This window comes from Diceros bicornis, chromosome 14 (assembly GCF_020826845.1).
Source record: "Diceros bicornis minor isolate mBicDic1 chromosome 14, mDicBic1.mat.cur, whole genome shotgun sequence".
NCBI classification, from domain to species: Eukaryota; Metazoa; Chordata; class Mammalia; order Perissodactyla; family Rhinocerotidae; genus Diceros; species Diceros bicornis.
The window spans coordinates 46,391,176-47,502,578 of record NC_080753.1 but is presented as its reverse complement, the minus strand read 5'-3'; the positions used below and the strand labels follow the sequence as shown (position 1 = coordinate 47,502,578).

Below are 1,111,403 nucleotides of genomic sequence, written 5' to 3'. Positions count from 1 at the left end.
GTGGGGGGGTCATTGCAGGGATTTGAGCAGAGGAGTGTCTATCCTCTTTAAACAATAACTCCCTTTCTCTCCTCCACCTAGCCCCTGGTAACCACCATTCTGCTTTCTGTTTCTATGAAATTTGACTACTTTAGGTATCTCACGTAATTGGCATCATACAGTATTTGTCTTTTGATTACTGGCTTATTTCATATAGCAGAATGTCCTCGAGTTCATCCATGTTGTAGTGTATGACGGTATTTCCTTCCTTTTTAAGGCTGAACAATATTCCATTATATGTATATACCACATTTTGTTTATCCGTTGATTCATCAATGCACACTTGGGTTGTTTCCACCTCTTTGCTATGAAAATGGGTGTGCAAATATCTCTTTGAGACCCTGCTTTCAATTCTTTTGGGTATGTACCCAGATGTGGGCTTGCTGAATGATATGGTAGTTCTAGTTTTAATTTTTTGAGGAACCATCATACTGTTTGCCATAGCAGTCCCACCAACAGTGCACAAGGCTTCCAGTTTCTCCACATCCTCACCAACACTCATTATTGTCTGATTTTTGTGTTTTTTTTTAATAATAGCTACCCTAATAAGTATGAGGTGATATGTCATGTAGTTTTGATTTGCATTTCTCTGATATTTAGTGATGTTGAGCATCTTTTCATATGCTTGTTGGCCATTTGTGTATCATCTTTAGAGAAATGTCTATTCAAGTCCTTTGCCCATTTTATAGTCAGGTTATTTGATTTTTTGTTGTTGAGTTATAGAAGTTCTTTATATATTCCAGATAGTAACCACTTATCAGATATATGATTTGCAAATATTTTCTCCCATTCCATAGGTTGCCTTCTCACCCTGTTGATTGTGCCCTTTGATGCACAAAAGTTTTTAAGTTTGCTACAGTCCCACTTGTCTCTTTTTACTTTTGTTGCTCATTCTTTTGGTGTCATATCCAAGAAATCATTGCCAAATCCAATGTCATGAAGTCTTCCCCCTACGATTTCTTCTAGGAGTTTTCTAGTTTTAGGTCTTATGTTTAGGTCTTTAATCCACTTTGAGTTAATTTTTGGATATGGTATAAGAGAAGGGTCAGCTTCATTCTTTTGCATGTGGATTCCCAGTTTTCCCAACACCATTTGTTTTTTTGTTTTGTTTTGTTTTGTTTTGTGAGGAAGATCAGCCCTGAGCTAACATCCATGCTAATCCTCCTCTTTTTGCTGTGGAAAACTAGCTCTGAGCTAACATCTACCGCCAATCCTCCTCCTTTTTTTTTTCCCCAAAGCCCCAGTAGATAGCTGTATGACACAGTTGCACATCCTTCTAGTTGCTGTATGTGGGACGCCGCCTCAGCATGGCCAGAGAAGCAGTGCATCGGTGCCCACCCAGGATCCGAACCCGGGCTGCCAGTAGCGGAGCGCGCGCACTTAACCGCTAAGCCACGGGGCCGGCCCCCCAACACCATTTGTTGAAGAGACTGTCCTTTCCCCATTGAGTGGTCTTGACACCCATGTCAAAGATCATTTGGCCATATATGCAAGGGTTTATCCAAAACCCTCATTTTAAATGTAAAACTATTGAACTATCTCTTTACTTATCAAGCTCTTTGAAATCCAGCCCATAGGGGCCGGCCCGGTGGCATAGTGGTTAAGTTCCCACGCTCTGCCTCCGTGGCCCGGGGTTCACAGGTTCAAATCCCAGGCACGGACCTGCGCACCGCTCATCAAGCTGTGCTGTGGTGGCATCTCATATGCAAAATAGAGGAAGATGAGCACGAATGTTAGCTCAGGGCTAATCTTCCTCAGCAAAAGGAGGAAGATTGGCAAGGGGTGTTAGCTCAGGGCTGATCTTCCTCACACACACAAAAAAATCCAGCCCATAAAGGGGCTTATCATTTTCCTACATAAAGACTGTTCTCTCCCTGAGAGGAATTCTCCTGCCAGCTGTGAAAACTGTACATTTTCCTTCAATTGTCACACCTAAGAGCCCAGTCTTCCTGGGCTGCAGTTTCCCTCTGTGTGTGTGCACGTGTGTGCATGTGAGAGAAAGAGAGAGAAATAAAACTGCCCTGCCAACTTTGTAGATTTTTTAAACTATAGTTATTGAGAGATACATCATAAGTATAATAATATATATACATATATAATTTAAATAAAAATAGTCAAATAAAACAGATATGCATGTTCCCACAACCCATTTTAAGGAATAGAACATCAGGAATACCATCAGCAATGCTCTTCAAACTAAGGTTTGCAACGCCCTTACTCCCCACCCCCACTCAAGTACCTAAGGACTTTCTGCGGGTACAGAAGCATCTACCAGTTTAAGGAAATCTATTTCTAGATACCCAAGTTCCATATATACTCTTCCTAAACCCAATTTGCCTGAGAACTGCTGAGTTCACAATAGCCCTCCTTCCACTTGACCAAATCACCCATGGCAAACCTCACAGTGGACCAGGGTCCTGGAGTATGAACCCTCTCATCTTCAGATGGGCCAGGTCTCCTGAGATTAAACAAGGCACTGTAAACCCACAGGGCTTTCTGTTTCCCATTTTATACATACTTCTGTTAAGAGTAAAGCATGAATTTTATTTTTTTTTATTTTTTATTTTTTTTGTGAGGAAGATCAGCCCTGAGCTAACATCCATGCTAATCCTCCTCTTTTTGCTGAGGAAGACTGGCTCTGAGCTAACATCTATTGCCAATCCTCCTCCTTTTTTTTCCCCAAAGCCCCAGTAGGTAGTTGTATGTCATAGTTGCACATCCCTCTAGTTGCTGTATGTGGGACACGGCCTCAGCATGGCCTGAGAAGCGGTGCGACGGTGCGCACCCGGGATCCGAACCCAGCCCGCCAGTAGCAGAGTGTGCACACTTAACCGCTAAGCCACGGGGCCGGCCCAAGCATGAATTTTAGAATCAAGTATTTTGGCTCCTATTAAGATGTTCTTAAATTAGATCAATGGTGATGATAAGGATAAGGGTGGCAATGATAATTTTCACCTGTTTCTTCCCCAGCCCATTTTCAAAGAATGAGAAAGAGTCCTGGGAGAACAGAACAAAGCGAACATGGGCAAGAAATGGTCAACACTAAAAACTCGGGCTTTTTTTCATATAATATTTAAAAACAAGCATTTTTTTCCACCTATTCTCCTTACTCTTTCCTAGGGTGTGTCATTTGCTGGAAATAAAAACATCTTGATCAGCTGGAGAAGCAGAATGATTCTGATTCTTTTCAATGTAACTGGAATGTTTTCTGGGACTGCCAAAATTTTCAGATAGCTTTGGGTAAAACCCCAAAATAAAACTTTTATGTAACTCCTTTCCATTTTGGTGTGTAGTACTCAATGTAGTAATTAAAACCTATTTTAACAATTATATTATGAATCTTTTTGTAATTACAGTGATTCTTCATCTTATTTCTTCCATTAAAAAATGCTTACCCGTTTTTATCTCTTATTAATAAAAAAATTTTAATGAACTAACTGCTAGTCCCACCAGTTCTTACCAGTGTAAATCTTTCTCTTTATTAAAATCATAGAAGAAATAAGATCATGATTCATCTTATAAAGAGGTGTATTTCCAATAAACTTTACTTTTTGTTTAATGATTATGTATCAACATTTATAATATATTTAAGGAGTTTTGATCATGTATGTACTAATAATAATTATAAAGATAACAATCTAGAAGAATTTTTTTTAACCTTAGAACCTTATGACTTCAGGAAATGAGATAAATGTTAAGAATTACATTTATATGCATATTTTGTTTTGGATAAGTATGATAGGGTAATCAATAGAAGACTTTCAAACATAAAAATGCCTTAGGACAAAAATTTTTGGAGCAAGTGGCATAGAAACACGATTCAAAGAGAAAAAGGGAAGATTTACATATTTTTTAATGTTAAAGAGCATGTTCATATATGTTTTAAATGGTTGTTTTGTGATATTATCAAATTATTACAGTTATATATTCTATTGAATACTTTTAAAAGCAAGATATGACAATTTTACATTTATATGTCAATATTTACAACATGCTAGAAATTACATTCTTTTGCAAAGCATTTCAACTTACAACGAAACATTTTAGATGTTAACTTTGAAATGTTGAAGCATACATGGTTTTTCAAAATTCTTTAAGGGAATAAATTAACAAAATATTTGAAAGCCAGTGCCTTAAAAAGCCCTATGTGCCCCTTCTCAATGCATCACCATCTCACAAAGGTAACAATTATTTGAATTTTAAGTACGTACTTGCTTCTTTTTGTAGCTTTACCACATATGTATATATCTCTAAGCATATATTATTAGGTTTAGCCAGTTTTGGCCTCTATGTAAGAATTCCCCCATTACTTGTGGGGTTTTTTCACTCAATAATATGTTTTTGAAATTCATCCATATAGAGATGTGTTAAAATAGCTTAATTGTTTTCATTGCTGTATAGTATTCCTTTGTATAAACCATACCACAATTTATTTAACAGTCATCTGGTCCATTTGACGTCTGGAAACAATTGATTCCAGATTTTTGCTTTTAAAAACACTAACATAACAAAAACATAACAATGCTATTATGAATATTCTTGACTCCTGGTAAAATATGTGTAAGAATTCTCGATAGTACAGACTCAGGAATGAATATTGCTGAATCAAAAGCTAAATGCACATTCAGCATTACAAGAAAAGGCCAAGCTGTTTCCTAAAATGAGTACCAATTTTCCCTTCCTCCAGCAGCGTATGAAACTCCCAACACTCCACACCCTCACTAACACTCGGTATTGGCAGCCCTTATAACTTTTGTCAAACTGGTGAGGGTGAGGTACTTTTATTATTTTTTCTCATTAGTAATGAAGTCGAGCACCTTTTCATTTGTCTAGGGACCATTCATGTCTCATCTTTGAAATATTTACTCATGCCTTTTGCCTTTCTATAACTTGTTTTGTGTTCTATTTATTTTTTGTTTTTAGGAGTATTTACATGTTCTAGATACTAGTACTGAACATTTATCTGCCGTAATTGTTGCAAATATCTTCTCCCAGCCTATAGCTTGTGTTTCACTCTCCTAATGGTATTTTTAAATAACCTTAATTTAAATTTAGTCACACTTATCCATCTTTTTCTTTATTGTTGTGTCTTATTTAAGAAATCCATCTTACCCAGAATTCACAGATAAGCTTATTCTCTATTGTCTCCTAATTTTCTTTTAATTAATAGATTTATTTTTTTAGAGCAGTTTTAGGTTTATAGAAAAAATGATTGGAAAGTACAAAGAGTTACCACACACCTTCTCTCTTCCGCCACGCCCCAGCTTGTTTACATCTTGAATTAGTGGAGTATATTTGTTACAATTGACAAGCCAATATTGATACATTATTATTAACTGAAGTCCGTAGTTTACACTAGAGTTCACTCTTTGTGTTGTCACATTCTATGGGTTTTGACAAATTATAATAATATGTATCCATCATAACTGTATCAAACAGTATAGTTTCACTGCTCTAAATGTGTTCTGTGCTCCACCTTTTCATCTCTCCCTCCCTCTCCCTCCTCCGTCCCCTGCCTCTGTAGTTTTGCCTTCTCCAGAATGTGGTATAGTTGAAATTGTACAGTATGTAGTCTTTTCAGATTGGCTGTTTTTATTTAGCAACACGCTTTTAACGTTCTTCCATGTTTCTTCATGGCCTGACAACCCATTTCTTTTCATCCCACTAAATAATATTCCATTGTATGGATGCACCACAGTTGTTTATCCATTCATCTACTGAAGGACATCCTGGTTGCCTGAAATTTTTTAAAGTTTAGTTTCATACTAAGTCCTTGTGTCAACTGGAATTAACTCCTGGGTATAATGTGAGAAAGAATTCAGGTTTCCTTTTTTTTTTTCCCATATGGATTATCAGATGTTCCAGAATCTGTTATTAACTTGTCCCTCTTTTTCTCACTGATCTAGCTCTGTCATATATTAAGTTTTCATTTTTGCATTGATCTGTTTCTAAGCTCGCTAATGTATCCCACTGGTCTATCTGTCTGTCCCGGGCCAACACCACAATGTCATAATTACAATAGATGTGTTAAAAGTCTTAGTACCTGGTAGGGCACATTCCACCACATAGTTCTTCAGGTGCGTCTGGACTAATCTGGGACCTTATTCTTCCATAAAAATTTTAGAATCAGAGAGAGGAGTCAAGATGGCGGCGTAGGCAGACTCTGAAATCACCTCCTCCCGCGGACACAGCCAATTTACAACTACTCATGGAAAAATTACCCCTGAGAGAGAACTGAAAACTGGATAACAGGAACTCCTGCAACAACGGACAATCCTAACTGAGGTGGAAGAGGCAGAAACTCCCTTCTGGAGAGGAAAAACGCCGCCTTCACAAGCCGCAGCGCCTCCCGGCCGCCTGGGAGCAGCGCACAGGTCCGCAGCCCTCCCTGGAGGCGCGGGGCCCTGAGCCGGGAGCACCCCCGCGGGGGGCTTTTTGTGGACCCAGCACAATCGAGATGAGTGGCAGAATATCTGACTTTGCCTGCTACTAAAGCACTGGGGAGCACCCCCAGAAAAGCTGGTTCACAAAGACATTAAAACCGGCTCTTAAAGGGCCCACGCGCAAACTCACCCGTTTCAGAAAGCAACCTAAAATCACCAGAAAGAAAGGTGCACAGTGCTTTGGTGAAAAGAGACTCACCTGATAGGCCCTGAGTGCATCTCGGTGAGGGGTGAGACCTCTCCAGGGACGAGGACATTGGCGGCGGCCATTGTTGTGGCCTGGTGTGGGCATGCTGACACAGACGCAGTTGGAGTTCTCTCTGGGGCCTGCTAGCCCAGGTCTGCCCCACCCACTAGAGCACCGATTTAATCCAGCTCAGCCAGGGCAGGCAGCCCACCCTAGAGACTGGCACCACCCAACAACAAGCCCTCAGGCAACTTGTGGGCCTGCATAGATTGGTGACTGGATTCTCTGCAGTCTGGCAACTGAGCCAACTTCAGAGGGGCAGGGCATGCACAAGGAACAGGTAGAGAGTGTGGGGCAGTGGTGGAGAATGTGGGGCTCCCACCGGGGAGAGACTGGGTCCACTTCAGGAGGTCGGGGTGTGCACACGGGGAAGGACGGTGTTGACTGTGTGTGTGGACCTGTGGGTGGCAGAGCTTGTCAGCTACAGAAGACATGTGCTTCTCAAAGATCCACATAGGGGGCTTGTCCCACCTTCCAAAGTCTGAAACAATTGGGTGCCCCCGTGCCTGAGGCCAGCCCCACCCAGCTTCAATCCTCAGAGAGCTGACAAGAGACCTAAAGGCTGGAGGCTTATAGCAATTGTAAGCCCCTGAGCCTAACAACCTGCCACGTTGGGGACTACTCGCTTAAAAGAAATACTGCAACACAAATGTGGTATTAGAACTTGCAGCCAACTGTGCTGGGGCTCCCCACACCTGATAAAGAGACCAAAGGGCCCACAACAACTACAAACAGCTGAGCATTACAACAGCTGGCCAGGAGCATAACTCAGCCTCCCTGGGCACCTACAGGGAGAGCAAACAGGCCACAACAGAAGGACACACGTAGCCCACATAGGGGTCACCCCTGGAACATTGAGAACAGAGGGAAGCACACTGCAGGCCTCCTAAGCCATCACTTACATAAGATCACCTATCCAAGAGCAGGAGACGTAGCTGACCTACCTAATACATAGACACAAGCACAGGGAAAGAGGCAAAATGAGGAGGCAAAGGAATACATTACAAGTAAGGGAACAGGACAAAACCCTAGAAAAGGAAGTAAGTGAAACAGAAATCAGCAACCTACCTGACAGAGAGTTCAAACAAAGAGTGTTAAGGATGCTCACTGATCTGGGGAGAAGAATAGATGAACTCAGTGAGAATGTCAACAAAGAAATGGAAGATATAAAAAAGAGCCAATCAGAAATGAAGAATACAATATTGGAAATGAAAAATTCGCTAGAGGGACTCAAAAGCAGAGTAGAGGATACAGAAGAACGGATCTGTGAGCTGGACAAAAGACTAGAAGAAATTACCCAAGCTGAACAGGTACAAGAGAAAAGAATTAAAAAGAATGAGGACAGGCTAAGGGACCTCTGGGACAAAATCAAGTGCACTAACATCTGTGTTATAGGTGTCCCAGAAGGAGAAGAGTGAGACAGGGGCAGAGAATCTATTTCAAGAAATAATAGCTGAAAACTTCCCTAACATAAGGAAGGAAACAGACATCCAGGTACAGGAAGCACAGAGAGCCCCAAACAAGATAAATCCAAAGAGGCCCGCACCAAGACACATCATAATCAAAATGTCTAGAATTAAGGATAAAGAGAGAATCCTAAAAGCTGCAAGAGGAAGACAAGTTACACACAAAGGAAACCCCATAAGGCTATCAGGTGACTTCTCAGCAGAAACTTTACAGGCTAGAAGAGAGCGGCAAGATACATTTAAAGTGCTAAAAGGAAAAAACTTAGAGCCAAGAATACTCTCCCCAGCAAGATTATCATTCAAAATGGAAGGAGAGAGGAGAGGAGTCACGATGGTGGCGTAGGCAGACTCTGAACTCACCTCCTCCCGTGGACACAGCCAATTTACAACTACTCGTGGAAAAATTACCCCTGAGACAGAACTGAAAACTGGATGAGAGGAACTCCTGCAACAACAGACAATCCTAACTGAGGTGGAAGAGGCAGAGACTCCCTTCTGGAGAGGAAAAACGCCGCCTTCACAAGCCGCAGTGCCTCACGGCCGCAAGGAGCAGCGGACAGGTACGCAGCCCTCCCTGAAGGCGTGGGGCCCTGAGCCGGGGAGCGCCCCCGCTGTGGGCATATTGTGGACCCAGCACAATCGAGACCAGCGGCATAATATCTGACTGTGCCTGCTACTAAAACACTGGGGAGCACACCCAGAAAACCCAGTTCACAAAGAAACTAAAACTGGCTCTTAAAGGGCCCGCGCGCAAACTGACCCGTTTCAGGAAGCACCCTAAAATCACCAGAAAGAAAGGTGCACAGTGCTTTGGTGAGAAGAGACTCACCTAATAGGCCCTGAGTGCATCTCGGTGAGGGGTGAGACCTCTCCAGGGACTGGGACATTGGCGGTGGCCATTGTTGTGGCCTGGTGTGGGCGTGCTGACACAGACACCATTGGAGTTCTCCCTGAGGCCTGCTAGCCCAGGGTCTGCCCCACCCGCTAGAGCATGGATTTAATCCAGCTCAGCCAGGGCAGGCAGCCCACCCTAGAGACTGGCCCCACCCAACAACAAGCCCTCAGGCAACTTGTGGGCCTGCATAGATTGGTGACTGGATTCTCTGCTGCCTAGCAACTGAGCCGACTTGAGCAGGGCAGGGTGTGCACAAGGAGCGGGTGGAGAGTGTGGGGCGGTGGCAGAGTGTGTGGGGCTCCTGCCGTGGAGAGACTGGGTCCGCTTGGGGAGGTCGGGGCACTCACACGGGGCAGGACTGTGTTGACTGCGTGTGTGGACCTGTGGGCGGCAGGGTTTGTCAGCTGCAGAAGACTTGTGCTTCTCAAAGACCCACATAGGAGGTTTGCTCCACCTTCCAAAACCTGAAACAATTGGGTGCTCCGGTGCCTGAGGCCAGCCCCACCCAGCTGCAATCCTCAGAGAGCTGACAAGAGACCTAATAGGCTAGAGGCTTACAGCAATTGTAAGGCCCTGACCCTAACAACCTGCCACGCTGGGGGCCTACTCACTTAAAAGAAATACTGCAACACAAATGTGGTATTAGAAGTTGCAGCCAACTGTGCTGGGGCTCCCCACACCTGATAAAGAGACTGAAGGGCCCACAACAACTACAAACAGCTGAGCATTACAAAAGCTGGCCAGGAGCATAACTCAGCCTCCCTGGGCGCCTACAGGGAGAGCAAACAGGCCACAGCAGAAGGATACACGTAGCCCACATAGGGGTCACCCCTGGAACATTGAGAACTGAGGGAAGCACACTGGAAGCCTCGTAAGGCATCACTTACATAAGGTCACCTATCCAAGAGCAGGAGACGTAGCTGACCTACCTAATACGTAGACACAAGCACAGGGAAAGAGGCAAAATGAAGAGGCAAAAGAATACATTACAAGTAAGGGAACAGGACAAAACCCCAGAAAAGGAACTAAGTGAAACAGAAATGAGCAACCTACCTGACAGAGAGTTCAAACTAAGAGTGTTAAGGATGCTCACTGATCTGGGGAGAAGAATAGATGAACTCAGTGAGAATGTCAACAAAGAAATGGAAGATATAAAAAAGAACCAATCAGAAATGAAGAATACAATACTGGAAATGAAAAATTCATTAGAGGGACTCAAAAGCAGAGTAGAGGATACAGAAGAACGGATCTGTGAGCTGGACGAAAGACTAGAAGAAATTACCCGAGGTGAACAGGTAAAAGAGAAAAGAATTCAAAAGACTGAGGACAGTCTAAGGGACCTCTGGGACAACATCAAGCACACCAACATCCGTGTTATAGGTGTCCCGGAAGGAGAAGAGCGAGACAAGGGGTCAGAGAATCTATTTCAAGAAATAATAAATGAAAACTTCCCTAACATAAGGAAGGAAACAGACATCCAGGTACAGGAAGCACAGAGAGCCCCAAACAAGATAAACCCAAAGAGGCCCACATCAAGACACATCATAATCAAAATGTCCAGAATTAAAGATAAAGAGAGAATCCTAAAAGCCGCAAGAGAATGTCAAGTTACGTACAAAGGAAACCCCATAAGGCTATCAGCTGACTTCTCTGCAGAAACCTTACAGGCTAGAAGAGAATGGCACGATATATTTAAAGTGCTAAAAGGAAAAAACTTACAGCCAAGAATACTCTACCCAGCAAGGTTATCATTCAAAATGGAAGGAGAGATCAAAATTTTCCCAGATAAGCAAAAATTAAAGGAGTTTGTCACCAAGAAACCAGTGCTACAAGAAATGTTAAAGGGACTGATTTAAGGGGAAAAGAAAAGACCACAAATAGGAAAAATTATCTATTTCCATGATTAGAACGTAATGGATACAAATGCACAACAAAGAGGTGAGATATGATATCAAAAACATGAGGGAGGAGGTGAGTTAAAGAGTACAGCTTTCAGACAGAGGTCAAACTAAAGTGACCATCAATTCTGTATAGAAGAAGAAAGGAACAGAGAAGGACTACTAAAACACTGAGAAAAAAAAAAAGTTAAAAAATGGCAGTAAATACATACTTATCAATAGCTACTTTAAACGTCAATGGACTAAATGCTCCAATTAAAAGGCATAGGGTGGCTGACTGGATAAAAAAACAAGACCCATATATATGCTGCATACAAGAGACACACTTCAGACCTAAAGACACTCACAAACTGAAAGTGAAGGGATGGAAAAAGATACTCCACGCAAATGGCAATGAAAAGAAAGCTGGGGTAGCAGTACTCATATAAGACAAAATAGACTTTAAAACAAAAACTGTAAAAAGACACAAAGAAGGGCATTACATAATGATCAAGGGAACAATCCAACAAGAGGATATAACACTTGTAAATATCTACGCACCCAATGTAGGTGCACCTAAATATATAAAGCAATTATTAACAGACATAAAAACAGAAATAGACAGTAACACAATAATAGTAGGGGACTTGAACACTCCACTTACACCAACGGATAGATCATCCAAACAGAAGATCAATAAGGAAACATTGGCCTTAAATGACACACTACAACAGATGGACCTAGTAGATATATACAGAGCATTCCATCCAAAAACCAAAAAATACATGTTCTTTTCAAAGGCACATGGAACATTCTCCAGGATTGATCACATATTAGGCCACAAAATGAGTCTCCATAAATTTAAGAAGATTGAAATAATACCAAGCATCTTTTCTGACCACAACGGTATGAAACTAGAAATCAACTATAGGAAGAAAATCAGAAAAGCCACAAATACGTGGAGATTAAACAAAATGCTACTGAACAACGACTGGGTTAACGAAGAAATCAAAGAAGAAATCAAAAAATACCTGGAGACAAATGAAAATGAAAATACAACATGCCAGAATTTATGGGATACAGCAAAAGCAGTTCTAAGAGGGAAGTTTATAGCGATACAGGCATATCTCAACAAACAAGAAAAATCTCAAATAAACAATCTAACAATGCACCTGAAGGAACTGGAAAAAGAAGAACAAACAAAGCCCAAAATCAGTAGAAGAAGGGAAATAATAAAAATCAGAGCAGAAATAAATGAAATAGAGACCAAAAAAACAATAGAAAAAACTAATAAAACCAAGAGCTGGTTCTTTGAAAAGATCAACAAAATTGACAAACCTTTAGCTAGACTCACCAAGAAAAAAAGAGAGAAGGCACAAATAAGTAAAATCAGAAATGAAAGAGGAGAGGTTACAACAGACACCTCAGAAATACAAAAGATTATAAGAGAATACTATGAAAAGCTATATGCCAACCAATTCGACAATCTGGAAGAAATGGATAAATTCTTAGAATCATACAACCTTCCAAAACTGGATCAAGAAGAAGTAGAGAATTTGAATAGACCAATCACCAGTAAGGAGATCGAAACAGTAATCACAAACCTCCCCAAAAATAAAAGTCGAGGACCAGGCGGCTTCCCTGGTGAATTCTACCAAACATTCAAAGAAGACTTAATACCTATCCTTCTCAAACTCTTCCAAAAAATTGAGGAGGGGGGGAAGCTCCCTAACTCATTCTACGAAGCTGACATTACCCTGATACCAAAACCAGATAAGGACAACAAAAAAAAGAAAATTACAGGCCAATATCACTGATGAACATCAATGCAAAAATCCTCAATAAAATACTAGCAAATCGCACACAACAATACGTTAAAAAGATTATACATCACGATCAAGTGGGATTTATTCCAGGGATGCAGGGATGGTTTAACATTCGCAAATCAATAGACGTAACACACCACATTAATAAAATGAAGAATAAAAATCACATGATCATCTCAATAGATGCAGAGAAAGCATTTGACAAGATACAGCATCCATTTATGATAAAAACTCTGAATAAAATGGGTATAGAAGGAAAGTACCTCAACATAATAAAGACCATATATGAGAAACCCACAGCTAATATCATCCTCAATGGTGAAAAACTGAAAGCCATCCCTCTAAGAACAGGAACCAGACAAGGATGCCCACTGTCACCACTCCTATTTAACATAGTACTGGAAGTCCTAGCCAGAGCAATCAGGCAAGAGAAAGAAATAAAAGGGATCCAAATTGGAAAGGAAGAAGTGAAACTCTCGCTGTTTGCAGATGACATGATTTTATATATAGAAAACCCTAAAGAATCCACCATAAAACTTTTAGAAGTAATAAACGAATACGGTAAAGTTGCAGGATACAAAATCAACATACAAAAATCAGTTGCATTTCTGTACACTAACAACGAAGTAGCAGAAAGAGAAATTAAGAATACCACCCCATTTACGATTGCAACAAAAAGAATAAAATACCTAGGAATAAACTTAACCAAAGAGGTGAAAGATCTGTACACCGAAAACTATAAAACATTTCTGAAAGAAATTGAAGAAGACACAAAGAAATGGAAAGATATTCCATGCTCTTGGATTGGAAGAATTAACATAGTTAAGATGTCCTTACTTCCAAAAGCCATCTATAGATTCAATGCAATCCCTATCAAAGTTCCAACAACATTTTTCATAGAAATAGAACAAAGAATCCTAAAATTTATATGGAACAAAAAAAGACCCCGAATAGCTAAAGGAATCCTGAGAAAAAAGAACAAAGCTGGAGGTATCACACTCCCTGATTTCAAAATATACTACAAAGCTGTAGTAACCAAAACAGCATGGTACTGGCACAAAAACAGACACACAGATCAATGGAATAGAATCGAAAGCCCAGAAATAAACCCACACATCTATGGACAGCTAATCTTTGACAAAGGAGCCAAGAACATACAATGGAGAAAAGAAAGTCTCTTCAACAAATGGTGTTGGGAAAACTGGATAGCCATATGCAAAAAAATGAAAGTAGACCCTTACCTTACACCATACACAAAAATTAACCTCAAATGGATTAAAGACTTGCATGCAAGACCTGAAACTGTGAAACTTCTAGAAGAAAACATAGGCAGTACGCTCTTCGACATCGGTCTTAGCAACATCTTCTCAAACACCACATCTGACCGGGGAAGAGAAACAATAGAAAAAATAAACAAATGGGACTACATCAAACTAAAAAGCTTCTGCACAGCAAAGGAAACCATCAACAAAACGAAAAGACAACCTAACAATTGGGAGAAGATATTTGCAAACCATACTTCTGATAAGGGCTTAATCTCCAAAATATATAAAGAACTCATGCATCTTACCAACAAAAAAACTACCAACCCCATTAAAAAATGGGCAAAGGACCTGAACAGACATTTCTCCAAAGAAGATATACAGATGGCCAACAGACACATGAAAAGATGTTCAAAATCATTAACTATCAGGGAAATGCAAATCAAAACTACAATGAGATATGACCTCATGCCCGTCAGAATGGCTATAATTAACAAGAGAGGAAACGACATGTGTTGGAGAGGATGTGGAGAGAAGGGAACTCTCATACACTGCTGGTGGGAGTGCAAACTGGTGCAGCCACTATGGAAAACAGTATGGAGATTCCTCAAAAAATCAAGGATAGAACTACCATATGATCCAGCTATTCCACTGCTGGGTATTTATCCAAAGAACTTGAAAACACCAGTTTGTAAAGGTACATGCACCCATGTGTTCATTGCAGCGTTATTCACAATAGCCAAGACTTGGAAGCAGCCTAAGTGCCCATCAAGGGACGAATGGATAAAGAAGATGTGGTATATATACACAATGGAATACTACTCTGCCATAAGAAACGATGAAATCCAGCCATTTGTGACATCATGGATGGACATTGAGGATATAATGCAAAGTGAAATAAGTCAGAGAGAGAAGGTCAAATACCGCATGATTTCCTTCATTAAGTAGTAGATAATAACAGCAATAAACAAACACATAGAGACAGAGATTGGATTGGTGGTTACCAGAGGGGAAGGGGGGAGGGAGGAGGGTGAAAGGGATAATTGGGTACATGTGTGTGGTGATGGGTTGTAATTAGTATTTTGGTGGTGAACATGATGTAATCTATGCAGAAATAGAAGTACAATGATGTACACCTGAAATTTTTACAATGTTATAAGCCAATGTTACTGCAATAAACAAAAAATTTAAAAAAAAACAAAAACAAAATGGAAGGAGAGATCAAAAATTTCCCAGACAAGCAAAAATTAAAGGAGTTTGTCACCAAGAAACCAGTCCCACAAGAAATGTTAAAGGGACTGATTTAAGGGGAAAAGAGAAGACCACAAATAGGAAAAATTATCTATTTCCATGATAAGAGGGTAATGGATACATATGCACAAAAAAGAGGTTAGATATGATATCAAAAACATAAAATGAGGGAGGAGCAGAGTTAAAGAGTAGAGCTTTCAGACAGAAGTCAAACTAAAGAGACCATCTATTCTGTATAGAAGGAGAAAGGAACAGAGAAGGACTACTAAAACACTGGGGGAAAAAAAAGTTAAAAAATGGCAGTAAGTACATACTTATCAATAGCTACTTTAAACGTCAATGGACTAAATGCCCCAATTAAAACGAATAGGGTGGCTGATTGGATAAAACAACAAGACACATATATATGCTGCATACAAGAGACACATTTCAGACCTAAAGACACTCACAAATTGAAAGTGAAGGGATGGAAAAAGATACTCCATGCAAATGGCAATGAAAAGAAAGCTGGGGTAGCAGTACTCATATCAGACAAAATAGACTTTAAAACAAAAACTGTAAAAAGAGACAAAGAAGGGCTTTACATAATGATCAAGGGAACAATCCAATAGGAGGATATAACACTTGTAAATATCTACGCACCCAATGTAGGAGCACCTAAATATATAAAGCAATTATTAACAGACATAAAAACAGAAATAGATAGTAACATAATAATAGTAGGGGACTTGAACACTCCACTTACACCAACGGATAGATCATCCATACAGAAGATCAATAAGGAAACATTGGCCTTAAATGACACAGTAGAACAGATGGACCTAGTAGATATATACAGAGCATTCCATCCAATAACTGAAGAATACACATTCTTTTCAAGTGCACATGGAACAGTCACCAGGATTGATCGCATATTAGGCCACAAAATGAGTCTCCATAAATTAAAGAAGATTGAAATAATACCAAGCATCTTTTCCGACCACAATGGTATGAGACTAGAAATCAACTATAGGAAGAAAATCAGAAAAGCCACAAATACGTGGAGATTAAACAAAATGCTACTGAACAACGACTGGGTCTATGAAGAAATCAAAGAAGAAATCAAAAAATACCTGGAGACAAATGAAAATGAAAATAAGACATGCCAGAATTTATGGGATACAGCAAAAGCAGTTCTAAGAGGGAAGTTTATAGCAATACAGGCCAATCTCAACAAACAAGAAAAGTGTCAAATAAATCATCTAACAATGCACCTAAAGGAACTGGAAAAAGAAGAACAAACAAAGCCCAAAATCAGTAGAAGAAGGGAAATAATAAAAATCAGAGCAGAAATAAATGAAATAGAGACTGAAAAAACAATAGAAAAAATTAATAAAACCAAGAGCTGGTTCTTTGAAAAGATCATCAAAATTGACAAACCTTTAGCTAGACTCACCAAGAAAAAAAGAGAGAAGGCACAAATAAGTAAAATCAGAAATGAAAGAGGAGAAATCACAGCAGACACCTCAGAAATACAAAAGATTATAAGAGAATACTATGAAAAGCTTTATGCCAACCAATTCGACAATCTGGAAGAAATGGATAAATTCTTAGAATCATACAACCTTCCAAAATTGGATCAAGAAGAAGTAGAGAATTTGAATAGACCAATCACCAGTAAGGAGATCGAAACAGTAATCAAAAACCTCCCCAAAAATAAAAGCCCAGGACCAGACAGCTTCCCTGGTGTATTCTACCAAACATTCAAAGAAGACTTAATACCTATCCTACTCAAACTCTTCCAAAAAATTGAGGAGGGGGGGAAGCTCCCTAACTCATTCTACGAAGCTGACATTACCCTGATACCAAAGGACAACATAAAAAAAGAAAATTACAGGCCAATATCACTGATGAACATCGATGCAAAAATCCTCAACAAAATACTAGCAAATCGCATACAACAATACTTTAAAAAGATTATACACCATGATCAAGTGGGATTTATTCCAGGTATGCAGGGATGGTTCAACATTCGCAAATCAATCAACATAATACACCACATTAATAAAATGAAGAATAAAAATCACATGATCATCTCAATAGATGCAGAGAAAGCATTTGACAAGATATAGCATACATTTATGATAAAAACTCTGAATAAAATGGAGATAGAAGGAAAGTACCTCAACATAATAAAGGCCATATATGACAAACCCACAGCTAATATCATCCTCAATGGTGAAAAACTGAAAGCCATCCCTCTAAGAACAGGAACCAGACAAGGATGCCCACTGTCACCACTCCTATTTAACATAGTACTGGAAGTCCTAGCCAGAGCAATCAGGCAAGAGAAAGAAATAAAAGGGATCCAAATTGGAAAGGAAGAAGTGAAACTCTCACTGTTTGCAGATGACATGATTTTATACATAGAAAACCCTAAAGAATCCACCAGAAAACTTTTATTTTTTTATTTTTATTGTTTTAAAGATTGTATTTATTTTTTTGTTTGCCCCGCAAAGCCCCAGTAGATAGTTGTATGTCATAGCTGCACATCCTTCTAGTTGCTGTATGTGGGACACGGCCTCAGCATGGCTGGAGAAGCGGTGCGTTGGTGCGCGCCCGGGATCCGAACCCGAGCCGCCAGCAGCGGAGCGTGTGTACTTAACCACTAAGCCAAGGGGCAGGCCCCAGAAAACTTTTAGAAGTAATAAATGAATATGGTAAAGTTGCAGAATACAAAATCAACATACAAAAATCAGTTGCATTTCTATACACTTACAACAAAGTAGCAGAAAGAGAAATAAAGAATACAATCCCATTTACAACTGCAACAAAAAGAATAAAATACCTAGGAATAAATTTAACCAAAGAGGTGAAAGATCCTTACACCAAAAACTATAAAACATTGCTGAAAGAAATTGAAGAAGACACAAAGAAATGGAAAGATATTCCGTGCTCTTGGACTGGAAGAACTAACATAGTTAAGATGTCCATACTTCCAAAAGCAATCTATAGATTCAATGTAATCCCTATCAAAGTTCCAACAACATTTTTCATAGAAATAGAACAAAGAATCTTAAAATTTATATGGAACTACAAAAGACCCTGAATAGCTAAAGGAATCCTGAGAAAAAAGAACAAAGCTGGAGGTATCACACTCCCTGATTTCAAAATATACTACAAAGCTATAGTAACCAAAACAGCATGGTACTGGCACAAAAACAGACACACAGATCAATGGAATAGAATCGAAAGCCCAGAAATAAACCCACACATCTATGGACAGCTAATCTTTGACAAAGGAGCCAAGAACATACAATGGAGAAAAGAAAGTCTCTTTAACAAATGGTGTTGGGAAAACTGGATAGCCACACGCAAAAAAATGAACATAGACCCTTACCTTACACCATACACAAAAATTAACTCCAAATGGATTAAAGACTTGAATGTAAGACTTGAAACTATGAAACTTCTAGAAGAAAACATAGGCAGTACGCTCCTCGACATCGGTCTTAGCAACATCTTTTCAAGCACCATGTCTGACCGGGAAAGAGAAACAATAGAAAAAATAAACAAATGGGACTACATCAAACTAAAAAGCTTCTGCACAGCAAAGGAAACCATCAACAAAACGAAAAGACAACCTAACAATTGGGAGAAGATATTTGCAAACCATACTTCTGATAAGGGCTTAATCTCCAAAATATATAAAGAACTCATGCATCTTACCAACAAAAAAACTACCAACCCCATTAAAAAATGGGCAAAGGACCTGAACAGACATTTCTCCAAAGAAGATATACAGGTGGCCAACAGACACATGAAAAGATGTTCAAAATCATTAACTATCAGGGAAATGCAAATCAAAACTACAATGAGATATGACCTCATGCCCGTCAGAATGGCTATAATTAACAAGACAGGAAACAACATGTGTTGGAGAGGATGTGCAGAGAAGGGAACTCTCATACACTGCTGGTGGGAGTGCAAACTGGTGCAGCCACTATGGAAAACAGTATGGAGATTCCTCAAAAAATCAAGGATAGAACTACCATATGATCCAGCTATTCCACTGCTGGGTATTTATCCAAAGAACTTGAAAACACCAATGCGTAAAGATACATGCACCCCTGTGTTCATTGCAGCGTTATTCACAATAGCCAAGAATCGGAAGCAACCTAAGTGCCCATCAAGGGACAAATGGATAAAGAAGATGTGGTATATATACACAATGGAATACCACTCAGCCGTAAGAAATGATGAAATCCAACCATTTGTGACAACATGGATGGACATTGAGGGTATTATGCAAAGTGAAATAAGTCAGAGGGAGAAAGTCAGATACTGTATGATTTCCTTCATTAAGTAGTAGATAACAACAACAATAAACAAACACATAGAGACAGAGATTGGATTGGTGGTTACCAGAGGGGAAGGGGGGAGGGAGGAGGGCGAAAGGGATAATTTGGCACATGTGTGTGGTGATGGGTTGTAATTAGTATTTGGGTGGTGAACATGATGTAATCTATGCAGAAATAGAAGTATAATGATGTACACCTGAAATTTATACAATGTTATAATCCAATGTTACTGCAATAAAAAAAAATTAAAAAAACAAAATTTAGAATCAGTTTCTTGGTTCCACGAAAAAAACTCCATTGGGGTTTGGTTGGAATTGTGTTGAATCTATTTCTCAATTTATGGAGAAATTCTCAATTTGTGGAGAACTGAAATCTTCATGATATAATCTTTTGCTCCATGAGTTTAGTATTTTTCTCCACTTATTCAGATCTTCTTAAGGTTTTGAATAAAGTTTTATTATTTTCTCTATAGATGCCTTATCATTTTTATTAGATTTGTTTCAGGTACTTTATATTTTATATTGCACTTGTAAATTTTTCTCTTACATTACACATTCTATTTGATGCAATTTACTTTTGAAATTGATCTATCTTCTTGTATGTAGCAACCTTTTAAATTTTTATTATTAATTTTATTTATCTGTATATACTGTAGTCCTCCCTTATCCATGGTTTCACTTTCTGTGGTTTCAGTTCCCTGCCATGAACTGTGGTCTGAAAATAACGCTATGTCACAATGCCTATGTCATGTGCCTCACTTCATCTCATTACGTGGGCATTGTATCATCTCACATCATCACAGGAAGAAGAAGGGTGAGTACAGTACAATATGAAATTTAGAGAGAGAGAGACCAAATTCACATAACTTTTATTACAGTATATTGTTATAATTGTTCTATTTTATTATTAGTTATTGTCATTAATCTCTTACTGTGCCTAATTTATAAATTAAACTTTATCATGGGTATGTGTGTATAGGAAAAAGTACAGTACATATGGGGTTCAGTACTATCTGGGGTTTCAGGCATCCACTAGGGTTCTTGGAACATATCCCCTGCAGATAAGGCAGGACTACTGTAGATTCTTTTGAGTTTTCTAATTAGAAAATCATGTCATCTTATTTAAAAGATTACAGTTTATTTCTTTCTTTCTAATCCTTATATATTTATTCCTTTTTCTCATCCTATTGAGCTGGCTAGAACTTCTATCACTTTCATACAGAGTTGGATAAGACATAGCCCTTCACCTGGAAGTGCTTTATTGGGGGAAGTAAACACATCGGTAGGACACAATGTGGCAGGACATAGGAATAGTCTGTATAAAGTGTATGGAAACTAAATAAGGCCACAGTTAATTCCTCCTTAGAAGATACAGGTCAGGTCCTGCTACGTACTTAACATTGTAGCTTAAAGGTACAAATTAATATTTTTCTAAGTGAAGTCAACTATATAAGCATTCACAAAGTCTTCAGACAGGTAGAATATTATTTTTGAAACAACAAGATAGATTTTTAAAACCCACAATCATTTTATTCAGACGTTTATTGAACATATATTTATAACGCCCTAACCTGACAATGTCCGTGACCATACAGATATAATGATGTAGAAACAAACACAGTCTGCTCTCACTTATTAACTGAGGAAGGAGGAGGGACTCGTTTAAACAGTGAAGCATTTTTGTGTCAACTAGGTCTACCCAGAAAATAACCAACATATGGGGTTCATATGTAACTCATGACAGATACTGTAGAAAGAGCATATTGGTTAAAATTTTTGCTCATATTGAGGTAAAATCTGCCTTCCTGAAACATTTAACCACTATTTGTAGTTCTGCCAAAAAAAGGAAAATAAAATGATAAAATAAAATATATTTTCTCCCAATTGACAGCAAAATTTGTGAAAGGATTCTTTTTTTCCCTCTCTTCTAAGCCTTCACTTACCTTGGCTAAACTTCTATTCCTTCAATAATGGTGTAATTTTAAGATCTCATACTATCCTAGCTACCCTCTTCCTGAAATCCTATTATTTGTCCCTGTCTCTCTTAAAAACCATTACGCAAAACTGAAAATGACCTGCTAAGTGAGAAATGACCAGTGCAGTGTAGATGGAGAGTATCATCAGGCTGTTTCTAGAAGTTAAAAGTATCCCTACCATATAGAAGTAAATTTACATTATTTCATTTGGTTCCTCAGTATAGAACTAAGACCTATTGTTATGTATTTCAGGAAATCAAATTTCAACTTAATATGAGTGAGAATTTCTACTAAGAGCCTTTTCCACACAAACGGCTGTTAGGCCATGTCTCCCCAATTCTATACTTGTCAATCAGCTTTTTGATCATGTTTTCATTGTTGGGTTTTTCTTAGTTATAAATGACAGAAACCCCATTTCAATCCTAAAACAATAAAAAAATTTTAGAAAAAAGACGGCACAGAGATTTATTGGCTCACATAACTTATTAGTCAGATAACTGAAAAGTCCAAGGGTATTCACACTTCAGGCACATCTAGATCCAGGGTCTCAATGTTTTCAGGACTGGTTTTTTGTCATCTCTAGGCTTCGTTTTCCTCTGTGATGGCTCCATTGTCAGGCAATGCTCCCCTTAAGACAGCAAGATAGCTGCCGGAAGTTCCAGGCTAGTGTCCTATCTTCTCAGTAATCAGAGTGATTCTGTCCTCCCAACAGAAATCCCAGGATTGAGTCTCATTGGCTCTAGATAGGTCATGTGCCAATCTCCACACCAAGCAAGGAATGCACTACTCTGATTGGCTAGGCCTGTACCACATGCCCATCCATGGAGCTGGTAATTGAATTCACTCAACCCAATCCTCTCAGACTGAAAGTGGAGAAGGAGTAATTTTCCAAGAAAAAAAATAGAGTTCCACTCCCAAAAGAAGGGAGAATGGATGTCAGGCTTTCAATAAAAACAAATGTCCACTTGAGGTCTATATTTTGGATATATTTATCCCTGTTAAATTGAATCCATTTTTTCTAATTCTTTTTTGGGGGGAGGGGGGTGAGGAAGATCGCCCGTGAGCTAACATCTGCCAATCCTCCTCTTTTTGCTGAGGAAGACTGGCCCTGGGCTAACATCTGTGCCCATCTTCCTCCACTTTATATGGGACGCCGCTACAGCAGGGCTTGCCAAATGGTACGTCGGTGCATGCCCGGGATCCAAACCAGCGAACCCCGGGCCACTGCAGCGGAGCACGCACTTAACCGCTTGGGCCAGCCCCCATTTCTCTAATTCTTATGTTGATGTCTTCACTAGCTAGCTGCAGGGTTTTGGTCTAATCACTTAACCCCTTTGAGTTAATTTACTCATTGTAAAATGAAGGAGAGAAGGAGGTGAAATAATCACTAAGGCTATTTCCACTCTTAATTCCCTCATTTTGTGATATATATATAGAGAGAGAGAGTGGATGAGAATAGGATTTTTAAAATGTATTCTCAGGGCCGGCCCCATGGCTTAGCGGTTAAGCGTGTGCACTCCGCTACTGGCGGCCCAGGTTCAGATCCTGGGCGCGCACCCACGCACCGCTTCTCCAGCCATGCTAAGGCCGCGTCCCACATACAGCAACTAGAAGGATGTGCAACTATGTCATACAACTATCTACTGGGGCTTTGGGGAAAAAAAGGAGGAGGATTGGCAATAGATGTTAGCTCAGAGCCGGTCTTCCTCAGCAAAAAGAGGAAGATTAGCATGGATGTTAGCTCAGGGCTGATCTTCCTCACAAAAAAAAAAAATGTATTCTCAAATGAAAGCAATGATAAAATTAAAATTCCTGTGGCTATCAGGTTTATCAAGTATGCTAGCTCCCTGAGAATCCCTAAATTAAATTCTAAAAATCTTCATTGAGGGCCTACTATCAATTAATCAGCAAGTACTCCTCTAAATGGAAAAAGGCTCTTGGGAAGTATTCAAGAGAGGAATTCTGATTTCGTAATGGCAAATGATCACCAAAAGACAGGGACAGGGAGAATCTAAAGAAATGGTTTTGACTGCAGGCTCTATTTAACTCAGATTTTTAAAAAGACATTCAGGAAAGGTTGAAGGAAGGAAACAACTAAGCACAAGCAAAATGTGATATTGACCTATAAGAAATAACAGGACATCCAAAATCCAGAATTATTGGAGGCTTGCCCTGTGAGATGTGGCATGGTGTAGAGAAGGAAAAGGGGGCCTTGAATTCAGAGACAATTGGGTGTAAAAGCCATCTCTGCACTTACTATTTGCTGGCTTCAGGAATTTGAGCAACTTACTAACCTATCTGAGTCATTTCCTTATCTGTAAAATGGATATAACAATTTTTCCTCAAAAGGAGATTATATCAAATAAAGCTGCAGGCACCAAGTAGTCACTCAATAGATTCCTCTTCCTCCTCCAACCAGCCTGAGCTTATGAACATTTTTATCAATGACTTGTCTGAAACCACGGAGACATTTGCTTGATATCAAAATGATATGAAACTAAAGGAATAGGAATTATATTTAGATGAAAGTTGGCATTCAGAAAGGTTTCCCACTACCTTGCTATGTGATCTTTGGCATTTGTTAAACAGTTTGAACCTCAGTTGCCTCATCTATAAAATTAAGAATTATATTCACCTATTTTTCAGACTGTTGTGAGGAGCAAGTTAGATCACCTCTGTGAAAACTTGTCTAAACTGTAACGTACTGTATAAATCAGTGGTCACTCAAGGGTGCCATATTTAGACATGAAGTGATGCCCTGCACAAAGGCTCATTAATGGGGGCACCATTCGCTTCACAGACATAGATTTGAACTATGTCTAGCGCAACAATTTTCTGACTCATGGCAACAAAGTGCTTTGTGCTACAAAATTGATACATTTTAACAATTTTCCAACAGAAGAAAGTAAAGTGCCTTGAGAAGGAGGAGACTTTTTTCTAATTTGATAAAAGCACTTTATAGGCTAGCAGTGTCTCTGTGGCTGTTTATTCCAATTAACTCCAAAACACAGAATAAAACTAGTACATGAAAACTATGGAGAAGAGAGTTTGTAAGAATTATAACTTTGAAAGTAGAATGGATGAAGTGAGTTCCCTCTCCCTCGGGGTATTTAAAAAAAGGCTGACTCACTATTAATGAGGGATATTATATTAGAAATTCCCAGATCAAGTAAAAGTTAGAATTGATCAATTCTCCAGGAAAGAGAGTTAACATTCATCATGTATCAACTATGTGCTGAGTATTGTGATAGAACTTCACATACCATTATCTCATTGAATCCTGATGAAAGTCCTTCACAGTTTGTATCATTATCCCTGTTTCGAAGATGAGGAGGTCAGGTAACTAACCAAAATTTATATAAAGCTGACAAGTGGTAGTGAAAAGACTATTAGACTCTGTATTAGTTTCCCATTGCTGCTGTAACAAATCACCCCAAACATCGAGACTTCAAACAACAGGAATTTTTTATCTTACAGTTTTAGAGGTCAGAAGTCCAAAACGGGTTTCAGTGGGCTAAAATCAAGGTGTCAGCAAAACTGCAAGCCTTTCAGGAGACTAGAGGAATATCTGTTTTCTTGCCTTTTCCGTATTCTAGAGGCTGCCACACTCCTTGGCCCATGGGCCCCTCTGTCTTCAAAACCAGCAAGGGCTGGTCAAGTCTTTTTCCCATGATATCACTTTGACACTGACTCTTCTGCCTGCCTCTTTCATCTTTCTGCCTTATGATTATATAGGCCCTGGATAATAACTCGACTTTCAGGTCAGCTGATTAACAAACTTAATTCCATCTGCAACCTTAATTCTCCCTTGACAAGTAACCTAGTATATTCGCAGGTTCTGGGGATTAGGATGTGGACATTTTTGGGAAGCCATTATTCTACCCACACAGACTCCGAGGCTCATGCTCTTTTCTTTATATCATACTCCCTTCTTACTGCATCTCTAACATCCTTTCCAATTCTCAATGAAGCTTACAGAAAATGTAGGGAAAAAAAGAAGACATAGTCCCTGCTCTTAAGGAACTTCCAGTGAAATTGGGATGACAAGACTAAGTCTTATAAAGTGCAATACTCAATTTGGGTGTGCAAATGACAAAGCTTATAATAGACACCACAGTTACACCTCACTTTATAAAATCTCTGGCTGTAGAAACCTAGTACTAATTTTTAGTCCTATCACTGCTGTGCTCATAAAAACAACTTTCTAACTTCTTGAATGGAAATGGGGGGCGGGGCATGGAACTGATTCGGGTGTTGGGAGGCACAGAGAAGGTCATGTCCCAAAGGCAGGGGAAGAAGGGGCATGTGCTGAGGAGGAAGTAGAGGGGTGAAGTCACAGAGGCAGTGAAGGCCCAGGGAGGGTGACGGAAGGAGAGGGACTGTGGAAGAGGCAGAAGAGGCCGCAACAGGCGATGTGTCAAGGAAAGAATCATTTCTTAGTCCAGACACCTCAGGAGCAAGCCAGAGCCTAGAACCCTCCTCATGAAATTCTAAGCAGAAAGCATGCCCTCAGAATGCTTCTGTTTCTTTCATTTTAATGGTAGCAAGTCTAGAAAAGGAGAGCGTCCATGTAGACCAAAGTAGTCAGTCAAATTCTCAATGAAATCATGAGGACTGAAAGGGGAATGATTGTTCTTCTGGCTGCTGGGAGGAAAACAGAGAGCATTCCATAGGAAAAGCCACTGGAGAGGAAAGGGTCTCAAGAGAGAATGAACAACTAGGAGAGCCTCTAATGGAAGGCTCTTTGGACCACGGCTGCCATTCGCATCGCCAAGCCAGGTGTATTTTAAAAGCATCTTTATCATAACCAGCACTCTGCTGCTGACAGCCTCAAAGCAGGCTCAGACCCTACCAGTATTAGAAACTTCTGAGATACTTGTTAAAAATGCAGATTTGGGGATCTTCATGTCAACCTTCCAAAGCAGAATGGCTAGAGCGGGGGACCAGGAATCTTCATCGTAAACAAGATTCTCCAAGGGGATGACTTTGAGAGCCATGGTGGCAGGTGGCACATTATCCTTCACTACGAGAGAAATCACTGAAAATAGATGAACACCTCACCATCAGGTGAAGGTCGATGAACTGGGGCAAGAGGAAGAATGTGTGAAGAAGAAAAGCTGTCTGTTTCCGGGTACTGTGGCCACTGCAGAAGGCAGCCTTCAGAAATGTAAATGTGGTTGCCAACAAACATTTAACCTCCCTAAAGCATCTGTTTTCAGACCCAAACTTTTGTGGTGCAAGCTTCTTGGTAAGCTGGTGAAGAAAGGAAAAGGACTGTACTTTGCTCTGAAAAGATATTATTTTAACCATTCTGTCTTTTCTATAGCTACAGGAAGAATATGTATTATTTGCAGTGGGGGAAGAATATTAACAGCGTTTAAAGGGAGCAGATATCCTCTCACCTATTCACCAATGGCTGCCATAAATTATGGGCAAATTGTAAGAAAAGTAACAACATTGCTGCTCACTGGATACAACTGAAAAGTTTTTTTAAAAAAGGAAAGGAAACAAAACATCAACAACAAACGTATTACTTTATCTGCCGTTACTAATTTTATTCCAGATGGGCTTCTGAATGTGGCTCAGGATTCAAAATATCTTGTTGAGGCGACCCACCTTTTCAAATCCTTTAAACTTTCAACACTTCTTTTTATCACCATCTGCATAGAGAAAGAAATGCTTTCACATTACTAAACTGCACCACACCTATCTGGAGTATTTTGCCTCTAATAGGTATAGCCTTGGCTACACCTAAATCTTTTGTGTGTTTAAGCCAAGTGAGGATTCTGTGGCTGGAGACCAGTTCTTTCCGTTCTCTGGAGCTTCATCAAGATTAGTTGAGCTACTTTTTCACAGCTAGGCTACCTGCTCCTTGGATGGGCATTTAATGCAGACTACTTTACAGGGCCGTTAAGAAATTACTATTTCTCTCTCCTCCTTTCACTTCTTTAAATTTCATTTCATAGTCCATTTTCTTAGAAGATCCCACCTATTCCTCAAACTTGCAAGCCAATGCTTGAGTCATGTATTTTCCAAGGGCAATTTTTGTTTAGGTGTGTCTAGCTTTAAACCAAAGTTCACAGCCTTGGCTATACATCAGAATCACCTGGGGAGCTTTTATAAATTATTGATGCCAGGGCTCTATTCCAGGCCAAATAAATCAAAATCTCCTGAGATAATCCCCAGCGAGACATAGACAAGCTTAGTCTAAAATTTATATGGAAAGACAAAGGACCTAGAATAACTAAGACAATTTTGAAAAAGAAGAATAAAGTGGAAGGAATCACTCTGCCTGATGTTAAGGCTACAGTAGCTACAGTAATCAAGACATTATGGTATTGATGGAGGGATGGCTACATAGATCAATGGAACAAAAAAGAACCTAGAAATAGACCTGCATAAATATGCCCCACTGCTTTTTGACAAAGATGGAAGAGTAATTCAACTGAGAAAGAACAGCTTTCTCAAGAAATGGTGCTGGAGCAATTGGATGTGCACAGGCAAAAAGTGAATCTCGGACTAAACCGCATACCTTATGCAAAAATTAACTCAAAATGGATCACAGACTTAACTACAAAATATAAAACTATAAATCTTTTAGGAAAAAACACAGGAGAAAAATCTTCAGGACCTAGGACTGGTGAAGAGTTCTTAGACTGGATGCCAAAAGCATGATCCGTGAAAGGAAAAACTGAAAAATTGGATCTCATTGAAATTAAAAACTTTTACTCTGTGAAAGACCCTTAGAAGAAAAAGACAAGCTACAGAGTGAGAGAAAATATTTGCAAACCATGTATCCAACAAAAGTGTTATTCCTAGAAAATATAAAGAACTCTCAAAACTCATGGTAAAGAAACAAACAATCCAAATTAAAAACAAGCAAAAGTCGTGAAGGGACATTTCACCCAAGAAGATATACAGATGGTGAATAAGCACACGAAAAGGTGTTCAACTTCATTAGCGATTAGAGAACTGCATATCAAAACCATGAACTATCACTATATATCTATCAGAATGGCTAATAAAAAAAATAGTGCCGCTACCAAATCTTGGCAAGGATGGGGAGGAACTGGACTTCTCATACATTGCTGGTGGGTATGTAAAATTAGACAGCCACTCTGGAAAATAGTTTGGTAGCTTCTTATAAAACTGAAAACACACTTACCATATGATGTCACACTGGGTCATTTGTCCCAAAGAAATGAAAACTTAGGTTCACACAAAAACTTGTAAATAATGTTTACATCAGCTTTATCCATAACAACCCCAAACTGGAAACAACCCAAATATCCTTCAACAAGTGAATGGTTAAACAAACTGTGGTATGTCCATACTATGGAATACTACACAATAAAAGGGAAGAAACTGTTGTTACATACAACAGTTTAGATGGATCTCAAGGGAACTATGCTGAGTGAAAAAAGACAATCTCAAAATGACACGTACTGTATGAACCCATTTACATAACATTCTTGAAATACCAAATTATAGGGATGGAGAACAGATTAGTGGTTGCCAGGGGTTAGAGATGGAAGGATAGCCTTGTGGTGATGGCACAGTTTTGTATATTGATTGTGGTGGTGTTTACACAAATCTACGCATGTGGTAAAATTGCATAGAAACACACACACACGCACAAGCATATGTGAAACTGGTGAAATCTGAATAAGCTCTGTGGACTGTTCCAATGACATTTTCCTGGAATTGATATTATTACTATAGTTATGCAAGATTATCATTGGGGGAAACTGGGTGAAGGGTACACAGGGCCTCCCTGTATATTTTTATTTTTTGTAATTTCCTGTGAATTTATAATTATTTCAAAGTAAAACTTTTAACCAAAAAAAAGTACATTAATAAAATACTGATGCCTGGGCCCTATTCCAGGCCAATTAGATGAAAATCTCCTGGGGTGGGACAAGACATTGATATTTTTAAAATTTTATCCATATTATTCTAATGTGCATTCAGAGTTGAACCACTGTTTTAAGCAAGCATGGATTTCCAAAAATATGTAAATTAAGAAGATGATAACTTGCTTTATAAAAAGAGTCTTGCTCTAAAATACAAAATTGATCATGAGCAGTCTTTCAAATAGTGAGTCCTCCAAATCAAATTAAGAAATCTAATTTGCACACTATCTTTTAGGAACATAGATATCTACTGTTCCTGCTGAAGTACGTGACCAGTGACATGGAGGCATTGCTATAAAGAAAAATGAAGAGTTTCTAAATAGATGTATATTTGCAAGTGTTATCGTTAGTGGTCGTCTTTGGAAATATTACCATTACGATGGCAGTGCTCTAAACAGTATTAGAATTTTTCTGTTATAAAGCTCCGGACCCATCCCCGTCATTTAAAGAGCCTGGAGCAAGAGTGCAAATTGAGACCCACGAACCCTATGTCTAAATAATTAAAAATTATAAATCAAACTAACAATTAAATGAAACACGTTCCATCCTTCTCACTTGACAAATATACCTTTGAAATAAAAGGAAAAATACTACGTGTAAAGCCATGGTTTTCATGTGACTGACAGCAAAATATCAAAGACAACCGAGTTTAATTATTATTGCATAAGTTTGGACATTTTGCTGATGGGCTGGCAAAGTTGGATGAGTAAAAAAATAAAGACATATAATTTATAAATTATTTACTTCAGGAAATTTCTTTTTCTCTCCTACCTATCGGTAAAAATCACTGATTATGTAATACTAATCAAGATTTTCACATAATTTGTGTTCTGTTGATGGTAATGATTTAAAGATTAAGAAATGAAATGTATTTGTAATCAAAGCATATAAAATTTGAATGCATTTTCATAAAAGTGTAAATTAAAGTAACAGTTAATCAAAACATTAAAATGTTTACATATATACTTTCCAAAATAGTCATTTTTCTTCCAAACTTTTAAAACGGTCTATCTGGGACCAGTCTGGTGGCACAGTGGTTAAGTGCACGTGCTCTGCTTTGGCGGCCTGTGCTTCGCAGGTACAGATCCCTGGCGTGCATCAAAGCAGCGCTTGTCAAGCCATGCCGCAGTGGCATCTCATATAAAGTGAAGGAAGATGGGCACGGCTGTTAGCCCAGGGCCAATCTTCCTCAGCAAAAAGAGGAAGATTGGCATCGGATGTTAGCTCAGGGCTGATCTTCCTCACACACACACACAAAAAACACTGTCTATTAAAATAAGTGGTAGGTCTGAAGTCAAGATGGCGGCATAGACAGACTCTGAACTCACCTCCTCCCACAGACACAGCCAATTTACAACAACTCGTGGAAAAATTACCCCTGACACAGAACTGAAAACTGGATAAGAGGAACTCCTGCAACAACGGACAATCCTAACTGAGGTGGAAGAGGCAGAAACTCCCTTCTGGAGAGGAAAAATGCCGCCTTCACAAGCCGCAGCGCCTCACGGCCGCCCGGAAGCAGCTCACAGGTCCGCAGCCCTCCCTGAAGGTGCCAGGCCCTAAGTCGGGGAGCGCCCCTGCTGTGGGCATTTTGTGGACCCAGCACAAGCGAGAGGAGTGGCAGAATATCTGACTTTGCCTGCTACTAAAACATTGGGGAGTACCCCCAGAAAAGCTGGTTCACAAAGAAATTAAAACCAGCTCTTAAATGTCCCACGTGCAAACTCACCCATTTCAGAAAGCAACCGAAAATCACCAGAAAGAAAAGTGCACAGTGCTTTGGTGAAAAGAGACTCACCTGATAGGCCCTGAGTGCATCTCGGTGAGAGGTGAGACCTCTCCAGGGACTGGGACATTGGCGGCGGCCATTGTTGTGGCCTGGTGTGGGCGTGCTGACACAGACGCCATTGGAGTTCTCCCTTGGGCCTGCTAGCCCAGGTCTGCCCCACCCACTAGAGCACCGATTTAATCCAGCTCAGCCAGGGCGGGCAGCCCACCCTAGAGACTGGCCCCACCCAACAACAAGTCCTCAGGCAACTTGTGGGCCTGCATAGATTGATGACTGGATTCTCTGCAGCCTGGCAACTGAGCCAACTTCAGCGGGGCAGGGCGTGCACAAGGAGCAGGTGGAGAGTGTGGGGTGGTGGTGGAGTGTGTGGGGCTCCCGCCGTGGAGAGACTGGGTCTACTTCGGGAGGTCGGGGCACACACATGGGGCAAGAATGTGTTGACTGTGTTTGTGGACCTGTGGGTGCAGGGCTTGTCAGCTGCAGAAGACTTGTGCTCCTCAAAGACCCAAATAGGGGGTTTGCCAGAACTTCCAAAGCCTGAAACAATTGGGTGCCCCTGTGCCTGAGGCCAGCCCCACCCAGCTGCAATCCTCAGAGAGCTGACAAGAGACCTAAAGGCTGGAGGCTTATAGCAATTGTAAACCCCTGAGCCTAACAACCTGCCACGCTGGGGCCTACTCACTTAAAAGAAATACTGCAACACAAATGTGGTATTAGAACTTGCAGCCAACTGAGCTGGGGTTCCCCACACCAGATAAAGAGACTGAAGGGCCCACAACAACTACAAACAGCTGAGCATCACAACAGATGGCCAGGAGCATAACTCTGCCTACCTGGGTGCATACAGGGAGAGCAAACAGGCCACAACAGAAGGACATACGTAGCCCACATAGGGGTCACCCCTGGAACATTGAGAACTGAGGGAAGCACACGGCAGGCCTCCTAAGCCATCACTTACATTAGGTCACCTATCCAAGAGCAGGAGATGTAGCTGACCTACCTAATACGTAGACACAAGCACAGGGAAAGAGGCAAAATGAGGAGGCAAAGGAATACATTCCAAGTAAGGGAACAGGACAAAACCCCAGAGAAAGAACTAAATGAAACAGAAATGAGCAACCTACCCGACAGGGAGTTCAAACTAAGATTATTAAGGATGCTCACTGATGTGAGGAGAAGAATAGATGAACTCAGTGAGAATGTCAACAAAGAAAATGGAAGATATAAAAAAGAACCAATCAGAAATGAAGAATATGATACTGGAAATGAAAAATTCGGTAGAGGGACTCAAAAGTAGAGTAGAGGATACAGAAGAACGGATCTGCAAGCTGGACGAAAGACTAGAAGAAATTACCCAAGCTGAACAGGTACAAGAGAAAAGAATTAAAAAGAATGAGGACAGGCTAAGGGACCTCTGGGACAACATCAAGCACACTAACATCCGTGTTATAGGTGTCTCAGAAGGAGCGAGACAAAGGGGCAGAGAATCTATTTCAAGAAATGATAGATGAAAACTTCCCTAGCCTAAGAAAGGAAGCAGACATCCAGGTACAGGAAGCACAGAGAGCCCCAAACAAGATAAACCCAAAGAGGCCCACACCAAGACACATCATAATCAAAATGTCCAGAATTAAAGATAAAGAGAGAATCCTAAAAGCTGTCAGAGAAAGACAAGTTACATACAAAGGAAACCCCATAAGGCTATCAAGTGACTTCTCAGCAGAAACCTTACATGTTAGAAGAGAGTGGCAAGATATATTTAAAGTGCTAAAAGGAAAAAACTTACAGCCAAGAATACTCTCCCCAGCAAGATTATCATTCAAAATGGAAGGACAGATCAAAATTTTCCCAGACAAGCAAAAATTAAAGGAGTTTGTCACCAAGAAACCAGTCCTACAAGAAATGTTAAAGGGACTGATTTAAGAGGAAAAAAGAAGACCACAAATAGGAAAAATTATCTATTTCCATGATAAGAGGGTAATGGATACAAATGCACAAAAAAGAGGTTAGATATGATATCAAAGACATAAAAGGTGGGAGGAGGGGAGTTAAAGAGAAGAGCTTTCAGACAGAGGTCAAACTAAAGAGACCATCAATTCTGTATAGAAGGAGAAAGGAACAGACAAGGACTACTAAAACAGTGAGAAAAAAAGTTAAAAAATGGCAGTAAGTACATACTTATAAATAGCTACTTTAAACGTCAATGGACTAAATGCCCCAATTAAAACGAATAGGGTGGCTGATTGGATAAAACAACAAGACCCATTATATGTTGCATACAAGAGACACACTTCAGACCTAAAGACACTCACAAACTGAAAGGGAAGGGATGGAAAAAGATACTCCACACAAATGGCAATGAAAAGAAAGCTGGGGTAGCAGTACTCATATCAGAAAAAATAGACTTTAAAACAAAAACTGTAAAAAGAGACAAAGAAGGGCATTACATAATGATCAAGGGAAAAATCCAACAAGAGGATATAACACTTGTAAAGTTCTACGCACCCAATGTAGGGGCACCTAAATATATAAAACAATTATTAACAGACATAAAAAGAGAAATAGACAGTAACACAGTAATAGTAGGGCATTTTAACACTTCACTTACACCAACGGATAGATCATCCAAACAGAAGATCAATAAGGAAACATTGGCCTTAAATGACACACTAGAAAGATGGACCTAGTAGATATGTACAGAGCGTTCCATCCAAAAACCAAAGAGTACACGTTCTTTTCAAATGCACATGGAACATTCTCCAGGATTGATCACATATTAGGCCACAAAATGAGTCTCCACAAATTAAAGAAGATTGAAATAATACCAAGCATCTTTTCTGACCACAACGGTATGAAACTAGAAATCAACTATAGGAAGAAAATCAGAAAAGCCACAAATACGTGGAGATTAAACAAAATGCTACTGACCAACGACTGGGTCAAGGAAGAAATCAAAAAATACCTGGAGACAAATGAAAATGAAAATACGACATGCCAGAATTTATGGGATACAGCAAAAGCGGTTCTAAGAGGGAAGTTTATAGCAATACAGGCCTATCTCAACAAACAAGAAAAGTCTCAAATAAACAATCTAACAATGCACCTAAAGGAACTGGAAAAAGAAGAACAAACAAAGCCCAAAATCAGTAGAAGAAGGGAAATAATAAAAATCAGAGCAGAAATAAATGAAATAGAGACCAAAAAAACAATAGAAAAAATTAATAAAACCAAGAGCTGGTTCTTTGAAAAGATCAACAAAATTGACAAACCTTTAGCTAGACTCACCAAGATAAAAAGAGAGAAGGCACAAATAAGTAAAATCAGAAATGAAAGAGGAGAAATCACAGCAGACACCTCAGAAATACAAAAGATTATAAGAGAATACTATGGAAAGCTTTATGCCAACCAATTCGACAATCTGGAAGAAATAGATAAATTCTTAGAATCATACAACCTTCCAAAACTGGATCAAGAAGAAGTAGAGAATTTGAATAGACCAATCACCAGTAAGGAGATTGAAACAATAATCACAAAGCTCCCCAAAAATAAAAGTCCAGGACCAGACAGCCTCCCTGGTGAATTCTACCAAACATTCAAAGAAGACTTAATACCTATCCTTCTCAAACTCTTCCAAAAAATTGAGGAGCGGGGGAAGCTCCCTAACTCATTCTACGAAACTGACATTACCCTGATACCAAAACCAGACAAGGACAACACAAAAAAAGAAAATTACAGTCCAATATCACTGATGAACATCAATGCAAAAATCCTCAACAAAATACTAGCAAATCGCATACAACAATACTTTAAAAAGATTATACACCATGATCAAGTGGGATTTATTCCAGGTATGCAGGGATGGTTCAACATTCGCAAATCAATCAACGTAATACACCACATTAATAAAATGAAGAATAAAAATCACATGATCATCTCAATAGATGCAGAGAAAGCATTTGACAAGATACAGCATCCATTTATGCTAGAAACTCTGAATAAAATGGGGATAGAAGGAAAGTACCTCAACATAATAAAGACCATATATGAGAAACCCACAGCTAATATCATCCTCAATGGTGAAAAACTGAAAGCCATCCCTCTAAGAACAGGAACCAGACAAGGATGCCCACTGTCACCACTCCTATTTAACATAGTACTGGAAGTCCTAGCCAGAGCAATCAGGCAAGAGAAAGAAATAAAAGGGATCCAAATTGGAAAGGAAGAAGTGAAACTCTCACTATTTGCAGACGACATGATTTTATACATAGAAAACCCTAAAGAATCCACCAGAAAACTTTTAGAAGTAATAAACGAATACGGTAAAGTTGCAGGATACAAAATCAACATATAAAAATCAGTTGCATTTCTATACACTAACAACGAAGTAGCAGAAAGAGATATTAAGAATACAATCCCATTTACAACTGCAACAAAAAGAATAAAATACCTAGGAATAAACTTAATCAAAGAGGTGAAAGAGCTGTACACAGAAAACTATAAAACGTTGCTAAAAGAAATTGAAAGAAGACACAAAGAAATGGAAAGATATTCCGTGCTCTTGGATTGGAAGAATTAACATAGTTAAGATGTCCATACTTCCTAAACCATCTATAGATTCAATGTAATCCCTATCAAAGTTCCAACAACATTTTTCAGAGAAATAGAACAAAGAATTCTAAAATTTATATGGAACAACAAAAGACCCCGAATAGCTAAAGGAATCCTGAGAAAAAAGAACAAAGCTGGAGGTATCACACTCCCTGATTTCAAAATATACTACAAAGTTATAGTAACCAAAACAGCACAGTACTGGCACAAAAACAGACACACAGATCAATGGAATAGAATTGAAAGCCCAGAAATAAACCCACACATCTATGGACAGCTCATCTTTGACAACGGAGCCAAGAACATACAATGGAGAAAAGAAAGTCTCTTCAACAAATGGTGTTGGGAAAACTGGATAGCCATATGCAAAAAAAATGAAAGTAGACCCTTACCTTACACCATACACAAAAATTAACTCCAAATGGATTAAAGACTTGAATGTAAGACCTGAAACTATGAAACTTCTAGAAGAAAACATAGGCAGTACGCTCTTCGACATTGGTCTTAGCAACATCTTTTCAAGCACCATGTCTGACCAGGAAAGAGAAACAATAGAAAAAATAAACAAATGGGACTACATCAAACTAAAAAGCTTCTGCACAGCAAAGGAAACCATCAACAAAACGAAAAGACAACCTAACAATTGGGAGAAGATGTTTGCAAACCATACATCTGTTTGGGCTTAATCTCCAAAATATATAAAGAACCAAGGCATCTCAACAACAAAAAAACTAACAACCCAATTAAAAAATGGGCAAAAGACCTGAACAGACATTTCTCCAAAGAAGATATATAGGTGGCCAACAGACACATGAAAAGATGTTCAAAATCATTAACTATCAGGGAAATGCAAATCAAAACTACAATGAGATATTGCCTCTCGCCCGTCAGAATGGCTATAATTAACAAGACAGGAAACAACATGTGTTGGAGAGGATGTGGAGAGAAGGGAACTCTCATACACTGCTGGTGGGAGTGCAAACTGGTGCAGCCACTATGGAAAACAGTATGGAGATTCCTCAAAAAATCAAGGATAGAACTACCATATGATCCAGCTATTCCACTGCTGGGTATTTATCCAAAGAACTCGAAAACACCAATGCGTAAAGATACATGCACCCCTGTGTTCATTGCAGCGTTATTCACAATAGCCAAGAGTTGGAAGCAACCTAAGTGCCCATCAAAGGACAAATGGATAAAGAAGATATGGTATATATACACAATGGAATACTACTCAGCCATAAGAAACGATGAAATCCAGGCATTTGTGACAACATGGATGGACATTGAGGGTATTATGCAAAGTGAAATAAGTCAGAGGGAGAAGGTCAAACACTGTATGATTTCCTTCATTAAGTAGTAGATAACAACAACAATAAACAAACACATAGAGACAGAGATTGGATTGGTGGTTACCAGAGGGGAAGGGGGGAGGGAGGAGGGCGAAAGGGATAATTTGGCACATGTGTGTGGTGATGGGTTGTAATTAGTATTTGGGTGGTGAACATGATGTAATCTATGCAGAAATAGAAGTATAATGATGTACACCTGAAATTTATACACTGTTATAAACCAATGTTACTACAATAAACAAAAAATTAAAAAAAAAAATAAAAAATAAGTGACAGATTACAAATTATAATTAATGAATATTAAAATTTAAATCAAATTATTTAAAGTTGAAATTTTTATTTTTTGAGGTTTTAATTAAACATTGTTAAAGATTTGTAAAAATATAACTACAATTTTAGTCTTCAATGTCTGTCTAGTAGCTAATGTCAAGAATTAGAATCATACTTCATACATGTTATATCTAGAACTACATATATATATATTTCAGAGTAATATGAATTGCTTAATATTGCAAAATCTTTCTCAACCACAATGTGCAATTCTTGTGAACTGCCTCTTCAATCTCAAATTGTAACATGAAGAGAAGGGTGCAAGTCGACGATGCTGGAAGTGAACTGGGAATGATACTTCCTTAAGTTAAGAATCTATTACATTCAGCTCTCTGAGGAAATGTATTTGACTAGTTTATTAATTGATCTTTTCTCTTATCTAAGCACATCTACTACTCGAAACCGCCTGGCTCTCCAAAGCTGTGTGGGCAGAGGTACCACTCACAGCATCCAGACATTTGCCTTTTGTTTCAAGGACATCACGAGTATTGTGTAGGGCCTGTTGAGATGTACTTCCCTGGGGCCGGAACAATGTTAATCATGAAGGCAGATGATTTAAGGATATGAGTTGTACTGTACCAGTGCTGAGCACTAGACCCTGAGTGATAGAAGCTCCATGTGTTCTTTACCTTTTAGTGTGTCTGCAATATACGCAGGGCCCCCTAAATCATGGGCCCAATATCAGGGCTGCTCTTATCCAGGACCAAGGGCAGTATGGCACACATTCCATAAAATAAGTCTCATTTTATTGTTTATATCTTAACGGTGCGTGTGACTCATTTGATTACCAACTTTATTTACCATTCTGGGTTCCAAATGACTTTTGTTTTAAAAATCAGGCCTGTTCACAAATGATGGCCTTTTGCCATTGAGAGATTTCCAAAGAATATGCCAGAGACTCAAAAGGAGAATCCAAAAACAATTTGAACGGTGGCAGCATCCCAGGAATATCAGTGTGGATTCTCAAGGTAAAGCACCACAAAATAAAAATACTGATTTGTTGGGCCGGCCCCCTGGCTTGGCAGTTGAGGGCACGCGCTCCGCTACTGGCGGCCCTGTTCGGATCCCGGGCGGGTACCGACGCACCACTTCTCCCACCACGCTGAGGTCGCGTCCCACATACAGCAACTGGAAAGATATGCAACTGTCACATGCAACTATCTACTGGGGCTTTGGGGAAAAAAAAGGAGGAGGATTGGCAATAGATGTTAGCTCAGAGCCGGTCTTCCTCAGCAAGAAGAGGAGGATTAGCATGAATGTTAGCTCAGGGCTGATCTTCCTCACAAAAAAAAAAAAATACTGATTTGTTTATTACATATCCCCTTATTTAAAATCCTATCTTGAAAGCTCATGAGTGCCTGGCTACCATGCTGCAAAAACTAAATGAGGCTCAGAAAGCTTCAAAGGAGAGAGGGAAGTTTTAAGGTTATTACAAACTGGGGCTTGATGATAAAGAGAAGAGAAAAAGGTAGGGCTCCAAGAAATCTAAGTCACAGAAACTAAGCCCACTACAAGTGAGGCAGTTCAGAAGCAGTGGAGGAACTTGTATGGTGGTGGTGATTGTGGGGGACTTGGAATGACAAAGTGCCGTTGTTAAGAGATGGATAAGCAGACCAGACTGATGGACCAGAACCTAAAGTGTCCATTTGTGCTGAAGAACATTCCTCTCAAAGGAAGGCAAACATGAGGAAGAGATCAAGAGTCTTACTATTGAATCCAAGTTGGCAGAGACTAGGGCTGAGCTTGTTGAGAGATTGACAGCCACACTGGAAAAGACAGTTGATGATTTAGAAGCTGAATTAAAATGCGTTAGAGAGGCACCTCTAAACACAAAGAATGCTGGACCATACTTTGCCAGACCTGACGGAGGTGTGGAGCACCCTCGTTCCAGCACTCAGCTGCCCCTTCCAGACTTCACCTGAGCCTACCTGCCCAAACTGACCTTTGAACTCAGGGGTGACCTTTACCTGGAAGGCTGCTTTCTTCTCCTTCCTCTCTCCCTCCTCCCAAACTGTCTATGCCACTCACCCCAGAGATCCAGGTAGGGTCAGGGCCAAACACCTTTGGGAACAACATTTCAGGAAATGTGAGCAGCAGAAAAGTGTCTTTAAAAACATGTGATGTACACATCTTGCAATTACTTCATTGATGTTTGTAAAACATTCCAGATAATTCTTAAGCTGTATCCAAGCACTTTCTCAAGAAGGTAACTTTTCAGCCTAATGTATGTTGGTACCTCTCTCCTTATCAGATCCAAACATAGAAACTTCATTTTTCCATACCAAACACCAACCAAACCAGAAAGATGATTCCAGGAGTAGTTTTCACACCTTCAAAAATAAAATTCCCAGGCCTAAGACTTCTGAGGGCGTTTTTTCAGGTTGTTAGTGACCAAACAAATCAACATGATGGAACTGCTATGTAAAACCAAATCCTTCTCCACTTTTATTCACCATAGTACTAAAGTTTTAGAGAAAGTACTGGAAGTTAAAGAGAACAGATTAGTGGTTACCAGAGGGGAAGGGATGGTGGGAAGACAAGAGGGGTAAAGGGGTACATAGGTATGGTAATGGATAAAAACTAGACTATTGGTGGTGAACATGATGCAGACTATACAGAAACTGAAATATAATTATGTACACCTGAAATTTACACAATGTTATAAGCCAATATGACCTCAATAAAATAATTTGAGATAAAAAAATTTTTTTAATTAAAAAAAACAAATCTTGGTGTCATCCTTTCTCTAACCATCCCCCAACAGAGCCCCTCACATATCAGGTGCTCCTTATATTGTGATGTCTACTTCCTCCCATATCTCCTTTGAAAATTAATTTTTTGCCATTTATTGAGCTAAGCAAAACTCATCTTATCACATGTTCCTGGATCAAAAGCTCCCCTGGGTGTCTTTTAGAGGGAAATGGTATTTCAAGACTACAATCTGGGCACTGAAGATGCTCATTGCTACTGGATTGATCATTGTTTCTAGGCATCTTCAGTGGTCAAAACTAGGGTAGTTTTGTTTTGTTTTGTTTTACTCTTTTAAGATAAAATATCTCACAGGTTCATACTGATACTGCCTATTCAAATTTAGGAATACCGTGGTCCCCTCTTATTGCAGGGGATATGTTCCATAACCCCCAGCAGACGCCTGAAATCTCGGATAGTACCAAACGCTATAGATACTACGTTTTCTCCTATACATACATATTTGAGGTGCAAAAGCAAAACTAGCACAAGTTTCTTTTCCCTTCTTCACAATTTCATGGATAGAAGATTCATTCTTACTGTAGATCTTAGCAACCTTAGTATATGATTTTTTTTCTTTCCTTATTAAGTCAAGAACTTTCACCTTTTCACTTAAAGGAAGCACTTTAAAGCTTCTCTTTGGCATATCTGAATTGCCAGCATCACTCCTCTTGTGCCTTGGGGCCATTATTAAGTAAAATAAGGGTTACTTGAAGACAAAGCACTGTAATACTGTAACAGTCGATCTGATAACCAAGACAGCGACTGACTAACAGGTGGGCAGCGTAACAGCTTGGATACACTGAACAAGGAGATGATTCATGTCCTGGGCAGGATGGAGTGGGATTGTGTGTGATTTCATCACTCTACTCAGAATGGCGCGCAACTTAAAACTTAAGAATTGTCTATTTCTGAAATTTTCCATTTAATATTTTTGGACTGCTGTTGACCACTGGTATCTGAAACTGCAGAAAGCAAAACCAAGGCTAAAGGGGGACTACTGTATAAGGTGTTTACTCAACATTTTCTATATTACAGTATTTCTGTGTCTCCTCTCTTCCACACTGAGAATTCTGGTTCTTAAGGTCACAGGAGTTAAGAAGATTAGAATATTCCATAATCACCTATTTGTTTATCTCATATTACACACATGATGATCTCAGAACAACAATCTTCTTTTCTTTTGTAGTTGTACTATACCTACACTGTCTGAGTGTATAGCCATTACACCCCATACTCTCTCCATTTGAGCCCTCATTTATTATTCTACAAGTAACCACTTGTTTAATGTCCCTCACCAGGTTCTAAGGTCAATGTCTGCCTACTCACTCTTTGGTTCTTTGGAGATTGTTCTCCAGTAGATTCCTTAGGGAGGGCTCATGTAAATAATATTCTCTAAATTCTTACAGGTTGAAAACAGATTACTTGTGCCTTTCATCCTTGAAATTCAGTTTTCCTGGATATAAAATCCTTGACTATCATGTTTTTTGCTTGAGTATTTAAAATGTTACTCCATTTTCTTCTGCAATAAATGTAGTTGTTGAAAAATCTGATGATAATCTAAGTTTTATTCCCTTATAAGTAACATAATCTTTGTGGCTAGATGCCCAAAGGAATTTTTTTCTTTTTCTCTCAAGTTCAGTAATTTTACCAGACTATGTCTTGGTGTTGGCCATTCTGGGTCAATATTGTCAAGTATGCAATGAACTCTTTTCAATACAGAATTTCAAATCTTTTTTACTTCAGAAAGTCTCCTGGAACTGGAATTTGTAGTATTTGTTCTGTTCCCTAGCTTTGGTATTTCTCCTCAGGGACTTCTATTATCTATATTTTGTATCTTTTCTGCCTATGTTCAATATTTGTCAGTTTCTCTCAAATCCTTTTTATATATTTCTTCATTTACTTTTGACTTTTAGTAATTTCCTCCTTTTCACTTCCTATTTCTTTTAAGGCATTTGCTCTTCTGTTCCTTCTAGTTTAGTTTTCATTAGAGAAATTTTTTATTTCTGATTTTTTCTTTAGTTCTGTCACCACATTCTGAGTTTTTCTTTTTCTTTTTTTTTTTTAATTTTATTTATTTATTTTTCCCCCCCAAAGCCCCAGTAGATAGTTGTATGTCATAGTTGCACATCCTTCTAGTTGCTGTATGTGGGACGCAGCCTCAGCATGGCGGGAGAAGCAGTATGTCGGTGCGCGCTCGGGATCCGAACCCAAGCCGCCAGCAGCAGAGCGCACGCACTTAACCGCTAAGCCACGGGGCCGGCCCCGAGTTTTTTCTGATTCTGATTTATGTTGTTCTTTCTCGTCTTGTATCATTTTCTTATTGTCTTTTAGCTCATTTTGAAGTAGAAGATTATGATTTTGATCTGCTCTGTGGACTTTTCTTTCTGCCATCCTTTCATCGTCTCTAGGGATATAATTTTGCTCTTTATTATCTTTTTCTTATAATAACTTTGTATAGGATTTGATTGCTATAAATTTCTCCTGCTTGTTTTACGTGAAACTCATTTCCTGAACTTTTAGAAGAAGGCATGTTTCAGCGCAGCTTCCCTAACTTCGTAGAACTCCTATCTCCGTTGCTTGTAAGCAACAGAATGCAAAGAATGCAGTGTCCAAGAATAAAGTGGTTTGCTTTCTGAGAGTTCTTGGATGTGTGTGCCCCCTCACATTTATCTGAGATCCTCCCTTTACTTGCTCTCTATTGTCTCTGTCCACTACCAGCATGTTTTCTTCAACAAGGAGTGCTATGTTGGAAGGGAGTCCGGGTGGATGACTTTTGAGAGTTCATAGGTCTCCAGACCCTTCAGACCTTACTGCAGGCCCCTTGCACTCATGTGCTATTGGATTGTGTAAAATCGCTCCTAGTTTCAGCTGCTGTCTCTCTTGGTGTTCTCTGTTCTCAGGTCCATCAGACACCCTGGCACTTCCTACTGTTTCTCTTACACAGATGTAGATACCATGTAGACCTTGTGGCTATTAGCGTTTTGACCTCACCCTCTTGTATTTTAGAATTTGTGAAGATGTGTTGTCACTTAGGTTTATTGTAAATGCGGTCCATGGGTTTTTGGTTTTGTTATCTTGTTTCTCTATCTGTTTTCTAATAAACTTCTTTATCTTAGAATAACTTTATATTTACAGAAAAGTTGCAAAGGTAGTATAGAAAGTTCTGATATACCACTCACCTAGATTCCTTCATTGTTATACGTTACCACGATACATTTGTCAAAACTAAGAAACTGACAATGGTACATTACTATTAACTAAACTCCAGATTTATTTGGATTTCATCATTTTTCCATTAATGTCATCATTCTGATCCAGGATCCAAATGCATTTAGTTGTCATGTCTCTCCAGTCTCCTCTGATCTGTGACAGTTTCTCAGTCTTTCCTTGGTGGTCATGACCCTGAGAGTCTTGAAGAGGCCTGGCCAGATATCCTGTAGATAGCCCCCCAGTCTGAATTTGTCTGAGATTTTTCACATGATTCTACTGAATTTATGGGTTTTGGGAAAGAATACCACAGAGATGAAGAGCGCTTCTCATCACATCATATCAAGCAGTACACGATATCCGCATGACATCACTGTGATCACAACCTTCATCACGTGGTTAAGGTGGTTGCGGTTTCTCCACGGTAAAGTTGCTGTTTTCCCTTGCCATGCTCTACTCCTTACAAGTGCATCACTAATGCCAGCCCACCCTAAAGGGAGGATGGCAGGAGTGAAGTTCTACTTCTTGGAGAGCGACAGGGAGTATCTACGTATAATATTTGGAATTCTTTTATAAGGAAGATTTGTCTCTTCTTTCCTATTTACTTCTTTATTCAATCATTTATTTTGGATTCATGTATTTATTCTAAACTTTGGGTTGTAATCCAATACTTCTTCATTTTGTTGCTCATATTCTTACAGCCCTGGCCACCAGGAGCACTTTGAAATTGGCTCCTGTGTTCTCTGTCTGTTTTCATATGGGGATTCAGAAAGATTCAAACACTTTCTACTGCTACCGTCTTCCTTTCTTGCATTCTTTCCATTATTTTTCTGTGTGAAACATGATTTGACACAATTTTGATCATAAATATGTACAGAAAAATTGTATATTCTTATTTGCTACTGAAGTTCTTTCTGTCTCTGCTCTACCTACAGCAGTGTACTTGTGGGAGCTACACTTTGCAGGCTACAGATATTCCCAGTTATTTACTGAGAATTATTTTTTCTGGTTATCTAAAAGAGGAGGGTGAAGAGAAAAGCTATACAAAAATTAATCCAAATTGTCTAAAATCTTTACACTGAAAACTATAAAACACATATAAACAGAGAAAAAGTAAGGAAGACCTAAATAAATGGAGAGATTATACCTTATTTATGGATTAAAAGACTTAATATTGTTAACATGGCAAGTCTTCCCAAATTGGTCTATAGATTCAACAAAATCCCCATGTAAATTCCAGGCCTTTTTGTCAAAATTTACAAGCCTTTTAAAAAAACTTATATGAAAGTGCAAAGAATCTAGAACAACCAAAGCAATTTTTAAAACAAGAAATTTGGACATTCAGAGGGAGCAGTAGCTCAAGTGGCCATGGTGAGCTGAAGCCCATGCTGTTGGGTGCACACATAGCCTTCATCTCGACTACCTTGGCCACTCCATTCACGTTCCCAGTTCCATGATGGCCAATGACAGAGGCCTGCTAATGTCAACTGGCCTGAATCATTTTGCCTACATGGTTGTTTAATGCCTCTTCCATGGTGGATACTTTCTGATGTGTATTAGCGTGTGATACAAAAATATGCACACTTTGTGCCCATTTTCATATGTCCATCCATATGCCAAACCTCTTTGTCTCTGATCTTCCAGTCCTTTTCCTTCCAAACTCCTGACCAGTTGACCAGGGCATTAACCATGGTCCAGGAACCTGAGAACAGTCTCATCTAGAGCTACTTCTTCTTCCGCACAAAGTAGATGACAAGTTTTGCCCATTTGAGAAGATTTCCCCCGTCTACTGTCTGTCAAGGCCATCCTGAGTATGGCTACAATGCAGTTGCTATACATTCTCAGGTTGTATCCATGTACTGAGCCAATCACCCATTAACCAACCTTGGGCTTTTCCCTCTTCTTTCAACTCATTGTACGGGACCTACCATATAAATGGAGCTGGGGGGAGCCCTAGAGAAATTGTGGCCGGTGAGTTACAGAGTACTAGTGTAATATGAGCCAGTTTATGTAAAAATAGAAATAAATATGTTTGTATATGCATGGAAAAGATGTGGAAGGATAGACAGTAAACTGTTGTGGCAGTGGGCTTCTCTAGGGTGGAAATGAAATATGGGAATAAGAATTGGAGAAAGGAGCTTTCAGTTCTAATTTCTACAAGGTTGTCAGGAAATTCTATGTTGCCCAAGAATGTTTTGGGCATAATAGGATGATTTTGAGGAAATGTAGAAATACCGTGTTTTGGGCTCGGATGTCACATGTCGGAAATAGGGAGCCCATGAAATTAAGGGGAAAAGGAGCATCTAGGTCACATATACTTATCCACATAACAATGTCTTCAGGGTTATTATTTGAGCTTTCTCCTCCTCTCCAACATATGAGTTACCTGAAATTTTCCCTGCTTTCAATATCTCTGCTATAATTATATTTGAACATGTAGGTTTAAAAAATTCTTTGGCACTACGGGCATACTTCATTTTATTGTGCTTAGCTTTACTGCACTTCGCAGATATCGCATTTTTTAAAAGACCCTCCCCCAGCAAAAAGATTATGACTTGCTGAAGGCTAAGATGATGATTAGCGTTCTTTGCAATAAACTAGTTTTTATTGAGGTATTTACATTTTTTTTAGACATAATGCTATTGCACACTTTACAGTATAGTGTAAACATAACTTTTATATGCACTGGGAAACCAAAAAATTTGTGTCACTCATTTTATTATGATATTCACTTTATTGCAGTGGTCTAGAACCAAACCTGCATCGTCTCTGAGGTATGCCTGTATTCCCATAGATAAATTCCCACTGGGTCAAAATATGTGATCCTCTCCTTGAGTCATGTAACCTGTTGACAGGTTATCCTCCAGAAACTATCATTCCAAATGACGTTACCAAAGCAGTCCCCACATTCCCAACTTCCTGGAGCCTTATTTATTTAGTTTCGATTGTATTTATTCTTCTGTGCACATCACATCAAAAGCCAGCGAATTCTGCCAGCGTTATTTAGAAGGAGGCGAGCCCACTTTCTGCCAGTGTAGAAAACCTCTCTGCCCAGAGCTTTATCTGCTGTGTGAGAACAAGTCACTAAACTTTCCTGCAGTAGTAACGTCATTCTCCAACAGGTGATCTGAATAGACAAAACAAAATAAAACACAAGATTTAATGGTAAAATAGGTTTGGGGAACACTGGGTTAAATCAAGTTTTAAAAATTTCTATTCTAAGGGCCAGCCCCGTGGCGTAGTGGTTAAGTGCGTGCCCTCGGCTGCTGGCGACCCAGGTTCGGATCCTGGGCGCGCACCAGCGCACCGCTTGTCCCACCATGCTGTGGCGGCATCCCACATAAAGTGGAGGAAGATCAGCACCAATGTTAGCTCAGGGCTGGTCTTCCTCAGCAAAAAGAGGAGGATTGGCATAGATGTTAGCTCAGGGCTGATCTTCCTCACACACACACAAAAAAATTTCTATTCTACCAGATATTGCAATGCTTTTAATAAGCCAAGTTACATTGTGAATCTCCAATAAAGGAATAAAATATTCACCCGTTCCAAAACTTATTTGACCACAAATCCTTTTTTTTTTTTTCTTTTATAAACATCTCTCCTGATTAATGTTCTATGGAACTCACTTTAGGAAATACTACATGATAGTTATATGATGGAAACAACACACATGTATTTCTTTCACCTAACAGCTTTTTCATTCCGCTCTGCTGCAGCAAATTGCAATTACCACTCATTGCAAAATTTATGATATACCTCCTTCCAGTCTTTCTTCCTTCACTGTTCCAGTTAAACTACTAACTTCTACCTCTCAACTCTGCATCAGTATTATGTCTTCATTTTAAATTTTTCCATACTTATAGATCTGCTTCTTAAGATTTTCAGTGTTTAATAGAGGATGTAAGACTTATTCACAAATAACTATTAGATAGGCTACTAGAAAATTATCTAAAGATATTATAACTAAAATAATAAAAATATTTCAACTTAATTACCAATTATGATTCACATAGTTATTGCTGTAACTTGTGCTCTCCGCACAAAATATTTAAACACATTGCACTGTTACATTGGTGCATATAAAAAAAGTAGTTCAAACTGAATCAACCCATTGACCAATTAGATAGCTGATGTGTTTTTTTTGTGTGTGTGTGTGTGAGGAAGATCGGCCCTGAGCTAACATCTGCCAATCCTCCTCTTTTTACTGAGGAAGATTGGCCCTGGATTAACATCCACGCCCATCTTCCTCCACTTTATGTGGGATGCCGCCACAGCATGGCTTGACAAGTGGTGCATCGGTGCACGCCCGGGATCCAAACCGGCAAACCCCAGGCCACCGCAGCAAAGCGCGTGTACTTAACCGCTTGCGCCACCGGGCTGGCCCCCTAGCTGATGTGTTTATGTGTAATATTAGATGATGCACACATATGACGTATGCACTGCAATAAAATAGTATCTTATGTGATGCAATGGTTACAGTGAAATGTAGTTCGAACAAAATGGTAGAGTTGTGTCTAGTGGAAAAATACTTTACATTTTTTAAGTTAAAATGACAATTAGTTAAAATTAAATGAAATTTAAAATACAGGTCCTCAGGGGGCCGGCCCGTGGCTTGGTGGTTAAGTGTGCGCGCTCCGCTGCTGGCGGCCCAGGTTCGGATCCTGGGCGTGCACTGAGGCACTGCTTCTCCCGCCATGCTGAGGCCGAGTCCCACATACAGCAACTAGAAGGATGTGCAGCTATGACATACAACTATCTACTGGGGCTTTGGGGGAAAATAAATAAATAAATAAAATCTTAAAAAAAAAAAAAATACAGGTCCTCAGTTACACTATCCATATTTCAAGTACTTATCAGCCACATGTGGCTAGTAGCTACCATATCAGGTGGTAGTTAAAGGGAAATGCAAGGTCATAGGGGAGCTTCTCAAAAGATAAGAGAGACACACATTGTGCACTGAAGAGATGCCACTGATGAAGAGGGAAAGTGGGTACTGCACAATGATGGACATTGTCCCCAAGGAGATGTGAGGTCACAGGAACCAGAGGGACCAGACTTGGAGAGGAGGAGGGACATCTTGCTCCAGCCCTAAAGTTGCCACTATGTCCTTCTACTCCATTTCCATATACCCCATCCGCCATCTCTCTAAAGAGAGAACATAAGGTAAGATTAATGTCTCCAATGATGATTATGAAGGAAGGGGAGGCGGTATGGGATATTTTAAAAGAGCATAACCCATGACACCAGATAGACCAGGATTCAAATCCTGGCTCTACCATTTACTAAGTGACCTTTGTCAAATTTTTTGAACTTCTGAGCCATTTCCTTATAACCAAAACAGGGAAACTGTCTATCTTAAAGACTGGTGTGAGAATGAAACAAGACAATGCACACAAAGAGATGCTTAGCACAGTAACTATCTCTTTAGAAGCACCCAGTCTCTCACATCGGATGTTAAGAACACCCCTCACCAATTTAATAAATTTGCCTGATACTACATCTGATAGCTATGAGGAACCCCAAGCCTAGCATATAATAAATTGTACTGGGCAGAGCTGTGAATCCCAGAATGCTGGTGGTGGACTGAGAGCATCCTGGCAGATTTGGACATATTCTAAAGTGCTTTTCCTTGACTACCATCCCTTTCAGTAAGGCCTTCTACAGCTAAATCTCTTGCCCTCACATCAAAACCATACTGTGAGACAAGTTATAAGCAAAAATGTTCAGGTATCGTAGTTTAGTATCATACATTTGGCCTTTCTTCCCTGTATGTCTGAAAATCTAAACTCCGTGTGACATTTCACAAAGGACTTGAGAGGTTCCCCCAGTTTTGGGGTGGGACACCTTTCCTAGACCCTTGGAAAAGGCATTCTTCAGTTCTCTGGTAGCCAGATCTCTCAAAAGAGGCTTAGCCAATGCCCAGCGGTGAGGGAATTTGCTCTGAGGGAAGATGACCCAACATCCTGCACTGCCCTGCCCCCATCACGCGCCTCCCTGCACCTCCATCCAAGACCTTTGAGAGTGCTGAAGAACAGAGAGGTTCTCCAAATTCCCCACGCCTTCTACCAGCCATTTTCCCTATTCCACTAATTGGTTGGAAGTTCTAGTCATGCTATACTGTCATTTTTGTGGTGTAATTTCCCCAGCAGTAAATCAAAACACCAATATGAGTCGGTGTGCAAAATGGTTTGATGACATAAAAATGATCAGGTCTCCATAAAGCCTGTGTGCAGGTGTTTTATTACAAGGCATTTCAAGCAGACAGGAAAGGAGGGAGAAGAAAATAACAGGCTCTTAGTCACCACCATCCAGATTGTTCTGACTTCCCCCATGCTTATTTCAGATGTTTTTAAGGAAATAAAACATCACAGGTGTGGTTGAAGTCCTGTTAGTCCCTCTTCTTGAAGTTGCAGTTAATTATTAATATTAAACTTTAAATTTAAATACTAGGTTGAGAGCATGGTCATAATAAATCTGAAAACAGCATTTAAAGGCCAAGTGAAATTTTTCTTCTCACGTTGCCCTGGGCTCTAATTTAGCTGGTGTTAGGGTCTGTTTTCCTTCTCATTTATAGTGCCATTGTTTTCATTTTTCAAAGGACCTCAAAACCAGAATTAGAATTCATTGCGCTATTAGGTTGTGACCAAAAAACAGTTCCAAATTTGCTTTGAAATTCCTACCTGCCTTAAATCTAAGTTATTAAAGTTTAAAGTGCCCAAAGATATCATGAAGATCTTGTGTAATTTTGCAAGTTAAGATATTTGATTTTATATTTTATTTCCCCATAGAGTAGCCATATAGTGTTGCAAAAATGCCTGCAAAAATAACTGAGTGCTGCTCTTGCCCAAATGAATCTCTTCCTAGTCAACTGTCTTTTTCTTCATTTCCATCAAAATCTGAATGTTTACTTATCTACCAATTCATTCAAATTTACGTAACTCAGGTGACAGCCCAGCAAATGTAATAACTATGTATTTTTAGTTATTAATTAAATTGTAGTTAGCATGAAATTTTTACATCCTAGATAGAAGTTTAGAAGGTTTTTTTTGTTATTTTCCAAAGACCCATTTGGAAAATCCAAACTTCCTCCTCTTCCCTTTAAGTTCCTTAACTCAAATTATTCTTTGTTAAAGCATTACACCCCTTCTTAGAGAAGGAAATCTCCATAGGCATGTACTCACTCTCTTTCCCCACCTAGAGGTCAAAGACTAAAATAACTCATCATCTTTCCAAGATATTTCCTTCCTAGAGTTCTTAAAACTTCTAAACTGTACAAAATTATCTTATTTTTCTCCAGCATAGGAATTCCTATAACACTCTCTACTTCTTTTAATTTGTCACTACATTCTATCTTGTACTATAGCTATTTATGAACAAATCTTATATCCCCTTTTAGACATCAGATATCTTCAGGGGCAGGTCTATATCTTGCCCCTTCTTTTCATCTTCCATAGCATCTAGCTCAATGCTTTGCACAGAGAAGAATGAATGAAAGGACAAATGTTCAACTAGACAAATATACCAATTTGGAGCCGATTCTCATTCATCCTCATTTGGTCTCGGTTATATAAGAAAAGGTGACAACAACAAGAAGATTCTTCCCAGTGGCATGATACACTAGTCCCTCCTTATCTGTGGGGGATGTGTTCCAAGACCCCCAGTGGATGCCTGAAACCATGGATAGTACTGAACCCTGTATATACGATGTTTCTCCTATGCACAGAGTACAATGTGGATACGCTGGACAAAGGGAGGATTCCCGTCCCAGGCGGGACAGAGTGGAACGGTGTGAGATTTTATACACTATTCAGAACGGCTTGTTATTTCAAAGTTATGAATTGTTTATCTCTGGAATTTTCCATTTAATATTTTCAGACTGAGGTTGACCGAGGGTAACTGAAACCATGGAAAGTGAAACTGCGAATAAGGGGGGACTACTGTAGAGGGTAAAGTGGTGCTGAAGTATGGAAAGAATGCAATCTCTGAGGATCAGATTCCTGCCTTTTTCAGTCCTAGCCCTTCCACTTGCCAGTCAGGAAACTGTTGGACAAGTGGCATTTTCTCTTAGCCTCACTCTCACTGTCTCTAAAGTAAAGATAATAATACCTGTCTTGCAAAGGTGAGTGAACATTAAATAATACGGCATAAAAGAAAGTGCCTTGCTCTCATAATAAATAAATAATAACTACCATGATTGTTCCTGGAAAGGGCTCTTGCTCATAGAAAGATGGAAGATCCAGACTCCAGGCCTGGCTCTGCCTCGGGCCAACCAGCTGTGCTACCTGGAGCAAGTCATTCACCCTCTCCGGGCCTCCCTTTTCTCATTAGTGAAATTGAAAAGTTGTATGTATAAATCTTTGAGGTCTCTCCCAGCTCTGTGATTTAGAAAATAAATGTTTAACATCTTAATTATCATAGTATGTCTAAGTTGAGGAACTCCATAATTTCTCTTTTTTTTAACAGCAACACAGTTGACAAATTTATAGTAACTACTACTTCTAAGTTTTGTTTCTCTCATGAGAAAAAAAAAGAATCTAACTTAAAAAAAAACCTGGGGGCCTGCCCGATGGGGTAGCAGTTGAGTTCTCACTTCGGCGGCCCAGGGTTCACAGGTTTGGATCCCGGGTGCACTGACACACCGCTTCTCAAGCCATGCTGTGGAGGCGTCCCATACAAAGTAGAGGAAGATGGGCACAGATGTTAGCCCAGAGCCAATCTTCCTCAGCAAAAAAACCAGGATTGGTAACGGATGTTAGCTCAGGACTAATCTTCCTCACAAAAAAAAAAAAAAACTATGCATCTTTCAGAAGAGAGTATTTAGTTGTCTTTATATGTGATGCTATCCATTGAGCATATTTTTTCTTCAATGTATTTTTGCTGAGTCAATGAATGAATAATGCTTTAGTGGGTGTTTGCCAAAAGTTCCAAGAATAATAATTCATATTCCTTACTAGGTTTGATTTCTTTATAGACAGCCAACTTAGCTTTTTTTTCCTCCCAAAATTGGCTTGAGTCACTGATATGATTCATAACTTTTAACAACAGGTTGAACCTGAATTGCCCTGGCAGGAAATGAGCTAAGGAGCAGAGTACGAGTGAAAAGGAGATGCCCCCCACCAGAAAAACGATAGTTGTTCTTTTCATTTTCTAGTTCCCAAGGTGAAATGAGGAAATGTCAACAAGTAGCTTTATTCTCGTCTCTCTGATTACATTGGCTAAAATAGTAAAAGTCAAATGCAATGTACAGAGCAATTAAATCTCTAGCATCCAAAAGGCACATTTTTCAGGTGTGGCTGGCCTCCCCACTCCACCTCCAGATGAGTCACTCAACAGGAGGTAAGCAGAGGAAGATGAATTGACATTCTGTGGGAGAAAAGGCACATACTAGGTTTCAAGAGATCCAAGTCAGGCCTTGACCCACAAAGAAATCGTTGATGTCAGACGGGGAGATACTGATGGCAAGAGTAAGAGATACCTATCAGAGAGAGGTGAAGATGATCTAGCACAACCAGCCCTGTTGGTACCCTTTAAAAGGAGAGAGACGGCAGAGGAGCAAGATGTTCAGGCGACATTGGGAAGGGAGAGCTGACTGATGTAAGAAGCCGATGCATTCGCTCATTATAGAAAGTTCGCTTCAAAAGTGTTTGAAGAAGGATTCTAGAAAGGTAAAAGGGTGGTTTCAGTTCCTTGCTTTCAATATTCTCTCTGCAACCCAAACTTCCAGTGATATCTGGAAGCCACTTTGCCTTCTCCTAGGCTATTTTCCTATGAATATTGGCATGTCCAGCAGTTGTCCAAAAGCCTGCAAAAGCAATTATTCTAGGGAAGTAAACAAGCCACTCTGGGAGAGTATAACACTGTTAAATAGGAGTGAGGGTGATTTCAGCCCTTAGATAAGTGCAAGGAAGTTGCCCAGTACCACCCTACGATGTGGGCAGGAAAGGATCCTACCTTGGACCCCATGCTGTAGAGAGCTCACTCTTGCTCTTCACTGGCCATGCCCTCCTCATGGCCAAAGGGACACACCAACCTGGAGCTCATGACCTCTCTTCTAGATCACATTCCAGGTACCTAAGACCCTGGAATTCCCTTTCCAAATGACCCTTAACCCTCTTCCAGGGCCTGTACTGGTCTCTTCTCTGGATCTGGTCCAACAGTGGACAGAAGAGCTAGAATATCCACTCCTAGCCCTGTGGATGGCCATGGACAGCTTGGTTGGGGATGTCGTGGAAAGTAGATAGAGCTTGTATGTGCAAGGCTAGGGTATTCACACATGCCATGTGGCACAAGCCCCCCTGGTATAGGATGGAGCTGGTAGTGAGAAGAGTAGAGGGGTAACCTGGGGAGTTGCAGGTGTACAAGTGGTCCAAGAACTCTAAGTTTGACCTTGCCTTCCAATCATGAATGTACACTCATCTATATAGGAGATAGAACATATTTTGTTTAGCAAGTTGTTAGCTTGGTTTATAACTTTGAGACCTATGACATGTAGGCCTCCATTTGTACTCTTGCCTGAGCCCTGTGAATGTTGGAAGTGAGGTGGCAACATCATGTATTCCAATCCAAGATTGGTTATATACTGCTTTTATGATGACAGAATGGTTTGAATTTGGTCAGCAGTGAAGGATTGTTTCTTTGATACATATCAATTTTTCAGTCTGTCAAAGAGATTGTTATGCTCTCCATCATAGAGCAATTTTTAACCTACTGTCAATAATTCATGACAATACTAGAAGAGGAGCTGTAGTTTTTAGTGTAAAGGAAAACGAAGGTGTCAGCTTGGATTATGGTTTCAAGAAATAACTCTAGTGAGAGCTGCTCATTTTATTTAAATTTCTAGACACTCTTTCTAAGCATCTTTATGAAAGGACACTGTGAAGTCTGAGTATTTAGCAAATTAATGAATTTTCTGTATTTCAGTTTATTTTAGAGAGACACATCAAAATATTTAAACATCTTTAATTCTAAAAAATGTTCAATGGATCTCAAAATTTGCACTGGTTATTACCATAGTAACTACTTCAGGCTGCTGTGCTCACTTGCCTTGTTGCCCTACAAATCATAAAAATACCAAATAGACACCAAAGTCTTGTTAAATGCATCCTGACACAGCACAGAACTCGGTTTTATAGACTGTTTCTAACACTGTTTAAGGGGCCTAGTTGCCAGGGAAACTTCCCTTCACAGGATCACAGCAATCTTGGGAAATAGCATCATTGTAAAATGCCAATTACCACAATACAGATGTTCTGAACGTCTTCGTAAAAAAGAGGTAGGATATATTTTATTTTTCTTAGCTTTATCACCGTATTATTTGGGCTTTGTGCATTCAATTAGCAATTTGAAACAGAGATTGAAATCCATCATCTTAGTGGTTTGGTCACACAAAGTATAGTGGTAAAAGAACATCCTGAAGAGAATATAAATTCACTAACTATCCAGATGACACCCAACCCAATAAGGATAATTCCTTTCCCGTGATAAATGTCCACAGCCCAATCCAAAGTCTTCAGAAGAAGGGGACAGTTCCTTCTTCATTTCTCCCCTTCTGAAAGAGTGCATTTACCCCAGAAAAATCCTTTCACAAACCCCAGGTATTGTTCAGGTGCTCTTCCTTGCCCCGAGGCGCCATGTTGCTTTCACTCTATGTAGCCTCTCCCTGCTGCTCACTTGCCTTGCCAGTACAATACCAAGCTGGCATTTACTTGCACTTCCTCCTGCTAGACTACAGTCATGGCTGTCATAGCTAGCACCATAGACACTCCCCTGCCGATGATGTTCCTCACCCTGAACTCTGCCAGCCATCACTGATTCCACCACCACTGACTCTGTTTGCTCTCTCACCGCATTAGTTCCTTGAAGAAGCTGAGAAAAGAAGGGACATCTGGGCTATTGATTTTCTGCTGCTTCATGCAGACCCCCTTGACATTGCTCTTTCACCAGAATGGTGTGAGTCAAGGCAGCTATCTATCCTTCTATAGAGAAGGGCTGGACAGTTCCATTTGTTTTCTCTGATTAACAGGCGGTATAAGCTCCTCTCCTCCAGAATGGTCTTTTGGCATCTTATAAGTCCCACTATAACACTTGTCTGTATCTCCTTGTATTTATTTGTCCACAAATGCTATAAGGGCAGTATGTACCTTATATCTCTAGCACCTGGTCCTGCCACCAGTGAGTACCCTATAAATGTTCCTTAAACTGAACGGAACCTCAAAAGCTTAGGGAAACAACTGTACAGGCATCTTTCAACACTATAATGTGAGTCTACTCACCCTCTTCTCCAGCCTTCACCAACCTTCCCAGTCCAACAAACCCAAATTATATCAGAGAGAAATCACCCACACCAGCCTTGGTCTCCAGGCCCAGCCTCTAGCTTATGCAGGTTGTTCTGGATGGCTGAGTTGCATTTTAGTCTTGGTGGCTGAGGTTTTAACACAACTACTCAAAATTAGAGGAATATCTAGGAGAGGAGGGGGAGCATGTTTCTGTTTGAATCTGCAAGGAACACAGCACAAGCTCCCTGCCGTGGAAGCCATTCTCTATATTGTAAGGGCTTAAGCCTTCAAACAATGGCCCCACTGGGTCTACTCACCCAATTTGGTTGGGTAGTGAATATGGGATCAGGAGAGGTGGGTACTATAGAAATGGAATAGAAGAACAAGACATAGAGAGGTATGCTTACATGTTCATTCTTAACTCTTATTCCAATAAAGTCATAATTAACTAAATTATAACTTTATTTTCCTCTCACAAGAGATAATTCTAACTTTCTTCCTGGTATTTGGCATTTGTAGGTGAAACTACTCAAAACAATTCCTATCTGAGTGTGGGATGTGACTGTACCCACCAAGGTAGGCTCAGTCATCTTACGCCTGTGAGAAGATGTAAAGACTGTTCCTTGGTTTGGGGCCACAGCTGCCATTTGCAGAACCATCACGACCGTTTATAAATCAGTCTCTTTGACAAAGAGCCTTTGTGGGTGGAGCTGCCCCCTCCTAGCTACCTCAGGCACGGCCTTGACTACAGTTCTTAGCAACAATAAGTAGCACTATTTCAAATTTTTCTCCAGAGAGTACTTAAAGTTTTTCTTTTGTCTTTCATCTTGGTGTACTATAGTTCATCAGATGGAAAATAATGATATTTTCTGGCTTACAATTCATTTCAGAATAATTCAGTATCATAATGATAGCAGGAGGGAATGGATGAGATTCTATCAATATAAGACAGAAAAGTATCGACCCTCAATTTATCATTTAACAAACACTTATGGAATATCTAGCCTGGGGTGGTGCTAGGTGGCAAGAATGTAAAATAACGTAGAATGCAAAAAGACAGTCCTTGGTCTCAGGTAGCTAATAGTTTAACATAAGGGAAAGATTCAACTAAAACAGCAATTATGCAAGTTTATTTGGTAAATGTTATGATAGTTATACATGGGTATGGAAGAATATTTGGAATACAAAAAAAGGGCATCCAATCAGACTGGGGGAGGTGGTGTCAGGAAATGTTTCCAGGATTCATGCTTAATCTGAATCTTGAAGGCCAAGTATGATATGGAGAAGGTGAGGAGGAAGGAGAGAGCAGGGGCATTCTGGGAAGAGGCCTTAGCACATGCAAAGGCTCAGAGCTATGAAAGCTTGGTATGTCCTGGAAACTACAAACATGGTAGAGACAGGGGGCAGGGGAATAGTGGGAGGTGGGCTACACAAATTGTCTGGAGCCAGGTCATGGAGAAGCTAGTGTGCTAAGCTCCATTCAGAGGACCACAGATTGGCTTAGGCTGTCCACTGTACTCTAAATGCAATAGAGGGCCAAGAACTTCTCTTCCTTGTACATTTCTGTATCCTCAGTGCCTCGCACATAGTAGACTCTCAACAGATGCGTGTTGGATAATTAGATTAATTAATTAATTAAACCCTATCACTGAGAGGGGAATACGTTTTTATCCATGACAAGAACAACAACTTTTATTTACATTAGCATATAGTTACTAAGGAATGAAGAAAAAATGTAAAATACAAAAGATGCTTAAATTAAAGATAACAAACACTCAGTACCTACCACAATTAACATAAAGAGGCTTAAATTCCATCAAACAGATCTCTGAAGGATGCATAGAGCTCTGGGAAGTGGAGTCCTTTTCTTATCTCATCAGAAACATGTCAGAAAATATCTTTGAAGTTTAAAGTGCTGTGCAAGTGTTCCTCAGAATTCTAATTCCACATGCTATGTCCTCCTACTTACAATAAAAAATTATTCGTTGTTTTTCTGAAATTCAACTTTAAACTGGATGTCCTGTATTTCACCTGGCAACCATATTTTATGGCCAAATAGGTTTGGGAAAAGTTGAGTTAAATAAAGTTAAACAAATATCTTTTACGCTGGTCTTCACAGAGCCACTAATATATTCTGGTAGGTAATGTTCTTCTGGGAGGGGTATTAAGTATACAGTTTTTTTGAAAACTTATTTCAACATAAATCCCTTTTTTTAATGAGCATCCCCAGAAAGCTACTCTGAAGGGCAATTGCTTAATTATCTCTAGAGGTTCTGTGTCTTATTCACTAAGTATTTCTATGATTTCCTACTAGATTCTGGTCAAATCATTTCCCCATTTAATATCCTTAAATCATCCCTTCCAAGAGAATGTCTGAATTTCTCAGCATGAAACACAGGGCCTTTCCCAATTTGTTGTTTACCTTTCCAGCTTCCCTCCAGGTTTTCCTCACACACAATCCTACCTGTGTGTCTCACTGAGCCCCTCTCCACCTTCTGAACATTCCACACTCTTTCAAACCTCTGTGGTCTTTGCACACATTTCCTCTTCCAGAAATGCCACCCCGCCCCCCAGCGCCCTATCTTCTCATTGAATCCTTAATCCCTTAAGATTCATGAATGATGTTCCTGATTCCCCACCAAGCATGGTTCATCATTCATTCCTTCCTCCCCTCACAACACTGTACACATTTGTCTGTTAGAACTTACCTCCTGTATTATAATTATTCATTTACAGGTCTGTATCCCCCAGTAGGCAGTAAACTTTTCAAGGGCATAGCTTTATGTTATTCATCTTTGAGTCCTCAGCTCATAGCATGGTATTTGACACATAGCAGATGCCCAATAAATGACTGATGAATTAATGAATGAATAGTAAATGTGATTTTAAAATAGAAGATTCAGATTGTGGACCTTTCTCCTTTTTCCTCAATCATCTCTTTCCTGATTCTGCAGAAGACCTAACATGTCATCCAAGAAAATAGCTATATCATAAATAGGTACCATTTTATAGAAATTGACTCAAAGTTCTAATACTGTCTCTGAAAATAATGAAAGGCAATGGTAGATGTCTGCAAGCATAGTATCTATCTGTGGATCCTTGCCTTCCCATTGATTATGATTATATGATAAATTATTTAAATAATGTCTTTCTTTAGTTACATAGTACCATATTCAAAGAGGGTTACTGACATCTAATTAACCTGTTATCTTCCATACTTGAGATATTATTATTCTCACTTTAAGAGGCATGAAAGTGCAAAAAAGTGCATTCAAATGAGAGTGGGCCCTCTTTAGGCATTAGTCTGTTCTTGACTGATTTAACCACTTGGGAAACCAATTAAAGACCATACATGTTGATAGGTCTGTCTGACTCAGGTATCTCTCATTAAAAGCATATAAAGAGTTACTTCAACACTCAGGAATTTATAAATTCAACAAAAGGACTAATTGAGAATGATGAACCCATGCTATGGGATGAGCAATATACTAACTACAGACACAAAGATAGATAAAGAGTCAAGTACATATAACCCTACCCAATTGGAATTTGCTCTCACACAAAGTTCTGATATGTGAAGATTTCTTTTTGAATATATTTTCAACAATGAAGAGAATTTTGCTTCAAGTATACAAAAGTCATAATTCCCTCTATCAGGGAAACTTAGAAACAGAGAATTAAAAGACAGAGAAAAGAGAGAGGAGTCAAATGAGTGATGCCAGGCACAGTGATTGATTTCTAATAGAACTGCAAACAGCATTAGCTAAAGATAGGGACATAGAGGTTTGTGTAATGAAGTGAAGAGAAAGATTTATTAAAAAAAAACGCTGAGGGAAAGTAAATCCAGGACTCAGGAAGGCACTATTAGGAACAGGAGGCTGTGAGGGTAAAAAAGTGTCTGATGGTGGGGGCCGGCCCTGTGGCGTAGTGGTTAAGTGAGTGCGCTCCACTGCTGACGACCCGGGTTCGGATCCCGGGCGCGCACCGACGCGCTGCTTCTCTGGCCATGCTGAGGCCACATCCCACATACAGCAACTAGAAGGATGTGCAGCTACGACACACAACTATCTACTGGGGCTTTGGGAGGAAAAAATAAATAAATAAAATCTTTAAAAAAAAAAAAAAAAGTGTCTGATGGCAAATTGATTGACACGAAGCCCCCAAAGGTGGGAGGAATCATTGTTGCTGGGTGGAGGGAGGCTGCTCAGAAATATGCACCTGACTAGGTCAAGAAAGCCAAGCAAAGGTTACACCGCTTTGCCCATTGTGAGCTTTAAATGAGGCTTTATCTCCGAGGTTTTTTAAAGACCCTACAATAAAAGTTTATTTATTTGAGAAATAAACTGTTCTGGATCATAAAATGAGAAAGACACTCACTCTGGGTTGAGGCCCCAGAAAGACACAGAGCAGCCTCAGAGGCCCACTGAACACCTTTCAGGGAGGGCCCGGACAGCTTCCGGAGAGCAGAAGATGATAAATGGAAAGCAACTTCACAGACCTCATGGTCTGTAAAGCGCATGGGAGATAGCAGGAAACGTGTCTTTATTTAGTGGGTTGTCTTTATGGTTTGATTCTAGTGACATACATGTTAGAAATAGTGACTGATAATCTTTCATATTCCAGGCTTGTTTTAAGGGCTTTACATATAATAAGTCACTTAATCCTATTAACAACATCATGAAGTTGGTAGTATTGCTATTTTCATCTTATGAACAAGGAAACTGATACATAGAAATATCATTTGCCTAGTAAGTGGTGGAATAGCCATCTGAACCTAGTCAGTCTGACTACACACGCACACACATACCCCCAGCGTGGGTTCTTATGGTAACTGCCCATCCCTTCTCCGGGGTGGGGTGCCAGGAATGACCAAGGTTGTCAGGGACCTGTCATAAGGGCTGTCCAACACAAACAAATGGACCAGTGGTCATGTCTGTGCTAAGCCACCACTGGTACAGAACCTGCTCACTCTGGCCCAAAGAAGGGAACATGACTCAGGCTGGGTCATCAGAGAGCCCACCCCCCAACCACAGTGATAGTCCCAGAGGTGGGCATAAGAATCCAATCTGGACAGTTTGAGCCCTTCCCTAGGATCTTTCCAACTGAAATTCAAAGATGAAAAGACATCTCTGGTTGCAAATCTTTCAGGATGTGACTTTGACACTTGCTGAAGGCCACTTTTTCCTGCTGGGCAAAGAATGTCCACTTCTATTAAGAGAATGAAGCCTAAGTGGAGCAGAGGAGGGAGGGAGGGAGGGAGAGAGAATATGCTGATGATGTTTGAGTTACTGGTTCCAGTCCCTGGGACCCAGAATTGCTCTGGGTTCTGCTGATGGTCTTTTGAGCTACCTCTGTGTTCTTCAGACAAATCACTCTTTTGTTTAAACCTAGTTTGGGTTGGTTTTCTGTCACTGGCTGCTCAAAGTGCCCTGTCTACTCTTCCCTCTTACACAGCTCCATCAGTCTTTGTTCTGGTTCTTGGTCAGCTGCTAGGGGCTTCAGAACCCCACGTAGACCACCTGCCATGACAGCCCACATCCTGTGCTGAATCACGTTGTCCACACCATACCATCTGCATTCTGCTCCGTGGATTGCCGAGGAGATTTCAATCATTTATACCTACAATTCTCAAAGTTTAGCTTGTCAGAACATATGTTTTGTATTTATATTGCCATCTGTCTAGATATTCCCATTTTAATTGCTATTGCACTAATCTAAGGAAATGCAGAAGTGCTCCAAAATTTGGGTACTTTTTCTTTCCTATGATGGAAAGCTTTAATCCTTGTCTTTAGGCAGAAAAGCAGTAACTTACAAGGTAAAGTATCAGCTGGAAAATTTATTCCTAGAAGTCTGTCCCTCTCTGATTGATAGTCTCTGGTTGTGACAGCTAGGGTTAAAAATTGGCTACTTTCTTCCTCTTTCGAGTTTTGCTTTTTGTTTTTTGCACTTTTTTTTTTGTGAGGAAGACTGGCCCTGAGTGAACATCTGTGTCCATCCTCCTCTACTTTATACATGGGACACCACCTCAGCATGACTTGATGAGCAGTGCATAGGTCCGTGCCCAGGATCCAAACCCTCGAACCCCGGGCTGCCGAAGTGGAGCAAGCAAATTTAACCACTACGCCACCAGGCCGGCCCCTGGAGTTTTATTTTTTAACTATGTATTTCATCTTTGCCATATGTGAGCCACAGTATGACTAAATATTTTGCTTACAGTAAAGTTGATTAACAGATAAGCAGGTCCTCTCTCCCTCCCTACTATTCTAGTAGACAACACAGTCTCTAAATATATAAACAAAAATTAAAGTACCTGAAAGCATAAATTAGTGAGTCAAAGTTACAGATGACAACTAACAAAAGTTGAGATTTAACTTACTTGTATTATTTCTTCCTGTAGTTTTGAATGGAGCTAAATCTTGGATTCCAGCCAGGTTCCATCTCCTGTGGTTCTGACTTTTTCTTGTATGGTTTTGTACATGATAAACCAATAGAAGCCTTCTCCTAACATAGACCACATCTCCTTTAGATCAGCTGCCAGGGTTCTCAACATGAACATGGGAAGCTCCTGGTCCTTCCCTCTCCCGGTAGCTCTGAGGACGAGCCTGCCCACCAAAGCAATGTGGAAGGTGATTCAATTTTCCAGGTGATGCAGGAGAAAACTTCTTATACCAACTTAATTAAGCCGTCAGTCAAGAAGTATTTTTTGAGAACCAACTTCAGGACCTTCAGAAAGGAAACCAATGCCAAAGACAATTGAGGAGGCCAGTGCCAAGGGGGTCATCTGCCCCGAAGATTCTAAGAAAGATTGCAAAATGGGAGAAATTTATCTGCCCTCTTCCTTTATTTATGGTCCCTTCTTCCCTCTGCACCTATTCCTGTTCTAACATCACCCATGATTTTATGCTGTCCCACCCCCACCCCTAGAGCTACCATTCATACGTTCCTACATGCACATATTCATTCATTCAATAAATATATATTGGGTACCCACTACATATCAGACACTATTCTAGGCAATGGTGATATGACAGTGAATAAAAAAAGTTCCTGGCCCTCAAGGAGCTTATATCTTAGTGGTGGTAGATAGAGAGAAAGAAATACACAACAGATCAGATGTTGATTAGCGTCATGGAGAAAAATTAACTAGGTTAAGGGGGATAGAAAGTAGGGCTGTATGTGCTATTTTTTATTTTATTTTTCATTTTTATTTATTTATTATTTTTATTTTATTTTTTATTTCATTTTTGGTCAAAGAAGGTCCTACTACTGAAAATGTGATATTTGGGTAGAGGAACAATAGAAGTGAGGGGGCCAAGCCGTGTGGATATGGGATCTCAGGGTAGGGAGGCTCAGCCAGAGGAAACCACAAATGCAAAGACCCTGAGGCAGAAGAATGCTTGGAATGTTGTAGAAACAGTAGGGAATCAGTGTGTCTGGGATCACATGAGTGAGGGGAGTGAAAGGAGAGGAGGAGCAGGCCAGATCCTGAGGGCATGGACAGGAGGGTTTGGCTTCTTCTCTGTGTGAGATGGGAGCAACTGGAAGGTTCTGAGCAGAAGTGTGACAGGAGCTGACTTTGGCTATTGTGTTGAGAAGAGATTGGCTGGGGCTGACAAAGGCAGGAGCGGGGAGACTAAGTGGAGGCCATTACATTATTCCAGGCAGAAGATGGAGGTCATGTTGAAGAGCTTGAGAAGTAGTCAGATTTTGGTTACATTTTGAAGGTAGAGCCAAAGGGAATGGCTGATGAAGGAGAAAACTGTGCATGAATTACTTTATTAAGATACGAATTACTGTGGTGGAGGTTTACAGCACACAGCAGAACCACTGGAAAATTTGTGCCTAGATCTGGCTAAAATGTAAGTCTTCCACTGACACATAAACTCTGTTCAACACTGTGTCCTAATCTTCTAGGAAAGGGCTAGGTATATAAAAGGTGCTCAATTAATGTATGTTGAATTAAATTCAGTTGGGGAAGTCAGTAAAGGCTTCACAGAGGAGCGAGTTTTTGAGCTGAGACTCAAAGGGTAAAAGGTGTTTTCCAGGTGACAAACGGCCCATGAGATAAATTTATCAACCACCCTGACACTTCTCCCCATTCCCAAAATAAAATGATCTTTCCTTACTTAGTATAAACTTGGGGAAGAGGAAGAGGATTTAAACCACAGGTCTATAAGGTCCAAGATTTTTACATCAATAAGTATCCAAGATAGGGGTTAAGGGAACGTAGGAAAATATCATTTTGACTTCAGCGTTAGGAAGGAGTCCATAAACAAAACCCAAAAGCAAAAACCATAGAGGAAAAGACTGATTAATCTCTTTGGCATATTAAACAAAGCAGTATGACACAGAAGGGAAAAATATTTGGAATATAACTGAAAAGAGATATATAAAGATGTCTAATAAATCAATGAAAAAAGACAACTACGTATAAAATGAGCAAAGGATATAAACTGTCCATATCCAAAAAAGAATTCCAAACGACAAATAAACATGAACAGATGTTCAAATATTGATAATCTGACAGATGCAAATTTAAACAACAGGCAGATGCCATTTCCTACCCATCAGATAGACAAAAATCCATTAAGTATTGGCAATGATGTCCAGCAGCAGAAACTCATTACTTGTTACTGATAACTTGTCACAAGCATTCTGGAACCCAAATTGACAATCTCTCATAAAGCTGAACATGTCATCCCTCTGTCCCAGTCTTGCCCTTAAGTCATATAACCTAGAGAAATTCTACAAATATTTGCACAAGGAGACAAGACCAATAATGTTTATAACAGTATAAAGAAAAAATGAATTTGAAATACTCTAAATATTCAATAGTTAAATGTATAAATAAATTGTAGAGTTTCTTTTTACAGCGGTATAGCTGTCTAGATATTCTTTTTTTTTCCTGAGGAAGATTAGCCCTGAGCTAACATCTGTGCCAATCTTCCTCTATTTTGTATGTGGGTCACCACCTTAGCATGGCTGCCAACGAGTGGTGTAGGTCCTTGCCCAGAACCAAACCCGGGCCACCAAAGCAGAGCATGCCAAACTTAACCACTAAGCCACAGGGCTGGCCCCTGTCAAGAGAGTCTAAAAATTCCTCTCACTGAAAAACAGCCAGATACTGGATTAATTACCAAAAATACTTTTAAAATACATTGCTAAGTTATGAAAAGTAAAGAAATCCCCATGGCATGCCTCCATCCCAGAACATAGAAGGTACAGGTTTCTGAAACCAGAGCGTTTTGTGAATACAGGAGCTAGGACTTCCCTGGGAGCAAACGCCAATTCCAGAAATGTAAACCTTTGAGGATCATGAGCCAGCTGCATGGGGAACAGGATAATAGGCTTTAGTTCCTCAAAAGGTAGCTTGAGGGGTTCCAAACCTGAGACCCCACACACACACATACATCTGAGACCTTGAAACGGCCTTGCTCCCTGTGAAATAGAAGAAATGCTCTCTGCTTAGAGCAAAGAGTCAACAAAAAAAAATCTATCTTTATTGAGGAAAAAGGGGAAAAAAAACTTCTGTGAGAATTTCTATCACTAAGTTTATCTATACGTGGGTCAGGGCTTTGAATTTAAATATTTGTGCAACTGCAAAATCCAAGTCAAGAAACTAAATTAAAGTGGTCCCAGGTTATTAGTACCACCCAGGGCCAAAAACTAAACAAATGCAAATCCTCTTTGGAGAAAAACATCCTCATCTCAGACTTCCCAGGATTCCCACAGATTAAGTTCTGACAAATGTGAGTTTCACAATCAAAATGTATGAAACACCCGAGGGAAGAAACCATAAACAAGAGTCAATGGAAACAACAAACAAAAGATTTAGAGTTCCCAATGGCTTCAGAGGTTGGAATTATGAGATATTGCATTATCAGAGCATAAAATAACTGCATAAATTTTTAGACGTAAAACTTGGAATTTTGAAATGTGCGAGAACAACTATGAATAAATTTGCCCGAGAAGGTTTGAAAAAGAACCTAACAGAAATTCTAGAAAAGGAAAGGTTAATCCTGGAAAGAAGAAACCAAGTAGGTACATAAAAAGCAGGTAAGTAATAGCCCAAAAGACAATTAGTGAACTGGTAGATAGATCTGAAGAACCTGCCCATAATTCAGCACAGAATAAAAAGCAGATAAAAGACAGTTAAGAGACACATATTTTAGAGTAAGAGAGCCTAAAATACATGTAATGAGAGTTCTGAAGGAAAGAGTAGAAACAATAGTCTTGTCTTGAAGACATAATAGTTAAGAATTTTCTATAATTGATAATACATATAAATTCTCAAAATTGGGAACAATAAAAATAAATATACACCTGGACCCAGTGTAGTAAAACTTTAGAACACCAAAGACAGAGATCTAAAAAGCACTCATCTTGCTGGAGGTAAGGCAAAATGGTACAGCCACTTTAGAAAACAGTCTGGCAGTTTCTTGTCAAGTTAAACATACACTTACCATAAGACCCAGCAATCCCGTTCCTATCTATTTACTCAAGAGAAATTAAGATATATATCCACAAAAGCCCTATTTGTAAATATTTATTGCAACTTTATTCACCATCACCCAAAACTGGAGACAGTCCAAATGTCTTTCAACAGGTGTACTGATAAAAAAACCTGTGGTACCTCCATATAATGGACTACTATATAGCAATAAAAAGGAACAATTACAAATATATACAACAACATGGAAGAATCTTAAAACATTATGCTAAATGAAAGAAGCCAGACTCAAGGGCTACATATAGAAAATTCCATGATATCCAGGAAAGAGTGAAACTATAGGGACAGATCAATGTTTCAATAACTGCATGGGGGGAAGAAAATTGATTCCAAATGGGCACTAGGGAACTTTTTAGGATGATGAAAATATTCTGCTTCTTGATTTTGGTGATGGCTGATAAGTTATACACATTTGTTAAAACTCACAGAACTTTACACTTAAAATGGTGAGTTTTATTGCATGTATGTTATACCTTCTTAAATCTGACTTTATTTTTTTAAATATTTAAAGAAGGGAGGGAAAGCATCCAGAGATAAAAGACAGATCACTGTAAAAGAATTAAAATTATACTGACAGCAGACTTCTCAACAACAACAAGAAAATCCAGAAAACAGTGGAAAAATAAATGCCGAGAGAAAAATAACTGTCAACCTAGGTATCCTCCTCCAAAAAATAACGATCTTTCATGACTGAGGGTAAAATAATTTTTAGATTAAAAACGAAATTGAAAGAGTTAACCTGCAATGGGCATTGAGAGGGACATACAAGGAGCTCTGCAGACCCACTCCCCAGCAAAACTGGTGAAAATTATTACTTTTTTAAAAACCCAACTGTTTACAGTCTCTGGAAATGAGCGCAAGGATATACAGCAAATAAAAAAACATTTACTCAAGAAAATCTACTAAAAATTCAGTAAGAACAGTGGGAATCTGTGGTATTTGAACAGTGCCTCCCTCCCCCATCCCAACTCAGCAAGATGGAAACTCTACTCCAGACTGCTGCAGCCAAGAACGTAGGGCTCACTCTTCCCCTAGCTCCCGGTCAGAGGGCTATCTTCCCAAGGGAAACAGGATGTCAGCATTTCTCATGCTGCCCTCTGCTATCTGTTACTGAGGCAAAGTTCCAGACAAGAGTGGCTGGCAGGTGGGAGCTCCCTTCTTCTACACAAACCTCATTAGTGGGATGAAGGCTCTGCCTTGGGTATGGCACTGCTGAGAATACTGGGACCCTAATTGCCCTTGACCCAGCTCATAAGGCAGCAGTTCCATACCAGGACAAGCTAAGAAGACTTGAGGCTACTATCCCTTCCCTACTACCAAGAACTTAGCTCTTTAAGTGGGGGTGTCATTCAGAAAGAAGCACACCATTGTCCCCACCCCCTTCTCCCAGAGCCAGGCTCAGAGATTTTCAGAGAAGCAGGGCATAAAACAGATAGCTCTTAATTTCTTTCCAAAGGTACTGACTTCATTTGCAACAGAGTGTGGCGAAGTTCAAGCCTATGGACACTCTCAAAAGCAGTGGAGGTTGTGTTGATATGCAATTGGGAGGAGAGTGGTAAATGCATTTGACATATAGGGTAACCTGTAGATTTTACCTGAGAAAACTAGGGAAAGAGACAGCTGGGAGGAGCCTGCCTGGATTCAGAACAAATCTCAAACACTGACCTAGGGAACTATCGTTTCAAAGGAACCCAAATTTGATTTGTTTAGTCTATGGAGAAATATATGCCCCAAGGCATTGTGGAAAACAGTAGAGCAATCAGCCAGCAATTAGTGGAATTTAACAGCTAGGTGTGGTCAGGGAAAGAGACAGTCAAAGAGGGTCAAAACAACTGTCATCTCAGGGTGACTGTGAGCATAATCAAGGCTGTGCCCCCTGAAGAGCAACATCAGAAGCTTAACACTGGGGGAGATAAATGGCACTAAAATAATGCAGTCAATCACTAAATAAATAATCAAGCAAATAACAATAATAAGCCCTGGAGTGGAGAAATCAGTACCCAGAGTTGCTACAAGATATTATCTAACAAGTCTAGTTCCCTTGTAAGAAATTACAAGACATGCACAGAAATGGGAAAGTATGACTCATACGCTGTAAAAAAGCAGGCAACAGAAACCACCTATAAGAACAACCAGTTGTAAGATTTAACAAAGCTGTCAATGTAGCCATTATAAATATGCTCAAAGAACTAAAGGAAACCATGATTAAACAAGTAAAGTATGATGACAATTCATGTGAAATAGAGAATATTAATAAAGATATAGAAATTATAAAAAAGAACCAAATGGAAATTCTGGAGTTAAAAAGTATAACAACTGAAATGAGAAATTCAGTAGAGAAGCTCAATAGAAATTTGAACTGGCAGAAGAAAGAATTAGTGAACTTAAAGAAAGGTTAATATGGATCACGTAATCCTATGAACAGAGAGAAAAGAGAATCAATAAAAATTAACAGAGCAGCCAAGAAATGTGAGACACTGTTAAGTACACCAACCATGTGTACCAGAAGTACCAGGAGAGGAAAGAGAAAGGAATAAAAAAATTTGAAGAATAATGACTGAAATTTTCCCAAATTTATCAAAAAATAATAATCTACACATCCCTGAAGCCCAATGAACTCCAAGTAAGACAAATGCAAAGAGATCCACAGACACCTCATAGTAAAATTGCTTAAAGCCAAAGATAAGGAGAAAGTCTTGAGAGCCACAAGAGAAAAATTACTTATCAATTGCAAGAGAATTCCAATATGATCAACAACTGACTTCTGAGCAGACAATGGAGGCCAGAAAACAGTGGCATATTATATTCAAAGTCTCAAAGAAAAAAAAATCTTCAATCAAAACTCCTAAATTTAGCAAAGCTATCTTTCAAAAATGAAGACTATGGGCCATCCCGGTGGCATAGCAGTTAAGTTTGCATGCTCCGCTTCAGCAGCCTGGGTTTGCTAGTTCGGATCCTGGGCATGGACCTACTTACTGCTCATGAAGCCATGCTGAGGCAGCATCCCACGTGGCAGAGCTACAACTCTACAACTATGATACATAACAATGTACTGGGGCTTTGGGGATAAAAAAGAAGAAGAAGATTGGCAACAGATATTAGTGCAGCGCCAATCTTCCTCAAAAAAAAAAAAAGAAGGCTAAATGAAGACATTCCCAGATAAACAAACACTGAGAGTATTTGTTGACAGCAAACTTGCCTTACTAAGAATACTAAAGGAAGTTCTTCTGGTTGGAGAAAGTGATTCCAGATGATAATTTGAATCTGTATGAAAAACAAAGAGAACTGGAAAAACTAATTATATAATTACAGAATGAATATTTTTGTAAAAATGCATGTTTCTTTTTTTTCTCTTAACTTACAAAGCCATTATATAAAACACATGTATATAATGTATTGTCAGGCCTATAACATATATAAATGTAATACATATGTAATATATATGTAATTTTATTTACCAATAAAAGCACAAAAGAAGTATATGGGAGCAAAGCTGTACTGTGCTAAGGAAATGATTCTAGGTAATAACTCCATAAGAACAAATGAAGAGAAACAGAAATGACAATATGCTTATGAGATTACCACAAATGATAAACAAGCTTAATATAACAAAAGCTATGGATATAAACTTGCACTGTTTACTTATCTCAATTTCATTAAAAGACAAAAAATTCTATAAAGTAATCATTATAACAATGTATTGTTGGGTTTATAATATTTGTAAATGTAATATGTATAACAATATCACAAAAAATAAGTAAAAGAGAATAAAGCTAAGTAGGAGTAAAGTTTCTATATCTCACTGGAATTAAGTTCATATAAATCTGAAGTTGATTCTATTAAGTTCAGATGTATATGGTTCTAGAGGACTCACTAAAAAAATAACAAAAAATAGTAACAAAAAACAATTAAATGGAGAAAAGCAAAGGCAATTCAATGGAGAAAGGATAGTCTTTTCAACAAAAGGTGCTGAAACAACTAGACATCCATATACAAAGAAATGAATCTAGATACAGACCTTACATTTTTTATAAAAATTAACTCAAAATGGATCACAGACCTAAATGTAAAATGTAAACTATTAAACTTCTAGAAAATAACATAGGAGAAAATCTAGGTGACCTTGGGTTTGGTGATGACTTCTTATATACAACAGCAAAAGGATGATATATGAAAAAGAAAAAATTATTAAGTTGGATCAAAGAAGAAATCAAAAGGGAGTTTAGAAAATACTTGGAGATGAATGAAAATGAAGACACAGCATAACAAAACTCATGGGATGCAGCTAAAGAAGTGCTTGGGGGAAATTTATTATTGTAAATGTATAAATAGTCTCCCCTTATCTGCAGGGGATACATTTCAAGACCCCCAGTGGATGCCTAAAACCATGGATAGTACCAAACCCTATATATAATATATTTTTTCCTATACATACATACCTATGATAAAGTTTAATTCATAAATTAGGCACAGTAAGAGATTAACAACAACTAATAATAAAGTTGGCTTTGGAGCCATTATTAAGCAAAATAAGGATTACTTGAACACAAGCACTGCAGTACCATGACAGTTGATCTGATAACCAAGACAGCTACTAAGTGATTACGAGTGGGTAGCACATACAGTGTGGATATGCTGGACAAAGGGATGCTTCATGTCCCAGGTAGGACAGAGTGGAATGGCTCGAGATTTCACCATGTTGCTCAGAACAGCATGCAATTTAAAATTTATGAATTGTTTATTTCTGGAAATTTTCATTTAATATTTTGGACCAAAGGAGACCACAGGTAATTGAAACTGCAGAAAGTGAAACCACAGATAAGGAAGGACTACTGTATACTAAAAAAAGGAGAAGATGTTAAGTCAATACTCTAACCATTCACCTTAAGACACTGGAATAAGAAATGCAAACTAAACACAAAATAAGTAGCAGAAAGGTAACGATAAATGTTAGAGAAGAAATTAATGAAATACTTAGCAGAGAAACAATAGAGAAAAACCAATGAAACCAAAAGCTGGTTCTCTGAAAAGATCAACAAAATTCATAAATCCTAAGCTACACTGACCAAGGGAAAAAGAAGGATCAAATTAGCAGAATCAGAAATGAAAGAGGAAATTACTACCAATCTTACATAAATAAAAAGAATTATAAAGGAATACTATGACCAGTTGTCTGCTAATAAATTAGATAACTTAGATGAAATGAACAAATTCCTAGGAAGACACAAACTACTGAAACTGACTCAAAAAGAAATAGACACTCTGAATAGACATATAACAAATGAAGAGATTGAGTTTGTAATCAAAAAACTATCCATACCTACACAAAATCCCAGGCCCAGATGGCTTTACCGCTGAAATCTATCAAACATTTAAAGAATTAATACCAATTCTTTACAAACTCTTCTAAAACATTAGAAGAGGAGGAAACACTTCCAAACTCATTCTATGAGTCCAATATTAACCTGATATCAAAACCAGACGAGGATATCACAAAGAAAGAAAACTAAAGACCATCATGTCATGAAAATAGATGCAAAAACCCTCAATAAAATACTAGCAAACCGGGGCCGGCCCGGTGGCACAAGTGGTTAAGTGTGCACACTCCGCTGCAGCAGCCCGGGGTTCGCCAGTTAGGATCCCAGGCGCACACCAATGCACCACTTGTTAAGCCATGCAGTGGTGGCGTCCCATATGAAGCAGAGGAATATGGGCATGGATGTTAGCCCAGGGCCAGTCTTCTTCAGCAAAAAAAAAAAAAAAAAAAAGAGGAGGACTGGTGTCAAATGTCAGCTCAGGGTTGGTCTTCCCCACAAAAAAAGAAAAAAAAATACTAGCAAAACAAAGTAAGCAATATATATGTAAAATGATATACCATGACCAAGTAGGATTTATCCTAGGCATGCAAGGTTGGTTTAACATCTAAAAATCAATTAATGCAATACACTATATCAATAGAATAAAAAGCAAGAACCACAAGATCATCTTAATAGACGCAAAAAAAGCGTTTGACAAAATCCAACATCATTTCATGATTTTTTATAAAGCTCTCAATAAACTAGGAATAGAAAAGAATTTCTTCAACTGATAATGGGCATGTATGAAAAATCCACAGCTAAAATTATATTTAATGATGTACCTAGCCTTTCCTCCTAAGATCCGGAACAGGACAAGGATGTCTGTTCTCACCACTTCTATTCAACATTGTACTGGAAGTTCTAGCTAGGGCAATTAGGCAAGAAAAATTAAAAGGCATCCATATTTGAAAGGAAGAAGTAAAACTATCTCTTTTGCAGATGACATGATCTTGTATATACAAAATCTTAATGATTCCACTAAAAAATTATTAGAACTAATGTATGAGTTCAGCAAAGTACACAGTACATGACTGCATATAAAAATCGATTGTATTTCTATGCTCTTGCAATGAACAATCTGAAAATGTAATTAAGAAAACAATTCCATGGGACCCGCCCCGTGGCATAGCAGTTAAGTGTGCATGCTCCGCTGCTGGCAGCCTGGGTTCAGATCCCAGGGGCACACCAATGCACCGCTTGTCAGGCCATGCTGTGGTGGCGTCCCACATAAAGTGGAGGAAGATGAGCACAGATGTTAGCTCAGGGCCAGTCTTCCTCAGCAAAAAAAGAGGAGGATTGGCATGGATGTTAGCTCAGGGCTGATCTTCCTCATGAAAAAAAAAAAAAGAAAGAAAACAATTCCACTTAAAATAGCATAAAAAAGAATAACACAGGAATAAATTTAACAAAAGAAGTTGAATAAAACAGGAATAAATTTAACAAAAGAAGTTGAAAACATATTCTGAAAACTATAAAACATTGTTGAGGGGCTGGCCCCGTGGCATAGCGGTTAAGTGCTGGCACTCCACTGCTGGCAGCCCGGGTTCAGATCCCAGGCGTGCACCAACGCACCGCTTGTCAGGCCATGCTGTAGTGGCGTCCCATATAAAGTGGAGGAAGGTGGGCATGGATGTTAGCCCAGGGTCAGTCTTCTTCAGCAAAAAAAAGAGGAGGATAGGCATGGATGTTAGCTCAGGGCTGATCTTCCTCACACACACAAAAAAAAAAATTGTTGAAAAAATTAAAGAAGATCTAAATAAATGGAAGAACATCCCTTGTTCACAGATTGGAAGATTTAATATTGTTAGGATGGCAGTCCTCCTCAAATTGATCTAAAAATTCAATACAATTTCCATCAGAATCCCAGATGACTTCTTTGTAAAAATTGACAAGCTGATTCTAAAATTTATATGGAACTACAAAGGACACAAAATAGCCAAAACAAACTTAAAAAAGAACTAAGTTGGAAGACTCACACTTCCTGATTTCAAAACTTACTACAAAAGCAATGATAATCAAGCTAGTGTGGTACTGGCTTAAGGATAGACATATGGATCAGCAGAATAGAATTGAGAATTTAAAAATAAAACTATGTGTCTATGGTCAAATGATTTTCAACAAGCATGCCAAGACCGTTTAGTGGGGAAAGAATAGTCTTTTCAAGAAATGATGCTGGGACTGCTGGATAGCCACATGCAAAACAATGAAGTTAAGCCTTTATCTCCAAACATATATAAAAATTAACTCAAAGTGAATCAGAGATCTAAATATAAAAGCTAAGACTGTAAAACTCTTAGAAGAAAATATACAAATATGTCTTCATGACCTTAAATTTGGCAGTCGATTCTTATATATGACATCAAAAGCATGAGCAACAAAGAAAAAAAAGTAGATAAACTGGAGTTCATAAAATTTAAAAACTTTGGTGCTTCAAAGGACACTATCAACAAACTGAGAAAACAACCCACAGAATGGGAGAAAATATTTGCAAATCATATATCTAATAAGGGACATATATCTAAAATACATAAAGAACACTTACAACTCAACAAGAAAAAGGCAAATAAACCAATTAAAAAATAGGACAAAGGATCTGAATAGACATTTCTCCAAGGAAGATATACAAATGGCCCATAAGTACATGAAAAGATGCTCAACATCATTAGTCATTAAGGAAATGCAAATCAAAACGACAAGATACCACCTCACAACCAGCAGCATGGCTAGAATCAAAAAGTCAGATGATAACACATGTTGGTGAGGATGCGTAGAAATTGGAACCCTCATACACTGCTGGTGGAAATGCAAAGTGGTGCAGCCACTTTGGAAAACAGTCTGGCAGTTCCTCAAATGATTAAACATAGAGTTACCATGTGACCCAGCAAATATACTCCTATCTATATATCCAAGAGAAACAAAAACATATGTCCACACAAAAACTTGTACACAAAAGTTTATAGCAGCATTATTCATAATAGCCAAAAGGTGGAAACAACTCAAATATCAATCAAATGATGAATGGAGAAACAAAATGTGGTATATCCTTACAATGGAATGTTATTTGGCCACAAAACAAAATGAAGTATTGAAACATGCTACAACATAGATGATCCTTGAAAATATTATACTGAGTTAAAGAAGCCAAACACAAAATATCACATATTATATGATTCCATTTATATGAAATGTTCAGAATAGGCAAACCCACAGAGACAGAAAGTAGATTAGTGGTTGTCAGGAGCAGGGGGAAAGGGAGAATGGCAAGTGTATCTGTTTCCTAGAGCTGCCATAACAAATGACCACAAATCGAGTGGCTTACAATCGCAGAAATTTATTCTCTCACAGTTCAGGAGACTAGAAGAAATCTAAGGTGTCAGCTGGGCTGTGCTTCCTCTGAAGGGTCTAGGGAAGAATCCCTCCTTGCCTCTGTCTAGTTTCTGGAAGTTCCCAGCAATCTTTGGCATCCCTTGGCATCACTCTAAAATCTGTCTCCATCTTCACATGGCTTCCTTCTCTGTGTATATTTCTGTGTGTCTTCTCCTCTTCTTATAAGGACGCTGGTCATTGCATTTAGGGCCCACACCAATTCAGTATGACCTCATCTTAACTAACTATATGTGCAAAGACCTTATTTCCAAATACAGTCATGCGTCAGTTAATGATGGGGATATATTCTGAGAAATGCATTGTTAGGTGATTTCACTGTTGTGAGAACATCATAGAATGTACTTAACACAAAGCTACATGGTATAGTCTACTCCACACCTAGGCTATATGGTACTAATCTTACGGGACCACTATTGTATATACGGTCCATCATTGACCGAAACGTCGTTGTGCGGTGCATGACTGTATGGTCACATTCCGAGGTTCCAGGTAGGCGTAAATTTAAAGGGGATACTATTCCACTCACTATACGGAAGTAACTGCTAAGAGGGTTTCTAATGTCCTAAAATTTACTACAGTGATGGCTGCACACATCTGTGCATACACTAAAAACTATTTAATTATACACTTTAAATGGGAGAATTGTATGGTATGTGAATTATATCTCAAAAAAGTTATCTAAAACGCAAAAAGAATTAAGTTCCTCCAGGGAAGGAACTTCTTAAAGTTGTACAGGAAGAAGAAGGAAAATGATCCTAGAAGGAAGATCTGATGTACAGGAAGGAAGTTAATTTGAGCTGGAAGTTAAGCCCCTGAAAGTCAGGGACTTCACTGTGCTCACTGCCTGAGTGCCCAGGCCTATAGGAGGTGTTCAAAAAATATGTGTTGGATAAATGGTTGATGAGCAAACAAATTGGTAAACAGGGGCATGAAGCTAAATAAACATTTCCATTAAATAATAATGTTTAAGTTTTATGGTTAAAAACAAATAAACAAGATAAATAAAAATAGTGGACAATAGAGTGTAAGCTGGGAGAGGGTGATCAGAGTTAGAGCAAGGAAATGTCTTGGAATTTTTGAGGCATAAGCTAAAGATCTTGATTCATTTTGGAATTTGTAAATTAAATATGCACGAAAATATTTTAAAAGTAACCATTAAGAGAATAAAGAGGATCTAACTTCCTAGCTAATTGGGCAAAAACTTGGAAAAAAGAGAAAGGGAAGCTCAATTACTCCAATAAAATGCTGGAAAGAAGGAAATTACAGATAATGTGGGACAATTAGAAAGCAAAAAAGAATGAGAAGACAGAAAAAAAAAGTCCAAATACACCAGAAATAGATGTAAACAGACTAAACTTTCCATGTAAAGGACATATTGTTATATTAGATTTAACACAAATCTGGCTAAATCTACTTAAAGATACACATCTAAAACATAAGACTACAGGAAAAAGAAATACATATATATAATATATACACATACATATATACCTTTAACCCAAACCCTAGAGCCAAATGTGTTTCCAAATTCAGATTAATTTTATTTTTTTATTTTTTTAATTGTTTGTTTATTGCAGTAGCATTGGTTTATAACATTGTATAAATTTCAGGTGTACATCATTATACTTCTATTTATGCATAGATTACATCATGTCCACCACCCAAATACTAACTACAACCCATCACCACACACATGTGCCAAATTATCCCTTTCGCCCTCCTCCCTGCCCCCTTCCCCTCTGGTAACCACCAATCCAATCTCTGTCTCTATGTGTTTGTTTATTGTTGTTGTTATCTAATACTTAATGAAGGAAATCATACAGTGTTTGACCTTCTCCCTCTGACTTATTTCACTTTGCATAATACCCTCAATGTCCATCCATGTTGTCACAAATGCCTGGATTTCATCTTTTCTTATGGCTGAGTAGTAGTCCATTGTGTATATATACCACAGCTTCTTTATCCATTCGTCCCTTCATGGGCACTTAGGTTGCTTCCAAGTCTTGGCTATTGTGAATAACGCTGCAATGAACACAGGGGTGCATGTATCTTTACGCATTGGTGTTTTCAAGTTCTTTGGATAAATACCCAGCAGTGGAATAGCTGGATCATATGGTAGTTCTATCCTTGACTTTTTGAGGAATCTCCATACTGTTTTCCATAGTGGCTGCACCAGTTTGCACTCCCATCAGCAGTGTATGAGAGTTCCCTTCTCTCCACATCCTCTCCAACACATGTTGTTTCCTGTCTTGTTAATTATAGCCCTTCTGACGGGCGTGAGGTGATATCTCATTGTAGTTTTGATTTGCATTTCCCTGATAGTTAATGATTTTGAACATCTTTTCACGTGTCTGTTGGTTATCTGTATATCTTCTTTGGAGAAATGTCTGTTCAGGTCTTTTGCCCATTTTTTAATTGGGTTGGTAGTTTTCTGTTGTTGAGATGCATGAGTTCTTTACATATTTTGAAGATTAAGCCCTTATCAGATGTATGGTTTGCAAACATCTTCTCCCAATTGTTAGGTTGTCTTTTCGTTTTGTTGATGGTTTCCTTTGCTGTGCAGAAGCTTTTTAATTTGATGTAGTCCCATTTGTTTATTTTTTCTATTGTTTCTCTTGCCCGGTCAGACATGGTGTTTGAAAATATGTTGCTAAGACCGATGTCGAAGAGCGTACTGCCTATGTTTTCTTCTAGAAGTTTCATAGTTTCAGGTCTTACATTCAAGTCTTTAATCCATTTGGAGTTAATTTTTGTGTATGGTGTAAGGTAAGGGTCTACTTTCATTTTTTTTGCATGTGGCTATCCAGTTTTCCCAACACCATTTGTTGAAGAGACTTTCTTTTCTCCATTGTATGTTCTTGACTCCTTTGTCAAAGATTAGCTGTCCATAGATGTGTGGGTTTATTTCTGGGCTTTCATTTCTATTCCATTGATCTGCGTGTCTGTTTTTGTGCCAGTACCATGCTGTTTTGGTTACTATAGCTTTGTAGTATATTTTGAAATCAGGGAGTGTGATACCTCCAGCTTTGTTCTTTTTTCTCAGGATTCCTTTAGCTATTCGGGGTCTTTTGTTGTTCCATATAAATTTTAGGATTCTTTGTTCTATTTCTCTGAAAAATGTTGTTGGAACTTTGATAGGGATTGCACTGAATCTATAGATGGCTTTAGGAAGTATGGACATCTTAACTATGTTAATTCTTCCAATCCAAGAGCACGGAATATCTTTCCATTTCTTTGTGTCTTCTTCAATTTCTTTCAGAAATGTTTTATAGTTTTCCGTATACAGCTCTTTCACCTCTTTGATTAAGTTTATTCCTGGGTATTTTATTCTTTTTGTTGCAATTGTAAATGGGATGGTATTCTTAATTTCTCTTTCTGCTACTTCATTGTTAGTGTATAGAAATGCAACTGATTTTTGTATGTTGATTTTGTATCCTGCAACTTTACCATATTCGTTTATTACTTCTAAAAGTTTTCTGGTGGATTCTTTAGGGTTTTCTATATATAAAATCATATCATCTGCAAATAGTGACAGTTTCACTTCTTCCTTTCCAATTTGGATCCCTTTTATTTCTTTCTCTTGCCTGATTGCTCTGGCTAGGACTTCCAGTACTATGTTAAATAGGAGTGGTGACAGTGGGCATCCTTGTCTGGTTCCTGTTCTTAGAGGGATAGCTTTCAGTTTTTCACCATTGAGGATGATATTAGCTGTGGGTTTCTCATATATGGTCTTTATTATGTTGAGGTACTTTCCCTCTATACCCGTTTCATTCAGAGTTTTTATCATAAATGGATGCTGTATCTTGTCAAATGCTTTCTCTGCATCTATTGAGATGATCATGTGATTTTTATTCTTCATTTTATTAATGTGGTGTATCACGTTGATTGATTTGCGAATGTTGAACCATCCCTGCATACCTGGAGTAAATCCCACTTGATCATGGTGTATAATCTTTTTAACATATTGCTGTATGTGATTTGCTAGTATTTTATTGAGGATTTTTGCATCAATGTTCATCAGTGATATTGGCCTGTAATTTTCTATTTTTGTGTTGCCCTTGTCTGGTTTTGGTATCAGGGTAATGTCGGCTTCATAGAATGAGTTAGGGAGCTTCCCCACTCCTCAATTTTTTGGAAGAATTTGAGAAGGATAGGTATTAAGTCTTCTTTGAATGTTTGGTAGAATTCACCAGGGAAGCCGTCTGGTCCTGGACTTTTATTTTGGGGGAGGTTTTTGATTACTGTTTCAATCTCCTTACTGGTGATTGGTCTATTCAAATTCTCTACTTCTTCTTGATCCAGTTTTGGAAGGTTGTATGATTCTAAGAATTTATCCATTTCTTCCAGATTGTCGAATTGGTTGGCATATAGCTTTTCATAGTATTCTCTTATAATCTTTTGTATTTCTGAGGTGTCTGTTGTAATTTCTCCTCTTTCATTTCTTTTTTTTTTTTTTAATCCCCCAAAGCCCCAGTAGATAGTTGTATGTTATAGCTGCACATTCTTCTATTTGCTGTATGTGGGTCGCAGCCTCAGCATGACCAGAGAAGTGGTGAGTCGGTGCACGCCTGGGATCCGAACCCGGGCCACCAGCAGCAGAGCGTGCGCACTTAACCACTAAGCCACGGGGCCAGCCCTCCTCTTTCATCTCTGATTTTACTTATTTGTGCCTTCTCTCTTTGTTTCTTGGTGAGTCTAGCTAAAGGTTTGTCAATTTTGTTGACCTTTTCAAAGAACCAGCTCTTGGTTTTGTTAATTTTTTCTATTGTTTTTTTGGTCTCTATTTCATTTATTTCTGCTCTGATTTTTATTATTTCCCTTCTTCTACTGATTTGGGGCTTTGTTTGTTCTTCTTTTTCCAGTTCCTTTAGGTGCATTCTTAGATTGTTTATTTGAGATTTTTCTTGTTTGTTGACATAAGTCTGTATTGCTATAAACTTCCCTCTTAGAACTGCTTTTGCTGTATCCCATAAATTCTGGCATGTCGTATGTTCATTTTCATTTGTCTCCAGGTATTTTTTGATTTCTTCGTTGACCCAGTCGTTGTTCAGTAGCATTTTGTTTAATCTCCACGTATTTGTGGCTTTTCTGATTTTCTTCCTATAGTTGATTTCTAGTTTCATACCGTTGTGGTCAGAAAAGATGCTTGGTATTATTTCAATCTTCTTAAATTTATGGAGACTTGTTTTGTGGCCTAATATGTGATCAATCCTGGAGAATGTTCCATGTGCATTTGAAAAGAACGTGTATTTTTCGGTTTTTGGATGGAATGCTCTGTATATATCTACTAGGTCCATCTGTTCTAGTGTGTCGTTTAAGGCCAATGTTTCCTTATTGATGTTCTGTTTGGATGATCTATCCGTTGGTGTAATGGAGTGTTAAAGTCCCCTACTATTATTGTGTTACTGTCTATTTCTGTTTTTATGTCTGCTAATAATTGCTTTATATATTTAGGTGTACCTACAATGGGTGCGTAGATATAACACTTGTAAATATCCTCTTGTTGGAGTGTTCCCTTGATCATTATGTAATGCCCTACTTTGTCTCTTTTTACAGTTTTTGTTTTAAAGTCTGTTTTGTCTGATATAAGTATCACTACCCCAGCTTTCTTTTCATTGCCATTTGCATGGAGTATCTTTTTCCAACCCCTCACTTTCAGTTTGTGAGTGTCTTTAGGTCTGAAGTGTGTCTCTTGTATGCAGCATATATATGGGTCTTGTTGTTTTATCCAATCAGCCACCCTATGCCATTTAATTGGGGCATTTAGTCCATTGACGTTTAAAGTAGCTATTGATAAGTATGTACTTACTGCCATTTTTTAACTTTTTTTTTCCCCAGTGTTTTAGTAGTTCTTCTCTGTTCCTTTCTTCTTCTATATAGAATTGATGGTCTCTTTAGTTTCACCTCTGTCTGAAAGCTCTTCTCTTTAACTCTGCTCCTCCCACCTTTTATGTTTTTGATATCATATCTAACCTCTTTTTTGTGCATATGTATCCATTACCTTCTTATCATGGAAATAGATAATTTTTCCTATTTGTGGTCTTCTCTTTTCCCCTTAAATCAGTCCCTTTAACATTTCTTGTAGCACTGATTTCTTGGTGACAAACTCCTTTAATTTTTGCTTGTCTGGGAAATTTTTGATCTCTCCTTCCATTTTGAATGATAACCTTGCTGGGTAGCGTATTCTTGGCTGTAAGTTTTTTCCTTTTAGCACTTTAAATATATTATGCCATTCTCTTCTAGCCTGTAAGGTTTCTGCTGAGAAGTCACCTGATAGCCTTTGGGGTTTCCTTTGTATGTAACTTGTCTTTCTCTTGCAGCTTTTAGGATTCTCTCTTTATCTTTAATTCTGGACATTTTGATTATGATGTGTCTTGGTGTGGGCTCTTTGGATATATCTTGTTTGGGGCTCTCTGTGATTCCTGTACCTGTATGTCTGTTTCCTTCCTTAGGTTAGGGAAGTTTTCATCTATCATTTCTTGAAATAGATTCTCTGCCCCTTTGTCTCACTCCTTCTGAGACACCTATAACACAGATGTTAGTGTGCTTGATGTTGTCCCAGAGGTCCCTTAGACTGTCCTCACTCTTTTTAATTCTTTTCTCTTTTACCTGTTCAGCTTGGGTGATTTCTTCTAGTCTTTCATTCAGCTCGCAGATCCGTTCTTCTGTATCCTCTACTCTGCTTTTGAGTCCCTCTAGTGAATTTTTCATTTCCAGTATCGTATTCTTCATTTCTGATTGGTTCTTTTTTATATCTTCCATTTCTTTGTTGACATTCTCACTGAGTTCATCTATTCTTCTCCCCACATCAGTGAGCATCCTTAACACTCTTTGTTTGAACTCTCTGTCGGGTAGGTTGCTCATTTCTGTTTCACTTAGCTCCTTTTCTCAGGTTTTGTCCTGTCCCCTTACTTGTAATGTATTCCTTTGCCTCCTCATTTTGCCTCTTTCCCTGTGCTTGTGTCTACATATTAGGTAGGTCAGCTACGTCTCCTGCTCTTGGATAGGTGACCTTATGTAAGTGATGGCTTAGGAGGCCTGCCGTGTGCTTCCCTCAGTTCTCAATGTTCCAGGGGTGACCCCTATGTGGGCTACGTGTGTCCTTCTATTGTGGCCTGTTTGCTCTCCCTGTAGGCGCCCGGGTAGGCAGAGTTATGCTCCTGGCCAGCTGTTGTAACGCTCAGCTGTTTGTAGTTGTTGTGCGCCCTTCAGTCTCTTTATCGGGTGTGGGGAGCCCCAGCACAGTTGGCTGCAAGTTCTAATACCACATTTGTGTTGCAGTATTTCTTTTAAGTGAGTAGGCCCCAGCGTGGCAGGTTGTTAGGCTCAGGGGCTTACAATTGCTATAAGCCTCCAGCCTTTAGGTCTCCTGTCAGCTCTCTGAGGATTGCAGCTGGGTGGGGCTGGCCTCAGGCACGGGAGCACCCAATTGTTTCAGACTTTGGAAGGTGGGGCAAACCCCCTATTTGGGTCTTTGAGAAGCACAAGTCTTCTGCAGCTGACAAGCCCTGCCGCCCACAGGTCCACACACACAGTCAACACCGTCCTGCCCCGTGTGCGTGCCCCGACCTCCCAAAGCAGACCCAGTCTCTCCACGGCGGGAGCCCCACACACTCCACCACCGCCCCACACTCTCCACCCCCTCCTTGTACACGCCCTGCCCCACTGAAGTGGGCTCAGTCGCCAGACTGCAGAGAATCCAGTCACCAATCTATGCAGGCCCACAAGTTGCCTGAGGGCTTGTTGTTGAGTGGGGCCAGTCTCTAGGGTGGGCTGCCTGCCCTGGCTGAGCTGAATTAACTCGGTGCTCTAGCAGGTGCGGCAGACCCTGGGCTAGCAGGCCTCAGGGAGAACTCCAATGGCATCTGTGGTAGCATTCCCACACCAGGCCACAACAATGGCCGCCGCCAATGTCCCAGTCCCTGGAGAGGTCTCACCTCTCACCGAGATGCACTCAGGGCCTATTAGGTGAGTCTCTTTTCACCAAAGCACTGTGCACCTTTCTTTCTGGTTATTTTAGGTTGCTTTCTGAAATGGGTGAGTTTGCGCGCGGGCCCTTTAAGGGCCAGTTTTAATTTCTTTGTGAACCAGCTTTTCTGGGGGTACTCCCGAATGTTTTAGTCGCAGGCAAAGTCAGATATTATGCCACTTGTCTCGATTGTGCTGGGTCCACAAAATGCCCCCAGCGGGGGCGCTCCCCGGCTCAGGGCCCCGCGCCTCCAGGGAGGGCTGCGGACCTGTGCGCTGCTCCGGGCGGCCGTGAGGTGCTGCGGCTTGTGAAGGCAGCGTTTTTCCTCTGCAGAAGGGAGTTTCTGCCTCTTCTACCTCAGTTAGGATTGTCCGTTGTTGCAGGAGTTCCTCTTACCCAGTTTTCAGTCCTGTCTCAGGGGTAATTTTTCCACGAGTAGTTGTAAATTGGCTGTGTCGGGGGGAGGAGGTGAGTTCAGAGTCTGCCTACGCTGCCATCTTGACTTCCTCCTCCAGATTAATTTTAATTCAAGAAATCAATAGAGGGCATATGTTATATATTACATAACAATAACTCTCCCAGTGGGGTTTGAGGCAACATCCCATAATCAAACACGGTAACATTTCTGAAAGAAAAATACAAATATTCACAACAAGTAGGATAAATGAAGACTATGACTAGCCTCACATCAGCACTGATCAGGTTTTGCCAGCAAACAAATTTTGGAAAAAAACTTTGTTTTCAGAGCTTTTTGGTTTTCAGAATTGCAGATATGGCATTACAGACCTGAACCAGGCAAATATTAGCCAAAAGAACTGGTATACCTGTGGCAATATCAAACAAAATTGGTTCTAAGGAAAACAACATTATTAGGGGCTACCAAACAATGCTATTACTAAAAGCTTCAATTTCCCAGGAAGCTATAACAATTCTAAATGTATATACTCTTATTAAGATAGCCTCCAAACATATAAAGAAAAATTGAAAGTACAATAAGGAAAATTTGGTGTATACACAAAATAATTTTCAATTTATTATACCCTGTCTGTTCAGTATGTCAGCGTGTGTCTTGTTGCCCCAACTAGATTATAATAAATCAGCGACGAGTGGCTGGGGGAAAGAGAACAGAAGGGTGTTTTCATGGAGGAATGCCATCCAAGTGAAGGGTGCTGGGCATGACCTTTACACTCATGACCTCCTTCGTGCTACATGACCCTACCAAGTGGGGATTCATATCCCCTTGTTGCAACAAGAGAGATTAAATAATTTGCCCAAAGTCACACTGCTAAATATCAGAGTGTGGATTCACATTTAGCTCTATTTGATTCCAAAGATCCAAGACCTTTTCAATGTATTATGAATTAGCATAAGACATTGTCCTTTGATTTAGTGAAATTAAAATGGCTGCCATTATATAGAAGAATTAAATCGGGACTAGGGATCTAGACATACTATCTATTATCATTTTCCAGGAGGCATATTATCTAGGGTCCATGCAGAGACATGTTCTAAGGGCTTACACGGTCATCATCCTCCTACATCTCCCCAGATCTTGCCATTTTCTCCCTGACCTTAAGACAGCTTTGAAACGAGATGAACTCACCATTCCAAGACATTCTGATATTTCTCAGCCTTAAACTCACATTACGCTTTTAAAAGAAAAATGCAGAGTTGTTTGGGTAAGGAGTGAATTTAGAATTTAACATCTAAAGCCTTTTTAAACCTATTTAAGCTGTTTTCCTACTCTCATTCACCAATTATACTCCATAAAATAGAAAGAAAATAATTATAACTAAAATTGGTCACAGTAACAGCAGTTGGCATAAAAATATACAGTGAAAAATAAAGTCTAGAAATAAAAACAACACATTTGCCCTTATGTTTAAAGAACACCAGAAACTACTCAAGAAATAAAATCATACAGGGTGTACTCCTCTTGACCGGGAATATCAGAGAATTCTCAAGACACAACACAGCTCATGTTGTCTCACAAAGAACCTTGGGGCAAGATGGAGGCGTGCATACTCACAATCAACCACAAGAGGGTGCTCATCAAAAAGGAGTGGAAGGTCACTCTGCCCTAAATTTGCACCGGAAGAGTAAATCTCTGTCTAAAGGGGTTGAGGATATTTTTACAACCAGGGGCTGCTGCTAAAATTGGTAAAACAACGATCCCAATTAATATTTTTCTCCAATACTGTTTTTGCGTTGCAATCCATCTCTATAATGAATTCTTAGAGGTACCATATAAAGAATGGTAAATTTTCCTGTCTGCGTGGTAAAACAGAAACCAAGTGAAGTGCTCACGAAACAATTCCAGTAAGTGTCAGCACTACGTGAATTTTATTCTAGGTAGACTTTACCAAAAATTGGAGAATAAAAGGGATTCAGCCTGCATTTCTCTTTTAGAAAGAAAGGAAGGGAAGATGTGAATTTAAACCTTGTATCCCTCATACACTATTGAAGAGTGAAAAACTTGAGTTCAAATTCCAGTTTTATTATCTTTCAAAAGGGTGCATAGCAGCTGTCTCAGCCTCATTGTTTCTCCATATCATTGGTACAGGGTTTCTCTCAGATAACTCACTCCTTCAAATAGCTTCCACTGACAAATCCATCCTATAGATCTGATGTGTCAACCAAGAATCTGCCTGGCTTCCAGTGTCTACCAGACAAGAGGGGTGGTGTGTGTGCTCGTGGACCAAAGCAGGCATTTCTCTGTTTGAAGGCTGGCTCCACTTCTTCCTAGCTATATAAAACCTTGGGTTAGTCATTTAAGCTGCCTGAGGCTCTGTTTCCTTATCTGTAAAATGGGAATAATAATAGTACCTACCCCAGAAAGTGATTGAAAGGATTCAATGAGATAAATCATGTAAGGCATATAGTAAAGTGCTTAATCCAAGAATATGCTCCATAAATGTTAATTATTATAATTCATTTACTCACAGATATTTATTGAGCACCTACGGTGTGCCAGGTATGATTCCGGGTGCTTGGGATGCACCCAGGAACAAAATTGCGAATGATCCCTGCCATTGTGGATTTGCATTCTAGCGAGGGAGGGCAGACAGTAAACAACAGGCGTTCTAAGTAAGTATGCTAGAAGGCAAAAGGTGATAAGAGCTATGAGAAAGAAAAGTAGTAGAACAGAATGTAGAGACTTGAGGAGGCCAGTTACAGTGTTAGATAGGGTCAGGTGGGCCTCATTTAGAGGTGAGGCTTGAGTCAAGACTTGGAGAAGGTGTGGGAAATGCCATGTAGCTGGGGGTGGAGGGTGGGCATTTCAGGCAAAGGGAACAGCCAGTTCAAAGGCTCTGCAGCAGAAATGTGCCTGGCTTGTTCCAGAACAGCAGAGGAGCCCAGGGCAGCTGCAGTGGAAGGAACTTCTCTAAACGGGATGGCCCATTCTCACACCAAACTACGTGAGGTCCAAAACAAAGCATGGGGTCTTTCCCCTTTCAAACCTTCTGTCATATTTTCCTTCTTTACCAATGTTAAATTCTTCCAAGATCATACTTTGAAGTCATGTTTTTACTCCTTGTCTACTTCATTCCTAATGTTCTATGAATTTGTTTTCTTTTTAGTGTCTTTAGATTTATCTTTTTCTTCCCATCTCTGCTGTCATGACATGGAACAGATTAAGACCTGGCCCTACAACTGAAAAATGTATGGTGCCCTTCTTTATAAGTTGCAAAGGTCTGTAAAACTTTATGAAAGCTGAGGATTTTTCAGTGTTAGAAGCCCTTCCTTTGTCCCTGAGTATGTATTTAATCTGCCTCTCAGGTCTCCAAAACTGCCACCGCTGTCTGTACTCTTATCACTCACTCCCTTCGAGGTTAGTTCAGTTGTTTCTTAACTAGTCTCCTCCTTCAATACCTCCCAGCTATAATCTATACAACAGAAAACTTTCTGATTGACCTTTCTAAGGTGCTGCATTCGTTAGTCATCTCTATACTTAAGGACTTGTATTGCCGTTTATTACTTACCAGATAAAGTCTAAACTGCAATGCCTGTCCTTATAATTATGAACAACTTGAGATCCGAAAGCTACTTTTTTGGTGAGGAAGATCAGCCCTGAGCTAACACCTGTGCCCACCTTCCTCTATTTTGTATGTGGGACGCCGCCACAGCATGGCTTGATGAGTGGTACTTAAGTCCATGCCCGGGATCCAAACCTGCAAACCCCGGGCCGCCAAAGCAGAGGATGCAAACTTAACCACTATGCCATGGGGCCAGCCCCCTCAAAACCTACTTTTAAACTTCTATTGTAGTCCCAGAAATGTTTAGCACAGTGAATGATACATGTAAACACTCAGCACTTGTTGAATTGATTTGGAAAGAAAATTGAAAGAAAAGAGTGAAACTCACATAGTGCCAACTTCTTCCAGCTCTGAGGACCATATTGATTTTTTTTTTAAGTCAGGCTTACTGAGGGATAGTTCACATATAGTAAGATTTACTCTTTATAGTGTACATTCTCTGAGTTTTGACAAATGCATATGGTTATGTAACCACCATCATATTCAAGATATAGAACAGTTAGTGCACTCTAAAGCATTCCTCTATGTCCCTTTGTAGTTAGCCTCTCCCTCTGCCCCTGGCAATCATTGATCTGTTTCCTGTTCCTATAGTTTTTCCTTGTCTGCATGTCACATAAATGGAATCATCCAGTACGTGACCTTTTGAGCCTGGATTCTTTCACTTAGCATAATGTATTTGAGATTCATCCATTTTGTTGCATAGATCAATAGTTTGTTCCTTTTTCCATTGGATGGATGGACCACAGTTTGTTTATCCATTTACCAGCTGAAGAACATTTAGATTGTTTCCAGTTTGAGGCAATTAAGAATAAAGCTGCTATAATCATTCATGTACAGGTTTTTGTATGAACATATGTTTTCATTTTTCTTGGATAAATACATAGAAGTGGAATTGCTGGGGTATGTGGTATGCTTAACTTTTTAAGGAAATGTCAAACTGTTTTCCAAAGTGGCTGTAACCATTTTACATCCCCACCAGCAATATAGGACAGTTCTAATTTTTCAGATCCTCACCAGCACTTGGTATTGTCAGTTTTTTCTTTTTTTGTTATTTTACCAATTCTAATAGGTACATTTCATTGTGGTTTTAATGTGCATTTGCCTAATGACAATGTTGAGCATCTTTTCATGTGCTTACTTGCCATCTATATGTGTTCCTTTGTGAAACATCTATTCAAATCTTTTGTCATTTTTAATTGCTTTGTTTTCTCATTATGGAGTTTTGAGAATTCTTTACAATTCTGGATACAAGCCCTTTAACAAATATATGTTTTGCAAATATTTTCTCCTAGTCTGTGGTTTGTCTTTTTAAAAAATTTGCGTTCAACAGAATTCACATTGGTGTACAACTCTATGAATTTTAACACATGAATAGATTCTTGTAACCACCACCACAAAAGAGATATAGAACATTCTAACACCCTAAAGAATTCCCTCTTTGATCAGACCCTCTCTCTGCCCCAACCTCTGGCAAATTGTTCTCTGTTGTTATAGTTTTGTCTTTTCTGGTATCTCAAATAAATGAAATCATGCAGTATGTAATCTTTTGAGACTGGCTTCTTTCACATAGCATAATGCTGAGCAGTAAGTAGTCTATTGTATGGATATACCACAGTTTATCCATTTGCCCACTAAACGACATTTAAGTTGTGGCCAGTTTTTGGCAACGAGGATTTTTGGAAAATAAACGCAATTCTTTTGACGGACAAACACAAAATATTAGACATTGTTGAAAAGAACAGATTCAAGCAACACTGTTAAGTTTGAGAAAGTCAGAGAAGAAGGGCTAACAGGAAAGTGGAGAGAAAGGCCACCATGGGACCAGCTCAATTATGATAATATACCCACAGGGAATGAGAGAAAGCCAAAATCAGGATGAGGAGCATGGGGAGCAGAAAGGCAACCCAGGTCAACGCTGGACCCTGGCTGGCAGTTGAATGCAGGAAATGTAGTTGAAAGCAGAACTGTTAGTAACATTATGAAGCTACAATCACACTTAAATATTTTACTTATATTTTTATAATTTCTCCTCCCTACTTCTCAGAAAGCATTACAATATTAAAAAACTATTTGCACCAGAATAACTAAAAACTAAGTCAGAAAGTTCAGAGGTCATATTGAGGAAGAAACAAGGAAAAAATTCAGCTGAGAACCTGGAAATGAGATGCTTCTTTGTTCTCTGAGCTTCCTACGTATAATCCAGGGGAAAAGAGACATTTTTATTCTTTTGATTGTTAACTGGAGAAACATCAGTTTGTCAGGAGAGGAAAACATCTTTCTGTCACTAAATTCTCTGATAAATTTGTCACATAACTTCTTATATAAAAGACCCACAAGAAATATTGAATAACATCATGAAAAACAACAGTTTTGCAAGAGACGCAAAAATTTCTTCATAGGAAATTGCATTGTATCCACCTTCGGCATAATCTATCAGAACAAAACATGTAGGAAAATTTGAGATAGTCACATCCAGTTTCTCAAACATGATCAACGGTGTCATCTGGGTCAGAATCACCAGGAGCTACAGGCTACACAGGTGAATTCCTAAGTGCTATCCTAGACCAACTAAATCAAAATTAGGAGGGATGGGGCCCAGGAATCCGGTACATTAAAGTTTGAGAATCACCCCTATAGAAGGGTAGCTGCTTTTAGGCGATGTAACAATGCAGAAACACAAAATGGAAAGACTTAGGAAAATGAATAATTAACATGTCCTTTAAAACGCCTCTCTTGATATTAATTGCTTCCCCTGTGCCTTTGGCAGCCAGTTAAGTGCTGGGTTCTTTGGGAAGTGCCTGGGTTGCAAACCTTCTGTATTATTGACTGAACCTTGACAATTTAAATACTTTGAAGTGTGTAAGTCTACAAAAGAAGCTGTACTATTGCTCATCTCTAAAAAAAATCTTGGTAAGCATATTAAGAGAGAAAGTGAGAGGTTGATCGCATTTTCGTTTCTGTTTTGCCCAAACAGTCTGCTTTAAGCATGTTAGCCCATTGTGCGTTAGTGTCTGCACTGCCCATCACAGATGAGACATAAACACAGACCAGGAGGCCCTTGGCTCGGAAACACCTTGCCTGCAGCTTTCATTTACGTATGTGCCTGAAAGTCATAAACTACAGTTCTTTCAAAATATTCTCAGGTTTAGATTGTGCTCCCACAGTCAGTCGAGGTTACTAAAGTGTCACAGTTTATATTTCATGAATCTCCTTATTCTTAGTTCAGGAAACCACTAGAGGACTTGGCAATTTTCTCTTTAAAACTAGGATAAATAGAAGAGGCTAACCAGTGCGAAATATGTGGAAGTTTCAAGTCAAGAAAGCATATTGCATTTATTTTATAATCCCATTTATGCTTAGATCTAGCACATGCCCAAAGATCTTGATATATACATATTCTTCCTGGGAGAAGATGCTAGCCCGTATTACAATTATCTGTGTCTGGCAGCAAATGACATTTGTTAAGCCCTTGTGGGCATGTGTGAAATGCTGGATGCGTTACAAAGGCTCTATAAGACTTTAAATTTTAGGGGGAAAAAATAACATCACATTAACATTGAAAGCCATGTTGGGATAACTTGGATTTCTAAAAGCCAATAGAAAAATAGGAAGAATACTTCCACTAAAAATAACACAACATTGAACTTTAAATCAATAAAATTAAAAACATCATTTTGCCTATCAGAATGTGCAAAGAAAATCAATAACCACCACCATTGTTTGCTTAGGCACAATTAGAAAAACAAAATATGTGAACATTATATTTGACTTACTGATTAGACTTAACTTTCATTTCTATTTAACCCCATTCTTTTTGTCTCGCGGGCTAAAAAATTCTGATTGTAAGTTTCTCCTTCACTCTTTCTTTTCACCACCCCCACTTTCAATTCTCCAGGAATGTATTTCCTACAGGAATTTTATGGTCTGTGTTCTCATTTCTGCACTGTACGCTGTATTAAATATACATATAAATATACAGTTTGTGATGTTTGCCCTCAAAGAACTTTGGTTTGGCTGGCTACCCCAACACTTGATTCCTTTTCAGTCATGCAGTTGATAATAGCTGGAAGTTCCCTTAGAGTTCCCCAATTTTTAAACATTAAATCTTTTAGACTCATTCCAGGCCATTTCCTTTTCTAGTCCTTGACTCTTTCTTGAAATGACCCCTTTTAGTTCAGCCAAATGTAAACAAAACTGAATTTTAGCTCTGCTCTTACAAGAGCTGTGTTTAGACTGTGATTTGCTCCAAGCCAATGCTTTTCAAAGGGGAGATTTTGATCTCTGGGAATCCTTCAAGGTGAAAGATGCCAGGGATCAGGAAAGCAAGATTTTTAAAAATATATATTTGTTCATCATAACTTATGTTAGAGAAAAGAAAAAGATTTAGATGCAAGTAAAAAGCATCTAAGCATGAAGGCCACTTACATAATTCAAAAAAAAAATCTAATTAAAGTAACTATTTACTTATACTCCCTTCTTATTTTGAAATGGATTTTATTATATGATTCCATTTATATAAAATGTCCAAAATCAGCAAATCCATATAGACAGAAAGCAGATTGGTGGTTGCCCGGGGCTGGGAGGTAGAGATGGGAAGAAATGGGGAATGGCTGCTAATGGGTACAGGTTTTCTTTTTGGGGTAATGAAAGTGTTCTAAAATTAGATAGTGGTGATGGCTGCACAACTCTGTGAATGTACTAAAAACCACTGAACTGTATACTTTAAAGGGTGAATTTTATGGTATGTGCATTATATCCCAATAAAGCTCTTATCTTAAAAATGGAGTTACATAATTCCCATCAGTCAATAAGAAGATGATAAACAACCCAAGAGAAAATGAGCAAAGGATGTGTATGGGAAACTCAAAAAGGAGGAACCACAATTAGGCAAATAAGTATGAAAACAGTCACAATATTGTGAGTAGTTGGGAAAAATGCAAAACAAAAGAACAATGAGCTATTTCAAACTATTATATTGGCAAAAATTATAACAATTCCAAAGGATAGCAGGATGTAAGAATGAGAATTAGATGCCTAGCTGGTGGGAATGTAAATTGATACAACAGCTTTGGAGGGCAATTTGGCAATACCTCGAAGTTAAAAATAAGCATACCCTACAACCCGCCAGTTCCATTTCTCAGTACGCTGCCACACACTGGGGTAAAGTACATGCACGGGGACATCCATTAGCATTGTTTGTAATAGGGACAAATGGAAACCACTCAAATACCTATCAATAAAGAGATGGAGAATTAAACTATAGTGCATATACATAATGGAATACTATATAGCACCACAATAAATAAATTAGATTCAGTAGAAAAAAATGTATTTACAAAACATATGCCACAGGATTTTTTTTAAGGGAGTTAGAATAGGAAAAATAAGATTAAGCTAAGAATTTTATGCACAGAATGAGGCCTGGCTAACCTGGGAGCACTAGGTCACATTTGGCTCTCAACTTTTAGTAGCCAAGGCAAAAAGGGAAATCCTATCAATTACAGAATTAGACTGTGATGTAAAAACATACAACTATTCTTGACACTAAGATCAGAGAGAAATTTCCTCCAGGGTTTTCAAAAAGAGGCCATCATGTAAAGTGGGTGATAAGCAACATCCTCAACATCATTCTTTTATCCACAGGACTGACTCTCATTTCTGCAAAGACGCGTCCCCATGCTGCAATCTCCATGTCTGGCTTTATCAGAAGATTCGTTTTTGAGAGCAGGGATTAGATATTGGGATGCCAAAGTATTTTGCTTGGCCAGCACAGTGTTTAAAAATTTTAAATTTGAATGCCTTAGTTGATACACTCCTTAGAATAGTGCTGTCAAATAGAACTTTCTGCAATGATGAAATTGTTCTGTATCTGTGCTGTCCAGTGTGGTAGCCATGTAACTGTTTCATGTGGCTACCTACTGCGTACTTGTGGCTAATTTGATGGAGAAACTGAATTTAAATTTTATTTAATTTTAATTTAGCCAGCCAGCCCTGGTGGTCTAGTAGTTAAGATTCGACGCTCTCACTGCTGTGGCCCAGGTTAGTTTCCCCGTCAGGGAACCACACCACCCATCTGTTGGTTGTCATACTGTGGTGGCAGCATGTCGCTATGATGCTGGAAGCTATGCCACCAGTATTTCAAATACCAGCAGTATCACCCCTGGGGGACAGGTTTCAGCCGAGTTTCCAGACTAAGACACACTAGGAAGAAGGACCTGGCCACCCACTTCCGAAAAAATTGGGCTTGGAAACCCTGTGAATAGCAGTGGAGCATTGTCTGATACAGCGCCAGAAGGTGAGAGGATGGTGCAAAAAGACCGGGCTGGGTTCCACTCTGCTGTCAATGGAGTCACTAGGAGTCAGAATCAACTCCATGGCACTAACAAAAACAAAATTTTCATTTAAATAGTCGTGTGTGGCTAGTGGCGACACTATTGCACAGCACAGCTCTAGATGGCCATGGGCCCCACCATTCTCTACTTTATTAAACCCCCACCCTCAACATCACACAATTAGGTTATCTGACCCCTGGGGGTGTTTTTGTTTGTAACTCATGTCATAAAGTACTCCAGATTGCAATATTATTGTATATCCTCCTTTGTTCATTTATTCCATAAATACTCATCCCATCTGAGAGGTATCAGGTCTGTGTCAGACACACCATTTACCATCTCGAGGGCGACACAGACCCATCTGGGCCAGCACTGCGGGATAAGCGATGCGTGTGGGAGGGGAAAAGGGTCTGCAGGGAGCGCATGGGATGGTGGCATTAGAAAATCTGACCTGGACTTGGTGGGACAGAGAAGTGCCACTAAGGGAGAACTAAGAGTAAGTACAAGTCAGCTGGGGTAGGGGGCAGTTCTCAGAAGAGGAAACCGCATGGCTTATTCTAGGGATTCAAAGACATTAGCTAGAGTTTAGAATGTGGGGGTGGACGATTGTGAAAGACCGGCAAGGGTGAAATCATGCAGGATGTTTCAATCGTGTTAAACTGAATTTGGACTTTGTCCTGAGGGCAAAAGAAAACCACTGAAAAATTTTAAGCAGAAAAGTAGATTCCTGTCATCTCTGTGCTCAAAATAAATCCACCAAAATTACCATGTGATCCACCAATTCCACTTCTGGCTATATACCCAAAAGAATTGAAAGCAGGGACTCAGAGACATAGTTGTACACTCATGTTCATAGCAGCATCATTCACAATAGCCAAAAGGCGGATACAACCCGCATGTCCGTGGACGCATGAATTGGATAAACAAAATGTGGTATATACACACAATGAATATTATTCAGACTTAAAATGAGGGAAATTCTGACACATGCTACCATATGGATGAACCTTGAAGACATTATGCTAAGTGAATAAGTCAAAGACAAAAAGACAAATATTACATGAGATACCTAGAATAGTCAAATTCACTGAGACAGAAAATAGAATGATGGGGTTGCCAGGGGCTGAGGAAAAGCGGGAATGGGGAGTCAGTGTTTAATGGATACACAGTTTCAATTTGAGAAGATGCAAAAGATCCAGAGATGGATGGTGGTGATGGCTGCACAACAATGTGAATGTATTTGATGCCATTGAACTGTACACTTAAAACTGGTTAAAATGGTAAATTTTACTATGTATATTTTTCCATAATAAAAAAATAAAACAGATCCTCCATCATCTCTTGCTAAAACTATGCATAAGCCTCCTAACTGATCTCCCTGCAACAATCCCTGATCCCTTACAGTGTATTTTCGACACTGAGAGCAGAGCGAGTGATGGTTTTGAAACATGAGTCAGGTCACGTCGTCACTCCCTTGCTGAAAAGCTTTCAATGGCCAGCTGGGCCTCGAGTAATCTGGTCCCTTGTCACCTCCCTGGCCACATCTCTTTCCCTTTCCCTCTGGCTCACTCCACTGTAGCCCCACTGGCCTTTTTGCTGCTCTTGGAACACACTAAGCAAGCTCCCACTTTAGGGTTTTCTCACCCTGGAACATTCTTCCCTCTGATATTCATCTAGTTTGCTTCCTCACTTCATCCTGCTCCAATATCATCCCTCAAGCACCTCCCTTGACCACCCTACCTAAAAACATTCCTTTTTTGCTTTTCTTTATAGCACTTACCCTTACCCATCATTTTAGTATATGTCATTTGTTAGTTTATTTTCTGTCCCTCCTGCAATGTAAGTTCCACAAAGGCAAGGACTTCATTTGCACACTACTGAGTCCCCAGTGATTGGAACAGTGCCGGGCACATAGGAAACAGTCAATAAATATTTACTGAGTGAAAGAATAATTACATTTGCATTTTGGAAGGATTGTGAGACTGGATTGCAGTGGGAGACAAGAACAGGAGAAACCAGCTGGGTGGCTATTGTAGAAATCACACAAGCCGTTGAGATGGCCAGGATAGTGGCAGTGGGGGCACAGAGAGATTTAGCGATACAGAGATATTTAGAAGAGAGAACTAACAGGCTGGATGGAGGGTTCATTCACTGAGCCAGAAAACCCAGAAGGAGGAGCAGGTTTGCAGGAGAAGACAAGCTCCGTTTTAAACTCATTGAGATGTTCAGTGGGCAGTTAGATATGTTCAGCAGAGAGATCTGGGCTAGAAATGTAGATTTAGCAGTTCATAAAATATAATCTTAGTGGAAATTTTGATAACTGTTGAGCAGCAGTTAGTCGGTGGTTATAGTTTTTGAGTAAGTACTTGAATGCACATATTCATTGCTGCCAATTAATTTCAGACTCATGTGCTTTCACAGTCAGCCAAGCTGGTCATATTTTTAAAACTGTATGGAATGCAGGAAATGAAATTTCTATCTTAAAAAAAAAGTGGAGTAATGCTACTGTTTTTTTTTTACCGCAACTGGGTCAATTTTAATGGAAGACATCCAATCCTCAAGCCATATATTCTGTAATCCATCCAGTTAAATATATAAATTAATGTTTAGCCTTTATGGGAACATCATTATTCTTTATATTTAAGAGAGACCTCCTAATCCAACTTCATCATTTCCCATATGTGGAAATAAAACCCCTCAGACATTACTGACCCGCCTAAGGTCACACAGTTGGATAGAGGCAGAGTCAGAACTACAATCCAGATCTCTTACTTGTTTCTAAGTAGTTCATAACTATGAGCACATTTTGATTTCTGTTTTGGTCTATCCTTGGAAGGACTCCTTCAAAATTGCTCATCATGACTGCACTGCAGTTCACCAAGACCAAAGCTACCTGGATATACTACTGCAGTCACTCATCTGTTCACCCAGTGAAGTTGCTACCACACACTGAGTTTTCACTGTGTAGTACCTTTCAGTAAAGTTTAACTCGCTATTGAATATGTAGTGGAAATGCGTGTGAATAAAGTTATGACCTCAAGCCATGTTCAGATTTCACGTTCTAAAAAGTATAGCCATTTCTGCCTTCTAGATTTAAAGGATAGACTTTGATACCACTCAAAGGCTTTTCTTCAATGACTTTCTTACTTCATGGAAAAGCATTATTAGATGGTTTGTCTAAAGGACCAAAATTTAACAACCACTTCCAGCAACGAAATTCTTACAATAGAGGCAGAATAAAGTGTCATCTCAATTGTGATGGTCAACCAACCAGAGCTAGTAATTTTTCTGGCTATTGCAGAAGGTAATTGTGGCAGATTCTTTGGATGGCTACCCAGAGCCCTCCCACCTTCTTCTCCTTGCCCCGCTTCCTGCTATAGATGCTTCGTTTGCAGCAGCTGGAAGTGGCCAACTGACCCAATTGAGACACATAAGACATAAGCAGAAGTCTTCCCAGGCAACTGCTAGAAAGTTGGCGTGACCCTCTTCCTCATTTCCCTTTCCTCCTTATGGACAGGAAGGCGGGAGCTGCAGCAGCTATCTTGCATTTATGAAGGAAAAAGCCAAGGAATCACACCATGTAGGCTTTGCCATTGTCTAATTGCTGAACCAAAACCCACCAACTCTAGGTTTCTTGTTATGTGAGAAAATGATTCTCTTTCTGTTTAAGCCACTGTGGATTTCTGTTTCCCCCATCTAAATACAATTGCAGCCAAAATGCCAATGAAATAACTGAAGTTGAAAGGGTTGGAGGATGGGATGGGGCCTATCAGAATATTTGTGGGTGGGGCCCAATTTTTTATATATATATTTATAAATATATATATTTAAAGGTCCCCAACACCTCCTCTCCCAATTGGGAACAACATGTATAAGGTTTTCTTAGTTGGTCCAGTTTTATCTCTTTTACACAGCCACAGTCAACTATGGAAAAAAAGAACCTAGAAAGTTGATATCTGAAGACAACTTCCATATTCATGGAAACTTTTCTAATTTGGTAAGCTCTGAATATCACCAAAAGATTTCAGAAAACATCCTAGGAGCACGAAATTATACAACCATTAGAGACACTCTTAGAGAATGCGTGAAGCTCTATAGGGCTGCACCCCTGTGACCAGGGGCTGAGGAGATTAGGGGAAATCTGCTTTGCCAGCTGGGACTCAGGCTCCACTCCTATCCTTACACGACCCTGTAACAGCCCACTCCCTCGTCTGTGCAGTATGTGGGGCCTCAGCTGACTAAGCAATTGCAAGCACTGGGCTCTGTTGCTATTAACGCCTTAGCCATATCACTGTACCATCTGCTGGCTTTCCCTGCATCTATCATTTTGCAAAGAGCACAGCTCAATCTGTTCTACCACAATGAGGCCAAAGCTCCCTGATTGACAATGTTAGTCAATTCAAAAGTCAAGATCTTGCCAAAAATGGGTTGTTTCTTAGATCCTTTGTGATTTTACCCCCGCCTTACAAATAATATCAACAGTAGGCCTTTGAAACCCATAGGCATTTTCTTGGTTCCCCAACTTTACAGGAAATAGCTGGGCAGATGTCTGAACGATATTTTGTCATCCTTCTTGAATTGACCACCAGCCCAGGAAACACTGGGAAATGGGTAAAGTTGGCCCTTCCTGACTCTGTTAGAACACACCTTAGCACCCTCAGAGCTTCCTCTTCTCCCAGCTGCCACCTGGTGACTCTCTGCCTGCCCAGAACCACCCTCTGGAAAGTCTATACACGTGTCCCCAGCCAATCATCTGCCACTGGGGAAAGAGGTCCTTCATGAATAAGCTAGCCTAGACTTAAGGTTTTACACCCTCTGGGCATTGGCTCTTTGATAACTACCCCAAATCCAAAGGAAGGAACCAGGTGGTACCACTGCAGGCACCAGTGACAGGCTGCTGGGAGACATTTTGTGGCAATACCAACCCCAAGCATGCCTAAACCCAGCCTGCATTCATTAGGGAGTGTCTGCATTCTCACTCTTGTGAGGCATTTTAATTACTCCAACACTTAAAAATAATGAAATAAAAATAAATACAATCTTTACACGTTTTATTTGTCCTCTTCCTACTATCGGCAATTTCTTAAATCAAGTCATTTTTTTTTTGGTTAATCTTATGAGTCAGAAAACAGTGTCAATGTTCACTGTGGTGGAAATCCTGGAAGCTCACCAAACTAGTCAACCTATACCACACCACTGTAACCACACACAGGCAAAGCTTCCTGTCAAAACAAGCCAGAAAGGCAGCCCGTTGGATCACTTCTTTCTAGGTCATTGGCTCTATCCAGTGGCCACTAGAGGTTATCTGGCTGGTCTTTCAGAGCATAAATGTTCTCTACCATGGCCTAGTCTATATTTTTGTTTCATGAGTGAATTTCTTTGTTTATTCTGTTTAACACAAATGAAACATCACCTGATTATTCTCTCATTAAGTGCATCATTAGACTCCTCCAGTAATTCTGCAAATTATTTAATTCAGCGGTACGTGGAAGCTGGCAGAGTAAGCAATCTGTTGAGTATTTGTCCTGTTGCAGTGGCTTATGAAGAAAAAAGTATGACAATTACTATAGCAATATTTGGGGTACTGAAGGCTGATGTCATAACTAATTTCAAAAGTCATTATAATCACAATGTCCTTTCATACCTACTGCCAGACCTTTTGGGTCCCGTTAAAAGATCCTCTAAAATCATGGGAAATGTGTTCAAAGTGATTTAAGAAAATAAACTTTACACCTTTGCAAAAATAGCCCTCTGGGAATTATTGGTGTCAATTCCCAACCCCTATTGACTACCTGGTGTGAATTTCCTCTGCCACTTATTAGTATCCCAGGGTTCGATTCAGGGCAGCCTGGGAAATAAGCAGGAGACTTGCAGAAATATAATTAGAAGAGGACTCCTTGTCCCATGAGTATTTTTTTTTAATTTTTTCCTTGCTATCTGTAGCATAGGCTCCAGCCTAAAAATGTTACCTTCAAGAAGAAGCCTAACAGGCAACGTGCCAGTGCCAAGGCGTTCTTGTCTGTGATGCAAAGCAAGCCCATGCTGCTTATTCTCACTGGGATAAAAACAAACTAACATGTAAACAAAACGCATTACCAGGCATAAGAAGTCATGGAAGGAAGATTTCATCCTAGAGGCTGCTTCTGTCACGTGATGGCAGGTGCTCAGACACATCAGTCCTGTTAACCAGTCCTGCTGTGTGCCCTTCTCTCCCTGTGTTTCCCTGGGTGAGACTTCAAAGGAGGTCTCTGCTGTTCCAGGTGTGACACAAGCACAGTGATAACCTCACACATTGGGTATGCCAGAGAGGATTGGCCTCCCAGCCACGTCGCTGTCTCTGTCTGTGTCACTTTACTTGCCTGCTCCTGCAAGACGCACATGGAAATCTGCAAGGGGAATTTCTGTTTCTTTCTCTGTCTTTTTCACAGCCTCTTTTCCTATTCCTGCTGCTGACGCTGTCTCTCTAGTTCCACTAACTGCCTTCTGGCTGCCAACTCCTTCCCACAAAGCCAGATGGAATTACAACCCAACACTGCACAGTTTGAATGTGGGTTACCTACTTGTCCTATACATCCTATTTGTACTTTGATAAAACGAGACTCTTTGAACATCATAAAATGAAGATTACTTTTCAGTGTTACATATTCAAAGGCCAAAAAGAAATACAGGAGGGAGAATCTTACCCAATTTCTTTTTTAAACTGTATGCTTCCAAGCAACCTAATGGAATTACATAGTGAACTTGTATAAGAAGTCATTTTGCATCTATTGCCTGCTAATCTGGAAAAAAAAAATAGAGGAAATGATAGTGCTATAATGCAATAAATTAGCTCAGGCTTAACAAGTTCCTGCAATGACTGCTTTGTTAGGTAAATGATATCCTCAAATGCTTTATGGATTAGAAGAACCCAGTGCTGGAGGGACAAAAATGGATTTGTCAACCAATGCTGACAGTCTTCCCTACTTTTACTTCTGAAGGGAATTGGACTCAGTATTAATTTCATGACAAATTTTTAAAAGCTAGGATCAAATCATTGCTCCTCAAAAAATCTTCAAGTAGTAACACATTTAACAATAGCATATTTAGAGGCAGTGTTGCCTGGTAGAAAGAGCTGAGCAATTAGGCTTTAGAATGACATAGGTTCAAATCCGGGCTTTCCTACTCACCAGCTGTATGAACTTGGACAGATGACTAAGCCTTGGTTCCCTTGCCTGAAAAAGAGGAATGAGAGGATTTCTGTGAGGTTTAAATGGCATTATGTATATAAAAGAGGCCTAGCATAAATAGTGAAGTGGGGTCCCTGACTTGGGGTCAGATCTCAGCATTGTTACTTACTAGTTACAAATTATGTAAACAAATTAATTGTTTGTTACATAATTAAACAAATTATGTAACCTCTCTGAGCTCAAATGGTGCTACGACACATATCTTTCAGGGCTGCTGTAGAATTAAATGAGACTCTAGTAGAGGAGTCAGCAAACTTTTTTTTAAAGGGTAAGATAGTAAATATTTTAGGCTTCGCGGGCCACATGGTCTTTGTCACAACTATTCACCTCTGCCTTGTCACACCAAAGCAGCCATAGGTAATGTTTAGGTGAATGGGCATGGCTATGTACCCATAAAATTTTACTCAACAAAAACAGGTGATAAGCCAGATTTTGTCCATAGGCCATAATTTGCCAATTCCTGCTCTAGTAGATGATAAAACTCTAGTAAGAAACACAATCTTTTTAATCAAGGTAGTTGATAATAGGTGAGAGATAAAGGGAAAGAATTAAAGATTCCAATCTTTCTCTAGACATCTATATGTTTTTACACAATTATTCCATGTTAGATATCCATATCTAACACACAACTGACTTCCTTCTGACAAAATCCTTCACAAAGCATACAGAGTTGTAATTTCCAGGGGAAAAAAAGAAAAGAAAAATACAGGCACAACAAAGACAAAAAAGAGAAGCTTCCAAATCTAAATGTTTTCATTACAAGAACCGAATCTAAAGAATTACAAAACTGAAGGGGAAAGAAAAATCACAGAAGACAAATTATGCACAATGGTAGAATTGGCAATCCTCCCCAAAGACTCAAAGGCTGGAAGAATCACCTGGTACTAACTAGGTTATGAAAGATAAAGAAGAAAATGTGGCTACAAAATAAGAACATACAGCAATGCAGAAAGATTTCAATAAACTTGTAAACACTGTGATACCACAAAATAAATCCATGAATTTGTAAAGAATAGAATTAATGGAGCATTGATGGTGCACATAAAAAACAAAAATCACAGCTAAATTACAGCAATTGATAAGAATGGAAAAATAAACGGCAAACTGAAAATAAAGAATAACATTATCCAACCTAAGGATCACAGAGGAATTAAAGTAAACAGATAAGGCCATAATGGAAACCACTGTGTACCAGACACTGCTAGTCGCCCATTCGATATCCACTCTTGTGAGCATAAGGGAACCAGGGGAAAGAAAGCCACATGCTAAGGGTGGTAAGGTGAAAAAATAGAGGGAACCTGGATGATCGATGGCAACCAAGATTGACGACATCATGCAGCTGGTAGACCAGCCCCAGACTGCCTTCCTCCATGCTTCTTGGCACATGAGAAAAATAAACTGTATTTGATTATGCCACTAGAGTTCAGTTTCTCTTACATGCAGTTGAATGTAATCCCTAACTGATGTTCATATCATATATTATCAAATCTAAGATGCTGTAGATTGTAAGATGCACCATTATTTTGTGCACAGTTTAATAATAAAAACAGGCTGCCAATTATACTATAACACAATGCCATGATAGTCCTATTAGATATGTGAATTGGCCACACCTGTCTTCTTGCTTTGAAATTTCTTCCATCTATTCTGAGGGATTTTCCAGTCTCTCTTGCTATGCGTTTCATTGTAGAGGGATGATAAGCAATCGTTTTACACATATCTTAGTAACTAGATCAAATCTATTTATGAGTATCTTCTCTTCTTAGGTCCCATAAAACACTTGGTTGTTGCTTTTCAAGGCCACTGTGTATGGTTGTGTGGCCTATGCTTTACACAAGAGTACTGGACCAAGCGGGGCAAATAAGGGCTGAAATCTAGCCCAAACTCTAATATCCCGGCACTTGGCTGCCACCAAAGGAGAGAGAAACTTCTTACAACTCATCTGCCTGGTGAGGCGCATTTTTCTGATTCGTGCAGAGGCTCGGTATGTAGTAGCTGTGGCCCAGGCAACAGGTACATGGTGGAGAAAAGGAGAGACATGGTTCCTGACTTCATAGCTCTTGAAGTCTTGTGAGGAAGAAAGCCAGCAAACAATGAAGTGTGATGATGGATGTGAAGGAGAGTATGGAGGCTCTGGGAACACAAGACAAAAGTGCCTGACAGTAGGGGGAGAGTAGTAGGGGATAGTCAGGAGAGGTTGAAACCTGAATGCTGAGTGGGAGTTAGCTGGGTGAAGGGAGGGGGGTGGGGAGGAAGAGCATGACAGGAAGAGGGAACCACATGTGCGATGGCTGAGAAGAGTGAAAGGAACATGTTACAAAAGAGGAAAGTGTGCCTTTATGAGAAGAACGTGGAGAGGGAGATTAAAAAATGGTAAAAAAAAGTGACATGCTAATAGGCAGAGGCCAAACAAAGTGAGGTCATGTGGGCCATGATAAGGATTTTAGACTTCCTCCCGAGGCAACCAGAGATCTACTAAAGGGCTTTCAGCAGCAGCGTGGCATGAACAGATTTGTGTTTCAGAAGACACTGTGGCTACAGTGTGGAGAATGAATTGGACACATTAGTTAGGAAATCTGTAGCATAGTCCAGGCATGACATTATGATGGTGTAGACAGGATTGGTAGCACAGGGGATGGAGAAAAGTGAATGTATTTGAGAAATATTTAGAAGGTACAATTGACAAAATAATGTTAGATTGGCTTCTGAGGAGAGAAAGGTATGGGAGAGACTGGAGCGAAGAGAGAAGGATAATCTGGGAGAAGATAAGACATCATGGATAGATGGTCACATCATCTACTGAACTAGGGAAGAAGAGCGGGTGTGATTTAGGAACAAGATGCTCCCGTCTTGCACATGTTGAGTTTGAGGGACCCATGAGACACCCAGTTGGAGATAGCTCTTTCCATTTCTCCTCAGCTGCCCACCTCCTGCCACACTCCTCTGACCTGCTTATCTCCTCTTCCTTGTTTTCTCTCTCTCCTGAGTCCAGTCACAGATCTTTAATTTTTATCAGAGGAAGCAAATAAAAACAAAAACACGAGAAACAAGAGGGGTTAATAATGTAATACTCCCTGGAGAAGACATTTAACAGTTTACTATCAGAGTCTGAAGCATCTGCTTCAGTTGGTTTATGCCCACTGGTCTGAAGCTTCCCCAAGATGGTTAGGTATTCGTCTTATATCTGCTGATTAAAAACAGTCTCCGGCGGGATCTCTCTCAGAAGACAGCAAGAAAATCACAGACAGACTATTTCTAATTTCTTTCCTTAGAGCCACCAGGGGTTCCATTTACCCTGGTAGATGTATCACAATATAAATGAATTAGATCAATGATTTTTACATAGTGTTTGGTTGTGGAACCCATTTGTCTAAGGACAGGTTCCCTAGAAATAGAACTTGAGATGGAGATTCTTGTGCAAGTGATTTGCGGAGGGAGTGCTCCTGGAGAAGAGGAGTGGGGGAAGCAGGATAGGGCAGGATGGAAAAGCTGAACAAGGATGTGGTCTCAGCTGGAGCCCAGCTTCAGCCGGATCCCCAGAGACCCCAGGAGCCAATCTACACTACAGAGTCGATTATCCGATTATTCACTAGGCAAGGAGCCAGGCTTTTGTATCCTATCAGTTGGTCATTGGCTGAGGGCAGCTGAGTGGGGTTGTAACCTCCAGGCAGCCCCATGCTGAGAACAGTTCTTTGGACAAGGGGCAACTGTGGGTCAGAAGCAGCCAATATTCACAGCAGCTGGGGGATGGGTGCACCAGGCCAAGTAAAGGGAATCTAGACAGGAAACCCATGGCTTTCTTCGAACAAAATCTTACCCAGAAGCATAATAAATGTGAAAAAACACACACACAGACACATACTGCTGGTTGATGGCACATTCACAGAAAACTTTTAGGCTCCTTTTCACCCCCAGAAGGACGGAAAGCTCACCAGTTTGTATGAGAAACCTATAGGAGTAAATAGTAAACAATGTTAGATAATTAATGCTAAAAAATGTTAGAAAAGTAACCAAATTAGTTAAGATCATCATCATCTCAAAAAGATACAAAAAATTTAAAGCACACTATTAAAACCCTATGTGAAAGAAGAAAGAACGGGAAAAATAAAGATACATTTTACAAGGAGGTGAAAAAAGAGCATGACTAGCTCAATTACTGGATGCAGTGCACACTGAGGGCTTCACAAAGATTTGTTGAACGGAATTGAGTTGAACGTGCCCCCAAAACATCGTATACTGAATGTTTAACTTTTTAAATTTGTATGTTGAAGTCTTAACCCCCAGTGCCTCAGAATGTGACCTTAGTTGGGGATAGGGTCTTTATAGAGATAATCAAGTTAAAATGAGGTCATAAGGGTGTGACTGGTATGACTGGTGTCCTTAGAAAGAGGGGAAATTTGGACAGAGAGACACACATAGAAGGAAGACAATATGAAGAGACACAGGGAAAAGACAGTCATCTACAAGCCAAGGAGAGAGGCATGGAACAGATCCTTCCCTCACAGCCCTTAGAAGGAACCAAACACACATAGAAGGAAGACATTATGAAGTGACACAGGGAAAAGACAGTCATCTACAAGCCAAGGAGAGAGGCCTGGAACGGATCCTTCCCTCACAGCCCTTAGAAGGAACCAAACCTGCCAACACCTTGATCTTGGATTTAGCTTCCAGAACTGTGAGATAATAAATTTCTGTTGTTTAAGCCACCCAGTTTGTGTACTTTGTTATGGCAGCCCCAGGACACCAACGCAGATGCCAAGGAACGGGCTTGAGGGAAACACTGAGGAAGGAGTTGACATGGCTTGCCTGTTTGATTATAAGAAAAGTAAGAGTTGCTATCTCACTGTTTGATTTCAAAGTGAAATAAAGGCATTATACAATAATAAAAGGTACAATAAACAACAAAAGCCTGGGAACACCAGAACATCGTGCAAAGAAAAGATAGGCAGAAATAGAATTGCAATTTGAAATAGCATTCCACATGACAAATTGGGAGGATCCAGATATAATGAAGAAAGTGTGGAGTTGATTAGTATAATAAATCAGGTAGAATTAACAGACGTAGAATCATAAAGTTAATATATTTTTCCCAGTGTAATGGGTCATCAAAAATAGCAATCAAATTAGACACAAAAAATGCCTTCATATGAAGAGAAAGAGATTCTACATACCACATTCCCAAAGTAAAAGGGTGCAATCTGAAATAAAGAACAAAAGAAGAATTGATTAAAATTTTAAACTAATCTCTTACATAATAACCTATGTCAGAGAAGAAATCTACTAGATAATTTTAACATATTTTAAGCAATGTATTCATATTATATAATATACACATGTGATCAACAATATATAAAGTTGTACCTGTGGCTGACACACAATTATGTAAACAATATGCAAGTAAATGCATCAAATTAACCATAGTTGTCTTTGGGTTGTGGGACTGAGCCCTAATTTTTCTTACTTGATGAATTTTCTAAATTATTTGATTTTTAAAAAGGAAGAAAAGCATCAAGAGAAACTTGGAAAAGGAGAACCAATAAACTAAGCATAAATAAAGTAGGAAACACCTATAGAACCAACAGCAGGAGGTTCTTTGACAATTTTTAAAAAGTGTTAATCATCAAAATAAGAGGAAAGCCCAAATTAGTAATATTCAGTGCAAGAAAAAAGCTATTACAATTCAAACCAAAATTTTTTATTTCACTGAAATGGAGGAATATTATTTTCAATTATATGTTAACATACTTGATAACCAAAATGAAATGGATGAGTTTTCGAAAACATAAAATATAAAAGCTAACAGAACTAGCAGAAATACAAGGTCTCATTCCCACTGGTGTAGCCTCCTGAACAGCATCTCATGAGGTTTTTCTGAGAACTTTTTAAAAAAGCAGTCTACAGGTATCAATTACCTCTGTTATTTCACCCTTGAGTGAAAAATTAACAACAGGAGATGATTTATTATAATAGACTTATTATGGTCGAGGAAAAAAAGCCAACAGAACTAAATAGAAAAAATAGGAAAAGCTGTTACAACATAATGAAAAGAAAGGAGGAGGAGGAGAGAAGACGCCTGACCCTGCTGAATTTGCAGATCTTTCAAATAAATAATTCTTCTATCACGTGTTAATTGTTTAAAAAAAAAAACTAGAAAAGACAATATGTTTCTGAACTGATTTTATAAGTTAAATATGGATTTTTTTCCCCAAGCCTAATGCCAATAACAAAAACGAAAATTATAATTATCAACATAGATGTCAATGAAGACAGGGAGGGAGGTGGGAAGGAAGGGAGGAAGCAAAAGGAAAAAGGAAGCAAAAATGCAATCATTCCAAACATCTAAAAACAAATGATCACTGATGACCAAGTTAGGTTTATTCCAGGAATGCAAGGTTAATATAACAAAAAAAAAATTATCAAGATGATGCATCACATTAACAGGAAACAGTAAAGATCATATAATTATTTGAATAGGTAAAAAAAGAAAATATTTAATTAAATACAAAACTTTTTTTGATTAAAACTCTAGGAATTTTTCTTTCTTAATTTGATAAACAGTGTATATTTAGAACTGAGAGTAACTATCATACTTAGCACGAAACATTAGAAATGTTCAGCTTAAAAATAGGAATATGTCAAATTTCCCTCGGTCATTAATCCTACTTAATATTGCACTAGGAAAGTTGTCCATCATTATTTCAAATAAAGTCAAAGAGATGCAAATACAGAAAAAGGAAAAAATAACATATGACTTTTTACAAAATATTACAAACGAGTTTCAGGAAGAAGCAGGTTATAAGAAAGATCCATACACTTTAATTGAATTGCCATAAATTAGTGGCATACGTTAAAAAACAACCAATGAAGTAGATGTAGTAGACGTTGTTTTAGAAACCAGAAAACAATGATAACCAAAAAGAATACAAATCAGGAAAGGAGTCACTATTTAATGAATATTATTGGGATAACTAAATAGAAATATCAACAATTATGTGAATTACTGCCTTATGTTGTACAATGAAATAAAGCCTATTTTAAAAATTAGAAGCTATAAGAGAGTATTACAGCTGTGGAGGCTTAGTAGTTACTATTGCCAATCAAATATAAGATATCAAAGGAGATGAACAAGTTGCATGAGAAAATACAGCAAAACAATACATTCAAAATTCACAGGCTTACCATTAATTATGGAAATCAAAATTTAAATAACTCTAGGATCTGCCTTTTAAATTAGCTAAAATTGATTTATATAATAAAAAGCCAATACGGTGGGACTGAATACAGATAGGTAAATTATTAATAGCTGGTAAGTTATAAAGTGATGTGTCTTTCCAGAGAGCAATCTGACAATATATAAAAGCATTATTAAATTGTTTTGCATGTTGACAAAATAGTCATAATTTGGAGAGATAGTCTCATTCCTCTCAAAACTCCAAATTTTAAAAATAATAATTTATACAAGAATATTCACGGCAGCCCTTTAATAGCAAGATATTACAAACAATAAGTAGATAGATGATGGTAAACGCATGTGGAGTGCCTCCTTTCCCTTCCATGCCCCCTCTCAGTGAATGACGGCACCACCCACACAGTAACCCAACAGAGAAACCTAAGACTTCTTTCTTTACCTTATTCCAGCCCTTCCCCCATCTATTAACTTCCTAACTGGTCTCTGCCTCCAATGTCATCCTTCTCCAACTCATTTTCTGCAGTGGCGCCAGTAATTCTGAAACTTCAATCTACTACTTAAAATCCTGTAATGCCCATCCCCCCCCCCCCGCTCCACAACTGCCCCATAAAAATAAAATCCAAACAGCATGGCATCCAAAGTCCTCCAAGACCTGACCCTACCTACCAGTTTATTTCTTCCCCCTGCACACACCCTATTCTTTCACCACTGGGCGATTTTCAGTTCAATGAGTCCATCATGCTGTCTACAACTCTGTGCCTGTGCTTAGAACGCACTCCTCTGCCCTCTTTCCTCCTCACAAACACGCCTGGTCTTTTAACCTTTAACTCAAGCTTCACTTCCCTATGAATCCTTCGTAATATAGTAGGGTTGAAACGCATACACTTCAGCTCAGATATGCAAAAAATATATTACCATATTTATTTTCTCTATATTATATTATTTCTGCTAATGAGAGGGGCAGCGGAGTGCGAGCACCCCAACTTGCTAATTATGGGTAATTTAAACCTGTTTAGGTTTAAAACTGTTGCTTTCAGGAAGGTAGGGAAGGTTCCAACTCCTCATGAGACAATTTCTTCCCTTTCAAAGGAACTCGTGCATGCCCCCAACACTTCACAAGATGGCACCTGGATGCAGGGAGGTAACATATCTTCACTGCGGTCAGGCGACGGTGCCTTAGTCTCCTCTCTGGCTTTGCTGCGATGTCTCTTGTCTTATCAGGTTTCTGAATGTACTGAACTGGTAGCTGCTGAGATATGGCTTGGCCAACTTAGTTTTTGGACACTGTGATGATACCAGCTGCAGAAATCTATGACCTCTGGCATCATGGCATCATCTCCATACGCGTTCCCCCACTACCGGAAGCTCACTTCGCTTTTACGAAAGACCTACATTGGTACCTGTTTTCACTGACCGAAAAAAATCCGAAGAAGATTTTCACTTTTGCGAAAAGCAAAAATAGCGTTTAGCCTTTGTTTTGCGACTAGCCGCTATAGAGGCAGTGCGCACCCGCAGCAGAGTAAGCGGCGCCGCCAAGCTCCTTCCCCGGGAAGTGCACTCAGCATCAAGCCGCCATATCTGTGAGCATCTGTGCTTTATCTCGATTTATTTTGGTAGGTTATTTTTGGGTCTGGGAACACTCAAAAATTTTTCCCACATAAATTAATGCTAATTGCTTCTTTGCTTTGCGCCATTTCAGCTTAAGAAAGTTTTCAGAGGAATGCTCTGCTTTTGGATAGCAGGATAACTGTATTCTGAAGTTTCCTCATTCGGAGCCCAGGCGCCTTTCCAGTCCTCTGGTTTTTCCGCCCTTAACAGCCCCGCACTAAGGCACGTGGAGTTTCTGGATGTCCTCAGTGCCACGTGCAGGCTGTGGGCACCTGCTGCACTGTCTCAAGCCCTTATATTTGAACCTGTCCCCATCAATGCTATTCTATTGTTCTTGTGTCGTACTGGATGTAATGATGTCATAAACTGCCCCCAAATAATACCCAAAGAAACACGGAATCTGCCCCAATATTCTCGGTTGCCATAAAACCACCTGACTGTTCCTATAGCCTTTCCCAACCCTGAAGACAGAGTTCAAGACTCATGACTAAACTCTTGCCCTTCTCCTCCTCTCTCCCCAGGGCCTTCTCTTAGCGCTGGAATGGGTTTCTAATTTCCCTTCCTGACTTACAGGAGTTACTCACATCAGTGCTTCTGAAATGTTGATGTGAATATAAATCACCTGGGGATCCTATTAAAATGTAGATTCTAATTCAATAGTTCTGGAAAGGGGCCTGAGAGTCTGCATTACTTACAAGCTCCCAGGTGATGCCAACCAGGCTGGTCAATGACCACCCTTTGAGAAGCAAGGCTGATCAATCCTCCTCTTTCACTGGATTGTAGTTGCTTCCCCCACTCCACTTCCCTGGGACAGTAGCAGACAAGGTGTAGGGAAAGAAAATAGGTGAGCAATGGGAAAAGATGTCAGGAGGTATTTCACAAATATTATCTCAGTCACGCTGACTACCACCTTTTCCTCTCCCACTGGGAGCCCACTGCTTTTTTGCATCTCCTTATATGCTATACAAATTTCGGCCATTGCGCCTGTATTGGATACATGTGTTTCTCCCTAACTGTACTGTAAGTTTCTTGAAAGTGTAGAACAGAATTTCCAAACTGGTGGCGACAGGCTGCATATGGTCCCACAGATGTTTTGTTTTACCATCACAATGTTTTAAAAATATATGAATGGGTTCCCACAGGCAAAGCGCTGATTCTTAACCTCAACTGCACAATAAAGTCACCGGGAAAACTTTCAAAATATGTTGGTGCCCAAGTACTACACTCTCAATAATTATGCTTTCATTTAGTACAAATACATCAGTACTTGCTTTTAATAAACTTTTTATTTTAAAACAGTTTTTTGATGTTAGTGCCATCAAGTGAATTCTGACTCCTAGTTACTCTGCAGACAGCAGAGCAGAACCCTGCCCATTTTTTGCACCATCCTCTCACCTTCCAGCACTCTATCAGACAATGCTCCGCAGCTATGCACAGGGTTTTCAATCTCAATTTTTTTGGAAGTGGGTGGTCTGGTCCTTCTTCCTAGTCTGTCGTAGTCTGGAAGATTCGCTGAAACCTGTCCACCATGGGTGGCATAGCTTTCAGCATCACAGCAACACGCAGCTGCCACAGTATGACAACTGACAGAGAGACTGGTGGTGTGGTTCCCTGACCGGAAACAAACCCTGGCTGCAATGGCGAGAGTGCCAAATCTTAACCACTAGACCACAGGGCTGGCTAAAACAGTTTTAGAATTACAGAATTATTGCGAAGATAGTACTGAGTATTTTCCTACACCCCACACTGAGTTTCCCCTCTTATTAACATCTTCCATTATTATGATACATTTGTTACAACTAATGAACCAATACTAATCTTTATTATTAACTAAAGTCATACTTTATTCAGGTTTCCTTGGTTTTTCCCCAGAGATTTTTTCTGTTCCATGATCCCACCCAGGTTACCACATTACATTGAGTTGTCATGTCTCCTTAGGCTCCTCTTGGTCACTGCAGTTTCTCAGACTTTTCTTGGATTTGATAACCTTGATAGGCCAGAGGAGCACTGGTCAGGTATTTGTAGGATGTCCCTCACTTGGGATTTGTTTGATGTTTTCTCATGATTAGACTGGGGTAGGCATCAGTATTTTTTTTAAAAGACCCCTACCTAAGTTGTTCTAATGTCCAGCTTATGTTAAAAAACCATTGATTTTAAGAATGTGAAGAGCTCACATGAAAGTTTAGATACTGGCTTCTCTTGACATGTGGGGAAATATGACAACATTGAGACTGCAATCCTTCCTGGAAACAGGATTGTGGATGAGAAGTAGTTGCTGACACCCTCCAGTTCTCCACAAATCACTTCACTATTGGCCCTCATCTTCTCACTCCCAATGTAGACCTTAACTTCTTAATCTTTCATTCATAGCACCTAGCATGGTATCTGACACAAAGCATACACTTGATAAATGTCTATTAAGTAAATGAATGAATGAATGAGTTTGTAAAGGAAAGAACATGTCGTTACTCAAAATGGCAAATTTGTGTATTGTATAATCAGGTTAAAATATTGGCACAAATATTGCCAATTGATTTACTCCACATTCCTTCTAACTTTATATTCGTTCCATATTATAGAGGCTTAAAAACTAAAAACTACATTTCCCAGATTCCCATGCAATTAGGTTAAGTCATGGAAGGGTAGCCCTGACAAACTCACCTTGCCAAACTTGAAAAGAAGAATGAAGCCACATAAGGAGGAAGCCAGGCATAGGGAAAAGTGTTTATCTAGAAAGTACAGCGGTGGGGACATTTGGTTATTCTGAGACCAGCAGTGTCCTGATCAGTGCAGAGGCAGTGTGGTTCTGGGGCCTGGAAACAGCAGCAAACTGAGCAGGCCAGTCTTTGGGTGTGATTCTGCAAGTTGTTCCTAAAGAACAGCCTTGTTGAGGGTCTAGCCCTGTGGCTGAGTGGTTAAAAGTTCCTCACACTCTGCTTCAGCGGCCCGGGTTTGTGGGTTCAGATCCTGGGTGCAGACCTACTCCACTCACCAGCCATGCTGTAGTGGTGTCCCACATACAAAAAAATAGAGGAGGATTGGCACAGATGTTAGCTCAGGGCTAATCTTCCTCAGCGAAAAAAAAGAATAGCCTTGTTGAATCTGCTCTTTGAATCCTCCCAACAATTTCTCCATCAATTTACAGGATGAATTCTGTTATCTTCATTTACTCACCTTGACTGATACAATAATTGGTCAGAAACTGCTAATTACCTACCCAATATCCATTCTCTTCTTCACTAACTTCTATATTTGGGAGGTGTAAATATATTTAATTCATACTTTGAAAACATATACTCTATTTCCATTATTCATTGCAGAATGAATGGCCAAGGAAAAGAAATGGAAGACTTTGGATAGGGCTTCTGGGAAAGCTCTTTAAAGGGGTCTACTCAGTGGGCAGGCACTCACTCGTCCTCCTCTTCCAAATTGGATGTGATATTTTTAGCATTGGCAGCCTCTTGTGAAGAAGGAAGCCACATGCTAAGGATGTCAGAGAAGAAAGTCAGGAGACTGGATATTGATGCCCCGTGGCACCATCTCACCAGTACCTTGACTACCTGCCTCCAGCTTTCTTGTCATGTGAGAGAAAAAATTATGTAGCTTAAGCTCCTATCATTTGGTGGTCTCCTAAGAGTTTAAAGCAGTTCCTTACTAGTATAAATACAATGTAATGAAAAATCCAGCTGGATTAAACTTTTTGAGTGTTTTTTAGCTCTAGGGAAAGGGGTACTAGAAAGTCAACACAGCCTTTTCACCTGCCCAGTCTAATCTCCTTTGAGCCATCAAAACTGTCTCCCTCTACCTTCAGAGCCATTTTAAGGTCTCTGGTTGCTTATCTGGGTAGTCAGACTAAGATGGTGAGGGATGGCCCTATTATCTAGCAGGGGGATTGTAATCAGCCCATCCATGTTTTCACAATTCCAGACAGAGCCCTAAGGAGAGACTGAGGAAGGGAAGGAGGTCAGGGCCCTGGATTCATTTGTTTATACAGTGCTTTCTAAATATTCAGTGTGTGTCTACTATATGCCAGACACTGTCTAGGCACTGAGGCCCAGCAATGAATGAAAGATCAGGTCTCTGCCCTCATGGGGCATGCACTCTAGCGGGGCCTCTGCGAGGAGGCTGAGCTGTGTTACAGCATCAGCTAAGTGGAGGTGACTATGCAGGTGAAAATGGAGAAGAAATATGCCACCTGACCTCAGCCAGTGAAGGCTCTGCAGCTGGAATAGAGCCCCTCACCCTTTTAGGGAGGGTTTCTTTCAGGCCAGCTGTCACTCTATAACCTGCCCACCCCACTATGATCCCAGCTGGACGCCTGGCTCATCAGTTTCCCTGTAACTTCGTAAGTTATGGATAGCAACTCTAGACCTCATACTCCAGGAATGGAAGAGAGCAAGCTGGGGTCCACTGAGCTGGGAGAAGGGGAAGTAAACATCTGATTAAATATTTATAGAATCTCGGTTTTTAGAGACAAAAGTCAAATAGAATATACACACTGATTATAACCATTCATTTTATAATGAACATAGAATGTCACCAGCAATGTACAAGGCACTTGATCTTATTCACTCTTCATAGAAACCCTGGGAGTGAGATACTCTTATCTTAATTTTACAAATGAGATCAATGTTCAGAGAAGCTAATTATCTTGATTGGGTGCAGTAAGAAATCCAAATAGATCCATCTGACTCTAAGGTCACGTTCTTTTCACTTCACTAGTCTGCCTCCTCCATGCCAGCCTGCAGCTAAAGACATTAATTATGTCCTAGAAAATACTGCCAGTCTTTATCAAGCAAACCTTGCAAATTCAAAACATAGCCACAGCAGTCATCCCTCAAGAACCATTGCTGAAGGCTGAAGTAGGCTCGTCAGCTTGGAGGAGAGAACAGGAGCCATATGATTCTGGGAATTCACTGTTTTTCAGTAGCATCCTTCTCAAGAGTACATCCAGCCATAAGAAATATTTGACAGTGCAATAAGTTGCTTTTTTTTTAAATTATTTACATGACCTATTCTTGCTGTGAAGGGGGTTTAATGCCAATTACTGCTTATCTAAAGAGACAAAAATATTTTCTCTTGCCATTTTCACCTGCTCAGCCTTTGATTAAGACTGTAGGGTCTTCACAATATCCACCAGTTAATGGAAATGCAGTCTAGGGGAAATTGGAGAAGAAAAGGAGTTGCCAGAAATTTTTTCCAGACCACTGGATCCTCCTAGAACTAATTAACCTGAGGCATGAGGAAGAGAGATTTTATGTCTTATGGTCAGTAGGAGTTTTAAGCTAGTCACCAACTGTTACCCTCTCCAGGCTGAGGAGACTTACTCCTCCAGACAGAATCAGTCGCTCTCTCTGCTCTAACCCCTCACACTCGGAACATATCTCTAAATTGCACTTACACACGTCTGTCGCCTCAGTTTCAGGAATGATGTCTTTTCATTTATGTCTCAATATCAAAACTCAGCATCGGTAGCAAGGGGCATAAAATTAACTCAAACTGGCTTAAGCTAAGGTGGGGCATGGGGGTAAAAAAAAGGGGGAGGTGGGTGGGAGGAATCTTTGGGCTCATAATATTGAAAAGTTCAGGGCTAGTTCCAGACTAATTTAGCCCGGATCTAGAGGCTCTAATAACATCTTCAGCATTTTATTTTTCTCCATCTTAGCTCTGCCTCTCATAGTGTGGACTGGATGCTATATGGTGACTCCTGACAATTCCAGGATCACCTCAATCTCACTCTTAGTAATGCCAGGAGAAAGATAACTTCCCGGTGCTTCCCTCTTCAGTCCTGGGTTCATTCTGATTGGAGGAAACTGAATCAGCCACCCCTGAACCAATCACTGGCTAGGAGGATTCAGTGCGGTGATTGGGCAGCCCTGAGGCACATGCTCCATCCCTGGAGTTGGGGGTGGAGACTTTCTAAACCACATGCACTGAACGAGGATGGGTGGGAGTGGTTCCCTAAAAAAAAATTCATAGTTATTACTAGAAGAAAAGGTGGAATGGATAGTACACATGTTTCTGCAGTATCCCCACTGCCTAACACAGTGCTTGTCACATAGTAGGAGCTCAGAAGTCTTTATTCAATTTATTGTTGAAGAAGGACCTGGTGCAGACCTAAGCTTGGAGTATTGCCCCACCTCAGGCACCATGTAGTATTGGTAAATGAGGCACACCTTGGCTTTCTTTTCCCTCCACTTGTGTCGTCTGAGCTCTGACTCTAGCGTGGTAAGCTGCACTTGATCCTGGATAGTTTCCTCTGTTTCACAGCATGCCTTCTATTTTCCAATCATGACCAGTCTACCCTCTTTCCACTGAGGTAGAGCTCTTTAGAAGGCATGGCCCAGGTTTCCTCCCTCCCTGGTCTACAGAACTCAACTGGACCTAAGCTGTCCTGGATGCCACACTAATTGGGCTGAGAGAATCCGTACCCCAGGATGAAGGACAGGAAGTAAAGGAATGCCAGAACTGAAGTTCTATTCTCTCGACCCACCATTCCATCCTCTTTCCAAGCAATTTGTGGCCTCCTTTCCACAGTGTATCGGGATGATATCCTGAAAGTAAGTCCAGTGGCCTTTCAAGATGGCGGCAGTTAGCATCTAAACAGTTACAGCTGGATTGGTAAAGTTCCATCTTGGAGTATTTTACTAATTGGCCAGGAAATATTATGCCCTTAAAATAATAAGTCAATAGCTAACCACTGTATAGCATCTGTGAGAAGACACATTCATTTCCAAGCTGCTGTGATTTCTACGACTCCCAAAAGAACTTGGAGTTGACTGAATCTTCTTATATTATAAAACTCCTATGCTACGTTAGCATAACAGGATGCTAGCAATCCTCTTTGTTTTTCTACAATAATTAATTATTATTTCCTATCTTTCTTCCTAATCGATGTGCTCATTAAACAAATTTACGTTGCATGTGACAATGATTAAACTACAGTATATGATAAAAATTGTCCTCCACAAGATAAAATATCTGTTTTCCTATTGTCACCACCCACATTCTCTTAAATAAATCTGAAATTTAAGACCCTAAATGTATATATGTATTCCAGTTCAGGCATCATATATGAACCTTGGAGTAACTAATAAAATTTTGATTTCTTATGTATTCCAAATAAGAACTTGAAAAAGAGAATGGGGAGTAATTATTCAAAAGAGGGAACTTTGATGAGTGCCTGAGGATTTGTCTTAGAATATTACTTTAGTACACTTTAGTCAGAGGAAACTGAAAGTGAAATATAGCATAGCATGTAATAAGAGATGTCTTCCATATCTGTGTGGTGCATTTCTTTATAGCATTTTGCAATCTTTATCTTGGTGATCTTTGTAAGCACAAGGGGAGTTGAGTAGGCAGTCAGTGATTCCGTTTTACAGATAAAGAAATTGAGGCACAGAATAATTGAGTTTCTCAAAGTCACATACATCCGAGATAACGCTGGGAATCAAATCCACTCTCTTAATTATCAGTGGGTCCAGAACTTCACCTACTCATATTTTTAGAAGCTAAGACCTACCCAGCTTGCTTATTAACCTTGATTCTACACACTATTGTTCTTTCTGTGTCCCTTGAAATCCTATTTTCTTCCCAGATGTCAATTCTCTTCCTGACACCAGATTTTTTTTTTCTAATCCTTAGTTGTCTCTCAGTAAAAATTGATTTCCTGTTTGTGTTCCTAAAGCTCATGAGTGCATTTATTTTACCAGTTAAAAGACATGAGCCAAAATCCTCATGACATACATTGAAATGCCGTTAAGTTGTTAAGTGGAGCACAAAATGTTGCAAAATCCAAATATAAAGGTTTATGGGGGGCCAGTGGTACAGGTTTTATGCTATTCAGCACTGATTTCCAGGAGGCATGGGTCTGCCTTTCCCTTACATAAGTCTAAATTTGACAAATCTATCTTTTTTTCAGCCGAGGTTAAATAACTATTAATTTCCCAGGAGCATAACTTCCCTTAGGGGTATTAGTGAAATATCTTTGCAATGCCTTGTCATGGTTAGGTGATAGAAAAGTTGAATCTTTTGTTTTTAAATATGCTTTTGACAGGGAGTAAGTAAAATGCTCAGAATGCTTCCTATGGCTGCACCAAATGCCAAACTCATTCTTGATCATATCATTTGTTCTTAAACGTATGTCAGCTTCCAAGGGGGGAAGCATCATTTAGCGTTAATCACCTCTAGGATGCAGGGTCTTCTAGGTGCTGTCTCCCCAATCGAAAATGTGTTGTTGAAAATTAAGGTCAGAGAATAAAGAATCAATATTTGATTAGGCCTTTGATAGGAGGGTAGAGCATGTTGATTAACAGCGTAAGCTTCAGACAGATTCAGAGCTTAGCTCTGCTGCCTTGGGAAAGTCAGTTGACTTCCTGTGACTGTCTCCTCGCCTATAAGACGGTGCTAATGGGACCCACTGCCTAGCATCCAGGTGAAGCTGAAATGAGATGATGTATGCAAAGTGCTTATTATACTCAATGATTATAGCAACTATTTGAGGGTATGTTTAAAAATAATAAGGCTATTAATTGTCCTTGTGTGTTTGACAATATTCAAGGTGACTTGTCACTGATGATTGATGATAACTTGAACTCTGCATCCTGTTGTGTTCACTTTACATATATTGGTATATATCAGGCACAAGGTAGCAAGTCACCAGGTATCCATTTATAATTTGAATGAGTACAGAGAGTCTGGTTCTCCTATCTGCGTGTGGTAGAGCTTTATGCTTCTAGAAGAAATGAGATAATTGATTTCCTATCTTTACAAAGAAGAGGGAGACAGAGTCCCTTCCACGTCCCCCAGGGTCACAGAAAGGCAGTGGTGTATCCTTGAAGATTAAAGAACTGCGCTGCTTACCTTTTTTTTTTTTTTTTGTGAGGAAGATCAGCCCTGAAATAACATCGGATGCCAATCCTCCTCCTTTTGCTGAGGAAGACTGGTGCTGGGCTAACAACTGTGCCCATCTTCCTCTACTTATATGGGACGCTGCCACAGGATGGCTTGACAAGGGGTGCATCCGTGCGCGCCCGGGATCCAAACCTGCGAACCCTGGGCCACTGCAGCAGAGTGTGCGCACTTAACCGCTGTGCCACCAGGCTGGCCCCCTGGTTACTTTTTTTAAATAGAAAAATCTTTGTGGATGTGATGGAATTAAACAACTGTTTTTGCAAATGATCTGTTTGAAGCTCCAGACTTAAGGCAAAAAAAAAAAAAATCTCTCACTAAAAACTGAACTAGAACTGGAGCTTATTATGTGTCCTTTGACACTGCTGTGGCCATATGGCAGCTGAGCCACAAGGGCTTGGATGTAACCCAAACTCAGTTTGTCTTCCATCTCCTTTTCTGTCTGGTGTATTCTACAAATGTGCAGGAAAACCCTGTGGCCCATCTGTACGTCTTTACAACCCACAAGGCAGCTGGAATTACCAGCAGCTCCGCTAGCAGGGCTTTATTTGTGAGCCTCCAAGTCTTTCCTTCAGGCCCACTCTGCTACAGGTGTGTGGAGCCCTGCGGATTCCCTGCTGATCAGATCCTGGGTCCTCACAGCGTGGATGGAGCTCATTAGCACTTCCATTTTCTGTGTGAATGGGGCCAAGGCCATGGCATGCTCTTGGTGGGAGTCAGCTACAGTCAGGCTAATAACCACATATAAGCCACTGGCCCCCACCAGCTGGCCTGCCTGTGGACAAGCAGCACCATCACTCCTCCATCACATGGCCATCACCATCACTAGGAACAAGTCAACAGGATTCCTTCATGTTGGGAGAAGTGGGGAGTCCTCCTAGAGGAAGACTCTCATACTATCATTATTGAGAACAGCAACCCTAAGTGTGTAGGAATAAGGTAGGAAGAGTGAGGATGTGGAATGATTCAGGAAGCAGGACTCAGAGAAATAAGCATGAGGTAATGTTGGTTAGCTATTAGTGTTGTACTTTTTTTAAACCACAAAATGTACTTGTGTGTACATGAGGGCCAAAAAGGTCAACTAGTATCTATTAAGCAACAACTTTGATCACAATATCGAGTTGGATGTAGTTGAAAGTACATTAGGAGTATCTAAATTCTGCCCATCTTTTAAGGCCTAACTTAAGTACTATGGCTTCCAAAAGCCTATCAAAACAAGAAGAATCTCTCCCTCCTCTGACCTTCCATGCTATTTATTGTCTACCAAAAGTTTTCATACCTTTTAAAGCCATAAAACTCTTTATTGAAGACAAAAATTCTGCCAAAGACAATATGAAAACCAGATATAAGCAGAAGGGCTCTGCTGGAAATGGGATGTGGTAGCCTGGGCATCTCTCCATTGATAGCCTGAGGAACCCTGGGGTACCGTAGAACACTGTTTGAAAAATGCTTGCCTGTATCATTGCTTGGCAGTTAATTGACCTACATTGTCTTATGTTTTTCCCTGATTCTTGTAGATTTGCTAACTAAATTACAAATTTCTAAAGGGCAAAGATTCGAATGAAAGAACAGAAAGCAAGGGCTGGGAGTCAGGAGACGGAGGTTCTGGGTCTGGTGCTGCCACTAGCCAGACCTTGTATACGAGCCCACTCAGTGTGCTGGGCCCGCGAAGGCCAAACCAGACAGTATAAGAAATGTGACCATACTTCCCAGTTTCCCATGATGGTCCTGCTTTATTCATGCTGTAGACCAATTAACTTAGTTATTTTAGGACCCCTTTCACTCTCAAAAGTCTCCCAATTTGGATGATCAATCACATGACCTCCCTATATATAAGGCCACTTTTTGATTCATGATGCTATGCTTATCCTTCACTCTACCCACTCACCCCCACCCTAGGATCCAGCACAGGGCCAAGGACGGAATAAGGGCTCAATATATATCAAACTAATTCAGGATGAGACATAGTTATTAACCTAAAGGAGCTCAAAACCTAACTGAAGAGATGACTGACACATAGGAAGCCTCTAAAATCGGTACAAGCCATAGCAGTTAAGTGCACGCGCTCCACTACTGGCAGCCCGGGTTCGGATCCCGGGCGTGCACTGACGCACTGCTTCTCCGGCCATGCTGAGGCCGCATCCCACATACAGCAACTAGAAGGATGTGCAACTATGACATACAACTATCTACTGGGGCTTTGGGGAAAAAAAGGAGGAGGATTGGCAATAGATGTTAGCTCAGGGCCGGTCTTCCTCAGCAAAAAAGAGGAGGATTAGCACGGATATTAGCTCAGGGCTGATCTTCCTCACACACACAAAAAAAATTTTAAATCAATACAAGCCAGGGTGTGGTGAAGAGGGGTGAATTGTGAAACAAACGAGAAGGACCACAGGCAGATCCCATGTTCTCTGTACAGAAGGCAGTCATTCCCATCATAGCACATTAGATTTTAAACATCAGAGCCAGAGAGAGAGGCCTGATGAGGAATGGCCAGAACCAGACACCAGGCAGATCACCGCGTGGAATATGTGATTGGGGTGACAGGGGTTACAAGGTGGTGAGTCAGGGAGGCAGATCATGGGCCTAGTTAGATGTCTGGCTGGCTGGCAGTGCTCCATAGAACAAGGCATTCGGCAGCAATCCAGGCAGGCAGTTGGTGTCAGGGAAGTCCATATGTGGATGGACCAACAGCAGTGGGGGCAGCATGGTAGGGGAAAGCCAGGCATTGGGTCCTGGCAACCCCATGCAGCCTCCAGCCCTGGAGAAAGGGAGTCCTGGGGTACGAACAGGGCACGGCGGTTTAGGCAGGGACTTTCCAAACATCAGGGGAAAGTAGATGCTATAATTTGGGCTGGCTTGGCTACGGGTATGCTGGGATCTCAATGGTGGGGGGGGGGTGGCACTCAAAGAGTGAGCTGAAAATTGGCAGTGACCAAGCAAGAGGCATTAATTTGGTCTTGGGCATGGCCCCAAGGAGAGGAGCCAGCTGTCCAAACCACAGACTAGGGTCTGACATGGGTTGGTGCCAGTGTTTAAATCTGCTAGCAGGAGCCCAATCCCTGCCTCTCCTGTTAGGCAGAAGCCAAGCAAAACCATTGCAGCAAATCCCACAAGTTGTGGTAGGTCACTGGGAATGGCACGTCTTCCCCAGGGTGACGGTTACAGTGGATGAGGCTGAAGGTAGAGAATGGAAATCATGTCAAATCCTAGACAGCAAATCCAAAACTGGATCATAAAACAAGAGTTCAACTGGGAATAGTTTTTGAGTTAAAGATCCCAATGGGAGATCATAAAACTAATTAAGATGGGGTGAAGAGTGGAGGGTCAGAGCACGCAGGACATCTCCTGGAGCAATTTCAAGACAGAGTGCAAGCCCCCAGAGGGCCTTAGATACAGCAGTACCAACAAGGGCTGACATAGCTGTGCTTCAGCCATTGAAAGAGGAGCTGATGGTCCTTGGCAACAACCATCTCCAGGTAGAGATCATGCGTGTAGTCAAGCAGGAGGGGGGTTCATGGTTCTAGGAGGGTTTGGCCAACTGAACACAAGACTCCATGTAGCAGCTGGAAGGAACGAGTGCAGCCCCCGGGGAGAAGAGGTAGGCAAGGTCTGAGGCAGAATGTGAGGGCCTCAGCAAAGTAGAATTGGGGCCAGAGTGGAGCTTTAGTCCAGGAGTAAAAGTCAGGATCCAGGACAGAAGCACAGTCACATAGACAAGGCATACACATGTGAGGTAAAATGGGAGGCTGGAGTGTGTTGGACCCACCCAAGGCCTACCAGATATTGGCCAGGGGCAGCAAGGCAGTGGGGTGGTGGAATTTGGTCTATGCTCTGGACTCAGACTAATTGGGGCTTTAATCTTGATCCTACCATTTGCTGGCTGTAAGACTGTCAGCTAGTTAATTAACATCTCTGAGTTGCGGTTGCCTCATCGGTAAGATGGAGATGACAATATGTACTTGGCATGGTTGTTGTAAAGATTAAGTGATGTAGTGTGTATAAAGCACCAAGCTGGTGTCTAGCACTATTATAGATGCCCCATAAACAGAACCATTACTATCATTAAGAATAAATCCAGGGCCAGCCCCGTGGGGTAGCGGTTAAGTGCGCACACCCTGCTGCTGGCAGCCTGGGTTCGGATCCCTGGCGCACACCGATGCACCGTTTGTCAGGCCATGCTGTGGTGGCGTCCCATATAAAGCGGAAGAAGATGGGCACAGATGTTAGCTCAGGGCCGGTCTTCCTCAGCAAAAAGAGGAGGATTGGCATGAATGTTAGCTCAGGGCTGATCTTCCTCACAAAATAAAAAAAAAGAATAAATCCAAACCACACCTATAGGGAGGGAGGCAGATGGAGCTTTTAATATACTGCCAGGCTGATCTGGATCACCAAAAGAAGTGGATAATGCCCAGCCTGGAGGTTAAAGCTGGCTAGTGCTGAGATAGGCAGGGACTAGGAGTGGGCTTGGTCCTATGGAAAAAGCAAGGCTAGGTTTGCAAAAATAGTTCAGGTTCAAAGAAGGACCAGCTGTGAGGTGCTGACTTACTGACCTCCATTTCTAGCTCAAGGAGCACTGAGCCTACAGGCAGGATCCAAACAACTCTTGCAGAAAGGGGAAAGAGATTAGGCAACCAAACAGCTCATTAGACTGAGAGCCTGTGGACCCTGTCATCCAAAAAATATCCCCCACTCCTTAATTCAGAACCAATGGTACCTAAAATTCCACCATTATATGTTCATTTCTTTGAATTAAATATTTTTCTCCCCAGGCATAATTGTTCAAAATGTAAGCGTTGCAGGATGCAGAACCACTTGTTGTTCATGTATCCAGACTTCAATCTCCTGGGATGCCTGCAACTCCCCCAGAGGATTCTTGTGGGCATTGACCTTCCCCAGACACAGGACAGCCAGCACAAGAGGAGGAGAGGAAGCATCTTTAGGACTACGAAGCCTTGGGAAGAAATGGGAAAAAGGTGAAAGTTCATACAGTGTTTCTTCTTCCTGCTGACATCCAGGATTCATGGGGTCTAGGTAATACATGCAGTTCTCTTTGTGGAACAGAGGATCCTAAGCAGCATGAGGGCTGCAGGCATCTGATCATGCGGAAGATGGTCTAGAAAGGTAGGAGAGGGATGTTGTCTGCACAGTATCCTTTCTCTGGGGCCTGACCCCTGATGGGACCTGCTTCCTTTGGTCTCCAGACTTTCCCTGAAGAAGCTAATACCATAACCCTTGGACGTAAAGCTGGCTGAGGCAACTTTGAATTCAGGCACCAATGCTACATTGGAAATATATGTGTGTGATTGACATGCAAAGTAAGTTTTTGACATGTGCTGTGCAATATACAGTAGCCCTAGCCATGTGTGACTTTCAAGCCCTTGAAATGTAGCAGGTTTGAACTGAGATGTGCTGTAAGTAGAAAATACACACTGGATTTCAAAGACTCATTACAAAAAGAAAAAAGAATGTAAAATGTCTCTTTAATATTTTCATACATTGATTACACATTGAAATATTAATACTTAGGATAGGTTGGGTTAAATAAAATATAGTATTAAAATTAATTCCCCTTTTTTTCCTTTTTTAATGTAACTATTAAAAATTTTTTAATTCCATATGTGGCTCACATTATATTCCTATTGGACAGTACTGTTTTAGACAAATTGATGAGTTAGTTTTGTCCAAGGAGGCCAACCTCCTGAAGGTCCAGCCACCCCTTCTCTGATTTGTCAGTCGGGTGGATACCCGACCTCTGGCCAGTCACAGAGGGGTCAGCTCCTCTGGTGAGAGGGAGGGTGGTGGCTCCACGCAAAGATCATTGAACATTCCCTTTATTTCTTCTGTTAGGATCTGTTTGGGGAAGTGCTATCTCTCTTCTTATCAGGCACAGAGGACACTTAGGCAGTTGAGAATCTCTCCTGGTCCTTCTCCACCATCACCACCTTATAGTTCCTGCCTGTGTATTGAGAAACAGAAACTCTTGACACCCTATTTTTTCACCAGCTGATACTTTGGAGGGATCGGGTCTCCATCAAGGCATCTTGTGCTTTTCTATCTTGGTGAGCTCAAGGCTCTGTGTAAACACCCTTTCATCTAGATCAGAAAACCTGCTCTAGCTCTGTCCCTAAAACTAGAAAATTGGTCCTTTATTAGATTAATAAGGATACAAACTTCATCTCATTTCTTTATTCATTCAACAAGTATTTGTATAGCCTCTTCCTTCTTGAAAAACTTGCTTCGTGTGGCCCCTGGCCATCCCTTTATCTTAGTTCTTCTTATTTCACTGTCTACTCCTCCATCTCCTTAACTAGTTCCTAATTGCCTCAATCTTTAAATATTGGAGTTCTCTCAGTCTTCAGACCTCATCTTTTTTATCGTCACAAACTCCCTGAGTTATTGCTCTAGTCCAATGGCTGTAAATAAGATCTGTGCACTGACAACACCTCATCTTCCCCATGACCAAATGCCTGGTCCCAACCTCTCTCTTGGACCCCAGACTCATATATCCAGCTGCCTCTTCAACATTTCCACTTGAAGATCTAGTAGGTATCTCAAATGTCATATATCCGTAGCTAAATTCTGGTTTCTCCTCCAAAATCTGCTCCGACTTGGTATATTGAGAATCCATTCTTCCAGTTGTTTAGGTAAAAAAAATCTTGGAATCATCCTTGACTCCTCTTTCTCTTACATCCTACTGCTAATCTGTCAGAAAATCCTACCAGCTCTACTTCAGAATACATCCACATTCTGACCATTCTCTCCATCTCAATCTCTACTCCTTTGGGTCAAACCAACATCATCCTGTATGGAGGATTATTGCAATAGTTTCCTGATTGGTCTCCCTGCTATTGTCCTTGCCTTCCTATATAGTTTATTCTTAAGTCAAAAGCCAGGGAAAACCTTGAAAAATGTAAGTTGTAGCATATTATTCCCCTGCTCAGAACCCTCCAACAACTCCCATCTCTCTCTAAATGAAATCCACAGTAGTACTTCCTGCATCTACCAGGCCTACCATACCCTCCCTTGCTATCTCCAATCCAGCCACCCTGGCCTCCTTGCTTTCCTCTGGCATACCAGCCAAGCTGCTCCCACTTCAGAGGCTGTTTTCTCTACCTAGAAAACTCTTCTCTGGGATATCTCTATGGCTTGCTTCCTTACTTCCTTCAGGTCTCTGCTCAGATGTCATCTTCTCCCGGAGGACTTCCCTAACCACCTCTCAAAAAGTAGCATGCTGCAGGGGCCGACCAGGTGGTATAGTGGTTAAGTGCGTGCACTCTGCTTCAGAGGCCTGTGGCCCGGGGTTCGCAGGTTTGGATCCCGGGCGCACACCAACGCACCGCTTGTCAAGCCATGCTGTGGCGGCGTCCCATATAAAGTAGAGGAAGACGGGCCCAGATGTTAGCCCAGGGCCAGTCTTCCTCAGCAAAAAGAGGAGGACTGGCATCGGATGTTAGCTCAGGGCTAATCTTCCTCACACACACACAAAAAAAGTAGCACACTGCACTGTCCCTTTCTATCCCCTTATCCTGCTTGACTTTTCTGCCTGGTGCTCATCTCCACCTGATATGTTGTATATTCACTTGCAAGTTTATTGCCTGCCTTCCGTTAGAATGTGAGTTCTCTGACAATAGAGATTTCATCTTTTTGTTCATTGCTGTCTCCCAGCATCTGGTACAGCAGCCGGCGCATTATAAGTGCTCAATAAATATTTGTTGAATACATGAAGGCAAAGAAATAGTTTTCCTTAAGGAAGATTATAATTGTAAGAGGCAGACGATAAACGAGTGAAAGAATAAACCCATATCATTACAACTGTGATGAGTGCTATGAGGGGGCTAACAGGTGCAGCGATGGAGAACCCACTTTAAATCGGGTGGTCAAAAGGGATCTTCTGAAAGAAATGACATTAAGTTTGAATTAGAAGGATGAGTTAGGGCCAGCCCTGCAAACGGGGGGGAGAAGACCATTCTGGGAGGAAAAAATAACGCTTCAAAGATCTTGAAGCAGGAATGAGTTTGACAACTTCAAAGAATTGAGAGGGGCCAGGAGTAATAAGAAAAATGACAAGAGATGATGTTGAAGAGGTATCCAGTGGCCAAATCATAAAGGACTTGGCGGGCCATGGTAGAGTTTAGATTTTATTCACAGTTCTGTCTAAGGCTAGATATGTTAGTAGCAAGTTTAGCGGAATATCTGAGATGGTGTCCAGAGATGGAATTTGGATTTCTGGACCATTAACTTAAGCTTCTGCATAACGCTTCTTGGGTAGGAATAGAGTGGCCTTCACAATGAGAGCGCAGACTGATCCTCTTCTATAACAGGGCTTCCAAGATGCCATTTCCTGTGCAGGAAGCAACAGCATTCTCCCTCTATCAGAAGCAGTCCCCCACTGCTCCGGCTCTTCTGTTATTTGGTCCTCTTTAATTATGTAGCCAGTCTGATCTCCCACTACAACAAAATATCACATATGACATTTCCAGTCCAGGTGGCCTTCTCTGCATCCTCACAGCTTCCCCTGGGCCTTTGCTCATGCTTTTTCCTTGGAAATAAATACCCTGTGTCTCATCCATATCTCCAAAACCCAGCTCTAGTTATAAGATAACCATGAAATCAGATTTATAGGCCTGAATCATGATTTCAAATTTACTTTGTTTATTACGACAATAGGCTGAATAATGGTCCTCCCAAAAGATATCCACACCCTAATCTCCAGAACCTGTGGATGTTACTTTATGTGGCAAAAAAGGACTTTGCAGGTGTAACTAAAGTAAGGATCGTGACATGGAGAGATTATCCTGGAATATCTGGGTGGACCCTAAATACAATCACATATATCATTATAAGAGAGAAGCAGAGGGTGAAAACACAGACGGAAAAGGGGAAGGCAATGTGACCATGGAGGCAGAGATTGGAGTGATGCAGCTACAAGCCAAGGAACACTAGCAGCCTCCAGAAGCTGGAAGAGGTGATAAACGATTCTCCCCTAGAGCCTCTGGAGAGAGTGTAGCTCTGTTGATACCTTGATTTTGGCCCAGTCATACTGATTTCGGATTTCTGGGTATCCAGAACTGTGAGAGAACAAATTTCTGTTGCTTTAAGCCCCCAAGTTTGTGGTAATTTGTTACAACAGCCACAGGAAACTAACCTTGCGCTTCACCTTGGCATCTGGTCCCTTCAGGTCATCCTTGCTTCCCTGTTGGCTTTCCTGGTGAATTGCTAGGGATTTCCTGTTCTCTTACACTTCCTGATGTTATACCTGCTTGTATTTATTGCACACTAGTTTCACAGGTTTATGTAACTATTTTCTTCCTCCTCTTGTCTTCGTCTTAGAGCCACATGATCAAGCCAGCCAGACTCCAGGAGAATATCTTCTCTGTAGCAGCACCCAGGATAGATGGTGGTCAGCAGGCCAGGGCTAGTTAGGAGGCTAGTTCAGTAATCCATAAGTGAGGTAATGGGGTGTGGACTAGAAGGTGGTTTGAGCTGGTTCGGTTATTTTGTTTTCATAACTTTGACCATACTAGGTGCCTGGAATTGTGATGACTACAGGCAGAAAACAAAGGCTTAGGGCATTATTGTACCCAGAGATTTACGGACCTGAAATGCAAGGGAAGATCTGTCAACACTTAATGGTCGAATGGCTCTAGGGGATGAAGAAAATAGAAATACCAGGTTTTAAACTTGAATCTGTGGGAAAATAAATAGTTGTAGTATTTACAGAAATGGAAACATTAGGAAATGATGAGAGTTTTGGAGAGAAAATTATGAATTTTTTATTTGAAATGTTGAGTCTTAGTTAAGTGGAAATGACCACGTGAAACGTCGTCTCCTATGGGAAGTCCCCTCCCCATCTCTGGTGCTTCCAGTATCCTCTGGTTATGCCTTTATCATAGCCTTGATAACCCTATACCATGATTACTGGCTTTTCTGTATCTCTAAGAGTCTTTGAACTCCTTAAGGGAAAAGATCGTGTCTTATTATATTTCCAGCACCAAATACACTATCAGGCACCTAGTAGATGCTCCATAAATAAAATTTAAGTGAATTAATGAATGAGATTGAGCTCAGACAAGAGGTTCAGGCTAGAGATGAAGATCTTGTAGTTTACAGCCCCCTTTCATAGGTGAGAGTTGAAGCCATGATAAATAGCAAAACTGAAAGTGATGGCAGTTTGATCTGTCATCAACTGTGTTCCACAGTAATAGGGGGTAGTTCTAGCTAAGTATATTTTTAAACTTTGACCAATATTCAGGTGTCAGAGATCATGATAATCAAATAAGGAAGAAGACAGGAGTCTGAGACGTTGTCATCTATCCAGGACCTTCATGAAACTAAAAGTAATTTTTCATTTGCCAGCCAGTTCAAGGTTCACTCACCCTTATCACTGTTGTCACGCAACGTTATAATAAGCATCAGTCAGAGGCATAAAGATATTCTGCATGAGACATTCTGGGTACTGGTAATTATATTTTATACCATAGAGAGATTTGGTCAGGTGGGAAGCTCTACAGGGAATATGCTTTTTGTTGCATATTGGTACTTCTAAACACCTGCCAAAGGTATGGAGCATTCTTTTTTTGTTGTTGTTTTTTTTTTTTGTGAGGAAGATCAGCCCTGAGCTAACATCCATGCCAATCCTCCTCTTTTTGCTGAGAAAGACCGGCCCTGAGCTAACATCTATTGCCAATCCTCCTCCCTTTTTTCCCTTTTTCTCCCCAAAGCCCCACTAGATAATTGCATGTCATAGTTGCTGCATGCACATCCTTCTAGTTGCTGTATGTGGGATGACGCCTCAGCATGGGTGGACAAGCCGTGCCTCGGTGTGCGCCCGAGGTCCGAACCCGGGCCGCCAGTAGCGGAGCGTGCGCACCTAACCGCTAAGCCATGGGGCCAGCCCCTGGAGCATTCTTAAAAATGCATTTCAAGCACTACTGTAGGATGCTCTCCCTTATATTCTCAGCCAGATCGTTTTTATACCTCCCATAGGCATTAGGATATGGAAGTCAACTTCTTCTGAATGCCAACTTCTTCTGAAAGAAGTAGATAATAATCCTGGCTGTTTTAGACACTGCTCTTACCTTCACAGCCTGGGCCTGTAATTGAATTTCTCTCGGAATTTTATGATATATGGATTGAACCTAATTAAGTCAAGGACCCGCTCTCTACTTTCTGCCTTAGCAGCCTCTACACAGAGCTATTCAATTCAAACCACATTTACTAAGCTACTAATAAGTACAAAGCCCTATGCTGGGCCTCTGCTAGACATAAAGATAAATAAGACATAGTCCCTGTCACCCAGCAGTCCGTAGTCTTAGAACAGTTAGAGTTTACATACACGTACTCTAACACAGGAAAACTAGAATAAATACTGTAAAAGAAATGTAAAGAGCTATCAACCTTATCACAAAGTTTACTATGAATTATTGGGTTGAAATGGTAAAGATCTAAATTACTTGTTTGAAATGGTAATGACTCTCTCTACAGATTTTTAAGCACTTGTTCTTTAAACAGAGTATAAGGAATACTGACTCACTGGGTATTTTGTAGCTCAGTCACTTCCTTTGTAATTAACCCAGACACGTTCTTCTGGTAACCATCATTCTTGTTCCTCCACTTCTGGAGCCCTTGTTTGAATGTACACAAAAAGATTGGGAATTATCTCCTAGGGAAATGCAGGAACATTTTTAGGCTGACCTTGGGTAGCTTTTGTTTCTTTGGTTGCAGAATCCCTTTTTCACGTTCTTATTACTTGATTTCCATTTCCACTAGTTCAGTACCATGTTACCTGGAAACTTTTGACTGCTGAGTTGCAGAGTTCCTGTGTGTGAATCTCCTCTCCACTAGAGTCTCTCTAGTACCTCAGCAAAGACTATGTAGTGCTGGATTAACATGCTTCACAATTCTTTCTCACTCCTTGCTCATGAGAGAGACTAATGGTCTTACAGGTCTCCACCACTGCCAAGGCTCTAAGCCAGGCATTCAAGAATTGGATGAAACCAAATTTCAAACAGACATCACTCCACCCTAACTTTTGAGAGGGAATTGTGTTCAAGGAAAATCATAACTATTTCTCTAGAATATTATTTTACATAATGCTGTCATATAACTGCAAAGTAAATGATACTTGATTTTATGTGTGTGTGTGTGTGTGTGTGTGTGTGTGTATATAATGTGTGTGTGTAAACTTGTAATTTCAAACTTCATGGTTATTTTCAGAAACTGCACCCGCAATTAGAGCAGACTACAACTAGGCAGTAAGTGCTTTGATTGCATCACACAGACTTCCAGACTTACACAGTATGTGTGGGTAATTCAGAAAGAAATTACCATGCTTTCCCCCACATACTAGCTTGAATAAATCACTTAATCTAAATCTTAGTTACTTTTACAAAAGGCGAATGATAATATCTGCCCTTCTGAACTTTCAAAGTGGTTATGAGGGAAATAGGATGATATCGGTAAAACCACTATATATAAAATAGAAGAGTTGTGATTATTATTATTCAAAAGTGTCTTTTAGACCCTTGGGTCCTTTGCTATCTATAGACCACCAGGAAACCTAGCTATTGCAGGTATTGAAGGTTCTTCTTTGTGTCTTTCCATTAAAAATATAATCTTGGACCCAAAACATCTAAGACCATAAGTTTTCCTACTCAGAAAATTCTAGAACCTTACCTGTCATTTATGCAATAAGTGGTTTAATAAATGTTCCTTTGTGCCAGGCACAGCAATAGACCTTGGAGAACCTAAGAGAAATAATTCAGAGTCCCTGCCTATAAAGGGCTTGGAATATAGGCCAAAGAAACAAATAAATGCAATAAAATTTTATAGGTGCTGTATAGAAGCATGTATGGAGAAGAAACAGACAGAGGAGGGAGTGGTTGAATCTAGGAGTTGGGGGGAAGAGTGACAAACTTTGCCAATTGCCTACCTAACAATCATCCTTCCCCTTCCCTCACACCACCTCCCACTAAATACACTTGAAAGTCAAATACTCCCTTTCTCACCCTCCCTAGCAATTAAGCATACATGTGACATAGATGTTTTCAATGAGATATTAAGTGTAAATTTGCTGGATGGTTTCTGGAAAAGTGTTGCCTTCTTAATAAAAGGGCTTGTGGCAGATTGTGTTTTTCCAAGATGGCCACAACAATATCTCCACTCCCTGTGCTCTTCTTACAGTGTGATCGTAAATCTCCTCCCATTAAGAGATGGGGTCAATATGCTCTTCCTTTGGTGCTAGAGTGAGCTTGGTGATTGCCTTAGCCAATAGAGTCCAGTGGAAGTGACACTGTGACATCCAAGGCTAGATCATAAAATTGCCATGCATTTCCACCTTATTCTTTTGGGACACTTGCTTCTGCAAGCCAGCAGCCATGCTGTGAGGAAGCCCAAACTAGCCTATGCCAAGAGACCACATGCAGAGACCATGTCTATGGTGCTGACGTCACTCCTGGAGATACCATATCTAGATGTTCTGGATGACAGCACAGTGGAGGTCCCAGCCAACAGTCAGCACCAACTATGAGACATGTGAGTGAGGGCATCTCTCAATGATTGCAGCCCCCACCATTGAATCATACCTACCCTTCAAGTCTTCCTAGCTGAGACCCTAGACAATGTGCAACAGAGACAACCTTTCCCCATTGTGCTCTGTACAAATTCCTATGCCACAGAATCTGTGAGCGTAATAAAATGGTTATTTTTACGCTACTTGGCTTTGGGGTATGGGTTGCTGGGTACAGATGCTGTACAGATGCTGGGTACATCTGGAATGTGCATGTGGCTGGCATTACCCTTTTTCTCTTCTCCTAGCCTTAATTCTAGTAGCTGAGCAGGGTGGGAGTGTGGGAAATCTTACGACTATGTGGTGAAAGCATGATGTTGGCCTTGACATTGTTGATCTGCTGAACCAATGCCCACAACTGTCTATCTCCAGATCTCTGGAAATGTGAGAAAAATAAACTGATGTTTGTTTATGCCACTGTATGCCATATTATGTTACTTGTGGTTAGAAGCACCTCTGATTCATAAATGTGATCCCTACTGGTAAGATTTGGTGGATTTGTGGGGATATAATTTGATTTTAAAATGTCAATGACTGTCTAATCAGAATAAAAGTAGAGACAGCAATTGTAGCCTAGTCTTCTGAGAAGTTTGGCTATAAAGAAAACAAGAGAAATGAATTGGTAGCTAGGGAAATCATAAGGGCAAATTTTATAGTCCATGAGGAAATATCCAGTAGAGCCAGAGAGATTAAAAACTAGAAAGAGAATAACCTCAGCAATTATTGTTTCAGTTCAGCCCTTGTTTGGCCCTCTCTGTCTTCAACCAGAATCAAAGACTCTCTTGGAAATTTTAAAAACAGGGCCAGCTTCATGGGCATGCAACGTGTACAGTTGCACAAGAATCTCATGCTTAGAAGGATTCCATGTTTGATTTAATGCTCTACTGTCTCTGTCCTGAAATTCTTAATCATTTTGAACAATTATTTTGAACAACCCACATTTTCATTTTGCACTGAGTCTTGCAAATAATGTAGACAGTTGTCCCTAAAAGTTTCCTCCTCCCACTACCCACTCATGTGCCGTGCTAGGAAACAACCTGGACTTGCATTGTCAGTGGATTTTTGTGTTAAGGGCACTATATTCCTCTGATTTTAAATAACATGGCACATGTTGTCATACAGACATGTCCTCAGATGGTCTTTTCCATATGGGAAATTTTCTGGCCCTGTGCATGAAATAGTCCTTCCACAGTGGTTATGAATTCTCTCATCCATCTTTCCCATCCACCCCACAGCTACAGTTATGCCTATAAGATAAGCTCCAGGTCAATCTCTGGGGCACACTTCATGGGGCAAAGGCTTGGCATGAAGTCTCTAAAAAACAATGCATCCAATTAAAGGGGATTCTCTATAGATGGAATGACCTTGGTTGCCATACTCTTTATATTTCATCTCTCTACCTGTCCAGAAGGCTTCAGGATGTCTCTCTGAGGACATGGATAGCTAGAATGGTCAAGCAAGTGATTTCACAACTCTCACTGATGTAGATGAACAAAACACCATTCTCTATTTCCTTTCTATGTCATGATTACCAGAACCTGGGACTTCACCCATTGCTCCCCATAGACACTCCCTGAGGTGAGGCAAAGGGGACAACAGAAAGTTCTGCGAAGCTGGCTAAAAATTCTGTTACCATGGAAGAAAGGGTTAATGTGCATACATATTTTTCAGATTTTTGATATATACTACCTGATTCGTCTGCAGAAAGATTGTAGCAATTTATACTTCCATCACCCTTGCCAACACAGAACGTTTAAAATATCTTGCCAAGTTAATAACTGAAGAAAATGATCATCATGCGATTTTACTTTGCATTTTCTTAATTTCTGGTGATGCTGCATTTTTTTTCTGTTGAAATACATCTCAGAAGTGGCTTCAGCAATTGATTGTGAATGCACAGTTAAGTGGGAAGCCCAGATTTCAAGATTATACACTCTGAGTAGGGCATGCCAACTTGCCCACCATATTCCAGGGCTGTTTTGTTACAGACAATTCTAATCCTAGTTCTCGGGGGTGGTCCCTTTTCTTTCATCAGGTATGAACCCACTGTTGCCAAGTAGGTCTGCCCTTGGCTTTTACTCTTTCAAAGACTTTCATGGCATGGTGAGACAGCCCCTTTGAGGCTAGGGGGAAAAGACTCAGAACTTGAAAGGACTGTTCCTTCTGGGAATTCCAGCTAGATTAAGTTCCGTGTTATCGTTGATCCTTTAGTGTTGCAGGACACCCAGGACCACCAATCCTAACTCAGACTAGACAGCCTGATCCAGGGCGACAAGAATCTTGCCAGGTCTGGGAGATGTCCACTGTATCTGTCAGGAAAGGCTGGGTTATGCTGAGATAACAAACACTCCCAAATTTCAATGGCTTAAGACACCAAAGTCTTTTCATGCTTATATTATTGTCTATCTTGAGTTAGCGTGGGGGGCTATACTCCAAGTCACCCTTATCATGGGACCCAGGCTAATAGAGCCTCACCATCTGGAACATGCCAGTCACTAACATGGCAAATCATGCACTTGCTCATAAAGGCTTTTTCTCAGAAGTGACAGATGTTACTTCCACTAACTTCTTATTGGCCAAAGCAAGTCGTATGGGTATGCTTAACTTCAAGGGGAGGGAAGTGCAATTCTACCACATGCCCTGAAGGAGGAGAACCAGAAATACTGGAGAGTAGCACTAATGTCTACCAGACTCCTATTCCTATGGAAGTAGGGGATGGGGAGTGGGCTTCAGGTTTAGAGAGTCTCCAGAGTCATCCTGGTTGGTTTTCCAAGCGGTCTAGGCGTTTTTCCATGGTCTTCATGAGCCTGCAGGCTCCTTAAAGACAAAATCTTCTCTTACTTGCTTTGGATCCCCAGCACTTGGCACATCTCTTGGCACATGGCAGTTGCTCAGCAAATATTTATTGAATGGGGAATGTGAGAGGGAATACTAGCCCTGGAATAGCTATTATATAAAAAGTACTGGAAACTGGAGAGGATAGGACCAAAATGCTGGGAAGGGTGGCTTCTTGCTTGAGGCACTCCAAGTCACCACATGAAAGGTGCCAGAAATAACAAGCCCTATAACTAGGAGGTGTGGGTGAAATGGTGGGTGGCTAACTGGAATAGAAGGATACTGACCCACTATTCTCATCATCACGCACCCATACCCGTACAACCTCGACTCACACACACACACTCCCAGTGTGTCTGAGTTCACATGTGTATCAGCTTCAGTGCCAATTATCACATAGTATTATGTGTACATATAAACATGCACACACATACGCCCAGCACTGGCTGATTATAAATGCCCTGTTCATTCTTAAAAGAAGCTTGGTAATAGTCACCATCACTTTGGAAAAAAAAAAAGAATAAAAAGCCTAAAATTTTCCATGATTTAACTCTCCATAGGCAAGAAAATAAATTCATTCTTTGTGTTTTATCTTGTTAATCTTTCAAACTAAACAAGTAATACATGCTGCACAGGTAAAGATATTTTTGTTGGAAACCCGCAAATCAATTTAGGCTAACTTAAACCAAAGACAAAACAATAGAAGAAACTGGGTAACTTTAAAATCAAAGTAACTCCTAGGCCGTGTCTCATATCAAGTAGAGGAAGATGGGCATGGATGTTAGCCCAGGGCCAGTCTTCCTCAGCAAAAAGAGGAGGATTGGCATCGGATGTTAGCTCAGGGCTAATCTTCCTCACACACAAAAAAAAAAAAAACCCTAACTCCTAAAACCTCAAGAAAGACAGAAACCAAGGAAGTTCCAAGGATCTCTTTTGGCACTGCCAACAGAAGATAAGACTCCAAAAAACATCCATTCCTACATATCCATATCAAGATTCAGATTCTAGGAGAGTATCTGATTGGCCAAATTCAGATGATTATATATCCACTTTTATGTTGGGTGGGTTAGGGAAGTGGGAGATGAAAAGGGAGGATTTCTCTTAGTTCCCAGGACATCCAGAATCCCATGGACTGAAGGCGGAGCAGTTACCTAAAGGAATGGACACTGATTAGAACAAAAGTCATAGATGTTTATGACATGCTTATTTTTTAATAGAAAATAAATATACAGAAAGAGAATTAAAATCAACTATATTCCCACCACAGTTCATATTTTAGTATATACCCTTCCAGATATTTCTCTAATCATAGATAATTTTTTCCTTGCAAAAATTGAGTCATACTATATATCCTGCATTGTAATTTGCCTTTTTTTCACTTAAAATACCTTGTGAAAACTCTATATGAAGAGCGACAGGATTGAAATATAATTTTTGTGTGTGTGTGAGATCAGCCCTGTGCTAACATCTGCCAATCCTTCTCTCTCTCTCTTTTTTTTTTTTTTTTTGCTGAGGAAGACTGGCCCTGGGCTAACATCCGTGCCTGTCTTCCTCCACTTTATATGGGACAACGCCACAGCATGGCTTGCCAAGCAGTGCATCGGTGCGCGCCCGGGATCCGAACCGGCGAACCCCAGGCCACCGCAGTGGAGCACACACACTTAACCACTTGCGCCACCGGGCCAGCCCCCAAAATATAATTTTTAATTCAAGGGAAGGAGATTCAAATGAATTGTAATCAAAGATAGTGACCAGTAGACTAACTAATCAACGTTAGAGTAAGAATTTTGGAGTCATGATTTCTAGACCCATAGTCCTGCCCATAAACAACTACTACCAATATATCTGAATTTCCATCTCTCTGTCTGTATATCCATCTACCTACATACACACCTATCCGTCATCTAGCTAGCTACCTACTTTACCAGTAATGATGGACTAAGGTATGCTCCAGTAACAAACAACCCTGAAATCTCATTGGCTTAGTGAGAGTATTTCTCTATCCTACTACATGTCCAATGCAGGTTGGGGAGATTCTGCTCATCTACGTACTTGGGAACCAGGGTAATAAAAGCTCCATCTCAACCCAGCAGGGACACAGACTATGACAAAGCACACCCTGGTTCTCAAAGCTTCGCCCAGAAGTGATACATTTTTTTACTTCCCCTCACAATGCAGTGGCCAAAGCCAAGTCTCGTGGCCAAAGCCAAGTCTCGTGGCCAAGCTAACTCCAAAGCAGCATCCCTGCCATGCAACTCTACCGTGTCCTCAGAGGAACTAGAATATTTGTGAGTGGCAAGTGGCAAAGATAGCACATTGTTTGTTTGAGTTTATAAATAATTTAGTAGTAGAAATTGGGTTGGAACGGAGAATAAAATCTTTCCTGATTTGCAAATCCTTTAAGAGGATCAAATGATTTACCTATATTAGTCAGAGTTTGCATCATAAACCATTTCCATTTCTATCTCAAACTATATTTTGTCCCTCCCCCTAATCCTCTGTTCATATAATATCCAACAAACCAGAAAGTAAGGACATAGATAGCTGGTGCCTTTAACTCTCACAGAAGATAATTTTGTGGTATGCTAAAAAGCCCAGTGTTATTCATTCTAGGTGATCTAAAACAAAATCGGAACGGTTTTCATTATTTAAACTTTTTAAAAATTTATCCTGAGGAATTGAATATTAATGTGAGAGAACTAACATGGGTGATTCAGACCAGGAGACTATTATGAAAATAGCACCAGTAGTAACATGTAGCTTTGGAACCAGTTTATTTCAAGTATTGCCTACTGAATATATTAACTGATTAAACATCTGAGGTCTTTTTTAAAAAGTAATATATTATATAGCTTATGGAAAAACTACATCTGGAGTCACTCTATGGTGTGACTAACGTATACCAATCTGTTACATTTATTGATGGAGAAGAGAAAGATGGAATAGGTCATCATCAGAGGGCACCTGAACCAAGGACAAGTTGGGTGCCCCTGGAACAAAAGTGTACAACCATCTGACTTAGGTGGAGACTGAGATTGAAACAAAAGTAGCCTATAAGTCCTACTGGAAGCTACAGATTTCGGGCAGACAGGTTCCAGGCATGAGACTAGACACAAATGCTTGTTGATAACCAGTCTCATCAACTCACGGGTAAATGTGCATCAGGCATGTGAAGATTGAAAAGGGAGAGATGACAGGACAGCAGTTTGCAGCCCTTGGGAAGGGAGCTGAGTCAGTGGTGGGCACAGCAGATGACTACCTCATGCCCAGGGCAGGGCATATTGGGATGTGGGCAGGGAAGCACTTCCACACATGGGGTAACAGAGGAGGATGTTTCCTGGAAGAGATCCATAAAGACTTATTGAAGAACAAAAGTCTGTTGCAGAGGAAAACTGTTAGCTAGGGGTTGGAGGCTGGAGTTTAGCTTCCTGGTCCTATCATCTGTTCACTGAACAGATACAGAGGGTGAAACTGGGCAATGTCAAACGCACACTCTCTTGCCAGACCTTGACTATTCTGAGTGAAGAGGAGGTCTCCCAGTCCTAAAAATGGAAGAGACAGGCTGAGGGAAGAGGTATAGACGGAGTAAAACTGGATTCAGAAAAACCCTGCAAACCCCGTTCAGTTAGTCCATCCCCTTTTTGGAGTCCAGAGGGTGTATGTTTAGTGATATAAATAAAAGTTTTAATTAGGTCAGCAAGTATTTTTTCAGTTCAACATAACAAGCAAAATGGCTGAGTCACTATTATTTTGTGTGTGTGTGTGAGGAAGTTCAGCCCTGTGCTAACATCTGCCAATCCTCCTCTTTTTTGCTGAAGAAGACTGGCCCTGGGCTAACATCCATGCCCATCTTCCTCCGCTTTATATGGGACACCGCCACAGCATGGCTTGCCAAGCAGTGCGTCAGTGCACGCCCGGGATCCGTACAGGCAAACCCCGGGCCGCCCCAGCAGAGCCTGCGCACTTAACCACTTGCTCCACCAGGCCAGCCCACTATTATTTTTTTAAATGCATCAAATATACTAGAATTTAGAAAAGTTTTTTGTTATTACAAAAGTAATACTTGCAGGGGGCCGGCCCGGTGGCGCAAGCGGTTAAGTGCGCGCGCTCCGCTGCGGCGGCCCGGGGTTCGCTGGTTCGGATCCCGGGCGCGCACCGACGCACTGCTTGGCAAGCCATGCTGTGGCGGCGTCCCATATAAAGTGGAGGAAGATGGGCACAGATGTTAGCCCAGGGCCATCTTCCTCAGCAAAAAAAAAAAAAAGAGGAGGATTGGCGGATGTTAGCACAGGGCTGATCTCCTCACAAAAAAAAAAAAAAAAAAGTAATACTTGCAAATTGTAGAAATTTTTGGAAAAGCAGAAAAGTATAAAGAAAAAATTTTAAGTACCCATAGTCTCACTGCCGGCAGATGGTTACTGTTAATATTTAATATATTTCCTTTTTGTCTTTATCAATGCAATTTTACAATTTAGATTTTTAAAAATATTTTAGATTATATGTTATATACATATGAACCCTACATTTATCATTTTAAATTAAAATATGAAGGTTTTCCTATGTATTAAAAAACTCTAACACTATTTTAATGGCTTTACACCACCTTAGTGATTCACCAACATTTATTTATTCATTTTCCTGCTGTTAGTCATTAAGTTTATTTCTAATATTTCATTATTATGAATTACACTAAAATATATATTTATTAAATATACGTATATATTTGAGCATAAAACTTTGTCCACATTTTGAATTACTTCTTTTTTTTGGGGAAGATTGGCCCTGGGCTAACATCTGTTGCAAATCTTCCTCTTTTTCTTTTTTTCTTCCCAAAGCCCCAGTACACAATTGTATACTAGGAAGTTGTAGGCCCTTCTAGTTCTTCTATGTGGGACGCCACCTCTCATGCTTGATGTGCGGCGTGTAGGTCAGCACCCAGGATCTGAACCAGCGAACCCTGGGCCGCTGAAGTGGAATACATGAACTTAACTGCTACTCCACTGGGCCGGCCCCTGAATTACTTCATTAAGATAAATTCCTAGAAGTGAAATCACTGGGTCAAAAGACATAAACATTGAGGCAGTTTTGAAACATGACCCCAAAATTCTTTGACACTCCTCCCACGGAGGACTGGGTTCTATTTCCCCCCTCCTTGAATCTGGGGAGGCTTGGGACAACTTCAACCAATAGAGTAAGCAGAACTGATGCTGTGTGATCTCTGAACTTTAATGGCTGGAGCACTGAGCTGCCGTATAAACAACCTGACTACCACAAGGCTGCCACGCTGTGAGGAAGCCAATCCACATGGAGGCCAAGTAAGGCACTCCAGGAGACAGTCCTAGTCTTTGCATCATGCCAGTCCAGGCACCAAACTTGTGAGTGAATAAACCTTCAGAGTATTCCAGCCCCCAACTGCTGAGTCACCCCCAGCCTTCAGGTCTTGCTAGCTGAGGCCCCACAAGTCATGGAACAGACTAGCCATCCCAACTGTTCGAATTCCTGATTCACAGAATCTGTGAACTTAATAAAATGGTTTCTAAGTCAAGTTTCTGGGTAATTTTTCATGCAGCGATAGTAACTGGAACAAACATTTTTAGGGTTCTTGATATTTCCTGTCAAATTGTTTTCCAGGCAGCTTGTAGCACTTTGGTCTCCCACCTGGAGTATATGAAAGCTCCCATCTCATGGCACTTTCTCCACGCTGACACATTTCAAAGTTCATCTCTTGTTTTATTTTCAAATTTTTACTATGGAAAATGAATGTTCACAAAAATGAGAAAAGCATATGAACGAATGCCCATGTACCCATCACCCACTTCAATAATTCTCACTCATGTTTCATCTCTTCCCCTTCCAACTCCCATCCCTTCTTTCTATCAGCAGAGCTGTTATATTTCCACATCACTCTTCTTAAGTACAAGTATATTTGTTCCTCTTGGTCAATGAAGACCAAGACTTGCCGGAAATAGCTAGACTAAACAATAAACAACAGCAGAGTTAGAAAAGAAGATAATAGTTACTGCATACTAAATAGTTTACATACAACGAGCTAGGCACTATTTTAAACACATCACACATAATAATCCATTTAAGCTTCACAGGAACTCTAAGAGGTAGGTAAAAATTAATTATATCATCCCATTTTACAGATGAGGAAATAAAGGCACAGGAAACTAAGTAACTTTTTTTTTTTTGAGGAAGATTGGCCCTGAGCTAACATCTGTTGCCAATCTTCCTCTTTTTTTCCTTTTTGATCCCCAAAGCCCCAGTAGATGGTTGTATGTCGTAGTTCTGCATCCTTCTAGTTGCTCTCCATGGGACGCCACCTCAGCATGGCTTGATGAGCGGTGCATAGGTCCGCACCCAGGATCAGAATCGGCAAACCCTGGGCTGCCAGAGCCGAGCACGCAAACTTAACCACTACACCACCGGGCCAGCCCCGAAACTAAGTAACTTGTTCACGTTTGCACAGCTAGCTAGTAAGTGATAGAGACAGAAATTGAACCCAAGCAGTCTGGCTCTGAAGCCCACGCTGGTAATCACTCTACTGCATCACTGCTCTTGAGGGAGACCCATTTCTGTGGCTGGTTATAGCAAATTAGTTTGTATGGCACACTGAACTAATTCTCTGATCTACCATTACCCCAGTTATTAGGGAGATATTTGAAAGGTGGAGATAATACATGGTGCCATTTGATCAGAAGGCTCAAGTAGAAGTATTGCTAGTTTATGTGTGGAGCCTTGTAGAGAAAAAACCAGGCCAGAAAGGAGACCACTGTGTTACAACCTAATAAGATCAGGGTTTCCACTGCATATGGAGTAGGTCTCATTTATATTAAAAGGAAAAAATACAACTTCTGGATTAATATGGAGGACTGAAGCTGCCTCATTGCTAATTCCTAAGGAAATAATAGAAAAAAGTAAAAGAAAGTCCTCTCAAAACTCACTAGCAGCAAGGAAATAGCAGCAGATGAGGAAAGGGCACACTCCAGTGCTATAAACCTCAAAAAGGCGGTCCAGGAAGGACACAAAATTCAGGAGCCAAGCAGGGGAGCATCTTGGTAGGGCTGTCAACCCCAACGCCTTCTCTCAGGAGTCATAGAATCCTAAGCATTCTCATCAATACTCACGTCTCCAAAGAGCCCACCTGTCTGGTTATCCTTATCTTTTCTGTTTTCTGATTGTGGTGAATGAAAATGGCTGCTGGGGCAAAATCGGGTGAAATAGTCAACAGGAATAACATGGATGGGAAAGCTCCAGAGCTACCCTCTTCATTGCAAAGGGGATCTAAATCTTGCAGAAAGGGAGTACACCAGGTGGAATGAAGGTTGACACAGAAATAAGCACGGAGCTCAGAGTTTCTAATGAAGAGTGTGCACAGCCTCAGCTGAGCCTCCCTACCATGCCCAAGGGCACAGACAAACAGGAAACACCGAGCCTGCCAATTATAGCGCTTTGGAGAAAACAAGCTGGTCTCAGATAACGTGGGAAGGTGGTCTTGAAGTCACCCACACTCCATCAGAGCAAACAGGGGGTTTAACAGAGCTGCCCGAACTTGAGCAAGACGTAAGGAATCAGCCCCGGCAAGGAGGCCCTGGTGCCTGCAGGGCTGGGGGTGGAGTGGGGGTGGAACGACAGAGTCTAACAAAACGACAGAGTCTACACACACCGCAGCCTGCATGAAAATTTAACTCAAGGAAAAGAAAGAATTGCCCTTACCAGAGTCTCAAGGACAAGGCAGAGCCATCCTGTGATCAGGGCCTTCAAGAGAAGACTATCATAGAAAGGAGGGATTGAAGAGAAGAGAAGCAACAAGACAATACCCAAGTGCAACATTCTTTTAAAGCCCAGATTGGAAGGCCCTTATTCCTTTGCGTGATTTGTTAGGATCCCCATTGAATCCTCAGAAGACAGCTATTTGAGCACCACAGTGTGTTTGGCACTAAGCTGTTTTCATGTGTTAACTCATTTAATCCTTACAGCAGCCCTATGAGATAGATACCATTACCATCCCATTTTACAGATAAGGAAACTTTTGCCCAAGCACACACAGCTAGTAAGGTGGTCTGGATTGAGAGTCTGTCCTCTTATCCAATACGCTCCCTTGGTTCTCCTTTACTCAGAAAAAGGTTTAATCTTCCTCTAAAGCTGGAGGAGCCCATTTGACTTATGAGGAGAACTCAACACAGCCTGCCCAGCCCAAATTAAGAGTTCTTTGAATCTCCTCCCCACTCCAATCTCCAGAGAGTAGCTGGGAAGGAGGAAGGCGGCTGCCATCCAATTATACTTTCTTTTGCTAACAAACCTTATTTTACATGTAAATAACCAGTTGAAATTAGTCTCATCTCTATTAAGTGTTAAGATCTTTCTCTTAGGTAAATGAAAATCCCTTCACCAACAGGTTTAGCTTCCCAGGCTGTAGACTACACCCATACATAAAACTCCCACACAGGCACACACAGCTGGCAGCAGTGTTTTAACACAGACATAATTATGACTCACAAATAAGCATGGCTGGAGCATAAAGCACACAACCAGAAGTTACATAAGCATGGATGACATCTATTTTCTACTAGAGCAGTTAGTACATGACGCATAGTGGATTGGAGATTAAATTAACAGAAGGCAGAATAGGCCATTTATTGTAATGAATTCTAGAAGTGGGGGGATCTGTCTTGTATTCACTAGTCCACTGTGGGGAGTGTAATATTCCACCAACTAACAATAAGCTGGATGATAAGCCCAAATGTTGCTTCCAGAAAGGCATTTGGCCTGCAAACCACTGACTCTAGAAGCTTTCTCTCTGGACTCAATATCTCATATTCTCTAGAGTTCATTATCCTTTAATATTTTCCACATGCATATGATGATGGGTTTGGATAGCTCCAAGAAAGTACCCAAATTGTTTCAAATTCCTCAAATGAAGAACAGGAGAGAGAGACAAAGCCAGGATCCTCAGCTCAGAAGCTTGAGAGAAATGTGAAATGCCTACAGCATGCAGGGCAGCAAAAGCATTTTACCCAAACGTTGTTCTCTCCTCCCTATTTAGCCCCCTCTGTCTTATTTGCTCCTTAATCCTTTTTTAAAATTTTTGATGTATGAGTATATGGAAAACTTGCAAGAATAAGAAGGATAGAAGAAGTTGATTATGGCCTTACCTCCAATGATCTATTCTTTATAAATATTATCATATATTATTATTATTATTATTATTATTGCTTTCTCTCTGGTACACTCACCCATTGGCACATGTAAAAGTGTTAATTGTGAAGGTAAGAAGGTGGAGAGTACAAGTGACCTCATACGGAGGAGAGTGACTGAAAGCTGTATCTGCAAAGGTAAAACGCCCTCTCCAAGGAGCTAAAGTACAGGAAATGGTAAAGGAAATGATCTCATATCTTGGGAGACTCTGGGGCCATCCCTGAGGCAATCTTGGGTGTTTAGATTCAATTTAGAACAACTCAGTAAGAACCTCTACTATTTAGAAGCACCATGGGTATATAAGTACTTTGGGTGGGCACATGTTTAGGAGACAGAAGAAGGAAGTACATCAGTGGAAGAATTAGGAAGAGTGACAAGAGAAGGAAAAGGACTGGGGAAAAACAATTTCAAAAAAGCCAAGAAAGTAAAGAGTTTAAAGAAGGAAGGGGAAAGTTAAAAGTGTCCAAATATTAGGCTTCTTGAAAATTTTTACTCCTTAAAAAAAGTCCTTTCCAGATCCTACATATCCATCTCCCACTCTCTCTCCAACTGTTGTCCAACCACAAACACTCTTCCTCAAGAGAAGTCCTCAGTCTTTTTCTCACTCTCAACCTGTTGCTGAGAAAGTCAATCTACTTTCACTGTTTCAACTACCTGCCGTCTACACACTGAAGACTCTCAAATCTTTTCCTCCTGTCTAGACCTCTCCCTGTGGTTTAGGCTCATTTTTTTCAACTACTGGCTAAACAATTTCACCTGGATGTCCCACAGACCCAACTGAACTCTTCATCCTCTTTAGTCTGCAACTCTCAGCTGGACTCACATTAACAATTACCCAAGCTGGAAACCTGTGTGTCATCTTTGATATCTCCTTCTCCTTCAATGCTCATTTCCAATCCCTGAGACTTGTCACTTTTGGCTCCTAAACATTTCTCAAGTTCATCACCCCTTTCCAGGCTGAGTTCCTAACAATCATCTCTCTCCTCTACCACCACTGTGGTCTTCTGTTATCTGTCTCCCCATTTCAGGTTGTGCCTCCCTCAAATCCATCCTTCCCACATCCTCAGAGTTACCTGATTGCAAAGGTCACCATTTCACTCTCCTGTTTAAAACTGTCCATTTGCTGCCCATTATCCATGGATACTATGGAAACAACCTAACTATCCATCGATGGATGAATGGATAAAGACAATGTGGTATGTATACACAATGGAATATTATTCAGCCATAAAAAAGAAGGAAATCTTGCCATTTGCACAACGTGGATGGACATTGAGGGCGTTATGCTAAGTGAAATAAGTCACACAGAGAAATACAAATGTTATATGATTTCACTTATATGTGGTATACCAAACAAAAAACAAAAAACAAAAACAAACAAACAAAAAAATCCACCAGCTTATCAATACAGAGAATAGATAGGTGGTTGCCAGAGGGAGGGGGTGGGGGGGTGGGCAAAATTGGTGTCAGTGGTCAAAAGGTACAAACTTCCATTAAATAAATAAATCATGGGGATATAATGTACAACATAGTAACTACAGTTAATAATACTGTATTGCATATTTGAAAGTTGCTGGGAAAGTAGATCTTAAAAGTTCTCATGACAAGAAAAAAAATTTTGTAACTGTGGTGACAGATGTTAACTAGACTTATTGTGGTGATCATTGTGCAATATATACAAATATTAAATCATTATGCTGTATGCTTGAAACTAATATAATGTTTATGTCAATTATATCTCAATTTTTAAAAACTTGTCCATTTTATGCCCATAATCCATTAGATAAAATCTATATGGGCCCTCCATCATCCAGCCCTCTCTCCCTCCTAAATCTCCCCTCAATGCTCCCTTCTCCAAACTCTAAAAACAATGTACTCCACAAGGTTCCAAATACACAAAATGCTATTTTATTTCTCTGTATCTCTGCTCATGCCCCACGCCTAAACCCAGCTCGGCCTGACCATCTCACACTCATACTCTAAGACTCATCTCCACTTTGCTTTCTCCAAAAACTGTGTCTGATTCTTCCAGACTAGTTTTCCCTCTGGTACTTTGTACATTGTAGGATTTTTTAGTTCATGCAGGTAAAACACTCTGAATAGTGCCTGGCATATAGTTATCACTCCATTTTAAGCTATACAGCTCCCATCACATCCCATATTGTATTATAAGTGCCTGTTTTTATTTCTGTTGGATACTGATCTCCTTGAGGACTTGCAGGATACCTTTCCTTTGCCTGTCCAGATCCACTCTCTGCCCTTCTCCTTCCTGCTCAGCTCTGGGAGGCTGATGCATCAATTGACTGCATCAATTGGCTTCCTCTCTGACTGGCTTCCAATTGGTTTGGAAGGGGCACCTGAGGGTAAGGAGAGTGAGGTCAAGGTATTTCTTTCTTGCTAGGTTGCCATCGGCTAACTGTGCCCTTGACTGAAGGTCATGCCCTGTCAGGAAGCATCTCTACGTAGCTTGCTGGTATTTCTCCTTCACCTCCCATGTTCTAATAGCTATGCCTCCCTGCCTCCACCCCCACCCCTGGCCATTTCAGGCCTAAGGATGGTAATTCCCACTATTACTAGCCTTAGGAGACTGTACTATCTCATGTGGTTTTCCTAAACTCTGTCTACATTCTCCTCAAATGACCCCATTTGAAGTACCATCTGTTTTCTGCTAGGATCCTAACTGATACAAGGACAAAGATGGCTTCTTATTTATCTCTGTAGCCTCTCATGCAGCACAGCACTTGGCATATAGTAGATGCTCAATAATGATTGAGTTAACAAAAGTGTCATCCTACTGCAGTCCGTCAAGTCATGCCCAACTATGTCTGAGACAACAGAAAGTGGTGGTAATTAATAAGCTAATTGAACTTAGGTTCAAGAGGAGATAGAAGGAGAGGTAGGGGATTAGTCTCAACAGGGGACTCATGATTAGAGGAAAGAGGGGATGGTCTGAATCTTTCTGCTAAGTTAAGGAGAAATGAAGTTCGCCTTTGGAATGTGAAAAAGCTTGGGACAATTAGTATGGGAAATGAGATATGGAAGATATAGAAAAAAGAATTGTCAATTAGCAGAGAAAGCTGAGGTGATGTTAGTATTTGTTTGCATTTGCACATGTGTATAGTACGCCAGGGCAGCAATTCTGTGACTTGGATGCAGGAACAAAATTCAAATAAACATTGTATTGAGGTCTCCTATGTGCCAGGCACTGTGGTAGGATCTGGAAACATAGTAATGAATGAGACACAATTTCACAGTAGAGAGGGGAAGACAAAGACAGAAACAGATCATTTCGAGACCATCTGATAAGTATTATGGTAACAGTCTGTGGGGAGCACCAACAGACACGGGAAGTGTTGTCCAACCCAGGCTGGAAGAGAGAATGGAAAAGAAGACCAGAAAGGCTTCCTGAGGAGGTGAGCTCTGACAGGTGTTCTGAGAGAGTCAGCCAGATAAAGAAGGGCAGCCTAGAGTTGGAGTAAGTACAGTGAACAGAGGGCCAGGATCCAAACACTATGACCTGCTTGGAAAACTCTGTTCCTTTATCATTAGTTTTAATTACAAAAGAGATCATCAAAACAAGCCTATAAATAATTTAAAGAAACCACAAGAGGTTTTCAGAGTAAAAATAGAAAGTCTGCTTTCACCTCACTATTAATGTCCCTCTGTCCGTCAGAGATAAACCCTGCTAATAGCTAGGAAGGTTTCCCAGATTTTCTTCTATATGTGGTGGAATAATATTTTGGTATATTAATCAGTTTGGTTTTGTCTTCAATATTTGTTGTTTTTGTTTCTGATGGTTTGTGGGGGTTTTTTTTGGTAATTCTTATTTATTTGTTGACCTTTTTAGTCATACTGCCCACAAACACATGCCATTGAAGCAGGGCCATGAGGCAGGGGCATTGCAGGAATCAAGACGACTCATGGCCAAAGCTGTAGATTCCAGAGACCTAAAATAAAAGTATTCTCAGTTCCCAAATCTTGGTGTTACATATCAAAATCAAAGCCCTGGAATATTTGGGGCTAAAAGTTTATGGCATGAACAGTAGTTTGGAAGTAGAATGGATGAAGAGCGCAACTTTCATGCCACTAGAGACTGGATAGGAAGTGGAGGGATAGAAGGCACAGGACATGAGAGGGTGGGTTTGTGTGGCCCAGGATGAGGGACAGGTCTTGAAGCAACACATCTATAGAAAAGGAGACTGCCACCTTCCTCCCTGTGAGCAGCAGAGAGCCACCAGGCAATGTCACAGAGGATCTAGCAGAGCCACTTGAGTAAGCAGAGCCAAGGAATACTTAAACTTTTCTTCTGGTTGCCCTCTGGCAAGGGCTTCCTATAAACAGCAGCCAGCTGGACAGCCATTAATTGTTCAGCAGATATGGTACCTGTCTATGCCCCAGAACTTTGCCCTTTTCAAAGGCCCAGGCCATTTATAGGCCTCCGAGATGGAGCGTGGAGCCAGGATACACAAGTGGTGATATGGTAAAGCAAGCCCCAGCATCTGTATTGGGTGGCCTAAGGAGAGCCAGCTTGCAACCTCGCTAGTGCTTGGACAGAGGGCACCACAGCCCAATATACATTTGCACACAGTTGCAGATTACTGTTTAACACTCATTGATCATACTACATAGACTATTCCATAATTTGATAGTTTTATTTTAGCACCTGGAACAGTAAGGATGAAGTAAGTCCTCAGGAAATATTTGTTGAATAAATGAATGATATGTGGGTGATCTTTCCATGCAGAACATACAGACTTCCATTATTCTTTTTATTGGCTACACAGTATTCTATCATATGATATAACCTATTTAACTACTTCCCTACTAACTGACACTTCAGCAAGCATATTTCTGTAGATTAGATACAAAATGCGACTGTTGAGCCAAAGTACATAGACATTTTGATGGATACTGCCAAATTGTCCTCCAAAAAGGATATACCAATTTATACTTTTTGCAAGGTAAATGATATGATAGCCAATGTTGACCAAGAGTCTATTGTACCCAAGGCACCTTCCCAAATATCCTGCATGGATTAATTTGTTTATTCCTTAAAATAGCCCTTTAAGAAATGTATTTTTATCTTCATTTTACATATTTAGAACCTGAAGCATAGACAAGTCAAATAACTTGACTAAAGTCATGGATTAGTAAATTGGACTCCAGAGCATATGTCCTTATCCATGTACCTCTTTAAGGGAAGGTGTGTCTTACCCCACACCTTCATTAATAATAGGGATTTACACATTTTTGCCAATCTCTCACAAGATAATGTGGGTGAACATACTATATGAGCCCTAAAGTGGATGTAAAAGATAAAAGATTAGAAAGTTGACTCCATGTGGCTACTTTTCCAGTAGATCCAGGTTTTATTATTTTTGTGACTATATGAAAAGTTCTAATGTACTTGTGGACAGTGTAAGAGCATTGGTAAGGGATCTGAGTTGGAGACAGCAGAATCCACTCTAGCTAGTTTCAGCAGAATGCACTTATCATTGCTATTTAAACTGATAGAATTTCCAAGAGGGCCAGAACCAAGTTTGGCAGCCACACAGCCAGGCACAATGCTGCCGGGAGAAATACCGAAGTACACCAGGAGCCTGTCTAACACCAGGAAACCTCTCAGCTGCTGCTGAGACCAGTGAACAGCAGACAGTGGTGCCACCATCCAGCTACCCCCAAAGAATCACAGTCTCCACCATAGGATTCTGTCTCCCCACGGGCTGCCAGCTCATATTGTTTGCTCTACTCTCCAAGTTTCTGGTGGAAGCGACTTGCAAAGAAGTCTGAGAAATGTACAGTTAGCTTTCTAGCCTCTGAAGTACCATCCAGAAGGGTTTGGAGTGAGTTCTACACAACCAGCAGATTCCACTACAAATAAACATATGATTTTTCTCCATAAGGATTCAATAAAGTTTTGTCCTCTGTGAATGAGGGGGAAAAAAAGATATGATCTATAAATATCTTTATTTTTCCTGAATTGGCCCTTTTGCAATTTGTCTTAAACATGAGGGCAGGACTATGAGTGAGAACTAGTGGCTCCAGCTGTGAGGAGAACAAAGAGCAGAACTGGAAACCAGTAAAGGTGTAACGTTCCCAAACCAAGCAATTGATCACTTGTTAATGTAGGTATAACAGTAGTGGGTATCAGTGGCATTGTCCCATCAGCACTGACTTCTCTGCTTCTGAGAAGTGCACTCCCTATCACCACTCCCATCTACATGGCTACTAAAGGACCTTCCTTATTCATTTATGCTCTTTATAATTCTTGCACAACTGCATCTCCCCAGCCAAATGTGACTGATCTAGGGGTGGGCACCTGACTCAAGCTAAGAAAATGAGTGCCTTTACTGGTAGTTTTGAATTTGTGACTCAGAGATGGAACCCATAGGATATGAAACGAAAGCTGTTGGTAACCCTGAGTTTTGCCAAGTAGAGGAAGGCAGTCTGCAGTAAAAGAAATGAAGCCAACTCAAGTAAGGAAATCCATGGTCACAGAGCGTTCCAGTAGTGTTTAAGCTTCTGGTTCAAGTAGTCCCTGAGACTACACTGCATTACAGCCCTCTTGTGACTTACAATATCTGATCAATTTTAAGACACCATCAGTTAAAAGATGCACCACAATGCTATGTATGTATTTTATGTAAAGACACTTGCAATTAAACTATAATGTGCTATCAGTTGTTAGGCTCATTTTATTTCAGAGATATTTTTAAAAATTGTAATGCAACTTTCAGGATCAATGAAATAGAGCAGTTGTTCAACTCTTCCTTGGAGTCTAAGCAAATTCAAGTTGGCTTGCTGTTAGTTACAATCACAAGAATAAATAATATATTATGGACTTACATATGGGAATATGACGCAGAGATAAGTTCCGACCTGGAAATAGGATAATGTGAACAAGACATGGCAGTAAGTGTTTCTTAAGGGAAAAATTATTTCATGCAAGAATTATAAAGAGCAGAAATTACCCTGCAAATAATTGTGATTGCCAGTGTCCTTATTTGCTCCAATATTACTTGGAAGTACTCTAGTGATTCATCTTGAGGTGAAGAAGTAATGATAGTAACAATAGTTTCAAGCAAGTCAATTAAGATGTTTTCCTATAATTATCAAACATAAATACAACTTTGAATATTGGTTAATATACATGAGCATCTTCTCAAGAGTTAGAAAGTCCTCAGAATCCATCCTCCTAATATGATTAAATCGTATTCTAACAATTAGTGATGAAAGAAAGATTCAAACTAAAGAAAGCATTGAAACTCCACAAATAAGTAAACTTTTCTTTGGTAACAAAACAATTTGGAAACTCAGATTTCCCTTTGTCAGTGCAGGTAAAAGGCCCTATCTGAAAGCCTACAGAGATTTACAAACTGTTAAAGATGGTAATCCCTCCGAAAAGAATTTATGGAGCTAAAACGAGAATTCATTCTTACAGGTTCAACTGTCCTGTAGCCCACTTTTACTTTAAATTTGGCTTGTGGTCTTGCTTCTGCCGTAGCATGAGCTGTGAACTCACACAGTCTGCCAGATGGCAGTGGGAAGCCCATTAGTTATGCATCGCACATCCTGATCAAAACTGAAAGAAATTATGCTCAGATTGAGAAGAGATGCTCGAGAGTAAGGCAATGATTAGAATTTTCTGTGTTTTTACAGAAGATTTCACACAATCGTTGTCCATAAATAAACTCATTCTTACGATCTGTGGACACAAATCTGGGATAACTTCCAAAGGAAACCTTTTCATGGTTTGGGTCAAAATGTGTGCAGTTCCCATGATATTCATTAGAGAACCTTAGAGCTGATGCCCTTTCAAGGTTATCTCGAAAAGTCTGAGAATCAGAATGTAAGCTATAACATTAAGTGTTGTGCCTTTCAGAGAAGGTCTGTTCTTTAATAGGTACTGGGGAGGAAATAGAGGACTTCAGTTACAAAGGAAACTTATTAGAATCTTCGAGAGAAGAGGCTTAATGAAAATAAATGAGAAATGCAGTGTATAAATACTGCTGATGAGGAATATTCTAAATGCTACTTTGAAAGGGACGGGGGGACCCAAAGTGTATAAAAGACCATTAACTGATTGTAAAGTTTATAATCTTTGAAATAAAATATAAGATTGTGTTTATCGCTCAACAAAATCATGAAACTGTATTGTAATCAAACATTACCAGTTTTACGCTAAGTAGAAGACATTTATATAAGGGCTTGTTCTAACGTACTCTCCTGAGAAAAGATCTTCCTTTTTGTTGTTTTTTTTGTTAGTGCCGTCCAGTCGATTCTGACTCCTAGTGACCCGTGCACAGCAGAGCAGAACCCTGCCTGGTCTTTTGCACCATCCTCTCACCTTCCGGCACTATATCAGACAATGCTCTGTTGCTATTCATAGGGTTTTCATGGCCAATTTTTTCAGAAGTGTGTGGCCAGGTCCTTCTTCCTAATCTGTCTTAATCTGGAAGCTCCGCTGTCCACCATGGGTGACCCTGCTGGCATTTGAAATACCGATGGCATAGCTTTCAGCATCACAGCAACACGCGGCCCCCACAGTGTGACCACTGACTGGCGGGTGGTGTGGTTCCCTGACCCAGAAATAAATCCAGGCTGAGTCTTAACCACTAGACCACAAGTTTTGCTGCTTAACAAGAGCCGATCATTGAAAATATGTCCATGGAAGCCAGTCCCAGCTCTGCTTTGAATTGTCTCTTTGGCAAGGAGCAAATGAATAAATATTTCTAGTCCTTGGTTTCCCCATCTATAAAATAAGAATAAAAATACCAGTCTTTCCCCATCTACTGAGATGCTGTGAAGAAAAATATCAGAGAGCGACATTTCAAAAGGGGAAAGCACTGTCTCAGACAAAGAGAGAGAAAAAAATCTTTACGCCCTGTCCCCAAATTTTCTGAGAAAGCTAGGCTAAATCAACAGACATTCACTGAGTGTCTATTATAACTCCCAAATCAGCTCTGAGGGAAGCTTAGAAGACCACAAACATGCAGCTACAGTAATAGAAGTAGGGAAAATAGTGCTGGGATCTAAGGTGAACATGGCCCTCTACTCATGCGAGACACAATGTCTACACCCCCTGCTCTCGTGGAGCATCCACTCTAGCGCCCAGGGGAGCCCTGGAGCTGCGGTGTCCAAGCCTGGCTCCACAAAAGAATCACTTAGGATGCTTCCAATCCCTGGCTGCCTCTCCCCAGACCCAGTGAATTGGAGCATCTGGAATGAAGAGGGATATGACTGGTAGAGGTAATTGGATGACATCATTGGACTTCGAATTTGAACTTGAATCAGTGTGGCTTTGCCTTTATTTCTGTTCAGCAAGATTTTGTTTGAACAGAGAATTCAACATCTACAACAATGCAAAATCTTTGATTTTGAAAAACCATAGATCTAATGGGTTTCCTTTTGGGTAGTAAATTGTTTCTAGAGTTTCTTTCATTTATTCAACAAACATTTATTGTATGCCTGTTGTGGCACTAGGGTCTTATAACAAACTTCTACACCCAGTTCCAACATGAGGGTGGTTTCCCCACCACCAACAAGCAATGCTCCAGATACCAGCTGGGTGTTGTACAACTCAACTCAATTCTGACACTGTCTACCCAGAGAGAGCTTCAGGTTTCACAGGTTAAGAGCTCAGTGCCCCAAGACTGCCCCCCACTTCAGATGCCAATCACAAGGTCAGGTTGTCATCTTTGCTTCTGACAATCCGGCTACACATTGGAGGCTCCAAAAACCCTCTACTTGGGTTCGATTAATTTGCTAGAGCAGCTCACAGAACTCAGAGAAACATTTTACTTACTAGATTACTAGTTTATTATAAAAGGATATAACTCAGGAACAGGTAGATGGCAAAGATGCATAGGGCAACGTGTGGGGAAAGGGCACAGAGCTTCCACGCCCTCTCTGAGCATGACACTCTCTCCAAATCTCCATGTGTTCACCAACCTAGAATCTCTCCAAACCTCATCCTTTTGGGTTTTTTGGAGGTTTCATTACTTGGGCATGATTGATTAAATCATTGACCATTGGTGATTGATTCAACCTCCCCACCCCAGAGGTTGAGTAGGGCTGAAAGTCTGAACCCTCTAATCACACAGTTGTTTCTCCTGGCAACCAGCCTCCATCCTTAGGTGTGGGTCCAAAAGTCACCTCATTAACATAACAAAAGACACTTATGTCACTCTCGTCACTTAGGAAATTCCAAGATCTTAGGAGCTCTGTGCCAGAAACAGGGAGGAAGACCAAATATATATTTATTATTATAAATCACAATATCACAGGTCTCAGCAGTGAAAAGACCAAGTCCGAGCTCTTATGAAGCTATTACCAACAAGGACTGGACATCCAGGCCCCCAGTTTTATTTTTTTAGGTCTTATTCTTTAACTAAACCAGATGTTCTTCCCATAATCCACACATTCCTTCTTACCCTACCCCCTTTCTGCCCTCTCTTCCCTCCAGAAAGTCATTTCTATTTATTCGCACACACAGATTCTGATGTTTGTTCATCTGAAGTATATTATCCCTGCATATTTCTGCCATTGGTTCTGAACCAGGCAGCACGTCTGTGTAACATGTGCCTGTTCCCTTGCTTCATTTTCTTCTGTTTTATATTCGATGTGACATGTGGGAAATACGTCTTGGAGCAGGATGTTTACATGTACATACCTTGGGCAGATATGATTTGATGGGCAACGTAGACATAATCAATCAATCGACAAATATTTATGGAGACATTCCTGAACATATAAAACAATGTCCTCAGTCTCCAGAAGCATATCGAGCTTCCTGTGAGGGACAACTCAGTAAAGGTCACAAGGGCCTACCCTGTCCCTTCAGTAATCTGAGAGGAGGAGAAGGGAGGATTTTAAAGGTGACAGGCAAATTATCTCCTCTTGTAGTCCCAAGCCAAAATAATGACTGCCTAATAGTGAACAGTTTCACATTAGGTTCTAGCTCTCTGTTTGTGTGGGTGGGTGGGAGTGTGTGGGGGTGTGTGGGTGTGTGTGTGTGTGTGTGCGCCCACGTGCGCGCGATACAAGAACAGGGCTAGTGGGTACCTAGAGGGATAAACTTTTCACTGTTCATGGCGGATATCTCACCAGCTTTGGGCAGGATCGAGATAAGGTAAACTCTAGATAAACCAACTAAAGGGAAGGTGCCCCTCTGAGTGTCCTTTTCTTCTTTGTTCCTCCTGCTCCCCCTCAGCTGGGCTTTCTCATCATCACCACCTCATCAGCACCAACTCCCATCTTTCTGCTCCTAGACCACTGTTACCCCAGGCCTCACTGTGTGTCCCACCTCTGTACTAGGGTATGAGGATGAAGCACTCTACCGACCCCCCACCTCCATTCATCAATAGGGTAGATCCAGCTGCTCCTCGGTGTGTGGACCTTCCTTCCTTTCTGCTCCCCAATGTCCTTCCTAAAGTTGGCTGATCAAAGAGAGAGGATGACCTTCCCAGATAGAGAAGGACCATTGTCCACATAAGGAGTCTACCAGTCTCTCCAACAATGCTCCAAGCTCTTGTTATTGTGTTTTCTCCACTACCAAATTTAGCCTCTCCCATATAGACTCTTTGACTTCGCTGGTCAATTTTAGCAGATCAAGTAAATTATTCTATGCTAATCGGCCAATGGGAAAAGAGCCCTGGAGAGTCTGAACATTCATCCTCTACCTCTTTCAGGGCTTATCTGTGAGTTATTACAACCTCTAAGACAATGTCCCTATCTTTGTTTCCTAGCCCAAAGAAATGACTCAAAGGGAAGGAATTTTAGGCCAGGGTAAGAAGGATGGGAGATATATTAGAACCACAGGGCCTTTCACCTTATACTATTACATAGAGGTCATCCTCAACACAAAACTAGCTTAACGAAAAAAATTCAGTGACCTTTTTGCAAGCCCTCTTATACAAGGAGAGAAAAAAATTAATATATACTTCAAGTAGCATTCATGCTTTATAAATATTCTGCCATGGTTTAAGTTGAAAAGGTTTTCACACAACCATAACATGTAACTATTTCTCTACACATTTCCCATAAAATAATCTCAAGTTTTTTTAAAATTTATAATAAAATCTTGAAAAAATAACCTTAGGGATTAAATGTGGACTATTTGCTCTTTTTGGAGGGTAGGGGAGGAAGACCAGCCCTGAGCTAACATCCATGCCAAGCCAATCCTCCTCTTTTTGCTGAGGAAGAGTGGCCCTGGGCTAACATCCATGCCCATCTTCCTCCACTTTATATGGGACACGGCCACAGCATGGCCTGGCTCCAGACTATTTGCTCTTAAACCAAGGACACATTATTTTTCTTTGAACTGTTAAACCATCATTGAGTAACTGAAAGATAAAAATTGTAACATTTCTGGCTTTTTATAAGAGCTTTTGTTTTGTTTTGAACAACTTAACATATAAAAAGAAAACTTTATCCTTACCAAAATATGTGATTATTTTTTTAATGAATAATTTGCTGGCAAAGGCATTTACTTTTGCTATGTAGAATTTATTAGAAGAGAATTTACCTGGTGTATTAGTATCCTAAGTCTGCTGTAATTTGGTGGCTTAAAATAACAGAAATTTATTGTCTCTCAGCTCTGCAGGCTAGAAGTCTGAAATTAAGGTGTCAGCAGGACATACTCCCACTGAAACCTGTAGAGGTATCCTTCCTTGCCTCTTCCAGCTTCTGGTAGTTTGCTGGCAATCTTTGGCATTCCTTGGCTTGCAGCTACATGCTCTAATCTCTGCCTTCATCATCACATAGCGTTCTCCCTGTGTCTCTGTGTCTTAGTAGGGCCATCTTTTAGGACACTAGTCATATTGGATTAAGGGCCCACGCTATTCCAGTATGATCTCATTTTACTTAACTAGTTATATCTACAACAACCCAATTTCCAAATAAGGTCACATTCTGAGGTACCGGGGGTTAGGACGTCAACAAACCTTTTTGGAGGGAAGACACAGATCAACTCATTTGGGATCTGCAATTTTATTTGAGAATGACTTGGAAACCAGCTCTTGCTCTCTGGAGAAGCTGGGTACTCAGTTTAAACCAATGTTCCACTTCAGAGCTGTGTCATCTATAGGCCACTGGCCATTTAGGGTGGTATGACTTGTAGAAAGAGTATTGAATCAAGAGTATAAATATCTAAGTCAGAAATTCCGCTCTACATACATACATCTATTTATCCAACAAGCACTTACTAAGTATGTACTATGTCAAAGCACCAAAAAGGCAAAGTTGACTAAAGAAAAAAAAATCTACTCAAGATATTCACAGTTTAGTGGAAGAGAGAAAAATAGAAAACAATAAGAAATCCATAGAGTGTCATTTTAATTCACATGCTATGGAAAAGGAGAAAAGGAGAAAAGGAGACCCCTAAGTCTGCCTGAGTTGTCTGGTGTAATTCACTATGATGTCTTACCTAGACAGATCAGAGGTTGGCAAACTTTTCCTGTCAAGGGCTAGGTAGTAAATATTTTCAGCTTTGTGGGTTAAACTGTCTGTTGCAACTACTCAACTCTGCCCTTGTGAAAGCAGCCCTAGATAATATGTAAGCAAATGTGTTTGGATGTGCTCTAATAAAACTTTATTAATGGAAAGCAAACTTTGAATTTCATTTAATTTTCCACATGTCATGGGATATATTCTTCTTTTGATTTTTTTCAACCATTCAAAAATGTAAAAATTTGGCCCAAGGGCCACAGTTTGCCCATTCCTGACCTAGATTATTGTCAAAGTCCTGGCCTCTCCAATATATTCCCCATACTGCAGCCAGAGGAATCCTTCTAAGACCAAATCTTATCACGTCACACATCTGTCTCAATGACTTTTCATTGCCTTCAGGATAAATTTCAAATGTCTTAATAATTGTTTATAAGGTTCTCCACAATTCCTTGCTGAACCACTTTCGTTTCCTGCAACAAATTACGCATTCCATATTCCTTGCTCCCATTCTATATTATCTAAATAATTCCTACTCATTTTTCTCCCTAACTCTTCCTCCAGGAAGCCTTCCCTAAACTCTCCCCGAATCCTGGGTTAGGTTATTCTTCTGCAGCATTTTAATAGCACAATGTATTGCCTCACATCACAGCACTTACTATGTATTATAATTATTATTATAACTCTATTATTATTCCATTCTCTAGCCTATATCTTCAAGCTTGGTGAGGACACCCTTAAGTCTATCTGTTTCTCACTTAAAGTTTCTAAATTGAGATCTGGCACAAAGTAGATGCTCAATAAACATTTACTGGATAAATGAATAATATGAGTTGGGGGTTGTCTGAGGAGGCTTCACAGAGGAGGTGTTTCCTGAGCTGAGTCTTAAAAGATAAGTAATAGTTTATAATTTTGACAGGGAGTGTTAGGCATTTGCAAGCAGAGTGACAGTTAATCAGACATGGAAGTAGGAGAAAGCATTTGAGGAACTCCAGGTAGGTCGGTATGGCTGCAGTGCATGCTGCCTGTTGGAAAAGAATGTGAAATGAGGCTAGAGAGATAACCTGAGAACTTGTAGGCTAAGATAAGGAATCTAGTCTTAACTCTTCAGGTAATGCAGAGCCTCAGAAAGACAAAGTTTGCTGGATTTACATTTTAGAAAGTTTACTTAGATCTCATCACCCATGTAGATAGTCTAGATCCAATTAAAGTGCCGAGGTAAAGCAGACAAGATCATTTTGGCAGTAGGGTTGACTGGAGTTTGAAGCCAATCTCATATTAGGAAATAAATTTGGAGTCTGCAGCAACAGTGCATATAAGAAATAAGGACCACATGAATTAAGGAAATGTTGGTGGAAACTTAGTGAAAGTGTGTATTTGAAACTCAGGATAAATGGCAAGTTGGAAATATAGAATTAGAAGAAGTCACAGCCTATCAATATATGCTGTCCAATTCATTAGCCCACAGATGGCTATTTATATTTGAATTTCAATTAATTAAAATTAAATAGAACTTAAAAATTCAGTACATTGGTCACACTAGCTACATTTCATGTGATCATTAGCCATGTATGGCTAATGGCCACTGTATTGGACAGTGCAGAATTTAGAACATTTCCATCATTGTAGAAAGTTCTATTGGACAACACTACACAGACTGTAGCTGAAGCTTTAGCTAAGGTCAAGATTGTCCAGAAAGTTCCTCAAGAAGTTAAACACAGAACTACCACATGACCCAGAAATTCCACTGCTATGTATATATCCAAAAGAACTGAAAGCAGCGACTTGAACAGATATTTGTAAACTAATGTCCATAGCAACATCATTCACAATAGCCAAAAGGTGGAAGCAACCCGAGTCCATCAACAGATGAACAGATAAACAAAATGTGGCATATACATACAATGGAATATTATCCAGCCTTAAAAAGGAATGAAATTGTGATGTATCTTACAACATGGATGGACTTTGAAAACATCATGCTAAGTGAAATAAGCCAGGCACAGAAGGACAAGCATTGTGTAATTAGACTTATAGGAGGTACCTAAAGTAGTCAAATTCATAGAGACAGAAACTAGAATAGTGATTACCAGGGCCTAGGAGAAGAGAGGAATGGGGAATTATTGTTTAATGGGTACAGAGTTTCTGTTGGAGATAATAAAAAAGTTTTGGGTATAGATAGTGGGGAGGGTTACACAACAATATTTATTTAATGTCACTGAATTGTACACTTATAAGTGGTTAAAATGATAAATGTTATGTTACGTATATTTTACAATAATAATAATAATAAAGATTGTTCCGAGAAAATATAGAACAGGAAGAGGATAGTATAGAACAGGAAGAGGAGACAGTTGAAAAGAGATTTTTAAAAGAATAAAGAAGAAAATGAAGCCATCAAGGAGATCCAGAAAATCAGAGGGGTGGAATGGGAAACAAGAGGGTGTGCTGTCAAGGAAACCAAGGTGGAAAAGAAAAGTAATTTTCTACCCACAGGCCCGTTTGTAATATGCTGCCAACAATGTTCCCTATTTAAAACCCACAAGAAAGAGGTACAACCAGATTACCAATTATGAAAAGGTGGCTTGTGTTCCTCTGTTTCCTCCTATTCCAGATCTCATTCTCATCATTGCCTAAGTGAATTAAGTATCTTGACTCCACTTCTCTTCTTTAGCTTGCTTTTTCAAGTTTTTTCTGAGAAACTAGAAAGAAAACAGCTCATAACTTTCCCTTCCCTTAATGCTTGTGGAGATGTTTGCCTACATGGCATCGTTTCAATGACAATCCTACGTGGGTGGGTTCAAAATAAATGCTTAAAAGGAAAGGAAATGAGAGCGGGCCTGGTGGTATAGAGGTTAAGTTCGCAGGCTCAACTTCAGCGGCCCAGGGTTCGTAGGTTCGGATCCCAGGCGCGGACCTACACACGGCTTATCAAGCTATGCTGTGGCAGCATCCCATATAAAGTAGAGGAAGATGGGCATGGATGTGAGCCACGGGCCGATCTTTCTCAGCAAAAAAGAGGAGGATTGGCAACAGATGTTAGCTCAGGGCTAATCTTCCTCAAAAAAAAAAAAAAGGAAAGGAGAGGTAGATCTGAAGATGGCGATGAGGCAGCATCATACTTCAATCTCTCCTTACCCCCACATGAAAACAGAAAGGACATCTAGATAGGAAAACCAAAAACTCATGGGCAATATTTACAACAAAACTTGGTGACAGAGTAACCCCATGAATCCCAGTGTATAAGGAAGACGGACAGAACCAGGTGGTACCTGTTGGACCTAAGAACAAGAGAGCCACTAAACAGCCAGCAGATCTTCACTGGGATGCGGGTGAGCTGACGTGGGAACAGCAGCTGAAACTGAGACAGGTTTTGCCTTCCAGTAGCAGGCAAGAGCAAGGCACTGCAGTAGGAAGGTCTGAAGAGACAGCAGCAGGCCTGTCCATGTCCCTCTTAAAACTGACCCTCAGGGCTCCCTTTTAAGACAGGGAGACACCGAGGAGGAACTGCTAGGAGTGGAATCAAAATCAATCAGGACAGGGACAAGAGAGACGAAGGAAAGGGAAGGTCTAGACTAGACTGAAGTAGAGGGTGGAGGACGCACAACAAGGGAATCTCAGAGAGTAAGCCTCCATATTCATGACAACAATAGAAGATGGAGCTCTGTGAAGATAGACAAGCCTATCTGAACGCTTCTCACTCTTAAAGTCCAAGAAAACGAATTTCACATACAATGAGCAACAGAAAAGTATTGAGGATAAATATAACATAAAATTATTATAAGAAAAAAGAAAATAAAGAGCATGCATGATTGCTAGGCTCACAGAACGAGGGACAAGCAGACATTGCATGCCTCAGATTTGCCAAAGGAATCAAATCTGAGTCTGATCCAGACTGTGGCTCCAGCTGCAAATCTCCAGGAAATGCAGAGGACAGAGGAAAATGGTCAATTGCACCATGAGTGTGCAATCTGCCAAATTCAGACTGTAAGGTTAAATGGTCCAGATTCTTTGAATGAGTTTCCTGGAGCTGCTATAATAAATGACTACAAACCTGGTTGTTCTTGGAACAACAGAAATTTATTCTCTCACAGTTCTAGAGGCCAAAAAATCCGAAATCAAGATGTCAATATGGTTGATTCCTTCTGGAGGCTCTGAGGGAGAATCCGTTCCATGGCTCTTTCCTCGCTTCTGGTGACTGCCATCAATCTTTGGTGTTCCTTGTTTGGTAGACACATCACTTCAGTCTCTGCTTCTGTTTTCACATAATCTCTTCCATCTTTCTCCTCTCGTTTTCTCTTATAAAATGACATTGGATTTAGGGCTCACCCTAATCCAGGATAATCTCATTTTGACATCCTTACTTTAATTATTCTGCAAAGACCCCTTTTCTAAATAAGATCAAATTCACAGGTTCTGGTTGACATATCTTTTGGAGGGGCCACCATTCAACCCACTACACTCTTCAAGATAAATTGTAAGATAAATAAAAGGATGGATGAGGAACCATAGATTCAGCGGCTTAGAAGACATATCAACATTTTTTAAATGGGCAAGACTTAACTATAGTTTCTGGAGATGAATATTTGGGTGATAAAACTTTTAAAACACAAGGAAGTGAAGACTAAAAATATCAGGCTAATGGTTACTTTTGGTGGGAGGGAAGGGGTTGTGATCAGGATAGGGCATGTGAAAGGGGTGTCAGGGGTGCAGGTCAAGCTCTATTTCTTGACCAGGGTGGTGGTTTCAAGGGTGTTCATCTTATAATAATTCATTAATGCACACATTTGTTTGGTTTGGTTTTCTGTATCTGTATTTTTTGTTTCAATAAAAGTCTGTCTCAAAAAGGCAAGGAAACACATAGCTTTGAGATAATATCTTTCTTTTCCATCCAGTATATTTTGTCTGAATCACATTATTTGTTAACTGAGCAGGAAGAGCTTTCGTAAAAGAGGCAATTTACAATCACAGTACAGTCTAAATAAATAGTTAACGCTATCAATGGTAACATTAGTTGCTCAAAAGATACTACATACAAGGGAGTTTTCTGTGCCATAGTTGCCCAAGAAACCAATTCATAGGGCAGAGATTGCTAGGTCATGGATGACTGTACGGCAGTGTTTCTCAAGGTGTTCTGTGGATCACTTGCATCACAATTATCCTGCTTATAATGCAGATTCCTGGACTCCAACCAGAGATTCAGATTCCAGAGATGTGATTGAGAGCAATGCTCTATGCCAGATGTTCGTCCTAGATTTATTTTAAAACACAGAAGCTCTAACCAAACAGTACCTTCCTGGTCAAAGAACTGAAGACAAGAAACTCTACACTGGTATCTAACTCACTATCTGTAATAACTATAATGGTCAGTTTTCTAGGATAAGCACCCAGAAATTTTGTTATTAGTGTTTGATGTGGTAATGGCTTAAGGACATGCTCCTCTTTCTTCCTAACCAGGAACATAAAGCAGAGAATGTTATTTCTATGTGGGCAACTAACGGAATTGCAATAGAAGAGCCTTAAACTCTTAAACTAGTCTTCCCCAGACCCTAAAATTTAAAACTATATACTCTAAATCAAATGTGGCAACCAGATTTGGCTGAACTAAATGAGGCACAATTTAAAATTTAGATGTTCCAAAGACTTTCTGGGCTTATGAGCAGTTTCCTTAATCTCCTAAATCTATATTTTTTCCATCTGAAGATTTAAAATTGAATTCCCACAAAACTGTTTACTAGCATTGTTTCTTGGGAGTTATTTATATTGATCTTATGGATATTGGCAAAATTGTACTTCAAAATTGAAAATGAAGACTTTTAGAGAAGATTGTAATGTCAAACTTTATATATATATAGTATGTACATATATACATGTATATATGTGTATATATGTAAGTGCGTATATGTGTGTGTATTAATAGAGCTTGTTATGTTAACAGGCAGGATGAGAAGAGGCAGGAAGGAAATCAGAAACACCCATCAAGGAATTTAGGCACAGGAGTGGCGATTCTAGCTGTGGCAATGGGAAATAGTCGGAAGTCCAAAGTCATACAGCTGACTCTGGCCCTCAATCTCTAGTGCTTAAAGAAATTAGCTGGAGGGACTTGTGAAATGAGATTCTTGGGCCCTGCCTCAAAGGATTCTGATTCATTAGGTTGGGGTAGAGCTCAGGAATCTGTGTTTTTACAAGCTCCTTAGGTGAGTCTGTACCAGGTGGTCAGCAAGTCATACTTTGAAAAATCTTCAACAGGGGCTATAGCCCAGGCTGGCAATTAGTATCATCAGTGTCCAGCAAGGAACGGTATCTTGGCAGCAATGCAAAACAAAGTGAATAGCAGCTAAGAGGTTTGAAGGTTCAGGTAGGAAGGCTAACAGACTATATTAGTTTCCTAGGGCTGCCGCAATAAATTATCACAAACTGGATAACTGAAAACAACAGAAATTTACTCTATCACAGGTCTAGAGGCCAGATGTCCAAAATTAAAAAGTTGGCAGGGCTCTGCTCCCTCCAGAGGCTCTAGGGGAGACTCTGTTCCTTTCCTCTTCCAGCATCCGGTGGCTGCTGGCATTCCTTGACTTGTGACTGTTCTTTACAACCTCTCTCTCCATCTTCACACAGCTGCCTTTTCCTTGCTGTGTGTCTCTCTTCTGGTTGTCTCCTTTTTTTTTGTGAGGAAGATAGGCCTTGAGGTAACATCTGCCAATCCTCCTCTTTTTGCTGAGGAAGACTGGCCCTGGGCTAACATCCATGCCCATCTTCCTCCACTTTTTATATGGGATGCTGCCACAGCATGGCTTGCCAAGCAGTGCATCGGTGCGCGCCGGGATCTGAACCAGTGAACCCCGGGCCGCCACAGCGGAGCACATGCACTTAACCGCTTGTGCCCCCGGCCGGCCCCCTCTGGTTCTCTCTTATAAGGACGCTTGTCATTGGATTTAGGGCCCACCCAGATAATCCAGAATGATTTTATTTTGAGATTCTTAACTAAATTACCTCTACAAGGACCCTTTTTCCAAATAAGCTCACAATCTCGGGTTCTGGAGATTAGGACTTAGAAGTATTTTGGGGGAGCCATCATTCAACCAACTACACAGGCCAATTCTGGGACAACTAGCTGCCTTGGGCCACTGTCAGAACAAGGGAAAGGGGGCTGGTGGTTGGGAAAAGCTTTCTGGCTCTAGTGCTAGAGAGTCTAACCTTCAAGGGAAGGTCAAAGGGGCTCAGATTTAGGAACCAACCAGAAGCTGGCCACTAACAGAGGAGCTGGTTGGAGTAGAAAGAGCAGCAGAGCTGACTTTATTTTATTATCCTGAACTTCTGAGTCAGAATTCTATAATCCCTACTAATCAGGACACCACTGTGCCCCTTCTCTGGGAAGAAGCTCAGCTGCCACAGCAAGTGGATATCCAGGGGCAGTAGGGAGATTAGAAGCTAGAAGTCAGATTGGACTACAAAGAGCTACAAAGCACAATCAAACAAATAAGTAGAATTATAAATAGCAACCACTTATTGAGCACCTGCTAGATGCCTGGGACTTTACATTTATTATTGCCTCTTTTCATCATAACCCTTCAATATGTGCATTGCAATATGGGTTCCCATTTAACATATGAGAAAACAGGCATCTAAATATTAAAGTTATATAGCTAGTAAGTGGCAAAGCCAGAATTTAAACCTAGATTACTCTGGCTCCAAAGCCTATTATCTTTCTACTAAAACATGCTACCTCTCCACAAATTAATAGTCTATCTCAAATTATAGCATCTTAGGGCCAGCCCCGTGGCGTAATGATTAAAGTTCACGGGCTCCGCTTCGGAGGCCCGGGGTTTGCAGGTTCAGATCCTGGGCACAGACCTACACACTGTTCCTCAAGCCATGCTGTGGTGGCGTCCCACAAACAAAATAGAGGAAGACTGGCACAGACATTAGCTCAGGGACAAACTTCCTCAAGCAAAAAGAGGAAGATTGGCAACAGATGTTAGCTCAGGGCCAATCTTCCTCACACACACACACACAAATTATAGCATCTTATCTTCCAACACTTCTTCTCTCTTTGAACCCTTCCTTCCACCTCCTCATCCTGGGGTTCACTAGACATAAAAGTCAAAACATCTGTTTCTTTACCGACTGCCCTACATTAAAAAATATAACTTGCCTAAGGTAGAATGACAAATATTTCAAAGCTTTCTAAACCAGAATCACAGATGTGGAGCCAGATTGTGAGCACTTGCTCCATTGTGACCGTGTCATATTCATCTTACTGAAATCATTTGTGGGGAGCTCCGTCAGGCATTCTGTACACAGTCCCAAGTCCGAGGCTTGTCTCTATTCTTATGACACAGGCCTATAATCACTGTGTATGCTATACCACACCTCGTCCACAACCCTCTCTACCACCACCAAATGCATGCCACCAGTGATGTTCTACAGGTGGTAATATCCAAGTAGTCACAGTACTAGTTTCCTCCACAGTGACCCATAGTGGAAGGTGACGTTGATGGAACAAAATCAAGGAAGTACAAGGTACTTCAGACAAGGTAACAGGACTGAAGTATTAAGGAGTCCTAGCCTGAACTGACATATCTTTTCAGGCCCTTTTATAAAACTGAGTATATGAGTTTTGGGAAATTATTATTATTAATAATGATAATACAATAATAATGATAATAATAATAATAAAGTCTTAGGAAGGGGCTTGAGGTATTGCAATCCTCATCATCCAGCTCAGCAGCTATTTTGTACAATTCCGTGACTGGAACTGTAAGTGATGACCTGACACGTACACCTTTCTCCACATTCCTGCAAGGGTCCCTTTTCCTGCTCAGTCTCACAAGAGCAATCTTCAATTTTAAGATCCATGCATACTTGCACCAATACAGAAGTCAATTTGACAATAATTTAATATTTTTCTACTAAAAAAATTCTTTAAAAATATTTTGAAATAGCTTCGGGTCGTCGTGTTTGCTTTTAGTCAGAGAATTTGCTAGGGAAGCGAGACTGTAAAGCGCCGGTGCCCGGGCGGGCAGCGTTTGTTGGGAGCAAGACGTCATCGTCGGAAGCGTGTACTTCTTCGGATTACTGTTTGGCGGATTAGAAACACGCAGATCAGTCCTAGGTTAGCCCTGATTAACAGCCCTCGGTGCTTCTGGGCCGGTGTGTGGGGGGATGTCTGCTGGACTCGAACCAATACTCGTGGTAAGATTGCACTCGGCAAAATATTCAGAGTTAATTTTTACTTAAACCCATCCCAGGCAAATAATGAAGCTACCAGGAATGATCTGTCATGTTAACTAAATGGTGCCCACAATCACGTCAGACGAACCTTCTGCCCCCACGATTCTGTCTGCCCACATGCTTCTGTCTATCAGCCTCGGCCTCGGGATCAGCTCTCGCCGCGGCATTGGTTGGATTTCAGGAAGCGAGAAACCCACGATTTAAAGGGCTCAGTTTCCACCTGCCAGGCATCGTCCGCATGGTCCAACTCGCCTTTGGCACATATTCGGGAGAATCTCCCACTGTTCATCTATTACACTAACTGGTCAAAGGAAAGAGATTTCCCGAAAGTGTCCCCTTGGTCACCTTGACAGTTTCCAAAAGCGAAACTTGCGCTGTAGACTAAATCGACACTGAGTCTGCGGGGCGCTGAGTCCCAGCCCAGGTCAGCAGAGTCTGCCCGGGGGGCGGGCGGGGACGGAGGCGGAGCCTGGACTGGGCGGGGTCTTCCGTGGGAGAGAAGGAAAGACTTTGCCCCACCTCCTAAAACCCCTGCTCTCTCCCAGCCAATCAAGGCGGCCTATGCAAATAGCGCCCCTGTCGCCTCAGTAACCATGATGCACGGCAGCCAATGGAAACCAGCAAGTTGCGGCCCGGCTCCACGATAGGGACTGAAGTAAGAAGATAGAGACCCAATGGGCTGTGGGAACGGACCTCGGCGGGTTGGGGGGCGGGGATATGCAAATATGGTTTGAAAAGCCGGCGGGAAATCTGAGTTTCGCGGGAGGACCTTGGCGCGTAAACCGTATCCCTTCATTCATTGTCAGCAGCAGCTTCCTGGAGCCATTTTTCAGCTGCCGGCCCCAGCACTCGGGCTGCCGCCGCCGCCTCGCAATCCGTTGCATCGGCCGCCCCCAACGCCTCCATCCCCCCTCGGGGCCCGATATCCGTGCGGCCGGGACCCTCCTCTCTCCAGAGCCCCGATTATTTTTGGCCCCCGGGGCCCGTGCGGTGCGGAAAAATAAAAAGAGAGAGAAGGGGCTCGGAAGCGCCGGGCGGGGAGGAGAGAAGGAGAGACTTGGAAACTCCGACTGCAAATAATAAAGAAATTGAAAACAATACATTAATATACCATAGCAATAAAAAGAGCAGGAGCGAGAGATGAGAAAGGGGATCCAGCCCGCCCTGGAGCAGTACCTGGTGACCGCCGGGGGTGGGGAGGGGGCGGCTGTCGTCGCCGCCGCCGCTGCAGCCTCCATGGACAAAAGGGCACTGCTAGCCAGCCCCGGCTTCCCCGCTGCCGCCGCCGCCGCTGCCGCCGCCCCGGGCGCGTACATCCAGATCCTCACCACGAACACCTCCACCACCTCCTGTTCCTCCTCCCTCCAAAGCGGCGCCGTAGCCGCCGGCCCCCTCCTCCCCAGTGCCCCCGGCGCGGAGCAGACCGCCGGCAGCCTCCTCTACAGCACGCCGCACGGACCCTCCAGCAGAGCCGGGCTGCTGCAGCAGCCACCAGCGCTGGGACGCGGCGGCGGCGGCGGCGGCGGCGGCCCTCCGGTAATGCCCTCCCGTTCCCACCGTCCCCAGCCCAGGCGGGAGGTGGGCTCGCACCGCGCGGGGTGGTGGGCGCGCTGCGGGCTGCCCCGGGAGAGCGCGGGCCCGAGCACCGTGGGCCTCGGCGGCTGGCCCTCCCACGAGGGTTTATTGTTACACTTGTGTGCTCCCGCCGGCGCCCGGAGGGTCGGGGGGCTCCGCCAGGAGCGCGGGGCAGCCGGGATTGCCTTGGCGCGAACCACATCAAACACTCCGAAACTTTTTGCGGCCCCCCCCTTCTTTTCCTGCACTTTTCCCTACCCCCACTCTCCCCTCCCCTCCAACTCGAAGCTTCCTCTTTCTCGGGCGTAGGAAGGGGTCACGCCCCGGATGGAGAAGGGGGTGGGGGAGGGAGTAGTGAACTGGGGAGTGGGGGACTCTGGGGGGTGGAAACTGAGGGACTGATGGGGTGATCGTCCCCCGCCAGCCTCGGAGGCCCGTTGGCAGCCGGGGGTCCCTAAGGCGTGCTCGGAGCGCAGGGGCTCTGCCAGGCTCGCTTGACACATTTGGGGATCTGTAACTCCCGGCAACAAAGGGGCTGGGGGAGGCGGAGGAGGGTGTTTGGGGTGGGGGAGTGGGGCTGGAAGCCGGGTGTGGGCTGGGGCGTGGGCTGTCTGGGGGTGAGGGGCTAGCGGGCTGGCGCTCCGGCCTGGGCGCATCCTGGCGGTGGCAGCGGCGGCGCCCGCGTGGCCCGAGCGCCCGGGCCTTCGTCGCCGGGCCCCGGGCCTGCCCTTGACCCGCCTCTCCCCTTGCCCCTTCCTTCCCCGCCCTGTCCCCTCCCCGCCCCCCGGCGACGGAGGGCGGGGGCAGCCGTGTTCCCGTCCCGCCGCCCGGGTCTGTCCCTCTCCCCGGGACCCGCCGGTGACGTTTCGCACACGTGCGCGGAGGACGCGCCTGTGACTGGGGAGGAGGCGGCGGCGGGAGGGGGCGCTGGAGGGGGAGAGGGGGGCACCCACTTCCTCCTGCTCGCCGGCTCCCTGGCCTGGGACGGTCCCGGCGCCCTCGCACCCGCCCCCGGCACGGCCACCCTCCCTCTCCTCTCCCTAACCCCCCCACGGGCGCCCGCCCTCGCCCGGCGCCGCCGGTCTGTTCGGCCCTCCGGGCCCCCTCTCCAGCCGGCCCCCCCACCTCCCCCCCGGAGCCAGGCTGGTTTCGGAAATGCCCTTACAGCAGCAGGTTAGTGACCGGGACGGCCCGGGGGCCGCTGCCGCCGCGGGGGCACCGGATTCTGTTGGGGGCTGAAGCCGTGAGGGTAGGCGGTTGAGCGGGGTTTTGGAGTGGGAACGGGGGGTTGGGTGCTTGAGGGAAATGAGTAAGCAAGAAAAATCTAACTAAGTAAATGCCCCGGCCTCCGGTTCTAGGAACCTCGGGGCGGGAGTGTCCGCCCCAGGGGGTGGGTATGGTGTTTACGTGTATTTTTTTCTAGGGGGCCGATGGATGGGCGATTGAAAACCAGAGGGGGGCTTCTCGCCAATGGCCGAGTTGAGCTCTGCTTTCTGTCTTCCTTCCCTTGTGCTGGAGGGGGAGGGGGGCGGGTCAGAGGGTAGGGTGTCTGTAGGATTCCCAGGCCACCCGCCACCCCCTCCCTTTGTCCCTGTAATTTATAAAGCGCCTTTGAGAGATGATTTAGGTCTGTATGCGGCTTCTCTTTTTGTTGATACTGGAAAGAAGTGTGGCCCGGAGGTCTTCCCCCTTTCTCCCTTTCTCTCCTTCAATCCCTTCCTCCATGCCTCCTGTCTTCATCCTCGTGGTGAGGCTTGGCCCCCACGAGGCTAGAAACGAACCAGACTCAGTTAGATAAATGGTCGGTTGAGAATACCAGTCGTTGACCTCACCTTGTCTCAGCTCCATATGGGCTTATTTTTTGGAGAATCAAGATTTTGCAGGGATCTTTAAGAAAGTCAGCACTTAGGCAGCACTTTGGGAAATGAGATGATGGGTTTTGGAATAATGAACATTTTTATTTCCTTGCTCTTCCCAGTTTCTCCCTGGGTTGGATCTTAACTGCTTTCTAGCCCCGGAGATACTTGCTGGGGATGTATGATAGAGTCTCAAAGAAGCTCATCGTTTTTTAGTGACTAGGGTCTGCCAGCAGGGGGGAAACAGTGCAGGACCTGCTTACACATAGGGTATGCAGTGTGCTGCATTCTCAGTCACAAGAATGTTCCATGCTTTTATTAGCATTAAATACTATTACTGACTTGACCGAAACATGCTTGGACATATTTTAAGCATATATTCCCCCCTACACAGTTCTGTTACTATATTATAAACCTAATCTGAAACAACCAGCTATTGACATACTTCTTGGATGGGATTCAGATTTAAGGGAGGGTAGTTTTGATAATGGGAAGTTGTGAGACCACCAGATTGTGTGGTTTCTTTTTAATCTTAGCTGGCTTGTTTGGCCAGGTCTTCAAAATGATCTGGCCAAACTTATATGTAGTTCATTGTATTTAAGTATTTAAAGTATAAAAAATTACCCTCACCACCTTCCAAGTTATTTCAAAACTTTATCCTCGACATGAGATTATTATTCCAAAATCATGAGCACTGAATATAAAGTTTGATTTATTTTTTCTTATCAAAATTATATTAGACTTCTATCTATTTAAGCCTTGAAATTTTGTTGATATTTGTTCCCTAAGTGGGAAGGACACTATGGGGATACTTAAGTGATGAACAAAGAGACCATTTAAATACTTTGTATTCAAGAAGAGGTGAGAATTCTTGTCCAGGTGGCCAGAGTTACAGACCTACCTGGTTCTGATTCCATGTTCTGTCTCAAGAATGTAACATCTAAGAACTTAACCAGGAGCAAATTCTTCAACTTTTTGTAGATGGGAAAAGAGATATATGAGTACTACCTTACTGGCTGTATTGCCTCTGTCATTTACAAGTTGTATGATCTTAGGCAAATAACTTAATCTCTCAAAACAGTTTCCTCTTTGGTAAAATAGAAACAATAACAATACTAACTTTAAGGTTCTTTTTAAGGGTTAAATATGATAGTGCATGTAAAAGACTTAGCACAGTGCCTAGCAAATAGTAGATGCCCAATAAAATTAGTATTCAGAAATTTTTTTTGTAACTTGGAGAAATCAAGTAAGACCACGTGTACACTCTCTCTTTGCTTGCCTATCTGAGTAAGATGGTTAAAAGTTTTCTAAAGTGATATGCAATTAATTATTTATACCTAATTAATTTGAGTTTTAAATCTACAAAACATGGCATTCCTAGCAATGGGTAAAATAGGGGCATGTCAGTATGACAGGCCTCTATAGAGATGGTGGTGTTGAACTGGTGGTGAAATGCCCAAGCATGAGCTTGTGCCTTGAGTTGTGACAAATTTAGATCCACTCATCCTCACTTTTTTGCCTGAGTTCCAGTGCTCCCATGACTCCATGGACCTGCCAACTTTTGGGTGCAGTGGCTTTTATAGGACTAAACCCTCAGTCATCACCAAGTCAGAGACATGTGCTAGATAAATTTGATTTTAGATGGCGAACTGTTGGAAATGGAAGAGCTCTAGAGAAACCATAGTCAGAAGTGCTATTTCCTGGAACAGAATGGACATCGTCATTTTCTGCCTCTTCTAAAAAGAAGCCCAAATTATTTCATTCTACTTCTAGAAAATTTGGGATCTATTAATGCAAGAGACAATAGCCTGTCACGTCTGATTGAATTTAATCCAGTCATAGCAACGCGGTGATTATACTTTGGGAAAGAACCCCCAATTCTTGAAGTTTCCATGTAAGAATGGAGGACTCATAGGTGCTATAGCTGGGTCTCTTTTTTTGTGTGCAAGTATAAAAGAAGAAAAATACTGAGTTCCTGTGGTTCTGTACTCAGTAATCTTGCTTCTGCTGAGATAGATGGTTGATGCCAAGTTTAAGTTAGGAGAGAATTTTTAGTCACTGCATACCCCAAAATGGAAGTTTTAATATAATGCAGTGCCCAGACTCAAGCAGTACAAATAGCTCCACTATAATCAGCACCCAGGGTGCCACTCTAATCATCATCTGAAACAATGCACCCTTAAATGTGGCACTGTGAGTGAAGGAACCCAAGCTTACAAACAGGAAAGGATTTTTTTGTTTTTCTATAATTCTCACCTTGTATAATACTTGGAAGAGTAGATTGGGAGATTAATGTTGTGCTGTGTAAAGCTAACTTGAACACAGAAAATAATATTCGAAGCTTAGACATGAATAAATAACAGCACCTGGAGATTGAGACTGTGAGGAAAAGTTGCTTTTATTTTCATTTCTCAGAGATATAATGCAGTAGTTTTGTTTTAACTCTTCTGTCTTTATTGCCATCCCCAAAGGTATACCATCCCCACCTTTAACACCTTTTGAAAGGACTTGGACCCTTTTGGCAAAGCTTCAAATATTCATAGTTAATTTTCTGGCTGGTTTTCTAACTTAATGTGATTTACAAATATTCCATTTATATGTCCACTTTCTCAGACTAATCAACTCTCATTCCTTTTTAACCACCTACTTTCAACTAGCATTTTAAACTAGGATGAGTGAAAATCATCAATTGCCTATGCTCATCAATTCAAGTCCCTCATAGATTCCCATGAAACCACTCCAAATGGTGCAAAGCAAAGAAGGTAGATTTCAGTTCTTATCAGATTGTCTGTTTCATTTTGGTTTTTAAAGAGAGGAACTTCCCTGAATTCTTTGAGGTACTAAGCATGTGGTTTAATGCATGTTTTCATGCTCGATAGCAGCTTAAAAATAGTGTTTTGGGGACTGTATTTACAATTGCTAAGAAGCATTTTTTCTACTAATCATTTTTCATGGGACTAAGAAAGAAAGATAACTGGGAAAGCAGTAAATATAGGAAACCACTAATGGTATCTCCTTCCTCCTCCTCTGATCCTCTCTTGGCTTCAAAGAGTGACTTGGAAAATGTATCTTACACAAAGAAAAGTTATACAACAGAAGGTACAGAAAAGCAGCAACTAAGACGGAGGCAGGAAAGTTGGAGGGTGGGGTGGGGTTAACATAGAGGGATAACGCAGAGAACTTTTGGTTCAGTAAGAAGGAAATTGGTTTGTTTTCTATTCTCGCTTTTGCTTCAAACACTGTCCTCCAAAAGCAGTGTGTTCTTAGAACTCGAAAGAACGTAGAAGTTATAAGAAGGCATTGTCAGTGTCCCCCCAACCTTAACTGGGGGTCAGCCTTGTGGCAGTGGCTGCCACAATCATCTACAATATAACTTTGAGAAGAGCAAAAGCCCACTGGCTGACAGATTATATCACAAAGCCCATGCACTTTGCTGTGCTGGAGAACCTGAGCAAAGCAGGCCACTGTTTAGCTTGGAACCTAAGGCAGGGGTTTATGTCAGCAGGAGGCTGACAGCAGTGAGAATTGACAGCTGATGGAATAGGGAGGGGATAAAAAGAATAAAAGTAATTGACTTTAGTCTGCTTTCTATTACTGCAGCCCAACTGGGGCAATTTGTAGTGTCCAGGCAACATTCTTATAACTTGACAGTCCCTAAGAAGAATACTTTAGGTTAGCATGGGCAATAATTGATATTTCTGATGGTCTTCGAATCCTAACAGTTGAGAGCTGTAAAGCAAGAGGCATTGTCTGACCCAATCCTCTTCATTTTGCAGGTGAGGAAATTAAGACCCAATGCAGTTAAGTTACTTGCCCAAGGTCACAAGCTAGCTAGTCGCACAGCTAGAACGGAAACTGGAGACTTGAATTCTTAGAAGAAGCCTCATTCACCAAGAGAAAGTTAACTATATCTTATGTGCCCTGTGTGGGAAAATTGGGATGTGTAGAATGCATTTTAGATTGCCTTCAGGAATGGTTACATTTTATAAAAATGTACACATACAGAAGTATCCTTTGAACAGTGGCTTTCCAGTAACAACTCATTCTCCAAGATACAAAATAAGCAAAGCTCCTTTAGATGCTAAAAGAAAGGGAATTTTAAAAAATGGAAGGAATGACTGACTCCTGTAAAAACATGATGGTAATATTTTTAAAGCTTTATTTGTTATTTGCAAATTTGTTTTCTATGTCTATGACATTTCTGGTGCTCAAATAGTGAAACATATATACTTCACAGAGAATAGAACCTAAAAGGATTTTTGAAACTTTTTTCAGGGGAGGGGCCCGGTGTGGCTCTGGCATTTGGAGGTTTTGTCCTGGGCCATCCATATCCTGAGTGACAGTTGTTTTCAGAGGTCCCTGGGCCCTTGCCCAGTAACATTAGACTAGATGCTCTTCTTCTAGGAACATTTCTGGTTTAATAAAGTGGCTGACCAGTTAACTCTTTCAGAGGAAATCACCATCCCCTAAAAGACAGAACTAATTTCCTTAAAATGTCTTCTTTTACTCGTGGAACTGAGAAAGCTTAAAAATAGAATCACTTCAAGTCCTGAAGCCTAAAAGTGAAACATAATCCAATGTGGCTGTAGTTCACCAACTCGTTAGAGGCAGGGATATATGGCTTGTCTGTAACTCACAAACGAGAAAGGTGCGGTGTGTAGGGATACGATCTTACAGCCAATGAGCGGTAAGTAGCAATTGGTGATGAGAGTTGTAGTTATCAGTGAAGCAGATTTCCCCTGGAACATTTTTTGGTGGATGGAGTCCGTCTTTCAGGGACTGGAGGAGCTGAGTGCCCTTGGTCCTCCCAGCCAGCTCATGCCTGGCTACCCCGCAGATCTTTTGGCTCCTCCAGCACTCTCTCCACTGACTGCTGAGAAGGGCTTCTCATGTTGTGGCTCTGGACACGGGGGGTCACAGAAAGTGAACTCGGAGCTTATAGATTTCATCCCTCCTTTCCCTTTTCTGTTTCTCATGCTTAGAGCTCCAGAAATAAATAACCAGAGCAGCAGCCCTGTGACCCCACACCATCTTTTCTGAGCCTTTCTGTGTCTGGCAGCCCTTAGGAGAGGAGGAGGCCCACGTGTATATAACCCTCATCCTCCACCTAAAAGGAGAAAGGAAGAGCAGCTGGAGTGTACGAGTCAGATGGTGGATCCTGCAGCCTGGGTTCCTATTCTGGTTCCGCTTACTAGCTCTGTGACTTTGGGCTCATCACTTAACCTCTGTGTCTTAATTTCTTCATCTGTAAACTGGGGAAATAATAGGACCTACCTTGTGGGGGTTAGGAAGATTAAATGAATTCATATTTGTAAAGTGCTTAGACCAGTGTCTGGCATGTGGAAAGGATTATGTGAGTGTTCAGTAGATACATGGTGGAATTGCCCTTCCCCTCCACAGCTGTCTCTTGGGCTGTCCTTTTGTGTCTTATTTTCTGAGCTAGCCCTAGTGTTCATTTAAACCCAATTACACCTCTCTAAAAAGGATGGTGATGTAGAGGAGGAGTGAAACATGGGGGCAGTTTTCTCCTAACATGGTCTTTCAGATCTTTGTGTCTCTTGTAAGCTGTCCATTGACTTGGGAATAGGAACAGAAGAATAAGCTTCTTATTATAATAGTACTATCCGTAGTCATAGTGTCATGACTAAGATCTTTATTTCTGTGATTAAATGTGTTAAGAAAGTTGCACTATTAACGTGAATTGCACTTTTAACATGATTTCACTTCTGTACAGTAAACTGTGGCTTAAGACTGAATAGCAGAAATCAGAGTATCTGAGTGCCCTGGGCCCTGGCAGACTTGAAGGCCCCAGTTTGGATGGGGGTGAGGGTTGGGGCTGTCTTGCTCTCCAGAGGCAGTGGGACCTGCCTCTGGGCCTCCCTCTGCCCCTGCTCTCCCCCTCTTGTCTCCCTCTCACCCTTCCGTTTTTTGTGTTATGTCTGTTCCTCCCCTACCCCTCACCTCTCCCTCTGCCTGGCTTTTAGAAGAATGGCAGAACTGCAGCCTTCATTGGCTGCTTCTGTGACTTATCAAATTAATTACAGACTTTTCCCTAGTGTTTGAAGTATGGTGAAATCTTGCCTTTCCCGTTTTGCTTCCCATTCCTCCCAACTCAGATGCTGGGATGCAGGCATGGCACAGTGTTTAAAGTGGCTACAGGTTTCCCTCTGGTGCATTGATTTGCTCATGGGTTCTTTCTCCTCCCGGCCTACCTGGCTCCTCTTGTTGCCATCCTTCCCACTGGTTCATCAGGGAAACCCGCAGAGCCTTCCCTGATTCCCCAGGGGCTTGGACCCCTCCCTTCTGTCGAGTTACTGCTTTTTTCCTGTAGCACATCTCAGTCTCTTGGTGTTCTTGATTTACTCCTCCAAACGTGCAAGCTCTGAGAAGTCAGTTTGTGCTTTTTCATCATGTAGTCCCTGTAATGCCTTCTACATTGTAGACTCTCAAATATTTGAGAAGAGGCATTTTCATTAGGCACCTACAGTGTGCTTGGCACCCCGGTCATCCTGTTGGGGATGCAGAAGAAGTATGAGGTGTGATCCGCCCACTCTAGAGTTTATAGTCTGTTTAGGGAGACAAACTGTAAACACAAGTTTTATCGCAAGCAAGACTCAACAGGAGTCAGGAGGAAAACAACACTCATCTAGTCCTCAATTGTGTGGTGTGGACAGGAAGCGCCAGCTGGGCCATGAGAATGGGCAGGCCATGGCTCCCATGGTCATCAGTCTTAGAGCACATTAGGGTGCACATTTGAATTTTGCACATCTGAGCATTTTCAAACAATAGCAATACCTGGGCCTCACCTAGACCAATTAGAATCTCTGGGGGTGGGATCTAGACATGGGTATTTTTTTTTTAAGTGTCCCAGATCATTTTAATGTGCAGTCTCAGTTGGAAGCACTGAGCTAGGTGGAGTGGAAAGATTGGGGAGATTGTTCGTGGCTGGAGAAACATCATAAGGCAAAGGTGGGAGGCAGAGAGTGGGTTAGCATAAGAAGAGACCAGTTGGACTGGAATCAGTATGGGGGAATAATAGGACCTAACATTGGATATGCTGGTATAATTAATCTAGAATAGAGACTGCCTTCCTTCCAGGGCCAGGCAGGGAGTTAATTGGGGGGTGGGGGAAGGTTGTGCTTGAACAAAGAAGAAATGCCCATCAAAAGGGGGCCATGGGACCCTGCCCCAGGCTATGGCTGCCAGAGGGGAAGGCAGGTCCCGTTTGTTGCCAGATCTTCAACCTTCTTAAAATGCCAGAAATCTACCAGTTTTAAAATGTTGGCTTGATGAAAAAGGAAAATGTGCAAGCCAAACAAAGTAGGCCTCTACGCCAGATTTGGCTTAAGAGCTGCCACTCAGCAGTCTCTGGTCTATGGGATAATAATAGCTAATGTTTATCAAGTGCCCGTGTGTATGGAGGACACTAAACTAAGTGCTTTACTCGCATTAGCACATTATCCATATAACAACCTACGAATGGGTATTATGATCATGCTTGTTCTGCACAGAAAGAAACGGACAGTGAGGGGTTAAGGGGCTGACTCAGGGCTCCACTGATGTGTGGGGTGACCGAAATTGAACCCAGGAGCCTGGCTTCAAAGTCTCAGCTTATTCCGTTTTTATCCTCTATAGTCTCTAGCGTATTAATTACGTAGTAGGAACCCAAGATACCTGTCAAAAAGAAAGAATCCAATGTTTTTCCAGGCTTACCTGATAATCAGAATTGCCTATAGCACTTGTTCCAGATGGAGATTTCCAGGCTCCACCTCTGTTCTCCTCAGTCAGAGAAGTACCAATGTCTTCTGATCTTCTGGAACATTTGGGATACACTGCTGTAGGTAGTTGAGCACAAGCAAAGGTTCTTGAAGCTGGAGTGACCAGGCGATGCAGGAGCCGCCTGCAGAATTAGTGCTCATTTTGTTCATCTCAACTCCTTCCTCAGTTGGGAGAGAGCAGCCCTGCAGACCCCAGGGACCTGGCCAGGTGCCCTGGCACCACATGCCCACCTTTGTGGTACCAACTTCTGGATTTCCAGGTCAATGCCAAGGCAAACCATCCAAAGATGGGTTACCCAAGACCCCAAGGAGGTGAAACAAGAAGGGGCTCCCAAAGGGTTGAGAATCTTAGCTCAGGAGGTCCAAGTGAGCAATACTACTGCATGCCAGACACCAAAACACCAAGTGGGAACCAGCATGGCATGCAGCACACCCTGCCCTCAAGGGTTTACTTTGTTCTTTTTTTTTTGTTTTTTTTTTTGTGAGGAAGATCAGCCCTGAGCTAACATCCATGCCAATCCTCCTCTTTTTTTCCTGAGGAAGACCGGCCCTGAGCTAACATCTATCATCAATCCTCCTTTTTTTTCTCTTTTTCTCCCCAAAGCCCCAGTAGATAGCTGTACATCATAGTTGCACATCCTTCTAGTTGCTGTATGTGGGACGCCACCTCAGCATGGCGGGACAAGCAATGCATCGGTGCGCGCCTGGGATCCAAACCCGGGCTACCAGTAGTGGAGCGCTCGCGCTTAACCGCTAAGCCACGGGGCCGGCCCTGGGTTTACTTTATTCTATAGTAGGAAGGCTTTTCCTTCTGTTGGGCCTGGGCCTGCCTGGAACAGGTTACCAAGTGGACAAAAAGCCAGAAATTTCCCCGGGAAGAGAATCAGGACCATTTAGAGTATGGATACTGTACAAGTGATGAGTCTAGAAACAGGACAGCAACAATGACAGTGTGAAAAGGCAGGATGGATGTGAGCGAGAAGGAGAAAAGAAATACAAGACCTTTGACTCCCAAGATGTTTAACTCCTGGTGCTGGAAGAACGGTTGAGGCTGAGCTTTTCCTCCATCAGGGTGTGCGCTGTGTGGAGGGAACGGTTAGACTGGTATGAGTTGGTGGTGAGTGGCGCCATGGGCCGTCCGTCTTTCTAAGAGGCTCGGCCCAGCACTGGGAATGTGGCTTTGGCGCAGGGGTTATAGCAGAAGTCTTGATGAACAATAGTGAGCCAAGAACTTGTCTCCCTAGCTTTAAAAAGCAAAAACTTGATCTGGTACCACAAAAACCTGTCATCATTTTCACTTGTCCCTCTGTAATAAGCAAATGAGACAGAGTCATCAGGTTAATTTTGGGGGATCAATACTGTTAGTACTCCCAGAGATGAGCCATCAGATGTTATTTATTATGTGCTCTACCAGGTCTGGGCCTGGCTCTTAGCTGTTTTGAGAAAGCCCCCAGTTTGCAAGCTCTCAAAGCAAAGAGCCAGCTGGAGGGTGCTGTGCATAAAGAAAGGTCACATAATTATGTCTTGAGCTAAGATGGCTTTTTTGACCGTATTTCCTATACTCTCTGATTTTGCTGATTAAAAAAAAAAAATCTTGAATCTATTTTCTTAAACTCTAGTATATTAAAGTTTAAAAATGAGAGTCCTTGAATACTCCTCTGGAGGAAAGAGTCATGTAAATTCTAAGTATCTTTATAATTGATTTTTTTTTTTTTTTTTTTTTTTGGTGAGGAAGATCAGCCCTGAGCTAACATCCATGCTAATCCTCCTCTTCTTGCTGAGGAAGACCGGCTCTGAGCTAACATCTATTGCCAATCCTCCTCCTTTTTTTTCCCCAAAGCCCCAGTAGATAGTTGTATGTCATAGTTGCACATACTTCCAGTTGCTGTATGTGGGACGCGGCCTCAGCGTGGCCAGAGAAGCGGTGCGTCAGTGCGTGCCCAGGATCCGAACCGGGGCCGCCAGTAGCGGAGCGCACACTCTTCACTGCTAAGCCACGGGGCCGGCCCCTATAATTGATTTTTAAATATGTAACTTGTGTTTAAGCCTATTTGCAGCACTCCTTGAATTGACCAGTTTTGTTGCTATATTAGGTAGCAAAACTTATGACGATCACACTAATAATGTGGTAAAGTTTCTAACTTTTCATGTTGCTGTTTTCCTTGTTAGCATCTCAGACACCCTAATTCTGGTGTCTTTAGGAGACGAGGTTTTCAGCCCTGGAGACCCGTGACATGGCGGTGTGGTTCACAAGGAACATAGGACTTAAGATCTGGCTCCAGAAATATGTGTCACTTACCAGCGTGTGACCCTTTAAAAATTATATCTATGAGCTGTAGTTACCTAAAATAATGTTTCTGTTTCCTTCAGTGGTGGTGGGAAGGATTAAATGAGATAGTGTTTATAGGAAATGTACTGTGTGTTCCAAACTTGGTACCCCTCCCCCCCCCCGCCACCCTCCCATGGTAGGAATTCTTGAGTGTTGGTTGGGTCTGAATTCTCAGCATTTTTACCCACTTCGGGAAAAACAAACGATTGGACAAACGCTTACTTTGTGCTGAATGCACTTCCCAGTATTCTGGGTGTTTCTTAGGTAACTAAGATGCTCTTCTTGTCCTCAAGGAGTTTGTCAGGAGATAGGGGAGATGAAACATGTTCTCCAATAACTGAGACAAGATAAAAGACAGTGAAGACTGTAAGAAAATATCAATGAAGTTTCTTAGGCATCCAAACTTGGAGCAGGGAGCAGGGAGGACAGAGAAGGGTTTGGGTAGTTTGAAACTGGAGCAGGGTTTCAGCACTGTTGACATTTTGGCCAGATACTTTGTGGTGGGAAACGTCCTGTGCATTACAGGATGTTTAGCAGCATCCCTGGCCTCCACTCACTAGATGCCAGTAGCACTGCCCAGTTATGACAATCAAAATTGTCTCCAGACATCGCCAAATGTCCCTTGGGGGCAAAATTGACCCCCATCCCCACCATCCACCCCCTTTGAGAACCACTTAACCAGACCTTGAAGAAAGGGCAGAAACAGAGACTCATATATATGCATCTTCTATATACAGTATACATTTAAATTTTAAAATATGGTATAAAAAGGTAAATGATTCTCACAACTGGATTCTAACTTTGGCATGCCTAACCCTCCCATGGAACCCCAGAGCTGTGGTTCACTGCTCCCACTCTTGGTAGGTGATACAGAGAAAACCTGCTCTGTGTAGCCAGCTGAAGCCTTGTCTGTTTTATGATCAGGCATACTATGAATCGGCCACTTGAATCCTCTCTGCAACTTGGAGAAGAAAGGGTCAAAGTCTGCGGTTCAGGGAAAGCCAAGGAAGTTTTGCATTTATCATTTACTCCACTGGGTCATTAAGAGAGACCTTCTGCTCAGGACCAATTTCTCAGCATGGTTGTTGATCCCAGCGTCACCACTTCATAGTTAGATTTGGGCACATCACTTCCCCTCTAACCCATGTTTCTTCACCTGTCAGATGAGGAGAGTCAGGGTTCCTACCTCATAGGGTTGTTGTGAAAATTGAATGCCATGTGTGTAAAGTGCTGGCTTCAGGGCTGGCCGCGTGCTAAACACTCCAAAATGTTTGTTGTCGTCACCATCTATATTATTACTGTTGTTGTTGCCATCATTGTTATTAAGTTGAGCCTCCCTTTCAGGGCAATTCAGCTGTTAGCAGCCATTCCCTTTGTTGCTGGTGCTTCCGCAACTGTTTTCCCTCGCTTACCCATCCCCATGCTGGCCACAGTTTCCACCATGCAGCGTGCTGATTCATTTGACTTATTTAGCAGAAATGTATGGAGCACCTAGTACATGTCAGCCCTTATTCTAGGCTCTGGGGATACAGCAGTGTCAACACAGACAAAATTCCTGCCTGTGTGTGGCTTGACTCATAAGTGATGAAGATTTTGCCACGTAGAAAATACCCTATTCCTGTCTTTGATGGATTCTGGTCTTTTTTTAAAACAATAGTTCTTAAATGTGTGGCCCCAGACCAGCAGCAGTACTTGGGAGCTTGTTAGAAATGCAAATTTTCCGGTCATACTCAAGACCTACTGAGTCAGAAACTCTAGGGTGGGACCACGTGTGTAGGGTTTAACAGCCACCCCCCCCAGGTCATTCTGATGCACCAAGTTTGAGAGGCACTGTTTGGGAAAAGATAGCTCTCAAGAAAGGGTGGGAAAGCCAAGGCCTTGAGTGGGCTGCAGCGGGGATGTGGCGCCATCAAAGAAGGTGTTGCTCATGTAGTGCAATTCTAACAACAGCAGAGCTTACAAAAGGTAGTCTTAGGTGTATCAAGACAGTTCAAAACTGGCAGTACCCTTTGATCTCTTCCTGGGCCTGGCATCCCTCCTTGATGTGGGAGGACTCTGGGAGGATCCTGCGTGCCGCAGCACAGAAGTCAAGAACAGAAATTCTTAGCCTTCTTTGGGCTTTTCATCATCCAGTGAACAGGGAAACTGCTTCCCTCCCTTTTCTCCAGAGACTTTTGACATGTTTGCTTGACAATTATTTTCCTTCCTTTAATTCCTTCTCTTTTAATCATCCTCTTATCTGGCACCATTAAAAATCTTTATATCTATAACCAAATTGCCAGCCAGATGTACCAAGGCTTATCTGGAAATGAAATGGTTGCTCCTCTTACATGTCTGGTAATTTGGGTATTTAAAGATATTGTGAGGAGAAAATGAAATGAGAGACCTTGGGAAAGCTTCCAGCCTGGAGCTGGGCACAGAGTGATCAGCCACTCAATTAATGTTGGTGCAATTCCTGACCCTATCCCCAACTCTCAAAAACCAATAAAGGCGTTAAATAGATACCACAGTTCTTTGTGTGAAAAGCTTTTGACTACCCACAGTTAGAATGGATATGAATAACCATCATATAAATTATAACCAAAATAATGGAATCAGAACTTTTGATTACTTAAAACTTTTATTAACTATATATGTAATTAAACTTAACTTAGAAACTCAAAAAAAAAAAGTAGATGTTACCTAATTTTTTTTTCATGAAGATAGATGGAAAAAAAAAGCCCTAATCAGATTGGCAGAAATTCCTTACTTCCGCGCTAGCCCAAACCTGAGTCTGCTTATAACTAACCTGTCCATTTAGCAGCCATTCTTGAGTTTACAAATGCTAACTAATTACTGTCATGGTAAAAGGAGTGTTTGGGATGGATTGATAGTTCCTTTTGATAAAAGGCTGTGTGTTAAAAATGCATGTGAAAGATTAGAGGGCTGTATTATGGCCCAGGTTTGTCTTGGTGGTTCTCTTCTAAAAATGTCTCTCTGGCCATTGGTGGGCATTTCCTCTCCCTTTCCATCCACCTTCAGCCAAAACAACTTCTGGTTACAGTGACAGTTTTAAGTTTGTCATTTGTGGTTGATGATATTACAGAGGTTGGGAAAATAAGGCCAGCAGTACTCATTTCTTGCTTCCTGCCTTGCTTGAGAGTGTGAGGATCAGCTTTTCTAAGTCCTTGACTTTAAACGTCTGCTGCTCTATATAGCAGGGGTGGCCAAGGTGTGGTCCCTCAACACCCGCCACCTCTGCAGGTCTAGCATGACTCAGCTCCTGCCTTCCTTTCCAAAACCAGGTCTGGGGACCAAGGTGTGGGCCTCCTCTCTGCCTCGTGGGGTAAAAGAAATTGGAATGGAGCCATGCTGTCTACATAGTTGAGTTTTATAAATATTTGTTAGATGGATCTAGACATGTATTGTCACATTTAACAGTAACGAGTTGCCAAGTGTTGACCTCTTGAGTCTTGCATTTCTTTTGCTGTAATATAAGAATAATGTTAAAATGGCCAGCTAGTTGGCTGCCTGTTTTAGGTAAGGTAGGTCTGCTATTTTTGTACCTTGGAGAGATGTCAATGGGAATAGACATAGGCCCCAACTTTGCATGATTAGGAACTCAGATTTGTTGCTCTGGAGGACTACTTGGTGTTAATCAGAGTTCTGAAGACTGGTTAACTAGACTGCGAACTTATTAATTTACCCTGAGAAATATAAGTGCCAAATGGACAGTTGCAGAGGTTGGTATTGTCTTGTGTTCCCAGTCAGAAGGTTATCGACTGAGTCAGAAGAAAGGAGCAGAATGATCCTATTAGTGTCCTCCAGCTGTGATTTCTCCTGGAGTGTACCTGCAGAGGTGGAGTCCTGCTGGCTGCTTAAGGAGCATGATGGACACTGTCATTTACTCAGGTGTCCAGTGATGGCTGTTATGAAACACTTTGTTGCCCCCCCCCCTTTTTTTTTAAGAAAATACTTGTTTTTAGTGCATGCTCATTATTTAAAAAAATGAAACACTGTGTAAGTCAATGGAGCAAAATTTAAAATACTCCCTCCTCGTCCTGCTTCCCTTCCCAGAGAGAACCACAATAACTTAAGCTTGGCCTTTCTCTTTCATATCCATTTGCAAATATGTATTTTATATAAGGGTGCAAATTGTGGCTTACAGTTTGTACTTAGCAAGATATTTGGCATATTTCCATATTGATGTTCATTATTTGTAATAGCTGCACTGCCACTCATATGGATATGCCAGAATGTAGTTAGCTCTTCCTATTTTTTAGTTTAGCTTTCCCAACTAGAAATTAGTTATTTCTAATTTTAACTATTGACATTATAAACAGTGCTACCTTAAATATCCTTGTACATATGTTTTTGTGACGTGTCTTTCTGTAGGCTAGATTTCTATATATTGAATTTCTGTCCCAGGGCACATATAGTAAAAAGCTGATAGATGAGACCAAGTTGTCTGCCAAAAAGGCTGAACCAACTCTTATTCCTACCACCAGTGTAGAGAGTGCATGTTTTCTCATACTCTTTCCAACACTGGATAGCATTAGTCTCTTTGCAATTTTGCTAGTGATGCTAGATAGTATCTCCTGATTTTTATTTTGTGTTTCCTTAATTATTATTACTGTTACCATCACCACTGCTGCTACTATTACTGCTACTGGCTATTATTTATTGAATGTTTTTATGTGCCAGGATTGTTTTAAGCACGTTACATGAAATTTATTAATTTAAACTTCAACATCCCTATGAATTTGGTATGATTATTTTCCTCATTTATGGACGATGAAAGAGAGATGGATTAGTAAATTTAAGCATCTCTGCCCCGATTTGTATTTCTGTGAATTGCCCATTTGAATCCTTTACCATTTTTGTTTACAAGGCTATTTATAATTTTCTTATTGAATAATTGGCACTTTTAATGAGTTATAGATATTAGACTTCCTCTGGTGTGTGTGTGTGGTAAATATTTTTTCCCAGTTTGTCATTTTTCTTTTAATTTTATCCATGAGATATATTTCTCTCTACAGAAGTTTAGCTCATTTTTTTATATATAAAACTACAATCTTTACAGTTAATGAGTTTGATGGCTTGTTTTGGGAAAGCCTTTCCTAATCCCCAAATTATAACAACATTCTGTATTTTCTTCTCTTGACGTCATAATTTTATTATTTTGATCTTTAACCTCTTTGGAAGGGTGTGTGTGTGTGTGTGTGTGTGTGTGTGTGTGTGTGTGTTAAAGATCTGACTTTATATTTTTCCCAAATGGATAGCCAATTATAGTAGTGCCATTTATTGAATAATTCAGCCTTTCCCCTTGAATTGGAAATGCCGCTTTTATCATATTAAAGTGTGTGTGTGTGCGTGCACACGTGCATGTGCACACGGATCTATATTGGTCTGAATCTGGACCTTCTCCCCTGCTCCATTGATATCTTTGTCTCTTTCTAAGGAAATAGCACAGTGCTTTAAATACAGTAGCTCTATGGTATGTTTTTCTATAAATAGGAGAAATCCCATCCTCTCTCATCTCATACTTTTTTTTCATTAAAATTACAGTTTTCATCATTACACTTTCTTGCAATTTTACAGATTGGGGTTCTGTCTCCCCCCATCCACTGTGAATTTAAGGTAATAAGAAAGATGATAATTTCCCACCTTATTGAATAGTTTTGTACACCAGGAATGGCAATGAGCATTTTACGTATATTATTTCATCTAATGACAGCAACTTCCTCTATAGATGAGGAAAGTGAGGCTCAGTGGTTAAGCAGTTTGTGCCAGGCTCCACTTCTAGATGGCGGTAGAATCAGGATTCCAGACCAAGTGATTTCTAACCTCTCTTTTAACCCTGATGCTACCCAGACACATGAAGTCTCCTCACTGGGTGTTTACAGCTCTTTGTCTAGGATGGGTTGTTAGTGTCTCCATGTTCTGCAGGGCAGTCAGTGGCATTTACAGAGTGTTTATTGTGTGAAGTGAAAGACCTAACAAGATCTTACCTAAGGACTCACATATTGGGGCAGCAAGAGTTTAAAAAGTCAGCTTTGCCGTGGATATTTGTTCCAATTTAGGACATGAGTCAAGGTGGGACCACAGTGTAAAATAGAAGTGAGAGCGGAGAGAAATCATTTAGCAGATGCCTCTTCCTGGGCCAGACACATGTTTAACCCTCCTTCAGCTCTGAGAAAGATGGGTCTGGGTGTGGTTTGGAATACAAAGGGGAGGAGGACACAGCCCTGGATGTGAAAAGATGGGGCATGATGGTGGGAGAGGCCATTGACACAACTCCAGGAGTTTCTACCTTTTCTTTTTTTTTTTTTTTTTATAATTTTTTGTTTATTGCAGTAACATTGGTTTATAACATTGTAAAAATTTCAGGTGTACATCATTATCTACCTTTTCAAAGAAAAGACAATATGTGTAGCTCTCTAGTGGAGGAACAAAGGTCTGTGATGGATCCGGAAACACTTCCCTAGAGAGGAGCATTTAAACTGAGTCATTATTCCTCTGTGTCTAAATCAATCTGCCTACCAGTCTAAGCCTTCCCTTCCCACAGATGGTTGCCTCTTGATTCGATTTCTCTCGGGTGCCTTCTGTTGATTCTTAAGGGTGAACATCAGGAAAGTAATTTTCTTTGGAGAACTTTAAAACTGCCTCCCAAACAGAAGTCCAGCTGAGCTCCCACCGGGAGCCTTGGAAGAGTAAACCTATTTATTAGTAGTAGTATATTGATTTTGTGTGTAAAATGGACCCAGAGGCCTGTGACAATGAGTCCATTTGAAATTATAATTTAAAATATCTAACAGAATAGCTGTGCAGAAATACTACCCCAGAATATAAATGGTTAGATGCTTAGTGAATTTCTCGTGTGCATGTAATTAAATTGGCAATTGGTAGGTCAAGTTTGTTTTCATATTCTAAATCTTTTTATTTACCTTTTCTTCAACAATCACTGTGTAAAGATAGAGGAATAGCCAGACCTTATAAAAATATATAGTTGTGCTTTGTTGTTCATTTATTTGTTTAATCAGTCCACATTACCTGATCTTGTATTATAAAATAGAATGCACCTCATCAAAGAATTCTCCTCTTTACTGCATGACTACACTCTTAATTTTGTGAAAGCCTACAAGGTTTCCTTCCAGATTGAAAGATAAATGTATAATTATTTTGTTATTCGTTTAGCACATGCTGCCCGACCTTGTTTCGTATGTCTGCAGTTATGGCTGGTACATCTACTCCATTCATAGCCTCCCTAGTCCTGGTATCTCTCTGATCACCACCTAGTGTCGCTCCAGGATTATGACCACAGGTGGGCCTGCTGGGGCTGCCCTGATTGTGACCGCCGCCAGTGCTAGTAACCCTGACGTCTGTGGCATTGCCTCGGCTGACTTGGCCTTTCTCTCTCTCCCGGGGTTTAAGTTTTAACTCTGCTCACTCTGCTAGCAGTTTTTCTCCACATTTCCTTTAAAATATACTTTTCACTTCTTCCTTCCCATCCCCCCTTAATACAACTGCCCTGGCATCCTGGCTTTTTCCATTCTTGACAAATGATCTGTCCACTGTAACTGTAGCTCAGCTGTGCTGATATCTGTTGAAATTAGACCTAGAATCTAAATGTGGCTTCATGAAATGATGGGTGAGACATTTTTCTCTTCACATAGTCTGTAGTTGACTGGCATCCCAAACCACCTATCTGTACCTTCTCCACTGTGATGTCAGGGGTGAGGGAAATGGGGTAATATGTGTCAGAAAGTGGTTTAGAATTAAAAGTCCTATATAAGGCGCAGTGTTCGCTGTCTTTTGCATCTATAATAAAGTAGAGAGATGTTCACCACCATTGCTGCCTGCCTTCCCTAAGCATTTTGAACCAACTTCAACCTAACTGCATTTCTTATCGTGTAATAGGAATCAAGACCCTCCCTATGTTCGCTCCTATGGCTACTTACCCTATTAAGGTTTTGTAACCCAGAGAGTAAATGTTTCATTTATGCTTTGGGGACTGAGTTACTCAAACCCTTTGCATTTGGTCCTTTTTCTCTTAGAAGGTCAAAACAATAATTTGGTCCTGAAACTTCTGAAATTTAGGTAGGTGACAAATGTGACTCTGTTTGTGCTGAGGCCAGCCAGACTGCTCGGTGATTACTTACATGGAACGGCAGGCTGCTCGGGAGAGGGGTTGGCCAAGGCCTGGGCAGCAGAGGGGTTTGCTGTATAGTCAGACTCGAGGGGACCTGGGACCTGGCAGGTGGTTGGATCAATTCTTTCACCTCTAGGCTCCAGTTTCTTATCTGTCTAATGTGAGTGATCTTTATGGCTTCCTTCCACTCAGACCTTCCATGACTTTGTCCACTAAGCCACAGGGACTCAGCACCATGGCCTTTAGATTCTTGGGGGCCTCGGGGAGGTTTTGCTGCTCAACATGGCCACTCATCTGCCACCATGCATTTGGAGTACCATTGGAGGTGATTCGTGCCTTGTGCAAGGAGAGAATGCCACCGTGGGAGTTTCATCCCTCCCACTATGCGCCGCACCCCTTCCCCCCTGATGTCTTGATGTCTCTCACTTCTCCTCTTAAGTCCTAAGGGTTAATTATGATGGTTACTCTTTACATTTGCATTCCTGATGGTGCTCTTTCAAAGTGAGTTGGCACCAGCCTAAGTAGATCTCAGAATCAGGGTGTGGTTCTCCTGGCCTTTGAGGTGGGTGGCAGGCCTGGGTGAACGTTACAGTCATTCAGAAATCGCTGTATATCACTGCTTGCCGGTTGCCGGGACTTGGGTCCCTGCCCACCAACAACTCCCTGAACTGCCTTTAAGTTCTTGCAGCGATGGTGCGAAATACTGAGAAATGTTATTTCAGGGTAATAGGTGAAGAAACAGAATGAAGGTCAGAGACATTTAATGACTTTTTCCCCCAAGATGAGAGACCTGGTTAGACTTTGGAGTTACTTGGGTTTAAAATTTCACAAGCTGTGGGAGCTCAGGCAAGTTATTTCACTTTTCTAGAGCTCAGTTTCCTCATCCCTAGCATGGGACCATTCATGATCTACCTCTCAGGTTGATGGAGTGACTGAATGAGAATGCATGTCTGTTACATGGCAAGTGATCAGAAAGGTTAGCTCTTACTATATGTGGTGAGCATGTGGGAGAAATGGGACTGCGAACAGGTCTCGGGTCTAAATCTTGTATTAGCACATAAATTCCCGTGTATGAAGAGAATCAGAAGCATCTTTAGATAGACAGACCTATTTATTTTAATTATACTGTAAATATATTTAGAACAATTTTGATCAGCATGGATTTGGTGCAATTTTGCTGTAGTTTTTTTTTTTTTCTGTCTTTTGTTATTCTAAGCTGCCCTGCAATGATATTTTTAAAAATTGCTGGGATTTTTCAGGACTGTGTACTTGCCAGGGGAGAGCCAAGACACTAAAGGCTCTCCTAGGCCAGTGGTTCAAAACTGGGGACAGTTCTGCTCCCCAGGGAACATTTGGCAATGTCTGGAGACATTTTTGGTTGTCGTAACTGGGGATGGGGGGCATCTAGTGGGTAGAAGTCAGGGATGCTTTTAGGCATCCTCTAATGCACAGGACAGCCCCCCTCACAACAAAGAATTATCGGGCCCAAAATGTCAACAGTGCTGAGGTTTAGAAGCCGTGGTGTCAGGTAATCCTGTTCCTACTGTAGGCAGGTTTTCTCCCGTTATTACAAAGTCATATAAGTCTTTTCAAATAAGGCATATTCATTTTCTAAGGTATATTGGTTTTCCATATGAAAAATATTCAAAGTCCTGAAAATCTAGGACCATTTCTCAAACTGTAAGGGGAAGAGGAGGCTGGAAATTGTTTAGTTCTTCCATATAGCTTGAGATGTGCAAAGCTTTTTGATCCAATCAGAAATCTTCTCAATAGCTTTCTATTTTGTGTTTTTTTGCCAGTATCACATAACCCACATTGATGTTTTAGTTTTTGTGAGCACTAAGTAAACACTGGCAAGCTATACAAATAAAATGTGTTCTTACTACATTTTAATTGCTCTCTTTTAGACAAATAATACATGGCCTTTTGTTTTTACATATTGATTTCTAGGAGAATTTTAATATTTGTTTTTAAGCTATTTTATTTCTTTCAAATTGAGACCCTAATTGTTAGGATGAACCATCAGTTCTAAAATGAATCCTATCTGTTAGAATAGCAGCTTGTTCTATCTAGTCATGCTTTTTGAGCATTCTGCTGTGGTTTATCAAAGTTAAAACAGGAAGTTTATAATTTAAATAGAAATTCTACTTTTAAATTCTAATTTTGCTAATTTTCCATTCTGGAATGTTAAGATAGGTAGGATTGCCACATAAATTATAGGATGCCAAGTTCAATTTGAATTTCAAATAAATAAGAAATACTTGAAGTAGGCCCCACACAATATTTGGCATATACTTAAGAATAAAAAATTATTTGTTGCTTGCCTGAAATTATAATTCAACTGAGTGTTTTGCATTTTTATTTGCTAAACGTGGCAACCCTAAAGATAGGACTCAGAGTATTGGAAAATACCAGGAAATACCACTAATGTCTGGCGTCTCCCTGCATAACTTCATCTTGGATGTTGTACTTTGCAAAAGTGTAAATAATAAATCTCAGACAATTATTTGCCAAAAAGAAGGAAATAACTTTCTGAAGGTAATTTGGGAAATTTGTTATCACATTTGTTGGTCTTTCAGGGCAGCTTGAATAAACTGGAGTTAGAATTCTCTTACTGATGTTCAGAAGTGCCATATATTTGACCTAAAAACTCATTTCCAGAGGTGAAACCTGGATGGGAGAATCCTTTTTATGGTTTGGCTTCTAAGGATTACCTAGAACTTAAATGAGGTGATTATACAATGTCTAAACTCTTTCTGCTGTTCATAAGCGGTAGAATTCATTTTAGAGCTGGAGGGTCAGTTAGAACAAATGGAACAGGTTGATTGTAAAAGAATTAGATTGGCTGTGGAAAATAGCAAGAAAAATGCCCAACCAAAGTTCTCATTTAAAATAGAGAATTTGCACGAGTCTGCTGAAAGTGAGCATGCCCAAGTGAGTCACCACTCCTCTCCTTTATCTAATGACACCCATATTTACCTTTTGGGAGGAAAGCACGTGTCATGGGTGTCAGCATCTTTACATCTTTGTGGCCTCAAAACGGGTCCATCGCAGAATCTTGCTGCCCTCAGCTGCCCTAAGGATAATCTAGAGGAAGAACCAGCCAGGTCGACTAACTCCATGTTCCCGCTGGTCCCACATCCTATCCCTGTGGCCCACCTTTGTTTTCAGCATGTCTGATTGCTTCACTCAGTGTCCTTCCAGCTCAGATCCCCCCCCACACGCGCTGATGACATCTTGCTTCAGGTGCACACGGCACTGCTTTTTGCTTCCTCTTAAGGAGCTTCGCTAGGACCAGTGCCACACACACTACAACCTACAAGTCGAGGGAGTTAATGTCCCTGGAGGCAACCCTCCACCCTTTGGGAATGGAAGGAAGCCAGTGGGTAAATGTCCCTGCCTCCTAGAACAATTCCAGAGGGGCATTCTGGATGCTTCCTGGGAGGCCTCAGCAGAATTAACCCCTGTTACCCATAGCCATGACCTAGTTCACACACCCTTAAATAATACACCTGCCTCATGCTCCCTGCCCCCTAACTCCTGCTTCCTAGATTACTTCCAAATAAACTACCTGTGCCCAAGTCCTTGTCTCGGTCTCCATTTTTGGAAATATCTGAATTGAGACACCTGTTACATTAGTTTGCTTAGGCTGCCATAACAAAATACCACTGACTGGGTGGCTTAAACAACAGAAATTTATTTTTCACAGTTCTGGAGGCTGGGAAGTCCAAGATCAAGGTTGGCTTCAATCAAGGCCAACAGGGTTGGTTTCCCCCAAGGCCTCTCTCCTCGGCTTGCAGATGGCCGCCCTCTTGCTCCCTCTTCACAGGATCCCTGTGCAGTGTGCACCCCTGGTGTCCCCGTGTGCCCGAACCTCCTCTTCTTATAAGGACTCCAGTCAGATTGGATTAGGGCCCACAGTAACAGCCTCATTTGAACTCAGTCACCTCTTTGAAGACCCTCTTTCCGAATGCAGTCACATTGTAAGGTACTAGGGGTTAGAGCTTCAAGATAGAAATTTTGAAATGGACACAATTCAGCCCATAACACCTGTGAAGAAGAAAAACTTTATCTAGAACACAGGCTACCCCACCATAATTATTTGGTCCCAAGTGTGTGACTGTTTTCAGAAAACATTTCTGTCTTGTTTACTGTAGGGCCTTGGGGAGGTGGGTCTATCAACTTGAAGAGGGAAAATCACATTAGTTGGCTATCTTCCTTTAAATTTATGGAGCAGCCTCTGTGTGTCCACTTTCGCTCCCTGCATTCTGGAGAAGACATGCAAGGCAAGGCTGCTGCTAGGCTGAAGGAGCTTAAAGTCTAAATAAGAAGTCAAGACCATTAGACACATCAGTGGAGAACGGTTTAAGTTTGTTTGAGACAAGCTGTATGGTATAGACCGTAAACTTAGAAGTTTAGGAGAGACGTGCTGCATCAGTGGGGCTGAGTTTCTTGTCACTGAAGGAATGATCAGATTATTAGAGGTATGGTTGAATTAGGTGATTTATGGAGCTTCTGCCCTGAAATTCTCTGACTGAGAGATCAGTATGGCCTGGAATATGTGAAAATGTGATAGATGGACGGAAGAAGAGAAGGTTACAGGAGATATGAACAGAGTCTCTTCTGGGGTTTTGGAAGAGTCTAGAGGGCTTGTTTGAGGGAATGGGCGGAAATGTCGAACAAGGTGTGGTATGGTTAGGTGTGTTGAGGAATAGGGAATTTTTTATAAGTTTGAGCAAGGGTCCCATAGTACAAAAGTGTTTAAGGAAGATGTATTGGGCAGTGTTGTGAGGGAGAGAACACAGGGCCAGGGAGGGGAGTAGTACTTTAGAGTAAAATAAGTTATAAGGTAAGAAAGGTCTGTTCCAAGCTTCTTCCTGCCTCAGGGCCTTTGCACTTGCAGCTCCTTCTGCCTGGAATGGCCTTGGCCCGCATCCACCCCTGCAGCCTTGGCTCCTTGTCATCAGTGACTCAGCTGACACTTCAGAAAGACCTTTGCCACCAGCCAGTCTAAAATGCCCCTCCCCCACCAGTCACTCTTTATGCTGTTTTCATGTTTTATTTTCTTAACGTTAATCACCATCTGAAGTTAGGATCTTGTGTTCACCCAGTGCCTAGAATATTGCCTGGCATTTACTAGGTGCTCTGTGAGCATTTGCTAAATGAATGAAGAACTTGAAGTAGGCTGCCGATGGGTGGACTAGCTAAGACTTGGGAATTTGGAAGGTCACTCAAGGCTTCCTCAGCTCCTTCCTAAAGTTTGTTTTTGTTTTTGTTTTTGTTTTTGTTTTAAGCCAGACTTATCTATTGACTCAGTTCAATTCAAACATTATGCTGTGATTTATGCTAATTTGATCTCAGAAATCAAAGATGAATAAGACCTTAGGAGATCATAGTCCAGTGTATGGTTCTTAACCTGGGTCCCTGAATAGAATTCTAGAAATTACTTCTTTACTTTTACTACCCTCTAACAGGAATTTAGCATTTCTTTCCGTTATGAATGTAGGCAATAAACCACAGTAGTATTGGCAGTAACTATGACTTTGTCACCCACAGAAATCACAGATATTTTCATATCACATTACATTCATTGGCAGGTATCCTGAAATATTGTATATTCTCATCACGACTTCAAAATTACAGTAATTTTTTGGCCTGCTACTGGATCTTTTTATTTAATGCATTAATTTAAAAAGCATGTAGATTACTGTATCATAAATTTCTTGTTAATATTTTGAATTATATTTCAACTAAATTGAACTATATTTCAACACAGGGTATTTCCTTTATAATCTATAAAAGGTATAATCCTTTTATAGATTATATCCTATCTATAAAATAGATAGGATAAAATCCTATCTATTTTATTTTAGGTATATAAAAAATTAGCCTAAGAAGGGGTCCATAGACTTCATCAGAAGGCCAAAGGAGTCCATGGCCCAAAAAAAGTTAAGAACCCTGGTGGAATTATATAAGAAGAGAGGTTCCATCACCTCAGCTTACATTATATTTGTGAAAATTCCTATCGAAAATGATCCCACCTCTGCTCTGGGTTTATTGATTCCTTTTGAATCTTCTTTTTTTTTTTTTCCCCTCCCAGATCTTTTGTAAATTTCGGGATGGACCTTTTGGGAAGATTCTTTTTCTCCTAGTTTGGTTGGAAGAGGTACTCACCTTGTCAGAACTATAAGAGGATATTGCAAGCTTTGATGATTGAGCAGAAAAATCTTAGGACAGCTGGTCAAAACAAGCTTGTCCTGTCTTGTGGGAGGGACAGAGCTTTCCAAATTATCTTTTGGTTAAGACCTTAATTAAAAACAGCCTAAATTCACTTGTGGCAAGAATTTATTAAAGGAAAATAACCATGAGCAAATCTCTGTTGTAGTATAAAGAAAGAGGAGTGCTCTAGTGGGAGCCAGGAGGCATGAATTCTGGTGAATTTAGCACAAGGGGACAAGAAACCTCAGACTGGTCACTTAGTTTGTGATCCATATAATTAGGAATTGTATTTGTCACTAAGATCTCAGAATCTCTCAACTTGAAGACACTATGATTTGTGGCACAATTAGATATAAACTGTGAAATCAAGGTATCAGAAGAAAAATTTACAAGTGATACATCTCAGTATGCTTCTTCTATGCCACTTAAATCTTAGACCCACTGAAAGTATCTAAATGCATCAGTGAATTTTTCAGTATTACCACAAGCATCCTGCATGCTCTTTCTCAAAAAAGTATATAAAGAAACAGGTTTCTTCCAAAATGCTGTTATTAAGTTTAACTTGTACAGTGGAGCTTCACTTCTTTGTGTCATTTAGGACCAGAAGAGGGCCAGGTAACTGAATATCCCTTCCCTGCCTGGACACCCCATTCATTGCTGCAGGCTTTATGATGCTTATGGTCATCTTTGATATGAGGGAGCGCTGGGTACCCCACCTGGGCATCCGTGAGCAGAACCAGTGGTTTCTGCTCTTCAAAATTAGCAAAGGCACATGAATATAATCAGAGCATGGCAGATGGAGAGGAGGTGGGGAATCTAGAGAGTGACCGTTCCAGGCATAGGCAATGGAGAGGAGGACACAGGAATATGGCGCCAGAGCCAGAACGCTTGGCCCCACCCCGGTGCTCTGCACAGCGCAAGATGCAAATAGGTGTGGCCTTGGAAGAGTGAGTCCCTTCTGGATTATTTCAGAATATTTCATAGTGATTTTTATTTGTTCTTCCCAGCAACAGCTCTTTGAACTAGTTTAGTGGTGTATCCACTTTACAGAGGAAGAATTTGAGACCTAGCTTGGTTATAACTCACCCAAAGTCATGTAAAAAATTAATAGTCAACCCCGAACATGTGGGAGACTGGAGTACTGCGTGGCCTTTTGATTCGATAGTGAAACCAGACCACTGGAGCATAATAAAAATCGTAGAAGTTTACCAAGCCAATTTTTTAACTTAAAAAAAGAGAAGGAACAATGAGCGTTACCAAAATTCATTGAATTGCTAAACACCATAATTAAGGAGGTACAGGCAGTGAGAAGAATGGGCTCCTTTTGTTATTATAAAGCAATAATAATAACAGCAATTATTATTACAGCTCTTTCCTTCCTTGCTTTCTTGTCCCTCTCAACCTCCCCTGGGGAAAAAGAGAAATTTACCAAAGCTAAGGTGGCACGCTAAAGAATTGTCTCTATGAAAAAGGAATGTTTGCGTGTTCTCTTAGAACATTTACAGTAGAATGGAGATTCTAGATTGTCTTCCTCTTTCTCTGTCCCTTAGATGCTTTCCCCCACTAGTAGTCCTTTTTTCCCTCCTCTCTTAAACAAAAGTCCCAGGCAGGAGTAGGACAACATAGAGGCAGAGGGAACACGCCACCTGTAATTTAAGCCCTTGATTCTAGTGAAGTTCTACTACAGTTTTATACGAAAGTGTAACAGTTAAGTCCCCTTAGGGAGTGGGAAAGTCTTTCATACCTTTTAAAACATCAAAAATCAATATTCCTAGGTGGGATGTACTACTGAGAAATGGAAGTCTCTCAGTTGGACCTAGCTTATGTGGAAAGTAAAACATCAGTCATTACCAACTACAGGTGATTGGTCGTTTTGAATAGAATTATCAGCTTTTGAAATGGCACCAGTTTAAAAGGAATAGTTTTTGTCTCGGGGGCAAGACTGTTCTTATTCTGGTTTCTAATAGCCTTGATTTATCTGAAGAGTATAAAAACTGGCTGGTGCATATCAAGTTTGGAGATGGAACTAAGCGGCATTGTAACCTACAGATAACATTAAATAATTCTAGAAAAGTTTGTTCTGTAGTGTTTATATGTTGTTTTACTTCTTAAGCGGGCAAAAGTTGGTAAAGTGCGTTTTTGAACCCAGTTTTCATTTTGTTAGGGAGAATGGAGACCCATTGACTTGGAGAAGCATCTAATATCCAGAGAAGGAAGAAAGTCCACACTTTGAATTCTGAGTACGCATGAACAGAAAAAAATGAAGCCACTTAGTTTCATAATCAGCTCGATGTCGAAGGGACTTAAGAGAGTCTTTACTCAGTTCTTTCGCTTTACTGATTAGGAAACCAGGTCCAAGAGAAATCCCTTGCCCAGGGTCAGATGGAGCTAGCGGAAAGCAGTCTTCATCATTACCACCTTCCCATGCCATCAGTATTTTCAAGCCAAGCTTGGTTATAAGATTTATTTAACGACATGTGTTGACTCTGAGACTATTTGTGATGGTGAATACCACAGATTTGACAGGGTAATGTGATCTTTTTTATCTGCTTTAAGTTAACTTTAGCCTTTAGCGTGGTGTGATGGAAAGGGCACTCAACTTGGATCCAGAAGGCTTGGGTTCAAGTTTCAGCTTCGACATTAGCTTTACTTCAGCACATCTGAGGGCCCTATTTTCTTAATCCATAAAATGGGAATCGTAACACTCACCCGGATTGCCTTACACAGTTGTGAGAATTAATAATGAAGGGCTTTGTAAATGTATAAAGTACTCTATAAGCATAAGGGTGTTAATCTCACACACCTTTGACGATGGGCTACAAAGACTCATTTTCAAATTTCGGTTATTCTAATTCGCATAATCTTACAAATTCTCTTCTAATTCTCTGAAACTCTTTGCAAATTTTTTCTCTATTTTTACTCTGAGTGTTTTTTCCCTTTAGAATTTCTTCTTGGTAGGAATGATAGCATCTCTCTTCATCTGGGCTTTTTCTCAAGATGTATAAATTTAAAAGATTACCTCCAGCGTAATCTGTCAGCCGTTTGGCCTATTTGAAAGTTTTGATTCTTTATTCAGGATGTGATAACTGTGTCCTAAGAGGCCGTAGGACACTTAAGCAAATGTTCAAACATATTGTGAAAATCCTCCCGTGTTCTTTACTGGGGAAATGGAGGATTGGATATGGTATGTGATACATTCATCCCGTTAAAACAACCCACCTAGGCACAGCCTTGGCAGCACAGATTGGAAACAGACTTGGTAATTATATTCTTTAGTTCTTCTATGAATATAGCCAATCAAGGCAATTTGGGCGCCAGCGTGAATTTTTAGGCGCGAATTATCTAGTTAAGTTGGCCTGATAATTGCCAGCTGTCCCCTTTGCTCTTGCTCTGTAGACCCCAGCCTGCATACTTGTCTTCTGTTTACTCATGCAAGCAAGTTGCTGGTTTCCATTTTCAAATAAAAACGAACGACATATTAGAATGGTATTTTAATTGAGCTATTTTTGCTGCTGATTGAAAGATCCCCCACCGCTTGCCAAAGGAGTTGACCAGATCAGAAGCCACTGATTTGGTTGATTTGGGGGCTTCCCTTGTTGGCTTTGGGGAAGACTTAAATATAGTACAAGAGATTTGGAAGTTGATGGTATGAGGTTTTGTGAAACTCTCAAAACTTATCTCAAATTCTGACCAAACATTTTTCTACTAATTTTCCTAACAAAATGGAAACTCCAGCTGTATAAATAATGATTTTTGTTTGAAAATATTTCTTCCCTTGTTTTTAGAACCATCGGGGGAATTAAATTATAAATAAGTAGCAGCAAAGAACTACTTTGTCAATGTGAAACAGAATGCAAAATTGCTCAAATTTCGAACTGAATTCTAGAATGTAGAGACCACCCTTTAGCATGGGTTGACAAGGCAAGCTGCCCTTTGGGGAGGAAGAGGAGGCTGACTCATGTTTCTTTTTATTTGTTTGTGTCTTTATTTTACTTCTTAAGTTATTTGCCCATTTCTCTGTTGGATCTGATTTTAATATGGCAGTTCCTTCCATATACTCTTAACTGATTACAAGAGCAATGACATGTCCCTCTGCAATCATCTTTTTTTCCTCCCATTTTTTCTTAAAAAGAAAGAAAAGGAGAATTCACATTTCGCTGACCTCACAAACCTCCTCCTACTTAAGCATATATAAAGGAATACTTAAATTTTGACCACCACTTTTCTTTCTGTGTTTGTGTTTTGTTTATAAACTACAGTGGAGAAAGAGGTGACACACCAGCCTAGCCAGGATGCTCTACCCAGTACTTCTTCATCTCCTGCAGTGAAATCTCCTTATCAAAACGTTGCGTATCTGGCCCCTTCATCACACTTTCTCGAACTCGCATGACTGTATATCGAGGATTTACTCATATCATTGAATTATGGGCTTCATCACATATTTTGAACCCATCTTTTATCTTTTTGAGTTGTTTTTATTATATTCTTCATTCCACAAATACTTAACCGATGCATATTTTGTGACAGGCACATTACTCCCAAAGAAATCATAATGATTATTTAACTCAGTTTATCTAGAAAAATTATAATAACTTAGGTTACTAGTATCAACATTATCTTACTCTGAACATTTTTTTAGAATTCCTCAATGGAAACAAATGGCTGCTGTGCATTTTTACCTTAGGCCCAGCCTACTTGCTGTCAAGGCAGTTATAACTGGAGAAACATGTCCATCAGTCCAAAGAAGAAAATTCCACCCAAGTCAGGGAGAGCAAATGATTCACCCATCTGCACTGGGGAAGCTTGGCCCCTTTTCTGTCTGTCTCTTTTCTGTCTCTCGGGCTTCTTGGTAGGAAGTCAGTGATACCATTAGAAAAAGCCCGTTTTTCTTAGGATTTGCTCTGCTCTCTGGAGAAACTGAAGTTTTCTTTCCAAAATGGTCTTAAGTGTTGGTAGTTACCGTCTCTGTGAAAACTCATTAAGAATGGCTTATTTTCCTTTGGAAGGAGAAGTCACATGCTGGTGCTCACAATGGAATACCAGGACTGAGGATAATAAGCCTCCTGCTTTAACTCTGCTTCCCAGATTTATTTGAGCCTTCTGCCAGGAGTAATTTCAGTGGACATTTTAAATGGAGAAATGTACAGATGGTCAAGGAGAGGGAAAGTGGTCAGAGGTAGGCGTGGGAAAACCTTGCAATCCCATGAGGACAGACAAGGGAAGGACCTGCAGGGTGAGGGCATCCTTTGGGAATCCTTGTTTTGATTGTTTGTTGGTTTTATTGTGGTAAAATATACATAGCATAAAATTTATCGTTTTTAGGTGTATAACTCAGTCACATTAAGTATATTTATAATGTGCAACCATCACCACTACCGTTTCCAGAATTTTTTTGCTATCCCTAATAGAAACTCTGTACCCATTAAACAATAACTCCCCACGCCCCTCTCCCTCCAGTCTCCAGTCCCACTGTTCTACTTAATTGTCCCTATGAATTTGACTACTGTAGGTTCCTCATAGTAGAATCATAGAATATTTGTCCTTTTGTGTCTGTCTTATTTCACTCAGCATAATGTCTTCGAGGTTCATCCATGTTGTACCATGTATCAAAATTTCAGTTCTTTTTATGGCTGAATAATACTTCCATTTGCCAGCCCTGGTGGTCTAGTGGTTCAGATTTGGTGCTCTCACCACCTGGACCCAGGTTCGTTTCCAGGTCAGGGAACCACACCACCTGTCTGTCAGTTGTCATACTGTGGCGGCTGCATGTTGCTGTGATGCTGAAAGCTATACCACCAGGATTTCAAATACCAGCAGGGTCACCCATGGTGGACAGGTTTCAGCGGAGTTTCCAAACTAAGACAGACTAGGAAGAAGGACCTGGCCACCTACTTCCAAAAAATTGGCCATGAAAACCCTGTGAATAGCAACAGAGCATTGTCTGATAGAGTGCCAGAAGGTGAGAGGATGGCACAAAAAACTGGGCAGGTTTCAGCTCTGCTGGGCACAGAGTCACTTAGGAGTTGAAATTGACTGGATGCCACTAACAACAAAATATTCCATTGTATCTATATACCCCCATTGTTTATCTATTCATCTGTTGATGGACTCTTGGGTTGTTTCCACCTTTGGGCTATTGTGAATAATGCTGCTATGGACATTGGCATAGAAGTATCTGAGTTCCTGCTTTCAATTCCTTTGGGTATATACCCAGAAGTGGGATTGCTGGATCATATGGCATTTCTATGTTTAACTTTTTGAGGAACCGCGGAGCTTTTTACACAGTGGCTGCACCATTTTACATTCCCACCAGCCTTGCACCAGGGGGGAACCCTTGTTTTGACCCCTCTGAATGTCACCTAACTCTAATTTGGTCACCAAGCCTCATTCATCACTGGGTTTCCCATGAGTAACTGTTTTTGCTGCTTGGTTGGGGAAAGGAGCATTTTTGTTTTGTTGTTACCTGGTTGGCTAGCCAGCCTGTTTGTGATGTGCAAGGCTTCCTGTGGCTATGGGTGTCTGATGCTCTGCTACTTTGTATTCCTTCCTGTAAAGGGAGCCAGCATGGTGAAGTCTGCTCATGCTGCCTCCTCCAGGAACAATCTGCCTTTGAGTGTTTTCTTTCTCCTGGTAACCGTCTTCTTAATAGCTGCTGGTTCATCTAAATGAAAAATTTATCTTCTGCTGCTTACCCAAAGGAAAGGCTCCTCACATGTCAGATATTATTTTACCGATTACCTTGGTAACTTCTGCACTTTTTATTTCTTAAAGCAAACTTTAGAATTATTTGAGTTTCTATAACATTCAGCTTTTTATATCTTTTTATCATTATGCAGTAATGATAAATTAAGCAAAGTTTGAAGTTATTTGGAAGGCTCTAACACCTTCAATTATATATGTTTGTGTGTGTGTGTATTTATATCTGGACACGATTCTTTTCATTGACCATTATAGACGAAGCCTTTAGTGTACATTTAGGTTTCTCGAGTAATCATTTTTAGAGAAATCTCAAATCCATTTTTTTATTTGACCTTTGAAACATTTGTGTGAAGTAGGTAGCTCATGAGCACCACTATGTTCTTTTGGTAGAGAAGGAAACGAGTGTGTCTGTCAGCAAGGAAGGCTGGACCTGCCCAGGAATTCCCATTGGGGTATAGTGGGGGAGGGGCCGGCATAGAGGAGACATTATTAGCACTGCCCACCGTGGGAGGGGGGCCAGAGTGGAGACAGAGATGTCTGCTTTCACGTCTGTGACCTCTCTCCATAGTCACACCCTGCTCAGGTTCTCATTCTTTTTCTCTTTATGTAATTATTGTGTTGGATATGTATATAATTGTCCCAACTCATAACTTCCCCGTAAACTCATAACTGTTTTACAGAATAACTTTCAACTTTTACACTTGTTCATCAGAAATCCCCAGCATGCGATTATTAATAACATTTTTTGAACAGCATAGTGCTTCAGATACTGTCTCAGGCTATGTGAATTCCAGTATCTTTTTTGCCTGTGGGAATTATTTAACGGTTAATTGTGTGTACCGATATTGCATCTCTCTCATCGAATTAAGAGTTATTTTATTTTATTTACTTTACTTTAATTTCCTATCAAGTATTTTTTCATTGGTTAGTTTTTAAAATGATAGAATGCTCTTCCCAGCTAGATTGTAAGCTTTTTAGAGATAAAAGTTACATATTAGTGTTACCGTGGTGTCTTCTACACTGTGGGTACACACCACACATTTATGATTTGATACAGTGCTTTTAGGCAAGGAGATTTTTTTTTTTTGGTAGGGAAGATTGGCCCTGAGCTGACATCTATTGCCAATCCTCTTTTTGCTTGAGGAAAACTGGCCCTGAGCTAACATCTGTGGCAGTCTTCCTCTATTTTGTACGTGGGTTGCAGCCACAGAGTGGCTTGATGAGTGGTTTAGGTTCGTGACCGGGAGCTGAACCCGTGCACCCTGGTCTGCCAAAGCAGCGCACACCGGACTTAACCACTATGCCACCGGGCTGGCCCCTCGGCCAGGAGATTTTTAGTATTAGCTACTCATGATTCATAACAAATTTAGCATTTGAAATAAACTTCATTCAAATCCTTGAGATGTCCATTTTTCACTAGAGCTACATGGTTGACGCCTTGGGCAGATTAGAGTTTTGTCTATTTCTTAGTTCATTCCTTCACGAAACAAGAACATCTGGTATCTAGTATGATCCCTCATACTAGAGGGATCTAGTGGGCCCTCAAAAATTATTAGTTTCCACCTCCACCTCAAGTCAAGTCGTGGGTCTGCTCCTCTTTATTCCATTGTGTGTGAGCTCCTTACTACAGCTGTATCAGGAAGACGACGCAGGAAAGCAGTGTGAGCGCTGTCCTTGAGGTTCTGCACAAGGTGTGTACATCCTCACCCAGAAGCAGGACCCTTGGAAATGAAATGTTATGTCAAAAACAAAAAGAACAGAGAAAACACACTTTCTTAACCATTCAATTCAAGACTTTATTATTAAGTCTTGGGAAACGTTGCAAGTCAATCCTAAGGTCTTGGGAAGTCCCCTGGAGTCACGAACGGGCGTGGTAGCCCTGGGGTGTGGACCTCTGGCACTAGGACCTCTGGGCTTTGTTCTGATGCTAAGTTCCCCGAGGGCAGGAACCACACCGAGTCCACTGGCCCAGCACAGTTCCTGTTACAGAATGGGTGCTCAGTACATGTCTTTTGAAATGAACTGCATGGGCCCTGCCACTGCTTGGGCTCTTGGACAAATGACAGTCTTCTGAGCCTCAAGCTCCTTCCCAGTCGGGGTAGGAAGTGGACAGCAGGTCACAATGTGTTGTTCCTTTTGTGTAAGGCTGAGTATATTTTCTCCAGTTTTCTAAGACATACATTTTTTTCATATGTCCATATGTGTTGATCTCTCTCTACATTTGTTTATGAAACAATGGTACATCTTGCAATCAGTAGCTTCTTAGAGCTGAGGACTTTGTTTTCTCATCATTCTTGGAGAGAAATTGGGTATTAGAACGACGGGTTCATGTGTCCACTTTGCCACTTTCTAGTTGACGTTAGGTTTCCTCCTCTGTGACAGAAGTTTAGAGAAGATGAAATGATATTGTTTAGCACAGCAATCTGACTTTCAGCAGAGGCTCAGTACATTATAATTATTTCGCCGAAAGATTAGGGACTTACACTTGAAAGCATTAGGCGTGCCTACTCGACACATACAAGTGTTGTGTAACACCACGGGCAGCATTTAAGGTTGGAAGCATTGCTGACCCCTGGTGTAAAATATCTGTTTCTGGACCAGGAAATGCAAAGTGAGATTTGTAATCCACCTTCTGTATTATTTTTGATGTGATAGACAACTCGTACATTTAGAGGGAACCTAGAAAGTTAAAAGTGAAAACAAATAAATCTTGATAACAGAAAAAGCAGCTTCATAAATGTCACTGTTTTACTGCATCTTTATAAAGAAATGCAGCCACCCTGAACCCAGAAGATGATAGTTTTTAAAATTGTCTTTCCTGGGTAATATCAGGATGCAATGAAAGAAGTTGGATTATTAGCATATTAGCTTGTGGCTTCTTGTCAGGGAAAATAGGTAGGTCTTCAGAGTGTAGAGGAGAGAGCAGCCTCCACATTATCCTGTTTAATGTCATTTTGAAGGGGAATAGGACCAGCCAATGCCTGGTGTTCTGCAGCTTTTGACAGACGTGGGGGAGGGGCGCTGCCTCTCTTGTGAGGCAAGAGACAAAGGGACCCAGGGGATAGATGAGCTAAGCAATACGCATTATTAGTTGTGTGTGTGTGTGTGTGTGTGTGTGTGTGCGCGTGTGTGTGTGCATGAGAGAGAGAGAGAACCACACACAGAGACAGGGTCAATAAGTCCTGTCATTTTGCTTTATATCCGACAACCCACTCCCACCCCTCAGCACAGGACTGTCATCATAACCCTAAGCTGCTACTTTCTCTGATTGGGCCTCGAAACTTGAGCAGATCTTGGAGGCAGGTCACCACTGCACCAGACTGAGACCCACAGCAATCTTCTGGAATTCTTTTTTTTTTTTTTCTGAATGTCAGTGATTTGCACTGATCTAGCCTCCAAGGATAGGGGGCAGGATGAAATAGAGAATTTATTTTTATATTATGTCATCTTGTGCAGAGACTGCTATATAATCAGGAGTCAGAAATCTAAAGGATTAGGCTGTGAAGTCATTTCATCCATGAGTTGGGTTACAACACATTCATTCATTGTAAGCCGTCACCAACAGAAGAACTCACAGTCATCACCATAATTTATTCTTGCCAGTAAATGGGGTTTTTGAGTGACAGAATAAGCTATCAGAATTAAGCAACCTAGAGTTCCAGTCTCAGACCTTTGTGAGACCTCAAGTACTACCACTGCATTTTGGAGACGAGCAAATGGAGACCCAGAGAGGGGAAGTGACTTGCCCAGAGTCACACAGTGAGTTAGAGCCATGTTGAGGACTAGAAAACTGGTGATTCTTGATACTCTGTCCTTGGGTCCTTCTACTCCACTTCCTGGTGACAGAATGAATAGGATTTTACTCAAGTTTCACTCCTGAGGGTTGATATGAAAGGTTTTTTCTCTTGTCCAACCCTGTTCTCGTTTTCCAGGTAGATTATAGGTAGTAATTTTAGAAGCTGAGCAAGGGATGCTGAAAAGCTAGGTTGTATAGTGGGCTCTTTTTGGTTTGGTTGTCAGGAGTGCTCTCCATGCATAGCCTAGAAACATCTCTAGAGACATGGTAATCAGCTCTCCAAGGAGTGCTAGCACAGACTGGCATGTTCCCGTGCTTGCTCCTGTATATCCTGTAAATTCCTGGCGTTGAGGAGAAGTCGCTGACTTGTTTTCTTTCATTGATATATGACAGTCATAGAAATGTAACTCTGGTGGCTTGACATGTGCCCAGAGTAAGTTGTGTGTTTGTCTTTATTTTTAAAAAATTTTATATAAAGTTTATATTAAATTTTTATAAATTTTATATAACAGCAGTCTGAGCATAGGGGATGATTTTTAAAATATGATATTTTAGGGAATATGTAAACCTGGCATCTCTTCAGGGAGACATGGAGGTACTAAAAAACCTTGTTTACTGTGACTTATTTGTATATTGTAAGTGGTGTACTTTGTACAGTATCTAAAGGTGTTTCCTCATTTTGAATTAGATGAAAGACAGGTTTGAGAGGTGGGGGAAAGGTAAATTGTATTTCTTGTCTGATCTGGGGGATTTTATATTCCCGAAGTCTATAATTAGGTGCTTATGTTGATTGTTTATTTATTAAAACAGGTGGGGGAAACTGGAGGAGTGAAACATTCTATGGCAAACATCTGAGCTTCACTTAAAAGCTAAAAGCATGGGCTGCAAAGAAATTTAAATTCATTGACTTAATTGGAAGAGACTATTTATAGAAATTGAATGATCCAGTAAAACTAAAAGCCTGGCTTCTTTCATCTTCAGAGACCTGCTCTAGTAAAGGCTGTTCTGAAAAGCCCTTGCCAGCAAAGTGGACTTTGCCATCCAGCATCTGGCCTCCTGGAGGTCAATAACTTTGGCCTTAACCCTATCGCTTGACTTGTATTTGCTGAGTACTTTTGGCAGGGAAGGGTTGGGGAGGCTTTGAATTGTGCTGAAAACATGTAAAGAAAATATTCATAAGCACCAAAGTTTTCTCATTTAGTTCTACAATTTGATTTCAATAACTATTGTAAAGGAATTTTTTATAAGAAAGGACACTTGAAAATCTTGCTCTCAGGCCTGTTCCCATCCACCCTGCCCTCCTATGCCTTTTACAGGTCACCATTTCCATGGGTTTCTTGTAAATTCTTCCATTGTGATTGCAAATTCAAAAAATTAAAAAACATTTTTATTTTCCCTTTTTTCTTAGGAAAGATGACAACTGTATGTTATTCTGCACCTTGTTTTTATAGTTAATGATATACTTTAATGAGCTTTCCACTTCAGGACATACAGAACTGCCTCGTATTTTTTTTGAGGTATATAATATTCCATTGTATTGATGTGTCAGAATTATTAAATCAATCTCCTATGAATAGACTCTTAGTTCTTTTAATCTTCTGCTGTTATGAACAAGGTTGCATGTGTATCACTTAATACACGTGCAAGTGTGTCTGCAGGGCACACAAGGAGTGTCCTACAAGGAGGGTTGACATTTTGGCCAGAGGATATGTATGTGCATATGTGCTTGTGATGGTGTTGATTGTCTTTGCTAGGGATCATTTCATTTTGCACTCCTACCAACAACTTTCATGAGAGTTTCGCCAACAGAGTGGGTTATCATACTTTTGGGTTTTTGCCAATCTGATACACAAAATATATCTCGATATGGTTTAAGTTTGCACGCGTTTTTTAAAAAGTGTGAGGTTAGACATCTTCTCATATGTTTAAAGGCCATTCGTATTTCTTTTTTTGCAAACTGTATGTTCATGTTCTTGAGTTGCTCTTCTATTGGGTTAATAGTCTTGTTCTTATTGATTCGTAGGGCTCTTTATATTATAGGGAGATGAATTAGCTCTAAGTCCACGATATGATCTCCAAATATTTTTCTCAGTTTATCATTTTCTTTAGTCGTTGAGGTTTTTGTTTGCCCCATACAGAAGTTAATTTTTCCATAGCATATTTTTTTTCCCTTCTTTCTTTTATGGCTTCCAGATTTTGAGTCACAATTAGAAAGTGGAATCTTCCACTATCCCCCTTCCACTCACACATACAGAAATTGACCCATATTTTTTTTTTGCAGAATTTCTGTGGGGTTTTTTTTCACGTTTCAATATTTCCTCCTTTTGAGGTTTATCCTCTATTCTGTAAAGTACGGATTCAACTTTTTTGTTTCCAGATGTTACTCAATTGCTCTAACCAGTTGTTTAAAAAGCCCACCTTTACCTCCACTTAATTGCCAAATTATAAAATAAATATTTGATAAATGAAAAATAGCCACTATTCCCTTGTGAAACAAGAAACCTTGGGTCAGTGTTTTTTGGAAAGAATGTTTAGGTCCTTCTCTCTGAACTTAAGACAGCTCTTCCGCTTTCTCCTCCAAGGGTAACGTTTACTTGTGAGTGGATGAATGAAGTTAACTGAACCCGTCTATTCCCCTCTAGAGGAATGATACAATTTTTTTTTTTTTTGAGGAAGATTGGCCCTGAGCTAATATGTTGCCAATCTTCCTCTTTTTCTTTTTTCTCCCCAAAGCCCCAGTACATAGTTGTACATCCTAGTTGTAGGTCCTTCTAGTTCTTCTATGTGGGACGCCGCCTCAGAATGGCTTGATGAGTGGTGAGTAGGTCGGTGCCCAAGACCCGAACCAGCAAACCCCAGGCCGCAGAAGTGGAAGGCGCGCGGACTTAACCACTACTACGCCACTGGGCCAGCCCCAGGAATGATACCATTTTGGCTCTTGGGATAAATCTCAAGATTTCTCTTAAGATGATGTCTCATTTCACTCAAAGGAATTTGTCTCTTTATCACAAAGCCTGACGTAAGATAGAAGCATTTCTTGTTGCTCAAGGATCATGCCGTTTGCAAGTCCTTAAAACAGGGATTCTCAAGGGGTGGTCCCCAGAATAGCAGCATCAGCATTACCTGGGAACTTGTCAGAAATGCAAATTTCCATCCTTACCTACAGAATCAGAGATCCTGTTTGGTGGGGCCCAACAATCTGCATTTAATGAGCCCTCCAGGTGATTCTGAGCATGCGCAAGTTTGAGATCCATGGCCTTAGAAGTTATATTTAATCTTTTAGTGGCAAATTGCAACCCTATAGTGCTGCCTTCTAGGTCAATAGGTATGGTCTTTATCTTCTTGACATGGAAAAATGTAAAGACTAGCAGGAAACGACAGTACCTGTTCTTTCACAGTGGTGTCCTTAGAGTAGAAATCTGAGTTTTTTCAGAAGTCACAAGGATACCTCACTAGTGCTTTGGACTAGTACATCTTACATCCAAAATCTCACCATTTGGGTCAGTGCTTCCCTTAGTCATGTAATAAAAAACCAGCAAAACTGGTTTCTATAATATGTTAGGAAGTTTTGTAGCATTGAAGATTTGTCTTACCCCATAAAAGCATCATTGTTCCTTCTCATCCTTTGCCTCTCTGCCTTTAAAAATAATTTGATATCAGAATAGAATACATATTTACCTCTGATGACTGTTAGCCACACCATAATTGTGCTTATGTTTGGCAGGTTGAGGCAGACTTCCCATAAACAGCAGGACCTTCTGAGCCTAATTGCCAACCAGGGTTCAGCTTAGAGCAGTGGTTCTGAAACTTTGCTTTACATTAGAATCTGCTGGGTAGCTTTTAAAAATCCTCTACCACCCAGACCACACTTATATATCTAAATCCTTATCTCAGGAGTGGGACCCAGGCATCAGAATTTTTTAAATTTCCCAGTCGATTCCAATGTGTATTCAAGTTTGAGAACCAGGACTTGTGCATTTGTTTTAAAGATATTTTGGTTATAACAAAAAGGCCTATAACAGGGATCAGATATCCCCCATGCAAGAAAGTGATCGTGAAAATGCCAAATACAATCAAAACAAGAAATTTGTAGTCAAAATAGTAACTTGCTTGAAACTTGAATCACCTCCTTTTTGGATGACTTTCTCATCTTTTCAAGAACCCATGTTTTAGCATGTATTCCTTTCTGCATCCTCTGTATTTCATGGTAATGGTCTTACTGATTTTGTTGGTTATGGGGAAAGTGACAGAGTGCCAAAGGGGTCAGCATTGGACTTTCCCATTGGCCCCGCTTTGAACCACTCAGCAGACTGATTCAAACACTCTTTGGAAACTTGGACCTCCAGAAGTTTCTACTATCTTTGAGAGCTCCTGGGGAAGCTACGGTCCTTTTTAGACCTTTTCCTGCCTTTTGCCCATCATTGCTTTGTCCACATCAGCAGTTGACAATCAACCCTAGAAGTCCATGAGTTTATTTATTGACCCTACTGTACAATTTTCCCTGTAGTGAGTCACAGTTGGCTGAAAAGGAGAGATGAGGACTGAGTACAAAATTTTCTAAACATCCTGCTTTTTCTGAAGACAGGGCACTGCTCATAATAAAGTGAACATTCTTTTGCAGTGGCCCTGGACAAGGGTGTCCCAAATGCTTTGACAAGGGTGCCAATTGGTCATAAACAGTGTGGTAATGGGGGGTGGGGGAGAAAGAAATTCTCCCTTCCCTTTTATAACTCAAGGCAACTCTAGAACCAAAGCCTTAGGAACCCAGGGAAAAGAGCTCATGAAATGATCCAGCGGCTGAGGCGTGGCTTGGCCACACCTCAAGTTTAATAGTTGAAGGAGCTGGGGAAAGAGCTCATGTGTTTGGTTGTGAACTAAGTCACAGATCAAGAGACTTTTGGTATTCTTAAATTTTTGCTTAGGATTCTATGATTGTTTTGAAGTGTATTTCCCTTGCCTTATGTTCGTAACTGTAATCTAGTAAAAATTTCTGGTGAATTTAGCGTCTGCTGGGTTCTGGTCAGTAGCACTCATGCACGGAATCTTGCTCAGAGGAGGTAAGTGCCAGTGAACAAAAAAGGTAAACTTCATTAGTAGGTGAGGCTTCAGAGATGCTCACAGGCGTTGAGGCCCTGGAAAGTATTCCAGGGATTTTTCTAGTCCTCTACTCACTTCATACAATTGAGGAAACTGAAGCCCAGGAAGGCTCTGGAACTTGGCCAATATTGCTTGCCATTCCCCTACAGTCTCCCAGTTAAAATTTTTTTAAGTTATATTTTGCAAACTGACAAAAAGAATTACATACTAATATGATGGAAATAACACTCATTTTAATGTATCTATTCTTGTAATTTCTTATTTTATTCACCTTTGTAAACCACTCTGTGAATATCATCATAGTGTGTTCTCTTAAATTGGAAAGTGATTCAAATAGTTCTCTCTTTTCCTCCCTGCTTTTTATGAAGTGACTGCCTACACACACACACCTGCACATATTTTAGTGAGCAATGCAGTGTGTGAGTACAAATAGAAACAGATTTTGTAAAAAATTAATGTCAGTCCATTAGTTGAAAAAAGTACCAAAGTAATTACAAGATTCATTAATCAGTTGTTTAATAAAACTATCAGGTTTTTTTGGATTGGTTAATTTTATTTTGTAAAGCTCTAATGTTCTCAGATCTGTAAACTTGAACTAATTTGTAGAGATTGTGAAGTTTTATTTCTTACACAATTAAGTGTTTGTTATGTTTTTAAGTAACCAGGTACTTATTTTGTAATCTCTAAATGCATACTCAGGTGAAACCTCATGTGGCGTTCTTTGAAGTTCACTTGAGGTCATTCATCAAGAAAATCTATGCATTTCAGGTTTGTGAACTCACTTTGCCCACAGGTGAGATTTCCAAGTTGAGAACCAGCGGGAGGAGAGGCAGTGGGAGGATCTGATGTGTGTAGGGCTTCAGAGATGAAGAGTGTTTCTGCTTCACGCACTCCCTTGCCTACGGCTGGAAATAAGTATAGCCTAGGGAGAAATTGTTCTCCCAACTGTCAAGGTTCAACTAGAGTACTTTTTGAGATCCTTAGTTCTCTCCTTAGTCTCCCAATTATTGGAGAATATCTATTGAGGTAACATCTAGTGCCTAGAATTCTTGTACAGTATATACTAGAGGTAATAAAGAGATAAATGGATAGGAAAAAAAACCCACCTGTATAAAAGGAGACAAGCTCTCAGAGTGGCCACCTAGCTGTACCTGCCACTCACTATTGGCCCCTGAGAGAGCCTCATTTGCTCCACATGAGCTAAGGTCCTGTTCAAATGAATTGTTGCTCTACCTCTAATCATCGAGCTGCTGAATAGAGCCAGGTCCTTGATAAACTTTATAGTTTGTTATTGATTTTATCATTAATAAAGGTTAGCATTATCATCGTCCCCTTCCTATACAACACACTAGCATTTTTTTTGGAAACTCATTTAGATAAAGACCATTTTTCTTTGTCTACATGTTCATTGAATTCAATATTATCAAGTTTGTGTATTTTCAGAGCTATTCTATCACCACTATTCCATCCCACATTTTTCACAGCATTTATTCCTAGCATGTTTTCCAGATCTTTTTATGTGCATTTGGAAAGTGAACACAATTTCATATGTATTCATTAGCAGTCACTGCCGGAGGCCTTTCTGTTTGATTTTTCTTCTGTACCTAAAAGATGGTAGCTCATTATGAAGTGGAAAAAGCTAAGCCCTTGTTCTGAACCTTTAGTGGGTAAGTGAGAGGCTTCTGAATCATGATCTCTTTCAAAATGTTTGCCCACAGTAGTATAACAGAGAGTTAAAGTCCAATTCGTGTGTCAGAACCTGGGGAGTCAGAAAATTGCAGAATGTGAGTGGAGGAATTGGACTCAAAGAGTTGTACTTTTTTTGTTTTGATGGTTGTATTGTTTTGCCCATAAATCTAAAACAAGAGGATACATACTTTGTGTATTCCAAATTGAGGGGTCTTTAAGTCCTAGATCAAGCAGTACAGTAGTCCCCCCTTATCCACAGGGGATACATTCCAGGACCCACAGTGGATGTCTGAAACCGCAGATAGTACTGAACCCTGTATATACTATGTTTTATCCTATATATCCATACCTATGATAAAGTTTAATTTATAAATTAGGCACAGTTAGAGATTAACAACAATAACCAATAATAAAATAGAACAATTATAACGGGGCCAGCCTGGTGGCGCAAGCGGTTAAGTGTGCGCGCTCCGCTGCGGTGGCCCAGGGTTCGCAGGTTCGGATCCCGGGTGCACACCGACGCACCACTTGTTAAGCCATGCTGTCGCGGCATCCCATATAAAGTAGAGGAAGGTGGGCACGGATGTTAGCTTGGGGCCAATCTTTCTCAAGAAAAAAAAAAGGGGCGGGGAGGATTGGCATCGGACCTTAGCTCAGGGCTAGTCCTCCTCACACACACACACAAAAAAATAGAACAATTATAACAATATACTGTAATGAAAGTTATGTCAATGTGGTCTCTCTCTCAAAATATCTTTTCCAAAATATTTTATCATACAAATTTAATACCTTTTCCATCTTAACTAAGCACTTTATTACACACTGTGGCCATAACTTTTGCACTTGAGGTGCAATAGCAAAACTAGCGTGAATTTCTCTCTTCTTCACAATTTAATGGATAGAAAGTTTGTTCTTACTATAGATCTCAGCAACCGCAGCATACGATTTTTTTTCTTTTCTTATTAAGTTGAGAACTTGCACTTTTTCATTTAAAAGAAGCACTTTATGCTTCTCTTTGGCATATCCAAATTGCCAGCATCCCTACTCTTGCATTTTGGGGCCATTATTAAGTAAAATAAGGGTTACCTGAACACGAACACTGCAATACCAAGACAGTGGACCTGATAACCCAGATGGCTACTACGTGACTAATGGGCAGGAGACATCTACAGTGCGGATATGCTGGACAAAGGGCTGATTCACATGCCAGGCCGGAGGGCGGTAGATTGCATCACACTACTCAAAACAGCCCGCAATTTAAAACTTGTCGATTGTTTATTTCTGGATGTTTATTTGTGGAATTTTCCATTTAATATTTTCAGACCACGGTTGACTGAGGGTGACTGAAACTGTGGAAAATGAAACCGCAGAGAAGGGGGAACTCCTGTACCTAGTAGTGTACCTACAGCAATCTGTCTGCAGCAAAAGCAGCCCATTAGCAGTGCTGTTCACTCACCGGGCCTGGCTCTCTTCGTACCATTTCTCCCAGACCTCCCAGACCATTTCTCTGTTTCCTCAGCCTTAGCAAGCTCACTAGTGGGCCTATTTGGAGATAGATTTCTATTCTTTGTTGTTTCTTTGAAGAATGTTGAATTCTCATCTTAGAGCCAATACATGTCTTATCAGTATTACTTTAACTCACTTTCCAAGGATTCCATCTATCCTTTAAACTCTAGGAGATTTCTCAAAAATAGGTAGGCCTGGGGGTCCAGCCCGGTGGCATAGTGGTTAAATTCACATGCTCCATTTCTGCGGCCTGGGGTTTGCAGGTTCAGATCCCGAGCGTGGATCTACACACCGCTCATCAAGCCATGCTGTGGCAGCATCCCACATATAAAATAGAGGAAGATAGGCCCAGATGTTAGCTCAGGGCTAATCTTCCTCAGCAAAAAGAGGAAGATTGGCAATGGATGTTAGCTCAGGGGCCAATCTTCCTCACCAAAAAAAAAAAAAAAAGGTAAGCCTGTTGGTAAAACTCTGTCATTACAAAAAGGGTAAACTTGCATTTTTGGTGTGGGTAGTACATTTTAAATAATCTGTTCCCCAGAAACAGGATGCTCCTTTGGAAGTTATTGGGGAAAAAACAATTGGAATAATGGAGGCTCTTCCCTCATCTGCCCCAGTCTGGGTTTTTTAGGATGATTCTCCCATCTCAAAAATTGCTTAATCCCATATTTACTTTGTTGAGTATCATATGAATTGGGGTCTATGTAAGATTTTCCACAGTTGTTTGCTCTTTAGTGATATAGTCAGGAATAGCTCCCATGGGAGGAATGAACTCGCAGGGATTATCTGAAGAGACTCATTGATCCCAGGAACAATGACACCGGCTATAAAAGCCAAGTACCACTTATACCATTAGATGAAGAGACTATTCTGAAATTCTCCTGTTACTGATATATTATGTTTAATATTGTGCTTCTGAATAGTCAGTGTATCTGAGAACTGACATCAGCATGTTTACATTGATATTTTTAAATACAAAGAAATTTTCACTTTAACAAATTAAAGGTTTGTTAAAAGGACCCACTTTTCCTTAATTAAAATAATCTATATGAAAGTACACACGGGCCAGCCCGGTGGCATAGTGGTTAAGTTTGTGCACTCTGCTTCGGCGGCCCAGAGTCCGCAGGTTCGGATCCTGGGCATGGACCAACACACGGCTCATCAAACCACGCTGTAGCAGGCATCCCACATAAAATAGAAGGAGATGGGCATAGATGTTAGCTCAGGGCCACTCTTCCTCAGCAAAAAATAAATAAATAAATCCATAATAAATAAATAAATAAATAGTTTTTTAAGAAAAGATAGTGCACAGTAAACATTGGATAAATTTTAGTTTCCTTTCTGAAAATTAGGGAGTTACCTAACAACAGGGAAGTTGAGAACTGATATTATAGAAATGGCCAATAATCCTAAAATCTGAAGGCTCCTGTTCCCCCATTCCCCCATTCCTTTCTTCCTTCCTTCCTCTCATCCTTTCATTCTTTCACTAAATTTTGTTCTTTGTCATTCTTCGTGGAGGCTTCCCTGGGCCCTATCTCCCAGAAGCCCAGCCATCTCAGAATTTCTTGTGGCCTGGCTGGCCCCCACTCTTCTCACCTTTAAATTCTAATTCCTCAAATCTGTTATAATCTCTCTGGTCCCTAGGCTTTTTTTGTTTTTTAACATGTGTTTCCTCTGTTTCTATTCCATTTTCACTAATTATGAATTACAAAGATACTGTGTTCTCACACGCCTTCTCTCAGAAGTATAGAGTATACTGACTTCCTCCACCCTTCTCCTTACTCCTCATTGATGGATTTCCTTCGAGGCCTTTTCTATGTATTTTCAACAGTGGGTTTTTTTGTTTTTACATAGAAGACCATACTACAAATACTGTTCTGACTTGCTTTTTTTTTCTTACTAGATAAAGCCAAAGATGGACCTCCCCATAGAATACTGCAGCTACATAATGTTCTGGAGTTACTATAGAACGTATGGGTCTATAGACCTATATAAATATATGTATAGTATACATAGTGGGTGTGTACTATAGAGTGGTTTATTAATCATTTCCCTATTTAATAGACAATGGAGATTTAGGGGTTTTTTTAACTTCCCCCTGTTAAATATCACGCTGTAACAAACATCCGTGTACATGCCTCCATGTGCACATTTTCTTTAGTGTTTCTCTAGGATAAATTGATCCCCAGAATTACAATTGTAGAGTTAAACGACATGCATGTCTAAATGGTGATAATACTGCCAGATTACTCTCCAAATGATTGGTCACATACCCACTCTTCCCCTTCACTAGCTGACTCCTACTCATTTTTTATTTTTTTAAGTTTACTGTAAAATATTTCAGAAACAAGGGGTACAAAGAATAGCACCATGTAATGAAATTAACAATACAGGTGAAGGCTGTTTTTTCTCCTCAATTGCATTGTCTCTTTTTTCTGTACATTTCTTTGTGTTTCTCATGTTCTTCTATATGTGTATTATGTATGTATATTTTTACTACATATATATTATTCTAATGCTATGTAATAACATTTCCAGTGTTTAAAAATTTTATATAAGGGTATCGTGTATATTCTGTGGTATATATTTTTTTACTCAATATTATATTTGTGTGATTCATCTACGTTGATAACTACAGCCTGGGTACTAATGCTGCTCTACAAATTCTTGTTCATGCCACTTTGTATTATGTGCAAGAGTGTATGGTGCATGCTGAGGAGTTGATGGTTTTCACTAAATATTTTTTTTTTTTATAATTTTATTTATTTATTTTTCCCCCAAAGCCCCAGTAGATAGTTGTATGTCATAGCTGCACATCCTCCTAGTTGCTGTATGTGGGACGCGGCCTCAGCATGGCCGGAGAAGCGGTGCGTCGGTGCGCGCCCGGGATGCGAACCTGGGCTGCCAGCAGCAGAGCACGCGCACTTAACCGCTAAGCCACGGGGCCGGCCCGGTTTTCACTAAATATTGATAAAACTTTTCTCTAAAGGAGTTACACTCCATGCCCCCCCAAGCAGGGTGTAAGTTTCACATGTTTGCAACACCTGATATTTTCAGAGTTTGCAATTTTTGCCAGTCTGATGAGTGTGAGAAGGTTATTTCATTGTAATTTACATTTCCCTGATTACATATTTTAATATTTTGACCATTTCATACCCTCTTTTGGGAATGGCCAGTTCCTATTTTTCAGCTATTTTTCTCTTGAGTTCTATGCCCTTTTCATACTGGTTTCTACTAATTTGTTATCTATTCTTCATAATAATTCTTAGGAGGTTATGAGCAATGCACATATCCTCTTCTCATCTGTGGCTTGACTTATTAAACCCTTTTGACAACCAGGGTTAATTTTAATGTAATTTTTCACGTGTATGATTTGTGCATTTCTGTCTTGTTTAAGAAAACCTTCTTTCCCATGAAGTCAAATATTTTCTTCTTTGTTTTTTCTCGTAGCTTTAAAGTTTTGCTTCCTTCATTTCAGTCTAGAGTTGAATTTTCTGTGTAGTTTGAGGTAGGGATGCAATTTTATTGTTTTTCTCGGGTAAACAATGGTTCTAGCACCAGTTATTAGGTAGTCCATCCTTTCCAGTGATCTGCGGTGCCCCGTTTGCAATATGTGACGTTTCCATGCATGTGTGGAATTGTTTGTGGGTTTTCTATTCTATTCTCTTTGTCTATTTGCCTATCCCTTGCCAGTACCCATTTCACTAATTACTGTAGCTTTACAATAAAATCTGGATATCTGGTAGGGCAAGTCTATCTTGTTCTTTTTCTTCAAAATTGTCTTGGTTATTCTTGGCTCTTTGCACTTACCCCTACTCATTCTTTAGGTCTGCTTAAAATTATACCTCTTACTTTACAATAATATACTTCCATTTCTCCCCTCTTGCCCTTTATGCTAGTATCGTCATGTATTGTACTTATTCATATGTTATGAAATCCGTGATACAATTTACTATTTTTGTTTAGACAGTCAATTATCTTTTAAAGAGATTTAAATATAAGGAGGAATGGGCCGGCCCCGTGGCTTAGCGGTTAGGTGCGCGCACTCCGCTGCTGGTGGCCCGGGTTCGGATCCCGGGCTCGCACCGACGCACCGCTTCTCCGGCCATGCTGAGGCCACATCCCACATACAGCAACTAGGAGGATGTGCAGCTATGACATACAACTATCTACTGGGGCTTTGGGGGGAAAATAAATAAAAAAAAAAATAGGAGGGAAAAAAAAAAACCTCACATATTTACCCATGTAGTTACCATTTGTTATGCTCTAAATTGCTTTGTATAAATCCATCTTTCCATCTGGCATCACTTCCTTCTGTTTGAAGGATTTTCATTAGTATTTCTTCTAGTGCAGGTCTGCTGGTGAAGAATTCTTTCAGCTTTTGTGTCTTTGAAAAAGTCTATTTTGCCTTTGGATTTTGAAAGATACTTTTGCTGGGTATGGAATTCTAGTTTCTTTCAATACTTTTAAAGTTGTTGCCCCACTACTATCTGGCTACATTGTTACAAATGAGACATTTACTGTCATTTTTATTTCTCTGTTTGTAACATACCCCCCACACACACACCGCTTTTAAGATTTCCTCTCTGTCACTGATTTTGATCAATTTGATTGTGTTGTTCCCTGGTGTAGTTTTCTTTATGTTCCTTGTGTTTGGGATTCATTGAGCTTCTTGAATCTGTAGGTTTATATCATCTATGTCTCTACTTAACTTTCTGAACATATGGAATACAGTTACATTAGCTTTTTTTCTATGTCCTTGTCTACTAATTCCAACATTTGTGTTGGTTCTAGGTCAGTTTCAATTGATTGATTTTTCTGCTGAATATGGGTCATATTTTCTTGCTTCCTTGGAAGCCTGGTAAACTTTGGTTGGACAATAGTCATTGTTGGGTGCTAGGCATTTTTGTATTTCTGTAAGTATTCTTGAGTTTTTTTCTGAAATGCAGTTAAGTTTCTTAGAAAGAGTTTGATCTTTCAGGTCTTGCTTTGTTAGGTGGGACCAGAGCAGTATTATTCTGGGGCTAATTTTGCCTCACCAATGAGACAGCACTCTTCTGAGTACTCTAGCCTGTGCCTTATGAATTATGAGGAGTTTTCTTCAGTCTGACTGTTAGGAACGATTGTCAGAACAATGTTCAAGCCCTGTGGGAGCTGTAGGCACTGCTTTCTATCCTTCCAGGTGTTTGTTTTTCCTAGCCTTGGGTAGTTTCCTCACATGCACACACTCATCGGTACTCTGCTGGATCCTCAAGAGAGACCTTCTGCAGATTCCCAAGACTCTCTCTGAACCGTTTTCTCCTTTCCAGTAGTCTGTCCAAATTCTAGCTACTTTGATCTCCCTGACTCTTAGCTGCATCTTCTCAAGTCAGGGAGGTTATTGGCTTCCACCTGGGTTCTTCCTTACTGTACTGCCACCTGGGAAGTCCCAACCCCCAAATACAGGAATTGAGTTGCCACTAAGTGAAAGTTGAGTGAGCAGAAAAGCAGCACTTTTTGGCCTTCGGCTCAATTGTACAAGTATTGGATATTCCTAACGTGATGTAAGCCTGGAATTCAGTTTTCAGCTCTTTGTATTTCTTAAAGTAACATTTTACTACTTTAAGAGGAAGTTCTTCAATTCGTTCTGAGGTTCATAAGTCTTCCAAAAGTGTTCCTACTTCTTGGAATCCATTTATCATGCTCCTCCACCGGGAGATAGTTTGTGAAACTGTGTCCACCAGGGCCAAGTGCCCTGTCCTCTGGAGCCAGGGTGATAATTAAACACATGCTCTTTTTCAGAGATTTAAGGTGCTAGCACTATGCTGCAAGCCATTTTAGCAACTATGTTGTGAAGTAAGTTTCTGTGAACTCACTGGTTTAGAGTCAGAATAGGTACCCTGATGTGTCAACAGTAACTCAATGGGAGAAAGTTTTCTGACAAAAGATTTTTTTGGTACTAGTAATGAAGCAATTGGGTTACTACTCTCTAAAATTGATCTGTCAAACCCATAGTAAGAATTTGTTTATAGCTCTTCATTGCACCTGTAAACTATATTTTCAGCTATGAATGGTTGAGGACATAAAAGGTAGTATCTTTGTGTGTTTAGTTATTATTGTTTTCTATGGTTGGGATGAGGTCCAACTGTTCAAATGGATAGCTCAAATTTACTTTTATTTTTAGTGCTAGTTTCTAGTCCTTACATTTAACACAAAGCATGACAGAGATGTAATTCTATTACCCAAAAATATGACTGGCTTTCTCATTTCATAAAATTTTAGTGTTTGGTATAAGCAATATAGATATCCTTTAATAAAAGCATTAGTAAATGGCAGGAGGATTATGGCTTATCCTGTGAATCCACAAACTGTGGCCAGCAGGCCAAATCTAGTCTGCTGCCTATTTTGTAAATAAAGTTTTATTGGAATACAGCAAGGCCCATTCATTTATGTATTCTGGCCCTTTCTTTCTACAATAGAGTAGCTCTAACAGAGCTTTGTCCCACAAGGTGTAAAATATTTACTACCTGGCCTTTTGCAGAAAATGTTTGTCAACTCATGCTTTGTTCCATTGGTGTTGTAGGGAGGTAAAATCTTAAGACCAAAAACTAGGAATCAGAAAGGAAATTAGAGATAAACTAAATAGTAGTCTGATGAAAAATTCAAGAACCTTATTGCGGGGAGACGTCTAAGCAGCAGAAGTAGAGCCTAAGCTTTATAACTGCCCATCACTGAATATAGTTTAAATACTTTTGCCAGCCTCCAAATTGGAAATTCAGATATCTAAAGAGAAGAATTCTTAAACTCCATTTTATGGGCAATAACTGCATAGTTAACGTTAGCAATAATTTAAATTAAAGAAAAGCACATTATGAATTTGGTAATATGAATAAATTTAAAATCCTCTTTTAAGTTAGTGGTTTAATTGCAGTTTTCTCTGCTGTTTATTTTTCTGTAAAAGCATATAAAATTTAGACCTTGAAGGGAATAATAACACTTAAACATTGTATGAGGGATAAAAACCTTTTGCCCAGTTGGATTTAGAGACCACTATGACTCGCAGATATAAAGGGTCGTGATGGCATTTCTCTTATTGAAAATATTACTCATTGTCTGTTATTTAATTCAGAGGTTTTTGCTTTTTAAGATCAACATTCAATTATTGGGATAGAGACTTAGGTAGGAAAGATATTAGGGCTTCAGCCCTTATTCCATGCAAAAGAAACCATTATTTTAAATCATTGAAAATGAGAGAAGGGCCTTTAGTAGACAAGATAATTCAAGAGATTTCTGGGATACAGAGAATGGATGGAGGAGTGGCATTCAGTAAAGTAGAACAGAGGAAGCTATGGCCAAAGAGAGCATGAGTGTGCTCTGGAGGGAGAGCTACAGAAGCTCGAGTGTGACGAGAACCAAGGGTAAAAAGGGGATTCATGTGAAGGTCTTTATGCAGAATAAATGTCTAGAATCCAGGAATCTCTTCCCCAGACACATAATTTTTGAGAAATCTTCTCAAAATAAATGGATTGGCTGCATTCTTGGATTTGAGGATATCGCCTCAACTTGAATCCCTCAGCTTCCAGCTGTCATTGTATTGCTTTATTTTCAAGTATGAACAGACACAAAGCTTGACTAGTCATTATAGAGTGAGACCAAGATTTTTTAACAAAAGGTAGGAAAAGATGACCATGGAGAAAACAGATTAAACAGGAAACAAAAGAAAACTTTAAAAGAAGTAATTAGTGACATCAGAGAGGCTCTCCTATTCATAAGACAAGAATAAGATGCTGTAAAAATAGATTGATCAGGGAGCAAAACAAACGTTCTTGGGAATTAAAAATCTAGTTGCCCAAATTAAAAAATTTTTTTAGTAAAGTGGAAGCTAAATTTGATGTAAGGACGAGTGAGTAGAACAAAAAAAAACAAAGAGATGGAAAACTGAAAATAAGAGCTTTAGAGGATCAATCCAAGAGGAACAGTAATTCCAGAAAGATTAGACAAACATAATGAAGGGGAATGATTTACCGCATAAATATTTCTCATAGCTAAAGGCCAAGCGTGTAGTTTCTAGGAGCCCATGAATTCCTTACGCAGTGAATGAGAAAAGACGCACACCTGAACACATGTTATGAAATTTTACAATAAACATAGGACAGGCCTGGAAGCTTGCAGAGAGGTTAAAAATCGAATAGCTTCTGTAGCCAGCCTGGTGGCACAGCGGTTAAGTGTGCACGCTCTGCTTCAGCGGGTGGCCCGGGGTTCGCAGGCTCAGATCCTGGGCGCACACCAACGCACCCCTTGTCAGGCCATGCTGTGGTGGCGTCGCATATAAAGTAGAGGAAGATGGGCACGGATGTTAGCCCAGGGCCAATCTTCCTCAGCAAAAAAGAGGAGGATTGGCATTGGATGTTAGCTCAGGGCTGATCTTCCTCACAAAAAAAAAAATCGAATAGCTTCAAAGGAATGAGAATCAGTGGTGACAGGTTTCTCATCATCAACACAGTATAAAAACCACTGGAGCAGTACCTTCAGAGTTCTGAGGGCAACTGATGTTCCACCTTAAACTCTTTACTTAAGCCAAACTATCAAGTATGAGGGTGAAATACACATTTGAGATATATAAGACTAAAATTTTCTCCTCCATACTACTGTTCGGATGTGTTCCAGGGAAACAACTGATTAACCATGGGAAACAGGAAACTGACTGTTGCAAGCAACAGAAACCAAGTCTGGCCAACTTAAGCAGAAAAGGAATTTATTGAAAGGATATTGGATAACCCACTGAATTGTCAGGAAGATTAGAGAACCAGGATTGGAGAACAGGCAGGAACAAAGAAGGATCAATAGCCAGAACCACAGCTAAAACATCAAACCACAGAACAAGTCCAGCAACACTAGTCACTTCTCCCAGGCTCCCACAGCCATCACCATTGCTCTGCTTTGCAGGAGCAACTCCAGACTCCAAATCCAGGGTAGGTGTGTCTGCCTGTCAACAAGCCCTTGCCCAGGTTCTGGGCAAGCTGGAAAGAGCATTGGGAGTCTTCAGGTTTTATGGTAGGAAGGTGGCTATCCCTCCCACCAAGACTGACAAAGTGGGGAATTTCCTAACCACAGGAGGGAAGGTTCAGAGCCTGGGCAGTAAGATAAAATGACAAAGGTCTACCTCAGGCTTCAACACTGGATGCAGTGAGGGAAAATTGCAGAATGACAGCCATGCAACAGGCCTGGAGAACAGTCTGTCTAGGGTCCAGACAGCAGGAGGTCCAAGAGCTTTGGGAAGGAGAAAAAGTAGGGACTTGGTAGAATATCTGATATGATAGAGAAGTGGAAAAAGTTGAGGATGTGGTGAAGGCATATGATGCCAACAATCAGGAAAGACAACAGCAAATTCCAAAGAAAACAAATAGGCTTTACAAGAATGGAAATGCAATCTCAGCATACTATTTGACTCTGCGGGAATGATATTTATATAGTAAAAATGCACAGCACTGGTTTTTAATTTAAACAAAATAGTGATGTAACTATTGGGAGAAAGGATGGAAGAAAGGTGGGTGTAGTATCACTGAAGGAAGTCTACATATAATTAATATGTCTAAACTGAGAAATAGCTGTGAAAGCTTATTACAGATACAGTGGTGACCACCAAGAGAAATAATAAAATTGGTTCCCCTGGGGAGGTAGCCATTATAGGTTCTCTGAGCTAGTGGATTTTTAAAAATCATGTGCATCTATTTATTTTTAAATTGTATTAAATTATTCTTCTTTTTTTTTTTTAATCTTTGGGATCAAAGGTTAGGCAAAGAGTTTTTATTTTATTTTATTTTTGTGTGTGAGGAAGATCAGCCCTGAGCTAACATCTGCCAATCCTCCTCTTTTTGCTGAGGAAGACTGGCCCTGGGCTAACATCCGTGCCCATCTTCCTCCACTTTACATAGGATGCCACCACAGCATGGCCTAACAAGCGGTGCATCGGTGTGCCCCCGGGATCCAAACCGGCGAACCCTGGGCCGCCACAGTGGAGCCCGTGCACTTAACCACTTGTGCCACCGGGCCGGCCCCTAGATTATTCTCAAAAACAAAATAAATGTATATAGAAAGGAAGGCAGTCACTAGTTCATCAGTAAATGGCTTCTATTCTAAAAGTTGTGGGTCAGTTTGAGATTCCTTTTCCTTTAGAAACATTCACATGCATGTGGTTAGATGCCAAAACTAGTCCACAAATGCAAGTTACAGTGAAGTTAAAATACCCTAGGCGGGTAGTTTAAAAATCAAAAGAAGGGGCTGCCCCGGTGGTGTAGCAGTTAAGATCGCGCGCTCTGCTTGGGGGACAGCCGGGGTTCGCAGGTTCGGATCCTGGGCGAGGACAACGTACCGCTTGTCAAGCCATGCTGTGGCGGCGTCCCTTATAAAGTAGAGGAAGATGGGCACAGATGTTAGCTCAGGACTAATCTTCCTCATACAAAAAAAAATCAAAATCAAAATGGCCAAGTTTGGGGTCCATTCTATTAATCCACTGAGAAATGATGGGGGAATTTAGCTGGGGCAGTGAGGCAAGCGTGGAAGGGGACACCTCTGAGGGGGACACATCTGAGAGAGAAGAGGAAGATGTTCTGCTCACCACCTGGTGGCGGCTGGGATGTGAGATTTAAGGGGAAATCTCCACAAGATAAAATGCACACTCGCTCCTCCTGTTGCCACATGCCTCCATCAGGGCTTCCTGCATGCCTGGTCAGCTCACCAGTTCTGAGATAATTTGGTTTCTGATGAGGCGTCTCACCTAATAGATCACAGAGACACTGCCCTTGTTAGATTCTGAACTTACCTTACCTCTCGCTGAAAAAAGCCAGAGAAGACCTTAGAGCTCTTCATCTTAGGTAACCTCACGTGAATGAAAGGTTGACACTGGGAGTGTGGTTATTAGCCTGGCATGCAAGGGCTCATGATCTCTGGCTCACTTCTTCATTCTCTGCACCAAAGCCCCTCCCTTGCCACCAGCACCTCCAAACCAAGGCCCTTCCAAGCACAAGCAGAAGCTTGGACAGCTGGCTCAAGTCCCCCTGACTACCACTCTCTTCTCTGCAGGACAGAGCCCATTTGCCTTCCAAGACTTGGTTCAAGCACCATCACCTCTAACCGGTCTCTCCAGATTCCCACCCGCTTCTCCATCCAACCCTCCTACCTGCCCTACTGCCCCCAGCCATGGACGCATTGCAGTATTTATCATGCATTTCCTCTTATTTGTTGGCCTGTACACTCTTTTGTAGCAGGGACCACCATGTCACCTTTATAATCATCTGCCTGTACAGGGCCTGGTACACAGCAGGCACTTAATAAATATCTGAATGGATTTTAAAATGGTTAACCAGATTGAGTTAATATATAGTCACAACTGGAAACTAGGTATTCTTTTCTTAAAATCCTCGTGTCCTAACCCACTGACCTAATGGCCAGAATCCAAGGGAGATTCAGCTGTGGTCTGGGCTCAAGCTGGAGATTCCCTCCTTTGGATTATTTCACTAATGTACTTAACCTGATCCTCATTCTTTTTATTTAATTTCCATTTTCTTCTATTTCCCTTCTTCCTCTGCTCAAAATGCCCTGTCTCATCTTTGGCCTTGAGATAAAATGTATCACATATCTAGTTCTTTCCCTTGCCCAGATCTCCCATTAACTGAGGTAAACAGAGTTTATTTTAGTGTTCACGGTTTGTTAACCTACAGCAGGCCAGGCCTTCTTCTTGATTCAGTTTTTTCCTGTGGCTCAGTTGGATGGTAGATAAGAACACCGCTTCCCTTCTCACCTTGAAGCTGGGATGCCCGTTCTGGTAGCAGATCCCATTTCTGTTTTGAACCCCTACCCATAATGCTCAAACCATACGCACTGAATGAGTGTAAACCACCTGACTTTTGTTTAACCCCAAACGGAAATGATTTTTGTTTTTCTTGTTATGCAAGTAATCCATGCTCACTTTAAAGTGATTTAGAAATAAAAAGCTAAGAAGAAGAAAATAAAATCACCATAATCCTACCATCCAAAGATTAACACTCAAACTATTTGGTATAGATCCTTAATACTTTCTTTCTATGCATATAATTTTCCCACCAAAATACAATTTTACTATTCATAGCTGCTTTTTTAAAAAAAACTTACATATGTAGATGTACATCATTATTAATTGCATAATACTCTGTTATATATATATACAATAACTTACTGAAATTTTCTTCTGAGATTGGCCATTTATGTTGGACATATGTGGAAAAATATAAATATTCAAGGAACTGGCTGTGCTGTTTTTGATAGACAACCATAGAAACAACATAGTTCTCAGAATATGCTCTAGGAAGTGGAATTGCTAGTTTGAAAGGTAAAAATTTAACGTGTGTATAGACACATCACTTTGTAAAAGCCAATCAAATATTATAGAACTATAAACACGAAATTGTTACCCCATATTTAATTTTACTTCTCAGAGATAACCTCCATTAACATTTGATGTGGATCTTTCCAGACTTATTTTCTCTATGGATACATGGAAAATTTTATAGTGAGGTCTATAGTTTTATAGTTTTTTACCCCATGAGATCATTTTATACAGGTCTTTCTGCAACTTTAATTTTTCCCTTTTATATTTCTTGAAAATCTTTCCAAATATGTAGAGATTAATTTCCAGCATATTCAGAGACAAGTACAAACCCATATACACATCTACACATACGTATACATATATACAAACATATATTTAAATATCCCCCTTACAGGTTGGTAATGTTGGATCTTAGTGATTTACCTGTCAAGAGACTTTGTACCTGTCAAGAGACTTTGGGAATTTATTCCTTGGTTCATTCAAAATAAATAAGTAAATTTGACTGAGTGCATGCCGTATGCAAAACTCTGGGGAAACTAAGCTGCTTAAGACCTGAGCTCATGGTCCAGGAGGAAACCTGGAGCATACATGTGTTATGATGGTAAAATCCTGCTGCATTGGCAGCCCAAAAGTTGCTGTGATAGCAGAACAGGGACATCTCAATCAGTCCAGGGAAGTCATGGTCACTGACAAATTATCTGAACAGATGTGGGTTCAAATTCTGGTGTCTGTGACTTATTAACTGAGACTAAGGTTTAGGTAAACCTTAACTTCTCGGCCTCAGTGCAAGATGGATATAGTAATACCTACCCTCTAATGCCATCGTGGATATTTATTGGGAAAATGGTTACAGTAAAGGAGTGTTGAATGTCCATTAGTAGATGTCTGGTTAAGTAAAAAAATCATGGTATATTAATTAATACAGTGTTATGCAGCTGTGAAAAATAAGATCATTCTATGTATACTGATAAGGATCAAACTTCAAGATGTGTTATTAATAGATAGTATATGGTTTGCTACCATTTGTGTGAAAATTTTTTATAAGGTGGTGGTATATATCTATATATGTACCTGTATTTACATAGACTATCTAAGGGATATTGAAGTAACTTCATAGTGTTTGCCTTTGAGGAAGGGAACTGGGGATGAGGAGTGGGAGAAATATTTACTGTCCCTGTATATCCATTTGTGCTATTTGAATTACCACGTGCATTTATTATGTAAAGGAAAGTTTTTAAAAATTATGAATAAAATAAAACTCTTTAAGTTTATCATAAAGTAAGGTGGTACCAATTTAATGTATCTTCCAATATTTTTATATGGCAATTTTTCACAATCATTTCATGAAGTGGTTATAAGCACGGACTTTGGAGTAGGCATATTTACTGACTGTGGGATCTTGGAAAAGTTATTTAAGCACTCTAAACCTCCATTTTCTCCTGTAAAATAGGAAAAAATAATAACAACTACCTTTTGGCGTTGTTCTGAAAATGAGATAACATAATCAAATGGAAAGCAATTAACATGGTGCATGATATATTGTGAGCGCTCAAATGTTCATTGTGTTATAGTTAAGACTAAAAGGCTATATCTATCAGGACTCATGGTTGCAAGTGGCAGTAATCTAACTCAGTTGTCTTCTACCTAAAAAGGGAATGTGTTGGCTCACACAAATGAAAGTCTTTTTTTTTTTTTTTTTTTTAAAGATTTTATTTATTTGTTTTTCCCCCAAAGCCCCAGTAGATAGTTGTATGTCATAGCTGCACATCCTTCTAGTTGCTGTATGTGGGACGCGGCCTCAGCATGGCTGGAGAAGCCGTGCGTCGGTGCGCGCCTGGGATCCAAACCCGGGCCGCCAGCAGCGGAGCTCACGCACTTAACTGCTAAGCCACCGGGCCGGCCCCACAAATGAAAGTCTTGGGTAGATCTTCCTTTGGGCATCGCCGTGTCTGGCACCTCGCTTGAAGGCATTAGGACTCGGTCTCTCTCCAGCTCTTAACTCTACTTTCTTCTATGTTGGCTCAGTTCCCAGGTAGCTCCAGGCTTATGTCCTACCAGCCTAATAACTCTCAGTGAAAAGAACCCAGTGCTTTCCAACAAAAATCCCAGCATTGACTGATTCATCCTGCTTTGGTCATGAGCCCATCCCTAAACCAGTTGCATTAGCCAATGGACTGGAATACACTGATTAGTGGGCCTAGATTATGAACTCACCTTTGTCGCTTTGATGGGAAGGGTCAGCCTAAGATGTTGGGCAATGTCAGGGCTTTTGTTTTCAGGCTTGGAGACAAAGAAACCACCAGAACTAAGAACTACAGGAGAAGTTCCTTCGGCAAAGGAAAAAAGAGGGACGACAAATGCAGGGCAGGCAGGAGCTATGGATGTTCCCCACAGCCCACTGCTTGGCTCCTGACAGTTATTCCTATTATTTTCATATATATGTTTTCAGACATACTTAACAGTGCAAGTGCTTCATTACAGAGGCGTGTTGTCTTAGTTGGAGTTGAGGTTCTGAAGTTAGCACATACCTCATTTTTAGTAAAACTACCCTTGATAATACCACAGGAAGATGCGCTGTGGGTGATCTTCATAGCATCTCTCCTGTCCAGCCTTTACTCCTGCTTAGAACCACATGGCTGGGCCTTCTGTTGAGCACCAGATAGATTAGTTACTTTACTGGTAGGGGCCATGTAATATGAAGATCTGGTTATAAACAGAGTAACTCTCAGTTCAGCGAGATGTTCACACTAAGAGCAAACAAAAATTGAGACATTCGAGAGAGGAGATTTTCATCCGCCCTGGTGCTCAGCCCAGGGCAAAGGGGTGTAGGCAGAGACTACCCACATTGTGTAAATCCTCCCATCTGATTTTCTGTTTGTTTTACCTAGCATGAGTGCTTGAATTTGCTAAAGTAAGCATTAAAGTAATACTGCTCCATCATCTATCAAAATTTTTAGCCTTTCCGCAAAAGAGACCCAATTATTGTACCCATCCTCAGATCTAGGATCTACAAGTGCTATGTGGTCCAGTTCAGCCTCCATTCAGTAAACAGTGGATGAAAGATAACAGGATAACCCAACAGAAACATCCATTTGGAAAAGGGGAAATGACACACAGTGGTCACCTCCCTCCTGTGGCACGTGATGTCCTCAACAGGAATAGCAGGCACTTGGGGACCTGGTGGGGACATGACTTGCTTGTGGAGCCAAGATGGCCTCCCCAATTCCTGCCCTCTGGGAGGGTTTTGTGGGGCTCCCCTTCTTTCACAGCTCATTTCTTTTTGGTGTAGATTTGTAGGCTTAGTGATTGATTCCATTAGAGGCTGAGATATCATAGGCCTTTGCTTTCTAGACTTAAGGATTCTCTGACAATAGAAGTGCCTTTAAAATTCAGTAGATTTTCTGCCTAGTATTTAGATTTGGTCAACTATATGGTTTGGTGCTTGGTAACCAAAGTCACATATCCTGACTAGTCCTGGTCCTTGAAGTTGGATCGCAGTTTCTTAGCAACACATCTCTGGAATTTCCCCAGCCTACAGCTTACTGCTTCCATAGCCCTTTGCCTCAAAGCAATTTGAAATAATAGCCTGGGGTGGGGAGGCAAAACTAATATGCCCAGACTGCTGGCCAGTAGATGGTTCTTTATTGTGAGGGTTCAAGGAGAATGCAGCCTTAGGGGCCCAAGAGTGCTGGGTCCCAAACCCTTTTCCCATTTTACGTTTCTTCTGTGGACTTGAGCACGGGCAGAGAATACAGCTTTATATCTTCTTGGATTGCTTTCTATAGAAAGAAAAAGCTCCATAGCAAAGCTGTTTTCTTCTTCTCTACTTTTAGGTAAGCCTCAAATAAAACTTGTCTCTATAATTTTTTGAAGGCCACAAGAAGTGACCAACACACTCTGCCACTCTAACAAGGCTTGCCAGCTATGCATTGCACCACAGCCCATCTTGACTCAGCCACTTCCACAGGCTGACACTTGCAACACCACCCTTGGAGGTCCCCAACTCAAAGTGCTTTAAGCAAAAAGGAGATTTGATTGGCTAATGTAACTGACAAGTCTGGGGAAGACCAACTGTTGCCCCCAGTGTAGGACCTGATCCAGAGTTTGGAATGATGGTCTCAGACCCCTTTCTCTCCATTTCTCCACTCTGCTTTCCCCTGTGGAGGCTCCATTCGCAGGTGGCTTCCAGCTACCAGCTTATCAACCTTACTGGGAAGGCACACCCTCTTCTTGCCGGTAGTTCCAGAAAATTTCCTGGCGTTGGCCTTTGTGCACCCAGCTTTGCTCATGTGCCACCCCGACCAGTCAGTGGCAGAGGTGGGACAGTGGTCAGCAGCCAGGCCTGGATCACCTGGGTGCACAAACGCACTTAGGCTGTGAGAGGGGAGGTGTTCTCCCCAAAGAGCAGTCAGGGAGCTTTTGCTCAACGAAGAGAGAATGTTTGCTGGTCCAGCCAAAACAACAGGCCCACACGAGGATTTGACAGAATATGTGAGAGGGGAAAATTAAGAAAATAAATTTGCTAATTATCATTCCTAGGCCTTTAGAGTGATGTTTAGCTCAGCATTGCCCAATAGAAAGATAATGTATGCCACAAAAGCGAGCCACATAGTAAAAAAATACGTATAAAAGGAAACAGGTGAAATAATTTTAATGCTAGCTTATTTAATAATATTTTATAAAGCCAAAATATTATTGTTTTAACATGTAATCGATATGAAAATTATTAATGAGATATTTTACCCTTTTTTGTGCTAAGTTTTCAAAATCCAGTGTGTATTTCACGCTTACAACACATGTCAGTTTGGATGAGCTACATGTGGCTAGTGGATACTGTAGTGAACAGAACAAGTTTAGCTGATAACTTTCCATAGAGAAGCTGGATATCTGTCATCAGCTGATAAGTTATTCCTTCTGTTTCTATGTCATGGGGAGTTATTTTGAAGTTGTGAATCTCCTCATTAGAAGATCTGTGCTAAAATGAGCCTAAATACACATTGCCATGTAGGGTGTCTAGTTGGTGCCCCTTCCGTCTGAACACCCATCACACCCATATAGCGAGTACTCAGCAATTACTTATTTAGTTATCTATCTTCTCTCCTGGACTTTAAGCACTAGGAAGACAGGAACTCTTATCTAGCTTGCTTAACTCTGTTCCCTAAGCCCAATGCCCAGTACATAGACGATACTAAGAGGATACTTGTAACATGAAATTAAATCAAAAACTTAGGTGAGGACTTACTTGCCGGGTTTGATGACAAAATGAAGAAGGTAATACTAGTTGAAGCCCAAGATTGAGTGTTTGCAATATTTGTTATTCTGATGAATGACCATTTGTAGTCTGTGACTAGTTGCGTTACTGTTCAATCACTCTTTCTTTCATTGAATATATATGGAGAGAGAGTGATTGAATACCTACAGAAACCCAGGCTCTGTGCCAAGCCCTAGGTATACAAAGATAAATGGGACACAGTCCCTGCCTTAAAGGAAATGAGAAACAGATAAGTAAAATAACTCTTATATCCAGTTAGTGTTAGGATACACATAAACACAGAGTGTTTGGGGAGCACAAGGAAGGGGCTCCCACCCCGGTCAGAGATGGAGATAGGCAGCAAAGCTTTGCTGGGAAAAACTGAATTTAAGTTCCACAATGTCTACTGGATTCTCAGTATCTAGCCCCATGCCCGGCACATATGTTGAACCAGTGAATAAATGACAAAGTGGCTCCTGAACCTGATCCTAAAGGATCGTTGGATTTGTTGATCTGAGTGTAGACAGATAATCATCGCAGGTGAAGAGGGAGTTTGCGTGACAGCCCAGCCCCCAGAGCCGGAACCCTGACTGTAGCCCTGGCTGTAGGGAATGACACGATCCTCAGTGAGGAGGGGCAGGGGTGGTGAGAGGTGGTAGGATCCTGCAGCATTTGGCTGGGGCCCAATCACAGGCAGCCTCGCTCCTTGTGATTGTCCGTGGGACCAGCGACGAACTATTGTGCTTTCTTCCTACAGGCAAAGCGAAGGCTGGAGCTAGGAGAAAGCGGTCATCAGTACCTCTCAGATGGTTTAAAAACCCCCAAGGGCAAAGGAAGAGCTGCGCTACGAAGTCCAGATAGTCCAAAAAGTAAGGATTCTTTCATCTCTGACTCTCTTTGGTGTGGGCTTCCCAACTTTCAAAGCTTGTGGCTAAAAGGCTGCCAAGGTGTGGATAATTTTGGCATGTTTTGTTCTTTTTCATTTCTGTCTGTGCCTATCCAAAAAATAAATACAGTGTCTGCAGACAGCCAGCGAAAAGTTTACAGAGTCACTCCAGTACTAAACACTGACTTAAGGGGAGGCCTCTTTAAATGGGTGCAGATTCATTTTTCAACTCAGAAGACAAGCTCTTCAGCACCGTTCTATAATCAAATTTAATGTTAACTTTCCTTATTGGACATGACTTCAGAGACTGAGGCTAACTGGGTGTCGAGGAACTGTGCCAGAGTCGGTGATGTCTGTGCCAGCCTCAATCTCCAGCTCAGCATATGGTGGCAGCATGAGAATTGATTGAGACCAATCAATTGCAGCTTGATTGCAATTTCCCTTTCCACCGAATACAATCATTGTTTCTTTTGGGAGAGAGAGAAAAGTAGGTTGGAAATAGCTAAGTAGTCCTTTATGTCTTTGGCATTTAATGTAAAGGCTAAATTAGACTTTGTTCTCTCCTTTTCTGAAGTTTACGAATTAAGCAATCCACAAATTGTGTGCAATGCTCAATTAAACCCTTGACCTGTGCACCTTTAAAAGAATAAATGTCATATTAAATAAGGATATTTCATTCAAGAGAGATGGAGAGATTTGATTGAAAGACTTTCTAGGTATTCTTCATCCAAATGAAGCACTATTTGAAAATTTGGTGAACAAGTTTTTTACACACACAGACACTGGAGTCTGAGAGGCCAGTTAAAGTTGGGTCCATCTGAGCCCGTCATGAAGTGCTGGAGAGATTCGTAGCCTGGCCCCATCAGGTTAGGCTCCACATGTGCTGATCCCACAAGGCTACAGCACTTTTTCATTCATTCAACAGATATTTTTGAGCACCAACTGTGAGTGAGATACTTCACTAGACCCAGGGAGTAGGGTAAGCCAAAGTAGAAACTACTGAGAAATTCACAGTAAAATGCTTTCATCAATCAGGAATTTTTACTGTCTCTTCCCTGTCTAATAAAGCAATTTCATAGCTTTTTATTACTTAACCAAAACAACAGCAACAACGGCTTTGCTTCCAATACTAATACTTGGGCTGCAGTGGGAAAGAGGGCTTGCTTAACTGCAAAGAAACCCTTCATTTCTTTACCTTTCCCCCTATCCCCCACCCGCTCGGTTTTTGTTTTTCTTTAAGCTCCAAAATCTCCCTCAGAAAAAACACGGTATGATACATCACTTGGTCTGCTCACCAAGAAGTTCATTCAGCTACTGAGCCAGTCACCTGATGGGGTCTTGGATTTGAACAAGGCAGCAGAGGTGCTGAAAGTGCAGAAGAGAAGGATTTATGACATCACCAATGTCCTGGAAGGGATCCACCTCATTAAGAAGAAGTCTAAAAACAACGTGCAGTGGATGTGAGTATGAGTGGCGCCCCCCTGCCCCCGTTCCCTGGCTCTGATGGGGTCCTTTCAGGCTGCATCTGCCTTTCTTCTAGCCCCAGCTTTCACATTCATGCTGCGCTTCATATCTTCTCTCACCTACTCTTTTCTTCTCACTCCTTCTCGCTTCTCTCCTCAACCCCTCAGCCAGAAGTTCAGAGTCTCTTTACAAAGAAACCTTTTGTTTAGATACTATCAGAGATGAAAGGGTTTATATTGCATTAGCCTCAAGCAATGAGGATCCTGGGATTAAATGTAGAATGCTGTTCATCTGTTCCATGATGTCCACATGTGTGCACACGTGTGTAATCTAATACACACTTACACATGTCTTTGGCTTGTCTCTAGTAGGAGTTTGGAAATTAACTATGGCTATGTGTTGACACATCGGTGTATATGCGCAATCTCAGGTATCTTTGTCCATGGTTCTAATAGCAGATTAACTCTCTGTGTAAATTAAGGCAAGACTTAAATGCCTCAGTTCCTTCTGGAAAGCGGGGATGATAACACTTGTCACCTATACACCCACATCTGTGATTAAATGTATGGTAATGTCATTTGTGAATTATGGACAGAGCACTAGAACAGCCAGTATTTTAGAAGGAACTATTAAAGCATTATTGGAAGGAATAAATCTGTTATAGGTGGCTTTGAAAAAATACTACTTCAAACATGGTAAAATGAACAGATAACTTTTTTGTACTTTTGTGGAATTTTGTGATGATTCAGTGACCCATTTCGGCCTGTGATTTAGAGAAACCTGTTGAGTACTGCTCTTTGTTCTTGTGTACAGCACATCTGCCTCTTTCCTTAACCTCCTTTTCCTTTTCAGATGTTGGTGTAAGACCCTCAGAAATCTATCTTTCTATGTCTTTCCATCCTTTTTTCTCTCCTTTCTTTCTTTTTCCCCCCTGGGAGGCATGTGGCAGGAAGGAGCTCCCTCCTTGTGCCCTTTGAATTGGAGCCTTCTGAAGAAGCAGGCCTCCTCTGGAGGAAAGAAACCTGAAGATAGCAGTGTTTTTTCACTTAATTTCTCTGGTGTGAAAAGGGAGGGACTATACATATGAAAAAATATGTATAATTGTTCTAATTTTAACACTTGGCTAATAAGCAGTGTGACCTCCTGTATCAAGAGGGGATATTTACCCAAAGGACCGTTTCTCCCTGCCCTCCCTTTCACCTCTCCCCTTTGGCCTCTCAAGTAGCCATGAAGAGTCTGTGTTTGGGCTTCTAGGGGCTGCAGTCTGTCTGAGGATGGGGGCATGCTGGCCCAGTGTCAAGGCCTGTCAAAGGAAGTGACCGAGCTCAGTCAGGAGGAGAAGAAATTAGATGAACTGATCCAAAGCTGCACCCTGGACCTCAAACTGTTAACCGAGGATTCAGAGAATAAAAGATATCCTTTGTGCCACCTGTTCACTGGGAGTTAGTGCCTTCTAGACTATTTCCAGAGTTGACAATCTGACTTTTATGCACAAGGTAGAATTTTACTCTGGTTTCATGCAAGTAAGTGTGTGTGTGTGTGTGTGTGTGTGTGTGTGTGTAAGCCCACTTATCTGTGTCTTAGGAGTCAGTATTTATGGAAAGATAGTCATGGACTGGATCCTATCATATCTACTTTGATAACCAGGTGGGAACTGTTTTTTAAAGCACTTTATTCACGTGTGGTTGGGACATATGGATACACTCATAGCGTAAGGCAACGCTATTATAAGGTACGTGATGTGTCAGGATTAACATTAATGACAACATTCAGCAGATTCATCTTTGGCTTCCCAGATTTTTGGTGGGTGTTAGCTGTCACTATTGGGGTTCTCGCGTTCTATTTTCTTTTCATCAGATATTGGAGCAATTGGAATTTGTTGAATCTGTCTGATTGAACTATAGTTGAAGGAACTGAAAGAGTGTAGAAAAATCATTCTGTAACTTTTTAAGTGCATTATGCTGATTCACAACACCAAAAACTGATTTCAGAAGCACCCCAAGGCCTGAGAAATCTTAATTTATCCATTCAACTACAAACATTAGTCCTTGGAAATAAAAACATAAAAAGCCAATTCTTGTTCTCAGCTGGCTGACAATCTGTTGACCATCCCAGGAAAACCTACTGTTCATCATCTCATTTCAGATAAAAGAAGAGAGAGATTACTTCATTATGTTGACAAAATTTTCAATATTCTCAGTGATTAGTAGAAGACAAAACCCATATTTTAAGTTACTTCATCTCTAATTTTAGTTCCAAACTTCTGATTATTCCACATTTACCCTTTGTTAGGTAGAAAATAAAATGTGTCCTGCCCAGTGTCTTCTAGTGTCTCATCTCCAGGCTTTCCCTTAGAGGGTATGGGGATAATTATTTTCCAATTCAGGCAGTTTTTTGAAACTACCGTTGTTCATTTCCTGTTGACCAAAGGATTAACCTTGTCAGCTGATGATTAGTGAGGTGGAGAAGAGGTGTGATGATTTGAGCCCCTGATGGTGGCCAGAGTGAGTTTACAGGGGAAGAAACAAGAATAGCTCTGGTGGGGTTATTTCATTCATTGTTTAGTTGGGAGCCCCGTTGAGGAGGAGATGTGGTGGTTACACATGATTGGCAGCTTTCCAGAACATGTAGCTTATAGCGTTGTCACCTACATTAGCTTTCTCTGGGGCCTTTGTTGCAGAAAATGAAACCTTCCTTGCAGGGGGCTGCCAACTCAAGAAGCAAATTCAGGAGGGAGCCACATGGAAGCACTTTTAAGTTTGTCAGATTAAAGAACATGTTTGCACAATTTATTTCAATTCACCATTCAGTTCCGAATTTGGTACAGCTTGTTCACAAATGTGTTGAAATTTTCCTTCCTGCAGCATGTTGAGTAATTGTAGATGAGTTTTTATTTTAATAAGTTCTTGTCACATAGCTTTTTGACAGCAGGCTGTGGGGTAAGTACCTGGTTATCAGTTTCCCCAGTGTTCTCAGTAAAAACTCAGGACTGTCAAGTCTTCTATAAAGGCACCCGTTGGCTTCCTTGATGAGATAAATAGTGACCTGAAACCCAGAATCCTGCACGAGCTGTCCTATCTCAAGCTCAGTGCTGAATTAGCTGTTGTCTCAACTATTGAGACTTAAAGAAGATAGTCTGTGATAGACGCCCCTAAGTGTATATGCAGATTTTGGGTGAATGTGCTTTTTTTCTGAAGAGTAGGTTCATAGCTTCCTTCAATTTCTAATGAAAAGCTACTATTCTAAGGGACATCATTTTCTCTAGGCTCTCTAAGCCCTATTTCTGTATTAACTATGTTAGATCACAGACTCTATTTGCTATATTATATTACCTGCAGAAATGCCTTCATTGAATTGTGATTTGCTGTTTTATCCTAGGCATTTTTTGTGGGTTGATATAAAAAAAGCAGCTGGCTAAAGACATTTTACATTAGTTATGTTACTCCATGTCCCTTATATAAGAAAGCTATGCAACCTATTCTCTTTTAAGCAAGCTTGCATGAATACTGTTATATATAACAGTATATGTATATATAACAAATATATACCTGTGTGTTAACATTTATTTATATATGTATACATATAACAATATATATAATATAACATATAATAAGTACCATATTCTTTCATGATATCCTCTTAGGTTTGGCTGCCAGGGCACTTAAAAGAATTGTTCAGTGCTCAGAAGTAACTACCAAGAGTACTGAAATATTATTCTGCTCTCTTTTCCTAAATCAGTGTTTCTCGAATTCATTCAGGTTGCAGAGCATCTGGAAGATGCTTACCTCCGTGTGAACACTGAAATATTGATAGTTAATAATATCATACAAAGGATAATTTTTCTAACAGAGAAATAATGACACTCTTATCAGTAGGCAATATATAATCACAACCAGCCCAGGTGCACTTAAGAAAAACAAGCTATCTGCCTGAGCAGTATTCTGAGTTCTTCCACTAATAATATCTATTTGCTACTCATTCATTTGTTTGGTTGGTTGCTGACTCTTGCTAATAGTCAAGTAGCATGTAGAAGTTACTGGAATTTCCAAGAAATTATGGTTAATAGAGCTTAAATTTCTTCTGTAAATTGGGATCTGCCGTCATTCAATTTGAGTGACAGAACACTGCATTGGAGTTCATGGACTAGCTGTGCTCCAGAGAAAGCTGCTGTGAAAATCCCTGACCAAATTGGGTTTTGGTTTTCTTTTGAGAGTTTATTTTAACTATTTTGTTTCTGTGTTTATTTTAATATTTTAAATAACCTTGGACTTTTTAGAAATGGGCAGGAAAAAGCTATACATTTCTCCTGTTGTTTAAAATATCAACCAGAAAGGAAGATTCATGGGAGATCTCAAATATTTAAAGATCTAGAGAGAGACACAGATATATTCTTGTAAGTCATAAAATACTTTAAAATGTTTCTATGCATCTATTTTGTTATCTTCATAATGGTTACATCTGAGGCAATTAGTTGGAAGATTTCCTTAACACTCATTACGTTAGCTTATGTTACATATCAAGATATTCGAAAAATTAGTGGCCTTAAAGACCAAACTGTTATAGTTGTGAAAGCCCCTCCAGAAACAAGACTTGAAGTGCCTGATCCAATAGAGGTAAGGAGATTACGTCTTTGTTCATCTGCAGAGATCTTTTTGGAATGTCTAAAATTAAAGAATCATTGACTTATGGTTAAGGTCTGTATCCTCCTAAAAACTTGATTGTTCTTTCACATCTGTTTTACTTAACCCCAGCTTTAAAAACATTTCAACAGTTTCTTATGTATTGAGCGTCCAAAAAGTCTAATTTTAACATAGCTGGGCATTCAACTCAAAGTGGTGTATGGTGCCCTGTCTCTCTTGTACTTTCTCTTTTTCATAATTTGTTATCTGGTGGTTCTGCTTGGTTTGAACTATTGGGGAATTTTATCTTGATTACTATGGATATGGTCTACCCCATGAATAGAGATATAAATGTTTAAATCTCCATAACTTACATTAGCACATTTTAAGAATTTAATATTTATAACATGTTTATTTTTAAGAAATCAAATGAGACTTTGGGTTAATTGATAGACTAGACTATTGTAAGAAAATAGAGAGTGTATTTTTGCAATTGGTTTCAGAAATACTTGGATAATATAGGCCTAGACTATACGATAAGGAAATGTAGTAAATAGAAAATAAAAAGTGAACTTTGCAAGCTCCCATCTAGGGTAGAGTTCTCACCTTAAATGATAATAATAGCTCTATGACCTAGATGAGAAGAATTTTAAATATTAGTGTGCTGCATTCTCTTATTAAACTCAGTTCCTAGCACTTAAGAATACTGTTCATCCAATGGCTATTAAAGTTCAACATAAAAAAGCTCTACCATAAAGGAATAATAACATGGAAATACTGTAATTGGAACATTTCACGGACCTTTTAATAGTTTGCATCAAAGGAATATATTTAAAGAACACAATTCACCACCTGTAGGGCAGGGGTCAGCTAACTTTTTCTTTAAAGGGCCTAGACAGTAAATATTTTTGGCTTTGTGAGCCGTACATTCTGTTAGGACTACTCAACTGCACAACTCTGCCGGTATAGCGTGAAAAAAAAAATTAGCCAGAGGCAATACATAAACAATGGGAATGGGTGTGACTCTGTGCCAATAAAACTTTATTTACAAAGCCAGTTTGGCCTGGATTTGGCCCTCAGGCTCTAGCTTGCTGACTCCACTCTAGGGGATGACAGTGGTTGATAGAGGTGCACTACCAGTGAAGAAGCAAAATGAACAATGAAAATTACCCTTACTTTCCGTTTTTAGATGGAAATTACTATAGTCTCCATTTCTAAAGGAACTTTCAGTCTGAACTTCTCTTATTCTTCTGTTCACAGAGCCTACAAATACATTTGGCAAGTACCCAAGGACCCATTGAGGTTTATTTGTGTCCAGAAGAGACTGAAACACACAGTCCAATGAAAACAAACAACCAAGACCACAATGGGAATATCCCTAAACCCACTTCCAAAGGTAAAAAATTCCACTTTTGTCATTTGGAAACTATGTGAAAAATGAAGATGACTAGAAGGATCCTGTATCAGAACCTCAAGTCTAGGCAAGATACAAAGTCTTCTATTATTGTTGTTAAGGTAGCATTTCTTAAAAAGGCATTCTGACTAGTTTACAGAACAAAATAATGATCTTGGGCAAATGACTCCTCCACCCCTAATGGAGTCCCTTCAGGCTTTTGCTGTTGGCAGAAACATTTCCTTACAGTGTTTTGGAAAACCGGTTGAGATGAGGAGTGAAGCTGTGAGCTGTCTGGGTGAATCATTAGCTCCACTTGACCACACACCTTTGAATGATGCTGCAGAAATCATTAGAGAGGGAAATGAAAAAAGTTTGGAGAGAAAAGCCTTTTGTCAAAAAAGTTTTATCTTAATTCTTTCCCTCAATGTGAGAGGATATGGGAAGAAAACTCCAGGAAAATAAATCTAACTCTTCCCACCACTGTCACTACAGCAAAGGAAGCTCTTTGCGGTCCTTTTTTTCAGTTTCAGATTGGGGATGTATATTTAATTTTTTCCCCTACTGTTTCCCCGTATAGCAGCAAGAATAGAAGTGATTTAAGTGAATAGGTCTGGTTTAATACCAAGCAAAAAAAAAGTAAAACTGAAGCCCCCCCTTTTTTTTTACCATAGAAATTCCAAATGGATATATATTATTATTTGTATTTTTAGAGGTATCTTTAGCAAGCTGGTCATTCAAAACAGACTAGAATTGGTGAGTTTCTACTAGGGAGCCAACTTTTCAGTATGTATGTTTCGTTTTGCTTTGTACGATGACTAATGAATATCAGAGAAAAGTTTTTGAACTTGTAGCCTCTAATCTTGGAAGCTATTTGTATTCATGTTTGCTAACAGTAGGTATGTTAAAAGATGAGTAAGTAGACTAGAACAAAGAAAAGTGGACGAATCACTCTTTCGTGCCCGTTAGCATAAGAGGCGATCTGTATCATGATGTCATCTTACTGTTATTAGTGGAGGGTATGTGCATTTGTAACAGCAAACATGTACATTCTTCCAGAAAAACTAATTTGATTTTCTCCTAACTTATGTTTTTGTTTCCACCAATTTTCTCCTTTCAGACTTGGCTTCAACCAACTCAGGACATAGTGATTGCTCGATTTCTATGGCAAACCTTTCTCCTCTGGCCTCCCCAGCCAACCTTTTACAGCAGACTGAGGACCAAATTCCTTCCAACCTAGAAGGACCATTTGTGAACTTACTGCCTCCCCTGCTCCAAGAAGACTATCTCCTAAGCCTTGGGGAAGAAGAAGGCATCAGCGATCTCTTTGATGCTTATGATTTGGAAAAGCTCCCACTGGTGGAAGACTTTATGTGTAGTTGATTATGCTTTGTGTGAACTCCCCTTATAAACCAATTATTTTTTTATTATGGAACCAGAACATCTGTCATGCAGTGTTGTCCCTTCCTACCTTCTTCCTCCAAGATAGTATCATGAAGTAAACTACAAACTTCAGAAAAAAGCTGACATTTTAATGAATTTAAAAAAAAATTGTCTAAACGCACAGTTGCAGGCTCCCTTGGGAAAGCCCTGCTTTGCCCCAGGCTCCAAAATCTCCTGGATGAGTCAGCAAGTGAGAAAATGTGCAATCAGGTGTCTCTCACCCGTACTTTCCCTCCCTCCCTCCCGGACTGGCTTGCTGTGCCTGACGGATGGGCTGTAGAATGGGGTCTAGCCACCTGGCCCACTCGAGAACAGCAATCTTCCTTAATAGCATTTCAAGCCGTGCCTTCTCCGCAGAATGCATGTCTTTGGGGTCTGCTAATATGGAATGGAACTGCGGGAACTGTAAACTTGAAGTCATGCGAAAGTATGAAATGGATTTCTTCAGCTCTTCTTAGGAATATTTAAATTACTGTCATAATTCAGTTTAAGCTATGGACCGTGTGTCCCACTAGGAGGTCATGAGAACCTCCACAGCCTTTCGATGAAGAACCTGTTTTGAAATATTTGTTGCAGATACAGAAGAATAGTAGAGTTCTGCCACTCTAAGCTGTTGTGGATTTTCCTGTCTCCATAAACCACTCCCACTCCCCTGTCCCCAACGTATTTGTAAGTCTAAAGTTGATTTGTAGCAAATGCCTACTTAGGAGTTCTTTGTGGATTGTTTTAGACTTTTTATTATTTTAGCCACCATTGAAGCATTCCTGTGGCACCCATCACCATTTCAATTTAATTGTTTACTTTGAAGAAGTTTTTGCTAATTCAAATTATTTAAGCAGAGGTGGAGAACCTCTACTAATCAGAGCATCTAAACATGTGTGATCTAAGGTGAACAGCCTCTGCAAGAAGCATTACCCCATCTTGCTTCCTTTCTTGGGAGGGGGAGCTTGGAGCGAGTCGGTCCTGAAGCTCGCTGACATGGGTGGCCCATTTGAAAGAGAACCAGGTCAGATGACATAGCAGTCCCAAGGAGCAGCAGGTGTGAATCCCTCCGTCCTTGGGCTTCCCAGCCCCCATGACCGGGGAAAGGGCTCTCTTACACTGCACTCAGGGAGACCACTTCTCAGGATGGGGTCAGATGGAGAGGCCTCTAGGGAGAAAGACATCCCCATTGTGTGAGTGGCATTCTATCCGTGGCATTTACTTAAGCTGGTGAGAACGGGAGCTCCCACCGTGTCGGGGGCTGCAATAGTCCTGGCCAGAACCCGTTCCCCTTCGTCTGTGAAGGAGTAAGTTGGACCAAGGGAAGTCAGGATGTAGACAATGAAGCAAGAGAATGCCAGGGCATCTCCCACTTTACTCTTCAGGAATGGTGTCCCAAGTTAGAGGCTTCGTGTCAGCTGCAAATCCTACCAGTTATGTCTAAGAATGGCTTTCCCATTGGCCAGGGGAGATGGCCATCTCCCGCTGGGAATGTGGCATAGTACCTCAAATCCATTCCTTGGATGCTAAAGACTGCGGGAATGAGGGAGTCATAGAAAAAACAAACCTCAAAACGAACAGTTAAATTGAAATGCTATGTGCCTGACACAGTGGTGGGCACATAGTAGGCACTCAATTCATGTATTTAATTGAATTGGAAATATCCCTGAGGAAAAAATACAAAACAAAATGAAAAACCACGGAAGCCCCAGCCAGTTTACTCTAGGTAGATTTCCACAATATGCAAAGTGGTGGTGGGGTCAAAGCAAATGACACCAGCACTTTAAACTATTTGTGTAGGTATGCATGGGTGTATGTTTGGGAAGAAAAACAAAGGTGCAGATTATCCTCCTTTTTCTTCTTCGGCCTCCATCCCCAGCCTCCTCCCCTCACACACACTGGACTTGGTACAAAACATCCATGTGGTCCAAGTTGAAGCAATGGGGCGGAGGAGGGAGGGGGAGCTTTGTGTCAAGTGCCTACTGGAAATGCACTGTGGGGTTTTTTCCTGTATGGGAAACCGTTTATGCCAAGCTTTTCCCCATTTCCCATATTTATCTCATCTGGTTAGCTGCCTCTGCTTGCAGCTTTGTGTGATTCTCTTCGCCAGCTGCACAAAGCTGATTTTTTCCAAAGTCTCAAGACTGAGCTCACCTGGCTAGGTTGTTGTGTGTTTTGTTAAATTTCTCGTTAAAACTTTTCGTAATGTAATGCCGTATTTATTGTTTTAAAAATGAAAGGAATACTAATAAGTCTTAAAAGTTCCTTCATGCATAAGATTTTTTCCAGTTAATGGGCTTAACTGGTGTACATTAAGTAGACGTCCATACTGTATTCTGTTTGCATTAGTCATTTTCTTTTTGACATAGTATCTGGCACACAAAGTGGGTTAGTACTACAGTATTTGTGTTACTTTAAGTACTAAGTATGCAGGTTTCTTGGTACCATTGAGTTGCTGCTATTAAAGCTCACACATGAAATGGCTAAAAGTTACAAGTGTGCAAATTATGACTGCGTGAGCCTTAGAAAATAAAATGTATAAAGGGCAACACATGAGCTGTCAAACAGTGTTAGATGTGTGTTTATATGTATAGATTTGTGCATAGCGATCGTTTTATTTAAGTTGATATGTAGTCTACTCACATTTTCATTATCTAGCAATTTTGTACAAAGATAGCAATTAATTTGTAAACACTGCCAGAATATTTTCTAGCTGGTTTGTAATTTTTTAAGAGTGCTATTTTGTTTTTGTTTTTTGTTGTGGTTCTTGTTTTCATTCTTGTTGTCGGTGTAGATCTGTAAATAAAATCGCAGTATTTAAAGCTTTAGCTTTCAGGAAAAAGGAAGTTAAGGACTCTGTGTGCATGACAAACTCGCCTGTATGAGAGGAGGGATTTGAGGGAAGATGTCTTGCAGAGTGAGTCGGGTGGCAATTGTCAGATTGTGGGAATGTCTTTTCCTATGGGGTACATGATTTTGTCAAACGGAAGTATTTCTCCCGAAATTGGGAGTAGGCAAACTACTAATCGGTTTAGCTTTGTGTTGTATGCTAGTTTAAAAAAAGAAAATATGTAATATAATGTAAAAAAAAAAAAGCTTTTATGATGGATTTTGTAAATAGATTTGTTACAGGGTAACCTGTTCCCTAGCTGTGATCTTACCACTTCAAATGGGTGTAATTTGAATAAATTTTGTATGATAAAGGATCAATAAAATAATTTTTTTTAAGAGTTCAGACTTGTGGATGGATTTTCTTACTGCTGTCTTATGCTTCTACATTAATTTTTAAAGACACGCTGCTTATGCTAAGCGAAATAAGTCAGACAGAGAAAATCAAATACCGTATGATTTCACTCATAAGGGGAAGATAAAAACAACAAAACAGCAAACACATAGATATAGAGATTAGATTGGTGGTTACCAGAGGGGAAGGGGGGAGGGAGGAGGGAGAAAAGGATGATAAGGCACATGTGTATAATGGCAGACGGTAATTAGTCTTTGGGTGGTGAACATGCTGTAATCTACACAGAAATCGAAATATAATGATGGATGCCTGAAATTTATATAATGTTATAAACCCATGGTACCTCAATTAAAAAAAAGAAAGTAAAGCTACTTAAATAAATAAATAAAAAGAAAGACACATTTTAATAAGTTAAGGGGAAAGTTGAACAAAAGCTCGAAACATCATATGCCTTACCATTTATTTGGGACTTGGGAAACACTGAGCAGATGTTTATTGAGCATCTGTGGTGTGCTCGCCACTCCAGGAAGCAGAAGAACTTACCATGTCTCTGACAACTTGTAGACACCACTCACAGATATCAAAGGAGTTTTACACTGAGTTTTACACTATTATGAGGAATTTTATTCCTCATAAAGAGTATGAAGCCAATAAATTTTATTTCTCCAAAGTGGTAATTACCACCCTTGTTCTAGATTCTGTATTTCTTATAATGCCATCTATGAGCAGACTAGGATTTTTTTGACTGCAGTGTCACACTCAACTCTGAGCTCATCATCTGAAAACTTCAAAATGTTGTGTATTACACACACACACAATCAATACTCAAGAGTATAAAGTACAAAAAAGAAACATTCCCTGACCCCCTGTCTATTAACCCCAGGGGTAACCACTATTTTCATTTTTCTTATCTGCGTCCTTCCAGTCTAGCTGTTTTCCAAGCATATATAAACACCTGTGTGCATGCACGTATGTATTTTAATATAAATCATACCTAGTATGTGCTGATCTTTACCTTTTTTTCATTAAATACATTTTGGACATCTTTCCATGTATGTACTTATAGACCATGTTCACTCTCTTCAAAGGCTGCATAGAATTCCAGTGATTAAAAATTTATTTAGTAATTTATTTACCTAGAAATTTCTTGTTTGAGAAATATTTTTGTTTGTTTTGTTATAAAAAATACTATACAGTCATGTGCTGCATAATGACATTTCAGTCAACAACAGACCACATATATACAGTGGTCCCATAAGATTAGTACCATGCAGCCTAGATGTGTAGTAGGCTATACCATCTAGGTTTGTGTAAGTACACTCTGTAATGTTCACACAATGCCAAATTCACCTAACAATGCATTTCTCGGAATGTGTTCCCATCATTAAGTGATGCATGACTGTATAAGGTTTATTGAATGCTTATGTTATGCCAGGTACTATTTTTTTAATGTATAAAAATACACATAACATAAAATTTATCATTAGTGACATTCAATACATTCACAATGTCGTGCAATGATCACCATCATCTAGTTCCAAAATATTTCCAAAAGGAAACCCCATATCCTTTAAGCGGTTATTCCCCATCCCTCTCTACTCCCAGCCCCTGGCAGCCACTAATCTGCTTTCTTATCCCTGTGGATTTGCCGATTCTGTATATTTACTATAAATGGAATCATGCAATATGGGACTTTTTGTGTCTGTCTTTTTTCACTTAGCATAACGTCCTCAAGGTTCATCCAAACCGTAATACATATTAGTACTTCATTCTTTTTTATGCCTGAATAATATTCCATTGTGTGGATATACCACATTCTGTTTCTCCATTCTTCAGTTGATACACCTTTAGTTTGTTTCCACCTTTTGGCTATTGGAATGCCAGGTACTATTTTAAGTATTTTATATGATTGCTGTATGGTTTTTTTCAAAGCATACGTCACTAGCTAATATCATATATGCTATCTCTCTCCTCTTCTAGAATGTAAGCTCAGTGAGAAGAAGTACTTTTTATTGTTCACCATTGTGTCCTCAGTTCCTAGAATAGTGCCTGGCACATAATAACTAATGCATATTTGAATGAATTGTTCCTGTTTTGCAGTTCAGGAGTCTGAGGTTTAAGAATGTTTAAAAAAAAATTAAAAAGTCCAAAGGCAACACAGTGGGGTAATGAGCTCAAAGGCTTTTTCACCTGTGTTGTCATCTGCTTCATTTTGTACCTTGTACTGGACTTTTTTTTTCTTTCACATTTTTGCATTTCAGCTTTAGTTCTGCCTAGAGTCTTGTTTACCTAGAGTTTGGGCGCCTGATTTCTATCATCCAACATAGCTGCTACCCTACCCAGGGATCTGCACATTTGGTCACCAGGTATTCTGCAGTCAAGCCAAGTCAAGTCAAGATAAAAGCTGAACAAAATGATACACAGATGCATTTATTCTTCCAGGTAGACTACTGAAGGCAGAGGGTGGTGGGAGCTAGCAAATAAAACAAGAATTGCCCACGTACAAAAGCAGTTGAAAAACGTAGAAAAGATAGATTTGAATCAATCATGTAGGGCTGCATCTTTTAAAAAGTTGTATATGTGGCTAGGATGTGTAAATAGTTTATAATTCAGAAACTTCTGGAGTATTATTTTAGAAATGGGCTTGCTCTCCTCTGGGGAGAATTTAGAAATCAGTCTCAATAATATTAAGAGAGAGAAAATGAAACCATCATAGAAAAGTTAATTTTATTCACAATTCAATGTCCCTTAAGAGACATAGTTGTTCATTTATTCATTCAGTCACTCTTTGAATGAGCCTAAAATAATTGCTATATGCCAGGCACTGTTCTAGGTTCTGGAATCCAAATAGAAAAAATCATATTTCTGTCAACAAGAGGAAGCTTACAGTCTAACTGGGAGAGAAACGAGTTTCAGCTAGGAGAAGTAAATACTGAGGGCCAGATCTTGAAAACAGGATTTTTCTTTCTGAAGGCATCTTGGGAAGACTTGGAAGCACAGATGGTTAGAGGCAAAAATGGAAATGAAAGGAGGCTGTAGCCTTGTTACTGAAAAGCTTTACAAAGCAGGAGAGATTCTGATCTGGAGTGGTTTAGGGACATGTGCACCAGAATGCAGGAATGTTTGCAGAAGACTGCCCGGGCAGGCACAACTCAATTGCGAATAAACCAGTGGATTCATTTTATAGGATCTAGGGAGCTGGGGAGCCTCAATCTAGACCTAGACTACAACCCTGATATCAGGAAGGAAAATGACAAGATTACATGGTAGGTCATGCATTGGGATATTACTGAGAATTCCTGCACTGGCTACTTAGTATTAACCAGCCAGGAGTCAATCAGAAGTTAAAAGAAACAATATTCATAGCAGGAAGTTGCAGTGATCCATAGAATGCAAAGAGCAAGCTTTTCATTGTGCCCTTAAATCTGTGACTTGAAGACTGAAAGGCCTACGGAACAATTTATTAAAATATTCTGAAATGCTTATAACACTAGAAATTACTATTATGCTTTTTGTGTGTGTGAAGAGTACTATCAAAAAGTTGTGGAATTCCTTATGCTGGAGTGTCTTGGAAGTGCTGTGGGAAACAAAAGGAATGAAGTCTCATGTTGACAAGGATGTGTCTCAGAAACGGCACTGGAAACCCCAGCAGGGCTTCTGTTGGGATGTTTTAGGCCTTGGGTTTATACCATACAACAAAGTAGATAGAGTTAGTTCCTAGGGGGAGGGGAGGATGTTTGTATTTTTCTCTTTCCTACATCAACTTCAGTGGCTGACTGCACACAAGTCAGAAACATGGGAATTAAAACCCAGGGACTTAAGGTATACAAACAAAGCAAAAACATTCATCAAAGGCTAGTTTTTCAACTCAGACAAAGCCATGTCAACTGGTAATGATCAAAGAGTCACAGAATTTGAGTTGGAAGGCAACCACATACCCAACAAGGATCTGGTTTTATCATGTGACAATTCAGTGATCAATGTTTTTTTCCCTCAAGAAAACAGTCTCCAGAGTCCTAGTCCAAGGCTCGCTCTTCTATGTCCATAAATTCTCCTAGTTCCCTTACTGAGACATGCGCATCAGAAACCTGCCTCTTCCCGGTTTTAGCCCTGGAACCATAGCCTGGCTGTCATGGTTAATTCATCATTTTGAATTAAGATAAGCTTCTGGAAGATCCGTGTCCATATTGTCCATTAGCACTGTAATTCCTTCTACTCTTCCACATCACTTTTCATGGGTGCCTGCTATCATTATCCTCTGTGCCTCTATGCTTATGTGCACAACAACAAATGGGAAGAGATGGAACCCATTGGAAGTATAAATTTGGAGGACTTCTCAGTGATTCTTTTGTCCTCAGTCTTTGATAAAAATGGATTTGCTCTATTTAAATAGAGGAAGAATCAAATTGGCAGCAGCTTCTAAATAGGATATTCCATTTCCCCTTTGAAAGACTCAGGCTTCTCTTCCTGTACAAACCACTTTTCAGCTTCTGAAGCCTTTAAGACAGTTTTTCTGCATAATCAAAGTCGGGGCATTTGCCTTAGCTGAAGCCTAAATTAGACTGTGTGTCTCATCCCTGAATAGTCCTTAGCATTCTATGGAGCTTTACAGTTTACAAAGTATTTTCATATTCTTTGTCTCTTCGTCTAAAGCCATTTGTAACCGATGACAACAGCTGCAGAAGTAACTAATCAATCTAAAAATGACAGAAAAATATGTGGACAATGATGTAAACAGAGGAAGAAAAGCATTTAGCTTTAAGCCATACTCTGGTGACCCAAGCAGCAAGAAAGGACACTGCAATTCCACAGAATAGACCTGAAATAATGACATCAGTGAATAAAAATTCAACCATGTCAACAAAGAGAGCATGTTTAAATGGGTTAGGGATGGGAATAGAGATTGTGTGTGCTTAGAAATAGGAGGAGATAGAACTAGAGCTAAGATGCTTAAAAAGAGCCCCAAGCTAAATTCTGTCCTTGGCAAGAAACCAAAGAACAGGTGTTCCTTTAGTCAAAGAAAAGGTACCATCACCATTGACTCAGAGTTTGAGTATCTATTAAGGGAACAAATTGGGTGCTAAAGACAAGGGAAGGCATAGGGGTGTAAAGAAGGAAAGGAGAAGGTAGAAAGTATAGAAATAGAAATAATTCCCTTACCTAGTCCTGGGAAGGAGAAAAACCAGCAAGTGGGGGCCAAATTTAGTTGTAAGTACAGAAGAATTGGATAGGCAGATTAGATAGCCAGGATACCCTCCTGTTATAAAACATCTAGATTGCATACACACAAAATAATTTTATTGTGTTGCTGAGATCACAGGAAATTCCCAAGGACCAGAAGAATAAAAAAGAAAACTGAGCTGAAACGAAAGGTTGAGGAGCATACACATGGGAAAGATAGGTATACCTAAGGATAGCTACCAATTTCATTGCCAGTATTGGTGCTAGAATTAAGAAAAAGAAGTCTTGGGCCAACAGAGAAAGATTGAAGTACTGAACTTAAGACTCCCAGTTTAAGTCAGAGAAATTGGAAGAAGGCTCTAGTGCTCCAGATCATACTCATCTCCCTGGCTTTCAGCAGAGCAAAATCCTCTCTGGACAAAGCACCGTTAACATAGGACCACAGACAGATCTACCAAATACGAGCTAACAATTAAAGATCATCAGGTACATAAGGAAACAAACTAACATTAGTAACAGAAGCAAAAAACATCATATTTAGACCTCAAAGGGTTTAAATAATGGAATTATCAGATACAGAATATAAAATGAGTATGTATGAAGTGCTTAAAGAAATAAAAGATGGTATCACAAAAATGAGTAAGCAACAAGAGATGATCAAAACCTGCCACGTAGATTATAAAAAAAATAAAACAAAATGTTAGAAATTAAAAATACGATCGTTGAAGAAAAGAAAAAAAAATGATGACTAAATCAGCAGATTAGATAACAGCTAACAGATTAGATAACAGATATCATAATAAACTGGAAAGTCAATCTGACAAAATCACCCAGAATGTCTCACAGTAAGAAAAAAAATGGAAAATATAAAGAAATATTAAAAGATAGGGAGCAAGGACTGGAAATTTGTTTTTCTGTAAAGAGCCAGATAATAAATATTTTAGGCATGATGGGCCTTGAGATCTCTTTCATAACTACTCAGCTTGCCCTTGTAGCGTGAAAGCAACCACGAACAGTATGTAAATAAATGAGCACGGCTGTATTCCAATAAAGCTTAATTATGAATTCTAAAATTTCGTATTCACGTAATGTTCACTAGTCATGAAATAATATTTCGCTTTTGATTTTTTTCAACCATTTTAAAAATGCAAAAATTGGTTTTAGCTCATGGTTTTACAAAAATAAGTAGTGGGTGATTTCTGGTCCAACATGTAAAGAGCGTGGAAGTTGTCACTCCAGTCCTCATAACAAGAAAAAAGCTGAACAATGTGAAAATCAACAACTCTCCTTAGGTCCATCAGAGAATTGAGGTCCAGGATAAACTACTACCCTGAAAACTGGAGAGACAGGTGAATACAGAGAATCATAGCTTACCAGGAGCAGAAATGGCTACTGGAACTAGCAACTGGTGTGAAAACCTAAGGGGCAATTGGCTAATTGTTGGGGTCTGAATGTGGACTAGCTTGAGAGGTAAGGTCTTCTTAGGCTTAGGAAGAGCCCTCAAACTTTCACCAGTTTTTCCTCCAGGAGCCCCACATGTCCTCAGGGTGAAGATCTGAGAAATTTCCCTCATGCTTCTGGCAGGGGGAGGGGAAAAGTAGCTATTTTGAAATATGCCCAGAGCATTCTGTTCTCCTTGAAAAAGGCTTGCTCTCAAGGAAAATGATTTTACCAGAGCCTAACAAATGTGGATTTTGACTGAACCTAAATGATATGGGGTAAAGGAAATACCCAGTTCCAGCCACTTCTAGCTTTCCTGTCCTACCTAAGTGGCAGAAAAAAAAACTGAGACTCTTGTGAATGTCACAGCTCAGAGGCACTAAAATACTGAACTCTGATCATAGGATTATAGAATGCTTTCCCTCTCCTACACCTCACCACCACATCAATAGGACTGTGTATAATAGTGGGGGACTACATGGAAAGACCTGCAAACCTCAGACTCTGTTTAAAAGGGGGTCTCTAGGAAAACCTAAAGACAAAAGGAAAGACAAAAACAAGGAGAAAATTTTAGCCACTGACACCAGAACTACAGCAAACAATACATCTAGCCTATCTCCTAGCCAGATAAACATAAAACGTCACACTAACGCCTGTCTTCCTCAGTGCTTTTTACCTGATACATAATGTCTGACTTCTTATAAAAGATTACAAGGCATGCTAAAAGACAAAAAACAAAGTTTGAAGAAACGAAGCAAGCATCAGAACCAGACTCATGTATGGTAGAAGTTTGAGAATTATGAGACCGGGAATTTAAAATAACTGTGATTAAGATGTGAAGGGCTCTAATGGAAAAAGTGGACTTCATAAAAGAACAGATGGGCAATATAAGTAGAAAGATGGAAACTCTAAGAAAGAACCAAAAGGAAATGCTAGAAATTAAAAACACAACAACAGAAACGAAGTGTGCCTTTGACAGACTCATGAGTAGATTGGACATGGCGGAGGAAAGATTCTCAGTGAGATAATGAGCTCAAGGCCTTTTTGACCTGTGCTGTCAGCTGCTTCATTTTGTACCTTGTTCTGGACTTTTTTTTTTCTTCACATTTTTGCATTTCATCTTTAGTTTTGCCTACAGTCCTGCTTACCTAGAGTTTGAGCACCTGATTTGGGAGGTTGTGTGAGTCTAAGAATTTATACATTTATTCTAGGTTATTCCACTTTTTGGCATATAGTTTTTCATAGCATTCTCTTATAATCTTTTGTATTTCTGTGGTATCCATTGTAATTTCTCCTCTTTCATTTCTAATTTTATTTATTTGAGCTTTCTCTCTTTTTTTCTTAATGAGTCTGGCTAAGCCTTTGTCAATTTTGTTTATCTTCTTAAAGAAACAGGTCTTAGTTTCATTGATACTTTCTACTGTTTTTCTGGTCTCTATTTCATTTATTTCTGCTCCAATTTTTATGATTTGCTGCTGGTTTTGAGCTTTATTTGTTCCTCTTTTTCTAGTTCTCTTAGGTGTAGTTTAAGATTACTTATTTGAAATTTTTCTTGTGTGTTGAGGCAGGCCTGTATTGCTACAAATTTCTCTCTTACAATCACTTTTGCTGCATCCCATAAGAGTTGGTATGTTGTATTTTCATCTTCATTTGTCTGTAGGTATATTTTGATTTCCTCATTCATCCAATGGTTGTTCGGTAGCATGTTGTTTAGTTTCCACATATTTGTGACTTTCCCAGATTTTTTCTTATAGTTGATTTCTAGTTTCACTGCATTGTGGTCAGAAAAGATGCTTCATATGATTTCAATCTTTTTAAATATATTGAGGCTCGCCTTCTTTCCCAACCTTTGGTCTATCTTTGAGAATGTTCCATGTGCACTTGAGAAGAATATGTATTCTGCTGTTTTGGGATGGAACGTTCTATATGTATCTATTAAGTCCATCTGGTCTAGTGTTTCATTTAAGTCCACTGTTTCCTTGTTGACTTTCTGTCTGGATCATCTATCCATTGATGTAAGTGGGATGTTGAGGTCCCTACTATTATTGTGTTGCTGTTAATTTATCCCTTTAGGTTTGTTAATAGTTGCTTTATATACTTTTGTTCTCCTGTGTTAGGTACATGTATATTCATAAGTGTTATGTCCTCTTGGTGGAATGTCCTTTTTATCATTATATACTGCCCCTCTATGTATCTCATTGTCCTTTTTATCTTGAAGTCTGCTTTGTTTGATATAAGTATGGCAACACCTGCTTTCTTCTGCTTGGAGTATCATTTTCCATCCCTTCAATCTGAGCTTGTTTGTCTTTAGAGCTGAGATGTGTTTCCTGGAGGCATTATATTGTTGGGTCTTATTTTTCAATCCATCCAGTCACTCTGTGTCCTTTGATTGGGGAATTCAATCCATTTACATTTGGAGTGATTATTGATATATGAGGCTTTATACTGCCATTTTATCTCTTTTTTTCCAATTGTTCTATATTTCCATTGTTTCTGTTCCATTGTATTTCTGACTGCCATTTCAGTTTGGTAGTTTTCTGTGATGGTTTTCTCAGTTTTCTGCTTATTTATGATTTGTAGCTCTGCTCTGAATTTTTTGTTTAGTAGTTACCACAAGGTTCATGTAAAGGATCTCAAAGATGAGGTAGTCCATTTTCTGATAGCCTCTTATCTCCACTAGCCTAAGGAGGTTCCATCTCTTTCCTCTTCCCCTTCTGAGTTATTGTTGTCACTAATTATTCTTTTTTGTGTTGTGAGTTTGTGACTAAATTGAAGTGTTTATATTTATTTTTTATGCTTTCCTTCCCTTTATTTTTTATGTTCTAATTAAGTGTTTGCTAACCTGTTCTGATATAGAGCTGCAATTTTCTGATTTTGTCTATTTATCTCCTTGCTCAAGGCTTTGTAAACCTTTGCCTTTTTGTTCTAGGTAGGAGGGCTTCCTTCACCATTTCTTGTAAGGGAGATCTAGTGGCAATTAATTCCCTCAGCTTTTTTTTTTTTTTTTTAATCTGGGAAAGCTTTTATTTCTCCATCATGTCTGAAAGATTGTTTCCCTGGACAGAGTATTCTTGGCTGAAAGTTTTTGTCTTTATGTATTTTGAATATATCATTCCATTCTCTCCTAGCCTATAAGGTTTCTGCTGAGAAATCCACTGAATGCCTGATAGGGCTTCCTTTGTAGGTTATTTTCTTCTGCCTTGCTGCCCTTAATATTTTTTCTTTGTCATTGACTTTTGTCAATTTTACTATTATATGCCTTGGAGAAGGTCTTTTTGTATTGATGTAATTAGGAGTTCTATTGGCTTCGTGTACTTGTAAGTCCTGTTATTTTCCCAAGTTTGGGAAATTCTCAGCTATTATTTCTTGGAACAAGCTCTCTGATCCTTTCTCCCCCTTTTCTCCCTCTGGAACACCTATACTCTTTATGTTGCTTTTCCTAATTGAGTCGGATAGTTCTCAAAGAATTTCTTCATTTTTGTAAAATCTTAGTTCTCTCTCCTCCTCCACCTGAAGCATTTCTAGATTCCTGTCCTCTAATTCACTAATTCTGTCCTCCATAACATCAGATCTATTTTTTATGGTTTTTAGATTGTTTTTCATCTCCTTAATTGTGTTTTTCATATCCAGAATTTCTGTATGGTTTTTTTAAGGGCCTCAATCTCTTTGGTGAAGTATTGCTTCTGCTCATTGATTTTAATCCTGAGTTCACTGAACTGTCTTTCTGAGTTTTCTTTTAACTCATTGAGTTTCTTTATGACAACTATTTTAAATTCTGTGTCATTTAGATTGTAAATTTCTGTGGTTTCAGGATTGGTTTCTGGAGACCTGTCATTTTCCTTCTGCTCTGAAGTGTTACTGTAGTTTTTTATGGTTTTTGATGAACTGATCCTTTGCTGGCACATTTGTGGTAGTATCAGTTCACAGAATCAACCTGCCACTGCTGGGGGAAGCAAGAGCTGTGTTTCTGATCCCACCCCTTCTGCTGAAACTTGTGCAGTTACCCACCCCTTCTGCTGAAACTTGTGCAGTTACAGCTGTGTTTGTGTGCCAGCCACAGCTGCTTGGCATGTCGCTCTGGTAGGGGCCAGGCCTCTGTGCTCAGCAGGTGGGTTGTGTATGTGTGGGCTGGCTCTGTGCTCTCGGGTAGTTTGGCTTAGTCACTGCAGTTGGTGGGTGCCCCAAACATTATTCTGGATGTTTCTGTGAGAGTGTTTTTGGATGAGATTAACATTTACATCTGTGGACTTTGAGTAAAGCAGATTCCTCACCATAATGTGGGTGGGTCTCATCCAATCAGCTGAAGGACTGAGTAGAACAAAAGACTGATCTCTGTGTGTGTATACATACACATACATCCTATTGGTTCTGTTTTCTGGAGAACTCTGACTAATGAAACAGCTATGTAGTAGAAACCTGTTCAATGTCTGCTCCCCCTCCACTATTACACCATAGTGTCACAAGTGGGCCCTCTGATATTACATAACCCTCATTTCCTAGACTCAGCTCATTGAACACAGTCTCTTCCCCAGGAATTAGAATTGGGGTTAAGAGAAACTAGTGTCTATTTATTGAATGAAGGAGATGTAACCATTCCAGAGTGTTGCATAGCCATCTTCCACATGAACTGAGTAGCAGAGAAGGCCATGGGAATTAGAGAAGAAGGAATTCCAGGAGTTAAGAAAAGCAGAGATAAGAGACAAAGAGAGAGCAGTGAGTTCCACATGCTTCCTAAAGCCAGCAGCACTCTCACCCCGGAATTCTCCTTATAATAAATTTTTCATTGCTTAATTGGGCTTGAGTTTGTTTCTATTACTTGCAACCAAAAGATCCTAACTAATATAACCTAGTGTGTCAGACAATTTGTCAGCCACTAGGGATTCAGAGATAAAAAAGATTTGGTTCCCATGCCACCCTGCCCCCAACTCCCCACCAAAAAAAGACATGGTCCCTTCCTGCAAGGAACTTCCAGTACCCAAGGGAGAGGCACACACGTAAGCAGATAAAGTCTATACAGTATAGCAAGTGAGGAGATATTTAGTGTTGCCAGATTTAGAAAACAAAGACAAAAACAGGATGCCTGGTTAAATTTGAGTTTCAGATACACAACGAATGCTTTTTTAGTATAAGTGTTTCCCCAATATTTTATCTGACAACCTTAGAGATATATGGTATACAGATGTTAGAGAAGGGGGCTTAACTCAAACTGAGGTGTCTCAGAAATCTTATTTTATTTATTTATTTAGTTAGTTGGTTAGCTCTTTCCTGGAGAAAGAATGCTTGGGTTGAGTTTTGAAGGATAAGTAAGAGTTCACCAAGTGAAGAAAGGTGGGAAGAGTATTTGAGTGAGAAAGAGAAAGCAGTGTGACAGAAGGCACAGAAGCATGACACAGTAGTGTATGTGCAGAGAACTCAAACACCTTGCTTGGTATTACTGAAGCTTGCAAGTGCCAGGCAATGAGATTAAACATGTCAGTAAATGCACTGGGATTAAGATGATATGCTAAACACAAACAATGATTTCCTTTGCTGTGTACACACCTATTGGAGTGTCACAAAAGATATGTTAAAAACAGTAACTCACAATGCCAGTAGAACATGAGAAGGGCTGTAGGCAGCAGATAAAAGAGTTGAGGAATTCCTGGAAAATAGAACATTTATAACATCAGATTAGCAAAGAAACAAGATGGAGAAACTGTAGCCAAAAGACAAACAGGAGAAAGTCGCTTCAGTGGTATTTCAAGAGTAAGAACAGATATTTTTAAGGAAACCCCAAGTTCATTGTCAATATGCAGAAGAAAAAGAGAAGGATCTGGATGCATCATTATGACAATTACCAAAAGATTTCACTGGGAACAGCAGGATCTGCTGGATCGCCCTCACCTCCTCATGTGCTAGCTGACAGTTTGCTGCCAGAATAAAGGCATGAGAGTGTTTTTTTCTAAGCATGGCAAGGAAGGGTTAGAGTTAGAATAGTCATGGATATTTGGGTCAGAGAGCAAAGCACAAGCCAGAGGTAACTCTAGACTTTGGTCAAGACTAGTGAGGGTGAAAAATTCCAAACTAAAGTCATGAGCACTGCTCTCTAAAAAGAGAATTGTGTTTCAGAAAATAAGTACAGAGCCCCAGGTCAGAGTAAGGGGCCTCCAAAACCACAAGGCATGCTCAATCTCTTGTTCTCTTTCTCTCTCTCTGTGTGTACATACATAAATATATGTATATATTATCTTTCTACCTTGACAAATATTCCTTCATAACAAAATTTTTTAAGTATGCAAAGCCATGGTTTTGCAAAATATCAATGATGTCTGACTTTAATTAGTATTGCACCTGTCTAGATATTCTGATGATGGACCAATCACATTTAGATGTGTAAAAAAAATCTGTAATTTGTAAATTATTATAAATTTATCCTCTAACATTTATATTTCTTGACAATTTCGGTGAAATCACTAATTTTGCTTGTATTGTTATAAGCAAGATTTTCATGTAATTTTTGTTCCATTGACAATAATTATCTGAGGGATTAAAAATAAAATGTAATTCTATTTAAAACATACAAAATTTAAATTGTTCTTATCAAAATGTGTAAATTAAAGTATATGTGAAAATTATTTTGCATATGTTTTCAAAAATGTTATTTTCTTCTAAATTATTTAAAATCACTGACATTAAAGGATGAACTACAAATTAAAGTTCATGAATATTGAACTTTTGAATCAAATTACTTTTTTTTTTTTTTTTGGTGAGGAAGATTGGCCCTGAGCTAGTATGTTACCAATCTTCCTCTGTTTTGTATGTGGGACATTGCCACAGCATGGCTGATGAGTGGTGTAGATCCGTGCTTGGGATCTGAACCCGCGAACCCTGGGCTGCCAAAGCGGAGTGTGCCAACTGAACCACTACACCACTGGGCTGGTCCCTGAATCAAATTACTTTTAAAGCTAAAATATAAATTTAATTTTTAAAAATTTTATTTAAATGCTATTAATTTTTAAATAAAATACACTAAAAACTAGTCTCAAATTTAGTCTTCATTGTCCATCTAATTGCCAATAGAAAGAATCAGCATCATCATCATGCTACATGCCTATTACCTAAACATATATATACAAATTTAAGAGTAATATGAATTATTTAATATTGCAAAATTTTATTCAGCTGTCACATAAAATTGTGTCAAATATTGAGCTAACTCAAGAGAACCTCCAGATCCACAAAGGCAAGCAAGAAGATGGATGCTCAGCCCTCTTAGAGAACAATCCTTCATTACACAAAAAACTACTGCATTCATCTTGAGAGAAAGGATTCGTTACAGTAATTAATTTGTATTTTCTTTTTCTTCACTGTTTCTGCCTCTCAAATCCTCCCTAGTGAAATGATACCCATTTCTGAAATTCACAGGGCACAATTTACAAACTTTCAAGGCATTTGGACAGGATTGTCTTTTTTGTTTCAAGGTCACGGACGTGAGATGAGGAAAAGTGTTTCTCTGGGGCTTGAACAGTGTTAGCATGAGAGCAAATATTTAGGGATGCAGATCTTGCTGTGCCAGGACTGAGTGCCCAACCTAAGTGGAAAAGGCACCTATGTATTCTTTAATAACTTATTTTTGTGCAGAGTCTTTTATATCCAGGTCTCAGAGTGTGCATGCTCTTACTCTTCACCTTGCCGCATGATCCAACTCTCACCTGCAATCATCAGAAATAGTTTTCTGTGATCAAAAGTTGGACCCATTGCTAGGTGACCAGAGAGTCTCATTTGGGCATGGAAATAATCTGCTTAACATAGACCCACACAGTAAATATTAACAAGAAAGAAAAAAGTGAAACAAAGAAAGAACCACCAAACACCTAAGGAAAATCAATACTATGAAAGAGAGGTACCAAGTGCAAGAAATAAGAGAATTAGCACTTGGTCACACTGTGTTAATAAGAGGAGAGGCAGGCAATAGCCAGATCCTGACAGGCCTTATTGGTTATGCTAAGAAGACTAGACTTTAAAGAGCTGTCAGAGGGCCAGTGAAAGGTCTCACCAGGGAATGGCTTTATCATGTTTATGTTGTAGACAAGTCATTGGCTGCAGTGTGAAAAACAGTTTTGAGGGGAATAAGATTAGAAGCAGGAAACAATTTAGCAATCTATTTAATAGTCCAGATGGAAGTCGATGGAGGCCTGAAGTAAGGCAGTGGGAGTAGGGATAAAGAAAATAGTCTGAAAGTACTTAGTAGACATAATCATTAGAACATCATGATTGATTGGCTGTAAAGAATGAGAATAAAATCAGTCAAGTATAATATCCAGGGCCGGCCCCGTGGCTTAGCGGTTAAGTGCGCGCGCTCTGCTGCTGGCGGCCCGGGTTCAGATCCCGGGCGCGCACCCATGCACCGCTTCTCTGGCCATGCTGAGGCCGCGTCCCACGTACAGCAACCAGAAGGATGTGCAGCTATGACATACAACAATCTACTGGGGCTTGGGGGGGGGGGAAGTATAATATCCAGGTTTCTGGTGTTTTGACTGTCTGGATCATCGTGTTTTTGATTTTTGAAAAATGGGAGGAGAAGCAGATTTGGTTAAAATTAAAATTAAAAAATAATAGTCAGGGCTGGCCTGGTGGTGTAGTGGTTAGGTTTGCATACTCTCCTCCGGAGGCCTGGGGTTAGCAGGTTTGTATCCCGAGCATGGACCTATGCACCATTCATCAAGCCATGCTGTGGCAGCATCCCACATACAAAATAGAGGAAGATGGGCACAGATGTTAGCTCAGGGCCAATCTTCCTCACACACACAATAATAATACTAATAATAGTGAAAAAAATAAGGGCAAATAATAATAATGGTGGATGACATCTATTGAACTTCTACTATGGGTTATCCATGGTTCCATTTTATTTTCTAAAATACCTACATCTATTATTCCAGTTAATGCTGTAAACATTCTGAAAGATGGATAGTATTAATTAGTCCCTTTTGACAGATGAGGAAACCGAGGTGTAGCAACGTGAAGTAAGTTGCCAAAACTCGCAGATAATATCCCTAATAAACAATGTTATCATTATTGTAGCAAATAGTTTATTAGGGTTGTTTATTATAACATCTGCTTTAACCTATTGCTGCATAATGAAACACCAAAACTTCTTGGCTTAAAACAACAATAAACATTTATTATCTCCTACAGTTTCAATGGGTCAGGAATTCAGGAGCAGCTTAGTTAGATGGTTCTGGCTTGGGGTTTCTCATGAGGTTGCAATCAAGATGTCAGCCAGGGAGGCAGTCATCTGAAGGCTTGACTGGGACTGGAGGATTCACTTCATGTTGGCTCCTCTCGTGGCTGGCACATTGGTGTTGGCTGTTGGCAGCAGGCCTCAGTTCCTTCCTATGTGGACCTCTTCATAGGGCTGCTTGAGTGTCCTCGTGACATGGCTGCTGACTTCCTCAGAGTGAATGATCCAAGAAAGAAAAAGATGGAAGCTACAATGTCTTTTATGTCCTAACCTCAGAAATTACACATTGTCATTTCCTTAATATCCTATTGGTTATACAGGTCAGCTGGATTCAATGTGGAAGGGGAATACATAAAGATGAGCATCACTGGGGTCATCTTGGATACTGGTTGCCACATGTCCTTTAATCTGACCTCATGGCATTACATCATAGTACCTTTCAACAGTGCAGTCTAGCTCTCAGCTCATCTGACTTAACCCACAGATAGGTTTTTAGAGACAAGCATGCACTCTATACCCTTAAGGCGATCCTTTGTTAATATTGTATCTGTCAACCAAGCTTTAGTCAATGTTGAGCATCAGGAAACTTGACACTATAATCCCTGACAAGTTCCTTAAGGCCAATAAACCTCTTTTGGTGGTTAACAATACAGAAAGTCTAGCACAGCTGATCTCTGCCTACTTCTAAACCTCATCCCAGGCTACTGTCTCCCCATTCACTCATTCCAGCTTCACTGGCTCTTTTTGCTACATCGTAACCTTTGAATTTGCAGTTCCCTCTGCCTGGAATGCATTCCCTTGCTTCCTTACACTCTCCCTCTCTTTCGGCTTCTTCTTATTCTAGGCTTCAGCTTACAAGTCTCTACCTCAGAGAAATTTGGGACTCACATGGGACTCAAATGGAGCAGTGGCCTCTCATAATTTGGGGCCCTGGGCTATGTCCTCCCATGAAAGGAGTGAAAAGAAATCTGCTCTGCCTGAGGAAAGCAGCTCCATTAGCACCCTCGTGGTGAAGAAAAGGCACCATTTGTTATTATTGTTATGAATAATAACAAAGACAATTATTGCTACCATTTGTCAGTGGTTAGATAGCAGTTGTACCCTTGTCCTCATCTCCTTTAAGAATTGACTTGCATAAAAACAAGAGTGAGTAAAAGGGACTTTGCTAAAGATGTCAAGGGAGAAATGAGAAGAAAACAATCTGAAAAAAATCTCCCTTAGATATTCCTGTTCCAAAGCAACTTCCTTCACTGTTCTGACATAGGGATTATTTTACCCAGTGTTGTGCTATAAATGTTTACCAACCAGCTCTTTAGGGGGTGGGTGGGAAGGATTCATTTGTAGAGTTGTGGACCGCTGTGGTGTAAATATTCTCATCATGGTTGATTTCACACTACCAACATGATGTCACTGAGCAAGGAGTTGGGAAGAGATGTCAATAATCGGCCCTTGGGAACCAATAGGGGTCAGCTCCAGCACACCCTAATACCCTGTCAGCATCAACCTCATTGTTTCTTTTCTTCTTCCTCACAGATTTACCCCATCTCTCACTCCTACCCATCAAACTTTGCATATCCAAACAATATTCAACATTCAGAAAAACAAAAGGCCTTCAGTTAACAGGATTCACTCTTCCTAGAAGGCAGTATGTTTTGATAGCAGACCTTGACTCTTGGGATCTTAGTCTCAAGAATCATATCAAAGTATTTCTTCTAAACTCATGTAGTAGATCACAAGAGTAATTCAAGAGAATAGTATTTCCTCTCTCTCCTTATACTTATGTCATCTCATTCATAATTCCCTTAGCTGTCGTTTGGGATATTATTATCTCTATTTTCCAGTTAGGAAATTGAAGTTCAGAGAGTTTAAGTGATCTGCCCAAATTTACTGCATTAGGAAGTGGTATAGCTAGGATTTGAAGCTATGGCTGTCTGATTCAATGTCTGGGCTCTTAATCCTTACCTTACATTGTGTGCACCTGTGAACCTATGCTGTGTCATCAAGCCCTGATTGGGAAGCACTGATATAGTCATTTTTCAATAAGCTACACAGTCTTCCCAGGATGTTGCTGGAGAATTACAAAATTAACACTATGACTCATATAAACAAAGTGTTTTTTAAATAAGGAAATTCACAAAACTTTTCTTTTGGGTCAACTATGCACAAAACTCAGAGCCAGGTAGAGTTGTTGATACAAACCTGGGACCTCAGACATTTTCAACATTTGTAGAGAAGCGATGAAGAAGTTGTTTTAAGCCAAATCTCAGGAAGTGCTTCATCGTGGGGGCAATCCAGGGAATAACTGTTAGCTGTACAAAGCTTCAATATGTCAGGTGGGAGCCTTAGAAAATCAGTTCACACTAGCTACACTCAGTTTTTGGTGGCCAGCATCTACTCTCCTTTCTTCTAATAACTGTGCCCATTTTTGATCTGGGAAACCTCACCTCCCCCACTTTTGCTCCAGGTGCTTTAGGTAGCATTCCTACTGTGTCCTACTTCCACAGAGTTTATGTGGGGTGAATTTTATGGTATGTGAATTATACCTCAATAAAGCTGTTTATTTAAAAAATAGAATTCATGATACTCAGTCTGGCTACCTAGAATATTACATTCTCCTGGCCACAGTGAATTTGCTCAGAGACAGTTATGTAACCCAATTGAGGTAATAAAAAGAAATGAGACTTTTGCTGGGATGTTAAAAGGTATACTTTTAAACATTTATTTTTTTTTTTACTGAACTGAATCTGGGAAGATGATCCTACAGAGAGCCATCTTGTTACTCCATGGAGCCAGAGAATAAGACCAACCTCTTCAAGACAGGAAATTGAGATGGTATTTCCTGATGACATTTTTGTTTAACCTTCTTCCCAAACCAGCCTTGATTGAAGGGAGATCTTAACCAAGACTTTTCAGTAACAAGCCAATAACTTATCTTTCTTTATTTAAGCTAATTTGGATTGTGGTTTCCGTTATTTGCAACTAAAAAGAAGTTCTAAATGATGAAGAAATTCATACCAGTATTGGAGTACAAAAGACACTAAATTGTAGAATCATCCAAGTTAAGGTAGTTTCAGTAAGAGTGAAGACCCCTCTTTCATAGGCTGGAAAGTTGGTAACTCTTAACCCTTAATATGAAGTGTGAAACAGCAGGTCAAATGACTATCATGTATTTTACCTTGGGACACATACCATTTACTGCCAAAGGATGGGATGTTAGAGGAGACAGTAGAGCAACGTCAGAATTTTAGAGTGTGTTGGTTATTTCTTATGGCATTATGTTATGGCGCTCCAACAAGGAGAGCTTGGATTGTAAGTGGCCCATCTGAAGACTAAGAGCTAGCATCAATATTTTTAAAACACTCTTGATCCCATAGGTCCCATCCAACCACCTCCCCTAATGTACTTTTGCCTGACAATGTAAGCAATTATCATTTACAAAAAAATGTGGCTGGAATGCAGTCCTGAAGCAGATTAGCCTCACCTACCTACCCCAGAACATCATTTTGAATTCCTTCACACAGATGTGCAGATGAAGGCCTTTAAGCTAAGGGTTACAGAAGAACAACAGAGCACTGGAGTCTGTTGCTAGGGAACAGAAGACCATGGGTCCAGTTCTAGACTCAACTAGTTGTCTGGCTTTGGTTATTAGCACAGAGAATTGCATGGAAGCTAAATCTAACTAAGCTTCAAGTCTGGTAAACAAAGACTAATGATTATTTCACCTCTAAAGCTCTTGCCACACTATTAGTAGCTAAAGAAGTGTAACCTCAGGAAGGAAAACGCTCCCCAATGTCCATCTTAAACACAGCCGTGGAGGAAAGGGAATCGTTTTGGCCAGTTAAGAAACTCGCTCCACTACCAGGGCTGGGGACCTTGCTATTCCTGCCCAGCAGTGTATGATGTATACTGTGGATTGGGGACCACTGTATGTTTTTTCCTACTCTTCCCTTTTCCAAAGAAGGGTTTATGGAGGTTGGGTAACAAAAATAGAAGATGTCTAATAGATCACTACTCCACTTTTCTTCCTAATTCTGTTCCCCAGGTACTTTGATACTGGGAATAATGTGTTGTGTCAGTTCCCGTCTATCAGGAAGCAGATGCTGATGAAGTTAGGAGTGCAAAGGGTTTATTAGGAGGTAGGGGGAGAATTCACAGAAAAAAACAGCATTATACTACTCTAAAAAAATGGTGCATTGGGAGTAATGTCTGTAAAAGATAAAGGGGTAGCAAGTAGGATTGGGTAGGGAAGGCCTGCAGTTGACAATGAAGATCATACAAAGTCTGGGTCAGTGCAATGGACAGCTCTGTAGCCAAAATTGCAGTTACAGTAGTCTGCATTGGACAGTAATGGTTAGATATGTATAAGCTTGTCATGCTTAATCATTGCTGGGGGGAGGTGTTGCTCAGGAAGAGCGTGGCCTCAACTGAGAAGCTGGGGTGGGTCCTGAAGGTGCTGCCGATGGAGCCTGTTAGCTAGTTGCACTCTTCACAGCTGAGCAGCATGTTCTTTCTTTCTTTTTCTTTTTTTTTTGTGAGGAAGATCAGCCCTGAGCTAACATCCATGCTAATCCTCCTCTTTTTGCTGAGGAAGACCGGCTCTGAGCTAACATCTATTGCCAATCCTCCTCCTTTCTTTTTCCCCCCAAAGCCCTAGTAGATAGTTGTATGTCATAGTTGCACATCCTTCTAGTTGCCGTATGTGGGACGCAGCCTCAGCATGGCGGGAGAAGCGGTGCCTCGGTGTGCACCCAGGATCCGAACCTGGGCCGCCAGTAGCGGAGCCCGCGCACTTAACCGCTAAGCCACAGGGCCAGCGTGTTCTTTCTTGAGAGCAGACCTGATGGTTGCATTTCTATGGCTGCCACAGTGTGTTGACCAGTGATTTGACTATCTGGGCAATTTGGTTCTCTCATTACCATTATTATCATTGTACATTGGGTATGTTTGTGTGTGTGCGCATGCAAGTACTTGCGTTATTTTTATCATTTAAGTTGGGCTTTGCTAGATTGTATGGAGTCACCCAGAGAACTTAGACATGTATTTCAACAGAGCAACTAGACGGGACTTTGAGTTGTCTTATTTTAAGGAAGTAGTAATTGTGTTTTGATTGCATATGGTATTCCAGTATGGAAGTGTGGGTATGTTTTAATGCACATGTATGGGAAGAAGGGTGTGTGAGAATGTTGAGCCGCTAAAAGGAATGAACTGAGTAGCGAAATTCCATTTTGCTACCCAGCACTCATTCGTCATTCGTCTAGCAAAAGTATCCCAATTTTCCTCTATAGAAGCACCCTATCCCACACAACCAGTCCAGGTGCTTTAGAGAGAGCTTATTCCACCCTTGCCTCCAGGGCTGGGCATGGTCAGCCTTAGCCAATCAATGCACTGCATCCCCTGTGCCATAGTGATTCCATAAGGATAGGCACAAGACCCAGTCAGAGCCAATGACATGCAATGAGACTTTTTTTTTGAGATTGTTGAGTGAAAAGTAAATTTTTTTCTTTTCATCCGGACTTGAATCTAGAAATTGGCTTGGAAGCTGATGACAGCCATCTTGACACCTTGTAGACTCTGAGAATGAAAATGAAGTCAAGATAAACAAGAGAGTCAAGAGATGGAGAGACGGGTCCTGGGTGAAATTAAATGAGGCTCTAAATCCATTTTTTACGTGAAGTGTGATCCATCCTAAGATTTAAACATCCTGTTTTACTAAAGAAAATTTGATTAGTGTATATACATATGTGTGTGTGTGTGTATTTATACACACACATCACCCCCACACACATATGTATATACACACATATATACACATGCCGTTCCATTTATATTTACTTCTATATCTACTTTTATACATTAAAAATGAGTTCACATTGACATCTCCAATTCAAATCCGATACCACAAGGTTCATTCTTACTTTCACTCTTTTCCTATTTATGATTCTCTTATTTGACAGTAAGAAACTTGGCTCCCATTATCCTCAATATATTAACTTATTTGCTAAATCCTCCTGCATGTAACCAATCCCAGTGTAGCCACCATGCCTCCTCCACTGTCATAGATCCCTCCCCATTCCACTTGGAATCTCTCTCTCTCTCTCTCTCTCTCACACACACACACACACACACACACACACACACACACACACCAGCAGACACTATTCTTACTCTGCTTGGGCTCTGATACTTTGCATCAGGCTGGTACTGGTGCCGTCCAGTACGGATCTCCCCTTCACCCAGCTCAGGTTCTGACACCCTAAGCTAGGTCACCACTGGTGAGTAGTATCCATAGAACGGATGTACCATAGTTTGTTTAACCATTCACCTATTAAAGAACATGTTGGTTATTTCCAGCGTGGGGCATTACAAATAAAGCTGTTGTGAACAGTTGTGTACATGTTCTTGTGCGAACATAGCTCTTCACTTCTCTGGGATAAATGTCCAGGAATGCAATTGGTGGATCATCTGGGAAGGGCATGTTTAGTTTTCTAAGAAACTGGCACTCTTACAGAGTGGCTCTACCACTTTACATTCTCACAATCTAATGGCTTTTTCACTAAATTGTTCATCAAGGGCAGGGCAATAGAGGGAAGACAAGGGAAGGTAAGAGGAAGAAAAGGGGAAAAGGAAGAGTTAGTAATAAACTATTACCTATATTTAAGTCTATGTCTTGCTTCTCCAATTTTTTTCTTTTAATCTAGATTTCTGTTTTCATACTATTGACCCATTGTTTTAATTTTTATTGCTAATTAATATTTTCTTGTAAAAGCACTTTTTACCTGCTCTTGTTAGCATTATTCTTTAATATTTTGTCCATTAAATTTTTTTTAAAAGCCAAGTTTATTGAGGTGTGATGTGTATACAATAAAATTTACCATCTTTGGTGTACAGTTGTAAGAGTTTTGACAGCCTAGAATCATGTAACAACCACCACTATCAAGATCTAGAACATTTTTAACACCTTAAAATGTTCCCTTAAAGGTTCCTTTAATGTCAATCCTTTCCTGTTTCCTGTCCCTTTACCTTTTCCAGGATGTTATACAGATGGAATCATATGGTATGTAGTCTTTTAAGTCTGACTTTTTTCATGCAGCATAACGTATTTGAGGTTCACCCATATTGTTGTGTATGTTAGGAGTTCCTCCATTTTTCTTGCTGAGTCATATTCCATTGCATGTATGTACAAAAGTTTAACTATTTACTAGTTGAAGAACATTGGATTCTTTTTCAGGTTTTTCTGGTATTTTTTAAATGAATTTTATAAACATTTCCTGATTTCTCCAAAAATTCTTGTATAATATTAATTTTTTTCCTTTATAATTTTATATTCCTTTTGATTTGCTTGCCATAGCTGCCTTCTTGTTTCCAGTTATTGTGTTTTTTCTCTCTACTGTGTTATATCTGTCATGTGTCCATTTTATTAGTCTCTTAAAAAATCAGCTTTTGATTTTATTTGTCAAGTGTATTTTTAATTTCTAATTTACTTACATACGTTTTAGTTTTATTTCACTCAGGAATTAAAAATGTTCTTTCTAAGGTCTTAAATTGAATGTTTATTTAATTAATTGTTTATTAGTAATAAAATAATTTAAAGACATATATTTTCTTCTATGAAGAGTTTTCCTGCATTTCAAGATTTTTGAGAAGTACTTTATTATTTTTTTAAATAAACTTTTATTGTGTTCTTAATTTTCTCCTTAATAAATCTATTATTTAGAAGAATTAAGAATTTTTCCATGTAATTATATTTTTTGTTTTATATTTTTGTTATTAATTTCTGTTTTTACTACAACTGATAGCCTAGAGAACATTTTGTATGCACTATAAATAGAGGTCCTCTACCTCATTTAATTTATTCCAAACATCAATTAATTCTATATTTGAGTATGTCCGGACCTTTTACATAATACTTCATTCACTCAATCTCTCTTTATTGACACTAGAGAATTAAAATCTCCAATATAATTTTGATTCTGTCAATTGCCCGTATTTCTAACAAACACATATACACACTAGGGCTTTGACACTTGATTCACATTCTTCTCTACCTAACCTCTGCCACTTTCCTAGGTAAATCATACATTCCATTTCTTAGTGTCTGAGTTCCTTAATCTCTACTCCAACTCTTACTTTCTTCCAACAGCCCACTCTCCTGGCCACATCCTGGACGTTGTTACAGTTTGGGACTCCTCTACCTTCGATATCTCGCTCTCAGACCACATCCTTCCTCTCAATTCCTGACTCCCACAGAGCAGCAAACTCATCTAACCCTGCCCTCCAGCTCCTCAGCCCTTTTCCTTCTTCTGGTTGGGTTTATCCCATTGTGGATTCTCTTTCTTCTCCACTCAACTTGACCCTTATTTTCAGCCACTTCAACTTTGTTCTCACTGGTACCTTCAATTTCCTTCCCCTCTTGTCTTTCTACTCCATCTGTCCTACAAATTCCCTACCCTGGGCCAATATATTCATCTGCCTTCTCTGCTACTACCCTCAGGGGCTGCAGGATTAGCAGAGATTATTGACTGACAATGAGAAACCAACTGGAGCTAGCTTCCAAGAAAGAAATTAACATGAAGATTCAAATTTGTACCCTCAGAGAACCAAGGGTCAAGAATATAACCTGGGCTTTAAAGGATCAGAATCAGGATTTCTCTCCTCATTTTTCTTCTCAGCTTCTCTCTGCCTGGCTGCTTCTTTCTTCTCTCATTTCATTCTCTCTCTCTAAAACAGCTTTCTCTTCTCCCACAGTCACATGGAAGCTCCCTGATACACAACTCCTCTGTTAGAGAGATGTCAAAACTGATATGGGACTCCCTTAGTTTCAATTTTGAAATCAAGGGGAAAGAGCTCTGATTGGCCCATTTTGGTCAGGGGTCAACTCTATATCAAACAACTAGAGTCAGAAGAACATGGTCATATTTTATAAAAATGGCAGCTGGGGACCCATAGTTGCTACCTTGTGCTCATCCATGAACCTATTGCCAGGGAATATAGGATATGCTGATGGGGCTGGCCAGGGTTATAAGTACTCATGAAATCCAGTACTGTGGTCAGAGGAATACTAGGTTCTGATTGAACTGGTCTTAGTCACTTGCCCACTAGTAGAGGCTGAAGTAGTCCATGGTTACCTGAACCACGTAGAAATTAGAGTAGGTTCTTCTGGATAAGGAAAAACAATGACTATCTGATATAGTTGCTAAACGATAGATAAGGAAGCTGAGAAACTTCCTGGTGATTAATTACCATCTGTTTATTGCAAGTTTAATATGTGCAGGGCCAGGCTACGAGCTGAATAAGGTTCTACTCAGTATATTTTCATTTCTTTATTTGAAGTTTTAAAAAAATCTTAGAATGTCAAAAATTTCCACATTCCTTGCTAGATATCGAATAATTTTTTTTCCAAAGTCAAATATAAATGACTTTAGATTATTTTGGATTAACCATACCATTATTTCCCTGCATTAGTCAAGATGATCAACAGTCAATTAAATAAACTTATACATGTCACTTGTCTAATAATGCATCATAATTATGTAAAAACAAATCAACTTTAGGGAGTACAGTTTTGCTTAGAGAAAATTCATTTAGGATATGAATTCTGCCCATATTTATACATAACATAATTAAATATATGTTTTGGAAATAAATGCTGTAATTATTCATTGAATGTCTTTTTTACTAAACATTTTTTCTGCCTTTTTACAAATTTATTGAGAAATTATAGAGGGTAAATATAAGAAAACAACAAAAAATATGACAAAAAGTCTTGTTTCCTTTATTTTGTCCTGGCTTGCTTTTTCTTTTGAGCTCTGCTCTTACTCTCCTATTAAATGGACAACAACTCCAAGAGAGTCTTTGAGAAATTTAGAATAACCGAATAAACCAAAACTGAATACTCCCTCTCCTTCCTCCCCTCCTAGATGTTGCACTTGAAAACTAGTTTCTCTGTAGCTTCAGTGAGTAAATTTTCATGAAACCAGCTGCTGCAAGGATTGTTCTGTTCTTTGGCAGAGAGTTTCTGTCTAGTAAAGCCCTCCCTGGCCTTTTCTATTCCCACCACTCACTCTCAAAGAGATTTGCTCTCAGTGGAATTGCAAATCTCTGAATTTCCCCTATAGATTTATCACTTGTAAGAAAATATGTGGAAAGAAGCCAATGAGAGACGTGGCTAATAGAGAGCATTTAATGAATGCATTTTTTTTTTTTAAACAAAAACCACGAGTGTCCTATGGTTAAAAAGAAAAAAAAGATTTTCTCCTTCCACATCTTCCTGGCAGTGACCACATTCTGATACTTGCCGGTGAAATATATTTTTAGTTGACTCTTGATGGTCACTGCTAATGTCTTATTAGAAAGTTCTAGTTTAAAAAAAGTCACATTTCTTTAAATATTATCAGCCAAATATATTTGATTTTTTAAACCAGGTGAACAACTTTTATTTATTCTCGAAATATTTATATCTCAGGCACTGTGATATAATGCTTAGAAAATAGTCATCATCCTTTCTCAGGAATATCACCTCAATAGTTTCCCCCTCTCTGTACTATATCATCAATTTCCCCATCTCCAAGGCATTGTTTTTATTTAGCACGTAAACATGCTCTTGTTTCTCCTATATTTAAAAAAAAATTCCTTCTTTTTGAACCCACTTTCTCCACTGCTATAGTCTCATATCTCTGCTCCTTTTTGCACAAATCTTCAAAGGTTGTCTATATGCGTTGTCTCCCATTCTCTTCCCTTCTTCGCCCTTGAATCTACTTCATTCAACTTTTACCCACACCACTCTATTAAAACTGCCCTTCCAAGTTGCACAATCCAATGCTAATTCTCAGTCCTCTTCTTACTTGACCTGTCAGCATAATTCAACACAGTTGATCACTCCCTCCTCTGTGATGTACTTTTATCATTTGGCTTCTGAGATACCACATTCTTAGTTTTCTTCCTACCTCATTGGTTGCTTCTTCCCAGTATTTTTTGCTGGCTCTTCCTCTTCTCCCTCATCTTAATATTGCAGTGTCAGGCCTCAGTCTTTGGTCCTCTTCATTATTTACATTCATTCCAGAACTAATCTCATGCAGTCTTTTAGCTTTATATATCACCTATATGTCAATGACTCCCAAATTTATAGCCTCAGCTCAAACTTCTCACCTAAACTTCAGAATCATAAATCTAATTGCCAAGTTAACAATCCAATTGGATGTCTAATAGATATCTCAGGTTTAATAGGTTTAAAATTGGGCTCCTGAAGCAATGACACCCAGTAGCAATGAGCACACCTAGTACTCATATCTTGGTTTCTAAATACCATTTCCCACTAAAATGAATAACTCCTTGGAGAATCGGCTGATTCCAGATATGGGGCAGAGATAGGGAAAGATAAACTTGGAGCATCTTATGGTTCTAGAAAATAAGGAAGTGCTGAAAAAAAATGCAGACATGTCATAAGAACACAGAAGCCAACCTGAAGACCAATGGCCAAATCTGGGATAATTTGAGCATCATAATAATGCTAGTTAGAGATTATAAGCCATAGAATAAAATAAATCTCCATGAGTCCATACTAGCATAAATAAATAATTGAACAGATAAATAAATTATGAGAAGGGATAGCTCATCTAACAATAAAAGTAGAAGGAAATGGAAAATTATCATTTGGCAAACAGCACAGAAATAATTGTTGCCTAAAAGAATCATTAAGGGATGCTAAAATTAGTGGGCAAATACATGCTGAGAAACAAGATACTTATATAATCTCAAAGTATCTTCCCACAAGACACTTACTAACAACAAAGGGAAAAATAGTAACTTTATTTCGGAGAGACCAAGTGTTCAAAGTACATCGCTGGTAATAAGACATACCAACATCATGTGTCTCCTTGATATGATCAGCTGAGCAGGGCACGGCATCACTTCTATAGCAGTATTGCCAAAAATTCAAAAACCAAATTTAGTCATGAGGGAACATGAGACCAACTCAAATTGAGGGACATTTTGCAAAATAACTGATCAGTATTCTTCAAAAGTGTTAAAGTTATGAAAGACAAAGAAAGAATGAGGAACTGTCCTAGATTGGGACATTTAATAGTATCATATCAATGTTAATTTCCTGGTGTTGATAGTTATACTTTGGTTAAGTAAAATGTTATCATCTAGGGAAGCTGGGTGAAGGTTATACATGAATTAATTATAACATTTTTGCAACTTAAGATAAAAACTGAAATTATGTCAAAATAAAAAAATAATAAAAGGAAAAAAAATTAAAAATACTCTGAATTCCTGATTTCCCTCTTTAGCAATCTGTTCCATCTCCATTGGTGGCAATTTCATTCTTCTTGAAGTGCAGGCTAAAAACCTTGAAATCATCCTTTATTTCTCTTTTGTTCCCCTCACACCCTAAATCCAATCTACAGGAAATTCTATGGGCTGTGTCCTAGAATATGTCCAGAATCTAACTATTTCTTAGTATCTCTACTGCTACCTCCCTAGTCCAGGACGCCATCAATGCTTGCCTGGATTATTGCAACAGCTTTCTAACTGACCCCTTGACCCTCTTCTCATAACTCTCTAATGGCTCCCATTTCTTTCAATGTAAAAGCCAAAGTTCTGACGATGGCCCACAAGGCCATACACGATCTGGTTTCCTTCACTCTCTGCCCTCCTTTCTTATTACTCACTCCCTCCATTCAATCACTCTGATCTTCCTGCTGTCTCTTGAACATGCCAGGCATGCTCCTTCCTTAGAGCCTTTCCACTGGCTGGTCCCTTTTCCTTGAATGCTCTTCTGCCACACATTCCTTGGCTAACTGTCTTATCTTTTTCCAGCCTTTGCTTAAAGGTCTTTTTCTCAACAAGCCTACTCTGACTACCATCTTTAAAAATTGCAAGCCCTCACTCTCTGTTCTCCTTAATGTGTTGCAATTTTTCTGGCCATTTTGAGCACCTTTGAACACAATGTAATTTTAATTTATACCATATTTATTGTGTATTGTCTATCTCTACCTGCTAGTATATAGACTCTTAAGAGGGCAGAGATCTTGGTCTGTTGTTTTTTTTTTCCTGAGCATTTAGAACAGTCCTTGGTACACTGTACATACTCAATAAATATATTATTCTCTGACTCAATAAGCTTATTATTTATTGATTCATATATTGCTGAAGGACAGAGAAAACATCATATGTTTCTTCCCACAGATACCTATAAGCAATCAGGGAGTTAGACAACAGATATAAATTATTTTTTTAAAAAATCAAGAGAATACATAAAAATAAGGATTTTAGCCAAAATTCTTTTGTTTGCAAGCGTGAGAAAACCACTTAATTTAGCTTAAGGGATAAAAAGGGGGAATTTACTTGTTCACAAAACTAAACAGCTCAGAAGTAAACCTAGCTCCAGGCATGCCGCATGTAGGGGGCTTACAGTTGTCTTCAGGACTTATTGATTTCTCCCTTCATCACCCAACTCTCTACTGTCCTTTGAAATAGCTATGGTCTCAGGCAGGTGTTCTCCACATTGTAGTCCGGGAGGCTCCAGCGGCAGATTCTCCTGGCTGACTGAGAGCCCAGAATTCACTCTGGCCTGGTGTGGGTTACCTGCCCTGTGGCAAAGGAATGTGGTGCTCTCATTGCTCTGGCCTGGGTCACAGGCACAGCCCCCAAACCACTTACACTGAGACTGGGAGAAGGAAAAGATAAAATTAGCTATAGAATTGAGCCAAAACAATTTGTGTAAATTGATACAATAGAATAGCTGATAACAGAAGTACAGCACTCTGACCCCTAGTGGTGAGATTACAGAGAGAAAATTCAGCATGAGTCCAAAGGCAACAGCAGGTTAATTTATTTCACATGATGTTTTTATATGACCTTTTTTTCAATATATTTAAGAACATCAATTTCCTTCCCTTTTATCCTCTACATTGAAGCATTCACCCATTTGGGGCATATTTTCTTTTGACATAGTTCTTGTATCCCTTCCTTTTTCTCTATCTCTACTGTCACCATTTTTCTTCTTGATTTCTTATTTAGACTACTGTGATAATATCCTAACTTCTTTCTTTCCTTTCTTTTCTTTTTTTTTTGGTGAGGAAGATTGGCCCTGAGCTAACATCTGTTGCCAATCATCCTCTTTTTGTTTAAGGGAGACTGTCGCTGAACTAACATCTGTGCCAATCTTCCTCCATTTTGTACGTGGGACACAGCCACAGCATGGCTTGATGAGCGGTGTATAAGTCTGCACCTGGGATCTGAAACTGCAAACCCCAGGCTGCTGAAGCGGAGCTCATGAACTTAACCACTACGCCACCAGGCCGGCCCCTAACTTATTTCTTTACTTTCAATCCTTTATCCTTTATGAAAACCAACACCTGAAAAATCTTCCTAAAACACTGCTTTAGTTGTATGGTGTCCAGTTAGGGAATTTACTCCCACACTTAATTAATCAGATCCAATCAAAATTCCTGGGTCTAGCATTAATTTTCATGTGCCCCCTCATCCTTTTTGCTTAAGAAATTACAGTTAGGTTTCTGTGCCATGTAATGGGAAGCTAACACAAATAATAATATTTTCACATAATACATATTGACCTGGAGCTTTAAAAACTGATAACACATTACTTATACTTTTCTTATCTCTCATATGAGAAATAGATTAAGCCATTTTAAATTTCATTCTACTAAACTTACCTAATATTCTACACAGAAAATTTCAGAGAAATGTCTTATCGTTTTTCAAGAGTAAATTAAATACATGATTTATTTCTCATAAAAAAGATACTGATTGGTAAAAATTTATAAGTACACTGGCTATTTGCTAACATCATAAGCTTACTCTAAAATATGTGTTTTTAAATTTTTATAATTTTCATATTTTATTCTTCCTTTCTTGGTTAGTGGCTGAAATAGTGAGTTCTCTAACTTCATTATTGCCCACATTTTCTCTTTGATTTTCACTGTAAAGACTAACATAAAAAATGGAGTTAATCACTCTGTAGGCTTATAGATTTTATTCCACATTTCTCTCATCATTTTCTTCTTTGTCTCCAGTGTTTTTTTCTATTTGAAACTTTGCATTTTTAATGAAAGTATACAGTTTCTTGCTTCTGAAATATTCATATAGAGTTGTTTAAAAAAAAAACTGAAGTCAAACTGCCTAAGATTCAGTTTTCTCCTCTGTAAAAAGAGAATAATAAGAGAAAAATAATAGTACTTCTAATTTATAGAATGAATTACAGAGTTATTATGATAAATAAACTTGATAATTCACAGAGGGCTTAATGTGGTTCCTGGTACACATTTGTAAGTTCTTAAAAAATGTTAGTTTTTACTATTACTTTATAGATTTACTTGCATTTTTGTTTTGTTTTGTTTTGTTTTTGGTGGGGAAGATTAGCTCTGAGCTAACATCTGTTGCCAATCCTCCTCTTTTCGCTGAGGAAGATTGGCCCTGGGCTAACATCCGTGCTCATCTTCCTCTACTTTATATGTGGGATGCCTGCCACAGCATAGCTTCATAAGTGGTGCGTATCTCTGAGCCAGGGATCTGAACCTGTGAATCCCAGGCCAAGAAGTGGAGCACGTGAACTCAACCACTACGCCACCCGGCCAGCCCCTGCTTGCATTTTTAATGTGTTTTTGTTTACACCAGTTGGTTTGTCTACCAGCAAACATTTATAAAGCATTTAATATTATATTGTGGGCTGAAAAAACAATAATAAGATAGAGTGTCTATTCTTATGAAGTCTACAATTTAATTTGAGAAACAAAGCATAAAGATTTAAAATTGATAAATAAAACGTGGTATATACATACAATAGAATATTATTCAGCCTTTAAAAGGAAGGAAATTCTGACATGTTACAACATTGACATGCTTGAAGATATTATGCTAAGTGAAATAAGCCAGTACAAAAGGACAGATATTGTATGATTCCACTTATATGAGGTACCTAGAGTAGTTGAATTCATACAAACAGAAAGTAGAATGGTAGTTACCAGGGGCGGGGGGGAGAGGGAATGGGGAGTTGTTTAATGGGTACAGAGTTTCAGTTTGAGAAGATGAAAAAGTTCTGGAGATTGATGATGGTGATGGTTGCAGAAAAATATGAATGTATTCAATTCTACTGAACTGTACACTTAAAAATTGTTAAAATGGGGAGCCTGCCTAGTGGTACAGCGGTTAAGTTTGCACGCTTCGCTTTGGCGGCCGGGGGTTCATAGGTTCGGATCCTGGGCACACACCAACACACCGCTTGTCAAGCCATGCTGTGGCGACGTCCCATTTAAAGTAGAGGAAGATGGGCACGGATGTTAGCCCAGGGCCAATCTTCCTCAGCAAAAAGAGGAGGATTGGCAACTGATGTTAGCTCATGCCTAATCTTCCTCACACACACACACACACACACACACACACACACACACACAAATTGTTAAAATGGTAAATTTTATGCTATATATGTATATATATATATGGATATACACACACCACAATAAAAAAGATTTAAAATTTAAATATTCACGCAAGGGAAAATCAGAATTCAACACTACAATGTAACAGATAAACCAGTAAATTATAAATTATCAAATGTCATTTTAATTTTAACTATAAAATGTATCCATTTATTTTTTGAATAAATAATATATTTGCATGGTACAAAAATAAAAGGTACAAAATGGTATACAGGGAAAAGTAAATCTTCCTGTAGCCACTCAATTCCTTTTCCCGGAGACAACCCCATTACCAGTTATTTACATATCCTACCAGAGATACTATATATATATAAGTATATTCCAATAATTATACCCACGCATTGTATACACTATGTTGCAACTTTGTTTTTCCACTTTAGAATGTCTCGGATACTGCAGTAAAAGCAACTCTGTTAGTTTTTAGGAACTGTATAGGTACCATAAATATATTTAACCAATCCCCATTGAAAAGCCAGAGAGGGTTTCCAGTCTTTGCTATCACGATCAATGTTTCAAAGAATCTGGCACATATGTCATTTTGTGTAACAGTGAGCATTTCTGTAAGACAAATTCCTAGAGATAGGGTCACTGGCTTTTCAAATAATTTAGATTAAAAATTTCCTCCCTTCTCATTTTCCCATTCCTCACAGCTATCAACTCAATTTAGGCTTTCATTATTTCTTCATGTCTGAAGCGTTGTCCTCAAACCTCTCCTCCTGAGATAATAATCTGCTCAGACACTTTCACGCTATCTAATACATCTGGGATTTGATCTAACGTCTTTATTTGAGCAAACAAGGCTCACCTTAATCTGGTCTCTGCACTTTCCCTCTCCAGCCTTCTCTACCATCACCCAACTTCACTGTTTTTGCTTTTATAATGAACAATAATTTATAGTTTCAGGCCTCCATGCATTTGCTCTCACTGTCTCCCCAGCCTGGAATACCTTCGTCTTTTTCCTTACTTCAGCCCTGCACGAAGTCTTGACCTCCTCACGTAAGAGCAGGAACCTTCCTTTGTGCTTCACAGGTCCCCATGCATTCATCTTCCATAGTGATTGCTATTCTCTGCTGAAACTATATCCTTGAAGTAGCTGAAATAGCGGTAGAGAGCTGTCTTTTCTCCTTTGCAGCTCTAGCATCCAGCACAGTGCTTGAGGTCATGTGATGTGCACTCAATAAAATTTCTTTAATTGAACATAATCTTGGGGAAAAGGGGTGGAGTCATTCATTCATTCAACATTTGTTTATTGAGAGGTTAAGCGCAAGATTATGTGCTAGGCAGTGAGATTACAACCATGAAGAAGATAACCCAGGGCCTACTTTCGGTCTAGCGAAAGAGATGGGGCGACATATACGTACAATTCTAATTCAGCTGGGTAAGGACTGCAGTGAAGCCTACGCCACAGTTTAGATTTTTTTTATGGATATGGATGAGCAAAGGGTAGCATTTTCATGAGAAGGAATTACAGTAGGAAAGGCATTTACAAAATAAGGCAATTGCCCCAAATCACTATGAAACCCAGAGTCAGGCATAAAGCTCATGATTTCTAAGGTCGTGTTCATGGTCTACTGTCTTCACTTTTTAAAGTGGAGATGCTCTTCCCAAAAACAAGGTTAAATACAGTGTCTGGGGTAAAGAATAATAAAGCGAGATAACACATGTAAGGCAACCAGGTCAGAATCAGTAAACTTCATAAAAGTTCTCCTTCTCTGCTAAACCGCTTTCTAAGCATTAAAAAAAAACTCGCTCCGTGTTAAACTGTCTATATTAAATTTAATCCAACTATTCTTTACCTTTTCTACTCTCTCCTCTAATATGACCTCATTTCACAAAAGGAGAGAAAGCTAGTAAACTGTAATGAAAAGAGCAGGTTCTTTGGGAGTAGGTTAAAGTTGGATTCGGCACGAGGACGGTTACTAATAGCAGAGTACCTGTGGGCAAGTACTTACACTCCTGGTTTTCCTTTTTTGTAAAATAAGAGTAGTAATACTAAATAAGTCGGGAAATAATGTTTATGTACAGTGCTTAACACAGTGCCTGACACACAGTAAGAGCTCAGCAGAAGTTAGCTATTAAGCAATTCTAAGAACCCGGGGTGTTGGGAGTGTATTTTACCTCTCGCAACCAGAGGAACTGTAAGCGTAATCATTCCTAAATTAAGTTAAACCTGCACTCGCACTTTGAGCAGTGATGCAATTTGATCTCTCCGGGCCACCGTCGCCGAGCATGCGTAAATAGACGTGGCGGGACGTACGTGTCATGGCGAGCTCCATCTGAAGTCTCTGCAGTTTCCGGAGAGTGGCGTGTGGATTCTCTTGCTTGGGACTGGTTTGTTATTTCCCAACTACTGGGTAGGGGTAGCGGGTGGATCAGTGTGGGGCAGAGTGTGGCCAGAGCTCCTTTTATGGCGGAGCCTTGTTTCCCCAGTTTCAATCTTTCTCGGGCCGTTTGCTGGTTCGCAGTTAAAAGGGGACTTGCCAGCTGGGATGGGGGAACTGGAGGCAGGGAGTGAGGACAGGGTCGTTGGCCTTAGGTCCTGCAGGACTGTAAGGAGTATTAAGGGATCTCGTTCTTTATTGTCGAATCGAACTTTATTCGTTCTCCCACTTTCTGCGTTAGCGAATTTGTGGGACGGGACAAGGCTGTCGCAGTTCTGTAGCTTTCACAGAGTTGTATCGCAAGAATTTAAACTGAAGTTGGCCAGAAGAGCAGGTGTCTTGTTTTTTCACTTTTCGTTCTCGTTTACTCATAAAGCCTTTCTCTGAATCTCGGGGCGACACGTGTTTTTCGGGTGGAAGGTGATCTGGATACCTATCTCGTTGCCTTAGTCCTGTTTTGTAGTCGGTCTTAGTTGAATCACACAGACGTGTTGTAGTGCTGCCTAGTATTTATTACTATAGCCAGACGCTGGATCCCAGTCCTGGCAAATAGGGCAGATGTCAACACACCTGTCCTAATCAATAAGAAATTGGAAGTAGTCAAATTAACATCATTAATTTTGCTGTAAAGCAGTCTTTTATGGAGTCTAATCCCTTTTAGGTAGTTAAAGAGTCCTTACTGAGGTTTTGTGAACTTGTTGCGAGCTTGCTTCTTCTAATCAGTTTTTATTTTCCAGACTTATCTTTCAAGAGGATTTGAGACCAATTGGAGATAATCAAGGTACTCATTTATTTTAAAGCTTTTATGTTTGAGTGACATGTCACACATTAGAACGTTCAGAAAGGTAGCCTAATTTCTTGATAATTTTGCCACCATCATTATGTGGAAACACCATGATCTCTATATCATGCCATATCACTAAAACTAAGAGACCTTGTCATTCATTTTACTTAACTTTTCGTCTACATTCAGCAGCACTGACCTTGTCTGCATCTTTGACTTGCTCTCTTCTGGTTGCGTTCTATAACCCACTGATTTTTTCCTCTGGTGGCTGCTTCTTGGTCTCCATTATAGGCTGGTTCTCTTCTGTTAGGCATTTAAAATGGAATTCCTCAAGGCTTGGTCCTGTACCCTTTTCTCTTTCTCTCTGGATGATTTAATCTACATCCTTGTCCAAGTTGTTATTATTTTTTTGATTGTAGCCATCCTAGTGGGTGTGAAGTGGTATCTTGTGGTATTGATTTGTATTTCCCTGATAGCTGATAGGGTTAATGTCTTTTCTTGTGCTTATTGGCCACTTGTATATCTTCTTTGGAAAAAGATCTGTTCATGTGTATTGCTCATATTTTATATTGGGTTGTTTGTCTTTTTATTGTTGAGTTATGTTGTTTATTGTATTCTGATACTAGACTTTTATTAGACATATGATTTGCACATATTTTCTCCCATTGTTTGAATTGTCGTTTCACTTTCTTGATAGTGTCCTTTTTTTTTTTCGTGAGGAAGCTCAGCCCTGAGCTAACATCCATGCCAATCCTCCTCTTTTTGCTGAGGAAGACTGGCTGTGGGCTAACATCTATTGCCAATCCTCCTCCTTTTTTTTCCCTTTTTCTCCCCAAAGCCCCAGTGGATAGTTCTATGTCGTAGTTGCACATCCTGCTAGTTGCTGTGTGTGGGACGCGGCCTCAGCATGGTCGGACAAGCGGTGTGTCGGTGCGCGCCCAGGATCCGAACCCGGGCCGCCAGTAGCGGAGTGCGTCCACTTAACCGCTAAGCCATGGGGCCGCCCGGTGATGGTGTCCTTTGAAGCACAAAAATTTTTGGTTTTAATGAAGTCCAGTCTTTTTTCTTTTGTTGCTTATGCTTTTGGTGTTATAACTAAGAAACCAGTGCTTGGTGTAACATCGTGAAGTTTTACACCTATGTTTTCTTCTATGAGTTTTATAGTGTTAGTTTTTCAATTTAGGTCTATGATCCATTTTGAGTTAATTTTTGTATGTGATGGGAGGTAGGGCTCCAACTTCTTTCATCGCGTGTGACTATCGAGTTATTCCAGCACGGTTTATTGAAAAGACTGTTCTTCCCCCCCCATTGAATTTTCTTGGCACCCTTGTTGAAAATCAGCTGACCAGGTAATGTGTTTTTGACAGGCAATCTAGATGATTTTATGAAAGAGTAACTCTAGGACAGTGATTATTAAACTTTAATGCACATCAAAATCACCTGGAAGGCTCGTTAACGGTTACTTGGCTTTACTCAGAATATCTGATTCAGTAGGTCTAGAGTGAGGCCCAAGAATTTTTATTTCTAACAAGTTCCCCAGTGATGCTAATCGTGCTGATCTGGGAACCACACTGTGAAAACTACTGGTGTAAGACTTTGGTTCACAACCGTGGCTACACACATGAGAATTACTGGAAGGTTTAAAAAAACAAAGTTGATGCCCAGGCTCTGTTCCCAGAGATTGATTCAACTAGTCTGGGGCTCAATTATTGGTAAGTTTCAAAAGCTCCTCAGGTAGATATAGTGAGCACTCAAGATTGAGAACCCCTGCTGTAGGAGAACGGTGGTTCTCAATCAGGGATGTTTAGTGGAGTCACCTGGGCAGGTTTTAAGTTCACGTCCTTAAGTTCTACTCTTGGAGATTCTAATTCAGAATGGGACCCGGGTATTTGATATTATAAAAGCTCTCCTAATAAATCACTTAGGAAAGTAACACTACTGTAGGATGTTGCATTCTTTTTTCTTTTCATCGTTTTCAATATCTCCGTTTTCACTGACTCTGTTTTTATTCCCTTGATCAAACTTGATTTCCTCTACCTTTGAGAAAGAACTTTTTATGATCCTGTTGTTCCATTTAACTATTGTCTTGCTTTCCTTTTAGTGTCAAACTTTCATTTCCTTATTATTCATTTATTTAAAAAATTTCTGAGGGCTAACAGTTCCCTCTACCAGTTTGTTGAAAGTAAAAACTTTGTTAATAGAGATGAGTGAGATTGTTCAGGTGCTTATGACATGCAGCCAGGTTTAGGAACCTCTGCATTATATTATAGTTGTCTCCTTTGTCTTCCTAGAGTGAATTTCTAGAAATAGAATTGTTGGATCACAGGATATGTATATTTTAAAGGTTGATATGTATTGCCAGATTGCCTTCCAGAAGGCAGTTTTATCATACTTTCAGCTAACGATAGGGTTTTTGTCAGTCTTTTTCTATCATTGGGGTAGATGAAAGATAATTTGTTGTTTAAACACTTCCTATTAGTGTGGTTGCACATTGATTCCTATGCTTATTGGCTATTTGCATTTCTTGAGTTGCCTGTTTTTCCTTTGCCCATTTTTTTCTGGAATGTATTTATTAGGGTCGCATTAGCCTCTTGCGTTGTTTGTGCTTTGCCAGTGAGGCAGAGCCATAGTGGAGAGAACTTGGAGTTGAGAGAAGGCCTAGGTCCTAATTCTAGCTCTATTAATGTACCAATCTTTTAGCTTCTCTGAACTTCAGTTTTGTAAAATGAGAGGCTTAGCTATGTTCCTTACTTCCCTAACTATGATGCTCTCTGTCTACTGCAGCAGACCCCTCTCATCTTTCTTCCTCCATTCTGTTTTCCTTCAGTGGATCCATATACAATTGTGTATGGGATGTAAAAATTGTGTAATTTAAAAAAAATAGGGCTTTTAATGTGTTATTCAATTTATAATCCTTTAGTAGTTCTTTAGTAGCCTTCAAAGGCACTACCCGGTCTTAGCCTTTCTCACTGATCTTAATTATGTTGTAGTATAATAGTGATTATTCACTATTGAATACTTCAGCTTCCTACCCAGTGTAAGAATTTCCTCCTATGTTATAGAAAGACTAGCCAAATTCAGCTTAAACAAGGTTTTTGTTCATTTATTCATTCATTCATTCAGTCAACAAATATTGTGAGCCTGCTTGCTGTATGCTAGACATTGTTATAGGTGTTGTAGATACAGTGGTGAAAAAGAGATAATGCCTTTTCTCCTTATAGAGCTTACACTGCAATGAGAAAGACAGATGCAGTTATATGTATGGCATCAGGTGGGTAAGTGCTATGAAGAGAAATGATGCATAAAGCAGGATTAGAGGCTAGTGAGAGAGTGTGGGGATGCTTGGTTAGTGTGTGGTTATTTTAGATATGGTGGTTAGTAAAGGCCTCTCCGAGGAGGTGTTATTTGAGTAGATACGTAGGCAGCAAGCCATACAAATATCTGGGGGATGATATTCCAGGCAGAGGAATAGCAACTGTGAAGGCCCCTGAGTCAGAAACTAGTTTGGCACACTCAGAGAATATCTAAAAGGTTAGTACAGTTGGGACAGAGTGGGAGGTGGCAGAGGGAGTAGCTAGGAGCCATATCTTGTTAGACTGGGTAGGCTACAGTAAAAAATATTTATTGAGAACTAGCAGTGTGCTAAACATAGTTGTAAGTACCACCGGGGATAAAGCACACAAGAACCTTTCCCTCACTAAGTATATATTCTAGTAGAAAGAGAGAGACAGTAACAAAATAATGAAAACATCTAAGCAGTGGTAAGAAATGCTGTGGTAAGAAAACACGGCGGGGAAGGGGGATAGGAAGTGTGTGTGTATGTGGTGAGGTGGGAGTTGCTTAGAAAGGCCTCACTGGTGGCATTTGAATCAAGTCCTGAGGGGCTTGAAGGCATTCCAGGCAAGAATAAGACCCTGAGATGAGTGCGTATGAACTGAGAGTAAGACCCTGAGATGATGGGTATAAACTGGCAAGGAAGCCTGTGTGGCCAAGTCCAGTGAGAGGGGAGAGTGGTAGGAAATAGGGTCAGAGAGGTAACAGGAAGCTGATTATATATATGCCCTTGCAGAACTTTGTAGTGATTTTGTCTTCTTACTCTGAGATGGAATACCACTGGCAGGTTTTGATCAGAAGCTTGAGATGAGCTTAGGTTTTAAAGGGATCCCTGGCTTCTGTGCTGAAAACGTCCTTCGGGAATTAATGGTAGAAGCAGGGAGACTGACTATGGCAGTAGTCCAGGCAAGAGTTGGTGTTGTTTTGGACCAAGAATATAACAGTGGGGTATGGTCAGAAATAGTCAGATTCTGAATATATTTTGAAGATAGAGCCAACAGGATTTTGTTGGTGGATTGGATTTAGGGTGAAGGAAAGAGAGGAGTCAGGGATGATTCAAGGATTTTTGGCTGGAGCTGGTAGAAGGTTGGGAGTGAGATGGGGAGAATTGTAGGAGGATCTGGTGTGGTGTTGGTGGTTTTGTGTGGGGTAAGTTGGGGAGAGGATGAAGAGTTCTGTTTTTGACTTTTTAAGTGTGAAATAACTACTAGACACTTAAGCAGGAATGTTGACTAGGCAGTTGGACGTGTGAGTCTGAAGTTCAGGGGAGGACTGGGGCTGGTTATATAAGCATATAGTTGGTATTTCAAGGCCACAGGACTGGATGAGATCACCTAGGGTATGTCTGTAACTAGAGAAGAGAAGAAGTCCTGTAACAGAGCCATAGGGGCATTCCAACATTGAGAAGTTGGAGAGATGAGGAGGAACCAGCAAAGGAGACTTGGGGAGTGGCTAATGTGGTAGGAGGAGAACTTGGAAAGTGTGGTGTCCTGGAAGCCAGTGAAGGAAATAGCTTAAGGAGGGAATGTTCAATAGTGTCAGATGCTGCAGATGGGGTCAGATAAGATGACTGAGAATTGATCATTATATGTATTGTTGAGATTCGTTGAAATCATGACAGGCAGTTTTAATGGAGTGGTGGAGGTGAAAGCCCGGTCATGAGAGAATGGGAGGGGAAAATCAGACACTGTAAGTATAGACAGCTCTTGTAAGGAGTTTTCCTTTAAAGGAGAAAAATGTGATGGAGATAATAAGTGGAGGAAGTGGGATTAAGATAAGGTTTTTGTTTTTTAAATGGGAGAAATAACAGTATGTTTATATCCAGATAGTAATGATTCAGTAGAGAGACAGTTAGTGATGGTGGGGGAGGAGGGAGCATTGCTGGAGTTCTGTGCTTGAGTAGGTCAGAGTAGAAGGATTGTGCTTGGGGAGGGTGGACAGTTATTCATAGTAACGGGTTGGTAGGCAGAGTACATGGGCAAAGAACCATTTCCTGATAAAAGAAGGAAGTCATCCGTCTGTGCAGGATGTGGGAGGGGATCTGAGGGTCTGTTTCATTCAAGCCTTCTGTTTTCAGTACCATCTTTAGCCTCGTTAAGAGGAGATCTGTGAGAAATTAATTTTGAGAAAAGTCTTAACATAAACGAATTTTAAGTTTCTTCACTGCAGTTCTTCACAGTTTTGCTCTACTAATGCATACTGGGAATCTGCAAGGAGGCAGGATTTCCTAAATTTATTTGACCACAGAAAACCGTTTTTTTCACTGATAGTTAATACCTCAAGTAAATAAAACCAATTTGAGAAAGAGTCACCTAGTTCATTTCACCTTACCTAGTTTGGTGAGTTGGCCCCAGGGCTCTTGTTTGCAAGAGCAGAAAACCCAGCTCAAACTAATTTAAGCCTCAGAGGGAATTTATTGGCTCACATGACTAGGCAGAGCAGGGCAGCATTTGGCTTCAGGCATTGGTTAGATCCAGGTGCTCAAATAATGTCAGTATGGCTCTTTATCTCTCCAGCTCTTATTAGGTTTTATTCCTTAGGTAGGCTTCAGCCCTGTGACAGGCAAGATGGCTTCCAGCGTCCTCAAGTTGATGTCCTCCCAACTTAGCCACTTTAGTGAAAAGAGAAGCCATCTCTTGTTACCTCTGGCATAGAAGTCCTTGTGATGATTCTGATTGGCTGGGCTTGTCATGTCCAACCCTTAACCAATCACTGTGGCTGGGAGGGTGGGTTACTCTGACAGGATTGGGTCAAATGCCCCATTCCAGTGTCTAGGGAAAGAGGAGGCCTGTGATTGACAGTCCCACCAATCAGTCCTTGATTGATTGTCCTTTAGATTCTTTCTAATCTTTTGCTCTTACTCACAGTGTAAAGCTAGCTGAGATTTGAACACAGGTTTGTCTGATTTACAGGGCATAATTTGTCGTAGTTGTAAAGAGTACATTAACAGCAAAGGGCCCAAAATGAGCCTGGCTGGAAGCCACTCTGTTAGTTGAAAGTAGTTAATGGAAAGATGGGAATCTGGCAAATGAAGAGAAGGAAAGTAATCAGAAAGGCTTGAGACCAGTGGAGAGTCTTAACACTCCAATGGAGACTCAGAGATCCTTAACACTGGTTTAGGTGACCCAGATGCGCAACAGTGGTCAGTCAGTATATATACATTAAGTAGGCAGTAGAGTACCGAACAGCATATGGGCTTGTGCTTATCTCACATGGAATCTTTTTTGTGCTTCTTTGGGTAAGTTAGCTTCTCTGTGTTTCAGATTGCTTTAAAGTGAGGATATTAACACCACCTACCTCATAGAGTTGTGAATGGTTAATGAGATGCCCCTGTGAAGCACTTGCTTCATGTCTGGACATAGTATTAGTAGTAGACTATTTGTACATGTACTCAAGTACATTTTCTTTTTCTTTCTAGATAGTTTTTATAGATGCTGTACACTTTGCCCAGCTTCCACCAATGATAACATCTTGCAAAACTGTAATACAGTATCACAACCAGGATGTTGACGTTGATATGGTCAGGATATAGAACATTTCCATCACCACAAGGATCTCTCACGTTGCCTTTTTGTAGTCACTTTCCTCCCATCCTGTCCTCTCCTTAATCCCTGACAACCACTATGTTCTCCATTTCTATAATTCTTATTTCAATCTCAAATATGTTACAGAAATGTAGTAATACAGTATGTAACCTTTTGGGGTTGGCTCTATTCACTCAGCATAATTCTCTGAAGACTTAGTCAGGTTGTTGCAAGGTCCTTAGCCAGTCTGCCTTATCTCTACCTTTCAGAGTCTTCTTATGTTTCTTTTATATATAATGTCCAGGGTTTAGTTGTACTTAACAGGAGGGATAGGGCAAAGTATGTCTATTCTATCTTCCTGGAAGCTGTGTCCACATTTTCTTAATTATAAAAATTTTGATCATTCAGGAAAGTAGAACAGAATAATGAACACCAACATATCTGTTTCCTAGATTTAAAAGTTATAAATGTTTTCTCATATGTCTTAATCTATTTTTTATTGTTTTTTTAAAGATTTTATTTATTTTTATTTTTTCCCCCCAAAGCCCCAGTGGATAGTTGTATGTCATAGCTGCACATCCTTCTAGTTGCTGTATGTGGGATGCGGCCTCAGCATGGCCGGAGAAGCGGTGCGTCGGTGCGCGCCCAGGATCCGAACCTGGGCCGCCAGCAGCAGAGCGCGTCCACTTAACCGCTAAGCCACGGGGCCAGCCCTTTTTTATTGTTTTGAAGTAAATTATAGACATAATGACATTTCACCTCCAAATATTCAGTATATATCTCTAAAAATAAGATTTTTAAACATAAGGACAATACTTTATATCAATATTCTAATGATTTGTAGTAATATCCTGGTATTATCTAATATGCAGTTCATATTCTGATTTCCCCAGTTGTTCCCAAAATGTCTTACAGCTGATTGGACAAAATAAGATCTCATCAAGAACATGAATTGTATTTAGTTGTCATGCTTTTAAGTCTCCTTTAATCTCGAACAGTTCCTCTCCTGTTTTTTCTCCGTGATATTGATTTGTTGAAGAAATAGTTCCAGTTAAACCTTGGAGTGTCCCACTATCATTAGAATTTGTCTGATTGTTTCCTTGTGTTTCTTTATCTGCTGCATTTTCTGTAAATTTGAAGTTAAATCTAAAGGCTTTATTAGATTCAAGTTTGGCAAGAATATTTTATAGGTGATACTAGGTTAAACAGATTTTTTGAGGGACTCAAGCTTGTATCATTTATAACTTTTTTATGTGACAGAGAAGATGCCTTCTGCATCCTGTGATACACTGCTGGATGACATAGAAGATATTGTGTCGCAGGAAGATTCAAAGCCACAAGATAGGCATTTTGCAAGAAAGCACGTTGTTCCAAAGGTGCGAAAGCGAAATACTCACAAGTATTTGGAAGAGGAAGATAGTCCACCAAGTGATAGGTAAGCTTTTTTCTTTGAAATTATATTCAGTTTTGTACCAAGGGAGAAGCTGGCACTTCTGGTCTATGTGATATATATGATGTCTTTTTTTAAATCTTTGAATTTTTGGAAGGAAATATGTAGATTTATTTATTTATTTATTTATTATTTTTTTTTGTGAGGAAGATGGGCCCTGAGCTAACATCTGGCAATCTTCCTTTTTTTGCTGAGGAAGGCTGGCGCTGGGCTAACATCCATGCCCATCTTCCTCTACTTTATATGGGATGCCACCACAGCATGGCTTTGCCAAGCAGTGTGTCGGTGCGCGCCCGGGTTACGAACCGGCGAACCCCGGGCCACCGCAGCGGAACGTGCGCACTTAACTGCTTGTGCCACCAGGCCGGCCCCTGTAGATTTATTGTTTTACTTGATTGTTTTAAATTTAGCAAAGTAATTGGTTGAAAAAGAAAAAGATGTCAAATCATATGCTCCTTGAAGGCATAGGACCTAGGACAGCATTTTGCCCAAAAATAGACATCCTCTACTCCCAGGATCTCTTTATAGTTGGTATGTGCTTCTCTGTTACTTCCAAATTAAAATTTTTGCTGGAATTTGTGATTTATGAGACAGTGGTGGTTTGGGCATTTGATTTGTCTTAGCAAATTTACAAATACTTATGGATCAGCTAAAGGCATTGGGCACAAATAAATTATTGTGCTTGTTTACACTGTTATATTAGGTCTATAGTTTAGTGAAATTCTAATACAACCTAGCCAGAAAGGATTATGCAGTTGGATAGTTTTAATAGGCCTATGTTTGTTTATCTAATAAGTTGAAAGTTTTAATATACTTGATTATTTTGTTTGGATTATTAAGCTTTTAAAATTTATGAATTTAAAATTTCCTTATATTTTAATGTCTGAAGTTTATCAAATTTGTCCTGAACATGTCCTTAAGGTAATTTCTGTGTAATTATAAACTGTTAGGGCAATGGAAGTTGGAAGTCATTTTTTTCCTTCCTAAAATTATTATGTTTTTAGATCCCTGTTTTTATATGTGAAGTACTTGTAGTTATGCCATAGGGTGACACTTTTTCCTTTTGATTCAGTTGTTTATATCTGTAAGTTATAAAATAAAGATTGTAACTAGTGTATAGGAGTCTGTGAGCATTTGGATGTACTTAATTTTCCTTTATTTGCTGTTGCTGCTAAAACTATTTTCTTTGCTGTTGTTTGTTTGTATCTTTCTAAGTGTTAAACTTAGTGGTATTTTGTTAATAGTGTTGAAGTTAAAATGCAGTTCAGAGAAAAGAGAGATGCTTTTTATGTAGAGAGTCAGCTTCTTAGAATTCTGTGATTATTTTATCTTGGTATTAGACTTTTGGTGTAACAACAGGTTATGGATTAAGTTGATGCGTTTAACGAATAGCTGCAAATGGATTGCAGTTGAGTCTGCTTTTGCTTGATATGCCCAGAGATCATCTAGTGCTTTTTATTTTAAAAATCCCTTAATGAGACTTACTTTTTTTTTTTTATTGATTGTTTAATAGTACTATTCCTGGCATACAGAAAATTTGGATACGAACATGGGGTTGTTCTCATAATAATTCAGATGGAGAATATATGGCTGGACAACTAGCTGCTTATGGATATAAAATTACAGGTAATGAGATCTGTAATGTATTATATTGATTAAATTTTTCCAAGCTAAATTTTTTAGAGATATGTATTCTAGCTTTAGCAGTTAAAGGATATTTTAGCATAACTTAATGATTTTAAGGCAGAATAAAATGATAGCTATTATACATGGTCTAGATAACTATGGGTATCATATTTTAAAAAAACTTTAAACAATTTTATTTTAACATAAGTTTAGACTTACAAGAAAGTATTAAAATTACCAGAGTTCGCATATGCCTTTCACCTAGCTTCCCCTAATATTGACAGCTTACGTAACTAGAGTATAACTAATAAACTAAGAAATCAATATTAGCACAATACTGTTGTCTAAACTACAGATCTTATTTGAATTTTGCCAGATTTCCCATTTACGTCCTTTTCCTGTTCAGGATCCAATCTAGGGTCTCACCTTACTTTTAATTTGTAATGTGTCCTTAGTCTCCTCCATTCTGTGCTAGTTTCTCCATTTTTTTTTTTTGTCTTTTATGACCTTGACACTTGTGAAGAAAACCGATTATTTTGTGGAATGTCCCTCAGCTTGGGTTTGTCTAATGTTTTCTCATGATTAGAATAAGGTTATGTATGCACCTTGGGCAAGAAGAGCACAGAAGTGATATTGTATCTTTTTCAGTGCATCATTCAAGGGGTTCATGATGTCAGTGTATCTTATTACTAATGTAATAACCCTTGTCTGCCTCATTTCTCCACAGTGAAGTTACTGTTTTTCTCATTGTAAGTAATAAATACTGTTTCTGCTCAACATTTTGCCTATTAATTTTAGTGTCTGATAGTTTTAGTATCCGTCAGTGGATCTTGTTTGCAACAGTTATTACTGTACTGTTTACTTAATGATGATTTTCTGTTTTCTTTTCTTCCACATTTATAACTTGGAGTTCTTCTGTGAGGAAGAGCTATCCTTTCTCCCCCATTTTACTTATTTATGTCAGTATGGACTCATGGATATTTATTTTATTCTGTGGGTTCTAGTCCAATACTATCATTATTTATTTTGCTGCTTATATTGTTCCAGCTTTGGTCATAGGACCTGGTTCAGGCTGGCTCCTGTGTCTTCTCAATGTGCCCCCATTCTTTTTTGAGACTTTCTTATTTTCTGGTGCCACAAGATGTTCTAGTCTCATATTTTCCCTTCCCTGGCCTTGGAAGCAACCACTTTTCTGAGGAGTCTTGATCCCTTTCATTAGGAGAGTGGTGTTTAGAACTAGACCAGAGATCTGGGCACTAGGTGTGCTCATTGCCACTGTGAAGTGTCAATGCTTGTAGGTCCTCTCAGTGGACTGAGCTGGAAAATATGTATATATACTAACTGGCACATACACATGTCTATATCTATTACTGTGTCTGTCTGTATGTATATTAAATGGGACCATACTTTGAATGCTTTGTGACAGGCACTGGCCCAGTACTTTATATGTGTTATATTGCTTAGTTCTCGTGATAGGAGGAAATATTGGCATCCCTGCCTCATAAGTGAGGATGGAGAGGTTGTGTCTTACTTTAAATCATACAGGCAGTGAAGTCTCTGTCACTCTAAAATGCTGCTCTTTACCCCTGTTCTGTACCTCACAGTTGCCTTTGCATGTGTCATTGACAAGTCCTAGCTTCAAGATAGCATGCTAGGATTGGGAGGGATTTGAAAATTATTCCTTTCATAGCATTGTTTCCTTCAGCAGCTAAATGAGCATGTTATTAACTCTGTGTTTTTGATGCTTATTCTTTAGACAGCAAAATCAATCTTAATACTTTTGTTCTTTAGGTCAAAGTACTGAAAATATGCTTTTAGAATTACTTCTCTGTGTTCATTAGTAATTTTTAGTATAATTTAGCTTGGGCTTGCCTTAACACATTCTGATGGTGCAGTTTGAGTATTAAGAAAATAACCTTTAAGATAGTTTCCTAAAACATTAAAAAAAATCAGAGCTTGAGTTGTCCTTGGTAATATTAAATATCTAACACATTTTAATTTAAATTTTAGTCCATTAGCAGTTTGTGTTTGGTCTTATAACAGTACTCTTGTATGTAAAATTACAGTCCTGATGTGTTTACACAAGAATATTAAGCTTTGTTGTGTACACCTAATTTTGGCTTCTTATTTGGGAATAGTGAAAAGGGAGTGTTAAGGAAGTAATCACTTGAATGTGAAATTTATTTTTCTTATTAATATAGTGTATTACTTTCATATACTTGCATTATTTCTATATATTTATATTAATCTTATATACTGTTGATTGTCCCCACTTTAGAAATTCATAGTCAATTTTTAATTCTAGTCTGGCTTGCATGCGGCATACTGTAGGACTACGTTACACACTTGTCTAGGTGCTCTAGGCTCAGGAAATATGAACACTATTAGCTTCTGTAAAATATTTAAGAAAATATCTACAGATTTTGTATTTAGATTATATATATGATATCAATAATTTCTGGATTACCTATGCCAGTAGTCTCTTTCCTTATTGTGGCATAGTGGGAGTTTATAAAAATTATTATTGCTTAATAATTTATAATGTTTTATTAATGAAGTGTAGACCTAAAATACTTTCACTTAATTGGTATAGAATAAGTATAAAATATAGATTATAGTACACAGAGATTATTGAAAACGATATACAGAGAAATTAAAAATTAGCTCTCAATTGCCAATAGTAGATATTTTTACTGTTTGGGAGAAAGAGAGATTATGTGAGTATATACTTGAAATTGCTGCTTTTAACTTTGTAAATCCAGGAATATAATTATTCCATAGGAAAACCTCATGGAGGCTCACTCAGAGCAGTTAGCTCTTGTTCACTGCCTCTTTCAAACCCTTTTTATTTTAAGGAAAACAGTGGTTCCTAACATAAACTAGTGCCTGCTTGTTTCTCATCTCAAAGAATGAAACCTACTGAGGAGAAATTATGTCATTAGTAAAACTCAGAGCAATTAATTGTATCCTGGATACATTGTATACATGTGTCATTGTATCCTGGATACATGATACAATTAAATTAGTATCATGGAAAGCAATTATACTGACCCTGTAGGTACCATGCCTTTTTAAAGAAATGTGATTTGAATGCATATATTCCGTGAGTGTGTTCTTCTTCAAATAAGCAAATTTTGTAGACTAAACTTTTTTTCTAATAAGAGCTGCCTTTGGTTATTATTTTTGGATTATTTGTTTGGAGATGTTGGTAAATTATTTTCAGTGTCTTCATTGGTGACAGATCTTCATATCTTGAGAGTGTATTTAGTGTTGGAATGGTCACAGGTCATTTGAGGCCAAATCTGATGCTATGATGTGATGTTGAACAATGCTGTTTTAGTTAAAAATAAGGCATTTTTGTTTATCTTAATTGATTCTGAAAACTGTTCCAAATGGGCTCCAAAAAATGTTTATAGCAGTGATTCTTATACTTTTTAGATCTCTTCAGAACCTCACAACTCTTATACAATTTCATTAAAGAATTCATAACCATCGCCTAGACCAATGTTGGGATAAAGGTCTGGTCTTCCACGGTGACTGCTTTAAGGACAGCCCCCATTTAGGTAGAGAGATTTTAGAGGTATGTTAGAGAGGTGGTGGAGAGTGAGAGAGATGTTGGAGAGTGAGAAGTTTAGCTTGTGGTTGTGCTTTCTGTGAATGAATGTAGTATGTGCTTTTTGGTTAGTGGTAAAAAGACCATCACAAGGCCATGAGTTGAGGTTCTAGTTCATAATCTAGTTTATAAACACATGATGATAATGTGAGTTATAGACATGCAATATTTAGCTAAGACAGAGTGTTTAGCTTGAGTGCCCACATTTTCAGAGAAATCGTTTAAAAATTGCTGGGCTGTTACAGTTCTTGATAGTTTTTTTGTGTATTTCTATATAGTTTATTCATTCAGCACATGTTCTCTGAATGTGATATGTGTTACAGGGTATAGTGCTGGGAGGTGTGAAGACAGGAAATGAACTAGACATGGATTCCAGTAGATAAGAAGTTTATTGTTTTTTTGGCAAAGGAAAAGCTTTTATATTGTATGTTAAATCTTAGAAGTTATTTTAGTAAATTGTCAAGCTCTTACATTCTTTTATAATTAATACAAGGGAAGTAGGACCTGCTTTATTAAGAGCTTTTATAATTTATATTTTAGAAATGCTTTGTGATAATGTCCAGTCATCTTATGTTTGATTAAGAAAATTAGTATCTCTTTGTAGAAACAAATAAATACTAATTTATTTGGTTTAGAAGATGGTTTTATAATTGAATGACTAAACTGTAAGCATATTTCCTGGACCTGGCCATTTAATTTGAAGTAGCTTTAAATTTTAAGACTGAGGTCAATGGGATATATTAGATTGATATATGGAAATATTTGCGTAAGGAATACCTTCAAGGACCACACTTGTGGTCAGTATAATTTTAAGGACCTTAAAGCTACACATTTGTGTTTCGACTTGGATCTTTGGAAATCACACTTGTACATAAGTAAAGTATGAGTGCTCATAAATTTTCTTGGAAAAAAACAACTTTGCCTGTTTTCTTATCTGTTTTCTTTCAGAACTGGTGACCATGACATTTCATATTAATATCTTGAGTTAACCTACATAATAAAAGATATTAAGATGAGGAGTAGACTAATTCTGTGGGAAGCTGAAAAAGCCGTAGACCTCTAACTTCTTCAAAATACAACGAAATTAAAAATGTATGGTATATTTATGCTTCTTTTAGGTGACTCAGTATTTTGTGCCAGCTAGTTCTGGACTTTTGTACACAATTTGAGGGAAAGGAACTGAATTGGTTAAAAGCCTACTGTGTGTTAGGCATTTCACATAAGTTGTTGCAAGGATCAAATGAAATAACTTTGGCAGGAGATTACAGCATATTTTAAGACGAGGAGATTGAGACTGGGAGAAGGAAGACACGACCTACACAGCTTCACCCAACTAATATGTGCTAGAGCTGACATTGAGACATATCTGTCTGTCTGTCACCACAGCCTCTGCTCTTTGCATTATGCTGTGTAGTCTCTCAAAGTTGATATGTTAAAGGCAGTTCAGTATGGAAATTTATTTTATTGGCTTTTATTAGGGGAGGAGTTTTTGTTGCTGCCCATCACTTTGAAATTTCTTCTGTTTTAGGAGTCTTTTGTATGTGATCTCTATTAGAAGCCTTTCTTTTTTTTGGAGGGAAAAGAGAGGGAGATATGTACCCCTGGAATCCATACCACAGGAACACGCTCAGTTTATTAGTTTAAGCACCAATTAGGAGTTGAGAGTAAGCTGTTTCTTTAGTTATAGACAGCAGTGTCAGCTGAGAGCTGCCTGGTCCATTCCCACCTCTTTAATCATAAATGTAAAGTCATCTCCCAGTGGAACATAAAGATAACATCTTGATTTTTGTATTCTTCTTGAACCTCTACTGGAATTCAGTGAAAGAATCATCAACTATCTTAGTTTAGGGCTCTTAACTTGCCTCCACATATACCTCTTTAATCTAGCCTTCTTGCTCCTTTACCGTCACCACAATTATTTACGTGTATAGTGTCTTACCAGTTTATAAAATATGTTCATTGCTATTGCTAATTTTATATAACTTGTACCTGAAGATAAAGATAGAAGAAAGATTTAAACCTAGGATTTTAAAGATATCCTGACATTTAAGTTTCTGACTTAAATTATATGTATTAGTAAAGAGTATTTACAATGAGGTCTTTAGTTATGTGCTGAATAGAACATTTTTCTAAATGTAACCCAGAGTTTCCTTGCAGAAATTCTTTATTCTGTAGCCAAAGATGATGCCTTTTATCTGAAGGTTCTGAAGTCCATCTGGAAATTATAGTGAAAATAAATTCTAGTCTGATCATTTGCAGAGTGTCTGTAATGCAACGGATGACCATCTGCTTATAGAAATAGTTCAGTCTTAGCATTATTCTGAAACTCAGAAGTTAAACATAAAAAGGGTTGTGTAAAGAGAAACAAAGCCTTTCATACATTAAATAGGAACTATATCTGTTGATCTGTAAAATTTTCTCCTGATGGGGGCATTTCAGACTGATTTTATAAGCTTTTACTTTTTATATGTATCCTGTGTGCTGGGAAACTATAGGCTTAAGATAATTATTTAAAAGTACTTCGTTAACTTGCCAATAATTCGCTTTCACCTTCCCTCCCTGGTTACTGTGGAAATATTCTTATAATAGGTTATTTGCATGAACTAGTAAGAATATTATTCTTTAGTCTTAATATTTTTCTAGTTATTTTTGCCACTATTATTTCATCTAGAAAGTTGAGAATTTTATTACAAGCTTAATATGAAGCTGTGACAGCACAGGGGTAGTAGAAGTAGACATTTTTTCAGGGTGTGACTTCTAACAAAATAAAAGTGAGGCAGATAAAAGTTGTGGCAGAGATGACGGTTGTTGCTGGGTCACCGAGCTGTGTTCTTTCTATCAAGTCTCTCTGAGGAGCTCAACTTTCAAGGTTAGAAGTCTTAAAGAGGTTTGGTAGCTTCCTTACCTTTTATCTCCCCAGACGACAAAAACAAAACAACTCATAATGTTAGGATTTGGTGAGAGAGCGTAATTTGGTGATATCTAAATGTAAGATGAGACCTCTAGGCACATTGCATTGCAGTATGTATAATAAATAAGTGGGAGTGAAACAGTAAATGTGTGAACTAGACAGCCTCTTTTTGACCAGACCTTGTGTTATAGGTGGATGAAATTTTGGAATGCTATAATTGGAGTTCTGGAATGGCTAGCCTGAACCAGGAAAAATCCTTTTTTCGTCTCAGAAGGAATTGAGTAAAGGTGATTTGCTCTTCACACCACGTTTCCCTTCTGTTGAGGAAACTAGATTGGGAATGGTGACAAAGTAAAAGATGCATTGGTTGAAGTCGTGGAAGATGAGCAGCAGTTGAAGGGGGTTAAAATATGATTTTTAAAGTGGAAATTGCATAGAACAGACTTGATTTCCTAAACATAAATCAAAGACTGAAATGAAAGTCAGTGTAAGAGAATTAATTAGCATGTGTGTGTATTGATGAAAGGCTCCATCATTTGGAAGGAAAATGGAGCTGAATATGTACTTTTTCTTAAGGAAAGTGTTGTAGTAAAGATAATGCATAGTTGGCATATTGTAACCAATATTTTTCCTAAAAGTTTTTCTTTTAATTTTAACCAACTTTATTGAAGTATAATTTATGTTATATTTACCCATAAAATTTACCCATTTTGCCTGTAAGGTCTTGTAAGGAGGTTGTCTTTATTTTTAAAATGAGTCCAAGAGAAATGGGGGAAGATTACTTTTCATTACGTAAGGAATTTTATTATGCTTTATGTTATAAAACCTGAGGGTTTTATAATATAAAATTATAATATAATATAATATAATATAATATAAAATTATAATAATAGGATTCTCTATTCAAGTTCTTAAAATTTAAATTTTATACGCTAAAAATTGTGTTTAAATTTTGCGATGCTTTAGTGCAATGTAACATTTCAAAAAGTGTTTTAGTACATTTTAACAGGGTGTTTGGGACTCTTCATAACTGAGATAAAAGAGGATGCATGCTGATTTTTCTGATCTCTACAGTCTAGTTTTTTTTTTCCTCTTTAATTAAAGCATGGAAATATTTTTATTTATCGTTTTCTTGGCCCAGTAATCTCCTCTTGTCATGATATGAAGCACAAAACTACATGTGTTGGAACCAGCAGTCTACTAAGTGGCACTAGTTTTGATTTTGTGCTAAATTATATTATCTATACAAATTAATTAGTATGAACCTTTTTTTTTTTAATCCCAAGCAATATTTTCCTTATGTTTGAGAGTGAACTTGCATGGCTGATTATAATCTTCACCTTATAAAGAGAAAATCTAGTTCACTCCTGTGAATTCTAAAATATTTTGGTTCCGGGTCCTAATTTTTCTTAGCCTGGTATTATGTCCAAAGTGAATGCCCAGTAATAGTTAATAACTTGCATAATAATTTAATTATTTTGATAAAAGTTTTAAACTCTTTTTCTCAATTTTATCACTAGTAGATGTGGGAAAAGTTCATCTCTTTAACTGCCTTTCTTTGGGAACTGGAAGGTCATTTTTCATCCTGTCCCACTTTTGACCTGACCTTTTCAGGTCATTTAAACTTCTTGTTTGCATTTCTTGTAGCATGTATGTAGTAATAAAACTTCGTTTCATGTGAAGTTGTACTAATTTTTGTGACTAAACTGCTATGGAGTGCTAACTTCTGTTAAAATGACTAGTCTTTTCAAAATTGCTGGCCTTCTGGTATTGAACAATTTAAAATATTTTCTACTTTTAATATTTTAGAATTTTTACGAGAGGCAAATCAACATAGATCTATAGATTATCAGAATCTTGACATTTGCCTAATTGCTTAATGATTCAGATTACCCTTTGAGATTTTGTAAAAAAATGTTTTGGATAATTCATTTAGAAATAGCCTATGTTTAAATTTTAATTCTCTTTTTTTAAGAAAACAGACAGATGATAAATTACCACGAAAGCTTCACTTAACAATCTATGTTTTGAATTGTTGTCTTTGATTTTGGGGAAAAAACCTTTTTTCAGATGTTGGCACTTAAACATGTAAAATAGTGTTGGCTCCTTTTGGCCTAAATTTTAGTGGGTTTGGATTAAAGATATGTTGTATTTTTAGCTTTTAGACAATAGATGGCAGTATTACATTACCTGCTCACTGCAGTTATGTATGAAAAGTGAATTTCATGTTACAAATAGTCTTCCAATAAAATTATTAGAAGTCATTAAATTAGTTAACACTTTTTTTTCTGATTTATTGCTTTTTAAACTTTTTAGTAGTATTTATATAAGAATTGGACAAGTTGACCTTTTTAGAGGCAGTGTGATCCTGTGCAGATATCAGCCTGCAGTATGTATGCTGGAGACCAGATGTGACATTATTCATTCATTGGCTTACTGTTTGACATCTTTGTTGCTCTGTTGCCCTGACGATGCTTGTCCTAGAAATGTGGTCATTGTCCTCTTGCCCATAGGATCCTAGTAAGGTGGGAGTTTTTGAATCTGAGGACAAACATTTGTTACCTTTACCATTACATTGCTTTCACACTTACTACGAACTAACCTTTGCATAAGATGCAACTTGAGTAGCTCATTAATCTTCAAATCTGTTAACATATATTAAGGTTAAAGAGGCTTAATCTTAAAAGAGAATGGAGTAAACTACAGCCCTTGAAAATTTCCCACCCATTCCCATGATGGTTAATTTAACGGGAGATAATTTAAATGTTCAGGCATTTGCAGAGACTCTCCTTTTGGTTCATCCTTCATTGTAGCTTGGTGATTCTCAAATTTATGAGTTTCTAAGAATTTTTGTGCAGTGTTATATATACAGATCATGTATATCATATATATGGGTGACTTAAGGATTTTTTTTTTTTTGTGATAATTAGTTCACCTAGTCTGATCATTTTAGATCCTAACTCCTTGTATAAGCTGCAACTCTGCTTGTACTGCTGCCATTCAGCTTATTTCCCTGGCTTAGAGACAGAGAGAGAGTGGTGCCTCAGTCCCTATCTTAGGGTAATTTATCTGTTTTACATGTTCTCTCCCATGGTGTGTGAGTTCTTTCTGTCTTAGTCATCTTTACCTTTGACATCGCAGAGACACTGTCGCCTAGTGATTAAGAGCAGACTGTAGCCAGCTATTAATATTAAGCCAGACTGTAAAACCAGCTGCTACCATGTATTAGCTATATGACTTTGGGCAAATGACAATGTCTCTGTGCTTCAGTATCTTTATGTATTTAATGAAGACGACAGCAATAATCCTTTCTAAAAATTAAATGTTAGTGTATGTAGAGTGTTCAGTGTGTGTTTGGATTATCATTGTTGTTAAATTCAGTACCTGGCACAAAATAGAAAGTCAGGTTTTTTTTGTGTGTGTATTACTGAACGAGTAAAAACAGTATTTTGACTATACTGAAGTAACTTGATTCTTCTTTATAGAGGAATAAAAAGTTAAAGTATATTCTAAAGGTTGAGTAAAGGTGGTGAGTGCGTGCGTGTCTGTGTGTGGGAAGCTGAGTTTTTCAGTAGAATTCTGTTTAGGTGGCTGTGAAGTCCAGTCTGCAGAGTCTTGACATGTCTTGGATAAGATCCTCATACTATCACTTTTCCTGACACGGACACTACAAATTATATTGATTCAGAAATCTAATTTAATCCATTCTTATTCAATTGGAAGCAGTAATTGCTTTCAATTTAATGGGATTGAGTTTAGTGTTAGAAATTTTGATGTTCCTTCAAACTTAATAAAATTTGGTTATAGGTATTTCCATATGTTTATGTGTATGCCTGTGCACTTGCAGAGAGAGAGAAGTATTACTTGTATTTAAACGTTGAGTTATTTGCAACGATTGGTAAGGAGGCATAGAATAAGTGTGGCATTGAGAATGGTACTTTCTCATTCTTTGGTCCCTTTCCACCCAGGAAATAAAGCAGAGAGAAATAAAACTAAGGGCTTCAAAATGGGATTTTCATCCATTCAGAAGTAGGGGGAGGAAATTAACAGTTTCTAGAGGAGTTCTAGAATGTTGTTTACTCTTGAAGGGTAAGCATCCAACCTTCCCAATGATGAAAAAAGAGCTGTGGGGTGAAATGAAATCCTTCAAAAATTTATTCTTAGCATGTTTATGTTCAATATTTCCCACTACATCATCTTTAGAAAGAATTAAGTTTACCAATTTTCATGTCTTATACTGTGCTTCTTCTTGACTATGTTATGAACTAAATACATTTCTGAGTTAACGTGTAATGATTGCATTTGATCACGGAGTTCTGTTTCACAGAAGACGTAGTGCTTGTGGCCCATCTCTCTGGCTCACTTTGCTTTTGCTCTTTCAGTGGTTTCAGTAACCATTTCAGCTACCATCTTGTTAGCTGTGGTCTTTCTTGCTTTCTTTGGGATTGAGTTGCTCTGTAATTGCAGATGGGATCATTACATGTTAACTGATTTTGAAAACTGCTCTGTGGAGAACTACTTGATGACTGCACTTTGAGTAAAATTCGTAGAAACAAGTGAATCAAAGGTAAAGGTAGATCATTGAGAATATTTTCTCCTTTCCGTGTGATGGCTGAATTGTTAGCTAGCTTACAAACATAAAGGAACTATTTATTTGAGGGTTTCTAGCATAAATATGTTAAGGTATAATAAAACTGTTCAGGAAATCGTTGAGAGATGTAAAAGTGGAAGACTTTGAAGATGTGAGATCAAATTAAGGCAAAGAAGCTTTAGGGGGAGTATTTGAAGCTTATCATTTCCATCTCATTTGTAGCAGCTTTTTATCTTATGACTTAGGTGGGGTGCAAATCATGTGCAAGCCATAAACAAGGGCTTTCTTCCTGAAAAAAAAAAAAGAAGAAAAGAGAAGGCTTTGCAGTTTTCAATGAAGAGTTTTTTTCATTAGCTTAGAGATTGGAAGAATACTGTATTGGATTAAGAATTTTTGCGTTTGTGAAATGTAAGCATCTATGTGAATGTGGTCAGTATTTGTGTGTTCTTCATGTAATAATTTAAACATAAATATCTTTTCCTCGCCACATGTATCCAAAAAACATTGTAAAAACAAACTATTTTGTGAAATCTTAGGCAATGTAGGAATGTATGCATTACTTGTAACACAGGATAATTATATGATTTGACTCATTACATGATGTTTAAGGAATTAATATTGGAATTTAAAAACTAGCAGTTTTGAGCCACTGATGGCTCAACCATTCTTAACTGAGGGATATTTGGATCAGTCATTAAAATCTTTTGAGCCTCAGTTTTTTTTGAAATGAAATGTTGCTCTACCAACCTCAGGAAATTGAAATGAAAACATAAACATGAGGTACTGTTTTAGTTTTTGAAAATATTTGTTTAAAAATAATTCATTTGTTTATTAAGCTTTAATGTTATTAAATTGTAAATTGATGGTTTTTGAATTCATTGCTTTACTCTCATCTGTTACATAAAAGATATTTTTGTACAATTTAGCCGCTCAATTCCTAAATGTACCAAAAGGTGGCACTGTTTACCTATGTTTAATATTTTTATTTGCTTTTTGAAGAAAAAATGTGTTGGATGTTTTATCCGCAAATGTATTAAATTGAGGTTATATTTTTTACATTTAATTTTATGTTTTGTAAATGAATCTTTAATTCATGTAAGATTTACTAGGACCAGGTTTCATTTTTATTTTGAAATGGTTTGGAAATTCAGATCTTTAACAATCATTTTGTAGACATACTCCTGTATAATCCAATATAATTAATGATAAAACCTTGTATTAATGTGACAGCTAATGTTTCATGGAAAACATAGTTGCTTTTGTATAGCAAAAACCATTAATTTTTTTAAGCCTCTGAAAACAATCCAGTGATTAAAACATAACAGCCATAAATAAATGATTTGTGGGGCTTTTAGGTCACACCACGTAGGTTTATCCATTGTGGAATATTATTTTATGTTAAAAGTACTTTTGAATATTTAGCAAAATCTTTCATTGCTTGAATTTCCAGTGGCAGTAGTGTGATGAAGGAGAATCTAGGTTCTATGAATAGCTTCTCTAGGTGAGAAATGCAAAAATTAGATAATATGAATTTGACTTGAAGTGAGGATTATTTATATAGCAGGATGTGGTGAATACACTTCCCATACAGTTAGGTGAAAACCTCCTGATTGTCCATTCATAGAGCATATTACATCCAACATAGTTTATGACCCGAGCAAGATGATATAAGTAGGATATTTTTATGTCTAATCAAAGCTATCTATAGTTGTTTTTCATTATAAACAGAATTATCCAATGATTTTTACTGGAAGTAGAAAAGCACAGAATACTTCTGTTACTGATATAAAATGCTTGACTCTTGTTCTGGGGGTAGAGTTAAGAAATCTAAGATAAAAAAAATAAAACGAAATCTAAGATAATTTCAGGTGTGCTTCCACTGTTTTGTTTATTTGAAAGTAGAAAATATTTCAAGTCAACATAACTTGTACATTTCAATTTTTGTTATTTTCCTTAAATACCACTTTTTAAGGTACTAATCCTTAGAAGTAGAGTTTACATCTTTTTCCATTAAAAACTCATCCTTATAACTCTGAAGTAACTGTCTCAGTTACTAAATGTATGTCGTTTGGGGAAGTGAAGACACAGCAGTTAGAAGTTTATTTTATGTTCATGTGAGTGTATGTCCTCATATTTAAATGTTCGCTTTTGTTGCTGCCTTTGTTGATGTTAGTAATATGATACATATGTGATTTGTCTGAATTGTTTAAAAATGCATAATTAAAGGAGGATTTGATTATTCAGCAACTGTTCCAGTAGCTAAAGACTGTCATTTAGACGTTTTCTTCCACTATTTGACAATTGTTCTGTGAACTATGAATAGTATGAAAAATAGAAAGAATGTATTGTGACACTTGAATGCTTCAGAGCCCATACTCCTAGGATATTCTGATTATAGAGATTAAAAAACAGTGTTATAATTATTTAGGAAGAAACTGATTTGCTATTTCATCTATTTTTTTTGTAGATGTAAAATTATATAGATTTGGTAAATAACAAAGGTTTATTTTTCTAAATGACTTTGTGTTTTCAGATTTTTGTAAGGAAATTAGAAAAGGCAAAAATGTACTCAGAATGACCTTTTAACAAAACCTTTGTTTCTGGACATGAAGTGGAGAAAGACAGCTAAGTGTCCCAAAAATGCTTTCACTAGATTTTTCCTTTTCCCCTGCCCCCAGACCACCACTCCGTGGTTTCAAATTTGCTTCTCAGGCTAGGAGCTGAAGTAGTAAAATGCTTTATTATACATGCAATATTTTTTCTCCAAATAATACTTGTGATTAAAAGAAATCCAATCAAACAGCATTACTTATTAGTTGCGAAATAAAGATCTATCATGTAGATTTTGTCTGACTCCTTTAGATGCCTTATAATAATGTGCTAATTTATGCTGATGATCTTACCTCATGACCCTTCTGTGTGGCCTAGATATATTACTGTATTATAGCTTTTTAATTTCAGTCATCTGTGTTGGTTGAATATGCTTGTTAGTCCATAGTACCACTCACCAGTCTGTGTTGAGGACTGGAAAAGAACAAGAAAAATGTATCTCAGAATCAGTTTCTTTAAGCATGCATTAGTAATAGAGCAAATTATAAAACGGACATAATTTTAATAAGACTTACATCTGAACATTCATTGAAAATAGTAAATACTCCAAGTACTGTCAGCTTTTAATTAGGAAAGAGAGTTGGGTCATTGGTTTTATTAAGCAAGAGCTTATTAACATCTTTTGATTTTTTAAAATGTCAATGAGAAAATATTACAAGAATGAGAAATAGATATCATGGGCAGTTTTTAAGAAGTAAGCTATTTTATTACACTCTTTTTTCTATTCTGTAAACTTTGAGGGTTATGTGTCTAAAAATCCCCATGGTAGGAAAATACTGTATGTGGTTGAGAATTGCAAGACGTTATGGTAAAAATAGCATAAGGGTGACCAAGACCTCAAACATATGGGAGAACTAAAATATTTTTAAAAATTTGTTAAAATAAAAATTTCATAGAAGGAAAATAATTTATAACTTAAATATAATTAATTCACTTATCCTTCTTCATACAGAACCTTCTCCTTATAAATTATTTTTATCCTTTCTTAGTATAAACTAAGAGGGATTTTTTATATTTAGCCCTTTATCTGCAAGTGTAATGGCCGTTTAGCTTTGCCTTGAAGTTGTTATTTCCCATTTTTGGGTCTCATCTTGATCTGAGAGACACTGATCAACTCAAATGTCTAAAAAACTTGGGGTAATTTTTAAATTAGCATAGTGGGCATAACTGAATAAGTATTTCTTAGACCTCTCTGAGCCTGTGACTCCTCATCTCTAAAGTGGGTTACAGGGTTGTTGTGAAAATTAATAAATGGTTGATAAATATTAGTTATTATTGTAGTAATTATTAATAAAGAAAATTCAGCATTATATATAAATATTTTGAGTCTGAAATGAACTGGTAACTTAATGAAGTTTAATTTAAATGTGTTTAATCCATTTAAATTTATTTACGTGTCTTTTAGTTTTATGTGTTTCTCTCTTGCACATCTTTTTCTGATCGTCAGTGTTAATTAGGAAATGAGGCAAAATAGGATATTGAAGTAACGTATAATAGATGGCTTCTTTGGGGAATCAGTGAGGCAGAGTGGAGTGATTTCATAGAAGGAATAGGGATTAGGAGTTGGAAGATTTGAAGTCTTGCTTCAGAGATGACGTTGATTATTTGTGAACTTATTTCTTTTTAGCTTTTTAATTCTCAACTATGAAATAACCCATTTTGACTGTTCCAGAAGTGTGATGGATGGGTCATCACATACAATGTCTTTCACATACATCGTCTCACTTTGAAAGAGGTAAAGCACTTTATTAAGAAATGTCAGGTGTGAAATCCTCCTTGAACATTTCTAACTCCATTCCTTTCTACCCTGTCTCTCCCCCATACCCCAAGTCAGGCTCTTCCTTAACACACTACTATGACCAAGAGTATCTTTATCTTTGCTTGTGGCACTTATTAGACTATTGGCAGTTGTTTTCATATCTCTTTCTCCTATTAGACTGACCTTGAGTACAGAGAGAGCCCTTTTACTTGTATTCATAGTACCTAGTGCCATACTTGGCTTATAATAAGTGCTCAGTTAATGTTTGTTGAATGAATTTATGTCAATATTCATGTCATTAATGAGAAACAAGTAAAATTAAGTAATGATTATATAGAGTACAGAGGTGGTTTCTTCTTTGCGTTGCCCTTCTTTTTACTATTACTTGTAAAACACTGATGATTTCTTACCACCTGAAAGAATTAAGTTTAGCATTTTTCTAGTTCAAGTAGTCTTTTATAAGTTTTTGAGACCCTTTTAGGAGTCTGACCATAGTAAATGGCCTTACTGGTGCTTTACAAATGTTGTGATTCATGGGCACCATAAGGATAGACTTCATGCTTAAAGTGACTGAATAAAATAGGTACATTGTTCTTTGTTAGTTTCCTTAGTTGGTTTTTTTAATTTTCCTGTTCTTACTGGTGATACCTTAAGGCATCTGGCCAGTGTTGAGTCTTTCTTCCTGACTCATCCTTCCTTCTGCCACCTGCCAAAGAAATGCTTTTACTTGGTCAAGAACATTTGGAGTAGTTAGATTTCATTATTGGTGTAGGTCATGGACCACCTGGTAAGTCTAAGCGTGTCATACTAGTTAACATTGACTTCCAACCGCTAGAATGCTTAATTCTGGTGGTATGCTGTTTTAAACCTAAAGGTGATCTGGAGGATAGAAAAAAATCTTTATCTGAATATGAAACTACCTATCAAATTGGAAGATTATTTTCCCGTTCCCAGTACGACTTCCCTTTGTGTGAAGTTCCAGTAGATAGTATTAAATTTACTTTTATATAGTCTTTCAGGATCATTAGAATTTATTCCTTAGGTATATTTAAGTCACCCTTTTTTGAGATAATTTAGAAAAGAGGAAGTTGAGGGTTGGGAATTAAAAAGGAAGAAAAATGGCTGATAGGTCATATGTGGAGATTTTAACCTTTCAGCCTGGAAGAGAGAGATACTTCTGGGCCCCAGTAGTTATCATCTTGTATCTGAGAGCTGGATGGAAGCTGAGATCTGTGTTGGAGGGTCCCTGGGATCTTGTGGAAACCCAGAAAATGGGTATATGTTACAGTAAGAAAGGAATTGATTGGAATTATAAATATTTGGATACAATGAGAGCTTCTTAAAATGCATTTTATCTGTTGCAAGTCAAAAGAAATTTACTCACATTTGAATGACATTGTAGAAAGCAAATCCTGAATTTTCTGGAAAGCTAGGGATGGTTAGAGAACCTTAAAAGCACAGTGTCCATCGTTATGAACTGAAAGAGTAAAATGGTACTTTTTGTCTTTTCTTTTAGTGTGATGTCTTCATTATATTGTAGTAAATTTTAAAAATATTGTGAGTGACTTCTATGAGTTCCTTTTTTACCTTTGGTCTCCCTATCCTATCTTCACAATAGATATTAAAATTCCCCCAAAATATATTGTGCTATGGGAAATTTTAGAACCATTAGCCCCCAGACTGGGAAGGAACTACTTTTCACCTGTATTTCTAGAAGTGGAAGCCTATATAAATCTCTAGAAAGACGGTTGTATTGAGTTTAAAGAATAAATGTTGTAGGGGCCGGCCCTGTGGCGCAGCGGTTAAGTGCGCACGCTCTACTGCTGGCGGCCAGTTTCGGATCCCGGGTGTGCACCGACGCACCGCTTGTCAGGCCATGCTGTGGCGGCGTCCCATATAAAGTGGAGGAAGATGGGCATGGATGTTAGCTCAGGGCCAGTCTTCCTCAGCAAAAAAAGAAGAGAGATCAGCTCAGGGCTGATCTGCCTCACACACACACAAAAAAGAATAAATATTGTAGATGAGAGAAAGGATAAGAAAAAACTTGATGATAAAGCAGCATCTGTTGAGTTAGGCTCTGGGCGAGGCTGACCAACTTGCCTTGTGATCTTAGCCAAGCCATCTAATCTTTCTGAGCCTCAGTTTACTTATATATAAAATGAGTGAGTTGAACTCGAGGCATCTCTGGTTCTTTATAAATTCATTTATTCGTTAGATATTCATCATGTGCCCTTGGTGCTGTGTATTCAGCAGTGAACGAGACAGATATGGTCTCATCCTTGTCAGAAGACTTCTGTTTACCCTATCTTTGTTGACCTGTCTTTCTCCCTTTTCTTCTCTTATCTAGTAATTGGGTGGATAATGAGGAAATGAAGCAATGTGAAATGATTAATTACAAGTTTTGGGACCCTGTCTGCTTTTATGTATGAAGTGAATCAGCATTTTAGGGGGAAAACCCCCCGCAACTTGTAAGGAACATAATTTATATATGTTAAAAATGTTATTAAAATGAAGAAGTGAATTATCTATTAGTGGAAATAATTGGGTGAGTGGAAGTGAGAGTAGTGAAGGACTGAGTAGAGGACAATCTTGTTTAAGTTCAACTGTAACCGGGATAAATGGAAAAGATTTGTCCTTGATGTTGAAAAGTAATTAAAAGTATTTGAGCTTTTCAGGGGTAGTTACTTGTAATTTTTTTAGTTTTGGTAAAAAACCTCTTTGGTATGAGTCAGCTCTAATATCTTGAGCTTTATGCCTTTACTCTGAAGAAATAAAATTTATTATCTTACAAAAGAGGAAAATAATTTGAATAGAGTTAATAAAAATGAAGGGAATAAAATTTTACCTAATTAAGAAATACAGTGAAGCATCCAAAATAAAGAAAAATCCAATATTTGGCTTCTAGATCTGAAATGATACTCCAGTGTGTGTAGGTTGGTTCAAGAGCATTTAACTCTGTTGGAGGCAGCCAGGTTAGCTTCATAGAATTTAAAACTGGCTTCTCCCAAGATACTGATGAAAGTAGCTAAATTTATTGGTTATTGGGTAGCGAGAGTAAGTTCAATTTTCTCCAGACTTGTGACAATTAGAGGTTGGTTCTAGCATATCTAATGCTTAAGTTTCAAGGCTACCTCTATTTCTGAGCTGTTTTGGGGAGATAACCTTGTAACACATACATTTTAATGAGTACATTACTTTTACCACCTGCTGAAGTAGACTTGGAGTGACTACTGACCTGAAGTGAATGCCTGTGTTCAATATTAATACGACATGTCTGGATCCAGACAGCAATCTTTCATTTTGACATGCACATAGTCAAAGTAAATTAATGTTTAAAACCCGAACACTTTAAGTTCAGCCAGTGTGTGCATTCCATAATAATCCTTCAGAAGCAGTTTACATAGAAATGCTGAGTGCTTTCTTATACTTTATTTATCATATGTATGGGTCCACATTGCAGTATTTGTAACAAGCTTTATCCAGGGCTATTTTTGTGCCTCACTTGTGGTGGCAAAAGAAATTAATTATTTTAGGATTTAGTCTTTGCATGTTTTAAATAAAATTACACTGTTTTTTTATATTCATGCCTGGCAAGACAGTAGCCTAATTTCAGTTATATTATTTTTAGATTTTTTAATTAAGCTAATTCCTTACTTTATTTCTGCTCAAATGATCACAAATTTTTGACAGTATAACTATAAACTAGGCCTGGAAATAGTGTATATTTGTGACTATCTATGTAGCAGGATATCGCTGGAGGATTTTTCTTTTCTTCCTTACATACCATTTTCTAAACTTGCTTTTATTGGTAAAAAAAACATTCATGGCAGATGTAGTAATGGGGAAATTATATTAACATTTAAGTATTAAATTAGCTTGTAGCCAGAGACTCCGGCTAATATGATGACATTTAGTAAGTTCAGGATTTTAAGGACCATGTTGCACAACTCATTGTTACACATTTCCTGTTTGTCTTTTTAAAAAAGTATGTTAGAGCTGCTTTTTCAGATTGAAAATTTTCATTGTGGATTTCAGTGTTGTTGTTATTTTACCTTGCTTGTCAATGTTTGTTATTTATGCATTAAGAATATGTGTATAGTGACCATAATGAGAATAGTATGTGATTGGTGTCGTATGCAAACAAGACAGTTTTCATAACACTTTTACAGTTTAATTTCAAAGAAAAATCTCCAGTTATATTTATTAGCAAACATATTTCAGCTAGGGAGCTTTTCATTCTCCAAAAAGATGGCAGATGGAAGTGAACTTAATATGTGTTTAAAGAAAATATGCTGCATTTCTTTTAAATTACAACTCTTACATCAGCATAGTGGTTTATATTTTGTCTTCAAGTTATAATAAATGCCATACTTTTGCTATAAAAATCAAAATTGGATTTCTCCTATGTTTCATAGAATTTATTTTCTGTTCATAAATAAATATAATATTTGGTTTAGGATACAGGCCATCAAATAACAATTATTAGATTATACTTAATATGTTTGGTTTCCTGAATCTGGGATATCCCTAACGTCAGAAAAATATGTGCTTTCCCCATGGTACAGTGGCTTTAGATTGGGTTTGGAAACATTGTACAGAGAACACCTATTGTTTCCATTGAATGATATATACCCTACAGAGATGAACTTTTTGACCCACTGCTCCTCCAGTAGTAATGGATTTGCACTGATTCGAGCATAGTCTCTCACTTGGTCCCTGTTTTCAGTTCTCATGTGTGATGGCTGGCTGGCAAAATTAAACATCTGCTTTGTGGCTGTGGAAGGCAGTGTAACTAGCTGGCTCATACTGGTTCAAATTGACAGTGCTGGCTTGATTGTTATGCTGTCACTGCCTGAATTAACTAGCTGTGGATAAATTGTCTATATCATATGAACATATTCATTTTTGTTCTGCGTGGGAATTTTTGTCCTCATGTGAAGGTTATAGTAGGTTGGATTAATTAGAAAATCAGCATTTTAACACCACCTTTCCCCCAGTCAGAGACTTGGTGAGTGATTTCTACAAAAAGAGAATATAAGAGATTATATGATTGGGCCTGTTATTCCTGATCTGATTTTAATTTGCTTGCTTTTATAATTTTTCCACATAAAACCAGCCATGTTATACCTCTAGAGAGATTAAAGAGTTTAGCTGGAATGTGTGCACATGTAGGTTTTTATGGAGTCTTAGACATCTGTACAAACACACTATAGAGTAAGTGCATTTTGTTGAAATAATAAGACCTCTCAGAATGTAAGAGGTACTATGGAGTCCTCAGAGGTTTTGGGCTCTCTTGATGGAAGCTACCCCTGTACCTCCATTGATAGAAATATAATGGGCGACATTTTCTTTGGTGAAAAGTAGTTCACAGCAGACTGTGATACCCACCTCTTGCAGCTTCGTGGACTTACTTCAGAGGGCTGGTTACTGAGGGCAAAATATGTGCATGATTACATATAATCAAGGTTAATTTTTATCAAGGGTCACCATGTTTTTGCTATGGTCTGACAATCATGACCTACATTAAAAGAGCCCTGTGGGTCTGTCTGGTGTATTTTTGCTTGATGTCTGGGTAGTTTATTTCAGATGCTTGTCAGTTTCATTATATATTATCGTTTGGGGCTCTTGCTGGCTTTTCAGGTATACCGTAAAAACAGTGCTCTTTGCAATTAGATTGTCATGAGGGAGCTTCTGTTTTATGGTGTGTAAACATTCTTTAATCTTGAAGGATGAGTAATTTTGGGGACATTTTCCATTTGGTTTTGTGTTATATTCAATTGGTAGATTATTTTGAAATAGAATAGACTTTAGCCTTATAACCAAGATTCCAGATTTGGTTCAGTTAATTCATTCTTTAGTTAGTTCTTCTTGGGGAAAATATTTTGGAGTTTTTAATTCAAATGTATTTTCCTTGCTTAAGAAAAATCCAGATGAGTAGTTCATTTTACAACATAGAAACTAAGTAGGATTTATAAGTTAGAAATTTACAAATATTTTCCCCTTTTGCTAGTACAAAGGGAATGGTGGGTAGTGTTTTTTAAAAATGTGATTTAGGACATTTTGGTAACTCAGAGACAAAACTTAATGGCTGTTAAAACTGGGTATTTGGTTTTGTAGTTTTGAAATCATATTGAATTTTGGCCATATCTATCTTAGTAGTTTAAAGGATAAACAGTTTAAACAGTAAGAGAAAAGCAGTTTGTGTTTTGTCAGTTTTCAACTTCAGATATCAGTAAATCATTGCTGTAGCCTTCTTTATCTTTTGTTTGCACAAAAAACCTGTTAGAATTATGTCTGGGGGGACCATCTGCTGTGGTTCCCAGTCTTGTCAGTGTGATAAGGGATAAGCTGTATAAACAGGGGCACCAAAAAAAAAAAAAAAAAGAGAAAAAAGCAGGCTGCTTTTAGGAAGGGAAAAGTATGATGTGGATTTAATTTTATAATGTAGCCACAGAAAGTCATGGGATTTTGCTCATAGTCTATCAGGATTGAGGATGTAATGTATTTATTTAGAAACCACAGGTCCATGTTATTTGAATGGTTTATCTTCACATTAATATTATATCTTACTTTTTGATTATAGGGTTTCTATTTTGGAGGTCAAGCTTTTAAAAGTTCTTTGAAAATATTTCAGTATAGGACTTGACATTACAATATTTTCCAGATTGTCTGTTTAGTTTTTGGATTTTTTTCCTAGCTATTAATTTTTCTCTGAGTTGAATCCTCAGAAATCATCCTTTTGCTTTTTCATTTGCAATGAGGTCATGGTGCTTCATAAGGAACAAGGCAATCATTTCCATGGCAACACGCTCTATCAAAACATCACAAGTCTGTCTTGCCCCTTACCTTTAAACTCTCAAGTGTAAGAAGGAGGAGGTATGTAAGCAGCAGCATTGTTCTCATAGCATATTGGATTATAGTAGAATTGAAGGAAGGAGAGGAAAGTCAATTAAAAAAAATTAGTCTCAAAAGTACCTTAAATTCACTTATCTATATATATGTGTGTATATGTATGTGTATATATATATGATTTATATTGAATTAAACAGGTTTTTTAGGGTGGAAAAATGAAGATTCTAAAAAATTATTTGAAGACTGATCATTTGGTACCTGTGAGAATAGTAAAGGAATGATAAGTAACTGAGTTATATCATACATGTGAACGTATTACGCAGTTACTCTAGTCATGAGAAGTCTGCCTTTGCTTAAAGGCTCTAGCACATTCCCATCAGTCATTTTGGCTTAAGGCAGTATTATTTCAGCACGTAGTGGCACCTTCAACTTTTAAATGAGTTCCAGGATTTTGTCATTTTTTTTTTTTTTCCTATTGGGAAGTGCTAGTGAGATGATGTGATTACTTGTTTATGGAATAGGAGAACAATCGGTGTTTCATCATTACTGAAAATTTCATACTCTTTGATATCAGGTATTATGGAGTATAATAAAATTAATTTTTAGTAAATAAAAAATATTTTCCAAATATATTTTATTTCCTTCCTGTGTGTATTTTGCAAAATTTCCGAGGTTTATTGGTGTGAGCTGTGCAGATGGTAAACATTGTGAGGTTAGTGCTTGCTGTTTCCCCATGTTCCCTCCTGGCTTGCCTTGTGGTAGAGGCTACCCATTGTTCTCCACAGATTGGCTCACCTGACTGACTCCTGTCATTTGACTGTAGGCCGTTTGGAGGCAAGAGCTTTCTTTTCTCTGAATGAATGTGGCATAGAGCAAGTATTCACTACATCTTTGTTGAGAGACGAGTGATCAGAATGAGTGGAGTTTGTTGTTTGTGATACACTATTTTTTTCTGTGGCAAAGGTATATATTCTAATTTTATCCTGTTTATGTATAAAATGAAGTTGAAATATGTTCTACATACCCATTTTGTATCTTTTTTACTTTACAGTATATTTTGATATCTGGGGCCCACCCCCTTGTGCCTTTCTAGGCCTCGTACACAGCAATCACAAGGGAACTCCTAGGCCTGTCTCTTCGCCATTTACCTTCATTTCTGATGAGCTCACCCTGGAACTCTAAGCTAGCTGTCGTGGGAGAAGGAGCTGCTGGTGGTGAAGGTTTTCAGAATCCACAGACACTATTTGGTGGACTGCACTAAAATTTTTTATTATGAAATATTTGATAGAGAAAAGGACTAAAAGAATAAGATAAAGAACAGCTATATACCCCCTACCCAGATTTAGAAATAAAACATGACTGATAACAGCTGAAACTCCCTTATGTATGGAGAGAGGATTAGGTGGGAGTACATTTTTTATTCTCCCTTTCTGCCTGTTTACTCCAGAAAAGCTTCAGTCTTCAAAGGAAATCTTCCCCTCCTCTGTGCTTTCGTAGTACTACCCCAGGCCTATGTGTATTATTGAACCTGCCAATGTATTATAACCATCTGTTCAGATGTCTGTCACCTCTACCAGGCTGTGCTTCGTCTTTGTGTTCCCAGCACTGTCCACAATGGCTAGGATGGAATAGGTGCTCAGTAAGTGCTTGTTGCACAAATGAGTGAATGAATGAATAGGTACAATTCTTTTCTAACGAACACCATGTTAATGTCGGATTCTGTTTAGCAAAACTATTTCCTTGTCTAGCCCATAGTTATAGGGCTTTGCTGCTCTGATTTGAACAAATTGAATTAAACATAAAATCCTGTAGCACAGATGCATTTACAAGTCTCTGCTCACACAGCTGCTGGTCTATTTAATAAAAACATTGCTGTTTTGATTGAGTATTCATAGTCTTTCTTTTTGTTAACTCTATTAGTATCGTGGTGTAAGCAGAGACTGCAAACTCTCTGAGATGAGCGGAAGAATGAGCCAGTGATCAGAACTAACAGACAATAGGAGATGGATGTAAATAGGATAGTTAGGGAAAAGATATTATTCTTAGGTGGAGTTTTAATAAAAAAAAATACACGTATTTGTCCTCCCTGGACCATAACTCATAAGTCTTTGACCCTATATTTCTCAGGCAATTATTCCAATCTTCCCTCTCCTAAATCACCTACATATAACATTCCTAGTCTAAATTACAAAGAATATATACAGATGCATTTGCTTTTTAAATTTTTTAAAAATTCAAGTACAATAAAATGTACAGGTCTTACGTGTTCAGTTCAATGAATTTTTTCCCGTTTTGTACACCTGTGTACCAGCACCCAAAGAAGATAGAGAATATTTCCACCACCCCAGAAAATTTTGTTGTACCTCTTTCCAATCAGTTTTCCCTTCCCTCCTCCCTCTGCAGCAGCCACTTTCTGATTCTGTCCCTTCTTGTTTGTGGGAGTCATATATAAGGAATCGTGTAGTATGTATCTTTTTTGTGTCTGGCTTCTTTCACTCAAAATAATGTTTTTGAGATTCATCCATGTTGTTGCATGTGTAAATTCCATTTGCTTCTAACAATAAAAATGTATACACTAGCAACCAAATACAAATTTATTTTTACCTTAAAATTGAGAGATTGAATAATGCATTTTTAGGATTAGGAGTATTGTTAGTAGAATTAATGACGACGACTCACATTTTTGGAGTGGCAGGCCCTATGCTAAGTGCTTTATGTGCATTATCTTATGTAGTTGCCTTCTGTGATTATGTTTACTTAGTTCTCTATGGCAGACATATTTGGTGAGAGTCTTGACATGTGATGGAGGACTTGATGTTTGCCAAAAGGAACTGTCTTGTGTTGTAAAATTCTGGTGGTTTTCCTTAGGACTGAGCACTGTTTGAGGGGGGAATGATGAGCTGAAATATAAACCAAGAGGAAAATGGAAAAGGCCAATGGAAAAGAGACACTGGGTGGGAAAGAAAGCAGTGCAGTGCCTCAGTGTAGATCCCCTTACACTGGCTGCAAGGAAATAGCCTTTGTATACATGAATAGTTGTGTTAAGTCTTTCAAAGACGCTTGTAATAATGCAGTGCCATTCTTTCTGTTCAGAATTATATCAGTCCCACGTTGAGTTTTTATGTGTAGATTTTGTTTTACTTGCAGTTACATAATACCTACTATGTGCCAGACACTCTCCAAACTGCTTTACATATATTAATTCTCATAACTCCACAAAGTGTGATTTTTTTTTTCTTTTAATCCCTGTTTTGCACATGAGGCCACTGAGGCACTGAGAGATTCAAGGACGGGACCAAAGTCACATGGGAAGTAAGGATAGAGCTGGGATTCTTACCCAGGCAGGCTAGTTCGAGAGCTTTAACCACTACACTGTGTGCCGCAGTCCCTGTACTTAACCACACTCCTTACTTTTCCTCGATCCTGGTGATGCTGGCTGAGGATTGGGAGAGATAGGAAGGACTGACAATATCCAAACAGATGTAGTGATTGGAACTTACTTTTATGATTACTTACTTTCATGAATCATACTTGTATGATTCATGAAATAGGTCTGGAAATTGCTTTTTTTTTTTTTTTTTGGTGCAGGGGAGGATAGTTAGGAACTATTTACAATTTTCTGTGGCAGTAATAGAGTGAGTACTTTAAGCCTCAGCAAAGCTAATCACTCAACCAACGTTGTGCTTACTCAAGCCTGTGCGTGTAGTAGCTGGATGCTTCTCAGCTAGGTGTCTGTAGACCTTGGGGGTGAGAGACTGACCAGATTTATTGCAGGGAAGGTCTCTGAATGTATATATGTGTTGTCTTAGTAGTTGGTGATTGAAAATATTGTATCACCTTGTGGGGTCTTTGTACTGAGAAAAATTGGACACACCTGCACTAGGTCCTTGACATTTGTGAATTTAGCATTTGAGGTTTCAATTATTTTCAAGCACCCAGAAAGTCCATGACATTTAGTAGTTTGTTATGAGGATAATATCAGTTTCATAGTAGTTTGTTATCAGAACAATATCAGTTTCGTAGTAGTTTGTTATCAGAATAATATCGGTTTCATAGAGTCGTGGGGTTATGAGGATTAAATAAAAATAAGGTATGTAGGAATTAGCTGTAAGAAAACTGGAGTACAAATTCGAGTCATTAGGTTAGTGAGTGAACCTAGTAGACATGTCTGTTTCACTTTTGATACTCATGAATTTGGAAAGGTCTCAGAATGCATCCATTTACCATGTCAAGGGCACACTGTTATCACTCCTGGTACGTGCAGGCCTGCAAGTTTCTTCAGTGGATTCAGGCCTTCGGTGTTACTTCTGCCCCTTTGTCCTTTATGGAGCAGTTACTTTTTACTTCTGTTTGGTCTTTATAGATGAAGTTCCTTTATTTTTTATTATCTGACTCCCCTCTCCAGGTTATATCATAGGCTGTTAATGCTGTCACCTTTTCTTAGCTGTGGGTTAAAGTATTCTGGATAGTATTTTTCCTTTTATCGCTGTGCCATAGCCCTTATATCTCTCCCCTCAACTCATGGTTAGGTTGGTTTCAATGACACTTTTCCACCTTTTACTTTTTTCATCTTAAAATACATTTTTTTCCAGGAGAAGCCCAGATGTTTTTGCATCTCAGCCTCCAGAGATGGAGGCCCTTGATGAGTAGATCATCTCTTTGCTTCCTATTAACTTGGAGCATTGGATGTTGTGAAAACCTTGAATGGAGTTATTATAATACACACTTTTTTTTTTTTTTTTTTTGGTGAGGAGATCAGCCCTGTGCTAACATCCGCCAATCCTCCTCTTTTTTTGCTGAGGAAGACGGCCCTGGGCTAACATCTGTGCCCATCTTCCTCCACTTTATATGGGACGCCGCCACAGCATGGCTTGCCAAGCAGTGCGTCGGTGCGCGCCCGGGATCCGAACCTGCGAACCCCGGGCCGCCGCAGCGGAGCGCGCGCACTTAACCGCTTGCGCCACCGGGCCGGCCCCAATATACACTTACTTTTTAAAGTCAGACTTCCATTTACTGTACTATAGTGTAATGTGAAAAAAATTGGCTATCACATTTGTATTTTAACAAAGGTACCATATACCTTCTCTTTGGTGAAGGTTATTTTTTCCATATACTAACGCATAAGATATGCTGCCTGTATTTGGTTTAGTAAGAAGTCTTATAATTCTTTGAATTTCACAAGGAGTCATTTTCATAGGGCCTGTTCAGTGTATACTTAGTAAGTAAAAGATACTGAGCTACATTCGTAGGATGTAGGAGGACTCAGAGATGAAGCCCTGTCCTTCATTCTTATAAAGCATTCATCCTTTTAAGACTTGAAAGGTGTTAACCTAATGTTTTGGGCAAACCAAATATAATTCTTTTTGTTAGAGTTTAGGTAAATATTTGACGGAAAATTCTATACACGGGACCGGCCCCATGGCTTAACGGTTAAGTGCGTGTGCTCTGCTACTGGCAGCCCGGGTTCAGATCCCGGGCGCGTACTGACGCATCGCTTTTCCAGCCATGCTGAGGCAGCGTCCCACATACAGTAACTAGAAAGATGTGCAACTATGACATACAACTATCAACTGGGGCTTTGGGGAGAAAAACGGAAAAAAAGGAGGAGGATTGGCAATAGATGTTAGCTCAGGGCTGGTCTTCCACAGCAAAAAGAGGATGATCGGCATGGATGTTAGCTCAGGGCTGACCTCACAAAATAAATAAATAAATAAATAAATAAATGAATTCTATACACTATATTCAACTCTTAATTTATCACAAGTTTCATTAACCTTTGTTTTTAATGCTGTTCCTCATGAGATGTAGGTATTAAAGAGATCCAAGTAGTGTGACAGAGTCAGTAATGATGGCTGCTTCAGCAGCCTTCAGAATTGAGCAGTGGGAGATTTACAGCCAATACGAAGTGCCTGTAGTCATCGTTAAAGTACGGTCTCCAGTTTTGATATTACTTTACTTATCTATGATTTATAATAAATATCATGAAATTGCAGGTTTTGCCTCTTGCAATAAAGTACAAGTCAGTAAATAATATCACAAGCTTTAACACCCTAGTTTTTGGTTTAGCAATTCATGGTAATATCTAAAACATAGTGAGCTTTTACTGTGTGCTAGGCATATTCTGAATGCTGTACGTGTATTAACTTCATGTTAAGGATTAAGTGTGGTTTTCAAAAATGAATACTAGGTCATTTTGGAAAAATATAGCAATGCTGTCTTGTGGACCCTGGGTTTGGAAAGCTTAGCCCCCCCCCCCTTTTTAAAAAAGTGCATACAGGTATATAGGTAAATATATTTTCAAAAATAGACATATAGCAAATTTATAATTACTTCTTGGAGAGGAAGTATTTTCTTCATGTATCAAACTCATAAAATACTGTTTCTTTCACAAGACATTTTACAGAGACTTTTTCATTTATATGAAGTAAATTTTAATGTCGTGTTTAACTATTCAACATGTATATGAGATGCAATTCAAGGTACTGAGGGAAATAATTTACAAAATGAAAAGATTTGGTCCTTGTCTTTATTTTTTCATTTATCGCAGGTGGCAAATATGGATGATCTCATTATAAGGTGATTCCCCCTTTTTCCCAGTGAGAAGGTTAAATAAAGGATGTTAAATAAAGGTTATTCCAGTTTGACTAACTAGAATATATAAACTTTAAGAAGAAGATGAAATTGTCAAATATCTTTAGTTAAGTTATAAATACATATTTAAAATTGTATTATATGAAATAATTTTAAAATGTTACTTTTCTCCCCTGGCTTTTCATGAAGCTATTTTATTTAGAATCTTCAAGGACATCTTCTACATAGAGTTCTTTTCCTCTCTTCAATCACTTTTTGAGTTGTCTGACATAGTTTTCTAGACTTCACCTCCATCTGACTTGTTTGAAATCCAACATACTTTGAATCTATCTGTGATGTGGTCCCTGCAAATTTTCTCCCGGGCTCCTATTCTCATAATTAAAGAACAGTTGGTTTTGACTTTCCTCCTGTAGAGGCATGTATGTTGATCTCTAAAGTGTAACCACTTATTATAATGCTTTTTAAAAATTAATCTTTGAAAGCCTTGTTTACAATGAAATCCAGTACTTGGCAGTGTGAGGTTATATCCCTAGGAGTTAAATCAGGGTTAATTGTCTTTGCAGCTGTTTTGACTGATTCAGGTGACTGATTCAGGTGACTTCTCTAGGCTTCCAGAGATCCGGTTCCTCAGGGTGATGTCTTCTCCGAGTGAAACACTGTTACTCAGAATAAGAGAATGGAGAGAGTAAGAGTTCCTGGTAATAGGAAAGACTTTATACAGACTTAAATAGGAATATAAAACAATTCCCTCTTTTCTGAGGGATAAGTTTTTTGGGAAAAATAAACTGTGCCCTATATTTGGGCCTTTGTTTAGTAGCTAGCTAACACCTCTTGGAGAGAGTTGATAGCTTGTAGGTAGCCCAATTTTTTCTTGCTATACTGTCACCATTGGGTACTGCTTTTCCTTGCCATGAATTTAGCTCTTTTACCTGTTTCTTTATTTTCACACTGCTCTGTTTTATACTACCATGTTAGATTTTTTCTTCCTCCTTTAGTCAGATGAAGAAAATGTATCACTGTTGATGTCTTAGTATCATAAATATCTTTAATTCTTATTTTGGGTGTGAGAGTAATGTTGTGATGGCTGAGATTCTACCAAATTGACCTCTGGTACTTACTGATGGATTTCTGGAATGAATGTTCCAGTGATTTTTGCTTGCAGATTAAAACTTTAATATTTGAAATCAGACCTGTGCAATGTGGAAAGACAAAATACAGTCTTAAAATATTTGCATGATAATCTAAAGAACAAAACCATTTAGTGAGAATGGTGGTAGAAGGTTTCCAGGATCAACACTTGAATGCTATGGGAGAACAATTTTTTTTTCTAATGGATAGCAGGTGGCAGAGTTGAAAAACAGGTTTTTATAATGGAAATGCTAAGAGTCTTAGCTATAGTGGTGTGAATGGTATTGTTACAATAGATATAATAGATGTGTTGCATTATCTTATCTAATCAGACACTTTTGTTAGTGGAAGCTCCCCCCTCCAATTAGTTTCAGCATGCTTGTTGCAGAGAATGATTTCTCTCACCAATTTTAGCTACTCATAAAATTTTTGAGAGACTAAGGATGTTTTTTCCTTTGTCAAGTTTTAACAGACTTAATAAGCCTAAATTTATTTTATTAAAAATACTACTTTAAGCTAGGAAAGTAAGTATAGGAAACAGCCAGATGTATTCCACATTAGGGGATATAACTTTGCCCCTTTAATGAACGGCGGTAATATCGTCAATGTTCTGCTGGTTTCCCTTTTTTGTGTGTGTCTATTACTACTCATATTTCACATTTGATTTGTTTTAGTATTCTTACTCTTAGAAAGGTGCTCAGGAAATTGAATTACATTTTATATATTTAGTTTCTAATCTCATTCTTTAAAAAAATTTTTGTAAAATTTCTAAAGGCTTTTTCTCAATAGGGGCCTGTAGTGTGGGTAAGTCTGGGAGGCTAGGAGGGAAATACCACACAGAAGTCAGGTTTGGTTACAGTGGGGAAGACACTATAGTATGCTTAAAGGCAAAGGGACTCAATTCTATTCTAAGAAAGAGTAGAACAGTTGGTCTGTTCTGGGTGAACAGACCAGTGTCTGAGGGGGTCATTCAAAATAAAAGTCAATAGTTGCCATTTGGGGATTTTAATCTAACATGCGAGAAGCACTTTCTGCACGTGCAGGCTGGAAATACACACAGCCCTACCACTCTATCCATGAGCAACAGCACCATGTGGGGAGAGTGAGGGGCGTGGGCTGTGGATGGTGACAGCTCTGACCCTTTTCTTTTGTGTAATGCTGAGTGTTCGCAGTACAGAACTGACTGGTTAGTCCTGCACAAGTCAAGGCTTAAGCTGAGGTCCCTGGGTAGTCAGATAGTTCCAAGAATCTATTTGTTCAATAGAACTCTTGAATAATTTAATGTGTGCCAGCTTGCTAGTGCTAGAGATACAGACGGTCCCTGACTTACAATGGTTCAATTTACGATTTTTCGACTTTACATGGTGCGAAAGTATACATACTCATTCAGTAGAAACTGTACTTTGAATTTTGTGTTTTGATCTTTTCCCAGGCTTGCGATATGCGTATGATCCTCTCTTGTGACGCTGCGCAGCGGCAGCAAGCCGCAGCTCCCAGTAAGCTGCTCGATCACGAGGGTAAACAACTGATAGACTTAAAACCATTCTGCACCTGTACAACTATTCTGTTTTTCACTTTCAGTACAGTATTCAGTAAATTACATGAAATATTCAACACTTTATTATAAAACAGGCTTTGTGTTAGACGATTTTGCCCAACTGTAGGCTAATGTAAGTTAGCCTGAGTGTGTTTTAGGTAGGCTAGGCTAAGCTGTGATGTTCAGTAGGCTAGGTATATTAAATGCATTTTTGACTTAATGATATTTTCAACTTAGAGTGGGTTTATTGGGATGTAACCTCATCATAAGTTGAGGAAGATCTGTACAAATATGGTTAAAACACAGCCCATTCCTCTGAAAAGCTGTCAGTCTAGTGAGGCAGATAGTTATTTAGAACCATCAGAAGAGTATATTCACACATTCCCGATACCAGATCTACCTGCCTGCATGAATTTGCTTCATGTACATACTCTGGCCCCTCCCTTGCACTTGATGAGTGGTCCATGCTCCCAGCTGAGGGCAACTCTGTCACTGTGCTCATCCACTCTGACCTGCTCGAGAACATTGCTTCTGCAGTCTTCTCCTTTCTCTCTTGGACTGTTTTCCCTCTTTACTGAATCATTCCTATCATCAAACATGCTGTGATATATACTATCTTAAAATAATCTCCTTCCTTGACACCATATTCCTCTCCAACTATTCCATTTCTTTCTTCCTTTTTATAGCAAAACACCTTGTAAGCAGTTTTTTATACCTGCTGCTTCCCCTTCTGTCTCCAGTTTGCTCCAATCAGGCACCTTTACTAAAAGTGCCCTTGTCAAGGTCACCAGTGAACTGTGTATGGCCAAATGCAACTTCTGAGTCCTTATGGTCTTTATCTCTTAACATTTGACATAGCTGATCATTCTTTCCTTGAAATACTTTCACTGGGCTTCCTGGATACCACTCTTTCTTGGTTATTGGTTCTCTTCCCACTTCACTGGCTGCTCCTTCAATCAGCTTAGCTGATTGCTCCTCAGTATTATAGTATCTAAATGTTGGAGTGCCCCCAAGGCACTTCTTTGTTTTACTTCTCCACCTATACTCATATGGAATTTTGTAGAGTTCCACAGCTTTTAAGTACTCTATATGCTGATACTTCCCAAATCTTTGTTTCTGAATCTAATCTCTCCTTTGAACCCGGGACTCTGTGCTTATATATCATCTGAATTTGGATCTTTAATAGGCATGTCTATTTTACATGTCTAAAACTGCCCATCTCACCCCCCTTTTGCCCCCCCAAATCTGCTCCTCCGTAGTCTTCCTATTCAGTAAAAGAAATCTGTCTCCTTTCAGTTGTTTGGGCCAAAAATTCTGAAATCAAGGGTAACTACTTGTGTTTTCACATGCCACATTGCATCTATCAGCAGATCCTGCTGGTTCTACCTTTAAGACATATCCAGAGTCGTACCATTTTTTTATCATCTCCATCGAGGCCACCACCTTGGTCTAAGCCAGCATCATCTTGGTGCCTAGATTATGATAGTGGCCTGATTTATCTCCCTGCTTTTCCCCCTACAATCTGTTTTCCGCATAGCAGTCAGAGGTTCTTTGAATACCTAAGCCAGATTATTTCACTCTTCTCAGATTTCACAATGCTGTCCAGTAGAACTTTCTGCAATGATGGAAATGTTCTGTTTTGCATTAGTATGGTAGCCATTGGCCATATGTGGCTATTAAGCACTTGAAATCTGGTTAGTGAGACTGAGAAACTGAATGTGAAATTTTATTTAATTTTAATTAATTTAAATGTAAAGAGCCACATGAGTGAAAGCCAGAGTTTTTATCCTGACTTGTGAGGTGTTAGATGAGCTGAACCCCTATTACTTCTCTGACTTCATCTCCTACTACCACTGTCACCTCAATTTTCTTGCTGTTGTTTGAACATACCAAACATGTGCTCACACTTGCTGTCCCTCTACCTGGAATATTCTTCCTTCAGGTATCCACTTGTGTTCTCTCATTTCAGGTCTTTGATCAAAGTTACCTTATCTCAGAGAATCTTTCCCTGACCACTGTGTGTAAAATAGCATCCTTCCCTCACTCTTTATCTCTAAGCTTCATTTCCTTTGAGAAATGATCGCCACCTGATGTTTTTATTTGTTCATGATGTTTCTTCCCACTAGAATGTAAGTTCTGTGAGAGCAGGGGCCTCCTGTGGTGATCTTGTTGTAGCCCCAGAGCCTAGAACAGCCTGTAGTAGGCACTCAGTAAGTATTTAGTTAATGAATAGTAATTAGAGTCAAGGTGATATATTCTTGTTGGCATATGATTGAAGACTTAGAGTTACAGAGAAATTAGTAAGACTTCAGCCTCAGGACTTGGGAAAGCTTCATAGACAATGAAGTTTGAATTAGGCCTTAAAGAATGAATAAATATTTGTCTAATTTTAGGAGAGAGCTTAAAATTACATGACTTAATTTATATTTTAGTTTTACCTTGTTTTAAAAAATGCTGACATTTAGGCAACACAAATGAGTATCTGAGTTCTGCTATGTGGTGGGCACTGTGTTGGGCCCTGGTGATATAAAGGTTAATAAGATGCTCTCACTTCTTCCGGGGAACTCAGTTTATATGATAATATAGTAGTATCCACTGATTGAAAATAGAGTAAAATAAGGAAAAGTTCAAGTTCAGATTTATTTCTCTTAGCATCTTAAATGACATATTTCATTATTTGATAATTAAGAGATTAATATGTAAAAAATATATTAAAAGAAATATGTCTGTTTGATTCTATCAGCACCTATATGACCATTCCTCTTAGTCATTGATTTGCTCCAAGCCGTGGTTGACAAGGATCAATTATTTTTTCTACCTCCCTTCGTTTTTTCCCTTATGGGATGGGAGTTCTCTAGAAAGATGAGACAGTAAAATTCTTCAGTCCTCTACAATCTTTCAGAAATTACAAATCTGAATTGTTGAAATTTTCATTTTAAAAGAGAAGTACTAACTAGGTTTATATGTTAATCTTGAATTGCTGCAGAATAGATACCATGTGAATACTTGATTAACTTAATGTTTGTTACAATCGAGTAGAAATAAATTAAGGCTGTGCCTGAATTCCCTTCTTCATAGGATGTTGTGTTTCGTTTAGGTGTTATGGATGATGAATGAGCTTTTCAAAAAATACTCAGTCTTTTCTTTTTTTTTTTTTTTTAATTTTATTTATTTATTTTTTCCCCCAAAGCCCCAGTAGATAGTTGTATGTCATAGTTGCACAGCCTTCTAGTTGCTGTATGTGGGACGCGGCCTCAGCATGGCCGGAGAGGCGGTGCTTTGGTGCGCTCCCGGGATCTGAACCCAGGCTGCCAGCAGCGGAGTGCGCGCACTTAACTGCCAAGCCACTGGGCCGCCCCCTCAGTCTTTTCTAAACCCAAAGAGTATATTCTTCAAAGCTACCTTGTACATCCCCTCCTCATCCAAGAAAATTCATCCTTCCTCCTGGCTGCCTATGTTACTCACATTTCTTTGAGCCCACCTTTGAATTTAGAACTTGCAAAATTATGAACATTTATAAATGTTTGATCTCTATGGCCATGGAACAGCTTTAAAAATCTTCTTTAATCTCTGAGATGAGGCAGTCAAGAATAAGGCATCTTCGGGTACAGAATCTCTTTGAAGTTTTCTTTCTATTTCGGTTTTTCCCCTCAAGCACTCCTACTTTCAGTGCCTCAGAGGTGGGTTTTTTTATGGAAAAAACTTGTCTTCCTTTTTTGCTTAGGTTTCTTTGGCGGTCTTTCAAAAGTTCTGAGGCAAAATTAGTAAAATTATACTCTGATTGAACTTTGTTTATTGTTTTCAAACTCTGCTTCTCTACTAAGATAGTTACTTGGGATAGAAAGAGATCTACTTTTAAAATATTTTCCTCTATTTTACATTTAATTGCTGCTTCTGTTGTGGATAGTCCTAAGAATGAGCTGTTCTGTTCCTTGACTAGACTGGAAAGCTCAAATTAATCAAGCTGTCTTGAGTCTAATTTAGCTACTGTCCATTTTTAGTTTATAGGATAGGATTATATTCTTAAGTTTTGAAATGAAAATTTTGAAATCTTATGATATGGAGTTTTCTTTTGTGATTTTACGTGAATCAAAGCCTTGGTCCAGGGAATAATATTAAAAATCTTGTTACAAAAAGAAGGTATCTTGTTATTTTTTTCGTTCAGGTAGCCCTGTGTGAAATTATTGGTGGTCTTTTTGTGTCTATGAATATCTACTGTGCTACATTGAGAAATTTGCTTTGCCTTTTGTTATCAGATTCACATATTGTGACTGTTCAGGCTAGATAGCGTTAAATCAGACCTATTAAATTACATGTATCCTAATATCTTGCATATTTGTGTTGGGCTTTTACTTCAGTGATGGGTTTACTTCTGTTTTCTCCTTTATACTTAATATTATACACACAAATACACACATTGCACACTTCAAGTAGAAATAGTTTCTAATTGCTTCCTATTTGATTTTTGATGTAATCTATACTTTTACTGAAAGCCGATGAAATTGGAAGGCTTAACTTTGTAAGAGTTTTTGTTTCTCTAATTTTGTGATTACTAATTATTGTTTCTTGAGTTTCCTTTGGTGGATATTCTCATGGAACATTCCAGGATCCTATAATGCTTCTTGTTTGATTAGAAAATTATTCATTACTTCCTCTCAGTTCCTTAGGAAAGTAGAGGGCCTCCTAATTCACATCAGTGAGGTTGAATTTCAGAAAAAGAATATACCACAGAAAATACTTCCTTAATTATTTTGTTAGGTAGATTTTCTCTTATTTCAATGAAATATTAAGAATGAAGTCCACATTTATGTTTTAAAGTTTTGCAGGGTTATTCATTGACCGTAGAATTGCATTGCTTTATTTTAGGCGTTAGAGAGAGAATATAGGAAAGCAGGTAAGAATGTGTGTGATGGCACCAGGCTGAGTAAGTCCAAGAGCCACTTCATTACTTACTTGCTGTCTGACCTTGAGTAAGTTGTTTAACCTCTCTGTACCTAGTTTTCTCATCTGTAAAGTACGATAATAGTACCTATTCTATATGGTTGTTATGAATAATAAATAAATTTAAATTAAAATATTTAAGACACTTAGAAGTGCTTAGAAGTGTATTGAGAAGGAACACTCAATACAATAGTAGTAGGCGGCTGCTACTACTGTACTATTATTGTATTATTCTTGTTGTTCTTATTACTATCAACAGATAGATCTGTGTTTGAATTCTTGCTTTGTCATTTAATAATTATGTGACTCTCCCAGCTTTACTTTGTGCCTGATTTTTTATCTTTAAAATGAAGATTATATTATGTTGTACCTAATAAAGTCATCATGAGGCTTAGAGATGGGATATGTAAATGATCTACTGGGGCAGAGTAGGGGTACCATAATTTTATTAATAGTAGCTGTAGTTTTTATAAAACCCAGCCTGATATCCGTTTTCCTTTTTCCTCAGTCTGTTGTAATGTATAACTGTATCCTGCTAAATGGATATCTAGGGAGTTTCTAAAAGGAGGAATACTTTTGGGATTCAGGGCTTTAGACACAATTGAAATAAATGTCTCTTGATTGTAGGCTGTGAGAGAAACATGATGGGGATCCTTAAGGTTCCACCACTGAGTGTTTAAAAAAGGACGTGAATGCTGAGCCAATATTTTTTTCCTCCTTTATCTCCTATCTATTATTACCACCTCTCTGTCCATTAATATCTGTTGTGAGGTTGTTATGGTGGCTGGAGTTATGATGCAGACACTGTCGTGCCTATAATATGAATTGCAGACCTTTTATTTTAGAGTGTTGGCATGGAGGCCACATAAAGCTGTAAAGGCACTGAAGGATTAAATGAGTTTCAGAGGCACTGTTAGAAGATGAAGTTGCATTTTCTTAAATTTTTGTATTTATAATGGTTGTAGTTACAAAAAGCTTTGGAGTAATTTGGAATCTAGGGAAGCCTTTGGTGTGGGCTAGTTTAGCATCAGAATTTTCTTTTGCTAATGTCACTTACTGATTTTGTTTTCCCCAGAAGGCAAAATTGTTTCTAAACTGAAAGCTCAGCTTACTGAGCTTAATATTGATTTTGAGGGCTCTATAGTGATGACTGAAAAATAGGTTACAGCCATTTTTGAAGAGAGAATACATTTGAACTTTTACATTAAGTATGGCATGTGCTGCGTGTCTTGACACATCTTGCTAAAGCAAGTCATTAATGACATGACCTCCTGTCATGAGCATAGACACGTTTTAAATTCGTAAATGGTGGCCTACTGAGAAATGTCTATTGTTTCCTTAAAGTATACAGATGAAACTAGAATCAAATTAAACAATTCAAATAGCTAATTTTATCAACTCTTGATAATTAATTAGTTTTTAGCATTGAGAATAAAGGTAATTAAAATAGATTTACTACCTGCTATAAGATTGCTGCCTCAGGAAGATGAAAGGAGACGTTTTTCATACACTTAACCGTTGACATTTCTACTTTCATTCTCTGGGGTTTTTGTATATAACAAAAGAACTTACTGAGTTTTTTTTATTATAAAACTATAATTATAAAATATCTTTAATGCTTTGTAGTCTACCCGGATTTAATTGCCGTTTGTTGGAATTTTAAATTCCACCTTTAACCTCTGCAGTTAATAAAAAGTATTTACTGCTACTGTGATGTATTGTCACATCGTTTTATTTACATTTTTGTTAATTTAATCTTTGGATTGGGTTATATCGTCACATGGTTTAAAATACCTAAGATATAAAAAGATTTATAGGCAAAAGTTTGTTCCTGTCTGAATTCCTTATTTGCTCAATTCTTATATCCTCTCTAGGTAAAAACATTTATTAGGTTCTTGTGTATCCTTCCATAGTTTATAAAAATGCAAACAAACACAAATACATCACAGTTAAGAAAGTAGAAATCTAGAGATATAAGGTAATAGATAATGTGTTAGATAATAACTTGGGAAGAACAAAGTCACAATATTTTTGTACTTGGAAATCAGTTCATTCAATTATGTTTATCCCCCCCGCACCCCCATTATTTCAGGTTGAGTGTACATGTTTGCTTCATCTTCAGATTAGCGAGTTCCTGGAGAAGACCTGCCCTTTCTGGGGCTGTTTCTGTTTGACCCATCCTATGCAAACTTACTCATTCATGCAAACACTGGGTGCTTTATACAAATATTACCACCTGTATTTTTTATTTGTGTTTCTCAAAGGAGTTTTTGGTAAAATTTGCATAATGACTTGGCTCATTTAGCTTTGTATATTGTTAAGAGTTCAAATGCTATGCATATGAAAGATTATAGTGTGTACCAAATAAAAAGGTGCTGTGACAGGCAACGTTCTCAGGATAACTCTGTCTTAGGTATTTAAATCTAATTTGCATATTGAATCTAGACCTATGATTATTAACCCAGCTCCATTTACAGTTGATGAAAATTTGCATAAAATTGGTCGTCTTGATAGCTTAAGGTATAGTGAGCAAAATGTTAACTCAGTTCCTTCTGTAGCATGTGCGACTCTGACTGTCATGATGAAAAACTAATCTAAGCACATTTGGAATACTGATAATCTTTTCTAGAAATTAGCTGTGGTATCATGTCAGAATGTCAGAAACATGTCTGACAGTTTGCCTTTTCATACTGGAAATAGTGGATAGCATGTTTCAAATCCTAGCAGCTGTGCTGTATTAAAAACTCTATATGAATCTTGTTCTTGATAGGCCAATCAGGAGGAGTGCTGTGGCTTGTGATGTTTTATAATTTTGAAAGAAATACACTAATTTTATTCAGTTTATGTTGGCTTTTGCTTTATTGTAGGCTTGATTTCTGGCCTTAACTGATAACTTGTCAATCATTTGGTCTTTTTTTTTTAATTTGTTATTTGGAGAAGGTGATTTTTTTAAATTAAATATTGTGTGTGTGTGTCTGCATGTATAATGGTTTACTGGGCGCAGTGAATTGATATAAATTTCCTTTTCAGATGAAATTCCTATTTACGCAGGTTGCTTAGTTCTTAGAGCAGTGATTACCTCACATTTGCAAAGGTAGAGGAAAATCACAGCTCTTATTTTACCTTTCTCCATCTGTGGTTAAATCTGCTGTAAATATATTGGTAAGGGTGTTAGACCATTGAATAGGCCTCTGTATTTGAACTATTTGATTCTATCAATTTCACTGAAGTCATTACTCTTTGTAGGACCTCAGGATGATGCTACTTTTGAGGTGGTGACTGAACAGACATCAGTCCTTAAATAATACAACTTCTGTTAAAATTTTTCTCCTTTTATCATATGAGTAGTCTCTGTGCCTTTTAAATAAGTTTTTAATAAGATGGTAATTAAATAATACTCAAGATGTTTACTTTTATTTATAAAGTTGTGATTGCCTTGAGCAAATCTAATGATGTACAAAAAACCTAGATGAATATATATATATATATATAAAATATTTTGTAACAGTATTTATAAAATATTATTTCTGGCTACAAGCACCCATTAGTGTGTTTAAAGTATTAGATTTGTAACATCCACTTTATGTACAATATTAGATTAGGATGTGTGCTATATAAAGTGAGGCACGACTTTGAAACCTGGCATGTTGTTTTGTTCCCAAATTCTGTGGTGTGCTGAATGATAAACAGTCATGTTCTTAGTCAGATTGATCCTGGATCCCCTGAGGGAACTGGCAATTTCCCTTGGATGGCATTGCTAAATCTTCAGTTTTCTTCCTGCCTTGCTCTCTCTTGGCCCACACTTAGGTCAGATTACTGTGAAAATCAGTGTTATTGATGAATCCTTTCTACATCATTATAAGAGGCTCAGTGCCTCTGAGAAAGAGCAAAAACACATAATTAAATGCAAATAGTGGCAACTTGTTTAATTTGTGTTGATGTGGGTTAATCCAATATCATTGATGACTTAGGGGTAGCACTACTCGGGGTCCATTTAATAAAGATCTTGATTCTTATTTTTTCTTTTAGATAAATGAATGTTGGAGGATAGCAAATTTTTATTAAGTTTTAACAAAAGTTTTTTTGGAAGGAGAATGCTAAGTGGTGATGAAAGTTTTGAGTTTAATGAATGGAGGGAAAAAAATAAACAGAATTGATTTAAATTTGTCCTTGGAGAAGAGGGTATCAGCGCTCTCAGAGCTTCTTCTCTGGTAGTGAGCTAGTAGTTGATGGGGATGAAGATGATGATATAAGCAAAAATCTTGGAAGTTCAAACACAGATATAATAATAACATAAAACTTAAAAATTTAATATGTGGTTATTGCATTGTAGAATTGTAATGGAGGAAAGAACTCCTGACAGCATTTAACTCAAACGTGTCTTATAGCGAAGAATACTGAGGCCCATAGAGAATGGGGGACTTGTGCCAAGTTATTGAATTAGTTAGTGGCAGCCTGAAATCCAGGTCTTATTTATTCAGCCCAGCACCTTTCTCTGCACTATTCGCCTTCCAAGTTTACTGGTTATACAGAATTATTATTGGGTTACCAGATGGTTAAGTATGATTGAGAAAGGAGATAAGAAGACCTAATGCAAAAGTTTATTTCGCAGTTCTGCTCAAGACCAGGGCTACTGACAGTCAGATGATAGTAGCTAATGTAACATTGAGGGCTTGCTATGTAAGAAGTACTGTGTAAAGAGCTCTACATGAACTTACATGTAATCCTCAAAAGAGATCTATGAGGTAGATAGCACTATTAAACTATTTTGTGGATGCAAAAGCTAATTCTTAAAGAGATGAGATAATTTGCTAAAGATACATACCTACTGAGTGTGAGAGCACAGATTTGAACTCCTGTCATATCCTGTTCTGCTTCCCATTGTATGTCAGCGTATAAGGGAAGGCCTTTGAATAAATCCAAAGCTCTTTTCAGGTCTAACATCCAGTGACCACTGGATTTTAACTATTTTCTTCTTTTAAAAAAAATTTTTCTTTTCATTTACAATATGCAGTTAGCTAGTTGGATCTCACTCTAGCTTGCAAGAGTGTAGACCCCTTCATGTGGTAGTTCTTTCAGAAACGTCTACCAACCCTTAGGAAGGAATGAGGTTAGCTTGCCGTTATTTGGTCCTCAGGATTTCAGACTTTTCCCCACTGGTTAATGATTTCTTTGTGAAGTGGTTATAAACCATTTTTAAAATGGTATAATAACAATCTTTTGAGTATTGATGGCAAGTGAACAAGTTACCCAATTTACCTTAGCTTGGAAAGTTGGAATACTCGCCTAACTCTTGTCTTTCCGTACTTCCTTCTTTGTCCGTGATTCCTCAGTGATTACTGATAGATTTAGCAGCCTCACCTGCTTGTTCTTTCATTACCCTGGAATATCAATTACCTGGCTGGATTTAGAGCAGTGAGGCACTTGATTCTTCTTACTCATCTTGGCCTCTAATTCCTTTTAACCATGTTTATTGTATTCTTTTCTAATCTGAAGAAAATGGACCCCTCCAGTTTCTCAAGGCAAGGAAAAAAAACTCACTGGTAATCTTTTCTCTGGGTCTCCTTTACTGATTGGGACGATAGTCCTATTGTACTGATTAAATCTCAGAGGGGTGTGAATTTAGGGAGTGGCATCCACTTTTTCCTATTGAGATTGGAAACAAGGAGGATATTGTGAGCAAAGGTTGTGTTCTCTGATTTTTTTCCACTCATTTTTTTTTCCTTTTTCTCCCTATTATTTGCCTTCGGCAAGCACCAGTAAGAGAATCACAGTGCAGAACTCAAGGATTTTGGGGCAAATCTATGCCCTCTTCTGTAGATAGTGATTCTTCTTTTAAGAAACAGCTCCTGGCTTGTATTGGGCCTTGCTAGAAACTGAATACCTAATCGTGAGATATCAGGTGACCGTGTGGCCTGAGCGTCCCATCATGAATTGGGTATTGTCTGACTTATTTAGCCATAGATTGGAAATGAACAGCAGCAATCTGTTATCAGATGGACATGATATATAAGAGACCAAACTTGGGCAGGTCTGGAGGGTATGAGTAGGTTATATGAGCAGGTGGCTCAGATGCCTTTGATGCCAACTTCTGTTTCAGTGCTTCCTCTCCTTCAGTCCATGCCTATGGCCTCCTAGGAGTTCTTTATGACCAGTTGAGCAAAGAAGAAAAAAACTTGAGCCTGGTTTACAAATGAGTCTGCATGATATGCTAGTACCACTCAAAAGCAGGCACTGTAGCACTAAAGCCCCACCGAAGACTGACCATGAATGACAATGGTGGAGGAAAATCCTTCCAGTGGGCAGAACTTTGAATGGTATATTTTGTCACTTACTACGTTTGGAGTGGGAGATGACTAGAGATAAAGATCTACATTGATTACTGGGCAGTTGCTAATGTTTTGTCTGGATGTTTAGGGACTTGGAAGGAACAAGATCTGAAGATGGGTGGCAAGGAAGTCTAGGGAAGAGGGGTGTGGATGGACCACTCGTAAATCCACAGACTGTGAGGATTGTGTCCCTTGTGAATGCACACCAAAGGGCATCTACTGCAAAGGAGACTCTTAATAATGAGGTAGACAAAACGATGTTCTCTGTGGATGTCAGTGAGCTTTTTTCTTTAGCCACCCTAGGGCTTGCTCAATGGGCCCATAAAAAAGTGGCTGTGTTGGTAGGGCTGGGGGGTTCATGGTTCAACAGTGTGAACTTTCTCTTAACAGGATTGACCTGGCTAATGCTGTTGCTGAGTGTCTAATCTGCCAACAGCAGAGTCCAACACTGAGTCCCTGATGTGGTACCATTCTCCAAGGGAACCAGCCAGCCGTCTGCTGGTGATTGATTACACTGGACCTCTTCTGTCATGGAGAGGGCAAAGATGGATCCTCACTGGAATAGCCACATATTCTGCATATGAATTTGCTTTCTCTACCTATAATGCTTCTGCCAGAACCACCATCTGTGGATTCACAGAATGCTTGATCCACTGTCATGGCATTCTGTATTACATTGCTTCTGATCAGGAAATTCATTCCACAACAAAGAAGGTGTAGAATGGGCTCATGCCCTTGGAATTAATTGATCTTGCCACATACCTCATTACCTGAATTTAGCTGGCCTAATTGAAAGTTAGAATGGCTTACTGGATACTCCATTGCAGCACCAGTTGAGAGACAATACCATAAGAAGGATGGGGTTCTCTTTTACAGGATGCAGTATATACTTGGAATTATGTGGTGCCGTCTCTCCCATAGTCAGAATTCGTGGCTCTGGGAATCAAGGGTTGGAAGTGAGAGTGGCTTTTCTCACTGTTACACCTAACAACCCACTTGCAGAACTTATCCTGCCTGTTCTGGGAATACTGAGCTTTGCTGATTTGGAGATCTTAGTCCCCATGGGGAGAGTGTTTCCACTAGGGGACACAACATTGGCTCCGTTGAATTGGAAGATGAGGCTGCCACTTGGCCATTTTGGGGTCCTTATGCCACTGAACCAACAGGGAAAAAAAAAGGCTGATTTACTCACTGGAGTGATTGATCCTGATTACCAAAGGGAAGATTGGGTTACTGTTATATAATGGAGTAAAGGAGATGAAATCTGGAATCAAGGGGGTTTTCTAGGGTACTTCTTAATACTTCCATTCCCAGTTAAAGGTTAATGGAAAACTACATGAGCTAAAAAAGGGCGGAATGATTAATGCCTCAGATCTTTCAAGAATGAAGGTTTGGGTCACTCCGCTGGGTAAAGAATCCAGAGCAGCTGAGATAGTTTAATCTCTAGAGCTTCAATTGGGTCTTTTTTTTTTTTTTTGAACATATGTAATGTAGTTATAATAACTTGTTAATGTATTTTGTCTGCTAATTCTAACATCTGTGTTAATTCTGGGTCAGTTTTGGTTTACTGATTTTTCTCCTCATTATGGGATTTTATTTTCCGTAGTTTTTGTGTGCCTGGTAATTTTTGATTGGATGCTAGACATTTTAAATTTTACCTTGTCGGATGCTGGATGTATTTGTATACCTACAAATTTTCTTGAGCTTTGTTCTGGGATGCAGTTAAATTACTTGGAAGCAGTTTGATCTTTTTGAGCATGACTGGAGCCATGCTCAGTCAAAGGCTACTACTAAGGCAAGACCCTTCTGTGTACTCTACCCAGTGTCCCATGAATCGTGAAGTTTTCCCATCTGGCTGGAGAGAATGGGCATTATTCCCAGCCCTGAGTGAGCTCTGGGCACTGTTAGTGAGGTCATTCTTCCCCTAACTTTGGGAAAGAATTTTCCTCACATGTATGCACTGATCAATACTCAGAGCTGAGTATTTGAAGAGCACTTTCTGTAGATCTCTGGAATTCTCTTGCTGTGTAGCTCTCTTCTCTCTGGTACTCTGTCTGGTACTCTGTCCTTGGTTTCCCCAAACTCTTAACTCTTGGCTTCTCAACATTGAGTCCTCTGGACTGTTTTGGTCACCTACAACTCAGACTGAAAACTCTGTCAAGGCAGTAGGCTGGGTCAGTTGTAGGGCCCACTTCATCTGTATCCCCTCTCTCAGGGGTCATTGTCCTTCACTGTGTGATGTTCAGTGTCTTGAAAACTGTTTTATTCATTTTTCGTGTTGGTGGGTTGTTTTAGATGGGAGCTTTTAGTATAGTGTTTGAGACCACATATTCATGAAGCATTTAATAGGCTAAGATTAAATAGAAAAAACCATTGATTATTTAGAAAGTTAAAAGAAAACCTTTCTGCATAATAGAAGCCTGTTTTTAGTTGTTTGTAACCACTTCTTAATTATGGCACGATATTTTGTTTTTAGTGAAGATTTGTGTCTCTCCAGATTTTTTCCTTATAAATTGTAGAAGAGAGAGAAGAGTGAAAGCAGATAAGTTCGACCTGATTGCCTCTGCAGGTTTGTGTACACAGAGTAGTTGACTGTGTAGAATTTCAAGAAGATAATAGAGAAGTCTGAGAGTAGAGTTTATCTGAGCACCAAAGAATCATTTGTAAATAAATGCAGGATGAGAAAAGTGAAGAATCAAATGGGAAGCTTTTGAGGCACAATATTCCTAAGATCTTGTCTTCAGGATATATTTCTATGTTGTTTATTGATTTGAGATCTGTTTAATGTGTGTTGGAAAACTTATCAGGCTGAAGGGGTTGATCCTAAAATGCTGCAGAAAATTTGGATATGAAGTGGGAAAGAAAGCTAACTTTCATGAAACTTTTCATAGAATCTCTTTCAATTCAAGGTGAAAATGACATAAGTGTGTGTCTCCCGCTGAGGTTTTGAAGGGTATTCTGGCTCTTTGTGTGAGTGTTAACCAAGTGAGCTTTTATTGTTTTGTCTTCTTTTTGCCTTACTCTACGCCAAGTGCTTTACATATATTATCTCATCTTGTGTTCTTGACAAATCCTGTGAGGTATGTGGTGTTAATCTCATTTTAAAGATGAAGGTTTTGAGGCTATAGGGTTTAAGTAGTTTACTTAAGGTCACTGCTAGTAAGTAAGCAGGGATTCTGCCCGGGACTTCAACTTATAGGCAAGTATTCTTCATACCTCATCACATGCATGGGTTGTGTATTTATAGTTGCTTTTTCTGAAGGTAATAGATGAAGATTTCTTTCCTTGGGTAAAGAGCAAAAACTGAAGAACTGAAAGTCGTTCTTAGGTTATCAGTTACTTCTGGTCACCAAATTAACAGGAAAAGGGAATTAGACTGAGTAGCTTGTGTTGGTTTTGTGTTTTCTCTGTTATTCCAACGTAATTTTTATTGAAATGCCCACCTTTATTTTTTTGAAATGGCCTTACATGTTTCTAAATAAAATTGTTACATACTCTTAAATGCATATTTTAATCAGTTAATTATGCATTCTTGTTAAATGATCCATAGATATCATAGATTTTTATATCAGATGGCACTTGGAGTCATAATTTTAGTATTATAGAAGAAAGATTCAGAGAACTCCTTTCCCAAATAAAATAATCTGATCCCAAAGGACAGTTTAAATAACACTATAAAAGCAGAGTTATTAGGAGAGGGGGCAGTGGCTACAGATATTTTGCCCTTTTTTCTTTCATGGGGTTAGGGGGAGTGGTTGTAAAAATAGGATAGAGTTGAACCGTTCAATGCCTGTGTGACTTTTTTTGTTTAAGCCTGTCACATTATTAGGAAGGTTAAATAATGGTCTACTGAGATAGCTCTTAATAGATAGCTCATAGTACTTTAAATCTGAGTGTGTTCTGTTCTTGAAATAAATTAGCATGTATAGTAGATTCTAAGATATCACCATTTGGACAGATAGAAGTTTACTGAGGAAAAGAGTTTAGTGTCTGTCTTATGAATGATATTACTTCTGGTAATGTCTAAAGCCTGTGGCCAAAGTTGAGGAGGCTTTTGAACTAATAAAAATAATTCTCGTTGTTTGACTGTGAGAGTGAAATTGGTACTTTGTGTATTTTTATTTTCTTTGGTATACTCTCTATATTTTAAGAAATTGAAAAATCTGAGAAATTAAAGATCTGCTCCTACTTTTTAGCACTTTTTAGGTTTGTTCCTGGTTCCAAGTTCACATCAGTTTATATAACTGCATTCTACTATGTTCTCCTCTATCCAAAAACAAACAAGTAAATAAAATCCAGTGTGTTATATCCTTGACAAGAACACTATTTTGTTGCTGACATATGGTTAGTCATTAGTTGTATTCAGTACCATACCTTCCTCATTTAACGGCACCATCTGTTAAAACTATGACTGATACCAATAGAGAGGAAGCCAATTATTTTTTAGTTTGTGAGCATGGAGTAAAGGAGAATATGTCTGAAGTTGCCTGCAGTCAAGTACTTTACAATTGGTTTAGTCAAACGATTAGAGCTAGTGCTACCTTGGGAAACGAGATCAGGAAAGAACACAATAATGCTTGTTTAGCCTCTTTATCTACTCTTAGCAAGGGTGATGTGTTATAAAAAATAAATAACACATAATTATTCAAGAAGATTTGCATGATATGCTTTGTTTTTAATGCTATGAAAGTACTGGTGTTGGTGGTTTGCGATTGCAGCTAGCATGATGAGAGTTGGAAAAGTCATTTTTACAATGAGGTGAAAACCTGTACAAGAATGATTTTTCATAGACTTTTGGATTTGGGGCAATTTTGTACTAATAAAATATTAAAATTATTAGACATTTATAATGGATTCCTTTTCATGTCTGTGACTTTGTGTTGTGAAATAAATTTTCCATTGCATGTATGGGACTCGAGCAGAATTACTGGTCTTGTAAGGGAGTGACGGGGGCGGGGGCCACTGGTTTGTTCGTTCATCACAGCCCTCTCTGTGTGTATGTTGCAGTATGTGTGTACTATCACTCTTTTGCTGTCTCCACCTGGGCTCTTAGAACACTTTTATTTATTTTTTTAAAAATAATTTTGACTTTGAAATTACGTATGGTTGTGTTTTTGTCTGGTCTCCTCTTCACCCACCCTTCTTGCCCAAACTCATTATAGGACCAATAACCCATATTCAGGTCAGGCTTTTCCTTCCCTCTCTCTTTTCCTCCTCTTTTTCCCTTTCTCCCTGCTGTAAATCTTATCCGGATGATGAAAACAAAAATCAACAAGGTATAAAAGGTAGGGAAATATGACAACAAAATTCAACTTTGGCTTAGAATCTGTCTTGAATAATTGTATCAGAAAAGGTCTATGGTAGTAAATTCTCTGCTCATGCATGACTGAAAATGTTTCACACTTGTTGGAATGGGTATAATTTTTTGGATTGAAAATAATTTTCCCTCAGATCTTTGAGGTATCCTTTTGTTTTAGAATTCAGTCTAATAGATAAGAAGTCGGATGACAATCTGTTTTTTTCTCTCTCTGTAGGTATCTTTTCTTATTTTCCTTTTTAGAAAATGTTTGAGATCTTATCTTTAGCCTCAGTCTGAAATATCAGAAGAGTATTTCCATGTGTGGATGATGTTTCAGTTATCATGCGTAGCACTCTGTGGATTATCAGTCAGAAGGTTCATGTGTTAGCTCTAGAAGTTTTTAATTTTGTTCTTTATTTCTGTACCTCTATTTTCTTCATCTTCTCTTTTTATGGCAATCCTGTTATTTGTGGTAGCCTTTGTAGACTAGTCCTCTATGCCTTTTAACTTTTCTCTCAAATTTTCTATTTGTCTTGTTGCTTTACTTTCTGGAATTTCCGTGGCACTACACTAAAATATACACGATAGCAGTTAATTTTAGTGCGTATTTAAAAATCCACATGTGCATTAACTATCCCTAAAGAAATCTGTATTCAGCATTCCACATTTTCATGCAGATTATTAGTATATTCTTGCATTTATATGTGTATAATATTAGTTTTATATGCTAGGTTGACCGCCTCTTTATTTTATCATCAGTAACTTCTGGGCTCATCTTTCATGCCTTTCTGGAATTTTCCCACATTTCTCTGGTGTGGATTGCTTTTTTTTAACCACTTAACTGCCTTTTGCTTTTGTTGCTTCCTTTTTGGCCAGAGAAAGTGCATTAGTTCACATCTACCTACCCCAGAGTAATTTTCTTCCGGTTGTGACCCTGTTATCATCTTACTTTAGTGCAGAGAAAGATTGCAGGTGAACTATACATTGTTTCTTAATAATGTAGACTAGTAAATATAATGGAGAGTTGATTGTGCCTGCTACCTCTCTGGATGTATGAGGTATTCTAATAGTCTCAATGAGAGCAAATTAGAAATTAGAGATTATTTTAAAGTGATGGTATCGTTTTCAGGAGACTAACTCTTTTTTTAGTATATTTTGGGTGGAGGAGGCTTTCTCTGTGACCCAGGACCAACACATTTGTTATGTATTTCAGTTTAAAATTAATAGTGTATCTAACCAAGACTCTGGTGTTTACCATTACTGTCATGCTTTTGGATCGAACTAAGAATATTAAAAACGTTTTTTCAAATGGATAATTTATTCACATGGCACAAAATTCAAAAGGAACCAAAAGGTATATGGTAATAAGACTCCATCCATCTGTCCCAGCTTAGACATCTACTAAATCTTTCTGAAGAAACCCAGTGGTTACAGTTTCTCTCTCTCTACAAAAAAGGGTATGGATTTATAAGAATAAATGTACGTACACAATTACATACACACACACGTATATATACATATGTTTTTTCCTTCCTCCTTTCACATGAAAGCTAGCATACAATACACATGGTTTTGTACTCTTTTCATTTAACAGTATGATTTGGTGATCATTTTCTATCAGTTTGTTACAAATTTCCTTATTCCAGTTTTTGAAGTAGTATTGTAGTCTTTTGTATGGATGTAGGATAATTTATTTATCCAGTGCCTTCATTCTAGACATTCATGTTGTTTTTATTATTTGTCTTTTGCTATTACCAACAATGCTACAGGGACACCTACATCCGTGTTTGTGTGTATCATTTTGCACATGTGTAAATATATCTGCAGAATAATTACCTAGAAATGTAATTACCAGGCTAAAGGTGTATAAATTAATAATTTTGATAGATATTGCCAAATGGCTTTTCATAGAGATTGTACTAATTCATGCTCCCATCAGCAATGTATGAGCTTGCTAGTTTCCCCAGAGCCTTGCCAACATATTATATTATCAGCCTTTTTTGATCTTTACTAATCTGATGAATGAAAAGTGGTGTCTCAGTATCTTTTAATTTGCCTTTATCATAAGAGCTATTTTTATTTCCTTTTCTGTGACCTATCCATATCCTTTACCTTTTTTCTATTGGGTATTGCTTACTAATTTTGTAGGCACAAATTTCTCTATTTGGAAGGTAACCTTTTGTGATAAGATTTCCAGATTATGCCCTCTTTGTTGTATTTGTTGTTTATGGTTGCTTTTGCCGTGAAGAAATTATTTTTTTATACAGTTGACTTTGTCAGTGTTTTTTTTTACTCCAAGATGATGATCATAATTCTCTCACTGTTTCTGCTCTTACTTTAATGGTTTCATTGACTTAACATTTAAATCTTTGAGCTACATGGAATTTATTTTGATTTACATGTGACGTATGGATCCAACTCGCTCCCTTTGCTCCAGATGACTAACTGGTTCTTCTGACACCACTTATTGAATCATTTATCTTTTCTCCTTTAATTTGAGGCGCCATCTTTACTACACACTGAATTCCTATGTGTGTTTGTATTTTTTTCATATTTAAGAGTTATGTTTGTTTATTATGAAAGAGTTCATACATACACACAAGTAGAAGGAATAGTTCAGTGAAGCCCCTTTACCTATCAACAGATTCAATAATTAAGATTTATCTTTCTTTGCTTTTATTATTTCTGTTTTTGCTGAAGAATTTTAAAACAATCCCAGATACCAAGTCATTGACTTTTATGTAACTTATGCATGTAGCTCTAAAAATATGAACATTTTAAAAGATGAGTTAAATATTTGACTTTTTATTGCAAATTCAAGAGAAAAAACATTGGGACTAAAATTTGGTGTCTCTGTGCTCTAATTAGTAATCAGTGGCTTCGGAAGGTGAGATCATGTTAGCTTTTTAGTTGTTTAGTGTTGTGTCATCACGAAGCTTTCCTCCTGCGCTTGTTTTTAGGCAGGGCCTGCTTCTGTGTACCATGGGTATTGAAATGTTTTATTACTGTAGAGGTGTCCAGATGATTTCACTATTGGGCCACGTAATGAGCAGTCTGTGTGTAGGCTGCATGAATAATAAAATTGTGAGCAGTGGTTAAGTATAGCCAAATGTATGGATGGAAGCAGGGAAGTGATACACAAGCAGTTCAAATATAGCTTAATCTATTTTTTGACAGTGTATAGAAGGCTTACTGCTAGAAATTGATAACGTTTTGATCAAATTCATGACTGCAGTCTTGAGAATAAGGGTGTCAGGGCATATGTCCTATTTGATTCTAGAATTATACCACTAAAATTAGTGCTCAGTTTCAGATTTGTCAGTTTCATGTGCGAAAATATACTTCCATGATGCCAGATGGGTACAAACATTTTACATAACTATAAATTTCAGTTTAAGTTATATTTGTCAGTTGGATTCCATGGATAGTATGTTTCCTTTCAGTTTTATCTTCTTAAAACTGAGCTAACCTTATAGGGTTTGTTCTCGATAATTCAGTTATATCCTCAGATTTGTTCTCCAAGACAGCTTTAGAAACTTAAAACATGGTTCACATTCTTGTACATGTATAAAACTCTTTTGAGAATGAGAAACCATTTTCATACAGGTGAAACCTGTATTCGTGAGGATTCACCAAATATCTTGCAGCGATATAAAATTTAGATTTTAGTTACCATTTGCACAATTCATATATCAAATTTGATTGAGAATTCTTCCTTTTTTGAACAATTCCACAGTTCCTTGATTTTTTTTCCAGTTTTAGTGTTTATATGCCTTCTTACGATCTGTACTATCTAGCGAGTCCGGTAGATATTTGGTTAGATCTTCCAGAGCCCTGCAATTCCAAAACATGATCTGAGGAGGCACTTTTTCATAAATCCCATTGGTTTTTACTATCTAGTCATTTGATTGAATTAAAATGAAGTCTTCATATTCTGCTTCAACTTTTAAATATCTCCCTGACTTTCATATGTGTTCAGCCGATTTGGAAAGGTTACAGCGCAGTATCTTAATGAGTGATTTAGTGGAAAGCTAGTCACACCTCTCTTCCTTGACTTGAATAAACTGTTAGAATCTTCTTTTCTCCCTTTTGGTCATTATAATTAAATTATCTATGGCAAGTGTACTCAGTTTTCCATGTTTAGACAATTTCTCAGTTTCCTTTTGGTAGGTTCTCAGCACTATTATTCATACATGTTGGCTAAATACGTAAAACAAAGTTTGGGCTGAAAATCTTATTTTCCACATATATAAAACCATAGTTTATATTTGAGGAAAAACAAAAAACAGAAAACAAAACCACGTCAGTCCGTTGGAGAGAAATCGTAAAATCTGGAACAATATGAACCAGACAGTATGTATTTAACAAGGGAGCTGAAAGACTTTCTATTTTTATGAATTTAACATCCTTTTAGAACTACTAAATTTAGAATTACTGAAAACAATTATTAGTCCAGATTCTTAAAGAATTTTTAAAGAATTTAAATATTTGTACCATTTGTTAAGCTTCTACAGTGTACTGGATCTGTCCTAGTAGTAACTTTGCATGTATCATTTTTAATCTTGACAACAAATCCACAAAGGAAATATTATCTCCATTATCATAGCTGAGGAAACTGAAACTCCAGAGGTTAAGTATCTTGGCTAATGTCTCACACCTAGTATGTGATGGAGTGAAGATTTGAAGCTATATTTCAGAATACAAAGCTCTTTCTTACTTTTCAACATTTGATAGTTTCCGTTGAATTCATGAAAGATGAGAAAACTAGCATACTTATATTTACTGTGCCTATATTTCCTGCCTGTCTAACACCAATTTTTTTTTTTGGAAGAGAAGTTTAGACTTTATAATAGATGAATTTTTTCTGTTAATACACTTTATTTTTTTGGACAATTTTAGACTTAAAGAAAAATTGAGCAGATGGTACAGAGAGTTCCTGTATATACCCCGCTTCCCCCACGGCTTCCCCTATTATTAACATCTTATAATAGTGTGGTATATTTATTGCAATTAATGAGCCAATATTAATACATTATTTATTGACTAAAGTTCATAGTTTATTCAAATTTCCTTTGTTTTTTACCTAATGTCCCTTTGCTGTTCTAGGATGCCATTTAGGATATCATGTTACATTTACTTGTCATGTCTCCTTAGACTCCTCTTGCTGTGATAGTTTTTCAGACTTTCCTTGTTGTTGATGATCTTGACAGTTTCAAGGACTCTTGGTCCTTGTATATTGTAGGATGTCCCTCTATTGGAATTTCTTTGTTGTTTTTCTCATGATTAGGCTGGGATTATGGCGTTTGGTGGGGAAGACCATGGAAGTAAAGTGCCATTTTCATCACATCACATACCGTTGGCCCTTTGTATTCACGTTTTCTGCATCCGTGGATTCAACCATCTGTGGATCAAAAGGCCTACAATGGTTGCTTCTGTACCGGATGTACTGACTTTTTTTTTCTTGTCATTATTCCCTAAACAATACAGTATAACAATAATTTACATAGCATTTACATTGTATTAGGTATAATAAGTTATCTAGAGATGATTTAAAGTATGGGGCGGATGTGCGTAGGTTATATGCAAGTACTATGCCATTTTATGTAAGGGACTTGAGCATCCATGGATTTTGGTACCGTGGGGGATCCTGGAACCAGTCCTCCAGGGATACCCAGGGATGACTATAATCATGTCATATCAACATGATTTATGACTGTTGATGTTGACCTTGATCAGCGGCCCGAAGTAGTGTTTGTCAGGTTTCTCTACTGTACAGTTACTCCCCCCTCCCACTTTCTGTACTGTGCTGTTTGGAAGGAAGTCACTATGTGCAGGCCACACTTAAGGGGTAGGGAGTTGTGCTCACCCTCCTTTAGACTGGAGTATCTACGTAGTTTATTTGGAGTTTTTCTCCATGGGAGATTTGTCTCTTCTCCCCCCATTTATTAATTTATTCAATCATTTATTTATATCACTATGGATGCATGGATATTTATTTTATACGTTGGGTTATAATCCAATATATATTTTATATTTATGTTATTAGTTAAATTGTTCTAGTTTTGGCCATTGGGAGATCTTTCAGTTGCTCCTGTGTCCCAATGACATACCCCCATCAATTTCTTGTTTTATTTTTTAATTTTTATTTATTTTTTCTGAGGAAGATTCGCCTTGAGCTAACACCTGTCGCCAGTCCTTCTCTCTTTTTGCTTGAGGAAGATTAGCCCTGAGCTAACATCTGTGCCAGTCTTCCTCTATTTTGTACATAGGACACCGCCACAGCATGGCTGGTGGGTGGAGTAGGTCTGCACCTGGGATCCTAACCCGCAAACCCTGGGCCACTGAAGTGGAGCACACAGAACTTTAACCACTCAGCCATGGGGCCGGGCCCTATTTTTTAATTTTTTGAGCACTTTCTGGCACTACAAGATGCCCCAGACTCATTTGTATATTTTCTATGCCACTCCTAGAGTCAGCCATTTCTCCAAGGAGCCCTGGTTCCTTTTATTGGAGAAAAGTATTAGAAAGCAAGATTTGGATGCTAGGTGTGTGTTTGCTGCTGCTTGTCATTTCTTTTAGACCCTCTCAAATGGCAGAGCAGGAAACATATGTGTATACTCATATATATAAATATTTCTATGTATATCTATGTTAAGTTAAACATGAAGTCTTACCTATGTCTCCAACACTAATTCATTACAACTCCTATTTTTTAAGTGATTGTTTTTAACATTTTACAAGTTTATGACAGGTTTATCCTATAACAGATGCTCTTTTCTGTTGTTTAGTATTGATTCTGTATTTAGATGGACTCAGTGTTCACCCTCCCTTGTTTCATGTAAGAACTTCTCCATTCCTGAATCATTTTCATTCTTCCATGGATTATCTAGTTTTTTTATACTCATCTCCTTCCCAACCCTCCAAAAAATGTGTTTTGGATATTGTAAAAAATGTTCATGGATACTGTATTTCCTAAGTGTTTACTTATATGTTTGCAATTGTATTTTTTTTTTTAAATAAAAATTGGGTCCTATCAATGAGATGTTTGAGAATTTTATCTGTTTACCTTTTCGTCCCGATAGTATTGCTTTTTGATTTTGGATGGATAATGTGGGCAAAGGGAGTGGAGAATAGCACTGCATTAGTTATTGAAATATTTTGTTTTTAGTTTTGTTTACTTCCAGATGACATTTTTCAAAAGTTTATAGATTGTTTGGCCCCTTCCCCTATTGGAACACTTGTGGAATTTTCTTTGCTAATTTTATTTCTTTTGTTTAGTTCACTGGGATTTGAAAAAGATAGGTTCAGTGATTCTATATTATTCTGCCATATTGTACCTTTTCCCCCAAAGGCCTTTCCACTCTACCTTATTGCTTCCTTGAATTTACTATTTACATTTGAGTACAATTGTAATGTCTAATTGCTATCTTTCTATTATCTAGTACAACTCTCATGTTATAGATAAACTTAATTAACTATCATTTGCAGTAGAAACTGACAGTGATTTTTTTTTTTTTTTTTTTACTAATCTGAAACAGAAAGGAGACCACTTGTATTTGCCAGGCTTTTTTCAATAAAATGTTTTTGTGCCTAAGCATGTTTGTGGGGACTAATTATATTGTTTTTGTATGGGTTTTTGGGGGAAGAAAAATGTATATTAAAGGTGTTTTGTTGGTTAGTGAGGCAATGAAATATAATCTGTATATTTCTAGGGCAAAGCAAGCATAACTTGCCTTTAAATAAACTGGTAGTCAAGTTTTGTTGTTGCAGAAAGCCCATTCATTTTTTAGTAACAACAGAAAAAGAGTTTCGAGTTGTGAAATATATATCCATATTTGAGAAGAATGATAGTTTTTGAAAAATCTGAAGATAATCAGTATATAAGCAAACTTAGTAAGCAAAGAAAGCAAACTAATAAGTTTATGCAGTGATCCATTTGGGATATGATATAATACTATAACATAGCCTGCTAGATCAGACTTACTTTGTAGCACTTAAGTTATTCAGTGTATTAAAGGTTTTAAAATGGAATCCTCTACAATATACTTTCCCAAACTCAGTGGGAAAGAGAGATTGCTATGTTGTGTTCAAATCTTGTTAAAATAAAATCTTATTGCTGTGGTTTACAGAAGGAGTAGTATACTGATTAAAATTTTTTATACACTGCATGATGCTTGCTATGTGTGTTTTACAAAGTCAAATCAAATTTACAAAGTAAATCAAGGTGGAGGTTAGTTATTTAAAAGCGGAAGTTTTGTTGGTTTCTCAGCCATGGTGCCTGACATAAAGAAAAATAGTGCTATGTAATAGACCCTTATTTTATTACTGATACATTCTGATGTGTTTGTAAATGTATTTGACAGCACTGGTGATTAAGTGGTGATTAAGGTTGCAGAGTCTGGAACCGGATTGCTAAATTCAAATCCCTGTTTTACCATTTGGTAATGTGACCTTGGCCAAGTTACTTAAGCTCACATTCCTCATCTGTAAAATGGAGATAATCTTGTTCCTGCCTTACCTGTTGTAAGGATTGAATAAATTTATGCATATAAAGCTCTTAGAGCCTGACACAAAGAATGTCCTCAATAAATGACAGTTATGATTATATATTTTTTTTAAGGAATATTGGTTTATTAATGTACTTTCTTTGGGAAACTGGAGAACCTTTTACATGCAGCTTGCCGTGGAATTCTTTTCTTGAGATTAGACCCTATGCAATTTGGGAGAGTTAACTACCTAATTCAAGGGGTTTGTTTTCAAAGTTTGTGAGTAGGCATTTGGTAGTTTGTGGGACTGCTAGGATGAGAAAAGGAATGGTTGGTCAGCTCTTGGTAGAGACTATTTTTTAGGAGTGGAGTAGTAGTGTTAGAGATAAGACCCATGGAAACAGCCTCCACCATACCACACAGGCCTTTCTTCCCCATCATTAATCAGTTAAGAGAACTCATTAGAAAAACTCATAGTTTTTTGTTTGTCTGTTTTTGCCAAGACATTTACTCCTTCCTGAGGATGTTACTTGTTAGTCTTCTGACTCAGGAGCAAGCTAGGGCAGATAATAGGGTGTCCAGCTGCTGCTCCATCCTGTATGTTCAATATGAAAATCCTGTCTTTGATGTAACTGGATCTCTGCTTCTCTTGACCTTAATGCTCTCTCAACAACTTGCTACAACCCCAAGCCCCACAAACTCATACGGGGAACTGGGCTGTGATCTCACAGATTAGATCTGAGCACTAGAATTAGTTTAAGAACATCCATTTCCGTTAATGAAGGGAGTTGTGGGGGAAAAAATGAGACACAAAAATTAGAGAAATATTTCAAATTATAAGATTACTTAATACTAAAATTTTTTACATAAGCATCTGTGTTTAATTTTGTATAGCACCATATTTCTAGAGAGTGAGTAGAAGCCGAATTTTGTTTGTTTGTTTGAGTTTGTTGTATTCACATTAACAACTAGTATTAGAGTAGGCTGTAGAATAGAAATAGTTTCTTTGTAGTAATGATTTTATTGAAACAAAATTTTGTCTCTCATGCTCTTATGCTTTTTGGCATAGATCCTATGGTTATGGTTTATAAGATAGTCTCACCTCTCTTTATCTGTTTTCTGAGTAGTAACGTGATTTCCCAAAATACTTAGCACACTTAATTCAAAAAGACAATATTTGTCTTTGCTCTGGTTGCAATAAGAAAACTGAAGCTTTCTGGATAAAGATATTACAGAAAGTTATTTCCTAGGAAAAATTATTTTATTTCTATTGGAGCTTTTTATAAGAGTAAACCGTAGATGAGACTGGTATCTGGTGTTGTAACTGTAATCTAGAAATAGTTAAATATTCTATTCCACTGCAGCAAAGTTCTTTTGAATATGTTGTAAAACTCTTAAATTATTTACCTTGGTTCTCTTATCTATCAGATATAAAAAAGACTATTAGAGAAAAATGTATTGGTGAGTTAAGTGAAAGTGTTGTTAGTATGCATCCATTTTACCTTTTCTGCATTGGTTTGTTTAACAAGAATTCCAGTAGTGTATTAGTCTAATATGTTTCCCACAGTTCTCAGCATTGAAATATGTGAAATTCACTAAATTAATTGAAAAGTTTTGGATGCCTTTGTGACTTATGACAAATTCCTGAAAATTAGGGCTTTCTAATGAGTCAAGTTATATAGGTTGTGTGTAAAAAGTCAATATACAGCCATAAGGTACAGTTTAATGAGCATTTTGACGTATTTGACTCAAATGCGTTCTGTATATTTTAACCCTCTTAAGTGATTTGTAATATTTAGATCTATTTTCCCTGTGGCGTTAGGTAGAAGTAAGGCATTTACAATCAATGAATTGCTTCTGGGTAGAGCTCAACATAAACAGATTTTGCTGTAGTGAAGATTATAAAATATCATCCTAGAAGAAAATGTAACCCGTTACGTTAAAAAAAAATTGTCAGATTCGATAAAATTGTAATTGAGAGCCTCTACACCCTTTTGACCAATTTTAGCTTACCAGTCTGTCTTCCTGGCTTAGGCTTGGAACAATAGCATCGTCTCCAAGACCTGCCTTAATTATGTTCTCCTGTCCACAACTGTTGTAAGTCTGATTTTGGATCTGTGTTTTCTTTGCTGCAGATAACTTCGGGTGGGGTGGGGCCTGAGGATGTGGATTGAGTATACTTTTTTCCTACTTCTTTTATTCTGTGATTGTTTAACTTCTAACTTCACTGTTACTACTTTTTTTTTTCTCCTAGATTCACTGAGTTAGAGTGGTCTCCTTCAGAAGCCCCCTTCCTTTATTGTTTCTTTTTCCTGGTGTCTATGTTATATGCCAAACCTAGCTTCATTGCCTCATAAATGTTGGTGTTAGGAGAGATCATTTCTCATCTGTCTCATTTTGCAAGTAAGTGTCCTGCTAGAAAGTCAGTTGGATGGAAGTAGAGGCCTTGACTAAATCTGGATCACTTTCTGTTTTCCCGGCTTCTAGAAGAGTGCCTAACACATATTAGGCACTTAAAAATACATGTTGAATGAAAGAAAGAACAGAGAGGCTAAGTGAAGTAATGTGTGGGAATGTATGTTATAACATATACTATCAAATTAATATTCGTTATGAAAGTACTCTAAAGGCTTTGGAAAGATTAGGTATATGTAATTAGTAGTATTCATGCACTAGTAAATCATTATTCATATTTTAAAATGTTTATTAGGTAATATATCCTGTATTTAGTTAGGGATGCTTTTCCTGTATATAACAGGACATCTAATCAACTAGATGTTCTTGATATTCTAGATGGCTTAAACTAAGAGGATTTATTTTTCTTATGTAAGACGTTTGGAGGTAGGTATCTGCTGACATTGGCTTAGCTGTTCAACAGTGTCAGGGCTATTGCTCTGTGATTTTCTTGGCCTTTCCTTCATGGTTTGCAAGATGGTTGCTCTTGCTCTAGGCATCACCTTTCTTATTTGAGGCACCACAGAGGGGCACGGATTGACAGCAGCATCTCTCTTCATTTTACCAGGAAACCAAAAGCCTTCCTGGAACATCTCTCTTCATTTTACTAGTAAACCGAAAGCCTTTCTGGAAGCTTTGCAGCACAGCAGACTTCCCCTTAAGTGTTATGGCCCAGCTGTTTCACATGGCCACCCCTAATTGGAAGGAAGGCTGTGCAAGTGTGATTTAGCTTTTTCAGCCTCTGGTAGAGATGGCGGAAGGGAGAAGGAGTTTGGAAATAGGTATTGGGTTTGCTAACCAACATTATCTGCAAAATCTACCACTTTGGTTAGCTAAAATCTAAATATATCTTTATTCCTATGAATACGTTTTGCAGGGAATACAGTCACCACCTCCCCAAGGGAGATGATACCTATTCTCATCCATGACTGCATCTACCTCAGAGTCCAAGATGTCTGCTTTATGTATGGTTTTTCTCCAGTAAGTGTGGCTGTAGCTTGCTGTCCTCTGTTGACCTAAAGCTAAAAGAGAAAAACTGTGCTCCCAGTACACCCAGCAAACTACGCAAAGGAACAAGCTAACCGTAATAAATCCTTTCACTTAGAAATGGGAAGAATTAGAAACTCAAAATAGTCACTGGTCCACAAACATACCATACTTTGGAGGATCTGAATATCGAAGACTTCCTGTTATGGCAGTGCATTAAATTCGTTAGTTAACCAATTTACTGTCTTTGTTTATGTTCCCTGGGAGAATCTCTCTTAGTCACAAAGTCTGGATTACTATATAAGAAGTCTTGAAATCGGGTAGACTGATTCCTTCTACTTTATTCTTCCTTTTCAAAATCATTTTGGGTCTTATAGGAACGTTCCCTTTCCATATAAATTTTGGAATAAGTTTGTCTATGTCTACCAAAAACCTTGCTGGGGTTTTGGTAGGAATTGCATTAAACTTATAAATCAGTTTGAGGAGAATTGACATCTTTACTATGTTGAATCTTCCAATCCATGAACATGGTAAGTATCTCCAATGATTTTGGTCTTGAATATCTTTCAACAAAATTTTATAATTTTCAGCATACAGATTCAGTACATATTTTGTCAGATTTATACCTATTTCATTTTCTTTGGAGCAATTGTAAGTCGTATTGCTTTTTAAATTTCAATTTCACTTGTTAGTTGTTAGTGTATACAAATGCAATTGACTTTTGTTTGTTGATCTTATATTCTGCAACCTTGCAGAACTTATTTATTAATTCTGGGAGTTTTTGTAAATTCCTTGAGATTTTCTACATAGATAATCATGTTATCTGCAAAAAGAGACAGTTTTAATTCTTCCTTTCTGACCTGTATGCATTTTATTTCCTTTTCTTGCTTCATTGTGCTTGCTAGACCTTCCTATACTATGTTGAATATGAGAGGCGAGTTGGTACGTCCTTGGCTGGTTCCTGATCTTAAGGGGAAAGAATTCAATCTTTCCCATTAAGTATGATGTTGGCTATAGGATTTTTGGTAGATGCTCTGTATGTGTTTGAGGAAAATACTATCTATTCTCAGTTTTCTGAGTGTTTTTATCATCAGTGGGTGTTGGATGCATTATAGATATTTAAAAATACTATGAGGGAAACTAGATTATTCTTTTTTAGTTGGAAATAGGGTAGTACAGGAATAGTAGAATTACAGTCTGAATGTTATCTAACACATACAGTACTTAAGGCATCAAAGACATTACCTGGCTCTGAATCAACTTCACTTATTTCTCCATTTATAGGGAAAGATTTATGAATATAATTACATGTGAATATTTTTTCTCTTTGGCTTTTAAAATAAATGTTCCTTTAATATAAACATTAAAAAGAAAACACAACACTTTGTCGATATCTTTATTGGTCCTGCCACTGACATTGTTCCCATATAAAACTGACCCTTATTTTTCCTATCAGGGAAAGAATACCTCCATGTGCATAGAGTCATGTTCCATGTTTTATAGTGCCTTCCATTCTCTTGCAATTTTTTTTTTTTTTTTTTTTTTGGTTAGGAAGATTGGCCCTGAGCTAACATCTGTGCCCATCTTTCTCTATTCTGCATGTAGGACGCCACCACAGCATGGCTTGAAGAACGGTGCATAGGTCCGCACCTGGGATCCAAACCTGCAAACCCTGGGCCGCCGAAGCAGAGTGTGCGACTTAGCCGCTGCGCTGCCAGGCCAGACCTGCAATTTTTTGTGTGTGTGGCAATTATATATTCTTATATTGCCAAACAGCCTGCCTCTCCAATCCCCTTTTTGTTTCAAAAATAAAACTTAAAAAAAAAGGAGAAGAAAATGATGTTTACAAAAAAGTTTCAAGAGCAGTACAGAAAATTTTTTTCTTTTTCTAAGCCGTTTGATAGTAAGCTGTTCACTTGATGCCTCATCACCCCCAAATACTTTAGTGTCTGTTTCCTGTAAAGTTATTCTCTCTCAAAACCACAATACAACCGCAACACAGCCACCAAAACTAGAGAATTAACACTTCGGCATCACTACCACCTAATCCTCAGACTTAGTTCATGTTATTCCCATAATGTCCTTTCTAGCAAGAGGATCTACTTGGTGATCACATTTTGCATTGAGTTGTCATGTCTCTTTAAGACTCCTTTAATCTGGACCAGTTTTTGTCTTTTTCCTTGCCTTTTTATCTTTGACATTTTTGTGGAGTACAGGCTAGTTATTTGAATGATTATTCTTTGATTTGTGTTTGTCTGATGTTTCTCATGAGTAGGTTCAAGTTATGCACCTTTGGCAACAATATCTTCAGAAGTGGTGCTGTCGTCTTCTCAGTGCATCCTATCAAGTGGCACCTGACTTTGATTTGTCCCATTATTGGTGATATTAACTTTGATCAGTTGATTAAGGTGATGTCTGTTGCCTTTCTTCACTGTAAAGTTATTTTTTCCCGTTAATATGTATTTTGTGAGGAGGTTCTTTGAAGCTGTGTAAATTTCCTGTTTCTCATCAAACTTCACCTCTCTTAAACTCCTATACTTTATATCTTGGTGCGTCTCTGCAGGGATGCACTCCTCACCCCTCCTGGATTCCAGCACCCTGTGGGCGTGCTTTTCTCAACCTCACAGGGCCATCGTCCTGCATGCATACCTCCCTCACCCTGTTTATGCTGTGACAACAGACACTGGGCAACTGCATCCAACTGCCCCATGTGGATACCCTTTTCACTTCTCTTAGGCTTGGACTCTGCAGGCCGGGCTGCCCGTTCATGCACGTGCCCGTCTCATTGTGCTCCAGCTCTGACCCCCCATGCTAGGCTGCCTGCCCCAGAGATGCTCTTCTTGCTCTTCTCAGGCTCTGAGACCCTGGCTGCACTGCCTGCCTTGGTGGACACCCTCACTCTGCTCAGACCCTGATGCCTTGTGTCAGAGCGCTCTTCTTGGTGACCACCCCCACCCTCTTCGTTTCTTGGGCGCTGATACCCCATGCTGAGTCACCTCCATTACAGATGCCTTCCTCTTCTACTTGTGCTCTGACACCCTCTTGCCCTTGGATGGGCTCTGATACTCCTCCTTAGACTGCCACCCACCTTGCTCCAGCACAATTACCTGCCTCGTTCGGCCCCACCTAATGGCTTTGTACTGAATTGATAAAGAAGGGTAGGGAGGGTAAGGGGAACTACAATCTCTTCTTAGTGGTTATATTCTTAATCAGCCCCCTATTGTTTGCTTTCTCACCTCTTCTTTCTATTTCAGAGCTGCTTTCATGAGAAGTACTTAGAGATAATTTATAACATTTTAAACGTAAAATTTATTTTCCTTTGAGAAAAATAGGTGACTGTAATCCGTGAATAAGTGTGCAAAGCTTAGTTGTTTTGGACATCCTGAAATAATCCCTGTACCTGAGAGTAAGGACAGCCCGTATCACAGTACCAAACCTCAGACAGGAAATTGATAGTGCTGATTCAAAGTGCTTCGGTTCAGCTCTTAGAGCCAAAGATCAATCCTGGCCCTGCCTCCTGGTTTCCAGTTTATGAAGCCTCTTGCAAGTTACGACCTCTTTCTATCCCTGTTTTCTCATCCGTAAGATGGGGATTATAAATATTTACCTCATGGGGCTTTTGGGGAGCTCAGATGAGATAATGTATTTGAAAATACTTTGCAAGTGGTAAAATGCTATGCAAATGTGGTTATTTAGTTATAATTTAATATTGCATAGTCAAATTGGACTCTATAGGAAATTAAGTCAAGCATTTTAATTGCACTTGTGACTTCTAGGCAAATTTCCTCTGATTCATAAGGCAGAGACGAGGTCAGCATAGTTTAAGCACTGTAAGTCCATTGTTCTGTCACCATTACTCAATCAGGCAAACACTCCTCTTTTGAAGTCTTGCCCACCCATTATGCCTCTGTGACATATTTCCACCTTCTTGATAATTTTTACCCCTGGTGTTCAATAGTCCTCCTCACCCCAGTGCCTGCTGTCTGTCATCTTTGGTGACGTCAGCATCGTTGACTTTATATGAGTTCTTTCATGCATTCGCAATTGCTTGTGGTACAGTTCTGCTTCCATATATCACTGGATAAGTATCTTAAAGTGAACATGTCCAATGCTGAAGTTACACTCCTCCTCCAACCTGCCCCTCCCTAGAGCTTCCATTTATGTTACTGGTGTCACTCTTTGTATTAGCTTCTAGGTTAGAAACCTTTAATTTTTCCCTCTGTCATTTCCCATATCTAGTCAGTTACTAAGTTCTTTTATTTTTAGAAAAGTCTGTTTCCCAGTTGAGCTTTCGTTTTCCCATAATTAACTGCCTACCTCTGGCCCTTAATACCTAGTCTCTGAACTATTAAAATAGGCTTCGTCAAGGCAAACATTAGAACCTTAAGCTTGCCAGGTCCAAGCCTGGGCCTCTGTTGAATAATTGGATGTAAAAAACCCTTGGGGCCTAAGCCAGCTCTGAGGAGCCAGCCCTTCCAGATGAGCTAGGTAGATGATAGAGAACATGTCTCCAGAGACCTGTAAGAACTTCCAGATGGTAGGGATCAGGCTCGGGGAAGAAGATCTGCCTTGTCAGGCCCAGACTCATGTGTGAAAGCCTCTAGAATCTAGGAAGACCTTTCTCTAGAACATGAGTTCCGTTATCTAAATATAGATGTTGTTAACATTTTGGTACTTTTCTTGTAATCTATTTTTAATGCATAGGGTTTTATTTTCTTATACTTTTTCTATAATTATAACGATATTTATAAACTGTATAATGCCTGTAAAATGAAAAAAGCATTTTCCCATGATAATTTTGTAAGTGCAATTTTTTTTTTATTGGTGCACAGTGTTCCATAGAGTGAAAGGTTGCTGTAGTCTCTGTTCCTGTTAGAACAAGAAGATCCCCTGGAAGAAATACCAGATTCTCTATCATAGCTTGACCCCAGCTTCTGCTAAAAGTATATCTCTAGTGTTAACTTTTGATTGTTTGACAAGAACTAGTCTGTCTCTCTCTCTCCCCGCTTCTCCCTTCCATTTCTCCCTCTCTCCCTCCCCCCCCTCCCTCCCTCCATAATAAGAGCATATTCTCTTCTAAGTCCTGAGCTCAACTCTGAGTATTTAAAGATAAATGGTCCATTGAGGGACTCGTACTAAGAGGGAGAGTACTAAGAGGGAGACGTATTTAGGAATCTTTGCCAGGATGTGCCCCAAGCTGATCTGTGGTTACACACTGAAGCAGTGCCTTACTCTTTCTGAAGAGGGTAGAGAAGGCTTCCTAGGGGAGGTGACGTGTAATAGAGCCTTGAAAGATGAGTATGAGTTTGCTATGGCAGATGGGTAGAAGAGACATTTAGGCAGAGGATACAGAAATGAAAACAATGGTGACAGTGTGGCTCAAGCTTGTCTCTAGTTTTTTTTGTTGTGTTGTTTTGTTGTTTAAATGGCTTTATTGAAGTAATTTCCATACCATATATCATTTAAAGCGTACAATTCAGTAACTGTTAGTATATTCACAGAGTTGTGCATCCATCCACACTCAATTTAAAGTATTTCATTACCCCAAATAGAAACTCCACATTTTTTAGCTGTCACCCCTAAGTGTCCTCCTAGGCTTCCCAGCCCTAGTCTGGGAAAGGGAATCACCAATCTCCTTTTTGTCTCTTTGGATGTTTCATTTAGGTGGAATCATACAACATGTGTTCCTTTGTGACTGACTTGTTTTCACTTAGCATGTTTACAAGGTCCATCCATGTTGTAACATGTATCAGTACTTCATTTCTTTTTATTGCCTAATAATATTCCATTGTATGCCTAATAATATTCCATTGTATGGAATATTATTAGGGAATATGGATATACAGCATTTTATCCATTCATCAGTTGATGGACATTTGGATTTTTTACACTTTTTAGCTATTAGGAATAATGCTGCTATGAACATTGATGTACAAGTTTTTGTGTGAACATAACGTTTTCGTTTCTCTAGAGTATATACCCAGGAGAAGAATTGCTGAGTCATATGTTAACTCGATGCTTAGCAATTGGAGGAATTGCCAGACTGTTTTTCCAATCAGCAATATATGACAGTTCCAATTTCTCCACCTCCTTGCCAACATTTAATTTTTTTAATTATAGCCATCCTAGTAGATATGAACTGGTATCTCATCGTAGTTTTGATTTGCATTTCCTTGATGGCTATTGATGTTGAGCATCTTTTCATTTGGTTATGGGTTATTTGTATATCTTTGGAGAAATGTCTATTCAGATCTCTTGCCCATTTTTAATTGGATTATTTGTCTTTTTGTCACTGAATTGTAATACTTCTTTATATTGTCTCTAGTTTTTTGAAGCAAAATTAAGACTAGAATACATTATTTTTGACTTTGTAACTAGAAAATGAATCAAGTAATCAAAATGAATTTTGAATCACCTAAGAGAAATAAAATTTAAATCTGAAAAGTAGATTCGGAGTTAGGGGATAATAATTTTATTTATTTATTTATTTATTATTTATTTTTTTCCCCCAAAGCCCCAGTAGATAGTTGTATGTCATAGTTGCACAGCCTTCTAGTTGCTGTATGTGGGACGCGGCCTCAGCATGGCTGGAGAAGCGGCACGTCGGTGCGCGTCCGGGATCCGAACCCGGGCCGCCAGCAGCGGAGCGGGCGCACTTAACCGCTAAGCCATGGGGCCGGCCCAGGGGATAATAATTTTAAAAGGTGGAAACATTAATACATTCCACAGGCCAAATTCTAGTTAAATGATGTTAGTCATTTTATTAAGATGATTCTCACCATCTATGTGCTGTGGTGTCAGATAATTAAATACTCACTTGTCTCCTCAGGAAGTCCCCAGCTTCTGTGACAAATGAGTAAGATTTTCTAGTAGTTCTTCCTTCCCAAATGCCGTCATGGGTCACTTAACGATGAAGATATGTTCTGAGAAATGTGTTGTTAGGCTATTTCATCATTTCAGGTGTACTTACACAAACCTCAGTGGTATAGACTACTGCACACCTAGGCCATATGGTACTAATCTTATGGGACCACTGTCGTACATGCAGTCGGTCGTTGACTGAAGTGTCATTATGTGGTGCATGACTGTAGTCCTTTAAGGCAATATTATTCCTTCTCTTTGTGGCTACCTATTCTTTGTCTCAAATTGGTAAAACATATTTGTAATTTTAGAAATATTGATACTGTCATTTTGGGGATATTATTTGTGAATATCTATCAATCAATTGAACAACAATTATTGGATGCCTACTAGGTATACAGCTGGCTCCTTTTGTTTCTCTCCAGGGGTCATATTCAAAATATCTAACATTGGTATGGCATGGTCACTGACAAATCCTAATGGACACTGGCCTAAAGTACTTACTCACATTCAGTTTCATTATTTCATTCACAGATCTTTGATGTTATTCTTCTTTGCACTTTGAAGTCTAGCGAACCTGTGCCTAGTCCATAGCTTTATTTTTGATCTGGCTCTTTCCTCTCTTGGCAGTGTCCTATGGGTATTTTTCTTTTGATTACCAAATTGGTAATTGTTTTGACCCCGTAAGTTTGCTGGGTCAAAATCTAAAGGTAGCTCTAGTATTAGAGTTAATATTAAGCAGATAATCTAAACTTCTCTTCAAGGAGATGCTTCTGGACTCTAGAATTGGTCCTGGAAGTGTACTGTTGCTAGCAGATGACTCGAGTTATTGATTTGTACTAATTGAGGGTTGCATATAATCTGTAGAAACCAGGTGTTTTGCCACCTGGTTTTGAGTGGTTTTGAGTGGTTTCTCTTGGTTGTTAAGATTTGCTCCTTAGCTAACTAGAACGCTTTTCACTATATCATTTTTAAAATATTTGAATCAGAAAGAAAATTTGCCATGGAATACATGAATTTAAGGCTATAATTTTAGAGTGGCTGCTCTGAAAAGCCATATTTTCATTGTCCCTGGGACTGGCTTCCCGTTCACTGTAGCCACCTGCTCTGGGTGTCTCCTCTACAGATGTGGACTCAGGCGGCTTTATTGCCAGAGTCCCCAAACTCTGGCTTTCTTTTTAATCTGCTGCATTGATCACTGGCATGTCCCACCATGTCAGAGGCAGCCGTGAACACCAGCTCCAAGATTGCCACCAGGGACTTAAAGGAGAAGAAAGAAGTTGTGGAGGAGGTGGAGAGTGGAAGAGATGCACCTGCTAATGGAAACACTAATGAGGAAAATGGTGATCAGGAGGCTGCCAATGAGGTAGACAAAGAAGATGGGGAGGAAGTAGAGGAGGAGAAAGAAGATGGGGAGGAAGAGGATGAAGATGAAGATGAGAAGAATGAGGTAGCTACGGGTAAATGGGCAGCTAAAGATGATGATGTTGACCCAAGAAGCAGAAGACTGATGATGGTGACTAGACAGCAAAAAAGGAAAAGTTAAACTTAAAAAAAGAGGCCACCATGACCCAGTCACCGCCCCCCCCCCCCCCCCCCCCGCCGCCATGGTCGCTTTTAAGTAGAGAGGCCTGCCCAGCTGACCACCATGGGCAGTGCCTTCTGCATATGATGCGCTCTCCACCACCCAACCGAAACCACAATGCGAATTTGCAACAGGAGAGGAAAAAAGAAACAAAACTTCCAAGGCTCTGCTTTTTTTTTTCTTAAAAATATGTTAAAAAGAAAAATTTGTATTTTTAATTGACATTTTATATTTTTGAACCTATTGTTAGGGGTCAGCCATTTTTTAATGATTTTGGATGACCAAACCAGCCTTTGGAGTCTTCTCTCTCCTACTTCTGACTTTACTTGCCGTGTGACCATGTTCATTATAATCTCAAAGGAGGAAAAAAACCCTTATAAAAACAAAAACGACAACAAAAAACTATCTTATTCTCAGCATGTCAGTAACTTTTTTTGTGTTTGTACTTAGCTGTACTGTGAGTTGTTGGTTTTATGAGATGGTTAAAAAGGCCAAAGATAAAAAGTTTTCCTTTTTTGAAGTTGCTATGTATTTTTTTTTGGCCTCTTTGATGTATGTATGAAACAGTGTTGTCCAACAATAAACTGGAATTTTAATTTGCTGAGTCGTTTTAAAAAAAAAAAAGGGGTATAATTATATTTTTTTTACAACTCTATTTTTGGGTGTGGAGTAAATTCTCAATAGTGACTTATTTTCTCTCTTACCAAAATATAGTTTCAAATTGCTGCCAATAGTATGTATCTTATTCACCCACTTTTCAGTTATCTGTAGGTATAGATTATTCATGTCTGCTAAAACAAAAAAAACTCTTGCCTTCCTTTGGTTCATTGATAGTTTTCTAAGTTGCTTTAATGGCAACCATAGGGATGTAGGAGACTATTGCAATGGTGTAGGTGAGACGTGATAACTTATACAAGGGTGATGGCGATGGAGATGAATAGCAGATGTATTCACATTATTTTGGAGGTAAAATCCTTTGCGAGTTGTTGGATTTGCTCTCAGAGGTGGTGAGGTGAAAGGAATGATTAAAGGTGACTCCCAGGTTTCTGGTTTCAGCCTTTGTGTAAATGTGCCATTTATGGAGATGGGGAAGACTGGAAAAGGTGAGGTTTAGTCATTTGCCTGTTGGCTCTGAGATTTCATTCCCTGACTTTCTCTGTCTTCTGTATTGCATGGAACTGCATTTGACAGTCTTCCTTACCTTTTGGCTTTTATGGCTAGATTTGGCCAATAGGAAGCATTGATGAAAGACTGGAGGATAGGAGTGGGGAGAAGGTAGGGTATTTTCCTCCCTCTCTTTCTGCTCTGGGTCGTGTCCCAGGAAGTGGCAGTTTCATTCCTGTGGCTTCAGTTCCTATCAAACAGCTCCATCCTTTGTAGTCCCAGCTCCCGATGACCAGCTCCTGCTGCCACTCTAGCCTCTGCCAAATTATTGCAGCTTCTGGGCTCTTATAATTCCATCTCTTTCAGTGGGTCTCTCCGGCCCTTAGGCTGTAGTGGTTTCCTGCTGGTACTCACCTCAAGATTGCTTCACCGTTCCCCATTTGGTGTCTTGGCTTTTCCATCACCCGTGTAACCACATTTCTGTGTTACTTTTTCCTTATTTTAATGCCTAGAGTGGTTTCTGTTTTCCTAACTAGAACCTGATGAATACAAGGGTGAAAATTTGCGAGTTCAATTTTGGAAATGATTTGTGTTAAGTTTTAATATTTCTTTGGTAAGTTCCGGTGGAGATGTTATTGGGTGAGTTGGATAGTGGATTTTATGTAAATAACTCTATTGCCATGAAAAGAAGATAGTGAACTCACTCACTAGGAGTTGAACTGGAAGTATAAATTTGGGTATCATCTGTCAGTGTAATGGTAGTATTTAAAACCATGAGAGGAATAGTGTCATCTAGTGAATAGATGAGAAGGAGACCAAAATCTAGGTTTTAGGGAACTGTAATTCTTGGGGGGCGGAGAGGGATGGGTAAAGTAGAGAGGCCAAGGAGGTGAGAGGAAAACAGGAGAGTGGTGCTATTGACACCACGAAGAAAGGAGTGTTTAATTGCATCATGCTTCTGTCTGTGGCATTTCATATCCGTTCCCTTGATGAAAGCGAATTCAGGGAAATGAGGAGTAGTTGAAGGTCTTCCCCAAAATGAAGTGGTGGAAGAGGGAATGAGAGGTGACAGAGTATAGCTGGTACAGAGAGACTTCTTCCAAGATGTTTGACTATGCAAGGGAGTAAAGACGTGGGGAGATCGCAGGAACATTAAGACAAGCTACAGTTTTTATAATTGCTCTTTTATTTTGAAAATACTTAATTTTTGAATAGGTTCAAAAATAAAACATAAGTTATACAAGAAAAAGTCTTCCTCTTACCTTGACTCTCATCAATCCTGTTCCCACTCCCTCCTCCCAGTCCCAGCCATTGGTGTTTGTTTCTGGTATACATCCAAAAATTTTTTTATGCAAATACAAACAAATGTGAATATGTATTCTAGATTTCCAGTGGTAGCATAGTGTATATATTTTTTAGTGTCTTATTCTTTTCTCTGAACAATATGTCCTGGAGATCTTTCCATATTAGGACTTAGAGGTTATTCATTTTTTAAATTTTTTGTGAGCAGCTTTATAGGAGTCTCAATTCTCAATTCTAAAATGTCTTTAACCAGTCACCTTTTACTGTTAACAAATAATGCTGCAATGAATGACCTTGCACATATGCAAATATGTTTGTAGTAGGCTAAATTCTTAGAACTTCTCGTTCAGAAGATATGCATTTGCCATTTCAATAGATAGTGTCAAATTGCCTCCGTAGGTGGTATTCTAGTTTACATTCCCACTAGCAATGTGTGCCAGTGCCTGTTTCCTCGCAGTTACATCAGCACAGTATGTTATCAAGCTTTTGGGATTTTGACAATATAGGAAGGAAAAATGGTACAATTTTTTTTCCTTAGTGCAGTTTTCATTTTCATTTATTAAGAATGGGGTTGAGAGGCCTGCCCTGTGGTGTAGCGGTTAAGTGCGCGCACTCCGCTGCTGGCGGCCCAGGTTCGGATCCTGGGCGCGCACCGTCACACCGCTTGTCAGGCCATGCTGTGGCGGTGTCCCACATAAAGTGGAGAAAGATGGGTACGGATGTTAGCTCAGGGCCAGTCTTCCTTCGCAAAAAGAGGAGGATTGGCATGGATGTTAGCTCAGGGCTGAGCCTCCTCATAAAAAAAAAAAAAAAAAACGGGGTTGAAGGGGCCTGCCCTGTGGCACAGCGGTCAAGTGCACGCGCTCCGCTTTGGCGGCCCAGGGTTTGCAGGTTCGGATCCCAGGTGCACACTGATGCACCACTTGTCAAGCCATGCTGTGGTGGCGTCCCATATAAAGTAGAGGAAGATGGGCACAGATGTTAGCCCAGGGCCAATCTTCCTCAGCAAAAAAGAGGAGGATGGGCATCGGATGTTAGCTCAGGGCTGATCTTCCTCACAAAAAGAAGAATGGGATTGAGCATCTTTTTCTATGTTCAAGAGTCATATGTGGTGTTTTTTTTTTTTTTTTTGTGAACTCTCAGTTCATATTCTTTGCCCATTTTTTTTCTGTTAGGTTTTTTTTGGTTTTCTTGAGTTTCGAGTTTTACTTATTAGGCCTGAGGGCCTAAAAGCTCAGTGTGGTAGGAACATAGCATACAAGATGGGCATGGTGAGCAGTGGCTTTCAGTGGAGGGATGGTGACCAGATCATGAAGTGCCCTGTGAAGTCCATTTGGTGTGTATATTGCCTCTTAGTTTATAAATCAATTTAACGTGTAGAAATAGATATCCTATTAGGGATTTTTAAGATGTAGTAACTTCGAAAGTAATTATGTATCAGGATCAACAGAGCAATTTAATTTGGAAGGAGGACAGGGGAATATTAGCAATGTTCTATTCTACATAATAAGTAAAAGGTCTTTCTAGCACTCTGGTTTTGATTATGACCACGCCTACTTAGCTATGTAATTAATTTTCAATAGTTATAGGTAGAGTTTTGCCAGGTATTAATTCTCTTTTAAAAGAAAAAAATGTTCTTTTCCCTTCATAGAGTAAACCGAGTTTAAGCTGACCGTTGGTTTCCTCATCTTATTTGTGTGAAGCGCTCAGCAGGACTGTTATAAAAGAACAAACTCATTATGCAAGTAATCTCCAAGAATAAGTGCTTCCCCTTAGGAGCTCCGGTGTCCTACTTCACTCAGAAACACACGAAACAATCACCAACAGTATACAGTGGAGGGTCAGTTCTTGCTCTTAAGTATTTCAGACTGGGAACTGTAGATACACTTTGTCTGTCAGTCTGTCTGTCTCTTTCTTTCATTTCTCCTCTTCTCTTCTGCTCCTTCCACCTCTTCCTGCCTCTTCTTTGTCTTCCCAGCCTCCACCTCCTCCAACCCTAGCTGACTAAAAGGAGAATACTTTCTCGTGGATCACTTTAATTGCTTTTATAAAACAGATTTTGAAAACATGGTTACTCCATGCTGTGCATTACACAGTCCATATAAAGAGCAGTGAATGAAATGTAGAAGAAAAAATTAATCCATCGACTAGAATTTTTATTTTGTCTTTTATTGATTTTAAGAAATGATTTTTCAAGATGTACCTTAAAGGTGCTTTTAAATTCTCTTATTAAAGCATATTCTATTCTCTGAGTTTTTAGTAGGCATCCGATGATTTGTATTATATAGATAAACTCCCCAGGTATGATTAAGTGTTATGGACATTTAAATTGTTTGAACTTGACTTGTCTTCTAGAGTTCTATGGTAAAGAAATTCCTCCAAAATGCTGTTGGATCCAAAACAATCAAACTTTTTTCCCCTCTTCATGTTCTTAGTGAATTTTTATTTGTATCTGCTTGCTTAGTTGCCTTACTTAGATGTATGAATAGACTCCTCTTACTGTTCTATGCTGCTCCTCTAGTTGACTTTCAAATGGAACAGTTGTGTAAGATAAATGTTCTGTTCTGAGTAGTGTTAATATGAACCATGCCCGTCCCTTCTATAATGCCACCATTATACAGAAGCCTGCAGGCTGAAGGGAAGATTGGTTGCTGTGAGAGTCAGCTCCTGCACTCATTATTAATTCTCCCTTTAGTTGCATGTCTGTCACTGATTACAGAAGGCCAAGAGCTGACATGTTCAAGATCTTGGAAATTTTGGAAATAGCCAAACAGCTCCTTTTGAAGCCTGATTATTAGTCTTCTTAGAAATATCATGAGGCAACCTCAAGGCCATGTAATACTTCTTTATTTTGTTTTTAGATATTGTCTGCATTATTTTTGATCAAGAGGCAAAGAGCCACTAATGAGGCATTCTAATTTCCTTAAATTTACAGTCTCTGGAGTCAGTTTGTCTGGATTTCTAATCCTGGCCCACCCTCTTACTGTGTGATTTTAGGCAAGTTACTTTTTCTTTCTAAGCCTTAGATTCCCCCTCTGTAAAGTTGGAGTCAAAATGAACCCACCTCCAATTGGGAGGATTAAATAAAAAAAAAAAAAGAACATAACAACGTGCCTGGCTGATTGCTGGATGCATAATATATACTCAATAATGTTAGCTATTATCATTATTGTAAATCAGATTTTTATTATTTTAGATTTAAAAGTAATTTATCTTGTGTACATAAAGAAATAGTTTGGAAAGTAAATGCGTTTCAATTAAAACAATTAACAGTTTGTTTCTCTGTCCTCACACTCAAAAGTGGGTGGTGTGTCAATGACCATGATTTTCTTGGTTTGGTGAGTACCAAAGCTTTTAGCACTGGGGAGAAAAGTCACTTAGAAAATCTATCAAATCACTGTTTTGTGATGGATCATAGCAGGAAAATAGTTTATGTTCTCTACTTTATTATTTATGTATTTATTTTTAATTTTTGGTTTCCTTTTTTTTTTTTTTTTGTGAGGAAGATCAGCCCTGAGCTAACATCCGTGCTAATCCTCCTGTTTTTGCTGAGGAAGACCGGCTCTGAGCTAACATCTATTGCCAATCCTCCTCCTTTTTTTTCCCCCAAAGTCCCAGCAGATAGTTGTATGTCATAGTTGCACATCCTTCTAGTTGCTGTATGTGGGACGTGGCCTCAGCATGGCCGGAGAAGCGGTGCATCGGTGCGCGCCCGGGATCTGAACCCGGGCCGCCAGTAGCGGAGCACGCGCACTTAACCACTAAGCCATGGGGCCGGCCCTATGTTCTCCCTTTAAAGTGAAAGAACACTATTGATTCTGAGCTTTTTGGAGAAGGAAATGTAAAAAAAATTAAAAAGGCTTGGTTAGTTTTCTTGCATGAAAAAGGCAATACATTCTTTTAAAAATTCAAACAATACATGTGGATGTAAGTTAAATATTAATGTGTCCTTTCTCAGGATTAAACTTTATAAGATTATAAAAGTAATGTTTATGCAAGTTTAAAAAAAGAAAAGAGGAAGAAAGGAAAGGTGCATGTGAACGGAGGACAACTGAACCTTCGTCTCACTTCCAGGGGCAGACACCTCACTTGCATGTGTCTGCTCTGAGAAATTTTCTTTGCTTAGAACAGAATTTCTTTTTTTCTCTTTTTCCTTTTTAAAACACAAATGAAATACAGGACTTACTCTTCTGTAGCTTTCTTTGTTTCCCCTGATGATAAATTAGCACTTACAGTTGTATCTTGCTTTTTTAACAGCTAAATGGTATTGTAGTCTCATAATTTATGTAAGCAATCTCCTTATAATGGATATGTAGGCTTTCCAGGTTTTTTGCTTTGTCGGTAATCTTCAATGAGAATTTTAAAATTTATACGTGTGTGTGTATATATATATAGATAGATGTATATATATATATATACGTACATATATGTGTTTCTGTGTATAAATGTGTGTTTGTGTGGTGCCAGTATCCTACAAGTATGTGTAGGAGAAATTCTGATGCACGTTTAAATTTATGATAACTGTTCCCACATTGCATTCCAAAGAGTTTCATCAGTGTAGACTGAGGCCAACCAAGTAAGAGGTTGCCAGTTTCCCTATTCCTTTGGTAGCACTAGATACTATCATGCTTTTTAATATTTTCTAATTTGGTATGAGAATATAGGATCTCATTTCATTTTGCATTTAAAAAATTCAGTGAGATCAATGTATACCAGGATGAATTCCTAATAGATCAAAGCTCTAAATGTAAAACCTTATGTGTATTAGAAAAAAACATGAGTGAATTCCTTAGTCATCTGGGAGTGCAGGAAACTTTCTAATTATGACTCAAAATCCAGAAGCAATAAGAGAAGAGATTGATAAATTTGGTATCCTAGAAATAAAAAAGTATGAAGAAACTCTATAAAAGAGTAAAATGGCAAACTGGGAAAAAATATTGTAACTTTTATCATAGACAAAGGATTAACATCCTCTGTGTGTGTGTATTTGTGTGTATTAATAAATTAAAACTTGAGATGAAAATGACTATTTAGCACTTTTAGATAGAAAAATAGGCAAAATATGTGAACAGACAGAAAACAGAAAAAAAAAAACCCCTGCAAATGGCTCTTAAACATATGAAAAGGTGAGTAACTCATTCATGATAAGAGAAATGCCCATTAAAACCTCACTGGCATCCTGTTTCTCACCAGATTGGCAAAAGTGCAAAGGTTTGATAGCACACTCCGTAGGCGATGCCATGGATAAACAGGCAGTCTCGTGTATTGCTCATGGCAGTGCAAAGTGGCACAGCCCTTATGGAGGGGAATTTGACAGTATGTAATGGAATTGTCTAAGAATTTATCCTTTGACCCAACAATCCCACTTCTTTGGACTTGATTCCAGAGGTAACCTGGGAAAAACACAAGATGATAGGTGCACAGTGCTATTCATTGCAGCACTATTTGTAATGAATTACGATGGTTTCATTTGAAGTTCCCTTCCAAAGTAGAGAATGTACACACAGACATCCGTATGTCCTCTTAGTTCTTCATGTCATTTAACCTTAGTTTCTGTTCTTATTGAAATACCATTGAAGGTGCTGCAGTATTTAATTTTGGTTTTGCTTTCATTGTGGTAATTCTGTTTTGGTGTATAAGTCCTTTTAGGCAGCAAGGTAGTCGGAATAGCATCAAGCACTTTAGGCACTTATGAATTCATTTCAGTAAACATGATGGGTTTGGGTTATTTGCTGCATTGCTAGTGAGTTTATTATAGTATATAACAATATTTAATCAAATTGGTGAGAGGAAAGAAAAGGCTCACTTTGAGGTAAATCATTAACTTTTTCAAGGAAGACAAATAGTATTTTTTAATAACTTCTCAAGCTGAAGAACATTCGGTGTATGATAATACATGTGCCTGAAAAATATTAACAAAAGAGTCCTAAAAGAGGCAATTAATTTCATATTCACAGGTAAAATTAGGCTAGTTTCACTTTAGTTTTTGGAAGTTATTAAATACTCTCAAATATTGCAAATAAAGGGAGAAAATGCTTATCCTCTTTATTTTGTAAATGAAAAGATATAACACAGGTTATACATTTTTATATTTATTTCTCACGAATATTTCCATATTATAGCAGTTAGCTACTATAATGTGATTGCCTGTTGACTTGACTCTATCCACTGCCTCTCTCTGCCCTCGGCCAGCAGGCTCTGTGCCATCTGAGTGAGCACTTGGATATTTTTCAGTGATTAAATGTGATACTTACTTTTCTTTTTCATATTCATTTTTTTAATAGAAAATGCATCAGACGCAGATTTATGGCTCCTGAATAGTTGTACAGTGAAAAACCCAGCTGAAGACCACTTTAGAAACTCAATTAAGTAAGTGGAAGTTGATTTTTTCATATTTTTTATATGCAAAATAAGAATTTCAGGAAATTAGCTTTTAAAATATTCCTAATAATGTAAAATATTTAGTATGTATCAAAAAAAGTATGAGTTGGACTTTTAAGATTACTGTTTTGAATTTATCTGATAAAGAATGAAGCTTTAATGTGGACTTTTCTTGTAGGTGATTTGAGTATTTGTGAAGTTAGCTAATAGATGATTTGAATATTTGTTAAGGATTAACTATGTACCCTTCTCAGGGAATCCAGTTCATTCTTTTTGAAACTAGTGGTGGAAGCAGTCCTTACCTCTTCTCTCTTCCCTGCATGTTGGCATCGTTCTATGCTGATAATGCCTGGCCTTCAAGGGAATTACAGTTGGTTGGAGGAGAATGGCATATAACTCCTTGCTTCTTTGTTTCCTCAAGTGAAAGAAATATCCTTTTTCCGCGTGTGCTCTGAGTCGTATCCCACTCACCTTCTTAGAAACCTCATTCTACAAGTTATTTCCTCCTTCTCCTATATTTTCAACCTCTCCAACCCCATTGATGCCTTTTCATTGGTATTTAAACATGCTCAGGTCTAATCAGCCCCATGTACCCCTTTTAGCTGTTTTCCTGTTTTTCTTCTTGCCTTCCCAGCCAGACTTCTTAAGATTCTTCACTTCCTAACTTCACTCTCAAACTCATCCCCGCCCCCCCAATTGGTTTTATTGTGAAGTATATCATACATACATAAGAGTTTATGAAACATGTACAGTTTAAATAATAATAATAAACTTAATACCTGTATATCCACCACCCAGCATAAGAAATATGGCATTGTCAAGACCTTAGAAACCCCCATGTGTCCCACTTTTAGTCAGACCTCCAAGAGGTAATCTTTACCCTGACTTGTGTGAGTCATTCTCATTAGTTTTGTCCTGTTTTAAATTTTATTTGTTGGACTTATACTGTTTGTATTCTGAGATTTGCTTCTTTTCCTCAGCATTATGCTTTTAGATTTATCCATGTTGATGGATGTAAAATGACTCTGGCCAATCGTAGTATTTCATTGAATAAATTTGTCAATTTATCCATTTTTGTTATTGATGGAGTTCTGAGTTTTCCCGGTGTTTTGCTTTCATGAATACTGCTGCTATGGAAATTTTGAACATGTTTTCTGGTGCACATGTACAAGAGTTATTTTAGGATGTGTACCTAGGAGTTGAATTATTGAGTCACAGGTGTGTGCATATTCAAACTTTAGTAGGTAATACCAAACTCTTTTACCAAATGGCTATACCAGTCAGTGTTCACTCCCACCAGTAATGGATGTGTGTAGTAGTTGTTCTCCATTTTTGCCAATACTTGATATGGTCAGACTTCTAAATTTTTGCCAATCTGGTGGTGGAGATAGTATCTCACTGTGGTTTTAATTTGCATTTCCATGATTACTAATGATGTTGAGCATCTTTTTATATGTTTATTGGCCCTTTGGATTTTGCTTTTTTGTGAAATGATTCTTTATTTTTTCCTGTTGAGTTGACTTTTTTTTTTTTTGGTGAGGGAGGTTGGCCCTGAGCTAACATCTGTTGCCAATCTTACTCTTTTTGCTTGAGGAAGATTGTCCGTGAGCTAACACCCATGCCAGTCTTCCTCTGTTTTGTATGTGGGATGTCGCCACAGCATGCCTTGATGAGTAGTTGGTAGGTCCGTGCCCAGGATCTGAACCCGCAAACTCCGGGCCGCCAAAGCGGAGCGCGCGAACTTAACCACTGTGCCACCAGGCCAGCCCCCGAGTTGTTTTTCTTTTTATTATTTATTTGTGGGAACACATTATATGTATTCTATATACTAATCCTTACATGTTACATATGTTGTGAATACCAATTTTGGCTTATCTTCACTTTCTTTAATGGTATCTTATGATGCAGAGAAATTCTGGTTTAAAATTTATCAATCTTTTCTTTTAGGTCTGTCCTCTTATTGTTTAAGAAACCTTTCCTTACCTTCAAGTTAAGATATTCTCCAATATTTTCTTCTGAAAGTTTCATGGTTTTTACTTTTTACATTTAGATTTATAATCTGTTTGCATTTGAGTTGATTTCTTTTGTAAGGTACCAGGAAAGGAGGTCCCAATTTATTTTAAATTAAAAAAAAATTTATTTTTTTTCCACGTAGACACTGAATTTTTCCACTATTTATTGTTTTGTTTTTGTTTTTGAAAAAATCTATCCTTTCTCTTTTTATCTGTGTATTACCTGCTCTGTCATATGTTCAGTGTCCATAGATGTTTGGCTCTGTCCCTGGGCTCTCTGCTTGGTTCCATTGATCTATTTCTTTATTCTGCTGCTTAGTCTACACAGTCATAATTAGTATAGATTTATATTGTCTAGATATTTGAAAGTGCTAATGCCTTTTTGTTCTTCTTTAAGAGTGTCTTGGCTTTTCTTTGCCCTTTGCCCTTCCGTATAAATTGAATATCAGGTTTTAAGTTCAACAAGGAATACTGTTGTGATTTTGATTGTTGTTACATTGAATCTCTTGATGACTTTGAGGGGAGAACTGGTATCTTTAAATTTTGAGTTTTCCATTTCATGAAGAAGGTATTTAGGTCTTCTTTGACCTTCTAAGGATTTATAATTTCTTCATATAGCTCCTGTGCATCTTTTAGATTTTCTTCCTAGCAATGTTGGTACTAAATTGTTCCAACATCATTTATTTAAAAAAAAAAAAACAACAACAAAAACCTGTCCTTTCTCGTTTTACCTGTGCATTATTTTTTACCTTTGTACTATTGTAAATTGTAAATTTTTAAAAAATTGATTTTCTATGTTTACTCTCTTGGTTTCAGAGAATTAATTCTTGCAGCAGTGTGAAGGATGGTTAGGTGTAAGGAAGAGCATAGATCAGGAGTCCATTTAGGACAGAATTGCAGTAGTCCAGGTACTGATGGCCTCATCTCAAGTGGAGGCGTTCAGAATTGGAAGGAAGGAGTTGGCTTGAGAAGGAAGAATTCTTTACACTTTCAACATTATTGAATATGACTCCCTCTGACTAGAATGAGATAGAGAATTCCAGAAAGGGAGTTCAGTTAGAAGGAAGACATATTTTGGTTTTGAACATGCTATGTTTGAATTCACAGCTAAGTATTGTAATACAGTAATGGATAATATTTGATCTTTATCGATCATTTTCTGTGTGGCAGACACTGTTCGAAGTGCTTTACATCAGTTGATATTATCTAGCTTAATTCTTGCAGTCTGTCAGTGAGTTGTAGACTCCAGGTTTATTCCTGTTTTACAGATGAAGCAATATCTGTTTTACAGGTGAAGTTGTCTAAGGCTCAGTTCATAAGTGGTGGAGGTAGGATTTTAACCTAGGCAGTCTGACTAGAATCTGTATGTTAACCGTTTTATTACTATGCTTCCCAGATAAAGATGTCAGGTGAGCAGATGTAGAATTGAGGCAGATATCAAAGAGACCAACACTAGAGATAAAGATTTTATATTGTTTGCGTAGAAGTGATAGTTAAATGTGATGGCATCCTCAACTCAGAAATTATAGAAGGAACAGAGAAGAGTTCTTACCTGAACTGTGATGGGAGGCAGAGGAGGGTGGTAGTGATATGGGATGGAACAGGGGAGTTAGAGTCATGTTTCGGAGCAGAAGGAAGAATTAAACCAAGAGCAGAGAATGATATTTACCAGATGCTGCTCATTTTCAAAGAATGCTTTTTATTTTATGAGAAGTCTGTCATGTTCCCAGGTTATCTTTTTTTCCCCTATAGGAAAGGTAAGTAAGATATAAAGATATTTTAGTGCTACTGATACTCCCTAAGTAGAGAGCCCAGAGAACTTAGTTCCTGTAATTAGCAATTTTATAATATAATTAATGGATATGCTTCTAGACTGTTTATAAAAGTTTATTTAAAAATTCAAATATAACTTGTGTAGTGGGTTTTGTTATAAATATAAACTGTGTTGTGAATGTGGTTCAGAGTGATGATATGGTGTTTGATTGATTAAGTGAGGTAATCACATAAGAAAAGTTTGTCATGTTAACACTACAAAGCTAGTGGTAGCAAGAACAGGCACTATTCTGCTTGATTGAAAGAAAATTTAAAAACAATATTGTAGGTGATTATTTTTTTTAACGGCCTTGAAGGCTTTTGATAATCGTAACTAGTTCTTGTTAACATAACACCTTAGCTAACATTTGTTTTATTTCCAGAAAAAATATAATCCTGTAAAAGGCACAGTAACAATGAACACTGAGAAAAGGTCAAATTCAAGTGATATAATACATTTAAAGTTTTTCAGGGATAGATTACCTACTCTTGTCAAGCATTTTACTTTATGTAGATGCTTTCCCCCTTGTCATCACCAAATCCTAAAAGAAAAACAAAGATAGACAGTTCATAAACTTTATTATACTTAGACATTTGTCTTCTCTCTTCCTCGTGCTGCATCCTTTCCTTTCAGCCTCCTCTCTTGCGTGCATTTTTCTTTTTCATGATAGTGAGGCAACATTTAAATTCAAGGAGAGTCTGATAGGGTGTTCCTTTCTCCTTATTCTGTTGCACCCAGTCCCTTATGCTCACATTCAGAGATTTATAAGGACCAATTTTTTTCTCACCTGGACCCCCTACAAATAATGATTGCTTCGCTTTGCCACTCATTCCTGTGTGTTGGTCATCATTTCTGATCCTCTGCTTTTGTTTCTCTTTTAGTGTATTCTGGGTACTTAATAGTTGTTTGTCTTTAATTGCTTATCACTTCATTTTCTCTCTCTTCAGCCACCAGGCAGTAGACCATCTTGTTTTAATACTAAAGAAAGGTTACTCCGAGCAATTTACTGTCTTCCATGTGATTAATACAATCTCATTGGTTAAGATCCATAAATTGTGAATTCGTGACAAGACAGCCATGGACTGATTTTTTTTTTTCTTTTTGGTATTTGTCTTGATGGTGGTGGTGGTGGTCAAAAGTATGAGTTTTGCAACTTCATAGTATGAACAATGTTGGGAGAAATATTATTTAACCTTTGCCAGAGAGAATATTGGCTTAAAATTATTTGGAAATCTTCATTTTATAAACTAGTGCTGATAATAAATCATTCTATCTTTAAGTAGTTCTTTAATCTAGTCAAAGTAATACACCCACTATGAAAATGCATATGTATATTAACCTGTAGGCTGTACTGCTCAGTACTTTATACTGGCTTTCTGCTAGTTGATCTATTTACTAAGGTTTTACAGTGTTTGTTTTATTGCTGTTCAGATTGATAAAAGAGTAGGTGTTTTAGGTAGCAAAAATAGAGTTAAGAATGAGTTTTTTTTTGGCTGCCTTTTGAACTTTGAAATCTTAAATGCTATTGCCTTTACTAATTTTGAAAAAATCGCTAATGAGCCCCACATTTTGTGATGGCAGCCTATTGGGTGCATACTCTTTCCTCTCGAGCATTTATTTGGCAGTTGCCCTGTCTGTTTTATCCATTATACCAATTTGATTTAGATGATATGGCCTTTAACTTGAGGGGTTCTTGAGTAAACAAAAAAGATCAAAAGTTTCAAAAAAATAAAATTTGCTCTTAAGAGAGTATCAAATAAGAAAACTCCTTTGGTTAATGCTTTATAGAAATGTGGGATCTTTTCCATGCCACCTAAAGGAGGTCATTCAGAGGCTGGTGAAAATAAACACATCTTGTGTGTTCTGTATAAATGACAGAAAGAATAGCCAGCTTGCTTTGATCATGGACTGTCAACCTCTATTTGACCTTGTGCATTATTAACCCAAATGGGCACTGCGGTTTAGCCATACTGATAGTAGACAGACAAGAGTCACTAGTTCTTTGAACCACCTTTGCCTGTAGAAATAAGTGGTAATGTTGAAGGGATGGTTTAGATATCTGAGTGAAATTACTTGAAAGAACAATTGGAAATATAAGGAGACTTGGCCAAAGAAAAAAAGTGTGTGTTGAGACAGGGGATACCTGCTTTGTATAATATCTTCTGTCTATAGGAAAACGCCTTATATAGCATTCTGTTGATCAAACATAAATTACTGGATGGTCATTCTTATTATGAAAATATTTTTTGTTTTATGTAGATTTAACTTTGAGTTCTTCATTGTAAATTGAAATTGAGGGAGGTGCCAGAATATTATTTCGATTAAATTTGTAAAATAAATTTGCCTTAAAAAAAGCTGACTTATTAAGAACAGAGAAGTGCTTTCTTTTTCAGTTAGTTATTATCCAGTTTAAAAGAAAAAAAAACCTCGACTGGTTCTATTTTTAACTAGATTTGCTAGTAATCAAGTTATCTTTTTCTTTTTTTAATTAAAAAAATTGGCATTGGAAGATAAAAATAACAGTGGGTTTTAGTTTGGCCTTTTGCAAGAAACAGGTTAGATAACACAAGTTGTTTTGTTAAACTTTTTTTTGTGTGTTTGAGAAAGATTAGCCCTGAGCTAACAAGTGTTGCCAATCCTCTTCTTTTTTGCTGAGGAAGATTGGCCCTGGGCTAGCATCTGTGCCCACCTTTCTCTACTTGATGTGGGATGCCTGCCACAGCATGGCTTGATGAGTGGTGCGTAGGTCCACGCCCAGGATCCGAACCTGCGAACCCTGGGCTACCAGAAGCAGAGTGTGCGAGCTTAACCACTGTGTCACTTGGCCGGCCCCTAAACTTATTTTTATTTTTTATTTATGTATTTTTGTGAGGAAGATCAGCCCTGAGCTAACATCCAATGCCAATCCTCCTCTTTTTTGCTGAGGAAGATTGGCCCTGGACTAACATCCGTGCCCATCTTCCTCCACTTTATATGGGACGCTGCCACAGCATGGCTTGACAAGCGGTGCATCGGTGTGCACCCAGGATCCAAACCTGCAAACCTTGGGCCGCTGAAGCGGAGCGTGTGCACCTAACCGCTGCGCCACCGGGCCAGCCCCTAGACGAATTTTTTAATACTATATAAGTTGTGGATTTTTCTTTGAACAGATATTTTAATTTTAGCTTTTCTGGTTTTATGAAATGGCTTTAGTTCAATATCAGTTTTATGTTATTGTTTAAAATGTCAGTAGCAGATACAGTGAATCCTTGTATGCTTTTACCAGTCATAGTCTCATTGTTTCAGCTATCTGTGCCCACCGAAAAGTTTCTCTCTAAATGGAAAGTTAGTTCAAAATATCATACTGTTTGACTTAATATGTATTATCGATCAGGTATTGTTTAATGCAATTGTTTTTCTCTAAACAGTGCTATGCTTAATGTGAGTTTACGTTTCCTCCTACCGTTTCTCATCTACTTCCATTGTTTAGATGCTATCTATATGCTGATTACTCCCAAATTTCTGTTTCTGACTCTAGTCTCTTCTTACAAGATCCAGACTTGTATATTCAACTGCTTCCTGGACTTCTCCATTAGATGACCCATTGACACTTCAAATCATCTTGTCAGAACCTTTTCATTATCTACCTCACCTTTTCCCCAGCTAGTGTTTCCATTCATATTGCCTATCTTGTTTGGTTGCATAGTCATCTACCAACTAGTCTGAGAGTCTGTTTTGATTTCCTGTTTCCCTCCCCTTCTTTCCCCATCCTCAAGGATTGATTCTACTTCTAAAATACCTTTTCCTTCCTCCCCTTGACCCCATCTTCCTCTTTCCTTTTGCCCAATGTTATTAGTGTTTTATTGTTTATGTGGTAATAAATATTCCTCTTGAAACCTGCAGTGAACCACTATGTTCTCATGTTTCATCAAATTACCACGAACTAGACACATTTCTTTTGAATTTAATCCTGTCTCTCCGTTCCTATTGCTAATGTCTTTGTTATGCTCCTTATCTCTTGCTCTTAATATTGCAGTAGAATTTTAGCTTGTTCTCAGCTTTCTTTCTGTTCCAATTCATGCTTTCCTCTCCTTCACATCCTATAACAGTTCCTGTTCAGTTATACGATAAAGATATAATTTCTTAGTGTAACAAAGTTTTTTTTTAAAAAATCTGTTCTTTGCCTACCTCTCTGACTTCTTTTCTTGATACTCCTCTATAGAATTTTACTTCTCCCGTAAATTATGATTTTCTGAACATATAATATGTTTGTATATGTTCTTCCTTTTCCCTGGAATATGCTCTCCCTTGCCCCCAAATGCATGCATGTGTGCATGGGCATGCACGTGTACACACACACACGCGCACACACACACACACACACCATGTAATCCTGCCTGGCAACCTATTCATCTTTTGGAACCCATATCAAAGGTAATATCATCTATAAGGTCATCTCTATTCTAACTCCCGCCTCTTACCTCCAAGGTCCACAGAGGTAATCACCCTCTGTTCTGTGCTATTTCTTGATCCCATACAAACGTCTATTGTTGCATATTACATTTTATTATTTGTTTACATATTTGGCTCTCTACTAGATTGTGAGTCTTGAGGTCAGATTATTGACCTCAAGAAAATCTTTTTTTATGGAGTCTTTGACCCTCTTACTCTATCGTGTAATGATTTTCCTGTCCCTTGTCCTAAATGAGGTAAGAGGTTGAGTTTGTCATCAGTGGTCCACAGTTTCTTTGCAGAGGGGAGTGGTAAAGGGGTAAGACTTCTTCTCTCTTCATGAAGTAGTCACTTGGTCGTGCTAGCAGAAGCTCAGCTGTGAATGGCAGGACCCTGTTTTTCCTGCCAAACTAAGTGAGCTGGGCCAGCTTCAGGACCCTGGCCACTGGATTAATTGAAGCATCTCATCTTGAGTCAGAGGGTAGGAAAGATGTAGATAAAAACCTGGTAATGTTTGGCCTTGAGTTTGACACACAATTGTAATTACTCTGTACATATTTGTACTTTTAGGTTGAACTGATTTTTCTTTTTTTGGGAAGAGAGTTTATATAATTCTGCTGTCCATGCATCAGCAAGTCATTGTTAATGTATTATTTTACGTTAAGTATATTATAAATTATATAACTATATTAATATCATAGCACTTACCTTACATTCCAATATCGAATTGTCCATTTTTGATGAATGAGAAAAAAACATCAGATATACCACCAAAGTGGGGAAAAAATAACATGGCTGTTTTAGGGGAAGAAGTAGAAGTGTTGGAAAAGTTAACTATCATATAGGATCTTTGTGAGAGGAGACAAACAGTAAGATCTGTGCAGACAATGATGTTGTCTCGCTGTTTACTGAGGGGTCCTTGGTCTCTAAAACAGGGCCTGGTAAACAACTGGCACTGAGTTATTCATTGAATTGAAAGCTGATTTGATGAAGACCAAATTTCTCTGGATAAGTTGCTGTTTATGTATTAGGTCTTCTTAGTGTCTACCATATGTGAATTTGTATTATTTAAGTCTTAAGTCATGGTTCTGTTTAGTCTACTTTCTGTTGTTGCTAGGGCTTTGTATTGTTTTTTTCCCCGTCAGCTAGTCTGGGGTTAATAATGGTATTGGAGGAATATGCTTTCTGGAAACATAAATGAAGAGCTCTCTGTTGATTCCTGAAGTGAGGGCTGCGAGTTACATAATTCAGAGCAGATTTTGACCAATTTCCTATTGTAGGCTTTGGTTGCTTGTCTCCTAACTATGGAAAAACAAGGAGATGAGTGGGAGTGCAGGGAGATTATTATGTGACATACTCCAGTGAGAAATTTGATTGGAAATAAAGGAGAAAGTATATTTAATGTTGAATTCCTGGTTGATTTAAAAAAAAAAATGAGGGAATAGTTAAATTTACAGTTGAAAGATTATTTAATTTGCAAATCAGGAAGAGAAAAAGCAGTTCAGATGTTGTAAGTCATTTTAAAATGCAAAACTGAGTGTTGTAGTTATCTAAAATCTTTTTGGAGAATAGTATTTTGCATATTTCATGATTACTGTTCCATCAACAGTTGCTTTGTTTTTGCCGTTTTAAGCAAGAGAGTAGGTGAAAGAGGTCAGTGTATTATGTACTGGCAACAGCTGGCTGATAGCATTGAATACTTACGTAATTAAATATATGTGTTGGCTGTTGTCCTAACAACTCTGTAGGTGGAGGCCCCAGAAAGCATGCAGAAACTTGCTTTAGCAGGATTAAAGAAGAAATCAACATGATCTAAGCCTGTGTTTTCAGCCAAGAGTGATTTCCTATTGTTTTGGTTGAAAGACATTCTACTTATTCTTGGTGTGTGTGTTTATACAACAGCAGAGAAAAAAAGACTCTTGTGTTTTTTTCCTCCCCTTATTGTATGCTCTAAGAGTGGAAAACATAATCTTTCTTAATTTTTAGTTACTCAGTAGTGTTGTTTAATAACTGGTAATAAATGAAATAAAAACATGACCTTTAAACTCATAGGACATGATACTAAAATATTAAATATTAACTGTTTCTATTTCTTACTTAGGGTTGCACTTAGGTTTAGGTGTCCTCTGGGCCATATTAAAAAAGTTACTTCGATTTTAGACTACATTAAGGCATGATTGTCTATGATTATGGAAAATTGGATGGGGTAGAAGTAAAGGATAAATAAAATCCACAGGTAAAATGCACTTCTGCTTTTAGCTAATAGTTTTACCTGTGGATGCAAATCCTACTGAAAGTACCCTATGTTTACCTCTATTACTGTTTTTATAGTTCAAGGACTAAGGCCAGTCCTTAACACACCTTTGAGCACAGGCTTTGATGACTGAATGGCACATTTGTGGGTATTAGAAAAAGATGCCAATCCTTGTAGACACAATCTGGCTTGGCTGTGTGTGGCTGCCTTGTATAAATAACCCTGTATTTTAATCATCTTTTTATCTGTCTGTACCCCATTTCAAAGTTCCTTGGGGGCAGCGCTATGACTTGGTCTATATCCCAGCACCTAGTACAGTGGATGACAATGATAGTTGAATGGATGAATGAACCAACTCACATGTTTGCTTTCTGTATATCTTTATTCTCCTGGCCCCCTTCACTCGCTTCATCTGTCAGAACAAGTGTCTTCCTCTATAGCTTTTCATAGAACTTTTTCTGTATTTCTCTTTCCTGTTAGATTGCATTACTTAGAAATTAAGTTCGGCTACATTTAGAAAACCCAAAAGGTAGAGGCTTAAATAAGATAGGGGATTTACTTTTCTTTATATAATGCAAAGTCCATAGTTAGGAAGTTGCTGGCTTTGGTTTACCAATTCAAGGACATGAGGGCTAAGTCTCTGCAGTTTTATTGATTTTTTTTTTTTTTTTTTATGAGGAAGATCAGCCCTGAGTTAACATTGATGGTGATCCTCCTCTTTTTTGCTGAGGAAGATTGGCCCTGAGCTAACATCTGTGCCCATCTTCCTCTACTTTATATGGGACGCGGCCACAGTGTGGGGTGACAAGCGATGCATCAGTGCGCGCCCGGGATCTGAACCCGCGAGCCCTGGGCCACCACAGCGGAGCACGCACACTTAACAGCTTGCACCACTGGGCTGGCCCCTGATCTTTCCATTGTGCTGTAAAATGGTTGCTGTTCTCCAGCCATCATATGTACTTTCCCAAAAGGAGGAAGTACCAACGTAGACAGTGCCAGCTGACGTTGCCCCTCCTTTAAAGGAGCTTTATAGGAGCTGTATAGGAAGTCCCACTCAAAGTCCTGTGTTTGATATGGTTGGAACCATATCACATGACTACCTGTATTTGTAGGGGAGGCTAGGAAATGTATTGTATTTTCATTTGTTTTAGACTGGTCACATTGTCGTTCCCAACAGAATTGGAATTCTGTAGTAAGGAAGGAAAGGAGAATGCTCACTGGGGCCTAATTTGATGTCTGTGCTACAGGTTGTAGTCTTTGGGGCAAGATATGTATTGTATTTATCTTTTTCATTTATCAAGACCAGTGTATTAGATGAGATCCTCAACATACTTGTGAACAAATGACCCTTCTTTCTCCTGTTTACTGTATTCAGAATGTTTAAGAAACAACGTAGTTGACATTTGAGAACTTTTGTTCTTTCTGGTTACCCTGAGCTATCTTTGATGAAGTAATAACAACAAATACACAGGAGAAGCTCATGGTTTAAATGTTGCACAAACAAATAATAAAAAAGAATAATTGGGATTTTCACATACTTTCCGCTGTTAAGATCTGCAATGATTGTATTTGAAATGGAATCTATAAGGAAAAGTATGTAGATACATTCAGTTTTGTGAGACTGTAATTATAAACCTGGTTTAGAAACTAGAAATTTTAAAAGACTTGAGATAGAAAACAAAAGCAGAGTTTAAAATTAATTATCTTAACCAATTGGAAGACATGTTGAGACTTCAATTTATTCTATAATTAAATGTTAGAAAACAGTATTTTATATAATTCTAAATAGTTTGTTTTAGCTGAGAACAGTGCTTCTTTTCACTAAGATGGAAATTTAGTGTTTTACATTTAACTTGAAAAAAAAATGGAGAATTAGATGTAACCAGTGAAAATCTAACCAATGGGAAGAGTCCTAATAAAACTTGCTGTAGATTTTCTGTGGGTTGGTACCATTGGATATTATTAGAGGAAAGTGAAAGATATCAGGTTATCCTGGAATGAAACCTGAACATTCTGCAACAGTGTCTTTTTCTGTCCCTGCAGAGATACGCTACTGAACCATTGTCATGAACTACTAAGACATACTTATGTTCTAATGGCCCATTCTTTAGTGTTTTTCTTATTTTGGTGAGTGTGTATGTGTTTGTGTGTGTGCATGCACATGTCTGCTCATCTCAATATAGATGCATTAGGAAAGAAACTGACAGAATCACACGATAGAAACTGTTTTGGGAAAAATACAAATTAAGGTGTATGTCAAGGATCTTTTTTACAAAATGTTTTAGAAATCAACAGCTTATCCTTTGTGCCAGCCAGTGATGTGCTTTCTAGCTCATAAATTTCTTTTTTATTTTTTAAGAGGGATCAGATGAGCAAGTTTATGGTAAAACTAAAAAGTTTAATTTGATCTTTTCCTTAAATGCCTGTCAATATTTCATGATAGTTACTGAAGAGAAAAACTTGTTTTTATTTGAATGAAAAAATGTTTTGAGTCAACTTTTTGAAAAGTTTTTTGGTTATCCGTAGTTGAAACACTGATTAATTTACTGTTTTAATGGTTTTACTGTTTTAATAAATAACAAAGATTTTGGTGTCATTGATCATTTAAATTTAAAAATGGTAATTAAAGGGCCGGCCCAGTGGCATAGTGGTTAAGTTCACGCTCTCCGCCTCGGCGGCCCGGGTTTCTCGGGTTCAGATCCCAGGCATGGACGTACGCAGCGCTTATCAAACCATGCTGTGGCAGGCATCCCACATGTAAAGTAGAGGAAGATGGGCATGGATGTTGACTCAGGGCTGATCTTCCTCAGCAAAAAGAGGAGGATTGGCAACGGATGTTAGCTCAGGGCTAATCTTCCTCACCAAAAAAAAACCCAAAAAACAAAAAACCCATGATAACAGAAGTGATGGATATTCCATTGAACAAGGCCTGTGCACATGGTACCTTGAGTATATGTTTCTGATCCACTTATTGCTGTGATGCTGAAAGCTATGCCCCCAGTATTTCAAATACCAGCAGGGTCACCCATGGTGGACAGGTTTCAGCAGAGCTTCCAGATTAAGACAGACTAGGAAGAGGATGTGACCACCCACTTCCAACAGAATTGGCCATGAAACCATGACTAGCAGCAGCGTATCGTCTGATATAGTGTCAGAAGATGAGAGGATGGTGCAAAAAAGACCAGGCAGGGTTCCACTCTGCTGTGCACAGAATTGCTGGGAGTCGAAATTGACTCGATGGCAGTAACAACAACATTGTACCACTTACTAAATAACCTTGGGCAACTGTTAGAGCCTTAGAACTGGGTGTTAGAGGAGAAAACAGATGCAGCTGAGACCCTGGATCTTGGGAAGAAGGTGTACTGTGTAGGAGGGATTAGAAGAGGAGCTTTATCTATAGTCCTAGTGGTGATGGAGAGGAGGGTCAAAGACCTAGAATCCAGGGAGTCTTTTCCTCTCCTGTAGACCTAGGGCAGTATTTCTGAACTTTATCAGGCCCCATGATCCTTTTGTAGAACAGGTGTTTTGCGTTGTACCCTTTATTATTCTGAAATGAACTTCATGGATAATGTAATCTACCTATACACATAATTACAAATAAGACAATGCTCTGAATATAATTAACATAAGAGAAAATAAACAGAAACATGGATAATGTAGTATATACTTCAAAATAAAAATGCTCAGGCACAAGTACACTAGGAGGCTAATGAAATCGTCTATATATAGAATTATACGGAATGTAAGAGTAGTGAATGCAGTCTCATATGTGTGTAGTCTTAACAGCTTAAATGCCAAGAATGACATTGCCCTAGGGATGCTCCTTTCCAGAATGGATGACAACTCTTGCTAAAATTCTTAATAAAACAAAGTATACTTTTCCCTCCATTTTCACAAAAGTTGGATTCCGGAAACTATTTAAGAAATACATTGTGTTTATATGTAAAATAGAGTTAGATTTTAGGACCAGATATTGTAAATATGTTTTTTATGTACTTGAATATTCAGTGGGACATTCAGAACCCATGCAGGACACGTGGAATTCTTTGTACAGGACAGACGTGTACATTAGAAGACATCTAGCACCTCTGACTTCTGCCCACTAAACGGCAGTTGCATTCTCCAATAGTATCACAACCAAAAAGATGTGATAGACTTAACCTCCTAATGAGTAAAATTTCTGTATGGCTCGAAACACTCAAAACAAGGTTTTTAAGAAATCTATAGAGATTTTTTAATATATATAATTATCATTGCTTTCTCCGCTGTAAAGTTACTATCTTTCCCTTGGGAATTAAGAAGTATTTTAATACTTTGGAATTATTCAAGTATCCTGGTTCTCATCATGCTTTCACCTGTCTCCCATTAGCTTCTGGTTTACTCTTGTTTTGTACATGCAAGCACAAGTCAAGTTGTGAATTTTCTATTTTTATCATGCCTTTTACATTTATTAATGGGAATTTTACTATGAGGAAAAACTGTTTTTTCTCCCTTATTTATTTATTCACTTATTTATTTGTATCAGTGTAGACTCATGATTATTTATTCTGTGGGTTATAATCCCACAGAATAAATATACAGAATTCTATATGCAGAATCCATGTAAATTTTTGCTTCCCATTGTTTTTTACATAAATGAGCATATGCTAGATATTCTTTTATTCTTTATTTTTTTGTAATATAGCCTAGAAACTGCATCAGTTGGTAGAGATCATCCTCATTCTTTCTTATGGCTGCATAGTACTCCATTGAGTAGCCATGTCATGGTTTATTCAACTACTTTCCTAAGTGTGAGCATTTAGGTTGTTTTCAATATTTTGCAGTTCCAAATAGTGCTGCAATGAATAAACTTTTCCACATATATTTTTGTGTTGTTGAAGGTGTATCTTCAGGATAAATTTTTAGAGTAGAGATTAGTAGGTTAAAAGGCAAGTGCATACATAGATATTACCAAAATACTCTCTAAAAGGGTGTAGTAATTTGCATTCTTACCAGCAATGTATGAAAATTGCATGTTTCCCCACAGCCTCTCAAACAGAATGTTGTCATTGTCATCCATTATAATTTCACCATTCTGTAGGTGAGAATGATATCTCAGGGTTTCAATTTTCATTTCTCTAATTGTGAGTGAGTTAGAACATCTTTTTATATGTTTGGCTATTTTTATATCTTTTTGTCAATTGATTATGTCCTTTTCTTATTTTTTATCAGTTGTCTCTCTATTTTTATGAGTTTTTTATGTATTACAAATATTTGTCTTTGTCAAATTTACGTAAGTCTAGGGGCTGTCCTGGTGGCGCGAGCAGTTAAGTGTGCATGTTCCGCCGCGGCAGCCCGGGGTTCACCGGTTCGGATCCCGGGCGTGCACCAACGCACCGCTTGTCAAGCCATGCTGTGGCGGCGTCCCATATAAAGTGGAGGAAGATGGGCACAGATGTCAGTCCAGGGCCGGTCTTCCTCAGCAAAAAAAGAGGAGGATTGGCAGATGTTAGCACAGGGCTGATCTTCCTCACACACAAAAAAATTTATGTAGGTCTAATTTGGGCTTCCCGTTTTATTCCACAGGTCTGTTTGTTTATTTATGTTCCATCCACTCTGTTTTAATGGAAGTTTTATTTATGAGTTGATGTCTGCTAGGGCTAATCTCTCCTTGTGGTTTTTCTTTTTTAGTGTTTTTCTGGCTATTCTTGCCTGCTAGTTTTTTCCAATGAACTTTAATATCATCATTCTAACTCCGTGAAAAAATTAGTTGGTATTTTTATTGGTTGATTAAAAATTAACTCATCATAAATTAACTTGGGGAGAACTGACATTTTTATGATATTGATTCATCCTATCCAAGAATAGAAGATGGCTCTACATTTATTCAGATCTACTTTTGTTTCTTTCGGGAGTGTTTTAACCTTTTGTCCAATATAGATTTTGATATATCTTGTTAAATTTATTCCTACAAATTTAGGTTTTTTGTTGCAATTTTAAATGTTTTCTCTACCTCTGATAGAGGTTTTCTCTACAATTTTATCTTTGAATTGGTTATTGTTTGTGTATATAAAGGCTATTATTTCTTCATGTTTATTTTATATTTTGTTAACCTACTGAATTTATTTTTTAATAATTTTATTTATTTATTTATTTTTTCCCCCAAAGCCCCAGTAGATAGTTGTATGTCATAGCTGCACATCCTTCTAGTTGCTGTATGTGGGACGTGGCCTCAGCATGGCCAGAGAAGCAGTGTGTTGGTGCGCGCCTGGGATCCAAACCCGGGCCGCCAGCAGTGGAGTGCGTGCACTTAACCGCTAAGCCACGGGGCCGGCCCCCTACTGAATTTTTTTTATAGTTTGAGTTAATTTTTATCATTCATTTTTTTCTAGGATTTTCTAGATGTACTATTATTTCATCTGCAAATACAGTTTTATTTCTTCTTTACGATTCTTATCCTTTAGTGTAACTTATTTCTCTTGTCTAATTACATTGGCAAATACCTGTAGTGCACTGTTGAATAGTTTTTCAGATGGTGGATAATATTGCCTTATTTCTTGTCTTAGTGGTGACTTACTGTGTTCCTATTAAGTGAAATACTGGCTTTTGGACTTTTTGTATTTTGTAATGTTAAACAGTCCATAAATTCCTATTTTCTTAGAGTTTTATCAGAAATGGGTGGTTTTTTTGAAAGTTTTTTTGGAAGTTGTTTCAGAAGATAATGAATAGATTTTTCTCCCCTTAGATCTATTAATATGATGTATAATATTAATGGATTTTTTAATGTTGAACCAACCGTGCATTTCTGAAGTGAATTCCACATGGTGTGTCATTTTCTTGACAATGCAATTGACAAAAATTCAATTGCATTGAATTTTCTGTGCAAAGATACTCAGAATGTTAGCACTGATATCCATGAATCGTGTTGGTCCATTGTTATATTTTTGAATTGTCTTTATCTGGTTTGGGTATCCATTACACTTGCTTCATGAAAAGAATTGGGACATTTTTCTTCATTTTCAGTACTCTGGAACATTTTATAGATCATTGAAACTATCTAGTCTTTAAAGGCTTGATAGAATTCCCCTGTGAACTCATCTGGACCTTTTGATTTTTTGTGAGATGCTACCTAAATAAATTTCTATATATCTTTTATGGAAGTTGATCTGCTTAAGCTTTCTATCTCTAATGGGGGCATTTTTTGTAATCTGTATATGTGTAAAAACTTATCTTGATTTTCAAGTTTATTTGCATAGAAGTCTGAAAAAGTGATCTCATGATTTTAAAACACTTTTTTTGCTATTATTTTTTCCTTTTTATTTTTTATTTGGTATATTTATGTTTTTTTCTCATGCTTTTTTGTTTTTGTTTTCTTGGTTTTTGAGCTAAGTATTTAATTCATTTTTTAATTCATTCATCTTTAGTGATAAATGTTTAGTAAAGATTTTCCTCAGTTGCTGTTTTAAATGTATCCCATAGATTCTGATGCATAGTGTGCTCAAGATCACTGTTTTTTTAAGAAATTCTCTAATTTCAGTTTATATTTTGCTTTTCATCCAAGAGTTGTTCATAGGAAGATTTTTTTTTTAATTTCTAGTTTTATTGCATTGTGGTAAGACAGTGTTGTTTTTAATTATTCTACTTTAAAGAGCTTACTGATATGATACTTTCTTTGTGATTTATTATGTCATTAATTTTTTTGAGTGTTCAATGTGTGCTTGTGAAGGTATATTCTTTATTAATAGCTAGAACATTTAATATAGATCCGTAAGGTGTACCTTACTGATTTTGTCTTCTACTTTTGTATGTGTGTATATGCTTGATTTGTCTTGCATGGAGAGTGTAGTAAAGTCTCTTATTCTTAGTACATTTCTTCTTGTGGCAGCCTAAATAAAGAGGTGAACTGAGGCAAGCTCGAATTACCAGAAATTCGGTTTATTCGGGAACAGCAGAGGAATTGCACTTCAGTAAATGCATGCTATAGCAAGCTACAGTTGAGTCCATTGAGAGTTTCGGGTGGGCTGTGTTTATGGGCAAGGAGTGCAAAGAAGGGGAAGTTTAGCCAGAGTCCAAGCAGTTAGTTCACTGACTTGAGGATGGGGAGAGATTGTGGTGGGTGTTCATTGGTCAGAAGATAAGTCGGTCTTCTGTAAATCAGGCGTTTAAGAAATCAATCTCAGTTCTTAAATTCCATTCTTCTGAGGGCACATATGTGTATCCATTTCATATCCTCTGGTTTCATTTTAGATTGAAATCCTTTCGCACTTAGAACTTGTGCTTTGTTTTGTAAGGATGGTTCCAGCATTATTTGGTGCATATTTTTAAGTGTTGTAATTTCATTGTCAATTGTGACTCTAGAATTAAACTGCTCTTTTCACATTTAATCCTTTTGGCTTGAATTCTGCTTTGCTCTCTTTTGCCTCTTAATACTATTGTCTATCTCTTTAATTTTAGCCATTCTGAACCACTTTGCTTAAGATGTGTCTCTTTTATACAGAATAGAGTTGGGTCTTACTTTGTGAGCTAAATTTAAGATCTCTTTCTTTTAATAAAAAACGCTAAGCTTCTTTACATTTGTTGACATGACTGATATATTTGGTCTCAACTCTGTGGTTATATTTTATAATTATATATTATTTTATATTTGCTGTGTTTCTCTATGGGATGTATTTTTTTCTTTAAATTAACAAAATGTTATTTAGGAACATTTGTGTTTTTATTCTAGTGGTTACCTTTGTCTTTATATCTTTTAAATGCCTGTATTCCTCTGTTACCTATTCAATAATTTATCGTCTGTTGGGTTAGAGTTTAATGGTATCCTTTAACTTCTGACTTTTGCCAACCAATGAACTTATTTTACTTTCTCATTTCCTCACATTTCTTTTGCATTATTATTTTTACTTTTGATACAACATATATAACATTTGTACATTAATCTTCAACTTTCAAAGATTAATGTCCCCACCTTCATTTTAGTCTCAGATCTACAGTTATGTGTATGAATGGACTTGTCACTTTTTGATTTCCATAGTCATCTGTTTGATTGCATTAAGCTCATCTGTGGTAGATTTTTCAAGAAGGGGTCATGGATTCTTGTATGTTTAAAACTGTTTTTACATAGCATTGATACTTGAAGGATAACTTGGTTGGATATAAAATCTGTTATTCATGCTTTCTTTTTTAAATTTGTGAAAAATCCTGCCCCATTGTTGCATTGTATTTTGTTTTAGACAACTGTGATGCCAAATTTGTTTGTCTGTGTTCATTATTTTATCTTTTTTGCCTAGAGGCCTTGAGCATTTTTTTCTTTATCTTTGAAGCCTAAGAGTTTGCTAAGATATGTCCAGGAATTGATTGTTCCGGGTAAATTCTTCCAGTTATTGGTTGGTCTTTCAGTATGTAAATTCAGATCTTTTATTTCTGGAAAGTTTTCTTGGATCATAGTTTTAAATATTGCTTCTATTCCTTTTTTTTTCTTTTCGATGTTCTGCTGGGGCTCCAGTTTTATGAATATTATTCCTTCTTTCCTGTTTTCTAATTCTACCACTCTCTCTCTGACTTCGCTTTTTTTAACTTCTTTTTTTTTTTTTTTTTTTTGCTTGAGGAAGATTAGCCCTGAGCTAACACCTGTGCCAATCTTCCTGTATTTTGTACGTGGGTCCCTGCCACAGCATGGCTGACGAGTGGAGTAGATCCACGCCTAGGATCCGAACCTGCGAACCCAGGCTGCCAAAGAGAAGTGTGTGGAACTTTAACCACTTGGCCATGGGGCATGCCCCTTTTTTTCTTTTTTTACCTCATTTTTATTATCTTTTTATTTTACTGCATTTATTCCACATTCCCTATTAAATTTTTATTAGAGTTTTAGATGGATCTTTCTATTTAGATGGGATCATTTTTGGGTGGGCTAGTTGGGAAGGCTTTTTGAAGGCATAAGTCTAAGTCTAGATCTCAAACGAGTTCTATAATATTTATTCATTGTCAGTAAGAGACGAACATTCCAGACAGCAGAATAACACTCAAAAAAATCTTTACATATTATTTTCCTTGCCATTCCCACTGCTACTGTTTTGGTTCTAGCCCTCTTCAGGTGAGAACTAGATTATTACTAGTAATGGAAATTACATGTGGGTAGTGTTTTGTTCTGTTTGGAACTAGCTGACAAAGGGTTCATTATGATCAGTAGCGGTGCATAGAATAAATTAAATGAATTATTTTCCTACTAGTAATTTGTGGATATGAGATAAAGTTTAAGTGGCATTGTTATCCGTGGAATGGGCCACGTTGTAGATTAGACTACCGTGTGGGGAGATCCTTTTCGCCATTTCTTCAGCAAATATTATCATTCAGTCTTATGTGTTGGACATTGTGCTGGGCATGGGCCCAGTCCCCAGCTGTAAATAAGCCTGTTCAAAGGTGAGCTTTAAACCTAGTTCTACTGTGTGTTGAATGGCTTTATGGGAAGATTCAGGTGTAATTAAATTGTATAGTTCTTGAAAGATGAATGAATGTTGCTTGTGAAATTTATTGGAAGAACATCTTTTAGAATACAATGATATTATTGATTATATTGATTTTTAAAAACTTTTTATTTTGTAATAATTATAGGCTTCCAAGTGTTGGTGATTTTTAAAGATAGGACATTATATTTGAAGTTAGTTTTCTTATAAATATATACCAAATTAAGGAAAACTGAAGATGAATTTCCTGACAGTAAAGCACTGTTAGCAGTGTTTGATTCTTTACATTCATTGCTCAAACCACTACTATTCTAGGACTAGTCTTTTTTTTAAGATGATTAAAACTAGCACAGGTTGTCACTTGTCTGCAATTGTTCTTTCAATAAGCAAGACTTTATTAAGACTGAATGTCGTCTGTCACTGTCTACCTCTGTGATTCTCTTTATTGTGATCGAAAGAAAATCTGTACTTTCTACATGTAGCTTTATATAGAAATCTGGCATGATAGGGCACTTTTGGATCAAATCTCAAGCCTTAAAAAACATTTAAAAATGTAATTTAACAATGATGGTTCTGTTTAGCAAGGCGAGGCTGTTTATAATAGGACATAATTTAAATCTGTGTTTCTTGTTTGCTATCCTGCAAAGAAGTATCTTGTTTTATCATCAAAGTTTTCTCACATCAGGATGTGATTTTAAGAAGAGAAAATACGTTTTTTGATACCAATGGTACTAAAGTATTTTATGCCTGAAATGAACAATCGTATTTTGTGAGAAATGAAAAAACAGGTTAGGAAGGGTATATGGTTTCAGTTTTGTTTGTTGCATCACATTGGTTGCAGATACTTAGCTTAAGCCTCTTTCCTGTTGGCCCACTTTACCTCAATTGTTCCAGTATTGTCATGAATGCATTTACAGTTCTTTAAAAGATAGGCTCTCTATGTAGATGACTCTCTATAAAGAACGTTATAGAAGGTTGTTAATAATAACTTTTAAGCATGATCTAGAGTCTAAAATGTTTCTAGGCAGCAACAGTCCTGTGCAGGCCAATCTGGGATATCATTTTCTTTTCTGCTGCTTATTTGTGTGTCGTACACCCCCGCCTCGTGACTGTGCAGGCTTGACCAGTATCTGCCTAAGTCTAAATTCTGTGTTCTTTCCATTTTACTATGCTTTACAAATTTATTGAATTCCTACTTTATGCCAGGCATTGTGTTAGGGGCCAAGGATAAAAAAAAGAATAAAGCAGAGTCCTCTGTCTTTTCTTTGATAGGAAAGACAGTGTACCAGTCAACAATTTATTGTTTCTTAGCCCCAACTCCAGCCTTCTTTGCTTTGTGGGCCTGGAACTGGACCCTGTAATAGTTCTCCTTTGTTAGCTGGTGCAGGGTTAGCTTTGTCAGTAGAGGGTGCTGGAGGGAAATGGCAAGGTGATAGCAGAAGGAAAGCACTTCTCTGCTGGGTTCAGTCCTCCTTCATTTTTTGTTCACTGCAGGAGCCGGGTGTGGGTGTGTGAAGGCCTGGGGAGGCTCAGGTGACAGTACAGGTCCTGCCTCCTCTCCAGTAACATTACAGGCCATATCCCTCAAGAAACTCTGGTTCTAGCTGTACCATACCATTTGTACTGCTCTGTTCTTCCATTCCTTCTCTGACTGGGTAACATGTATCTTTTATTATCCAGATCCAACAGCATTTCCCTCACCTGAGTCTGTCTCACTCCAAAGATTCTTAAATGTTCAGAAGATATTAGAAGTTAAACAAGTTTTTGTTTGTTTCTAAAGTTTATTTTGATTGTAGTTAGCATACATCCATTAGAGCACCACAGTAATTCAGCATTTGGTTAAAAATGCCTAGTTTTATTTATACTTAGAGATTGATCTGTCAGCAGAAAATTGCTTATGGATAGTGTCTTGTCGTCTCAAAATTGGAATCAATGGTTCTTTCATCTCCCACAGAGTGACTTTTAGGGGAAGAAAATCACAGGGGAAAAAACCCACGATGTCCATTTTATGACTATTATATAATTCCACCTGGGGATAAATGGTGTTTTGTTTATCATTGATTATTGTTTGTAAAAGGTTTATGTTGTGATATTGATTTTCGAAGTCGTAGATGCTTTATCTCAGAATCCTTCAGAATTGAGTGATAAGGAATTCTGTTTTTATTGTATAAGGCTTATGTTTCATATTGCTGTTTTTAGTGTTAAAAAGTAGCTGATTTTCAGAAGTATCATTGGTAGTTGATCGATAGACTTTTAAAACTTTTTTTCTTCCCAGTTATAAAAAAGTAGCTTGCAGATTGTAAAACATTTGGAAAATACAATTTAAAAGTCACCTGTATCCCCTTATGTCGTAGTGGTTACAATGGTTAACATGCTGGCTTTCCAGCGACTTTCCAATTTTTTTTCTGTATTGGTTTCTCTTTTATATAGATGAAATTGTTTTGTACTATTTGTACTATTTGTATATCCCACTTAAAAAAACACTTATTACATGAGATGCTATTAAGTGGCTGTATAATATTTCATTTCATCTATAAGATATACATAAAGGATGTACATACCTTAGCTGAGTATTTAGATTTCATCCAGTTTGTCATTCACTATAGTAAATGTATTATAGCCATCAAATAAATGAACATCTTTGGGCATTAAGTCTTGATGTTCATTTCTGGTTATTAAATTTTTTTATGTAGATGAGATTCATGAAGTTGGAATTTGGGGTCAAAGAATGAGCATTTTAAGAACTTTAGATATATTTTGTCACATTGTTCTCTAGAACAAGTGTATCAATTAGCCTCGCTACCAGCAGTATATGAGAGTGACAGAGACACTTTTCCCTCGTGCTTTTAGAATTACCAATTTTGTCTTTGCTAATGGGATTTGGGATGATGGTTCCTTGGTTTAACATGTATTTCTTTGATTATACATGAAATTGAACATTTTTACATTTATTTCGGTCAGTTACCATTTACATTGTCTTTATTATAGATTTCATGTTTTTCAAGTATACTCATATGAGCTTCTTGTATATTGAAAATCAGCTATAAGAGAACTTTTAAAGTCGAGACTGCTTTACCATGCTCATAAAAACAATAATCAAGAAGAAATCTAACATTCAGATCTTGAGAGAAGGTTTTGCAGATCTAATGTGAATTCATTTGATAATATTCCTATGTACCCGCCATTGTCTGCTTGAGTACTTTCATCAGTATAAAAAAAAGGAAATTGAGATTATGATATGCTATGATAATTATTTTGCTCATAAATAATGATAAATATATTTTTGAAGTAAAATGAAATGTATATTTCATGCAACAAATACTATATTACTAGATTTTTTGAAAAGTAGGACATATCCAAGGGAATAGGCAATAATGACTGAAATTCTTTAGTAACTGTAGGTGGGTAAGATGCTTTATGACCCCCCTCCCAAGAGGTTTTGTGGCTCATATTTGTAAGCTGCCATTCATTGTCCTGTCTCTTGTCTTTGGCTCTCTCCAGCTTTTCTTCCTGAATCTTTGGACTAGTTCCTGCAGAAAATATGAGTTCACAGTGGTGCCCTCTGGGCCAGGGTATCTCTGGGCCAGCAGACCGTGAGCAGCCACTGCTGTTGAGAGCAGGTGCATGTGCAGATGGCGTGGTGGGGCCAGCCTGCCTTCTGCTTGGTGGTGCTGGAGAAGGTGATTGATAATACAGCTTACTCCACATAATGGTCTGAGGCAAGGGGAGCAAGAGTACCAGGCTAAGTGAAAGTCAGAGCTGGCAGAGCAAACATACACACTTAATTTAATCTGTAGTTTTATTAAACTTCCTTATTAGTGCTCTTAACCAGTGGCCTCGGTGCTTTGCTGTTTTTATCTTTGCCTCCTCTCTTGCCCTGTATCTTCTGAGGGAGGTGATAATAATAGATGCAGAGAGGGCTGAAAGCAGCTATCCTGAGTTGGAGAAGGTATTGAGTTGTCAATGCTTACAGAATTTAGAGTGGACTTGAAGCCATTGTAAAGGCAGCTCGTTATGTGCCTCAGTCTGGTTTTTGTCTTTTCTTGCAGTTGTCTTCAAAATGGGGTGTACATACCCCAGGGTAGATAAAACAATGCATTGAGAGTTGGGTGGGAAGAAAATACTAAAAACTTCATTTTTATCTCATTCTTTTAAAATTTCCATTTCTGTGTATTTTTTATAATGTACACAATCAATTTGTACAAGTGTATAATTTGTAAATAAATATATATAAATTGGGGAAGTATGCTCAAAAGTTTTTAATTTTTCACCTGAAGTTTTCACAGCACACAGTTTTTAAATTTTGTAGGACTTTGTCTTATGGGATTTGTTGTATAGGTATAGCAGCTTTTGCTTATTCTTAATACTAGGACAATGGGCCATTTACATAAGATTACTGTCTACCTTTTAAGAGTTTTTTTTTTTTTCTTTCTCCTCTGAGTAAATCAGACTTAATAGAGTACATATGAAGGGCATGAAGTCGAGGACAATTCTCACTGTTTCTTTGCTGGGATTTTATTCTGCATTTAAAAATGTCAAAATGACTAAAGACTTTAGAGATGACTAGTATAGAAGTATTCTCAGTTTGTTATTTAACCTCAGAGTTCACCTGGAGTTTTATAACTGTTTTAGGCAGCTTTCTGTTTGGAGCCTCAAACATCATGAGATCTTGTGAAATTCTGTCTACAGCTAATAAATAAGTGTAATGGTTGTAATTTGTCTCTGGTTTTCTTCATCTTTAAATTTGGTATTCCACAGAATTTCCATCTGGGTCACAGAGGGGTTAGTTATTTTTTGGAACTCTGAAATTTCATTATTCTTGTGGTTTGAAAAATTATGAAACCCAAGCCATTGTAGAAAGCTTGCTGATAGGGAATATCAGCTATAAGAATTTATAATAATTATCATTTTTGCATTTTTTTCCTTAAGATTATTTTTCTGAGGTTTCATTTTTAGTTTTGTTGTTATTGTTGTTGTTTTAGAAGCCCAGAACATAAGAAAGAATAACCAAACCTTTTGGATAAATTTGGAAAACCAGTATTTTGAGAGGTCACAATTAAGAGAAGATGGGGGCCGGCGCCGTGGCTTGGCGGTTAAGTGCGCGCGCTCCGCTGCTGGCGGCCTCGGTTCGGATCCCGGTCACACCAACGCACCGCTTCTCCGGCCATGCTGAGGCCGCGTCCCACATACAGCAACTAGAAGGATGTGCAGCTGTGACATACAACAATCTACTGGGGCTTTGGGGGGAAAATAAATAAATAAATAAAATCTTAAAAAAAAAAAAAAAGAGGATGGGAACTGCTTACAGTGTTAAGAAGTTGTGAGAGCTAGAACTTGCCCTGGAGAAAGGGATCGGATCTCAGCTGCTGTCAGACCGGGTAGCCCGTCAGATTCTAAGACGGCCTCTCACTTTTCTTCCTCCATTCTCATTTCCTTGACAAATATTTTAAGTGTGCCAATATTTATTGCCTTTTCTGGTTAGTCAGAAATACTATTTCTGATAATTTACCCAGTTAAGATAAGTGTTATTATTCAATTCCAGGCCACTGAAATCCCTTTGAGGCTAAACTTGTAGAACTATCAGCTACCTGAACTTTTTGTGTGTGTTTTATCAAGAGGAAGAACAATCACTTTCCTCTTTCTCAGAAACATAGAGTGAAGAACAGGACAAGTGACCAAATTATTTTTCCAGATAAGATGTGTTTCTTCCAGGGACAAATGTTCTGTACTTAGTTCTTTTTAGTTAATATACTTCAAATTAATGTACACCTAGCAGTACACACAACAGCAGCCTTACTTTCTTGCCTGTGGCTTCCTGAAAGGACAAGACCATAGAAATACTTTTGCCTTCTCTTGTCATATCTCATCCGTTTGATGTGGATGAATGAAGCCTAATACTAATAAGATCTAGTTAAACTTGAACTTGGGGGGCCGGCCCCGTGGCTTAGTGGTTAAGTGCGCACGCTCTGCTACTGGCGGCCCGGGTTCAGATCCCGGGGACGCACCGCTTCTCCGGCCATGCTGAGGCCATGTCCCACATACAGCAGCTAGAAGGATGTGCAGCGATGACATACAACTATCTACTGGGGCTTTGGGGAAAAAAAAAAAAAAGGAGGAGGATTGGCAATAGATGTTAGCTCAGAGCCGGTCTTCCTCAACAAAAAGAGGAGGATTAGCATGGATGTTAGCTCAGGGCTGATAAAAAAAAAAACTTGAACTTGGGGTTGCTTAACTCAGAAAAGTTCCCAGTTTATTTAACTTGTAACTTGTCATGCTTGACACGAGTCTTGTTGAGAACCTACCAGCCACTTTCATAGGAATCACAGTTTTTTATTCTGGGATGTTGAAGAACCCCTTCAGTTCCACAAAAGGAGGAGAGTGTGCATCTCTATATGTGCATCAGGATGGCATTCTTTGAGTTGTGCAGAGAAGGTTCTGCTCCCACATCTTTTGCATATTCTTCATGTTTATATTAATTTTGTTATGAAGCATCAACTCTGCAGAGGTTACAGGAACCATAGCTACATTGATGCGAGGGCTAAAGAAGTCACTTCTCCCTTTCTCCAGACAGCCCAGGAAGGTAGTGACATATGTGATGACCCCATGTACTGAAATATATAAAAACCAGAATGAAGGCCTTTTTCACTGCTTTTCACCTCTAGTGAAAAAGTAGAAAATGTTTTTAAGTTCATATATAATGCAGAGCTACTTCTTTCTCAGCCATTAATTTTGAAAGATATAGATACAGTATGTGGTTTTTAGAATTGTCTTTCTGGGAAAAAAATCAAGTTGTCCAGTGCCCTCAGAACTGGAGGTTTTCATGCTTCTAGACGAAATTTGATACTGATAGTAGTATCCATAATTGTTTCTTAAAAGATATCTAGGAAATTTGGCCCACCAGCCAATGGCTCTTTATCATCTGTTGCCTCTCTTCTGTATAACTTCCCTTTTTGTTCTACTTGGATGAAGGGCTTGCTGTCAAAATCATCCTCTAGGATTGCTCAGGTTCTGGGTCCATCCAGATGCTCATAAATACACACTGTTTTCTCTTCTGGAGCTGAGCTCAGATGTCAGATTATAATTGGAGGAAGTGGTATTTCTGCACCACGAGGGAGCTTTGGTTTCTTCATATCTGCCAATTCAGTTGTACCACCTAGTTTCTTGGTATATGTCTTCCTGCTACTTCCATCATTCTTTTGTCTTTTACCTTTTCTCTGGCCACGCAGATATAATCTGGATTGCCACCCATTCTGTAGGATGCTATGTACAGCCATCCTGGTTTTCATTGATATTTTATTTTTTTACTGTGGTAAAATATACATAACATAAAATTTACCATTTTAACCATTTTTAAGTATATAGTTCAGTGGTATTAAGTACATTCACTTTGCTGTCAACCATCACGACTGTCCATCTCCAGAACTTGTTCATCATCCCAAACTGAAACTCTGTACCCATTAAACAATAACTCCACATTCACCCTTCCCCTAGTCCCTGGTAATCACTATTCTACTTTCTGTCTTATGAATTTGACTGTTCCAGGTACCTCATACAAGTGGATTCGTTGATACTTTAAATTAGATCTGGGGGCCAACCCCCTCTACTTCTGCTGCCCAGGTTCACAGGTTCAGATCCCCACGTGGACCTACACCACTTGTAAGCCATGCTGTGGCAGCGACCCATGTACAAAATAGAGGAAGATTGGCACAGATGTTAGCTCAGGGAGAATCTTCCTCAGGAAAAAAAAAAAAAGATCTGAAAAAGCCGCTGCCACCTTCCTTGAATGCATGGCTTAAATCACTAGTGAAGTTTGCATTTATTTTTTTTAGCTATGGCCCCAAAGGCATTCAACATTGCCTGGCCAGCTAAGAGTAAGAGAGCAAAACATGGGGAGATCCCTGAAATGATGGGCCTTTCTCCTTTTAATAAAGACTGATCTTGAGAAGTCGTCTAAAAATGAAATAGAATTCTTCCCTATATTTTTACAACCCTCGTGACAGCACTGTTATACTTATAAAAGAGGGAGAATTGCAAGTTACTCAGGTTTTACTTAGGCTCCAAGGCTCCAGAGATTTTAAGGGTAAACTGTGAATTCTTTAAGAAATCAGGTAGCTAAAGGCATCTGAAATTAGTGAAGGAACTAAAGTCTATCCTTTAGAAAAACAAAATTACGAGTTAACCTAACAGCAAAGACACTTTTCTTTGGTTGTCTCTCTAAAGCTAGTATACAGACATTTTTGCTTTGAATTCCTTTTTATCTCTATTCATCATTTCATGCTTGGATTAGAGGAAGAAAATAGTGTTTTTAAGTAAATATTTTAACAAAATTATTTAAATTTTGACCAGATATCTCTAAAATTATGTTTAATGTAAGATATATTAAATTGCAAGATATTATCGTGAAATAAGAATCACAACTTATACAGCATTTGAGTCAATGCTGTGTAACCCTTTCATTAATTTTTTGTAAGTTGTCAGTGACTCTGTCTGCTGCTCGTTTTCTTTCAAGCTTTCCTCCGTTAGGACTTGATTCAAACAGTATGTGTTGAAGAATATTTTGGTGATGTGGGTACTCAGCAGTCATTTTTCATAATGTTGATTTGTAATAAATTATAACATTTTCTGTGTTTGCTCATGAGGATTAAAAAATATTCCTGTGTAGGGCCGCCCCCGTGGCTTAGCGGTTAAGTGCGTGCGCTCTGCTGCTGGCGGCCCGGGTTCAGATCCCGGGCGCGCACCCATGCATCGCTTCTCTGGCCATGCTGAGGCCGCGTCCCACATGCAGCAACTAGAAGGATGTGCACCTATGACATACAACTATCTATTGGGGCTTTGGGGAAATAAATAAAATTATAAAAAAAAAAATTCCTGTGTACTGTTTTCTCAGAAATTTTCCTACTGAGATGATAATCTTACCTTTAGCAATGTTTCTGCTTACTATATAGAATGTTATTTCCTTGTACCAGTTCATTTAAGATGAAAAAAATTTCACTAGAGAGGTGCAAAAGGAAGAAAATTGGTGATTCTTTTCCAGAGTTGGATAAACTGGGAACTACAACATGTAGTAGAAAATCTAGTGTAAGGATCCTGTAAAACATGGCTGAAATAAACTGATTTTTTTTTTTTAAAGAATAAAAACCAAACTCCACTAAGATGTATAAATCATTCACATCTTTGGGTAAAATGATTTGAAATCCAAAAGTGCATTGTGTATCATTGTTTGAAAATAGAGGCTTCTTGAAGAAACTTTTATTTCTGCTTTGAGTCAGATATTTGAATGTCAAGTGAATTGTATTTCATAATAGTTAAAATTTTATCTGTTTTTAAAGGTATGTGATTTAGATCAAACAAGAAGGCTACTTTTTTTAGAGAATGTATAAATTGTATAATTTAAGGGAAAACTGATTTTAATGGAAAAAAACAATAATTGTTGGTTGACTGTTGATTACTCAGGGCTATGGGTTTTAATGATTTTTGTTACAGATCATTTTAATAACCTGATAAAAGGTGAGGACCTTCTCCCCCTACCAAAAAGAAGCACATTCACAAACATGAGAAAAGTTTTCATACAATTTCAGTTGGATTTCTGGAAGGCCATACATGATGTCAAGTTAGAAACTCTTTCTGTAAGGGCTGTAGTGAATTGACACGTCAGCTTTGTCATTCACAGCACTTAGTTTTTGCCAAACAAGTTTAAGGTGAGAGAGCTTCTTCTCTACAAGACTCACCACATTCTGCCACACAAAGAAATTTATTGATCATTGATTAGTGAAGCAGGCTCAAAAACATTAATACAGTTTGTTACATAAGCTGGATGAAGGTTCAGATCTCTGTCCTTTTAGGTTCCTTGACCACCACTTCGTATGAAAGGTTAATCCAGGTAGACACAGTGATATTTTAGAAGTAGATTAGGTTACCTTTATATTCAACATCAGGCAACAAGGAATCCTCCATAACTGGGCATAGGACCTTTTCAAGATTGGGTTTTGGGAGCTGTCTCTATAAAAAGCTGCAGGCCTCATTAATTCTTAGGCCCTATTCATTCAGAAGTGTGTGGTGTCTCTAATTTTTATTCAATCTGCATTTCTCGAATACTATTACTTTCAGTCTATGAAAACCCATTTCTATCAAGAATCCTGCCAGTCAGCAAGCTACTGTTTTTACCAATAAAAACTCATTTCTGACATTTAATATACTAATAACCTTAAGTTGTTACTTGAGATATTGATAATAGAAGTATTTATAGTAGCTGTCTCTGGAATTGGGATTCTGATTAGCCCTGGGCTTTGTATTCTTGACTTGGGCAACTGAATCCCCCTAGTCTTGAAGTTTAAACTCATAAATATCTCATTCTTTATGCTCAAGTATTTTAAAGGAACTGACGACATTGTAACAGCAGATCATAATTTATATGCTTTATGTCAGTGAGCCACCTTGTTTCATACCCACCTGCTTTTAATCATTTTCCTGTTAGTAGTGGATTTTAGTCCCAGGAGTGTGGTGTTCTAGTGTGTGTTTGCATTGACTGTGTCTCATGGTGGGGCCCCCAGTGTACTGCATTGTGCATGGCTGCGGTATAGTGACCTATCAGTGAATTTTGGTTGAATGAATGAACACTCAAAATCCCCACTGAACGAGTTTTTAGACAGATTTTTGTTTTAGAATAATTTTAGATTTACAGACAGATTGGAAAGAGAGAGTCCTGTGTACCCTTCACCCAGTTTCCCCCATTGTTAACATCTTACAGTACTATAACATTACAGTACTATGGCACATTTGCTGCAACTGAGAATTAACGTTGGTACATTACTATCAACTAAACACCATGCTTTATTCAGATTTCACTAGTTTTCCCCTAATGTCCTTTTTCTCTTCCAGGATCTCATCCAGGGTATAGCACATTGCATTTAATTGTCATGTCTTCTTAGTGTCCTGAAGTCTGTGACAGTTTCTCAGACTATGCTTGTTTTTGACAGTTTTGAGGAGTACTGTTTTGTACAGTGTCAGCTGTTTTGTACAATGTCCTTCAATTTGGGTTTGTCTGATGTTTTTCTCATATTTAGAGTGGGGTTATGGGTTTTTGGGAAGAAGACCACAGAGGTGAAGTGCCATTCTCATTACATCATATCAGGGGTACATACTAAAACATTTTTATTTTTAATATTTCAATCTCAGAATGGAGAGATGAGGAGAGCAGGAAGGAATTTAAATCAGTCAGTTTTGCCATGGTAAAAATTGTGGTCAAGATAAGGCGAGGGAACTGAATCTAAAAGCAAAATTTAAATTTATCTGGGGGAATTCAGCCCTTGGTATTCCTGTCATGCATCACTTTGGATATTTGGGAGTTGTTAGTATTTACTTTGTTTAAATGCTTGACTGATATAAATCAGACAAATGAAAAGGCCAGTGGTTTATAGATGTACTTCAAGGCACAATTGCAATATTTTTTTAAAAGTTTCTCAAATAACCAATTTTTTGAAGTCAGAAAAATTCTTAATTGGATTTTTTTTCATCTGGTGCTATGTTTTTTCTTTCTGTATGTTCTTTTGCATTAGAGTTTATGTTTTTCATGCTGAATTAATGTTATTGAGAAACATTTCAAAGCATTTGTCACCAGAGTAGTTTATCCCTTAATCAATGGTGAGGTGGTTTTGCAGACAGGTGACACACTTTAATGTATTACAGACACTAGTCTTGCTAGTTATTGATTAGTGATGAATAAATTACTGCCGTTTTTAATCATAAGAAAATGTCTTCTGAGGATAATTAATCAGATTCATGTGTTTCTTAACCAGTGTAGGATTATTATCTTTTTTAGTTACAAGAATGAACCTGCCTCTGCCCTGGGTAAATTCAGGAGAGAGCAGACAGGTTTCTAGGTTTGTATTTTGATCTTTACTTTTATTAGGCAGATGAGAAGTGTACTTGCTTAAAAATTACTTCGAACTGCCTTTCCTGTTGAGTAGGTTTTGAACTACCTGCTTGACAGATGGTGTTGGAAGTAATTACTGAAATCATGTGTTTACCTGTGCATGGACATGTGTTCACCAGATGCACCCTGTTTACCCAGTGCTACTGATTTCTTAAAGAAATATACACCTTCTGGATAGAGTTGCATAACTTAGGAGACTAAGAGCTCTGCCAGCCAGTGCTCTTAGTCTCTCTCAGTTGCAGAATCGGCTGTCTTGAGAAGACCCATTTACATCTCTTAATGAGTGGTCAGGTTAGCCCAAGAATCACTTTCAGTTTTATCTTTCCTTCTTTTGATTTACTTAGTACTTTAATTTTACCTGTCTACAGAATTATTTAACAAATAGCCCCCCAAATTGTATATTCAACAGTAGTAATAGTAATAATCAATCTTTTAACATGATGGTTATGATTTGTTATACTATTGTATTATTTTTACTCAATATTTTTAAAAACATGTTTTCCAGACCGCATGTTAAAGATGTACCCATCCTTCTCATTTCTAAATTCTGATTTTGGAGGGCTGGCTTTTGGATTGTGTTTGTATTTTTTTTTAACAACTCATGGGTCATTCCTATATTCATGAAGATTGAGAATAGCTACTTTAATGTTTTGTTTATTAACTGTCAAAACCTAATTTGTTTTCCACCTCATTTCTATTTTACTTCTGTTAAAAAACAAGTTTAAAAAACTGGATAGTGACCCCTTTAACATGTGTGCCTTGTGTTCAGTTTTGAAAGTGAGTACATTTAACTGTCTATAAACCCTGAGAAACAAGGAAAGTCATTGTTTCAAGATTTTGACAGGTGCAAAACTGTAAATAATTACAGGCCTGGGCAGAAACTAGAACAGAAGTTGCACAGCAGCTGGCAGGCCTGACCTGTGACAGGTCTGACCTGAGTTAAGTAGCCTAACTTTCATGGCAAGCTCAGATTTGTTTTATAGTATGAAATTCACCTTCTGCTACAAAAAGATTCTACTGAGAGAGACTAAATATCAGCTGCAAAGAGAGAAACATATACAGAGTATTGAGAAAGAAAACTGCCCATTGAGCCACCTTTTGTACAACTTCAGGACCAGATGGAACTTGTATAGATGAGTTTTAAAATTGATTTAGATGTCGACTGAAATAAATCACTCAACACCAAATGGTATACAGCAGTTATATCTGAGGCCTGGGGTTTTTGTTTTTTTTTTTCTACTTTTTATGTTACCTATTTCTAAAACATTTTAACTTTTAGTCTTATGAGCATATCTGACTTTTGTAAAGAGGAAAGCAATTTTAATTACTTCTATCTTGGGAATACCTGCATTATACTTTTCTAGGTCTTCATGTAATGCAAACTTTTAGTGAGATTTTATCACCTTCAGGTTCCATTAGGCAGTTCCCCACCTTAAAATGACCAGATTTGTTGCTAACCATGAAGAAGGCTGCCCACTGCCAGCAGCTTCCCCTGCATACACCGTGCTGTTACCCTGGAGAGCTGCAGTTTAGAAAGGGCAGGGTTCTGTGAGAGCAGAAATAAAAAACTGGTGACTTGTGGGCCCAATCTCACTGATCAATGGGTGTTCATTGGCTTGTACGAGGTTTTAAAATTTTGATAATTTCACATTTAAAAATCTGTGTTTCTGGCTTTCTTGGAAAAACTGATGCTCTGGCAGTGCTGGGTCTACATTCCTGCAATTGGCTAGAACTGAGTAACAGCTGCCGCTTTTCCACTCTTTGGTTTGCTCCAGTCCTTATCATTCCCTAGTGTTTATTCACTTCTATTACCTACCTCCAGACGTTCGAATTAATGACCCTTGGACTAGAAGATGTGTGGGTTTAGCAGTGGACAAACCTGAAGAGAAGGGACAATTTTTAGGAGAGATTTGTGGAGCCTTGATCCAGTTAGGATTGGTTTGCTTTGTGCTATGTTCTCTCCATGCTCTTTCCCCTTTATTCCATTTAATGCCTGCAATTTTTTTTTTTCTCTTCACTGTTATGAGAATTATACTGACTTTGAGTTGTTGTGTTCCCCGTAACCACCCTTAATAAAGTAAATATACCAGGTTCCTAGAGTAGGAGTTTCCTGAGTGATTACTAGTCCTTTATTTCACGTGTTAGTATGATTAATTTAATCAGCTAGTTTTTCTCCTTGTTTTTAGTAGGAATCAGCTTTATTGAAGGATGAGAGTTTGATTAGAAAAGAAATGTAGACATTTTTAAAGTTCTGGGCATATTGAGAATTAGGGCGGATTATGGTATAATGCCATGGTGGGTGATTTAAGAGAGATTGACAGCAATGAGATGCTTTACAGAGTAGACAAGAGGAAGTAGGAAGATCCCAGAGATTAAAATTTTCCTAGAAAGGAGGGAAGAAATGGTCTTCTTCCTTTTCTCTTTCGTATCCCTGTACTATTTGGTATTTCAACTCTGAGGACCCAGAGTCTATGGAATAAATATACTTTCTCTTTGTTTCTAATTAGGAGGAGAGAGGAGAACTGAGGGAAAGTTGTTTCATTTGTCTAAGAATCTAACTGCTAAAATATATGGAAAAAAACACACAAAAACCTCAATTGTAAGTTGACTTTTGGCATGTAGCTGACTCATAAGTTGAGTTGTTCTGAGCTTTGCTAAATAAAGTTACTATAGAAAGAGTGACGTAGACCAGGGGTTGGGAAACTATGACCTGCAAAACAAATGTTTTTGTAAATAAAGTTTTATTGGAACACAGTTGCACCCATTAGTTTGTGGCTGCTTTCACACTATAAGGGCAGAGTTGAGTAGTTGTGACAGAAGCTGTCTGGCCTGCAAAATCTAAAATATTTATTATCTGGCACTTTATAGAAAAAATGTGCTGACTTTTAGTGTAGATGGTTCTGTCCAAAAAAGGAAAAACAGCCCTTTTATGTGTTCTAAATTACTTTTGTCAAAAACAAAGGGAATTAGACATGTGAGTGATTTTCAAAATTTGTATGGCTTTTTGATGATTTTACAAATATTTTATAGAGTTATTGTTCCATTTGAATGAATTGAAAATTTTATAATGTCTAGGACTATAGTTGGGCTATGATTTTATTATGTAATTGACTACAGCTGTTTCTAGGGTAGATTATAATAATAGTTAATGGGAAAACATGAAGTAATATAGTTAGTAAAAACTATAATATTAGTAAAAATTAGTAAAATAAAAATTTTGTTGTGTTTTGAGCTATAGCTTTTTTTGGAAGGAAGACTATAATGGCAGTAAGTATGGAAACACGATGTTATTTAATTATTTTTACACGTACTATTTTCAGGAATATTTTTAACGCACAATTGTGTACATATGGGCTATTATGGTGTTAATTTAAACCTTGAAAACTGCTAAAAGTTTTAGTTTTTAGAGAAATACTGAACTTTCATTTAATGATCAAATTAAACATTAATAAACATATCTTTATTGTTTTTTTCAATTTTGAGAACATTTGAAAATGGCAAGTCTGTATTGTGGGATTCATTCAACATAATTATTGAGTGTCTCAAGAATTAAGCACTATTCTAGGCACTGAGATTTTAGCACTGAATAAAACAAAATCCTTAGCTTACATGGGCAGGGGCAGAAACAAATACACAACATTCATTGACTCCATTATTGATCGAGCTGTACTAAGTGTTCTTTTAAGTCTCAGGGATATAGCAGTGACTAAAGCAAATTTTCATCTTTAATGTAGTTTACATTGTAGTTGGAGAAGAGAAGTGACATATAAGATGGGTGACAAATGCTATGAAGAAAATGAAAGCAAGGTCTTGGGAGAGATGGGGGATGCTATTTTGGGTAGCATAATCGAGAACGATTTCTCTGATAAGGTAACTTTTGAGCAGAGACCTGATAATAAGGTAATGAAATAAGGTAATGAGCAATGGGGATATTTAAGGAAGGAACATTCCAGGCAGAGTGAATAGCAATGAAAAAGCACTGGGATAGGAGTGTGCTTGGTTATTCAAGAACAGCAAGGAGAGGCCAGTGTTGTTGGTGTAGAAGGAGCTAGAGGGAGAATGGTAGGAGATGAGTTTATTTTCTACTTAATGAATGGCTCCGAATATATATCAGAGGTAAAGTCACATGCGGCCAAGCTAAATTTTATATGAAGTGACAACATTGTAAGACTAGAAAATAAGGACCAGAAGTCAGGAAATAGTAGAGTTAATTTGCTCGTTGTTCCTCAAATTAAATCTCACTTCTGTGAATCTCTTTCTGATTTACTCTTTCAAAATGGACTTGTACATGGTATGGAGTCCAGTGCCCTGAGGCCTGTATAAATTGTTGAATTTATGGTGTGCCAATATCCATTATAGGGTGACCATCCGGTTAATTTGCAACAAAGAATATGAGGTTTGGAATAAATGGGTCAGAAAGCCTAACTAAAATGAGAATCACAATTCACTTTCAATTAAAATGTGCATAGCCTGCAATAATTTTTCATTGTACTAGGGTTAAGGGGAGAATAGAAGTAGGATGATAATTAATAGTTGTAAATTTAAAAGTCAGCTTTATTCCAAGTGTTAATTTTTTCTGGAAGTGTTGTACAAAACGGTCAAGTTCCTGAAATGGTAGAAACACTGATCATAGTATTCATAATTGAGAGGCGTGCTAGGTAGCTGACCTCAGACGTGAACTAATTAACTTAGGTCTTGTGTAACATGCTTTAGCAAAAGTAGATCTTTAAAAATAATTGCCTTTTTTTTTTTAATTTTAGCAAAGATAATATTTATGGCATTTTATTTTAATATCACTGAGCGCATTTTTATGGTGCTTCTTTCCATTTTAACATAAGTAGGTATCAGTAAATGAAATTTTGTTTCTGGCATAAGATTATTACTTAAGCTTATTCACAAAATATTTATTTTATAAAGAACATCATCAGTCACAGCTATTATGCAGTTACTGTATTTGAAACAGTACAGTTTTTGAAACTCAGCAGTTAGTAATGATTATTGAAATGCCATATGAAGACAAGACAAATGTGTGCCATACAGTAAAGTATTTCACCAGGAAGACCCCCACATGTAAACAGGCTGGGTTAAAAAAGTTCTTTTGCAGATACTTGCTGAGATTCAGGACTCATTTTTACCCAGGAGTAATAATATATATGGTAATTCGATTTTCAGGCAAACCCAAAAATGTATTAGGAATCTATATATATTTCATGGATCTTAGAGGATTCTGGTACTAGTTTTGAGCAGATCTAATTTCCAGTAAAACCTATAGCTTTTCTTTTCCTTGGTGCACATGTTTCAGCAGCACACTGCTTCTTGAGTCTGTTTAGGATTACTTTTCTATTTGCTACCTGTGCCGATTTGCCCCTTGTGGTGGGTGAGATAGTCTGTGTTTATAGAGGAGTTGCTTTATGAATTGGGTCTGCAGGTGAGGCAGTTATTGACATCGCCAACATTTAATCCTGTCACTAGCTCTTCCAGGACTGCAAGTCTTACCCATGGGTCCCCATGCCCATGATTATCAGCCACAAGAAAGATGAGGTGATGGGGAGGGTCGTGTCCTGGACCACTCATTTGCTTCTGATTTTATAGGACAGTAGGAGGTGATGAAGGGCAGGCACAGTGGGCTGGGACAGGTGGGCCCTCTCTACTTCCAGCCTCATGGTGCTTCCTGTGAAGATTCCTTTGCCTTAATTACGCTGCTGTATCAAGGGATACCCATCCCCCTTACTAGCCTTGGTGGTGTCGGGAGGCACAGCTGTTTGGGGCTGGACATTGGCTGGAAGGTTGTGTGGTGGGGGAAAATAGGAAGGAAGGAAGAAAAAGATTACTCAATTTAACTTCTTTTACTTTACATTAGGTGTTTTTTTTTTCCCTTTTTGGTGAATTTCAGGTAGTTTATGGGCATGACACAACCAGCTTCTGCCTACTTTCCACTCTTAAATTTCCATTAAAAATATCCTACAATTAAAATTTTAATGAAACTGGACACACCTTTCTCCTTACTCCTGACTTTATTTCAGATTTTTAATATTTTACCTTTATTTACTCAAACCAAAGTTAATTTAGCCCTCTAATTTTACAACAGAGGAAATGGAATACCATCAAATATATAACTATATTTAAATATATATGTATATAACTGTGTTTATGTGTATCATCTATATATCTGTTATACAAAGTAATACATAATCCAGGAGTACAGCATCTGTCTCACCTGCTGCTCTCTTTATGATGTGAACTGATGAGTCACATGAGTAATTGTGTGACTTGTATAAAGTACTTGGAAGGCAGTTTCACTTGCATAAGTCCTGTGCTACATGTCATAAAGATGAAAAGTTTGAGCCATCTGTTACTTAAAAAAAAATTACCCTAGTATACCACCTGGTGTTTAACTAGGCCTTGGGATTTGTTCCAGATACAGCACTGCTTCACTGAACAAATATTGGGGTGAGGGGTGGGTAGAGTTTGGTGATTGCTTCTGCAACTTAGGAGGGGCCCTTTTCACTGAGTCTTGAACAATGTTATTTGGATCATTGTTATTTCCTATTGTGGTTTGCCTGTCATTAAAAACAATTTTGTCTTAATTTTGAAAATTGGATATGAGGAGTAACATTACACAAAAACAACATTATACAATGATGGAGATAATGTTCTGTGCAGCATGATTTAATTTGGAGCAATAGATGGCCACCTGCTAGGCCTTTGTTCTTGTGGCAGTCTGGCAAGTGGCCCCAGTGTTTTGGTTCTTTTGTTGGTCACGTGGCTGTTGAGATCTGCCTGGGTTAGTTGCAAACCATTAATCTGGTAGCACAGAATGATGGAATATTTGACTACTGGGTATTTGAATTAAGAAAACAAATCCCTTTTAAAGTTATTATTCAGCAATCACAGAATGCTTTTATCATGTTGATATAACATCTGAGTCTTTACATTTTATCTAGGGTTAGCTTATTCTTATCTACAACATAAAAAAGAAATCTAGTAGTATTTGGCATTATGGTAACTAGCTACCATATAGCACCTGTCTGCTTACCCACTGTGGTGGAGTAACCATGTAATTCAGTGACTAACCTGGGACACTTCTGAGAGTGACAGAGAGCCACTAATAATTATGCTGGGATAAGAGGCTTAGACAAAGACATATGGTCTCTCTATTGATAAGGCATGGCCATTTTTACCATCCTCTGGGATCAAGAATAACTGAATATTCCCCATGTATTTAAGGATGATTTCTATATTTAAATTGCATTACTTGTGGCTGGTATGGTGCCTCATAGAAAGTAGACACTCAATCAGTATTTGAAAATTGAATAAATGTTTATATTTTTTAAAAAACTTAAAGGTTCCTGCCAAATATCTTTAAAAATGTACATTTTAAAACAGCTTTGGGTTGAAAATCCTCTATATTTTCCTGATATTCAGGCCCAGTCTCAGGCTTCTGCATTGTGATATTACCTATTGACCTATGATTTGGACTCTGAAACCATTTTAATATGTGGTATATTATAAGAGTAGGGAAAGCACTTAAAAATTGCAATTGCCTATTGTTCTGTCTAAAATAATTTAAACTACATACTGGGAAGAGTGAGCCATTTAGTCAAGTGCTTATGACTTATCCTGGTAATTTATTTAGTTTTCCTTGTTACTTGAAGTTGTTAAATAGTTCAATGGCTACTTAACAATTCCTTAAATTTCTTCTGAGAAAATAAGGAAGCAAAGTCATTCAATTTAGTTGTCTAAGAGTACTTAGAGACTTTCAGAGCATGGAAAGATTGAAATTCTGGATAATTTTTTATGCTAAGTTTTAATTTTGTGTTTATCACTTTAGAAATTTTCTTTCTTTTTAAAAATTTCCTCTCCCTTTACAAGCCCTAATTTATTACATATAAGATATAGAAAAGGGTGCAGGAATTTCTCTCCTTCTCTATGTGAGGTAATAAAATGGTGTTTTTTGCCCATCTGGCTGTCACATGAGGTGAATTGGATTTAGCTCAATCCAGGACTGTGGGTTACAATGTGGTAGGTTTTGGAAAGTCAGTTGTGGTTTTGAGTGACTGATGTGGGCTGGGATTTTCTTCTGGTCTGAGGTAGGTTTTTTTACAAAAGGGATGTTAGAAGATCTTGGGTTCTAGACCTTGTGAATTGGTTTAACATCCCATCTGTCCTAGTCTCCCCGTTTCTAATATGAAAGAGTTGAAACAGATGCTATTTAAATTCCCATTTCTTTATTCTTTGTGTGTCCTGGTGATTTTATAGTCTTGTTCTTTCTGCATCTTTCCCTTTTGCTTTTCTACAATTCTGGTCTGATTTCTTTCTCTTGATCTTTCAGTTTTCTCTTCTTCTCAAGTCTTGCCTCTCTGACTTCTTTTTACTTGAGTGAAAGAGTTCATGAAGTCTTGTTTATTTCTACCTCAATTGTTCATAATATTCAGATACTGGTCATGATGGAACTTGCTTGGGTGCTTCACGATTTTTATATAGTAGAACTAAATCCATGAGGAAGAGATTTATTTACTTGTTAATTATCTTTCTGTCCCTGTTGCAATGATAGCTCTACGGGCAGGCATCCTGCTTTGTTTACAGCTATATCCCCAGAGCCTGGAAGTGTGCTGGGTGCTTAATAACTAAAAAAATGAATAGAAATGCTTTAGCTTCCAGATAGTTTACCAAATCAGATATTATTTGGGCAGAGTCTTGGAGTTCCTTTGCTCTCTAGAAAACCCCTGAACCTTGGCTGGTATTTGAACCAGCTAATGAGGGAGAAATTACTTTGGAGTGATTCTTCTCGTAATAATCTAGGTTTATATTTTCTTCCCTTTCTAGTGCTGTTGTTCCTAGACTTGCTTTTACTCCTTTGTCCTTTTGCTGCAAGTAATAGCAATCTCAACTGAAACTCACTTAAACAATAAGGAAGTGGGTTATTCTCACAACAAGAGCTCAAGAAGGCTTCAGAGTGGGTTCATTGACCTCAGCGTTGTCACAAGAGACCCAGATTCATGCTTTCTGTTTCCTCTCTTTTGCGTTCTTGCTTCATCCTTAAAGCTGGTTCTTTCTGTAGTTATGAGGACGGGAGCAACAGTTGAGCCCATATTTTCGTTGTTTAGTGGGAAGGAGACTGGTTTTTCTTTCCTTGAAGACCTGAGCAAGACTTTCTCATGTATCATTGGTCCAAATTGGCTTCGGACTACTTTCTCCTGAACATTGGCAAAGGAGATGGAATTATAGCAATTGGCTTGGACTAATCATCTCAAGTGAAATAGATGTTGGAATCAACTGCAGCACTCACTAAAATCCCATATAAATTAACCTTTATAAATAAATTTCTAAAGACCATTGATTTCCTGAGCTCCAAGTTAAGACTTCCCAAAGTAATTAGGTTCATAACCAAGAGGATGCTAGGTGAAGTCAACATTATCATGATAATTGCTTCATTAGGGAAATTACAGCATTTAAATGACAATTTTTGTTCTGTCTTCCTAAGTTTAATAAGTATGACATGCTATATTGTTTTTATAAAGTAGAAAGTAGATATGTAAAAATTGAATTAGAACTATGACTCCTCCTTAAGTGTGTTTGCACTTTGATAACAATTGGTATATTTCAATTATTTAAATAAAATGAAATCTTGTTGATTAGAAAAGTGGAAAAGATAACTAGGACATAGTGAAGCTTACTTAAAAAGATAAAAAGTCAACATGTAAGGTAATGTGCGTTTGTCAACTTACTAAAATGTTTTTGATTTACTTGAACATACACTAAATGGATTATTTTTGTTTGGCCACGAATTCTCGGTATTTTTGGTGAGGAAGATCAGCCCTGAGCTAACATCTGCCAATCCTCCTCTTTTTTGCCGAGGAAGACTGGCCCTGGGCTAACATCCATGCCCATCTTCCTCTGCTTTATATGGGATGCCTCCACAGCGTGGCCTGACAAGCAGTGCATCAGTGCGCGCCCGGGATCCGAACTGGCGAACCCTGGGCCGCCACAGTGGAGCACGTGCACTTAACTGCTTGCGCCACTGGGCCGGCCCCTCAGTAAATATTTTAATAAGCAGTTTGGAAGCATTATGATATTGTGGAGAAAGCAATGAATTAGGAATTGGAATCCAAATTTCTAGTTCTGCTTCTGGCCCTAACTATGTATATGATTTCTAGTAGAACATTCAACTTCTGTGAACACTTAAAAGAGTTCCCCTGTAGTTTTCTAAAAATGTCTTTTTCTCTTCTTTGGTTGTAATCACTCCTTTCCTGGGAATTTAATGACATATCTCTTTCCTTTAGAGATACAGCTTTTTAGTGGAATTAAGATAAACTTAAATTAATGATTTACGTTTGAGCAAGGAGGGGCAGGTAAAAACTGAATCAACGTTGTGAGATAGAAATAGATAAGTATTCTATCCTCAGTGCATGTAGTGCTTGTAGAAAAGAGTATTTCTGTTTTGAAATATGCATGTTAATTCATTAGACAGGCAAGTGTTTTGTAGGTATAAGTGCATTGCATTTTCCCAATACTTCTAGTACCTTATTAGCCAAAGATGAGCTTCTAAAGAATCTGACATCTGGAATGGTGTCAGATTAATAAATTTGTAAGTAAAATGGATAAGTATAGATTCCCTAGATCAACTGTAATTCAGTAAAAAGGTTTGGATTTAGAGTTAGAAGAATGGGTTGAAAGCCTGGCTCAGCTAGTTAAGAAGAAAGCCTGGTAGTATAGTACAATGTATAATGATACTACAGACACTGGAGTCAAACAGAGGCGGAAATGTGTTTGGTTTTACCACTTACATTAATAAATTTTGACGAACGGAGCTATTTCACTTTGGATACCTTTGGCTATAAGTAGCAGAAGACTCAACCAAAAGTAGCTTGAACCATAAGGGTTTTGTCATCTCACATAATGAGAAGTTTGGAGATTGGCGGTTCTAGGTTGATTAATTCCATGGCTTAACGATGTCTTCTGTGACACAGAGGCCTTCCACCTTTTGATGCTGCCATTCTTAGTTTGTTTCTGGCAATGTTGCTGCAGTAGCAGTAGTTATCAGATATATAATGTAGTTCATGATGACAGCCAGTGAAGAGAGATATTACTCCCATAATTCTCTTTTTAGTAGAGAGGAGAAACATTCCCAAAAGCTCCACTGCACACCATTGGCTAGAATTGGGTCCCAAATTCAAACCTAAAAGCTATTCACTGGCACGGAGAATGAGGACGTCATCACTGATTTAGACTATTTTTTGCGTACTCTGGGGCTTTGGGGTGGGGGAGGCTCTTTCCTGAGCACAGTGCCTCATAGGATGAACAACAAACAAAATCAGGTCTCTGCTAGCAAGAAAAAAGGGGTGGATTGGGAGGAGGGACCTGAGTTGGCAAGCAATAGTGAGTGCACGATGTTGCTTAGAGTCTGGTAGGAGATGCACATAAACCAAGACATAGTGATAATAGAATATGATACAGTCTACGATGGGGAAATGTATAGAACGCTACAGGACAATATAGGAGGGAAACCTGAGTTCTAAAGTTGCAGTAGTCAGAAAAGACTTTGTGGAGGAAATGACATCTAAGTTGTTACCTGAAGAATGAGTGGGAATCAGGCAGGAGTTAGTCATGGAGCAGCACATCCTTCTTCCACATTTATAAGAGGACAGAACCTAGCCATCATGGTATTAGGACTATTTTAAGAAAAGTTTTACGGTAAAACTTTAGGATTCAGTACCCAATCAGACTTAAGCCCCATTATGTATAGCTATAATAGCTAATGTTCAAAATGATCGTTATTCTTCAAGAAAGAGTTATATAATAACTTTCACAGTGCCATATATTTTCAGTATGAAACACTCTTTTATGTTTGTAAGGTTCTAAGAATCAGAGGACTTGTGATTGTGCTGCTCTTACCTCTTCTGTGCAAAACAACCATTACTTATCTAATGCCCTGTAGTGAGAAGAGTGTTTAGTAGAACAAAAACTAGGATGGCTTTCATTGTTCAGGAAACACAGGTGAGAGACTTTTCCCCTCTGATTTGGGATTAAGCATTCTACTATATTATTTTGCCTTTAATTGCATGCTTTAAAGCTCTTTTTTTCTGAGTTTTGATTCAATTAATCAATTAATTTAGTAAAGAAATTAGACAAACGTGTTTTTTCTTCTTCTAATGATGAAGAAGTGAAGTTCCATTTTCTGTCCTCCACTAGTATTTTTACGTTTTCTTCTCTTTAAGTAATACCAGTATCTTAAATTTAAAAAAAAAATTATACTATTTCTTAAGAATACATGAAGTGAATTATTTTTGACTCCTAATCCTTACTTTCCACAGGCATAGATGTTGTATTAAGAGATTGATACTCTATTTTTTTTTCTCATTACTGGAAATATAACACTCAGTTATATTCATGGAGAATGTTTGCAAGGCTAACCAAAAGACTTTTCAGGTAACCCAGAAAAAGAGTGTGATAAATAGTTTACAAATAAATACTAGACAAACTAGGATTTGTACAATGCACAATGATAATTCTTAATTAAGAATTTATAATTTATATTGCCTTATGTTTTAATTTTCCTTTTTTTCTCCCTGCTGAAAACAAAACAAAATTTAAGGTCAAGAAATGTAATAATTACAATTGAAATAAAAAATTTAGATTTTTTTTATCTATAGAGCTTTTTAAATACCTTATCACAAGATATTATGAGCAAATGTGAGAAATTAGTCACGTGTGGTTTGGTTTGTGTAAAACCCAAAGGTGAGAAATATACTTTATCTTATATATTAGCAGACCATTTTAAAATATATCTGTGGTACTAATTTTGATCATATTTGGACTTTTAATAAAATTACCCTCTTCTTTAAAAACAATAAAACCTAACTGTAGGGAAAATAATTTATAGGATATTCTTAAGCATGTAAAAAATATTATTTTTCCTACTTAGTATTCACTGACTTTTTTCCCCTCTAGGTTGCATGTATTGCTTTTGTAATAAACAGAAGCATTAAAAGAAACTTCATATTGAAAAAATTGGAGATATTATGGAATTTACCATTTCAATGTGGATTTATTTTACTATTTGTGTTATGGGTTTGTTTTACTATTCCACTCATAATTTTAGTTTGTTTTTTTACTTATGTGAGAAGAGGAATGAGAAAATGAGAGAAGACTGATGTGTAAATCATATGATACGACACTTGAATAGAATTTCAGTCATTTGACAAATATTTATTTGACATCTGCAGTATGCTGGGCACTGTTCTGGCTTTGTGGATACTATGATGATTAAGGGAGTTTCTCAGCCTTGTAGAGGGGGAGATAGGAAGGAAATAAAATGTAGAAAATAAATAAAATACAATATTTCAGGTTTTGATAGGCTTGATGATAAGAAAATGAGACAGGCACAAGATAATAGGGAAAGAAAGAGTTAAAGGAGGCCTATTTTATATAGGATGGTCAGGGAAAGCTTTTTGAAGAAGGTGACATTTGTGCCAGTGCAAAGCTTTGTGAAGAGCTGGGAAATGAGCTTTTAAAATTATCATGCTGGTGGACAGACATACAAGCAAGAGATGACTGTGGCTTAGACGAGTGTGGGGTAGCAGTGGAGTTGAGGAGAAGGGTTTGGGTTTAAATTCTGTTTTGAATGTAGTGTCAGTAGCCTTTGTAGGTAGATTGAATGTGGAGTATGAGAAAAAGAGAGTGATCAAGGGTAACTCCTAGTTTTTGTGTGTGTGTGTGCGGGGTGGGTAGGGGTAGGGGTTGAGTATCGGGCATATATTGGTTCCATTTATCTGAGATGAGAAATAGAGGCGTTTTTCTGTTTGTTTTGTGTGGGGTGGGATGGGTGTGGGAATGGGAAATCAAGAATTCTGTTTCGATCATGCTTAATTGAGATGCTTACTAGATACCTGAGTTGATATGTTGTATATATGAGGTCGGGGTTTGAGATATAAATTTGAGAATCATCGTCCTAGTGTATAAAGCTGTGAGACTGAAGAAGATCACCTAGGGAAGTAGGGTGGACAGAGAAGGAGACCACCACGAACTGCGAGCTAGCAGAGGAGCCTCATCTAGGTAGAAGAAACCAAGAGAGCGTTTGGTCTCAGAAGCCAAGTCAAGGATGTGTTTCAAGAAGAGGGAGTGATCAACTGTGTAAGTGCTGCTGAGAGATTGAGTCAGATGAACACTGAGAATTGATCTGTTGGATTTGTTAAGAGGGAGCTGGTGGTTGTTCTTGACTAATAGTTTCATTGGAGAGATGGAGATATAAGACTGATTTGTGTGCATTTAAAACAGAATGAGAGGCAAGGAAGTGAGAAGGAGTACAGATTGCATTTTAAAGGATGTTTGCTATAAAGGGAAGCAGAAATGGAGCTAGAGCTGAGCGTGCGAAGGTGTAGAATCAAAGAAGAGTTTTTGTTTTGTATGTTTGAGATGGGATGTTACTGCATGTTTGTATGTTGTTGGATATGATCCATCATAGAGGTAAACATTGCTTAGTAGAAGGAAAGAGGGTAATTATAGGAGCAGAGTATGCAAGAGAGGCTGTGATCTAGCACACAAGCAGAAGCATTGGACCTACATGGGAGTAAGGACGGTTGATCTATTTTAACAGCTGGAAAGACAAGTATGTTGACACAGAGCGGGTAGTTTGATAGGTATGGTAGAGGAAGGAAACAGCAATTCTCTTCTGATTTTTAAGTGAAATAAGAAGCAAGGTTGTCTGTTGAGAACCTTAATAGGGAGAGGCTCTATTAGAGCAATATAAAATATTTATTTTCTAAATAATATAAGAAATATATTCTTCCCTTAGCTATTGTTTTGTTGTTGTTGTTGTTATGGTGGTTAGCAACCTATGCCCAAATATATTTTACTTAAACAGGGAGAGTTGAGTTTCACCGGGCCTTGTATGGCATAAATCAGGATCCCCTCCCCCGTTTTGAGGATGGGGATTTGAAGTTTAGAAACCTTATGTTTTTGGCCTTCTCCTTGAACTAATTCTCTAATTTTTCACCTGATATAGTTGAGAGAGAGGATGGTTTCATTTAGTTCGGTATGCTCGTTCACGTGTTCTGCAGCATCCAGTTGCTTCCAGGACTTGAGAGTAGTTGAATACTCGTTCCTTATACAATGAAATGTTCCAGCCTGTGAAGCTCTGATGGCCTGCTCCTCTAATGAAGATGAACCGAGGTGAGACATTCTTTTTGTTCAGATTTTAAAGTGAAGTCTCATTCTTCTCCTTCAGCAGGTACAGATCACCATATATTCTGTTTTCTTTAAGTACTGCTCCAAGTACCCCATTTTGCTTTAAGTAGTAGAGACTATTGTTAATTCATCTGTTATTCTTGAATTCCATTTTCCATCTCACTTCTCTGAACGTCATTTTTCTCATTTGTAAAGTAAGAATCCATCCTTTCACTCACAGGTGCTTCGTGAGGATCGTGTGAGGCAGCATATGATGCGTGTGAAAATTGCTCTGGAAAAACCTAAAGCAGTATAAAGAGCAAAATTCTATTGTCATGATGATAATTTTTGTTATTCTCTAGAAGACATGGACAGTTGCATAAGACCACCCCTTAGACTCTTTTCTTTCATCTTTCAGAGACGTTCATTTCTCACTATTTTTTTTTATGTTAGAGGCCTAATGTAGTAACTTGGGTATTATTCGGTATTTTAATGTGTGGGGTTGAAATTTGAACCCTACAAACTGGAGGTGAAAGAAAGGAAGCTGAATTTATTGCCTGTTTTCTATTAGTTTATTATTTTGACTTTTTAAAACCACAAGCCTTCCCTCTTATCACAGTTTTATAAATGGATATATGAAAGAATTAAACTAGAATTTAAAATATTAAAAATGAAATTTCTTCTTATATTTGCTAATTATCAAATCTACTAAAGATACTTTCTTCTTGTGTCAGTTGGCTTTAAAAAGTTGGACATGGATTGCAGCTTTTCAGGGGAAGTTGTCACAGAAAATTTACATTTTTCTGAGTAAAAAAAACTTACTATTTGAAAAAGAAAAAAATTCTAATGATGTCCTTTGCTACTGTGGTATTTCTTCTTAATTTTGTGGATTTTGTTGGCAAACGTCACCTTTGGGGGCAAATATATCCTATCCTGATTAGAGATTTTTAGTGCTAGAATAAGCCTCAGGGTTCATCTTGTTTAACCATTTTCATGTATATGAAAGAAAATTAAGGCTCAGAGAGGAAGGAGATTTGTCTTAACTGTCAATTCATGGCACAACCAGGACCCAAATTTAGGTCTCTGGACAGTCAGTGTATGATTTTCTTTCTTGAACCCCCCGCCTTTTAAAGCTTACAGTTGTGTTCTCAGAGAGAACTGGTGAGGTTGCCATATATGTAGTACAGAAGGAGAACAGACAGACATGCGTTCTTGCACTCTTCATGCTTTTTTAATTTTCTTGTCAGTCCTTTCAATGGTATGGATGTTAATGAATTGCCACAAAGTACAGAAAATAAACAAGTTGTTTTGTGGTCTTCTCTTTGAAATCTCTAATAATAATTCTGAATTGGTCTTTTCAGTGTCATTCTAGTTACCTCTGACAAGAATGGTCAGGGGACAGAATAGAGTTTTGTTTCTACAAGCATATATCAGGGTTCTTCCAGCTAACTGTGACATCCTGTTTATACACCATGGGTTAAAACCACTTTCATGTGGATTTTGAGATATATAGGAAGGTTCAAAAGACTTGAGAGACAGCTACCACAATTTTATTTCTCTTCCCCTTTTTGTTTACTGGGAAATCTCTGGTTATTTAGTTCTAGAGTATTTTTTATTAGGTATTTTATTTTTAACTCCTTCATTGTAAAAAAACAATAAAAAAGTTAAAAATCACAGAACAATGTGTAGATTAGGGAATTATTTTAAGTGGAACACCGCTGTAACTACCACCCAGTTCAAAAAATAAAACATTGTCGGCCACTCTGGAAATCCCTTTATGTTCCCCATCACAGTTGCAGCTCTCTCCTTACTTCCACAAGTGACTACTATCCTGACTTTATAATAATTACTTCTTTATGTTCTCCATGGCTTTATCACTCAAATTTTATTCTTACACAATAAATTTAAATCTTACCCATTTGAAAAAACCTGGTATGTATTTTAAATCTCTCTTAATCTGCATCTCTTTCGGTTCCATCTCTTTCTTTTCCTGATAATTTACCTGTTGAAGAACCTGGGTCTTTTGACCTGTGGGCTTTCCATAGTCTAGATTTTGCAGATTGCATATTCAAAGTGCAGTTCAACATGTTCCTCTGTCCTCTGTTTTTCAGGCACATTGGCAGCTGGCTATAGAGTCTTGGCAGCACTTTAGATTGTATTGTATTTTATTGTATTATATCCTTTCATGATGCTACCAGCCATTCATGCTTAATACCCAGATTCATTATTTCTTTGGATTTTGGAAAATGGTGATATTCTCTTTTATCATCTTGTTGTCGTAAATTAGCTCTAATAATTTTATAAGGAGATGTTTCTGCTATTTACTCATTGGTGGAGTTCATAGAGAGAGGCAGAATAAATTCTAGATTTTATTTACCCAGTTTCCAGGATAATGAATTAGTTTCTTGTCATTCTCAGAAGGTGACTGATAACTTTTTTTTTAATATGATTAGAAACTCATGAATTTAAACATATTTGGGCTTCAGTCGATTGCTGTTCTTATCCAAGTTCAAATTGTCCTTTCTTTGGCTGCTGTGATCCCCTTCAGGTTGGCTTCTGAGTCCTTGACATGACCCTGGTACTCTTTGATAGCTTTCTTGCTCTCAGGTGGTATGACAAGATGTTCCAGGCTCATCTTGTACATTTCCTGTCCCAGATCTGGAATCAACCATTTCTCTAAGAAGCCTAGTTTCTTTTAATGGGAAATGGTGTTTCATGACCACATCTGGGTGCTTTGCTTCTGTGTTCATTCTTGTTTCTATGCCTTTTCACTCTTTTCAATGGATGCACACACACACACTCTCACATTCTCACACATAAATTTCATGATATAGTACCTCATGAGTTCATATTGATATTTCCAATTTATATTTAGAACTACAGGGTTTTTAACTTCATCTTTTATATATTACATATATATCTCTTTCCTTCTTCACCAAGAATCCTAGTTCTCAAGAACATAGGGGATGATAGAATTATCCCATAGTCCTAATTAGCCTTATCCCACTTTACACATACAGCAGTTTCAGAATAATAATAATAATACATGTACATACACCACCAATCATGATTCGGGAAAAATTAAAAAGAATTTTTTTGCAAATGCTATCCTTATTCTCTTCCCAAATATTTTTAATGGGAGTTCTCTATTTACAGAGTCAAATCATATAGCCATTACATGCTCAACCTCTCCCTTTTAACCTTTATTTGGTATTCATTCCATAAATATGTATTTACTGCATGCCACTAGACCTTATGTATATCCTTCTCGTTATTTTTGGTTGTTTGAAATGCATTCTTAGTAGGTTCCTTAGGAACGGCTGCTGGGAACAAGAGCCTCTTAGGTGAGGCAAGTAACAGTGCTCTTTACACTTGAAAGTCAATTTTGCTGGATATAAAATCCTTGGGTCACATTTTCGTTCTGGCAGAGAGCACTGCTTTCTAAGTCTGGTGGCAACTTAATTTTTCCTCCTTATAAGTCATGTGCTCTTTTTGTCTGGATGCTCAAAGGAGTTTTTTCTTTTTCTTTAGAGACCAGTGATTTTGGTGGAATGCGTCGTGATGTCGGTTGTTCTGGGACAGTATTCATACATAGTATGATCTTTCAATATATAGCCAAATCTTTTAAGAAATTTTTATGTAAGTTTTTTGGAATTATAATTTTTAGTATTTTTTCTGTTTTGTTTCTTTAGGGTTTCTTTTTCTTCTTCAGGAACTCCTCTCTTAGTCATATGATGGATTGTCTTTGCTTATCTTCAATATTTGTCCCATTCTCTTGAATTCTGTGGTCTTGCTAAGCTACTCATTAGTTCTAGTAGCTTTTTATTAAATTGCTTTAGGGGCCGGCCCCGTGGCTTAGCGGTTAAGTGCATGCGCTCCGCTGCTGGCGGCCCAGGTTCGGATCCCGGGCGCGCACCGATGCACCGCTTCTCCGACCGTGCTGAGGCCGCATCCCACATACAGCAACTAGAAGGACGTGCAACTATGACGTACAACTATCTACTGGGGCTTTGGGGAGAAAAAAAAAAAAGGAGGAGGATTGGCAATGGATGTTAGCTCAGAGCCGCTCTTCCTCAGCAAAAAGAGGAGGATTAGCATGGATGTTAGCTCAGGGCTGATCTTCCTCACAAAAAAATAAATAAATAAATTGCTTTAGGATTTTACACATATTCAAATCATTTCATTTGTGATGAAACCCCTTTAATTCTTTGTTCTCCTGATTGCCTTTTCTTTCCTTATTCCACTGGCTAGGGCCTCTAGTACAGTATTGAATAAAGTGGTAAGAGTGGGTATCCTTGCCTTGTTTCTCGTCTTAGGAAGAAAACATGATGTTAGCTGTAGGTTTATTATATATACTCTTTATCAATTTGAGGATATTCTCCTCTAATTTTAGTTTGCTAAGAGTCTTTTCATGAATGGATGTTGAATTTTGTCAAATGCTTTTTCTGCTTCTATTGAGATGGTCATTTGGTTTTTCTTTTTCAGTACGTTACTATGGTAAATGTGGTTCTATTTTGGGAGCTTTGACTCTAGTTGTTTGCTTAGGGGGTGATAAAAAGGATGACAAGATCACAGTTGGCTTAGAATTGGCTTCCTTTTGGGAATAGGGAAATTGCTGGTCTTTTAAGTGTGATGATTTGGGGGTCCTGTGGTGGCTTTAAGTCATTTGGTGGCACTGTTCTGCTTGCCTCTTTGCAGTGGAAATGCTCACAGGCCCACATGTAAGACCTTCTACTTTTGTACTGAGAGCTGCACTTGTGGCCTTAGCTTGTTGGTAACTCTGGAAGCTGTAGCTGTGAGGGAAGAGGGACTCAAATCATTGTTTGTCCATCTTTAATTATAGAGGTCAGCTTTTCTCAGCTTCTTTCACTTTTGATTTATGAGTTTTTTTTGGAAAAGTCTGTTTTTTTGTTTTTGTTTTAAATTTTACACAAATTGCTGCACAATTTGGGTTTTTCATGTTCCCCTTCCCAGTTATCCATCAATGCGATGGATTTACTCTTGGTTACATATATATATTTGTCTTCTCTGTGGAATTTTGGGAGGACACAGAGGTATATCTTTCTGTTCATTTGGTCATCTCAAGACTCTGCTGGGATCAAACTACGTATTTGGCTTTATCTCTTTGAAGGACTGAGAAGATAGTAAATTCACACAACTAAATTTTTTTTTGAGATAAAGTACTGGTGACAGCAGCTGCTGTGGTTCCACTTATAACTTGCTCTTCCACAGGTGTAATTCTGAGTATAATTCTCTTATTTCTTTCAGGACCAATTTCTTTTCTTTCTAGCTTCAAATTATGAATTTTTTTTAATATTATTTATGTGACCATAACAGTCTAATATTTCATGTGTAAAAAATACAGATAATATGTAGTACTTTGTTTATTCTGAGATTAAAATGAGGTAACATCAATCTAGTAGAGTGTTGGTCTTCTTTCTCTCTCATATATATATATCTGTATATATGTATGTATGTGTATATTCATTTCTGTGTATTAGTAAAATATAGTTACTTAAGGGACCAGTTAATTGATTAATTTCAGTAGAATTCAGAGAAAAATCCCCAGAGGCAAATGGTGCTTTTAAATTAACCACGGATGTCAGCTAGCCTTAATAATTAAAAACTATCCCAAGAATGACATGCTTTATTTGTATAGCTGAAGTGAAATGGATAATTAATGGAGTTATGTAGTTAAAGCAAACCAAATGTTTTCTCTTCATCCTTAGCATATATAATTTCTGACTTCAAATATTTCATACTTGCTACATAGTGATTGTTCAATAACAGTTGATTGAATAAAAATTTCTTAATTGCTGCAGACGTATGTGTCATTTTTCATGTATACATACAGCCTTTTTTGTTGTTGTTGCTGTTTCTTGTGGCACCAACATTGAACATAGAAGAGACACTCTGAGCATGTTCTTTTCTTTTATGTGGCTCAGAGAGAGCCCATAGTCCTTTTCTATATGACTCTACTGAGCTATAGTTTCTTCTTCATAATAGATAATGGTAATAACAAAGAAAACTTCTTTTTAGTTATATATTATAGTATACTTTGGTTTGTTTGTCATGGTGCTAAATGGTGAATGTAATTTGCTTGGTTATTTCAGTTGATAATTTGAACTGATGTTAGTATTAGTGTGATGGCGTTTGTCCTTTGGCTGGCATAGCAAACAATAGACGCTTGATAGTTTTTTACCCCTCAAAATGGATTCTATTTTGTCCATTTATGTTGATATTAGGGCATTTTCACATAGAATAGAGGGCAGTGGCAATGTCTGTTTCACTGAAATTGCTTTGCTTTCTGGAACTAGAAGTGAGAAGTGGCTGTAAGATTTGTCTGTGTCCGGCTGTGTTGGTTGCTGCTGTTAAAAAAAGAGAAAAATTGTTTTTCCTTGTGAATTTAAAAAAAAGTTGCCTTTGTGATAAATAACTTTATCTGAGGTCAGATTAACTATAACCAATGGCTGTATTACTTTTCTGAAGATATAATGGAAGTAGAAGTTTTTTTTTTTTTTTTTTGAGAAGGTATGATGAAGGGGACAAAGGAGAGAGTTGAGAGGAAAATGGTGCTGTTTAAAGACTAAAAAATAATTCTTAAGACTATGATAATAATTCTTATAACCTGTTTATTTGATTTTTGAGAGTGAAAATCCTTTGAGGGTTTACCATAAAATGCAAATATAGATAAATGATGTTGACTTTAATCAAATGTAGTTCCTCTGATTGGATTATCTGTATTTCTGATGACGAAAAGATGGGTTTCTGTTTAATGGTGGCCTTATTAAATTTTGAGAGACTTAAGCATGGCTGTTAATCACCACTTTAGTTAATGGTTAGTTCTAGTGTTGTTTCCTGGTATAGTCTTTTCTTTCATTTATAAAATTGCAAGAGGTTTCTTGAAAATATACTCTGAAGTGTGTAAAGTGAATCATATCAAATCATTGCCCTGAGGGAGCTTATAGTCTTGTAAGGGAGAGATGTCTATTGAAAAAATTACGTTGCTATCAATCAGTGCAGAATATTATAAATCATAGGAATGGTACAGGGCCAGCCCTGGTGGCCTACTGGTTAAGTTTGGTGTGCTTCACTTTGGTGGCCTGGGTTTGGTTCCCGGCCACTGACCTACACCACTCATCTGTCAGTGGCCATGCTGTGGCAGCGGCTCATGTACAAAAAGAGGAAGATTGGCAGCAAATGTTAGCTCAGGGTGAATCTTCCTCAGCCAAAAAAAAAAAAAAAATACAGTACAGATAATTTAGGACAGTGATTCCTTCTGAATTAGCTAGTTCCAACCAGAGTATGTTAAAAGTGAGTTTTTTTTAGTGCCCTGAAATATTGATATTCTCTGCCTCTTGACTCTCCAGAGAAACCTCTTGATCATCCAGGAGTTATAGCTTGCTGAAGCCCATTTAAGGCAACTTTGAAAGGAGTTAATCTCTTCTGTTGCCTCTGTCCTGTATGTGGGAATTCCATGACTCTGTAAATTAGCCAAGGAGACAACCCCTGCAGACTCTTACCTTTCCTATGGGGGAGTGTCTCTTGCTTGGCCACTTTTTAGTATTATTTTAAATAACAGAGTGCTTTTCTCTTACTCCCTCCAGGGGATCAGCTTTTACATTAACTAATACCTCTTGGGAAAAGTGACTTTGAAAAAGATGTAAAAACTTTTTGCTTAGGAACCTTTTATAAGTTTAAAACAACTTTTTATTCAGACTTTATAGCCAATTCTAAATTCTAAATTTGGCTGCCTCTTCCACCAGAAATGAGGTTGGGATCTAATAGTATTCCAGCTTAAATTGTATTCAGGATGGAGCTAGAAATAAGCCCAAGTAGGCATTTTTCTTTAGAACTTTTATCCTTTTAATTCAGTTTTTAGTTGGAGCCAGAACTATAAATTTCCCTCATTCCTTCCTCAAAATAGATCATAGATTCACGTTGTAACTTAATTTTAGTCTTTCTTGGTGAATGTGATAATTAGAGTAAAGTACAATGAGATGTGCAAATTGGATGGTGAATTGAATAAATGTAACAGCTGATCAGGGCATCTCTTCTTATGCCACTTTATTAAGGTCTTCTGATGTACTGATGTACTCTTGAGTTTCCTTTTTTTTTTTTTTTTCTTCCTCTTTTTCCTTCCTCTCTTTGTTCCCTTCCTCTGTTGAGGGATATTACCTTCTCAAGTGTTTGCTATGAGTAGAGTATCAGGATATTGATCTTAGGGGAGGTGAACTAATTACAGATTTGCTTTTCATTTTATGGGACTATTCTCCATAATAAGAATATACATGTCACAACTTTAGGTTATTTTTTATGTTAATCCTTTTAAGGAAGGAGTGTTCTACTTGCTTTAACTAGCTTAACAAGAAGGAAATAACTGATTCAAATACTAAGTGCTGTGCAAGTTCTTAAATGTAGTTTTAAATGTAGTGAGGTATCATATATACAGTGGTCTGATTTTCATAAGCCTCACTTATCTTACTTTGCCATAGAAGTTGCACAAAAATACCACTGAACCTTAAACTTTGATGATGTAGGGGAGGAAAAAAAACCATCTTCACACGTACCCTCTTAAGTTCAGTGACTGAGGCCTGGGAATCAAAGTGATAAAAGACAGATTAACAGGAAAAAAACCCAGATTTGATTACATAAGTACATAGGAATTAGAATTTGGAGATTATATACCATCTTACAAGGGGTGATAAAAAGTGGAGAAGAGTTTAGACAAAGGAAAAGGGGTGTTGGGCTTTTTGGGGAGGCATTAATTATAGGAAGATTATTAGGAAATATATAGTAAACAAGAGTTGTTTAGTAAGGTTTGTTATGCAGATAAGAGTCAGGCGATAGAGTTGTCTGTGGGGTAGTTCTCTTCCTGGCACTGGAGAGGGAGACACCAGTACAAATGGAAAGTTATGTTCTGCTTTTAGACAGATTGGGGGGACGGGGGAGAGCTTTTTTCCTGAGCCTGCTGTTTCTTAATTGCCTTCAGCTCAAAATAATCCTTATGCCAAAGTGGCATATTTTGGGGTGGCATATTCTAGTCCCCTTCAGTGAGGGAAAAAAAAGTTTTAGGTGACTGATAGTGTTACACCAGATTTTATGAGGCCTGTTAATCCTTTATTTGAGCCTACAATAACTTCTTCCCTGTTGAACCCAGAGCACTAATGTTCTTTTGCAGTGTTTCATTTAAAAAATCCTATATTAAGGTATGTTTTATAATGTATATAATATATTAGTGTAGTACTACATGTGTATGGTTTATATACAATTGTATGCATTTATGTATTTGGAGTGCATATCTCTCTCTCTATTTTTTAACTGGTAAGTGCCTTGATAAAAAGTTTGGTGGCCACTGGTCTGTAAACTTATTTGTACTTATTAATGTACTAACCTTGTACTTAAAGTGTTCATTTGTATTTCTGTTTAATTTGCATACTTAAGGGTTTTTTTTGGTCTTTTCAACTTCGTGTGTATTCCTTGAAGCACAAATTCCTCTTGATATCCGACAGGCTTCTAAGCATATATTGTACACATAATAGGCACAAAATATTTCATGAATGAATTTGTGAAAATCATATATAAAATGAAGTTGTTGATGGTCATCATTTACTCCAGAAATTTTTATAGGTTCATTGCATAGCAGTTAGAAATGGTGGTGGTACATTGAGTAGACAAGTTAGAAATGACATTGAGAAGTGATAGTTGACACAAAAGAAAGAAAAGGATCAATATATATGGCTTACTGAGATTATTTATTATGGGACCACACAGTCTTATGGATCTTGGCAACCCCTGGCTTAGGACATCATTATATCGATGCAAAGGGCAGTAATGGATGACTGCTAGTACTGTCTTTACTTTGACCTCAGGCAAGCTATTTAATCTTTCTGATCCTCAGTTTCCTCCTTTGTAAAATGAAATGATAGGGCTAGAAAGTTTTGGAGGTCTCTTACAGATGTGAAATTCTGTATCTACAGTGATCATCTGAGGCAATCAACTACAGGTTCAGTTAGATTCACTTTATTTTGTGTAATAAGAAATGTGGGCATGCCATGTATTTTAGAAACATTTCCTTTAGAGTAGTTACACGTTTTTTGACCAAACATGATTTGGGATGTAGGCCAGTGTAGGGGGTAAAGCTTTGGGAGGTGAAAGAAGATAAATTCAGATGAATAAGTGGAAGCATTCTGGAGGTAGAGTTTAATAATAAGAACAAGTTTAAGTATATGGGCAAAAACAGGTGTTCACTGATTAAACAGGAAATTTTGAAGTAACAAACTCCCTGCCTCTGAGGAAGTAAAGCAGAAGCCACATGACCACTTAAAAGCATATTGTAGAAAATATTGACTATTTGGGTGAAATCTGTTCAACTGGGCAAGCTTTGTATCCAGGAGGAGCTCTGCTAGTGTTGGGGAGCTCGTTGAGGTTATCTAAAGCAAGTTAAGGAAGTATATAGGGAAGAATATGGCACACACATCCTCCTAGATTGATCTTAATCCTGGGATGCTGCCTTCCAAGGAGCTGTCGGGATGCCTTACCATAGCTGTTGGGGAATTCTTTCCCTTGCCCTGTTTTGGTGTCAAGCTTTTAAGAATAGTGTTGAGTGGGTTTTTTATTTTCTTAATTCCTTATTCAACAGAGGTAGTTGTAATTTACAGTTTAAAATGTGGAATATTTTCTTTCAGAATCTATTCTATACATATGCCTTCTTTATAAAAATAGGACACAGTTTGCATCCCATTCTATAACTTGGTGTTTTCTCATAACCATATATCGTGGACGTGTCTCCATGTCAGCACTTGTAGATCTCCATAATTCTCTTAAATAATAGTGAACATTTATAAAGTCCTTATAAAAGTGCTTTTCATTTATTAACACATTTAACTCTCTCAACAACTTCATGAGGTAGGAACTTACATTACCAGTGAAGAAACTAAAGCACAGAGAGTTTAAGTAATTCAACTATGGTTGCATAGTAAATAGCAGAGCCAGTATTAGAACCCAGGAGTCTGGTTCCAGAGTCTGTGCTCTTCATCACTTCACTACTGTGCTTCTTGAGTGACTGTGGTGTTTTTTTATATGCCTGTGCCATAATTCATTTAACTACTCCTTCACGGTTGGATTTTTAGTGCCCCCCCACCCCTTTTTTGCTGTTACAATATACCAGGCTCTGTTCTAAGTCTAGTAATACCTCTGTGAACCAAAACAGACCACAACCCATGTCCTTATGAAATTCACACTGGGGGGTGGGGAGGGGTAGACGGGGGACAGACTATTAAAAATTAAATTGTATAGTATGTGAAAAGATGAGAGGTAGTATGAAGAAGAAATAAAGCAGCAAAGGGAATGATGGTGCTACTGTGGGATGTCACAGCTTTAAACAGAGTGAGATAACATGGGAGCAAAGACCAGATGAAAGGAAATGCGCCCATGTGGACATTTGGGCAAAGAATATATCAGCGGAAGAGATAGCAAGTGCAAATGCCTAATGTGGGTACATGCATGCCGTTTTCCAGAAACACTTAGAAGGCCTATGTAGCTGGAACAGAAGCAGTGAGGAAGGATAGTAGGAGTTAAAGGAGATGAGGGTAAGGAGGGAAGAAGGGAGGCTTGCCCAGGTGTGGTATAGAGCCTGGTAGGTCATCTCTAAGAACTCTGACTTCTAATCTTTGTGAGAGAATGATCCATGAGAAGATTTTTGAGGAGAGGGGTGATGTTTTCTGGTTTATATTTTAAAAAGATCACTCTGATTGCTGTGTTGAGACTAAACTATAAGGGAACAAAGGTGAAAGGAAGCAGGGGAGAAATGTTAGTGGCTTAGACCAGGGTGGTAGCAGTGGAGGTGGCGAAAACTGGTTGGAAACTGGGCATATTTCCAAGGTAGCAGGATTTACTGATGGTTGGGTGTGAGAGAACAAGATGTATTAAGAATAATTCCAAGGTGTAGTAGTTAAGTTCGCACGCTCCACTTTGGCGGCCTGGGGTTTGCAGGTTTGGATCCCGGGCTCGGACGGATGCACCGCTTGTCAAGCCATGCTGTGGCGGTGTCCCATATAAAGTAGAGGAAGATGGGCACGGATGTTAGCCCAGGGCCAGTCTTCCTACGCAAAAAGAGGAGGATTGGCAACAGGTGTTAGCTCAGGGCTAATCTTCTTCACACACACACACACACACACACACACAAAGAATAATTCCAAGATGTTTGGAAAGAACAACTGGTAGGATGGAGTTGCTGTTGATTGATTTACCGTTAACTTGCACATGTGTTTTTGATGCTGAATTTCTGAATCAAAGAACAAACCTATGGCCTTCATTACTTCTGATACAACTTTTAAGCTACTAGCTTAGAAACCAGATAGTATGTATGCTTAATTATCTTGTAGGATTGGAGTTTCAGTTTTAGAGAAATGGAAACATATGTCATAGAGGCAAGCTGGCTTTCCAGGTGACAACTAGTTGTTTTCAGTATCTTTCAGGGTATGATCCTTAGTTTTGCAGGTTCGGAGACTTGATTTTGTAGATTTGCCTCGAGTTAAATGGGCCCAGTGACTGAATACGTAATAACCAGTCTCATCGATTCACTTCTCATGGAGGCACATCTGATCGTGGTCAACAGAAGCCAGCCTCCCAGAATTAGAAGGATTTCCCCCTGCCCTCACAGCCCCCTAATCTGGGTAAATGCTAATTTCCTGACTTTCAGGGAGAGTGACTTTTAGCAGTCAGCCTGGCAGGATTCAGAGAAGCATCTTCCTATGATCCTGAGGAATCATTCCCATCCTCTGCACTTGATTCCCTTTGGAGCCACGGGGCTAGTCAGGTCTACCTGGTGCTTTCTGACTGTATCTCTTATCCTCTATCCAGCATGCAAGTGCCAGTCACCCATGTTCTGATTTCTGTAGGAGGTACTTCCTTCCACTTCTTCCATCCCTCCTATCTTGGGTCTTGCCTTCTTCCCCCATCACTTTTCCCCTGTAGCTTCTTTGTAAAACTTTTTTGCACTTGTCATCAAAATTCCCTTTTCTGTAACGAACCAACTTTCCTTAAACTCAGCCTCTTAACAGAAGTCTATGTCCTTGTCAATTACACCTCATGAAGCTGGGGGAAAAAAAGTCTATGTCCTATTCTCCCTTTTTTTTCTCTTAAAGTCACAGAATCTTTTCTTCAAACAAATCTTTCACAGACCCTTGATACATGAAGCAGATGAAAGCATGGCAAGAGTTTGCAGTGGAGGAGGAGGGGGAGGACTCGTACCCCTTGCTTAGCTTCTCCTTTGTCCCTGACCTGGTCCCTCAGGGATCTCATTTGGAGTCCAGGTTACACAGCCCTGCTTTCAGAGAAAACTGCCTCTCCTTCGTGAAAACCAGGTACCCTCAAGTCTCTTAACAGGGGTCAAGGGATTCTCCCCCAGCGAGATTCTCCCACAGGGCTACTTGCAGCTCTCCTTGCTACCTCCAGGTCTCTATTTTTCCCCTTCGTGCAAAAACCTGGGTTCTAAAGCCCATTTCTTCCTCTTCTCACTAGCCTGTGAGCTGCTTGAGATCAGTGACTCTCTTTTTATCTTTATTTTTCCTTGTGTCTGGTATGAGGTGAGGGAATAAATGATAGAATAAACAAACGAAATGCTGAATTATTGACTTTTTTTTTTTTGGTGAGGAAGATCAGTCCTGAGCTAACATCCATGCCAATCCTCCTCTTTTTTGCTGAGGAAGACTGGCCCTGAGGTAATATCTATTGCCAATTTTCCTCCTTTTTTTCTCCCTTTTCTCCCCAAAGCCCCAGTAAATAGTTGTATGTCATAGTTGCACATCCCTCTAGTTGCTGTGTGTGGGACGCGGCCTCAGCGTGGCCGGAGAAGCGGTGCGTCGGTGTGTGCCCGGGATCCAAACCCGGGCCACTAGTAGCCCGGGCACACTTAACCGCTAAGCCACGGGGCCGGCCCTGAATTATTGACTTTTTAATAAACAAAAGTTCTTATAGGTGAACCTAGGAACTTGTATTGGCAGTAAGCACAATAAAGTAAACTTGTTGAACCTAGAGTCAAGTGAGACTTTCTCGACTGGGTTTATATGGCCAGTTCATCAGGGTACAGTTGTTTGTAGTACCTAGATACACTATGAAGAAATGAGTACTGTGTCTAAGAGGATTAACTGTTTTGATCCTCTGCCTGGGGTGCCTACTCTGCTTGCCACTGGTACAAATGTTGAGAAAGTTTTATCCTTCAGACTCTTCTTTTCTAGGTGCAAATGAAGACTACTCCACCTTGCACTAACATTCTTCTCACGAGGCATAAAATGTGCAATTATGTTTTATTTATTTTTTTGGTTAAAATAATATTGAGTTTTGTGATCCTGAGATTATACTGCAGTTATTTTGGATTTGAATGTCTGCAGACGTCCTCAGTTACATATGTGAATACATGTTTGGATTGTTTTTTCAGATTGGTAAATCCCATCAAGTCTCAGAGTAACTTTATTTTCAACTTTGGCAGCTCCCAGCCTATTCTCCGAGTCCTGACAATAGTCGTGTCGATAGACAATTGCATAGCTGCAAACTGTTTCTTCCTTGACTGGTTGTTGCAAAATTTAGGAAAGGCGTCATGGTTATTGAAGAATATCATAGGCATAGATCTTTCATTGTTTTCTCTTATATTATTTGCTGAGATGTTTTTATGCGTTTCACGTGGCTACATGCCTACATGTAAATACTTAAAATAGATGTTCTATCACTTGAATATTTGAATGCAGAGAATACTCACATGCAGAGTAGTTAAGAGTATGCTTGCTTTGTACAGAAACAGATTGGCTTGACTCTCTTTCCAGTGCTGTTGTGAGGAAGAGTTTTTATGAGTGTATCAGTATACATTTAGAAATTTAAAAATCAGACATATTTAAGAAACACTTTTTCATGAAAGAAAATTTTGGTTGAAGACTTAGACATTGTTATGAATATTTTTATATAGATTAAGCATCAATATGCAGGAAAGATGTAAGGAATAAGAGAAATGAACATGGAGAGTGAAGCAGTGTTTCCTCCCTTCCCGCTACGTGTAGAGAACTGTGTTTTTCTTGATAGAACCATATTAGACTATTATTTTGTTCACAAGACTCAGGAAGACACGAATTGTCAAATACTGTGTTTCTGCTTAAAAGACATTCGATATATTATAATCTCTGTAAATTTCTATGTTGTTTTAATCAAGAAACGTTTGTTTTACTGTTCATTACACAATCAAACCCAAGTTTTGATTTATGTTCTGAAATATAATGTTCAAGGAACCAGGACATCTTGGGTGCTCATCCCAGCTCCAGCAGTAACTCACAGTGTGGAACTTTGGGCCTCAATCATTATATCTTCTTGAATCTTAATTTTCTCATCTGTGAAATAAGGGAAATGATATTATGTTGTCTTCAGTCATTTTCTATGATTCTGTGAATTTTAAGATTCTGTACAAATTATTTCTTGCATTTGGTGCTTGGCAGAAAAGAGAAAAAGATTTCTTTATGTTTTCTATGTTACTCAAGTTAATGCTTTAGACAAGGATACATCTCTATTTTGATTTAGAAACATGTTTGAAGAAAATATGATATTCTTTCAAATATCGAAGAATATATTGAATTAACTTTACATTCAGTTTTCATTTTAATTAACATTTCAAAGCTATCTAAAAGGAAGACATGGAAATTCATAATATTTTAAAGTTTCTTAAGGTATTATCCTTATCAACATTCATATTTTGAAGGATAAAAGCTTTTTAAAATATATCTGTGCTGGGTACGTTTCTGAAGAAATTTTTTTCAGGCTTTTGTTAATCGAAACAAAGCCCACTAAACAAAAAGAACAGGACATAAGAAGGGAATGTTTAGAACAGAAATACTCTGCGAAAATGCGTTAAAACTTTTGCTACTTTATTTGGTCACATATAAAGTGTGGCATCAATATTCCATAACTGGGCTATGATTTTTGGCTGAGATTATAGTTCTGGTCTCCCCTAGCATTTTAAAACCAAATTCACTAAAAGCATGAAATAATATTTTAAGTAAATTACTTGATTAGGCATCTCTATTTTGAACTTTTCCTCTTAATTTTCTGGTGTTCTGCTTACTCCCTTAAAATCAGCCTTGGACTCTTTCACGACCTGATCCAGTGTCTATAATGTCACCAGAACATTTTCCCTGGGTTGATATACGTATTGGCTGTACTGTTTTCAAACTTGTTGCATAACTAACTACATAATGGTTAACTTGATGAAGTGCCATGTAAGTGCTAACCGTGATTATTATTGTTGTTGTTATGGTATTGTTTTTTGGTTGTGATTTTACCTCTTTTTTGTTTTCCGTACTAATATTTTTATCCTGTGGAAATGTTACTACATCTCTAAAGAATCTTAAGGTTTATATTCAATTGGATTCTCTCCATACTCTTCAGGACTGCTATATTCACTGTCATCAACTGTCACTTTGGAATACGTTTCCAAAATCTACTCCCAGCTTCATTCCCAGCTGACTGACTTGAATTTGCAGAGACTTGTTGGGCATTAGTGGAACCTCAGATTTAGTGTGTCCTATGTGAATTGGTTACCTTGTGTTCCAGTACTCAGCCAGGTTCTCCTTTGGACCAAATCTGACTTGCTGCCTGTTTTTGTGAATGAAGCTTTATTGGAACATACACACATACACACACACATTGTTTTAAGTATTGTGTGTAGTTGCCTTGGCACTAAGGTGGCGGAGTTAAGTAGCTGCAGCAGAGACCTATGAGTAGCAAAGCCTAAAGTATTCACTGCCTAGCCTTTTACAGAAGATGTTTGCTGATCTCTTTTAGACCCAAAACCTTGGCATCACTTTTGATTCCTCCTTGGGGTTTTCCTCAAGTATAGTCTAGCATGAGAACCAATCTTATTTTCTTTAAGCTTCTTTCTTTTTTTTGGATCTTCCACATTCATTCAGGTCCTCACATCCTTTTGCCTAGGGTATTTTAAGTTAATTTCCCACCTCTTGGCTTCTTTTCCCCTTGTATTTTATTTTACACCTTACTGTCAGTGTTATATTCTCAGAGTTTGGCTCCACTCTGTGTCTACTCTGCCACCAAAACATAAGAGGTTTCCCCATTGCCCACTAAGTTAAAGGCTCTCCGGCCTCTTTCTTAAGGTTCCTTCCACAGTGTAAGCCCTATTAATCTCCCTTATACAGAAGTTCTTTCTATAGTGAAATGCTTTCCCCCTACTTTCTACCTTCTTGTCTTTGTCCATGCTGTAACAACTGCCTGGAGCTTTCTCTGCCTCCGTTTCCACCCTTTTCTACTACTGTCTGCCCTTAAAATCCTCCCAACCTTCCTGAAGCTTTTTACTGTCTGCATATTCCTTTTCCCTCCCTGATATGTTGCCTGTGCAGCTTTCTGTCACTAAGGGCATTTTACTTGATGCTGTGTTGTTAATGTTGTTTTACATCTCATCCATTATAAACCATAAGCTTGTTGAGTGCAAGGCGCATATCTTCCTCTTTACTGTGTTCCCTTAAATGCTAACCATTGTGTCTTAGATGTGCTTAATAATTGAGTAATTGAATCACATTATAGGAAGCAGGCCTTTTAATTTGGTTTCAATTATTGGTGACCTCACAGACTCTCTTGGATGTTTGGCAGTAATTCTAGGTGTCATAGCTGAAGTTGTTGAGGAAACCAGATGTTACTTCCTTGTGTAGACTGTTAATGGAAATGGAAAGATTTTTTTTGTTTGATAAGATATTTCACATTTACTACAAGAAAACTTTATGTGCAATGATGTGCTTGGTACTGATAAAAAAGTAAAACCAGGTGGCAGAGCCAGGCAGAAGTTCTCTTGGATATATTAAGCAATCTACCAAAGTCAGATTTTTTTGATTCTTGTTAAAACTTGTTAACAAGTCTTTTCAGGATTCCAACTGGAAAAATTATACCAAAGTACTCTCAGAAGTTATTGAAATGAAACACGTGCAGGTGCTGTTAAAATAGTGTTTTATACTCTGCCTATTTGTTCATTTAATCATTCTCTGCATAATTCCCAGAAGGTTTTGATGTGGCTGTAGATCACAAGTAGCTAGTTGTGTTAATCCCATTTTTTTGGCTTCCTGTTACGAATTTGTACTTTAGAAAAAGTTGACGAAAACAAAAAAGTGTGCCAGTTGTAGCGACTTTTCACTTTATAGCGGTATAGTCTAAGAGTTACATGTCCAGAAACTGGGCTGCTGATACCCTTAGCTTCCTCACTTGATTTCAGAAACCTAGAGATCGCCAGGGAGCCAGAAGCATAGTTTGGTATATAAAACACAGTACCCGAGCATTCAGAAGAAAAAGTAAACAAAGCATCACAATACCCCAAAACCCACATGCTTGAAAAAGAATTAAAGACTTGAAAATTTAATTTTAAAATTGGCAAAGGATATGAATAGTTTCTAGGAAAAGATATCAGCTTTGCTAGGTTCCCCACTGTCTTCTAGCACACAGTTGATGTTTGCTGTATACATGTGTGCCTGGACAAATGAGTGATACTCACATAAAATAAATCCCAACTCCCTCATAAGTAAAGAAATGCTTAATAAAATAACCAGACATATTTGAACGAGCATTTCTACTTCTTAGAATTTATGCTAGGGAAATAACTAGACAACTTTGCATAGGTTTCACGTCTAGGTTTCCATAATCCAGAAATACTTTCTAAAATATTCAAAGATAATTATCTATCCACCCATCCACATATATGTGTACATATATGTATATTTATGTGTGTGCATATATACATGCATGTTCATTGTAAAATCATTTGTAATAGTGAAAAATTGGAAATAACTCAAATGCCTATCAGAACAAGAATAGTTAAGCTATAGTATATTCACATTGTAATGGTTAAAAAGATGAGGTTGATCTTTAGGTAAAGACATGAAAGGAAAGATACAAGATGGATGGAAGTTGTAAAACAAAGTGTAGTTTCACCTTTGTGTATGAATAGTGAACATGGGTCTATTTACACGTTATAATTGTGTACGTGAGGGATGGTCTGGAAGTAAACATAAGCAATCTATAACTGTAGACATTCTCTGGGGAGATGTGGGGAGATGTGTGAATTCGAAGGATAAAGGAGTATTATACCTTTTATTTGTTACCCTTCCGTTCAACTTTTTTTTAAATCGTATTTTACTTTCATGCTGGACAAAAGTTAGGAATTTATATAGTAAGTTTTAGGTATATTTTCATTAACATTTAAAAATAAATAACTTATTTGAACACGTAACTTATCTGGAAAATGTGGTTTTCAAGAATGATTTATATCCTTGAGAATTTTGTATAAGTAAATTTTTTGGTTTTGTAATGAGACGATAATGAAAAACATTATCAGATTGGACTGCTAGTGTGTTCTTTAATGGTATGATAAATACACATGTAGTTCAGAGGTCTCAATATAATATGTTTTCTTTAAGCAGTTGTAAGAAAATCTAGTTTCATGGTAGATGTTCTTGTTATTATTTGGAGAACTTATATGCACTAACATCAGTTTCCAAGGGTGCACTTGTGAGCGAAAGAATTCACACTGTTTTCCCTTCAATCTTTTAGAAAAGCTCAAGAGGAGAACAAGAAAATAGTACTAGCTGGATGTGTTCCTCAAGCCCAGCCTCGTCAGGACTATCTTAAAGGACTGAGTATCATAGGGGTAAGCTTGTACTTGATGGAAAAAAAGAAAATCTTATATTGTTAAGGCGTGTAATAGCTCCACATTTTATTTTCTATTTCTAGATTATTTACAAGCTATGTTACACTTATGGCTGTCCTCAACATACTTTTCCTATTGTCATGGGAACTTTGTCACGTCTAAGTAACTTTTTCAACCTAGCCCCAAAAGATGTTCTAGGTTCTCTCATTCTTTTAAAAAAAATTACACAATAAGAAACCATAGTATGGATTTTAAGTTCCTTAATAATAACTGGTCTTTGTCTGCCCGTCCAGCACCATCTCTTGCCACATTATAGCACATAGATGCCGTTTTTAGAATGCCCGCTTCTGTTATGCTTATCCCCCAACTCTTGGTTCCAACATTACCCATTCTGTAAAGCCTTCTCTCACCACTCTGCAGTCCTCAGTAATCCTGTCTCTGGGTTCCCTTTGCTTACTATGTGGGTACTTGTTATTTGCTCTCCCGGCATTTCAGAAAGTCGTGATTTTGGGGTTAAATTATATGATTTTTTGAATAAAGCCCACCTCTCTATTTAAATTATTAGCCTCACGATGACAACTTTTCAATTTTTTTTAAAACTCTCACCATGTTTCTCCAGCCTTTCCCACAATGCCTGACATACCGTTGGCACCTCTAAGTGTTTGGTGACTGACTGAAGGAAGGAATCTTCCTATTGTATTTTTCTTGTTGGCATGCATTTTTCTCTGTGGGGCAGTAAGCTCTGTGAAGTCAGGAGACTACTGTCTACTATCTCTTTTATTCTTTCTGGCCATCACTATTCACAAAATACCCTAAGGTAGTTGGTATTCCTTCAGTATTTCTTGACCAAATGATGATACTTCATCCTTCCCACCATTCTACTAACGCTGTACTCAGTATGCTCAGTAATGATCTTTTTAAAAAGAGGCTTTACTAATTTTTTAAAAAATATATAAATATTGTATATGCATAAAAAAATTGTATGAATAATTGGCACCTGGATTGAGATTTATTGAATTTTTTCTTATTTGATGTACTATTGACAGGTTCTTATACTGTATTCTCAGTGTGATGAACTTGTTTTCTGCTGTGAAGTACTTGCCCCACTAGCAAATTTAATAATCTTTGAACAAACATTCTTGTGTTAAACAAACAGAACCTGAACGTTTGGGAACTTTATTTTGTTTTCACCATTTGTCTGTTTACATTTTGATTTCTTTTGACTTAAGGAATGAAATGAATATGGACTCCTGAGTTATCTTTTCATGTCAGACTAACTTTCTCCATAAACATAATCCTGCTGTGTTAGGGAAATAGGAAACTAGTTAGAATTCTGTTTTAGAGATGGAATGTGGTAAAAGTTTGGGGTTCATCTTTGATTTAATCTTGAGGAATTAAGTTCCTGGAATAGTGGAATTTCCTTAGTATGGCAAAAGCCTCTCCTCTAAGTACATTATGGTGACATCTTCCTGAACTCCACTGTGTGCAGTGAAGAGCTTAGTATATGTTAGGATGTAGGAGAGCTTCTCAAGATGGTGTAAGGGAGGATACCCGGTGCTGGTGATGTGAAGATGGTTTTCAAGGATGATAAAAACCCATGGGTATGGCAAATAAACATTTTTTTTCCATTTTGTTCTGTCTAATTTTATTACCATTAAAATTCTTTAAATTTATTTTATTTTGCTCCTTTTATAATTGGATAAATAACTTCAGAACACATGTTTTAAGAAGTGAGTAGAAAGAAAATTCATAATTCCATCACCCTAACACAGTAATTATAACTTTGCTTATCCCCTTCAGACTTTTAACTTTTGCATATTTTACTTAATTGTAATCTTCGAACTATTTTGTGCTTATTTTTTCGTGATCCTTTATTTTGTTTTTGGTGAAAAAGATTAGCCCTGAGCTAATATTCGTTGCCAATCCTTCTCTTTTTGCTGAGGAAGATTGGCCCTGGGCTAACATCTATGCCCATCTTCCTCTACTTTATGTATGGGACGCCTGCCACAGCATGGCTTGATAAGCGGCGCATAGGTCGCTCCCAGGATCCGAACCTGCGAACCCCGGGCCACCGAAGCAGAGTGCATGAACTTAACCACTACACCACCTGGCCGGCCCCTCCGTGATCTTTTATTCCATGAGCTTTTTAATCGTTTTAAATCCTGCATTAGTATTCTATTGAAGGATATATCATAATTTACTTAACTAGTCTTAATTGTTGGATATAAGTATTTTCTAACTTTTAGGAAATATGTATAATACATTAATGCCCACAAAGGGCTTTTTATTTTAATTTAAAATCAGTATATTGTGAAAAGGTTCCAAAAGTAGAATCACGCTACCAGTAACAACATTTGAGTTGTAATTTAATTATGTCGTCAGCATTATTAAACTCTAAGATGATTCTTTGTCAACATCATTTTATAGAGCATTTTTTTTGTGGTAGCTCTATGACAGTTATCATAACTCACTCTTTATATATAGGAAAATTATGTCTGCAGAACCTAAAATTTAAAAAAAAAATTTGGAGTCGGAAACCAGAATCATCTATAATTGGTGTTTGGGGAGACCTATTTCTGAATAGAATTATTAAAATTGCTACAAAATCAGAAACCTGCGGAAGTATAGTGAGTTACAAGGAAATAAAGAAATGAGTTATATTGGTTTATAACAAAGAAAAAACCAGTTCTGAAGTGTAAATATGAAGATGTTTAAATTCAGTGACTTGGGAAACTATTTTTAGGAGAATGTTTGAAATTGTTTTGCACAATTGATTTACAGACTTAGTGAAAACTATTATTCCTTTAATGAATTTCCCTTACAGAATTTCTATGATGGAGGGCGTTAATAGAGGTGGAAGGAAGAACAGTTGTAACTGCATTCTCTGCTTTTACCACCTGCTAGGATTTGTCTGTGTCACCCCACAATACAGGGAGGATGTGTCAATTCTTTTGACCAAGGGATTGAAATAAAAAGCTGCCTTTAGGTAGGGATCACTGGGTAAGCAAGCTACTTATTGCACACCTGAGTTAAAAAGACATACTGTTCCATGTTTGCAAGTGCTCATGGAGTCAGCATTTAAGAAGATATTTAATAACTGAGAAGGCTATTACTACCACCATAACAAGTTAATTTCTATCAATATCAGCCTTTAGAAATGAGGCATTTAATTTGTTTTCATAATCAGAGATAGCAGTGTGGTGAGGGCACATAGTAGTCAATGATTTGATCCCTGGGCCTTTTATTTCCATCGGTCTTACTGCCTCCTGAAACTATCTAGTTGTGATTAATATTATTTGTGTGGTGGTGCACAGAAAGAAAACATTAGAATATAAAAACCAGAAGTAAAACCTATCGACCTCTGGGTCCAGAGAACCGGCTTTGGTGGCAGTAACCTCTACACGTCTCTCATCCTGGAGCATAAAGCTGTCTAGTTTTTTTGCATTAGGAGAAGAGAGAGAACAGATTTGAAAACATGAGTGTCTTGGATAAAAAGATCTTTTTTTAACCAAACCTTTTTTCCCAACATGATTAAGAGAAGTTTATATTTTATATCTAGAATTCATGTGTATTTATAGGTAACCAGTACAGAGTCAAGATCTTTTTTATTTTTTCCAGATCTTGAAACATTTTACCTTACGTTGAAATGTGTCAGAAAGAAATTCAGTCTTACAAAATGAAACATTTCATTTCTCTGTTGGCAAATAGTTACGCTTAACCATCCACCTTGGGATGAGTTTTCATGCAGTGTCATTTTTTATTTATCACTGCTATTATTTGTTTACATTGATTATTCTGTGTCTAGCTGTAGGTAGTTCCAAGATCTTGTGACTGTACCTATTGAATGCTGCTTTCCTTCTCTTGAGCTCATTTGTTGGCAGGAAAGTTTCTTTTTGTCATCTAGAAAGCAAGATGTTCTCTGTTCAAGTCTGGTAGAAAAAAATAACAGTAGACTTTAGGACTCAGAAAGCTTGGCTTCACGTCCTGGGCCTGCCACATCATTCTTTCTTCGATTCAGCAAGTACATACTGAGCACCTAGTATGTAGCTATACTGTTCCAGGTGGTAGGAATGCAGCAGTATATAAAATCATCAAAGATCCCTGGCCTCATAGAGTTTACATTCCAGTTCTTGGGGAGAGGCATCTGGTTTGAGCCTACAGTGTCTCCAGCCTCCTGGAGAATGTGGTGGCATGGGTCCCCAGAGCACAGGGAGATTGATGAGTTAGGAATTTCTCTGTAAGGCTCAGAGGGAAATACATTTTGGGTCCATCAATTAGGCGGTGTGTTAGGGATAGATGAGTGAAATCATATTTATTTGCTTGAGTTTTTCTAAAGGTAATGTTATTTCTCAATTATTGCAGTAGCCTTTGTTAGTAGGCATGGTATTTATTAGGAAGATTGGTTTTTTACTCTGTTACGGAAAAGCCCGTTTACGAAATTGTACACTGGTTGTAGGTTTTCTGTACTAATAAACAAGGACTGCATTTGAACTTGGTGTTGATTCATTAGGCTTGTCTTTGTAATTGTATAATATCTCTAGAAATCCTAAAAAAACTGAATACACAGGTTGTAACATTTAAAAACATGTAATTCACAGTGGAATATATAATTTGGTTTTGAAAATGTGTAAATGACAAAACTTCCTGATGTGCCAGCTGTGAACCCTGCAGGCAAGTGCAAATTTTCTTCGGAGGGCTGAACAAAAATGTGGTTTGACACAGGTGTCCACTTATCTCAGGGACCATTACCAGGCTGATTTGCAGTGGTTTAAACATCTTTTCAGGCAGGCTGCTCTAATCCTGGAAAGTCAAACAGCATGGTGACTATTTCAAATGTGAGCACTTTAATTTTGAAAATTATGTGTATAAATAAAGCAGCATTTGAAGGAGGCTAAATTTGAGAATATTTCTATCATATACCATATTGCAAAAAGTAAATAGATTCATGAAGTGGAACAATGTCATGGTAACAGTGGCATCGATATTGAGGGCAAAGCTTGAGAAACTGTGTCCTCCTGTTTGTCTTTACTTCATATCTTCTAATATTTCTTCTTGTCATATTCTGTTTTTTACCTTTAATGATCAAAAAGGCAGTATTTTAACAGAATGGCATGTAAATTTAAAAGCCCATTCATGTTTGTACCTTCCCTGATCTGTTGTTTTCACTTTTTCATGGCCTCTTCTAATTTTATCTATATGTGTACACGTTTTTCACTTATTATCTTATAAAAAAGTAGTGTATCATAGTAGTTAAGAGTGTGGATTCAGGAGCTAGATTGCATAGGTTCATCTCCCTGTTGTACCACTTACTAGCTGTGTGACATTGTACAAGTTACTTAACTTCTCTGTGCCTCAGTTTCTTCATCTGTAGACTGGTTATAATAGAATCTAACTCTGAGTTTTGTAAGGGTTAAATCAGTTAATGCATGTAATGTGCTTAGCATGGCGCCTGGCACATAGTGCTCTGTATTAGCTTTTTTATTATTATTATTTCACTTACTTGTAGAATCAGCATTGAGCACAACTATGTGCCTGGAACAAAGCTATTTCCTGGAGATACAGGGCTGAATAAAATGTATCTTTTCCCCCAAAGACTGTGAAATCTGAAGAGAGGCACAAATAATCATGATAAATATGCATAGGGATAAAGTATGTGGATACACAGAGGATGGAGCCATCCTTGACTTGGACTTCAAAGGTTTTGTAGTGGTTTGATGAATGGACAAAGGGCTTTTGAGGAGAAGCAACAACATATCTAAGGAAAAGCTTAAGGGTGCCTGGAAGAGAGAAGGAATAGCAAGGTGTGTGTCCTGACTTGACTAACTTGTAGAGAGTAGTTTTAAGAGGTATAGTTTGGAGTAATGCAGATGAGTGATAAATAGGGTAGTGAGAGTGGAGAGGAGTTGCATTTCATGGAATGCTTAAGTCAGACCCAACAGGACAACGTGAAAGACTGGGTGGGGGGTAGACAGTGTGAAAAGGTTAGGGTTAGAAGCAATATAATCTGGTTATTTCTATATGTCTTTTATTTATTCATTATCTGTTAATTATTTTCTTGTATCTTTTCAATACTAATCTTTTTTTCTTAAGTCAGATTTGTTGAGGTATAATTAACATATAGTGAAATTCACCTTTGATGAATTGTGACAAATGTTTATTGTTGTGTAAGCACCACTGCAATCAAGATTTAGAAGTTTCCATTGCACTAACAAGTTCTCTTGTATCCTTTTGTAGTCAACCCCTCACCCCCACCAAACACACATACTCACAGTCCTTGGCAACTGTTGTTCTGATTTCTGTCCCTATGGTTTTGCCTTTTTCAGAATGTGTATAAATGGAATGAGATGTTACTTTGTTCCTTGCTTTTTTCACTTAGCTTAATACATTCAGTATTCATCCACGTTGTTGTGATTATTAATAGTTTGCTACTTTTTATTGTCTAGAATTATTTCACTGTGTGGATGGACCACAGTTTGTTTATCCGTTCACCAGTTGATGAAAATGTGTGTTGTTTCCAGTTTGGGCCTATTAAGAAGAAAGCATCATAAACATTCATGCACAGGTTTTTGTGTGCATATATGTTTGCCTCTGCTTGGGTAAATACCTAGGAGTGGTATTGCCCGGTCATACGGTCAGCATCGGCTCCACCTTTTAAGAAACTGCCAAAATGTTTTCCTAAACAGCTATACTATTTTGCATCTCCACCAGCACTTCCAGTTACTTCACATCCTCACCAAAATTTGGTACTGCCAGTTTTTTATTTTAGCAATTATACTAGATATGTAGTGGTATCTCATTGTGGTTCTCCTTTGCTTTTCTGTGATGACTAATGATGGTGAGCATACTTTTGTGTGATTATTTGCCATCCATATATCTTTGGTAAAGTGTTCAATTCTTTTACCATCTTCCCCTCTTTTTTGGTGACCTTGAGTTAGGAAACTGTTTCTTAGGACACACACACATACACACATGAAATTATTTCTTAGGACGTGAAAGAAAAGAAATCGATAAATTGGACTTCATCAAAATTAAGTACTTTTGCTCCTCAAAAGACACTGTTAAGAAAATGTAAAGAAAGACAATCCACAGACTGGGAGAAAGTAATTGCAAAACACGTATCTCCTAAATGGTTTATATCCAGAATATATAAAGGACTCCTACAACTCAACAGTGGGAAATCAACCTATTTTACCCTTGGGAAAAGATTTGTCTGCCTTTTTATCATAGTTTTTCATTGCCTTTTAAAATTTTGATATAGTAGAAACTTGGAATTTTTGGGGGGAGATGAGTGGATAATTTCTTCTGTGGTTTCAAAACTTAAAATATGTGTTCCCAGGATCTAGAAACAGATCTGATAACGTATCTATTTCTCTCTCTCTCTTTTAAACTTTTTTTAAAGTATGAAAAGGACTTATTCAACTCTTCAATTTATTTGCAGTTTACAATGATGGATACTTAAAAGCTCCATAAAACCAGGGATTTTGTTAGCTATTATTTTACATTTTTACATATTTTACATTACTTTCTGTGCTTAGTACAGTGTCTGGCTCAATAAATATTTATTAAGTGAATATTTGTTAAATATAAGATATGCATTTAACTAAATTTTTTCCATATTGTTCTCAGCATACATTTACTTTTGCTCCAGTAGCATTTATTTTTAAATTTTTCTCTCCCTTTTTTATGATGCTAACTCTATCATGTTTGTTTCCTAATTAACATATTAGTTTTATATACCCTATAACAAATTACCACAAACATATTGCTTAAAACAACATGTATTTATTATCTTACAGTTCTGGAGATCAGAAGTTGGACATGGGTTGTCCTGGACTAACATCAGGGTGTTGACACGGCTTCATTCTTTTCTGGAGGCTCTTGGGGAGAGTCTTTTTCCTTGCCTTTTCCAGCTTTTAGAGGCTACCCACTTTCCTTGACTTGTGGCCCCCTTCTTCCATCTTTAAAGCCAGCAATGCCGTCTCTCTCTGACCCTTCTATCATCACCCCTCTCTCTATCCACAGTTGGGAACGATTCTCAGCTTTTAAGGATTCAGGATTCATGTGAATAGATTAGACCCATCTGGATAATCCAGGTTCATCTCATCATCTCAAGGCCCTTACTCTTAATCATATCTGCAAAATATGTTTGCCATGGAAGGTGACATATTCACAGTTCTGGAGATTAGAACTTGAACATCTTTGGGAAGCCATTATTCTGCCTACTACATATAGCATTATTTATTGGTTGATGTTTTACATCTCTAATGTCTATTTCTCTTTTAGTTCTAGTATTACTCTGTTTTTAACTTTAGTATCACTTGAAAAATCATTTTTTACTTTGTAACGTGTCCTATTATTTAGTATGATTATAATATTTAATGTCTCAAACAATGTTTCTCTATATAATTGAATTTAGAATGTTGAGTTTTGTTATAATTGATGAAAGATTCTTTTTTTCCACTACAGAAAGTTTTATAGTTATTTTAATTGGATTTAAGAGGAAAACGTTCCTGGTAGTGATACTCATTTTGCTGGCATTCGTCTAGCTTGGCCTCATCTTTCAATTAGTAATTTTTATCTCTTAGTGTTAGTCACTTACTGGTACTATTCAGGTAGAAAATATGCTTTTAGTGGTGTGTGGAATGTGCTGTCATTATAAGTTTTGATGAAAGGGCTGTTTCTACCATTGGGGAAAAATTTTTCTCAATGGAGAGATGAAAGAAGATAAAAATATACTGGGAGATAAGAAAGTTTTGTTCAAAAAATTAAACCACATGTAGCATCAATTGCTCTTTTGTGTAAGTCATTAGCAAACTTGTTCACAGGCTTGTGAATTCAAGATATCTTTCGTCTAGTAGAGTTTAGCTTAGTGACTGCTGTGGACTTCCCCAAATTTAAGAGATTTGGAAATTGAGCTCTCTTCCAATACCATTTATAGAGGTAGGGACTTTCTTTAGCATCTTGGAGAAAAATTTTTAGAGAGAAAAATATTTTTTACAGAGAAGTCAGTACTGAACTTGAACCTGTCAAATGCTGATTATTGGATTAAGCTCCCATTTTTGTAAAAATGAAGAACCTGAGCATATATTTGATGGAAAATGGTTTTTATAGTATAGTTCTTAACAGAGATAGAAAAAGGCATTTTTTTTTCTTTTAAAGGTTGGTAGAGTTTTTAGGTGGTTTTAAAGTTTTGGTCTGATATTTCTTAATTAGAATAATAATGACAAGTTGTTCTAGTTTATTTATATACAGTCAAGAGAGCTCCTTTGTATCTATGTTTATGTATATCCATAACGTATTAACCTCTCTTACTCCCAAAAGGATTTAAGGTGTCTTGGGATAAAATTAAGAGATAAAACCCCAGCCGGATTGATGCAAGTATAAAAAGACTCACGCTGAGTCATAGAGAAATGTGGATAAAGAGTAGTCTTTGCACATTTTCAACAGAATTAGCCTGAACAATGCTGTTGAAATTGTTCTGTTAACCCTCCAATGACTTCCTTTTCCAAATAGAATAAAAGCTAAACTATGTGGCAAGAACTACAAGGTCTCACATAGTCTTCCTCTCTTAATTATCTGACCTCATCTCCTACCATTCTGCCCCTCCTTTGCCATCATTCCTGTCTCTCAGCCCTTGTATGTACTCTTTCCCCTGGAGGTTCGTGGTTATGTTTCTTTCCTATAGTTCAGGTCCCAGGATTAATACTACCTGTTAAGAGCATTACCTGGACCACTGGAGCAAAATTGCCCTCTCCACCTCCTGCCACTTGGAGATTTTATTTCCTTCATAGCATCTGTCATGATGGGAAATGAGCATTTTCAGTTGTTTACATGTTTGTCTCCTACAGTTAGAATGTAAGGCCCATGAAGCAGGGACCTTGTATTTTTCATCATTATATACCCAGTTCCTAGAACGGTGCATAGTGCTTGGTTGGTGCTTAATAGATATTTGTTAAGTGAATGCACACCAGTGGTGATTTGTGAGGGAGAGTTTGGGGGAATAGTTGTTACCTGGGTCTCTTGAAAGTTCAGGTTCTTTCAAGTTGGATAGCATTCTGTGATCATTTAGTAATGACCTCCATGTACACAGGAAAAGGGAAATTTCACGAAACATACCTGCTGCGTGTGTGCCATTCCTAGATAAGATCCATGTAGAATACTTGGCAAGAATTTAGCTGCATAGCCTTGTGCCTCAGTTCCCTCAGCCTTGGAAGTAACGATAGTATTCACTGCCTAGGAATGTTATGAGGATTGAACGTGATAGTGCATGTGATGTGTTAGCACAGAGCCTGGAACATAGTAATTGCTCAAGAAATGGGAGCTATCACTGTGTTATTACTAGTCATTAACTTCTCTAGCTGCTGGTTGTTCAGAAAAAAAAGATACTTCAAGTGCATACTAATGCAGAACCTCTGACTGCAGAACAGTAGCAGCTTGCTCCCTGACTGGACTTTTTTTTTAGCCTAATTGGCAAAATTGTGTTTGAGGTTGTGTTAGTTTCCTAGGGCTGCTGTAACAAATTACCACAAACTGGGTGGCTATCTTAGCTGTACTCGGAACCTGCACTTTCCAGTATGGTAACCAGTAGCCACATGTGACTATATAAATCAATTAAAGTTCAATTCTTCAGTCACAGTAGTCACAATTCAAGTACGCAATAACTACATGTGGCTAGTGGCTGCCATGTTGGACAGCACAGCGTGTAAACATTTCCTTTATCATAGAAAGTTCCATTGGATAGCACTGCTCTAAACAATTAGGAAATTTTAGACTAGCACTTTTATTTGCTTTAGGTGCCTTTGTATAGGTTTGTTTCTTCAATATATATTTAGTTATAAATTTGGAGTACTTCATAATAGCTGAATAAAATATTTTTATGGATTTCTTTTAAAAGTTTTGCAGTAGAGTGACTCATTAATGTTATTTATGAATTGTTTATTCACTAGCTCCTTTCTTCATTGTCGAAAACATATGGAGTCAGTAATAGAACATACTGCCTGTCTTTTTTTTCTGTATATTTATAACTAAGTGCCTGAAGGACACAAGATACTGTTTTATTTATTTTATTTGAATTATATGGCAGAGACTAAGCTCTTGTGTATTCAGGGCTACAATTTATAGTATTAATTAAGAACAGCTTTCCTTTTCTGCCCAGAATGAATTCAATATAGTCTTCTTTACTCTCTGTGACTCTTGAGTGTGTTCTCTCACTCCTGATTGTTTTTTCTTGTCTCCCTGGCTACCACCCTGTGCTCTTTTGCCTCCGCTCTTGTCCCTCTTCCGTTTAACTACCCCTCCCTGACTCTTTTCTCCCTTTTTTCTCTGTCTCCTCTTTTTTCTTTCTTTTTCTCCCACAGCTTCCTCCAATATCCTCCTTACAAGAAATGGAAACGACACAATATTTTCTTTAAATCATCTAATGAACTTCTCCCTTGTTTGCTTGTCATCAAATGCTTTTCTTTCTTTTTCTTGAAATTTGGTAGATCATTCTTTTTAAAGTCCTGGAGTTCCCCCACACCACTTAGTGATTAAATTACCATGTGTAGGCAGTATCTGTTTTTTTCTGCCATAAAAGCAAATGTAATCAAGTACTTTTTAAAAATCAGAGAATATATTTTCAACTGTATACATTCAAGCAAATTTTGTGTGACTATTAGGGTAAAAGAAAATCTCTGTTTCTTCAATACACACACACACACACACACACACATTTAAACTTTTATTTTGACATAATTTCACACTCACAGAAAAGTTACAAAAATAAAGACTTACCATGTACTCTATATCCAGATTCCTGAAATGTTAATATTTTAACAAATTTGCTTATCATTCTCTTTTTATATATACATGTTTTTTTCTGATCCCTTTTGAGAGTAAGATGCAAACGTGATGCTCCTTTACTTCTAAATATTCATATATTTCCAAAACAAGGACATTCTCTTACATCACTATAGTATGATTATAAAAGTCAGGAAATTGACATTGATACAATACTATAAGTAAGTGTGCAGACCTTATTCAGATCTTGCCAATTGTCCCAGTAATGGTCTTCATAGGAAAAGAAAAGTATCAGATCCAAAGTTACATTCAGTTGTCAGGTCTCTTTAGTCTCCTTTAATTTAGAACATTTCCTCAGTTTTTCCTTGTGTTTCATCACCTTGACATTAGAACATTTTTTTTTAATAATAGCTTTTTTGAGGTGTGATTCACACACCATACAATTCTCCCATTTAAATTGTGTAATTCAGTGGTTTTTAGTATATTCACAGTTATGTGATCATCACAATCAATTTTATAATATTTTCATCACTCCAAAAAGAAACCCAGTACTCCTTAGCAGTCCCTCTCATTTCTTGCACCACCCATCCACAGGCAATCACTAACCTACTTTGTCTCTGAAGATTTCCCTATTCTGGCCCTTTCATATACATGAAGTCATACAATATTTGACTTTTTTTGGTCTGGCTTCTTTCATTTAGCATAATGTTTTAGTATGGATCAATACTTCAGTCCTCTTTATGGTTTAGTGATATTTCATTGTATGGTTATACCACTTTTGTTTATCTATTCATCAGTTGATGGGACTTGGGTTGTTTTTACCTTTTGCTTATTAGAAATAATACTGCTATGAACATTCCTGTGCAAGTTTTTGTGTGGACATATGTTTTCATTTTTCTTGGGTATATACCTAGGATTGGAATTGCTAGATCTTATGGTAACTATGTTTAACCGTTTGAGAATCTGCCAGACTGTTTTCCAGAGCAACTGCACTATTTTACTACATTTTTACTAGCAATGTATGAGGGGTCCAATTTCTCCATCTCCTTGTCCACACTTGTTATTGTCTGTCTTTTTGATGTCCTAGTGGGTCTGAAGTAGTATCTCATTATGGTAAAATATATGTAAAATTTACTATTTTAACTGATTTTAAGTGTATGGTTCAGTGGCATTAAGTACATTCACACTGTTGTGCCAACGATCATCATCATCCATCTCCAGAATGTTTCATTTTTCCAAACTGAAAATCTATACCTACTAAAAAATAACTCTGCAATCCTGCATTGTGGTTTTGATTTGAATTTCCTGGTTGGTTAATGATGCTGAATATCTTTTTGTATGCTTATCGACCGTTTGAATGTCTTCCTTGGAGAAACGTCTATTCAGATCTTTTGCCCATTTTTAAATGGTTTGTCTTTTTATTATTGAGTTCCAGGAGTTCTTTATGTATTCTGGATACAAGTCCCTTATCAGATTTATGATTTGCAAAAATTTTCTTCCATTTTCTATGTTGTCTTGTTACTTTTTTGATGGTATCCTTTGATGCACCAAGGGGTTTTAATTTTGATAATGTCCAGTTTATCTTTTCTCTTTTGTTGCTCATGCTTTTTGTGTAATATCTAAGAAACCATTGTCTAATCCAAAGTTCATCTGGATTTATGGCTCTGTTTTCTTCTAAGAATTTTATAGTTTTAGCTTCCCCTCAACTTTTTAACCTTTTAACTGTTTTCTCCATGTGTTATTCTTAGGGATACTGCTTCTTACTCACTCCATGTGCTACAGCACTGGGTACAGTACTCCCTTTGAGCTATTATATCTCCAGTGGCTTAGGAAAGCATTTTTGTTTTGGTTCCATCATTGAATTATCTCATATTGTACTCCTGTTATTCTCTGTCTTCTATCTTCAGCAGATATCTTGCTCATTCATCCACATTCTCTGAAAAATTTGACCAACTTTTCTTTCCTTATCCAACCCATGCCTCTAATATCATTGGCAATCTGAGTGTCCATGTGTAATGTCTCACCGACAGTCTTACTTTTCACTTCCTTACTTCTCAACTGCAGTGGTTACCACCTTCATCCTATTTCAGCAACTAATTCTCATGACCAGATCTTGGACCTTGCTATCCTTCAAAAATACTAAGTATCTGTATCCATACTCTGATTGTAACCTCCTATCCTCTTTTCTCCTTTTTCTCTCTCCTTCCTCCCTCCCTCTTTTTTATTCTTCCTTTTCTCTCTTCCTTCCTTCCCTCAACCCCCAGCCACTTTATGTCTATTTTCTGGCTCTGCTTCTTTCACTAACGTATTCTCTAAGCTTTGTCTTATCCAAAACACATAGTTAATTTCCTTTCTTCCGTATTCTTCAGGTTCATCTTATAAATCTCTTCAGTGCTGTCCCCCCCCCCTTTGAACCATCCTGGCATGTGTTATGTGTTCAATAAATGATGAGTGAATGAATGAATGATAGAATGAACAAACTTTGGATCAATCTATTTATCTGTTTGGCTCCTACACAAGAACTGCTGGGCCCTGAGAAAAATTATAGCTGTACATGGAGGCATTGTAAAAAAAACCATGGTCTCATTTCAACTGGTTATCGCAATACTGTCTGGCAATTTTTCTGTGTCCCTAGTCATCACTTCTTCAAACAGGTATTAAACTTACAGCAGGTATTTTAAACCTTCACTCTATTTTTGTTTAACAATGTGCTTTCTCAGTCATAGCAGATGAATTTGCTTCTTACTTCACTAAGAGAATTGAGGCCAACAGGTGGGATACTTAGCATGCTCTCTGACTTCCATGCGAGTGCTAGCATCTGTTCCCTTGCTTTCCTACCAACTCCTTGTTCAGAAGATGACGATTGTCTTCTCTTCCATTCTGGGCTTGTGTCTCTACCTGTGTTTTGGATCTTACCCTCTCTACTTCCTGAGGGACTGAGTTTCCTCAATTATTTCTTCTATCTTCAATTCCTTTTTCTCTGTGGTCTTTCTCCCCTCAGCATGTAAACTTCAAAAATAAAAAAAGAAAGAAATAGTTAAGTATACTAACACATGTATACTCAATTTCCTCTAACTACTAGGAGTCCTCTTTTTCCTTCCCTTTCTATCCACCATTTTGTAAGAGTAGTCTGTATTTGGGGGTCTAGTGGTTAAGATTTGGTACTCTCACCACCTCAGCCCAGATTTGTTTCCTGGGCAGGGAACCATATCACTGTCTGTCATCTGTCAGTTGTCATACTGTGGTGGCTGCGTGTTGCTGTGATGCTGAAAGCTATGCGACTGGTATTTCAAACACCAGCAGGTTCACCCATGGTGGACAGGTTTCAGCAGAGCTTCCAGACTAAGAAAGACTAGGAAGAAGGACCTCGCCACCCACTTTCAAAAAAACTGGCCATGAAAACCCTATGAAAAACAGTGGAGCATTGTCTGCTATAGTGCCGGAAGGGGAGAGGATGGCACGAAAAGACTGGGCATGGTTCTCCTGTGCTGTACATAGGGTCGCTAGAAGTCAAAATCGACTGGACGGCACTAACAGCAAAGTCTATATTAGCTGTCACTCTTTTCTTATTTATAACTCATTACTGCTGAACTCACTGCTTTCCTGAGGTTCATTGACCCCCCCATTGTTAAATCAGACATACCCACTTTAGTTTTCCTGTTACTTGTTATCTCTGTAGCGTTTATACACTGTTAGCTGCTTCTTCCTCTTTGAACTCGCTGTTATCCTGGCTTTGATCACATTCTGTAAAGAAGCCCCATGGACTCTCTTAATAAAACTAGAACCTAATGGTTCCAGTAGTTCCAGGTGGACGCATCTCTAGTTAGATACATTTGTTTGGAACTAAAGATCCAGCGTTGTCTGAGATGTACTTTGCGTTCAGCAATTTGTCAATACTTATTGCTCCTACTACCATATCATACTGAGGTCAGTGGTCAGAGGCAGAGCTGGATTCAAGTGTGTTGTCACAAGTCTTTTCTTATTTCCTATAAGACACTGAGACCAAAGGAATATTTTAAAGAGATTTGCTGTTGCACTTTTAATAAAGTCTTTTAAGAAGGTTCTTGTCTCAGTCCAGTTCGTTGCAGCATTGTTCTATAATAATGAAAGATTAGAAATAACATAAAGGTCCATCAATAGGGGAACGGATGAATTCATTATGGTATATCTATATATGAGATACTAGGGCAGCCAGTAAAATGAATCAAGTAGACTGATATGTGCTTAGGATATATAGAAAAAAAGTCAAGGGGCAGGTCTATTGTGTTATCTATCATCTATCTATCTATCTCAATTTGTAAGGAAAAAAAAAAACTACAGAACTATATATAAATATTTAGCACTGGAAAATGTCTTGGTATCTGCTCATCAAACTGTTATGAGTAATTTCATCTGAGGAGCAGAAATGGAGGATGTTATGGGTTACTTTATTTCCTCTTTGTTATTTCTATTTTGTTTGAATTTTTTCAGTGAAGATATATTTCTTCTGTAATAAAACAATGATAATTTTGAGGATTTTTAAAGTAGAAGTAATACCAATTTATGACCTATTCTTTCTTGACTTTCTCTCTTCCTTTAGCTTCTTGGACTACAATCCTTGCTTTTTTTCATTTTCCTTCTAAACTCTAACCACTCTCATTCTGTCTCCTTAGTGGGCTTCTCCTATCTTAATCCTGTTTATCTCTCAAGAGTCAGCTTTGTTTCTCTAAGAAGCATTCCTGGATCACTCAGTCAGATTTTATTACCCTTCCCCTATGTTCCCATGGCATCCTAGGAAATCTTCCTTAGTCACTAGTTTCTAGGGTAGGAGCTGTTATTATTTGACTTTTTGTTCCATGGACCTGAGCACAATACCCAAGCACGAGGTAGAAATTCATTAAAAGGGGTTTCATTATTAAAATAATAAAGCATAGAATTTGGAGTAGATCTCCTTAATACCAGCATGTCCTTTTGTGTTGGTTCACTTTATGCCTGTTTTCTTGAAGCTCCGTGTGAAGAGATGTTTTTGTTTGTGAGGAAGATCAGCCCTGAGCTAACATCCATGCCAATCCTCCTCTTTTTGCTGAGGAAGACTGGCCCTGGGCTAACATCCATGCCCATCTTGCTCCATTTTATATGGGACGCTGGCTCAGCGTGGCTGGACAAGTGGCGCATAGGTGCGCGCCTGGGATCCGAACCTGGGCCGCCAGCAGCAGAGCGCGCGCACACAACCGCTATGCCACCGGGCTGGCCCAGAGATATGTTTTAATTAAACTTCAGTTTATATCTCAGGATGTGTTCAGATTATGTTGATAGGCTATCCTAACAGAACTCCAGGCAGTTTATTTAAATGTAATATGATTTCTTCAATTATCATTGGAGGACAGGAGAGTGATAATTGCATACTTCCTTGTAACACAAAACATTGATACTGAATATTTTTTATAGGGTTTCCAAATGCATTAATTAAAGAAAACCTGTGTTCGTGTGCTTAGAAAATGTGTTACATTGACTCAAGCAGGAGGATAAACACAAATTAATGTTTCTTCACCATGTAAATTGCTTGCCTTAACAGTTTGTTTTCTTTTTAGGTTCAACAGATAGATCGAGTGGTAGAAGTGGTAGAGGAAACAATTAAAGGTAATTGTTGAAAGCAAGATAAGCAGCTGTATATGTTGTTTGAACTATAGTATGAAAATATCACCTAGTTAACGTTTCTTCAGCATCTTTATGAAAGTTATTGTTTTAGATATAAAATTATAAAGTTTTTTTCCTTGACTGCTTCGTGCGTTGACCAATCCAATATAGGAGGCATACATTTGATTTGCTTATAAATGAGTCAGATCATAGTCTTTTTTTTTTTAACCTTATTTTTTTTGTGTGTAAAATAGATTTAATTTGAATCTCAGGTTAGGAAGACAGAATTTAATCAATTTTAAAATAAGGAAATGATTTTATTTGCATATTTTTGCAGTTTTATTGAGATATAATTGACATTATTTGCATGTTTTCATATAATTAGTCGCAGTTATCCTTTTTAAAAGTACTTTTAAAAGTAGTATTCAATTTTGGTACCTTTTCTACGTGTGATTTTTGTAATTATGCTAGAAAATAGAATTATGCTTTGTTTCATTAGCCAGTGTTCTTTAAAACAGATTCTTATTGAAGTACTGGGAAATAAACCATCCTTAATTCTGTGGTTTAATTTTTAAATAGTTATAGTCTATTTTCCCTCTGTTAGATTAGTAGAAATGAAAACCAGTAATATGATATTGAAATACTAAGTTAAATGTATTGAAGTTCTCTCTTAAAATTTTAACCATTTCGTTATAAATGAGAATTTTGTGTTTAAAAAAAAAGACTACTTGTACCAAAATGAGATTTTTAACCACATACTTTTCCTCCTGACTTGTATCTACTACTTTCCACATGCTGTTATTCATTAATTCTGAATCTTTGATTTATTAGATTATACCTTAATCTTTGAAATTCCAAAATAAAATGAAATATCATGATTAAGAATTTTTAGCAGTGATAATTTTGAATATTTTTTAAAACTATACCTCAACCCCATCTTGGAGAGTCTAGAAGTACTAGCATTTATTGTGCACTTACAGTGTGACATGCACTGTGCTAAGCACCGCACATGGATTAAGTCATTTAATCTTCACAACAGTACTGTGGAGTGAAGTGAGTATAAATATTTTCCTTATTTTTCAGACAAGGGAGTTGAGACAAGAGCACACAGCTAGTAAGTGGCAGAAGAAGGGTATGAATCCAGGCAGGCTGGCTCCAATGCCTGTGCTCTTAAGTTTGACTTCATTCACACTATGCTATGACTTCTCTGCTCTCTCCCAGTGGAGAATACTGCCTTAATGGTTGTTCAATTGAGCTTCTTAAAACAGTGCTTCAGGATGCTTGAGGGTATTGTTGCTTATTCATCTTCTGTCTTGAGTACCAGGCACATACTGGGCGCTCAATTTTTTTTTTTTTTAATAACGGTAATGAAGATAACACATGAGAAAATCTAGGTGACCTTGGGTATGGCTTTGACTTTTTAGATGCAACACTAAAGGCATGATCCATGAAAGAAAAATTGATGAGCTGCACTTCATTAAAATTAAAAACTTCTGCTCTGCAAAAGGAGGATGTTGATATTGGGGGAGGCTGTGCATGTGTGGGGGAAGAGGGTATATGGGAAATGTCTGTACTTTTTGCTCAATTTTGCTCTAAACTTAAAACTGCTCTAAAGAATAAAGTCTTTTAAAAAGCAATGAAAAATAATTAACATTGTGCTCAGGAGGCTGCCAAATGGCTTGCAGAGATATAACTTCTATAGGAAATCATGGAAGGTAAAGGTAAACTGTTTTTCTATACTCATAACACTTCTGACACCAAATGTGGAGGTTTTCTACATCAAGCAATTCTGACACTAACTACCTGGAGTTAATGCAGACCTCATAGGTTAAGGGCTGAATCCCACAAGACTGCCCCCCGCTTCAGATGCCAATTGCAGGTCTAGATTGTCACCTGTACTTCTGGCAAACCAGCTATAAATTGGCTTCCCACGACCCCCTCCTTAGGTTTGATAATTTGCTAGAACATCTCACAGAACTCAGGAAAGCCTTTTACTTAGTATTACCAGTTGTGTAAAGGATACAACTCAGGAGTGTCCAAATGGAAAAAAGGTATAGGGCAAGGTATGTGGAAAAGGACCTGGAGCTTCCATGCCCTCTGAGTGTGCCACCCTCCCAGCACCTTGATGCATTCACCAGCCTGGAAGCTCTCCAGACCCCATCATTTAGGGTTTTTATGGAGGCTTCATTACATAGGCATGATTGATTACATTATTGGCCATTGGTGATGGATTAATGTTCAGATCCTCTCTCCTCCCTGGTGGTTGAGGGGTGGGGCTGAAAGTTCCAATCCTCTAATCACATGGTTGGTTTCTCTGGCAACCCACCCCCATCCTCTAAGAGTTACTTTGTGACATTAGCATAAGGTCAGATATGATTGAAAGGGGCTTATTATGAATAACAAAAGATACTCCTGTCACTCCTATCACTTAGGGAATTAGGAGTTTTAGGAGCTCTGTACCAAGAACGGGGGACGAATAGCAAATATATATTTCTTATTACAGTCATGTGTTGCTTAATGATAGGGATGCAAGTTCTGAGAAATGCATCATTAGGTGATTTCATCATTGTGCAAACATCATAGAGTGTACTTACACAAACCTAGATGGTATAGCCTACTACACACCTAGGCTATATGGAACTAATCTTATGGGACCACCATTGTACATGCAATCTGTTGTTTACTGAAATGATGTTATATGGCACATGACTGTATATCACAGTATCATGGAAGGCCTGTCCCCTCCAGGTTGGGTTAATTAGGGATGTCTTCTCACTGAAGAGTTTTGGCTTGAGTGGATTTATTGGGTAGACTGCAATTGGATTTAATTGTGAGTGTCTACAGCAAGAGATGAATCGAAGATGAAGTTGGTGGGGATGTTCATTGACAGGTTGGTATGAGGGTGGGAAGGCTGATGTATGTTTAATGCTATAAGAAAATTTTAGGTATGGAAGAAATAATTTTGGTAGGTACCCTTAGTTTGCAGATGAGGAAGCTGAGCTAAGGAGTTAAGTAACTTGTCTGAGATCTGGTTAATGAGATCTGGGCCTGTCAGTGAACTTATGTTCTTCACTTTCTATTTCTATTGCCAATACTTCATTTAGACAGCACAAGTTAGTGAAATAATGTGACCTTTGTAACAGTTAACTAGTTATTGTTTTTTCAGCAAGTTACTTTTCTGAGGCTTAGTTTTCTCAGTTTAAATTGGAGAGGATTAAATGGATAAGAATTTTGAGATACCCAGGACATATAGGGGATCGATTCATGTTAATGTTTATTTTTTACTATCTCCTTAATGCCTAGACTGCTGGAATAATCTAACTGACCTTTGCTGTCAGTGACTCTCCTTTCAGTCTGACTGTATACGCTGCTACCATCATCCTGGGATTATTGTGCTCTCCTGCATGTGTACCTTCAGTGGTTTCCTGTTACCTCCCAAATTAATTTCTGACTTAGTGTGATCTTAATTATCTTCTACCCCATTCTGTCATTTTCACTTTTTCTTCCATTAATTCCATACATACACCTTTTGCTCCAGCCAACTGTGCTATTTTATGTTTCTTGTATATTACTTGCAGTTTGCTTTACATTCATCTTAGGATCCTGCACAGAAGTGGATAAGTTCTCTTTGTCCTTCTGGATCTATTCTCCACCCTTCTCCACCTCGAGTGTGTCCATGGAGGCTGACTTGTGTGGATTGTGTCAGTAGTATCCTTGCTATCTGGTGTCTAGTTGGATTTCGCCAGTTGGAAGTTGGAGGTGTGACTAGAGTGTGAGATAGGAGTATTTGTTGTCCTCTCTCACTCCCTCTTTCCGTGCTCATCCTGGGTTGGTTGCTTCCTTCACCCAAAGGCCACACCTTCTGTCAGGTGGCCCTCTCTCTTCATCTACTTCTCCAAGTTCCTGTAACTGTTCCTTTCCTTTGCTTTTTCAGGCCCAGGGGTGGAAACAGCACCCCATTGTCGCTAGCCTGAGCGTGTTGCATTGTCTCTTGTTGGTTTTCCCAACCTTGCCAAACTGTAGTAAATAGTCTCTTTATTAAAATCTCTTCAATTATGCAGTGTGCCATCTGGTTTGCTGGGATTCTGATTGATAAATGCTCTGTGGAGACGCAAAGCTCTGCCCAGAAGGGCCAGATGGAAGACAGCCTGACAAGAGGGTTTTGCCATTACTGCCTTGTTTCCGCATTTGATTCCTGTTGGGCTCTCTTCATATGTCTTCTTGAAGGGGGTTTGGACATACAGCCTCTGCCACAGCCTATTTGTATTCTTCTTGTTGCTTCTTATGTTATACCAAGTAATGTTTTAAAAAAACTTATTAATAAGATACATTGATGCTGAATGCATTTAAATCTATTGTAATTAGCATAAAACCATACAAAGCATATTCCATTTGTATCTCTCTTGGTTGGAACAAAATGGAAAATTTCACGTTATTCTGAATGAATCATCATTATTTCAATAGTGGCCTGAAAATTCCAGCCATTTATAGCATTTGCTGTAGGAGATACCAGGTTATAATGAATTTAGGATTTTCTTCTGTATTATCTTGATAATTCAGCAAGATATGTAACTGAATCTGAGGGAACAAGTTTGGTTTTTAAAGGATTTACATTCATTTCTTTCTTTTAAAAATACTCATATGTACCTTTGTCTTAGTTTACATGGTCATTAAAACCTTTTTTTTGTATGACAGCTCTGAAGGGAATATAAATCTGTATTTCTTCTGATACGTATATATGAAGTCCTCTAAACAAAAAAAATCTTTTAAAAAATTCTTATCTTTGTAAAAGATAGTCTGACGGATAACTTAAGACAAATGATTGCAAATAAATATTGCCTATTGAAATTAGAAAAATATTTTTACTATTAAGTCATATTTCTTCCCCAGTAAATCTCTAACAAAAGAGGTCTCTATTGTTATTAATTGTTTGTTATTAATATGTTTGCAGGTGTTTCATTCTGTCTAATTCCAAACGCCTCCGGTGTTGGTAATTCAAGACTTTCCCAGCATGGTACAATCTGCAAGTTTAATTGATTTTCTGTTTCCCCTAACTTCTCAGTAATTGATGCGATCTTGGATTAAACTGACCTAAATTCCCAGGGTACTTCACCAAACAGCTCTTTCTTACTTAACACATTGCTATTAATCTTCACTCTGTCAAATTTTGTACTTTGCATTTGATACTAATTCAGTGTATAACTCTTTGTACTTTGAGACTGGAAGGCAGAACTGTATCAAGTGTAGTTTTATCAGTGTTAATGACTAAGTAACCTCCCTACAAGGTCCAGTGGAGATTTACTTGAGGATGTTTTTCAAACTTAATGAGTAAGTGAATTGATCTTGGATGTGGAGCATGGTACATCTAGAAAAGTATTGGACTGCAAAAGCACATCTGCTTTTTCAGTATTTGCTTTTCAATTAAATAATTTTATTGATTTTCAAAATATGCTTTTTTGAAAGGACTCTTTTATTCATTCTCTCATTACGTGTAATCTCTGATACAGTTACTATAGTCTAAATATAGTGGAAAAAGCTGTACATTTGTTTTAACTATTGGGAATACTTCCCAGTCTCAGTGGTGTAATTAAATAGGTGATAACTTCTACCTTCTAATAACGAAAAAGAGCCAGGAGTTTATTGCTGTTATTTATTTAGTTTTTTCCAAAGAGCCTGTTTAAGTTTATGTGCCATGTTAATATGTGATTACAGTTTGGTAACCATTGCATTTTGCTGCCTTCATAAATGCATCAGTTTATGTCCATTCTTATTCTCTCATATTTCTTTCCCCACATTAACAATAGGATTCTAAGTTTACTTATTTGTCCTCTGTACTTCTATATACATTATTTCTAGAATGAATTTCTTTTTATTCATTGTATCTCTCTTAGATAACATTTTTCAGATCATAATAGTTTTAGAATTAAGAATTGGCAACTTTCTTTATGGTCCCAAACAGCAAAGTTCTACCACAGGACTTGAAGTTGATTTTTTATATCACTTTATTCTATAAGGGCTGGTTTGGAATAATGGCTGGAAAATGGTCAGAGAAACCACCATGTCATGTATTATCTGTATTTCTATAGCTTTATTAGCTAAATTATCAGTCCTATTTCTAGGCGCACACATACTGAGCAGCCTCTTATTATTTATCTGCTACAAAATATCCAGTAGATGCTTTTGAAAGAGTCTTCTTTAAACATTGTAAATGGTCATGTTTACTGTTTTTTTTAAAAAAATAAAAGTAATTAAGTAATTTTAAGTTTATCTAATATTTCTGTTTCATTAAAGCTTTAAAACTCAAATAAATGCTTAAATGTGTTCCCCAGGTAGATTCTGCTGCTGTATGATAGTTTCAGAATAGTTTTATATGTTTTTGGTTTGTCTTAAATTTAATTACACTGATTTAGTGTGTTCATCACTTGCATTTCCTTTTCCCTTCAAAGATGCATTTTCTGGGCCCGCCTGGTGGCTTAGCGGTTAAGCGCTCGCGCTCTGCTGCTGGCGGCCCGGGTTCAGATCCCGGGCGCACACCGACATACCGCTTCTCCGGCCATGCTGAGGCCGCGTCCCACATACAGCAACTAGAAGGATGTACAACTATGACATACAACTATCTACTGGGGCTTTGGGGGAAAAAAAAAAAAAAACCAAAGATGCATTTTCTTATGGTTTGAAACCACCTTTTATTATTAATGGAATTTATTTATGTGAAGACTTGGGTATTTCATTAACGTTCGATTTCTCCATTCTAGGGTGGGGATGGGGAGCATAGTGTTGAATAGTTTGTAGGTTGATGATCTTACTGTAGTTTTCTCATAACACACTGTTATAATGGGTCACTGGATTTGATTGTTTAAAACAAGGAAAGGAAATTACTTTTAGCTTGAACCTCTCAAGCTTCCCATGACCCAACCCTTCTGTTAGTGGTCCCACTGATCTGTCTGGTCAAGTAGCCCCATCCTTCCTTGTTTAAATATTAACAAGGACTTGCCTACTGTGAAATTGGGCTTATGTGTTAACTCTTGATAGTGCCTTGACCGATTGCATGAAGGTGAGACTACAAGTATTGTTGAATTCTCTAAAAATGTATTATTGTAGTCTAGATTTTTGTGAAAATTGTTAATGTAAAACAGTTTATAAAGTTTGAACAACCTGATTTTTAAGTTCATATGTTAACCATTTTCATTTCAGATATTTGATATTTTCAGATGTAACAGTTTCTGAGTCCCAAGGTTCTAATTTCTAATTTTTACTAAATAACTTTAGTAAAAATTGCCAAGTAGCTCAATGAATCCTGTTTTGAGGCTCTCATAGAAAACATGAAAATTAATATAATTTTTTAAGAACTTTAATATACTTTAAAAAAGAAGTTTTTTCATATGGTCTTCTTTCTTTATAACTAACTCTTAGAATTGGCATGTGGTACACTGCTTTTATACTCTTCATGCATGTTAAACATGCTTTCTTAAGCATCTGGAAAAGTTTTAGTCTTCATTTAAACAATCTGCTATTTTCGTTTAGTAAAATGTAGTGAGAATAGTTGGGACTATAAACTTAGAGAAAATACTTAGCAGCTTCATTACATTTTTCAAATAGAGCATGAAGTTGTAGGTTAATTGTGGTATTTTCTGTCTTGGTTTGACTTTTTAAACACAATAGTAAATTGTATTGTGTTGGTAATTCTCATTTAGTACTTTAGAGCTGAGTTCCCCCAAAATAGAAATATAAAGTGGAAACCAGGTCATATTAGAGGTGCAGTATCTAAAACTTCAATAGCAAAATAAAATGTACATAAAAATTATCATCCTTGAAAAATTTATTAGAAAACAAAAATTTTTTGGTTAGTAAAATGATGTATCACAGCCAAGTGAAAAAACTGACAATATAGAATAATTTGACAGCTTGAATGTGAGTAGACAAGAAATTTAAATCTGATTTTCTCTTTTTCTTGAAAATTTTGTTTGACAATTAGAAGAATTTACTTAATCAGACAGTTGTAAGATGTTGTTTATTAGGTGATGCCATTGACCTTTCCTTAGAAAACCTCATGTTGTTAGTAATTGTCATAGAGCAAGAATGCTTGATTGATTTTAACATTTTGTGTCTAACGTTTGGAGATGCCATCTTTTCTTTTAAAAGTTTGTTCTGTAGCACTCTACAAAGTATACAGCATGTATGTAGCAGTTATTTCTGAGACTGAGAGACAAAATACCAATTTCATTTACTTATTAGTTTGAGGGGGAAAAAAAACTCATTTGCACAATCTCCAGTTACAATATCAACTATGGATGGATTTTTAAGTGGAAGTTTATCAGTACTACCGTTTTATAGCAGAGCATACATTTTATTGAGTAATAAAGAAATAGTTGAAATGTCTCTATAAAAGATGGTTTCAAACACATTAAATCTTTATTGTAACTCTGAAAATTCAAGTGCACCATTTCTTTAAGCTGCACTGAAGTCTGTTGCTGTGATGGATAAGAGTCCTGGATTGAGAATACGAAGAGCCGTGTTGAGGTACTTGGTTCTGCTGCTAACAGTGTCACGTTTAACGACCCAGACAACCTCATCAATTCTTAATTTCCTGAGTTGTAAATTGTGTGACATAGAAGGTCCCTTCAGCTCTGAAATTCTCGGAGTGTTTGAATCTGCAATATAAAACTGAGTTCTGTCATTAGAATGAGATGTTGACATTTTGGACAGTGATCTCTAGCAAAAGTTGTTAGAATGTGACTAGCTTTTTCTCGAATTCTGATCTCCATGTGCCGGGTTTTACTTTTTCTTTCCACATGTCTTCCTACTTAAAAATGAGGTTGAAGACGTTTGTGGCAGACATACCATGCATTTTTTTCTGTAGATCTCTGTGTTCTCCAGTGAAGAGAGTCTTGAGTAAAGCACAGTTCTCTGACTCCTTTGCCTTTACTCCATTCAGTTGTAATGCCATCCTGGGTGGTGATAGGCAATGTACTTCCCAGTGTTGCTTAAGAGTTTTATGCTTCTTTCAAGCAACTTTCATTTCTGCTCTGGGGCATGTTTATTTTCAGGACTTCGAGACAGGCAGTTTTGGTCTTGGTGACTGGGATTGCTGGGCAAAAAAATGTAATATGAGAGCATTTAATGTAAGGTGGGAACATCACCTGGAGCAGCAATTCTCTTTCTGGGAGAGGAGTAGTAGCTGAGAGGGACTCCTAGCCAGAGGGGGAGTTGGCAGAGTGGTGTATCAGCACCTGGGGAAGCTGAAGGTTAGAGAATCTGCCATGTGGCCCCTCGACCTGTTACAGCCCGGTAAGGATCATATGACTCAGGTGTCCTGGGTTAGGAAAACAGCCATGGTTCTCTAAGCATGTATGCTTAGACTTACCCAGGATCATGTGCATTTCCTGGCACACTATTTATGAAATTCTATCAGAATGCAAGTGAGTGATTTAATAGGGTGACCTGGAACCCACTTTACATATTTAAAAAATCATTTGCAAACTTGATTATTATCAGTGCGATTATTTGTGACCTATTTCCTAGTGCTCCTAGAGCTTTAAAAATAAATGGGATCTGACTAACTTACAGTGTTTGAAAGTTTTGAAAATCTCCTTGCCTTCTTGCTTTTGAGAAACGTCATTAGTGCTATAGGTCTTGATAGGATTACAGTTGCATTAATTATAGTAGCGACTGTAATTAACTTCTGTCTAGCTCTTTGTAGCTTACCCTTTTTGTGTACGTTAATTCATTTGTACTCCGTGGGAACCCTGGCATTACTGATTCTACAGTTAGGCAGCAACGTACTAAAATTTGAAACTTAGTCCTCTAATCTCATGTTCTTTTACGTTCTGGTAAGCTGTTTACCTTGAATGGAAGGAAATGAAAGTGAGACCCATTTGTTATTATTATTTCCTTCTCTCATGCCTGTTATTTAAGGTCACTGCTCACACGTTTCCAGTTCCCTTTCGTAGCCTCGCTTACACATTTTGTTCCTTTGATCTCTTTTTCCCTCTCCTTCCTCTCAGTTTTACTTGCCATTTTATTTTGTGCCAGCATAAAAACTTTTTTTGTAGGGAGTTAAAGATTTGTTATATTTTTTAAAAAATTCTGAATAGAATATTTTAGTCTTACTTTGCTGTAAAGGTACTTAATTTATGAAATGAGTGAGTAAAAACAGTCCTTAACTATAAGCAACCAATAAAAAGCTAATCTAACCAATAAAAAGTTAAAGAGATTCTATAGAGAAAATTCTCTTGGGTGTCTTTTTTAAGGGTAATTTTTGAAGGTTTTAATGTGAAACATATTTTATATACTTTTTGCTGTCAAATGGGTTAGGTCAGGAAAATCCTTCTGCATTTTTTAAGGATATGGCCTGTGTTCTAAATCCTAGTTTTGTGTTTAGACCAGATAAGTATTGAAGCTATAACCAGAAGGATTTTGATGTAGATAACTTTCAGTCTTGAACATTTCATAACCAACATTAATTGTAATTTCTTAAAATTAACTTTTAAAAATAATGTTTGATCAGTCTTTTGATTAAAACTAAGAGTGTATCTCAAGCCCACATAATTTCTACCTCTTAAACTATATTTAGAAGCATTTTCATTTTTGAAGGTGCGGTTTTTCACAGTGGGGCTCCTTCATGCCAAGTCTTAATAAATCTTCTCGGTGAAATCTGGTTTTAGTGATAGGCTGGTTTTAAGAAGTGGAAAATGGACAACAAGCAGTAATTCTAGCAAAGAACTATGCTGACTGTGTTAGTAGTGTTGTGTCCAAATGTACTGTGAAATATATATAGTCATGTATGTAAATTGTATCTTGCTTGCTCAGCCTCCCACACTACATTGTCACCTCTCCTTGAAGCCTTCCTGATCTTTCCCAGGAAAGTTGACCACTCTTTCATGGTGTCCCACTGTTCCTAGAAACATTGATCAGGCTGTCTCTGACACTTCATTCCCGTTACTTGTATACAAGTCTTTTCCTCGAGACCTTAAGTTCCTTTAGGGCACAAGTCAATGTGGTGACTTAGGACAGGATAGATTTTTTTTTGAGGGGTGTTGTATTTTAGGAGTCTTTATGTTGTATTAAATATTGATAAAATAATACTTCATACATACTTTATTTTTTAAGCTCATCTATAATATTGTGGAACTGTGGTTTCCGTTACGCATGCGCATTAACATATAAATACATATGTACATCCTCTTTGTTTTTCTTACGTTTCTACACTTATTTCATTGTCGCCATTTCTATAGGAGGACAATGATAACACCTGTCACAAGGGGTTGAGGACTAACTGTGAATTTAAAGCCAGTAAGTAAGCTGCAGAGGCCCCCTAACCTCCCCCCATTGTGATTGCCTTTATGCTGCCTGCTGTACGGATGTGTCAACTTATGATTGGAGACGAAATAAAATGTAGCAAGGACAGACAGGTATTTTTTAAGATCCATAGATGAGACAGTTCTCCAACTTCCTCTGCTTCTCCTCTCTCCTCTGTGACACTTTATGGTGGCTTGAGTTGAATAACAACGGGAGGAAACTTGAAATTTTCATTCCTGATTGCTAGTGGGAATTTGAGCTTCAGTTTTTAAAAGTTAAATGTGGCTTTCAAGTTCCTTGTGTCTTGTTTTTTACTGTTGTTGTTTTATAGCAGCTTGAATGCCATCTCTGCTTTCATCACCTGGTTGCAGCAATTCGGGGAATATAGGTTTGAGCATGAGCAATGATTAAGTTCTCTGTTGCTGCCATGGATGCTTTACATATTGAAACTGAAGCATACATAGCTTTATTGCTGTAAACATTAAAGCTTTGGAGCTATTTAAGAAATTTAGAATTTAAGAGAGCCTATGGTAGCAAGACAGCCAATGACCTGAGGAGTTCTTTTAAGGGTCAGTACTAATGTGGAGTTATTGACGTGGGACTGCTTTGACTTTTGAGTGCTTTGATATACACTGATTTATGTGAAGAATAAATTGGCACGACACAAATCTCCTGCCACTGTCATAAAAGGTATATCCACTTGCAAAAGATGTAATTAAACATAAAATTAAATGCTTATGGCAATTTGCCCCCAGAAGGTGTCTCCATTAAGGTAAGAAGACATTTTGCTTATGTGGATTATTTGTTAAATGTATTCTTTGTTTGCTATGATGACCTTAAAATAATTGTCATTGTTAGCTGTACCAGCAATGCCATACAAATGGAAGAAAAAAATTGCCTATGAATGTTCCATTCCAACAAATGTTTTCGTCTTACCATCTTCCGTATGTAAATTTCATACATACAGTTGTAGATCATACATAAATTTCACATTCTTTTTTGTTTTTTTGTGCAACAGGAGTTTTGATATTAAATAATCCTCAAACTTCTAGGGATTAAAACTTTGTATTATGACCTTATCTTAGCTTCATCTCCAGCCCACCTGCCTGTCAGGTAAGGTGTTGGCTCCTTCATGCTTTGTTAAACTCTGGAAGCTCTCGCTGGTAACATCAGTACCTTAGTGGGCTCTCTTCACTTACACTTTGATTTGTACTTTGAATTCTGTCGTTTTGGACAATTGATTCTTATCATTCTTTTCTTATTTTAATATCTTTTTCTAGGTGTCATTGTTCTAGTTAACATTTTAAATTCTTCATACTTGCTGAAATCTTAATAGCTAAAATTGGAGTTTGAATTGTATTGATCTTGTGTTTTTGAGTCAGTTCTAGCATTTCACATAAAGTTTTCCAACCTAGACTTGTGACAGAGCTGCTTCTTCCATTTAATCCAATTTCTTTGTTTGACTTTGCTTTCTTCTTCTAAAACGAAAATATTTCAAGGGAGGGTCACACTTTAGTGTGAATATCAGTGCATGCTTGCTTTCTTGAGAAGTGCCTATATATGAGGAATGACACTGAATGGAGTGGAGAGAAACTTTTGGCTACATTTTTGTTTTTCTTTGTAGTTAAGTAGTTAAAAATGCTTGTGAAGGATATGTCAAGTAATAACTCCAAACATTTTGTAGAAAAACAGATTAAATTGAGCATGCCCTTCTGATATTCTTTTTTTGTGTGTGTGTGAGAGGAAGATCAGCCCTGAGCTAACATCCATGCTAATCCTCCTCTTTTTGCTGAGGAAGACTGGCTCTGAGCTAACGTCTATTGCCAATCCTCCTTTTTCTTTTTTTTTTGCCCCAAAGCCCCAGTAGATAGTTGTATGTCATAGTTGCACATCCTTCTAGTTGCTGTATGTGGAACACGGCCTCAGCATGGCCGGAGAAGTGGTGCATCGGTGCATGCCCGGGATCCGAACCCCGGGCCGCCAGTAGCAGAGCACGCTCACTTAACCACTAAACCGCAGGGCTGGCCCTGATATTCTTAAATAATACTCGAATTGATGTGACCAGATTTACTTATGTGAGAATTGATGTCTGCAGTACATTTACTTTTTTTCCCCTTTTTCTTGAATTTTCTGCCAATCTTCTCCTACCCTCTGCCCCCAGCATTGTGTTGGATTGCTTTACTAGGAAGTTTTCCAGCAGGCCAACCCAGAGGTTAGGGTTCAGACAGGTCTTCTGAATGTGTAGTTAATAGGGCTGAATTTGTGTTAAGTGAGAGCAGTTAGTAAGAAGAGATCAAGAAGACTTGGCATGGTGCCTCTGGTGGTGGTAGAGGTGGGTGGTCACATATTAATGGTCTTTAAATGAATGGCCCTTAAAATTAGGTAGGATGAATAAAGTATTGAAGGAAAGTCTGGCTGTTTATAGAGCCTTTAGAAGGAAAAGAAATTAAAGGGGGAAAAAATAAACAATAGGAATCTGAGTTGCCAGATCACTGGTGCTTCTGTAATATGTAATGATATTCTAAAGCTCGTTTGTACAACCCACTTTAGCTTTGAGAACCAAAGGAGGGAATATTGGTTTCTGTGTAGAAACATAATTTGATTAATAAATACATATTTTGTAGTTGGTTCTATTTCTGTCACTCAATATATGTGCTTATATTCCAGAGGTTGATTCTTTTTTCTTTGTGAATGACCATTATAATTCGCTTCCTTACATGTTGACCGACTGGGCTTTCTAGTATATGTGGGTGGGATGTTTTCGCTCAGCTCTGATAATGTTCACTGCAGTTAACACTCTGGAATTTGGAAAAGATTTTTTGCTCCTCAAGATCCATAAACAAAATTGAATATTGATTCAACTAGTATAGCAATTATTGTACAAAATATGCCTATTTTTGTTCACATAGATGAATTGTGAAATTGACAAATATTATGAATTTACAAATATGCGTGTAATAGTGAATTATATAAAAACAACTAGCTTTTGGTTCAAAATTTTTTAATATATAATAATTTTAATAAAATGGTCTAGTAACATTCTTCAGTGGATTAGATCAAATGTAAAAACCAGCACAAAATCCGGGTTTTGTAGCTGTTTTATAAATAACTGCTGAAAGCCTCAGGCTTAAAATTAAATTTGATTTTTAACAGGGCTGAATTTTATGTGGCACTTGGAAGTAGCAACTTAGAGAGATGTTTATTAAAAATGGCTAATAAACCCACCAAGATACATTTGACCACTATTTAGAGGAGATGAAATGTAAATTTACATTTAAAATGGAAAATATAAAAGATCTCAGAAATATAATGTTTGAGTATGTCCCATTCTACATATAAGGCAATCTTCCGTTTTCATCTGGGTATTAAAATTGCATATTTCTGTTTTAATCACTTTACATCTTTATCACTCTCTCCTCAGTGATTTCGTGTTATTATCAGTTGATCTGGTCACACTGTGCATCATTCTTCCCATCCGTTCCTATTAATACTTCTTCCTTTAATTTCTTATTCACATGCGATTGAAATGATGTAAAAATTGATATTGTCACTCTATTTTTCTTTCCAACTCTGTTGTTCTGCTGTCTTTTTTCACTCCCTTTCTCTTCAATCTAGCCACAAAAGGTGATGAAATTTGCAGTAGTCACAAAATAAGTTAGTACTCATTGAGCAGCCATTCTTTTTCCATCACGGTGTTAGGCATTGATGGCTAACCAGGCGGGATCAAACAAAGAAGCAATGTATGAGTGTGTATTTATGGGGTTGCTTCATGGTCCCTTCCTAAGTATAGCATGTTCATTCTGAGCATAAATTTGCTCCAGAAATTTCATTTTTACCTTTCACATCTTTGCGCCCTCAGCATGTTTTCCTCTGCCTGAGTCCTTGTTTCCTCTCCTTGGTGTCCCAAAGACATGCCTTCTTTAAGACTTCTTTTTCAGATTTATTCTTTATTCTGTCAAATTTCAGTTTGTTTTAGATGGTAACAATATTGATAGCTGCACGTATAGTAGGTAATGATTTGCAGTATGTGTGTTTATTCTATGGTCTATAGATTTAAGGAGTCGATTTGAAACAGAATTCTGTTTGCAAAAGGATTTTTAAAAGAGATAGTATATAGCAAATGAAAGTTTTATTCTGCTAGTCCATTTTTTAAAAAATAATTGTTCTGTGGTTGAATTCCCTTCCTTTCATCTTTGGCCAAATATAATGAAGGATTTTTTATGTTATTTCCTAGTGTGTTTTTAGTGTACTATAGTTTTCAATTAAAAAAAAAAACAGACTGTTGTTAGGTCTGCTGCTCTTTAATGAATCACTGGATTGGAAAATAACTCATTGTATCATCAGGCAGAGATACAGTCCTTTATTTGCATGTAGATAGTGAAGATGAATAATTTATCAAATGTTATTAGTGCAAGCTGCATATTACTGAAGTCTCAGCAGGATATAATGAAATTTGTCTCTGCTAGTATGAAAATAGCATGCCTTTGCATAGTCATTATTGAACTTTTGGCATCTCTCAGAGAACTATTATGTTATCGTGCCAATCTTGCTCACCTCTTCATTAACTGGACTTTTGATTGAAGAGTTGAACTTATCTTGAAAATCTGTGAAATCTGGTATGCCAAATGCTTGTTTGAGTCTAGCTATGTTTCTCCATGAGAGCAAGAATTTCCAGAATGAATGAAGTGCTTGATGTTTCTTATTAAAGTGATTAGTGCAAAAAACGCTATGACTGATGGTTTTATTACTTCTGGTTATGAAAAACTGTCTATACAGGAGATGTTTAAGCAATATATCTTTCTGAAATGAGGGGTGATGAAACGTATGTAATTGCTTAGAATCTTATATTTGCATTAATTACGTTTTTGAAGTTATTTTAAATAATTGCTTTTAAAAAGTTTGCTTTGATTTGTTTGTGGCATGATTGTGTGAGGAGATCAACAAATCTCCCCACAAGAAACAATAAAGCTGGACAAATGGTCAAAAACAAACCATTCCAGCTCTCTGGAAATTGACTAAAAGCATTCAGCAAATTGAAAAGTGTTCATTCATGAAAACAACTGAACTTTGGATAAGAACAGTGTGAGTCTGTGGTGTTTGTGCCTGGGCTACTCCCATTTTCCTTTCCCAGCTCTGTGGGCAGTGTTGTTCAACCAGGGCAGAGCAGGCTGTGAAAACTTTCAGCTTCACTGCTGCTCCCAAGATGGCTCAGTTGATTTGGAGAACTGTCAGTTAAAGTGCAGATTTTTATGGCAAGCGACGGGGAGGATCTGTGGCTCTACCCACTTGAAGTTGCAGGCTGTTTGGCACAAACAGTAGAGAGGCGGACTAGCCATGGATTTAACAGAGACTTCTGGGAGGTGAGACAGAGATAGGATGTATGATAAGTTTCCACAGACCTTAAGTTTACTGGAGGTTGTGCACATGCACAGCAGAGACTGCAGTGGCCCCAATCCATCCAGACTTATCTGCCTGCTGGAGCCTGCCTGCACATCCTGAGAAGGTGGGAGAGGACCCAGGAAAGCCCAGGAGAAAGTAAAAGACGGGGCAGACTTGAAAATGGCCCTAACTTTGAGTGCCCTCCATCGGCTCATACACAGATCCATCAGCACATAGTAGGAATCTTACTGGTTCAAGGTGTTTGAGCAAATATGTGACCAGTCTTTGACTTAACAAAAAGCTATGCAGATATAGAGTTGACTGCTGGGAAGTTATGCTTTGGGTGGGGTTGGGGGTGGGAATAAGAGAGATCAATGACCATTCATTCTGGAGAGACAAATTTTTTAGATTTCGTCCAAGTAAGTTACTAAATAAAATCAACAACCTTTGGGGAGAAATCTGAATTGAGAGTTGCTACAATTTATTACCTAAAATTTTCAGTATTCAAGAAAATATTATGATGCATGCACAGAAACCAAGTATAACCATATTCAGGGGGAAAAAAAAGCAGTCAGTACAGATTGTCTTTGAGTGACCAAAAATGTTGGATTTAGCAGACAAAGCTTTCAAAGAACAAAGTGAAACCATGTTAAAAGCGTTTAAGAAAAGGATGATGACAGTGACTTGAATGCAGAATCACAAAAAGATAAAAATTATAAAAAAGAACCAATAGGAAATCTGGAGTTGAAATGTACAGTAACTGAAATGAAACATTAGAGGGGCTCAGGTGCAGATTTGAGATGGCAGGAGAAAAAAGTAAATTTGAGGATAGATCAAGAGAAATTATCCAATCTGAAGAACAGAAGAGAATTGAAAAGGACCACAAAGTCTTGTGGGAACACATTTAGCTCACCAACAAGTATGTCATGGGAGTCACAGAATAAGAGGATACAGAAAAAGTACAAAAAAACCCAGTTTTAAAACAGTACTGGATGAAAACTTCCCAAACTTGTTGAAAAACATTACTTTATATATCCAAAAAGCTAAATGAATCCCATGTAGGAAAATCACAGAGATCCACAGCTAGGCACATCATAGTCAAATGGTTGAAAGACAGAGCATAAGAGAGAAATGATAGCATAAGAGAGAAATGACACGTTATGTACAGGGAACAACAATAAGATTAATAGTTGACGTCTCATCAGAAGCAATAGAAGTCAAAGGCAGTGGAATGATATCTCAATACTCAGAACAGAACTGTCAACTAAGAATTCTATATCCAGCAAAAATATCCTTCACAAATGAAGCAAAATGAAGACATTCCCAAATAAACAAAGCATTTGTTGCTAGCAGGCTTGCTTTACAAGAAATACTAAAGGAAGTTCTTCAGGCGGAAAGGAAGTGGTACCAAATGATAATTCCCAGGAAGAAAGGAAGGGTGCTGGAAATGGTAATTATGTGGCTAAATATAAAGTACCCTATAAATGTGTATTTTTCACATTTTTCTCTTCTTTAAAAAAACGACAATTGTATGAAACAACAATTATAGCACTAGATTTTTGGGTTTATTCAGGTATATATAAATATGTGTGACAAGAAGAGCATGAAGGAGGAGGAAGGAGAAGAAATGGCACTGGGACAATTGAATATCCATATGTAAAAAAATGAACTTAGACCTTTACTATATACAAAAAGTAACAAAGTGGATCCTAGACCTAATTATAAGAGCTAAAGTGATAAAATTTCTAGAAGAAAATGTAGGCAAAATCTTTGTGCCCTTGGGCTAGGCAAAGAGTTCCTAGATATGGCACCAAAAGCATGAGCTCTAATAGGAAAAATTGATAAATTTAATTTCATTAAATTAAAAAGCATTTACTTTTTAAAAGATACCATTATGAAAGTGAAATTATAAGCCACAGACTGAGAGAAAATATTTACAAACCATATATCTGCTAAAGGTTTTGTAACCAGAATATATAAAGAATTTTACAACTCAATAATAAGACATATACTCCAATTAAAATGTTGGCAAAATACTGAAGTAGACATTTGTATTAGTCAGGGTTCTGTAGAAAAACAGAACGAATAAGGGGTGTGTGTGTATGTATAAAGAGATGTATTATGAGGACTTGGCTCACACCATCATGGAGGCTGAGAATTCCCACTGTCTGCTGTTGGCAAGCTGACGACCCGGAAGAGCTGATGTGTAGTTCCAGTCCAAGTCTAAAGGCCTGAGAAGCAGGAGAGCTGATGGTGTAAGTTCCAGGTGTGCAACTGGGCAGGCACGAGACCCAAGAAGAACTGATATTTCAGTCTGAGTCTGAAGGCTGGAAAAGGCCAATGGCCCAGCTCAACAGTCAGGCAGGAGGAGTTACCTCTTACTCAGCCTTTTTGTTCTATTCAGATCTTTGATTGATTGGATAAGGCCTACCAATGTTAGGGAGAGCAGTCTGCTTTACTCAGTTTACTGATTCAAATGTCAACTCATCCAGAACCCACCATCACAGATACACCCAAAATAATGCTAAATGTCTGGGTGCCCTGTGGCCTAGTTAAGTTGATAGATAAAATTAACCATCACAACATTTTACCAAATGAGACATACAACTGGCTAATAATCACATGAAAAGGTGCTCAACATTAATCATTACGGAAATGCATATCCATTCAAACTGCAATAATATATACCACCTCATACCCACTAGAATGGCTGTGGTCAAAAAAAAGTTACAACATGAGGTCTTGGCAACGATGGGGAGAAACTCAAACCCTCATACATTGGTGGTGGCATATAAAATGGTTCCACCACTTTGGAAAACAGTTGCTTACAAAGTTAAATATGAATTTACCACATGACCCAGCAGTTCTGTTCCTAGGAATCTATTCAAGAAAAATGAAAACATATGTCTACACGAAGACTTATATTTGAATATTCATAGAAGCATTGTTATAATAGGTATTAATTGGAAAAAATCCAAATGCCTATCAACTGGTCAACAGATTAACAAAATGTGGTATATTTGGTATGAGAGTAGGATGGACTGTAAATAAGCTTGAGGGAATTTTGGGGTGATGGAAATGTTCTAAAACTGGATTGTGATGATTGTACAACTGTATAAGTTTATTTAAATCATTGAATTATATACTCACAATGGGTGAATTTTATAGAAAGTATATCAATAAAGTTATTAAAAAATATGTATATAAAGAGCAAATGACAAAGTCAGTATGGAAAATAATAATTGGAGAATCTGAAGGAGATGGGAATTCTTTATACTATTTTTCTAGTTTTCCATAGCTCTGCAATTAATTCAAAATTTCAAATTTATAAAAATTTTAATGGCTCCTAGAGGTGGTCTGATTTCTTTTTGTAATGCTTTTCCAAAAATAAGCTCAAGAACTTTTGTTGTTCTTAAAAGTCCAATCCTAAAGTATCATTTTATCTTAGCTTTTTTATTCTTTACTTCTTTGATTTACTGTTTGCTTTGAACAGATAATCTGCTTTTGCGTTTTTTTTTCCTATAGTGCAGTTAGCCTGCAGGCCCAGGACCCAAGTGAACTCTTCCTGCTTCATACACTTATCTAGTCTATGCTGGGAGCATTCATACTTTGTAGAATGACATTTTGAGGATATTTCTGTTTCTCTCATCTGTGCAGTATAAATGTACAACTATTATAAGCAAAGCACTTTTGACTATAGGACGCGAACACAGCTGTTTTTCCCTTTGGCAGTATTTCTCAGGTTCAATGATCACATCTTCTCTAGGTTGTTTTGTTTGTTTGTTTTCATAAAGGAAAAGGTAAATGCAGGTATTAACACATTTGTTGAGAACAGTAAATTCAAGTGAAGTTGTGTGACTCATGCTAATGTCTATTTCTGTGTTTTACTTGAAGGTCACTCTGTGAGACTGCTGGGTCAGAAAAAGGATAATGGAAAACGATTGGGGGGAGCACGATTGGATTTGCCAAAGATTAGGAAGAATCCACTGATAGAAATCATTTCCATCAATACTGGGTAAGCTTCTCTCAAACTTACTCATAAAATATTCAACATACTCCATGAATTCAGTTTTTTTCCTGGCCATCTGACATGGAAAAGTAGTTGAATATTTTCGTGAGAAAGAAAAATCAAAAAGCTCTGAAGCACATGAATATGGTTCCCTCTAAGACGTTCCCTGTATGCAAATTACACTTATAGTTGCAGCAAGGTTTTATATCTTTGATTAATTTTTTACTTCTCCTTTTTGGTAATAAACATGGATTTCATTTTCCAGCTATGTCCTTGGTTAAAATCTTTTCTAAAAGAGTATTTCATTCCGTGGAGTGGTTAACACCCCATCGTCTTGGACTATTTTTTCAATAGGGTTATAGTAAATATTGCCAAGATACTAACCATGTTTTGATTATCAACTATCTGAAATGCATATTTTAAAATGTTACTCTTACAAGCTTTAAACTGAAAGTAAACATTGTGACTGAATATCAAGTACTCTTAATTTCCACATCAGTCTGAAGTTCTGCCTGACTATAACTCTTGATATAATTATTCATACTTGGTTTTATTTGCAGTTATTGAATTTGGTTCCTTTAATTATGACTCCATCTGAAAAAGTTACTTATTTCCCACTTTAATCTGTGTTATTGGAGTCTGAAAGTTTGATGAAACCAAGGCCTTCTATTCCTTAAGTCACAGAGTCCCTCTATTTGTACAGCTGCCTCGTATTTCCCACAGATTTAAGCTGTCCTGCTCCGTTTTGATTTCATCTTTCTTCTCTTTAAAAATTGTTCTCCTTCTGTCCTTTGCTTTCTTCATGCTATTTCTCGTTGAGAGCAGTGAATTTATTTTTCCTTCTCCACTGTCTTTCTACCTCTCTCTAAGTCAGCAGCTTCATTTCCTCCTGCACTATTGCAGCTATGTTGTCACTAGTCACCTTGTCTCTAGTCCTATCACCTTCTGGTTAATCCTGCATGCTGCTGCCAAAGAGTAGGGAAGGTTGAGGAAGACATTTGTTTTTTCCCTAAAAGCCCATGGGGACTTTCACTTGACTTGGTAAATTTGTCCTGGACCAACGTCTGGCCTTGAGTGTTGAAGATTCAGAAACCTGGACCCATCAAGCTCAGAGACCAGTGATTAAATCGGCATTTAACAGTGAGAAGTGTAGATGTCACGTTGACTGGACTACCTAGTATTTTCCCTTGAGCCTGAGCCAAATTATAAGTGTAACGCTGGTTACTGTTCCCTGTATCTCGGTTATTCTCCTCCTTCCTTCAGATATTGCACTGTGGTTTTTTTTGATTGCTGAATTCCTGTATAAAATTGCAGCATCCTTACATTTTCTCTCCTCCATATTTGTCTTCTTTTCCTCTGTAACACTTCTCACCATTGAAATAAACATCTGTTCATTTATATTGTAATTGTCTGTCTTGCCTCACTGGCATGTAATCAGCTTTATGGTGGCAAGGAATTTTAACTCTCTTATTTACCATTGTATCCCTAGTACACAGAAGAATGTACACAGTAGGGATTTAATACGTATTTACTTACTGAATGAATGAATCATTGAGTTATATAATTTGAACGTTTAATGGGATTGTGTTAAATTCTCTTCACACTACAGACTGCATTGCCAGTTGTACAATAATACCTGGTGTTTAGCTAAGCATACTTTCTCCTGAACAAGGTCTTTAAAGGGACAAAGTCAAAACGTTTCTGAGAACCATATTTTTTTTTTTATATGCAGGACTAATCAACCCCTTTTTGGCTAGACACATTCCTTTAAGTATATTAGTGTTTTCGGGTCTGTCAAACCTTATTAGGATCCATTTGGTCTCTTCAAGGTAACTTTGCAGCTACCTTTGACCTACTGAGTGTCGATTTTAACTGTTTATTTCCAAAGGTGCTTTATTTTTCTAGTCTGTATGTACTTCTCCATTGTGTCACTTCCCACCTCACACTCCAGTATTTAGTCATACTGAACTACATGAAATTCTCAATCTCAAGGTTCTTTTCTATCGTCAGGCCAGACACAATTCTATGAAATGTATATTTTTTCTTGTATTTAATCCTCACAACAGCCTTATGAGATTTTTTAATAGATGAGGAAACTAAGGTACAGAGAGGTTAAGTGACTTCACATTGTCATGCAGTTAGTAAGTGACTGAGACATATCTATTAATTCCTGTCAGATACTTTTGTCGCTTCAAAGGAGCAAGGGATTGTATCCATTGTGGTCAACAGAGAGGGATTTTGTGGGAGCAGAATAATCTTTGCATTGTAGTGACATTTGAAATAGGCCCTGAAAAATAGGTAACTGGAATTTTGATAATTATGTATGGAGATGTATTTGATTTCTATTGCTGTTGTAACAAATTACCACAAACTAGGTGGCTTAAAACAACACAAATGTATTATCTTATAGTTCTAGAGGTCAGATATCTAACACAGGTCTTCCTATGCTAAAATCAAGGTGTCAGCAGGCCTGTGTTCTGTAGGCTATTGAGGAGAATCTGTTTCTTTTCTTTTTTTGGCATCTATAGGCCACTCACATTCTTTGCTCCTGGTCCCCTTCTTCTATCTTCAAAGCCAGCAACATTGTATTTCTTTGTGTCTTTCTTCCATGGTCACAGTCCCTCTGACTTTGTCTCTCTCACCCACTTGTAAGTGATTACATGGGGCCCACCCAGATAATCCTGGATACCCTCCCTATTTTAATGTCAGCTGATTAGCAACCTTTATATCATCTACAAGTTTAATTCCCATTTGGCATGCAAGATTCCAATGGTTAGGTTAGATATGAAAAGAAAATTGTAGGTAGAGAAAAGAATGAATAAAGACATGGGATTGGACCATGTGAATTGTCTATGAAGAAGATAATTTTATCCAGTTTATCTGGAGTTTTCAGTATATGTATGGAAAAGTAGGATAAATTATCTTTTGTGTGAAGAATCTAGTTGTGCCTCGATGAGAAATTACACTTAATTCAGGTGGTAAAGGAAAGGAGAGCCACTGAGGTCTGGAACAGAGGTGAGAAATAATCATAGCTAGACATTGGGAAGATTATTCTGGTACCACCTTGTAATGTGGGTTGGTGTTAGAAGATAGATACGGGGAGACCACTTAGGAGGCCATTATAGCAACCCAGCCAGGAAGGATTGAGAGCCTGAGTGGTAATTTTGGGAATGAAAAGTGAGGGTGGCAGAACTGTGTAATGGTTAATAAGATGGGCTTTGGCATACTCCCGGGGAGTTATTTGTAACCATGGATTTGAAAGTTCCAAAGAATAGTGGAAGATAGAAATATAAGCCCGGAAAGAAGCTTTAGTTGGAGGAGTAAAAGTGAATGAGGTCACTGAAGGTGAGTGGTCAATGCTTGTCTATAGGAAATAGGAGACAGAGGAGTTATATGTGGAATAGAAGTTGTCAGACATGAAGGTTTTATGAATATGGAGTGTCATATTATCAATTGCTTTGGACTCCTTAAGGAGAAATAATGCTAGGATAGGTGAAGCATTTCGAAAGAGTGGGAAAATTAGAAACCAGGTTAGAAATTACTTTACCAGGTTAGAAATTACTTTTGCTACAGGAGGATTACTCTTTGGAGGAGTTCGACTATAAAATAAAAGAGGTGGTCTTTGAAAATAGAAATGTTTTTCTGTCTAAGCTTGTTTAGAGGCAGAGGAGTAAGGATTAGAAATACATTGACAGGAGAAACATTGGTAGGAGAAAGGTAAGCATTGGAAGGGTAGAGGGACACAGAGATAGGAGTAAAGGATGTAAGTGTAAGTGTAGAACTAATCAGTTCATTTTTCTTAAAGGTCTTGACCAAATTAATTTCGAGAAAGCTGTTCAGTTTCGTGATGCTGTCAGGCAAAATGGAGGATGGAGTGTTCAGTGTCATGTCCCTTTATGTTTTAGTTAATACACTACAGTCTGTTTTTGATGACAGTGACTTGAGATACTATACTACCAGTTCTTGATCGAAATATCCCCCACTGCTTTCTAGTGTTTGTCAATTTTCTTCTTCCTTCTCTTCCTCCCTTTGGTGGTGCTGTTCAGTTGATATTCTATTCTATGTATTTTTAATAAACTGGAGGCTGTATCTAATGTTAGATTCTAATTTAATGTTTGGCCAGAAATAATCTGGTTTCTGAGGTAAAGGTACAAAATTCGAAGATTCATGCCAGAATGTTTCATTCTTCTCATTAAATTAGTGGAGTGAGGTTAAAGTTCTGAAGCACAACAGAGCAGGTTGTATGTGGATATTTATGTGGAAAAGTATCAACCAAGTGCTGTGGTCAGTGTACGAGGGAGTCAGCATTTGCATAAGCAGAAGCAGCAAGCTGAGGGTGAGAGGCTCAGTTTTTGTCAGGGGACCCCATTTGTGTGGGACCCCCATGTGTGTGATTGCCTTATTTTTTCTGGTAGTGAGAATGGAGTGTGGAGACAGAAGGTAATGTGGAGGACAAAAAGTAAAAAATCAGAAATTGGGCCATAAAGAAAATCTGTGCTCTATTTTGCCTTCTCTGTCACTGTTAAAGTCATCATTTTTGACATTTGCTTGGCAATTTTCGTTCTTCCAAAGCCAAGAGTTGGATGCTGCTTAGCAGTTCTGATATAAATTATATCATTTTTTAGATACTACTATCAGATTATCCCTAGTTTGAAGGGATAATCCTCCCCTGGGCTAAACACATCTTAGAAAATGCTGTCTGACCCTGTAATGCTTTACTGATACTTTCTCTTTTAAAATTTATCTTGTCTTTCTTGTTATTTGCCATCTGTCAGACATAAAATGATGGTATATGGGAACTTTTAAGAGGAATCTAATTTTCTTTGAGATTACGTACTTGAATTTATTATCATTTTTAAAAGTATCTGTTACTTTTTCCCCCTTGTAACATCTTAGCTCTGGGAAAACAAACTAACTTGGATGTTTTCACTTTCTTTCTATAATGTCCAGAATTATCAGACTCTAGTCTAGTGCTCGTTATGTAGGTGCTCTCTAAATATTTTAACGAAAGAATGAAAAAACAAGAACGCAAATTTATTCCGTATAAGTGAAGTTTTATTTAGAGAAATATAATTACTACTAATAACATTTTGTTATCTTTCTGGTTCTAATGATTAAAATATGAAATACTTATTAACTAGATATAATCTCAATACATTTGAAAATGTAATTATTATGTTCTTACCACATTACCAGGTATTGTGTTAGGTATTATGATATATGCAAACATATACATTTCCCAAGTTAACAAGTAACTAAGATTGACTGAAATAATCCAAAACATGCAGCTATAACCACAGAGGAAATTGTAGCTCCCATATAGGGAAGATTTGGATCTCATTTCTATTCCATATTCTGGGAAATGCTTCTAGGTCCTAGCATGACACACTTTCCAGGAGTGAGGGTACACAGCAGTGACTCCTTAGAGCTATGAATTTAAGACCTATGAGATACTCGGATATCCTTTCACTGCCCTTCTATGAGATACAGTGGCGGCAACACAGTAAAACAGTTGTCTCCTCCTTGCCCTTTGTCATCAAACACGACTACTGTCATTGTCAGTACACACGTGGAAAATATAAGCCTCAAATGCTATCTTTTTATGTTTCTCTTAAATTATAGCTTTCAGAAAATTACATTCTATAAAAAAACTATTTTTAGAGGTATTTAATTAAAAATGCTCTTCAAAAGCTTGAATTAAAGTTCCAAAGAGATCCTGTTAGAAGTTTGAATGTATGTGGTATCACACTTATACTAGGGTGAATCTTTTTAATATTTTGAGAGGATAAAATTTAGGACATTTTATATTATAATCTCTTTGAAATGACTGCATATTTAGTGTATTCAATAATGATTCATTGAGTCCTTGTATCTTAGCATGGTGTCAAGAAACAAGATATTCTTATTTTTTCATTCATACTATACTGCTGTTCAGATGTCCTGATTATATAAACCATGGCCCTATTCTGAATCTGCTCTCTCCGGAATAGCTCCTTCTGCCTCAGTGCCATCCACAGAGACAACTGTTAGAATATCACAACACCTTTCTCTAAGAGGCAATATCTCAAAATAAAACATTTTCCAAAAAAAATTCAGCAGACTTTATAGTCATTTACTTATTTAAAAAATTATGGGTCAATATCACTTTTTTATATATTAGGTACTGATGACTGCAAACTAACCAGAGCCAGTTTTGTCATGCACAACTCTTACTCTTAGGGATTTTTTTAATAGACACTAGTAGCTACCAATGAGGATTAGTTGTCTCCCTACAACCCAGCTGTCAGGTTGTAATGAAGCAAGTCTCAGTCCAAAATCTGCAATAAGAATTTATTAAGCTAGTTGGCACAGTCCAGCTGTTCTTGTAAGCTTGGTGAAGTCCTAATTCTCTCTCCTTTTGGGTTATTAAATCAAACTTTGCATCAAAGGTTCACTTGAGCCAGATGAGACCATATTGTCAACCTCAGGCAACTAGAATCCTCTACTCAATGTCTAGAGTGAGGGTGGGCTAGGGACCAAGCCAGAATAATATCCTTAATGGTCCAAGCCAGAGCTACTCAAAGTGTGATCTGTGGAACAGTGTCGGGTCATGAACTATTGATGGCTGGTCTGTGACAAGTATAGAAATTGAGAGGAAACATTTTGGAAACTTTTAAGGCAGTTTAACATTGCTGCAATGTCATTCATTTTCATTGTATTTTACAAAAATAGTGGTTTCCAAGAGGTTGGAAATAAAAATCCTGGTCTGTCATTATAGATATTTGAGCAACACTGGTCTTAGCTAGTGTGTTGCAAGATTCTTTACCCTATTCTGGATAATATTTTAGCCACCTATTCTGGATAATATTTTAGCCAATCCACTTATCTTGAGTGCCACTGATTTCACTAATGAGATCCCATTTCTATTGTCTTTTATGCTATTAGTTAACCATTTGTTGTTAGTAGTTAACCACTACTTTCACAAATGAAAACTTATTTCTATTACTAATTTGCAAAGCCTCTACTGTTGACCAAAGATAAAAGACAGCTAAAACATACCAGTATTCGCTGGAAGCTAGCCTTTCTGATTAAATACTAGCGAAGAGAGACTGTTCTTAGAGTTGTAGCTTAAAATAACTCATACATTTTATATTATGGTCTCTACATTAATTTTTTTCAAAAGTAAATTATAGAAGTCCTAATGTGGCCCATGTGAAACTTGAATCTAGAGGTTATAAGGGTTCTTTTGGCACATCCCTAAGATGAGTAGAGAGGTTATTATTCTTGTTCCTTTTTAAGTTTACAGAGGCCAGGAACCTCCTCTTAGTCATGAGCCTGGAATGTGGCGCCAGCCTATTCTGGAGCAGACAGTAGAGTCCGTGGTACATTGGAGAGAGCCCTGTGCTTAGGATTTGGAGTCATAGACACTGTTATTTTCTAGCTGTGACTGAGAAAAATTAGATAACCTCTTAGAGCCGATCTCTTTTCTAACACGGACACATGCTACCTACGCTGTGTGTGGCCTGACATGTTATGGGCACTAACAGGAGTTTTCCTTAGAATTTTGATGTTGCTATATCCTGTACTATACCAACATTTTCCAAGACCCCTTCTCCCCTTCCTTTCTCTTCATCCTTTGTATTAAGAAAGTTGCTAGTAGTAGAATTTAAAGTTAGGAGTTTATCTAATTCATCATCAGCTCATCAATCTTCTACGTCACTTGTTCACTTTTAAATGGGTGTTTGGCAAACTTTAAAAAAAATTAATCTCTCCTGCAGCTTTTAGTACAGTGTCTTCCTCACAGTATTCCCTTCATAAATATTTTAGTATTTCAGTGACAGCATTGTTAGTTAAATGCAGAAATTTTTTTTTGGCTAAGCTAGAATATAATTCTAATTACTTCTGTCTTGCAATAGATGTTTGTTTTGTAGAAAATAAGAATATATTAGTTTAGACTATGAATGAAGTGAAACTTATCTGAAACAATTAAATGTGTGAAATTGAAGTATTTATGGCAATTTTGAACTTGTTACATTTTTACTTTTATCCAAAAACTGACTGTCCAGGGCCGGCCCCGTGGCTTAGTGGTTGAGTGCGCGCGCTCCGCTGCTGGCGGCCCGGGTTCGGATCCAGGGTGCGCACCGATGCGCCACTTCTCCAGCCATGCTGGGGCCGCGTCCCACATGCAGCAACTAGAAGGATGTGCAACTGTGACATGCAACTATCTACTGGGGCTTTGGGGGAAAAATAAAAAAAAAACAGCCTCAAAAACTGACTGTCCTGAAATTTGCAGCTTTTTTGATATCTTCAGTGAAATCCTCAAATACCTTATTTTCACTTAATTATTGTACAAATGAAATTTTAAAGTAACCTTATTTTTAGTGCATTGTTAAAGTGAATTTCGGAAGGATCATTTATAAGAACAGTGGATGGCACTATTGGCTCATACCTGTGAAGTAATTATCATTAAGTTGTAGAACTTTCAAATGCTGGTTTAATGAATGCCTTTAGGTAGGTGTCCCACTTAAAAATTTTGGGGTGGATTAGAATAGGGATTTAATCTTAAATTTTATAAATTCTTCTTTATGTAATCATTTTATGTAAACTTTGAAATGAATATATAACTTTCTTAGTAATTATGTATAAAGAAATGGCTAGTTTAACGAAATCATTTCAAATTCTAGCATGTTATAGGATATACCATTGCTGTAACTAAAAAGTGCATCTTGCTTACTACTTTTCTGATAAAATTATTTAGTTTGAGGAAGGGAGAATAACTTTGAATTTGGGTATAAAAGCAAAAATGTAAAGATACTTAAGTTTAGACACATCATTAAAGAACCCTTATATTAAAGTTAATTGAGTAGAATAGTTAACACTATCTTCAGACTAGTTCTTAGAGTATATGATGAGGATATACATTATATAGTTATAGATGCTTTTACAGTTTAGAAAGTTTATTATTTCATTTCATGTATAAAAGTCTTTCATCTTTGCTCTTTAAGAAAACTAAAGAGCCCTGTGTCTGGACTCATTTATTCAACAAATGTGATTAACTTTTGTAAAGTGCAGAGGATGGAAAGATGCATTTATTTGGTGTCTGCCCTTGAGAATCCCACAGGACAGAGAGTGAAAAAAGCACAAGACAATTAAATTCTAACATTGTAAGTACAATAGCACAGGGGTGAACAAAGTTATTTTAGGACCATGATGAATTGGTTGGATGAGTTAGGGCTTCCATAGAAAGTGGATATTTAGGCTGTATCTTAAAGTTTATCTCATAGGTATGTTCAAAGGCACTTTAAGCAGGTGAGATCCTCCCCCTGTACCCGGCCCCATGAACAGTGGTATTGAATTGTGAAAGGCCATGTCTTATACAGAGAATGATGAGTGGGTCAGTGTCGTGGTGTTTTGAATAAGGGAATGGTGGGAGAAAGATTAGAAAGAGGTAGCTTGAGTTCAAACTTGGCCTCATCATTTGGTCATTTACTGTGTGATGTTGTATAAGTTATTCAGCCCCTCTATAGGTGTCAATTTTCTCATCTATAAAAATGGCGATATTAACAGTGTTGTGCGAACTAAAAGAGATCATCTGTTAGAGTAATTAACACAATGCCTGGCACATTGTATCTGTTCAATATAATTATTATTGTTTATTACTCTTGTAGCTATACAGAGGATAAACCTCAGGCTTAGTTAGATTGCAGTTTGCTTAAGACCATGGAGCAGTAAGGGCCAGAGTTGTTACTTGAACTAAATCATCTAATCTAACTAGTTTTTTTTTTTTTCCGATAGACCCCAAGATCAGTGGCCTCTAGCCCAGTTTTTTTCTTTTTTTCGGTGAGGAAGATTTGCTCTGAGCTAACATCTGTTCCCAATCTTCTTCCTTTTTTTTTTTTTTTTTTTTTGCTTGAGAATGATTAGCCCTGAGCTGACATCTGTGCCAGTCTTCCTCTATTTTGTATGTGGGTCACTGCCATAGCATGGCTTGACAAGTGGTGTAGGTCCGCAACCAGGATCCAAACTGGCGAATCTGGGCCGCTGAACCAGAGCATGCTGGACTTAACCGCTATGCCACGGGGCCGGCCCTCTAGCCCAGTTTTCTATCCTTGCATTTGAACTGTAGTTGTTTAGTTAGTTGAAAGGAAAGCCAATTAGAACTAAGGTTTCAGGCTAATCTAGAGGATAGTCTACTAAACCTGGGAAAGATGCTGTGGTTCCCAGATTTTTACATAGAAAATGAAAAACATGGGCTGTCAAGTGGAGGTGGTCAAGGAGAATTTCTGCTGTATACTTACATTGTACTGAGTCAGATGCATCTTAAGATGCGTTACATTTATGTGGAATGGAATTGGAATTTCCTATTATGAAGTTTAAAGGATGGTACTGCTGAAATCGTGTAGATTTAGAGAGAGAGGACTATTGTACGCTCCTGTCTTGTTGCCTTTTTTTCCTTAACCAGTGCTTGAGTTAGGGTGCATGAAAGTGAGTTGCACTTGGAAGGGTGCAGTGGGAGTGGATGATAGGATGTATCCAAAGAGCTACCATCTGTCAATTTTTCTTTTGCTTCAAGAAAACTTGTTTTCCAGCCCTATCAGGAAGGGAAAAAAACCCCAAAACTTGTGTAGCCCAACTTTAATTATGTATAATTGGATACACATGTGATGTGGATAAAGACTTGTCAGTTTTTGTAATACAAAAATAATATATATCTCATATTTATTTCTGAACCACTTTGCTTTTATTTTACTACATCTCAGCATGGTAGCACCAGTTGTTTTATTTTTTCTAACCCTGACAAAGCAGAATGTTTTGTTTGGCTTTTTAAAAAGGTAATAGTGCATGTAGTTAAGACCTCATTTGCTTTAACTGATGAAGTAGTCTCTGAGGAATGTCTATTTTTCTGTAAATCCACTAAGGAAACTAGATTTAAGGCAAAGTCATTTTTTAAAATCCTGGTTTCTGTTTTTAAACGATGTATGTAGCTTTGTGAATTGTAATGTATATTTTTGTGTTCTTTTTAGGTTATCCTTAAAATAAATATTCATTGTAGGAGATAATATGGGTTTAGGAAGATCTTTGTACCTTGTGAAGTACCTTTTATGTATTGTTCCGTTACAGCTCTTAAGGAAAACATAAACTATCTGAAATGGGATTTTTAGTCTGTTCTCCACCTCCCCCACTTCGTTTTCCCTATCTCTGTTGTTGTTTCCCCTCCCACATCTATATAAATTTATGAGAACAGGGTATGTAAGGATGGATTTATTTATTTAGGACCAGTAGCCCCTTGTGACTAGAAGATATCCCCAAGCAAGATTGGTGGTCTACTTTATTCATTGGTTTGTTAACATATTCATTTGTTTATTCTTAATTCATTCACTCCTGCATTCAACAAACATTTGCAGAATATCTGTATGTATCAGATACTCTACTAAGTGCAATACAAGAAACAAGGCTTACCTATTTTATCACTGCCCTCGAGAGTCTCACAGTTTAGTGTAGTTTAGTCAACTGGTAAATAATTCTGTTTTAGTCTTCGTGGAATAAAATAGTCGTCAGCTCTTTTCATATATGTGAGACTTAGATTTTTGTACCTAGAAATGACCACCAATATAGAGCATGAATAAAATAGGACTTGTATAATATATGATGGTTGAAAATGGGCTTGTACAATAATAGTGTGCAACATGTGTAACATGTCAGCTAGTGCGACCCTCTTTGGTAATTGATTACTGTTGAGAATTCAGTCACCATTGGCACATATTCTCACTCTGGAATTCAGGCAAACCATGATCCTTTGAGTGTTGATTTAATGCTTATTGTGTTAAATTAAACATTTCTGATTTCACTTGCAATAAATGGGATTGTTAAGACCCCTTTTTTGTATATTCCAACTTCTTTCTCATTTTTATTTCTACTATTAGGTTTATTTTTTCATTTTTCTACCTTAATTGTCAATTACCTGCACAGTAAGAAGCAAAGCAATAAAAATAAACACAAGGTGTTAATAGCAGTCGATTTTGACACATTGAACACATTCTTGAAAAAGAGACGTCTGTGTCAGATGCCCATGTGGAGAGAATGGGGGTTGAAAGCAAATTTTAGTGATGTCTAGTGATGCTTAATAGTGGCTGCATGGTAGTTGGCATAATGAGTCTTCTGTGTAACTGAATTGACTTGCACTTACGTATTCTGCTTTTTACGGTTATATATCAAATGATTAATTTTCTTCATTGTATTGTAGCTTTCATATCCAAATATTCTATTTGGAATGTAACTAACATACTTTACTACTCCATTAACTTTAAATTCTTCTGGTAGATTTTCAAAGGTGAATGATGCAGGAAAGAATAATGTAGATGTTTCGGGGTTTTATTTTCTTTTTAATTTGATTATCTTATGTTTGCAGACCCTAATTCAGAATCCAACTGTGACTAGGACTCATACATAGAATATTTTCCTGATATACTTCACAAATGCTTATTGGAAGCAGCATCAGTGTGGCTTGCATAATTTCTTAGTTTCTTTTCTTTATCTCAATACTGCTTTGCTTAATGGTTCTTAATGGTTCCTAGACAACTTTAATTGATTGAGTCTATCATATCTATATTTTCTGATATCTCTTGTCTTGCCGTGTCTTTAAAATTTCTTCTTTAAATTCTTGCTTCCCATTCTTTCATCTCTATATCTCCTATCTTTTCATGAGGTACCATTACCATCAGGATACTTTGATTACTAGAACAGTTTGGTCTTCAGTACCACCAGTGCACTATTTTCTTCTCTACATCTGATATAGAATTATTTGTTGTTTTTTTTTTTAAGAGTGGACCCTGGAAGAGCTTAGAGCTGTTTTCCTGAATTGAGATATATTGACAACAGCCAAAAAGTAACTTTTATGATTTAGACTAGATCATCCATTCTTTTTAGAATACAATACATCATAAATTTACCTTTGTCTTCTAATTTTCTTTCTATTCTGATGATTTTTTGTTTTGTTTTGTTTTTTGTGAGAAAGATTGGTCCTGAGCTAACATCTGTTGCCAATCCTCCTCTTTTTGCTAAGGAGGATTGGCTCTGAGCTAACATCTGTTCCAGTCTTCCTCTATTTTTTTGTATGTGGGATGCTGCCACAGCATGGCTTGATGAGCGGTGCGTAGGTCTGCACCCAGGATCCGAACCCGCGAACCCTAAACTGCCGAAGTGGAGTGCATGAACTTAACCACTACACCACCGGGCCGACCCCATAGTCTGATGATTTTAACTGCAGTTAACTTTGGCTTGTCTAACGTGTACTACTGCATATTAAAAAGCATAGATTTTCAACTGTATTTCATTAGGACGAATTAACAGAAATGGAATTATTATGTCAAGATTAAAAACCTTTTTATGGGTTTTGGAATATAAACTCAAATGCTTTCTAAAACATTGTCATTTGCAATGCTAACAAGTAAGAGGATACATATTTTATTCCACTGTAAGTCTTCATTATCATTCCCGTTTTATGGAAACTGAGGTTGAAAAGGTTAAATAATGTGCCCAGAGCTACCATCTTAGTATAAATGTAGCTAAAATTTGCAACCTCATTTATTGAATTTGAGAGGCCATTTGGCCTAGTGTTAAGAGGATAATGCTGGAGCCAAATTGCTTGGGTCTTAATCCTGGGCAACTATGTAACTCTGGGCAAGTTTCTTTGTACATCAGTTTTCACATCTCTAAAATGGAAATAATATCTGTTTCATAGGCTTGTTGTGAGGATTAAGTATATCTGGCAAACAATAATTGTTATATAAGTGATTTCTGTCATCATCATTAATTAGACTGTTCTCTTTATTTTTTACTCATGTATGATATTTATTCTTTCTAAAACAACATAGGCGTTTTGGATAATCAAATTACTGAACCATTCACACGTTTGCGTGAACGAATGAAATAAAGATGAAAGAACAAAAGAGAAAGAGTGAGAAGGAGAAAGAAAGAAAGCCTGGAACACGTCTTTGACTTTTATATAATTATGTTTCTTTAAAAGTGCCTTATTTTGGTGTAGTAGATGAGAAAGAACTAGTTGAATTTAAATGTATCTACTATAAACATATGAATTTGTCCTTTGTAACATTTCCTTGACAAATGTTTGGATGGAGATTAGAGTAACATGATACTCTGCATAGTGAGCAGCAGTTTTATTTAAGCTATTTATTAATGGGTTATACTGCCTAAGATCTTTTGCCAATTAATGAGAATGGTCTGAGGCCATTTTTATAAGGGATGGAAAAAAAATCCTTTTAATTAGGGAGAGACTTTGCAAACTATTTATTAAGTTCCTTTATTATTTGTAGCCCCATGGCCAAATACCAACTGCCCACACACCTTCTTAATACAAAGCTATTCTTGGATAATTAAAAGTCCTTTTGGCAGAGTCATATATTCAGAGACTGTTAGAGCCGGAAAGGGTTTTAGAGATTTAAAATCTTCTTTTCACAGGTGATGAAACTGAGGCCCACTGGGCCTAACAGCCCATAGTTTGGTGGCCCACGTATCGCACTCACTTGTAGAATTTGGTTCATGACAGATAGAAAGAGGCTACTGTGGCAGATGGTACACCTTCGCCTTTAGGATTTTAGAGCTTATAGAAGGATTAGAAGCTTTTGTGATCTGCAGGACATCATAAAAACGATATTTTATGTTAGCTTTTATTGAAATATGTAAAGGTCAAAACACCAGAAAATGGTATCACTTTGGCCATTAATGTTTGGTGAATAAACAGTGGAAAACAGTGAAATTATCTTTCTGTGAAGTGAATTGGATTACATGAGATAAAGAGGCTATTGAGACTTAAGACTTCTCTTTTGATGTTTGAGAACCTTCACAAGAACTCCAGTCTTCATATCTCCTTGTGCTCCTGTTCTAGTCACTCATTATTTACCTTTGCCATCTATATTTCTGGTTCTACTCTTTACCTTCCTTTTAGTCCTATAGATTTGTGTATTTGTATCCCTAGCACCTAATAGTGACTAGCATATAGAAGCTCTCAATAGAAAAATTTTTATGACTCAGTTTCCAAATGCTAGTGGTATATTTTCATTCTCCAATCCCTCTTGCTGTTTCCCGCATCTTGACTATGTATTCCAGCCTTTCTCCGTTTGTGTTCTCTGAGAGAATTAAGCTTAAATTTATGCGTGAATGTTCTAAGGCATTCATTGTGTATAATGAATTAACTTCTCTCCTAGGCATCCAGATTGGTAAATAGCTATGTACCATTCTTGGGAGAATTGAGAAAATAATCACTTAGATTATTTTCTGTAGTACTTCATTATCTTGGAACACTGGTTGAGCAAGTCTGGTTTATTCACTTCATCAGGCCTCCTAATACCCTTCTTAAAGCTTACTTTTCTAAGTGTCATCATTGATTGACTTCATTTTGATGTCAGTTTTTTTTTCCTCCACATTTCTTTAGGTTGCATAGACTTAGTTTTTACTAAGGGTTGTTGCTAGGTTTGCATTATGCTGAATAAGTTAAAGTAAATTTAGCTTATTCCTTAAAAAGAAACATAAGGGGACCGGCCTGGTGTCACAGTGGTTAAATTCGCAAGCTCTGCTTTGGCAGCCCAGGGTTCATAGGTTTGAATCCTGGGCGCGGACTGATGCACTGCTCGTCAAACCATGCTTTGGCAGCGTCCCACATAGAAAGTAGAGGGAGATGGGCACAGATGTTAGCTCAGGGCCAGTCTTCCTCACCCCCCCCCCCCAAAAAAAAAGAAAAGAAACATAAGCAATAAGTGTATAATTGAGTTTTCATATTGCTGTATTTTTCTCACGTAAAGCATATGCTACCTGAATGTCAAACTGGTCATTGCTTCGGTAGGCTTGTATGTGAGACGTGCTAGGATCATGACAACACAAGGTCCAAGGGTAAAGGAAGGAGACTGGAACAAGTAGATTAAGTATGGTTAACACTGACTCAGCCACTACAACTCACCCTTGAGGGTCCAGCCCTGTTTTTAGGCATGGCATCTAAGACTGGTAACTATCCGACTTTTTATTTCCAAAAAAGTCAATATTAGATGTGCCAGCGCTCAGTTATATGAAAGTAAAAGAAGAAATAAAACCATACCTATTCACAGATGACACGATTATCTACCTAGACAATCCCATGGAATCTGTGATAAAATCCCAGAACTCTTAAGTGAGTTTAGCAAAGACACAATGTAAACCCACAAAAATCAATCATATTTCTGTATACTAGCAATGTACAATTGGAAACTGAAATTTAAAATATTATTTTACACAGTAACTTTAAGAAAAATTACTTACATATAAATACTTAGGTATAAATCTAACAAATATTGTATAGGATCTGTACATTAAAAACTACAAAACAGAAGAAATCAAAGAAGACCTAAAAAAATAGAGAGATATATGATGTTTTTGAATTGGAAGACTCAACATAGTAAAGGTATCACTTCTCCCCAAATTCATCTATAGATTTAAAGTAATTTCAATACAAATTCCAGTTGGTTTTCTTTTTTTTGTAGGTATAGACAAGCTGATTCTAAATTTTAAATGTAAAGACAAAGGAACTAGAGCTACCTAAAATAGTTTTGAAAAAGAATAAAATTGGAGGAATCACACTACCCTGTTTTAAAACTTATTATAAAGTAGCAGCAATCAAGACAGCGTGACAGTGGTAAAGAGAGAGACACTTAAGTCTTTGGAAATAGAATAGCAGATCCAGAAATAGACCCACCAAATTGGCCAGTTATTTTCGACAAAGGTGCCGAGTCTGTTCAAGGGGGAAAACAGTGTTTTCATCAAGTTGTGTTGGAACAATTGCGTATGCATATGGAAAAAGAAAAAACTTTGACCTAAACCTTACATATATGTGAAAATTAACCCAAAAGAGATCCAAATGTAAAATTTTAGATTATAAAAATTTTAGAAGGAAATGTAGGGGAACATCTTTGTGACCTGTGGTTAGCAAGGAGTTCTTAGACATGATACCCAAACAGGATCCGTAAAAAGACAAAAGATGGACTTTATCAAAATGAACAACTTTTGCTCTGTGAACAATACTGTTAAGAGAATAAAAAGCAAGCTACAGACTGATAGAATATATTTACATACCCATGCATAGTACTTATATCCAGAATATATAAAGAACTCTCAAAACTCAACATGAAAAGAAACAACCCAATTAAAAAATGGGCAACGGTCTTGAACAGACACTATGCCAAAGAGGGTATTCAAATGGCAGATAAGCACATATAAAGTTTTTCAGCATCGTTACCATTAGGGATACTATAACTCATCTATTAGACTAGGTAAAATTAAGAAATACTGACAGTAGCAGGTGTTGGCTGGGTTGTGGAGCAATTAGAACCCTTATACATTGTTGGTGGGGATGCAAAACTGTTTTATAGCCACTTTGTAAAACAGTTTTGCAGTTTCCTTAAAAAGTTAAACTTACCATGTGGCCAGTAATCCCACTTCTGCTTATGAGAAATGAAAACGTAAGTTCACAGAAAAACCTGTACATGAATGTTTATAGCAGCTCCCTTCCTAATTGTCCAAAGCTGAAATCAATTCATATGTCCTTCAGGGAGTGAATGGATAAATAAACTGTGTTGTATCCATTGATGGAGTACTACTGAGCAGTAAAAAAAGAATGCATGATCGATACCTTCAGCGTCTTGGATGATCTCAGAAGCATTGTGCTGAGTGAAAGAAGCCAGTTATAAAAGGTTATATACTGTATGATTTATTTACATGACATTCAAGAAAAGAGAAAACTGTAGTGATGGAGAAGAGATCAATGATTTCCAGTGGTTAGAGGTGGGGAAAGCGTGTGCTTATAAAGGGAAAGCAAGAGTGAATGTGTTGGGGTGATGGAACTCTTCTGTATCCTTATTGTCGTGGTGGTTTCATATATCTGTACCTGTGCTAACATTCATAGAACTATACAGTCTCCAAAAAATCAGTTTTACTATGTAACAATTATTTTAAAAATTAATTGGTCCTGCAAAGAAAAAAATATCTTAAGAAAGCTTTGGTGGAGCACCAAGGTAGGATTAAAATTTATGAAAAAAGGTTTACACCTCATTTAGGTAGGAAGCAAAGTCATTTGGACAGAGAGGGAGGTGGGTTTGGGTCTGTATATGTGAAAAGAACTGAGCTTTGGAATAGTTGCTGAGGGTAAATGAAGCATTACTGAATTTATCCTCCGTAGTGAATGGATTATTGTCACCTCTAGGTAATATGAGATGAATAATAAGATAGTTAAATGGCAGGATTATGTCATGATTTGATTTATTAAATAAAACTTTTTAATTACCTGATGTCATTTCCCGTTAAAGAAGACTCTCTTTCATTTTGGTGATTCCTGCCAGTTGCCATTTGTTGATCAGAAGACAACTTTCAGAAGTATTCTATTGTTGCTAGAAGTGGGAATGGCTGAGGGTGGAATCAGCTTAGAACAAAAACATCACAGTCACAGAAGATAGGGTCTGGCTTGTAATTAAGGTGATGCCTGTATAGTCCCCTTACCTTTATGCACATGTGCACACCAACCTTGTAATTTTTCTTGCTACTATTTGCATAAAGAAAGAAATAATTATTGCTTTGGAACTTGTGCCAATAAAAACTTCAGAAGTCTAACAGTATATGGCTACTTTGACTGTCATAGCGATTTGCTTAAATTTAACTTTTTCCATCTGAATAGATACCATAAAATCATAATCGAGTCCTCATATTCACCATGTAATCATCTTACCCATATATTTGGAAGAATTGCAAATCTCCCTTTCAAAGGGGCTGACTATGAAAATATGCGATGGTGAAAAATCCACAGCGTGGATTCCCTACAGGATCTAGGAGCATTCAGCCCTGCTGGAGCTGGTGGACTAGGTATAGATGCCAAGCTGCGGCTGCTGCTTTTTTTTTTTAATCAGATGATCATAGAGGCTTGATTTGTAATAGCCAAAACTTGAGTCAGCCCACTGCCTCACCAGACAAAAGGACAAACAAACTGTGCCGCAGGCATACGATGGAATACTACCCAGGAAAATAAAGGAATTAGCTTTTGATACATGCAAAAGCACTGATGAAACTCAAAATAATTGTACAGAGCAGAACAATGCAGACAAAACCACTCATTACACACTGCTTTATACCATCTATACAAAATTATAGAAAATGCAGACAAATCTATAGTTAAAGAGAGAAAATCAGTGGTTACCAGGAGCAAGAGGGTCTGGGAAGAGGGAAAGGAGAGATTACACAGGTATACAAAGAAACTTTTGGGGGTGATGTATATGTTTATAATCTTTATTGCAGTGATATTTTCATATGTATGTGAAATACTTCTCAAACTGTCATACCCAGCTTCTTTAATTCTTTTGATACTTAATGGGAATTTAAACGTTTTTAATTATATCATTCTGTTTTCTTCCCTTTTATCCCCCAAAAATTTCCCATTCTCACCCACCATCCTGGTATCTTCCTTTGAATATAAAGGAAAGAAGACTCAGAAGGGAGAAAAAAGGGAAGAAAGCTTGTGTGTGTGTGTGTGTGTGTGTGTGTGTGTGTGTGTGTACTCTTGAGGTTTTTGTATCCAACGCTCCTCTTATGGCAATTATTGGCACATGACAGGTACTTAGGGCTAACATATCTATGATTATCTGTTCTGAATTACCTGGCCTCAAATATTAACTGACTCCCTTCATGATATCATTCATAATCCAGTTAGTGCTCTTGAATACTTGGCTCGGGATACAAGTAAGAGAGTGGAAGATAGAATGTGGAAAATTACCATTACAGGTAATTCAGCCCAACTGGTTTTTTGGTAGAGAGTTACTAGTGTCGTCCTCATAAATACCTTATAATATAATCTATCTACACCTATGAATACATTTCAGTCAGTGATTTTTCACCAGTTTTAGTTAATATCTGATGACTGCTGTTGACGCTTTCATCAGAAAAAAAGACACGTGCACATACCTCTTTAAATGTTTCTGTATAGCTTGATGGGGGTCACAGAATCCTTGAAATCTATATATATACCCATAGGGATTCAGGGACTCATTTTAAAAACTGTTGGCCTAGGAGGTGATATTTATGATTTCCTTTCTCTTTTACCTATTTCCTAATTACTTTGGCTGGCCAGAATTCTAAGCCCAAGGATTACCCATACTTCCACTTCTCAGGGTTCTCTTCACTGGGTGGGCCTGAGTGTAAAGGTCATTATAGTTTCCTGTTAATTTTCACCATCAGGCATAGTAAAGATGCAGTAGAGAATCCCCAAGGTCTCCACTCCCCATAGCAACCCTGTCTCTTTGGTGGGAAGGCTCAGTCTCCCTCAGCCAACATCATTCTCCCTTTCCACTTGTTCCCCAGAAGCATCAGGAGGTAGGCTTAGCTTTCAGTTTAGTGGACACACTATCGTAACCGCTAGTGGAGTGATGCTCAATAGGTATTAACTCTTCCAAGTTAATTCAGACTCACAGGGAGTTGAGAAAAACAGTTGCAGTTGGGTGGTTATCATTAGGTGTAATTGTGAGAGGCACTGCCCTGCGGCTATCTTTGGGTGTCCAGATCTTTGTTTCAGTCACTGAGTGGCGTATAGACCACATCCTGCAAGATGGGCCTTTAGGCTTCCTGAAGAGGATCTGCAGATGGCACCATAACAGCCTTCCTTGTTTACAGTTTCCTAAAATTTTATGAAAAATTTCAAATAGCAAGGTTGCAAGAATTTTATAGCGAACGTCTTATAGTCACCACTAAGATTCTATCATTAACATTTTACTATCCTTGTTATATCACATATTTATTCATTCGTCCATTTCTAGCCATCCATCAATTCATGTTATTTTTTGCAACATATTTCAAATTAAATTGCAGACGTCAGTTTTTTTATGTAAAATTTACAAACAATGGAATACATCTTAAGAGTACATTTGCTTAGTTTTGATAAATAGTTACACCTGTGTAACTCATATCTCTTAAAAAAACTGTGGCCTGGATATTGATCTCGTAATATTCATAATGCAGATATAGTAAACCCCTTGATTTATAAGGAAGTGTTGGTAAATATTCTGTTTGCTGTCTTAAGAAAAAAGCTATAAACTTCTCTCTCTCTCTCTCTATAGCATGAGGGAAATGATAGATTGCTTTAGCCAGTTTTGTGTGTCTTTCTTAGATGTGTTATGGATCTTTAAGTGTGCTATTACACAACATACTTAGTAAAATTATATTTTCTTTAAAGATATGTTTCTTACCACTACAGTACTTGCTATTAACCCTTAAAAAGTACGAAGGAGTTATTTTTCTTTAGCAAATAATTTTCTTCATCTTGCTTCTAAAATACTGAAAGCGTACTCATGGCCTGTACAATGACATCCTATACATCCTATATAATAAACAAAGAAATAGAAAAAGGAAAAAACTACTTTCTGAAATATTTTCATGAGGGAGATAGGAAATAATTTTATATTCAGGAGAAATAGCTACTGGAAAAAGAGAGAAACCAAATGAGAAGCAAGGTGATCTGCTAGAGTAAGTTCCTGGTATATATGAGATCAAGAACATAGTTGGAAATACTTAGAAGGATAATGTATCACCTCTACCTCAAAGGCAGGAGGGTACTGGAAGAAGATGAATGAATTTCAATTTTCTAGTCCTGTTTAGGAACAAAAAAAACATGAAATGTCATATTTAGATCATTTGTAAAAAATTTTTTCAAGATTATTTTATTATTATTTTCTGTTCTGTTTACACCTATTGTATTCTGTTAAATCTTTGAATATAACTACACCATACCATTTATAATGACCAGATATTTGGAAAGTTTCTTGAAAGGTTTAGGAATTGCACTGTGGTCATTCAGTAAGAGTATCTTGAATGCATACTCTGTACCAGCTACAGTGCCAGGTATAAGGATACAGTGATGAATAAAGAAGCAATTGTGACTGAATTGTAATAATTCAGAAAAGAAATATGGTGGTAGGAACTCAGGGAAAGACAGTAGAAGCAGAGAGGCAAGAGTAATTGGGATTAAGAACGCAGGTGATTGGTTAGTTCAGGGATTAGAAAACTACAGCCTGCAGGCCAAATCCAACCACTACCTTTGTTGGTACAGCCTGTGGTCTAGAATGGTTTTTACACTTTTTTTTGTGTGTGAGAAAGATTAGCCCTGAGCTAACATCCATGCTGATCCTCCTCTTTTTGCTGAGGAAGACTGGCCCTGAGCTAACATCTATTGCCAATCCTCCTCCTTTTTTTCCCTTTTTCTCCCCAAAGCCCCAGTAGATAGTTGTATGTCATAGTTGCACATCCCTCTAGTTGCTGTATGTGGGACGCGCATCAGCATGGCCGGACAAGCGGTGGGTCGGTGCGCGCCCGGGATCCGAACCCGGGCCACCAGTAGCGGAGTGCGTGCACTTAACCACTAAGCCACGGGGCCGACCCCTGGTTTTTACATTTTTAAACAGCTGGGAAAATAAAAATCAAAAGAAGAATAATATTTCATGACACATGAAAATTATGAACTTCAGATTTCAATATCCGTAAATAAAGTTGTATTGAGAGGCAGCCATACTCAGTTTTTTTTGTTGTCTGTGACTACACTTAATGCTACAATGGTGAAGTTGAGCAGTTATGACAGAGAATATATGTGGCACTGTGCCGGAAAGAGTTAATATAGGAGTTCTGGGTTGCCATCTTTAGGAGGGCCTGGTTGGGGTCGGGGAATGGAGAGTGGGGTTGGCTCTTTTCTGGCATCTGCAAACCTGGCTTTAGAATTTGACCTAAGTTCGTAAGACTGTTTTGCTTGCCTGAGGCCCTGAATGCCTACTTTTCTTCTGGAAGTCTGCAGTTTTAATAGTTGTGACTGGTCATTGTGTACCTGTGACCAGCCCAAATTAAAAACTCTGCAGTCTGAGTCTCAAGTGGCCTGTCTTAGGCCAAAATATTGAACATGTGTGTTACTACCATTTCATTGCTAGAAAAAGGGGTGCGTTCTGTGTAGCCCCTCCTGAGAGGGAAAACATAGGGAGCCTGCATGTGATTCCCCACTCTTCACCTGACATGTCCTTTTCTTTTGCTGATTGCTGTAATAAATTATAGCCATGAGTACGCCAGTCTCCTGAGTACCGTGAGTCCTTCTAGTGAATTGCCAAGTATATATGTGGGTGGTCTTGGGTCCCCTGAAACAGAAGCTCTCAGTGATTGCATTGCTGCTTAGCACATTACAAATTACAATTATAACTAACTCAACAGTATTTTGAGTGGATATGTATTGCTGGTTTTATTTTACTTTATTTTTTATTGCCAGGGCATACACATAATTCCAAAACAAAAGAGGATAAAAGTATACTTTGAATGTCTCACTATTAAGGCATGGTGGAGTGTGGATTATTTTGTTATCAAATTAGATGTCAAAGCATTGTGTTTATCATGCAATGACTCCCCAACTGTGCGAAAAGAATACAATATGCCTTGACTTGACCAGACTAGCACTCATCACAGTATTCTCAAGTCACAGGAAAGCAGCAGGAGAAGAAATTAGACAATTTAAAATGGAATATCCATTCACAGCAGAATTTCTTTACAAAAGTAAAAAATGAAAATGAGTCTGCATTTCTGATTGACACTTTTGTTAGCCGGGTAAGAAAAACCACTTATCAGTAGTGATTTAATTAAATCATGTTTGATTGTAGCAGCAGCAGAAGTGTGTCCAGTGAAAATAAACTTGTTTATTAGACATCAGGTGAGAACAGTTGCGCAAAGAGTTGAGGTCATGGAAAGCTGCATCAATAGTTAATTAAAAAAGAAGACATTATTTTAATCAGTTTTCTTTGGGTCTTGATTAGTCAACAGATGTTTCCAATACTGCTCACTTGTTTATTAGAGGAGTCAATGATGAATTTGAAATGAGGAAAGAATTAGCCTCTCTCAGTAGCCTGTGTGGAACAATTACAGGTGAGAATATTTACAAAGAAATTAAGAAAACACTAATTCAGTACAAGCTGAAGTGGAATCTGCTAAGATGTGTTAAAACTGACGATGGTAAAAATATGTGAAACAGAAAGTCTTGGACAAATTTACAAGTTAGGAAAATTTAGGTGTTTAAAACATAGTTATTCATTGTATTATTTATCAGTAGATACTTGAGGAAAATATTTGATTCTGTCATGTATTATTGAGCCAGTGATGTCATTGGTGAACTTCATTTTTCTCTCATAGAGTTAGCCTTTGTCAATTCCATAAATTTTTGTCAGAAACTAAAGCTAAATATCTTGATTTTCCTTACAACACAGCAGTTGGTGGCTTAGCAGTGACAAAGTTTTACTATGATTTTTTTGAAGACGGAGCTGGAATTGAAATTTTTCTGAATGTGAAGAACCACTCTCACCTACTATTACTGATTCGTAAATGGTTTTGGAAATTAGGGTTTGCTAAAGATTTGATAATATTTCTTAATGAAATTCATCTAAAATGAAAAGGTGAAATGGAACTTACATGTAAAACTCATGTCTTAGTAAAGTCATCTTGATAACAACTAGTATTTGCATCACAAGTAATGTCAGGCTACACTCTACACTTCATGTGCTGACAAAACTTAAACCAAGAGGCAAGCTCTCCATTCCCACCAAGATTTGCAGCAGATAAATTTTCTGAGCTCAAATTACAGTGCTAGCAGCATTTTTTTGGACCTCAATGCGTGAGCAAAGGAAATTTCCATACTTGAAAATCCATTTAAGTGTGCAGTGAGGAACTCACACCTAGCCTTCAGTGGAAGTGATTAATCTGCATTGTAATGACATGCTAAAAGGCAAATATCAAGAATAGAATTCTGTAGATGCCTTCCAAGTGATGAATATGCTCAATTAAAATCACATGCTTGTGTGTTGCTGTCAGTATTTGCCATTACCTATCTGTGTGAAAAGGCATTTTTGAAGATGAAATAAGTAAAATCTCTTGACTTTATCAGTATTAACTAATGAACATTTATAATCGATTTTGAAGATAGGGGACATTAACTTTGAACCCAAAGTAAGTAAAACATTATTCCCCCCCAAATAAAAAATTCCATTCTTCTTCTTAATAGACTTGTATTACCACAAAAAAATGTACTCTGTTATTATTATTATTATATTTTGAATTTTGTCAATAAAAAGCTTATGGAAATTTGTTTTCTCTCATTATGTAAGTACCTACATAATAACCTTGATATTGCCTTTTGGCCTGGAAAGCCTGGCCTGGAAAAATATTTACTATCTGTCCCTTTACAAAAAAAATTTGCCACGTTTGTTAGTTAATTGAATGTGGAAAGGAGGGTGATGGAAACGGGGAAGACAATGCCCTCAGTTTCTGGCTGAGACATTGTGGCACACTCTTTGCAGACGGGGAGTTCAAGAGAGAAGAGGTTTGGTGGTGAGACAAAGATGAGTAGTTGAATTTTGGACCTGTATTTGAGATGCCTGTGGGAGATTTTAAGTAGGCAGTTGAAAATTTGGGTCTGGGTTTCAGTCGAGAAACTGGGGCTAGATATGCTGTCATTGTATAGGATGGTAATAGAAGCCATGGGTGTGGTTTTTAGTGTATTCAGTATTCCTTTAGAAACTAAATGCATTTTTCCACTGTTTTCCATTGTGAAACAAGACTAATTTTTCACAGAGTTCCTGAAATACAGACTCTGGTCACTAGGTAACTGCTCTTTGATTTTATTCTAGGGGGCGTATTTCACATTCTCCTCTTGACTATGTGATATAATTCCTTTCACTATGTATAACTTTAATTCTCAGCTACAATACTGAGTAGAATCCACATCTTTTTGAAGGCAAAAAGCACACATGCATTTTGGCTCTACCAGTGTCGCTTGCAGAAACCACAGTGTTTTTATCAGGGGAAAGCAAAGACTTGTTTACAGTGGAAAGCATAACAAAATCTGTGATCTTTTTGCCTGAGGACTGTTTCCAAAACAACTTACTGTAAGAGATATCTAAGGTCAGTATTTCCTAATTAAGACTATTCAGCTGGAGCTGGAGCTCCCAGTCCCAGCCATCACCCTTTGTGTCATTCCTTCCTTACACACACACACACACACACACACACACACACACCTCTTCCTTAATACAGTGTGTATTTCAAGTTATTAGTCAGTATCTGGGGGCCATGCCTTTTTTAGGTTAAAATAATATGATAAAGATGTTTTACTTCATATCACTAATGATTTATAACTTTTTGCCTTTTTCTGAAACCAGATTTAGAAATCCAACATGCTGAATAGGTATATCTCTTTGTTAGCCAACTGTGAGCAGAGAATTTAATGTGTTGGTATTTTAGTATATTAGGAATAATTTTTGTATCTGGAAGTACATAGGGATGAAGCACTGGCCTGACGAGGCAACATTCTTCTCTTCTTTCTGTTCTTGCTTGTTCTCATCAGAATGCCTCGTTCTAGTGAATACTCAGTAACTATTTGTTCAGTTGAACTCGGTAAAATCAGCAAAATAGAGGGTTAACAATTAATAATAAATAAATTTAGAAAGGAAGAAAGGAGACACTTATAGATGAGTTGTTCTAGTTCTTGTAGAGTATATCAAGTGAGAGAAAATTGAGGATTGGTTTGGCTCATCCGTACCTTTTATTTTATTCTTAGCTGATTTTTTCTTTTTTAAGATATGTAATTCCCTGAAGAAAGATAGTTTTATTTCTGAGGTCTTATGAATAGAAGGTACTTAGGAATATTCACTATGTTTAGTATTCCAATTTTATAATATGAAAAAAATTTAATAAATATAAAATAGAAAAGGAAGCAGCAAGTTGGTTTAAAGATGCATTTAAATTTGTAGATGAGCTTCCCTACAGACTGAGTCATCCTTTATTTTGCGTCCTATTTTTCTACCTTTTACACTTCTACATTTCCATTATTTTTTTAATTATGGAAAACTTCAAACATATAGGAGAGAGAGGGTAGTATAATGAGCCCTCAAATACTCATGGGCTGCAATAATTGTCAACTAATGGGCAATCCATATTATTTCATCTGTCTTCCACCAGCCCCTGCCCCTTCCTGCCCCAGCACAACTGGATTATTTTGAAGCAAATTCCAGACATTGTATTATTTAATTGGTAAATACATGAATTATATATCTCTAAAGAACAGATCTTGTTCATTCTTTTTCCTTCTCTTTATGGAGGAAGGAAAGGGAGAAACCAACCCAATACCACTGTCACACTTAAAATAAAATGAATAGATTTCCTTACTATCAACAAATCCCAGTCAGTCTCACAACTTGCACAGTTGATGCTCTTGTTCAGTCTCCCTCTCCCTCTCCTCCTCTCCCCACCATCTTTACAATTGGTTCTTTTGAATCAGGACCCAAAGGAGATCCACACAGTGCTTTTGGTTGATATGTCTCCACCAGCACAGCGCTGGTTATGTGTCCAAGTTGGCCATCAGACTCACAAGACTCAAATGACTAATCTAATCCTGCTTTTATTTTGATTCATAGAAGGACCAAGGGCAAGAGATGTAGCAGGTACAGCATCTTCATGTCATCAGGAAGCTTAGCCTACCTACCCTAATACACAGCTTCTTTTAGCCCTTACCTGTATTGAATGTTTCAACTGCCATGGTCAAGAGCCGAAGTGTGCGGATGCCACCTGGACACAGCAGAGACCCAGCCTCGATTTTCCACTAATTTTTTATACCATTCTGTTAAGTAGGCCCAAGGCCTGCATACCATTTCACAGCTTACTCAATCTTGGGGCAGTTCCATACTGCAGATGAAACAGACATAACTTTCTGCATTTATCTTAACTCTGACGTTTCCAAGGAAACAAGTGTGAAAAGAGAGACACTGAGATCTTTCCCAGGGAAGTCTGCATCAGCCCAGGCCAGTGTTAACCCTTTACTCACATGGTCTCTTAAATATATTTCATCTGTTGTTTGATTTTTCTCTTTCTTTTTTTACAATTTATTTTAGGAAATCATTTCATTTGTCTTAAAGTTTCTCACATTCTGGATTTTGCTGATTGTATCCTCATGGTGTTATTTAATATGTTTCTTTATCCCCAGTTGCTGCGGTAAACTGGAAGCTAGATCTAGAGACTTGATCAGAGTGCAGAATTTTGGCAAGAATACTTCATAACAGGTGGAGTGTACTAATTGCATCATATCAGGAAGCTCATGTCTAGTTATCTTACTTTTGATAATCTGTGCTGTCTTAGTCCGTTTGGGCTGCTGTAACAAAATACCACAGACTGGATAGTTAATAAACAACAGAAATTTGCTGTTCACAGCTCATGAGGCTAGAAAGTCCAAGATCGAAGTGCCAGCATGGTCACCTTCTGGCAAGGGTCTTCCTCCTTGTTCATAGCTGTTGCTTTCTTGCTGGTCCTCGCACAGTGGAAGGGGTAAGCGATCTCTCTGGAGCCTCAAAATTATAAGAGCACTAATCCCAGTCATGAGGACTTCACTCTCATGACCTATTCACCTTCCAAAGGTCCCACCTATCAATACCATCACCTTTGGGGGTTAGGATTTCAATATACAAATTTGGATGGAACACAAACATTCAGACCATAGCATGTGGATTATGTGTTGTTAACTTGATCCAACCTTTATAAAGTTTCATCAGCTTTTTATTTAATGATTAAAAAAAAGACTAAGCAATTGGCTAGATCATATTCTGTAATGGGCCAGATAAATGTTTTAGGCTTTGTGGGTCACATAAGATCTCTATTGAATAATTTTTTTGTGTGTCTTTTTACATCCCTTTACAAATGTAAAAGCCGTTATCAGCTCCCTGGTCATATATAAACAGCATAGGCCAGATTTGACCCGCTGGCTGTAGTTTGTGGCTTTTGGCCTCTGTCCATTATTTTATTAAGGCTTGCAAAATGGTTAGATTCTAATTCTCCTTATATTGCTTCTTCATCTTTTAGTTAGAATTCCTCAGAAAATAATTTTTTCCCAATTATTTGGTTATCCTGATGTGCAGTTCCTACAGAAAATGCAGGACGAATGCCTGATTCTTTCCCTTTTAGTTACTGGTGTTGAAAAAATGAATTGGTTCCCTAGTATTTTCCAAAAGTAACCGTTAAGTTTTGCTTTCTTTTTAATTTTTAACCAATAGTCATTACACACTTAAGGATTTTTTGTTTAAAAAAACAGAACATTTTTCATGTTTTCAGACCATTGCGTATTGACTAGTGGGCGCTTCTTCAGGTTAGCTCCTGGATCTTTTTGTCATGGTCTCAGTAGTGTTTCTAGTGTACCAAGTGAAGAGTTTGACATATGTATACGCTCATGAGACTATCACCACAATCGTGATAATAAACGTTTCACCTCAGAAGTTTCCTCCTGCTCCTTTATAATCCATTCCTCCCTCCATCCCTATCTGCAGACAACTGATCTGCTTTCTGTCACTAGAGATTAGTTTTAGAGTTTCATACAAATAAAGTTATATAGTATATTCCCTTTTTTTCCTAGCTGCTTTAATATAGCCTAGATTGTTAGATTGACTTATATTGCTGTGTATATGATAATTCATTTATTTTTATTGCTAAGTAGTATTCCCTAGTAGGGAAATTTGCTTGTCTATTCACCTTTTGATGGATATCTGAGTTGTTTCTGTTTTCTGATTCCAAATAAAACTACTTTGACCATTATTGTTTGAGTCTTTCCATAGACAATTGATTTCATTTCCTCTAGAGTAATGAGCTGAACTAATTATACCATATTTTATATTTCCACTAGCAATTTGTGACAGGTCCAGTTGCTCTGTGTTGTCGCCAACACTTGATATAGTGAGTCAGTGATAACCATTGTAGTGGTGTGTAATTATATTTCAGTGTGGTTTTAACTTGCATTTCTCTAATGACTAATGAGATGCATTGTGAAATATGCATGTATCTTTTTTGGTTTACTGCCTGCTCAAATCTTCTGTCTTTTTTTCATTGGCTTGTTTGGGTTACTATTTAGTGCTAAAATTTCTGTATGTGATGGAGACAAGTTCTTTATTGGATATATATTTTGTAAATATTTTTCTCCCGTTATATGACTTGTCTTTTGAGTTTCTTAATTTCTTTTTGAAAAGCAACAGTTTTAAATTGTGCTGAAGTCTATTTTAACATATTTTAAAATGTAATTTATGTATTTTTGTGTTCTAATTAAGAAATCTTTGTCCAATCCAAGGCTTCTCTTTTATTTTGCTAGAAATTCTATGATTTTAGCTCTTACATTTAGGTCTATTATCCATTTTTGCTTAATTTTTGCATGTTGTTTGAGTTAAGGTTCAGGGTTCATTCTTTTGCATATGGACATACATTTGTTCCAGCACCATTTGTTGAAAAAATAATCCTTTCACCTTGTCTTGGAACCTTTGTCAGTAATCAGTTGCCAATATATATGTGTCTATTTCTGGACTATCTGTTCTGTTCTATTGATCTATATGTCTTCCTTTGCACAGCTTCCACACTGTGGTGACTAGTGTTGCGTGAAATCACATAAAGTCTTTCAACTTCATTCTTCTTTTGAAAAATCAGGTATACTATTATAAAATCATATGCATTTCTATAAATTTTAGAATCACCTTTTCAGTTTTTACCAAAAAGTCCTCTTTTATGCTTTTCAGTCAAATTGTGTTGAATTTATAGATAATTTTGAGGAGAATTGACATCTGTACAATATTGGGTTTCTCATCTGTGAGCATGGTTTATTTCTCCATTTAATTAGATCTTCTTTAATGTCAATGGTGTTTTGTAGTTTTTGTTAACCGATCCCGCACATCTCTTATTAAATTTGTCCTTAAGTATTTCTTTTTTGGGGATGTGCTTATAAATGGTATTTTAAAAAATTTCAATTTCCAAATGTTCATTAGATTCTACAATTATGTAGACATATAATTGATTTTTGTATGTATCCTAGCACCTTGCTAAACTTACTTATTAGGTCTAGTAGTTTTTTGTAGATTTCTTAGAATTTCTTACATAGTTGTTGTCTGCAAATAAAGACAGTTTTACTTCTTTCATTATGTTCTCTATGCCTTTAGATTCTTTTTCTTGCCTTATTATGCTGGCTAGGACTTCCAGCCTAATGTGGAATAGAAGGATAAGAATGCTAGCATTTTTCCTGATCTCTGGTGAAAAGTACTAATCTTGTACCATTTAGTGTGATGTTAATTGTAGGTTTTATATGGTTGAGGAGGTTTTCTTCTATTACTACTTTGCTAACAATTTTAATCACAAGTGGATATTTAATTTTGTCTTATACTTTTCTGCATTTACTGTATATTTCTTTTTTAGTCTGTTAATATGGTGAATTACATTGGTAGATTTTTTAATGTTAAGCCAACTTTGCTTTACTGGTATAAATCCCACTTGGTTATGATGTATTATTTTTTTTTCCATCTTTTTTTTTTAAATTTTTTGTTTATTGCAGTAACATTGGTTTATAACATTGTATAAGTTTCAGGTGTACATCATTATACTTCTATTTCTGCATAGATTACATCATGTTCATCACCCAAATACTAACTACAAAGCATCACCACACACTTGTGCCAAATTATCCCTTATTTTATGCATTTTTGTATTTAATTTGCTAAAATTTTACAAACAATTTGGTTTTTTTCTTTTTTTGTGTGAGGAAGATTAGCCCTGAGCTAACATCCGATGCCAGTCCTCCTCTTTTTTGCCAAGGAAGATTGGCCCTGGGCTAACACTTGTGCCCATCTTCCTCTACTTTATATGAGATGCCGCCACAGCATGGCTTGACAAGCGGTGCGTCGGTGCACGCCCGGGATCCAAACCTGCAGAGAGCACGCACTTAACCGCGATGCCACCGAGCCAGCCCCCACAAAGAGATTTTACATCTGTGTTCATGAGAAATGTGGGTCTGTAGTTTTCTTGCAGTATAGCTTTTATTTTGGGGAAATTCTGAGCTCATCTTTTTATTGGTGTGTTAAGACCATTTACATTTAATGTGGTTATTGGTGTGTTGGATTTAATTCTCCCATTTTGCTGTGTTCTATTCATCCCATGTGTTTTTGGGTACTTTTTTCCTCTTCTTTTTCTTGAAATGTGAATTTTTATTATTCTAGCTCTGTATTTTCCCATTTTCATAGTTGTTGCTCTACAGTTTACAGTATTTATATTTTTACTACAATTTATTTCCAAGTTATATCATACCACTTTAGAACCTTATAGCAGTATGATATTACATCCTCCTTTCCTTCTTGATTCAATTGTTGTCCTTCATTTTACTTTTTTATATATTGTAAACCACATAGTACATATGATTTCCTGTCACTCCATCTTGGCCAGAAGCAAGTCTTTTTGCCAGTGTTTTATTTAGCATTTTTGCATTGGTAGTCCTGAGAATGGTTGCTGGGTTTTTTTTTGGGATTCTTTGTCAGATTTCAGAATTATTATCATGTTTGTTTAATAGAACAGTATTGGATATTTTTCTTGTTTTTCTTTTTTTAGGAATAGTTTATGTAGCACTCATATCATCTAATCTCTAAAGGCTCGGTAGAGGAAGGAGTGCTCTAAGATTCTCTATTTCTGCTCTGGTAATTGGATTTTTTTGTATTCCTGCCTTTCCTGGGATCAGTTTTGCTAAATTATATTTTTCTAGAAAATTATCCATTTCATCTAGATTTTCAAAATCCTTTACATAAGTTTGTGCAAAATAGTCTCTTATTTTTAAAATTAGTCTCTGTTTTGATGGTTATTCTTCCTTGCCCTTTCTAATTTTGCGTGGTTTTTTTCTTATGCCTTGCTTCCTGATTAGTTTAGTGTTTGTACACTTTTTTTATAGAGTCAGAATCTTTATTGGCTTTTATTCTGATTTTAAAAGTAAACATGTTTATTGAAAAAAGGTTTAGAAAATTTGGAGGCAGCACAAATAATAGAATAAAAATCAGCTAGTCTACCACCCAAAGATAGCCATTGTTAACAGTTTGGTAACATTTCATATGTTGGTATGCATATAATTGCATGTTAATTTAACATAATTGGAATGAGTTTTCTGTGCACATACTTGTATTAATTTCCTAGGGCTACCATAACAAAGTACCACAAACTGGGTGGCTTAAAATAACAGAAATTTATTCTCTTACAGTTTCAGAGGCCAGAAATCCAAAATCCGGGTTTAGGCAGGGCCATGCTCTTTCTGAACATAACTCTCATCTTTTTCTTCTTCTTCACATGACCTTCTTTCCTCTGTGTCTGTGTCCTAACTTCTCTGTTCTTGATTATACCTGCGAAGACCCCATTTCCGAATAAGGTCACCTTTACAGGTTTTGGGTACAAGCAAATTTTGGGGATACGCCATTCAACCCAGTACGGTATTTTATTGTTATGTTCTCTTCTATTTATTTCAAGGTTCCTTTGTAATTTTATTTCTATAAGTGTATTTTAGGGTCTGCTGCTGGGTAAAATTAGTACTATAGCGTATCAGCATTGTGATGTGCTAGCAGCCAGCTGTATACTTACAGTTTACCTATAAACACAAATCTCCATCATTATCTAACAAAGCATCATCATAGAAAAGAGAAGTAGAGCTCATTAAATTTTCTTATAGCTTATGTCCTGCTTAATTTTAGAAGATGAAAATGTTCTTTCTTACATTGTTCTTGAAAATCATTTAATTGTATTATATATAAGTGAATAGAATGAAAGTGGTATTTTTCAGACCCAAATTAAGAATCACAAAAAAGCAAACAGAGTTAATCAAATTGTATCATCAGAAAACTTAAAAAAATATATTAGTGGCTGCAGTTTTTCTTTTGATTGGTTTCATTAACAAGCCCTTCTTGGACCTTTTTCATGTAATCCGTCCTGGTCCTCACATATCTATCTTATAACATTCTATAGTCATCTCCCCCATTTCTTTAACAAATGTTATTCTACCATTTCCATTGCTGTTTTCATATCTCAAAAGTCAGTGGCTATTCCTTATTATGATGAATTAATAAGTATTTGTTTCATTACTGTTTAACACTTTGCATTTTAATTAGTCTAGATAGAAGACTGTGGGAGGCAGGGTGTGGACAAGGACCCAACATTCTTTGAGGATATTATGTGTAATGTATTGTGTGGTATTACTTATGTTATTTTTGCTTAATCCTTAAAACTGTCTGAAAGATAAGTATTACACCCATTTTAAATATTAGAAAAATGAAGACAAATTCATATCACTAGTTATTGGTATAATTGGAACTGGAATTTAGGTTTTAATTTCTAAGATTTTGCTTATAGCACTAATTCTTTTTATTAATATATGTGCATGCAGGCTCCATAGTAGAATCAAGAGATATGTGTAAACATCCTCCATAAAGTCTTCTGTAAGGCAAACTGTTTTTAAGAGTTGAAGTGGAATTTTGCTTAATTAGTTTTTTTCTTTATCTCTTCATAGTAATTATAGGTTTTAAAAAGTTCTTTTTGTCAGAAGGTCAGAGAAAGTAGATGTCATGCTTATTCTCAAACTGGTTTTATTTTATGCTACTGATTTGTTTTATATTATTAGATTAAATAATATGGAGACTTTTAGGTGTTTTAAAAACCTATCTAAAAAGTTATTGTTTGAAGGATAGTAGTGATATAACGTTGTCCTTCATCTCCAGCGAGCACGGAAACACACCATTTGTCTAATCAGCTTGGTGTGACCCAAGAGAGCACAGATTTACTACTATTATACTAAGGATTTTTACAGTTTACATCAATAAGGAACTTTATCATAGGATTTTTTGAAAAAATTGCTTAGTCTTAAAGAATGCTGTGTGAAAATAATGGCAGACTGGATGAACATGAGTATTATCTGAAGTTTCCTGCTCTCAAAGAAGCTTCCTCTTCCTGAAGAAAAGGTTTTTTACTCTTTCCTGAGCCTTGCACCTCCATTCCCCATGCCCTTCAATCCTCTTTGCCAAGTAGTCATTTCCATTATGGTTCATATTGTGTTGTCAGCTTTTCCCAAAGGTGCTCTCCTCAAACTAGTGAGTCATTTCTATGATGATGGCTTATTTCAGAGGTTTCACAATCTCTTGTTTGGTCTTGTGGAACTAAATGTTATACTGTCACAATCAAGGGGTAGATTATGGTCTTTGATAACATGTTTCAAACTGGAGTTAGCAATTTCTTCACCTGAGGAATATTTCTGGACTGTGTCCTATAAACTGTTCTATGATAGTAATGTCATGTGTCTCACATTTGTACCTCACTCATGACTCATAGACTATGGAGCAATAAACTCAAATTATTATAACATTATCAGATTGTCAGTATTATAAATAGCAATCCAGTATCAACCAATTATTTTTTGTCGGAGTGTTTTGTATTTAAGAAAAGTGATAGGTTCTTCTCATTAAAGTTGAGCTAATGTTACTTTTCTATCTCCTATAATGGAAATCAATTATTTAAAAACATTGTAGATGCGTATTATGACCACTGAAAATAAAGAAGAGCGATTAAATAATTGCCCATTCAGGGCATCAACTTTATAAGGCTTCATTCAGAATAAAAGAGTAGGCTTTGTTAGAACAGATGCATTAAACATACATAAACATTTAAGAATTCATAGTAAAATCTTATCAATATGTTGTGCTATACCAGTATGGTATATATATTTCTTAAAAGTGCTGCTGTTGCTGTGAAGTCACAGTGAGCTGATGTGGTCTGCTAGGGAGTAGTGAGAGACTCTTTGCTCACCCTCTTGTGACACATTTTGATTATTGTGTATGTTTAGAGTTTAGGTTTTATAGAATGTTTAACAAAATCTCTTCATTCTCTATATGTAATTAACTGATACAGAAGTATGTGTTTCTTCAGTTCGTGGATGATGCAAGTGCTTGGGTGATTTATGCTGTATATTAAAACAATCATTTGGTTGAACTAGAGTTCTTTGTGTTTACAAGTTACTCACTTCACCTGGTCAGAACAATTTCTGATAGTACTATTTTCAAATGGTGCTTTCCATTTTTTCCCATTCCATGTAGCTAACATATATTGTTGCAGAACTTTGATTTGTGTGTTTTATTTTCCCATGTTTTGTTTCCTTAAATGTTTATGTAGAGTATTTATTTTTTACCTATATTAATGGATAGTTTAGCCAAGATGACATCTGCTGGGCTATCCTAAAAAGTTTCAAGTGGGCTATAAGCAAACATCTCTTTTAATTTAATAAGCAAAAGAATTAGAGTGTATTTTTTGAGAATTTGATAGGTGTGCCTTGTGGGTTTCTTCTGACTCCAGGCCTCTGTGAATATGATTTTCAATTTTTTAAAGGAGTGGTAGTATATTAATTGTTTTTGGCAAATGTATTTTTGTTTTTATTCATTTAAGGCTTTGTCTCCTGTATTCCTAATGGTCAAACTAATACCTGAAATTTTCTTCACACCTTTAGTGGCAGAAAACTCCAACTACCTAGATACTATCCTAAGGTGACCAGGTATTCAGGCATGAAATGATCTAAAAATCATGACACATTCATCTTATGGTGTATTGAAAGCTTTGATCACCAAACAAATGAGACTGTTTTCTATACTTGAAGATAAATGCAAAGTGTGAAGATTTTTTTTAAAGTGTATGAATACTTTTCTTTATATTCTGCTTTACAAGTGGCTTTTTATTATAGAAATAGGAAGAGAGCAGTCAGTAAATGCCATGTCAAAAAATTTTAGTTATCATTTTTGTTCAGTATTTAAGATGATACCTTATGGGCCACCCCCTCAGGTACAATTCTCGCCTGCCCTTGTTGGTGAGGCCTCATGCAGCTATGGAGGCTGCTTAGTACCTGGTCACCCCACCTAGAAGAGGCTTCTTCTCCCTGGGAACACCACTTGACAGGGCCAAAGTCTAATGTGTAGCCTGCCATGGGGGCAAGTGGATTCCCTCTAAGAGTTTGTGCTTTCTTTCACTTGGTGCTCCCCAGAATTCTCAAAAGTAAGCCGAAGGTCATAGGCCTAAAAATGTGTAGACAGCATTGTCACCTCTCACAGCTCCTTACAAGCAAGGATTGCAGTGGTGCTAGCAGAAGAGGGTATAGGCTTCTCACTCTAATCACACCTCATTTTACTGCCTGTGGTTACATCAGTACATTCCATCTGGTTGAAGTCAAGTTTTCATGCCTGAAAGCCATTCTGCTTAATGGTAATATAATAGCAATACTGCCACCCTTGTGCACTGTTGGTGGGAATGTAAACTGGTACAGCCACTATGGAAAACAGTATGGAGATTCCTCAAAAAATTAAAAGTAGAGCTACCATATGATCCAGCAATTCTGCTTTTGGGTATTTATCCAAAGAAAATGAAAACACTGACTCAAAAAGATATCTGCACGCACATGTTCATTGCAGCATTATTTACAATAGCCAAGATATGGAAACAGCCTAAGGGTCCATTGATGGATGAATGGATAAAGAAATTGTGATATATATATATATATGCAATGGAATATTATTCAGCCATAAAAAAGAATGAAATCTTTCCATTTGTGACAACATGGATGGATATTGAGGGTGTTATGCTAAGTGAAATAAGTCGGATGGAGAAAGACAAATACCATATGATCTCTCTTATATATAGAATCTAAAAAAAACAAAAAACTAAGCTCATAGATATAGAGGAGCAGATTGGTAATTGCCAGACAGAGACAGGGAGTAGGGAGTGGGAGAAACAGGTGAAGTGGGTATAAATTTATTAAAAAATTAAAAAGAAATTAATGAGTAGCTATACTGTTCCAAGCCTTTTCTAAGTAAGTTACAGATATTAACTTGTTTGTTCTTGCCACCAACCCTCTGAGGTAGGGACTCATATTATTCGAATTTATAGATGAGGTAAAGAATGATTTGTTTAAAGTCACAAAGCTAGTAAAACACCAGACTAGTGTTCCTAACCACAAGCATAACTTGTTCTTAAAGTGATTTAGCACTATCTATATGTGCAGATTTATTATTCATGTCTCTATTTCCAGTTCCACGAAGACATGCCTTAAGAGGCTATTGGTGAGGAGTTTTGGCTGTAGTCTCCAACAATCTTAAACTCGAGCCCTGACTTGGTCACTCTTTCACTGTGTGCTTGGGAAAGCTCTGATTCCTCTTTTATAAAATAGTACCACATTCATGCATTCTTTCCAGAATGTTTATTGATGGCCTACTATGTGCCAGACGTTATTTGAGGTGTTAGGGATGCTGTGTTGGGGGCAAAGTCTCTGTCTTCGTGGAGTTTAGTTTCTAGTGTGGGAAATAGACAAACAGATAAACAAAAGACTGTATAAAATTGTCAGATAGTGGTAAGTGCAATGAGGAAAAATAAAGCAGGCTGAGGAGATGTGGAGCAACAGAGGGGGCTCTTTTGGACAGAGAAGTTTTAGGGATGGCCTTTGAGGTGGTGGTATTTGATCTGAGATAGGAAGAAAGTGTGCGAGAGAGCCATGTGGATATATGGGGAAGAGCATCTCAGGCAGAGGCAGAAGGCCTTGGGATGGAAGGTACCTAGTGTGGAACTGTAAGGAAGCCAGGCAGGTAGAGTGTGGAGAGAGAAGGTGGTAGGACGTGAGATTGGGAGGGTGACCAGGAAGCAGGTCAGGCTTTGGATTATATTCACCGTGGGAATTGGCATGAGCAGGGGACTGGCGTGACCTGATGGGCATTTTAGAAGTACTGTTTGGCTGTGGCGTGGAGAATATCCGGAATGGAAGAAGAGAGAAAGCTGCTGTAGTAGTCCAGGTGAGGGGTGATGGAAGCGACCCTCCTAGTGGGAGCCCTTCCTGGGGGATTATAATCTGGAGCACTCTAGTCACAGATGGCTCAGGCCTAAACTGACCACACTATTTAAAATTGTCACTCTCCCCCTGCCCTGACATCCCCAAGTCTGCTCTTTTTCCCCCCTCTATTGCTTTTCTCCATAGCATGTCTCACTTTCTAATATACCGTATCATTGTTTATTAGGTTTATTATTTATTGACATTCATTACTTACCAGAATGTAAGCTCCCCAAGTATGAGGATTTGTCTTGGTTTTACTCTCTCATATTTCTCAGGTGCCTTGGACAGAGCCTGATCCAGTGTGTGTGCTTGGTAGACGTTAACTGAATGGATGGCTCGAGTATTAACGGAGGAGCTGAGAAGAGGTTGGGTTTGAGGTATATTTTGAAGACAAAGCTGACAGGATTTTCTTCTGGATGATCTCCTGCATTTCTGGAAGTTACTCTGATATGTTGGAGCTAATAAACTTAGCTTAGTACCTGACGTATAATACAACTTCAGTAAGCATTGATATGATTTTATATGTGTGTGTGTGTGTGTGTGTATGTGTATATATATATAGATATAAATTTCACTGTTCAGGAAAGAGTTCTGTTTTACTCTTCTATGTGAAATACTCTTCTATGTGAAAGTAAATTAATGAAATAAAATATAGATCCAGGTCAGCAATCCATGGCCCATAGGCCAAACCCAACCTGTTACTTGTTTTTGTAAATAAAGTTTAATTGCAACAGAGCCACACTCATTTACAGATTGTCTGTGGCCACCCTTGCTGTTCAACTGCAGAATTGAATAGTTGCAACAGAGACCATATGGCCCTCAAAGCCTAAAATATTTACTATCTGGTTTTTATAGGAAAAGTTTGCCAACTCTTGATAATAGAACATTATACTGCGTTTATGGTATTGTATATTTTATAGTATATATCATAATACCATTTTAAAAGTTGTTACAATGAAGTAATGTTGATGAAAGTAAATCGTGAACAATAAGAATGTATTTGGTCATGAATCAATATTGACTTATCTCCACACAAATTAATTTATTTACAAAATATCAAAAGGCAGAATTGAGAAGGAAGTTCTACAAGTGGTTAATAAAGTTGAACTATCACCTAATGTTTTAGGCCCACATTCAGTCCCCTTCTCCATAATCATAACATGCCACAACATGAGTCTAACCCTAGGGATGCTTCTCAGATAACAGTTCTAGAGTCACATAACACAAGGCCGAAAGATAAAGAGTATCATTTTCTTTGACCCAGTGCGGTTTAAAATTTTGCTATGGGTGTCTGGTAATTTAAATACAGACTTCTCAGCGTGGTGTTCAGTCTTCTCTCCAGCCTGACTCTATCTTAACAACCCTTGTTCTCTCTCACACACACATACACACACACACACACACACACACACACACACACACACACTCTCCTTCTCCTCCCTTCCCCCCTTTTCCCCCTCTACCCTCCTCCTTTCTCCATCACTCTAGGCAATTGGCTGTTATCTCCTTCTGGAGAGAATTGTCATTTTTCTCTCTACCTGCCTCTCTATACACTTGTGAAATCCTACCTTCTTATTCATGGCCTGTCTAAAATGCTGTCTCCTTCATGACCGCTTTCCTGGTTTCCCCATTCTAGTTATGGTTGTTTCTTTCCTTGATTTGGCCGTCTGTTCCTTTGTTCCTTGTCGTATTGTTCCTTATATGTGGTTACTTGTACATTTGTCTTATTCCTGCCTATGAGACTCTTCTAGCTGATGACATAGTGTTTTGTATAGAATAGGTCCTCAATAATTATAGAATTGAATTGATTTGATCTAACAAGTGTTTACATGTCATGCGTTCTGATGTTTTCTCTTCTAATAATTCAAAAATAAAATACTGATTACAGCCCATAATTTGGAAAACTGTGCTTTAAGTACTTTTGTGGTTGGCCAAGATGGATGGTTATTTTGTTAAGTTTTGAAATTGCCTGAGTCTATCCTCAAGTGGATTCAAGCATGGAATAGATTTACCAAAAGAGTCACATCCATTGTTGCTGCTGCTGCTGCAGCTTCTACTACTATTGTTAATGCTTTAGGTTGTATAGTTTGTAGTGTAGCTAAAAGTATGTGAAGCCTCTTGATCCTCTGTCAAAAAGACCATGTTCTCTTGGCTATGAAGTGATCATATAAATAGATGGTTTAACAATTTTAAAGGCCCTGTATTAGTTATCTATTGCTGTATAATATACAGCACAAACATAGTCACTTAAAACAAGATGTGTTTATTATTTCATCATATCTGAAAGTCAGGAGTCTGGATACATATTCCTGTGAAAGGCTGCAATCAAGGTACCTGTGAGGGTTGAGTTCTCATCTGAAGGTTCGACTGGGGAAGGATCCTCATCTAAACTCACGTAGTTATTGGGAGCATTTAGTTCCTTACAGACTGTTGGATTGAGGGCCTCAGTTTCTTGCTGGCCATCAGTTCCTTGCCATGTGACCCTCTCCATAGAGCAACTTACATCGTGGCAGCTTGCTTCTTCAAAGCCAGCAAAGGAGTGAGTTTCCTTCCAAGATAGGTGTTATATAACCTAATCATGCAGGTGACATTTCATCACCTTTGCCGTATTTTATTGGTTAGAAGCAAGTTATAGATCCTGCCCAGAGTTAAGAGGAAGAGATTAAACAAGGACCTGAAAACCAGGAGACAGGGAGTATAGAAGCCACCCTACAATCTGTTAACAAGAGGCCCATACAAGTATAACACATTTTTATTGGAGCTATCAATCAAGAAGAAGTGATGTGGTTTGCTTGTTTCTATGTGAAAAACGCTTGACTGTTAAAATGGTGTGTTATTTTAAAAGGAATCCAAATAGGTAACGAAGAAGTGAAACTCTCACTATTTGCAGATGACATGATTGTATATATAGAAAACCCTAAAGAATCTGTTGGAAAACTATTAGAAACAATCAACAACTACAGCAAAGTTGCAGGGTACAAAATCAATCTACAAAAATCAGTTGCATTTCTATATGCTAATAATGAACCAACAGAAAGAGAGCTCAAAAAGATAATACCATTTACAATTGCATCAAAAAGAATAAAATACCTAGGAATAAATCTTACCAAGGAGGTGAAGGACCTATACAATGAGAACTACAAGACATTATTGAAAGAAATCCATGATGACATAAAGAAATGGAAAGATATCCCATGCACGTGGATTGGAAGAATAAACATAGTTAAAATGTCTATATTACCTAAAGCAATCTACAGATTCAATGCAATCCCAATCAGAATCCCAATGACATTCTTCACGGAAACAGAATAAAGAATACTAAAATTTATATGGGGCAACAAAAGACCCCGAATAGCTAAAGAAATCCTAAAGAAAAAGAAGAAAGCAGGAGGCATCACAATCCCTGACTTCAAAACATACTACAAAGCAATAGTAATCAAAACAGCATGGTACTGGTACAAAAACAGACACACAGATCAATGGAACAGAATTGAAAGCCCAGAAATAAAACCACACATATACGGACAGCTAATTTTCGACAAAGGTGCTAAGAACATGCAATGGAGAAAGGAAAGTCTCTTCAATAAATGGTGTTGGGAAAACTGGACAGCCACATGCAAAAGAATGAAAGTGGACCATGTGCTATCGCCATTCACAAAAATTAACTCAAAATGGATCAAAGACCTGAAGGTGAGACCTGAAACTATAAAACTCATAGAAGAAAATATAGGCAACACACTATTTGACATTGGTTTTAAAGGAATCTTTTCGGATGACATGCCTACCCAGACTAGGGAAACTAAAGAAAAAATAAACAAGTGGGACTTTATCAGATTAAAGAGCTTTTATAAGACAAATGAAACCAGAATCAAGATGAAGAGACAACCCACCAGCTGGGAGAGAATATTTGCAAAACATACATCTGACAAGGGGTTGATCTCCATAATATATTATATATATATATATAAAGAACTCACACAAGTGAACAACAAAAAAACAAACAACCCGATCAAAAAATGGGCAGAGGAAATGAACAGACACTTCTCCAAGGAAGATATACAGATGGCCAATAGGCACATGAAAAGATGCTCAACATCACTAATCATCAGGGAAATGCAAATCAAAACAACACTGAGATACCACCTCACGCCTGTTAGAATGGCTCTAATCACCAAGACAAAAAACAACAAATGTTGGAGAGGATGTGGAGAAACAGGAACCCTCATACACAGCTGGTGGGAATGCAAATTGGTGCAGCCTCTATGGAAAACGGTATGGAGATTCCTCAAAGAATTAAAAATAGAGATGCCCTATGATCCAGCCATCCCACTGCTGGGAATCTATCCAATGCACCTGAAATCAACAATCCAAAGAGGCTTATGCACCCCTATGTTCATTGCAGCATTATTCACCATAGCCAAGAAGTGGAAGCAACCTAAGTGTCCCTCGACTGACGATTGGATCAAGAAAATGTGGTATATATATACAATGGAATACTACTCAGCCATAAAAGAAGACAAAATCGTCCCATTTGCAACAACATGGATGGGCCTGGAGCGTATTATGTTAAGTGAAATAAGCCAGAAAGAGAAAGACAAACACTGTATGATCTCACTCATATGTGCAATATAAACCAACACATGGACAGAGAAAACTGGACTGTGGTTACCAGGGGCAGTGGGGGTGGGGGGTGGGCACAAGGGATGAAGGGAGTCATGTATATGGTGATGGACAAACAAAAATGTACAACCCAAAATTTCACAATGTTAGAAACCATTAAAACATCAATAAAAAAAAAATGGTGTGTTATTTGATAATTAGTAAAAAGAAGCCAGATTTTTAGCTCTTCTAGGAGATAGTTTATAATTAATTAGTAATTCTGGCTGAATTTATTGTTATATTTCCTACCAAATCTTTTTTTGTATTATTTTTCAATTTTTTAAATTTTTTTATTTTTCTTAATGATGTTTTGTATATATATATATACATACCACATTTTCTTGATCCAATCATCAGTCAAGGGACACTTAGGTTGCTTCCACTTCTTGGCTATGGTGAATAATGCTGCAATGAACATAGGGGTGCATAAGCCTCTTTGGATTGTTGATTTCAGTTTCGTTGGATAGATTCCCAGTAGTGGGATGGCTAGATCATAGGGCATCTCTATTTTTGATTCTTTGAGGAATCTCCATACTGTTTTCCATAGAGGCTGCACCAGTTTGCATTCCCACCAGCTGTGTATGAGGGTTCCTGTTTCTCCACATCCTCTCCAACATTTGTTGTTTTTTGTCTTGGTGATTAGAGCCATTCTAACGGGCATGAGGTGGTATCTCAGTGTTGTTTTGATTTGCATTTCCCTGATGATTAATGATGTTGAACATCTTTTCATATGCCTATTGGCCATCTGTATATCTTCTTTGGAGAAGTGTCACTTCATTTCCTCTGCCCATTTTTTGATCGGGTTGTTTGTTTTTTTGTTGTTCAGTTGTGTGAGTTCTTTATATATATATATAATATATTATGGAGATCAACCCCTTGTCAGATGTATGTTTTGCAAATATTCTCTCCCAGCTGGTGGGTTGTCTCTTCATCTTGATTCTGGTTTCATTTGTCTTGTAGAAGCTCTTTAATCTGCTAAAGTCCCACTTGTTTATTTTTTCTTTAGTTTCCCTAGTCTGGGTAGGCATGTCATCCGAAAAGATTCCTTTATGACCAATGTCAAATAGTGTGTTGCCTATATTTTCTTCTATGAGTTTTATAGTTTCAGGTCTCACCTTCAAGTCTTTGATCCATTTTGAGTTAATTTTTGTGAATGGCAATAGCAGATGGTCCACTTTCATTCTTTTGCCTGTGGCTGTCCAGTTTTCCCAACACCATTTATTGAAGAGACTTTCCTTTCTCCATTGTATGTTCTTAGCTCCTTTGTCGAAAATTAGCTGTCCGTAAATGTATGGTTTTCTCTGGGCTTTCAATCCTGTTCCATTGATCTGTGTGTCTGTTTTTGTACCAGTACCATGCTGTTTTGATTACTATTGCTTTATAGTATGTTTTGAAGTCAGGGATTGTAATGCCCCTGGCATTGTTCTTTTTTCTTAGGATTTCTTTAGCTATTCGGGGTCTTTTGTTGCCCCATATAAATTTTAGTATTCTTTATTCTGTTTCCGTGAAGAATGTCATTGGGATTCTGATTGGGATTGCATTGGTAATCATTGATATATGAGGGCTTAATGTTGCTGTTTTGTCACTTATTTTCTGGTTCTGTTGCGTTTCCTTTGTTTCTTGTCTCATTTGCTTCGGACTGCCAATTCAGTTTGGTTGTTCTGTCTTATGACTCTTCTAGTTTCCTCTTTGTTTATCGTATGTGATTTTGTTTTGATTATTTGTTTAGTGGTTACCTTGAGGTTTGTGTAAAAAATCTTGTGTATGAGAGTCCATTATCTGATGGCCTCCTATTTCCTTATACTAAGTCAATTCAATCACTTTCCTCTTCCCCTTCTAAGTCGTTCTTGTTAAACCTTATTCTATCTTGTGTTGCAGCTGTGTGTTTACAGTGATGAGGTTAAATTTATTTTTGATGAATTCCTTCCTTTGATCTTTGATTTTAGTATTTCAGTGGTTGCTAACCTATTCCGGTAAAGATCTACTATTTTTCTGAGTTTATCTACCTATTTTTCTCCTTGCTCCAAGCTTTGTATTCCCTTTCTCTTCTTTTTTTCAGGCCTGAGGGCCTTCTTGAGTATTTCTTGTAGTGGGGGTCTCATGGCCATGAACTCCCTTAGCTTTTGTTTATCTGGGAGAGTTCCTATTTCTCCATCATATTTGAGGGATATTTCTGCTGGATAGAGTATTCTTGGCTGAAAGTTTTTGTCTTTCAGTATTTTAAATATATCATTCCAGTCTCTCCTAGCCTGTAAAGTTTCTGTTGAGAAATCCACTGAGAGCCTGATGGGAGTTCCTTTGTACGTTATTTTTTGTTTTTGTCTAGCTGCCCTTAGTATTGTTTCTTTGTCATTGACTCTGGCTAGCCTTACCACTAGGTGTCGTGGAGAGGGCCTTTGCCTGTTGACATATTTAGGTGACCTCTTGGTTTCGCTTACTGGTATTTCCTGCTCCTTCCCCAGATTTGGGAAATTCTCAGCTGTTATTTCCTTGAGTAGGCTCTCTGTTCCTCTTTCCCTCTCTTCTCCCTCAGGAATACCTATAATTCTTATGTTACATTTCCTAATAGAGTCAGATATTTCTCGGAGACTTTCTTCATTTCTTTTTAGTCTTAGTTCTCTCTCCTCTTCCATCTGGAGCATATCTGTATTCCTATCCTCTAAGGTGCTAATTCTTTCCTCCATATTGTCAGCTCTGTTCTTTAAAGATTCCAGATTCTCCTTTATCTCCTCCGTTGTGTTCTTCATCTCCATCAGCACTGATTGGTTTTTCTTTATGATTTCAATCTCTTTTATGAAGAAACTCCTAATCTCATTGAATTGTTTGTCTGTGTTGTCCCGTATTTCGTTGAGTGTTTTTATGATAGCTATTTTGAGATCTCTGTCGTTTAGGTTATGGATTTCTGTGTCTTCAGGGTTGGTTTCTGGGTGCTTGTCATTTTCCTTCTGGTCTGGTGATTTCATGTATCTTTGCGTTGTGGTTCCTGTGTTGGCTTTGTTTTTCCTCATCCTGGAAATTTCTGGTTGCAATTTCCACCCGCCGCCACTGTGTGGTGGTAAAGGGCTGTGTAATCTGAGCCCCCTGCGCTCTGCCATGGTTTTTCCCTTTGATCCGTGGGTCGGATCAGTTGGTCTGGTCCGGTGGGCCGAGCTGCAAGGTCCGGTTTTCGGGGAGGGGTGCTCTCTCTTTTGCCCTCTGGGTCCCTGGCGTGGGGGGCTTCTCGGTAGCACCTCGTTATCTGCTCTCTAGGTTGCTCAGATGTTGATGGTAGCCCTGCAGCTCTTCTGAGTCCTCTGTGTGGGAGTTTCCCACTGGCTGAGAGAGCCCCAAGAGCTACGGTTTCCCCACAGAGTGCCGTCCCTCCCCCTTCTCTGGGAGCCGCGCAGACCGGGATGGTTGATTTGGATGGGGAGGGAGAGGAGTTCTCCTTACCTCTCCTCACTTACTCCAGGGGCCTAGCACGTTCCACTCTCAGATTTGCCACAGTGTGGATCTTTCCCATCTTGCTTTTCACTGTCTGGGATTCCGTTGTTGGTCTGTGACTGTTCCTTTTGTTGTATCTTATTGGAGGAAGAGTTCACGGGAAAGCTAACTCTGCCATGTCGCTGACGTCACCCTCCCTCCTACCAATTCTTTTAATGAGTAAGGTGGAGAGAGGATCAATCAAATCTTGCCCTCTCAAAATCTGAAATTGCTGATTACTTCTTCCATCTTTAATCTCCTTTTCCTTAGCTTTGAAGCAGATCCTCTTCTGGTTCTCCTTCCTTTTCCTTTGTTCCTTGCCATTCTCCTCTCCTGGATCATTTTCTTTTTTATTATTGAAGTTTAATCACTTTGTATTCTTCATATGTAGTAAATGTGTTGAATGTATGATTTAAGTGACAGGATAATGATTTTGAGCTTGATTTAGTAAGCCAGGGGCTTTCAAACTGGGTTCTGATGAGACTGTAAGGACTTAGGGGTTATAAGTGAGAAGCTAAGTAGACGGAGCTAGAGCTGTAAATCAGTGCTGCTCAAAGTGTGAACTGGTGCCTCTTTGTAAAGGTTTTGTTACTGGTCTAAGATAGTAAATGTTTAGAAACTTTTGTCAGGTGTTTTTTGTTTGTTTGTTTTGCTTTTGGTGCTTTAGTTGTAAGTAATATTACATTGTGTCATGCTCTGTGCTTTTATGACAGCTCTTGTGAACTTGTGAAGTATGGCTTGATTCTTCTTGGCAGTACTTGTGACATGAAAGCATATCCCTTAGTGACAGGCTGTATTTACTTTAATACTTAAAAACTATTGTTGACAATGCAACTCTAATTAATGAAGTTTTAGATGGTCCCAGTTTAGTGGTACTAACTTAAGTTGATTATTAGTGATGACTTAATGAAAGTATTGCCAATTTCCAGATATGGGCAGGCCACATAGACAGGCCCCCAAGATCCTGCAGGTCTTTTTGTGATATTTCTTTGTTGGATTCATATCTCCTCTCCTTTCTGTTTTTCAGCTCCTTTTTGGGAGATTATTATATTACATTAAATTTTGGGGAGATTACTTTCTTTTATTCACAGATAGGACCTGAATTTGGTCCCGGAAGAGATGTTCTTGCTACATGTAATTATTTAATGTTTTCTTCAAACAGGATCCACATTTAAATAGATGTAACAACCTTCAGTGTATCTGCAGCTTTTCTCTTTTGAGATAGAAACTGGAGTTTTGAGTAAGAATTTCTCTAAATGGAAGCCAGTCCCCCATAGCAGTAGACTCAACCTAGTGTGCTTGAAGAAAGAGTGGTTGGCCTCATTGAGTTCATGTAAATACAGGCAGGAGGGAACCTGCTGAATGAATACAGTAAGTGTGACAAAAAGCTATTATTTTTTTCTCCCTAAATATAGTAGTTTCTTACTGTGAGATATTTTATCCTCTGACTTATGAAGTTTCCTTTCTGTTTTTCTTTCTTGCTTCTTTTGTAAAACTTATTTTCAGGTGTTTTGATTTTTGGGAAAGTTATAAATGGAATTGTGTATTTCAGAGAAGGTCAGGTTTAGCAGTCATCACTCATCACGTGCCTTTCTCTCTCTTTTATTTTTAAACAGCACACGAGTGTCTGACTCGCATGTGGTATGTCTTGCTTTGCAGCCTGGTGCCAGACTCAGTGTCTTTTGTTTTTAAGAGATAAACGTCTGGTGGTTTTTGTTTTGCTGTGAGACACATGTGAGTCATACTTATCATGAACTGTGTCCTTCCTCCAAACCTCTAATTATTTTGGACAACTTATCTATACCTCAGCATCTACAAGCTAGTGTTAAAAATTTCAGCTGTGTCTGTTCATAAAGGTTTGATTAGTCATCTACACTTTTCTTTCCCTTATAGGTTGATATAATTATTTCTTGGTTGAGTAGTTGAGTAAACTACCAATCTTATTGGCACTAACTTTGTTTTTATATTTTTATATTGATTGCAAAGTTAGAAAAAGATTTTTAAAAAACCTGTAGCCCTCAAATCTCTGTGACTGACTTCCTCCTTAGTCATGGGCAGTACCAAAAATCTAGATTTCATTAGAGTATTTAATCTTGGGAATTACACTCTCTAGCGCCGTGGCTCATAGTTTTTTTAAAAAGCAAACAATACTACGATCAAAAAGACAACTGAAATATTTTATATTGTTATTGAACAGCTTGTTCAGCATTACCAAAATCATCTTTATTTCTCCAATATGCAATGACAGGTAGTATGTGTAATAGTTAGGAGAATGGATATGGAATCTGGACTGTCTGGGCTTATATATTAGCTCCACCACCTAATCGGTTGTGTGTGATGTTTGTGATATTGGTCAAATCTCTTTATCTGTCTGTGCCTTAGTTTCCTCTCTGTAAAATAGGGACTAATAGTAGTACCTACTTCATAAGGTTGTTTTCAGAATTAATTAATATATGTAAAGTGCTTACAAGAGTGCCTGGCCCTGCCTAGTATGTGCATATAAGTCTTAGGTATCACTGGTCACCTTTGTGATTGTCTAGTTTTACAAATGGTTAATAACTACAAAACTTTATTTATGATATATTAAAAGTATGTACTAGGATTTAAGTTTTTTAAAGCTCACAATTTCCAGTAGAAACCACTTTTCATCTGTAACTGTTCAGAAATGAGCAATTGAAGCTTAACACTTTTCATTATCAAAGCGTGTTGCAAAGTAGTGTTTTAAACATAAAAAAAAAAATGGTTGTCCGTGGAGTTGTATGGAAGACTAAGTAATGTGGTTCTGCCGTTTTTAGCATTCTCTGTTCTTTTAACATTTGCTAAGTTCCTAGTTGAAGACATAAAGACAGCTAATTTTCAACAAGGTAGCTACCAAGTCTTATGTGTCTTATGGCTAAGACCTAAGCTTTCATTGAGTCACCACTGAAGTTTTTTTGACTGTTGATGCACTTCCACATTATTGTTTTAAATAGTCTTTTTTTATTGGGAACATTTCCTTGAATGTTCACTTAGAGTATCAAAAGAAGTTTTTGTTTGTGGTTAGAAAAAATGTCTTTAACCTGCCAAGAGAACTTAAAATTGCATAAGAAAATGGGTGTTGATGCTGAGAAATGGTGTGTAGGCAGCAGATCTCTTGTTCTGTCTGAAAACAGTGATGAAATACAAACAACAAATGTGGAATTGCTGTTGCTCTATTTTAGTGTGGGAAAGGGAACTTCAGAGTAGGGGAAAAATTTCTACTGTTTTAATAAACTTTTATTATATTTAGGCATGGGATTTTCTTGGCAATCATTATAGGGATCACGGAAAGCTAATTTCTATAAAAAGTACCATGGTGCCTATTTCGTTATATTTGTGTTGAAATTCAGCGAGAGTTTATAACTTGGGATTCATTGTTGATCTTTAGGTGATGTGTCAACTGTTGAAATTGTCTATAGAATTTTACTTCCTTTTGAGGCTTTCATGATACATTGTTATCATTAACCAATCTTTTACTCTTTTGTTTTTGTTTTTATTGTAGTAAAATATACATAACAAAATTTGCCATTTTAACCATTTTTAAGTGTGCAGTTGCCTGGCGTTAAGTACATTCATATTTTTGTGTAACCATCACCATCATCAATCTCTAGAACTTTTTCATCATCCCAACCTGAAACTCTTTACCCATTAAACAAGAACTCTCCATTCCCCCCACCCCACTGCCCCCCACCCCCACCCCAGCCCCTGGCAACTACCATTCAACTTTCTGTCTTTATGAACTTTACTACTCTAGGTACCTCATATAAGTGGAATCATAAAATATTTGTCCTTCTGGTTCATCTATGTTGTAGCATGTGTCAGAATTTCATTTTTAAGGCTGAAGAACATTCCATTGTATGTATATACCACATTTTGTTTATGTAGTCACCTGTCGATGGACGTTTGGACCTTTTGGCTGTTGTGAATAATACTGCTATCAACATTGGTGTACAAATATCTAAGTCCCCACTTTCAGTTCTTTTGTGAATATACCCAGAAGTGGAATTGCTGGATCATATAGTAATTCTACGTTTAGCTTTTTGAGGAACTGGCATACTGTTTTCCACGGTGGCTACACCAATTTATGTTCCCACTGTCTGTAAAATTTTGTGTTGTACATTTTTCTTGAGAATCTGCCATTAGATTTCATCAAAGCCTTAAAGTGATCTACTGGTCTGGTATTTAGTCCTTGACAGATGTACTTTAATTCTTGCATATTTAATATAATCAATACTGTATTACAGATATTAGTTATATTAGGGCTGTCCACTTGTTTCCTCCTTCTACCAAAACTTCCGTAGGTAGATGAAATGCAAGACATTACCCTTCAACTTTAGTCATATAGATTAACATCAAAATAGGTAACCTTAGGATTAGGTAGAATCTTGTGTTCAAGTAGTCTTAAAAACAGTATTATTTTTCAAGATCACTAAAAGTCTGAGATGACAAAACATAAAAAGTAGCATCTAATATTTTATCTCAGATCCTTCTATACTGAGAGTGTGGAAGTGGACTAGCATTAATAATTTTGATTTCTCAGATGCATTGAAGAGACTGTATGTCAGCAAACACTACGGTGTACCCTTAGGTACTTGGATAAACTATTTTCAATGTGAATGTGATAATTAATTTATGTAAATGGATTTTAACAATAGGTTTGTTGTTGCTTACTTTAAAATGGATTATCAACCAAAGACATTATTATAGCTGAAATTTTTTTCACCTAACTTTAGAATAATGACTAGCAAAAATAAATAAATTAGTTGATAGTAGAAGTATGACTCCCTTTTCACTTCCTCCAAACAAATAAAAGAAGCCCAATACCAAAGTCCAACAATATCTTTTGTACTACATGCCTATAGCACTTTACAATAATTATATGAACTTGAGCATGATAATTTGAGATACTATTCAAGATACTATTTATTATATTTTATTTCCTAAGGCAAATAATTAGTGCCATAAGAAATTTTTTTAATAAATTAATTTTAGAATGATATATTTTAGAACCAAGTTTAAAAATCCAAAACAAACTAAATAAAATTACATATAATATCTAATATAATAAGGCTACAGTGAAAGAAGTTGTCTCCCCCAAGATCAGTGGGGTCGTTTCCCTGTTCCACCTCTCCTCTCCCCTCCTCCGCTTCACCACTCCTGTCCTGTTCTCCCATTCAGGATCGCTGTTGTTGATGGGACTGGGGCATATCTCAGTGTGGTCTTTAGGTAGGAGACAAGGTTGAGAACAACCAATATGGAAGTATTAAACTGCATTTTAGAAAACTGCATTTAGAAAACTCAGGTTTTGCTTCTTCAAATTAATTAGCTGAATTACTTGGTTTCCATTTCTTATTTGTAAAATGAAAGGATTGAACTAGAAGGATGTACTTTTTGAAGTTCTTCCTGATTTATTTTGGGGGGGGGGATATGATTCTAAAGTCTTAGTGACACCCAAAATTCAGAAACCTAACAGATTCCCTGAACAGTCTTTATAGAGTCTCCATAATATGTCTACGCTGTAATTCTTTTCTAGTTTGAAGGCAGAGATTATCCGTTTTGTAAACTTCATATCTCTCAGTACAAGGCATTTCTCAAAGTTGGCATCTAGAAAGATTTCAAATGCAAAGAAAATTGTTCAGGTTAAGGTAGGTATAAATTTATTGTGGCAAATACCGTTTGTTGGTTCTTTGAAGCTCTTAATGGGTTTTAAAGCATAGAGTGGTTATTTGGATCCATATATGTCAAGTGCGGGTCATAGATAACCTAATGATAATGAAGTGTAATGACTTGCATAACTCAAAGTTAAGAGATGCACCTTAATTCAATGGCTTTGTCTGCATTTTTTTTGTGATTTCCTTGGCTATGCTTTCCTCTGGCTTTTAGCCTCAGGATCAAATGGTCTTGAATGCATACCTGTACTTCATAATCTCTAAAATAAAGGGGCTGTATTTTAAGAGCAAAACAGTGTTTCCCCAAAACTTTCAGGGCGTTTTATTGGTATGAATTTTATCCTTGTACATTTCTAAACTAATTCCAGTTTCCATGAGAATGCCGTGTGCTGATTGGCTTAGGTCTGAGTTCCTGAACTAGGCATTTATTAGAGAAGGAAAAAGGATTTCCTTTTGATTTATCATGCCCTACTCTAGAATTGGTGCTAGAGCTAGTTTCTCTTGAGCTTTATGGACAACATGAGGGAGGAGTTGATTCCTGAGCAAAACCAGTATTCTTTTAGAAAGAGGAATAGGTCCAGGGCAGGAATCTAACATGCCCTATAGTTCACCCTTTTCACTCCCAAACATCCACATACATCCTTTCTCTTATATGTGTTCTTAACTAAAATTTGCCCTTAAACACCCTCACCACCTCCCCAAACGTGGACATTTCAAAGTCTTATCTAGGATAAGACCAGGATCTCTGGGTGATAAATAATTGTCTGTCTCAGGTCTGATGGAGCTCCTCATGTTCTTGCAGCCCATGGCTAAAGAATAACTAAGTATGTCTGTTCATAATGCTGGAGCAAGAGCAGGATGATGGCAATAAAAAATTCCCATATTTAGAGGAGGATAGTGGAAAACTACACACATTAGTCATTCTTTCATAGTGCAGGAATGGTGAGTACTCCTGTACTGGCAGGAAGTTAATTTCTTAGTGTATTTGACAGTAAGTGATTTTTATCTCTGAGAGTGTCTTGTTTTTCCTTGTCTTCCATGACACATCTGAGATGGCCTTTGGGAAGGACTATCCGTTTGGGAACTGGAACTTCTAGTAGCTCTCTTACAGTGAATGCATGGTTGGGAGGCAGGGAGGGATCTCATGTTGCCTCAGAGCAGTGGTTCTCAGTGTGGTCTCATGACCAACAACATTATTGTGACCTGGGTAGCAAATTCTTAGCTGCCAACCCAGACCTACTGAACCAGAATAGGAGCTCCAGCAATCTCTCCTTTAACAACACCTCCCAGAGCATCAGTGCACTGTCTGGTTTAAGAACTGTTGACTTGGACGTTTAGCAGGTTTTTGTGGTTTCTTTGGCAAATCAACTCCCTTAAAAACTAAGTAGACTACTGGAGGCTGGCCCCGTGGCCTAGTGGTTAAGTTCGGTGCGCTCTACTTTGGCAGGCCGGGTTCAGTTCCCGAGTGCAGACCTATGCCCCTTGTTGGCGGCCATGCTGTGGCAGCGACCCACATACAAAGTACAGGAAGATTGGTGACAGATGTTAGCTCAAGGTGAATCGTCCTCAGCAAAAAACCAAAAAAAACCAAAAAACTAAGTGAACTCCTAGTGAGCTTATGGTCAGCTGCAGTTCCACTAGTCAGTTTATGGTCAGTTCCTTGACTGTCATCCTTTCCGAGACTGTTATAGCCTGAAGCCTTGACCCATACCCTGGGACCTTAACTTAAAGGCCACTGCCCTGTCTCGGCCTCTGCTTGTTCCTTGCCTTTAGGCTGCATCTCAGCTGCATTTTTACAATGAAGTGTATTGTCTTCTTTGTTAGGCAAGGGCATGCCTATTAGCTGGAGGTGCTTGGGAAAGGACAGCTGTGGGGGTGGGGGTTAAGTGTCTTGTGGGCTCCAATCTCATCTCCTGTGGAATCTTCCCAGCCTTTGTTTTCACAAACCTTAGCTTGGCTTCCACAACTTGGCTTTTTATTTGGTTAGTTTGTTTTTGTTTTAACCCTATTGGGGTTATTTAACCCACATTACCAGACTTTTAGCTTCTTGAGGTTATAGAGGCAGAGAGGGCTTCTCATTTCAAAGATCTGTTTTCTCTCCTCTCTGCTTTCAGCCTAAGCTTAACTTTATCTAGGTTAGAAGAAGTAGGCAACGCATTCCATCACTTTTTTTGTGTGTGTGAGGAAGATTAGCTCTGAGGTAACATCTGTTGCCAATCCTCCTCTTTTTGCTGAGGAAGATTGGCCCTGGGCTAACATCTGTGCCCATCTTCCTCTACTTTATATGTGGGACGCCTGCCACTGCATGGCTTGATAAGTGCTGCGTAGGTCCTCGCCTGGCACCTGAACCTGCAAACCCCGGGCCGCTGAAGTGGAGCATGTGAACAACCACTACACCACCAGGCAGGCCCCCATTTCATCATTCTTAATTTTGTGTCATTTAAGTTTCTTGTACTTGAAGAGGCCATAATAAATGCTTGGAGTAATCATGAAATTTAAGGCATTAGCTTTTTCGTTAAGAGTGCTGAAGTTAAGCTCTCCCTATCGGGGTTAGAGACTGATGTCACTAACAGGGACAGGAAGCAAATAAGAAAAGCAAGTCCTTTCTCTTTTGTCCATCCTTTCTGTCTCCCTTTTTTGCCCTCTACTCTCATGGCCTCCTGGGCAAAATTTGGCAAAGCGTGGAATCCATGGAATAGGACTCAGCAATAAAAAGCAATGAACTATTGATATACTCCACAATATGGGTGAAAGAAGTCAGACAAAAAAAGTTTGTACTCCATGGTTCCATTTATATAAAATTCTGCAAAACTAATTTATTATAAATAATAAATTATAGTGAAACAAAGAACAAGTACTGGGGTGGGGAGGTGACAGAGGAACTGGAGGGAAAGATGAGAGAGAGACACAAGAAACCTTTGAGGTTGATGTATTCATATGTCAACACTTACCAAATTGCACATTTTAAATATGTGCAGTATATTGTATGGCAGTTTTACCTCAATAAAGCTAATTAGATTATTTATATACTTATTCATTAAAATAATACATATTGAGGAATCAAAGCAATCAATCCTCCTTCTCCTGAAAAGAAACCCCTTGAGTCTCCTTATAAGTAGGAAGAAGTCGGTGCAAACACTAGTCCTGGCTCTTAATTAATGTGTCCTATAAACCCTTTTCAACTTCAGTTTTCTTATCTGAAAAACAGAGCTTCTACTACCTGTACCAGGGATGCCTCGCAAGGAGGTTGTGCATATGAAAAATGAAGTGTGTGAGAGAGCGTTGTGTCCTTTGAATTATTAACACTCGTCCCCCTCCCTCCTTCTCCTGAGTGCTGAAAAGATACCCCATGGGTTTCTGCTCTGGCCTCCTTTTCTTCCTGTATAAAAGGAAGGAGAAAGTGAGAGGCCTAATGGAAAGGCCGCACCTGCATTTTTTGGTAGTGAATTGGTTGAGTAACTGTCATTAATTTGGAGGTGGCCGCAAGAAATGGCAATGGGAAAAGAAAAGGCTTGAAGTAAATCAAACTGATGATTGTGTTACAAAGGCTGTTTGATCTGTGGAATTTTGGTCATTATATTACTACATAGGTAATAAATTTGAAGATTGTAAATATTTTCTCTTAAAAAAAGGCAGCGCCGCTAAAGTAATCATATCTAGAAACTCAGCCTAAACTGCACTTATTCTGTGGCAAGTTGAATGGCGTTAACAGTTGAAAAGAAATAGATGATCTCCTTGTTCCTGGAGTAAATGTTCCATTGGAGTATGCATCTGATGAATGGTGACTTTGCAGGGTCTATAGCTGTTTCAGGTTAACATTTTTGTAGCTAACAAGTGTCTTTTCTTTAAATAAGGGACAAAAAAAGTTTATTTTCTCAGCAATTAAAAGATCCAAAAATGTAAATAGAGTTTCTTTGAGAATTTACCTTGTGTTATATATGTTTTAGTCGCTTTTAATGATATTTTTCTCTTTTAATGATAAAATTTAGATGCCTTAGGATATGATATTTGCCCATGGATATCAGGACATCATTGGAATCATGTGTGTTAGTTTAGGAACTTTTGACTTTGTGTGTTGAAGTAGTGTGACCTAGGGCTTCTTAGTTTAAATCCCTGTCCCACCACACATTAGTAGCCTTTAATAAGTTACTTGGTCTCATTCTGCCTTGGTTTCTTTATCTGTAAAAGGACAATAAAAACAGAGGGGGTTGCTGTAAGGGTTAAAAATGATTTAATATATGTAAAGTGCTTAAAATAGTGCCTTGCACAGAGTTTGCATTGTGTAACTATTAGCTTACTATTTATTATTATGCCAGCAAGAGTGTTTTATTTTTAAGAATCTGTACTTGGAAAGATTATTTCTTTATATAATGTATACACATTGAACGTTTTTAAGATAAAATGTTTATTAGATTAGAAATAGAGTTGTTGAGGAAAACATTGTGAGGCTTTTAACACATATTAGGAGATTTGTCTTCAGAAAAGTTATACCAATTTTCACTCTCATCAGCAATCTGTGAGTCCCTAGAAATGGAATTATTAAGCTAAATTAGAATAATTTTATCTTGATAAATCTTAAAATGAACCAGTTTTCCCTATTTAGGAAAAAAAATAAGTCAAATAGGATAGGAGATATTTGGAAATATAACGAAGAATTTTCTAATAGGATCTGTTGAAAAACAACAAAATAAATGTTTAAGGGTAGGAAAGGAATCTGCTTTGGGAAACGCTAATAAGTAACATTTCCTTTCATTTGTTCTGGTACTGTTTGGGTGCTGTGGGCACTCAGATACCTGGCCTGATCTATAATATTTGGATAAACTTACTGTATTGCATTGGCTGATTCTTTTAAACAAAAGAAGCATTTCATACCTTGGTGTATGATATGACTGGGAAGCCAGAGGTTTCTGATAATTCACTTTTGCCTCCATCAAAGGGTGGCTTCTTTAGGGTTGTACCCCATTGCATATTATCATCTCTTGGGAAGGAAGTTCTCCTCAACTGATACGTTGCTCATCTCTAAAACATTATTCTTGAGTGTTACCATTCGAGTTCTTAAATTGACGTATTTCCTCCATCTGAGATACATTTTTCCCTTTTCTGTCCTAATGTTTCTGAAAACAGCATGGTTCTTTTAAAGGATTGAATTCTATATGTAATGGGGGTAGCTTTTATCACTCCCTCTCCCTGTCCCAATAAAGAAAGAAAAAGAGCTGTTATTGAATCTGTAGGGATTCTTACAATCAGTCAAGGAAATAAGGTATGATATGTATGAAGAAGAATGTCCACTAAACCATTGTGCACCTGAGGTCTGAGTGGGAAAAGCATTCCTCTCATGGAGGTTTGGGTTGTCAGCTTGATAGCCAGTGACTGTACAGTAAGACCTGCTAGTTCCCTCATTTTCTCTGAAAAATGGTATTTTGTCTTGGCCCTGTTTTAGGTAGTAATCTCCAAAAGGTAGAGATAGGCAGTTGAATTTTGCTTAGATTATTATAATGCTAATTAGAATTGTAGCTCTCAAATTTGGAGAATTTATTGAAATTAAAATGGTGGATAATTGCATAAATGCTTAGGCATTCTTTTCCATTTCAATTTAAAACACCTCCTCTCTCTTCATTATGTAATTACTCCCACGATTATTTGATCCAAACAATTTATTTTCCCACACAAGTAGAAAATTATCTGAATTTAGCTTTCTAGTTTCAACATGATGGAAATATCAGATTTTTTTTTTCTTTTCCCAGGATGTTTTGGCCCATGTTGGAACAATACCTTTTATCCCAGGCACCAAAATATAGTACCTGTTACATGTTATAGAATTAGCTTCAGCCAGTGTTTCCTGTGAGATTTCACCCTTGCAGACGTCAGCCTCCAGAGCCATTGAGGAAGCAAAAACAATAGCTCTCCTTGCTGATACTTCTTTACTTTTTAATATATTTTAAGGTTCATTATTCAGGTTCTTTTTGGTTGGTATGGTTAGTGTGTGTTTATTCAGACCTTCAGGAGATTAACGGTTAGGTAAGTCTTTGCTAGAGATCACTTCCTGTGTGCTGTCCTTCAGAATATTTGGAAGTAAAGCTTTAGTTTTCCTTAGTTTAATAGCAGATACATGTTAACTATTAAGCCACAGGAAGTAAATAAATGTTATTTCTAATACTATCGTCATGTAAATTTGGCTTCAACTCAGGTAAATAATAATAGTACCACTTTTTACATGTGCCTTGGTTCCATTCTTGCAGATTCTGATTCAGTAAGTTTGGTAAGGGGGTCAGGTATCTGGATCTAAAAAGAAAAAAACCAAACCAAAAGACAAACTCCAAGATGTAGAGAACATTTAAGGGTGGAAGTGGGGAAACTGTGTGTGTGTGTATGTACTTGTATGTTTGTGTTTTATATACAAATATGCATCTACTTGGTTATATTATTTTTAAAAGAGTATTTGTTATTGCTTTTTTGACTTTACAGTATATTGGGAATATGTCCTACATGGCAGAATTATATTTTAAAGGAAGAAATCGTATATGTATTATATATATATATATATTATGATTTATATGCTCACTGTGTAAATAAAATCTTATACTATGGTGGGAGATGCATAGTTTCTTTCAGAGTTCCTGTTTCTTTTTCAGCTTGGACATTCGTAATTCAAATCTGTAGCAGAGTCACTTTGTATGGGTTGTCCAGCTCTAATGGCCAACCAGCTATCTTTGCTTCACTAGCAAATGTTATTGGCTGCAGCTATCTTTACTGCTGTCTTTGAATGGTATAGAAAATTAGCTTAGGCTTAATTTTTTGTATTGCTGTCATTGTTTTATAAAACTAAAAATAATATTGAAGGTGGAATAGAAGAAAAGTTTTGACAAAATACGTGCTTTATAGTTGACAGGATTTCATCATCTTTCACCATGCTGTTTTGGTAAACATATTCAGAAAACAGTTGTTGCTATTATGGGTGTGGGACTTTGTCTCCCGGGAAGTAAACCACCAGCTACAAATAGAACACGTTGAAAATCCAACTGGAATTATTGTTGCTTATTAATTATATTTCTTCTATGTCCTATATCAATTGGTATCTTACCCGATTCAGGCTGACGTTCAGTTAATGCCATTTTCTTGCTATTTTTACCTGTACACCTTCAATTCTAAAGGTTATCATAGAAATGTAACGAAACTTAGGTAGATGTTATAGAATCATCTGCAGCAGTAGTTTCTGTAGACCTTGATGAATTTTTGCTGGTCTCTGGTGAAATGAGAAATATAAGAAAAATATAGTGAGCTTTTCCTGAAGCTACGTGCGTGATCCTTCATCATGACATTCCTCGTATTTTGATGTTAAAATAGGCTATTTTTTATAAGATAATGACAGTAAAGAGTGGTTTAACTTTTTTTCTATATTGTCTTTAACTTGGCAAAATAAAAAGTTGGCACCCTTTTTGGTGGCCAGGTTTAAGTGTGTACATTTTAAATTTATTGCTCTGTAACATCTCAAGGTATGGAAACTACTGATGGAAAATGAAAGTTACATTGAAAATGGATGGTCTTGGTTGGATACTTTGGCCCTTTGATTTCTCTTATTGAGTGGTCTATCTGGCATGGTGTGCACATTGTATTGTGTTTGTATCCTGTGTAGGGTCACTGGCCTTAGAGTTCTAGTGTCTAAGCTTTAGTTTCCTGTCCCCAGTTGCCTCACCTAAAGACGAGTGCTGATCCTTTTACTTGGCAAGATCCATATTATTGCCCTGTGCCTTCTCCTTTCTTGACTTCCCTTTCCGTGCCACGTTGTATCTTATTAGATTTGTTTCCAAGCAGATCCGATTATAATTGCCAACCCACCTTTCTGCTTAGCAGTGCTCCTGGCTCTGTAACCAGATATTGGCTTGACAACATGCCTGGTGTATTATGAAATCACCAACAGCTTTGAGTATTCATTGATATTCTAATAGTATACAAGGCATTGTGTACAATGTTACAGCAGATAGTAAAATGAGTAAGATAGATATCTATTCCTTAAGTAAATTGTAATCTACTAAGAGTATTAAACACACAAACAATCATGTATTCTTTTTTTTTCACTTTTTCTTTATTGTGGTAAAATACACATAACATAAAATTTACCATCTTAACTATTTTTTTTTTTTTTTGTGAGGAAGATCAGCCCTGAGCTAACATCCATGCTAATCCTCCTCTTTTTGCTGAGGAAGACCGGCTCTGAGCTAACATCTATTGCCAATCCTCCTCCCCCCACCCCCAAAGCCCCAGTAGGTAGTTGTATGTCCTAGTTGCACATCCTTCTAGTTGGTGTATGTGGGACGCGGCCTCAGCATGGCAGGAGAAGCGGTGCGTTGGTGCGTGCCCGGGATCCGAACCTGGGCCGCCAGTAGCGGAGCGCTCGCACTCAACCGCTCAGCCACGGGGCCGGCCCCCATCTTAACTATATTTAAGCGTACAGTTCAGTGGTGTTAAATACATTCCCATTGTTGTGCATCCGTCACCAACATCCCTCTCCATAACTCTTTTCATCTTGTAAAACTTAAGCTCTATACTCATTAAACAATAACTCACCATTCTCACCTCCCTGTTGCCCCTGGCAACCACCATTCTATTTTATGTCTCTGACTATTGTAAGTACCTCATATAAGCAGAATTATATAGTATTTGTCTTTTTGTGATGGCTTATTTCACTTAGCATAATGTCCTCCAAGTTCATCCATATTGTAGCATATGGCAGAATTTCCTTCCTTTTTGAGGCTAATATTCCATTGCATGTTGCTTATTTATTCATCAGTCAATAGACACTTGGGTTGATTCCACATTTTAGCTTTTGTAAATAATGCTACTGCTGCTATTAATATGAGTGTACAAATATCTCTTCGAGACCTTGATTTCAATTCTTTTGGGTATATACCTCCAAGTGGAATTGCTGGATCATATGGTAATTCTATTTTTAATTTTTTGAGGAACTGCCATACTGTTTTCCACAGTGGCTGTACCATTTTGCATTCCCACCAACAGTGCACAAGGATTCCAATTTCTCCACATGTTTACCAAGACTTGTTGTTTGTTTTTTGGCTAGTAGCCATCCTAGTGGGTGTGAGGCAGTATTTCATTATAGTTGTGATTTGCATTTTTCTAATGATTAGTGATGTTGAGTATCTTTTCATGTGCTTATTGGCCATTCTTATATCTTTGGAATAATGTTTATTAAGTCCTTAGCCCATTTTTGAATCAGATTGTTTTTTAGTTGTTGAGTTTTAGGAGTTCTTTATATATATTCTCAATATTAATCTCTTATCAGATATATGGTTTGCACATATTTTCCTCCAGTTCTGTGGGGTTGCCTTTTTACTTTGTTGGTAGTGTCCTTTTTTTTTTATCCTGGTGAGGAAGGTTGGCCCTGAGCTAACATCTGTGCCAGTCTTCCTGTATTCTGTATGTGGGATGCCACCACAGCGTGGATTGATGAGCGGTGTGTAGATTCACACCTGGGATGCGAACCAGCGAATCCCCGGGCTACTGAAGCGGAGCATGTGAACTTAACCACTATCCGGCAGCCCCAATGGTGTCTTTTGATGAAAAAACATTTTTAATTTTCCTTAAGTCCAATTTGTCTGGGTTTTTTTGCTTTGTTGCCTGTGCCTTTGGTGTCATATCCAAGAAATCATTGTGAAATCCAGTGTCGTGAAGCTTTTGTCCTGTGTTTTTTCCTAAACATTTCATTGTTTTAGGTCTTATATTTAGGTCCTTGATCTATTTTGAGTTAATTTTTGTATACGGTGTTAGATAAGGATCCAACTTCATTCTTTTGCATGTGGATATCCAGTTTTCCCAGCACCGTTTGTTGAAGACTGTCCTTATCCCATTGAATGGTCTCGGCACCCTTGACAAAAGTCATTTGACCATATATGCGAGGGTTTATTTCTGGGTTTTCTATTTTATTCTATTGGTCTATACCTCTGTATTTATGCCAATACTAAACTGTTTTTTTTTGTTTGTTGGAGGAAGATCAGCCCTGAGCTAACATCCGTGCTAATCCTCCTCTTTTTGCTGAGGAAGACCGGCTCTGAGCTAACATCTATTGCCAATCCGCCTCCTTTTGTTTCCCCAAAGCTCCAGTAGGTAGTTGTATGTCATAGTTGCACATCCTTCTAGTTGCTGTATGTGGGACGCGGCCTCAGCATGGCCGGAGAAGCGGTGCATCGGTGCATGCCTGGGATCCGAATCCCGGGCTGCCAGTAGCGGAGCGTGCACACTTAACTGCTAAGCCACGGGGCCGGCCTGCTAAACTGTTTTGATTATTGCAGCTTTGTGGTAAGTTTTGCAATCAGGAAATGTGAGTTCTCCAGTTTTGTTCTTCTTTTTTAAGATTGTTTTGGCTGTTTGGGGTCCCTTGAGATTCCATTTGAATTTTAGGATGGGTTTTCTATTTCTGCAAAAAATGTCATTAAAATTTTGATAGGAATTGCATTGAATCTGTAGATGAATCACTTTGGGTGGTATTTACATTTTAACAATATTCAGTCATCTGATCTATGATTAAGGGGTGTGTTTCCATTTATTTTTATCTTCAGTTTCTTTCAGCAATGTTTCGTATTTTATTGTACAAGTCTTTCACCTCCTTGCTTAAGTTAATTCATAAATATTTCACTTTTTTGATGCTATTGTAAATGGAATTGTTTTTGTAATTTCCTTTTTTGATTTTTCATTTTTTGTGTATGGAAATGCAACTGATTTTTGTGTGTTAACTCTGTATCCTGATACTTTGCTGAATTTATTTATTAGTTTTAACAGTTTTTTTGTGGGATTTTTATGATTTTCCATATAGAAGAGCATATCGCCTGTAAATAGAGGTAATTTTACTTCTTCTTTTCCAATTTGAATGCCTTTTGTTCTTTCACTTGCCTAATTACTCAGGCTAGACTTTGAGAACTATGTTGACTAGAAGTGGTGAAAGTGGGCGTCCTTGCCTTGTTCCTGATCTTAGAGGAACAGCTTTCTGTCATTTACCATTAAGTGTGGTGTTCACTGTAAGTTTTTCGTATATGACTTTTATTATGTTGAGGAAGTTTCCTTCTATTCCTAGTTTGTTGATTGTTTTAATCGGTTCTAGGTACTTTTGCCATAAGCATCTTTGTAGTAGACATCTTTGCCAAAACAATTTTCACTGCATAACTGATTGGACATGAGGCAATTTTGCCGTTAACAGATAAAATAACTGGTTGACAGTTTGGTTTGGCAGTTTGGTTTCAGTGAGAAAATATGGTGATAAAACTTACTGGAAGTGTGAAATAAGAGTGTAAAGCCAAAATGCATACTATACTAGAAAATAACATTGCAAATCCTTTGGTGAGCACAGTCATTTCTCCTACCCATCAAAACCAAAAGTTTACCAAGCTATGACAAATATGAACGAGGTGGCTAATAATTCAACAGTCTTTGAGAGCATTAATTATCAATTCTTTAGCTAATTTAGATACAACAACTTGTTCTCTAATGCCGTCTTTACCAAATTTCTCACACAATATTAGAAGTTGGAGGCAAAAGAAGAATTGGGCTCCTTTTCTGACCCACAGCCTCCCCCCCATCCCCCTGCCTTGTAAAAGAAATGATTATGTTGATTCCTGATGAGGCTAAGTTTTTTGAAAATGGTGAAAATTTTTTACTATTTAATGGCGGAAAACATGATATGGACAGAATTTTGATATTTAGAACAGAATCTGGCTTAGATGATTTGGTGAGAAATAAGGACTGGGCATGTGATGGAACATTTAAATCTAGTCCAGATATGTACTACATTTCATTATGTCTTTTTTAATGTCCCTTTTTTATTTTATTTTTTATTTTATCTTTTATGGCAAAATTGCCTTACATCCATATTTAGTTATGTGGAGAAAATGTTTGCAGCAAAAATGCTTGTGGCAAAGATGTCTGTGGCAAAGATGATTATGGTGAGTATACCAGACAAGGGTTTTATCATGAAAGGGTATTGAATTTTGTCAAATGCTTTTTCTACATCAATTGAGATGATCATGTAGTTCTTTTCTTCTTCATTATGTTGATGTGGCGTATTATATTGATTGATTTTCATATGTTGAACCATCCTTGCATTCTAAGAATAAATCCTACTTGGTCATGGTGTATAATCCTTTGAATATGCTGCTGAATTCTGTTTGCTAGTATTTTGTTGGGGGTTTTTGTATCAATGGTTCATAAAGGATATTGGTCCATAGTTTTCTTTTCTTGTAGTGTCTTTATCTGACTTTAGTATCAAGGTAATGCTACCCTCATAGAATGTGTTGGGGAAGTGTTGCCTCCTCTTCAGTTTTTTTTGAAAAAGTTTAAGTAGGCTTTGTATTAGTTATTCTTTAAATGTTTGATAGAATTCACTAGTGAAGCCATCAGGGTCAGGGCTTTTCTTTTTTGGGAGATTTTTGATTACTGATTCGAACTCCTTACTAGTTATAGATTGATTCAGATTCTCTATTTCTTTATGATTTAGTCTTGGTAGGTTTTGTGTTTCCAGGAATTTGTTTATTCAACTAAGTTATCCAGTTTGTTAGGTTACAATTGTTCATAGTACTCTCTAGGAATTCTTTATATTTCCTTAGAGTTGGTAGTAATGTTCCACTTTCATTTCTGATTTTAGTAATTTGAATCTTCTTTCTTTTTTCTTAGTCTATCTAGCTAAAGGTTTGTCAACTTTGTTGATCTTTTCAAAGAACCAACTTTTGATTTTTGTTGATTTTTCTCTGGTGTTTTTCTATTCTCTAGTTCTTTTATCTCTTCTCTAATCTTTATTATTTCCTTCTCCTAGCTTTGGTTATAGTTTTTTCTTCTTTTTCTCTTTCCTTAAGTTGTAAAGTTGGGTGTTGATATGAGATCTTTCTCCTTTTTTAAGTGTTTATAGCTATAAATTTTCCCCTTAGTACTGCTTTACCTGCATCTCATAAGTTTTGTGGTATTTTTGTTTTCATTCATCTCTAAGTATTTTCTAATTTTCCTTATGATTTCTTCTTTGATCCATTGTTGTTTAAAAGTGTGTTAAGGTCCACAATTTTGTGAATTTTTGTATTTTCCTTTTGATATTCCTTTCAAACTTCATTCTGTTGTGGTCAGAGAAGATACTTTGTATGATTTCTATCTTTTTGGATTCTTGTTTGACAGGGTTTTGTTTTTTTTTTTTTGCCACTTTGAATATTTTGGTCCACTGTCTTCTGGACTTCAAAATTTGTGATAAAAAATCTGCTGATAATCTTACTGAGGATCCCTTGCCTATGATGGTTCACTTCACTCTTGCTGCTTTCAAGATTCTCTTTGTCTTTTGAAACTTTGCTTATAATGTGTCTCTGTGTGGATCTATTTGAGTTTAACTTACTTTGTTGAACTTTTTGGGTATTTATATTCATGTCTTTCATCAGATTTGGGAAATTTTCAGCCGTAATTTCTTCAGATATTCTCTCTGCCTCTTTCTCTCTCTTCTCCTTCTAGGATTCCCACAATGCATATGTTGGTCTCTTTGGTGGGGTCCCACAGGTCCCTTAAGCTCTGTTTTGCTTTTCTTCAATCTTTTTTCTTTCTGGTTTTCAGACACGATAATTTCCATTGTCCTGTTTTCCAATTTGCTGATTTGTTCTTCTACCTGCTCAAATCTGCCTTTGAATCCCTGTAGTGAATTTTTCATTTCATTTATTGTACTTTTCAGCTCCATACTTTCTTTGGCTTTCTTTTTATGCATTCTATCTCTTTGTTGATATTTCCATTTTATTCATAGATTTTTTTTTTTTATTTTTCCACATCTTTCTTCTGTTTTGTGAGCATCTTTAAGACAGTTGTTTTAAAGTCTTTGTTTAGTATATCTGCCAGAGGTTTTTTTCAGGGACAGTTTCTGTTGATTAATATTTTTTTCCTTTGAATGGGCCATACTTTCCAGTTTCTTTGTATGCTTTGTGATTTTGTTCAACACTTGACATTTGAATCTAATAATGTGTTAACTCTGGAAATCAGATTCTCCCCTCAGATTCATAGATTTTGTTGTTTTCTCTTTTTGTTTTTTGGGTTTTTTAAAATTGTTGTAGACTTTCTCTGTACCAAGGATCAGCCTGAGGTATAAACTTAAGGTGTTTTCAGGTCTTTTCTGAGTCTTTCTCTGGGCTTGTGTGGTCACTTTCTAACTTTTCCCTTATGTGATGTTGTTTTTCAATGTCCTAATCTTTAATGTCTGGCTCCTGGAAGGAGAAAAAGTGAAAAATGAAGGGGGAAAAGGGAGTGCTGGCCCTGTAAGTCTCTTGGTAGTCACTTCAGCCAGAAGGGGAGGGACTTTTGACAGTGTGGGGAGGGGCAACAACAATGGCTGCTGCCTCTTTCTCTTGCACCTCTGTGATCAGAAGCAGCAATCAGTGATCACAGCATAGCTCCCTGATATTTGGTGGACAAGGTTCATTTTGCCCACTGTAGCTTCCACATGCTGTGGACAAGCTGTTCGCGAAACACATACGCAGTTGCCTGCCATGTGGTTAGGGGTAAGGATTGGGTAGTTGCTGTTGTGCTAAGAGCTGAAATTGACTGAAATTATCTGCAATTTACCATCCAAATCTTCCCCTGGAAGTGTAGACTTCAGAGTTCCAAAATAGTTACATCAGACAGATTTCTGCCAGTGCAATTGCCGTCTAGGTGAGGAGACAGATTCCTGGAGCTTCCTACTACACCATCTTCCCAGACTTCTCCTCAACAGTCATGTATTCTTACGTAGAGTAAGTTGTTGTATCTTAAGAGAAGTAGAGTACAATCAGTGATAAAGGAATTTCAGATAAGATTGATTGCATCTTTGACTTGGCAATCTGTGTAACTTTGGATAAGTTTCTTCATCTTTTTCAGCCTCAGTTTCCTATATAAAACTTAAGGGTAATAATAATTATCAAGATTGCTGTGATGATAAATGAAACAATTAATGTAAAATGCACTGCTGAGTGTCTGGCAAGTATTCAGCAACCATCTTTTATTATTATTAGCACCCTCCCCCCTACCCCTCCACCAAGCGATTTTTAAAGGTTGTGATGATTTTTACAAAGATTGATGAATGATGATGATAAAGATAATTCTTTCAGGTAAAAGGTAAAAGGAATGAGAAATAAGAGTACAGAGTTTAAATATGTTAGAACAACTTTTTGAAGCAAAGGCTGTAGCACAGTGGCTAATGGGGATAGAATAAGAGAAAATGTAGCTGTAATTGTTTTCAGTTTAGGTTATACAGGAGAAGGGTTAGCTGCTGCTAAGCTTCCTTTGTTCCCTTTTTTTTTCCCCTAGAAGGAAAGGAACTCCAGAGAGGGTGCAGTTGAAGTGAGGCTGTAATCATTAGAATAAGATTTTGGAGTTGGGGAGAGAAGATTGAGTCAGTAACCCAAGTGGAGAGATTTATTTTAGGTGAGAGAAGTCCTGGCCACAGAAAGCTTAAAGAATTTAAGATTTTAGAAGTATATTGTGCTAGTTTTTCAAGTATGTCATTTTTCCTTTGCTTGGGCAGGGTTTTGATCTTCGCAAGGAGGTTTTATATTACCATTTGAAGATTTAATCAGATTCTTCTGGTATGAGTATCTCTTTTGTATTTGTTTAAAAAGATCAAAGGGGCTGGCCCGGTAGTGTAGTGAAGTTTGCGCACTCTGCTTCCGTGGCCTGGGGATCGCAGGTTCGGATCCCAGGCATGGCTCTATGCACTGCTCATCAAGCCATGCTGTGGCGGCATGCCACATACGAAATAGAGAAGGATGGGCATGGATGTTAGCTCAGGGCCAAGCTTCCTCAACAATAAAAAAAAGGAAAGATAAAAAGTTTGTGATTTTCCTGGAAATACTTTTAAAACCAAGATGAGGGCTCACAACAGGCTATATTTAACAATTAAGACTGGCACAGCCTACAGTGTGTGCACCTTTTGTTTCTTGAGTTTTTGTGTTTTCTTTGTTTCATGATGTTTCAATATGGAAGAATGTGGCTGGACCACAGTATGATTTTTCCAAGGTTTAGATCTATGAAGGGCTTATTATTTTGTAAAGTTTGAAGCTTTGATAAATAGTAAACTCTGTCAATTGATTAAAAACAAATAAATTAAATTATGTGAGTGACACAGAATATAGCAGTTTGAAGTGTTAATGTTTGAGTCCACAGTAGTTTCTGCATATTTAAATTTGTCTTTGATCCTAAGCAGAGAGAAGAATCCTGAGTCACATTGGTTTTTATTTCCATAAAGAAAGATATCAGTATGGTGAATTTTTAAAAGTATAACTCTAATTTTGTGATATCTAAAGATGCTCTTTAAAAGAAAAAACAAGAGTGTGTTAAAACTTTTGGTTTTCATTTGCTTTATGTGCTTTAGGTATTAAATTGACATTTTATTATGCATTTGAGCCCTTCCAAATATTTTAATCTGTGAAAATTCATTGTTATTGCATTTTTTTAGTTTTTGTAATTTAAAAATATTTTACCACAGATGCTTTTTAAGACTTCAGAGCTCTACTGCTAAAGTAAATGCCTAATCTCTCTCTGCTTTTGAGGTTTTTAGTTATTTCTTGGCCTGTGGCCATATAAGAACCTGTGAAAAGATTAGTAGATGTGGGTGCTAGCTTTATCCTTCTATCACAACAGTCTAGGTCTGTTCAGGATTTTGCATCTTCCTTGCAGTTTAACAGCCGTCTCTTTTTGGTTTTGGCTTTCAACAGTCAACCTTCAAAGATCTTTTGTTTTGTGACAGTTGAAGAAATTGGCTCAGTGTTCTCTTAGACAATTATTTAATAGTTTACAGGTAACTGAAACTACCTACTAAAGGTTTCTATGATGAACCCCTTTATTTTATTGGAGGCTTGTCATGTCGAAATGATTGGTCATTATAATTCCTGGTGATTGAGAAAATTGTTTTTAAACCAAATAACATCAAAAAGCTCATTCTTTCTTTTCTGATTTTGTACTACTATTTTTCCTTTGCATTATAACAAATCTCTCTTGTTTTTAAACATAAGACATAGCAGATTTAATGCTTAGGGTAGTGGTAGTATAACATGCTTAAAGAAATACACTCCATAGAAATTTTCACTTTATTGAAATAATATGAAGTGTTATTTTGATAACTGCAGATAAGGATGAACCCATCTTATACAATAAAGAGTTTAGAACTTCAAAAACATATCACATCAACAACTCTGATTAACCCCAGGGAGCAGTTTAGTGAAGAATATTTTGAATTCTTAATGTAATATTTATACTTACTGGCATATTTTGATTATTATAAATGTTTCCAAATATCACCTTGTTTTATTTAAACGTTTTAGTACATTTTCATGAGTGAGTTTCCGTAGGGGATACATTTCCACCTTTATTCAGTGAGCCAGTAGGAAAATATGATTTGGTTTCCACAGTTGATTTAAGCTAACATATCAGGAACACATCTGTTCCATAAAGTTAGGTGCACCTGGAACATGATAATGTATAATTATTTTCTTACAGAATTGTTTAGAATGGTCACATTAAACAACCAGTGGCCAGGACTTACTGATCACTTACTAGGTACAGACACTATTCTAAGTACTTTACATCTGTTAATTCATGTATGTTATAAATGTTTAAAATGCATATTTCCCATCCCTTCTCCTTTTGTCTTCTTTCCCCTTTTCCAGGTTGGTGTCCTTTAAGGCAGTTATTTTTAAGAAACAGCCCAAGTCAGAAATAGTAGTAGCTTCTATTGAGACTGTCTACTTAATTTATGGAGCCCTCCACTGGAAATACAAGAGAGAAGAGAAGGGAGTCAGGAGATGTAAGTAGTATCAGGAGGTGGAGAGAGCAGATACCCTGGAAGGGTGCTGTTTTAACTTGAGTGAATCCCAGTCTTAAGGGGGGATCACAGGCAAGTGAATGGTGGGGCCTGCTGCATAGAGCAGATCTTGGAGCCACTTTTGAGGAGAAGGGCAGAGAGAGCGATCAGCTTTGAGAACCTGAGCAGTAGAATTTAAAAAGACAGGCAAGTCAAAGGAGGTGACACATTTTGCCACAGAGCCAGCAGAAGAATAAAAAACAGAATGTGTAACAACAAGGATGAAATAACTTGTTTGGGCCAATGGGTGAAAAAGAAGTCTAGCCTTAGATTTCCAAAGAATAAAAGAGAGGAACACAGGCTTTAAACAAATAGCTTCATATACAGGATGATGAGTACTGGCTATATCTTTGCATATATATGCTATATTATGTTATATCTGATGTCGTATGGTTGCCTATCTTACTATTTGCATGTGTATGTAGCTAGGATGTTTGACATACATTTATTCTGGGGAAGCAGATTGGTATGGAAACAACATGAAGTTTGAAATTTCGCAGGCTTAAATTTGAATCTCAGTTGTTACAAATCTTGAGCAAGCTACTTTTCTGACTCTCTCCGCCACCATCCAGTTTTAGTGAGGTATAGTTGACATATAACATTGTGTAAGTTTAAGGTACATAACATAATAATGTGATATATGTATATATTGTGAAATGCTTGCTTACCACGATAAGTTTAGTTAACATCCATCACTTTAAATAGTTACAGAGTTTTTCTTGTGATGAGAACTTTTAATGCCCTCAAGGTTAATCCATGCTGTCGCAAATGGCAGGATTTTCTTCTTTTTTTGTGGCTAATATTCCATTGTATATATGTCTACCACATTTTCTTCATCTATTCATCTGTTGAAGAACACGTAGGTTGTTTCCATGTCTTGGCTATCACAAATAGTGCTGCAATGAAAATTGAGGGTGCAGATATCTCTTCAAGATAGTGATTTTGTCTCCTTTAGATATATACTCAGAAGTAGAATTGTTGGACCATATGGTAGTTCTACTTTTAATTTTTTGAGGAACCTAGATGCTGTTTTCCAATTTACATTCCCACCAGCAGTGCCCAAGGGTTCCCTTTTCTCCACATCCTCACCAACACTTCTTATCTCTTGTCTTTTTAATGGTAGCCCTTCTAACAGGTGTGGGGTGATATCTCCTTGTGGTTTTGATTTGCATTTCCTTGATTAGTGATGTTGAGCACCTTTTCATGTATCTGTTGGCCATTTGAATGTCTTTGGAAAAATGTCTATTCACATTCTTTGGCCATTTTTTTAATTGGAGTGTTTGTTATTTGCTATTATATGAGTTCCTTATATATTTTGGATATTAACCTCTTATCACATATCATGATTCTCTTATTATGGAATAATAATCAAATATTATGAGTCATTTATATTTTGAATTAGATATGTGGTTTGCAAATATTTTCTCCCATTTTGTAGGTTACCTTTTCATTTTGTTGATTGTTTCTTTTGCAGAGCAGAAGCTTTTTAGTTTTATGTAGTCCTATTTGTTTAATTTTGCTTTTGTTGCTTGCGCTTTAGGTGTCATATCCAAAAAATCATTGCCAAGACCCATGTCAAAGAGCTTTTTTCCTATATTTTCTTCTAGGAGTTTTATGGGTTTTTGGTCTTACATTTAGGTCTTTAATCCATTTTGAGTTAATTGTTGTGAGTGGGATAAGATTGTGGTCTGGTTTCATTCTTTTGTATGTGAATATCCAATTTTCCCAGCACTGTTTACGAATAGACTATCTTTTCTGCATTTAATATTCTTGGCTCCTTTGTCACATACTAGTTCACTGTGTATGCCTGGGTTTACTTCTGGGCTCTTGGTTCTCTTCCATTGTTCTTTTTGTCTGTTTTTATGCCAGTACCATACTGTTTTGATTACTATATATTTGTAATATAATTTGAAATCAGGAAGTGTGATGCTTCCAGCTTTGTTCTTCTTTCTCAGAATTGCTTTGGCTATTTGGAGTCTTTTGTTGTTCCAAACGAATTATAGGATTTTTTTTTTCTATTTCTGTAAAAAATGCCATTGGAACCTTGATAGGGACTTCATTGAATCTGTAGATGGCTTTGGGTAGTATGGACATTTTGGCAATGTTAAATCTTCCAATCCATGAGCATGGAATATCTGTTCATTTATTTGGATCTTCATCAATTTCTTTCAATTTCAAAATTATAGTTTTCAGTGTATAGATCTTTCATCTCCTTGGTTAAATTTATTCCTAAATATTTTATTGTTTTTCATGCTATTGTAAATGGGATCGTTTTCTTTATTTCTTTTTCAGAAATATTGTTGTTAGTGTATAGAAATGCTACTGATTTTTATATGTTGATTTTGTATCCTATAACTTCAATGAATTTGTAGGTTAGGTTTAACGGTTTTTTGGTGGAGTCTTTAAGATTTTCTATATATAATATCATGTCATCTGCAGAGATAATTTTACTTTTTTCTCTGTGATTCAGATGCCTTTTATTTCTTTCTCTTGCCTAATTACTGTAGCTAGAACTTAGAATACTATGTTTAATAGGAGTGATAAGAGTGGACATCCTTGTCTTGTTCCTCATCTTAGAGGAACAGCTTTGAACCTTTTACCATGAATATGATGTTAGCTGTGGGCTTGTTATATATGGTGTTCATTATGTTGAGGTACATTTCTTGAAACCCAGTTTGTTGAAAGTTTTTGTCAAGAATGGATGTTGAATTTTGTGAAATGGTTTTTCTGCATCTATTGAGATGATCATATGATTTTTATCCTTCCTCTTGTTAATGTGATGTATCACATTGATTGATTTGTGTATGTTGAACCATCCTTGTTTCCCAGGGATGAATCCCATTTAATCATGGTGTATGATCCTCCTAATGTGCTATTCAATTTGGTTTGCTAGTATTTTGTTGAGAATTTTTGCATCTATATTCATGAGAGATATTGGCCTATAGTTTTCTTTTCTTGTAGTGCCCTTCTCTGGCTTTAACATCAAAGTAACTAGCCTTGTAAAATGAGTTTGACAGTATTCCCTCTTCTTCTGTTTTTTGGAAGAATTTGAGAAGGATTGACGTTAATTTTTCTTTAAATGTTTGATAAAATTCGCCAGTGAAACCGTCTGGGCCTGGGCTTTTCTTTGTTTGATTACCAATTCAGTCTCCTTACTCATTATTGATCTGTTCAGATTTACTATTTATTCATGATTTAGTCTTGGTAGGTTGTGTGTTTCTAGGAATTTATTTCTTCTAGGTTGTCCACTTTGTTCGCATGTATTTGTTTGTAGTAGTATCTTATTATTCTTTATATTTCTGTGGTATCAGTTGTATTATCTGACTTTTTTGAAGTAGATTCTTCATCTGTAAGATGAGAATAGTAACACCCAACTCTAGAATGGTAAGTGAGATAATGTGTGTAAAACATCTAGAAAAGTGTCTGTTGCTCAATAAGGGCTAAGGAGAGGCCAAAAAAACAGTTTTCTCTTCCCCCTTGTTATGGGACGAAGGGAAGTTAAAAAGAGAAGACACAACAACCGGGAGACTAGAACCTCTGTTCATAAGAGAAAGGCTAGAATTTGTGTTTTATTTTTAAAAAATGTAATGGTTTAGGAAGAAGAGAGTGTTGATTGTTTATGTGGTTGGTTAAACAGTAAACATTGTTGCAAAATGTATGTGTTACTTTACTTAAGAGTTCTGTGCAAAAATTATCAGAAATTAAGCTTTGTATATTTGACTGCTGAGAACAGTGATTCACTTGTATTTTAAAGTCATATATTAAAAATATTAACATTGGCCAGGTTAAGTTTTTTCGGTTTGAAATTTTAAAGCATTTGTGTAATGATGGTCTTTTAAAACTTTGCGACTCATTATAGCAGTTGAATCACTGAAGAGATGTTCGTTTTTGTTTTGTTCCATGTTGCTGAGCCTTATCTTTTTGGTATAGGACTATTTTATTATGTTGTAACTGTTTCTTTTATAATAAGACAAGAGTAGAACCAACATTTTAGTTTTAAAAATTCTTTATCATGTCTAAAGACTATTGGGAAATAATTCTATTTTTCAATTTTTCAAAACTAATGTTGTCATTCTGCTTCTTTGCTTTGACTAATATAATCCTAGAGAGTATTCATTGTAGTTGTTTTAATATTTTTTTCTGATTTCAAGGAATGAAAAATATTTTCTGAAAATTTTTAAGGGTGTATTTTCTTATGAGTATGCTATGTTGCCTATTTATTCTTATATCATTAGTTAAAAGTTAAATGAATATGCTTTATCATTTCTGAATATAGTTTATATAAGCGATACTAAGATTTTAGTTTGATGATGGCCAAAGAAATGTCAGTAGTTTAAAAAAAAAGTGGATCTTGAATTTGTTTTGATTAGTTAATTATTGTAAGCATTTATAAACTTTCTTCCTCATGGACATGTGCATTTGAATATAATATTATGTGATTTGTACAACCATATTTGAATAGTTGAATCCTAAAAGAATTGCAAATTTCTGTGCCTGGTGGAATTAAAATAAATATGAAGTATGGTAGATATTTATTTTTTATATCTCATATAAATTGGCAGATGTTACTAAAATTGCACTTTGGTGTATCTTTTGGGTTTGGTTTTTTTTTTCCCCCATGTTAAGTGTGCACTGTCTTTAACAATTTGAGCCTTATTTGTTGCTATCATTTTAACAGGTGTCTCAATGCTTGTACCTATTGCAAAACTAAACACGCCAGAGGAAATTTGGCCAGTTATCCAATTGATGAACTAGTAGATAGAGCCAAACAGTCTTTTCAAGGTAAGAGTTTCTAGAATTATGTGTGATTTTAGTTTTCTTAATGAATTATACTAATCTTCTAAGTAACATTTTACTTTAGATACATGCTTTTGTAGCTTTCTAAAGAGTTTATAAATATTTCAGCTTACCCAATAGAAGATGTTACCAGAGTCAATCAATCAGGTTATAATATTCACATTACTCTTCTTTTACCAGTCTTCCATCTTCTTATGACTTGAAGGTTAAGTGACATATTGTGAACTTTATCACCCATCTTTAGACTCCATGGAAAAGACAAATAAAAATGAAATCTGTCACCTGATGTATGTTAAGACTTTTGTGGACTGAGTGCAATACTTTTCAAGATTTCTACCTCTTTCTTTGGTAATTTTTGGGCCATTTAGCAAAGAGAGCTAATAAGGGTTTTCAGGAGTCTTGGAACGGGAAGATAGATTTTGCTATCAGCCAATAAAGATAGCTCTCCTTATCCACAGGACTGTTGGACTGGTAAAGAGTGGTACTAGTAGAGAGTCCTAATGAGAATAATCCTTTGCGTGGGTGGCCAGCTATTTCTGAATCATCACTTGCTGGAAAATGTGACTGTCTAGGTATCTCTCAGCATATAGTAAAGATTTATCTTTAACATGAGTCACGGTTGCGTTGACACATAACTGCTTTTACCATAAACTTCCTCTTTTGTCTTTGTTTATAATATGTGTATATAACACTGATGTGTTTTTATACCCACCATGAGATAATCTATTGTCTGTGAGTTAATAGTTGTTGGCAATGTACTTTTCCTTTTAGCAAGTAACTTGGAGTGCTACTTTCAGTACTTCACACCCTGAATCTTAGAAAGCATGAGTTCCAAACACATTTCTTTATTTAGTCTATGTAAAGCTTTTATCAACGAGAATTTTGAATGCTTTTTATAATAGAGAGAAAAATACCCTTGACTGATTTATTAGTAGCTCCCAACAATTTTTTTCTACTTTTATATTCTTAACTCAGTTCCCTCCTCTGTTTACATTCAGCTTGTATTGAATGAGAAATAAAAGGAAACTCGTTACCTCTTGCCGGTGTTCAGGTAATTATCTAATCTGAGGAAAAGTTTGGGTGGTTGTCTTTTCTACAACATGACTACTTTAAGGATTTTTCAGAAAGGGCATAAATTTGCACAGAGACCTAATCTATTTGAAAAATGATACATTTGCTAGCCTTGTTAATTGGTGTTTGTTTTTCCGTATATGTATCAGATAATGAGGATGTTAAAACTATATGATCTATCCACCAAACACTACAAATTGGCATACAAATTAGTTCCTTTGAGGTACTTTTTCAACATTACGCATTTCTAAGTGCAGCTACATATAACTTTAAAAAATTTTCTCATTTTACATGGAAAATTTATTTGAAAAATATAAAACCGTTAAATCACAATGTAGGAATGCAAGCCATCTTGGCTCCTTCGTATCTATCCTCACTTGTAACCTATACTAACAGTTTGATATGATTGCTTCATGACTTATTAAGGACACGTTTATGTATTATATGTGACTTGAAAAAAGAAAGGAATAAGCATAGTTTTTATAAATTCATTTTCTTATTATTCTAAAGATATGCAATTTAGCTCTCTGACTTATCTTTAGGAATGCACCTGTTAGACTTTAGTTATTAGGTAACTTTGTCATATCCAAGTGGGTTTGGCCAGTTAAGATGAGTGAGTCAAAGAATATATATCAGAGGTTAGCAGTGACTTAGTGGCTATTTATAGAGAAAGTATTAGAAGAGATTTATTTAGTATTACTTTCATAATCATCGGTAGGTATATATATGTGCCTTTTCTTCCCAATCATGGAGTATTTGCAATCTAAAGTTTTTCTGTTGTCTTGTTATCTGTATATTAGAGTTGAAATTGAATGCTAGTTTTTGGACTGGTGAGCTCATTTGATTGATATGTGGTGCTGTTACTTCCTAAAATATATTTCATGAAAAATGTCTCTATAGATAGAATCTATTTAGCATGGCAGTTACCTTTCATTTTCTTAACTTGAGAAAAGCAAATTCATGCTAAAGATGGCCTTTTAATCTCTTTCCACCATGGGAAATAGCAGTCTATAAGCTCACATTTTAAAGACATTGAGTTAGTCCCTTATCTTTTTTCTGCAAAAGGCATTTGAATTTTAAGAGTCTTATAGAATTCCTATGTTTGAGCTTTAAAATTGTTAAGAATAATTATGAAAGTAAATACAGTAGAAGAAATAACGTGTTTTCTTATTTCTGTGGCTTTTGCATATTTAGTTTTTTAATAATTCAAGTGTTAGGAGTATTCTTTGGGCCAGAACCCCTTAAATTCTGCATTATACCATTATTAAATTGTCTGTCCTATAATGAATAATAAACATTATGATTCTTTGAGAGGTTACTTTAAGATGAAAAGTCTAAATAAGCTGCCAACAAATTTTAGTACTATGTTTAAAGCCATTCTGTCAGTGGAAGTTAAATTTTTCACCCTGAAAATTACATATCCTTTCTTTCTTTTTTAACTTTTTTAATGACTGTGTGTCAGAAACACAAGGTGATTTTTTTTGGCTGAACCAATTGTAGAGTGGGAATTAGAACCCAGCCTGTCATCTGATACAGTAAGATCACAATTTCTTTCTGAATAGCATATTTATGAAACATTTTATATTCATAAAAATTTATTTCTTAGTAGTCTAATGAATGAAGAGACTAAGGGCTAACCCAAAGGCAAGGAAGCATTCAGAAGAGATTCTGAAATAATCATGAAATCATTCTAAATGTAAAATGGTTTCCCAAAGCACTAAAAACATGCTGACTATACGTTCAGCTGCCAAAAAATTGAGAAAGGGAGCTCATTAAGTTTTAAATGGAAAGCATTAAAGTCAAAATTATTCATTTATTTATTTATTTATTTATTTTGGTGAGGAAGACTAGCCCTGAGCTAACATCTGTTACCAATCCTCCTCTTTTTGCTGAGGAATATTGGCTCTTGGCTAACATCCGTGCCCATCTTCCTCTACTTTATATGTGGGATGCCTGCCACAGCACAGCTTGATAAGTGGTGCATAGGTCTGTGCCCAGGACCCAAACCTGCGAACCCCGGGCCTCGGAAGCAGAGCACGTGAACTTAACCACTACACCACTGGGCCAGCCCCTATATTTTTAAATAGAAACTTTAGTTTATCTTTTATTGTATAGATTTAATTGGTTTCCTAGCTTTGTTTTTCTTTTTCTCTCACTTAACCTAGTCTCCTTGACATTTTCATTGACTATTTTCAACTTCTCAATGTGTTCATTGCTTTTGTGGGCAGTTGTGCATATAAGATTTGCCAGGTAACTTCTGGGTATCTTCGCATTGTTCTGACAGTTGGGAAACCTTCCTTCTCACTTCCTCACCGCTGCTGAGATTTGGTTTTAAAAATTCCTAGGCATAACAGTGTTTGGGGCTGGGGTTTGACGTGGTTGCATTTTAGATATCTAGAAAAACATGTCAAGCAGTGACCAGGACTTTGTTGGGGCCAGAATGAATTTACAAGCTACTGTTTTCTAGGATATTTGTATTGATTTTTCTCTAGCAGCTAATCAATCAGTTTCAGTTGTATAAGTGATAGAGCAAACCTTTTTAAGTGTGCTGGGTGAGTGGTGTGGAAACAACACCTTTCACTGCTGTCTCTGGAATCAAAATGTAGAGATGATGGATGAGCTGTTTTTATAGCTATCGTGTGCCTTTCTAGATCTCATTTGTGTGTTGCTATTTTTTTTTTTCCTCATAAATCTGAAAAAAACTGCAAGATAAGTGGCATAAAATGCTTATGGAAAGGTAATTAAATTAATATGAAATATTCAAAGCAGGGAGAAAATTTCTTGATGCTTAGTGATTTCAGTATTAATGTTGGGATTTTAAAAAAGTGAATTTTATGTTATTTCGACACTTGCAAAGATACTGTCTTCTGTGTGTAAGATTAATTATGTATGCAACTGGAAAACATTGTTTCCTGCCCTTTTAGATTGGAAAGGATATGAGCAATATTTGATTTTCTGGTGTATAAACTTTATATTGTTGAGTTGTATGGTTTATATCAAGCCATATTTGACTGATCACCTTTAGTAATGATTACTATATATTGATTTTGATCTAAGATCAAAAAGAGACCAATAATTGCATTCTATTAATTTATATGGCAGTTATTTAAATGTCTCTTTTATTCCTTTATCTTTTCATTTGTGCTTGTTCAAATAAAATTGAGAAATCTATTTCTTCTATAGGATTAATAATGTTAATTTACATGTTTGTTATACATTGTCAGCTTCCAAAAAGGATTTTAGGCAGCTTACATTAAATGATTGTATGTAATAGACCACAAAAATAAAAGCTGTATAAAATGCTGTATTGTATTTAGAAAGAGGGAAGGTAGTTTTACCAACTGGTGAATCCTCGCTCTCCAGAAGAATAAGGAAATAGGATGATTCATATAATTTCATATGTGTGTAAAAGGAAGTATACAGTTTACAGTGAGAAATGTACATGTTTCTAGGCTGTAAAAGTAAGAAGAATTATTTTTATATATCCTTTCCTAAGAGACACTGAATAATATAATAGAAATGCCCTTAGCTGGTAATATATAGAAATTCAAGATATAGTCTCTACAGGGCCTTTTCTTCTCTTGATTCTTACAAAGCCCAATAATATAATACTAAAATGTAACTTTTAAAAGAAATTTTAATGGGAAATCTAAATAAATGTAATGTACATAATACATATAACTTGATAAGGGGACATGATGCCTAAAGAGATGTTTATTAGATATTCAATTTACATAAACTGAGTTTAATCACTGATTTCAGAGAATGTTAGTTAAGGCTATCCATGGCAAAGCAGGGTATAATTTACCTGGCCTTTGCCTATTCAGATCTCTGAGTTTCTAAGTCAGTGGTGTTCAAACTTTTCTTAGCAATAAAGGGGAACTTTCTTCAAAGGAAATTTGAAAAATAAAAGCAGAACTACCGTGATTGAACTAGAGGTGGGCCCTGTTTAATGAGCCCTTACCTCTGAAGCCTTTCCTCAGAACCTTTAGGATCCAGCCTGTATTGCCTGGTTTAGATTAGTATTTCTCTGGTGTATTCCTTAACATACCAATCCAGGGGTGGCAGCTGTTTTCTTAAAGGGCCAGATAATAAATATTTTAGGCTTTGTGGACCATAAGGTCTCTGTTGCAACTCTACATTTCTGCCCTTTTGGCATGAAAGCAGCCAGAGACACAACATAAATGAATGGATGTCGCTGTGTTCCAATAAAGCTGTATTTATAATAGGAGATATGGATGAAAGGGTTCAATGGTCAACTTTGAGGAAAGCTAACTTAAACAAATTAAATAAGACTCTTTATGGCAGAATTTCCTGTTGTCTCTAATATGCTAATAGGTATCATAAATCCAAAGAGAAGGATGTAGTCTTCAGGAACTAATGTTGATCTAGAATAGAGCAGTGTTCTCAATCTAGCTGTTCATTTTAGTCACTTGGCAATTTTATAAAACCAAAACCAAACTTATGTCTGTGTCCCATTCCTGACAATTGCATCACAGTTTCTGTGGATGAGGGGCCCTGCATTTTCTACAATGTAGGTGATTCTAATGTGTAGCCAGAGTTGAGAACTAGAATGGAGAACCATTAGTTGAGATAATTTTTTGGTTGAAGCCATAAAATGAACTGACCCTCTCAACCTCTATTTAGAGGGATTGTGAGGAGGAAACCCTGGTTGATTAGTAAAGAATGAGCCACGTTAGGGAGGCTGGAGCAGCAGCACAAGTGCCGGTTTGCTACACCACCCTGATAGTGGATGGTTTCAAAATCCAAGGGTGCTTATTTAAGTTAAAAAGCTCAATGATTTTTGTTACTCCCAAGGTATCACAAGAGGGTCAACTGGCATTTACTGAATTTTTACTGTGCTGTGTGGGAATTAAAAAGAGAAAAAACGTAGTCCTTCAAGGAGCTCTTCCTAGTTTAGAAGGACAGAGAGTAACAAGTTGGACTAATGAAAATTAAAGTACTCAGAATCGTGGCCCGGTGGCGTAGTGGTTAAATTCACATGCTCCGCTTCAGCAGCCCAGGGTTCGCGGGTTCGGATCCTGGGCGCGGACCTACGCACTGTTCATCAAGCCATGCTGAGGCTGCGTCCCACGTAGAGCAACTAGAAGGATGTACAAGTATGACATATCTCTTGCAGCTTTGGGGAGAAAAAAGGAGAAAGGGAGGAAGATTGGCAACAGATGTTAGCTCGGGGCCAATCTTCCTCAAAAAAAAAATAAAAAAAAATAAATAAAGTACTCAGAATCAGGAAGCAAGCCTTCAGATAAGAAAAATCATTGAGACTTTTACCTTAAATAAGCACCTTTGGGTTTTGAAAACTCCATTACCTCTCTAGGGTGGTATCAGAAAATTGACAACTTGTGTTGCCCCTCCACCTTCCCTAACTCCAGGCGTTCTCTACTAATCCGCCAGGGTTTCTCCTCAGAATCCCTTTCAATCAGAGTTCTTGTTAGCCACTGCCATTTGATTATGCTTCTTAGTATTCTAGATGAAATCTACTTGCCATTCTGAATCTTGAGGTTTACATGATGCTCGAGGTCTAGGAAAGAAACCAAACAGTGACTCTTTAACTAAAGTAACTGTTGAAACGATATAGTTGTTATTTTTCCATTCATTCAACAAATATTTATTGAGAATTTATTAGAATCAGTTCATGTTTCTGTTAATAGGCAGATGCTTTAGAAAAGTGGGAATAACAATACATTATTCTAATCAGCCTTTGATTACTTCTGCCAATAAGATAGGGAGGCCAGTGGGCAAGGTTTGCTGATAATTGAGCAAACTGCATATCCTTGCAGTGGGAAACAAGGATGCAGTCCCGAGGCTGTTTTACAGAATAACATTTGTTCATAATTCTCTGAGTTTTCATAGTTCAGAGTACATATAATCCAAAGTACAGAAAATTTGGAATTTCCGGGAATACCTTTTTATATCCATCCTTGGGAAAACTAGAGTGTAATCAATCCCCCACTGTTATTAGTGATTATTTTTTACTCTATTGTATTCTACAAAACAACTTGCAAATATGCAAGTAAGCATAAAAAATATATAAAATAATTAGAACCTGGCAAAACAGATGAGAATAGATAAGTCAGGATTTGGTATGGACTTGGAACATGGGAAGGTAGGCATAGTCACATATGCAGTTTCGACTCTGAACTTTTGAAAGCTTATTGTCTGTAAGGAAAAAAGCCCCCAGCTTGGCATTAGGTTTGGAAGAAAATTTTCACATGTGAATTCATATAGGGAGTCCTGAGAGATGTAGTAGGTCTCAACAGCATCCCTTTAATGCTCACATTCACATACTGTGTTTCTTAAAGTTGTGTATTTTGGCATTCCTTCTTAAAACTTGCAGCAGTGCCCTGAAAAGCATAATACTCTGAAATGATTTCTTGGAAGGCTAAGACAATGCATTTCAAGTATTTGTGACTCTAGTGATCTGGCCCCACTTCCGTAGCCATTGGGCACGACAGAGGAATCCTCCTTCAGAGGCTAATAGCTTAGGTCATTTTGTGAGATGATACATTGGAGTGCAGGAAGAAGATATTAGAATTTGTATTTACTTGTATTTTCTCATCCTTTAAAATTTTCTTTCTTTTGTATACGTTTTATGTTGTGCATAATATATTAGTACAATAGTGCATGAGTATAATTAATATATGTCTATGGGGATGCATTCTTAAATTTTTTAATTGATACAGGAAAGTGATTTTTCAAAATTTGGAGACTACTTATTTAGAGGAACAAATAGCCTGCCCATTTTCCACTATAAACCTAATTTTTTCAGCCAGGTATTTGGTTTCAGTAGGGCAGCAGAGTTCTTCGCTCTCTATCAAGGTCCTAAGGTGCCCACATTCTGTTTTGATTGAGTGCAAATTCATCTAGTTTTGATATCAGATAAGTAAATAATGAAGTTTATGCTCTTTGGAGGAAAACTAAAGTACTTTATGAAGACTCTTGCCATGCATCTCTGCTCAGAGTTAGAGAGACTCTTCATTCTTGGTACCACATGTTCTCCCTTTCCTTCCATCTGTGCTTTAGGTCATTGGAAGACTGAGCCAAGGGGGCACTGGGTCAGGCATATGTGACTGTGTATATGGGTTTAGTAGGTGCTTGATAAATGTTGAATGAGTGGCTAATCCTGAATTGATTATGCCTGATGAAGTTCCATATGCGATTTGAAACCTCTAATGAAAATATAACCTGGAAAAGCTATATTTCTAAAGTGAGCAAGAGATATTGCTTGGTTTCAGCAGCTCTTCAGGTGCAATTGAGTACTGTGTCTTATAACCCAGGCTTGATTTTATGACACCAGATATTTAGTAGTGGCTTTCCAAGATTTGCAACAGAGAAATAATTTACTTTTGGAATTATTTCCTAATAGTTAGTGGGTATCTATTATTTCACTAAATGGGTGTATCCACTTGGATCCACATTTGTAGTTATAAATAAACACATATTTATTTTGATATTTTTCTTTCACTAAACAGAATTCTACGAGCGATTTTTGGTGACAAGGGGACAAAAGTTAACTAAGGGTTTGCTTTCAGAGTTTGAACTGAGGCTGATCTGTCTCTGGGATGATTTTGGTGGACTTTAAAGGCTGCATGTTAGTTTTGGAAGGTTATTTAATGGAATTTTAGTAGCCCTGGAAAGATGTGAAAGTGATACTGCTACCTGGTGGTTTGTAAACCTGACCTTTGTGAGATGTTTTCTGGGCAAAAGTACTACTTTGTGATGCCAGCAGCTTTTGTTGATTCTGCAGAGTCTGCAGTTTTCTAAAACTGGCTGTCAATTCATTCCAGCTGAAAGTTATTAAATTTCTTCTCATGCTTGTCTGGATATTAAATTGCAGTAAACATACTTGCACAATGTCAGGTACGACGAGCACGATTTTCTGCATGGAAAAATAATGTTAGTGGGACCTTGGCTGTTCTGCAGAGGTTATAAATTTCTGTATTTCTTTTTATTTGTTACTCTCAGTTATATTTTTTTATTTCTCTTGGTGAGTTCCAACACATTTCTTATTATTTGTAATATAAGAAAGAAAAGTTTGATTTAGGTTGCTGACTTTAAAAAATATGCCTCTTAGTTCATCATTTCTGGTAAAGTCAACAAAGGAAGGATGAGAACCTGGAGGTAAGAGGATTTAACCAGTGAAAATACAATTGAGGAAGAAAGATCTGACGAAAGAACAAATTGCGTGAATAAGGGAAGGAATGAATGATTAGATGACCATACATTCCACGTAGATCTTTTGGATTGGTTGAATTTTAGTTAAGGAAGGTGAATGATGGTGAGATAGTAATCATCTATAAAGTGGGTCTTAAACTTTACTCTCTCTGAGAATAATCTGTGGACCTTTGGAGTATGTGTTTAAAATGCAAATATAGTCGTCGCTGAGTATTACAGGAGATTGGTTTCAGGGCAACTCCCCCCGAAGATACCAAAATCCGAGGATACTCAAGTCCCTTAGTGGGCCCTCAGTTTCGGCTGGTTCGGCATCCACCGAGAGGGAGGGCTGACTGTTTCTGGCCAGCTTCCCAGGTCTGTCATAAGCTCAGGAATTTGCATTTTCAGATGAATCACTCCAAATGATTGAGATGCAGGTGGTGTGAGGACCACTTCTAGAAACTTTTGTCTAGAGAATTTTCTTGATTAAATACACTGAGTCATTTGATCAGAATATTCAATGGCTGTAGAGAAAAGACATACCATTTATATATGGAAATAAGCTAAAAATCTGGGCCTATTTTTCCCACGTAATAAATGCAGTGTGTAGACCAGCTTCATTCTTCCCACACCAGGCCTTTCATCAAATTGTTTTGGGGAGTTTTAAAATACAGATTCCTAGGCTCCACCTCAAAAGATTCGGATTCTGTGAGCTAGGCTAAAGCCTGGGAATGTTTATTTTAAAAGCTCCACAAGTTTGAGAATCACTAGCCTAGATCGTTTTTTAGGTCTAGTTCTTTTTGATCTATAAGCTTGTATTGATTTTTCCCTCTTTTAAGTATCATTTTTTTGGTACAGTTTGAGTTGGGCATTTCAAAGCAGAATATCACACTGTTGTAATTAGAAGAACAAAAGGGCATTTAACTCCCTTCAACATGTTTTATAAAACACACATGCCTATTGTGGAACTAATTCTTCACTGTGTATCAACATGAAAGCTAATTTGTTTTTATAGGTATAGAAAGAATATGTAAATTTGTATAGTTTTGGAAAATATCTTTATTTCCTTGAAATAAGGTATACTTTTGTATATTTCCCTTTATTTGACAAGAATGAATTTAGAAAATGCTAAATCTCTGTTGTAATGGAAATCTACATTTCCACTAGCTTGGAAAGCACTTAATTTTGATACATTTGCATGATGGAGTGTTATGCAATTATGAATAATAATATGTACAAAGTTTATAATAATCTGGAAGATGTTGTTTCATAGTTTTGATTAAAAAACATGCTATAATCATATGTACTATACAATCACAATATTTTTAAAAAGCAGTAAGCAAAAAGAGTTAAGTACAGAAGAAAAGAAGAAATGAAGCCAAAATATTACTTTTGTTGGAAGGAGAAAGTATATTAAAAATTTTTCTGCTTTTAGTATTTTCTAAATTTCCTATAAGTACATATTCCTTTAGTTAGACTACATAAAGTAAACTTCATTTAATTGCATATTAAATTATCAGTTTTTCAGTATCACAAATTAAACCACGTATATTTGAAATAGAATCACTTTTTATTACTTGAATAAGATATGGGAAACAACAAATCTGGATAATCAGCTGTTCCTGTTTTCTTTACATATCATATGGATAAACTATTGAAAAATCCTCGTAGACTATTACTAGGTGGCCCTTATTAAATCACACTCCCCGTATTCATGCTTTGTATAGATAGACCCCTTCCACATTGACTGTCAGCCTCGCCATGTGTCCTGCTTTGGCCAGTGGGACATTAGACAGCATGATGCAAGCAGAGGTTTGATAAGCACCTGCACACTGGGACTTATTCTTGTGGAATGTTGCTTGGAGCCCTGAGCCACCTTCTAAAGAAGTCCGGCTACCCTACTGGCAATATATGGACAGAGAGACACATAGCCAGCTCACAGATATTCTGGCTTCCCAGCTGAGACTCCAGATGTGTAAATGAGGAAACCATGTTGAATGTTTCAGCCACCAAACTGGTCAAAAGAACTGCCCAGCTGAGCCTAGCCCAGATTGCAGAGTTGTGAGCAATAATAAATTGTTGGTTTAAGCCACTAACTTTTTCTGTAGTGTGTTATGCAGCAATAAGTATACTGTGTTAGATATTTTAAAAAATGTATTTTAATATTAAAATGTCATAATGCCTTTGTTATGTTTATAATAACTTTTAAAATTAGCCAAATATATCCAGGATTGTTTTCCATTAAACTAAGTATGGTGGTAATAATAGGATTATGGTTTAAACAAATTACTGGCATATCACCAGGAACTGTTAAGCATAGAGATGCTAAAAATCACAGAGTTTATAGTCCACAATCTAGTGAGCAAGCCATTAATTATATCACTGAATAATAAGAGCAGTGATTCAGATAAGCCTAAAGTACTAAGGCATTTTGGTTAAGAACAGAATAGGTTCAATTGTTTCCATAGTTTGTTAGCTCTGTAGCCTTAAGAAAACTGTTTATTCTTTCAGCCTCAGTTTTCCCATCTGAAAAATAGGGATAAAGCATACTTATTAGATAATTAGCATGAAAATTAAACAAGATTATGTAATGCTAAGTCTGTGATACTTGGAGAATACTTAATAAATGGTTGCTTATTATTATTATTGTTGTTCTTAGTAATATAATAAAAGGGCAAGAAGGAGGAAGAGGAACAGGAGAAAATAAGTCACTCACTACCTGAGAAAATGCTGTTGCCATTTTACTTTACTCCATTTTTTTCTTTCCAGCTCTATTCTGTGTGCTTGTACATCTGCTCACATTCTTTCTTTCGTATGCCTATGCCTGGGCTGCTTTTAAGAAGAAACACTGGACTGTAGATGTGCTTCTCACATTTTAAAATGCGTGCAGATCACCTGGAGATTTTGTTAACATGCGAATTTTGTTTCTGTAGGTCTTGAGTGGGGCCTGAGAATCTGCATTTTTAAAGTTCCCTGGTGATGCTGATAGTGCTGGTCCTTGGATCACACTGAGTAGAAACGGCCTATAGGATGATATGATTTCATGACCCTGCATATTTTGGTCTTAAATTTACTTTTCAGCCATCATCTCCCACCATTTTGCGCCACAGAATTTGTTTTTCAATCACACAGAATTTGTTCTTCGATCACACAGAATTTGTTCTTCAGACATCTAGGATAGTGCTACAGGTTTAGTTCAAGTGATTTATTTAAATGTTTTTATCCTCCACTTTACCTCCTCTGTATTAAGTACTGTTTGATTCTTACTTATCTTGATGTCAAAATTAATGTTCAGTAAGTGTTTTTGAATGCATACAAAAAATATTGCCCGTATGATTCTTATAACTGTAGACTGGAAACTTCATCTTTAGCCTTACCAGACGGAAGTAGTGAATGTTCTCAGAATAAACCTTCTAAATGTCTGGCTATGGATCTTGGAGTTTGAAGGAATAGTCAGCCAGTACCCTTGATTGGTAATGAGAGAAAGATGGATTGTTCACAGATGTGAGGTAATTTAGAGAGGATAATGTGGATTGAGCAGTTAATACTGTTTATTTTTGTGAATATTAATGTATACCCATACTATATTATATAAGCAAATAATGGCAAACTAGATAATATTTGAAACAAAGTGAATGCTTTACATGGGAAATGTTGAAGAAAAGTGGAATTAGGGAAGATAATATCTGTTTTCCTTAAAAAATTGGGTTGCCACATATTGTATACAAGTGAATTCATTTCTGTTTTTACATCTATGTTTGTTCACTCTGGTTACATCTGTGCTTTATTTTTCAGACTTGAAATAATTTATATACAATGGTCTGACCTTCATTTATAGTTGTACTGACTTGAAGGTGTAATTCACTATGTAATTAGTTTTAGTAAAAAAGGGGGGGGGGAGAAACTTGGCACTATGTTAAGTGGAGAATAAATTGAATAAAGATATTTAAAATAATTTCTCTAACTGTATTAGCCCATCATTTGAATATTTCCAGCATTATTATTTCTGCAACTAAATTTTCAGGTGGTAAATCCTTTTTGTAAATTCATAAATATTGCAACCACATGAAAAATATACCTCTCCCTGTAAATTTTGAAAGTCTGTAATGTTTTTGTTCAGAGTAACATTTTGCATTTTATTGTATATTTCTTGACTTAAAATGTTGACATTTAAAATAGCTAATTTTGAGTAAATATAAGAGAATGGTTGAGGTTTTTTTCTTGCATATTAGCCAAGCTTAGTGAGCAATTTAGTCTTAATTGTTATTACTATTATTTGTTTATTTAACACACATTTGTCAAGTACTTGTTAAGTGGAGGCTTTGTGATAGTGAAATGCTGTTTACATTTTACATTTTCTGTAGTGAATGCTGGAGCACTAGAAGAAGCAATTTGTAATTTTAAGTATGACTTGATAGCAAGTTATGAAACAAATATATTTATTTTCCTTCACTAAAATACAGAACTTGCTAAAATATAAGGTGCTACTTAAAGATGGCTGGCTTGTTCAGAATAATTTAAATAAGAGGAAAACTAAATGGAAACTTGGACCAAAGTATTTTAGGTAAGACAAGATATTTCTCAAATTGGATGTCAGCTAATTCTTGACATCCAATACGTATTCAGCCACCACATTGCTAATTATTCTTAAACATGGACTCCAGGCAGCAAAATTGCCATCTCTAAGTAAATAAAAATTTATTTTATATGCTGCATAGTATTTATTATATTCTACCACCAAAAAGCATAAAGTAGAACCTTTGCACATCACTAATTTTATTCCTTTTTTATTTTCATTCTTTTTTTTATTTGTGACAGTGATTTTTTTTTTTCAATGTATACGGGTATGATTATAAATATCATTCAGATATTATGCTGTTTTATGGGCACTTATTAATAAAATTATCTAAGAAGTAGATATCAAATAATTTTCTTTGTGCTTTTGCATCTACTTTTTAGTTTATCCTTGCATTTGCCTAGTGAATTATAGCTGCTGGTGCTCGTTGTCCCTGTTTTACTGAAGCACAGAGAGGTTACACTGCAAGTCTAAGTAAGAATATTAAAATAGAGATTTCCTGATTGATGGGCCAGTGCACTTTGCACTATAGCATGCTGCCCCTCAGGGAAAATGTTGTACTCAAATACTTCATATTACAAATGCATTGGTTGCTATAGTACAATTTAGTATATTATGATAACTGGTCAATCAGTTGAGATCAGTTTGAAAGAAGCCCTTAGTGGAATTGCAATCATAATGTTCTTGAATAGTGGCGCTGACGCATTTCACAGGTCTTCTGTTTCATTGGCCATTGCTGTTTCACAAGATCAGATACTTCTTAAAAACAACAGAATGCTGAAAATCAGATTCAAGCAATAATTTTAGGTTCTAGGAACCTTAATATACTAAAAGAAAATGTTTAATATGTGTATTAGTAAATAAGACTACATTTAAGTATGTTCATTAAGTAGTTCCTTAAGGTACATTTGAAACTTAACTCTGGGGCTGGCCCCGTGGTTTAGCGGTTAAGTGCTCGAGCTCCGCTACTGGTGGCCTGGATTCGGATCCTGGGCGCGCACCGACGCACCGCTGTTCCGGCCATGCTGAGGTGGCATCCCACATACAGCAACTAGAAGGATGTGCAGCTGTGATATGTAACTATCTACTGGGGCTTTGGGGAAAAAAAAAGAGATGGGTTGGCAATAGATGTTAGCTCAGAGCCAGTCTTCCTCAGCAAAAAGAGGAGGATTGGCATGGATGTTACCTCAGGGCTGATCTTCCTCTCACACACACACACACACACACACACACACACACACACACACAAAACAAAAAACTAACTGCTTAATTTGTAAAAATATCTATTCTTTTCAAGTTTGGAGATTAAAAATGTTTAAAATAAAATAAAACTGTATTTCATATTTTGGAAATGTACGTAACATGGATATAGTAATAATGTTAATGATGCAGAAAGGTTGGCTCTGCTACATGTACCTATTAACTTGAGGCTTGGCAGCCATGAAGATACTTAAAATCTCCAGTGTACCCATCGGAGTAGCTTGATTGCCTAAAATCTATGTTCTCCTCATGCCACAGACTTGCATTAAATGAACTGTGAATTTTAATTTGAAACGTGTTTGCAAACCAATTCCTATAAAAAAATGGATTTACAGCTTGGAAACTGGGTACTTCAGAAATGTTGAGTAAATCCAGTTCATCTTCAGTTGCCAGTTGCCTGTTTTTAATTTTAGGCAATTACATTTGTGACCAGCTCTTGTTTTCCTTTACTTTTTGAGAACCAGTGCTCCAAAGAAAGAAAAAATAAACCCACTTTTGTTCTTCGTTTATTTGCAAACCAAGTCAGACGCCCTTGATTAGCTCTCAGTTGGAGGATAATTTGAACCTTGACAGATTGAACCCAAACAGCAGGGTTTCTCTAGTCTGGCCAACAGATAGAAAAAATAAAATAAAAGCTAATTCCAGTTCACAAACCATACAACAGGAGTGAATAAATGTGCAACTGTTAATGAATAGCTGTTTCAAATATTTACAAAAGGCCCAAGAAAAAAGAAAAGATTAGCATCTTAGGCAGCTGTTCTAAGGGAAACCTATTAAAAATAAACATGATAAATGATGCTCGAGAGCTAATATATCTGTCAAATATCAAATACACTCAAAGAAAAAACACGGTTTCAGAAAAAAACTGTTAAGCTCTTTTGGGCATGGCTATCTTGTTTTGTGGTTTACACCAGAATTTTGTTCTTACTTTTTAAATTTATCTTTTCCAACCCCTCAAATATTCATATGGATATTATTCCATAGATTGTGAGATGATGGGTGAGTGAGTGCAATCATTTGACTTGTGTCCATTGTGATTAAATTGGTTAGAAACTTTAAAATTCACTTATATATCATGTGAATGAAGACATACTGTTAATTGTTATTTTATGGGATTGCAGATGATATAATGGTTTGAATATGACAGTAATAACATTTTAGCATCATGGCAATTGTGCTAGGAAATGCTACATAAAAATGGAAATTATTACTGAAGCAGTGAGGTGTTGGTTCCTAACACTGATTACAAGTACATTTACTCTTGCCTACATGTGCTCAACAGTGTTTCTACAGACCCATCCTAGTCTCTTCATGGAAATACCCTTTTTGCACTTAGCTAAAATTAAAGCAAACTGTATTTGCTGTGTATTAACGACATATAGCAGACTTTTGGCATTCAAGACTTACCGTTTGTATTTTAACTATTTCTTGACACCTTGAAAGTCTGTGGAAAGAAGCAATTTGAATTTTCTGAGGCTTGAATTTGTATTTGAATGGCTGTATTCTGAGGCTCAAGTGGAAGATCAAGTCATTTGTCTGAGGAGTGAGTTGAGCCAGCAGCTCCTTATTTATGTCTCAGTGTAACATAGAGTAAGTCCCTTGCAATTTTTTTTTGCGAGGAAGATTAGCCCTGAGTTAACAACTGCTGCCAATCCTCCTCTTTTTGCTGAGGAAGATTGGCCCTGGGCTAACATCTGTGCCCATCTTCCTGTACTTTATATGGGACACGGCCACAGCATGGCTTGAGAAATGCTGCATAGATCCGCTCCCAGGATCGAAACCCCACACTGAAGCAGAGAGTGTGAACTTAACCACTATGCCACCGAGCCAGCCCCCGCCTTGCAATTTTTTAGTTATAAATTACTACATCTTGTTTCTGTGTCCAAGATGTGACCTAAAGGAAAGCCAATTATTAGTAGTGTAACCTTTGTGAATTTGGAGATTTGTGGATGATAAGGAAATACTGTATTAATAATTGAAATTTGAAAAGTTTAATATTTTGATTTGAGGTCATTTCTAATTTGTAAAAATGTGATTCTCTACCAGGAGTGTGGATCATTTTGTGAACGTTCAAAAAACATGTTCATGGTTGAAGTGTATCTCATATATGGAGTGATGTCTGTGGTGCAGATATAAAGCAGTTTGGTCCTGATCTCACCTAGAAGTCAGTTAGATTAGGTATGTTGATGTATTAGTATGCCCTCTCTATGTTTTAGGCCATCACCACCCTCTTGTAGAGAAACTTTGCATTATTGGGGAGATCATAGTGAAGGCTGACAGAGAATCACGGTACTTCATGATCTGGCTCTAGCCTATTTCTTTCACTTCACATTCCATTCCTGTCCAGGGGTACACTTTGTTTCAGCAGTGTCTTTACTGATCCCCGTGCCCTATCCCCACCCAAACTGGCATGATTGAATGTTCTAGAATTACCTGTCACCTCGAATAGCCATTAATTCATTTCTGCCCATGAATGTAAAGGTTGGAAAATGGAAGGGAAATGACTAAAACATAAAGCTGATGTATAGAGGGGGCATGAATAAGTACTAAGAGGATGAGGAAGAAAGCTAGCCAAATTAGTCCTTTCTTTTGAGCCACATGTTGCTTCTGTATCATGTGAAGCAATGTGATGATAAACAATGTTATTCTCATATTGCTGTTGAAATCTTTGAAATAAAAACACACATATGATGGGAATTATATTATGACTTATACATGTAAGGAGGGCAGTATTAACACTTGATATTTTTAATGATGACTTTCCTATTTCTACTGTATTGAAAGGGTACTAAATATCACCCCCATTCTAAAAGTGGTTTTAATGAAATCTGAAAGGGTCTGTTCCTTATTTAGAAAATACTTTGGTTCGGATTCCATAGACAACACTAAATTTTCCTGCTGTTCTGCAGTTGTATTAGACCCTTAAGCTTAGACTCTCTTTGTACTTCATCATTGTAATTTACACACTGGGTTGGTACATTCTCTTCAAGACAGTTTGTCTTGTGCCTCCAGCTGCTCCCCAATAGCTATTGTGCTGAATAAGCACTTATTTCAGTATGTCCTTGATACAATTAATGCAGGCATCTGCAGAAGCGGCGGCGGCAGCAGCAGCTGCAGTGCCTTATGGAAGCCAACTTCTGCTTAGCATTGTGATAAAAGAAATAGTTTTGAGCTGGAAGCTAATGTTGGCTTATTTTTAGCATAAAAAGAGTTGCACCTGCCAGGGCTAGCAGAGGACTGAGGTTTGTTGATTACACGTTCTTGTTAGTGCCATTGTTATTGGTAAAATGGGGATGATGTCATCCTTATCAAACTGAATTGGCACTCTGTAGAGTGACAAATAATTTACCCTCTGCGGCTTTATCAGCATGGGCCGTGTGTTCGAAGTGACTAGAGTGCTGAGTTTTCACAGTTGAATGCTATGGAACTGCAGAGGTGTATGAAAATGAAAGGGATTGATACTTGTAATCAGTGCACATAGTAATGGCCAAGGTGTAATGAAACATAAGTGCACATTTAGGGTAATTATGCTGCTACCAGGTGGGGCCCTGGGGCTTTGCATGTATGGAAGCTGCTTGAGGTGGCGGGTGTGCAGTGAGGAATCCTGCAGCACCATCTGGTAGATTCTCATTTTCTCATTAATTCTTCTGTCCCCTAAGTCTAGGCTACATTGACTTTGAACAGCACTTCATCTGTTCAGTATCTCATCTCATTTTGGTTGGGAGTTGCTTTCAACAGTGGTATTGATATGATGTAATTCACAGTCCCAGCTATGTGAAAGATATTAAAACAAATCATCTAGTTGATTTTCTTTTTGAGTAAAGCAAACTGTCATTAGTAACGTCCACATGACCCTCTGATTCTAAATGATTTACCACTTTTGTAGTTAGTTTTAATAAAATACTTAGAATGGCTGTTTAAATTGTCCAAATGTACCTTGTCCACCAAAGTAATGTATAAATAAAAGTATAATGTATATCTAAAAGAGTAAATAGTTACAAAAGTGGATTTTCTTTTGTCATTTTTGGAAATTGTATGTTTTACTTCTATAGGCTGATGTAGTTTTTGCCTCAAACATAACAAAACCTATTTTTCAGTCAAGCTTAAAAATAAGAAATTATGATGGTTAAACAACAATATGAATATGCTTAATGCCACTAAGCCGTACACTTAAGAATGGTTAAAATGGTTTAAAAAATATAAGAAAATGGTATTTGAAGTTCTATATTGTGAGGGAAGTAAAATGCTTTAAACTTACTAAATTTTTTATGGATATTTTCACATAATATTAAAAGTAATATATTTAAGGCACCTAGCATAATGTTCATAGGTAGTTCACATATGGTTGCTTTCTTTATTAATATGAATGTTAATATCATGAAACATTTTAATGGAATCTATAGTATATATTCATGTAACACAATAAAGTGGCATCTGATGGCCGACTTTTTTATACTATATATTTTATAATAGAGTTCTGTGTATCAGAATAATTTGTGCAATCTTCTGGAGTCTGTGGTTGCATTTAACTGACATGAGATTAGTGATTTCACAATCTCTTTAATAAATACAAACATAATTTTTGTACTGTCTAAGTGGTGCTTTAAGAGCTTTCTATAAATAATAGAAATACCCTATTAAAATTTTCCACCCAGAGAATTCCCATGCATTTTGTCATTTCATTTCCATGAATTTTCCTAAAATGGAAAATAAGAGAAAAACATGTTATCTTCTTCCAAAAACTACATGAATACTCCCAGTGATGTCTCTGTGGCCAGTATTTGTCAGCGTAGTGGCACAGAGGCTTGGAGAGCTTTTCTGTCGATGACAGTGCTGCCATCTGAATGTCCCTTTAGTAGTTCCCAACCTGGTGTCCAGATACTTCCAGCTCCATCAAAAGAGAGAGTTATAAACAATATAGTACTTTAAATGCCTAACTCGTTTTTTAGGCCATATTTACCATGAATAAGCCTCCCAAAAGATTAATAAAATGTATCTCATTTCCCCCTCCTTCCTATTTATATAAATTCATTTAAGGCAGCAAATGAGAAGAGGTTGAAAACTCCTTCTAAGTTATCTCTTGGGAAATTACTTGATTATTGCTCAATATGTAGTGTGGTGGTAGACAGAAAGTGTATCAGCAGTACTTTATTTTTCCTCTAAAGTTTGCTCATTTGTGTTTCTTAGCATTTAAATATCAGGATTTTTTTCTCATACATTCGACAGACATTAGCTAGATCACCTATTTACCAGGATGTGAGCTTAGCAAAAGCCTGGGCAGTGAGGTCAAACTATTTGAATCCTGTCTTGGCCACCAGCCAGCTATGTGACTTTGTGCAAGTAATTTAACCTCTCCAAACCTCAGTCTTCTTATCTATAATAAAAATTTTTTACCTTGCCTAAATTGTGAGAATTCATGATAATGTATTCCTAGCACAGGGCCTGTGCGTAGGCACTCAGTAGATGGTTACTGCTGTAATGATTCTTTTTTACAAACAAATATGATTAAGAACCATGCTCTAACATTTAGATTGTCTTCGCAGAAATCACTTCACAGGAAAACAGAAGAATAAGTCATTATCTTATATTTATTAGTACTGCATATTCCTCAAAGGTAAGGATGAATTTATATCCACACAGTTCCAAGGTACTTAATAGACACATGCCAACGGAAGGGCATTAATCAGTCAAGAGAAATACCTATAGATCTCTCTCATGATGATATTTTTAAATGCATAAAATAAAATACATAGCATTAAAAGCAAATTTTATTGAGGTATTATCAATGTATGAAAAGAACAGTTTTGTGCTATAGTAATATGTGTGCTTCTTTATTAAGACATTAAATAAGCAGATGAAGCTGTGTGTCTAATAATTATCATAATTTCAGAATATCTGGAATAACTGTAATATGATATAAAAATATCTATAATTTCTTGTAGAGTTGTAGACAAAAATCACAGGTACTGCAGATACCCATAACTTGTTGCCTACCTTCATAATTGTAGAAATGCTAGATTTTGGCAAGAGATTAGTGAAAACAAAGTTGTCAATTTTTTTCTCATCCAACTTCAGGCATTCTTCCCCACACCCCTCAATTCTGTCCATGAATACCTTCAGGGTTTCTGTACCCAAGACAGTACTCCCTGTTGGAGTGTAGGTAACTTTCAATTAGCTTTCTAATGAAGGAAAAGATATAAACAACATCAGCAGTGACAAACTAATAAACACACTTGTCAACAACGGCTAAATAATCCAAAAATGATTCAGACTAGCAGGTTCACATTGTACTGCCCCTTTACCAGGACCCCTGGTTGGTGGGCCCTTCGGTGCTACCTCTGTCCATCCTCTCCTATAAGGTTACGTCTTAGAAGTTTATACAAAATAGTTTTTGTTATTTGATTATGATTCCAAATGTACTTAGTATTTTATTTGGACTAGAATCCAAATTTTCCGTGAAATTAATATAATTTCCTGCTGAATCTATCTATATGTCATGGGTGTTTATAAACAAAATATCTGTCCCTTAAACTGTGAGCAAAGAATGCTTAAGAACATAGTAGGCTTGGAATTCTCAAATGATTTGGCCTGAGCTTGAGTAGATGCCTCATTTAAAATCTTGAAATTGTTTTGCCAAACATGGAGCAAGAGAGAAGACGCAAGTGTATTCCTTAGAGATTGTAGTTGCATAGTTTTATGTATCTTTAATTACAGAAGGGAATAGTCACAAAAGTGTATTAAGAAGGGAAGAGCCATAAAAATATATCATGTGTTTTAAAACATATTCAGCAACTTGTATTATTGAAAATATTTTAATTTAAAATGTATATTTTAGAGCAGTAGTACTTTTTTTGTTTTTGCTCTCTGAAAAAGCTTACTTTTCCTGATTATCTCTTCAAAAGGCTAATTTATTATTACAGTTTTGATTATCAAAATTGTACTCAGAACTAAGTAAAAATAACAATTTAGCAAGTGTCATTACAGTGCACAGAAAGATTAATTTTGGCTTTCAAGATGGTGTAGGACTATACAGGAGGTATCTTTAAGCTGGTTTTCAACAGACACGTAGGATTTGGCAGATGGTAAGATGGGAAAGGACGTTTCCATTCTAGACTGAAGAAATGATACCAGCAAATTTTGAAAGAGATGGGCGTGTGTGTATTAGTCAGCAACACTGCGCAGTCTGAATAGCTGGGTGCATGTCACTGTGCGATGGGATTCTATAAGGGCCAAATTGTTGTACCCTTATGTCCACAGCTAAGAAATTTAACCATTATTTTGTAATTATTGGAAAGAAAATCAACTTTTCCTTTTTCTTTTTTAATCAGAGAGAACACAGGAACGAATCTACACTTTAGGAAAATAATGCAGGTTGTAATGTGGAAGGATGATTAGAAAAGGGAAAACACGGGAGACAAAGGAGATCATTAAACGCTGTTCACATGTTCTGGGTGAGAGACTTAAACTTGGGCATTGGAAACTTTGGAAAGGATGAGTTAGAACCAAGGGATATCTTAGTATACAGATTTTGAAAAATTGGAGAATGAGAAAAAAGAAGACGCAGTCACAAATGACTGAGATTTGTAGCCTGAATGTTTGGAAAAGTTTGTGTCAGTAATGGAAATGGAGATCAAAAAGGGAGTAGCTTGTTTTAGAGGAAAGAATAATTTTAGGCGTCGGCTCAGTGTAGTGTTGGAAGTCTTTTTTTGTAGAAAAATGTAGCTATATATTCCAGATTCCCATCTGATTCAGGTATAAATGAAAATTTGGGAGTCAAACACTGGAATAGAAACCTGAGGTGCCAGCTGTTGTGCAGAGCTTGAGGAGGATGAGATTTAAGAAGATATAATTGATGTGACAATTAGGAACTCATTATCTTAAGAGAACAATTTTATTAGCAGTCATTCCCAGACTTTAGAATGCATAAGAATGACCTAGGAAGCTTGTCAAAAATGTAGATTTGGGAATTCTTTATGACAGGTCTCTAGGACTAAGGCAGGGCCTGGAAGTCTGCTTTTATAAGCACTCAGATGATGATGATGATAATGATAATAATATAGATAGATAGATAGATAGATAGATATAGGACTTATTATATGCCAGGTACTGTTGTAAGTTGATTGTACTTATAATCATGGTCTCATAACAACCCTATTAGGTATGTACTGTAATTTCCCTATTTTACAAATGAGAAAACTGAATCACCGAAAGGTTAAATAACTAGTTTAAGTTTACCTAGCCTAGAAATGGTGACTCTGCAGCCTGTGATCTTGACCACTGTGTTATTCCCACTGTATTATTCCCGGTGGATTCCAAAGCACTGTGTGTTTCCCAGCTGAGAATGATTACCTTAGAGCAGGGCCCATCAAAGGTAGGCACAGGAAGACCATTGACCAAGCCTCACATCTACCAAGGCCCTTAGTGATTGTATTTCTGGGGGTGTTTTAAAAGGCATTGCTTTGTTTCATGTTACAATTCTTGTAACACTGTTTTGACCCTGCTTAATTTTTAATATTCTTTGAGCCTTAAAAATGTAAGTGACCAAGCTTCTCAACTTCCAAGAGGCTCGTGGTGAGTGATTGCAGAGAAAGTTGAATTGCAGTGAAATGAGTAGCTAAGGGAGGTGAGGAAATCAAAGTAGCCAGGGTTTGAAGGTTAAGGAGAAGTGGCTGGTCCAGAATTCTATGTAGAAGGGGCTTAAAGGTGGTAGTCCCAGGTGGGGGAGTTTTAAAACAAGCACATCGATTTCACTTAGTTATGTTTATTTGTACTGCCTTGAAGGGCATTGGTCCAGGTATATAGAAGGAAATAATTAGGGTTGGGAGTGGGGTCAGGGGGAGATTGCTAAAGCTCCTTAAAAGCTACCCTTTGGTGGCCCCAACTACAGAAAGAAGACTGGAAATAGCGTAGTAGACGATGAAATTGTATGAAGGGAACAATATTTTTACATTAGGGGCTGTTTATGCATGTTTCTAGATGATGAGGAAAACGGAAATAGAAAGATTTTGATCTTACTGGAAAGATGGATCTTATATGATGAGAGAGCAATTTCAGAGGAGATGGGGAAGGGTAGTAAGGTTAGACAAGCAAAGGAGTAGGGATGCTTTCTACTGTGACACAAAGGGAAAGGAACGTTTGTGTCAAAAAATTGAGAAATTTTGAAGCGATGGGAGGAAGGTTAAAGACTTTCAAAATGAATGTTCTCTAGCTGTTTTACTAAGTAGATAGCAAGGTCATCTGCTGCCAGGAAGCACTGGGGATTTGAGGAGAGTGGTTGTATATCTCCCAATAATTATGTGTCTTTGTAGACCTTTGAAATTGATAAGGGAGAAAAGTAATAGAAGCTCTTAGAAGATGTTTCAGTATTTAGATTTAAAATATTTCATCTTCACTGTTGTTTCTGAGATGTGTGGGGGGTTGGAGGACTGATTCCAGGAGGGGGCAGCAGCGCTATAAGCATTTATTTTGGGTATTTCCTTTCTCTGTTCACTTGGCTTTAAAAAATTAAGTAATAATGTGTTTTCTGTCCCTATTACCTTAACTAATGAAAAAAATAGGGTCTATAAAGCTACTTAATAATCTTACAATTTATTAATTTATTAGTGTCACGTAGAGGAAAACATAGCAATTGTGGAAAATACAAAGGTACTGAAAATTATCCTTATATATAATAGTTCTATTTGAAAAATTTTGGTACGATTTAGGCCTGATTTTGTCGTGTCTACATGTTACTCGTATAATAAGAAATTCCAAAAAGGCTCCCCATCTTAAATAGCTTTTAAAATATAAACTGTGGGAATATAGGACTAATTGGGCTTGTTGAAATAATTTTTAACATATAAACATTAATTTTTATTTGAGCACAGACTCAATAGAAAAAGGCTAAACTTAGATGTTAAAATACTTTGGAAATCTAACTACAGATTCAAAATTTCTGAAAATGAAAATAAATTAAAATGTAGGCAGTGTTTTGCCGTCTGTAATGAATTAGCAATTCCATTTTTACCAGCTGCTGCTGGGGTTTTTGAAGCTGACTCAGGATCTGAACACACTGGTGGGTTGCTGCTGATAAATATAAGAACCTGTAGTTTAAACTGACAGGGCTGGACTGGTGATTAGAAAAGTCACTACCATTTTAAGCAGCAGAGGTTCTTCCACTTGGGGTGAAATAAAGAGAGACTTTGTGTGCAGATGTTGCCAGGACAAATGAGAAGGATGGGCTACTACTACTTGCTGCTAAGGTGTCAGAACATTCTGGATGCCACAGCTGTTGAGTGTGGAGTCATCCTTGGAGGAAAAAGCTAGCAATTGTCTCTTATTTAGCAGACATATTTCAGGCAAAATGGTAATATTTGTCCATTCCTGGGAAATTTTATATTCTTGATTAAATTCATTAATATTTTTTCTTCTTGTATTTCATTTCCAAAGCTTTTATTTTGGGCATAGAGGAGACAATGATTTCTTGGAAAGCATTTGACCTTTGAAGTGAGACATTCCTAGACGTGAATTTAGACCCTGTCACTTTTTAAGTGTGTGGTCATATCAAATAAATTGCTTAAACTTTCCAAGCCTCAGTTTCCTCATCTGTAAAAGAGGGATAATATCTACCTGGTAGAATTGTTAGGACAATTCATACTCCTCAGAAAGCCACTTCAGTCTGATACTATTTCTTTAGGCCTGAAAATGTGTAAATAAAGGGAAAAAACAACAATGGCTCAGTTTTGGTCACTTTCAGAGGGAATAAGGCCTGTCAGGTGATCTGTGATTTCCCACACCGTGTTAAGATCTGTGATACTGTGAATGGTAACCAAGGAGCAGATGTGAGGGTTTAGCATTTGCTATGTAATAATGTGTCCAAATGGTAGTATATTCATTTCATAGATATGAAATTACTTTTGTGGTTAGTGTGCTTTTATTATTTTTGCCCTTGGTATAGACTTATGAAAAGGACAAATTTTTAGTAAAAGTGTTTTGTTTGCTTTAGAATTTAAACATTTTGGTGTCTTAAATCCTTACATTGTCAGTATCATGCAAACTCAATATATTCTGATTCCATAAGTAATGACAGAGAGATCCAGAATTCACTATATGATCATTAAACATTTTGTTTTCTTTCCTCATATTGAAGAGGACAGTCAGTTTGAGTATTTTTGCTTTAGCACCTTTAAGTAGTGAAAACAATAGTTAAAAGATTGACCGATTCCCAGTATGGTACACACACACAAATATATATGTATGTATACACTGTATACATCGTATGTATTGTAGTTATGTGTGTTATTTTATCACTTCTACTAGGCTGTAAGATATTTTTGTCCATATCCCATGTGTATGTGTATATCTGTGTGTATCCCATTACCTCTTTACCTTCAATCTTCTTACAAATCAGACTTCCAGATATTATAAATTTATGTGCTAACCAGAGCCAGCTCAAAGTCAGTACACTTATTTGATCAACACATTTATTCAGCCTACAGTATGTGGTAGGTATTGGAAGACATGGTGATGACAGTTATAATTCTGGCCTCATTGAGCTAACATTCTAATGGGGTGGTGGAGGGATGGTGTGGGCTGCTGTGAATACAGGAGAATAAACAAGCATTTACATTGTGGTCTGATCAGTGCTGTGATAGGGAAGACTTGTGTTGTTTGGGAAGCTTTCCTGCAGGCAGTGGTGCAAAATATGGAACACTTCACCAAAAATATGTTTGTCACAGCAGTTATGACTCAGGGATATGAAAATGCCTCAACTGTTGAGTAAGCATAGTGATTCTGACCCTGACAGATTTGTGCATGTCGTATACAAACCTTTGCAATCTAAGACCTGACCAGATTTCAGGAATTTTCAGTCAAATATAGAGTGAGAGTATCCTGGGAGTTTTCAGATCTTTCTTTGTTTAAAATTGCTGTCCTCTTCCCACCATCGCAGAATCTTCCGATGTCCTCACAGGCCGACAAGGACCGAGATGAACCTATCTGGCCATTATACAGGTCAGCCTGAGCTCACTGCCCTGGGGCTAAGACCTGTGTCATTGATTCACTAGTGACTCATCATGTGTTGCTTTGGCTGGCCTTACTCTGCTTCCTTAGCTGTAGTTCAGTATGAACTCAGAGAACCTGTTTGCGACCCTAAATTGGTTCTGTGTGCATTTCTTACTGTTACTCATCCACACATGACTCATGGCTCGGTTCTCATTTTAAACTTGTGCATTGGGGTCACTCTTAATTGAGCCTTCCTTCTCTTAGAAGCAGAATCTCTTACTTATCCTGTTTTGACTCAGCCCTTTAATGTTTGAAGTGTCTGTATTTGGCTTTGTATGGTTACAATCCCAGCTCCTTAGCCTGGAAATTTAGGCCATTTGTGGTCTATTTCCAGCCTTAGCCCTAACCACCCCACTTCCTGCTGCTCCTGTCAAACTCACCTACTTATACTTTTCCATATATGTCTCAAGCTTTCCTACCAAGATGATGGATCTTTGCTGACCTGGTTTCCTTCCTTCCTTCAGGCCAAGCTCAAAATTGCCATGTTGGTTTTGAAACTTGCTGTGATTTCTCCTACCAGGAATAATTTCTCCCTACTTGGCGCTATCATGATTTAATGATATTTTACTTTTTCCACTTTGCATTGCAGTTACTTGTGTTATATCTTATCACTTCTACTAGACTGTCAGATGTTTTTGTCCATATCCCATATAGTGTCATGTATATTATAGGTTCTAAGTAAAATTTTGCTAGTGGAATGGAGTGGGGACCCAGACGTTAGATAATAACTGAAAACGGCAAAATTGAATGCCTTTTTTATCTGTTCTTACCTAATAAGCTTCTGTCTGTTCCCTTGCAGACTTTGATCTACCGCAGCCCTTTCAGTGCTAACCTACCATAGAATCTAGCCTGCCCTTATTCCTACATCCAGCAGCTTTACACTATTGTCCTGGACTCCTTCGAGTGTTAAATAAATCAGTAAATCTTTCAAGCCAACCATAGCAACCCTATTCATTTTAAACTAAATCTCTCCCATCAGTGATTGTTCTAGTACTAGGAGGATAGAGAATTACCTGCACAGCATCAGAACTGCTGTTCAGGTGGGCTCTCCTCATTTTTGTGGACCCAAGAAGCCAGTAGTACCACAGACAAAGCCACACCCCCACAAGGGGCAAAACCCACTCTGGTGGTGGGAGAAAGGTGCAGTAAGAATCTCCAGTTGGTTTTAAAGTATTGGTCCTTCCTGCTTAGGAGGAGTAGAATATACCTCTTGGTTTTAAAACTGCTCATATGTGCTTAAAAAAAACCTCTCAATAAGTAATATCTCTTGTCTGTTAGGTATCAGACACTTGAACAGTTTTTATATCATTTAACTTTCAAAACAACTTTTTTGGGTAATCATTATTCCCACTTTTATAGATGAAGAACCTGAGATTCAAAGATTCATGTGGAAAGCAAAAATGTATGTCCTGGCATCAGGCTTACTGTCATTTCTGCCTGGTATTTTGAAATTTAAACTTCCTTCTCCTTTAACACTGGCTAGCAGCAAATTCCTTCCAATCCTTGCTGGATTTCCTCGACTTCTCGCTCCTGACCTCCTCTAACTTTTCCTACCTCTGGTTACAAAAGTCATCCCCGATTCCCTGGACTTCTGGTTTCTATTCTGTGTAGTGACCCCTGCTGTCTGCTGCCAAAACAACTATTCCCACAACTGGAAATAGTATTTGGTAAGAGAATCCAACCTACCAAAACCAAGAAGTTGACCAAGTTTTTTAAACAGAGCCTTTTCCTACAGTCAGTAAAGTTTACCCTGACTGTCCATTTATGAATTACAGTACAAAATTTTGATACTGATTATCTTCTTTCTATTTCCAGCCTTTGCTCATTTTCTGTTTCACTGCATTGAAATCTGTGTGCCTCTCGTTGTCTCAGTTTAAAGCCTCTCTGGGTGTTAGGAGCAAGATTGTCTGCCATTGTCTTGCCATTGCCTTCCTATCAGAAAACAGTGCTTTGTTCACCAAGATAGTAGTTTTAATTTTCTCAGATTTTAAAAATATTTTTATAAATAAATTCTGTCTTCCACATCACACACAGAGAAGCACTTGGTCATATTGTATATATATATTGAAATTTCTGTAAGTAGATCCCTTGTGCCTCAACATGAAGAAGTTTGTCAAGGGCTCTTAGAACACTTAGAACACTAAGTGTCAAGAACACTTAGAGGGGGAATGTAAGGTAATAGTAAGTAGTTATACATATTTTACAATATTTTAATATAAAACCAAGATGCATAATATATTATAATACTGGTCTTTCTGTTATTTATACATTTCTGTGATTTTTACACATATACATGTATGTATTTATACATACATGTGACCCATCTCTTATACAACATACATAAAGCCATCTGAATTTGTATGTAATGTGAGTCTGAAAACATATTTGAAAGTCGATCATCTAAAAGTCAAATAATTGAGTTATATGTTATAAAGAAGGGAGGATTGCTAAATAAGTTCCCGTAAGGCTTAAAAAACGATTATAAAATTTATTATTATTGGTTCATGCACACCTGAGCAACTCAGCAGGTAGGGGAGCATTCACAGATGACTTGGCTGGATGGGTTGTGGGGCTTCCTTGGCAAGGGATCGCCAGCTCTCTGAGGACTGGGAAAGCTATCCAGGCATCTTCCTTAACTACTCTTTATCCATCTGGAACTTATTTCAGGGTATCTGTATATATTTACATGTGTGTGGATATATATATATGTAAATAATGAGGATTTAGTATGGTATCCTTCCAGTAGCTAAGCCTTTGTCTAGCACTATTCATTAAATAGACTAGTGTCACCAAATGTGATCCCAAACCAACAACATAAGCATCTTGATTCTCAAACTTGAAGGAACATCACAGTCACCTGGAGCGCTTGTTAAAAACAGAGATTGCTAGGCCCCATCTCCACAGTTCATGACTCTGGGTCTGAAGTGGGTCTGAAGAAGAGCCTGAGTATTTGCATTTCTTTCAAGTTCCATGATGATAATGATGCTGCTGGTCTGGAACCGTACTTTAAGAAACACTGAAAAAAGACGTTCCTTTCTCCTTTGGTGTATGATTCCTTCTTTATGATATATATTTACAAGCATATATTGTGTACATATGATATATAAATCTATAAACTTTCATTTTTTTATTTTCTATCCCCCTTACATTTCTTAAGAATTTATTTTTAGTTTACTCTTCTTCTTGTGAATGGACTCTATTTTTCCATTATATTTTCTAACTTTATCACTTATAGACGGGCAAGCTATTGATTTTGCGATATTTATCCAGACATTTGATTGAACTTTCCTATTAATTATTAATCCTGTAGCTTTTTAGTTGATTCTTTTGGGCTTTCTAGGTAAACAACCATATTATTTCTATTTTTTTCTTTGAACTCTGGTTATTCCTAAAATGGCTCTCTGTGAAATGTTTTTCCTATCTGCTAACATGTTCTGGTTATTTTCTTTTTTTGTTATGGTTTTATTTCTTAAGTCTGTCCTCCTTAATTCATTTTTATGCAATCTCAAATGTCCTGTTTCTGCCTTCAAAGTAGTTAAACATTTTTTCATTTACGTACTTTAAAATTCGTTCTTTTTGGAAACTGTAACTGCCACTACAATCAAGATACCAAACAGTTATACCACCCACAGAAATGTCCTCTGGTCCCTTTGTAGTGAAACCCTCTTCTCATTCCAAGCCCTGGCAACCACAAATTTGTTTTCTGTCCCTATAGTTTGGTCTTTTCCATAATGTCATATAAATGGAAGAATCATACAGTTTGTAGCTCTTTGAGTCTGGCTTCTTTTAGTTAGCATAATGAATTTGAGATTCATCCATATTGTTGCATGTTCATTCCTCTTTGTTGCTGAGTAGTATTCCATTGTATGAATGTACCACATTTTGTTTATCTGTTCACCAGTTGAAGGACCTTGGGTTGTTTCCAAATTTTGGCTATCACGCATATAGCCACTGTACAGATTTTTGTGAGAACACATCCAAGGTAGTTTCTGATTTTTGTCACCAGCTTTTCATTTTCACGTGGTCTTTACATATTGTGATGCATTCTCTTCTCACAATGGCTTCCTCTGATTTGTAGAGTCAGTATCCTTTTAAAAACAAGTTTCAAAAACTGAAAAAAAATTTTTTTTGATTTACATTTCATATTGATGGGAATTAGTCTCTCTTTGGCACTTTGATTTTTTTTTTTGTGTGAGGAATATCAGCCCTGAGCTAACATCCATGCCAATCCTTCTCTTTTTGCTGAGGAATATTGGCCCTGAGCTAACATCTGTGCCGATCTTCCTCCACTTTATGTGGGACGCCGCCACAGCATGGCCTGGCAAGTGATGCATCGGTGCATGCCGGGGATCCGGGCGGGGCCGCCAGCAGCAGAGCGCGTGCACTTGACCGCTACGCCACGGGGCCAGCCCCAGCACTTGGATGTTTTTCTCTTTTGATGCTGAAATTTTTATATGTGCTGTGTTTTCTTTGCTCACCCTTAGTAAGAGAGAAGTCTACAGTCATTTCTGAAGTATAGACAAAGTTAGATACCTTAAGTATTACCATGAGTGCTGACACAGATTGGTATAGGGTCCCACCTGTAATTCTTCCAAATAGACCTTCCTAAATCCATATTGAAGGAAATAACAAACCCAACTCTCAGTAGGTGGCTGGATGGGAAATGGAGCAGTGAGGAATTGGGTTTGAGCTACAGGCACGAGCCTCTTCTCACCTTCTCTGCATGCGTTGTTTTCCCAGTTGTTGCATTTTAGTCAAGATAAGTATGACTAATTCCAGGCAGCTGCCCCTTTCTCACATGTGGTAGGCAGAATTGAAATATGGTTCCCAAGATTCTCACCCTCTGTGGTACATATCTTATATAATTCCTTCCCCTTGAATGTGGGCAGAATCTGTGAATATGAGGGGACAGTCTTCCAGTGATTTTGTAGCCACTAGCCACGTGTAGCTATTGAACATTGAAATGTGGCTAATACAACTGAACAACTGAATATTTTATTTATTTAATTTTAATTAATTTAAAAAGAGCCACATACAGGTAGTCACAGCTTGAGTTAATAATGTGTTTGCTGAAGTATTTGGAGTAAACTGGCTGCATCTTACTTTGAAATGCATCAAAAAATAAGACAGACAGTTATGTGGTAAAGCAAGTAGAGTAAAATGTTTCTCAGAATCTAGGTGGTGGTTATATGGGGTTCATTGTAAAATAATTTCAAATTTTTCTGTATATTTGGGAAGTTTTATATACATAATAGGAGGAAATCTTTCACAGGACCTTTCTGAAAAATTAATTATCCAGTAAAGAAAAGTCCAAGAACAGATGTCTTCACTGGTGAATTCTACCAAATATTTAAAGAAAGATTAACACCAGTCTTTCTCAAACTCTTTCAACACCTCTTTATGATCAAAAAACTTGAAAAAACCTACAACTAGAATGGAACTTCCTCAACATGGTAAAGGGCATCTATGAAAACTGTCAACTAACATCATACTCAATGGTGAAAGACTGAAAGCTTTCTCCCTAAGATGAGGAGCAAGACAAGGATGCTTGCTTCCACCACTGCTATTTAACATTGTACTGGGAGTTCTAGCCAGAGCAGTTAGACAGAAAAAAGAAATAAAATGCATCAAAATTGGAAAGGAAGAAATAAAACTTTCTCTATTCACAGATGACATGATTCTATATATAAAATATCCCATAGAATCTATAAATAAGCAAATAAAGCTCAAAAATGAATTCAGCAAAGTTGTAGGTTACAAGATCAACACATGAAAATCACTTGTTTTCCATGCGCTAGCAATGAACAATCCAAAAATGAAATTAAGAAAGCAATTTCATTTACAGTAGCATCTAAAAGAATAAAACATCCAGGAGTAAATATAACCAAGGAAGTGAAAGAATTGTACACCAAAAACTATAAATAAAACATTACTGAAAAAAATTAAAGAAGACCTAAATAAATGGCAAGACATTCATGTTCAAGGAGAGAAAGACCTAATATTGTAAAGATATCAGTATTATCCAAAGTGATTTACAGATTCAACACAATCCCTATCAGTATTCTAACAGTCTTTTTTGCAGAAATGGAAAAGCTGATCCTCAAATTTATATGGAATTGTAAGTGGCCCCAAATAGCTAAAATAATCTTTATAAAAGAACAAAGTTGGAAGACTCACACTTCCCAATTTCAAAACTTACTATAGAGCTACAGTGATCAAAACAGTGTGATACTGGCATAGGGATAGACAATGGAATAGAATTGAGAGTCCAGAAAGAAACCCATACCCCTATGGCCAACTGATTTTTGACAAGGGTATCAAGTCTATTCAATGGGGAAAGAATAGTCTTTTCACCAAATAGTACTATAACAACTGGATTTTCACATGCGAAAGAATGAAATTAGACCCATACCTCACATCATATATATAAGAGTTAAAACAATAAGACTCTCAGAAGAAAACAAAGATAAATCATCATTACCTTGGATTCTTAGATATGTCACCCAAAGCACAAGCAGCAAAAGAAAAATAGATAAATTGGATTTCATCAAAATTGAAAACTTTCATGCGTCAAAGGGCATTATCAAGTAACTGTGAAAAGACAATCTATAGAATGAGAAAAAATATTTATGAATCATAAACTTGATAAGAGCTTAATATCCAAAATATATAAAGAATTCCTACAACTCAACAACAAAAAGAAATCCTGATTAGAAAGTGGACAAAGAACTTGAATAGGGAAGATAAGCCCATGAAAAGATGCTTAAAAAATCATTAGTCATTAATGAAATGCAAATTAAAACCACAGATACCATTTCACACCTGCTAGCATGTCTATAATTTAAAAAATGGAAAATAACTAGCATTGGTGAGGACATGGAGGAGACATGGAGAAATTTTAACACTCATGCATTGCTGGTAGGAATGTAAAATGGTGCAGGTACTGTGGCTCTTCCTCAAAAACTTAAACGTAGAATTACTGTATGACTCAGCAATTTCACTCCTAGGTATGGAGCCAAAAGAATTGAAAACAGGGACTCAAATCGATACTTGTATACCATTGTTCACTGTGGTGTTATTCACAATGGCCAAAAGGTGCAAACAACCTAAATGTCCATCACCAGATGAGTGGATAAACAAAATGTAGTATGTAAATACAATTCAATATTATTCAGCCATAAAAAGGAATGAAGTTGTGATACGTGCTACAGTATGATGAACCCTGAAAACATTATGCTAACTGAAATAAGCTAGACACAAAAGGACAAATATTGTATGATTCCACTTATGTGAAATATCTAGACTACCCAAATTCATAGAGGCCCAGAGTAGGTCAGAGGTTACCAGAGGCTGAGGGGAAGGAAGAATAGGAGGTTACTGCTTAATGGACACAGAGTTTCTGTTTGGGATGATGAAAAGTTTTGGAAATAGATATTGGTAATAGTTGCACAACGTTGCGAATATAATAAATGTCACTGAAATAGTAAACTAAAAATTAAAATAAAAAACAGTGTTAAAATGAATTGTCAAGCCATAGACGGGAGAAAATATTTACAATACATTTATTTGGCAAAGGATTGATATCCAGGATATAAGAATTCTTAAAACTCAGTAAAAGACAAACAACTGAATTTTTAAACGGGCAAAAGATTTGAACATACACTTCACAAAAGAAGACATTCAGATGACCAGTAAGTCCATTAAAAGGTATTCAATATCATGAGTCATCAGGGAGATGCAAATTCACATTACAATAAGACACTGCTATACGTTCAGTACAATTGCCGAAAGTTAAAAGATTGCCAACACTAAGTGTTGGCAAGGATGTGGAGCACCTGGAATTTTCACACATTATTGCTGGGAATTAGGGTTTCCAACCACTTAGGGAAAGGTCCAGCAGTTTCTTTTTTTTTAAGATGCTCTTGTTTTATTTATTTATATTTTTTGTGAGGAAGATCAGCCCTGAGCTAACATCCATGCTAATCCTCCTCTTTTTGCTGAGGAAGACCAGCTCTGACATCTATTGCCAATCCTCCTCCTTTTTTTCTCCCAAAGCCCCAGTAGATAGTTGTATGTCATAGTTGCACATCCTTCTAGTTGCTGTATGTGGGACACGGCCTCAGCATGGCCAGAGAAGCGGTGCGTGGGTGAGCGCCCGGGATCCGAATGCAGGCCATCAGTAGCAGAGAACAAGCACTTAACTGCTAAGCCACGGGGCCGGCCTCCCAGCAGTTTCTTATAAAAGTAAACATACACTTGTCCTATGATTCAGCAATTCTACTCATTTACTGAAGAAAATGAAAACAAATGGTCACGAAAGACTTGTACAAGAATGTTTATAGCCATTTTATTCATGATAGCCAAAGAAATTGGAAACAGCCCATGTGTTCATCAGTAGAAGAATGGATAAACAAAATGTAGTTTATTCACACAATGGAATATTATTTAGCAATTAAAAGGAATGAACTGTTGAAGCAAGCAGTAACAGGGATTTGTCTCTAAAACATGCTAAGCGAAAGAAGCATTACACAAAAAATACACGGGGTATGATTCCATTTATACGAATCTCTAGAACAGGCAAAACTAATCTATGGTGGAAAAATATTCAGTGTATTTGTTGCTCCTAGAACGTGGCAGGGGTGGAAGTGGTGGCGATTGACTGATAGGTGCATGGGGTTACTTTTCAGAAGAGTGCTAATGTTCTGTATCTTGAGATGAGTTTGGGTTATATTTGTCAAAAATCACTTAAAATCTGTGCATTTCATTTTATGTAAATTTTGCATCAAATAAACTTAATAATAAAAAAATAATAATTTTAAGCTTTGAGCATAGCCATGCGGTGGCATAAAACAACTGCATGGTTTATGGGGCTGTTGCCACTGGCCTTGGGCTGTTACAGCCTGATGTTTTACAGTGTACTCACCATGTATGTTAATAACTAGCACTTTAAGCTACATCTTGATGTTTCGCATTGCTTAATTTTCAATCTGTAGACTCTAAGCAAGATGCACACATGGTTTTTATGGAAGCTTTCCTTTCTCAGGAACTTCCTCTCTAGTGAAAATCGTTGATGCCCAGATTTGAACACTGTAAGCAGTTGTGCTCAGCAATATATGTGGAAGAAATAGTAGATAATTCAATATATTTTCAGGAACAAAAGAGTATTTGTAAAATCACATTCTTCTATGAATGTCTGCTGTAATTTTAAACAATTTGATGGAAAAGAAATATAGTTATCAGAACCTTGTGGTGACGTCCAAATTGTTCTCTCCTGAGCTCTGCAGTGTTTCATTAACATTGCTTAAAATAAGAATCACCTGGAATGTTGGTTCAAAATACATTTCCTACACTCCTCTCTTGGAGATTCTACCTTAGTAGGTCTGATATGGGGATCATGACGTTTGTCTTTTTAAGAAGTATCAGGTAATTTGCATCAGATTGTTTGGGAAACATTGCTTTCAGATTGTAGGTAAAGGCATCAGACAAGAAGTACTCTCGTAATTCTTACTGGTTACCAATAGTAGCTTAATAAATCAACATAACAAGAATAAAAACAATGATAAGATATTATTGTATATTTATTAAACAGTTGCTGTATTCCAGTCATTCTTCTAAATGCTTTGTTTGTATTACCTTGTTTAATCCTCACAAAAGAAGGAGGTGCTATTATCTTCTCATATTACAGATGAGGAAACAAGTCCGGAGAGGACAAATAATTTGCCCTCAGTCACAAAGATAGAAGGTGACAGGTCAGGCTTTAAACCCAGAGATTCTGGCTACAGAGCCCATGCCATACACAGTGATGTGCTTGGCTGTAGTATGGGTTATAGGAAGAATGGATTCTTCTTTTTGAGGATTGGAAGGAATTTTTCTACAGTAGAGTAATGAGCTATAATGGTGGTCCAGTTTCTCAATCCTTCCTCTTGTTATCTCCTTACCAACCTCTAGTCTAGTGATCCTGAATGCATACAGGTTGGAAAGCTTTGGCTTGAGCTCTGACATGATCACTTGTTAGCAGCAGGATGGTGGGCATGCTGCAGCCTGTCCTTACGGCAAGTTAACAACACTTCCTGTGGTTGAGGATCATGGGAGGTGATGCCAAGTGGTGTGTCAGTCATCCTCTACTCTATTCCATTTCACCCTTTGCTGCCCATCCTGCTTATTTTTTATGTGCTTGTGGGGCTCATCTGCTTTTTGATGGTCATCTATTTTTCTTTTTTAAATTTAGTCTATCTCCAGAGATTTTTTCCCTAACTCTGCTTTGTTTCTGTAGCATCCTTAGAGTTGCTGTTGTTTTGTGTCTTTCCTCTTCTTGAGCACTTTTGTGACTTTTGCTTGTTGTATATGTATCTCTGTTAAAAATAAATGTTTCCACACCACCACCCATGAGGAAACCTTTCCAAAAAGTTAAACTCAAATTTGATTAAGGTAATGCAGAAGACATGGGGACACACTAATCTACACTTAAGGGATGCCGTCAGCAAAATCCAGACTGTGAGAAACTTTACAGGACCAAGGATACAGTTTCTTCAACAAAGGAGAGGTGGAGGGGAGAGGGGAATGGTAGAGTGAGAGAGATGGAAGGGGAACCTTATAGATTAAAAGATTTAAAAGTAAATTGCAATGTGCTGACCATATATGGATCCTTATTCAAACAAACATTTTTAAAAAATGGGCAATTAATAAATTGAATATTGATGATTTTTTAAAATTATTTTAAAACTTTTTAGGTGTTGTTATAATGAAATATTTATAGATGAAATGACCTATCTGTGATTTGCCTCCAAAATCCCTGGCAGGAGTGGGGAGTGGGGTGGATTTGTGGATAGGTGGCCATGGGTTATATTTGTTGGAGCTGGTTGATGAGTACATGAGGATTCATTATACTACTTCTGTATATCTTTGAAATTTCCTTTAATAAAAAGTTAAAATATGTGCTTATAACCCTTTTTCATCTGCACAAACATCCAGGATTAATAAAGCAGTTCTTCCTTTAAAGTTGATTCTTTCTGAGGAGTTTTCATTTACCTCATACTAACTATCCACTTCTATCTTGGCCTGCTAAGATTTTGTTCCAGTATTTTCTGACAGGATCTTTCTAGATAAACGAAACTTTCAGGAAGCAGTTGCCTTAAGCATCTGTCAATAGAGCCTGATCAGATTGGTTAAATTGAATGAATTCAACTGAGGCAAAGTCAAGTGGATGAGAACCTCCTGGTCTTCCACTGAACATCTGCTCCTGGTGACAGGCTCACAAAGGTCAGTATTACTGATTTTACCTGAGTTGAATTCGAGGGAGCAGGTGCAGAGTCATTTGTGTCTTTTGTCCTGCACCTGCCTCACCTCAGGTAAGGAGAAACAGCTGTTGAAAGCAGAATAGCATTACCCTGTAGGTGGGTCTGGAATGATCCCAAATATGCAGCTCTTTGTGCAGCCTCATTTTTAATAGCTGACATTTTTGACTTGGCATCACAAAAGAAGCACATTAGGACATCTTAATAAGGTACTAAATTCTTTGGGATTTTGACTGGACTCGGTAAGATAATCATGACTCATTCAAGTCACTGCCCTGCATGCAGTTTATAGCGTACTGCCGGGAGGTGTTTGCTGGCTTTTTGCTTGCCTCAGAGCACAAGGACAATGGAGTTCAGTGCACCTGCCTCCTCACCATATAACTAAGTGGTTCTTGGCATATTCAGTTTAAATCTCATGACTGTGGCAACTGTTTTGCAATAATTATGGTAAAAAGTAAGGGGTATATGTTACAGAGTATGTTAAGGCTGGATTATTTGAGTGAGGAGGGCCTGACCCTAGGGGAGAAATAATGTAAATTTTAAAGTTTATTTACCTCATTGCATAATTTTTTGTTGTGTACATAGCTGCACTTATCTATATTGTTTCTAAGGTTTTCTGTCTGGTCGCATGTACAGTGTATAGTGGTTAAATACTTGACTTCTGTAGTCAGATGAATCACTCTTCTCCTATTTGCTGAATCTATGTGACTTGGAATAAGATTTTTAACATCTTGATTCTCAGTTGCTTATCTGCAAAGTGAGAATAATGATAGACCTAACTTCATACAGTTATGGTGGGAATCAAATGAAGAAATGTATGCAAAAGGCTGGGCATGGAGTAAGTGCTCAAGCGATGAGATGATGATGATTAGTTAGTAGTGTAGTAGTATGTGAGCAAAAAGATGGGGTATATAATTTTGTACATTTCTTACTAGAGCAGAAATTAACATTATTTCACACTAACAATACAGTCCTTGTCAAAGCATTCTAGTGGTGTGATTATAAATGAAATCTAAATGCGTAGAAAAGAAACATGTTTCAAACTTTTTGACATGTAATTGTGTACTAAGTACATTTTAATCAAGGGGAGAATGGAATTGTTGTCAAGGATATTGGTGGTTCATTTGCTTATTGGCTGCGTACTAAGTACCTAAAATGTTATTTTGGAGTCAGTCTGATGCAGTAATTTCCAGTTCAGTGTATTATTGACCTCAACTATTTGATTCTTTTAAACGTCAGCTTAACTATTTTTTAGTCAAGTATTGTTTTGTAAATTAATATATGTATTCAACAAAAATTCTTTTATTCTTACCATACCATTCAGATGGTCTTCTGAAATTGGCAGTGATAAATTTACCAGAATTAGAACTTGGGAGAGTTAATCTCTGATCTTGCATTCTACACTCTTTTTTTGCTGTATTTTCACACATATAGTAACTCATTCTTTTAAGTAGTATCAGGGGAAAAAACACATTAACACCTTAAAATTTAAAAAAACTTTTTTTAAAATTATAACTTTTGTTTTCAAAAGAATTTTGAGTGCTGATCTTCTTTGTAAAAGCTACTCTTCTGAATCAAAGATTTGCCATTTGGGAAAGTTTGAAGAAGATCTTTTATTTCCTATTGAGTGTTACAGGTGTAATAAGTGACCCCACATTTATAGAGATAAACTACTGATTTATAGATATAACCATTATTTTTATTTTTACACTGTTATGTACTTTCTAATTTTAGTTTTGACAAACAAAAATAACACATAAAATACATAATGTAATATAGCAAAAACTGGTGAATTTTCCACATAGAATGAAAAAATGTTTAGTGTTGTCACATACTCTTTAGATTTTTTTTTTTCAGAAGTAAAATATTACGGATAAAGTTGAATACCCTATCATCTCCTACCAGGCTTTATTCTCCTCGCTTCTCTACCAGAAATAGCTGCTCTCATGAATTTGCTGTTTATATTTTGTGTATTTGTGTGTATATATGTTTTGTAAGTTTTATAATATTAAAAAATGATTTCATACTCTAAAATAGTTTTCAACTTTTCTCTTTTCACTCAACTTTTTGTTTTATAGAGTTATCTATGTTGGTCCATATATCTTTTTCACTCATTTTAATACCTCTATTGTATTCTGTTATATGAATTTACAGTTTATTCATTCATCTGGTGATGGACATTTGGATTATTTCCAATTACAAACAGTGGAATTGCAGTGAACGTTCTTGTACTTATTTCCTTGCATACACACGTGAGAGTTACTTTGGGATATATTACCTCTAAGTGAAATTTTGGGTTAAAGGCTATGCTTATTTTCAACTTTGCTAGATATTACCTAAATGCTCTTATACACTCCTTCCAGAAGTGTTTAAATATTTCCATTTCCTCACATCCCTACTCAGTTATTCATTTTTAGAATTCAGAGTCTAAAATGTCTATCAGAAGAGTGAACTTAAAGACCTTATATTCTTGTGTGTGTGTGTGTGTGTAAGATGATACATGCAAACGTACATAGATAGACAGACAGAGATGCAGTTGTTCAGTGGGTATTTATCATCATCGTGTTGATAATTTCCATTAAAAGATTTCGGAGTTTGCAAGTAACATATAACATTGGCAGTTGTGAGAAGTCTGTCAAGTCTCTATCTCTTGAGCTTTATTTAGCTGCCAGTATTTATAATCATTCCTGGAAAGAGAGGGACCCATAATAATCTCCCTAGTGCAAGCCCACTGTGCCCAAACACATACTCAGGTGCATGATTACCCTATGGAAATAAGCATATTTTGATAGTCACTCCTTAAAATTGTGTTCCTCAACTTTCTTTACCCAGTGGCTCTTTTGAGGAAGCTAAAAGTCTTATTTCCCTCGCTCCACTGCAGCTTCTGACATGCTGCCACTTACAACATGATCTCCAGCATCGTTGGCGCTATGTCAAAGAAAAATATGTATTCTGGGCAATGACTGAAAGAGAACACTGACAGATAAAAATTAAGAGATTGGGATTTGGAAGTGGTTTTTTTCTTTTGAAATCATTTTATGAAATTTAAAAATGGGATGCCGGAGAGTAGATAAGGTAAAAATAAATTAGTAAGTAAAACATTTATGTCTATTTGATGTAAAATGCATGTTTTCACAATTGCTTAGATAAATGTTTTCTGCTGCTAAATAAAATAAAGAATACTTTATTTTCAATCAATAATGAAAGCCATGGATTGGGTTTTGTGGTTTAGAAATAAGTATATATAGTTGCGTTTGATTTGTGAAGTCATCAGATTAATGTGGTTCTTTCATTTTTCAGTTCACGTTTCAAGTTAGTTTAGGTTTCTGTGCCCCATTGTTGGAGACTGAGACTACTAGATGTTATCAAGTTAGGTATGAAGTGTGGGAGGGATCATCAGGATGAAAATACCCTCTCGGTCCTCTCCCTGCCTTTCTCAAAATAAACCTCTCTTCTCAAAGAGAGCTGTGGCCTTGGAACTCTGTAGTATGTGCAACTCAGTTAGGTTAAAATGTTCTTGAGTTTAGAGGATGGTCTCAGAAATTATTTTTTACTCAGACCTGCTACCTCCAAAGGAAAACAAAAAAGACTTTTGACTTGGAACTTCTGTTGGTAAAAGTGAATTAAAAAAAATTCTGTTTTAAACTTATGTTTAAAAGATAGACAAATATGTGTTAGGATCTGCCAGGTAGAGTGTTGAGGAATGTGGCTGTCTTGATTAAATATATCTAATAATTTGAAAGCTAATTATTAAGTTTTATTGTTTTCAGGATTCCTAAACTAATAATATTGATTTTAAATGGTCCCAAACAATTAACTTAAAGTATTAAATAAACAACCAGCTTTCCATTGGAGTCAGGATTCTCTTTATGAAAAAGATGACCTTCTTAGACCCAAAATAACTGAGATATAAAGAGTGGATGAAGGTGAAGGCTGGTACTGGATTTTCAATCTCCTAATGTCATAAACCTTGAGAAAAGAGGGGGAAAACCCTATTTAGGTTATTTTATATTGTTGACTTGAGCTTTGGTTTCCAAGATGACCCCAATCTATACACTTGAATGTGGAGATTTCTTCAGAAATGAGTTAAGTCAAATGGAGCACCACGAGAAAAGCAGTTGTAATTCCTAACCTCCAGTTGAAAAGAAGAGCCCACAAGTGGGATGGGAAGATGCAGGCTCAGATGAAGAATTGATCAGCATGCCATGTCCTTTAAACAGGAGGCTGTCAACCTTGCCCCAAACCAGATTGAGAGTGTGGCCACATGTCATGGCCTCTTTGACCCTGAGAATCTGTTGGCAGTCAGGTGCCTCAAACAATGTATATCTACAATATGGAAAAAACAAATGCTTGTTAGAAAAATCTTCCTAGAAATAACTCTAATTTTCTGTCTCTTTCCTACTAAATTTTTAGTTTTACAATCAGATGATAAGTCTACTTTTATAGTAAGGGACCACAATCTTATCCCAATTATTTAGGGGAAAAAATGGTGTCTCTGTGTGTGTACAGAAAAAAAGACTGGATTGAAATAAATATCTAAGTAGTTATCTCTCAGTAGTGGGTTTTAGTTATTTTAATTTTATAGTCTATGGAATTTTTTATAGTCAATATCCATAATCTTTTTTTCCTACAATTAACATGAATTAACTTTTACCCCCTAATTATAAAATAATTAAAAATACATAGTTACGGCACTTAGTGGTTTTAATACTACACAGATAGCAGGAGGAGATGTTGGTGGTTATGAGGTTTTTGTGGTTTATTTACTCATTTTTCAGGTAAATAACTTTGTAACTAATACATCAATCTATTTAAGATTGGATTACATGAATGACTCAGTCAAGGTCTGATGAATTGATGAAATTAAATTTTTGAATCTGTGGAGAAGTCCATGAAAACATAGGTACTCTTTGGTACAGTCTTGTTAATCAACAGATTTTTACTCATTTGCTTCTGGGTGGGCAAGGATAGCCCAGCTCCTCTGGAGTATATTTTAGTTTGTGATGGTTGGATTCTACAACGGGGGACTTGGGGTCTTTTTACTTGGTCTGAGTTTTGTTTGATTTGCTTCTGCATATCTCTGTCCATGTCTCTTGTTGATTTGTATGTCTTCTGTCCTGCTGGTCTTTCTCTATACCTCCAGATATTCTCTTGGTTCTTTGTAATATATTCTTTCTGCCCATCTTTCTCTCTTTCTTTTTTTGACCTCTCTTCTTGTTCCTGATGATTTTGTAGCCCTCTCCAGTTGTAATATTCTAAATGTTATTTTTAGGCAAACTAGACAGTAGTGACTGGAGCAGATTCACTAAATGTGACTGTTGTTCTGAGAGTGGCCTTAGGTTTTCCCTACGTTCCTCCCAGGAGTGAACTCATTTTTATAGGCATACTATAGTTGTTCTAAAGTGGCCTGCTCTTGACTAATGACTATTTTTCTTGGCATTTGAAATCTAAGTAGAAACCCAATGCCTCTTTCTAAACATTATGGATTCAATAGGATTAGGAACACTTACTGAGAGTACTGATAAAATAAACATTATTTAAGTGAAATCATCACGAAAATTATTAGGTAAAATAATGTTTTGTAAAATCAATCATATTTAAATATTTTCTTATTTTCATATACAATAAAATTTTTTATTTAAAATAATCCTATGATGAACCTTTTTATGAAATAATGTCCTCCTAATTCGTTTGCTCAAAGTAGCTTATACTATGATTAAATGGCTCCCAGGGTTTCCTCTCTACAAGGGGTATCTTGAACATCTTACTAAATTCCACATTTTATTTGTTTGGAAATTGAGAGAAAAAAGGGCTAAGTGACTTGCCCATGTTACGTAAGTAGTTCTAGTAAACTCAGTACAAGCAAGGCACAGTCTCGTGGAATCCTTCTGCTTCTAGTTCTTTAGCTACCACATCACACTACATCCTATTAACGTGGGGTGTTATTTTCAGGGCAGAGTGTGTTTTGTTCCTGCTTCAATGAATCTTGTCAACAGAATGATGCTACTTTTTAAAACCACTTATTGGGGATATAATATTTACCAGGTATTATATGCTAAGCAATTTACATATCATTAATTTCCTTTTTATTCTCACAATAACCCTGTGAAGTTGTTACTGTTATCCACATTTTATTGATGAGGAAACCGAAGCAAAGAGGTCCTGAGAGATTTGACTGAGGTAACATAAGTATTTCCTTTTTATGACTATGCTGTGTTAGCTTTAAGTATAGATAAAATGCTCAGTGACTAGAGAGGCTGCCTAGACCCTCTGCTCTTAATACCTTAGAGAACAGTTTAAGATTGTACTTGACCTTCTCAGTATTCTAGTCCTAAAATTTTACCTGCAATAAAGTTTTTACAGAGTAAGTTTGAGATTAAATACCCCTCCCTCTTCAATTTATACCCACATAGAATTTGGCACACTACTCACATGTTGAGTGTTTGGCCCAATTCTCATGGAAAGTGGTATGTAAACATAAACCTAGAATCACATTAAAGCCATCTTCCAAGACAAGTAGGTAAAACAGTGTCATAAAAACAATTTTTGGGGGGCCGGCCTGGTGGCATAGTGGTTAAGTTCGCACGCTCCACTTCAGCGGCCTGGGGTTCGCTGGTTTGGATCCTGGGCACAGACCTACGCACTGCTCATCAAGCCATGCTGAGGCGGCATCCCACATAGAGCAACTAGAAGGATGTACAACTATGACATATAACTATCCACTGGGGCTTTGGGGAGAAAAATGGAAAAAAAGGAGGAAGATTGGCAACAGATGTTAGCTCAGGGCCAATTTTCCTCAAAAAAAAAAAACAATTTTTTTATATCTTCTACTGTTTAAAAGATAGTTTCCCAACTGCTGTAGTAATATACTTCAGTGATGATGATTTAGCTCCTTTAGTAAATTGTGAGAAGCTCAAGGCTCATATCGTAATCAACACTGTCACATGGCCTCACATGTTTTCACTTTAAATATTGAATGCTTTGATGCAGTATGCAAATAAAAGCACCAGCACGTGAGTAGATATTGCTAGTGGCACATCATATATAGGCTACTTGAGGGAAAAGGCTGCTGTTAAATTTAATGACGAGGCTGAGTGTCATTAACTGCATGTTTTTCAAAGAGTTTCCTCCCTAAACATCTGCTCCCTTGTCAGAAATGGCACGTTTAAACAACACCTGTAGAGTAGAGTCATTTCCAACTTTCTCTTCATGGAATCACACCTTGTTTTTGCTAATGGACTTCTTAGTAAAGGAGGAAAACACAAACTCCCTTTCAAAATCTTACTGTAGTATCTCTGCCTAAGTAATGTGCTGTAAGTATAAGAAAATGGACAACGTTCCTTAAGGAAATCTTTTATGAACATGTAATAGAATATTTTATCATTTGTGTAGATTTTTTTTCCTGTAAGTTAAATATTAAAATTAAATGAAAAATCATCATCCTGAAGGGTTTGTGTAGTTTATAATAGTTTTAGTTGCAATCACGTACTGAAAATCAGTGGGACACATCCTCTTTCATATTCATGACGACGTAATGTCCATTGGAGCTCACATATCAAAATATGAGCATTAGGTTGCCTTTGAAATCAGGAGATGACAGCCTCACTAGTGCTGGCTCTGTGTGGGTGGGTGGGTGGGAGAGAAGGAAGAAGGGGAAACTAGTGTGTGAGCAGACTGTGGTCTAAAAGACATGCGTGTTAAGTAGCCCTTTGAGTGATGTACAGATATGAAGATGGAGTTTTTATTTGTGACTGTTACCTTTATTTGCAGAGTCTGTTTTTTTTTTCTCTTAGATTTCTGTTTAATATTTTTATTCAAGTGCAACATATATACAGAGAAATGCACAAATCTTAAGTGTACAGTTTGATGATTTTTACAACTGAAACCAAGAAATGTGGCACATGTAACCAGCACCCAGTTTAAGAAACAAGGCATTTCCAGCAATTCAGAAAGCAGTTTCTTATCCCCCAGTCATCCCCCTAGAGTGACCACTATCCTGACTTCTAACACTATGGGTTAGTTTTGCCATCATAAATGGCCAGATTAAGGATTTTGAACTTTATCCTAAGAACAATGGGAAGTTATATCAAAAGGTTTGAGGCAGTGAGATGACATCATTGATTTGCATTGCTAAAAGATCAGTAGCTGCAGTGTGGAGAACACATTGTTGGGGTCCAGAGTTTAAGTGGAGGGACCAGATAAGAGGCTATTTGATGAAATCATGTGGTGGTTTGGCCTGTGCCAGGGGAGTGAAGATGGAGAAAAATGGACAGATTCAAGATACGCACACACACACATGTACTCGCGGGCACGCAGACACCTTTAATGATGAATATCTTAATTTTGGTTTCAAAGCTTTTCTGAGGGTGTCTTTGAAATACTATCTCCTTTAATCTTCCCAAGCATCATTATTTGGAGATGTGTTCTTGAATAAAGTAGTGCTGGAATTGGTAAATGCACGTTCGTTACTTTACTCAGCCTGTGTTCCTTTGAGATTTTATAATTGAGCATTAGTAATATGCATCATTTTAGAAGTCTTCAGAGATTGATCTTGATGTTCCCTCTTTTAGCTTTGCTGCTTTTACCGTGCCCTTATATGTTTATTGAAAAAGATGAGATGATTTTCTGCTCCTATATGCTTTAGTTTGATTGCTCAATCATGATTGTATTTTCTGTATACTTGCAGATAGTATAGTAGTGCCCCCTGATCCCCCAACGGGGGATACATTCTGAGACCCCCAGTGGATACCTGAAACTGCAGATAGTCCTGAACCTTATAAATACTATGTTTTTTCTATGCATACTTACATACCTATGATAAAGTTTAATTTCTAAATTAGGCACAGTAAGAGTAACAACAATAACTAATAAAATAGAACAATTATAATAATATACTATAATAAAAGTTACTATAGATCTTAGCAACCTCAGCATACATTTTTTTTTCTTTCCATATTAACTTGAGAACTTTCACCTTTTTACTTAAAGGAAGCACTTTACAGCTTCTCTTTGGCATACCTAAATTGCCATCATCACTACTCTTGCACTTTGGGGCCATTATTAAGTAAAATAAGGGTTACTTGAACATAAGCACTGCGATACCAAGACAGTTGATCTGATAACCCAGGTGGCTACTTAGTGACTACCCGGCAGGTAGTGTACACAGTGTGGATACACTGGACAAAGGGATGATTCAACGTCAAGGGTGAAACAGAGCTGGACAGCATGAGATTTCATCATGTTACTCAGAACAGCGTGCAATTTAAAACTTATAAATTGTTTATTTCTAGAAGTTTCCATTTAATATTTTCTGACTATGGTATACCATGGGTTCCTGGAACCTCAGATAAGGGGGGACTACTGTAACTGAGAAGAAGAGAGAATTCTGCTAGCAAAGGTGCTGCTTCTAAATAGAAAGTGATTTATTTGAAAGTGCTTATAACCACCCCTATGGAACAAATGAAACTCTAAAGTCCCTATGCATTCACATCACAGGGCAGAGTTGGGCTTGCTTTATTTATCATGATAGACATAAATCCTTTTAGGATTAGAAAATGTTATCTTAAAAATGATTATGAAGACAAAAATAGTAATTAGAAAAAAAAAGAAACCCTAGGCTAATCCTCTCACAACTGTGCTCTAGAAAGTACGTGTATGAGTCAAGGGTCAATCAAGGGAAGCAGAACCACTGTGAGTTATGGGATAAGGGACTTGGTATGGGAATCAGAGCTTCCACAGTGTGGCGAGAGCTGGGGTTGTGGAAGTCCAAGCGAGAATTGGAGGAGCAGTGAGTCAGAAGCCACGCACGGCCAGCTGCCCAGGTGGATGGTGAGAGGAAGGTCTTCAAGGGCTTTGAGGAGCTGTGCCTCTGTGTAGCAGCTGCCCCTGTGGGTTCGCTGCCACGCATTTGGTGGTGGACCTCAGGCTACCATTGGTTGAAGGGGTCAGCTCAGACAGAATTGCTGGAAGCATAATGGAGAAAGTGAGGCTAAGCTGGAACCCACTGTCATCCCTGTGTCTTCTGTCAGCACTTCTAATCATGACAACCTTCATTCAGAGAGTGGTGGCTGCTGCTTCACTTCTGCTTCCAAATCTCATGTGACTTCCTCCGTGGGCCTGCTGTAACTCAGAACCGTACAGGAAAGAGCCTTCTGGGGATTCCAGCAGAGTCATTTGACTTAGAACAAACTACCACACATAGAATCTGAATAACTGGGGGTCCTAAAAGTTGACATTTTTTCCTCTGCCACTTCAAATACCAGAATTATTGAATAGAGACAAAAGAAAGTTAATGGATTTTTCACTAGAAGACAAATGATCGTCTTAAATATGCAAGATCAACTTAAAAAGAATTGAGTACTATCTCTATTTATCAAATTTGGATGGGCCTAGGTATAATTACTTGGAAATATTTAGTATTGATTAAAAATGTCATATTTAAGATGCATAGGAATTATAAATACAGATTTAATTGATGGATTACAGTGAATTCTTTCTTGAATCTTCATTGGTAGGCACATGAGAAGGCACCCTGCACTAGACATCACTCAATCTAAATTTTAATACTGGCTGTGTCATAAACCAGATATGTGACTTCACATAAATATTTAGTTTTTCTCATCCTTACATTGTTTATGAAGATTAAAAGAAATACTAGGTGTAAAAACTAAAAAGTATTATACAATCTTCAGATATTACCATGTCTTTAGTGAAAAAAGTTTCTTCCAATTAATGAGGTTAACTTATATAATAAACATTTTTATCCTAAGCAACAATCTTCTAATGAATAGACTCCCTACATTATATATTAAGTCTGATTCCATTGAAGTCTGTCTCAGTGCAATTGTAATGGGAAAGAAGATTTTTATTAAAATTTAAGTACTCTTATTTCTTGGTTATCTTTCTAAGAGGAACCTTCCTTTATACTTTCAGTGATAATGCTAGTTTAGCTTCAGTCATAAGAATATTATTCATTTTTGTCACAGAAATTGCATCCTTGGGTTTCTCGCTACAATATATCTGAATGAGTATTAGACACTGAATCAATTTTAGTGAATTCTCAAACTTTCCGATTGTTTTTCCTTGGTTGTTGCTGCATCCTTTTCTAATAAATAAAAATTAAATATTAAATAAATAAATTATTAAATAAATAGTCAAATAAAAAGTCAAACACTAAATTAAAATCCAAAAGCTAAAATAAACTGTAATGTGATAAAAATATGTGTGTATCTATATGTTATATGAAGTGATATGTGTAATGCTCTTGTTGAATTTAAGCCTCTGTAGGACAGAGTTCAAATTACACAGAGCTCAGAAATCTTTCCAAACATCTAGCACGAGAAGAAAATTGGAATTAGGTAATCAGAATTGATGAAGGGACCAAAAACGGGTCAGATTGACCAAAGAATATATCATAGTTCAGCACCTTTTAGAACTAATTCAACAAGTCTTTACTTATTCACTTTAATTTAGTTTCATAAACCAATGATACTTTGCTTAAAAAGGCCTCTAATCATATCTGAACTGTTATTGCATATGCAGTCAATGAGATATGTTTAAATGCTTTAGGTGCTTCATTTAAAATCAACTTTAAACACAGATTTTATTTTAATGTGGCATTGCCCTGGTTTTGCTTATTTTTTTTCCAGTATTTAAAACATATTTCAGTACTTTGAGCTGCACCCAGACCACCCACAAAGTAGGTACAGTTCTGCCCTCAGATTCTCCACTTGTAGGGAGAGAAGGTTATTTCCCTGGGCCAGGGAGGTTGAGAATCTGAAAGCAGTGGAAACATACTTCTGGGCAGGCCTCAGGTTGAGCCAAAGGTACAGTGCCAGGAGGGGCAGAACAGCTGGTCCTCATTTCCACCAAGAGGTGGCCTTGGTGGTAGGGCACTCTGAGTTTAGCAGGTTTATACCTAATGGAATAAGCCCAGGAGTAAACAGTCTGACTAATACGATTATCATACCCACTCCCACCTCCCCAGAAGGTAAGCATGAATTATTTGTGGTTATCTAATCCTATTTCCTACATTCTCTTGTTCTAAATTAGAAAAATGTTGGTTATTCCCAGCTGGTTATTTCTAGATTTTTTTACTTTATCATTCTTCCTTGTAGTTCTTGTACTAACAGCTCTTAAACTGTTGTTTGTCCTCATCTAACCCATTGTTTCCCAAATGTCTTTGGTAAGAATCACCTTGGCTTCTGATTAAACCTATAGCTTTTCAGGCTCCTTCCATTGAATGTCTGACTCTGTGGGTCTGGGATGGATCGGGGAAGTTTAGGCAATGCTGCCTGACCTCGAGACGCTAGCTCAGTGTGACAATGCAACAACAACCCACCAGTAGGTAGGGTGCCAGCTGTAGCAAGTAGAAATACAAGAGGCTCATGGGACATACTTATACTGAAAAATTATTCATTGTTTACCTGAAATTCAAATTTAACTGCGTGTGCTATCTGGCAATCCTACCTGTGGAGAAAATAGATTTGTCCTGCAGAAACAACTATTTGAACCTGTAACCTGGGGGCCAGAAGAATTCTAGCCAGGAGTTAGAGTTCTCTTGCACTGAAAATGTAGATGCCGCTTCAAACCCTCTGTGTGTGCCCTGAGTTGCTGGCTCTTTTGAAGCATGGTGCCATGGGTTAAACTGTATCCCCCTGAAGTTCATATGTTGAAATCCTAATCCCCTAGTACCTCAAAGTGTGACCTTATTTAGTGATAGCATCTTTACAGAGGTAATCAAGTTAAAATGAAGTCATTAGGATGAGCCTTAATCCAATATGGCTGGTGTTGTCATAAAAAGGGGAAATTTTTGATGGTAGACACTCATATAGGGGGAATGCCACGTAAAGATGAAGATAGCTATTGGAGTGATGCTTCTACAAGCTAAGGAACTGCAAAGATTGCCAGCAACACACGAGAAGCTAGAAGAAAGGCATCAAATTCTTCCTCACAGTCTTTGAAAGAACCAACCCTGCCGATATCTTGGTCTTGGACCTCTAGCCTCCAGAACAGGAATATCTGTTGTTTAAACCACCCAGTTTGTGGTACTTTGTTAAGGCAACTCTAGCAAACTAATAAACATGGCAATACAGAAATTGGGCTGATGAGCTCCCTCTCTCATTTGTGGGGAAAATCTGTTGAATTAGGCTGGACAAGTAGTATGATCTCCATTTTACAGATATAAAAGCTGAAGCTCAGAGCAGCAAGCCATTGATTAAGGGATTCATACTTTATTAACATATAAATATGGAATATATGTTTGTAGTAATAACTTTTGTAGAGTGATTATCATGTGCCGTACCCTTATGTGCATTATCTAATTTAATCTTCCAGATAACCAGTGCGGTAGGCACTATTCATCAACTCCATTTTATAAATGAAAACAAGCTTGGCTGAGAAAAAGTGTCTTGGCATAGTCAAGTAGTAGCTACCAAGAGGTGGAACCAGGAATCAAGCCCAAATCCTCTGGATCCAAGCTCTGTTCTATACTACTTCTGGATAGGAAACATGCTAACCAGTTGTATAACTCCACAAAGGACTAGATGAGAGAACGGAGGCTATTTATTTAGTTGGATTTTTTTTTTTTTTTTGCTCTAGAATTATATATTTTGGTTCACATTACTAATTTTGCATTGGTGCACATGAATCAGTAATCTTTTGTGTGGGCAAGGTCACCCAAAATGCCTTTGTTTATGAGTTTTACCAAGAATTAAAAGAATTTTATACAAGTAAGTTTTTCATATTATTATAGACATTTTTATTTATCTTCTTTTTCACTTTATTTATCCCTTAGACCGGAATAGACATAGTCAGATTTAATTTCTGGGTATTATATTGTTAATAAATCTTAACAGTTTCTCTAAAGGATTGCTGGCAGTGAAATCTTTCTGAACAGGGAATAATATAGATTCTATCTCCCTCTCTTCTTTCTCTTCCTATCTTTCTCAACCCGTGAGATTTGTGGTGCAAACTTAATCCTTTGGGTTTTCACTGTAATGTGTCTAGTCCAGCATTTTAACAGTCAATGTTTGCTTAGTATGTTGGAAAGGAGGATTTCTCACCAGAGATGATTTCTGGTCTGCAGAGTGTGTGGCTTCTGAGATCTGTTATTTTTATGGGGTGGAGAAGTTTCTCCAGGCTATTTCTATGAAGGAGAGATCAAAGTCAGACGGATCTGACAACTTTCCTCTGAGAAGGACCACCCATTAGTTTGATAGTCCTTGTATTTTTCTCCCACATGGCGATTGATGTACCCATGATCCACTGCCATTTTGTTTTGGATAAAAGTGTATGAAGAAGCCCCTGTTTCTGCTGTTGATTTTTACCAGGAAACTATTGGGCAGTTTTATTATTATTATTATTTCATTAAAATTCATAAAAATTTCCAGAGTTGTTCTTCCTCCAACCCCCCAACTTCTCTTTAGCTACTATTTGTTTCTTTTTCCTTCATCTAAAATAGAGTTCAGTTAAACCTATTTGACTTTCCCTGCCTAGGTGGGGAAGCAGCAGGCTTTCCTGGACTGGGACCTGGTGTAAAGGGTAAAGTTTCTCTTGAGGTGAAGTTGGTTTCCTAGTTTCTGCAGATGAGTAGTTTTATGAAGGAAATGTTCTGTTGGTCGGGCCTTCAGTTCCCAAGCAAAGATAAGGCATGCGGGAGTCCAGATACGTGAGGAGTAGGTATGATGATCTGATTCAGGAATAGCCGAATGAGGCAGGTAATCAAGAATGAAATCAGAGGTACCTTATGAAGACCAGATAGCCCAGTAAACAGGAGATGAGTTGGAGGCCTAAGTGGTCCAATAGTGGAACTGAGGGTCACCCTTACTAGAAGGAAATTTCTGAGGATTTCTCTTTCCATCTTCGCCTATGGGAGGCCACCCCTGACTTTAAAGAGTCCATGTTTTACCCAAATGTCATCTCAGGGACATCTTCCTTGTCTGTCCTCTCTAAAATAGCACCACCCACACCTCCATCTTTCAGTGTCTTACCTAGGTTTATTTTTCTTCGTAAGAGTTTATCGTGATATGACTTATTATATGTTGGTTCATTTTTTTCCTTCACCCCACCCCAGCCCAGGGTAGATTCCATGAGTGTTTGGACTGGATATTTTCTTTATTGCTATATTCTCAGAGCTTGGAACCTAATAGATGCTTAATAGAAATTTGTTACTGAATTTTTGAATGGCTGTCTTCATGGTAGAGATATTAATACTACCTGTCTAGTCCTGCATTATTTTCTAAAACACTACTATTCAAAGCAGGTTTTAAAAATATTCTGCTACTACCACATAGACCATAATAATAGTTTTCTGTAGTTTCATATAGCCCCCTAAAAAGGTGTTTAGGAGTCATTTGAAGTAGTACTCAATTTTCCTACCTTTTTAATGTGTAGATTTTCTCATAGGTCTGGTGCCACTTTGACAAAATTTGCATATCATTTGTAAATCTAAATTATTGCTCACTTCCAAACTCATATAATATGCCTGAACATATTTTTTGCTTAGTTTACCACAGTGGGTGTAAAATTGGAGATAGGGTAATTTGTTTTACTCCTTCTTACAGAATTTACTTGCTGAAATACTAATGGACTTTGCAATAAGATGTTCTCACATCATATTTATTGAATCGCTATTAAATTCTTACTCTTTGGCTAGCCAATGTGCAAATATCTGAAGAAATGTATTTATTATAAATTGATTTATATTTTGAAAATCACAGATTATTTAATAATGGGAAAAAGTTTAAAACAAGTGCTGAGAACAGACATCTCTACCTGTTTCCTAATCTTAGAGAAATATATTAGTTCAAGTTGTCCAGGGAGGTAGAACCAATTACACACACACACAAACACACACACAAACACACAGATTGATTGATTTTAAGGAATTGGCTTACATGCTTGAGGGGACTGGCAAGTGTGAAATCTGCAGGGCAGGCTAGAAATTCCAGTAGGAGGCAACGTTGCAGTCTTGAATCTGAAGTCAGTCTGGAGGCAGAATTCCTTCCTCTTCTGGGAACCCCAGTCTTTGATCTTAAGGCCTTCCACTGATTGGAAGAGACTCATCCACATTATGGATGATAATCTGCTTTACTCAAAGATTTAAATGTTAATCACGTATAAAAAATACCTTCACAACAATATCTAGACTGAAGTTTGAGCAAACAACTGTGTACTATAGCCTAACAAAGTTGACACATAAAAATTAACCATCACAGGTGTTAACCTAAAAATAAAACAGCCAGTTATTTTACCAGCAAAGTGAGTTTCTTCAGGGGACAGGCCCCATGGCCTAGTGGTTAAGTTTGGCGCACTCCGCTTTGCGGACCTACACCACTTGTCCATCAGTGGCCATCCTGCGGTGGCGACCCACGTAGAAAATGGAGGAAGATTGGCACAGCTGTTAGCTCAGGGTGAATCTTCCTCAGCCAAAAAAAAAAATGAGTTTATTCAGGAATAGCAGAGAGTTGCAATTTGGGACTAGCAGGCTATGGTGAACTATAGGCAAGTCTGAAGAGATAAAGGGAATGTTAGCTTTTATTAGATTTTAGAAGGAAACTGGAGAGGGTTGTTTTGGATAAAAGTTCATTGAGAAGGACGAGAGTTTGAGGTTGTGGCAGTTTCTCATGGGCTACAAGCAGTGGTTAGAGTGTAGTTGCTGGGGCAGGGAGGGATCTTCTTTCCTTTTCTTAAAAGCAGGAGATAAAATTTCTATGTGAAAAATGTCCTCCCTTGTCAAAATAATTCTTACCTTCTTCCTGCTGGTTGTAGAGGCTACAACAAGTGGTATGTGCATGAGAGCTCCCCCTTCAGAGCTTCCTGACTCCATTTTAAATGCTTCCTTTATTTATTTTCACACAAATAACATGATACAGCAGTCCCACTCCTGAGTATTTACCCTAGAGAAATGAAAACTGAAGTTTATACAAAAACCTATCATGAACGTTCATAGCCGCTTCATTTGTAATAGCCCCAAAATGGAAACAACCCAAATGTCTTTCAACAAGTGAATGGATAAACAAACTGTGGTATATCCATACAATGGAATACTGCTCAGCAATAAAAAAGAAGAAGGTATTGAAATATGCAGCAACTTAATTAGATCTCAAGAGCTTTATATTGAGTTAAAAAAAATCTCAAATGATTACAAATTGCATGAGTCTATATAGAATATTCCTGAAATGACAAAATTGTGGAGATGGAGAACAGATTGATGATTGCCAGGAGTTATAGGTGGGAGGAGTAATGACTATAAAGGGATAGCATGAGGGAGTTTTTTTGAGGTGATGAACATTCTGTATGCCAGTTGTGGTGGTAGCTACATGAATCCATACATGCAATAAAATTTATAGGACCCCCCCCAATAAAAAGTGAGTTCATAGAAAAATTGGTGGAATCCAAATAAGGCCTATAGTTGAGTTAACCTAATTGTAACAATGTCAATTTCCTAGTGTTGCTAATTGATACTAGGTTATATAAAATGATATTCTGGGAATCTAGGTGAAGGGTACAAAGGAACCCTACTAATTTTGCAACTTCTATGTGAGTCAAAAACTATTTCAAAATTAAAAATTGTTTAAAAGGAAGGGAAAAGAACTAAAAGATTATAGATATTTGAGAAGTCACTGAAAATGGCAAAGAGATGGGCAGAGAGGCGAAGAAATAACAAGAGTGAAGCTCTAAAGTTGGACTGAACATGGTGGAGGTGAAGGTCAGGGAGGAGAGAGGCTAATAAAAGAGAATTATGTGTGGAGAAGTAGTAGGAAGGAAGATCAGATGTGCAGAGAGTCGGGCCTCATTGTGGACCTCAGTTGCATGCTTAAGGCGTTTGAAACCTTATCTCCAGTAGAGAAAATAGGGACCTTTCATGGGATTTCTCACTAAGTCAGAATCCAGTGTAATTTAAAAGGACAATTATGTTTTAGGTCCAAAAAATACAAAACATCAAGCCTGAGATACTGTGGTTAATAATCACTGAAATATTCTAAGAACATTAGTCCATTGTGGGTTTTTTGTCCTAACATGGTGTAGAAATTAATGAAAGAAACCTTAATTAAATTGGAGTCAAGAAGGCCTGTAGGGGGAGCTCTCATGCCCTATCATAACTTCCTCAATTACTACAAACAGGAAGACATGCCCTTGCATCTCCTGACAGGAAGTAGAACTGCTTTACTACTGAAGGAAGATTTCTCTCAGCCATCAACAGCCAGCCAATGAGAAGCCATTGCTGCCTTGAACTGTTACTTTCCTCTACTGGACTTTTGTTAAGAACAACCCCTTCCTACTCCCCATTTTTCTCTATAAAAGCAGCCCCCTTCCTTTATTTTCTGGATTTGCCTGTGGTTCACCAGAGCTTGCACATCCCAAGTTGAAATTCTTTTGGCTATTCCCGAATAAACTCATTTTGACGGTAAAATAACAGGCATATTTGCTTTTTAAATTGGCAACAGGCTTACATGTAGTAAGATCTTCCTTTGAAGGAAGGACTTCTGGTAATAATTAATACAAAGAAGATGATACAAACAATACAATCAAATACCTTTCAAGTAGTACGCTTTGGTATACATTTATTGAACTAATGAGTGAGTAAAAGCTTATAATACAATGTGTATTTGCTGTATAATTGCTCAGAGTTATATTTTTACTACACATTTTTTCATGCCTTAAACAATAGAAACTTTTTTCTCACAGTTTGGAAATCTAGAAGTCCAAGATCAAGGTGTTAGCCTTGGTTTCTTTTGAGGCTTCTCTCCTTGGCTTGAGGATGGCACCTTCTCTTTCCTCTGTGTGTGTATGCCCCTGGTGTCTCTCTGTGTCTAAATTTTCTCTTTTTATAAGGACACTACTTGGATTGGATTAGGGTCCACCTTAAACCCTCATTTTGACTTAATCAGCTCCTTACAGGCCTTGTGTCCAAATTTAGTTGCATTCTGAGGTGCTGGGGATTAGGATTTCAGCATAGGAATTTTGAGCGGCACATAATTTAGCCCATAACAATCATCATGCTGTCTGCTAATAAATACATTTTTCTTTCTCCTCTCTAATATGTGTGCCTTTTGTTTCTTTTTCCTGCCTTATTGTACCAGCAAGGACCACCAATAAAATGTTAAATAAAAGTGGAGAGAGCAAACATCCTTGACTTGTTCACAGTCTCTTAGGTGAAAAGTATTCAATTGTTCCCCATTAAATATGATGTATACTGTAGTTTTTTTGTAGATGTCCTGTAAGTCAGGTTAAGAAAATTTATTTTTATTACTAGTTTGCTGAGAATTTTGATCATGAATGGGGGCTGTATTTTTTCAAATGCCTTTTCTGTATCGTAATCCCTGGTAATATACCTTGTTCTGAAGTCTACTTTTTCTTACATTATTATAGCAACATCAGCTCTCATGTGATTAGTGTTTATCTTTTTCCATCCTTTTACTTTTTTTTTAAGATTTCATTTTTTTAGAGCCATTTTAGCAAAATTGAAAGGAAAGTATAGAGATTTCCCGTATACCCCCTGGCCCCACAAATGCACAGCCTCCTCCATTATCATATTTCCCACCAGAGTGGTACATTTGTTACAGTTGATGAACCTGCATTGACACATCATTATCACCCAAAGTCCGTAGTTTATATTTGGGTTCACTCTTGGTGTTGTACATTCTGTGGGTTTGGACAAATGTGTAATGATATGTATCTACCCTTATGGTATCATACAGAGTATTTTCACTACTCCAAAAATCTTCTGTGCTCTGACTATTCATCTCTTCCCCTTCTTCCCCCAGCCCCTGGCAACCACTGATCTTTTTACTGTCTCCATAGTTTTGGCTTTTCCAGAATGTTATATAGTAGTTGGAATCATATATAGCCTTTTCAGATTGATTTCTTTCACTTAGTAATTACAGTTAAGTTACCTCCATGTCTTTTCATGGCTTGATAGCTCATTTCTTTTCAGTGCTGAATAATATTCCATTGTCTGGGTGTAGCAAAGTTTATTTATCTCTTTACCTACTGAAGGACAGCTTAGTTGCTTCTAGGTTTTGGCAATTATGAATAAAGCTGCAATAAACGTCCATGTGCAGGTTTTTGTGTGGACATGTTTTCAACTCCTTAGGGTACATACTAAGGAACACGATTGCTAGATCATATGATAAGAGTGTTTAGTCTTGTAAAAAACTGCCACAGCATCTTCCAAAGTGCCTGTACCGTTTTGCATTCCCGCCAGCAATGTATGAGAGTTCCTGTTGTTCCACTTCCTCATCAGCATTTGGTGTTGTCAGTGTTCCAGATTTTGACTATCCTAATAGATGTGTAGCAATATCTTGTTATTCTAATTTGTATTTCCCTGATGACTTATGATGTGGAGCATCTTTTCATATGCTTATTTTCCCTATGTATGTCTTCTTTGGTGAGGTGTCTGATAAGGTCTTGGCCTATTTTTTAATCAGGTGGTTTATTTTCTTATTGTTGAGTTTTGAGAGTTCTTTGTATATTTTAGATAACAGTTCTTCATCACATAATGTCTTTTGCAAATATTTTCTCCCAGTCTGTGGCTTGTCTTATTCTCTTGATATTGTGTTTCACAGAGCAGAGATTTTGCATTTTAAGGAAGTCCAGCTTATCAGTTATTTCCTTCATGTTGTATCTAAAAAGTAATCATCATACCCAAGGTCGTCTAGGTTTTCTCCTATGTTATCTTCCAGGAGTTTTATAGTGTTTTGTTTTACATTTGGTCTCTGGTCCCTTTTGAGTTAATTTTTGTGAAGAGTGTCTGTGTCTAGATTCATTTTTTTTTTGCATGTGGATGTTCAGTTGTTCCAGCACCATTTATTTGAAAGACTTTCTCTGCTTCATTGTATTGCCTTTGTTCCTTTGTTAAAGATCAATTGACTATATTCATGTGGGTCCAGACCTCTCTGTTCTGTTCCATTGACCTATTTCTCTGTTCTTTCACCAATTCTACACTGTCCTGATTACTGTAGCTTTATAGTAAGTCTTGAAGTCAAGTGATGGCAGTCCTCCAACTTTATTCTTCAGTATTGTATTGCCTATTCTGAGTCTTGACCTCTCCATATAAACTTTAGAAACAGTTTGTCAATACCTTGCTGGGATTTTAATTGGGATTGCATTGAATCTATAGATCAAGTTGGGAAGAACTGACATCTTGACAATATTGAATCTTTCTGTTCATGAACACAGAATATCTCTCCATTTAGTTGTTCTTTGATTTCACTCATCAGAGTTTTATAGTTTTCCTCATATAGATCTTATATGTAATTTGTTACTTTTATACCTAAGTATTTCATTTTTGGGGTGTGCTAATATAAATGGTATTATGTTTTTCGTTTCCAGTTCTACTTGTTCATTGCTGGCATGTAGGAAATTGATTGACTTTTGTTTATTAATCTTGTATCCTGCAACCTAGCTATGATCGCTTATTATTTCAAGGAGGTTTTTTTTGTTAATTCTTTCAGATTTCCCACATAGATGATTATGTCATCTGCAAACAAAGACAGTTTCATTTCTTCCTTCCCAATCTATATACCTTTTATTTCTCTTTCTTATCTTATTACATTATCTAGTACTTCCAATACGATGTTGAAAAGCAGTGGTGAAAGAGTTTGCCTTGTATCCAACCTCACATATTTTTAAAAGATAAAATATGCCATTTAAATATTAGAAGCTTTATTTGATTTAAAACTTTGTCCAGTAAAAGTACTTGTAAAAATGTTATTTTAAAAAAGAGAATGAGAATCATAATAATCTTGAATTTTGTTGGAAGATATGAATATGGGTTAGTTATATTTGGGGGACTACGCTCTAATAGTCTGCCTATTTTCCCTCTAATTGGAGAAATGTAACACATGCTCGTTCTTGCACATCAAAAAAAATGCAAAGAAGTATAAAATATGCTCATTCTATAATTCTACCTATATAGTAGCACTGTGAAGTTTTGTGTGTGTGCTTCTAATCATTTTTAAGGCATATAAATGCATAGTGTTTTGTTTTAGGACTTTAACCTGGAGGTGATGATTCTCTTACTTCCACTTCTCAGTCTCTTTACTTTTATTCCTATCTCTAAATATAGTTTGCACATGGGAGGCTACATAAAATGATGCTGTGTTATGGAGCATTAAGAAACAGCTATCAGCCCATTTGCATTGTGTTTATCCATACAAGATGCTGAGGTAAATAAAAATGCCAGCACTTAGTTTTTCATGGATATTTCTACCCTCCAGTATAGGCCAGTAGCAATATTGTGCATATCACAGCCTGGAATTCTTCACTTTTTGAGTTAGAACAAAGTGTTCGTATTACAGAGGTGATTCTACTTAAATACACATACTTAATGATGAAAGTGGTTTTCTGTGAGAACTCAGCAAAAACTAATATCTCAGTAGTCACTGAGTTACTGATGGGAAAAGGAAAAGGAGGATTAAAGGGGACAGAATTAGCCAAGGTGTGACGTAAGTCAGTATGGGGGCCTAAAGCATCAGATGTGCCTATACAATTTGAAAAGGTTAAGGGTAACTAATAGGTATTGGAAATGTTGGCACTAGGCAGTTAGGTACACTACAGATTTTTCATCTTCATTATTTGTGGTAGACTTAAATCATGATGGGAGATATTGTTATAGCCAAATCATATGTTTGCTATATTTATGATTCAATTATTTGCTTTAAAACACGTCTCTTTTCCAGGATGAAGGGGTGAAAACTATTCGTTCTTCTTTATGTGGGCGTTTATTTGGTTTTAGCAGTTTATAACCCTGTATCATTGGCATTAGTTGTGTTTTCTGGCTGCCCAGCACCTTTTGAACACTCTTACCGTAATCTGCGGCATTTACAATCTCATGAGAACCACCTCCCCAGGACGGAGCTCAGAAAACTCACCTCCTTTGCCCTTGGGCACAGGAATGGGACCTAGATTCCACCAACAAACCTAAATTCTGAAGTGCGCAGCTTGAGCACGGAGGTTCCTCCTATAATCCAGTTTTGCTAGCCAGGGTGGCAGTAGTGGCAGCCTGCTCTTGGGAGCAGCAGTGTTTGCAGGGTTAAATTTTTGGTGCAGCAGAAACGCTGACAGCTTTCTCATTAGGCCTGTTTTGCACTATGTTGTGCCTTGTTTCTGAAAGCTTAGTATTGAGCTTTATTCTCAGTATCCTTTTAGTAAACTCCTTTTCTGTGTGATTACTCAGAGTCAGCTGCTGTTGCTTACCACTAAAAACTTGAATGGTATCAATTCTCTACTAGCACTGTGGAGCATATCATTAGGGTGCCCAGACTAAAATTGGGCTGGCTGTGTTTCAGTGACAGGTAAAGGAAGAAGGCAGGATCTGGGCTCAAAATTTGAATGAATGATATCATTTTTAAGCCTAGACCTGGAAATGTAGGCCTGTAAATGAGGACTGAAGACTGAGTTCGAGATAAAGGTTTCAGCCCACTATAGGAAAAGCTAACTCCTAGATGAGGGGAGGATAGAGATCAAAATCAGCAAAGTGAATAGAATAGGTTAGATTCGTGCTTGATTGACAAGCTGAAATATGTGTAATTTTTGTCTTAGTTCTAGAAAATTTTAGATTTCAATACCATTCTTTGATTCTGACTTCCCTTTGTCATATTTCCAAGATTGTAAATCTTAAAAAGTTTCAAAGAATCAAGTTCTTTGTCTACTATATATAGAAGTGACTAAACCAAAATTATTTTTATTGTTTTTAGGATTATGTACTGCCAGCCAAGATTCCATTTAGTTAGTATTAAAATAATTATGCTAAGTTTCCAATTATTAGTGAGCAATATGCCCAAGAAAACACTTACAATGAAAATACACTTCCAGAAGTTGTAGAAGTATGAAATTGTTATCCAAATACTCTTAGTTTAATAGATTTATCCTAATATTGAGAATTTTACTTATCCTTTATATAGAAAATTACTGACCCAGTAATTTGGGAATATGGCAATCAGGAGGCAGTGTTACTTTAATAATATGGTCCACACTGGTAAGTGCCTGTCTGTCTTGAGATTCAGATGGTTGTCTTAGAGCCCCTCTCATATATATGTAACTGAAAGTTTCCTTCTTAAAATTTCTAATTAGGGGCCGGCCTGGTGGTGCAAGTAGTTAAGTGTGCGTGCTCCGCTGCGGCAGCCTGGAGTTCACCGGTTCGGATCCCAGGCGTGCACTGGCGCACTGCTTGTCAAGCCATGCTGTGGCGGCGTCCCATATAAAGTAGCGGAAGATGGGCATGGATGTTAGCCCAGGGCCAGTCTTCTTCAGCAAAAAGAGGAGGATTGGCAGATGTTAGCTCAGGGCCGATCTTCCTCACAAAAAAAAAAAAATTCTAATTAAAAAATAAAATGATAATAATAAAAATAACTTCCATTTATTTAGTGCTGACTGGGTCCAGTCATTGTGTTAGATGTTTTACATAATAGATCTTTAAGCCATACAACACCCAGCAGGACAAGTTGTTATCCCTATCTTATAAAGAAAATAAGGCTCAGAGAGGTTAAGTGACTTGCTCATGGCTATCCATGTCTATTTTAAGTTGATGTTTCAGAGTAATGTTAAATGAAACAAAAAAGGAGACTAAGGTGCTTTTCTTAGGAATCTTTAATTGTTACTTATCCTAAGGTTAGTTAGACTCTGACCTCAGAGTCTAACTAGAATGGCCCTGTGGCCCATCCTGGCTTATATCTTCAAAGAACAGTTGTTCTTAACCTCTGGACCAGCTCTGTGGCTTGATTTCACAAGCTATTTATCTTTTAGCAGCTGGCAATGACTACTGAGATTCACTTCATTTCACTCCCTATTGGTGAAGTAATTTCTCATAGATTTGAGCTTTACTTTCTCTAGTTTCCATTCTTCACACATGGCCAAAACAGCAAATGAGTAAGAGAATGCTATGTGGAGAATTTAAACCCTCTTTGACTAGTTTCTCAACAACTGCAGATATCTCTACTATTTTGTTTTAGGAAGGAGGAATAAATCAAACTTTTCAACTTTTCCTCTCTTATTGGGAGATGCCAGGCCTGATTTGCAGTTAACTTTAGAGGCCCTAATATATTTGTATGTTGTAAATGTGAATGAAGTACCTCAGATAGATTTTCCAGAGCTATGTACTTAAAAGCACAGGAGATTTTGAATAAAGTGTAACAGGATATTTGAACAGAATTCAAACTGGTTTTGTGATAAAGGCATACATTCTGAAGCAATGCCAGAGAGAAGAATCATAACAAAATTATTTCAATCCTCTTGTGCTATTTGAGGAACAAGCTTTGGTTTTGAATAAATCATTGCCCCACCAACATTCAAAGGGTCTGCTGCGCTTGCCATAATGAATCACATATTCAAAATACAGACATAAAAGGAAGCGCTATAAAAACTTTTTAATATTTTGGGCTATAAAGAAATCCTGGTTTTGAAGTTTTTCTTTCTTTACCCTCTTACAGTATTCCTGATTGCTGGGAATTTTATGGAGGGATAAGGGAGAAACTTAGCAAAAGAATGATCTCACCCGAGAAATACAGGAGTCATAAAGAGGGGACAGTGTCTAAATGAAGATTTTTAGTCTTTATACATCTAGTAGCGTGTGTGTGTGTGTATATGTGTGTGTGTGTGTGCATGTATGTGTGCGTATGTACTATTTTGTGACAAATGACAGGCAAGCTGCTATGGTGAGAGAATGGTGAGGGTAAACTGAGGGTTGTTTCATTTCTCTGTGCATTGCATTCAATATTAGGCTTTAATTGTTGGAGTCAAACAACTCCATGCTTTTTCACCTAGAATAACAGTCTGCAATTTATAAGATCTGACTTAAGAATAGGATGAGAATAGAGAGGAGTTGAATTTTTTTTTTTGGTGAGGAAGATTCACTCTGAGCTAACATCTGTTGCCAATCGTCCTCTTTTTTTTGCTTGAGGAAGATTAGCCCTGAGCTAACATCTGTGCCGGTCTTCCTCTATTTTGTATGTGGGTTGCCACCACAGCATGGCTTGATGAGTGGTGTAGGTCTGCCTGCACTCAGGATCCGAACCTGTGAACCCGGGCCACTGAAGCAGAGTGTGCCAGACTTAACCACTATGCCACAGGGCCGGCACCAGGAGTTGAATTTGTTGTAGCTTGACTTTATTCAGGCAGTACCTCTCACTTATGAAGCTTTTATTCATTACAAAAATAGTTTGTTGTAGTGAGTCTAAATAATGCTCTAGAAATTTCTAAAGAAATTTCCATCATTTACCAAATGGTGTGTAATTTAAACTACATCTATATATCATTTGAACTGATCTATTAAAATAAATGAATACCATAATTATGTTTAAGGTATGTATCTTAAGCATTAGGCATAAAAGTATTTATTGGGTGGGGTGCTTTGACTAAAAAATGTTTTGTTAAGGCAAACTAGAAGTTATAAAAAAAAGATAAAGTGATTTTAAAAGGTGTTTGGGGGAAAAGCATGTATATATATACTCTTAGGTATTTAAGATGTTCAAAATTCTAATAGAGAAAATCGTTTTAGTAACAGACTAACTTATGTTAGTTAACTCTCTAGCTTACATTATAAATACTACATTAGTGATGTTCAGAGATGTACTTATTATAGAATATAATGTTATAAGAGCAAAAAACCACAATACCTTGTTTAATAAATTTTAGGGTGCATTGATTTTTACATTTAAATGAGGATACATTTACATCTCATTTTACCTCTGAATGAGGATGCATCTTATAACTGAGGAAATTTTATCATTATTTGGAAGCATTTTATGGTGTTTTTTTCCTTAGAGGTACATTTTATAAATTGTATTTTATTTTATTTCCAGCTTTATTGATGTATAATTGACATATAACAAAACAAGTATATTTTATACTGTTGATGTCTCAGATTCCATAATATACATTAATCAGCTTTCAAATAGGCATTTCTATAAATCATACTAATGATAAAAATTAGAAAGATACTAGAACTTCGATCAGTAGTGAAAATACCAAGCCAATGATATTTGTTAGTAAGTATTATGACATTTTGAAGAATAGTTCCAATCAGTTTTGTTTCTCTCTCTTATGATGGAGTGATAGCCCATCTAAAAATGAGGAAAGAAATTTATGTTAACTAATCTACATGAATGAAAATCTTGGTAAATTCCAGTATATTTTTCCTATAAGAATTTTAGGAAAATGAATTCCTACATGTTGGATTTTCTACAGAGCTCTCTTAATAGCCCGAGGATGGTTTTCTACAGATGATGTCATTAGCCTGGAACAATATTGCACTTTATTTAGTAAATGGAATGAAAAACATAGTTAGAGTATTGATGCATGACATCAATATGGGAGAAATTGGTGGCATCAAGAGAATAAAAGACTCTAAATTAACTGTGGAAAGTTTGGTCAGAAACATCAATAGGTATATAGTATGTTGAACTGTAAAGTTCTTTATGTAAAGAGTTGAGACTTGGCACTAACCCCACAGGGAAAAAAAAATCTTGGCAGAACACTTAGATTTTGTCAAGGATATGTTGTTCTTGTAAGAGTTAACATTACTTTGGGGTAAACTATATCATTATTGAGAAATAATAATTTTATTACACTTTGGAGAAATTCCGTGAAAATGGGTTAGAAAGAGAGACCTCTGAGAAAAATTAAAAGAAATTGAAATTGTTTGATTTGAACAGAAGAATCAAGAGATTAGAAGTTATGAGGAGAAGAGGTACCTACAGTTCTTCTCCTTTTCTGTTAACAGAGAGAAATGGATATTAATGAGAGTGGAAAATATGTAGGTTGATTGTTGTAATAGTACCAGAAAGAAAAAGGAGCATCTTTTCTTAGAAATTTTGAATGCAGTTTACAATTTGCATCTGATAATAACTGTATGTACTCATTTGATAAATATGCATTAAATGTCTTCCATAGAAAAGTCTAGTATTAGGTCTTGATTCCTGTTTGAATACAAGAGACTAAACCAGGGACTAGATAGAAGGTTTCTTTCCTAGGTCTGTGACTTTAGTGAAAGTAGATAGTGGGCAAAGTGAGAATTGTTGAGAAATGGAAAACCTACATGGTACCCTTTCAGTGGGGTAGCGTACCAAGATGTTATATAGCGAGTCAAGAATAGAATGGCTTCATAGAGTTAGTCACGCTTTGATGTCAATTAAGCTGACCTTCCTATCTAAGTGTCTTTTGAATATTCCTTAAGAAATGTCAAGAGAAGCAAGAGAAGGTTAGTAACGTTGCTCATATTTTCTTTGTCATTATTTACAGTGTATTATATCCACAGTGTAATCCGTCAGCCAACTTTAATTTCATAAGCTATTCATTGTGTTTAAACAGTGCCTTTCTTATATTAAATATTTATGGCAGTCTTTGAGAAGAATATATTAAAATGGCAGATGGGGGTCGTTTTAAACATTTCCTTGATTGAAGGCAAGGGACCCCCTTGTGGATTTATAGTCTGCTTTCAAAGAAAGTTCACAATGTCTGATAATAATGCAAGGAGGCAAGAATTCCAGTTCCCAGCACTGTGATTTCAAAAAGCAATGGCTGCAAACAGTCTTCATGCTTCAGCACCTCCCATTTTGAAATTGTTTGCAAGGGCAGTGAAGAATGCTGAACAAAAACATTTACAGTTGTATTGCCTATTAATAATTCAATAGGAGTATACCTATTTTGCATTAATATTACTTTTTCATTGATTTTTAACCACAGTAGCAAAGATAAGTGGAAAATCAAATTTTTGACCTATGTTGGACAGGAAGATATGTCCTAAACTCTAGAATTCTGGAACTTGAAAGATACTTGGGGAATCACATCCTAGGTTTCCTAAAGGAGGGATGTGGTTTTTTGCTTTCCTATTTTCTGTTTGCCTTGGTTACCAATAAACCTGAATCCAGAAATAATGGTTATTTTTTTCCCTTGAAAGTGATGTCTTCTAATTTAATTTTGGAAGAACTGTATATCTTTAATTACGTTACTTTCTTTAATAGTCATCATAAAATCTACTCTCTTTAATAGGAGCGTTACTGAATATAAAAATTAAATCTGTGAATTTTTATTAAGATCTTAGAAGATTATTTATTAACTGTACCAGTTGACTGTTGATAGTTGAGATGCTTGTTTCTTAACCAGTCTTATTCTCTTTTTCTAAGTGAACAGCCTGCATTTGATGTAAAAGGGAAATGATTGTCTCTGAAAAACTTATTTTAGCTTTAACCAACTATTTCATTAATATTTGGTGAGAGCTTTGCAAGTCTCAGTTGGAGAGAAATTATGACTCTTGTAGTATGTAAGTCACTTGCCAATCACTAGTAGACCATCCTTGCTTGATAGAGTGATTATTGTACAGTTATATAGAATGTACTGGTATGTGTGGGTGCCATGGGCAGGCTGGTAATTTCAGAGTCCCTTTAAATTTATATTTTTCAAGTAATTGTCCAATAGTTATTTAGTGGGGATGTGAAGAAACTGATTTTCTAGTAGTAAAAATTGTATATCTTTATTTCTCAAAATGGTTTGTTATGTGTACTGACTGTAGTATCACATTTTAATATATAGTCCAAGAATTTTTGCATGGATGTGCTTCCAAAAATCTGTGAATCTCCTGAAGTATCAAGCAAAATGTTGTTATGTGGCTTGTTTTGGAAAGGGATCCATAACGTCAAACGGGATCTCTAACCTAAAAGAGTTGAGCGAAATAGCCTGGTCTAATCTCCTTACTTTCCACTTGTAGAAACTGCGATCCAGCAAAATCAAGTGACTTCTTTAAAGAGAGACAGTATTGGAAAAGCTGCAATTAAAATCCTTTCTCCTGCCATAGACTGTCCTCGAGGTTTCCAATATTCTTTTAGAAGTTTGATATTCAGAACCTGGAATTGAAAACATCATGAACCTTTTCCATACAAAAATCTATTCAACCCAAAATACAGATGAACTAGAGTCTTAGATTCATAAAATCTTGGGGATATTGTTTTGAGTTCGATCTTAGCTTGAAGATGTTATCTATAGAAGCCAGCCAATATTCATTCCATCTTGTAAGTGAGCGTAATGCCTCCTACCCTGCCTAATTTTTACCCTATACTGTGAAAATGTAGCTGCTGCTTCTAGCATTTGTTAGAATAAATCCTGGCAGTTCCAGATAATATGGAGGGTTCCCAGTAGACATTGAAAGGATCTTCACTTAATGGTCCAAGTTTAGTGGGATAACTTTCCTAGGACGACAGATAGCTGGCTTTTCTTTGGGGGTACTCGAGGTCTTCTCTGGGGAGGGGACACATGTAGGTATGATCCCATTTTTGCTGGTAATAAAGGCTAGCCTCGGGGGCAAGGATAGCAGTCGCCAATGCAGCACAATATGGGAGAAAATAGAAGGGAGAACCCAGAAGAGCAGAGATGGTCCCTGCAAGAGCGGTAGTAAGGAAGGTGAGATGTAGTCAAGGAGGCAAGGAAGTGAAGATGTTCTAACAAGGGCAGTTATTCATGAGGAAGGATGATAGCAGATTCCATGTTTCCTGTTTAATCTTAATCCTGTTTACTCTTCTAATAATCTTTCCTTATTTTTATGTTAGTAGCAGTGATTTTCGCTTTATATTTGGCCTTTTCTTTTATATTCATAATCCTCAAAATAGGTTTTTTTTTTTATTAGTTTTTGTAGCAGGCAGGACATGGGTTGATTTATTATTTTTATTTTTAATTTTTACTGGCTGACACCAGCCCTGAAGATCTGCCCCTCTCCAATGGCAGGTGTGTTTTTGCCCGCTGGCAGATGGGCTGCTCATGGCCCCTTAATGCACATTATCCAAGGACCGACTAATGTGAATGTCTTCTCGTTGGACCCCGAAGAATATAAGGAAAAAAGGCTCAGAGATTTGGCACGTTATTTTTTTGAAGGGTATCAGCTCCTGGTTTATGATTTTAGTACTTGCTAAATACTCTGAAACTATATTTTCTTTTTTCCTTTAATTTTAACTTGTCTTCATAAAGTTGGTTTACAAAAAAATTTCTTTATCAAGTTGATTTAGATTTTCCAGATCAAAAGTGTGAGTGATTTCTGGACTTTTTCCTTGACAGAAAAAGTACCAGGAAAAGCTGCATTAAAACAACAAATCTAATTTTAAAAACACTTAATGAGTTACAAAAGCAGGCTCAAACCAAACTAAGGAAAGCTATTTAAGAGAAGTCAGTTCAAGTGGTTTTAAGCATTCATTTCATTGCTTTTTTAACTCCTTGACTGTTAACACTATAAACATGAATTTGAGAAAAATTAACTTGTTTTTGAACTCTATAAAAAGTATTTTTTTTCTTTTAATTAACTTGATTGTTTTTAAAGCCTTGCATCAGGCTCTATTTCTGTGCTTGGGTATTCCCATTTGCAAATGGGGCTACTTCTGCATTTAGGTCTGAACACGCTGTGCCACAATTCTCCTTTTTATTGTAACTTTACTGTCAAAGAAGTAGTTTTCTTCTTCAAATGGAAATTGCAGAGTAACTCAAATGCCTTAGTAAACATACTGTCATTTCCAGTTTCCAAAGGCAGTGGCCCCTGGTCCAGCAAACAAAACCCATGTTGAGACCTGGAATGGATCCATATCCCTTCATTGTTACTTTGGTGTCTCACATAATAATAACTAGCATTTGTTGTTTACTATGTGCCAGGCAGAGTGGGAGTTGCTTGGTGTGGATTATCTCATTTGATCTTTACATCAACTTTATGAGGTGTGGATATCATTATCTTCATCTCACAGCTGAGGAAACGTGAGCTCAGAGACATGTAGTTAACTTACCCAAGGTTACTTAGCTAGTCAGTAGTGGTGCCAGAATTCTAACCCAAGCTGACTCTAAAGCTTACTCTAACATGAGCCACTGTGCTATACTGATACAACATTTTTTGATATATATGTAATGTTTTTCTAGTTACAATTCATCTTTGAAACCAGTTTAGAGGAGTAAATATATATAATAATTAACCTTGTACCAGGTATCAGGTCTTATGCTAAGTTCTTTATGGATAATTTGCTGTCATTGAATTGTAACAATCCAATGTCACTATGACCATTTTACAAAGAGGACCTAGTAGATTTTAATGTGCTCATTGTCACTGGCTAGTAAGAGGCCAACCCAGGGGGTGAGAACCTGGTCTGGAAGCTGGATCTCTCCAAACGAAACTATTCTATTGCTGAGTAAGAACTACTCGGACAAGCTACACAAACGGATTAAAGTACAGTTAAGTTCTTTTTAAAAATGTTTGGTGGTATCTGTCTCTGTGGTATCTGAATTATCTTTAGAACACTTTCTAAAAGAAATATTTCCTACCTACAGAAATGGTGGAAAAAAACCTTTTTTAAAAAATTTGCCCTTGCCTAGAGTGTTAAATATTTGAAGCATTTCCCTCCTTTCTGCCCCATCCCTCTCTTTCCTTTAGCAAGTATTAGTTGAGTACTTATTATGTGCTATAGTCATTGTACAAAGAACTGGGAGGACCTAAATGAATAAAACACATAAACTTACTTGAAAGAACACATAACCTTACCTGAAGAACCTCCAAATATTTTTTGAGCAACTGCTGTGTACTGCTTGCCTTGAAGTTTACAAATAAAGGAGTAAAAATTTGTAACATCTTCAGGGGATTGATTTTACGGTACAGATTATCTCCATGTATTTAATATGCATCTCAAATGTTGAGTTCTTTCTCTGTGCTTTAGTGCCCACACATAACCATAAAATCTTGTCATTGTATCTATCATATGCTTATCTCTCCCAACTCTATGTTTCTTTCAACTGTAGTGGAAAGCCTATACATCATGGTGACACATGAACCATTGGCAAGCTCTTTTTAAGAATCTGGAGACTATATTCTTTTTGGGGATCAATAATTGGGAAGTGTGAAATCATAGTGTGAGTGTTAACTAAATTCAAGGAGGGAGTTTTAAAAGTCTTTTAATGATGTAAAAGTCTTTAAAAGTCTTTTACATCTTTTCTGTTTTCTAGGATTTTGATAACTAAATATATTTAAGTTGTTGTGCTGTATATTCTCATGAGCCCTAATGTAGCATTCCCTCTAAGTGTGGTTATCAGGATCGCCAGAGTACACGGTCTTAGACATCACCCTAGACCTACTTCATTATAGTCTTACCCGCCCTGCCTCCCACTTGAATTTTTAACATGCTTTATAGGTCATTCTTGAGCATGTAGCATTTGAGACCCATTTTCTTGTGGATTTTGTTTGTTTTTAAGCAGAAGCAGAAGCAACTCTGGTTTGGGTAAAAAAGAAATTACAGAAGGATACCTGATGACTTGTGAGCCCTAAAGGAAGCCTTCATAGATCTCTGTAAATTGAGTTGACACAGTGCCATCTTAGCCCAAAGACCTTCCTTCCTTAACAGAAGGGAGTTTCTTCAATGGCTCTAAGTAGGATGAGGCCACATTCCCCTAACGTCAAATTCCAGTGTCTTGAAAACTCTCACTTCTTACAGAATCTAATTTCCCAACCAATACCAAAAATATTCCCTTAAGAAAAGTGGAGAGAGAGTATTTTCTACTTAGTTACAAAGAGACCCCTATTTTTGATGAGTTCATCTAATCCTCATGGGCCCGTCCTAGAGGAACCCAACAAACAGTGTTAACTTTTGTTATGAAGCAGACCCTCTACTAGATATTTTTTGTGTAATTGAATTTAACAGTTATTTATCCTCAGATCGGTTAAATAACTTGCCAAAAGACATTGAGTTAATCAGCAAAGGAGCTAGGACTCAAACCTTGGTTGGCTGAATTTCAAAACTATGTCCCTGTCTTCCTAAGGAGAGAAAAATGGAAGACAGTGCTCCCCACTCTGAATCACAAAAAATCTGTTCCATAAAGCCACCATCTTTCCAAACTTATAATCAGCAGAGTAGAACTGAGTGAAAAGATTTTCTTTATCTCTCCTGAAAGAGGGATCATCTCCTTTCTGAATTTAATGTTTACCTTACCCATAAGAATATAGTACCCTTTACCTTGGGGCAATAAGATAATTGTTTTGGTTTTAAAGGTCTTTCCTTCTGGCTCTTACAGGATTAGAATAAACAGAGGTGATGTTTATGTCACCAATGTTATTTAGCCAAATAGGTGACACAGTCAATGCGAAAGCTCAATGATAGTTGACACTAAGAAAGTGGTGAGATATTTATGAACTAAAACTGGAGATTCAAGATTAAGACTGCCTCTGCAACTGTAACTTGAGCACGTTTGCCTAAATGTTATAATGTATTCACTGTCAAGTCTAGAAGCCTTATAAATATATGACTGGCAGTTGCCTCAGGCAGAAATCTTTTACTGATGCAATGAGATAAAAGTAATTAAGCTACATGTAGACTGATGGGTAATTAAATCCATGTGAAGCATTTTGTAACTAATTGCTATGTTCTAATCACAGATTGCTTTCTATTTGTCAAGGTAAGTGTATATAATTACACAGTCCTTATTTTCTTTAATCTGAAATCATCCCAGTTGGGTGAATATTTTTAAGCACTCTGAATCTTAGAATATTTGGTACATTTCTTACATAAAGATAATTTGCATATTTTCTAATTTGAGGGCCTTTTATAGTAAAACAGCTTTTAGTGTCGCTGGCAGCAATTCTATGGTCAATAGAGATTTCTACGATCTAGATTCATTGTTTGTTTTTTAATTTATTTTTTTAATAGTAAAGCTAGTTTGTTATTTACTGAATGCTGGTAATGTTCGAAGCATTATATAAACTGTAGGTATTGATCACAGTAGTTTGAAAAGACCAAGGATCAGTAAGTGGATTAAAAATAGAATATTTCAAGTGACATAGGTGAAATAAATAAATAGGTTTGGGGGTGGGAGAGTCTTGGTATGAGAGAGCGGTGTGGTTCAAGGCATGGCTATAACTACTTGGCACATGAGAGCAGGTATGACTGGGCGATTTCTAGAATCAAGACTAGAGGGGATTTCATCTCTTGGTGGAATAGAATTTTGGATGTAGGCCCTCACTCAAAGCATGATTTTTCTTAATACAAATTGCCTCTGCTGCTACATGACATTAGCCAGTATGCTTCTGGGACGCAGGACCTGTGTCTTATTCATCTTTTTCCTCCAAGCATGGTGCCTGGCGCGTGGATCTTACTCAGTTGCAAATATTTGTGAACTTACTATGAGCAACGTGTTGACCAAGAGGGAGTACAAAGACCATTTTCTGCAGATTATCTTCATTCGCGAACTTCCCTTTCTCATTTTCTACTTGGATGGACTGTTTTCTGAACTTTAAGCAATATTATAAGCCATTGCATTAAAAAAAAACCCTGTATTTAATTCACTTTTTACATACTTTTTATTAAATTAAGTGTGTAAGATCATTTTTTATTGCTCATGACTTTTTATAGCCTTGTAATTTATAATGACTATTCTTTAACTTTGGTCTTCTCTAAGTGGTAACTATCACGAAAGGCATGGTTTTCTAAGGCTAAATTGTAATATATTTGTTAGGGAACCAGATACTTCCCCGCTCATTCTTCCCATCGTTTTTCCTCCAGCTGTTAAAGCTGCCCTGTGTGGTTCGCAGAATCGGACTCTTCTAGCCGCACACTAGGCCTGCTTCCCTGCCCTCTTCTGTGGAAGAGCATGTTTGCAGCCCGTCAGCAATTGATTCTCTCTTTTTCAAATATAAATGTTATCGTGATTCCTTTACACCGCTGTACCTCATCCCATAGCTTCTCATTTGTGTTAGTGCATATATAAAATGATAAATATAGATGTAATGTATTTTATCTTCATTTTATCTAAGTTTAATACCTCAAAAACATAGAATATTCTTTCCCATTGCCTGCTGACATTATTGTCTTCACATCTCCCTGGCCTACTACTTATGGTTATGCTTGCCAATTTTGTAAATATTTAACTTAAAAATTTTCTGTACCTTTATTTTCTTTAATTCTTTTTCATAGCTGTGTCATCAGTTTTGTTTATATGTGCCTTGGGAAACTTCACATAGGGCTTGATGGTGACTACTTAATAAATACTACTTGGTGAGGATAATGGCAGTACTGTGACATGTTTCAGAAGGCAGTCTTTTTAGTTTCTAATTGCAAAAACAGTATATAAAATTTCTCTTTTTATGTAGTTTGTGAAGCTTTTTATTTGAAAATGAATGTGTTCATTTGATGGGTTTTATAGTAAGGTGATAATTTTTAGAAGCATGCTGACATTAGCTAGTTTAAATCAGAAAGCTTTACTCAGTACTGAGGGAAATAGGTTCTTCATTTGCATTAGACAAAGACTGGGTTGGGTCTGTCCTACTTAAGTTTACCTGAAGCCTCTGCAGTAAAGTTGTAGGCAAAGATTTCACATACGCAGAGTCTCTTGTCCTAGTAACCAATACCCTGTCTTGATCCTCTTCCTTTTTGAATTTTATTTTGAAATAAGTCCAGACTTACAAAAATGTTGCAAAAATAGTACAAAGAATTCACATTTGCCCTTCATCCGCTTTCCTTAAATGTTAATATCTTACATGACCTTTGTACAATGATCAATAACAGAAAATTAATATTGGTGTAATACTATTATGTAATCTACAGACCCTATTCAAATTTCACCCATTTTCCTACTAAAATCCTTTTTCTGGTCCAGGATCCCATATTACATTTAGTTATCATATCTCTTCATTCTTTTCACCTCCAATCTGGGACAGTACATTTGTCTTTCATAACTGTTTTTTTTTTTGAAATGGACTGGCTAGTTATTTTATAGAACCTCTCTCAATTTGGTTTTTCTGATGTTTTTGCATGATTAAATTCAGATTATGTATTTTTGGCAAGAATACCACTGAAATGTTGTTGAGCACTTTTCAGGGCATCCAGGTACATGATGTTGGGATGTCTCATTACAGGTGGGGTTAATTTTTATCACTTAGTTAAGGTAGTGTCTGCCAAGTTTCTCCACTGTGAAGTTACTGTTTTTCCCAATAAATATCTTATGGGGATATACTTCAGGACTGTGCAAGTGTACGGTTTCTCCTCTTACTTTTGGCCCACTAACTTTAACATCCACTTAACCCCCAGCGGTTATTACTGTGGTGTTTGCCAGATGGTCATTTTTCTATCTTTCCTTTTATATTTAGTAATTGGAATTATATTATAAGAAAGAGCTGTGCTTTTTCTCTATTTTTTTTTTCAAATATTTATTTATGTAAGTATGGATTCATGGATATTTATTTTGTTCTTTACTTCAAATTCTATGACTATCATTATTTCCTTTATTGCTCAAATGTCCCAGATTAGCCATTGGGAGCTTCTTCAAGTTGGCTTCTGTGTCCTTTTGATATGCTATCATAATTTTTTGAGCACTTGCTTCCTTTCTGGTATTAGAAAATGTTTCAGGCTCAGCTTGTACTTTCCCTGCCCCAGTCGGAGAACCAACCATTTCTCCAAACAACCTTGTTGTTTTTATTGGAGAATGGTGTTTAGAAACCAAAATCTGGTCAGTAGTTGTGCTCATTGCTTCTGGGGTATCATCCTCCAGCTTGATTTTTACATCTTAAATATATGGAGTTCTACTGGAAGTGAAAAAAGTGCACTTCTGTATAAACTGATGATCTTCAAATGATTCTCTAGTGAAACTGATTATTTGCTATTAAAAAAAATAATGCTGGGTTTTCTTTTCATTTCATAAGGAAAATATTAAGTTAATGGATAGAATCATCTCAATTTTCAATATTTCTCAGAAAATTTTTCTTACTGTTTTGATGGCTACCCTCTACTTGGCTGGATGTATAAAAGATAACAAATTACAGCATAAATAGGAAACAAGAAGTTCAAACAACTTGTTATGATTATTTTTACAGTCTTTTGTTTTTTCTGATAAATACATATATTCAGTATATTCTAGACATTTTCTGATTATGCAATTTCTACTATAGTGGAAAAAAGCATTTATATTTTGGGTTCTATTTGAAATACTGTGACTTTGCTGTGTTCCTGCCACTTAAATCTGAAAACTGCAGTGGTAATCTCCTAGTCCAGTTCCTCATGTGCTCATCTCTGCATCTTCTCCTCCTTCCCCACCCCTTCATGCTTTCCTTTCTTCTTATGTTTTTATTAATTAAATAATTCAATCATCAATTATTCATTGGATTCCTTCTGTCTCAGGCACTGTTCTGTTGCAGGAGATACATCAGTGAACAAAACAGATGAAAATCTCTGTCTCACTGTAGCTTTCATTCTGGGATGGGGTGGAGTGGAGAGACAATATACAATAAACATAATTAGAAGTAAATTGTAGTATGTTAGAAAGAGATACTTCTCTCCATTTTTCCATCTGCCTGTTCCTCCCTCCTGCGCTATTCACTGAGCAATTTCTCCCCATGGATACTGTTGGAGATCTTTAAAATAAACAATGAATGAAGGAGACCTTCTCTAGACCTCAGCTTAATCCCTAATCAGCTGAAGTCACATGAAATAACACAAAAGAACTAGGAAATTTCGGAATACAGAATAAAATTTTTTTTCATAAGGGTTTTGTAGAATATTTAAGTGAACTCAAGTTTGAAGTATCAAAATGGTATTTCCTGGAAGAGATTTGGCGGACTTGATAGAGGTAAATTAAAGCATTTTAAAAACTTAACCAACACACTTATAAAAAATAACAAAATGATTTTACTGTAATTGGCTGAGTTTGGACCAGTGCAATTACCACAAATACTCTATTTTCTTTTTAAGTCACTTCTCCATACTTAGAAAATACTGTAGTAATGTATTGACTGCAGGAATGGAGGGAAAGGTAGAGAGTTTCCTTGTAATGGTTTCATGCAGGGGGACTGGGGGATGGTGAATGTTAGTTTTTATTAAGTTAGCATGAATGCTTTGGTGATGATATTTCATTTTTTCCCAAAGAAGAAAAGTTGTGTAAATCAGACTTGGAAATTAGGAGCTTTTTAAAGGATTTCTATTCAGTTCATGTGTTGGTTAACAATAGGTGAGACACATGTCTTACCTATTGTCTATGTTTGTTTCCTCATTTTTAAGTTATGGGATAAATAATGGTTTATAATTAGAAGCAATTTGTAGATCTTTGAATGTATCAAACTTGGGAACGCTGTTTGCAGTAAAAACTACATTACTGAACATAGTGGTAAGAATTAATGATTCAAAGAATTTTTGAGTATTAGTTTTAAATAGAATAATAGTCTTGCTATTTTTTAAAATATTGTGAACTGTATGAAATGTACATGTCACAGATGATTTAAACATAATACAGAAAATGCTTGTAGTAGAATCTGGAGTTTGTAAATGGCATTTTAAATTTATTAACTTCAGTATTTTGCAAATTTTAATAAAATATAGCACAAGCAAATAAAAATAAACATAAGTAAATGAAATATATAATATATAAGGTATTGCATCTTATATCTATCAATCATATTATTTAACTGAAGAATTTTCAGTTTCTGTTGATTATTTAGGGGAAAGTACAATTTATTAATGAATTAAAGTTCATGTTACTTCTTTGAGTTCTTCATTGTAGACAGTTTTATAGTCTACATAACTTTGCTGTCCAATAAAAATAGGCAAACCATGTATGTAATTTAAAAATTTCTAGTAGCCATATTAAGAAAAGTAAAAAGAAATAGGTTAAATTTATTTTATGATATTTTAATTAACCCAGTATATCCAAAATGTAATCATTTCAACTTATAATCAATATAAAAAATTCTTAGTAAAATATTTTACTTTTTTTTTTTGATACTAAGTCTTTAAAGTCTGCACTTACTGCACAACTCAATTTGGACTAATCACATTTTAATTGCTCAGTAGCCGCATGTGGCTGGTGGCTGTCATATTGGATAGTGCAGGCTTATACTCTTAATGCATCTCATATGTTACTTAAGCATTGTTTTAGTTTTCTTCAGTCATTTCTTATTTTTAATGGTGCTAAAGCTTTCTTTCTTTTGAGATTTTAGTTGGTACTTCTTATGTTGCCGTAATTATAACCAAGTTCTTGTAGATGTTTTCTTTGTGTCACTGAATTGGCATAAACAGAATTAAGTTGGAGTTTCTTCTGTGGAAGTCAAGAGATTAATTTTTATCCCTGCTCTGCTACTAGTTTTTATAGAACTTTGGGCAAGTTGCTTAACCTTTCTGATCTTCAGAGTCTTTGTAAAATGAAGTGAACATAGTCTTTTGTCATTTTCTAACTAGATATATCTGATTGTTAAAATTATCTTTGTGTTTGCTATTCAAATACATTGATTAATTACCCTAATATGTGTTGTGTTAGGCGTAGTACCAAAACCAAAAAAGAACTACCTAATGGGATCTATTTTTAGTGAACCATGGTGTGTGGCTTTCTGACAGACCATGAAGTGAGAGAAAAATAGCTTAATTCACTCTCAGCTATAGAATTATTAAAGTCTTACATCATATCTGGGTACACTTTGGAGAGCCTTGAATTGGGATAATTGGGGCAAGGAAAAGGATGAGTTCAAAAGAGCCAGTGGCTTGTTCTTTTCCTCAGTGTCACCAGCTAACTATATTTTATCTTTCTTTGAAAAGTTGAATTATTGATGGTAAGAAATGATCATTTTTTCTCCCATGAGGTAGTTATTTTAAAATGGTATTCTGTTTCCCCTTAGGCTAGAAGAGAGTTAACATTCTGTTTTTAAATACTGAATATTAGCTATCTAGATTAGCCTCACATAGCAGAATTTAATAAAGGTCATTGTACTTAATTATGCTTATAGGACCACTTATTTTAAAATACACTGACTTCATTGGTTGATTTAGCTTTTTTCTAAGTGTTTTATAAATTAGAAAAAAGATGGACTTTTTCAATATTCATTTAATCACAGGGATTATTGCTTGTCATTCAAATTTTAAATTATAAAATGTTTCCAAAATGTAAAGAACTGTAGAAACTAACACAGTTAAAAAAATACCATTTATCAGCTGTATCAGATTCTTACATTTTATCATATTCACTTCAGACTTTTTTTTATTAAAGAAAGAATTAAAGATAATGTTGAAGCCTCCTGTGTGTATCCCTCCATGAGTCCATTCCACTCCTGTCTCCTCTGGAGTTAATGATTTGTTATGCTTCCCATCATTTCTTTGTTCCTTCCTTCCTCTTTTTCTGCCTTCTGTATTGAGTATTATTATTCCATTTAATTTCTGCTATTGGCTTGTTAGCTATACCTCCATTTTATTGATTGATTGATTGGTGGTTGCTCTAGGGTTTAAATACACAGTTTAACTTATCACAATCAACCTTCAAATAACATTATACTATTTCAGTGATAGTGTAAGAACCTTATAATTATATACTTCCATTTCCTTCTTCTTCCTGTTCTTTGTGCTGTTGTCATATTTTTTTGCATAAAGTATAGACCCCACAATATATTGTTATTTTTGCTTAAAACAGTCAATTATATATATATGTATATTTTTTGAGGAAGATTGGCCCTGCACTAACATCTGTTGCCAGTCTTCCCCTTTTTTGCCTTTTCTCCCCAAAGCCCCAGTGCACAGTTGCGTATCATAGTTGTAGAGTTGTAGCTCTTCTATATGGGGCGCTGCCTCAGCATGGCTTGATGAGCGGTGAGTAGGTCCATGCCCAGGATCCGAACCGGCGAACCCTGGGACACTGAAGTGGAAGGCATGAACTTAACCGCTATGCCACTAGACCGGCCCCTCAATTATATTTGAAAGAGATAAAAAATGAGAAAAAAAATCTTTTATATTTACCTACACATTTACCATTTCTGGTGCTATTCTTTTCTTTGTGTATTGATAATCAGGTGCTTTTCTTTCCATCTGGAGTCATTTTTCTTCTGCTTAAAAGATCTTTCATTTTATTCTTTGGAGTAGTGATCTGCTGGTAATGAATTCTCTCAGCTTTGATTATCTGAAGTCTTCATTTTGCCTTCATATTGGATAGCTATAGCTATTTTCCTATTTTCATTGAATACAAAATTCTATGACAGTTTTTCAGTGTTTTGAGGATGTCTCTTCATTACATTCTGGCTTTCATAGTTTCTGACAAGAAGATTTTTGTCATTGTTATCTTTGTGCCTATGTACAATGGTTTCCCCAATCTGCTCCCAGCTGCTTTTAAGATTTTCCTTTTATTACTTTTTCTTTTTTAAAGCAATTTGTTTATAATGTGGCTTCGTGTGGTTTTTATTAAGTTTATTCTGCTGAGGGTTGAGTTTCTTGGATTTTTGGTTTATGGTTTTCATCAAATTTGGAAAAAAATGAAACCATTATTTCAGGGAATTTAATTATGCATATGTCAGTCAGCTTGGTATTGTTCTACAATGTTCATTCTTATTCTCGTTGTTCTTTCTCTCTTTGCTTCATTTTGGATAGTTTCTGTTACTAGGTCTTCAACTTCGTCTCTAGAAGTTCCAATAGTGTCTTTTTCTAACATCTTCTATTTCTTTTCTCATCATATTCATGTTTGCTGAACACAAGGACCCCATTTACTATAGCTATTTTAATGTCCTTGTCTGCAAATTTCATCATCTCTGTCATTTGTGACTTTCTTTCTATCGATTGGTTTTTCTCCTGATCATAACCATAGTCAATATTTTCTTTATTGTCTGCATGCCTGGTAATTTTTGTTTGGATGCCAGACATTTTGAATTTCATGTTGTTAAACATTGGGTTTTGTTGTGTTCCTTTAAAGGATTTTGGGCTTTATTATGTCATAGAGTTAAGTTATTTGAAAGTAGTTTGATCCTCTGAGGCTTTCTGGAGTTTTTTTGCTGAAGAAGATTCGCCCTGAGCTAACATCTGTTGACAGTCTTCCTCTTTTTGTATGTGAGCTGCCGCCAAGCACGGCCACTGACAGACAAGTGGTATAGGTCCGCGCCCAGGAACCGAAACCAGGCCACTGAAGCAGAGTGCGCCAAACTTAACCACTAGGCCACCCGGGCTGGCCCCTTTGACGCTTTCTTTTAAGGTCTGCTAGTACAGGTCCAGAGCAGCTTCTAGTTTAACACTAATTTTTCTCCACCACTAAGGTGGATGTTCTTCTAAGGACTCTACCCAGTGACCCATGTGTTCTAAGGTCTTTCTTTTGGCTTGTAGGCCCACAAACCATTCTGGGTCCTGTGTGACTTCTAGGAATTGTTTGGCTTACTGCTGTCCTGTGATTCTTTCCCCAGCCTTCGGATTTAGTTTTCTCTCATACGTGCCCAGATCAGCACTCAGCCAGAGACTTTAGGGGAGCCATCTACTGGTCTTTGGAACTCCATCTCTTTGCAACTTTCTCCTTTAAAATATTTAACACTATAAATTTTAGCTCTCTGAACTCCAATCTCTGTCTTCTCAAATCAGCAAGATCATTGGGCTCTGTTTGGTTTTCCCCTTTCTGCACTGTGGCCTAGAAAATGCCTCCAGGCAGTAAGATGGGCAGTCATAGTGCTTATCTCATTTGCTTCTCTCAAAAATCGCAGTCCAGGGCGGGCCCTGTGGCTTGGCAGTTAGGTGCGCACGCTCCACTGCTGGTGGCCCAAGTTTGGATCCCAGGCACGCACTGAGGCACCGCTTCTCCTGCCATGCTGAGGCCACGTCCCACATACAGCAACTAGAAGGATGTGCAGCTATGACATACAACTATCTACTGGGGCTTTGGAGGGGGGGAAATAAATAAATAAATAAAATCTTTAAAAAAAAAATAAAATTGCAGTTCAGGGGCCAGCCAGGTGGGCTAGTGGTTAAGTTTGGCACGCTCCACTTCAGCGTCCCAGGGTTCAGTACCTGGGCGTGGACCTACACCACTCATCGGCGGCCATACTGAGACAATAACCCACATACAAAATAGAGGAAGATTGGCACAGATGTTAGCTCAGGACGAATCTTCCTCAACAAAAATAAATAAATAAATAAATGTTTTTTTAGAAAATCACTGTCCTGCACTGCTTGTTATTCCTTGTCTGATGATTGTTGTTTCATGTTTTGTCAAATTTTCTAGTTGTTTATAGCATTAAGGCAAGTCCTATAACTTCATGTGTAGAAGTGGAAGTCCTCACAATGTTTTCTTTTAATTAAAATTTTGTGTTGTCATTAATATGGCCAGAGTTAACAATTTGTACTGGAGACTATACATTCCTCTCAAGAAACAGACATGTTGGTAGATATAATTTTGATTAGCATAGCTTGGTCAAGTTATAGAGTTGGTTATTGGTATATATGTTATTTTATGTTATAGATGTTAAGATTCCTTTTATTAATACCACCTGCAAGTGTTTGTAGTGCTTTGTTCTTAGAAATTTTTAATTGAAGAAGTAGCTGATTATTAAATCCTTGATATCTGAGATATGTATCAGATCTTCCTGTTCAGATTATTATTCTTTTCCTCAAGGCACAACTGCCTTGAAGAACACAGCATCTCCATAAAACTTCTAAACTTTTAAATATTTTTTTGTCCTAGAGTTGCACCTTACCTTTTCATTATGTAGGAACAAGCCTCACCCCTTTCCCCTTTTTTGGTTTTTATTTACCAGTAAACATAACTATCTTCATATTTCTGTGATGTCAGACCTGGAAAGGGCAGTTATACTAACAAGACTATTTTAACTAAGCCACTTTTTTTGTCATTTGCCAGTTATAGTAGTTAAAAGGAGTAAAATTGATCCGAATTATTCTATTTGTCGTTATAGTTATCTTAGTGTGTAGCCAGTAGATTCTTGAGGATGAGCCTATTTTTTCTTTAGTGAAGGAAGAATGAATTTTTCTTTTCCTTTTCTTGCCTCAGAAGAGAGAATTCTATTTTACTTATTCTTATTTGTCTTTTCCTTCCTTCTGAAGTTATAGCCGTGGTTCAGCCTCTTTTAAGACTCTCTGAGTTTGTGGCAGATATTGGTTTGTTCGATGTCAACTTAAATGATGCTAAGTGAGAACTTGGGGCCCAGTACTAGTACTCAGGCTCTGTTGGGTGGAAAAAAGGAAGAAGGAAAAGAAGAGAGAAAAGACTGACACCGCTTCCTCTCCCTCTAGGTCCTACAAATGAGAAAGCATAAATGTGTTACTGGTCTCAGGTTCCTTTTACTTGTTTCTATTTAAATTTGTGAGTCTTGTTTCATGCATTTTGGTCAATATAACAAATTCCCCCTCCAAAAAAAGAGTGAAAGAAACTAATTTCTTTTAGAAAGACTGGACAGTGACATTATCTGTTATTTCTTTTCCTGTCCCTTCTTGTACACCAAATCTAGTGATTTGAGAATTCTGAAACTGCGTTGAATATTCATGAGCATAAGTATGAGAGTATCTTAAAACATGGGATTATTGAGAGCTTTCACTAGCAAGTATAATATACATATTCCTATTCATTGCATATGACAGTGAATAGGTTATCAGCGTGTAATTTTTGCCCCCTGAGCTCTGCCTTGTGAGCTTGAGCCTCTTGCAACGACTTCTGTCACCACTGGCTTCCATTTTACGATTCTTTTCCACCACAAACCCCTCACTCACTTCACCCCAACCACAGTGACCTCTTCCCAGTTCTTTGGGAACTATAAACATGTTCATGCTGGGTCTTTGCACTTGTATTCTCTCTGCTTCAACTGCTCTTCAGTCAGACGGCTAATCTACATGGCCTACCACCTTGGTTCATTCAGGTTTCATGTCACTGCGAGTCTTCTTCAGCTTTTCCTTGTCAAAAATAGCCATGTCTTTTCCCAACCACTTTATCACTCATTCCTTTTATCCTACTTTTAAAATTTTTCTTAGCACTTAATTCTACTTGACAATATATTATTTATCTCTTAGTTTATTGTCTCTCTTACTTGAATGAATTTCATGAGGGAGAGACCTTGTCTCTAAGATCTATAACAGTGTCTAGCACATAATACTACTCAACAAATACTTGCTAGAAGAATAATCAGTGAATGCATGAACGATGTTTTATTTATATTAGAACACCTAAACTATATACCTGATGCACCTTCACACTGAATGTAATAATATAATAGAAAATAGAATAGTATATTTGCTATTTAAATACTTGAAATAATAATTTATGTTTTATTTTCAAAGTCAGACTTCCCTAGTTATAACTACCAGCTTTCAGGTCCTATTTGATTGTAGATTTGGTGGAGTTTACTTCTGAGCAAGACCTTTATGACCAGAAAAATGTTAGTCATAAAAAATATTCTGTCCTTATTTTTTAAAATGTAAGTTCTATTTGTTCTTCATTCTGTAATTGAGTGCAGTGGCCCAAAAAATGCAAAATCTTTTGCCTCTTTAGTTTCCTTTATTCTCTAAACTATTCTATAGCTTTCTTTTTTTTTTCCTTCCCCAAAGCCCCAGTGCATGGTTGTATATCCTAGTTGTAGGTCCTTCTAGTTCTTCTGTGTGAGCCACCACCAGAGCATGGCAACTGACAGATGGGTGCTGTGGTTGGTTCTACAACCTGGAAACAAACTTGGGCTGCTGAAGCAGTTGAGTGCCAAACTTGAACCACCAGGCCATCAGGGCTGGCTCTCTATAGCTTTCTAACTTAGTCTTGGAATCTAGATAGATTTCTATCCATCACCATAATCAGCTGATATTAATCTTTTCTGAGAACATGGTACTGCGTTGCAGGCATCTAGCTATTTTCTCCTTTCCTCTTCCTACTTCCTTTTCTATGTGTAATGTTTGGACTACTGGGAGTTGAGCCTGTTGTGATATTTTAAAGACAAAATAAAATCTCTCCCCACATCCTACTGAAACACCAGAGGACCCATTCATAGACACTGCTGTCTATGTTCTCTCTAGGGGCATTAAAAAAGCCCATATATGGAACAAAACACATTGTGGTATTAAAAGGATAAACTTAATCTGCCTCATTGAGGCTTATTGCAGATTTTGGAGACTGGGGAGTCAGATGCCTTGTTTTCAGAAAGTGTATCATCCTTTTGTGGTGTTCAGTTTGTTTTTAACTTTCTCTTATTTCCAGATTCTTGTAGCAGTATGGAAATAAACAATATTCTCTCTGATTATGATCTTTCAAAAGAAATAAATTAAACAGGTTGTTTTTGTTTAGCAACAACATTATCAATTTATGCCAACAACTTTGTTTCTGTGTATCACTATAATCACAAGATGTCAGGGTGCTCTGGAAATATTATCTCTTTGTAAATGCTTGTTATTAATGCAATAAAAAAAGATAATTTTAAAGTTTAATTATTTTATGGGTAATTGACGTATCTGAACTTACCTGTAAGTGGTAATTCTTACTTCTAAGTAAAAAGATGGTTTGTATTCACTTGCTGTGCTATCCAGCTATCACCGTAGGATAATAAGGGACTTGAAGCAACATGCTAATCTTGTGTAGAAGTTAAGAGACTATGCAACATACTTTGCAACATTCAAGTTGCATTTCCATATTGTCCAAAGTTCATTTTGATATTTCCTTATTGCCTAATAGAGAACCTAGGGCACTCTTGTGCACACTCTATGTGTGTGTGTGTGTGTGTGTGTATGCACGTACATACATCTACATGCTTATTCATGTATGTAGAACTAAAATTTATTGAGTGCTTTCCATGTGCTACACACCGTAATAGATCCTAGGCATATGTGTGTTAGTAATATTTTTGCACCTTGCCTGAGAGATGCTTACATTTTATCAAGGGAGACAAACAAACAAATAATTATAATGCATTGTGATACAGAATTTTGCCCAAGATGCGTGGGGGCACAGGAGAGGAGCATCTAAATTAGTCTGGGTTGTCAAAAAGTTTCGTGGAAGAGTTATTGATTATTTAAAGAAGAGTGGAAGGCATTTTAGACAGAGGGAACAGCATATGCTAAAGCACAGAGGCCTGAACTACAGTGGCTTGCCCAAGAAACTACCAGTCATTTTGTCTGGCTACGGTGAAAGTGTTGTCCATTAGGTTTGCCAGGAGCAGTAATTGTATTGTGATTATGAGGTAGAATGTTCTTGATCTTAGAACATATAGTCTGACATATTTAGATTTAAAGTGCCATAATGTCTGCAACTAATTCTCAAACACTTCAGAAAAAAAATACATGTGTTTGTGGGTGTGGAGAGAGAGTGCTCACAAATGTGGCAAAATGTTATTCATGAGTCTAAGTGAAGGAGGTACAGGTACTCATTGTACTACTCTTGAAACTTCTGTAAATTTAACATTGTTCAAAATGAAAAGTTAGAGGAAAAAAACTTCAAGTCATTAATAAATGTTTTAAAGTTAGCCAAAGAAGTATAAACTTGATATAACTGAAGAGTTAGCTAATTAATAATTGTCTTCTATGATAGCCTATTAACTGGGTTTTTATCAGTCATATATCATTGTTATATAAAAGATAGCCTTGGTTGGTCCTGTTAGGATGCTATTTTTAATAAATTGTCATTTAAGTCCTTTTCTATCTAAAAGAAAAACGTGAGACCCTTGCGTGTCCAATAATAATATTAGAAGGGACCAAAGGAGTTATATTATCTTAATTCACTATTAAATGAATAGGCTAAATAGATAGATGGCTGCCTATGTATATTATTACGTAGAAACATTGCCATTGGAGAAATTTCCATGACCTTTAAAATGTGTAAACAGAGGGTCATGTTTATTTCTGAATTCTCTGAGATTATTTTGTAAGAAGAAAGAGCCCATAAAAATCTAATTAATATTCACTGTGACCCTTAAAAGAGAGAATCAGGAATTAAGAGCAGAGAATTTAATGTGTATTAGACTAACATAACAAATTACGTTTAATTCGTATTTCCTATTGGGCATTGAAGAAAATGGAGAGTGAAGGCTTGAATGGTGAAGAAAGAAGAAAGAATAGGAAATGGAATTGAGAGGAGGAAAGGAAAGGCAAATAGTAGTAATGGAGAACACAAGACAGGAGAAGAAGGAGAGAGAACACATCTTCTGAGGAAGAAAGATTTAGCAGATTTTGAAGTGATTTTTTTGTTGTTGTTTAGTTGACATAGATTTTCTTGCCATCTAGTGCCCTTTAACTGTCAATCCTATTAATCATTGTTTACAGTCTTCTTATTTTTGCAATCCTTACTTTTGGAGACTCTACTCATAATGGAATAAGTGAAACAACTTATTGTGGTGGAAGTTTCCCCCAATGATAAAGCAAGATCTGCTAGAGAAATATCCCTTCTCTGACCAGATGAAATCAATCTTCACCCATATTTTAATTTATTACAATGAAGCTCATACACAGGAAAAGTTATAGTGAGTCATAATCTTTTGAAATTGGGTTTTGGCAAAGTTTGCTTTTTCAGAAAGGATTTTCTTTTTTGTGAGACTATTAAGGATATTATCTTTCTTTTATTATTGACCTTTTATGTCTTCTACTTTTTCCATCCTCTGTCATCTCAGATTACTATGGAGCAGAGATCAGAATCCAGCTGTAGAGGTTGCTCTCTATTCAGGTACAAATAGCTGTTTCAACTATAGGCTGATCTGTAATTACTTGGGTAAAATGGTAATGAATTCTAATAACTAAACTTTTTATAGAGTTTTCTCTTGTAAGGTGCATTTCATTCTTCCTAGTATTTTGTTTTTACCAAAATTAACACAACAAAAGGATGATACATGATCTGATGAACGTAATGTTCATTAGAAAAGTCAGACAGACTGAACAATTTAAGGAAAATGAACAAAAGTCAGGTGGATGAACAATTTTAAGAAAAAGTAAAATTTCTCCTTGGATGCTTAAAAAAGCTAATTTCTGTCTCTCACGTCTACCCACCACTTTCTTTTTTTGCACATATTTATTTTTACAGGCATGGGAGTTTCTACTGGACATTCACTTCTCTTATCTCAGTTCTTCCTGCTTGCTTCTCTTTTTCATTTCCATGTGTTTGTTTTTCTGCCATGTATTAATCAAAGTCCACATTATAGTGCAGACTAGCCTATCTCATTGGGAGTGACATTATATCCACTTCAAGCCAGCCCAGTTCACCCTTCATTTTGGCTTCTAAGGCTTTCCAATACCCACCCCCGTGCACCACCACTGTCAATAGGGATGGATGTGAAGTTCCCAGGATGTTTATCCGTGTCCCCTTGCCAGCTTCTGGGTAAGAGCCAGTCTTAGATCACAGAAGTTTAATGGTGAATCCATATATGTCATGAGCTGAAAGAACTGCAGGGCACATAGTAGGTAAGAGCCTAATAAATGTTTGATGGATGAATAAAGAAATGAATGTGCAAAGGAATATAGCTCATAACTAAAGTCCTTAAGGACTGAAGCTGTTTAGGCAAGCACTTCAGCCCATAAGTATCACCAATTAAGTATGCAGAGAGAAGCATGCGTGTGTCCCAATATACATTAGTGATTGTAGACTGTAGCCTGCAGTTTCCTTGGTGAATTCATATGCAAGCTGACCTGACAGGAATTGCTTGTGCTATGAGTAATCACATGACTTCCCAGAGAAAGGATGTCAGGTATGGGGATTCCACATTAGCTTCACCTTTAGTATGAAATGACTCTCTATAGCCTAACTGTTTGAGGGATCTACTCTCATTACAATTAATACTTGAAATATAACCTTACCAAATCTGAACTTTCTCACACTGATTAAGAAGAAAATCATGTTTGACAAATTTTTGGATTGAATTGGCAAGGCACAATTCTCCTAAAGTCCAGGGATTTCACATTTTGCACATGTTCTCTTATTTCATTGTGTTTTAAACCAGGTTGCTATTACATAGAGCATTTTAGCAACCTTGATCTTGGAGACATCAAGACCGTTATTCCTGTTGTTGCTGATTTAGTGTTACAGCTGCTTCCTCTTTATGTGATCTAATTTGAAGTTTCAGCCCACCAGGGGGCTATTAGTCTCCACCTATGCAGCTTTAAGAGCTGGCTGCTGTTTTCTGCATGGATGTTATTTCCATTCCTATTCATAGTGATTTTTCCCCTTCTATATTCATCTAGCAGCAGCAAGGCACTGTTCCAGGAACTTGCTCTCTCTACATAAGGCGTAACATGGAACCATTTGGATGGAAAAATTATAAATTAAAATTATTCTGTTCATTTTAAAATATTCATATTGTGTTGCTCAAATGCCAGTAACTGGAAAATCATGGATAATGTCCTGTTTTTATAACCTCTTTCAGAGTGTTTTAAAATCCGTTTATGTTGTTACTTAGCCATCTCTTTTCCTGGACTGGATTTTGTGATAAGATTTAAAAAAAAAAAGGTTGTGTGAGTCCAGTGTCTGATGGCTTATGTAATATTAAAATTAAGATGATAACACTAATTGCAACCCATTTTTTTAAATAGAAAAATATTTACTCCATGTACAGAGAATATTTATAAAATTGTAAGACTACAAAGGTAGCCTATGGACATGCCAGACTATTTGTTTTAACGATAAAACTTTTTATTAAATGATTAAAACTGAGCAAAGGTTTATTAATTTCTGGAACTACATATTTAATTTAAATTAAGAAAACCCATATATTCATAATACTACTGATTTTCAAATATTAAAAACATCTCCAACTTTTTTAATGGAGCTGTTTTTTGATATCTCCTGTTCTCTTTGCTAAGTCATTGATTCTTTAATTTAGGGAAACTAAAATTTTATTTCTATCCTTGTATTTTCCATGTTGTATGGGTATGAGTGAGGATGTGCATGTCTCAGAAAGACAAGTGGAGAAAAGTGAACATATTTTTATGTTGGTTAGCTAGTTCTTTGGTAAAGTAGATATATCTCTTATTTTAAAGGAAAGAATAGTGATTGGAGATCTGAACTTCATGTATATTTTTCCACCTCTGGGAACACGTTAAGGAAACTGTAGATCTTTACTTTTTGCTTCCTTATTTTGTAAATTTTAAGTTCACATAAAAGCCATGTGTTTTATTTGTTGTCTCTCTTGGCTAGGACTGTTTAAATGTATTTTTGAAATTCCTCTGTTCTGTCAACTAAAGACAATTTAAAATTATAATTTCAAGACTCTTTCTAGAAACTTCTCCTTTTGGGTTTAGGCTGTAGTCTCTGTGTGCTTGTAGCAACACAAAGCAACAAATCGCTTTAGCATGAACAAATTTCACAGACCCATTTTGTTGTTTGTTTTAGCCTTTTGAGTCATTTGGCCTTTTAGAATAGGCTAATCCTTTAATTGAATATGCATTCAGAAAGGGTCTTTGTGCCATGAAAACCTGGGTGGCTGTTGCTAACTCTGCTTTATTCATTTTAAATAATACTAGGTTATCCAGAAGTATTTCCTTTCAATTTTTGGAAAGATGTTACTGTAGGCTGTGATATTAGAAATCATGATTCTTTATAACAACAAAAGATATTTATGTTTTCTGAAAGTCTGATTGATGGAAAATAGGATACAAGCTGCAGTAAACAGGTTTTCCAACACCAATACTTAGTTTATACATCAACCAACTTCTTTGAATGCAGCAATACAATGCACTCTATTCTTAATTGAATAAAGACAAATTAGAATAGTTACTACAGAGAAATGGATACCTCATAATTAATAATTTGTGAGTTAAACCTTAACTGCACTTGACATTTTTCCTTGGGTTGGTGACAGAGTGATTAGTGAGTTAACTGCTGATAGTATCTATTCTGTAGAGTGAGTGTTTCAGTTCCAGGGCTTATGGTGTTCAATAAAATAGGTCTTCTCTGTGATGGGAGAGAAGCTTTAGTCTTGATCAAAGTGTTTTGGAGGAAGCATGGTTGAACTGTTTGGCTGTGAATGTTAATCACTCCATAGGACGCACTGATAATTTACAGCATTGTTGTAACTCTCTGGTGTTCATAAAATGAACTTAATAACCCAGTGCCACCATGGGATAAGCTGCTTTTTCTCTGCAATTGAATACCCAGACTGCCTGCATAATAGTGTTGAGAAATACAGCATTAAAAAGAGTGAGCAGCTGTATGATGAGGGAAACAGCTCTGCAACAGATTTGTTAATTATCTCCTTTGATTCACAGAGGGTGTTTGTGAGATATGGTTGACCAGTGAAGACACAGGGGCTTATGGCAGAGATATTGGCACCAGTCTCCCTGCACTACTGTGGAAACTGGTTGAAGTGATTCCTGAGGGAGCAATGCTGAGGCTTGGCATGACAAATCCGCCCTATATTTTAGAGCATCTGGAGGTAAGGAAAGCACCCCATTTCCATGTTGACACAGACATGAACCGATCTAGACAATGTGGCGCCGCATCATCATCACATGAGCTTCATTTAAATCTACTTTCACATTTTTTTGTGTGGTCCCATGTTACCAAGAATGAATGGAGAATTTCACACGCCCTCCTTTGTCAGTCTGCACATTGTTTTTGCTTCCTTGCCATTAATTACTCTTGCCTAGATTTTTCAATACTTGCCATCTTGTCACAGTTCTTTGTTTCTTCTTTGCAGCCCTCCCATCACATAAATTTGTCTCAGTTACTCCATTTGAATGCTTGTTTAGTTCAGGACTGCTAATTTGTTGCATTAATTTTGCAACAGTGAACATCATATTGTCTGAACTACTAATAGCCCTATCAGTAAGGATACAGTGCTGTTAAGTTTAAGGATGAGTTTTAAATTTCATCCCTTTGTCTGGAGATAGGGGTGAAGTGGAGTCAAAAAGACGCAGAGCTTGGTATTCTTCCACTTGATTCTCTTGTGATCACTGTGAAAAAAGAAGGAAGCATGACAATGTGAGATCCCTAGTTTCATTTTTATGCCTTCCATGGATCAGGATGCTTACCCTCAAGTAGCTTATCATTAAACTAGAAAAATGGACATGTATAAGTAACTGTGGCACCTGATGACAAATGCCACAATAAATATGAGCAAGGAATATGGATAAGGGAGCAACCAGTTAAATGAAAAAGTACATACCAGGATCCATGACCATTATTTGAGAAATAAAATAATTATATTAGGCCCATAGTTACTGACATGAAATCCAATAAGTGCTGTTGGAAAGTCATGTGCAAAGTATAGAAACAAGTCACATTTTTAATCAAGTGTGTTCTTTGCAGTTAGTTTGAGTGGAAAAATAACATTCCAAAAATCTAAGAGCAAGTATAGTTGCTTAAATTTAATGCGTATTCAAATGAATATTCAAAGATTTAAACGATTGTTTCTGTTGATTTTATTTGAGGCCTGTACTTGGGGAAATTGTTACTCACAAAACTCCCTAATATCAACAATGTATTTTAGAAATTCTGAAAACAGAGCTGATAGCAGTCTGATCACTAATTATACATATATAATGAAGAAATTTAGCAATTTCAATTTTGTTATTCACATTTTCCTAACCAGATCTTTTTAGTAAAGGTTTATGATTTATATGTTAACTTTGGTACTTTGGACAGTGTGGGACAATTATGATTTGCTATTTAAAAATAAGTAACAGGCATGTCAATTTTTACTTAACTTTTTGACTCAGCACTTGAAAAAGTAATTGATTCTATGTAAATATCAAATATGCTAAGAACTGTAGCAGTCTTGCTGTGTTTACAGTAAATGTGAGGCATACGTCTTGAAGACCAAAGGTGTGCTAGATGTGTGGTGGTCAGGAAGGGAAATCAGCCCTACCAGTATATAGTTGATAACATGCCGGTTTCTTTGGATTGAAAAAAAATCTCATCAAGGATCAAGGGAACCATAGTAGCTAAAGTCAGAGAAGTTCAGACAGGGAGTAAACCCAAGGGGAAAAAAAAATCATGTATTGGCTCTGAAATGACTAATCAAATATCTCTTGGAATAAATTCAGCACTTTAATTAACTGCAAGATTGCAGAAACTAATGCCACATTTATAGCAAATCCTAATGTTCGACACCTAAAGTAGGGCTAGAGTTGTTGACCTCTGAAGAGATACTCCAGGAGAGCTTCTCAAAATGAACAGAAGATACTAAGTATAGCTTTACACTTTACCTGGAAAAACACCATATGTTTAGTTCATAGACTGTGGTTAGAGTGATAACTAGTTCTGATTGTCACGACATTAACTTTTTTAAATTCTTGCTGTCAGATATCTGTAATGTTGGCCTTCCCTCTACATTGTCATCTTCATGAGGCAAGGAGGACCTTGTCATATCCATCTCTGGATCTACTCCACCCAGTAGTGGCTTAATAAGTGAGTGAATAAAAGAATGAATAAAGGAAGAGCCTTCTTCATAAAATAAATTATAACGCCCACTCTGTACTCTTGAACTTTGAAATCTTAACATTCTAGCCAGAAGAGGCAACAGAAGATGACAAAGGAAATAAGCTTCAAGGGTGCGAGTTTGTCCCAAGAAGCCGCCCATTCCTATCCATTTGATAAGCAGAGAGTAATCTAGTCCTATTGTACCATACCAAGAGAGAAAGCAACCTAAAAGAAACAGAACAACATGAACCAAAAAGCAGAGGTGTGCAAGAATGAAAGACTCGCACCATCTGGAAGTAAGAGCTTTTAAAGTCTTTCTTTGTCGCTTTGACAAAACCTTCACACTTTGGTGGGTCTTCTCCTCCTTCTCTGGATGGGAGAGCCTAGAGCTTGCGGTGTTCCACAAACACATCCTTATGTAACAGGAAAAATAGCTGAGCTCCAGAGGCTTCAGTGGCTTCCCAGTGTGAAAAAGGATATTAGGGAAGGGAGCCTAAACCTGGTAAGCCTCAGCCCCTACCCACCAATACATTGTATTTCCCCATTTTCCTCTCGCTAAGCTCAGACCACTCTGCAGAAATGACTTATCTCAAGAGTGCTGAAGAGACTTCACCAAGAAGAAAAAAAGAAAACAGAAGAAAGGTTGAAAATAGAAAAGAAATAACACCAGTGAATGACAGGTGGTGATTTTTTTTAAGGTGTAGGGATAGAAGGAATCCACTTTTGAAATAACAATTCTGATGCTTTAATACCCTCACAGGGAGGGTTCCTTGAGAATTGTATTGATAAGATCCAGCCTTCCTGTGTTTCTGGAAGATGCTTCATTCTACAGACTTTAATTATAGAGCAGTTCCCTGGGCTGTTTTCCTTCCTCTTCTTCTGTTCACTTCACGTTCACCTGACTCTTGAGATTTTCTTTAAAACCGTTTTACTAGCTTTTTTTTTTTAACTGAACATTTTAAGGGGGAGATCATTTAAAGGAAAATACCAGTTTCTATCATTACTTACAAGTATAGTGTGGAAAAATAGATCTGTTGATAATCCATTTTATTAAATCTCTATGGGAATAGAAAATGCATATTATACTTAATATAGGATGCATTTTTCAGGTTTTATCAAGAGTCTGGCATTATATCTGGCACTTTCTATAGTAGAGATTGAGTACATGTGTAGTAAATGAAGGGAAGGGAGGAAGGCATTCTTAATCCCTAACAGGCAGGCAAGTAGTGCAGTGTCTGTTTGGAACATCTGCAAACTCTATTTTTAACTTATCACCTGCCTTAAAAAAACAATATGGGATTCATTTTAAATGAGAATATAGCTGACAAAGAGATATCTCAAATATATATATATATATATTTATGTATATGCATGCATATTTTTTCATCTATCTATCTATCTGGAAAACATCCTGGAATTGAAGAAACATGATTATGAGCTTATGTAATACTTATTAAATTTGGATATGAGGTAGAAACAATAGATGAAACAATAGATTAAAAAATATTTTACCTCATGTTAAAGTCTGCAATGCCTCTCCATTGCCCGTAGGATAACGGTAAACTCTTTAGTGTGACATACAGGGTTCTTAAGATGCTTTTTCTATTATACCCCTGTTCTCTGGTTCCTTTAGTACCCTTATGATGCCTCGTATGTAGCCTGAATTTTTTTTTTTATCGTTTCATACTCCTGAAATTTTTAGTGTAACATTTTCCCATTCTATACTTACCATGTGATGATAGTTGGTAATAATGAGTTAATCAGATATACTAATATTTGCTACTACATGTATTGACTAATATATTGCCCCTATAGTGACAGATAAGAGCTATTTTCCCTGTGTGTTTGCTTTCCTATTAATAGCGCTAAGGTAATAGCCCTAGCATATTCCTCTTTAACGAACTGTGACCTTAGAGAAAGTGGAGCGGCTTGTGAATTTGATCACCTTTGAAACTACATTGCTTGGTTTTGCCCTCTTAATTGTAGGCAGCCCACAGCTCAGGTATTAATTCATAATACAGGTGAACCCAACAAGGTGTAATGAGGCCAGGGGTATGGCCTCATTGTGATACAATCAGGTGATACAATGGCTGCTGCTACCCAGGCACCAGAAATCACTGGTAACTTTTCTCAAGACTGCATAATACTAATAATAATAACATCAGTACAATTTGTCAAATGCTTATTATTTTCAAGAAACCATGCTGATTGCTTTACATACATTATCTCTTTTCCTTCTTACAACAAGCTAGGCTATGTAGATATCATTATCCTCATTTTATTGACTGAGAAGCCAAGTCTTAGAAAGTTTAAATAATTGGCCAAATCACATAGCTAGTTAGCAGCTGAACTGGTTTCTAATCTCGTCTGACGCTAATATGCTTTCTGCTATCCTGCATCTTCCATGAAGCCTTCCCAGATGCTTCCCAGATTCCGTCCATGCTTTGTCAGACTCTGTTCAGTATCTCTGTCCACACTCATCATGGTGTACCATGATTACTTATTTGCATGTAAATCTAACAAAACTGTCATCTTTAGGGAGAGATCGTCTTATTCATCTTTGCATTTCAGTGCCTGTGATAACACACACTTTTTTTATTTTTATTTTTTGTGAGGAAGATCAGCCCTGAGCTAACATCCATGCCAATCCTCCTTTTTTTGCTGAAGAAGACCGGCCCTGAGCTAACATCTATTGCCAATGCTCTTCCTTTTTTTCCCTTTTTCTCCCCAAAGCCCCAGTAAATAGTTGTATGTTATAGTTGCACATCTTTCTAGTTGCTGTATGTGAGACGCCGCCTTAGCATGGCCGGACAAGTGGTGCGTCGGTGCAGGCCAAGGATCCAAACCCGGGCCGCCAGTAGTGGAGCGCGCGCACTTAACCGCTAAGCCTCGGGGCCAGCCCCATAACACACACTTAATAAATGTGTGTAGGATGATGTGAGAGCTCTAAGTTAAGCTGTTCCTTGTCTGCATGTCTTATATATGTTGAAATATCTTCATGTCTGTGCTGAGCGTTTAGTTTTGGAAGAGTTTGTGGATGATTGTTACATGTCTTTCTCACTTAGGTGTCACACTTCTCTGAAGATGTACTAGATGGTAGGGGGGAATCCATCTAAAGGATGTGTTTTATTTATTTGCCCTGCTAAAATATCATAATGGTAGATAGTATCTTTAGGACTAACTAGAGCAAATGGGCTCATTGTATGATTCCTAAATTTGTAGATTATCTAGGCTTTTAGCTTCTTTCTTCTCCTTCCTGCTTCTTAGCTTTTTTATAATCCCCATCAGAGAAGTCAGCAGTGAATGGTCAAGGAAGAGAAATTAAAATCAAGCAGTTTGTCTTGTTTTTAGTTTTATGGGTTGGCTGGTAGGGAAAAGATATTAAAGCTATTGACCAGTAAGAGGGATGGGAAGTATCTGTGGATTTTATTTATCTAAGCTCTTCTGGTTCTCCCTGTGTTATGAGTAATTTAAAATAGCTATCTCTCTTTAAGATTCCTGTATGTCTTTAAAATCATATCAGAATTTTAGTGTCTTACAGCCTGGTCCAGAGAGGGCAAGTTGATTAATCTGGAGTGCAAATGCTTGTTATTAAGGACTTTTCCTACATTTAAATTATGAATAAAGCAAATTATTTATTTTTAAATTTATATTATTCTGTAAAATATTGCTGAAAAATATTGACACTAGTATTCACATTGATATTATACTGTATTTCATTTAGCTTGAATTAAAATGTATAGTTTTTAACAAGATTTAGTGTATTTATGTGATATATATGTTATACTGTCTAAGGTTAATTATAAATAGTGATATTTTAAATGTTGTATCCGTTTATGGTTGAGAAATCTTGTAATCACTACAACAAATCAGTTTCCCACTACCCTTGATTTTTGTATATTTACTTCTAGTTAATATTTGACCTTATATTCTAACCTATTTGTATATTTAATGAAATTAATTTATCCAGTAAAAGACAATAGATCTCTGTCAAAGAGTTTTGCTGCATGGTAGTTTATGAATGTTAATAGTATGTTTGGCTTGGCAGACTTTTACAAAATGCCTCATAGTTTCAAAATAATAGCAAATTTAGTACCTGCTGTGCTTATGGTTCATCAAAGCAATACAGAATTTCCAAACTGAACTCAACAGTTCACGTGGGGTCTTTAAAATTTTTTTTCCTTTAAGGCTTATACTTTCCACAAAAATATGCAAATAGGTTTTGTGCTGTTGTATACAAAATTTCCTCCCCTTTTGATGAATAGAAGGACATGCTAGATGATTTATTTTGAGCAAGAAAATGGAATGGAAAAATCCTTTATTTCTGTCATCCATGTATAGCTTTTGGGACATGTCAGTGTATGGTTTGATCTGACTGTTGGCACCCAATTTCTTGCCGATTATGATCATCAGCACTTTTACTTCATTCTTAACCTGGTGTTCATGACTAGATTTCAACAGTCAGTGAAACTCCTGAAACTGGAAACCAAAGTTTGTGCCTGTCTGAAAATTTGGGTAGAGAAAACCTTCATTAAATATTAAAAGGATTTATATGCGTGATAAAAAGTTTACTGGGAGCCTAATTCTGAGAACTGGGAGCAGCCCCTCTGGAAGGAAAGATGAAGATGGAGGGGGAGCCCCAGCCCTGTTTGCCGAATGACTTGCCTACTTCTGATATAGGAAGAAATTGCAGTGCTGTTCCGCATAAGCATGATTGCAGGCTCCAGCCCACGTTCCAACTCTGCAGCTTCCCAGATGGGTCGAGATCTGAGCATCAGTAAATCTTCAGTCAGGCACATACTTGTGTTTCAGCCCCTTCATTCCTGTGATCCTCGCTTGTTCCCTTGTCTAGGCTTCAGCCCCTAACTCTAGACCTGCCCAAGAAGCCTAAGCTTTTCTTGAACTCAACAGCCCCTCAGAAAAATTTACATAGCTTATTGCTTCCTACTACTGAGCCTCAGTTTGTAACATTCAGTCTGGATGATTAAGCCTCACGATTACATGGAGGCCAGAGGACCTAAAAAAGCAATGAACTCATAAATAGATAGACTCGATCTCAGAACAGATTACTCTTTGTTGCCACCCTCACAGCCACTGATTCAAATGGTTTCGTTAGGAACTTTATTTTATGCTTATTGTCCCAGCTATGTTTTCAGGGGAAAATGAACTATTTTGTGGTCGAATGTTTCTCATGTTGAAAATATTGGGGGCCTCTCTCTTCTTGGGAAGTACAATGGAAAATGCTTTGTTTAAAAATTCCTTTAGGTGGCCATCAATAATTTATACAGAGACCTACCCTGTGGCTTCACTGCTGTTCTCCAATTTCTGAATTACCAGGTAGCATGCATGGGAATCTAGACCCAGTGTGGGACTATAATTGGTCAAATCACTTTTGGTTATCATAAAATACTTTAATCCACTTTGCGGTAAAAACTATCTGAACTTCTCAACCACTAATCTCATCATTTTTTTCTCTTGTCATTGGCCTAAGTTATTGCATATTGCTCCTGAAATGCAGTGACATATGGATATTCATTTCCAAAAGAGATGATCATTTTCCTGAGAGGAAAAGAAAAATATAGGGATAAAATGTGTGTCAAGATGATAAGTGAAAAGGCCTCAGCAAATGCTTTGTAAAGAAACTGATATCATAGCCAAATATCTGGAACCATGTCTCTCTGCATATATGTATCTTTTAACAAAAAAAGTGTATATAAACTATATTTACGTAAAATTCTAGAATACTCGAGATGCCTGGAAATTTACGTACTTCAATTGTGGCATACAAATATTCCTATTTTATCTTCTAGCATTCTAGTATACATTTCAGTTTTTAAAGAAGGGCATTAGGTATGTGTATGGTTTAATTTGCATCTTAAAAGGCATTTCACATTGCCGTTCCCCTGAATCCTTAATTTCACAGGAGTAGCTGAGAAGGCTTCCATGTCACCTGTCAAAATTAGTATAGTTCAAACTCCACAATACACCATCTGTGGGCTTTATCTTCCTCATTAATTTAGAAAGTCAGTTATACTCAAACCATTAAGAAAAGCTGCCTTTGACTTTCCTTCATAAGCGTAGAGAACAGCTAACATAGAAGGTGATCAACGTAGTTTCCTTTATACTTGTCTTTTGATTCTAAAATCATTTCTGTATCAATTTCTTTGCTCTGATAGCGTATGCAAGGCTACCATAGGCACTTGCTAATTCAGCACTTAGTAAAATAAAATCCTCATATTTTATATCAGGAGGGTAATGGAATTTTCAGGTGATTCATGATGTAGAACAGAAAGGTTGGTAATGAAGTTAATGGTTCATGGAATAGTTGAGGGACATTATGCATATTTTTCAGAGAGCAAAGTGCAGTTCCTTATTTTGCTTCTATTTATTTCTAATCTACTAAATTGTTTGGTGTTTTTAGATCCAATACACATCTGTTCTTTTTCCCACATCTGCCTTTGCCTTCCACAAAAACGATCCACATGAAAATGTTAAGCTTTCAAAATTTAAGTTCAAAATTCTTTAATGTCATTTAACAGTAAATAATGATTGTTTCCTAAATTGGAAACATAGGGGTTTATTATTATTATTATTAAAAACTCTTATTTCCATGTGTTTTAGCAGAACTATCAAATAGACCATGGTTTATCAGTAATAAATCATTTTTAGCATCAGAAGATGCTGCATGTGGGCCAGAAAGAATCAAACTGTCTAAAGTAATGTTGAAAGTTCTCCAATTGTTCATTAATTTAGGTGGGAAATCTATTCTGTTTATTTTTATAGCATGTTATTTTTGTATGTTTTTAAAAAATCACTGGAAAGTTTGCCACATATAAAGCATCATTTGATTAGAGAAACTATTGTGGATAAGTCTGTCTCTAATGTGTGTCAACAAAGAAGTAACCTTATAGTTACATGTTAAAATATATCTAAAAAGCAAGCTTTCTGTCAGCTTTTGCTATGCAATGTCATATGGAATATCAGCCTACATTCTGATCAGTTGAAATTTCAGACATTAATCTTTTAATTAATTTGCTAGTATATTTTCAGCCTTTGTTTTTCCCACCTCAACAGATCCTTGTTTTGTTCTTGCTGTGGAAGATTCGCCCTGAGCTAACATCTGTTGCCAATCTTCCTCTTTTTTTGCTTGAGGAAGATTGATGAGGCACTAACATCTGTGCCAGTCTTCCTCTGTTTTGTACGTGGGTCGCCACCACTGCATGGCTGACAAGTGGTGTAGTTCCGCACCTGGGATCCGAACCTGCATCCCAGACCACCAAAGCAGAGCGCGCCAAACTTAACCACTATGCCATGGAGCCAGCTGCCCTTGTTATTTTTTGTTCCTCTATTACTGCCTTTGTATTAGTTTCCTAAGGTTGCTGTAACAAAGTACCACAAGCCAGGTGGCTTCAAATAACAGAAATTTATTCTCTCACAGTTTTGGAGGCCAGAGGTCCAAAATCAAAGTATTGGCAGGGTTAGTTCCTTTCTGGAGGCTCTGATGGACAGTCTCTTCCATTCCTTTCTCCTAGCTTCTGATGGTTGCTGGCAAGCCTTGGCTGGTAGACACATCACTACAATCTTTGTTTCAGTCTTCACATGCTGTTCTCCTCTGTCTCTGTGTCCAAATTCCTCTTCTTATAAGGACACCAATCAGTGGATTAGGGCTCACCTTAATTCAGCATGACTTCATTTAAACTTGATTACGTCTGTAAAGACCCTGTTTCCAAATAAGATCATATTTGCAGGTACTAGGGCTTAGGACTTAAATATATCTTTTTGTGAGACACAGTTCAAGCCATAACAGCCCTCTTTGTGGTAAACAGATATTCTCTAGTGTGCCATTTTAATTCCCTTGTTGTTTCTTTTAATAAATATATTTTTTAGTTATATTCTTAGCGGTTGCCTTAGGGATTACAATTAATATCTTAATTTATAACAATCTAGTTTGCATTAATACCAACTTTATAATAGTATACAAAAACTTATTCCTATATATAGCCCAATTCCCCTTCCCCTTTTTTGTGCTGTTTTTTTCCATACAAATTATATCTTGGTACAGTGTATGCCCATCAACGCATTTATAAGTTATAGTGCTTTATGCAGTTGTCTTTTAAATTAGATAAGATAAAAACAAGAGTTACAAATAGAAACCATATTTATACTATCTTTTATAGTTACCTTTGTAGTTACTTTTACTGGTGCTCTTTATTTCTTCATGTAGATTGGAGTTACTGTCTAGTGCCCTTCCATTTCAGCCTAAAGGACTCCATTTAGTATTTCTAACACAGGTCTGCTAGCAACATGTTCTCTTAGTTTTTGTTTAGCTGGGAATGTCTTAATTTTTTCTTCATTTTGAAAGAATGCTTCTCTGGATATAGAATTCTTGGTTAATAGTCTTTTCTTTCAGCACTTTGAATTTGTCATCCCACTGCCTCTGGCATCTGATTTCTGATGAGAAATCAACTGTTAATCTTATTGAGGATCTCTTATACTTGAAGGGTTGCTTCTCTCTTGCTGCTGTTGGGATTCTTTCTTTGTCTTTCATCAGTTTGATTGTGAGATATCTAGGTATAGATCTCTTTGAGTTTATTCTATTTACAGTTTGTAGAGCTTCTAGGATGTGTAGATTAATGTTTTTCTTCAAATTTGTGAGTTTTCATTATTTCTTCAAATATTCTTTCTGACATTTTCTTTCCTCTCCTTCCAGACTTCACATTATGTGCATGTTGATATGTCTGATGGGGTCCCAGAGGTTTCTGAGGCTCTGTTAATTTTTATTCATTCTTTTATCTTTCTGTTCCTCAAACCAAGTAATGTCAATTGACCTGTATTCAAGTTTGCTGATTCTTTCTTCTGACTGCTCAGATCTTCTGCTGAGCCCCTCTAGTGAATTTTTTATTTCAGTTCTTATACTTTTCATACCAGAATATGTGATTTTTTTTATATATATATATAATTTCTATCTTGTTACTGATATTCTTTATTTGGTGAGACATCATTCTTGTGCTTTCTTTTAGTTCTTTGAACATGGTTTTCTTTAATTCTTGTAACATATTTAAAATGTTGATTTAAAGTCTTTGTCTGGTAAGTCCAATATCTGGGCTATTTCTGGGACAGTTTCTGACGAGACTGCTTGTTTTCCTTTGTATGAGCCATATTTTTTTGTGTGTGTTGTGCATGTTTTATAATTTTTTTTTGAAAAAATCTAGACATTTAAGTATACTTTTAAATATAAAATAGCAGCTCTGGAAATCAAATACTGCTCCCTCCCTAGGGTTTGTTGTTATTGTTATTTGTTTAGTAACTTTTCTCAATTAATTCTGTAAAGTCTGTACTCTTTGTTATGTGTGGCCAGTGAAGTCTCTACCCAATTAGCTTAGTGGTCAGGTATTGATTAGATAAAGATTTCCTTAAATGCCTGGAATCATTGTCTCTCAGTCTTTGCAGAGGAGCCTTATGTGCATATTGGAACATGCATTCAATGCTCAATCAGGTTGCTTACAACTCCATCTTTCCCCTCACTTGCTGCTTGTACAAAACCTCAGGTTTAGCCAGGGGTGAGAGCTGAGGACCTTTTCAGGTCTTTAAAGAGCACACCCTGGACATGCACACAGCCCTTTGCATGCATGTGACCTTCTAGATTCCCAGGAATATGTTGGTGTTTTTGAAAGCCCCCTCTGGACGTCACATTCCCTAGCTTTCCCTGTTAAGCTTTATGGTTTGTCTGTTGTTCGCCCTGATATTCACAGCCTTAGGCAGCCATGACGTAAAACAATAGCAGCTAATTATTTTTGACAAATGCTACTAGGAAAAAGGCTGTCCTCACTGGGTGAGTACAGATCAGGTTAAATAAGCAAGCTATGTGAGTGGAGTCTTTCATGGAACCCACCAGGCAGATCAAATAATGATTTTCTGGGAATGGGGATTTGAAGGAGCTCCAGCCCTCTTCTTCCCCCTCCAGTGGCTGCCAGGCTGTTGGTTTTCACCATAATTGAAGGCTCTTGGTTTTCAAGGCTCTTGGTTTTCTGAATGGGAGGTCAGAAAAGAGCAGGTTTATACTGTCACATACTTGCTGTCCCGACCAAGATTCATTTGTTTTTCTTGAATCAACACTCCCCAGATTGCTGCAAGCCTGTAGTTAATTTCCGGAGTTCTGAACATGTCGATTCTGCCAATTTTTATCAGTGTCCTCATTGCTTTTATGGAAGAGAGGATTTTCAGAGGTTTTTAGTCTGCCATTCCTGCTGATGTCGGTAAATATTGTTTATGGCGTAAAATGGGGCACCTCTATATCTGTTAGACCATTACTGTGTGGGGTTGAGTCAATTTTCTTGCTTAATTTTTGTGTTCCATGTCAAAGGTGCCATCAATCACTTGTGGTGCCATCTGCCCTTGTAAACCTTTTGAGGAGGAGCTCAGGTCATTAGTAGGTTATTGACAGCAGAAGATCACTATTAATTGAGTCTTTCAGTGGCCTGTAACAAACATCACCCTTACAGAAAGCACAAAAATTTATAGACTAAAATGTATACCGTTAGATACTCATGGCGCTGGGCAGCACACAGAAAATAACGTGGCATACATAGACTAAATCTTGCCTACAATAATTAGTTGCTTCCCTCTGTTTTTTAATTGATTCTTTTATTAAAAACCATATCAAATATTATTTTGTTATTTCTATTATAACAGATAATTCAAGTTCCACAATCACTATCTTCTATCTTGTTGAAGCTAGTGTTGGTCTCAATTCATAAACATGCTTTGTTTTCTTGATGTATGATGTCCCCTTCACTATGCCATGCACCATCATCTTCAGTCTTCCAGAAAGCTTTGCACATCAATGATTAGGCGTTTCTTAATCAGAAAGATGTATACTGTTGATGCGGTTTTACTAAACTAAAAAGATGCCAAGGGGGCTGGCCCTGGGGCGTAGTGGTTGAGTTTGGCGTGTTCCGCTTCGGTGGCCTGGGTTCACACGTTCAGATCCCAGGTGCAGACCTACACCACTCATCAGCCATGCTGTGGTGGCAACCCACATATAAAGTAGAGGAAGACTGGCACAGATATTAGCTCAGGGCTGATCTTCCTCAAGCCAAAAACAAGGAAGATTGGCAACAGATGTTAGCTCAGGGCTAATCTTCCTCAGCAAAACAACCCAAGATGTCAAACTTGCAATTAATAGCTGTAAACTCTAGAATTCGTAGTAAAGCACTGGACAATATTGGTAATTTGGCGATATTTAATTCCAGGAATTAAAGAGTCGTTTTGAAATCTGCAGAAATTTGTTTTACTGCTGTGGAAGTAAACACAAATTTTCAAGTTCTTCAGTTTTGTTACCAACATTTTTGTTAAAATATCTTTATGATGTTTTTATTTATTATTCTTCTAACTGAATGGGTCATGGTTTTATTGAGCGTTCACAAAAGTAGAAGACCTGAGTCTGAATCAGTTTGTCATTAATCTGGCAAATTAGTTGAATCTTGATCATTCCAGTCACATCTGAGTCTCCCTGAAAAGGGAACACCATTTTGAAGAGATTGAGCTGAATGAGATGGATTTTAAATTTTCCATTTGATCTCTGGTTTTGAGCCTTTTGAAATCTTTTCAAACTCATTTTACTTGATGTGACTGAGAACTTAAAAAAATAGCATTTTAAAGAATTGTTTTGCCATTTCATCATCTGGTATTTGGTGTGAAATAATCATCTCAGCACTTGCTTAAATTTATATAACCCTGTGTCAGAGAGGCCTGGGACACAAAGGCTTTCTGTTTCTGTATTGAGCGTGGGGAATCACTTACTTGACTTGCATCTTCCACCCATCCCCTGAGAAAGAAGCATTTCTTTTGGATAGCATGACCCTCCTTGCTTGTATGTGCTTTTCATGTTGCAGATAATACAGTATAAAAATGAAATTTGCAGAAAACCATATCACAAAGATCTCTCTATTGTTCAAGGAGTGATTGTTCTGCAGACAGACTCTTCTTGTTCCCTACCCATGGCCTTGGATAGGGATTGGGGATCATTTTGGTCGCTGGCTCCATGTGACCTCAGACACACCATCTGGCATTCGCTCCCAATCACCCCAGGCTTGGGACGCTCCCTATGCTCTTAGTGGGCCTTTATAAGTCTCCAAGGGCACCAGGTGCTGTTCTTTTGTATACTCTCAGTTTTAGCAGTAGAAGCCTATCAGTTGTTTTTTATATCTCTCCTTCTCAAAGTCCATTTCTGAAAAGAAATTTTTAAAAGAAAACATAATAAATAATAACCTACTTCTGTTCCTCTTGCTCTTACCACTAGCCTAGCCCAACTTCACCTCTGTTCATTTCCTCAGTTTCAGGTGCGTTTCCTGCTTAGAACATGGGTTATCCATGAGTTAATACGTGGACCTCAGAGTGGTATATCTTATGGGTCTCTGTTCTCATATCTTAAGCCAGCATTCTTGACTTTAGAACTCAAAGAGAGTCCATAAAAACAGAACTGAGTGTTGCTGATTGATGTCAGGGTCATTCTTTGATTTAGTCCTGGATATGCTGCTGATTTGTCTGGGGCACTGGGCACATTTCTCTGGATTTTGATGTTTTCTGGTATCAACTGGGATATTATAGCAGTTACCCTGTACAAAGAATATTAAATAATGTATCACAATGCTTCATGACATGCTATATAAATTTAAGATTTTGTTTTAGCCCATAATAGAGTAACACTGGTAGAACAATGAATTAATATATGTAGAATGCTTAGAATAGTACCTGACACAAATAAAGTACTCAATAGTTATTAGCTATTATTATTGTTGTTGTTATTATATAGGAATTTTGGAATTTTACCTTAAAACAATACATCAGATCTTGAAGTAGAGAATTTGTTCTATATTTTCCTGTATGAAGGTATCTTTTGGATCAAGTGTTTTCAACTTTTTAAGTATTTTCTCATCGGAAATCTCTTGACTGAAAGAGCAAGCTAAAGTCTAATATCCTCATAAGGAAGGAGAAAGCTATCTAGGGAGGGAGTGAGGCAGGACTCGTGGGGGAAGTGTGAGACCATCCAAGGGTTGTGGGGGGAGGAGTGGCTCATACGTAACTAGTCACTGTTAGCAAAGCTAGAGGTGTGCCAGTATTCACCTGCATTTCTGCTTTAGTGTTACCATCTTGTCTTTTGCTCGACAGAATATCCGTGAGAGTTGTCCATGTGGTTCCGTGTATTGGGAATTTGTTTCTGTTCTCTTGTGAAATGTTCCATTGTGTGGATACACCATAGATTGTTCACCCATTCTCTCATTGAGCATTAGGATGATTTCCAGATTTCAGTTATGCGTAAAGCTTATATGAACATTATTGTAATTGTCCTTTGGTAGACTTATGCATTCATTTCTCTTGTGTACATACCTAGGAGTGGAATTGCTAGTTGTTAGGGTAGGCATATGTTTGGCTTTAATATTTCCAGCCATGTATAAGAGTTGCCACAGTTCTCTTAAATAGATTTTTGAATGGAAAGTAGTAAAGACCCTTCAACAGATGACCCAGTATAATATTTCCTCAAAAGGGAACGTGTTTGGGATTGCTTGTGAGTTGGTTTTTTACAGTGGGTGGTTGATGTAATGCCTCTTCAAGAGAATGAAAAATTGAGAATTATAGAGGTTTTATTTATGTTAGATATATTTATATGATGGCAGATTGAATAATTGAGCCACATATTCTGTTAGAATGCATTTGGTCTAATGTAGTTAAATCTATAATAAAAAGATTTTATATAAAACCTACCATAAAATACAACTCTTAAGAGTTACATTTAAGAGAGTACTCTTCTGAAAATCTGAAGACTTTGGTTCTAACCCTAATTCTAGCACTATTTTAGTTCTGTGACCTTAGGCAAGGTATGTAACCCCTTTAAATCTTTATGTTTTCGTCTGGAAGTAGTAGTGGTGGGAGGGGAGTTTGGTCTATATGATCTCTTAGGTTCTTTGCAGTTTCCTCATTCTATGATTTTTTAATGAGTCACTTAAAGTTAATTAATGATTTTATTTCCTTACATATCTAATTAATAAATTAATAATCTAATAAGTGATTTTCCATTAACTCAAGGAAGAGAAAATAAGTAGTTACAGACTCAAAGACATGGAAGTGAACCTAGAATTTTAGACTACTGAGACAGTATAGGGTTTACTAAACCAAAAATGTATGTTCTTAAAAAATAAAATACTAAAAACTTGACTGGCAACGACTTTGGTTTTGTAATGTATCACAGATGTGGCTACTAGCTACTACGTAATCAGAATCCTAAAGGACATTTCACATATAATGTTGCAAAGGTTCAACTTGGGATTGGGTTTTGTAAAGTCAACTTGAAACAGATTCAGCCAGTCTGTGGCTCTTCAGATCCTACACTGATTCAGAGTTGCACATGTGGCTAGTGTTTTTCTTACAGTTATTAGTAGGTGCCACAGTGTAGGAAAAAGGGCAATCAGCTGTTTCTGTTATGATTAAAAGTAGAAGTTTCCTTTCACAGTCTTCCCATTTCAAAATTTGATTCCTTTATTACATCCAGATGGGAGTAAAGAAGGCTTTTTCTTACTGCAGAATATATAATTATATCTAGTAATGCAAAATACTTTGTGAAAATATAAACAGGAAACAGATGTTAGGTTAGACTTACAGATAACTATAAAGTTGAGTTGTGTTTGAGACTACTAGGTTTTCATACTCTTTTTGGGCTGTAAGTTAATAGTTTTATTACTGAGTGATGAAATATAGTATATTCTTTTTGGAGTGGACTGTGGGAATTTCTCTGTCATGTTGTGCAAATGTTCAGTAAAAAAATGAATTTAATCATCATTTTATTATTGATTGTTGTTTTAGAGATGAATAGTAAAATGACTAGTGAATGTGAAGTTTTGTTTTTGTTTATTTTTTAGGAATGTAGAGTTTTTATTTGTTTAGAAAATCTATTTTGGACAGGAGAATTAAGATAAGTTCAGGCACTAGCATAGTGTTTGAGCAGTATTCTCTGCTCTTCTATTAATTTTCCTTGTTATGTTACCTCCTTGCATCTTGCTTATCTTAAAAGGGGTTTTAATTATAGGCTCCTATAATTTAGTAATACTCATAATTAATCTTTCGTATTTGGAAATGATGACAAATTATTTTTGGTTAACTGTTCATTAAAAATGCCTGCCATATGAAAAGTAAGATGTCGGGGCCAGACAGGTGGCACAGCGGTTAAGTGCATGCGCTCCACTTCGGTGGCCCGGGGTTCACAGGTTCGGATCCCGGGCACCACCAATGCACCACTTGTCAAGCCATGCTGTGGCTGTGTCCCATATAAAGTAGAGGAAGATGGGCACAGATGTTAGCCCAGGGCCAATCTTCCTCAGCAAAAAGGGGAGGATTGGCATCGGATGTTAGCTCAGGGCTAATCTTCCTCACCAAAAAGAAAGAAAAAAGTAAGATGTCCATCAGTAGATGAATGGATAAAGAAAATGTGGTATTTCTAAATGTACAATGAAATATTATTCATCCATAAAAAAGAAGAAAATCCTGTCGTTTGTGACAACCTAGATGGACTTTGTATTCAGTGAAATATAAAAAGTAAGAAAATTTACATTGTCCTCTTTTTTCCTGGAATTTGAATTTTCTTTCTTCTTCCTCTACAGAATTCTATCTAATATATTTTTAAGGTTGAAAGTCTTCTATTGATCATTTTACCATCCTTTTCTGTATCAATTTATGTGTATAAATTAGAGTAAAAATATTATTGTGACCACAAGGCTCTAAGTACTTTTTAAGAACACTTTTTTGTTGAATTGTCATTAAATTATTACTAGTAAACAGTTCATCAAAAGAGCATATTTATTAAGCATACATGTAAAAATTTATTATAAATGCAGTCTTTAATGAAATGCATGGTGAAGGTGGCAGGCATGGGAACTCTTTACGTTCCTTTGAAAAAGGCACTTGACAAGTCCTTTGTTTGGTGACCTGAATGTGTTCAATAAAGGTGAGAGGAACGTGTGAAAGGAGCCCCAGCATGAAGCCTTCATCACAGACAGTCAGTTTTAGGAAAGAGTACAAATGGAAGTTGAAGACCCAGAAATGGATTCATTTTTAAATGACCCTTGCCTACTAGTTTGTTTCCCTCCAGGAATGTGACCACTTAAAGACTCACATTTACACTGTGGTTTGTAAGAAAGAAATGTGTGACCTGGACATGCAAAGTTATGTTTAAGAGGTAGATATGGCAAAATATCAGAGACTTCTGAGAGTTGAGTAGTATAAAAAACATAGTGACTAATAGGGTATAGTGGATGATGGTGAGAAATTCAGATTTTGAAACTCTGGAACAGAGTTACTTGGCAAAGAAGTACTGAGTTCACTTTTTTGTAAATTGAGATATAATTGACATGGCATTATATTAGTTTCACATGTAGAAGATAATGATTCTATATTTGTATATATTGCAAAATGATCACCACAATAAGTCTAGTTAAAATCCCTCACCAGACTTAGTTAGAAATTTTTTTTCTTGTGATGAGAACTTTTAAGGTTTACTCTCTTAGCAACTTGCAAATATACAGTGCAGTATTATTAACTATAGTCACATGCTGTACATTACATCCCCATGAATTATTTATTTTATAACTGGAAGTCTGTACCTTTTGACTCCCTTCACCCATTTCACCTACCCCCCAACTCCCACCTCTGGGAACCACTAATCCATTCTCTGTATCTATGAGTTCATTTTTGTTTTGTTTTTTTGTTAATTCCACATATAAGTGAGATCATACAGTATTTATCTTTCTCTCTCTGACTATGTCACTTAGCATAATACCCTCGAGGTTCATTCAGGTTGTTGCAAATGGCAGGCTTTCCTTCTTTTTAAATGGCTAAATAATATTCCACTGTGTATGGGTGTGTGTGTATATAAATACATATACACCACATCCTCTTTATGCCTTCATCCATACTGAATTCATTTTTAAACTTCTTTTGTATAATCAGCAATTACAGAAAGCTATTTAATAGTTTATTAAGCAGAAAATAAAACACTTAGATGGGAGTATCTCATTTGTTTTTAGTTTTAATGAACAGTTTTAATATGTAATCCTTAAACCCCTAAGAGTTGGGGTTTTCCTTTCCTCATTTCACTCAGCTGAAGACACATCGGAGTATTAATTTTCCTCAGGGCAGCCTCCGTAGTCGAGATAAACTTCTTCATCTGGAGTGTGTTCTCCCACTTTTTGACACCATTTCTTCAGGGACACCCCTTTCAAAATAATTCCCAGTTCCTTCTAAATATCCTCTTTGAACTGTGCTCATTGGATACCTCTATGGAGTGATTTTATTTAGAGTCCTGTGAGGATAGGACAAAAGAAATGATCTAAACATTGTGTAAACAACTGTTGATTACCCTCACCCTCCATCATGGTTCATTTCAGCATATTACTCATTTTGTGAGATTCATCTTTGACATAGTTCTTTCTTTTCCAAGCTGTCTTCTATATTCTTAATCTCTAACTAACTTTGAAATATTAAAAAAGACATAATACTTGATTTAGAAATCATTGGTCTCACCTAAGACAGAGGGAAATTTTTAGCATGTAATACAGTACATTATATCTCAGTCATTGTTATTTACGCCCATGTTTATCCAGTTCTGAAGCCAGGTAAACATAATGTATTAATAATGTATATTTATAACACATTTAATCATTGAAAAGAGTAAGTTCAAAGCCTTCTACCATATTTTTAAAAAAAATACTCTAATCCTATAAAAATGGCAAAATTAAGATATGAAAATACTTCCACATCAAATGATTGCTTCTATTGTTATGATGCAAGAAAGGTGCGTAAGATTTTTATGTTTGTAGGGGCCACAGACTTTGACAGCAAGGAGGAAAATAAAAATTTTCTTTTTCCTCTCTAATATGAAGAAATGTACTTTAATTGCATAGAATTTTAACTTCCATTTGATTAAAAAAATTAAAAAAACATTAAAAAATAGCTCAAGTCTTAGTAAATTTGGCTCACCAAGTGGAAGTTTTTCCTGGTGTATCTTTACGTGCTAAACAGGCTATCTGATCTTGTAACTTTGGAGCCACAGTGCTTTAAAAAGCAGCGGGTTAGAATCTCAGAAAATATTCTGACAAGGTGTTCTTACACAAGCTAGCCTACCACACAGTAACTGGAAATGTTTTCTTTTCAGTTCCAATTAAAGAACTGAAAGGGGAAGCCAGTTTTACCAAGTGAAAACAATTCAAGTGCAACACGGAGGAAATATGTCCCTCTTTGTTGCCTTATAAAAATTATATACCCATTTATCAGTTCATATTGTTCAGTAGCAGAAGACTGCAAAGATCCTATTAATTTATCACCTAATTTCAAGTAATGTAATGAGAGCCATTTAATTCATGCATTTTGAGACATTTGAAAAAAATCCACACATTTCTAATAAGTCCAACATAAGGAGAATTTTGCTTTCTAACAAAATATAAGTTGTCTATGATATATTTTTTTGTGTCTTGTTTTGGAGAGACTGCTCTCCACTGCTTCTTTTCAACCCCGCTTCCAGAAACGATTTATTGTTAACATCTTTGTGTGAATTGGTTTGTGTTATTCCTCAGGAATGATTTTAGGTTTAGGGAGGGTCACAGATCAATCCTCAGAAATGATGCTCTTGTGAGACACATTTGATGGAGTAGTGTGTAGGGGAGGAAAAATCTTTTCCTCTACCTCTCTTAGGTTCTCCAGGTGGGGTTCTATAAGTAAGACTGGCCAAAGAAATTAACAAGAGAAAAACATGTGCATTGCACATGTACATATGGAAGCACCCAACGATCAGTAATCCAGAGGGATGTTTAGAACTTGGGTTTATATACCATCTTATGCTACAACAAAGGAAAAGCGATTTGGGGCTTGAGGGTGAGGGAGGCAAGTTCTGGGAAGGTGACCAGAAAAAGTGTGGTAAACAAGGATTGCCTAGTAAGGTTTGTTATGCAGATTTAAGGCTTGCCTTTACAATTGATGTGTTGTACAAGTCCTCTTCTTAGTATAGCATTTCCATCTTAATGCCTTTTTTTCCTACATTTCCATCTTTACAAATGGAAATCTCCTTTATAAATAGAAATTTCCTTTACAAAAGGAAAATGGGGGCCCTGTTTTTAGAGCTTTTCCTGCATCTGCTGGTTCTCAATGGCCTTTAGCTCAAAATAATCCATATGCCAAATAGGCATATTTGGGGCTGGCATATTCTGGTACCCTTCAAGAGTCGGGGTGACTATGTTTACATTCCAGCTCCACCACTGTGCCTTGGGCAAAGTAATTAATTTCTCTAAGTCTTAGATTGAGTAAAACTACTACTTCCTAGGTTCGTTCAGAAATTTCAGTGAGATAATGAGTATTACTCAACACAGTGTCTAGCGCATAGGATACTAACTGCTATTATTATTTTTATTATTATTATTATTGCTATTGCTACTACTATACCACTAATAGTATTGTGATTTGAAGAAGGCTAGAAGCTTTCTTGGTTCCTCTAATAATCAATCCAGTTAAATGACTGCTTATGGTTCCTATTTTTAAGACTGAAGATCTTGAAGGACTTTTAAGAATTCCCTTACATTACAGTAAATTTGTGAGTGGGGAGAGAATTGCCCTTCCCTCTTTTCTTCTTTTACTTTCCTTCTCATTTAAATTCTTTTTGAAAAAAGAAATTTCTTTCCTGTCTGTTTATTGTTTCCACTCTCTCATCATAGCTCCAGGGACAACATTGCTCCAATGGTAATATCTTCTTCAGGAATGATTCTAAGATGTTTTACTGATTCTTATTTGTGTTTTCATATTCAGATTTCTCTCTCCTGTTATGCTAATGTGGAAGCATTATGAGCCTCTTGAGTATAAGTGCCTGGGTGATTTGGACCCTGCTTAGAAGAAAGGTTTTCTTCTTTGATTTTTGAAGAAATTGAGGTCAAACCAAATGATGTACTGTCAAGAAATATTATTAGCTTAATATTTTGGTCTTTGAAAATCATTTCACTTTTTCTAAACCTACTAGATAGTATCAGATGTAATTTTATAATTTAATTGTTTCGAGATAATAGCAAGAGTAGTGAATTTTTCTAACAGTGATTATTTTAACCATAATTAGTTTTTCTCATGCTGTTTTTCTGTTTTCCAAAATCTCAAAAATGAATGTATATTACTTTTATAATAGAGAAAAATGTTCATTTTTAAAAGAACAGTGTTTTTTCATTATTTTATGTATACTAATTACTTTATGCATCTTTTTTCTAAAATTATGTAACGGGTTCAGCCTCATAAAATCTGTAAGCCCAACTCCTCAAGTGAACAATTCTGTCTTTAAAATTATTTCAACAAAGAATGTTATAATTAGTGTCTTTGATAAAAGAGTAAATAGGTAGAGAATCATTGTGGTCCCCAAGTGTACTTTTTATTTTCCTAAGTGTATTTTTAAATATAATTGATATTATTAGACTGAAAAAAGCAGAACTGATATGACAGGTCACTAAATTATTTTACAAAATATACAGCCTTGTATGTCAAGACGTTGGAGTATGTTATGTGTTACCTGTTGCTGTTTGCCTGGAAAATTATCATTCAAAATTGATCTCCATTTGGAGTGAAACCTTCTGTTGCCCACATAATAGTTAATTTCTTCCTCCCATGTTCTACCTTTGCAATTGATAGATACTTCCATTCCAGTACTTGCTGAAAATCGGTTAAGAAAAAGGACTCGGCAGTCTCACAGGCTTAGGTTCTAAATCTAGTGACTCTACTTACTGCTCTTCATTGTGGACATGCTATTTTGAACATCTCCAAATGTTAGTTTTCTTCATCCATAAAATGACATTGTGTCAGTAGGATGCATTAGGTTATGCTGTATAGCAGATGATTTAAAAAATCTCAATGGCTTATAACAAAAAAAAATGTATTTCTTGCTCATGCTACATATCCGTCATGGGTTTACCAAAGCTCTGTTCAAGTTGTCTCCGCTTCAGAACTTAGACTGTGGAAGAGGGGGGAAAAAGAGAGACGTAGAGAAGCACTGGCTTTTCTTAAAAAACAAAAATCCATTTGAAATAGATTTGCATGAAGTGATCTATTTAATAAATTCTAAATTGCTGTTTTATTTAATTGAAAAAATTGCCTACATGCTTTAACGTGGATGACCCTTAAAAACATTATAAATGAAAGAAGCCAGTCACAGAAGACCACATATTGTGTGATTCTATTTATATGAAATGTCCAGAATCTGCAGATTTATAGAGCTAGAAAGTAGACTAGTGGTTGTTTAAGGCTGGAGGAAGAGGGTTGTGGAATGGGGGAACATGTGAAGAGACTGCTAGTGGGCATAGGGTCTGTGTTAGGAGTTATAAAGATATTTTAAAATTATATTGTGGTAATGGTTGCACAACCCTGTGAATATACTAAAAAAACATTTAATTGCATGCTTTTTATGAGTGAATTGTATGGTATGTGAATTTTTCTCAAAAAAAGTATTTTTTAAATGTTTAAAGGTAATGATATAGTTTCTCTTTTTTTGAAGTGTTTTCTTGCTTTGTCGTATATCTTAGATTACTTGAAAACAGCAAAGCAATGTAATGTTTAGCATTTTAAATGTGTATATACTTCCTAACAAAGCTATAATCTGAGAGGACTTTCTGACTGATAACTATCAATCTGAATGCCAATACGTCTGAACACAAGAATTAATATATTTTACCCACTCTCACACATTGAATTACTTTGTTAAACTAGTAGTATATATATTCAAACTCAGGTAGAATATGATGGTTAATTTGATGACTTCAGGGCAATAAAAATGAAACCGCAATTACTTTTAAAATGTACCTATACATAGGATTGCTTTTTAAAATTTTGCCTGTTTTCATTCAATTCATTATTTTTTCTTTGCTTTTTAAGTTCATAAAAAATTTACCCAACATTGAGGTGAGTATCAATTTGTAATAGGAGCGCTCTGTGTAAAACCACCAGCTAGAAATACTGTTTTGTTGATCTGGTTAGCCATTCTCTTCTGCCTGCCTATAAAATAGTCACCATCTATATTTTAAGCAGCTTTGATACATCAATCCTTAAATTATAAGTGAACATATATTAAAATAGATACTGTCTCCATGCTACTTGCTACCAGATCTTCCCAACAAAACGCACGCACACACACACACACACCCTTGTGTGCACACATGCTTGCTAGCCTTCTTGCTTATCTACTCAGGCTCTCTCACCCGACTCAGAGCACAGGGTTGCTTGTGCCTGCTATTTTTCTATTAGCCACATTTTGAACTAAGTGCTCCTTTTTCTTTTGGTTAACTTGGACCCTGCACATTGTTTATAAATTACTTCTATAAAAAAATACATCGTGATTCCAATCTAAAGCTCCAACAGACTTAGAAATATAACCCATGGTGGGGCTACCTGTAAAGTGTTTGATTTTTACTTATGTATATATTTACTTATATATTAACATATAATTTTTCACTTCTTCCAAAAATTAAGGCAGGCTGATTGTATACTTGTTTACTTGCTTGAATATGTGCTTGTTTGCCTGCTTTAGCCAAACTGAACTGTTAATTGAAAATTTGTCTTCCTATCAAATAGCAGTTGTATTTTCAATCTCTTTCAATGTATCTTGATGTGGTTTTAACCCGTATCTATATTTGTATGTTTGGTGGCATACTTAACACAGTACTAGCCATTGTAGAGATTCAGGGAGAGGAGGAAAACATAATCCCTGCTGTTGTAGAGCTTCCATCTTGGAGATTCATTATCATATTGCAAGGTAGAACCAAGAGACACTTGGATAAGGCCAGGAACAGATTGCTGAGGAATCATGGAGGAAGAAGTAATCTCTTGCACCAGAGAACCTGTTAACTATAAGCTGAACCTTAAAAATAAGGGAAGAATTTTGAAAGGTAAAGAGACCAAAGGTTATCCTTAACCAACAGTGCTGAGTAAGAAGAGGGACAGAAGGAAAAACAAAACTAAAAATATGTACTTAGTCTCTTTGGGGGACATTAATTTATGTTAAGTCATGATTCTTTCAGTAGGAGAAATAGAGACTTTAATTAAGAGGCAAGGTTATTTTTATTTTGTGTTCTGGTGCCTACCATTAAAGGTTGCAAAGTCTGTAGGATGAAGATGAAGGTAATTACTAGTGGGAAGTCTTATTTTGAGAGCCAAAGGGGAAAAACCACCAAATTTATCCTACTTGTTTGCTATTAACGTTTTAATTTGTAAATTGTCAAGGTTTCATCTAGTGCAGTATCCTGTTTATAGTAGGAGGCCACCCTGAGTGTTTGCAAGAGAAACTTCACTACCCTTTCTGGCCCGGGGTCATGTTTGCTGGGAGCCCCTTTCAAATTTATCTTATGTAAATCAGCACAAGTTATCTCTCCTTCACTTACTAGTTAAGGGAACCAGCTTGTTGAAAAGCTGCTCTATTTATTGATAGGTTCCCATTAATCTGTGTGAAAATGTGTTACCATGAACTTTAAATACTGTCCAAGGAAGAAGAATAATTAGATAATTTCTATATTGAGTGCTTACATATAAGCACATACTGGATTATCTTATTTTATTTTCACAATAGCCCAGTAGCCCTGAGAGGTGGGTATTACCACTATCTCCATTTTACAGATGAGTGTAAACCAAGGCACAGAGATTGAGAGTGAAGTTTCATTTCATAAATTGTGTTATTTGTTAAGGTGTTGTATTTTACCACAATAGATATGTTGAAAGTTAGCTAAAGCTGAGGGTCCTGCCCCTTTAGAAAACAAAGGTTTTTGTACAATTAGTTTTCTTACACTGTTTAGGAATCTTGATGTTCAGGTGTGAAAAACCTGAAAGGCAGAGAATTAGAGCAGAAGGCCGACGTATTTACTATAGGGTTCATAATGATAAGTGTTGCCCTGCCTCACACAGCCTTATCCACAGTAGATGTTCGGTATGAATATGAAGAGCCTACTGACTAAATACCCAGCCAAGAAATGTAACAGTTTTGTGAAGGGAATCTTCAGATAATGTGTTAACCAGTTATTTTTCTGCTAAATAAGAAATTCTTCAACTTTAGTTCCAATTTAGTAATTTATATATAACAAGATTAATTCCTGGTAGAGAAACATAGATAAAGGATATCCAGGAGTAATATTGTTTGGCTAGTTGAATTTTGCAGTCAAAACAACTAAGCTGCTACTAAGAAGGTGACTGATTTGAGTTAATCACTCTTTTCTTCCACTTTGGTAAAAATGCTGATGCTCACAGTCAGTGGAAAGAAAATGGAGTAACAAAGGACATGGTTGATACATATGCATGCCTGACCCCTGAATAACTAAGAGGTGACTATATGGAATTAGCTGGCTCTTTGACTTCATAAGATAAAAATATTGTTCTAAGGATGAAATGAGATAACAGATGTGCAAGTGCGGTACTTTGAAAACTAAAAATCACTGGACACATGCAAGTTATTAAAGAGCAGTTCCTTCCTTGGCATTTTTTTCTCTATTAGACTCTTTGCCCTCCCTCCCTCACCCTGTCTGCCTCTCTCTCTCTCTTACTGTCTCTCTCACTCATTGGTGAGCCCACAGCCTTGCAGCCATGGAGAGGAGCTAAATTAGTCAATTCTCTTATTGCTTGCATAAATAGTTAAGTTACCAGAGCTTTCCTTTTATCACTGTTTTTCCTACCCCCCTTATATTCTTGGAGGAATTTTAAAACAATCTCTGGGTTTCCTAATTTGTTTCACTCAACTTTGCTCTCTTTAACTTTGCAAGACAGATTCTTCTTCCTGTTCTTCCTTTATTTCTCTTCTTTCAAACTCTGCATCTTAAAGGTAGATGTCAGCAGGTGACCAGTGGTGAACTGAATGGCTTCATTGCCTCATACTGTGCCCTTTGCTTAGTAGATACTCAAAAAATATGTGTTCATTAACTAGCTGAAAAAGAAACAGGTGAGTTGTAGATTGCTTTTTTTCTCTTTCAGTATTAAAAAAAAAAGTGTTGACTTGCCCTAAATTTAGAACCTTTATTCAAGTACACAAGACTGTATGACCTCAACTCTTTGCCTAAAATATTACTATTTTTCCTGCTGATGTAACAAGGCAGAATATAAAACTTCTTTGAGGCAAGAGAGGAATGGTGTTTATTTTGAAGTACTCAAAATCTTTGTACTCTTTTAGGGATTACATGAGCTTATCTCTGTATTGTCACCTAAGAGAGACAATGAGCATGAGGAAATAACTCATATGAGGAATCCTATGAAAGGAATATTAAATTCCCAAATGTCATCATAGAGTACTGCCAATTGACATTCACTTTAAGAGCCCAGATGATCTGTTTTCAGCGATGTTTATTTGCTTGCACTTGTGAGTGTTGATCTTAGGGAAACCGTTCCCCAATTTGTTAAAATGATTAATGTTTTCTCTTATTTTTTTAAAGGAAATGGCAAAAATCCTTAATCATCCTAGAGTCTACGCTTTTCTGCACATACCAGTCCAATCTGCCTCTGACACTGTACTCATGGAAATGAAAAGAGAATACTGTGTGGCTGACTTCAAAAGAGTAGTGGATTTTCTGAAAGAGAAGTAAGTCTGTTAATACTTATGAAAATAACCATTTCTTTTTTCTTTCAAAAGCATGTGGCAAAAATGCACTTATTGTAGCCACAGTTAAAGGTACCAGAGTTCGAAGGCGAGACTTTTGAAGCTTTCAAAGCCTTTAAGTTTTCTTAGGCACCCTTGATGTGGTTTCTTCTTTCTCCTCAGTTTATATCCACCTTCCCCCTGTGCATGACACACCATTAACTTATGTAAGGTTGCCAGTCTTCCTAAGGTAACATGATTGTGATCATTTTTATACCTGACCTAGTAGATGAAACCTGCTTTAGCTTTGCTCTGCTTAAATCTCTTTTCATATGGCTTTTTGAAGTTGTGAGCTGATTTTGACATGGAGGTAGACCAAATCATGTAACTACAAAATAGATAATTTTCTACTAAATGGCATTTTTTGAAGAGTATCTGGAATGTCTTTGCTTTTACACGCTTCTCCCTGTAGTTTACTTGAAGAATTGTGATTTATAAGGAGATTTGGGGATTCTATTTTTTATAGTTCAAATTGCTTTTCACCAAAATTAAGGCATATTTACACAATCTCAGACATGAATGATCATTTTGTTTCCACAGAAAACACTTGCAGCCGATAATTATATTCTTCAAAATCCTGCTTCTCATCATCACCAAACGTTGAATGCCTTCTGTGATTATACAAGGCAGGAAATAGTGCTGGCCAAGGCTATACAGAACCTTCTCATGTCTAGGGCACTGTTCTCCCCCTTGGGGATATGTCATTTATCTTGGCATATTTGTGGCATGGGTCTTCCCACTCTCCATTAATTTTTTTCCATAATTTTTGCTCTGTTGTTTTTCTTAATTAAGATACAACTTTTTGTTTCCATCTTCTTGTTTATAATTATGTACCTTTGTACCATGTTAAAGTACTACATGGATATGATTGCTTTATACAAATTGTAAGCAATTATTTTTTCCACCTTCAATTAGTCACTTATCCTGACTACATACAAATCTTTTAAAATCTTTTTCTTTTGTTTACTTTCTCCTTCCTTCCTCATCTTTCCTTTATGTGTCTTTCTAATTTTTTTTCACCTCTAGGCGTTTCTTGATTATCCTAACCACCAGAAATAAAGACACTCAGTATGCATTTAAACAATTACGGCCAATTGTTCGAATATTCAAATCAGTGTATAGAAGATATATTTATTCTAGGATTTCATAATTATAATCATTAAGTATATACAGCCTTCAAAGCAGAAAACAGAATAATGACGGATCTCTACTATCTCTAATACTTTCTGATCTTGAATAGAACTGAGGTCAAGGCTAAAGCATAAGGATTTTTATGTTAGATGCCTCTTGTTGGCCTGTATCCCTCCTTTGCATTTATTCTAGCTTATTGTAGGTAAACTTCTCTCATGTAAGAGAGTCCTTTTGGGCACGCTGGCACTAGTGAATGGAATGTTGTCAAAATTGCAAATAAATTGTTGCACCTGTGAAATTTCTTGCCTCCTGCTTACTAAAGCAGTAGCAAATAATGTGCACAATTCATACCTGTTGCACAAGATTTTGCCAAGTGTAGACGGGCATCCTGTTGTGCAGAATAGACTAGAACACTTCCCAAATAGTTTGTTGCATCAGTGTGATTCAGTGTGGTTGAGGAATCAACACCTTTCTTTTACCTCCGTTTGGGTGAGTGCTGACTCAATTGTTTGTGGAATTACTGTGGCTACTTAACTGGGCAACAATTTCACAACAAGTTCTAGCCTTTTATGTTGCTCCAAAGATGGACCTTTTAAATCTGTTGCATCTTGAACAGTTTCAGCAACATCCATGAGCTATAGAGAAGTCCAGAGATGATCACATCAAAGTATTAGAAAATAGTCTTTTGCCTTTATTCATGGGGTAAGCTCGTTGTCCTTTCTTTGGATTCTGAGTTACTCTGAGGCATCTGTGTAGCTTTTCTAGAACTATTCCAACTGGCTGGAAGACCCCAGAACCAAGTACTCTACCCAGGGTTCTCCAGTATTTCCAGCACTGGAAATATCAGAGATTCCTGGAGAGGATTTTGGAGATGCCTGGAGAAGACACACTGTCCCGTACCCATCCATCCACAGTTTCAGTTCAAGTGCTATGAATCACTGGAATTGTAGAATGTGAGTCTAGCCAGTTAGCATCTCCAGGGGATTTTTTATTAACTCTGTATTGTGTATATGCAGTGAAGGCAGAAGCAACCCTGGTATACACTTTCATACTTAGATTATGACTTTATAGCTTATAAGATGTATTGAAAAACTGTAGAAGACAGTCAATATGATATGCCTGATATACAGAGCAGACGACTGAGCAAAATTACAAGTACCCTTTGGAAAAAAAGAAGAAATCAGATTATCACTACTAACAAGGTGATCCTTACGTAATTTTAGACACTTCATCAGAACCATAAGATATATACAGTCTTTCATATACAGCCTCACTCCTGTGAGGACAATATGATCCATCTTTGCTCTTTGTGAAAAAGTTTGGCTGTCCTCTTGGGGAAGTCCCTTCATCCAATGAACAATTTTCAACTATGATGAACATTTAGAAATAAATGAAATATTTTAAACAGACTTCTGCTCTGATATTTTGCTTATTTTTCCCAATAAAAACCAGTATAACCTTATGCCAAATAGATCAGTGCTTATTGGAAACACCAAAGTTTCAGGCGTTTCTGTAGACCCACTAGTCTGGATAACTGATCCAGCACAAAGTTGTTTTGGCTGGTGTTTATTAAAATTCAATACAATATTGTATTCTTAGAAAGAGAGTCTAATACTATCATGTTGCCCTGTTTTGTGCCTAACACTCATTCATAAAATGGCCCTGACTTACAATGGTGTTGGGTTTGGTGCTCTCTTCTTCTATCTGCTTTTTAGCTCCTGTGTAAATGTGGCCCTTTTCATTTCCATCTTGTTTTCTCTGAAGCCTTTGAAGGCTTTTTTGTAATGAACCTTTATTTTAACAAAAAAGAGTCTCATTTATTTTTTCCTCCATCAGTGTGAGGCTTCTCAAATATTCGTACTATGAATTAGGGACACAGCATTTCCTAATCTCTGTCTTCAAAAAATCCAATCTTTAAAACAACCTACAGCAGCATTTAAGACTCAAATTTAAACCATAGGAGTTTACCTGAAGCTGTAGGCTTTTAAACTGTTAATTCAGTGCTATTTGTGGTGCCATGTTTCTCAGACAGTGGAGGTGAAATCTTTTTAATTAATTTTCTTTACAGTTGAAATTGGCGCATGTTTTAGCTGAGAGCAATATAAGTTTACATGTGAGCCAACTTGAAGCTGATTCATTATTCTCTTCACTTGTTTGAAAGTTGGCAGCTATTATCATAACAGCAGCTGGATTTAAGATAACCTAGTAGTGTTGGCACATGTTGAAGCATATGGGAATTTATTAAATCATGCAACCTTTGCAAAGAAAAGTGTCTAAATTATTTAATATACTAATTTAAAACAGCTGGTCATGAGCAGACACTCATGACTTAAATTATTCTATTCACATTTATTAATCCAGTTGGAAAATTAGCTAAGAAATTTGATGTTTTTATTTAAATGGATAAGATGATTCCTTGAAATGTGTAATGGGATTTGTAGAGATTTGGAAGAAAACTATGGAACAAAGCAAGAGATGTCATTCTGATTTTAGAAAGATTCATGTTTTTATAATTTTTAGTAAATACTTCATAAATTTTACTACTTTCATTAACTGTCACTTAACTGGCTTCTCTCTTATGTTTTAAAGTATTACTAGGATAAAAAAAGTATAAAATTTAAATCATTAATTTTTATGTTTTTGTGTAATTTTGAAAGAGGCACTTCCCAAGGAGAGGCTTTTCACTTGGACGTGTTGGAGATGATATAATTACGCTTCCCAAGGCCTTAGGGCCTTACACGTCGACTTTAATTGGGCCCCCGTCATTTGAGCAGCGTTCAGTTTACACAGTGACTCCCCAACATAAACCATATATTCACATATGTTCGAAAAATGACAACACGCGGAGGAGTTCTTCTCTCAAGGATATGTTCTAATACTAAGTGAAAGAATCTCTGAGTCCTCCAGATCACACATGAACGTGTGAAAGAAATATGTAATATCCTATTGATAGGTACATTTTAAGAAATGAAACAGCTAGTATAATAAAAGACCTGTCTGTTTACATAAATTATTTTGTTGGAAGTCCAATGGCTTTTATGCTAACTAGACCTTAAACTTGGAAGACAAAATCCATCTCTCTCATTCAGTAAAGACGTGTTCGAATGAATTAATGCCCAGTTGTGTGTTTACCTGCAAGTTGCATAGATCTGAAGTAAGTTGCACCTTAATCTCCCATCTTTGTGTTGACTTTTAATTCCATGATATTATCCATCTCAGAATTGGCCATTATTATTTATCAGTGTAGTGTGTACTTCTGGATTAATTTGTCTTGTTGAGTCCAGAATATTACCCTTTTAGCACTGATATCCATTCACACTCCCTGAATTTACTACACCTAGAGATTGCCCAGGGAAATGCCACAGCCAATAACCAATGAGCACTCAGGGATAAAGGAGACTCTTGTAGTGGGGTGAAGTGGCAGCCTTGCAGAGAAAGCTCTGTCTTCTGATCTCTCCACTGTATACTCAGACAGTGAAGGAGCATAAGGGCCCGAAGCCGGGATCACTTTGGCAGGATGATTTCCGTGAGTCACAGAGTTATCTCATATTGTCCAGCCTATCCTATGACCTACTTTTTCAGTCTATCTGCAAAAAAAAAAATGATGCTAACTCATTAATACCCTGTGTTCTTTTTCTTCCTTTTGTTAGTCCCAGTCATCCATGTGTTCATATTGACGCAGTCTGATAAAAGACAAGTTATGTTAAATTTGTATTTTATTCTGTTATATTTTTCCAATCTAGTTTTATTCCTAGTGACTTGAAAACATTAAGTAGCAATATTTGTCAGAACAGAAGAAAAGAAATTGGAAAAAAAAAAAAAGAATGATTCAGCAATGATTAGATAATTAAGTTTTCTTCCAGATGCATTCCCAGATGTGTTTCTGTTCACTGAATAACCATCTCCAAAATAATTTAAGCAAAATACTTCCTTCGAAGATGTTTTCTGGCTTTATTTCATCATTTCTAATATCTTCAACTAGGTTGTTATTTTGGGTGTCCCTAAGGTCTTGTTCACTATTATGTCAGACTTTTTTTTTCGAGGTAGTGAAATTCTATTCTTTTCCCTTCTCTCCCTTGCTACTTAAATTTTTTCAAGAGAATGAGTACATATCATCGGAACAGTTATCTAGTAGAAAAACATTTACTTTTTTTTTTCAACATGATATTATATTCGTTGGTTTGAAAGCAATTACATTTTCTGTTGATTTAGCTTTCCATTTTTCTTCTATCCTGGTCAAAAGAGAAATCTCATCGTTCCTAATCTCCTTCCGTCTTACATCCTTCCTTAATAATGATTGTGTTATTCCTTTCAGAAACCAAGAAGCTACCTCCTCTTAATCCTTTGTACATTTTCCTTACCTCAGCGTTTTGTTGTAAACATAAAGGTCAAATCACATATCTATGAAGTAATATACTAATAGTGAGCTTTCCTTTCGGTGACAGAGTGCTTTTCATATTCCATGGGGCTTGCATATTATGTCATGATATTGTCACAAAAACCTAACCAAGTATGTTGGACAGGTATTTTTTAATCTTTATTTTATAAAGTGAATGTCAGAGTTCTGAATGGTTAAAAAGACTGGTTGAAAGCCCACAGTGAATTAATGCATAATAGGACCAGATGTGCAGTTTCTGCTGCGTAGCAATCTATCCCCTGATTCCAATAACACATACTAATTAAATGATTCTCTTTTTTTAAATTACTTTATTAAGACACATAACCTGGTAGAATTTAAAAACCAGAGGGGTATAGCTCTAATATGAATTATTTGAGTGAAATTCTCTTATATATATAAATGTCATGGAAAGTTACCTTTTACTTGAACGCTGAGGCCGGTACTGCTCCTTCCATATTACCATACTTTATTGTTGCCCTTGGACTTGTTTTTTTGTAGGTAACATTGGTTTATAACATTATATAAATTTCAAGTGTACATTGTTATATTTCGCTTCTGTATAGACTACATCATGTTCATCACCAAAAGTCTAGTTGCCATCTGATTCATTTTTTTATTTATCAGATTTGTGCCCAGCACTGTAATAAATGCAGCAATAACACCACCAATATACTTATATTGTATATTATTATACAATGTATAATATTATACAATATACTTATATTGTATATAAGTATACAATGATACTTAATATGGTAATAGTAACAGTACCAATAGCTAATATTTTTGACTGTTTACTATTGTGCCAAGCACTACTATGAGGGCATTGCATTTATTTGCTTATTTAGTCCTCAAGTCTCAGGATGTTACATAATTTGCCCATGGTCATTCGGTTAGTGATAGAACTTTGGTAAAAACTCAGGCCATGTAATTCCTGAACCAGTATTCAACCATTGTGCTATGTATGCTCTTGGTATAATCTAAGGCATATCACTGTAGGCGTGGAGACAGTAGGGTAGACTAACAAATATTGAGGAGATAAATTTTACAGTGTGCACTTAGAAGGGAGGATGAGGAAGGTATGCATGAGTGTCAAGGAGGCTGTTTGGTATCTTATCTCAAGACAGTAGAAGATGATATAGTTAACCAAGATAGGGCAATGAGAAGAAGGAGGAATTTGGGTGGAAAAGATGTGTTTGGTTTTGAATATATTGAATTTGAAATGCCTGTGTAGGAAACCCAGGGGAGAGCCCCTGTAGGCTATAGAAAATATAGGTCAAGAGCCCAAGAGGGAGATGACAGTCTAGAGATAAATGCTTGGGAGTAATTAGGATTTGAGGGTAGGTGAAGCTGTGGGTGATGAGATCATCCAGAAGAAAGAAAATGGAAGGCTAAGAACAGAAGTCTAAGGTACATGAGTATTTAAATGATGGAAAAGGAAAAAGGATTCTGTGACAGATTGAAAAGTCAGAGTCAGGCCAGTGTAGGGGACGACCCAGGAGGAAACGACACCATGGAAGTTAAGGGACGTGGCAGTTTTAGGAAAATGAAAATGGTAAGGATCAAATGTCGACTAGAGTTGCCTTCTATAAGCAGACACGGGGCTAGGTGCTCTGGGTTATATGAAGAAAAAAATAAAAAGCGTTGTTAGATTACTTTCTTTCCCAAATACTGTAAGTGTTCAAAAGCTATTGAGATGTCATAATGTCTAATATCAGAACAAGTCTTCATGGTCCTTTGGCGACTGCTGCGTCCCCAGTTCCTAGCACAGTGCTGAGTTAGTCTTCCTTGATCCCCATATTGCTACACTGTATGCATGGCATCAGGGGTCAGGGGCAGGAGAGCAAGAAACAGGGATAATATGTATTTGTTGAATGAATGACATTTATTCTGGAACCAGTAAGATTAAGGCTTAGAGTAGTATTTCTCAGTCTGTTTTAATTAAAGTTCTGTTTTCATAAGCAAGAAAATCCCCTGCTCTTTGAAGAGAAACTGATATATTTTCTTTAATGGAACATAATACTCTGCCTTCTTAGATATTCTGTGTTCTGTGAACCCCTACTGGCTAATAGCTAAGAATAATTATTAGGTAATATTTATTGAGTGTATAATATGTTGAAAGCAGTGTGTTAAGTTTATTACATAGCTTGACTCATTTAATTTTCACAGTGGCATATACTAGATAGGAAATATTATTACCCCATTTTACAGATGAGGAAATTAAGGCACACAGAGGTTAAGTGACTTACCCAAAGTCACTGTGCTAATAACTGGCGGAGTTCAGATTCAAGCTCCAGCCTGTGAACCTCCAAACTTGATTCATTGCTACTATGCATCTAGCCTTTCCAGATAGGACACTTTTTAGAAACATTAGGGATGATCATAATTTTCTAACTAAAAATTATGCTATACTATTAAATAGAAAATTTTAAATTATACATACTTTCTCCTAAAAATTTAATACATCTTTCTATAGTCAGTATCCTTTTTGCTTTCACTCCCCATCCAGGTGGAGAGTCACTGGGTAAGGGAATGATAAAGAAGCTGTGTTTGAATGTGACCACGTGGAGAAAAACTACAAATGGAAGTAATGAGTGGCTTATCTGTAACAACGTCTTAAACTATAAACTGCAGAGTTTCTTTGTGAAGTGTGTGTACAAGTACACGTTTTGAAGTAAGATGATGCACCAATGGTGGTTATGTGTTGCAGAGCTGTTATCCTACATAATCAGCTGTGTTTCAAAACTTTGTAAGTCCTCGTTTCCACCTGCTATTTATCCTTCTTTCCTAGATCCAAGTATATTAACTCTCAAGCTCAAACTCCTGCCCGTAAATAGCTCAACTCCTAACACTGCTCTCTTTCATCACTGGCTGTTGGAACAAGGAGAAAGAGTCAGTTATCTGCCACTCTTGCCTCCCCGCACTCATCCTTGTCATCGTTCTCTGATGGACGTTTGCTGAGTCCTCATTATTCTATTTGGGACCTTACGTTTCTATAGAAAACCAGGAAGAAGTGAAGGGAGCATGTACAGTGCATGTTCTCTAGACTTTGCAGTAATATCTGAAGGTACCATAACTACGTCAGCAGCAGACAATGAGAAAAAGACTGGGTAATGTAACCATAAGTGTTTTTAAAGACCGAATCTCAGATTATTAAGATCTGACCAATTTAAATTCTGTAAGTAAGACCAAAAAAGTCACTGTGAATTAATACTAATTGCAAAGGAGCCAAAAGCTTGCATTTATTCAACTGATAATTGTTGATTATAGACTATATGTGGGCATTTGTTAGGTGTAGAATATTAAGAGATTAGTAAAACTTGATAACTATTCTAGGGACTGACTTTTTATTTTTTTTATTTTTTTATTTTTTATTTTTAAAGTTGTTTATTTATTTATTTTGTGAGAAAGATCAGCCCTGAGCTAACATCCATACCACTCCTCCTCTTTTTGCTGAGGAAGACTGGCCCTGAGCTAACATCCGTGCCCATCTTCCTCCACTTTATGTGGGACGCCGCCACAGTGTGGCCTGACAAGCGGTGTGTCGGTGCGCACCCAGAATCCGAACCCGGGCCTCCAGCAGCAGAGCGTGCGCACTTAACCACCATGCCATGGGGCCGGCCCCTAGGGACTGACTTTTTAAATCATGGTTAATATATATAAATACTTACAGCCACAATGTTTGATAAGTATAGTAAGACCTCAGTATTAACACTGATATTTGGGGTTGGGGACATAAGTGTTTATTATAGACTTTCTCTAGATAATAAAGAAATATTGAATCACAGGGCTTACCTGAAAACCAATCCCCTTTCTTTAGACAATTATGCTCTATAGGTTTGATTTTGTCTATGATATAATAAAATCTATAAGTCTAGGGAAAGGTTTTAACTAGATCACACACACATATATGTATATTTCTGTATATAAAAGTTATAGTTCAGTTTGTCTGCAAGTGACCAAAAAAAAAGTAATGGCATAAGGAAAGTAGAAGTTTGTGTTTCAGTCATGTAAATGAAGTCCAGAGGTAGGCAGGAGGGCTGTGTAAGGCTCCAGCATATCAGGGAGATGGGACATAACTTTGCATCTCATGATCCGATATGGTCCAACTTGAGCTCCAGCCATCAAATTTGCGTTCCAGTCTGTAGGAAGGTGAGGGGCAATGAAGGGTGTGTGTTTCTTCTCCTTAAATACTTTCTGAAAGTCACACATGTCACTTTGATTATATCCAGTTGGTCAGAACCTAGTCACATGCCTGCACTTAGCTGGAAGAAAGGCTAAGCAATGTAGTCTGTAGTTTGAGTGGCCTTGTGTCCATCTGAAAGCAAAGGGCTCTGTTGGAAATAAGGGGAGATGAGATAGAGGGGAACAACTAGTAGTCTCTGCCGCAGTCTTGCCCATTTGGTCTGGTTGATGTACTGTCCTTTTCAGGAGGTCCAGATGTGGCTTTCTGTGGATGGCTATAAACTGAAGGGCAACCCCAAATTCCCCATTTAAAATGGAGTAGAAATAAGATAATTATAATTTTTAAGACTCCCATTTGAAAAATGAGAGAATTGGAAACACACATCAGCTACCATTTACTAGGAATTCTCCAGTCCTGCGTGGAGTAGGAATCACGAAGACTTTCTGTCCTGGCACTGAAGGACGTTCTTTAGTTACCTCATCTGACGGGCCATGATTTTCCCCTGTGGGAGAAACTCCCTGGTTGACGGTCCTCCATCGCTCCTATCCTGCATGGCCATAACTTAGGCAGGCATTAGGCAGCGTGCTCTTCTTGGGGTTCTAATACCTGCTCTCTTCTGGTGCTGATTTGAGGCCTGGAAATTGCTTTAAGGACAGTTGCAAGCTATGCAGACCATCTTGATGGTTCTTTAGCAGCCCAGCTCCCTCAGTAACTTAGTATACTTCCAGTCTTTTTGTTTCTTGTCAGTTCCATGAAAAAGTATAGTCAAAAATCATGTCTGGACATAGTTTTGAACCTGAAGACTTTATCTTTTATTAATTGGCTTCTGTCCATCTCCCCTCCTCTGAACTTACTCATGACTCCCTTGAGGCCACCTGGAACACTCTTAATCCCATCGCTGCCAGAAAACTGGGCCAATGTATGATGGGGCACCAATTCTGTCTTCTTGGGTGGTTGTGGCATTGTAGCTGATGCTTGTAATTGCTTGGCTTGGCTTTTGCAAACCTGCAAACCTCAAAATCACAGGATTCTCAGTCATATTGGATTGTAATTCACAGAGAAAGGTTTTCTTAACAAAGTTCTGTTTTCTTAAATCTTAGCTCGCAACTGGCTAGCCCCAGTCTGAGTTCCTTGTTGCTAAGAGCACTAAGAAGGAGCCAGCTAGTATTTAACGTTCTGAATTTTCTGTAACACTTCACTGCTCCAGACTTAGGTAACACTTGGTCTATCTTCCAAGGTTCAGCAGGTGACAATTTGACCAAATATTTTGCTAACATATAACATTAATTAGCCTTCTGGCCTGCAATATGTGTCCTTCCTACCTGCTGTCCAACTAAACGAATGCCATACTTACAGGTTCTCTCACATGTAGTACTCCACTTTAGATAGGATTGGTTTTGGCTGTGAATGACCAAAAACATAAAATAATATCTCAGACTAGGTAAGATACATATTACTCTCTCAAATTCAAAAAAAAAAAAAAATGTAGGAGATAGTAATCTTGTGCTGGTGGGATAGTCCACAATAGCAAGGACCCAGGATTCTGTCTTCTTGCTCAGCTATCCCTCAGCATGAGTTTCTATGTCATGGTCCATGGTGACTGCTTAAAATCCATCCATCAAGTCTGCATTCCGGCCAGCAAAAAGAAGAAAGAGTTAAGGAAGGGTGTAACCGTCCCTATCTTAAAAGTTACTCTCTTGAAAGTTGTACATGACACTTCCTCTTGTATCTCATTGATTAGAACATGGTCATCCCTAGCTATAATGGAAGCTTGGAATTAATAGTGTTTCTTCCAGACATCTGTGTGTCTAGATAAAAATCTATTTCTATGGGAAATGGAGGGAATGGATATGGAGGGGCCACCAATAATCTTTGCCACTACATGTACTTTTTAAAAAGTTCTTGTTACAGTTTGATAACTGCCCCTAAAAAGAATTGAATTTGTAATCATAATTTTAAGCATCTACTTCTAAGCATCTAGTTATTTTCTCTTGGGTATCATAGCTGGTTCTGCACATGAGCCAGTTGATACTCTTTATTTTTTATTGTTGCTAGGGGTGATGGTGGTTTCATTTAAAAAAACTTATATCTACTGAAACAACCTCACAAACTTATATTTGGCATATTATCAGTTGTCTATTTTGAGTGATTATCAGAAAACACCATTTTATGAATGACTTAAAGAAATTTAACTTCTACTTCTTTGTTCCTTCTAAAATCAAACAAGAATCAGTGCTATGTCACTTTTTTCTTGTCCTAGGTTTCCTTTTTTAGCATGTATGTAGCAATTGCCTCAGTCTCATGGTGAGTCCCTTTCTGTGGCTCTGGACCATCTGGGGCAAATCCTTCCACCCACTGCTTCTATCACACTAGATGAAAGAATAGATGCAAAGTCTTAGCATATTTCTTCTACTACCATCTCCAATTTAAGATGCCCAGTACCTTGGAGTTGGATTTCTGCCAGGAATATTAAATATTTCATGTTATAGAACAGAAGAGATGGAGAGAAGAAAATTACATTTTTCTTTTGTTTGTACAAGCTTATTTCCAACCCAGTGTTTCCTCTGATTTGTGTGGGGTTAAAAGCATGTGTGTGCTTTTGCTTTTATTTATTTTAGGTGTCTTAAATTCTTACAGGAATTTTCTCCTCATAAACTAATCTATTTTGGTCAATGATATCTGTGGTTTCTTGTTAACAGTGTTTAAAGTGAACAGATTTCTCTTCCCTTAATTATTATTTAGAGCAAATTGTTTTTAGTCTACCCATGTAAATAAGACCAAGCATCAAACTCCATTTATTTATTTATTTATTTATTTATTTATTTATTTATTTATTTTTGGTGAGGAAGATTGGCCCTGAGCTAACATCTGTTGCCAATCTTCCTCTTTTTGCTTGAGAAAGATTGGCCCTGAGCTAACATCTGTTGCCAATCTTCCTCTTTTTGCTTGAGAAAGATTGGCCCTGAGCTAACATCTGTTGCCAATCTTCCTCTATTTTAAATGTGGGACGCCGCCACAGCATGGCTTGATGAATGGTGTAGTCCACACTCAGGATCTGAACCCACGAACCTGGGCCACTGAAGCGGAGCACACAGAACTTAACCACTACACCACTGGGCTGGCCCCCAAACTCCTTTTGGAAAATACTGTTTTAATTCAGCTGTCCAATAATGACTCTTTTTCATATACTTTTTCCTAATGTATTGTGATTCAATCTTGTAATTGTATCATTGGAAAAATGTATTATTTTGGGGGGGGTTTTTTCTTGAAAAAATTTATTTCATTGTCAGTTTGTTCTAACTCTTATCAACTGTTCTAATTGGGTTTCATTCTTTTTTCTCCTTTTTAAATAATTTGTGCTTTCAAGAATCATGATATAATTAAATTTTTAAAGAGTGTTTTTCTACTTATAAAAACATCACATTCCTCCTTGAAAACTTTTATAGTATAATTCCCTGAATTTTACTTAAATGATAAAAGAAGCAAATTATGATGGGAAACTTTTTAGAATTTTAAGAATCTTGGTATATGGAGGCTTTAAAAAAAACTATTGATTAAATTGTAATGAATTCTAAAGCAATATTTTTTGTGCATAAAAGATAAGTTTTCCCTTTCTGTGGGCTAAAATAAATCTCCATTTTTTTCCCAAATAAAAAACAACAAAAATATGCAAACAGAAAAACAGCATTAGCATAAAAATTTTTTGCCTTTGAGTCATGACTTTTTGTATATATATTAGTACTCACTGCCTTCAAATAATAATTATATTAATTACCAATATTTATTGACCACTTAAAATGTCCCAGTCACCATTCAGATTGGTTTGTATATATAAACTCATTTAATTCTTACAACAACCCTGTGAGACAGGTGTTATTGACATGCACATTTTACAGACAAGGAAACTAAAACACAGAGAGCTTAAAGTTACGTAGATAGTAGGTGGTGGGGAAAAATTTGAACTCAAGTTGCCTGGTACCAGAGCTAGTACTTTTCAACTATGGTGCTATTCTGTCACATGTGCTATACTCTCAATAAGTGCTGCTCAAATATTGGCTCATACACCAGTGCCCATTGGCAAACTCTTTGTCATTGATGTACAACAAGGTTATTACTGAAATTAGAAGTAAGTGCTTAGAAACTTTTATAGTAACTTGACATTCCCAAGACATCAAATTTATGATGTTGTGTAGTAATTCGCTTTAATTGTGTTTTAGGAATGTATCAGTCCATAATGAAGTGGAGGGGAAACTGGATATTCAGCACAGATAGTACGAGAAACACTGCTCTAAGTAGAGTGCCTTTTATGGCTGTTGGGTGCCTTTCAATTCATAGTTTCCTTCACTTCTCACAATAACCCTGCAAAGTACGTGGTGCTTTTCCTATGTTTTAGGTTGAGAAACTGAAGATCAGAAAAGGTATATCAGTGGTGGATCTGGAATTCAAAGTCTGCTCTTTATTCTATAAAATGCAGAAATTGTATTTTCTGTCCCTGGTGACATTTGATATTGGAATATTTAATTACCTATGTAAATTTGTTAAAACTTTTCAAGATATTTTTTGTTTTTGCTAATTATCTTTATAAATGAGAACTTAGATTGAATAAGTAAGAATTTTGTAAAAATTTAAAAACTCCTCGAGCCAGCCCTGATGGCCTAGTCTTTCACGTTTGCCGCATTCTGCTTCGGCCATTGGGGTTTGTTTCCTGGGTGTGGAGCCACACCACTCGTCTGTCAGTAGCCATGCTGTGGTGTGGCTCACATAAAGAACCAGAAGGACCTACAACTAGAATGTACATCTATGTACTGGGGCTTTGGGGAGGGAAAAAAAAGAGAGAAAGGAAGATGGGCAACAGATGTTAGCTCAGGGCGAATCTTTCCTAGAAAAAAAAAAAAGTAAAGACTCCTTAAAGCTAAAGAGAGTGATACAATATGATCATTTATTACTCCTTTGTTAAGGTGTTATTTTTTGTGACTTATTAGAGGCAATTATAACTTGAAATGTTTATTGGCAACCCTAATTCCACTTATTAGTAAATATTTCTTAGAATGGGAAATTCAGATCTTTTTGCTGCTGCTTCTAACTGTAATCGCAGAATGTGATTTAGCATTCCCTCGATTTCCTCATCTATAAAATAAAAAGGTGAGCTAAATTATTTTAAATTCCAGTCTTACTCAAAAATTCTATGATTTTTTTCCTTTCCTTACCTTTCTCCTTATGACTTTTACTCTTTTCTATTTTTTAGTCTTTTCTGTTTTCCAGTTATCTCTGTTCTCCAGAAACCCTCTATTGAGCCTGTGTTTACCTCTGTTACCACTGCCCTTCATTCCTCCTTATGACCTTCCCTGCTGCTGCCTCCACCTTCCCTACTTCCCATCCATTCCTTGCACTCTGTAGTCTGGTTTCTGCTCACTCTCCTTCATTATAACTGTTCTTGTTCAATTCCTAATTGTGAACTACAGCAGGCAGTCTTCCATCCTTATTTTGCTTCTCTCTTATGTTGGCCAACCCCGTGCTCCTTGAATCAATTTCAGTCTCAGTCAATCCTTCCCTCCACCCTCCCTCCCACCCCATACATATCTGTCTATCTGACTGGCTCTTGAAGGAGAACTCTCCACTTGGATGTCCCTTAAGCCCTCAATCCCCACCTTTCACACTGACTCTTCCTACCATCCTCTTTATCTTAGTAAAAGGTCCCACTATCCATCCAACCAAATTAGAAACACAGTTTCTTTGGAGTTCCCTCTCACTTTCTCCCGCCCAATCTAATCTTCCACCAGGTCCCATGAATTTGGTCTTCCAAATAGCTCGTGTCTGCCTTCTTATCCCCGCTGTCAATGCCCTTGTTAAGGAAGTTCTCTAGAATTGATTGTTGCCTCCTAAATCCCTTCCTTAACTGCAGGCTCCCTCCCTCCAATCCACCCTTTACTTCATTGCCAGAAGTGTCCTTTTTAAAATACAAACCTTGTGTTTCTTTAGTCAGAACTCTTCCATAGCTCCCCATTGCCTTCCGAGGGACAATAACAATAGCAGTTATGCCACCTGCCACTTACTGATTTGTATCAGCTGCCAGGGATTGTGCAAAGTATTTTGCATTTGTAATCTCCTTATAGTTTATCTGCATTGTGGTACTTAAACCACATTGTTCTGTATTTGCGCATGTGTCTCCTTCCTCGACACTCCCCCCTCTCCTATATAACTCCATGAGTCTTTTCATGTGTGTATCTTTAGCACCTACTACAGTACCTAAAACATAAAGCCATTACATTTTTGTTGAATGAAGGATTTCTGTGGTTGTTGTCATAGAACTAACTTGTGTTGTAGGATGTGGAGATTTCAGAATCCTGTAAAAAAGCTCACAGGAAGGACAGCAAAGGCTTTGCTGGCTTGGGCGGATACTAGTCCTAGGTCAAGGGAGCCGAAGTCCTGTTACCCAGTGCAGTGGCTCTTTCAGGTCCTTAGGACTGCGTCATCACCTAAACGCAGCAGAACTCGGAGAGAGGGCAGGAATGACTATCTCGATGGTCTGGTTCAGTGGATGCAGCCTATTTTTGGCAGCCGCACACTTACATGCACCATGTTTTAAGGCAAAATAATTGTAGTCTGTAGAAAATAGCCTTGGAAAGTCAGTTGGCTTCCTAGCTCTGGTTTGTCTGATTCTTCACTGCTGACCTTCTTCACTGAAAGACAGTGATTTCGTTATTATTACTGTAAGATAGCTTGTTCTTCCAAGCTATTTATATTTCTTAAAAGATCAGCCTTCACACAGCATGTTTAGCAGCAAAAACTGTTCTTCTTATTTCCCTTTCATGGGTGTTTAATTTAAAATATATAAAATTTAATTTAATCCCTCCATTTCTGAGATGTTTTAAAGGGTGTAAACTGAGGTTACAAACACTTTTCGGTTACCAATAGGAATTTGACATTTATCTGAATAAGAATAATATCAAGAGTTACAAAAGCTAATATAGAATTGCAGAGACTATCAAGCTCTATGCTTGAGGCCATAAATTGATTGCCAGCAGGGGTCAAACAGGAGTCTTTGCTTTCTCTGTACAATCTCTCTTGGGTAAGCCATTGCAGTATTTGGTGCACCAGCAGAAGGGCAGAGTGAATTTACACCTTCTTCAAACAAATTGCTAGAATAGTCACCTCTTAAGAAAGGTGTGGATAAATAGTAGTTCTTATTTAGACAACTAAACCTAGAGCTCAAAACTATTTTTCTAGAAATAATATCAAGCCAAGGGAAATAAATCTAATACTGTAGTCAAGTATATGTAGAAAGGCTCTGTTTGGTCCACACTGTATGTTTCAGGACAGGCTTTCGTATTTCTGTTTTTTGCTGTAAGAGCTGCTGAGAAAAATAGAAGTTGATTCCAAGTGAACTAATTTGGTACTAATTACCTAAAACAGTGCTAAAACCAAAATTTATCTTCAAAGTATATTAAATATGTATATGTTGCAGTTTTTGCTGATGTCTATTTCATGTCACCTTAATGGAATGCATTCTTATAAAAATGAAGTCCCCATATGTTATTAAGTATTAGAATAAGCTTCTAAGTAATAGAAGTTATATTTAAATATAAAATGGAAGGATTGTCTACCCTTTTGCAAATATTATGACATTGGGTGCTTTTGGTAAAGTTGTACCTCTTAGGGTAAGCAAACCGTTAATAGCCTAAAATTGAATACTGTAAGTTTGTACATTGTTATTTTGTTTTCAGTCAATACTTGTTATTACTTAGCATGGTGAAGTTTTTCTTTGTTAAGGTAGGAAGTGAACTTTTGTTGTACGTTCCCTCACAGGTATTTAATATAGTTATATCCACTTATAAACTAGATTTGTTTGCTTAGTGGCAAAAGGGAGGTTATACCTAGCCTACCTTATTGTATCTCTTTTGCTTTGTCATCTGTCATATGCCTGATTTGTTAGGTTTTTTTTTTTTAACTAATTGGTTTCTATTGTCCTTGTCATTGAGTTATTCATATTTTCTCTCTTTCTCTGATTTTTAAGAAAAACTATTTCTACAGGTGCCCATTTGTTACAACACTGCATACATTTTCTTCCTAAGTAAGATCCCATGTGGTATTCTTTCTACTGCTGTGTCAGGTCCTGCATATAGAATTAGAGTTCCTAAAGAAGTTTTGTTTTGCATTAAAAAATAGACTGGAGGCTAGTTAGCATAAATATTAGTGAATTAGGCTATGATTAGATATCTGAAATTTAAATAATGCCTTTGCTAAAAGCCTTAGAAGTCACTCTGTTGTAGCAGTAGCCTGTGGTTCTGCTGTTGTGAATGATTAACTGCTGTCTTATACAGTGTGCATTACAATGATCTTTTTTTAATTTTTCTTAATTAATTGGATGTACATAGGAATCATCATCCATACAGCAGTAGGTGAAATATAACCTGTTTAAGCCCATCCTTCAAAATGTTTCATATGCCAGCAGGCCACTAGGAGATGCTAAATAACAATATGGACATTTAATTTACTTGTTTCAATTAGCATTGAGAAAGAATCTTAAAAGTTGCTCTAGCTTAATTTTTATCTCCTTCAAAGCATTGTATTTATGCAGTGGCCATTATCTCATTTGTTTTTTCCTTTTTTATCCAATAAATATTTTATCTCCATAGTAAAAATGCTTCTCTAACACCAATATTCTAAACGATATTGTTTAGAAGTTTTAGATGCTGTGGTACTAACCTTGTTAGACACAAGTGTTTCTTTCTCTTCTCTTTTTCTTTCACTTTTTCATCCATAAAAAGGAAAAAAAAAAATTAAGAGATATGTGTTTTTTGCCTGTTTAATGTGATCATGAACACATGGAAATTAGAAGGCAGCTTAGAAATCATAGTCTGTCCACCCTCATTTTCAACCAAAGCCCAGAGAAGTTAGTTTTTTTTTCTATTTCCCATATATTTAATGGCCAGGTCAGTCTCCGATTTTCCTTGGCACCACCTGGCTGCCGTAAAAGTCTTGTTCTCTCAAAATGTCAGACAGAAATATGTAAGTTGCTTCTCTCAAAATGTTAGAATTATATAAATTGGTCTGTTGGAGATAGCCCCATATCTTCAACTAATTTTTTCTTTTTGACAGAAAGGAATTCTAGCAGATTCACAGGTCCTATGATGTAAAAAAAACAAAGAAGAAGAAGAGAGAAAGGAGAAAGAAAAAGAATGCCAAACTTAAGGGTCTTATGAACCCAGCCACTTTGGTAGAGCTGTTCAACTGAGGTGCTGTCATAATTTTCTTCCAAGCAAGAACTTTTGTGTGGGAGTAATCAAAATCAGAATATTGATGATAGAGAGTTTAATTTAGCCCAGTAATTGAGAGCACAGGTGTAGGGTCAGATAAACTAGGTTTAAATCCTGTCTGTCTTTGTGATATTGACCAAGCTACTTAACCACCCTGACCTTGATTTTCTTATCTGTAAAATGAGGATAATAATACCCTTTCTTTAAGGTGGTTGTGAGAATTAAATGAGATAATTTACATTAAGATCAGCTTAGGACAATGCTTGGGAAGCACTCATTAAATGATTGCTGCTACTTTTTTTCCCTAATAATAATAACAACAACAACAACACAGAACACAGTCATTAAGTGATAACCTAAAAAATAAAGAAAAAAAATTGATACATGATAGGTGGAAGCCAATGCACATGGCCTATTTAATCTAAAATACACAGAAAATCAGTAGGGAGGAAGAAAAACACATTGAAAATATTTTTTCTATTTTATTTTCTTTCTACACATTATTATAAAATGTCCCTTTAGGTTAAAAGTATAGTTTAGTTAGCAGAACTCATCCAAAAGATTGAGTAAGCAGGGTGAGTATGCAACAGTTACATGTTAATCAAGGCCCACTAATGTCTCTGAGAATGATGCCATCAATTGGGGTCATCAGAGTTGAAATTAGACATTTTTTTCAGGACTATAGTTCTCATCAACATTTCTAGATCTTTCTTCCTTTAGTCAATCCACACCCTAATTCAGCTCCCAGTAGTGCCAGTCCTCCTTCAGTGTTTCCTCTTCCGTGTAAACGTTTGCTTTCCTGGAATACCCCACGTCCGTGTTACTGGTGGTTAATTTTGTATGAGGTCATTCCTTTTGAAGTAGTGTTGGTTGATAATGCCTGGAAACTTCTTCCTAAATAAAACTTGCATTTGGCTGGGGTCTTTAATATCTTAAAGGAAAATAAGAAATAACAGAATAGGTTAGGAACTCTGAAGGGCCAATATACAAAACATTTTTGTTCAGGAAGAAATTTCAGTGTCTGTTGTCCTTGAGCAGAAGTTGTATGTTTTTATAATGGACCCACCAATACATTTTAGAAAAACTACCAGTATGTGGAATGGTACTGACTCCCAGCACTACCCCCCCTTTTCTAGGTCCCCAGGTAATGAAACTGAGTTGCATTTAAAATCAGAATTAGTTCTCTGATCTTTGGATAGTATGAAACATTGTCTTGTTCCACTATTTGTTCAAAAATAAATACATAAAAATATTGTCCAGAGTTGTTCCACAGGTTCATTCCTAGTGCCAGAGTTAATTTTGAGCATTATTGACAGGGCATAAATTATCTTTAAGGCTCTCATGGCCTGGCTGCTGCCCAGAGTCCTGGGAGATGTAATCTGTTTCAGTTAATTCTAAACAATAGATTGTGGCGGGAACTCGGGTAAGTGGCGGGTTGACTGCACCCAAACTGTTGATTTAAGTTGTCAAGAGAGCTTGACTCATGTTTCGACCTGACACTGGTTTGGTCAGCTGGCTTAGCTATAAACCCTTACCAGTAAACTGTGCTTCTTTTGTGTGTGTGAGGAGGGGAGGGGATGACCCCTCTGGCCACGCTCCCCCTCCTGCTCACTGCAGCCTCCACAGCCTGGCTGTGACACTCTTTATGACTTTTGCTGTGCTTGGGCTTCAGATTCTTCATACCACTCATGCCCATCACTGGTTATCTAGCCACATGCCTGTTCCCTCAGGCTGCCAATATACTGTGTGCTTTGTATAATTTCTGTTTATTTCTAACTTTTGTTGGTGATGTTTAATAAGAAATGTTTTAGTATTCACGTTATCGTACTCCACATCTGTATAGCACTTCATGAGTTTCGTAGGCAACTCATCTGTCTAGTGTATTTTAGTCTAGGGCAGGGCAGGAATTACATTGCATCAGCATTAATCATCCTTGTTACCTCTTGATTAGATCATTCAGGTTAAACACTGGTTTGGAAGAGTGATCTAAGGTTGAAAGCATGAGGATAAATATGAGCAAAACATTAGCAGTTTGTTTAATGTGAGGTTTTTTTTTTTAAGTTTGAAGGTAAGTGTTTCTCAATTCTTAATTCAACTTTTTTCTACCATTAGCCTTTGAAAATAAATAGCAGCAATTTAAAATTTAGACACACACACAAATGGAAACTTGTTACCCCGTGGATACCAGTTTAAATTTATTTACTCTGAAGTGGTTTAAAGCCCAGATATGGGTATGTTTGCTTCAGTAGGTCCAATGAAAGGTTACCTTAAATTAGTGGTGAGGTGCTGTGAGGAACTGAGCTGGAAAGGGTGATCCAAGGTGACTGTAACCTCACACCCTCCTTTTAGTACCTGGCTCTGAGTCTCAGGAAACTTTGAGGGCAGTGTTTTGATATGGATTGCCTTTGTGTTCTTTCTGTAAATTAGTTTTTGGTATGGAAAGCCAGAAAGCTCAAGCCCTTTAAGTACATAAGTGAAGTGATTTTTCTTCTTCCATACCCTTATCAAACTTCATACCCTAGTCTCTTTCCTGTTGTAATTTTAGAAGTCTCCAAATCATTTAAATGATTTGCTTCTCAGTTATAGATCATTCCATTTTCTAATGACTAGAACGTTGTCTTCTAGAGAATGTCTGCTAAAGTTTCCCTGATTTTTCTTTTACTTTCTAGTTTAGTTTTCATTTATCTTAAAACAGAGTGCGTGGGACCGGCCGCGTGGCTTAGCGGTTAAGTGCGCGTGCTCTGCTACTGGCAGCCCGGGCACGCCCCAATGCACCACTTGTCTGGCCATGCTGAGGTGGCGTCCCACATACAGCAACTAGAAGGATGTGCAACTATGACATACAACTATCTACTGGGGCTTTGGGGAGAAAAAGAGAAAAAAAGGAGGAGGATTGGCAATAGATGTTAGCTTGTGGCCGGTCTTCCTCAGCAAAAAGAGGAGGATTGGCATGGATGTTAGCTCAGGGCTGATCTTCCTCACCAAAAAAAAAGAAACAGAGTGCGAATTTTCACCAATGGAAACAATAAACAGAATGGCACAACATATTTTTATTTACCATAGATCATATCGATTTAGCTTTTCCACGGCAAAATGGGAGCAAATCCATCATGGCCCTTTGATCATTTTCTAGTGTCATTCACTTTAAGGGGGTACGTTAGTTACTCGCATGGTGTGACATGAGAAAGGAAAGGAAAGGAAAACAATTGTTTTTGTTTGATTTACATAATGTCTTAAATGAGGGGAAACTGTCCTCAGTTGAAGAATGTTTCATGAATGGCATTTCCTTTTATATTGATTTGTAAATAAATATGTAATAGAGATAGTAAAATGACGAGACTTAGTTATGTTTTAGCAAAGAGCATACTAAGATATACAGTCATGCATCGATTAACAACAGGGATACATTCTAAGAAATGCGTCGTTAGGCGATTTCGTCGTTGTGAAAACATCATAGAGTGTACTTAGACAAACCTAGATGGTACAGCCTACTACACACCTAGGCTACATGGTACTAATCTTGTGGGACCCCCATCGTATATGCAGTTCATCATTGACTGAAACATCGTTATGCAGTACGTGACTGTACATATTTTCTTATGTTTATATCTGCTAGGTTATACTTCACTATTATGAGATGAAGATTAACTTTAGAGATAGTTAATAAAAGTATAAACATTAGAAGCAGTTTTCTTTCCTCCGACAAAGTATATAACAGTTTGATGGGTGATACGAGCCTGTGTATTTTTAATGTATTAAAAGAATTTATTTATTTATACCTTTACTTAGGAATTGAGTAGTTTGTAGGAAAACATGTGAGATAATGGATTTTTTAAAATGCAGTTGAAGGGCCGGCCCCGTGGCTTAGCGGTTAAGTGTGCGCGCTCCGCTGCTGGCGGCCCGGGTTCGGATCCCGGGCACGCACCGAGGCACCACTTCTCCGGCCATGCTGAGGCCGCGTCCCACACACAGCAACTAGAAGGATGTGCAACTATGACATACAACTATCTACTGGGGCTTTGGGGTAAAAAAAAAAAAAGGAGAAGGATTGGCAATAGATATTAGCTCAGAGCCGGTCTTCCTCAGCAAAAAGAGGAGGGTTAGCACAGATGTTAGCTCAAGGCTGATCTTCCTCACAAAAAATAAATTAAATAAATAAATAAAATGCAGTTGAAGAAATCAAGGGAAAGGAGAAAAATAATGTAGGAAAAGTAAGATGATGCCAATGGTAAGGTTAGTACCAAAATACATGTCCTCCAGTCTCACTTATTAGACTTGGACTGCATATTTGACCACAAGCTTTCTAGAAGCCAGTGTGAAGAGAGAAATATTGTGAGTTACATGATTTACACAAAGTCTATAAAATTAAAAATGTGCTCAGGAACACAGCTATTCCTAGTATTGAGACTAGAGCAAAAATTCTGCCTGTGACCCTTCTTGAAACATACCGTGTTCTCATCAATGGCCACTTGGGAGCTATTTTCCTTTCTTCCTCATTGTAGGTGAGAGCATGCCAAGTCACTTTCAGAAAAGGTTCAAGTATAGAATCTTCTCACTGTTGGGCTTAATACAAGAATAAATTTAGACCATCTGAAAGAATGGATGGACTCTACATCCTTCAACCAGTCCTCTGCTATTTCTCACAACTATGTTTTGCATAAATAGTTGGGTAGCAAAAAAGTTGATTTTTTTATTATCTGAACAATACATAGAATAAAGATATATTTTGTTGCTAATTGAAGACAGATCCACGGGCTTAAAAAACTATTTGTCTGATATAACTTTAATCCTTATAAAGTTGATGTGAAAGAAATCATTTTAAAATTGGTTCTGGTTAATTGTCATCTGTACAATCAGTTACCCTATCCTTTCAAACATTCCCCAGAATTCTTTTTGCTTTTTGGATTATAAAAATGGGCTAAGATAGTATCTTTTATCAGTGTAATTAATAGTCAGGCACACTTTTTCTGAGTAAGCATACTCTCCTCTGTATGCTTTTCTGTATGTTTTCAGTTCTTCTTAAAGGCACACTTGTCTGCTCTAGTTTTTTGTTTTGATTTGGTTTTGCTTTTTTAAAAAATTATTTTATTGAGGTAATATTGGTTTATAAAATTGTGTAAATTTCAGGCATACGTTATTATATATCAGTTTCTGTATAGACTGCATTGTGTTCACCATCAATAGTCTAGTTTTTATCCATCACCATACATATATACCTCTTTACCCCTTTTGCCCTCCCCTTACCCCTTCCCCTCTGATAACCACTAATCTGTTCTCCTTTCCATATGTTTGTTTATCTTCTACATGAGTGAAATCACAGGTGTTTGTCTTTCTCTGTCTGACTCACTTCCCTTAGCATAGTACCTTCCAGGTCCATTTGTGTTGTTGCAAGTGGCACAATTTTGTCTTTTTTTATGGCTGAGTAGTATTCCATTGTGTGGTATATATACATATATATACCACATCTTCTTTATCCATTCATCTGTTGATGCTTCCACGTCTTGGCTATTGTGAATAATGCTGCGATGAACATAGGGGTTCATAGATCTCCTCATTTTGTTGATTTCATGTTCTTTGGGTAAATACCCAGTAGTAGGATAGCTAGATCATATGGTATTTCTATTTTTAATTTTTTGAGAAATCTCAATACTGTTTTCCATAGTGGCTGCACCAGTTTGCACTCCCACCAGCAGTGTATGAGAGTTCCCTTTTCTCCACATCCTCTCTAACGTTTGTTATTTCTTGTCTTGTTAATTATCGCCATTCTGACAGGTGTAAGGTGAAATCTCATTGTAGATTTGATTTGCATTTCCCTAATAATTAGTGATGCTGAACATCTTTTCATGTGCCTGTTAGCCATCTGTATATCTTTGGAAAAATGTCTGTTCGTATCCTCTGCCCATTTTTTGATCTGGTTGTTTGTTTTTTTGTTGTTGAATTGTATGAGTTCTTTATATGTTTTTCAAATTAACCCCTTGTTGGATATATGGTTTGCAAATATCTTCTCCTAGTTGGTAGCTTGTCTTTTCGTTTTGTTCATGGCTTCCTTTGCCTTTCAAAAGCTTTTTAGTCTGATGTAGTCCCATTTGTTTATTTTTTTCTTCTGCTTCCTTTGCCTGAGTAGACATGGTATTCGAAAAGATACTGCTGAGACTGATGTCAAAGAGTGTACTGCCTGTATTTTCTTCGAGGAGTTTTATGATGTCAGGTCTTGTATTCAAGTCTTTAATCCACTTTGTGTTAATTTTTGTGTATGGCAAAAGATGATGGTCTACTTTCATTCTTTCACATGTGGCTATCCAATTTTACCAGCACCATTTATTAAAGAGATTTTCCTTTCTCCATCGTTTGTTCTTGGCTCCTTTGTGGAAGATTAGCTGTCCGTAGATGTGTGGTTTTATTTTTTATTTTTTATTTTTTTTGATAAAACAATTTATTTGTTTATTGCAGTAACATTGGTTTATAACATTGTAAAAATTTCAGGTGTACATCATTATACTTCTATTTCTGCATAGATTACATCATGTTCACCACCAAAATACTAATTACAACCCATCACCACACACATGTATCGAATTATCCCTTTCACCCTCCTCCCTCCGCCCTTCCGCTCTGGTAACCACCAATCCAATCTCTGTCCCTATGTGTTTGTTTATTGTTGTTATTATCTACTACTTAATGAAGGAAATCATACGGTATTTGACCTTCTGCCTCTGACTTATTTCACTTTGCATTATACCCTCAATGTCCATCCATGTTGTCACAAATGGCTGGATTTCATCGTTTCTTATGGCTGAGTAGTATTCCATTGTGTATATATACCAAGATGTGTGGTTTTATTTCTGGGCTTTCAATTCTGTTCCATTGCTCTGTGTGTCTGTTTTTGTGCCAGTTCCATGCTGTTTTGATTACTATAGCTTTGTAGTATATTTCAAAGTCAGGGATTGTGATACCTCCAGCTTTGTTCTTTTTCCTCAGGCTTGCTTTGGCTATTTGGGGTCTTTTGTTGTTCCATATAAATTTTAGGATTCTTTTTTCTTTTTCCGTGAATAACGACATTGGGATTCTGATTGGGATTGCATTGAATCTGTAGATTACTTTCAGTAATATGGACATTTTAACTATGTTTATTCCTCTGATCCATGGGCATGGAATATCTTTTCATTTCTTTATGTCGTCTTCAATTTCTTTCTATAATGTCTTATAGTTTTCAGTATGTAGGTCTTTCACCTCCTTGGTTAAATTTATTCATAGGTATTTTATTCTTTTTGTTGCTATTCTAAATGGGATTGTATTCTTGACTTCCCTTTCTGCTAGTTCGTTAGTAGTGTATAGAAACACAACTGGTTTTTGTATGTTGATTTTGTACCCTACAACTTTACTGTAGATGTTGATTATTTCTAATAGTTTTCTGGTGGATTCTTTAGGGTTTTCTATATATAGAGAATCATATCATCTGCAAACAGTAAAGAGTTTTATTTTTTCCTTTCCAATTTGGATCCCTTTTATTTCTTTTTCTTGCCTAATTGCTCTGGCCAAAACTTCCAGTACTATGTTGAATAAGAGTGGCGAGAGTGGGCACCCTTGTCTTGTTCCTGTTCTCAGAGGAATGGCTTTCAGTTTTTCACTGTTAAGTATGATGTTGGCTGTGGGTTTGTCATGATATGGCCTTTATTATGTTGAAGTACTTTCCTTCTATATTCATTTTATTGAGAGTTTTTATCATAAATGGGTGTTGGATCTTGTCAAATGTTTTCTGTGCATCTGTTGAGATGATCATGTGATTTTTATTCCTGATTTTGTTGATGTGGTGTATCACATTGATTGATTTGCAGATATTGAACTATCCCTGCATGCCTGGAATAAATCCCACTTGATCATAGTGTATGGTCCTTTTAATGTATTGTTGTATTCAATTTGCTAATACTTTGTTGAGGATTTTTGCTTCTCTGTTCATTGGTGATATTGGCCTGTAATTTTCGTTTTTTGTGTTGTCCTTATCTGGTTTTGGTATCAAGGTAATGTTGGCCTCATGGAATAAGTTAGGAAGCGTCCCGTCTTCTTCAATATTTTGGAATAGTTTGAGAAGGATAGGTGTTAAATCTTCTTTGAATGTTTGGTAGAATTCACTAGAAAAACGATCTGGTCCTGGACATTTGTTTATTTTTCTTGTATATTTAAGCAAGTTTTAAAGAATTGCAAAGGTAAATGAATATTCCTATTTTTCTTCTTCCTTTGGAACTTTCAGGCTGCCCTGTCTGACTTCTTTTTCCATTTGGGGACATACAGATTTTTGTTTGTTTGTTTATTTGGAGATAGGAAGATAGTGAGCAATGGAATGAAGATGAACAAAAAGACAGAATTCAAACTATTATTTTCTGTAGGGCCTGGAAACTAAAGTTCTTAGGGCATTCTTTGACTATTTAAGTGATCTAATCATTCTCTTTGAAATAAATAAATAGTAAAGTGATTTTATAAACCCCTGCTCTTATTTCTAGCTGCAAAGAAATTTATCAAGAGAAATCAAGCTTCACTCCAAACTTCCCTGACAACTTGCTCACTCATCTGCTTGCTTTTTGTTGGTTTATATTATGGACGTGGAACAACTTAATAGGAAAAAAAGAATACCATGAAGGTTAAATTTCAGCTATTTATAATGTTCTCTAAATTTACAACTGAACACCTATTAACTTGTGTTCATTTCTCTCTCATCATTATTTTGAGTACACATTTATATGATTCAGTGTTGTCTGTATACTTATAATTTTTAGAGGTTATATAACATTTTTTTGCTTTTACTTTCTTTGCTTAGTTATTCCTCATTGTTAAACATTTGGATTGTTTTCAATTTCTAACTATCATGTAAAGAGTTGTTTAAGAATTTCTTTTCCTTTTTTTTTAGGCGGAGATCATAAAAGCAAATTAAAATTCGTTGTTACAGCTAATATATTAATGTTAGATAATACCAAACTGTAGTACACACACTTGCATTATTCTGCAACTGTTTCGTAGGTTCACTGTAGGTACATTATATATCCTTATATATTCAAAACACTGTATAATTTTGCTCATTTTGTGGGATTCGTTTGAAATAGGCTATGAAGGCATTTATTTGGGGGTCAAGAAATAAGTTTGTTGTTGTTGAATTGGAAAACTGATTTAATCTTTGTAGTTTCAATTTGGGTCTCATCTTTTGAATGAGACGATTAGACTAAACAAACTCTGAAGTTCACTTTTGCTGTAAAAATCTATCATTTTAATAACTTGGAACATAATTTTACTGTTTTAAATGATTTTACAGGTTTATTTTGTATCTTTGCTTTTATGATATATTAATGGTCTTATCTATAATTTACTTACTGTCGAGTCACAACCTGAAGGGCAACAACCAATGTCTTTATTATTCCTATGAAAAAAGGCAGAGGTTTATGATGCATTTTCCAGGAATACATTTTGGATTAAAGTGGAGACTGCCCATGTGTGAAACCAGACATATATGCAGTCTTAACTAAAATGTTATCAGAAAAAATGGTTTCATTTGTAGACACTTCTTTATCTGTTTTTGGACATGATTTTATGCATTATTTTGTCCATTTATAATAATGACTAGCTGCCAGAGAACATACCGTATCTCTTCAGTGAGCTTCAGCCCTCCCTAAGTTCTCTCTTTCCTATTCTTCATCCTTGTCATGAACTCCCATCACTTGAGCTGTTCTAATTCTCGAATCTTCTGGCTTGTACCTGGCCTGGACCCCATGGTCCTCTATTTTAGTCATGTCCTTTGATAACAGCTTTGGCATTCCTTTGCTTCTAATCCTACCCTCCCCGCAGCCTTCGCCCTACCACCAGCACCCAGTTTTTCCCCCTCCAGATTCCTAAATATGCCTGCAGAAGCCTGGCATAAACCTTACTAAAGGAGTCATATTATTTGATCTCCATTGAACCCTCTTTGCTGTTCATCAGTGTGTGTTCTTTTTCAGTCCATTCCTCCATATTCACATCAGCCATGTCCAATCTTTTTCATCCATTTCAAGTATAATACTCCAACTTTACCTAACCTATTCAGCAACAAGATGAGACCTCCCAACAAATACTACCTCAACTCAGAATACAGTTACATACTGGCCAGTTTCTACATACTTCAATGCCTAGGAATTTGTCACTCCTCTCTTCAGCTGGACTGAAGCAAATCCTATAGTGGGCAGGGAGGTGAGAGGAGGGGCAGTGCCAGGTTCTGGAGAGGCCCATGTCAACCATGTTCTGAAAATAGAATCAGTTGGTCAAAGGCTTTGGCTCAGAAGTCTGAGGTGGAGATCAGTAGGCCCCGTGTGCCCAGAGTAGGGCCAGAGAGGAAGAACAACAGGTGGATTTAACACAGGAACTGGGGAGGAGTCACGGAATCCAAGAAAGAAGCAGGAGAGCCCAGGTACTAGGGAATCTGAAGGAAGCTGATGTGATAGGGTAGATCTGGGCAAAATGGAGTCACTGTGATGAAGGTAAGGCCAGGGAGTGTGTCAATAAAATATCTTGTCTGGACTATTGAAAGAGCTTCCTAATAGGTCTTTTTCTGACTCCAACTCACCTCCCCCATTTCCAACAATAATAATAGTTACCATTTAAGGATTGGCTCTGTGCCACACAATATCTTAGAACTGCATAGACTTTAATCTTGTTTGATGTTTCCAACATTCAGCTAGTTAGATGTTATCCTCAATTTGTATACTAAAACATAGAGGCTTAAAGAAGCTCAAGTTACCAACTGCCTGCTAGATTTTTTAACCTGGATGTCCCATTGCCATTTCAGATTCAGCTTAGGACAGAAATCATATTCCCTTCCCCAAGCCAGCCTCACTACTGTAAGGCTCTGTTAGTCCTCTTCATTGTACTTATGCTTTCAAAGTTACTACGATTTAAAATTTGGAGATACTGAACTTGATGCTGTTTTCCTTCTTAGTCCCTACATCCAGCATCTAACTGGTTGTCACTAACTTTTTTTTTTTTTTTTGTAATGTTGACCACTTTCTGAATGAATGAGAGAGAAAAGAGAGGTAAGATGAAAGTAAAGTAGAGCGAGAGTATTGAGAGTCAGGGTAATAGAGGTGGTCATGGAGAAACACTGTTTCCTTGAAGATTTCCTCTAAAACTTCTGTCTAGACCTTGCCTTTTAGGATAAGTAGGGTATGATATGTGGGTTAATTGCCTAATTTCAAGGTTGTGTGAAGGTATAGGCATCTGTTTTCCATCAAATCCCTTTTTTTGATAGAAATCATCTGGTAATAGGTCTTGATGAATTTTATTTTTATTTATTTTGTAATAGGGAATGCATGCATGTGTAAAAAATTCACAAAGTATAAAGGGGATACACTGAAAAGTAGGTCTCTCAGTCCAACTCAGTTCCTCTTCCTTGGGATGTTCTTAATTGAGGAGAAGAGTGGATTTAATTACTCTTTTGGCCCATTCTCTTTTCATTGAAGCTGATAAGGGATACTGGTGGATGACTAGTAGTTTCTTCATTTCATTCTTTGTGTATTCATTTTCTATTGCTGTGTAACAAATTACCACAAACTTAATGGCTTAAAATAACACAAATTTATTATCTCACAGACTCTGTAGATCAGAAGTCTGACTCAGTGTGGCTGGGTCCTATGCTCGGGCTCTCACGAGGCTGAAATCCAGATGTTGGCCGGGGGCTGTGTTCTCATCTGGGACTTGAGGTCCTCTTCCAACCTTACTGGTTATTGATAGAATTCATTTCCTTGCAGTTGTGTGACTGAGGTCCCTGTATTCTTGCTAGGTGTTGGCTGGGCACCATTCTCAGCTCCTAGAGGCCACCCACAGTTCCTTGCAGTGTGGCTCCCACAGGTAGTTCACAGCATAGATGTTTCCTTTCTTCCAGGCCAGCTGGAGCACTTTTCTCTGACTTTCCATTCTGTCAGCAAGGGCAAAAAACTCTCTGCTTTTGTTAAAGGGCTCACCCAATTAGGTCAGGCCCATCAGGATAACCTCATTATCTTAAGGTCAGCTGATTTGGGACCTTAATTACATCTGTAGGATCCCTTCACAGCAACACCTAGTTTAGTGTTTGCTTGAGTAACTAAGAGAAGGGATGTGCACATCAGGGACTAGAAATTTTGAGACCATGTTAGAATTCTGCCTACCACACTCTGGTCCTTTATCTTGGGTTATGAGGGCTGGGCTTGGCTAGGATATAAGGTGGAAAACAGCGTCTTGGACAGTAGACGTCAGGCTTGGGGGTAAGTGGAACTCAATGAACTTGATTGTTTCCATGACTATAATTGGTACGTAAGTCAGCCCCATGCTTTAGAGATCAAACAATCCCTTTATCTCCTGTGTTTTTATACCATATCAAGGCCCAGTCTCTTTCAGTGTATTATTTGCATGACTTTTGAGTACTATTTGGAAAATGCTTCAATGACTCAAGGTTTCCCAAAGGTGTGAAGTCATCTAGCCCTTTATTCCTTCATTACTTATGGTGACCTTTTTCTTTGTTTTCACAGGGCCATCCCAGTTTATGCTTGTTGTCCTAGCATGTTTATTAAGAGCACCCCACTTTCACTCAATAGTGTCTGTGTTTGGAGGATAAATAATATAGACGCATTATCCATATCATTTAGGGTCCTGTGAGTCCCACCTTTCTCAGCTCCTTCTTTCTATGATCCTAATGCTGTTTATACACTGCCAACCCATTGACTTTAAGCTCACTCCGATAATTAATAGTGTCAGATACAGTAAGTAGACCAGTTAGAATTAGGACGGCAAATAACATTCGTGGATTTGCCAGTGATGAGATCATAATTTCATCACTGTGTTGGGAGCAGGAGCCAGGTTATAGAGGCTTCACCAGGAAGTTAATAGTGAGGAAGCAGAAACAGCATCAATAGACTGCTCTTGCAGAAGTCTGGAAGAGAAAGAAAGAAAGGAAAATATTTGAAATCAGTTAGGGAAAGGGGCTGGAGGAGATAGGCAAGATAAGCTAGGTTGATTTGTTTCTTAAAGTTTAGGTGAGCCTGAATTACAAGTAAAGAGTATGACAATGCTGGAGAAAGAAGCAAGCATTTAGGACAAGAAACCCATCAGGGGTTCTAGACGAATGAGAGCATAGTTATAAAGAAAACAGCAAATGTGTTCCTCAGAGTCTGGGAGGAAGATACAGAAAATTAAACCAAACTACATTGAAATATGTGGTGAAAGACAAAATACTAGTGTTGCCAGATGGTCCCCATCTTCTCAATTAAGGAGCCAGTGTTATCTTCTGTAACCACTTGTTGGCTTTGCAACTCTTACTCCTAATGGAAAGTTCCTCAGCTTTACCTTTGAGCCATCATTGTCTTATCTCTGGAAATTCTAACATCCTTTTCTTTAAGTATGTTTAATAAAGGTATTTATAAAATAAAAATCAATCTTTGTAATTACACCTGTTTAATTTCAAATAAGTGGCCAATTAAAGCAGCTCATAGATGAGCTAGTCTGATAGGTTTTATTTTACAGAGATGAATAGTTTTTTAAAGCACACATGTAGCTTGATCCCAAGGCTGGTCTGTACCTAATAAAGCTAGCCAGATCACTAAGGAAAACATCTGTTTTGTTAGCAGGCCAACACAAACTGCCTATAAGTTCAACGTGTAAAAGACTTGTTCATGTGAACATAGGGTTAGTTTAGTACAGCTGTTTGTTAATCTGTGCAAATAATGGATAATCTAATCTCAGCAAATTATTTCTGTTATTTTTAAAATAACCAGGTTTGGTTCAACTTGATAAGTATAAAGAAATCAAATATGAATAATTCATGTATGACATTTTCCACATCTAAACAAAATGCATAGGGTACAAAAATTCATTTTGGGAATTTTATTTGTTAACTGTAAACTCAATTACTTTTTAAATCTTGTAATCTATAAATTTTACAATATGGTGGATTGTCTATATGTCATGTATGAAGACGTAAAGTCTTTTACTTGTATTCATTTTAATGAAATAGAACAATATTGAAATAACATATTAAGAACTTTTCATATTGAAATATTTATTCTGTTGATGTTTGTACATATTGATGTTTGTGCTTGAGATTCAGTATGGATTTTATATCAGCACCTTTCTCTCTTTATCAACAACAATCTTAGGCAATCATAGGAACATATAATCACGGGAACATATAATATTTAGTTAACATTAAATATTGCCTCAGGAGTTAAGTTCTCAAAAAGCAAGATTCTGAGGCCCATGATTGGAGACTGGGCCTGTTTTAAATCCACTGAAATTCTTTTTCTAGAATTATTCAAAATAAAGCATAGGCAATCCCTGAGACAAGGCACACCTAGCCTGGTACCCCGCTGGGAATTTCCTATACTCCAATGCTTTTCTTTACTATTTTAAAAAAATAATAGAGCAGCCATAGATTTGGTTTTGAGCGTAACTCATATTTGAAAGGAAAACTTTAATTTTATATATATTTTAAACTATTCAGGATCATTAGAGAAGCATCTAGTCTAGGAGTCAGCAAGCTTTTTTGGTCAAGGGCCGGATAGTATTTTAGACTTTGTAGAACAAGAAACAAAATCAACAATTATCTATCTGTCTGTCTGTCTGTCTATCTATCTATCTATCTATCAGGAAACCAAATTTCCACAAATTTTTAATTGATGAAATTCAAAATATAACAATAATGTAGTACAATATTTAAAATATTGATTTACTAGTAAGAAGAATGGAATTACTTTATTTGGATAACATTTCACATATTGGGATTCAAGGCTTAATGATCCCTGTCATCAAAATCAGTTGCTAATGTTCTTTTGTTAATGTTGATGTTTAATGAGATTTCATGTATTTCTTTTTTGAAAATGTCTTCTTTTCACACAGATATGTAATGCCAAATACCGATATCAGCTCATGATTTCAGTATATCATCAATATATCAATATATCATGGTTTTAATTGAGCGTATTTATCACTTGGAGGGCATTTATAGAATTCTGTTAGATTCTCCTCTCAATATTTTGCCTTTTATCAGATCAGTCACTTCCAATTGAGTGTTAGGTAGAAGCTCCTCTCAATCACACAGTTAAATCAATTTTTAAATATGGACATTTTCTTTGCACTTGCATTGAGATCTGAAAGATGCTGCTGTTACTGTATGTAGTTTGAGCTCAAAAATTAAATCTGCTGCAAATTTATGTGGAAATGGAGAGCATGCCTATTGCTTTAACTTTTGACAGCATAGGAAGTATATAAAAGCACTTAACATTAATTGTGATTTAAACAACTTAGTCATTATTAAAAATAACTTCACTGCAGTGTAAGTTTTGCTTGAAAGCAAAATTTTCCATGTAATTTTAGGTTGAAATCATAAGAAACATTATCAAATCTATAACAAAAGCTAATTTTCGAGCCCATTCAATGTTTGATGATAGTGGTTGAAGGTGGTTCTTCTCATTGAGAAAAATTTCATTATCAACCCTGAGCTCAAAAAAAATCACAATATAACTTTACCACTGCTAAGCCTTTGAAGTGCTATGTGATAGGGCAAGTCAAAATATTCAGTTTCTGTTTCTGACAAAAATGCGCAAAACCAATGAAAGTTAAGTCCACAAGAGCGAAGGAAATTCACTGTTGACACTACTGGCTCGATAACATATAAGATTCAAATATTTCCACAAAGTACTTGTTGATGAATAATATCATAGGCTTTCATTTTTCCAAGCTTGTAAGTTTGTCCTAGACTTTTAGTGTTTCACATGTATTTTTAGTCACCTTCAGTTGAAACACATCATAGCAGATTCTGCTTCAGGTTTTAATGAATTAATGTTTTTCTCAACTTCTTTGAAAATATTCTTGCCTGTAGTTGTTCCGTGCAGACTATTCAGAGAGGCTAATTTTCAGTCACTTCAATTTTGGCACTGATGCCACGTATAAACAAAAATAGCTTAGGAATATTGGTAACATCTCTTGATTCATCAAAGCCAAGGATAACCACTCAAAATCGTTTGCTTTGTTTTCTAGTTGACTGTTGATGTTGGTCCTAATGTCTTCAACTCAGTATGGATAGAACATTGAGAAGAAGAAGGTAGTGAGAGTAGATGAGACCAGATGAGTTAGATTATAATGGGCCTTGCTTGCCATTCATAAAGGCTGGGGACATATCTTTTGGGACATTGGTTTTTGGGAACTTCTTTTGTTTGTTTGCTTGGCCTCACAGTCCTTTACTGAGGAAAAAAACTCTCAAGGGGAAATTCCATCTGTAACAGTTAAATCTGAAGTTATTTTGGTTGAAAAGTCAGGAGATGGGAGGCCTAGAGTCCCACAGTCCTGAAGTGCCAATCAATTTCTTTCCCTTTAGCCTTTTTCTTTTCCCCTTCTTAGCACTGGTTAAAAATAAGCAGTTTTACAACTGGGGAACATGTGATAAGATGTACTTTGAACAGAGTACCTTTGCATTATAAGACGAAGGGGAAGGAAGCTTATTTGGTCACCTTTTACGTATTAGACACTGAGCTAAGGCTTTTAAAATATCATCTCATTTAGTTCTTGTAACAACATAATCAGTAGGTATCATCACCATTTTATAAAACAAGGAAAAGAAAGTTCAACTATATAGTTATAGATGTCTTCTTAAAGTACTGTCACTTATAGGATCTCAACTCTAGAGCAGTGCTGTCCAATAGAACTTTCTGCAATGATGGAAATGTTCTATATCTGTGCTATTAAATATGGTAGAAAGTAGCAATATGTGGCTATCGAACGCTTGAAAGGTGGCCAGTGTAGCTAAGGAACTGAATCTTTCATTTTAATTGCTTTTAATTCATTTTAATTCAAATAGCCACAGGCAGATAGCGTCTACTGAATTGGAAAGTTCAGCTCTAGATAATAGTCTCATTCAAACTGGTTGGTTCTTCAGTGATTCTGCCTTACTTTGCCACTTTCTTTGAATTATTATGTAATTATGTAATTTACATTTATTTTAGAATATTTTGTGAAATGTATCACAGAAATGTTTATTTTCACCTATTTCAGATAAAAAGTTGACAGATCTCAGTAAAAATTATTTATGGGATTTGATTTTTTCTCTTTAAAAAGAGAACAAGTCTTCCATGGACTCTAACAGAATGTTAGAAAACACAGAGTTTGGCAGCACAGAAAAGGTGCTGAATATAGCCTAAGTGCAGGGAAGGCTTCCTAGGGGAAGCTTTTTAAATAGAGGTCTGAATAGTGAGTCAGAGTTAGCACTGCCAAACAGATTCGGAGTAGCAGTAAGGAGAATGTTGTATGTGTGCGGCGTAAAGGCTAGAGAGTACAGGGCTTCAAAGAAAGGAATGGAAGTTGACAGGGGCTGGACTGTAGTATATGAGATATGGAGCCTGCATGATGTGTTCTCTAGGGGTCAGCCCTCTGGGGTACACAGCAGGGCAGGGAGGGCAGGAATACCTGGCCGGGGGGCATGGGAGAGAGGACAGTATAATTAGCACATATCATAAACCTAGAAGATATTTAGAATTTTAATAAAAAAGAATTTTTTTTCACAACGGTATTACTACACTTCTTACTAACCATGCTTACTTTCATTACTGTCCCTTGGTTAATTAATTACAGGTTCAGAGAATTTTTGGAAACTCAGAAGAACCTTAAATCTACACCTTTAAGAGACTAGATATAGTCTGAAAAAGCTGATTTTCCTCTTGCGTTTCAGAGATCTCCTTTTTATACAAATCTGAAATTCCTTTTGAAAAGGTCATTCCTTTTTTTCTTAAAATGCCCTAATATATCACAGTACCTTAAAGGTTTATTTGAAAGATAGCCAGTATATAAAGCTTTCCCTCTGTCAGTTTTACATTTTATCCTTACTTTCCTCATCTATGAATAAAAAAAAATATTAATTGTCCAGTATAACCAGCACTGGTTTAGGTAATAGCACTACCTAAGAATGACTATTCACGAGTGGGTATTATATGTATATTTATTCTCACATTCAAATTCTTCTTTGAGAGGTGAGTCTACAGAAGCTGCTTGTACATGTATCATGTAAATAGTGTAAATAAATTACATGTTTGTTGATGATATTGATAACTAGCAATTTCACTCAGCAATTAAGTTTCTTCTTTTTATACTGTTAACCTAACGGGGAATGGGCAAGCCATCACTGCTTCTCAGCAGCTCACCATTAAGCTTTATGTTGACAGTGAAAAGCCAGCATAGAAATTAGCACCTTGTGAAAGGAATATAGAGAACATTTAAGGTCTGTACCTTCATACTTGGATTTTTGTATGTTTAATTTCTTGCTAAACATTGATGAACTTCATAATTCCAAAAAGATTTAATTAATTTTAACTTTTGGAAGCTTATCTGTAAAAAATGGAATCAGAATAGTATTATGCCTACAGAAATCAGATATTTATTTTAGAAAAATGCAAAGTATGGTTGAAACATGGGGGACTGAGCCACATGAACCAGTGTCAATAGACATGCCATATAATTTTCTCTGTTTTGACGTCTACTATTCCATTTTTTCTATCCATGCATGACAGTTTTAATGTTTTACATGGAGCAGTTGTAAAAAATTAGTGTCGTTTCAGTGGCTGATTTTATGCAGCAAACATTAAGTCAGTTCCCATGAACAGCCCCCTGGTGCAACCCTTAATAAATGCAAACTTTATTTTTAGTAATGACCTTTCGTAATGTGAGCCTTGATCCGTTGAGATTCTGTTCACTTTTGATGCATCTCCAAATCCCTTTTTTTATGCATTTTAAATCAACACACGCTTGCTCTGAATTTATGCATGTGGCTAGACGGAGATGTAATTTAAACACATCTGTTCAAATATGCATTTCAGATCAGCTTGGTGCTGGTTCTCATAATACGATGGAGTTTTTGACGAGTATTATATCCCTGAAGTACACAACAGATGGTATTTATTAGAGAATGAATAGAAATGAAGTTTAAGGATGTTGAGCTTTTTGTCTTAAGTCACTCATTTTTTAGTCATAAAACAATAATGGTCTGAAGTCCTGTGCCCCAGTGATAAAGCTTTGTGTGAGACTGTTCTCTTTTAAATGAATGCCTCTCAGTGAAGTTGAGATGAAAAATATTTTTTTAAGTAGTTGCCATCATTGAGAAAGTTAGATAGGAAGAGTTAGAGTAAATAATAGGCTATTAACAATTAGATACTAGCTACAATTAATACTTTATAAATCATATAAATAATGGATTTAAATTGATTGAATAGCTTCACTAAAAATCTTCGTTCACTTTAAGCATATGTAGATCAATGAATAGTTTCAGATTTATTAAAAAATATTGTTATACTTTGGGGTCATTATTTCAATGTCTAAAATAAGATTTCTTTCTTAATCTTCAAAGCTAACCTTTTTCCCTCCAAATACTTGTACTAAGAATAAATGACCTAATATATCCATAATATGATGTCCTAAAATTAATATTCAGAAATTCATTGCCTTTCAGATTTACCATTTTTAATTATGAGTTATACCTAAATGATTGTCATTTCAACAAATATAGAAAACTATGAAATAAATACGCATTGCTTTTTCCGTAATTCCTTGCACCCCACTCCCTCCTTTAAGCATTGTGCTCCCGTGTACCTTTATGCCCAGACCTGCAGATGAGAAGCTGACAAGACTACAGTGTCCCATGTGATCATGAGCTCTTGATGGGAGACCAGTGACTATTGCAAGGTCTCAGAGCTGTAATGACTAGCTTTTAACACTTATTTCCTTCTCCAGAATTTATAACAGTGGGAGCCAGTTCCAAAGAGCTGGATCAAGAATAAGAAGCAAAATCTATATATGCATGCCTTTTTCTTGCATTTGATAGGAAGCTATATTCTCATGTCTATAATCAGATACAAGTGGACCAGACTGAGATTCCTTGTGAGCTATTATTGACTTCTACAAACACCACCACAAATAAGTCTTTTTCTGAGAGATTTAGACAGAGGGAGTGTAAAAAGAAAGTGATAATTTGTGAGGTAACTTGCAGTTATGTTAGGCAGCAATAGAAAACATTTTAAAATATTTGAAATAATATAATTGCTTTGCACTGGGAACACGTACATGAATAAAATATGTTAGCAGGTGTCCTGCTAGTATGGAATCACATGCTGTTGTATTTATCGGAAATATGCACACCATCAGCAGATTTAAATTCGTAAAAAGTAATCGAAACAGAAGGTTTAAATAAAAAACTCAGGCGTAACATCATGTAACTCCTTTAAACTAAATTTTCAATTTAATGCAGTTTTTTTATCAAGTTACTTTTCTATCTTAGATTTTTCACTGTTACTCAGAAAATCATATTTTTCTTAGTATTTCAGATTTTTTTCTTTAAAATACTTAAACACATAATAGACGGTATTTGTGTATAATATTTGATTTGCCCATTGCATAATTTGATAAATATTTTTGTAGCATTTTTAGTTTTTGGTGAATAGGGATTTATTGTTTAATATATCTCTGGGTTATAATTTTTATGGTTAGTAGCATACAAACTTGTAAACATCACATTGTTATAGTCAATGTACAGAGATCCATTTCCTCATTGTTTCATGTTCACCAGTAAAATTGAGTTTAATACAATAAATTACATGGATAATACAGTTTTAGCTTTAAATAAAGGAATAGTCACCTAGAATGCAATTTGCTTTCTGGAGAAGATGTTTATTTCTCTCTTTTTTTTTTTTTCTTTTGCACTGTTTTTATCCCTTTAACGTTTTGAACTACCAGGGAAAATTTAGAGTGGAAGTGTTCAAGTCTTAATCCATTTTGAGTCTGCTGCAGCTTCCTCCCCAACATTTCTTATAACTTGGTCTTTTTGCTTATCGTTTAACTTTAAACTCATTTCCTACCCACCCTACTCCACCACCCCTACCACCATTCACCCCATCCCTGCTCCTCTACTAACACACTTTTTTACAACCTCACTGTGCATCAAGCACTGGGGAGATAAAAACTAGACATGACCTGATTCCTGCCATCACAGTTCATCAGTTACACAACGGACACTTCTCTAGTGACACTGTTACTCTGGTAGGTGTCTGGATTAATGGCCTTATTCTCCTTCCAGTCACTTCCAGACTTACCACCGTAGAGCCATATTCACTGTCTCCACCCCTTCCACCAGCACTTGCCTCCACCCAAGTCAGTCACCAAATCAGTCACAATTCTGATGATTATACAATTTCTTACACCCCTGACCCCTGTCCATCCCCACTCTTGCTATCCTAGTTGAGGCCATCATTATCTTGTGCTCTCTTATCTCTCTCTCATCCAGGTCATTCTTAAGGTATTGCTGGAGTCATCTTACTGATGCACAGTTGTAAAATTATTGCTCCTCACAAAAGCCTTTGGTAGTTCCTTGTTGCCAAACTTCTATATGCTGGTCCTAACCTCCCTTCTTTGTAACTGGAAGTTCCAACAGTGACGTTCATGCATACCGCGTCTTATAATGTTTGTATCTTTTTTATCTGAATGCCTTTGCTCTTGCTTTTCCTTCTGTTGAAACTATTTATTCACCTTCTCTCAGTGTCTGTGCTGTCCAGTAAAGGAGCCACATGTGCCTCTGAGCACGTGGAATGTAGCAAATCCAAACTGAGATGTGCCGTAAGTGTAAAGTACATATGGGCTTTCAAAGACTTAGTATGAAAAAAAGAATGTGACATATTGCATTAGTTTTTGTATTGATTGCATGTTGAAATGATAATATTTTGTGTATATTGGGTTAAATAAAATATCGTTAATTTCGCCTGTTTCTTTTTTTAATGTGACTACTAGAAAACTTAGGATTACCTGTATCACTCACGTTATATTTCTGTTGCGCAGTGCTGCCCTATATCGTCTGCCCGTGTCCTCTGAGGAACTTTCATGAAGGCTTCTTGCATCTCTCTCTCCTCTGCAATGCATTACTGTAGGATTTATTTACAGCGCTCATGTGGCACTTATTCATTGTGCCTGGAATTATAGTTATCAGGAGATGGTGTAGCATTGAGTGAACAGTTCAGAATTTGAAACCAAGATACCTGGTTCAAATCGTAGGTCTGATATATACCAAGTTTGTTATTTGGGGGAATTCATTTAACTTTTCTGACCTTCAGTTTCCTCATCTGTAAAATAGAGATGATAATAGTACTTACCTTATAGGAATAGTGGGAGGATTAAATGAGTTAATATACGGAAAATACTTAGAACAGTGCCTGGCACAAAGTGCAATGTAAATGTTTTCCATAACTACTACTATTACTATTACTGCTACTATTACTACTCTACTGGTGTATACCTGACTTACCTCTGACTGAGATCTTTGAAGGCAGGAATAACATCTTACTGTCTTTAAATAGCACAGGGCTAGGACATAGAAGATCCTCCTTCTGTGTTATTGATTAAATTTACTTTCACTCTGATTGATTGCATTGATTGAATTGGATTTTCCTTAGGAAGTTATCAAAGCCCAAAGAGACTCTTCTACCCCCATTTAAAAGAAATGATTTCAATAGAGAGGTGAACTACATGGGCATTTAAGGTTCTTTCAGCACCCAAAAATGTGTGTGATGATGGTCCTTTCTTCCTTCTGTTTTTATTGCCCTTGGGGATACTTCCTAGGCAATACTCTGAGAGGTCCTTCCAAGAGGTATTTGCCCTTCCCTCCTTTCATAAAGCATTTTGGACTCACTTAAGAATATGTCATGTCTACATGTTTTCACCATTTCTCTCTGCACTTTCATACTTCTGAAAATTATTCGTTTCGTCACCCCTATTTTAGTGGCAGTACATGCTTTTGCGTTTTGCTATCTCAGTGTCATTTTCTTGTGATCTGTTATATTCAGTTTGTTTATGTTTACCTGTTATAAAAGTATTGTCATACAATTAAGAACAATTCTTATTCAAGGCTACCGGGAGAACGTGACTTGATCTTTAGGAGGAGATGGCTTTGTGCAGGAAGCTCTGTTGTCACTGATTACACAGCACTGTGTCTTGGACTTTTAGCTATGATGAGATAGTCATTAGTTAAGTTTTACCACCTGTGGTTTCTTCATTTACTTTTTTGATCAGAAATTGATTCGTTAAATCTGTCTGCTAAAGGAAGTGTTTGCTGTAATTGGAGCTACATGCATAGATTGAAGTGGAATATAAATTCTAGTGATGTCACACTTTGTTTCAGTTAATTTTCAGCAAATTCTGCACTAAGAGGTGGCAGTCTGGGGCTCTGTATACCTTGTCATGCCCACAAACCTGCAGTTGTTCTTTGTGTCTTTCCTCTCTCCCCCTGTGTTATTCCTAATTTCATCTTCTCTGAGGCTCATAATCCCATTTATTCCACCACCTCTCCTATCCTAGCCTCTCCATCTATTGTATGAGCCTGGCGCTGTCAGTCACATCACTGTTTACCTCCACTGGTGACTGGAAATGCTGTGCAACCCTCTAGTGTACTCTGATTCTGTTTTCCTGGAGTCCTGGTTGTAGGTATTCAGTTGTCATTGGTTGGATTGAATCAAATTGTCTTTAAATCAGGTTTTCATCTAGTAGACCTCACCACCCTGATGCCTGTCTGATAGAGAGCCTGACACACTTACACGCTTGCTGTTTACATTGGTGGTCACAGACAAAAATTTTCTCCTCTGCTGGTCTCTCTAGGATCATAGCACAGAAACCTTTTGCACAGGCTGTCATTCCTGAGAATTACTCAGTTTAGCAGGTTTGAGAGGCAGTGGTTAGTGTTCAAATCCTGATTCCTTGATGCAAATACTTCACCTCTCGGAACCTCTGCAGAGTAAACATATCACCCCTTCCTCCTCAGAGGGTTGTTTCAACGTTTGAAATAACATAGAAAAGGAATATCAGCATGTGATGCTTTGTGGGACTTGACAGCCATTAGTTGGATCTGAATTATGTGAAAGACAGAGACACTGGTTTTTTTTGTCAGGCTATGACCTGTCCAGGACCTGGTATCAAGCACCACTGTACTTATCTAAATATTCCTCAGATTCTTTTGCCAAAAATGGTGGAATCAAGGCTACTTCCTAGACCTTGCATTATTTGGGACATGATGTGAAGTGTTAGAAATTAACAAGATTTTTTGTTTTCTCACTGCCTTTGAGCCAAGGGCTAATTATGTCTATTAATGTTTCTCGTCTCGTGGGGTCCTATCTCTCTCTGTCTCTCATTTTGGTACCACTGAAAATGTGTGTGATAAAATCTGAGCTTTCATGAATATCTTTTTGTTGACTACTGGCACAGATATGATATTGGTGAGGATTTTTTTCTACATTTCTTTTCCTTGTCTAAAAGGATAAGTACATGAGTAAAGCACTAGGAGTCAGAAACCCTAATCCCAGGCCTTCTCTACTCTAAACCAGCTCTGTGACCATGGACAAGTGACCTAATCCTCAGTGTCCTTGGTTTTTTTTTTTTTTTTTGGTGAGGAAGATTAGCCCTGAGCTAGCATCTGTTGCTAATCCTCCTCTTTTTGCTGAGGAAGATTGGCACTGAGCTAATGTCTGTGCCCATCTTCCTCTATTTTATGTGGGATGCCTGCCACATCATGGCTTCATAAGTGGTGCATAGGTCCTCGCCCAGGGTCCGAACCTGCAAACCCCAGGCTGCTGAAGTAAAGCAAGCAAACTTAACCACTGTGTCACCGGGCTGTCCCCAGTGTCCTTGTTTTTTAACATGAAAGTAATAGTCTAATAGCTGAGGAGATAATGTTAAGTGGGTATTTTTGTTATTTAGTAGTTGTGGAGTCATCAGATGGCACTTGTGCTTCTAGACAAGAATCTCAAGTCACTCTACAGTGACACCTGATAATTATTTCTGAGAAAGGAGGCCTTTTGGAATAAATGTATCAGGCACTCCTGCCCTCCATCAGTGGGAGGCAGTTTGTCATTTAAGATCACAGACTCTGAAAACAGACAGTTAGGATTCAGATCCAGACTCTACCCTTTGTTTATTGCTGTGTGACCTTAGGCAAGTTACTTAATCTCTCTGTGCTTCCATTGCTACATCTATAAAATGGGGAAAATATTACCTGTCTCATTAACTGCTTAGAGGATTAAATGAGTTAACATACAGAAAGCACTTAAAAGACTAAAAAGTGTGCCTGGAGGCTGGCCCCGTGGCGTAGTGGTTAAGTGCTCGCGTTCCGCTGCTGGCGGCCCGGGCTCGGATCCCGGGCGTGCACTAATGCACCGCTTGTCAGGCCATGCTGAGGCTGCATCTCATATAAAGTGGAGGAAGATGGGCACAGATGTTAGCCCAGGGCCAGTCTTCCTCATTAAAAAGAGGAGGATTGGCATGGATGTTATCTCAGGGATGATCTTCGTCATAAAAAAAAATAAAAAGAGTGCCTGGCACAGAGTAAGTGCTCAATAAAGTTAGGAGAGGCTGGTGTCAGAAAATGCCACTATTTCAACCTGACATTGAGCTAGTTCATGTGTGACTAGTTCATGTCTGTTTTCTTCCCAAAATGATGACTTGGGAGATTGTTGTAGCGCCCTGATGTTCACTAACATAGTGGCTTTGTTCTTGGGTGTTGAAATGTTTCTTGGTTTAGGATCAGCTACCAGCAGCATCAAAGCAATGCTCAGTATCCCAGCGCTGCTGAATCAGGTGGTGAGAAGCAGGCTGCCTCCAGAGAGCAGTTGTGGCAAGAACCGAACTGGGTTACTCACAATCAGAAAGAGCCTCGGAGCATTTTAAGGATTGCGAAGCATGTCTTAGGCAGTGCTGCATGGCTGCAGAGGGCTGGGACACCTCTGCAGCTGACAGATCAGCCAGGCATGGCGTGAGACAGGGCAGAATTGCCCTTTTGGAGGTAGAGATGTGGGCCAAATGGTGACCCAACAGGCAGTGTCATAAAAAGTGACAGGCCCTTCACCTGAAAGCTACAGTGTCTAATGAACAGACACATTTCATGCGATTTTCGTATGGAAAGGACTCTTGGCCCCTTGCTGCCTCTCTGCCACAGCAGTCCTCATAGATATTGACTGTCGAGAACTTTGCTGAGAACAAATCATCCAGGGGGTATAGAATTTTTGAATGATGGGACTTACCACCTTCAAAATTAGAAGAGAGTCACTGTAAAGCAGAATTAGAATGAAAACTCCCCTTCCGAGTCTCATAAATCTTCCTTCAACTTTAAGGATTCCAGCTTGAAGCCTATTCCCCTAAATTTTAAACTGAACGTTGCAAATAAACTCAGGTCATTTAAAATAAGCTTTGACCCAGTGTCAGTGTTTTAATTATTTCTAGAAATAAGAATTTAAAGTGAAACAGTTGTTAGTTAACCAATACATCTTTTTTAAAGTACTCATTTGAGGAATGGTACCCTCATTGTAAGCAGAATAAGTCAGCTCCATTGCCCAGTGTCCAGGCAGCATCTGTGTAGCCTTTCCCTCAAAGAGAAGCCTGTCACTTACAAAGCCCCGTGAATTGCCACTTCTCTTCCCATGCCAGTTAGAGAAAGGCTAGAAGTTCACTTCTGGAACTTGAAAATACTGAGATTGATATTTGTCGAAACAGGGATTCATCATTAGTAGGTATGAATAAATTGCTTTGTTGAGGTCATTTATTCATCTCCCCTGTCTTTTTTCCCAGTTCTCCCTTGCCCGTCACCGTTAATTCATTGAGTACCTTTATTGGGCCTCAACTATTTGTGAGGCTGCTGCCTCGTTCCTGCGGAGTATAAGAATATGAGTATGATCCCATCCTTGTCCACCAGGTGCTTACCGTTTTCTAGGAGGCATAAGACAAGGAAACAAATGCGAAAGGTGCCAGGCAGATCATAATACACCATCACAGAGGTATAAAGGAAGGACTGTGAATGTGTTGAGACGCTACGAGAAAATCAGAAAAAATTTTGTCAGAGAGGTGGGCCACAGAGGATGAATAGTATAGATAGGTACTAATAGATTGTGAACCAGGATTGCTCAGGGAGGAAGTATTCTGATTTGAATTGTATCAACGAGAATTTGGTGATAATGGAAAGGTTGATTAGGGCTACATTTTGGAGTGTATCATATGTCCGCTGTCCCCTCAGACTCACCCTGGAGTGTCCCTGGAATTATTTACCAAAAATCAGAGTCATTGGCCTGATTGTCTAGAATATCTGCAGATAATAAATATTTTTGGCTTTGTGGATCGTACAGTCTCTGTTGCAACTGTCACAATTACTCAACTCTGTTGTTATAGTCACAGCAGCCGTAGTCGATGTATAAATGAGTGAATATAAATATTCATTTATAAAACTTTATACAAAAACAGGCAGTGGCTGAATTTAGCCCATAAGCTGTAGTTTGCCAACCCTAAATCTGATTTTTAGGGTAAACTAAATTTAAACAAAACATGAGTTCAACTAATAATAGAGAAAATAATTGTGAATAATACTACTGTGTTTGATTTGTTGCCTTCTGACTCTCTCTCTCTCTGTATGTATTTTTTTTAGTATTGTTTATGATGATACTATAAAATTGTATTTTAGGATGGCATAAGACTTAAAATGTAATATCTTTGAGTACCATTTCTTGATGACAACAGTTCCATTAAAAGTAAAAATTTGCCTAATTTCTTATTTATAGTAGACTGGATATTAGAGGCAATTGCATTATGACTGTAGGATTTTATAAATTATTCTTCCTGAGACCTGATGTTTAGTCACCTTCCAATTATGCTTTCCTATTAAAGAATGCTATGATCTGGGTTTGAGTCTCTAAAATTTCAGTAAGTGGTTTTTTTTCAAAGTTTAATTTTAAAAGATTTAAGAAACTTGCCCAACTTTACAGTTTTTGCCCTGTCCTGATATTCATTTAATTGGTTCTGCTAACGTGAATGCCCTTTCAAATATGAAAAAAATAAAGCAAGAGGGAAAAGTTGATTATTTCTGTAATTGGATTTTCTCTTGAATAAAATGATTTCACCCACTTTATCTTTCTGACTTAAAAGTTGGGGGTGGGGGACCAGTTTTCTTTCACATTGTAGTCAGAAGCAGACAGAAGAAGATATAGTCTGTTGCAAGGTATCAGAATAGCATATTGGTTTTAGTTGTAATTAATTACTGATGCTGAATATACTCTGGCCCCTGCTTTCATTCCCAAATCTAAATTTCCACTGTGTGCAAAATAATTCCATCCAGGAAGAATTCTAATTACTTTAGTAATTATCGTCTTATCTCTAAATGGAATTCAGACATTTGCTGCAGTTTATGAATGTTAGAAATGTTTCATTTCCTTTTCACCTTGAATAACAGAAAAATACACATTACTGAATCTGGCTTCATTGAACCTTATAATTCATGTTACCATAGAAACAGAGAAACTCATATAAGAATTGTGTTAACAGTACCATAGACAGTAAATACCTTCACTTTAACCAGCAATATCGTAAAATGATTTTAATAACAGATGTGTAAAAATTCTGTGAAATTTAATATGGTTCCTTTTAAATATTATAGCAGTATTATCCAGTTAGCTTACCGTTAATTTCTAAAGCAGTATCTTTGGTCTTCTGTGGGGCTTTGTGCTTATTCCAAAATAAATGCTGTGGAATGCAAGCATAGTGACACAGGATAAAAAACTTACTTAACATAGTATTATTTAATTTTTAGTTAAGAGTGATGATTCATTTGATTTTTGCTTGAAGCCGAACCTGGATTTATAGCAAGTTTAGAAACATAATGGATGACACTAAATTCTTTGGTATCATCTGCATCTGGTTGGCCTGCCCCTCTTTTTTTTTTTTTTTTTGGCCTATTTGACAGCCACTTTTCTTTCTGAGTTTCAGAAATACTTTTCCCATATACTTGACCATTTTTTACTAAAGATATTTAATATTTATTTTTTACTGTTTTTAAATTCTGATTTCTCAGAATTTCCAGAAATTTGTAAAGCTTTAGCAAATCATTTATCATTTTATCCATATACTTCTTCCTTTCCTTGTCTCATAAAACCACTTTTTTACTTCAAAAAAGTAAAATTTACCAAGTTTAAACTAAATAAGCCATCTGGATTTTTTTTAGCTTATTATAAGTATTTATGTTACTTTCAAAGAGGGGAAATAATTTAAAAAACTAATTGCTACTAAATTTTGCTCAGGGAGAGGCCTTGAATTGAAAGGCTGTCTTTGACTATAAATATTTCTTATAATTAATATGTGAATTATATGTTAGCATGTAGATTTTGGCTACTATTTGAAAACAGTTTCTTCAGACAAAGAGGTTTAAACGGCTCTCTAAAGGTCAGAAATTTTATGTATTCTACTTTGAAAAATATCACAGCTGTTCATTTGTAGGAATATATTTATATTCTTACTATATTCAGTTTTCAAGTGAATAGGATTGAGGTTTTTCTAAACCTATCTTTTTACCATTTATTTCCAGTTTTATTACTTTATCTTAAGAGAATGTGGTCTGTGTAAATGTGATCTCAATAAGGAGTAGAATATGGACAATGGTGAGTTTGATTGTTTTGATCAGGGTCCTGTTAGGAAGAAAAACTATGCTAAGTATTTCTACTAGAGGATATTTAATATAGGGAATTCATTACAGGGATGTTGGAAGAATGGAGAAGGAAAGATTGGGAGGTGAGGTAACCAGAGAGTAATAACTGCTGAAAGCAGTTACTACCACTAGGGCTGAGGGAACAAAAGGAAGAGCTTGTGTTACTGAAACCTATGAGCACAGACTGAGAGGTTGCTGCCTCAGAAGCAGGAAGGAAGGAACTACTTCCAGAAACACAGAATCTTCTCCCTACTCCCACCTTCTGATCTCCTGTCTATGCCTCCTTTCTCAGGACCTAACAGGAAGCCAGCTGCCAAAGGAACCAAATGTACTTTTTGGACTTCTAGCCCCAGTATTACCATACAGAATATATGAGTGTGAGCGAAGAGACAGTAGGAGTAACACCAGTTTTCATCATCTCCAAAGTAATATAAAAATTGACAGAGTGGGACCCATTTTATGTTACTGATTTTTCTATTAGGTTAAATTTTATGAATTGATGATACCTGACCATTTTTTTTTTTTTTTTTTTTTTTTTTTGTGAGGAGGACCAGCCCTGAGCTAACATCCAATGCCAATCCTCCTCTTTTTTTGCTGAGGAAGACTGGCCCTGGGCTAACATCCATGCCCATCTTCCTCCACTTTATATGGGACTCTGCCACAGCATGGCTTAACAAGCGGTGCGTCGGTGCACACCCGGGATCCGAACCGGTGAACCCCGGGCCGCCACAGCGGAACGTGTGCACTTAACCGCTTGCGCCACCGGGCCGGCCCCCCTGACCATTTTTGATTTGCAAAAAAACAAAACAAATTAATAAAACAGCAATATCATATGACTCAACTTATAGAGTCTAAGTCTACCACTGTGAAGATGATGGTTTCACTCAGATTGGTCAGATGAACCCTACCTTCTCTGTTTGAAAAATTTTTTTTAAAAAGTCTCATCCACAGACTGTGTCATTAAGTCGAAAATTACCTATTCTTCATTTTTCCTAATATTTTTTCATTGATCCAGAAGCATTCACGGAAATGTTTCCTAATCTTATTTGGGTCACAGAAGACTTTAAGAATCAGAAGAAAACTATGGTCACTTTCCCCTGAAAAATATACATACAATTTCGCATGCAATTTTAGAGGGTCCACAGACTCCAAGAAAAGAAACCTTAGAATGACATAAAGAAAGGGCAGGTTGGCGTTTTATTTTGTGTTCCTTTAATCTTTATTCATTATAAGCATGCTGCCTGAAATGCATAACCGTAGATATACATCACCCTCTCATGAGTTTACAGTAGGAGAGTGATTCTAGGTACTTAAACAGTGAATACTGTAGTTGGAGAAATGGATGGATGGATGGATGGACAGACAGACCGACGCACAGGCAGACTCACAGGCAGATGTCTTTTTAGTCATTTGTGAAAACTTTAACAAAGAGAAAATTGTGTACAGAACTGCTGTTTAAGCCAATTACTTTCTAAGTAAAAACTTGTCTGAGCTATTTTTCATTTTATTTTAGTTTTGTTTGATTTTTAGTTTTCAACTCGTATTGACTAATTTTTATTTGTGCAATCAATTTTAACATAATAAACTTCCAGAAACAAATTAAGTGTGAACATAATTCCTTCATTAGATATTTTAGGACTTTTGTCAGGTTGCACTGCAGGCAGAATATTATTCATATCTAGAGCATTTCAGGATTGCCTATACTTTACACATAAATCACTTCACCAAATGTCAGTGTCTTCCAATTTCTTTGTGATAAAGAATATCAAACTGATCATGTCATATGAACTCTATTCGTTTAAGTGCTTTTTATATTCTGATTATATACTGCTTCTATAATTTTCTACTAATATTTATCTACGGCACCAGATACAGAAGAAATGTGAGCAGAAATAGGGGCCATAGGTCTAGTAGAAGGGGAGGAGTCCAGGTTCAGGGTAGTTGGTGATGTTTTGTTTCTCACTTCTGCTCGTCTGTGAAGGAGCACAAAACATCTGTTAATGTGCCAGCTGCTATTGCAAATGCTTCACATTCATCACTTCACTTGATCCTCACGACGGTCCAGGACGGGATGTGTTGTTATCCCCATTTTGTAGAAGTGAGACCCGAAGCTCAGAACAGTAAGATGACTTGTGATAACATGGCTAGAAACTGGGGGCCCAAAACTATCTGGATTGAAAATCTGACTCCTTTCTACTGATACTATTGCTGCTTCCTCTCTCTGAACCACCTGTCAGTAGGGATAATTACATCTACCTGTTTCTTGATGAGTAATGATAAAAACAAGAACAAGATACCTTATGAAGAACAGAGTTAGCAGGTAGCCATTTAGGTTTCAGCTGCCTGTATATTCACCGGGATAAAGAAATGGAAAGAGCACCAATCAGGTTGAAAGGTTTGGGTTTGAACTCTGATTCTACCAGCAACAACTTGGTGACCTTTGGTATTAAAACGCAATTCCAAAGATACAGGCAAGTTTTACTATATTATAGTAAATTGCTATACAAATATTATTATTACTACTAAATTTTTTAATGTAAACTTATGATCAGCCAATACTGATAGTACATCAATGCGATAAGCGCCTCAGTGACATGGATAAGAGACAGGGCTGCCTTGGGTGGTGATTAAAAGCGTCAGAGCAGATCCCTCCTTTACGATTTAGTGATTCTGTGACTATGGGCAATTTACTGTACCTCTCAGAATCTTATTCCCTCATGGTATTTTCCCCATTTCTCATACAGATTAAAACAGAATATACCTTATAGGGAGGTTGTATTAAACAAGATGTAAGTTGTTAACGTATTGCCTGGCACTTAGTATTACATAACAAATGATAGTTGTTGTTACCATCTTTCTGACACGGTTACAGTAATAATAGCTAAAACATATTGGGCAGTATGTGGTGGGCACTGGCCTGAGCAATTAGTACATATACTAACTCATTCATCCTCTTATCTATGAATATTTTCACTATCCCCGTTTATAGAAAAGGAAACTGAAGCATACTAAAGCTAAGTAATGTCCCCAAGAGCATGCAGCTGTGTAGTTAGTGGCAGAGCCTCTTAGTTATGCAGGGAAAGGGAAGGTTAAGGATGAACTCCCAAGCCACTCTAGTCTTTCTTTGTCTTAGTGACTCATGGCTTTTCAACCCTTATCTAAATGTTTCAGTGCCTTTTCTATTTTCATCCCAGGTCCTTTAAGAATATTTTTTCGTAAAATTATGAGAATAAATTTATCTTTTCCTCCTATTTGGCCATATTTAATTCTTTGCCTACACCCTGTCAAAAGTTCAACTATTAGGACTTCTTAGAAGAGTGTACATTGTGGAGAATTCCTGCTATCTTTCTTTTTTCAGAAAGTTGGTGGGTTTTTTTTCACTTTTAACAGGTTTATTGTAGGTGTAATTTAGATACCATGCAATATGTACCCAACATAAGTGTATAGTTTGAAGATTTTTAGTAAATTTGTACATTTGTTCAACCATCATCACAATTCAGTTTTAGAATGCTTTAGTTATTACAAAAAGTTTCTTAATGCCTATTTGGAGTCAATCCCTACTCCCACCCCCAGCCCCAGGCAACCACTGATCTGTTTTCTGTCTCTATAGTTTTCTTCTTGTAGAAATTTCATATAAATAGAATCAAACAAAAGTAATCCTTTGTGTCTTCTTTTTTTTACTTAAGAACGTTTTCAAGTTTCATCCATGTTGGTGCATGTATCAATAGTTGGTTCTCTTTTATTTATAAGTAAATTTTCATTGTATAGATATGCCACATGTTGTTTATTCATTCACCAATTGATAGACATTTGAACTGCTTCCAATTTGAAGCTGTTATGAAGGGTGCTGCTATAAAAATCCACATGCAAGTCTTTGTGTGGACATATGTTTTAATTTTTCTTGGGTAGATAACTAGAAGTAGACTTTCTTAGTCACAGTAAGTGTGTGTTTAACTTTTTGTGAAACTGCCAAACTTTTCCAAAATGACTGCACCATTTTAAATTCCCACCTACAGTGGATAAGGGTTTTAGTTTCTCTATATGCACACCAACATGGTTATTTTTTTAGTCTTTTTTCAATATAGCCGTTCTGTTGGATGTGTGGCATCTTATATGGTTTTAATTTGCATTACCCTGATTACTAATGATGTTGAGTAACTTTTTATGCAGTTATTAGCTATTTGTATATCTTCTTTAGTGAAATGTTGGTTAAAATCCTTTACCCATTATATAATTGTGTTGTTTATCTTCTTATTAGGGAGCTGTAAGAGTTCTTGATATATTTTGGATACAGATATTTTTATCAGATATATGATTTGCAAATATTTTCCCCCAGTCTATGGCTCATCTTTTTGTTTTCTTAATGATGTCTTTTCAATAAGTCCATTTTATCAATTTATTCAATTTTTTTTTTTTTTTTTTGGTGAGGAAGAGTGGCCCTGAGCTAAAACCTGTTGTCAATCTTCCTCTCGTTGCTTAAGAAACTGGCCCTGAACTACCATCTCTGCCCACCTTTCCTCTATTTTGTGTGAGGGATGCTGCCACAGCGTGGCTTGTTGAGTGGTATTGGTCCGCGCCCAGGATTTGAACCTATGAACCCCAGGCTGCCAAAGCACAGTACACCGAACTTAACCACTGTACCACCAGGCTGGCCCCTCAATTTTTTTTTTATAGGTTGTGCTTTTGGTGTTGGTGTTATAGCTAAGAAAGTTTTGCCTAACTCAAGATCACAAAGATTTTCTTCTATATTTTCTTCTGGAAGTTTAGTAATTCTAGCTCTTACATTTAGATCTATGATTCATATTGAAGTACTTTTTGTGTATAATGTATGGTAAGGGTCTAATAAGTTCATTTTTCTGTGTGTATTTATATGGTATCCAGTTGCTCCAGCACCATTTATTGAAAACACCGTCTCCTGCCCTCACTGAATTTCCTTGGCAATTTTGTTGAAAATTAATTAGCCATAAATGTTTGGGTATATTTTTGGACTCTCTATGTTGTCTCATTGATCTATCCTTATGGTGATACCACACTGTCTTGATTATGGTAGCTTTATAGTACCATCCATTCTACCAACTTTGTTCTTTTTCAGAAACGTTTTGGCTATTCTAAGTCCTTTGCATCTCTATAAGTTTTAGAATCAGCTTGTCACTTTCTACAGAAAAACATGCTGATATTTTGATAGCAGTTGTATTGAGTCTGTATATCAATTTGAAGAGACTTGCCATAACAATAATAAAATCTTCTAATCCATGAAAGTTATATGTTTTTCTGTTTATTTAAATATTATTTAATTTCTCTCAGCAAATTTTAAGAAAATCTCTTTAAATTCTCTGTTTCTTGAGTACAGGTCTTGCTCTTCTCAAATTTATTAAGTATTTTTTATGTTATTGTGAATGGAATTGTTTTCTTAATTTCATTTTCTGATTATTCATTACTAATATATAAAAATACAATTGAGTTTTGTATAGTGATCTTTAGCTTTGCTAAATTCACTTATTCCAGTAGGTTCATTAGATTCTTTAGATTTTCTACGTTCAAGATCATGTCAGCTGCATAAAGAGGACAGTTTACTTCTTCCTTTCAACCTATATGCCTTTAATTTCTTTTTCTTGCCCTTCTTCACTGACTAGAACCTCAAGTAATAAGTTGAATTGAAGAAGTGAGAACAGAAATCCTTGCCTTGTTGCCACTCTTAGTGAAAAAGCATGCAGTCTTCCACCAATAAACATAATAGCTGTAGACCCTTCATCAAGTTGAGGTAGTTTCCTTCTACGTTTATTGAAAAGTTTTTATCATGAATGGGTGTTGGATTTATCAACTGAATTTTCAGCATCTACTAAGATCACAATAGGGTTTTTAATCCTTCATTCTTTTAATGTGGCTTATTGCATTAATTGATATTTGCATGTCAAGCCAACCTTGATTCCTGGTGATGATAATACAGTCCTTTTTGTATGTTTCTGGGTTCACTTTGCTAATATTTTGTTAAGAATTTTTGTCTGTGTGTTTGTGAGGGATATTGTTCTGGAGTCTATTTCTAATCTCTTTCTCTGGTTTTCATACAGGCTACTGCTGGATTTGTAAAATGAGTTCCTTTCTCATTTCTCTTTGAAATAGCTTGTAGAATTCATTTTGTTCTTTCTTAAATGTTTGATAAAATTCACCAGTGAAGCCATCTGGGCCTGGATAGTTTTGTGTTGTTTTCTTTTGATGGAAAGATTTTTAATTTAAAATTCAATTTTTGTGATAAATAAAAGGCTATTCAGATTTTCTGTTTTTTCTTGAGTCAGTTTTTATAATTTATGTCTGTCAAAGAATTTGCCCATTTCATCTAAGTCTTTATTGGCATAAAATCATTCATAATATACCCTTAATATCCTTTTAATGTTGATAGTGTCTGTAGTGCTGTCTCCTCCTTTATGTCTGAAGTTGGTCATTTGCGTCTTTTTTCTTCTCGGTCTAGGTAGTAGTTTGGTAATTTTATTGATTTTTTTCAAAGATGCACCTTTATTTTTATTGATTTTTCTCTATTTTCTATTTCATTAATTTCTTATTTTACCTTTATTTGCTTTCTTTATCTTACTTTGTGTTTGATTTGCTCCTTTTTTACCTTCTTGAGATGGAAGCTTAGATTATTGAGTTTGCCTCTTTCCAACACAGACATTTAAATCTAGAAATTTTTTTCTAAGCACTGCTTTAGCTGCATCCCATTTATTTATATATGTTATGGTTTTTTTCCATTCAAGTTTTTTTTTCCCCTCCCTACCTCCAATTTACTTTTCCTGGAAGTATTGAGTAATTATCCTGGAGTTAATCTCCAAAGACTGAAAAGCATTTCTTTTAATCATGTATTTTGCTTATGCCTAATAATTTTAACAGGTCTGATCTTTTTTGTGATCGTTTTTACCTTTTTCTTTTGGGATAAATGGCAGGTGTGTTAGTCTTACTTTTTTCACAGATGAAATTTGAAGCTCATAATTTATTGATCTAAAGAATGAAGTAGAATCATCCTTTTTCATATTTTTGCCAGTAAAACACCAAATTGCAGGTGAAAATCTTGAGATGAGTTAAAGTACAACATTTTAAGTAGTATTTCAAATATAACATGGGGTGTATGTATATGTGTATTTTTATTCAAGGTAAATAATTAAGGGTTAAAATATTGGAGGCTTTCTTAAATCCTAACCTAGGGTCAACAAACAGGTAGGACTTTCCTCACATGTCCCTGATAGATGCATAATTGGAATCTTTCTCATTAATTCCATTCCCGAGTTACTTAATGAACCCATTTCGCCAGTAAATAGCTTAAGTCAGAAAAAATAATGGGTCAAAATTTCTTTGTTATTTAAGCTAATTGAACATTTTTTTCATTTTCATCTTTCTTTCAGAATTATTCTCTAGTACTACTATGAAAACGTAAATATAGAAGGTCTTTTAAATTTTAAAAACACGTAATACTTAGTAATTATATTCACTAGACTCACAGCTTCAATAAATTTGTGGAAATAGTCATTTTTAAAAATTTCAGCATTTTGAAAATTCATAGCTTCTCAAAAACAGCATTTCTCACAATTAGCATATTAAATATTTGGATTAATATTCTATTTTACACCCCTTATAATTTCCTTCATAGCCACTTAAATCAATTGTAATTAATTTAGAATTTGGTCCACTTCAAACTTCTTTGATTTTCTCATGTTCCAAAAAGAATTATTTACTAGGCAAAATAACAGTGTAAATATGAGATTTTTTAAATTGGTTCACCTAAGGAGCCAAATTGTTTTCAAGAACATAAGTTGCCTCATTTGCATATATAAAATTAGTGTATAGATGAGCTTCATCTAACATTAAAGTGCAGTCTCTACTTTGGAAACATTTTATAGACAATCAGTTTATATTCTTATATACTTTCAAACCAATTAAACTGCTTTTACTTTTAAATACTGACTAACATAGATCTTTCATTAATTCCTAGGGGCCCCCCCCATCAGTCCACTTTTTGTATGGATGATCAAACATATCCATGCATTGAACATCCCCTTTCCTTAACATTTATGATGACTCCTGTAAAGGTTTGTCCTTTCTTTTTTCTGTGGACCTTAAGGCCAAAGTAAGCAGGTGTTGCATAATACTGAGCTCAACTGTATTGGATCAAGAAGGATGGGGGGTGGGGGGAATCAGTAAGGTACTTTCCTTTGGGAATAACCCATAATCTAGTGCCAAGTTCATTCCAATTCATAGCCTAGGACAATAACCAATTGTCTTTGTTTCTGCAGTATTTCACGGGCAGTTTCTAAGATATTTTTTTAATTTCCTGGGGGGGAGATGGCCTCTTCTCTGTCATTTCTGTTGTGATCTGTTACTTTTATTTTTAGTTGTGGATTTCTTGTTCAGGAATAGTTATAAGTCAAGTGTGAAAATTTGCTAATTGAAGTTATTGCCATAATTTTTCCATTCTACATGCTTTAGTAACTCTAGAAATGGTCTTTTGATCTACAACTTACTGTAAAAGCATATGATTTTTATGATTTTCAGACATACTTTTGATAATGACCCTTAAAGAAGAAAAAATGTTTTATATCACAATAAACATTAAAATTGTCTTTTTTCCCAAATACACTGTTTAATTTTTCTCTATGCATATTGTATCTTTTTCTCTCTCTTATCGCAGAGAAAAGTTCCAGTCCTTGTAAGTTATCTTAGATTAAATCAAATTGATAGCTAGATGAGACTAAGTAGAAATCAATAAAGAAATATTTAAAAAAATAAATTTGTCATTCTTCTTTCACATAGGCATTAAGGTATTATGCAAACAAGATACGGAAGCTGTTATTTTTATGAAGCTGTTTGTATTAAGGCATCCCATAATTTGACTTGGCTCATTGTTACATCCTTTGCTCTCTCTTATGCCCCCAAATATCCAATGTATCTTAATGAGATAAACAGTTTTATTCATCCATATAGTCCTCCTTTTAGGTGATAAAAAAATTAATATAGGTAGGTATTCTATGATTTGAAATGTTTGAGGCTATTTTTCCTGTTGTTCATGGATTCAGAATAATATTGTAGTTTGAATACTGTTAATGTTACTTTGTTGTTATACTGTTAATATACAATAGAATGTTGTAGCATACTTATGGAGATACTCAACGGCTGCAGAGAAATAAATTCCAAGATGCTAACTTTTGGGCCTATTAGAAATCAAGGCAGCTTGTTACCTAATCATTTTATGATGAAAAGCTTTTAGTGCTTTACTCTTAAATATTAAAGAGCAGCAAGAATTACTTTGTTCATAAAAAGTCTCAACCATGAATAAGAGGGACCAAAATACAAGCACCTGGAGGAAATAGACACAATTGCAGTGAGCAGAGGAAAAATTGAGGAAAAGTTTATTGATATCCTCAGAGAGATAAAAAATGTTGCATCTCGGGGCTGGTCCGGTGGCGTAGCGGTTAAGTGTGCCCACTCCGCGTCAGCGGCCCGGAGTTTGCAGGTTCGGATCCCGGGCGCGCACCGATGCACCGCTTGTCAAGCCATACTGTGGTGGCGTCCCATATAAAGTAGAGGAAGATGGGTATAGATATTAGCCCAGGGCCAATCTTCCTCGGCAAAAAGAGGAGGATTGGCATCGGAAGTTAGCTCAGGGGTGATCTTCCTCACACACACACACAAAAATGCTGCATCTCTAAAACGAAAACAGTATGCTGTGAAAAGGAAAATTGACAAATGTGAAAGAGCTCTTAGAAATTTAAAATATGATATTCAATTTAATTTTTTCAGTAGAAGAATTGGAAGATAAACTCAAGTATATCTCCCAGAAAATGGAACAAAAGGACAGAGATGGAAAATAACAGTGAAAAAGCTTAGAGAATCAATCATTCAAAGAAGAGAAGTCCTGGAAAGAGAAAATGATTTTAAAAATAACATAGGAAAATTTCCTAGACCTAAAGACCTTAAATCTCCAGATTGTACCTTGTACAAAGATTTAAATATCTAATCTGAGGCCTATCATGACATTTAAAAACATTGAGAATAAAATTAATATCCTGAAAGCTTTCAAAAAGAGAGTAGGACACGTGCATCAGAAGGAATTTGTACATCAGAGGGAATTTGGACATCTCATCAGTAACCTTGCCACTTAAAATCGAATGGAACAATACCAAATTCCAGTGGCTGATACTTTTCATTTTGGAGTGCTATGCACAGCCACACTATCAAGCCGTTGTGTGGATTAAGACATGTTCAGACATGCTACGACAATAACAACAAAATTTCCCTGGCACTTTTGATGACACTTCTGAAAGAATGCTCCAGCAGAATTAGGGAGAATAGAATAATCAAGAATTAGGAAGACATAGGATCCAGGAAAAAGGGGATTATAGAAAAGGAGACCAAGGAGCGACATTTAAGCATTACAGCTGGTTGATTATGAAAGCAACACACACTTGAAGAAAGTAGGAGTGGCATTTCTGGAGGAAAAAAAAATGGAACTGGTGAATTATATAATACATTGAGTGTTTGGAAAACAGTATTGATTTTTGATAGATCTAATGGAGCTTCTGGAAATCATTAGCATAGATACATAGAATATTAAGCAAATTTTTTAAAAAGAGTCAGTTATTAAATCTAGGAAAACTTCAACATTGTGGCAAAAGAAGACTTAATGAGAGTATGCCAATTGGCTCTGCAGTGAACAATATCTTTGCAGTTATACCAATGGAAATACTATTAATTTAACTAAAAATTGTGCGGTGATTATGTTGGGAGAGGAGAGAGAGAGTAGTTTAGAGAGGTAAATCCTCATTTACCATTATAGAGACGTCAGTAAATATTGCCTAAAACTCAGTAAATCTAGAAATAGCAAAATAAGCATCTATTTTAAAATATAGAAGAAAGAACAAAGAAACATCTGAGAAAGTTAAAAATGGGTATCTCTTGAGGATTACAGGGTGCTATTTTTTTTTTTCTTGGTAAGGAAGATTAACCCTGAACTATCTTCCATTGACAATCCTCCTCTTTTTGCTGAGGAAGATCAGCCCTGGGCTAACATCGGTGCCCATCTTCCTCTACTTTACATGTGAGATGCCTGCCACAGCATGGCTTGACAAGCGGTGCGTAGGTCCATGCCCAGGATCCTAACCCGAGAACCCCGGGCCGCCAAAGCAGAGTGCGTGAACTTAACCATACGCCACTGTGCTGGCCCGGAGCGGGGTGGGGGGGGGAGCTATTTTTTTCATAAACTTTTAGTATTTAGGGCTCTTTAAAACTATTTGCATATGTCTCTTTCCTAAAAACAAAATTTAATTTTATTTAAAAGGAATAATGGTATTTCCCTGACATAAAATGTCAGGGAAATAGAATAATTATGGATTGCAGTCAACTTTTTACATTTTGTCCTGTTATTTTCCAGAGTTCCTGGAATAACTATTGCTACAGATATTATCTGTGGTTTTCCTGGAGAAACAAATCAAGATTTTCAAGAAACAGTGAAACTTGTTGAAGAGTACAAATTTCCAAGCCTCTTTATTAATCAGTTTTACCCAAGACCAGGGACTCCTGCTGCAAAAATGGAACAAGTTCCAGCACAAGTGGTAAGATATTTTTAAGGTGTTGTATTTAGCCAGTACCTATAAAAATGCAGCTGTGTTGCCTACCTTAGCACAACTGGCTCGTGGTATAACTCTTAAGTTACAAAATATGGGGAGTTTTCAAAGTTGAGGTCAGAGGTGGGGGGACCTTGGGTGAGTTAAATGACCTTACACAAATAAAAATCACCTTTTTTTTCTCTTGAAGAGTGAGGTTCAGATGACACTGGGAAAAAAATTTTTAATTAATATGTAGTACTTAGCTATGTTTATAAGATAAATCCTTGGATGTTTCGAAATAAGGCAACATGTAAATTTCTGTGAGCAAAGGAGGCTTCATATTTACCCTGCTTCTTGAGAGTCCTTTTTCATAATTTGTTACTTGCTGGGGGTCCCATGTTTTCCTGCTTTTCCATGGGATAGATTTGATGCTTGCTATCTGTCTTATCTATTTCAAATATGTACTGCCTTTGCAGTGAACCTCAATTTAATTTCATTCTTACAAGTTCATAGATATATTAGAATAAGATGACTTAAAATAAATGTGAAAAAGTTTGAGATCCAGTAAAGGCAAACTGTTTCCCAGAATGCCCCCAAAATTAATGGCCTCAAACAAATATTTAGTTTCTAGATTTATTGGCTAAAGATGGAAAAATGTAAATAAGCCTTAAGAGAAAAGTAGAATTTGAGTGAAGATTTTCCACTTTGTTTCTAATAACTAAAAAGAATTATGCCCTACCATTAATTTTCCTCAAATGCTTTTATGAATAAATATTAAAGGGAATAACCCAGAGCTTGTTATTGTTTTCCTGTTATGCCATATGTGAGTATCAAACATATAAAATATAGATTCTTATTTCAACATTTGGTTGAAAAAGCGAATACATGTATGTTTTTTTGGTCTGCTTTTCCCCGTAAAACCAAAGTGAATATCATTCTTTGTTTTCCCAAAATTTTCTTCATTTTTATTTCACAAGTTTCTATGTATACAAGGATAAGAAAATACTTTCTACAGATAGACGGTTTAATTTTATTTCTAATTTACTCAATGAAAAAAGCAGATTATAGCACCACAGATAATTAACTTTTCGAAAACATAAAAGAAGTCAAATTAACTCATTTTTTATATCTAAATTATATTTATTATTGATGTATAGTTTACATACAGCAAAATTCACTCTTTGTGGTGTACAGTTCTTTGAATTTTGATAAATGCATACACTAGTATAACTATCACCATAATCGAGATAGAGAATGGTTCCATCAGCCCAAAAAAATTCCCTTTTACTTTTTTGTAGTCATCTAGTCCCTCCATCCCCAGCTCCTGGCAACTACTGATATATTGTCCTTATAGTTTAATCCATTCTTGTTTAAAGTTTACTTCTTTAATTAAAAAGTTTTTTGAACTATAACATACCTGCAGAAAAGTATACAGCTGTACATTTTCGTAAAGTGAATACTTCCATGTAAGCACCAGTCAGAACAAGAAATAGAACATTACTGGTACCCCAGAGGTCCCCGTTATGCCCTTCCCTTTACTCTCCTCTTCCATTCCTCAACAGAAACCGCTATTTCTTATTCTAACACCATACATTAGTTTGACCTGTTTTTAAACTTGATATAAATGAAAGAATTCATCAATTTTGGAATGTTTGGCTTTTTTTTTTTAACAACATTATATTGGTGAGACTAGTCTGTTTTTGCTAGTAGCTATAGTTCATCCATTTTCATTGCTATATAGTGTTCCATTGCATGCAAATCCCAATTTATCCATCCTACCGTGAAAGGAGAGTTGGGTATTTTCAACCTTCCAATATTAGTATTGCAACTAATACAGCTGTCAGCATTCCCATTTGTATCTTTTGTTCGACTCATGTATGTAAATATTTCTGCTGGGTTAGCTACTAGTGTAATTGCTGAGTCATAGGAAATACAGTTGATAATGCTTTACTATATACTGCCAAAGAGTTTTCCCAAAGAGTTGAATAAACTTACAGTTACAACAGCAATATATAAAAATGCTAGTAGCTCCATATCCTTGCAAATACTTGGCATTGTTATGTTTTTATTAGTAGCATTCTAATGAGAATGTAATGTAATCTAATTGTGGTTTTATATTTCCCTGTTAACTAATGCTATTGAATACTTTTTATATGTTTGTTGGTGATGTGGATATCCTTTTTCATGAAGTGACTATTCAGAGCTTTTGCCCATTATTTATGTAGTCTGGGTCCAGGTTGTTTGTTAGTCATGGTAATTTAAATATCTTCCTCCATTCTGTAACCAGTCTTTTCCCCGCTCTTAATGGTGTCTTTTGTAGAACAGATGTTTTTAATTTTAATATAGTAGAATTTATCAATATTTTTCTTTTTGTTTTAGTGCTTTTTTGGGTTCTATTTAAGATTTCCTTCCCCACACTGTCATGAAGATATTTCTCAATGTACTCGTCTAGAAATTTTATGATTTTGCCTTTTACTTTTAGATTTTCAATCCAGCTGGAATTTATTTCTGTTAAAGGTATGAAGTATGGCGGTCAGGAGTTTTTTTTTCCTATAAGGCTATCCGTTTGAGTCAGTGCCACTTATTGAATATCTCATCCTTTCCCCACTGCTCTGCCTGGTCACTTTTATCGTAAATCAAGTGTCTGTATTGTGGGTCCGTTCTAGAACTTTATTCTGTTTCCTTTGGTCTGTTTTCTTGGTCTTTCCACCAGATCACAAAATTAATTACCATAGCTTTATGGTAAGTCTTGATATTGACAGTGTAAATATTTCAACTCTGTTTTTTCTTGAAAATTGTCCTAACTGTTCTTGGTCCTTTGCCTTTCTGTGTTTGTCAACTTCCACCAAAAGTCCTGCTGGAATTTTGATTGAGATTTTATTGATTCTATGGATCATTTGGGGGGAAATTGACATTGTAATAATATCAAGTTTTCCATCTTTGAATGAAGCATATCTTCTTTATTTTAATCATCTCAAATTTCTCTCAGTAATGCTTTGTAGTTTTCTGTATACAAGCCTTGCATATCATTTATTAGTCTTATTCTTGCATGTGTGTTCCTTTGATACTATTAAAATGATTGATTTTCATTTTTTGTTGTTGCTCTTTAGAAATATGATTGATTTTAATACATTTATCTTTCACCCATCAACTTTACTAAATTCACTTATTAATTCTGACAGTTTTCTGTAGGGTTATTTTTTTTCCAGATGTTTTTATGTATACAATTATGTCATCTACTAATAGTCATAGTTTTATTTCTTTCTTTCCAATCCTTATAACTTTTATTTCTTTTTCTTGTCTTATTGTGCTGGCTGGGACCTCCAATACACTGTTGAATCGAATTGCACATCTTTCTCTTCTTCCCAAACTCAAGGGGAGAGTTTTCAGAATCTCACCATTCAATATAAAAGTTAACTGTAGTTGTGGGATTAGGGAAGTTCTCTGTTCCTAATTTACCAAGAGTTTGTATGTTTGTGTATGTGTGTGTTTTAATCATGAAGAGAATTGAACTTTATCACTTGCTTTCTCTTTATCTGTTGAAATAATCATATAGTTTATTTTTTGTGCTAATATTGTGAACTATACTGAATGATTTTCAAGTGTTTAAATCAACCTTGCATTCCTAGGATAAACTTCATTTGGTCATGATATATTACTTTTGATGTATTATTTCAGTCAATTTGCTAAACTTTTGTGAAGAATTTTTGCGTCTTTGTTCATGGAGGATTTTGATTTGTAGTTTTCTTGTAATGTCTTCTTAATGTTAGTATCAGAGTAATGTTGGCCTCAGAATGAATTGGGAAGTATTCCTTCCAGTATATTTCTCTGGAAGAGTTTGTATAGAATTTGTATTATTTCTTTCTTAAATGTTTGATAGAATTGTCTAATGTGGTACAATCAGCTTTGCATAAAATCAGCTTTCAGATGCTTTTTTTTTCCTCTTGCCTGTATCTTCTAAACATAGCCCCTTAGCATATTCCTTACATTTTTAGACTTTAGTAACCCAGGCCTGGCATAGCAGAACCTTTTTTTTTTTTTCAGACTTTATATTTTAGAGCAGTTTTAGGTTCACAGCAAAATGGAGTGGAAAGTACATAGAATTCCATATATTCCCTGCTCACACACACTTCCAGCCCTCCCCAATATCAGCATTCCACATGTCATTATCACCCAAAGTCCATAGTTTACATTACATTTCACTCTTGGTGTTGTACATTCTATGGGTTTAGACAAACATGTAATGACGTGTATCCGCTATTATAGTATCATACAGAATAGTTTCACTTCTCTAAAAATCCTCTGGTGCTCCACCTGTTCATCCCTTTCTCCCGCATAACGGCTGGCAACCACTGATATTTTTACTATCTCCATAGTTTTGCCTTTTCCAGAATGTCCTATAGTTGGAATTATATTGTATGTAGGCTTCTCATATTGGCTTATTTCACTTAGTAATATGCATTTAAGGTTCTTCCATGCCTTTCCATCGCTTGATAGCTCCTTTTGTTTTAAAATAACAGAAATTTATTGTCTCACGGTTCTGGAGACTGGAAGTCCAAAGGCAGCCCTCTGCTTCCTCTGGACCAGGTAGAGGAATCCTTCCTTGCAGCTTACTAGCTTTGAGTGGTTTGCTAGTAATATTTCTCCTTTGCTTGCAGCTGCATAATTGCAATCTCTGCCTTCATTGTCACTTGGTGTCCATGGGTGTCTCTGTCTTCACATGGCTGTCTTCTTACAAGGTCCTCAGTCATATTAGATTAGGGATCCACCCTACTCCTCATCTTAAACTAGTTACATCTGCAATGACCCTATTTTGATTTTAGGTCACATTCTGAGGTGCTGGGGGTTAGGACTTCAACATGTCTCTTTTTGGGGAGATACAAGTCAATCCACAACACTTCTCTACTTCTTTCTGTAATTATGCTCTAGGTAAAAACCATAGCCTGGAAGAGGCTCATCTTTATGAAATTCAGAAAGTTAAATAAAGGTAATTAAGCATTAATAATGAAACTTTAGAGATCTGCCATCAAAGAGAGGATATAAGATGTGCATTGAGTCTTGGTTCTCCTAAATTTATCAGAAATTAATAATTGTCTGCTCTCCCTGTCTCAGGAAGTTAGTGAAGCTGCTTAAGCTACTAAACTTCACTAAAATAAAGCACTGCTACAAAATGGATAGCAATTCTTTCTTATCTAATTTATTTCCCATTTCCTTGCCAAAAAAATCAACAATGAAAGTAGAATCTAACCCGTTATTTGAAGAGCACAAGACCAGTTGCTTTCAAACAACAGCTTTTTATTCTGGCTTTAGAATGCCTCTTTGTGAAAATACATTGTTTTCTTAGATGTATTTTGTTTCCAGTAAAATCAAGCCCCACAAGTGTTCTTCCTCCATAAAGGACATAAATAATATCAGTATACTTTCCCCTTCCTTTATAACTACTTTACATGAATACCAGTATTAATATAAATAAATTCCCATGTTTTTAATGCTTTATAGTAGTGCTCTAATAAATGAACTAAACTGTTTGTTTTTCTTAATCATTTAAATCACCAAATGGGTAAAGCACCGTTCAGTTGAGTTTTGCATTTGCATAGATGGGAGGGGTGGATTTTTTGCCAATCCTGCTAAAAAGAAGAGTATAACCCACTGAAATTTACAATGAAAATAAATTATTCAATATATTTTCATGAACGGGCTAAACTAAAATTTATTTTTTTCTTAGCTTTTGCAAGATTATTAATTTATAAGAGATTTAATAGTGAGATCACCTAAGCCAAATGAGAGTGACCTTAGACGTTTAGATGAAAGGTCAAATTTGCATGTTTATATTTTCTATTCCATTGAGTCTTCTTTCATTAGTCTTCATTAATCTTAAGTAATTCTAATAGTATTTTTAAATTTTTAAGTGGCTGAGGTTCTTAGTCTGCCTAGAAAAGGTCACTTAAGTGTAAAAAGTCTTTTGATCCTTAGCTATCAATTCCAGATTTTCTTTTTAAGGAAATTTTGATGAAAAATAATGGAGTGATGAAATCTTTATTTTGAGTCCTATGACTTGAAAAAAAAAAAAAAAAACTTTAGGTGATAAGAGTGGCTGTTGGAATGTTTGTATTAGTTTAAAATGTTAATTGTGATATTAAATCCATCTGCTAGCTTGTCTGACATCTTGGAACCACAGAGTAAAGATAATGTCTTTAAATGTATGTCAGCATAAAAGAATCATAACTCCTGCAATTCCTCCAATATTACCCTAGAGATAACGAGGCCACAGTAGACACTTCCTGCCTCAGCCCTCAGAGTGTGAGTGCATGTTCCTGAGAAGGCTGGAGGCACATCCTTGGGTAGATACAGGCAGCTTCGCTGAAAATGTCCACAGTAGATTTCACTGTGAGGGAGTGAATTTTTGCTGGAGATATTCAAACCAAGGCAAGGTGACCACTTGGAATAGATGTGAATGAGGAATGTTCTTAAATCATATACAGAAGCTTATTCAGTGGCATATAATGGCTCTCCCAAATCTAGAGCCTATGATTCCAGGACATACTTTATTTTGAAAAGCAAAACAGAAATATAGCATATAGAGAGAGTTTTGTCACTTTCTCTAAATGTTTTTAAAACTTTTTGTTGTTTCTGAGTATGATCCTAAAGTTTAACAACTCAGTATTTTAGAGAACATCAAGTTGCCTTAATGGAAGGAATCCTGAACTTTTACCCTGCTTGATTACATAATTATATTACTACTTATACAGTCTCTGATTTTCAAATTAAACTTTTTCTTTGGGGGAGATGAAAAAAATATTTTCAAGAGTTTTTACATTCTAGATTATTAAGTATATTTTATTCTAAATTGATTTCCAAACATACCTGTAGGGGAGCCCCTTTCCTCAAGATCCTTTTCATTTTGACTTCTCTTTTTAGAAGGAATATCTTAGGATTCTTACGCAATTAATTATAGTTGATCTCTCCATTTGGTCTTTTTAATTCCTATTTTCTAGACACATCATTTCTCTTTTTATTTCCATTTTTCATAGACTTTTTAGCCTGACTATAGTTTTGTTGTATATAGATTTCAGCAGACCACTTAACAGAGTCTTTCATGGTGACTCTGTAGTAAAAATAGGGAAGTGTGAGCTAGATTATATTCCAGAGAGGTGGCTGGGAACCTCCTACCTTGTGTAAGTTTTTATACAGATGATATTCATTTAACAAATGGAGAATTGAATTTAATGATCTCTAAGATGCCTTGAAACTCTTAATAATCTTTGATTCTCTATTGTGTGGTTTTAAGGCCGCCTTTCAAATCACATTTAAAAGTGCTGGTGCTTTCTTTTTCTAGATCATTGGCCTAAATATGTTATCTGCATTTCCCAGTTCTTTCACCTTTTACTTTATAATGTATCTGATCACTTTTTGTTTGACAATCAATTAACTGACTTTTAATTGAATGTGAACTGAGAATACTAAAACTTAATAATTAAATTAGTTGTTTATGGGAGCTCAAAATGGCAGCAGTGAGATCAACTGTGGTAGAGAAAATAATGGGCCCCTAAAAATGTCCCTGTCCTAATCCCAAAACCTGTGAATATGTTACATGGCAAAAAGGACTTTGCAGATGTGATTAAGTTATTTGAAATGAGGAGATTATCGTAGATTATCTGAGTGGGTTCAATGTAATCACAAGAATTCTTAGAAGGAGGGACACGAGTTTAAAGTTAGAGGGAGAAGATGTGAGGACAGAACCAGAGATCAGTGTGATACACTTTGGAGATCAAGGACAGGACCATGAGCTAAAGAATGCAGGTGTCTCTAGAAGCTGGCAAAGGAAGGAACAGATTCTCCCCTAGATCCTCCAGAAGGAGCACAGCCTTGCCAACACCTTGATTTTAGCCCATAATACCCATTTTTGACTTCTCACCTTCAAAACTATATGATAACAAATTTGTGTTGTTTTAAGCCACTAAGTTTGTGATAATTTGCTACTGTAGCAATAGGAAACTAAAATGCCAACTATGGAATATTTTGATCTGAGAGCATTGTCTGGCTTTTTGAGACAGCTAAATTAATTGATCTTTCAGCCCTTTATGCTACTCAGGGTTTGCTGTGCCACTAGATGACACATGTTCGTTCCTAGGTCTATGAAAACTTAGACTTGATGCTACCCAACAGCACAATAATCTTTAGGCCTACTCATAATGACCTGACAAAAATAATAAGAGTTAACATTTATTTAGCAATCAGTATATGTCAGACATTGTTCTGAGTACTTCATATGTCTTATCTAATGCATTCTCACAACTTTGTGAAGCACCATTATTATAGTCCTCTTGTGTATGAGGAAGCTGAGGCTCAGAGTGGTGAATTCACTTGCCCAGGATCACACAGAGAAGCCCCTACCTCTCCACCCTTATATCTTGCCATTCCTTCCGATACACTTTATGCTCCCACAACACCTGGCTGCTTGTAGTTCCCAGCATGCCTTTGTGTTCATCTCTTCTGCCTCAAATTTCCTAGAGGGAGCAGCATGTGACGAAAACTGGGAGTCAAGACAACATGGGACGTTTAATGAGCATACAACACATGATACTTGGGGCAGTAACGTGTGTTAGAGTGTTTTGTTTGTTTTTGGTGGGAGTGGCAGGGAGAGTGGAGGGCAACCCCCAGGTGTAGGTTCTTGTTAGTGAATGAGCCAGGAGCTATAGGCAAGGCTTAGACTGAGATGGCCTTATAAGCCATGTTAAATCGTTGTAGACTATCCTGTGAGTCGTAAGGAGCTACTGAATAGCAGTGATCGTGTGTTTGTTTTTGGAAGCTCATTCTAGGTGCAGTAGAGAGGGAATAAAAGAGTCAGAAAGCTCAATTAGGGGATTGTACAAGACAGGTTTGGAAACTAATACGTGGATTTAAGAAATCTCTATGACTTATTCCTGAGACCATTGATAAATATTCTTCTTTTGAACTTAATAATTTTAAGTCCTGGACTTAGCTACATGTCAGCAAAGTTATTCTGTCTTCAGTGGAGAATATTAATTTACTCTACAGAAGGTCACTTCATTGGCTTTTGATTGACTCCAGGCTCACAAATCAAATATTGGTAGGTCAGAACATTTTATAAGGACCCGTGAACATGCTTAAAATTTAGAGTATTACAATTTGTTTCTGCTTTTTGTTCCTGCTGGTGCTGTTGATGCTCTATTTCCTAATGGTCGTGAGATTGCTCCCTGGACCAGGCCTGGGCCTCTTCTACTCCAAAGGAGAAACGCCAGCCCCTCCAGCCCCTGCCATTATCTGCTCTCTGTCTCTCCTCCCACATGCTTTTCTCTCTTCCTAAACTGTTTCTACATGGCAGTCACAGGATGGGCTTTTTCCTTGTAGCCTCTTTATCTTCCTTTGTGTTTTTGTTGTTCTAAGCACCATAAGATAAGCGTTATCAGTTGTGTGTGTGTGTGTGTGTGTCTGTGTCTGTGTCTGTTTGAACCTGTAGAATATTATCTGGATTTGGGAACATTTGAAGAAGCAGGAGTTCTGATTGGATCATTTGGTTTTTTAAATCCTTTTTAAACTGAACATTTCCTTTTATCCTACTCTCACACTAAAAGACTAAAGGAAAAGGGGATGATAATGTTTGGAGCTTTGAAGAATGTGGAAATAACAAGAATTGTTAAGTCTCAGCTGCACAGAGGGAAGTGTGCCAATGCTGATGATACCTTGGCATTGCCACTACCGGTGCATTGCCCTTTGGTGGTCTACCATCTTGAACCTGAAATGTTAGAGAATTTAACAAATGTGATTAATTTGGAGTAAATCGAAGCAGAGTGTCTCATCAAGATCTGATGAAAGAAAATAAGTGCTGTTTCTAAAACGGAAGTGGTCCTGGGGGTATAAAAAGCATGCATGGATGTGGGCTGATGTAGTACCTCAAAACCCCAAAACGTGTACGAGGGACCCAGTGAAACACCACAGGAGAGAGGTGGCACCAGTGAGACCCCTATTAGTTTTTACTGCCACAGGTGATTTTTTCAAAGAGCGGCCTCCTGAAGCCTCTCAGCCTGAATCATTCTTGCAGAATATCCCAACCTTCTCTCAGTATACCTCACTGTTCTCCCTAATTTTCTGACCTCTTGCCTCCCTGCCACAGAGCGCTGCCTAACTTTTCATCAAGTCTGGATGTGACATTGATGAACTGAATTCCATTATCATGTAAATCAGCTTTGTGTAGTTAAACCCACAGGGCAGGATATGTACTAGACATGTGTAGACTGTAACTCCAGGATGGAGCCATGGTTTTGGGGGATTGGTTTCTGTTCAGGATACAGATAAGAAAAGAAAAACCCAGATTTTTTTTTGATACCTAAAGCCCTTTCATATGACTCTTCTGTTAATTACAAGTAACTGCAAGAAAAAATCAGGGATGACCATACTTTAGAATCATGGTTTGTCTTGGGAATCTTAGTATTTCAAGTTTTCTAAAATAACCCAACTTTAGGACAATGAAGCATCAGATATGATTTGAGAGTCTTGAGTTCAGTGATAGCAATCTTAATTTGTACTTCATAGTGAGCTAATAGAAAATTTTTTTTAACTTTCTATAGGAAAAATACACTTACCTTGTTACTTATAATTGTTTAATTTTTTGCTTTCCTTTTGGCATTTATTTTTATCCTGCTACTTTTATGAATTTATAATTACCAAAACAGTAGGAAGACGTGTGGTTATCACTTTTTCTCTCAGATGGTGAATGGTGGTGGATATTAGAGCTGAGAAGGACTGAGTGAATTTATAGTAAGTAAAGAGAATATAAATTCTATTCCCTTGGAAAGTCATCTTTATTATATTTCAGTCTAACTTTTTCCAGTAGTGATTACATGCCTTATTTTATATAAGTTTCAGAAAAATTACAAGGATCTACATAATTCTTTTATGCCTTTTATATGAACTTGATTTATTAAAATTATAATATTCAATTTGAACTCACTTTTTATTACCTTAATAACAACTTTAGAAGTGAGTAGACTTTTTGGAGTAACTTCTAAAGATCAAGACCCTTGTAATGATCTATCTTATTTTTGATCTTATATTATTTTTTTCTCTGATAACTATGATTCATTAATAACTGTGTATTTATAAACCTTCCAAGGGACTTATAAGTATAGTTCCAAGTATTAGAACTAATGTTAAATGTGTATTTAGGTCAACAAAATATATTTGATGATTTAACATGACACTCTTTTTTAACTCTTGCCTCTGGAACCATGTTTATTTCATAATTAAGGACTAAGAGATCAAATATGAGCAGATAAACATTCAACTAGATAAAAATGTACTCTACTAGTTGTGTTCTATCTGAAATCTTATAATCTAAGATGAATGCCCTGATACTTTATCTTTGCTACTCATAATAAAGTACGTTTATAGAAGTGGTATATAAGATTAGAAGTTATAAGGGCAGGGAAAAGAAACTTCCATTGCTTGAATGTTAGTATGTGTCAGAACCAGTCTGTGCTTTTCAGGTACTTTGTCTCATGTTGTTTTTCCAACAATACCTTCGGGTATCTGCTGTTATTTTTGTACTTTGCAGATGAGTTAGCTGAGGCTCAGAAAAGTTAAGTAAACTTGCCCAAGGTTACATAACTGTGAAGTGAAATGCCTAAGACTTAGACTCCATTCTTTCTGACTCTTTGCTCCATGTTCTTATAAACAGTAAAGTGAATATTTATCCCAGAAATTCAAAATAATTTTAGAACATTTTGACCAAAGAACTGTTGGTTTCCAAAGTTGTTTTTCTATTATAGTAGTGATTTTTTATTTCTAGGCCCTAGAATATTTTTACACTTCTGAAAAATGATTTTAAACTTAAAAAAATGTTGTGAAAATAGTGCATCTCCAGTATACCCTTTACCAAGATTCATTACCTCTTAACCTTTTACTAAATTTCCTTTCTCTCAAGAGATAGATAGATAGATAGATAGATAGATAGATAGATAGATAGACAGACAGACAGACTGACTGACTGACTGACTTAAATGTAGACATTTTTCCCCTGAACAATTTCAGAGTAGATTACAGACATCTGCCCCTTTACTCCTTAACATTTAGTGTGTATTTCCTAAGGATGAGGATCTTGCATAACCACAATATTGTTATCAAATTCAGAAAATTTAACATTGATATAATGCTTTATCTAATCTACAGTTCATATTCCAATTTTGTCAAGAGTCTCAACAATGTCCTTTATAGCTGTTTTGGGGATATAGGACTTGGTCCAGGATCAGGTCTTGCATTTAGTTGTATATCTCTTTAGTCTCCTTTATCCTAGACAGGTCCTCAGCTTTTCTATCTTTCGTGATATATTGACATTTTTTTAAGAATGTTGGCCAGTTGTTTTATAGAATGCCCCTCAATTTGGGTTTGAGTTTTCCTCATGATTAGATTCATGTTATATGTTTTGCCCTGTTAAACTAAATAGATGATATGTCCTTCTCAGAATATCACATCTGGAGACAGAAGATGTCCTTTTGTCCTTATTGGTGATGTTAATTTAGATCACTTGGTTAGGGTGTTTTCTGGTTTCCCCACTGTATAGTTATCTATTTTTAGCATAAGAATTTTTAATCTCATGTAGTTAATAGGATTATAGAAGAAGGAAAAAGTAGCCCTTGAAAACTTAAAAATCTTAGTGGTTTAGTTCACACTTTCATTTTTATGATGGCTTGAACTGCCACATTTACGTGGTCTAAAAGATTTTTTGTTTCTTAGTTTGAATCTATTCTAAATCTTTGAATTATTTCTAACAGTTTTTAATCCTTAGACTATAATTTTTTAAACAAGATACTTTAAATTGAGTGTGCAGTGACAGAGAGAGGAAACTAAAATTGGAAAGGCAGAAATTTATTTCATTGAAGTACCTGTATATTTACATAGCAGGTACTACAGAGGTAGAAATTTCATCCTCAAAAATTATGCAGATCAAAAACTTGTTTTGGGTCAGAAGGAGCTAGGAAAATTCATGGATGAAATATCTTTAATTTTTAGGAGGAATTCATAGGTTTTGAGTGAAATATTTCTCCTGAAATACTATGACACTGACTCACCAACTATCTGGATATTAATCAGTATCAAAGGCATATTTTGGAGTCAAAAACCCCTCCATGTATCCTGTATCCCTTTACTGCCTTTCCTCTTGACCTTTGTTATCTGTGAAACCACAAAGTATCCTCTCAAACTACTTCCTGGATGCTTTGAACTTCTTTATTTTAGGACAAACAGATAAAAAGGTGGAGGAAGAATTCTACATGTAAATTTCAGTTGGTTCTGGAATCAAGCACAAAAACATATGATTGATGTCACTGGGGCCATTACGAAGTTAATACAAAGCCATAATTGATGGATCTTTTCCCACCTAACTAGATATTTGGTCTTAGCAGATAGCCTCAGGAGCCCCGAGGCCCCCCAGGGAGAAGCTCTCTTCATTCTTCTTACTAAGTTAACCCAGAATCAGTCAAATGCTATTAAAATGAAAATCAGTATGTTCTCCAAAGGTTTAAAAAGGTTATCCAAATGGATAATTTGTCAGGTACCTGAAATCCTATCCCATTAAAGAACTTAAAGACCACTGTGAAATAGTTTGATTTGGTTTTATCTTTCATTAGCAGCCAGAGTTATACAGGGGCAGATTGGAAGTTGGAAGAAGGCTCTCTGCTGGCACTTCTCACCAGTGTGCAGTTACCACAGCAGTCATACTGCCCATAACGACCAAAACATGGCTTTGGGGAGTAATTGAAGTCTCTTGATCACTTTGGCAATCAGAACTACTGCTATTTTAAAAATTATAGTTAACACTACAGTTAGGGGGCCGGCCCAGTGGCGCAAGCAGTTAAGTGCGCGTGCTCCACTGCGGCGGTCTGGGGTTCACCGGTTCGGATCCCAGGCGCACACCGACGCACTGCTCGTCAAGCCATGCTGTAGCCGCGTCCCATATAGAGTAGAGGAAGATGGGCATGGATGTTAGCCCAGGGCCAGTCTTCCTCAGCAAAAAGAGGAAGATTGGCAGATGTTAGCTTAGGGCCGATCTTCCTCACACACACACAAAAAAACTACAGTTAGGATAACGTTAATTAATTTACCTAGTATCAAATAAACTTCTATTTGCAAGGAACTGGACAGGTGCTGCACCACATATCAAGTTGATTCCTAGGTGTTCCTTACTCTCAAGCAGCATGTAGTCCAGAAAGAAAGAGAAAGATGATGTAAGTGGTGGTAATACAAGACAGTATGTCTTGGCTGCTGTAAGAGTGATACACAGGGCTGTTCAAGCTTGGTGGCTTGTGAGTGGGATAATCCAGATCAATGCCCAAAAAAGTAACTTTTAAGCTTACCTTTTCAGTATATTAATGATATTAGGAGTGAGGTACAAGATGTTTCTAGAAAATGATAAGCAATTTAGTTCCTCTAAAATGCAGGGTTTGTAGTGGACAGTGAGAAAGACCTTTTAGAAGGTGGTCTGGGGCCAGTCAAGGGAATTTTGACTCTAAAATCACACTTAGTCTCAGCCTCATCAGCCCTTGGGAATGTCCCTAGATAAAGATCACAAGCTGAGCCGGCAGAGGTACGTCATCGGTACTCCGTAGGCAGCATCCACTGTTTAGATGTTTTTGAGCAGAGGAGTGCCACAACTTCAGTAGTATCATAGGAAGATGAAATTAGCAGCAATATGCAGGATGCATCAGTGTGGAGAAAGGCTGCAGGCAGGAATTGAGAGGGTAAGGAAATAGTGTTGCCATGAGGTAAAAGAGGTCTAAGCTTTGGTGGTAAATATGAGAGTAGGCAAAAAAGAATGAACGAGAGAGACTTTGAAGGCAGAATCCCTGTAATTTGTAAACTAGGTGTATAGTGCTCACCATGTGCCAGGCGCTCTTTTGGTGTTTTAACATATATTGATTCATTTAATCTTCACAACAGCCCTGGGTAATGACCGTTCCTATCTCCATTTTACTTTTGAGGAAAGTGAGGCGCAAAGAGTGTAAGTAACTTGCTCAAAGTCACACAGCCATTGGTGGAGTTAAGATTTAAAACCAAGCATTCTGGCTCTATACTCTGCTCTCTAACCACTCTATCTATAATAATTATAGTGGCAAGGGAGAAAGAAAAGCAGTGCCTAAAATAAAGCTCTAAGAGGCTTAATTAAAATACAGAATCCTCGACTTCTATTTTAAATGTATAGAATTTTAGTGCCAAAATTTTACTCATTTAAAGGCAAAATGCTTTAACCAGCATGGCAACTTTAAAGACGTAGGAATCTGTGCTCACTGAGGCTTGGCGAGGAAAAATTATTTACCCAGTGCTTCATCCATGGTAGGGCCAAAAGGGGTGAGCGGACTGGGGCCCATAGGCAGACGCCAGTGCTGCTCTGGCTGTTACTAGGGTGTCTCTAGGTGTTTAGGGTCAGGCTCTGGCGTTGAGTCTCATCTCTAGCCTGCTCCCAGGCATCCCCCTTTGCTTTCCCAACAAGTCCCATGTTTTCTTTCACCCCAAGACCAGCTTCAGGTAAGATCCAGGGCTCTTCCTTGCTTTGCCCAAACTCCTTTTTCACTTTGACTTTTTGCTAATCTCTATTGAAAACAGGAGAAAAATAGAACAAAAACTTTGAGAAAATTTACAAAGTTTAAAAAATATCATAGTTCCTCATCTTTAATTCTTAACTATCTTGCTAGATCTAGATGTCATTGTCCTAAAAAAAAATTTTTTTCAGGAAACTTTTATGTATCAAGCATTGATTAGGATGGTATCCTGAACCTCTGTGACCTACTGACTCTCTTGCTTATTAATTAGTATGGTGTTTCTTCACTTGGCCATGTCTGTCTACTTCTCCTTCCAGAGGTCTTGTGGACTCTTTTCTTCCAGCATCTAAGCCTGACAAAACAATAAGTTGCATAAACTGCATGAAATTAAGAGTAAACTATGTGCCTGGTACACTTGGCGCCAAACATCATGGGAAATAGAATGAGATAGGGAAACTGTTTTTTATTAAAACTCTTCTAGGGGAGAGGAACTGTATGTGGGTTGTAACTAAAACTTTGAGAAGCACCTGAAATGGGGCTTCAGACTCCCAAAGGATATGCTTGTAACTGCCTTCTAAAGAAGGAGAGCTTAGTTCGCTTCAGGTCTTTTGATTTGCTGAGTGGGATGAATAAGCTAGGACACCACTCCCTATGTTGCTGTCTTCTACTCCCTCCCATATAGTGCTCAGCTGGTCCTCTCAAAACATCAAATATTTAAAGAATATTGTCCGTGGACACCAAATGAGTAGTTTATAAGAGACCTTCATCTATCCCTAATTCTGGATCAATGGTTCTTAACATTTTTTAAGAATCTGATTATATATATATAAAGAATTTACTATACCCACATATATGCACACACACACATACATATGCCCTCCTCCCAGCAAAAAGGTAATTTACCCAAAAATGTTAATTTGTTTTTGGAGTACATAGCTATCCTAAAACAATCCATGGGCCTATTAAGAACCAATGTGCGTAACAATTTGTGTCACCTGACTGGCTTACTCCTGTCTCAATTTACTTCCTGTCCACAGAACCACTTTAGGACATTTCCTCATAGATGGCGGGCACCAACAATGAATGCTTGTTGAATGAATGAAAGATTAAATGCAGGCTGATCACATAAATGCTGGATAAAGACACTAACTTTGAGAAATAGGTTCATTCATGAGAACAACATACTTCAACATCTGACTAGTGAATATGCTTCATATAAACCTAACATAAAAAAACAGGTCAAGAACAAAGATAGTACTTCCAGAATCTGGGTTCACAGAGATCTGGGACAGAATGAAAAAGAGACCACTCCAAGATTAGTGCAATAAGACCTGAAACTGGAGATGAATTCATAGAAACACTTTATAAATGGTACTTAAATATGATTGAAACGGTGCTCATTGTCTACAGGATAAATAATTGGATTTTTGTTGTTGTTGTTTTGGGTTTTTGGAGTGTGGGAGTTCCATCAGAATGTTATCACTATTTATAATGGAAAAAGTGCAGCTCAGTTCCAAACAACCAACTTAACAACAAAGTTATAGAGCATAACATAACTTGTTTAAAGGTTAGGAACTTCATTTATTATTTAGTAATTTCTTTCGTTAATGCTTGGTTCTACAATGCTGTTATTGTCTTGGAATTGAAACTATGTTACTAAGAGTCTCAAAAATTAATATGATATTAATATATTAAATGATACCTTCTACCTTGTCATTTGTGGATACTGAATCGTGCACTATACAGCCTTACAATATATTGTGCTTCTGGGAATTAAAACTGTAGCATTTATTTTTCTTGATTTTTAAAATAATGAAACAAAAAAGATAGACTGTCATTCTTTATGAAGATCAGTAGGTGGTGAGATGAATGCTCTAACATTCGCATACCTTGTGGAGATTCTAGAGGGAATTAAAAACTACACAGGAGTTTCTTGACCTGGGTTAGTCCGTCCATAGGCTTCCGAGGGTTTGGAAACCAACTGAAGTTGTGTGGAACAATGTAAGAGTCTATACAGTTTTTTTTTCTCGGGGAAGGGTCTCATTGGTTTTCATCAGATTCTTAAAGGGATCCTTATCCAACAAGAGATTAAGAACCAATTATATGACGTTAATGTCTCGGTTTAAGAAAACGAATAAAAAATAGGTGTTTTTTTATAACCTGTGTTAAAAAACAAAATTCAACTGAGTAAATGTTAAAGATCTTATGGGCTTTATTCAATGATTCATGAACAGGTAGCATCCAATCTGGCAGATAGAAAGGAACTCTGAGGAGCTCTACAAGATCAAAAACTTTTATAGGCAGAAAGGAGCAGGAACAAGAAAGTTATAGTAGACAAAAAAGCAAGTTGGTTATTGCAAGGTTGCTTTCCTTTAGGGGATAGCAGAGGTCTGTCAGGCAGATTACCTAACTAATGCTAATCAGGCGATTCCTGATTGACTGATTTAAGATTCCATTTCTAGGGGAACTGAAACTGTACTTGAGTCAAGTCTTGGTTTGGTGAGGTGGGGCTTAGCATAAACAACTCCATTTGGGGCCAGTTGTCTTGTTTTTAACACCTGTTTAATTGTTAAAATCATCAACGCTTAGTAGTCTTTTAATCTTGAAGGCCTGGAAAATGAACAGTTTAAAAATTAAACAAAAATAAACTTCTGTTTTCTGATTTTTAGGAAAAAAATCAAATGCCTGTGCCTTAAAAAATGTTCTTTCAGGCCCAGTGTTCTTTGGTAGACCCCACTTCAAGAAGTCTCCAAGTCTGATATATGGGATCCAAACTATGCATAAGGGCTGTGAAACTTAATGTTTCCTCATAATTTTTTTTAATTTATTTATTTTTTATTTTATCTTATTTTTTTGGTGAGGAAGATTGGCCCTGAGCTAATATCTATGCCAATCTTCCTCTATTTTGTGTGTGGGACGCCACCACAGCATGGCTTGATGAGTGGTGTGTAGGTCCATGCCCAGGATCCAAACCTGTGAACCCTGGGGCGCCAAAGTGGAGCCCATGGACTTAACCACCGTGCCACCGGGCTGGACCCTCCTCATCTTTTTAAAATGTGGTATTAAAAGATTTTGCCAACCCTAACTTGTAATCACGAGGACTGCCTTTATGATCCCTTTACAAACCCCCTCCCTTTTTTTTTTTTTTTACTCATTCAAAAAATATTTATTGAGTACTGCTATGTGGTTGACACTGCAGTGATGAGCAGTGTTGGCAAGACTCTCCTCTCATGGAGCTTATATTCTAGCGCAGGGAAGAAACCAACCAACAAACAAAAATCGGCAAAATACCAGAGGGTATATAGCAAATTAAAATAGATTAACATAATAAATAATGACTGAGTGGATGGATCGTTTGGGTTGATCAGCAAAGGCCTCTCTGTGGAGGTGATATCTGAGTTGAGGTCAGAATAAGGAACCAGTCTTGTGAAGATCCTAGGAAAGAGGATTCTAGGCAGAGGAAACATCTCCCACAAAGACCTTCAAAGGGGATGAACGTGGAGAAACAAAAAGGAAGGCATTATGGCTGAAGTATCCTGGGTGAGGGGGAAACTTGTAGGAAAGGAAGTAGGTGAGATGAATGAGGGTCAGATCATGTCGGACTTTATAAGCCAGGGTAAGATATACAGAGGAGGATAAGCCATAAATGTAATACAGTCACGCGTTGCTTAATGACGGGGATACATTCTGAGAAGTGCGTTATTAGGCAATTTTGTTGTTGTGCGAACATCACGGAGTATACCTACACAAACCTAGATGGTATAAGCCTACTTTAGGCTATATGGTACTAATCTTAGGGGACCATCATCGTATGCGGCCCATCGTTGACCTAAACATTGTTATGTGGCACATGACTGTACTAATTCCGTAAAGTAAGATTTGAGGATACTGGAATTCTTTTTTGCTTTTGATACAGCCAATTGAAATGGAAATTTCCATATGAACTGAAGTAATAGTTAGAAAACAACAGCTTAATGTTGTTTTCTGATGTTGCTATACAACATGCCAGTGTGAAAAGTCATCATTTGACTTTATGGAGATACACATCTAGTCATTTATGAATAAAGTTTATAAGGGTCATATCTTTGTAACTACAGCTAAATAGACATCAGTTAAACTTTAGCTTGTGATGAGAGAATGAATACAAGTGATATTATTGAAATATCACAGTTACGTTAATTGGAAGACTAATTAAGAAGTTTATGCTTTGATAATAGAAACTAACATTTATTGAGTGATTGCTATATGCAGACACTGTGCCAAGCTTTTATTGACATTTCATCTAATCTTTATGGCAGTCCTACAAAGGATGGCATGTATGTTAAGGCTATAGGTTAAACCTGTCTGTAAGAGCCAGCTGGGCCAAAAGGGTAAGCACAACTTTTAATAACTTTGATTGCTTTTCATAACCAGAACACAGTTTCTTTGTCTTTGAACATAATCCTCAGAAAACACAGAATCTACTGTGTTTGGGAAAATCAGAAAAAGGAGTTGTAAAGTGCCACGTTCACAAGGCCTTTTGCTGATAGAGACTGATCTTGTGGATTATGGGATTATTTACTCTTACACAGCCTCCAAGACAAAGGAATGCTACTAGCATATATATTAAAGATGCATAAACAGAATACTTAAAAATAATTTTTTCATTATCCCAAACTTATTTACTTTTATACAGGGGATACTAATGTTAGATTATCATTTACTTTGGTCTTTATATTGATTCTTTTGAAAAATAAATTTATAAATTTGGTAGGTATAATATGTGAACTAAGGGACTATTTCTTTTCAAGAGTACAGATCTTCCTCGACTTACCAACGGGGTTAAGTCCTGATAAACCCATCATAAGTTGAAAATATCATTAAGTCGGAAATGCATTTGATATACCTAACCTACGAAACATCATAGCTTAGCCTAGCCTACCTTAAATGTTCTCAGAACACTTACATTAGCCTACAGCTGGGCAAAATCATCTAACACAAAGCCTGTTTTTTAATAAAGTGTTGAATATCTCATGTAATTTATTAAATACTGTACTGAAAGTGAAAACAGAATGGTTGTATGGGTACAGAATGGGTATAAGCATGTCAGTTGCTTACCCTCATGATCACATGGCTGACTGGCAGCTGCAGCTCGCTCCCTCTGCCCAGCATCACCAGAGAGCATCATACATGTATCGCCAGCCAGAGAAAAGGTCAGAAATCAAAATTCGAAGTATGGTTTCTGCTGAATACATATCACTTTCGCACCAGCATAAAGTTGAAAAATCGTAAGCTGAACCGTCATAAGTCAGAGACCATCTGTACTAACAATTTTTCAAAGAATAAATTTGGCTTCAGGTTTAAAAAGTAAGTTCAAGAAAGATCTAATTTCATTCTCTCCTAAATCCTACTAAAACTACAGTGTAGAGATTTTCATTTACAGGCATTATTAACCACAAGGCTAAAGAAACAGGAGAGGAAACAACAACAACAAAACTGTGATGGCAAGAAAATAGACAATTGACAACTAACCTCACCATCCAGAGAAACCTAAATACCAAGTTGGCGGTGAGGAAAAGCCAAAAACCAAACTGAGAACAAGTTAATATATACCACAGACTCCTTAAATGGCCCAAGATTGGCTGGCACCTCTGGAAGGGAGAATGAGGCAGGAAGGGAGGGGACTAGAATAAGGAAGATTGTTTGAAAACTGTTTAAGAAGCAATTAGATTTCTCCGATCCCTCCCAACTCAGACTTGCAGGTGATATCCCCTCACCCGCCCCAACAGAGGGGAAATGTATTAGTCAGTGTTCTCCAGAGAAAGAGAACCAGTAGGATATATAGGTATACACAGGTGCATGCATGAATGTATATAGAGGCTGAGAAGTCCCAAGATCTGCAGTTAGCAAGCTGAGACCCAGGAGAGCCAATGGTATAAGTTGACTAGACCCAAAAACAGTTGATGTTACAGTTCAAGTCCAAAGACTGGAAAAGACCTATGTCCCAGTTCAATCAGTCAGGCAGGAAGAGTTCCCCCTTACTCAGACTTTTTGTTCTGTTCAGGTCTTCAACTGATTGGATGAAGCTCACTCACATTAGGGAGAGCAATCTGTCTTACTCAGTCTACTGATACAAATGTTAATCTCATCCAGAAACATCCTCACAGATATACCCAGAATAATGTCTAGCCAAATATCTGGGTACTCTATGGCCTAGTTAAGTTGACACATAAAATTAACCATCATAGGCAAATAGAAGGTCTCTGGACGGGAAGCCACTAGGCAGGGTTGAGGGCAAGGGAGATTTGGTCAATAAATATGGATATCTATTGCATGCCCTCTTTGTTCATTCATGCAGCTAGAATGCTGGCAGTCGTGCATGCCTTTGCCTTCCTAGCAAGAGTTTGGAAGAGTTTGGGAAACCTGACCAGTCCAACACTTAAAAGATGTTGACATCAGAGGTTTCAGAATTAAACAGTCTAGCCAGATAATTCTATAGTAAGACTCATATTAACAAGCCCAGCCATAGGCTCAGAACTTTCAATCAGCTTTTTAGTCCCTATTTTAGTCTCCTAGGGCTGCCATGACAAAATACCACAAACTTTGTGGCTTAAACAACAGAAATTTATTTCTCACAGTTCTGAGTCTAGAAATCCAAGATCAAGGTGCTGCTAGGGCTGTATTCTGGTGAGACCTCTCTTCCTTGCTTGTAGACGGCCACCTTCTTGCTGTGTCCTAACATGGCCTTTCCTGTCTGAGGGCACAGGGAAAGAAAGGGGTCTCTGGTGTCTCTTCCTCTTCCAGTTCTGTTGGATTAAGGCCCCATACTTATGACTTCATTACTCTTCATTACCTCCTTAAATGCCCTAACTGTCACATTGGGAATTAGGGCTTTGTCATATGAATTTTGGGAGAGAAAATTCAGTCCATAACTTTCCCTTACCCTTAAATAGGCAAATCAAAGATTTCCAGACATCTGAGGAAAGCCACTAACATTAGGAATAGGGCCAAAACAAACAGGAGTGGGATGAGAGGACAAAAAGAAACAGGACTATTCAAGGAGAAGAAAATTAAAAAAAAAAAATCTTTGATATTCTCAGAGAAATGAGAAAAAGTATTGTATTCATGAAACAAAATCAGGATGCCATAAAAAAAAGAGTGATTTAGAGAACAAAAACAATTCTTAGAAATGAAAAACATAATAGCAAAATTAAAATTCAATAGAGTTGGGAGATTAAAGTAGAGGAAATCTCCAGAAAATAGAACAAAAGGAAATAAGATAGAAAATACTAGAGAAAAAAAGAACATTAAAGGACCAAACCAGGAGGATCCAACATTCAAATAATAAGAATTCCAAAAAGAGTGAGCAGAGAAGGAAGAAATTGTCAATGAAATAATTCAAGGGCATTTCCTATGACTGAAGGACATGAATTGCTAGACTGAAAGCAGTCACCCTGGACTCAGCATTATGGATGAAAAATAGACCTACACCAAGACAAGAGAGAAAAACCAAGTCACATTCAAAGGATCAGGAATCAGAATGGCTTCAAACTTCTTAACAGCACCCAGAGAACAAATGAGTGATGCCTTCTCAGTTCTGAAGAAAAATGCTTCCTATCCTAGAATATAATACCAAAGCATCAATCAAGTTTCGGGATACCCCTTTCTCAGGAGGCTTTTAGAGAATTTCTGGCTTCACCAAAACAAGAGAGTACACTTAGAAAGAAGATATTAGATAAAGGAAACAGAAGACTCAACACACATGAGAGGTGGGCAGAATCTCTAGGATGATGGTAAAAGGGATGGCCGTGCTTCAGAGCTGAGGGCAGCCAGACTAAATCAGAGCAGTCTGGAAAGCTCCAGAAGCAATTTCTTGAAGAAGATGGAAAGGATAAATACTTAGTGTGAATGAACTTCTTGAAGAATGATTTAGATAAGAGGAAGAGATTGAATTAGCGATAAGTAAATAGAAAATTAAGCAAATGAAAATAATGATTTTTGTTATCTCTAGGGGAAACAAAATATACAGGAAAGGATATATAATCACAGTTATTATATAGCTGAATTCTCAGTGGTGTGTGTATGATATTATTATATTGGGAAGTGGAGTGGGGAAGTATACAAGTAAGTGGGGTGGGCAGAGGAGGGAATGGAAACTCATCCTCCAAAGTGGAAAACCAATAGATAGAACCTAATACTAAAAAATTAAGAATAGCAATAAAGACATAGTATTTAGCAAAATAGTCGTAAATACCAAAAGAATAAGCTAAAAGAGTTGAAGGTAATTTCTTCTAAGGAAGCAGAAATGGGAAAGGGAAGCTGGGAAACTGTCTTGGGCTGGTTGACTCTTTTAGATCATACGCATGTATAACTGATTTTGGAAAGCAACTGAAAAAATAAGCAAGTGCCTCAGTGGGTTTAAGATTAACAGAGTTGCTGAAACCAAATCACATTCACAAAAAAAGCGTACACCAAAGCAAACTCTCCAACCTAGAAACTTGTTTAGCTGAACATGAGTACAAAGAGGTAGGAAGATTCTGGCATTGAAAAACAAAAGAACATATAGCATTCCTCTACAATCACAAGATTGGTAAAGAACTTTCAACATTGATCAAGAAGTTTATGGCCATTGGCTCTTGGTGATAGAGGAAGCCAGTAGATCCATACACTGGGGGAAGGGAAGAGGGTTAATTGCTGATAAAATGCATGGAGCAGACATTGAGTAAATCTTTGAGTGACTGGATGAATGTTTCTCATTAAAATATAGTTATTAGTACTTTGAAAATATAAAGCACTATATAAATATCAAAGAAATGTTTGGACTTTGACATTGATTGAAGTTACTTTAAGCATAACTCGTTTACAATCATCATAGTCAGGTAGTTTATTGACCTTTCTCTAGGATACTCTTGTCATTTTGCATCCTAAACATGTATGTGTGTTAAACCTGCAGGCCTTTTTTTTGTTTGTTTTTTTTAACAACTTAGGATCCTCTCCCAGTGAAAAAGCAGAAAGCATACAATATACACAATAAGTAGATGGCAGAGTCCTCTCACTTCTTAGCTCTTCCTCTCTGAAGAGAGAAGGAAAGGTAAGAGAGGCAAGAGATGAGATATTGACAGGGCGGTGAGGGCAGTTATCCCAAGGCTGAGTGGACAGGCCTACTCTAAGCCCTGAGAGTATTCCCAGGTGATGGGCACAGGCCCCCTGGCTGACAGGATAGCAGTACCTCAGCCCACAAGGTGTGTGATGATGGACTTCATTGAGCATCGCTTTCTGCCTATTTTCTCATTACTTAAAGTGGTCAGGCCTGTCACTTGGTCCAGAAACCTATACTCTCTGGGCATTTTTTTTCCTACTTGTGTGAACATGGGTTAATTTCTCTGAAAGCTAGTATATATAACTAGAGTTGTTTGAGGTGTTGGAATAGGCATGGGGGAACCTCAGCTACTTTATGTTCCTCCTGCCTTGCCCTTTTTCTAATTTGCTAGGCCCTCAACCACCATCTCTCCCCCCACACCCCGCCCATACATACCGGTACCCTTCCTGCCAGTGGCTCAAAGTGTTGCTTGGTTTGGAGCCAACCTCAGAAATTTTCGTCCACTGGCTATCTGTGTAGTAACCTTGCTCTACAACATAAAAAAAGAATCGACTGATTTCTGAAGTGACATGAGGACGAGAGAATGGAGATGATTGAGCTGTATATTAAATTGTCTTCTGAATATCAAATAAAGACTCCTTTATCCTAAAGGCCAAAGATAAAAAAGAAAATGTGTATGTTCAATATATGGAACTAAAATAAGTCTATTTTTGACATAGTACTTGAGGAGAAGATAGGTCAAAAAGCCCAGCCACCCCTGAAATGAATTTAGACTCTTATTATGGGTATGATGGGGCAGAGAGAGATATCAGTGATGGTTGCATTGCTGATAGAAATGATTTTTTACAGTAGGTGCTAAATTAGATGTAGAAAGTAGGAGAGTTATCAAGCCTACATTGTCACATCTGACCTTCCAGGTCCCAATGGTGGAATCATAATAAAAACGAGTTTGTGGGCTTATCTAGAGATGCAGCAATAACTGGCACAGAACAATTTTCAAGCGTCTCTTCAAATGGGGTGACACGAAGGGGTTATTCGGGGTCATGAAGGAGATGCATTGGTTTTGATCAGTTTTTAGAACTGTATAGCGGCTTATCTGTGGGTCAGAGAAATTTAGTTTTCTCCATTCTTTTTTCATCATTTTTACCCTTGGGTGCTGTGTGGATTAGCCTCTGGAAGCTGGTATGAGGCTCTGAGCGTTAATAGAGTTCGTGTAGATCCAGACTGCACAACTATATATTTCACCATGTTGGGCTCCCGAGCTCATCCTCATTGAATGTTAGGTTCAGTAAAGGCACTTTACCATTCTCTCTGTAAATAAAAGGAAAAGAAGTGTTTAATGACAATACAGAAATACATAGAACTCCAGGGTACTAATTAGAAAAACCGACACTGCATTTATTTTACCCACTTGCAAAATATTACTCTCTCATATTATTTCTCTCATATGAATTCCTATTTTTGCTTTTTGTTTAGTTGTATAGTTCTTACTAAAATAATTTACAGGTATCAGACATTATTATTAAGCAAGTAGAAAAAAGTTAAATAAAACCACTTGTCCCCAGCCTGTCCCTAATTTCAAATAATTTATAACATAGTAAAACTTCAGAGACAGAAATGAAAACAGTGTAGTACATGGATAGAAGGAAATTTGCTGCCCCACACCATTTGCTGGGTTGTGATGATGGACAGGCTTTGAGAGTTTTAACACTGTAACTGCTAATCCTTCTCAAATATCACTGCGAGAATACCACTGTCATATGTGAAAGGAATGTTTTAAATTTTAGAAGTAACAGTGATACTTCTTCATGCATGGGTAATATTTATATCTGTGAATTGGTCTAAAGATACTAAAATTGTGTGAAAGAAAATTTAACAGGAATTAGATTAAAATCTCTTTGCTTTGCTTTGTCAAACTGGTTAGCTTCAAAGTAACCAAAGGGAGGAGAAGCTTGGTGGGGACATAATATTTATCGGGTGTCTAATATATGGACAACAAATCAGTTGTCTGACTACGTTCTGAACTGTTAATGTTTGTTGTATTTACTTATTTATTTTTAAGGTAAGCATAATCCATGACATATAGCTGTTGATTTTGTTCTTTCCTAATATTTTTCTACCCAGCAAAAGATACTGGATGCTGTCATTCCCCTATCCTGTATACAGTTTTTCAGAGAAAGAAGCAAGCTTTATAAGAGAGTAGACATGTCAAAAGAAAAATTTGTTCATAAAATATAAATTGACTTGAAAAGCAGAATCCCATGGGAAACAAGTTTCACATTCTGGAGTTTTTTACAATTATCATCTTGAAGTACCGTTTATAGTTATAAAAATAATTCCAACATAAAATAAATTTGCATTTGATTTAGTAATCTGTGTAAGAATCATAAACGGGTCATTCGTTGGCACAACCACTTGGTGAGCAGTATTAATACTAAATGTTAAATACCCAGAACTTGAAACATTTAAGTACTTACTGTGTGCCTAACATCTGGTTAAGTATAGTAATTGTTTATTTCTCCCCACTAGTTTGTAAGCTCTGTTGAGTCCATTGGCCTCATCTGGCTTGCTTTCTGTCTCACCAGGGCTTGGTATGGTCCCTGTAGCGTGATGGGCATACAGTAAATGCAACAAATGAATGAATGTGTCATTTATTTGATAACTAAGTGTAGTGCTCGGAGAATGTATTTTAGATATAGAGGGTGAGAATAGAGACAGAAAAGCTGGTTGGGAGGCTCTTATGAGGAATCAGAACAGCAGCTCTACTATTCTACTCACAGAGAATGACCAAGAACTGCTGGGATGGCCTCAGTTCACAGGCGGTCTCTGAGTTGCTCAGGGGGCTAGTGCCTGGATTAATATAAGATGAGGAGTCTGTAGGGAGAATGAAGGACAAAGGAATGGGGAAGGTGAGGTTACTGAAGTTGTGTTGTGTCATGAATTGAGAACCTAGAGGGAAAAGATGACCTGGGTGGACAGTTTGAGGGACTAGAAGGCTCAATGAAGATTAAACCAAAACGTTGTGGGATTAAGGGAATGGCAGCATTTACTGAACAGCTCCCATATGCAAGGCACTTTATTTAATAAAGTGTTGTGGAGGGAAGAGATGCCACCCTGATGACCAAGACATGGTTTCTGCCTCAGGGAGGCATTGATGCACAGTGAAAGTGGTAAAGAGATCTGTGGAACCACATAGTTGAAAAGGTTCTTTCTGTTTAGGGGGATACAGCATGAAAGAGGTGATCTCTAAACTGGGCTTTTCAGAATGAATTTAATACATGGCGATGGTAGGGAAGGCATTCAGGGCAAAGGGAATAGCATTGGCAAGATGTGGACTCAAGAAAATGCAGAGTTTTTCAGGAACAAGACATTGTCTTTGATGTTAGTGGGGAAAATGGGGCAAAGCCCTAAGGCAGTACTTGAAACTTGATTCTCTGAGCAGTAGGGAGCCTTTGAAGATTTGAAGAGGAAAGTGACATTAGATGACCACGCATTAGAAAACTCACTCTGGCCTCAGTACAGAAGTGGGTTAAGCAATAGTTCTAAACTCTTCACATTAGTATCACCTGCAAAAATTTTAAAAATTCCAAATCCCAGGCTGCACTCCAGATCAATTAAATCAGAATCTCTTGGCAATGGAACCCAGATATCAGTATTATTTAAATCCCCAGGCAATTCCAATGTGCGGCCAGGGTTTACAGCAATGATTTAGAGCAAGGGTTGGCAAACTCTTTCTGTTAAGGGCCAAATGGTAAATATTTTTGGCTTTATGGGCCATACAGTTTCTGTTGCAGTCATTCAACTCTGCCATTGTTGCACAAAAGCAGCCACAGACAATACATGAACAAGTGAATGTGGCTGTTCCAATAAAACTTTATGGAAATTTGAATTTCATATAATTTTCACATGTCACCAATATTCTTGTTCTTTTGCGGTTTTTTCAGCCATTTAAAAATGTAAAGACAAATCACAGGCTGTACAAAAATAGGCAGCCAGCTGTATTTGGCCCACAGACTATTTTTTGCCAGCTCTTGGTTTGGAGGGTGAAAATTTGACCCAGGTAGTCCAGGAAAGAAAATATTTCTACAACAATCCAGATAAGAGGTAAAGTTAACTCTCTTTTGTGATCAGTTGGAAGGGCACAGTGAAGATAAGTGATATTGAATTGATATTTATAGCAACTCCTGTTCTTGGTGCTACTTCTGAGCACCCAGAAGTTACCATACAAAGGAACTCTGAATGAACCATTGTGCAGTATCTAGTACTTAGTACCCTTTGACTTTGAGTTTTTACTTTGCAAGGATTAGTTTTATGTTGAAAGTCTGTTTCTTTTCTAACTGCTTATAATGGCTGCTCCTTTGGGCAACACCTATCACTACAAAATAGTAAGTCTCCTTCCTTTCCTGTGTGCCAGCCATGCCTTTGTCGCGAAAGAATGACCTTTCCTTGCAAACAAACGTTCTCTTTAGAAAATAAAGTGAGCTTGACATAAGAAGATATGGCTACTTATGTTTTATTTTATCGGCAATCACTGAATTAATGCAGAATTCCCTCTCTGCATTTTCTGCCAGAATTTGTTGCCTAGTTAAGGACCTGCCAGGGTAAATGGTGCCGCTGCTCCTCTGCCACCCCAACTATGAAGATGAGAGGTGATTGTTGCAACTTCAATTCCACTTGGCCATTTTAGAAACCATAAAGCTGGAAAAAAAAATGTTTCCCACTGTTCCCTACTGCGTTTTAGAATCAGTATACATTTCCACGTTTGCCTGGTTATTTTATTTCAATACCATTGCAGGGAGAATAAATTCACTTATCTATTTTCTAACTTCCCCACTCTTAGAAGTCTGCTGTTTTGGTGTCCTCTAAGAAATGCTTACACTGTGCCCCACACTGTGGAGATTTGAGAAACTAAAGAACCTGATAACTCTCCTTGAATTTGCTGAAACTGGGGGGAGAGAAGGAAATTCAAGACTGCAGTCAGAGTCAGCAACGTTTATGGTCATCTCAGTTATCTTGCAGATCTTACTAGAAAGTAGGATCTGAAAAAATGTATAGAGATAGAGCATGCTTGTTTTTCTTCATTTTCTCTACCGTCTTCACAGTAGTAATATTTCTCATAGAACATAAAAGTATTGTTTGTGCCTTATAAAGGAAAAACAGATGAGATTTTGAAGAGTTTGTTTTCCTGAGCATTTTGGAGTATTTTTGATCACCAAACATACTTCACATCATTGATTTTTTTAATTGATTTCTAAATTTTGAGGTTCATTGTTTAAATTCCAGGGACCTGTTTTTCCTTCTTCTCAGTGATCTTGAATGATTATTGTCATCTTAGGGACACCATCCAAATATGTACGATATAAAAGTGAGATTGTGATTGAGTGCTGATAATGTCGAGTGCTGATAATGTCAAGTGCTTTTAATTAAGCTTCTGATGTTTTATACACTGATAACAAAATAAAGGTTTGAGTTTATTAAATTAGCTTTCCATTTATTTTTCAGAAAGCACTCACCAAGCAGGGAACGAAATATATAACAGCAGCCTGTTCTCTGCAGCCAAAGCCTCATTGTGCCCCCAGAGGAATTCCTGTGTAAAGTCCATTTTTGAGTAAAGGAAGAGGTCAGGAAATAAGGCAAAGCTGAAAACATAATATGAAGATTAAGAATGAACATGCCTGATAGAATTCAGAACCCAGATGGCTATAGCTGAAAGACAGTGGGGAACCGATCTAGAAGAAGAGAGGTCAACAGTTGAAAGAGACTTTAGAGATCATTTTGGCTGGTCAACTTTGGCCACAAATTGGAAAACCCAAGCACTTTTAAATAATACACTTGCCTAGCTCCCACCATGCCAATTAAATCAGTGCCACTGGGGATAGGACTGGAGCACTGGTATATTTTAGAGGCTCCTCAATGAGTCTAACCTGCAACCAGGGTTGAGAACCACTAACCTAATCCATCTCCCTCATTTTTACATATGAAGTGCAGAGCAGATACCTGGCCCAAGGTCAGAGAGCTATTATTTGCTTGGATTTTAACCTCAATCTTCTCCTCATCTTCTTGCCTCCTTTACTCCATGTACTCCCTGTGTGATCACATCCCCCTCCTGCTTTAAATTATACCAATAGGCTTATGACTCCCAACTCTATGGCCCACATCTCTCTTCCAGCACCATATCTTTATATCTAACTTCCTTCTCATTATCTCTCTAAATATCTCATAGCCAGCCACCTCAACCTTATTATATTCAAAACTAAATTCCCCTCCCCACCCCCGTTCCCCTAAACCTGCTTTTTGCTAGATTCCTGATATTAGTGCAGGGCACTTTTCTCCCCCTGGTTATCTGAGCCAGAAATCTTGGAGCCTTCCTCTGCTCTTCCCTCTCTGTACTTCTGTCTAATCAGTCACCAGGTGTTGTCCATCCTACTTCTTAGCAATTTCTCAAATCCATCCCACCCACTCTCCCTGCCCCTAGCTCAAGCTGGGATGTTGTCATTTTTTTTCTGAACCATTGCAACATCCTCTCACACCATCTTCAGCCTCTGGCCTGGCTCCCACACTCCATCTTTAGCACCATTAGGAAGCTTTTTCTGAAATACAAATTTGATCATTTGTCAGATTTCTTCCATTATGTGCTCTAATCATTTAGCCATTTCTTTGATTCATCAAAGCTGCCTCCTTTTCTGTTTCTGTGTGCCTATATTCTACCTACTTTCTTACAGTTTATAAATGGCATAGTCTATCTATAGACTCAGTTCTTTGATTTCTGCTTTTATCAAAAACTGAACTCTTCTATAAGCTATAATATTTCCCTCTTCAACCAAATGCTGTCACATTCCAGACTGAATTTAATAGGCCCAGCATTGCCCACACACCCTGGCAATTGGAACCTGTCCCTGCAGTAAGTATAATAGAAGATTCTAAGATAAACATCAGACCTACCTTAGTGTCAGACCACATCCTTGGTGGTTAACACTTTCACTTACCTCTTAAGGTTTCCTGGCTACGTCACTTCTTATCCCTGACTTCACTGTCTTTTATTGCTTCTTGCTAAGCCCTTTCCTCACTGTGATTCTCCCAGTTCCCAACTAGTTCTTCACCAAGGCCCCCTTTAACCCTCAGTCATTTGTTTTTATCTTGCACCTCGTGGCTATTTTGGCCCTTTTGCCTCAGGATGTGGTTCTGTGACTTCGCTACTGAATGCCTGTCCCTGGACTGATCAGTCCCTGATCCCTAACCATTATTACCTGGAATTTGGACTTCATTCTCTTTTGGAATGTGTTTAGAACTTAACTGTCCTAGTCCCCACCATGCCATCATTGCCTTGTTGTCTCAAGTGCCCCTGCATGACATAAAGTTCAGCTATTTAGAACCTGATTGTCCAGTTGGTGAGTTGTCCTGGCACCATATCATTTCATTCTTACTTTTCTGCTGCTACTTGCCAGTTGATTGGTTAACCACGTCTTAGGCTCTCTGCCAGAAAGGGAGCAGGAAAAAATAAGTACATTGAAACTCTCCTTTCTTAGCATATCATTTATACTTTCTTTTTTTAAATTATTTTAGTGATTGCCCTAGAGTTTGCAATATACATTAACACCTGATCCAAGTAAAAAAATTCACTTTCCCACAACATGATACTGCTTCATGGGTAGTGTGAGTACTTTATAATAACAAAATAATCCTAATTTCTCCCATTCCTTATATAATTGCTGTTATTCATTTAACATCTACATAAGCATACATAATCAAATAGATTTTTGCTATCACTATTTTGAACAGTTATTTGTAAGATCAATTAAGAATAAGAAAAGTAGGGGAGTGACGTCAGCGTTATGGCAGAGTGAGCTTTCCCGTGAACTCTTCTCCTGATGAGATACAACAAAAGGAACAGTCACAGAACAACAACGGAATCCCAGACAGTGAAAAGCAAGGTCGGAAAGATCCACACTGCCGCACGTCTGAGAGTGGAACGTGCTGGGCCCCCAGAGGAAGTGAGGCCCCCTCCCCATCAGATCAGCAATCCCCATCCACGCGGCTCCCAGAGAGGGGGGAGGGGTGGCCCTCTGCGGGGAAACCGTAGCTCTTGGGGCTCTCTCAGCCAGTGGGAAACTCCCACACAGAGGACTCAGAAGAGCCACAGGGCTACCATCAACATCGGAGCACCCCAGAGAGCAGATAACGAGGGACGAACGAGAAGTCCCTCATGCCAGGGACCCAGAGGGCAAAAGAGAGAGCCCTCCCCCGCCCCAAAAACTGGACCTTGCAGCTCAGCCGACCAGACCAGACCAAGCAATCCCACCGGCGGATCGCAGGGAAAAACTGTGGCAGAGCACAGGGGGCTCAGATTACACAGCCCTTTACCACCACGCAGTGGCGGCGGGTGGAAATTGCAACCAGAGAGTTCCCGGATGAGGAAAAACAAAGCCAACACGGGAACCACAATGCAAAGATACATGAAATCACCACACCAGAAGGAAAATGACAAGCACCCAGAAACTAACCCAGAAGACACAGAAATCCATAACCTAAACGACAGAGATTTCAAAATAGCTATCATAAAATCACTCAACGAAATACGGGACAACACAGACAAACAATTCAATGAGATTAGGAGTTTCTTCACAAAAGAGATTGAAATCACAAAGAAAAACCAATCAGTGCTGATGGAGATGAAGAACACAATGGAGAAGATAAAGGAGAATCTGGAATCTTTAAAGAACAGAGCTGACAATATGGAGGAAAGAATTAGCATTTTAGAGGATAGGAATACAGATATGCTGCAGATGGAAGAGGAGAGAGAACTAAGACTAAAAAGAAATGAAGAAAGACTCCGAGAAATATCTGACTCTATTAGGAAATGTACATAAGAATTATAGGTATTCCTGAGGGAGAAGAGAGGGAAAGAGGAACAGAGAGCCTACTCAAGGAAATAATAGCTGAGAATTTCCCAAATCTGGGGAAGGAGCAGGAAATACCAGTAAGCGAAACCAACAGGTCACCTAAATATGTCAACAGGCAAAGGCCCTCTTCACAACACCTAGTGGTAAGGCTAGCCAGAGTCAATAACAAAGAAACAATACTAAGGGCAGCTAGACAAAAACAAAAAATAACGTACAAAGGAACTCCCATCAGGCTCTCAGCGGATTTCTCAACAGAAACTTTACAGGCTAGGAGAGACTGGAATGATATATTCAAAATACTGAAAGACAAAAACTTTCAGCCAAGAATACTCTATCCAGCAAAAATATCCCTCAAATATGATGGAGAAATAGGAACCCTCCCAGATAAACAAAAGCTAAGGGAGTTCACGGCCACGAGACCCCCACTACAAGAAATACTCAAGAAGGCCCTCAGGCTTGAAAAAAAGAAGAGAAAGGGAACACAAAGCTTGGAGCAAGGAGAAAAATAGGTAGATAAACTCAGAAAAATAGTAGATCTTTACCGGAATAGGTTAGCAACCACTGAAATACTAAAATCAAAGATCAAAGGAAGGAATTCACCAAAAATAAATTTAACCTCATCACTGTAAACACACGCCACAACACAAGATAGAATAAGGTATAACAAGAACGACTTAGAAGGAGAAGAGGAAAGTGATTGAATTGACTTAGTATACGGAAATAGGAGGCCATCAGATAATGGACTATCTCATACACAAGATTTTATACACAAACCTCAAGGTAACCACTAAACAAATAATCAAAACAAAATCACATGTGATAAACAAAGGGAAAACTAGAAGAGTCATAAGACAGAACCACCAAACTGAATTGGCAGTCTTCAAAGCAAATGGGACAAGAAACAAAGGAAATGCAACAGAACCAGAAAATAAGTGACAAAACAGCAACATTAAGCCCTCATATATCAATAATTACCCTAAATGTAAATGGATTGAACTCTCCAATCAAAAGATACAGAGTGGCAGGATGGATTAAAAAGCAAGACCCAACAATATGCTGCCTCCAGGAAACACATCTCAGCACTAAAGACAAGCACAGGCTCAGAGTGAAAGGATGGAAGACAATACTCCAAGCTAATGGCAAACAAAAGAAAGCAGGTGTTGCCATACTCATATCAGACAAAGTAGACTTCAAGATAAAACAGGTTAAGAAAGACAAAGAAGGGAAATATATAATGATAAAAGGGACACTCCACCAAGAAGACATATCACTTATAGATATATATGCACCCAACATAGGAGCACCAATGTACATAAAGAAACTATTAGCAAACTTAAAAGGAGATATTAACAACAACACAATAATAGTAGGGGATCTTAATACCCCACTTACATCAATGGATAGATCATCCAGACAAAAAGTCAATAAAGAAATAGTAGACTTAAATGAAAAACTGGACAAGATGGACCTACTAGACATATACAGAGCACTCCATCCAAAAACAGCTGACTACACGTTCTTCTCAAGTGCACATGGAACATTCTCAAGGATAGACCATGTGTTGGGAAACAAAGCAAGCCTTGATAAATTTAAGAAGATTGAAATCATAACAAGCATCTTTTCAGACCATAATGCTATGAAACTGAAAATGAACCATGACAAAAAACTGGGAAAGTGACAAAAATGTGGAGATGAAACAACATGCTACTGAACAACCAATGGATCATTGATGAAATTGAAGGAGAAATCAAAAACTATCTGGAAACAAATGAAAATGAAAATATGCCATACCAAACCATATGGGATGCAGCAAAAGCAGTTCTGAGAGGGAAACTCATAGCGATACAAGCCCACCTTAACAAACAAGAAAAAGCCCAAATAAGCAACCTTAAATTACGCCTAACAGAACTAGAAAAAGAAGAACAAACAAAGCCCAAAGTCAGCAGAAGGAGAGAAATAATAAAAATCAGAGCAGAAATAAATGAAATTGAGACCAAAAAAACAGTAGAAAGGATTAATGAAACAAAGAGTGGGTTCTTTGACAAGATAAACAAAATCAACAAACCCTTAGCCAGGCTTACTCAGAAAAAAAGAGAAAAGGCTCAAGTAAATAAAATTAGAAATGAAAGAGGAGAAATTACAGTGGATACCACGGAAATACAGAGGATTATAAGAGAATACTATGAGAAATTATATGCCAACAAATTGGACAATCTAGAAGAAATGGATAAATTCTTAGACTCATACAACCTCCCAAAACTGAACCAAGAAGAAATGGAGAATCTGAATAGACCAATCACAAGTAAAGAGATTGAAATAGTAATCAAAAACCTCCCCAAAAATAAAAGTCCAGGACCAGATGGCTTCTCCGATGAATTTTACCAAACATTCAAATAAGATTTAATATCCATCCTTCTCAAACTATTCCAAAAAATAGAGGAAGATGGAACACTTCCTAAATCATTCTACAAGGCCAACATCACCCTGATACCAAAGCCAGATAAAGACAATACAAAGAAAGAAAATTACAGGCCAATATCTCTGATGAACGTAGATGCAAAAATCCTCCACAAAATAGTGGCAAACCGAATACAGCAATACATTAAAAAGATCATACACCATGATCAAGTGAGATTTATACCAGGGATGCAGGGATGGTTCAACATCCGCAAACAATCAACATGATACATCGCATCAACAAAACAAAGACTAAAACCACATTGTTATCTCAAAAGACGCAGAGAAGGCATTTGACAAGATACAACATCGATTTATGATAAAAACTCTCAACAAAATGGGAATAGAAGGAAAGTACCTCAACTTAATAAAGGCTATTTATGACAAACCCACAGCCAACGTCATACTCAACGGGGAAAGACTGAAAGCCATTCCTCTGAGAACAGGAACAAGGCAGGGCTGCCCACTGTCACCATGCCTGTTCAACATAGTACTGGAGGTTTTGGCCAGAGCAATTAGGAAAGAAAAAGGAATAAAAGGAATCCAAATAGGGAACAAAGAAGTCAAACTCTCACTATTTGCAGATGACATGATTTTATATATAGAAATCCCTAAAGAATCCATTGGAAAACTATTAGAAATAATCAACAACTACAGCAAAGTTGCAGGGTACAAAATCAATCTACAAAAATCAGTTGCATTTCTGTATGCTAATAATGAACTAACAGAAAGAGAGCTCGAAAAGATAATACCATTTACAATTGCATCAAAAAGAATAAAATACCTAGGAATAAATCTTACCAAGGAGGTGAATGACCTGTACAATGAGAACTACAAGACATTATTGAAAGAAATCGATGATGACATAAAGAAATGGAAAGATATCCCATGCACGTGAATTGGAAGAATAAACATAGTTAAAATGTCTATATTACCTAAAGCAATCTACAGATTCAGTGCAATTCCAATCAGAATCCCAATGACATTCTTCACGGAAATAGAATAAAGAATACTAAAATTCATATGGGGCAACAAAAGACCCCGAAGAGCTAAAGCAATCCTAAGAAAAAAGAACAAAGCAGGAGGCATCACAATCCCTGACTTCAAAACATACTACAAAGCAATAGTAATCAAAACAGCATGGTACTGGTACAAAAACACACACACAGATCAATGGAACAGAAATGAAAGCCCAGAGATAAAACCACACATATACGGACAGCTAATTTTCGACAAAGGAGCTAAGAACATACAATGGAGAAAGGAAAGTCTCTTCAATAAGTGGTGTTGGGAAAACTGGACAGCCACATGCAAAAGAATGAAAGTGGACCATCTGCTATCACCATTCACAAAAATTAACTCAAAATGGATCAAAGACTTGAAGGTGAGACCTGAAACTATAAAACTCATAGAAGAAAATACAGGCAACACACTATTTGACATTGGTCATAAAGGAATCTTTTCGGATGACATGCCTACCCAGACTAGGGAAACTAAAGAAAAAATAAACAAGTGGGACTTTATCAGATTAAAGAGCTTCTATAAGACAAACGAAACCAGAATCAAGATGAACAGACAACCCACCAGCTGGGAGAGAATATTTGCAAAACATACATCTGACAAGGAGTTGATCTCCATAGTATATAAAGAACTCACACAACTGAACAACAAAAAAACAAACAACGCGATCAATAAATGGGCAGAGGAAATGAACAGACACTTCTCCAAAGAAGATATACAGATGGCCAATAGGCACGTGAAAAGATGTTCAACATCATTAATCATCAGGGAAATGCAAATCAAAACAACACTAAGATATCACCTCACGCCCGTTAGAATGGCTATAATCACCAAGACAAAAAACAACAAATGTTGGAGAGGATGTGGAGAAACAGGAACCCTCATACACAGCTGATGGGAATGCAAACTGGTGCAGCCTCTATGGAAAACGGTATGGAGATTCCTCAAAGAATTGAAAACAGAGATGCCCTATGATCCAGCCATCCCACTACTGGGAATCTATCCAACGAACCTGAAATCAACAATCCAGAGAGGCTTATGCACCCCTGTGTTCATTGCAGTATTATTCACCATAGCCAAGAAGTGGAAGCAACCTAAGTGTCCCTCGACTGACAATTGGATCAAGAAAATGTGGTATATATATACAATGGAATACTACTCAGCCATAAAAAAAGACAAAATCATCCCATTTGCAACAACATGGATGGGCCTGAAGGGTATTATGTTAAGTGAAGTACGCCAGAAGGAGAAAGACAAACACTGTTATGATCTCACTCATATGTGGAATATAAACCAACACATGGACAGAGAAAACTATATTGTGGTTACCAGGGGCAATCGGGGTGGGGGCTGGGCACAAGGGGTGAAGGGAGTCATATATATGGTGATGGACAAACAAAAATGTACAACCCAAGATTTCACAATGGTAAAAACTATTAAAATATCAATTAAAAAAAAAGAATAAAAAAGGTAAAAGTTTTTATTTTACCTTCACTTATTCATTCATCAATGCTCTTCCTTTCTTTATGTAGATCTGCATTTCTGACCTATATTATTTTCCTTTTCTCTAAAGAACTTCTTTTAACATTTCTTGCAAGGGAGGTCTACCGGCAACAAATTTCCTCAGTTTTTGTTTGTCTGAGAAAGTCTTTATTTCTCCTTCATTTTTTGAAGGGTAGTTTCACAAGGTATGGAATTCTAGGTTGTGGATTTTTTCTCTCGACAGTTTAAATATTTCACTCCACTCTTTTCTTGCCTACATAGTTTCTGAAGAAAAGTCAGATATAATTCTTATCTTTTTTCTATGGGTAAGGTATTTTTTTCTGCTAGCTTCTTTCAGGACTTGTTCTTTATCTTTGATTTACTGTAATTTGAAAATGATATGCCAAGGTGTAGTTTTCTTGGCATTGTCCTGCTTGGTGTTGTCTGAACTTCCTGGATCTGTGGTTTGGTGTCTGGCATTAATTTGCGGAAATTCTCAGTCATTATTTTTTCAAATATTTCTTCTGTTCCTTTCTTTTCCTTCTGGTAGTCTCATTACACATATGTTACACCTTTCGTAGTTGTCTCACAGTCCTTGGATATTCTGTTTTTTCACTCTTTGTTCTCTCTGCTTTTTGGTTTTCAAGGATTCTATAGATGTATCCTCTAGCTCCAAAATTCTTTCCTCAGCTGTGTCCAGTCTACTAATAAAGCCATCAAAGCCATTCTTCATTTCTGTTACAGTTTTTTTGGTCTCTAGCATTTCTTTTTGGTTCTTTCTTGGGATTTCCATCTCTGTGTTTACATTGTCCAACTGTTCTTGCATGCTGTCTACTTTATCCATTAGACCCCTTAACATATTAATCATAATTGTTTTAAATTCCCAGTCTGATAATTCCAACATCTCTGCCATGTCTCGTTCTGATGCTTTCTCTGTCTCTTCAAATTGTGTTTTTTGCCTTTTGGTATACCTTGTAATTTTTCTTGATAGCTGGATATGATGTACTGCTTAAAAAGAACTACTGTAAATAGGCTTTTAGTAATGTGGTGGTGAGATGTGAGGAGAGGGAAAGTGTTCTATATTCCTGTGATTAGATCTCAGTCCTTTAGTGAGCCTATGCCTCTGGGCTGTGAACTTAACAAGTGTTTCTCCGTTTTTCTTCCCCCTTTAGGTGTGATGGGATGGCCAGGTGGACTGGAATTAGGTATTTCCCTTCCTCAGATCAGTTAGCTCTGATAGTATCCCAGCAGGTTAGGCTTTAGTTAACTAGTTTCTCCTGAGGGCAGGCCTTGTTAAGAAGAACTGAGTTCACTGGTATTTCAAAATGCTTCCTTTTGCCCTCCCCCTGCTGGGAGCCCGAGGGGATTTTTCTCTAATATTCATTATGGGAACCTGCTCTAGCTCCTGGAGGTAAATCTAACAATATTGTGGGGGCCTCCCTATGACTGAATCCCCCTGGAGCTTTGAACTCGCAGGGTTGTCTGCACTGAGCCTCCAGCAATCCGTCAACTAGAGTTCCGATTTTCCTACCCAAGCACTGGTTCCTGCAGCAGCTCGTGAGTCTCTGCTCCAGGAAGCTGCATTCTCTATGGATTTGCCTGTTGGTCTCTCCAGTTCTGGGGATAGCAGTTTTCCTTGTGTCCTTATGTCTCTTCTAGATCCAAGAATATTTGTTGATTTTCCAGTCTGTTCAGCTTGCTGCTTGTTATTAGGATGAATTGGTGACGTCCAAGCTCCTAACATGTGGAACCAAAAACTGGAAGTTAGTATACTGAAATGCAAACCTGCTCTTGCTTCTTACCACAAAGTATGATGAAGGCTGCTGAAAATTTATTTCATTATAATATATCTTAAGCATATCAAACTCTCTGAAAGCTTGTAGGCTTTATCCTTTTTTGAGAATCCATGTGTAGAAATGAAGTCTGGAGTGTTATTACAGTTTTACCTTATAATAACACTATTTTATTTGAGAAAGCTTTAGTATACAAGTAGAGAAAGAGCACAGAAAGCACTGAATTAGGGAACCAGGAGAAGTTAAATTGGTGGATATTGTTACAATTTAATTGATTGTCTAACCTCACCTTCAAAATACAGGTTCTTATCACATGTGGAGCCTCTTTCAGATCTGAACTCTGTTGCATACCTTTGATAAAAATTGAAATGATTACATTGTCTGGAAACCTGAACAGTTAAAAATGCTCCATTGGGGCCTTTGGTTTTGTCTGAAAAGGAGTTTAAACATGGGTGTAAAAGGGCTCGTCAGTGTTTTCTGTCCATGGAGAGTGAAATGCAAAAGCAATTTAGGCAATAGGATAGAGATTTGCAGATGTTCAGCTTCTCAGAAATCTAGAAGTTTTACCAGATTTGCATACTGTCTCATCTTTTAAACCCAACTGCAACCCACATAGACTGCAGGACTAGGTGTGTAGTTACGTTTTAATAACCTGTCGTCTCTGTGGCCTGTACCTTGGGATTAATGATGCAAGTGACTTGAAGGAACCTTGTACAATTCTGGAAGAGATGTTTGCTGTACTTGCTGTACTTTGGCCACCCTCGTTACAAGTTCATCACACGACTTGTTAAACATGTTTACTTTTTAAACACTTGGAGAATTAACAGGTGGTTGCATGACTGAGATGTTTGTTTTAACAGGCTAAAAAGTGGGAGGTAATTTAGACACCTACTATGATGCAATAGGAAAATACCTAATTATTCCATTTTTGGCTTAGCTTTTAGTTTCAGTTAAAACTGCTGATAGCAAGGCTCGACAAGTTTTGTAGCGTAGTACTCTTAACATTGTCTGCACATGAGAAACTGTCTCACTAGCAATAATGGCCATGCTTTACTTACTTGTATGTGAAACCTACTTGGCTTTAGTGCTAGAACATAGTAAAGGATCTCTTCTCAGAGTTTCTGTCATCAACAGTTATAATGTGAATACAGAGGCTCTGAAAGCCCCATATCTATTTCAGCATGCTCTGAAAACCAACTGGTATATTCTCCATCTGAACATAGAATACTCAGAAGGTAATATCCTGAAAACAAGCTAATTGTTATTTTGCCTGGTACATTCATCCTGATGTGTTCAGGATATAGGTTATGATTGATTCTTGAATTGTCTTCGTTGAGCAATTAGAAGGAGCCAGGAAATTTGCTGGATAGTTAGTTGTTCATTTGGTTTGGAGTCAAGGGACTACTGCCAGAAGTTGACATGGTCAAAGATAGAGGTTCGAGATCAAGGATGGCTAATTTTTCTGTAAAGGGCCCAATGGGAAATACCTTAGGATGTATGGGCCATATAATCTCTGTTGCAACCACTCAACTCTGCCGTTGTAGCATGAAAGCAGTCGTAGATAATACACAACTGAGTGAGTGTGGCTGTGTTTCAATAAAACATTATTTGCAAAAGCAGTTGGTGTGCTGGATTGGCACATGGGCCATCATTTGTCAATCCCTATTCTGGATCCCAGAAGATCCACTGTTGGGTTGTATGACTCTGACCTCACAGGAAAAATAGCAATAGTTTTTAGTTAACTGGACTAATACATATAACTTTCAATATTCATAGCCAAGACTTCACTGGTATTAGTATATAATAAATTTGTTGTCAGAAAAAAGGGCATTCTTTTCTCACTGGCTTCTTTGGGAGCTAATCCGAGTAGTGTCATTTACTTATCATTTATACCCCACTTCCTTCCCAAAATAATTTGAAGTAGCTTATAATAATAGGCATGTATAGATTTTAGCTATCAAAATATAGATATAAAATCAAAACTCACATAAAAGATCACACCAAACTACCTCTGAATATTCTGTATCCATCTGCCAACTGAAGCTGGTAGCTCAGTGACTTCTGGGACTGAACAGTCCTTGGGACACCTCATAAGGTGAATGCTGATAGGCTCCCTATTTTATCTTCTCTAGCATAATTTCCTTTCTGAAGAAAATTTCCTGCATGTTTTATATTAAGTCTCCTACCAAAGGAAGTGTTAGTATCTGTCATTTTTCTTCTGATTGAAGTATGAGCCAAGAACTGTTACACCAACTAAGTGGGTGTATGGAAAGGAAAGAGAAAATTATAAGCTAATGAAAGCTTTGGTGGGCAAATGACCTGATCAGAACAGATTCCAGGGCTCATAGAGCCAGGGGACTGTTTCCAATCAGAGATACATCTCTGCTCTCCAGGGAAAAGGAGTGTAAAATTACTTTAGAGTTAGATGGTCAGAAGTACACCTAAGAGGTGGACAGAGGAGTTGGGAATGTCAGGTGAGCAGCGGGGAGGGATAACTTTTCGTGAGTGTCAGAATGTGGAAACAAGTCCAAGTGATTTGAAGGGCTGCCAACTGGAATTGTGGCTCCAAAGACAGTTCTGAAATAAGGAAACTGGTCTATGGGAAAACTATGAGTGTGTATAAATGACTCTAATATGAGTCCTACTTAATATCAGATTCGACTACTTAGCCAAGTGGCTGCAGAAGATCATGTAGAACCCAGGCAAGGAGATCTGCGTAGATCTCTGGCTTTGGAGGGGTATGACAGACATGCTCATGCAGACCCTAGAGTTTAAAGGAAGGAAACACTTTCCTAGAAAACATGGATACCAGGCAAGGATTTGTTCACAAGTGAAGACAGAAGAAGCTCAGTTACCTGGTAGTTGGATTAACGACATCAGAATAGAACCAGGAGCAAGGTAGGGGTGGTATTAAAGACAAACAGGCCACTCTCATGACAGAATTTTAAGATGTGGTAGTGGGCTAACTGTATGATACACAAGAAGTAAATTCTATAATCGACAGCTGGGAAGATGTTCGATAATCTGTTTTAAAAGCATTTATCTGTTCTGTAAATTTAAAAATGTTCTAACCTTTAAATGGAAAAGAGAAATTAAGAATTTCCAACGTAAGCTGCAATTCCTTCTCTCATTCACTCTTGGTGAGAGGACAAATTGGTATGGTGTGTTTGGGGGTAGGGGGCAATTTGGCAGTATCTGTCAAGGTAATAAACACAAATACTATTTGATCCTGCAACTGGACTTCCATAATTATCTTTTAAAAAAATTCACACTCTCAAGCTGGCAAAGATATTTGTACAAAGATGATCATTATATTAAAAAATTGAAATGAATTGCAGGAAAAAAGTTCAGATTTCAGAAGTTTTGGATTTCAGAACTTCGTGTAAGGGATTACAGATCTAGATATGCAAACATTTAAGTTTAGCAAGGGTAAATTATGAAGTGTAAAAAGTGAATTTTAGAACAGTATTTATAGAATGATTCTCTTTCTTTGAAAGTAATAGTAATCAATTGTATGTGAAGATATATGCATTGAAGATCTAGAACCATACACAGAGTTGTTCATAGTGGCTATGGCAGGGAGGCAGATCACAGTATGAGAAAACAAACTGCTTCTTATAGTCGACCATAATGAAAGAACCCCACACTTCTTTGTTGTCACAGACACTGGGGTAGCAGGAGGTGGAGAGGGGACTCGAGAAGTGCCTGGGTTCAGCTTGAGAAAAACATATAATTAGAAGTGAAAAGAGGCTTCTCTTTTCCTAACTGTATATGAGGCTTACATGTCATCATTACAGATACTTATAGTTATATGCCTAACTCAGGTATATTCATTAATTTAGCAAATATTTATTGAGTGCCTGCTGTGTGTGAGACCCCATGCAAGACTCCTGGGCTATGTAGCAGTGACAGAACCAAGGTAGGCTCAAGCAGACAGACCCAAGCTGTGACCAGGAAGCCTGAAGGAGGTATATTGTTTAAATGGATGCGTGCCAGTGCCCAATTCAGAGTAACAGATGTTGACATTACAGTGAAATTGCAAGTGCCCTAAATGTTTGAGTTTTCTTTCTTTTCAGTTTTTTCTTCCTTTTAGTCTCTGAGTTATTTCTTTATAAATAGAATTTTTCATGATGATTAGTGTTTTAATTATGAAACCTTCTAGGAAGAGGTTGCCTGGCTGGTCTGTGACAACGACCCATATAACCACCACGTGGCTTTGGTTTATAATTGCGTCCATGTATCCCAGACTGACACTGTAGCCCCTAACCTTGTACACAGAAGAATCTCTAAATAAACAATGTCTTAATGCAGATAGATAGATAGATAGATACATATACATATATATGCACATGTATGTTTTTGCCACCTGTCAACTCAAATATTTGCATTTTCTTCCACAGAAAAAGCAAAGAACAAAAGATCTTTCTCGAGTATTTCATTCTTACAATCCATATGTTCACAAGGTAAGAGAAGCATGTTATTGGTGTACTGGGTAGTAGAAGTCTTTCTGAATATATAGCATAAATTTCACCAGTATATAGTTATTTTGAAGTACACTTACCAATTACACTTATATTTCCATTTTAATTTTTCAATTCTTTTATGTCTTTTAAAGAAAACAGAAAATTTGTATTTCTGAACTAAAATAATTATGTTTTGTTCACATTAAAATCTAGTTACATATAGTCACTGAAATCTCAAAGACTGTGAAAAGACAGATTTTTGGGGTGTTTTTTGTTTGGTTGTTTTTTTCTTTCCAAACCACAGTAGTGATGGACTTGGCTTCTGAATTGATAAAGATAGTTGAAATATTAACTGCCAACTCTTGGTTCTCCATTATGCCTGATAGAAAGTTATTCTCCTAAATAAAAACCCTAACAAAAAGCAGTGCATAGTATTATATCTGAAATATTCACTGCCAAGAGTCTTGCTACACAGAAGACCAAATAGTGCCATGATGCCTACGTATCCATCCCACAGCTTCATAGACCCATGGCCAGTCTTGTTTCCCTCATACCCGATACTTTCCACTCCCTGTATTTGAAGAATTCCCAGACATCTTTTAACCTATAAGTATTTCACCGTATATTTGTAAAAGATGAGGATTCTTTGGGGAAAAAAAAACACATAACTGTTGTTAAAGAAAATGCTCAACACCATATCTTCATAGGGAAATATATTACAAGATTTCTGAGACTTGTGCAAAACTTCTATGTCACGTAAGGTTCTAGTAAATCTGTTAATTCGAGGTGATTTCAGAAGCAAACAAAAAATTTGCACAGTTGAAATGCTAATATAAACTTAAATCTTTATCTATGAATTTAGGAGACATGTGGTGGAGATTTTTTAACTAGCCAAAATAAGTAGTGTGAAAACTACTTTCCTCAGTTGCGAATACAGAGATGTCTGGATTCAGGAGGAAAAAATTGTGCCAGTTGTTCATAGAAGTTGAAAGAATTTGAATAGCTTCTAGTGTTTCTATAGTGACCAATTGACTTAAGCACCAAAAATTTGGAAAAGAGATGTTTATGCTCCATGTGACCATGGCAATATACAATACTAAAAATTACATCATTTCAAGTTACATTTTTCAAGTTAAATCACACACTTTGCAGAATACTGCAATTTGTCTGAAAGAGATTGAGAGACCCAGTAGTGTCTGACAATGCAGACGGAAGGTGTGGGCTGATAAGTAATACAACAGCAAAAGGAATGAGATTGGCCAGATTTCTGTGGGGAAAGCTGCATTATTTTTACATTAAGCCATTTAATTAACATAAATCCAGCAATGGGTAAAGTTAACATTTAACAATAACAACAACAAAGGCTATGACATATCAAAGGTTTTGCCTGACTTGTCTAAATTTTGCCCACTTCTAACATTTTTTAATTCACAGTTAAGGGAAATTCCATTACTCTTTTATTAGAATTCTTAATGGAACTTAGCCATTTGCAGCTTCTACTGGCTTCCTCTTCATATCCTTTGTGGCAGTGTATCAAAGTCACCTCAGATTATTTTGGCTTCCCTTGTGAAGACTTCATTCCTCTAAAATTAGTCATCAGACAATAAGGAATTGAATATAAATGCTAGATGGAGTTCCTTTTGATCTTTGCTTTAAGATTGGTAATAAATTATTGTAAGTAGCTAGACTGCTTGATTAGTGATTTTTGAAGGCTCCCCAGGCTTGGCCTGTTGGCATTCTGTTTTATTCTGTATGTGTAGTGAAGGAAAGAGGAAAAGTTTCCTTCTAGGAAGCTCTTGCCCCATAGTAGCCTCCTCCCATTTTTCCAAGCTCCATCCAGGCAAGTCTAACCATGTTACTTTTAACCTTGTCTCTTGTTGATCAGTGTCCACAAAGAGGAGAATCACTGGGATTGAGTAACATGCACTATTTTCTCGATCTTAGAATGTTCCTTTTTTTCCCTATAAATAAAATAATAGTTGTAATTCAAGTTACTTTGTCATTTTAATTACCCAATTGTATTCAAACAAATTAGTTTTCTAGGTTTTAGTGTAAAATGTTTTGTAAGATGTGGTTTAAGTTGGTTTAAACATCTCATGCTCAATGAGATTTCGGGAGTGATCATTAGGTTAGATATATACATATATCATAAATAAAAGCTTATGTAAAATAAAATATAGTCTGTCTGGGGTTTGCTTTAAAATAGAATTCAAGAAGGGGAGTGGGTAGGGTATGATAAAATAAGATTGGCCACGTGTTGATGATTGTTGAAACTGAATGATGAGTTTGTGGGGGTTCATCATTCTATTCTGTATCCTTTTTTCTATATGATGGAAATTTTCTGTAATAAAAGAGATGCAAAAAGTAAAATAAACTGTGATCAGCTCCTGAGAGTGAAGATTAGTGGTAATCGTTTCCTCTCTAGCTAGATTCCTTTTATTGTTAATTTTTCCCTTGACGTAATTTATCCCAAAGAAGGAAGACTCAGCATTTCAGTGGGTTCAATATGCTAAGTAAACTCAGAAATGCAACTCCTATCCTAAAGTTGGCGTAATTTCCTGGGGCTTCATCCCAAATTATAGTGGGTCACTTAAATGATAGCCTTGCCTACTAGAATCTGTTAAAACAGTTGTAATTACCAAGGGTAGTTAGTCCAACCGTTTTGTTCTCAGTGAGTCACTTATATTTGCTCCTCTTTCCTCCCCTCAACCAAGATTGCTTCTGCCTGACCCCAGACACAGGAAAGTCACCAGGTTAAACAAACGTGTTGTTTGAGTGAGGCCAGGTGCACTTCTTAATCATGCTGTAAAGCCATTGTTTAGGTTGTAAATGGTCAGTTGGTTTTCTCTTAAATGCTATTGCAAAAAGCAAATAAAGCTTAGAGCAAAATGTGCACTCAGAATGAGCCTTAAGGAAAATACTTGATTTATTTTTTATACTCTAAGACAGATTTTGCTGGAGACTGGAAGAATTTCATTTTGGACTGTTATCTCTGGTTCTATGTCCGTTTTTTAAAAAATTGTTTTCAGGAGTTCTTATAATATAGACTTGTACAGAAAGACTTGACCAAAGCTAATTCCAATTCATTTGTCCTGATAAAAGGGAACATTGGTAAAGGGAATCCGGAGCAGCAGGTAATCTGAGTGTATTTTGTGCATTATATTCTTTCCTCTGTTATTTTAATAAACACGTAATAAACATAGCTTATAATTTCTGAAAAGACATCATACTAACTACCAGGAAAGGTTACAGGCCCAAAGGCCTCCCAGGTCACAGAAAGCCCACTTGGAGTTGAATTTTTCCTTTGGATAAGTCATGGGTAAGTAGAGCAGGCTATAATTAGAACACTTTTATTAAAGCTATGCAAATTAGCATGTGCTTTCAGTCTTTGGCCTGAAGAAAATAAAAAGATGTCTATATAAAAGCATGAAAGAAGATGTCTCTCTTTTTCTTATTTCTTCCTTCCTTACTTCTTTTCTTTCTTGTTAGATTTTATCAGAATTCTGCGTTCAGGGGGAAATCTAGGTTTATTAGCTCAACACAGATGTTTATAATCTGCTAATGTAAAAAGTTATTGTAAAATATGAAAATGCTTGGAAGGAAAAAGTTACAAAATTCTGTTTAGATCTACAGTGGTTCTTAACATCTGCAAAGTTGAATAAGTTCCTAAACTCAGTTGATCTGTGTGAATTAATATAAACTTGACAATTAAAAGTGAGTCTTCAACAGGTTGTCACTATTATAGTTTCTGTGTTTTGTGAAGTGAGCTTATTTTCTTTTAGTGACTATTATTTTAATAATTTTCTACATTTGTAGACATAAATCAATGGACACACATGGGAAGAAACATTATTGTATAGCTCCTGAGTGGGTGAAGTAAGCTTTTCTTTTTCTTTTGGTAACTAGTGTTATTTTAATAATATTTCTACATATGTAGACATATGAACTATAAACAAATTCATATGTGTCAAAAAAAACAGCCATGTATGAATACACCTGTTAAGTTAGCATATGAGTCCATAGAAAACAAACATTAGTGCTTTACTCAACTGGAGGTCTTTTGAGCAGCACTCTCAGCTACCTAACAGCACAGAACCTACAAGTCAGCCAGCCTGGGCCCAGACTGTCAGAATTATTGTTTAATTCTCTCTCCCCACCTCATTACTTCTTCAGTGCCCCATCCACAAACAGTCCACTTTTTAAAAATAGTTCTAACAAACATAGATGCCTGGTTTCCAAACCCATAGTCAATCCTAGCAGCAGTTAAAAAGAGGGTGGTTATTGCTTCAAGAAGTCAGAGCTTCATTAAGAAGTGACAGCATACTAATGGAAGGCAAGGACAAGGCCATAAAAACTCTAGGTCATTAACAGAGAAACTCTAAAAGTACAGCTGCCCAAGACCACTTAATTTGAACCCAAATATCCCTATACATTGTAGTAGTCCCAGGGTAAAATAATTGGGCCTATATTACATCAAGAAACAGATGTTTTGTTTTAAAATAATAGATATATATATAATTTATTTTTAGAAACATTGATATTTTAAGAATAAATTTTATTTATCTTAAAAACTCTTAGGAACAGCTGGTTCTTAATAAAGCTGGGTAAATGAAGGATTACTATAGAGAGTGGTTTAATAAAAGAGAAATAGTGAAAGATTCATTGAACATGTGTTGGTACTTGGGTAAAGGACAAAAAAATGTGTGTGAGCATGAAAGATGAAGAGGGTAGAATGGATATACCCCCAAATCATTTATTTATATAGTTAGATACTGTAAAAATATTCAAGTCTTTGAGAATTATTATATTTTTATCTTAAAGATGACTTTAGGCATAACGAGTATAATAATTATAAGTAATGTATCAGTATAATGCATTTTTTATTGTAGTATTAAATATACAAAAAACATTGGTATAGAGCCAGCCCCGGTGGCCTAGTGGTTAAGTTCGGCACACTCTGCTTTGGCGGCCGGGGTTTAGTTCCAGGGTGCAGACCTAACACCACTCGTCTATCAGTGGCCATGCTGTGACAGCGGCTCACATACAAAATAGAAGAAGATTGGCAAGAGATGTTAGCTCAGGGCGAATCTTCCTCAGCAAAAAAAAAAAATGTTGATATGTATTTCATAATCCACACTTTCTAAGACTATCCTAAGAACTGTTGTTAATATAAACGTGTCTGGGAATTCATATATACTAGTATACAGTGAAATATTACATAATAAAAAATGTAAAATATTTTCTGCGGCTTCATTTGGACAGAAGCATACAGCAAAAATCTATTTCACAAGGCCTGGGGAAAAAAAAGAGTCTTGGGTTGTACTACCATCCTTTATTCCCCAAGAGACTAGTAGTCTCTGTGACATCAAGTTTCATAAATACATATATCTATGCCTTAAGCAAAAGGGCAGTTTCATTTCTGAAATCATGTATTGATTTACATTTCTCCATTAGCCAGATTTGTCTAGTGATTTAAGGTAACAAAAGTCACTTTATCCAACTCTTTATGTTTGAAGAATAATGGCCATTTGACTCAGTCCTCAGGCAGCCACAGTATTGTCAAGCTTCATTATCCCCTGTGCTTTGAATAACATAATGTAGCAACAGAGTGCTTTGAGTCGTTCTTCTAGCGAGGGAGATGTGAATTTGGATTGTTGCCTGCTGGACCTGTTGAGCTTTGAGCTATCTGCTGTCTGGAAATAGCAAATTCAGTTTTTAATGGATCCGGCACTCTATGATAGCCAGATTTTCATGGCACATGCAGATAAAGAAACAAGTTACTGATTTGGCATGTTTATGTCGTGCTTAAAACAGTTCTCTGCAGCAGATTGTCCAAAGCCATTTGTGCACTTAACTCTATTCCCCATCTTTGGCAAAGACTAAAAAATGTTTAAAAAGTAATTTTAGAGATGTTGCTAAATATTAGGAACAATTGGATAAATGTCTAATTGAGTTCCCTTATTGTTATATTGACACATGTCATACTAAACCATGCTCAGGTTATGACCTTGAAACACAGGGAAGTGAACACTTTCAGTAAATATTAAACCCATTTCATTGGCCCCATGAACTCCACTCTAAAGCCAAATAACTTAGCCTCAAAATAAAGGACATACTAAACTGAGCTCTTGGTGTAAAATCTGTGCTTTTGTTTGTTAAAATATCTTCCTTCGCAAGGTGACCATGTAATTGTTACTGAAGATGCAGACATAGTTCAGCTGTTTTCCTGCTTCAACAGTAGATATCTCCAGCTACCTTTCTGCTTCCTGATCTATGCCAACCTCATCCGAAAGCATTTTCCTCCTTTTTAACCCTCCTCAGCTTGTGATTCAAGTTGAGTAGCAGATCATGTTTCGTTGAGCCTAACCTTCACATTGTGCCTGTGCATTTTTCTCTTTTCCTTCTAACATGGCATTGTTCTAAAAGTTAAACATTATTTTTTTACATGTTAGTTTAATTTATTTTGTTACTATAACTGCAGGGATGGGCCGTATGGAAGTATATGTAAATGGCAGAGATTTTAATGTTGTTAAAATGATGTATCCAGGGACCCATAGGTGCTAGAATTCTGCTCCGGCAGTTACCCTGAGAATTGACAAGGAGAATGGAATCTGAGTGGACCGTTATTATTATTATTATTCAACTATTTAAAGCACACTAGGTCACTGGCACTATTCTCAAAGCTTTACGTACACTCATAACTCATTTAATCTTTATACCAATCCTATGAGATGAGACACAGAGAGATTAAGTAACTGCTTAAGGGCACATAGCTAGTAAGTTATAGAGCAGTCTACCTCCAGAGTCCATGCTCATCACCCCTATGCCACAAGTAGCTGAAAATCCACAGTGTAAGATGCTCTAATACAAAGTAGATTGACAAACACAACTTAAGCTCAAAGTCAAAGTGGGCCTTCTTACCCTGCCTCTCTCTCCACACCCCAAATCTAAATCTAAATGAGTGAACTCTGTGGGGAAATAGAGGTGTGAGAAGGAGTGAGAGACGGAGGACAGAAGTAGACAAAGAAAGAGCATTGAGGATTCCATTGAATGACCTTGTAAAGCAGACAATAAAGCAGCCAAGCTTATTCTAAAAACCACCACCCTCACCTCTACTCTTCCCCCACTTGGTTAATTCACCATTGGCCTGGGGCAAAGGAAACTTGATTTAAGCTGGACCTCAGGGCTAATATCATCACACTAACAGATCACTGTTAGCCACTGCTGGGCTCTCTGTTTCTAATAGAACCTGTCCAACTTTGCTTTTCCTCCCCGAACCCCTCTCTAGGAGTGAGGGTGGGATTGGGGCAGGTTGGCAACACAGTGGTTGCAGCCAAAGGATTGGAATTCCTTAGGATCAGCACAGCAGGAGATGTCCAAGCCTGAGAAATAGGGTAAGCCAGAGTCTAAAAGCCTAAAGCACTGAGAAAGGTTGAGGAGAGAATCAACTGAAGTCATGATACGTGGAGATGGGAAAATGGCAGCAGGGCAGGTTAGAAACAGGTAGAACGCTGTCCTGTTCACTTTATCAGGATACCAGCTAGCATTTGTGACTTCCTTTTATGGGCAGGTGGGATAATGATGCAGAAGGTGGAAAGTTTCCAATGTCACTGTTTAAGAATGTCCTATTAACGGAGCTGGCCCAGTGGCATAGTGGTTAAGTTTGCACGCTTCATGGCCCGGGGTTTGCAGATTTGGATCCTGGGTGGCAACCTACACACCATTCATCAAGCCATGCTGTGGCAGCATCCCACATAAAAAATAGAGGCAGATGGGCACAGATGTTAGCTCAGGGCCGATCTTCCTCACACATGCAAAAAAAATGTCCTATTTAGTAGCATATTCTCTCCCCTTCACCTCCCCGCCCAAGCACTCCCAAGGATATTAGTAATAGGGAAAAGGCAAAACTCATGATCAAATCCTTTGCTAACATTCAGTGTAAAAGTATTGATAAAAAATTAATCAAAAGAAGATCTATGTAGATATGGTAGTTACTGTATTTTCAGATTACTTATCAAGCCTGGAAGTATCTCAGTTTCTGCTGTCATTGGTTATATACTGCCTCTTTGAAATTCACTAGCATAAGGAAGAAACGAGCAAAACAAAGAGGGAACTGCAGAGGAACTGCATTGTACCAAGAGCCAGAGTACACGTATGTCCCACCCATCCCTGGGCGTCTTGCCTCCCCCTGCTCCACCAGCCATTCCGCTGTGTGTCCTCTGTCATCAGTCTTTGCACCCAGTAAAAATGCATCACCGTTCTCATTCCCTGCCCCAACCCTTTTTTGTGTCTCACTATCGTGTCTCAGTATGCGCTACCATTTACCAGCCTTTCCCATTCCCCCTGGGACAACAAACTTGTCTAGCACACTATGCACTTGATATGTTAAGGTTGCCAGTATTAGCAAATAAAAATACGGAACACCTAGTTAAACTTGAGTTTCACATAAACTATGAGTATTTTTTTTGGTTTAAGTATGTCCCATGCAATATGTGGGACGTTTATACTAAAAATTTATTCAATTGTCTGAAATTTATGTGTAGCTGGATGTCCTGTTTTTATTTGGAAAACCCAAGTTGCATGTACATTACATATTTCACTTTGGCAAATTGAGATAGAAAGATGAAAAGGAAAAGAACATCCAAAATGGAGTAACATAAAAAATTATTTTAAAACCTCCCCTGTATTTAATACGAAGGACCTGAGAAAGTTTGTTCCTATTCCACATCCCATCCTTATGTAGTGTTCCTGGCCTCCCCATCAAAGGCTGACACCTATGTCCGATATAGTTTTTCAAATATTTACTATTTTAATGAAGAAGGTAAAACAACTTACTCATTTGACTTGGGTTCTCTAAAATCTTATGACAGCATTTCAACCTGGGAAATCTGTCTGGAAAATTGCTTGGAAGGCACAAAGAGAAGTTAAATTTAAAAGTGTCCGTACCTTATTTTCAAGGAAGAAGAATTTTCATATCCCTCCTGAAAAGTACACCTTGTTTCTTAGCAATACATTTTATCATAAAATATAATTAATGACTTCTTTGTAGTTCAAGTTATTTTTATTGAGATGTACTGAGAAACATGAATGCTAGTGATGCTCAAAACAAGTAATGTAGGCATCCGCTAGAGAAATGAGGAAGCTATTACTGCTTTTTTTCTTCTTTAGCTCTGCTGCTCAAGTTTTAAGACTGTCGAGAGTCCTGTGATTGGTGGAGTGTGGGTTGATGCTGTTTGTGGAATGGGCTCCCCGGGCCTGGCCTCTGTCTTCCTCAGCACATTATTAACAGCGGCTGAAAGGCCCCAATCTGTGTGCCACTCTCATATGATTACCAACCTTTGATACAGATGTTGCCTTGCACAATTTCCAGAATTCTTTCCGTGGGCCAATAATTCATTCTCTCTAGGGTTTTTGTGCAAGATTGACATGATTATAGTTAGCAGTTATGGTCCTTTTTTAATGTATACATTAACACTCTTCTCTTGAAATTGGAAAACTAGAGAGTTTTAGCATCTGGGGAGAAAATAAGTTAACCAGCTTCTTCCAATGATTGTTAATATTTTCCATTATTCAACACTTTACCTTTGGGTGCCTTTCAGAATTCCAGAGATACTTTAAATGCACATATGTCAAATAAAAATAAAGGAGTTTTAAAAACTCAAGTTCTTTTTTAATTTAATTCTGTCATTATATGGAGCACACATGGGTGAGAAAGAAGACTATTCCATTTTTAATTACTGTGAAGTATAATAATCTAGCTACTATGCATGAAACAGAAATCTCTCCAATTCAATTTAGGCTGTTTTTTTTTTTTTGGAGGGGGATAATTTTAAAGCTGCTTGTTTGTCTTTATTCCTCACTTTAATTTCTTATCAACACTTTCTTTTTCTAATTTAATTTAAAACAAAATTTTAAGTTGATGTGGTTAAGGTTTTTTTGGTTTGCCTCCCCCACCCCCACCACGGCACACTTACTGTCGATCATTTTTTCAGTTTGTCTCTTAATACAAGCTGCTTATCTTCCCTTATCCATTCTTTGTACTCATATTTTCTTACTATTCAACTTACTTTTGCATTTCTCTACATGATTTCTTAGATGTTCTTGCTTTTTACCCTCCATTATGTTCCTGCTTGAGAGTATAATTCTTGGGATCTTCAACATGGTATGTTCTGGTACTTACTTCCCTTCCATTGGAGACAGTAATATGAAAACTCAACACTGGGTTCGTCCATTCTCCCTTCTTAAAGTCTTAAACTGTTGAGTGGGATGGCCCTTAGAGCTCATGTAATCACACCTCCCTCCCCCATCCACTTCTACTGTGTAGATAAGGAGAAGGCTCCTTTGTCCTGTTGAATTCATCCTTCAAGACCTAGTTAAATTTTACCTTCTTTGCATCTTTTTTGACACACACAGAAAATTGTTCTCATGCTACCAATATGACATGCATATGCCTTTATTATTTGACTTGTCATGCTCTTAAAATTCAGTTCTGTTTAAGAAGTGTGAGTTTTTTCCTGGGGAACAGGCACAATAACTGGGATGAGATGTGTATAATCCAGTAGGGCAGTAGGGCAAGATGGCCACAAATAGTGCATTGTAATTATTTTGCTCTGTTATGTATTTATTATTGACATAACTGTTCCATCCTACTATACTGTGAGTGTCTTTAGGACAGGAATCATATCCTACTTGTCTTTTTTCCCTCCTCCAGGAAAAGACCCTGAATTATAGACTAGAATTTGTGTTTTATATATGAAGTGTATTTTATTTTTCTTTTGATCTGCATACCATAATTATACAAAACACCTTCCCATCATCCCACAGCAAATACAGTGTTAAAACCCAGTCTTTTAATTCCCAGTTTGGTGCTCTGTCCATGTCACTACATAGTTGGAATGTTCCAGTAGTATTGACCATAGCTGTGAGGAGGATGTACTAAGTTTGTTCTTGCTTTTTTTTTTTTTTTAAAGATTTTATTTATTTATTTTTTCCCCCCAAAGCCCCAGTAGATAGTTGTGTGTCATAGCTGCACATCCTTCTAGTTGATGTATGTGGGACGTGGCCTCAGCATGGCCGGAGAAGTGGTACGTCGGTGCGCGCCCGGGATCCGAACCCGGGCCGCCAGCAGCAGAGCGTGCGCACTTAACCGCTAAGCCACGGGGCCGGCCCAGTGTTCTTGGTTTTTAATTATAAAGTAGGTAATACATACACGTCATACCATTTTCAAAGAAAGTCTCCCCCCTGACCCTATCTTACAGATCCCAGGTCCTCTTTCCAGAGGCAACCACTGTTTCTGGTTTTGTGTGTATACTTCTAGAGTTATTTTTGCATAAACAAACACATATCTCCATATGTGTTTTTATATAGGTATATGATTTTTTTCAAATGTTAAGATACTACAAATCCTTCTGTTTCTTTTTTCACTTGATAGCATACCTTAAAGATAATTTCAATTGGTACATAAAGAGCTGCCTCGTTCCTTTTTTTTTAAAATAGATGTATATATTCTATACCAGATATTTACCATATTTATTTAACTAGACTCTTAATGATGGATCTTTGGGTGGCTTCTGATCTTTTGATCTTATAGGCAGTGCTACAGTGTTTAGTCTCACAAACATGTCATTTAATGCGTGTATAAATATTAACTGTATGATAAATTTCCAGAAGTGAAATGGCTAGATCATAGGTGTGTGCATTTTAAATCATGACAGGAATTGCCAGATACTCACTAGACAAGAAGTTCCACTGTACATTCCGTCAACAATGTAAAACAGTGCTTGTTTCCCCACACTCGCTCCTACATACTATGTTAACTTTTAAAATCCTTTCCTGTTAAGGAAAAATGCTATTTTATTATAGTTTTAATTTGTATTTCTCTTTTGAGTATAGCCACTCAGTTGTTAGAAATAGCCACAAAAATAGAATAATTTGGTCTTTGATTTTATGTAGCTACCCCGTCATTCAAAACTTTAAGTTCTGACTCCTATACATACCAGCTGTATGACCTTGCCAAGATACTTAAGTTTCTTTACCCGTTTCCTCCTCTGTAAAGTGAGAATAATACCATATTTTATAGATTCTAAAACACTGTTAATTATAAGACTTGCCATTAATTTATATAACACTAAGAAGGAAAAAAAGACACTGCCCATTATAATGTTGAGACACTGTTGATTAGAAGATACATCTCAAATTGAGAGATGCTAAAATCTAAAGAAGACATGTGCATTTTAGAATTAATGAAATTTGCTAGTACCTGCCCTATAGGGTTATGGGGATGAAATGGAAAGCATCTAGAATAGCACCTAGCACATAGTAAGTGTTCAATAAATGACTATTAGTATTCTTACAGTAAAATTATAGTTACTAGGATGTCAGATCCACCACTAGTACTCAGCTCATAGTACATTCTCGATAAATAACTACGTAATTATATATATAAAGAAATAAAATGCAAAATTATAGTTGTTAGAATGTAAGGAGGGATTTTGTCTGTTCTGGTCAATGCTGTTTCTCTAACACCTAAAACAGTGCTTGACATATGGGACATGCTCAATAAATATTTGTTGATCGAAGAAATTAATCTACTTCCTCCTCCAAAACTTCAGCAGAAGTAGACATAGAAATCTTAGTTTTTTCTGAGTAGCAGATGCGGTGGTCGTGCATGTCAGGTTCTGTGGTCTTTAACTCTCTTCTCCCCTCCCCATACTCACCAAAACTTCTAGACCTTATCACAAACCTCATGATTTACTTCAAAAAATAGCCCAGCCTGGGGCCGGCCCGGTGGCGCAAGCGGTTAAGTGCGCGCGCTCCGCTGCGGCGGCCCGGGGTTCGCTGGTTCGGATCCCGGGCGTGCACCGACGCACTGCTTGGTAAGCCATGCTGTGGCGGCGTCCCATATAAAGTGGAGGAAGATGGGCACCGATGTTAGCCCAGGGCCGTCTTCCTCAGCTAAAAACGAGGAGGATTGGCGGATGTTAGCTCAGGGCTGATCTCCTCACAAAAAAAAAAAAAAAAAAAATAGCCCAGCCCTATGGAGCTCGGTGTAAACATATAAAAACTTTTATTTATAAAACCAAAAGGTTTGAATAGAAAGGAATCTTCAGAATATTGCTGGTATAAATTTTTTTCTAGACACTAGTCAGAGTGTGTTTTATATAATCTGTACAGGATCCTAATAAGAATTTTATGAGATTTGTATAAGTCCTGTATTTTAAAGTTTGCATTTTTAAAATACAAAATACTATTTTTACAGCTGATCTAGTCTTTGACTTTTGTTATGCTGTATATCCACTACAAAAAGAGTAAAGAAATGAGACCTTTTATTTTGAAAGTACCGTAATTTTTTTAACTGAACATGAGCTCTTATGGGAAGTTTTCTTCTTCTTTTTCCTGACCATAAGGTTGTGGACTTTAGGAAAGTCTTCATTAGTCCATAAAGTATATATCCTTTACACTCTGCTTTTTGAATTCTAATATTTTCTCACCTTAGACTGCTTGACTCTATAGACTTTGCTTTATTTAACTTGGTGATAGGTATTGGAATATTTTCATGCAGTATAGGTCTCTCAGTTTTGAATCTTTGAGACTTTAAAATGTAACACTGATTTAGTCACTTGAAAAAGATAAAATACAGACTTTGAGTATGTATTTTTACAAATAGTTGTATGTATATATATGTGTATATTATATATATGTATAAAAGTATGTAGATAGATATGCATGCTGTGACTCAAGTATAAATTCTGGCTAATCTCAAGATTAGCTGGGATAATGTAATTCTCCACAAATAGCCCATGTTTTCTGGCTGATGTTACTTTTTTCACCTTATAAGTGACCTTAAAATTCTTTGAATGGCTTCAAGTGTACTCAGAAATTAAATGCAGATATTTTTACCTTAAATATAGTTGACAGTGTTTGTGTCAGAGTCTTGTTGCAAACTCAGCCTGTCTATTAAATCAATATAGCGTGTCCCTGCTCTTGGGCCCTCCGTGGAAGGAACTTGAAGCACTCTTGCTCTTGAATGAGCATCTCAGTGTGTATGAAGGTCACTCCCACGTTACAAAAATCCACTTTTATCACAGACCTGTTTGCTGATGTGTTTATCTGACTTTACAGTCACTCCCCCTTCACTTACTTGATGAAGATAAGGTCAAGACCTGAAAGTTTGCTCTGAGAAATTGAGGCAAACCTAATATCTCCTACTGAAATACTGTCACAATCTGCAGTAAGGCTTTAGAACAACAGATTAAAACTGCTGCTGAGCTATGACTAGATTTGTGCCCCAGGTCAGCAGCTGCTAACACTTCAGGTCTCTCAGTGATCCCGCTCTGGGCCTGATTAGTGATTCAGCATTCCCTTTTGTACCTGATAGGTTTAAACATTCACCAGTTTTCACTCAGTTATAACATGCAAGTGTACTCTTTTTTTTTTTTTTTTGTGAAGAATACTGGCGCTGAGCTAATATTGATTGCCAGTCTTCCTCTTTTTGCTGAGGAAGATTAGCTCTGAGCTAACATCTATGCCCTTCTTCCTCCATTTTTGCATGTGGGACACCGCCACAGCATGGCTTGACGAGTGGTGCGTTGGTCCGCGTCCAGGATCCAAACCTGTCAACCCCAGGCTGCCAAAGCAGAGCTCTCGAACTCTGGCCCCACTACACCGCCAGGCTGGCCCCACAAATGTACTCATTTTTAAATAAAGAGAAATGGTTTTGAGTCATGGGTGAAAAATCTTTTTCAAATTAAGTATTCATAATAATAAATTTTGAATACATAACAGACTTGTATTTAAAACTTCCCTCAAGGATTGCAAAACACTTATCTAAGTATATAATTTCATAATATTTGGGTAATAGGTGAATAATGTAATATTCCCTCTCACTTTGCCCACTGCTTTTGATTGGTCAGATTTTTTCCAGATCTATTCTTGTTATTTATCTAGATTTGACCTCATCATCTTCATTCCAGTGCCTTTGTGCAGCCTTTGGCATTTCTCTCCTGGGTTTCCTCATCTATCTCAAACTGATTTCCCTATTTCCATTTTCACTGTCATCCCAAACCTGTCCATTCTCCCACTGCTTTGATAGGTATATTTATGAAACACAGTTCAGATTGTTTAATCCCCTGCATCAGATACTTCTGCAGCCCTCAGTCACTTACAGAATAAAGCCCCAGCATGATACATGAGGCCCTTTATGGCTAGTTGCTTCTTCTCTTTTACCTTGTATTCCAGCCCTACCAAATGATATGCCTTCCCCAAATACTCCACACTCACTCTGTTCTCCATGTCTCTGAACAGGCTGTTTTCTGTTTCTGGGAGCTACTGTTGCTTCAGTCACCTGTTTTATATTTCCTCTTCAGAACTCAAAGCCATCCCTCTGGGAAGCCATCCCTCTCTTCCTTTTCTTCCCACCTGCTCCAGGGTTAGGTGTCCCTTCATGTGCTCCCCCAACCTCATTGTCTTTCTGTTTCCCCTGGGTGACTGTGGACTTCTGGAGGACAGAGATTGTGTCGGTAGGGTCTGGAGCCCTGAAGGACTAGTGCAGTGGCTGACACATAGAAGGTGTTCAATAAAAGTTAATTTAAGGAACAAACATGATGTTTTCCAAGGTCTGATTGTCTCTTATACAGATACTCTTGAATGTGTGTCTCTGAAGCATCTTCTGTATTCCATTCACACATGGGAAATTAAAAAGCTTGTGTGGACAAGCAGTGGTTCCACTGGATTTTCATGTTTCATATTTAAAATGTATCTTTTCTATTCCCAGTTATGTTACATTTATATAAAATTAAGGAGAAAGACTTGAAAGCCAAGTTTGTTTTCTTGTACAGCTATATGAAGAGTGTACAAGCTCCTCATAATGGAGTGATGCCCCTTCTATACCAGAGGTTCACAAACTTGATGGCACATTACAGTCACCTGGGGTGCTTTAAGATCTACTGATGCTTGGCTCCCACATGTCTGCACCACTTGTGTGTGTGTTGCAGTGCTTCCAAATGTTCTAAAGGAGCTAATTATGTTAATTGGCTTCATTATTAAGTTATGCTTTCCCGTCTCAGCTGAGCCCTCAACCTAATTCTTTTCTGCATCTGCAGTCAGCTCCTTTTCCCATTTCTCCTGGCATTTATCCTAAGCCTTTATCACTTTCCTTAGTCCTCCTACCTCACCCCTACCTGTACTGCCCACACATACACACATGCACACTGCCCCCTCATGAATTGGTCTTCTGTTTCTATTGCTCAAACAGCAGACCTGAGTCTACTATTTTGAATTTCTAGTTTTACCCATATTGTACTTAATCTGATAATGACATATTCCTTTGGATCCTAATTGACTTATTGGGTATTTTATGTAGGACTATGTTGTGAATAACCCAATTTATGCTGGCTGAAACAAAAAGACAATTTATATTTATAATTTATTGGCTTCCTTAATTGAACTGTCAAGGTAGATTTTGCATTAAGCAAGGCTTGATTCAAGACTCAAATGGAGTCACCGGCAGCAATCTTTGCTATACCCCTCGGCGGTCTTTGATATATCGCTATGCGCAGGCTCACCTCCTTGGGGTTAGCAAAGTGGCTGCTGCAGCCCCACTCCTCACTCCTCATATTACTAAATATAAGGAAGAGAGAAGCCCACTGTCCTGGAAAATCCAACCAAAGTTCCCTCTAACCTGATTGATTTGGGATGTGTGCCCTTCCCTGAAGTGGGAGTTAATGTGTTGATTGACTTAGGCCCGTCAGGGTTGTCACCCCAGGAGCTGGGGGTGCATTTAACCCACTCAGCCTGCATTGGCTGCAGCGTGAGGGATGAAGGGGTGGTGAAGGAGTGAAGAATGATTGCAGAAGGGGCAAACAACAAATGTTCACAATATCAACTATCATAATATCTATCCATAGGGTTTCATCAACATTTGAGCAATATATATTTAATTTGAAGTGTCATACATATAGACATAGTAAAATTGCCGTGTCATTTTGTACCGTTCTGAATTTCTAGTGAAGTGAATGCAAAAAAAAATAGTTATAATATGTTCTATTTTTATAAGCAATATAAGAAATCATTCTGTCACTGAATTTATTAGTTTAATTTTTTTTAAATATTAAAACTTTGCTAAATATTAGAAGTATAGTATAATAGAGTCTGAAGGACTGATTTCAAATTAATGTTTTGTCACTTGACTTTGGATAGGTTATTTCCTCTGATTACTAATTTTGTTATCTGCTAGATGCAGATATAAATGATACCTGTCATTTATCTCACAGAATTATTGTATCAAATGAGATAATATATGTTAAAGCATATAATAAAAAGGCAGAGTTAATTGTTATTTATTATTTCACTACCTCATCAGGTTGAGTTTACCTGGCCAAAGAAAATATCATTATAATTAAAATGTAATTCTATTTTACTAACACATTGCCTTTATTACTTAAAACCTGTTTTTTTTTTTTTAATTTTAGTTTTTGTCTGAAGCCTCAAAGTGACTTGTGTAAAAAGTACATAATAAGATATTTTAGGACAAAATAAGAAGAGCTATGTTGTTCACCCACAAAATCTGAGTCATTGCTACAGTTGGAAATAAAAGCCTCGGCCTCTGGGAAGCAAAAGCAAATAGATAAACAGCTAAATGCACAGCTTTCAATTTTGTAATAACGGAAAGTATATCATTCAAGAGGTGTGACAACCTTTTCTTAAGGCAAATCTCTAAATAGAGTATATCCCATCAATCTTTCTGTTAAGGGGCTTTGAACAGCATAATACACCATTGTACCATAGCATTTACAAAACCCAATATGCTTTGAAAGTATTTTGGACAGTTTCAATAGAGATGCACTCTAGGCCTGGCCTTAATCTGCCATTCATTAGCTGTGTAACATAGGCAGTTTGCTTAACTTCTCTGAGCTTAGCTTTCTCATCTCTAAAATAGAGATTAAAAAAAATAGTACCCACCCCATGGGGTTATTATAAGGAATAAAAAAGATAATGTATGTTGAAGAGATTGGTACAGTGCTCTGAATGTAGTAAGTGCTTAATAAATGTTGTTATAATAATTATTACAAATTCCATCAGTAAACATTTATTGCTATAATTAGATATCTGTAAAAGAATATTAGCAGTGAGATAATTTTATTGTGACTAAAGCATGCATATGATTGAATACTAGAAAATATCACCAAGGTCTTTCAACTAGATAAAAATCTAACTAGCTGGAAATCTAAAGGAGAAAAATGAAAATATTGTTCTGCTACTCTGTGAGCTGATTTAAATTTTTCTGTTATTTTTTAAAGCAAGTCATTTTAGAATAGCACTGAGACACTCCAAGATATCTTAACAGTGAAAAGCCTGTGGTGGGAAGGGTCAAAAAGCTAACTAACATGTGTGAACCCAAAGTAGACCTCATAATTCACACTTGCACTGACAGAACCTACACCTTAGAATTCTGCTTAGATGTGTGTAGACTCATTAGCATGTTGTAGCCTAGTTGATGTGGTCCAGTCATTCCCTTATATAAACAGTATTGTCCTGTGGGCTACTGTCTTTAAATTCTAACTCTAGTTTACCCAAAAGAAAAAAAAAAGCACAGGGAGAAAAAATAGAATAATTGTGCTGATAACTCTAGATATAACCCAAAATAAGATTACCTAGAACATTTTACACGCTAATGCATTGGTGATAGATGGGTTTTTATGTTTGTCCCTTAAATAATCAAGGTAATAGAGTATATATTTAGAATCATTGAATGTTAGCACTGGAGGGAATTGTAAGGTCAGCTTAATACAGTACCTTCTTTTTTCTTTCTTTTTGGTTTAGATATGGAAACCAAGGCCAGCAGGGGTTAGGTTCCACAGGCAGTTGGCTAATTAATAATAAAACTATGCCTTAAAGTCGGATTTGCTGGCTTCTAGTCTGATAGGCCTTTCCCTTCACCACAAGGTGTTTTTTGGTCATTTTGTTTATTTTTGTTTGTAGCTATTGTTGATTTTCAATATTTGCATCCTACAGAATAAGAACTCTTTTTATTTCCAATTGTTCTGGGATTCAAAACTCCAGTACACTCCACCTTTTAGCAAACTGGACTTGATATTCTAAGCCCATGAAGTCGATGTGAACTTGCTTTGTTAAATGTGAATTTCTGGGTTACTTGGCCTTTATCAGAGGCCAAGTGTACAGATCACAGGAGAAGTTGTGGTATAGTATAACACAACTGCTACTCTTGGGTCATAGAGACCTATTGTGGGTTTCTATAACAGCAACTGTAGCTCGTCCTTTTTACGTTTCTACTGGTAGAAAGCCACAGAATTGGCCAGGCTGATGGTAGTTCCTTTGTTCCCTGGCATACCTCTCCATAGCCAGCACTCAAAGAGTACAATGGCTTGGATTGGAAAAGCTGGCGAGGAGAGGAAGGTGTGGCAGAAATCACCAAAGCCAGGACAAAAAGGACCTGCCAGTTAGACGTGAATTTGATTTCTTTTGTCAGCAGTGCTCTAAGTCCTCTTATCCCTGGTTTTCCCTCGGCACTAGATGCCACAATGGAACTAAAAGAAGTGTGTTCCCAAAGACTACTTAATGATACAGGGTATGTTTATGATATACCAGAGTTCAAAAAGCAGTTACAGAACAGTGTATTCAATATGATGCCAATATTATGTATCTGTGCTTCCTAATTTTCTACCTTTTATATAATATAATTTCTGTAATGAGGAATAAAAGGAGTAAATATTACTTTCTTTTAAAAAGACTGTGACTGGGCCAGAGAAAATTTGGATGACTCTGGATTTTTCAAAATCTGGTTGGCTCTGATTTTTTTTTTAACTGTGTCGTCTGTTTTATATATAAATATCACTGAATTTTGGAAATACCAGTTCTTCATGGCAGGTACTGCCTTTTTTGGTGTTTATCTCAATTGCATCTAGTCCTAGAAGATATATAGTTTCTGTATCAGTTTAATTTCCACTTTCTTTTTGGACCATTTTGATGGTATGGTCCTGTATGTTTTGATCACAACTGTTTGTCTTTCATACCATGCATCTTCATTATTTTGGTGTGGTCCATATTATTATATGTATACTGTTTTTCTTTCAGACCATGCATCTTCATTATTTTGGTGTGGTCCATATTGTTATATGTATATCAGAAAAGTCACCATAAGCAAGTCAAAAGGAACTTGATACTAACCACCTGCTATTCAAGTTTTGATAGAAGTAAGACAGAGACATTTTGTGGGAGGAAGTTACTAAGAAAGACAGCTGTCATTTAGCATTCTTAACACTGGGGTAAAAAGTATAAAAACTAGATGGCTACTCTAAAATGTTGTTGATCAGTTCAGAGCATTTAGTTATTTATGTTAAATTTTCACAGATTTGAAGTAGTTTCAAGGGAGACCTAAAACTGCATTAATCATATCCTGAGCTGAGAAAGTGTAAACATGTCTCTTTAATATGTTCCCATACATAATGTAACATTAGTTATTCATTCAGCTAGCAAAACAGAGTTGTAATGTATGCAAAGTCTGAATTAATGAAAAACATTTATTTTTAAATATTTTAAAGGAATATAGTTGATTACTTCCAAGTAATTAGACAAATTCAGTATTCTGAGGAGTACTTTGTGATTCTTTTTATGTGTAGATAAGAAAGATACATTTTCTAAGACATCAGTAAGACTTTAAAAAGGAAATGTAGTTGTTTAACCATAGAAAAATTCTTAACTTAGCTGGTAATTAAAATAATACAACTTTAAATTACAATAAAGTATTATTTTCACCTATAAAATTACTAAAGGTTTTTTAATTGAGACTACTGAGTGCTGGACGAGAATATAAATTTTAGAAAGAGCCTTAAAGTTCATATCATATAGCTCAGCAATTCAGCTGCTGAAAAATCTATTCTAAGGAAATAATCTTAAAGACAGAAATACCACTTTTCACAAAAATATTCCCCGTAATATTAATAATAGGAGGAAGAGAGAAAAAACATAAATGTCCCCCATTAAGGAAATTAATTATATAAGTAAATCATAGTATATGTGTACCATGGAATAATACCCAACTGAAAAATATTGTTTACACAGAATTTATAACAATGTGGAAGGTGCTCATGTTATTAGAGAAAAGATGGTAACAAAGTTTTACATAAGTTAGGATATCAGTCCTATTTTAAAACAATATAATAATGAAGAGGGAAAGAAATACCAAAATTTTTTTTTTTTTAATTTTATTTATTTATTTATTTGTCCCCCCAAAGCCCCAGTAGATAGTTGTATGTCATAGCTGCACATCCTTCTAGTTGCTGTATGTGGGACGCGGCCTCAGCATGGCCAGAGAAGCGGTGCGTTGGTGCGTGCCTGGGATCCGAACCCGGGCTGCCAGCATCGGAGTGCGAGCACTTAACCACTAAGCCACAGGGCCGGCCCTTGAAATACCAAAATTTTTAAAAATCTCTTAAGCTCAGCCACTCTACTTAAGGTCTTATTTGTATTAATATGCATAGTCACTCCTTTTTCGTTATTGCTGCAGAAGTAAAAGTAGGCTGTTCTCTTTCCAAGTTATCCCACATGTCAAGTTATGAGAGTCATAATATAATTTTTATCTTGAAGCAGAAATATCTTTAGATAATACATTTAAGTTTTCCAAATATTTTTATTTCCATTAGCCTTTTATATTTGTGGTTTTTAATGTATTATTTATGTATCTCATTTTGTTGCATAACTTTTCTAGAAGAAGTTTGTATTTCTTGGAATTTTCTCCATGCCTGCACATCTGTCTGCCTCCCAAAACTCCACAAAATTAGAATTCCAAGATGGTATATCAGTGGCTATTAGGAATTGGAACCTATATATGTGTTTTAGGTTTGTTTGTTTTTTTTTTTTTGAGGTCCTACAGCGCACGGGGATTATTTAACATTTTCTAAGCACACATGATCCATTTACAAAGACAAAGTACCTTCTGTTTCTATAGTTATTTTTATGTAAGGCTATTAAAGCAACAGGAAACGTCTTTCGACCACCTTTCTCCCTACAAGTGCCCCAAAAATAGTCATTAGTGTTAAACATAACAGAGACTAAAATTGTTTCCCATAGATCCATGAAGAAAGGCTGCAAAGTAACACTAAAGCATTTGGGGTTATTTATAATAAGCCTGTGCAAGAGAAACAAGATGCCAGCTCACGTGTTAGGCAGACAGTGGCAGCTGCTTTCTTACTACGTGGCACTGTCCCATCCTAAATCAAATGGGAAATGGGTACTGTTTGACAGATACTGTCATCAGTGCAAACATTATTAAAATAATTAAAAAGCTTCTAATTTTTTTTAATCCCAAGGACAGGCTGTTTGGTTTGTTCGGGCTTTCCCAGCTCTGCTGCTCAGGGCTCCAGCGATGAATGTTCCTGCGCCAGATTTTTTATCTAGCCAAGCCTGAGCTACGACTTTTTATCCCAGTGGGACAGTGCAGCTATGTTCTTGGCGTTTTCTGCCTATTACCAGTTAGGGTCTGTGAACAGAATCTCCATTTGTGAGAACCTCATTGTGAATAGCACGCAGTGGTCTTTTCATTTTGATTGATGGTTCTGGTTCTGCACCATCTGGCTTCTGATAGCTGCATTAATCATATCCTGAACTAAGAAAGTGTAGACATGTCTGTTTAATATGTACCCATACATAATGTAACATTAGTTATTCATTCAGCTTGTAAAACAGAGTCATAATGTATGCAAGGTCTTTATATAGTAAAACATAAATATTAATATGCGACCCATTAATGCTGTTTTTGCTTGTACTAACCTCCCACTAGTACATTTGTTTATGAAGATTGAAGAATTAAGAGAAAGAAGACCATGTGCACATTTACATGAACACAGAGAGTTTTGCTGATGTCTCATGAATTGAGAGTGATACGTCTGTAATACTTATCTTACCCATATTTACTTTATATCTGTCTCTAATTGCCTCTTAAAATACAGGTTAAACGCAAGCTGCAACACAGATTCACTTTTTCTCATGTGAACTACTTGCATCAAATGTAGGTCATCCGTTTGCTGGGGTCACTGAGGGTGTATGTGGCCCTGCTCTTTTGTGCTGCCTCCGGCTGGGCCCACTTTTGACACACTGTGTCCCCTGCTGTGTAATAACATCCAGAGAAAAAAAAGACAGAGAGGCCAGGAGTGCGCAGGATAAGAATTCACAAGTCAAACAAAGTTTGCTCCAGATTTAGGTCTATCATACTTATCAGTAGCTTAAATTTAGTTTTAGAAATTTGCTAGGACCTTTTCCAGTTTAGGGAGATTTAGTGTGCATTAATCATAATCCTTTCAGTACCTAGAGGAGGGGAGGGTAAGGAGATTTAAATTCTTCTGGGAAGTTACCTTGTACAAAATTGCAAGAGCATATTTCTTGAGGCTGCAAATTAAAACCATAGCTTCATAAAACACATTTTATGTTTTATTAATTATATTTTGTCATAACAGCACTATATTCCTATGTGGTTACATCTTCTTGTATGTGCTCCAGATTTAAAGTGGTATTTTAATGAATTATAGTATCAAAGAATGAGTGAAGATTAATGCTTGTGTGCTACAGAATGCAAACTACAGTCCACACTGTAACAGTAATCAGTCATGGAATACTGCATGGGAAACAAGGCAGATGAACATAGTTTTTGTTGAGAAATAAGTAAACTGCAGCTTCTGCTTGAAACGTGATTTCGTTGAGGTTTAATTAGTCACATAAGCACTGTGAGCAACAGCAATAGAAACTATATAAAATGTAATACATGGGTGCAACTGACATCTCAAGAGTTTAAGATATTAAGATAACATTACGTATAAAGCTGGAAAAAAATCATTTTAGGAGTAAAATCTTAAATATTCAGCTCATCAATTTCTTATTTTAAAGCAATTTTTAGTTATTCTAATTAATCTCATTATTGCTTAATTCATTCTATTAATTGATTTTTTAAAAAGTACAGTCATTGTCAAGAACACTGCATTGATAGACTAGAGAGTAGAAAATCTGTAATAAACAGGCTTATGACCATGCGAAGACTGATGTGGTTCTAGGAATTTGTGAAAAGCACTGATTTTGCTGTGAGAAGGCGGGATTCATGTCTTGGCTCTGCCACTGGACTTGCTGGATGATATTGAAAATGTGTTCAAACTGGCTGGCCTGTTTCCAGGTTAACCCTCCTTCTAAGTATAATAATCTTACTGAGTTTTTTATTTAAAAAAGAAATGTCTTTAGTAACCTCAAACCCGATTTCTTATCTTGAAGATGGAGATCATCCCTGCTGTGCCTTTAGTGTTTGTGAGGGTCAAATTAGATAATGTGCCTGTGTTATAAACTTTTAAATGCTGTAAAAATATATGTCCTGTCATTTTTGTCGATTAAACTTTCTGAATTTCATCTGTTGTGTTCATGAGAGTTTGCACAGTGATACATTCTACTCCTAGGTTGTAGTAAATTTAAGAACCAGTGAAATGATGAATACATGCGTTTCCTGGTGCCCGAGTTCCTCTTCTTATATAAATTCCCTCTAGAATTTACAGCAGAAGTTGAAAACTATTTTTTTCCCTGTAAAGGACCATATGCTAGTGAAATACAACGTAATTTAATTTCCGTCTTCAAGCAACATATAAACTATTGGACTGTGCTTCTTTAAAATTAAGGACATTCATCCTGAAGCTCGGACAGGACTGGAAGGGGAAGGACTTTTAAACCAAAACATTTCATTAGTTCAGGGAGGCAAGGCCAAAAAGACAGCTTTCAAAGGCCAGTGCTTCACTTCTCTATTAGAGAACTGGTGCCATGCAGGAGGGAGCGCATGAACAGATGGACAAGTTATTGAACTAGACAGCTTTCCCCTTCCTCCACAAGTCATCGTTAGACTTTGATTCAAAATGCAACCAACTCCCAGAATGCCAAATAAACCTCTTTCAAATACATAAATACAAAAACACAAGTGATTTTTAAATTTGTAACGTTTTAATGAATCTATGCTATTATGTTTTTGCATTATCCTGAATATATGAACGTTTACATTATTATTGAATTTTAAGCGCTTTTTAATGTTGCCAGCTTGTCGGAAGGACAACCAGATATGTGTATGGTCCTCTAAATCAGGGAAAAATAACGTCCATTCTGGGCTGTGTTTTGTGTTTGCTTTGACTTTAGGTAGAATCAGGTGTCCTCTGTACACTGCCTGGTCTCACAGAGCAGATTTTTATGTCTGTGAACAGTGAGTCTTCCCCTGAGGCCAGCATTGTAAATGGGACTCAATAGTCATTATAAGAAATTTTATAAAATTCACATTCGTTTATTTAGTCACTGTATGCAAGGCACTGGGAACACAAAGAATAAGATATTGTGTGGTCCTGTGTCTCAGCAAACTCACAATGTATTGGGGAGTCTAGAGGTGAACAACTTTTAATTCTAACACTCATACAGAATGCCACTAACACCATTATTATTAATTACTCTGTTAGTAGTAGTAGTATTAATAGCAAAGCATAAATATGTTTTAAAGGAACCACATTATAAAAGTTTCACTGAAGGTCATTGGAAACTTTGAAAGCACAAGAGATGCAGTACTAGCTTCACACCTGAAAACGGTTGTGGGAACCAAGACTCATTAATTATGTGATTCAGATAAATTTATTCCTCATTCCCCTAAGACCTAAGAATGCCTGCCTTTTTTTCCCTAAAACCCATATTTAGAGGTTTATGTAAACTGTTGTGGCCCTTGTGCCTGTGTACCAGGAGCATAATGGTCCCAACGCACATTTTTTGGGTTTCACATCTGGTTTCACAATTTAAGAATTGTAACCAAAAACTGAAGACATGCCTATCCAAATGACTGTCCAGTGCTTTTTCCTTGATAGCACTGCACTCTCGTGTATTGTTTCTTTTGACTCTATCTCAAATCATAAAGATAATACAGAGGAATTACTTCCTAGCTCTCTCTCCTATACTGCAATAAATTATTTGCCCTCTACTCTTCCCAAAGGCCTCCAAGGCTGTTGATAGTCCAGACTGATGTCTGCCATTGCCATCCTCTCACCCGCCCCCCCAGCCTTACTAATGTGTCCTGCCCCATATTCATGGCCATAGAATACACTGATTGGAATAAAAGCAGGAATCTCTATTGGGAGGGGCTAGAGGGTGGGACAGTCATGCATTATGCAGAGTTTGTCAGCATTACTGTGAACAAATGGTCACCAAGACTCATCAAATTTATAACGGGGAGAGAACATTTGCTTTTTAGAATTCTTCATTTCATAGTTAACCTAGTATGCTGCAATTATTTAGTTTCAAGTTGAAGATACTGTTCTTGCTAAAAAAGCTATTTATTTTTAACAATAGTTGATCAACCTGTATATTACTAGTTATGAGTTATTTCAGTTATTTACAGGCTGTATTTGACCTTCACTGCCAAAGGCAGATTTATCATATGAAGAAAGGAACAACTCTTCTTATTTTCTTTTCCACAGCCTATTACAGTTTTCAAAAGGTAGTTAAAGCATGAAAAAGCCTTGAAATGATAAATAGGCTAAAATCTTCTAAATATATGAGATATTTATCTTTTGAAAGAGTCTTTATTTTTATGATTTAGGGATTTTTTTAATAAAACACATGAAATTGTGAATTGGTTTCCTTTTCTAAAGCAATAATTTCATTAGAATTCTTCATTAAAAACCTATTCATGGGGTAAAATGACAGCATGATTGCTGTTTAAGCTCATTATTTTCAGATGCAGAAACACAGATTAATAAAGGGAAAGCCTCTTATATGGTTAATATAACTAAATGTTAGATGAGATAGAAAGGTGCTTGTCAGAATCAAATAACTTATAGGCCATGGTGTCCATATTTTTCTTAAGAGTAGAAAGTCTTCATATCACAACTATTCAGCTTTCCCTTCCACCTTGATTGTTTATAGACATTTCTAGAACAGCTCTCTGTGTCACATATACATATGCCTTGTACTCAGAGTTTCCTCCATTCAGTCTCATTTCAGTTTTATTCTTGTTGTTTTATTCATTTTCCCCTTTCTCCATTTAACATTAACAAAGGAGTTTACTTTCATATGTATTACAGGGGTCCTATTTTTGTTTCAAATGGTGCTTATAGCCCCAACCCCAAAAGGTCTGGGTAAATAGTTTATTGCCATGTATATTTTGTCAGGCAGAAGAAAGTGGTTCCTCCAAATAAATTCAGTGGTTCAGCCACAAAAACCAACATTATCAGGGTGTGTGTGTGTGTGTTTGGGGGAAACTGTCATTTTATCATTTCAACCGCAGACAACCACAACCCAAAGCTTTTTAAATGCCCATCCTTTAACAAACGTAGTTTTATTTCTAACATTTCTGTAATCCAAATTTGCTAAAACATCTAGGCAGCATAGTGTAGACCAGAAAGAGCAAGTGCTTTGCAGTTGCTGGCTTGGAATGCACATTCTCTCATTTACTAGCTCTGAAACTTTGAGCACATTTCCTAATCTGTCTGACCCTCACGTTGGTTATCTGTAAAATAGGGAAAATAGTACCTACTTTTTGTGAGAAATAAGCCTCAAAATAAGTACTCAAAATCTCTTACCCATTTCCTTTGCCTTCCTTCTAAACAATTACTATTTAATATGCTCAGTAGTCTAGACACTTGGAAATACTGAATTATTAAATATTTTCATGTTTTATTTCTCACATCTTTCCATGGCAGTTGAGAGAACATTATAATGAAAACACACACACATCATGGATTAGCTCAGTCAAGCCCATTTTTATGCATAAATTCGAAGTCAGACCCAACCCTGGAGAAAACTGTGAAGTAAAGTTTACCTCTTCTAGCAGTTAGCTTCTCCTTTTCCCCTTTGCGTGACCTTTTCATTGCTTATGAACTCCACAGCCTCTTGCTGTCTCGTCATCCACAGTCAAGCCTGCTTTCAGGAAAGAATGTGATAAACACATCTATTACAAGGTATAAATTATTAAAAAGGGTCAATATGAGAATCTCCCTGGCTATTTTGATTTTAACAAAAGAAACAAGGATTTAAGCCAAAGTATTAACTACTAATTGTTGATTCTCATATATTAATGAACCTTCCTATTTTCTAACAGACTTTCTGGAACTTGTCAATTATAGTGTCCCTGAAAATTATGACTTTCAGTTGGCTTTTTCCCCATCAAGGAGGTTAGTTTTGATGACTTGTGACCCCAGCAAAGAGATCCACAAATCATTGGAAACTGCTCCCTTCAGGCAGAAGCCCATTATATTTTGTGACCATGTGGTCCAGTAAAATGCAGTGTCATCAAGGAAGGGAATTGGAAACGGAACAGAGGACAGCACCTACGGCACAGCTGCTAGATGTAGTTATTTCTGGTCATCAACATACCCTAAGAAAGATATAATAGAGCTGGAGAAGGTAGAGAAAAATAACTCCCACCTTCAGTGCAAAATCAGTATTCTTGTGTCTTCCCTTAAAATCTTCACTTGTGGAAAATTAACGAAAGTGAATGAAAATTTGTTAATTATTAGGATATATATTACAGGCAAGAATATCTTTGTTTTTCTCAGGTAAATTAAGATCGTATTTTCTCCAAAATCCCTTCTGAGGGAGAGACTGGGAAGACTCATAGGTAATTGTTGGTAATCTCAGCTTTCTGCTGCCTTTCTGTTTCTTTCTTTGTTGTACTCTTCTGATAGAGGATGTAGGTCAGATATGAAAGATCAAGGAGAAGGAATGAAGAGGAATCCACTTACTTGCTAAATGTTCCCATGAAACATATGAATAATACACTGTCAAACATTGGATTATATACTGCCTTGTGAGTTTGCTTAACTATGTCTTAGCAACTAGATTGTAAATTTCTCATGGATAGAGACTATGTCTTATATTTTCAAATGCCCTTAAAGGAAACTAGGCTAGTAGTTGACATTTAATAGGTTCTAAGTAAATACTTGCTGAGTGGAACTGAATTTATGGGAAAGTGACTTATAGATTACTTGTGTAGAGGCCAGATGTAAACACTAGAGGAGTCTGATCTGATTTTCTTTGGAGACATCTTGGACGTGCCTGATGTGGTTTTCCTTGGACATACCTTTCGGAGAACACTTTAATTCAGGCAGATTGGTACCTCTGCATCTTCCTAAGAGACTTGTCCACTTATTGATCAAATCATCCATGTACCCAAGGTTCTTAACCAGGGTTGATGTCACTCTATCACAGTGTACTGGCATTTAATTCCCAGGGACCAGGGATGCTAAACATCCTGAATGTTGCGCAACATAGTCCTACACAGCAAAACTTTGTTACGCTCATGATACCACTAGTACCCATCACTAAGAAAGACTGGATTCCTTAAAACGTTTACCTTTCCTACTCTCAAACTCATATTCACCACTTCCTCCTTCTCCTCTCAATATAAGGTTTAAAAGAGCTACTTGATTCTTGATCATGCCAAGCTCTGCTTCTTTATCTTTGCAGATTTTGTTTCTTCTGCTCTTGTCCTACTTTCTCCTCTAGCAAATGTCTTCTAATCCTTCAGGACTCAACTCAGGCACCATCTCCTCCAAGAAGGCTTTGCTTGTTAAAAACCCAGACTGGGATAAGTGACACTTTTATGTGCTTTCAAAGCACTCTGTGCTTCCCTCTGCTGTGACATTTATTCCAGTGAATTGTGGTTATTTGTTTACTTTCTGTCTCTCCCGCTAGACTGAAAGCTACTTAAGAAACAGATTGGATGAACCCGGAACTCACCCAGTGCCTGACACATACCGAGCACTTAATAAGTAATTTTTTGAATGAACGGATCAATCAATGACATTTTCAAACAGGAATCAGTTCATTCACCAAATATTTATTGTGTACTTTTCATAATTAGTATGAGCCTTGGCATGAGGCATGCTTAGGATATCACTAACACTGGCATTGTTGGATGGGGGAAGAAACGCTGCGCAAGGTTAGGGAAGAGGTAAGAAGAAAGGATGAAAATTATCCTTACAATGGGGCTATCTCAGGCTGATCACTCAATAGCTGTAAGATGTGAGTGGGACATGACAGCAGGAGGCGCCCCACCAGTGCTATTCTAAGCATGGTCCTCAGGCCCAGCCAGCCCACAAATTGGAAGTAACTACAGAAGTCGGAGTAAGCATTTAGGAATTTGACGGAATAATTTCTTGTCTCTTCAATCTTACACTAAAAGTCTTGGGGCTTGTACTCTGTATGTCTTTTTAATTTCATTTTTCTAGTCTCTCATTTTTATTGTATTTTTAAGTGAATTGGTCCCTGATGCATCTGAAATATTTTTCAGAAAGGAAAGGAAGAAAGGAAGGAGGGAAAATTTTTTAAAAAGCTGATCTTCACCACAGGTAGTTTGGGTGTTACTGGTTTAGGCGATCCCTATAGTCTAGTGATGAATTTGTTTCTCACCAGATTCCGAGTTGGGTGCTGAAGAAGCAGGAACTTACTGGTAATTCTTCACTTTCTTTCTTCTGCTGCTGGCAAGGAAATGGCTAACTTGAGATAGAGGCAAGTGGTTAGGTTAGGATCCTCTCTGAGTACCCAGATTTCTGAGTAAGACAGTAGCACCTGTCCAGAGCTGCAGTACCAAGCAGAAGACCAAAAAAAAATCTACTTGTGTGGATCAAGCCAATCTGTCAGGAGTTTCACGAGAGCTGGGACTCCACAGAAATTGGGGTGCCCAGTTTTCATTTCAAGCAGCAGGGTTTGTGGTAGCACAACTAATTCTAGCATCTACCTCCCAGTGAGCTGGTGGCCATCAATGTACTCTCCACTTTGACAATGATTGGCTCAAGAACTAAATGAAGCTGACTGAATTCATAGGCTAAGGACCCTCATTGGGAGCAACTGAGCAGGTTATAGAAGGCAGTAGCTGACATGTCTAGGGTGTGAGGAGCATTGTGCCAGGTACTATGAAGATTCAGAGATGAACAATTGTGTTGATAATCTGAACCAAAAGCATAGGCAAGAATACAAGTAAAATGCTTTAGGAGAAAAAGAAAATACAAATTATAGTAAGGCAGTCTTAAAAAATAAATATGAACTAGTTTGTGTGCAAATTTGAGCAAGGAAACATTATTTTTACAGAATTATTACAAGAAGTTAGAGATGGTAATGGCAATAGTGCATTTATTGACTGTTAAATAAGAAACAGTATGACCCTCATAAAGACTGTTAATGTATAGCAGGGTTGAAGTGCCACGTGATAAAACTCATAAGCTTTACTTACAAGAGTTCTAACTGGTGTAGAAAAAAATCCTGCCAGACCGCATGTCTGCTTTGTTTGGAATAGAAGCATAAATATCTAATTTGCCTCATTACAGGGAAGAATGCATGATCTATGCAGCATGTAGCCAAATAATCATTCCATCAGGCTCAAAATGTAGGGAACATAATTAATTTGCTGATTCGGCCTAATCCTTATCCTCAGATGGTGAAACAGAAATCTGTAAGTTCATATTTCATTTAGTCATATTTTAGTTCTTAGAAGCTAAAAACACAATTTTGCTAGAGGATCAAAAATAAAAGCAACCAATAGTATAGGTCAGTATACCCTGAATTAGGAAAGTTAAAAATACACACAGAAATACAGTTCTAAGAGTTTGTTTTTCTCCCAGCATTTCTCTATTTGGTAGGTTTTTTTTTTCTGTTTGAGTGTTGTGTCATCAAAGCAAGTGTGTCTGTAATGATAAATATGTTTCATAAATGCAAGGTAGGACCGTATAAACCTTTAATATTAGTGTTTTCTCACAAAAGCTCTTCTGTTAATTTTTATGTTGAAGAAAAACAAGGGTGACTAACAGCTCAAACGAAAGCTTTGAGTTTGTTTTTAAACAAAACTGAATTGATGTTATTTAAATTAGAAACTGATATTTTTTAAATTTGTCAGGCTTTTATTTTTTAGCTAGTGTCTTGCCAGCCAACTGCCATTCTATGTTAGATGTTTCAGTTTCCTGGTGTATTTGTAATAAACAAAAGCAAATATATTTTTATTAAACCATAAAAATGATCAACTATGCAATCTTACATAGAATGCTCATGTGCAGCATAATTGCTTAATACTGTTTTCTTTCCACATTAAGTCAACCTGAAAGACTATTGATTGTACCAAACATCGTTTCTTAATGCCATAATTCTCCAGACCTGTGTCTCTGGGGACCCTAGTCAGGAGGGTAATTGTGTATCTTGCTGCTGTCTGTTGAAGGCCCAGTGACAGCCTGTCTGGAACAACTCAGGTCGTAGAACAGTGCATTTCACTGAATTGCCTGCTGTTCTGGGATAAAGGAGGAGCACCTCCTCATTTATGGCTAACCGAAGAAGTTTGAAGGTGAAAAACACCAGAATTTTAGTAGGCATGCTGTATTCAGAAAAAACTAAAATACCATTCTATAGGAAGTTTTAAATTTTACCTTCATTTATAGAGATGTGCCAAAATCATCAAATTAATTACTTTCATTTGTATAGTACTTTACACAAAGCACTTTACATGTGAATCTTCTCACCACCAAGCTGTGTTCTCTTAAACAAGTTATTTAACTTCCTTGATCCTCAGTTTACTGATCTGTGAAAATGGGCCTATTAACCCCACAGAACTGTGAAGGTCAAATGACGTAGAACTTAGTCAAGCAAGGTATTTCCCTTCACTAAAGTCACATACATTCATTAACAACTTTTTAAAGCAACTACGGAGTGGTTAGGACTGCGCTGTGAGGGGGAGCCCAGCATCAGGCACTGGGATAGATTCTGCGCTGGGGCAGTTCCTCCCGAATCACCTGTTTGTTCTTAAAAATGAAGGAAACAAGACCAGGCAAGCTGGGGCTGGGGTGAGGAGGCAGACAAGGAGAATGCCGTAACTTCACATATTTTCCAAGATTTCTTGTTTTAAGTATTCTTATTTGCTGTAAATCAGAGATGTACACAGAGTGGCTTCAACTTCATCAAGTGTCCAGAATTCGTTTTCCTGTTTTGCTAAGCTCAAGCACTAGGTGGTCATGTCCCCTTAGGTTACCTGGAGCCTTAAGGATTTTAATGTCTTCCACATGCTTCTATGAGGTCTGTGGAGCTGGTTGGCGTGAAGCTCATTTACATGTGCAGGATTCACAGCCTCTGTTTCCAGGCAGTCACATTTTCCTTCTCAGAACGACGTCCTAACTGTTGAAAGTGTGTAGATTTTCATGTTTGTTCTTGATGATGAAGAGTGGAAAGTGATAAAAATTGTAAATTAAAGTAATAATGTAAATGTCCTCATTTACTGAGCTGATCTTTTCACATTTAGAATAAATATCTCCTTTGTAGTAACTCCTTAAAAAAAATTTCCTAAAGCTTGGTAACATTATGAGAGGAGATTTTTTTTTCTCCTATGAAACTGTGTTAGCAACATCTCAGAAAAGTGGAATTCTCTGTTAACCTCTAGGTCAAGCATCCATCTTGACACACATCTGTTTTCTTCCACCTCATTTATAAAAGAACAGTTTATTCTTAATTCCTAGCTTCTTTTTAAGGAGCATTCAAAGTTAACCTCAACAAAGAACAGTAAATCAGATTTGTAATTGTGTATTAGGGAATAGAGTGAAATCAAGTAATTTTAGTATTAGAAAGAATCATAGAAATCATCTTATCTAACCACTTCATTTTGCAATGAGGCAGCCATGGCCCAGAGAAGCTGAGTGTCTGTCTAAAATCACACCGCTGATTTGGGACTGATCCTGCAGTTCGGTGCCATTGACACTGGGCAACATAAAGTGTGATACTTCCTAAAGGTTGTGGTGGACTAGAATGTAACATTTTTTATTCAAATAAATACATGTGAAAACTGGCTTAGAGACTGTATACTTCTAAACTGCTAATATCTTATGTTACGTCTTTCTACTGTCCTCAATGGGTCTGAACCGTGTGTGATACAGTTGCCTAGTAAAAGAAAACTTATCAGATATGGCTTTGGGAGGCAGGGACCAGGCACTGCTCGAGCTCCAGCATGTACTTGCTGGGTCTTGGGGTTTTTTCCTGTATGAAATTAGAATAATAAGATGGCTGACATGACTGACTAACAGCTCTATGGAATACCATTCTTCCATAAAAATTACCAAAAAATATTGCTGTTCATGTCCCATAGCCCAGAGGAAAAAGTTTTGTTTATTTTTTTGTAGGGAAGGATTTTCCCTGAGCTAACATCTGTCGCCAATCTTCCTCTTTTTTTTTTTTTCTTCTTCTTCCCAAAGCCCCATTGCATGGTTGTATATCCTAGTTGTAAGTCCTTCTAGTTCTTCTGTGTGAGCCGCCACCACAACATGGTAACTGACAGATGGGTGATGTGGTTTTGTAACCGGGAAATAAACCCAGGCCGCCGAGGTGGAGAGCGCTGAACTTTAATTGCTAGGCTATCAGGGCTGGCTCAGGAAAAAGTATTTTTGATCTCTGGCCCTAACCTTTGTAATCTATCCTACAAATTCCAAGGTAGGTTCGGCTCAGAATAAATGTGGAAAGACCCAGCTGGACCCAGTTGCTTTCACTCTTAATGTTATGAGTTTTGGAGTGAAGAGGAAAATACATAGAATCATTTCTAGAGCCTCTAATGTTTTTCCTGGGATAGACTGGTCCCTCTAAGATACTCTTGAACTTTCTTTCCTATCCAGGGTTCCATCAGATCTCTGCTTTTGTCCTATGATCAAAATAAAGCTCCTCTCCTCTGTACTTTCCGATCTGATCCAGGCTCAAATGTACATTTCTGGAAGCCCACAGTTGTCCATGGCCCATCAGCAATAAAGGCTGTGAATTCCATGACCAAAGGCTTCTTTAGCAAGCATAGGCAGGAAGTTGATGGGGGAAATGTCTGTGCCCTAGAACCTGCCATCCAACAATTAGTTTTTTGCTATGAGTGTGTCACAAGATCTAGATGAGGACCAAGTTGGGTTATTTTTAATACATGAAGTTATTTTATTGAGATCCTTCTTGACATATAACAAAGAAAACATTCTCTGTACTTACTTAGTATAGAGAATGCTCAACAAGATTTAAGTCTGGCAAGCTTGGGTCTTCAACTTTATAGTATATTATTTTTCACTTTTTAAAAATGATTTTAACCTTTGATCATCTGAAAAGTAGCACCATGTGAGTCACTAACTTTCCTACCAGATTGCCAAGTAGAGAGTGATGGGGATTAGTGAGACCTGTGGAGGTGGGAGACCATTCTGGACTCCCTGAGAGATCAGACCATCACACAAAGGCTTAGAAGTTAAAATAATAAGAATAACAAAGGCTAGCTTGCAACTCTGTTTTTTTGGTCAATTCACAGGAAACTTGAAAGTTATATAAGCCAAGCTTCCTAGTTAGTGTCCTGCAACCAAAACCACCCTCTCTCTCCTTTGGTCATGTGGGATTCTGACTCTTATTTGACTTGAGAAGAAGCTAATTATGGGTTGATTTTTGGAAAGAATGATTAATAATCACTTCCATTTGGTGGAATATAATCTGTGGAGACAGCATTAATGTTTTTACTACCTTATGAACCAACATAAGGAAGGGGGGGGCAGGGAGCCTGTATCCTCTTTTGTAACAAGTTATAAAATGATGTATTTGATCTTGAATAATTAAACAAAAACATTTTTATTCACATAATGTTATAATCATATTGCTAATACCAGCTTAATGCTTACTTTTTAACTAATTCATTTTCTCATTTGTGGCAATCGAGAAAGGTTTATTAAATCTAATGACTGTTTTAGGATTAAGTAGGGAAAAAGCATGTTCTAATTACAGGGATGGATAAAAGCAAACTAATTAACCAAAAACATGTATTTCCTTCCTCATAGATGTCTGGTCAGCCATATCCGAGATGAACTTGGGTTACCTAGCTCCTGAGTTTTTTAATCACGTTTTTAGATTACATTTTTTACACCATCTGTACCATTAACATGAGTGTAATTTCTGTCACAGTTGGAAGCTTCAGTTAATAAATGTTTTGTTTTGGAGGGGGTTGGGAAGGCAGATAAGAAGATGAGAGTATTTATGAATGAACCAAGGGAAGAGACTATGCCTTAACTGAGGGGCCATGAAGTGAAATGCTGGACTTCTACCACTGGGAATTTGGCACTGCCCTTCCCTGCCCCACATTATAGCTACATTTACTTGGGAAAATAAATGTCTTAATTCATCCTTTTTTTTTTTTTTTTAAATATCTGGTCTAATAGAAAGTATAGCCACCAGCTAGTCAAAAATCTCAGTAATCTCATTCATATGTAACAACATATACAGAAGAATATGTAACTATTTTATGAAATTCAGAAGCATTTATTTTTCAATGGTTTGTATGTCCTGAACAAAGCACAGAATCACAGTACTATAGTTTTGAGTTCCAAATAAATTGTTATTTTATCCATTTTTTAAAAAAATTACAGGTTTTCTGGATATGCTTTCCATTTTTGTTTAGTAACTACTGCTGCAGGCTTTTTGTAAGCACACTGTTTATGTTTTCAAAATTGGAAAGAATGAGCAGGGTTGTTAAAGCATCTGATTGTAATTTCAAAGAGTGGTGGTATACTGATAAAAAAATCCATAGGAATTAATAATAAAATTGGGGGCGGAGGAGAGGCGAGACACAATGCAAGCTGCAGACTATTGACCACAAATAAGTGTATATACTTTTCAGATGGAAGAGATTACCATTCATGACTTAAAAAGTATAAACTATATGAAGTGAAGAGTGAATTTTTAGTTAAGTTCTAGAATACTAGAATGAAGTTTTACATGTGGAAGTGTAAGAGACATGAGCTTTAATATTGTGAGGAAATATCAGTATATATTGTGTGCCTGCCATATGCTGGGTGCTTAGGGGTGCAAATGATTAAGATAGAAGCCTCCCGGGAGGAGCTTACAGTGGAAGTAAATATTTGGGGCACTAGGAGTTATAGCAAAATAGAAAATGCAGTAATTTACTTCAAAAAATCTTTTAAAATGCGAAATTTATATAGTAAAATTATTTTGGTAGTAAACAATGGAAATAGCACTTACCGGGTTGCAGTAATTTGTATATAGTGGTGTTTTGACATTTGTTGGCTATTCATCCTAAAACCTTTGTGAGTCCTTAAATTCCCAAACAAGCTTATAGCTGATAGTTGTAGCCCTAAATTATGCTAATAAAAGTAATTGATAATTTAGACTGGCATCTTCAAGTCTTTCTGAAAGTGACTGTGTACTGACAGCAAAGAAGCCATGTGAAGATGCAAACACTGGGAAGTGGTTAAATTCACTCTTTAAGTAAATCCATCCCATCTACCAAGCTTGAAGTAATTTGGGAATTCCAAATTGTGCGTTACCAAAACAACAAATAGATAATATATCCTGAACACCCCAGTTCAAATGAGTAGTGAGGATCTAAAGAATTCCCACATTAACTGCACATTTACCAAGCAGCACGCACTTCCAGGAGCAGGAAAGAAATGGGTGTTGAGTACTCATAAGTACACAGGTATTCCTTACTTGCCATGCTAAAAATTCAAATTGCTACTGATTCCTTAGAGAGCCTCTGGTGCAAGCTTGTTTTCATGGCCTTTAGTCCAGGACCATGTTTTCTAGCAGTACACTCTTTTTGTGTGTGTGTGTGTGTGTGTGTGTGAGGAAGTTCAGCCCTGAGCTAACATCCATGCTAATCCTCCTCTTCTTGCTGAGGAAGACCGGCTCTGAGTTAACATCCATTGCCTAATCCTCCTCCTTTTTTTCCCCCAGAGTCCCCCAGTAGATAGTTGTACGTCATAGTTGCACATCCTTCCAGTTCCTGTATGTGGGATGCGGCCTCAGCATGGCCGGAGAAGCGGTGCATCAGTGCGCGCCCGGGATCCGAACCCGGGCCACCAGCAGCGGAGCGCGCGCACTTAACCGCTAAGCCACGGGGCCGGCCCCAGCAGTACACTCTTTTTAACAGAATTCCACCACTGAAGAGAACAATTCAGATATGAAGTTTGTTGTACTAAAAGTTTTCCTATATAACTAAATCTTCACCCTTAGAACAAAACCTAATTAGGATAACAGAGGCAAGTAGAGCCACAGCCTGCATGCGGTTTGCCTGAAACTTGGCGCTTAGTGTCAGTTAGCCCAACACTCTTATCAAGAAAACCAGTGACCTTGGAATTGATCAGATTAAGCATTCAAGTCAACTTAATGTTTAAAATGCTTTCAGATAATTGCCACAAAGTCTTAACGCACAATTTGGAATTAAATACAGCAGCCCGATTTCAAGGTTGTCCTATCAACTTCATCCTGACAGGCTTTCCATATCCCATTGCTGGCTTTCTAACTTGCTCTTCACCAGACTGAAATCAGAGTAATGAAAACAGTCAAACTGCTCATAAAATGTCACATTACTATGAGAGCACACATTATTTCTACAGATATTTTCTGTCAGTCACTAGATCACTACTCAAATGACAGCAGTGCCTGCCTGGAACATGCTTTAAAAATGACAACCTCACACTGTAAAGACTGCTTCAGCAGTAAAATTTACTGATTTGTCCCTTTGATCTCAGCCTGCAAAAGATACCAAATGTTACTCAGGAATAAATAAAACATTTATAGAAAAGGGGAGAAAAGGTTATATGCTTCATTTTGCTTATCAATGTCATTTCCAAGCCAACAATTTTATTAGGGGTAGGGGTATGGTGACATGCTATTTTTAGTTTGTGGGGGAGAAATGTGACATTTAGAACAAATGTCATAGCATTTCTTCCATAAAAATCCGTGCTGTCAGCTGCCTAGCTCTAGAGAATTATAGAAAAGCTGTACTGAACCAAAAGAGAAGCAACAATAACTTGATTTTTAGTTTAACCCTCTCAGACCCAGCCTCAATGTGGATGGACAGTGATAACAGTTGTTGTTTGTTGTGTACCTCTGGGAAGCAAGCCTGGATTTGTGCAAAGAGTATTTCTTAAAAGACTCTATTCTGTCTACCTAAGAAATGACCCTGTGTTCAGCCAAAGCTTTGTGACCTGTTTTGTTCAGTGAACCTTGAGGAAAAGCAATTTTTTTCACAAACAGAAGAACTTAAGTACCTACTAAAATAACAATTCCAGTGTGAAAGCCAGAAATGACTTTATTGATTATAAACAACAAAATAAACAACAAAAAAAAGTAGAGGAGATAATTATTAGAATTTAATATAGAAAGAAATAACATGTAATGAATATAGTTCTTGTTATGGAACGTTTTACCCTTATCTCTTCCACTTTTTTTTGGCATATATTCATACTCTACCATGAAATATCTCTGGGTTGTTATTTAACTTTTCAGGAACAAGAGCCATATCTCATACTTCTCTAAATTCCCCACAGTGCCTAGCACAGTTCTTGATAAAATTATTGAACAATTAAAGCATTGGTTTGAGAAATACGGTTCATATCTAGTTTTTTTTTAACTTTCTAGTTCTCCCTACCATGCCACCCCCGCCCCAAACACACACAATGATTATTTTCAGCCTTTGCCGTTTTCAAGGCTCAGATCCTGCTCTCTCCACCATTACTCCTATTGAGTAATAATTCATTAAGTGAGAAGATGGAAACACCTGTGACCTTTTTGATGTTCTGTCCTTTCCCCTTGCAAATAATTCTGTGCTTCATTCATGATCTTTTCTTTTCTTCCTGTCTCAGAAGAGGTTCCTCTCTTCCTGGACAAAGCTCTTCCTTCCCTTCAGCTCTCAATCAGGTCTCTTCAGGCTTTCCTGGAATTCGACCAGTTGTCTGCAGTAGTCTCTGTCTCCCTTTTTCTGGGACTCTTTCCTTTCTGCTTTCAGATGGGCATAGTAATAGTCTCCATTTTAACCTGCTGTCTTCTCTAATTACCATTACATTGCTACACATGAACTGATAGGTACCAGGCATTGGGCCCAGTAATAAGGTATCCTGTTGAATAAGATAGAGTTCCTTTTCGCAAATCATACATCCAATAAGGCGTTAATATCCAAAATATGTGAAGAACTTACACAACTTAATATCAAAAAAACAAACAACCTGATTAAGAAATGGGCAGAGGACTTCTTTTCCAGAGAAAACATACAAATTGCCAACAGGCAGATTAAAAGGTACTCAGCATCACAAACCATCATTTGAAATGCAGATCAAAACCACAGTGAGATACCACCTCACACTTCTCAGAGTGGCTATTATCAAAAAGACAGAAAATGACAAGTATTGATGAGGATGTGGACAAAAGGGAGCCCTAGTGCACTGTTGAAGGGAAGGTAGATTGGTGCAGCTACTATGGAAAACAGTGTGGAGGTTCCTCAAAAAATTAAAAATAGAACTACTATATATATGATCCAGCAGTTCCATTTCTGTGTATTTATCCAAAGAAAATGAAAACACTAATTCAAAGAGATATGTGCACCCCCTATGATCATTGCAGCATTATTCAGAATAGCCAAGATATGGAAGCAACCTGTGTCCATCAGTAGATGAATGGATCAAGAAGATGTGGTGTGTGTGTATATATATATATATATATATAGTGGGTGTGTATATATATATACACACATACATATATATACACACCCACTAGAATAATAGCCATAAAAAAGAATGAAATCTTGTCATTTGCAACAACATGGAAGGACCTAGAGAGTATTGTGCTAAGTGAAATAAGTCAGGCAGAGAAAGACAAATACCATATGATTTCACCTCAAAACAAATGAACAAGGGGCCGGCCCCGTGGCTTAGCGGTTAGGTGCGCAGGCTCCACTGCTGGCGGCCCGGGTTCAGATCCTGGGCGCGCACCGACGCACCGCTTCTCCAGCCATGCCGAGGCCGCGTCCCACATACAGCAACTAGAAGGATGTGCAACTATGACCTACAACTATCTACTGGGGCTTTGGAGAAAATAAAAGGAGGAGGATTGGCAATAGATGTTAGCTCAGAGCTGGTCTTCCTCAGCAAAAAGAGGAGGATTAGCATGGATGTTAGTTCAGGGTTGATCTTCCTCACACACACACAAAAAATGAACAAACAAAACAGAAATAGACTCATAGGAAACAACCTAATGGTTATCAGGGGGAAAGGGATTGGGAGTGGGTGAAAAAGGTGAAGGGGATTAAGAATACAAACTTCCAGTTATTTATAAATAAGTCACGGGGATGTAATGTACAGCATAGGGAATATAGTCAATAATATTGTAATAACTTTGTATGGTGACAGATGGTAACTAGATTCATCATGGTGATCATTTCATAATGTATATAAATATAGAGTCACTATGACGTACACCTGAAACTAATAATATTGTATGTAAATTATTCTTCAGTTAAAAAAGAGTTCCTTCTCTTAAATAGCTGACAACTGCCAAACTTATTCAACAAGTAGCCTGTTCTATATATCACCTCTACAAACATCATTCAGCAAACATTTACTGAGTCAAATTCAAGTGAGTCAATGACTGAGTCAGTGACTACTAAGGACAGTCCTTGCTCTTAAGGAGCACATAGTATATGCTATTCCTAGAGCCCATACCAGCTACACCTCTCATTTTGAACTTTTATTTCCTGTACAAAATTATGAAGTATGTTTTATATATATCTGTAATGCTTAATGCAGTTTTTCTTCAAATACTGTGAAAATGTTTTGAAAGCAAAGACTGTTCAAAAACTGAGTTACTTTTTATCTTTCCTGGTCATTGCCTGACAGAGTACCCTAAACACAGGACCACCTCATGCAGCCACTCAGGCTGTGTACCGCTCGGCTCCAGAGGTCACCAAACACAACTCAATCTAGGTGGCCTTGCATATCGGTGCTCAAGAAATATTTTTGTTTGATTCAGGATGCCAGCAATTTATGAAACATTATTTTTCTAGAATTTATGTTTGAATCCTTTCTTTCTCCGACTCTTTTTAATCGCCACCCCCCCCCCCCAGTTTATAAAGCCATGTGTATAATTCATATTCACTGGTTCAGAAGTAGGTGGTTTTGAAATTTCATTTTTATGTGAATTAGATACATATGATTTAGTAATTTGTATGTGCCCCCAATTATATTCCTAACCTGTTTTTTCTAATAATGTTTTGACGTGACTTTTTAACACTTGTAATAGATACAGACAACCTCATTGGCAGGGTAGAGGGATGTGATTTCCTTTTATCATTAAGCGTTGTCATTTCTAACTATGGATTCTCAAATACAAAGAAAAATAATTGCTCCCGTATGGATTTATTTAAACTTTAATGAATTAACCTAATGACATTTGAACTTGGATTGCTTCTGCCTCTATTCTGCTGTCAGTGAACATATGTCAGATTTGTTCTTTATGGCACTTATATAATGATCAATAGCAGTATTTTATATTAATCATAATATAGGATGTCTCACCTTCGTATTTGTGTGCATATATGGGAGGAAGGGTATCATTCTCTTAGGTAGCAACAGAATACCTTTTCGGAAAGGAAAAAGCTTTGTTCAGGAAACTGTCTTGATAAACCAGTTTAATGGACAAAGTAAGAACCTGAGGCCATGAGTTAGAAGGAAACAAGACTAAAGAACTAACTATTCTGCAGTAGAAAAATACAGGGAATTTTTCTCTCAGTATAAATGAGAGGAATAGTGTTAAAAGAGAGGGAAGAAGTGAGGGAATAACTAATATTTAGTTTTAGGTGGTTGGCATTTTTCCCTGTGTGCACTTAATCACAAAACTAAGTCAGAAGACCAAAAATCGGGAGCTAGATATGACCTTAGATATGATCTCTTGAAGTTTAAAGTCATTTGGAGAAGGGCACTGAACTTTTTTTCATAGGAGAAGGTGGGAGGTTGGAGCCTGGATCTAAAGGGGCAGGGAGACTCCAGATGACATCTGAGTTTCATATATATTCATGCCTAGCGTTGATTCCCAGCTCTGCCTTTTTACTAGCTGTGTACCCTTGGAAAAGAAACTTAATTGCTCTGTGCCTAAGTTTCCTTATCCATAAAATGGAAATAATAAAAGAAAAATTTGTAGTGGGTTGCCTTAATAATGAAATAAATTAATACATGTGAAGAGATTAGAAAAATGCTTTACATAGTAAGCACTGGATAAATGCCATACCCATCACCCATGCTCATGCCCACATGTATATGATAGAAGACTTGGGTTTCCTTTTTATGTATGTGCTTAAAACTTAATTACAAAGAAGTAATACATATAAAACCCATTCTAAGGAATCAAAATTGCTTAAGTATCCCTTCTTTCTAACACCTTCATTTCTCCTTCAAACGTAAAGTATTTTATACCTCAAACAAATAAATCAAATGATGAGTAATTTATTATCTATATACCAATATTATTTGGCTCCATATGTCATGTATTTTTAGACCATAATTTTATCAAAGTCTTGATGTATTTTGCAATCTTTATACATTTGTTCTTTGAGAGACAAAGCAGTGCTTTGTTTCTAAAGCATTGATGTAACTAGGACTCATTAGGCATGGTTTTTAAAGTTTTAATCATTTGGCTCTTGTCTACATGAAATGGAAAAGTAGCTTTATAGAAGTTGTTAACTTCAGTGTTTGCTAAATGCTATATTGTGTAAAATATTAAAATACAGGAATGATGATGTTATTTTGAGAATGTAATTTCTGTGTTTTGATTGCTTCCTTTTAAAACCTTTAGGCCATTTAATGCTGACCAATTTTGGTAGCCATTTATGTTCATGAGAATTTTTTACCATATTGATTACAATATATCTAGACAGTTATGAAAAAAACTATGATTCAAATCTACATAATCTTCTAGGAAAATATTTTCCCTAAGTAATTGCTTTATTTTACCTAATATTTCTCCAGAATTATTCTGTTTTTGTTTTTGTTTTATTTTTATGGGGGGAAGTTCCCCCTAAGGTAACATCTGTTGCCAATCTTCCTCCTTTTTTTTTCTTCCTTTTTCCCCCCACAAAGCCCCAGTGCATAGTTATGTATAGTTATAAGTTCTTCTGGTCTTCTATGTGTGCCGCCGCCATAGCATGGCTACTGACAGACAAGTGGTGTGGCTTCGTGCCCGGGAACCAAACCCAGGCTGCCAAAGCAGAGCACGCCAAACTTTAACCGCTACGCTATCAGGGCTGGCTCAGAATTATTCTGTTTTTAATCAATGTGTATGTGTTTGGGGGTGAAGGGGTTAACTTTAAGAAGCTGTTATATTTAGTAGCAATTTTTTTTTTATAGTTGGGAGGGAACTTTTGAAATAAAATATTCTGTTTTACCTCAGCTCTAGCTAGAAATAAAAGTAGAAAACATGGGAGAATGAGGGGAATAGTTGTGGTAGCAGAAAGGGTGAAGAACTTGATTTGAAGAGCTCATGGAGGAGCCTGACCTCACCCAGGACACCCAGGCAGTCCCAAGACTTTCAGTTCCACCTCTGGACACCTTTTCAGTCTAGTCATTTTTCTCCATTTTCATGACCTCCTGTTTTTGCACTTTTCACAGTTTATTATTATTGCCTCCTTCATTTTCTGCCTTGATAAAATGGAAAGCTCTATAAGAGCAAGGGCTATGTCTACTTGCTGTATCCCCAGTACCTAGCACATTAAGAAGGTTAATGAGTATTTGTTGAATGAATTAGTTAATTCACTTATAAGTCACTTTGCAAGTTGGTGGTTATTCATTAGGTTCGAGAGACCCATTTCCCATGCATTAATTAGTACTTAGTTTTGCTGGGAATGAAATTTCATAAAATCTGTGAGAAGGACAACCTGACAGAATGTATCAAGGCCTTCCCAATGTACAGAGGAATATATTATAAAGACACAGTCATGAATCTGAGTAAACATAAATCTATGAGAATGTTCATAGATTTATAATAAAATGTTAAAGAAAACAACCTAAATATCCAATATAGGTGATGAGTTAAATAAATATGCTGCATTCATCTGATATAATGCCATGCAGTCACTGAAAATTATGTTGTAGAAGAATATTGAATGATGAGGGAATGTTCATTGGTATGTCAAAAATTGAAGAAGTATTACAAGATAACATGCATATATGATATCATTTTTATTTATTTATTTATTTTATTATTGTTTGTGTGTGAGGAAGATCAGCCCTGAGCTAACACATCTGCCAATCGTCCTCTTTTTGCTGAGGAAGACTGGCCCTGGGCTAACATCCGTGCCATCTTCCTCCACTTTATATGGGACGCCGCCACAGCATGACTTGACAAGCGGTGCATCAGTGCGTCCATGCGCACCCAGGATCCGAACCGGGGAACCCCGGGCCGCCATAGCGGAGCGCGCGCACTTAACTGCGTGCGCCGCTGGGCTGGCCCCTATCATATCATTTTTATAAAAATAATAATTGTTATGCATTTGCTTAGAAAAAATAAGACTGGTAAAATAACACCACAATGTTAACAGTAGTTATGTCTAAGTGGCAGAATCCCAAGGGATTGAATTTTCTTTTTTGTGATGTTCCATAGTTTTGAAAATTTCTAAAACAAACATTTAATGCTTTTGTAAAGAAGGGAGGAAGAAAGGCAAGTTTTCCATTGCCATTTTGTAGAGTGATGTGACAAGCCCATGAGGAAGGAATGGAAACATGAATGGAAGGTGAGGAAGAGAGAACTGTGTGTGTAAGGCAGATAGAGACAGATGGGTCAACAGTTAAGAGGGGCAGCCATGAAAGAAACTGTATAGTGGGATTAATAGAATTCAAATAGCTGGACAGGTACAGAGAGGCCCCTCAAAGCTGAAGGGCAAGATTGGTGTGCATGCCACTGTCATTGCTTTGGCATGGAATCCTCCTGAGGGTATCAAGCCAAATGAAGTAGGGAGGAAACAGAACTCCGAATGTCTGGTAAGCTTTGCCAAGGGGAAGGGTCTCTTTTCTGCCTGGGTTGGTTTTCAGCATAGGACTTCAGCACATTTTAGCTGTGTATTCCTTTGGATCTTAATATGTGGTTTTTGATTTCTTTGTCTGCATCTTGTTCTTTGTTTCTGCACTGATATTTTCAGAGAAAGTGGGTGGAGTGGAAAGAGATGGGCTTTTGAGCTTGGCAGAATTCAGGATATGAATATGATCCCTGCTCTATCACTTATAAGCTCTAAGATCTTGGACAAATTTGCTTCGATATTCTGAGCCAGTGCTGTTAAAATGAGGCTAATAACAATCACCTTCCAGGGTTTTAAACAAGGTAAATATACATAAAGTCGCTAGCTCAGTTCCTTGCACGTAATAGGCAGCCAATAAATGTTAGCTATTGTTAAGATTGTCTTTTCTCACTGTTCTTGATTACACAAGTGCAGGGTATCTTATAATTACAAAACCATATGCTTGTGTTGATGTGTTGTTTTGTTTTGTGTTTTTGTAAGTTTTTTACTTAAGTAATATGAAGAAAAACTAAGTCAAAATCTTCACCAGTAAAGCAGGCTGCTTTGTTGGTTCTGAGTCATCCTAACCAAAATCGGTAGTTTGGTGGTACTTCTGTTTTATTTTAACGTCTACCAGTCACCTAAACTGGGCTATTGAAACAAAACAGTCTTTGAGAAATGCAAGCACATCACTCAGCCTTGTTACGGAAAACTGGCAGACACCTGGATGTGCCCAGAGGGACTGTGAGTTCACTTCTCACTCCATAAGCAACATCCTTCTGTTGTGAATTAAATCTTCACAGTCGAAAATCTGTGTCTGCATGTGCTTGTTTATTTGGAAAAGAAATGTTATTCAGAGGCATTTTATTTATAATAGTTGTAGAGCAATATGATATTAACTGAGCTTAATATTGGTGTGATGCTATTTCCGTGTTAAGATTCCTCATGAGCATTTGTCTTTCTTTCTGGCTTTACTATCATTTATTATTAGGCCAATGGACAAGTTATATTCTATACATATGTGTTAGTATGTTTTACATGTGTCTGTAACGTATTTGAATATTGTATATATTTTATGTGTGAATTGATGTATATATTTGAGGATATGCATGTTGTGAACTGGTTTCTGTTTATACAAGGAAGTTTCTATTTTCTGGTTTCACCCAACCCTGCTTTATTCAAGAGGGTAAATACTGTTCTCTTATCTCACATCCCAAGCTGAGTTCAGCATCTGGAGAAGCTTAAGGTCCCAATGCATCAAATTATCATGCTTGAACCGTTGTTTATTGCAGTCCATTTTGTCCTGTCATTCCAGTGACAGAATGTCAAAGCTTTTCTTTCCGTCACCTTCAGCTTTCAGCATCTGCAGGGATCTGATATGCTGTTCCTGCTTTACTCAGAGGGAAAAACTTAAACCATCATGATGAAGGCTGCAAGCCAGATAACTGCAGGCACTTGTTAACTTCTTTGCTAAAGCTTGAGATGGGTTTATGCTCCACCATTTCCCTTCCTGGACCATAAACATGCACTCTGTTTTATGCATATCTGTTAGTTTCTTACTTATTTTCATTTCTCTTTTGAGACATGAGTAACCACAAGCAAATCATGTATGATGGTATTCATAGAAGTATTGACAGTTTAAGTCTGGAAACTTAGTGTGGATTTCATCACCTACTACAAGTATGTGGTCCATAATCTGAGTGACTTAATTTAGATAAATAGAAATATTGTGTCCTTTAAAACTCAGTCCAGAATAACTAAACATGCACATGAATTTCCCATTTAATTTTTCAATTGTTCAACTTCTAACCTTTATATATGTGTACCTAATTATATATTTTTAGTTTTATAAAATTGTAGTCATATATATAATTACATATGATTTGTCTTTAGAGGATAAAGTTTTGTTGTGCCAAAAGATGCTTTCATTTCTAGGATATAATGCAACTTCTCTTATTTAGATAAGAGAAAATCTGCCAATAGTGAAAAACATCACACTGATTACAGGCTAGGAAGTATTTGTATGTTTCTACTTAAAGTCAACTTGGGCCCAGGCAACCCTCTTCTCTTGCCTGGACTGTAGCAGTCACCTGCTAATTCATCTCTCTGCATTCATTCTTGTTTCCCTCTCAAATCTCTTTGCCAAAGGGAAACTAGAATGATCTTTTATACCAACAAACCTGATTATATCACTTCTCTGCTTAAAACTCTTCAGTGGCTTTCCATTCTTTTTAGAGAAAAGAAAAAACCCTTCTGTGTGTGTGAGGCTGAATCTCTCCCCACACTCCTCCAGCTCTCTCTGCTCCAGGCACACCTCACCTTCTTCTGCTCCCTCAAGCAAACGCTGTTCCTTCCCACTGCGGGCCTCTCCATGCTGTTTTTCTACCTGAAATGTTCTTCTCACCCTTCTTCACCCCATTAGCTCCTGGCCACCTTCAGATCTCACCCCCAGGGCTTCCTCAGAGAACCTTTCCCAGACCCCTCTGATCAGGCCAAATCACCATCATATACATTCTCATAGCAACATGTAGCACTCGTCTTAACACACCTCAGAGTTACCATTTTACATTTATGTGATTATTTGATCACGGTTCATCTCCCTCACTAGATTGTAAGTTCCGTAAGGACAGGGACCATATCTGGTTTTACTCACGATGATATCACAGAGCCCAGCCCAATGCCTGATATATGGTACATGCTTAGTGAAGACTTGTAGAAAAATTAAATGAAGACGATCACCTCTGTAATATATTCTGTTTTATCAAAGCATGTCCTCAGTTGCCCTGGCTTACACTCTTCTCACAAATATCCACTCTTGACACTGACACCTAATTCATTAATTACCACTCTGTTGAGATCTTACCTCCTTTGTATATTTGTTTTGTGGTCTGCAGTGTAGACCACACTGCAGGTGGTCTCTCTGCTCCAGGCAGGGTTTGAGATTCAAAAATTTCCCTCTAGTTCCAGCGAGCATGGATTGGGTTTGAGGATATGTTTACATAAGAGACAAGACGGGGAGATTATTGGCTTCCTAGCTACTCTTGAAAAAGATCTTGGCAATGAGGACTGATTATTTTCGTATTGTGTATTTCCCAGAAGAAGAGATGTAAAGAGCCCCACTGTGACACCAGATGTCTAGAATTTGTTCTTGTGACTTTGGATTTCCTTTTGCTTTTGTCCATTTATGATGGTTCTCTGAGGAAGCACTTTGCTCATTTGGGCTGTATGTAGCATATTCATGGTCTGTAAATATTTTTGCAGATCCACTTTAAACCATGTATACCTAGGTTTGAAAGTTTCAGTGAAAGATCAATAAGAATCTTTTGGCTTTGAAATGGCATCTGAGCCTCCTTGCTTTTTGTTTCCATTCTATCTTTTGTTTTCAAAGGGGAAAAATGTTTTTATTCACTACAGTTTTTGGACACATGTATTTTTACTTAAGCAGTGGCTAATTCAGTCAAGAAAATGGCTACTGGAAAATTAGAAAATGCAAATTAAGGAAAATTGATTATAATACAGGAAGCCCCTTTTGTTGGGCTGGGGGGTGGTGCGGTGAAGGTAGGGTCAAGGTGTTCAGGGAAGATCACCTCCTGGTGGCACCAGCCTGATCTTGCTTGTCAGCACAGAGTAATTACCGTGCTCCCCTGAGCTAAAGACATCGTGGAAACCTTATATTATATAGGTCCATCCTCCTTATGCACTTGACAAGGCTACATTTTTTTTCTCCCCTCCAAAGATACTGTGTAAGATGGACATTATCAGAATAAAAATAATGTAGCTTGCTATTTTTTTCTAAACAGCAGCACCTATAAGGAAAGACCATTTTCTAAGTAACAGTGACTTCCTGCTTCATTAGAAGATTTTTTATGTTCTGTCAAAAAACAGTATGAAAACGGTAGTTCCAACAAGCAAGTTGTCTCTCTCTTTTCGATCATTGCAAGAGATAAATTGTTAGCCACGATAAAGAGATGCCCACCGAACTGAGAGTATACTGTTTTGAGATAAAGAACTTTTTGGTGGTTTTAATCACTTTTTGCCTTCCAAGAGAATTTATGCACTTAATATATTTATGAGTGATCTATGTTTTAGATTTATCATGTCTCTGAATATACGTTTTTAAATGTACACATAAAAGTTAAATTTAGAGGAAAGAATCTCGAAAACCACTCTTCTGTAAAGCTAACATATAAGCTCTGCTTCTACATTGCTTCCTTTATGGGCTTGGAGTAATTAAGCAGACATAACACATAAAGGAATTTATTAGGCTTAAGGCTGGATCATTTGAGTTTCAGATTTTAAATCTCAAAGGGCTCATAATTGTCGTGAATTCTAGTGAATGGAGATTTTGCCCTAATATATTGAAAATAGAAACAAAAACCACCTGGCTCAGGCAGGATTAGCGTCACATTTGTAGTGTCTCTGACTCCTGCATGCTCTGAAGGACCTGGAAGAAGACTGTCTGGATGTCTCATTTACTAGTGTCACACCTGAACCCATCTGTTACAATCCATCAAGATGGATTTTCCTCACACACAGAACGATATTAGGATGTCTACCTCACAACACGCAGAATTTGGCCTTAAATTCACACCTGCTGTAGGAAGCTAGCAAATGGTCCTTTTTGCCGCCTCCCCACTCCTTGCTCAGCCCTGCCTCGTGAAAAAGTCACTTCTCTTGAGATGGCTGAAGATAAAGTAGCTGTTTCTGGGCTCTAGTTGCATCAGCCACCTTCCTGCGGTTTAATACCTGGTTCCACTTCACGCCTCTCAACGATGCAGAGGCCTCACATCCATCACTAGCTTCGTTAAGCTGGATCCTAGCCTCCGAGTCTTAATAATAACGCACAACAGATACCAACATGGGGCCACGCAGAGAACTCTCTGTAGTTTGGAGATAGAGTAGTTTTAGTGTCTTGATTTCAAGTCACACCTTTCCCCCTTCCTTGTGTGTTTCCTTTCCACCCTTGTCACTTCCATTCTCCCTCAACAGCTCTCTAACCAATCAGCAAAAATCCTTTTTCTGTGGAGGCTCCTAAACCACAGACATTTGTTAGATGAAAATCAGAGAAAGGTATATGGAGTCGAGTTCTAAAGCAAATCTTATTTTAAACTTGTGGTCTTAAAATGATGCTATCATGTTAATTATGAGTTGGGCTCCCTGCTCCTAGTCTTTTGCTCCTCTAGCTCTATCTAAATTATAGTCCCAGAATGATCTATCCCACTGCTCCTAACTATTGGACTATTAAATGCTGGCCCAGGATGATGTTTTCACCAATCTGGCATAAGAAAAATAAGGACCATACACAGTCAGTTTAAATTCACTATTTAAAAGATTCTTCTTTAAAATCTCTTGCTACTGTGAGATGATTGTGATCATAGATACTAAATTTTCAAAAAAGTGTATCCCTATTTATAAAATAAAAAGTGATTAATCTTATAAGCAAACTGGGTTTTTTTTTTAATGGCTTTACCCTCCCTAATTTTAGTAGCATTTAGAATCCAAAAGACTAGGAACCATAGATCTAGCCAGAACACAAATTTAACCATGTCACTGCCATGCCTAATACCCTACAGGACCCACCATTACTGACAAAAGCAGGCCCACATGCTTCAACATAACACACAAAGGCCTGGACTGGCCCCTGTCTACTTTCCATCATCATCTCCCACCATTTCCTGTCCTGAAACTAAATTGGCTTGATGGCATTCATTCCTAAAAGTAATAGCCAGGTAAAAATCCATCATTGGTGGATTTTTCTAGTGTAAACTGTGTATTTGTATAGAAAAATATAAACTATATTTGTATAGTGTGAACTGGGAGGCTTATACTTATAAACACAGTCAAAAAATCCTCGACATCTAAGAGGAGGTCAGGATGCCCTCTTCTCTGTCATGGCTGCTTTCTGCTTGAGCCAGCCTTCCCACCTTCATAAACCTGACTAGCTTTCATTCATCCTTGAACTTGACTGCCAACTTCACTATTAGTGCACCAGCGCCTGTGCTCTGTACCGGTGCTTGCTGCTTTTATCAGTAGCATGAACACATTGTATTGGGAAGAATCTCTTTTCTTATGTCTGTCGCCATCAGTAAGCTGGCAAGTTCCACAAGGTAAGGGATCTGGCTTACTCATCTTTGTGACATTAGCACACACTCTAAAGACTTTGAACTGAAATGAATGGAATAGACAGCTAAGACGTGGTTAATCAGTATGGAAGCAAAAACCCTTTCTCTCCTCTTTGCCCAGTGTCTCTTCATAGGAACAAACTTCCTTCCTGACTAAAAACCTTGTTGCAAAGTAACTGACCACAGCTTTGGCAGCAGCAGACATAATCTTCTCACATCCCCTTCCTTCCACTTTCTGTTTCATGAGAGGAAGGACCACTTTGTCTTTATTTAAATAACTAGACCATTCTAAGAATTTCTGAGGAATCACTCTGTTCCTGAAATCAGCTTCTTTTTTATTGCCCAACTCTCCTATACTGTGGTGCTGAGGTTTTTGTGTGTACAGTGAAAAATCATTATTGTTGTGGGTTCTAAGGTCAGACTATAAAGAGCCAAAAAATAATTGACAGCTAATTGAAATATTTGATTATTTTTATTTACTCAGAACAGTTCTGAAATGATATGACAAATAAGTTAACAGCTTCTTTTTACATTATAAGATTTTAAAAAAATCTTTACGCCTATAAACCCATTTTCTTTATGGAGAAGGAAATATTAAACACTCTGGTTAGAGAGCCATTAGAAGAAACTAGATTAATAAATTATTATGTTGACATATTGTTCTCATTTTAATATTGTTTTTCATTTCATTCAGTGAAAAGGTATTTTTTTAGTATTGCCTATGGCCCAAGCATGTGGCAGATGTTGAGGATAAAGGATGAATAGGACACTAATCACTGCCCTACACTGAGAGGCTAGTAGAGGAGTTGATGTTATGTGATTATAGAGCAATTATAGAACAGTGGGTGGCATGCTGTCAGTGTGATAACTCGAGAAGGGGGAGTACCTTACCTGCCTGAGGGCAGGAGGAGAACTCAGGAGAAGTTTCACAGAGAAAGTGATACCTGAGCTGAAGTTAAAGCCTAGTTCAGTGGTTAGGAGGAAATTCTGGAAGCAGACTGCCTGGATTCATATCCTGGCTCTTCCATTTACTCTCTGTGTGACTTTCAGAAAGTAACTTTACCTGCATGTGCTGGTAGTTTCATCATTAAATGGAGCATAAAAGTAGTCCTTACTTCACAGAGTTTTTGTAGGTATTACACATGTTAAGTGACACAAGTTACACATGTTAACCACTTAGAACAGGGCGTGGTGCAGAATTAGCTTTTATTGTTCTTAGGAGTTGACCTGATAATTGAATTAGGAAAAAGGAGTAAATCTAGGGGTACAGATGTCTAAGACAGCATACCATGTTCAGAGAACTTCATGTAGTTCTTCAGTATTGCCCAAAAAGGAGGTATTACACATAAGAGTAAAGAGAGGTGAGAAATGTACAAGCAGCTAGAATTTGGACTTTATCCTGTAGGTGACGGGGGACCCATGCAAAGGTTTCAGGGGTTAGATTTGGACTTTGTAAAGAACATCCTCCTACCAGTTTCAAGGCTGGAAAAGAGACAGACAGGGAGAGATTGAGGTTAACATAAGGTACATAGCATAATATCCCAGGCAAGAAATAGTGTAAACCTACAGGAGTGGCAGGGGAAAGGATACAAGCATATTGTCCTCATCTCAAATTTAACTATTGAAAAACCTTTAGATGGACAAAGGCTTAGCTTTTAATAGACTAATCAGAGAGAGCACAGTGGAAAATTTTTATTGAAAGGGAATGTTCACCTACTGTGAACTATTTGGAATATGGATTTCTTTTAATAGAGGAATACTCAAATAACTCTAATGAAGAGAAGCCACTAAATACATCACACCCTACTTTGTCTCATGCGTTGTTCCTAAACGTCTATTTATATTTACTCTAGTGTGAAAGTGGAAGACAGAAACCAAGCCTGCTGCGTGACTTTCAGTATGTCACTTAAGCTCTGGGAGCCTCAGTTTCCTTTTCTGTGTCCTGGAGATGATAATACTGCAGATAGTTGTCGTGAGGAACAAATGTGATAATGCACGTGACGGCCATGTGTAATCAGAAAAGCAAAATAGGCACTGTGGAGGCCAGCCTGGTGGCATAGCAGTTAAGTTTGCACGTTCTGCTTCTGGGGCCTGGGGTACACCAGTTCAGATCCTGGGCATGGTCCTACTCACCGCTCATCAAGCCATGTGGAGGTAATGTCCCACATAGAAGAGCTACAACTCTACAACTATGATACACAACTATGTACTGAGGCCTTGGGGAGAAAAAAGAAAAAGAGGAAGATTGGCAACAGATGTTAGCACAGGGCCAATCTTCCTCAAAAAAAAAAAAAAATAGGCAATGTGGCTTGCAAGCTGTATGTCTAATATGAGCTATTTTAAATTTTTTGTTTATCCTCTAGTTCTTATGAATTTGGGCTTAGTTTGAGTGGAGTTTTTGAGCCAGGTGAGAAGGAGTTTGAGTAGTAATGCTGTTAAATTTTAATTTTTGAGTTTTTTTCCAAAATATTTCTGCCAAGTATACTGTCAAGGTGACAATTGATTGACTTAATCACCTCTAATGAAAGTACCACCAAAAATAACCATGACTGATTCATATGAACCATGGAAGGGCTACATAATAAATACCAGAAAATATTTAATTAGCTTAGAAACAAAGACAGCCACTAATTTATAATAGACGTGAGGACCTTATATAACAATAGCTACTCAACTCTCAACTTTATCACTTTGCCTATGTCACCAAAATTATTTAACAATTATAGACCTCATTGTGATCAAGAATATACACTCTGTTCACATCAAATTTGTGGGAAGTGCAAGGGTCTCTCTATTCTATTCTATGACCTTCCTGTGATACAATGAGAATGCCCACTCTCAGATGACTACCGCAAAGCTTGTAAACTGAGTAAGTGACCAAAATTCAAAGTATGTTATAAATGGATGACCAGGTGACAGCAACTTGTCTAACATATTCTTCATTGCTAGTGAAGTAAATCAAGATTGTCATAATTTCATTTTATTTAATTTAATAAAATTTATTTAACATGAGGCTTCATAAGCCTTACTCAAGGAGACACAAGGACCTGCAGGCTGATGTTGGAATATTTGTTTGAGCTTCTGAGGCCTTCTTTCAGCTCATCCTACACGTGTTTTCAGAAGCCCTTGAAAGTTGTTTGCTGATAAATAGACTCTAGACATGCATACCCAGGAAGGTATACTAGATTACAAATGGCTTTGCAGAGTTGACAGAGCATTATTGTTTCACAGTAAGCCTGAAGAATGGTAAGGTTATATTCCAGCCTGTGTTTGGGATATCCTGTGTGTAGCCAAAGATTGCAGTTGGCTACAGGCAGCATGATGACTAGTGACTTGAGTACAAAAGGAGAAAATGAAATCAAGTCAATCAATGTATTCTTTGGGAAGGTAATAGACAACTTCTCAATTCAGTGACAGCCTTCTGCTCCTGGGGAGAACCACATTCCTTGCAGGTAACATCCAGGTGCTCGAGCTGTTTCATCAGTGTTGCTTATAAAGGGCATGTGAGATTAAGGCAAGGTGGGATCATTATCAGGGTCCTAAAATGTCAACCAGCCTGGAAAGACAACTCATTTGAGCAGATGCTCTACAAGTAACATATGGAAGCTACAGAGACATTAATTTTGATTGACTATTGGGAAGAACCTTTAAAACTTAACTGACATAGCTACACATGAGGAAAATTTTTTCGTGTAATTGTACATTTCCTTGGACTCAGAACTATTGCCTTACAAATCAGAAAGTAATACACCACAATTGGGAAAAGTTGATAGGGATAATTTCAAAATAAAAAGCATGCCATCTGTTTCTAAAGAGCTAAAGGGAATATTCTAAAAATCAATGTGGTTTCAAAGAGCTATAAAAACAATTTCTAGTATACCCATAGCCCAGGTAAATAGCAGGCTTTTAGGAATTTTCTTTTAGGTAATTTGTATACCCCCACACCAATAGTGCTTCAGTATTTTTCTATATCTCTCCATCTTGCTTCTTATTCCCATCTCTGTGTTTGTACCTCTGTCTCTCTCTCTCTTTCTCATACACCCCTTTCTCCTCTCTTCCTCTTTATAAATATCCTCTTTTACCACAACATAAGTATGTAGGTGCATTCTTTTCTACCCAAGACAGAAGCTGATTTAATGTACATTGACCTCTTGGGCTACAAGACAAAGTTTCAGGTCAGTGAAGACTTGTGAGAAATTCATGAGAGAGGCAAGGAAGAAATTATTTATTTAAAGAAAGTAGGAACCTACATGGGAGAATTTTTATCCAGGCGAAAGGAATACAGGAAGAAGCAAAATAAGATGGTCTACAAAAAAAAAAAAAAAAAGATGGTCTACAAGTTGGACTTTAAAAAAAAATACAATTAAGATATTTTGCAAAGTCCACCCCATGACAATAATAGAAATGAGCAGATAGCATAAATGCTGTGCACCTGTGTCCCCACCAAAAACCTGTATAATTTAAAAAGTGTTCTTTACTGACTAGTATAACCCTAGCTGGATTTGTCAGTTTTCTGACAGGATGAAAAAAAAAATGATAGAAAAGCCATCAAATTTTTGATGAATGTAGACGAATTCATACCTACCAGTGAGAGAAACAAAGTAAAAGTGAAGACAGTTAATGATCTGTGGAGCATCCAAGTGAAGTTTAGTGTATGCTGTCTTCAGCTTTGTCTGATAAAATGCCTCAAACATGCCACCCAAGGTGATCATCAGGACTGTATTTTTCTGTTACAGAAAATGGACTGGTTGACTGGAAAATCATGTAATATCGTGTAGTACTGGAGTTAGGAGGAAGAATTACAAAAGTACTTTTATTAGTCATCTTATTTCATATATGTTACCTACTTCAGGACTCTTTTAGCTTTCCTTTCTTTATAGAGTTTGAAACAACAAACCTTGACACTGTTTCTGAAATGTTACTGATGCAGTGAACACTTTTCACTGATATTTCCATATGGAAGGTAGGGAAAACTTGATGCCATTTACAGAGGTTGAGAAAGATAGCACCCTAACCTACCAAAACAGAGTACGTTCCTTTTAGCCAACACTATTCAGCTGTTTAGAAGACTCATAAAGTAATAGTCTGTTTGCAGGCCTGGCCCCACAACCTAGTGGTTAAGTTCAGCACACTCAGCTTTAGCATCCTGGGTTTAGTTCCTGGGCATGGACCTACATCACTCATTAGTGGTCATGCTGTGGCAGCAACCCACATACAAAATAGAGGAAGATTGGCAACAGATGTTAGCTCAGGGTGAATCTTCCTCAGGAAAAAAAAAAAAGAAAAGAGAAGAAAAAACTCTCAACAAAGTGGATATAGAAGGAATGTACTTCAACATAATAAAGGCAATATATGACAAGCCCACAGCTAACATCATGCTCAGTGGTGAGAAGATGAAAACTTTTCCTCTAAGATCAGGAATAAGACAAGGATGCCCACTTATACCACTTTTGTTCAACACAGTACGGAAGTCCTAGCCAGAGCAATTATACAAGAAAAAGAAATAAAAGACATCCAAATTGGAAAGTAAAAAGTAAAACTGTCACTATTTGCAGGTGACATGATATTATATATAGAAAACCCTAAAGTCTCCATCTAAAAACTTTTAGAACTAATTAATGAATTTACTAAAGTTGCAAGATACAAAATCAATACATGAAAATCAGTTGCATTTCTATACACTAATAATGAACTATCAGAAAGAGAAATTAAGAAAACAATCCCGTTTACAATTGCATCAAAAAGAATAAAATACCTAGGAATAAATTTAACCAAAGAGGTGAAAGACCTGTATATTGAAAATTACAAGCCATTAATAAAAGAAATTGAACAAGACACAAATAAATGAAAAGATATTCTTTCCTCATGGATTGGAAGAATCAACATTGTTAAAATGTCCATGCTACCCAAAGCAATCTACAGAGTCAGTGCAATCCCTATCAAAATTCCAGTGGCATTTTTCACAGAACTAGAACAAATAATCCTAAAATTTGTATGCAACCACAAAAGACCTCAAATAGCAGAAGCAATCTTGAGAAAGAAGAACACAGCTGGAGGCATCATGCTTCCTGACTTCAAACTATATTAGAAAGCTATAATAAGTAAAATAGTATGGTATTGACATAAAACCAGACACATCAAATAATGGAACAGAATAGAGAACCCAGAAATAAACCCACACATATATGGTCAATTAATTTCAACAAAGGAGCCAAGAATATACAATGGGGAAAGACAGTCTCTTCAATGAATGATATTGGGAAAACTGGACAGCCACATGCAAAAGAATGAAACTCGACCACTGTCTTGTACCATACACAAAAATTAACTCAAAATGGATTCAAGACTTGAATGTAAGACCTGAAACCATAAAAGTCCTAGAAGAAAACATAGGTGGTAAACTCCCTGACATATGTCTTGGCGATGATTTTTTAAATCTGACACCCAAAGCAACAAAAGCGAAAAACCAACAAAAACAATCATCAAACTGAAAAGCTTCTGCACAGGCCGGCCCCATGGCTTAGCGGTTAAGTGCGAGCGCTCTGCTACTGGCGGCCCAGGTTCGGATCCCAGGCGCGCACTGACGCACCACTTCTCCAGCTGTGCTGTGGCTGTGGCCCACATACAGCAACTGGAAGGATGTGCAACTGCGACATACAACTATCTACTGGGGCCTTGGGGAGAAAAAAAAAAAGGGGGAGGATTGGCAATAGATGTTAGCTCAGAGCCAATCTTCCTGAGCAAAAAGAGGAGGATTAGCATGGATGTTAGCTCAGGGCTGATCTTCCTCACAAAAAATAAATAAATAAATAATAAATAAATAAATAAATAAAAAGCTTCTGCACAGCAAAGGAAACCATTAGTAAAATGAAAAAGCAACTTACTGAATGGGAGAAAATATTTGCAAATCATATATCTGATAAGGGGCTAATAACCAAAATATATAAAGAACTCATATAACTCAAGAGCAAAAAGACAAACAATTCAGTTAAATGGGCAGAAGATCTGAATAAACATTTTTCCAAAGAAGACGTACAGATGGCCAACTCGTACGTGAAAAGATGCTCAACATCATTAGTCATCAGGGAAATGCAAATCAAAACCACAAGGAGATATCACCTCACATCTGTTAGAATGGCTATTACCCCAAGGACAAGAAATAACAAGTGTTGGTGAGGACACGGAGAAAAGGGAACCCTTGTGCACTATTGGTGGGATTGTAAATTGGTGCAGCCACTATGGAAAACAGTGTGGAGTTTCCTCAAAAAATTAACGATAGCGCTACTGTATGATCTAGCAGTCCCACTTCTGGGTATTTATCCAAAGAAAACAAAAACACTAACTCAAAAAGATACAGGCACCCCCATGTTCATAGCAGCATTATTTACAGTAGCCAAGATATGGAAATAACCTAAGTGTCCATCGAAAGATGACTGAATAAAGGAATTTCTTTAGGAAGGAATTAAGGAATGACTGGATAAAGAAATTCCACACGCACAAAGGAATATTATTCAGCTATGAAAAAGAATGAAATCTTGCCATTTACAACAACGTGGATGGACCTCAAGGGCATTATGCTAAGTGGAATAAGTCAGACAGAGAAAGACAAATGTTATATGATCTCTCTTTATGTGGAATCTAAAACAAAAACAGGCTCATAGATACAGAGAACAGATTGGTGGTTGCCAGAGGTGGGGAGGTGGGTGGGAGAAGTGGTGTAGGGGGTCAAAAGGTAAAAAGAAAAAGAAAATCTGGGGATGTAAGAGGTGGTAATACATGAAACAAGACTAGCCATGAGTTAATTTTTGAAGCTGAGTGATATTAAATTGGGTTCATTATACTATTCAAAAAAAGAAAGAGAAAAACTATGGGGTTTATACTGTAGCATATGGAATTTGGTTTACAACAGGAATGTCTGAGCTATTCATGAGAAGAAGCCACTTCATACCACAAAACAAGCTATAAATAGCTTGGTTTGGGGCTCCCTACTAAGACCTAATAAAGAATTTTTTGACTGAAAAGACTGTTCAAAACTAAACTAGCAATTAAGGAAAGTTGTAGAACCACTTTTTTTTTTTTTTTTTGAGATTGCACAAAATATATAGATGCCTTAAGTAAGAAGCCAGACTTGGAGACACCCTCAGGTGATTTTCTGGGAGGTTGTTTTCTCTAAAAAGTACATACTGTCATTCTCTGGAATTTATTAAATAAAAATTATAAATTAGTTTTTATTAACTCTAGCTTTCCTTCTTTTCTCACTGCTGTAACACTTTAGTAATCAAAAAATCAAAAACATTTCTAACTTTTTTATCTTCTATCATCACTCTCTGGTTCTTTAATGCATAATACATTTATTTGTTTTTCTGCCTGAGAGATACTCAAAGTAAATAAGTTTTAAGAAAAATAAATACATAAATAAATAAATGTAATAGAAAAGTTCTCATTCATGATAGAAACTAAGCAAATACATATACCTACAAATCTAATAAGAAATATACAAGATCTTTAATGAAAACTGATTTGGGGAGGGAAGAATATAAAATATATATTTAAATTATAAAACATAACACCTTCCTAGATAGAAAAATTTAATACAATGATAATTTCAACTTTTCTGATATTATTATATGGAGTCAATATAATCTTAATCAAAAATCCAACAGAGTTTTTTGAGAAGTTTTACTTCAAAACAGTAAACACTTCTATATAATGAATGGTATGATAAAGTTAAAAGATAAGCAACAAACCAGGAAAAAAATATTTACAATAATTGTAATTCGGTAATTGTAACTCAACAGAAAAATGGGCAAAGACATGCACTAAACATGTGAAAGTTGTTCCATCTCACTAGCAATTAGGAACATGAAAATTACAACAAAAATATTTGTTCGCCTTTTATGCTAGCAAAGTTTTTTTTTTTTAATTGATGATATGTAATGATGTTGGTTGTAGGAAAGAAAGTCCTCATGTACTAAGTGAGAATGTATAAATTGATAAAACCATTTTGGAGGGCAATTTAGTTTTATATATGAAAGTCGTAAGTGTAAGTATTCTTCCTTCAACCTAGTAATTCCACTTCTAGAGAAATGCTCACCCATATGTCCAAAGAGACAAGTATTATTGTTGGTAATAGCCAAAAACTGGAAACAAGCCAAATGCCTATTAATAGGAAAGTAGTTAAGTAAATTATGACATCTTCATTATATGGCCCCTTGTGCACTAATTTAAAAAATAAAATAGGGCTTTATGTGGCAACTTTCTCCTGACAGCAGTGGGGAACCATTGTAGGGTTTTAAGTGGAGGCGCAACGTGACCAGACTTGAGTTTTTAAAATACCTCTGCAGATGGATTATGGGAAATGGATCAGAGAAACATAAAATAGAGGCAAGAATCCCATTGCATGGCTAATCCAGTCGATCATTGATGGTGGCCCCATAATATGGCAGAGCTGAAACTTGTTACACAGCCAAAAAATACTTTTCCGTTGCAATAAATTTCATGTTCTATTTTAATATACATTTGTTGGGCAGCTCCTTCTTACAAAGCACTTTCCGAGGCAAGGATGATAAAAGAGGTTTCCTGACTGTAAAATCCACTTACTAATAGGTTAAAATTATGCACCTATTAATTTATTAAGTTTGCTTTCCAAATGAGGCCTTCATCCCCCTTTTTGGAAACAATGGAGCTCATCTAGGTGACCATGCTGGTCTTTTTGTCTTGACTCTCAGGAAGCTAGAGACAAATTCCATGCTCAACAGCAGTGACCATATAGCTTAGGTTTACCGTGTGATTAGCTTCCACTTTTTCCTCCGTAGATTTAATCTTTTATTTTCCTTTTCAGATGCTGCATGGTTATGTGTGTCTTTTATTGTACACTCATTATCCATTTTAAAAATCTAGACAGGTTTAAAATTACCAATAAATAGATGAACATTAAAGTTACCGTTTTAGTTGTGTGGTCTCTTTGATCCCTTGGTGACTTTAAAGGTGTCATTTGATTTTTATCTCCTAAAGTTGTGAATATTTCATATTGGTTTAGCAAAGGTCTTTTAATAAGAAAGGGACCATTTTAACTCCACAGCAGGCTACGTGGTAGTTATCAACTCTCCAGGATTAATTAAGCATTTGAAACATCACTTTAAAACTGTAACTTGACTTGAAAATTGAAGAGGTTCCATAGCATGGTAGTTAAGAGCTTGGAATCTGGAGGCAGACTGCCAGGTTTGAACACGGGCTGTGCCTGTCACTTACCTGCTGTGGGACTGCAGGTGAGGAACTTGGTGCCTCTGGGTCTCAGACCCCTTATGAGGAAGTCCCTGCTGCATGAGATTGTTTTGAGCATTGAACTAGCTAATATTTGTAAAGTGCTCACTATAGGTATTTGTTAAGTAAAAAAAAAAAAATGAAATGAAGATTCTTCCCTGGCATACATCTTTAGATGGAATAGAAGTTTATTTCATTTAAGACCATATGATAAGAGGAGCATTAAAGGTTTAGGGCTTTGGATTTGGTTTTTCATGCATATAAATATACTTCTAAAAGAAAATAACATTTTTCTGTACATTAACCAATTTAAAACCATAGATTGTTTATGAGTGTTCATGCTGATTAGTTTGGTGTTACTCTTGCAAGGCCAAACAGTGAAACACAAGAAGTGAATGGCTGGCATTTAAGAAGATGTGCAAATAAGGCAAATGGATATGCTAAATATGCAACTCATCTCCCCAGTAGTAACGTTTTTAATCTGCTTGGGTTTTTTAATAAATTAAAGTCTAAATAAAGGAGTCCAAAATGTTGCTTTGAATTCATGTGTAAAGATAGCCGCCTGTACGTGACGGATGACACACGTGTGCCAGAATGTGAAATCTTAAGTCCAAGACAGCTGAGGCAAAGGGTCTTCCTGGCCCTGTAGTCTGAAAATGTCTTCATAGGATGGAAGTTCGTTTCTGAAAAAGCAATCCTCACAGTCCCTTGACTGTTAGAGAAGAATTATGATTTTAAAATCCACAACTCTGGTGTTCATTTGAATTCTTTACATAAGCATGGCTTCTCCTTCTTAAATTAGAATCATACTGAAATATGCTTTTTTAGACTTTTGGGTATTCTCAGTTAATTTAGGTAGACTTGAACAGAATGAAAATCTATAAAATACTGCATTTTTTTGAAGTTAGATCTCTTCCCTTCTACTTTAGAAGGTTTTTTTCCCCACTTAATACATTGGCTTATTTCCATTTTTTTAGTTTTTATATATCATGATAATTATTGTTTTGATAAATTGAACATCACCCTCTCAACACATACCACACACTTTATTTTGTAGTGTATATCTGTTATCAAATACAAGAAAGAACTAGTTCTAGTTCTAGTTTGTAATGATTATGAATTTTTCATAGATTTGATTTAATGGCCTAATGCTGTTTGAAAACTTCAATTTATGTGATTTTTTTTCTACCCTCGTTTCATTAACTACCAAAAATGAATACATGAGGAAAGTAGATATTTTGAAGAAAACCAGAACACTTGATTTACAAAACCAAAGGCTTGATTTAAAGAGTGTGACATGATCTTCAACTTGGCTAGGTATTATTTAAGGTTTGCATCTGATTTTCTTTTGTTTTTTTTTTTAGTAGCAAGGAGATACATTATCTGGATCTACTTAAACATTTGTTCTATGAGAAAATTGAAGAACCATCGTTTACGGATATATTTGATGATTTTCCAAAAAGATAATGAGAGCAAACACATACAGTAATAGTTTATTTTTGATAAAAATTGTCTCAAAGCCTAGTAGCCTAACCAAAAATGTCGAATAAACGAAGATGAGAAGTGAAATTTTTAAATGTATTCTGTAGTATTTTAGCTAATATTTTTATATATGTTTCTTTAATTCTAAGATAGTTCAGTATAAGCTTTTCCCATTTTGTAGATGGCAGTAGTAAATACCTTTTCCAAACAAAAGGCAGAATCTCACTTGAACTCAATCTGTTCTATCACCTCTTGATACCTTGTCTAGTCTGTCGACCTAAATAAGGAAATGTGACTTAAAAGATAGTAGCAGCCAGTGTTGCAGGCATAGGGCAGCAGAGAAGATGAGACATGGAGATTCAGGGGCAATCATGTAGTATCCAAGGCAAGGGCAGTGTTCTGGGGAAGGAGTAAAATGAGAGAGAAAAGGAAACAATCATAAAATTGAGTTTCTTATCATTATTCTAAACTATATGACAGGGATTATATATTTAAGGATCTTTTATAATATAAAATTCTTGCACAAAGCCAGGGTCTATTGTTTCTTTGTAAATCTTTCACCATTTATGTTATAATTCCACTGATAGTGGAGAAAACATGAATGTGCTGTTAATATGCTGTGCCCTGTGTAATTCTGAACTTGAATAATGAAGAGGAGGCCATATTTTTTAGCTTTTTAAAAAACTTGTTTTTAATGTTAATTTTAACATGTGTATAAGGCTTTTTAATTGGAAGAAAGGAGGGATCACATTATGAAAGACGATCTTACTAAACAGTCATTGAAAAGGGAATTACTTTGACTGAAAATGGTACCAAAAAAAATTTCCAGGCAATGACTTCTTCACTTGTACAATCCCTGGACCTCTCTAGTTATAACAGTGATATCAATATTGCCAAGAACCTATGGTCATGTAGCGATGCTCAGGTTCTTAAGGAGTGGCCCCTGTTCTCATTCAAGTGAACCGGCTGTACTTGGATTTGACTGAGGGTCCAAAGAGGACTTACCCAGGCACATCAGAGCTCAAAGCCCAGTCTCTAACCTGGACAGGTTCCATATTCTTTCTCCAGCGCTGTGGTTGCTCACGAGCAGAGCACACAGCTTAGAGAGTGATTCCAGGGCCGGCCCCGTGGCTTAGCGATTAAGTGCGCGTGCTCCGCTACTGGCAGCCCCGGTTCGGATCCCAGGCACGCACTGACGCACCGCTTCTCCAGCCATGCTGAGGCCGCGTCCCACACGGAGCAACTAGAAGGATGTGCAACTATGATGTACAACTATCTACTGGGGCTTTGGGGGAAAAAAACGAGGAGGATTGGCAATAGATGTTAGCTCAGAGCTGGTCTTCCTCCGCAAAAAGAGGAGGATTAGCATGGATGTTAACTCAGGGCTGATCTTCCTCACAAAAAAAAAGAGAGAGAGAGAGTGATTCCAGCCTGCCACGTTTTTCTTATTTTTTAACCAAACAACACTTCAGCTCCAAAATTGTGACAGAATTACTGTCACAATTAGTTTGACAAGTTGAGAAACTCTTATTTGCCAGTATCTCTGTTATCTTTTAACCTAGGGCACAGCAAGTGAGAGACTCATTAGAAAGGAAGTAACTTCTCTGCTGTCGGCGTGGCACTGCTTGTCTTCCCTCACCTCTTTTCATGGTGAGGAAAGGCCACAATACCTTTGCAAAGAAGGTCTGGGATTTTCAAAGTCAGAGAAGAGTTCAGGGTGCCTGCATTGGGGAAGATGGAGAGAGAGAGAGAGAGAGAGAGAGAGAGAGAGAGAGAGAGAGAGAGAATGAGACCGTAATGGAAACATTACCTAAAATAGGCTTATAAAACAAATTACCCTGAATCAACAATTCATGGATTTGCTAGTTAATAATCAGATGTCTCCTTCATTTATCAGTCTGGGGCCTTGTTTAACCTCAGAACTAATGCTCAGCAAAGTCATGTACTGAACGGTAAGATGCATAGTTAGGGGCAGGTTGTTCTTTGGGGGTTATTTCCCCTGTATTTTGTAGGAAATGCTGGAGGAGGGGAGTGTATTTTAATAATTAGCATTAAATTCATTTCGTATTTCTTGCCTACTAACTTTATGGCAAGCTGAAGAATTTAGAAATAATCATTTATTCATAATAATATAGTATTTTTTAAAAATCAAATAAAATTTTTGTGACTGAATATTTTAAGCTATTAACTATCACCTTCATAAAACAGCGTTTTTTGTTTGCTGCACAAGTCTCTATGTATAATCCAAGTAATAGATTACTATCACTTTGAATTTTAGAACTTAAAAAAGAAGGAAATCACCTAGCTTCGCCATTATAAACTGTGTGGCTTTGGCTAAGAGCACCTCAGTGAGCCTTAGTTTCCTTATCTGTCGGGGAGGACAATGTCAGGACCTACGCTGTAGGGTGTTTGGTGAAGAAATCGGTAAACCATTTCCTCACCAGAACAGAAGTAGTGGCAGGGGCGGTGCTTGTGCTCATAGTTATGGCGGTTATTAGAAGTAAGTAGTAGAATCAAACTTGCTCCATCTGTTGCTTGAATTTTATCATGAATCCCTCCCACCCACCTACCCACCATCACCATTATTTGAAACAGTAAATCTGAGACCTTTAAGTTTTATATCACTTGCCAATCCTTGTGATACCAAAGACTATATCAACTGGAATACACCAGTGGGCTTGGTCAAGACAGCTGATTACAGCTCCAGTGGTTTTTTTTTTTTTTTTTCACCCCCAAAGCTCCAGTAGATAGCTGCATGTCATAGCTGCACATCCTTCTAGTTGCTGCATGTGGGATGCGGCCTCAGCATGGCCGGAGAAGAGGTGCGTCGGTGCGCGCCCGGGATCTGAACCCGGGCAGCCAGCAGCAGAACGCGCCCACTTAACCGCCAAGCCACCGGGCCGGCCCATCCAGTGGTTTTTAGAAGTAAGCAGAAGTCTGGTCCCGGTTGTAATTATCTGATCTTCCACTGATTTGTAGAAAGCTCAAAGGGAGACTCCCTAAGCCAATCCAAAATAACTCTTAAGGAAACTAGATTAACATTTTGAGTTTTAAAATTTCTGCCCAAGTACTTTGTTGCCTAGGTGTGAATGATCCCTTGGGGCTACCGGTTTTGTTTTATTAATTCTTGTTCATCTTGTATGTCCCCTAAAAAAAGGGAACAAGTATATCCTTTGAAGGACCTTTTGTGGTTTTGTCTGCTGATGGTGATCTAGTAAATGAGAAATTGTCCCATATCTGACTTTCTTTTTCCCCAGATCTCCTCATCTCTGAGTGGTGCAAGTTCAGTGTATCTTCATCTCGCTAGAGTCAATTTAGAGATCTAATCACAAATCTTATGTTGATTTTAAAGACAGTTTTCTTAATCTGCATTTTGATATTAGCAGTTCAGTTTTTGATATATTGTAACCTAATACAAAGCAGAGACGACCTCTAGGTGGCTAATTTTCCATCTTTCTCTGTTGATTAGTGAATGATGATAATGAAAATTCCTCTTCCATTTTCCACCTTTTTCTACTTTACTGTATTGTGTGCTTATTACAATACCTCTTATTTTCTATTAAGGATCTTGTTTTGTGCTTTCTTCCAGACACAAAAAGGGTAGCCAAGAGATGATGCAGCACTGTATGCTGCAGAAAACGCTGGGCTACAAAGCTTGGCCCCTGGGAGCTGTATCTAACTTAAAAAGTAGCCTTGAGCAAGTTATTTAAATTCTCTGTGTTGGGAACAACAAAAGTGTATGTGAAAATGAAAAATAAGGGACTGTTGTCAACATCCCTGGCTAGAGTGGTGCATTTGTTACAATTAATGAACCTACGTTGACACATTAATGGGGGAGGCCGTGCATGTGTAGGAGCAGGGAGTTATATGGGAAATCTCTGTACCCTCCTCTCAATTTTGCTATGAACTTAAAATTGCTCAAAAAAAAATAAAGTCTTTAATAAAAATAAATATATAAATAAGGAACTATGTGAAATAAGATTATTATTGGTGCCATTTGTTATGAAGGTGATAACAGGAAAATGCATTTCTTCTATGGGCTTTAGAATATATTATAGAATTAAATCTTTTGAGAATAACCTCACTGATGATTTTATTCCAGTTTAGCAGTTTTTCAAAAGTGTCAATGCATGACGATATAACTGCAAAAATATAATTATATACTTGTTAAAAGAGCTAGTTCTTTCATTCATTCATTCAACAAATATTTATTGAGAACCTACTGTGAACCAGGCATGGTGGTTGGCGCTAGGGTTATAATTGCAAAAAAAGGAAACAAACTCTCTAATCTCATAAAATTTAGACTCTTGTGAGCTTTCATCTAAGTTATTTCCCTTAAAATTTTTTAAGGTATCAGTTTGCTCAAGATAAATAGGACATTTTGCCCTGCCATAGTGTCATACGTATGTACTGTTCTTAAGCCTCACACTGTCCTAGGTACTGTTTAGTAACAGAGAATTGTTTATGATTATGATTCTGATATGTTAATGAAGAGGTACTCATTTGCAAATAACTATTTAATCTGTAATTAAAATCTGTCAGCTCTCTTAAAGACCGTTAAAATGCATAGTCACTGGCCTGCTGTATTAAATATGCAATTGCAAAACATTAAGAAAGGCATATCCTATTTATCACTATTAATGAATCTTTCACCCTGGTCCCACTGTAAGCCCTTGATGGTATTCCTGTCATCCCATCCATATGCTTCTAAGAGCATTAACTGGTCTTAGGTCTGTGCATGCCTTAGTATAAAATCAAAATCTCTAGGTTTTTTTGATCACATATAAGCAAGCTAAAAAAAAAAAAATACACCATTATCATTACCATATCCTCATTAAGATGATAGGCCCCTGACCATATCCTAATGTTCGCTTAGCAATCTGAAATTCATATATGCAAAAGGAATTTTTCTTATCCTTTTGGAAGAAGGATGATAAATATTTATACAGCCTTAACTCTTTCAGGCAGACATAGGATCATGTTTTAGAAATGACAAGAAGCTGCTCATGGTTTTTTCTGAGTTATTCATCTTTCCAATAGCTACTAAAAAAATGAATTGTACATTTATCAATATTGGACATTTTTTCTCCTTTCTCCCCATTAAATATGCTTTGTCTTACTGCTCTGAAATTCTTTTGAGCGTGGCTTTGAAAAGGGAGCATGAGAGTTATCTCAGTTTTTCAGGCAGCGTTCCTCGAAAGGGACGGCAGCAGGACGGCAGCAGGCCCGGCAGGACTGCTGACCTGAGCTCCTTAAGCCCGGGATCCTAATTTCTCCGACAGCCTTCTACTTTGTTAACATGTTTAGCAACAGTCTATACTCAAAATTGTCATATAGCCATACAGAGTTGCTTTCTAAAAGTTATTCCTATTCTGAAGCAGTAATTGGATAGAATCCCAAGATAGTTTTCTACTTAAAATTTTCTCTTGAGTACTTGAATCAAGACATCCAGTAGAACTCATGTTGAACTCATGAATGTGTTTCAGCTCACAGAGCTATCTTCTTATAGAAAATGGAAGATGCATAAAATTTTGGAGTTTGCTCCTGGCAGTAGCAAAAGTGCTCTTGGCAGTATTACCGATAGTAATCAAACTTTTCCACCACCTACACTGACTCCCAAAAGCTAGGTTATTAATCTGAAGAAAACTCAAGATTCAAGCCAGGTAATTATTTTAATTATTTCTTTCAGACAGGTAAACTGAATCCCTGAAATATTACTCCTCTTCATTCTTTCATTCATCCTTGCCTTCAGCAAACGTTAATCCCAGATGCGTGTCAGCTCTGGAAGTGAAAGGAAAGAACAATGGTGACTCATCATTGACAGCCTACTGCCAAGCTGTCAAGCAAGGGCCAGGCCCTGGACATGTCCATGGGGCACTACTGCTGCTGCCGCCACCACCACCACTGTCAACAGAACCTCCCTTTCCACCGCGGGCCCTTAACATGCACTGCAAGACACCTTGCTGGCCCTACCTCCTCGATGGAATCTTAATTTAGAAACAAAAGATATGTGAGCCATTATTGATTTCCAACCCCCCTCCTGTTTTTTAAATGAGGAAACTGAAGCCCAAAAGTGAATGATTTGCTCCAGCTGGTTAGTGACAGAGGAAGAACTAAAGGCTTCTTGACTCCCTGATTAGTATTCTTCAAGCTCTTATTCCTATTGGCTGAGGTTCTGTCTTAAAAGGGAAGAAGATTGTACCAGTTGGTAAGATGTAAGGCCATAGCCTGGGATTGTGGTGGTTATGAGAGATCTACTCACTGACTGGGGATTAAAATACAAAATTATTGTGCTTTAAAACAGAAAGCAGTATACAATTCACAATAGTGTGTTACATTTGCATACTACTTTTTGGCAAAACTTTAAAGTGGAAATAGGCAAAAAAAAAAAATTACAATATGATCTATTAAACAGGAGAAATTCAGTGGGAGAGAGGATAATAAAAATCCACTCTACCTGTAGGATGGAAGGTAGAAATGGACTCTTGAGTGCTGAGTAGTTCACCACACAGAGAAGGGCCTTTTAGGATTTAAGTGATGTCCCAAATTGTATTTTAACTGTATACTGCCACATGCAGAGTTTTTATAGCATTAAAATGTCTCAACCCCCGGTCTGTCTCCAGTCTGTGATGTTAATGACTTGAATATTCTCAAGGTCTCTCAGTTCCTGCAGTGCAATAACTATGCAGCAGTTTGGAAAATCCAGACATACTAAAGAGGTTCAGTAGGTTTTCCCAGCTACTCCATGAGTTGGCTCAATTTCTGCTTTTTAGTCTTAGTAATGATTGCGGAGGTTCCTGTCCACATCTGTGATAAACAGCTTTTCTTAGAGCAACTCGCAGACATGGCAGTGTTCAGGTTTAAGCAGACTATGTAATGTTGTGTTTGACAGCAGAGGCCATTAAAAAAAAAAATCAAAGCAGCCCTCATAACTAGATTCCTTTTTGAAAGGTGTTACTGATCAAAAAATATAGCTCAGAATTGGAAATTGGATTAAATAAATGTGTCCTTTTCTCTCCCCTCCCCACTCAATCCCTCCCCCAAAGTAGATTGATATGAAAAAGTACATAGGATTACTTGAAGCTTTCGTCTTTCTTAGTAATCACCTCAGAAGAATATTTTTTTATTCTTGGTTTAAGTAGAATCTTTTATACTTGGTTCACATTTATATCAAAACTACCCGCGTATTCACCTGCAACCTCAATTCCTTGTGTTGAATTTCTTATATTTTCTTAGTTGTCTATCATCAGGAGGAAATAGGGAGAGAGGATAGGTCTGAACCAAACTACTCCTATTTAAATTGCATGACATGTAAATGTATAAATGTGTATATGTGTATGTGTGCTCACAGGTAATCACTGGTTGCAATAAAATTTGGTAGAATTTCAATTTAGCTTCATTAACTCTGAGACAATGAAGTTATATTAAAGGAGAAAAACAGGTGAAGAGAAACAAATAGATTAATTTTCTTTAAGTAAAGACATTTTAGGGGGAACTAGTATCTGTTTTTTTAGGCCATTGTTGCCATATTTCAATATTATATACCTCTAAGCTGCATAGCAGGACTTGTATGTGCTTGAAGAAGCTACATTTTCACAGCAGGAGAGGAAATCCGAATAAAGCATTGAGATGCAGGTGCACAGTAATACAAGTGCTCTCTTTCCCCTGCAGCCTGAATGCCTGGCCAATAAAGTAGAAGCTCTCGAGCTGAGCTCTCGGGGTCTCCCAGAGCTAAGCCAAGAAGTGTGGGGGTAGGGGTGGGGGGAGCAGGAGAGAATAATCGTTGTTCAGTCTTCTTTAATGAGATGTGTTGCCCACTGCTGAAAGATTGTGGCAGTGTCTTTTGTTATGCTAATTAGACACCATTAGAGCTTGGCTGTCTTTGATTTCTGCTTAATCCTTTCTGCTTCCTCAGCCTCGATCCCGACTGGCAAATGGTTGAAAGATGGTGGGGTGCACTGCACGTGTTATTTATTGCTCCCATCTATGCTGAGGTCTTTGGTAACAGGGTTGGTAAGGAAAGATTTATCTTACCAAAGACGATACGTATTTTGGACATTCATTTTTGTTTTTTTAAAAATGAATTTGAGAAGGATCAATTTCTGCCTTTTAAATCCAAATGCCATTGTGTTTCATATGGTTGCTTTTGCAGCCACACAAAATGGGAAATATACAGATTGGAAAATTTACATGGCCTCTCCTTGGTTGCCTGGATTTCCCTAAAAACAACAAGCAAATTGATCATGCCGTAGCTTCCGGTGAGGCTGTGGTCAACCAGAAAAATTGAAGCAAAAATAATTTAAAGGTCAAAAGGAGAAATTTAGCAATACAAAATTCCTGCCTTTACAATTAATAGATATGTGTGCATTCTTTCCTAAAATAAAAGCATTGCATTTACATGATTACTGCAATTAAGAGTGTTTGTGGTAAGTTTAAAAAAAAATTCTGGAAAAATGACCAATATGGTCCTTTCTAAAATAGTGAAATGAGTGATTTCTGTTAAATCCTTAAAAACTAGATGATAATGTTTTAGAGCAGCCCTGTCCAGTAGAAATATAGTATGAACCACAGATATTATTTTAAATTTTCTGGTAGCTACACTAAAAAAGGTAAAAAGAAAGGTGAAGTTAATTTTAATATATTTTATCTAACTTAGTGTATCGAAAATATTATTTCAATATGTAAAAAAATATTATTGCAATATGTAATACAAAATTAATGAAATAGTTTACATTCTTTTATTTATGTTACATTTTTTAAATCTGGTGTATATTTTATACTGGTGTGTATTTTACAGCACATCTCGATTGGAATTTGCCACATTTTATATGCTCCACAGCCACGTGTGGCTAGTGGCCACTGTACTGGATGTACAGGTTTAGAGTAATTCAGTAATTCACCACTTGCCTAAAAACAATTGTCAGGATAAAATCCATTTTTAATGTTATGGATAAATATTACAAGTGTATGACTTTGACCATGTCACTTAATCTCTGAGGGGCTTTAGCTTTCTCAACTATAAAATGAAGAGTTGGAACTAAATGATCTGTTAATTCCTCCACTCCCGCCAGCTCTGAATTCATGATTCCAAAATTTACATTTAGAGGCTGGGTAAGCTAGAATTTATCTATTCTCTCCTATAATTTAGTATTTGTAGAGAAGCCTTCTTTTGACACAGAGAAAATGGGAAGGGGTCCTGCATACCACACCCACACATTTTTTCCTCCAGATGTCTGAATCTTTCTTTGAATTCTTCTGAGTCTTATGCTGTTTATATAAAGTGTTTGGTAGAATAGGAGACTGAAGGTGCCTGGCTCTCAGCATCCTCATTCAGTGCTTTTGGAATGAGGGCTTTTGAGCAAAGGCGTGAGGGGAGTTGGCAAGTAATTATTGCACATTATTAGATTACATAAACACTAAATCTCTAAAACTCAGTCACTTGTCTGCCTTTCTCTTTGTAATCAGGCTCATTTATTGTATCCTCAGTGAAACAAGAATTCTAAAGACACTTTCCAAGAAGGTAGAGTAGTCCTCCCTTATCCACAGTTTCTCTTTCTGCGGCTTCAGTTACCTGCAGTTACCTGCAGTCAACTGCATCCAAAAATATTAAATGGAAAATTCCAGAAGTAAACAACTCATAAGTTTTAAATTGTGCACCATTCTGAGTAGTGTGATGAAGTCTCGAGCTGTCCCATCGTGAACATGAATCATCCCTTTGTCCAGACTCTATAGGCTACCTGCCCTTTAGTCACTTAGTAGCCATCTTGGTTATCAGATGGACTGTCTCAGTATCGCAGTGCTTGTGTTCAAGTAACCCTTATTTTACTTAATAATGGCTTCAAAGACAACTTTATTATTAGTTATTGTTGTTAATCTCTTACTGTGCCTAATTTATAAATTAAACTTTATCATATCTATGTTTGTGTAGGAAAAAACATAGTATATATAGAGTTCAATACTATCCTTGGTTTTAAGCATCCACTGTGGATGCTTGGAACATATCCCGTATGGATAAAGGCGACTACTCTAATCTGTTCAGCAGTTCTGAGCTGGAAGTGTAGTCATCTTTGTGCTTTTATGAGAAGCTCATCAAAGAAGATTGGCCCAGACTTCGTGAGTAATGACTGATAGAGACCAATGGGAAAAGATCAGGAAGGTGGAAATGAATGGAGATAATTCTTCAATCTTAGAATTGAACTTTTAATAACAAAGGGTTCTACACACATATCCTATTTTGTTCCCACTTAGTTATCCCATTAATAATATCTCATGGATGGCCATTACTGGCAACAACCGGCCATAGGACTTTAGATAGTTTTAAATGTTGAGTGCTTTCCTCTACTGCCTGGACGTTGTGCAGCCTACCTGGCTTGGGAAAAATAGATCTTACATACTTGTGCCACATCTGTGATAAGGAAGGGTAACGTGTTTGGATTTGTTAAGAGAGTAGATCTTATGTTATGTGTTCTTACCACAGTTTAAAAAAAATTCCACAAAAACATTGTAGATAATACCTTAGAATGTTCTAGAATACTAAAAATGTACTGGCAAGTGGTTAAAACTTGGCTGTTTTTTTAATTGGAAGTTCAGTCAGCGCTCAGATATAGATCTCTGATGCTCAAAAGGGATCAGGTCAGCATTTGTCATGCAACTATTTGCTGTCGAGAATTATTTTAACCAGATCAATAAAGCACCATACTGTACTATTACTGTTGGCTCTCAACCAGCAGATGAAAATAGCTTTGTTATTAAGAATGGCATTTTGCCTCCAACTGGGAAAAGACTCCCCTGGGTTGTCTTTCTCTTACTGGAGTGAGTACGTGGCTAGAAGAAAACCAGACAGCAATTGAAGAAAACAGCACATGGGGCTGTTGGAAGAAATTTCAGTCTGATTTCATTCAACAGAACCACCTTGGGTCTGGTCTTTGTATCTTGCATCATTGCTTTGGGAGGAAGGACTTTTAAAAAGCCAAATTGTTTTCCAGTTTTTCTTCATGTTTAGGTTATTTCTGAACTGTGAGGAAGGAATAATAGGGCTACTAAGAAACTCATGGCAATTAATAGATATGCATAGATTCAATACTTAGAGGTGTGGATAATCTACCTTAAAGGAACAGTCTTTCCTTTGTGACTATATTTAATCCTATTAATTTAGAACTAAAGAATAATTGTTTTTTCACACAGAAGATACTGTTTTTAAAAAATCTAGCAGAATGTTTTTTTGTCATTAAGAGTCAGATACAAGTCCAGCTCCTTTGAGAATAAACTGTCCAACATCTTCTCTCAAGAATCTTTAAGTAGACCAATAAACTGATGGCAGGCGTTTTGAATAGGATAGACTCAGAGGCTCGTGACTTGTTTTCTGTGCTATCATCATTTTTGACATACAGTCCTGTGTCGTGGCCCTATTTCATTATAGAATGGCGTTGTGGAATAAGGATGATATTAAATTTTAATGTTATTTCTATTATTACTGTTGACTGTTTTTAGTATAAGTATGCCTGGTTCTTTAATTCCAGCTTCTGCAGGGCCAGAAAACAGAAGTGTGCATAAACAGTCAGGAAAATTACTGTATACCCTGGAGACCCAGCATCGCATGCTCTGCCTGTTGTGAATGATGAATCAAAATGGAAAGGTTATCATTTTCATTAGCTAGGAAAGAACAAGACCATACTTTTCTCCAAGTGTAATTACAGTGGTTCACTGGCAACATTACACTGCAGTAATTAGTCTAAAGGTGTATGTGAGGGCAGGCTTTTGCACAGACACTAGAAATATTATTTCAGAGTTTAAGGTCACAGCCTTGTGTTTAACATGTTCCAGGCAGCTTAAGAAAAAAAAAAAAAAAAACTAATTTGACTGGAGCTAAAGAAAGACATTTGACATTTCCCAGAATCATGCATTCAGAAACCAGTCAGGTAGAAAAATTGTATTTTATTATCTACAATAAAAAAAAAAAAACTTAGTTGCAGAAGTAGCATGTCAGAATATTTTGTAGGATAAACAGAGATAAAATTCAAGTTTATTAGGAACGTGATATAAATAATTATGAGAGTTTTTGATATGTGTATTTTAATCTCCATTTTTTTCCTAAGGCAATTGGACAGAAAAATTGCTAGAATCTTTTCAGGGGAAGCAAAATAATTTCTTTACCTTTTTATAACTGTTTTAAAAAAAAAAATACTTTGTCTTACACCTGTCCTCAAATATGTATCTGTCCTTTGTGAATGTTTTTTGGATACTCTGAGATGTTATACTAAAATATTGAAATCTCTCTAACCTAACCCTTCAGAGTAGAAATTGAATTGAAATTATTTTCCAAAGCCACATCTCAGGTTGTCTGTCTCAGTAAAACAAAAATGAGAAGCAGAAAAATAAGAATAGTAAAGAGAAAAGTAAACTTTATGTAAAGTTTATATCTAAAGCCATATCAGAGTTTAAAAGAAACCTTTTGCTTCTTCTAGTCCAAGGAGTACTTATACAAGTCAGATTTCTTACCAGGTTAAGGATAAAAGTCCAAATACTCTAATGTTTTTGTTTAATTTCAGTATTGTCTGCCTGTGTGGAAACAATTGTTTTTAATTTCTCTCTTTAAATCCTTATTTAGCCATATAGAATATTGTTTGTTTTAGGATAAATGGAGAAATAGAGTGTACTTGAATGAACATTCATTCAGCAACCAAATTCTCTTGGAAACCACTGCTTTTTTAATGCAAGTGCGTGTTTTATGTGTATTATCTGGCCATATGGTTAGAACTGATGTTTCTCACAACTTCAGGCACTTGGGAAATTTTGAGCGTAGATGTGACACAAATACCACAGCTAGCTGATTATGTAACGTATTGAAAATTCTACCCAAAAATTGAATTTAAAAAACATTGCTTTTTGTTTGTCACAGATGTTTCTCTACTCAAGGAAAAGTCATGCACTGCAGGATTAGATCTATGATGTTATACATTTTCTACAGCTAGCAATTAAAGAGGAGGCATCAAGCAGTGGGAATGGTTCCAAGACTTCCTTTTCTTCTCCACCACTGCCACTAAGCAAATCCTCACGTCTTGCTGGACCGTAGTTTTCTGCCTGTGAAATCAGAGATTGCTAAGCCCTCTTCAGGTTCTTACCTCCTTTGTCTATTTAGGGGAATACTGTCTTTATTTTTTGCCTTTGTGGTTAAAAAAAAAAGTATAAGAGCTTTTCTCATATCTTTTCAACAAGGCCTAGAAAATTGTACCACACCCATTCTTTCAGAGCAGGGCGAGGGCCATAGTTCCCAAGAGCTCTATGAGATCACCAGTGATGCAGGATCTTGCGGGGGCTTTTTCTGCACCTTCCTTCTCTTCTGTGACCTAACTTGTGAAATGGAGGGATGGTTTTACAAGACTATTTTTATAATGAATTTTTTATAAAATGTCTTTTTAATGTCAGGTTAAAATGAGCTAAATGAAGTTCTGCACATCCTCGGAAAAATTACTTTCTCCGCTGACATTTGATGAATAAATTACAAAGTATGCCTAGCTTATTAGAGCAGGTACCAGAACTGGCAGCCGCTTCAAAAGTCCTAGCAAGTGTCCTGAAGGTCAAACTTTGTAAATGGGAACTGAGTTTTCCATAGAACTGCTAGAGCAGGGGTTGTATTTCCATCCCAAGTTCTTAAACTCTAAAATGTTATGGAAATTAAATAAACATTTTATTTAATCAGCTATAAATTATATACCTATAAAGCACATCTGAAGGAAAAGGGACATCTTTCTTAGCATTATAAAAAAGGGCTTTGTTGGAAAGATTTTGACAGGCTTCTTTAGGTTCAGGTCACTTGATAGCTTTTTGAGAGACTTTGTAAATATTTCTTTGGTGGTATTAAAGATCAGGTTGTTACTTTAAGTGCAACAAGAAAGTAACTGTAGTTTGCACAGGGCTCTAAGCATACATTTACTATAAGAAAAGAGAGCCTGGATTTAGAGTACGTATTTCCTTCATCGGAAACCTTGTGGGCATACCATTCCCTAACCTACAGATCTGTCATGAACGATGACTTAGAATTTTGGAACAGAAAGCTCCTTTAAATATTATAATCTACTTCCTCTTCAGCCCTGGTGTTCTCTCTCCACCTCTGTGTCACTTCTACCGAACTCTCATTTTTTTGATGAGGAAAGTGAAGGCCCAAAACGTAGTCAAATCTCTTTTATCTTAAAAATGATCTACCCAGACCATATGTCCTCCCACCCTACTATCCAGTTCAAATATGTGGCATTTGATGTTTTCGAATCATCTTTCTTCAGACTCCTCTCTCCTAGATTCTGCTAGAACTATGCATGCCTGCTTCTGACCATTCCTTCTCTCTCCAAATCCCTTTCCCATTTCTTCTCGTCCTTAAATGATCCAGTTATCTTGAAGCTACCCTCTAGAACATTGTTTAGGTTTACACTTGCATCTTAATCATCTCTTGCTGAACAGCCACATTGTGCTACCAATCACAAAGTTTATGAAAACCATTATTTTCTACCTCTTATATATTCATAGGAGTTTGTTCATTTTTTAAATTACACGAGCAATCTTTCTGTTAACTTCTTCTGCAAAGGGCTGGTCTTAAGCGAGTGATGGAACTTTGCGTTCCTCTTGGTGGTTCCAGCTGTTAGGCAAGGTTCTGTCAGCGATGGAGAGGTAGCCAAAGAAGCCTACTTCTCAGCAGAATATCGGAATATCAGATGAGTGTAGATGATGCAGAGTAGCAGATGAGGCACAGTGTACTCTCCATCATTCTCTGTGTGTAAGACAAACTGATCCCTTCTGGTGGATTAGCTCTGCTATTGGCATAATAGATAGCTGGTGGTGGTTGTCCTAGTGGCCTGAGGATATCTGTAGTCTGGCCCTTTTTCTCCACATGCCCTGCTTTCTTCTGAGACTGGAACTTGCTTGCTGGATAGCAGAGGCATTCTTAGGCAAATCAGGATGATTATTCTACAACTTGTTATATGCGGGTCTTGAACCACACTGGGTTATCATGTGGGATTGGAGAGAAAACAGAAAGTATAGGGGGAAGTGGGTTCCTTAAAAAAAGATTTGAGGCGTTACATTCATACTCTTTGCCCGTAAATTCCCTGATGTCACTAAGGCAAAGTTGCCTCTTCCAGAGTTCCACCTGAACTCCCCTTCCTTAATGTCATTGTTGTTTTTAAGATTATTTAAGTAGCTGATTCTCTTAAAGGTGGTATTTGATTTTCACTTCATTGCAACTTCATTCTTAAAAAAAATACAGAGGAGAGCATTTATTTGTTTTTGTTGTTTTTTTTAGGGGATAAAGATAGATTGCAGCAGCTTTTGATCAAAGTCCTACCTTTCTTATGGTCATTTTTGCTCAGTGTCCTTGGGGGAACTTTAAGAGACTCACCAACAAGACAAAATCCATGGCTGAGGGGGCAAAAAGGAGAGGTTTCTGCCACTATGAATTACTGCACATAGCAGTTTTCCTGAATCTCTTTGGCAAATAATAGTCAAATACTGACCTACAAATAGTTCTCTGATGGTTGATCGAAAGCCCTGCCCTCTACTATATAAATATAGCAAGTCTTTCTAACTCTATGTGTATATATTACTGTCATCATTATTATCTCCAGATAAAATAGAACACCCCAAAAATGATGACTACAACGGTCCACGTTAATTCTAACAAGATGAAAGAAGTGGCATACGTTTTCAGTGGCTCTACAATCTCATATTGTTGTTAGATTAATTTCCTGAAAACTTAATGTTAGATGAAGTGTAATTGCAGATTTCCTTAAGAACCATTGACAGATACTTATCCTAAGTTATAAGCAACTCACACTGTGAAATGTGTGCAAACATTCTAAGTTTTCTTCCAGAAGAATATACTTCAGTGAAACCCAGTATTCATCAGTCTTTTTTAATAAACAACCCATTAAAGCTCAAAGTAGAAGTTGGGAGAACTTTCTTTTGTTGCGACTTGATTTTTAAAAGAGATTAATGTTGCAGGAACTTTCATTGGTTTTCAGGGAGTTAAAAAAGTCTTTGAGAAGTCTCATCTTAGAGACCTTACAACCTTTGGCAAGGGGCTACATTTTGAATGAGGTAGTAAATTATGGTGTATTGAGGTATTGGCATTGTATGATGGAGAGGGGAGTTTGGTACTTTTTTTTTTTAATTGTTAGGTGGTCTATTTAGTGCAGCTGTGTTTATGTTTCCTAAATGGTAACTGCCTGAACATGGTGACAAGTCCCTTCATATAAGAATAGGGATTGCTTTTCAAAAATCTTCTTGCCAATGTGCTTTAATATGGAGGTTTCTATTTTTTAAGTAGCAATGGCAAAAATAATTCTGGGCACAATCATTTAATACAGCTGGTTTGCTACATCACACATTTTGACAACCTTGTAAAAAAAAAAAAGGAATTGATACTTTAAATATTGCATTTCACAGTGGGGTAAACTTTGAAATGGTAGAACTTTTTAGAATAATCACATTTATTTAACCGGTGTTTTGGCTGATTTAACTTCTTGCTTATTAAAAATGCATACATAGGTCATAAATGTAGATTGATCCTGTAGAGAATTAACAGTCCCATATATTTGCTTACTCTTTAAAAAAAATGAACATGACATCATGACTGCAACAAATTTTCTTTGTGACAAAGAAAATGTATATAATAAGTAAATAGCTATGTGAATTAATCAGTAATTTCAGAATCGTATGCAACATGTGAAGTGTTTAGGTGAAGGATTTAATGACTAGTGTTTGAGGCGTTTTCTTTAGTGTTACATCCCTCATAACTCAAATTAATGTTTATTACCACTCTTTCATATTGCCAAAATATTTTCATGAATTTGGATTAGAAGCAGCTTGTTCTGGCTTGTTTTCCAACTTTGTTTCAAGAAACAAACTGATATTTAGAAGATTTTTGTATGTCTTAGAAGCCTTAATTATCTTACTTATGTTGAAGGAGGAAATAAGATCAAGTTTTGTTTCATGATTATGTAAGAAAATAAGATTTTATACTATGCTAATTTTATATTACTACATAGATAATAATGTCTTTCAGGAAATTTGAATCAGTGACTCTTGTGTTAGCTGTTAAGTAACTTTTAGAAATCTAGAGTCTACTTTAAATTCAACAAGACACTTCTTACTGGTCTAGAACTATTTGAACAGGCATTTATTTTGGATTCTCAGATTTTCCCTTATCTTTCCTTTTTTCTCCCCTTCTCTCCACAGGTTGGTGAAAGACAACAAGTGTTAGTAACAGAAGAATCTTTTGATTCCAAGTTTTATGTTGCACATAATCGATTCTATGAGCAGGTAAGAGACACTTTGGTATTCTTAAGTTTTCTCCAAAATGAGAAAGAGTTCTGAAAGTAAATCAAAGTTTAAGCAAAAGGGACTTAAGGGGGAGAGTTGTAGAATCTTTTGGCAGCAAGACTATTTTATAGCATCAAGCCAGCCAGGCTAACATGGGGCTTATCTTTGTGGCTTAGTCTACAAAACATTCTATACAAAGGAATAAGTGTCTTTTAGTCCTCATTAATCGTTGACAGGACCAGCCTTAGGCTTTTAGGAGTTTGGAACAGGCAATTATCACTGCCAAATTCCCGCAGCCTGGCAAAGCAGAGGGGAAGGTTCTGTCCAGAAGACAGGAAGGATGTCTACCTGGGCAACATCAGCGTGGAAGGGCACGGATGTCCTCTCAGCACTCACGTAGGTTTTTGGTTGGTTGGTTTTTTAGTTTTCTTTAGTTTTAGTATTTGTGTTTTTTTTTTAACTTCCACCTTGATAAAAACGCTAGGGGCAAAAGGAAAAGAGTTTATTCCTTGGACTCAAATAGAGTGAACGGCTCTGGAGACCATTGTGAGGACCAAACCAACTTCATTTGGAGAGTTTTTTTTGAGGCCAACCCGAAGGGCTCCCCACTTACTAGCTGCCTTTCCCCGCCCGCCCGTGTAAGCTAGCCTGCTTGCCCCACCAGTAGCCACACTTGTGTTGCAGCATTTGGGATTCCACTTCCCCAGGTGGTAAAGCAATTCAAAAGTGACTGAAGAAAACAGAGTGCCTCCGTCAGGGGCATTGACCCTGGAAAGGGCCAAGGAGGAGACAGAATACGCCCACCTAGGTGGGAGACTCTGGTGGGGGCATAGAGATTTCATGGATCATTCCTGGATTGTATTAACTTTGCTTAGTATCAAATGAGTTTTCCTACTTTTTTGTTCCATTCTCATTAAATGAGAGGTGAAAATTTTTTCTGTGGGTTATGGCTGGAATTAGAGCTTGGGAAGGCTCTTAAGGGCAGCGGGGACAAGTCAGGTAAGGGATGGGCAAGGGAAGCTGGCAGCCCGTGTCAGAAGGCAGGGAAGCAGTAGCTGAAGAGGCCTCCAGCATTGATGTTCCACCTGGAATAATCCCAGACTGGACACTGGGTCCTCGGGAAGTATGGGGGGAGCTTTTCAAGGCCCGGAGTAAACATGCCCTGTATGGTACGCAGTAGAGACTGCAGTTGAGGAAGGATTCCCAACACTCCGTGTTTGAGCTGAGTCTCTTCCCCATTTTCCATAGCATTAATTGACTCCAGAGAGCCATTTTCCTATTCAGGCCAACCTTCTGCTCAGCCCTGGGGAGGAGCTTGATTGTATTTTGGTTGCCTCTTCCCTCTCCTTTCTCTTGCCATCTGGGTTTTTGCCTCAGCAGGGAACTTCTTCCCCCTTCATTTTAAAGGCGTTGGCATGCCTCATTAGCTGCTTCCTCCAATTTAAAGCAGTCGGGCTCTTTCCAATTATTAAAACTGGAGGAGAAAAACCACTGAGCCCTTCATCCAGATCAAGGCAGCACATCAAGGAGAGTTATTTTCCCCCAGAATAGTACCAAATCTCCCAGGGACAGTTTACTCTAGAGATTTTCTTGTTTTATAACAACTGACTTAAAAGGGCTTTCATATCCTGATACTAAAGCTCTTTTAGTTCATTTGCTTGCCATGAGTAATTCACCACTCAGGTGACCTTTATCCTATACTTTGATGAAGCAGTGTACTCAGTGGTCATAAAAAATCAAACTCAGAAAGACCAAGATCCAATTTTGCCTCTCAGAGAAATTAGCTATGGAACCTGTGGCTCTCATCTGTCTTTTTTGTCTCTACAACTAAGCATATCAAAGATTTCATAGGGATTATTTTTGTAAAAAAGATGAGTTCCAGAAGTGAAGATTGTATCTAGATATCAAAGTATTGCTGGATTAGAATTAGGCTATTTATTTTGGAACCTAACTTGAAAAGACTAGCAAATAGCTACAATACTAAAATAGAAGTGTGAAGGAGACATAATGCGCACAAACTACCTATAAGTCCCAAAGGAGGGGAAACATTTGCTTGAAGTAAACAAGTCCCTTTTTCAGAAACCTCTAGTGGAAAGAGACCATCTGAGAGTTTGCTGTGAACTAGCCAAAGTACCCCTCAGAGTTGCTGATTCTATATGGAGGTGGAACTAACAAATACATGCATTTTATAACAGAGTGAAAAGAAATGAATGGCAATCATTAGTTAAAGGAGTTATTTAGCTCCAAATACCAATGGTTGGGATATTGAAAAGCTTCCTTTTAAATGTTCTTCCTCTTCCCCCAAAACACATGCTCATGCACACGCTCACACACGCACATATACACACAAACACGCAGGCCTTTATTTGAAGTGTCTACTCCAACCATTACTCTGACAGCTAACTTTGACAGTATTAAAAGTATAAGGCTTTCATCAGTGTTGTCTCAGTTTTCTTCATTGCGTGGGACAGCCAAGAGCAGAATACCAAAGGCTTGTCCAAAAGTGACTGGCTGATTGCTCGGGGATTTCCCAGGTCTGCCTTCCACATGCCTTAGGACAGCAGGCATCCTGCAATGAAAGAGCTCTGTCTACAGCCCCGTAGCTCCTCCCATAAATGCCTTCCCTTCCTACTAGATCCCCAGATCCTTGGGCAGCTGGAAGATAGAGCCCACTTAGGATGGGATCCCAGAACAGAGTAAGGACATTGGAGGACAGTTGAAGAAATCTGAATAAAGTGTGGACTTTGGTTAATATATCAATATTGACTCATTAATGTGACAAATGTATCATACTAATGTAAGATGTTAATAATAGGAAAACTGAGTGTGGGATATACAGGAACTTTTTCTGCTATCTTTGCAATAATTCTGTAAATCTAAAACTGTTGTAAAATAAAAAGGTTATTTTCAAAAAATTAAGCCTTCCAAAATTTTTTTAAAGGTTTTAGTGCCAAAGAACCCCACATTCATGGGGAAGATGGTCGAAGTGGACATTTATGAATCAGGAAAACATTTTATGAAAGGGCAGCCAGTATCAGACGCCAAAGTATACACGCCATCCATCAGCAAACCATTAGCAAAAGGAGAAGTCTCAGGTTTAACAGAGGTGAGTAAAAGATGCTTTCCCCTCTACCCTGCCAGTAAAACAGCAGCTGTGGGAGCACAGTGATTCCAGACCATGTTTCTGTTATCATTTACAGTTCCCTTCTTATGTATGCATGAGACTTTTATCCTTTCTGACAAATTGAAATCTGAATGAGAAAGATGCATTTTTGCTGATGCCTATGACTTTGCTTCTCTGCCTGTAAAGGGAATAAGCTATTTCTGCTTCTAGGCTAGTAGCAGAGGGCAAAAGCCATTATTTTCAAGTGAAAGATTTAACACTGAAGATGATCTGATCCAGTATGTTTCTATGTCAGTAGATCCTGAGTGGAAGGAGGTAAGGAAAGGAATATTTTTTTGCTTTATGAAGCTGTTTATAATACAGTAAAAACCTACAGTTAAACAGGCATTAAACCATGTCAGTGTGTGTGGTGTTGGTGCCTTTTCTAGGGTGTTAGCTGAATATCTGCTTTAGTCTTGTGGAGTGAAAATTAGACATTTTTTCCTTTCTATAAAAAAGTAACCTGACCCCTATTTTATACCTTGGTAAATATGGCTGTTTGCCAAGCTCTCTCTTACATTTCATTGAGCTACAGCTGTAAAAGCTGATGGAGTGTGAAATGAAAATGTGTATTACATTTCTAAGCATCATTTGATGTCCTTTCTCCAACACAATTGTTAAGCGCTCCAAAAGAAAAGTATATAGCAATGACTTAACATACAGAAAAAGGATAAGTGATATTTATCTGGCCATATTATTCCAAAATTGTTTTAATACATGTATTATCTTTTCCCTCAAAGTAAACCTCAAGGGCATGTTAATTAAACTTCGGGAATAGTGACAAAGAGGGTACTATTATCTATATCCTCACTTATTGTGGTGATGGACTCTGGTATCCAAACATGAGTGACACATCTCATGAGCTTGACAAGTGCATGTGAAGAATCCGTGTGCACAGCCATCTGACTGATAATGAAATGATGTAGACTAGCCTTTGTCAAAACCCTGCCAAGTGTGTCATCCTGCTCAACCAGGGGTGAACTCTAAAACTTGATAAGCATAACCGTTAATGTTTGCTGTTTAAAAAAAAAATCATAGTTGGGGGTTTGGAGGGATGGCAAGGAAGGAACAGTGTAATCCAGCATTTAAATTATATTGCTAGAGATATGGCTTTTGATATGTTTGCTAATACTTAAGAAATTTTTAAAGGAAACTGGCTTATTATTTTTATTTTTTATTTTTCTACACAGTGTGTTTAACAAGGTTGATTTTATATTGCCACAGTGAAGAGGATTTCACAACAAATGGCAGTAGTGGGAAAATTATTATTTCAAAGACCCTGCCTGATTTAGTTCCTTCGTGTATGCCTGTTAAAAAGGATGGTGTTTTAAAGCATCATCATTAATAATACATAAATAAGGAAAAGTAGTGCCTTTTTATTACTTCCTTAACTATAATGTTACTTTCTAAAAGGGCAGGCCCATTTAAATGCCGTGGGGCAGCCTTTTCCACTCTCCTCTCCCTCCCTCTAGCCTAGGAAGTGGGATTGTCATCAGTTCTACCACCAGCCCTCCTCTGAGCCGGGATGGCCCCAAAGTCCTGGGTAAGATGAGGACAAAGATCAGTTGGCTGCTGGCCCTTCGGGACCTCTAGGCATAGTCTTATAGCATGCATGAGGCCAAAGGGTTAGGAGTATTGATTTGGGGATTTACATTAAGAGAAACATGAGGCGAGTCTTTCATCACCATTTGTGACTTTATATAAGTTAATGAACATAGCTTTACTCTTCATTATTTGTCAGTTTTTAAAGATATGCCAAACTCGGGGTCGAAAAGCCTTCTGTAATGAATTTGTCCTGGTGTTACCAACATTTTTTGCTGATGATATGAACCAAAATAAATTAAGCAGGAAGAGAACAGCTTCCATTTTTATAGGATTTATTGGTAGATGATAGACGTTATAATCATGTCTCAGATTTTTTGAGTTCTTTGAGCACTGATAAAGGTGCTGGAACTCTTAAATGAAAAAATGAGCTGAACTGTGGATGAAGTGTGACCTTAGGGTCAGATGGACCTGGGTTTGCATCTGGACTTACCAATTTACCCTAGGTGTGTGTAACTCCTCTGAGCTTTAGTTTAGTCCGTTAATGAGAATAATAATGTCTTTCTCACAGGATTGTTGAAACATTCAGTAGTGTATGTTAACCACCTAATATTATTCTTAGAACATAATAAATAGTTACTAAGTGATTATTTTCCTTTCCTCCAAATCTAGCTGCATCTAGAAAGAGCAAACTCTGAAGATGACCTTCTTACTAACAGTTTTTGTTTTGTTCATTATTTCAGCTGTGACCATACAGTACACATTGTATTGGAGTGGGAGGTGAATATCTCTATTAGGATAATCTATTCAGTGCCAGAGAACCAATCCCCTCAGAATTTCTCTTTCTGAAATTTCTAGGCTTTTCCTGAGTGTTTGTAGAATGATAACCTCCTCCTCGCACTTTGTAAAGAAATTTAGAAGGGCCAAAGTGTCTAAGGCAAAATATTGTGTTAAAAAATTTGTTTCCATAGTAAACGTATTTCCATAACTGAGAATATTATGATTACTCTTGGACTTTTTTTGTCTCCCTTTAAGACCCGTTGACCTCTTTTGATGAAACTGGTGAGAGGTACAACAGACTAAGGCAAGAAGCACGGGCTGGGTGGGAGTCCTGAGATCTGGATTTATAGGATTCTGGCATTTCTGCTGACAGACTTTGTGACCTTTTGTATATCACTTAGATTTCCTGAACCTTAGTTGTCTCTAAGATTCTGTGATTGAAATATTTCATTTGACAAAAATGGATTGAACGTCTGCCCTGCACCAGGACTTTGAATTCTATAAATATTAATAGAAATCACACCTTGTTATTTTAAAATAATAATAGGTAAATGCCTATAACATGGTAGAAAAGGAAAGCTATAATAAAGTGAAAAGGTTACTGTCTTCTAACAAATTATATTCTAATGGAAACAGCATTATAGTAACTTTTTTTATGATTATTACTGTTCCTCGTTTCAGTTTGGTTAGAGGAATGGAGAAGGAGAAGAAGAGGAGAATAGGAAAGAGAGATAAAATTAGTCTGATTATTTTTAGGGAAGATGGGAGCCAAAATGTACCTCCAACCTAATAGGGAACATTTTTGAATAAGTATCATTTAAGGATAATTAATTTCAGAAAACGGTTATGTAATAATTATCCAATGGAACATCATAGAGTTCAAAGGGAAAATATAAATCAAAGAAAGGATAGATCATGAACTTTTCTGTGGAAACTGTCAGGGGGTTTTGTTCTTAGGAGGAAGAAGAGATGGGAGGCAGCAGGGGACATATAAATTTTCATAGATGTTCTAGGACAATAATTATCAAGTGTGGTCCCCAGACTTACAGCATCAGCAATATCTGGGAACTTGTTAAAAATGCAAATTCTCAGGCCCCAACCCAGACCTGAATCAGAAACTCTGAGAGAGGAACCCAGTAATCTGCTTTTTAACAAGCTCTCCTGGTAATACTGATGTACACTGAAGTTTGAGAACCACTCATCTAGGAAAATAATTTTTAAGTGAGGAGGAGTGTTTGATATTTGTAAAAGCAGTTTTAACATTTTAATGTAATAATACCAAATTTTCACAACACCAGCTTCAGAAGGTACAGTTGAACAGCATCTCCTTGGATGATGGTGATTCTCTCTCATCTGTGTATTAATAATTCTTTGGAAGGGGGTTTATAAAAATGGTGGTGGGGATAGGCAAAAGCCACGTGTGTGTGTTTGTGTGTGTGTGTGTGGGTATGCGTGTGTGTTTAGTGAAAGGACCCAGAGGAATAGGAACTTTGAGAAAAACAGTTTTAAGATGTTAAGAGCATGATATTCTTACCATGTTCTCACACGGAACCTAAATTTGTCATAATATATCCTGTTTAATGTGATGATCTTTGTATACAATTGAAGTTTCCTTGGACAATTGCTGTGCTGTTCAGTTATTCCATATGAGGAGAACCTTTGGATAAGCAGGATGTAGTGTCACCTTTACCAATCCATGACCATTCAATAATATGAAAAATTACTTGAGAGCCATTATCAAAGATTGGGATCGCAGAGTTGTTTTAACTCTATTATGGAAATTTTCTGTTATAGAAATTTTCAAGCATATTCAAAAGTAGAGAGAATAGTATGATAACACCACATACCCATCACTCACCTTTAACAGTTATTAACTCATAACCGATCTTATGTCATGTGTGTTCTTATTCACCCTCAACTCCCCCTCATTCTTTTGAAGAAAACCCTATTTATCATTTCTTCTAGAAATATATCAGAAAATATCTCTAAAGGGTGAGGATTCCTTTTAAAAACATAATCACAGTGCATTATCAAATCTAAAAATAATGAACATTAATTCTTTATCCAGTCAGTATCAACTCAATGTTCTAATTTTGCAATTTTTTTAAACAATTTTTCTGAATCAAGATGCAAATAAAGTCCAGTCATTGCAATTAGTTAATGTGTCTTGTAAATCATTTTAATCTATAGGCTCTCCTCCCTTTTCTCTCTCTTTTTGTATTGCAGTTTATAAGTGGAAGAAGCCAGGGTATTTGTCCTGCAGCATTTCCCATAGTCTGGAATTTGCTAATTGCATCCTCTGATACAATTTAACAGGTTTCTCTGTTCCCCATTTGTTTTATAAATTGGTAGTTAGATTTAGAGGCTTAATCAGATTCAGATTTGAGTTTTTGACAGGATTTTTTCATGTGATGCTCTGCGTTTCCATTGTGAGGCATATAATGTCTAGTTGTCCCTCTTTATGTTTCAGTGGCTGATGATCATTGCCTAGATTTATTGAGTCGTTAGGGGTTTCAAAATGGTAGTGTTCTTTTTTTTTTTGTATAATTTTATTTATTTATTTATTTTTTCCCCCAAAGCCCCAGTAGGTAGTTGTATGTCATAGCTGCACATCCTTCTAGGTGCTGTATGTGGGACGTGGCCTCAGCATGGCCGGAGAAGCGGTGCGTCAGTGCGCGCCCAGGATCCGAACCCGGGCTGCCAGCAGCAGAGCGCGCGCACTTAACTGTTAAGCCACAGGGCCGGCCCCCAAAATTATAGCATTCTAATTCTGTCTTTCCTTCCTCATTTATGAGCTGAAAGTACTCCTATGAAAAGAAACTTTCTCTTATTAATTTTTGTTTACCCCGAGGTACAGTTCATACAGGAAACATCAGATAAAGGCTTGATGCCTACTCTTTACCAGTTTCCAAGATTTGAGTTGATTCCCCAGCGTCTTCCAAAAGTAACCAGTGAGGTTTTTTAGTATTATTATAAACTCATGGATTCTTTACATACTTGATGGGTTTTTATCCATTGCAGTTGTTTTATTTAATTGGTGGCTCAAATGGTTGTATTTTTGGACAGTGTAAGCTCCTCAGATTGGGTTCTCAATCCTTTTGACATAGCTTCTTGAACTCTTGATAGTTCTTTGCGTTCTGATATGACAGGTTGTTCCATGCTCATCTTGCACATTCTCTGCTCCAGACCTGGAATCAGCCTTGTCTCTAAGAAGCCCTGGTTTCTTTTAGTGAAAAATGGTGTTTACAGACTACAGTGTGTGCTATTGAGTTGCTCATTGTTTTTATGCCTTTTGGCAGGTGGAGCTAGAAAACCCTTTTTTTTGTTGTTTTTAACAGTTTTTATTTATTTATTTATTTTTTTGTGAGGAAGATCAGCCCTGAGCTAACATCCATGCCAATCCTCCTCTTTTTGCTGAGGAAGACTGGCTCTGAGCTAACATCTATTGCCAATCCTCCTCCTTTTTTCCCCCAAAGCCCCAGTAGATAGTTGTATGTCATAGTTGCACATCCTTCTAGTTGCCGTATGTGGGACACAGCCTCAGCATGGTCAGAGAAGCAGCGCGTCGGTGCACGCCCGGGATCCAAACCCGGGCCGCTGGTAGCGGAGTGCACTCTTAACCACTAAGCCACGGCGCCGGCCCGAAAACCCTTTTTTTTTTTTTCATTTTATACTAATGCTTTCATCCAGGTCAAATTCAGAAATTTTCTGTCTTGTATCTGTAACTTCTTTATTCCATTCCAGTTCCCAATAACACAATATAACTACTCATTTGCTTTATCGTGTAATACCCACATAACTGTCTAATAATAACCATACCAACACTGCCACCAACAATGTGATTACTGAAAGCAGTTTGAGTTGTGGTAGTGGCTTTGTAGTTGTTTTCTTCCTAGAGTATATCCCACTAGGGAAGTACAGACAAATAATGGTTTTAAAGTTTCCTAAAATAGTTCCTCTCCGGTCACACCAACAAATCAATACACAATTAGGAGCATTTGTTTTCCATTTTTTTTAATTTTTTAAATTTAGTTTTGTTTCATAATTATGTAAAATATTTTGCAAAATCAAATCTACAGAAAAGTATGTTCTGAGAAGTCCACCTTCTACTTACTCCTGTCCTTTCCACCCTGCATCCTCTCTTACCTATTTAAGGACTTTTGTTTGTTTTAGTTTTCAGTTTATTCTTCCAGTGGTTTGTTTTAACAATATAAACCAATAGATATACATATTTTTTATCACTTTGTTCTTAGATAAATGGTAAACACTTTACTATTTTCACTTAATGGGATATCTTGATGGCTTCTCCCCAGCAGTATATAGAAATTCAATGAATGTTTCTAATGATTTTTGTTAGGCTTTTAAACAAAATACATGAAAGTCGATATTGCTCTGTTATCTGAGATACATACTACTACCCTGTCTGAAACCCAACACCTTCTTTGTCAAAGAAAAGATAAGTAGAATTACCTTAAAGAGATCACTGTCTCCCAGGCCTGCGGGAGTTGACTGCAGCCTGATGGAAGGCATTCAAGTAGTCAGAGAAACAGTAGGCCAGTCAGAGGGTAGGAGTGGTCAGACGTGCAAGCAAAACAAGGAAGGTCCAGGAGCCAACACTGGCAGTGAACACCTGTGTCCTGGAAGAGAGGATGCTTTGGCCAATGGACTTCAAAAAGTCCATCCGTATTTAGAAATGAATGCATCTAGTTATCTTACCTGGTACCATTATACATTTGATTCCTTTACTTGCCTTTGTTGAGTCCACGATTACCAGGCAAGAAGATAGCTCTGTTCAGCCCTCTATAAATGTGCTATTTATAAATTGGCATTCTGGTTTTATACATTGGTCTCCTGTGTCGCATCCACGTGGTCTCTTCTGTGAGTGCTGAGCATTTCAGTTTCTGAGCTTTCAAGGCTGTGAGTCAAACCCTGGGCCATGTTAAGTCCCCCAAGGCAACAAATGCCACCTCATGAGGCTTCTTGAGAGATGGCAAGGGATTTTTCCTCTCTCAATGCCCATTCTGCATCGCCGTTGGCTAAATACTCCATGCCTACTGCTATGACTCAAAGCCAACATTTATGGATTGCTTATTATGGACCAAGCACTTATGCTAAATATCTTACATGCATTTCCTCATAGCATCCTCATAACACTATGAGAAAGGTACTGTTGGTATCCCTATTTCAGAGATGAAGAATCTGAGCTTCAGTAACTCAATAAATAACTTATCCGGAGTCACAAAATTAGAAGATGGAAGAGACAAGTCAGGATTTATATCCAGGTCTTACACACTTTCAAGCCTGTGTTTTTGTTTTCGAATTGTGGTAAAATATACCTAACATAAAATTTACCCTCTTAACCACCTTTAAGTGTATAGTTCAGTAGTGTTAAGTGTATTCACATTGTTGCACAACCAATCTCCAGAACTCATTTCATCTTACAAAACTAAAACTCTGTACCCATTAAACAACTCCCCATTCTTCCCTCCCCTCTCCCCCTGGCAACCACCATTCTACTTTCTGTCTCTGAATTTGACTACTCTGGGTACCTGATATAAGAGGAACCATACAGTATTTTGTCTTTTTGTGATTAGTTTATTTCATTTAGTATGATGTCCTCAGGGTTCATCCATGTTGCATAATGTGTCAGAATTTTCTTTCTTTTGAAGGCTGAATAATATTCCATTGTATATTTACCACATTTTCTTTACCCATTCATTCATCAGTGGACACTTGGGTTACTTCCACCTTTCAGCTATTGTGAATAATGCTGCTGTGAACGTGGTTGTACTAATACACTCTTTGAGACCTTGCTTTCAACTCTTTTGGGTATATACCCAGAAGTGGAACTGCTAGCTCATATGGTAATTTTATTTTTAATGTTTTTAGGAACCACCATGCTGTTTTCCACAGTGGCTGTACCTACCATTTTACATTCCTATCAACAGTGCACAAGAGTTCCACTTTCACCCCATCCTCGCCAACACTTGCTATTTTCTGTTTTTTTGGTAGTAGCCGTCCTGATGGGTGTAGGTCAAACCTGAATTTTTAAGCCCAGTCCTGTACTGCCATTCCCTTGTGAGTTGCAGGAGTCTTATATGCTAACTTCTGGACAGTAGTGTCCTTTATATACCAGAGTAAACTTATACTGAATACAAAAGAAGAGGAAAAAAATGAGAAAATGGACAATATTTATCATTTTCTCTGTGTTCTGTTAAAAGTGATATTCAAGTTATAAGTCTGCCTTAGGAAGACAAGAGAATATGAACACTACTGCTGCTTGATAAAGGCTAACTAGTTTTACTACTGATGTTCTTTCTCCTTTTATGGCCCATGTCATAACAAATCACTTGAACCCTACCATTTCTAAGATCAATACTTAACAATTCAGAGCTATGTTGTGCCTCGGAGAAGATAGGAAAAAAAGAAAATTCTCTCCTACTTCTAAACTAAAAGTCAGTTCTATTCCAAAATTTTTCTTTTTTTACTCCTAGTCATAATCACTTTGAAGAAAGAAGAGGTAGAGTGGCTTTGTGGAAAGAGCTCAAGGATTTGGAGTCTGTCACTTTGGGTTCAAATTACAATTACAGTTCCTGTGATCTTGTATAGCTTACTTCCTTGAATTACAGTTTCTTCATTTGTAAAATGGAGATAACTGATTCGCAAAAGATTAAATTAGATAATGTGGACAAAGGGCCTGGTGCATGATAGCTATATTAATATTTGATAAAGGGATTCAATAAGTATACCTTTAAAAATTAGTGATTTCCTGGCTTTTATTTTATTTTTTTTTTACTTTAATTTTTTTTAAAGATACTTTGCTTCCATCGGGTTTCACTATACAGTGTAGGATAGCAGTTAAGAACGTGGATTCTGGATTCTCATTACTTGGACTTGAATCCTTGTTTCTCCACTTACAAGAAGTATGACCTTGGGCGAGTTACTCAGCCTCTCTCCACCTCAGTTCTCTCCTCTGTAATGGGGACAATAACTACCCACTTCATAGGATTTACATGGAAATGACTTAGCAGTCAATAAATGTTGGCTACTATTACTATTATCATTGTTAACTTGTGGTACATGCTAAGCCATTATTTTACTTTAGGCAATGAAGGTTAAAATTGCACAATCTTTTATATTTTCAAATGTTGTAATCATCGGCCATCGATTTCCTACAAAATGGCCAATGAAACTAGATCAATTTAGGAGGTTCCTCCACATAATGAGAATGACAAATCACCAGAAAGAGACTCAGTAACAATCTGATTGCGTCAGCTGTTCTTACTGACAGACATTTATTCCTCTTATTCTTTATGCCCCTTTTTAAAGGAGAATATTCTGGAGTGGAGACCTGGGCCTACCATTTTGTTTCTCACGAGTGAAGGGAGTGCTGCCCCAGGGTGCCTGGCTGCCACCTGTTTCTCATCTGCTGGGACTTTGATCCTAATAATGGATTCACTTGAGCAGTTAGATAGCTCAGCACCAACACAGCCCACTGCGCTGAGAAAGGAAGCAGAAGTTTTAAAGGGTGGCATGGTTTGCCTCATTCCCAGACAAAGGGCCAGCAGGATTTTCAGGTGTACTGAGTTTTATGTACAAACTATACTATATTTTTAGAGCTTTGACCCTTAGGAAAGCACCATTAAAATGCTTTCCTCTCTATCTAATATTCATTTCCAAAACCACTGAAGTGAAAGGGTCTATTAGTTCAGGGCCAAATTTGAAAGCACATGAAAACTGCATTCATGAGGTTAAGAAATGGCTTAATAATTAAGTTAAAACAGTTGAAAGTGGATCTAATTTCAAACAGATCAGCTAACCGTGGTAGAAGCAAATGAGGGTGTGTTCCTTCCTATTTTTTCTTCCACCCCCAAGATATTGGCTCCAATCCCAAGCAGTTTTTCTAGTTACTTTTTTTTTTTTAACTTTATATAAGATTGAATTCTTCACTGCCCATATGTTAAATTGGTGTCGCAGATAAAGCTATAATACGGTTAATATTTAGTCCAATTCTTTCTTTCGTATTGCATCTAATTAGTTTCCTTTGCAGATCTGTTAGGACATATTTGGGTTTTGACAGTCTAGATACATAGCTTTTATTCTGTGCTACTGAGCTGTATTTTATTGGGCATTACAGCTAAACTGTATGAATTTGTCAGCTCAAAATGTATTCAGTATGTTTGCGTTACCTTCCATGTACCAATTTGAGTACCATCCAAAGTATCATCAGAGTGAGCGAATACTAAAAAATTAGCTTTCATTTCACTTGCATCACTAATTGTGCCATCACTGATGATAATTTTCCTCCTCCTGAGGCTTGTAACTGGGGCATGGTGAGGGGAATTGCATGCATCAAGGAACTAATTGTGCCTTGATAATAATAGCTACTATTTAGTGAGCCTCTACTATGTGATGTTAAGGCTTTTTACCTGTATTACCTCAATTTATTATTCTAGCCTGGCAACTGGAACACATGAAGTGCTCTTCACACTGCTGTGCACACTCACAAAAAGGCATCAGAGGGTGGGATGGGGCAGGCACTTTCCCTACCTCCATATCCTTTGCCCACATTGGAGGCAGGGGGTGGAAGGAGCCGTGAGCTTGAGGCAATGGCGTGGGCAGACTCCCAGAGCAGGGAAGGGCTAAGGGCAAGAGAAAAGAATCAGGCCACCTGAGCCTGAATTACTTACATGCAACATGTGGGTAGTGCCTGGCTTCTTATGATATGTTTCAACATTTATTGAACATAATATTATCTAAACACTGAACTAAATTCTGGAGATAGAAATAATGAAAGTGGTTTTGGCCTTTGAGGAGATGTTAGTCTGGATGTTTTTCTGGTTATACTGCTGTTCTGTTGTGACCTTTGTGGGGAGGGATGGGGTGCAGGAGAGAGTCCTGTGTAGGTACACTAGCTGCCCTCTGTGACATAATTGCTGTTGTGATTCAAGTTTTATGATGATTTTTACTAAATCTAGGTGTCCACAACTGCTCTTTTGTGCTCTCGTTTTGACTACATTACTTTTCCTTGGATGTCTTTACCTTTTTATTCTGTCTATAATTATCAGTGTGAAGTATGACCATATGTCTTGGTTTGTCTGGGATGGTCCTGGTTTATACCTTTTGTCCTGGTAAAATTAATAATGGTGCCTTTTTTTCCATTCCCCAGAGTATCTTTGTTTGGATGATAAATTACATGGTCAGTCTATCAGTTCCTAAAGTAGACCAGTGCTGTGCCAAGCACTGCTTGGGATACAGAAGTCTAAGATGGGATCCTTGCCCTCAAGGAGATGAAAGTCTGGTTGGGAAGAGAAGATCTGTGCTTATGAAACAAAATTTGTAGTATATCAAATGCTAAATTGGATGGCGTCAGATCATCAGGATTGGAAGATAGGAGACCTCTGAAGACTTGAGGTATCAGGGAATGTATGGGTCAGGGTTGCAGACAACAAAAAACAGTTCTGTTAGTTTAAACAGGAAAGGGTTTAAAAAGGAGATACTATATAGTTCACAGAATTGTTGGAAGGGCTGGGGAGCAGACTCTTCATTGAGTTTTCCAGAAACAACACCCAGAACCACATAGAAGCTGCTGATAAGAGGTGTTACCTCTGCCCTTCCTGCCCCAGCAAGGCAGAAGTCCCAAGCCCTGTCTGCTTCTTCATGAAGCTTACTTCACAATCAGTGTTTAGCACACTGATTGAGTGTGGAACCTGGGTCTCAATTTTGCATCCTAGGGACAAAGGAGGATGGGAAATGTTTCTTGGAATCTATATTAGTAAGGTAGAATTTACAATGTGAAGAACTGTCAGTGCGAAGAAGGTATTCAAACAATTTCCACTACAGAGAGTTTCATGGATATGTTGAGATTAGAACTAGACTTTGAAGGTGAGAAGGACTTAATCAGGCAAGTGAAGAAGGAAATTTTTCTCAATGTGAAAGGAACATAAGTGACAGAATGCACAGGGATAAATCTGGCTTTTTTGGGCATCCGTAAGCAGATATGGGCAGTTGGGTTGGGAGGCAGTGTAAAATAATGTTCAGTATGAAGAGTGAGACCTCTGGGTTTTGAAGTTAAATAGAAGGACATACCTAACACATTAGACAATAAAGCACATGTATTAGTCCATGATAAGTTAGACTGTGCTGCAGTAACAAGTTAACCCTAAAATCTCAGGCTTAACACAACACAGGTTTATTTCCTGCCCATACTACAAAGCATCTAATACCTTTTAGTAGGCAATTTGGAATCAGGGATTGTCTGCTCCACACAGTCACTCAGGGACCCAGGTTGACTGCAGCTCTTCATAGGAAGAAGAGAATCACTGGAGAAACCAGCATTTTCACAGCCTCCACACAGGAGTGGCAATATTTCTATTCACATCCAGTGTCCAGAACTATTCACATGGCCCCGCCTAACTTCAAGAGTTTGGGAAATACATACTTCTGTATAAAAAGGAGAAGATATAGGTGAATACTAGAAGTTTCTACCATGCATGTTGGAACGTTTTTGAGCACAAGTGTAACAGTGAGAGTCGTCTGTGTGAGGAAAAGTTCATGAGAGCAGGCCATCCTGTCTTGGTGCTTAGTACATATTTGTTGAATGAACTTGGCTTTCAGTGATACGCAGGGTGGAATGGATGGTTTTTCAACCAGAGGCAGGGAAGTTGAGAGTACATAATAGGTTCATAATTTCTGTTACTTCAACTTAGGACGTTAGTATATTCTCTAAGAGCTGAAAAAGATCACAGTCAAGCCACCCAACCTGCTTTTGGAAGTCATTTGATGTCTTGATAAGCAGATTGCAAAAGCTCCTTTCTAAACTGATAATAATCTTGCAAACTTAAATTCTTTTCACGGGAACTGTAAGTATGAGTACTTTAGAGCCAGGCATACTTCTAACCGTGAATTTTAGTTTTCTTTCCTTTTGCTTTCTAATGTTGAAAGTGACAGCCTGTTTCTCCTATCATACTCAGAGTATTGTGCCTAAAATAATAGAACCATAAATATCTTTGTTTTCTAACATAGATTGCAGTGTTTTAAATTTAAAGGGCTTTGGAGAAACAAATTTTCTCCTGTCCCTCTATCTCCCCAATGCAATTCTATAAAATTACTGAGAAACATAAATATTCAAGCCACATGTCAAGTCGACAGTTATCTGGTGGGAAGTCGGCCTATAAAAATAAGATGCAGTGCCTTTCAGATTTGCCACCACTTGAGAGAGAAGTCCAAAGGACAAAAAAAGCGAAGAACCATTGCAGATTTACTCTATAAAGATCAGCATTTTCCTTCTAGAGGCCCCTGGCTCCAGGGCTTCTTTCTTGCAAACATCCATTTTGAAAGAATGGAGTATCCCTTAAGCACATGAGCTTTGGTTTGGAGTCATACTGTGTGGATTTGGAATTTTGGCTCTATCCCTTACTAACTGTGTGATCATTGGCTGGTCACTTACCATCTCAAGGTATGTTCCCTCTTCTATAAATTCGGGGTAACAGAATCTTCCTGATACATGGTTTTGACAATGAAGTGAGGTAGTACATGGGAAGCGCTCAGCAGTACCTGGCACATAGGAAGTGATCAGTGAATATGTGGTGTGAAATTGGTGGCATGGTGTAGTCAGTAAAGATTTTACTGGGGCCTAGTTAATTAAGATGCATTATCACATCCACGGGCGTGGGTTATGTTTTGCCCAAATCATATAGTATATACCATGAGAAGAGGACATGGTCATTGGTCTTTTCTGGCATGTTTATAACCAGCAACAGCATTTATAAAGTACAGTTACCTAAAATAAACACTTTGTGATAGTGTTTTTAAGTTTCCCTTTTTCAGTGACTTGAGCTATTTCTTTTCTGTTATCCTTCAGATGAGGTCAGTTCCTCTGAACAATTACAAAGCTTTCATGTATAGGATAGTGTTATTTGCTGCAGTCTTCTTCTTTTAAATATTCTTGTTAGAGGTGGTTTTTCGTGCTCTGTACTATATTATCTGAAAATAAACACGTCAATCTGCCTAATTGGTTTTCCTGTTTATACCCTCTCTATAAATCAGATCATGTCTCTCTTGTGCTGAAAACCATCGAGGGTTCCATATGACCCAGCATATGTACCCAAAAGAATTGAAAGCAGGCACTCAAACAGATTCTTGTACACCAATGTTCATAGCAGCATTATTCACAATAACCAAAAGATAAAAGCAACTCGTGTCCATCAACAAATAAATGGATAAACAGAATGTTTGATATATTAGTATATTGTTGTATACATACAATGGAATTTTATTCAGCCATAAAAAGAAATGAAGTTCTGATACATGCTAACACATGGATGAACCCAGAGAACGTTATGCTAAGTGAAATAAGCCAGACACAAAAGAACAGATCTTATATGATTCCACTTACATCTATATAAGTAGATTAGAGATTATAAGGGGTTGGGGTGGGCATGGGGAGTTATTTCTTAGTGGTTACAGAGTTTCTATTTGGAGTGATGAAAAAGTTTTAGAAATAGTGGTGATGGTTGTACAACATGGCAAATGTAATTAATGCCACTGAATCATGCACTTAAAAATGATTAAAATGATAATTTTTGTTATATATCTCTTACCACAATAAAAAATTAAAATTAAAAAAACCCATCTAGGGTTTCTCATCATGCTCAGAGTAGAAGCCAAAGTTCCTGCAATGGCCTACAAGGTCTAGGGCCTTGTCCCCCCATTGCCTCTCTGACATCATCTTCGACCTTTCTCCCCTTCAAGCACACTTGGCCAGCCACACTGGAGTCCGTGCTGCTCCTTGATTATGCACACACCAGGTATGCTCCCTCAGGATGGCCTTTCCACTTGCTATTGCCTCTGCTTGGAATGTGCTTCTCTTAGATGCCCACATGACATATCTGTCATCTCCTTCATTCAGGTCTCTGCTGAAATGCCGCCTTATGAGTGAGGCCTTCCTGAGTAACCCTCTGTAAAATAGGAACTCCCACCATCTTTCACACCTAGAACCTCCTGTCTTTACTCTGTTGTTCTCCGTGGTACACCTCACCGTCACACATACCAAATATTTGTGTGTTTCTTTGTCTCCAGTTACTAAAATGGAAGCCCCATCAATGAGTGCTGGGAAATTTTGCTTTGTTCACTTCTTTATCCTTAATGTCTAGAACAGTGCCTGACAAAGAGCAAATGCTCAATCAATGTTTATTGAGTGAATGAATGAATGTATTTGTGGTGGAAATATATGTGTATCCCTTACTAAAAAGATTGCAGAACCAAGTATCTGGTCATCCTGTAGTATATCAGTTAGCTATTGCCACTCTAAATGCCTCATGACAAATCACAAAACCTTAATGGGGTTCAGCTGATCTCAGCTGGGCTCACTCAACACACCTGCAGTCAACTGTAGGGTGGCTAAGCAGCTCTTCTGATCTAGATGGGGCTCGCTGACATGTCTGATGGTTCAGCTGGCAGTTGGCAGATCTAGATGGTCACAGCTGGGACTACTTGGATGAATCAGCTCTGCTCCATGTGTCTCCTCCTACGACAGGCTAACCTGGGCAAGTTCTCCTGGTAAAGGCAGAAGAACAAGAACAGCAGACAGAAATGCACAAGTGCTTTTCAAGCCTTGGCATGCATCATGTTTGATGACATCCCATTGGCTGAAGTAAGTCACATGGCTAAGACCAGGGAGAACACTGCAAAGTTATATGACAGAAAGCACTGATACAGGGAGTGTAAAGAGTTGGGACCATTACTGTAGCCAGTTTGCCACACCCTATGAAATCCTGGCTTTTTTTGCTGTGGGCTGCACATCTTTCCACCTGCTTTCTGTAGCCCCACAATAAATCACATTCTGTTTCAACCTTAGATCCAATCATTCGAACTCTACAACTCAATGTCGGGCTTTTAGATATTGAGTTGTAGAACTTGAAGTGTTGGATTTAGTTTTTTAAAAAAAAAAAAAGCAACCTTCATTTTTCACATAAAGAATCCAAAATCTAACAGAAGTTAAGGGACTTTCTCATGGTCCTCTATTAGGAAATTTCAGGTACTCTAGAGTTTGGCTGTTGTTTTCTGAAGTGGTGTATGTATCCAGCAACTCAACGTTATCACCCTTGGGGCCTGTGATAGACAGAATAACAGCCACTCAAAGATGTCCACATTCTAATCCCTGGAACCTGTGATTGTGTTCGGTTACATGGAGTGGGGGTGGGGGGGCGGTGTTAAGGTTGCAGATGGAATTAAATTTACTCATCAGCTGACCTTAAGGAGATTATCCTGGTGGGACCAGAGTAATCACGAGAGTCCTTAAAAGCGAAAGACCTGCAGGAGAATTAGAAGTCAGAGTGATGAGAATGCTAACTTTGAAGATGGAAGAAGTCACGAGCCAAGGAATGCAAGCTGAAACAGGCAAGGAAATGGATTCTCCCCTGGAGCCTCCACAAGAAGGACAACACCTCACTTGATTTTAGCCTAGTGAGACCCATTTTGGACTTCTGAGTTCCAGAACTGTAAGATGATAAATTTGTGTTGTTTTAAGCTACTTAGTTTGTGGTAATTTGTTACAGCAGCAGTAGGAAACTAATACAGGGACTGATCTTATCCCATAGAATCCAAGTAAAAAATAAGAAGACGTGTTTTGGCAACTAAGTGGCTATTGATATCCCATCTATTTTCCACATTGGCCAGTAATTTTTTAAAAGGTGGGGGGAACACCTTAGCAAGAGATAGGTTAGTTACTAGGGCCCATCCAAGAAGAGAAGGAGGTCATTAGGGAGACAGCTTCTCTTGGAGAGTTAATGTTCTCATCAAGTATCAGCCCCACAGCTCTTGAAGCCCCACATCCTGGGGCTACTTTTTCTACCTTTGACCAACCCCTTCCCCACCCTCCTCTCTAGCCTAAACCCTACTAGAGCTTCTGACTTAAATCGCATAAGTCATGATGGGGACTTGAGATTGGCATGTACCTACAACAATTTCTCTAGTCTGGGTGATACACCCAGGAGTGGAATTGCTGGATTGTCAGGTGTGCCCGGCTTACACTTCACTACATAATGCCCCATTGTTTCCCAAAGTGCTTATGTTAATTTAGAACATCACCAGCAGCAGTGTCCAGGTGGTCTGGTACCTCTGCATTCTCATCCACACTTGATATTGGCAGGGCTTTTACTTTTTGCAGGCCTGGTGTATGTGAATTGGTGTCTCATTGTGTTTTTAACTTGTATTTCTCTAATTACAAATGAGGTTGGCGTATTTTTCTATATTTATTGGTTTCCTTTATATATTTATTTAGACTTCCCCTTCAATAGAGTCTGTGTAAGTCTTTTGCCCACTTTTTTTATTTATGGTACCTTCTTATTGCTTTTTAGGATTTCTTTATGTATCCTAAAGTCAACTATATGTGAAGCAAGTGTCTTCTCCCAGTTTGTGGCTTGTCTTTTAACCTCTCTTTGGTGCCCTTAGAACTTTGTGTATTTTTGTGATTTAAGGATTATTTCCCTACCTTGTAGGTTAGAAAGGTTTTCTGCCCATACTGTCTTCTAAAATATTTTTGGTTTTGCCTTTCCCAGGTAAGTAATCAATCTACCTGAAATTGACTTGTACACATGGTAGGTAGGGCTCAAATTTCATTGTTTTATGTGTGTATAATCAAGTGTTCCAGAAAATTTTATTGAAAATCCCTCTTTCCTACTGGTCTGCAGTGCCTCTGTTATTCATCATGTTTCAACATATATGTGAATTGGTTTCTAGCCCTCTACCTGGCATCTTTTTTATATTAGTTATCTATTGCTGTGTAACAAATTACCTCGAAATTTAGCAGCTTAAAACAATAAACATTTATTATCTCAGAGCTTCTGTGGATCAGAAATCTGGGTGCAACTTAGCTGGGTGCCTCTGGCTCAATACCTGTTAGGAGGCTGCAGTGAAAATATCGACCAGGAATGCAGTCTCATCTGAAGCCTCAACTGGGGGAGGATCTGCTTCTAAGTCCACTTATGTGGTGATGACAGGATTCAGTTCCTCATGGGTTGTTAGATTAAGGTCTTAGTCCTTTTTGGCTGTTGGTCGGAAGTCTCCCTCAGTTTCTTCTCACGTTAGCTTCTGCATAGGGAAGCTCTCAACGTGGCAGCTGACTTCCCTCAGAGTAAGAAAGCAGAGAGAGTGAGAAACATGGAAGCCACAGTTTTTTGTAACCTAATTTCAGAAGTGACATCCCATCATTTTATGTCGAGTGTTATTTATTAGAAGCAAGTTGTTAAGTTCAGCCCATAGTCAAGGGGAAGGTGTTACACCAGGATGTGAATACCAGGAGGCGAGGATCATTGGGGGCCATCTTAGAGGCTGCCTGCCACACTTTTATAGCGATATAATTAACTCTCTTAATCTTCTTCATTATTTTAAGTGACTTTTAATAGGATCATTATTTTTACTTTTTAAAAACTATCCATATTCAAAATAAAAGTAGAAAAGGAAAATGGGCATGCCTTGGAATGGATTTTTAGAAGAACACATAATGGAACTTTGGAAGTGAGCGAAAAATAGATAGAGATGTGAACATTCTTCAGATGGCTGAGTTTAATGTAATTATAGTAAGTACGTACCATGTAATTTTTATTAACTAGTTGATCTGAATTTTCCAAGCTGAATAACCATCATCGTGATCTATAGGAAATATTTTACATGTTAGCTCATCATTTGTGAGACTCTGAGACAGAACAAAGCACCTGCCATCTCCTTTATTCATTTTATGCAGTTTATGGAGCTCAATGATGCTAAAACCGTATTTCCAGTGTCATTGAAAATGATACTTAGAACAGGATGGGAGGGTGGCATTGTAATGGCAGTTAACATCACACATGGCTTCTTTTTCATTGAAAACACAAATATCTGCCAACACACTCTCATGGTTACCTAGTTGGAAGAAATCCTTAGGAGTAATTATTTTGAGTTGAATTGATTACTTGAAGATTAACTTTAATACACCCAATTGTTATGTTCGTCAACATCCTAGTTCACAACTTCCTGTGTGCACTCCGTGGAATGATGATGATTTGCGTTGTGGTTTAAGAGATTATCGAAAAGACTTCATCATCAGTAAAGCATCTTGACCCAGTTCACTTTTTTTTCTTCAACTTGGCCACACCTGTGGAGCAACTTTAGTTTGTACTAATGCTTATCTCCAGCCAACAATTGGAATAGATGAGTTCAGATTTATGCCACTATGATGAACATTGTGATTATAGACTTCATAGTTCTAAGTGAGCCTCTTGGTTCCTTCTTTATTTCAAGGTCCATTGTATTTGCGTCTCTGTGTATGTGTGTCTGTGGCTGATATTTAGCAGAAGAGAGACCTACATAATTTCCAAACTTGGATGCAGTAAATAAATAACTTGGGTTTTCCATAAGTGTGGCTAGTAAGAAAAGTTTCTCTGTGTGCCTTCTCTTTGGAGAAAAAAAATTTAAATAACAATGAAGAAGAAGTAAAAATAAATGTATCTCCAGCTAAGATGCCATACCTCTGATAACATACCTTTTAGCAAAGCTTGCAACCTCTGGTTTTTTGTAGAACTAAAGAGGTTGTGTATAAACAAATGACAATACACTACTGTTGGCAAAGATTTTTATACTGTTATTAATTCTTTATCTGATTCTTCTACCCTACACTCCACCCGCTTATTTTGGTGAATGTAACAAGCCAAAAATTAGGAAAGTATAAGCTATTTGAATGGATATGTGGTGCTCCATTAAAGAGAGATTAAGAAGGTGAAAAAAGATGCAGGTGTTCAGATAGAAGGCCACACCTGGAAGGTGGGGAAGGCATTACCAAGACTGAGGAGCCGCCTCTGTTCGTGCCTTGTCCAGGACAGAGGCAGCAGTTTGCATCAGGTGTGTGTACGTTGAGGTGCTTCCTTAAGTTTATATTTTGGGAGCTAAAATGCAATTATGGTAGAGATAGCTTTCAGATATGAAGATAATTTTGCAGTAAAAGCAAACTTCACAAAATCAGGAGATTTTGAGGTTCTTTTCTGTTAGTATACTGCGTTGCATAATGTATATTTGAACATAATTTCCTTGCATTGATCGCATATTTGGTTTCAATAGGCTTTCTGCACAGGCCACATGTTCAGGCTCAGTTGGAAAAGAAAAAGATTCTAGACTCGGTTATCTTGAGTTACAAGCTATCAAATGATTTTTTTCTTCATCCCTGTTAGCAGCTTCCACTACAAGCTCTAACAGTGCCTTGGAGCTATGAGAAAAATTTACATATAAGAAATATTTTGAATCCATTAAAAGAAGTTCAGAGCTTAAGAGTTGTTTTCACATCACTTGAGTCAGATGAATTGCGATCTTACAGAAAATAATAATTAGGTGATTGGTAGATGCCGAGCTTTGGTTTTTGATATGATCATCTCTTTTTTTCACTTGGCACAGCTCGAGTCAGAGGGTTGGTCATCCTGAAAGAGAGGGATCACCGAGACCATACAGGGGCACATCAGATCTATTCCTTTGGTGGACGTCAAGGCAGAATTGTTGAGAATATAATCTGAAATGCATTTGATCACACGGTAGATAGTTTAATAATTTATGTTTGGGCTTATTAGCAAAGGCTTGTTTGTATTTACTCTTCTATCACCAAAATAAGAAAAAACCAAGATTACAGTGATTTTTATGTGTGTGTATGTTTTGGTTTAAAATTTTTTCTTTGCAGTTTTAATGACCTGATAGCAATTATACATTTGAGATGAGAGGAGGAGGGAAAAATTACATATGAATAATGTCTGATTTAGAATTGCTCAGGCCCAAATGTGATACAGAAAGGCTGACATGGCTGTGCTCTCATGTGTAACTGAGACAGAGGTTTTCAAATGTAACTGTTCTCCCCGAATAAATGAAAAGGCATAATTGATTCTAAGTTTAATTTGTTGATCCTGTTCCATGTGGGTGTACCTATAATGCTGATGGACTATGCATATAACATTCTTTATATAGACTTTAAGAACTAGAAAATACTAAGATCTTTGGTTTGGAGTTAATTGGGCACTCCTGATTAGATGACATTAAGATGTTCCCAATTTGAGGAATGTCTAGAAGAATAGTGGAAAAAGGTAGTTTGGCACCCTTAATCCCCTGTATGTCCTAGTATCTGAGTGACACGAAGCACAGGGACGAGGTTGTCTGTCAATCTGAAGAAGGGAGCTGGCACGTGGAATGTGATTACAGAGCCCTGGCAACACCTGCAGGTGTCAGGGACAGAAGAACTCATTTAGAAGCTGCACTGCAAGATGGGAAGACAGGTGGCAACTCTCTTACAGGGATATCTTTTATTTGAGCAGAACCAGACCAACTGTTCCTCATTAAAACACATTTTGCAACATGTTCTAATGTGAGCAGATCAAGTATGTGTGCGTGTGGGCGCACGCGTGTGTGTTCAGAGGAAACTCAGCATTATGCCATCTACAGGTCACATTTACAAAGTCTCGACATGACTCAGAACTGCAAGACAGGTAATGTGAAATGTCTCTGCATGACCTGAGGCTGGCTTTCCTAGAATGGCCTCTGTAGGGAAACACACAAGAACACCGTTACCTCCATGAGATGCGGTGGCAAGTAAAGTGGATAACGTCTGTTTGGTAGGAATCTTGATCTTGATAGTTATTTTAATAATTATGCAGTGCCCTGGTTTTTCTGATTTCTTTGTGTTGCATTATAAATGCATCTCAGGTACATTACTGCCAGGGCTAAACTTAGTATAACTAACGCCAAGCCTCTCATCTACCTCACCCTTTATACCTACCATCTGTAAATTCGGTGAGTACTTGAAATTGGGATTAACTCATATTAACTACTTCCCTGGAAAGTTGGGAGGATTAAAGGAGAGAATGCATGTAGAATATTGAGTCCTGCTGGGCACACGGTGAACAATCCATAAATATTGCTTCTTGGACTTAGTATTTTTACATAGAGCCTGACCTCCACCTTTCTTGGTGGGTCCTAATGCTTCTGGTTCTGTGGCCGTACTACATACTACAATTTACAATTTTTTTTTTCGGTGAGGAAGATTAGCCCTGAGCTAACCTCCGTTGCCAATCCTCCTGTTTTTCCTGAGGAAGATTGGCCCTGAGCTAACATCTGTGCCCATCTTCCTCTATTTTATGTGTGGGACACCTGCCACAGCATGGCTTGATAAGCAGTGCATAGGTCCACACCTGGGATCCGAACCTACAAACCCCAGGCTGCCGAAGCAGAGCCTGCGAACTTAACCACCACCTCCGGGCCAGCCCCAATTTATAAATATTTTTGATGAGAAGAAGGAGAAACTGTGGGAGAGGCCTCTGAACAGCATGACTTTCTTCCATTGGAAGACCAAGCCCATCCAGCTCCCAAGAAAAGGATAGTTGCAACTGTATGAAAATGTAAAAGTAGAATTCAAAGAATCAAGTAGAAACGCAAGTCTCTCTTCAGAGAACGTTGGTTGGCCATCTCCTAGGTACCCTTTCCTTCGGGTCACTGTTTCCTTTGGCTGAAAGAGGTATGAGTAGGACAAATACAGGTGGCCCTGGAGGGCCAGTTTCTTAGCAAGCAGCTGGCTCAACAGGTCTGTGTTAGCTCAAAGGAAGGAATAGGCTGGAGCAGAGGCTGAGCCATGGAGGCCTCCTGTCTTCCTCCACCAGGAAGCTCCGTGGTCAGCCGGCCATACAGTCACCAGGAGGTGCCCTGTGCCCCTCTCCCTGTAAACGTCTAGAGCGTTAGCCTTCTCTTGGAGTGTGTTCTCTTGTGCAGCTAATTCAGCTCTGCCTGAATTGAGCACACCTTCTGCTGGGATAATGAGAACTTGGGGGATCACATGTGCCATAAGTAGTAAGCACAATAATGTCCCCCCCTGCCCCCCCAAAGATGCCCATGTCCTAATCCCAGGAACCTATGAATGTGTTACCTTACATTCATAGGGACTTCAAGGATGTGATTAAGTTACAAGTCTTGAGATGGGGAGATTATCCTGGACTATCCAACTGGGTCGACTGTAAATCACAAAGGTCCTTCTAAAAAAGCCTGTGCTACTGGCTTTGAAAATGGAGAAAAGGGCCACAAGCCAACAGATGCAGACTGCCTCTAGAAGCTAGATAAAGGGCAGGGAAACAGATTCTCCCCTAGAACTGCCAAAAAGAATGCAGCCGTGCTGTCACCTTGATTTTAGAATTTCTGATCTCCAGAATTATAAGAGAATAAATTTGTATTAAGACCTGAGAACTTTAGTAATTTACTAAAGTAGCAATAGAAAACTAACATACCATGCTACTTCTCTGCAGGTAGGCTTTTCCCCACTAATGCTATTTTATATTTATACTATGTAGTATTGGTGATGTTTGACTTGGTGTCCTATTTACCTGACAGTCTACACAAGAAATATAAGAATAGGTAAATGGTAATTCATATGGAAAGACTATTTGCACCTATATAAAATGTGAATATATAGTACTAAGGAACAGGTGGAAATGCACATATCCTTTCAGCTGACGATGTCCCCTCCTCAGCGCCAGGCCCTGGGCATCCACTGGAGAGTCAGGCTGGCCCTGCTCTGAGGGAGTGCACACAGGGTCATGCAGGAGTAGACAGGCCATTCACCGCCGTTGACAAGTGCCATGATGAGGGCCAGCCAACGGGACGCGCAGCCCCGCAGAGGGGGCCACCTAACCCATCTGGGGCTGCACACTGGTTGAGAGAGGTTTTCCCACAGGAGGTCCTGGCTGACTGAAGCCTGAGAAAATAATAAGAGGAGGCTGGGGGCGGGTAGTGGAAGAGGAGAGATGGCTGCTTCAGGCAGGGCACAGAGCAAGGGCAAAAACGTTTTATGTAAAATTGTGGAGTTGGTGACTTTTTTCTTTTTTTTTTTTTTTGTAGTTTCCTTGAAAACAGCATTCTAATACTAAGTGTTATTATTGTTAATTAAATATTAATTAATGTTATTCAAAATTAATTAATATTGAAAGAAAAGGCGATTTAAAAATAGGCCCCTGGCTCATCTGACAGTTGAATCCCTCTTGGTACATTTAAATCTTCGTAAATTGTAGAATCCAAGTTCGCCTTGTTATATGGGATGTTTCTAGGTGGGAGCCTTCCCAGAAGGCTCACTCTGCAGATTGAGAGCCCAGGGAGTAAGAGATGGTGACTTTACAGGGGGCATATCTTCTCCCTCGTGGGTTAGTGCTTACAAGGATGCTCTCCAGGACAGGACCTCATCATCTCGATACTGTTGATAAGTGCTATGGGAGGCTCTGGCTTTCTCCATTTTCCAATCCACTCCTGCAATGTAATACAATAGTAGCCCTTTATTTAAACCTTCTGTATTCCAGGCACTCTGCTTGGGCTCTGGGCGTTTTATCTCTAACTCTTTCAACAACATCTTAAGGTGGATGTTGGTATCCCTGCTCTAGAGGAGAGGTAACTAGGCTTACAGAGCTTAAACTACTTGCCCAAGGTCACACAGCTGAGGAATGTCTGAACTTGGATTCAGTTTCTGGTCTGCCAGAATTTGAAACCTGTGCTCATTCACTGTACTGGGTGCCTCCTGATGATATGTGTAAGGAACAAAAATAGCTTAAATCAATTAATCATATTTGAAAAGCAAATAAAAAGTGTCTTTAAAGTTTTACAAAAAGAATATCTCAGGCAGTTTGCATATTCCATTGGAACCACAAAATACCATGGAATATGTTAATCTTAATTGAGTTTTAAATATTCAAGACACTTCATATACGTATCTCATTTGATCCTCATAACAACCCCAGGATGTGCAAATACCAACAGGATCTCCATTTTACAGGTGATTTGTGTGGAGACAAGAGGATAAATCATTTGCCCAAGAATCCTCAGATGGAGCTGGGATCAGAGCCCAGAGCCAGTGTACTTACTGCTCCTAGAACGGGGCTCATTTGTGCCTCGGGGCATTAAATGTACTCAGGTTAAAGGCCTCTCTTTCCTTACCCCAACAGTATACATAAAACTGCTAGAGAAGGGGGAAATAATTGGAGATAGACTATTGTTACCGCTTCATCTATCTTTTTTCTTTTTTTGAGGTAACTTTGGTTTATAACATTATATAAATTCCAGGTGTACATCATTATATTTCAACTTATGTGTAGACTACATCATGTTCACAACCCGAAGTCTAATTGCCATCTGGTAACCACCAATCCATTCTCTGTGTCTATGTGTGTGTTTGTTGTTGTTATTGTTTTTTATCTTCCACATGTGAGTGAAATCACAGGGTATTTGGCTTTCTCCATCTGACTTATTTTTCTTAGCATAATACTGTCAAGGTCCATCCACATTGTTGCAAATGGCAAGACTTCATCTTTTTTATGGCTGAGTAGTATTGCATTCTGATCCCTAAAGTTTCTGAACATCAAGTTGTTTTTGTTTTGGGTGTTTCTCTTTTTTGGTATATATACTTGGTTCTACTTGAACAGATTTATTACTTTAATAGTATTTGATAAACTATGCTTTTCAAATTAGTAGAATATGTTTAAGAATTAGCAAGTAAATATGTTTAGAAATTAATCAAGGGAAGAATGAGATTTACAAGGGGAAAAAAAGCCCTAAGGTATAAATTTAATATTCTCTCAGTGTGTCCTTAGTCTACCATGACTGCATAAATACATGCATCCTTTTGATTAAACAAAGGTCATATCCTGCCTTGTTTCAGACTTCTGTCTGTTTTGGAAAAGGCATTGCTAAATGGAATTTGATTTCTTAAAAATTATAAGTCTGAGAATTGATGTTTGGTTAGTTTTAGTAAACAATAGAATTTCTCATATTTGGTGCATGATAGTTTGAGAGATGCAAATGCATCTTGAATTTCAGGAATTAATAACCTAGATAATGTTTGATAATCTTTAAGAGGTTTAGGGAAGGTTAGAGTCGTCTGTTCACTTGCCAGAACTATCGACTGTACTAAGTTTTTCTCTAAAGTCAGTTATATACCTTCTTCTGTGTGCGTGTGTGTGTGTGTGTGTGTGTGTGTAAACTTTTATCTTACTATTGATTATTTGTCATCACTTCATGTATAAGCACTTTTTATTTTCGTTACATTATAGAAATGTTACATTATTGTCTGTTCTTGAATACTGCTTCTAACTGTATAGAAATCGGCTATAGTTATACATTTAGCTGTTTGAGCGTCTTGAACTTTATGAGAAAGTCGTTATATCCTGTATTTCTAAATTACTTTTCCTTCAGTATCACAGTGGTAGTGACAGTTGAAATGTACAAAGCCAGCTGCCTACTGATTACTCTCTCATCTGAGAAACTTTTTTTCTATCTTATGTTTAAAAACATATCACCAAATTCCTTTAATCAAGATCTTGACTTGGTAAAAGATGCAGATAATAAAGAAGCACAGCATGGTGGAGATAGGCTGCCTTTTCCCTCTCCTGCTCTGTTGTCAAGCTCCCACCTTGATTTTAGGGGCAGAGTGGCAGGTCAGGGGGGCTTCCGGGGCTGCATACGCATGCTGCTGCTCTCCATATGATTCTGTGATGCAGACCTGTCCACTAGGAATAGGAGGGCGGCTTAGCACCAAAACACTTTTTTTTTTTTTTTTGATGAGGAAAATTAGCCCTGAGCTAACATCCATGCCAGTCTCCCTCCACTTTGCATGTGGGACGCCTCCATGGCATGGCTGATGAGTGGGGTAGGTCTGGGCCCGGGATCCGAACCCACAAACCCGGGCCGCCGAAGCAGAGCATGCGGCACTTTAACCACTCAGCCACAGGGCCAACCCTAGAACCAAAATACTTTTTATGGGTCAGTTACGTTTCTGTTCAGATGTGTTAGACGTTTGAGAGGAGGAGGGAAAAAAGTAATACCCAAGGAAGAATGGCTAAGTTGAATGCAGATAGTTTAATAGGTAACTTTTATATTTTGAGCGAAATTGTATGGCAAATGACTTGGAAGAAAGAGAAGAAGAAATTTTGTGAAACTATCATCAAAAGTCAAAGGATTTTTTTTTAGGCTGAGAGCACAGTCACGTTACCTGTGCTGCAGGTTTGTGAAGCCAAATGTATTATAAACTCAACCAAATGCTTTATGCTTTAAGACTCGCCTAGTCCTGCCTGGGTCAGCCTGACCCCTGGCCTGGCACCAGTGATCGCCCAGCGGCAACTTCTTGAATTGCAGGCGCAGAACCAAGGTCCAGCATTCAGAACTAGGGGTGGAGCAGAGGTGGATTGTCCCTGAAATCAGTAGAGCTTAAGTTTCAGGGCCTCTCACTTTGAGGGGCTCCTTCCAAGGCCCTCTACCTAATTTTGTCTTCGTATTTTTTTTTTCTTAAAGAGAAAGCTTCAGGCCCTGTGATCCCTGGATCCGCTCATGGGTGAGGCAGTCTGTGAGCCTCCTGAAGTAATATGCAGAAGTGTGAGTGGGGCTGTGTGCCTGTGTGCATGAACGCCTCCTCATTTTTCTGGGGAACAGGCTGTAGTCTTCATGGGCTTCTCAAAGCCACATGTGACTCAAAAATGTTAAACTCAGACCTAGGAGAAATTAATTAGTCTCTTAGTCCTGGTCTTGTAAACCCAAACTAAAGAAGTGGTGGTTTAATTGCTGGAGGCAACAACTCATGACTCGTGTAGGATAGTGCCCTGAATACACCACAGGACACATTGATCACCACAGACATAGATAAGCGTGTTTTTGGTCGGTTACATCGCATCTGGAGTACACACCCTCATATTCATCCATCCATTCATTCACTCATTCATTTCTGAACACTTACTGAGTACCTGCCCTATACCTGCAGCTGCGCAGGTTCCAAGAACCCAGAGATGCATTAGGCAGCCTCACTGCTTTTGAGGACCTCACATAGCTTTTGTCATTGCAGCTGAACAAGGACTACATTCTTTCCCAAGGCTGCCATATCCGTGTGAGTGCTGACCTTAAGACCTTGAGGCTATTTTTAATCAGTGGAAATGAAAGCTCATCAACGTATTCCCAGCTCCAGAATATCCCACAGAAAACCAGTCTCACAAAAGAGCAGTTCCCCGGGCGGGAGCAGGTCGGGTACGCCGCTGAGCTCCGGCTGTTGCCCGCTCTGCTGCGGGGCAGACGGCCAGCTGTGTGCCTCCCTGTTGACGGCTCGCAGGGCAGGGACACCAGCAGGTGTCGGCCCAGATACCTGAGGAGCACAGAAGTAAATAATGGTTTGACTGCTACTGAGGTGGAGAGATTTATTTTTGCAGTTAACAGCTTTATTAATTTTACAATTAGCCTCCTACAGTCAAAGTGAGAATTCTTCCACATCTATCAGATGTAAGTATTAGCCAGTGGAAATTGGGTTGTAAAAGTTATTTTCATTTCCCCATTCCTTCTCTTTGTACCCCTCATTACCCACTCATCTGAACTCAAATCCTGTTGATTCTACATCAACAATCTCTTGTTCTCTCCTTTCCATGCTTCCGCCATCATCTTCACGTAGGTCCTCATCATCTCCCACCTCATCTGTCGCCACAACGTGCCACTGGATTCTCCACCCTCATTCTCTTCCCTGCCCTCAATCCCCCTACACGTGCCAGAGTTACCTTCTGTAAAGCGCAGTTCCAATGTTCTGCTGTGCATGGTGAGCTGCCAGTTGTCGCACACGGGCCAGAGGTGTCACCAGCAGATTGTTAGAGAGCTTGCAAGGGAAGGATAAGCAAAGTAAAATGGTTGTTCAAAGACATTGTGCGCTGCTGTGGATTTCTGGTTCTTACACAGACGTGCCTTATTCTGTACTGCCTCCCTCCTGCCCCACATTGCTCCTTCCATCCAGTGTTCCCCTTCCTCACACCCACCTCTGTCTCTCGATGTGTTATTCAGGATTCAACAGGGGAGGCACCGATTCTAAAGCCTGTACATAAGGTGGAAATCCTCTATAATGGAACCAAAATTACACTTTGAAACACTAGAACCACCCTGAGAGTGGCCAGGGGCCCCTTGTCCACTCCTCTCCACATCTACTAAAAAGCATCAGGGAACAGAGACCGCCTAAAGAGGAGTGTAGTCATGTCTCCTAGCTCCTCATGCTCCTTCCAAGCAGGGTTTCCCAGCGTTTTCCATGTCTGGCACACAGAGAAATTGAGAGTGGTTATATGGCACGCCAAGATAAATGGAGGCAGCTGCATGTAGGGGGTGGATTGTTCTAGCCACCCAGACTCCTTCAGGGTCCCCCTGAGGGTTGGGGACAGCCCTCCTGCAACAATGCCCCAGTTGGGGATCTGGGGATATGTTTACTGAATAAAATGGCTTCCATAGTTTTTTTTCTGTCATTCTTCTTTTGCTAAGTAGATATGGTTGCATCTCTACAAGTTAGATACATTTGTGATATGACTCTACACAACTTCCACCCTGCATGAATTCTGTCTTGATTCTGCATAAAGATTGTTTGGCTCCCTCACATAGTTTGTATTTAATCTGGAAAATCATGAACTTGGTCTGACCCTTCAAGGAAAGGAACTGTGACTTATACCTAACTTGGGGCCAGTTGGCCATGGTGGGTGTTTGAATGTGCCTATGTTGAAGGAGCAAGGAAATGGTAGCTCCTTCTTACATCAAACTAAAAAGCTTCTGCTCAACATGAATAAAAAGCTTCATGTTCAACAACATGAAAAGGCCACCTACCAAATGGGAGAAAGTATTGCAGATCATATATTTGATATCTGATAAGAGGTTGATATCCAAAATATATAAAGAACTCATTTAGCTCAATAGTAAAAAACAAACTGATTAAAAAATCAGCAGAGGATCTGAAGATACATTTTACCAAAGATAGCATACAAATGGCCAACAGGTGTATGAAAAGATGCTCAACATCACTAATCATCAGGGAAATGCAAGTCAAAACCATAATGAGATATCACCTCACACCTGTTAGCATGGTTATTAAAAGACAAGAAATAACAAGTGTTGGCAAGGAGTGGAGAAAAGAACCCTTGTACACTGTTGGTGGGAATGTAATTGGTGCAGCCATTATGGAAAACAATATGGAGTTTCCTCAAAAAAATAAAAATAGAACTACCATATGATCCAACAATTCCACTTGAGTATTTATCCAAAGGAAACAAAAACACTAACTCAAAAAGATATCTGCACCCCCATATGCATTGCAGCATTATTTGCAATAGTCAAGACATGGAAGTAACCCAAGTGTCCATTGATGGATGAATGGATAAAGAAGATTTGGCATATATATATAGTGTGTGCGCATATACACATATACACACCCACAGTGGAATATTATTCAGCTATAGAAAAGGAAGTCTTGCTGTTTGCAACAACATGGATGGACCTTGAGGGTGTTAGCTAAAATGAAATGTCAGAGAAAGACAAATACTGTATGATCTCACTTATATGTGAAATCTAAAAAAAAACAAAATTCACAGATACAGAAAACAGATGGGTGGTTATCAGAAATGGGCTGGGGGGTGGCAGGTGAGCAAAATGGGTGAAGTTGGTCAAAAGCTACAAACCTGCAGTTATAACATAAATAAGTCCTAGGGATGTAATGTACAGCATGGTGACTATAGTTAACAATACTGTACTGTATATTGAAAGTTGCTAAGAGAGTAGATCTTAAAACTTCTCATCACAAGAAAAAAAAAAGGTGTAACCAAATGTGGTGATGGATGTTAACTAGACTTATTGTGGTGATCATTTCACAATATATACAAACATCAAATCGTTATGTTGTACACCTGAAACTAATACAATGTTACATTATGTGAATTATACCTCAATAATAAAAAAGCTACCTCCTTCTAGGGACCCATTACTTGACTGGTATCACAATAGGGCCTTTTTTGCATCTTAAAATCATTTTTTCCCCTCTGTGTTTCTCTCTTTATAGGAATTCAGGAATAGGCTTGGAAATCGCCTGAGTTCGATATCCCACACCTCTGCTGCAACTCAGCGAGCCTCGGCGAGTTCCAGAATGGTGCTACGATTGCACAGGCTGCATCAAGACTGTGCACTGAGGCTGTCTGTGGGCCTGGCTCTGTTTGCCCTTCTTTTTGCTTTTTTTGTCAAGGTCTTTAATTAAAACATAACTAAATGAAGCATCTGTGAAGAAGAATACATTTCTAATTAAAGTCTTCAGCGAAAAGGAAAGCAACCACATCAGTTCTCAAAGAGCAGTGATTTATACTGGTCTTACTGCCTCCTCTGCAGCCACACTTTTTAATGAGGCTTACCCTGTGTCACATTGAGTGGGGCCCATTGGTTATTTGACCTAAAACCTAATAACAGTTGCCATAGCATATCTTTTAAATTAAGCTCCTTTTCGTTTATTTTTAGCAAGAAATGCAAGTGGTTGCATTTTCTTTTAATCTCCAGTCTTCAAGTCAGAACCTAATTGTACAGTGGCCCTCATCACCTTTTCCTTGTGTGGGAAGAATTTTCGATCTTTAATAAACCTTTTAAAATGTATCTTCCTCTTTATGCTTTGTTTGGAGTCCTGCTGCTACAAACATCTTATTTTTCTTCCTCTTTATGCTTTGTTTGGAGTCCTGCTGCTACAAACATCTTATTTTTCACAGCAGATGTGTTCCTGAAAAATTTATATGGAGACCTATTTTGGGAGCTTGAATCCATTTGGAATGTGCAGGGAGAGTCTGCCAATTAAAGGACTCTTGGCAACATTTTGAAAAGTGTGAGGAATCACCCACCTCTTTAGCACCTACAAACTTTCAAAAACTGGATTTGCTAAAACAAGCTGTGCCCCTTTTCTGACATTTTTGATCGATTACATCAAATGTTTTTATTTCTACTGACATCTTGGCCTTTACTAAGTGAATGACTTCTTTCACAATAAAAGGAATTGGAGTAATAAGCGAATCTTATGACTATCAAAATTAAATACATTATTTGGATTTTAGGTACAGGGAAATCAGGTGTCCTGTGGTTACCATAGGACTTTATTCATCTTTAAATTCACACCCCTTTACAGCTCTTTTTGTCTCAAAATGTTTCAGCTTTTTAGGTGTCTTTTAAGGTACCCAAATTAAAGTTTAATCGTGTCATCAGTTGGTGAGTTAAACCCAAAACTTTAGTGATACTACATTTCTCCCAATCTTGGTATGTGCTTCTGAGAAGGACTCACATTAAAATGTGCAGGATATGCGTGTGTCCCTTCGAGAGTCCTGCAGTAGAACATCCCATTGGGAGCAGCCCGCACTTCTCAGCAGGAAGAGGGAGAAGTGTTGGCAGAGTATAGGACCCTCCCGGGCCTTCCTTTCTTGACATACATGCACAGTCATTTCTTTGTCAATAAACAGAGTGGGTTCTTATAGTTATTTTACAAAAACCTGGGAGTAGTGAAATACTACTGAAAGCCTAGAGTCACCCTCTATAGGACATAAAAGCTTTACATCCCTAACTGATTGGAGACAGAAAGATTTTTCTCTACTTTCTCCTTCTGACTCTTTTCCTCTCACACCCTCGTCAGTTTCTTTCCTCCCCTCTAGCTCTATACTTTTCACTCTTCTACTCTCCTCCCTTCATTTTCTCATCCTGTAAGAGAAGGATACACCCAGCCATCCGACACGCTCTCTGCCCCCTCACCAACCGTGATGGGGATTCTCAAGGATTGTTTCGACCGGACAGGATTCTCCCCACTCCGCCTGACTGTTCCTTATCCCATTAGGCTGCAACTTCACTCTGCTCTTTGGTCTTTGGAAAGTTAAAAGGCCACTGCCCTGCAGCAGGGGGCAGATTGTACATGATATCAGTCACCATATTAGTTCCAGTTTGTGAGGGGGTGGCAGCGGTCTGGAAATCCAGCTTGCTTTTTCCCATGACCTTCTGCTAGAGAAAAGGAGGAGAGAAGGGTGTGGTGGGTGTCAACAACACAATTTTCTTGTGGACAGGAATCTGAAGAAGACTGAGCCTGGGAGCCATAGGAGTGAATGTGGTCACCAGAAGTGCTGGCACCTTTCCAGCTTATCTCCTTCCTGCCCATAGTGTGACTGCACATCTCCTACCCCTTCGGAGTTAGGCCTGGCCATGTGACCTGCTTTGGCCAATAAAATGGGAGTGGAAGGGTCCTGTCTGTCTTTGGGGCAGACGTGTTCAGAGCTGCTGTAGAGTCTGCCATGTGCTCTTCCCACCACTGGGGTGATTGTGGACGCACACGTCAGGATGAAGCCTCCCTCACTCAGCCTGAGTCCCCAAGTGAGTGCAATGAGCAAAGCCCCCGCCAGCGTGTGCTAGACATGTGTCAACGAGCAGGAGAGGAGCTTTTGTTGTGTTAAGCCCCTGAGATTTGGGAGTTGTTACCATAGCATAACATTCATACAGAGTCAGCCATTATAGGACAACTGACCTGCAGGTTGTAAACATTTTGTACCTCCTATTTTCTTTCCGTTTTCCCTTAGTACTGAAATTTTTTTTGTTGGTTTTGTGTGTGTGTGTGTATGAAATGTGGCCCTCTCTGCTAAAAAGGAAACCTTTGAAGAGATCTGTCTTAGCTCATTCAGGCTGCTATAACAGAATATCATAGACTGGATGGCTTATAAACAACAGAAATTTATTTCTCAGAATTCTTGAGGCTAGGAAGTCCAAGATCAAGGTGCCGGCAGATTCAGTATTTTGTGAGGGCCCACTTCCTGGTTCACAGATGGCGGTCTCGCTGCATCCTCACATGGTGGAAGGGGCAAAGGAGCTCTCTGGGTCTCTTTTATAAGGGCATTAATCCATTCATGAGGGCTCTACTGTCATGACCTAATCACTTCCCAAAGGCCCCATCTGCCACCATCACATTGGGGATTGGGTTTCAACATACAAATTGGAAGGGAATACAAATATTCAATCTATAACAAGATCTTTTCAATACTTCGGCCAATTTTTTTTCTTAAAGTAAACTCTTTATATATATGAAAACTTTCATACATATGAAAATGTTCATATGTCATAGGGGGACACCTTGATGAATTTTCAGAAACTAAACACATTGTAACGAGCACTAGCAGGCTCTCCATGCACCTTCCCAACCATTACCTCTGCCCCTCAAAAGGTAACTAGTATCCTTATTTCTAACATCGTAGGTTAGTTTTCCTGTTTATGAACCCTATATAAATGGAATCATATGGCATGCACTATTTCATTCTGCCTTCTTTTGCTCAACATTGATTGTGGGATGCATCCAGGTTGTACATGTAGGAGTAGTACATTCACGTTCATTGCTGAATAGAATTCCATTGTATGAAAGTACCACATTGCATTTATCCATTCTTCATTTGAGTTCTTTCCAGGTTTTGGCTATTATGAATAATGCTGCTATAAACATGTATTTGGTACATGCTTAGAAGCATTTCTGTGGTGAACATATATCTAGAAGTGGAATAGCTGAGTTGGGGTGTTTGCATATGTTCAGCTTTAGTAAACACTGCCAACCAGTTTTCTGAAGTGGTTGTACCAATGTACATTCCCATCAGCAGTATGTGCGAGTTCTGGATGCAATTCATTTGTTGACATGAACTCTGCCATCCTCCCCAGTATTTCCTCTCTCTGTGTCTTCGACATTCTTCAGCAGACCTTGTCTCTGCTGTCTCCTGTCTATAGATCAGCCCTATGTTAATAATAACATTGATAACCATTAACTGTCTAGCCTTTAAACATGTCAGACATTATAATGTGCACTTTACAAGTGTTAATCAATCCTGAAAAAAAAACCTGGATATACGTAATATTATTATTCCAATTTTACTGAGAAAAAAGTCTAAAACTCACAAGATTAAGTAGCTTGCAAGGGGCACAGAGCCTACTAAGTTGTAGAGGCAAGACTTGAACACAGCCTGACCCCAAAGCCTATGCTTTACTCTCTTCCTGCTCCCTTGTCCCCTGTTTTCTCCCAGACTTGACCTGTGCCAACATATGTGTATCTCAGATTGAGCTTGTGAGTTCTGGGGGAGCTCAGCCCATCCCTCTGTGTCATCCTACTCCAAGAATGTGCATGGTACTTGATGCAGGTTTGTTGTGTGTGTGTGTGTGTGAGGAAGATCAACCCTGAGCTAACATCCAATGCCAATCCTCCCCCTTTTTTTTGCCGAGGAAGATTGGCCCTGAGCTAACATCTGCGCCCATCTTCCTCTACTTTATATGGGATGCCACCACAGCATGGCTTGACAAGTGGGGCGTCAGTGCATGCCCGGGATCCTAACCTGTGAACCCTGGGCCGCCGAAGCAGAGCGCGTGCATTTAACTGCTTGCACCACCGGGCCAGCCCCTTGATGCACTTTTTAAATAAAGATTTATTAATCAAGTTTCTTTTCTCTTCCCTCCTTCCTCCCTCCTTCCGTCTCTCTCCATCTCTCTCTTGCTCTCTCTCCATTTCTTTCTGTCTTTCCTGATTCATCAAGTGTGAGAGAGTCAATAAGAGAATGTAAAGAATTCTCTGGTGAAAACTTTGCTTTGTTGCTGGGAAAATGTGTCTAAACATCAGATTTCCATATGTCATTCAGTCAAAACATATACTTTTCTATTGACTGCATTCCAGGTTGAAATTTTCAGTGTATGTTATAAGATGTCATAGAGAATTAGAGCTACAAATGAAGCTTCAAGAGGTTTTATCATTATAAAACAAACATAGAAAAGCAAAGGAAGGGAAAGAAGGAGGGAAGGAAGAAAGGAGGGAGTAAAAGAGAAAAAGAAAGAAGAGAAAAAGGTGATTTTTAAGGCTTGCCTGGCCCCTAAGGCACCTGGAATGCTGCAGTGAACTCAAAGGAGCACCATGGGATATTTTTAAAAAGTTTTTTTAATTGAGGTAACATTGGTTTATAGCATTGTATAGGTTTCAGGTGTACAACATTATAATTCAACATCTGTGTATACTACAGTAGGCTCACCACCAAAAGTAGTTTCCATCTGTCATCATATAATTGATCCCCTTTACCCATTTTGTCCATCCACCACCCCTGTCTCTGACAACCACAATCTGTTTGCTGTATCAGTGTGTTTGATTTTGTTTTGTTTAGATTCCACATATAAGTGAGATCACACGGTGTTTGTCTTTCTCTGTCTGACTTATTTCACTTAGCATAATACCCTCAAGGTCCATCCATGTTGTCTCAAATGGCAAGATTTCACCCTCTTTATGGCTGAGTAGTATTCCATTGTATATATGTACCACATCTTCTTCATCCATTCACCCATCGATGGACACTTAAGTTATTTCCATATCTTGGCTCTTGTAAATAATGCTGAAATGAACATAAGGGTGCAGATATCTTTTCGAATTAGTATTTTCATCTTCTTTGGAGAAATACCTGGAATGGAATAGCTGGATCATGTGGTAGTTCTATTCTTAATTTTGGGGAGAACGTCCATACTGTTCTCCATAATGGCTGCACCAATTTACATTTACACCAACACTTATGAGGGTTCCCATTTCTTCACATCCTCTCTGTCATGTTATTTCTTGTCTTTTTGGTAATAGCCATGCTAATGGGCAGGAAGTGATATCTCATTGTGGTTTTGATTTGCATTTCCCTAATTAGTGATGCTGAACATCTTTTCATGTGCCTGTTGGCCATCATATGTCTTCTTTGGAAAAATGTCTATTCAGATCCTTTGCCCGTTTTTTAATTGGGTTGTTTATTTTTTTGTTGTTGAGTTATATAAGTTCTTTATATATTTTGGATATTAGCCCCTTATTGGATGTATAATTTGCAAATATCTTCTCCCATTTGGTAAGTTGTTTTCTCATTTTGTTGATGGTTTCCTTTGCTGTACAGAAGCTTTTTAGTTTTATATAGTCCCATTTGTTTATTTTTGTTTTTATTTTCCTTCCCTGAGGAGACATATCCAAAAAGATATTGCTGAGGCCAATGTCAAAGAGCATACTGCCTGTGTTTTCTTCTAGGAGTTTTATGGTTTCAGGTCTTACATTCAAGTCTTTAATCCATTTTGAGTTAATTGTTGTGTATGGTCTAAGACAGTGGTCCAGTTTCATTCTTTTGCTGTGGCTGTCCAGTTTTCCCAACACCATTTATTGAAGAGACTTTCCTGTCACCATTATATGTTCTTGGCTCCTGTGTCATAAATTAGTTGTCCATATATGTGTGGGTTTATTTCTGGGCCCTTAATTCTGTCCCATTGATCTGTGTGTCTGTTTTTCTGCCAATACCGTACTGTTTTGGTTACTATAGCTTTGTAGTGTAGTTTGAAATCAGGGAATATGCTACCTTCAGCTTTGTTCTTTTTTCTCACTGTTGCTTTGACTATTTGGGGTCTTTTGTGTTTCCATTTAAATTTTAGGATTTTTTTGTTCTATTTCTGTGAAAAATGCCATTGGGATTTTGATAGGGGTTGCACTGAATCTCTAGATTGCTTTAGGTAATATGGATATTTTAACAATGTTAATTCTTCCAATCCACCACCATGGAATATCTTTCTTTGTGTTGTCTTCAGTTGCTTTCAGTAATGTCTTATAGTTTTCAGTGTACAGGCCTTTCACTTCCTTGGTTAAATTTATTCCTAGGTATTTTATTCTTTTTGTTGCAATTGTAAATGCGATTTTTTCTTAATTTCTCTTTCTGATAATCTATTGTTAGTGTAGTGAAACACAACAAATTTTTGGATATTGATTTTGTACCCTACAATTTTACTGTATTTGTTAATTATTTCTAATAGTTTTTTGGTGGGGCCTTTAGGGTTTTCTATATATAAAATCATATCTTTCGCAAATAGTGACAGCTTTACTTCTTTCTTTCTAATTTAGATGCCTTTTATTTCTTTTTCTTGCCTAATTTCTCTGGATAGAACTTCCAGTACTATGTTGATTAAACGTGGAGAGAGTGGGCATCCTTGTCTTGTTCCTGATCTTAGAGGAAAAGCTTTCAGTTTTTCCACTGTGAGTATGATGTTAGCTGTGGGTTTGTCATTTATGGCCTTTATTATGTTGAGATACTTCCTTTTTAGACTCATTTTATTGAGTTTTTATCATAAATGGATGCTAATCTTGTCAAATGCTTTTTATGCATCTATTGAAATGAACATATGATTATTATCCTTTAATTTTTATTAATCCATATAATTTTTATCCACATTATTTGTTAATGTGGTGTATCATGTTGATTGATTTGTGGATGTTGAACCATCTTTGCATCCCTGGAATAAATCTCACTTGATCATGGTGTATGATCCTTTTAATGTATTGTTGTATTTGGTTTACTAATATTTTGTTGAGAATTTTTGCATCTATGTTCATCAGAAATATTGGCCTGTAATTTTCCTTTTTTGCTGTTGTCCTTGTCTGGTTTTGGTGTTAGGGTAATGTTGGCATCATAAAATGAGTTAGGAAGCATTCTCTCCTCTTTAATTTTTTAGAAGAGTTTGAGATGGATAGGAATTAAATTTTTGAATGTTTAGTAGAATTTACCCGTGAAGCCATCTGGTCGTGGACTTTTGCTTTTGGGGAGGTTTTTGATTACTGTTTCAATCTTCTTACTAGTGATCAGTCTATCCAGATTTTCTCTTTCTTCATGATTCAGTCTTGGAAAGTTGTATGATTCTGAGAATGTATCCATTTCTTCTAGATTTTCTAATTTGTTGGTGTATAACTGTTGTAGTCTCTTATGATCCTTTGTATTTCTGTGGTATCCATTGTAACTTTTCTTTCACTTCTGATTTTATTTATTTGAGCCTTCTCTCTTTTTTCCATTGTGAGTCTAGCTAAAGGTTTGTCAGTTTTGTTTATTTTTCCAAAGGACCAGCTCTTAGTTTCATTGATCTTTTCCTTGTCTTTTTAGTCTCTGTTTCATTTATTTGCACTATGATTTTTATTATTTCCTTCCTTCTACTGATTTGGGGCTTCATTTGTTTATCTTTTTCTAGTTCCTTTACATGTATTGTTAGATTATTTATTTGAGAATTTTCTTGTTTCTTGAGGTAGGCCTGTATTGCTATAAATTTCCTTCTTAGTACTGCTTTTGCTTTATCCCATAAATTTTGGTATGTTGAATTTTTATTTTCATTTGTCTCCAGGTATTTTTTGATTTCTCCTCTTATTTCCTCACTGACCCAGTAGTTGCTCAGTAGCATGCTGTTTACTCTCCACATATTTGTGATTTTCCTAGTTTTCTTCTTGTAGTTGATTTCTAGTTTTATACCATTGTGGTCAGAAAAGATGCTTGATATGATTTCAATCTTCTTAAATTTATTGAGACTTGTTTTGTGTCCCAAAATATGGTCTATCCTTGAGAATGTTCCATGTGCACTTGAGAAGAATGTATATTCTGCTGCATTTGGATGGAATGTTCTGTATATATCTATTAAGTCTATCTGGTCTAATGTGTCATTTAAGGCCAATGTTTCCTTGTTGACTTTCTGTCTGGACGATCTATCCATTGATGTAAGTGGAGTGTTAAAGTCCCCTACTATTATTGCATTGCTATCAATTTCTCCCTTTAGGTCTGTTAATAGTTGCTTTATGTATTTTGGTGCTCCTATGTTGGGTGCCTATACAGGCATACCTCATTCTATTGCGCTTTGCTTTATTGTGCTTTGCAGATAGTGCATTTTTTACAAGACCCTCCACCAGCAAAAAGATTGTGACTCATTGAAGGCTCAGATGACATGTAGCATTTTTTACCAATAAAGTATTTTTTAATTAAGGTGTATACATTGTCTTTTTAGACATATGCTGTTGCACACTTAATAGACCACAGTATAGTGTAAACATAATTTTTATATGCACTGGGAAAACAAGAAATTTGTGTGACTTGCTTTATTGCAGTATTGGCTTTATTGTAGTGGACTGGAACCAAACCCTCAATATCTCCAAGGTGTGCCTGTATATTAATAAATGTTATGTCTTATTGATGGATTGTCACCTTCATCATTATATAATGTCCGTCTTTGTCTCTTGTTACCTATTTTGGCTTGAAGTCTACCTTGTCTGATATAAGTACGGCTACCCCTAGTTTCTTTTGGCTATCATTTGCTTAGAGTATCACCTTCCCCACTTTCACTTTGAGCCTAGGTTTGTCTTTAGAGCTAAAATGAGTCTCCTGAAGGCAGCATAGTTGGGTCTTGTTTTTTAATCCATCCAGCCACTTTGTGCCTTTTGATTGGTGAATTCAATCCATTTACATTTAAGGTGATTATTGATATATGAAGACTTACTACTTCTGTTTTATCTTTTATTTTGTTCCATATCTCCATTGTTTTTTTCCCTTGTGTTTCTATCTGCCATTTTAGTTTGGTGATTTTTATGATGTTTTTTGCAGTTACCTCTTTTTTTATGTTTTGTGTCTCTGCTCTAGATTTTTGTTTTGTGGTTACCATGAGGTTGTATACCACATCTCATAGATAAAATAGTCCCTTTTCTGATGATAACATCTTATCTTCATTTGCCTAAACAGGTTCCCTCGTTTTCCTCCTCCCTTTTTATGTTTTTGTTGTCACAAATTATTGCTTTTTATGTTGTGAGTTTATTACCATATTGAAGTAGCTTTAGTTATCTTTAATGCTTTTTTTCCCCTTTAACCTTTATGCTATAGTTGTTTAATACCCTATTCTGTAATAGCTTTGCAATTTTCTGGTTCTGTCTGTTTAGCACCTTACTCAAAGTTTTGTGTACTTTGCCTTTTCGTTTCTGGTAGAAGAAGTTCTTTCAACATTTCTTGTAGGTAGGTCTAGTGGTAGTGAACTCCCTCAGCTTTTGTTTGTCTAGGAAAGCCTTTATTTCTCCTACATCTCTGAAGACTAACTTTGCTGGCTAGAGTATTCTTGGCTGGCAGTTTTTATCTTTCAATATTTTGAACATGTCATTTCACTCTCTCCTGGCCTGTAGAGTTTCTGTTTGTAGCCTAATCGGGGTTTCTTTCTGGTTACTGTCATTTTTCTCCCTGGCTGACTTTAAAATTCTTTCTTTGTCCTTGACTTTTGGCAGTTTTAATACACTGTCTCTTGGAGAAGGTCTTTTGCATTGAGATAATTAGGTGTTCTGTTAGCTTCATGTCCTTGTATATCCAGTTCCTTCTCCAGGTTTTGGAAGTTCTCAGTTGTTTGTTTTTTTTTCCCTGAGGAAGATTCACCCTGAGCTAACTTCCGTTGCCAATGTCCCTCTTTTGTTTTTGCTTGAGGAGGATTTGCCCTGAGCTAACATCCATGCCAATCTTCCTCTATTTTGTATGTGGGTCACCGCCACAGTATGGCCACCGATGAGTGGTGTAGGTCTGCACCCAGGAACAAAACCTGGGCTGCCAAAGCAGAGCACATCAAACTTAACCACTAGGCCACAGGGCCAACCCTCTCAGCTATTATTTTATTTTATAATTTTATTTATTTTTCCCTCCCAAAGCCCCAGTAGATAGTTGCATGTCATAGCTGCACATCCTTCTAGTTGCTGTATGTGGGACGTGGCCTCAGCATGGCCAGAGAAGCAGTGCATTGGTGCGTGCCCGGGATCCGAACCCGGGCCGCCAGCAGCGGAGCGCGCGCACTTAACCGCTAAGCCTTGGGGCTGGCCTCAGCTATTATTTTTTTAAATAAGCTCTCTGCTCCCTTCTCCTTTCGTCCTCTGGAATACCCATTAGCCTCATGTTGCTTTTACTAGTGGAGTCGGATATTTCTCATAGAATTTTTTCATTTTGTTTTTTATAACTTAGTTATTTTTCCTCTTCCACCTGAATTATTTCTAGATTTCTGTCTTTGAGCTCATGAATTCTCTCTTCCATATGGTCTGCTCTATTTCCAATGCTTTCTACTATATTCTTCATCTCATTTATTGAGTTTTTCAGCTCCAGAATTTCTGTTTAGTTCTTTTTTAGAGTTTCTATCTCTTTGGTAAAGTACTTCTTCTGTTTATTAATTTTATTCCTGAGCTCACTAAACTGTCTTTCTGTGTTTTCTTGTAGCTTGTCAGTTTCCTCATGACAGCTATTGTGAATTCTCTATCATTTAGATCACAGTCTTTCATGACTTCAAGTTTGGCTTGAGAAATTGTCATTTTCCTTTTTGTGAATTCTCTATCATTTAGATCACAGTCTTTCATGACTTCAAGTTTGGCTTGAGAAATTGTCATTTTCTTTTTGTGATACCATGTTATCATAATTTTTCCTGGTGCTTAATGAGTTGTTCCTCTGCCAGTGCATTTGTATGTAGCCAACATCTTTCTTATTTAGATAAGGCTTTGGTTACTTTGATTCTGAGCTGCTTCTGGTTGTATTTGAGAGGCAGCTCTTTCCACCCTCCACTGCCTCTGCCAGAGGTGTCATCAGTGACCTCACTGTGCTGCTTGTGCCTCCATGGTCGCTGGTGCCTTGCTGCTAACAATGTTCCTGTGGTCACAGATGTCACCACTGGGGTCACTGGGCTGGCGAGTGCCTCTGCTGTTTCTAGGGTCACCTGGGTCACAGATTTTGCCACCGTGGTGGGGGAAGGGGAGGGTACAGGGGGAGTCAGGGTCACGGGGCACCTCTGCCACATCTGTGATTGTTGAGTCTGCAGGCGCCATCTCCACAGGTAAGGGGGCTGGGGTTGCGAGTGCTGCTGCGGCTGGGGGTGCCGGGGTTGCAGGCTCCATGGCCACTGATACCTGGTTCTCTGTGGCCTCAGGTTCCACTGTTGCCAGGGGGCCAGTGTCACATACACTGCCTCCACTGCTGCTCTTTGGTTTTCTGGGAGTACTGCCACCTCCTCTGCTGGGGGCACTGGGTTCAAGGGTGTTGCCACCACTGTCAGGCAGGCCAAGGTTGCAGGCACTGCCACTACTGTCGCTGGGGGAAGGTGATACTGGGGTCATGGGTGCCACCGTGGTTCCTGGAGCCTCCAGACACACCACCATGGTGCTGGAAGCCTCCGGTCTTGGACATAACCATGGTTCCTAGAACTTCAGGTCATGGATGCCACTACCACGGCCAGGGGCACTGGGATCTTGGATGCAACCCCCACTGCCGGGAGGGCTAAGGTCACAGGCACCTCTGCCACTACCAGGGAAAGGGGAGGGGGCCGGGTCACAGGCACCACTGTGGTTCCTGGAGCCTTCAGTTGTGTGCCACAGCCGTTGCTGGACCCTTCATTAGTGGGCATCACTGTAGTTCCTGGAGCCTCTGATCGCAGGCGCCACTGCAGTTCCTAAAGACTCTGGTCTTTGAAGCCGCCACCATTGCTTCTCTAGTTCTGCTGCCTCCACAAGGTCCAGTCTGTCTACCAACCTTCAGATGTTCAGATGTATGGATCTCTCAATAGATGTATGGATCATCTATTGAGCTGTGCAGAGGATCTCTTGTTGGTCTATGGATGTAACTATTGGTTGTGTCTTAGAGGGGAGAGACAAAGGGAGTAAGTCACACCACCATGATGCTGACATCACTCCAGGCTATTTTAAATTTTTGAGGGAAACACAGTGACATCTTGCAGATACCATGCAAACTACCAGCTCAGAATAGTTCACAGTTTCAACATTAGAGCACACAACATTTTTTTGATGATGCTATAGCTTTGTAAAACTGGATTTTCAGCAATTTTATCAAAAGCAAGTATCAAGTGAAAAATCAGTTTGGAGCTAGAAATGAAGGTGATCTTATTTCAAGGTTTGAGAATTTGTGCAGTGCCCAAAAGATGCATACCCTCCATTAATAAATAATTATGGTAATTTTAGAATGACATAAAAGTATATTTCTTTCAATTCACATGTATTATTTTTTCAAACAGTTTTTATAAGATATTAGGACACAAATATTTTTTAAGTTGTTTGGACCTGCCTACTTAATAAACAGAATGGTTAGCTGTTTTGTTTGGTCTAGGGGTGCCATGAAGCAAGAAAGCTTGGGAACCTCTTCTCTATCACTCAGCCTAATTTAGAAGATCCATGCCAAATTTATATTTAATCTGGGGTCCTAATCTCAAAAAAATTTTTAGTCAGTTTTTAAATTTTAATTTATCAATAGCACATGCTTGATAAATTTACACTTGTCTTACCATTGAGCTTGATTTTTATGGTGTTGAAACCATAAATTTTGAGTTAAGGAACCATAAAGGAGTGAAGGATCTGAATTAACTGGATTCAGATCTCAGTTGTTTCCAATATAAATTTGAGGCAGATAATAGGGGAAGAACATGAGATTTTTGATATCAGCAAAAGTTTGGTTTAAATTGCCGCCAGGCCACTTTCTCTTTCTGAGCCTCATCTGTAAAATAGGGATATGATTCCATTGTAGTGTCACTGAGAGATGAAAGGGATCATGTATATAAAGTAGTATGTGCTTGGAAAACATCATTTCTTCCCCTTTCATGATTACTTTAGCCATTTAAATATTCATTTAGCCATTAAACAAATTTTATAAATAAAGTTAGGTGTTTTAAATTCTGATATTAACACATGACCACCCAAAAGAATTATATATGGAATAAAAAGATTCCTGCCTCAAGGGACTTAGAGTCTAATTCTAATAAATGCAGCAAAGGAAGAAAAATTCAAAGAAAATGGATTGCAGCTGTATTTGAGGAGATCAAATTAATGAATGGTGTGGAGCATATTTGGGTGGCCGATCTAAGATCAAGAAGGAGATTTTCCATGGCTAGAGATGAAAAGAACAAACGGATTAATAGGGAGGCCTAGAAGTCATGCCCTCCCACCCTACCTTGGGGATAAAAGGAAATGCACACACTATTATTCCTCATTAGATTTCTGTCAATTATTTTCCACCAGTTCTGTTTCCTAGAGTTCCACAGCCAAAATATCCCATCCGTGTAGAAGTTGAAGCAAAGGATTTCATTTGGTCTCGTATGATTTTTCTAGTTTATGGGCATCTGAATACACTTATGAGTAGTGATGAGGCAAGTGCCCAGAAAAAAAAAAAATGGAAAAAAAAAAGACAAACCTTTAGATCAAGGTAAGGGAAAACTTAAGAGTTCAGAAAAACCTGAAGAACTAAGAACTTCCACTCTTGGGTTTACCTAATCTGCTTTTAATATGCCTAATTAATCATAATAACTATTGATGTTATCGCAGACTGTCTGATTCCAAGGTCCAAGCTTTTAACTTCTGTTTTTACCCCCAATTTCCATAAACAAGAATAAAACATATGGTGTTTAAACAGACTTAAAGATTTGCAAATAGATATAAAGCATGGTATTTACTTATGACTCTTTATACTTGGGCCCAACCTCTGTGAACTAAAGCATACCATCCATGTAATGTATACGTAAGTAATGAGTCTAATTATAAACTACAGTTTACTTTTAAATTGAGTGTTATCTCCCTCAAAGAGTCACTTTGGAATGACTGATGACACTCAATCCTGAAGGTAATTCCTGGTGCTATCTTGTGAATCTTTGCCCTTACAGGAGGAATTTGTGTGATATCTTTACCCTTGCAGGTGTAATTTGTTTTGAAATAACCAGAAGTAATTTAAACATATCTGGTGAGTGAAGCATAAGATTACACTAGGTATGTTGGTAGGGGTCCCTGGGAAAATTCTTTTGTGGGGCTTGGCCCTCTTAAGAAAATGCCTTGCAGCAAGACTTTCTTCCCTTAAACACTAGACTTTCCCCTGAACAGCAAGAGCAAAGAACAGTCCTGGACCAGATGGCTTCACAGGTGAATTCCACCAAACATTTAAAGAATAATTAATACCAATTCTTTTCAAATTCTTTTGAAAAATGGAAGAAGAAGGAACACTTCCTAACTCATTTTATGAGGCCAACATTACCCTGATATTAGAGCCAGATGAAGATGCCACAAGAAAAGAAAATTTCAAACCATTATCCCTTATGAATATAGATGCAAGAATACTCAAAAAAGTACTAGCAAATTGACTTCCACAGCATATTAAAAGGATTATTCACCATGACCAAGTGGGATTTACCCCAGGAATGCAAGGGTGGTTCAACATAAAATAAACCAATGTAATACATCATATCAATAGAACGAAGGGAAAAAAATGTGATCATCTCAATTGACACAGCAAAGGCATTTGACAAAATCAAACACACTTTCATGACAAAAACCTTTTAGAAAACTAGGAATAGAGGGGAAATTCCTCAACGTGATTTAAGGTATTTATGAAAAACCCACAGCTAGCCATACTCAGTGGTGAAAGGCTGACAGCTCTCCCCTTAAGACCAGGAACAAGACAAGGATACCTGCTGTCACTGCTGCTATTCAACATTTTACTGGAAGTTCTAGTGAGAGCTATTAGCCAAGAAAAAGAAATAGAAGGTATGCAAATTGGAAGGGAAAAGGTAAAATTATATTTGCATTGACATGATCTTATATATAGAGAATCCCAAAGAATCCACAAGAAATCTACTAGAGCTAATAAACAAATTCAGCAAAGTTGTAGATTACAAGATCAAAACACAAAAATCAGTTGTGTTTCTATACACTAGCCATGAACAATCCGAAAAAGAAATTCAGAAAGCAATTTCATTTGCAATAGCATCTAAAAGAATTAAATACTGAGGAATAAATCTAACAAATGAGGTGAAAGATAGGTATGCTGACTAAAAAATATTGCTGAAAGAGTTTTAAAATATCTAAATAAATAGAAAGATACCCTGTGTTCATGGATAAGAAGACTTAACAGTGTTAAAACATCAAAATTACCCAAAGTGAGCTACAGAGTTAACACAATCCCTATCAAACAGCCTTACAGAAATGGAAAAGTCAACCCTCAAACTCGTCTGGAATTGTAAAGGGCCCCAAATAGCCAAAACAATCTTGAAAAAGAAGAATAAAATTGAAAGACTCACAAACACTTCCCAACTTCAAAACTAACGATAAGGCAACAGTATTAAAACAATATGGCACTGGCATAAGAATAGACATATAGACCAATAGAATAGAGTAGAGATCCCAGAAATAAATCCTCACATATATGGTCATTTGATTTTTTAAGGATATCAAGACTATTCAATAGAGAAAGGACAGTCTTTTCAACAAATGGTGTCGGGAAAACTGGATATCCACATACAAAAGAATAAAATTGGATGCTTACCTTGAACCATATATGAAAATTAACTCAAAGTAGGTAAACGACCTAAATGAACTTAAGAGATAAAATTATAAAACTCTTAGAAGAAAACATTGGGGAAAATCTTCATGATATTGGATTTGGCAACAATTTCGTAGATGTGATGCCAAAAGTACAGGCAACAAAAGAAAAATATTGATAAATGGGACTTCATCAAAATTAAGAACTTTTGTGCGTTAAAGGATGCTATGAAGAAAGCAAAAAGACAATCTACAGAATGGGAGAAAATATTTGCAAATTGTATCTCTGACAAGAGATTAATATCTAGAATATATAAGGAACTTTTATAACTCAACAACCAAAAAGCAACCACCCCAATTTAAAAATGTGTAAAGCACTTTAATAGATATCTCTCCAAAGAAGATACACACATGGCCAATAAGCACAGGAAAAGATGTCCAACATCGTTCGTCATTAGGGAAATGCAAATCAAAAGCGCAATGAAATATTACTTCAGACCCATTAGGATGGCTACCATCAAAAAAAATAATAATGAAATAACAAATGGCAAGGATGTAGAGAAGTTGGAATGCTCATACATTGTTGATGGAAGTGTAAAATGGTGCAGCCACTGTGGAAAATTGTTTGGTCGTTCTTCAAAATTTAAACCTAAAATTACCATATGACCCAGAAATTCCACTCTTAGTTATATGTCCTGAAGAACTGAAAGCAGGAACTCAAACAGATATCTATACACCAATGTTCATAACAGCATTATTCCCAGTAGCCAAAAGATGGAAACAACCCAAATGTCCATTGATGGATGAATGCACGAACAAAATATAGTACATACATACAACGGAATATTACTCAGCCTTAAAACAACAGTGAAATTCTGATACATGCTACAACATGGATGAACCTTGAAAACATTATGCTTAGTGAAAAAAGCCAGACATAGACACAGACACAGACACAGGCATGATGAAAAGATTTTACATATAGATAATGGTGATGGTTACACAACTTTGTAAATATATTTAACACCACTGAAGTAAACACTTACAAATGGTTAAAATGATACATGTTATGTTATGCATATTTTACCAGAATTAAAAAGGCATTATAGTATAAAAGTACATGGTGAATTTGAGACACGGTATGGCTAGGGCAAATATATATATAAGGATATCTAAGGGAAGTGACCGAAAATTAGGCTAAGAAATAAACTCAGGTCGCATTATGAAGGGTGTTGATGCCATGCTAAGGAATCTAGACATTATTACATAGTCAAGGAAGAACCACTGAAGACTTCTAAACAGGCTTCTAAACATTGCAGGCTCTGAGGATTCCTGTTTGGAAAGATAAGCAGTGACAATGTGGAAGAAGACTGGTTCTCAGGCCATCGATGCTATCAATGCTTCAAGCCAAGGGGTTCCCCTTACCTTACCCTATACTGACACTTTCGGAAACATGCAATGTAGTAATCACTTTTTCAGGGACCATGAAGCAAGGTTTAGGGTAAGTTAAATCTCTGGTTTTAAATCTTTGGTTTTGAGTTTTATATCTGCTGCCAAGATTCCAAATGTGTGCATTTCTGGGAGAGCTGTTAGCAAGCCTCAACTCGGCCAGTTGGTGGTGGTTCTTGTCATTGCTATTACTGACATTACTATTGCTGATACTGGGGGTTTGTTTGTTGTACAACTGTTGCTGTAACCGGATGTGTGGATCCCATTATTATTTTAATTAAGAAAGTGCCTCAGTAAGAGTCAAGCTCCCATCTTTGTAGTTCAGCACCTTTGATCCTTAATCTTGCTTTGGCACTTCCACACTGAATAGCTTCTGGGGACCTAGCAACCCTCTATCCCTCCAGCACCTGCTACCTTCTCTGCTTATCTACTGTGATTCAAATGAGTGACTCCAGCTTCCTGGTTTTGATCTTCTGTATCTCAAATTCTGTTAACACACCTGTTCAGTTAAGAATTCATATGCTCTGTTCTCAATAAATGGATGTGAATACTTAACCCAAAAACCACCTGTGATAACTGTCTCAGGCCATGATCTTAAGGGAGCAGATGCTCCTGGCTTTTTGTTTCTGTTTTTTCAGCCAGTATGATTTCTGCAACCTTACTTGATGTCATTTGAGATATAAGGGAAGGGCTTCTGCTATCCATAGACACCAAGTCATGGTTCACTACTCTCAATTCCAAACTTCACAAAAATTCTAAATTCCTGATTATTGGCCCATTGAAGTGTTAAACCTTGTCATGTCTTGGACTGGCCCAGTGGCGTAGTGGTTGAGTTTGCATGCTCTGCTTTGGCGGCCCAGGGTTCATGGGTTCGCATCCCGGGTGGACCTACACATCACTCATCAAGCCATGCTGTGGTGGCGTCTCACATACAAAATAGAGGAAGATTGGTACAGATGTTAGTTCAGCAATAATCTTCCTGAGGCAAAAAGAGGAAGATTGGCAATAGATGTTAGCTCAGGGCCAATCTTCCCCACTAAAAAAAAAAACAAACAAACTTGTCATATCTACAAGAGTGGAAAAACTAGACTATAATTTGGTCTCAACTCTGTTTGGGGCCTGAATAAGTAACCTGATCATAGCACAGTGTCTCACCTAGGAAACAAGGGTGAATAGTCAATATCACTTCTTATTTGGTTCCATATCCAAGAGTAAAATCAGAAGTCAGACAGACAATGAACCAGGAGTGGAGCTTATAGAGTCTGGATCCCATTTAGAGGAAGTAAAGGATCCTTTAAAATCTACTTTAAAATGTTTTACATGGAGAAACTCTCAGGATGGGTTGGATTTTGTGTCATTTAAGAGAACGATCTGTAAACCTCCAAAGGAAGGTCTGCTATGGCTGTTGCTCTTGACTACTTCCCACCTTTCCTGATTTTATATCTTTTTTGTCTCTCATTTTCCAATAGTTTTTCTTCTCGTCCATTCCTCCTAAGTATAAGATCTCTAACCCGTCGATGCAGGGTAAGATTCCCAAGCCTCCAATTAAGATCCCTCTTCTCTTTTTCTGTCTTAACGCAACATCCTCCAAGATTTTTGAAGTCAGAAAGGTTGAAAGTTCCAAAGCAATCTTATAAAAAAAAAAGTACAAGTTGACTGGATACCAGTCTAAAAAATTTAATCTTATCAAACCAGATTGGCTTGAGCAATCAGAATTATACAAGCTACAAGAAAATTCAGTAACTAAAAATGTTGTATTTCAGGTTGAAGAATATTTTTAATGCCTTCAGACACAGAAATCAAAAAGAAAGTGGGGAAAAAAAGCAATTTAACACCAGCTTTCCCTCACGCTATGTGACAAAGTTGAGCTGTCTATCTAAGGAGCTGCAGTAATTCCAGATAATATTGAAAGCAAAACCTGTGGCAACCCAACATTGAAGCCACAAAGGTAAACTCCCAGGAAGTCACCACTGGCTGCCTCCTGGTAATCAATTCTAAACAGCCTGTTTCTCTGTAATGTGTCAGGAGTTTAAACTTTCTTACAATAATCTTTGAAATTTGAGTTGAGATTTGAGTAGGTTGCTCAGAAAATCTGCTCTTTCTCAATGCTTAATAAAAGGGGATCTGTGTGTGTCTCTCCCCTTCACCCGGAACCTGGTCTTGCTGGAAAAGGCAGAGGTGGCAAACCCTGCAGGTCAGCCTCCAGTGAGAGCAAGAAGGGCTCACAGAGAATATGAAGCTGGATCCTCCTATTTTACAGATGGAGAAACTGAGGTTAAGAGGAAGTAAGTGACTTGCTGAAGGTCCTCCTTCTACTTTGAAGTATTTCTGAACAGGGATCCCAAGTATTCTCTTTGGTGTTGGGATGTTTGGTGGTTTAACTCTGGACTGAACTGTGTCCAGAAATGTATCATAACTCAGTGCATCCCCTAAAGTTCCCCTAACAGCCAAGAAAATGCCTAAGTAGGCTGATGCCAGCTTGGGCCCCTGCAACTGTCTCCATTTCCTGATTTCTTAGTTGCAACCCCAGAGAGAAGGCATTGGGCGCACTGTGCTGAATTGACCCAGATTGACTTTTGTCTCTCCACTGGAATGGAGTTATACAAAGTTGAGTTATAAAAAGAAACTTGAGTGGAGTTATGAAAACGAACTCATATTCCTTACACTCCTGAGTTTTATAGACTCTTTGTGACAACTGTGTTATATTTTGTAGTATAGTGATCATTATTCTTGGTTTTAGGCATCAGATCTGGAATCTCTGCCTTCTCCAAAGCCAGAGCAGTGCAGACCTTCACATTTTCCCCCCAAGTCTGACCCAATGGCCCCATTTACTCTCCACCACGTTTGGTATCTTTGATTGGGCCAAATTCCCTTGTTCAGTGCACACAGGTTATAGACCACCCACTAGAGTCACTTACAGCCCCATGGTTCCAGGACTACTCAGTGTTTCAGGGGCTGATTAGCTCATGCCATAATTCTGTTACCATAAATGTTGCCTTTCATTATATACAACTTTAAAAGATAAAACATCCTAACTCATCCTCTATCAGTAGGGAAAATTTCTCAACACTTAGTAGCTGGGGTTAAGATCTGAGGCCTTGTGACTGGAGCTAGCAAGCGCTCTCTGAGGCAATGAGAAGATAAGTCTAAGCCACTGTAGTTGGAGTTTCTGTTCTATCATTGGAGTGGGAGCAGGAAGCCAATGCTAAAATCCAGGAATTGAGATGGCGGGAGAACCTGGAATAGAACAGAAATAAAGAGAAGGGTCCTGGATGACTACTTCGGAGGAAGCGGAAGTCATTGTAGTTTGCCATTACTGGTTTTGGAAATCATGTTCGAGGGTTGGTTGGGTTGGCACCAGAGTCAAGGCAAATAGAAGCAGTAGCAAAAAATGCCTTTGATGCATGTAGCAGTAATAGTGATAGTAAATAATAACATTCTCATCCTCATCCTCATCACCATCGTCATCGTAATAATAGTATCTACCGTTTATGTAGAGCCAAGCACTTTAAATATATTAGCTCATTTAATCCTTGTAGCCACCCTGAGGAAAGAACAATTATTCTAGATGAGGAAACTGAGGCACAGAGAGGTGACTTGTCCAAGGTCATTAGCTGGTAAATGGCAGAGCTACGATTATAACCCAGGCAATCTGGTTCTAGAGTCCTTTTCTTAACCAGTTTGCTTTACCACTCTCAGACTAGAGCCTGTGCAATATACATAGTATGTGTCAGATGAGGGGTTGGGCAGGGCACAAGCAGATGCACTGAGGCCAGGAACACAGGTCACTCAGCGTTTAGGAGGTGCCCAAGGTCACGTGAGGGCACCGGGAGAGACAATCCCTCCTGGGTGTGGGATAAAGACTTTTGAAGGTGAAAGACAACAACTTTGCAAATTTTCGGTGAGTACTTCCTGTGTGCCAAGCACTGTGCTTGGCATTGGGATAAAGAAAGTTAACAAGACGGACACTATCCCTACCTTTGTGAAGTTTGGGGGCAATTGTAACCCCACTACTCAAGGTAGAAAATACAGGGGAATTATCAGAGCATGGGAGGGACATCTAACCCAGGCTTGGGAGGTCCACGAAGGCTTTCTTTTTTTTTTTTTTAATTAGGTTTTTGTTTATTCTTTTTTTTGTAAGGAAGATCAGCCCTGAGCTAACATCCATGCTAATCCTCCTCTTTTTACTGAGGAAGACCAGCTCTGAGCTAACATTGATTGCCAATCCTCCTCCTTTTATTCCCCAAAGCCCCAGTAGATAGTTGTATGTCATAGTTGCACATCCTTGTAGTTGCTGTATGTGGCACGCGGCCTCAGCATGGCCGGAGAAGCGATGCATCGGTGCGCGCCCGGGATCCGAACCCGGGCCCGCCAGTAGCGGAGCACGTGCACTTAACCGCTAAGCCACGGGGCCGGCCCTGCGAAGGCTTTCTAAAGGAAGGTGAGGCCAGGGAAGATGGAGGCAAAAAATGCTAAGTACATTGAAAGGGGCAGGGGCAGGTGTCATGAGATCGTGGAGCAAGAAGGACTATAAACCAGACTGCTGAAAGACGAGTAGATTTCGCCAGGCAGAGAGGTGCGGTAGAGTTTCAGGAAGACTGGAGTAGAAGATTGGAGAGAGGTGACTAGGGTGGGATAATCTTTAAGAGAAGCTGTCCCAGGTGGAAGGACTTTCTAAGGACAAGTTTTCTTTAATCGGAAAAGTGAAATCTAGGACATGAAATTTGCCCTAAAAATCATCAAATGCGGAAAAGGAAGGCCCACATCTGAATTTTCTCTAATGTTTAAAACAAAAAAGCAATGCCACAGACTGCATCTATTTTCCTAAGCAATTATGTTTAGCCCCATTCTCTTTCTTCTCTGACCCTCAGTATTAAAAAAAAAAGTTAATTTCAGAACCACTTAGTCCTGGCCAGAACTTCCACTATCTTCAGAGGGTAGCAGGTAACAGGTCTTTCCCTTTGTAGATAATTTTATCTGTCTGTAAATGTTTTGCAATCAGATGTGGTAGCTCCAAATTCCCTTTATTCCAAACATAGCCAGGAAGCAATTTCTCAGACAGTTTAATTTTGATAGCAGGGAATTTTAATCCATTGCGAACATCAACCTGACATGGACTTGCGATCTTCATTGTTTTAATTACTCTTTTGGGCCACTTTCCCCCCCAGCTCTTTCCAGGAAGGAGTGAATAGAAATTCGCAGCTTTAATCTTATCATTGTCATGGACCAGATAATTTTTTGCTTAATAATGACATCATTTAGCTGCATACCTTTAGTAATGAAATTTGTTTGTGAAACTCTTTATCTTCACCAAAAAAAGAAAAAACGTTACCTTTTTTTGATGGGAGGTCACCCACGTCTGTCACACTGCTGTCTGTGCTGTTCTGAACAGCTGACAGTTTCTGTTAATTTACTTTCGCTACCCAGTGCAACTTCCCACATGGAAAGCTGGAATGATTTTTGAATAACAGCGAGTAATATCTGATGTGGCAGCAACTGGCAACTCTGACATTGAGCTTGGCTGTGGCCATTACCCAGGATTCCTCACTTCTCCTTGAGAAGCAATTACAATTTCACAGGCTGGAATTAAAATTCCCTGTGGTATGCAATAGAGCAACTGACACTGTCAAAGTGATTTCAAGCTGCTAATCTCTTGCTGGAGGATGAGTGAAAATTGAGTTCCTCCTCATGGAAACGGAGGTCTGACAACTCTAAGACTCGGACTCTTTGCTATGTTCTAATTCGCACCGAGGTCAACGGACACTGCCTTTTCCTAGCACAACGTGTTAGAGGACTAGATTGTGGAAGACCAGTGTTTTCATAATGATGGGACAGAAGGAGGGTTTCGAGGTGGAAGAAGTGTTCAGACTTGGAATGAAAATGATGAAAACAGGCTCGTAGGAACCAAATGAGGGGAGAAGGAAATATGGGCGACTTCTGAGATCTAAGGTGGTGAAGGACACAGATGGTAAATGCCCTTTGTGGAAGGGAGTTTCTCCAGCAGGTCTTCATGGAGATCCTCTTCTCACAGATCCCAGGGGACAGCCCCCACTCTGCTAGGAAGAACCCAGGGTAGTGTGTTATAACAGAAAGCTTAAAGCTTTGAACATTAGACCTGAGTTTTTAGATCCTGGCTTCTCCTCTTACTGTGTGATCTTCACAATGAAATTTAACCTCAGACTCAACTTCTTTCTCTGCCAAAAGGGGCTCATAATACCTACCTTGCAGGATTGTGATGGATCAGCTGTGAAAAATGCTCTGCACTGTGGCCTATCCATAGTAGATGCTCATTAAACATTAGCTGTCATTAACAAACAGAAAGGCTTTGTCCGATCATGAGGTTTCAAACCTCGTGCTTTTTTGTCACAGCTAAGTACCATCAACAGAATTGTTTACTTCATAGTTTACTTTCAATCAATCACTTTGGAAAGTTAAATTTATTTTATGTATTTTTTCTTTTCTTTTCTTTTCTTTTTTTTGGTGAGGAAGATTGGCCCTGAGCTAACATCTGCTGCCAATCCTCCTCTTTTTGCTTGAGGAAGATTGTGGCTGAGCTAAGATCTGTGCCAATCTTCCTCTACTTTACACATGGGACGCCGCTGCAGGATGGCTTGATGAGCGGTGCATAAGTCTGCCCCCAGGATCCAAACCCGTGAACCCTGGGCTGTCGAAGTGGAGCACGCAAACTTAACCGGTACACCACTGGGCCAGCCCCAAATATATCTATTTTAAGAGAAAACTTGGATTACAAATAGAAAACCTATGTCATTTGCCATACCTGAAGGTTATCATTAAAAAAATGAAAAATAAGTGTTAATAAATTTTACTTAGCATTGCTTGAGGAAGGCTCTGGATTTGAGGCTTACAGTAGTCAGAGAACAAAGGAAGCAAAACAGGGGAGACAGAGAAATGATAGAGAGGCATCAAAGCCATCCTTGCCCAGACCCAGCCTTTTCCCCAGTTGAGGCTCAGTCCGCCTTCCTTCCCAGCTGCCCACTCACGCCAGCATGTAGGGACCTGATCAATTTCCATTAGACGGCTCGTTTCATTTCCTGTAGCCTCGTTCTTACATCTGAAGATAGGGAAAGAAGTATCTAGCGGAGAATTGAGTCAACCCCTCCAAGTTTTTCCTTCACTTCTGGACCTTGATTTGAGTTTATAAGTGAAAACACGTGGGTAAAGCTCATTTTCTTTCTTCCTGGTGAAGAAATGTGCAGCACCTGTGAATGAGAGTTGGGCATAATCCAGTAACATCTGTTCCACTCCTGAATTTCCTGGTGGTCAGGGGCCTTGATGCGGCAGAGCCAGTGGATGTTTCACTCAGACCCTGGTTTCCTTCCGTCCATCCTGAGCGCCCAGTTCTGCGATACAGGCTTGAGCACTGAAGCTTCTTGTTCATTTTCATGTTGTCCACTTACACCCTGGGTTAATCGTGCTCTGACCAGTTTTTCAGAGGAAAAAGAAGTGTCTTTTCTCTACAGCTACCAAAATGCACTGTGTGATTTCATCATCTTATTTTCTAATTTAACGTTTTTCTCTTGAGAGTTTTTCTAGAATTTCCCCTCTAAGCCCATGTCCATTCTGGGAATGACAAGAGCTGTTTCAGCTACCTTTTAAAAATTATATTTAATGAAAAGATCGTCTACAGGCACAAGTCCGAGGCTAGCCTTAGGTTTGCTACCTCAATATTCCTGGGACAAAGGAGGATTCAGATGATGAGACGTTTAAATTTCTACTGCAACCTTTCTATCTAGTTCACAGCATCATCTCTTGTTGTGCTCCAACAGCTCCTAGACCTCAGGTCACCAACAAAGGCCACCTTCTTGGAAAGTATCGTCTGCTCATTCTCAAGTGTATTGTCCACAGTCTGACCCCAAAGTGAATCCAGGGGGAAATAATTATGCAAAGGAATGGAAGTATTTATGACATTAAATAAAAATTAGATTTAGGAGGGAAAAAAAGACAATAAAATTATCCTGTGAGAAGCATACAAAGACCAAGAAACTACTGAAATTAAGTAATAGATGGAATGTAATCCTTAGATTCATCTTTTACATAGAATTATCACTGAACATCAGGCAGTGTCTTGGGCCAGTGGTTTCAATGAGTACAGAGGTAGGACATCTTTTGCTTTTCAACTTTTTTTTGACTGACTTCATGTCAAGACATTCTCTGGACTTTGAAGAGGGCTTATTTGTACTGGGGAAGGCATTTATGCTGACAGTTACTGCCAGCCCTGCTCCACTGTCTGACAGATCTAATTGTTAAACAGAATAATGGTGTCACTGATAATCTATAATGTATTAAAATTCAGTCTGATTCTGTGGATTAAATTCAATTAAACCACAACAAGAGTTTTCCTGAGTAAGGACTCTAGACCTAAGTTAATATAATCACTGGAAAAAGTCCCCTCCAAGGAATCAAAGAAGCTAGTGTGGATACAATGTTGTGTAGGCGTGTAAAATATAATGTCCTATAAATGTTAGGGGTCATTTGTTACATTTTCCTTTGTTCATACACCATTTCCATTGGTCATTGAGAGAACAGCTAAATACAGAGCTATACTTCGCCGTTGCTTGCAAGAGGTCGTGTGAGGGACCCTGACATGGCCCTTCAAAATCCCTCCTCCTGATGGCTAGAATTCTACCTTTCATTTTTAAACTGAGGTGAAATTTACATAACATAAAATTAACCACTTTAAAGTGAACGTTTCAGTGGCATTTGGTATATCCACAATGCTGTGCAACCAACACTTCTGTTTCCAGGACTTTTCCATTACAGAGACAGAAACTCTCTACCCATTAAGCATTATCTCTTCATTCTCCCTTCCCCTAGCCCCTGGTAACCTCTTCTCTACTTTCTGTCTCTATGAATTTGCCCATTCTACATACCTCATATAAGTGGAATCACACGATATTTGTTCTTTTGTATCTGGCTTATTTCACTTAGCATAATGTTTTCAATCCATGTTGTAAGACGGATCAGAACTTCCTAATTCCACCACCCTCTTCAGTGAGATTGTTTCATGCATTTGGGATACGTTCAGATTCTTTTGCCACATTTTGCATCCCATCCTGGGATCCTCTAACCTCCAGAATGATTTTTTAAAATTTGTATACATTAAGGTTTGCTCTTTGTGCTGTATCTTTCTATGGGTTTTGACAAATGCTTAATGTCTTATATTCAGCATTACAATATCATATAGAAAGTTTACTGTCCAAAAAATTCCCTATGCTTCACCTGTTCAGCCCTGTCCTCCATCTTCTGGATCCCAGGCAATCACTGATCTGTTTATCATCTCTAAAGTTTTGTTTCTTCTAGAATTTTATATAGTTGGAACCATATAGTATGTAGCCTTTTCAGACTGGCTTTTCTCACTTTGAAATATGCATTTAAAATCCATCCATGTCTTTTTGTGACTTGATAGCTCATTTCTTTTTATCACTGAATAATATTCCATTATATGGATATACCAGTTTGTTTATCCATTCACAAATTAATTTATCTATTAAAGAACATCTTGGTTGTTTCCAGATTTTGGCAATTACATATAAAGCTAATATAAACATCTGCATGCAGGGTTTTGCGTGAATTTAAGTTTTCAGCTCATTTGGGTGAATACCAAGGAGCACAATTGCTGGCGTGTATGGTAAGAGTGTGTTTAGCTTTGTTAGAAACTGTCGAACTGTCTCCCAAAGTGGCGGTACCATTTTGCATTCTCACCAGCAATGAAAGAGAGTTCCTGTTGCTCCATATTCTCACTAGCAGTTGGTTTTATCCATTTTTTGGATTTTAGCCATTCTAATAGCTGTAGAGTGAATGTTTTAATCCAATTTTTAAAAAGAGAAACAACACAGAGTTGTTTCTTGTTTCATAGAGCACGCCCTAATTCACGAGCTCTGGAAACTGAATGAATATGAATGTAGCCCCCACCCAGCCCTCCTTCTCTCCCATCTCACCCCCCCAAACAACACAATGGGAGGGCTCTCATCACTAAGGAAAATTTATTACTGAAACTTACTATTGAATATGTCTGGGAAATGCCACACATTTAATATAAAAATGTCTGAAGACATTTTATTAGCAAAAATCAGAGTAATCAATGGTAGAGAATAGTCCTGTATCACAGATCACACCAGACTCACAAAAGCTCCCCAGAGCCCCCTTTAGCCTATGTAGATAGAAATTTTCATTATAAATCTCTCATGCTGTGACAAACAACAAATCACGAGGACAGATACTGGAAAACACTGAACTGCTCTGCAGACAGCCCATGTTCTCTCGGCCCTGCATGGTTTTCTCCAGAGGGTGCACACTTTGAGCAATTACAATACAAATCATTCGATTGTCTGCACACTGAATGAAAAATGTGAAAATCAAAAGATAAGGAAACACATAGAATACAAAGTCCCAAAACAATAAACGCTATCTATCAAAATACACATATTCAAACTAGGAAGCTCAGTAGAAGCTCTCATGGCAAGCCACCACTTAACGGACACCCCTGCCTGGCTCTCCTTCCCCTGTAAGCCATGAAACAGCTTACGCTACATCGAGGCCCAGGAAATAGCTCCGGGAGCTGCTGTACACTATGCCTGGACTGCTGCTCCCAATAGGGGTCAGTTGTCCCCAAAATAACATGTTACTTATTATAACTATGTAATAAATATGTAATTTATTTAAATTGTATTATGGAAGTGAAATGTGAGTTTGAGAAGAAGGAAACATGTGGTTGTAATTTCAATGGAAACTAAGTTGAGTGCTTTGTAAAGATGTGACAAAGGTGGGTTGCTAACAAAAATGTAAGATACCTGCAATAGAGGAAAAAGCTGTGCAAGAGCAGAAGGACCTTGCACCGAGATTTCTTCACAACTGACCAATTGCTCACTCCTCTTTAAAGAAATAGAAACTGGGAATTGAAGATGGTGCTTACAGACGTGGTTTATACAAGAAAGATGATTCCAGTCTTTAGACCTATAATCAAAGAAAATGTTCTGGTTCTATAGGAAAAAGATTCAAATGAATAGACGCTCATATACTTTAAAATCATTTTTTATTCCACAACTTTAATCGTATATTTCATTTAGCCAACCAACTGACCAAGAATTAGTATGAATATTGCTACTGTAACACTACCCATTTTTGCATATGTTGGTGTGAAATGTGTCAGAAAGCACTGAAAACGGTGTTAAATCAACATCTAACTGACCAGGCTAGCTAACTAGTTTTCACTTTCAGTCCATATTAAAATAAATACTAAGAAATTTATTGGTGGGCTGGCCCTGTGGCTTAGTGGTTAAGTGCGCGCGCTCTGTTGCTGGTGGCCCGGGTTCGGATCCCGGGCGCCCACCGACGCACCGCTTCTCTGGCCATGCTGAGGCTGCGTCCCACATACAGCAACTAGAAGGATGTGCAGCTATGACATACAACTATCTACTGGGGCTTTGGGGGAAAAAATAAATAAATAAAATCTTTAAAAAAAAGAAATCTATTGGTTATGTCAATCACTGTGGGCAACAAATGCCTTGTTTCGGACGTTGATATATATTCAGTGTTCTTTTCTGAGTGTTTATAATTAGCAACTATAAATATTCAATGGTTTTCAGGAGTGTTATATCTTTGTGTGTATGTCCTAATATGGAAATGTTGGCATTATAATGTATAGTCGTATAACAGATTATTTGGAGTATCTTAACAAAACCACATGTATTATTATAAAGCTATAGTGTTAGTTGCCTAAGAACTATTATTTCTTCCTTAATTTGTTAAATCATTGCCCCATCCAAAATTACTCAGTCAAATAATTTTACTTAACAAACACTAATCTTATAATTCATCTCCTGTGAGTGGATGCAGTATTTGAACTGGTGGAAAGATTTAAAATAGCTTTGGGGATAACTTTCAAATTACCAGTGGAGATTTGCTTTGAATTGCGATTCACTGCTCTGGGCAGAAAATTTGTTTTGATGAGCTCTTAAAATTAATCAAATTCTCTCAAGTCAGTTTCCTTACACATCAGTATTTGTATTTTATAGTTATAGAGAATAATACCTACATGAGCTTTGCTATTACTGTCTAACTATGGATTTTTGAAAGGATAATTATCTATGAGGTCATTGAATTTATTTAAGATGAATTCTTCCACCAACTTTCTAAAAGGATTTGAGGTTCTTGGGTCTTCGTATCTCCTACAATCGCTATCCCTGGCACTTACAAAATAATGAATTTACTTCCTCTACTCATCATTAGCTTTTTCCTAAGAAGTTTCAATATAGGCACATTTCTTATGTCATGAGCCACAAAACATTAAGAAAAAAGAGGCTATAAGTTCACTGCCCATTCACATGAGGAAAGCACCAGAAGAATGAGACCTTAGCTCACTGTCATTCATGACGACTTTCCAGAACTGTCATCCTCACAGCTGTCAACCACTTCCTTTCTCCCTACACTTATGACTTACTATAACCGGTCATCTTATTGTCAGAAAGGATTAGAGAAAGAGAAAGAATTAGAGATAAAAAGGAGAAAAAGGAAAATATTGGAAAATTGGAAAGAATTTCAATTTGCTATTTAATTTCAATAATTTGCTTTAGATAATTTTTCAAAGAATTTGAAATAACACATGGCAGGTCTACAAGAATACCTCAATAAGTCTCAATCCTTGCCACTAGCTAGAACCAACACTTATAAAACCACTCTTGGAAGACACGTATTATTCTTAATCAAAAGAAAGCAGAAAGAAACCAACATATGCTTTTTTCATTTTGCCAGGCACAATAGTAGGCCCTTCACAGGAGTCATCTCATTGAAGATGAGTAATGGTCTTTAGAGTTATTACAATTTGGAAATAGTTCACTAATCCATACAGAGTTGAGACAAGACTTGCTAATAATGAGACAAAGATGAATTAAAGATAGTCAGATTTTCTTTGAGGAAATGCCCAGGCATGCTTGATAAAACTCAGAGAAGAAACCTAGAAGTGAAGAGGAGTTGAACTTCCTAATGAAACAATGCTATTTACAAAGAACCAACTTTTAAAATGTCCCATGTATAATGAATCTTTTTTTTTTTTTTGCAGGAAAGATTCGCCCTAAGCTAACATCTGTTGCCAATCTTCCTTTTTTGATTTTCCCCTCTACCCCGCCAAAGCCCCAGTACATAGTTGTATATAGTTGTAAGTTCTTCTAGTTCCTCCACGTGAGCCACCGCCACAGCATGGCCACTGATAGATGAGTGGCACAGCTCTGCACTGCCGAACCAAACCCTGGGCCACCGAAGTGGAACATGCCAAACCTTAACCGCTGGGCTCTGGATCATTTTAAACAGATTCTAAATAACAAAACTGTCTTAAGCCAACTTCGCTACCTAGTGGCCAGCACAGGAAGTTGTTTAAAAACTGTTCTTCCCCATTAAGATTTCCCTCCCTCTAAGGAAGGGTTTCTGCTCCCCTCCTACATATCCATCCTTCCTCCTTCCTTTTTTCCACACATTTAATGATATCTGTTATGTGATCAGCTCTATTAAATAATGGGAATAGGAAGGCGAAAGAGACAGAGTCTCATCCACAAGGAGCTAACAGTCTTGAACACGAAAGAAAGCCACGTAAACATACTATTTTTGGGGTGTTAAAGAAAATGTTGTGTGCTCAAAAATGCTAGAAAAACAATGGTTTCACTTGTTTTGCATAATTGTATATATATATATGAATATGAAATAAATGGCACAGTCCTTAATTCTAGAGTCATGAAGATTAACCAACAGCCAGATTCAAGAAACTTCAAAAAGAATCATGGAACTAACAAGTGAAGGTATTTTCCAAGTAGGTTATCCCTAGACTGTAAATGTGCTCTGCCATAATGTTTCTGTTTCTTCTCACTTTGTTTTTAACTCGCACTTTCCGCCTGACTCCCTCATTACTTTTCTGTGGATTCCTTCTTCTCGTATTGGCTTTATCTTGTCCCTTTCTTCTTTGGATGGTGTATCATCAGTACAGGAATATGGGGGAGAAAAAGCCAAACAAGTTAGGGGGTAATTCTGTAGCATACAAGGAGTCTGTGGATAGGCTGGTATGGCGGCTCTCTACGGCTTCAGAATCCCAGATTCCTTCTAGCTCTCTGTTCCAATATTCTCAGTGTGCGATAGTTGTGTCCTCTCAGTTGTAACATGGCTGTCTCATCTCCAGCCTTCCATTTGTGCTTCAGGCGGGAATAAGAAGAAGGACAAAGGCCAAAAGCACTTCTAGTGAGTTGGCTCCTTTTAATGAGCTTTTCCAGAATCCTTGCTCTATGACTTCCACTTATATCTCATTAATCAGAGATTTATCACATGTCTATTCACACTTGTAAGAAGCTGGGAATGTAGTGTTTTAAAGCTGGGCACATTGTCATTGGAACAAAATTGATGTTCTCTTAGTAAATAATAAAGAGGAGTGTGGATATTGTGCAGGAGCTAGCAGTGAATGCCAAGATCGTGTCCACCTTAGGTTACTCGGGCTGTCCAGGACTGATGTCAGTCTCCTTTTACAGTGTTTGTTCACGTGAGTGTGTCCTTGATTTGCAGTTCTCTTTCATCCTTGTTTGATCCCATTGCTCAGGGCTTCCCTTAGGGCAGGGCCCTGCTCATGGGAATCTCCTAGGGAAGTTTAAAAATCCCCTAGCCAGGTCACACCCCAGACCATTCACATCAGAATCTCATACTGGTTCTCAGCCTTGGCTGCACATTGGAATCACCTAAGAAATTTTAAGAAATACTGATACATGGTGTCACCTCCAGAGAAAATAATGTAATGGTCTGGGGCACAGCCTGGGCATTAGGAGTCTTAAAAGCTCCCCAGGAGATTCTAATATATAGCAAAGTTTGGGAACCACTGTGCTGTGCATAAGACCCAGCCATCAATAGTTTTTACTGTTCCACAGATGATTCCAATGTGCAGCCAAGACTGAGAACTCCTATATGAAGGCCGCTTCCTTCTTAGCTGAAAGCTCATTGGTGCTGGGTCGGGAGCTGCTGTGGGCTGCCTTGCCTGTTCTTAACAGCTAGAAGTTTGGTGTTCATATCACTTGGGCCTGTAGGCAGACCACAGAGTGGAAGCTATTCAAAGACAATGATTAAGAAAAAGGAATAATTTAATCTCGACAGGCTTGTAAAACACTGGTAATCAATATATAGATTTGTGAAGGACTTTGTAAGAGATTTTCCATCCTTCCATTTTTACATCTTCCATCTCGTCTCTGTGTGAGGGCCCTCTCAACAGCTGGGTGAGATTTACACCCTTTAATTGTGGGCAATGGAGTATGAGGGTGCTGTGGATAGGGGGAGGGAGCAGCCCTTCTGGATTTAATGGATTTTCTGCCCAGGGATGGCCTGGGAGTTGTTCAGACTCTTATTGGGGATTTTGTTTTCAATGAATCTTTGTCTGTGGTCATACTATCCTGCTAATTCTGGAAGGATGAGAGAGTGTGTTGTGTTCACAACCTGCCTGCTTTGAATTTAAAAAGAGGTCAGGACAAATGTGAGATTATTTTTTCCACTCGTTTATAATTAATAGCAATTAATAATTTAATATTATGGCTTCACGTATGTCTGAGCTGGATGATTTCATCTGTGGCAGAATATATCATTTCGGAGGACTTGTTAATGATTTTAAAATGCTTTTAAAGCAATTCCAGAGCTCAATCTTTGACCTTATAAGGATAGGCTAAGATGACGCCGATTTTGGGAAACAGTTCTACAGCAAAGGTGAAAGAGATAAGACTAGAGACTCACTGATAATTGCTATGAAAGGAGGTTTTGAAATCAAGAGCATAGATCTGGCTGCCAGAGTCAAGGTGGAACAAAATATAAGGAGGGAGTTTCCTGAGTAATTTCCAAAAATGTCACCCTGACACACTCTGTATGTATGTTGGTCCTTCTTGGAATTCATCCAAAGGTTCTAGAGATTGGAGTATCAAAATGAGTTTGTTATAATAATAGATGCCATGTTTTAAGAACCTATTTTGTACCAGATGCTGTTCTAGACCCTTTCTGCGTATCATCTTATCTAATCCTTACAACAGCCCATTTTACGGAGGAAAAATTGAGGCTTACAGGAGTAAAGTGACTTGATGGACATCACATAGCTAGAAAGTGACAGAGCTGGGTTTTGAAACCAGGTCTTGCCTTAAGGGATTCCTTTAATTGCGTTATTTAAAGAGAGAGGAGGAGGAGGGAAAAGAAGGAGAAGGAGAAGAAATCTGAGAAAGTGTTACAGAAATGCTCAACCATCTGTGCCTAGTTTTTCAAAATATTTTTATCTGGTAACTCCACCTCCACATTTATTTCTAGACATGGGATAGTCATTTCATCAGCCATGGTAAAACAGAGGAGTCACGACAGGCCCTCACTGAGTATGAGCTGAATGCATGAATGTGCTTTATGCCCAGTCTCCTCAGCTACAAGTGAGAGCCTGTGGGACCAGAGCAGACGTGCTCAACCCTGGAGAGCACAGCGGCCAGCTAGGATGTGTGCAGTTTTCATAGCGATGACTAAGGCATGGGCAGCACCCATAAGCACGAAGTTGTTCTTTTTGAGAAAAATAACTTCTGTTTGTATTGTTATGGAGCCTCCTATCTTTGGTGGAATGATCAATGGCAGCAAAGATTTGAAAAAGTGATAAATATGGCCTCCCCATCTCTTTTTGCGGTTCCTCCCTTCTGACTCTCTGAATTCATATTCGGTAGGAACTTATTCAGTGCCTTCTGTGTGTCCAGCGTTATCCTGGGCATTGTGCATATCCTAACCATAATTTTCAAACCAGAAATTTATTCTGAGTTTATTTCTATTAAAACAATCTTAAAACTAAAAGTGATTTTATGAGTCACTATTGATTGCTGACCGCGTAACATCTGAACACCTTAGCTTGGCATACAGAGTTCTCACTACATGATGCCAATCTGGTTTGCCAAACTAATCCCTTGCCAGTCATTTCCGTGGCAACTCATTCCAGCTCCTCTGAGATTTTCATTATTTTCTGTGCCATACTTGGTCCACTGATGATTCCATGTCTTTGCACATACTATATCTTCTGCTTAGAATATCTTTCCCTCTTATCTATATGGGGTACTCTGATTCATCCTTCAAGATCCTACTCTGTGAGGCCTTCCTGACTCTTCCTTATGTAAAGTGAGTTGCTCTATCTTCTATTTTCACGACTCTGTTCACACTTCTATGACAGCGTTTCCTATTGGAACGTCTCTCCCAATGGAATTTGAAATCCTCAAGGATTGGGTCTATGTTTCATTTATCTTTCTCTTTCATATCTGTTGTAGGAGTTCAATAGAGGTTTTGCTGAATAAGTTAATAAAATGACACAAAATTCAAACTGTGTCAGATAACTTGGGATGTGGGAGTGTTTGCAAGGGGCAGGAGAGATGCTGGAAAATATGTCATTCCTAAATGTGTAACTTTTAACAGGTTTGGAAAGAGACGGTGAATATGAAAGAAATAACCAGGGTACTTAAACATGTTTAAAATGCATATATTGCATAGCATTTGCAAATATAAAGAAATTCAGAGTAGAGATGTCATGTCTGTTATCTTGAAATTATTTCTGGGGGTTTCATGGAGGAGGTCGGTTTGAAACCTGTGCTTGAGAGATGGGAAGGAAGGATCTCTTTAGTTGATGGGAAAGTGGAAAAAGAGCAGGAATCCAAAAGTGTGGAAGAGCTGAGCATGTGGCGCCCGTCACGTCCTCAGTAAATGCGTGATATTGCTGGAGCATTTGGAATATCCACCACACGTCTCTCATCTACTCCAGTGTCCAAATAATTGAGAACAAACACCAGAGGTCAAATGAAGAACAGAGTTATCAGCTTCATTACCCAAAGCACACCTTTCCTGGAAAACTGTGGGCAATGTGCCCTCCATATCCTAAACCAAAGCCTGAAACCTAAACCCCAAATGGACTTCTTCCTCCCTAAGTCTCAAGGACGGAGCCTGGCTTTCATCTCTTGGAGACCTGAGTCTGGAACAAAGATGCTCAGGCAGGACAGAAAGTCACAGTCACCTACTGAACCCCGTCATTGGCACAACGGAGAGAGCCAGAGAGTGAAGGAGAGAACCATGGGCTCCTAAGGCTGATTCTAGCAGCCAGACCCGGCGCCCTGCACCAGAGAGAGAACCACAGGGACCCCGAGGAGAAGCAGGCTTGCTTCCATTCTCACCAGTCATGAGGAGGACTTGGGGAAGAGAAGGGAAAGGAAACTGCTTCCTTCCCACTCCAGAACCAAAATGACCCCACCCACTGGTGCCACAGTCTCCCCAGTCAGATAAATGACTCCTCTTCTCTGTAAGGGTGAGCAGGGTATGGAAAGAGGGGCCACCAGTGTTCACCCCACACTGCTGTCTCCTTAGAAATGGAGTTTATTCCCTTCCCCAAGCTTGGGGGCTCGGCATGGCTGTCCTGGGAGTGGTCAAGGCTGGTGCAGAAAGATAAAGAGACTGGGCTGTGCATGGGTTGTGGGAGCTGAGGGTGGCGTGGGCAGAGCAGAGGCCAACTTTTGGGCCTGTAGTTCTGGGGCACCAGCCATGAGGAAGGGTTGATATGTGGCTGTGTTGGAGGGAGAGTCCTGCTTAAAGCTGAGAAGTCTTCAGAAGAGAAGTTGGTGGAAGAGGAGGCAGGACCTGTCCATGGGTTGGAATGAGTCAGTCATCTGTTAAGGCCAGTTGCATCAACTCTAGAAGTAGCTGGGAGTGTTTGGGCCAGTTCCCCCCTTTCATCCAAATTTGTGAAGGATTTGGTAACCCCATGTAACCTTGCTGAGGGCCCTCCAATATTAGCAGAGTCATAGTGTATAAGAGCTGAAAAGGACTCAAAGACCAACTATTCCAACTCTCTTATTTTACAGATGGAAAAACAGAGGCCAAGGGGCCGGTCCCATGGCCTAGTGGTTAATTTGGGCACACTCTGCTTTGGCGGCCTGGGTTTGGTTCCCGGGCACGGACCTGTACCACTCCTTGGCAGCCATGCTGTTGTGGTGACCCACATACAATATAGAAGAAGATTGGCAACAGATGTTAGCTCAGGGCTAATCTTCCTCAGCAAAAATTAAAAAAAAACACAAAAACTAAAACAAAAACAGAGGCCAAGAGGGATTCGTTGTCAGCCTTACAGTTTGATTACACCCTCTGAAAACATAATAAACCTCCATAGATGTTCTGTGGTGACACCCAAAACACTATTCTTATCATTTTCAAAAGGTGTCAGGCTTTGGACATGGGACAAACCTTTGATTTAAAAGCACACCTCTTCTTTCGGATTTATCATTGGCTACTGAAAACTTAAGATCACCGCGGTATGGAAGAAGTGTTAAACTATACAGTTAATGGAAGTGGATTGTGGTAAATTGGATATCTGCGAGCAGCTTTATGAGCCATAAAAGTCAACATCTTTCTTTCATTACCTTTAAAGGATGTTTACATAAAAGATAAGGGAAGGCCCAGCTCTAGGTACTCATTGAGAATTAGTGGGAGGGTCTAGCAGGAAGGAATAACAGGAAGAGGGTCAGAATAAATGACCAGACTGTTGAGACAAGTGGCTTAGGAACAGAGGAACTAGCACTTCGTTTATTTTTTCTAGAACTCACTCATCACACTAACATGGGACCACGTTCACATATGGAGGACACGGTGAGGAAAGGCCTTTGTGGATGGCGCTTCATTCTCCCTTAACCCACGTGGTTTAGCAAACAGCCTTCCCATCTCCAGATGGCATTCCACAGATTGATACCACCAACACTCAGACAAAATTGGAAAACTGGCCAGTTCCTATGCTATACGTATTTTCAGGGTCTTCTTTATAGGTCCTCAGTGTTTCCAGCCTTGCTCTCTGCTATGGTCTGAATGTGGCCCCCCAAATTCATATTTAATCCTAACCCTCAAATATGATGATATTTGGACATGGGGCTTTTGGGAAGTGAATAGGTCATAAGGGCAGAGCCCTCATGAATGGGATTAGTTTTTTTTTTTTGGTGAGGAAGATTGTCCCTGAGCTAATATCTGTTGCCAATCTTCCTCTTTTTTGTTTGAGGAAGATTGTCCCTGAGCTAACATCTGTGTCAGTCTTCCTCTATTTTGTATGTGGGATGCCACCACAGCATGGCTTGATGAGGGGTGTGTAGGTCTGCACCCAGGATCTGAACCCGTGGACCCCAGGCTGCCAAACATGAACTTAACCACTATGCCACCAGGCCAGCCCCAGTGTTATTTTTTTTTATAGCTTTATTGATATATAATTGACATATAACATTGTGTAACTTTAAGGTGTACAATGTTATGATTTGATCCACATGTATATCACAAAATATTGACTGCAATAAGGTTAGTTAACACATCCTTCACCTCACATAATTACCATTTTGTTGTTGTTATGGTGATAGTGTTAAAGCTCTACTCTCACAGCAACTTTCAAGTATACAATACAGTATTATTAACTATAGTCACCATACTGTTCATTAGATCCCTGGAACTTATTTATTTTATAACTTAAAGTTTGTACCCTTTGCCCAACATCTCCCCATTTCACTCACCCCTCAGCCCCTGGCACCACCATTCTACTCTTTTTCTATGAATTCAAATGCTTTTAGATTCTGGATATAAGTGAGATCATACAGCATTTGTCTTTCTCTCTCTGACTTATTTCACTTAGCATAATGTCCTCAAGGTCTATCCATATTGTCACAAATGGCAGGATTACCTTCTTTTTCATGGCTGAATAATATTACATTGTATATATATATATACACATATGTGTATATATACGCACACTACATCTTCTTGATCCATGCATCCTTCAATGAACACTTGGGTTGTTTCCATATCTTGGCTGTTGTGAATAATGCTGCAATGAAGATGGGTGTGTAGAGATCTCTTTGAGATAGTGATTTTATCTCCTTCAGATCTATACCAAGAAGTGGGATTGCTGGATCATATGGTAGTTCTATTTTTAATGTTGTGAAGAAACTCCATATTGTTTTGCATAGTGGCTGAAACAATTTACATTCCCAACAGTCCACAAGGCTCCCTTTTCTCCACATCCTCACGAGCATTTATCTCTCTCTTTTTTTTTATTACAGCCATTCTAACAGGTGTGAGGTGTTATCTCATTGTGGTTTTGATTTGCATTTCCCTGGTGATTAGGGATGTTGAACACCATTTCGTATGCCTATTAGCCATTTGTATGTCTTCTTTGAAAAAATGTCTATTCAAATCCTCTGCCCATTTTTCAATTGGGTTGTTTGTTTTGCTATTGAGTTGTATGAGTTCCTAGTTTTGGATATTAGCCCTTTATCAGATATATGGTTTGCAAATATTTTCTCCCATTCTGTAGGTTGCCTTTTCATTTTGTTGATCGTTTCTTTTGCTGTGTAGAAGCTTTTGAGTTTGATGTAGCCCCACTTGTTGATTTTTGTTTTTGTTGCTTGTGCTTTAGTTGTCGTATTCAAAAACCATTACCAACACTGGATGTCAAAGAACTTTTTCCCTATGTTTTTTTCTATGAGTTTTACAGTTTCAGGTCTTACATTTTAGTCCATATTCCATTTTGAGTTAATTTTTGTGAGTGGTGTGGGATAGAGGTCCAATTTCATTCTTTCGCATGTGGAAATCCAGTTTTCCCAGCACCATTTATTGAAGAGACTATCCTTTCCTCATTAGTGTTTTTGACTCCCTTGTCAAATATTAATTGACCATATAAAGATGGGTTTAATTCTGGGCTCTTGATTCTGTTCCATTGATCTATGTGTTTGGTTTTATGCTAGTACCATACTGTTTTGACTACTATAGTTTTGTGGTACAGTTTGAAATCAGGAAACGCAATGCCTCCAGCTATGTTCTTTCTCAAGATTGTTTTGGCTATTTGGGGTCTTTTGTGGTACTATATGAATTTTAGGATTGTTTTTCTATTTCTGTGAAAAATGTCATTGGAATATTGGTAGGGATTGCATTGAATCTATAGATGGCTTTGGGCAGTATGGACATTTTAACAATATTAACTCTCCTAATCCAGGAACATGGAATATTTTCCATTTATTTGTGTCTTCTTCAATTTCTTTTATCAATGTCTTGTAGTTTTCAGTTTACAGATCTTTCACTTCCTTGGTTAAATTTATTCCTAAGTATTTTATTGTTTTTGATGCTTCTGTAAATGGGATTGTTTTCTTTATTTCCACGTATTTGTGGCTTTTCTGATTTTCTTCCTATAGTGGATTTCTAGTTTCATACTGTTGTCAGAAAACATGCTTGGTATTATTTCAATCTTCTTAAATTTATGGAGACTTGTTTTGTGGCCTAATATGTGATCAATCCTGGAGAATATTCCATGTGCATTTGAAAAGAACGTGTAGGGGCCGGCCCGGTGGCGCAAGCGGTTAAGTGCGCGCGCTCCGCTGCGGCGGCCCGGGGTTCGCTGGTTCGGATCCCGGGCGCGCACCAACGCACTGCTTGGTAAGCCATGCTGTGGTGGCATCCCATATAAAGTGGAGGAAGATGGGCACCGATGTTAGCCCAGGGCCGTCTTCCTCAGCAAAAAAAAAAAAAAGAGGAGGGTTGGTGGATGTTAGCTCAGGGCTGATCTCCTCACGAAAAAAAAAAAAAAAAGAAAAGAAAAGAACGTGTATTCTTCGGTTTTTGGATGGAATGCTCTGTATATATCTACCAGGTCCATCTGTTCTAGTGTGTCATTTAAGGCCAATGTTTCCTTATTGATCTTCTGTTCGGATGATCTATCCGTTGGTGTAAGTGGAGTGTTAAAGTCCCCTACTATTATTGTGTTACTGTCTATTTCTCTTTTTACGTCTGTTGATAATTGCCTTATATATTTAGGTGCACCTACATTGGGTGCGTAGATGTTTACAAGTATTATATCCTCTTGTTGGATTGTTCCCTTGATCATCATGTAATGCCCTTCTTTGTCTCTTTTTACAGTTTTTGTTTTAAAGTCTATTTTGTCTGATATGAGTAGTGCTACCCCAGCTTTCTTTTCCTTGCCATTTGCATGGAGTATCTTTTTCCATCCCTTCACTTTCAGTTTGTGAGTGTCTTGAGGTCTGAAGTGTGTCTCTTGTATGCAGCATATATACGGGTCTTGTTTTTTTATCCAATCAGCCACGCTATGCCTTTTAATTGGAGCATTTAGTCCATTGACCTTTAAAGTAGCTATTGATAAGTATGTACTTATTGCCATTTTTTAACTTTTTTTTTCTCAGTGTTTTAGTAGTCCTTCTCTGTTCCTTTCTCCTTCTATACAGAATTGATGGTCTCTTTAGTTTGACCTCTGTCTGAAAGCTCTACTCTTTAACTCCTCTCCTCCCTCCTTTTATGTTTTTGATATCATATCTAACCTCTTTTTTGTGCATTTGTATCCATTACCATCTTATCATGGAAATAGATAATTTTTCCTATTTGTGGTCTTCTCTTTTCCCCTTAAATCAGTCCCTTTAACATTTCTTGTAGCACTGGTTTCCTGGTGACAAACTCCTTTAATTTTTGCTTGTCTGGGAAATTTTTGATCTCTCCTTCCATTTTGAATGATAACCTTGCTGGGTAGAGTATTCTTGGCTGTAAGTTTTTTCCTTTTAGCACTTTAAATATAGCGTGACAAAACTCTCTTCTAGCCTGTAAGGTTTCTGCTGAGAAGTCAACTGATAGCCTTATGGGGTTTCCTTTGTATGTAACTTGACTTTCTCTTGCGGCTTTTAGGATTCTCTCTTTATCTTTAATTCTGGACATTTTGATTATGATGTGTCTTGGTGTGGGCCTCTGTGGGTTTATCTTGTTTGGGGCTCTCTGTGCTTCCTGTACCTGGATGTCTGTTTCCTTCCTTAGGTTAGGGAAGTTTTCATCTATTATTTCTTGAAATAGATTCTCTGCCCCTTTGTGTCACTCTTCTCCTTCCGGGACACCTATAACACAGATGTTAGTGCGCTTGATGTTGTCCCAGAGGTCCCTTAGACTGTCCTCACTCTTTTTAATTCTTTTCTCTTTTACCTGTTCACCTTGGGTAATTTCTTCTAGTCTTTCGTCCAGCTCACAGATCCATTCTTCTGTATCCTCTGCTCTGCTTTTGAGTCCCTCTAGTGAATTTTTCATTTCCAGTATTGTATTCTTCATTTCTGATTGGTTCTTTTTCATATCTTCCATTTCTTTGTTGACATTCTCACTGAGTTCATCTATTCTTCTCCCCAGATCAGTGAGCATCCTTAACACTCTGTTTGAACTCCCTGTTGGGTAGGTTGCTCACTTCTGTTTCACTTAGTTCCTTTTCTGGGGTTTTGTCCTGTTCCCTTACTTGGAATGTATTCCTTTGCCTCCTCATTTTGCCTCTTTCCCTGTGCTTGTGTCTACATATTAGGTAGGCCAGCTACGTCTCCTGCTCTTGGATAGGTGACCTTAAGTAAGTGATGCCTTAGGAGGCCTGCCGTGTGCTTCCCTCAGTTCTCAATGTTCCAGGGGTGACCTCTATGTGGGCTACAAGTGTCCTTCTGTTGTGGCCTGTTTGCTCTCCCTGTAGGCGCCCAGGGAGGCCGAGTTATTGCTCCTGGCCAGCTGTTGTAATGCTCAGCTGCTTGTAGTTGTTGTGGGCACTTCAGTCTCTTTATCAGGTGTGGGGAGCCCCAGCACAGTTGGCTGCAAGTTCTAATACCACATTTGTGTTGCAGTATTTCTTTTAAGTGAGTAGACCCCCAGCGTGGCGGGTTGTTAGGCTCAGGGCCTTACAATTGCTATAAGCCTCCAGCCTTTAGGTCTCTTGTCAGCTCTCTGAGGATTACAGCTGGATGGGGCTGGCCTCAGGCACGGGGGCACCCAATTGTTTCAGGCTTTGGAAGGTGGGGCAAACCCCCTATGTGGGTCTTTGAGAAGCACAAGTCTTCTGCAGCTGACAAGCCCTGCCACCCACAGGTCCACACACACAGTCAACACAGGCCTGCCCCCTGTGCGTGCCCTGACCCCCCGAAGCAGAGCCAGTCTCTCCATGGTGGGAGCCTTACAAATTCCACCACCGCCCCACACTCTCCACCAGCTCCTTGTACACACCCTGCCCCACTGAAATCGGCTCAGTTGCCAGGCTGCAGAGAGTCCAGTCTCCAATCTATGCAGGCCCACAAGTTGCCTGAGGGCTTGTTGTTGGGTGGGGCCAGTCTCTAGGGTGGGCTGCCTGCCTTGGCTGAGCTGGATTAAATCGGTGCTCTAGTGGGTGGGGCAGATCTGGGCTAGCAGGCCCCAGGGAGAACTCCAATGGCGTCTGTGTCAGCACGCCCACACCAGGCCACAACAATGGCCGCCACCAATGTCCCAGTCCCTGGAGGGCCCCGCACCTTCAGGGAGGGCTGCGGACCTGTGGGCTGCTCCCGGCGGCCATGAGGCGCTGCAGCTTGTGAAGGCAGCATTTTTCCTCTCCAGAAGAGAGTTTCTTCCTCTTCCACCTCAATTAGGATTGTCCTTTGTTGCAGGAGTTCCTCTTATCCAGTTTTCAGTTCTGTCTCAGGGGTAATTTTTCCACAAGTAGTTGTAAATTGGCTGTGTCCGCAGGAGGAGGTGAGTTCAGAGTCTGCCTATGCCGCCATCTTGATTTCCTGCTCCTGTTTTCTTTATTTCTTTTTCAGATAGTTCATTGTTACTGTATAGAAATTGAACTGATTTTTATATGGTGATTTTGTATTCTGCAACTTTACTGAATTCCTTTATTAGGTTTAAGAATTTTTTGGAGATTTTCAATATACAAGATCATGTCATTAGCAAATAGAGACAATCTACTTCTTCTGATTTGGGTATCTTTTATATCTTTTTCTTGCCTGATTGCTCTAGCTAGGACCAGTACTATATTGAATAGGAGTAGTGAGAGTGGGCAACCTTGTCTTGTTACTGATGTTGGTAGAAAAGCTTTCAGGTTTTCACCATTGACTGTGATATTAGCTGTGAGTTTGTCATATATAGGATTTATTGTGTTGAGTTATGTTCCTTCTATATCCAATTTGTTGAGAGTTTTTATTATGAATGGATGTTGAATTTTGTCAAATGCTTTTTCTACATCTGTTGAGAAGATCATATGATTTTTATCTTTCATTCTAAAAGCATTCTAAAACGTATCCTATACTTTCTGGTATGTTGTGATTCCATTTTCATTTGTTTCAAGATATTTTTTGATTTCCATTTTGATTTCACCTTTGACTCATTGGTTGTTCAGGAGCATTGTGTTTGATTTCCACATATTTATGAATTTTCCAGTTTTCTTCCTGTTATTTATTTTCAGTTTCATACTATTGTGGTTGGAAAAGATACTTGGTATGATTTTAATCTTTTTAAACTTGCTGAGACTTGTTTTGTGACCTAACATATCATCTATCCTGGAGAATGTTTCATCTGCATTTGAGAAGAATTGTATTCTGCTTGTTGTTGGATGGAATGTTCTGTATATGTCTGTTAGGTCCATCTGGTCTAAAGTATAGTTTAAGTTCATTATTTCCATATTGATGTTCTGTCTGGATGATCTATCCATTATTGAAAGTGGGGTATTGAAGTGACCTATTATTATTATATTGTTGTCTATTACTCCCTTCAGATCTGTTAGTTTTCACTTAATATATTTAGATGCTCCAATGTTGGGTACATATATAATTGCCATATTCTCTTGATGAATTTACCCCTTTACCATTATATAATGACCTTTGTCTCTTGTTACAGTTTTTGACTAAACTCTATTTGTCTGATATAAGTAGAGCTACCCCTACTCTCTTTGGTTTCCATTTGCATGGAATATCTTTTTCCATCCCTTCACTTTTAGGCTATGTGTGTTTTTGAAGCTGAAGTGGATCTCTTGTAGGCAGCATATAGTTGTTTCTCTTTTTTCTTTAATCCATTCAGCCACTCTGTGCCTTTTAATTGGAGAATTTAATCTGTTTATATTTCAAGTAATTATTGATAGGTAAAGACTTACTATTGCCATCTTGTTAATTGTTTTGAGGCTGCTTTGTAGTTCCTTTGTTCCTTTCTTCCTCTCTGTCTTCCTTTGTGAATTAATGATTTTCCATAGTGGTATACACTGATTCCTTTTTCTCTATCTTGTGTGTGTCTACTATAGATTTTTTTTTTCTGATTACACTGAGGCTTACTTGAAACATCTCATAGATATAACAGTCTATTTTAAACTGATAACACTTAATTTCAATCACCTACAAAACTCTACCCTTTAACCCTCCCCCCACATTTTATGTTTTTGATGTCACACTTTATATCTTTTTATATTGTGTACCCATTAATAAATCATTGTTCCTATACCTATTTTTAATACTTTTGTCCTTTATTCTTTATATTAGAGTTAAGTGGTTAACATGTCTCCATATTACAGTGTTCTGAATCTGACTATATACTTTACCAGTGTGTTATGTATTTTCATATGTTTTAATGTTACTTGTTAGTGCCCTTTTGTTTCAGCTTGAAGAACTCCTTTCAGTATTTCTTGTAAGGCAGGTCTAGTGGTGATGAACTCTCTCAGCTGTTGTTTGTTAGGGAAAGTCCTTATCTTGCCTTCATTTCTAAAGGACAACTTTACCAGTTAAAGTATTATTGGTTGGCAGGGTTTTTTTTCAGTGCTTTGAATATATCATCCCATTTTCTCCTGGTCTGCAAAGGTTTCTACTGAGAAGTCCGCTGACAGCCTTATGGGGTTCCCTTGTATGACAGAGTTTTTGTCTCTTGCTGCTCTTAAAAGTTTCTTTTCATCTTTGATTTCAGACAGTTTTATTATCATGTGTCTTATTGAAGATCATTTTGGATTGGAATTTTGGGGTGACTTGTTATCTTCATGAACTTGGATGTCCTAATCTCTTCCCAGGTTTGGGGTTCCCAGCCATTATTTCTTTAAATAAGCTTTCTACTCCTTTCTTTCTCTGTTCCCTTTCTGGAACTCCAGTGATGTGTAGATTGTTTCTCTTAATGATGTCTCATAAGTCCCATAGGCTTTCTTCATTCCTTTTCATTCATTTTTCTTTTTGCTCCTCTGACTGAATATTTTCAATTGATCTGTCTTCGAACTCACTGATTTTTTTCTTCTGCTTGGTGCAATCTGTTGTTGAAGCTTTCTATTGAATTCTTCAGTTCAGTCAATGTGTTCTGCAACACCAAAATTTCTGTTCAGCTCTTTTTTTATGTTTTCTATATCTTGGTTGAACTTCTCATTTTGTTCTTGTATTGTTTTCCTGATTTAATTAAATTGTTTTTCTGTGCTCTCTTGTGGATCTTTGAGCACTTTAGAACAATTATTTTGAATTATTTGTTGGGAAATTCCTGTATCTCCATTTCTCTGGGGGCAATTACTGGAAGTTTACTTTTGTTCCTTTGGTTAAGTCATGTGTCCCTGATCCTTTGTCACCCTGTAACCTTGAGTGAGTGTCTGCACATCTGAAGAAATAGTTGCCTCTTCCAGACTATATGGACTGACTTCAGTAAGGAAAGACCATCACTTGCGGGTGGTGGCATGCTAGAGTGTGCTGTGATCCCAGTTCTAGCAGTGCAGGGTGCCAAGTACAGGGGCTCATGGTGGCTCTGGATCCAGTGGGGCATAAATACTCATCAGCTCAGGCTGCTGGAGTCCACAGCATTGATAACTACGTGGTTTTTGGCAAGTGCTGTGGGGTGTCCACAGATGCTTCAAAGGCTGTCTGAGTCTTCAACAGCACCTCCAGGGATCGGGACAGGCAGTGGTGGTGGCTGGAGCTGGTGGTGTGCACACACTTGGTTATGGGGGCCAGCTGTGGGTGTCTGTGTAGTGTCAGGGGCCAGTTGCAAACATACATGTAGCAGTGGGGCCCATGGTAGGCAGTGAGGGCCAGGGCCAACTGCGGGCACACTGACAACTATGGGGGCCCTGGCTGTCAGTGTCCATTACTGTGGCTGCTGGTTTTCACCATAGTCACACAGCAGTGGAGGCTGGTGTTGGGAATCAGGCAAGGAGCATGCAGGTGCACAGCTGGAGGGACTAGCTGCTGGTAATCCCAGTGGTGCAAGCTAGTGACAAGAGACAGGGCTAGAACTGGGCCCACAAGTAGCTGCAGGGGCCCTGACTGTTGGTGTGCCCCCCTGTGGCTGCACGGTCTCCCCATGGTTATGCACATGGCAGTGGAGGCTGGTGACAGAGGTTGGGCTAGAGATGTGTAGGTGGATAACTGGGAGGGTCTAGTTGCAATTGAGCCCAGTGATGCAGGCTAGTGACAGGAGACAGGATTGAATCCAGGCCCACAAGGAACTGTGGGGTCTTTGGCTATTGGTGTGGACTTCCATGGCTGCAAGATCTTGCCATGGGTACACACTTGACAATGGAGGCTGGTGACGGGTGTCAGGCTAGTGGCATGCAAGTACGCAGCTGGAGGGGCTAGCCCTCAGCATGCACATGGTGGTGGGGGTGAGCCACAGGGATCTAGGCTACCATCTTGCACTTGTGCAGCTGAAGAGGCCTGGGCTGGCTGCTGGTCTGCACCAGCTCTAATGGTGCAGGGGAGATGGTAGGGAGAGAGCAGGGACTGAGGCAGCTGGTGTGAGTGAACAGGAATACCTGCGGGATGAAAAACAGTGAATTTCTGTGGGGGGTTTGCAGTGGCTGTGCTGGCCAGTGGTCTTTTCAGTGGCAACAGCTGCTGGGTCATCTGCAGGCCAGGTCACTGAGAACCAAGGTCACTCCTGCTGTGTAGCTGATACTAGTAGTCCATGCTTATCTTCCTTGTTCCCAGCTGTCTCTATATGTCTCAGCTTTGCTGGTGTCTGAGTGGGGTAAAACTGAGGCGGGTGCCCTAAAAGGCTGAGGAAGCGGGTCACTCACCCCTCTCCCTTTCCTGGGAGAGAACTCTTTCTAGCTGGGAAGCTCCCTCTTGGCACTGAGCAGTGCTGGCTTGGGGGATGGGATGATGCAGGCAAAATGAAGCCATCTTTCCTTTTCTTTTTGTGTGGTTATTCTCAAGTTTTTTGCTTTATGTGTTGCAGAAGTTCCTTAAGTGGACACTAGAACATTCCCAGAGCTGTTTTTGTTCACAGATAGCTGCCTAATTGTTGATCTTTGTGGGGAGACGGAGGCTAGAGTCTCCTATTCTGCCATCTTGGTGACATCGCTTTGGGATTAGTGCTCTTATTAAAGAGATCCCACAGAGCTCCCTAGCCCTTTCCACCATGTGAGGACACAGTGAGAAGGCATTGGCTGTGAACCAGGGCCCTCACCAGAACACGACCATGTAGGCGCCCTGATCTTGGACTTCCCAGCCTCCAGAACTGTGAGAAATAAATTTCTGTTGTTTATAAGCTACCCAGTCTGTGGTATTTTGTTATAGCAGCCTGAACTCATCTAAGACAGTCCCACTTCTCCTCTATATCAATGCCACCCATAACTGAACCTGATGTGGTGTGGTTTGCACATTTCACTTACAAAGGAAATGCAGGTTCTTTATTTTTCTGTTAAATAATTTGCTCTTCCTTAGAAGCCTCCCACCTCAATAGGTAATTGGGAAGGGAAAGTGAGTGAGAGAGGAAAGGACAGGAAAATGGCTGTAATCCAGCCAGACTAGTAATAATGATATGATAGCTAACATGTATTGAGAGTTAAGTATGTGCAAGACATTCTTCTAAGCATTGTACAAATGTCAACTCATTTAATACTCATAACGCAATGATATAAGTACCACTATTAACCCCTTATTACAAATGAGGAAACTGAGGCACAGAGAGGCTATGTAATGAACCCAAGGTCACACATCAAGTAGTTGGCAGAATGGGAACCTCTTTGATGAGACAGATAAGTGATCAGTCTTTGACAGTTCCACTCCTCCCCTTGATCTTTCTGAATGTGACATCTAGGAAGATCTAGTGGAGGGTTGGGGTGACAGAGAAGGGACTTGTTCCTATATTCCAATAGTGGCCTCTGTGTTCTCCCTGGTCTCTGCAGTGGAGTGGTTGATCTCATGTGCTATCTGGCCTGGGACCACCTGCCTGGCATAAAGATGGGCTTTACCCTTTCAACGGAATTAAGGACCATCCTTAAAAATCAACATGACATGCAAGCATTCAATTTTTTATGCTCATACGATCTGTAGAACATGTTTGGGGGAAATATGGACCCCCAAATCTCTATTCCAGGCTAGGCTGACTTAGTAGAGGACATCATCTGGAATTCAAGGGTGAAGAATATAGCCTTCCTCTTGTAGAATGCACCAGAAAGGATATACCATTCAAAATCCATTAGAATGACCCAAGGGGTTGAAAGTCCTAGGGAACAATGTCTTAGAACACTATAGTATTTGCCATAGGAGATATAAATGTCTGTGAGTAGAAGATGGAAATCAATTTCACTTTCTGTGTGTAAATAACAAGGCCCTTTGGCAAAGAGGCAGAGACCACATGCATTCTTCATGATCAAACAAGAATACAACTGCTAGAAATTATTTCTTCAATGTGCAGTGGGGCTCCCTTGGGAGAAGCTCTGGCTGAAAAGGAGTAGCAGAGGAACCCCTTGAGAAGGATTGGTTTACATCACCAGGAATCTCTTCAGGGTCATTCATAGCTAACAATTACATGGTGTATTTTGGTTCTGAACAAGCTATGAAAATATGCAAAGAAAAGCACAAGGAGGATTTTAGCCACAAAAGAATTAAACATTTAACACATCATTTGTACACCCAAAGGTGGAAGCAACCCAAATGTCCATCAATGGATAAATAGATAAACAAAATGTGGTATACACATACAATGGAATATTATTCAGCCTTAAAAAGGAAGGAAATTTTGAAACAGGTTACAAAATGGAGGAAACTTGAGGTCCCTATGCTAAGTGACATTAAGCATTTTGTCAAAGTGATTATGCCTTGAGAACGTTATGCTAAGCTAGCACAAAAAGACAAATACTGTATGATTCCACCCACATGAGGTATCTAGAGTAGTCAAATTCACAGAGACAGAAGTAGGATGGTGGTTCCCAGTGGCTGGGGAGAGTGGGGAGTTGTTTAATGGGTACAGAGTCTCAGTTTTGCAAGATGAAAAAGTCCTGAAGATTGGTTGTATGGCAGTGTGAACATACTTAACTCTTCTGAACTGTACACTTAAAAATTGTTAAGATGGTAAATTTTATATATATTTTACCACAATTGAAAATAACAAAAACTTTAACTCATGAAAACTGAAATGTGCAGTTAAGATTGTAATAACTTGTTTCTATGGTGAAGGAGAATGCCTCTTAGAGTATTTCTGTAGTATTCCCTTTTCTTAAACCACTTAAGTTCCCTTAAATTGTGAAGCAATTTGATTCCTCTTAATATTCTCTGTTAAGAACTTTTTTTTAAAAAAATTGTTTTACCTTGTGAAGGTGTATGCAGTACTCTTGGTCCTGGCACACACAGGTGGTGAATTCAGTAATGAAAACCTAGTGGGTGTTTTAAGTCAGTAATCATCTCAGCTTTCTTGAGAAATTGAAGCATCATTATTATGACTTTGTTCTGTACTATCTCTCTGTCTCTGTCTCTATCTCTGTCTCTGTCTCTCTGTCTCTGTCTCTGTCTCTCTCTCTTCCCCCCCACCCTTGGGTTTCTGGTCAACCAGTTAGCTTCAAATTATACTAGGGCCACACGCATTCCCCCTACTTACTACCACATACCAGCCGTTGTTTTTGTAAATCATGTCATGGGTCACAAGAGCAATTGGGTGAGATGTGGAGTGGTCAGTACCAATTGGGCAGGGCCAACCACTGGGGCTTGGAAAATATTTGTTGCATTAATGAATCAAGATATGAATGAGACCTGAGAATGAATCTCACATGCATGTGAAGGATGGGTAGTATCCCTGGCATATAAAGAGGCCTAGAGCATCCTTATAATTCATCATGAAGTGGTAGTCGTAATCACATAACACACAGTGTATGTGGGCCTGAGCTGTCTGAGAAACACTCTCAAACGTTGAAGCACTCACACCAAAAATGACCCAACGCCAACAACTCCTTATTGGCCTTTCCTGTTCTGTCAGCATATCTCTCATCTTCTCACAGGAAGTGCTTGTGGAAAAGCTGTCTTCTCCTGGCAACAGCACCAAATAGTTTCTAGCACCTCTGCCGCTTTGCTGTTCATCGCAGAGTTGAACTAAAGCAGCAAGTTCTCTTCTTTCTGGGAATAGCCTGGTGTTTGATAGGGTTAGAGAGACATATTCCTACTCTCTGCCTGTAAAGCGGGGCTTGAAGCTGGTTTAAGTGAACATCTTTGAGACGCCAATGGGAGAAAGGAAGTATTTTAAAAGAGATGCTAGACTGTTCCATTCACAAGGATGCTGTATTAGTTTCCTAGGGCTGCTGTAACAAATTACCCCAAAATGTGTGTCTTAAAACAACAAAAACTTAGTCTCTCTCAGTTTTAGTGGCCAGAAGTCTGAAATCAAGGTGTTGGCAGGGCCATACTCCCTCTGAAGTCTCTAGGGGTGAATCCTTTGTGCCTCTTCCAGGCTCTAGTGGCTCCAGGCATTCTTTGATTTGCGGCTACAGAACTCCAGTCTCTGCATCTGTCTTCATGTGGCCTTCTCCCCTGTGTGTCTGAACTGCTCAAACCTCCCTCTGCCTTTCTCTTATAAGAACATTCGTCATTGGATTTAGGTCCCACCCTAAATCCGGGATGATCTCATCCTGAGATCCTTAACTGAATTACATCTGCAAATATTTTTCTTCCAAATAAGATCACATTTACAGATTCTGGTGCTTAGGACTTGGACATATCTTTTAGAAAGCTGCTATTCAACTCACTGCTGATGGAAATGTTTCAACCAAGATGGTTGGTGATAAGCTAAAACTTCTTTGGAGCAATGTTGGCTAAGTCCTGTTCTGCATTTCTCTGTTCTCCAGGCCCGGGCCTGCCCAACTTAGGCCCAGGAACTCAGAAACCAAGTCTCATCCTTCCCTGTTACCTTCTCCCCAATCTCCCCCTACTTCCATCCTCTTCCCTCCAGGCAGAAAATGCCCTCTGAAACACATGGACCTGGAGAAGTGAAGCATTTGTCAAGGTTATACAAGTTAGCAGAGGCAGGGCTGGAGCTCAGAGCTCCAGATTCCTAATCCAATATCCTTCTGAAACAGTAATTTTAAAATCGTATTGCTGTAGTTATAAAGCATGGGGAGTAGAGCTTTTGAATTAGAACATTAAGCTTCCTACATTCCTGGCAGCCTTTACATGCTGTTTCCAAAGAAGCTTATCAGCCTGTCAACATTTCCACCAGCCCCTTACCTTCCCAGCGTCACAGGCACGACAAAGTGTAGACAAATGTGCTTCTCACAATCTCCTCAGCCAATAGCTATCTAGGCAATTTTTCATGTCTCGTGTCCAAGGCCTATGATGGCAGCGACTTTCAGGCAGCTGAGCCACATACTAGCTCTGTGAACTATGCTGTGAATTTATATTTTAATTCTCCTTTCTTCACAGTTTGATTTTATTTAGAATTGGTCTCACTTCCTCTTCAAATTACCAGGCCTGTGGCCCCGCACTACCTGGCAGAACTATCTAGTCATCATTACAAAGAAAGAACTCTGCCCCTAGACTCTGGTAGAGGAGTTTGACTTCTGTGTTAATTCAGTCTTCTTGGGCAGCTCCTAGTCCTAAAGCAACAGTCAAGAGAGAGAGACAAGGAATTCCATCTTTACCTTCTGTTTCTTAGAACTACACTGGCTTGGAAATCGTTTATTTTTTCTTTCTCACATCCAGTTTGCTTTCTCATGTTCTTGAAGAGTAGGAATAGACAGACCACATTGTAGATCTCTGAAACGATAGCCCCCTTGAAAAGATTTTAAAGAGAGATGAATAAGGTATTCTGAATCTGGCCTTTGAGTGCTTGTGAAGCCATAAAATGCATTGCTTGGTAAAGCATTCATGTCAGGTCAGACATGAAGGCTCAAAGTTGGTCTTCCAGCAAACACTGAATAGATATGTAGTATAGAAAACAGAAATGGGGCAAAAGAATCTCATTTCCATTCTGTGTTCAGTTTGGCATCTCAGGGTGACCAGCCAGAGCTATACCACAACAAGGAAGGGCCAGAATGCAGCCTTCTGGTAAGTGAACACCCCTGAAAGTTGTTCCCGTTGTTTTGCCTATATTCTCTGATTTACTTGATGTAAACCCACTGAAAATGTCTGCCTTTTTGTAAAGCTCATTTACAGTTGGTTATCGTTCTTCAAATCAGAGAAGTTAAAGCCTAAGAAAAGCAGATGCAAACGTGAGATCAAATGTGAGCTAACTTGGAAGCCCAGGTTCCAGGAATAGCCAGAGGATAAAGTAAGTTGGATGCATACCGATTAGCACAGGCCATGGATACCAGAGCAGAGGTTGGAACCAGGTTGGAACTAAGCAAGTATGAAATGAAGCTGGGAGTGGGGGACAAAAGCAAAAATGATATTCAGATCTTCACTCCTTCCCAACAGGGGACCGGAAGTCATTGTATGCTCCACCCATGCATATACTCAATTTAAATCAGGTAGGTACTGTAAAAGGAGGACATGCAGGTTCCTGAAGTTTTCCACACTTTTCAAGCTCAAATACTATCTTCTCCTTAAAGTCTTTCCAGTTTCCAAATCACCATTTATTCCAAATCAGCAGTTTCTTCTGTATACACCTGTGAATGGAACTTTGTACCTCTTTTGAGGCACATGGAAATGATGAAACTGAAGCTCAGAGAAATAAAGAAATTTGCTAAAGCTCATACAGCTAGTAAGATTCAAAGCCAGGACTCAAAACAAGTAATTCCAACTCCGTGGTCAGTGTCTTTTCTCTATTTGGGGGAAGATAAATAAACATTTTAGGTACATAGAGTTTGGGTTGCCAACATGGCACCTATTTGGGGACATGCAACTGGTAACAGTGGGTCAAGATCTAGAGAAATATCAATTTGAGAGTCATCTTCTTGAAAGTTATGAGGCTGATAGGAATGTTCCAGGAGAGAACATTGAGGGAAGCAATAAAGCTTGATCATAAACCATGAAGGAATCCCCCAATTTAGGAGTGAAGAACAAAATAAGGAGGTAAAGGAGTTAGAAGGAGCCGTGAGAGAAGTGGGAAGAGAACCAAGAAAGGCTGGTGCCGTCAAAACTAAGTTAAGACAGAGTTATGAGAAGGAGGCAATGGTCAAGATGATTTAATTGGAGATAATGATTATAAGATAATAATCTTATCTTGGGGATAAGATCCAAGAAGAGTCTATTTGAATTAAAGTTAAAGAAGCAATTGATCTTAGAAGTCTTCAATCTAGATCTCTTTACTGAGCTCTAGACTTGTATATTAAAGTGTTTACTTGCCTTCCCAAAGTACCTCAAATCATATATTCAAATGTCTGAACTTACATCTTCCTCCCTGCACTCTACTCTTCAAATATGATACTCTTCCATGGTTCTTATTTTAGTGAATGTGTCCATCATCTATTCTGTTATCCAAAAGTAGCCCATGGTAACACCTTCTTCTCCACCTACTGTATACAATCCAACATCTTCCTAGCTGCAAGGGAGGCTGGGAAATTGGCTGGGTTTGGCTTGGATCACAGCTTGGCAAATATTTTCTGTAAAGGGCCAGGTAGTAAATATTTGAGGCTTTGTAGGCCATATGTTCTCCATTGCATCTACCTAAATCTGTCCTTGGAGTGTGAAAGCAGCCATAGGCAATAAGTAAATTAGTGGGCATGGTGTGTTCCAATAAAATTTTATTTACAAAGCCGGGTGGCGGGCTGAATTTGGCTCAAGGGTAGTTTGCCAACCTCTGGCTTAGACAAAACATGGCCTTCTCCTAAAAGCTGGGCACACTGCAGCTCCAAAGTCATGATTCTGTAAGCAAGAAGTCAGAGGAGACTGGCTATCAGTGGGCCATTAACAGTGTCTGCCACGCCTGCTCAGTGATAGTCACTGCTCAGGCCTGGGAGGTGACCTTTCCTATGACTAACAAATACAAACCATTGGAAGTCTTTGTTGAATTATGGAAGCTGTACTTCTGGGTTTTAATGGAGAATGCAGTTGAATGTTTTTTTCCCTAACTATTGCTGATAGAAGTGTTAGTCACTGATTGGTCACTTTGCCAAAAGGATCCACAAATTCTACAAATCACCAAATTATAAAATTTCTAAACCAATGCTCTGGCTCTTGAAATTTGTTGGAAAAAAAAGTATGATTGAAATAGCTAGAGGGAGCTGTGAGGCCAGAGCACCTGTGCTGGGGTGTATGTTAATTTGTTTGGAAATATTTATCTATGCATACATAGATGGTGCACTTGATGAGTAACTATATTTGTGCTGCACTTACATGCTTTTTCTCCGCCTTTAATGCAATCAGTGCACATTATAGAGGCATGAATATGCAAATGTTGAATAAAGCTTGAATTTTTTAATTAAAAAAGCTAAATCAGGGGAATTATAAGCGCTCAATTTAACATTTTAAACATGAAGTGAAATGTTCTCCTTCATTCCCATTCATGGCTGTGGATTTTGTTGATATTCAGCATGGAACTTGATTATTTCATGCCTAACTGTTTTTAAAGGAGTTGGCTTGAGTTTTGGTGAGATCCAGAGGATTAGGGGGTGAGGGGAGAAGGGTAAGACTGGGAGGAAAATGACTGTCTAAAGAACGGCTTTTTCTCTGTCCTGGTTGATGTTGTTGGCACATGAAACAGCTTATTGCTTATGTACTTGCAAAGAGTATCAGCATATAAATACTCAGTTGGGAATTAAATTTCCAAAAGGAAACATTTTCCCCACTCAATTTTCTCTTAATTCGGAAAAATTACTTTTAAATTGATGTAACACAGCAGCTTATAACAGTCACATTCTGTTCCCCCAGGAATAAATGCAGGCTTTTCTCTGCTCTCTTTTCAAATTGGTAAATAAATCCTCTCTCTTCAGGCTTCACTCTTTCCAAAGAGGAAAGGGAACCTCTCTACTGGCTTGGGATTAAAGAGTCCACATTGCGATCGGTTGATTATTTATTAAACACTTCCTCGTGTGGGATTCGGTACTGTCCGTAATTAAATTTCAAAGACCCATGCCAGGCTCTTTGGAGTTTAGAATCTTCCATGGTCGAGGTAGCTGGGTGATCTTGGCCAAATGGCTGGTCATGATATCAATGGTAATTATACCTTATAATTATGCAGCAATTTATTAAAAGTACTTCCGCCTGTGTGTCCTGGTTTAATTTGAAACCCACCCCTGGGCCTCAGGAGGACAATGGGTCAGGCCATTTCTAAGTCCCTTATGGAGTTTCCACTATGAGTTCTATAAAGTGTTTAACTGGGGAAAAAAAGAAAGGGCCAGACTAACAATAATTGCACCAAATTTACCCCTAATTGATATGCTAGTGTGAGCAAGTAGTAGGAAGTCTCATATGCAGTGACGAAACAAAGTTTAGTCCATGTTTGCCAAGGAGCTCTCGGAATTTATAAAGCTTTGCACTTAGGTTTCCTGGTTTGGTCACTCATGAGGGAAATTATTGCTGCAGTTTATCTTATCCCTAGGATTTTATACCAGTTACTGTCCTCCGAGTTCAAGGCATGCAATCTGGAATTCTTCTCCAAAGAATGTGAAGTTCTTCAAAGACTGAGGCCCTTCCTTCAACATTGGAGGGAACATAAAGTACTCAAGGAGTAACTAAATGGTCTCATGAGTATGGGCGTGAAATTCATAGGCTACTGCAAAATTCTAACCCCTGTCTATCTACGACCTTGTCTTTTCTTAAATCAGAGAGTTGGCAAGATGTTACTTTGTAAATACCCAGTTTAAACTAAACATTGCTTTTATTTACATCCAAATCAGGAAATTATATATTAAAATTTTTTTTAAATAAATGTTTTATTTTGGAGTAATTCTAGATTTACAGGAAAGTTGCAAAGATAATACAGAGAATTCCCATACACCGCTCACCTAGTTCCCTGTAATGTTAACATCTTATGTTATCATGGTACGTCTGTCAAACCTAAGAAACCAACATTGATACATTACTATTAACTAAACTCCAGACTTTATCTGGATGTCACCAGTTCCAGGAAAATATTTTTAAGTCCTGGATGTCTCAGTTTGGGTGTAGGGGTCAGCTCAGCTGTTTCAAATTCTGTGAGCCTGAGTTTATGGGATCAATGTTGTTGAATCACAGGATGGCATCTTAGAAAAGAATTTTAGGATCCACATAGTGCTAACACACTTCTATAGATGTGGCAAATAAGCTCTTTGGGGAAACTAAAATCGCTAAAAAACATAACTTAATAGCACAGCATGCTCTGCCCAAACAGCTCTGACTAGTGGTCCCTTCAGTCTTGGCTGCCCTGGTCTTGGTGAGAAAGAATCCTTGCATGCACAGACATACATTCATGACACATTGAAATGAAAAGTACCTTACGTTGTAATGTGCAGAAAGATCTCAATTCTCAGAGTCCTTTCAATCTATTAAAGGAGGAATTCTATGGCATGAGCCATTGTAGAACAAATAGGTGGAGTTTATGAAAAGGGTGTGATTGAGGTATATTGCCATCTTTAAACACTATAGCAGCGAAATGAATCATCCTAAAAGTCTTCAGGTTTCCTGGGAGTAGGCATTTCATTTGGGCTGTCTGTGTGGATATGGGTTCATCCCAGGTACGTGTAAGGTGGTGTGATCGTGCATGTCGACACAGCAAGGAGCACAGGAAACACTCTGTCAACATGCATAACCATTAGTCTATCTGCAGCTGATGCCTCTGAGCCATCTTATTGAGAATCAGGGCAACCCGAATACATTTCTCCCTAGCAGTACAGATGGATACCAGGAAACCGAGCAGATGCATTGCCGCTAATCAGGCAGAGGCGCAGCAGGGTAACTAAGAGCTAGGATTCATATGCCTTCGTGAACCTTAATTAAAGAGCTTGGTGCCTCCTTTTGTTTTATCTGTTGCCAGTGTTTGGTCTCCTATTGTGACAGGTTTTTTTTTTTTTTTTAAGTAACCATCAATTTGCTGTAATAATCTAATGGAGAGACAGAACAGTACTCTGTCTGTGAAAGAGCAGTATGGTGTGGCTGCCCTTGAGTTAAGAAGCTTCTGCTCATGCAGCTGCAAACCAATGCTTGCAACAGCCAGCTGCACGGGAGGCAGGAGAGAGGGTGGGAAGAATCCAGGGTACCTCAGAGCTCATCCTGCACCATCCTATGCAACGGCCAACAGAAACCAAGTGTCCTTGAGGGAGAGAGAGCTAAATTATTGAGCAGGCTCCTAACAGCAGGCAAATGGAAAAGGCATCTGCAGATTTGTGTTTCACGCCCCAGTAATAAATACAGTGTTGAGAGAAGAAATCTGTCCTAGCAAACGCATGGGGACGGGGACAGACTCTGCTAACAGGCTTTTCCATCTTGCAGAGATTTGAGGAAAAGGTTGTTGTCTGGGCCCAATGCCCTTCCATGTGAGCTGGAGGAGAGGCGCTGAGGGTGGTGAAGAGATACGTGAGCTCATAAATGACTAGGCTTCCTGTTGTTGAGAGATTAACCCCACGGCAGTTCAAGCGAAGCCAAGGAAAAACTGAGCCCTGTGGAGAATATATGAAAATGGATCTCCAGGCAGGGTCTGGATTAAGGGGGTAAATGCGTCACCCCTCAGAGCAAGTTTCTTGAGGGCAAGAACAATCTCTTATTTGCTTTTCTCTCTCTAGTTCTTTGAATAGTCCCTGGCACGAAGTACTCTACTCAATAAATGCTTCTTGTGCTTGGTTTTGTAGATGCTTCTAAATGACACAATCTCATATGTCTTGCTGGAAGGCAAGGGAAAGAGACATTGCATCCTAACAATTTACATGTAAAGATAGTTGGGTAGCCTTGGAAGGAGCATCGAATTAGGAATCAGATGTCCTGAGTTCCATTTGTAATCTATCTTTTAAATCCAGAAGATCTTTAGCCAAGATACTTAACCTCTCTCTGTGCCAGTTTCTCAGGGTAATCCTATTTGATGGTGGCAAAGGGTGCTAATGGGCTAGTCAAAGTGCTGTAGGCTGTGTTGCCTGTTTACATCTTCATTATGCCTAAATCTAGATAAATTCATATTTTTAGGAGACCGTCTCATGTCCCTCCTTCCATCAACCCCCAAAGCAATGAACTCCAATTATGGGGATTAGAAAGAGCAGAGACATCCAGAAATGAAGCTATTTAGATGATTTGGGCGGTGGGCCTAAGTGTGAGATAAGCCCTGTGTTAAAACCCCTTAATGTAGTGTCCCAAATCTGGCTCTTCAGAGGAACTGAGCTCACTCACTCATCAGTAAGAGCTACAGTCATAGTGGCCCAGGTTCAGTGACCTCATTCACTCATCCTGCAGTGCCTGCTTGACCTCAGCTCTCTGCTCCTGTCCTCTGGCTCTTGGGCCATCTGGCTTCATATTCTAGATTGTGATATTGACCTCAGATCTGCCACGTTTTGGTGACCCACTGGACTCTTCCCGGCATGCTTCTCTGTCGAATACAATAGATCCAAAATGGTGATAGAAATGAGTCTTGACATGTGTGAGTTTAGTCAATTACAATTAGTAAGTTATTAATTCAGGCCAGAAACAGAGCATGGATTGGTCTCATTGTAATCTCAAATCTCACAAGAGACTAGCTGACAAACCACGTGGAGGATTTATGCAGCCCACATTGGGAGAAGCCCACCATGCAAAAGAATGGTGAAGAAACCATTCCGTGGCCCCCTTCTCCTCATTTGCTAATAGGTTTTTCTTTAAAGCATATATCTTTCAAAAGTACAAAATGCTTTATTGTCATTAGCTTAGTTACTTGTGAACCACAGAGTATGGGGCTCATAAAAGAAATGTTGACATTGGATATGAGTGAAGATTGATTCAGTTGTAAATTGGATTAGCTGAAGGCACCTTAATTTTCCTTCAAATTAAATCTTGAAATATACAATTTCCTCTTCTTGAATTTTTGACCTATATGAAGGCCTGAAATACAGAGTGGCAAGTGTGGATATAGACTGGTCAATTTGAATGGACACATTAGTTGGCTGGCCTGGAGGCCCTCTGGATTCTGGAAGCCTTTGGTCTACAGCTCATGAATTAATTTAGGTTTATTGTGCAAATATTTCTGTACTCCCAAATGACTTCAGATTTGCTAAAATGCACTTTTGGAGTCTGAGTGCAAGTTTGGGTTCGTGTTTGTTATATCCCTGCACATGCTATCATTTATGTATCTCCAAAGGGCTAACGCTTATCTGTTCTTAGCAGAACATCTTGGAGAAATACCCCCCTACGCACTCTCATCAGTCCTGTAGTGTTATTTCTAACACTAGTTGGGATTTATGTTCATAGTCTACTGGTGACTCAGCATTTGAGGCTAAACGAACACATTGAATTTGCTCCAGGGCATTTGGAAAAGTGCTTTAGTTAGGGAGTGGATGTAGCCCTTGTGCTTTTTGTTTCTCATCTCTACAACTCAGCCAGAGACAAAAATTGAACTCCCATTGGGTGGTTGCTGACCATCACCCTGGCAGCTGAGGACAGCTACACAGAATGGAGAGGCCATGGTGCATTGCTGAGAAGAGTGTAAATGGCAGAGAGAAAAAGCTCAGAAGTGAAAGTGACAGAAACAGTTAACGCACCCACAACCAACCGTGTTACCACTGTACTCATTGGAAATAACCTCTCCCGCAGATCAATTTAGGTAGCATTTTACCTGATTCACTTCTAGGATTAAAGTGATATAGTTTTCCATTTGCAGCCCATGTCTCTCTGAGTCAATTATCTTTCTAATCCATTAGATGATTTTTAGAAGTTGGTTAGATTTTAGCTACATACACTCTAAGCTAGTGAACAACATTACTGTCCACTAGTTTAGGCCTCAGGATGCAGTTCACAGGATTTTAGACAACATAAAGGAGATGGAACGAGGAACAAGCTCTTCATGTTTTCTCCTTGGTCCTCCCTCTCCTGCCCACCCTGACCCAGCTCCCACATGTGTTCTTTACTATAAATGTGTACGGTGTGGGAAAAAATATTAATGTGACCATGGAAATGGGATGAATAGAATGCAGTTGGGACACAGGCCCCTTACCCCTCATGCCCTCCCCACTGCCTAGCTCCAGTCCACATTTGTGCGTCTCTAACCCCTCCTGACCAGATGCCACACAGCCTCTTGGACAATCAAGACCTCTGAGGCTTATGATATGACTGTATCCTCAGGCTTGTGGTCCTTTGGCTTTTTTCTTTCCTGATTCATTGGAAGTCCTTTTCCCACTTATCACCAGGGCTGTGTCACTGCCACCTCCCCTTTCACAGATTGCTCTGGGATGCCTCAGAACCCAGGTAACTGTCCTTGGCATCCTTCCTTTGAACCTCTTTAAGGACAGCACAGTCCAGCACATTCGCTAGTAGCTTTAAAGACAAGCAGACAAACCTGTATGCATCTCCGAGGTGGTTTGGGAACTCAGGACGGAGCTGATTAGAGGGAATGCGGCTGTGGGGCAGGCGTGGTGCTTGCCTTCCTCTTACACAGCTGGCCCGTGATACTGGTGATGCTGAGATGGCCCTAAACGGTTGTGTGAGAATTTCCTCTTGTCATAACTAAATTGTTTCTCTTCCCAGATCTTATCTCATGAGCAAAATTCCCATCTCTAAACATCTCCTTTATCATTATCTTGAATTCAAGGGTGTCTTAAGAGTTTCTGGGTATTTAACAGAATCTTAGGGATCCAAATAGTGGCAGGTGGGTTAACTATGAAAACTGCTTAAGTAGTTAGTGTTCTGAAGTGGAATGCGGTGGGGCTGCAGGAGGTGGTGAGTTAGCTCCTCATGGCGGAAGAGGTTAAAGCAGAGGCCAGTGAGGATTCTGTGGAGAAGACAGAAATGTCTAATGGGCACAGGCGGCAGACAGCCCCTGAGATGGCCCCCAATGACCCACCTCCTGGAATGCATGCCCTATGTAATCCCCTCCCGTAAGTGTGGGTTGCATCTAGTGACTTGCTTCAAGTAAATAGAAAAAGTGATGGGAACTTGCTTCTTAGTTTGCAAAAGATTGTGACTTCTGTTTTGTTTGTACTCTCTCTCTTGCCCTTTCCTTTGCTTGCTTGATAAAGTCAGCTGCCATATTGTGAGCTGCCATATGAAGAGGCTCATATGGCGAGGTACAGAGGGAGGCATCAGTCCATCAGCTCATGAGGAACTGAGGCCTTCAGTCCAGCAGCCCAGGAGGAACTGACTCCTGCCAACAATCTCTTGAGTGGGCTTGGAAGCAGATCCTTCCTCAGTGGAGCCTTCAGATGACTGCAGCCCCTGTGAATACTGGGACTGCAGCCTACGAGAGACCATGAAGCAGAAGACCCAGGTAAGCTGCACCCAGATTCCTGACCTATAGAAACTAGGAGATAATAAATGTTGTCATTTCAAGCCACTAAATTTTGGAGTAATTTGTTATGTAGCAGTAAATAACTAATCCAGCATGTTGAATAGTTGACCTCTGATATCCCTCCCAGACCTAGGATTTTATGAGCTTTCAGGGGTTAAAAAAATGAGACTTTAAGCTATTGACTATATTGATGCCTAAGCTGTTCTTTCTTTCTCTTTCTCCTCTCTTCTTATTCAACCCAGTAAATAGTTGTGCTTATCTGTTGGGATTCATTTTTCTTTGTACTCAAGCCTGTCAGCTAGCTGAAACCTTATTAAGCTGGCCAGAGAAAGTGAACTAATTCAGGCAAGAGTCTTTGAAAATCCTAGGAAGTCCACCAGGAAAAGGAAGATACTATCTGGTTGCTAATGCAGTGTGCTTTGCATGTGAAATAAGAGCTATCACAGCTCAAATAAGCAATTCTGAGGTGTCATTGATTGCTCTGGGTCTGAGCAGTTCTTTCTAATCTAACCTATTATTTTCACGTTAGCACCAGGGCCCATCAGTGCTGGTACTGAACGGTTCCTTCAGTCATCTATTTGAGGAGCTGCCACAATTGCTTTCTGCATAGATATATATGTGACTTAAATGCTATTGGTTCAATAAAAGAATTACAGGGCTTTATTGTGACTTGAGGAAGCCCGGACAAGGTTTTGCCACTGCAGTTCCGATGATCTATTACTCTGCCAGCCCAGCCCACTGAGTTAATGTTTTGTATTAAGATTTCTAGTCTTCATTTCTAGAAACATGGAGGCAAGTGACACGCTAACACTTGATGTTGTTGAAAGAAATAAAAGATGCAGTTTGAAATTTAAGTGATTTAAATAAAAGAAAAATCTCAGCATAGTGAACCAAATTGCCCTTCTTTCCCCACCAGGCATACAGGCAGACTTCACAAGGCTTGACCAATGGTGTATTTTAAACCAACAAAATGGTCTAGAAGACAGACCCTAAGGAGTTCAATCGTGTGAAAAAAATCACCCTGTGCTCTCAGCACATCAAGTACCTAGAATATATTAGAAATAAGCACAACTGCTGTTGATGCTTCTAAATAGTGTTCTGATGGTAAATTGTGACTAGCAATTTATCTTAGGAGCTGCTTTCATCTGGGGGTGGGGTGGAAAGAGAACAAGAGAAGTCGAGGGGCTCGTGATGTGTGGGGGAGTACCGCTGTCACCTGTAATATCTCGTCCCAGTGGGCTGGTGTCATGGACAATTGCAGCCATTGAGTGTGTCCTCAGCATGGTGGTTCTTACATTCCACTCACATACAGGTTTCCATTTGCAAAGATTTTCACAAAATAGTTTATTATATATTTCCTGTAACATGCCAAAGAAGATAAATCCAAGAATATAGCTGAAGAAATGGAAACCCAGAGGTTAAATCCTTTTTTTAAAAAAAATTGGGATAAAATACATATAAAATTTAACATTTTAACCCTGCTAAAGTGTGCAATTTAGTAGCATTAAGTACATTCACAATGTTGTGTAATCATTATCACTGTCTATTTTCAGAACTTTTTAATACCCCAAGAGGACTCCTTGTCCATTAAGCAGTCATTCTCCATTCCTTCCCCACGCAGCCTCTGGCAACTGCTAGTTTGCTTTCTGTCTCTATGGATTTGCCTATTTTGTATATATCATATAAATGGAATCATATAATATGTGGCCTTTTGTGTCTGCTTCTATCAGTATTTCATTCCTTTTTATGGATGAATAATATCCCATTGTATGGATATACCACATTTTGTTATCCATTCATCAATTGAGGGACACAGGTTAAATGCTTTTAACATGAACAGCAACATTAATTAAAAGTATTTTAAGTATCTACAGTCAATTAATAGATGACTATACTAGTAATAACGGTCCTTTAGGACTAAATTTCAAAAAATGGAGTCCTTTTCTTAGCCAGCTGATCACAGGAATGGACTCCTTTTTCTGAGAGCAAGATTCGTGATTCATCTTTATCTTCTAAAATGCTGAGACAGAGAGAAAGGTATTTGAAAGATGTGATTATCCTGAGAAAATGGTCTACTGAATGCTATAGGATATTTTTACTAGTTCTGCCATTGGCGGGCTGCAGTTACTCTGGGGAGAAGTTGGTCCCAGTAGCATCTTTGCAGAGAGTTTTTGGAGGAGTCTCCAGGAGGGAGGTCCAGGGTCTCTCTCTTAGGTTATGTGAGTGTGGAGGCTCTGTTCCTTTGCCATTCTGGCTAGAGTTTTATTGACATTCATGAATGATTCTACTACTTTGGGCATTCAAATGGTCTCCCCCCATTAGAGAAATTCTATGGGTTTGAGTTTCTATTACTTTAGCATTTCACCATCACTCCCAGTATTACTGCTGCACCTGATACTGTTGAGCTAGGAGAATGGGATGGAATACAGGATGGGAGAACCCACAGCCAGAAAGCCTGGCAGTAGGTCTGAGATGGAAGGCTGGGTTGACATGGATAGGAGTGTCTCTACTCATATTCAGACGAAGATAACAAAGGCTCTTCGATGTGTAAATCGGAAATCTTGTGTTTAAAAAGGGGCTGATTTGGGAACTTCTGTGGGTAAGTAGATGTCATAGATAAGAGGAATGGGGGCACATTTCATTCCACAGTTTATAAGTCTTGGCAAGTTTTCGTCAACTCAGCCTCATATATTTGGAGACTCTTACATCAGTCTTCTTCCAAGATAATTCTCAGTGGCAGTTACATCAGAGAAGGAAAAAAAAAGCCAGCTTCTTCTCAAACTGGGGAAGTAGGAACATAGATGTTAGTTGTTGCACGATTCTTTATACCTTCTATAGATTTTATTAAAAATCATATATATTTTCTGATTTTGGAACAAATTCTTAAATTAAAAAATGTCCCACACAAGCCAAGCAGTTACAATTACAATGGATAATAATTGCTTTTCCTTTTAGAAAAATAGCCCACGCCCTTAATTAGATGGCTGTGTAGACCACACGGCATCTGTTTGCATGTTGCTTGCCGGAAAGTCCAAATGAGTAATATTGAATAATATCCTGCGTCTTCCACTGCTGCAGATCCTAGATGTGATCTGCCACTTCCACTCCAATTTCTGATATTGGAACTTCTCCCTGGCCCACTTCTGCAGTTATTAGGATAAGATCTCAGACTGGCTTGTGTCTGCAAGTGAGCATCGTATGGGTTGATGTCAAAGTGATTCACAAACCATGATTTATCTATCTATGTAGGATGGTTTTCATAGGGAAGATGCATTGTTTTTCTAGAAGGGTGTTGTAGTACCTTAGTCCTCATAATGCAGCACATCATGGAGTAAATGCACATGATTAAATATGACTAAGTGTAAAAGGAAACTAACACAGAATCTAGAACATGGTAAGTTCTCAATACATGATCCTTCATTTTTAAACCATTGGCAAAAGTCTATGTCAGGGGGCCTAGAATATTTTCCAGGTGGGAAGAATATAAACAACAAAGGCATATGCCAGGGTTTTTGGTACAACTGACCAAACGCTTGTATTTTCCCTTGAGACAAGTCTAAAAAGGCTCAGTCTGATTCCATGTGGCTTCTGCACAATTCTCATGGGGGAGATTCTGGACAGAGGCATAAACTTTGGTGAGATACCTCAGGGTTTTTCTAGACTTCAGCTCTTCATATAGAAAACTTAAATCCTTTCCAACATTTCTGCTGAGTAGGCATCCTGTCTATGTTTGAACATCTCCACCAGCAGGATCCCATTACCCTTATTTCTGAAAATGAAACATTTGCCTGACTTGTACTTCTTTATGCACAGAAAACTCACCAGCTGCCATTAGTCCTCATAATTCTGAACGCGATTGATTGCATGATGGATCAATCACATTAATTACAAATTGTTGGGAGAAAGTTGCCCATGAGTTTCTTACCACTTGTATCAGTTTCCTAGGGCTGCCGTACCAAAGTATCACAAACTGGGTGGCTTAAAAAAATAGAAATGTATTCTCTCACAGTTCTAGAGGCCAGATGTCTGAAATCAAGGTGTTGGCGAGGCCATACTTTCTCTGAAGGCTCTAGAGGAGAATTCTTCCTTGGCTTCTGGTAGACCTTGGCATCCTTGGATTGTAGATGCATCACTTCAATTTCTGCATCCAATGTCACATGGCTTTCTCTCTTCATGAGTCTGTGTGTCTGTGTCTCTTCTCCTCTTCTTACAAGGAGACCAGTCATATTGGATTAAGGGCCCATGCTACCTACCACAGTATGACCTCATCCTGACCTAACTAATTACATCTGCAGTGACTCTATTTCCAAAGAAGATCGCATTCTGAGGTACCAGAGGTTAGGACTTCAACGTGTCTTTTGGAAAGACATAATTCATTCCATAACACCACTCAATTTTTCCATGTTCAAAAAAGGAACTTAGCCCTGTTGAATCCCTAGAGAGAAGATGTCTCAAGAATTGTTATGAACTAGGGAGCTGTGAGGATGTCACCTGGAGTTGTTATATCCAGTGGTATTACAGAGGGTTTTGCAAAAAGATAGAACATTGCTGATGAAATGATTGCTCACTGGATGTTATGATTTTATTCCCTATGAGCTCTTATTAGATTTTCTTTTGTTCAATTTGAGTTGCAATGCTGCTGTGCTTCTCAACCTTTTCAAACTCATATAATACTTTCTTAGTTTATCCTCTGTGTATCCCCACCAGCTAACCAATTTTATTGAACTTTGCTTTTGGAGGTTTTGTCAATAAACATTAGATCAATTAAATGTGCTTTGCCAACTACACATGTCTGGTCTCTGTATTCTGATGCTTTCTTCTGAGAGGGGGCATGCTCCTCCACTCCCCCTTGAGAATCGCTGCAATAGTATATGCTGCGGTAGGTTAGGGTGGAGAGAGAGAGAGCACAGAGCTTGTTGAAGAACTGCTCATATCACTTTTTCTACAACTCAACACATCATTCCATCCCATGTCTGAGGACAGGTGCTCCTCTACGTATTTAGGTAAGGTTGCTGCTTTGTAAGAGATGATTGGGAGTTGGGGAGGGAGAGGGGAGTTAGGCAAGGAATGGGGGTAAGGAGACGGGAAGACTGCCTTAGTCATCAGGGTTATCTGTATGACTCCTGGAAGTACGTGAGATGAGAGACTTTGATCACTTCTACATCCTGATCCTCTGAATTATTTGCCAGGCAGTTCTGTGGTAGGATTCCTGGTATCCAGGTGGAGTGGAAAGAAATAGTCCCAAATGGGGATTTGCATGGGGTTACTGGTAAATGAGAAGGTCTGGAGACAGACATTATTCATTTGATTGTTCACGCAGAAGCTTTAGGGTAACACTGATTATAGTATATCCACCTTCCTTGTTTGTGAGATAAAAAACACCACTTCCAGTTGACTGCAGGCTTATCAATTATTGTCTACACCATTTACCTTCCTTTCTTAATGAGGCTAAATGGTTAATTTTTGGTAACAATTTTGTGAATTAATGAGTCAATGTGGTTGGTTATTAGAATAGTTTCCAATATGTGGTTGTGGTTATTGGCATAGTTTCAGCTAACACTAGTGAGGGAAAATTTAAAAACAAATTGATTATTACTATTATAGTTCCACAGTTTTGCCGACTCCTGGGAACATCTGCTTCCTTTAAGAAAGCTCTGCCCACACAATTCTCAGCACTGCACTTAAAGGTGGTTCACCCACTGCTTGGAGAGTCAGGTGTCTCCCTCTTTCAGTGAAGTGAGTCCTTTGCTATAAGTAGAAGGAAAGAGAAGAGAAGGGGTGAGTAAGGAGAGCTGGGGTAAACTTTTCTCTTCTCCTCTGGGAATTCCATTTAAATCCTGGGAAGAAAGCATTGCCCAAACCCTTAAGGTCCCTGGAAGAACAGAGGAAGTTTGCACCAGAAGAATTTGCTATGTTCTTAGCACACTTGCCAGTCTTGGAAGTAATGCAGTGTAGGGTGGACAACCTAGTACAGCAGAAGCTGCAAACTCTCAGAATAGATTCCTCCACTTTCCGTTTCATGGCTTGTGACTGCAACTCCTTTTGCATTTGTGATTAGTGATACTTAGAGCCCACTGGCATTTCTCATCTCCTAGAAGAAAACAGTGTGCTAGATAAACTGTGACATTGGGATTTATCTGCTGTATTAACATATAGGAACCAACTTGTCAAATTCTCTGAGAACTAATGAGATCAAAATTATCACAATGTGGTCTCAAAATAAATATATATATACATGTATAGTACAACAGCAAGAAATGTTTATTGTAAAAGCCCTAAAAAGAAAACTACTTCTAATCCTACCATCTAGTGATAACCATTGGCATTTGACATATATCGTTCATAAACACACACACACTCCCAATTTGGATTGTATTGCTCATACTGTTTTGTAACATTTTCCTCTTAACAATGTTGTTAAGGTGTTAATTATTCCTCTAAAACTGATTTTAAATGACTACATAATATTTCGTTGTATGGCTGTGACATAATTTATCTAACCTTCTAATTATTGGACCTTTAGCTTGTCTCCAGTTTTTCACTATGCTAAGTAATGCTATAATAAGCATCCTTGCATGAAACTGTTAGTGCACATTTTTATCAGATAATTTCTTTGTTATGTTCTTTTCCCTATTTTTTCAATACATATGTATTCACTTAGCAACAGCAATTTTAAGTTGTATTCATGTATTATATTAAGGAAGCTCTTGTTTTATTTGCTCCCATCCATGAAGCAAGTGTATTTTCTATTTTAAAAGCACTTCTTAAATTTAAATAATTAGAATGAAGTTAAAAATTATTGTATTTAACTACAAAACACACTGGAGCATTGGACTGTGTATTAGTCTGCTCAGGGTACCATAACAAAATGCTGTAGACTAGGTGGCTTAAACAACAGATATGTATTTTCTCACAGTTTTGGAGGCTAGAAGTTAAAGATCAAGGTTCTGGCCGATTCGGATTCTGGTGAGGACTCTCTTCCTGTCTTGCAGATGGCTGCCTTCTCACTACGTCCTCACATGGCCTTTTTTTGGTGAGCACATGCTCATGGAGAGAACAGGGAGAGAGAAAGCACACTAACAAGCTCTCTGGTGTCTCTTCTTATAAAGACACTAATCCTGTTGGATGAGGGCCCCACCCTTATGACCTCATTTAACCTTAATTACTTTCTTAGAGATGCCATGTCCAAATAAAGCCACATCGGGGGTTAGAGCTTCAATATATGAATTTTGGGGGGGATACAAGCATTCAGTCCCTAACAGATGGAGATTTTGAAAATTAATTGCACGTCCCTATCTTTATATAGCACCTTTATGTATATTATCCTATATCATCTGAAATAAGTCCTATAATCTTTAAATCTTCCTCAGGTTACCTTCTGTAAAAATTAATTCTTTTAGGTAATACATGGATATAGTTGTCAAAGTCAAATAATAATAATAAAAGCCTTATAACAGGAACTGAAATAGTTTCTCTCTAGCCTGCCGCCTCCAGCCCAGCCTTCCTGGGTCCAGCATTTCAAAGGTAACTATGTTAATGCCTTTTGGCATGTTCCTTCATATTTATAAATACTATGCCTACATATTAATTATCTATCACTGTGTAAGAAGTGGCTTCAATCTTAGTGGCCTAACATCTCATGAATTTCATAGCTCATTATTTCTGTATGTCAGAGGTCCAGGCAAGCTTCACCGTGTCCTCTGCTCAAGGTCTCACAAAGCTGTAACCAAGACGTCAGCTGAGCTGCATTCCATTCTTCAGCTCAGAATCTTCTGAGCTCACATGCTTGTTGGCTGAATTCAGTTCCTTGAAACTGTAGAGCGGAGGTCCCTGTTTTCTTGCTGGCTGTCAGCTGTGGTCTGCTCTCAGCTCCTCAAGGCCACTCGATGTTCTTTGCCACCTGGTCCTCTCACTTCTTTCAGCAGAAAAATCTCTCTTTAAAGGCTTTCACCTGATTAATTCAGGTCCACCAAGAATAATCTCCTTTTTGTTTACCTTGAAATCAACTGATTTGGGACCTTAATTGCATCTGCAATGTCTCTTCACCTTTGCCATATTTTATTGGCTGGAAACAAGTCCCAGTTTCCACCTGCACCAAAATGGGGGGAGTATACAAGGGCATGACCCATTGGGGTCACCTTAGAGTGTGTCTGCCACAACCTCTAAAGCTATATCTGAGTAATCAATTTTAGACATTATTGAGTTCCTTTTTCGATGCATAGTATTTTAGCTCTTATACCTCCCTTCTTTTCCTCTCCCCTCCTCTCTCAATTTAGTTATCTCACGTATTAAAAAATTAAATCCATATATGAAGCTTTTGTTATTCTGTTATGTAAATTTGTGGTGGACATTTGTCATATTTGTAACTGCAGAGTCTCCTTTGAACACTGTTAACCGTTTTTGAGAAATTATCTGCCTAATGATTCCCCCCTGCATTTCTCCATTATCTTCTACCTTCTACAGTTGCTGTTGAGATGCCTGCTATGGACTGAATTGTCCAAAATTCATATGTGGAAGCCCCAACCTCCAATGTGACTGTATCTGAGGATATGGCTTTTAGGAGGTGATTAAGATTAAATAAGGTCGTAAGGGTGAAGTCCTAATCCAATAGCATTGGTGGCTGAAGAAGAAGAGAGAAAGATCTCTCTCTCTCTCCAAGTGCATAGGAGAAAGTGAGGACACAGCAAGAAGGTGGCCATCTGCAAGCCAGGAAGAGAGTTCTCACCAGAACCTCACCATGTTAGCCTGCTTGGACTTCCAGCCTATAGAACTGTGAGAAAATAAATTTCTGTGATTTAAGCCACCCAGTCAATGGCATTTTGTTATGGCAGCCTGAGCAGACCAACACAATGCCCAGTGCTGCTCTGACTCGGGCTCCTTCGTATGTAACCTAGAAGTGTTTAGGATCTGTTCTTTGTTTCTAGTGTTCTGAAATATGATAATATGTCTTGATGTTGGTCATTTAAAAAAATATTCACTCAATGGACATTTTCAGTTTGAAATTCAACTTCATTTACTTCAGTTCTAGAATTTTTTTCTTCTTTTATTATAATGTTCTTCCTAATGTTTTCTCTGTGTTCTTTTTCTGGAATTCCTATTATTTGGGTGTTGGACACTCTTGTCTAACTCTTTTTTCTTGCTTTTTTTCTCCTGTTATCCATCTTTATCACTTTTTTAAAAGTCTGCTTTATCTTCCAGTTGCTTTTATTGAATTTATAAGTTTGGCTCTCATATTGTTCATTTTCAAGAGCTCTTAAAAACTGATTATTCTTATTGTTATTAAACAGCATCTTATTCATCTTTCATGAATGTAATATCTTGAGAATTTCTTCTGCTTTCTGCATTGTTTTTATTTCCTCTGAGTTATTCTTTCAGTGGGAGGAGAGGGGAGTTATTTGTTTATAGTTTTCTCCATTTTGGAAGTTTTCCTCAGCAAAGGTTGAGAAGAAGACCAGGGTCAATTTTTTTCCTATACAGAATTCCAAACAACCCTGTGGATATCTCTGATATCAAATGTACCTCTTTCATGCTGAAACTGATGTCTCCAATACCTGAGCTTTTCTGGATTTCTGAGATGGCAAACTGGCTTATTTCTCAGCATTGCCATCCCTACCAATAGCTAAATCTGAACCCTCCCTCCTCTGCAAACTATTGGCCATTCTTCCATTTTCTTTCTGTGTTTACATATTGTTTCAGTTACAGATATCTTATGGTTTCATTAAACATAAACTTTGTGTTTCCACGTCTTTGTTGTTTTGGGGTGGTATGAGGAATTATTTTTAAGAGAAGGGGGCTACAAACATGTTTACTCTGTCATCTTGAATCCAAAAGCACCCAAGATCATTTTGGAATGTTTTTATACTTCCCTGGTGGGAGGGACAGGCATTTTGAGTCCCTTGTCAAGATAATGGAATTTAAAGAAAGGAGAGGGACTTTGCACATCACATAGTGGATCAACAGATATAGAAGAAAACTGGGAAAACTCAAATCCTATTGAGAGTTTTTCTGAAAGACAGAAAATGGATAAATGGTCTATTTGAAATATGAAATTTTCTGTTTGATAATGCCCGCTGCTTGTAACTAGTTGGTCAAAATTAGATTTCACAGAAGCATTATGTTTTGATTACCATATGAGAATTTTACAGCAAGACATACAATGTGATTTGAAGTCCTCCAACTCCCTAACTGTCAGATTGAATTTTTGTAAGCCGTAGTTGTTCAACCTTTAGAAAAACAGAAAACTTAGCAATGCTCTTCTGGCCAGGGCAAAGCAGAGTGGGAATAACCATGTCAGATTTAAATTGCGGATGGTAGAACACTGCCACTTTTTTCAAAACAAGCAAGGTGAAGGCTAGTGTTCCCCATTGACCATAGGGAAAGTTCTGGGGCTTGGCTTTGGGCTTCTCCAGGATTCAAAATGTTGTTCTGGTTCCTGCTCTCAAGATTAGTGAAGGAATAATATTTTTAAAAAGGCTTAGTCATTTTGTGTTTGCTATTTACTGAAGTCGAAACGGTATGGTTTGCATTAGCAAGACTGCTGCAAATTGTGTGGAAGGGATTTAAAACAATTCTCTGGCTTGTATGAAAAATGAGCCCATGATTCCTGGCTCCTCAGAGTTCCTTGTGGGAGTCCTGGTGTAAAATGATCTTTTATATGCCTGGTTGGAAATGCATTTTTTTTTTTAAATAAACGTTTTGCGTGTAGAAACTGAAGTTTTCTTCTTCAGTCTTTTTTTAGTGCTAAGTAGATTGATTTGTCATATATACACACTAGTACTTAGAGAAGAATTGTCAACAGATTTAAAACACATATTTGAGGAGATTCTGTGGTGATTACTGTGTAACTATTTTGGAGTCGGGGTTCTTCATTTTCCTTCCAAACACTGTTTTGTGTTACAGGAAAATTCCCAGTAGCCCTGCTTACAGGTGCATATGGGCAAGACAGTGGAACCCTCTGGTATGATGTTAGGCACTCAGAAAATGTCCCTACCTTTCCAAATAGTTTATTGACAATATTACTCCCTGGTAAATCCTTTTATTCTACAACTAGAGAGATATTCTACACGTTAGCATCTTTGGGAGAGGTAACGCATTGATATAAATTCCCAAAGACACAAATGTCCCAGACCCAATTGTGAATCTTCTTCTTAGTATGGAAGTGACAGAGAGGAGGAGCTGGAGATGTCAATAAAACAGAAGGAAAGGGCTTGGACAAAAGGAGGATTTTATAGCGAGACAGGCAATATGATTTGAAAACCACAAACTACTTAGCTGTCACACTCAATTTTTAGAAGCCTGAAGCCAAGAGTGTTGCAGAGACTAATGAAGGCAAACTCTTCCTACTTTTCAGTTTTGCTGAGGGCAAGATGGGCTGGGAACAGGGATCTTTCCTATCACACATGGTGAAGAGGCAGACGACAAAGTAGCAAACCGGACTCTGGAGGATGGCTTCCCAGAACATCAGGTGAACTCTCGTTCAAGGATGGTCACTCTTTCTCCTCTGCCAGCCCAGAACAAGTTCCTCGCATACCCAGACCTGTGAACAGGATTCCTCATCCTGACAACGTGGCTCCAATGGGTAAGAATGGGAGTTACATTATTAGAAGTATTTGTTCACAAAGAGTTTCTAACACTTAGTAAGGTAATATTTATTTCTTTGAGTGGGTGAAAGGGAGAGAAAAAAATCTTAGCTTCTTTAAACGTAAGTGAGGATGATTGTTAGAAGTAATACTTTAGAAGCAGAATCTCAACTTTTTTGTAATCCAGGAGAAAAGATTCTGTGGTCATGACATTCTCCAGCTTTAAAATGTTCTTTAACTCTCCTTTATCTACAGTGGTGGTTCTTTACCTATATGAGAATTTATTTTTAAAAAATCTCTTCCCAGGAAAATGTGTGTGTGCACACGTGTACACCACATGTATACTCTTTACTTACAACTTTCAGGAGCCTTTAACATTTTCCTTGACCTACAGGAAAAATCTAATTTCCACAAGCTTGCATTCTAGATCTTCCATAATTTGGCCCCAATGTACTTCTCTATTAAGGAATTATTTCTTTGAGACACGATTATGCCTGGAGAGCATGCTGAGATTTAAGCCAAAGTGATGTGTAATAGTCTCCAGACACTGTATAAGGGAAGATATCATGAGGCAGTGTGGAAAGCGCTGAAGTGGGCATTAAGTTTTGTAACTTAGCTAGTTTTGTAACTCCTAATTGTGTAACCTGGAGGGGCAGGGAATATCATTTAGGCTTTTGGGGTCTTAATTTCCTCATCTGCATAACTAAGGGTGTTCAATGTTCTCTCTCATTTCTCTTACCCTTGAGTTTCTAGACTTTATGATTCCAGGTTATCACCACCTCATGTAGGGCCAGTCCCACTCGCAGGAATCATTTATTAGGCTACTTATGATGTGAAATCCTTAAAGTGGATCCAAAGCCATAGAGCATAGAACCCTGTCCCTCTTGCAGGGAAGCAGGTCCAGGAAGTATCTGCAGCCCTATTCTGAGTACAGAACAGCTTCTGCCCCAAGTCAGTGTCTGCCTTCAATTTCCCCCTTTTCTTATGTCCGTTTCTCTGGTTCTTTGAGTTCACGGCAAGAGTACACACTGACTTATCACCAGGTAGACCCAGCATTTGCGTATTCCCTTCTGCATTCGATTCGTTTGAAAAGTGGATTTCCTGGCCCTGACCCATTTATCTACCTGGCTCTTCCAGTTATATCTACTCTTGGCAGAGATGTTTTGCCTGCCTGACTCATGTTGCCCTGCTCCTCTTGGCTCCTGGCTCTTATGGCCACCCACATCTCAATGTGACACAGAGATATGGCATAAGAATGACCATCCCTTCTTAAGGGCATCTCTCATTTCTTAGTCCGCTTGGGCTGCCATAACAAAATACCACAGACTGGGTGGCTTAAACAACAGACATTTATTTCTCACAGTTCTGGAGGCTGGAAGTCTGAGATCAGAGTGCCAGCATGGTTGGATTCTGGTGAGCACTCACTTCCTGACTTACAGATGGCCACCTTCTCACTGTGTGCTAATGTGGTGGAGAGAGAAGGGGTTCTGATCTCTTCTTATAAGGATACTACTCCCATTATGGGGGTCCCACCCTCATGACCTCCTCTAAACCTAATGACCTCCCAAAGGCTCCATCTCCAAATACCATCACATTTAGGGTTAGGGCTTCAACATACAGATTTGGGAGGGACACAAACACTCTCCTCTCTGACCATAGACTGAAAGAAGACAAGAAGTGACTTCTAAAGAAAAAGATAGAGAATTCAGGGCAGGGGTATAAGATGAGGAAAAGTAAGGAGCCTGAGGGTCTTTGAATTTGCGTTTACCTATTATTTCCACTGTTTCTAATTTTAGCTTTAGAGAAGCTTTCTTGACCCTCATTCAAGCACCCCGATGAAGAAGTAACTTTCACGCAGAAGCATCTTCTAAGTTGAGAGGGGAGGTTTTCTGGGAAAATGTTAGGCTTCATTTTGAAACAAATGGAGTGGAGATGGTGGCAGTAATTGAAATAGAAATTCTTAAATTATCCTCCTCCAGGTTCCATAGATTTTTTTTCCTCAAAGAATTGCATACAAATTTCATGCATCCCCTGGCAATATTGTGGCTGGAGACAAGAGTCTGTCATAGATGACAAGAGTGTAATCTCTTAATATTTCCATCCTTGGCCTCAACAGAGCAGAGTGTTTCCATGTGGTCGCCTTTTGGACGAAGGTCAAGATGAGCAGAGACCACCAAGCACATTTCAAGAAGGATATTAGATTTCACTGGGGCCGGGAGCTCAGAAGTGAGTTATTAGAGTTTTGTTTATGATACCCTCTGGCTATATTCTTAATTAGGTGGAACTGATAAGCTTGATAAATTTTGAACTATTGCTTTCTGTTTGCCAATAACAAAATATTACTGTGTAGGATGTTAGTTATTTTCCGCATCAAACCCTTTCTATTTTCCTGAAGATATCATTAGTTTCCATTTCAATGGGCCTTTTGTTTAGAGGGAGAATGTCCTTTTTGCCTTTTTTAATTAAAGCACCTTGGTGACTAATATACAATTTCTTTAGACTTTCCTCTGAACTCCATTCTCTATATTTCCTTCTCTTCAGGGCTCCAAGGTTTTGCTCTCTCAGGTAATAATTAGATCAAACAAAGGATAATAATTAGATAAAGCAAAGCAGATACAGATTATTTCTTCCCAACTCTCATCAACATTTCTTAGCCTATATTTTCTTTTTCTTTCTTTTTTCTGCTTTCTTTCATTCTTTTTCATCCTTTTATTAATTCAACTGTGAATTAAGCAGACTCTACTAGTTGAATTGATAAAAGAATGAAAGTTTATAGGGATGAAATTTCATCCCTATAAACATTATATTCCTATTTTTAAATGGTGAGAAGCTGTGTGGGCAGTAATTTAGGGAACCCCAAACCACGGCAGTAAAAGCAAGAACAACAACAACAAAAACATAGAAAGCAAATATGTATTTATGTTTATGAAACAATTGCATACATAGGTTTATACATGCAATTAAACAGATATGACATGTTGGAATATTTTCTTAGTGGTGTCCTAAAACCATAATTATGTCTTTATGAAATATTTAGTCAAGTTTTAACAAGTCCAAGAATAATTATTTTTCTGTTCTTGTGGAATGCAAACTTAGAAGTCTAAGAGTTCAATTAATTATCCCAGAGTTGAAAGAGTTTGAGTGTAGAGGGATTTTTTCTCAGGGTGTTGTTTACCATAGATTTAAGTCTGAGTTCAGTTGCTGCAGGCCAGAAAGATATCTACCCGCTAACCCCCTCGTTCAATAATATTCAGGAAGAGTATTCCAAGTAATCACACCTAGGAAATGAACCAGCTCACTGAGAGGTAAAGAGAAACACCTGGATTTTAGAAATGCACAACAATGATACTGCCAAGAATATCTGTGGGAAGGAATATATCAGCAACTATTCAAAGATGAGGTTCATGAGTTGTAGTAAGTTACCCTCAGAACAGAAGACTGTGAAACAATAGGCTAAAATGCTCTTTCATTTTACACAGGAAGATTGCTTCTAGGAAGAGGCTATTTAGGAAGATGGTACTTGAATCTTTTTTGAAAACATTTCTTTCTTTCAGAATTTATATATCAGAAATCCAACTTCTGGACAGCCTCTGGTGTCAGGATGTTTTCTGTGGTATCATCATGTTTTCCTATGGCGGGGCCACTTTGAGGGAAGTAGAAGAGAAGGTTGAAGTAGAGAATATATGGGAAAAAGTAAAACTAAGAGTTAGAAATGGAAAATATATGAGTAAAAATAAAAGACTGCATACATTTATTTTTCTCTTCTCTTCAGTTCTTGAAAAGATATTTAAAATTGTATAAAGCAGGGGCTGGCCCAGTGGCACAAGCAGTTAAGTACGCGTGCTCCACTGCGGCGGCCCAGGGTTCACTGGTTCAGATCCCAGGCGCACACCAATGCACCACTTGGCCATGCTGTGGCGGCATCCCATATAAAGCGGAGGAAGAGAGGCACAGATATTAGCCCAAGGCCAGTCTTCCTCAGCAAAAAAAAGAGGAGGATTGGCAGATGTTAGCACAGGGCTAATCTTCCTCATAAAAAAATTAAACAAAAATATTGTATAAAGAAATAATTATAATGCACTGTATTATCAGGTTTATGACATATATATGTGTAATATGTGTGGCAGTAGTTAACATGAAGGAGGAGGGAGAAAATGTAGCTATATTGAAGCAAAATTTCTATATTTTACCAGAATTAAGTCAAAATCAAACTGAAGTTGTCTGTTATAATTTAAGATGCATATTGTAATCCCTAGAGCAACCACTAAGAAAATAGCTTAAGAAAAAAGAGTTAAAACATAAAAAGAGGAATTAAAATGGCACAATAGAAAATATCTATTAACCCAAAATAAAGTAGTAAAAGAGAATCAGAGACTTGAGACATGGGAAACAAATAGCAAAATGACAAGTGTCAATCCAACCAAATCAATGACTTCGTTAAATGTGAGTGGACTAAACACCCCAATCAAAAGGCAGAGATTGCCAGAATGGATGAAAGAGCAAGATTTAACAATATGCTGTCTGAAACAAATACACTTTATGGTTAAAGACACAAATAGATTGAATGTAAAAGGTAGAAAAAGATATAACATGCAAATAATAACCATAAGAGAGTTTGAGTGGTTATATTAATATCAAACAAAATAGATTTTAATCAAAAAAATTACTAGAGACAAAGAGAGACATTTCATAATGATGAAAGAATCAATACATGAAGAAAATATGACAGTTATAAATGTGTACATATATAACAACAGTTCCCCCAAAATACATGAACCAAAAGCTGACAGAAGGAAAGAGGAAATGTTTAAATTCAACAGTCAGAGTCGAAGATTCCAAAACTGAAGATTTTCAATACTTGATAGAATAACTAAACAGAGACTCAACAAAGGTGTAGAAGATTTGAACAACGCTATCAAACTTGACCTAAATGGCCTAAAATGACATTATAGAACACTCCACCCAACAAGAGCATAATATATATTCTTTTCAAGTGCAAAAGGAATATTTTCCAGGAGAGACCATATGCTATGTCATAAGATGTCTTAATAAATTTAAAAGGATTGAAACCATTTCAACCATAACAGAATTAAAGTAGAAATCAATAACAGAAAGAAATTTGGGTATTAGCCAAATATTTGGGAATTAAACAACACAATTCTAAATAAAACATGGATCTAAGAAGACATCAAAAGAGAAACGAGGAAATACTTTGAGCTGAATGAGAATGAGAACACAACATACAAAAAATTATAGATGCAGCTAGACTAGTACCTAGAGGGAAATTTGCAGGTTTAAATACCTATGTTAGAAAAGAGGTTCTCAAATCAATAATCTAAGCTTCCACTATAAACCAGCAAAAGAAGAGCAAATTAAACCCAAAGCAAGCAGAAGGAAGGAAATAATAAGGACTAAAAGTCAGTGAAATAAAAAGTGAAAACCCACAATAGAGAAAAACCAATAAAATCAAAATTGGTTCTTTGAAGAGATAAAGAAAATTGGTCAACCTTTAGTTAGACTGACCAAGGGAAAAAGAGAGAAGACACAAATCATTAAAATCTGGAATGAAAAAAGACATCAATGATCCTACAGAAACAAAAAAATATATATTATAAATGGAATATTATATAACTTCATGCCAATAAATTAGATAACTTAGATAAGATGGACAAATTCCCAGACAGCCTTTAATTACCAAAATTAACTCAAGAAAAAAATAGAAAATCTGAATAGAATTATAACAAGTAAAGAGACTGAATTAGTAACTAAGAATTTTCCCACAAATAAAATCCCAGTCCCAAATGGCTTCACTGGTGAATTTTATCAACTACTTAAAGATGTAACAATATGAATTCTAGACAAATTCTTTCATAAAAAAGAAAGAACACTTCCCAACTCATTCTTTGAAGCCAGTATTACCCTGATATCAAAGCCGAAGATATCACAAGAAAAGAAAATTATGGGCCAATATTCCTCATGAACATAGACGCAAAAACTTAAAAACTAGTAGCAAACTGTATCGAGCAACATCTAAAGTAAAGATGATAGGTCACAACCAAGTGAGATTCATCCCTGAAATGCAAGGTTGGTTTAACTTCCAAAAATCACTTAGAGTCATCCCTCAGTATTTGCGGGGGATTGGTTCCAGGACTCCCCGTGGATGCCAAAATCCATAGATGCTCAAGTCCCTTACATATAACAGCCTAGTGTTTGCATATAACCTATGCATATCCTCCCATATACATTAAGTCATCTCTAGATTTATTATAATACCCGATACAATGTAAATGGTTTGTAAATAGTTGTTATACTGTATTGTTTAGGGAATAATGACAAGAAAAAGAGGCTGTACATGTTCAGTATAGATGCAACCATCGTAGGCCTTTCAATCTATGGTTGGTTGAATCCGAGGACACAAAACCTGTGGATACAGAAGGCCAACTGTAAGGTAACATATACCATATTAATACAATAAAGGACCAAAAAAAAACCCCACGTGATTAATTAATGAATGATAATTTCTTTAAACACGGGAAAAGCATTTGACAAAATCCATCACCCATTTTTTTAAAAAACTCGTATTAGGGGCCAGCCCCACGGCTTAGCGGTTAAGTGTGCATGCTCTGCTACTGGCAGCCAGGGTTCAGATCCTGGGCATGCACCAACGCACTGCTTGTCCGGCCATGCTGAGGCAGTGTCCCACATACAGCAACTAGAAGAATGTACAACTATGAAGAACAACTATCTACTGGGGCTTTGGGGAGAAAAAGGGAAAAAAAAGAGGAGGATTGGCAATAGATGTTAGCCCAGGGCCGGTCTTCCTCAGCAAAAAGAGGAGGATTGGCATGGATGTTAGCTCAGGGCTGATCTTCCTCACACGCACACACACACACACACACACACACACATAAAAACTCATATTAAACAAGGAATAAATGGGAACTTCCTCAACTTGATAAAGGGTAGGTATGAAAAATCCAGTTAACATAATACTTAATAGTGAACTGAATGCTTTCGCCACTCCTTTTCAACATCATACTGGAGATTCTAGCTAGTGAAATAAAGCAAGAAAAAGAAATTAAAGGCATCTAGATCAGAAAGGAAAAAGTAAAACTGTCTTTGTTTGCAGGCAACATGATCCTTTATAGAAAACCCTAAGGAAATAACAAAAAAGCTACCAAAACTCACAAGGGCATTTAGCAATGTTCCAGATTAAAAGATCATTATACAGAAATCAATTATTTTTCTATATATTAGCAACAAACAATCCGAAATTGAAATTAGGAAACAATTCCGTTCACAGTAGCTTCCAAGAGAATAAAATACTTAGGAAAAAATTTAACAAAAGAAGAGCAAGCTCTTTCTACTGAAAATTGGAAAACATTGCTGATGGAAATTTAAGAATATCTAGATAATTGAGAGACATTCCATGTTCATGGATTGGAACAGTCAATATTGTTGAGATGACAATTCTCCCCAAATTGATCTAAAGATTCAACACTATTCATTTCAAAATCCCAGCAGGCTTTTTTTGGGAGAGTAGGAATTGGCAAACTGATCCTAAATGTATATGAAAATGTAAAGGACCTGGGATACCCAAAACAATTTTGAAAAAGAAGAACAAAGTTGGACAACTTACACTACCCAATTTCAAAACTCAACATAAAGGTATAGCAACTAATATTGTAGTACTGGCATAAGAAAAACATACAGATCAATGGAACAAAATTGAGTAAACTAAATCTAGAAGTAAACTCTTACATTTACGGTCTATTGATTTTTGACAAGAGTGCAAAGGCAGTTCAGTAGGAGAAAGGACAGTCTTTTCCACAAATGGTGCTGGAAAAGTTAGCATTTTTTTCCCCATAGGAAAAAAAGAAACCTCCACCTAAACCTTACGCTGTACACAAAAATGAACTTAAAATAGATCATAGACTCCAATGTAAGAGCTAAAGTTCTAAAACTTCTAGAAGAAAACATAGGAGAAAATCTTTGTGAGCTTAGATTAGCCAATGATTTCTTAGATACCAAAGCTACCTTTCATTAAAAAAAATTGATAAATTGAACTTCATCAAAATTAAAATCCTTTGCTCTTCAAAAGACACCGTTAAGAAAATAAAAGCAAGCCACAGACTAAGAGAAAATATTTGCAAATCTGATAGAGGACTTGTACCTAGAATATAGACACACACACACACACACACGGGATATATTTATAGCTCACTGCAAAACATATATTTGTATATCTGATAGAGGGCTTATATATGGAATATATATTTTAAAACTTTCTTACAACTAAACAATAAGACAATAACCCAATTAAAAATTGGCGGAAGATTTAAATAGTCATTTCAACAAAGAAGAAATGGTGTGGCACTTGTGTGTGGAGGGAGGCACACCCACCACTCCCTTGCACCTGGGTCCTGCAGGTGCACCTCTGCGCTCAGGGATGCTGGCTGTGGGGAGCCCTGAAACCATTTCATGCCAGGCACAACATCTCCATAGCTTCCATCCCACCGTGGCCTGGCATCCCCCTTCTCTTCCCAGAGACCGCATGAGCATGGGGACGACTTTCTTCCTCCTTTCAAACACTGACTTTCCTTGTTCTGCTGCAGTGTGAATCTTGTGCTTGTGGGGTGTCCCACTGATGCCCCAGAGTGACTATTAAAGTGGGGCCCTAAGTGGCAAAAAAAAAATGGTTATAAATACTTGAAAAGGTGCTCAACATCGCTAGTTATTGGAGAAATGCAAATTAAAACCATAGTAAGATACTACTTCTCGCTCACTTGAATGGCTATAATCAAAAAGTCTAACAATACTAAGTGTTGACGAAGATGTGGAGAAACTGGAACCTAATACACTGCTAGTAGGTGTGTAAAATGGTACAGCCACTTGAGAAAACAATTTGGCTTTTTCTTAAAAGATTAAACATTGACTTAACATACAACTCAGCAATTATACTCTTAGGTATTTACCCAAGATAAATGAAAACGTGTGTCCACACAAAGACTTGAATGTGAATATTCATAACATCATTATTTATAATAGCCCCAAACTAGAAACAATCCAAATGTCTATCTACTGGTGAATGGATAGACAAAATGTGGTATATCTATACAATGAAATCCTATTCAGCAGTAAGAAAGAATGAACTATTGATACACATTACAACATAGATAAGCTTTAAAAAGATAATGCTAAGTGAAAAAAGCTAGGCAGGAAAGACTACATGGTTCAGTTTATATGAAATGTCCAGAAAATGCAAGTCTATAGAGACAGAAAATAGGTCAGTGGTTGCCTGTGCCTGGGATTGGGAATGAGAGTTGACAGCAGCCAGGTGCAAGGGAACTTTTTGGAAATGTTCTAGAACTGGATCATGGTAGTGGTATGATAATTACACAATGATACAAATGTGCCCCAAATCATCACACTTTATATTTACAGTGGGTGGTTTTTATGTAAATTATATCTCAATAGAGCTATTAGAAAAAAAAAAAAACCTTAAAGTTAGATATTCATGAAAGATGTTTCTTGGTAGAGCTATCATGAAATTTTCTAGGCAACCTACAGAATGGGAGAGATATTTGCAAATCATATATCTGATAAGGGGTTAATATCCCCTTATAAAGTGTACAAGGAACTCATACAAGTCTATAGCAAAAAGACAAACAACCCGATTAAAAAATGGGTAGAGGAATTGAATAGACATTTTTCCAAAGAAGATACACAAATGGTTAACAGGTACATGAAAAGGTGCTCGACATCACTAATCATCAGGGAAATGCAAATCAAAACCACAATGAGATATCACCTCATATCTGTTAGAATGGCTGTCATCAGAAAGACAAGAGTTAATAAAAACATATGTCCACAAAAAGACAGGTGAGGATGTGGAGGAAAGGGAACCCTTGTGCACTGTTGGTGGGAATGTAAATTGTTTCAGCCACTATGGAAAAAAATATGGAGTTTCTTCACAAAATTAAAAATAGAACTACCATAGGATCCAGCAATCCCACTTCTGGATATATATCCAAAGGAAATGAAAGCAAGATCTTGAAGAAGCATCTGCACTATGATGTTCACTGACATATTATTCACAACAGTCAAGATTTGGAAACAATCTAAGTGTCTGTCAACAGATGAATGGATAAAGAAAATGTGGTATATATATACAATGGAATATTATTTAGCCATGAGAAAGAAGGAAATCCTACCGTTTACAACAATGTGGATGGACCTCGAGGACATTATGCTAAGTGAAATACGTCAGACAGGAAAGGCAAATACTGTATGATCTCACCTGTATGTGGAATCTAACAAAGCTGAACTCATAGAAACAGAGTAGTGTGGTGGTTACCAGGAGCTGGGGGAGTGGAGGAAATGGGGAGATATTGGTCTAAGAGTACAAACTTCCAGTTATAAAATGAATAAGTTCTGAGGATCTAATGTACAGCATGGTGTTTATAATTAGTAATACTGTATTATGTACTTGAAAGTTGCTAAGAGAGTAGATCTTAAATGTTCTCATCACAAAAAAGAAATAGTAACTATATGAGGTGATGAAGGTGTTAGTTAATGCTATGGTGGTAATCATTTTGCAATATATAAGTGTATCAAATCAACACATTGTACACCTTAAATTTACACAATGTTATACATCAGTTATATCTCAACAAAGCTGGAAAAAAAATTTTTTCTAATCTTTTTTGTCTCTTAGTTGATTTTTAAAACACTGGACATATCTGAAGTTTGTTGTGGTATCAACCCTTACGCTGCAGTAAGTGGTATAGCTCGCCAACAATATTTCAAAATATATTGGGTAATTGGGTAATTGGTACTGATGCTGATGAAATATATTTAATTCCAACAATAAATTTTCTTACAGAATATTTATCACCTACCCACAACATTTTATGAATTTCACTGTAGATTTTTAGAAATGACCTTTGGCGCTTTTGTAGGAGAATATATTTAGTGGACAATAGGAGAATTAGCTCTCTAGACTATAACTGTTACCTGGTCCTTCTCTGAATTGGTTGAAGCCATTGTGGGCTAGCTGGGAAAAGATATGTTGTCAGAGACAAAAGTAACTGGCCTTTCTCTATGACTGTTTAATGGGATCTTGCATTAATGGATATTAATGTATCCAAATTAGTGTCATTTTTTTAAGCAGCAGAAGTTTAGAAACTGAACCAAAGGAATGCTATCACTGTCTTTGTTTTACAAAAATGAAACTGAACAGAATGGTTGGTTATAATGTGGCTAGTTTGCATGTATTGTAATTACATTTTGTTTGGCCCATAACCTCAAGAATAATGAGATTCTAAAAGTATTCCATTAGAGGGGGCCGGCCCGGTGGCGCAAGTGGTTAAGTGCGCGCGCTCCGCTGCGGCGGCCCGGGGTTCGCTGGTTCGGATCCCGGGCGCGCACCGACGCACTGCTTGGTAAGCCATGCTGTGGCGGCGTCCCATATAAAGTGGAGGAAGATAGGCACAGATGTTAGCCCAGGGCCGTCTTCCTCAGCAAAAAAAAAAAAAAAAGAGGAGGATTGGCTGATGTTAGCTCAGGGCTGATCTCCTCACCAAAAAAAAAAAAAAAAAGTATTCCATTAGAATCTTGATGATGCCTTGATGCATGAAATATATACATGTATTCTCTGCCTTGCCCCTCCATCACTCCAATGCGCACAAACATATCATATGATATAAAATCGTCTGATTTTTTAAAAATACACTTGCTATAAATTGTATCCCAATGGCCTCTACCGCCTAATCACTCTCTGAGACCACAAGCTTATTAAAACAATGTTGCTGAAATGTTTCTGTTGCTCAAACCAGTTTTGACTTTTAAGAATAAATATAGTCAGAACTTGTCTCAGATTTTTTTAAATACTAAAATTGACAAATCTTTGCCCTAGGAGGGTTGATTTGACGTTTGAAAACAATTGGAAGTCTTTCAGGGTCAAATTTGATGATTAAAATGGTTTACCAGGTGGGAGAATATAATTTTTAATTGAAAACAGAATATCCCAATTATGTATTGAGACATTTACTTATGTGATTTATAAACTGTTTTCAGGAATGGCAATATCTTTATATATCAGAGCACTGCTTTCTTTTATGGAGATGGGTTTTCTAGTGATGTTGAATGGAGGAAATCTCTTAGTTTAGCATATAATTCTTGGGAATCATAAAAATCATGTGGTCAAAACGAGTCAAAATTTAGACACCGTTATGATTTTTTCTGAATTCTTGGCGAGTTGCAGAGCATCAGATCTCCCCATCTCCATGAGACTGCAGCTCTGGTGTCTCTTCCCTCCAGTCCATCTTCTGTTTGGCATCAAGAGTGGTAAGTTAGTGTCTTCTTACTTTGAAATTTTCATTGGTTCCTCCAAATCTAAAGGCTTATAAGTGTTAGTTTTATTAACTTGAGTCTTGAGTAGGGTCGTTTTTACAAATGTCCCCGGTCTTCCATTTCTCCAGTCTCTCTCCAAATCCCCGTCGTCGATGGCAGGAGGATGGCTTCATGTGGACTCTGCGCCTCTACTCTGCCTTCCTCCCTTCCCGCTGGGACCCTGTCAGCCCCGTCCCTGTTGGCCTCCCCAGGGCTCTGAGAGGGGCTGCTGGGCTTGGCTGTGGTGGCCGTGATATCTGCCTTCTCTTTCCATTGCTGAGGGATTCTTTCCCGCAAATACCATTTGTTTCCTCATCTCTGGCCCTCATTCTCTTTCTCCAGCTGGAAGCACACATCTCTTTGAGAGGAAAAGCCGACCACAGAGGGACTAGGCTCTTAGTGAGACGTTTCTTGCCATTCTCCCGTAAGACTTCTCCTCCTCCATGGCACACAGGTACTCTGGGAGGGGTAGGGATGGGGTGCTTGTATTGTATCCTGATCTCCTGTCTTTTTGTCACTCAGGCTGGATCACCCACTCTAGCCCATTCCCTCAGTTTCATTCTTGACTTGGTAATTTTATGTCAGGAGCTGTTGTCCCTTTGCCTTCTGCCAGCTCCATCCCTGATCCACCCCACCCCCAGAGCCCATCAGCCATGTTAGTGGGTGTTGATCCCCAGGTGTGGACAGAGTTTGGGTTCTTTCTCTTGGGGCTCCTGAGCTCCCTTATAAAGCAGAAACTTTGACTGGATAACTGTTCAATTGTCCCTAAATACTCTATAGCAATTAAGGAGACATTGACCAGATCACACAGCAGACCCCGGCTATGGGCTCTGGGAGGGTGGGTATCAATTCTGCTCAGCCACGATACTGTTAGCATCCCTTATATAAGAATTTTATGTTCTGACTCCCGTCTACCTCTCGGGCTCCTTCTTTTCCATCCTCCAGCCAACCTGAACTACATGCAATTCTCTTATAGGTCATGCACTCTGCTCTCATGCATGGATTCAAAAAAATATTCGAGCATCTACTATGTTCTGAACTCAAAAGACAAAATGTGACAGATGAAGGTTCTGAAGGTAGAATGAAAGAGCTTCCATTCTGGTGGGGGAGGCATAGAAATAATCACATAATCAAGAAAATGTTAGATGATGACGGATGCTATGAAGACAACGAAGCACACTGATATCCTAGAGTGTCAGGTGGGCTCTTTACACTGGGGACTCGGGAAGGCCTCTTTGAGGACATGACATTTAATCTGAGCTTGGAAGGATGTCAGCTCACCTTGAGCACCCCTTGGACCAGGACAAGGAGTTTGCATTTTATTCTAAATATAGGAGAAGCCACTGGAGGATTTTAAGCAGGGTAGTGATGTAGTATGGTTTAGCTGCTGAACCATGGATTTTAGGAGGCATGAGTGGAAGAAGGAAGGCAAGTGTACTAGTTTGCTAGGGCTGCCATAACAAAATACCACAGACTGAGTGGATTCAACAACAGAAATTTATTGCTCACAGTTCTGGAGTCTAGGAAGTCCAAGATCAAGGTGTTAGCAGGTTTGGTTTCTCCTGAGGCCTCTCTCCTTGGCTTGCAAATGGCCACCAACTTGCTGTGTCCTCACATACTCTTTCCTCTGTGTGTGCATCCCTGGTGTCTCTTTGTGTGTCCTAATCTCCTCTTATAAGGACACCAGTCAGATTGGATTAGGGTCCATCCTAATAGCCTCATTTTAACTTAATCACTCCTTTGAAAGCCCTATCTCCAAATATAGTCACATTCTGATGTACTAGGTGTTAGGACTTCAACATATGAATTTGGTGGCAGGCAGAGGACACAAATCAGCCCATAACAACAAGTTAGGGGGTTATTGCAGAGTCTGGAGAAGAGAGGACAGGGCTTCTACTAGGAGGTAGTATGAAGATAGAGCTAGACAGATTTGGGTTATATTTTGGAGTAAAGTCAACAGGACTTAATGATTAGATGTGGGCAGTGAGGGAAAGAAAGGAATCAAAGGTGACTCCTAGGTTCTAGTTTGAGACACTGGGTGAACAGTGGTGCCATTTGTTGAGAAATGGGCTGCTAAACCTTTGTGTAGAGGGTTTCTCTGTGGACCCACACACTACCCACCCCAACACCCACTCAGACAGCCCCTCTTCCTTCTCGTTCTGGCTAACTCCTACCTTTCTTGAAAACTTCAGCTCAAGAGTGACATCCTCAGAGAAGTCTTACTACCCCCTCTCCCACCCAGAGACATCCTGGGGGAGTGCCTCGCCTCTATACTTCCTTAGCATTCCATATGTATGCCTGTGAACTCACAACAATGTCTGTTCATGGCAGGCTTGCTTGTCTGTCTCCTCCACTAGACCGCGAGGACAACAAGCACTCTGGCTTATTCATCACCGTATTTCAGGGCCTAGAGCAGTGTCTGCATATGGTCCACAACAAATGTTTGTTGAAATGAAATGAAGCTGCTTGCGAGGTTTTAGTGGTCACCGTTATGCCTCCCAGCAGCCACTTGGCAATGGCTAGTTTTGACTTTTCCCATTTATATCTTTTCAACGTTGACCACAACTATGGCTTTTAAGGTGCTGGTGATGTCCATTTAAACGTGTGTTATTTAAGATGGCAACATGGGGGGCCGGGGTGGAATGAGTAGAACAAACTGTGATTATTGCTACATTTCAGATCACAAATGCTTTCAAGTGTTCTCAAGTCCTCGTGTTGGCTGTATTGATTTAGCGGATTTTCGAACACAATTTTCTCAACCTTATTGGGATTTTGAAAGTACATTACTTTCATTTGTTTTCACAAGCATCTTCAGTACAACATAAGAAATGTTCATGTGATTCCTTTTCAAATAGTGCCTCTCTTTATTATTTATTACGATGCTATATGCCCGCAGTATAATGCAGACAGTACAGACCCACAGAAGAGTGAGCCTTTCTCTTAGCCTACACAGATTGTGTACGTGGAATGTATTGGTATGTGCACCAACATAGAAATCTACCAGCACTCAGGGCTGAACTGGCAAGATTATGAGAGTGAGACTTTAAACCAGACAATCTGCTCTCAGTTACCAGAAAGCTAATCAAAACGATCAAAACCACCTCTGATGTACACGGGATACCACGAAAACCCCCACGTGTGGGTCTCTCTTCTTCGTGCTTTCTCCTGCCTTCCTCTCCCTTCCACATTTTTCTCCCTCATATTCCCTTCTTGCCTTTTGTCACTTCTTTCTCTGTTCGCTCACTCACCACCTCTCATCTGTCCCTATTGTGGAAAAAATTGAGGAAATTATTACTATATATTTAATATATTATATATCAAATATGGATATGTTGTTTGTACATATATCAGAACTGTGTATGTTGCTTGATTGTGTGGCGTAAAGCTTCATATTTCCAGTTTTTAATTTTAAAATGAGTCAGTTAAATCTTTTATATTTCTCTTTCTCTCAGAAGCCTTTTTTCCTTTTTGCTTTGTTTTTAATTTGTCTGTGAGTCTTTCTTATTTATTTATTTTTCTTTCTAAGAATCAATTTCCCCCGCACGCCCTGCCTCTCCCACATTCCTGCTTCAGGCTGAGTGAGAAGAGGGGAGGGGAATGAGATAAAATGTGCGAGGAGGGGCTGGGGGGCAGGTATCAGGTCACAAAGAGTGGGCTCCCCTTCACCTTTGCACTTTTCCCAGCTAGAGCTTTGGACCAAAAGCTTTATTTAAAATGGGAGCTGCATTTTCCTCAACAAATACAGGACACCATCTTTCCCACCACAGAGGTGCTTCGCTCTCACCCCGAGTCTCATTTTTCAGGGGCTGCTTGAGTTGCCAGCTCAGGGCAGCATGCCTCTCTTGTCACTGCAAATGAACCAGAAAATTCTCTGAAGCGACAGGACCCAGCCAATAGATGCTTGATTTCTTTTGTGTGCACATGTGTGTTATGCATAAGAAATCATTATCTTTCCTTCGACTGGGGTCATTTTCTTCCCTTTTTTACTCCAGACCTGTAAATTTAATTATTTGGTCACTGCTGCTTTAATTAAAAAGTCTTACTTATCTTTAGAGGTTTCCTTTTTAAATTTCTGGAGATTAGGATTATCCACAGCATGTCAGCTCTTTTCATGTCCATATACTATATGGTTTCTATAATGATATAAAAATGAATTACTGAGATACTAACAGCTAATCATGTTCTGCAGTTCTCTCCTAATAATCCCAGATTACATTAATCATAAATGTCAGCAGCGTCTCTAGATGACTTCTTGACTTTTGACAAAAAGCCTTCATCATGGCCCTTTAAATTCCAAGGTCAAGGAGAATGTAACATTCAGAATAATTATTAGCATTATTTTACCTTGACATTTCATCCCTGCTTCCAGTTTAACATTGCACTCAGGTGATGAAGACGAATGTCATCTTTCGATTCACTGGAGGGAATTGCCCCAATTAAACCTGACTTAAAGGCTATTGGAAACGCTGTATTAATTTGCTGTTCTTCTTTAAAACAGAAAATACTTCATGAAGGAGAAGAATTTTCGTTAAAAGCATTAAGGATTTACCATGACATGAACATGCAATTTTTGAATTGACTTTTTTCTCCCCAGGATAGAATAATAATCACCGTGCGCCTCGGCCAGACCAGGGTCTCCCTGTCGGTGGGTATTTCATCAGGACGAGCCCCCTTCTTTTCCTTTTAGCTCAAAGGTCACCATCACAGTTTTGTCACATCAAGAATGATTAGATGTGCCTTTTAGAAATCCCGGCCTTTCCACGTAGCCAGGCCTCCTGCCTGTACAACCTCTTGATTACACTTCCATTCCCCAAACCACTCCCATCCCCAACTTTTTAAAAATATCAGGCTAAGATTATTGGGGCATGTTCTAAAAAAGCTTCTAATCCTACATTTGCTACTTAAGATGGGGATGGTGAGGGGCTGGCCCCGTGGTGTAGCGGTTAAGTTCGGTGCGCTCCGCTTCAGCGGCCCAGGTTCACAGGTTTGGATCCTGGGCATGGACCTACACCACTCATGAGCCATGCTGTAGCGGTGACTCACATACAAAATAGAGGAAGATGAGCACAGATGTTAGCTCAGGGCAAATCGTCCTCAAGCGAAAAGAGGAAGATTGGCAAAGGATGTTAGCTCAGGGTGAAACTCCCTAAAAAACAAAAAGAAAAAAAAGATGGGGATGGTGAGCTACCTTCTAGAACATAAGTGCCATGAAGACAGAAACCTTATTGGACTTATTCAGTGCTGTATCCCCAGCACCTGAGACAGAGTCAGGTAAGTATTTTTTTGTGTGTGTGAGGAAGATCAGCCCTGAGCTAACATCTGCCTCCTCTTTTTGCTGAGGGAGACTGGCCCTGGGCTAACATCCATGCCCATCTTCCTCCACTTTATATGGGACGCCACCACGGCATGGCTTGACAAGCAGTGTGTCGGTGCACACCCGGGATCCAAACTCGCAAACCCCAGGCAGCCACAGCAGAGCGCGCGCACTTAACCGCTTGCGCCACTGGGCCTGCCCCAGGCAAGTATTTTTGATGGGAAGGAAAGGAGGCCAGAAAACAGAGGGACGGAGATTGTGAGCTCTGGAATCAGACCCACTGGGATTGGATCCCAGTTTTGCCGTCTGCTGGCCTTGTGTCATTGGCAAGTTATGTCATCTTTCTAAGCCTCAGGGTCTTCATCTGTAAAATGGGGATAGTAGTACCAACTTCACGAGGTCGTTGTGAGGATTAAGTGAGATCATGCTTGTGAAATGCTTAGCTCCGCCTGGCAAATATTCAGTTTTCTGAGTTAGGCAGAGATGGGTCAAGGCTAATACCCCGCCCTCCCCCCTTAGATCTGTCTTCTGGCATTTGCCCTGGGGTGCAGGGAACTAAACATCCAGGTGCCAGTTGGTTTGGGGTCTCTGCTAAATTTCTGTCATTTACTTTCCAAGCTTCTCTTGTGGAATTGTAGGAATCTAACCTCCTCCCTAGAATTCTCAGGCAAAATTCCTAATCTCGTCCTGCTTGACAGAATGGAATTCCTATTCTGGCAACCAATCTAAGCTGCCTGCCTGGAGCAAGTCTGACTCTTGGATGCTTGTCTCTTTGGACTGCGTTTCTGGACCTGGCTCACCTGGATCTCACCTATATCTATGGCACAGCCTCACCTTCCCTGCTGACCTTGGCAGTGTCCCCTGGATTGTGCCTGTGTTAACCTGCCTGATGGCCCATCTGCCATGACTTGTGGCCTGACATGGGACACGTCCGTCCTCCTGCAGTCTAGCCTGGCTCTTGGTTTCAATCACTTGTTGTTGTCCTTCCATACGTTCACCTGCCACTTTGCAAAGTTAATATTGCCTTGTATTTGAGCTTGTCCTAACATCATGGTCCTTCCTTATAGCAAGGAACATTTCTTCCCTATTGCTACTTTCTCAAATAAACAAACAAAATACTTGTAAATATTTCAGACATGCAAAAAAAATGCAGAGAAAAAAATAATACCCATAGTCGACATTTAACAAAGGTTAACATTGAGCTATATTTGCTTTATATTTTTAAAAAACTAAATGGTACAGATACAGTCAAATCCCCTTTCCAGATCCCTTCTTGGTACCATTTCCCTCCTTTACTCCCTCCTTGGAGGGAAGCATTCTGCTGAAATTGGTCTTTTCCCTCCCATACATGTTTTTATAATTTCAGTGTGCATTCATGCATCCATACATGGCATCCTGCATTGTTTTGTGCTTTAAAATTTTATATAATCTAAAATTTTATGTATTATGCTGTATGTATCCGTTATGAGTTGAATTGTGTCCTCCCAAATTTGTATGTTGCAGTCCTAACCCCCAGTACCTCAGAACTTGACATTGCTTGGAAAAACAGTGGTTGCAGATGTAATTAGTTAAGTTACAATGCGGTCATGCTGGAGTCCCTGTGACTGGTCGTTGTAGAAAGAATGCCATGGGAAAAGACAGAAACACCTACAGAGGGAAGAGGGTGTGAAGACACAGGGAGAACACTTTCAATAGGCTAAGGAAGGCCTGGAGTACCAAGAACTAGGAGAGAGGCATGGAGCAGATTCTCCCTCCCAGCCCTCAGAAGGAACCAACCCCGCCTCTGTCTTGATCTCAGAGTCCTGGCCTCCCAAACTGAGACAATACTTGTCTGTCATTTGAGCCTCCCAGCCTGTGGCTCTCTGTTAGGGCAGCCCCAGCAGACTGATACAGTGTCTTTCTGCAAACTCGCTTTCTTTGCCTCGTGGGTATGCTTTCTAGATTTAGCCATATTGGAGGTAGCAGCGTACCACCCCCATTTTAAATATCAAATGTAGGATTAGAGGCTTTTTTTAGTACATACCCCAACAACACAGGTCACTCTCATTTATTCTTTCATTCAATCAAAATGTACTGAGTACCAACTGTGTGCTAAGCCCTGGGGAGAGAGCAGGGAGGGCTCGTGAGAGAGAGGGAAGGTCATTTAGGAATGAAGGGCCGTGACCTGGGGCTTCGAACATCCTGCCAACAGGGATGGCTGGCGGATAGCATGTTTGATGGCATGAGTGACTAAGCCGGTGGCTTCTAGAGAGAAGGCAGGGGCTGTTGTTCAGAAGTTGTGCAGTGCTTCCCACACTTCATCAGCCATCAGAATCCCCTGGAGGGCTTGTTAAAACACAGATTTCTGGGCCCCACTCCCAAGGTTTCTGATTCAGAAGGTCTGGGTGGGCCCAAGAATTTGCATTTCTAACAAGTTCCCAGGCGATGCTCATGCTGCTGTTCCAGGGAACACACTTTGAGAACCATTGGTTGATTACACTTGATGACTCTCCTTGTAGTTTCTTTATGTAGTTCATATTTTTTTCTAATGAATTAATTTTCAGCAGGATTTTTTAAAAGTCTGTCATGTCCTGAGTTGTAAAATTTTTGCTCTGATTAGGTTTTTTTTGTTTTTTTTAAGTTTCTGGTGGGGTTTTAGAAATTTCAGTGCCCCTGGACCAGTATTTTATCGTAGTTGCTTACTTCCCAGTTCCCACACCCTGTCAGCATAGGTTCAAAGCCCACAGCTGTACATGTTATAAGCTTGGGCTTTCATTTCTCACTGGTGATCTTTTCCCCCTTCTCGTCTAAGGCCGCTGCTAAATGGCAAGCTTTCTTACTACCTCTCTGAGCCTGTGTATAGAGTTTTTGTTGGCCCCCGTTGTGCACTGAATTTTGTCCCCGAAAATTCGTATGTTGTATCCCTAATTCCTAGTACCTTAGAATGTAACTGTGTTTAGAGATAGGGCCTTTAAAGAGGTAATGTTAAATGAGGTCATATGGGTGGGGCCCTAATCCAATATAACTGGTGTCCTTACAAGAAGAGAAAGAGACCCCAGGGATGCACAAACCCAGAGGAAAGGCCATGTGAGGACAGAGGAAGAAGGTGGCTGTCTGCAAGCCCAGGAGAAAGGCCTCAGGAGAAACCAAATCTTCTAATACCTTGATCTTAAGAAATTCCACCTCCCAAATTATGACAAGATAAATTTCATAAGCCACCCATTCTGTGGTATTTTGTTATGGTAGCCTGAGCAGACTAAAACAGCACCTTTTAATGGCTGGGGTAGCTCTTGGCTCGGGACTTTATCCTCCCATCCATCCTCCCTTCTATAGACAAAGGCTCTACCTCTTATCCCGTGGGCACTAGAAACTCATTGTTCTGCATCGGAGAACTTTGGAAACCCAGTGAAAACCCAGGGGGCTGCTTCTCATTAGCTCATGCTCACTTCTCTAGCTTTGATTTCTTTCATTTCTGGCCCTAGGAGGTTTCCCTTATTTGCCTTGAAGCTCATCTCTCCCTCTACATTTTCAAGTGTTATATTTTATCCAATATTTGGGTATCTTTTGTAACTAGAGGAATCCAGGCCACATCAGATTCTTCTGCCATGTTGCTGAAAGTTTGTTATCTTCTTAAATCCATTTAACATTTTCTTGCATCCAATTTGATCCACATCCATCCTGATGATTTTCATAAGATGGTATTATCACCCTCAGGTTGCAGATGGAAAACTAAAGGTCGGAGAGTTTAAGTGATTTTCCCAATGTTGCATAGCTAATAAATAATGGAACTTGTCCTGGAACCTACCAGTACTTCTTCCACTCCACCCTGGCACCTACTACAGCCAAAATGTAATGGTAGCATTTCTATAGGTATAAGGGTAATATTCTAGTTCTATAGGATATAGCTTTATTTAAAAAACCCATAGAATATAATTGAAAACTCTACAGATTTCACAAAACATGACTAAAATTCTTCCAAGTAAAGCTGTGAGATGCTGTCAGGAACATCCACATTTGAGTGTTTCTCTTCTGTGCATCTAAAAGCCTCCTTTGAGAATCTGAGAAAACTTTCTCTTCCACACCATCCATGCCATCAATCGTAAGAGACAGATTTTCATTTCTGTTTATGCCTGAAATTTAGCAGAAATTTTCTCTATTTTCTTCTAGTAGATTCTAGTGCCAGCATCCAAAGGATTTTCCTCTTTAGGATATAATCTTGGAATCCTTTAAAGTACAGTGTGTATTATGGAATGAGGAATATGGAAATATAACTTATCCATTGGGATATAGATTCCAGGTGCCCAGCTTAGAAAAAGATTTTATGGTGAGTTTTTTTCTTAGCTCTACTGGCTTGGGTATAAAGAAGAGGAACTTTCTAATGCTGAGGCAGCATTCTCTCCTGACCTAGCTCTGCCTTAGCTCGCTGTTTGCTGCACCAAAATCTATAATTAGGATCTTTTGATCTGTCTTTATCCCTCACCCCCAGCCTGGGTCAAGCAAATTGCATATTGTCCTTCCACCTGTGGACTCTAGACGGTTCCTCTAGTTTCATTTAGACGTTCTCACCTCCTGCCCTGGGTTCATCCCATTCCTATTCCAGCCTTTTTCATCTTAATCTCATGTACACTTCTTGCCAACACCCTTCAGTCACTGCCTTTCCTGACACTCATTTCCTGGCTGGTCTCAAGAGAGCCACAGTGGATTTGCTTTTGATTCCTGTAACCGCTCTTCTTTCTTGCTTCCTATCGGCTGCTGGAGGGCCTCCAGTGAAATTTGTGGCCCAGCTTTTGCAACGTACTGGATCTTACCACATGTATTTTATGTATTAAAATAAATACTACATGTATTAAAGTTACAGACTTCATTCTACTGTTGCCCACGCTCACGTAAGTCTGTTCTGATTCCCTTACCAGCCTTTTTTATTGTCAAAAGGAATTGTCAGGTCAGTAGGCAAAATGTTCAAGTCAAAAGCTTTCTTTAATGAATAGCAAAGGTCATAACATTTTGCTTACTTTTTAAAAGTATTTTTTATTTTCATTAAGTAACATAAACTCGTTATAAAAAACAACTTGTTAATGGGAAGTTGTTGTTTCATGGGTATAGAGTTTCAACTTTGCAAGATGAGAAAGTTCTGGAGATTGGTAACACAACAATGTGAATCTACTTACTACTGAACTGTATATCTAAAAACGCTTAAGATGGTAAATGTATGTTGTGTGTATTTTACCACAATTAAAGAAAACCCAAAACCAACTTGTCTTAAATTTTATGTATTTTTTGAGCTGCCCAAATCCTTTTTGGAACAAGGCTACTTACAAGTAAATATATAAGGCATCTCCATTTCCATCATTCCATTTTGTCCATCCGACACTGGCATACAAAGCCTACCTTTGCTTCCATATGCAGCAGTGTGTTTTGTGGACACAGAGCCACAATCACAGTATGTATTTAAGGCTGAAGTGTTCTCCTTAGCAACATGCATTATGGTGCTTCTTCTTTGTCAATCTTTCAGTGACTCAAAGTAACCCTGTCCAGACAGACATAGATGCTCAGGGCCTGACGGCTCCTTTATGCTCCTTGGTGTCAGGATTATCACATTACAGTAGTACCCCCGTCTGTGTTCTAGACACACGCTATCCCGTAGATAATCATGGAAAAGAAAGTTTGTCTTTGGAGTAATGTCCTCTAGCTCTGTTTCCTTCTAATATATTAAATGTGAGAAATCAAGGTTGGAGTCAAAGCCCACATGGTCTTGTCAGCACGAAGAGCATTTCTCAACAAAACTATGCTGGAAGCGTCATGCTGACAAGAAGTCATGGGGATATTATCAAAGCAACTTGGAGATGTGGTCTCTTCCAGGGAAAAAAGATGCTGCTTACACCTGCCACGTGCCCTCCAATTATTACCTCTGGCTTCACTGTGTTGAGTACGTGCTACCCACACACACAGATGGCCTAAGCGATGCCGGGAATCTGTTTAATTGTCTAACACGATTTCAAGCTTCTCAGGAGATTCAGGTGATGACTTCAAACGGCAGGAATTTCTTTGAAAATGGTTGAGGGGATTCAAAAATCAGAAACATAACAACACTTGGCTCATTTTTGAAGTGCATCTGTTTTTGTTTTCTGCCTGAGACCAAAATGCTCTTGGCAAAGCCTGTCCCTGAAACAAAAAATATCTTAAGTCCTGGAGTCCAAAAGAAGGCAGGGGGCCCAGTGCTCTAGGAAGTAAAGCGGGAAGCAGAAATCCAGATTTGAATATTTGCCTGTGACTGCCAGGTGAGTGAAGCCTGGGATGAAATAGAACTTTCTTCATATGGAAAACAACACTGGATATTTATTGATACCCGCTTACCTCACAGTAATGCTTGGTTCCAGCGGCAGCTTTGCAAATGCATGAGAAGTTCCCGAGGTTTCTGCCTCTGCAAATTAAACGCTCTGGGAGTGTTTTTTTTAAACACAGCAAAACATCATCTGAATAATTACTATGAAGGAATTCGGCTTCTCAGATGGACTTTAAAAGTCTGTCAGCTTACTAGGATTTCCTGTCTCTCCAGTCCTACTCATGTGCGTTGGAGGAGGAATCAGCAGCTGAAGCCACTATATTCCTCATGTATTTTTACATTTGCATCTTCTCTCTTTTACACCTGTTTGGGGAGTCCTTGGTTTTGTGTTTCTGCTCATTTTCTTGGGTCATTTCAAAGTCCTAGCACCTAATGTCTTCGAATTGCCAGCCATGTTTGAACCCTGAAACTAGTTCATTAAGCATTCAGGTTTTTGGGGTTTTTTTCTTTTTGTTTTTACATCAGTGCTTCTCAATCCATTCTGTGTTCTAGGGTATTAAAAGCACATAATAATGGAAAACACATTGTGCAGGGACAATTCTTAGCATTTTAAATAAATTAACTCATTTAGTCCTATAGGTTCTATCATATTCTGCAGAGAAGGAAACAGAAGCACAGGCTGGTTAAGGAACTGCCCCTGTGTTTTCTAGGGAGTGAGTGAAAGAGCTGGGAGGGGAACCCAGGCTTCACCCTAGACCAACACATTGGACTCGCTGGAGGTGAGGCTCTCGTGGTGGTGTGCCGGGGAATTTTAACAACTGGTTCTCAAACAAACAAAAAAAAAAGAGTCCTCGTTGTTGGCAGCCTCTGCTGATTTCCATGGTTCAATACTGTCTGTCTGGCCAATTTCAAGCTGCCAGTGGGAACTCAACTGGCTCTGAAACTCCCAGAAAATGGAATCATCAGTTTTCATGAGCTGACACGAGCTGGCTCCAGCACAGCATCTCTGTATTTTCTTCAGCAATAACCGCAAGATGGTTTGGGTGCTGGGTGCAGCTGCCTTGACAAGTATCCCGGAGACTAGACATCTAGGGAAGCTTTCCAGGGAGAGCTCGCTGCTTCTGTGCCTTCCTCCTGCCTCCTCTGACCATTACTGACTTCTGGCGTGCCTCCTTTTGTGGGAAGGAGGGAGGGAACCTTCATGCCTCGACAGCGCTATGCCCTGCGAGTCAGGAGCAGGCCAGCCAGGCCCACTCTCAGGTCAGGTGCAGGAGGACAGGTGGCGGCTTGCTTAGGCAAATAAACAGACGAGAAAATGAATGGGATCTTTTTGGAGGAAGAGTGAGGAGAGAAGGGCTCAGTTGCTAAGAGGAGATGCTGACAGCCATCCAGAGCGAGTTCCATCCTCCCTTCTCTAGGTGAGGACCTGGGTTGGATGGAGAGGACTGTCTGTGCCAAGGGAGCTATAGTTAGTTTATGGCAGATCCAGGTCTCTTGGGAGAAAGATATTTATTTTAAGAATATTAATAGAGACGTATATGAATACCCCAGCTCTGCAACCTGACCTTAGCTCAGAGACAGGGCCGGTGGTACACTGCCACTGAACTATCAGAAAGACGCACAGCAGGAAGGGATGGTGGGCCTTGTTGACCAAGGGTCCATGGAGGATGACATGGTTTGACCAGTCTGTACTTATGGTAAGGCTTTTACTTTGGTTCTTTGGGGATTGACCTTGTGGCATTCACTCTACATCTCCACACAGCTTTCCTGGAGCCCTGATGGGCCTGGGCTTTTGCCTGATGTCCATGAGGTCTTCAGAAATAGCTTAAATCAACACAAATGAAATCAGCCCATGAGTTTTCTGAGGGCAAGGAAGGGGGAGATTTGTTAGTGGCAGCTTCTGTGGAGGTCGCTGCTACACGGAAAGGGAATTTTGGGTGAAACACATGAGAGAACCAGAGTAGGCTTTTTTATGGGTTTAAAATTTTGGGGGGATTGATTTATTTGTTTTTTGGGTGTTTTTGCTGCTAGGGGAAATCTTCCTTGTGTTCTATTATCAATTGCTTCTTTGTTTTCGCATTATACCGCTCACTGTACAGAATTTCAGCTCCACTCTCTGGATTCCAGTCTTGATTTCCACTGAGAGAAAAACCTCATTCCATCTCATGTGACGTGAGGGGAAGGAAATGCTTTGAGGGTGTGAGCAGGCAGGTGGGGGCCTCACCTTCGGGGCAGGCCAGTGAGGCAGGAAATGACGCTGTTCATCATCACTTTCATGCCTGTGCCTGGTTCCATCCCAGTGGCCAGGCACCTTCATCATTTCTACCGAGGCTGGACCGGCTTGTTACACCTCTCCCTGTTTCCAGAGGGTTCTCTCTGAGCTCTAGACAGAATGATTAATGGCCCTTTGGGCCACCCCTAAAAGCCTGAGGAGACAAATAGACCTCATTCATGGGGAAACAAGCCCCAGGATATATATTATCTAGGAAAAATGAGATGGCCAATGAGCTATTTCCTTGAGTATTTATCAGCTTTGTTCTTTATTGTAGGACTTTGTGATTTTTATATACATATATACATATATTTTATATTTATATATTTTTGAGTATACATACCTATATAACATATGTACACACTTTATTAAAAACAAGAAGAAAGCACTAGAAGCTAGAATATTATTCAGGCATAGCTTTTCTTACATTCTTTTTCTTAACACAAAAGGTGGAGAAGACAGATAAAAGTAGGTATAAGCAAAAAAGAAAATAAAAATCATACGTATTTTTTTAATCATACAAATAAACTACTATCAACAGTGGTATATATATCTTTCCAGTTATTTATTGATGCATACAGAAACATTTCTTTAAACAATTAGGATTATATTGTGCGTGCAGTGTCACAATGGTTTTAAACTTAATATATTGTGAGGATTAAACAGGATAAATTATAAAAAATTTTTAACACACTACCTAGTGGTATCCACCAAATAAAAGTTAGTTTCTTTCTGTATCAAATATCATCACTTATTTTATTTCCAGTTGTAAACAATCCAATAATGAATATTTTCATGGACAGATCCTTACACACGGCCATTATTATTTCTTTAATATACTTCCTGGGAGGAGAATTGCTGGGTCAAAAGATATTCACTTATTCATGAAACAGCTCTTTACTGAGTGTTTACTATTTTCCAGCAACTATCTTAGGAACCAGAAATAACAACCACAATAACAAGACTACTTGGTACCTTCCCTTGTGGAACTTACACTCCAGGGAGAGAGAAAAACAAACACTTCCAAAGAACCCAAAGAAAAGCAAATTCAAGTGGTCAATTAACATAGGAAAAGATGCTTAACCTCCCTGGAAGGGAGGAAAATGCAAATTAAAATAAGAATGAGGTGCCACTTTATACCAATTAAGTTGACAAAACAAACCAACAAACACCAAATGCCAATAACCATGTGGAAGAGATAGGTTCTCATGGATTCATATTGCTGGCTGAAATGTGAATTATTGTTACACAGCCTTTTAGGAAAGTAATCTGGCCACACATATAAAAAATAAAATGTACATATACTTTAACTCAGCAATCCAGGGAATTTATCCCATACAAATGGTATTTAAGAACATACATTGAAGGGGATCAGAATAGGCCACCGCAAAACACGCCGCTTGGGCATAAGGATTACTTTGAGCTGGAGGAGTCATTGGAGGACTCTGCCCTCCCTTTTTCTGCCTAAAGCACAGCACAAATTTCCATTTGTAAAGGCATCCCCTCTTCCCTCTCCTGTAGCAGGAAGAAGAAATGATTCTTATCACTGGAAAGAGCATTGACTTTAGTCTGCATAAACAAACCTTACTAAAATAACCCTTATCTTCCATTAGTTTCCCCCATATATTTACCTTCCTACAATTTACCTCCCCTAGAATCCCAAACTCCTTTTCCTTTGTCTTGTCACTTCTCCACACTTTATCACCCTTTGTTAAAATGGTATATAAGCCCCTGGGCCTAAGCATTTTTTTTGGATTTTCATTTCCTTCCTGTGAAATTCCTTTGTGCGTATGTAATAAACTTTTTCCCCTGTTAATCTACCTTTTGTCAGTTTCATTCACACATCACAGGAGCTGAACCTAAGAGAGTGGAGGAAAAGGTGTTATTTTTTGTGTGTGTGTGAGGAATATCAGCCCTGTGCTAACATCTGCCAATCTGCCTCTTTTTGCTGAGAAAGACTGGCCCTGGGCTAACATCCATGCCTATCTTCCTCGACTTTATATGGGACACCGTCACAGCATGGCTTGCCAAGCAGTGCATTGGTGCACACCTGGGAACCAAACCGGCAAACCCCGGGCCTCCACAGCAGAGCGCACGCACTTAACCTCTTGCGCCACCAGGCCAGCACCAGGAAAAGGGTTTTTTCCCTCTCCCCTACACATTTAACAGTATTTATTGCAAGGTTGCTCATAGTGGCAAAGAATTGGAAACAAAGAGATCAAAAGAGGTAATTATGATATAGCCACTCCTTGGGAATTTTTATGTATTCATTATTTCTTGTATGACATTATCCCATATATGTAATATTATATGTATTTTTATACATATGCATAAAGAAATTAGGGAAAATTAGATTTAGGGATATCCGTGATATATCATTAAGCAAGAAAAAAAAGAGAAAGAAAAAAAAGTTTTAGAGTAATGAATAGGTATGATTTTCTTTCAGTGAAAAAGCCAGCAAACTCAGCAAACTCATACATATATGTATAAGCTTGTATATTTGTATGATCAAGAAGAAATGTGTATACAGTACCTAGTGCAGTATTAATATTGGTTACTCTAGGGAGACGGAATTGGGTAGATGATTAGCTTTTTTCTTTCACACCTTATCTTGTATTACTTTTGTAAAGTAACAAATAAAGAGAATTTTAACAATTAGCAGTTTTATTACTAACAAAATACTACAGAGAAGATTGAGAGTGTTCCAGGAGCTCATAGCAGAAGCACCTAGAACTGCTGGTCCAACTTCAGTATTTATTATCCATGTGAAGGGCTAGATATAGGACAGATCCCTGTCCAGGAATAAAGAGGCCATGAATGGGCATGAGTAACAAGTTGTGGCCATAATTACTGGTCATTATTTTTAGACTCTGAGATATTATTCACATGCATAGATTGCCATTTCTTCGGCTCACTGTAGTTAATGAGAGAATTTTAACTGAGGCACAGAATTTGAAACAGATTATATGCAGTGCAGAAAAAGGGTCAGCTTTCAACTCTGGAGCATTCCACTCGCTGATCCTCAAGTCTTTCATCTGTATGGTAGATATCTTCCCCTTACCCGCCTTGTAGGACTGTCAGCGGGATCACATGAGATAAAATATATGGAAATGCCTAACAAAACCTGGCACAAGGTAAACCCTCAAAACGTGTTACTTGATCTGCCTCTGCCCACTCCATCTCACAGAGCTGTCATAAAGAACAAAGGAGGAACAGATGTGAGGGGGCTTTGGAAAGTGTGAGACGTGACACAGAAGTGAGGCAATAAGAAAGCCAGGAGAGAGCTGGTGTTGGAACCCGAGGGCCTTGGCATCCACCTCAGTTCTTGGATATGCTCTTTGTGTACTGTCGCTGCGAAAAATTTAACCAAGTTCAAGAAATCGGTTACTCGTCCAGTGCCCAGGAGAATGAGGAACTGCATGAAGTGAAGTGCTCAAAAGGAATGTCTGGCACAGAGTCCTTATTTCCAGAACTTTCCAGTGCTGGCAGGTGTGAGATTGTGCAGTCACCGAGAGCCTTGCCAAGGAGATTCAATGCTAACTGCTGAACATGAAGGGGAAAGTCCCTTGGTGGGCCGTGTGTGCTGTTAAAGGCAAGTCACAGAAGAGGCTACAAGAAATATCAGCTCCAGAAACACTTTGCAGGCATTGAGACGCAGCCAGTTACAGAGTCGGAGTGTTTTGGCCCGCTCTGAAGTGTGGGAAAAAAGGTGATGAGACAAAGCCTGTCTCCTAGCATTCTTTTTATAACGTTCTGTGTGTACCAAGTGTGTCTGAGCACAATGTAGAAATATTTGAAAAGAAAAGGAAAAAAAGTACTGGTTTATATTCGTGAAACTGAAGCCTTTGAGTCTCATCTCTTTCCCCCATATCCACCTAAAACACGGTAGGTGTCCCAGCCTTCTTTCAAATCCAGCTTTAATTATGCCGCATGATGTTTTTATTGTATGCTTTGACCTTGAGATAGAAATCTGCTTCCACACAATTCCCAGTCCCACTTCTTCTTAGAGAAGAAATGGAGCTCCCGTGACAGTTGGATGCACCCGCATGTGCACCAGCTATGGAAGCGGAAGGAGGCAAGGGCATCCTTGGGCCTGCAGATAGGTCAAGGGCAAAGGGCAAAGGGTAAAGGTCAAAGGATGAGAAAGTGACCAAGACATACATACTTTGGTTTTGAGTTCTGCAGTAAAAGTCTTTTCCTGCTCTGCCTCTTTTCTTACCCCTCTTGAATCTGCTCCTTTCTTTCTTGATGACCTAATTCTCTGGGGTTAGGTCATGGTGGAAATCCTGTTAAGTAAGTGACCTCAAACAAAATCCCCTACTGTTCTTACATCCTGTGGTAAGCAGAGGTGGCCGCTGAGAGTTATTAATTAACCTTTTAGTACTTGCTGTTTCTGTTGGCCGCAAACACACAAAGGCTTTGGTGTAAAAACAGCAACCACTAATCACAGCTCAATAATTTCCTGGGTTTATGTGAATAAATATTCAGAAAAATCAAAGGTTCTATGTATTCAATAGCTTTTAAAAAAATCAGTCGCAGAACTGCTCTAGGTAGAAAGTCAGCTCTTTTGGGTGATTCTAGGCCTGGTTCTGCTGCTATCTATGAAAGCAAGTAGCTTCACCCCTCCAGGCTTTCTTTTTCTCGTACATAAAGTGAGGATGCTGAATTAGAGGATTACCGGGGTTGCCCTTCTTAAAAAAAAAAATTCTGTGATTCCATGATTCCTCTGCCTCAAGCAACAGTTTAGGAATACCAGATTTAGCAATATTTGGGACATACTTATTACAAAAAATTATTCATTGTTTATCTGAAATTCAAACAACTGGGTGTTCTCTATGGTCTCTGGCAACCCTACAACAGTTAAAATACTGTGAGAGAGCAGCTAACCCTGGCTCTGCTCCCTTGCCCAGGTGACGGGGGAAACCAGTAGAAGGTGCCTGTGAGAATGGGGCTCCCTCCCACCCCCATCTCACTGGCTCACCCCAGCTGCAGAGCAGGATACGGTCCCACCGTCCCAGTCAACTTTTTTCTGATCAGTGACAAGGCAAACTCAATTCTCTCCAGTTCTCTTTAGGCAGAAGAGCTCAAACTTATATTTGATTTGGCCTCATCTCCAATCAGCATTTATAAAAATTCCCTCTTGGCATAAGGAAACAGTTCTTTTTCTTTCTCCGTGGAATTAAATTCTAACACGTGACCAAGGAGATAAGTCACTCCTCAACAGAAAACCTTGGGCGTTGTGTGCATTGCATTAAAACTCCCTCTGTGAGGGTGACACACCCAGCACCTCAGTGAAAATAAGAGTTCTCTGAATAGAGAAGCAGGATTTGCCTTAAAAAAAAAAAAAGAGGAGGGAGGAAATTACATCTGCACAGCATTGATAGTTTATCAATTTTTTTCTTATGTTGTTTGATTTAATTCTTACAAATAACCCAATAAAAGGGATGTTGTGGTAGGTCTGTTTTACAGGTAAGGAATTTGGCTTAGAAATACCAATCTTCTTACCCAAATCACATAGCTGGTAAGTAATGACTTACCCAAATCACCCAGCTAGTCAATGGAGGAGCCAGGGCTTGAACCCAGGACCTTGACCACAGTTACTTGCTCTCTCCACTCTGCTGCCCTGCTGTGTGAGGACTCTTCTCCCAGAAGGGAGTCACATATTTAGAGGGTCCCTGTGGGGTTTAGAAAGTCCCAATGCCTTTCGATGCTTTTGCAGAACTGTGACATGCCAGTCTCTACTCAGGCCCCATGTTGCTTCCCTACTCTTGTAGGTCTCTCTGGCAAGGCACAACAGAGAGGCTTCGAGAGCTGGCTGGTGAAAACCAACCAGTGTGATTAGCATTATTTCAACAGATGTGGAGACTGCCGCTCAGATTTTTGAAATTAGAGCCTAGACATTCAGGCAAGAGGCTGCTGGCTTCCTTTCCCTCCAGTGATTAGACTGTGCTCAGCCCAGTCAGCTCGGGAAATATTCAGAAAAGCTTGCATTCAGAGTAGGTCATAAAGGCACACACATTCCCTGTAATCTGTGGCTTGAGAAAAACAGCACACACTCTTCTTTCTCTCTTCTGCTGCTTATATGGGAACACACCCTGCTTATGTTTGATCGGTGACTAGCAAGAACTCAATTGCCATTGGTCAAATTCACTTCTGTGGTCTCTGGATAGATAGACTAGGCTGGATTCCAGGGGTTGTTTGTGCCAGGAAACTAGAAAATTGACCAGGACTCTTATTGTACAAACTTCGCCATACTGCTCTGAAAAAGACTAACTAGTGTTAGGGTTTTGAATACTAAATCGCATTGTTTTTCTTTTCGGTGGATAGCTCAAAATATTTTCCTGTTGCATTAGAAAGTATGTGCTACTGATTTTATATCTTCATTTAATTTTTAGTTATTAATTTAATTTATTTATTTGGCTTCTGGAAAATAAATCACTTGTATCCCCTGAATTCTGTGTGTGTATATTACATTTGTATTTATTCACTTATATTTTTCATATATTTATATATTTTTTGATCACTCATGTGGAAGAAGAATAAAAACTACCAAAACCACATTACACAAGTGACTTTAAGAAAATACATACTAGCTGAGATTATGGGAGATTTTTCAGTTTCATCTTTCACTCTCATAAATATAAAAATCCCCTTTTGTAAAAAAAAAAAAAAAATTATAACAGAAAGGAAATCTTCATTGCCCAAACCTACATCTGAAAACCCATCTCCTCAACTGCCTAACAGTCTCATCTCTTTCTAGCTGTTGACAAACAACACACATTAACGTAATTGAGATAATTAAGGGCAGTGCCAGGTACTGTTAACGTACAGCCTTCTGCAGTTTGGGGACTGCCAATTTCCGCTCCCTTCTAACAGCCTGAAGGCGTGGAGATTAACACCTACAAAGTGTGGTGGCTTGAATATAGATGAGGGGAGAGAGACAGGCTGCTTCCTTTGATTAAAACATTAGAAGAATAATGATTACAATAGTGAAATGGCTTCAGCCTTCTGTTAAGATTTTTTTTTCTCCTCTGGTTTACTATGTATCTCTGAAACTTTTTTTCATTCCTCCATATGGCAAATTACTGTCATTGAAAATCTTATACCTCAAGTTGAGAACATTTTGTGTGGATTGAGTTAGTGGTCCCCAAGACGGGGTAATTTTCATTGTTGCTGAGGAGAGGAGAATATTACTTCTGGAGACCCAGCAGGCATTTTATTAAACAATTGTACCAGCTGGAAACAAATTATTGCCTTTATTCGAAACTACCGTTTAGAAGTCAGATGCTTTCATTTCAGTGGGAAATAAGTGTTGGGACCAGCTAGGGTTCTTGTGTTGGCAGATTTCTTAGCAGGCCAACCTAAACCCAAACCATGACCAACACTGAGGCTATTGGCTGTGGTTTTTACATCAAGGCTGTGATTGCTTTTAACTTAGAAAACGATTCCATTGCCACTTTTTCTCTGTATAAGGCTCTGGAATATTTATGAAGGCATAGAAGGAGGGAGACACACATATTGGGCAAAATCCAAATGCAATATTAATGCATTCCTTCTTCAACTGTGATTTCTACAAAATTATTACAAAATTATTGCTGTAGCTTCTGGGTCCCATCTATGGTATGAGAGAAGAGATGGGCACCACATTTTTGCAAAGGATAAAGAAATGCTGGCCATTATTTCTAAAGGCTTTGTGATCCAGAACTTGGTTCTGTTTCTGGAAAAAAAAAAAAATGTTCTGCCAAAAGTAGCACGGGCCATTTTATCAGCTAATATCTCCATTCTGTATATTTAGTAGGAAAATAAAGTATATCAAGACAGTGTAATTTAGAAGGGTGGAGAGAGCCACATAATTTCCAGGGCAGGAAAGAGTGCTCTTTGGTACATTTTTGGTGGAACTGATCTGTTTTGGCAGTAACTTCCAGCTTCCCTTTTTTTTTTTCTATGCATAGTCTTTTTTTTTTTTTCTTCTTGTAATGGAAAAATACAGCACAGGACCCTGAAAGCTGAGAAGTGACTACTGGGAACACTGCCTATTGATTTTTTACTAGAATTTGCTTACTACTGCCTTCTTGCTGGATACCTGTTTATTGGAAGAATTACGTGCCTTTCTGTCAGAAACTTAATTGAATTGGGCTTATTCAAATCCTGGAGGGAAAGTGCCTTTTGGTCATTTCGTTCCTTCCACATCTGCTATGCCTTTTGACCTAATTGATTAAAGCAAAAAAAGGCCTGCCATGTCATTGTGCCAGTTGGGAAGCCAGATAATTTTCTCAACCAAATTTTCCTTCTCAATCCTCCTCCAGGGTCTACTCTTTGCCTTGTAGTTTCTCAAGGGTGACAGAAATCAACTTTGGGTAAACAAGCTGCTTTTTTGAAGATGATTAAACTGAGACAGAATTAAAATTTTGTACTAGATTAAGTGGGAGCAGGAATAGGGGAGGTTGGCACTTTAGATTACAGGCCCAGGAAGTTAGCCAGATAGATTCCCATTTCAGTAGCTCAGAAACTAACGTCAAGAAGGTGTCACCACTGCTTTGAGCAGAGTGAGAGGATGGAGCCGAGTATGAGAGCATTACCTTAACTCTTTCTCTGTGAAACACAAGTCAAGTCTCTGGTGAAAGTGTGTGACCACCTCCAACTCCATTTAATCTGGCTGGTTGGTTGGTCCTGGGAGAAGATTCTCTGCCTCTCCACCTGCGGTCCCTCCTCCCACCCAAACAGCACTCCTCCTTGAAACTAAGGGAGATGCTTCTCGCCTGTTCCAGAATCAAGAGAGGAGCTGAGATCAGGTCTGTGTGGCCAGCCTGATATGAGGTCCTGAGACTTGGAGGTACAGAACTGTAGAAGCTCAATATCAGTGAATATATCCGTGTGTGTGTGCGGGCGCGCGCGCACTTGAAATTGAACAAAAAATACATTTAAAAAATTAAGTACGTGTATTCATTTCCTGTGCCTGCTACAACAAATTACCACATACTAGTGGCTTAAAACAATGAAATTCATTCTCTCACAGTTCTGGAGGCTAAAAGTCTAAAATCAAGGTGTCAGTAGGGCTGCACTCCCTCTGAAGGCTCTAGGGGAGAATCTGTTCTTTGTCTCTTCCAGCTTCTGGTGACGACTGGCCTCCCTCGGCTTGTAGCTGCCTCACTCTAATCTCTGCCTTCATCTTCCCATCACCTTTTCCTCTGTGTCTCTATTAAGGATATATGTCATTGGATTTAGGATCCACCCACATAATCCATAATGACTCCTCATCTCAAGACCCTTAACTTATTATCTGCAAAACCCTTGTTTCAAATAAGGTCCCATTCACAGGTTCTGGGGATTAGGATGTAGACATATCTTTTTGGGGACCACCATCTAGCCCACTGCAGTACCCAAAACTGATTGTTTGTTCATAGGAAAATGTTTGGAAATAGGTGCAATATTATAAATTGGTTGATTGATTTGCATAAGTGTATGTTTTTCTTTTATATGCCTCAAGGGTTTAAGATAGATGCATAAGATCATACGTTGTTTATGAAGAGAAATGATTTGTATTCTAGATTTGTATTGTTCTTGCAGATACATTCTATGGTCTCTGGGCATTGCAAGCCCTTCTCAGGTGCCTCCAAGCACAAGGAGCACTCATTCACAAAAGGAGGGAGAGGCTATTTCTGCTACTGTCTTGCCCATGTTCTCTCAAGGACCTTGACATCCCAATTTTACCTCATCTCCTGGGAAGCTTCTCCCATAAGCTCTTTAGAAAGCAATGATTCTTTACCTTCTTGCAATTGTAGACACTCATTAACACTTGTTCCTTATAGGGGGTTAAGGGGAGAAATGTCCTCAACATCCCAGAATACTCCCTGGTGAGGTGGCCAAAGATGAAGAGACAGAGGACCTCAATTGGCTAGCATACACTTCTCTGCCTTGCAACAGGCAGTACAGCCAACGAGCTCAAGTGAGATGTGGTGACTCCTTTCTTCCGTGTGCTTCTTTCCCCGTTCCCTTCTTGCCCGCACTATTCCTCTCTTGCACATCTTCCACAAAGTGCAGTACTATTAGCAAACTGAGTCAGGATCCCTCGTAGGGCTCAGCCCCATTTTAAACTCTAGCTCCCCACAAACGTGTTCAAGTGTGCTGGGTCTAATTCTTGGATTTGGTGGTGATTTGGAGCGCTCACTTAGACCTTGGGCAGTTTGCAGTCAGGGTTCAGACGTTCTTGAGTTCCTAGTCAAAATGCCTTCAAAATATTATCAAAACCTCTCTCAGGGGACATTTGCTTCTTTGATCGGCTCAATTAAATATTTCTACTAATTGTAATTGGCATCTGGCATCATAAAAAGGAGTATTTCTTCGGAAACTATGGACTATAATCAAACCCCATACTGCATCTTAGCTAGGTTCTGTGCCCTCTATTCAAGAGATGGTGAGGGAAAAGAGGCCCAACCATCAGCTTGGATTGTGACCAATTGGATTAGCAATTCCTTCTAAGAAAGAGAAAAAGCAGAGACAGATATGGTGTGGGAAGAGCAAAATACATTTCCCTCCCTCCTTCTTTTGGTTACCTTGTTTGGATTGAGCTTGGATCTAGGGTGTTATGGTCTCTATTTCATTCAGTTATCACTCTCCTGGGTCAAGGTTTAATCAAAATCCATGGTCTCTCTTAGGTGGGCTGCCATGTGGCCTTAACCTGTCTGATATCTCAGTCTCACATTTCTTCTCTGAAATGTCTTCTTCTCTGTAGCTTGTATTTATGCTTAGTGAAGGATTTCCTAGACTCTGATCCAAGAAGCACGGGTCCTAAGAGCTGCTTTGACAAGAAGAATAAAACGAGTCTGGCATCTAACATGTTTGGAAAACTCAGCATGCTATAATCCCCTCTTGGAGATTCATAATAAACGTTAAAAGCCTCCTTAACCTTGGTTAATGTGGAGTTTCCCAAATTTATTTGACTCCAGAACTCCTCTCTCACATAACACCTATTAATAGAGAGAGACACATTCTGGAAAATATTGGCATCATAGAAGATGTGTTGGACGTTGAAACAAAAGGCCTGTGTCTGAATCTCCACTCTGTGATTTTCTAACTGTTGGCATCAGATAAGTTATTAGTGAGCATCAACTGCCTTATGTATAAAATGGATGTACACAACACTGGTCCATGTCTACTAGGGTTGTGGAAACAAAGATATTTGTGAAAGCACTTCTAAAATAATAACAGGCTGTTCAAAAATAATTATGTATCTGCACATCTATAATAGGAATATGGCCTGCAGACTAAATCTGTCCTACTGTCTGATTTTGTAAATAAAGTTTTATTGGAACACAGCCATGCTCATTTGTTTACACATCATCCATAGCTATGGTTGCGCTACAGCGGTGAACTAAGTCACTGAGACAAAGACCATATGGGTCATAAAGCCTCAATTTTTATTATTTGATCCTTTACCAAACAAGTTCACTGACCCCTGATTTACAACAGGAATAATTTATGTTCAAGGATACGTTAGGTCTGTGGGAGAAGAGATGACATATATGGCTCTGCTCCACTTGGGAAACTGTGAAGTGGCAATAGGGCAAATCTCTGGCCTGGATCCTTGTCTCAGGGTGCCCAGGTGGCTCTGTCTCCCTTACCAGGGAGATCAGGTGGTAAGGTCTCCAGGCCTAGCAGGAAGGTGGCGAAATAACTGTACGTAGACTTTTTCCAGATAATAACTTGGGTGATGAACATGCCTGGACACTTGTAGCAAATCCTGGAAGGTTGCCCAGTCCACCCCCAGTAGAAGGAGAAGCCAAAGAGCATGCAGCTCCAAGCCTTTGGAAGGGGCAGAGTGACAGTTTGTCACAAAGGCATTATTGCCATTTGCAGCTGAAAGCATAATGTTTCCATGAGTTTCTAAAATCTTTACAGACGAGAGACAATTATTCACTTGCAAGAGCAATTCTCAAAAGATTAAGAGTGCATTGAAACATCACGGTGACACTTTCAAACAGTTCATCCTTAGGTCCCCCCTGGTGCGTGGGCTGGTGTTTGGGCCCACTGGGTCTCTACTCTCAGGCTGGCCAGAACACTCAGTGAGATCAGCGTTCTGTAAATCCATCTCAGTGATTTTCTAGAGCTCGGCACCGTGAACTCAGCTACTTCATGTTCACAGACCAAGAATGCAGACAGTGAAGCCAGAAACAAGGGGGCTGTTCTTGGAAAGAATATTCACCACTTGGTAGGTGGGTGAGTAGCGTGATAAGAGCCTTAACGCCAGGAGCTAGATTATGGTGGTATCACTAAGGCCCCTGTTTCTGGTCTTCACAGTCACGAGCTGCTAACAGCATCTGGCATCCATAACTCTTGGTTGAGGAATGCTTGCAGGGCTATTTGTGGAGACTATCTCTGAGAGCACACTTAAGACACCTCATACATTTCCAGCCTTCCTCCCCACGATGCGTGGGGGCATAGGCTGTGATTATGTTTATGACGGGGAGGGATGAAATGTTTTGGAGAGTCACCATGACATTTCAATGCTCTGTTAATCTTTTGAGAATTGCTCTTGGAAGTGAATACTTACCTCTAGTCCCTAGGGATTTTAGAAACCCATAGAAACAGAGAGTAAAAACCAGAACTTGGGGTCAGACTAGCTAATTATCATTCTGCCTGTTTAACCCTGCAGAGCAGTCAACTTCTCTGGGCAATTTAGAGGCAAATGGACTTTCCTCCCACTTAGATTTCAAGTTCTTCTGCAATCTGGGAACAGTGTCATTCCAGACTCTCTGGCCTTCCACTGCAGGCAGCTGGATGCATTGCTGTCCCAAAATATCCCACCCCCACCCTTCTCCTCGCCTCACTCATGCTATTCCCTTCACCTGGCTCCTCAAATCTCATCTTCATGAGGCCCTTCCTGACGTGTCTAAGCCCTTTTCTCTGAACTCCTCCAGAACCGAAGCTCTTTACTACATTTTAACATTCATAGTCCATTTAAAAAAATATATTTTACTCTCTTCTCTCCAGCAAGAACATTAGCTTCTTGAAGGCAGAGACCACCTACTTCATGTGAGCCTGCCCCACCAGTCTAAAGTCGTGGTTAGCATATAATCGTTTGTCAGTAAATGCTGTTGAAATGAGAATTTTGAAGGTAGATTTTTAGGGGCCTCTCTGCCTACTATATTTAGAAAAAATGACATGTTTCAGAGATATATAGTGGAAGTTCCAGCTTAAGAATGTTAGCTGTGTTTGTTCTAAGACTCAGATCCATCTGGAAGGCCAAGGGTAGCCCTACCAAGACCTATTTGCATGTGATCCAAGGAGTTTCTTGGGAAGGAACTTACCCTCAGGGAAGAAAGGTAAAGGGTCATGATATTTGGACAAGGCCTACAGGCCAGCAAGGGACAGAAGGAGTTTATTTGTTCTCTGAGGGCTGCCATAACAAAGTACCACAATTTGGGTGGTATAAAACAGAAATTTGTTCTCTCACGGTTCTGGAGGCTAGAAATCCAAAATCAAGATGTTGGCAGGTCCATACTCTTTCCAAACACTCTAGGGGAGGATCCTTCCTTGCCTCTTCAAGCTTATAGTAGTACCAGGCATTCCTTGGCTTGTGGCCACATCACTCCAATCTCTGCCTCTATCTTCACATGGCCGTCTTCCCTTTCCATGTCTGTGTCTTCACGTGGTATTCTTTCTCTTATTAAGACAGCAGTCATATTGGATTAAGAGTCCACACTAATGACCTCATCTTAACTCAATTTTATCTGTAAAGACTGTATTCCCAAATAAGGTCACATTCACAGGTACTGGAGGTCAGGACTTCAACACATCTTTTTGGGGGACACAATTCCACCCATAACAAAAGGCATCATTAATTGAGAGTTATGTGTTATTCTTTAATACCATTCCTACTTTTCAGGGCTGAGCTAAAGCCCTTGAGGAGAGAAGTCAGTAAAAACAGATGATTTTTATAAAACATTATTTTTTTATATACATAAATATTGGTTTTATATCTATATATTTATAACACTGTCTTGGGGCTGTGAGTGAAGTACAAGTGAAGTTATGGGACGTTTTCTCCCCTTGAGACTGGAACCTGGTGGAACCTGACGGGGCAGCCTGGTCTGAGCAGAGTCAGGCCCATCTGGAGCAAGAAAGCAGTAGGACTGGGGGCTTCCACAGGAGAAAGAAGCCGAAAGGACTGTCCCTAAGTGCGCTGGAGGGAAGTCAGACCTCACTGGATGAGCAGAACACTCTTCTCTCCTTTTCTACCTACTTCACCACTCTCCTCCCATCTCCAAATCCCCTGTCATTTCTTCTGTGGAGCATCCTCCTTGTTTCCTAGCTTCCCCCAATCCCGTGCCATCTGGGCTTCACCTTCTACTCTTTCTTCCTCATTCCAAGAGCTGATCAAGCCATTTTATTTAAGGGGAAAAAAAGAAATGATTTTCTCCTTTAGAAAGTGTCATCTATGTCTTTATAGTTCTACTCACTCTGTTTTTAATGGTGCCACTAACTCTCAAGGAGGGTGTCTTTGCTTCTAAACATGAATCACCGTTGCCTGTGCTTGGGAATGAATCTCACTGCGGGGTGCCGCAGCTCTACTCCTCTCCATATTTGGAGAATTTTCTAACCTGCCTCACCCATGCCATGGAGTAGAGAGCCTGTTGTAACTTTAGGTGGAGAGCTCAGTCTCTAGAAAGTGTGAAGCCCTCCTGCCGTCTTGCTCTCCCTCTCCCCCGAATGGGTAGAGGGTGGAGATTCTGAGATGCTTCCAGGTACCACAAATACCCTCTGGCTGTAACAGCTCTGAACCCCTGCCCAGAACTGTGTGGGTTAGAGCCCTATGTACCTGCCCTTGGCTGAGCTGACTTTCAAATGTCCCCAATGAGCTCTCTTGTCACCCTTTTTATTTGGTTATGGGCACCATCTTTTCTGACATAAAATAAGAATTAGGCTAATATCTGCTTCCCAGTCTTGAGGCCCTACTTTGGTGCCTTGGGGAAAAACCTGGGGTAGAAAGCTGTCTGTTGACCTGGACCAGCTGACCCCAGGGTATCCACCCCGGAGGTGCTCCTGAGGAAGGCTGCAGAGTCAAGGTTGCATCTGCAGCAACCACAGCCCTGGCAGATCCTGCAGAGCCAGGCTTCTGGGGATCTTATGACTGGAAACACGAGCTTCTGCTGGTGTCACAGGCTTCTCCTAAAGGGCGGAGGGAGCAGGGAAGAAATGAGCTCACCCTTCCCCTCCCTGGCTGGCGTGGTCTGTGCTGTGCCCTTGCTCACCTCCCTGTCACCCAGGCTCTCACAGGCTGGTGCCGATGGGGTAGAAGGATGCTGTGGTCACAAGCCTCCCAGCCAGACCCCACTCGATGCCTTTGCAGAGTATATAATCAGGGCATTCAAGGGAACTAGACAAACAGAAACAACAAAGAAAAGACCTGAGATTGGGCCAATTTTTAGGAATTGAAAAATCTTTGTTAACATAAGAGTGTCTGTGCATGCTATGTTCTTGCATATGTTTGTGCTTACATATTTACTTACAGAGGCTTAATCATTAAATCATGCTATCCCCTAAAGATGTTCTCAGCGGCAACAAATCTCTTGGCATGAGATAGCATAGCAATAAAAACTACTTATGACAGGCAGGATGCTGCTGGAGTGCATAAAATAAATTTTAAAAACTAGGTTAAAACAGTAGGAGGCATGATAGTCTAGCAGAAACAAAAATGACAATCTGAGATTGTCAGATCTAGATCTTCTTTTCCTGAATAATCAATGAACCATTTTTAGCTCTTATTATTTTGGTGTGTAAAAATGAAGATAACATTGCCTTTTCTCTCAGTTCCTTAGAGTCTGGGCTCAGAGCTTCCCCATATTCCTTAAGTCTGGGATCAATTTGATGTAAAAAAAAAAAAAGGATATTATTCATTGATAGATTGATAAATTGATTCAACAAATTGGGATCAGAATAAATGAGAAAAATGAGGGATAAGGAAGGAGGAAACTTTAGGGAGATAAAGCATACTTTCATCAAACTTGAAGAGTTTCTTGTCATATGAAATTAGCTATGATTTTTGGCCTGATATCAGTTAGTCAAGATTAATAATGATATTGACAGTTTGAGTGGCCTGTACTCTATGTGGCAGCATTGTAGAAGCACTTTTTCATTAACTACTCAATTAATCACACCATCTCCCTGAGGAAGGTGTAACATTCCCTGTTTTATAGATGAGAAAACAGAGGCTCAAAAGATCAGATGACTGGGTCACACGACTAGTGGCTGTTGGAGATTGGCCAAGGTACCATGAAATGAGCTGATGGAAATGTCACGTGTCTTGAATGTTGATGCTTAAGCCTAGGTGTTCTGTGGGCTGCTCAGCTATGTTCTGTCATCTTTACCCTCCCCTTTCCCCAAGAAACCTGCCCTTGCACTATGCGCTATGTGCTTCCTTTGCTTCCAAAACCTTAGCTACTTAGCCAGACCTACAGGAATAGACTTAGAACAAATATAGACTTGTCCTACAGGCAAGTCTGGAGACCAGGAGATTAGGTCAGCGTGGGCGCTGGACCAATCAGTGGACTCAAAGGCCTTCTCGGTTCCTGACTTTCCCTTCCCCTGCAGAAGCAGACCGGAAGGAATGCAGAAGAGATGTTGCCTCAGCTGGCTGACTCTAGGGAATGTGTGGGACCAGGCTGACATTCGGCTTCACTTCACCCTAGGGCCTTACATGTTCCAAAAGGACAGCCCGTGAGATATACAGATGTTAGTTTTAATCTCTACTCTGGAGTGGTTAATGTGTCCTCTGATCAGGAACACCTACCCCAAGGGTGGTTTGTTGACATTTGCAGCCCTCTGTTCACAATCCAGAGGTAGTTCCTCCAAGGCTTCACTTCTTGGCTGTCTTCATCAGCAAAAGAGGCTTTGTGATTTAGCACAGGAGATGTTAGAAAACACTTTTCATCATCGAGACAAGTGGTGTTCAAAATGCATGGACTGGCTGGGAACAGTCTGCAGGCACCTCTGCCCTCGCACAGACAGGATTTAAGGATGCGGTGAGCCCAGTTGCTTGCACTCCTCCAAATGGCGTTTTGTTTGGCCTTGATGCTGTTACCTGATACCCACTGGAGAGTAAACCAAATCCTGCTGCTAGGGTTTGGGAATATGTGCCTCAATGAGCCTTTTTCAGAGAGTGCTTGTTGGAGTACCCGAAAGGGCAGAGCCCTAGGACTTGACTTCCCTTTCAAGAACATGTGTGCCTGTTTCCCAGTAAATGTTTGCAGAATCAGTCTGAGATTTGCTTTCATTGTAACATATCCCTGCTGGGAAGTGAGTGTGTGTGTGTGTACCTGTCATCCCACTGGTGTGCCGGAGTTGCACGCACTGGCCCATATGGGCTCGAAAGAGGTCATTGTGTACGTTGCTTCTCAACTCTGTGTTCAGTAACATCACAAAGTAGCTTGAAATCCACCACAAAAATGAACAGTACTACAAATCAGGGGTTTTTTCCTTGTGAAAGCTGGCTGTTAAACATTTACTACTTACCTGCACACTACTGCCTCCAGCCTCTAGAGGCTAATTGGGAATGGCCAACTTGGTTTAAGATAGTTTGCAATATCACTAAAATAAATCAACCCACTTACCTCTATTTTTAGTGCATAATGATGTTCAAGAAAGGCTTTAATTTATCTTATAATAGCCCTAGGATTTTATATACATATATATATATATGTATTTACAAACAAGCTTTAAAAATGATAAAAGCAACACACACTTATCATGGAATATTAAGACAATACAGAGAAGTAAAAATGTTGAAAAAATCACCCTAAGTTCTTCCCTACAAAAATAATAATTTTTAAAATGGAATTTTACAAAGTTGAGTTGCTTGACCAAGCTTTATTTTCAAGAAAAAAAGCAAAAAAAGGGAAGGACTCTTCTTGATGATGTTGAGATGACCCTTATTCATTGTGGAAGGCCAACTGGAAAGGTTAATTTTCAGTCTTTCATGATCACTTAGATTAGTCATGATTTCCAAAAACAAAACCTGCTTTTCCACAAACTTGAAACAAGTGCCACTCACCCCCCTCTTGTCCTACATTCCAATGTCTAAAAAGTTATGATATTTTCTGACTGCAGTGTGTTAGTGGGAGTTTTAGGGGTTATGAAATAAGCTAAGTTGTCCTCAGAATTCTCACAGTTTGCTACATATGAGCTCCCTGAGAAACTGTCCTCTAAAATGAGTTCAGTCTTTGGAATCATTTAAAAATGAAGACCTCTTCCAAGTGCACAATGAAAAAGTCAGCAATAACTGGTGTGTTCAAGTATCCACAAAGTGCAACTGTCAGGGCCTGATTGGGTTGAGAAGCACATCAGGCACATTAACTGAGACGTGTTTGCTTTGGAACTAAGACTATTTTAGAAATGAATTGAGGATCCAAGTGTAATAAAAGAAGCAGGGACAAGACTCTCTCTTCCTTTTAAACAACAGTTGTAACTTAGTTACCCCACATTTTGATGCTGTCATACTGCAGGTCTGAGTTGAACACTCTGCACCTGGCTCTGCTTAAGTAATACGGATATATCCGACTGGCTAACCTTGTAACCTTATAGGTCACGACCTTTATCCCTGCCCTGAAAGCTCAGCCACATGATGTCATGGAAACAGCCCCTGATGATTTGTTTAAAGTCATGCTTGTGACTATTCCAAAACTTTAAGATAAGTATAATTTTCCTGTTCCAGAACTTTAAGATAAGTTAAGTCCATAGCAATAGCTGTGCAGAATATTGAAGGCTGTTGGAATTATACAGAACTCAGAATTGAGGTCCCTGCCCTTGTTTTGTCTGCCCTTTGATGGGGGATTTAGGGTAAGCATCAATTCGTAAGGTCCAGCAGAGCCCAAATCACAGAGCAGGAGTCATAAAATCTCTTGCTAAAAATGCTTCCATTCACCCAGAGCGAACCTATTGTAAACTATGTACTCTGGATGATAATAATGTGTCAATGTAGGTTCATCAATTGTGACAAATGTACCCCTCTGGTGGGGCGTGTTCATGGTGGTGGGGGGCTCTGCATGTGTGGGGTGAAGGATATATAGGAACCCTCTGTACTTTCCGCTCAATTTTGCTGTGAACTGCTCTAAAAAATAAAGTCTATTGAAAAAAAAAAGCTTCCATGTTATAAGGAAACCACTTCCAGGGTGGGAAGACTCAACTGCCAGAACAGTGACACTTCTTGTGCCACCATGACAGCCAGACTCTGAGTATCTGTTTGGGAATGCTCTAGACCTTGAGTCATTAGAAACTGGAGTCTTTAAAAAGGTAAGAAAGAAAGGGGAAGAAATGCATTTGAAAGCCTTTGTTTCTAATGAACATGTCAACAACCATTGAATTGCAAAGGTTTTCAGTTAAAAAGTGATTTGAGCTGCATTTTCGTTATGGTTCCTTTGAGAACATTGTTTTCGGAAGATTTAATTTTTTCTTTTCTGTGTGGTGCTTATAGAGGGGGGAAACAAAGGTAGAGCAAGGGAAATAGTCGAAGGCCCAGTGATGTGCAGTGTGGCTCCTTCTGCAAATCCACAAATCTCTGGTAAAATCTGTTAAGAAAAAGAAAATCATAAAACGCCTGCTTTGAGTGAATTTATTGAAGTAATTGGAGAACAGGCTAGGTTTTGTGTTCCAGATGTCTTGAGGTGTAACAGGAACAACTCCTGAGGGTTTAGGCGAGTGAAGGCAAGAGAGAAGCATGAAAGAGAATACAATTGTCAAAGGAAAAATAATTCTATTAGTGCTGGTTTTCTTAACTGTAATAGTCAATTTTGGGAGTATTGTTACAGCCAGAAGGATCTTTCTGGTGGATATATTATACCCCTAACCTAGAAATTGCTGACATCAACACTCAAAACAGATGATGGTTTCTAAAATGGTTTAATAATAGAATCCAGAGTTATCATACAGAACTTCAACTACTACACCAGTTTAATCCAAAACAATGCTCAGAAGGTATAATAGTGACAGCATAGCTCCAATCATGTGGAAAAGTACTCATAATCTATTAATCCTGGAAGATTATTCTAGAAACAAAGAAATTATCTGGGGATTGACTATATTTATCATTAGACAATAGATTGAGCTATGCCGGGAGGAAATCATGACATCTACTAAGTACTTTGAACTTGGCCAGAAAATCATATATCTCTTCTTGGTGACTGACTTCTCCAAGATGGCTTCAGTAGAACTTATTGCTTTTCAACGCATTCATAATCAGACAGGAAAGAAGGTGGCAATATTTTTGTACAATGCTCAAAGATACTTTTGGGAGAAACATATATGTATCAACTTTCTCTTCTGCTAGATGTGGAGCAGATCTGAAACATCTTTGTGCTGGATCCATGGAGACTAGAAAGGATGAGTGGGGAATGCAGGTGTTTCAAGGGGTGGAAAATTGGGCCCACATACATTCAGGGCCTCTGAGGTGGCAGGTCCTTGGGGGGTTGCTGTTTGGTAGGAGACCACAGAGCCGTGATCCCTATTGATAAGCTTGGCCCTAAGGGAGTGGAGCCAACAATAGGACCACTTGACTTTGAGGGGATTATGTAGACCCAGGGAATAATAGCAAGATGACTACCACAGACTGAGGATCAGACCCTCTTCCATTTTCCCAGACCCATGGACGTATTTTATAACCAGGCTAGTTATAGCTGCCCAAGCATCTATATCAAGTTCTATCTTCATCTGCCTCCTCCCACTTCCTTTCCTAGCCAGGTGTAATTCACTACCTACTAGGGTAGCTAGATAGGTAACAAGTCCTTACCTAGAGTTAAGCTCTTGTTGTCCATGACTTGAGATCACTACCTGCCCCAGATGGACTATTTAAGAAATCTTTAGCTCAGTCCTTCTCAATTCTGACTGTAAATTAGAGTCACTAGGGGGGGATTTTAAATATGACAATACCAATGCTCCAAATTCGGACTCAGTTGGTATGGAGAGGGGTTGGGTATTGAATTTGGATTAAAGCATAGCCCAGGTGAGTGTAATGTATAGCCAGGGCTGAGAACCATTGTTTAGCTGAATCTACACCTCTGTTCTATGTAGGGTTTATCTTCTGCTTCTATTGTACTGATTTCTGTTGAATTTACCTTGTATTGACTCTCCAGCCTGCCCGGGTTCTGACCTATGATAATTGTTTGTCTTGCCTCCCAACCTACTGCCTACTTGGCCTCTGAAACTGGCATTCTCCTATGCAAGCCTTCTTGAATGTGGCATTTCCTGAAGGAAAACCTAATCAGGTTGAAAGGCATTTTAGCGAAACCTTTGCTTCTAGTGACCAGGACATGATTTTCTGGTTCCTTTTTCAGTCTCTGGCTGTGAGACATTCAACAAAGAGAACACGTGGCCATGGGAGCATCTGGGATCACAACCCCAAGGCTGTAACAACATGTCTTCAGGGTTCTTGCCATCTCCACGGCTCCTTGAGCTCAAGACCCAAAGGGCAGCTGGAAGGTGCCCAATAATCTCCAACTCAGAGCCAGCACTCAGAATCTAGAGCTTTATACACCTTGGGCAGGTGGATAGACAGGGTGGTCAAGGTTCACACTTTGCCTTAGTAAAATGTACTGACAAATGGGGCGAATATTTGTTTCTGAAATGCCTGGCCTCTGCCGTGGGACTCCTTCATCATTCCACAATTGCGGAAACAGAAAGGACAACATGTGGTTTCTGGAATTTAGAAACAAAGTAGAACTCTCATAAACATTTATTAGGCTTCACAAACCTTCCCCACTTTGTGTCTGTTATCCTGAGATACGGGCTCTCCTGTGTTGCAGTTAAAACAAACAAAAAGAGTAAGAACTTTCCACATATCAACAGCTTTGGTTAAAACCTCCAGAAGTCCGGGTCTCTTGCAGGTAAGAGGTAAAAAAAAAAAAGTATAGAAGTCGTAAACTCTTCCTTTGAAATTCTCATTTGCCTTTGAACATGCTCTTTTGCCATAAAGTGTAGAGTTAACTATGTTACCCAGAGCCAAGGCTGATTGGGAGAGATTTTCAGTTCTGCAAAGCTAACTTGGTGTTTCATAGGACTATGTCTTCTTCTTTCTTCAATGGTCTTGTGATGGGGAGTGATGGTTTTCCAGAGCTCAGATTCTGTGATCTGATACGCCACCCCTGGTTATCAAGATGAAATATAGCTTTAAAAACCTGCATAGATATGGCAGTATTTGAAAAAGAACCCTAAAAACAAAACCCACTCCCAAATAGACTTACAAGTGAAGTTGTCCTCAAAAGGTGTTGAATCGTGTATTTACTATGTTAGAAATATTGTTTAAAGCAGGTTTACTCATTAAATTACCTTGTTCATTGTGTGAAGGACCCACACAATTTAACAATAATTTTCTAGGCTTGCCCCTCTTTCTAGTTACGGGTAGTGATTCTAATTTTTCAAGAAACTGGAATGGGGATTTAAAATAAAATATGGGTTTAGGCTTCCTAGTGGAGTTCAATGAAATCAATAGCACGCTCCTATATTTGCATTCTTAGCATTGAAACTAAGGAGGTGTCAATGTCCGTACATTTCCCAGTAATGAAACTTTAAGATGTGCTTCTTAATGGAAGATAATCAACAGCAATGCAAATTTAATGAACTCTGATTTTGAAATGCAAACCAAATCCAATATCCCACAGAAAATTAACCTAGTCAATAATCTAATTTGAAGCTTTATGCTGTGAGAGCAATCCACTGCACTGACCAAATCTGCCTTTCCAGATGCTCACCCCGTGGAGGTGGCCATCCTTCCCAGATTTACTGCTGGTTCCTGTATATTACACTATTGACTAAATGCTACCACTCTTATCCTTAAATGAGGGTGCTAACGAACTTATAGTAACCACCCATGAAATGTTAGCCTCCATAAGAATTTGTGGAAACAAAACAGAACAAAACAAAAACTCATCTGAGCTCATGTAAAAGAAGAGAGGAAAAGCCCCTTCTCAGCCAAACAGCTCTAGTTTAATCCAGGCATCTGCCTCTCCACCCAAGAGCTCCCCTTTTCTCCCTTAGTCCTCTATCAAGCCTCCGGCAGCTTTCCTTACTTTCCTTGAACCACAGAGAATCTCTCTTGGCCCCTCTGTCTCAGAAAATGGGGCTATTTGCCCTGTATCTACCCTTCAAAGTGGAACTCCCTTCCATGACTCCATGGCCTTTTATCCTTCAAAGGTCCCCAGAGAAGGAGACCACCTGCAGAGTACTCTCCTCTCCAGGGTAAAACTACCCCCTGTGATTACAGGGTGCTTCACCTCCCATCATGCCTTGTTAGGAGTGGCCTACAATCAGTGGGTCCAAGATGTTTTTCTGGCTCTTTTGATGAAGCACCCTGGTGCCGAGTTGAGCAGGCAGTTGAATATGTAGATCTGGAACTTAGTAGAGAGATCACAGCTGGAGACATGGGTTTTGATCATCCCCATGAAGCTATTAGTTGACATCATAACAGAGGGTAAGATTGTCAGCCAAGGAGATGGAAAATGGAAACAAAAATCCGCAGCAACCTGAATCTTCTGAAAGGTGTGGAAAGCTCCACGGGGCCTGGTCTCCTGCATGTGAGAGAGAGACAGAGAAAAGTATAGCAGTTGGGAAGCCCCACCACGTAGAGAATGCTTATGGCAGAGAAAAAAAATGCGATGTAGTTTTGTACAGCTTTTCCTAAGTTAAGGAGGAATACAGGTTATTAAGCATTTTGAAGAGTACTTTGGAGGCAAACAAGGCCCTCTGTAGAAGTTAATTTATAAAGCTTTATAGACTTGTGCTGAACCACTGTACTTAGAGTAAATGCATAAGGGAGGTAAAGACTTAGAAATAATGGCCTGGAAACAATAAGGGGCCATCATAGCACAGTTGGTGTGATTTGTGGTTCACAAACCACATACAATATATATAGTGGGATCAAGACTTGAGATGAAGAGAGACTGTTTCTTAAGCCACACTGGGAAAAGATTATCCTCTCCTCTCCCCGCCCCCCAGTTCCTTAGAGGAAAGAGAATTGGAGACATGTGTCAAAACCCACTATGTAAATTTTATATTTCATTTTGTATAAGTAATCATAGTATGCATTGTAAAGCAAATCTGGGTTGCCAGATTTAGCAAATAAAAATACAGGATGCCTAGTTACATTTGTATTTTAGATAACAATGAACAGTTATTTTAGTATATGTCCATCCCGTGCAATATCCATCCTGTATTTTATAGGACAACCCTAAACTGAATCTAATTCTCATTACGGAGTTGTATTCAACATTCTCAACAAAACCTACTATTTTCCTCATTAGGACCCAAGTCAAAGGCCCCCTGGATATTGCTGTTGTCCTCTGAACCAACTTGATGTCCTCAATAACTCCACTACATGTTGTTTCTCCAATTTCTCTATAAAATCTCCATTCCCTTGTATACCAATGGCTTAAAGAAACACTCCAGATTCTTGCCTCCCAAACATGCTAGATCTTTCATGTGGTTTTCTATTGTCGACTCTTTTCTTCTAGTTTTTTCTCTTCCCTCTACCTACTCCCTTACCACTTTCTTTTCAGATGGTCCCTTGCTTCCCAATCTCCTCTCATCTGTAGATTTCCTCTGCTTCACACCCCACAACTGGGAGCCAGCCTTGCCCACTTCCAAGTCGTAGCTGACTTTGAAGATCGTGGTCAAGACAGTGCTCTGCACCCTACTTACCCCGATTAGCAAGACAGTCAGATCGGATAGATGCTCCCTAACTGTTCAAGTATTTTATGCTTACAGTGGTCAAGACAGGAAAAAAGTGCCTCTTACAGAGCACTGTCTCTTTAAGGCTGAGTTCTGCAAGGATTTCAGAGTGATGGATGCTTGCTCAGTCCCTGCGGGGAGTGAAGAGCCAGGTCTTAGCAATCACGTGGTCAAGGCAGAGGCACCTCTAAAGTATTTTTACACTATTTTATTTTATAAATACCCACTAGGATTTGGGGGGAGGGGCATTGCATAGTTTTCTTAGGAGCTCTAGTCTGAAGCTCAAAGCCTAATTCCAAAGAACCCTTTCATATTTATTCATCCTGAAATAAAAGGAGTTTAATTTGAGCTGACACTCTCGACATTTCATTAGCACTGAAATCACGTAAAATCAATTCATGTCACCAGGATTGTTTATTACACAGAAGGAATAAAAACTATAACTGAACAGTAACAGATTTTACCAAGGGTTATGGAAAGGAGAAGATGTCTTTCTTTGCTGCTGATGTACCTGATTCCCCTGAGGCCCCCAGGAACAGCTCTCCCTGGTTATCTCTGAGGGGTTATCTCAGCATTTCTGGTGACCTGGAGCCCTAAGAGTTCTGTTCTTGGTCCTCACAGGCGTTTTTGCCCCTGCCCAGGGAGGCAGTGATAAATGCCATGTCTTTTGCAACCAGAGGTTATTTCTACCAGCATTCTGCAGAATTATTTCTACAGTTCAATACCTGGGCATAGTTTCTTCAGTGGCCCAGAGTGGGTTAGATCTGGGCAGGATCAGGACAAACTCCAGGAACCACTCCCAGCTAGTTAAAACATTATTTCCATGTGAGCTAATGCCATTCCTACAGCTTTTCATGGAAACAGCTCAGCATTATCTAGCAACATCTGGAATGCCTCTCTCTCTCTTTTTCCCTCAAAGCGTGAACACTGTCGGAGACTTTTACTTCATGTGACTATTTGCCCTGTAAATGTGATTATCATTGTGACTGCAGTTATCCACGTGGACAAATGAGTTCGTACATGTAAAAATCTTTGAGGCTGAAGCCGAACAAGCCCCCTTTCAGAAACAGATTTTTGCCACCCTTCATGCCTTCCAGCTCACAGCTATTTTTACAGCAGCGCTCAAGTCTGGAGTTTTGGGAACGAGCCAAATGTTTTGGGTGTGTCTGTGCAAACTCAAAGATCTTTGGGAAAAAAGCAGCAAAAGAAAACAATTTTCCATTCCCTGGTTTCTAAGCATTGCTGTTAATCTGCATCATGTATGTGAGTGTTATGCTAAATTGTTTTATGTTTGGGGGAGTAGACTGGATTTTAATAGTCTCTGTAATCTTGCTTTTCGGTCCCTCTCGAGCCCTTTATTCTACTGCCAAATCGCTGACCTGTCTGACCTTTGCTGCAGGAATAAACTCTGACCTTCATGGAAATTCCACCGTCTCAGGAAAGGAAAATTTTAGCTCCAGTCAGGCCTCGAATCTTGCAATGCAGGAAAGCCAAAATGAGATTTTATTGGAACAAGGTACTGTCAAACGGTTTACTCAAAATGAACATTTTAAAGAAATTCTTTTGTTAAAAAATTGTCTCTAGCATTATTATTTTGAAATATGTAGCTTTAGATAGTGTCTGGAATTAGACTGTAAAAAAATAGTAAAATAGGGGTCAGCCTTGTGCCCTAGTGGTTAAGTTTGGGGTGCTGTGCTTTGGCAGCCTGAGTTCACTTCTTGGGTGCAGATTTACAGCACTCGTTGGCAGCCATGCTGTGACAGCCACCCACATACAAAATAGAGGAAGATTGGCACAGGTGTTAGCTCAGGGAAAATCTTCCTCAAGCCAAAAGAAAAGGCGGGGGGAGGGGGAAGATTGGCAACAGATGTTAGCTCAGGGCAAATCTTCCTTTGCAAAAAAGAAAACAACTTTAAAAAATATTAAAATAATAATAAGCTCAATGTTTTCTCATAGTACACAGATCCTACATTCAAATCCTAAAATTTTATAATCATGACTATAGTTCTTAATATCACTAATATGAAAAGCTCCTTCATGAATTATTTAGTCTTTCTCTTTCCTATTTTCCCTATCCCTTCCTAATTCTGAAGGGCATTTTCAGTCACTAAATACATTGTGATATTGCTTCTCCAAATTTTCCTTCCGTGGCTATGGAGGGTTTATTAAAGTGGGCGTGATTCCAAGTACCATAGAAAAAGTTTTTTTTTTTTTGTACAGTATCAAGCCATACTATTACACTTACCTTACAAAGGGTTATTTGATTTCCAGAAAGAATTTACATATCAGTCTGGGCCTGAGTCTTCGGCCAACATAAAAGGTGAAATAGAAATCTGCTGGAGTTAAATTCGGACTCTGGGTAAAGTTGTCTACTATGGGTCCAGGGATAGTGGAGCTGTCCCATGGAGGCGCAGAATGGGACCATCTTTCCAGATCCAACGTCTGAGCGGCTCTAGAATAGGGAGTAGAAAGCACTACTAGCTGACTGATAAAATTAGAGTCAACAGATAAAATGCTGTAAGCAGGAGCCCCTTCACCCACACATTCTCTTACTGGCATTTCCTGACCCCTCTTCTCTCTATCAAAAGTAGGAGACACAACCAAACAAATATCTATATTAAGCAGCTAGTATATCCTGTGAGATATTTCCAGAGGGAAAGACTGGTTTCTTACCTTGCTACTCAACTTTGCTAGAGACCCAAGCCGCATTCACTTGAATTCTGAGCCTGGCAAGAACATGTCTACTTTCCAATCTAGTAGTTTGTGATGTTCATGCTCTTGGATGGGACACCACAGTTATCACAGTCCCCTGGGGAGCTTGTTAAAAATGCGTATTACTTGCACTTCACTCCCTGAGATTCTGATTTAGTTAGTAAGATACAGGGCCCAGGAATCTGCATTTTCACAAACACCTATGGTTTCTAGGTGTAACCAATCAAAGCTGTCCTCATTTACCCCAGGCTTCATCTGTTAAGAAAAGGTTAGGCAGCAGAGGTGGGCCCAGCTAATAAGATTTGCTCAGAGTCCATGCACTGAGAAATAGCCTTGAGGATTAATGGGTATATATCTATATCCATAACTATATATTGAAAATTTTAATTTTATTTATACGTATATATAATTAAGGTACATATAGACAGGTTTTATTTAAAGTTGGAAAATATTAATCCTCCTTAGTAAAGGGAATTACTTTTGTACCATATGAAAATTATTTTTGGAAAAAAAAATCCAGCAGGGATCTGTCTCTCAAGCTCTTTTAGCTGGATTCTAAAAATCGCTCAAATCTGTTGTGAAGGCTTCTTGTGGCAGAAAGTCTCTGGGTAGTATGTATATAAGGAAGTTGTATGCCTAAAAGGAATATATATAAGTTGTGTGTATAAGGGAGAAGAGAAATCTATACAGAGCTCTGTATAGATTTAATTTGGCCATTTGCTCCTCCGACAGGCCATTGCTATAACTGAATGTGGGAGGAAGTTACAACCCCTGAAAGAGAGGTGTCACATTCTTGACACCGACAGCTCACTTCCAAAGCTCGGCGCAGTCCTATTTTCAGAGTTTCTAAACTGGCATAGATTTGAAGTGCCAGCTAGTTAGAGAAGGTAGAATGTATTAATAGACTCAGGTGGTGTGATCCAAAGTCATCGTGACTTTTAAATCATAAATAAGACCCCTGGTTTTCAAAATGTCCCTCCACCTACCTCTAGCCTCCCACACTCTCTACAGATTGGTCATAAATCCTCAAGTTCCCATAATTGAGGACAGTGCCTTACACTAAGGAATCCCTGCGATGTGTTAGCTCGTGGACTGCAGTGCGTGCTAACACAGGAAACAGACCTCAAACCTGACCTCCTAATATTCTTATTTGGTGTGTCCGGGTGAGGCAAGGAGTTTGCATTTTAACAAGCACCCAAGGGCTTTCTGATGGGGGTGATACTTGGACTACAGTTTGAGCCCTTCTCCATTAAGGTATGCAGGCCTGAAGTTTGATCCTTTCTCCCCAAGAAGAGGGAGTCCTGGGCTGGGGAATCATGGGAAGTGTGGGAAATATGCAAGCTCGGGCATAACACCACCTGCTTCACTCTTTTTGTTAGGATTGGCCCTTGATAATCATCTGAACTAGGCAGGTGTTTAAAATATAGAAACAAATAACACAAAATACAAAAAAGCTCTTCACTTTCTTAAGGATAGTCTGGGTAAGATCTTATGATGGGACTGCTTTTTACTGGGGGAGGAGGGTTTGCAGCCTATAGTTTGTAACTCGGTGAATAAATATCAGTGGTGTTTGACCTGGAGAATGGAGCATGGACAGAAGAACAACCTCCCAGGATAGCTGGAGACACACACCCTCTCTCATCCATCCTTCTTCAGGAGCGTGCACACTTGGAGTTCTGAGGGCACAGACACTTCACCGTGAGGAATATTGTGATTGAACTTGTGACCAAGTGTTTGGGAAGTCTGCCAGAGAGACTGCTGGGGCACGAGGTTTATTTTGGATCAAGCTTTCCAGGAGTGATGAGGTCCTCAGAAAGAACAAGTGCATGGAAATGGGGCTGGTCCTAGGTCGGAAGGAATAGGCCTCCTTGGCCCAGATTGAGGTCCCAGGAAGAACTGAAAGCTGAATGATCTTGAGTGAGGAACCTGGGAAAAGTTGGGGCAGGGAGGGGGCTTCCCTGAAAAGCTAAGGGGGATCTCAGCCAGAGGGGAAGTAGGAGTGGACCTCACACCAGAAGGGCCATGAGCCCTAGCACAGGAAGCGTCTCTGATCTCCGTGGGGCATGGCCGATACTCCTAAATGATCCTAGATGTCTAGCAAGCACTCAAGTTGAGCAAAATGGAATGTCCTCTGATACGTTTACTCCTGACCCTGAATGCCAGTGGTTGGTATGATACACAGGTTATAGTTGCGCCAACAAGCCTAATTTGGTTTGCATGTAGAAATCTGTATTTGTGCACATAACTGATTTTAGAGCACTCATCTGATTATATGTTTGATATCAGAGTTGAGGCCAACTATAAAAAAGTGTGAAAAAGTTAACTTTATTTTGAAAAAGGCTATCATGTCCTGGAAGTAACTTTTTAGGTTTAAGAAGTACAAGACATGATAGGTGAAAACGGTCAACTTATTCTGTAAACGGCAGGCATTGTCTTGGATGTTGCGAGAAACAGGAATTAAAAGGTTGTGATTTAGTGGAAAAGATTTACAAGATCTTCCTAATCTAAAGCATTAGTTTCACAGAAGGTGCCGGTGGGGTTGGGTGAGTTGTTCTAGCTCCCGGAATGCAGGGGCTTTGGCTCAGGTCCACTGCTTTTTCTACTGTGCCAGGCCTCCCCCTGCCCAAGCCACAGCCTCAGAGACGGTGGGTGGAGAAGACGCAGGAGAGATCATCGAGGCTTCCAGGCATCATTTTACAGACAAAGCAAAGTGGTTTGGAGAGAGATGGAAGGGAGGAAACTGCAGTCAGGCAGAGCAACTAAGAACAGGAGTAGTGTTGAGGAAAGTTGTAACGGGCTATAGGGAGGAACCACTTGGGGTAGAAGGAATTGGGGAGGGCTTAAGGAGGGAAGAGCATCAGCTGGAAGGACCTTGAAGACGGAAAGGGGTAGAGAAGTCAGATGGAGAGGCCAAGGGAAGGGGCAGGAGCCCAGATGCTGTAGACTGCTCAGACTCGTGTGGTCCAGTCTGTTGCCACAGATAAGGCTGAAAGACAGGCTGGGAACAGTTGTACGTCAGACTAAAAGCGTGTCACTGATGTGTTTGGACCAAAGCCCAGGCTTTGGGAAGATTAATCTGGAAGCAGCAGATAGGGTGGATTCAGGCAGGGCAAGAATGGAGTCAGAGACATGGAGTCAGAGATTCTTGCCATGGTAAAGGGAAGTTGATGAGGGCCTCAACTAGGCCAGTGGCAATTGTTGCCTTTGGGACACTTGAACTGGAAGTGAAGCTGGGCCCAGTCAGGGAAAATTATGAGTTTGGTTTTGGACCTATTGCGTTTAAGAGGCTGGCAGGCTGTCCCCAAGGAAATGTCCAGCTGGCAGCTGGAAGAATGAGCCTGATGGTAGAAGCACTGGGTTAGGGAACAGAACCTAGGGAGCTGCCTATGTTTAGGGACAGGACGAGGGGGAGGAGCGCAGGAAGGAGATGGAAAAGGAGGCATTCTGTGTGTGAGGGACTGCTGTAATGCAGCATGACAGAAGCCAGGGAATCAAAGCATTTCAAGGAGGATGGGGCAGTAAACAGTGTCACCTGCTGCAGTGAGACCAGGGCTAATGATCCCTGGGGCTGAGGATACAGTTGGCGTTAGCAATACAGACAGAGTAACTTGGAACCTAGGTGTTGAAGCAAAGGAGCAATTTAAGCTCATACCAAGGAAGTAGTGTAGTTGAAGGAAGGATTTTTAAAATATATAATCATTCATTCATTCACATTACCGTTGGAAAGACATAGGTCTGTTTGTCAGTGAGGTTTAAAGAGAGAGTGTGAAGATTGAAGATGTAAGCAGGCCATGTCCATGGAAATGGCTCAGAGAAGGTCAGAGAGGGTGGAATGAAGAACAGCATAGAGCAAAGGCCTTGGCATGCGAAAGGCCCACTTTTCCTTCAGAGGCAGGATGGAAGTTGCTGGTGAAGGTACAGAGGAGAGAAGTTAAAAGAGAAAGGATGTTGTTTAGTGCGTACAGAGTTTCAGTTTGGGATGATGAGAAAGCTCTGGAAATGGATAGTGGTGATGGGTGCCCAACACTGTGAATGTACTTAATGCCACTGAACTGTACACTTAAAAATGGTGAAAATGGTAAATTTTGCATTAGATATATTTTACCACAATATGAGAGAGAGGGAGGATGATGACCTTAATCTTTTAGTCAGTTAGATGGGGAGAGTGAGTGCTGAGGGGACCTGAAGTGGGGCCTCTGAGGGTGAGGATATAGGGAGACGAGCTTTTGAGCACCCTATCAGGCGATACTATCAGAAGCCCACAAGAACTGGATGCCAGAATGGCCCAGTTTCAGAGGTGATGTGAGAGTCTCCTTTTCTTGATAAATCTTAATCCTACCCTATCCATCCTTTGCTTAAAATTTGTCAATTGTTTCTCATTTCTCTGTGGATAACAACCTGACTCTACCAGGACCTCCCAGGCCTGGCATGAGCTGAACCCTGCTTGCCCCCCTAACCCTGTCCCACACCACTATTCCCTCAAACTCCTTGATTCAGCCACGTAGGCCTTCTCAGGTCCCCAAACATGCCAGGCACATTCCTTCCCCAGGGCTTTTGCATATGCTGTTCCCTCTGAACGACCCCTCCCCTCCTTCAGGTTTCAGCTTGAACATCTCCTGAAGAAGGCCATGAGATGGACTCCCTCTTCCCCCATTATCCTCGATCACAGCATCCAGTCATTTCCTTCACAGCACCTGTCACGTTGTGGAGCAGTATATGTATTGTGTGTCCACTTGTTCATTTGCTGTCCCCCCCACTAGTCTGTAAGTGCGATGGATGTGAGGACCACCATGTCTGTCCTGTCTGTCCCCAACAAGGTGCTTTTCACACATAATAGGAGCTCGGTAAATATTTGTTGAATGAATGGATGAATCAATCAATCAGTCTCTTGGCTTTTTGCAACAATGCCTGGCAGCCTGGGCATGACAGGAAAAAAAAAGCTCAATTGGTGATTACATAGGACTGGGAAAGACATTTGGGAACATGTGTGAGAAGTTGAGGGCAGAGGGAGGAATTTACCAGATTCAAGAGAAATGGACATAAGAACCCACTAGGACCTTGAACAGACTGACTGAGTTGAAACTACCCAAACAAGGAGGAGATGCAAATACACGTGTTTATTTCATATTTGTTCTCTGCAAAGACAATCAAGCGTGGTCAGGCCAAAGAGCCTGTCAGATTCCCACCTAGATTTCCTGAGTCTCAACCCTGTTTCCTGTTTCAGCCCAATACAGTCTGAAACATGAGCAGGAGTAAAAGCCACCATTGAGCTTTTGCTTCAAATCAGCACTTACACTTTACACATTAGCTCACGTGATCCTCAGAACAACCCTCTGTGGTAAGTAATTTTCTGAAGATCAGACAGTGAGCAAGATGGCGCCACCCCCATTAAACTCAGGCCTCCCTATCTGTAGAAGCTGGGCTTTTCCCACTCTGAGATTGTTACCAAGTGTATGGGGCTTCACGTCTATGGTCACTGCTATTAAGGAGGTGACAACTTCAAAGAATTCACAGAAAGAATTGAAAAAAAGGTAAAACCCTCAGAAGGTTTACAGAAGGAGCATCGTCTATGTGCTCATGTGAGACAAATAATTGGTCCCTCACACAACATTTAATTACTAAATTACTTACAGTGGGGCCTAAAATCTTTTCTTCTGCAAAGGATTGTTTAAAAATACCCTGCCCAGACCCTTCAGTGATTACTTGATTGGAAACCGCCACGGAAGCGCCGCTTTTGAGTCCATTTTACAGTCATTCTTTCTCCTCCTTTTAAGTACCAAATGCTGTCTTGGGCACTTGGCAGACTGGATACAAGGTGTTGCCTTCAGCAGCGTAATGAAAGCCATCATTTTCTGCCCTGCACAATGTATACTTGATTTTTGTTTTCTGTTTATAAAAATTATTAGGACCAGTAGTGTAGGGAGCAGCTTTTGGGGTGGAGTTTTGTTGAAATTTCAGCTCGGGAGCTTGGAAGGAAAGAGTCAGATCAAAGTGAAGTAATGTGAGGAAATGTAAATATTAGGGAAAGAGCCTGGAGAGGATGATGACATGCCAGTCCGTCTGACAGCAGATTTCCAACAAGAAATGTATTTTCATGACCGGCTCACATGTAAATAGTCAACTGAATGGATTATTTTGGCAAAAGGGAGTTCAGAAAATCTGCTTGATAATATTCATTCAACCTGCTCCACTTTCCTGTTGATGTCAGTACTTTCCAGCATAAGCAAGTGCTCATAACCCACACGGAGGGCGTGATCCCGGGCCGGAAGCCTTCCCACATCAGCCTCCTTTGGGTGATGGAGACACAGTTCCATTGAGATCTGCTAAAATATTTTTGAGTCATAGCAATAACAATCATGGCCTCAAAGAAATCAACTGATGCTTTGAAAGATGCCTGACTCCTGCTAAGCCCTTAGTAAATGGTCTTAGTAACAGATATTAACATACTTAAGAGTTTAATGCAGAATTACTGTTGCATGGTAAAGGAAGTGTTGATGTTATGGCTCTATGAATTATTTTTCCTTATTTTCATTTACATCTGTGCTGCCCTTGGAGTGGGGGCAGCACATGTTTGACAAATTAAAGTAATATTAAGGATACAGTAAGATGGTTTTGTAGAAAGCAAAGGTTGAAAACAGTTCTAAAGATCACTTTCATCTTCATCAGAACACAGCTGTGTGGGAAATAAATTGACTCGTTAACGACCTGAGGTGGACAAGACTTACCCAGAGGGGAATGACTGAAAAACAATACACGTTGCTTTTAATCATAAACAATGAAGATTTCTGTTCGTTACTATAAGAATCTCACACATTCACTCTATAAACACAAAGCTGATCAGGAAACCTGGGGGAAGCTGTCTAAAGTTTAAATGGGGACACACATTCTTCTCTTTACAATTAGAAGGCCCTGTTTATAAATCAGAGGGTTTTAAAATACAAAGATGTATTAGTTTTCTAGGGCGGCCATAATAAAGTACCACAAACTGGGTGTCTTAAACAACAGAAATTTATTGTTTCCTGGTTCTGGAGGCCAGAAGTCTGAGATCAAGGTGTCAGCAGGGTTGGTTCCTTCTGAGGGCTGTGAGGGAGAGTGTGTTCCAGGCCTCTCTTCTAGCTGCTGGTGGTTGCTGGCAGTCTTCGGTGCTCCTTGCCTTGTAGAAGCATCACCCCGATCTCTGCCTTCATCTTCACCTGGTGGTTTTCTTGTGTGCATGTGTCTGTGTCCAAATTTCTCCTTTTATAAGGACACTGGTCATAATGAATTAGGGCTCACTCTACTCCAGTGTGATCTCATTTAAACTAATTACCTCTACAATGACCCTATTTCCAAATAAGGTCACATTCTGAGGTGCGGTGGGTTAGAACTTCAGCATATGAATTTTGGGGGGAACATAATTCAGCCCATAACAAAAGAGTTGGCCTCTTGACTTAGAAGCTGATTAACTCGTTTATGGATTATATAGCCTCTTGATTTTTCCTTCCTACTTTTTTTGCTGCCCAGTTTCTTATAATAAAAGTTAGGTAAAGAAAGGGGCAAAAAGGGGCAGGCCCAGTGGCTTAGCAGTTAAGTGCTCGTGCTCCACTGCGGTGGCCCAGGGTTCGCAGTTTCGGATCCCAGGCGCAGACCAATACACTGCTTGTCAAGCCATGCTGTGCAGCATTCCGTATAAAGTAGAGGAAGATGGGCGTGGATGTTAGCTCAGGGCCAATCTTCCTCAGCAAAAAGAGGAGGATTGGCATCAAATGTTAGCTCAGGGCTAATCTTCCTCACACACAAAAAAAAAAAAAACAAAGGAGGGGGGAAATAAAGTTCAAGCCAATGTATCTCCCTTTGTTGCGCTAACTTTTGGTAACAGGGTGGGGGTCAAAGCGAGGCTTTTAGTTCATGGTGTGTGTAGGTGGCCTCCCATCACAATCATAGATAAGAGAGTGGTGGCTGAATTAAGTATAGCATGCCAGACCTAATTGTACATGACAATGAGGATGTAAGGATTGTAATCCAGTTGAAACTGGGAACTCAGTATTAATGTGTCTCTTCTAATGATGCTCACTGCCATGTGATTTGTCAGTTTGATACCCTCAAGTGTGTAGAGGTGGCAGGTTCTGCTCTAGGCTGACCTCAGGGAGCCCACACTCCACAGGTCAGAGCTGGAGCATCCCTGCCCAGGACCAGGGGCGGTGCTGACATGCTGTCTGTGCTTGAAACAGGCTGTGGTGCGTTGAACAGACTAGGGCAGAGCTCATGGGCTTCATACCAATGAACACACTTGTTTGCAGGTCAAAAGGTGATGCAGCTCTTATAAAAAACTTCTTTCTTCCCACACATCACCGCCTCATTTTCCTTCTAACCGGTTCTCAAGACCTCAGTCATGTTAGACATGCTACTTTGCCCCATCTTTCCATCTCATTAACTTATTTTAGGGGAAATAGTTTTAACAGCTTTCTCCTAGGGAAATTATTCTGAAATTTCGACCACTAGAGTTTTTCCAGAACATTCTAAAACTCAGCAGTCACTTTTTAAGGTATCAAGGAGAAGATGTTTAGAAAATGAAATTTCATTTTACTAATTGCCACGCTGCTGCATAGCTTTCAGAGGGCTGTGGTTAGGATTACGGGAGAAAGGCACCAGAGTGGATTACAACACAGTACTGACCTTTTAGCACCCGGCTGAAGCTCCAAAAACAAAACCAAACCCCATCTTACTAAACCATACCTGCGTCTTTTCTGGGAAATACCCCAGAATACAAGTTTGTTTGTTTTTTAAGATGGTTTTCCTTGCCTGGGAGAACAATCCCGAAACTTAAGTCAATAAGGTTCTCATACTCCATAAGCAATTTGCCTCCTCGGGTTGGGCTTGAGGCCTTTTTTCCCTTCCTTCTCTCGCACACATCAAATGCCTTAGATCACAGTGTGTCCTGGGCAGGTTATGCAATTCTAATCTTATAAATATGAAAATAAAAGGCATAATGAGAGCTAAAACAGGACTCTTTATTTTTAAACCAAAGGAAGCAAAAACAGCAACAGAGAAGAAAAGAGCCTAATTAGGACTGTCTCTGGGGCAAATGTACATTTGTCCTAGTTCCTTCTCCTTTTCCTACTATTTTCTTCATCCCCATCCTAATGCTCTCAGCCTCCTCTCTCTTGTCTCCCTTGGTGTGGCTCTCCTGTTCTAATTCTATCCCAGCTTCTTACACTAAAATAATGAAACTTAAAAAACAAATTTAATCATGTCTCTGTAGCAATGCATTTTTCCCTCTCAAGAATTAAGGATACTTTGGAGACAAGGAGATGCTTGACTCAGTGAATGAATTGCTGATGATGTTGGGTAAGGTGGCCCCAGAGAGGCAGAGGTGTCTTTGCCTAGACCCTCTTAAAAATAATGGCTAATATTTATTAAATAGTTATTATGTGTTTCTATGTTAACTTGTTTGTATTTTATAACAATCCATAAAGAAATGTAAAATGAATTTGTTTTACAAGTGAGGAATTTGAGGGTGGAAAGAACTTAGTTGCTTCACAAGTTACTCAGCTCTCCTGGCAGAGCTGGGATAGGAACCTGGGTCTTTCTGACCAAAATGTTAGCCATTACTCTATATCTAATAATTCTGGGGGAAGACCCAGGAGAACATGAGGCGAAGATCACTTAGTGATCTTGAAAGCGCAGTTATTCAAGATTCAGAAGTTGGAAGTGCCAGGGAAAGTGGCAATAATTCCAGTATTTTCCATTCTCCCTTAGCCTTGGCGAAGGGTGAGTGTGATCCCGACTGCAGATGAGGCCTGGAGAAAAGTTAAAACTGTAGTTAAAATATCAAATGTGTGCATAGAATGGAATATTATTCAGCCTTACAAAAGAAGGAAATCCTGCCGTATGTGACAATATAGATGAACCTTAAGGATATTATGCTAAAAGAAATAAGCCAGTCACAAACAAGCAAATAATGCATGATTCCACTTATATGAGGAATCTAAAATAGTCAAATTCATGGAAACAGAGAGGAGAATAGTGGTTGCCAGGGGCTAGAAGGAGGGGAGAATAGGAGTTGCTGTTCAACAGATATAAAGTTTCAGTTATGCAAGATGAATAAGTTCTAGAGATCTGCTGTACAAGTTGTGCCTAGGGTTAACAATACTATACACTTAAAAATCTCTTAAGAGGATAGCTCTCACGTTGTGTTTTTACCATGATAAAAACAACAACAACAAAAAACAACCTCAAATGTATAATGGAACCCATCAACTTTTTCCACCAATAGGACAGGGGTGGGGGCAGGCAGGAGTGGAGAAAGTCAATGATTAGATGGAGCCCGAATGGTGGATTAGAGAGCAAAGGATGAGGGGGGAGGACACAAGGGGATGGAAGGTGCTGGAGAGAGAGAGTGTACTGGAAGGATCCAGAGTTCCATGCAGAAGGATGAGGAAACAAGACAGGTAACTTGTCTCCTTGTGATTTTCTTGGCCTTTCCCTCTTGCTGGTTGCCTCCTGGTTGCAGCCTGGCTTCTGCACCTACACCTGACATGCCTGCTTCCAAGTAGAAGAAGGATAAAGAAAGGTGCCAGATGTGTCTGTCCCCTTCTATCAGGAAAACGCTTTCAAGGACATTCCTAGTAGTCCTATGCTTATGTTCCGTTGGTCAGAACTATGACTCATGGCCCCCCTAGGCTAAAGAGTCTGGGAAAACAAGTCAGTCAGCTGGGATTATAACTAAAAGGAAGAAGAGAACAGGTGAGCAAGCAACTGTTTGTCTGTTGCTGTTGTTGCTGTTCACACCTTAGTGTAAATAACTGATCAGTTTGCTTTTTACCTGAAATCCATCATACTACAAGAAAGGAATTTTGACAGGTACGTAGGTTGGAAATAGACCCAAGGTGAGGAAAAGGAAGGATAGTTTCAAAGTACAGTGTGCTTTCAGAAAACAGATTTCTAAGGAGTTCAAAGTGCAGATTGCTGTGTAGACAGAAAGCAGCCAGGCAGTTGGGGTGCCGAGGTAGAAGCAGGGTCATATGATGTGACAAGGGTGATGAAAGCAGGATGCTATGGTGGCAATGATGAACCCAATTTATTTTGTAATTTTTCCAAGATTGACAACTTTTCTGGTGTACTAGTTGCTAAAAATCTTCTCCAATGCCTCTTTTTGCCATGCAAACTTAATTTCACAAATGCCTGCTGTAAAAAAAAAAAAAAAAAAAAAAATTCCCCAGGACCCTTTCTAAGGTGATTAAGAAAGATGCCAGCAACCTACCACACAGGTAGGGTTGCAGGTGGAGGGACCTAAGGAACAGGCTCTCATGGCTTTGTGTCACCGTTGCCTCTGGGAGTCAGCCAGGTCATCACCTGAGCTGTATGGCCTCAGAGGGGTGGATCTGTGATGACACTTTAGAAGCTGCCTTCAAATTAACTGCAGACTATTCGGGCCAATCTTGAAGTTTTTTTAATCAAGAACAAGACCAATCATGAATTAGTTCAGTAGAAACAGCCAAAAGGAGGGGCAATCCTGTATCATTCCATTTAATTTCTTTCCTCTCATTTTTTCCAGTTAATTTTATTTCAGTTTCATCTTGAAAGTTCCTTTGGCTGCAAAGGCATGGATTTTCCCCGCTGTGTGGTCAAGGCACTGGGCTTGGGGAGGATCATTTACATTCTTGGTCTCTTGATGGATAGAGCTGCTGGCAGCTCTCAAAGGCAGATAATGACTTTTTGTGGACACCACAGTGGGTGACTTGCCAAAGGTCATTTATGGAGCTAGGGAGAAGCCACCATCCTCAGGACTCCCAGTTGACTTTACAACCTACTGGAAGCCCAGAGAAGGGTCTGCCCTTTAGCGTGACTTCTGTCATCTCCACCTCAAGCATTTGGCATCGAATTGCTGGGAGATGGTTTTCTAAACTTGCCTTATTTAAAGAGATTCTATTGTTTATCACGCTGCTGCTGCTACTTCAGATTCCCAGTATATGAGTAAGAGTGATTTATGAAAATGTTTTTATCTTCTAAAATTGTAATTCTCGAACATTGGTGTATGTTTCTCCTGGGTACTCAGTTATATCACTCCATAATGAGCTCTGAGTACATGAACTACCCATTCCGCCTTTTAAAGTCAAGCTCTCTCTTCAAGGCTAGGTTTTTGTATCCAAATAATGTTATATGACATCCTCACCCTTGTTTACTACAAGTAAAAAACCATTTTTTAGGGCCAGCCCCACGGCCTAGTGGTTAAGTTCGGCATGCTCCACTTTGGTGACTCAGGTTTGGTTCCCAGGCACGGACCTACACGGCTCATCAAGCCATGCTGTGGCGGTGACCTACATACAAAATAGAGGAAGACTGGCACGGATGTTAGCTCAAGGTGAATCTTCCTCAGAAAAAAACCAAATAAACAAAAAATCCCACATTTTTTAAAATCAAGTAAAATATTTTTTATTTGGAGAAAGTCACATAATAAAGATAGTTCTACTTATTTTCAAATTTTGATATTCTCATGAGATTAATATGTTCAAACAGTTTAATTAATCTTCTCAAGTGCCCGTGCTAGAGGTGCTATTAGGCTTTCTGTAAAGAAAAAATATATGATCGTCTGGGAAGTAGTTTTTAATCTAGGGAATGAATTGATATTTTCTATTCAAGTCCACAAATTTAATTTCAAAGTGATTTGAAAATTAATTGCACAATCGACTGTTTGGGCTTCATCTTTCCTTCCTCCGTGGTCTCACAGATCTTTGTAGGTACCTCCATTGTGTCATGCACCACATTGAATTTCAAGTACCTGTTTATTTGCTTGTCTCCTCCACCAGCCAGTAAGCTATTAAATGATTTTGGGTAAATAAATAGATGTCTAGGAATGGGAAGGAGAGTAAAATTAAACAAATAGCAATGAGTTAGAGCAATCCTTAAAAAGGTGATTACTGGAACAGAAATGCACGGTTGAACTAAGGCACAGACTGACTAAGTTAGCAGTGTAAAAACACACAGAAATATTTACATCTTACTCCTCAAAACTTAGTTAGAATCCTTTTGGCAGTGGAGAGTAACAAGAGTGGACAGGAAGATTTCATTTTCAGACCATCAGTATTTGCTTCTCCATTGGACTCAGAGAGCTTCCACCCCCACCATCCCTAGTGGGTCCTATGCAACAGCCTCCAAGTTTGATATCCCTAACCCCTCCATTCTGATAACCTTTCCAAATTATAGGCCTGAATATGTCATTCCCTCCCCTAAAAACCATCCAATGCCTCATCCTCATCTTAAAAGACAAGAAAGCCAAGTATCTCAGCATGACCTACCTACTAGGCTCCCCCACACTCACCCCCTGTCTACCACCAAATGGACCATATATGTTAATTGTTGTAAATTTCTTGCAGCCCTTGAACTTGCCATGTTGTTTCACACCTCTGTGTTTTTGCACATGCTATTCCCTCTGCTTGGACAGTCTCTCCTCCCTTTGTCCTCCTGTAACCCCATCTTTAGCCTCTTCCTGTAACCCCATCTTTAGCCTCAGGAGTTAAGTCCCTTCAGAACCGTCTCTTCCTTCCCTCTCTTCCTTTGTGACTGACAAAATCTGCTTCTATTATAACATCTTTTACTTCGCTGGTGTTATTTTGTTTATATGATTGTCTCCTGCACTGGCAGGAACTGGGTCTAGTTCATCTGTGTTTTGAGGATCCATACAGTATCTATTAACGTTGTGGGTGCCTAATTTGTATCTGTGGGAATAACTGAGTGAAGGAATGAATGTAGACTTCATTGAAGAGGTAGGATTGCAGAGGATTTTCTGGAGATGAGAGGTGTAGAATGGCTTTGAATTCCCAAGTGTATGTGGATTTAAGTTCCAAATACTGTACATTCTTTGTTGGAAAGCCCCCGTTCTAGTCCTAGAGCAGTGGTTCTCAAAGTGGGATCCCCAGACCAGCAGCATCAGAGTTACCTTAGAACTTGTCAGAAATGCAAATTCTCAGCCCCACTCCAGACTTACTGAGACAGAAACTCTGGGGCTGGAACCCAACAATCTGTGTTTTAACAAGTTCTCCAGGTGATTCTGAGGCACACTTAAATTTGAGAACCACTGCCTTAGAGAATAAGGAAGTCAGGATTTTACAATATGCTGCTCTCCTAGCTTGAATTCGGTGCAGATTAATGTCTTTACACAGGCTCACAGGGTGAGGAAAACAACTAGTGACTATCTTCAATTTACATAATATCTAAGATCCCTGTTCAGATCTACTCTCCTTTCTTAGATGGGATTTCCCACACCCCTCTGTTTCTAACGGCAGAACAGAGAGTTCTAGAGGATAAGATCTAGAACTTTTTTTGTGTGTGTGTGAGGAAGATCAGCCCTGAGCTAACATCCATGCTAATCCTCCTCTTTTTGCTGAGGAGGACCGGCTCTGAGCTAACATCTATTGCCAGTCCTCCTCCTTTTTTTTTCCCCAAAGCCCCAGTAGATAGTTGTATGTCATAGCTGCACATCCTTCTAGTTGCTGTATGTGGGACGCGGCCTCAGCATGGCTGGAGAAGCGGTGCGTCTGTGCGCGCCCGGGATTAGAACCCGGGCCGCCAGTAGCGGAGCGCACACACTTAACCGCTAAGCCAGGGGGCGGGCCCAAGATCTAGAACTTTTGATTAACATGAAAAGATATATCTAGAATGAAAAAGGCCTGTTTATGTTGAAACAAGTCCATTAGCCTTGGGATCTGTTGTGCCTTATTAGGGAGAGGGAAGGAGACAGAGGCAGGTAGTAGACAGATCACGGATTTGAAGTTAAGGATGCTTAGATTAAAATCTTACTTCCAACACTTAGAAGCTGGCAAACTCCTTGACTTTTGTGGGTCTCAGTTCCATCAAATGTGAAATAACAGTCCCTATCCTATAGACGTGTTGTGAGGATCAAATGGGGACACGAGGTATGCAGATGCTCAACAAATGCTGGCCCTCTTCCTTCTCCCACCATCGGGTAAAGGCCTGTCCTGGACCAGATTCACAAGGGAGTTTAAGGGTAGGGCTGAATTATCTTTGTTGCACTCTGAGGCCAGGGTACCCTGTGGATTTCTAGCAGGGTTTGGCGACAGAGGGATCCTGGTAGGGTTGCCAGATAAAATCCAGGACGCTCAGTTAAATTTGAATCTCAGATAAAAGGCAAATAGTTTTTAGTTAGTATTAGTGTGTCCCCTGCAATAGTTGGGACATACTTATGTTAAAAAATTATTTGTCTTTTATCTGAAATTCAAATTTAACTGGCCATCCTGTATTTTTATTTGCTAAAGCAGGCTACCCGGTATTATTTAGGGGAGAAGCACGTTCCGTGGCATGGCCTTTCTCCCCACTCCCTAACCTTCAGGAAAGGCCATTTCTGAGCAGAATATGCTGGGCACACCTGATGAGGAAACCCAGCACACGGGAAGACACCGACCGGGTGGAGCCCAAAGGGGAGGCCCATCTAATTGTCTCGGGAATTGGGAGGCAGGGAAGGAAGAGAGACGAGGGCTGATGGTGATGGTTGATGCACCTCAGATTCTTGCCTCCACTAGCAGAAGGACTAGAGGCCACCTCTTGCCCTTCCTCCCCACCCTAGGCTCCTCTGGAGGTGAAGTTGTGGTCATTGCCCCATTTCCGTGCACTTGCTGCACAACTTTAAGTCAGAGAATGTATTAAAATATTACTGTCCTTTTTAGGATGATATGGTGTTTATTTTTATTTTCCAATCTGGTATTAATATGGTAACAAGGCTTTACTAAATCTAGCAAATGAGTTGGATCTTAAAGCATTTGCTTATTTCCACCCCTTTGAAAATGCTTAGCAGTTGGATTATTTAAACTAGAAAGAGAGGAGGGAGTTAGAAGGGAGGGCTGCCTGCCCCAGGCACAGCCAGGGGAGAGTGCTACATGTGGTTATCAAGAGATCAAAGAACCAAGGAGAGACTCCTTTGATCTGACGCTTGTCAGAGTTGCTACTGGATCTTTGAGGCTCTGCCGTGGGCCACCCCCTTCTTCGTGGTATGTCCTCTTTTCACGGACACCTGGAAGGGCTAGACCAAGGCATGCCCTAGAAAAAGCCTGCGTGGCTATGGGAAATCTGAGTGCGCCCTAGGACACGAGAGACATAATCTCTCCTGGAGGAAAACCGCTTTTCTAAATACAGTTGCTTTCATTCCTTGTTTTTGAGGGGGAAAAAAAAGAAAATGTGAAATCTCCCCAGTTATACCTGCAGATGCCTGTCCCAGTGTGTGAACTGGGACATTAATCATCCAGTGGTTTCAGTGCTTTTCCTTTGATACAAACAGGAAAGGTACCAATTGGCTGGGACTAATTTTGGTTGCCTGGATTTTCCAAATGTTTGGGGGAGGTCGGGACCCAGGAGAGGTCTGACAAATCGGAGCAAAGGCTGCTGCCTACCCAAGCCAAATCCTACCTCTTTTGATTTCTGTGACTTTTATTTTCTAAACAACATGGAACTGCACAACTGCATTTAGAGCCCTGCTCTGTCTTCTCTGTACCCCAAAACGCTGGTTTATCAGGGCCTTTTAAGATTTCATTTATGGCAAACCTCTAAGCAGCCTCCGTCTAATTCCGAGAAGTTTTTACGCAACTTGCACTAGTCTGACAGGTACAAGAATAATGGGTACGTTTCTGCAGATGAGTCAAACACTTCATCCCTATCAGTCTGTGCAAGATACATAATGTCTGTGGCTTTGACGTTCGTTTCCTTACTGGACAAGATTTGATATGTGTGTTTCCTAATCCCGAGCTATTGAAATATTGGTTCTCATCCTGACCTGGCCTTCTGGGAACAGAGCCAGCATATCTGCATCTCTGTGCTCCACATTTAGACTGTCTTCCTGCCGGCCCAGCCTGTGAACACCAAGCTGAGATTAGATTCGTTTAGGCGGTGGAGAATGTAAATCCCAGTGAAATAGCTGTCTGCCCTCATTTCTATTTGACAGAATGGGGCAGCCATTCCTAACATTTTTGGCCAATGTTATCATGTGTTTACCCTACTATCCTTTTTGCTTCTTTTTTTCTATTTGATTTAAATGTATATAGGCAGTCCAGTGAAAATAAGAAAAGAAATCCTAGCTAAAGATTCATTTGAACTTCTGAATAGGATTATCTGAAAAATGTAAAATATGTTACAAGGAATTCCAGAAAGATGAATAATTTACACCATGTCAGAAGACATTTCTGACATGGAAAATATCAGAGGCCTTTCCATTACTGGTGTGATCTTTGAATATAGATGAAGATGGTTTGGAACCATGCTGTCACAACCTGGTGCTGGGCACAATGTTTCATAGGTTAGAATTCCATCCTATTTGAAGATGGGGAGGTGGGGAATGTGTGTGCAAGTAACCATTTGTTATCATCAGTTCAACCTCTTCGCACCATTAACAATATTTAGGAAACAGAGCACAGGTGAACCCCAAGGAGACTGATAGGCCTTCCCATAACATGTTTAATGTCTTCTAAACATTTCTTGGCTCTCTTTCTTCATCCCTCTCTCTTCCACCATTTCCCCAGTTTGGACCCACACAATTATTCACCTGGACCACAGTGAAGACTTCCTCCTGGGCCTACCCTCTCTCAGTCTTGTGGCTTCCAATATTCATCCTCCATATTATTTCCAGATGAGTATTGAAAATACCTACCTGTTTACAATCCTTGAGGGGCTCCCTATTTCCAGAGTCCCATGCCCCTTTTGTGACATACATAGTCATCTGTGATCTGATCCACCTCCCTCTGCAGAGTTGGCTTCCTTCCAACCCCGTCTTGAACTTTACCTTCCAGAAATACTAAAATGCTATTTTCCATGTTTGCCTTTGGTCCCATAGTTCATTTTTCTTGGAGGGCCATTTCTTTCCCTTTCCCCCTTGAAGACTCCCCTCAAGGACGTCTCCACCAGGAAGCCTTCCACACTTGCCATCTATCACTCCATTAACTACCCTTCTTTGTACTTCCTTAGCAGTACCTGTATTCACCTCCATCACTGCCCTCATCATATTTACTGATTTCTTTTGCTCATCCATCTCCTTGACTACACTTAAACTCATGGAGAGTAAGAGCATGCCCTGTTCACCTTTGTATCCACAGTGATTTAGATCGTGGAGAAGAGAAGGTGCTCATGAGGGTTTTTGAACTAAATTTAAGGGATGATGCTGAGATTAGAAACAGGAATAATAAAAGCAATAAGAAATGGGCATCGAAAACATTTTGATTTTGGTAACAACCCTTTGAGGAAGGATTATTATCTCTATTTTACTGATGAGGAAACTGAGGGTCACAGAGATTAAGTTTGGCCAAGGGTCACAGTCAGCAATTGGGGAAGCCATAACCGTAAGGTGTTAGGGAACATGAACTCTTGGAGCCTAGAACAGCTCCAAGAAAGGATCAGTAAGGATCAATAAATATTTGTTAAATTGAACTGGTTGCTAAAATATCCGCAAGCTTTACTCTTGAGTGAGTTCAACATAAATCACATGTAGGAAGACGTCTTTAAAGACCATCTAGTTTGTCCAGTTCTTTCTGACGGGTTTTACCTTAACAGTACCAATTTGATATAGTAAAATTAGGTAACAGTTTCCTGGATTAAAATATTCATTCATTCGTTCCTTCAGCCAGTATTCATTGAGTACCTACTGTACACCAAGCACTGTGCTAACACATGAGGGTGTGATTTAGGACAAGAAAACCTGCCTCAATGAAGCTTTTCTGAAAAATAATCTGCCTAGAAAAATCCCCCTAATAATGTGGAATGAACTAACCGTTGACTCACCAGTGGATGAGATATTTTACCAACGAAACTCACATAAATCATGCACACTGGTAGACCCAAATCACTGAAGCCAGAAGCATTTATGAATCATCAAGGAGTTCTGGATCTTTTGGGTTTGTTAATTGCAACAGAAAGGACTTTAAGCAGAAAAGGAATTCATTGAAAAGATTAGTTGGTTCAGAGAACCGCTAGGACAGCTTGAGAACCAGGCTCGGGAATTGCGCAGAAATAGAGGATGGCAATGCATCAGATCCTTGGCTAACATCCGTCTGCAGAATGAGCCAGTGGGGACACTGCTGCTGCCTGCCCGTCGCTATGGTCTGCATGGCTGCTGGTGCTGAACTCTGGTGCCGCTGGTACCATTACTGCCACCAGAAAAGAATTATCCTCTGTCCCCACATGTAAGTGTCATCAGCTCCTGTTCCTTATGGGTACATATAATTGGTGAGCCCGGTGCACACGTAAGTCTGTGCCCCAGCTGGAAGGGCTGCTGGGAATGTGGGTACCCCACCTCTGCAGCTACTGTAGAGGGTCAGGGGCTCTGCTTACCCAAAAGACTTATACATAAGGGAATTCTCCAAACATAGGAAGAGCATCTGGACAGCCAAAAACATAACCAATGTCCACTATAGACACTAAGATTAATTTCTTTTAATTTTAGGATTGAAGCGTCTCACCAGTGGCCACATAGTACAATCTGAAAATGAATAAATACTTATCTTTTCTAACACTACTAATTGAATTCTTGAACTGTGTTGGGCAATTAGCTTCAGTGTTTTATAGAAATAGTGGTCAAAGTTTTATCACATGCCTTTTCTTTCTGGAAACAGTAAAAAAAATGGAAAAATAATATATTGTGACAATATCTGTTTTCCTCCTTCCCTCTCACCCTCTCTGCCTCCCTTCCTTTCTCCCTCCCTCCCTCTCTCCCTCCCTCCTTCCCTTCCTTCCTAAATTCTGAAAGTACTTGTCAAGTGCCTACTAAATGCCAGGCACTGTGCTTGGTACTAGAAAATCAAAGATAAATAAGACATGCTGTTTACCATCAAGTTGTCCCCAACATCTTGGGGGAGAGACAGACACGGAACAAATAATTGCCCTGAAATGTTAGAGGTGCTAGGATAGAAATCTAAACAGGGTTCAGTCAGGACACAAAAGGCAGAGTGTTCATCTTTACCCCGTGGAATTGAAAGGTTAGAGAAACCTTCATAGAGAAGGCAGCACTTGAATTGAGTCTTCAAAGATGTAAGTGGCCACCAGGCTAAAAGGCAGAGGGACATTCCCAGGTTGGGCGAGGAACTCATGATGAGAGAATGCGCACATGGAAAAGAGGTGGCTAGTCAGAGGAACTCTAAGAGCTTGGAATGGCTGGTACATAAGCGTCTGGGGAGGATGGTGAAGGAGGGGGCTGATGGACTATGTCAAATAAGGCCTGAATGAAATAAAGTGAAAGGCAGGTCATGGAGGCCCTCATTGCATGCAAAAAGGTTTGGAGCTTATCTTGATGGACTACAGAGCCATTGAAGGAATAACGTGATCAGATTTATGTTTTCAAAAATCACTCGTGGCCATGAGAAAAAAGATCTGAAATGGCATCAAAACCCAATGGACCAATTAAAAGACTATCACAGTGCAGGTGGAAGATAGTAAGACCCCAAAGTACTGCAGTTGCAGTGGGAATAGAAAAGAGGCCATAAAATGATTTTTTAGGAGCTCGAATCAGTAGGACTTTGTATGGCTGAGGGGAAGGCTGGTGGTTTCATTCCCCAAACTCAGGAAGAGTAACAGGATTATGTTTGCGGGAGAGGGGGCTGGTTGGGTGGAGCCTAAAATAACATATTAAGCTTTAACCATGTTGATCATCTAGGTAGAGATATAGTGTGGGTGGTTATATATAAGGGATGAGAGCTCTGGGATTAGGATAAAAAATAAGAGATTCATCTCTGTAGGTACCTTACCAAGAAATCTCTAGGCTCTTCTGGTGACTAGAGGAAACCTAATAACATATTTCCCAAAATGTGAAACTGGAAAATTCAGGCTTAGTCTCTAAATTCCAGAATAGGAGCTAAAGTTTGCACCCTCCTAAATCTCAGACTCTTTAAAGTAAAACATACTGCATTTAGAGGGAGTTGCAAATTTTGACAATGGAAAAGACACTGGGCTGGCAGTCAGCTCTGTGTCCTTCTGTACAAACTCTACCCATTACTTGCTTTGTGATGAGGATAAATTAATCTGGACTTGATTAGTTCTTCTTTGCAAAATAAGAACTAAATGATCTTTGTGGTCTCTTTTGGTTCTAAATTAGCATGAATGACTGGAGTCCCACCTTGGGTACATATGACGCCATATCCTTTTGTTTTTCTAATTAAATCTAGCTTGGGGCTCCAGAGATTGGCAGGATATCCAGTCCCTGTCTCTAAATTATCCAAATTACTATGAATTCTGGTTATAAACACCTCATGGAAAGAAGTCTGCCATATAGGACCAGTCCACTCGATAGCTCACCTGTGGCTGCTTTCGCCTGTCACTGCCTTACCGTAGGCCCACACAGTCACAGTTCAGTGCTCCCATTCTCTCCTGTGATGATGCCATTGTTGGCCCAGATCTTTGTGCTGAGTGGCTCTTTAGGGTGGGATGATGAGGGCACTCTCAAGGTCCACAGCTCTTGGTTTGCATTTCCTTGCTCGGCTATCCCACCCCCACCCCCAGCACATCCACATTGTCCACCCTACACCAGAACCACCTCTCCATCACTCCACTGTTGAGGAGTTGGGGTTACATTTCTAGACCCTCCCTTTGCCATCATGGTGAGTCCGTCTTTGGAGGCCCTTGGTCTTTTCCTGCCAGCAGACCTTGGTCAGTCTACTCCAATCCACCAGAGACTGGTTTGTGGACTTACCTGTTTATTTTACTTGAAAGTTATTCTTCCCAGAGCAAGGGAAACCTTGCCACCTCTAGGGTAGAGAACTGGCTGGCAAATTTTAAATGACTACCTACTTTCCTTGAAAAATAAGTTAACAATTTTGATTAACCAGGCACCCATTTGACATTATATGTCTCTATAAATGAAGCACAACAGTAAGAGAAAGGCGAAAACAAAGGGAGGGACGGGGAAGGAACTCAGAAATGAAACTTTTGTCAGTCAGCATCCCATTAAGCAGATACGGTCACTGGTTGGAAATTAACTGCCAGGATCCAACTTTTCAACTGAGTCTGTGGGAAATTCTTGTGGTGTGTGGGAAGGGGGGGTGTCCATCATCATGAGAGAAAGGATGGGTAGTCCACCACCACCCACCCAGCGATCAGCCCTCTACATGTGGCGGCCACATGCTGTGTGTGAACTGCCTTTCCTGCTTCTGCTAGTTGGATATGAAAGTGAGGGCCAATCACGGACTGCCCAGAGGGCTGGGGGTGAGAATGTCTACACTACGGCATCACAGAAGAGTGGGTGGAGCTGAGCCAGCAAGCAGGGGGGCCTCTGAGACTGCTGAGTGATTTTCAAAGAGAAAAGACAGTTTTGCAAGGCAGCATGAGGAAAGCAAGCTGGATTGATGCATAAGGAGGCAAAACAACCTAGAAAAACATTGCTATTTCTTGCACAATCAACCACTGAGCATGTGTCATCAAACACAAGACCCATCCTTACCTGGCAATAACGCAGTTGAAATAGATCATTTAAGTAGTTTCTCATTATTACTGAGCCCAACGAGGGCTTTAACTGATAACCATCCCATAATAAAAATACTGACATAAAGCCTGAAGTACAGGAAAATTTTATTTTCTTCATAATCAGATGAAAATGTTGTGGATACAGAGCCAGAGAATAGGCTTGTATTGGATGTTTTTTGGTGCCTTAAATTTAAACAGCAATATACTATATATACATTTTTTTTACAGTAACTGCACAGTCCTAGCAAACTTTTTGAAACGAAATGCAGGATTTGAGTTTTGTTGAGAAATCTACATTCACCTTAAAGATGGTATACAATATCCCCAACTTTGTTATTCTCTAAAGATGGATTCTTTGAGAATCAGGATCCTGTTTTTGCTTCTTATTCTTTATGTCCATCAAATCTTAAAGAGAGAGCCCTGCAGATTGACTTTAGCCACAACAGACTGATTTACAGAGCAGAAAATACGCACCGCGTAGTTCCAGGACCCTGCATCCATCTACTGAAAACCTAAGAAGGTGACGTGCTGATCCCCAGTTTCATAATTAGAAGTTCGCCAAAAGAGACCAAGTCAAGAGAAAAGGTACGCTTTTATAACTAGTGGTTGCTATAATTAAAGTTATTAGTTAAGGAAGGGCTGTTACTCGGGGCAAAACAATCAGAAGGAAGTTTTAGCAATTAAGTCAAATTCACTGTGGTGGTGAGGTTTGCTTTTTTTTCCTTTCTCTCTTTCTGGAAAACAAAACAACCTCAGGCAAGCGTTCTGTACTTCTCAAAGAGCATCTTGACTCTATAGTGGCTGAAGAGCAAACAACGAACAGTGAACTATGCTGTTGACTCTATCAACATGTTAATTAAGAAAGTTGTTAGTGATATAAAAAAAGCCAGCACATTTTCAGTTTGTATTGACAAAAATCCATGACCTGGGCAGAACTGATGTTTGTTCAATACCAGAAGGACATGCTAGAGGCAGTTAGAGGAAAAGGCTGACAAAGAAGTCCCAGACAGGATGTCCCATGTTAATAATGTTAGCAGAGTTGATCGTTGAAAGTTCACATGCTTTTTGCTCTCACATAAATTATGTAAGCAGAAGTATTCAGGGCCTCAGATTCCCTCTAGAAAGCCCAGTTCACTCATAACGGAGTAATCACAAGGCAGCATTGGTTTGGGAGTTGGGAGACTGGGTTCTAGTCCTGGATCTGAAACTTATATGCTGTGTGGTTTGGGACAGTGGATATGACTCTCTGGGTTTCCATTTTTAGACTCTGTGTACCTTCAATACAGTCCAGTCTCAGAAGCACAACAAACCTACCTTTCCCATGGAGCATCTTCCTTTGTGGGAAATCTGTTCAAAACTCCAATAGGAGATGGTAGGAATGCATTGCCCAAGGGCAGTGGCACTGGTGGGACTATATTCCCAAGAGACGGAATTCCTCCTGCTTCACTGCTGCCTGGGTGAAGACTGATGAGGAGTTCGAGAGGAGACAGTGTTAGGGGTCGTCCCGTGTTTGCAAATCCTGAAGTCAGACCTCGACTAGGAAAAAGCTCCCAGTTTCCTGGTTAAGCTTGTGTTTCGTCAACCTTGGGCTTAGCTCTCCTGCTTCTCTTTCCAGGGCCGTCAGTCATTCCCGCTTCCCCAGAGTTTGTTGGAAACACTATGAGCTTTTTCCTCATGCTACCAACAAGTATACAAGTGCTTGTGGAATTGCTTAGGGGGCATGGAGAAGGACTAAAGAGGGTTCCTGCTAGACCTGGCATTGGCCTTCTCTCCCTGTTCCCTTTCTGCCATAGGGAGGCGACCACTGGTGAATTCCCATTTAGGACTGGCCCAGGGCAAGAGCTACTAGAGAAAAGGGAACTCGAGAGAGAAGGGACCTCTCTTAGGTGGCACTAGGACATAAGAGAAATGTAACTGACAAACCTCTGACAGCAAATAAGAAAGTCAGATGCACTCAAAATATTATTTCAACACTGTTACCACCTCAGAGATGAGTTAACCACATCATTTCTTGAGGCCTTTTCTGTCTTTCAATATTTGAGCATCTTTAGTGACCTAAGCTCTAAATTTAATCCTGTGATATTTTGGACCCTTTTAAAGTCTGATGGTAAAAGACAAAAATATTGACTCCCAAAGGTGAGTCCAGAGATTTGATTGAGAAATAAAAATACATTTAAATAATCTCACTCCCTCTGGCGCATAAGAGCAAGGATATTTGTGTCTGGATGAAGTGGCTAGATGGCATATAGAAAACCCCAAATGAAAATGAGAAGAAGAAGGAGACCCCTTACAAGTTACATGGAAGGACCACGAGACATCCCTGGGAAAGTCTTAACAGCAAGAGAAGAAGGGATGATAAGGACTAGAATGAATAGAGTTGGAGAAACTGAGCTCAGAACATGTAGAGGGAGATGGAGACTCAACTCGGGGGAACAAAACACACCATGAAGTAGATAAAAGCAGAATCTCACAACTAAAATCTATGCCAGAGGCATAGAAAGGGACTCTTGATTGCTTTTAAACAGTGCCAATCTGAGTAGCATGGGACTTTATTGGTTATTTACCTCCATTTCATCCTGTTTGCACCTCAAATTTGCTTCATATGATGGCAAAGCTTAACTTGTACAGTTGAGTTGCCAAATGCCAGGCACAAGGATGGAGGAAGGGGGGGCTACTGGAAATGGAGAATAAGGAAACCTAGCTATAATTTGACATCATGTTTTTGACAAGTAGTTATACTACTTTGGGGTACATGTGCCTTTTCTCCATTTTCACAAATTCTTTCTTCTAAGTCTTTAAATATCATACTCTGATTATATCATTTCCTTACTCAAAATCCTGTAAGTCTCTTCACGTCTGTGGAAAAAAAAGTCCATATATCTCAGCCCGGCCCTTGTAAAAGCTCTTCATTATCTACATCCACGCATGTGTTAGACAAACTAAAAAATATAGCAAACCTGTTCCTGTACATAGAAGGCATGTGATAACTGTTGGTCCCCATAGTGGGTATTACTGGTCTCCATCCAGGATCCATCTCATTTCCTCTTTCCTTTATCCTAAAGAACCCTTATTCTGCTCAGATATCCATTTATCCCACATAGAGAAATGTGTCTCAGGGGAAAAGGGAGGCCCTGATTGATCTAAGAAAACTCCAAATCACCTTGCCAGCGAAGGGTTTAGAAATGTGCTAGTAACTCAGTTCTGGCTAATGAGATGTGAGAAGAAGAGTGTTAGTGGCCTCTGGGGAAATTTCCTTGCTCTGGAGAGAATCTCAGGCAGAGGCAAAGTCTGTCTTTGGACATTGTATGTTTGCCTGTGATTCCTGGAAGTAAGCCAACCTCAAGGATTGAAGAACAGAGAGATGGAAAGCACCTGGGTCCTTAATGGCATTCCCAAGCTGCTGAAGCAACCAACTCACAAGTCTGCCCTGCCTCTGAAGATCCTGTGGTATGGTATGATATGATATGATATCATATGATATGATTTTTCATTTTAAATCAGAGTCAGCATTTCATTTACTTGCAGCTGAAAGCATTGTATACAATCTTATTCCACTTTCATTTTCTGTTTCAGCCTAATTTCAACCTGTATCTTTATACCTCAGGGTCCCCAGACAAACACACCTATGCTTCTCTATCAATGCTGCCCGTAACTCCCTCCCTCTGCCCAGCTACTGAAATCCTAGCTATTAAAAACCTTACTAAAACATCATTACCACTAAGAAGTCCTTCCTGATAACACACTGTCTCCTCCCAGCTGCCAGAAAGTTTTCCCTTCTTTGAATTCCAAAAGCCCTTTGCTTACATATCTCTTCAGGCATTTTTCGTATTCAGGCATCATAGTTATTTGTGTGAATGTCATGTCTTTATCTAATTGGAAAGTCCTGGAGAGTATATATATATTATAATATATATATATTTGTGTTCAATTTGTATTTGTATATATATATTTGTATAAATATATATATTTGTATTGTGTGTATATATATTATAATATATATTTGTATTTGTGTGTATATACATATATATGTATATATTTGTATTCACCTCCCACCTAGAGTAGTCTGTCTTTAACATAAAGTGCTCAAAGTTTGTTGAAGGAATTAGATATTACTAGACCGATTTACCACCCACCCTCTGAGAACTCAGCGAACACTGATGTAATAATAAAGTAAAAACACTAATTATGCAGCTAATTTTTTAAAATATCACCTCCACGTGAAAAATGTACAAAAATGAAATTTTAAGAATATAGTCCCTCTGGTAGATCTGGATTGAGTAAAATTTAATCATAACAATTGAATGACATTGTAAACAATAGTATGAACTCACTGTATGTATATATAGTGTGGATTAAAATTAGAGAGTAAATTACCCAGAGAGCTTAGCTGTGGTTTTTCAGTTGAGTGAAACAGTCAGATGCCCAAATTTCAAAAGCAAATTGACAGTAGAATGCGAACAAAAGACAGTGCAGAGGGGCCAGCCCCCTGGCGTAGCTGTTAAGTGCGTGCACTCGGCTTGGGCAGCCGGGGTTTGCAGGTTCAGATCCTGGGCGCGCACTGACATGGCTTGTTAAGCCATGCTGTGGCAGCGTCCCATATAAAGTAGAGGAAGATGGGCACGGATGTTAGCCCAGGGCCAATCTTCCTCAGCAAAAAGAGGAGGATTGGCATTGGATGTTAGCTGAGGGCTGATCTTCCTCACAAAAAAACAAAGTGCAGCAACTGTGTTCCCAACTCATCTGATGAAGTATTGGTTCTTAAGATTTACAATACTGTGATAAACCTAACAAATTAGGAAATTGCCATCTTGGTTTGAGATGAAGTTTATCTTCTACCCTGTGACGTGGCAATAGAATAATGACTCTTTACTCTCAGAAATCATGGGTCATGAAGCTTGCATTTCTCTTTTATGGGGTCTTTTAAAACAATGAGATTATTTGCTTATCTCCGACTCAAGTCTCACTGTAAGGATACAACTAAGACTGGAGAGACATTTGAAACTTCATCATATTTTATTATTTTAATTGAAATATTTTCTACATGCAGAAAAATCACAGAAGATAATCTTACATTCCAGTGTCCTGATTTCATATGATAATATTTTGCCACATTTGCAGTCTTTATTTCATATTTTACATCTCATCCTTTAGTGTGATACTCAGAATAAATTTCTACTCAAACTTTGAATTCACTAATTCATTATGATTTTCTTCAGTTTTATTTTTAATTTAGGCAAAATTTATGTAGAGTAAAATGTACAGTTAATAAGTGTAAGTCCAATGACTTTTGACAGATATACACACCTGTGTAAACATCCCAATAAAAATGTACATTTTCATCACTCTGAGAAGTTTGTTTGTGCCACATTGCAGTCAATCACCCTTCAAGAAGCGAATCCTGTTCTATCACAGTAATTATTTTTGCCTGTTCTTAAATGTCATTTAAATGAAATCATATGGCACGCACTCTTCTGTGTCTGACTTCTTTAGCACAACATAATGGGTTTAAGATTTATCCATATTGTTGCACGTTTTAGTAGTTTTTTTCTTTATGTTGCTTAGTAATATTCAATTGTTTGAAAATACCCAATTACTTTATCCATTCTCTTGTTGGTGGACTTAAGAGTTATTTCCAGTTTGGGATTATTATGAATAAAGTTGTGATGAGCATTCTTGTGCAAGTCTTTTTGCGGATGTATGTTTTTATTTTCTTGAGTTAAATACCTAGAATGGAAATGCTGAGTCATAGGGAGGTACCTTTTTAACTTTATAAGAAACTGACAAACTTTTTTCGTAGAAGTTATGCCATTTTATATTCCCAGCAATGTATGAGAGCGCCAACTGCTGCACATTCTTGCCAACATTTGATGTTGTCTTTTTAATTGTAATCTTTTTAGTGGAAATGAAGTGGTTTCTCATTGTGGTTTTAATTTGCAATATTTTGTTGACTAGGAACATTGAGCACCCTTTCATATTTTTTTTTGAGTATTTTAATCTACTTTGGTGAAGTGTCTATTTAAGTATTTTGACCATTTGAAAATGAGTTTTCTTTTTTTTAAAATATTGATTTGTAGGAGATTTTATGTATTCTGGATTCAAGCTCTTTGTCATATATGCACGTATTGAACAATTTTCTCCTATTCTGTAATTTTTCTCCTATTCTTGCTTTTGTATTTTCTTTTTGTGTGTGTGAGGAGATCAGCCCTGTGCTAAAATCTGTCTACCTCCTCTTTTTGTGCTGAGGAAGACTGGCCCTGGGCTAACATCTGTGCCCATCTTCCTCCGTTTTATATGGGAGGCCGCCACAGCATGGCTTGCCAAGCAGTGCGTCGGTGCGCGCCCGGGATCCAAACCAGCGAACCCGGGGCCACCGCAGTGGAGCGCGCGCACTTAATGGCTTGCGCCACCCGGCCGGCCCCACTTTTGTATTTTCTTAACGGTAGATTTTGATTAGTAGAAATGTTTAATTTTCATTTCTCTTTTCCTTGAGTTAATATTTTTTAGTATTCTATTTTATTTTCTCTATTGACTTTTTCAAAAACGGCTTCATTAAGGCATAGTTGACATACAATAAACTACACATAAAGTGTACAATTTGATAAGTTTTGTCATATGTATACCCTTTTGAAACCATTACCATAACCAAGATAATAAACATTTCCATCACTCCCAAAAGTTTCCTCAATGCTCCTTTATAATCTTTTCTCCCCCATCTCTTCTCTCTCTTTTTTTTAAGTCACTGTAGATTAGTTTGGATGTTTTTTAGAATTTTATAAAAATGAAATCATACTATATAGTCTCTTTTATCTGGTTTCTTTCAACAGCATAATGAATTTTGATTCATCTTTGTTGTTGAGCATATTAATAATTCATTCCTTTCTATTACTGAGAAGTATTCCATTTGCTTATCCATTCATCTACTGATAGACATTTGGATTGTTTTCAGTTTTTGAGTATTACAAATAAAATTTCTATGAAAATTTGTGTACAGGTCTTTGTATTAATGCCTGCTTTCTTTTCTCTTGGGTTAATACCTGGTAGTGGAATGGCTGGATCCTATGACAGGTATAGGTTTAACATTTTAAGAAACTGTCAAGCTCTTTTCTCAAGTGGTTGTATCATTTTATGTTGCCATCAACAGCGTATGAATGTTTCAGTTGCTCCACATCTTCAACACTCACATGGTCATTGTAATTTTAGCCATTCTAATGGATGTTTCGTGGCAGCTCATTGTGGTTTTAATTTGCATTTCCCTAATGACTGAGATTGAGTTTTTTTGTTTGTTAGTTTGTTTGTTAATCTGCTTATTTTCCATCTGTATATCTTCTTTGGTGAAGTGTCTGTTTAAATCTTTTGACCATTTAAAAAAATTGGATTGTTGTTTTCTTATTATTGAAATTTGAGTTCTTTACATTTTCTGGATACAAGTCTTTTATCAGATATGTGATTTGCAAATATTTTCTCACAATTTTTGCTGGTCTTTTCATCCTCTTCATTTTCTTCTCGTAAATGGCAAAAGTTTCTAACTCTGATTAAGTCTAGTTTATAGATTTGCTTTTTATGGATCTTGCTTTTGCTGTCGTATCTAAAAAGGCTTTGCCTTACCCAAGGTCACAGAGATTTTCTCCTACGTTTTCTTCTATAAGTTTAGAGTTTGGGTATTATATTTAGGTCTATGATCCACTTTGAGTTAATTTTTGTATATGGTGCAGAGTATTGTTTGAAGTTCATTTTTTGCATGTGAATATCCAATTGTGACAGCAACATTTGTTGAACATCTATTGACTTTCTATGCATTCCTCTCTGTTTTTTTTAAAAAAAAATTGTTGCTCTAGGGTTTATATTATGCATTCTTAATTTATCACAGTCCACTTAATATTGTACCATTTCATGTAAAATATGAGAATGTTGCAATAGTATAATTCCATATACCCCCACTCCATCCTTTATAAATTGTCATATATTTTACTTCTATATATGTTATAAAATCCATAGCACAGTGTTATTATAATTGATTTAAACAGTCAATTTTCTTTAAAAGAAATTTTAAAAAATTTAAAAGGCAGGTTTTTTTAATTTACCCATATACTTACTGTGACTGGTGGTATTGATTTCTCTCTGTGTAATTCACTGAGTTTCCATCTGTTATCATTTGCCTTCAGTCTGAAGAACTTCCTTTAGCATTTCTTGAAGTGAGGATCTGTTGGTTATGAATTCTCTTAGCTTTCTTTAATCCAGAAATTTATTTAAACCTTATTTATTGAAGGATATTTTCACCGGCTGGAGAATTCTATGTTGACGGTTTTCTCTCTGTGTTTTATAGGTATCATTTCATTGTTTCCTGATCTTCATTGTTTTCCATGAGTAGTAGTCGTTCATTGTTCTTATCTTTGTCCCCTGATACCCAATATATCTTTCTTTTCCCTCTGATTGCTTTCCAATTTTATCTTTGATTTTCAGTACTTTGACTATGATATGTCTAGGTATGATTTTCTTGATGATTGATGTTTTCATCAATTTTGGAAATACTATTGCTTAAATTTTTTTTCTTCTTCTCTTTCCTCTCCTTCGTATCTCCATTTACACTATGTTAGATCACTTTATATTGTCCCACAGATCACTGAGGTTTTGTTTATTTTTATTTCAATCTTCTTTCTCTGTGTTAATCAATTTGAAAAATTTCTGTTGAGCTATCTTCAAGGTCATTGACACTTTCTTCTTTAGTGATATCTTCTGTTAAGTTTATCCAGGGAATCTTTCATTTCAGATTTTGTATTTTTCAGCTTAGTATTTCCATTGGCTCTTTTTTATAGTTTTCATATTTTGACTGAGAGTCCCCATCTCTTACTTCACATTTATTCATGTTTTATTTCACATCCTTAAACATATTTATAATAGGTGTTTTCAAGTCCTCATCTGCTAACCCTAACATCAGGGTCATTTCAGGATCTGTTTCCATTTTTTTCCCGCTTGATAATGGATCATACCATCTGCTTCTTTGCAGGTCCAGTAATTTTTTATTGCATGCTGGACATTGTAGGTGATACATTGTAGGGAGAATTGATTGTGTTGTCTTCCTTTAACGGGTGTAGGTGATACATTGTAGGGAGAATTGATTATGTTGTCTTCCTTTAACGGGTGTGGAGTTTTGTTTCAGTAGAGAGTTACATAATTGGTAGCTCTTGATCCAGTCAGACTTTGTTTTAGGCTCTCTTAGGGTAATCTGTTGCCATTTTTGTCCTGAGTTTTAGAGTATGGCCCTTACTCTTGGATATAGATTTTACTCATAAGATGTGGCTTCTCTAGGGTCTCAATCTAATGCCTTATGTTTTCATTGAGGGTTCTTCACTCTGCCTTGGCCACAATCCCAATGTCTCCAAATTCTCTGTGATCTCTAATATTGCTGGTCAGCTCTCAGCCTCTCAGCAGCAAGATTCACAGAGTCAGGCCTTGTACATGTGCTTCTCAGTAATCTGCAGATTTCTTGGGCCACAGGTCTGTACAGCTCCCTCCAGTTTTCTGGGTATGTTCCCACCAATTCTAGCTGCCTCCAAAATACTTTTTAAATAATAGTGGTAATATTGGGCAGCTCTATCTTGTGTCTGATTTTTAACAGATATTTCTTTAGTATTTCTTTACTTGTTAGTTTCCAATAAATACTCTGTCTTGTTTAGGAATGCCCTTCTATTTTTATTTTACTTAGAGATTTTACCATGAATGCCTACTGAATTGCTCTTTTATCATATATTGGTATAATCCTATATTTTCCCCTTAATTTATTAATGGAATAAATTATGTGGATTAAATTCCTAATGCTCAGTCATTCTTGGATTTCTGTAATAAATCTTTATTTTATATACTGTTAGGTATGCTTTTCAAATTTTCAGGTCCTTAACAATTTAAATCACTAAAACAGAATAATAAGCTTTAAAATATAGGGTGCTTTAAAAAAAAGAAAAACACATTAAGTTTCAGTCGCTTTGTTTTACTTAAATGTATAAAGACAAGATTATTAATAGTGAAAAGAAGTTTATACTGCATTTCTCTATGTATGCTTCTAAGACAATTGCATTTTTTTTCAGCTTTATTGAGGTATAATTGATGACAATTGCACGTTAAAGACTGAGTTGATATTGTGAAGTGAAAAGAATTTAGAACCCTAGTTCTGCCACATATGAACCAAGTGAACTTGTGTAAGTCACTTACCCTCTCGGAGCATCAGTTACCTTCTCTGTGAAACGGAAGTGGAATCATATCTACCCTGCAAGGTTAATGTGAACATCAAATGTAGTGATCGGTGTGAGTATGTTTTGTAAATGGTAAGTTATTACACAATGTTAGTGGCTATTTTTTTTTTCAGGATTGCTCCACTGTATTTTTTCCCCCTTTTTAAAAAAATAAATAAATAGAAATTATTTTTAAAACAGTTTAAGGTTCACAGCAAAATTGAGAGGAAGGTACAGAAATTTCCCATATACTCCCTGCCCCCACACATGCACAGCCTCCTTCATTATCAACATTCCGCATCAGAGTGGTACATTTGTTACAATTGATGAACCTACATTGATACATCATTATCACCCAAAGTCCATAGTTTACATTAGTGTTCACTCTTGGTGTTTTACATTCTGTGAGATTGAACAAATGTATAATGACATGTATCCACCATTGTAACGTCATACGGAGTATTTTCACTACCCTAATCCTCTATGCTCTGTCTTTTCATTCCTCCCTCCTCAAACCCCTGTCAATCACTGGTCTTTTTACTGTCTCCATAGTTTTGCCATGGCTACACTTTATTACCAGTGGTCCCCAAGGACTACACAGCTGACATGGGACATTCTCTGTTCAGGAATGGGCCATGGGAAAATTCTCTCTTGCCCCTTGTTGTCACTGTTCACCATTGGGTTCACTGTCCTTGCTGCTGGGCAGTTCTCCCTGAGGGAAGTTGTTGTTGGGGGAAGCATGAAAGGGAAGAAGAAATCCACTCTCATTTCCTGGGAAAGAGGAAAAAAGAGAAAACTCAGCTGTCCTTGAGTGGAAGAGGAAATACATGTAAAGTAAATTCAGTTCTGGTGACTGGGACTATAGCTAAGGCAGAGTTCTCACCCAGCTTCCAAAATCCATTAGGACTATTTCATTGTTTTTCCCAAAGAAACAGTGGGGAATGATTTTAACACTCCAGTTCAACTGCCTTAATGTTTACATAAATTTTCAGAGGCAGGCCTGGAAAACTAACAACCTAAAGAATTCTATTTTTAAGAAGAAACAAATGTGTTCTGGATTTAAAAACAAACAAACAAAAACCTTACAAAGATATTTTGTAACTTAACCCACCCTTCTATTTCTACCCAGATCCTTTATATACATCTCAGCAGCTCAAGCCTGAAATGCCTAAACACATGACAGCAATATTTATGAAGGGTTCCATGTGGAAAGGGAGCTTTTGAATGGCTGAAGAATGGGGATCAAACCTCAGGACATATAGTGGAGGAAAGCAGCTATTCTATTTCGGAAAGCAATGGAAATGCTTCGGAATGGTCTTTGAGGAACAATCACCAAACCTCCAATTGAGTATTAGATACTCAGGGCTGCCCTGACACCAGACAAGGAGAATAATGGAGAATTGCGAGCAATTTCAGAGTTGAGAGTGTCTTAAAGAAAATCCCAATAAGCCTACTCTTGGCTAGGTGGCCAAAGTTTTATATGTACCCAGACATACTAATTAAACAAATGTGCACAGATGCCCTCAACTTGTGGCTCTGGGCAATAAAACTATTAAGCTGCAACATTAAGCCTTAAATACATTCACTTGAACTGAGTTAATTTATGTTTCAGATGAGTCAGTAAAGTTTCTGGAATTCACCTCTTCTTCTAAGTTTTCTTTCCTCTGAATTTAAATCCTAGTTCACCTAGGGGTTCCAGTATTCTGGGAAATCTGATTTGCCTAAAATAGAGGTAAAGAGGTTATATTTATAACCAGAACAGAGCGTGTGGTACAAGAAACCTCCCCATGGCTCAGCTTTAAAACACTGAAGACAGCTAAAAGAGAAGTTGGGCTGGTGAGCAGCTGTCTGATGGTGGTGTTACCAAGCAAGGGCCCCGCTACCTGACACGCGTAGAAGCCAATACTATGGCACTGGCTTTTGAGAAAAAATAAGCTTTATCCCGAGGTCGACAGGTAACGAGACAGGAGGCAAGACTCTCAGATCTATCTCCTCCATACAGGGTTCCAGGCGAAATTTAAAGAGTTAGGGGCAGAAGCTGATTGGCTAGTCTTGAATCAGTCCGTATATGGTAATCAAGCAATTTGGGCTGCTGAAAGCTGGAGTTTCCTTAGTGAAAGACTCCTCACTTCATGAAGGGCTCTGGTAGCAACATTTCTGAAGATTCTTGGCTCCAGGGTGATCCTGGGCTATGGGTTTCCACCTAGCACATGCGCAGTGCCATCTCTGTTATTGAGCAAGGTTTGATTAATCAATAACCTGTTTTAAGAAAGCAAAAATAGGGCCGGCCCTGTGGCTTGGCAGTTAAGTGCGGGCGCTCCACTACTGGCGGCCCAGGCCGGACCGGGGCACGCACTGATGCACCGCTTCCCCAGCCTCAGCATGGCCGCCTCCTACCTACAGCAACTAGAAGGATGTGCAACTATGACATACAACTATCTACTGGGGCTTTGGGGAGAAAAAAAAAAAAAAGGAGGAGGATTGGCAATAGATGTTAGCTCATAGCCGGTCTTCCTAAAAAAAAAAAAGAAAGCAAAACTAGTTTAACCTGTTCAATGTTTTATGTGCTGTTTCAGTGGCACGATGCACTTAGATCTTCTGTTTTTCATTTGTATTGTTATCTATTTGGTTGGTAGCCTGGTTTTGTTGTTTTTCAGGAAAAATACCGCAAAGAAAAACGTATGCTTCCATTTGGCTATTCTTTTGATTTCCACAATCCAGGCTATAGGCCTGCCTGCTTTTTCATTTGTCTTCCTTGGGAAACTCAAAATTGATTTATTAAGTTGGAGTACCTTGGGTTTGTTAAAAAACAAAATTCAACCAAGTAAACTTGAAGCTCTAATTGGCTTTATCAGGTGATTCATGAATCGGGCAGCATCTCATCTAGCAACTAGAAGGGCGCCCCAGGGGGTTGTACAACATGGAAGGTTTTTATAGGGGGAAGCAGGGGCAGGGGGTGGGGGGAGTGGGTGGGCAGGGGAATTATCAGCAAAAGAAAATAAAGGATTATTTTGAGGCCAGGCCATCTCCTCTTGGAGGAAGGGAACAGCAAGGCTTTTTATCATGCAGATTGCCTCTTCTCCCTCTGAGGGAAGGAGAAGGCCCACGTGACAGACTACCTCACTGGTGCCAACCAAACAATTTCAGAGTGGCCCATTAAAATTATGTTTCTGAGGGGTTGGCCTGGTGGCGCAAGCAGTTAAGTGCACAAGCTCCCCTGCAGCGGCCTGGGTTGGGGGGTCCCATGTAAAGTGGAGGAAGATGGGCATGGATGTTAGCCCAGGGCCAGTCTTCCTCAGCAAAAAAATGAGGATTGGCAGATGTTAGCACAGGGCTGATCTCCTCACAAAAAAAAAAAAAAAAAAAAAAAAAAAAAAAAAAATTATGTTTCTGGGAGAGGTTGAAATTGCGATTAGATCAGGTATTAAAATCTAGGTTTGATATCATGGGCTTTTAGCGCAAATGACGCCATCTTGGGCCTGTGGTTTTCTTTTTAACATGTTAATACAGAGAAGTGTCAGAGACTATTCAAAAATAGTGATGGAAAAAGGGTTAAAAAAAACAAACAAACAGGGGCTGGCCCGGTGGCGCAAGCGGTTAAGTGCGCGCGCTCCGCTGCGGCGGCCCGGGGTTCGCTGGTTCGGATCCCGGGCGCACACCGACGCACTGCTTGGTAAGCCATGCTGTGGTGGCGTCCCATATAAAGTGGAGGAAGATGGGCACCGATGTTAGCCCAGGGCCGTCTTCCTCAGCAAAAAAAGAGGAGGATTGGCGGATGTTAGCTCAGGGCTGATCTCCTCACAAAAAAACAAACAAACAAACAAACAAAGATGGCAGAAGAAAACAAAAAAATAAGGAAGAAGTGAAAATGATGATTGATGTTGATGAGGCTGTTTTAACTGAGAATTTTAAAAGCTGCAAAACATTGAGAAATCAAGTTAATGACCTGGAAAATAAACTCGGATTAAGAAATGTCAGATTGGAGAATAATCTTGATGGGGTGAAAGTAAGAGAAACAGTGACCTTTTTTTCCCCCCACATAGAACATTGCAAATCTGCTTTGGATGAATAGTTTTTAATTCCTTCCACAAGCCATATCTTAATTTCCCTAAAGCTTGATGCAATCTGTATTTTATATGTGAGATGAGAAATTCTTGCAGGGGAAAGGCAAATATGTTAACTTCCTCTGGCCTCTGATGACTTCTGGTTTCTGTGAAGAAGCTGACAGAGCCTCCACTTTGATCGTTTTCCATTATACAGGGCTTAAACCAAAGTTGTTAAGAGTTTTAGACATTATGAGTCAAATGCTTATTTGGTTGACTCCAATTATCATATTTAAAACATATACTCTCTTGAACTATTATCTTGATAAGTATCTTTTCAAGATTGTCCTGAATCAAAAGAATTTTTGAATAGTAAAGAAGAAAGTGTTTTACAGAGCAAGTGAGAGGCAAAACATTTTCTTTGTTCCTGATCCTACCTGAAGAGTCCCAGAACCTGTCCTAGAATCACAGTGAGTGAACAGTCTTTTATTAATGGGACTAGATGGGTGCATCATTATCACACAAATGATAGATAACAATAATTGAGCATTTACTCTATGCCAGACACTGTTCTAAGTGCTTTATATGTATCAATTCAGTTAGCCTTCACTACAATCAAAAGTGGTAGGTATTATTATTAGCCCCATTTTAAAGATGAGAAAATTGAGCTGCAGAGGGCTCAGGTCATTGCCCAAGGTCACACAGCTATGACGAGAAAGGCAGAATTCATATCCGAGTTATTCTGGCTCCAGAATCAACACTTTTAACCACAATACTGTGGTTCTCTATTGCATAAAGACACTGAGATTTTAAAAATAATTTGTTCCTGGCCATTGGTGGAAAAATATGTTCGCTTATCCCAGGAATAGTTATGTTAGCGAGAGGAAGTCTCTTTTCTGTTACCCATTCATTTCATAAAATGAGTTTAAACACAAAGTAAGTCAGAGTTTCTGCACTGCCAAAAAGAGGACAATAAAACTGGGGAGAGCAAGGGAAGCACGTGTTCAGGACGGACTTTGTCTTGTCTTCCTGGTCTCAGTGGGATCAGGTGTGACATATTCCTTTTAAAAAAATATGGAGATAAAATTTAAAGAATTGACTTTAATTTTTTTAATTAATTTTATATCCTTTGACATAACGACGGGTTTAAGTTACCCAGCAGCAGTGAGTAATAAAAGAAATGCTCTAATTAAGAGCGCAGAAGAAAGAGCGTGTTTTGAATCATGAAATCAGAAGGTGTGAGAAGCTCCTGAGTTACCAGGAGCAGAGCAACTTACTCTCAGAAGAAAAGAACCAGTTGGTTATGATACCCATCGAGCAATAGGAAGCACGATATCTCTTAATATGATGGATATCTCAATACCATAGGGTTAGAAATAGCATCTGTTTCTTCTACCCAAAGAATACAGTCACCCGCCACGTAATGATGTTTTGGTCAGTGACAGACCGCGTATGGGACGGTGGTCCCACAAGTTTACTACCACATAACCTAGGCGTGCAGTAGGCTATACCATCTAGATTTGTGTAAGTACACTCTATGATGTTTGCACAACAATGAAATGGCCTAACGCTGCATTTCTCGGAACGTATCCCCATCATTAAGTGACACATGACTGTAATTTAAACAGCCTCTCAACGTGGTTGAAGTGGCTATAAGCTGGCCAATGTTCCTTGAAGGGTGGAGAGTGCATGGAGCAAAATAGAGAGGAGGTTGGAAGAAAAGGAGAAGAGATTAGCCCCCAAAGTGACGGGGAGGGTTGTGCAGAATCAGGAACTCTGAAAGGGGACGAAAGGAGAAACCCAGGGATGGCCAGTTCCAACCCAACTGCGATTACATGCATCGTTTTTTTCTTCCTGCTTTGCAAGGTATGATATTTGCTACAAAGTTGGAAGAAAGTGTCTTTGTGAGTCTGAGAGCTCAAATTGGTGAGGGGAATGTTACCTAAAGTGATAGTGGTAAGATCTTAGAAAAAATATTAAAAGCCATGGAATTCCATCAAAACTCAATGGTAATAGCTGTACGCCTTGAATGGCATTGCTTAGAGTCAAAGGAAAGCTTAGCTTAGATCTCTACTTCCCACATTGATATTAGGAAGAAGTATAGTTTCTTTCTTTTTACAATGTTTTCTGGCTATGTGAAAAAAATTCCTTAAAATTTTGCATGAGGAGAATTGGCTTAAATAACTTTAGAAGTTATGTCTTTTGCAAAGAGACAGTATCCTTGCATTTTATTAATTAATTTACTTGTTATATCATAGATTAAGTCCATATTTGATGAGAATCCTGATGGATGACAGTATGACATACAGTGACTATTATAGTGGATTAAGAATCCAGATTTTGTGCCTGGAGACACGGGCAAAGCAGGTACAAGGTCTCTTGGCAGATGTTTCTAGCTGTGAAATGCAATGACACTTCTAGTTGCTTTTCAGTAGTGGGGATTAATGAGATGGTGATATTGAATAATCATTCAGCCCTTACCCAGTACTAGGATTGACAGCCCCTGAGCAGAGATTTGAAACCTTCAGGTACTGCAACATGCAAGGCATTATTATCACTTATAATTTTTTAAATGTGATTTAAATTTAAATGTGATTAAAATTTTTTAAAGTGATTTAAATTTTCAAATTTAAATTTGAATTATGTATAGCAATTCTTATTACAGATTGCATATGAAGCCTCTCAAAGGCATTTTACTTCATACTTTATGGTATGGTAAAAATATGATCAACTCTATGTAAATCCAAAGAAAGAATGGAGTTTTGGTTAGATTTCATATGAGACATGAGAATTAGGATGACCCTCATTTCTTTATTTTTATTTTTTATTTTTTATATTTTGTGAGCAAGATCAGCCCTGAGCTAACATTTGATGCCAATCCTCCTCTTTTTTGCTGAGGAAGATTGGCCCCGGGCTAACATCCGTGCCCATCTTCCTCCACGTTATATGGGACGCCACCACAGCATGGCTTGACAAGCAGTACCTCGGTGCACGCCCGGGATCTGAACCTGCGAACCATGGGCCGCCAAAGCGGAGCGCGCGCACTTAACTGCTGCGCCACTGGGCCGGCCCTGGACCCTCATTTCTACCATAGCCAATTTACAACTGAGATGAAAAATTAAAATTCTACTAAAGATTTACATTCTTGCAAGGTATAGTCTGTATATATTTTCCCAAATTATGCACTTTAGGATTTTTTTATAAAATTAATGGCCATTCATTAAAATACAGGAAAATAGGAATAAATATAAATCTCTCTTAAAGAGTCAAGTATCCTGACCAATTCCACAAGTAGTGAGAGGTAGAAGTCAAGTTAGGAACCCAAGGACTCTGATTTTGAAGCCAATGTTGTCTTTACTACATCACAATTTAGAGTTTACCTAATTTAATATTTTGCTCTTTTCACTTAACATTATGCCAAAAGCATATTTGATGTAAAACTTTCTTGGGAGGAGGTAATATTCTATCAAGTACTCCAACAGTGTTTTTGAACATTTAAAAACATATCTTCTGGGGGCCGGCCCGGTGGCGCAAACGGTTAAGTGCGCGCGCTCCGCTGCGGCGGCCCGGGGTTCGCTGGTTCGGATCCCGGGCGCGCACCGACGCACTGCTTGGTAAGCCATGCTGTGGCGGCGTCCTATATAAAGTGGAGGAAGATGGGCACCGATGTTAGCCCAGGGCCGTCTTCCTCAGCAAAAAAAAAGAGGAGGATTGGTGGATGTTAGCTCAGGGCTGATCTCCTCACAAAAAAAAAAAAAAAAAATATCTTCTGGAATATCAGTGTTTAGGGTAAAGATCAAGGATGCTGGGATATTTCTACTGTGGTGTCTGGACCCTGCTGGAAACACAGGTTTTTGCACCATGGCCTGCTCTCAACCCTGGTTGGAGTTTTTCACAGTCAGTAGGAGGCGGCAATGACCACACCTGTCTTTATTTCTGGGAAGTCGGAGAACAATTTAATAGATTTTGGTAGGGACAGGGATAGAATTTCTGGGAGAAATATTTAAATAATAACATAAGAGAAAGAAATGGAAACTGGTTTCCTGGGGATCTCTGAAGAAAGAAAGGAGAAAAATCTCATCTAGCTAGCATGGTTAAAGTGTGTCTTTGCACTAAGTTGAGTATATAATAGTGTAAATTGGTTGTTTCTAAGCTTTAGATCTATAGAGACTGGAAAAAAGTAAAAACAAGACAAAGCAAAGCAAAAAGGGTGATTCAACATAATACTCTCAAAAGCCAAAGTCAAGGGGGCTGGCCTGGTGGCCTAATGGTTTAGTTTGGGTGTTTCGCTTCAGGGGCCTGGGATTCACAGGTTCAGATCCCGGGTGCGAAACCTACACACCGCTCATCAGGCCATGCTGTGGCGACGTCCCACATACAAAATAGAGGAAGATGGGCACAGATCTTAGCTGAGGGATAGTCTTCCTCAAGCAAAAAGAGGAGGATTGGCAACAGATGTTAGCTCAGGGCCAATCTTCCTGGCACCCAGGTCATTCTAGGATGTGGATTTTACGATGACAGGCTTGGAAACCCCCCGTTCCTCCTAAGTGTCCACTCTCCCTCCTCTGAGGCCTTCCCCTACTGGCCTCTGCTCTCTCCCAGGAAGCTGTTGGCTGTTCCTTCATCTGCTGTTTTCTGTACTCCCTCATTTCCTTCCAGTAAGTCACTCCACTCCAACAAAGATACAAACGTCCCTTGTCATGGATACACCTCAAGTGTAGATTTACTCTACAGTTACTGAAAGATCAGACTCATTTTACAGTTTGTAAATTAATTTCAAATTCAGTCTCAACCTCCCTGGCACAGATTTTGCAGCCAAGGGCTGCAGCTCAAATCACGTGCCTTGAGTAGCCCCCAACTCCGCACCCATCAGCGAGATCTATTTTCTCCACAGAAGCACATGCATAGCCCCATGCTGACAGTCACTTGTCTGAGCATTGGCTAATCACCAACATGTTCTGTTAAGTGAGATTCATAGATGCTGATTGCATTTATTGCATAAATTACTTCATTATTAAAATCAGGTCATTTGAGCCCCCAAACCATTAACATGAAGGTTATTAACATAATTTCATAAGCTAATAAATCAAGCACAGGAAAAGAATTAAAGGGTTCTTAGTGATAAGTGTTTCTTCAGAGATTAAGGAACACAATTTTCTTATGCATATATTAACATTTTATGAGTGGATTCATGCAAGGGCAGTTTTTTCTCTCTGTGTATATGACTCACCCTTCGTCTTCTATATACTCCGCCTCTGAAGCTGGTTTTCAAAATTAGAGTTGTTCTTTTTTCTCTTTTTCAAATAACTGTAAAGCAATTTTCAACTGAACCCATTAGCCTTCTGTGATATGCACTACCTGTAAAATTCTTATCTTTTCACACTTAGACTGTAAAAGCTTTGGGGTAGGGAGAGGAGCAAGGTAAAGTTGGAAGGAAAATATCTTGGATTGGTCTTAGATAATGCAATTTTCATTCTAGGTGAATTTCAAATGTATTACTAGTCTTAAGAGGTTCTAGTGAAGTTCTAATTACCTCTCTAATTACAACACATACTGAGGTTAAGTGTTCTTATCAAATGGTGCATTAAAAATGGGTTTTATTCCCAGGCTGGGTCTAATAGGCTGAGATGCTGGTCTGAACACACAGCAATTGGTTCCCTCGTTCATTTCACTTACCAAATTGTGAAAGATTCTGAGGGTCGGAGCCATCGTTATCCAGTGCAACGGCGTTGCCTAGAAACGCAGATAAGTTCCAATGTAAATTAGACTATAACAACTTTATCCTTTGTGCAATTTGTGTAATGTTTTTAGCAAATAGCAACTGATTGATCATAATTGAAATACAAGGAATGTTGTTAGCAAGCATTGCATGTGATTTTACAGGTGAATTTGGGAGACGGGGGACTGACAGTTCTTTCTAGGAACAAGTGTAGTGACCACACCACACCTTTCCTCTGCAGTCTTCAGTGACTATGAATATTCTTCTGATTAAAGTACAAACTCCCCCAGACCTCCTCCTGTCTGCCTGCTTAAAACCCTCCAACAGCTTCTTACTGCTTTTAGGATAAAAATCATTTCTCAGCATGGCCTGCAAGCCCCACGTGGTCTAGCCTGCCCTTATTGGTCCAGCCTCATCTCACAGCTTGCAAAGCTCTACTGTTGGCTTTCAGTTCTTCATAAGCACCATTTTCCTTTCCATCACAGGGCCTTTGCCTAGGCTTTCTTCTCTGCCCTGCTCTTTGAACCCATTAACTCCTATTCATTCTTCAGATCTCAACTCTAGAGCCACTTCCTCCAGGAAGCCTTCCCTGACCTCTCTGATTAGGGCAAATCTTCCCTGGCTATGATACTACTATGAATGTCTCATTTAAATATTTGTCACAGTTGCCATTTTTAATTTTATAGTGTGGTTATTTTTTTGTAATTGTTAACATATTTACATGGTTAAAAAATCTAAATGAAATAAAAAGATATATACTAAGCTATCTAGCTTTGATGCCTGTTCTTATCTACCCCATTACCTCTCCCTTTAGAGGGAAAGATTTTTTTATTAGTTTCTTATTTATCTTTACGGTATTTCTTTTTGCAAGGACAAAAGCAAAAATATATCTCATTTCCCCCTTTTTAACACAGAAGATAGCATACGTTATACATATTCTACATCATGCTTTTTCCTCCCTAACAGTATACTTTGTAGCTTATTCTATACGAAGACATAAAGAACGTCTCTCCTTCTCTTTACAGCAGCATACAATTCCACTGTGTAACCCTTTCATTGTTTATGGACCAGTTCCTTAAGCTGGCAGTTAAGTTGTTTTCAATCTTTTGCTATTACAAAGAAAGCTACAATTAATAACCCCATGTGTGCATGTCTCTGTATGTTATTTTATGCATGTGCAGGTTATATGTAGGTGAATATCCATAAGGAGGATTGCTGGATCCAAGGATAAAGGCATCAGTAATTTTGGTAGATATCACCACATTGCCCTCCTTGTCGGCTGTATCATTTTGTACCTTCATCAACAAACCACGAGTGTCCGTTTCTCCAGAGCTTCCCCATTAGCGTTGTCCAACTTTTGATTGGGAGGTGAGACACAGTACTCAGTGCAGTTTTAACGCGCATCTTTCTTATTTTGAGTACAGTTGAGTATCTTTTCATGTGCTTAAGGACCATTTGTAGTTTTTGTGTGTATGAAATGCCTGTCCACATTTCTTGCCCATTTCCTATTGGGTGCTTAATCTTTTCCTTCCTGTTATCTAGATGCTTTTTATTAAGGAGATTAGCCGTTTATCTCTGATATGTGTTGCAACTATTTCCCCCAGTTTGCCATGTGTCTTGTGACTTTCCACATGGTGTTTTTGGAGAGTTAATATCATTTCCCCTGCTAAGACACTAATACTAGGGAGGGCAGGTCCCACATCTCTTTTGCTACCACTCTGTCCCCAAAACCTGTTTATTCATGTGTAAAAAATGTGAGTCTTATTATAGATGATCTCCAGGGCCCCTTCACCTCTGAAAGCCTATGGTTCGGTTTCTCTTCTTACATTTTGGTTTACTAAGTTTCCCCTGCATCCCCTCCCTCTGTCTCTCTGAGCTTGGATTCAGGGGTCACACACATCATCGGGAAGTGTGGGGCCTAATATCATGTTACCTGAGAAGTGCCTAGAAAGGTAGTGTCCCACCTACTTTTCATTTGAAATTCCACCATTAGTGATACATTCTGTCTTCTCAATTCCTGCTAACTTTGTTCGGGTCTTTGTTAGCTCTGATCTGGACTTAAGCCAGCCTCCAAGTTTGTCTGCCTGGATCCTGTCTCTTCAACCTCCAGTCTTTGTGCTACCTCCAGATGACATTTCTTACAGAATAGCCTCGATCAGGGTACTTTCTCATCTCACTTTCTTGTATTGCCCATTTCTTTTATTATTAAAGTTCCAAGTCCCTTCCTGATAAGTTTTCAAACTACATTTTCAGCTGCAAGTCTCCTTATGCCCTCCCTGATACCTTTTGTTCCATCACACAGGCTACTCACCATCATCCACCTCTATGCTCTTCTCAGGCTGGTCCTTCCACCCGACATGTCCTTCTTTTATCCAGGTCCAATTCCACCTATAAAATAGTATCCATTTCTCACCATCCTCCTCTCAAGCTGAGATTAAACTCTGCTTTCCCAGTGCCCTCACAATAGTTTGAATAAAAGATCACATTGTGTGTTTTTCTTGGAAGGTATGTGCATGGCTTTCTATCTACCAGAGTGTAATCTCTTTGAGGGCAGAAATAGATTGTATTCTTTTTCATCCTCATAGAGTTCTGTCAGAAATAGTCTCTAAAGCATTTATCGACTAGAATTGAAACAACATTCACTCCTGAGAATTTTTTAATTTTAATTTAATTTGCACAATACTACTGGAATGGGTAGCAAGTCTTAAATAGATGAGTTAATTAGGTTAACAGATTCAGTTTTTTCCTCAAATATGGTTCATGAAAACATTAGTGTGCACCTTTGTGTATGGGTGTGTATGTGTGTGTGCATGCACACATGGACTCACCATCATATGCTCATGAAGGGGATAGTGTTGAAAGGGAGGGAAAGTATGTAGGGGTTAGAAGTGAAGGGCACTGAAGAGAACATCTTTTCACTTTATGGTTTTGCTAAAGAACAACTCTGCTCATTCCTGAAACAGCCTGCCTCATTATCCTACCAAATTATATCTTTCCCATCTTTTTGATTTTGGACAAAATTTATCCATGAAAACTTTTCTAGTTAACCCATAACCACCAGCCACCTTGTATCACTCTGATAGGTTAACACATTCTGCATGGATGTGTTAAGACATAATTGAAGCAGTCTAACATACCTTGAGGTTGTCTTTTGTCTAACTTATGTCCTCTTTAAATTGTCCTCCCTAACTTAATCTTGTATCCTTCCCAAAGAAATAGCTCATGAATATTTGATAGTGAAAGAATTCTTCAGGATATTTGCTCTGGGTCACATCCTAGTGATCTTCCCCCACAACACTCATTTAGCTCTGCTTGTGACTGCCTGGAATGAAGACTACATCTTTCCAGCCTAAGGTGTCTTTCCAGACACCAGCTAGGTGTCTTAGAACATGTGACTAAGTTCTGGTCAATGAGATGTAAGCAGAAGTGCCACATATAACTTCCAAATGGTTTTTAAAGTAAGAAGGTGTCCCCTTTTGGACCCTTTCTCCTTCTAGCTGAGAGGGAATCTATGACGACTTTCTGAAGATGCCTCCTCCAGACTTCTTTTACGTGAAAAAGAAGTAAGTCTTCTGTCTCATTTAGGTCTTCGTTATTTACAGTTTCATTATTCACAGCCAAACCTAATCCTAATTTAATATAGTCATAGAAAAGAGCAGGGACTGGAGAATTATAAAGAACTCTCAAACAAGACCCAAATCAATGCTCTGTCCGGATAATAAAAAAAAAATCATTAAAAGGGAGAAGAAGATGATCAAAATTGTATGCTAAAGGGCATGTTCCCTTCTCCTTGGTGAGAGCAGAGAATGTCAATAGCTCGTGTGCTGGTGGTTTCCAGTCACCATGGAAGAGCCCCCTGAGGTCAGTGTCCATAAAGTATAATGCAGTTGGAAGATTCTGGAAGGGCAGGAAATACCAGAGCACTGCAGCATGAGCAAGAGGAGGACCAAAAAGTGTTAAGGAAGCTGGAATGTGATGAATACTGGCATTTTAGGCTATCAGTAGCTGGGTTCGAAACATATGAGATGTGGAATTTGGTGGCATTGTATCTTCATTTCTCAACCATGGAATTAATTTTTATTTATGGTAATTAACATATTAAAATAATTTTGTAGTAATCACACCTCTCTTTATTTAAGCTATTCCCAGAAATTTGAAAGAAGAGAGCAAAAAATTCGAGTCTGGCATTATTCCACAAAGCAAGCTACCCAAGGAGATCTTGCCAAGAATGCAGTGACATGGGCATTACACACCCAGTAGAGAGACTGAGGTCCAGGAAGGAAAGTAATTCGCCTTAAACTGCCCATCTAGTTAGTTGATAACAGAGTTAGGCTGGAGCTCTGCTCCCTTGAGGCTGCTAGGCCAGTTATCTCTCCTCGGTGTCCTATTTTATCTGTCCATTTAATCAACTCTCCATCAGGAAAATTGGCTGTGCTGGGCTGAAGTGAAATGGAATATTCATCTTTACCACAAGGTCTTGAGTAATCAAACATCGAGCTTTCATCTACCACCCACAAAAGAGAAACTCAGCTTTCAAAATGTCTGTGAAAAAACGTTCTTTCAAGTTGTGTGTCTTTCTGATTGTAAGAAATGAGATTTTGCATGAGATAAAATGTGATAAAGCACTTTGTGTGCTGAGAAGTACAGCACAAGACAACCCTCTGATTTCCTTCCCATGCAGTTCCAAATCTCCAGTCCCAAGAGCTGAGAGGTGGACCAGTCACAGTTACAGTTACAAAGTTGTGCTTGGGATACTGAAAGGAAAAAATAAATATGGTAAACGTTTTCTTTGGTACTAGATGACGATTTCCCAAAGCACAGAGCTCTTCAAACAATAATATTGCTATTTTAAAAACACCAATATATTGTTTCTTTCTACTAAATCTTGCATATTCCTGATTCATTACAAATTTCTGACACCTATATGTGTATAAAGATGCTAAATCCGAGATGGAAATAATAAATCCTTATCTAATGGGAGATGTGTTTTTCACGGGCTTTTGTCTCCAGTGCCTCGGGAAAGTGACCTACCTTAGAATCTCAGGCTTTTAGCATTGAAAGAGACCTCTTAGTTCAATATATAAATAATCTAATCCCCACATTTATAAGTGAGAAAAATTGAGGTCCTAAAAGAAGAAAGATTGTGTGGCCAAGGTCACAAAGCTAGTTGAGGTTTTAATAAGTATCTCTTCAATTCCTTTTATATCTTTGCAGAACAGATTAAAAAGAAATATTTTTTCTTCTTCTGTTTTCTCACCCACCAAGCATTCCAGATGAGGTCCCATGTTTGGAATCAGAAACATGGTATAACAAAGTTCGACTATATACAATTTATCAAATAATTTATTTTTTTACTCTGAAGGAACAAAATGTATCATAACCATTCATTCTTTCTCACTTTTGTTGTCAGCTTTTTATGCATGCGTTGAACTGGCTGTTCTTTGCACTGAGGTATGTGCGTGAAGATGTCATGTGTTAACAGCTAATTAGTAGCATTTCAGAGCAGTAGACCTTGCTAACACAACCACATTTCTGTGTCATGGTGGTGCTGGCTGCAGCTGCTGCTTTTAGGTGTCAACAAAGCCGAAAACGATGGAGACATTAGCCCAAGGCTGGAAGAAGGCTTCTGAGAGCGGCCAACTAGTCCTCCTTTGGAGCCTGCCAAGTTGCTGTGTTGGCCAAGGGTCTGAGCAAACTGCTAGATGCCTGGAGGCCCCTGGTAACCCAGCCCGAGCTCCCAACACCTCTTACAGACATTCACATGGAGCAAACTGCTGCCACCCGAAAGGGGCAGCAAATACTTGTGAAAAGAGCCACAGTGCGAAGAGAAAGAGACTGAGGTTGTAGCCACCACTCTACTCCACCCGGGTGATGTTCCCACCCCACCCACCTGCATTGTCAAAATAGTATTTGGCCAAGCTTTCATTCCTCAGACAGCAGTTATCAGGAAAGAGTAAAACAATTAATGAAATAGCATGCTTTGGGGGGTGGGGGAGGAGAGATAATGACATTAATATAACTAAGAGGTAATGAAATCCACATCTTCCATACATAATTTATCTGATCTACTCTGACAATATCACTAGTATATTAAACATCAAAGTTGTATTTGATGCATTCCAGGGAATTCAATATTTGACCTTCATTGAAATTGATTAGAAAGTAGTACTTTTCACATTTCATTTCAGACATTTAGAATAAGAAGTGAGCTTGCTTTTCTAGCTACAACTCAGAAAAAACAACTAATGAATTCATCAAGTATTTATTCAGCACCAACTTAGTATGCATGGGCCTGTGCTTAGAGATATTAGGATTAAAGCTTGGACCTGCACGATTCTTGAAGTACATTTTAGGCGTCATGTAATTCATACAAATGCCCTATTGAGCACCTATTCTGGTCGAGGCAAAAAAGGCTGTTTTGACATAATTATTTTGAGATTGCCGCTTGGTAATTGCCACTTTCACTCCTTTTTTTTTTTTTTTTTTTCCTTCACGGGGAGTACAAAATTTTCTGAACTCTTGTCACTGGTATTTAATGAAAAGTAATAGAAACTGATTGTCACGCAGAACACAAAGAATGTAATTGGTTTCACAATTACTTAGTGCTCCTAAAAATTTACAAACCATGGGGGCTTCTAGCTAGTTGTGGCAGATTTTAAAAAAAAGAAAAAACATGATTATACCTTCAATCCCCCTCAAATTCCCACTAAGACGACAGTAAGAGAATAAAACACACATCAACAAGGACTAGGAGAACAAAAGAGGAAATAGCAATATTTTGAAAGCCAGAGAGCAGGTGGATGGGCAATAGCTGACTTACTAGACAGGAGAAAGCTGAATGGCAAGAGCCTGTAACAAGTAAAGCCAAAAATCAGGTTTAATGGAGCCACAGAGGCCTGGAGAGTCTCAGCAATAGAGACACCAGCTGCCTCCGAAGGGGTGTGGGCAGGACTGAAACCAGGTGGAGTGGTTGAAAGTCTGTTTAAGAAGTAATTCGAGGGCCGGCCCCATGGCTTAGCGGTTAAGTGCGTGCGCTCCGCTGCTGGCGGCCTGGGTTCGGATCCCGGGTGCGCACCGACACACCATTTCTCCGGCCATGCTGAGGCCGCGTCCCACATACAGCAACTAGAAGAGTGTGCAACTATGACATACAATTATCTACTGGGGCTTTGGGGGAAAAATAAAATAAATAAAAATTAAGAAGAAGAAGTAATTTGATCTAGATTCCCTACAGTTTCTTACACTGCCAGCGACTATCCCTTCCCTACTCAGTACAAGACTGGAGGTTTATTCTCAAAAGAGGTTGAATGAGAAGGTCCTGGACTAGGGAACACTGGGCATAGCTGAAAGCACTCGTGACGTTTGGGACCAGGGAGACTAAGGGGGGCATCTACAAACCAAATAGAGGAACCACCAGCACCATCTTCCTCTCACTCCTAGGATGCCGGCAGCCAGGATTGCTCATGCAGTGGCATGAGAAAGGAAGCTTCCTCTTTGGGTAAACTGATCAGTGCAAGAGACAGTATCTACAGATACTGTGTTAGGCAAAATAATGTCCACATCCTAATCCTTGAAACCCGTGAATGTGTTAGGTTACACAGCAAAAGGGAATTAAGTTGGCAGATGGAATTAAGGTGGCTAATCAGCTGACCTTGACATAGAGAGAGTGTCCTGGGTTATCCAAGTGGGCCCAATGTAGTCACCATGGTCCTTAAAAGTGCAAGAGAGAGGCAGAAGAGGTCAGAGTGATGTGAAAAGGACTTGACCCACTGTTACCGGCTTTGAAGATGGAGGAAGGGAGCTAAAAGCCAAGGAATACAAGTGGCTTCTAGAAGCTGGAAAAGAGAAGGAAACAAGTTCTTCCATAGAGTCTTTAGAAAGGAATGCAGCCCTGCCAACACCCCAATCTTAGCCCAGCAAGACTGTATCAGACTCTGACTTCCAGAACTGTAAGGTAATAAATTTTTGTTGTTTTAAGCTGCCAAGTTTGTGGTAATTTGTTATTGCTGCAATAGAAAACTAATGAAGATATTGACTGTTGGGAGGACCCAACAAAACACCAGATCACCCTACAGTGAATCTCATCAGTTGCAAATCTGACCCATACACTCTGGGCTGCCATTAGCTTTTCAGGACTTCTCTTGAAAATAGACAGCCAAGGAGTAACAGATATTTGAAAAAATATCTAACATAAAAAGGCAAAATCCAAAATTAATACACATCACAGAGGGAAGAGACCATGCAGGAAGCAGAAGAAAATGTAAAACAAAACAAGAAAAACTCTCAGAGAAATAAGAGACAATATTGCATCCATGGAACAAGAACAGAATGCTCTTAAAAAAGAACATTCAGAAGACTTAATGAGCTCTTAGAATTTAAAAATATAATAGAATAAATATTAAATAGATAGAGAAATAAAGTGTAAAAACCTCCAAAAAAGAAGACTATGGCAAGCCACAGACATCAGTCTCTGTTAAAGGTATCCAGAATAACGCCTGCTTCAATAGATACCAAGTGAAATTTGGAAGAAAACAAGAGGGTAAAACTGATTACTATGCTTGGAAACACTTGGTAATCCAGGACAAAAATAAATACAACACACTCAAATATAGGATGATAGTTCATGTGACCAACAGAGATATCATTTGTCAGATTGCTTATGCCCGTATAGAAGAGGATATGATAGTCTGTGCTGCTAATGCACATGAACTCCCAAAATATGCTGGGAAGGTTTGCCTGACAAAGTATGCTGCAGCTTATTGCACTGGCCTGCTGCTGGCCTGCAGGCTTCTCAATAGGTTTGGCATGGACAAGATCTATGAAGGCCAAGTGGAAGTGACCAGAGATAAATACAGTGAAGAAAGCAGTCACGGTCAACCTGGTGCCTTTGCCTGCTATTTGAATGCAGGCCTTGCCAGAATGACTACTGGAAACAAATTTGGGGGGTTCCTGAGGGGAGTTGTGGATGGAACCTTGTCAATCCGTCTCTGTACCAAATGATTCCCTAGTTATGATACAGAAAGTAAGGAATTCAGTGCAGAAGTACATCGGAAGCATGTCATGGGTCAGATGTTGCAGATGATATGCGTTATCTAATGGAAGAGTATGAAGATGCTTACAAGAAACAATTCTCACAATACATAAAGAACAATGTAACTCCAGACGTGATGGAGGAGGTATACAAGAAAACTCATACTGTTATATGAGAGAATCCAGTCTATGAGAAGAAACCTAAGAAGGAAGTTAAAAAGAAGAAGTGAAACTGTTCCAAAATGTCTCTTGCTCGGGAGAAAGATGGAGTAGCTCACAAGAAGGCAAGCTTCCTCAGAGCTCAAGAGTGGGCCCCGGGAGCTAAACCAAACCACAATTTTCTGTGAAGATTTTTCAGATCAAGACAATAAACTTATTGACCAAGCAGCTAAAAAAAACCAAACACCCTCATAAAAGTAAAACAGTTTTAAAATAAGAAAAAAATACGATGAGAAAATAAGAGTATTTGTAAAGAATGTCCAACGGAAGTCCCAGAATAAAGTAGAAAAGTTACGAGACTGAACGAGTCGATGCACCTACAACATGAATGAAAGAAGTAGAGATGATTCTAAAAACTTCTGGAGAAGAAAACCTGGTTATGGAGAAAGGATCAGACAACAGAATGGCCTCGGAGGTCTTAAAAATAATAACAGGAGGTAGAAGGGCAATGCCTTAACAATTCTGAAGAAAATAATTTCCTCCTCAGAATTCCCACCCAGGCTGTCAAACAAGTCTGCCAGTGGGGCAGCATTTTCAGTCATTCAAAGTCTCAAAAAGTTGCCTCCCGTGCACTGTTTGTCAGGAATCCACTACAGGACATGCTCCTCCAACATAGGGAGAAAACTCAGAAAGAAGACACTATTAGCCAAGAAACAGGATACTCTACAGAAGAAAGTAGCCAGGGAACCTCAGAGTGATTACTATGTAGCAGGCCCAAAGAACACCCAGTGCTGGTGAGAATAGAAGGACATGGGGCTCCAGGGGATGAGTCTAGGGTCGGGGAGGATACAGAATTCATCTGCTGTACTTGTTCTTAGCAAATGTATGCTTACTGCAGAAGTTTGGAACCAAATTTGTGGTTAAGTCCATAGAAAAACCAAGCAAACAACTCAAAATGAGACAATTATTTACTCTGAGGATGGGAGCAGAAATCCTTATATAAGAAAGAAAATATAATCCTAGTTCACTATGAGATCTAATTACAAATAAATGTCCATCATTACAATAGGGTGAATACTGAATACTGATTGAACTCCAATTGGTGATATATGATATGATATGGCTATATAAAGAGAATGGCGGGGAGCGGAGGTTCAGTGTGTATATATACTATTTGTGTGTGGTAAATGGAAAAAATAGCCACAATTCTCCTCTCCTTGGATGCTTCTCAATGTGGCTTTATAGCATCTCTTGTCAAGAAGTGGAGTCTATTTCTCCTCCCCTCAAATCCAACTGGCCTCGGGAGAGAAGGCAGTGGGAGTACCAGAGAGCAGCTCCGAGCCTGAGCCTCCAGAAGCTTCACGTGCTTGTACTTGCGTCATTCCACCCTGCCCGTCCTGTATGTGAACAAACCTGGCTTAGCCTGCTGGAGGATGCAAGACCACATGGCGCTTGGAAGAGCCACCCCCATTGAGGCCGCTTAGGCCAGCCAGCCCCCAGGCAACCTGGTAACTGACCACAGCTGCACGAATGAGCTCAGCCAAGACCAGAAGGATTGCCCAGTCCAGCCCAGTCCAGTTCAAATTGCTGATCCACAGAACTGTGAGTAGATAAATGGGTGCTTTAAGCCAATATGTTTTGGGGTGATTCGTTACACAGCAAATTTTTTTTGATATTGTGTATATGTGAACATGTGTGTCTGCAGGAAGGTGTTAATGCAATAAAGCTAAGTTTTTATGTTCTATAATGGGAAATCGATACATCTATGTAAATCTGAAAAATCAAGAAACACAGCAGAAGCCGTTTATTTAGAAACATGAGGACAAAACCAGTGAATAGATTTTAAAGTGGATGTCTGTGGAGTGGCAATCAGGGGTTAGGAGGGATAGAGTAAAGGATTGTACTTTTTCATTAAAGGCTTTGTAGGATTGATTTTTAAAAATTATGTACGCATTTCATTTTGACAAAATTGCAAACTAAGTGGAAACAAAAAAGAAAAATAGCTCAACTTCCAAGTTATTGATAGTCAGCTGGGGTAGAGCATCTGCCACCATCAGTAATAGTCATGTGTTCAACACATGCCCTGGTGGCTGGAGGAATTTCCTGCTAAGGCGTTGCCACAACCAACCCAATTTTCCCTTTGGATTAGTATTCAGTCTTCATGCTTGCATACTTGTGGTTGGTGCACAGTGGGAGAATCGAAAAAAAGCACATGGAAAAGCTGGATGCAGAGTCTTAGATGCTGCAGGTGTCCTCCAAGTTGGTAGTCTCCATTCTAGAGTCAAATAAAGACCACAAACATTAAAAATAATGGAAAACTGGCTGCAACCAAAATCAGGGCATGGAAAAATTGGTCATTAAAAATTATTCAGTGGTAACATTGTTGAGTTGGCATGGATAAAAAGTGGAGCAAATTCCCATATTCAGCATGGTGAAGTGGCACTTCAAACAAAATGAAACATACACACACACACATGTAATGGCAGTAAAAATGGCTGTTGTCAGATGATCACTCTCTTCTTCCCTGACATTACTCTCTGTGCTTTAAATGTATTTTTCTCTTTGTAATTATTATTTTTAAGTGTTTATTAAATTCCTCCTCCCTTGTTAGGTTGGGAGGAAGTAAACAATATTTAGAAAAGGCATAGACGGTAAAAAACAAGTTACCAGATATTAAGTCGTGTGTTTGTTAGTCAGGATAGACTAGGGTATGCTGCAGTAATGAAAAATCCCAGTCTCTGTGACTTAATATCTCAGGCTACATTCCAAAGTTGGGTCTTCAGAAGGACTGTGGTTATCTGAGTCATTCGAAGATCCAAACTGATATGATGCCACTATTACTTCCTCTCAAAGCTGACCAGAAGTGACACATGTCCCTTTTGCTTATATTTCATTAGCCATTTTCACATGGCTGTGTCCAAATTCAAAAGGGTAGGAAAAGGCAATCCTACCATGTCCCCAGAGAGAGAACTGGAGTATTTGTGACATATTCCAACTCAATCTGATATTTTCCCTGCTGTTCAACATAGTCATCCTATGACCTAGAATATAAATTAATTATGTTTGTGTTTATCCAAAATATAGGAACTTTTTCTAGATGTGTTTTGCTCTAGAAAATTATTATGCTTTAGAGGCAGATGCTGAATCTGGCTAAAGGAGGAGGGCCTGGGAGGTTATATGAGGTACGAAAGTTATGTAAAGTAATGTGGTTTCCTTTTTTCCTTCCTGCGGTTTAATGATGCAGCACAGTATTTGCAGACCAATCCTGTTCTTCCTTAAGTGGTTTCTATAACAAGATAATTTTATTTCACCCGATCACTAACCAATGTATTTTTGCTTCAAAGTGGAGCCTTATTTTTGCCTAAATTTTGAAGATTGTGAATTTAAGGGAACACCACTTTCTGCCTGCTTAAGAAATAACCTGAGGTGGCCTGGAACTAAAAATGCTAATGCGTGAATAAGAAAACTTCATTTATCTAAATCTCAAAGCAACAGTTGTGCTTTGAGAAGGAGAGGTTTAGGTGAGCAGGACCTGCAAATCTGGAGGATCAAAGAATTATAGTTTTCAGATGAGACAATGTGGAGCGGGGAAGGAGTGGAGGTTTCCATCTCTGGGACCCAAAGAAGGGAACTTCCTGCAGTTACTTGTGAAGAACTTCAGTGATAAGCACTGGGCTTCTCTCTGGCATAAGGTTGGAAATAGAGAAGTAGAGGTTCCAAATATTTAGCTGAAGTTCCAAAACTCTTTGATCCTGCAACTTCAAATATGTCATGCCTCACATCCAAGTATGGTTACACCTCCTTGCTAAAATCCAAACAACCAAAAAGCTGAAATAATCAGAACTCTTGATTACATTGGAGTAAGAAAAAACACAAGGCAAGTGAACCAGTTGCAATCACGCATACCTTCAAAAGAAAAGCAATTTCCAGAATGTTACAGGATTGGGACTGATTTCAGCCGATTTCTTAACTTCTCTAAAACACATGGCACATTCAGGCAGAAATAAACTTCATTGAGATGAACCACTTACCTGACTGCTCATTTTAAACTCTAAAATGTTGATGGAAGGTTCCAACTACTCTGAATTATAAGTAACAAGGTCTTTAACTTGGGATCTAATGAGATCTGTTGTGAATACTCATACTCATGAGTATGTGCCATAAACTTCAAGCTATCTACTAAGGGTTCTGAGAATACCAGTTCTTCCTCACCAACAAGCTGGTGACGTGACAACCAGGGATCTGAAGGAGTGATCTGAGCTGGTCTGCTCTTTTGTCCCACGCCACATGCATGGGATGCTTCTAGCCTTGGGCCTTTTATATTGCAAATGGTAATTTATTGATTATAGATTGCTGTATCATATATATTCCATTATACAGACATAGATTTATAGATTATTCAGTTGTTCACTTTAAGCTCTTTTTATACTTTCTTAATTGATTTCTTTAGATCAAAATTTCTCAACTTTGGCATTACTGACATTTTGGGCAGGTAATTTTTTATTATAGAGGAGAAGGCTATCCTGTACATTTTAAGATGTTTAGCAGCATCCCAGGCCTCTACCAACTAGATGCCAGTAGCACCTACTCCCTCCAGTTGTGACAAACAAAAAATGTCTCCAGACATTGCCAAATGTCCCCTGGGGGCCAAAGTCACCCCATTTGAGAACCACCAGGCTAGACCACCACTGTCCAACACAAGTATAATACAAGACATAAGTGCGAGTCACAGAAGTAATTTTAAATTTTCTGTTAGCTACATTAAACAAAAGTAAAAAGAAACTAGCAAAATAAATTTTAATGATATTTTTTATTTAACCCAGTATATCCAAATCTTATCATTTCAACACGTAACAATATAAAAAATTATTCATGAGATATTTTTCATACTTTTTTTGCATACTAAGTCTTTGAAATCTGGTATGTATTTTACGCTGACAGAACATCTCAATTTGGATGAGCTTCACTTCAAGGGCTCAGTAGCCACATGTGGCTGGTGGCTATCTTGTTGGACAGTGTAGGTCTAGATGGCTATTATGGACCACATGTTCATGTCCCCCCCAAAATTCATATGTTGAGATCCTAACCCCCAATGGTATTAGGAGATGGGGCATTTGGGAGGTAATTGGTTAAGATGAGGTCATGAAGGTGGGGTCTCCATGAGGGGATTAGTGTCCTTATAAGAAGAAAAGTGACTAGAACTTGCTCTGTCTGTCATGTGAGGATACAACAAGAAGACTGCTGTCTGCAGATCAGGAAGAGGACTCCCACCAGACACTGGATCTGCTGGCACCTTGATCTTGGACTTCCAGCCTTCAGAACTGTGAGAAATATTTGTTGTTTAAGCCATCCAGTCTATGGTATTCTGTTATAGCAGCCTAAGCAGGCTAAGACAATGGCTCTCTTTTCTCCAGTATCTCCTGCAAAATGCTGCCTTGTTTTGCTTGTTGATAGTTTAGATACCTGGTTGTCTCCCTAGCTAGAATGTAAGTTCTAGAAAGGCAGGGACCATATCTATTACACTCAGAGCCGTAAATCTGTGTCATTGCCTAACACAGTGACTGACACAAAGTCAGCACCCATTGTTGAATGAATTTGAGTGCATACGCGCACCCATGCATGATGCCTTCTCTCTGTCGACTGTGTCCCCTTGCTTGCTGCGGTGTTGGAAAGGGCAGATAGAACTCAGGCATTTCTGTTTAGTCACTTCATGCTGATCTTGTGTGGGTACATTTGCACCTCAAGAATTGCACAATGAGAACTAAAGTCATGACTGACCACGTGCCGTGTTCTTTGATTTATCAAAAAAAAATTATATTCAGGATATGTTGATTGTTAAATACATTATGTGAAATGGCAAACATCCTAATTACCAATTTATCACAATGTTGGATTAATTAAAATTCTCAACCAAGCATTAGGTTTTCAGATGAATCCTATTATAACACTGCTTAATAGAACTGTGTGCAACAAAGAGGATGAAAGAACCCTCAGCGATGGCCTTTCTTCCCTGTGAAGAGACTGTTTTTCATTCAAGACTATCATTTAGAGAATTAAAATGGGTCACAGAATAACTCTTGTGTAGCTAGTGTAGCTGAGTCTGCTTCTTCCTCGGAGAGAATGAGCTCCTCTTCTTTGTGTGTATTTTCCTTGGTGTTGCGTCATTCATGAATCTTCTTGCCCTAACAGCCATCTCCAGAATGCTGACTGAGCTTTGCCCAGTGGTGGGTAACATCCTGGACATAATGAGGGTTAATAAGTACTTTGAGCTTAAAGTCAAGACAGCTAGACTTGATTTTATCTGTTATTGACTATCTGTCTTTAAATAAGTCATTTATTCTTGCTGTCAGTTTTTCTACCTGCAAAATGGATTTTGTAAGCAATGATCCTTACTTTATGTTTGTTGAAAATGTGATTTAAAATGTTTTTAGGCTGCAGAAGGTACATTAATTAAAACTGTTGTGATTATTCATTGGTATATAATATAAAAGATCAGACTTGCTTCTCAATGTTTTTCCCCAAACATTTTCTTGCTACCTTATTCGTTGGTAGAAGATCTCTTTTATTGTTCTTATAAGAAATCATCCTAAGACTAGTCTGTGGAGATATAGACAAACACAGTAGGACCACAGACATACAATAGACAGGCACAATTACATATGGTTTCTCTGATCTCAAGTATAATTTCAAAATAACATAAAATTAGTTCCATAAAATTATTTCCTCTTGTTTCATTGTATATTTCCAAATATATGTCTTTTTAAAAAATTTGGATAATATTTCATATTTAATGAATAGAAATTTAAAGCATTTATAGCCTTCTTTTATTATCTAAATTGAATAGGGTTAATTTCAATGAGATACAAAAGAAAAACGTGGTTAATAACAAAATATGAAAACATAGCTAGGTAAAATTAATCTGCCTATGTAAACTTAATTAAGATTTATTTTATTCAAATCGATTAGTTGCATAAAATCTGAAGGGTATTTATTTTATAGCATATTTTCATTTTGTTAAAGCCCTGATACTTTATAAATACCACAATGGCTCCAAATAGTTATTATTCTGAGATAATCAGGATATTATAATAATAGCTCAAATTTTGTGGCGAATTTATTTTCATGGATAGCCATTATTTTATAATCCATCAAGGGTTTGTCTTCAGACACAAAGAAAAAACACATACTTACCTATCTATATAAAATCTCGATGGTCTAGAAAGATGGAAGTTAGTATCACCCAACATTGGGTTGTTTGCCAAGAGGATACTTCTCTGATGAGTTTCTTATTTATCATGAGAAGTGGCATACAGGTGGAAAACATCTCTGATCGATGCCAGCACCGTATGCCTCTTGTAAAATACCACCTTCTGAGACTGTAGAGGAAAGTTCTTTATTCTCGTCTCCACCCTATTTCCTGCAACTTCTGTGAAGGCACAGAATTTAGGGAAATAGTGACGCTTCCTGGCCTAGATTTACCACCATCTGGGAACCAGAATGAGATGCCTGGAGCTGCCACCACCACTTTCATCTGCCACATTCTCAGAAATTCATCACCCACAGGGTGATTCTAGCCAATGCAAGTCACCTCATTCATTGAGAAGAGGAAAAGAAATAATGGGGAGTGAGTCCCACCAGAAAACCCTCCCAGGCTGCTTCTATTTGCTACCACATCCTGTGTAAAAATGCCTTGGGCTGACTTCCAAGGCTACCAGTAATTTGGCCCCACCTTGCCAATTTCTCTCCCTGGCCAAATTGGTCTCACTGATCCGTGAACAGACTCATCTCTGCCTCTGTCTTTATTGAGATTGGGGCTCTTCCTCTTTATCCTTCCAGGAGGCAGCCCAAGTCTCAAATCTCATAGAAGTCTTGCCTGATTCCTCCAGCTCACGCTACTGGTCCTTCCTTCTGACCTCATAATTTCCTCTGTAATAAGTAATTTAAAACCTAATTATGTGCTAGGATGTATTGTCCTTTGATTGTTTCATGTGTTAGTTTTAGTTCTCCACTTAAATTGTAAGCACCTTAGGATAATTTTTGTGACTAATGTCTATTTGCTAACCTCTCCTCACTTTCCCTTTCCTCCGGTAATGACATCAGAGCGCTAAACCCATAATAAGTGTTCAATAATTCATAGAATCTTAGAGTTGGGACTCTTAAATCCAGCTCATAGATGGGCAAGTAAACTCTGCTATATTAGAGAGGTAACTACTTCCATAGTCTGTCCTCCTTCCTCCCTTCCTTCCTTGTTTCCTCCAATCCTTCCTTTCCTCCTGTCATCCTGTCTCCTCCTCCCTTCCTTCTTTCCTTTCTTTCTTCCTCCCTTCCTCCTTCCCTTCCTTCCACATTTAATCAAAGTTGAAATCTCTCTCTTCACTTATAACTTTTATTAATTTATCCATTAAACAAAGATTCTTGAGCACCTACTGGGAGATGGACCTTGCTAGGCTCTGGGGGACTATGACCTGACTCAGTCTCTTGGGAAAGACAAACCAATGAACATGATACAAAGTGAAAAGAATTATGCTAGAGGAAGGTTTTAAATTGCTGACGGAGCACCTGCCTCCTGAGGCTGATAGCTTTGCAGTCCCGTAAGGTCAAAACAGATCATTACTAAGGCTTAACTAGCGTTGATTTGACTGTGAAGATCTGCTATAGATTCTTAGGAGGGAAATGACTAAGACTGACTTAAAATCATACAGGAAGTGGGCAATTTATGTACCAGTTGTGTACTAAGAGGTCACTGCTAAGAATATTCTTTGAAACTTTGGAACACCTTTTTCTAATTCAAACATCGATTTGCATAGTTATTATGTCCTTGGGCTAGCACATAAAAGCCGATTATATCCACTATGTACCTAAGGTTTAGCACAGGATCGTATTAGTACTATAGAATCCAACCATATATAACTAGATTTTTTTCAGAAAGCAATAGAATTCCAACTTTGCACATTGGGGCTGTGGTACCCCATCCCCTCCCACCTGCTTCCTGCTGCTCCCCTCACCCTGCCGTTACAGAGGGAGAGGGGCACCTCCTTCCCTGTTTCCCAGGGACATTGGACTATGTAGTCATCCAGCCTCTCTCATGGCAGCCTGGGACTGAAGTTTGAAGGAGGAGCAGGGAGAGCATGGGAGAAGATTAAGAGAGCTCTGGGTACCATAGCCACATTTTCTCATTTTAAACTGGGGATAAGTAGTGTGACAAAAGATTTTTGGACCATTTTCTTGGTACAAGAGGCTATCTGGGAGATGTTGTTTTGTTACCAACGTCTTGAGTTTCTAAGACATTTTATCCCTTCCTGAGTTGTGAGGATTAGAGATAATGTATGTAAAGTAACTACTTGTGTAGTAATGAAAATTACGAGCAAAATAAGTTTAATATTTATTGAGAGTTTACTATTACGATTAGATACTAATTAGACACTATTCGATATTAGCAGACGTGGATACTCTTCTAAGCTGTTCATCGTATTATCACTTTTAATTCTCAAAACAATCCAGTATACTATTGTGGCCAATTTACAGACAAGAAACTGAGACTTAGAAGGTTAAGGAAGGTCATTCAGTAAAAAAGTGGCAAAGCAGAGATTCAAAACTGGGCAGTCTGACACCATAGCCCAGTATGCTGGCTTTTGCTATTCTTGTTTGTAGGGCCAGTAGAACAAATATTTAAAATCGAGACTGCCTTAGAAAACTGGGGACACATGCTTTGGTAGTTTCCAGTGGATCAGCTAAGAAGAAGGGACAGAGGATCACGTGTGAAAGTGTAAGAGAGGCAAAGTGGGGATTAAAAGGAGAGCTGGTGGGGGAGCGCCATCTGTCCACAAATTCCAGCCCTCCTGCCCTCACTCGCCCATGCCCACGCCCAGGCCCACCAACTCACACACACACTCCCAGGGCCCATCTGACTTCCAAGGCAACTTCCTTTCTCTTCTACCCCACTGGCCTGCTATCAAACTTCCAGTTCGCACTTGCCTGGGTTTTAGAAACTAGGGTTCCTTTCCTCCTCCATCTCAGTTTTCTTGTTTTGCCGTCCTTCCAGCAAACACAGAGCAGTCTGGGGCTTTTGCCTCCTCCTTCCCCTCTTCATCATCAGTTTCAACCAGGGACAGAGATAAATTCATTAGTTAATGAAAACTAACAGCAGGCTATGCCCAGACACCATTGTTTAAAGTAAAAATTACCCTTTGTTTTAGTAAAACCCCAGCCTTCTAGTACCACTGAGGACTGGTTGCCAGAACAGAAGAAAAGTAGCCTTAGCGGTTTTTGGAAAGTGAGGCTGTGAGGTGGGCATTGGGTGAAGCTTAGGAGGCCGCTGCAGGTGGGTTGGAAGAGAAAGGAGTGTCTGGCTTCTCTGGCGCCCTCCTCCCTTTGCCTCGAACCTTTGTATGTCCTGATGTCTTAGATGCTGCCCCTGCCCAGCCCAGGGCGAGATGAGGAGTAGTGCCTGACAGCAGCAGCCAGAGAGCCAGGGCGAGGGGCTGGAACAGCTGCTCCAGGTCTGTTTATGTGCGAGGAATAGATAGAAAGTGGCCCAGCGAATTGAACTCGCCTGCACTATGTTTATTTTCATAAAATTCAAATGACCTGTTAAACTTTTAAAAATTAGATATATAATGCAGAAGCACTGTAGATAAATCAGGATGCCTGTTAATCCAGACAGCACTTTTTCTAATCTCTTTTTATTCCACCCAAATGATAGAATCTGTGGTCATCTCAGCTGCCCACTCAATGTTTGTGGTTTTATGCTAACTTCAGATTTGAAGGATAATCTCAGATTTAGATTGCCCTGGGTTCACGAATAGAGAGGACTTCAGGAACTCCTTTACTTCTAGTTCAGGCCGGAAACAGAAAGTTCCTGAAAAATAACAAGGCAAGACAAACTTTAAGAACCTGCATTTTAATTTTTCCAATTGAATGTATTTACAGCCCAGTTTCTTCTTTTCTTCCTTCTTTCCTTCCTGCCTTCCTTCCTGCCTGCCTTCTTCCTTCTTCCTTCCTTCCTTTCTTCCTTCCTCCCTCCCTCCCTCCCTTCCTTCCTCCTGCCCTCCCTTTCTCTCCCTCCCTCTCCCTCCCTCTCCCTCTTGTTCTTTCTTTCTTCTGGGCAATGATTTTGCCAACCTGTTGAAATGAGTTGTCTCAGGAGCATTAAATATTATAGCTGATAACAGTGAAAGATGAACAGGGAATTGGGCCAGAATTTTATACAGCTGAAAAATAATTCCACTGAGGGCTAGATGATATTAGAACAGAGGAATCCTGAAGTGATAATGGGAATTGTGTTCAGGTAACCTTGAACTCCCAGAGAGTGGCTTGCAAAGAAAAACTACAGTTGATGACTGCCCTTTGTGTGGAGAGAAAAGGAAAAGGGTTTTGATTTACTGCACAAAAATCACTCATTCCTTGGCTGGCCATTGGGCAGAGTTTTGGGGGACAGGACACCTCAGGACTGAAGTTTTGGGGATTCCACACCCCACGTCTATAAAGGATGGGTGAGAGTTTGAAGGGTGATCGTGCTAAATAAGAACTAAAGCCATTCCTCCCCTCACCTGGAAAGGTGTGTGACCTGTTGGAGCAAGTTTTGATCCTATTCCTGCTTATGAAGTTTTGGTGACTATGGTGTGGAACAGAGATGCTCTAGATTGTCCATACAAATACAGTGTATTAATAGGGATCTCAAAACCAGTATCCAAACCAAAATAGTGAAACTTCTATTATCTCTGGAATAAACATATATATTTTCTTCAATTAATATTTTCTGTGTGGGTATTACATATAGCACATTATGCTAGGTTCCATGGTGAATGAAAACTGGGGCTCGCCTTCTTCTTAAGGAACCATAGCCCTACAAAGTGTCTCCTGGTTCTTGGTTTGCCAAGTAAACATGTAGGCCTTTGTCCCGTGAATGTGAAGATGGGGAGAGAAATCAACAAAGGATGTAAACGCTAATCTTTAAGCCCAAAGGAAATGATCTTCCGATAGGTAAACATCATGCTTGTAATTGGAACTGAATCAACCACAAGCCTGTACTTTGCTTCTTAACTAAAGGCAGGTAACCTTTAAAAAAAAAAAAAAAAAGATAATTAATGGAGTCAGAATAATACAAAATTAACAATCACAGAAACCACTTTAAGGGAAACTTCCTCCCCAGGCGCCTTGGTTTGTGTGTTCTACAGCTGCTTTCCCAGTGCCCAAAAGGTAATTAAGAGGTGATAATGATATGTATCCTCCCTTATCAAAGTCATTAACACGTTATTATTGTTGTGAGAAGGCTAGCTATGCTTGGTCTAGGCGATGCCACTTTAGGTGAAAAGTCTTTATTAGTCTACTAGGGATTCTGCTGTGATGAAGAAATTACAGTTTGGGGATGAATTAGCAGGTTACATTCTCTGTGACTCTTGAGTGTCTTATTTCCCCAAACTGTGCAGGTTTCTGAGAACACCCAGGGGTGTTTTGACTCTCAATTTGACCTACAACTTTCCTTCTTTCCAAGCTGTTCTCTGTGAATCAGGGATGAAACTATCTCCTATCCATCAAATTGCACATCTATTGTACTTCAAGATTTGGCTCAAACCCCATCTATCCATGGTGCCTTCTCTGAATTTATACTCAAGTAAAGATACTACAAATTATCCGATCACCAGTTGGTTTTCCTGCTTTGGTTAGCGAGTACTGCCCAGTACAAATATTCATTCCTATTGTGATAAAGATTTTGTAATTAATCGCTTAAACAGCTTTGAAAAACATGGGAATATCTACTCATGTAACTTTTTTATACTTTTAAGATTTCTACAGGTTGGAGAGAAGAAGGATCAAATGCATTCAGATTAGTTTTGAAATCTCCGAGCCTTTGTTAGATTAGAAAATGGTCTGTATGGGGCTGGCCCCGTGACTTAGAGGTTAAGTACTGACGCTTCGCTACTGGCAGCCCGGGTTTGGATCCCGGGCGCGCACCGACGCACCGCTTCTCTGGCCATGCTGAGGCCGCGTCCCACATACAGCAACTAGAAGGATGTGCAGCTATGACATACAACTATCGACTGGGGCTTTGGGGGAACAAAAAGGAGGAGGATTGGCAATAGATGTTAGCTCAGGGCTGGTCTTCCTCAGCAAAAGAGGAGGATTGGCATGGATGTTAGTTTAGCTCAGGGCTGATCTTCCTCACAAAAAAAAGAAAATAAAAGAAAATAGTCTGTATGATTTTTCTCAGATTTGTGTTTAAATTGTATGACCCTTGAAGGGAGAAGTATATCTAATTTGTTGATCATAAGTCTCCTTAGAATCAGTTATAACAGCTTAATGTTTTTAAAAAGAACTGCAAATTTATCCAAATAAATGTATACATTTTCAGAATCAAATATCACTAACAGGCTTTAAAAGGTAAAGAAAAAAACCCACAGTAATTCTCCTGCCCCACCCCGTTCACCATCAGTTCCTGTAGACAGCTACTTTTAATTAATTTTCGCAGTTTATCCTGGTATTTACCTCCATATTTCTAAGTAATGTATATGTCCTACTAGATCATTATTTAGTGATTGTTACAGTTGGGGAGGACTTAAATCTCCTATCCCACAACATTGCTTCCCTTTTTTCCCCTTTTTGGTTAAATCAATATTCAGGATTTATATTATTATAACTGTGTAAATAATGTTCTCTACTTAGCTAACACTACACTATAATTACCTTTCCTTTCTTGTACAACTTTTTGTTTTTCTTGGAGTTAATAATCGCCTTGTTTTTTCCATCAGCCTGGCTTTGTATGTAACTATCCCTAAGTTCTGCCACAACTTCCAACAGTATCCCCAAAACTTTCCACATGGTAGTACAGAACAGGTAATCTATCGGAGTCTAAAGACCTCCTTCCCAAGGCCCTTCTTTTTTCCAACCTGACTGGTTTTGCTTTTGGGCCACTATACCACGATCATCCCAGGACTTCCTTCTGTCATCATCTTGGTGATTCTCTTCACCTCCTTCTTGGGTTGGACTTCTCCTTCCCTGTTCCCATGTTTTCCTCTTTCTTGCTTTATGCCCTCATTTTGGTGGCACACCCTTCCTGGGAAAGGGTGCATGTGAGGTAAATTTACTGGGAACTTTCCTGCCTGAAAAATATCTTTATTCTACCCTTGCATTTGTTTGGTAGTTTGGCTGAGAATTGAATTCTAGGTTAAAAATAATTCTCACTCTGAATTTAAAGGCATTGCACCATTATCTTCTAGCTTTCAACGTTTCTGTTTACAAGTCCGATGTCATTCTGATCCTCCAGGATTTTTATGTGAGCGTTGTGCTTTCTCTGGAGTTGTGAAATTTCAAATGATAAGCCTTGGTTGGGTCTTTTCTCACTTATTGTGTTGGGCATTCAGTGGTCCTTTTAAACTAAAGAGCCATATCCTCAGGTCTATGAAATTGTCTTCTTTCTTCGATATTTTGTTTCTTCTTCTCCATCCTCCTGCTTTCTCTTGTGGAACTCTTATTGATCAGCTACTGACCCTTCTGGATTAATCTCACATTTTCTTACCGTTTCTCTCCGAATGCCTGCTTTATCTTTTTGGTTTACTGTCTGGAAGATTTCATCTATTTTATCTCCCAAACTTTCCATTGATATTTTTTTTAATATCAGGGCTCATATTTTTAATTTCCAGGGAATCTTTCATGTTCTAAGATTGTTCTCTTTTTACAGCACCTATTCTTGGTGCTGCTTCATAGATGCAATATGTTTTTCAACCTCTCTGTGGAGATTCATCACACTTTATTTGAAGTGTTCTTCTAATCCCTGCATTGTCTTTCTTCCCTCTGATTTCCTTGTTTTTTGTTTGCTTCTTTTGACTCTGTCTTTCACGTTGGAGGCTGTGCCTTAAATCTTGTGATCCTTGGCTGTGAGGGAATCACACGGCAACTGAATGTTCTGTGTGCTTGTGTAAGGCTCACCGACTGAGGGTTTCACTACAGAATGATGGGGCAGTAAGCCAACATTTTTCCTAGGGTACCCCTGAATTCTATGGGTCTTTTTCTTAAAGCCCTTTAACTTCTCCACAGAAGGATTTTCCACATATCTTCCTGGGGATTATAAGCTTGCCTGTGGCCCTCTGGGTGGTAGGTGGAAGAGGAGGCTGGGAGAGTTTGGTGATCAGACTTTTGCTAACAGCCCCTGTTCCTCTGTCTTCTGCGCCTTGGGTCCCTGGTCCTAAGCCTGGCTGGTTCAATTTTCTGAGGGAATAATCACCTGTCTCTGGGGGTGGGAGGTGGTGATGATAGATGGAACTAAGGAGCTAACTGTGCTTTATGTCAACTTTCAATCCACCCTTAACCGTATGCCTGTACCTTCTGTGGGCCCCACACCTCCAGTTCCTGAGCCTTCCCAGAGTTCTGAAGGATGTTTCAGAACTGGCTCATTTCTTATTGGGTTGCCTCTCTGGGCACATAGAATCCAGCCTTTTCTGCTCTGCTTCCACTGTTATCACTCCTCTAATTGTTTTCATACGGCACATATTTGTTGACATTCTTGTCTACTGTTGTCCTCTTTGCTGTTCTGTTCATTCTTGAGGGTTTATACTTCTGTATTCCTTTACTGACACATAAGTGGGTTTCTAGGAAGGAGTAAAGATAAATAAATAAATGTCTCAGATTTAAGTGTATATGATTTTTGTAATTTGATTGATGATGACTTCTGAGTTATAGCCTATTTTTTAAGAGATATGGGACCTTAACGTATTGATAAATAAAATCAGAGTGGGAACTTATATATCATACCAACATAGCATTTATTTCAGTGTTGCAAAGACTGAGTCTTTCCTTATAAATTAAACCAATAATAGGTGAAATTTGGATGTGCTAACCAGTTTAAGACCAGGGCCAGGGTTTGTCTTATTCAGTTTTGTGTTGACCATTCTCTTAGGACTTAGCACAAACTTTTGCAAATAAACTTAAAAACAACAACAACAACAATGAATTAATAGAGCCACAGTTTTCTTCTTTCCGTCAATAAACATTTTAATGATCACCTATTAAATGCAATGAATTGTTGTATGAGCTCTAGATGTCATAGTAAATGAAACAGAGTCCTTAGCCTGGAGAGCTTCCCAAGCTAGTCAAAGAGACTAACAAGAAAACAGATAAATATTAGGCAATGTAATCTGTCTTAGTTTAGAAACATGTACCCAATGCAATGGGAGTACCCTTCCCCCCTGAAGGTGATAAAAATGCCTAAAAAAAAAGGTCATTTTTGCTTGATGCTCTTCATGTAGGATCCAAGACTTTGGCTGGGTGAAAGTTGGAAATGAATCCATATACCTATATGCTATATCTTAGATATATAGCTATATGCGATAGATAGATAGATAGATAGATAGATAGATAGATAGATAGATAGATGCTATATTTTAGCTGGCCCTGTACCTTAGAGAAGCATCACCAGAGACAGACAGAAGCTCTAAATGCATCGTCTTCACAGGAGACTCCCCAAGCTTCTCCCTTCAGAGTTGATCCAGTGGCGTGTCTGGGTTCAGAAATGCTCCTCAGTGCTGAGAAGAGCCCTAGGTAAGCCTTGGAAGTGATGTTATTATTACAGTAATCTTATCATTGTTATTATTGTCAACATGTCTGTGTAATCTTCGAGGGCAGGTTGAAGGTCTTGTTCATTTCAGGGAGATCCCATGGTGCAGTGCAAAGAGCGAGGTCTTTGAAGCCAGGGCAGCTGGGTTTGAATTCCATGTATTAGCTGTGTGGCTTTGGTCTAGTTACTTGATCTTGCTACAACTAAATTCCCTACTACATCAGACTGAGACAATAATACCTAACTCACAGATTTATTATATTAAATGAGCAAAACCAGATAAAGGGCCAAGGGCAGTTCTGAACGGAAGTAGGTGCAGAATAAATGGTAGATATTATTTTTTCTTCCTCCCTTCCTTTGCCAGGCAGTGAAACTCTCAAATACAGAGATCATATGCTATTCTGACATGTAACCTCACCCTTAGTGCAATGCTGGGCATGAAGTTGACACTTAATGTGTATTTATTGAATGAATGAATAAATAAAAGAATGGATTTCACAGGTTGAGGTATTTTCCTGATATATGAATCATGATTTGCCACTTTCTTCCTTTAGCCTATACTTCCTTAACTATTTGCTGGTACTAATAAACCACCATTCTTTTATGAGTGTCTGGATCACTTGTTCTGTGATGCTGCAAATAGAGCTAAGAAGCACTAACATTACTTTTAAACACCCAAGTAACACTTCAGACTCAACCCTGCTTATGTACACTATAGAACAAAGGATGAAGAAGTGCCCCTGAGGTAAAAGAGGTGTCTGAAGCAATGGATTGTCTCCATTCTTAGTTTAAAAGACCATGTGGCAACCATTGCCTTTGGCAGCCCCAGAGATAAGAGTCTTTGGCTGTGAGGCTCTGCCACGAGAGTAAAAGGCGAGAGGAGGTGGTGAGATGAGGAGTTCATGCGTCTTTTCATGTTTTTGTAGCTTTCATCCACAGAGCTGGAGTGTGGCATTTTCTGATCAGATCTTCATTCACTAGTCCCTTCGTGAATGCGGGAACAACGTTTGGCTAAAACATCCTTCCTCATTTTCTAGCTTGGGCAATTAAATGATATCAGGGCTATTTGTAAAAAAAAAGAAAAAAAACGGTCCTAGCCCCAATGTCATTTTTACTGTAGCAATCTGGGCAGCATCTGCCTCTGCTCCATGTGGGGTCCAAGTCCCCTTGGCAGCTGCATCTTGGACCATCACGGAACGCCCCAGCCACTGAAATTGGCATCACACAATTTAGCACTGAGTTGTAATACACTCTTTTGGTCAGCTTTGTCCTCCTAGTTATGTTGGAAGTCTTTGTGTTCCAAGACCATGCCTTCCTCATTTATTCCCCACTATGCTTGGTACACGCCTTACTTGAAAGGGATCTACCAGCCAACAGCCTCTTGTCTGTTAGTTTCCTGAGCTCTCTGCAACATCTGACTCTTTGAAACACCTCTTTAGATTAAACACTCTATTTTTTGTGTGTGTGAGGAAGATCAGCCCTGAGCTAACATCCGTGCTAATCCTCCTCTTTTTGCTGAGGAAGACCGGCTCTGAGCTAACATCTATTGCCAATCCTCCTCCTTTTTTTGCCCCCAAAGCCCCAGTCGATAGTTGTATGTCATAGCTGCACATCCTTCTAGTTGCTGTATGTGGGACGCAGCCTCAGCATGGCCGGAGAAGCAGTGCGTCGGTGCGCGCCAGGGATCCGAACCGGGCCGCCAGTAGCGGAGCGCACACACTTAACCGCTAAGCCACAGGGCCGGCCCAGATTAAACACTTACAAAGACTTCTTTGAGTTTATGCTTTTTGATCTCCAATATTATTGCTGACCGTGTCTTTTTCTTTCATTTTTTTCCCCAGGGGAATCTCACCTACTCCCAGGGATCTAGTTATGACTTGGATGTTAATGACAGCCAGTCTGCACACTGATTTCCACCTCTTAGTAAACTCATAATCAATATACCTCAAAGGAAACTTATTATTGTATTGCACAGATGAGTTTTCCTCTCTTTTGGAATTTATTTTATTCTACCTTGTATTTGTTTAGGTATTTTAGTATGTTTCTCTTGATTTTACACTCTCTCTCTCTCCAACTATACCTATTGATCTAAATATATATCTACATCAATATCTCTATGTATATTTATCCCTATACCCTCTATCACTTGGCCTATGTAGATGCCTAATGAATGTTTGAAGGTTTATCTTAATTCGCTATCCAGCCTTTATGTTTAAATAAGGTTAGGTCAGAAAGGCAGTGCTTTGGGCTGAAGATCCTTCCAATCCCATAGAAGGAACAGATCCAATGTGTTCTCCAGAGAAGATTATAGGGCTTCAGTCAAAGAAAATTAAAAATAAAATTGTAAGGACATAAATACACAACATTTAAGAGTTGATTTGATAAAGAAAATCGTTAGGCCATTACAACACCATATCAGCTTAACTGGAGTGTCTAAATCAGCTCAAGGTTGGATTTTTGAGGCATCTAGTGCTGAGATTAGAAAAATTTTGTGCAATCTTATAGGGGACATGAGTTGAATCGTCTTTTTCAGAATAGTCTTGGAGAATACAAATTTTCATTATTTCCAAGAGATTTCATGTGTGGTCCTTGAAACACAAGGATAGATAAGGAGATTATCCTTTAAGTTCAAGAGGTATAGAGACGTTATCATAAGCACAGGGTGGCAAGACCATGGAACACATCCTCTCCAGTGAGTGCTGTCAATGCCCCACCTAGATTAGATGGAGGGAAGCCCACTGAACTTGCCAGGTTGAAAGCAGTTTAGACTGCTAAAGTGGTTCACTGCCCCAGAACCTTCCCAGTGAGTCTCTCCTCTTGCCTGCAATCATCTATTGTGGCGCTCAGTCACCAATGTTGTATAAGCCCAAACATACCAACTGTGCAAAGACTTACAGGTGAGGGAATCGGAATCTGCCATTTCAATTCTGAGGTGTCTCATGGGGGCTTCCGATCTGGTCTCTGTTTGGACTGAACCTTAAAACGCTAAATGTGGTGCTTTTTCTCCACTAGACACTTGAAACTGGGGCTGTGAAATTTACAGTGCAATTCATATCATGGCAAGAACACTTTAAAACAGTGGTTTACAGTGCTTAAGCAAGCCGATTAGTCAGCAGGGATTTCTGCTGATGGTTCTTGAGATATAGAGTTAAGAATAGCCGGCTGCGTGTCTGTGTTTTGGGTCTTGAAAGGCTTTGGTTTCTTGGGCCACATTATCGCAGACTTCACTGCATTTTCAAACAATGCACATAATAAATGACTTCTCCAAGAATCACTGTAGGCTTACCTGGATCGCTCTCTCCTTGTTTTGCACTCAGTAATCTGTTGCTTACATTTAAAAGCCTTCTGGAGACTGTTTTTCATCTAGCTCACTAGAGAAAAACAGTGTTTCATGAAAAATTAGGTTGTTGAAGTGATTGTAATTCTTCTTCCAAAAATCTTGGCCCCGGGAGTCAATTTACAAATGTATACACTTGGCTGGGTGACTTTGGCTCTATTTATGGCGGTGGGTTTTGGTCGAATTCTCAGGCCTGTACAGGAACATCCGCATGCCTCGGTGCTTTTTATTAAACTGGCATTTATATCTGTAAAGTCTCCAGTTAGATCCTATAATATTTAATTTAGTTGGAGAAATTAGAAACAACAAAACTCTACATGTGACATTGAAATAGGAGTATATTAAGATTCTAGTCTTCGGTAGTATTTCTAAAAGCAGTCCCACCTGACAGTAACAATGCCAGATGGTTAACTAAAAAGGCTGATGGACTTACAGACCTTTTGAGTTCAGTTAGCACAGAGTGCATTTCGCTGCTTCTTTGAGACTCATGCTGTCTGTAACCAGACGTAATTAAAAGATTAAAGAGACATTTGGAAACGTGAAGCTGGTCACTTTTTAATCAGGGAGATTGATTTTCCAATCCCAATGTGAAGGTGGAATTTTAAATAATTTATAGGGTAGAAATCAGTGGCTTGTCACAATTTGGCTAAAAGAATAAAGGCCAGGGGAAAAAAGGGACTTAATTTTTTTTTTCTTCTCTAAGTGCTTTACAGAAAGGAGCATGAAAGGAGCATGAAAGGAGTGAGCCATGATTTGGTTGTTATGGATGAGATGTTTCCCAGCCTCTGTATCTGCTAGAAGAATGAAGATTAGTTCGGTTCGCTCCCACCCTCCTTCCTTTTCTCCCTCTGGCTGGAGGTCTGGACATATTCTGTTCACTACTCAGCAACATTTCTCTTTTATCCTGCAGATACCAGTTAGGTTCCAATCAGGTTAAAACCAGAGTCTCCTGAACAGGGATCGTGACTGTAGTACAGCGATGCCTCCATTAGCCAAGAGGGTGCATTCCAGGGACACATATTATCAGAAAACTACGTAATCAGAGTCAGAATATAGGAAGGTTAAAGGAGGGCTCCAGGGTGCTACATCAGGGCACTTCTGGTACTAAAAGAAAAAGAGTCTATCCATAGAAAGGCAGGTTCCAGTAGATATGTGCAAGAAGATATAGAATACATATCTAGAAGCCTTGGTGCTAAGGGGAAGAACTGATTGATTGAGTGATTGACAGTCAGAAACCAGAGGAAAGCCTGCAGGGAGAAGATTGCCAGCAGAGGCTATTCTTCTAAGGATATGGTGGGTTTGAGTTCAGGAAGGACGGGAAAAAACTTCTTCTACTCCCAGATCAGCCAAGTTGGAGGGTCTTCCCTAAGTCAGGGGGTGTCAGGTAATGGAGGCTCCCTTGCTGGTCCCTTCTGAGCACCTATTACAACACCATTTGCCTTTCCCAAATGAGTTTTCAAGACTAAATTAGACTTACCTTCAGACAAAGCAATAGACTTAGTGAAATTTCCGGACTCGATTTGCCCTCACCCAAGATCTCTCTGCTGCTTTTACCGTCTGGAGTGGCTTTGCCAAAGTGGAGATTGGAATGGAGAAACCCTTTTATTCCACAAATACCCTGTGAGGTAATTGTTTCCTGTGGATGAGTTGCCATTAAAGTGCATCGATCAATAAAGGGAAGAAAGTGATGACAGGCTCTTCTCTACTGGCTCTTAGTCACCTGTCCCTGCTCTTGAGGAAGGAGGGAGTGGGATGGAGAAGAAGGCAAGGGCTAAACAGTGCACATTGTGCTGGAGAGGAGGTAGGAGGGATTACTCCCATTGGAGGGAAAGAAAGATAGAAGAGGCCAGGGAGAAGATAGTATCATGTGGCATCCAGCTGCCATTCATTTGGCTGGAACAATTAGAAGCTGGGAACTAAGGCATTTTTGCCACTCATCAAGATACAATAAATGAGTGATTTATTTATAGGAAATTTTCTTCCTTGGAACATACTGGTTAGAACTATCACTGTAACAGGGGCCCAGAGCCTCTTAAAATGAATTGGCTAAGATTCCTGGCCTTCTCCTTCTGGCTACTGAGAGGGCAGTGAATAGATCAAATGTAGGGACCAAAAACCAGCTCTCCAAATAGCAGACTGTGGGGCAGAACATAACAATGAATTTCTGAAGATTCAGCATTCAATGGCCACTTTTTGCATCCGTGCTTTACATCCATGTATTTCTGTTTCTGTGCAAGGTATAACTAGGAATTACTATATTAGAGTTATATCATTTCTACAACCCTGGCTACTTGCCTGTAACCCTAAAGCAGGGTTTCTCAACTGCAGCACAATTGACATTTGGGGCTAGATAATTCTTTTTTGGGAGAGGCTTTCCTGTGCATTGTAGGATGTTTAGCAGCATCCCTGGCCTCTACCCACTAAATGTCAGTAGCACCAACCCACCCCCCTCACTTGTGACAACCAAAAATGTCTCCAGATATTGCCAATAAGCCCTGGGAGAGTGGGGCAAAATTGCCCACATTTGAGAATCACTGTCCTAAAGAAACCTATAATTCACGTTGAATTAGTAGACCAATTACAAATCAGGTTGAATCTGTACTTATTTATTAAGCTTTCCTATAAATAAATAATAAGACCACATTAGGCATGTGCCTGTGGGTTTGAGCCACACCGGAATCATTCTCTCATAATTGTTACCGACTCTGTTTGCACCAATGTCGCAATAAAGTCCTTAATAAAACTCTCAGCACACAAAGTTTTACGTTACCACCTTTATTTCAACTCTCTTCCTCTTTTCCTCTTTTTGTAGTGCCCCCCTTCCACCCTCTTAATCACCAACTGACTTAAATATGATACCTCTTTGAAGAATGTTTTCCAGAGGCGATGCTTAACGTAAAGAAATGATTCACTGGTGGCAGAGTTTCAGGCAGCAGGACTCAGGTAGTCTGGGAGGGAGTTCTGCATGCCAGCCTCTCCACTGTCTTTAAATCATACCAGAGGCCACCAGATTCCTCTATCTGTACAGTTGGCTCCATCAGAGCAGATCATCTTACTAGTCTCCACTGACAAGTGGCAATAACAGTCAGAGTTTGGGGTAGCTTTGCTAGAAAACAGATCCAGTTTTGAAGAGAAGGATCTTGTCTTAAAGGAAATGGAAGCTCTTTGCCCCAGGAAAGGAATAAACGCAATCAATGGTTCTTACAAAGCTCTTTGCCCAAGTAATTTTGGTTAGGTTAAGTGTGTCGGCAAATTGAACAAAGTGTTACCATCATAGATTATGAAATGCAGAGTCTAACTTTAATAAGGTTACCAGTAAATGTGGAAGTTCTGGGTCAATAATGGGGAATCTGAGTGAGTGAGAGCCAAAGAAAGATTAGTAAGACAAACAAACCAACAACAACCTGTAGGGTAATTATAAAGAACTATTCATTTGAAAACTTTATGAGAACAGGCAGTAAAATTTCTATCTGCATTAGCATAGTGTTACAAATTCATGTTTGATCATCAGGTACATATTAGAGGGGACCCTGTCCTAAGAGTCTTCTAGTTCCAAGGGCAGTGGGGGAGGGAATGGACATTTGGGGCCATTGATACTTAGGTCTATCAGAAGATAGAGCCTGGTACAACAACCAGTCCTTCTGATAGCAAAAGTTGGTCTGTTCCTTACAATTCTCTTGGTTGAAAAGAGTAAAAAAGAAATAATCTTGTTGGTTAAAAATTCTCATGCTATATATTCTGAAAAATTTCTTCAATTGCCTTACTATAAATCTAAGTGTTTATTGAAATAAAATGAAATGAAACAAGATGGGATGAACTCATAGGCAATCCATACCATGCTTCTAGCTTTCTTGAGCTGGGATGCTATTCTTGTTAAGTACCCAATTTCCCTGAAATCTGTAGAGCAGAGGAGGCAGTGTAACAAGCAAGCTGTGATCAGTGACTGTCAGGCCTCCCCCTTTTAAATCAGCTCCTATCTATCTTTGGAGACATGCCGTCTTTCCTGTCTGTACATATGCGTTGACTCTCTTTCCTGAACCATTTTGAGATGTCTGGTGAAAAGTGGATCTGGCATCTAAATGCTTGCTGAGTTTCCAAGCTCTGTAATGACTGCTTCCCTCCCCACATAAATGATCTGCTTAGCATAAGACTTAGGGCCGTCTGTTTTTTAGTTGACTTTCAAACGTTAGGTAACTCACCCCTTGGTGATCTCATTTCATGGCTTAAATACCATCTTGTTTGCTGACATCTCCCAAATTGCAGGTGTTTCCCAGTCCAGACTTCTACCTGAACTCTTGCTTCTTATTCAATATCACCACTTGGATGTCCCACAGTCATCAAACCTAACATGTTCAGAACTTTAATTCCTGACACCTATCCAGCAAACCTGTTCTTCCTGCTGTCTTTCCCATCTCAGCAAGTGTCAATTCCACTCTACCATTCGATCAGGACAAAAGCCTTGGTATCATCCCATCTCTCATTACCCACATCCAATCCATCAGCAAAACTGTTAGCTCCACCTTCAAAGCACATCTATCCAGAATCTAGTCATTTCTTCCTGCCTCCATGTCTCTGTCAGCCCTCTCTTGCCTGGTTAAATGCAACAGCTTCCTAACTCATCTTCCTGCTTCCTTGCTTGTGCCCTTATATCCATTTTCTCTGCACAGCAGCTAGAGGAGTCCTTTTAAAATTCCTGCTGTGCTTAAAATCATCCAGAGTCTTCCTCACTTAGAGTCAAGCCAATGTCCTATGGACAACAAGGCCACAACAATCCTCCCAACTGCATGTCCTGCCCCTCCTCCTCTCATTCACTGTGTTCTAGGCCCTGTGTCCTCCTTGTTTTTCCTTGAGCCCACCAAGAATTCTTCTGCATCTGGGTCTTTGTTTCCCCAGGTAGCAACGTGGCTTCGTCTCCCACTGCCTTTGGGCTTCTGCTCAAATGTCAGCTGACCAGTGAAGGAGTCCTTGACCCAACTGTCTAAAGCAGCACTTGGACCTTTCTTCCCCCAACACATCTCTCTACCTGCCTTCCCTATGTTATTTTTCTCCATGGCATTTATCACCTACACTATTATACTTGTTTCCTTTGTCTCTTACTACAGGGATGTAAGGTTTATGAGGGCAGGACTGTGTTTTATTCGCTGCTCTATCCCTAGGGTGTCAATGACTGGTACCTTGTAGGTGCTTGGTACACATTTGTGGAATGAATGGCGCCTTTAAATTCCATTTAAATGTTACTTTTGTAGGAAACCTTCCATGATCCTCTAAGTCTGGGTTCAACCTCCCTCCCACAGCTCTGTGCTTTCCCTGTTGTCGAGCTTCTCACACTGCATGCTGATTTCATGGTTAATTTATGAAAACTCCATAAGAGCTGGAGTAAGTTTATCTTTTTCACCAATGAATCCCCACTGGTTGCAAAGTGGTCGGCATGTTGTCAACACTCAAATATTTGTTAAATTGAATATATATATTCAATCGAATATAATTCAATAAATTGAATATATATATAATTAAACAGGATTATAATTTATTGAGTTAAAACTCACATAATATAGAATTAACTATTCTAAAGTATACAATTCGATTGCATTTCGTACGTTCACAATGTTGTGCAATCATCACTTCTTTCCAGTTTCCAAACATTTTCATCATCACAAAATGAAACCCCATACCCACTAAGCAGTCACTCTCCGTTCCCCAATTCACCCCAGCCCCTGGCAACCACTAATCTGCTTTCTGTCTCTATGGATTTACCTATTCTGGATATTTCACATAAAGGGATTCACGCAATATGGGACTTTTTGTGTCAACAAGGTTTTAATATATGTGACTTAGAAAGTCTTTATTACAGCAAGACTCTGTTTTTAATCCTATTGGCATGTGCGGCAACAGGTTTAACCTGTATCTCTTTCTTTCTTTTAAGTATATACCACTTGAAAAGGCCAAATAAATTAATGTGAAGAACTTTCTTCCAAGGTATCACTGGTATTTTACCAGAAGCCTTTTCTTGTGCAATGGCCACTCCTTCAAGCCTTCACCCTGTCCCCCAGCCCACCATCAAGCCTCTTTCCCTCCATTTCCCCCCTCACAGTTTACCGTCTCCTCTCCCACCTCTGTCTTGCTGCTTGCTGGGATAAAAGACTAAAACTGAGGGGGACCCATGAAAGTCCATAAAATCAGGAAAGGTGGGGAAAATCTGTGTAAGACCTTGTTCCCCAAATCTCAGAATCTTTTTGAAGCTTAAAGGAGCTAGTTTATGGGAAAAGTAAAAAGAAGTTTTATTTTATGTAGTAGATTGGATATGTGCAGAACTTGTTACCCTGGTGAAAAGATAAACAGCTTTAGGGTTTAGACAAATATACAGACGATAAATCAATAACAGGCTGTTGAGAGGAAGCTGGGGAGAGGAGTTAACAGCCGAGGGCAATTACCATTCTCTCACACCAATGCCCTCTCATTGGGGTGGGCACTGGGCTGACTGGCCACAGGTAGGCCCCATGGTGACATGTTAACCGCAGCCTCCTCAACTGATCCACTAGACTGTCTCTTCCTCAGAAATCTCCCTGGAATTGCAGTCAGCTTCAGATTTGCAGAGGCTCATTTTACAAACTATAAATGAACTTGCCCTTGGGTGCAACATTAACATGTTCCTGACTTTTGGCTATTTCAGAACTTGGAGGTGAGAGGGTGAGAGAGGAAACGAAAGGCATGGAAACCAATAAATCATTTCCCTTGTCACCAACAATGGATTCGAATTTTATCTTGGAGGAGGGAAAAGTAAATTTTTTGGATTACTTTCGGTTTTCAATAGCCCAGTTAATTAACAGGGAACATCTGAGAATTAGCCAAATAGTTTCAAAACTTTATGTTTGCTTAAATAACTTATTGAAGACATAACACATCTATTTTATGCTTTGACTTTGGCTTATACTTTTACTTTTAGATTTTGTAGTAATTTATAATTCAGGGGAGGGGGCAATATTAGCTTGAGCCTGCTGTACATAATTCAATTTACTGTAATATCCCAGTGCAAGTGTCTGAGCTGACTTGGTCCTAAAATGTTGCATCATTTACTGGACTAATGTTAATACGTATGGTTTCAACTGGGGCATGACAAAGTTTCTCTGAAACAAATAAATGAACAATAACCAAATATTGTTTCCTATTGCCAGTGAAAGCAGCTGGCTAGATGGATGGGCTGAAGAGAACTAAAACCAATGTGGTGAGATTTATTTTCAAAAGCTTAGGCCTCTGAAATAGACAATTAGAAAAACTCACAGGACTTTGGACTTCTGAAACTGAGGGTATGCTTTTTGTTTTTAAAAATGTGGTGAAATTCAGCGTAAAAGTGAAAATAACATCAAGGTTTCAGCACAATGCAGAGATTATTAATCTGGGAACAAAAGACATTTGGCCAGTTAAAGTAATAATTTCAAACAAGGACTACAACTTTCCCAGCAATGGCTGAAACCCAATTAGGTCTTTCCAACTGGAGTCAGAGTTTGTTCTTCCAGACGATGCGGTTTGGCATAATATAGAATGAGTAAACTTTCTTAGATAGGGAAAATATAATCAAAAGAAAAGAATGTCATGGAGTAGGCTGTCCTTAGCCAGTGTTAATGAAGGGAAGGTGCATTTGCTAGTTAAAGAGGACAGGTCAAATCCTAGGGGTAGGACGTCACTTGAGAAGAGCCAACAAATCAGAAGACAAATGTTTTTGATTTGTGTGGTTTCTAGTAGGAAATAACTAATCAACTCACATGTATTTATTTAGGATCTACTTCATGTCTGGCCCTGTGCTCTAGATCTGCAGAAACATCTCATTGGGGATCCTTGCATCACTCACCATCATCATCATCATCATCACCACCACCATCATCAACACAGGCCCCATGTGATGAAATATGTGTCAGTCACTTGGAATTTGTTATTTTGTTGAATGTTGGCAAGTCCCCTGCAAAGGAGATATTATTTTTCCCTTTTCGCAAATAGGAAAACTCATGTTCAAAGAGATTAAGAAACTTGCCCAAAGTCTTTAATCAGTGGCAGAGTCAGGAGGAAAGCCCAGGTGTGACCACACAGCCCTATCAAAGCATCATGCTGAATATCTGTGCATAAGTGTATATATTTATATGAAACATGGATTGTTGAACTGTGGGGCAGTTATAGGGATTTCTGGGCCGTTTGTTTTACTTGTCTTCCCTAACTAGAATAAAGATCAAGATGATAAATCGTCAACATTTTCCATTTGCATCACATTGTTGTTAACAGAAATTCACATCAGGTGGTCAGAATCCCAGACAATCCTCATGGCCCAAATAGTCAACACAACCATCTTTCTTAAACTTAAATCCCCAAATTCTACATTTTCAGTATCTGTAAACCTTTTTAGAATTTACTGAGTTTTTAAAAATCTATGTTAAATCTTGTTAGTTTTAGTTCTCAATTATTTTGAGAGAGTTTTCATTCAAAGCAAAGCTGAAATTTTCTTTTTCCATAAGACAAATTAGATACTTTCTCCAACTATTTCCACATAACCATAGCTTTAAAGTAATAGCTTTAAAATTATTTTTAATGTGCACATATATTAATGGGTGGCAAGGGACAAATCTTTTGTTCTTCTAAAGGCACTTCCTAACAAATAAAGGACATCTAAAATCATTTTGTGTTTATCTTGGCTAGATTTTATTTGAGGGACCTAAATTTTTATAGAGGGATATAATTCACATACCATTAAATTCATCCTTTTAAAGTGTACAATTCAGTGGTTTTAGTATATTCATAAAGTTGTGCAACTATCTATTTTCACTATCCCAAAAAGAAACCCTAACCCATTAATGGTTACACTCCATTATCCCTCCCCTCAACCTTTGGCAATCACTAATCTACTTTCTGGCTCTATAGATTTGCCTATTCTGGACATTTAATATAAATGGAATCATACAATATGTGGCCCTTTTTTTTTTTTTTTTTTTTTTTTTTTTGGTGAGGAGATCAGCCCTGTGCTAACATCTGCCAATCCTCCTCATTTTTTTTTTTTGCTGAGGAAGACTGTCCCTGGGCTAACATCCGTGCCCATCTTCCTCCACTTTATATGGGACACCACCACAGCATGACTTGCCAAGCAGTGCATCGGTGCACACCCGGGATCCAAACCAGCGAACCCCGGGCCGCCACAGCGGAGCGCGCGCACTTAACCACTTGTGCCACCGGGCCGGCCCCTGTGGCCTTTTTTATCTGGCTTTTTTCACATAGTATAATGTTTTCAAGGTTCACCCATGGTGTAGATATATCAATAATTCATTCCTTTTTATGGCTGCATAATATCCCATTGTGTGGATATACCACATTTTGTTTCTACATTCAGAAGTTGGTGAACATTTAGGTTGTTGCCATTTTCTGGCTATTATGAATAATACTGCTGTGAACACTCATGTATAAGTTTTTGTGTGGAAATATGTCTTCAATTCTCTTGGATATACACCTAGAAATGAAATTGCCGGGTTATGTGGTAACTATGTTTAACTTTTTGAAGAACTGCCAAACTGTGTCGTACAGCAAATGCACTATTTTACATTCCCACTGGTAAGGTATAAGGTTCTAATTTCACCACATCATCTCTAATACTTGTTATTGACTTTTTTTTTTTTTTTTTTAATTATAGCCATCCTACTGGGTGAGGTGGTATCTCATCGTGGTTTTAATTTGCATTTCTCTAGTGACTAATGATATTAAACATCTTTACATGTGCTTATGGCCATGGTATATCTTCTTTGGAGAAATGTCTAATTTTCCTTTGCCCATTTTTTAATTGGGTTGTTTGTCTTTTTGTTGTTGAGTTTTAAGCGTTTTTTCTATATTCTGGTTGCTAGATCCTTATCAGATTTATGATTTGCAAATATTTTCTCCTATTCTATGGATTATCTTTTCACTTTCTTGATAGTGTCCTTTGAAGCACAAAGTTTTTAATTTTGAGTAAAATCCAATTTACTTATTTTTTCTTTTGTTGTTTGTGCTTTTGGTATCATGTCTAAGAAACCATCGCTTAATCACAGGTCATAAAGATTTATATCTATGCTTTCTTCTCAGAGTTTTATAGTTTGCTCTTATATTTATGTCTTTAATCCATTATTGTATGGTGTGACGTGGGGTTCCAACTTCATTTTGTTTTTCTCTTGCTAAAATTAAATGTCTTGGCAGAATAACAGAGTGACTGCAAACTCAGGCTCTAAAGTCCAACTGCTAGGGTTTAAATTCCTCTTCTTCAGTTACTAGTTATGTGACCTTAAGGAAGTTCTCTAATTTCTCTGTGCTTTATCTTTCTCATCTGTACAGGGGGATAGAGTAGTAACTACCTCATTAGTGTGCATTAAAATTTAAATCATAGAATTGTCATAAGAATTGAGTCTGTGCATTTCAAGTGCTGACACATAGGAAGGATTGATTATTAGTTATCATCATCTCTGGTTCTATGAACTCTCCATACATTTAGGACTATCTCATCATCTTCTCTAAGTATATATTTTCAATGGGGGCTGGGTTACTTACCCCAGTGTCTTATCAAGAACAAGACTTAACAGATAGATTTTAATGTACCCTGAATATTCCAGGAGAGTTGGATATGGGCTAAGTTTATAGTTGTAGCTCACCACAAGCAGCAAAATATTTGGGGATGGGCATTTCCAATCTTTTATAGAGCTTCACGTAAATAAAGACATGAAAGCAAGGCAAATCTGTTAGTTTGCTAGGGCTGCCGTAGAAAGTACCACAAACTGGATGGTTTAAACAACAGAAATCTATTTTTTGACAGTTTTGGAGGCTAGAAGTTTATCTTCCCTTTCCTCTTTTATCCTTTTTGGCAACACCACCACCCTCCCAGCCCCCACTGGGGGCCAGTCCTCTCATGATCAAACTGATCAGCTGGCATCAGTTTGATCACATAGAAAATTAGACGCAAAAGCCTAATTCCTACTAATGTGCAAGCAACTTAAAATATCTCCTCTCCATCCAATAATGGATTTTTTACCCAGGTAGTACCACCAAACTATGAACTATGTGTATGTGGCTCCCAATAGGAGGAAGCTCTGGAAGCCTGTAAAAAAGGATGTTCATAGAAAAGGATGCCAGCTCTGATTTGACTTGCAACACTCTCTTGGCAAGGTGCTCTACTTTGGGTTCCTCTGTTACCAGTTGTCCCAATGCTCCCTGCAAAACTAGGCCTCATGCTCTAGAGCCTGGTGTGGCCCTTATGACCTATCTCTGCTGGGCCCCCATCCACGCGGATGGGTTCCAGTAGGAACCAGAAGTTACTCCTTCCAGAGGTGGTACATTTTGATGCAGAAGTGAAGGCAATGATTGATTCTAAAACTGATGTATTTGTTGTGAAATTCAGACAACTGCAACAAGCCGATGAAGGAAATGCTTTGGAGAGGCACATGTTTCTGTTAACTCTCTAACCATTTCATGTAGGCAACTAACTGTCTTCATAGCAAGTCAGTCCTACTGAGATGAAAGGGCCTTAATTGGGGTAGTTTGCAGAAATGTTTACCAGGAAATTTTCAGTTCACATAACAAGAAAGCTTCCAGGTAATTTAGAATTACTTGTCTTCTAATGTGAACTTAGTATTCTTAAAAAGAAAAGACAAGGGTTAGTGCTTTTTGAGATTTAGCTTCAAATAATTAATACACAGTCACTAACTTCAACTAGGGGAGTGGTGGGGGAGGGGGGTAAAAAGTGTCGCCTTAGGGAGACTTGTCAAATGGATAATTCAAAAAAGTCATTCCTTTTGAGCTTGGAGTCATTAACTCCTCTAGCAACCAACTGTGAGAATTATGTTGGAGCTTGTCTTGAAAATTACTTAAAAAAAGGAAGAGACAAGGGGCTGCTGACTTGGCTGCCAGTTTATTTACACGTCTTAAGCAAGAAGCTGTATATACTTGTTTTAAGACCTGTTTGGAATACTACTGGTGCTCTCCAGTAATCTTACAGAAGAGTCCATCTGTGTTAGAATCAGCACCTGCTACAGTGTGAGTCAGGCTCAAAAGTTGTTATGGACCCTAAAGTAACTCGTTCCTTTTTTTTTTTTTTTTTAATTCAGGAAAAGTAATATTTGAATACTTGTTCTTATCTACTCAATCATTTGAGTGGATCAACTCAAAGGAAACTATCTGGGGACAAGCTCACTATCTAGTACCTTGTTGAAAACACGGCAGCTCATCAAAGTGCTATCAGTTCTGTTGGTTCTTATTCATTGTGATGCACATGAGGAAGGGAGAGGGAATCCCAACAATCATAGCATTTGAGAGGTACATTAATTTGCTAGGGCTGCCGTAACAAAGCACGATAGACTGGGTGGCTTAAACAGCAGAAATTTATTCTCTTACATTTCTGGAGTTTGGGAAGTCCAAAATCAAGGTGTTGGCAGGGTTGTTTCCTTCTGAGGAATGTGAGGGAAGGATCTATTCCAGGCCTCTCTTCTCGGCTCATAGATAACCATCTTCTCCCTATGTCTTCCCTCTATGAGTGTTTCTGTGTCCAAATTTCCCCTTTTTATGAGGACACCAGCCATATTGGATTAGAAGCCACCCTAATGACCTCATTTTAACTTGATTACCTCTGTAAAGACCCTATCTCCAAATAAGGTCACATTCTAAGGTATTGGGTATTCAGACTTCAACATATGAATTCTAGGGGGACAAAATTCAACCCATAATGGAAGGGGGTGTAGCATCTAGTGAAAACCATGTATGAACCACCCACTGCTGTGAAAGCACTGATCCCTGGTGGCCTCACTGATACACTCAGTACAATAACAAATGCTTTCAGTGTCTCAAAAACAAACCTCCTAGAAGCAGTCAGATTAAGTTAACTGTGTTCTATTAACTAATTCACAAAAGTGTCCAGTACCTTTTGGAAAGATTTTCACCAAAAGATATAAACAATTAAAAGGCTCCATATTTAAAGGAACATCATTTTAATTATCAGAGACATTAACTTATACGTCAATATCCCATTCACTGATTTCTCATTCTGAATAACTGAAGTTCCTGTATTTAAAATTGTGCTGTGTCCTATTTCATTCTTATCCAGAGGATGCCTAGGACAATGTGTCCTCGGCACTGAGTAATTGAAAACAATTTTAATATGACACTTTGTTAAGATGCCATTTTAGTGACTGATAGATCTTTAGTGACTGATAGATCTGCCTCTTAGACTTTGCACTACTTTGGGCAGGTCACTTAACTTCCCTGTGCTTCTCTTTCTTTGTCTGTAACATGGCTTAATAATACCTGCCTCACAGAGTTGGAGAGTCAGATAAGACAATGTGGGTAAGCTCTTAGTTTGGGATAGGGTGCATAGTAAATGCTCAATAAATGGTAGATGCTCCTACTTTATTATTATATTTTGTATCATTATACATCAAGACTGTGGATCAGGGGCCAGGTCTGCAGAGTCCATGGGCTGAGAGCAGGTGGGGAGGGCCACCTGTCATGAAAGGCAGCTTTCTGAGTCAGAGGGTGGCTTTATAAGCAGGGTGATGCTTAGGAGAGGGAAATGATAAAAGGATGTGATATGACCCACACTTCCAACATCCCACACATCTCCGTAAATAGCAAAAAATCACACTATTATGGATATGATTGGATTGCCTGTGTAAGTTGGCATGAAGTGGAGCTTGGCATGGATCTGGTATAGAGTACAGGTGGAGACAAAAAGTCAGAAGGGAGCAGAGACAGAGGAATCTATGAGTAAATAAGATCTGAAATTCACACAGTATTAAACCCTTTCATCACCTACAAATAAATGAATGAATTAGTGAGTGAAGCCCATGTTGTTTAAGATATGGTAGATCTATTGATATAAAATCAGAAAACTCTCCTCAGTCAATCTTGTTGCTTTCAACATTCTTCAGTATAATTTATCCCTTGCTTAATTACCAATTTTCCTTCCTAAAGCCTATGTCTTGGCCTTGTTTTTGGCTCTCTTGTCCACATAATCTCTCTGTGTAACTTTCTCCCATACAGTATATGCAACTATACTTATTGCTTTCTCTATATTTCTGGCTACTTCCAGTCACTCATAGTTCAATTAAGGAGACATTGCTTAATGGAGAAGTTCACCCTGATCAGCAGACAATTCAAGATCATCCAGAATCTTCCTCTAAACCATTTTTCCAGCCTCATTTACCACCATTTCTTACAACCATCCCTCTAATCAGGGCAAATAAGTGACTTACTGTCACTCTGAATTCCCATTTTCCATGTTGTTTTGTCTCCTGGTTCTCCCATGGTATTTTCTTCAGATGCCATCACACACCTCATCTGACAGTATTTTCAGTTGTATTCTTAATTATTTGCATGGTGAGACTGTAGTTCTCCTCTCCCCAGAGCCTAGCTCACTGCCTGACATAGTGGGGGAACTCAATACAGGTTTTAATGAAGGGGTAAATGAATGAATGGAAGTGAATAGTAATAGGGGAAACCCAAAATATCAAATAATCCAAAAATAATCTATATGTGACTTTGGAATGTATTTTATGCACACATTCAGAGAACATCAAACACAAAACTTCAAACACAGCAGTGAAGCCAGCCTGTGCAGATCCCAGTTGGGTGGGGTGGCCTGGAAAAAGGGTGGGAATCCTAACAGGAAGAGAGGAACCTCTCGCCAGCCAAATCCCCATCCCCAGCTTCAGTGGTTTATCTAGAAATTAGAGCGAGTCCAAATGGCTTAAAGCTCAAGGGTACAGGGCTGGGTAATTAATAATAAATGATTGCAATGGCTTTGGAAATAGAAGTGCTATGTAAATTCTGAATTATAATAACACAAAAATAATCATCTTCCATTATCTCTTTAACATGTAAATGGCATACTCTTTCTAATCTAAAGTGTGTTGGAGAAACAGCAATAAGTTTAACAGGAGGTGCACCAAATGATCATGCAAACCCATTCAGTGTTCTAAGCACAATTACAGTGCTGACCATCAGCCCTGAAAACAAATTACAGTAGCTAATGACAGGGAATGGTAATTAGAATGATTTTAGAAAATGACTTGGAAACAAAATTGTCAACAAAGACCACTCAAATATAACTGTAAACAGCTTAAATAACAGAATAATGCAGTGGCCTGTGCCCCAAGTGACATGAAGAAGATGTAAAACACATTTAGGGTCCCAAATCACTATCTTCCCAGTGATTATGTACATTGTTTTTAACCTCAGTCTTTCTGGGTCATTCCAAATGTGGTGGAGAGCCAAGTGCCCTTGAACATTCTGCTGTTTAGTAAGTCTTATCCTGGTTCACTCATATACTCTGGATAAGTCTCCCTTTCCCCTCTCCTTTGCATTTTTTGTTATCTTTGGCATTCGTTTTTGAAAAACATGCGCCTCACTTGGAACAAATCCACTAAAGCAAACAACCTTAAAACTTTCCAAACAGCCCCGACTGTTGCGATCGGCAGCCAGCCCAGATACCGCGCAATGCATCTCCCAGGGCTTCCCGCGCTTGTGGAGATCCTGGCGGAAGAGTCTCTTGTGAGCTATAATAGAAACTGATATTTACATATCTCAATTTTAATTCCCCAGAGACTGGTGCAGCTCAAGTCTGTAATAAGCAAGTGGGGGGGGGAAAGAGTGTAGAGGAAAAAGGCGTGGGTGGAGGAGGGTACGGAAAAGGAGACAAAAGGACACATTGCAAGCCTTGAGGTTGAAAAATGTTCTCTTAATGGTTCATTAGTAAGGAAGCAAAATGAAAATTTGAGGAGAGAGTTGCTTCAGTAAATTGCCACTTTTTTTTTTTCGGAAAAACTCAAGTATAGCTCCTCAGTTTTTGCCTATAATGGAGGAGTGAGCAACTTCTTGCAGTTGTGTGTGTGTGTGTGTGTGTGTGTGCGCGCGCGCGCGCGTGCGCTTTTTAAGGCGAAACAAGAAGCAAAAATATATTTTAAAAAGAAACCATATTAAGTGGAATTCTATCTGAAATGTGTATTCCACATGCTTTGCTGACTAGACAGAGTCCCAAGTAGGGTAGGTGTCTTGCTATTGAGGGCTCCAATGTCATCATTAGAGCCAACTGCCATAAAAATGCTGGACAGTAATTATGCCTGGCACCTAATGTTAAATCATTTTCAAAATGTTTCGGTCCACTTTGGGGCAGTTTTCTCTACCTCTGAACTTTACTGTCAGGCTGGCAGATGTCTTTGCATCTTTGCAAAGATGCAACCCCATCCACTTTTCAATTTCCTGCTTCTCACATGCTATGGCCTAAAAATTCTATGTCATTAGAATTGTGGCAAGAATGAGCCTAATCGGCTTTTAGTGAGAGCCTGTGAGTAAAGTACACAGGCTTTGACATTCATTTTGCTTCCAGAATCTCCTTTTTACTTTTACCTGTTTCTTGACCACATTCCAGAGATTTGAGCTGACTATACAAATGGGGTGCCACTGAAATTAATAAAAATGCTATGAATTTATAGCATAGAATTTAGACATCTGATAGAGATTTATATGAGATGCTCAGATTACATATGACTTTATTTCAATTCTTTGGCTTTTAATTTCATATTTTCAGGATAATACAGTATGTTAAAATCATATTTATTTTTATATTTATTTTTAATTAATTTGTAAGTTTTCCACTAATAGAATGAATATAATTGTATTATGGGGATTTTTTTATACAGAGAAAAGAAACAACCAAAAAAATCCACAGTCCTATAACCTTAACACTACCATGCTTTGCACTTTAGTATACTTCTTTTATATTTTTCCTCTGCATGCTTTTGCAAACACAGTTATACTGACTCTTCTATACAAATTTATATCCTGTTTTTAAAATGCACTATCTCGTAACTATTTTCCTTTATGGCTATCCTTTTAATGGCTGCAGAGTATTTCACTGAGTAGCTATATATAATCATTTACTTAAGTATTTTCTTATTATTTTGTATGTAGTTTAGAGTTACATATAAAATGTCCCAAATTCTCCTTTCTTTGAGATAGTCATATATTGTTTTCTTAAGACCAACTCATCCCTTCTGAAATGAGTTTAGACTGTTTCTAGTTCACTAGAGAGAAGTTTAGATTATTTTCAAATTCTTACATATAAGAAAATGCTGCAGTGGACATCTTCCTGAACATTGCTTTTGTTTGCTTGATTGATTGTCTTGGGATTATATCCTTAGGAGTCTCAGAAGTGGAATTACATAGAAAAGGACTATAGCAATTTAGAAGCAACTTTTAGAAAAGGGAAATTTTGGTGGGTATGGGAAGCCATAGAAAGCAACTGAGAGCAACTCCTCAACCAGTTGGCACGAACCCCAGAGATGAGAGGTACTGGGCTAGGGAAATGTGTTTCCCAACTCTGCTGCTACACTTCTCAAGTACATACCCTGCTGTACAGTGGTAACCAGGGCTTTGTGATGGTTTATATAAGATAATGTGAAAAGCGTACATGAATCGTTGTTGAAATATGGCATCTACATGGGAAAATCTGTATCGTGGCAGCAGTACACCTGTGTTCAGGTTCATTCTTGGGAGGGAAAAAAGAAAAAAACAAGCCTGAGAGAATCCTTAGAAAATTGTCCATCCAGAAAGGACGTAAAGCCAATTAATTAGCCATTACCATATACTTCTGTCTTTCGTGGATGTCATACGAATGCACTGGGATGATTTTGGCAAGCAACAGAAGATCCAAATGAAAGCTTGAACAGGAAGGGGTTTATTTTTTCACATAACAAAAACCCATAAGTAATAATAATATTAATAATACTTAATTCAAGAAATAACATTAAGAAGTAAGTCCCAGGTATTATTCTACACTCTTAACATGTATTAACTCATTTACTCCTTTATACAGACCTCCGGATGTGTCCTCAACTTGAGATGAGGTGGCCGAAGCATGGAGAGTTTAATAATTTGCTAAAGGTTACACAAATATTAGGTGGAAGATCCAGAATTTAAACCCAAGCTATCCAGCTCCAGAGCCTACTCTTTTAACTGTTACGGTGGGGCTATTCTCAAATAGTTAATTCACTGGTTCCATAACTTTATAAACAATGGAAAATCCCAGTTTGACCATACTAGTTGATTACAGTCATTGTGCATTCCAATTGGTTGGTGCCTATAGTGTACTTGTTTTAAATATTTGCTGTATCGCCCCTGGACCTAGGTAATTTCAGCTTTCTACTTGCGTTCTTCATCACATCGACAGGGTCTTCCCCCATGGTTGAGAGAAGCTCATTAATTTGAAGGATCACAAGTATGACGATGCCTAGCAAAGAGGAGTTAGACATTTTCTCTCTCTCTTTCTCTTAGAATTTTTTTATTACTCAACTTCTTAAATGGTATAACATACATACACAACTCTTACATGGTCAGCCTGATGAATTTTTACAATACCCAATTAATCACCACACAAATCAGGACATAGAACATTACTGGTACCTCATGCCCCCTTCAATATTCCTATAGTTTTTCTGATGAAATTCTCCACTTTTCTTCTAATGTCTTATACATGTTAATCAGAGTTACTTTTAATTCCTTGTATAGTAACTCCAATATCTCAATCACCATTAGGTCTCTGCATATTATCTGTTTCTTTTTTGGTTTTTGTCATTTGATCCTATTTGTTCACATACTGGTAAATTTTTTATTGAATGTCAGACATTGTGTATGAAAAATTGTAAGGCTCTGGCTAATGACATTTTTATCCAAAGAGGATTTAATTCTTTTCTGGAAGGCAGATAGGGTGTTTTCAGATCAACTTGATCTGGTTGAGGGTGAGTTTTAGGCTTTGTTAGGCTTGATCTTCTTATGGTTTGTTCTTATTCTCATGGTAGAGTCCTCTGGGGTCTCAACTGTACCAAGGCTCTTCAGTCTTGTTGGGCCCAAAACTTCAACTTCCATCTGCTCATCCTCTTTGGAAACTCCAAACCCCAACTTTTTCCAGCCCAGCAAGATTGCCCCTGTCCCCAGCTATCACTTTTTGCTTTACTCCCCACACCATTAATAAGGCTTCTTTCTATATGTCTCCTATCTTCCCAGGATTTTAGCCACTGAAGTCTTGTCTGCCTTGGTTGTTCTTTTATGCCTTTCAATGATTGCTTTAAATATTTTATTCAGCTTTCATAGAAGGGAAAAATCTATCCAGAATTCCCCCAGCAGAATTCCCCTTAGTTCCCAGTGGCAGGGATTGCCTAAAAGAGTCAATACCAAAGGGAGTGAGACCAACATATATAGTTTAGACGAACTTGGGCACATGGAAGGGTGGACATCTGAACAAAATTGAAACTATCTCAGAAAAAAATGGGGAGAACTGGGATTCCAGACTATCTATTTTTATGATGATAGTTTTTCTTGATTATCACATTTGGATCATATGGGGCTCTCCACAATCTTAATCTTCTCTGGAAAGACCCACCTCCTGATTTAGAATTTTCCTTTCTACCTTGTTTTCATCATTTTACAAGCTCCTCTTGACCCATTCTCTGCTTCTCTTTTTTATCCCCAATCTAAAATGTGCCCAAAATCTAGATAAGTGAGCTTCATCATTAAGCATTTGATTTAAAATGCAATTTTCTTATATGAAACCGAAATAACATTAAAAATTATGCTAAAATGCATCACAAAACATAGAAATAATATACAATTTTCTTCTCAATACCAATAATTCTAAAAGGTATTTTAAAATTTCTAATGGCAGTTTATAATATAGAAATCTACATAAATTTTTTTACAATTGTTTATATGTATGCTCTTGTTTTTAAAAAGTACGTGGCCATTATAGGATGTTTGGAAAATTACAGAAATGCACAAAGAAGAAAACAAAATTAACCTCAATTTCACCATCGTGGGATATACTTTGTTAGCTTTTTGGAAAATAACCATCTGATATTTTTTTCCTGTATGTGTGTGTGTGTGTGTGTGTGTGTATGCATGCACACGTGCACACAACTAAAAATTTTAACATGGTGAGCATTGCCTACATTTTCAAAAAAAACTCTTATTTTAATATTTATTGACTTTTTTAAGATGCAGAGAAAACTTATAGTATTAGATTCTCTGACTATTAGGGCTTTTTATTTAGTGAAAACAATGTAAAAGTGATAACTCCTTGATAAATGTTTTAACAATGTTTTTCTCCATTTAAATCATATGTCCACACATCCTGAGAGTTTTAGAGAAAAAAATAAAATAAATTTTATGAGAGTCAGGCCACAATGAAAACAAACAAGGAATTCAAGAATAATCTGTCGAGTTTCACACTGTCATGCTTACAACTTCACAGCAAACCTTTGAGATTAAATTGTGACATTTCCAGACTGAGAATCCAGAGCTCTAAACCCTCCTCCTGTTTTATTTCACTAACGTTTGAAGAATGTTGGTGGTCTTGTAAGAGAACCTGGATAGAGAGAGGAAATAGCCAACATAAGGGAATAGCCTAGGAAAAGAAAAACATGATTTCCTTTCTTCCACCAGAAAATACAGCTGCTCAGCCAAAATTAGTCTTTCTTTGTGCCAGACCATTTATTGGGGTGCAAAAGAATTATTAAAAATTTATTTTTATTTCTTCTTTTAAAAAATTATATTTTCTGTCTTATAATATATAATATATTAATACAGTAGGAAATATACCTTTTATAAATAAGTATATGTGTATGGGGATAACTAAAATTTTGTGCATATTTGGGAATGTGTGTACACAAAACCTTTTTCATTTTAGGAGTACACAATCAAAACATTTAGAGATCTCTGCTTATCTTCCCTCAAAATCACTTCTTGACTGGAGTCTTGTAAGAGATTTTATTGCGTGGTAGAGAATCAGATCCCCCCTGGAAAATGCACTGTTTAAAATTACTTTTTCTATGTGTCTTTTTGACAAATGAACTAAGTACTGAATGGAGTCTGGCTAGGGAAGAGGACCTTCTTGCCCAACCCCTTCCTTGTGCTAATTGAGAATAGATTCATTCACTCGTTCAGCATTTATTGAGTGCTACTCTTTGTAGAGCACTGTTCTGAGCACAGCGAAGGAAACAGAAAGGATGAAGACATGGTCCAGATGATAATCTATCATTCAAGGCACAGTGAGGAGGGAAGTCGTAGTTCACACTGGGGGTATGAGGAAGGAGGTCTCCAAGTGGAGGAGATTTCCACAGGCAAGGGGGTGCTGGATAAGGAACCAAATAGAGCCATGCAGATATGGAAAGTATTTGGTCTGCTGGAGAAAGCAAACAGTTCAAAGAGGCAGGACCCTAGGGTACTCAGAGTCATAGAAAGAGCTGTAGATTGGACTGGAAAGGAGGTCATAAAGCTTCTTGGATATCATGCTAAGCAGTCTGAGCAACAGCTCTGTAAAACCGTGATTACTGTCCCCATTTTTAGACATGAAGAAACTGAGGCTCAGAGAAGCTCAGTCATAATGTGGGTATAGAGTAGAGCTGGCCTCTAATCCAACATTCCTTTCACTTTTAATTTATAACTCTTAGAAATATAAAAACAAAAATGCAATATAAAATGTCTGAAATAGTGCTGGACCATAGCAGGTGCTCAATAAATGCAAAGCAAATAAAACCAGTGTTTCTATTTTCATTTTATTTTATTTTATTTGCTGAGGAAGAGTCACCCTGAGCTAAGATCCGCTGCCAGTCTTCCTCTTTTTGTATATGAGCCACAGCCACAGCATGGCCACTGACAGACATGTGGTGTAGGTCCATGCCTGAGAATCGAACCTGGACCGCTGAAGCAGAGCATGCCAAACCCAACCAGTAGGCCACTGGGGCTGGCCCTCTATTTTCGTTTTAGAACAAAGAAGTCCATTACATTTGAGTTGAATCAAGGAAGTTCATTAGAGAAGCATGCACACAAATACATTTGAAATGAATTTATGTCCCTTAATTATGGATTGGGGATTTTATTTATGAAAACTAGGGTTTTTGAATTTCCAGTTGACGGTTACCTAATTGTAGTATTGGACAGAGCACAGTAGTGGAAAGTACACAGGAGTTAGGAGTTAGACAGATTCAGGAAAATCTTGGTTCTATACTTTATTTAACCATGGATAAGACTTTATTTAACCTTGGATGATTTCTAGAAGTTTCAGTTTTCTCCTCTGTAACATAGGAATATTAATACTACTTTGTAAGATTGTTGGAAGGATTAGAGATATAAACTATTTGTAAAGTCTCTGTCACATAGTAGGCACTCAATAAATTGTTGCTATTATTGTTATTTTCCATTTTAATTTCTTTTAACTCTGTTATACTTCCTGACAAATTGTCATTTTGTTGGATGGAATTCCAAGCTTGTGAAATCTGCGAATATGTTCTATAGCCATATAATTTTCTCAACCTTTGTACATTAAAATTAAATATAGGGGCCGGCCCAGTGGTGCAAGCAGTTAAGTGTGTGCGCTCCACTGCAGCGGCCCGGGGTTTGCCGGTTCGGATCCCAGGCACACATCGACACACCGCTTGTCAAGCCATGCTATGGCCGCGTCCCATATAAAGCAGAGGAAGATGGGCATGGATGTTAGCCCAGGGCCAGTCTTCCTCAGCAAAAAAAACAGGAGGATTGGCAGATGTTAGCTCAGGGCCGATCTTCCTCACACAAAAAAATAATAAATAAATAAATAATAAAATTAAATTAAATATAGAATAATCCTAGAGGTATGGGTAACTTCAGTTCACTTGTTTCATATCTGTGAAAATAGCACCATTTATTTAATAACTGATTTCAGAATAGGGTTAAAGCAACCTACAGAATAGTAGTGAAATTGGATTTAAACAAATCTATTTATATTTAATTCTCTCCACTTTCTGATAGAATGAACAGTTTTATTAGAAAATAATCAGCATGTGGATCTCTTTTTTTTCTACACATTCTCTCCTCCTTCACCACATAGACCCTCTTAATCTCAGTGATTCCTGTTGAATTGGGTTCTTAATAGACATGAATTTTAAGCATAGCATTTACCACATTCTTCACTCTGGGGAAATTGATTTGATGGGAACAATAGATTTGGAGTTCCAACCTGGGGCACTGTGGAGAATTTAAGAAAAAATAGATAACTGGGCAAAGTAAACAATATCTTTAGAGAACTTATCATTCCCTCTCCAGAAAAGGCTAGCAGAGTGATTCCTTTGCTACGTATTTTATTTTGCTAGAAACATAAATCTCAGTTATAAAATCAGTTGAGGACTCTGCTATGCAACTTTATAACATACATGCTTGTAAACCTTACAAAGTTTCTATACACTTGGAGCATCCTACTCATTCCTCATTCCCTCAGGAATTTTTCATAAGAGGCTTGAGACATGAGAGTTAATATGGTTCATGATCCCCATTCTGTTTTTCCTCTAAGCAGGTCTCCTAAGAGTATTAATTTACGCATCCTATTTCAATAGAGACTTTAACACTAAAAATGTCAAATTATTACCTACGTCATTTTTGTCACCTATTAGTGAAGTCTCAGTTGTCAAGTCCCCCTTCACTTGAGAAGTTCGCAAGACTGGAGTCCCAACTTCTTCACAGTTAGCCTGCTGAAATTCAGCACTCTGGAAATTCTGTGTGCAGATCTCAACCTGCAGGCGAACATTACCTTTTAACCTTCAAATCCCCCTTCAATAAAGACAAGTTTCATCCTGCTTGGTAGCAGACATTATTTAAATTCTAACAGTCCAATCGTTTTAGCCTTTATATCAGCCACACAAATTCCCCAAATTGTTTACTTTTCTAGTAAAAAAGAATTTAAAATATGGAAACATCCCAGGGCCGGCCCGTGGCGTAGCGGATAAGTGCGCGCACTCCACTGCTGGCGGCCCGGGTTTGGATCCCAGGCGCGCACCCAGGTACCCCTTGTCAGGCCATGCTGTGGCGGTGTCCCATATACAGTGGAGGAAGATGGGCACAGATGTTAGCCCAGGGCCAGTCTTCCTCAGCAAAAAGAGGAGGATTGGCATGAATGTTAGCTTGGGGCTGATCTTCCTCACAAGAATAAAAAAATGGAAACATCCCATATTGTAATAAGCTCTTATTTTGTGGCAAGAGTCCAAAGGTCTTTGGTCCAAAGACCTTTGGACAGAAGGTCTCTGGACTTTGGACTGAGGGCCCCTTGCAGTTTGCTGGGCCTTACTCAGTCTCCCTGGAGGACAAGCAGAATGGGAGGACTCGGGGTGTCCCCACAGACCTCTTCCCTGTTTTCCTGCTAAGTGGAACGGCAGCCCTAGGTCAAGGTGTGGGCCCTGCAGAACTCTACCTTAGACCCTGATTTGAGCCCTGGAGAATGAATCCATCAATTTCCAAAAGGTTTGCTCTGGACCTCATGGAATATTTGAGAGTAGGTCCAGACAGAAAGTAGAAGGGTGGTTGCCAGGGAATGGAGGGAGAGAGAACGGAGAGTTATTGTTGAATAGGTATAGAATTTCAGTGTTACAAGATGAAAAGAGTTATGGAGATGGATGGTGGTGATGGTTGCACAACATTATGAATGTATTTAACACCACTGAACTGTACACTTAAAAATGGCTAAGATGGTAAATTTTAGGTTATGTGTATTTTACCACAATGAAAACATGGAAAGAAGAGTAGGTCCAGAGATATCACCCCACTTTCAAAGACACTATGCAGCTTATTGCAGCTTTAGAGTCTGAGCCAGGACCATGCTTCTTCAAGTGCCCTGTTGTTCGTTCTCATTGTAGTCTCCTCAGATGCCAGCTGTGGGCTGCCAGCCATTGGTCAAGTACTTAGGATTAATTGCCTGTATCTTCTTGTGGGACTCTCTGTGCAGCTCATGTTTGGGTGTCGAAGGGCAGAGCCCATGGGCAACTTGGTGACTCCATGTCCGCACTGCTTCTCCTTGGGCTTTGGTTGACTGGATCAACCTTATTCCTCTCTGTGTTCGGGCCTCCATATATGGCACAATTTGGAAACTGCTCCATCTTTGGGAAACTTTAATTTCAGGTGGTTTTCTACTGAGGGAGAAGGTAGGATAAGTGCTCAGATGCTCTAAAAATTCAAGTTCCCCAAACTCCAAAGATTTTGCTGCACCATGACTTTTTCATAATGAGCCTCTCCTTGCAAACATTCCAAAGGAGAGAGTAGTTCTGATTTGAACTGCAAATTCTCTCCCTCCTAAGAAGAAAGGTATCCCCAAATTAAATCATTTCACCCCTCTGCTCCACACATTTCCATGGCTTCACATCTTGGTAAGAAAACAAAGTGATTAAAATGGTCTCAGGGCTCTGCATGATCTGGCATTTTGTCCCCTCTTGCACCTCATGCCTCCTCCGTTTCTTACTCCATTCCAGCCTCAATAGCCTCTTCACCGTGCCTCCCACGTGGCAGAGCGTGCTTGCCACTCATCCTGAAGCAAGAGCATGCTTCAGGTCTTCGCACACACTCTGCCCCCTGCCTGGAATGTTCTTCTGCATCTATCTGCACAGCTCACTCCACGGCCTCCTTTACATCTTCACTCAAATGCCACCTTCTCAAGTGATGCCTTCCCTGACCCCTCTATCTAAAATTGCACATATAATTTCCTACACTCTTCCTATCCTCCTTCTCTGCTTTATTTTTATCCTTAGCACTCATGACTATCTAATGTACTATGTAGTTTGAAAATGTACCTTATTATCTGTCTGCTTTTTAAAACATAAGCCCCATGATGGCAGGATCTTTCATCCTTTTTGTTCATTCCTTTATCTCCAGCACCTAGAATAGTGCATGGTACATATTAGGTGCTCAATGAACATTTGTTGAATAAATATGAATGCAGAATAGACTGAGGGCAGGCCCA

The 1,111,403-nt window shown here is 38.3% G+C and overlaps 2 protein-coding genes, 1 long non-coding RNA gene and 2 pseudogenes across 7 annotated transcripts; all 5 read left to right on the top strand.

The window, feature by feature from the left end:
- The first annotated feature begins 167,451 nt into the window (after positions 1 to 167,451).
- Positions 167,452 to 243,300, top strand: E2F3 (E2F transcription factor 3). Its single transcript, XM_058555176.1, has 7 exons — positions 167,452 to 168,193; positions 231,687 to 231,798; positions 233,074 to 233,275; positions 234,534 to 234,692; positions 237,778 to 237,892; positions 239,159 to 239,294; positions 240,412 to 243,300. Exons 1-7 carry the CDS (start codon positions 167,798 to 167,800, stop codon positions 240,672 to 240,674), a joined length of 1,383 nt encoding a protein of 460 aa, XP_058411159.1. The 5' UTR covers positions 167,452 to 167,797; the 3' UTR covers positions 240,675 to 243,300.
- A 35,203-nt stretch (positions 243,301 to 278,503) lies between these two features.
- Positions 278,504 to 917,642, top strand: CDKAL1 (CDK5 regulatory subunit associated protein 1 like 1). 5 transcript variants are annotated; one of them, XM_058555174.1, is made up of 16 exons: positions 278,504 to 278,595; positions 279,383 to 279,426; positions 287,547 to 287,721; positions 289,250 to 289,362; positions 366,587 to 366,671; positions 434,317 to 434,413; positions 451,762 to 451,810; positions 472,379 to 472,499; positions 547,574 to 547,677; positions 639,000 to 639,166; positions 666,624 to 666,769; positions 726,725 to 726,905; positions 771,585 to 771,647; positions 852,555 to 852,638; positions 855,580 to 855,744; positions 917,607 to 917,642. In XM_058555174.1, the coding sequence occupies exons 3-16, from the start codon at positions 287,552 to 287,554 to the stop codon at positions 917,625 to 917,627; spliced, it is 1,566 nt and encodes a 521-aa protein (XP_058411157.1). In that variant the 5' UTR covers positions 278,504 to 278,595; positions 279,383 to 279,426; positions 287,547 to 287,551; the 3' UTR covers positions 917,628 to 917,642. The 5 variants fall into 5 exon arrangements, with proteins under 5 accessions (XP_058411157.1, XP_058411153.1, XP_058411156.1 ...); XM_058555170.1 differs by lacking the exon at positions 917,607 to 917,642 and adding an exon at positions 886,991 to 887,607; XM_058555171.1 differs by lacking the exon at positions 917,607 to 917,642 and adding an exon at positions 886,991 to 887,607 and having other exon boundaries at positions 278,527 to 278,595; positions 279,369 to 279,426.
- Positions 357,240 to 357,835, top strand: LOC131414104 (prothymosin alpha-like; annotated as a pseudogene).
- Positions 917,643 to 948,425: 30,783 nt separating the features above from the next.
- LOC131414102 (uncharacterized) lies at positions 948,426 to 962,782 on the top strand. The gene is made up of 3 exons (XR_009222119.1): positions 948,426 to 948,859; positions 960,231 to 960,458; positions 962,576 to 962,782. It is a non-coding gene; the product is annotated as an uncharacterized LOC131414102 (long non-coding RNA).
- Positions 962,783 to 1,065,107: 102,325 nt separating this feature from the next.
- On the top strand, positions 1,065,108 to 1,065,913 carry LOC131413383 (large ribosomal subunit protein uL18-like; annotated as a pseudogene).
- The last annotated feature ends 45,490 nt before the right edge of the window (positions 1,065,914 to 1,111,403 follow it).

Bases quoted from the DNA above. Each gene is read 5' to 3' on its own strand.
- E2F3 (XM_058555176.1), top strand. From the start codon at position 167,798: ATGAGAAAGGGGATCCAGCCCGCCCTGGAGCAGTACCTGGTGACCGCC. The intron at 233,276-234,533 runs GTGAGTATGAGT...TTGGGCTTCTAG, and splicing joins AAAAACAACGTGCAGTGGAT to GGGCTGCAGTCTGTCTGAGG. The intron at 237,893-239,158 runs GTAAGGAGATTA...TTCTGTTCACAG, and splicing joins AAGTGCCTGATCCAATAGAG to AGCCTACAAATACATTTGGC.
- CDKAL1 (XM_058555170.1), top strand. From the start codon at position 287,552: ATGCCTTCTGCATCCTGTGATACACTGCTGGATGACATAGAAGATATT. The intron at 639,167-666,623 runs GTAAGGAAAGCA...ATTTTTTTAAAG, and splicing joins ATATTTTAGAGCATCTGGAG to GAAATGGCAAAAATCCTTAA. The intron at 666,770-726,724 runs GTAAGTCTGTTA...GTTATTTTCCAG, and splicing joins GTGGATTTTCTGAAAGAGAA to AGTTCCTGGAATAACTATTG.